The following is a 1,153,433-nucleotide window of genomic DNA, read 5'->3' as shown; positions in this document are numbered from 1 at the left end:
TGACAAAGCATATCATACTGGAGGTTCCTGAGACTAGTTTAAAGAAGAGACACGTGAGCTGAGGGAGGACGATGAGTGGGAATTAACCTGGAGAAGAAGTGGTGGCGGGGGAGGTAAATGTGTAATCACTGAAAAGTGTTCAGCAAAGAAGGTAACCTGAGTCACCTGACTTTTTAAAATAAATTTATTTATTTATTTATTTTTGGCTGCGTTGCTGCACGCGGGCTTTTCTCTGGTTGCGGCAGGTGGGGGCTACTCTTTGTTGCGGTGCGTGGGCTTCTCATTGTGGTGGCTTCTCTTGCTGCAGAGCACGGGTTCTAGGCACATGGGCTTCAGTAGCTGTGGCAGGTGGGCTTCAGAAGTTATGGCTCGCGGCTCTAGAGCGCAGGCTCAGTTAGTTGTGGCGCACGGGCTTAGCTGCTCTGCGTCATGTGGGACCTTCCCGGACCAGGGCTCGAACCCGTGTCCCCTGCACTGGCAGGCTGATTCTTAACCACTGCGCCACCAGGGAAGTCCCTCAACTGACGTTTTTACCAGAGCATTCTTAATAAGAAGATAAATAACCCAGTTTTAAAAATGAGCAGAAGATTTAAATAGACACTTCCCCGAAGAAGATATCTGGCTGGCAAATAAGCACATGAAAGCACGCTCAATCAACATCATCAGACATTAGGAAAATACAAATTAAAACAAGAATGAAATATCCCACTAAAATGGCTATCATCAAATAGACTGACAATACTAAGTGCTGGCAAGGATGTGAAGAAACTGGAACCCTCAGTCCCTGCTGGTGGGAATTTACATAAAGCAGCCACCTTAAAAAACAGTCTGGCTGATTCTTAAAATTTTTAACATAAACTTACCATAGGACTCAGCAATTCTATCCTTAGGAATATACTCAAGAGAAATTAAAACATACAAATTATTTGTCCACACAAAGACTCGTACCAAATGTTCACAGCAACATTTTTCATAATAGCCCCAAACTGGAAACAACCCATGCGTCCATCAACTGATGGACGGATAAACAAAGGCTGATGTATCAAGGCAGTGGAATACTATTCAGTAGTAGTAAGAATACAATATCAGTGTGACTTACTGATATACTCTAAAACATGGATGAATCTCAAAATTATTAGGCTAACTCAAAGAAGCCAGACTACAAAAGACTAAATTTTGTATAATTGTATCTATACGAAATTTCCAGAAAAGACAAAACTATACAGACAGAAAGCAGGTCAGTGGTTACCTGGGGCTGGGGGTGGAAGCAAGGATGGACTGCAAAGAGACACAAAGGAAATCTTTGGGGTGATGGAAATATTCTAAAACTGGATTCTGGTGATGGTGGTACAACTGTATAAATTTACTAGAACTTGTCTAACTGTACCTTTTAAGAGTTGAATTTTAGGATATGTAAATTATGCCTTAACAAAGCTATTTTAAAAAGAAAAAAAGTCATTCTGGGCTAGGGGGCAAAGTTAAAGACAGAAATTTGGAAAACCTGGAGTGCCTTCTCTTGTGCTTTTTATCTAGGATTCTCGTCTCCAGAAGTCAAACCTCCCTGAAAAAATAACCACAAAACCACCTCTCCACAGAAAAAGCTGGAGTAGTGGCACATTATTATACACTCCGATACAGCAGACACTGAGACCAGCATGAGGAAATCATTACAATTAACACAAGCATTCAGGTTGTGTTGACTTCACAGTTTGTTTAAAAGCAATCAGGAGTTCCCTGGGGGATCCAATGGTTAGGACTCCAATGCTTTCACTGCTGCGGCCTGGGACAAACAATGATCAAAACAGTTGGCCTTAGAGATTCATATAAAACTCCATCTTTAGTGACAGAAAATCATTCCCAACTTTTCAATTACGGCCACTACTCTCATCCCCTCCAAGTTTCAAAATCCACGGGATCTCTTCTCCACTCCTTATACCACCTAGCAGAGGAGGCACATATGCATTTCAGAACATCTCCATTTCCATCTTCCCACCACTCTGTCTCTCCTTTGTCTCCATTCATCTTTCCAATGTCTTCTCTATGTTTGGTATCATGCTTCTTTCTCCTGGGTTCTGTTATTGCCGAGTTGCCCTTAACAACTGTGGGGCCTGTTATATTTGTAAATATTTAGAAACTGCAAACCAAAATGTCAAACTGTTAAATAAAATACGTTCTTGTTTCCTACCTTGACATTTACCTTCGTAACAACCTGCCAGGCCAGGTTTGAATTTAGAATACTCGCACTCCTTGGAATATCGTGCTAGAATAGGGAAGTTTAGAGACAGGCTGCCCATCCCCAACCCCGGGCTGCAGCCCACCATCCTTTTCTTCCCACCCCCAGCTCCATCCCATACCCGGAACCTCATATGCACACCTATGGACACCCCAGCCCAAGAATCCAAGCTCTACCCTACCACACAAACAGCCTCACCTTGGCCATCGTCCCTGAGGCCTTGGGGAGCATCCTATTCTGGTGGCAAGATCCACCCTTGATGGGCTGGAACCAGGGGAGAGGTCAGTGTAGGCCCTGGAAATGGACTTGGGGCCATGTGGGCAGGCAGTTTTGGAGTCCTGGTACTGACAGTGTGGTCTATTAGGAAGGAGGAACACAGGCCAAGTCTCCCTGGCCCAGAGGAATCCTTTACCCTTTGGGTAAAGGATTTACCCCTCAGCAGGGCTGGAGGGGGGCCAAGGTAGGTGGCCCTGCTGCCCAGGTCCAAGGGCAGTACTGACTGTCTTGATAAATTATATTATAGACTTTCTGATATTCACCCATCCTTGTGATTCTGGAAGGAACCCTGCTGAGCCGTGGTTTTTTATATACTGCTGGATTCTATTTGCTAATGTTCTACACAGGAATTTTCCATCCATATTCATAAGTGACACTGATCTCCAGTCCTCTTCATTTGTGCTAACATTGTCAGGTTTTAATATCAGGGTTATGCTAGTTCTATAAATTGAATTGGGAAGCTTTCCATCTTCTATGTTCTGTAACAGTTATTTTGTTCCTTTTAATATGTGAGGCATTTATAAAAACATTCTCATCGTAAAAAAAATTCAAACCATATAGAAAAAGCAAAAACTCTCTCTGACTCTCCCTTCAAATCCTACTCCCCTGCCTAGAATTGACCACATTATCTTCCAAACCTTTTCATTTCCATATATACACGTACATCTATATAATTTGGTACTTTTCTTTTTTACAGAAATGGGATTAAATTCCACATACGGAATTGCAAGGTTTTGTGTTTTGTGGGTTTTTTGGTTCTGTTTTTACTTAGCAAATTTATGTCTTGGAGAACTGACCACGTCAGTACACACAGACCTATCTCATCCTATTTAAATGCTATATAATAGTCCGTAGTATGTGTGTATATATATATACATTTATATTTATATATTTAAAATGATTTCCTATTTAGGGGCATTTAAATGGGTTCCAAATTTTCTTCATTATTATGCTGCATTAAACACTTTTCATAGCATTTATTACTGCCTGACTTTATCCTATTTGGTCATTTGTTAGATTGTTCATTTGTTTATTGTTCTGTCTGCTCCCACTAGAACTTCTTTAAAGAAAAACATTTCCTGCTCTGTTCTTGCTGTGCCTAAAACTGTGTCTGGTACACAGTAGGCACTCAATAAATATTCACTGAATAAATGGATGAATGAAAGAGCACCTTTGTAAATGGCTCTTTGGGTGTACAGGCTATTGGTTCTTCAGATTAGGTACCTAGAAGTGGAGCTTTCAGTCAAAGGGTCCAGGCATTTAAAATTTCAATAGATACAGTCAAACTGACCTCCAATCTGACTGATTTATACTTCCACAAATAATATACAAGAGAACCTGTATATTACTGCTGCTCTAATTTGTAATTCATTGGTTACTACTATAATTGATCCTGTTTTTATTTCTTGGCCACATGGAAACTCTTATTCGTAAATTACTTGTTCCTATTTTTTTGTCCCTTTTCCTACTTAGTTACTTGTGTTTTTCTTATTGATTTGTGGGAGATTTTTATTTAGTTTGGAAAAAAAATTGTTAAATATGTGACCATTATTTCTCCTAACCTGTTGCTTTAAAAAAATTATATATATATAATTAATTTTATTTAATTTGTTAAAAAATTTTTTTTGGCCGCGTTGGGTCTTCATTTGCTGGGTGTGGGCTTTCTCTAGTTGTGCCGAGCGGGGGCTACTGTTCGTTGTGGTGCACAGGCTTCTCATTGCAGCAGCTTCTCTTGCTGTGGAGCATGGGCTCTAGGCGCATGGGCTTTGGTAGTTGTGGTATGCGGTCTCAGTAGCTGTGGCTCGCGGGCTCTAGAGCACAGGCTCAGTTGCTCCGCAGCCTGTGGGATCTTCCCAGACCAGGGCTCAAAACCCGTGTCTCCCGCACTGGCAGGCAGATTCTTAACCACTGCGCCACCAGGGAAGCCCTAACCTGTTGCTTTTAACTTAACTTTGTTTATATTATCTTTCTAGTCTACGATAAATAAATAAATATATAGATATAGATTTTTTTTTGGCTGCATGGCTTGCAGGATCTTAGTTCCCTGACCAGAGATTGAACCCGGGACCTGGCAGTGAAAGTGCTGAGTCCTAACCACTGGACGGCCAGGGAATTCCCCAAATATGCTATGTTTTAAATGAATCAAACTTACGTCCTTCCTTTATGCTTTTCCCTCCAATTTGAATCTTGTTTAATATCTATTGACTCACCTCTGTGGATAATGAGAAATTTATCATATTCAAGCATAAAGAGTAACCTGTCAAACTGATATCCGTTACTTGTTAGACATTATAATTTAAGTGGAATATGGCTTTCTTTATATGCCAGATAAGGGATTCATCCCATGAGCTGAATGTCACAGAACATTTTAACTTATTGGCATGATCTTTCATTTTAGTCTTTCTCTTGTTCACTAGTAGACCCACCAACGATGAAAATGATCTGCAGTATTAAGTGAAAGCCAGCTTCAAGGCAGAGGATCCAGAACACAGAGAAAGATGGGCACCTACAGGGCCCATGGAGGTCAGCCTCCCGTTCTGGGCAGAGGGACTGATTCTCACCACTTCCTTCAGTCCCACCAGAATCTGGCATCTCCCAATTATATTTGTCTGGGGGGGAGAGGGAGTTAAAACATGAGCTAGGGGTTTCCCTGGTGGCGCGGTGGTTGAGAGTCCGCCTGCCGATGCAGGGGACACGGGTTCGTGCCCCGGTCCGGGAAGATCCCACATGCCGCGGAGCGGCTGGGCCCGTGAGCCATGGCCGCTGAGCCTGCGCGTCTGGAGCCTGTGCTCCGCAACGGGAGAGGCCACACAGTGAGAGGCCCGCGTACCGCAAAAAAAAAACCAAAAAAAAATCAAAAACATGAGCTAGGTCTCAGACTTGAAGTCTGTTGCATTTTTAGTCAGAGTTGGTTCCCTGGTCTAAACTTTTAAACCAGTGAGTTGAACCTTTTTTTTCTCTCTCAACACCATCCCAAGCTAAGTTAGTGCTTGGGGCTCAATAAGTATCTGTCAACAACTCCTCTTCCTCCCCCTCCCCCTTCTCCTCCCCCTCCTCCCCCCGTTTCCCCTCCTCCTTGTGGATAATCAGTAGCCCTTCTGAGAAAAGCCCAACTATCGGGGTCAGTGGTTCTCAACTGGGGGATGCACAGCAGAATCGCTTTGGCAGCTTAAAAAAAACAGACTCCTGGGCTCTACCCTAGATTTGGCTGGATCAGAATCACCAGGGGCAAGGCCAGGAATTCTGAAACGTTTAAGATCTCCCCAGGTGATACTGACGTGCAGTCAGGGTTGAGAATACCCAGGTCTTGAATCTTGACGTATGACTTTATCCTTGAAAAACAGTTACACCACCGAGGAGGATTCTGTCAGCCAATGTGACTACTTCTAAAGGACAAACGACCCAGTTTCTTCAACAAATAAATGACGTGAAAAACAGCAGGAGAGTGGAACGTGTTATAAACGAAAAGACTTGAAACATACACCCAAATGCAATGCGTGGACTTGTCTGGATCCCGGTTTGAACAAACTAAAAATAGGCATTTCTGAGACAATGAGAGAAAACCAAACACAAACTATTTTATATTAAGGGATTATTCGTTTTGTTGGATGTGATACTGTTGTGTTAAAACACAAAGTCCTTATCTGTTAGAGATAAATACTGACGTATCCGGGGTGACATAACGTATCTGAAATTTGCTTTTAAATATTCCAGAAAAAAAAAAACGTGGGAGGAAACGATGAAGCAAGAATGGCAGAGTGTTGCCAACTGTTGAAACTGGGAGACTGATACGAGGGGGTTCTTTGTACTATTTTTCTACTTTGGTATATGTTTGAGAATTTCAATAAGGAAAACACCTTAAAAGAATGATACCATCGTAAGGGTTTGAAGACCCAGGCTCCTCTCAAGTCTGGTTTTCCTGACCCAGCCTCATCTGGGCCTTGTCAGCAACTCCCTTTGGTGGTTTATTTTCTCTGGATGTACCTGATTGGATCAAGAGGCTTTACACCAGCTTCACCTGTACGTCCCTTACCTGCTTCTTCTGCCTCGCAGGGACGTGGAAAACTAGATCCGGAGGGATGCTTTGCCACCGACACTCCACATTTTCTAAAATCAGCGCTGGAGCAGGAAGCCTCGTCGTCAGAGCTTCAGGGGGCGTCTTCCCTCCTGACCTTCAAACCTTGTCTACGTGGCCCCGTGGACACGAAGAGCCCTGGATGAGGCTGTGGAGCTTAGCCCCAAACACCTCTCAGGGGAGGGGGAGTGTGGCATCCAATCAAGCAGGTAAAACACAAAGGCAAGGTTTTCTCACCGAAACCATCTGAGAAGAAGATCCAGAACCACCGGAGTCCAGCCTTAGTGGAAGGGAAAGCACCCGGAAACTGGTTTCTCTCTATTTTGTCTTATAAAGTTATCACCCGGAAACTGGTTTCTCTCTATTTTGTCTTATAAAGTTATCACCTAGAAACTGGTTTCTCTCTATTTTGTCTTATAAAGTTATCATTTTTCAAACTCGGTTTTCTTGATTTTTAACTTAGGAGTTGTATGTGCGTGTCTTTCATAAAAACGATGAGAAGAGAAGGATGCTGATTGTACAGCTATCCACACTCCGACTGTAGTCAGACTGTTCAAACACCTTGACGAAAGTCCCACCAGTGGCAGCTTCCTCGAAATTCAGGCAAAGTACCTCAGAGGCAATCGACCACCTCTTGAACGCACATGTCTCAAGACCAACTTCCATTAAGTCGACAAAGGTCACACAAGGACAAAGCCGCGTCTCTGACCTCTCTCTCTTGGCCCCGGGACTTGCCAATTCCAGTCACCACAGCCCAGTTTCTCGACTCAGCCTGCTTCTACCTTCACTCCCTCACGACACTAACATCATCTTCGACCTTCTTCTGAGCTCAAATGCCTTTTCCTTCTGATTTTGCTCAGAAGAAGGTGGAAGGTAGAGGTGAGATGGAGGAGACCAGAACCTGCACGCTACCGGCTTCCTGGAGACAGGCCCACCGTCCACTCAGCCACCCTCCTCCTGTTTCATTTTGTTTTCTTCTTTCCCTGCTGCTGGGCAGAGAGGGGCTGCTGTACTCTCTCAGCTGACTGATGTCACTTCGTATTTGGGCCAACCATTATTTTGTGCTCTTAGTCAATGAAGAGGCCGGCTTTGAAACCCACTCCTTGGCAGCCTACGATGGAGGGCAGGGGAAGCATCTCACGGCTTGTGCCAGAACGAGGAGCCCGCCCAGGGCATTGCTCTTCACGACCTGAAGCATCCTCCCAGAGTCTGTCTTGCCAGGTTTAGCCTTGGCATCCTGAGAAAGACAGCCAGCGAAAAGTCCCTTCATATTCGTCTGGTGTGTAAACCAGTGGCGGTGCTCAGACCTGCAAGCTCTGGAATCGGGTTCCAGCTCCCCCTGGCCCACCTCGCCAGTTAGCGGTGGTGGGACCATGGGCAGACAATTTAGCCTCAATTCTCTCATCTTTAACGTGGGCAGAGGAGTAGAACCAAAGGAAATAGCATGCCTTCAGCACCCAGCATGGTGGGGTACATAGTAATTATTTAGTAGCATTACTACGATGTAAACAATCTCACTGGTCCTTCTAGAAGTTCTCTACCTCCTGATTTTGCGGTGGAAGGAACTGGGGTTTTAAGACATTCGGAGCGTTGAAATAGGGGGCTCTGACAATTCAGGGCAGAGCCAGGTGGGAGTCAGCTTCTGACTTCCAGGCCAGGGCTCATCCTTACCGGCCAGCTAGACCTCGCAGCTCCCTGGGAAGGGGCTTTGCCTGGGGGACCTGAGGCTGACGCAGGTAGGGGGATCAGGAGCTGGGGTGCTCATGTCAGACACTCCAGGAAGAGCCACCCTGTCTGCAGCTGTGCACGTATCAGATCACCAGGGAAGCTGGGAGGGACTGACATATAACACATCATACAGCCGAGACCTACCCCAGGCCATTAGGTCAGAATGTACCGGGCCCGGACACCAGTAGCTTGTCAAAGCTCCCTCGTGTTTCTCTGTGTAGCAGGGTCAAGCTGCCGCTCTGGGCTAGAGGCACGGGAGGTGCACTGCTGGAAGAACCAGTCCCTGTTATTTGGAGCAAATCAGAAGACAGGGATCAACAAAGCCGCATTTCACCCAGGGTGTACTCTCTAAGGATGCTTCTGGACACCATGCGAGAGGCTGGCCGCCTGTCTTCCTCGCCCTTGACGTCAGAGGTCCAGCCGCTCCTGTGAACACCCTTAAGCTTGCACCCACCACTCCAGACCGGGTCTAACCTTGCTCCATCTGTCTTTGCTTTAGGATTGAGCCACCACCCTGGCGTGTAACAGTGCCACCTCTGACCTGTGATTCTGAAGCTCTGAAGAAATTCTGGGCTGGAGGAGTAAACCTCGGAAATCTTGACCGTCTCAGGCTGGTGATGTAAACTGAGGTCCTGACAGTGGCCCTGGGGGATCGCCGATATTTATTTGGGCCTTGCAGAGTCTTAGCGGTTGGCTTCCTGTGTTGCCGTTCTTGCCACCTCAGGCCCCTGGGAAGGCTGGGGCAGCACCTCCTGCTTGGCCAGGCCAGGATCTGGCCGGGACAGGTTCTGGGAGCTGGGGCATCTTGTCTGCTGTGACTCCACAGTTCTTTGCATCCCGCCCAGCCTCAGGGGCTCATCTGCACCCGGCCAGCTTCACCTGGGCTGAAGGGCTGCAGGCGAGGAGGGGACTCCGGCGCAAGGGGAGAAATGAGGCGAGCCAGCAGAAAAGGCCCTCTGGGGGTGGCCGCGATGGGAAGGACTTCAGGGGGGCTGCGGGGTAAGGGGCAGCGGGAGGAGGGGAGGGGAGGGTCAGAGGATGAAGCGAGGGGAATGGCCGGCACATCTCTTTCCCCACATTCCTCCTGGAATTCTTTTCGTTCCCCTGGTTATAGAAGAATAGCAATTAGCAAATTCAGTAAAAAGAGCCAGAAATGGAGGCTGTTTGCGCCTTTGGGGGCCAACATGCATTAGTGAAGGAATGTGAACAGAACTATACAGAAGCCCCCTGCTGGCCCACCCACCTGTCCGGCGGGTGAGCGATGGTCTGTTTGTTCTGCGCTGGTATGTAGCTCACTTCACTCTGGGAGCCCACCATCTGGGCCCGAGCCTCGCTGCCAGTAGCTCTCGGTGACCATATATGGCAAAATGATATATGTGATAAAAAGAAGCCGAATTCTCCAGTTGCGTCAGCCCCTGGAGCACGCAGCCTGCGGGGCTCGAAAGCCCTTCCAGCCCCGCTCCCCGCCTCCCGCCCCCAACCCTTGCTCCGGAAACCAAACGGACTCAGTGATTGGCTGGGGGGAGCAGGGGTGGGGGCTGAGGGGGCGGGGCCTCCCTCCCTCCGAAGGCTTCTGCCCCCTCTAAGGCCCAGACTGACTTCAAAGTCTGTTTCTGGTGGGGAGGATGATGGCTGGGGGTGTTTGACGCTGGCTTTAAACCAGCGAGATTAGAAGTTGAGTGATAACATACATTCTTTTCGGAAAGCAGCCTGGTGTGGTACCAGCGTGTATGTGGGTAGCAGGGTGGAGAGGCACACACCACCCCCAGTTCCAAAGAGAAAATGAACCCACATTCCCCAACATCCCTACAATACGCTTGAACCTTACTTAAGCCACCAGGAGAAAAGTTCAGTCTAGATTGTTTAGCTGGGGGAAAAAGTTCTCTCTCTCTCTCTGGCTATGGTTATACACATATATATATCATTTTCTTTTCATTCACCCCTCTGCAGGGAGTTCGCACACGGGGCCTGGTATCAGGTGGGATGCTGAGGGAAGATGACCAGCACAGGCAAGGTCCTGGCCTCCAGCAGCTGCCCTGGGCAGAGAAGAGGCAGTGATGACTGCTGCAGGGGCACCAGCCCAGACCCAGGGGCTCACGGAGGCTCCTGGGAGGAGGTGACACTTGAGCACAGCCTGAAGGGTCAGGCAGTAGTTTGCCTAGTAGTGGATGGAGATTGGGAACAGAAACCCTAGGCTGAGGGGGGAGAGAGGGCAGGAACTGGGTGAGCTCTGTAGGGGGTGGTGAGCGCTAAGGCAGGGGCCAGAGCAGCTGGGGGTCTTTTCCAGGAAGTGCTAAAGAGTCTGGACTTCTGCCTGTCTCCCCGCCTCCTCTCACATCTGAGCCTGTGACCCCCCCCAGCACATGCGCATACCCCTATGCGGGGTCCAGCTTACACACCGATACCCAGTGGTGAACAACGCACACACACACAGACACACACACACAGGAATGTTCACAGAGAGCCATGCTAATGCCCACCCACTGCCACATCACATAAGCAAGGACCTTTAGCAAAAGGGAAGAGAAGAACAATGGAGCACAAACGGGAAGCTGGGGGAGAACGCAGGCCTGGAAGGCGCTCTGCCAGGAAGGGGTTCTGTGGGAGTGGGAAGTGCGTGGGCGGGAGGACAGGAGCTGCTGATGGAAGGGGAGAGGTGTCCTGGCTTGCTCCCCGCGCCCCTTGGGGAAGGCACAGGCAGGGCACGGAGACAGCTGGCCAGCAGAGGGGCTGGGGGCCCAAGCACCAGCCAGTAGCCAGCCTCCCCCGGCCGACAGCGCGGCTCAGGACGTGCGTCTGCGTGGTTGCAGGGGGTCAACACCTCCTCTCCGACCCTCACCTCCACCACCCGCCCTGCCTTGCCTGTGGGGACTGTGGCTCCCCCCTTTATCTGCACTGACCACAGAGGCTGGGGCACTGGAGGCAGGTGGCCCCTGAGAAAGTGCTCCTGTGAGGCCCAGCTGGGAAGTAGGGTCTGGGGTCTTGTCTGGCTTTCTCCCCTCGAGGATGCATACATCCAGACATGTCCCTTGACGTCCTGGGAGGCGTGAGAGCCTGTCCTGAAGGGGTGAGGTCATCCTTGAACGTGCCTTCAGAGGCCTGTGTCCACTGAGCAGTCAGAGGGGAGATGAGGTTTTAGGATGCAGTTCAGCAATTGCTTCCACCAGGAAGCCCTCCCTGGCTCCCCCTCGGACATAACAATGCAGTGGGACATGCCTGGGGGAAGCAAGGTGCCAAGTTCAAGTCTCTTATGACCTGGAAGTCACATCACTTGCATTACATTCTGTTGGTCTCACAGAGTAACCTCAACAGGATATAGGAGGAGACTGATCAGGGCACAAATATCAGAAGGAGAGGATCCTTAAGGGCTTTCTTAGAGGCTGCTTACCACACTCACTAAGTTTGGGGTCATTTGTTATGCAGCCATAGATAACGAACACAGCACTGGATGCCCTTGTAAGGGTACCTGGGCCCAGGGAGCTGGGCGAATAAGGTTGTGTCTCTAGAGTACACAGGATTCTTTCCATCACAAGAGAAAAAAAAAAAAAAATCACTTCAAAATGAAGTCTAGAAAGAAATGTATTGGCTCACATAACGGAAAAAGCCCAGAAACAGTGCCGGTTTCAGGGGGAGCTGAAACTCAGATTTCATGAGAAAGTACATTATTCACGGCCAGATGGGAGGCACGGACAAGTCAGAGGCGTTTGGAGGAGGCAGCGGTCAGTGGTGGTGAGAGTGATGGGCCGTGGAGGTTCACTGTACTCTTCTCTCCATTTTTGTATCTGCTTTCAAATTTCTAGAACAAAAAGTAAAAAACAACAAAGAACCAGAACGGGCATGCTTCCTAGGAGGGGGCCCCTTTGCTGGCCTGGCTCTTTTTCTTCCAAACACATATAGAGTCAACCACCAACACGTCCCGACACACTCAAAAGCACAGAGGGGTTCTCTGCAGCAAGTTGCTCCAGAGATGTATCTGGACACACATACCTCCCTTCCCCAAAGTCCCTAAGACTTTCCAGAGGACAAGCCTTATCCAACAGCCCCTTCCTATTATGGGAAGTCTGTTTTCCCCTGACCCGCATATCTGTTGTGTCTATCTGCTGCTATTCAAGAAATGGGTCCAAACTGAGGGCACCTGCCTGGCCAAAGAGGTCGTTGCCACTTGGCTTCTTTGGATACAGGCCTGGATTCTGAGGACGAGGATGGCATTGGTGCTGTTGACTGCTCTACCCACGGTGCTCAGGACCTGGTCTGACACACAGCAGGTGCTCCATAAATATTTGTTGAATGAATGAAATCTTTTCAAGAAAAAAGGACCAGCTCCATCGACAGATGAATGGATAAAGAAGATGTGGTATAGGGCTCCCCTGGTGGCGCAGTGGTTGGGAGTCCGCCTGCCGATGCGGGGGACACGGGTTCGTGCCCCGGTCCGGGAAGATCCCACGTGCCGCGGAGCGGCTGGGCCCGTGAGCCATGGCCGCTGAGCCTGCGCGTCCGGAGCCTGTGCTCCGCAACGGGAGAGGCCACAGCAGTGAGAGGCCCGCGTACCGGAAAAAAAAGAAGATGTGGTATGTAAATACAATGGAGTATTACCCAGGCATAAAAAGGAATGAAATGATGTCATTTGCAGCAACATGGGTGGACCTAGAGAATATCATGCTAAGTGAAGTAAGTCAGACAGAGAAAGACAAATGTCATATGATATTGCTTATATGTGGAATCTAAGACAAATGAAGTTATTTACAAAACAGAAATAGACCCACAGACATAGAAAACAAACTTATGGTTACCAAAAGGGAAGGGGGGGGATAAATTAGGAGTTTGGGATTAACACATACACACTACTATATATATAACAGGTAAACAACAAGGGCCTACTGTATAGCACAGGGAACGCTACTCGATATTTCAAAATAACCTGTAGGGGTAAGAATCTCAAAAATAATATATATATATGTATGTATAACTGAATCACTTTGCTGTACACCTGAAACTGACACAACATTGTAAGTCAATTTAAAAAAAAAGAAAAAAAAAAAGTAAAAGGACCAGCGAGACTCTGCTGCAGGCTTTCTCCCGCTCGGTTCTCTGCCTCCCGTGTGCTTGCTCTGCTCACCTTCCTCTCCCTGTGGCTCCCCTCCTGCCTGCCCCCCCCCCCCACATAGCGGCTCAGCCACAGCCCCCTCGTTCCACCTCACAGCATCCTTCAGTGCCGACTTTCAAGTCCCACCTTCCAGGAACCTTCTACTGTCCCTGACTCCCTTCTCTTATACATTTAATCCCTTCCTCCAAACTAGATGGTCCCCATCAACATTTAAACATCCTCTGGGCTCACCCACTGAAATAAACAAACCTTCTCTTAACACGTGCTCTTCCAGTGACTGCCTTCCTTCCCTTCACAACCAACTTCTTTCAAACGTGTCCACGTTCTGCTTTCCTTCACCCCACACTCAGTTCTGACTCATTTCTTTCTGGCTTCTACCACCATCACTCCACTGACAGGATCTTACCTGGGGTACCAGTGACAACCTGGTGGTCCGCATCCTCCTTTTACACGACCGTCGCTCGATCACATGACGCACCGTCGGCCAGTCCCTTCATGGACTCAGCCGATTTTTCCCCTCCCTCTGGTCACTCCACCTCAGCCTCCTGCCCAGGCTCTCCCTCTCTCTCGGGCTGGTGGGATTTCCGAAGCCCAGACCCCCAGGGCCCCCTGGTCCACTCTGTACTCTCACTGGGCAGGTCATTCATGTTACTTATTTCAGCTCTGCTGTTACTATATATACATCTATGACTCCTAAGACGACCACTATCCATTCTCCTCTCCTTCCAAAAGCATGTTAGGACACCCCCATCCCCCGGGACACGGTCATGAACATGAGCATAAGTGACACATGTCCCTTCAGGGCAGAAGCTTTAAGAGTCAGTATGCAATTCGCTACGTCTCCTTTCTCTGACTTAATCACAGTGGAAGCTTCTGTGGAGACAGAAGCTTCATCAGCCTGGTCCCTGAGTGTCTGTGACAAGCACAGTCTTCCTGATGACCCATTCTGGACATGCGGCCTACTAAGAAATGTCTTGTTAATTATGGCGCTGAGATCTGGGTTCAATCTGCTTATAATGTCTTTGTTGTTTTGGTATCAGGGTACTGCTGACCTCGTAAAATGAAGTGGGAAAGGTTCCCTCCCCATCTATTTTCTGAAAATGTGTGTATTGGTGTTATTTCTTCCTTAAATGTTTGATAGAATTCACTGGTTAAAGTATCTGGGCTTGAAGTTTGTTTGGAGGGAAGGGTTTTGATAATGAATTTGGATTCTTTAATAGATAAAACTCCTTGGATTCTCCATTTCATCTTGTGTCAACTTTGGTAAGCTGCGATTTGTCAAGCATTTTGTCCATTTCATCTATGCTGTCAAACTGATTGGCATAAAGTTGTTTATAATATTTTCTTATTATTCTTTTGTCTTATTATTTTTATTATTCTTTTTTAATGTCTGCAGGCTCTGGGGTGATATCTCCTTTTTTATTCCTTGTACTCATAATGTATTCTCCTCCTTTCTCTGTCTCTTTGATCAGTCTAGCTAGGAATTTACCGATTTTGTTTATATTTCCAATGAACCGACTTTTGGCTTTGTTAATTTTCCATTTGTACGTTTTCTATGTCACAGATATTTGCTCGTATCACTATTATTTCCTTCCTTCTCCTTACTTTTGGTTTACTTGGCTCGTCTTGTTCTAGCTTATTGAAATGGAGTATTAGATCATTGATTTTATATCTTTCTTCTTTTCTAATAAACTTAATATTTTCCTTTAAGCACTCCTTTAGCTGTATACTACAAGTTTTGATAGATTATATTATCATTGATCATTCAGCTCAAAATATTTAATTTCTAATTTTTCTTGTGTTCAAAACAAGACAGCAGGTCCAAAATGGAGTTGCTTATGCCCCGTGTCACCATTAAACTGACACTTAATTACAGTTTCAGCTCTCCCAGAAATGAAAATTTTTTTTTTTTGGCCTCGCCACGTGGCCTGCGGGACCTTAGTTCCCTGACCAGGGATTGAACCCGGGCCCTTGGCAGTGAAAGTGCAGAGTCCTGACCACTGGACCACCAGGGAAGTCCCCAAAAATGAAATCTTAAACCAGCCAGTCGGGCATCACCTGATCGGTGTTAGTTAGATAAACTTCCTGGTAGACCCCCGCCATCCCCTAAAGGAAAATGACGTTGCAATTACCAACCTGCTTTTTTGCCAAGTCTAACTTCCCTGTTCTGCTCCTTTCTGCCTATTAGAGCCTCTCATTTTGTACAGCTCCTAGGAATTCCTTTCTACCTGCTAGATTGGTTGCTGCCCGATTCATGAATCATTCAATAAAGCCAATAAGGTCATGAATCTTTACTCAGTTATGTCTTTTTTAAACCAGAAGCAGATGCCAAAATGGAATGAGGGGGCGTGAGGGAGCACAAGCAGGTGGGGAGAAGCCTTCAGGTCTGACCCCTGTGAAAGGGGACAGGGAAGGAGGCGCCGTGAACCGCAGGGCAGCTCAGCTTGGGGGAAGCTCTGCCCGTCTGGGGGAGTGGTCCTGGGTCAGCAGAGACGGCCCAGCTACGGCGTCTCTGCTGTGCTGCCATTGGCTACAAGCTACTTGGGGAGGGCGTGGCCTTGGTGTGAACACCTGAAGGTGCGGCCACTGGGAGCTGTGAGCCAAGCAGCTTCCTCGGAAGAGGGTCTCTTGAAGGGACATGTGAGTGGTGCCCCTCACGGCCACACATGCCTTCCTAAACTAGGTCACACTCCCGTGATACCTATTGTCACAGAACGACGTTCCTTTTGGAGAACTCACTTCGGTTGTAACTACACCCCTCGGGACCTTTGTTTGTGTGTAAGGTCTGTCTGTCTCTCCTGGAGAGAAGGGACATTGAACTTGTTCACCACTGCGTCTCCCACGCACAGCAGTGTGCTCAGTAAGTGCTCGTTAGAGATGGGGAAGAATGAACAGGTGACCAGTAACTAACTCAGGCTCTCAGAATCCCCTGGCAGCAGCCGGCCACCTGGAAGCTGCTGCTGACCCCGTGAAATCAGGTATGTCTGCGAGGGGAGTTGTGTGGTACTAATCCGCATAGAACAATGGATACTTCTAGAACCGGCGTCTCTGGATTAACACAAATCTCTGCGAAACCTTCTTGTAAAGGGGATGACGCTCTTTCCCGTGACTTACTCCAGAGACAGTTACAGCTGCGAGGGGCAGCAGACAAGCCTGTGACTCCCCCCCAACCCAGCGAATTGTCCCCAGGAAGCAGCTAAGGGTCCCTATACCGGAAGCTTTAATACACCCGTAACACGCCCCCTTACTGTCTCCTCTCCTTCCCCAGAAAGCTGCCCTTTGCTCTGTTTCTTCTGAGGGGTTTCAGCTGGGACAAAGGCAGCCTCTCAGGGCCCGTAACGTGGGATGAAAATATAGCCTCGTGTTAGGAACACGGCTGTAGCTTCAGATCCCAACCGTCCAAGCTGCAGGACTCTGGGCAGATCATTTAACAACCTCTCTGAGCCTCATCTTCTCATCTGTGAAATGGAACTAGCAAAAGGGCAAAACCAGAGGCTCTTCTGAAGGACAAGCGGAATGTCTGTAGTGGTGGCTCTGAGTTCAAGGCTCTGAGAAACCCTGCAGTAAAGAAATCCAGCTTTCCCGAAATTGATCGGACAACAGGTTGGCAAAGCCCAAGCCCACGTGGGATTCCGGTGTTCCACGGAAAGCGATTCGAGAAACACTGCTCTAGAGAACTTAGCTTTTATCTTTAGAATGCTGTGGACCTTCTGAACTATCACAGATGAGATCCAGCCGGCCACGGCCTCCTGCAGAATCGTTCTGAGTTGAGCTGTAGGGGCGGTTATGACTGCATTTCAGCGAGGGACGCCGGCACTCTCCAGTGCCCTTCTGAGGTGATGCTCTGTGGTGATGTAGTGGGTGACATTGTATGACACTCCTCTCTTGAATGCTAAAAGGACGCTTCCTCCAGTAAGAACTGGTCATGGTCATAGAGGCATGGCATGTTTTAAAGCGGGATGCACCCTAAGGTTAGAGGCCCACTTATTCCACTCTTCGTTTTATAGCTGGGAAAACAGGCTTGGCTAGAAAGTCAAGTGACTTGCCCAAGGACATATGAAGTGAGGGGCAGAGCCCCGAGATCTGAACCAGCCGTTAGGCTCCAAGGGAGATGACGTCTCCTTCGTTAGAACTGGGCACGTAAAGGACCGCTCGCGGGGAATGGGAGGCCCCTCAGCTCTGGGCTCTTTCTCCCAAAGTGAATTCATAGAAGGAGCTGAGAGGAGGGATTATGGCTGAAGGTCAGGGGTTAATAGGCCTGAGTCCAGATGGCAAGCAGATGGGCCCAGGCACAAACGAAGGCCTGCTTCCTCCCCTTTCTGGTGGTTCCAGGGAGGAGAAGTTAGGGAAGGAACTTGCAACAGATGGAAGGGAGACCAGAGGAATTTGGAATGGGCCCAAGGGGCCCGGCTCTCATAAATGAGGGGCAAATATTTTCTGCTCGGGGAGAACATTATTTACAAGGGAAGAGCAGAGACAGCGTCCTACCCGGACAGACCGGTGGGCTCTGGCTCCCCTTTCTTGGCCGTGACCGATCATACCAACTCACGTTTCTAAGACAACTGGAGAACCAAATAGGAACAACATTCATGGTGATAAGAGACGGCTGTGGCGGGCTGGGCTGAGCCAGACAAGCTGAGCTCAAAGACCAGAAGTTTTGAGGCCAGTTCTAAATTTAGCGTCCAATTTTTGAGGAAGCCAAAATGAGTTCTCCCTGCATGAAGTATGTCAGAAGAAAAGATACAAATCCCAGGGAGCAACCAGCACAGAGGGGGCGGGGAGGCCCCTTTCAGCCAGAGATGCTAAGAATGAGATCAACCAGGCTCTGTTTAAAAAAAAAAAAAAAAAACCTCAGTGCCTTTGAAAACTAAGAGCTTTGAAAGAACTGCATATCGTGTCCCCTCTTCCTTTTTCCCTGCTGCTTTCTTAAAGATGTACGACTCAGAAAGAGCCTCGACGCAACTCAGGGTGTGCGTGGAGATGGCAATTCTAGCCTCTGTTTCCCCGTCCACAGCAGCCCCCACTGGACCCAGTGGACCAGGCCTCGCTCCCCATGAGTGGGCTCCTGGCCCTGGGAAGAGGGCGGGTTCCCCACCAGTGCGGGCTCTTTCTGTTGGTTCAAGCCAAGTCATCTCCTCATTGGACGATTCGAAGCACTGACACCACGCGTCGCTGATGCCAACGTGCCCTACAGAGAAGTCACCGGAGCCCCTACTTTTCGGGCCCCCACCACGAACACTCCCGCTGTGCTCTAATGGACGAGGGGTCCAAAGACCTAGACCTCATCCCAGGCCACACCTTCCTCTTATTCTTTTGCCCACAGACCTCTTACCTTCCGCCTCTGCCATCTGCTTTGCTAGGAGATCCTGGAGCGTGTTAACCCCTCAGAGCCAGTTTCCTCATCTGTAAAATGTCAAGATGCCAAGTTGCGTCAGATGCGCCCCTGTGGGGTTTCCTGCCGTCAGACCCAGCCCTCTGCTCGCACGTGTGCTCTCCGGGTCAGGTCTTCATCACCGGTAGGAGCCTCCTCCCTTATCCGGCTGCCTGCATGCATCCCGCACATGGGGACGCAGAGCCGGCTTAGTCTCCCTACTGATCAAGTCACTCTCCTGCTCCGGACCTTTCCATAGCTGCCCACTGCCTACAGAGTCAAGTCCAAACAGTTCAGCCTGGTGTTCGAGGTCAGCCACGGTCTGGCCCCAGCCTACGTTTTTTGGCTTCATTCTTTTAGTTACTTATTTATTTTTTAACATTTATCATCATAACCAATTTTATTTTATTTTTTAATCAATTTATTTATTTATTTATTTTGGCTGCATTGGGTCTTCGTTGCTGCGTGCGGGCTTTCTCTAGTTATGGAGAGCGGGGGCTACTCTTCGTTGTGGTGCGCGGGCTTCTCATCGTGGTGGCTTCTCTTGTTGAGGAACATGGGCTCCAGGCGCGCGGGCTTCAGTAGTTGTAGCACACGGGCTCAGTAGTTGTGGCTCACGGGCTTAGTTGCTCCGCGGCAAGTGGGATCTTCCCGGACAAGGGCTCAAACCTGTGTCCCCTGCGTTAGCAGGCGGATTCCTAACCACTGCGCCACCAGGGAAGTCCTTCATTCTTTTATGTAAAAAAAATTCTTTTTATTGAAGCGTAGTTGATTTACAATGTTGTGTTAGCTTCAGGTGTACAGCAAAGTGATTCAGAATATATATATTCTTTTTCAGATTCTTTTCCCTTGTAGGTCATTACAAAATATTGAATATGACTCCCCACGCTATATAGTAGGTCCTTGTTGCTTATCTATTTTACATACAGCCGTGTGTATATGTTAATCCCAACCTCGTAATTCATCCCTCCCCACTCCTTTCCCCTTTGGTAACCCTAATTTTGTTGTCTCTTTTTTTTGTTCTTTTTTTTTTGGCCAAGAGGCTCGCAGGAATCTTAGTTTTCCTGCGGGCCCACGGCAGTGAAAGTGTGGAGTCCTAACCACTGGACTGCCAGGGAATTCCCCATAAGTTTGTCTTCTATGTCTGTGATCTATTTCTGCTTTGTATATAAGTTCATTTGTATAACTTTTTTAGTTCCACAGATAAGTGATATCATATGATATTTGTCTTTGTCTGACTGACTCCACTTAGTATGGCAATCTCTAGGTCCATCCATGTTGCTGCAGATGGCATGATTTCATTCTTTTTTACGGCTGAGGAATATTCCACTTTACGCACACACGCGTGCGCACACACGCATGCACACGCGGCTTCAGTTTCTTTTTATCGGCCGCGCCGCGAGGCCTGCAGGATCTTAGCTCCCCAACCAGGGATTGAACTCGGGCCACGGCAGTGCAAGTGCCGAGTCCTAACCACTGGGCCGCCAGGGAAGTCCCTATATCGCTTCATTCTTGTCTACCTACTTCTTCCAGCAAACAGAGCGATGACTCTCCAGGTTTTCATGACTCTGGGCCCTCGCTCACAGCATCGTTTTATCTGAGACGTCCTCCAGATTTCTGCATGTCTGACCTTTACCCTACTGACCCCCACAGCCTAACTGTTAGCTGTATGACCACGCGCAAGTTATTTAAACCTGTGTCTGCATGAGATTGTTTCCAAAGACAGCCACAGGGATCCCTTCCATCCTGCGTGCCCTTTGCATTGTGACTTCGCCTCTCCCCCCATGTCAGTTTCCCTTCCACTTGAACCTGGGCTGGCTCTGTGACATTTGTGGACCAGCTGAATGCGGTGGCCATGGTGCAGTGTCACTTGCAGCTTCTGTGTTTGCACTCTGGGAAGGAGAGTAAAGAAGTCCCGGCCACCCTGTTGGAGAGAGGGGTCACGTACAGGACAATTAGAGTGCCCCAGCTGATGGGCCGCCTGACACTCCAGACAAGGGACAAGGCCATCTGGATCCTCCAGCCACAGCCACAAGCCCGGCTAACACAGTGGAGCAGAGGAGCGAGCTGCCCCTGCTGAGCCCTGCCTGAACTCCTGACCCACCGGCTCGTGACGCAAGAACACGATGGCTCTTTTCAACCACTGGGGTGGACTGCTATGCAGCCACAGATAAGTGAAACAGTCTCCTCACTGACAAAATGGGGATATTAATGTTTTCCTGCCTCACAGAAGGGCCAGGAGGATTAAACAAGTCCACCTATGTCAAGCACTTAGTGTCAGTACACTGTAAGCACTCAGCAAACGACGGCTCCCCAAAACCTGAAATTACACTGTTTACTTTTTTCCTACTCATCCCCAAACCCTTCTCCCAATGGTGCCTGGCATACAGTGGGTACCCAGTAAACACAGATGAATGTCAAATGCCCCCTCCTTCATAAGCCTTCCCTGATGTCCTCCACCTGAAGGACATTACTCTCCCTCCCCTGGGCCCCCCTGCACTTCCCAGACTGTAAATTTCATTCAGCCCTGAGCTCTGGCTGGTGGTCTCCCTTATAGCCTGTGAGCACCTCAAAGGCAATGACCTTGCCCATAACACACGGGCAATAAATGTTTGTTGAATGAATGAATGAAGCATGGGAACAATGCCACCTGCCTTATTAGCCTCACCAGGCTTATTGTGATTTATAAAGAGATGAGTAAAGCAGGACTCAGGCACCTCTGTGCTTCCTCCAGAGGAGTGCGTCTAGCAGCAATTCTGCTGCTTCTGTCTTCTAGTCTCATGTGTGAACTTTAACCTTTACGGCAGGAGAGAATCCAACATAGGGCCCCTGGAGGAAGTCTCCCTATTTCCTGCCCTGAGAGCTGGCTGCCCTCGCAGGTGTGGAAGTACAGGGTGTGATGTCACAGACCTGGCAAGGAACTGATAACCCCTCGAGTCCATTCCCATTGTTGACGGATGCCTGGGGTTCCACTTCTAGATGGAAAATAGCTGATTCCTAGGCCATAATTCAATCAGATATCAGTTTAATATCTCTAACGTTTGCACGGTCCAAAGAGACAACAGAATAGGAAAGAACGCAGGATTCCATCTGGTTTGAAGCGCTTTAGCTTTAGATAAAAAATGGCTTGACTAATCTTAAAAGCCAAAGGTGCAAAATCAAATCAGGCAGTAGAGTTTCCTGGTAGGGGTATAACGTGTCATTTAAATCTAGGTGTCCTAGGCCATGTGGCACCTCCTCTGAATTATGGGGTCACTGACACAGCAATGACAGGGCAGAGAAGATGCTCTGTCATCTCAGAAGAGTCGAGAAGGCAACCCCCAAAACGATGTGAAACAGTTTCCTTGCTGAGTGGGCATCTTTATAGACTTCAAATTAAGTATAGAAAGTTTAAGGGAACCCGAATCATGATATTAATGTTTTTATGTAAAAGAATCTGTGCACAGTTGATATTTACGTATTTATAGCTCAATAGCACTTGGCCTCTTTAGAGTAAAAATCTTGAATTTCCAATGGAAAATCAGGAGGAATGGAACTGATTCCGATTTATAATTTTAAACTGAAAACTCTTTGAACTTAGAGGATGGGAACATTTCAGAGAACTCAAAGTTCACCATATTTATAAGTTGAATTGATTGGAAGAATAATTTAAATTTAAATACTTGGAAAGGTTCTGTTTGTTAAGTCAGACCATTAAAGTACATAAAAGGAAACCGGACACAATAAATGTTTAAATGCTATTTAAAATGTTTAAGGGAGTTTAACTTTGTAACTGGAATCAAACATTCCACATCTTTATAAAAGTGACTGTGAAAATATGTTGGCCACAAATGACAGTAAGATTTGTAAGCCGAAGCTTAAGGAAGAACTAGGGTTTGTGAATTGTAATTCCAATAAATCCAACATTAATTTTAAAAGTCAGTGAAACCTCTGAATCATCTTTGTCTAGAAAATGAGATTTATGGTAACACGTGCCTTGTAGGATCGTTGGGAGGCTTAAATGAGACACTGGGTTTGAAGTGTTTGACATCATGACTGGTACATGGTAAGCTTTCAATATGACAGGCCAGCAATTATTAGTATTATTCACTCTTTCTTAAAGGAGAGTATAGCAATGTCCTGAGATAAGAGGGATGTTCTGAGATGCCGGATGTAACCCAGAACACAGGTAATCCGCCACAGGGTCCCTCTCTGGCTAGCAAGGCTCACCCTCATTTTGCTGACTCTGCCCCAAATGTGGCCGACTCTCCCAGCAGGTGTTCAATTCATCATATATTCTTTAATGGAAGGACCTATGTTGATCTTTGGATCCCCTTCGCCAGTGTCCACGGGAGGCATTTCTCTCAGTTCACTCCTTCGTTCATTCATTCATCCTACAAACATCCATTGACAGATGTACCAGCTCCACTGGCGTTTGTGCCAGGCATCACCCTAGGCAGTGGGGATACTGCCGTGACCACAGATGACAACCCCTGCCCCCGTGGAGCTGACATTCTAATAGGGGAGACGGATGTTACACAAAGTCAACAAGTGAATTATGCAGTATGTTAGAAGGTGGTATGTTTATGGAGAAAAATCTGCAGGGCAACGGAATGGGCGTGCCAGGCGTGGGGACTGCCATTTCCGAATGGGTACCCATGGTAGACCCCACGGAGGAAGAGACATCCGAGCCCTTTGAGCAAAGACTTTAAGGAGGTGAGAGCAAATTCTGCACCCAGGGAACAGCAAGTGCAAAAGGCCGTGATGTGGGAGGAACGTGGAGGAGGCTGGTGAGGCTGGAGAGGAGTGAGCAAGGGGGAGGGGAGGAGATGAGGTCAGAGAGATGACAGGGGTGGGCGGAGCTGGTCACGGAGGGCCTTGTGGCCTTGATAAGGATTTGGCTCTTACTCTGTATGAAGTGGGAGGCCATTGGGATATACTGGACAATTGGAGAAATGTATGAACTGTATATTAGAAATCATTTCATCGATATTCAAATTTACGGATGTGATAATTCCTAATAAATCAAAATAAAATTCTTGGGTGTCACTGTTCTAAGAAACTTGCTAAAATATTTAGAGCTGAAGAGTCATGTTTGCAACTTATTTTCAAATGATTAGGCAAAAAAGAAAAACCCCTAGCTATCTGCAATAGTTATCTATTACCGAGCGATAAGTTACCTCAAATTTAGGGGCATAAAGCAATAATATCACATACATTCTATTCATTTTTCACTTCTTTACTGTCTTATAAAGTATATTAATTCAGTCACTAATGTTAGTTGAGCTCCGATCATGTTCAAGCTGCTATGTTCAGAACTACAGAGATCCAAAGATCAACATAGGTCCTTCCATTAAAGAATATATAGTTCATTCACTTTATTCACCCGACAAACACTGAATGAGCACTTCCTATGTAGCAGGCACTAACTAGGCAATGAAGACACATCTCTGAATAAGACAGAAACGATGCCAGCTCTCATGGAGCTTATAGTGAAGTTATTTCAACAATGAGCAAATAAGAAAATTAAGCAGTAATTATTTTTTTTTTGGCCACGCCCTGCCGCTTGTCGGATCTTAGTTCCCTGACCGGGGATCAAACCTGTGCCCTTGGCAGTGAAAGCACGGAGTCCTAACCACTGGACCGCCAGGGAATTCCCAAGTAGTAATTAATTTAAAATTACATAAAAAATACAATGGGCTTATATATTTGAGAGTGACTGAGTGGCTACTTTAGATTAGGGTGTCAGCTGAGAAAGTGAGGTGAAAAACCCCAACCAAAAAACCCCAATGATATCATTATCTCACATGATTTCTGAGGGTCAAAAATCTGGGAGCAGCTTCACTGGGTGGTTCTGGCTCTGGGTCTATCATGAAGCGCAGTCAAGCTATTGACCAGGGCTGCAGGCATCTGATGGCTTATCTGAGGTAGGAGGATCCATTTCCAAGATCCAACCTCATGGCTGTTGGTGGGAGGCCTCAGTTCTTCACCAGGTGGAAGGCTCCATAGGGCTGCGTGAGTGTCCTCATGGCATGGTGGTTGGCTTCCCTCAGACTGAATGCACCCAGGGAGAGACAGAAAGGAGGAAGCCACGATGCTTTTTCTGACCTGGTCTTAGAGATCATACACCTTCACTTCTGCCATATTCTATTCTTCAGAAGAGAGTTGCTCAGTCCAGCCCACACTCAAAGGGAGGGGAAGTCGCTCCATCTCTTAGAAAAGCAGGGTATCAAAGAATACTCTTTGTAAATGTTATACCCGATCTGTTGTAATAATGAGTCTTATCAATATATTTAACTCTGCTGGGAGCTCCCATAGACGAGGGGTTGTACACAGACCTTCCTCTAACTGGTCCTCAGCTCTCTGTAATTAGGGGGCTGACAGGAGCCTGAGAAAGCATTCTCTGGGAGAAGAGAAGACGGGGCAAAAATTCAGCGTGAGAACAGCCCTTAACCTCTCTGTCCATCACATCTGCTGTGCCTCAGGAAGGAAAAGGCTATGAGGAGTTACCTCCAAGTTTTCTGTGATTCTTTTCCAAGGATGGCTTGGGTGGCGTGGTTAGGTGGGCATCCATGGTCTTCAGCATCCCTTCTCTGATGCCTTCCATGTCACATTGGGTTTCGCAGGCATTCAATAAGTATTTGATGATGATGATGATGTCGAAGATTCTCACCCATCTGCTATTTGTTTACACAGCTGAATCTTGCTACCTGTCTGTGTACTCACTTCTGAGTCTTGTTGGTTAGTTAAGGGTCACAATTCTGATGAGACACTTGGCACCGTGATCCCACCCACCGGGCTTCTCATGAGCAGAGTGAAGCAGAATGATGGCTTGTGGATTCATTCAACCACTAGAATTGATAATGACTAGGGTTCTTGGCCTTCCCCAAACAACAGAAATTGACTAGAGGTCAGACAAGAAATTCAGGCAAGCCTTTACTGGGGCCCCTGCTGCAGCGGGGGGAAGCTAGAACAAACAACAGGTTCCCTTGCTTGTTCCGCTCCCTGAGTAGAGGGGGGCAAGCTTGTTTCTTATATGGGGTGAGGGCAGGGGTGTGTCCAGGGTCAGGCCAGAGGGGTGGTTTAGGTGTTTTGCCCACCCCTTAGGTGGTGGTGTGTGCAAGGGACATGCAAAGTACCCTGCTTTTGCTCCGGTTTTTCAAAAGTGGCAGTTGGGTTTTTTGGTCTCTGTCTCTTTTGTCCATAATTTTGCCCCAACTGTGCATGCGTGCAGTTATTTTTAGTCCCATATAGTTTCTTTATATTTGGTTGCCGGAGGACAGGTGTGTCCAGGTGCAAGTACTGCAGACCTGCAGCAAAGCGTCCCAGGTCCCAGGACTGTCTCAGAATCACAATGATAGGAAATCCTTCGTACTTCCCATGCCTCAGGTTCTGTACTAAATGATGTACATACATTAATTGATTTACTCCTCAAAGCAACCCTAGGAGCTGCTATGGTCTCCATTTTACAAGTGAAGAAACAGAGGCACAGAAAGATTAAGAGACGTGCCTAAGGTGACAGAGTACAGAGTTTTGATTCCAAGAGTCTGCGTTTAAAAGCACTATGCTGGATTGCCTCATCAAAACTGCACAATTTCTCTTTAATGTTTTAAGATCTCTAAATGCAAGCAGGAGGTGGTACTTAAATATACATGAAAAATTCAGAGTAAGACCCGGGGAACTAGAAAGCCCAAAGAATGCTCAACAGGCAGGAACCTAGGAAATACCGAGGCCCACGTTTTCAAACTGGATTCTGAAGAGTCCCAGGCTTCCTGGGGTGTCCCGGGTTCTGCAGGCAGGAGGGAGGGAGATCTGGGGACCCTCACCACCCCCATTCAACCACAGCACACCACTTGGATATGTTCCACACACACTGTTCCTCTGCCTAGGTCCGGGTTTGCATGGACCACTGCAGCAGCTCCAAACCGGCCTGGGAAATTTGTGAGATGCTTTGAATTAGGCAAAAATATTACTATGTTTCCTTTCAGTGCTGTCTCTAGAGGACCCTTCCAGAGTTATCTGATTCTAGAGGAGTTTGACCTTTCTCTTCTTTTTTCTTTTCCAGTTTGCAACTCTGTAGAGACAGGAAACTTACAGAGGTGATGCGAATGATTTCTGCTCATAGAAATTCAAATGAATTTTGTACAGGGAAGATGCAGTTGACTGCTGCCCTGTGGCGGAGATCATTTTTACATCTGTTAGCAACTTAACTTCAGCATACCAGATTGCCTCTCTGGAACGTCTGTTCTTTGGACTCTCCTTTGAACTGGGTCTTATGTCACACTGGTTCACTCCGTTGATGAGTTCGGTGAAATCTTTAAGACGTGTCCATTTTATATTTATACGGAAGTTATCATTCTACCGAAAAAAGTATCCTTTAGCGAGGTGGTCTCCCTGCAGGCGCTCTGGCCTCCCCCGTCTCGGGCACCCTGTTTAATCCATTCTCCATACAGTAGCCAAAGCCATCTCTTCCAAGGGCAAGTGTCACCATGCTCCTCCCTGGCTCGACCCTGACATGCTGTGTAGCCTGCTGACAGCAGTGCAGGTCCGGCTTCTAAGACAACTGCATGCCGTCACCCCAAGTCGGGCACCCTGCCTTGCATCAAACAGTAGGACAGCCCCCAAGGAAGGATCTCCCCTCGGGGGGCCTTGCGCCCACCTGATCAAGCCCAGATTTCACCGGCAGCACTCAGAGACTTACCTTCCTAGCACAGGACAGAGAGGGTTTTGAGTTTTGTTTTGTTCTGTTTTTCAGATTTAAAGATCTACTCCCTTTCTCTTCCCCCAAACCTCATCCCCCCCCAACCCCGGCTCCTGGGGCGGGGAGGGGCCCCATTGGCTTCCTAAGCTTGTCACTGTAAAACAAAAACCAAATAAACTTCGACTCAGAGCCCAACCTTTGGTCTCTTAGCCTTTGCTTTTTTTCTTTAGTAAAATCTTCTAGTGCTCTTCAGTTCCCTTAGAATAAAACACGAGATCCTTGGACAGGCCCACCCAAAAGGCCCTGCATGCTCTAGCCCACCTCCTCCCCTTACTCTCTCTGTTCCCGTGACGCTGGCCTTCTGCGCCATCTCTTCCAGACCCACAGGCCCCCTGTTTTGTGTTAGGACAGCCTTACCCTCCTCTCTCCTTCTCCTCACCACTGTCTGGCTCAGAAAAACACCTATTCATTGTATAAGTCCCTCCATAAACATTACACAGTTTCCTCAGACAGACTCGGGTGGTTCCCACCTCCATCCCCTTATATGATCTCAGCACCCAGCATTTCCCGACAGCCTTGCAGTGCTAATTATTCAGTTATTTATACATATTGGTTTACTATCTCTCTTTGCCAAAAGACCACAAGCTCCAGGATTCAGGAACCATATCAATTGTTTGCTAATCTGGCCCCTCTGCCCACCCCCCCCCACCAGTACTGGGCACATGGGAGGCACCCAATTATACCACTATTTGTTGACTGACAGAAGGGTGCTGATGCCCAGGTGTGAGGGTGGCGGATGGGAAGGGTGGGCGGGAGGGGCAAGGGCACACGGGGGAGGAGGGGGGCTATAAGTGAATTATGGGTAAGGCTGGGACAGCTGCCTGCTCTCTAATTCATGGTTCAGCCTCCTTCCCTTGGGTCCAGGCAGCGTGTAATTGGATATTACAGTCATCAATCTTGAACTGTCCCTAGACCATTACTTCATCAAATCCTGCTTTTCTATCTGACTCTTCCCTGCCAGCTGGCCTTCCTTTTTGCTAATCTGCCATTAATCCCTGAAATGAAAGTGCTCCCAGAGTATTTCAAAATGCAGTAGTTCCAGGCAGTGTAGCAGTTCCTCAAAAGGTTAAACAGAGTTACCACTTGAACCAACAATTCCACTCCTAAATATATATATATATACGGATATACCTAAGAGAAACAAACACCTACATCTACAGAAAACCTTGTATAAAAATGTTCATAGCAGCCTTATTCATAATAGCCAAAAGGTAGAAAAAACCCAAATGTCCATCAAATGCTGACTGGATTTATAAAATGTGGTAAATTCATACAATGGAATATTGTTTAGCCATTAAAAAAGCAATGATGTACTGATACACGCTACAACACGGATGAACGTTGAAGACATGCTAAGTGAACGAAGCCACACAAAAGACAACATGTTGTATGATTCCATTTATAAGAAATGTCCAGGGACTTGCCTGGTGGCACAGTGGTTAAGAATCCGCCTGCCAATGCTAGGGGACACGGGTTCGAGCCCTGGTCCGGGAAGATCCCACATGCCGCAGAGCAACTGGGCCCGTGCGTCACGGCTACTGGGCCTGGGCTCTGGAGCCGGCGAGGCACAACTACTGAAGCGCAAGCACCTAGAGCCCGTGCTCCGCAAGGGGAGAAACCACTGCAATGAGAAGCCCACGCACCACAACGAGGAGGGGCCCCTGCTCGCCACAACTGGAGAGGGCCGCGTGCATCAGCGAAGACCCAATGCAGCCAAAAATAAATAAATTTATTAAAAAAAAATACTGTAGTGCATATCTGACAGTTGCTAAGAGTGTAGATCTTAAAAGTTCTCATCACAAGAGGAAAAAATGTTGTAACTGTGTGGTAACAGATGTCACCTAGATGCAGTGTGATGCTGTTGCGGTATATACGAATAGCAAGTCATGTGGCACACCTGGAACTAATACAATGTTGTATGTCAGTTATACCTCAATTGAAAAAAAAAAGATGTCAAGACAGCTTGAAGAGGGAGACGAGGAGAAGGCTAGGAGGGACTGTGACAGGGGTGGTCCAAGGCCAAGATGAGGCGTGGATGGAAAGGAACCTTCCAGGTGTGCAGCTGACCTAACATTTACTCGTGATAGTTTCCTCAAGACAGGGTTCTCCTGGGGCTGTTAACCGTCCAGGGAGGCAATAAGTGGGCTTTAGCCAGTCTGGGAGTCTCCTGATGTTTTATGAAACTTTTATATACATGCACATATGAATTTTTCATGAGTGAGGGGGTGGGGTGGGGGCAGGAGGAGGTCCATGTCTTTCAGTAGTTTCTCCCAAGAATCTTAACCCAATGAGGTTAGGAACTACTGCCTTTCTTTCTTTCTTTCTTTAAATTAACAGCCTTATTGAGATATAATTCATATACCATACAATTTATTAACTTAAAATGTGCAATTCAGTGGTTTATAGTATATTGACAGAGTCGTGTAATCAACACAATCAATATGAGAACATTTTCATCACCCCGCCCCCCAAAAAACCTCATACCCATTAGTAGTCATTCCTGTTTCCTCCCAAACCCCCAGCCCTACCCAACCACTAATCTACTTTCTCTGGATTAATCGCTTATTCTGGACATTTCTTTTTTTCTTAATTTAAAAAATTTTTTATTTTAATTCTTATTTTTATTTTTTTTGGGCCGTGTTCAGTCATTGCTGCACATGGGCTTTCTCTAGTTGCAGTAAGCGGGGACTACCTTTTTGTTGTGGTGCGTGGGCTTCTCATCGTGGTGGCTTCTCTTGTTGAGGAGCAGCACAGCTCTAGGCACATGGGCTTCAGTAGTTGCGGCACTCAGGCTCAGTAGTTGTGGCTTGCGGGCTCTGGAGCGCAGGCTCAGTAGTTGTGGCGCATAGGCTCCATTGCTCCGAGGCGTGTGGGATCTTCCCGGACCAGGGATGGAACCCGTGTCCCCTGCATTGGCAGGCGGATTCTTAACCACTGCATCACAAGGGAAGCCCTGCACTACAGTATCAACGATGGTCGCCATGCTAGACATTCCACACCCATCCACATCCCTTCTTGATCAGTAGGGTAGGTACAGTTCTAAGATGGCCTGCATGACCTTCACACCCTCGTGTTTCTCTCGTTATATGGCAAAAGGGAGATGGGCCTAAACTTACTACCTGAGCCCTTTAAAAGCAGAGAGTTTTCTCCGGATGGTATTGGAAGAGAAAGTCAGAGGGATCTGAAGAGTGACAATGACTCCATTGCTGGCTTTGAAGATGGAGGACATTACACACGACAAGGAAGGCAGATGGCCTCTAGGAGCAGAGAGTGGGAATTGGGGACCTCAGAGCCCCAGCTGAGAGGAATCCTGCCAACAACCCTGGACGAGCTGGGAAGTGGACTGTCCCCTAAACTCCCCAGACAAGAGCCCAGGCCGTCCAACACGTTGATTTCAGCCCTGATTTCAGTCTCCAGTGGAGTCCACGGGGACTTCTGACCCACAACTGTGAGACAGGCAGTGGGTGTTGGTTTAGGTCTCTGAGTTTGTGGCAATCTGTCACGCAGAATGGAAAACTAATACGATCAGTTTTGCGTCACCATGCAGCTGGCTTTCCTTCTGTTGGATGTTTCTAGATCCAGCCTGTTTCCTCCTAAAATTCCTGAAATGGTTCTTTGCCTCCCCGGAAGGTGGAATCCTCAAGCTCTGGATGCCTCTGAGCCTGGCTCTTACCATCCCCAACTCTGTGGTTTGCGGTGGGAGATTTCTCGATTTCAAAAAGTTCAAAGTTTCAAAGAGTTAAAGCTAGGGGGCAGTGTCGGGGCAGGTGAGGAGAGTGGAGGTGAGGCCCACGGCTGTCAGGGAGGGCTCATCTCCCAGGGGAAGGAGCTGCCTGGGGCCTCCTGGGATTCTGCTTGCCTTCCACGCCCTGCTGTGGACACTTCTGATAGATATCACTGGATCGAAAGTTTCAGACCAGAGGTGCCTGAAGGATGACCCCTAAGATGGCTTGAAATGACAGGAGGAAGGTTCCAGGCCCCCACAAGCTGCCCCAAAGCCTTGGATGTAAGATGTGGGATCCCAGCCTGGAGTCTGAGAAAGGGGTGTGATCCCAGGGACCAACAGCTAATCCTACAGAAGCATGAACCCTTAAACTACTCCAGAGACACGGATGCCACTCCGAAAGCAGCTCTTTGTTCTAAAGCACTTCCTCACCTGCAGCTTTGGGACACTGACTGCTGTTTGGGGACTGTGCGTGTGGCGTAAGTGACAGACATGGAGATGTCCTCCTACCTGGTTGCTGGCAGGCTGGGCTCCTTCACGCCTCGAGGCCCTATTCCTCCTTTTTCCTTCCCACCCCCCGCCCCCAATCAGGAAGCACTAACAGCGTTGAGAGTAAGTCCCTGAAGGTCTTCCCTCCTCTTGCCTCCCGTTACCCATAAAACACCCGGAACCCTACTTCCTGCCTGTGCTGATGAGAACCATTCATTTCTGGAACCAATCAGTTATTTCTGCTTTAATGAGCTGGTGTCTTTTCTTGCTGAGAGAACTCCAATCATCTTAACTCCATCTTTTTTTTTTCTCGAAACACTCCTGCATCTGGGAGCCCCAATCCCTCGAGTGGGCGGTCTTGGGCTTCTTTCTGTGGGTCCAGGGCCCGGGGTGGACAGGCTGAGGGGCTGGGGGAGAGGAGTGAGGGTCTGTCCGTGACCCCTGCCTGTCCCCCCATCCAAGGGGAAGCCCTCTCGCTCAGGCCTGGGAGAATCGCTGGCCCTCCTGGAGTGGCTCTGCCCCTTTCTGTGGGTTTGGGAATGAGTCTGTGGATCTGTGGCTTCACTTGTCATCAAGAAATCTGCCTAGACCCACAGAATTTCTTCTGCTCCCGGGCTGGGCCCCTTTGGAAACCTGAAAAACGCAAGGAGTCTCCGAGTGAGTTCTGCACACACGTGCAAAGCCGTGTGGGTGAGGGTAAGCCTGTGTGTGATCACAGGGATCCTGAGTGTGACTCTGCACAATTCCTCACTTCGGGGAAACTTGAGGCTCCAAGACCGGGAAAGAGGGAGGGAGGGAGGGAGGGGCCTGGGGAAGGGCTGGGCCGCCCCCCACCCCAAGGCCTCCCCGGAAGTGCGTTGAGCCCTTAGAGGCTGAACTTCTCAAACACCACCTCACAGATACAGCAGAACACGGTGGGGCTGTGTGCATGGGGGTCAGCATAACCATCTGTCCTGCACCCTTTCCTGCCTCCCAGGAAACAGCCCCGGAGGCTCAAAGGTGAGGGGAAGCTGTATTAGAGGCATATCCTTCACCCCCAACCCTGGTTCTGGAGGCCCAGACATCTCCCTCCAGTGAGAGACTCTACCCATCCCCCTCTCAGCACCGCCCCCAGAACTCGCCCTCCTGGGTTTGCGGGATGACCTCTGCCCTCCTGAAACCCAGTCCCCCCGAAAACTGAGCTCCCCTGCCAAGTTTACGATCAACCTCTCTATCCAAAACTTTATTCCCTTTCTTGTCCTGCCCTTGTTCCTCCCAGGATTGAGGAGGATCAAAGAAAAGGGGGGCACCTCCCTGGTGGCGCAGTGGTTGAGAGTCCGCCTGCCGATGCAGGGGACACGGGTTCGTGCCCCGGTCCGGGAAGATCCCACATGCCGCGGAGCGGCTGGGCCCGTGAGCCATGGCCGCTGAGCCTGTGCATCCGGAGCCTGTGCTCCGCAACGGGAGAGGCCACAACAGTGAGAGGCCCGCATACCGCAAAAAAAAAAAAAAAAAAAGATCTTGCTGTGGTTTATGTCAAAGAGTGTTCTTCCTATGTTTTCCTCTAAGAGTTTTATAGTGTCCAGCATTACATTTCCTCACAGTCTTTAAAAACCCTTGCCTGAAAGCCATCGGGCGTTTGGGTTTTCTGAGCATGAGTTGCCCTTTCTCTTTGCTTGGCGTCCTGCAAGTAAACCCTGACTTTGCTGCAAACACCCGCTGTCAGAGCTTGGCTCTCTGCGCTGCCAGCACAGGAGCCCTTGCTCGGTTACATTCCAACCCCTTCCAGAGAGAAGTCCCTTTGGCAGGGGACAGCCAGCCCCACTCCCCTCCCCTTTCCCTCACCTGTGAAGCAGATGATGGTCTTGTGGAGGCCTGGGGACATGGCAGCTTGGCCAGGCTGTGCTGTGTTCCCCAGAATTCCTTTTCCGGGGTGCTTCTAAGGAGCAGGGGTCACAGAGGTTCCAGTGAGAGGCTTGAGGGCAGAGGCGGAGGCTCCCACCTGCTGTCCCTGCACTGCCCACTCCCTTCATCCGTGGGAGGCTGTGGCCCAAGCTGTGCCTCCCTCCCTGGACCCTCTTGCAGCGCCTCCGGCTCCTGGGCCAAGTGTGGGTGCTCAGCTCCGTGATCCAGGTCCAGCTTCTACAGACGCCCACCCCTCCCGGCTTGGAGGCCGCAAGAACTACCATGGGTTTCTGTCCATCCTCGTGGGCCCAGCTTGCGAGTGTGGATTCCGACTCACCCTCCATCTCCCCCACTTTACGTCCATATTTCTTTCCCAACCACTCCCCGTCCTTGGGCTTCAAGCTCCAGCATCAGTGGGAAGACGACAGGTGTGCAGAGACTGCTCAACTGGCGGCCTCCCTGCCTGGGGTCCAATCCCCCGAGCGAAGCCGCGGATGCCCATCTGCATCTCCCTTCTGCTGGTTCTGTTCCTCTGACTGCACGCGGACTCTACAGGGGGGGTTACGGATAGGTATGACCTCACGGGGTGGGATCCCAGGTCCTTGAAAGTGTCTGGTTTACCCTAAAGGGGTGGTTCTCAAACTTGAGCTTGTATCCGAATCACCTGGAGGCCGTGTTAAACCCCAGAGGGCTTCGCCCCACCTCCAGAGCTTCCAGTGCTTGGGTCTGGGATGGGGCCCGAGAAGTTGCCTTTCCAATAAACTCCCAGGGGCTGTTGACGCTGCTGGAAGATGGTGAACACAAAGGTGAGGGGTGACGGCGGCCCACAGCAGGATCCGGGCAGGGGTGCTGCAGCAGACTCTCCTGGAGGTGGTGGTCTCCCCGCAGGGCCTCTGGGATCACAGGGCCAAGGAGAAACAAGGAGCCCTGTTCAGGCCGCCCCCTCGGGCTGCCCCTGGAGGGGAAAGCAGCCTGGTGGAGGGAGCACAGGCTGGGGGCAGGCAGACCCAATGCGACTCCCGACCCTGTCGCTGGAGCCAGTGTCCTCGGGCAAGTGTCCTGTTTGGTAATTCAGGTGTTAATGGTGCCACACGGTTCTCACTGGGGTGATGTATATAAAACATATGCTCAATAAATGCTGCTCTTTCAGTCCAGTCCCTGACCTGCCTTTTGCCACTGACGACGGATAACAGTGCCGTTGAGTTTTTGACCGTTAAGTGCGAGACTTCACATTCACCTCCACTCAGTTTAGTTTTGTCGGTTTGAAGCCATCATTCCAGCCTGCTAAGATGCCGTCGCCTGGCAGCCTGCCTGCTATTCCTACATCAGCATTCCTGATACCACATTGCATGTCTTAGGGTCCAGCGGGGGCAGGACAGCAGGGCTTCCTCCCGACGTCAGGGAAGAAACAGTTCCTAACTTACCGCTTCTGGCGCTCGGACCCAGGAAGCTGCCTTCATGGTTTCTACTGAGTCTTTGCACCCCAACTGGAAACAACAACTTAAAAAAAAAATGGAAGTGGTAGAGGAAAGCAGGGTCCTGTGTACTCACCCTGGTGTGTGTTGCCATGCGGATACTTCCTGTGTAAACTGCAAAGCCTAAGAGATACCAGACCTGGGCAGCTTCAAAAGGGGGTGCTTTGGGCGATTCTCCCCTCAGTGGACCCTCTTCCCCATGAATAAACCACCAAAAAGAGAGAGAGGACTTAGGAACAAACTTCTAATAGAATTTAATGTTTTCAGGGATGGGACGGGCTGCGGCCTGAGGGGATAAACAGGGATTTCCGAAAGGCACAGCGGTCCCAGAGGGCTGGACTGGGCTGACTGGACGGCAAGGTCACCAGGTACTTTCTCTCTCCCTTCTCTGTCTCAGAACATTCTGGAACCATGGATGCTCCTTAAACCCGGACTTGCTGTTGCTCCTTCTTCTTCACCTCTGCCCAGATGTCTGACAGGTCCTGGATAAACTGCTGGATCTAGCAAGGCCAGGGGACCGCAGTTAATCCCAGCAGGCGACAAGCCACCCATCCGGAAATGTCCTGGCATAACCTGCTCGTGAGGAGTCCCCATTTCCTGTGACCGACTTTCCCTCATTTGACAATTATTCTAGTTGACATGGTGAATGAGGCTGAGCAGACTAGAAGTGATGAACATGGACGGAGCTGGGAACCCCTAGAGGAAGACGCAATGAGAGGATGAAGTACAGGCTGACAGTCTAACAAAGGGAGACAAAGGGAGGATCCTAAGCGGACTCAGGCTACACGCACTTAGCAGGAAGGGGTCAGCCAGGGTCAGGGCAGACGGCTCTCCACTATTTAAAAGCCTTCAAGGAGGTCATTTGCTTGAAACCCAGAACTGATGCTCGTTATGATAATCTTGAGTCATCAAGGGAAGTTTAAATTCTATTCACTAACTTTTGTTGTAAAGAACATGCAATCAGTATGACACAGTGGAAAAAGCACAGCCTCACAAGTCAGAAGACCTGGGGTCCTGCAATCTAAGCACCCATCAGCAGATGGGATAAAGAAGATATGGTATGTATACATACACATACACACACACACACACACACACACACACACACACACAATGGAATATTACTTGCCATAAAAAAGAATGAAATAATGTCATTTGAAGCAACATGGATGGACCTAGAGATTATCATACTAAGTGAAGTAAGTCAGACAAAGACAACTATTATATGATATCACTTATATGTGGAATCTAAAAACTAGTGCAAATGAACTTATTTACAAAACAGAAACAGACTCACATAGAAAACAAACTATGGTTAACGAAGCGGAAAGTGGGGGGAGGGATGAATTGGGCGTATGGGATTAATAGATGCACACTATCATATATAAAACAGAGAAACAATAAGGATTTACTGTAGAGCACAGGAAACTATATTCAACATCTTATAAAAAACTATAATGGAGGGCTTCCCTGGTGGCGCAGTGGTTGAGAGTCCGCCTGCCGATGCAGGGGACGCGGGTTCATGCCCCGGTCCGGGAAGATCCCATATGCCGCAGAGCGGCTGGGCCCGTGAGCCATGGCCACTGAGCCTGCGCGTCCGGAGCCTGTGCTCCGCAACGGGAGAGACCACAGTGGTGAGAGGCCCGTGTACCACCAAAAAAAAAAAAAAAAAACTATAATGGAAAAGAATTGAAAATAAAAGAATATGGATATATACATACACACGTATAAATGAATCACTTTGTTGTTCATCTGAAACTACAATATTTACAATTTACAATATTGTAAACCAACTATACTTCACTTTAAAAAAGGATGACGACCTGGGGTCCTGATGCAGCTCTGGGGAAATCACTTCATCTTTCTGGGACTCAGTTTATCTTTAAAAAGGGAAGAGGGAGAAAAGGTTGGCCTAGATGGCCTTTAAGATCTCAGTCCTAAAATTGCTCCTTTTCAAGAATGTTCCTAAAGATGGGGCTACACAGACTGTCCAACACTCTCAAAAGCCCAGTTAGTTGCTAATACTGTTACTATTACCAACACAATTCCTATTTTGCAAGAGAGGAGAGAAACAAACAGTGACTGAATTAGAGCAACTTTCCCAAGGTTACAGAGATGACAAGTCCAGTATTTCCCAAACTATGTTCTTGTAGTAAGTAATCACCTACCCCAAAAAGGGTCTGTGGTCAAGTAAGTTTTAGAAACTTTATCTGTCTCAAGAGAGTCTCAGGGCAGAACCAGAGCAAAGGCACTGTGAAGTCCTGTATTTTAAAACCAGCCACCTTTGTTTAACTTGAGTTTTCTAAATTTTGTAGCCCATAGAGCCCGTTTATTTCCCTGGAGGAGACTTACTGCCATCCTGGGATTCTAGGGTTTGCCAAGCACGGTTTGGAAAATGCTGCTCCAGTTTGGGCTTTATTCAGAAACAATAATGCTCGACCTTCTACACACACTATACTGAACGCAAATCGTCTTGGCCTTTTGCAAAATCACTTTCCCTGAGTGGTACCTCGTTCCTGATTCTAAGTAAGTGGCTGCTTTCTGAAGCCCATGCGTGGATCTGCTGGAGGGACACTGCTGAGAACATCATTTCACTGCGTGTCTCTGAAGCCTCCTTGAAAATGTTCAGCTAGAGGTTAAGTGCTGGGAACGTTTCGCTCTTTCCGAAGAAACCATGTGTTTTCTTATTTTGGTACAAGAACTATGTGTTGCTTTTGCTTCTGGTTACCAGGAAGCTCAGAGCCAACTACTGTCCCTGTTGAACTACTGTCCTCTATAATCCAAGAATCCAGAGTCCATACATCTCTCTCTCGCCTTTGACCTCAGATTTTAATTTATATTCTCCCAGGTCTTTATTTTTCTTTTTTCAGGCTACTTAATCACGTGTGTGTAGGCTCATATCCTACAGGAATGAAGTGGAATATTTAAAAATAACATGTGGGCAATATGAGGGATTCCTATCGAAGCAAATCAAGGTTGAGAACAGGAATTCCCTGGTAGTCCAGTGGTTAGGACTTGGCACGTTCACTGCTCGATGCTGGGGGCCTGGGTTCGATCTTTGGTGGGGGAACTAAGATCCCACAAGCCGTGCAGCCGAAAAAAAAAAAAAAAAAAAGAGGTTGAGAGGGAGTCCGAAAGCTCAGAATTTGGAGTGGATGGACTGTAAGCTACGGTCTGAGCAGGGGATGATCGCCCACCACCTCCTGCCCCATCTTTCTTTACAACGGCTAAAGGAGAGGGATCTGAGGACGGCTGGGCGTCCTGAGACCCTACTGCCGGGGAGAAGGGTCTACGAGGCCAAAACTCTTTTTATAATAATACTAAGATGTTACTTGTCTTTTTTGCTCTTATTTTCTTGAGAGTCTACAGGGGCTTTTCCCAGAGCGGGATGTTCCCGTGACGTAGGCTAGCACGACAGGCTGAATGCAGAAGCAGGTGTGGCAATCCACCTGTCCTCCAGGAAGCCACGCATTCAAGCGGTTTGCAAGTATCAAATAATGCCACTCGTCCCATAAAACACTTTTTGAGAACGTGTTTTTCATTAAAAATGCTATTTGTGGGGCTTCCCTGGTGGCGCAGTGGTTGAGAATCCGCCTGCCGATGCAGGGGACACGGGTTCGAGCCCTGGTCTGGGAGGATCCCACATGCCGCGGAGCAACTGGACCCATGAGCCACAACTACTGAGCCTGCACGTCTGGAGCCTGTGCTCTGCAACGAGAGAGGCCACGACAGTGAGAGGCCCGCGCACCGCGACGAAGAGTGGCCCCCACTGGCCACAACTAGAGAAAGCCCTCGCACAGAAACGAAGACCCAACACAGCCAAAAATAAATAAATAAATAAATTTTCTAAAAAAATGCTATTTGTGTTAATGTGCTTCTTACTGTCATTTCTAAATGAATTATTTTTAATTTTTCTGCTTGAGTTTCTAATAAGGAAACATCAATTGATAGAACCCATATAAACAAAAGCTCTTTGAGGGTCTTCAATAAATTTTATGAGTGTAAAGGTATCCTGCTACCAAAAAAGTTTGAGGATCGCTATTTCAGAACAACTTTTCTTACAAATTCCCTTTACAGTCTTTGGACTGTTAATAATTCTGCTCCAATAAGCCTTATGATGCAGGCTGATTCTTGGGTTTAAGGAAATCCTACTTCCCGGCTGGTCAGTGGGTGAAATTCTTTACATGAGTTTCACTTTTTTTTTTTTTTTTTTTTTAAACAGAGGAAGCACCTCTCAGTCAATTGCTTTTATCGGCTTCTGTTCCATATTCATTCACCAAATACTTACAGAGTGCCTGCTACCTGCCTGGCATTGTTCTAGATGCTGAGGATACAGCAGGAAAAAAGCAAACAGAAATCCCAGCCTTTGGGAGCCTACTTTCTACTATTTCATGGCAGAGCTAAAGGCTTTTGCCAAAAAGGATAAATAATTAATCATGGTTCTCTGCATGTTACAAGAAGCACGGCTACTGCATCTGCTGGCGTACCTTCCCAAACAGCGGGATGCGGGTACCTTTGGTCAGAAGTGAGACAATTTCAGGTGGCACACGGACATGGCATCCCATAGCTTTGAATCATACAGTGAAAAACTCATTTCCTTTCAATTACTTCAAAGAGAAAAATCTCAGAATGGTACTAATATGACTCTGATGCTTCCCTGCCCTTGCTGATTTCCCTCCCCGCACCACCCGCCAATTTTCTCTTTTCCCCAAGCGTGGGGGTCAGTCACAAGCCTTCAGCATCTCACTAGAACTTAATAAGACTGTTTTGTGTAACTAATGAATGCAGTAGCGGGTCCCTGCTACTGCCCGTGCTGACTGGGGCCAACAGAGCCTTAGCGCTAATGCAGTGGTTCTCAAAGTGTGGAACCCAGACCAGCACCATCACCTGGAAACTTGCTGAAAATGGAAATTCATGGCTTTTCATCTCAGACCCACCGAGTCTGAGACTCTGGGGGTGGGATTCAGTGATACCCCCCAGCCCCCAGGTGATGCTGATGCTGTGAAAATTTGAGAACCACTACTCTGTAGGAATCACGCCTCTGCCCAACCCAGGGAGAACCGTCGTGGCTCACTCGAGCCAGCTGGCCAGGCACTCCGGCCTCCTCTTACCGTGTCCAGCTGTTTGTGCGTGTCCTCCAGGGACACGGTGCTCGCCTCCTTCAGCTGCTTGCTCACGATCTGGAAGAGGTTCAGCGTTGCCATCTTAATGGTGCCAAGCAAGAGGGTCTTCTTGGCGGCGGTGTTCTGGATGTGTGCCCAGCGAGATTCCTGGGGAGGAGAATGAGGGCAAGGCGTGAGCGCTAGGAGTGTGTGTGCGTGTGTGTGTGTGTGTGTGTGTGTGTGTGTGTCCCTTACCCACCCGGGGCGCTCACCCAGATGATGACGTCGCTGCGGGCGCGGTCGAAGCGCATCTGCAGGCGCGCCAGCTCGTTGTTGTGCTGCAGGATCTCGTCGTCCTTCTCCTCCTTGTAGCGCGCCAGCCGGGCCTTGGCGCGCTCGACCTTCTCCTGGCCCTCCTGCGCCGAATGCATGAGGTCATGGTGCATGCTCACCAGCGTCTTGTAGCGCGCGATCACCTCGTGGATCTCTTCGAACTGCGGGAGGGGATGGGCGGGGGTGGGGGGAGGGGAGGGACGGACTCGGACCAGTGCACCGCCACCCAAGGGGTCCGACCCCACTCTGTGCCCTCCACTCCCAGCCTTGATGCCTCTGCCCGGCAGTGAGGCCCTGGGCCAAGGGGCAGAGGCTGCGAGGCCCTTGGAGTCCCCCTGTGCTCCTCCTGAGTTGGTATGGGCCGTGGGCCACGTGTTGGGAGCACGTGCATCTAGACCCTGGGCTCTCAGTCTTGACTGCCGGTTATTAGAATCACCTGGGAGCTTAAACAAAGCTACGTGCCAGCCTCCACCCTCAGAGACCCGGATTAATAAACCGCTCTGAAGGTTCCCCAGCTGAACAGGAGATAAGAAAGCCAGACCCTGCTTTTAGGAAGCCTTACAACTTGGGGTGGTGGGGTAGGACAGACAGACAAGTAAATAGTCAGTTACAACACAGAGTGATAAGGCCTCTCGGTGACTGGGGGATGGGCTGCAGGCGACTGTTGGGTAGTATCTTCAGCCTGGTGCTCTCTGGTATTTGTTCAACAGGGGCTGAGGCCTCCCTCCGGCGGGGTCTGGAGAGGGTGGGTACCAGTGGGGCAGGTGGCTGGCCAGGCTCAGCTGCCCCGTCTGCCCCAGTGCAGGGCCACGCTGCTCTGGCCCTAACTCAGCAGAACAGAAGCCCTGTAACCCTCCCTCTCTAGAAGGCGCTCTGAGTACCAGCTCCAGGATGCCAACTCACGTCCCCGGGGTGTGGGGGGGTTATCAGCACGTGACTTCCAGCCACCCAGGGGACACTCCCTGAGTTGTCTCTCCATCTCATGACATTTCCAGTGATACACTGGTGTTCCGGGAACTGGCCTCTCCCCAAATACATCCTCTGTGGGCAAGGGCCACTTAACCCAGCATTAGAGGAAATGGGGACAGCCGGAAAAGGCTTCCTCAGGAAAAGGATGGTTAAAATGAGACCAGAGGTATGACGAGAAGACGGGCAGGCAAAGGCAGGTGGGGGAAAGCGAGGAAGTAGTACAGGTAGACGGAACAGCCTGGGTAAAGATGATGGCGTATGTGTCCAGGATGAGCAAGAGAGTTTAATGTGAATGGCCTGGGTTCAAGATGGGGAGGGAGAGATCACCCTGGAGAAGTTAAAAAAGTGCCCAGTAAACCCTGAGGAGTGTGAACTTCATCCACTGAAGGAGAGAGCAGAGAGAGAACTTCCTGTCTGCATTTCTGAGAGATGCAATGGTATACAACAGCTGAAACGAATGGGATACATCAGAGCACCCAGGAGCACCTCTCCAAAACTGAACGCTGATGTCAAAAGGTCCCAGGGGCCAACTTGAAGAGGCTCCCACTGTCCAAAGATGGGACCCTTTGAACATCAGTAAGAATAAGTGCGAAGGATTGAACCAGATCAAACGTGTTGTTCGCGGCGATACTAACAACATTACAGGGCGCTTTCGGAGGATGCTGGAGAACCAGCTCATTATTCTGAAGGCTGTAATGAAGAATCAAGCATTTAACAAGATTTTTCTTTAAGGCCCACCTAGTCATCAACTAGTTGATGAAGGGAAGTAATAAGTCCTTTTCCAGATGGTAGTATTCTAGCTGATATGTGAAGAGGGGGACTTAGGACATTTCCAGCACCCTAGAAGAATCTTTGGCCCCCTTTCAGTCAGTATCTGCCCCGAGGAAACCAGAATTAGGACTTCTATCCCCCATGATTCATTTCACCTGTTTTGAAACATATCAGTGGAATCATACAGTATGTCCTCTTTCATGTCTGGCTTCTTTTGATCAGCATAGTAATAACGTCTGGGACACTTGAGAAACACATCAACCAAATGCAGTTTGGGGACCTTATTTGGACCCCGATTGGGACAAACCAGCTGTACAAAAAGCATTTGTGCAATAACTGGGGAAATTTTGACGTCGGCTGGATATAGGTATTGTGGCTCTGTGAAAAAGAGCTCTTTTAGAGCCATATAATGAAATACTTATAGATGAAAACAATATCATTTGCTTCAAAATGGCAGCGATGGGGATCTGACAATGAGCTGCTGATGACTGCTGGAATTAGGTGATGAGTAATGGGCATTCAATAGACTATTTTCTCTGCTTTTGTATACGGCTGAAATTTCCCATGATACAAAGCTTTTTTCCCTCTTTAAATCATTGATTGGAAAAAAGCCATAAAAGGACATGTACATACTCTTCATAGTTTATGGATAATGTAAACTGTGGCCCCAAATAATAACAAGCCTGAGAATGAGAAGCTTAAAAATCTGGATTACTGGTTACCCCTGAGGAGAGGAGAAGCACGGTGTTCGGAAGGGGGGCACACTGGGGGTTTCAATGACCGGTCGTGTTTTATTTTAGGAAAAAAAGGGGCAAATTGGGGGAAATATTAAGATGTGACGAAGCTGTGGAGAGTACTTGGGTGCTGTCATATATTTATGTATACTTTTCAGTACACTTAAAATATTTTGAAAGAAATAAAGGGCGAGGAGAGAGAATGAGAGATGAGGACCCCGCTGGCTGCAGAATGCTGGACAGACTGGTGGCGAGGCATAGCGCAGAGCTGGGCTCCTGGTGAGGCACACTGGTGGTCTGGATGAGGAAGGGGCAGGGGCTGGATTCCAGAAATCCTTAGGAGGCAGCATAGACCAGAGCTGCTGATGGATGGCTGCGGGGAGTGGGGGAGGAGGAGGAGTCCAGGAAGAGGCTGGAGCTGTGGCGAGGCTGTGGGTGGGTGGTCTTGCCCTTCACCAGCGCCGGACCCACCCGCAGCAGCGCTGGCCTGGGGGTGGCAGGAAGCAGTCGTGGACTCAATAAATTAGATGTACGGGCCTGACGCTTAGGAGGGAGCTCCAGGCCAGAGAGATCCAGGCCAATCTCCTCCTTTCCAAGACACATTTTACTAGCTCTAAATTTGAGTCGTGTCCTATAATCTGTCTGCTGCTTTAATATACTAGTCTTCTCTCACTCCCCCACCTCCCCCAAAACCCAATTATTAAATGAACAATTTATCGTACAGTAGGTAGTACCTTAGAATGCAGGAAGTAACACGGACTTGGGACTCATGCATAAATAAATTAGGTTAGTGGTTCTATATGGAAATTGCCAGGACTTTTTAAAAAGTGGTGCATCCTTTGTCTCCCTGTGCCCCCCACAGGACATGGGTTCACACCCCAGAGGGCATACCTCATACCTCTCTCCACCCTGGTGAAGGACCCTGCTGCTGTCACATGGGAGGATGGGGGACATAGGTGGATGGCCGTTGACATGGGTGACATCCATCAGAGGCCCAGGGAATTCCTCAGGGAGAAAAGTGCAGGGTGTGGGACAAAGACCCGAGGAACTTGAGGAAGAGGAGCCCCAGAGGAGCCTGAGGAGGAAGGGCCAGAGGTAGCCTGAAAGTAGAAGGAGGGAGGAGTCCCAGAGGAAAGGGCATAGGTATATTTCAAGCAGGAGCATGGACAGTGTCAAACACTCCAGAAAGCATGGGTGGGCAGAGGGCAAACAAGTTCCTTAGCTCTGGCAACAAGGCAGCTTTATGAAGAACAGTTGTCAGTGGCTTTGTGGGGCCCACCGAAGGGTGGTTAGAAGCAAGAGCTCTGCCACTTATAAGCTGTGCATCCCTGAGCAGGTTACCTAACCTCTCTGAGCCTCCGCTTCTTCCTCGTAACAGGGTGAAATGATGGCTTTCCTCTGGGGGCTAGTGAGTGGACTGAGCAAGGCTACGCTTGCAGCACCCACCCAGCCCAGGGCCCAGCACATGCTAAGTGCCCAGCTCTGCGCAAGGCTGGTGCTTTCTCTGCCCATCTACTCTCAAGTAAGCTAAAGAACACCAGGGAGGAGGGGAAGCAGGGAGAGTGTGGGTCACATCCGACGCAGGCCAAGCTGATCGTTGGTGCTCCAAAACAAAACCTCGCTCCTAGACACAGACACGGGACCCATATAGAGACAGGTCCACAGATGTCATACGCGCACAGATACACCGCCAGGTTCCCACCCTTGAGAAATGAGTCCAGCCTCACCAGGGGCCTCTGCCAGCTGCCCTCCTTGGCTGGAGGCCTTTCCCCAGAGCAGGTGACCATCCCTGCCCCAGTCCCCTCACAGCCCAGGCCCCTGGGGAAGAGTAGGTGGGCCTGAGGAACCTCCACGCACCTCGGAGTTCTCCACCACCTTCTCCAGGTACTTGTTGAAGATGGAGTATTCCTGCAGCTTGGCGCTCAGCCTCTGGTGCTCCAGCCGCAGGGCCACCATCTCCTGCTTGGCCTTGGTCAGCTCTTCCGTGCACTGCCTCTTGAGTTCTCGCTCCTTGTTGGCCTTCTTCAGGGCCCGGATCCGTTTCTGGTCGTTCTCCTGGGGCCAGGGAGATGATGCCAATCGGGCGTGGGTCCTGCCCTCCCTGGTGCCCAGGCTGGTGGGGCTCCCACAAGGCCTCTGTCCACCCTGAGGGTGGACGGCGGTGGCCAGGCTGCCCACGTGGCGGATGAGGTGTAAGGAAGCGCGTCTCCAGGGTTATCTGAAGCTGGTTGAGGGGCTTTCCATGGACTGAGGAGGCTGAGAGGACAGAGAGTTAATCCAACATCAGAAGGTGGCCTTATGGGGACGAGACAGGACGTGATCCTGACTCTGCGGAATCTGAGCTCCGGAAGCCCCACACCCCACTGGGCTCAGTGTCTGGAGAGAACTCAAACCCTGGGAAAGGCTGGGAAAATCTTCTGATAAAGTTTCCATCTCTATTCTTTTTTTTTTTTTTGGCCGCACCGCTCCTCTCGCGGAATCCTAGGTCCCTGATCAGGGATCGAACCGGAGCCCCCTGCAGTGGAAGCGCGGAGTCCTAACCGCTGGACCACCAGGGAAGTCCCTCATCTCTATCCTCAGTGGTGGCCATTTGTCACAGGGCAGAGTCCTGGGCCCAGACCTGGGAAGCCCAAATTTTCTCCTGATTTGGTGCCTCACCTTCTCCAATTGTAGAAATGAGAGGCAGGAGCCCCTCTCGTCCTTTCAAAAGCTGGGGCAACCCTGCTGGAGCTCTAGGGAGACGAGCTAGGAGGTGGGCCTAGTCTGGAGGGCCTGGTGGGGCAAGGCCATTCCGGAGGGGATGTTCCTATAGCTCAAGACTGGCATCAGGTGGGGACAGGAGGAGATGATGCAGGGAATTCAATGCCCAGAAAGAAAGACACGAGGCTCAGCTGCTGCAAGTGGCTGGTCCCGTCCTCCTTCCTTCCTTGGGAGGACAAGGTCTCCTCCCAAGATGAGGGGCAGACCTCTCACACTGCCTGTGTGTGGCTCCTTTCCCCCTTCAGGGGCTGTGGTGATTCCACCCAGATGGGTGCCTGTGGTGGTGGCATTTGGAAGACACGGAAGAAGGCACCCGGGGGATTTGCATTCTGCCCTGTGGGTCCAGGAGAGGACAGAGGGGCCCCAAACCAGTGGTTTCCAAGTCTAGCCGGGCATCACAATCCCCTGCGGATACTTTTAACAATACAGTCGACTGGGCCTGACCTCAGGCCTGCTGAAAGCAAGGAGAGGGCAGGGGCCCAGGGTCCGTATCTGTAACAAGCTCTCCAGGATTCCGACGATTTGCAGAACCCCTCACCCCCAAATCTCCTGCCACCCCAAGCACTCCATGAGCTTTTCTCTGGCCAGTAAGAAAGACTGGACCTCTGGAGAATAATGCCTGGTCCATCAGCTTCCTTTCCCACCTGGTTTAGGCAGAGAGAGAGACAAAGATGCTTGAGAACAGGACTGCCCTGTAGCAGAGGCCAGAGGTTACCCCCTGGGGCTGGGCCAGCCCTTCAAGGCTCGGCAGGTGCCCGGTTGGAGCCAGTCTGGAGAACTCTGGATTTTAAAACGGTTAAATCCCTCCTCTCAGGACACACTGAGAGGGGTTGTCTCGTAGGGGACTCCAGTACCTGGTTCTTCAATGCCCCCTGCCTGGGCCTTCAGTGCAAGGATGGAGGGGTAGGGTGAGCTGGGGGGACTAAAACCCTGTCTGGGGGCTTCCCTGGTGGCGCAGTGGTTGAGAATCCGCCTGCCAATGCAGGGGACGTGGGTTCAGTCCCTGGTCCAGGAAGATCCCACATGCTGCAGAGCAACTAAGCCCGTGTGCCACAACTACTGAGCCCATGTGCTGCAACTACTGAAGCCTGCACACCTAGAGCCCGTGCTCTGCAATGAGAAGCCACCGCGATGAGAAGCCCGCGCACCGCAACGAGAAGCCCGCGCACCGCAACGAAGAGTAGCCCCTGCTCGCCGCAACTAGAGAAAGCCCGCGCGCAGCAGCGAAGACCCAACGCAGCCAGAAATAAAAAAAATAAATAAAAATTTATTTAAAAAATAAAGCCCTGTCTGATTCATCTTTGTATCCCCAAGTGCCTGGCCCTAACCGTGGCACATTCATTCATTTATTCATCATCCATCATTCATTCATTCACTGGATAAACTGGATATGCCAACCACAGGCAAGGAAATAGGAAACAGCAATCTAGAGGGGGCAGAGACGACAGGGCAGCAGGAAACTATCAATGCAAACGGAGCAGTAGGAGGGGGAGATAAAGGGGCAAGCCCCAGGCACTGGTGAGCACCAAGGAGACCTCTAACCCAGGGCGAGGAGTCGGGGAAATGGAGGCTGAGGAGGGAGGGGGAAGAGGTAGGGAGTGGGAGGAGGGGCAAGCTGACCTACTGCAGAGCGTGGCAGCCCTGCTGCAGCAGGCCACACCCCTTCGTACCCGGATGAACTGCTCAAACTTCTGTATGTGGGCTTTCAGCTGGGCCTCCTTGACTCCCAGCTCCTCCCAGCGCAGGTTCAGGGTTTCCATTCTGCGCTGAAATATCTAGGGGGGAGGGGGGAGCAGAGAGGTCAAGAGGACCCCTGAATGGGAACCAAGGAAGGCCCCAGCATCCCCTGCCCTAGAGCCCCTGTCCCCAGGTGCCCAGTTTCCACCCCACGTCTGGTTCAGAGCAGAGCATCGCAGGACACTGGTACCCCAAGACTCGGATCCCTTCTGCGCTGTGCAGAGGAAACACAGGATCAACACCCACGATGCCTGGCTCTAGCCACCACCACCCACAAAACAGAGGGCCGTCCTCAGGCTCTCCCTGAGCCGTGGCCCTCCCCGCATCCAACCCTTGCGTCTCCCACCTCCTTCTTCTGCTCCATGGCATGGTGCATGAGCTTGGCCTCTTTCTTCTTCTCCAGCAGCCGGATGGATGGGGAGTCTGAGTGGTCCTCAGTGCTGGGGAACTTCCTGCCCAAGACACAGGCAATAGGGACTGTGGACTCTGAGCGCCTGGGGCAGCCCGGGACCGGGAGGAACCCATGGAGACAGGCACCCACGGGGAGGGAAGGCGCCCTACCCGATCTGAGCGAAAAGAACGGTGTGCTCAGGGGGAGAGAGGGCCGTGCTGGGGAGCAAGCTGGGGCCGGGGACGGGCGGGATTGGTGCCAGTGTGATTTGCGGTGCTGGGTTATAGGAGCAGGGGGACAGGTGGGAAGGTGGGGCAACGGGTGGGCACGGTGGTCCCAGGCCCTCCGACACTCACTGCAGCAGCTGCAGCAGCCTTTGTCCATACTGCAAGCGGAAGTACTCGGCCAGATCCTCCCCCTCCATGGTGCCCAGACTCATGGCGGCCGTGACCTGACGGCCCAGCGGCCGAACCTTCACAGTGAAACGGGGGTGGCGGAGCTCAGGGGTGGTGGCAGGGCTTGCTTCTCCCCTCCTCCTGCTTTTCAGGGTCCCACAGAGGGTGGGTGTCTGAGAGATTCAGGGAAGATGGCTGGAGGCTGCCTATCGGCAGGCGGCTCAGGATGTGTCGGCTGGGAGATCTGGTTACCTAGCAACAGGTCTCTGGGTTCTGTGAACCACAAGCGGAACCCAGACTTTGCCCTTTGACCCCTGTCCACACTGACCCCACTCTGGCTGGGGTCTGGCTCTCTGCTCCTTCATTTATCCCTCAGGAACTCTGGGAAGAAGTTCGGCCTGATTTGATGCTGGTGCGAGGGGTCGGGGAGGCAGGGGCTAGGCGTCCATGGCTGCGAAAGGGGGGTTTTGGTAGAGGCGTGTTTTTGCAGGGCAGCCCTGCCCGGGGGGGGGGGGCTCCCTCCTGGGCTCAGGTGTGTGTGTGAGGGCGAGGCAGGGGGCTGGGGCTGGGACAGATGGTTGAGGAGGAAAGAACTGAAGGAAGCTGTTTAGCTGAGGCAGGGGTAGGGGTGGACAGGCGCATGGGGCCCGTGGGAGGAGGGGAGAAGGCCCGAAGTTGAGAGACAAGTAGTGGGTGAAGGATGTGTAGGGGTGTATGTGTTGGGAGGGGGCTGGGGCGGGGTGCAGATAGGCGATAAGCCTGGGGACCAAAGAGGCCGTCCCCTGGAGAGATGGAGGAGGCCCAGGACGAGGCCCCTCGTAGGGTAAGAGGCTCAGGGCCAGTGCCATGTTTTGAGGTTGGCGGAGTATTAAAATAGGAAGCAATGCCGAAATGTGTTAACATAAATGTCAGATATTTTACATGTCTGCTTTATGACGCCTGCCTTCCTTGATCCCATCAGGGCATTGTGCATCAGCTCATCTGGCCCGAGGTCCAGCGTCTAAATCTGAGACCCTGTGTGTGAGGCGGACACCCTGGGACCCCCGCCCGGAGGTTAACAGCCGTGACCTCGCGCCCGCGCTGCCGGGCACCGGCTTCCGGGCTCCGCTGGGTTCTCCCTGCTTCCCCCGCGCACGCCGGCCGCGCGGCCCGGGTCCCCTCCGGGTCTGGGATGCGGAGCCGGGGTGGGGCGGGGGTCTCGGGCGGGGCAGCGTCCCAAGCCCGGCAAGTCCTCCGCGAGGCAGTGCCTGTCCTCTGGCGCCCCCTGCTGGCCGCCCGAGCCCGCCCTCAATCCCGGCCGGGGAGGAGGAGGAGACGTGGCGGGGCGCGGCCCACCCCGCCCTCTCCCATTCCCTCCCCCAAGTCTCGCCTTCAGAGCCAGCCCGGCGGGATCTGAAGAGGCAGCCTGACGGCCCCCACCCCACCCAAACACCCCCTCACCACCCCACTCCACCCTCAGCGCCTCCACCCGAGAGGGTTCTCCATCGGGAGCACCCGCAAGAAACAGACCCTCTCCTTTTTACTCCCTAGAGTTTGGCACAGCGGGGGTTTGCCTCCCGTTTCCCCCAAGAGGGTGTGTGTGTAACGCCCGGCCTTGAGGAGGAGGCTCTCTGTTTCTCGAATCACCTGCTTCCCCTGTTTTTTTTTGCGGTACGCGGGCCTCTCACTGTTGTGGCCTCTCCCGTTGCGGAGCACAGGCTCCGGACGTGCAGGCTCAGCGGCCATGGCTCACGGGCCCAGCCGCTCCGCGGCATGTGGGATCCTCCCGGACCGGGACACGAACCCGTGTCCCCTGCATCAGCAGGCGGACTCTCAACCACTGCACCACCAGGGAAGCCCCTGCCCCGGTATTTTGACACGTCCTTGGTTGCATCTATGAATCGGGTGGTCCAGGGCCGGGTTGGTGCCTACGGGCAGCTGTCAAGGCATCTTCTTCTCCTGCCGGTGTACGTGCCCATGTAGCGTTTCTGTTGCTTCTGTACCTTGTGGGAAAGTCATGAGAATCTTCATCCCCATCACCCACCATCCCTCCCTGGGGTCTCACTGTCTTTTCCAGAGCTGTGGGTCAAGATGCAGGGCTGTCTGGGATTCACAGAAGTCTGTGCTCTCCCCCACTCCTCTCCTCTTCTCTCCTTGGGTGAGCCCAGCTTTCTTACCACCCTTCACCCCCTACCTCCACTTTTCCATCTGGATATTTGCCTCTGAGGCATCTAGGAAAACCTGATGGATTTAGGTTGTTGGGAACCAATAAGCATAATATTTTCTGTTTTCTATCCTGTCGCATCCTCCCTCTGAGACAATTACCTGTTTGAAAAGGGAGAGGGGGAAAAATATCAGGAGGAAGAAAGATCTAGGTTAACGTCTCAAAAAATATTTCCTGCCATATAGGCCAGCACAGTGCTAGGTACACACAGAGTACTGGGTGCGAGGAAACCACTTTTTGTCTATGTTATTTTCCATGTCTTAGATTCCATGGAAGTGGAATCACACAGATAAACTACATTAAATACATTTCAAAATGGACGTTATGGAAATTCCTTGTATTGGTCAACTATGTTGATGTTAGTTGCTGTAACAAGTCTCAGTAGCTTACCAAGGTCCAATATGGATTTTCTCAAGTGGGGCAGCTCTCCTGGGAGATTCTCTTCCAAGCAGTGAAAAGTGTAAGCCCCTTCCATCTCGCAGCTCCATGACCTCCAAGGTCGCTACGGAAGGGAAAGAAAGAAAGCAAAGGCCCTTCTGCTCTTAACAAACCCATCGCCATGTCCATTCACTGACCTCTGGTGGGAACCGGTCACGTGACTAGTTATGTTGCAAGGGGCTAGCGATGTGGTTTAGCTGTGTTCCCAGGAGCATCAAACCAGTTTGTGCTGTACTTCTTTTGAGAATTAAAAGAATGTTTGGCTGTAAGCTGAAAGCAGAGCTTTATAGAAGAACTAATTATAGACAAAGAAAGAAAAAAACAGGCCAGACACAATCTCAAGTATGAAAATCCTTGTAAATCAACTATACTTCAATTTTAAAAAAAAAGAAAATCTTAATGAAAACATTATCAAATTTAATTTAGTGTGAGGTTAAAAGAATAATTCACCAGGACCATGAATACAAAAATGGTTTAATATTAGAAGTCTATTAATAAAATTAATTCTGTAAATATGTCTCAGGAGAAAAGACATGATCATTGGGATATACGCCAACAATGCATTGGAAAATTCAACATCCATCCTGATTTTAAAAATTCCAAATTATTAGTACACAAAGACACTTTATCAACATGATAAAAAAAAATCTGAACCCAACAGATAACGTTATAATTTCCATTAAAGACATTTTTGTTAAAATTAGAGACATGACAGGTTTTCTTCTGTCACTACAATCATTTGACATTGTTTTAGATGCTCTGTCTTTGCAAAAAGACAAAAAAAGTTTTCTATTTTTTTTTTCATAATGACAGATGCTGTGATCATGTACTGTGAAAATCCAAGAGAATGGTTAATTAGTGAAAAACAATTAGAATTTAATGTAATTCTATGCTATTTATAAGAAGATTGAGGTTGATTTATATGCACGGACACGGAGAGGTTTCTGTGATAAATTGCTATGTGACAAAAGCAAGATGCAGAACAGAATGTGTAGTCTGTGTGTGTGTGTGTGTGCGCACGCACACGCGTGCATGCATGTGTGCCTGCGGTGTGTGTATAGTTAAGCACGGCCCTAGAAGGATAGCACCATATTTCTGGGGACAGAATGACATGGGGGTGGGGTGATGGTTCTTTATATTCCTATACTGTTTAATTTCTTTTTGTACAATGACCACATGTTATTTTTGTAATCTTGAAAAAAAATGAGAAAAAGATATCCATCCGTCTTGGCAGGCAGCAACAAAAGAAATTCTTAGAAATAAATAAATTTAGCGAGAAATATTCAGGATCTTCAAAAAGAAATTTTTAAATTTTTACTCAGTGATATAAAAGAACTGAGTAGAGACTTACACTTCTGAATAATGACTCAATATTGTAAAGAGGTAAATTCTGTCCAAATGGATTTAGGAACTTGACGTACTTGCAATCAAAATCCCAGAGAGATTTTTTTTTCCCCAGAAGCTGACAAAATAATGTCTAAATTATTTGGAGAATTAGAGCACTTAAATATTGAAAAAGAAGAATAACAAGACCGAATGTCCACTGCTCCATACTAAAATATGTTATAAAGATAAAATATTAATGTTGCTAGTGTCACTCGAGACAGAAAAAACTCAATAACCTAAGAGCTTGGGTGAGTAACTTGGTCTAAGACAGAACTGACTCTCTAGACCCCCTAAAGCAGGGGTCCCCAACCCCTGGGCCACGGACTAGTACCGGTCCGGGGCCTGTTAGGAACCGGGCTGCACAGCAGCGGGTGAGCAGGGGAGAGCGAGTGAGCGACACTTCACCTGCCGCTCCCCATTGCTTGCGTTGCCGTCTGTGGAAAAATTGTCTTCCACGAAACCGGTCCCTGGTGCCAAAAAGGTTAGGGACCACTGCCCTAAAGGTATTAAAATTCACAGGCTTAAAAAACACCTCCGGGGCTTCCCTGGTGGCGCAGTGGTTGAGAGTCTGCCTGCCGATGCAGGGGATACGGGTTCGTGCCCCGGTCCGGGAAGATCCCACATGCCGCGGAGCGGCTGGGCCCGTGAGCCATGGCCGCTGAGCCTGCGCGTCCGGATCCTGTGCTCCGCAACGGGAGAGGCCACAGCAGTGAGAGGCCCGCGTACTGCCAAAAAAAAAAAAAAAAAAAACACCTCCGGCCAAAACCAAAACAAGTTGAAACACACATCTGGAGGTCTGTTGAGCCCACAGTGCCACAGTTTGTGATCCTTGCTACACTGAAACTGAATAGAAAGCCCAGAAATAGACCCAAGTTTATATAAGGATGCGTTATATGCTAATGTGGCATTCAACCAGTGGAGAAAGTGTGGATTATTAAACAAATGGTATTGGGGTAACTAGCTGATTATTTGGAAAAAAGAAAAATATACACAAATTTATTTTATTTTTCAAGTAAGAATCGTATATACTTAGGGAGTACAACACAATGATTTGATATACATCTACATAGTGAAAATGGTAACCACAGTCAAGCTAATTAACGTAGCTACCTCACATAGTTACCATTTTTTGTGTGTCTGGTGAGAGCACCTGAAATCTACTCTCTTAGCAAGTTTCCGGCATTCAAGACAGTATTATTAACTATAGTCGTCATGCTGTATGCTAGATCTCTAGGCTTATTCATCCCACACAGCTGCAACTTTGTACCTTTAGACCAACATCTCCCTGCTCCCCTCAGATCCCCACTGCTCGAACCACCATTCTACTCTCTGCTCCTCTGTATTCCGCTGTTTTAGGTTCCATGTATCCGTTAGATCATGCTGTTTTTATCTTTCGGTGTCTGGCTTGCTTCATGTGGCGTAGTGTCCTTGAGGTTCACCCATGTTTTTGCAAAAGGCAGGATCTCCTTCCTTTTTGAAGGCTGAATAATATTCCGTCGTTCACATATACACCACATCTTCTATACCCATTCGTTGGCTGACGGACACTTAGGTTGTTTCCACATCTTGACTACTGTGTTTATGTTGCAATTAGCATAAGAGTACGGATATCTCTTTGAGGTACAAATTTCATTTCCTTTGGGTATATACCCAGAAGAGGGATTGCTGGAATGATTGATATGGTAGTTCTGCTTTCAGTTTTGAGGAACCATCACACTGTTTTCCATATCGGCTGTACCATGTAACATCCCCACCAGCAGAGCACAGGAGTTACAACTTCTCCACATCCTTACCAATACCTGTTATTTCTGGGGTTTTTTGAAAGAAGCTATCCTGATGGGTATGAAGTGATATCTCATTGTGAAAATATGTTATTTTTTTTTTTTTTTTTTTTTTTTTTTTTTGCGGTACGCGGGCCTCTCACTGTTGTGGCCTCTCCCGTTGCGGAGCACAGGCTCCGGACGCGCAGGCTCAGCGGCCATGGCTCACAGGCCCAGCCGCTCCGCGGCATGTGGGATCCTCCCAGACCAGGGCACGAACCCGTGTCCCCTGCATCGGCAGGCGGACTCTCAATCACTGCGCCACCAGGGAAGCCCAAAAATATGTTATTTTTGAATTAGAAGGGTAATGAGTGAATATATTCTCACTGTCCATCATTCAAACAAAATTGATACAGCTGGAGCCCTATCGATCCAGCATCCAATCCCATTTCCCAGAAATGAGCGTGCATTCAACAAATACTTATGTTGAGTACCTGTGATGTGCCTGACACTATTCTAGGCTGGGGATACAGCAGTGAACAAAACAAGTTTCCCAGTCTTACGGTGATTGGGGGAGAAAATAGGAAATAAACTCTGGTGACTACATCTGAGAATGTTGTCTTCAAGATGCTGCCCCTACTACCACCACAAGTGACCATGAGTAGGGAGGAGTAGGGAGTTGGGACAAAGGAGCCAATCAAGGCCCACAGACCCAGGCACCTCCCATAAAATCTCCCCAACTGGGTTGTTTATCCTCCAGGCCCTGTGGGCCCAGGGCCCAGGGTCTATGAGCTTTTCAAGAGCTTGCGACAATGTTTGAAGCCTGGAAATGATTGTTGGCTCGAGAATACAGAATGAAAACCACAAAATAAAGAATAAATGTTTAATTAAATGCATACAAACATGGTATTCCAACTTCATGAAGTGTTAATTTTAGCATTCATACAGTGTTTCACACATTTGAAAGTAATCTGTGGATTTGATTTCTTCATTTCTCAAAAATTCCCAATTATGCACAGATTTTTGGAAAAAAATCAAAGCAAATTGCGAATTAAATGAGTTATTTATAGACAAAAATTTCAAAAGTGTGTTTACAAAAATCCTCTCACATTTTTTCCCCCAAAATTATATTTAGTGTCGATGCAAATTATACTTAGTGTCGAGTGCGTTTATACTTAGTGGGAGTGTGTTTTTAATCTGTTTGTTGCAGCAGGGTTTAGGGCTGAGTGATGTACCCAGCAGGGTTGGGTTGTCTACAGATGGCCCAGTTGGGTTGTCACTAGTAGGATCGTGCAAAGCCAGGGCCTCCTTGACCCCAGCCATCTTTTCACAGAATGGTTCTTTATTCCCTTTCGGCAGTCTGCTGAGGCTGAGGATGACAGGCCCCTTCAGAGGCAGTTTCAAGGGCTCCTTACAGGGAAAGGATGAGGCAGAACCTTGGTTGTATTCATCTCAATGAATAGTCATGGGCCAACTCTGACCTTGGCGCCTGGCCCCAAACCTCAGCCTGCTCCTGGGCTTGTCTCTGAAATGATAAATGACTCCCTGCTGTGTTCTGATGCCTGATTTCCCAACGCTGGTGTTTCTGAGAAGTGAACTACCACTGATCCAAATGAACGGCTCTGCTAGGCAGCAGCTGAAACCATCCCTTTCCTTCTGCTCTTGATGTCCTAGGAGTGTGGCTCTCTCCATCAGGAAGGGGGCCAACACTCTCAGTCCAGCTACGGGAGCTTCTGCCAGTCACTGTGTCATCGCCTTGGAGAGACCTAATGAGTAGAAAGAAGTTTCTCATGCTCTGATCCAAGTTATTCCATCTATTTTATTATTCCCCTCTCCTGGGACTCCTTCAGCATTGACACTTTTTTTTTTTTTTTTAACCTCAAACGAGTGTTTCAATACATAGTCATCATACTTCTGTCTTCAAACATGAAAACTGATTTTTCAAAGACGAAATATTGCCTTGCATACATATATGAAGTAAAAGTATAAAGAACCTCTGAGAATGATAAACACTGCATTAGGATAATGGCTACTACCTCTTGGTGATGGTGGAGAGAAGGTTGCTATATATTGGTCGTGAGTAATCTTTTAGATTGGGCACTGGGCACACAAGTGTTTGTTATGTTATTCTGTGTACTATGGGTAAGTCAGAAATATTTCCTAATAAATTAGAAAGAAAAGATGGCATCTGCTCCCATGGTGGGTTAATTGCATTTGTCATTCTCAACACTTGCCGATTCTCCTCCAAACCGTTATCCAATCAATGGTTTTCCCTTTCTCTTGTGACACCTTTCTCTTTCTCTGTCAATACCCTCCCCTTCTCATTCCTTGAAACTTGATTGACATTCCACCCTCTAACTTGACATTCATTTTCGTTAATAACTCTCTCTCGTTGGGTGTCCCCCCCCTTATGTCTCTATATCACCTTGGAAATTGTGTGGTCTTAAAATATCTCAATGTCTCTTAGCTGCCGCCTCTGCGTGTACTGCATGGAATCACAGAATTTTAGAGCTAGGACAACTTGAGATCCTTTGTTCCAAACTTCTCATTACAGAGAAGAAAAGAATGGAGGCTTGGAGATTAAAATTCATCTTCAGCCACAACACATGAGGCTGACTTCAGGTTTCCCACAAGATTGCAAACCAGGAGAGGTTCTTTGCTCCTGTCCTGAGATGCTGCAGAGATGGGAGGGAGGTTGAGGGATACCAGAACCGAACATAAAAACTAAGAAGAAAACCCTAGGGAAACAGAAAGTGGTTGAATTTCTCTCTCTCTCTCTCTCTCTCTCTCTCTCTCTCTCTCTCTCTCTAATGGTAGCCTAGAGCAGAAGAGGGCCAGATACCAAAAGAAAAAGAAAAAAAAAGTCGGAGGGGCTCGGACCATGCCATTTCTCTCCTTTACATTGCTGGGAAGATCACTGCACACCCTATTTCCACTGTTTGGCAAGAAAATAGCATCAGCCCAGTGCCAATGTGATACCAGCCCGGAGCAGTGAGGTGAGGGGGAGGCAGCCTTGGAGCAGATACAGGGGTACCCAGGCTGGACACACTTAAATGTTCCCTCTTGCAAGGGACAGAGAGTTGCAAGAGGGAGGTAGCCCCTGGAAAAGAGCAATGTCTGGGGAGGAGGTTCTGGAAGATTTACTGAGAAAGAATATTGCCTGGTTGGGAGAGGGAAGGGGGAGTGGTTGCTTTCAGACAGCAACACAGAGATTCTCTGACTGCCCAAGTACACACCGCCAGGCCAAGGTCATTGGTGGTTCCAAGGACACATGAGTTCAGAGGGGAAAATAATGGGATGTCTGAGGAGTGTAACTGTTATAAAAGAAAGGCAACAGACAGAAGAACCAGTTTCCCTGTACCAAGGGAAAGAGAACAAATGGATTAAAGGAATAAGCATTTAAAATAAACATAACAAATATACTCAGAGAAAGGAGGGAAGATATGAGAAACATGAAGCTGGAAGCAAGCATAAAGGATGAACGAATTCAAAGGACGTGCTGGATACGAAAACTGAGAGAAGTACTTAATGGATGCATTGAAGAGCAGATGCATATAGACAAAGAGCAATTAGTAGGTGGAAGACCATTTTTAGCAACTCTCCCAGAAGGCATCAGAAAGATATGGAAAATAAGCTAAGATACAGAGGATTGAAGTAAAAATAGAAAATCTAAAGTAGTAATGGAAATTTCATAAGAAGAAAAAAACGTGGGGAGGGGGAAGGGTAAGCTGTGACAAAGTGAGAGAGTGGCATGGACATATATACACTAGCAAACGTAAAATAGATAGCTAGTGGGAAGCAGCCGCATAGCACAGGGAGATCAGCTCGGTGCTTTGTGACCACCTAGAGGGGTGGGATAGGGAGGGTGGGAGGGAGGGAGACGCAAGAGGGAAGAGATATGGGAACATATGTATATGTATAACTGATTCACTTGGTTATAAAGCAGAAACTAACACACCATTGTAAAGCAATTATACTCCAATAAAGATGTAAAAAAAAAAAAAAAAGAAAATGGAGAAGGATGAAATATTTGAAGAAAAAAAATGACCAAGAATTTCCAGAAGAGAACTCAAATTGAAAAAAGTTCATATCTAAGAAGGAGAAAACAAAAAACAAACAAAACCCAAAAACCAAAAACTCAACCACACCTAGACATAGTACAACAAAACTAATTCTTTTCATCAAATTTGGGAAGATTTTAGTCATTATGTTTAAAACTATTCTTGTTTTCCTTTATTTTTCTCTTCTCCTTCTGGGACTCCTATTATGCGTGTGTTAGTATGCTGAATGATATCCTATAGGTCTCTGAGGCTCTGTTCATTTTTATTCCTTAGATTGGATCATTTCTATTCACCTACCTTGAAGTTGCTGATTCTTTCTTCTTACAGCCCAGATTTGCTATTGAGACCCTTTAGCAAATTTTTCATTTCAGTAACTATGCTTTTTAACTCCAGAATTTCTATTTGATTCTTCTTTGTAATTTCTGTTTTTGTTGTTGTTATTGATAGTCTCTATGTGGTGAGACATTGTTGTCATACTTTAATCCTTTAGGCATGGTATTCTTTAGGTCTTTAAACATATTTGTAGCAGCTGGTTTAAAGTCTTTGTCTACTAAATTAAACATTTGTGCCCTCTCAGAGATATTTTCTGCCGGCTGTTTACTTTACTATTATGTGGCAAATTTTTCTGTTTCTTTGCATGTCTTGTAAATTTTTGTCAGAAATTAGATATTTAAAAGAATATATTGTAACAACTTGAAATCAGATTCTTTCTCCCCAGATTTGTTGTTGCTGCTGTTTTTTTGTTATTGTTTTTCTAGTTGCTGCTTGTTAGTGACTTTCCTCAATTAATTCTATAGATTCTGTATTCCCTGAAGGGTACAGCACTTGAGTTCTCTGTTACGCATCACCCCCCCCCCTTTTTTTAACTTCGTATTTTAAAGTCTGGTTTCCTAGGGTTCACTCCTGGTTCAGTATAATTTAGCGGTAAGCCGATGATCGGTCTAAAGATTTCGCTAAATGCCTTGCTTGTATGTCTTCTACCCTTTGACAAGGAGATCTGTGTCTGAAGACACACATTCAAACTTCAGGCAGTTAACAGAACAGACTTAGCTTTCACTTCCTGAGTACACAGGGCCTAAAGGTCAGTCAGAGGTGAGTGCCTGCAGCCTTTTTCCAAAGGCCTTTCCTAACCACGTGCATGTGCACAGCCTTCTAGATCCCTAGGAATATGGTGGAGCTTTTCAAAGTTCCCTGTGGTTTTCTAGTTCTCCAGGGCTTCCTTTAAAACTTCTGTTGTTGTTGGCCAGGCTTCTGTTTGTTGCAACCAAAATCACAACCTTAGGCAGCTGAGATATTATTAGAAGATTGCTATTGTTTTTGGTAATGCCCTAGGGATACCACCTTCCCTCCCCCAGCCACCCCCAACTGCGAGTCAAATCGAATAGCCATAACACCTTGGGAATGGAGATTTTTCAGGTAGCTTCTAACTTGGAAAAAATATTGACTGTGCTCTAGGAAGGGGCTTTTAACAGAACTCCAAGAGAAATCAGACTTCTCCATCAGCTTTGAGACTGCTAACTTTTCATGGCTACTGGCCCACCAAGCTGGGGAGGGACAGAGGGCTGGACACCACTGTCTTGTTGAAGTTCAGTAGTTTCTCTTGGATAGATAACTTTCAGTTCAGTCAGTGGCCCTGGTACATTTCTAGAGTACTCAGATGGTTGACTTTAGTTGTATTGCCAGTGTTTTTGTTGTTTTTATGGGAGAGTGGTTCACCAAGATCCTCACTTCACTGTTCTAGAAGTTGATCTCCCTTGAAAGCATTTTTTTTTAAAAGTACCTCAGGCTGCCCTGGTGGCGCAGTGGTTGAGAGTCTACCTGCCGATGCAGGGGACACGGGTTCGTGCTCCGGTCCGGGAAGATCCCACATGCGGCGGAGTGGCTGGGCCCGTGAGCCATGGCCGCTGAGCCTGCGCATCCGGAGCCCCTGCTCCGCAACGGGAGAGGCCACAACAGTGAGAGGCCCGCGTACCGCAAAAAAAGAAAAAAAATTAACAAGACCAAACACAGGTCCTTTAGAAACACTAAATGCAAACTTCAGAAAAGAGTAACTAAGCAAAAAGGACTGTGTTCAGCTGAGTGTGGGATTTTCTTGCTCATGCTTCTTGCCTTATGGCTGCAAGATGGCTGTTTCTCCTCTAAGGAAAGGGGAAGAGGAGGGGATGAAGCTTATGTAGGAGGTGGAACCTGTGTCTGGGAAAGTTTTTGCTTTCCCCACCTGCAAGGGTATCTGGGAAGCTAAACATGTCACTGGAACACAGTTGCTGCCAGGAACACGATTTGGGTGAAGAAGAGAGAAGAATGGATATTGGGTAGGCAAGCAGAAGTTTCTGCCTCAATAATTATACACCAATGCATCTGAAAACTTGGGTAAAAAGGATAAATTTCTAGAAAAATGTAAAATTTCATATGACCAAATAGAAAACTAAGTGTATAAATACTTGGATGTACAAAAAAACCCCTGTTCTACGGACCTTCAAGCACAACCAGTTTTTACCATTTATTGAGGTTTGTCTTATACAAGTTGTCCCATACAATAGAAAACATAAGAGAGAGGGAAAGCTGCTTTACTTATTTTAGAGGCTAGTGTAACCATAATGACAAAACTGATTAAGGAAAGTGAAAGAAAACAAAGTGAACATTAATGCAAAATTAATTAATTCATTAACGAATCAATTAAATATTGGCCAGTCAAATCCAATGGTGTGTTTTTAAAAAACCTAACTTATCAGGATCAGATAGGGGCTATCGAAGATTTCATGGTTAGTTAAAAATCCAAAGTATTGATATATTGATGTAAAATTCATCACACAAATGGAGTAGAGAAGAAAAATCACCTCATCTTCTCCATACATGCAGGAAATTCTTGACATAGTTTATGATGAAATGTTAGAAAACTAGGAAAAAAAGGGAGTTTCTTTAACTTAATAAAACCTTCAGCAAACATCATACTTAAACCTTTAGATACATTCTTTTCAAGGTCTGGAACAAAACAAATATGGTTATTTAACCATAACTATTCAGTATGGCATTAGAAGTCCTCACTAACCAAGACAATGAACCTCATCACCACCATCACAACTGACAACAAAATGTTCAAGTGTCAACAGGGTAAAGACGAAACTGATATTAGTTGCAGATGACATGCTCTTTTACATAGCAAACCCAACTGAGTCAAGAGACAGAGAACTAAAAAGAGGGTTCAGCAAGATAACTGGAGATGGTGCCCTGCATACAATAACCAATAGGGTTTGTTTTGACAGCAGTAGTCAATACCAATTGAAAATATAAGAGAAAATAAAATTACCTTTCACAATAGCATCAGAAACTATCAAGTATTTATGATCTTATATAATGAAAACTACATAAGATCTTTTTGAAGTAAAATTTAAAACTTTATTAAAGGATATAAAAAAGACCTGAACAAATGGAGAGATATACCATATTCATGGATAATGTGACTTAGCAATTGTAAAGATGCCAAATTTCTCCAAATTAATGTATAAATTCAATGTAATTCCAATAAAAATTCCAGACTTTGGGTGGAGATGGTGCAAACTAACTCCAAATTTATAAGGGGAAATGAAACTTGAAAAAGAAGAGCAAAGAGGAAGGACACACTGAATACTGAGACATATTACAAAGCCAAGTGCTAAAAACAGTGTGACATTGTGCAGGAATAAATAGATTAAAGAAACTAAACAGAGAACTCAAAGGCAGGTCTAGGTATACAGAGGCAGTACCATAAATCAGTGGAGGAAAAGGTGGGCTGTTTAATATATGGTATTTTAACAATTGGCTAGATGGAGAAATATAAAGGTGGGTGCCTATCTTAAGCATATGTGAAGGAAACCCCAAATGGATTAAAGACCTTAATGTGAGAGACTAAAACTGTGGATCTAATATTGAAAAATGTAAGACATATCTTTGTAACCTGGTAGTCAGGGGTAGTAGATACTTAAACACGATCCTCAAAACAAATTGTAAGGGGAAAAATTTTTAAGTTTGATTACATCACAAATCAAGGCTTCCTGTTCAAAAAAGGACACCAAAGTTAAAAGATTGTGACAGACTGAACAGAGATATTTTCTGCATGAAAATCAACAAAGGGTGAATATCTAGAATGTAGAAGACATTCCTACAGAACAAGAAGAAAAAAGACAGGATTATTAGGGAAATGCAAATCAAAACTACAATGTGGTATCACTTCACACCGGTCAGGATGGCTATCGTCAAAAAGTCTACAAACAATAAATGCTGGAGAGGGTGTGGAGAAAAGGGGACTCTCCTACCCTGTTGGTGGGAATGTAAATTGATACAGCCACTATGGAGAACAGTATGGAGGTTCCTTAAAAAACTAAAAATAGAGCTACTATATGATCTAGCAATCCCACTCCTGGGGATATATCCACAGAAAACCATAATTCAAAAAGATACATGCACCCCAATGTTCATTGTAGCACTATTTACAATAGCCAAGACATGAAAGCAACCTAAATGTCCATCAACAGAGGAACAGATAAAGAAGTTGTGGTACATATATACAATGGAGTATTACTCAGCCCTGAAAAGGAATGAAATCATGTCACTTGCTGCAACATGGATGGAGCTAGAGATTATCATACTAAGTGAAGCCAGTCAGACAGAGAAAGACAAATATCATACACTATCACTTATATGTGGAATATATGTGGAATCTTAAAAAAAAGGACACAAATGAACTTATTTACAAATCAGAAACAAACTCACAGACTCAGAAAACAAACTTCTGGTTACCAAAGGGGAGAGGTGGCAGGGGAGGGATAAATTAAGAGGTTGGGATTAACATATATACACATTATTATGAAATAGATAAGCAACAAGGACCTGCTGTATAGCACAGGGAACTCTACTCAATACTCTGTAATAACCTATATGGGAAAAGGATCGGAAAAATAATAGATATATGTGTACATGTAACTGAATCACTTTGCTGTACATCTGAAACTAACACAACATTGTAAATCAACTATAGTCCAATATAAAATAAAAATTCTTTAAGAAAAGAAAAAAGACAGGACACCAGACAGAACACTTTACAAAGTATATTGTGGAAATATGAGCTGCGAGCTTCAAACGCTTTGATTTAACCTTGGCTAAAATTATAGTTGGAACCAAAGGTCACAGACGACAACTTGAATATCTTGGAAGGAAAATACTTTTGAAAATGCAAGGCATGATCCTGGCTCACAGCCCTGGAGATAAGTGTAGCCAGGCTGTGAGTCCCCTGAAATCCTTTCATTTCCCAAACAGTTCAAAGTGCTCACAGCGTGGAGAAGAATGGCTCTGCTGGCCCTACAATTGCTTGGGCCTTGCTAAGTCTTTTGGTAGCTGGAGAACAAAGTAGCAGCTTCTTTGCTGAAGGAAGGAGGCAATATCCACCCCCCCCCCCAGGGGAACCTCAAGCTCTCTTAGCGCTAAAGGTGCAGAGCTGGGATCCCTACTCCCTACCCTAGAACCCTCAGCTCCAAGAGCTAACTCAGGAAGAGACAGAGCCTTCCTCCATTAGACCTGCCTCTTTTTTTATTTTTATTTATTTAATTTATTTATTTTAGGCTGCGTTAGGTCTTCGTTGCTGCGCGCAGGCTTTCTCTAGTCGGGCTGAGCAGGGGCTACTCTTCATTGTGGTGCGCGGGCTTCTCATTGCGGTGGCTTCTCCTGTTGCAGAGCACGGGCTGTAGGTGCAAGGCCTTCAGTAGTTGTGGCTCGCGGGCTCAAGAGCGCAGGCTCAGTAGTTGTGGTGCACGGACTTAGTTGCTCCACGGCATGTGGGATCTTCCCGGACCAGGGCTCGAACCCGTGTCCCCTGCATTGACAGGGGAATTCTTAACCACTGCGCCACCAGGGAAGCCCCGGCCTGCCTCTTTTTAAAACAAATTTTTTTAAATTGTGGTGAAACATAAAATTGACCATCTCAAACATTTGTAAGTATACAGTTCAGTAGCGTTAAATCCATTCACATGGTTGTGCAACCAACCTCCAGACTCCTTCATCTTGGAAAACTAAAACCCTAAAACCCTATAACCACCAACTAAAACCCAAAACACCACCTCCCATTTCCCCCTGCCCCCAGCCCTGGTAACAACCGTTCTACTTTCTGTCTGTATGAGTTTGACCACTGTAGGTACCTCATGTTGTCACCAAGCCAGGTTTGTTTGCCCGACGTGCAGCGAGTCAAACGCTGAGACGCTGAGGTTTGCACCAGAGAAAGGGTTTATTCACGAGGCCGGGAGACGGGAGAACTGATCTAAGCTCCACCTCCTTGAAGGCAAGGGCCTCGAGGTATTTATGGGATAAAGAAGCAGGGTGGTCTGAGGTGTGGGGAGCGTGGGGAAAGGGGATTGGAAATAAGAAAAAGGTGAGGCAGTCATCCTGTGCTGGTGCAGGTGCAGCTAAGTTACAGGCTTCCTCATGAGATGTATGTTCAGAAAAAGGCAGGATTTTTCGTTTCCTCTAACAGTGTACAAGGGTTCCGATTTCTCCATATCTTTGTCAACACCTGTTATTTTCTGGGTTTTTTGTTTCTGGTCTTTTGTTTTTTTGTTTTTGTTTTTTTGATAGCCGCCATCCACAATGGGTATCTCATCATGGTTTCGGTTTGCGTTTCCCTAATGATTATAAACGCGGAGCATCTTTTCATGTGTTTGTTGGCCATTTGTATATCCTCTTAGGAGAAATGTCTATTCAAGTCCTTTGCCTATATTTATAATTGGGTTGTTTGTTTTTTGTTGTTAAGTTGTAGGAGTTCGTTCTTTATACTGGATATTAACCCCTTGTCTGATGTAGGATTTGCAAATATTCTCTCCCATTCCATAGGTTGCCTTTTGCTCTGTTGATTGTATGCTTTGATGCTACACGTGCCTGTTTGCAAACTTTGTCCTCCACCTGTAAACCCCATCATGTTTCCACTGGTGGACGTCATGATGCTGGTGGTGGGCCCCAGTTTGGATGTAGTAATGGTACCCGGTATCTCTTCTCTCCTCTCCCAGGTCACCTTGCTTAGATTCCTTTGATTGTAGTAAGGCAAAGATTTCTGGGCACCAGGTAACACAGAAGAGTTCATTTTAAAAAATGGTTTTGTTTTCTAAAGGCTTCTTTGGTCTCTATCCAAGAAAATGCCAAGCATATTCAGATATTATCCCCTCTGTGGAAGACAGTATTTCTTTAAATATCCTAAGCGCCCGAGCTGGTCTGGCTCACCAGCCCCTGAGACAGACACAGCCAGGTAGGTTTGCTGCCCACAACTGGCATGGTGGCAGCTGTTGTGAGGGGGGAAGGCATTCAGATCCCTCTCACAACTTTCCTTAGAAATGGTGGCCCCCCGTGGCCATTATTTATGGCAGGTTCAGTAGTGACACCACCCAACCATAGCTCTCTCACCTAATTCACCCCACGGAGGGCAAGCATCTCACTATTCTCCAATGGAAACCTTGAAAGCCTCTACAACCTCCAAGCAAAAGATTCTCTCCTGGGGCTTCCCTGGTGGCGCAGTGGTTAAGAATCCGTCTGCCAATACAGGGGACGGACACGGGTTCAAGCCCTGGTCCGGGAAGATCCCACATGCCACAGAGCAACTAAGCCCGCATGCCACAACTACTGAGCCCACGTGCCACAACTCCTGAAGCCTGCGAGCCTAGAGCCCGTGCTCCACAACTAGAGAAGCCACGGCAATGAGAAGCCCATGCACCGCAACAAAGAGTAGCCCCCGCTCGCCCTAACTAGAGAAAGCCCGCGCACAGCAATGAAGACTCAACACAGCCAAAACTTACTAACAAAATTAATTAATTAAAAAAAAAAGATTCTCTCCTTACTGGAAGTCTAGTCTCTTTTCTGGGAAAAGGGCACACAGGTTTTAATATATCTTGTGAAGAACAACAGAGGCAGTTTGTCGATGCCATCTGCTTCCAGAGAGAAAGGTCGTATCATGGCGGTATCAGAGGGTCTCAGGATTTTCCCAAAGGTGACAAATCCTCCCATCTTTTTCCATCGGTAGGGGGTGAAGGCTGGTGAAAACAGGGTAGTTGGTAAACGCTGGTGAGGCCCTCACTGCAGGCACCCAAATATAAACAGGTGAGACTCGAGGGGCAGCCAGGGTTGGACGGATGGGGGCTGAGAAGCAGGAGGTGAGGACCTGTGAAGCTGACGCTATTCCTATCAAGGCTCTGACCCCATATGGCCCCCATCAGCCCTGGGACCTTCAAGTGGTACATGCAGCCATTTGTCCTGTTTCTTTCACACTTACAGGGACTCCCACCCACCCTGACCAAGACCAAAGCAGCATAAGGGTAGCTTGTCTCCTCAGGAAGAAATACCAGCGGCTGCTCTGAGCTGGCAGGGCCGCTGGTACCCATGTCTCTTACCTGCCAAGTCCACTGCAAACCCTGCAGCATCCCCGCTCCCAAGTCCTTCTCCCGGAGGAGTCCTATCTCTCACTCAAAGCCAGTTCAACAGTGGCACCTGATCCTCGTTGTTTTTTTTTTTTTTTTTTCCCCTGTAGTTCCCAGCTTCAAGATCTAAAGGGTCCTCAGGGAGCTGGCCTCACCCTGAACTGGAGCTTTGGGAAGGGCCCGGGCCCATGTTTGCCAAAGGAAGCCAGGCGGGTGTTTTCCCCGTGTGTTTGGTGCCCCCTGGTGGAACACTTCTGAATTGCGGGCCGACTCCCTTCCTCCCTTCCGGTCCTGGTTTGTTCTCCGCGGTCCCAGCTCCTGGCCCTCAGCTTATGGCCCTCGCACTCCATGTGGAGGTAGAAAATGGCCTCTCTGGCCCGAGAGGATGCCCTCATCCCTGGCACAGGGTAGAGGGGATGCAGGAGTCCAAGGTTGCAGCCTATGATGGTTGATATGTGCAGAGCGGGAATTCGGATGCCGCTAGGAGGGAGTTCCCTGAGCTAAAGGTGCCTGCCTGGGGCTCCCCCTTCCACCGCAGACCCCCAACCACAGGCTCGCAATTCCAGCCCCCAGGGACTGCCCCTCGGGTTCATCCCATCACTCCCCTGGAGCCCTGGTTTTGAGGGCAGAGGGTCAGTCTAGGGCTGGGACTTGGGGCTCCATGTGGCCACGCTGCACAGCAGACCAGGGGCACAGTGCCAGGTTCAGGGAAGGAAATAAACATTCATTCAGTACATCCCTCGGGTTCCAGGACGCCATACCGTTCTGCCGGGTGAGAAGGGCCGAGGCTCAAAGGAACGGATCATGTCCAATCAAACGGCACAATTTGGAAGATCATGGAGGCCAAGGCCCTTGTTTTTCAGACTTGGAAGGTGAGACCTTGCAAGGGTAAGTGGTTTGCCCGAGGGGTCACATCTTAAGCTTCACTTCTGTAACAGAAGGCACCTCACCACATCACCCTCCCATCACAGATCACAGGCTCCCAGGGTCCAGAGGAACTGCAGTCCAGTCCAAACTCATGTCTCCAAGCTATTTCCCAACCAGACTTGAAAAGAGAGTCAGGTTTCCTGAACATTGCTCTGGAAAAGCCCTCTGATTTCGGAAATGTCTTCTGCTCTGCCCCACATCACAAGTATCACCAAACAGCCATATCCCTGGTCTCGGTGGCAGTCATCCATTGTGGAACGGACCTAGCAGGCTTAGGAGTAATGTCTTTTCTGTATTGTCTTTCATTTTTATGATATAGGCACTGGTTTTCTGTCATTCTGGACTCTGCCATTTCTACAGACTTTTTCCCTCATCACATGGGTTCAAAATTGCAAAATCATCTGTGATCCTTGATATCTCCTTCTTCCCTAACCTCCACATCGTTAGTCAATCAATAACCAAGGGCTATATTGTTGATTCCATCTCTGAAACTCCCTTGCATACTGCACTAGTCTTCTCCGGCTGCCATAATAAAATACCACGGGCTGGGTGGTTTAAACCACAGACGTTTATTTTCTCACAGTTCTGGAGGCTAGAAGTCCGTGGTCAAATTGCTGGCAAATTCAATTTCTGGTGAGGCCTCTCTTCCTGGCTTGGAGACAGTGGCCTTCTCGATGTGTCCTCACACGGCCTTTCTTCTTGCACTGGTGGAGAGAGAGGGAGAGAGAGAGAGAAAGAAAGAGGGAGGGAGAGATGGAGGGAGGGAGGGAGAGGGAGAGAAAGCTCTCAGGTGTCTCCTTTTCCTCTTATAAAGACACCAATCCCATCGGATTAGGGCCCCACCCTATGACCTCATTTAACCCTAATTACCTCCCAAATGCCCTATCTCCAAATACCATCACATTGGCAGTTAGGGCTTCAACATATGACTTTGGAGGGGACACAATTCAATCCGTGGCACATACGTTGTCACATCATTAGATCATCACATGCTTCTGAGATGCAGCCCCCTTCCTGCCCAGACAATTGCAATGGTCTGTCCAAAACAGACGTCCCAGCCCTGACGGAGCTCCCACAACCCAGACCCGTTGTTCACAGTGCAACCCGCAAGACAGAGTATAAGCTTTCAGTGCCTCTCAGCTGGCTGGTAAAATCTTCACTTCCGGGAAGCAGCGTGAATATTCAGAGGAAGGACCATGAGATTGGCAGTGGTCAGATCCGGGTTCAAGCTATGTTCCACCATCCAATAGTCATGACCCTGAGCAGCTAAGTCGGTTAACCTCTCTGAGCCTTAGTTTCCCCTGCTGTAAAATGAGCATCTGTGTGGTGAGAATTATGAGTGTGACATGTGCAGGTGTCAGGCACAGAGGGGGCGGGCATGGTTGAACCTGTGTGAATTCCCTTTCCCTTAGGGTGATATTGAGGGTGTCCACAGTCTGACTCCAACCCATGTCTCCAGCCTATTTTCCACAACTCCTCATACAAAATCCACAAGCAAGTTTAGTGTCTTGTCCCCGCCATGCCCCTGCCTGGTTATCACCCGCTACCCTTGTAGAACAGCCTCTCCACTTATCTGAGCCAGTTTCAACACACAGCTTGAGCAGATGGGCTCAGACAGATCTGGTTTTGAGTTTTAACCTTCTGAGCCTTAGTTGCTTCACCTGTAAAATGAGTGGATGCTCTGACGTAATGAGGTAGCTTTGTAGCACAGATACCCTCGATTCTTGCCAGTCTGGGTGTGGGAGCCCAGATGTGTCCCTGAGTCACAAAGGTCACACAGAAAACGACCAACATTGGTGTTTTCCAAGCCTCTTCTAGGGAACACTAGCTCTGAAAGATACTGATTTGTGTACCTGGAAGAAGGTTGTGATACGTATTATGTCAGGGGAATTACAGGGCCAACAAAGTTAAACAGATTTGTTGGTTATAGGGCTTTCCAGAATCTTTCATTGCTAATACGTATTGTAAGTTTCTAAGAGGTGACGTCATTTACATAATTTCTTAAATTGTTTGGCACAGAATTCTTTTTTAATGCCCCCACCCCCCTCCCTGCTAGGATCAAGTTTTCCGCAAACTCACCTGGGAAATGAAGGTTTAAGTAAGGCTGAGCAGAAAGGTTAATGGCTCATCCAATATTTACTTTCCTCTTAGCCGGAACTAAGATGTGTTAGAACTCAGTATCTCTGATAGCCATGAGGCTGCGAGCTAAGGATTTCCTTTGCTTTTAACTTTATGATGCTGAACCGATCTAGTGGCTGGCTACTAGCGTAAAAGTCACACCTCTGAGGTCTAAGTCTTTGTGACCCGATCCTTCCTTCAATATGCAGGCCTATTTCATCATCTCCATGAGGTTTTCGCCCAGCATTCTGCCATCACGCCTGCCCCACACTTCCTGAAACACTGTTTGAACTTCTCACTTGACATTCAGCTTGTCTTGTTCTGTGTATGTGTTTTCTGTTGGGCCTGCGGGCTGCCCCTTGTCCCTGGTTCCTGGAAGGCAGCCTCTAAATCCTTGGAATTTCCCGAGTTATAAGAGTGTCTTTGTTATTTTTGGTGGGTCTCTCTGGACCACACCCGTGTTTATGCTAATGCGTGACTTCGGGAGGGCCCCTGGTTTATGTTAATGAAGTAACTAGTGAGGGACCCTAATGCTAATGAGATAACTGGGGAGGGACTGCTGTGCCAGAAAGACCAACCACGTGATTAAATAGAAGTTTGGGGCTTTGAGCCATGTGACAACGGCCTGGCTTCTGTTGGGACTGAAGGGGACAGGGGCTGAAGACTGAGTCTCAGACCAATGACTCAATGAACCATATGCTGATGTAACGGAGACCACGGATGCCAGAGTCTCCCGGGATGGCGATGCTCCGTGTATTTGCACACATCCGTGGCTCAGAGGTGGTGGATTCCGACTCCGTGGAGAGAGGACATGGCCGCTCCACGTTTGGGACCCTCCAGGCCTCACTCTGTTTGTCTCTTCTTTTGGCTCTAATAAAACTGTAATCATTCGTGTAGTACCTTCATAGGTCCTGTGAGTCATTCTAGTGAATTATTGAACCTGAGGGGGAAAGTGGGAACCCCAAATTTGTAGCCAGTTGGTCAGAAGTGAGGGTAGCCCTGGGGACCCCCGAATTTGTGGCTGGTGTCTGAATCCAGCCTTGGGAACTACTGGCATAGCGGAAAATGCACCAGATTTGCGGGAAGGAGATCAGGGCTCTGGAGGTGTTTCCGAAAGTGACCCAATGTGTGACTTTCCTAAGACTCTGTTTTCTTGCTTGTAAAATGCAGTGAACAACTTTGATTTATTCATAGGTTTGTTGTGGGAGGTCCAATGGCACAGGTACTAGCATCCTAGCCCTAAGGAGGCTGCCGCACCCTCACGGAGCAGATGCAGAAAGTCTCCATGTGCTCTTGAGAGGTGGAGCCTGCAAAATGGGAGTCCAGAGGACGTGGAACGGCTCTTGCCCTCATCTAAGCATCTAAGTCTAAGGATCCCATTTTGGTGACGCACACGTCTGAGAGTAAGAATGAAAACCTGTTCACCTCCACCCCCTATCCCCCCAAACACACATTACACTTCCCATCATTTTCTCTTATTGGAGACTTAAGTCCCTGGGTGTGACTGTGGGCACCTGTACATTAGTGGAGAGAGAGAGATTACACTTCCCATCATTTTCTCTTATTGGAGACTTAAGTCTCTGGGTGTGACTGTGGCCACTGTACATTAGTGGAGAGAGAGAGAGAGACAGAGAGAAGAGTTTCGGTTCTCATGACCATCCTTACCTGCCCACGGCATGGCTTTTATAGGCTTGGGCTCAAGCCTTAAGATCCACAGGAATGTGCACGACTCATCGAAGCCTGCTGCCCCCTCTGCCGACTGAGTCCTGCAGTTCCATCGCCTTCCCAGCCCCGTCGGTTTCACCTGAGCAGTTCAGTCGTGGCTGAAATCAACAGCACCACGCAAAGCTCTTGCAAACCGCGTACGCCAAAAAAGAGTGACCACAAAGGGAAATTTTTTGTTTTTTAGCAAATGTATTCTTGCTCCATTATTTTAAAAAGACTGAACAGCCAAACGTTAAATCTCCTTTTACTACAAAAGTAAAGAAAATCATGCGATGAGATGCTCCCGTGGGGCTTTGGCACAGACATGCTTTTGTCTCCGCAGGCTCCCTGCACTCCTGGCAGGACTCGTGGGGTTTGTCCCCAGCAGGCTAAGTGCTGTCCATCCCTTTGGCTCCTCCCCAGATCAGCGCATCCTGACTGTCTCTCAGCCCCTCCAGTCTGAGTGCTCGTCTCTCATGGCCTTCACGAGCCAGTCCCGTTCGGTCCCCTGCTCAGAATCACTCGTGTCACTGGCCTCCACGGCCAGCAGCTTAGAGTAGTTGATTGTCCGCTCCTGGGGCAGTCTGGACTGGATGGACAGGAACAAGGCCAGCCAGAGCAACAGGACCACACAGCAGGACTGGTAGAGCACAGCTAAGCTGAAGTGCATCACCACGAAGCCCCCCACGAAGCTGCCCAGGCTGGCCCCGACCCCGTAAAAGTGGTCTCGGAACACGGCACTCAGAGGCCTCTCTGTTCCGGGAGTGGCCAGATGCTCTATGGAGGCCCCGACTGCCCACCACAGAGCCCCGTGGCTGACGGCGCTCAAGAGCTGAGCGGGGAGGACAGACCACCAGCTCCAGAGGAAAGAGAAATACAGAAGCTGCCCCGCCAGGCAGCCCAGCCCTAGCCCCACCGTGCCCACCCTGGACAGCTTCCTAAGCAACGGAGTTTTGAGAGGATGAAGTAGAATTTCCCCCAGCAAGCCCAGGGCCACTGAGACGCCCATGACCGGTTCGGTGCTCTCGTGGTCTTTCATGTGCCAGAACAGGAAGTTCTGCACGGTGCTGGTGGCGGTTCCTATCAAGAAGACAGTGAGGGCGAGGGTGATGAGGCGGGGGTCACCGCCTACGAGAGACAGGGCTTTGACCATTTTGTAGCTGGGCTCCCACTGCCTGCAGACGGGGACGGGAAAGGCAATGCTCACCAGTAAAGCCAGGGTGCTGACCAGTGAGTAGCCGTAGAAGTGCACTACACCCCGGGGGCCATTTGTCATCAGGAAGCAGTCCAGCTGCCCCACCAAGGCTGAGATGCCGCACACGCCTGCCGACATGCCCAGCAGCCTCCAGATCCACAGGCTTCTGTAGCCGTCAGTGGCGTCCACAAAATCCAGGTATTCATAAAGGCTGTCATCGGCCACCTGCTCCACAGGGGATGTCAGCAGCTCCCAGACCACCATGGAGCCCAGGGAGAGGATGAAAGTCCACCGCAACCCTTCCGAGGAGAGGTCGAGGGCCCCCGCCATCCCCCTGGCTGCCGACTGGTTGGCCGGACTTGCCAACGCCGTACCCCCAGCAAGCAAAGGATGGGCAGGACTGACCACCCTAAAAGCACCTTCCTGGGGAGTATCTTTCACTCTTGAAGTAATAGGATGGAGAACTCGGGATGTGGTCCTGGTTCCTTGGATGGAGCCCACAAAGGAGCTGGGCAGACGACTGAAAGGTTCTTGGCCACTTTCCCCAGGCCCTTCTCTGAAGCCATCGCCTGGGCCGACCCCAGTACTCCTCTCGGCTGGGAGGCTGGGCGCTGGGTAGTTCGGAGCTGGCTCGGGGGCGGAGGTGACGTTCACGGTGAGTGCGACCGCCGGTGGTGGGACCGTGGCGGTCACACTGTGGCTTCCGTTACACGAGCGGTACCCTGGGTCTCTGTCCAAGGGCGGCACCAGGACCATCAACAGGCTGGCTCCCACCGAGCCGAGCAGCGAGCCTATCAGAAGCACCCTCCGCTTCTGGTAGCTTTTGGCCAGGAAGGCACAGAAGGGAGCCCAGAAGGCTGCGATCAGGTGCTTGGTTCCCATGAGGATGCCCACCCAGGGCGCGGCCAAGCCCAGCTGCCGCAGGTAGAGGGTCAGGAACGGGGTCACGCAGGCATCCCGGACCCCGCACACCAGATGGAAGAACCTGGCCACCCCCAGCGCCCTGCTGGTGTCCCACTGGGGGTTGGCGCTCATGGCTGCCCGGCTCCGTCAGACCCGGGCGGACGGAGGGCGCGGCGGGGCGCGGGGCGGGCGCGGCGCCATGTCCCTTGAAGGGAGGCGGGAGAGAGCCGCACGGCAGCTCCAGCCTCCGGCGGCGCCGCGGTCACCGGGTCAACGGCCGCCCACCGCCCCACGTCCGGCCACCGACCCGGAAGTGGCCCCGCCCGGAGGGCACCGCCCCTAAGGGGCGGTGCCGGCGCACCTGCGGGCCGCACCTGCCACGCCCCACGGCCTTCGCCGCCGCACCAGCCAGACGTGCGCAGGTGCAGGAGGGTCGCGGGCTGAGGCCTGCTGGGTGCGCTCGAGGCCACCCCCAGGGCCCCCGCGTAGCCCACGGTGCTGAGTTAGATCCCTGAACTGCTTCAGGCAAGTAAAACTTGGCTGGGGAGGCGCGAGAGTGGAACTCATGATATGCCCCCCTGCCCCGTGTTCTTTAGGTCTTTGCTCATGGGCCCCCCATCAAGGACGACCCTGTTTCCCTCAGGGACCGTCCCTGTCTACCCTCGCTGACAAACCCCGCCCCCTCCCCAGACTCACACTCTCCCCTTCCCTGCTTGTTTTCCTCCGTGGTACGCATCGCTGTCAGACACACTACCGGTTTCTGTTTCACGGGTCTATCTTGTTGATTGTCTGTCTCCATTGGAATCAAGTGCTATTTTTGTCCCCAGGGCCTAGAACTGTTTGATTGGATGTGAGCTGCCTCTGGAAGAGGCACGACCTTAGGTGACAGAGTTTTCTTCAGTGGAGACAATCCCCCGAGAGGGACTGACAGCTGAGGGTGGTCTTGAGACGGGAGCTCCTCCAGGCAGCCCCGTGCAGCACCCACCCTCAGCCCCACCCCCGGCCAACGTTATGCATGTACTGGATCGCTTTAATCGACACCTGAGAGCGCTTAGTTGTCCATGTGGGGAATACACACGCCAGAGGTGGTTAGCTAACACTTCATCCAAGTCACACTCCAGAGGCAGTGAATATAAGCACGTTAATGATCTCAGATCAACGGAAGTGGATTCATTAATCATCCCCAGAGATATTGGCAACATTTCGCTGGTGAAATTCGTGGTGTCCAAGTCACATGGATTGTTTATAATTTTTGGAGGCATCTCCTCCCTTGGTGAACAGGATTAAGAATCCGGAGATTCCAGCAGTCCAGACCCTTTGGAAGGGAAGACTTTACTTTGAGATGGACACTTTACAGTGTCCAGCCACCCAGTGTCCTTGCGTGAAGGTTTCAAGCAAGGTTTGTTCGGAGCACCTAATTTGACTGGGGGTGGAGAGGCATATCTGAGTGGGCAGCAGAATTTGGTCTATGACGTACTTTCTTTGTAAGCTGGTGGAGAGATTGTTGGGGGAGAAGGCCCAGAGCCCTCACCTAACTCTAACAGCTGGTAAACCCTGCAGCTGTTTATTTCACGAACCTAGTACTTGTTGCCTAAATTGATATGAATCAATTTACATAACCCCAACGACAGAAAAAGCAAGTCTAGCCATGTTCAGATAAACTCCCTCAAATTCAGTGATATCAGTCACTTCCTGTTTAAAACCATCTCCGTTACATTCAGGGCTGCCCCTAGTCCCTGTCCTCCCCGGGCTCCGCAGGGGCAGCCTCGGTGGAGGACCGCACACCCACCAACTTCTCGGTCTTCGCCTGTCCAGGGTGGATCGCCACTGAGGGGCAGGGATTTCGCCACGTAGTGTCCATCAAGGTGCCTGCAGTCCACGCCCAGGCTTTAGGTTCTGTGGTCCCTGTAGCCACTCACGGCTGCACCTCTTACCTTGGGCTTGTTTGCTTTCAACTACCCGGGGAAAACCGTACCTGCTTCCTGTGCCCACAGAGGCGCGGGGACTCTCTTTAAGCTTGCTCTTGGGCCCATCTGCCTAGGCCCCCAGGCAGCCCCTCTTACACCATGCCCCTAGGCTCTGAGAACGTGCTCTGAGACCTGCCCCCACTCCCAGGGCAATAAGGCCAAAAGTGAAGTGCTTACCTCTCCACTCTTGGGTCCCGAACTTGGAAGGGACTCTTCCATCCCACTGCCACCATCCCCTGGGATTGCCCAGGGGATGGGTACGGACTTAACATCTGAACTCAAAAGCCAAGAATTTTGATGTCTTTAATCTCTGGCTCCTCTGAAATGAGCCTGCATTCCCACCTCCGTTCTGGGGACATCTCTGATCAGGAGGCCCTCAGTGAACGTGAACGAGGAGGGGCCGGGCAGGTGGACAGAACACACCAGTGAATGTTTCACCAAGCTCTTACCTGGGCCTAAGCAGAGTCATTAGGTTAGACTACGTAGTGCCTCTGCTCTCTACTAAAACACAAGTATCGCTCGATATAGATGAGAGCAGAAAGACTTTAGTGCGCATTTATTGAATCTGACATTTCCTCTCAACCGGGAGGGACGCCCGCCTGGGAGTGGGCGAGGTGGGCAGTGGCCCGCTAGAGGGAAGGGAACAGACTGGGCGGGAGGGGCTGCCGCTGCCCACGTCCTGTTTGCCCCAGGCCACGGGGCCCCAGGCCATGGGACAGCAGCTCTCACCTTGGTTTTAAGGGACGGGTGGGGAGCTTGAGTGGGAGAGGCAGGGATTGGAAATCAACGAAGGAGTGGACACAGGCGCGAGGAGCTGGGCTTCGTGCGCACAGCTTGGCCAGGGCCTCCTCGGCCCTTCGTGTGGGCTCTGCCCCACCGCACCCGCCACGGCCAGCTCCCTGTGCTCCTGGGACTTGCTGGCTTTCAGATGTGGCTGGAAGCCGCCCCAGGGAGCCTCGTTCTAGTCGTTGCTGTGAGTGTTTGGGGCAGGTGGGGTGGTGTATCCTTCCTCTCGGGCCCTCTGCTCTCAGACTCAGCGATTCTGCAGTCCCTTTGGGCTCACTGGACGATGCCAGAGAACGTGTTGATGGGCATTCGAAGGGGCTTGGCCTTGGCTTTGGTCCTTTCTATCTCCTCCTGGTGTGAGCTGAGTCCCAGCACCTTGGATTTCTGGGCCCCAGAACACGGCTCTGGGCAGGGAGCAACCTCGAACCTGTGGGCGGAGAGAGGCCAGCTCGGGAGACCCATCTCAGGGGTCAGATCTGCCTGGGCCTTTTAACCGTAGCCCCTTTACCGTCGGGTATAGACAAGGGGGCTCCGCAGAGGGAAGAGGAAGAGTCAGAAGGAGAAAGGGTACCCTGAGCCTGGGGCGAACGCACAGAGAGGAGGTTACGCCTGAACGGGTCACCCTGTGCGCCTGCCTGACCCAAAAACACCTCCCTAGGGGACACCAGTAAGTGTCGTGTTAACTGGGTCGTAGCTGCCACAGAAGGGCAGCCTGTGTTGGGGGCAGTGCCAGCACAGGAGGCTGGATCGGGAGGGCTGCAGGCTGAGCATTTGTAGGAGAATCGCGGGAGAACTGAATTTCAGCTGCTGCCCAAGGTCAGCCGCCATTTGCTCTTCTTCCTGGATTTAAGTCATCACCTGAGTCCACACCCATCAGGGATGCCTGCCTGGCCCACGATCCACCCCAACAAGGCGTTCCGGGCTCAGGCAAGAGCGGGGGCGGGGCCGGCAGCCGGGAAGCTTTGCCCCAGGGGCACGGAGCCCAGCCTCACCTGGCCACATCCCTGTACGCGCGGCAACTGTCCTTGTCCAGCAACAGTGTCAGCAGCCTCTGGTCCTGGCTTTGGATCTGGACGTTAGCCGACCGGAAGGTGTTTGTCACCGTCTGCGACAGAGACAGCTTGGGGAGCATCACCTTGGTAACGGATGGCCCTGCCAACACCTCCTACCCTGGAATCCTGTGTGTTTCAGTTCAGTACCCAAGGGTCCCGCCTCTCTTCTTGCAAGTGACCCTGAGTAGTGTCAAGCCTGCACAAGATGCTTCCAGGCAGCCTTGGTCCTTGGCTCTCCCATCATTTCCACAGTTCTTTTTCCCACCTGTCGTCCTTAATCTCAAACACAACCTGGGATGCTACAGCTAGAGCTTGCCAGGTGCTGAAGTGACCTGAGCACCTCCTTTTTGACAGGCATGTTATGTATGTAATTTGGGGCTACTTCAGGGTTTTTATAAGCCCTGACCCCTGTACTCAGTGTTGGATTGCATACAAAATTATTTCCCTGGGGCAGAGACAGAGGGTCTGGAAAACAGTCACCTATCCCCATGACTCAGACTAAGCCTGTACCAGTTTGTACCACGGGGCTAGTTACGTCCTCTGCACGGGGAACCCGGGTCATGGTGTTCCCACCTTCCACACCCACAGCCCTGCGCAGCTTCTCCAGAAAGTACCCAGGAGCACCGGAAAACAGCCCCGAGGCAGCCCTCCAACCCGTGACCTGAGGGGGCTGCTCCCGAGAGACCCCTCCCCCTGGACAGAGAACGTAGAGCATCCTGGGCTCCAGGTGGGGCACTGAGGGCCTTTCCGGTCACTGGCCCATAGCACACGTGGATGGCAGCTTTGCGTGACTCACCACCACAGAGCACTGGAGTTTCTAGAGCCTTAGCCTCCAACTCATTCAAGTATTCTCCACCCCTGGAGTCACCTTTCCAAAACATAAAATCAGAAATTCTGATCTAAGTGGTCTGGAGTCCAGCCCCGGCCTGGGCCTTTTTCATAAGCTCGCTGTTTTTCATAAGCTCCCTGTAGGCAGGGCTGATTCACCTTCCTACTGTCAAACAGCAGAGGGACAAACAGAGCCTCAACCTGGGGCGGGGGGTCAAGCATGTCCAGGCATTTCTGCTGGACTTTTGTGGGGTGGAAGGTGGGCTTGGCGGCCAGGAGTCTATGGGCAGAGTGTGCAGGAATCTCCCGGGAGACTCCACCCAGACCACCGGGGTTCTCATCCTGGCTCTGCCACTTATTAGCCGTGTGACCTTGGATATGATTCTTAATCACTCTGTGCTTTTGTTTCTCACCTTTGCAACTACCTTGTAGGTAGCGAGACAGCACAGAGGCAAAAGGGAACTCGCTAGGGTGGTAAGTTTAGATTTTCAAAAAGCTCACAACCAGGTTATTTAAAGAGGCCATTAAAAATAGAAAGCGTGGTAAGGAGCTGACTTTGAAAGGGGAAATACATAAAGGTAAATAGGGCCACCCTGGAACCTGAAGCTTAAATACAGAGCTGTCCTGTTGGAAGATCTCAGCTCAGTACAAAGCTCTCAGCCCGTCAGAGCGCTCCTCCAGTGCACAGGCTGCCCCAGAAAAGATGAACTCTGGTTGGAGGTGAGATCCTGCATAGGTGGAGGCTGGATCAGATGATCAGGGAACATCTAGCCCGCTCCTGCTGTGGGCCATTCCCACGGTGGGCGCTGGAAAGCCGGAGATAGGGCCTGAGCCACGAGATCACGTCATTGACAAGTTTTGCAAATGCTTCAGTGGCTCTGTCCCCAGGGCTCTGGGGAAGCACAGAGGTGGGGTCCCTAGCTCTCCGGGGAGTGGGGAATGGGGAGTGTGGTGGAGGAGGTGGAGGGAAGGGCCTCCTGGGGGAGATAACACCTGAGTTTCATCTTGAAAGAGAAAGGGGTTATGAAAGGAAGATGGGGAAGAGAAAGGGAGGCACGGGGTTTCAGGCCAAGCAAAGCGCATGAACAAAGGCACAGAGGAAGGTCTGCCAGTACACTTCCAAATGGAACCGAGCAAGATACTACGGGAGCTTCCCCGGACAGACCCCTCCCCCATGTCCTCTGCTGTAGCTCCTCTCCAAGTACCTAGATAACAGTATCTGATGCACATTTCCTGAGCTGTTTTACAGATGCTAAAACCACCACCAAATGGAAGAAATTAACTACTTGATGACCATGAGCACGTAGCCCCCAGACCTACTGGCGCCTAAGGATTGATAACGTTAACCGCTGTGACACCACCCTGTTACCTCGCCATCAGCCAATCAGAGAGCTGTGCACCAGCTGATCACACACACTGGGACGCCCTTCCCTCACCTGGCCTTTAAAAGCGCTTTGCTGAAACCCATCGGGGACTTCGGTGGTTTTGAGCACCAGCTGCCCTGGACTCCTTGCTTGGCACCCTGCAATAAACACTGCACTTTCCTTCGCCACGACCCGGTGTCAGTGTATTGGCTTTGCTGAGTGCAGGCGAGAGGACCCAGGTTTGGTTCGGTATCACAGATACCCCCGTGTAAAGTGCACGCAGGGGTGGCCAGGGTTGCAGATGGAGAGAAAGCGGAACCAAGCTATGCAACACTGAAGTTTCTCAGCCCTTCTGCCCTGGAGAGTAGGAAATGGTCGAGGGATTTTAAGCACAGAGTCATGTGTCCGAGTTCTGTTTTAGAAAGATCATGCAGGCAGAGGTATGGAGGGTGGATTGCAGGAGTACTGGAATGACATCGGGGAGACCGGCTGGGAGGCTGTAGCGTTTGTCCAGGAGAAGGGGGTGGATGAAGGTCTGGCCCAAGGGTGACCAATTCGTCCCAGGAAACCCCTTTGTCCCTGGCAAATTGGGACAGATGGTCAACCTCACTGGACCACAAGAAGGAGGATGGAGAGGAAGAGAGAGGTGTGAGAGTGTTTGAGAGAGAAAACCAGTGGACACGGGGAGGTGAGAAAGGGGAGGCATCTGAGCTGACCCCAAAGTTGCCGGGACAGGTGACTGGTTAATGATGGTCCCGCTGAATGAGAGACAAGACACAGGGGAGGAGGGGATGAAATAAAAACAGCCGCTAATACACATATAGCTGTGACTTGGCCAAGCACTCTTCTAGAAGCTTGACACGTCACCATCATTTAATCCTCACAACAACCGGACAGGTAGGTACCATTACTGTCCCTGTCTTCCAGATAATGAGACTGAGGGACAGAGAGCTGGAGGGTCTTGCCTAAATCACGTAGCTGGTAAACGACAGCTCAGATCTGAGCCCAGGCAGTCTGGCTCCAGAGAGCTCTTAACTACTAGAAAGCACTGGCTCTGGTTTTGAATATCTTGAGTTTGGGGTGTCGTGGGACACGGAGGTCATGCTAACTTAGTTGAATGCAGGAGTCAGACACTCAGGGATGAATGTCAGAGCAGGAGATAAAGGTTTGGGCACCCTTAACAACTTGGACTAAAGCCATGGACGTGGTTTTGAGAGTCCAGGGAATAAGAAAAGAAGTGGGCCATGGACTGAAGTGGAGAACAGTGGCTATTTCAGGAATCGGCTTAGGAAAAAGAGTCCAGAGAAAAGGGCTGAGTGATGCCAAGGCTTGGGATGAGGTGGAAGGTCACGGCCCTGACCTCGTGGATGCGGGGTATCGCGGAAGCACTCAGACACCTGAGCATCAGACCGAGTGGGCGGCTTGACCTAAAGGTAGTGTCTGCCTGACAGGCAATGTGGGGAAGCTGAGGCTGTCTTGAGAACGGGGTTCAGGTATGATCACGGGCTCCAAGCCCAGCCGAGTAGGGCAGTGAAGTCCAGAGAGGCCATCAGATAGGGAGAAAATGGGCGGGTCCTATGTCTGTATCAATAAGGGACTCTCTGTGAGTATCGGTAAGGGTTAAGGCAAAGGGCAAAGGGCGGCGGTAGGGTGATGAGGTTGAAAGAGCTGGTTTGATGTGGTCAAAGGCCGGGCCATTGCTGTTTGGGAGTCTAGCTGCTGTGTGCAGGGGACGCCAGGACCCGGGTGCGTTTTGCACTATCTGGGTGCGTCTTAGGTCCTCAGGTGGTCCAGGTGGAGGTGGAGGGCGGGGCCTTAACTCTTCCAGTGCCTTACTTATGCCAGTTGGTGCTCAGTATTTCAAACAGACTGACTGGAAAGCAGATTCTTTCCAACAGGAAGACCCACTTCAACAGCAAAGGCTCAGAAAGGCTCAAGAGTCCATTCCCCCTTCGCTGAAACCCTCCCGCTGGGCTCCCCGCCACCTACCCTGCATGAATCTCCCCAGTACTTACAGAGAAGGACCTTCCTGCCAAGTTGGAGGTCTTGACAACCTCTGTCACGCTAATATTCAGGCATGTGTGGTCTGTCTCGGGAGCAGCAGTTGGGGGGCAGTGGGTGGGCCCTGAAACTGGGAAGAATGAGATGGTGGGTGAGGGGCTGTGAATGGGCCTCTAGGGAAGGAGGGGAGCTCGAGACTCCGCCTCCCAAGAAGGACGCGAACCCACCTTGACTACTGCCCCGCCCCCTTTAACCCCTCCCCACACCCTGCGCAGCCCCTACTTCCTGACTCCGCCTCGGTCCCCGCCAAGCCTCAGTTCCCTCCAGATCATCGGTCTCCCTCCCCTGGAGAATCCACATTTCTACATCCTGAGGCATAGCAGACATCACCAACCTAAATCCTTTCTTTCACCTTCTCCTGTACCCGTTTCCAATGGGAAGAAGTTCTTCCGCAGCCACTGGGCATGCTCAGAATGGCAGGAACACCTAGCCCAGGATGGTGTGTAAGACAGAGGGCTGTAGGAGGGCATCTGTCCCAACATGTCGAGAGCATTTCTTTGACTTTCCTCACAGCGTATAATGTGTCAAAAACCATTATTGTGTGACTGCTGCCCGGCTATACCCCTCCCTGCCGACGAAGGAGGGTTCTTAGAGATCTAAGAACAGTTCGGATAGGACCGAGTGATGGAAAATGTGGAGGAGATTCAGGAGTTAGAGCGGGGGTGGATGGGGTGGGAGTTTTGTAAGGGAAACAGAAGAAATCAAAGTTTAACAATAGGGCTGACGCTAGTTTACCGTGTGCACGTACATTAGCATCTTGTCTCTATTTTAGAAATGAACAAACAGGTAGAGGTCACAAGTAACCCGAGGTCACACAGATGGAAACGCGGCAAAGCTGGGCTTCGAAGCCTGCCCATCTGGTTCTAGAATCTGTGCTCCTGCCCCACTGCTCTGTGACCGCCTCTTGTCTTAGAGCTATTGCCAAAGTCACACGTCTCCTTCACGTACAGGAGGCCACGTACACCCCTCCGCGTGGTCCCTCCACCTTCCAGCTCAGGCTCCTCCGGCGGCAGAAGCATCACCCAGCGCTGCTCGATGCTGACCAACCTGAAGGCCAGGCGGGTCCTCGCCCGGGCAGCCTGGCGCCCAGCTCCGGGCCCAGCACGGGTAGGAGTTCGACCACGTTCCGTGATCCCAGGGACAGGGAGGGAGGCTCCTTCCCCTGGCTCAGCCCGTCTCCTCTCTCTCCACCCTCTCTCCTCCGCGCCCCTGCCTTCCCGTGCGTGTCCTTCCCTGTCTCTGCTCTGCGTGCCCAGCCCCTCACCTTCAGTGTCACCGGCTGGAAGGGCCTTTAGGACCAGCCCGGTGGCCCGCAGGGAGACGGTGACCTCTCGGGTGCGGTGGCTGAGCAGGGCCTGGGGAGGGGGATGCGGGGACGGAAGGGGGTCCTCAGGACAAGGTACACGACACCACGTCAACAGTCCTGCTTCTGTCCCCTTCCCCCCATCCCCCGCTTCCCGCCCCTGCCCTGAGTGTTGGCCGTGTCACTAATGTCCAGTAAGGAGCTAGAGGATGCAGGCTCAGAACACTCAGCCCAGGGAGCCTTCCAGACCAAGGACTACGCCCCCATACATCGGGTCAGCTAGAGAGGAGGGTATTTTATTTATTTATTTATTTTGCGGTACGCGGGCCTCTCACTGCTGTGGCCTCTCCCGCTGCGGAGCACAGGCTCCGGACGCGCAGGCTCAGCGGCCATGGCTCACGGGCCCAGCCGCTCCGCAGCATGTGGGATCTTCCCGGACCAGGGCACGAACCCACGTCCCCTGCATCAGCAGGCGGACTCTCAACCACTGCACCACCAGGGAAGCCCGAGGAGGGTATTTTTGAGCAAGGGGACAGCGCCTTGTTCCTTAGGTCAGATCACCTCCTTGGCTATGTGGAAGGCCAACTGTAACCCCCCATCCCTGCAAAACTCCCTGGAGGCTGGGAAACTCTGGGGGCAGCCACGAGAAAAGGGCAGAAGTTTCCTCTGGCTCTATCCGCTCCCCCTGATGTCCCTGACAACTGCTTCCCCCCAGTTGAACCTCCGGGCCACCTGCTGACCACGCCACACACACTGACCTTCTGGTAGCGAACGGAGAGCTCAGCCCCTGGGCCCTCGGCCACGCCCCTCCTCCGGGGTGAAAGGCTCTCTGCAGGGGACGAGAAGAGGCTGAATGAAGGCGGGAGGTCCCCGTCCCTCCCGCCCTGGCTCCCCACCTCCCTGAGGTGGAGCGGAAGCTGCATCTGTCCCGGGATGGAAAGGCAGCACCCTAGGGGGGCCAGGCTGCCCTTCAGTAGGGCAGAGCCCCCCGGTATTCAGCAGAGGTGGGACGGGGCTTGGGGGGAACCATTAGGTGAGAGGTGGGGGGACTTTCTGGAAGCGGGCCTTGAGGAGCTGAGCCAGGGCAAGCTTTGGGAAAGGGGAGACAGACGCCCACCTCTGGGGAACTTGGAGTCCTGGATCTTGACTTTGAGCTCGGTGAGGAAGATGTCCTCTGCAGGGTCCTGGCTCAGGTCACTGAGGAAGATCTGGAGGGAGGCGGGGAGGAGGGAGGCTGGAGGAGGCCGTCCCCAGCAGAGGCAGCTCCCCCCAACCCCCGCAGCCCGGGATGCGGGCTTCTAACCCAAGTGCCCACCGCCGCCCTCAGATCCTCCATGGGCCGACTTCCTTGCCCTTATCTTCCCCTATCTTTTAATTTATTTTTCTACTCATTTGAATTCTCACAGGAACCCTGTGGTGAAGATTATTCCTATTTTAAATGGTTGCCCCATCTCCTACATTGCACCTGCCTTCCAGAAAGGAGAAAGGCTTGTGCCAATTGAGACAGCCCCACCTTTTTTTTTTTTTTTTAATATTTCTTTCTGCCTTTATTTAGGCTGTGCTGGGTCTTAGTTGTGGCACGCAGGATCTTTAGTTGCGGCCTGCAAACTCTTAGTTGCGGCATGCGTGTGGGATCTAGTCCCCTGATCAGGGATCGAACCTGGGCCCCCTGCATTGGGAGCGCGGAGTCTTAACCACTGGACCACCAGGGAAGTCCCTATTCCCATTCTGAAGATGGGGAAAATGAATGTTAGAGAGGTAGAGGTACCGCGATCCCACAGTGAGCAGGTGGGGGGACCAGGAGGCAAAGCCATGAACTTCTTAGCACCGCACACAGGCTCTAACTTTACACCCACTGCACCCAGCCGGTCCCACACTGACACGCTCTTTGGTTTACACACACACACACACACACACACACACACTCACACACACACACACTTCATGGTGTTAATAGCAGGACATTCAAAGATAAACAAAGGACAGTCTCTTATCTCAGGGGACTCAGAGTCTTGGTGGGGAGAGACAGGTGTCTGCAGATATACGACAAAGTGGCAGTGAGGTGTCAGAGGGATGCCCAGGGCATCACAGGGGCACCCAGGAGAAGCACCCAATCGGGCTGAGAGGAGCAGAGATGAGGGCAGTTTTGCTGTAGGACGTGAGGGCTAGCAAGGATGAAGGAGAGGACGTGAGGTAAGGGAGAGAACCTTCCACATGAAGAAGACCTGCTTCTGCTTGAACCTGAGGCCTTAGGAGTTAATAATTATCTGACTCATCCAGAGAGTAAGAAGAGAAAGTTAACAAGCAAGAATGTCTGGATGAGTTTATGACTTGCATCCTGGCCCCCTGTTTCCCTGGAGCCAGGGTATTTAGGTTGTGGGGTCCTGGGGTCCAGCAGGCTGCCATGGTCTCCTTGGAGCCCCAAGTGGGAAGCTTACCTTGACTGCGTAGATCTGGAAATAGATGGGTTGGGTGCCCATGCGAACATAGTAGGTGATGGCATCCAGGATGAAGGGGTCTACGGGCTGGGACGTGTCCAGGGAGAGAGGCTGTGAGTGAGGGAGAGGTACTGTCTTCAGCCAGCTTCCTCCATCCTACTGTGGGAGCTGACTCTTTCTTTTCTTTTCTTTCTCGCCATGCTGCATGGCTTGCAGGATCTTAGTTCCCCGACCAGGGATGGAACCCGAGCTCTGGCACTGAAAGTGCTGAGTCCAAACCACTGGACTACCAGGGAATTCCCACCACTTTCTTAACAGAGAAACTCCAAAGCCCCCACGTGCCCTCTGTGATACACGAACCCAGCTGGTCCTTCAACAGTCCAAGCCTTTCCGACCACCCGATTTCTGCTCCTAATCAAAAGATGACTGTCTAAATCCCCATCTCAGGGACTCTCATTCACTTCAATCACACACAGACATATTGGGCAGCTCTGTGTATAAGGCACTGTGCTGGGTGCTTGGGGTAGACAAGATGCTTGAGAATGTAAGTAATGATGAGAGACACTGGAGTGGGTTCTAGTTTGCATTAGCTGCTCACTAGCCAGGTAAGCTTGGGCATGAGAGCTGGAACCAGACGATCTGATGTCTCTTTGAGTTCTTGTGGCATCTGAATATATTAATAAATGAGCTAACGTTGACATGCTAATGGGAAATGACTAGTGCCGTGTCCTACAGGCCTTCCCCAACCCCATACGATTATAAAGCATAATGGGTTTTTCAGGTAAACAGAACGTCTATATAATGTCTGATAGTATCAGCGTTGGAAAGCAGCTCAGCGTATTTCATCCATATCCAATCTTATAATATCTCTTCTAACTTTCACATCTGGTCTATTGAAATCTCGTTCCTTTCAAAAAGCTCGCAATGAGGAACTATGCACTTATTCTAATAGTGCCGCCATTGTTCACGCTATTTCCATTTTCTTCATGTGGACACTGCTTTTGGAGTTAAGTGTAAGGGCCACATAAATTGTTAATTATAAGGGGAAAGAGAGCAGGGGAAAATAAAAATCCTACCTGTGTCTTGGCAGGGAAAACAGCTACCAACAAAGGAGTATAAATGAGACCCTGCATCAGATGTTTCTCCTGTTAGTATCCTCCAGGTTTCGAGGAAAAGGTATTTTAATACCCAGCTAAACAGTCTTTCATATATAGGCAAAGACATTTTCAGATAAGTAATAATTCAGAAAGGATGCCTATCTCCAATATCTTTATTAGAATATAAGAAGATGCCTAATCAATCAGGCAATGAAGCAAAATGTGGCCAGTTAGAAAGTAATTATGTAAAAATCAATAACCTCCTTTTATACTAGCAGTGACTACTACCCAAATATAATGGGAGAAAAATCCACAACTATAAGAAAAAACCGTCAAACATAGGGAATAAATTTAGCAGGAAATGGGTAAAATCTATATGATGAACACTGTACAACTCACCTGAGGGAGATACAAGAAGACTTTAATAAGGGAAGTTATACCTCACCCCCAGAGAGTGTAACATAACGTGCTAAATGTTAATTCTCCAAACCTCAGTCGAGATCCCAAGGGAATTAAAAATACAACTCGACAAAGGGATTCTAAAATTTATCTGCAAATATAAAGAAACAAGACTTTCCAAGTCTGGAAAGTTTTGAACGAGTAATGGGGTAGATGTCCCGTGCCAAACATTGACATTAAAAAGTGCTAATTTATACAAAAATGAATAGATGAATCAGAAAGAATAGGTCTCCAGAAATCAACTCAAGCATGTGCGACAATTTAGTAAATGATAAAAGTGGCATTTCAGGGCTTCCCTGGTGGCGCAGTGGTTGAGAGTCCGCCTGCCGATGCAGGGGACACGGGTTCGTGCCCCGGTCCGGGAAGATCCCACATGCGGCGGAACGGCTGGGCCCGTGAGCCATGGCCGCTGAGCCTGCATGTCCGGAGCCTGTGCTCCGCAACGGGAGAGGCCACGACAGTGAGAGGCCCGCGTACCGCAAAAAAAAAAAAAAAACAAAAAAAAAAAGTGGCATTTCAAATTGATGGGGCAAGATGGTTTACGCAATAAATAGCTTTAGGACAACTGGCTAAACACTTGGAAAAAATAAAATTACATACTAAAATTAACGGCAGATAGGTTATTTACATGTAAAAATTGAGACCATAAGATGGTTAGAGAAATTATCAGTAAATATTTACTTAATCTTGGAGTGGAGCAGGCCTTTCAAAGCATGGCTCCAAAGGGAAAAATCATAAAGGGTAAAAATATTGAAATTCTGTAAGTCAAAAAAAAAAAACCACTCTGACAAAATTGATAGGCAAATAAAAAAGTGGGGGAAAATGTCGGCAGCACATGTGACAGCAGAAAGGGAAGGCCTTTCAAATCAGTAAAAGATGATCTCTCCTTGCCCCCCAACCACTGCCTGGGGTGGGGGATTGGCACTATGGCTTGTGGTTAAGAGAACATGCTCTGGAATCAAGCTGCCTGATTCCAAGCGGGACTCCTTCTGTTACTTTGGGCAAGTGACCTAATCCCTTTGTGCCTCAGCTGCTCGATCTGTAGAATGGGGATGCAGTGGCAATAGCGCCTGTAGACAGACAGGAGTACCTGGTTGGTAGGGCTGCTGCGTATAAGTGCTTAGAACAGTGCCTGGCATGGGGCAGTGCTCAGGAAGCATGAACTGTTGCAGTTGGAGAGAAAATAGCACAAGAAACTCACAGAAGAAGGCATATAATTGGTCTACACACTTAAGAATGTTTTACTTTATCTTCTCCATAGCGTTCCGTAGGTGCCTGGTACGTGCTCCGAGTGAATTCCAGCCACTAGCTGGTTAGGGCTCCTCTTCTGTATTCCTTCCTGCCTCACCCCTCATGGGGCTCCCTGGGCTGACTCTTGAGGTCCAGGGTCAAGAAAACGCCCCCTACCACCTCCCTCCCGCCCTCCTACCCTCGCTGCCCTACCATCTCTGCCAGCTTGTGGATGGCGGGGCACAGGGTGTTGACGATGCTCTCGTACCACGGGTCTGCGCGGCCCAGGAACGCAGCCAGCTCTCCGAGCTCCGAACGCCTGGATGCTGTGGGCTTCTGGGGACAAAGGGACAAGGGGACAGGGCAGACCCGTCAGGCCCTCTCTGGCACTCTCTTCCTATCGGAGGGTCCCCAGGTACCAGTCCCGGGCAAACTAGCTCTGGGAATATGGCCAAATCACTCAACCTCTTGGGGCGTCGATTTGTGAAGACTTGTTTTACACCTGAGATGAAGCTGGAATCCCCTTCCCTGAGGATGCCCGCCAGGGACACTGAAAAATGGTCATCAGCCTTTAAAGGGGAGAGACAAGTATTGCCTTGAATTTAGTGCTTTCCAATCAGAAGCAGAGTGGGCAACAGAAAAGAAAAATTGCCGGTACAGCTTCATTCCCGGCCCCCCGGGAAGGGTGGTGTGTATGTGGCTGAGGGGGTGTGTGTGTGAGAGAGAGCCCCGTTTGAGAAGCTTGCCATTAATTCCGTTAGAAAAGCAAAACGATGCTCCCAGTGAGAGAGCATCTCTCTCTGGCCACATGCAGCCCCCAGGGCCCACGTCTGTGGCTTCTGGGACAGAAAGCCTCCAGGTCTCACCCAGCTCCACATCCTAAGGAAGAACGATCCCAGTTCCCGCTCCTGACACCTTCCATCTCTTCCCCCACGTCCCCCGCCCCCCCATCCAGCCACCTCAGATGCCAGCACAGGGATGTAGTAGAGCTGCAGGCTGAGTCTGGGGGTGAGGCAGAACTTCTGGGTCTCTCGCTTCCTGGCAAGGGGGAGCAGAGCACAGGCATGAGGGCAGGGGTTTTGACTTCAGACAGACTTGGTTCCACATCCTGGCTCTGCTATTTATTATCTCTTGACTCTGGGCAATTGACCTACTCTCTCTGAACCTCTGTTTCCTCATCTGTAGAATGGGTGCAGTAAAGCAGGAAGCACAGTGCTCCGTGGTGGCCGGGTGCGGGGGCAGGGGGATTACTGTGCACCATCCTCTGCCATCCCAGCCTGGTCTCGGCCTCCTGAGCGCACCCCCCCCCCCGCACCCTTCCATCCTTCACTAGCACAGGCTGGGCCCACCTGTGCCCCGACCATCCCCAGCCGCCCCGTGGGGCCCTACCTGAGGCTGTGATAGGCCCGGGCCAGACGCCCCAGCATCCGGTCGTCCCCTAGCACCAGCACCCGGGCCGTGTGCAGCCGGGAGACCCCAGGCAGCAGCCCCCTATCCCCGCTGGGCCTGCCAGTCCTCTGGTGCAGCCCCGGGGGCCCATCCCAGCTGCCGGGCATCAGGATGTCCGGGGGCCACACCCGCTTCTTGATGCCCCCTTTGCGCTTCAGCCTGGCTCGCTCCACCTCGGGGCTGCCAGGTGTGGGCGGCTCGTCGGCCCCCCACGGAAGGTCCCGCTCGATGCCGCTGTCGGTGGACAGCATGGACGCCCGGGCCAACTCCCAGTCTGGCAGGAGGCCCTGCAGATCCAAGGCTTCCAAGTCTGCACTGAGGCGCAGCTGGGATCGCGGGCGCAGGAAGAGAACCAGTTCCTTCCCTGGGACGCGGAGACAAAGGGGACCATCAGGGCGGAGAGTGGATGCGAGGCTGGCAGGGCCCCACCCTGGCAAGGCCAGTGGTTCCGTGTTTCCCACACACGGTTAGCTGAACAGAAGCCCCATGAGATGCTCCGTGAAGGAATAGAGGTTCTGTGGCCAACAGAGACTAAGAACCCCACACACTCCTGCCACAGGTAAACATTTTAAAGGCTCTGAGAAGTCCTGTAGCTTAACGCAGTGCCTCCTGCCTCTAGAGCCCTCTTCTCCATATTTGCTCATTGGCATCCTCCATTCTCCAGCCCCCCCATAGTTTCCCCCGGGACACAGATAACAGAGCATCAGCTCCTGGCTTTTCTAATCGACCTTCATTTTATTGCTCCTGAGGAAACTGAGGCCCCCAGGGAGCTGCCGTCCAGGGTGACCCAGCACGTGAAAGGCCACGTGGGCCTTGAACCCGGTTCACCAGCCTGGCACGTCCCACCACAACCTGCCGCTCTATCTTCCCCCCTCCCCTGAGAAGAGCCAGGGGGACTGGGGGACAGACATCAGCGTGGAGGGGAAGTGTGGCCCCCTCCTGCTCTGGAAACCATAACTTTTTTGTGCCTGCCTCCTTCTTGGGGACGTGTATTGTCTGTTGGCATCATCATGGCATGTGACACTTTCTAGACACATGTGGCCAGTGGCTAATGCACAGAGTGTTCTGACATAGAGCAAATGTATCCTCTTTTCAGATGCTGCAAACAACTCAGGGAACAAGGAGCACACACAGACACACACACAGCAGATACACAGGCAGACACACAAAGATACAGACAGGCACACACAGAGACACAGATGTAGACATACACACAGATACACAATAAATATACAGAGATAGACACACACACAGTGCACACAGACGCAAACATGTAGACACAGACACACAAAGACACCTGCACACACACCAAAAGACATACACACAAACACACACAGATGCACAGACACACACACACACACACACACACACACACACACACGCACGCACACACGCATACACCACTATTTCCAGCCCGCTCCCCCCAGAGGGGTCAAAGGCACTGCACTTACAGAGCTGTTCCTCATTGGTCCACAGGTGGAAGGTGATATGGGGGCTGGGCAGAGGGATGCTTGGAAGCCGGTCCTGGGGGGGCTCACCTGAAGGACAGGCTGTGGAGACCACGGAGGAGAGGACTGTGGGATTCTCCTCTGCCCTCTCCCCACCCCCAGCTCCTGTGTGGGGCCTATGGGGGTGGGTGGCAGAGACCCTCGCCCTCCCGGATCTGGCCCTGTCGAGTTCCTCTGCCTCTCTGCCACCATCAGCTCATCCAGGGCCTAACACCTGCCCGAGGATGCCTAGCGGCTCCCGGTTTCCTACAAACTTCCCAGCTGGGCCTTCAAGACCCTGCACAAGCCAGCTCACTGCATCATTCCCAACCTTTTCTCCCTCCCCCAGCCCCGCTGCAGCCATGCTGCCTTTCCCACTGTTCAGAGACGTCCTGGCCACATGCAGACCAGGGGAAAGGCCTCCGTATTTCTCAGGGCCTCCTCCAGGAGCCTGCACACAGTAGATGCTCAATTAACGTTTGCTCCTGGTGCTGAAAAGAGTCACGGCCAAGTACGAAGGGCAGCAGGAAGCCTGCATCCAGGGGAGAGAGCAGGGCCAGCCAACCCCCCTCTCCTCCTTCCAGACGCCTTCCTGACACTCCAGCCTGGGAGTCATCCCCTCCCCAGACCTTACTGGCGGCACACTGGGCACACCTAACATGTAGCCTTAGGATTTAACTTCCACATAGCACAGCTCCCTCCTGAACAAGGCTGCAAGCTTCCTTAGGGGAGAGCAACCCACAGTCACTGAACACTTACTACTGTTCTCACCGTGCCCACAGTGCTATCATCTCACCAGGTCCTACCAGCGACCCTGGGGCACAGGTAATATTATCTTCACTATAGAGGAGGAGTCAGGGGCACAGAGAGGTTAAGTAACTGGTCTGAGGTCACACAGTAAGTGGCAGAGCCAGAATTTGAGCCCAGGCAGCCCGGCTACAGAGTCCATGCTTTTACCCATGACAGGGTGCCCATAACCACTGTCCCATGCTGCCCCCCAGCAGCAGGGGCTCAACGGGGGTGCTGGCTGGCCATTAAGATGCGCAGGGCAAGTCTGGGCGGGAGGCAGGTGCCTGGATGTGTCTGGGATGGTGGGGGCAGCCCAGAGTCGTCTTGTCCTGCCCATGCAGATTTACTGCTGAGTTAGCAAGTGGTACCCAAGGAGAGCAAAGCCAGATTTGCCCCAGGGTTTGGCCCAGCTTTGGGAGGGGACAGGCTTCATGAACAGACATTTCCACGTGGCAATCAGAGGCAGTGTAGAATATTAAAGCAAAATAAGAGGAGGCTGAGAAGAAGGAGGAAGTTTTAAGCAGGTGCCCAACCTGCCTGCCTCACCCTGACTTCGGCAGTCTCCACCCTCCCTGGGCTGCCGAGGTCAAGCCCAGGGAGGGCCGGCACACTGGCCTCTGCCCGTGGTTTCCAGTCCTCAGGCAAGTGCTGTGTGCCTACGGGTGCACCGTGTGTTCGGGGCATGCAGGCTGACAAACTCCACGGGTGCTTTGAGTGGCCATGAAACAGGACACAAATCAGAACCGTCCTCCAGTAGCCAGAAAATATATGTTCCAGACACTTCTCTGGGCTCGTTGGAGTTTCTGCAACACACACGGGCTTGCTTCCCATCAGTGTATGGCATCGTCTTATAAAAAGGCAAGCAGAAGGGAAGCGTTGGAATAAAAATCTGTGAGACCAGGTGTAAGTGATGTAGATGCTCTTTAGGGAATCCGTGGACCATTGGATCCCTTGGTTACTATAGTATGGTGGTTAAGAACTAGACAGCCTGGGTTTGAATCTCAGCTCTGCTACTTACTAACTGGGTGATCTTGGGCAAGATTTATAGCCTCTTTCTAACTCTGTTTTCTCACCTGCAAAATGGGGTCAATGCTTTCTACCTCATAAGTACTGTGAGGATTAATTGATTTAATATATGTAAACTGCTGAGAACAGCAACTGGGGTATAGTAGGTGCCCAGTAGGTGTCAGCTGTTATCATGACCCTAATTACCCACCTTCTAATTAGCCCGGGACCTTCAAGCTCTCGGGAGCCGCTGTGTGTCCCACCCCGCTTCAGCCACGCGCGCAGACTCTGAGCAGGTACAGCGCTGGTCTCTGGCGTCCCCTGCAGGGTACCCGGACCGCAGCTCACCGCGCCTGACGCTTACCGCCGCAGCGGCCCCTGGCGGCGGCCGCCGGCCCCAGCAGCGAGCAGTAAATCTCCTCCAGCCTCTCCAGGTGGCCCTCCCGGCTCGGGCTGGGCTCGCTGGCCATCTGCTCCACGGCTGCCACCACGGCGTGGAAATAGTGCTCCAGGGCGCGGGGGGAGCTGGTCTGCGGGGAGGAGCATCAGAGCTTGAGTTCCGGCTCTGCACCCACCCACCCCTGCTCCAACGCCAAGCCTGCAGGTGCACGGAGAGCCCAGCGGCACCTCCCCTCTGCCCGGGACTCCGGTAGGAGCTTCCCCATGAAGGCCTTCCCACGTCCAGGGCTCCGCTCCTGCCCTGCCATAGCTGCTGCCCGATGCCGCCTGCAGCGGGGGGTCCCCTCGGCCCCTCACACCGTGGTGCGGGGGGACAGCTGGTGCCCGGCAATGTCGGGAAACCCGGGGGGCTGGGATGGCCTCTGGCGCCCGCCCTCCTTGGGATGTCACTAAGTATCTGGATCACTCTTGTGCCATCACTCGGATGTAAACTCAGGATGGTAGCGGTTTCGTCTGTTTCATTTACAGCTGCATCCCCAACGCCTAGAACATCTGCTGGCTCATAGTAAGTGCTCGATAAATATTTGTTGAATATTTCCTAAACGTCTGTCACTCCTATACTGCCTTGACATACCACCTAGAAATCATTATTTTTCTTTAAATCATTGCACTTTTTGGGTTCAAAATTATTTCAAAAGCAAATTTTATATTGCTGCTCTAAGTAAAACGGCTAGTGTCACTTGTCATAAACAGAAAATAACTAAGATGAAAATAATGATCACAAAATTCTATTATTAAGTTGTAGCCAGGTACTATGGCCTGCCAAGGCTTTAGAGCTGGAAGCTTGCTTTTTCTTTTAAAAAAGGCAGATTAGCAAGTGTTCAAGAGGTTAAGGGTAAAGCCCCAAGCTGAGCCTTTCTCCTTAACGCAAACAGGTTTTGAAGAGCTTCTCACTCTTTGAGTTTCACCATGCTCTCCAGCACCGAAGGCTCCTGTTTCCATGGGTACCTCTCTGACACCTTGAGAACTCCCCTGGATCACTGATCTCTGGCTGTCTCCCCTCACCCCCACTCACCACCAGCTAATCCCAGCTCATGACTGAGGATGCGGGGCCCAAACAAGTGACACGGGCGGGCACAGCAGGGCTTGCTCTGATCTCTTTTTTGTGCTAGGGGTCCACTGAGCAGGGTCTTAACTTCCTGGGCTGAGAGAGAGTGGGTCATTCTGACTAGCTAGGGCTCCCGTAAATATTTGCTGAATGACCAGCAATTAGAGGGACAAGGAATCAGAGTCGGAAGGGGCCACGGGGACCATCTCGTCTTGTTGCTTCATTTTATAAATTGATTATAAGTGAATTAATTAAATAGTTATCAAGTACCCACTAGGTTCCAGGCACTGTTCTAAGCGCTGTAAACAAAACAGACAAAAATTCCTGTCTGCATGCAGCTTATATTATAGTGTATCTCTTTGTGTGTGTGTGTGGGGGGGAAATAATAAACAAGATAAGTGAAATTTATAGTATGATAAATAACAGTAAAGTGATGAAAAGAATATAAAGCAGGGAAGGAGGATGTGCAGTCTGGGGGAGGAGCTGAAGTTTTAGATAGTGAGACCAGAGGAGCCTCACTGAAAGGTGACTTTTGACTAAAAGTTTAAAGGAAGTGAAGGGTTGAGTCATGTGGGTACCTGCCACGGGGCAGCCCCACCTGGACACCATCTCTAGCATCCGGAACACAGAGCAGAGGGTCCGAGGGCCGGGTTTTCCCAGGCTGCCCTCCCAGTCTCGAGACCTTGTCAGGTCCTGTGGACACGTGGGGAGACCAATCTACGCCCCCCACCTCCTACCTGGGCCTCGGACCAGGCCCTCAGCAGACAGGGTGTGGGCTGGTGGCTAGAAAAGGCCTACCCACCAGACCATCGTTGGCTGGGCCACTTCTCCCAGGCCCCACCGGCCCTCAAGCCAGCAGGTATGACTGGGAACGGCACCCCTCAAGCAGAATTCCAGATAAGGAGGCTGGGGTCTCAGGGGGCGGGGAGCCCCAGGCCAGGCTGAGGTCTAGGAGCCCCAGCACCCAAAAGGGGAGGGGGGTGCCGGGGGACCACTGAGGACCCATTAACTCCAAGCTTCCGAGGGTCTCTAACTTCAGATCAGTGACGCATTCCCTGGGTCTCTCCTGGCTCTTCTTTGGTCCCTCCCCGCCCCCCCCCCCCAATTCTCTTTTCACAAACATGGAGACTCAGCCGTGAGCTCCGGATAAAGCGAGGTAGCAGAGGGTGCATAAGATTTTGACTATGTTTAAAAAAATACAGCTTTCACTTTCAGCATTTCTTTCTTCTATAGCGAAGTAGTGCACGCATCAGACCCATTAATTTCAGCCCTGAACCCCACCCCATTCTTGACCCAGCACCTCCCAATCCTGCCCCATTCCTGATGCCCTCAAACCCAGCCCAGCCTCACTCTCAAGCTAACCCCTGAACTCCAGACACATCCAACTCGGGGACGGAGTGAGGCTGGGGATCCTCTAATGCCTGCATCACTGAGAAACAAAAATCAATGCGCTTAAGACGTTAGGGAACTGTTGACCAAAACCACCCACTTGGGCCAGGCACGATGATCACCGCTTGCCTCAGCTGTCTCACAACAGGAGGTCCCGAGAATTCAGGAGGGGCAAAAGAGGGAGGAGATGACCAACCTCCCAGAACCCTTCGCACTGGAATCCACCTTGGCTGAGAGATACGCCACCAGGAAGGACCCTGAGTCAGACTATGGACCAAGCAAGATGATTGGCCAGAGACAACCCGGAAACTAACCCCATCACCACGAAACCCGAGACTGCGAGCCACGTGGCGGAGCAGTTCCCCTGGGTTCCCTCACCCTCCTGCTCTCCGCCCGGGAAACCTTTCGCAATAAAGTCTCTTGCTTTGTCAGCCCGTGTGTCTCCTCGGACAATTCATTTCCGAGTGGTAGACAAGAGCCCACTCTCAGGCCCTGGAAGCGGTCCCCCTTCCTGCAACACTTACATGTTTGGCATTGTTGTGTGAAAACGGCGCCTTGACCGTGGGCTGTTTGGTGAGCCAGAAACAACCTCCAGAGCCGCAGGTGGCCACACAGGGGCTGCCGGGTCAGCTGACAAACTCTGGTCAGGAAGGCGACTACCCTCCTCCCTTCCCGAGAGCCACGGCCAAGTGCAGGGAGAGGGGACAGGAGCCCACGTTAGGACAGACACATGAGACACGTTAGGGGCCATAGGTGCCTGTGCTAAACCCAGCCTGGGGCTTAAGTACGAGTCCGGCGGGGAGGGGCATTCCTCCATCACGCGTCTGTGTGCTGTGAGCCCCCAAAGGGGCTGTTATGGAAGGAGGGATGTCCCGGATGGCGGCATGGGGGAAGGGAGTCAAGAACCCTCAGTGGGTCCAAGCAGGTGGGCAACCACAAAGGAATGGTGGGGATGGTCCTTTTAGAGAAAAGGAATGACAGAAAACGACCAACATGGTTTAAGAAGGAACCCAGGGCTTCCCTGGTGGCGCAGTGGTTGAGAGTCCGCCTGCCGATGCAGGGGACAAAGGTTCGTGCCCCGGTCCGGGAAGATCCCACATGTCGCGGAGCGCCTGGGCCCGTGAGCCATGGCCGCTGAGCCTGCGCGTCTGGAGCCTGCTCCACAACGGGAGAGGCCACAACAGTGAGAGGCCCGCGTACCGCAAAAAAAAAAAAAAAAAAAAAAAGAAGGAACCCAGCCGCACATAAAAGACACCCATCAAAGGAAGGATCCAAGACCTAGGGCTCAGGGTGTGGAGAATTCCAGATGGAAACAAGAGAAGGAAGAGCAACGGCTCCAGTGCATTTTGATGAGCAAAGCAGGGCCTGAGACTCGGGCTGGAGAAAGGACAGACACCCACTTCCTGGGGCAGGACGGGCAGGGGATCGTGGACCCCTCAAGGGCGCGCCCCGTTCTGGAGCCGGCCCCTCCTAGGGCACCACAGCCCTGAGCGACCCTCCGACCCCCCTTCCCGAAGGGCAGGCGCCGTTCTGCCTACTGTGCAGACTCCGACTGGCATCCTCCCCCACCCAAGAAATCCAGCACCTGGGGCCACCGCGGCCAGAGAATCTGCAACCTTATGCAGTCTTGGCTGTGGACAGGGGTGAGGCTGAGTCAGAGAGAAAAGCTAGGAAATAGGTGGGCAAGTGTTGGAAACAAACTAAATGCCCACAACAGGAGCAGGGGACAGTTAAAGAAATAACAGCACATTCACGAGAGAGAATTCTCTGCACCAGCGGAAGCACATGTTTTCCAAGGAAACTATTTCCATATGGCATATTTCCAGTGGCAAGGAAAAATAGATATTACATTTATGCACACAGAGAGGCAGTATATAAACTGTATACAGAGTCTGATAGCTCAGTTGTTAAAAAGGACTGGGGCTGCGGATGGGGCTGGAAGGCGATTGAACACAGGCTTGAAGTCAGATAGACCTGGGTTCAAATCCAGGCACAGCCACTTCCTATCTGTGTCACCACAGGTAGGTTATCGGCTTCTCTGTGCCTTTGTTTTGGTAAGTGCATCCATTTCACAATGTTGTGGTGAGAGTTTTTTAAGGTGATACCTGTAAAGTGTTGAACACGGTGCCTGGAACACAGCAGACGTTCAATAAACAGTGGCTCTTGTGATGATCACTGTCGATATTATTCAGGAAACATACCAAATGTTAATTGCTAATGCGTGTGGGTAGAGGGGTGTGAGTGATTTTTATTTTCTTTCTTGGCTCTCCTGCATTGTTTTTCAAATTTTCCTTAGTGAATGTGTCTTTATCTTTGGTTTGGGGAAAGAGGTGATGTGGAAACAGGAGAAGGGAGAAGCCCAGGAGAGTGAGCGCTGGTATGGGGGGGCAGGGCAGTGACCTTACCTGAAGCTTCCTTTGCAGCACACCTGCCTCGCAGGCCTCCCCCAGCGCCGCCTGCAGGGCGTGGGAGACCACGTGGCGCATGCAGGCCTCTGGTGTCTGCTGCCCCTGGGCCGCCTCAATCTCCAGCAGCAGGGCACTGCACACGGAGGGAGACACCAGCTCAGGATCCACGAAGAGGAACACTCTGAGGGCAAAGGTGGGGGGACCGGGAGCTGATGACGAGGACCACGGGGAGAAGGGCCACCCTCAGAGCCTTGCAGCACCCGCCACCCCCAACCCCCAAGTTATTTACTTCCTCCAAAAACAGGAGCCTCAAATTCAAAATTCTATTGGGGGACAACACTAGGGAGTGGTGGGGATTGCGGCAAAGAAGAGCAGGCACGGCCCTTCCAGGGGGGCAGCTGGTCCCTCTGGGTCCCTCTCATGTCTAGGTAAGTTCCAGCTGAAATGCCCCTCCCTCCCTCAGCGTCGTGGCCCGTTGACCCCGTAGCCCTCTAGGAGGGACGCTAAATCCTTCCTGCTGAAACGAGCTCCGAACCCTAAGTGAGCCCCTTCTTCTCTCATCCCCCTCATCACAGCAGAAAAGCAACCTCACCCACCCTCTCTTCCGTACTCAACTGTCATTTCAATCTCTCCAATGCCAAGTCCTCCGGATCCCTTCCCCTCCCTGCACCCTCCACGAACACAGAGCCCCAGGCGACCCCTTTCAGTACCAGGCGAGCAGAGGTACCTGCAGGGCAGGAGGCTACGCACCCCCTGCTTCACCCCCGACTCCATCAGCCTCTCTCCCCAGCACGAGCAGCGGACATGTCCTCAGTCTCACACACACACAGATGAAAGACCCCAGACCTCATGGTGTGACTGTGGCCTGAATTACTGATATTCTAGAGGTGCCTCTGGCTGCTTGACGCAACACCATGGCCAAGGGCAGAATGGAGGTGGAACCATGGATCTGCAGAATGGCCCGGTGCTCGTGTCCACGTTCTGCATGTGAGCGGGCGAGCTCTGAATCCAGCCCAAGAAGAAAGTCCTAACTGCTTTCAGGGATCTCCAGGGAAGGACACGCCCTCTCCACCCTGAGGATGTCCCGCTGCTGGACAAACGCCATGGATGGGAGGGGATGCTCCCCACGCAGACTCCTCACTTGTCCTGCGGGCAGCACCCTCGCTGGGGCCACTCACCTCTCCCGGTAGGGGTACAGCTCACTCTTCAGGTTCTGCTCGGCAATGACCAGCCTCTGGTACAGCGTCCCTGCGGGGCAGACCACTTCAGCCAACCAGCGTCTGAGTCTCTGACCCCCATTTCCCTACTTTCCCAGAAGGTGCTGGGGCTTTTGAGCTCCCTGGAATCCTAGAGAGGAAGGCAAGACCTTGGGCAGAGCCGGACTGGCTCTTACCTGGGACGGCCGTCTCCGTTTTCAGCCTTATGGCGCAGTCCAGGGCGATGGTGCAGTAGGGGGCGGGCAGGGTCAGCAACCTCGTGCAGAAGGCGTAGGTTCTCCGGTGGAGCTCCTCTGTGATGCCCGTGGCCTGGGTGAGACGGAGGAATCAGGGTGCCTGGAGCCCTAGGTCTCGCAGGGTCCTGGGTGGTGCGGGGTGATGGGGGGCGGGGAGAGCAGCCAGACCTGGGCTCACACTCTCTCCCAATCTACACCTTCAGCCCCTTCTCCCAGCATCTTAAGACATCTCCCCTCCTACACCACGTTCAGGCCTCTCAAGATGGAAACTCATCCCCATCCTGTTCTGCCAGCACATCAACTCCCCTCGCAGCCCTTCTGCTCTGTCGGGGTCGCAAATCTACCGCCACTACCTCCCCAATTTCATCTCTTCGTGTATCAGGGCGAGGGCAGGGCTATGGGGAGAAGCCAGTTAGGGGCAGGTGCTCCTCGAGCTCCTCTAGGCTCGCTCGCCAGGCAGAGACCGGTCGTCTCCTGAGCGTCCAGCCCCGTCACCCGTGGGTCACCCCGACCCCCTTCACCCTCAGTCCCCGCTCACCTTAGTGAGCACGTACATTAGCGTGTGCAGCAAGGGAATGATGACATGCCGGGCGTCCTCACTTTCTGCCTGGAAAACAGGAGATCACAGGACATGGATGGGGCACACAGGTGCGGGGGGTCGCAGGGGTCTCGCCACATCCTAGCAGGAGATGTGGTGGAAGGCAGTGTCCCAGCAGGCCGAGGGGAGTGGAAAAGGGCCACAGCCTGCCCTGGTAGAAAAGCGGGGGTGGGGGGCACAGGTGCGGGAGCCCAGGTGTGAGGGCGTGTGGGAGGGGTGCAGGGAACTCCCTGAGGGAGGGGCGGCACTGACTCAGGGCAGGAGCTGGTAGCAAAGCGACAGGTGAGGCGCCAGCTTGGAGGCTCCCCTGAGTGCAGCGTTTCCCAAACGTAGAGCACTGGGTGGTGTGGAGGGTAATTACGAGGATAATTTTGAACATTTTTACTAGTTAGGCATTTACGTTTCCAGGTACTTTCCATTTCTGTCCAGTGATACGGGTTTTCCATTTACGGTCGTGTTGTAGAGATCCTTTTTGAAAGACGTTAACTCAGGTCAAAGAGTGGGAGTCAACGTAAAGATAAAATTGCTTATAGCAAAGTACTGGAAAGGGAGAAATACGGTAGAAATCAAACGACCAGAGTGTGTGAGACGCGGGGTGGATGGGCCCGAGTCCCCGGCGGGAACGGCCCCTCTTCCTCTCGTCCCTGTCTGCCCCCTGCCCGAAGCCCGAGGACTCACCTTCTCCAGTTCTCTGAGCAGTATGCGGACCAGTGCCGGACTCTTACCAGGATCCCGCTCGACCTTCTTGTGCAGGGACCATCTCCACATGCCTGGGTCAGGAGAAAGGGGTGTCCAGCCCAGCCAGGGGGGAGGGGGGTGGCCTCTGAAAGGAGACCCCTCTGAGCAGGACTCTGAGCCCTGGAGTCCCAGGTCTGACCCCCGCCCCCACTGCCAGGTGCTGGGCTCCGCGCCCGTGGGGGTGGGTTTCTCTGATCTGCAGGCCCCATGAGCGGTGAATTCCCAGGGCAGAAAGGAGGGAGGCGGGACGCTAGCGGGGACAGGTGTGCGCACGTGGCTTCTGGAGCAGCGATGTTTACAGCTCAGCACCCCGAGCCACGTTCCTGGGAGTCATGCGGGCCTGGAGTGCCAGGGGACTTTTATTTGCAAGGCAAGTTGGAGAAGGTGGTTAAGAAAGAGGGCGGCAGACCCCCGATGGGCTGTGCCACAGTCCCTGGAGGGTGAGCCGGGGGCAGAGAAGACCTTCTGGGTCCTTCGGGCTCCAAGGATTCCCAGGAGGACGGGGGCTTGGCGGGAAGCCCCTCATTCTGGGAGCTCCAGGCTGGGGCGCTTTCTTCCCGAGAACACGTGGGCGGAGTTGGCTGCGCGGGGGCGGGGGAAGCAGAGAGAGCGGACGATGCCTGCCGGCTCTTACCTTGGTTGCTCGGCAGGGCGGGGGCCGGGGCACTGAGCTCTCGGAGCACAGCGTGCACGCTCCGCTGGAGGTCCGGATCCACATCTGGGCGGCAGGGTGGGGAAGCTTTGAGGCCAGGAGCCCCTGGCCTTACCCTCGCTCCCACCTCCACTCTCCCTGAGAATGTCCTTAGCGTCTTCTCTGAGCCTTAAGAGGTGCCCGGAAGTAATCAACTTAGAGCTGGCAGCCTGCGTCCCGGCCAGGACTGCAGTACAGCCTTTCAACCGGCATTTCTCTGTTCTTTGTAAAATCCACATTCCCCAGAGTGCGGTACGTACATTGCCAGTGACATGCGAGACAATTTTAGATGGTACACAGGTGATTCTAAAATTTGAGTAATTATGCACTTATTTTAATGTATAGAAAAAAAAATATAACTAGTTCCTCAACTCGTATGAAGCTAAAATTTAAAGTCAATTTAAAGAAACGTATCAGATAGATACCAGGAAGTGACAAGAACTCTCTCCCTGACCAAACTTCACTCGGGGTCCTCGGAGTCCTGTTCTCCACTAGGCCCTCAGCGTAGCCCCTGTCCTGTCTTTGGTCTCCAAGCCCAGTTTTAGCAAGGAGCCTGCTGTCGGTCGATAGAAGTCCCTCTCCCTGATATCTGACCAAGCTCTCTATTCCCCACCTTTGATGTGTAAGTTCTTGACCTGTGTCCGGCAAGAATCCTGTTAGGTCACTTTAGGAAGAATCTCCCACCCCTGAGGTCCCCTCTTAGGAATTTTCCATCTACGGACCCCTCCCTCTGTTGGTTGGCTGTAAATCCCCAGCTGTCTTTGCCTTATTCAGAGCAGAGGCCCATCTCTCTCCTCTATTGCAATAATCTTGAATAAAGTCTTCTTTAGGGTTTAACAAGTGTCAAAATAATTATTTTCTTTAACAGCAGAGCATTGACACTGCAGAGCTGTGGAGGTGGGTACACGAATCAGTAACTGACACTTGGAAAGCACGGTAGCCGTGAAAATGCACCTCACTGATCTCCCGCTACAACGAGTGTAAGAGCTTTGTGCTGTTGGGCTGTGAAATCCATCACCTCCTGCCGAGGCCACACTTCCCAGCCAATAGGGACAGCAGCAGGAACTCTAAAGCCAGCTCGGGAAGCTTTGTAGGCGGCTGACTCTGCGGCTCAGGGATTCCCCAACCCACGTCCGTCAGTCTAGCACATTTCCACCCAATCCTTCCTCCCTTCCTCCTTCTTTCAGAGTTGGATTTTCATCACAGTCTGGGCGCTCGCTCTCCCAGCTCTCACCAGCTCCCTCCGTCTCCATTTTCTGTCCCACAGGCGTTTCCCCACATGAAGCCTTGCATGTCTAATCTTGTCTCGCTATCTGCTTCTTAGAGGATCTGGACCAACACAGGAAGTACGGGAGACACTCCCTGTACCATCAATTCCCCTTTATGATCAGCTCCAACCAAGAGGCTGTTTTTACAGGCGAGGGTGCAGTCTCTTGTTGTCAGACAGTACAAACCACACGCCTCAGAGGTTCCCCTTTTGCCTTGGCGGTCAGGAAACTTACAGCCAAACTGGGGCCCCATCTCAAAAATCAGCTCATCTCAAGTGACAGAGACCTCTCTCCTTTGCTCCTTTTCAGATGTGCTTGCTTCATGATCTACTAAACATACATCTTAATTGCCTCAGATTCCTTTGGAAATAGGTAGGGTAGAGAGGACAAATCTAAAAAACCAGCAGGTTGCAGCCCAGGAGTTAGAATTGGTTTAGGTCAAGGCACCCCATGCCCTGGTGCTCATGGACTGGCCCTTCCATGGCTCTGGCGTGGGCCCTTGTACGTCTGCTGGGGCCACCCAGCATCTCTGAAACCCTCACTTTCCTCCTGCCTCTCACTTGTTCCCCTGCCCAGACCAGGTCCAGGTCTGAAGCTGAGTCTCCTTCAGGCTCAGAGCGGGCAGGGAGTGGGCGGGTGTTACAGCGCACGTTTGCCCACCCGGCCACTCTGTTGGGCAGTGCAGCATCTCCCAAAACTAGCAAGGAAATGATTTAGCCTGGCAAGAAGTCTTGTCACAAGCCATCCTTCCATCTACCGAGCTCCACCTGGCATGAAGATAAATGAGTTAACGCAGGGTGGGTTATTAAAAAATAATGCTATGTCCTGTTTCTTCTTTCCTTCTTTCTTCCTTCTCCCCTCCCTTCTTCTGCCCACCTTCCCGCCATGGACTACACAAAAGACTTAGAACTGTGATAACTGTGATTTCCTCCCTGCCCCCTCATTAGAAGGGCAGCCAAACCTTCGTCTTCTGAGCCCTAGGTTCTCCTGCTTTGCAGAGGGATCTAAGTTTTTATGTTTCAGAGAAAAATGGAGAAGTTAGACTCTGCCAGTAGCCCCGGGAGACAACCCCAAATAAACTTTGTTTTCAAAAGTCTGGGCAGCTGGAACAAACTCTCAGGCTTTGGTCCACATCTGGCTCGCAGACGTGTCTTGTTTGGGCTTGTGGAGCGTCTTGGAAAAAATTAAACAAATGAACTAGACACCAACATTCACAAATGAGGACATTTTGCATCAAAGCTCGCATTTCTGGCATCTCCTGAAAGTCTGCCGACGCTGGGCGTGCGTTCTTCTTCCATGTGACAGTGATGGGGCGGGGGAGCAGCTGCCCCTTGAGACAGGGCACAGCTCCCCTAGGGCTTCAGAGTGGTCGCTCTCCTTGTTTCCCTCACTTACATCCTCTCCCCAGCCCCTTGACTTTGAGACCCCTGGCTGTCTGATTGAGACAATCAACCTGGATTGTCTCCAACGGATGGGGGTGAAGGCTGCTGCTTTTAGTTAAAGAGGGGAGTGGCGATTCAAGGGCGGAAGCTTGGATTCCCAAGACTGTGAGGGTACGAGGGTTATGGGGACCCAGGAAGGAGGAAGACCAGGGTTGGCTGGGACATAGCTGAACGGTGGTGGCAAAGATCTCAGATGAGGGCAGCTAAGCGCTAAACTCTGTGTGCTTGAGTGCCACTGCTGTGGTCTCCTGGGCCACCTTTGCCAGAGCACAAGAATGTCCCCAGAGGAGCCCCCTGTCTCCTTATGGACCATGCAAGCTGTTCTGGGGGCTGTAGCCATAGTGGACTGAAGACCACTGACACTTCCCATCATGCAGACTTTGTAACCCCTGGCCTTCTCACAGGATCCCAAGGAGAGGAGGGGGGTACCGCAAGTGAATGACATTGGAATTTGTACGGACCTTGGAAAACAAGAGCTTGAAGCTGGATTTGATTTGATTAAGCCAAAGAAATAATATTTCTCGTGCCTCAAGTATCTCAGGGTCGTTTATACATGATATGCAATGTCTAACAGAATTCTTGGTCCAGAACACCCACTAAATAAATAACATTCATTATCTACCCCTCCATCCAGGAATGTGATATAACTATCAGGTATCCAGATTACTATTAATACTAGCATTTAAATAGCACTTGAGGGCTTCCCCGGTGGCACAGTGGTTGAGAATCCGCCTGCCAACGCAGGGGACACAGGTTCGAGCCCTGGTCCGGGAAGATCCCACATGCCGCAAAGCAGCTAAGCCGGTGCGCCACAACTACTGAAGCCCGCGTGCCTAGAGCCCGTGCTGCACAACAAGAGAAGCCACCACAATGAGAAGCCCACGCACTGCAACGAAGAGTAGTAGCCCCTGCTTGCCACAACTAGAGAAAGCCCACGCGCAGCAACAAAGACCCAACGCAGTCAAAAATAAATAAATACATTAAAAATAATAATAAAATAAATAGCACTTGAATGGTACACGTGTAGAGAGTCTTAGGTAGGCGTAGCAAGACAATGGTACGTGTTCATCAAACCAAGTTCATTTTTGTCGCAGGTAGATGAGAAGACTACATTTCCCAGACTCCCTCGCTGTTTCACAGGAGCCATGTGACTGAGTTCTGGCCAATGGCACGTGGTGGAGGTGGTATGTGCCACCTTCAGGCGTGGCCATAAAACCCTCCACCCTATCCTCCGTGAGCTTGGAATATATATGTGGAAGATGATGGTGCCCTGAGAGGAAGGAAGCCTCTGTCCCTGAAAGACTGTAGCCCAGATTGGGTGGTGACATGAGTAAGAAATAAGCATTTCTTGTGTTGATCTACCGACACTGGGGTCATCTGTTACGGCAGCCACTGTTCTCTGACTCAGGGACACACAAACTGTGTGTGTTGTCTCACTGGATTCTGAGCAGAGCCCTGTGAGTTTGGCAGAACAATTACTGTTCCCTGTTGTGTGGAATCTAGATTGAAAGTCACCCCATCTCGCCTCTCCAACCACAGAAGGTCAGACCCAGACGGACCTCAGAGGCTGGCTCTCTTCCCATTTCACAGAGGGGGAAATGAGGCTCAGAGGGGAGAGGGATTTCCGCAAGGTCACAGAGCTTTTTGTTGGAGCAGAGCTTTCTGTTTGCCAAAATGCACTTCCTCTAAAGCTGTCATCTTACTTGTGACCATTCACCTCTTTACTGGGGAAAGGGAAGAGGGGACACCCAGGTGAGACTGTGAGCTCGTGTCTACCTATGTGTGCCTGGGGCTTGAATGCAGAAAAAAACGCCCCTGATAAAGTTGCCTGAAAAAGGGTTCCCCGCTCTCCAACCAGGGTAGATGTTATTACAGCTAAAGAGACAATAGGGAGGAAGGAAGGGAGAACAAAGGCTGACAGGGTCCTGCTGTGGCAGGACACCCATAGTTCAGGGTTTGCTCCTCTACTTCCGGCCACTCAAAGCTGACCCAGGACTTGGCAATGTCAGCTCTCCATTGTCCTGCGATCCTAGACAGTCAAATCTCTCCCCAACCCCCTCTTAGATGTTTGCTTTTCCCCTACGTCCCACCCTTGGCTCATATTAGAATCACCTGGAAAGATTTAAAAACATACCAATGCAGAGCCCACCCCAAACCAAATAAATCAGATATCTGAGGGTGGGGCCCAATCATCAATTTTTTAAAAATATCTCCCCAGGAGAATCTAATGTACAGGATTACAGAACTAATCGAATTCAGTGAGAATTATTGCCTTCGGCAATAAGTTTGGAGATATGACTAACTGATCTGTTAGAGAAGCCCTGAAGTGACAAGATGCTCAGTTCACAGAGGACAATTGTCCCTGAATTAAGTCACAGGGTCAGGATGGCCCCTCCCTGGCGATACTCCTGTCTCTCACGGTGGTGGGAGGAGATTTAAAAGAATACAATTAGGGGCTTCCCTGGTGGCATAGTGGTTAAGAATCCACCTGCCAACACAGGGGACACAGGTTCGATCCCTAGTCCAGGAAGATCCCACATGCCGCGGAGCAGCTAAGCCCGTGCGCCACAACTACTGAGCCTGTGCTCTAGAGCCCGTGAGCCACAACTACGGAAGCCTGCGCACCTAGAGTCCATGCTCCGCAACAAGAGAAGCCACCGCAATGAGAAGCCCATGCACTGCAACGAAGAGTAGCCCCCGCTCACCACAACTACAGAAAGCCCAAGCGCAGCAAGACCCAACGCAGCCAAAAATAAACAAATAAATAAATAAATTTATTTAAAAGAATACAATTGGAGAAAGTTTATTATTATTACTATTATTTTTGTTGTTGTCCATTAGCTTGTTTGCAAAAGATATAACCTTTGTTTAGAAATGTAACCCTTATAGACACCAGTGCTCTGACACTCTTTGGGTCCAGCCATGATGGGAATAAAATCTCCTAAGATTTTTTTCAAGCAGACCAGTCTTTGTCTTCTTGAAGTTGTCCCATACCCTCTTGTGATGGTTAATTTTACGTGTCAACTTGACTGGGCAACAGGGCACCCAGATATTTGGTCAGATGTTATTTTGATTGTGTCTGTGATGGTGTTTTAGATGAGTTTAATATTTAAATCGATAGATCAAGTAAAGCAGATTGCCCTTCCTAATGTGGGTGGGCCCCATCCAATCAGTGGTGGCCTGAATAGAGCAAAAGGCTGACCCTCCCCCAAGGAAGAGGGAATTCCTCCTGCCTGACTGCCTTCCAGCTGGAACACTGGTTTTCCCCTGCCTCTGGACTTGAACTGAAACACTGGCTCTTCCTGAGTCTCGAGCCTGCTGGCTTCTGGAATGGAATTTACACCATGGGCTGTCCTGACTGCAGGTCTTGGTACTTGTCAGCCTCCATAATCATGTAAGCCAACTCCTTATAATAAACCTCATTCTCTATACGTATATATATCCTACTAGTTCTGTTCCTCTGGAGAACCCCAACATACATGCCCAGAGAGGACCCTGGCATCAGTATGGGGAAAGCTGGTGGAATAATCAAACTTAAAATTCCCTCAGCCTGCTCCAGCCGCTGCACATAGCCACCCAGATGAGAGGGTTACAGGGGACATAAAATTACTACCAAAGAGTTGAATTCATAACTACCAAGGGATGTTTCCCTCAAACTAGGATGTTGTGGAGAATTGTCCTTTTCCACTCTCTGGGTATCAGCCGTCAGAATCAGAACCCCCTCCCTGGAATGGAAATGGAAACACACCAATGAACTCTTTCTGGTCCCTTCCCTTTAAAATCACAATGAAATCACTAACCTAGGGGTCCCACTACCTCATGCCGGGTGAGCCATAATACAATTGAGAAGAATATGGTTTGTTTGTGTGTGTTCCAATTCAGCCTTGGACTACCGGAGGCAGCTTAGCTCTGTACCGGTGAATGTCATGTGGTACATGTTGTGTTCACTAGTTTCCGTTTTGGAGGATGACCTTTTCCTGACCTTGACCTTTGAGCTGGGCTCCATTTTCCTGGAGCCCATGGAGCCCCAACACGCTGACCACCTGGACCTTACTGACTGCCCTTCCTACCAGGGGCGAGGACTTGTCTGAGAATCCCCTGGTGAACAGACAGCACTGTCTGAGCATCTCAGCTGCTCACTGAAATCACGTGCTCAGCACCCAGATGCACCGTTGGCTGGAGTGAGTGACACGCTCACGTGCTCCTCTTTCTTCCATCCCGTGCCTGACTCCCACCTTCCCCCCATGTGGTACAAAGGCTCAGATGTTTCTAAAAAGGTTTGCAATCTTGCCCCTGTTTGCAGGAGTGGCAAAATAACAATACCTTTGGTGACCTTGAAACATTGCTCTTTGCAGCCGTCCAAACAAACGTCTTACTTTTCAGGGGCCCCTCTTCTTGACTCTAGGATGAGAGGTCTCTAAGGGCTGTAGGAAGGTGGGAAAAGTTAAAAACAACTATAATTTGGAAAGCCAGCCAGGATAACTGCAGTCCCTGGTCCTGATGGAAAAACTCCCTTTTGGAGTTTTCAGGGCCAGCATCCTAATTTGGGGATGCTTCTCTCACCCACTGGATTTTGGGTCATGGGGTCATTTGGATGTTGGTGGTCTTTCTTGCCCTGTAGCCTTCCCTGCTCACTATAATCCTGGTGGCACTGTGACCTAGGTGCCCTGCTTTGACCTGGCCTTGGAGTGGCACGGGACCAAGCTGGCCAATGGACTCTCTCTCCCTCTGGGTGACCATTTTGTGGGTGACAGCCCGGAGTGGAGAGAGCCTCCCTCTTCCTGTCCTGGCGGCAGATCCACCCTGTTCCCTGCCCTTTCTGGTACCTGATGCTTCAGCTGTTCCTTCAATGCTCAGCCACTTTTCATCTTGGAATATTAAATGAACCATATGGGTTTCTATTGCTTGTAGCCAAAGAACCTTTATCGGTATACCTCCCTTCCTAAAACACGATACCGATGTGTCTTAATTGTTGTAATTAAAGTGAGTGCAAAGTAAGTTGGTTTTGAAATGTTCAGTAGGAGATTTTCACAGTGCTGTCCCCACCCTTATCCTCCCAGCCCAAACCCCAGCCGGTAAAAGAGGACCAGGAACCTTGTGACACCAAGATTCACTGGTTGAAGCTTCTTCTGACTGGGTGAGGCTCTCTGAGGGTGAGTGGGGTGTGGAAAGGATGCTCTCTTAGGAATGATAACAGGCTGGTGGCTGTGCCTGCCTCGGGGTGTCCCCTACCCTTCCCTGGGACAGGGATCTTCAACGGCATTGGAGTCTATACCTGGTGGCCGGAGGAGTGGTTTCCGACTTGCCAGGTGAACATTAGTTGATACACATCTTGGGGGAAGGGTCATCTCTGCTTGTTGTCCCAGGACGGTGTAGGGAGAAAAGTCTAGGTTTTGGAGTCAGCCAGACGTGGGTTCCAATCCTGGATCTGCCACTTACTAGCTCTGTAGCTTTGAGCAAATTACCTAACCTCTCTGAGCCTGTTTCCCTTTTAGTAAAATGAGGACAATTGTACTGATATCCCTACCTCGCAGAATCCTTCTGATGTTTTGCATGAGGCAGCCCGTAGAGAAGTCATTCACAGCACAGATGCTGGAGCTAGATTGCTGGGTTCAAATCCTGATTTGACCATATAATATCTAAGTGACCTTGGGACAATACCTGTCTTCTCTCACTTTCCCATATTCTTTTTTTTTTTTTTTTTTTTTTGCGGTACGCGGGCCTCTCACTGTTGTGGCCTCTCCCGCTGCGGAGCACGGGCTCCGGACGCGCAGGCTCAGCGGCCATGGCTCACGGGCCCAGCCGCTCCGCGGCATGTGGGATCTTCCCGGACCGGGGCACGAACCCGTGTCCCCTGCATCGGCAGGCGGACTCTCAACCACTGCGCCACCAGAGAAGCCCCTCCCATATTCTGTAAAATGGAAGTAATAATAATATCTATCTTATGGGGTCTTTATGAAGACTAAACAAATTAACATTTGTCAGGTGCTTTTCCCACTACTTGATGTATTGTGAGTGCCACAGAGATTTCTGTTAAATAAATGCAAGTGTTTGGCAGTATATGTTGCTATTATTGTCATTACTCCCAATGTCCAGCTCAGTGACCTGCCGGCAGCTGGGGCTCGTACAAGCGTGTAGATGTCCATCTCTCAAGATGGTCTCGCGTTCGGGGAGCTGAGTGCGGGTCTCTCAGCCCCGCTGGGTAGAGGTGGTCCTGCCAGCTCTGGGGGCAACCTCACCTGCCAGATGGGCCTTCCCCACTCTGCAAACGGACACACCAGACCCCTCTCTCCCGGACCATACTGACCTGAGCTCTCCATGGGGGCCTGGGGTAAGTGTGAGGAGGGTGTGACTGTCTCAGGCAGCAGAATGGAAAGTAAGGTGCTTGTTTTCCTGCAAAGAGCTGGTTCTGCAAAAGAAGAGACAGTTAGTGGTGGGTGGGACGTGTACAAAGTATATTTGTGGAATGGAGAGGCTCCCGGGGGAACGAGGCTTCTCTCAAACTGGAGGGGAGGGAGTCTAGATTTATTTAAGAAGTGCTCCTATGGTGCTTGCTATGTGCCAGACACTCTTCTAAACACTTAAAAACTATCAACTCTTTAATAGTAACCTTATGAGGTAGGCACTATTTTCTCCCCATTCCACAGATGGGGAAATTGAAACACAGAGACAAATAACGATTCAAGGTCAAATAGCTAGTAAGTAAAGGAATGAGCCCTTGAACTCAGACCATCTGGCTCTAGAGCTCATGCCCTCAATCATGACCACAGGCTGCCCCACTGTGACCCCAGAGGGAGGGACACCCAAAGTCTGCTTCCCAGGGCAACACACTCCACAACTGAAAAGCAGAGGAACTCTGAAAGAATCCAAGAGCTTGTTCTTTGAAGAAAAAAAAGATACACACATACACACACACACCTGGGAAAGCTAATTGAGAAAGAGAAAACAAAGAGACAATATTAGGAATGATAAACATCCCATATGACATTTATCTGTATAAAGAAAGTCTGAACCCTCTGTATCATACACAGTTTTCTAGGGAAATAAAAATGACTCAAAAGGCTCTAGAAGAGTTAGAAAAACTGCTTATATTAGTAACCAGTGAGGAAACAGAGAAAGCCATCACGTAACTGGCTCTTAAAAAGTGGTATCTGGCTCAGATGGTTCCTTTGATAAGTTCTCTCAAACCTACAGAGTGAAGCAAGTTTTTATGTTACTTAGCACAGAGTTTACTGTCCCAAAGAATAGAGAAAAAAGAAAAGATTCTCTGAAAAAGCCAGCCTACCCTCGGTACCAAAAATCGAATGAGGATAGTTTAAAAAAATAGGGCAAGCACTTCACATCCACTGGGATAGCTACTAAAAAGAGAAATACAACAGAAGAGACTTCCCTGGTGGCAAAGTGATTAAGAATCTGCCTGCTAGGGACTTCCCTGGTGGTGCAGTGGCTAAGAATCCGCCTGCCAATGCAGGGCACACGGGTTCGAGCCCTGGTCCGTGGAGATCCCACATGCTGCGGAGCAACTAAGCCCGTGTGTCACAACTACTGCGCCTGCGCTCTAGAGCCCGCGAGTCACAACTACTGAGCCCACGTGCCACAACTACTGAAGCCTGCACGCCTAGAGCCCGGCTCCACAACGAGAAGCCACGGCAATGAGAAGCCCGCGCACCGCAACGAAGAGTAGCCCCCGCTCGCCGCAACTAGAGAAAGCCCGTGTGCAGCAACGAAGACCCCACGCAGCCATAAATAAATAAATAAATAAATAAATTTATTACCAAAAAAAAAAGAAAGAAAATAGATCAGTGGTTGTAAGGGTTTGGGATAGGGAGAGGGGGTGACTACAGAGGGGCAACAGGGAACTTTTGGGGTGACGGATTTGCTCTGTACCCTGTGGTAAAATCGATATATGTGTTAAAACTCATTGAACTGCAGAGCAGTAAGAGTCAATTTTACTGCATGTAAATATAGAAAATAAAAAGCTATTAAACAAAGAAAGAAACCCACACCTGAATTGGTAACTGGGATCCCGTGCTTGGGTGCTCAGTAGGCTTTGACCAAATTCTAGAATTTACCAAGAAAAAGGCATGTGTGTTCAATGGTGCTCTCACAGCTTTAAAACACCAGATCATTGACACACAAGGCACAGCTACCTCTTGAGAAACATCCGAGGAGCTGGAGTGGAAAATAATTGACGTATTTTAATATATACCCTTTTTTTTTTTACCAGTTTAATTTTTTTAAGCTTGTGCATGTTTTATATACTCTAAATGCAAATAAGCCTCTATATCTAATTACCAATTTATAGGAAATACGGAGATTACCAGGATGCAAAATCCAGCGTTTGAGAAACTCTACAGGACGAACATTCTGTTTTCTTTAACAAATAAATTGCAGGGAAGATGGGGTGAAGGTGAGGAGGGGAGACGTAAAGCCAAAGGAAGGGGGGGGCTACAGATTAACAGGGTTTAAGAGACATTATCAACCAAGTGACTCTTATTTCGATCCTAATTCAAACTATTACAAAAAACTATGGGGTTAGGGGCTTTCCTGGTGGCGCAGTGGTTGAGAGTCCGCCTGCCGATGCAGGGGACGCCGGTTCGTGTCCCGGTCCGGGAAGATCCCACATGCCGCGGAGCGGCTGGGCCCGTGAGCCATGGCCGCTGAGCCTGCGCGTCCGGAGCCTGTGCTCTGCAACGGGAGATGCCGCGAAAGTGTGAGGCCAGCGTACCGCAAAAAACCCCCAAAAAACAAAAAAAAAACTATGACATTCGAGGCAACTGGGAATTTGAACACCACAGAAATTTGGGTGGAGGGAGATAATAGTTTTGTAGTTCTGTTTGAAAAAAAAGTAACAGCTGTTGTCTTTTCTTAAATTAAACATTCAATGTTGAGGTAACTAGATTCACACGCAGCTGTAAGAAATAACACAGAGAGATCTCACGTGTGCTTTACCAGTTTCCCACTGTGGTAACACCTTGTGAAACTGCAGTGCAAGTATCATTACCAGGATATTGACATTGATACCTTTTTATTCAGATTTCCCTGGTGTGTATGTGTGTGAGTCCTTTATCTTTTAATGATACACACTAAACTATAAAAAAAAAAGTGGTATCCCTTACCCATAGGCACTGGTTTTCATTTTTAATACATTTCTACATCTGATGTCTTAATATGAAATAGGTTTGACTTTGTTTTTATTATGTGGCAGAGGGCACACAAAAGAGAGAGATGACATGTATGTAAGTTGGGAAGCATAATAAAATAGACATCTGTGAGCTCATCACTCAAGGACACGGCCACTGAATTACACTGTGCGTGTAACTTATAATCTCAGGGAAAAAACAATAAAACTGTTAAAATAATTGCTCTTCTCTTCCTCCCTGGGTCTCTGGGACTGCTGTACTGTAAGGTTGACCATGCTGAGCTGTGGGCGTAACTTCTGGAGTCTGAGGAATCCGGCTCAAGTCCCAGCACCCCCATCCCCAGGGGGCCCACTGGGGGCCTCTCTGAGCTGCAGTCTCCTCCTCTCTGTGAGATGGACACCCAGAAGAACCAGCTAGAATGTCAGACTATTTCATGATGACATTTTGATCAAGGGCTAGGCATGCAGGTCGGGGAACTAAAACTCCACTCAAGAGAGGAAGGTGTCAGGCATTCATGCTGTTTGTTCTCTCTAAAAACGTGCAGTGGCATGTTTTGGTGGGCAAGACTTGACACTGAAATCTAAATGAACTATGAAACTTCAAACATGAAAGTTCGACTGCGAGTGGAAGACCTTGTGGGTGTTCCCAGTCTACACAGAGGAGCTGGAAAATGGCAACACAGTCAGAACCACTGCCCAAGGTGGACAGGCAGCGGGAACAGGGCAGATCCCCAAATCCAGGGGTGGAGGGAGACAAAGAGAAGCTTCCCAAGTGGGAGCCCAGAAGTTATGTTCTCAAGTCCCCCTCTATCGGTTATGTGGTTGTGAAGAAGGATGGTAATAACCTCTGCTCCAACCCCACCGCCCCACCAGGTCCAAGCCACCATCATTTCTTGTGCAAATTACGGCAGTGCCCCCAGTGGGTCTCCCAGCTTCCACTCTTCCCCCTATAGCCTAGCCCCTGACTGAAGCCCTCCAATGACTTCCCTTAGACCTTATCATAAAGTCCACCCTCCTCACCCTGCCTAAATCTTGCCCGATCTGGCCTCAGTGCTTCTCTCCAGCTGCATCTCATCCCGCTCTCCCTCTGGCTCACCAGGATCTCACCTCATGGCTCTTTGTGTTCCTCTAACTTGCCAAGCTCAGTCCTACATCAGGGCCTTTGCACACCTCTGCCCGGAACACCTTTCTCCCAAGCCTTCCTCACAGCCGGCTCCTTCTCAACACTCAGGTCTCATTTGAAACGTCACCTCCGTAGAGAGGCCTTCCCTTGAGCAGTCTTTCTAAAATAGCTTTCCCAGTCATGCTCTAGCATACTCTTTTATTTTATTCATAGCTTTCATCAGGATCAGAATTTTCCCATGTAATGATCAGTTTTCTGGGCTCTTCATTAGAATGTGAGCTCCACAAACAGTGGGTTCCAGTGTCTCTTATTCACCGCAGCATGTCCAGTGCCTAAGGCAGTTATCGGCACCCAGGAGACAGTGAATAAATATTTTGGAGAAATAGTTGAATGATGAACCAGGGCTAGAGCTCAGATCTCAGCCTGGGGTGCCCAGTCATGGCCCCCTCCCTTCCCTTCATACCCATTCTTCCCCTGCTCCAAACCTCACAGAGCACCCTCTGCCCGAGGAAAATAAAGTACACACACAGTTAAACTTTTTTTGGGGAGGAATCGGCTAATAATGACCATTGAGCAGACTTAAAGGAAAAGAAACCACAAAGATATAGATTAAAAGAGAAGCGTAGGTCGCGTCGGGGGAGGGATAAATTAGGAGGCTTGGGATTAACACATACACACTATTATGTATAAAATAGATAACCAACAAGGACCTACTGCATAGCACAGGGAACTATACTCAGTATTACATAATAACCTATAAGGGAAAAGAATCTGAAAAAGAATATATGTAGCTGAATTGCTGTGTTGTACACCTGAAACTTACACGACATTGTAAACCAAGTACACTTCAATAAAAAAAAAGAGAAGTAGGGACTTCCCTGGTGGTCCAGTGGTTAAGACTCTGCACTCCCAATGCAGGGGGCCCGGGTTCGGTCTGGGATGATGTTTAATGGAAAGCAAAATTCTAAGAAGTTTGAACAATCGCTGTCAGAAAGCCTCCTTCATTCTTCTATTCATTCATTCGCTCACTTATTCACTCATCAACCATGTATTCGGTGCCCGTATGCATTTGTGCAGGTCCTGGGTATATGCTGTGTCACCCCCTTCCTTGTTCCTCTGCAGGGGACCTCTGTAATCTATTTCCTGTCCTTTGGGGCTGCTGACCACACCAGTATGGGGCAGAGCCCTCAGGGGTCAAGGCTGCACCAGACAGGAAATGGAAACAGGCAGAACCCAGGTCATTCTGGCAAAACGCAGCAACATCTCAGTTGTCTCACTTCAGGATGATGTGAATTTCTCAGGAAATAAACCTTGCCCTTTTAAGCACCCAAACTTGCCTCTGAGGTTTCCCCGATGAATCTCATGGGAGTTGACTGCACGTACCTCACCGTAACACAGTGAAGGTTTCAGGGGCTGCTGGTAGGTGAAGGAAGCCTCCATCCTACGCTGAAAGGCTCCTACTTTCTCACGTATGAATCCCGTTTCAGCAGTGGGGACTGCACCTCGCACAAAGTGGGTGGACGGGGCTGCCGTCTGGCCCACTGCCTCACTGGCCCTCCCAGCCAGGAAGGGCGAGGCTCCGTAATCCATCCAAAAGGGTGCTTGCTGTCATCTGTCTGTTCAGCGGGGATGCCTCTCTTAAACTGGAACAAAGACTCCTCTGTGCGGGTGGCTGCCCTGTTGCTGTCTCTGCTCTTTCACCAGACTGCCAATTTGCTGAACGCTGGGGAGCCAGATAAACACATGGCATTGTCTTGTATGTAAAACAGGGAGACAAAGCCTGAGAAACTGGTCTATGAAAAAAGAGCGTGGAACTCCCATGCTCTTGGAACATCTATTTGGGCTGCTCCGAGGCCCTCTGGCTCTCTTCCTAGCTCCTGGCAGTGTTTCGAGGGACTGAGATTGCTGAGTAAATCAAACAGCATCTGTGGAACACTGTTCACGTGGCAGAAAGTGCGCCAGGCCTGAACGTTTAGAGGTAAATGAATGAGACACGGTCCTTGCCCTTAGGAGCTGGGGGCCTACCAGCCCATGACTTCTCACTGACTGCAGTGTGGCCCTACTCGCCACGTTCTCGGCCCACGATTGGCACACTGGTGTCCATGCCCACAGCAAGCTTGAAGACACACGTGTTACACGGAAACCAAGGGTAGTCATCAGTTAGCCATTAATAAATACTGCCTTTGCTGATCAGGCTTGCTTTAATTATTTTTACAAAAACTTGTGTGTCCTCCAAGTGCCATGAAGCCTGAACGATAAGACGTTTGCCCAAGTGGTTTTTTAGGAACTCAAAGCTGTGTCCAGTTTGAGTTTGAGCCCATTAAGACTGGTTGAGACCCTCCATCTGGGCAGGCGCAAATGTCCACTTGGTGACCATTTGGCGTCAGGGGCCCAATACCTCCACCCTCAGAACACGCTAACGGCACCATTTTCTGAGCATGCGTCCCATGAAGAAGCCTGTAGCTTAGTTGCACCTGCACAGAACGATGATTACCTCACCTTCTCTTATCCCCATCACCTTTCCCCATGCTCCACACGCCTCATCTTTATCTCGTAAGTACCCCTCGCCCCCTCGCCGTCAGGAAGGCAGATCTGAGAGTTGTTCTCCCGTCTCCTCGATTGGCTGCCTCACGAATAAACCCTTTCTCTGTTGCAAACCTCAGCATCTCAGCATTTGACTCACTGCGACTCGGGCAGACCAAACGTGTTTGGTAACATGTGCACGGGGAACCAGAGACTTGCTCTGCCTGGTACATTGTGAGAATTTACTGCCCACACTAAAAACTCTGCCAGTGGCAAATGTCTGGAAGGTACACATGCTATTCAGTGAAAAAGCAAGCGTCCTCCTTCCCTAGAAGCAGCCACGGTTCTAGAAAATCTGACTCTGTAGCCCACATTTAAAAGTTAGATTTCACATAAAAATCAAGATTCTCAACTTTTACTTAGAAGGAATAACTGGAAGATCTGGAAACAATGGGCCCATAATTCCACGTGGCAGCAATCAGTGGGCTTGGACTGCAGCTGCCCCCCTGGAAGGGCCAGGCACCCGCCCCTCCTACTGCATCCACCACTGTCAGCTGGTCTGTGGCATTGTTCGTGCTTCCTGCTGGGCTCTTTGAGGCAGACAAGCTGGCAACCCACAAGCTATATAGATCTTTCTTGATTTGTGACGGGGTTACACCCCAATAAACCCATTGTATGTTGAAAATATTGTAAGTCGAAAATGCACTGAACACACCTACCCTTACAGCACATCACAGCTTGGCCCTGCCTACCTTAAACCTGCTCAGAACCCTTCCATTAGCCTACAGTTGGGCAAAATCTTCTAACGCAAAGCCTACTTGATGATCAACGGTTGACTATCTCACGTAATGGATTGAATACTCTACTGAAAGTGAAAAATAGAATGATCGTCTGGGTGCAGAACGGCTGTAAGCGTATGAGTTGTTGATTCCTGTGATCACGTGGCTGGCTAGGAGCTGCCCTGCCCAGCATATCGAACCCCATATCGCTAGCCTGGGAAAAGATCAGAATTTGAAGTACGGTTTTTACTCAATGCACGCTGCTTTCCCACCATCGTAAAGTCGAAAAGTCTTAAGTCAAACCATTGTAAGCTGGGGACTGTCCACTGTGGCCCAGGTTCCAGTTCTCAGAGAGGAGAGTTAATTGCAGACACGCCTGACGTGAGCTGGGCGTTGCAGTTGCCCCGAGGTGCCATGTGAGTCATTCGACAAGCATTTACGGTACACTTCTCTACTTCTCCGTAGCCCCTGATGCACTGCATCGTGAATGTCAAGCACTTGTACGAAGACAAGACAGGGTCCCTGTCCCCAAGCTGCTCTCAGGCTAGGGAACGGAATCAAGTCTGTTCAGCATGGTTGCTACGGCAACTGGCACAGGAAACAGAGATGATACTGATGCTGAAAACACTGGTGAAGAGGCAGCGGTCCCATGGGAAGGGGGTCCCAGACACAGTGGTAAGGACGCTGCTCTGCCACTTGTGCGGGGCATTGGTCCCCGGCTCCGTCTCGGATGACCGACTGTGGCTTTTGTGCTGCTAACCAGGCGAATGGCACGTCCAAGCTCAGCTCCCAAGCCCCTGCCCTCCCCTAGTTCCCCCAGTCATAGCGAGAATGTGACATCACAGGATAGAAACACACCAGCCTCTGCCACCAGTTAGGAAGATTCCCAGCAGCTGGTACGAGCAGCACGGAAAGCGGCCAAGGGGCAAATCCCAGCCACCTGGGGGCAGCCCCACGGTCACGGCACTGCGGCCTCTCATACATCCCCCACCCCCATCCCTGGCCAGTGCTATTCGTTCCTTGTCTCATTTGCTCAATAGTGATTGAGCCTTATCTGTCCTACAGACTCAAGGTAGGAGAACCAGGTCTTCAACTGAAGATCATATAAGTGGATGGATTCATTCATTCACGCAACGAATATGTTTCGAGCCCCTTCTAAGTGTGAGACACTGTTCCAGTTCCTGGGGATGTGGCAATCAAGTAGGCAAAAACACCTGCTCTCATAAAGGTTGCACCCCTGAGGGTACGTAGTGAGGGTGGGAGTGGGGGAAGACAATAAATTCCATAATTAAGTTGTATATGAGATGCTGAGAAGTGCTATAGGAATACGGCTGAGAAGGGGATCGCGAGGTTCCAGCGTCGGGGGTGCGATGTTAAAAGGTCTCCCTAAGGAGGTGACATCTGAGTAGAAGCCTGCGGGAGGAAAGGAGCAAGCCAATGTCTGCAGGAAACATGTTCCATGCGAAGGGAACAGCCACCCAAGCGCCGAGGAGGGAGGTGCCCGAGGGTTTTCAAGGGACAGTGCAGCTGGGGTGCAGTCGGCGAGGGGACAGTAGGAGGATGCTGGCAGACAGTCCTCCCGGGTTTGTGCCTGTCTGGTGAGCTTTTGTTCCAGATCATTTCTTCAAGAAGGTTTGTATCGTGAACAGCCTTGGAACAGACAGCAAGGATCTCCTCCAGGGCCAAGGGTGGATTTCTCTGCTGACCAGTATGATAGAGACGATGTCTCCCTCCAGGGCAAAGATGGCAGGTTTGCTCGCAGCCCACGGTGAACACTGGGGGTTTCCTTAGCTCAGGGCTAAGCTCAGCCGTGACGCACAGCATGCACTGGGGGCCACCTCCCCGCTCTCCCAGGGGACTTGGGGGCAGGACGCTCACACTGCCTGTTGCACCGTGAGTGATAAACACCCGGGTCTGTGACTCTCGAATCTCGTGTTTTCTGCCAGCATCCCTAAAATTGTGGTACGCTAACCTGTGAGTCACAAGGAGGGTAAAATCTTAGACCCTTTCCAGCAGAGGGGCGAGACCAGAAACAAAGAATGAACGAGTGAATGAATGAATTGGGATTCAGAGGACGTTCCTCCTTAAACACAGAACATTAGCAATGAACGGTCCTCAGGGCGGGTGCGAACACATGGCCGTTCACTGCCTTGGGATAAAATGGGCCACAGGACCAGCCACAGAGCCACAGAGGCGGTTCTGTGACACGCAGCAGGAAGAAGCAGACGGGGGCCCTGTTCGCAGCTGCGGCTGCCCATTCTCTCTGTGCAAGAGATCATGGGAAAGACTTCCCTGCTGGAGGAAGGGCTGCAGAGAGCAGGACTGAGGAGGCCTGGCTCCGGGTCAGTGTCTGGCCGTGAAGATCCCAGCTTCGGAAGATCCCCTGCCTGCCCCATGGCTGGGTCCCGGGCCAGACTCTTCAGACAGGAGAAGCCACCCCTTGGGAAGAAAGACACGGAGTTTCCCAGGACCATCTGGGTCCTCCTTCCCGCCTCCCTCCTGTCCTGCGCCCACCGCCCTGGCACAGAGAGAAGGGACCCCCCCACCACCGAACCACTCCCCTCTCCTCCCACACGCGTTGCCAGCCGGCCGCCCCCAGGGTATTGGGTCAGATGCCATTTCCAGGACTCTGAGTTCTTCTCTCTGTAGAGACAGACTTGCCAGACGACACACCCAGCTCTTTGGTTTAGAGCCTGTGATTAGTGGGGGGTGGAAATGCAGAGCTTGGGGTTCTGAGGGGGCCCCTGTCAACCCTCATCCCACGAGGCCCGCTGGGCTTTCCAGATTCCCGAGGGCCCTGCTCCCCAGCTGTCCCCTGAGGACCGGGCAGGCCCACTTCCTCGCTGAGTCTGCCTCTGGCTGGGAAGGAAACACCTGGATGCGAGAGGGCTGGTCGAGGGGGGAGGAGGAGAGCATTGTTCCTGGGGGGGGGGTGGGCGGGGGGAGCCTGGGAGGAATGTGACAGGGCCTGGATGCAGACCAGGAAGCCACGAGCCAGCCTGGCGTTCACATCCACCATGAGAGCCGAGGAGGTGACAGAGGAAAGTGGCAGAGTGGCCGGGCGGGTAGCATTTGGCACTGGACTGCCCGGGTTCCAAGCCTCTCTGTTGCTATGGCAACATGTTGCTTAGAGCCCTTGTGCCTCAGTTTCCCTATCTTTAAAGGAGACCTAATATTAGCACCTACCTCATAAGATTACTGTGAGGACTCAAAGAGATGACATTCAAAAGCCACTTACTTAGAGCTAAATAAAGAAACAGGCCAGGCCCACGCTGCTAAGTTCTCCACAAACCCCACGTTAGCAGCCAAACTGAATCTCTAGCTTTTCTTTCTCGCTGTTCACACCCGCTCTCCTACTCTGGGTTTGCGCACTTTGCCCCCCTCACTGGGACGCCCGCTGCTCCATCTCTGCCCACAAGCCCTCTGTCTCCCTCAAGACCCAGGGTTTGCGCGGAGCCCTCCCTGACCCCACACCTGCGGGGCTCTCTCCACCTGCGCGCACACCTCGCCTCGCCAGCGGCCCCGGCGCCTGTTACTGTCTGTGTTAGTCACTCACAGCCATGTCTCAACCCCACACCAGCCGGGCAGCTTCTCAAGGATGGAGACACGGCTCTGGTTGGACTTTGGTGACGGCTGCACACGTAGAAGATGCTGGATCCGTGTGTGTGTGAGTGTGTGTGTGTGAGTGTGTGTGTGTGTGTGTGTGTATGTGTGTGTGTGTGTATGTGTGTAGAGAATGGCCAAGATCCGGGACAGAGGTGGACAGATGATGTCCCAGGAGGGGCACCGATGGGGACCCAGAAGATTCTTTCTGAGCCCTGTGCCTTGCTTACCCGCTCTGCACTTTGGCAAGTAAGTTGCCTCAGTCTCCTGACCTATAAACGGGCATTATAAACATACCCAGCCTTCCTCCAATTGCCCGTGAGAATCCAATGGGCTAATGAATGTATCCTATAGCACCAGGCATCAATAATTAGTCCTGTTATTACTGGCATTTACAGGATTTGGAGAAGAAAGGAGGGGGTCTTCTCACAGGGTCCTGCGTCCTTTCTTCTTGTGAAGATGGATTGAATAATCTTTTTCTAATTTTTTTTTGGCCGCACCTTGAGGCATGTGGGATCTTAGTTCCCTCACCAGGGATCGAACCCGTGCCGCTTGCATCGGAAGTGCGGAGTCCTAACCACTGGACAGCCCAGGTTGGATAATCTTAACTTGGCAGAATGGTCATAGTAGCCACCACATCTGGGCAACCCGTCTCAGAAAGGCTGGGCGTGTATTCACAAGCTCCAGGGGTGTCTTGCCCCTCACGGGCTCCCCTTCCAGCATCCCTCCTCCCGGACCCTCGATCTGCTCTGCTCAGGTCTGCCTCTCCCGGCTCCCTCCCTGGAGACCCCACCCCCAGCCAGCGCCTACCTTGGCTCAGCTGCAGCTCGGCTGTCCACAGTCCTGCCCAGGGAGGCCTCCAGCCCGGGACCACCTGATGTCTTAGACGAGCCCTGACCGGTGTCTGCAGCCTCCAGACCTGCAGAGAAAAGCCCAGTGTCGCACAGGCCTGGCTCTGTCCCCTCCTCTTCCTTCCCCTTCCCCATGGCCCTCAAAGCTCCTCCCAGAGCACATCCTGCTGCGACGTTGCTTTCTAGAGAAGTGTCTGTGGTCAGCCACTGGCCACTGGAGGTTCTTTATTCTGACTGGGTGGGACAGTGGTACCTCCGTGGGCCCTCCGCTGGTGCTGCCTGGGCAGCAATGCAGGGAGCCCTGACTTCTTTCTCGAGCTCCAGACACACCAAGAACCACACCCCCACCCCCGACACCATCAGCCAGATGGCCCCAAGTTCTTCCGACTCAACAGGTACAAAGCCAGTTCCTCATTTCACCTTCTAAACCCACCTCTCTGCTGCTCATCTCAGAATCAGAAACCTGGGTGTCATTCTTCACATCTCCCCCTCCCTCAACTGTTACACCTAAACAGCACCAAGTCTTGTCACTGTCTCATGAACTGTCCCATTTTTTTTTTCCATCCCCCATGGTGGTCATGAGGTCACCACTGTTTTTCTCCTAAATTATTACAACTGCCTGATGTCTCCCTGCCTCCTCCGCCTCATAGCCAAAGGTCTCTTTCTGATAGTGAAACACAAATCTGATCGCGTTACACCTTGTTACAACCTTCAATAGCTCCCTATTACCTTCAAGAGAATGGCCAAATTCCTTAGCATGACTTGCAAGGCCCTTCTTGATCTGGTCCTTCCTTGACCCCCAACCTCAGGCTTTATCCCCTTGCTCTGACGCCTTCCAGAACGACTGCAGTTCCTTAATGATCCAGGCCGTCTCCCACCTCCAGGCCTTCGCATGTGCAGTGAAGTTGGGATTCTCTTCCCAACCCTTCTCCTGGCTCACTCCTAACCATCCTTCCTTTGGTACAGAAGAGGCAAAAACAGGTCAGGAGGAAAAGTGGAGTACCATGGAAGCTGGGGGTGGGACAGTGTCAAGGACTTGATGGTCAACGGTGTCCAAGACTGCAGACAGGACACAGATGAACACCAAAAAGCATCTGCTGACCTTGATGATTAGGAGAGAGCAGTGCTGGGGAGCAGATCACCTCCACGGTGACATGTTTGCTAGTTTGTCATATTCTTTCTTTTTTTAATTTTTTTTGTGATACGCGGGCCTCTCGCTGCTGTGGCCTCTCCCGTTGTGGAGCACAGGCTCCGGACGCGCAGGCTCAGCGGCCATGGCTCACGGGCCCAGCCGCTCTGCGGCACGTGGGATCTTCCCGGACCAGGGCACGAACCCGTGTCCCCTGCATTGGCAGGTGGACTCTCAACCACTGCGCCACCAGGGAAGCCCCTGTCATATTCTTTCTTTTTCCCATATTTTGAAGCCAAGCAATATTTTGGGGAATCTCCAACACATTTCTAGACCTTTGAAAAACTCACACACTCTATGCTGTCATCCGATATGGCCTAATGCCTAAATGGCTCTGGAGAGAGGCAGACTGCAGACAGCATGAATGCCTGGATTCAGCTGTGCCTGAAACCCTGATGTCTAGATCTTCTCTTAATTGTTCAACTATGTGATCCAATAAATGCTCCCTCCTTTTCGATTAAGACTGTTTGCACCGGGTTTCTGTCACTTGGGTTTCTCCTTTGCAACCAAAGGAGAAGCCACTGACCTTTCTCTGCAGGGGCCGAGTGGGCTCTGTTCCATCCCTTCCTTTTGTAGAAGAGGCCATTTGAAAAAAAGAAAGAAGTCCAGAAATTTTAACCATTTGCTCTAGAGCTCAGCTTCCCTCTCATGGCTACTTCTTTTCGGTCCCACTCACGTGACTGAACTCACATTTTATCTTGCATCTTTGTAACCTTAGGTCACACGTCTGCCGCCTCCCTCCCCCTGTGAGTTCTGAGAAAGCAGAGGCTAGGTCTTATTCATTATTCTATCCATCACAGGATAAGAGAATGTTAAGAGACAGTCTGGCTCAGTAAATAAAACAAAGGGATGAATGGATGAACGAATGAATGAGGGAATGAATGAGTGAAGTGAATAAGTCCAGGACAGGATGCAGGACCAAGAACTCAGCCCCTGCAGGTTCAGGACTCAGCAGCAGCCAGCAGTGTGGCCATCACGGGCGGCCCCTTCTCCTTATCAGCTTTGGCCTGAGTCGGAAATCACAAGTTGATGTCAGCCTCTTGTGGCTGCCCTGCTCCTCTTATCATCGGCTGATGTCTCTGCAACTACCGTGGGTGTGGTAGCCACGGAAGGAGCTGCTTGGTGACCGCGGACAGCCTGGGAGCTGGGCCCTGCAAGGAGGAGCTGAGGTACCCTCATTTTGTGGGCACGCAGCTGACAGCCAGCCAGGAGACAGAAAGTGAAGGAGGTGGACGGAGGAAAGACCAAGGCCCCACACCTGCCCCCAGCGCACCATGCCTACCATCACCGAGGGGGTGGCGTTGCCCCTCTGATTGTTCCCAGTGACGCCGTATCCCTCCAGATGCTCTTCGTGTTTGTTTAATCTGGGCTTTTCAGGCCGTCTGTTGCCAAGTTTCCCATCTGCACCGATCTCTCAGCAACAGCCCTTTCCCCCAACAAGACCACATGATCCGTAAGCATCAGACTCGAGAGGGTTAGGGTTCCCTGCACGTACTGCTCCGGTTCCTAGATCACCTGGTTAGCTAATGGTTGAAAAGCCACTCTGGGGTGACCAACGCCCAAGACACAGAAGCAGAGGCTCGACATCTATGGCCCCTTGGGGCAGAGCTGTGATAGCTTCCCAGGTTCCTCTACCCCAGCCTGGGCGTTTGGAGTCTGTTCACTAATTCACCTCGGAGCTGCCACGTCGCTTATCTTTCCTGCAGACAATCCACTGCTTCTGTTCCATCCTCATCCCTCTTTCCAGTCCCCTTTATTCAGAAAGATATGTCTTACTTATTTCCCTGTCTATTACTAAGCCGCTGAGAGGTTTAAACAAGCGAAACTTTAAATTTTTAAACAAATTAAAACAAATGAAATCCTCTTGTAACTGTGGTGGTAGGGAGATGAGTGCTGTGATCAGGGCACTCTAGAGGGCCAGGGTATTGGAGTCAGGGAAGAATTATTTGTTTTGGATACGGGAAACCCAGGGCCACCTGTGCGTTGCTCCAGCCCCATCTTCTGCAGGGGTCCCCTCTGGGATCATTCAGAAGCCGATGCAGAATTCATCATCTCTGAGTCTTCTAAGGAGTTCGCTCTCAGAAAATCCTAATAAGCAATGTAGATTTTACTGACGGTTACATTAGGAGGATGGAGAAGAAGTGGATATCACTCATCTCTTAACAAGCTATTTAAAAATCTTCCGTTGTCCGGACGCCCTCCTCCAGGCCATGCCGTTGGACTGGTAGAGTGTTTTTTTTTTTTTCCTTTCTCTTTTCTCCCCGTGACCCCAACTCACTAACTCCTGGCTCCTCCCACCCAGATTTTTTCACAAACACATCAAAGGACTCTTGAAGTGCATTCAGAGCACCTCAACTCCATTCTAATCCTTGCCTGCCAGTTTTTATACCCCGAACTCATTAACAACAACCAAAAAACAAATGGTTCTCTGGTTGGTAGGACCCATCCTTAGAAAGCAGTGAGAGGTAATAAACCAGAAAATAGCTGTTATAGAAACACATTTTACTTTATCTATACAATCACTTCAAGAGTTAGGACAATTATGGAGACGGGTAAACTTGAGTTTAAAGGCTCGTATAACTGGCAGGTGCTGGGACTTGAACCAGGAAACACCTAGTCCAGCGAGTTCATTGTAGGACCACAGGGAGGACCTGCAGGCTGAGCCAGCCTGAAGCCTGGCCTGTGTTCCTTGGCTCTCAACTCTACTGCAGGGAGACCAAGGCAGTGGCAAGGCTGGCACTCACCTGGTGGGCACCTCTGCTTCTAGTGAATTCCCTCCAGGGCAGCAGAACAACATCATGCCCTAAACCAGCGTTTCGCCAAGTATGGTTCCCGGACCAGGAGGATCGGTATCACCTGGGACCTTGTTAGCAACTAGTACTGTCTGCCGAGGAACAGTACGCGTATCGGGGACTCTCCACCCTTTACTTCCAGCAGTGTGGTTTTGTTGGTTGTGTGAGAGAGCGCAGAGTTAGGGCTAATGGGGTGACATGTGTAGGAAGCTGATTTATGTTTTTATCCATTCCCTCACCTTTCAGCCACTCTTATTTTGGGGGGAGAAGGAATTTTGATTTTAAATGCTGGCAACATTTTTTTAAATTTTCGTGTTTAAGAAATTGCTCAAGCAATTCAAAAATACATTTTCATTGTAATAACAAACATTATATAGCAGTATACAGAATAAAAAAAGCAGGGCTTCCCTGGTGGCGCAGTGGTTGAGAGTCCGCCTGCTGATGCAGGGGATGGGGGTTCGTGCCCCGGTCCGGGAAGATCCCATATGCCACAGAGCGGCTGGGCCCATGAGCCATGGCCGCTGAGCCTGCGCGTCCAGAGCCTGTGTTCTGCAGTGGGAGAGGCCAGAACAGTGAGAGGCCCACGTACCGCAAAAAAAAAAAAAAGGCAATCCTCCTCCCCCTTCCCAGTTTCTTTTCCCTCCTCTCCCAGTGACCACCATTGTCCATAGCTTGGGGTGATTTATACAAATTGTTTTTCAGCTTGCTTGCTTTCTTGGAAATCATTATCAGTACCTAAGGACCAACCACATTCTTTCTTAAATTTAAATGTCCGTATTTTCTGGACTAGTAACACATTTACATGGACCAAGACGGGAAAGATACAGAGAAACCCAGACCATTCCTTCTTGCACAAGCCATCCTTCGAGTTGGTGAGGAAAACTTCTCTGCCCAGGCCTCCCTCTGCACCTGTGCCCCCTCCAAGCTGCTCAGGCCCCTCTGAAATGGGGTCAAGGGCAGAGAGAACCTGGGGCTGCCCTGGAGGGCAGGGCCTGGAATACTCTTACTCACCCTGTTCTCAGGTCAGCCTGGAGACCATCCTTCCCTGCCCCGGCACCCTCGCACCGCCCCCCCTTTACCTTCCTAATAAGGCAGGTTCCTCCAGGGCAGGTCTGCAAGCTTCGCAGAGTGTGGAGGAAGAGCTGGAGGCGCTTGTCGGCATAAAATTCGCACCTCGAAGGCTGAGGATCCAGCAGAACGTCAGTGAGAAAACCCGAAGAGCCCAATCCTTTATTACCTGGGCAAATTGCCTGGCCTGTGCACCTGCGTGCACACGCACTGGGGCAGGAGACAGAGCGTCCTGGCCGGGCTCTGGTCCTAGCTGCCTCTGCTCCGTCCCCTCCTCTCTGGGTCTCAGTGTGCCCATCTGTAACCCAAGGGATTGGAGAGTGTGTTTGCAAAGCCTTCCTAGCTTTCTCCGGCTTCTTTCCCAGGCAGTCCTGCTTCTGTAGACCTGCGGCTACAGTTTTGCTCAGAGAGGTCCCTTTCCTTGGTGGGGGAGGGGTTGGGCGTGGGGAAGGCTGCTCTGCTCCCTTCCCTCCCCACACTTTCCTCTCTCCCGATGTCTCAGGGGACCCTTTTGGGGTCAGGGCCAGCTTTGGGGGCTAAAGCGACATTCATTCACAAGGGCTTCCTTCCTGACTCCCCTGCCCCGCCCCCCAGCAGTGGCCACACAGACTCGCCTGGAGCCCCGCCAACCCTTTACTCTCCTCCCTCACCGCCCCCACCCACTTCCACTTCTCCACACCCTGCCCCACCACCATCCCCAGGGAGTGTGAAGAGGGTAGCTGTGAAACCAGCAGGGCTCCTCTGGAATTCCATTAGGATGAAGCCATCCCCCTCAGATCTGTGTGAACTTTACTTTTCTGGGCCTCAGTTTCCCCACAGCTCACATGAGGGGATTGAGGGAGCAGCAGAGCTTAAGAGCAGGGACTCTGGTGCCTGGCTGAGTCCTGACTTCCCCTTTTCACTGTCTCTGTGACCTTGGGCAAGTTCCTTAGCTTCTCCGTCTCAGTTTCCCCATCTGTAAAATGGGGCACAATAGTACCTACCTCATGATGAGGCAGGCTGGGACCCGGGACCCGCTACTGCAGGGCTTGCACCTGGACAAACGTCTCTTCCAGCAACAGAATACAAAGAAACTATAAGAGACTAAAAATACCTGCACACATGCGCAGTTTGGGCAAATTATGAACAAGAAGATACAAAAAGGTCAAAACCCAACTGCCACTTCTGAGGGGCGGGGAGGAAAAGCAGGGTCCTGCACATGACCCCTGCACACGGCACCACCAAAGGGGTGGGCAGACCACCTGAGCCACCGCTCCGGCCCAACCCCCCCTCACCCCATTTAAGGGACCAGCTCGCCCCACCTCAGGGAGTGAGCAAGGGCACCTGTTGCTTGTTTTCGCTCCCTTCTGCTGCAGCACGAGTCCCAGTAAAGACTCGCCTGAATTCCTCCTCTGGCCTCTCATCAATTTCTATTGATTAAAGAGTCCAGGAACCCTGGTCGGTAACAGTGGTGACGTCGGGAAGCATCAGTGAGATGACATAAGCACGTAAAGCACGTGGACAGCGCTGGGCCCGTGCACGGTAAGCGTTTGCTAGTATCTCGGTTTGTGCTACCTTGATGTTCAGGGGAGATTACCTGGTCAGGCTGCAGTGACTCCGAGGCTTGGCCTCCAGCTCTAAATTTCTGAGATTCCCTGAATGGGTCCTGTTTCTTCCCACTCGCCCTGTGCAGAGAGGGGCACACGCGTGTGGCTGCCGTGACCACAGCCGCCTCTCCAGGGACCACATGCTCAGAATTGCCAGGTATTATGGACTAAATGTCTGTGTCCTCCCCAGATTCGTATGTTGAACCCCCAATGTGATGGTGTTAAGAGGTGGGACCTCTGGGAGGTAATTAGGTTTAGATGAGGTCCTGAGGGTGGGGACCCCATGATGGGATTAGCGTCTTTATAAGAAGAGGAAGAGACACCAGAGCTTCCTCTCTCCACCTTGTGAAGACACAGTGAGAGACGGCTGCCTGCACCCCAGGAAGAGAGCTCTCACTAAACCTGGCAGCACCTTGACCCTGGACTTCCCAGCCTCCAGAATTATGAGAAGTAAATGTCTGTTGTTTAAACCACCCACTCTATGGTATTTTGTTATAGCAGCCCAAGCTGACTGAGATCCTGGGGGCTGTGGACTGGCCCAGGACACAGGTGTGCCTGGTGCCCAGGACAGAGAGAAATAAAGGGCACAGATGAGGATAGCCTGCCAGCTGCCTGTCTTTGCTCCAGGGGGATGGGGTGGGCACTCCTTCCCAGGGGAGCCGGCTCCCTTTACCCTGATTTGCTGGTTAGGGTTAGGGGAGTGAAAAGAGGGATTCGGAGACTTGGGTAAAGGAGGGAGTAGCTTCTTCCCCAAGAAAACCAAGAATCCCTCTTCCCAGGGCAGCGGCCATCCTCCCAGTGCGTGAGGGTGGGGTGGGCGTGACAGTGGGGGAAGGGAAGTCTGAAGCCCCAGGGCAGGTGCCAAGCCGTCCAGGTCCACACATGTCTCCCGTGTGGGTGAAGCTGCAGGGGCTGGAAAACTCTCTGATGCCTCTGCTTTGAGCAGACTGAGGCGGCTCTACGCGTTCCTTGACACAGGGGTTGTGGGAGAGCCGTCCCTCTGGAGGAGGCGTGACTCGGATGTCAGGGACCATAGGAGGAAGTCTGAGGAGGGTACCAGACCACTATGGCCTGGGCCCCAGAGGAAGTTGCCAAGTTGACAAATCGGACCTCGTTAAAATTAAGACCATCTGCTCCGCAAAAGGCACTGTTAAGAGAATGGAAACACAAGCCATAGATTGGCAGAAAATATTCGCAAAACGCATATCCAATAAAGGACTGGTATCCAAAATATATAAAAAACTCTTAAAATTCAACAATAAGGAAACAACTCAATTAAAACATAGGCAAAACCACACCGTTGAAAGCAATTATACTCCAATAAAGATGTTAAAAAGAAAAAAAGGGCAAGAGATCTGAACAGACACCTCACCAAAGAAAATATACATATGGCAAATAAACACATGAAAAGACGCTCAACATCATAGTCTTTAGGGGACTGCAAGCTAAAACAACAATGAGGGGCTTCCCTGGTGGCGCAGTGGTTGAGAGTCCGCCTGCCGATGCAGGGGACACGGGTTCGTGCCCCGGTCCGGGAGGATCCCACATGCCACGGAGCGGCTGGGCCCGTGAGCCATGGCCACTGAGCCTGCGTGTCCGGAGCCTGTGCTCTGCAACGGGAGAGGCCACAGCAGTGAGACGCCCGCGTACCGCAAAAAAAAAAAAACACAATGAGATATCACTACACACCCATTAGAGTAGATAAAACCCATAGCACTGACAATACCTAATGCTACTAAGGATGTGGAGCTACAGGAACGCTCATTCATTGCTGGTGAGAATGAAAAAAGGGCCCAGCCACATTGGAAGACAGTTTGGCATTTAGAAAACAAAACAAAACAGAAAAACCTAAATATATTTGTACCATACGATCAAGCAATTGTGCTCCTTGGTATTTACCCAAATGAGTTGAAAACGTACGTACGTCCGAACAAAAACCAGCACACCAATGTTTACGGCAGTTTTATTCAGAATTGCCAAAAAATGGTATCAACCAAGATGTCCTTCAGTAGGTGAACGAATAAACAAACTGTGGTACATCGATAAAATGAAACATTCGGCAAACAAAAAGAAATGAGCTATGAGACCACGAAGACATGGAGGAATCTTCAGTGCGTATTGCTAAGTGAAAGAAGCCAATCTGAAAAAGCTACATACTGTATGGCTCCAACTCTATGATATTCTGGAAAATCTGTAACTATGGAGACAGTAAAGAGATGATTGGCTGCCAGTCTACTTAAGAAAATAATGGTTTCAATGTCTTTAATTCTATTAGCCTATTTGGGATATCCATTTCTTCTGTCAGATAGGCAAACTGTATTTTTGAGAAATTTCTCCGTCTTATCCAAATTACCAAATGTATTGGTAAATCTATAATATCCCTTTATTACCCTTTGAGTGTGTATAGGATCTGTAGAGATGTCTTCTTTTTCATTCATGATATTGATAATTTGTTCTCTCTCTCATCAGTCTTGTTAGGGGGTTTTCAATTAGTATGTTGGTTTTCTAATTCATAGATTTCTGCTATTACACTTATTTCCTTCCTTCTACTTTCTTTAGGATTGATCTACTATTCTTTCTCTAGCTTTCTGAGATGTAAATAACTGATTTTTAGCTTTTGCTCTATTATAAGACATACTTTTTTTTTTTTTTTTTTGGCAGTATGCAGGCCTCTCACCGTTGTGGCCTCTCCCGTTGCGGAGCACAGGCTCCGGATGCGCAGGCTCAGTGGCCATGGCTCACGGGCCCAGCCGCTCCGCGGCATGTGGGATCTTCCCGGACCGGGGCACAAACCCGTGTCCCCTGCATCAGCAGGTGGACTCTCAACCACTGCGCCACCGGGGAAGCCCCAGATATGCTTTTTTATGGCAATAAATTTTCTCCTAATATTGCTTAAGCATCCTGAGAGTTTCAAAAACATATACTCATTATTAACCACTTCAATATATTTTCTAGTTTCCACTTTTCTTTCTTTCTTGACCCCTGGATTATTTAGAGATGTAGTGCCTGATTTACAAGCAGTTGGGATTTTCTAGTAAAATTTACCTTATTGATAGTTTAATTTCAATGTAGTCAGGGAATATACTCAGTTTGGTTTCAATCATTTGAAATTTGATATTCTACTCGTACTTGAAAACAATGTGAATTCTATTGTTGTTGAGCACAGTGTTCTATTTCAATGAGATCAAATTTGTTAATTGTGTTGTCCAGATCTTCTATAACTCTACTGATTTTTTTTTTTTTTGTCTATTTGTTCTATCAGCTACTGAGAGAAATGTGTTCAAGTCCTTCACTATGGTTGTGATGTTAATTCTGTCAATTTTTGCTTTATAGTTTAAATGTATAAAATGTCCCTCTTCATCTTCTGTAATGCTTCTGACATTAAAATATTTGTCTGATATTGGTGTAACACCACCATCTTTTGGGGACACGTGTACACGGTGTTATCCTTTCCATCCTTTTGCTTTCAGCCTTTCTGTGTTCTTACATTCAAAGCATTTCTCTTGTGAGCAGTGTATAATTTTTAAAAAATCATTGAACAATTGTAGGTATAGAATTCTAAGTTGACAGGTTCTGTTTTTTTTCTTTTCAGCACTTTAACTATGTCATTTCATTGTATCCTGGCTTCCACTGTTTCCGTAGAGAAGGGAGCTCTCAGTTTAGTTGTTGCTCCTTTGAAGATTAAGTCTATTTTTTTCCTCTGGCTGTCTTTAAGATTTTCTCATTACCTTTCTTCCCTCAGAAGTTTGACAAGGAGGTACCTCTGTGTGTGTGTGTGTGTGTGTGTGTGTTTAAACTAAACTCCAGACTTCATTGGGAATTCAGTCGTTTTTCCATTAAGATTCTCTTGCTGTTTCAGGATCCCACATTGCACTTAGTTTTCAGGTTTCCTCGGTCTCCTTCAGTCTGTGAATTTTTCAGTCCTTCCTTGTATTTCATGACACTGGAGAGAGTACTGGTCAGATTATCCTGTAGAATGTCCCCAAATCTGGGTTTGTCTGGCATTTTCCTCATTATTAGTCTTGGGTCACAGGGTTTTGGAAAGAGTATCAGAGGTGCAGTGCTCTTCTCATGCAGTTTTATTTTTCTCTTGTGTGACGTTTCCTGAGCTTATTGACTCTGTGGGCTGATGTCCTTCATCGATTTTGGCCAGCTGAATGTTGGCAGAAGAGATACTGTGCCAGTTCCAGGCTCAGGCCCTAGGAGGCACCACATGTCTCTGCTTACCCCTCCTATGCTAACATGCTGACCCACGGTACCCGAGGAACCCACAGAGCAGACCTGAACCTAACCTGCAGCTTGGAGCCAAGCCACTCTGAGCGCCACCTGGATCCCCAGATGTCCTGTAGATGTACGAGCAAGACTAAATGATCACAGCTGTAGTCCATCGAGCATTAGGTGTGCTTTCATGTTTGCAACAGCCAGCTGATACAGAGCTGAAGTCTCTCACGGTTCCTTCTTCCCCCGTCCCACGTGGTTGTGCTGGAAGCCTGGTGCTTCCCTACTTCTCCCAGGTCACAGGTGTCCTCCACCATCCCTTCGCCTCCTTTCCTCTCCCTACCTGTGAGCCAAGTCTAATAACAGCCCCAGGTCCAGAGGGTCAGCAAGGATCTCACTTCCCTTCCTCTCGGCAGCACGATGAGGCTTACGCAGAAAATTTCGGCACAAGTGTATTTTTGATGGAGAGGAAAATTACAAAAAGATAAAAACAACCCCCCAAGAATCTTATTTCCACTCTATGTGAAGTGATTGACGTGAACTAGCCAGCTAGCGGGAAAATAACCGTAAGTCATTAAATCCAAGAGGCATCAAGTTTTATTTGACAATAATATTAAATTCCACTCGTCTATTCTTGAACAGCTGTCAGACAACCAGCTCACACAACAAAAAATATTGAAGGTATACTGCCAGCCACTGTCTGGCGCCTGAAGCAAGGACAGATGGCCTTGACAGCAGACGGGCGACCATATGTGGTCAGAGACGCTCTGTCCACTTCTCTCAGGTCCTGAGTACTCTGGGCTGGGCTTTCGTGGGCTCCTGGAAGCCCAGAACCTTCGGAGCAGATGAAGCCGGAGCAGGACGGGAAGGAGGGGTTCTGTGCGGAATACAATTGTCTCGCTTCCGTGGTTACTTTCTCCACCTCTACGAGTCCAAATCCCGAGCCCGGGCCCGCCCTCCGCCTACCATCCTAGCCCACATCAGCTTCCAGCTTCTCAAACCACTGCAACCCCGTAGTTAAAACTTTGGGCTCTCACGTTGTATCAGCCGTCTTCCCCTCAGCTGTCCATCCTCTACTCCTCTGGGAACTTGCCCAGGCACAATGGTGCCAGTGAACTGTGGGGCTGGAAGATTTCCCACACAATGGAGTGAGGTGGGAAGTGGGGCACAGGGGCCAACCTGGGAGACGAGGAGGTGAAGGCTCGTGTGCAACCCTCCTCTCACCCTGGTGAAGGCAATTCCTCCTTCAGAGGGTAGAACTGAGGGCTCCTTACCCCCTCGGTCTGGGTCCCGCCCCATCGGTGAATTGGAAAGGAGGGAATGAAGAGCATCGCGAGAGCAGCGAGAGCATCCCCTCCCCAGCCCCCGCCCGACAGGTGAGTCAGGGCTGAAGGGGCGACGCCGCTGACCTTTACTGAGGACCTGCTATGAGCCTGCGGCTGAGCCAGGTGCTTTGCAGACAATTTTGTCTCAGCCTTTTAAGGAGGTCTTATATCCCCCCATCTTAGTGCTCAGGAAAGGGACACTCGCAGAAGCTAATTCACTTCCTTCTGGTCATTTAGCTAGAAGGTAACTGAGCCGCCCCTGAATCTAAGCTCGTCCTGTCTCCCAGGGATCTCGATCCAGAAAGAGGCTCCAGAGAGAGAGAAAGGGGGTGTGTGTGTGTGTGTGTGAGTGACAGGGGCGTGGGATGGGGGCGACGGCACTGAGGTCAGAAGAGTCGCATCTGCGTTTCTACCACCTGAACCCCTGAGTAGGGGGACTGAAATCCCAGACTCCAAGGGCTCCCCAAGTCCCTGACAAAGTAAGGGGTGGGCCTGGCCAAGGGTTGGGGGAGGAGGCCTAAACCACACCCCAGAGCACCAGAGCCTCAGATCCTTCTTCTAGAAAGGATCCTAGACCACACTAGAGGCCAGGCCCGCCCATCCTTCTCCTTTCTACCTGAGGGATCTGAGGGGCTGCAGGGCCAGGCCCCTCCCCCTAATGCCTGTTTCTTTCCCAGACAGAGCCCGGAGGCGCCACCAACCCCCTAACCCCTGCCCCCTGCCTGCTGCAGGGCCCACAGCGGGACCCTGACCCAGCACAGGGTCGTCCAGTTCTCCACGGGGAGCGAGGCCCTCCAAGAGGGAGGGGCTCCGAGGAGGCTGCCCCCGGGCTCGCTGTCCAGGCCGGTGCCGGGCCGCTAGGGCAGAGCTCCACTGAAAGTCATGATGGGCAGACAGAGCAGGGAGCAGAGGTCGGGTGCCGTCTGCGCCTGCAGGTAGGAGGGCCTCTGGGGTGGGGGGCAGAGGCTGCTCGTCTCCGGCTTGTAGCAGGGGGAGACCTCACACCTGTGGGGCAGGGCAGGTGTCAGGGCAGGCCTCCCACCCCCCCAGCTCCCTCCAGGCCTCTGGGTGGGTGCTGCAGCAGAGCCGGGGGGCCCCCGCTTTCCTACCTGACCACACTCTGCAGGATCTTCCTCTCGTCCTGGTCCAGGCACACGGCGAAGGGGCAGCCGTTAGAGCCGATTATCTGCACCTTGTCCACTTTGACCTGCGACGTGCTAATCTAGAAGGAAGGCCCGGGTCAGCTGGGAGCCCTGGCCCCAGAGCTGCCGCCCTCGGCAACTTCTTCCCTTGGAACCGCCCAACGGGGCCCAGGGGGTGGGGCAGGAGCTCGGCCACCAGCGCTCCAGGCGATGGGCCTGCAGGGGACTGGTCCCTCCATCGGGCCCCGCTTCCTCCCCAGCCTCTGCCCTTTCTTGAGTCTGGAAGGAGCAAGTGTCCTGGGAGGAGAAACCCCACTGTCCTCACCGTGACAGCCCGGGTTCCCTGACACAGAGGCCACTCCGCCTTGGACTCGGGGCTGCCCTGGAGGCCACCACGGAGCCCCACAGGTGCGCACCCTCCCACCCACAGGCCCCAGCACAGCCCTTGGACACCCCCGCATACACACGCACACACACGCACACGCCCAGTAAGTCTCCCGAGGGGATGACAGAGAGGAGAGGAAAGCTCTTACCTGGTTGAAGCCCTTCTTGGATTTAGGGTTCTGCCTTTTCACCACTTCTGTCAGGTTTAGCGTCAGGGCCTCCGTGCTGGAGTCTGAAGGGCAAGGGTGGCTCAGGCCAGGCTCAGGAACCCACCCCCCCTCCCCCTCCTCCCCTCCACCTTCCTGTCCTCCTCCCCTCCCCTCCCCCTCCCCCTGCCCCCTCACCCAGGTCCTCCTGCTGCCGGCAGGCCTTGCTGAGGTTGACGGAGGTGCAGACCTTCTCCATGTTACTCCAGCGACTGCGTCCACTGATGGCCCCCTGGGGAGGCAGCAAAGCCAGATCCTCTCAGCGGCATGCCCGCCCCCCCCGTGCCTCCTGCCTTCTCTTTGAAGAAGCGGCTCCAGGCCGGCCAGCGACAGGGCGCCGCCTGCAGCCAGCACACCCAGGAAGCTCGCTCTCATTCACCCGAGCCTGCCGGCTTCTTCACCAAGAGCCCCTTGACCCCTATATAGACCTCACTGGCTCCAGAGAGGAGCATCAGGTCACTGGCTTGGTCCACAGGTCAGCCTGGCGACTGGGTCGTAGGGTGCGAGTGCTGAGAACGTCTCGAGGGGTGGTCTGAGGATCTTCTGAACCCCGAGTGAGGGAGAGACAGGCTCACGGGCAGGCGGTCCCAGGCAGAGCTGGGCTGGAGCCCCCTCTTTGGGTCTTTGTCTGAATGTCTCTCTCATAAGGGACCTCCACGTTGCCAAACCCACAAGCACCCTCAGTCCTCGGCTCGCCTGACCTTACAGGAGAATGCCATCCCGTTCACTCCTCCCCTCTCCTGGGCGTCCGCGGCGGCACGCTCCTGGCTTCCCCACCGCCAGCCTGGCTGGGGCCTCTGCTTTGCGCGATCACCCTCCTCTGCCCCCATCACAGGACGCAGGTGTCAGGAGCTTCTCCTGGGGCCTCCGCTCTGTTATTCCTACTTTCTCCTTGAGGGGGCATCACCCGTGGCCCTTTCTCCATGACCACCTACACACCCATCTCCACATTTCACCTCTGAGCTCAGGCCCACCCTCCCACTGCCTGTTCTGGTCTCTCCTTCCCTCTCGAACCCACTATGCCCCACACCCACTCCCCCACTGGAGCTGGGCTTCTTCTGAGAAAATGGTCCTGTCAGTCGCAGAAGGCTGAAATCCAGGAGTTGGAGCCTCTCCTTTTCTGATCCACCCCTAAGCCCTGCTGCTCGTGTGAGTCACATATAAGCCCCATTCCCTTCCTCCCTAGTGCAGGCTGCCCATGTCTCTCGCCTGGACAACCACGGGAGCCTCTGACTTGGCTTTCCCACACCCGCTGGGGTCCACTCTGATATTCCCCACAGAGCCACCACAGGGGGCTTCCAAACCTCAAATCTGATCCTGCCACACCCCAAACTGAAAGCCCTTCACAGGATACCCATTGCTCTTAGGACGAGGACAAAACTCCTCTCATTGAACCAAGGCCCTTGGCATTCCAGCCCTGCCCATTTCTTTAGCTTCACCGCATCATCCTTTCCCCCCAACACTGTCTCTGCTCCAGCCCCTCTGGTCCTCCTACAGTGTGCCCTTTGATGTTCATGTTCTCCCTCACCACAGGGCCTTTGCGCATGCTATCACCTCTACCTGGAGGGCACGTCTCTCTTCTTTTCCTACTTAACTAACTCCTGGTTTTCTTTCCAACATTGACTCGATGGCCCTCCTTAAGGAACCTTGTCTAACTTTCCTCACTGGGTTGAACAATCCCCTTAAGGGTTCTCACAGAACCCTTTACCTCTCCCTCATCTGTTCGTCACAGTTGTAATTATACATGTTGTGGCATCATCTAACCCCTCCAGACTGTAAGAGCTTCGCTCACTCTCGTGAACGCTCCTGTGCCATGAACAACACCCGGGACGCAGTGGGTGTTTAACAAACACCCGGAACACAGCAGCCAGCGAGTGTCAGTGCCCCTGCCCACCTCCTCGGCCACTACATGGAAAGAATCCTATTGTCTCTGTCCCACCAGCCCTTTTGTTGCCTTGTCATCGCTTGCCTCTCTTTAATATTACCTTGGGCACTTTTTGTCTCCTTGTTTATTGTCTGTCTCCCTCCTCGAGAGAAGTTAAGAGGGAGGGCCTGGCCCCGCACAGAACCTGACATGAGTAGGTGCTCAATAAATATCTTTCAAATTGCTGAGGGAGGGAGGGAGGCAGGGAAGAAGGTAGGAGGCTGCCCGTCCGGGAGGTGGGCCTGTCGTGGCCCAGAGCCGGGGTGTGCTCATGGGCTACCCCCCCAGCTCCCCCCACCAGGCACAGCAGTCCCTGCCCTGTCCCTCACTCTGCCCCATTCTCACCCCCAGCCCTGAGGCCAGGCCCCAGCGCTTCACAGAAGGGCTGAGCACGTTCAGCAGTGGGGAGAAGCCCGGGGCGGGGGCAGCTTTGGAGGCAGAGCGGGAGAGGGAGGTCCACCGCCTCTCCTTCCCCCTTCTCTCAGCACCCAGGAGAGCCTGGGGAGCCTGCCGCGGCCTTCCAGCCTAAAGACCACCCGGGGAACACAGGGGGCTGGCTCTGGGGAGGCGGCACAGGGAGCAGGCCCCGGAGGGGAGGGGCCCGTCTCACCTTGCTGTAAATAACCTGCAGTGTTAGAGGGATGGCCTCCCGGTCGCCGTCGATGCCCAGCCGCTTGCTGCCAGGACCTGCGCCACACACAGACAGACCCTCTGCTCCTTCTAATTCCAGCGCCCTTCACAGGCCCCGGGCTCTGCCTCCCTGCCCGCTTCTTGTCCCTCCTGCCCCACCGCCCTGGGACCCCTCCTCCCCAGGGCGCTCTCTCCGCTGTGTCAGCCCCCAGCTCCGCCTCCACTGGGGCTCAGCCCACCCGAAGCCTTGATGGCGCGTGTGGCAGCAGAGTGACCCAGCTCCAGGGAGTGGATGAAGATCTCTGTCGTCTTCTCCCCGGTGATGAAGGTCAGCTGGAGAGGGCAGGAGCGTGGGCGTCAGCATGGACCTCCAGGAGGGGCCCCCGGCACAGGCTGCTCCAGCACAGGGCTGCTGGCTGCCCAGGTGTGGGAGCAGCCCTGCAGCTAGTCTGGGGGAAGAGGTGGGGCCAGGCGGCAGGGCAGGCCTTACCTCAGTCTGATAGACCTGCAGCAGCACCGGCCGGGCAGCGAAGCGGCAGTAATAGAGCAGCATGTCCGCCAGGATGGGCAGCTGGGCAGGAGAGCCCTCCAGGGGCCGGGACTCAGCCTTCAGGGACTGCTGTGGGTTGGGAGGGCCGAGCCCGAGCCCGAGGGACAGGTGGACAGAGAGGGAGAGAGAAAGGGAGGATGAGAGGAAGAGAGACAGACGTGCAGACACACAGAGGAGAGATCCCGAGGCAGACAGGGCCAGGGAGGGGCACGGTGAGACGGGAGCAGGAAACAGAATGGTCAAGGGAGGACCCACAGCCTGGCCTCCGCCCCTCCCTCACTGGCCCATGGGCCTCCAGGGAGGCTCCGGCCGAGCTAGACAAAGCTGGGAGTTGAGGAAGGGAGCTGAAGCCTAAGGCAACTGGACCCTCTAGGGCCCCTCCCTCTCGGTGTGGTGACCCCTCCCTGGGCCCCCGAGCCCTGGGTTCAGCTCAGCCCTGCTTCCAACCACCCTCCTTGCTCGGTCCCAAGTGAGCCCTGGTCCTCCAGTGGGGCCGCAAGCTGGATGTCCCAAACTAGGGCCTTCAAAGTGAGGCTGGGTGACCACAGACAGGGCCCTCCACCTGCACCCAGGGAAGGGGCCGCTTACCTGGCACAGGACTTCAGGGGGCAGGTGCATGAGGCCCAGCACGTTGCGCTCATACCAGGGGTCGAGCATGCCGAGGTAGTGCGAGATGTCATTGGTGCTTTCCTCCCAGGGGGCTGCACCCAGCTCCTGGGGCGGGGGCGAGAGTCATTCCCAGCCACCCTAGAGCTTCGGGGCCCTGGGTGGCACCTGCAGCCCCACCCTGAGCTTCTCTGCGCCCTTGGAGAGGTCTGACAACTCTCAGTCCATGTCACACAGCAAAACGTGCCCCCGCCCACCGTCGGGCCAAGTGCAGGGCAGGGACCACGCCCGGGACGGAGGCCCAGGCAGGAGGCGGCAGCCCCTACACACCCCCTTCCGGTGACTGGGGCCTGCTTACATCTCCTCGCTTTGCCGCCCTGCTGGGCCCAGGGCCGGGGACCTACCGCAGAGCCGGGGTGCCTCGGGGAGTCTGTGGGGAGCGGCGGCGTCTGGGTCCGAGGGGCTGGGCTGGCGCTGGGCCCGCAGCTCCGCTTCACGGGCACGTAGAAGAACTGAAGCTTGAAGAACCGCGTGAGGAGCGGACGGTTGCTCTCCAGCCGCCTGCCGAGAGGAAGATGGTGAGAAGGGAGGCCCTTGGTCCCTCTGGGAGCCCAGAGGCCGCCGGCAGCACGCTGCCCCTGCTGCCCAGGGCAGACCGATGCCCCGTCTCGGCTCTCACCGCAGCTTGCTGTACGCCCGGGCCACCTTCCCCGAGATCCGATCGGAGCCGAAGACCACGACTCGCAGCGTGGAGGCCCCGGGGTCCTCGTCCCCGCTCAGGAAGGGGCAGCGGCGCTGGTGACGGGAGGCGGGGGCCAGGGCCCAGCCGGGCAGCTGGGAGCCGAGCTTGTGCTGGGGCAGGGAGCGGGAACGCTGGGCCCGGGCCGGGGGCTGCGCCGGGCCAGCCAGGGGGCTGCCGGGGCTGCAGAGGCTGCCGGCCCGCCGCAGGGGCGGGGCGCCGTCCGGGCTGCCCTCCGGGGTCCGGGAGTCCCTGCGCAGCACCAGCTGGCTGGTGCTCTTGAAGAGTTTATAGATCCTGTTGAACTGCCCGGGCCTGCGGTGGGCCCGGCGCTCCTGGCTGCCAGGCCTCTTGGGCCACTCGAACGAGCCGTCCTGGCTGTCCTCCACGTAGCCGCTGTCCACGCCGTCAGAGAGGCCCGAGACGAAGGAGCTCAGCAGCTGGTGGGAGAGGCTGGGTCCCGAGGCCTGGGACGAGGCAAGGGACAGGGTGGAGTCGTGCAAGGCTGCCGAGCTGGTGGAGAGCAGCGAGTCCCTCTCGGCACGATGCCCCTCGGTCTCTACGTCCTCCTCGTCCCCCAGGATTCCTGGTTGGAGCAGCTCCTGTTCCTTGAGCAGGATCTCCTGCAGGATGTCTGCAGGGAAGCAAGGGGAGACGCCGTCTGGGTGTCCGAGCCCTTGGAACCCCTCTTGCACACCCTTGGGCGGGGTGACAGGCTGAGACAGAATGAACTTGGGGAGCAGAGGGCAGAAGGAGGGCAGAGGGCAGCCCAGTGCCCTGCCCCCTGCTCTGCTCAGAGCCTGCTCAGGTGGGAGGGCTGGTGGGGGGGGGGGTGAGAGGCAGCTGCAGAGGAAGAGAGCCCGGGCAGTCTGGGGGGTGGGCACCACGAGGGCCCCAGCGGGCTGCTTACCGAAGCTGTCCTGGCTCCAGCTGTAGGTGTAGCACCTGGCGACAGGGATGGGGATGGTACGGAGCTTGCCAGGTTGTGCAGTGTCTGCAGGAACGAGGGAGGGAGGGGCAGGAGGTGAGGGCTGGGTAGAGGCCTTGAGATGGGCCAGCCCAGACCCCCCGTCTTGGAGGAGAGGCCAGAGTTGGGAGAGGACCGGTACAGGACACGCAGCCGGGTGGGCCGAGGCTGAGTTGGAAGCTGGGATGCCTGGCCCGCGGCCAGAGGGCTTCTCTCGAGCCCAGCAGGCAGATGCCCTTTCGTGAGCTGCACGAATGTGGCCCAGTCTCAGCCTCCGTGCCTCTGGTTCGAACAGGAGGACCATGGCGCCTTCTCATCAGGCATCCCTTCTTCTACAGTAGACGTTTCCCAGACCCACCGGGGCAAGGTGGGCCACGTGACTGAGGTGGCTCAAAGGGGTACGCTGTCTTCATTGTGAAAACGAAGCCCCTTGCCCTTGATCAACACTCTTTTCCTCCTCCCCCAGGCCGCCCCAGTGGCGATCTTGGCAGCCCAACCCTAACCCTGCAGACGGGAGCTGCACCCTCGGGGATGCTGGAGCCAGGAGGTGTCAGAGAACCTGGGTCCCTGAATGATTATGTGAAACAGAAGCACCAGGCCAACCGGGGCTGCTCACCTGGGGGGCTACCAGGGCCACAGGGGAAATGGGCCTCACCCCCCAGAGCCTCACCTAAGGCCCCAGGGAAGCCGGCTTTCTCCCCCACCGCCTGCAGCTTGGTCCTGAGCCACTGCCGGGCCTCCGCTGCGTCCCCGATGCCAGACGCCAGTTCCTGTGCTTCGGCCGTCTCCGTGAAGATGTCCTCGAGCTCTGCCAGGGTCTTGGACTGAAACCCAGGGGGAGGCAGGCTTGCTCCCGAACCATGGCTCGGCCACCCGACTTCTCGAGCTCCCGGCGACCAGTCCGTCCCCAGCCTCATAGCTTGCCACCACCCACGGCGGAGCAGGGAGCCAGGCCTCTCACTCAGTCCCTATTCTCCAGAAGTGGTCAGAAAGAAAGACCCAGAGCCAGAGCCCTGCAGAGTTGGGAGGGACTTCAGAGCTCACCGCTGTGGCCCAGAGAGGGGAGGGCGCTGCCCAGGGCCACACAGCTGACCTGTCACAGAGCTCGGACTAGACCCCAGGGCTTCCAGCTTCAGTCTAAAGCTCAGTCCTGTACCACCCAGTCCACGCTGGATTCAGAGGCTGTGTCCAGCCCCACTGTCTAGGGTGCCACCCACCTGGGTTAGGACCCAGCACAATAGAAACCTCCCAATCAATGAGGCCAGCCCTCCAGCGACTTCCCTGCCACATCACTCGGGGCGAGGGAGGCCAATGGACCCGGGCCGCGCAGAGGGACCAGAGAGGGGACCCTGCCTTTGCAGAGAGGTGCTCTGCCGGGAGGGGACGGTGCTGAGCCCAGGGTCCCAGACACATACCTGCAGCTGGCAGTGCAGACCTGGGAGGTCGCAGTGGGCCCCAAAGGTGGCCTGGAAGGCGTGCAAGAGCAGGGTGGTGTAGGCGCTGTGCGGGGAGTGCCCAGGCGTGCTCAGCTTGTCGGCCACGGTGAGGAACTCGGCCTGCACCTCCACCGGGTTCAGCAACAGTACGGTGCTGGGGGACACAGAGGACCGGCCATGGGTACTGGGCGCGGGGGCGGGGAAGGGCAGCCACAGAGCCCACGTGGGCCCGGAGGCCAGGAGAGAGGCTGGGGTCTCAGGGGTCCCAGTTCCAAGGGAAAAGCTTATGATCTACTTTTGAGTAGTTTTCAGCTGAGGTCTTCAAAGACCTTTTAAAAATTGAACTCGGGACTTCCCTGGCGGTCCAGTGGTTAAGACTTCTCCTCCCAGTGCAGGGGGTGAGGGTTCGATCCCTGGTCAGGGAGCTAAGATCCCACATGCCTTGGGGCCAAAACCCGTTCCCCCCCCCCAAAAAAACCCACAGAAGCAATACTGTAACAAATTCAATAAAGACTTTAAAAATGGTCCACATCAAAAAAATCTTAAAAAACTGAACCCAATTTTCACAAATAAATTCTACCTTAATTTTTACATAAAACATTTTTCCTACAGGATATCTGAACAGATGCGAGATGACGTAGAAAAGGATTGTATTTTAGGTGAGCTGACTGGAAGTCAGGCGGTCATTTTGGGAGGGGACAGCGGGACAGCCACATGCCGTCGTGTGGTGTGGCCTGAAATTTCAGCCCGAGCCCTGCTCCTCAAGCCAAGGGTCGGGGTGTGGGGTGGCATCTGCCAGGAGGAAGGAGAGCGAAGTCAGGGCTGCATCTGATTCCTCTGCTTACAGGGGATGCCCTTTCTAACTTGCCAAAGCCCTCATGCAGGCCAGCATCGGGCTGGGGGAGGGAGGGTGCACCCAGCCACGCCCCACCCCCGCCTCCTCTTCCCCTGGACCCTGGGCTCCCTCTTGATCCCAGTGTTTAAATGTCTTCATCACGGAAAATTTCAGACATACACAAATGTTGAGAGAATCGTGAACCCTGAGGATCCATCACTCAGTTAACAGTTAACATACGTCTGTTCGCATTTCACCCCGGCCAACCCCCATCACTGCATTTTCTCGAAGGTATTCCAGACATCGCGGTATTATACCTGTAAAGGCTTTTAGTATGAACTGCTCACACTTGCTCTCGTTCTCTCACAAATCTGTGCTGTGTTTAAACCCAGTGCCAAGAAGCACCAGGCAGCTGGCCTTCCTGCCAGTGTCTGTGGACAGAGGTCCCAGAGCCGGCCCTGTGGCCAGGGTTCAGGAATGGGACCAGGCCCTGTCAGAGTTCCCAGGGTTTAGGAAGGATGTCATTTTGACTTCTCTATTTGTAAGAAAAAGGGATCGGGCTCAAGTAAACGGTCCCTCACTGAGCCCTCCTCCTTCACCGACTGCTGGATCATCCCCTCATGGATATGCATTGAGCTCCACTGTATACAGGACCAGGCCAGCCACACCCGGGCCCTCACCACTTGCACCTCCTCTGCACGCCTGTTCCCAACCTACAGAAAACCAAAGTGAGACCGACTCTCTGCTCGTAGCTCTTTCTACGAACCTGTCCGTGCCTCAGTTTCCTGATCTAAAAAATACCTTTCTCACAGGGTTAACAAAAGGCCTGTATGATGGAGTGATGCCTGCAACAGTGCCCGGGGCTCAGGAAGTACCTAGAAGGGCGTTGGCGAGAATCCACCGTTCACCTGCCTCAGCCCTCTGGCAGGGTCCTGCTTACTTACTAAGCCAACATTTACAAGACATTTTTTATGCCCTTTCTGTCTCTCTCAAAATCTACCACTAGCTTTTCTGTTTGTTTTTACCGAGAAGGAACTCAACCGACGTTTGCTCAGTGAATGTGCTGTGAAACCCTCAGACTGAGGATGGGGGGGGGGGGTGACTAGAACTTCTGAGCTGGTGGAGGCTGGGGTCTTCAGGCACCCACATGCTTGGAGGCTTGCCGGAGGGTCCTTGGAATGGAGGCTTCCTCTCTAATGCTTTTCCAACAGGCGGGGACCCAAGGGTGGGTAACTAAATCACTTCAGGGATTCACAACCAGAACAGCCTTTTAAGTGAAATGGACTAGAAGAGATCAGAGCTCATCCTTGGGAGAAGGTGACTTTCATTTCCTAAAACTTGTCTCAGCTCTGTGTGTGTGTGTGTGTGTGTGTGTACACACCAGGCTTCCATATAAAATGCATTTTTTATTGTAGGTCCCAGTCAAAAAAGTTTGGAAAAACACTGTTTTACTAACAGGCAGAAAGACATTATGGAAAGAGCCTTGGCTTTTGAGGAAGTCTAAGGCTCAAATCCTGACTCAGACACTATCTGAGTGTCCTTGGGGAAGTTACTTGGCCTCTCTGACCTTCAGTTTCCTCATCTGAAAATTGGGGGTAAAGTAAGGTAATGTATGTTCGCTCAGCACCTGGCACAATCAAGGCAGGTGGTTTTTTTTTTTTTTTTTTTTTTTTTTGCGGTACGCGGGCCTCTCACTGTTGTGGCCTCTCCCGTTGCGGAGCACAGGCTCCGGACGCGCAGGCTCAGCGGCCATGGCTCACGGGCCCAGCCGCTCCGCGGCATGTGGGATCTTCCCAGACTGGGGCGCGAACCCGTGTCCCCTGCATCGGCAGGCGGACTCTCAACCACTGCGCCACCAGGGAAGCCCAAGGCAGGTGGTTTTAACCTTTTCCATTTTTTTTTTTTTTTTAAAGTCTCAGACCCAATTAGGAATCTGATGAAAGACCCTTAGCCCTGAAAAAAGAGGCTGTGCACAAAACATGACCCCACCCCCCCAAACTCCTCCCTCCCCAAGAGCACTCACACAGTGGAGCTGCGATGACTCCTAGTGGACAGGCCCTGCTCGGCCCTCACCAGTCGCTGGTAGGAGATTCCTGTGGCCAAAAGAACAAACACAAAAGAACAGCTCACGGACTTACCTGTTCCTTCAGCAGCCATGGCCCTGCACCTCGCAGGAGCCTGGCTCTGGAGAATCTGGCTGGGAGTTCCCGGATGAGGGTCAGGACAAGGGGCAGATCAGGCCCATTGCCACCAGGGTCTTTAACTGTCTGATTCCCAGGCCCCACCCGCCCTGCAAAGCTTCACTCTTCAGAGACTACAGGGCAGGGCACCCTGGGAGGAGACCGAGGCCCCTGAAGCGGCCGGGTCTCCTGCTATCCAGCTGGTCCTGGTTCCGTCCCCGCAGACCCTGTCCCGGGTGACCTCCTGCAGTGGGTGTGCCAGGCACCCCTCAGCTCAGCCTCAGCTCCGGCCAACCCCCAGCCTCCCCCTCGGCCTCCCGGCCCCGCTTCCCACATGCTCTTGGGGGGCCCTCAGGGGCCCGTGGTCCTGCCCGGCGCTGCCCCTCTCTAGGGCTGAGCCTCTGCACCAAAGACCCCCTCCCCGCCTTCCTCTCTGGCCTCATCCACCTCTCTGTCACCTCTGATTCAAACGTGCTGAGAAGAAACTAGCCAGAGCTTTCCCTTTTTCCCTGCAACTTGACTCAATTCTGTAGCTGGAGAAGTACGTATTCAGTTCTGCGTCAACTATGCTGAGGCTGTTACACAATGGCTTGCGCTCCTCACTGATGAGGCTGGGATTCAGGGGGGCAGGCAGCCTCCTTGTTAGAGTCTGGACATCGTCACAGGGGCCCTGCCGGGTGTGGACCGGGGTGTGAGCTGGGAGCAGAAAGGCTGCCCCTCGGAGGAGTGAAAGCCAAGACCGGGGTTAGAGACGGCTGTGAACAGAAGGGCCGTGTCTTTTGTTTAGTAAATGGCCGAACATTTCCAATTTACAGTATTCCAACTTAGGGCCTAATTGCTTTGCTTTGGGGGCCTTTCACTTGGTGTGTCTTCCAGGTAATTGTCACATGTTTAGATGTTAATGTTACGTCTATTTTGACAGGAAAGTCCCTGAAACAGGGATTACTATGAGGAATCAGGACGCCATCTGGTGGCCGCTCACAGACACGAGAGAGAAAAGTCCCCTCGTGGCCCCTTCAACGCCCAACAAAGTGCTGCAGGAGTGTCCCCCGCACCCCAGGTCTCCCTACCCCCCAAAACACACAGAGAGCAAAGTCTTCTCTTGACCCGTCACACTTTTCTTTTACCAGCTAATGGTTTTAACGGGTAACGCACGCGCTGCTGACCCGCTGCCGGCCCCGCCCCATTTCTGACCCTGTGAACGCCCCGCCCCCATTTCTGACCCCTGTAAACTTAGAGCAGGCCGGGGCCACACTCCCGGGGGTGCTGTTGACCACTTTCTCCTTGAAACCTGCTCTTCCCTTTAGTCTCCATGACGAGGAACATCCTCTAACATCCTCTATCTCTCCACCTGCGTATCTTAGGATGCTTTAATGGTGTCATCTGGGGATTATGACATCATTAGCGCTGGGAGCTGCTGTTTGCTTGACTTTGTTGTATTAGTGGGGGACCCAGAGGGCGTTGTTTCCAGAGCTGGTTGGCCGGTGCTGAACAGCCCGGATTCCAGCAGCATCAGCTGAAACTCTCTACCCCTCTCCCAGAGACACCCATCAAATTCCCCGCTCCTTGGATTTTTTTTTTTTTTTTTGCGGTATGTGGGCCTCTCACTGTTGTGGCCTCTCCCGTTGCGGAGCACAGGCTCCGGACGCGCAGGCTCAGCGGCCACGGCTCACGGGCCCAGCCGCTCCGCGGCACGTGGGATCCTCCCGGACCGGGGCACGAACCTGCGTCCCCTGCATCGGCAGGCGGACTCTCAACCACTGCGCCAGCAGGAAAGCCCCCTTGGCTTCTCTTGATAACGGACCTCCACTTATTGGGGAGCCTCAGGGCACTGGGCGCCTCTCCCCCTTTGACCTTCACTCCTCCTGCCCTGGGCATCTCGGCAGACGGGAACACTTTTCTGGGACTGGCTTTCTTAGACCAAGGCTGGCCCAAGGGCTGAACAAAAAACCCACCTAGGCAGTTCCGTGTCAGGTCCTAATACGTAGGAAATGGAAAGGGTCCCCTCATACGGGCAAGGGATGGGTCCTGGCAGTTGGGAGCCGATGGTGGGCAGCCACGGTGAAGGTCAAACGCCTTGCCCAGGCACGTGAGCCCCTTCGTAACCGAGCTTCGTTTATCCTCCTGAGCTTCCCCTCTTTTTAATTTTTAAAATTGTTTTATTTATTTTATTTTTGATGGAAGTATAGTTGATTTACAATGTTGTGTTAGTTTCAGTTGTACATAACTTCGTGTTATGTACAGCAAAGTGATTCAATTATATATGTGTATATATATATATATGTATCCTTTTTCAGATTCTTTTCCATTATAGGTTATTACAAGATATTGACTATGGTTCCCTGTGCTATACAGTAGGTCCTTGTTGTTTATCCATTTTATACATAGTAGTGTGCATCTGTTAATCCCAAACTCCTAATTTATCCCTCCCCCCCCCTTTCCCTTTTTTAAAGTGGTGACTAGAAATGGCCATTCTGCTCAGGACAGCTGACTAGGAAGACAGAGGATGCGTGACAATCACCCTGGTGCCACGGAGCAGGAACTGGTACCACATTAACGACACTCTCACAGAACATCCACGCTGAGGGCATGACACGGTGCCTGGGCATCCGTGCGGCGGGCAACAAGAACGTTGTCCGGGTTTGCTGGCTATCTTCCCCTGAGCAGGCGAGCGCCACGATTCCACAGAGTCCTCAGGGCTGGCACGAGACAGGAGAGGCCCCGCCTTAGCTGCATGTCAGTCCCAGCAGGAGACGATGCTGTGTTCCTGTCCCGACCCACATCGGACCCTGACATAAACCCGCCCAACAGCTGGCTTCCTCTTATGCTTTCCTCCCTTCTGGGGTCCCCTGGGCAGCAGTATCCTGACCTTCATCTCTGCGACGGGCCTGGGTTCTAGAGAGTCTGTGGGAATCGGGGACTCAGGCCGTGAGGTCTCAGCAGGCCCTGGGCAGGAAGGTGAGGCACGGCCTCAGGTGTGAATGAATCCAGGGCGGGGAGGATGTGGAGGGTGGGAAGGGGTGTGGCCTGAGCCAGGTCAGGAAGGTGAGAGGAAAACACAGGGGAAGGAAACCACTGGGCAGAACTACACGCACGCAGAGGGGGATTTGGTTCTTGGCATAAATAGGCCAATGTAAAAAAAAAAAAAAAAAAAAAAATATGCTGCAGTGACCCCCCGGAACAGCCCGGGGGATGGACGAGGCCTCAGCCTGGCACAGTCTCCAGGCCTGGGGGTGGGGGAGGTGAGGCCTGCCACCCCAGCCCTCTCAGCACCCTGCTGATAGTCACCCAGCAGGACCAGTCCAGGTCTTCCAGCCCCTCTTACTAGGAAGTCACACGTGGTAGACTTCTGGGCATCTACCCAACACCCACCCCCTTCTTCACCAACCGGACACGGGGCAATGTGCCCAGCTGATAACTCACGTTTCTCAACCTCCCTTGCAGAAGGAGTTGGGTGGTGCCTCTGGAAGACCCCTCTTTGCAACCCCCCCTCACTTCTTCCTTTCTGTTAACTGGAATGGGGGCATGACGGCCAGAGCTCCAGCAGCCATCTTAGACCATGAAGTGACTTGAGGACGATGTTTCCTGCTAAGGATGGTGGAGCAGAAAGATGGGAGGAGGCCGGTCCAGAATGTTCGTGGGACCACTGTGTCAACCCTGGACTGCCTTCTTCCAGATTTTTTTTAATGTAAGAGAAAAACAAACCCTCATGAGTTTAAGCCACTGTTATTGTGGGCTGTTATAGGCAGCTGGCTAAGTCCTAACCAACCACAGCCTGTGATTTCTGGAAGAGGTGCCCTCCACTCTTTTCCTCAAACCTCCCCGTGATATTGCGATACGATAAGAAAAATATATGTGGTCTTCACCCCAGTTCCTCAGACAGAGCTCCTAAAGCTTGTTTTCCTGAGGAAAGTGAGTGATGACGAGTGAGAGGAGTGTCTTTTGTTATTCACCACGAGCCCCCTTAAACCAGACCTGAGTTTATGCCAATGAGGTAGCACTTGGTGGGCCCCGAGGTAGCTTCTAGATGGGGGCTGGTTGCCTGAAGGAGCCAACCACGTGATTGCCTTCCCCTCCTCCCTCCAGGAGGAGCTGGAGGCTGAGTTAACCACCAATGGCCAAGAGTTAATTGATCATGCCTCCATAATAGAACCTCCATAAAAACCTCAAGCTATGGGGTTGGGAGGGCTTCTGGGTAGGTGAGTGCATCCATGTGCCATGAGGGTCATGCACCCCAACACCACAGGGACAGAAGCCCCTACACTCGTGACCCTTCCGGACCTCGCCCTATGTACTTCTTCATCTGGCTATCCATCTGTATCTTTTATCATATCCTTTATAACAAATCAGTCAGTGGAAGTAAAGTGTTTTCCTGAACTCTGTGAGCCATTCTAGCAAATTAAAGAACCTGAGGAGGAGGTCATGGGAATCCCCGATTTATAGCTGGACAGTCAGAAGTAAGAGACTTGGCATCTGAAATGGGGGTGGTCTGTGGCACTGAGCCCTCAGCCTGTACGGTCTGCCAGACTCCAGGTAGTTTGGGTCGGAACTGAACTGAATTGCTGGATACCCAGCTGGGGCCTGGAGAGCCGTTTGGTGGGTGGGGGAACCCCACGCATCTGGTGTCAGAGTGTTCGTTCTGTAACGACGGCACAGAGGCCCACCTACAGCCAATGACGTTTGATGTTCTTTCAAGGGGTGTAAACCTTTCATTCCATAATCACAGATAAAAAGTATAAAATGGAAATTCTTTGATCAATCATGTCCCAGAGAAACATACTGCCACTGAAGAACATTCAGAATTCACCTGCCACCAGCTAAGAGACAAAACTGACTAATCCAGGCTTGTTCCTGCTTTGAAAGGAGGTCAAAGGGTGGGCACCTGCTCAGTGAAAGGAAAAAGGGCAGGAGAAGTTGCCCAAGGGGGGAGAGTGCTCACCAGCTGGGACTGCCCAGGGCCTTTCATCACACACAGTCCCCTGCCTATGCCTCTTGGTAGAAACACAGCTTCATGTGAACATGAGAATGTGGTGTTTGGAGTCAAAGAATATGGTTTCTGGAATCAAATGGACATGAGTTCAAGTGGTAGAACTCTTGTTAGCTATGTGACTATGGGTCAGCTAAACTGTCTGGCGTTCAGTTTCATCGCCTGAAAGATGGGAATAATAGTAACTCCCCAGGGGGATGTTCTGAGGATAGATGACACTGACCCTTAGCAGTGCTGAATGCACTGTCAGCCCTCAGTGAAGGCAACCAACGCCATCACTGCCATCAACATCCTCATCATCATCAACATCCTCATCATCAACATCCTCATCATCAACATCCTCATCATCATTATCATCAGCATCATCCTCCTCATCTTCATCAACATCAGCAGCAGCAGCATCAGCAGCATCCTCATCATCATCATCAACACCAGCAGCAGCAGCAGCAGCATCAACCTCATCCTCATCATCATTATCATCAGCATCATCCTCCTCATCTTCATCAACATCATCATCATCAACACCAGCAGCAGCAGCAGCATCAACCTCATCAGCAGCAGCAGCAGCAGCATCCTCATCTTCATCCTCATCCTCATCATCCTCATCATCATCATCCCCATCATCATTATCATCAGCATCATCATCCTCATCCTCATCAACATCCTCATCGTCATCAACACCGTCATCCTCATCCTCAGCATCCTCATCATCCTCATCAACATCATCATCGTCATCAACACCATCATCCTCATCTTCATCAACATCATCCTCATCAGCATCATCATCGTCATCAACACCATCATCAACACCATCATCCTCATCTTCATCAACATCATCCTCATCAGCTTCATCATCCTCATCAACATCATCATCCTCAACACATCCTCATCCTCATCCTCCTCATCATATCCTCCTCCTCAGCATCGACATCATCCTCATCACACCCTCCTCCTCAGCATCAACGTCACCATCATCAACAATTGCAGCCCTATTTTTTTAACTTGAAATGTAGTTGGTTTACAATGTGGTGTTAGTTTCAGGTGTACAGCAAAGTGATTTGGATTCTTTTCCATTATAGGTTATTATAAGATACTGAATATAGTTCCATGTGCTACACAGTAGATCCTTGTTGTTTATTTTATAGATAGTAGTTTGTATCTGCTAACTCCAAACTCCTAATTTATCCCTCCCCACACCCCTCCCCTTTGGTAACCATAAGTTTGTTTTCTATGTCTGTGGGTCCGTTTCTGTTTTGTAAATAAGTTCATTTGTATCATTTTTTTAGATTCCACATTAAGTGATATCATGTGATATTGGTGTTTGTCTGACTTCACTTAGTATGACAATCTCTAGGTGCACTCATGTTGCTGCAAATGGCATTATTTCATTCTTTTTTATAGCTGAGTAATATTCCAGTGTGTGTGTGTGTGTGTGTGTGTGTATCACATCTTCCTTAGCCATTCATCTGTTGATGGACACTTGGGTTGCTTCCGTGTCTTGGCTACTGTAAATAGAGCTACTATGAACGCAGTCCTACTTTGGCCAAGGAGGCTCAGAGAGCTTATGTAACCTGTCCAAGGTCATCAGCTAGTAAGTGACAAAGCACAGGTCTTTGTTATCCGAAAGCCCGTGTTCCTTCTCTCACATTTGACTTGATAGCTAAAGCAAGAACCATCAAACTTTCCTGGGTCTCGGTTGTCTCACGCACAAGATGGGAGGAATGTTGCTTTTCCCTCTTACTCCACAGGGCTGTGGTCTGGGTGAGATACAATCATGGAGGTTTGGGTGCTTTGAAAACTGCAGAGAGACCCACACATATGATGCTCACTGTCTCCCCTCAGGATGACAGACCAGTTCTCTGCAGACAAGTATTATGGTCTGCACAGCTGTGTGGGCATAGAGTAAATACTCAACAAACATACGGGCTGAACTCAAGAGGGGTGTGGTGGGCAGGACCCGGAAGCACTGACGTGAGGTTTCCTGCCACCCCCAGATGGAGGCAGTAGGCGACCCTACTTGGGGTGGAGTCAGGAAGAAGGGGGAGGCCCTCAGGCTTGATAACCTGCCCGCTTCCTCTGCCACCCAGCCACATCAAAGTGGGATAAACTGTTTCCCTCATCTCCATGGCAACTGACTCCCCAAGGCTCCATGGGTGGAGGGCCCAGCTCCCCAGGTCCCTTGTCATCTTCTCCCTGTGACCTTGCCAAAATCCATCTATTAAGCGAATATCACCCCAAACCCTACTGTCCCCAGCAACGGGAAATCAATATAGGCCAGCATTCATCCTCACAAACTGCTGAGAGGGAGACATTCATATACGCCCATTTTTACAGATGAGGAAACTGAGGTTCCTATGATGGTAAATGTCTTGCCAGAGGCCCCACAGCCCCAGGATTTGACACGGCGATGGGCTAGTACAAAGTACTGGTAACCACCAAGTGATTCAGACTCAGCCTCTCCCCAAGAGCTCGTCGCGGGGCCTCCATCCCCGCCCCTCTCCCTTTCTCCTATTGCCTCTCTCAGCTGGGGTTACTGGAGATGGAGCAACTCAGCAACAAGGCAAAACGATTACCACGTGCCTTTACAAAATCACACCAAAGCACTTCCTAACTAGCCCACTTAAGGGTTATGTAAAAGGAGCTAATTTGGTTTAATTTACTACTTGCTATTCATGAGGGCTCAGGTTCTGTGAAGTTAGAGGTTCACTTGTGGATGTGAGATGAGTAATTTTTGCTCACTATAAAGGATAACTTCAAAGGATTTTTTTCCCCTGTATGATGTTTTATTCCCCCATATGATGTTAACTAATTTTGTATCTAATTCTGCCATCTTTTTGTGGCTTACATGAGAAATTTATTTCAGTTTCTCAGACCCTCCTTTAAACCAGCCCTCCCGCCTTGCTGGTCCCCTCAGTAACGAACTGAATGCGTTTTGACACAGGCTCGCTATACATTTGTACGAGTGCTAGGTTTTTTTTTTTAACTGTTTGAAAATGACTCTCTGACACAAGAAAGAGCTAATGGTTTCCTATTTCGGTTCTGCTTTCCCTGGAAGAGGAGGCGTTCCTGGCATGAACAGCCTGGCCTGAGCGTCCCCCTCCAGGCATTTGCTTCGGTCCCCAGCATACCTGAGCCCTCACATGGTCCCAGGGGCAAGGTCCAGGGGAAGACCCTCAGCAGTGAACGACTAGGGTGCCAGGAGTCCTCCCTGCTCTGAGTCCAAGGACCCTCACTCCATTTCCATCTCCAGTTGCTGCTCTGCCTGGCTCATGTCCCCCAAGCCTAGAACCCCACGTCCCCGAGTCCGGGCCTCCCCACAGCCCGCATCCGCCCCTTGGCCCCACATCTGCTCGCTGGGGGCTGCTCGGAGCTGAGTTCCTGCTTAGCTGCCCACAAAAACATCTCAAGGCATAGCGTGCATCCAGCTGAGGGGAGACAGCTGGTTCCACTTGAAACTGGGAAGCGGTCCCCCTGCACGCAGGTGACAGACAGCCCTCCCCCAGGACAACCTCTCCTTTACCCATTTCAAAGTAAACTCATTTAGATCTTTGGTAGAGACTGAAGGTCCTGCCAAGGCATTTGCATTTTAAATCCTTTCTGTCTCATTATAGAAAGGAAGAAAAGCTTTGCGTTCTTGTTAAAGGAATTCTGGTCACCAGCAAGAAGCCCAGAAGTGATCTAGATCTGTTTGTTTGGGGGGTGGGTAGCGGGGAGCAAGGGAATGAAAGAGATTAAATTGGTTTGTTCATTTAGGGTGCCTGGGAAAGCTAGGTTGCCTGACTTGTCTATTCACCATGTGTCTCAGCACCTTTCCTAGTCCAACCCCTTCTCCTGAAGGCCTTCCTGATTTCTTAATGCTTCCACCCAAGTCTCTACCAGGAGGTAAGGTCCATGTAATGGGTAGACTTTGGCTACCCTAGCCTATGCCTGTTCAGCTCTTAGAGCCTATAACAACGGACAGCTGACTGGCTGGGGGAAGACAGATCAGCTGATTGGTTAGGCAAACAGATCAGTTGATTGGTTGGCAGACGACAGATCAGCTGATTGGTTGGGCAGACAAATTAGATGATCAGTTGGGGAAGGAAGTCATAAACCTCTCCAAAGGAATTTTCATATAAAGCTTCAGTCCTGTGCTTTCTAGGGTCCCTGAATCATTAGGGAATAAGATTTGGTACTTCTGTCCTGTGTGTATTTAATGCACATGATGAGACTTAGACACTCCCAATACTAAACAGGGTCTGGTGCAAACACAGATTTAAAAGAAAAAAAAAAACGGGATTACAACATACTTAGTATGGCGGGGGGTGGGGGGCTGCCTTTTTTTTTTTTTTTTGCGGTACGCGGGCCTCTCACTGTTGTGACCTCTCCCGTTGCGGAGCACAGGCTCCGGACGCGCAGGCTCAGCGGCCATGGCTCACGGGCCCAGCCGCTCCGCGGCATGTGGGATCTTCCCGGACGGGGGCACGAACCCGTGTCGCCTGCACTGGCAGGCGGACTCCCAACCACTGTGCCATCAGGGAAACCCCGGTCCTGCTTTTTTACTCAACACGTTACTCAACATCTTTTCATCTCAGTAACCTTATTTCTATGATCTCATTTTTAATAAGTGAGGCGGATTCCACCAAATGACTTTGCTACGATATATTCAACTATGTACAATATTTAAGTTTTTTGGAATTGGTTATTAAAAAGAATGCAGCAATGAACATCCTTGTAGCTAGGCTCATGTAACCTATTTTTCTTCCATTACTTTTATGGTCTTTTTTTTTTTAAATTTTATGGTCTTGATTTCCACACTTAAACATTTAATCCATCTGAAATTTATTTTTATGTTTGCAATAGAACTCAATTTTTTTTTGAGATAGAATTTTAAACCCCTCCTTTTTTTGGTCTGTCAATTACCTTGATACCATTTATAAAATGACCAATTGTTTACATCACTGATTTGAGGATGCTGCTTTGCATATAATACATTTTTATACATTTAATCTGTTCCTTGCTATTTTATTTAGTTCCATTAATTTTCTATTCTTATACCAACAGTGTACTATTTTAATAACTATAGCCTTACAGTACTTTTAAAGACCTAGTAGAGAACCATCCCATTCTTGCTCTTCCTTAAGCATACATAAGTACCTAATAAATCCCACTGTACAGCATTTATTCTGTCCAATAGACTTTATTTTGTTAAATTAAAAAAATATTATTGGTATTTTTGACTGCACTTACATTTATTTCCATAATACCTGATGTTATTATAATATTGATTCAACCCAGCAATGTCTCTTAAACTTTTTATCCTTCAGTAAAGTTTGTTTTCTCTATGTAGGTTATTCACGTCTTTATCTTATATTTTTAGTTGCTATTGTAAATTTTTTTTTCCACATTATGTTTTCTTACTGGTTGATGCTATTATAGAAGAAAGCTCTTAGCTACCTGATTACTAGTCTGACAGTGCTTTGGGTTATTCTCTTAGTCTTGACAGAAAAGCAATTGTTTGATCTCTATCTAATTAAAATTTTATCTTCCTGAAAGAGGAAATATTCTTTCTTTCTTTCTTTCTTTTTCATGGGCAAAATACCTACAAGCACGAAGAGGAAGATTATTGACTTAATAATGGAAACGCTGCTAGCTGTTACCTTATTAAGGTTGTTACCTTATTAAGGACCCTTCCATATATTAATAGTTTCCACATATTAGAGGGGCTTTGAATATCAGGAATGGATGTTGAATTTTTTTTTCATTTTTTTTTTACCTTAAATATTTTTATTTGGAATGGATGGAAGTTGAATTTTATCAAACATTTCAGAGGCATCTACTGGGATGTTTGTGTGACTTTATTCCTTTGAGCTACTGATGGGATGAATTACTCTACTACGGGACCACCTCTCAGTAAATCATACCTGATTGTGTTTTTCTGGCTCTACAATAGTTCTCTTAGACCTCATTTTCACGTCTGCTATAGCACCTGCAACTTCTCAAGAACTACTTTTCAGCATCCACATATGAAAACTTGGACAGTACCTGGCCCTCGCCCACACTTGTCGTGGTGCCCATCTACCTGTTCATTCCTGGTACCAGCCACCTTCCCCGGCCAGAACTGAGTCCATTCACACATGCATCCCGCTACGTGTTCCGGGGTAAAGAGAACAAACAAGGGCCTCTTGTCAACATTGTGTGTGGGCTTCTCTGTCTGACCTGGGCAGCCTCAGAGACCCCCCCTGGCTAACCAGAGCAGAGGCACAGGCCAGGAGGCGGGGTCTCCTTGCCCTGAACCCCTGCTCAGCTACCCCTAAGAGTCCCTCCTTGGGTTACTGCCGGTGTTTGCTGCCGTCAGCCATCTGATGCTGATGCAGACACAGAGCACTAGAACCATGAAAAGGGACTCCAGGCTTGTGAAGCAGGCCACGGGCAGAGACGAGCTGCACGATATGAAGTGAGGGGGGTCACAGAAAAGCCGGAAACCTCCTGCCCGCATGGTCCCTGCCCCACGTGCGTGCCACCTCCACACTTACCTGGGGCCTTCAGTTCAGCATCGATGAAGGTGAGCAGCTCCTGGCAGATGCTACAGTAAGGAACGGGCCAGGTCAGGAATCGGTGGTAGGTTTTGGCTGCTTTCAGAAGGAGATCTGAGTCTGGTGGGAAGTGTGGAGTCTGGGATGGAGAGGGAGCGGCAAGCAGAGAGGTCCGGGTCAGAGAAAGCTCACTGATATTCCAGAGCAGACCCTGCTCCTTTCTGGAATGTTCCACAAAGGGCACACTTTTCCTGGCAGCAGTGTGTCCCAGGACGAGGGCAGGCAGAATTGAAAGTTACCCACAGGAAGTGAGTCACAGATGGGCAAGACGGTGCCCAAGGACGTCTCTACTACAGGGGCCTTGTTTTCACCAAACGTAACAATTTACCAAATACACAAGAGGGCCTCTCTGAAAAGCTGTCACCTTGGAGGCCATCCTAAATGGTGCCCCTGCTGCCACTCCTTTCGAGGAATGGTCTTCAACGCCTAAACGGCCTTCACTTAAATATCCTCACGAGAGGCCAGTGTTTATTCTTTGAAGTGGACCGACTCAGTGGGAGTCATTTGATGCCACTGGTCTGGTGAACAGGGGGTGACGGCACTGGGGGAAACTGACCACTGCGGTACAAACGGAGGTGGACATCCCATGTCTTTAACAGAATCTCTCCTGTGGTTTGTGAAAGGGCTGTGACCGTATCCCCTCCGTGGGTGCCCAGATACTCCAGGCACGATGGCATCCACGTGGACTTACTGGAGGCCTCTCAAATGGCTCATCTGAAGCCATCAGAGGAGTGACACCCACCTGAAGTGTCACTGGTGGACAGTTTCTCTCTCTGTGTGTTTATCTTCTGAGCTGTGAGGGCTCTGCCCCCTCCATGGAGGCTGTTCTCCCTCTCCTCCCCAACCTCCCGCAGCCTGGCCCAGTCGGAACTTACACAGAGGACAGTGGAGTAGAAGAGCAGAGCCAGGGGGGCGAGGAGGTCATAGGTGCCCTTCTCTTGGACCTGTGAGGGGGACAGGAGGGGGGCAGGCTCATCACAGGTGGACAACCAAGCACTGCTCTCTTCTCTATTTCTTTCTTTTCTTTTTCTTTTTTTTTTAAGTGAAAAGTAATGTAATCACAAGACAAACATTTAGAAAATAGAAGTAAAAAAAAAAAAAACCCACGATATCCCCCTTCCAAACTCAGCCACAACTAATATTTCAGTGTACTTCTCCTTACACCATTTTTCTCTGCGTAGTTTCCTCTGCAAAGTTGTATATTTTTACTCTTCATGTCTTTTACGTACAATATTATAAATGGATTTCTGTTTTGCTACATCATCTCTAAGACCATATTTCCCCCCCTCCTAGTTATACATTTATCTATTATTTGTATTGTAAATATGTTTTCCGGTTTGTTGTTGGTCTTGGAATTTTCCGGATTTTTTTAATGTACATAAATTACAAGTGTTAGCTTTTTCCTTTATGGATTTTCACTTTTGCATGCAAGGTTCAAGTAAATATTCATATATGGTTTTTGTTCTTTTCTTGGAAGCTTCATTTTCTTAAATTTAAACCTTTAGTCCACCTAGAGTTCTGTATAATACGAATTTGGAATTTCACTCCATATTTTTGGAAACGTTTAATCAATTTTCCCTAAACCATTTAATAAATTTTAACGATGCAATTTGTTTTGGCGGCTCTGCAGGCTTGCAGGAGCTTAGTTCCCCAACCAGGGACAGAACCCGGGCCCCAGCAGTGAAAGTGCTGAGTCCTAACCACTAGACCACCAGGGAATTCCCCGCAATTTTTTAATATATTAAATTTTGTTTCTACCCTTGGATACTATCCATCATTTTTATTACCTATACAATACTCCCTCTGGTAGATCTCCATAATTTATTAGCTTTAGACACTTGAGATTATCTTCTTGCATTTTAAGTACCTGTGCAGTGAAAATCTTTGTGTACACTCCTTTTTCTATAATTTGGATTATTTACCTTGGATAGAGCTCAAGAAGTGGAATGAGTGGATACAAGACTGTAAACGTATTTACGATCTTCGAAATGTATCGCCAAATTGCTTTCCAAAAGAATTTTGCCATTTATCATACTGTGTACGTATGAAAATGCCATCTCACTCCACCCTTCCCTGCAGTGGTTATTCTAATGTTTTTGCGAATTTGCTAGGCAAAAGCTGTGTCATTATGGTTTTCATTTACATTTCTTTTACTATAACTGAAGCAACATTTTCCATATTGCTTAAAAGTTCTATTTATTCTTTTGTGAATCATCTCTTTGATAAAGCTCACCCACCACACCACAAACAAGCACGTATAGACACAAGTTAGAATTCTTTGGTTAAAATACTAGCGGTCTCCCAACCCATTCTGGAATTCATGGGTGTTGAAGAAGCAGAGAAAGCCCCACCACCTCTGCTGTGCCTGGTGACGGCAGCAGGATCAAACAGAATTCTCCTTCACGGTCCTTAATAGACCATGTGTCCCGTACACTTGCTGCTTGGCCCCTTCTATAAAACCCTCCCCTGTTGCTATACAGTAGTTGTTCCTTTATATTTGGGTTTATAAGGTAAGCACTTCAGAGGTGCTTTAGCTCTTCTGAGTTGGTCTCCTTGTGATCAGTGTATAAAAGCACCAGGTAAGTGCTGGCGCCAGAACTGAAACCTTGGGTGTCTTGATAAACCAAGACTTTTTTCTTAGAGGTAAAGGGACAGCTGAGAAAGACGTGCGTTTTCCAACTCAGTCATGTATTTAAAAATAAAGATAAAACATCTTTAGGGACTCGTGCCTGTTCTGGAACCCCAGCCCAAATCAAGTTTGTTTTCTTGTTGTTGTTTTTTAATTTCTTTTGGCCACGCGGCATGTGGGAGCTTAGTTCCCTGACCAGCGATTGAACCCGTGCCCCCGGCAGTGGAAGTGCAGAGTCCTGACCACTGGACGGCCTGGGAAGTCCCCCAGATCTGCTTTCAACACGCTCTTCTTCTGAGTCATAAAGGCCTGTTTACTGAACTGTTAGAGGAGGTCTCGGTTTACCTCTCCAATCAGTTTTCTCTTTTGCATCTTTGTTTTCTCTTTGCATCTGCGTCTTTGGGGGGAAAGGAATTCGGAAGCGCGTCCTCCCTCCCTTGTAGTAGACACCTTGACTTACAAGCAATGTCTGTCTTAAAAAGCAGCTTAAACTGGGGACCCTGGCTCACCCAGCACATGTTCATAGCAAAAGGACCACGCCCCTTCCTGAGGCCTTCAATCCACAAACACCATCGAAGCAGAGAACTCAGGCTGCCAGTGCTTCCACCAAGCTCCCCTGGTGGTCCAGGCACCCCAGAACTGCCATTCTGTGGGGACCTATTTCTCGACTCTATGAGACTGATCCCAGCGCTGCCCTTCAAACCCAGGCCGAGCCCTCACCTCGCGGGTTTTCTGCAGGATCTGCTCCAGGAGGATAAGGAAGTGGCCTGGATCCCTGCTGACCAGCTCCTGCAGGCTCCAGCAGTTGAGACACAGCCCAGCTGCAAAGGGAGGGAGAGGCCAGGGGTCAGTTGTGGGTTGGAGGGAAGTGGCAATTCCTGGGGCTGCACTGGGGCATTCCCTTCTGAAGTAAGAGTCTCAGGAAATTCTGGATCAACACACCCGACCCTATGAAGCCCCATCAAGATAATGATAAGTTTCTTCTTCCTGCATAGACAGGAGGCTCGAGAGCCACAGAGAGGGGCTGGGATCTCCCTCAGAAGCCAAGGACTGGCCACGACTCTGCTCCCTGTGCCTCTGGAGAGCACCAGCTTTCCCACATCCTCCGAGATGCAGGGAAGGGGCACAGAAGCAGAGATCGCCACCCCAGGACACAAGGCTGAGTCTGCAACAGCCACGGGACCTCCCGGAACTGCTGGGCAGTGGAGCCCGGGAATTTTGAAAGCTATGAGGAGCACTTTGTCACTCTGTAACTTCCCCAGACTTTCTTATTTTGTCAATCTCTGCTTCCCTGCAGTCAGCATGGGTAAACTCCCCCCAAATTAAAGGGGCAGTCACGGAGGTCTGTGGTCTGTGTGTGTGTGTGTGTGTGTGTGATGGGGAATGAGAACAGTGGGGGTGGAAGTGGCCCCCTCATGTGCACGAGCTCCTTCTGAGCTGCTGCAGGCCCCAAGCAATGTGTTCATATGGTCACGGGTTTTAGTAAAATTTGCTATAGTCAGATATTTTTGTATTCTTTGACTTGATGGCCCCTCAATTCTAGAAGTCTCCTTAAAACCTGGGTAGGAGGCCAGAAGGAAGAAAACTGTCATTTAGTGACCACCTACTATGTGCCTCTAAGGCGCCAGGCCTTTCACACATCACCTCCATCACCTCCCATCCCCCCCTCGGGAAGGTGGTTCCTGCTGTTATTATTCTCATTTTACAGGCAAGGCAGGTGAGTCCTGAGAGGCTAAGGGACTTGCACAAGTTCCTACAGCCAGTGAGAGACAGTTTTAAGTCAGATCCGCTTAATTCCAGTGGCCAGGAAAGCCTCTGAGGGGAGGTGACATTTGAGTTGAGACCTGAATGAGAAGGAGCTAGCTCTGCGTCGTGCTGAGGGAAGAATTCCAGGCAGCAAGTGCAAAGGTCCTGAGGTAGGAAGGAACCAGTTATGTTCAAGGAGCATGGGTATCTACCTCGTGGGGTAGTTAGGGAGGCAAGTGAGGCGCGGAAAATCTTTTTGAGCATAAGGAGTTACTCAGTTAATCTCTAGCCTTGGAGACAACTGCCCCAGCCTGCAGATACCCCTGTTTCTCAGTCCTGGGGATCGTGGAACATGGAGGCCTCCTATCCCCTGAAGTTCTGCGGAGATTCTCCTTTGTTCTATGGGGAAGAGGAGGATGGGGCTGTGGAGAAAACGAGATAACCAGGAAAACAGAAGAATTCTGGGGAGAACTGTCTAGAGATACCCAGCTGCTCTTCCGAAATCAGCAGTGTGGCATTTTTAAGCTGGTCCAGTGCCTTCTTCAGGGAGCTAAGCTTCTAGCCCACGAGGAGGATGAGGAAGGCTGCCTGGGGGAAAGGAGAAACTGCCACCCACCGGGGGCCACTCTCCATCAGCTGCTGTGCTGAGCACCTGCCCAGGTGAGGTCCGCGGAGTCACCCACGCAGGGCTGGAACCAGAACCTGCCAGTTCCGTGCCTGAACCAGTGCTCACCACAGCCCCTGCAGCTCCCCCGGGCCCCAGATGCGCCTCCCCGGCTCCCTGGGACCTACCTGACCAGGAGGTGGAGCGGCGACTGAGGCTGAGCCCGTGCAAGCAGCGCTCCAGGGCGTGCTGGATGCGGTCCTCCGTGCACGTCGTGGCCCCTGGCTGCATCCTGAGTCATCGCCTGCATGGGGGACAGACGCTGGTCAGCCTGGAGAACCCCGGACTCGAGAAGCACATGGCCTAGCAGGGCAGCTGGCAGAGACAGCGGGCACTCACAGCCGGTGCCGTGAGCCAGCTGCCTCCGGGGCTGGACCGGCTCCTGGGCTCCTGGCGGTGCGGCTCAGAACAGCAGGACGGGGCACGCCTGTGGCCCACCAGCACAGGCTACGGGAAGTGAGGGGTGGCGGGGGGAGTGGAGAGGTGCGGCCCTCCCTCCCTCCCCGCCCCCACCCCCGGCAGGGGTGAGTGGCTGCAACAGCCCAGGGAGTGCCCGTGGCGTGACCAGACCCCCGTGCTGGGCAGGAGGACCTCAAAGGAAAAATCAGGATCACGTGGGGGACTTTCTCTGAATTTCCAGGCCTGCGTGCCCCACCCCTCAGGGATGGCCAGGGAGCCTGGTCACAGAGCTCCCCGCCAGTGCGCCGGGGGCTCTGATGCTCGGGACCGGCAGGGGCTGCCTTCACACATGCCACACCTCCACCCCGCCACATCCTCTGCTTGGGTGCCCAGGCCACAGGCCCCTGGTCCTTTTCTGCCCTCACCTCCACTTCGGCCATTTTTCTTTGCTGTCTCCGAGGCTTAGCAATGTTACCAGTTATTCAAAGACCTTGCTTGGCTTGGTCTTTCAAAGAACCCCCTTCTGGGAATTCCTCTGGGAACTCCCTGGCGGTCCAGTGGTTAGAGGACGCCACGCTCTCGCTGCCGAGGGCCCGGGTTCAATCCCTGACTGGGGAACTGAAATCCCAGAAGCCACGCGGCACAGCCAAAAAAAAAAAAAAAAAAGAACCCCCTTCTTTCCCCCGTCCTACTGAGGAGAGAGCCGGGGTGTTTAGCTCAGGCTGGAGGGCTGCTGTGGAGGAGATCTAAGAAGGGGTTTTAGCACCAGGTAGGGAACCATGCCAAGGGCCACATTCTGAAAGCCTCCAGCAGGGCCAGCCCAGCTTCACAGTGATGTGTCAGGGCTCCTGGGTCCCTCAGGAAGCTGTGACAGGTAGTGCAGTGCAGCAAATAATCCTGGCCTCTGGCATCAACAGACTTGGATTCAGATCTCAACTCTGGTATTTGCTAGCCATGCAAATGGGCAGTTTCTTTAAACTTTTCTGAACCTCAGTTGACTGATCTGTAAAATGGGTGTGACGATGGTACTAACCCCCCAGGGCTGTTGGGAAGATTAAATGCCACAGTGGATGTACTGAGCGAGCTTTCAAGACACGAAAGCTGGGACTTCCCTGGTGGCACAGTAGTTAAGAATCCGCCTGCCAATGCAGGGGACACGGATTCGAGTCCTGGTCCAGGAAGATCCCACATGCCGCGGAGCAGCTAAGCCCATGCGCCACAACTACTGAGCCTGCGCTCTAGAGCCTGTGAGCCACAACTACTGAAGCCCGTGCGCTTAGAGCCCGTGCTCCGCAACAAGAGAAGCCTCTGCAATCAGAAGCCCGCGCACTGCAACGAAAAGTAGCCCCCGCTCACCGCAACTAGAGAAAGCCCGCGCGCAGCAATGAGGACCCAACGCAGCCAAAAATAAATAAATTAAAAAAAAGAAAAGAAGACACGAAAGGTCTCCTGTTACAGTCTTTGCCACAAGCCCACTTTCCCTTGGGAATTTCACTGCGTTCACCCCGTCCAGGGAGACTCCCATGGCTGGCCGGTCAGGCCAGGTCATAGAAGGAAGTCGAGGAAGCAGTGGTCCAGCTCTGTGGAACAGGGGATGGACCAGGAAACCACAAGCAGAAGCACAGAGCTCAGAGCTGAGCCATGCAAACGACATGCAAAGAGCTAGGAAATCCTACCCCGGACCCAGTAGGCAAAACCTCCTACTTCCCCAGCCAGGGAGGAACCAGGCACCCAGAGAAACAGAAGCCCTTTGTGAGCTGCCCAGCATCACTTCACTTCGGTGATATCCCTGGGATGGCACGGGGGTGGGTACACGGAAAGCAGCACGCATGCGTTCATTCTTCCATGGATTTACTAACTCCTTACTACGTGCCGGGCACTAACGACACAGCAGTGAATGAAGCAGGCGTGCCCCGTGGTAGGAGACAGAGACAGGGGACGACCTAACAGACGAAGAAAGAGGTCACGGCAGAGGGGGATATACGCTGAGAAGAAAGTGATGGTGCTGGGAGGGGGCCAAGTGGGGGGCCCCCTCCAGGTCGTTGGGAGGTCAGGAGAGCCTCTCAGAAGGGACCTTTTAGCTGGATGAGGAGGCCAGGAGAGAAGTGAGGGGGAAGAATGTTCCAGAAAGAGGAGGCAGCAGGTGCAAAGGTCTGGGTGCAGGAATGGACCTGCCACGGGCTGAGACCTGGAGCACGGGGCCCAGGACAGACCAGCCCCCCAGGCCACCCACCCTTCTGCGGCTGAGGTGGCAGACTGAGATCAGAAACACTTTCACTGGTGAGTCAGGCCCATGGACCTTGGGTGTTTCCATTAGTGGCACCTGGATGTCCAAAGACATCCTTGGGCCCTTCTAGGGCAACTTTCGTGGTCACCTTAGGGCCTTTTGTGTGCCAACTCTTTGTGTGCAGTCCAGACAGGGGGTCTGTGGACCCTGAGCCACACCAGGCAGACATCAGGCCCCTCCTCCCCGGGTGTGCCGGTGCCCAGCATGGATGCGTGTCCCTGGGCATGAACACTCAGGATGCGGCCTCGTCCGTCTGCCTGCAGTGGACACCCAAGTGCAAGACACTCTTGAGCTCGGTCCTGTGCAGGCTCAGGGCCGACGGCACCCACTGGAGGAGCTAGAAGACCAGGCACCTTCAAAAGGATGAGTTTGGAGCGTGAGTGGCTGGCCCAGATGTCATCAGCAGGCCTTGGTCCCCACAGGTTGATTCATCCCCGATCAGCCCCCGGGGTGGTGCTCAGAGGAGGAGGTGAGACCCAGAGAGCCTAAGGGGCAACCCCGGGTCCGGGCGGGGCTGGGAGAATCAACGTCAGAAAAAATCGACGAGGATATAAAGCAGGACTTCCGAAATCCCAAATGGCAGGGAAGGTGCTCAATGACCCACCTGCTAAAGTGCTAAGAGTCACCGTGAGCTGTCAGGGCCGGGGGCCGGCGACCACGCTGGGGGGCTTGCCGGGAGGTACGGGTTCAGAACTGGTACAGCTGCCCACTCCGCAACCCCCGTCAATACAAGAGGACCGGGAAGAGAGGAGGGCTTGTCGACCATTCCAGAGGGTCCTCCTTTCTCTCCCCAAGGCCAAGGGCAGAGGAGCTTAAAAAGAATCCCTTATTCAGACGGGACACCTGCCAGGAGGGGATGCTGCCCTTTTGTTCTCAGCTCACTCTCTATCCAGCCAGCAAACCTACTTCTGGGCTACCTGGGAGCCGTGGGAGGGCTAAGAGGAGCGGAAGGCGCGGCTGGCAGGCTCCCTGCTGGGCAAGGCAAAGATGTGAGCGCCTTGCGGAAGGGTGGAGGTGGCGGTAGATACTTGGATGAAAAGCTAGACTTGAGCTGTTTTGTTGATTCTTCACCAGGAGGGCCCCCAGCTGGGTGAGGGAAACGTAGCAGTAAGAGGCTGAAGGTTGGACCACCTTTGGGGGAAGCTGGAGGGCGCGTGGGCACTCTGTGGCACAGAGAGGTTAAACAACTTGCCTAAGGTCACACAGCTAGGAGGCGGCAACGCAGGGAGTCTGGCTCTGCCTGTCGCTTGGCACAGTCAGATGCAGTTCCTGGGAGACAAGTAAAACTAATTCATGTTTCTACCCCAGCGAGTGCAGGCTCAATCAACCAACATTAATTAGGAGCCCTGCATTCCCAGTTGCCGGGAATCTTGAGCCTGCCATGTCTGTCTATGCCAGCTGTCCACTGCAGCCCTGCCTCCTCCAGAAAGAGGACCAGGGCCCACAGAAGCAACAATCTAGGCTGGACCAGGCGATGACCATGGTGGCTTGAGGGGCCCAGTCATTCTCTAGCTCAGAGCGAGGGCTGAACCCTGTGAACTAGGTTTAAAGATCCCTCTGCCCGGTCTCTGCTGCGACAGACAAGTTGGCTGTGTCACAAAGCAGGAATGAGTCACCCTGCCCTATTGTGTCGCAGTGTAACTGATACAAAGGCTAGATGCAAATGCACATCCTCAGACGATGTCACTTCTGCTGCAGCCCTCTCCTTAGAGCAGCGTCCTGGGGCCGCTGCGAGCAGCCTGTACGGGCTAAGGGCTGCTCCCCAGCACGCACCCCAAGGCCCGTGGCCCACGCATCTTCCCTTCTCTGGGCCCCGAGCAACATTCCCATCTCCTGGCCTCAGTGTCCTCTGCCGTTCATTGGAGACGATCAAGACCTTACCCTTGGGCACTGGGCAGAGTTCCCGGTGTGCCCCCGCCTCCCTGGCATCCTGAGGCCATCTAGAGCTTGCCCTGGGTCTTCAGAGAGGCTGGACTTGCCCAAGGCGCTGGGCCATGGGAGCCGAGGGATGGGAGCCTGGCCGGGGATCCTCAGCTGAGCTGTCCTGGGGGTAAAGCCCGCCCCCCGCGGCTCGCCACCTGGCCCGCTGGCACGCTCATTTCTGTTTGATGAGTCAGTCATCAGCCGCTTCTGTCAGCAGAACCCCCGTGGCTTTGGGGCGGAGATGAATGGGGAAGAGGTGGCACCCCTCCCTCCCCAAGGATGATGCCTTTTCTCAAAGCCTTGGTGGGCTGGTTTCCCCTGGCATCCCCCTCCCAACCCCCGTTGCCACCTTACTAAAAGGAGCTCAGAGTTGTGAAATTCCAGCTGCTGCCAGGAATGGGAATGCCCCCCCGCCACAGTGGGGTAGTGTTGAGACATTCCACAACGGGGCCTGCTGCCACCTCCAACTTCCTCCTCTGAGCCAGTAAGGATGAGTCCTTACTGGGGACCCTGAACAGGACAGTGAGTCCTGGAGCTGGAGGGGGAGGGGGTTGGGGGAAGGGGGTGCCCAAGGGCAGAGGGAGACCACCTCTTCACACGTTGACATGACCTGTGATGCAAGACAGGGGTCATCTCCCCTCCTGGGCAGGGCTAGTCAGAGGGGCAGGGCCTGCCTGGGTCCAGCTTCCTCATGCAGCCCCCCATGCAGCTGGGAAGAAAGCTTCTTTTCTTGGGGGACTTAGTGCAAAACGGTAGAACTGGAGGGTCCACATCTCCTAGGGACGGAAGTATGGGCCAGGGTCTGGCGGTACCCCACAATGCTTCCCTGGTGTTCTGGAATATTCCAGGCCCATGCTTTGAAGAATCAGTCCCACAGGTGGACGTAAGAGAAGCACTAAGGCGTGTGGTCCCGTGCTGACCCCGCTCGCCTCAGTCCTGGGTCACTCCTCCCTCTCCCCCTTCCTATCGTCCTCCCTTGTCGGTCACCACTCTCCTCCTCGTAAGGCAGAATCTCTTCTACAAACTAATTTTTGTTTCATTTTTGTTTTTTTTTTTGTGGTACGCGGGCCTCTCACTGTTGTGGCCTCTCCCATTGCGGAGCACAGGCCCCGGACGCGCAGGCTCAGCGGCCATGTCTCACCGGCCCAGCCGCTCCGCGGCATGTGGGATCTTCCCGGATGGGGGCACGAACCCGTGTCCCCTGCATTGGCAGGCGGACTCTCAACCACTGCGCCACCAGGGAAGCCCCATATATGGCTTTGACTGTTTAGAACCACAACGATATTTTACATACCCCAAATGAAATAAATCGACCAGGATATGGGGAGGCACGGGGGACAAAAATGGGAAACAAACAACAAATTGACCGTACTATAAATGATTAGCATGACCACACTGAAAGGAATGGGGAATACAGGAACCACCTTGAGTAACTCTGGAAAGTAGTATTTTCACTGGATACTGTAAGGCTAAAGACAAAAAGAACCACATACAAATACTGTATTCTAGTTACTAAATCTGTTTCTTATAGGGATGTGCGTTAAAAATCCTGCAACTAATTCATGTGTATGCTAGGACTGAACAAATAAGTAAACAGATCACAGATAATGAGAGCCAGTTTCTCACTGTTGGAGAAAGAAGTTACAGATAAGGAAAAGGGAGAAGTCTAGACTGAACCACCTTATGGTGTTGGACTGGCATTGGAGAAATCAGTATCGTCTCATGGTTTTTCATGCATATTCAGATAGATACATACAGAAGTGAAAAAAAGATGTGTGTGAGCTTGGATTAACACGCATACATATATTTTCTAGCTCTGTCTGCGGAGAGAGCCTAGAAACAACGACTTCCCAGTAACGATGAGCACACCTAGTGCCCAGACCCTCGTTTCTAAATACCATTCTCCAATCAAAGGAACCAGGGCTCCTTAGAGAAATGGCTGATTCTAGGACTGGGACAGGAAACACAGAAGTTAAACCTGAAGACCTGGAACATCTTGTAGAGTCAGAAAATAAGTCAGTACTTGAAAAAGGATGGGGAATGTCAAAAAGACATGGGAGCCAGCTTAAAGGAGCTTCCAATGGCCAAAGCCAGGACAATTTGAACAACTAAATAATGAAAGTGTTGGATTATAATTCACAGGATAAAATCAATACCCATGAGTCTACACTAATGTCATAAATAATAAACTAAAAAACATAAATGGAGGGGAAGGGACAGGTCTTCTTTACAAAAGAATTCCAATTAGTAAATGCGGGAGGAATGAGAGAAATACAAAATGACCATTAGACAAACACCACGGTAATAATTATTGCAGGCCAGATCCACCAGTGGATGCGAAAATCTGTGAGTGAAAATCTGAGCGAAAATGAGAGATTTCATGGTCTCAGAGTATTTCCCCCAAGAAACTGATCAATTACAAAAAAAAAAAAAAAGAAAACAATAACTTCACAGTGGAGAAATCCAGCACTGCCATAACTTCATGACCAAACTTAATAGCACCGATAATAAGACATATCAACATCACATATCCCCTGATATGCTGCACTGAAAGGGACATAACATCACTTCTGTGGGATTCTTGCCAAAAATTCCTAACCACACAATCTAATCATGAGAAATCATTCAAAACTGAATGGAGAGAAATTCTATAAAATAACTCACCAGTAACTCACTGAAGAGTCAAGGTCATAAAAAATAAGGCAAGACTGAGGAACTGTCACGGCCTGGAGGAGACTAAGATGACTCAGAAACTAAATGCAACGTGGGATCCTGGACTGGATTCTGGAACTGAAAGGGGAGGTTAGGGGGACACTGGCTAAAATTTAAATAAGGATTTGTACCAATGATCATTTCCTGGTTTGGATAACTGTACAATGTCATATAAATTGTAACATTAGGGGAAGCTTGGTGAAGGGTATATACCTGGATCTATATAACCCTTCATATAGTTACATAGCCTTATATACCCTTTCTGTATCTTTCCAGGTGGTTATCCAAAGTTTCACTGCCCTTCATGAACTTGATTTAATTGTTATTTAATGAAGAGTCACAGTTCCTAATTACGGCGGGTGGACCAGTACAGAGCTGGCTGCCTCAAAATCCCCTGACCCCATGTTCCTAACCTCGGGTTGAGAATCTCTGGGGCTTTTAGAGGGCCGCTGAGGGCTTTCTGGAAGAATGCTTGAACCGTATTTTCATTTTGATGGCAATCTGGGAAAAGTTCGCAGTTAATACATTCTGGAATATCTTGATAACACTATGACCAAATGTTACCATAAAATGTTGATGTATTTGCGTCTATCACCAATTTGGTGTCCCCTAAAAGGACAGGGCATGCCAGGTGTGTTCCTGGGGTCTGCGAGAGCTGAAGGTTGAGCAGAATGAGTTAATAAGTGGGAAAATGTTTAGAATAGCGTCTGGTACATAATAAGCACTCAATAAATGCTATCTATTAGCTATCTGGGTGCCTTCTTAATGTATACATTTCAACTCCAGGTGGCTTTGAGATCAGGCCAAGAAATAAAACACTCCCTGGATGACTCTGATGCATAGTAGCGTTTTCTATTTTACAAATACACTCACACCCAAATCCCCACCACACACATGCTAGACTATACACTAGACTATTAGACTAGGAAAGCACCTTAGAGACCATCTAGTGCAACTCTCCCATTCTACAGATAGGAAAATGGAGGCTCCAAGCAATGAAGGACTTGTTCAGATTAGAAAGTGGCAAATTTCATACGATCCAGCAATCCCTCTCCTGGGCATATATCCAGACAAAACCATAATTTGAAAAGATACATGCACCCAGATGTTCATAGCAGCACTATTTACAATAGCCAAGACATGGAAACAACCTAAATGTCCATCGATGGATGAATGAATAAAGAAGATGTGTATCTATACAATGGAATTTACTCAGTCATAAACAAGAATGAAGTCATGCTATTTGCAGCAACATGGATGGACCTAGAGATTATCATACTAAGTGAAGTAAGTCAGAAAGAGAAAGACAAATTATCATACGATATCACTTATATGTGGAATCTAAACAAATTCACAGGTATAGAGAATAGATTTGTGGTTGCCAAGGGGGAAGGTAGTGGGGGAGGGATGGATTGGGAGTTTGGAATCAACAGATGCAAACTAATATATATGGAATGGACAAGCAACAAGGTCCTACTGTAGAGCACAGGGAACTATATTCCATATCCTGTAATAAGCCATAATGGAAAGGAATATGAAAAACAATATATATATGCATAACTGAATCACTTTGTTATATAGCAGAAATCAGCACCACATTGTAAATCAACTATATTTCAATAAAATAAATTTTTTAAAAAGAAAGTGGCAAATCTATAACTGGAATCTGAGTCTAGAACCACAGGACAGTCACGGCACCCTCTGGCTTGGGTGAGAATCAGACACCACTGCCCGGAAGTGAGTGACCTCAGCTCCTTTCCTCAAGATTCAACACTTTTTCAAATTTCTTCCAGAGCTTTTGGGCTGTGTAGGTATTCAACTTCTTCACATGCCAACTTTGTAAATTTAGGTTTTCTGACAGTATCATTCATTTGAGTCAGATTTTTAAAATTCTTAGCGAGAATCTGGATCTAGAATTCCCATATAATTTTTTTAGATATTTATTTATTTTATTTATCTATTTTGGCTGTGCCGGGTCTTAGTTGTGGCACGCGGGATCTTTAGTTGCGGCATGTGGACTTCTTAGTTGCGGCATGCATGCGGGATCTAGTTCCCCGACCAGGGTTTGAAACCAGGCCCCCTGCATTGGGAGTGCGGAGTCTTACCCACTGGGCCACCAGGGAAGTCCCTAGAATTCCTATATACTTCTTGAAGTTATTTTTTAATCTGTGATTTTAGCCCCTCTCTTAATCTGAATGTTGTAACATTACATCTTCTTTTAAAATATTTGTATTTGTGTTAAATAATTTTATGCTGCATTACAATTCCTGAAATGATTATTTTTGAAATTTACAGTAAACATCGTAACTATGATAATAATAGTTTTTTCTGGACAGTGGTTTTAAGTTTCATTTATTTCACTGCTTGCTGTTTTGTACCATGTCATCCCTATTTAAGAGTTCTTTATTTTAATTCATTTCTTGCTCAGCCAGGGTATTTCGAGTAACTCCAAGAACAGTGTGAGGGTGAAGTACTTTCTGAGACTTTACGTGTCGTGTGTTATTCGTGGAGGCTCACTATGAATTACGGCTTTGCCAATTATAGATTTGGCATAATTCACCATTTTTCCACCCTCAAAATGTTTATAGAAAGCCAAAATAATCCACTGAAAAATGGCTCTCACAAAGAAGAGAATTAGGTAAGGTGGCTGGATAGAAATTAATATCATTCAGTCATATAGACGAAAACCAGAAATGGTGTTGGAAAAAAAAGACCCACATACATAACAACAAAAAGAATAAAAGAAGAGAAAATAACTTTTAAAATCTGCAGGATTTTAATGAAATAAAACTTTCGAGGGACACAAAGGAAGGCAGATAAATGGAAATGCACACCCTGTTGGTAGACAGGAAGATTCAATACCATAAAGAATTAATTCAAAATGAATCAGAGACCTAAACATAAAGAGCTTAACTACAGAACTCAGAAGAAAACAGGAGGAAAGCTTCATCCCATTAGATGTGTCAATGATTTCTTGGAAAAGACACCAAAGCACAGGCAACAGAAGAAAAAATAGAGAAACTTGACTACATCAAAATTTAAAACTGCATCGAAGGAAACAATCAAGAGAGTGAAAAGGCAACCTACGGAAAGGGAGAAAATATTTGCAGATCATATGTCTGACAAGGACGTAATATTCAGAATATATAAAGAACTCCTACAACTCAACAACAACGAAGAAACCCAATTAAAAAATAGTCAAAAGGCTTCCTTGGTGGCACAGTGGTGGAGAATCTGTCTGCGGGGACATGGGTTCAAGCCCTGGTCTGGGAAGATCCCACATGCCGCGGAGCAACTAAGCCCGTGCGCCACATCTACTGAGCCTGTGCTCTAGAGCCCGTGAGCCACAACCGCTGAAGCCCACGCACTTAGAGCCCATGCTCCACAACAAGAGGAGCCCCTGCAGTGAGAAACCCGCACACCACAATGAAGAGTAGCCTCACTCACCGCAACTAGAGAAAGCCTGCATGCAGCAACAAAGACCCAATGCAGCCAAAAATAAATAAACAAATAAATTTATTTTTTTAAAAAAAAGGTCAAAGTGGGACTTCCCTGGTGGTCCAGTGGCTAAGACTCCGCACCCCCGATGCTGGGGGCCCGGGTTTGATCCCTGGTCAGGGAACTAGATCCCGCACACCGCAACTAAAAGACCCTGCATGCCACAACTAAAGACCCCTCATGCCGCAACTAAAGAACCCGTGTGCTGCAACTAGGACCCACTGCAGGCAAATAAAAAAGAAAAATGGTCAAAGGACTTCAATAACCATTTCTCCACAAAGATATTTGGCCAATAAGCACATAAAAAGATGCTTAACAGCTCTAATCATTAGGGAAATGCACATCAAAACCACAGTGAGGTACCACTGCACACACATTAGCATGGTTATTATGAAAAACAAAATAAAACAGAAATAAGTGTTAGTGAGGATGGGAAGAAAATGGAACCCTTGTGCACTGCTGGTGGGAATGTAAAATGGGGCAGCCACTGTGGAAAACAGTATGGTGATTCCTCAGAATATTAAAAACAGAATTACCACAGGATCCAGCAACTCCACTTCTTGGCATACACCCAAAAGAATTGAAAGCAGAGACCTGAACGTTATTTTTATATACCCACGTTCACTGCAGCATTCGCAACAGGCAAAACGTAGAAGCAACCCAAGTGTCCACTGACAGATGAATGGATAAACAAAATGTGCTCTATACATACAAGGGGATATTATTCAGCCTTTAAAATGAAAGAAGTCCTGTTACACGCTCCAACGTGGAGGAATCTTGAGGACATTATGCTAAGTGACGTAGCCAGTCACAAAAAGACAAATACTGTATGATTTCACTTCTATGAGGCACCCGAAGTAGTCAGATTCATAGAGACAGAGCGCTGAATGGTGTTGCCGGGTTTTGGTGGAGAAGGGAACGGGGAGCTGTTTAATGGGTACAGAGTCTTAGTTTTACAAGATGAAAAGAGTTCTGTAGGTTAGTTGCATAACAATGTGAAAAACACTACTGAACTGTACACTTAAAAACAGTTAAGATGGTAAACTTTATGTCATAGGTATTTTATCTCAATTTTTAAAAAGAGTAAAAAACAAAAGAAGAATTAATCAATATCTGTGTGGTATTACATAGGAATGTCAATTCTCTATCAGTTTCAGCCTAGAGAACAGGAGGTAAGGAAAGAGGACAGACTGCTTAATACAGGGTGGCCGGTCCACATCAGGTCCTGGGCTGGGTACTTCCACTTGATTGTCTAGTTTTGCTTTTTTTAAATAGATTTATTTTATTTATTTACTTATGTTTTTGGCCGCACTGGGCTGGGTATTTTTGACCCTGGGCTGGGTCTTTGTTGCTGTGTGCGGGCTTTCTCTAGTTGCGGCGAGCGGGGGCTACTCTTCGTTGCGGTGTGAGGGGTTCTCATAGCGGCGGCCTCTCTTGTTGCGGAGCACAGGCTCTAGGTGCGCAGGCTCAGTAGTTGTGGCGCACGGGCTTAGCTGCTCCGCAGCATGTGGGATCTTCCCGGACCAGGGCTCGAACCCGTGTCCCCTGCATTGGCAGGCGGATTCTCAACCACTGTGCCACTAGGGAAGCCCCTGATTGTCTAATTTCATGATCATAATGACCCCATGACACACTCACAGTTGTGTACAATTCCTGCAGTTCAGGGAGGGTGTGCCATTTATTTGGCCAAATTCCTGTGGTCATAGTTCTTATGGCCTGAGCTGGACGCACATCCTAAGTTGGCCTGACTCCCAAAGCCCACGTTCTCACCTACACCATGTTCACAGGAAGTTATCTCTACTGTGTTCTAGACACCCAAAAGGCTGAGTATGCGGTCTTACCTCGGTGTTTTCATTTGAGGCTTCCCGGGAAGACATCGTGTACAAAAATTGCCTCAATCCTCACTGTCAGTGATTCAATCTCCCTGGGTTAGGGTGGCTCACTTCCTCTGTCCTAGCTTATTTTTCAAGATATAAGATTCCTGGAGGGACGTTTAACTAACAAACAGGTCTGTGACGGCAGTGACAGTGGCTAGTGGGCAGTGGAACGACTCCAGGGCCAGGAGAGGTAGGACATGTGAAAAAGTGGGTGGTGATGGCATGGGACGGTAGGGAGCGGATGAAGCAGACATGAGGAAAAGGGAAAGGAGAAAGATGCTAACATGTATGCATGTTAGATTGAAAGACAACGGGAGGCATCATGTTGCCTTTGTATGTAATAATTATAATAACAGCAGCTAATGCTAATTGAGGGCTTACTATGTGCCAGGCACTGTCTAGGTGCTTTCTATGAATTAACTCATTCAACCCATATGAGGTAGACACTCTCTTGTCTCCATTTTCCCATTTTACAGATGAGAAGACTGAGGCACAGAGCATTCTCTCAGCTGGTAAGTGAGGCATGTCCTTTCTTGGCAGGACCTAGGCAATTTAGCTTCTCTGTGTACATAAAGGAAACCATAATGGAGCCAGAGATGGGTAAAATGAAATGACTGCGAAGATGGGGAACCAGAGAAAGACTCTAAGAATTTACCGAGATATAAACTCCAGTCAGCAACCAAATTCTATGGGCCCCTGGGCCAAACCCCGGCACCTGGCACTGGAGGCTGTTTAATCTCGCCGCCTTTCAAATTTAGAGCCTGTCTTGTTTGCCAGCAAATGTTCACGGAGTAATAAAACAGCAAATGAATGCAAATGTAGAAACTCCAGGAAGGCCAATTACACATATACTGGCAGCTTTCTGATTTTTTTGGATGTGGAAAAAGATTGTGGTTCTGACAAACTGCACTCGTTTAGAGCTGCTCACTTTCTGCAGAATCATTTCCAGTTTGTGAGACAGACAAGAATATTTCATAGTTTTGGGCAAAGAAGATTTTACGGAGCATTGAGACTTCCAGATAGATGCTTTGCCATTGGAATAAATTTGAGACAGACTGTCTAATTCATGATCTCTGACCTTGACTATCGTTTCCTCCCTCCCACAGTGAAGACAGTTCACCATCCATCTTCCCTCCATCAATCCAACAGCAGGTGATTGTTCTCAGACACCGGCGTGTCCATCTTCTTTCGTCTCTTTTTCACTCTTTTTCAGCTCTTGCCCAGTTATATAAGAAAAACCTCTCGCCTTCTCTCTCTCTCTGTCCCGTTCACGAATACCATTTATTAGCTCTGGCCAGGCTATAATGAGGTGCCCCAACCCCTCCCCCAACCGTAGACGGTGTCTGAGAAAGCCAAGTAGGGAGCCAGGCGTCCCATGCACACTGGCAGTGATAAGCCCCCTTCCACCTTGCAGTCTCAACGGAGACCACTGGGATGCCTGCATGTCCAGCCTCACCAGACAGTAAAGAGCACTCCCCCCACTCTGGGGTGGTGTCAGAGGAAGTGTAGTGAGAGTCAGGGCTTTCACGGCTGCCCAGCAGTAATGAGGTCACTTCCTCTACCCCATGGTGTCAATGGGGCAGTAATGAGGCACTCCTGTCCCTCCCAGCCAGGGAGGTATCGGTGGAAGCCTAGTGTGAAGCCAGAATTCCCACTCCATCCACCCAGCAGTAATAAGGAGCATCTCCTCAGTATCAGTGGAAGCTGAGAATGGAACCTCACCTGGCAGTAAAAAGGCAGTTCCCCCTCCCCACCCGCTGCCCCACTCTCCCTTTCAGGGACATGTTGGAGAAGCTCAGCAAAGCAGAGGTTTAAATAAGATGCAGAGCCTTAAAATTCTTATAACAAAATACCCCAAATGTCCAGATTTCAGTAGAAAATAACTAGTCATATCAAGAATAAGGAAGATCTTAAACTGAATGAAAAAATGCGACCAGTAGACGCCAACACCAAAATGACAGATGGTTAAAAATATCTGAAAAAGACTTTCAAGCAACCATTATTTAAAATGCTTCAATGAATGACTATAAACACATGAAAACTAGAAAAGTCTCAGCAAAGAAATAGAAGACACAAATAAGTACCAAATGGAAATTTTAGAACTGAAAAATATAATAACTGAAATAAAAAATTCAGTGGATGAGTTCAACAGCAGAATGGAGGGGACAGGACTTCCCTGGTGGCACAGTGGTTAAGAATCCGCCTGCCAGTGCAGGGGACACGGGTTCGATCCCTGGTCTGGGAAGATTCCACATGCTGCGGAGCAACTAAGCCCATGTGCCGCAACTACTGAGACTGTATGCTGCAACTACTGAAGCCTGCATGCCTAGAGCCTGTGCTCTGCAACAAGAGAAGCCCCAAGCCTGCGTGCAGCAACAAAGATCCAACGCAGCCAAAAATAATAAATTTAAAAAAGAATTTTAAAAAAAAGGAATGGAGGGCACAGAGGAGAGAATCAATGAACTTGAACACACAACAATAGCATTATCCAATCTGAACAACAGAGAGAAAATCAAATGAAGAAAAATGAACAGAGCCTCAAGGAAATGTGGGGCTATAACAAATAGGTTTAACGTGCGTGTCATCTGAGTCCCACTGAGAGAAGACAGAGCTAAAAAACTACTCAAAGAAATAATGGCTGAAAACTTGGCAAAATTTGGCAAAATGCATAAAACTACAGATTCAAGAAGTTGTATGAATCCCAAACAAAATAAATCCAAGAAATACACACCAAGATACATCACAGTCAAACTTATAAAAACTAAAGACAAAGGAAAAATCTTGAAAGCAGCAATAGAGGAACAACATCTTCTCTTAGACGAAAAATAATTCAGACGACAGTGGATTTTTTATCAGAATTCATGAAGGCCAAAAGGAATGGAGCAGCAGTTTTCCAAGTGCTGAAAGAAAAGAACTGTCAACCTAGAATCCTATATCCAGTGCAAATATCTTTCAGGAATGAAGGGGAAACCAAAACGTTCTCAGATGAAGAAAAACTAAGAGAATTTGTAGCCAGCAGACCTACTCTAAAAGAATGGCTAAAGGAAATTCTCTAAACAGAAAGAAGATGATGAAAGAAAAATATCTTTTGCAATATCAGGATTGAAGAAAGAACGTGGCAAGCAAAAATCTGGGTAAATACAATAGACTTCCCTTCTCTTGAGTTTTCTAAATTATGTTTGATGGCGAATAACAACTTATAACACTTGTCTCATATAGTGCTAAATGTATGCAGATAATAAATAAATAAATGCAGAGTAAATATTTAAGACGATTTTATAATAAATGGGAAAAAGGTACAGGGGCCTAAAAAGAAGTAACATTTCTATATTTTATCAGAACTGGTAAAATTATGACATAATTAAACTGCGATAAGTTATGTATATAAAATAATATCGAGAGCAACCACTTAGAAAGCTATATAAGAGATACATATAGAAACATTATAGATAAATCAAAATGATTTCTCAAAAAAAGTTCAAGTAATCTATAGAAAGGCATAGGAAAAACCCAGAAACAACAACAAAAACACAGAAAAAAACCCACGAAACAAATAATAAAATAGCAGACTTAAGCCCTAACATATCAATAATTACATTAAATTTAATTGGGCTAAATGCACCAATTAAAAGACAGAGATTGGGGCTTCCCTGGTGGCGCAGTGGTTGAGAGTCCGCCTGCCGATGCAGGGGACACGGGTTCGTGCCCCGGTCCGGGAAGATCCCACATGCCGCGGAACGGCTGGGCCCATGAGCCGTGGCCGCTGAGCCTGCACGTCCGGAGCCTGTGCTCCGCAACGGGAGAGGCCACAACAGTGAGAGGCCCGTGTACCGGAAAACAAAACGAAACAAAACAAAAAAAAGACAGAGATTGGTAGTGGATTACAAAACATGACTCAACTATTTGTTGTCTATCATAAACTCACTTCCAAATATAATGATACAGACAAGTTGAAAGTAGTAATCAGGTAAAGATATATCATTTAAACGTTTATCAAAAGGAAGCAGAAGTGGCTATATTAATATCAGATAAAGCAGACTTCAGAGGAAAGAAAATACCACAGAGAGGAATGTTATATAATGACAAAAAGGTCAGTCCACCGAGAAGACACAGCAATCCTAAACGTGCTTTCATCAAACAACAGAGTTACAAAATCTGTGGAGGAAAAAATGATAAAATGGAAAGGAGAGACTGACAAATCTATATACTTAGAGACTTCAACATCCCTCTCTCAACAACTGATAGAAGAACCACGTAGAAACGCAATAACACAATCAACCAACAGGATCTCATCAATTTATAGAACATGCCACCCAACAACAGCAAAATATACATTCTTTTCAATTATCCATGGAATCTATACCAAGACAGACAATATCCTGGGCCATAAAACCAACCTCAACACATTTAAAAGAACTGAAATAACACAGAGTACGTTCTATGACCACAATGAAATCAAACTAGAAAGCAGTAACAACTATACCAGGAAAATCTCCAAACACTTGAAAATGAAACACACATCTAAATAATTCATAGATCAGAGAGGAAGTCTCAAGGGAAATCCAAAAATTCATTGAACAGAATGAAAATGGATATACAACATATCAAAATTTGTGGGACACGGCTAAAGCAGTTCTGAGAGGGAAATCAACAGCAGTAAATACATACATTAGAACTAACATATGGCCAAGCAACTGCACTCCTGCACATTTGTCTCAGAGAAATGAAAACTTATGTTCACACGAAAACCTGCACGTGCCTGTTTATAGCAGCTTTGCACATAATATCCCCAAACTGGAAACAACCCACATGTCCTTTAGTGAGCGAATAGTTAAACAAATGATGGTACATCTATACCATGGAACACTCTTCAGCAATAAAAAGGAAACAGTCATTGATACATACAAAAACCTGGATGCACTTCCAGAAAATTATGCTGAATCAAAAAGCCAAAGATTATCTAATGTATGATTCCAATTATGTAATATTTTTAAATAACAAAATTATAGAATGGCCACAGCCTGGGAGAAAATATTCACAATCCATATACCTGATAAATGACTTATATTCCAGAATGGAACAAATAAGTACAGACACTTCACAAAAGATATCCAAATGGTCAATAAACACATGAAAAGATGTTTATCATTATTAGTCATCAGGAAAATGCAGATTTCAAATCGCAATGAGATTATACTATATTAGAATACCTGAAAGTAAAATGATTAACACTACCAAATTGGTGAGGATATAGGGCAACCATACATTATTGGTGTAACTACTCTGAAAATCAGCTTGGCCGGTTCATAAAGTTAACAAATCCCTACCATTTTGACCCGATAATTCCACCTCTTTACCCAAAATAAATGAAAACACGTGTCAACAAAAAACTTTGTGCAAAAATGTTCATGGAAGCTTTATTCGTCATAGCCCCAAACCGGAAACAACCCAATCCATGAACAGGTGAGTGAATAAACCTATCTGGTGTATTCACATAATCCATGACTACTAGGTGATGGAAGGAATTAAAAAGAGCAAACTTTGAATGTGTGCAACAACATGGATGGACACCAAAAACGTGTTGTGCAAATAAGCTGGACCCCCCAAAAAATAGATACTCTATGGTACCATTTACAAGAAGTTCTAGAACAGGCAAAACGAATCTATGGTGAAATAAATCAGAACGGTAGTTATCCCTGGAATGTACAAGGAGAGACGACCAGGAATGGGCCTGAGAGAACTTCCTGGGATGATGGAAATATTCTATATCTTGATAGGAGTTACAAGGTTACATATTTTCCGTAACCCATCAAACTGTACAATAAAACTTGTGCATTTCACTGTATGTAAACCACACCCCAATAAAAATGGTTTTTTAAAGACTCACGTAATACATAAGCGTATAGAATAAACCTTGAAAGGTTTTCTTAGCCTGACCATCTACCTGCACCCCACTTTCCCTTTTCAAACACACACTCTCCACTCAGTTTGGCCTGTTATCCTTCCAGTCTTGTTAATGCATTTACAGGCCTACGTAACATACCCCATCCCCCCCCACACACACATTTTCTTCTTACATACACAGCATCAGAGCATAGACGTTGTTCTATGCAGAACTGTCTCTGAAAAAGCACATCTGACTGTCATTACCTCCCTGCCTCTTAAAGCTTTCTAATGGTTTTCCCTTGCCTTAGGACAAAGTTCGACCCCCTAACCCTGCTTATAAGGCACTGGGAAGTCCCGGCCCTTCCTCCCTGGCCAGTCTCACACCCCTACCTTCCTTGTCCATTAGAGGCTTCTTCCTGCCCATGCTCCCTCGGCCTGAAACATTTCCACCATCCTCCTGCTTTTGATCTAGCTCTTTCTTTTTTTTAACTGTATCTTTTTTTTCCCCTCCTAGAGATTCTTTTTTTTCTTTAAACTGAAGACTTACAATGTTGCATTAGTTACAAGTGCACAGCAAAGTGATTCAGTTATACATACATACGTATCTATTCTTTTTCAGATTCTTTTCCGTTACAATATGGCTCTTAGGCTCTTAATACACATTCTTTTGGTCACTTCTTTAGGGAAGGCAAAAGACTCCCAGGCTGGGTTGGGTGCCCACCCCCTCCGACTCTGCTTCACCTTCGCCTGCGCTGTGACTGCTTCCTCCGCTGGACTTTCAGCTCTGACGACAGCGGCTCATCCACCATGCACACGGTTCCAACCCCAGCGCCTGGCGCAAGACCCAGGCGGAGTCTCCCTGGACAGTTAGGTGAGTTTGCAAATGTACTACAACCCAAAGCCCCACCCAAATGTGCAGCGATGACGCTGTGACCCTACGAGCAACAGGGGATATTCCTCAGGCCTCGAGGGGAAATCACATCTCTTGTAACTTCTCAATGAGTCAGTCCTGGGAGGGGCGTGTTGATCGAGTCATTCCAGCCACCCACGGTGTGGGGCAAGTTGCCTTAGAGACCTGCTTCCTCCTGTAAGTCTTCTGCCAGAGGCCAAAAGAGATTCAGGCCAGAACCCAAGCTTTCCAGGAGCTGTTCTTCAGGCCACAGGGTACAAATACAGGACAATTTATGGTGCTATTCATTTCTTTCTTTCTGGACATTGTACCCTCCCCTGGCTCTGTCCCCATGCTAATAAAGCAACCACCTTGGGGAAAGTTCGTGGCAGGAAAGTTTAAAACTCTGAGCTCCCGGACAGCTCCTGGCAGAATAGGTGGGGCTCAGAGCCGGATTTCAACTGATGTAAGAAGATGAAGAAATAGTTATTTTTTTCTTCTTTTTATAAACTTTAACTTTCTTAGAGCAGTTGTAGGTTTACAGAAAAATTGAACAGAAAGTACAGAGAGTTCCCATATACCCCCCTGCCCCCCTTCCCCCGACAACCCAGGGTTTCCCCTATTATTAATATCTTCCATTAGAGCGGTATATTTGTCACAATTTATGAACCTATATCGATACAATAGTATTAACTAAAGTCCACAGTTTGCATTAAGGTTCACTCTTTGTGTTGTACATTCTATGGGTTCTGCCAAACACAAAAATGTCATGTATCTACCATCATAATATCATACAGAACAGTTTCATTGCCCTAGAAATCCCCAATGCTCTCATCCCTTCCCCTCCCTCCACCCCTTGACAACCACTGATCTTTTTACTGTCTCTATAGTTTTGCCTTTTCCAGAATGTCATGCAGTTGGTATTTTACATGACGTAGACTTTTCAGACTGGCTTCTTTTACATAGCAATATGCATCTGAGGCGCCTCCATGTCTTTTCGTGGCTTCATGGCTCATTTCTTTCTATTGCTAAAAGAGATTCCATTCTGTGGATGTACCCTGGGCTGTCTACCCATTCACCTACCGAGGGACATCTTGGTTGCTTCCAGTTTTTGGCAATCAGAATACAGCTGTTATAAACATTCATGTGCAGGTTTGTAGGTGGACATAAGTTTTCAACTCATTTGGATAAATATCTAGAAGCACAACTGCAAGACTTAGCTTTCTAAGTCTTGACTTTCTAAGGAGCGACCAAACTGTCTTCCAAAGTAGCTGTGCTATTTTGCATTCCTACTGGAAATGAATCAGAGTCCCTGTTGCTCTGCATCCTTGTCAGCATTTGGTGCTGTCAGTTTTTTGGATTTGAGCCATTCTAATAGGTATATACTGGTATCACCTTATTGTCTTAACTTCCAATCCCCTAATGATCTATGATGTCGAGGACCTTTTTATATGCTTATTTGTCATCTGTGTATCTTCTTCGGTGAGCAGTTCAGATCTTTTGCCTACTTTTTAAATGGGTTATTTACTTTCTTTTGTTGAGTTTTAAGAATTCTTTGTATATTTTGGACATAAGTCCTTTATCAGATAAACATTTTGCAAATACTTCACTGTTTTGAATTTTAATGAAGTCCAGCTCATCAAATTTTTCTTTCATGTGTCATGCTTTTGGTATTATATCTAAACACTCATTGCCAAGGTCATCTAGGTTTTCTCTTGTTATCGTCTAGGAGTTTTATAGTTTTGCATTTTGCCTTTAGGTATATGATCATTTTGAGTTAATTTTTTGGAAAGGTTTAAGGTATGTATATAGATTCTTTTTTTTCCCTTTTGTATGTGGATGTCCAATTGTTCCAGCACCATTTGTTTAAAAACTATCCTTTCTCCATTGAATTGCCTTTGTTCCTTTGTCAAAAATCAGTTGATTATATTTGTGTGGGTCTATCTCTGGGCTCTCTATTCTGTTTCATTGATCTGTTTGCCTGTTCTTTCACCTGTATCACACTGTTTTAATTATTGCAGCTTTAGAGTAAGTCTTTTAGTCGGGTAGTTCAGTTCTCCTACTTTGTTCTTTTTCTTCTATACTGTGTTGGCTATTCTGGGTCTTTTGCATTTCCATATAAACTTTAGAATCAGTAATTTGTTGGAATTTTGATTGGAATGGCATTAAATCTATAGACCAAGTTGGGAAGAACTGGCATATTGAGTCTGCCTATCCATGAACACGGAATATCTTTCCATTTATTTAGATGTTTCCTTACTTCATTCGTCAGAGTGTTGTAGTTTTCCTCATGTAGATCTTGTGCAAAATTTTTTGGTGCTAATGTAAATAATGTTGTATTTTTAATTCCAAATTCCCATAGCTCATTGCTGGTACATAGGAAAACAATAGATTTCTTTGAATAAATCTTGTATCCTGCAACCTTCCCATAATAGCTTATTAGTTCCAAGAGTTTCTTAATTCTTTGGCATTTTCTACATGGGCAATCATGTCACATGTAAACAAAGACAGTTTTATTTCTTCCTTCCCAATTTGTGTAGCTTTCATTTCCCTTTTTTTTTTTTGTCTTATTGCATTAGCTATGACTTCTAGTACAATGGTGAATAGGAGGAATAAGAGGGGACAGCCTTACCTCATTCCTAATTTTAGGGAGAAAGCATCTATTTTTTCACCATTAAGTATGATGCTAGCTGTAGGGTTTTTGTAGATAATTCTTCACCTAGTTGAGGACATTCCCCCTCTATTCCTAGTTTGCTAAGAGAACTTATCATGAATGGGTGTTAGATTTTGTCGAATACTTTTTCTGTATCTACTGATGATCTACTGATGATATGATTTTTCTTCTTTAGCCTATCAGTGTAATGAATTACATTAACTGATCTTCACATGTGGAACCAGCCTGCATACCAGGAATAAATCCCACTTAGTCATAGTATATAATTTACATAACATAAAATTCATCATTTTGGGACTTCCCTGGTGGTCCAGTGGCTAAGTCTCCATGCTCCCAATGCAGTGGGCCCAGATTTGATCCCTGGTCAGGGAACTAGATCCCACATGCCGCGACTAAGACCTGGTGCAGCCCAATAAATAAATAAAATAAAACATGAAAAAAAACTTCATCATTTTAAAGGGCACACTTCAGTGGTTTTTAGCATATTCATGATATTGTATGCCCATCAACACGACCTACATCGAGAACATTTTTAACACCGCAAAAAAGAAACCTCATAGCTATTAGCAGTCACTCCCCATTCTCCTTCCCCCATCATCTGAAAACCACTAATCCACTCTCTGTTTCTATGAATTTCCTTATTCTAGACATTTCATAGAAATGTAATCATACAGTATGTGGTCTTTGGCATCTGGCTTTTTTCACTTAGCATGTTTTCTAGGTGCATCCACGTTGTAGCATGTAACAGTACTTATTCCTTTTTATGACTCAATACTATTCCATTGCATGGACGTGGTTATTTCTTAAATACTTCAATTTATGGACCAAGATTCACACTGGATACCTGGGGGCTAGCTGCTCCCAGTCCAGAGCAAAAGAAAAAGATGACAGGCATTATCCAGGTATACAGTTTTCCCTTCTGTATGAGGGATGGTAAGAAATGAACTTAGCTTGGAGTTTCCTCTGTAATAAAAAAGAATCCTGCTTGAGTCTCATGGGCTTAAATAAACCACTGCCACTACCCCCAGCTACTACCCACCATGGTTCCCAATGCCTGCCCAGCACTTGCACATGGAACAGTCCTTCAAGATAGACCCTCTTTTATCTCTATATACCATAAGGAAACTATAGGTCTGAGAGATAAAGCCACTTTCTCAGGGTCTGCAGCAAGGATGCCAACTCAGGTCTGCCTAACACCAAAGCCCTCCTCAGCTGTCAGGTAACACCTAGAATTTTTTTACCTAAATGCTCCAGTAGTGGGTATTCTTAACCTCGTTATGCCCTAGACCCACTGAAGAAGTCTACAGACACCCCCGTTCAGAATAATGTTTTAAACGCACGAAATAAAATGCATGGGACTGCAGAGGAAATGAATTACACTGAAATATAATTATCAATTGTTTGCAGTAATCAGACTTTCAACATGGTAATATCTGTTCTTCTCATTACACATTAAATAACAAAATCCAGCAGTGGGTCTAATCATCAGCATCGCTTTGAAGTAATAAAAGGCATAAGTGATGTTTGCAGTACATAACAACAACTGCAAAGTGAAAGGAAAACATCTGGATTTCTACTGGTGATCAGTTCACAGGTGCTACTAATAGTGTAACTGGTTTGTTGCCTACATTGCTCATGGCAGGAAACACTCAACTTCAGTTAGAGGTGGGTGACAATAAAGATGTCACATCTTTCCCATCCAAGCTCACAGACCCCTGGGTGAGAGTCTCTGCTCCCCAGAAGCTGTGGGACCAGGAGGAATGGGAATGTGTGCAGGAGAGGAGGGAGGGTCCACGCCTCCTGCCCCTGCCCCCACCCTCCCGGAACCTGTTGTTGCCCTGGACGTTCAGGAGTCCCAGTGCGAGGACGGGTTGCCTTCCCACCCATTCTCCGTCCCTAGCCCAGAATTCCTCAAAACCACATCTTTTCTGGGAAGCTCCCTAAACAGTGTTTCAGTTTCTTGGGCTGGTTCCCATCTTAGTCTCTGTCTTACCACGCATATCTCTCTCCGGCCAGTTTAATGCCTTTTTCAAACATCGCCCCTGAGAGGTTTGGGGAGTTTCTCATTTCTCATATAACACTTCTCATATGACTTCAGAAGGGCAGCCCCTAAGCTCGGTTCCCCCTGGAGAGGGGGAGGCCCCTGCTGCAGGCGTGGTGCAGAGGCACTGGGTGAGAACCCAGGGCAAAGCCCAGCCAGGGGGGCTCCCTGGGCAGAGAGGCCTCGCCTCGTGGGGCTGCCTGCGGAGCGGAGAACAGTGGTTAAGCCCCATAGCCTCTCTGGACCTCAGTTTCTCCATCCATAAAATGGGAAACGGGCCTCTCCATCATGATACCTTATGGGGTGGGGAACGGACAGCAAGAAGGCTCGAGTACACCCCCAAGCCAAGCACCGGGCATGCTCAGAGCTCACCCCTGACAAGATGAGACCCAGGAAAAACTCGCCAAGGGACACCAAGAAGCAGCAGCACTTTCGGGCACTTTAACCAATGCTCAGTGCACAGAATGACCACAGGCCCCACCCCTGCATTTCTGAGACACGGCCAGGGAGGGGATGGTCTGGGGCAAGGCCAGAGCCGGACCCAGACCTCCTCACCCCCTCCCATCCCTCCTTTTTAATCAAGGCATCCAACCTGGGGCTTCTGTGTCCCCAGAGAGATAAAGTGATTTCTGAGGACACGTCCAGCTCCAGTCTGACCCAGGAGGGATGAAGGATTTCCCATCCCAGCCGCATTGCCCCCGTGTGTCAGCAGCAGGAAGCTACCCCAGCAGGTCCCGGTGGGCAGAGACCACTCTGCTTCCTGTCTAACCACCGTGATAAAGGTGCGGGACGAGGTAGGAGGAGAAGGGCAGGTGCGGGGAAGCCAGACTCCCCAGAAGCACATGCCCGAAGTTACAGACATCACCGAGATGCGGCACCTGTGTCCGTGGCTCCCTAGACCTGCCTCCTCCCCGTAGCAGTGATTGGGGGTGGGGTGGAGGGTGGCGGCAGAAGGCGAGAGGGAGAGAGAAAGAGGATGCACAGGTGGGGAGGAATGTCAAGGAGGAGGCCTGAAGGGCTGGGTAGAGCATAAATGCCCTTAAAACGTCCTGAGACTGAGACGGATGAAAGCGGTTCGAAAACAAAAACAAAAAAGGCAGAATGTACACCAGCAGCCCCAATGTTTCCTGTTTTTCTAACAAATCACCAGTGACTTCCAAGAAAAGCAAGCTGTGCTGCGCTCGGCCCTGGGCACAGCCGCAGAATTTGCACATCTGGCTGTGCTTCGAGAATGGTACCCGGGCACAGGATGTGACAGAGCCACCCGAAACGTCGCAGCTCGAGGACACTCGGAAGCAGGATGCTCCCTGGGAAACAGGGAAGCAGAAGGGCCGTGGGGCTCAGAGGACCCTTTCGGAGGATGCACGTGGATGGGCTGCTCCCATGCAGGTCTGAATCCTTGAGAATTTCCGGTCAGGAGCATGTGGGGCGTTCCAGGGAGCAGACAACTCAAGAGCCCCAGGCTGCCATCCCTCCCCCACCCCTGCAGAGATCCCACTGAGCCCCACCAGAAACACCCCCCTCACCCCTTCTCCCCCCAGAGGCAGGGCTGGGAAGGAGGCTACCAGTAGGGGTTGTGGATGGAGGAAGGGGGACAGAAGTGCCCCAGCCTCCCTCTGCTCCCAGCCTTTACTCCTCCTACTAGGCTGCACTCCAGCGGGTAGACCCAATTCTCAGGTCGACACCACACACGTACATATTTTGCTGAACCGTTTGAAAGTAAGGTGCAGGTTGCGGATATCACGACAAATCACACCTCAATATTAGACTGAACCATATTAAACGCGAGCAGATATCGGCGAGTTCCTACGGTTCCATCTAATATTTCAGCATGCATCCCTTAAGGACATTCTCCGACCTGAGACCATTATCAGACTGAGCAAAAGAATGACAGTTACACAGGTTCGTCTGCTACGCCCCAGGGGTGTGTATACTCTTGCAGAGCACCTGCTCCGTGCCTGACTACCCCCCACCCCGGCACCTTGGGGAGCCTTACCCGCCCAGGGGCTAAGAAGTGGGAGGAGGAAGGTTGCCGGTCCCAGCAACCCTCTTACACTGGGAGTTTACGCTGGACAGGGTACAAAGCAGACATCTGAAAATCCACCACAGCCCAGTGACAACACAAAACGAGAATTCCTCCCCAGGAGGATAGAAGGCACATCGTAAGGTTGTATTTTCCAAAGATGGCCACAACCTCTCCCATCCCACGGCCTCTTCTACAATGCAGCCTTGCCACTTCCCCAAGCAAGAGGTGGAATCTAATTCCCTCCCCTTAAACATGGGCAGGCTTGAAGTGACTGCTTCAGCCGATAGATGACGGTGAAGGTGACACTGTGTGGCTTCCCAAGCTGTGCTGTGAAGGTGATGCAGCTACGGCCTCATGTACTAGAAGACTTGCACTTGGAGCTCTGAGTCGTTGCGTCAGAAATCTAGCTACCCATTAGGGGTCGCCATGATGTGAGGAAGCCCAAGCCCCGGGGAGTGGCCACTTTGCAGGCACTCTGATATAGAGTCCCAGGCCCCAGCTGTTCAGGCCTTCCCAGCTGAGGCCTCAGACATCGCTGAACACAGACGAGCCATCCCCGTCGTACCCTGCCCAAATTCCTGGCCCACAGAATCCGTGAGCATATTAAAATGGTTAGAGTCTTCTACCACTCTGTTTTGGAGTAGTTTGTTACAAGCAATAGTATCTGGAACATACATATCCAGTGTAGACCCCACACCCTGACAGAGACCAGGCGACATGACCAGAAGCCACTGGACCATGTGTTCAGAAGAGCCCAGATGGGACAGCTAGAAAGCAAGCTACTCAGAGATGGGTGCAAGCCACCAGGCAACTAAGATGATCACAGCAATTCAGAGATGAAAGGGTCCTCGATGGTGTCCAACCTAAATTCACTTATTCGAATAGAAACTTCTCTTATGGAGTATATATGACCACAAGATACTTTGCTGGATACTGTGGTAGATACAAACATGACTGATACACAGTCCTTCATTTCAGATACTGAGTTACGCTGACACCAGCATGGTGGCTGCCACATTCTGTGGACTAGAATGACCAGGGCAACATGCCAGGCACACACCTGCCTCAGGACCTTTACACCTGCTGTTCCCTCTGACTGGAGTGCTCTGCTCCCAGATGTCTGCTTGGCTAACTCCCTCACTATTTCCGGTCTTTATGCTATGCTCTTAATGCAATCTTCTGGTAAACCTCTGGCACCTCTGCTTTATTTTTCCACCTTTCTTTTTTTTTTGCGGTATGCAGGCCTCTCACTGTTGTGGCCTCTCCCATTGCGGAGCACAGGCTCCGGACACGCAGGCCCAGCGGCCATGGGTCACGGGCCCAGCCGCTCCGCGGCATGTGGGATCTTCCCGGACCGGGGCACGAGCCCGTGTCCCCTGCACCGGCAGGCGGACTCTCAACCACTGCACCACCAGGGAAGCCCTTTCCACCTCTCTTATCACCAGCTGACACACTACTCATGTTACTTATTATATAAATAATAAACGATAACGTGCTTATTGTCTCTCTCCTCCAGTCCCATCAGAATGTCATTCCATGAGGACTTGGAAGAGTGCCTGGCACATATTTGCTGGATCAATGAATGAATAATGAATGAATAAGTGGATGACCAAGAGGTTTGAAGAAAGAAAACAGAAGAGAGAAGCACGTGGGATCGCACACTAGCTTGACTGAGATGAGGATGCCGCTTTCCTCGTGTGAATCCCAGAACTGAGCCACTGCAAGGCTAGGGATGGCCGCGTGCTTCACCTGGACGGCAGCTGGATGTCTCCTTAGAGACTTAGGTGAAAACCAGGCCACCTGAGAAAGCCTTGCTCCTCTGATCATCTCATCTCTTGGAAGGGCAAGGAAGCAAAGAGGAAAACTACTATTCTATCTTGTGTCTTTAATTCTGACCGAGAATAACGGAAGGTTTGTAAAATAGGAGTGAGGGGAAAACAGGGGGAAATGACCACCTCATCTCAAAGTGTGGACTAATCCCAGAAGAAAATGCTGGACAGTCAGACCCCCGTCTTAGACGTTAAGGAAGCAGACTCCTAAGAGGCCAGGAATCAGAGAGGATGGCTTAGTAGGGAAAGAAACTCAGAAAATTAAATTCTAGAGGCTAGCTACAGAGTCTCATGAAAGAGAAAAGAGGGGGGATGTCAGGGGCCAGCGTGACTTCGTGGGGTGTACGTAGAAGTGGGAAGTGAGGTCCCCAAGAAAAATCACAAAAGAGTGGGAGTGAGCATGTCACAAAAGGGAGGCTTGAGAGAAACACAGAAGACATCAAAAAGGGCCCACAGAGCTACTTCAGAGCCTAAACCTGGAGAGATTGGGCTAGCCACTCACGAAAGATGGCAGCACAGTTACAGAGGCAGGAGAGAAAGCAGAACTGCTCCGTGGCTATTTCCTCCATCTTTTTTCTCAAGGAGAACAGTTATCCTACCAGGAAGGATGGATCAAAGACGGTTTATTTAGTCAACAGCAAACATGTACTGAGTGTCTGTTATCTGAGGGTCTTACTAGGTACTGCGGCTGGGGGGGGTGGCGTCCAGAAATCTCAAGGAGTTCTTGGTCAGAAGGGAAGATGGGCTTCTGAAGGTCACCACCAAGAAAAAAAAATATGAAAAAGACAGATCACCCAAAAGACGTGAATAGACCCTTCACAAAAGAGGATCTCCAAGTGGCCAACAAACATGCCAAGGTGCTCAATTTCATCAGTCCCCAGGGAAATGCAAATTCAAACCACGATGCGACGCTACTAGACATGCACCAGAATGGCTGAAACGAAAAAGCTGGAGAACACTGTGAGGATGTGAAACACCTGGACCCTCATGATTGCAGGTGGGGCGTGAATTGGTCCAGCCACTTTCCAAATGGAAATCCGTTTAGCGGTACCCACCACAGCACAACCTGCCCCATGATACAGCAATTCCACCCCCGGGTACATGCTCAAAAGACATGCACCAGGGCTTCCCTGGTGGCGCAGTGGTTGAGAGTCTGCCTGCCGATGCAGAGGACGCGGGTTCGTGCCCCGGTCTGGGAGGATCCCACATGCCTTGGAGCGGCTGGGTCCGTGAGCCATGGCCGCTGAGCCTGCGCGTCCGGAGCCTGTGCTCCGCAACGGGAGAGGCCACAGCGGTGAGAGGCCCGCGTACCACAAAAAAAAAACCAACAAAAAAAGACATGCACCAGAAAGTTCAGAGCAGCACCTTTCAAAATAACCTCCAACTAGACCCTCCCCAATGGGCGAGGCATCCCCGCAGAAGTTAACATGGGACAGGTGTGATGGAGGAGGGAGAAGGTCAATTAGCAAAGCTTCTCCAAGAAGGTAACTCCCAAGGTAAGTCTACAGGAAGAAGCTGCCCCGGGATTCAGGCACGGGGGTGGGAAAATGGACAGAGGCAAGAGATGTGAGACAGCTTGGTTCCTGCAGGGAACGACCAGGCATTCAGAACTACCGGAGGATAAAGCATGACACGGGCGTCGGGAGATGAAGATGCCTGGGCTGGGGTGTCAGACTGAGAATGGCCTTACATGCCAAGTGAAGTGATAAGGGTTTACTCCAGGGCCCTGTGGAGCTACTGCAAAATTTTCAATGGCTGAGTGTCACTCTGGCCTTGGGAATTAGATGATCACACCAGCAAGGGGGTCGGGGGAGCCTGGGAGGAGAAGCGTCCGCCGACACAGAGGGCTCTAAAGTCAAATAGAGTTGAGTTGCTTAAAATGAGTTGAGGATTGCACATGAGTATAAATACCTCTCAGAGTCATAAGGAAACTTGAGGTTGTGAAAGGGAACTGCTACCAATAATCTTTGAAGGATCAGAGAAAATGAAAGACGTACGAGACAAAGACGGAGGGTGAGACAGACAGAGAAAGACGGGGACAAGCCCTAGAAGAGGCTGTCCCAATTTTGGAAAACTTCACAAAAGGTAGAATCTTGGAAACTACAGTCTCTGAGTCTGCCAGCCCCCCGACAACATTCAGGAAAGGTCCAGGGACCACCGGGGGCTAGAATGGAATTCACCGACTAAACGGGTGATACAAGAGAATGCCCAAAAACCGCACATCTGAAGTTTAGCAAATCCTGCTACAGGCCCCTGACAGTGTAAAGAAAAATGTGAGCAGAATGACCACAAGAGAAATGGATTCACCACTGGCTTAAGAACCTCACTCAAAAGAGACAAGGAGGGCTTCCCTGGTGGCGCAGTGGGTGAGAGTCCGCCTGCCGATGCAGGGGACGCGGGTTCGTGCCCCGGTCCGGGAAGATCCCACATGCCGCGGAGCGGCTGGGCCCGTGAGCCATGGCCGCTGAGCCTGCGCGTCCGGAGCCTGTGCTCCGCAACGGGAGAGGCCACAACGGTGAGAGGCCCGTGTATCGCAAAAAAAAAAAAAAGAGAGAGAGAGCCAAGGGTCTTCATCTGGGGGTCACCTCTCCTAAAATGTCGGAGAACTCTGCTTTTGATCCTTTAGAGCATGTCATGGTAAAAATTGTGGTAAAATATAAATAACATAAAATTTACCATTTTAACCATTTCAAAATATACAGCTCAGTGGCATTAAGTACATTTACATTGTTGTGTGACCATCACCACCATCACCTCCTGAACTTTTTCATCTTCCCAAACTGAAATTCTGTCCCCATTAAACACTAGTTTCCCACTTCACTCTTTGCCCAGCCCCCGATAACCGCCATTCTACTTCCTGTCCCTATGAGTACAACTGCGCTAGGTACCTCATAGAAGCCGAATCAGACAATACTGGCTTTCTGTGATGGGCTTATTTCACTTAGCGTACTGTCCTCAAGGTTCATCCACACTATAACATATATCAGAACTGCATTCCTTATTGAGGCTAAATACTATTCCATTGTACGTACAGATCCCATTTTGTTTACTCATTTGTCTGCAGATAGACATTTGGGCTGATTCCACCTTTAGGTATAGGATGCCTTTTTTTTTTTTTGCGGTACGCGGGCCTCTCACTGTTGCGGCCTCTCCCGTTGCAGAGCACAGGCTCCGGACGCGCAGGCTCAGCGGCCATGGCTCACGGGCCCAGCCGCTCCGCGGCATGTGGGATCTTCCCGGACCGGGGCACGAACCTGTGTCCCCTGCATCGGCAGGCGGACTCTCAACCACTGCGCCACCAGGGAAGCCCAGGATGTCATTTTTTTATTAACAGTTTTCAATAGGGCTTAGGAGGTAGGCTACTGCACAATGGAAGGGATAAAGAACTGTTATATGACAGTGAAGATTCAGAAAGATCTCTAACTAGTAAAGTTCAAATGTGGATAAGACTCATAACTGTCTTTCCATATCCATTCTCCCTTCTTCTATAGTAACATAATTTTTTGAAAATTTAGATTGTATTTCCCAGATCCCCTTGTAGCTAAGTGTGGCCACCTGATTACCTTCCGGCCAATGGAATATAAGTAGACGTTGATAAGTGTAATTTCCAAATCATGCTTTTAAAAGGAATAAGCATGCTGCTTCCTTCCTCTTGCTAGCTAGAAGGCAGATGTGACGGCAATTGCTAGAGTAGCCATCATGCACCGTGAGATGAAAGCTACATGTTGAGGAAGACAAAAACAAGATAGAAGGAGCATAGGTTCCCAGCCTACGACGTTGTCATGTAAAGTCTGGACCACTTATGCTCAGACTGTTGTTACCTGAAGGAGAAATAAAGTTCTATCTTGTTTAAGCCACTACCATTTTGGGTCTCTCCGAAATAAAAAGCACCAATATACTAACTAATATTTCAGCCAACACTGAGTTATCTAAGAAGCAAAATTATGTTTTTGTTTGTTCATTACTGTGTCATTTAGATACAGCGGGTGCGATTTTCCTCAAATTCATAGACTATGTTTTATGGTCTGACCTTAAATAGAGACTACACGATGTACCCAAAGTTCCCTTGGAAAGCCGAAGTCATCCTCTAGAGAAGCAGCATATATTTCCCATATGGTATGCCCACCTCTGTGTATCCCGCTCTGTGGGGAGCAGCCGTGACTGAGTTATTTAAAGGTCAGACATTCTTCAGAGCAAACTGGATTAACTGGCCAGCACTGAAGCCATTCAGGTTGAGAGGGTACTGTTTTGGTAAATGAATTGGAGATAATCGTTTATGGGTTGATAAGAAGGTACCATGAGAATAAAGTATGGGTATTACAAAACTCTTCCTCCCTAGACAAGATCAAATAGTTTAGTGAAAAATTATGTCCTCCAAATGAAACTATGGAGATAATAAAAAGATCAGTGCTTTCCTGGGGGAGGGGGAGGGGGAGAGACGAACAGACAAAGCCCAGAGGAATTTTAGGATATTGACAATACTCTGTATAATATTATAATAATAGATATATGTCATTATACATTTATAAGACCCATAGAATGTATAATACCAAGAGTGAACCCTACGGTAAACTATGGACGTTGGAAGATTATGATGTATCAGTGTAGGTTCATTCTTTATGGTTACCAGGTGGAAAGGGTGTGGGGGGGGAGGGATAGACTGGGAGTTTGGGATTGACATGTACACATTACTATATTTAAAATGGATAACCAACAAGGACCTGCTGTATAGCACAGGGAACTCAGCTCAGTATTCTGTGATAACCTAAATGGGAAAAGAATTTGAAGAAGAATGGATACGTGTGTGGGTATAACTGAATCGCTTTGCTCTACGCCTGTAACTAACACATCACAGTCAATCAACTATACTCCAATATAAAATAAAAGGTTTTTTTTTAATGTAGGTTCCTCCTTGGTTAAAAAAGAAGTGTCATTTTGGTGAGTGATGTTGATAATGGGAGAGGCTATGCACGGGCAGAAATCTCTGCACCTTCCTCTCAGTCTTGTCGTAACCCTACAGTTGCTCTAAAAAATTAAGTCTTTAATTGAAAAAATAGTAATGTTCCCACCTCCATCTACTGAGCAGGTCTTAGGAGTAACACAGTCAATGGGAAGTAATCGCATCTTCAAAGGCACTGGATGGGTAGGGGGAGGAGGGGCAACGGGACTCTCTGAGAGGACTGAGCTCTGGACCCAACCATGAGGCCACCCCAGTCCCTCCGACATTCCCTCTACAGGAGCCTTGACGGGAACCCAGCAGGGATGAGGGCTGGCGCAAGAAGGGGCGTTCTCAGCCGCTACACCCATCTCAGGGAGAATGTGGGACAGTGAGAGCACCTGGGCCGGGGAGGGAGGATAAGGGGAGTGGGAAGTTGGTGGTAGTTCCTTCTGCATCCATTGCATCCAGTACTTGGCCCAGTACTGAGGGCTTGCTTCTGTCAATTCGCACACGTCCCCGCCATCTTGTTTTTCCAGCTGACTCCGGTGCCTTCTAGAACGACCTCCTCTCCCGAGCCCAGAACAGCTCACACGCCTTGGACCTGAGTTCTATAGCCTCACTTGTTCAGAAGTGTGTTTTCCGGATGCCACACAAGGCTAGTCCCTGCTCAACTCAACTTCTCACCTCCCTTCTCAACCCCAGCCCTCAGGCCAACCTCTGCCGCTTTCAAGTAGGAGGTTTGAGTATCAGATTCTTCAAGGGCTGTTCCCTTACTGTTTTCTTCCTTTGCACTTTACAGCAAACCTCCCTACACAAACCAGGATTATCGCACCATGACCGGCAGGCTAACGTGTTGGCGGCACAGGTGTCCCTCGCACCTCTGCCCTGCGGGGGGAGGGGCAGCTCATGTTCTGCATCTTTTTTCTAATGGGTTCAGAGAAAGAATTCACCACAGTAAACAATCTCAGGTCCTCAGAAGTCATGTAAAGAGGGTGAGCCCCATCTTTGGATCACCCACTCTCTAGAGAGAGCACCTGGAATATTCCTGTCCCCAGAGCCAAGAGATCATGAGGCACGTTCCCAGACCTTTTCAGGTGCTTATGTTGGAAACCAGAGATAGCCAGGGGCTCTGGACACAGGCCCGTGTTCTTGTGGGCGCCATGCCGGTTGGTTCCAGGTTGGTGGGTGGGCCAGTCTCAGCCCATTTCTCAGATGGGCACAGAGAGGCGCGTCACTCTCCACCTTGGATGGACTCGGAAGTAGAATGGAAAGCTTCTCTCTCCTGGGGAGGCCTTTCCACTACTCTCTCCTTCCCCCAGAAAGCCTTCTTTCCTCCCCAAAGCATAACTCCCTTTCAAAAAAAAAAAGGAAGGGAAAAAGAAGCTCATCCCTGCTTGGGAGTGACAGAAGGGAATCGCTTTTCACTCTGATGGGCCGCACATTAGACGAGCAGGGCCACGATTGTTAACAATGCTTTCTGTAAAGGGCAATGTGCAAATTAATAATAATTATCAGTCATACTTAATTTTCTCCCAGTTTAAAAACTGGAGCTCATTCCACTTCACCCTTGGCGTCTTCCAGGGTCAGCACGGCCAGGCACCCCCTGGGATGTCTGAAGAATCCTCAGAAATCCTCCAAGCATTTCATTGCCCCACTCCCCTTAAGACACAGCTCCTGATTGCCCCACAGCCTGCCTGGTAGGCAGACAGGAAGCCCCTCTGCCTTGTAAACACCATGTTGCAAACAGACACTTCCCCAGGCTCGTGTAAGGCGGGGTCACCAGCCTGGGAGTGGCTTGTCCCCGGGGCAGCTCCCCAGGGCTTCCCAGCTCCCTGACTTAGAGAGCTGCTGCCTTGAATCTGAGTAACTTGGAGGGTGGGACGGAAGTTCCCAAGGAGCCAGGGCTTAGCAGCTGGACTTTGCCAGGGCCTCCGGGGTCTGAAGCCCCCCAGAGGAGGACATCTGCCTTGTCTCGCCCGTACTGGACTGCCAAGACACAGGGCTTTGCCCCTTCAGATGCCCACAGAATCCAGGGAGGTGCCTGGAGGGTGCCTCCCCAGAGGATGACTGAACCCCACAAAGATCTCAGACACCGAGTCATCAGCCACCGGGGCCGACCCAGGCCTCCTCTGTGCTGGCTGCCACCAGGCAATCATTCATGCCCCGAACACGAGCTGAGCATCACCAGATGCCGGCCCTGCAGTGGGGAGCTGGCACTGAACACGATGGTTGGGAAGTTCTCCTCATCGGGAGGGGGAGGCGAGAGGTAAGAACACCCATCAGGTCTTGGGGGACCTGAGTCAGGCTGGAGGAGAGGGTGTGGATTCATGGAGAAGATAGCGGGACTCAGCTTTGAAACTAGAACACAAGACCTTGGACTTTGGACTTTCCCTAGGAGGCGGGTGGCACCAAAGGCTTCTGAGTATGACGACGAAGGAGTTTCTTTAGAAGAATCTCCTGGGGAAGCAAGGAAGAGAGCAGGGCCCGGAAGGCCCATGAGCAGGCCTACGGTGACGATGACGAAAGCTGAGTGGTGTGGCCAGGAGGACGATGGGGAAATGAGAAGAAGCAAGAACGCTGGGGGAAAGGAAGCACCGTCGAAGCTGGCTGGAGAGCGGGGACAGGAAGAGGGAGGAAGGACTCAGAGGTGACTGCGACATCTCCAGACCAGGAGTCTGGTTTCACTAGAGACCCCCAAATGGGGAAGTCTGGAGAGGAAGCCTGCTCTGGGGATGAAGAGTTGGGCTCTGGGCGTGTGTGGATGTTGAAATGGTGAAAATGACCAGCGTGGGCTTGGAGACAAGGGTCTGGGGTGAGGGAGCTAAGCACGTCCACGGCCGGCAAGAGAGAAATGTGCAGAGGAACGCCAGGAGGTGCACACGGTGAGGAAGAGGCTCTAGGAAGGGGTGCTGGGCAGCAAATGCTACGGACACTGCAGAGAGAGATGCAGTTGGGAGGAGGCCATTGGAATCTGCCATTACAAGGCCACCAATGACCTTAGAGGAAGCCATCCAGCAGAGGAGCCTGGGCAGAGGGAGGCAGGGCACCACCGTGATCAGAAGGACTTTAGTCCCTGCGAGTCCCGCCATGACACGGGTACCATGAAGGAAGGAGCGGGTCCCCTCTCTGCTCAGCCCGTCAGAGTAGCTCCTACTGATGTATTCTTGGACAGCAGACTTTGAAAACTCATGGGGTGTCAGAATATAGAGCCCATTGATCCAAGAGGGAACAGGCTCAGACAGACAAGGAGGTGAGTGGGGGACAGCTAGGATGAGACAACTCATCTTCTATCCCCATCCTGGAGCCTGAACATCGCACCACAGCCCCCTGTGTTCTCTTAAGCACAACAACAGGCCAAGGAGAGCTCTGAGTTTCGGGTTTTCTCAAAATGAAACTCCCAAGATGTCAGTACAGAAGTGAATGCAAGATGCAAAGGCCCACAAAACGTTGGCTCGAAAACCCCAAGAACAAGAGGCCAGTAATTTCCAGCGCAACCTGGTTGGGGGGGTTGGCCCCGAGAGTTTATCTGCGACAGCCACACAGGAAGGTGACTCTGAAGTAGTCTACTTCACCAGGTGTTGGAAGGAGGCAAGAACAAGAGACCCCCACCACCATCACAAAAGCCCCTTCTCCAGCACAGGATATGGGCAAGCAGCCCGGTGTCCACTCATGCTTCCAGGGTCTCACCATGGACGGCTCTGGTTTTCTAACCGCCAACAGGCTCCTGCCCTGGGGAAACGGGCTGTGAAGAGGGGCTGTGGGATTCGTAAGGGGACTGCCCAGTTTTGGGATCTGTTTATTCAAGGCCATCGAATTTCTTAAATTCAAATTATGTCCTCAGAACAACCAACTTTTCTACAGCCAGTATGACACGGCCACTGTGACCTGGAGAGCTACCAACTCTTAGAAATGAAGTGATCTCCGTCTCCATTCTCACGGCTTCAGTTTCTACACCTGACATGTATTTTCCCCGAATACATCTCCCAATGGGGAACTCACTACCACAAGGCCGCCCATTCCATTGTTAATCCGGTCTGACTTTCTTCAAGATCTTCCTTGTGGCGAGCTGAGGTCTATTTCCTTATAATTTCCCTTCATTAGTCCCTTTTCCTTCTTGGAGAATGACCTCCACAGGGCAGGTCTTCACTTTTTCCAAAGGATGTTGCCCTTCAAACATCTAAAGATGGACATGACTTCTCCCTTACATCCTCTTCTTAGAGAAGAACATCTCTCCTTCTGTAAACGTTTTGTATTATGCCACCACTATCTTGGTTACCTTTCTCCAGGTATAAGGTAGTTCATCTGCATCCCCGCTAAACGCAGCATCTGGCCTTGAACTGCTCTCCAGATGGATGGAAGCATCTAAGAGTGGAAATGGGCCTTCCCTTAGCCAAAGGGCAGAGAAAGTTGGGACTCATGGGAATTACTGGCTGACTGTTGGAGGCCCAAGAATCAAAGATGACTCTCGGGTTCCAGCTTGGGAGCACTGAGGTGCTAGGTGTGTACGTGGGAGGACTGAGGAAGAGAGAAAAGGAGAGGAAGGCTTGGGGGGGGGGGGCGGTGGGAAACCAAGAATCCAGCAGTGGAAGACCTAAGACCAGAGTTGTTCTCCCAGCCTCCAACGAACAGATCATTCCCAGCTCTACAAGCTGTCCGCAGGGTGCAGGAGGAGATGAAATGCCTCCAAACCCAGCACGTCACAAAACCAGCACATCACAACCTGACAACGGCAGTACGGGAAAGGAAAATATAGGCCGACCTGACTTGCGAGCATAGATGCAAAAATCCTAAAGGGAATCGCAGCAAATCAAGCCTAGCGCTGTACGGAAAGAACAAAACTCCTTGACCAAGTAGAGTTTATTCCAGAAGTGCAAGCAGAGCAGAAGGAAGTTAATAATATAACATGTCACGCAAATCTACCTCAAGGTGAAAGAACACAAGCGTTTCCCAGTAGATGCTTCAAGTTGTAATGGACAAACCTAACTTCCATTCATGCTTTAACAAATCCTTACAAATGAGGAATTGAAGAAAACTTCCTTCACACGTGACACTTGACTTCAAGGCGTCGGCCCTTAAAGAGCTGTGACCACATCAGTGAAACAAAGCCTCAGGCTCCCGCCAGTCCCTGGGCATGCGGGAGGCCGTGAGAATATAGACGGCAAAAACGGCAGCAGTGGCTGCCTCTCTGCTTCCTGGACAGCGTCTATTCGTGCGAAGAGGCACAAACACGCACCTTCTCTGGTCTCGTGGTCTCTGGCTTCCCTGGAGCCTTAAATCTAGCTCCCTGGTTGCGGGGGGGGCGGATCAGACACCACTAGCCAAAGTAATGTTCTTTAATCATCTTGGAAACGGACTGAATTCAACACTTGACAATAAACCCAGAAAGCTCGCATGTGGCTCGGGACTGGTCCCTGCACGGAGCCCCGAGAGCACCCCAGGGAGTCACCAGCGGCCTCCTCTGCAGCCTGCATGAACACCTGCATGGCGGTGTTCACTACCCATCATCACCCCACCTTGCCTCTGACAACAGCCGACTCCCGCGTGGAGCTGTGCTGGGGGTTAGCCAAAGAAATCAGTGAAGACAAAGTCCTGTTTTCCAGAACAGAGGCTATTCACCTGGGTTCCGTGGTGGACAGCAGAGGTCTGAGAAGACCCTGAGGTTTTCTGCAAAACTTTGCAAGAGCGTGTGTGTGTGTGCACACGTGTGCCTTTTGCCAGGGGGGTAGGGGGTGGAGGAGATGATCTATCACTTTATCAGTTTTTCAAAGAGGCCCGTTATTGACAGAGGGTTCGAAACTCTTCCGTAAGAGCTGCAGGTGTGGATATGATCTCACCCAGAAAATGCACTGAGGAGGTGGGTGGCCTCAGCCCGGCTGCATGGAAATGGCTGTGGGGAGAACTGCCTGACACGAGTCAAAACCACCAAGCCATTCAGGAACAAATGCTCAGACCCAAAAGCCAGAGGTACGTCCGCAGAGACCTCGTGGTCCTGGGAAGAAAACTTGGGATGAAGAAGAAGGATGTGAAGGCTGAAGAGGTGACTTCTTAGAGAATACACAAAATCGGGTTGCTTAACCCTGCAAGGACAGCAGCTCCAAGACAGACGAAAGGAAGGGCCAGCAGACTATGCGGTGGCTTTCCGTGGATGGCCAACAGAAAAGCACAAATGCAGGGGACTCCTGCAGGGAGCCCCGGCAGCAGCAACGAAACACGTTCTCTGGCGACGATCAGTGCAAAGGAAAAGGGAGGCGCCCCCTAACAGCTCTTATGGCCTTAATGCCGCGAAGCCAGACCTTGGAGTATGGGGGAGGGGCAAGCAAGGAGGAGATGGGGCACTGGGGATGAGCCCCTGGTCTATGCCAGAGTTATCTCACCTCGTTCTCGCAGGAGAGGAGGACCCCACACCCCACAGAGATGCCGAAAGGAATACCTGAGAGGGTGCACCCAAAGAGCGCTTAGCACGTGTCCGCTCAGTGTTAGGAATTATTTTTGTGAGCATTGCTATTTTCTTCTATTTTGTATCTCTCAAGTCTCAACTCGAATGTGACTTCTTCAAGGAAGCCTCTCCTTAACCCCCAAACTATACTGGGCTCCCTTTCTGTACTCTCAGAGGACCCCATCATTGTCACGACTGTCATTACGTGATATGTGTCTAGTGTCCTGCCCACCAGACTAACTTCCACGAGGGCAGGAACATTATCTGTCGCACTCAGGATCCTCAGAGCCCGGCACGTGCCCGGCACCCGGAAGGTGCTCCGTGCAGAAGTGCTAAGACAAGGAACGGCACGTTGGAGGTGAGGAAGGGGCCGTGGAAAGCATCTCGTGTGCACTTGGAGGGAGACGGGGAAACTGACACCCAGAGACGTACACGGACTCACCCAGGGTCACAGGGCTGGGAGCGGAGGAGTCAGGCAGGAACACGGTCCCTTGACTCCACAAGAGGCAGAAGCCTGGAAGCTGCCTTTAGTCTTCACAGCCCAGCCCTGCCCCCCACGAGGAAACCACCCAGACTCATTTGCCTGGGTCAACAACAACAGCAGAAAGACTGGAGGACACGAAAATGAAAAGTGCACCACTCCCTCTGCACCCCACCCTCTGCCCCTCGCACCACCCTGTACTCACATCCTCCGCTGCTGCTACGCGGGGATTTCTCACCTGAGACGTCCTGGGGAGAGATCCTGCGGTGGCGATGGCTGAAGCCAGGCTGAGCGCTGGTCACTGATGCTCAGACCCTGCAGGCCAGACGGGCCAGCGCTCTGGTAGGACGTGAAAGGCACGGTGAGGACGGAAGGACAGGGTGGCCAGGGCTATGGAGTGAGGAGGGGACTGGGAAAGACTTTAAAGGCGATGAGGTTGGAGCTGGGCATCCAAGGATGCATTCCCGGTCCAGCGGGCAGGCAGAGGAAGGGAAGGGCAACGTGGAGGGAAGGAAGAACACGTGCAAAGGTACAGAGCAGGCAGGGTGACCTGGGCTGGGGGGCAGGGGGCCTTGCTAGCCACGCTAAGGGGTACGGACCTTCTCCAGAGGGCAAGAGCAGCTCTGAAGGGTCTGCAGCTGAAAAGCGACTTGTTCAGATTGGCTGCCTTACATCACCGTGGCAACAGGAAAGAGGCTGGGCTGGGAGTTGGGGAAGGCTGGAGGCAGGCGTCTCCCGCTGAGGACAAACTCTAAAGCTCAAAGCCATGTGCCCCGACTGCTAGACCCGCTAGACACAAGAAGGAGCCAGTGTCTGCTCTGTGCCACCAGTCACCCCCTTTTCCCCATTCATCGGCCCCCACCCTCCAATCGCATGCACCTTGCTACAGCTATACCTCGCGTATCCGTAAGTCACTTAGCTGATAACCCAACTATCTGTAACCTCCCAGCCACTAGCCTGGAAGCAAACAGAAAAGACCTGGAGACGGCCACGATTCAGGCCCCCAAAGTCATGCCCTACAAGCCACGACCTCCACAGGCACAGACAGGCTGCCACTTGGGCTGGGTCATCTCTGGTCATCAGCCCAGCTCTGGTGCTTCCTAGCAGTGTGGTCTCGGCCCCCGGTTTCCCCCCAACATGAAATAAAGTAACAGCTATAGCGACCTCAGAGTGTGGCTGTGAAGATTAAAGGAAATGGAGAAGTACTTAGCCCACTGCCCAACACCATGAAGTTATAGCTAAAGGGGGAAAGGACAAAAAGAAAGATGACAGAAATTTTGCCCCGAGCAGACCCAAGGTACAATATGGCAGGTAGAACCGTTTGATATTTTCAAGAAATTATTAAATCACATACCGTGTGCTAGATTGACAAAGGCAAGCAACACATTTGACAAAGATTCCCTTTAAAACTGGATACCATGAAAAGTTTGGGTGTTTAGAAGGTAGAGCTACTGGAAAAAGTGATGTGTGCAAATTCACTTACAAGAATGACATAATTCTGTGTGTACCTGTGTACATCGAAAGCATCCCCCCATATCTGTAAAACACACATCGTGTTTAACAGAATTGAATAAGATGCTATCAGTTGGACCTAGAAACTGTCATACAGAGTGAAGTAAGTCAGAAAGAGAAAAAAAAATACCATATACTAACATATATGGAATCTAAAAAAAAAAAAATCAGAAGAACCTAGGGGCATGACGGGAATAAAGATGCAGACCTACTAGAGAATGGACTTGAGGATACAGGGAGGGGGAAGGGTAAGCTGGGACGAAGTGACAGAGTGGCATGGACATATATACACTACCAAATGTAAAACAGATAGCTAGTGGGAAGCAGCCGCATAGCACAGGGAGATCAGCTCGGTGCTTTGTGACCACCTTGAGGGGTGGGATAGGGAGGGTGGGAGGGAGGGAGACGCAAGAGGGAAGAGATATGGGGACATATGTATATGTATATGTATAACTGATTCACTTTGTTATAAAGCAGAAACTAACACACCATTGTAAAGCAATTATACTCCAATAAAGATGTTAAAAAAAAATTAAATCACTTTTTCGACTATAGGACTTCTCACAGACTTTAGCGTGCTTGATAAATCTCTAAGGAAGGAATAGGGTTTCCTATTTCATGAACTTTTAGACAGGAGTCCTTTTCTTTTTCGTGGAACATCTTGCAGGACAGATGGAATAGTTTTAGAAACTCTGATTTAGTAAATAAATTTTTAAAAAAAGATACCATCGATTGTAAGAGGCACCATTATTTTGTGCGCCATTAAGAAAGAAATATTGCTGCCTATTATAATGGTAGGATACCATTGATGGTAAGATGTATCTTGATTTCAGAATTGTTAAAAAAAAGTGAAAATATGTACATCTTCGAATTGATGGAATATTCTAATATGTAATATATGTTTGCTGTGGGAGTGTCTCATCTTGCCTTTGGGCAGAAGTCAGATGTAGTCTTTCCTTTGTCCGCCTCCCACCCCATCTATGACAGAAGCTCAAAGCTCAAAACTTCACGCCTCTCCCTTGAGCTGCTGGCGACCACCCTATCTTGCCCCTCTAGAAGCTTCCTCTCTTAAGAAGCTGATCCAGGCTTTCAGCCCACCCACAGCTGCACCAGACAAGCCTTCTGGTTCACAGAGGTCCCACAGGGCTGGCCAGCTCGGCTTCTTGGGGTGAGCCTCTCTGAACTAATACCAAGTCAACACTAGTTGAGTGCTCGTCTGAACCCAAGCTGGGGCCTCCGACGCCGGGCTGCCCAGGCAAAGGCGACTGGCTCTCCTTCTCCCACTTCTCAGCCAGTAAACTTGTGATCAACCACTAACCTGGGACTACGGAGCAGCCTCCACTGTGGAACCTCCCCATCGCGACCCTTCCAGTAACCCCAAACATGCTTTTCACCCAGTTAGCTTCCACTTGATTCTTCTCCAAAGAAACGAAAAGGGGTGCACGGGAGGGAGGGACAGGGAGGGGAGGCAGAAGGTCCTCTTCCACTACAGCTTGTGGAGAGAAGATAGTTTGTCATCCCTCACCTAAGAGATTGGCAGGGCTCTTAAAACCCCAATGAGGCCCAGCATACAAAGACCCTGAGCTGTCCCTACCCAGCATCCCAGCTAGTTATTCTCCAGAAAGCAGAGGAGGGTACCCTGAAGCAGGAAGAGAGAGCTGGACCGTTTGAAACTGTCTTCTCTGTCTTCCTGGACCCACACCGCGATGGCCACACTGAGGAAGCAGGTAAGCACAAGACGTCCACTCCCTTGTTCTGCAAACACCCAGTGCCAGCCGGGTCCGGCTGGAGCCCCCGGCCTCCTTTCCACACCACACAGGGTTCCCAAGCAACGGCACCAGCCCCATCACTTCAGGAGCTTATTCAAAGTTTAGAAAAATACAGATTCCAGACCCCACCCTTGGAAAGCTGTGCTGTAGGGGGTGCCTGGAGAATGTGTGTTTTAACAAGTTCTGGGAACCAGTGCCCTACTGGGTGGTCCCAGGCCAGGAGGAAGGGAGCTGTGGAGGAGAAGACAGAACGACCACACCGGCAGGAAGAGAAGGGGATCCAGACAGGACCCTGGAGGCAGACCTGGCCTACTTCTGGCCCTCATTTCGCCTAAACCCACTCCTCCTCTCTGCAGGAGGCTTGCAACTCACTTGATACCACATCCTGCTGCTTTCATCTCGCCTTCCTTTTCCCTCTGAACAATCTCCTTCCTCCTACTGACCTGAACTTCTTGCTTATTTACCCCAGGCCTGGGATAGGCCAGCACGCACGCCCACGCGCACACACATGCACACACGCACACAGAGTCACACAGGGACACCCGGGGTGTAAACACGAATCCGCTGACAGCAGCCACTGTCTGGGAACCCACGCTCGCTAGCGGTCCTGGTGGCTAAGGACCCCTTATGCGAAGGCTCACCGAGAGAGCTCTCAGACGGGAAGGCAGACTCTTTGACCCCACGACAAAGGGCGGCCTTAAAAGAGGCAGCAGAAGGCTGCGGCCACGCTCGGACCGCACAGACACGGCCAGCAGTGGCTACCTAGATAAGGATGGACAGTCGCCGAACCGCCCTTCTATCTCCGGGATTACTGGGCACGCTTGTGTGCGGATCCCGTCCCCAGCAGTGGACCCTATTCACGGAGCCAGAAGACAGCAGGCTCTGTCCAGCCCACCCGCTGCAGCTGACGCTCTTAGGGCGCACGGCTGCCCGACGGTCCGCGGGCAACTCTGTCTCGGCCTCGGGCCCCCACGCGTGCCCTCCGCGCCCCCGCGCCCCGGCCACACACCTGCAGTCCCCGCTGGGCGCCGAGCCCCTCTCCAGCGGCGACTCCCTGCGATTCCGGGTACGGTCGGGACCACCACGCCCGAGCTGGAGACGCGCGCGGTAAGTCCCAGCATCTATCCGGGCTCCGCTCCGACGGCGGGCTGGGGGCGGGGCCACGCCGGGGCCGGGCCTGCTCGGGACGGGAGCGGGGCGGGGCTGACCACCCAGCCGGCCTCTAGCGCCACCTGGTGGCCGGGCAGCGTCGGCGAGGCGCCGGCCTGACACAAGCGTCCTCGGAGTCTGGCCCGAGTCAGCCGCGCGCCTGAGAAGCAGCCCCATCTCTGAGCCCGTCTGCCCTCGGAAGGAACAGCCCTGGCAGGGGGCGGGCACGGCAGAAGGGACGCCAGCAACGAGCACCAGCGACCCCCCAGGAATGAGGTGAGGTGAGGTGAGGCCGGGGGAGCGGAAGCGCGGCTTTGGCCGGGGCTGGATGGGTGGGCGGAGCAGGAGAGGGGCCTGGGGTGAGGGCTTCGGGGAAGGAGGAGAAAGGGGAAGCTCCGACGAGCTGCTTCCTTCTCTCACTGCGACCGAGCGCCCCACTTCCTCCTCCTACTTCTATTTTCTTTGGGTGCTGTTAACATTTAAAATGTCTGCACCCCTGCTGTGCAGACGGGTGCCGTGACCATCACCCTTCGGCAGAAACCTTCCTAGAAATACCAGCCGATCCAGACTTTGCGCACTGCTGCTCCAGCCTCTGGTCTGACTTTCTCGCCTTCCACCACCAATGGCTGTGACTTAGCCATTTCTCGGCTCCTGAAGGCGGGTTGGGGTAGTCTCCAGAGTCGAGGCCCTTTTCTGGCGGCCCCCTTTCCCCCCACAGGCCACGCGGCAGATGTAGTTTTACCGGAGCTGGAAGAACTCTTCGCGGGATCCCGGAAGTCACTGCACTTCCCTGTGCCTCCGTTTTCTCATTGCAAACTGGGAATGAGAAGTTAGCTACTGTGCTGACAGCCCTGGCAACGAAAGAATCTCAGTTTATGTCAGAGTTCGCAAAGGGCAAGGCTGGAATTTCCATTTCCCCTCTTGAACGGGACTCTGTGTCACAATATCTGTTAGAGGCGTTCAAAATTGGCCGCAAGATCAGCCGTTATTGCTGGTCAAAAGCCACAGCCCTACCTGAGGCGTTGAGAGACGTGAACGCCAATGATTTTTCTTTTCCTGACTCGCTAAATACCAAGAAAAAGCAACTTCCCCAAAAACATAGAAACAGAAAGTACTCTTGGATGAACGCAGAGAATTGGTTCCAGCCTACAGTTAGAGATGGGAAGGCGCCCAGAACCATCTAGTACTTCTACTCCTCACCCACCACCCGGACCTTCACACCCACCATTTTACAAATAAGGAAACAGAACCACAAAGGCTGTGAGAGAATGTGCCTGAGGTCGTACGACTTGAGAAGGGTGGCCAAGGACTCTGGTCTCCCCTGTCCTTACTTTTTCCACCACAAAACAAGGAGAAGGGGGAAGATGGAGACAGCCCAGACATGGCCAAATAGGGAAGAAGGGGAAGCAGGAAGCAGGCTCTGGAAGCAGGAACTGAGTAGTGAGAATGACATGGTGTGTGCCAGATTGACATGGTGGCTTCTGAGAGCACTTTGAAAGCTACAGAGAGTGCTAGAGAAGTTATGGCATCCTTGCCTTCTTCCATGTCTTTGGTGTTCCTAAAACTGAAGGTGGAGGAAAACCGAAACAGAGGTGCCCATTAGGGTTCACTACCAGGGAGCTGAGCATCCCATGAAGACCACTTGGTCCCATCCCACATCAAAAGTGGACATGCTCTTTCTCCACCAGCAGGTGTGACCCAGGTGTTAAGCTTGCCTGTTATCCACCCCCACCCCACCCCTACTGTCCCACTCAGCTCCACCTGTGTCTCCCTGTCCCAAGAGGGCAGACCAACTGGGAGATATGATCAGCACCTGACACCTATTATCCAGGACTTAGAACTGCAGCCACCCAGGACTGGAGCAGGGGTCAGACACTCAAATGTCTCCAAGAGCCAAACAGCTCAGACTCAGGGACAGAACTAGGGAGATGGTGTTCATTTACTAGATTACGGCATTTCACAATAGTATTGTTGATGGTCTGTGCCTCCTGAAACAAACCCTATTGATATTTCAGTCTTTTTTTTTTTTTTCTTCCAGTTCAGTAAGGTTTTCTTTCCCCTACACATCTTTTCCATATTCTTCTTATGAGTTTTTTATCTGGTGGCATCTCACATTGTATCCTTTCAACAGGCACACTTTGTGTATTAAACATTATAGGAATATTCTTCACTTCTGCCAAGAAATATGCATGTTCCCATGTCTCCTGAAGCACATCTCCCTCTTGGCCCCTTTTATTTTTCCACATTTGCTAGAGACATGATTACAAGACATATTTCACTTTTACGCAATTCTGTTATAAGAAAAACTACTGCACAAATACAGAACATGGCAACCGACCCTTGACCTTGATGTTTGGGGACAATACAGTATGGAGACAATAGAGTGTGGAAAGGATGCAAATGAGGAGACCTCTAAAATACCCCCCACTGAGGGGGGCAACTTCAGCTCACTGTGATCATGTGAGAATGCAGGGCTAGTGCGATCAGATTTTATAATTTGTAAAGAGAAACCAAAAACTGGAACTCTTAATCTGAAATCTCCTGATTTTTAAATGCTGGAAACTAATTCAAAACAGTATTTTAAACCGCTTTGTAGGCCAAACCAGACATGACCTACTGACTTTCAGTTTATGACATCTGTTCTATATTATACAGGTGGGAGCTGCACCAGTAAGACCTGAGTTATTCCCGTTAGTGTGAGCTAATTTGTTCCTACTGGCTCAGGAGATACAGTTTACACAAGGGGCCGGTGCAGGGGGCTGTCAATGTTAAGAGTTTATTAATATTGTTCATCATATGAATAGGACAGAGGAGAAAAACCATATAATTATCCTAATGTGATGCGACCTGATGAAAACTTAGTGACTGCGAGTAAAAAGACTTTTTCAAGATGATAAATGTGTTTATTCCAATTCAACAGATAGTGTGATATCTAGTGATGACCTGGAATGGATAATATAGTCCTTAATAACAGGCAATCCTATGAAAACGAGGAGCAAAACAAGAATGTCACACTGTGAATAGTGTCAACCATATTCTGAAATTCAAGGAAAAACAATGAGAAGAAAAATAAATGAGACATAAACTTGGGGAGGAAGAGTCAAGCTTACTATTACTTACAAAAGATATGATTGTCTAGCTGAGAAACACTGGCTAATGGACTGAGGAACATTTAGAACTTATGGGAGAGCAGAGTAAAGTAGCTGGGCACAAAAATAAATATATGACATTCAGTAGTTTTCTGTACACAGCATTGACCAAATCGAAAAGAGAGCTCGTTCATCCCAGCAGCAAAAAAGCCTGAGAATAGGAAATTCAAGGGACCCAGAATAGCCCAAACAATCTTGAAAAAGAAGAAAAAAGTTGGAGGACTCAAGCTCCCTGATTTCAAAACTTACCACAAAGCTACAGATATATTTATATATCAGTGGAATAAAATCGTGAGTCTGGAAATAAACTCTCACATTTACAATCAATTTTTGATGAGGGTGCCAAAACAATTCAAAGGGGGAAATAATTGTTTTTTCAAAAATGGTGCTAAGGCAATTGGATACCCATATCCAAAAAAAAAAAGAGAAGAAAAGAAAGAAAAAAAAGCAAAGAATGAAAGAAAGAAACTGAATCCCTACTTCACACTTCACATGGAAATTAACTCAAAATGAATCAAAGACCTGAATGTAAGAGTTAAAACAATAAAACTCTTATAAGAAAACATAGGTGTAAATCTTCATCACCTTGGACCAGGCAATGGTTTTTAAGATATGACATCAAAAGCACAAACAACCAAAGAAAAAAACAGATAAGGTGGACATCATCAAAATTTAAAACTTTTGTGCTTCAAGGACACCATCAAGAAACAAAAGACGGGGACTTCCCTGGTGGCACAGTGGATAAGACTCCCTGCTCCCAATGCAGGGGGCCCAAGTTAGATCCCTGGTCAGGGAACTAGATCCCACATGCATGCCACAACTAAGGAGCCCGTGTGCCATAACTAAGGAGCTGGTGAGCCACAACTAAGGAGCCCTGGAGCTGCAACTAAGGAGCCTGCCTGCTGCAGCTAAGACCTGGTGCAACCAAATAAATAAATAAATATTTTAAAAAAAAGAAACAAAAGACAACTCACAGAATGGGAGAAAATTTTTGCAAATCGTATATATGATAAGAGACTTTAATCTAGAATATATAAAGAACTCCTATAAATCAATAATAAAAAAAACAATTGAAAAATGAGCAACGGATAAGAATAGATATTCTCCAAAGAAGATATATAAATGACCAACAAGCATGTGAAAATTGCTCAACATCATTAGTCATCAGAGAAAGGCAAATCAAAACCACAGTGGAAACACCACTTCACACCCATCAAAAAGAAAGACTATAACAAATGTTGACAGGAATGTGGAGAATTTGGAACCCTCATACATACACTGCTGGTGGGGATGTAAAATGGTGCAGATGCTTTGGAAAACAGTCTGACAATTCCTCAAAAGGTAAGCTACCATATGATCCAGCAATTCCACGCCTGGGTATATACCAAAGGAAAGTGAAAACGTGCACACGAAAACATATGTACAAACATCTATAGCAGCATTATTTATTAGCCAAAAGGTGGAAACAACACAAATGTCTATCAACTGATGAATGGATAAATAAAATGTTGCATATTCACAAAGTGGAATATTATTTGACCATAAAGAGATGAACCTTGAAAACATGCTAGGTGAAAGAAGCCAGTTACAAAGGAGCACATTCTGAATGATTTCATTTATATGAAATGTTCAGAACAGGCAAATCCATGGAGACAAAGCAAATTGGTGGTTGCCTAGTACAGGGATATTGGAGGAAAATGAGGGAGAGAATGCTAACGGGTATGGGATTTCTTTGTTGTGGTGGAAAAATGTTTAAAAATTGACCACAATGATGATTGCACAACTCTGAATATACTAAAAACTATTGAATTGTACACTTTAAATGGGTGAATTGTATGGTAGGTGAATTATATTTCAATAAAGCTGTTATTTTTTTAAAACTATAGACTTTATTATGGGATACAAAAGAAGCCTTGATTAACAGAAAAACATTTTATGTTCTGGGATTGGAAAATGATACTATAAAAGATATCCATTCTTACCCGACGGAGTATATAAACATAACACAGTTTCAATCAAAATAAAGCTTTTGGTGGGAAGAGAAGGAGATTGACAAAGTGACTTCACATTTCATCATGAAGAATAATTGTGTGAGAATAGCCAAGAAACTCCCTCAAAAGTTCAGTCTTGAGGGAGGAGTTGCCATCTGAGATATAAAGATGTCCCATGTACCACAGAGTGAAAGAGATTACATTTCTAGGAATCAGTCTCACAAAAATTCTTGTATATGAGAGAGAGAGTGTGTGTGTGTGTGCACGCGCACCTGTGTGTGTACATACATACATAGGCTTCTAGATAAAAATTGGCAGACGGTACTGATAAAGGAAATAGTTCCTCCCTTTTTTTCTTTTTTTTTTGTGGTACGTGGGCCTCTCACTGTTGCGGCCTCTCCCGTTGCAGAGCACAGGCTCCAGACGCGCAGGCTCAGCAGCCATGGCTCACGGGCCCAGCTGCTCCGCGGCATGTGGGATCTTCCTGGACCGGGGCACGAACCCGTGTCCCCTGCGTCGGCATGCGGACTCTCACCCACTGCGCCACCAGGGAAGCCCCTCCCTTTTTAATAATACAGAAATACTGGTCAAAATCTACAGCAAAAAATTTAAATACAAAGCCAAACTAAAAACCAATAAAGTGAAATCTCCCAGATGAACTGATGCAGGAAGTAAAGAAATCCGTGGGGCCAAATTGATCAGTTAGAAACAAACACAAGTATCTGGATGAATTTAATATATGATAAAGAAGATAGGATCAATTATCCAATAAATCAGCTAGGATGACTAATGAAACATTAGGAGAAAAAAGGCAAGTGTGGTTTCTACCGCAAATCTTATACCTCCCCCCAGTCCTAATTAAAGATCCGTATGTAAAAGTTAAAACAAGGGAAGTCCAGAAGAAAAAAAGGAAATATGTATACATCCTTGGAATTGTAGCTGGCCTTTTAAAGTGTGATGCCAAAATCAGAAATTATGAAGGAAAAGATTGATTTGCATATAGAAAAATAACGTCTGTACATGAAAAATCACATAAACATGAAATTGAAAGGCAAATGATATACTAGGGCAAAATGTTTGCAGCGAGTGTAAAGCATACCATCTTAAATGTAAAATACATTTTTTTACATTAAAAAGTTACATACCCCAAATAAAAGTGGTCTGAGCAGATTAGACAATTCACCAAAGATATACAAGTAGCTGTAAGCACGTGAAAAATGTTTAACTTTATAAGGAAAAAATGTAAATTTAAACAATGAGATATAAACTTCCATCTGACAACCAGGCACAGATAAGAGAAATTATATTACCCAGAGTTTTCAAACATTTGGAGACCCCAAATTCTCATAAACTTTCACTGTAAGTATAAATTTGGTATTGAAACATATTAAAGTACATGTACTCTAAAGAGTATTCAGTAATTCTGCTTGTAGGATTTTATCTGAAGAAAAAAAATAAATAAGTCATTCTTGTATGCCCAGGAATATTAATCATCAGTTTGTTTATAATTATAAGAAGTGATAAATTATAAGCAAAATTAGTGTTTAAAAATAGGGAATTAGTTTTAAATATGATTAATTTTACAATAGTAAAATATTGTGAGCAATTAAATAATAGTATTATAGAAAAATATTTAATGACATGAAAAGGTGTCCATGAAATATTAAGTTTAAAATGTAGTTTCAAAATAGTATATAACTTTTTGAGCTAAAGATTACATTTCTGGGAATCAGTCTCACAAAAATTCTTGTATATGAGAGAGAGAGAGAGAATGTGTGTGGGTGTGTGTGTGTACATACATATATAGGCTTCTAGATAAAAATGGCAGACAATACTGATAAAGGAAATAGTTCCTCCCTTTTAAATAATACAGAAATACTGGGTAAGGACTTCCCTGGTGGCACAGTGGTTAAGAATCTGCCTGCCAATGCAGGGGACACGGGTTCGATCCCTGGTCCGGGAAGATCCCACATGCCGCGGAGCAACTAAGCCTGTGAGCCACAACTACAGAGCCTTCACTCTAGAGCCTGCGAGCCACAACTACTGAGCCTACGTGCCACAACTACTGAAGCCCGCGAACCTAGAGCCCGAGTTCCGCAACGAGAGAAGCCACCACAATGAGAGGCTCACGTGCAGCAACAGAGAGTAGCCCCTGCTTGCCACAGCTAGAGAAAGCCCGCATGCAGCAACGAAGACCCAACTCAGCCAAAAATAAATAAATATTTTTTTTTCAAAGAAATACTGGGTAAAGTCTAACAGCAAACAATTTAAATACAAAGCCAAACTAAAAACCAATAAAATCTCCCAGGTAAACAAACATACAAACAAAACAAAAGAAAACAAAACAAAATAGAACTCACACACACTACAAGAAAGAGGAAAAAAGCAGCATAGAGAAAGTGAGACAAATAGAAACCAAGCTAAAATGGTAGAAACAAGTTAAAAGATATCAGTAACCATAACGAATGTAAGTGGAACAAGGTGACTATTAACAGTCAGAGACTTGTTGGATTGGATGAAATAAAATCCAGTTACTTGCAGCTTATATTAATATCTGAGGTATGAAGACACCAAGGTTGAAAGTAAAAGGATGAAAAAAGAAATACCAAGCAAATACAAACTAAAAGAAAGGTGGTTAGTTATCTTAAATTCAGATTAAAATAGACTTAAGTATTATTAGAGTGATACATTCTGGTCGTTTCATTCACCAACAGATAAATCTAAACCTGTACAAAACTAATCTTAAAAATCTAAATAATATATAAAGCAGTAATTAATTCAACCTCATGGAGAAATTGAGAAATGTACCATCATTGTGGGAGAGTTCAGCAAGCCTCTCTGAGTTATTACTACTTCAAAAGATAAAATGTAATAAAGCTGTAGAGGATTTAATCAAAAACAAACTGGATTTGATGAACACAGAACCCTGCACTCAGTAATTTAAAAATCACATTCTTCTCAAGCACACATGCAGCAATGACTGAAATCATCATATACAAGACCACAAAGCAAGTCTTCACAAATTTCAAAGAACTGATGTCATGCAGACCACATTCCCAGACCACAGTGCCATTAAGTTAGATATCAACAACGAAGACAGTTTAAAATTACCATAAACCTTGATATTTCTGAATAGCCCTTTGGTCAGAAAAAAAAAAATCACAATGGAAAACTTTAACATTTAGAACTGAATGATAATAGAAAATATTACATATCAAAACTTGTGGGATACAGTAGAAGTGGTAAATAGAAGGAAATTTATAGTAAATGCTAATCTGAAAAGAAGAAAGGCTGAAATTCATTAGCTAAGTTTCTAAGAAGTTATAAAAAGGATAATAGAATAAGTCCCCACCCTGCCCCTAAAAAGGGAGATAAAAATAAAAGCCAAAATCAAATAGAAAACAGGGAGAACCAAATAAAACCAAAAGATGGTTCTTTGAAAAGACAAACACACATCTGGCAAGAGAGATAAGAAATAGAAAGCACAGGAAAATAATATTAGGGTTGTAAAAGGAGATGTAACTACAGACACAGTGAAGGTTATGAAAATTATAATATGATACAATTGTTCAGTAACTTCCTGCTAATGCATTTTAAAACTTAGATGAAATGGGAATTTTTTTCCTAGAAAAAGTAATAAAACCAACTTAAGAAGAAATAGAAGGCCTACAATTCCGTAATTTATTGAAACATTGAAGCAGTAAATCTAAGACCTTTTCACAAAAACAGTCTCAGACCCAGGTGACTTTACAGGTGAGTTCTAGCAGACTTCCAAGGAACAGTTCATTCCAAATGTATACTGACTGTTTCAGACAACTGAAGAAGAAGGAATAGTCCCCAAATCATTGTATAAGGGCACCATAACCTTGATATCCAAACTCAATAAAGATAGTAGAAAAAACAAAAATTACAGGCCAATTTTATTTGTGAATCTAGATGCAGAGATATTAGGAGGCTGAAAATGACTATGTATGATGACCACTTGGGTTTATCCCAGGAATGCAAGGGTAATTTGACACTAGAAAATTCTGTGGTGTCATTCATGATCTAAACAGTGTAAAAGGAGAAACATTGTGTAATTATCTGATTGGATACTGAGAAGGCATTTGGTAAAATTCTCAATTTATGGGAAGAAAAAAAAAGGTCTTAGAAAACTAGGAATAGAACTTCCTTAACCTGAAATAAGGTATCTATCAAATACCTATAATAAACAAACAGTTTTAATAAGAAAATATTGGAAGCATCCTCTTTAAACAGGCACAAGCTACAACATAGATGAACCTTGAAAACTTTATTCTAAGTGAAAGAAACCATTTACAAAGGATCCCGTATTGTGTGATCCTATTTATGTGAAATGTTCAGAATGGGCAAATTCATAGAGACAGAAAATAGTAAATCGGTCGTTGCTTAAGGGTAGGATGGTTGGGAAAATGGGAATTGACTGCTGATGGGTATGGAGTTTCTCTTTTGGGGTGATGAAAATGTCTATTTTAGTAATGGTTGCACCTCTCTGACTATACAAAAAAAACATTTAGCTGTATACTTTAAATAGGTGAGTTGTATAGCATGTGAACTTTATCTCAGTAAAGCTGTTTTTGAAAGAGTAGTTAATGAGTTATCGGATGTTGCCAAGGACAGTAAATTTGAAATAAAAACATCTGGATTCAGAAAAAAAGAATCAGGCATAGATAAGCAACAGGGAATTGTACCCATTATTTTGTAATAACCTATAATGGAATAGAATCTGCAAAACTTGGACCCTTTTGGCAGCCCAGTGAAGCCTATGGACCCTATTTCAGGATAATGTTTTTAAGTGCATAAAATAGAACACATAGGACTCAAAAGAAAACAATTATATTGTATTACAGCTTCAATAAAAATAAAAACAAATTGGAAGTCTGATAACATATGTGCTTCTTTATTAATGTGCTAAATAACATGCTCCGGGGCAGAGATAATTGCTGGCATAGTTTCAAAGTAGTGATAAATGTAAATGATATTTCTGCAACAACTGTAACGTGATATAAAAATACTTGTTAATTTATTGGTGATAAAGTCACAGTTTCTGTTTATTGGCACCCCTGTGGTTTGTTGCCTACATCCATTATTGAAGGAAATGCTCGATTTCAGTTGGCAGTGATTGAAAATGAAGATGTATATTTTTCCCCTCTAAATTCAGCAACTCCAGGTTAAGAACCCTGAAGTGTGAATGGAGACTTACTCCCACTAGAGGGTGCTGGTATTTTAGAAAGAGGAGTTTATGCCTTTAGCCGAGGGAGAGTATAAACTACCCATGACAGAGTCTCCTGCCCTTTTCTCTGCCCAGACCTCACAGCCTCAGACCACCTTCTCCTCGCCTTCCACCCACCTCCAAACCCTCACAGGCACACTCTGTTGACAGTGGAGGTATAACTCTTGGTGTAATTGTCTGTGACATACACAGAGGCTTCCTGGGCATGAACCACCTGCCAGCCAGCACTCAGAGGGGTTTGCCAACACAGTGGGTGCCACTCAAGGCTGCCTGGGTCTAGGTCCTTGGCTGTAATGATAGTCCTGACTCCAGGCCAGCAGGGCCAAAAAATAACCCGTAGGAATATCACAGTCTCTGGTTCCAGTGCCAGCTGCTCAGGCCCTGCCATCTATCCATCTGTGGCTGGTGGGGTGCCAGGCCCCACAGGGGCAGCATCTGATGAAATCTAAGGAGGACCAGTAGCCTTCTAAGTGTTTTCTGTGTAACATGTCATTTAATCCACTAACAACCTTAAAAAGTCAGTACTATTATTATCTCCACTTTAGAGATGAGGAAATGGACGTCCAGAGGCTAAATAACTTGCCTAGATTCAAATGTTAAGTACATGGCAGGGCTGGGGTTTCTAAAGCAGGTGGGCTGGGGTCTGTTCCTTAACTACTCACACTGCCTCTCAAATGATTTCAAAGCTGATAAAGGCAAGATAAAGACTTTCCTCAAAAAACATAAACTTAGAGTGTTTATCACCACTATATCTGCCTTACAAGAAATGCTAAAAGGAGTTCTTTAAGTCAAAACAAAAGGACACTAATTGGTAACATGAGAACATGTGAAAATGTATAACTCACTGGTAAAATAAATAGTCAGATTTAGGATACTCTAATACTGTAATATGGTGGTGTGTTAACCACTTAATTCTAGTATAAAGGTTAAAGGATGAAAGTATTTAAGATAGCTGTGGCTACAATACTTTGTTGATGAATACAGAATATTACAATATGTAAATGAGGAAATCGAAAACTAAAATGGGGGGAGGGAAGTAAAAGGGTAGAGTTTTTGTATGCATTTAAAGATAAATTGTTAACAGCTTAAAATAAACAGCTATATCTGTAAGATGTTTCAAGTAAGCCTCAAGGTAATCACAAAACAAAATCCTATAGTAGATGCATGCAAGATAAAGAGAAGGAAATCAAAGTATACTACTCCAAAAAAATCATCAATTCACAAAGGAAGACAGCAAGAAAGGAAGAAGAACAAAAGACCTACAAAACAGCCAGAAAACAATTAACAAGATGGTAATAGTAAGTCCTTACCTATCAATAATTACTTTAAATATAAATGGATTAAATTCTCTAATCAAAAGGAATAGAGTGGCTGGATGGATTAAAAAAAAACAACTCTATTCTGCCTATAAGGGACTCACTTCTGCTTTAAGGACACACATAAGCTCAAAGTGCAGGGATGGAGAAAGATATTTCATGCAAATGGAAACCAAAAGAGAGCAGGGGTAGTCAAACTTATATCAGACAAAATGGATTTTAAGTCAAAAACTGTAACAAGAGACAAAGAAGATCATTATAAAATAACAAAGAAGTCAGTTCATCAAGAGGATTTAACAATTGTTAAATATATGTGCACCCAACATCAGAGCACCTAAGTATATTAAGTAAATATTAACAGACCTGAAAGGAGTAGTAGGAAAGAATACAATAATAGTAGGGGACTTCAGTACCCCACTTTCAACAATGGATCAATCATCTAGACAGAAAATCAGTAAGGAAACATTGGACTTGAGCTATACTTTAAACCAAATAGACCTAACAGTCATATACAGAACATTCCATTCAACAGCAGCAGAATGCAAATTCTTCTCAAGTACACATAAAACATTCTCCAGGATGTTATGTTACAAAACAAGACTTACCAAATTTTAAAAGACTGATATCATACCAAGTATCATTTCCAACTACAGTGGTATGAAACTAGAAATTACTAACAGAAAGAAAACTGGAAAACTCACAAATATGTGGAAATTAAACAGCACACTCCTGAACAATCAGTGGGTCATGAAAAAATCAAAAGGGAAATAAAAAATATTGAAACAAATGAAAATGGAAACACAACATGCCAAAAGTGATGGGATGCAGCAAAAGCAGTGATAAGAGGGAATTTTATAGTGATAAATGCCTACATTTTATAAAAGCTCAAATAAACAGTCTAACTTTACAAACTAAGCCCAAAGTAATCAGAAGGAAGGAGACAACAAAAATCAGAGTAGAGTTAAATAAATTAACTAGGAAAGCAATAGAAAAGATCAACAAAACTAAGAGTTGTTTTTTTAAAAAGATAAACAAGACTGCTTAGTTAGACTTACCAAGAAAAAAAAGAGAGAGGACTCAAAATTATAAATGAAAGATGAGACATTACAGTTGATACTACAGAAATACAAAGTCTCATAAGAGACTATGATGAACAAATTGAACAGCCTAGAATTCATAAATAAATTTCTAGAAACATACAACCTACCAAGTCTGAATCATGAAGAAGTAGAAAATCTGAACAGACCAATAACTAGTAAGGAGATTTAAGCAGTAATTAAAAACCTCCCAACAAAGAAAAACCTAGGACCAGATGGCTTCATGGGTGAACTCTACCAAACATTTAAGGAAGAATTAATGCCAGTCCTTCTCAAACTCATTTTATGAGGCCAGCATTACCTTAATACCAAATCCAGACAGGGATACTACAAGAAAAGAAAGAAATTGAAGAAAACACAAATAAATGGAAAGATATCCTGTGTTCACGGATCGGAAAAGTTAATGTTGTTTCAATATCCATAATACCTAAAGCCATCTATAGATTCAGTGCAATCCCTATCAAAATACCAATGGCATTTTTCACAGAAATAGAAAAAAAAAAACTAAAATTCTTATGGACCTGCAAAAGACTCCAAATAGCCAAAGCAATCTCGAGAAAGGAGAATGAAGCTGGAGGCATCACAATTCCTGATCTCAAAATGTATTACAAAGGTATAATAATCAAAACAGTATGGTACTGGCATAAAAACAGACACGTGGATGAATGAAACAGAGAGCTCAGAAATAAACACACACACATATGGTCAACTACTATTTGACAAGGGAGCCAAGAATAATCAATAAGGAAAGGATAGTTTCTTCAATAATAGTGCTGGAAAAGCTGGATATTCACATGCAGAAGAATGAAATTGGACTCCTATCTTTCACTACACACAAAAATTAACTCCAAATGGATTGAAGACTTAAACATAAGACCTGATACCATACAACTCCTAGAAGAAAGCATAGGGGAAAGCTCCTTGACATCAGTCTTGGATTTTTGGAAATTTTTGGATGATTTTTTAGATATGACATTAAAAGTATAAACACCAAAGCAAAAATCAACAAGTGGGACTACATCAAACTAAAAAGCCCAGCAAAAGAAACAACAACAACAACAAAAATAAAGGGCAACCTACAAAATGGGACAAAATATTTGCAAACCACCCATCTTTAAAGGGGCTAATGTCCAAAATATCCAAGGAACTCATACAACTCAATAGCAATAAACAATCAGATTTTTTAAATGTGCAGAAGACTTGGATAGACATTTCTCCAGAGAAGACATATAAATGGCCAACAGGTATATGAAAAGATGCTCAACATCACTAATCGTCAGGGAAATGCAAATCAAAACCGCAGTGAGATAGCACCCCTCATCTGTCAGAATGGCTACTGTCAAAGAGACAAGAGATAACAAATGGGGAGAATGTGGAGAAAAGGCAACCCTGGTGTACTGTTGGTGGAAATTTAAATTGGTACAGCCACTATGGAAAACAGTATTCAAAAAATTAGAAATAAAAGTACTATGTGAGGGGTTGGGGAAATGAGATTTTCGTCTAAGGGTACAAACTTTCAATATATGATAAATGTATTCTGGGAATCTAAGGTAGGGCAAGGTGACTATAGCTCTCAATACTTTATCGTATACTTGAAAGTTGTTAGGAGAGTAGAGCTTTAATTTTCTCATCGTAACAACAACAATAATAGCAACAAAACGGTAATTGTGTGAGATGAAGGGTGTGTTAACTAACCTTATTGTGATAAGTATTTCATGACGTACATGTATCACACCATCACATTGTACACCTTAAACTTACACAATATTGTATGTCAGTTATATCTCAATAAAGCTGTGGGAAAATTAATTTTTTTAAAAAAGGATACAACTCAGGTTTCCCTGGTGGCACAGTGGTTGAGAGTCCGCCTGCCGATGCAGGGGACACGGGTTCGTGCCCCGGTCCGGGAAGATCCCACATGCTGCGGAGCGGCTGGGCCTGTGCTCCGCAACAGGAGAGGCCACAACAGTGAGAGTCCCACGTACTGCAAAAAAAAAAAAGATACAACTCTTAGAGGAAAACGTAGGAAAAACACTTTGACATAAACCACAGCTAGATCTTTTTTGACCCACCTCCTACAGTAACGGAAATAAAAATAAACAAATGGGACTTAATTAAACTTACAAGCTTTTGCACAGCAAAGGAAACCATAAACAAGACAAAAAGACAACCCTCAGAATGGGAGAAAATATTTGCTAATGAAACAACAGAAAAAGGACTAATCTCCAAAATATACTAACAGCTCATGGTGCTCAATATCAAAAAAACAATCCAGTTAAAAAATGGGTGGAACACCTAAATAGACATTTCACCAAGAAAGACATACAGGTGGCCAAGAGGCACATGAAAAGATGCTCAACATCACTAATTATTAGAGAAATGCAAATCAAAACTGCAATGAGGTATCACCTCATGCCAGTGAGCATGGCCATTATCAAAAAATCTAGAAACAATAAATGCTGGAAAGGGTGTGGTGAAAAGGGAACCCTCCGGCACTGTTGGTGGGAATGTAAATTGATACAGTCACTATGGAGAACAGTATGGAAGCTCCTTAAAAAACTAAAAATAGAACTACCATATGACCCAGCAATCCAACTCCTGGGCATATACCCTGAGAAAACCATAATTCAAAAAGAGACATTCACTACAATGTTCATTGCAGCACTATTTACAATAGCCAGGACATGGAACCAACCTAAATGTCCATAGACAGATGAATGGATAAAGTAGATGTGGCACATATATACAATGGAATATTACTCAGCCATAAAAAGAAACGAAATTGAGTTATTTGTAGTGAGGTGGATGGACCTAGAGTCTGTCATACAGAGTGAAGTAAGTCAGAAAGAGAGAAACAAATACCATACGCTAACACATATATGTGGAATCTAAAAGAAAAAAATGGTACTGATGAACCTATTTGCAAGGCCAGGAATAAAGAGATAGACATAGAAAATGGACTTGAGGACATGGGGTGGGAGGGTGAAGCTGGGGTGAAGTGAGAATAGCATCGACATACGTACACTACCTAATGTAAAATAGCTGGCTGGTGGGAAGCAGCAGCATAGCACAGGGAGATTGGCTCCGTACTTTGCGATGACCTAGAGGGGTGGGATAGGGAGGGTGGGAGGGAGGCTCAAGAGGGAGGGGATATGGGCTTCCCTGGTGGCGCAATGGTTGAGAGTCCGCCTGCCGATGCAGGGGACACGGGTTCGTGCCCCGGTCCGGGAAGATCCCACGTGCCGCGGAGCGGCTGGGCCCGTGAGCCATGGCCGCTGAGCCTGCGCGTCCGGAGCCTGTGCTCCGCAACGGGAGAGGCCACAACAGTGAGAGGCCCACGTACCGCAAAAAAAAAAAAGAAAAAAAAAAAGAGGGAGGGGATATGGAGACATATGTATGCATATGCTGATTCGCTTTGTTGTGCAACAGAAACTAACACAGTATGGTGAAGCAATTATACTCCAATAAAGATCTATTAAAAAAAAAAAAGGATACAGTTTTCTGAGTCAAATGACCCGAGTCTAAATGCTGGCTCTGCCACTTTGTAGCTGTGGGACTTTGGGATAATGACTTAACCTCTCTATGCCTCCGTGGCCTCCTTTGTGAAACGGGGCTGACAATACCTTATTTCATAGCACTGTGGGCATTAGAAGAACTAATCCCTGTAGTAAAGTTCTTGGAACAGGCTGGGCGCATAGTGAATGATCCGTAAGTGTTGGCTATTGTTAGGATTTTCTGACCACTGCAACCTGCCATCTGACTTCAGGCCTTCACCTGGGCTGTTTCCGCCCCTGGGAAGGCTCTTCCCCGCTCTCTTCACCTGGCTAACACCTTCTCATCCCTCAGGTTTCAATATGATGTCACCTCGTCCGTGACGCCCCAGTCCCCAGTCCCCTGTCCCACCCCAGCCTTTGTGATATACTCCTTCGCGTGGCTCCTGTATTACTTGTAATGCTGATCTCAGCTGCAATCCCGTCGCTGTCTGTGTTATCGTTTACTGAATGCCTATCTTGTCCCCATAGACTGTACATCTTAGGAGAACAGGAACTGTGTCTGCCAGGTTCCCACTGCACCCAGAATGCCTGGCGTACAGGAGGTGGTCGCCGAATGTCTAGTCACTGGATACACCATGAAGGCTTACGGCTGCAGGTGCATGGATGCCTCAGCGAGGAGCCATCTGGACTGTTTTCTGCAGAGCAGAAATACACCGAGTTACAGGCTCCTGACAGTTTCGTTTGATGACGGGAAGGCTCCTGGGCCCTTCAGCTGCCCTTTTAAGACCAGAGAGTCTGGGAGGGAATTCTTGAGGCGTCAAAACCTGTGTCGTAGATGACCAGCTGGCCCCGAGACATCAATCGGCAGGAGTGGTGGAATGTGTACGGAAAGATGCAGCTGCCCTGCTCAGGAGAGATCCAGTCCTGCTTTGCTAAACCAGCTGAATTCCAGGAATACCAGCAGGGGGATTGGGTCATGTCTTACCTGCCTCTTGAGACAAACAAGCTGAAAGCTGGGGTGGGGAGGCGGGGGCTGATGCCATAGCTGCCGAGAGAAAGGAAGGGCCAGATGCAAGGACCGGAAAATGCCCCGTAGCAGGTGGAGGTGGACATAATTAATGGAGCTAGTGAGCAAGCCCGTACATGCCAGTATGTCAGAAGCTTGTCCCCAGGAGCCCTGGGCTTGCTGGCCCCATCCCTGAGAAAGCAGCACAAGAATAGCTTGAGATTGACGTGCCAAGCAAATGTACAGCAGGAAGTTCTCAGAAGCCAGGGGTTTGCTCAGAGGCCCTGGCCCCTGTGGCTAAACTCAGGATTATGTCTCTGCTGATTTACTTCCCAGCTGGGTTTTAGGAAAAGCCTCAAACAGACCACTGGGTTGTGCCCGAGATTGGCAGGCGAGACCAACCTTCCTCCTCGGGCCTCCTCTTCCTGGACGAGGAAGGGAGACACTCAGAGGAAACAGCCGCATCCCACAGCCTCCCTCTCTCTGGAACCCCCTTCGAGTCCCCACTCTGGTCCCAGACAAGCGTATTTGTGTAGACTAGAGAAAAGCCAACGCCTTTGACAAGTTGAGCCCTAAGCAGATCGAGTGCTAGCTTTGCTGGAAATGCCCAAAGCAATTTTGACCCTGGACCAGTGGTTCTCAGTGGAGATGCTATTGTTCAATTGAAAATTTGTGGTGAAGTGGTTTTGGCTGTCACAGTGATGGGGGACACTACTCCTGTTTAGTAGTCAGAAGCCAGAGGTGCAGACATCTGCACTGCACACTGGGGACAATCACAACACAACTTCCCGTACAACTTTTAAATGTCCCACTGGACGTTCATAAAGACGAAAAACCATCTGTGCCCCGAGCCTAATTTTATTTTGTCTATGAACACAAAGGATTTGTTTTGTTTTGTCTTGATTCACAATTTTTACACATACTAACATTTCCAGGAAGGCAACTTGACCCACAACCGCTGACCACTTTGGAAAATCACGCTGCCCAGGGCAACGCCACTCTAGGTGTTTGAACCACCAGAGCAATACACCCCTATCAGGTGCCATTTGTTCCCGGGGTCCTCTTGGTAATTCTGTTCAGAGCATTTGCCTATTGAAATGCAGTTATTTGACTCTACCTGACTTTCTTTTTCTTTCTTCCTTATATTACCATCAGGGCATGGTATTGACACAGAGGAGAAATTATGTGTTATTTGTATTGTCTAGAAATTTCATTTCAGGATGATAAGGGGGACTGTTACCAGATATGTGTAATAAAAAGGAGGAGGATGCTGTGGGGAAACACACATGGGCCTCACCGCCTTGGTTGGATGGCAGCACCTGAGCTGGTATGGATCTAACATTTTACCCAGACCATGCATTTTATTTGTACACATGCGCTGGTTTCTCTGAATAGGAGAGAATTTTTTTCCAGTGAGTGGCACTGATTAGAGAAATTTGCCACACTGTAGGTGATATTACTATGTACAGTTCACAGATGGAATCGCAACCGCAGCTCTCCTTGCATGGTTTATCAAAGTCCAGAGTTAACCGTGCAAGGGACCCAGGGGGCCACTTTCGTTGTCCGAAGTGGTGCGATTGCGCCACCTAGTGTGACATAGGAAAGTAGCAGGTCTGTGCTTGACCCTGCCGATGGATAACAATAATACCCCAGTAGTATCATCAGCTAACACTTATGATAGCCTACCACGTGCTATCATTTTACATATATTAACTCATTTAACCCTGCCATAATCCTAATTAAATAGGCACTGTTATCCCCATTGTGCACAGGGGGAAACTGAGGAACAGGGAAGGTAAGTGAATTGACTATGTCGGGTAGATAGTGAGAGGCAGGACTGGGATTTGAACCCTGGAGGCCTGGCTGTACAGTTGCTACCTTTTTTTTTTTTTTTTAATTTATTTTTGGCTGCATTGGGTCTTCGTTGATGCTTGTGGGCTTTCTCTAGCTGCAGTGAGCGGGGGCTACTCTTTGTTGCGGTGCGCAGGCTTCTCTTGTAGTTGTGGAGCACGGGCTCTAGGCACGTGGGCTCAGTAGTTGTGGCGCACGGGCTTAGTTGCTCCGCAGCATGTGGGATCTTCCAGAACCAGGGCTCGAACCCGTGTCCCCTGCATTGGCAGGCAGATTCTTAACCACTGCACCACCAGGGAAGCCCTACAGCTGCTACTCTTAATAACTGTGCTATGGCCTTGCAAGTGACTGCTCTCTTGGGAGACCCTAATCTGAGAGTCAGACTACTGAGTCTGCAGGGCTACCTGCAGCCATTCGGAGGATTTCCGAAAGAGAGGAAGAAGAATAGAAAGTTAATACCTGTCTTAGGACAGATCCAGAAAAGTCTTGCCTTTGTCTGGCCACAGAAATCTTGGTGCGTAAGTGTGAAGAGGGTGCCTCGTTCCTTGGGCAGATTGTAGGGCTCTGAATCCCCCAATTATACTGTAAGCTTCATGAGAACACAGACACGGTAAGTATTTTGTAATAGAACATCTGTATTGAGATACAATTCACATACCATAAAATTCATCCCTTTAAAGTGTACAATGCAATGCTTTCAGTGTATTCACAGAGCTGTGTAACCATCACCACAATCAATTTTTATCCCCAAAAGAAAGCCCACTCCCATTAGCACTCCCCCCAACCCCCAGCCCCAGGCAATCACAAATCTATTTTCTGCCTCTATGGACTTGCCTATTCTAGACATTTCAGAGTAAATGGAACCATATAATATGTCACCTTTGGTGACATTTCTTTCATTTGGCATACTGTCTTCATCCATGTTGTCGCATGTATTAGTACTTCCTTCTTTTTATGGCTGAATAATATTGTATTATGTATTGTATTGTTGTATTGTATTATTGTATTATTATATGCCACATTTTATTTGTCCGTTCATTAGTTGATGAACATTTGGATTGTTTCCACTTTGGGGCTACTGTGAATAATGCTACTATGAATATTTGTGTACAGGTTTCTGTGTGGACGTATGTTTTCCTTTCTCTTGAGTATATACCTGGGAGTTGAATTGCTGGATCCTATGGTAACTGTCTGTTTAACCTTTTGAGGAGCTGTCAGGACTTTTCCAATGGCTGCACCAATTTTTTCCATTCCCACCAGGGATGCATGAGGGTTCCGGTTTCTCCGCATCCTTGCCCACACTTGTCATTATCTGTCTTTTCTTTTATAGCATCCTAGTTGGTGTGAAGTGGTAGCTCACTGTGTTAGGGTCATTGCTTTGTAGACTCCCGGGTCGTTGAAGCTGGATGGGACCACAGCAATCATGTAGCCCAGTTTGTTCATTTTACAGGTGACACAGTGAATGTGAAGAGAGAAGGGACTAATCCTAGGGCACAATTCGTAAAGAAGGCAGTAATACAGACCATATATTATTTTTCTTTTAAGAAAGTAAACTAAAGCCAGCTGGCCCCCCAAAGATGAAAGGCTCTGAATGATGTTAGTCTCTAAAACCTAGGAGAAATTTCTGCAACTATAAAAATCAGAAGATGATGAATCGGTTTCAGTTGTGTGAGAAATTAATCAAAATAAGCAACTCAGGAATGAGGAAGACGTTTACATAAAATAACGAAGACAGAAAACCTGAGTTAACTACTAATGCAGTTTGAAATCTCAACAAATGTCAAAAAATAATTTTTGAAAGAGAAGACACATGATGTAAAATTTTAATAATGGCCTGAAGCTAGAATCGCAGTTTATGCCTGCAAACGTGTGCCCTGCAGCGGCGGTGAGGTCGGCGGAGGGTCCCCAGGTGCCGGCCGCGCGCGTGAACTCGCCCCCCTGAGCTCGGAGGAGGCGCCGGGAGAGAGGGTTACTCTCTGCGCGTCCCGGGCCGACCCCTGCTTCTCGCCTGCTGAAGGTGGAGTTCCTTCAACCTTCCCTCGGGTCCTCTTAAACTTTTGTTTCAGGAGTGTGAATATCACATTTCCCTAGTTTCAAGTGGCGACAGTTCTCTATTTTATCGCTTCAGTCATTTCAGCGGTGACTGGGGGAGGCGTGTCACTCGCCATCTTGGATCAAGGGCGAGAGGACCAGTTTCGCTCGGACTTAAGGCGCGTCCTGGCGTGATGACAGTGAGGACCGAATCGGAAGTCCTCGGACAAGACTTCTCAGTCCTCGCCTCTCCTTCCCCCACCCTCAGCATCCGGCCAAAGAGAGATTCCTCCATCCACCATAGCTGGAGTGGGTAGGATGGGTGCCTTCCTCTTGAGCATCCTTGGGTCCCAAATCACACCCATCCTGTTCTCCGCTGGAGCGGGCGCGGCGGGGCGCCGAGTGGGAGCGAGCGGCTGGGCTCTGCCCGGGGCGGGCTGGGGAGCAGGGAGCCGGGAGGGCCCGGCCGGCTTGACACCACCTGGCGGAGTCTCGGGGAGGAGTCTTAAAGGCGCGCGCTCTCCGCGCCCAGCGCACTCCAGCTGGAGCCGCCGAGAGCTCGCCTCCCTCTCCCGCCCGGCGCCTCGGGAGGTAAGTGCGGTCCGCCGAGCCGGAGTCGGGGCCCGGTGGGGTGCCCGGGCCTCCGCGCTCGGGAAGCTTCGGCCGGGGCCACGGTGGCCGGGCGGTACCCAAGTTGCTTGAAGGCCTCGGAGGGCAGCTGGAGCGGCGAGCGCCTGGTAGGGGACGGAGGGGCGGCCTCGGGCCGGGGCCGTCTGGGGGCGGCCGTCCCTGGCGATGATGCCGGGGAGTTACCGGCGCGCGGCGCACGTTCCAGCCCCGGCCCCGCGCCCCGCTCACTTGGCGCGCTCCGGCCGCGCCCCCGGCGAGCCCAGCCCGCTGGAGCCGCCACCCCCGCTCCGCGCCTTGCCGCACGCCCCGGGCCCCGGCAGCCCGCTCGCCCCGCGGTCGCGCCCGGTCACGCCGGCAGGTCGCGCTCGGCGGCCGGCCAAGCCCTCCCCGGCCCCGCCGCGCCCGCGCCAGCGCCTGCGCCCCGGGCCACCCCGCCCGGCCTCTCGGCGCTGCGCCCCTCGCCTTCCCCAGCTCCAGTCGCTCGCTATTTTCACACCTCCCGGTGCCCCGGCCCCGGCGCCTGATTCAGTGCTTAGTAATTAATTTGGCGTTTCAGAATGGTCAGCGGGCTGGATAATGGGCGCATTCATCCCCCGGGCTAATCTGAACAGAGGTGGGAAGAAAGGCTTTCACAGACAGAAAATGCCATTCGCTGAGCGCTCAAAGGGGCTGTCACTCCCTGAATAAATCGCCGCCGCGCCCGCCGGCTCCTCTGGCCATTTCCATACAGCCCGGCCCGCGCCGCGGACCCGCCGGCCTCGGCCTCGGCTCCCGGGAATCACTCACTCGACTGCCTTCGACGGGAAAGTCGAGCGAGAGCGAGACCCAGGCGGGGCCCTAGGGGAAACGGGGAAGCAGGGGGTTCGGGTTAAGGCCGCAGGGGACAAAGAGCTTGATTAGAAAATCAAATGCTAAACTAGAAGGAGGCGCAGCTAATCCGAGGCGCGGACTTTGGAGCTGAGCTGGGAGAGCGTCAGTCCCAAACCCCGAGGTTCGCAAAAGAGGACCCGCGGCCCAGAGCCGTCCGCGGCTGCCTGAGGTCACACAGCAAGTTTCTGGATCCCAAATTGCAAATGGAATCCAGTGCACAAGCCGAGATCCTAGAGACAGGGCCCGCTGGTGCAGTCGGGACCCTCACCAGACGTTTGATTTCGGGTTCCCCGCGACAACAGCTCTTCGCCTGCGGGGCTGGGGATGTGACACCGTGCCCTCCCCCGCCTCCAGCTTGCCACTCCTAATGGGACCCTAGGGTCTGCCCCGGAGCATCAGCTGAGCGGGTGACGGCGGCTTTATCCTCTCACCATGAGTCGCCCCGGCGAATGTTGGGCACAAACGTCTGCGCGCTCTGAAAGCTGGAGCCTCCTCCTGGCGGCGCCCCCTTCCTTCCGGCGAAGGAGGATTGTGCGCTGCAGACACAGCTCTAACCGCGACGACGGCGCCCCGACGGCGCCCCCAGCCCGGCTGCGGAGCCTCGGGGTGGGCAGGGTGGACTTGGCTCTCTCCAGGGTGAAGCTCCTGGCGCTTGATTTTCTTGCGGTGGGGGGGGGGGGGTGTCACCGCGCGTCCAGCTCGCGGGGCCGATTTGGCCCTGGGCCCTTCCGCCCAGTGGGACTTTCCCGTCGGGGGAAGAGAAGGAGCTCTGGCCCTAAGGTCCAACCTCAGCGGGGTTGAGAGGCTGGAACAACAAGGGAAGTAGCTAGCGCGGGAAGAGACGTTTCTGGAATGGCCAGATGGGTGTCCCAGGGTGTGTCTGGGATCGAATCCCGGCCACTCACCAACTTCTCAGCAGTCCCTCCTCCCTTCTGAGTCTCAGTTTCCTTGTCTGCAAAGCAAGGACGAAATGAGATCACCCTTGGCGCCAAGTGTAGGGCCCTCGGTGGAAGGGTTCCACACACCACTCACAGCTCCCCGGGCGCCTCCCCAAGTATTCACCGACACCTCTCCTCGGAGTTTAAGGACTCCGTCGATTTCTTCTCGGGCTGCTCCCACCTTTGCTGCTTCTGGGTTCTGGTAGCCAACTCTCCTTGAAACCATGCATTCTAAGAGCTGGAAGGGGCCTTTCGAAGATTCTCGGGCCATTGTACAGATGGGGATGCTGAGACCCAAAGTGGCTGGCAGGTGTCATCCAGCTAGTCAGTCAGAGGACTTGAACTGGTGGGGATTTTCATGCAGAGAAGTGAATCTCAAACCTTGAGCATCAGCTCCCCCATCCCCACCCGCAAGCTTCTGTAGGCCTGGGGAGGGGCCCAGAAATCTCCATTTTCCACAAGCTTCCCAAAGCCTTTCCACCCTGGTGGGATAGAACCTATATTTAGGGAAATCCAGCCCGAACTGCGCGCTTTCCTCAGCAGCCCTTTCCCTCCCAGGACCGCAGCCCCCACCCCCCCCCACCCCCGCTTTCTGTGGCTCATATTCAATGGGCAGAACAGCCTTTACTGTCTCCCACCCCCCACTGGAGGCCAGTGGTGGGTGGGGTGCACCTCTAGGAGTTGCCTCGGGATCCCCTGAATGTGCAGCCCATGCGGCATCAGCTGCGGGGGAGCTGAGTACCCCGCCAGACGAGGAATGGTCCAAGTGGGCCGCGGGCTGACTGGGCGTCGGACCCCCAATCCTAGGGGGCTCCTCTAACCAACGCGCTTTCACAGCTGGACCCAACTCTGTGCATGGCAGGCCCCACACAGACAGTACCAATGGGCCCAGGGGCCCCTCTTAGCCGGGCAAAGCTGGCCCACGCCAGGGCCAGAGCAGCCCGTCGAGCCGTGGCCCAGAACAGCCGACACCTGCCCTTCACCAGACTGGGGCTCAGAGGAGAGAAGGCGTGAAGGGGCACAGGGGGAAGGCCTGGAAGAGGGGAGGAAAGTCGGGGGTGGGGGGCGGGGGAGAAGCTGTTAGGAACAGAGGGGGGCCGGGGAGGGGCCGAGTCCCTATTTATGTAAGCCGTTTGTAGCTGCGGACTGTAAAACTGGTCAGGATTCTCTGGAGTAATTCATAGTGTTTGGACAAGACAAACATTGTTCTGCTTTAAACAAACCTCCAGAAAGGTCAGGCTGGTTCATCCCTGTGCTACGAGCTGCTGAGACTATCCAGATGATGAGAAAATCAGATCCTGGCCGAGGGGCCCAGGCAGAAGGCAGCGCCTCCCGAGCCCTTCGGATCCAGGGTGAGGGCACCCAGCCCAGGGAGTGTTCCCGCTGCAGAGGCCTGGCTCCAACTCTGCAGCCAGGAGACGTGGTGCGTGCGTGTGTGTGTGTGTGTGTGTGTGTGTGTGTGTGTCACAGGTTAGGGTATGTCGACGATGCCAGCATCATCTGAGTTCTTGAGCAAGGCCAACGTGACCTGAAGTGTGAATCTTCTTCAGGTGGGTGGAGAGTTACTGGGAATCAAAGGCTCATGGAGAGAGAATTCGATCCTCTGACCTCAGGTCCAGATAGGCTCCTGGACACCAAGAAGTCTCCGCTCCTTCCCCAGGGACGCCCTGTCCGGGCCCCTCAGTGTTCCTTTAGCAAACGTTTCTTGAGTGTCCACTCTGTGCCAAGCTCTGTGCTAGGTGTTGGGCAAATAGTAGTGAGCGAGAAAGATGTTACCCCCAGTCGTGGAGCCTACGGTCTGCCTTTCCCTCCCTCCCCCGTATTCCCCAAGAATAGAATCTTCTCACAGTTTCCCTTCTAGCCTCTCCACCACCACCATAGCCTCAACAAGCTCCCTGGCTGAGACCCCGCAGACCAGTTCCCAGGCCAGGCCTGGCAGCGAGCACAGTGTTCTGTAAGTGTGAGCTGCCATCCTGATGGTGATTATGACTGTGGTCGTGACGATGGCTGTGGTTGTCATTATGGCTGTGGCTGTGATTATGGTTGTGATTACGACTGTGGTTGCCGTTACGAGACTCCTCTCTCGAGGGATCTACCTTGACCCCAAGCTGAAGTGGATACTTTTTATTGATACTTATTATTCATGCTTGTTGACTTATTATGAATATTAATTGGTAATTAGGAAAGGATTATTGATGTGCATTAACACCAAAGTCCAGTCTTTCTGTAGTGCTAGTTGTCACCGTCCTATACATGAGCTTCTGTTGCCCGGGGCATTTTGTCATCCTCTCAAGAGGGTAGCATCCCTGTCGTAACCATGGTGATGGTAGAGGCACTGGGTTAACTGCTTCCACAGGACTTTATGAAAATTATATTTGTCTAGGGCTTTGGACACTTCAGGGTCTTTTTTTTTTTTTTTTTTTTTTTTTGCGGTACGCGGGCCTCCCACTGCCGTGGCCTCTCCCGTTGCGGAGCACAGGCTCCGGACGCACAGGCCCAGCGGCCACGGCCCACGGGCCCAGCCGCTCCGCGGCACACGGGATCCTCCTGGACCGGGGCACGAACCCGCATCCCCTGCATCGGCAGGCGGACTCCCAACCGCTGCGCCACCGGGGAAGCCCCCAGGGTCTTTTGTATATGCTTTGATATCTATGGAAGAGATGGAAGGAAGGAAGGAAGGAAGGAAGGGAGGAAAGGGACAAATAATTTTACCATCCACATTTTTCAGAAGAGGAAGTCAAAGCTCAGAGGGGTGAAATGATTTGCCCACTGTCAGTTCAGGCTGCTATAAACAGAACAACGTAGACTGGGTGGCTAGAGCAACAAATGTTCATTTCTCCCAGTTCTGGAGGCTGGGAAGTCCAAGGTCAAGGTGCCGGCCGATTTGGTTACTGGTGAGGGCTCTCTTCTTGGTTTGCAGATGGCTGCCTTCTTGCTGTGTCCTGACATGGTGGAGAGACAGGTCATGTTTCTCATGTCTCTTTAAAAACATTTTTGTAATTAAATTAAATTTTAAAAATGTAGATATAATTGACATGTCACATTATATTAGTTTCGTGTCTCTTTTATAAGGACACTAATCCTATCATGAGAGCTCCATCTTCATGACCTAATTACCTCCCAAAGGCCCCACCTCCAAACGCTATCACATTCGGGATTAGGGCTTCAAATGAATTTGGGGGGAGGGACAGAACCATTCAGTCCCTAGCAACCGCTGTCACAGAGGTGTGAAGGTCAGGAAGTGTGTATGCCTGGCGCACAGTCCAAGCCTGCACCACCCTACCGCCTACCCAAGCAGCTCCTGGCAAACAGGTCTAGGGACCTGGGATCCCCGGGATGCCTCATAAGCCAGGTGCTCAGCCAGAGGCAAAGAGGTAGCTCCCTAGGCTAGGTCATGTCCATCCAGCCTTGTGTCTAGTTTCTGGCATCATTCTGGGGGCTAGCATGGTGGTACTCCCTGCCTGATGGTAGCATCGGTGGAGGAGAGGTCACCTCCTTCCCCGCCACTCCTACTTTCCTTTAATACCTTATTTTAGTTCAATAATCCACGCGCTTACTCAATCTGTTTGGAATCAATAGTCCATATCGGTTTTCATCCCGCACTGCCTCTTGGAATTAGTCCCCTAAGTTTTCTCCCTGTGTGACGTGTAGACCAGTAATACCTCATTTTACTGACATTTGGGGAAAACAAGGTGTTCCACATCATTGATTTTTGCAGATAACAGAAGCTTACTCCTTGAAGCATAGAAACTTTTTTCTGTAATCCTTTCCCCCTCCACAGTCATGAATTTTTTGTCACTTCCCTGGTGGTCCAGTGGTTAAGACTCTGTGCTTCCAATGCAGGGGGCGCCAGTTCCATCCCCAACCGGGGAACTAATATCCCACGTGTGCGGCGCAGCCAAAAAACAAACAAAACAAAATCATGATTTTTTTTCCCACCTAATTTAGATGAACTAAATTTAGCAGGTGTTCCCTAGGTGTGGTTGAAGGGGTGACCCACAGTCCATTCTGAGGAGTCATTCAGAAGACGTATTTTAGAGTATTGGCTCCTGGGCAATTCACTCAGCCTCCCTGCCTCAGTCTCCTTACTTGTAAACAGGGGAGCACGGATGGTTGCTCTCTGAGAGCTGCTCCCATGCTTTCCTAACTCCACTGGGCTCTCAGACAGTAATGCCCTTGGTAAGTTGGGTGGTTGTAAGACCTGCCCTGACCCCTGGGTGGTGGCTGGGATGAATTCTACTGTCAGCTGTCACTTCTCAGTGTGTCAGTGTCCCCCAGTCACCCATTCCCCTAGGATCCTGGTCTGTGGCTCTCTGTGACCCTGGAAGAACTGAAGATGCCTGACCTCATAAACACTTCTAAGTGAAGAACTCTGGCTTCACTGCAGACTGAAATCCCCGGATATCACGGCAACTCTTCTCTCAAAGGCCCGGGAGACTATTAACACAACCACAGCCATTCTGAATCGTAAAGGGATGCCGCAACCCTGGCCTCCAGAAAGGGGGGTTTATGCTACGTTAATACAGACGGCAAGCACCTGGCAAGCTTATGTTGGAGGCACTGAACTCAGCCTTGTGGGCAGTAAAGAACAGGGCAAAGTGGTCACACAGCCCATGGGAAGAAGACCCAAAGGAAGACTTCAGGGGATTCCCTGGTGGCGCAGTGGTTGAGAGTCCACCTGCCGATGCAGGGGATGCGGGTTCGTGCCCCGGTCCGGGAAGATCCCACATGCCGCGGAGTGGCTGGGCCCGTGAGCTTTGGCCACTCAGCCTGCACGTCCAGAGCCTGTGCTCCGCAACGGGAGAAGCCACAGCCGTAAGAGGCCTGCGTACTGGAGAAAAAAAAAAAAAAAGAGGATGCCAAAGGAAAACTTCAGGAATGTTTCAAAACCACACTGTTAGCGCTCCCTCTTTTTGTTCCTTTCATTTAACCCAAGCTCGCCTTTTAAGATTTGCAAGAGACCCGCTGAATCCTGGCATTCCTAGAATTTAGTGGTGTATTAGTTCCTATGGCCACTGTACCAAATTCCCATGAACTTTGGTGGCTTAAAACAACAGAAATTTATTCTCTCACAGTTCTGGAGGCCGGAAATTTGAAATCAGTATCACTGGATTAAAATCAAGGGCTGTGGTTTCTCCAGAGGCTCTGGAGGAGAATCAGTTCCTTGCTTCTTTCAGCTCCTGGTAGCTGCCAATATTCCTTGGCTTGTGGCCACATCACTCTAATTTCTGCCTCTGTCTTCACGTGGCCTTCCCTCTTCTATCGTTTCGGATCTCCCTTTCCCTCCCTCTTATAAGGACCTGTGATGGCATTTAGGGCCCACCCAGACAATCCACCGTGATCTTCCCATCAAGATCCTTACCTTAATCACATCTGCAAAGACCCCTTTTTGCCGCATAAGGTAACACTGAAAGGTTCCAGGAATTAAGACATAGATATCTTGGGGTGGGGGGTGGGGAACATTTTTCAGCCTACTGCAGTTGGTCACATTAACTGTCCATAATTTTGTGCTTGGATTAATTTTAATGAGTCTGTAGTGCACTCCTATTCTGTGCCAGGCAGTCTGTTAAACACTGGGGATTCAAAGGGAAAAGACACAGTTCCTGTCTCAAGAAGCTCACGGATTCGTCAGGGAAACAATATGATATTAAGAGCTATAGGAAAAGCCTCCACGGCCTTGGACGTACCCAGAATTCATCATTCAGAGTTCAGATTCCTTATCAACGTCTACAAGGCTCTGCATACTCTGGCCTGTACTGACCTCTCTGACCTTACTTCCCACCACTCCCCATCTCGCTCACCAAGCCCCCACCAAACTGACCTTCCTCCCGTTCCTTACACAAGTCAAGCTCTGCCTCAGGACCTTTGCACTTGCTGTTTCCTTTCCCTGGAACGCATGGTCCCCCTGTCCCCCCACCATATCCCCAAAGCTCCCTTCAGCACTCTACTGGATCCTTCTCAGAGAGCCCCCCCCACCCCAAAGAACCTTGTCTAAAATCCACCTCCCCTCCTGGCACTCTGTCGCCTCCCTTGCTTTATTTGTGTCCCTAGCTCTTATCGCCACCTCCACAAGCATTTTGAGATGTGATGACCAGAACTTCCCAGAAGATCCTAAACCCAAATGCATCCTGTTCGTATTGCCAGTTGTCTTACTTTTTTGGCCTTAGTGAGACATTGAGCTAAATTTCAAGTGGATCGGGCTGGGGCTGGGGCAGGGCCTCTTCTAGGAGGAAATTGTAAATGAAAGGAGCCATCTTTCATTGGTCACAATGACATGTGTGTGTGTAGGGGGGCGGTGGGATGTGACCGAGTGGCATTTAGTGGACAGGAATCAGGGATGCTGAATGACTATTCTGCCCCAAATGCCAACAGCACCTCTGCGAAGAAACTGTCTTAGGGAAAGAGTTTGTATTTGAGTCCTAAAATAGTACTTTTCAATTGTACTTGAGAACCTTTCACCCTAGAAGGGTATTTCAAATTATTTCTCCCCCAGTACATCACCTTCTGCTAAACCTGTCTGTGTCCCACGAACCACGTGCACGACTTCTAGAGATCCTGCAATTCACCATCCTCCTCCTGATGTCACTCCAGGCCCACCTCTACATTTGCTGGTTTCACTGAGGGGACCCCCTCCTTCAGATTTTGTGTAAATGTTCAGTGAGCCAAGCCCGAACTCTGGGCTCAGAGGTCCCCCACGATTTTCCCCACCCAGAGGATCATCCTTTTATTTGCACCCTTTGTCTCCCTCCTCCAAGGCCAGTCTTCCACCCAGGACAAAGCTTCCCGGGACGGTGACCCATTTTCTTTATTGTAACAGTGTTCAGGGTGGGACCTTGTCAAAAGCTTTGCGCAAATGAAAGTAAATTACATCTGCTGGTTCCCCTTATCCACAGGCATTTCCCACCCCTTCAAAGAGCTCTGATAGATGAAAGGATTTGGCGGATTTGGGGTTTGTATGGGTTTCTCTGCCCGACTCTGGAATCCTCAACCAGGAAGCCGGCAATAGGGGAGGGCCTGAGCGAAGATGCAGATGAACAGCGCTGACGCAACGGACAAACCCCCCAGGAAACCTACACGCTATACCCGCTCGCTCTTACATGCTCTCAAACCCTTTCCGGAACAGTCACATCTCCTGACGTTCCTATCGAGGAACCTGGGATCCCTTGAGCAATCTCCATGAGGCTGATCAGGGGAGCTGGGCTCTCAAAGCCCCGAAATGAGAGGAGGCCCCTAAACTCTTCCAGGGTGAGTGATCTGAGGATTGAGTTAGTAGAAGACTAAAAAAAATCTCAAACACCCTCAACCATCGTATATTGAGCATCTACTCTGCCAGCTTCTTTCTTTTTACAGGTGCATCTTTCTAATCGCCCTGTCAAGCCTATAAGGTAAGTGTGATGACCCCCATTTCACCGTGAGAAAACGGATGGGTTTCCTCCTCGACGGCTGAAGCAACTTGCTCAGGGTCACACAATTAAGTTGTGAATTGGAATCAAGGTTTGTCAAAGTCAAGTTCTTTCTGTTTCCGAAAGTAACACAATCAGTCCAGACTCCATTGAACCTTCTGGGGAGGCCAGGTGCCTGTATCAGTTTCCTCTGCTGCTACGATTTCCAGTCTGTGTTGGAAGTCCTGGGAACCACTTCATTTAACGTGTGTTCTCTTAACCGGACCAGGTGTGCTCAGAAGCACTGTCCAGCCAGGTCACAGCTCATACTTCTGGTAGACCTGGATCCCCTCTCCTGTCTAGAGATGGCTGAGACCCATTTGTATCAGATAATGTCAGCCAAGCCCGTCTTACCCACAGGTGCTGACTAAGAGCTGCAAACACTGGAACCAGACCATTTCAGTTCAAATCCCTGCTCTTCTACTCATCAGTGATACGAGCTTCAGCAAGTTACTTTCCTGAGTCTCAGTTTCCTCCTCTGTAAAATGGAGCTAATAATATCCCTATCTCATAAGGTTCTTACACGGATTATGAGTTCATGACTGACAAAGTGCTCAGAAGAGGGCTTGGCACACAGCAAGCCTTATATAAATGTTTGACTTCAAAAATAAAACCCTCAGTCATGCCCAAGGTGAAGGTCCCTCACGTCATCTCATTTCTCCAAAGCCCGGACTCTCCTCCTGTCCTCCTCCCTTGCAAACCATTAGCCTGTGCCATCTGGTGCCCCCCCATGATGGGATGTTCCCTCCCCTGCATCCTCACCCTGTTCACTGGTTGTCCCCAATTCCCCCGCCGCCTTCATGCTTACCCCCAAGCCTGGCCCTCCCCTGAGGCCCCACTCACGCTGTTCAGTGGGGCTGTGTTCTTCACCCACACCACACACACCCAGTGCCCAGGCAGGGGGAACCGTTTTCCTCTTCAATCCCCATTACTCTTTCCATCTTCATGAAAACGACGGCAACCCCTGCTCCTTTAAGGCCAGAACCACACAGTTGTCCCCCCATCCACATCTCATCCATGCCATCTCCTCCCCATCGAGGTCACTCTTCTCTTTCTTTGAAGAGGTTGATGCCGAAAGCTCGGCCTCTGTGCACTGGTGCCGAATCGAATCTCGGAGACAGAATTCTGGGTGAAGTAGCAAAGAATAGCTTTATTGCTTTGCCAGGCGAAGGGGGACATAGCGGGTTCGTGCCCTTCAAGAACTGTGTGTCCCAACCGGGGGAATATGGTGAGGAGTTTTACAGCAATGTTTCGAGGGCGGGGTTGCCGATAAGGATTAAAGGGCCTGTATTCCTTTAATCTGGCCTCAGGTGATCTGATCTCTGAAGAATGCTTCATCAAGTGGTTAGCGTCTTCCATTTGTTGGGGGTTTAGTTCTGCCAAAGAGCGAAGATATTGTTCTGTGTATCCCTTGAGGCGAAACCAGGAACCTGTCCCAAGGCTGCACTATTTTTTCTTGACTGCTACCCCCTTGTCTCTGCATCCCCTCCCTTCCATGATTAGCAACTGTTTGAACCTGCCCTTTGGAACTCAGAGGTCATGGAGGCTGAACAGAAAGGCTCTCGCGCCCAGGAGCCCCACAGGGTGCTGCTTGGTTTCAAGATCAGCATCTGGGTCAGCAAGCCCGGATGCTGGTCCTGAGGAACTTTTAGCCCCGGTGGGCAGGCCATCTGGTCAACCTCCCCATCTTCAGACACCTCCCCCTCTGCTTCCCAGCAGAAACCCCCCTCTTGCCCTTGGCGGGGCTTGTCATCACCCACAGCTCAGCTTTGTTCCACCTCTGGAATCCTCGGCGCAGGCATCCAGTTTGGGACCATGGTCTCCTCAGTTATTCCCACCTCATCACTTCTATCTTTCTGACCCTCTAGACCAGCTCTGTCTAACAGAACTTCCTGTGATGATGGGAAATGATCTTTTTTTTTTTTTAATTAAAAAATTTTTTTTTGTCCACACAGCACATGGGATCTTAGTTCCCTGACCAGGGATTGAACCTGTGCCCCCTGCCTTGGAAGCACTGAGTCTTAACATCTGGACCACCAGGGACGTCCCAATGGAAAAGTTCTTTACTGGTGCTGTCCAAGTCAGGGGCAATGGAGGAACTTAGCTTTACATTTTATTGAATTTTAACTCATTCAAGCTGAAATGGAACATGTGACATGTGGTTATTGGCTACTGTCTTGAACAGCATGGGCTCTGGTCCCCGGCCTCTCTGTTTCTTCTCCCATCAGTGGCCTGTCTTCACCACCTTATCTCTTGAGCTTTGTCTCCATGGTCCATCACATCAGCCACATTGTCCCTCTGTCCCACCTCCTGGAAAAAACCTTCAACTCTGGATTAATCCAACGGTTCTGCTTTCTCCAGGTCTGCACAGGGGCCGCTGAGCACTGCTGGGGCATGACTTTGCTGGGTGGCATTCTTTCTTGTAGATGGTCACCAACTGCGATAGGTCTTTGAATTCTGCCCAGCAAGCATTATCCCCTTCTCCATAATGACCCAATCAAGACTTCCTGCCTTTCCAAATCTGCTCCCTCGCTCTCGGCAGGTGGCATTACTTCCTATTCTTTTGTAACAAGAGACGCTTTCGGACCACCTGACCACCTGTTTTACAAGGCTAGTTTTTATCCGTCTTCAACCTCCTTCTGCTTCCTATCAACATTCAGGCCTGTTCAAATAGCCTTATCTTATAAACAACAATAAAAAAAAATCCCAACCTTCCCTCAATCCCATGTCACCTTCCAATCACCCTATCTCTTTCCTGCCACTTGTTTTCACACTTCTGGAAAGTTGTCTATCCTTGCTATCTCCACTTTCTCACCTCCCGTTCACTCTATAACCTGGGGTGGTCTGGCTTCTGTCCCCACCACTCCTCTGCCACTACCAGGCAAGGTCACCAAGGACTTCCTTGTAGTTCAATCCAAAGTACTCTTTCAGATCTTATCTTGACCTTGAAGGCATGCAACACCGCTCACCGCCCCTCCTTCCTTGGAACTTGCCCCTTGGTGTCTGGGACGCCTGAGTCTTCCCGTTTTCTCCCTCCTACTCTGGCTACTTCTTTGTTTTTTTTTGTTTTTTTTTTTTTTTTTGCGGTACGCGGGCCTCACTGCTGGGGCCCCTCCTGTTGCAGAGCACAGGCTCCGGACGTGCAGGCTCAGCGGCCATGGTTCTCGGGCCCAGCCGCCCCGCGGCATGTGGGATCTTCCCGGACCGGGGCACGAACCCGTGTCCCCTGCATCGGCAGGCGGACTCCCAACCACTGCGCCACCAGGGAAGCCCCTACTCTGGCTACTTATAAGTTTTCATGAAACGGCCACATTTTTGTCTCGCACAGGCGATCCTCAGGCTTCCCACGTAAGGCTTGATGCCAAGAATGCTGGCTCCGCCTCCTGATCGCATTCCTGGCCCAAACACCTGGGAATGTGTTTTCTCACCCAAGAGCCTCACTGTTGTGTTTTGAAACACCAGTTTGTACTGTGACTCCTGCCACTCAGAGCCTGACACGCCTTTTTGGGTGTGTATTTATAACCCCCACTTTGAGAAGCTCTCACCACACTTGGACATCTGTTTTTTTGCATTTGTCCCCTCAAAGGGCAGTATGCTATAGGGACACTGAAGAATTAGAAGGCGTCAAGAGAGGCTGCAGAGCGGTTGGCAAAGTGTCCTGCAAGAACTCATTAAAAGAACTGCGGGGGCTTTCCTGGTGGCGCAGTGGTTGAGAGTCCGCCTGCCGATTCAGGGGACACGGGTTCGTGCCCCGGTCCGGGAAGATCTCATATGCCGTGGAGCGGCTGGGCCTGTGGGCCATGGCCGCTGAGCCTGCGCATCTGGAGCCTGTGCTCCGCAACGGGAGAGGCCACAATAGTGAGAGGCCCGCGTACCGCAAAAAAAAAAAAAAAAAGAACTGGGGGACTTCTCTGGCGGTCCAGTGGTTAAGACTCCATGCTTCCACTGCAGGGGGCACGGGTTCGATCCCTGGTTGGGGAACTAAGATCCCACATGTCGCACGGTGTGGCCAAAAAAAAAAAAAAAAAAAAGAACTGGGAACATTTTACCTAGAAGAAAGAAAACTGAGGGATGATAGATGGCTGATTTCCAACATTTGAAGAGGTGAAGAGGTAGAGCCTTGGTCAAGGCGGCTGTGTGGAATTGGAATGGAACCAACTGTACAAGTGGCAGGGAGGAGGGTTTTCCCAGAACGTTGTGGACCTCCATGATGCAAGGTGACAGTCCTACCCACCAGGATCCACTGCGGAAGATAAGCTTAGACCTAAGTGATCACAATAAAAGTGGAAAGTGCCCCACCTCCCATACGCACATGCTTCCTGAAGACCACTGACCTAAGCTCGCTGGCGAGGTGCACCCCAGGGAGGATAATTTCGAACTTGCTGCCACACAACGTCCATCAAAAGCTCTGGGACAGAAACAACATAGCAAGAAAAAGCTTCAGAACGCTGGGCAATCCAGTCTTGAAGATACTCCAAAGTAGACCAAGTTGGGTGGGCAGTGAGTGGGGTACCCCAGTGTACCTCTTTCAGACCCATCCTTGTCAGGATGTCTTCCTGACTTGTGTTTTGTTGTGATGCTGTTGGCTTACATTATGGCCCATCACAGAAACCCTCCGAGAGGTTTAGGGATGGTGAGGATGTTTGCTTGTTACCTCACACTGTGTTCTCTTTATGAGGCCCCCCAGGAGAAATTCCTGTCTGATTTTAGTACCAAGAGTAGTAATTCTCTTGAGTAATAGGTCTGTTTTTAACTCATGGACACTTGGAATTGTGTAACTGACATAGTCTCCTTTTCACTTTGGCTGTGGGAAAGCTTAGGGACAAAGTTGTGGCCCACTCCCAGAAGATGAATAGGGCATCCCAGGGAGGGTTTCACCTTTATTCCCATCTCTACTTTGCCTTCCCTCTTGGTTTTTCTCCTCTTAGCTCTCCTTATTTTACTGTACACGATCAAGAACAGGAAGCAAAAATAAACAAAAATCACCAGTAATCTCACTATCCAGAGATACCCACAATTAGCAATGTTGTCTTTTTATGCATATTTTAAAAAAAATAAAAATGAGAGTATACTGTGCCTAGTGTTTTTTGGGGGGCATAGTGTTTTGTAATTTCCTTTCTTCATTTTATAATATGTCACGAACGTCTTTCCATGTGATTAAATGTTCTTCTTTAAATAACTTGAAATTTCTATGAAGAGCTAGCAATTTAATACTACCAATGAACATTTCTACATCCCCTTACTGTGTGCCTGGTTTTATGTACATTCACATATAAATTTATACGACAGTACACCCATGTAGATGATCTGAGTACAATATTTATTACACATATTATAAGCTATAATGTTCTTATGTGTTAACTCATTTGATGCTCACAACCCTGTGAGATAGAGATTGTTGCCCCCTTTTACAAATGAGGAAACCAAGGCACAGAAAGATGCAAAACTTGTCAAGGTCACACTCTGGCTCCAAAGCCTGTGCTCCTTGACTGCTGTGTTGCCTTTCAGTACGCCATTGGGATTTCACAGTCCACAGGGTTAAACATCAAAAAAAAAAAGAAACGTTTATCTCCTTCCACCTCACTTTCTAATTTATGTTATTTTGCCTTGTTTTAAGTACCTTGTAAGTCACCTGAAATCCCCCTCTGCCACAAGGCAAGGCATAGATAAATAGTGTGGAGAGTGGTACATGGCACAAGAAGGCAAAGTTAAAATGTTACGCCAGGGGAGGGGATGAGTCCAGGCTGTCCTGCAATGGAATGGATTTCTTTCTTTGGGCTGCGGTGAACTCCCATCCCTGGAAGTTCACCGCAGCCCAAGGGTGCAGTGAACTAGGGTGGCTGTCTCTCAGGGAGGCTGGGGAAGGCCGTGGTCCAAAGAGACTGAGCTGGGCCAGGCTAGCCCTGAGGCCCCTTTTTAGATTCCCAGAGTTTATGAGAATACCAGTAAGACAAAATGAGGCACTCAGTGGAGTGAATGCAGCAAGTCAGCTGTTGGGCCAGAACCAGGACCCTGGGCTTTCAAGCCAGGTCTATTACTAGCTCACTCATCTAAAAGTAACAACCGCAATTCAGTTCCAAGCTCTCAGCCCCGTGTATTCTTTTCCCAAAGTGCTTTGGCTGCTGCTGCAAGATGGTCAAAGGATGCTATTACTGTCCTCCCCCCTTTCGTTAAGGTGGCAGAGAAGGAGGCAAGGAGAAGCTGGGTGGCCCCGAGGATGCCCCATGAGACTCGAATTGGGTGGGATTATCCATTTGACAAGTGTGAGGAGAGGAAGAAGCCAAGTTTCTATGCCTGGATTTGAATGTTTACTAGCTGGCAGATCTTAGGCAAGTTTCTTCACCTCCTGAGACCTCAGTTTCCTCATCTGCAAAATGAAGCTTAATACCTACTCTGCAAAGCTGTTGTGGGCTCCCACAAGACAGTATGGGCCACAGCACCCTTCAACACTGAGCCAGCAAGTACCTACAGGGCTGCCTCTGGATCTGGGGAGGGCTAGGCTGCCCCCAGCCTGAGCCTGACAGAGCCGTCTGGGAGGGGCGTTGGCCAGTGCCCAGGTGCCGTCCCGCTTTTTTCCCTCTTCACCCTCCAGCCCACCACAGCTCCCCGGGCAGGAAAAGGGCAGCTTTCCCGACAGATAGGCCCACCGCACGGTGACAACTGTGGGGAGGGGGGCGGGGGAGCAGCTCTTTCTCTCCGGACCCCAGGGGCTTCGGGCGGGAGGGGTGAGCCAGCGGAGGCTCCATCTTCCTCGGCTCTTCCTTACGATCCTGGGCTGTCTGCCCACGGGGCACGGCCCTGTGCGCGGTGCCGCCGGGGCCATCAGGCGGGGTTAGAGGAAGGCCCGACCCCGGCGCAGCAAAGAAAACAAACACAGATGTGTTTGCCTGGGACCAAGAGGGAGTAAATCGCCCCCTCCCCCCGGCCTCCGCGCTCCCCCGGGCGTGGGGCCGGCGGAAACCTGCGGGGCTCTCCGCGCAGCGCGGGGCCGGGGCGACGCGGACAGACCGCGGCCGGCCCCTCCTCCCTCCGCGGGGTGCACGCCGGGCCCAGCCCCCTCTCCGGGGTTTCCCCGGGCGCTCTCCTTGCTTTCCCTTTGTCTCTGCTTCTCCTTCTCGGGCGCCCCGGTTCTCACCCGCTCGTGTCCTCGCTCTCTCCGGGTCCCGGGCCGCTTCCCTTTAACTTTCTTCTTTCCCGGGGTTAAAACTTTGCGAGCGAACGGGCGGCTGCTCGCCGACGTTATTGGCCGGCGCCCCGCCCGGCGGCCCCGCCCCCCGCCCCCGCGCTCCCCTCCGCCCCCTACTCCTTGCGCGAGTGGCGGCGGCGGCGGCGGCGGAGCCTTCGGGGGCGTGCGTGCGTGTGTGAGTGCGCGCCAGCCAGCGGGAGTGTGTGTGCGCCCCGGGCGCGGGCTGGGCGGCACTCGCACCGCGGCGGGAGCGCCGGGAGCCGGGCGGCCGCGTCGTCACTCGGGCGGGAGAGGCGGCGGCGGCGGCGGCCGGGCCGGGGCTGGGGCAGCGGCGGCCGCGCCGGGCATGGAGCTGGCAAGCCCGCGCTGAGGCAGGGCGCTCCTGCTAGCAGCCAGCGAGAGGCTCTCCGCCGTCCGGCGCGCAGGCTCCCCGGCCGGGGCCGGGCAAACTTTTCTTTCTCTTTTGCCCTCTCCTGAGGTAAAGTCCCGAACGCGGACTCGCCGGCGGGGGTGCGATATGGGACTGCTGAGCGGGACCCCGGGCTGCGGGAGGAGGGGGCTCGGGCCGTGCGGGCTCGGGGGGGCCTACGAGCTGTCCTGCGTCCGAGTTTGGGGTGCTGGCAGGCCGGCCGCGGACGGGCGGACGGGCGCGGGCCGGACCCTCGGGCGGCGTGGAGGCGGCGGCGGGGAAGCCGAGCGATGGCCCGCGGCCCCGGCTCGCCGCCGGCCGGGAAAGAGAGGCGAGGGTGGTGCGGGGTTGGGGCCCCCGGATTCGCCTGCCCCCCCGGGACGCGGGGGAGCGAGGCGGGAGTTCGTTCGGCCGCGGGCTTGGTGCGGGGGAAGCCGGGCACTCGCCCGCGCCCCCGCTTGCCGCCCCGCCGGGGGGTGGAGGGCGCGGGGCGGCCTGGCTGAGCGCGGCTCCTCTCTCTCCGCAGGCGCCTTCTGCGGCGGGCGGACCGACTCCTCGGCGCGGCGGGGCCGGGGCAGGCTGGACGCAGCATGATGCGCGCAGTGTGGGAGGCGCTGGCGGCGCTGGCGGCGGTGGCGTGCCTGGTGGGCGCGGTGCGCGGCGGGCCCGGGCTCAGCATGTTCGCCGGCCAGGCGGCGCAGCCCGACCCCTGCTCGGACGAGAACGGCCACCCGCGCCGCTGCATCCCGGACTTTGTCAACGCGGCCTTCGGCAAGGACGTGCGCGTGTCCAGCACCTGCGGCCGGCCCGCCGGGCGCTACTGCGTGGTGAGCGAGCGCGGCGAGGAGCGGCTGCGCTCCTGCCACCTCTGCAACGCGTCGGACCCCAAGAAGGCGCACCCGCCCGCCTTCCTCACGGATCTGAACAACCCGCACAACCTGACGTGCTGGCAGTCCGAGAACTACCTGCAGTTCCCGCACAACGTCACGCTCACGCTGTCGCTCGGCAAGAAGTTCGAGGTGACTTATGTGAGCCTGCAGTTCTGCTCGCCACGGCCCGAGTCCATGGCCATCTACAAGTCCATGGACTACGGGCGCACGTGGGTGCCCTTCCAGTTCTACTCCACTCAGTGCCGCAAGATGTACAACCGGCCGCACCGTGCGCCCATCACCAAGCAGAACGAGCAGGAGGCCGTGTGCACCGACTCGCACACCGACATGCGCCCGCTCTCGGGCGGCCTCATCGCCTTCAGCACGCTGGACGGGCGGCCCTCGGCGCACGACTTCGACAACTCGCCCGTGCTGCAAGACTGGGTAACGGCCACCGACATCCGCGTGGCCTTCAGCCGCCTGCACACGTTCGGCGACGAGAACGAGGACGACTCAGAGCTGGCGCGCGACTCGTACTTCTACGCCGTGTCCGACCTGCAGGTGGGCGGCCGCTGCAAGTGCAATGGCCACGCGGCCCGCTGCGTGCGCGACCGCGACGACAGCTTGGTGTGCGACTGCAGGCACAACACGGCCGGCCCGGAGTGCGACCGTTGCAAGCCCTTTCACTACGACCGGCCCTGGCAGCGCGCCACAGCCCGTGAGGCCAACGAGTGCGTGGGTGAGTGGGGCACCGCGGGGACGTGGGCGGCGGGCGGGGACCCGGGCGGCTGCTCCCGGGCCTCGCGACCGAAGGTTCCCGAGGATTGCCCGCTTCGTTGATGTGGTGGGATTGGTGGGAGGCGCGTACGTGGAAATCCTGCACCGCGGAGCGCAGAGAGCTGGTCCGCTCGCGCTCGTGGCGCCGGCCGTGGACGCTCGGGTTTGCGTTCACTGCGCTGTGCGAAGCCAAGATGCGGGGAGGGGGCTTTGCAGAAAATTTGCCGACCGGTCCCCCTAACCCCAGATCCAAAGGCACACACACTGTGCCTTCCCCTCAGTTTGGCGGGACCCTGGCGTCCACCTCCGCCCCACCCCCCCTCCCCTAGGGCTGCAGCTGCGCGCGCTGTTGGGGAACCCGGCCCGGTTCCCGGGAAGTTCCAGCTCCACGACCACAAATCCCTTGGGAGATGGCAAAGGGATTTGCAGTTTGGGGCCAATTCGGTACACGGCGACTATCACTCCTGCGTCCTCCATTTGTTTTTTATGGTTTGAAAATAGATATATATTTTTCTTTTGGACAGCCTGTTTGTGTTAGCAAAAGAATGATGTGATTTAAATTAATTACTATCTACAGATTACAAAAGAGAGTTCACTAATTATTTTAAACTAATTCAATCCCGCTCCAAAAAAGAAGTATACCAGATTTTTTTGTTGTTGTTAGCGTCAGGGTTCGGTGAAATTAAACAGTTCCGAATTAACTAAGGGCCCAGATTCTCGATTTCATGGCGTTTCGGTTCCTGAAAGAGAAATCTGACAAAACCGGCACTGGTGGATACTGGTTGGAAATGAGGCTTTAAAAAAAAAAAAAAAGGATCCGTTCTGTTTCTGAATCATACGACTTTGCTGCTGTAGAAGAAACTCTGCGGCATCAGTTTCTCCCCAGGAGGACAAAAAAAAAAAAAAAAAAAGGAGGGGAAAGGTAGTAAGACCATACTCTGCTTTTCCAGCATGAGATGTAAATGCCCAAATCTCATGTTTTATTTTAATGAAAATCATCAACGTCAATCGTCATTATTGTTGGTCAGTACGCCCTTGGGTGTTCATCTTGCGTGGAATATAGATGTTTCCTCCCCCTCCCCCCAGCCCCACACAGCCGGTGTGAGTCTCTTCAATTGCTTCGGCCTCTGAGGCACATTACAAAGTTTGCTGGTCCCCACAAACACACGTTTTGAGGTCTGGTTCTGATTAATTGTGTCATGTTGTTGTCGAATAGTTTGTGCCTCATGACTGTGGATGTAGACTTTTGGAATGGAAAACATGTTTTGGAGAAGCCCGGTCGGCGCTGAGGCCCAGGCAGGCGTCCTGGTCTGAAGAGGGCTGTTCTCCTGTTGCGTGGCGGGGCCTCCATCTTTGCACTCCAAGTGTACGCTTTTGCAGACCTAATTGTCCTTCCCCCTACTTTAAGGGATGGAACTGGTTGCCTGTTGGAAGAGACTTTTCAGGATTCGGTGGCGAGATAGTGGTTACACCCCGGCTTAGTCGTCTTGGAGAATTAAAACTCCTTTGATCTGCTCCATTCCTTCAGAACTGTTGGTTTTTCCCATTTCTTCTCTTTCTTCTCCCCTTTCCTCTTTTCTTTTCTTCCTTTTGTGCGTAAAAACCTTTTATTGAGATTTAAAAGACCTCCCAGGGTTTTGCTATCAGTTTTAGTATGTATGTGCATATGAAAGATAACTTCTCATTGTCACCAGCAGGGTCTGATTGGAAAAAACACAAGTGAATACATCGAGGCAGATAAACTGGCTATGACGGTAGCATTTTACTGGCTTGAAGATTCCTCTTAGCAGGGGTGGTATTGTTCAGATACCACCCACCCCCATCTCTCCCTGTCAGTTTATGTAACCCGCAATTGTTATAACAATGGCCGTGTACTTGAAATAATTTCTATAGTCGAGGATTTTGTCTTTTGACCAAAGCACTAACTCTGTGCACAAATTGGATTGACTGGGTTTTTTTTTTTTTTAAACCAAATTGAGCAATCAACATATTAACTAACGTAATTAGTAAGCCTTTTTGTTCAAAAAGTTTAATTAGGCCTAATAAGTACATAATCTACATGACAAATAATCGGCTAGCAATATTTTCTGGTTTTTACTGAAGTTATTTTAATTCTCAGTAGTTAAAGTATCTTTAAATCTTGCCAATTATTCAGTCATCTCATAAAAGCCAAGCCAATTCAACGATGTTAAAGTTATTTATAGTTTCCTTTTTGAATAGATGTTCTGATACCTTGTAGATATAGCCTCGGGAATGTCAGGTTGACTTCCCATAAAGTCTTAATTGAAGTCTTAGTGATTTTTCCATCATTCCGCAAAAGAGAAAGCCAGCAAAGACAATTTAGAAGTGATTTACAATTAAAGGTCGAGCTTTTTATGAAAAGGCCCTGAAGTGGAGATATGTGAATGAATTAGTATTTGACAGGTGTTCTGAGACACTGCAGGGCACTGTGCTAGGAAAAAGCATTAATGAATCCTTCAAACACTAACTTTTGTACTCTCAGCGGCTCAGATTTTTTTCCCCAACATAATCCCATCTTGTGAATTTCACACTGTTGACATATTAAGTCAAGCTACCCAGATTATTTACAACTAAGGCAAAGTCTATTTTTAATTCTCAAAATGAGTTTTGATTAAAAATGAAGCATTATCACGGTCTTTGCCTTTCTAAAATAAAAAGACATGACATAATAAAGTGGCATCGTTCCCTAGGTTAACCCTCTCATCCCCGCTCCCTCCCCCAGTCCTAAAACTTGGAAAAAAATCGATATTATTATTTGACTAAATGGTTCTACACAGGGCTGAGGTGCTTTCGGTTTACTAAGAAATGCATATATCCTATCGGTTTTCTTTGGTCCAACTTTCTTTTTGGGGTTGTTTCAAGGTTAAGTTCTCTATGGAATAAACATGAACTTTTGTAAGGTCCAATTTTATTTTAAATGCAATTTTGGACTTCTTCCGGAGAAGAAAAAACCCAAAACAATATGAAAGAGAAGACTATGTATAACGTTACGGCCTCGACAGCTCTCCGTGGAATAACTAAATACTTTCTTCCGCCCATATGTATCAGCAGCGTTCACATGCTCTTACACACATGTGCATTTATATTCATTGTGTAAAGAAGCATCCGTGCATGGTGGTGGGGGGTGTACGTTCAAGAGAAAATGCATGAACAGTTTTAAACCACCTGGGTTGCTAGGCCCTTTTACCCCTCTTCCTTTTTTTTTAAAAAAGAGCATCTGAAGACCATATTGTGTTTCATAAATTATTGACATCAGTTTTAATCAGTGTCCCCCTGACGTCGGAGCTGTGTTAGTATTTAGTGCCTGACGAAGCATGCTGTTTAATCTTACTGTGGGGATGTCAGCATGAACCCCTGCCTGGTTTGTGACAGGGTGAGCTTATGAAAACTCGTTTTGCGACTCACTCTATGGCTTGGCGTTGCCCAGCTGAAACCCAAAACCCACACAAAAGACGTCTCTGCAAGATGAGCACCGTGCTGGGCTGGCCTCCTATGGTCATGGGTACCTGCAACATAATGCTCGTAATTGTTTAAACATGGCTTTGGGAAGGGGTTCCCCAGGCTGTAAATGGCCCTGGTGCTCGGGCCTGCCATCATCTTCCCCGGCAGGAGGGAGGTTATATGGGAGGCGTTGCCCTGAGAAATCTAATGCCCCGATAAAGACTCTTGCAAAATCAGAAGGCTAAAGTGATTTGCTGCCCAGTCTGGTACATAGGGATAGATAAGTGAATGCTTTTATAGTCCTAGTAATTATTGTCATAATAATTACATAATGTAATCATAATGCTAATTATGATAAACCCTCAATAATCATAATGTTAATTATGATTAACCCTTGAGGGCTTATTTTTTGCCAAACACTCAGATTAATTTAGTCATTTAATCACTGTGACTATGCTAGTAATAGGCCCTATCATTGTCCTTATTTTACAGAGGAGGAAACCGTAACTGAGAGATATTAAATGGTTTACCCAAAGCCACATAGCTAGTAGGTGGTGCATCTAAGACTCCAGTCAGATGCTTTGTGCTTGGTTTTATTGCATCCTCTGTGCTGCCTCCCCGTAGAACGGATGGATGGATAAATGAACGGCAATTACATGTACAGGCCGACCTCAGAGATATCGCGGGTTCAGTTCCAGACCGCGGCAATAAGGCAAGTCACACGAATCTCTCGGTTTCCCAGTGCCTGTGAAAGCTGTTCACACCATACTGTAGTCTATCAAGTGTGCAATAGCATTATGTCTAAAAGAATGTACGTACCTTAATTAAAAAATACCTCATGGCTAACAAATGCTAACCATCGTCTGAGCCTTCTGAGAGTCACAGTAGTAACGTCAGAAATCACCGATGACAGATCACCATAGCACATATAATAATAATGAAAAAGTTTGAAATATTGCAAAGAATGACCAAAATGTGACACAGAGGTATGAAGTGAGCAAATGCTGTTGCAAAAACAGCGCCAACAGACCTGCTCGAGGCTGGGTTGCCTCACACCTTCAAGTTGTAAGAAACACAATATCTGCGAAGTTCAGTAAAGCAAAGTGCGGTAAAGTGAGGTCTGCCGGTAGAGGAGAATTCGAGGAGACTAGTCAGAACAGCCTGTTACCTAGCAAGCTTGTTACCTCTTGCTAGAATTGGAGGTGTGTTGTATTGCATGACGTTATGTCATATGATATCATATATCATACTCGTATTTATTATGTTCATACATATTTAAATATGAAATTGTATATAAGAAGTCGTCCTTGATTGTAGCCATCAGGCCTAGTGGGAGCTGGGAGTTGTTTGTTTTTTTTTTTGCGGTACACGGGCCTCTCACTGTTGTGGCCTCTCCCGTTGCGGAGCACAGGCTCCGGACGCGCAGGCTTAGCGGCCATGGCTCACGGGCCCAGCCGCTCCGTGGCATGTGGGATCTTCCCAAACCGGGGCACGAACCCGTGTCTCCTGCATCGGCAGGTGGACTCTCAACCACTGCGCCACCAGGGAAGCCTGGAGCTGGGAGTTTTTAGGAATGTAAGTGAAGAGGGTTTAAGCACCTTTGTGTGGGTTCTCAGCGTGCACAGGTGTTGCTTATGGCCAAGTCTTTCTTTTTTTCTTTTCTTTTCTTTTTTTTACTTTTTGGCCGCGCCGAGCAGCATGTGGGATCTTAGTTCCGGACCAGGGATCGAACCTGCACTGGAAGCGTGGAGTCTAAACCACTGGACCTCCAGGGAAGTCCTGGCCAAGTCTTTCTTGATTTCAGGGCCCATGATCTCTCTCAAAGGTGGTGGAACAGAGCTCGTAATCAGAAAATCCTTTCTAAGAAGCCCTTCTCCTTTGTTCCTAGTGTTCAGTATCCTGTTGTTTCTCTGGAACACACTGAAAAAAGTCTAGGAAGTGGCTAGGGAGTGTTGTTGTTAAAGAGGGGGGTTTAGTGGCGTATCCTGGTTGCCGGCGTGGTGCTGGTCGGTGCCGGGCATGTGTGTCAGCGGCACAGGACTATCATTTATCGCTGTTGGCCCCGTGGCGGCTGGAGTGAGGGTCTCTGCTGGGGTCCTCATTAGCACCTGGTGGGCCCGGAGGCTGCTCCCCACTCTACCCAGAGAAGCCAGACAGAGCCGTGTCAACGTGCACCTTCTGGGGTGCGTCTGTGCCTTTCCAAGGCTTTGCCAAGGTCTCCTTTGGCCCTGCCCAGACTTCTCCCTGACTTCCTTCTCCTGTAGAAAAATGAGATCCTCGGAAAAGTATTTGAGACTTTATGGCCAGAGTAAACATTGGAAAGGCAGTGGGTTGAAATTCAGATGTTCCCTGGAAGGAATCCCCTCATTTTCTGCTCACAGCTGGTATCGATATTTCCTTCTTGAGATGAGTTGTGCTTTTCATTAAGTAAATTTTTTGTCTTGGGATTAAACCAACATTGTATTCTTAATAGACTTTTATGTTTACACTTCAAAAGTCCACTGGGTTGTTATTCGTGTTATCTTGATGGCTTCCACAGCGTCTGCTATGCACACTGGCCTCACCAAAATAAATGGCTCTCTAGGGAACTGGATTATAAAACGGTCTTATCTGTCGATGCTCTAGTACGGGTATTTTGTGAGCCAGTATTTTTTTTTTCTCTTCCTTTCAGAAGTGATAATCATACCTTGGGTTTCTGCAGTGCCTTTCATTAGAGGAAGACTGGAGGTCTCGAAGAGCTTTTGAAATGCTCAGGTTTTAAGCCTAATACTTGCAGAGTGGCCTACAGCATTTTGCCTGTCATCTGGAAAGACACACATCAGCCCTTGTGGTCTCCGAAGCCTCGGAAGATGTGGCATCGGTTTGGGCGGCCCAGGAGTTAGAATGCCTGTCCGGGGGGTGTTGGGTTGCATCCTGAAGGCAGACCACAAACCCCTACTAAGTGCCAGGCATCGTACTAGGTGCTTTACATGTGCTTTATGTCAGTGAATCAGATTTCCACGAAGGAAGCCTTTCGAAACCCGATGTCGCTGCCACCAAAGGGCAGTTTTTACACAAACAAAACTGAATGTAGACGGGGTACATCTTGGCTCATTCAGTGGCGCTGTTGCATATACAGAGAGCAAGGGGTATCAGTGGCCCTTGTTTCGAGGGCTGATCACATAAAAGCCGTGTCCTATTGTAACCATCTCCGAGGGATGGTTCCGAACGGTGCCTGAAATCATTGAGCTGCCTGCGACAGTCCTTGGACACAGGGCTACCTGCCTCCACGCTGTCTGCTGTCTTGAGGTTTGATGTGTACAGCACGTGGGGAGTTCAGGATCACATTTCTGTAGTCTTATTTCAAAAATGTAGCTCTCTTATAGACTCGGAATTAGATTTTCATTTGCCTTTGGAACATTATATAATTTATGTGAATTTCCCCTAAGTCAGAAGGCAGAGAGACCCATTCCACTTGTCAGTTCCTTGCCTGTAGAGATAATACTTCCTTCCCATCCCCAGCTCCTGGGAGGCCTTGGCTGGGTGTGTGTTCAGCCCTGACTATATTATTTTGTGCCAGTTCTGCTCTCTGACAGAGAGAAGGGACTGTGGTCATGGGATGGATGAGAAGTGAAATGCCTCTTGTCCGAGCCTTTTCCAACATTTAAGCGCCTGCCCCGAGCCTCCTTTTGCGATGGATGTTTCTATCTGCTGCATCCACTGGCACTCAGAGAACAAGGGAAGATGTCCTCAAGGAGACAGGTGTACCAGTCGTTCAGAAGTAGTGCCAAGGAATGGAGAAGTGTGGTCTGCCTTTGCCTCTGGCGGGGTCATTCCTGGAGATCCTGAGTCTTCTGCCATCAGGGTCATTGTATTAGCTAGAGGTAAGGTCATAATCACGTTGCAGTGCATTTGTGCATATAAAGACGATCCAGAAGAAAGATTTCCTCGTAGGTATGGCAGGCTTCTAGGTTATTTGAAGGGGTGAGTGGTTTTTCAGAGGTCAAAGTAAATTTGTTGGGTGAGAACCTTGAAAGGTAGAAAGTAACACTGAGAGGAACAGAAAGGTCACTATATCAACTGATAATCAATGAATCCTCCCAACCCAGCCTAGAAGGAGGCTCTAGAAGGCTGTCTCTGTGGGGCATTCAGGACTAGCCCATGTAAGATGTGCGAGGTATCAGCCTTCTGTGCAGGTGGTCCAGTTTTAGTTGAGGGCCCATTCATGCCCCTTCCTGGCTGGTGCTGTGGCTAGATTTTCTAAATTTTCCCTGGTCCTTTACCGCCTCCAGATAAGAGAGATTTTTGGTTGTCATGTCCAATTTTTCACACATTCCAGAGGCTCCACACCAAAGTTAGACCATCTGTAGGACCGCAGGCACCTTTAAAGGGGCTGGGTTTGAATAAATGAGTGTTAGGTAACAAGGAAATAAGGTAGATTCTCTTTTAGTTTCCTGAGCACCAGTATGTTGCATTACGTCCCATATTTGATGGAACATCCCAAAGGGATGGACACTTCCCACTGCCTGATTATGGTGGTTGCGGCTTCTGATTTCATCTGTTCCTGCTTGGAGTGGCTGTGGTGAGTACTTGGCAAACGCATCACCCCTTTCCAATTCTGAAACCAGGGCAGACATCACTAATCAATCACAGCACTCTTTTCTCCTAAGTCCAGAAATGGTCTTAGGGTATTAGACTCCTTTTCAATATAATACCTTAGGCAGCTGTTACTCCTTAGAGTTAGCCTAGGAGATAAAAACTAAGACAGTTTTGGTCCCGGGAGACCTTTCCCTGCTCCCCCAGCCTGCAGGCAGAGAAGTACACTGTAAGTAGACGTTTCTGGAGCAATCAGTGGTCAGGTGACTCTGTTGGGTCTGGGGATGTAAAGCAGTGGGAAGTGATGCCCTCCCCGCAGGTGGGATGCAGCCTCATCGGGCCTGAGGCTCTTCCCACCCTAGAAGTCGGGCCCTGGACCCCACACCAGGTCTGCGTGGCATCGGGAGACAGAACTCTACACAGGCAAGGACTCTGCTTACATTTGGGCTGACACAGAAAGTGCTGAACGATAACAGCGCCAGTCCCGGCATGAAAAAGGAAACACATTGTGTTTACAGATACGGAGCTTGGCCTCCGAAACGAGAAAGTACCTTTGGATCGGGTGCCCCAGGGCAGGGCTGTTGGACGGCGGCCCCCCTGCTTTGAGTCCTGCGGCCAACGCGTTTCCTCTCTCCGCAGCCAGACCTCAGAGGTGGGCAGGTCGATCGAAGCCAACTCTTTCTTCCCAGACCCAGCCCTGTCTCACTCCACAGCTCAGAGCTGGGGAGAATTCATTGTGAGAAAGTGCTCGACCTGCCCAGCTACCACGAGGAAGGAAATTGCTTCTCACTCCAATCCACAGAAACCCATGGGGCTTAAACCAGGAGTGGGGGCAGATCTGCCATCATTGCTACCCAGACATGCCAGGGGAGAATGGGACTGGACATCCTCTGTATTTCTCACCCCAGTTTGTTGTTGGAACCGAGGTGAGGGAGCTGTTTCTTGTTTTATCTGATTGTATTTGTTTTTTGTATTTTGGCCACGCCGTGCGGCATGCGGGATGGTTCCCCAACCAGGGATCAAACCTGGGCCTCCGCAGTGGAAGTGCCGAATCTTAAGCACTAGGCCGCCAGGGAATTCCCTGTTTCTTGTTTTAAATCGAAGGTGTCTGCGGAAGAATGTGACCCACGTTGAAGTGGAAAGCAAGCTCTGATTTTCCTGCTGCATAGAAATGGTTCAGTTCTAAAATCAAGATCAGAGAGCACAGCGTTCTACTGAATAATATATGAAATACCAAGATGTGTGTATTAGGCGCTATGGTTGAGAGAACCCACCTCCAGCTTCAGACTGCTTGGGTTGAAGTCCTGGCTCCACCCTTGCAGTGCGACCTTGGGCGTGTTATTGAAGTTCTCAGTGCTTTCAATGCCTTCTGTGCCCTGGGGGGCTCCACTGAAGACCACGCTGGTATATGGGGTACAGTGCCGAGTGAGAGGGGCCCTTGCATTGTGTTAGGGAGGGGGCTCAGAAGAGGGCCATAAGAAGGAGACCCCCGAGGCAGGGTGCTCCTTCTAGACTAGGGGCTTTCTTTTTTCTTTTTACTTTAAAAAATTTTTTTTTAATTGAAGCATAGTTGCTATACAATATTATATAAGTTACAGGTGTACGTATAGTGAGTCACAATTTTAAAGGTTATATTCCATTTGTAGTTATTATAAAATACTGGCTATGTTCCCCATGTCGTACAAGATATCCTTGTAGCTTATTTTATAACTAATAATATGTACCTCTTAATCCCTCACCTCCAAATTGCCCCTCCCCTTCCCTCTCCCCACTGGTAACCACTAGTTTGTTCTCTATATCTGTGAGTCTGCTTCTTATTTGTTTTGTTTCGTTATATTCACTAGTTGGTTGTATTTTTGTAGATTCCACATATAAGGGATCTCATACAGTATTTGTCTTTCTCTGTCTGGCTTATTTCACTTAGCACGATGCCCTCCAAGTCCATCCATGTTGCTGCAAATGGCAAAATTTCATTCTTTTCTATGGCTGAGTAATATTCCATTGTATGTATACATATATTTATTCATCTATCTGGTGATGGACACTTAGGTTGCTTCCATACCTTGGCAATTGTAAATAATGCTGCTATGAGCATTGGGGTGCGTGTATCTTTTCAAATTAGTGTTTTTGGGTTTTTTGGATATATACCCGGGAGTGGCGTTCCTGGGTTATAGGGTAGTTCTACTTTTAGTTTTTTGAGAAACCTCTATACTGTGTTCTACAGTGACTGCACCAATTTACATTCCCACCAACAGTGTACAAGGGTTTCCTTTTCTCCACATCCTCGCCGACACTTGTTATTTGTGTTCTTTTTGATGATAACCATTCTGGCAGGTGTGAGGCGATAGCTCATTGTGGTTCTGATTTCCATTTCCCCGATGACTAGCGCCGTTGAGCATCTTTTCACGTACCTGTTGGCCACCTGCATTTCCTCTTTGGAAAAATTAGACTTGGGGCTTTTTATCAGCACCCTCACTACTGCCATGCTCTGTTCGAAACATTCTGCAAATATTATCTTGTTTAGTCCTCATAACAGCCTTATGAGGTGGGTTCTGTTATGAGTATAATTAAGTCAGTTTCTTCACTGAAGTGTAACGTAATGTACAGAAAAGCACACGAATGCTTAGTGCACAGCTCAGAACTGTTCATGATGGTAGACACACCTGCATAACCAGCACCCCAGATGCTGCCGAGGGCCCCTCCAGTCACCACGCCCCTTACCCACCATGCGTTGAATTGACTGTTTTTGAACTTCACGTAAATGGAATCATATCCTGGCGGCTTAGGCTCAAGTAGTACGTTTGTGGTATTTATCCGTGGGTGGTAGTAGTTTTATTCGTTTTCATTGCTATGCTGTAGTGTTCCGTGATACCCATGGATAAATTTATTTATTTGTTCCATTTACGGTGGACGTTTGGGTTGTTTCCACATTTTAGCTGTTAAAAATAGTGCTGCCGTGGCTGTACTTACCCATGTCTTTTGATGCCTATTTGAATGCATTTCTGTTGGGGATGTGTCTAGAAGTGGAATCTCGTGCCCTAGGGTAGGTATCCGTTCAGCTCTAGTACATTGTGTTTATCCGTTGGTCACACGTTTTGTAGAAAGCGGTCGTACACGTTTACATTTATGCACCATTTTGCAGGTGAAAAAATGGGGCACGCACAGGGTACAGGCCTCGCCCAGGGTCTCACAGCCGGCAGTGGTGGAGTTGGGGTTCGAATCTAGGCAGTGTGGTTCTGGCGTCTTGTTTTCCACCACTGTGCCTGACTGCCTGTCTCTTTCACCTGTATGTACCCTGTCAAGGAAAACCGTTAATACTGGGGGCAAAGGTGACTTTGGGCCAGTCCCTTCACTTGTCTGGGCCTTGGTTTTCTCTTCTGTAAAATGAGGGCTTGGGCCACAAAGACCATCTTGAGCACTCACATTTCTGTGCGCCAGTGGACGCACCTCCTTCCTGAGGACTTTTCCCAGCTACGTGACCCACCCCTTCCATTCCCATCTTCACCAGAGGCAGCTCTACAGTGTGAGCGATGTTATTTCCCACCACCTCCATTCCACTGGGGTGCCCTCAGGAGACCGCGCAGGCTCTGATTGGAGGACTCACTTGGACCTGCCCTTCAGGACTTCCTGGAATTTCCAGGAAGGGGGAGGGGGAGACATGGGACCTTTGTTCCATCTTTGCCCTCTGGCATGTCAGCCACCCAGCCTTCTCTCTTCAGTCGCGCGTGTTCAGCTGAATGAACGTTCACAAAATCAACTCACTTGTGTAACTAGCGCAGCCGTCAAGAAATAAGATATTTCCAGAAGGCCTCGTCATGCCTTTCACGCCACCACCGCATTGTGTAGCCACCATCTTGACTGCTAACACCATAGATTTCGTTTTGCCTGTTCTCGAACGTCACATCCGTGAAATCAGACTGTGTGTTTTCTTCACTACCTGGCTTCTTTTGCTCAGCAGTATTTCCTCGTAAGTAGTCGTAATCATAACTTATCCTCTGGTCCTTTTTAGTTTGATGGGTGAGCGCAGTTTCTTGGAGGTACTGATCCTTCTGCTTGTTCAGCCTGCGCACCTTTGCTCATGGTGAATGACTTTCCTCATGTGTTTGGCACTGACGGTGAGCTTTTCTTTATCTGGGATTTTGTGGAATTCCCACGGGTCTTAGTTCTGGAAATGTCCCTTCTGAGTGATTTCGCATTTGATTTTGCCAGACATCCTGGAGGTATCATTGGCTTGGGACCGCTTTTTCCATTAATTAATTATCTTAGAAATTCCTCTATCAAATGAGGAGTATGTATTTTGATTCCAATCATTTTCAGACCTGGGGTTTCACTTTCTCACTGAAGACTCTTTCTCCCTTTACTCAGGAGTTTTGAGGGGACTTCCCCGGTGGTCCAGTTGTTAAGAAGCCGCCTTCCAATGCATGGGATGTAGGTTTGATCCCTGGTCGGGGAACTAAGATCCCACATGCCACAGGGCAGCTAAGCCCGTGCACCACAACTAGAGAAGCCTGTGTGCTGCAGTGAAGATCCCGCGTGCCGCAACTAAGACCCGACACAGCCAAAAAAAAAAAAAAAAAAAAAAGTTTTGGGTAGAGACACACTTGTGCTGTCCGATTTTTAGTCCCCTTTTCACTTAGGGTGCATTTGGAAGGTCCAGGCTTTGGCCACCTGGATTACTGACCCCAACGGGTCTCCCTGCCTCTATCCTTGTACCCCAAGCTCTTACTGGTAGTTCCCTCTGCCCAGATATCCCAATGGATGGCTTCCCTGACTCCTTCAAATCCTTGGTCAGCTGTCATTCCTCAGTGCAGCCTGACTATCCTATTTAATGATCCTAAAATAGCCCCCTCATCCGTGTCTGTCTCTTTCAAACACACACACACTCACAAACACGCACACTTATACTTCTCGTCACCTTTATCCTGCGCTACTTTCTCCTTTCTTCCCCCCACAATGCTTATATCCTTCTGGCATACTATGGGGTTGGCCAAAAAGTGTGTTTGGTTTTGTCCGTAAGATCTTACGAAAAACCCAAACGAACTTCTTGGCCAGCCCAATATTTGATTTAGTTATATATTGTGTTTATTAACTATCTTCGCATCCTGCCACTTGCTCTGTTCTAAGGCACTTGTTAATTTACATAAGGGCAGGAATCCTTGTCTCTTGTTCACAGGGAGCCTAGCATATAGTAGGTGCTCATTAAATACGGTGAAGAAAAAGAATGCAAGGCCTCCTTTCTAACTCCTGGCCTTTTAAGACCCAAGGTCTCATCTCATGTGTGCAGATGTTAAAAACGCAAGGCCAAAGCCATTAAGGCCTGTCTCCAGGTCTGATAGCCAGTCTTCCTTTCCCCTTCTCTCTCTCCTCCTTCCCTTCCCTCCTTACTCACAAACACCCCATGGTTTCTCCAGCACTTGGGGATTTCCTTTTATTGCTTGTGAGATATACCATGCATTACATATTCTTAAAAATTATTTTCATCTAGTATTTCTGCAGTGGTTGGGCGTCTGCATTAGCTCAGTATACCTTGTTGCCAGAACTCAAAGTCCTATCTTTTAATCTTCGTCCACCTAGAATTAATTGTGACATATGGTGTGAGGTAAGGATCCCTTTTTTTCCAGCAAACATTTAGCCAGTTATTCAATGACAGTTGCTGAAAAAAAATTATTCTCAGCCATTTGAGATGCCATATTATTAAATGCTTAAGTATTATATAAACTTGGATCTATTTTCTAGATTTCCCATTTTGTTTCACTGATCTCTTTTCCTTCCACTGCCTATCTGTTTGGATAGTGCATTTCATTTCTGGTGGGCTCAGCATTTACTCATTTATTCTTTTTCATTTGTTCTTTTTGGTTATTCTCGTTGCTGTTCGTATGTATTTACGTATGTATGCATGCATGTATAGGCTTTAGATGAGTTTATCAAGTTTCAATACAGACGCCATTGCTAATTTGGTGGCACTGTAGTTAAAATGAAGTTGGTGATAGTTGATAACTTTTTTTTTTTTTGCCACACCGCATGGCATGCAGGATCTTAGTTCCCTGACCAGGGATCGAACCCGTGCCCCCTGCAGTGCAAGCACGGAGTCTTAACCGCTGGACCACCGGGGAAGTCCCTACATTTTAAAAATTGTAACCGTAATCAACATGACTGTTGTACTTAATGATTTCGTTATTTAAATGTCTCCATTAGGGTTGTTAGGATGCCAAAAGGGTAGGATGTTAAGTCTAAATAAAATCATAGATTGACTCTCTGCTGGATAAATTTTTAAAACAGTATTAGTTGAAATTCAATAAATTGCACATATTTAAGGAATGTAGTTTGGAAAGTTTGACATATGTATTTACCTATGAAACCATAACCACAATGAAGATAAAGAACGTATCCACCAGCCTCAAGTATTTCCTAATGCTCCTGGGTAATTCCTTGCATACCTCCTGCTGTTTCCGTCACTGTGCTTTCTATCATTTTATATTAGTTTGCTTTTTCTAGAGTTTTATATAAATGGACTAATACGGTATGTATTTTTTTTGGTCTGGTTTTCCTCAGTTTTCAGGATTATTTTGAGACTTATCCATGATGTTACGTACCTCAATAGTTCACTCCTTTTTTCTGCTGGATAGTAGTCCATTGTATGGAAATACCAAAACTCATCTATTCATCTGCTGATAGACATTGGGTTGTTTGCAGTTTTTGGCTTTTACAGGGAAATTAGCAGCTGTGAACATTCTTGTACACATTTTTGTATGGACATATGCTTTCATCTCTCTTGAGTAAGTCCCTAGGAGCAGAATGACTGTGTGATATGGTAATGGATGTTTAACTTTTTTTTTTTTTTTTTTTGCGTTACGCGGGCCTCTCACTGTTGTGGCCTCTCCCGTTGCGGAGCACAGGCTCCAGATGCGCAGGCTCAGCGGCCATGGCTCACGGGCCCAGCCGCTCTGTGGCATGTGGGATCTTCCCGGACCGGGGCACGAACCCGTGTCCCCTGCATCGGCAGGCGGACTCTCAACCACTGCGCCACCATGGAAGCCCGGATGTTTCAGGGAAGCCCGGATGTTTAACTTTTTAAGAAGCGGTCAAACTGTTTTCCAAAATGGTCGCACCACTCTACATTCATACCAGCAGTGTGTGAGCATTCCAGTGTCTCCAACTCCAGGTCCTCACCAGCATGTGATATGGTCAGTCTTTTTAAATTTTAGCCGTCTCAGTGGTTATAGAGTAGATGACCTTTACAATTTTAAGTCTTACAATCCAGAAGCATTGAACATTTTCATTTTTTCATGTCTTCTTTTATGCCTTTCTGTAGCGTATATACATTTATTTATATTAGCCTTATACTTTTTAACAGAAAATTTATTTCTGTGTATTTATAATTTTTATTACTATTATGAAAGGCCTTTTTTTTTCCTTCCTCATTTTATTTTCTAACGATATTGCTGACATATAGGAAAGTTGTTGATTTTTATATAAATATTTTGCAACCTGCAATTTTACTGAACTCTTTTAAAATGAATTCTCATAGTTTTTCCATGAATTCTCTTCTCAAATTTCTTTCATATTCAGTTATAGCCCACAAATCATGAATATTTTAGCTCTTGTTTCCACTGCTTGGACTTTTATTTTTCTTGTTTTACTGCATTGGATAGAACTTCAAAGTAATGGTATATGATGATGGTAAGATACACCCTTGTGTTGATCCTGACTTGAGTGAGAATGTTTCTAGAGTTTCATCATTAAGTATGTTGTTTGTTACTAGTTTCAGATAGATCTTTATTGTGCTCAAAGGAATGACCTCTATTCTTGGTTTACTGGGAGGTTTGCTCCTTTTTGTTGTTGTTGTTTTTTTTTTTTTTTTGCGGTACGCGGGCCTCTCACTGTTGTGGCCTCTCCCGTTGCGGAGCACAGGCTCTGGACGCTCAGGCTCGGAGGCCATGGCTCACAGGCCCAGCCGCTCTGCGGCATGTGGGATCTTCCCGGACCGGGGCACGAACCCGTGTCCCCTGCATTGGCAGGCGGACTCTCAACCACTGCGCACCAGGGAAACCCCTTTTTGTTGTTTTAAATCAAGAATATGTGGAATGTTAACCCTTTAGATATCAATCAAAATGATCATATAATATTTCTCCTTCATTATATTAAATAATGAATTACATTAATTGTTTTATAAAATTTTTAATAGCTTTATTGAAATATAATTTCCATACTATACAAGTCACCCATTTTAACGCATACAATTCAGTGGTTTTTAGTGTGTTTATAAAGTGGTGCAACCATCACTAAAATTAATCCCAGAGCATTTTTGTCATCACCAGAAGAAACCTTGTACCCATAGCAGTCACTTGTACCCATAGCAGTACTTGTACCCATAGCAGTCACCCTCCCTCTTACCACTGTCCCAGCCCTAAGCGACCACTAATCTACTTTTGATCCCTATGGATTTGTCTATTCTGTACATTTCATATAAATAGAATCACACAATATGTGGCCTTTTGTGACTCACTGATTTCAGCTAGCATGATGTTTTCATGGTTCATCCATGTTATAGCATGTGTCAGTACTTCATTCCTTTTTATGGCTGAATAATATTTCAGTGTATAGACATGCCACATTTTATTTATTCATTCTTCAGTTAGTGGACATTTGGATTGTTTCCACCTTTTGGCTACTAGGAATAATGCTCCTACGAACATTGATGTACAGGTTTTTGTATGAACATGCGTTTTCATTTCTCTTATGTATGTACGTAGGAGTGGAAATGCTGGGTCATATGGTAACTCTATATTTAACTTTTGAAGGAACTGCCAGACTGTTTACCAAAGCAGCTATTCCATTTTACATTCTTACCTGTAATGTATGAAGATTCCAATTTCCCCACACCCTCATCTATACTTATACTCTTTCTTTTTGATGATAGCTGTTCTTGTGAGTGTGAGGTGCTATCTCATTGTGGTTTTGTGATTTTCTAAATTGGAACTATTCTAGCATTCGTGGAATAAAGTTTATTTGGTTATATATTATTCTTTGCTAATATTTTATTTTTGATTTTTGTATCTGTTCAAAAGTGTAATTTGTCTGAACTTTTTTCTCCGTATATTGCCTCTTGTATCAGGGCTGTTCTGACCTCATAAAATGAAGTGAGAAGTTTCTATTCTCTTCTATGCTGTGGTATCATTTAAGTAGCGTGAGAAATAACTGTTCCTTGAAGATTTGCTAGAATTAGCCCATCTGGGCCCTGTGCCATTTTTGGAAAGAGTTATTTGATAACCATTTCAGTTTCTTCCATGCTTATGTTTATTCAGGAATTTTTCAACTGCTTTCTGAGTCAAATCTGGTAATTTATTTTCCAAGAAAATGATGATTTACCCAGATTTTCATTTTTTAAGCATAGTTGTATATAGTAATCACTAAAAATGTTTTTTAAAACTTTCATATATGGCTATGTCACCGTTCTAATTTCTAACAATGAAATATTCTCACTCTCTCTTTGCCTAGATTTCTTGGTTTGTTTGACATTTTTGAAAATGATGATAATAATACCTGATAATATCTGTTGAACACTCACTGTGTGCCAGGCCCTGTGCTGAGTACTTTGTATGCACTGTCTAATGTTCAGAATCTTGACAACTTTGTGAGTTGAGTACTGTTATTCACATTTACAGGTGGTTAAGAAGTTCAGACATTTAACGTGCCTGATGTCACACAGTTACAAAGCCCAGAGTTGTAATTCAAACAGGATCTCTCTATTCTCAGTCAGAGCTCTTATATGCTATTTTAGTGTGCCACTTACTTATTAATGTTTTTTTTTTTTTTGTGGTACGCGGGCCTCTCACTGTTGTGGCCTCTCCCGTTGCGGAGCACAGGCTCCGGACGCGCAGGCTCAGCGGCCATGGCTCACGGGCCCAGCCGCTCCGCGGCATGTGGGATCCTCCCGGACCGGGGCACGAACCCGTGTCCCCTGCATCGGCAGGCGGACTCTCAACCACTGCGCCACCAGGGAAGCCCTAATGGTTTTTTTTAATTGTTTCTAATTTCTGTTTTATCTTTATTAATTTCTTATTTAGGCTTTTGTGGTCCTACTAATATTTTTAGTTGAATGCTCAGTTCAACTAATATCATTATTTTCTCATTCCTATTTAGCAGTACAACAATTTAGGCAATGACTTTTCATTTCTATAGTAGCTTTGACCACTTACCCTTGGTTTTGATTTGTACTGCTCTCATTGTCACTATTTTTCCAGTGACTGTGTCATTGTAGTTGTGATACTCTTTTTGTTTCTGGAGTTATTTATGAATTGGCTTTTCATTTCCAGGGTATTAAGTCCTCAAAATATATATTTTGTTATTAATGTCCAATTTCATTTTATTGTAACGAATACAATTTTTGTTTTGTTTCATTTTTAAATAATCTCATGTGTGTACCTGAGGTCCCTTCTGTTCCTGTTCCATGGGAACTGGAAGAGAACTCTGTTTTTAGGGTACAGAGTTCAATATATTTATTAAAATCCATCTTACTGATTATATTCTTCAGATACTCTGTATCCTTGTTTTATTTTTGCCTACTTGGAGCAAAAAGCCAATATTAGTGGGAGACTGACATACCACCCTAAGCGTTTAACAAATTAAGTGACAAAGTCATCCAACCTTTTAAAAATTAAGAGGTGGGCGAAGCCATATAAGGCTTTGAACACAAAGTAAAAGCAGGGGTCACAAAATAGTGTCTGAAATGTAGAGTTCTGAGCAGAATGCATTAGTAAGTTAAAGCTGGTTGTTCTATACTGATACCAGAAAAACTGCACCATATCATTGAACTTGAATGGAAATCACCTGGGCCTTGGTTTCGGTGGTGAAAAGAGATGATTTTTCAGCAGATGATTCCTAGTCTCCTCCAGCACTCTCATTCCATGAGGACGGTTTGGGGTTCCCTCCTAAGTGGCGTCAGGAAGGGAATTAACCGGGAGTTAATGACTTGAAGCAAAGAATAGAACAGGATGATTCCTAGTTGAGACTGGAGCAGTTTGAGCTGACAGCTGGGGCTGGGTTTATTGCTTTGGCTTATTCCTGTCTTTACAGGAGCATCTGCCTCATTGCCTCTTGGCCTGGCAAAGGAGATGTGCTAAAATAGAAATCAGTCTGCAAGGACAAGATGGTGAGGCCACAAGGACTCCCTGACATGGGGTGCCACCTCCTGTAATGAAATATGACCCTGATGGCTGGGTTTGGCTCTGGAATATGCCCCCTTCCCCCACCCCCGGGAGCTCTCAGCTCTTGGAAAGAGCATTTCCATAGACAGCTACCTGCAGGAAACGGGCAGGTTACCCAGCTCCATGCCTGCTTCTGTGTCCCCTCATCCTCTAGCCAAGAGATGATTAATTCATTGAACAAAGAGGGGAAGGTGAGGAGAGGCATGTGTTTCACAGGATACCAGGACCATGAGAAAGGCTGAAAATTAATGAGTTAAGTATCTAATTTAAGAAGTTAGGGAAAAATGAACAGAATAAGCCAGAACAAAGTGGGGGTGGGGAGGAGATTAAAAACAAGAGCAGAAGTCAATGAACTAGAAAACAGATATTCAACAGAGAGAACCAAAGCCAAAAGTTGGTTGTTTGGGAAGACTCATAAAATAAACAAATATCTGGAAAGATTGGTAGAGGGAAAAAAGAGAGAAGGCACAAATAAACAACATTAGGAATGAAAAAGAGGCATAACTAGAGATCTGGGAGAGACAAAACAAATAAGGTAATAACTATGAACAACTTTATGCTAACACATTTTAAAAGTATAACCTCTAGCATCTTGATCCAAACCCTTGGAGCATTTCTCATAGAATTGTAACTAGACGACCTGCATCACAGTCTTCTATGGAACCAAATCAAAAACAGAAAAAATAGACTTCATCAGAATTTGAAAGCTGTGCTTCGAAGGACACCATCAGGAAAATGAAAAGACAGCCCACAGTATGGGAGAAAATATTTGCAAATCAACTATCTGAAAGGGTCCAGAATATATAAAGAGTATCATATATAAAGAAATCTTAGAGCTCAACAACAAAAAGGCAAAATAAATTTAAAAACAGGCAAAGCACTTGAATAGCTATTTCTCCAAAGAAGATATACATACACACGGCCAATAAGCACATGAAAAGATGTCAGCATCATTGGCCATCAGAGAAATATAAATCGGTACCACTTCACACCCACTTGGGTGGCTAGAATCAAAAGAATAATAACAAGTGTTGAAAAGAATGTGAAGAAATTGGAACTCTCACGCATACACTGCTGGTGGGAATGTAAAGTGATGTAGCTGCATTAGAAAATAGTTCCTGAAAAGGTTAAACATGTGAGTTACCACACAACCCAGCAATTCCACTCCTAGGTATATACTCAAGAGAAATAAAAATACGGATCCACACAAAAGACAGTACACAGATGTTCATAGCAGCATTATTCATAATAGCCAAAAAGTGGAAACAACCCAAATATCTATCAACTGATGAATGGATAAAGTTTGGTGTACCCATACAAAGCAATATTACTCAGCCATGTGAAGGAATGGAGTACTGATACATGCTTAAACATGGATATACCTTGAAAACGTCATGATAATTGAAAGCCAGTCATAGAAGACCACATACTGTATGATTCTCCTTATATGAAATGTCCAGGATAAGCAAATCCATATAGGAAGCAGATTCGTGGTTGCCAGAGATTGAAGGGAGGGGTGAGTGGGGAGTTAAATGGGTGTGGGGTTCTTGTTGGGGTGATGAAAATGTTCTAGAATTAGATAATGGTGATGTACAACCTTGTGAATTGTCCACTTTGAAAGGGTAAATTGTATGGTATGGGAATGATATTTTTATTAAAAAAAAACTTGTGTGGAGTGGGAAATGTTTATTAAAGTGTGTATTTCCAAGCATTTCCCTGGATTAATGAAGTCACATCTCTGGGTGTAGGGTCTAGAAGTATGCAGTACTTTAGATGCAACCAGTGCACAGAGAGGTTGAAGAGTCACTGTCCGCTTTTACTTTTAGTAGAATTCCCATTAATAAATGTAAAAAGGAGTGATGGAAATAGAAAATCACTCCTTGGGGAAAAAATCCCTGTAATAGTCATAGAGAATCCCGATGTCTGCTACAGTTACTGAGTGAAAGTATGTTGAGACATAGAAAATTTACATAGTGTCAGAGTATCTCTCCACAATCTTAAAAGGAAAAATAGTAACGTTATAGTGAAGAAATCGGGCAGACATCACTTTAACCAAGTTATCAGAACTAAGAGAACCAATAGTGGGACAGACTGACATCATGTGTCACCCAATATACACACTGAGAGGGAAACAGCATTGCTTCCATGGGATCTTGCTAAAAATATGTAACCTGAATTTCATCCTGAAGAAACATCAAATAATCCCGAACAAGAGCCATTCTACAACGTAACTGGCCAGTACTCTTCAAGAGTATCAAGGTCATTAAGGACAGAGCAAAACTGGAGGACTGGCATATGCTGGAGGAGAAAAAGAAGACAGGAGACCTAAATGCAGTGTCCGATGCTGGATCAGATCCATCCTGGACCAGAAAAGGACATTAGTGGGGCAGTTGGTTAAGTTTGAATAAAGTTTATAGATTAGATTTCAGTTTCCTGGTTTTGATCATTATGGGATGGGTATGTAAGAAATTAACGTTTGTGGGAGCCGGGTAAAGGGGAGCTCAGCGGCCATGGCTCACGGGCCCAGCCGCTCCGCGGCATGTGGGATCTTCCCCGACCGGGGCATGAACCCGTGTCCCCTGCATCGGCAGGTGGACTCTCAACCACAGCGCCACCAGGGAAGCCCTGTTTTACAACTCTTTTGTAAGTCTAGAATTAATTCAAATTGAGAAATTAACAAGAAACCACCATCCTGGAGTGTCATGATTCTCAGTTTGAAAGCCATTGGTGTAGCAGGAAGATTTCTGGCTTTGGAATCAGACGGGCCTCAGCTGAATACCCTTACCATCACCTGCCATCTAGATCTTGAGCCTCTCAGTGTCAGCCTGTCATCTGAGAAATGGGATTAATCACGTCCATGCCCTAGGATTGTTGGAGGGTTCAATGAAAGGATGTAAGCAAAATACTAAGTACAGCCCCAGCCTGTATCAGCTGCTCAGGAAATGCCAGCCCTCCCCCCACGGTTCAGAGTGATTCTCCCACTCAATCAGCCTCAAGTCCTTCTCTGGACTTGGAGCGAGAGAATCGTTCCTCTGGGCTGGGCTGTTTGGCCGGGCAGGGCGTCTAAGCACCCTGGCTGGGCACCTGAGAAAAGGTGCATCATGGGAGGAGGCTGGGGGTTCGACTAAGGTTGAGATGGGGAAGGAGTCGGCCTGGGGAGCTTTCTCACAGGCTCCCCTTGGCAGGCTGCTTAAAGTTACAACCAACTTCAAACACAAAGGGTTTTCAGACACAAAGGAAGGCTCAACCTGGCCAGTGCCAGGCCTGGCTTGGCATTCGAATTCAGAAATCCAAGTCCTCAGAGCTCACAGACAGGCCAGACCATCCCAGTAGCTCTGCCCCCACTCCAGGAATGCCAAGAACCTTCCAGAGAGCTCCCCTCCCAGGCCTGCTCCCATCATTGACCCCCGGTCCAAATTAATTAGAGTAAAGTAAGAGCTGGTTCCCTGCAGGCGTTTATTCTGCTGACAGCTGAGACCTGGCCACAGGCCCAAAGGTGGTGCCCCTTCCACCTGCCTCCGTCTCTGACTCTCCCCACTTTGCAGCACGTGGGTGGGTTGTGCTGGCGTGGTTTTCTTAATGGCTTATTTTAAAATAAAACAAAGCAGGTCGTGTTAGTCTCCCATTGGGTCGGGAACTTTAGGTAGTTTTTCAGTCCCTGTTTTTACATAGAATCCTCCGTGGTCTGTCACTTGGGTCCCCCACGGGTGAGCTAGCGTTAAAGGCACCATCAGAGAACATTGGAGGGACTGAGGACATTTGAAATGTGCTCTCCCTGTGACCCGGCAATTCCATCTCTCTATGCCCACCCTAGAGAAACACACAGGGGCGCAGAAAGGTACCTGCAAGTGTTTGTCCCAGATTTATCTAGATCTGCATCTCTATCTATCTCTCATATCTATCTATCTATCATCTATCTATCATTATCTCTATCTTTATTATTTTAATCTCTATATATCTATTGTATATATCTAATCTATATCTATTTCTTTCTTTCTTTCTTTCTTCCTTCCTTCCTTCCCTCCTTCCCTCCCTCCCTCCCTCCCTTCCTTTCTTTATGTCTGTTTCTACATACACACAAAGAGAGACAGAGAGAACACAGCCTGCATGTCTATCAGTAAGGAAATGGCTAAATAAACTGGTCTGTTCACACCCTAGAATGTAATGCTGTGGGTGAAATCATAAATGTATGCATGCGCCCGGGGACAGGACTGCATAATATACGGTATGATACCACTTAGGTATCAAAACAAGATCCTGCCTCATCCACCTCTGAAGTGTGGGTACCTCCTCCTCTGTCTAACCCTGTCATAGCTCTGGCGCTTTTAGAATAGCACTGGTTTCAGGAAATTTGTGACTTAATTGAGTTTGTTGTTATTATGTGGATTATTAATTTAATTTATTAAATTAATGAAGAACCAGGCCCGGAGGTGATTCCTTCTCGGTGCTGAACTGGACAGTGTCATTGGCGAACTGCAGCCTGTGGGCCTGTTGCCTGTTTTGTAAATAAATTCTCATTGGAACACAGCTACGCCCATTGGTTACAAGTTGTCTGTGGCTGCTTTCGGGACAACAGCAGAGTTGAGTAGTTGCAGCAGAGACCCTGCAGCCCGCCAAGCCTCAAACAGTTATTATCTGGCCCTTTCACAGAGAAAGTTTGTTGAACCTTATCCTAAACCCTTATCCCAGACCACCCCATTTCTTCCACGACCTGGGGGATATTGAAAGGAATTGGCCCTTCCCGCTGCTGCTGTATAACTCAGTGGGGTTTGGAAGAGCTGTTTGTAGAAGCCTAGACTAATGGATACTTTATTATGAATTAATCATTACGAAAGTCACTGCATCCCCTCGCCTCTCCAGCACACACAGCCCTGCAGCAACGCCTTATCCAGTGTAGGTCCTCAGTGGGCATTAGCTATAGGACTTCTGAAATGCACTGTTTCCTGGGTAGCCCCTTGAAGCAGACTCGATCCCTCCCCCAAGGACGGGCCTTTGGCGGTTATCCTTGTGTCCTCAGGGCCCAGCAGGATGCTGGCACGTTGCAGGTGCTTAATAAATTTATAGTGGATAAATCATCAATGAAAAGTGTTAAAAAAATAATCATCTTCAGTCTCTTGCCCCTGGGGTGGCCTATTCTGAGTGCGTTCAGCAGAAATTAAGGAACTCTGTTCCCCTAAATGAAATGACCAAGCAAATGGCTCACAGGGCTAGTGCTTCCTGGGTAAAAAAAGAAGCGTTTTTGCCTCCTCTCCCCGGGGGGCAGATGAAGGCGGAAGCAGGCCCGTCTTGCCATGAATGCCTTGCCCCCCCGCCACCCCAGGTCCAGGACACACAGGCTATCATGTTCTTCAAGGCTGCGGCCGTGCTTTCTCCAGGGACCTGTGGTCACCTGCTTGCTTTAGCAGGAATCCCCGTCAGGCACCTGACATCCTGATGTTTCAGGCCGGATATAGAAAATGTGAGGCTGCCATGAGAAAGGGGAACCCCACTGGATGGGAGCTAAGGGTCTCTCTCCCCGAGAAGCTAGCCACTGGGGCAGCCTTTGCAGAAGGGTGTTTGTCCGATCCTCAGGCTACTTTCAGCAGCAGGGTGGTTATCTAGAACAATGGGCCACACGGAGTGACGTCCCTGATGAGCTGACATGTCAACTTCGGGAGGAGTCACTTACTCAGACATCTCTGGAGCCTGGAGACACCGCTACGTGTGCCTCCCGCCCAGGTCTGTCGCACCTGCCTCGCGGGGACGTGGCTTCTGCTTTCTCTTGGAACGGGGACGGAGGGCGCAGTAAGGGGGCGGCGAGAGAAGGATTAATCCCCTCCCCCCCGTTTGTTCTATAATGAGGATATTCATCTTGCCTTGGCGGGGCGGGGGGGGGGGGTGTCTTTCATTGGGATGAAAAAGTTTCCCTGTGCAGTATTTATCAAAAGAAAGCGGAGGAGAGAGAAATTCTTCGGAACTAGAGTGGGAGAAGGAGAATACACGCTGCATATCTGAAATGAGAGCACCAGCAGGGTTTGGGGAGGGAGGAGGGAGATTCTGTCAAGTGGCTGGGGGTTCGGGGGCTGTGTTTCAGCCCGAGTGGCAGGCCCGGCCCCGAGGCAGCAGCTCACGGCCCCCCTTCCCCGGGGACCACCTCCAGCCGGGCAGCACACAAGAGCTTTGGGATGCTAATAGCCCTTTAGGAATGCTAAATGGAGCATTTCGGTCTCCACGAAGGGGCAAAATGAGCGGAGAAAGAAATTTTAGTTTTGAAGTTTCCTTGGGGGAGGACCAGTGAGGGTTTAAATGGACAGCGTACAAGTTTGATCTGTGCTGCGAAAAACGAAGAATCAAGGGCACATGTCCTCTTGGCAGCATCCTGGTTGGGTTAAGTGAGTACCAACGCGGATCAGCAGAGGCTGGAGCCGAGTCTGCTGGGTATCAGGGACCCCCTCCCCTACCCCTAGCGCAGGGCAGCGGGTTGAGCTGAGGACCACTGGGTGGGTGCCCGCCTGATCTGAGGCCCTTCTCCCTGCCTCGCTGCATTCATGCAGGCAGTCACCCATGCATGCACGTGTTCATTCTGCCCATTCCCTCACTTATTCATTTTCCCATTCACTCATCTGCTCCTTCATTCATTTGGCCAATGATTAGTTGCTGAACGCTGTGTCCAGGTATAACAGGGAAGAGCTAAATCGGACTCCACGAGGGATCTGTTTCTTTGACTTTAACCTTTGCTTCTCATTGCTTTTGTTATTAAAATCATACATAATGGCCGGGAACCCTGCCCCTCTGCTGTACCGCTCTGACCCTGCCCACCTGTGGATGGCTGCAAGAAAGAAGAAACTAACACTTACTCTCACCGAGGCTGGTCATTCCAGGAGATGTTTTGCAAGACTGATGGCCCTTCTACTTTACTTCCTCACCGCCTCTCCCTCTCTAACTCTGGAAAAGAAACTGGCGTCCAGACCCTGATAAGATGGTTTTTTGGAGACAGTAGTCTGCCATCTTCTTGGGTTTGCCGGCTTTCCGAATAAACTCGTCTTCCTTGCCTCAACAGCTCGTCTCCGATTCATTGGCCTGTCGTGCGGCAAACAGAACGAGCTTGGACTCGGTAACACAGGCGGTTCTGAAGGCTGCAAAAACCACAGTGGACAAGCAGGGTCTCTGCCCTCGTGAAATGAATGGTCTATGGGAGAGGCAGACGGTAAAGAAGTAAATGATGGGAGATCATGGCAGGGAGTGTGTGCAGGGCGGCGCCTGGGGAGGCCTCCAGAGCAGGAACATTGGAGCTGAGACCTGAGTAAGAGGAGGCAGCCTTGCGGAGATGGGCGGTAAGAGCATTCCACGTGAAGAGAGAATTCGGGCAGGAACTTGCCATGTTTGAGGAGCAGAGAAAAGACCAGCGGGAAGGAAGGGGGTGGGGTGGGAGCGGAAGGCAGGAGAGCCGCCATCAGGTGGGCTTTGTGGTCAGAAGCCTGGAGTTTATTCTGAGGGCTGTGGGAAGCTCTTGGAGGGTTTCAGGTAGCTGCTGGGGGAGGAGGAGGGCAAAGGAGAAGCAGGGAAGGGACCTGGGCTGGACAGTCCGATGGCTCTGAACCAGGGGCTGCTCAGCCTGAGGTGGAGGGTGGAGGGGGGCAAGCGATGCCGGGGCTGGCGTGGGGCACCATCGCTCGTGGCTCGGGGCACCATCTAGAGGAGGAGTGAGGCCATTAGCCCAGCTCATCGGGAACATGCTCGTGATCACGGAGTTTGAGACAGGCGAGCACTTAACCCAGCTTGCCTAGGCTCTGCCCAGAGTCCAGAAATAGGATTCCCACCCCGTGAGAAGCAGCCGCTGGGGCCAGAGCCCCCAGGGAAGACTTGGTAGGAGCAGTTATCAAGCATTGATGGAGGGAACCCTTTTGCTGAAAGTGAAGGGCAGGGTGATCCCACCTGCAGATCCAGCCCGCAGCCCCGTGCAACTCTCTCTTCACACCTCAGCCCCTGTTTCTATCAGACATCCCCTGCCCTACAGGGCACCCGCATGGGCCAGTAGGGAGGGGCTCAGGGCGCTTCGTGGAGCCTCAGAATGTAACTTGGACACGTTCTCTTCATTGGCCTTTCATCAGTTTCAGTGTGGGGCACCTGGGAGAAAGAAAATGCTCAGCTGCACTTCCCTGGCGGTCCAGTGGCTAAGACTCTGCTTCGAATGCAGAGGCCCCGGGTTCGATCCGTGGTTGGGGAACTAGGATCCCACATGCTGTGTGGCGTGGCCAAAAAAAAAAAAAAAAAGGCACAGCTCTCTGAGATGTGGGAATACTCGGAACACCTCTGCTCTTGGCCAGATGGTTGTTAAGGAGTTAGCCTGGTCCTGGTGCCCTGGGACCCTCTCTGAGGTCAGTGAGGATGCTTTAACCCTTTGGGTCACTCGTGACATCAGGAAAGCACGCTTCAGGCAAGTGAGGAGCATGGAGGCTAGACGGGAGGCCGGGAGAGCTCGCAGCAGGAAGGCTGGGATCCAGGAGATGGGCCAGGCTGGCCTGGGTCAGCGGCAGAAGGGCTGGGAAGGAAGACATGTGGTCTTTTGAAGAGGAACTGCTAGGATTTGGGGCCAGTCCAGTATCAAGGATGGAGAAGCTGGCAAGACAGTCCAGAGAACTGGGACAGAGCAGGGTTCTTGCTGCGGCCACGGCCACTCGGCCGTCAAGCAAAGACCCTCTGAGATATGATAGGTTTTGCCTTCTTTCCACACCTGCTTTTGGCCGTGCCAAGCGGCCTATGGGATCTCAGTTCCCTGACCAGGGATTGAACCCAGGCCCTCGGCAGTGAAATGGCAGCGTCCTAACCACTGGACCTACCAGGGAATTGCCCAGGATTCTTTCTTCATACAAAATCTCATGTGGAAACACAGTGTGGAAACCGTGTAAAAGTTGAGCTGCTCTGGTTGAAGGAGGTGTTGGTGAAGGGGGGGCTGGGGTGTATCATCCTCATTTCCCCTCCCCCCCCATTCCCCCCTCCCAAAGGACCAAAGGACATGTAGGGCACTGGGGGATATAGTTTGTAAAGAGAGGCCCGCCCGGGAGCAACTTATACAACCGTTTAATTTCGACCTCACTGAATTTACTGCGTAAACAGGCCCTGGGGTATGTTGGCTGAAATCATTTCAGCACTCGATCCTCGATTTGACGTGTGACTGGTTTGGTTGCGCACAGATCCCTGGCGACCCTCGAGTCTGTTTCCTAGTGATTTCCCAGGGACATCACTGTCTTGCTTGCTCTTTGCTTTTCTTGTCGGGGTAGGATCTGCTTCCCAGGGACAGTAGTGTGACCTGTCCGCCTCTTTCTGGGTGACCCGTTGTCACTCTGCTTAACACATCTCCCTTCATCTCCCCGCCTTCATTGATTTCTTGGGTATTTTCCATTCCAGAAGACTTGGCCTGCTGTTCCTTCCTTGTTTTTACAGTTCACCTGCTGATTGCAGTTTACAAAACATCTCCACGAAGCCATCAGGTGGACAGGCAGGCTCACGACCAACTTGCCATGATGAGGTTTGAGAGCACCCATGTAGGAAAATTTTCTGGAAAATTACACACAGCCCCTTTAAGTGCAACACTTTTAATTTCATCTTAATCATTTTGAATAACAGTCTTTCTGAAATGCATCTTATACTCATCTGCCTTCTTGGACAGAGCCCCCCCAAACATAATCTAGCTTTTCCTAATGACTCAGGTCATCTGCACAGATGTTGTTTATTGCTTTATGTTGAATGCAGTGTACGGAAGCGTGTTGGACCCTAAAAGGTCCTGGATGGCCGTCTTTTATGTGTGTATGTATGTACGTATGGCTGTGTCGGGTCTTCGTTGCTGCGCGTTCTCTAGTTGAGAGCGGGGGCTACTCTTCGTTGCAGTGCATAGGCCTCTCATTGCGGTGGCTTCTCTTGTTGCAGAGCACAGGCTCTAGGGCACACGGGCTTCAGTAGCGGCACACGGGCTCAGTAGTTGTGGCTCACAGGCTCTAGAGTGCAGGCTCAGTAGTTGTGGCACATGGGCTTAGTTGCTCAGCAGCATGTGGGATCTTCCCAGACTGGGGCTCGAACTCGTGTCTCCTGCATTGGCAGGTGGATTCTTAACCACTGCGCCACCAGGGAAGCCCTGGATGGCCAAGTCTTAAGAGTTAGCGTTGTATGTTAAAAGCCTCACTTTTCCGATCCATAAAATGGGTATATTTATACCTGACTTACAGGATTTTTGTGAGGATTAGAGCCCATATAGGATACTTGACCCATGGTAGGCACTCAAAAAAAAAAAAAAAAAGAAACGAAGCTTAAAGAAAAAGAATAAAGAATGGCAAGAGGGACTTCCCTGGTGGCACAGTGGTTAAGAATCTGCCTGCCAATTCAGGGGACACCAGCTCGAGCCCTGGTCCGGGAAGATCCCACATACAGTGGAGCAACTAAGCCCTCGCACCACAACTACTGAGCCGGAGCTCTAGAGCCTGTGCTCCGCAACAAGAGAAGCCACTGCAGTGAGAAGCCCGTGCACACAATAAGAGTAGCCCCCGCTTGCCACAAGTAGAGAAAGCCCACGTGCAGCAACGAAGACCCAATGTAGCCAAAAATAAAATAAATAAATTTATTAAATAAAAAGAAACGAATGGCAAGAGATGCTAAGGAGGCTAGATGTTTTCCGTTGTGAAAACCAACTTACTGGTTTTCCATTTTACTGTGTTTGACCTGATTTTTTTTTTGAGCCCCAGGTATCAGGAACCCCAACCGAATCCCGAAGTGTTTGTCTTTTAGGAGTTGAGGGCAAGTGGATGTGAGACAGGTTGATGGTGTAGTGGCTTAAGAGCCCACACTTTGGAGTTTGACTCCCTGAGTTCTAATCCTGGCCGTGTCACTTCCTGGATGTGTGGCTTTGAGCAGGTTTCTTAATTTCTCTGCGTCTCAGTTTACCCATCTGAAAAATGGGGATAATGATAGTACCTACCTGGCAGGGCTATTATGAGCATTAAATTTGGTAATACACATAAAGCAGTTATCAAAGCACTTGGCACATAGTAAGGCCTCTGTATCACCATTCATTGTAATGCCTAGCTACTGTGTGGTAATGCCTACCTACTATGTGGCAGGCCCAGGCCCCACTGGGTAGAATATGGTGTCTGAGGCATTGTTCCTGTCCACAAATAACCCTGGGGGAAACGGAGCAGTTCCAGATTGAGGAACTCATGCAGATATCTCAAACGATAAACAGAATTACCATGCAACCCAGCAATTCCATTCCTAGGTCTGTACCCCAAAGAATTGAAAGCAGGGAATCAAACAGAATCTTATACACTGAAGTTTATAACATTATTCACAATAGCCAAAAAGGAGGAAACAACCCAAATGTCCATTAGTGGATAAATGGATAAACACGATGTGGTATATATATATATATATATATACACACACACACACACACACACACAATGGAAAGTTATTCAACCACAAAAAAGAATGAAGTCTTGACACACGCTGTAATGTGGATTGAACCACAAACATTCTGCCAAGTGAAAGAAACCAGATACAAAAGGTCACATATTATATGATTACATTTATGAGAAATATCCATAGAGACAGAAGGCAGATTAGTGGTTGCCAGGGGCTGGAGGGAGGGAGGGTGAAATGGGAAGTGACTGCTTAATGGGTATGGGGTCTCCTTTGGGCGTGTTGAAAATGTTTGGAACTAGACAGAGGTGATGGTTGTGCAATATTGCGAACGTTCCAAATGCCACTGAATCGTATACTTTAAGTGGTTCATTATATATTATATGAATTACACCTCAATTAAAAAAAGATTCATGCAGATGGGAGGACCCCAGAGGGTAAGTCCAAACCTCCAGGGCTGTGTGCCACTCCGTGAGTGTGTCTGTGAGCACTGAGGCCCAGGGAGGGGAGTGAGTGGCAGGGTGGCAGAATGACATTGGTCAGAGGAAACGGGACACACTGCACTCAGAGTGCACGTGTGTCAGTGTGTATGTGTGTATTTATATAAAATACTAGCCATTCGGATTAGGGTAGGATAGATAAGGAAAAACTATATTTTAATGCGGAAGATGTCAGTTGAAAAAAAATGCACAACCTAAAAGTTGAGAATTATGGGTTTTTTTCGGTGGACTGTCTAAGGATTTAAGCCCAGGAGACATCCTCTCAGATAGTTCTGAGTGACTGGTCCAAAGAGGTAAAGGAGGACTCAGGAATATATAGGAGTTTTTGCAAAAGAAACCCCAAACAAACTGGTAGTCTGAACATCAAAAGATAACTGCTAATTAAAGAAAAAACAGACACCTGAACTTAATGAATTTAGCACTTTTCTATGCACGGGAAGATGCAAGAGTCTGGGCTCATTGAAGTCATTCGTTTGATATTCACCTTAACCATCTAGGGCCAGTATTCTGTTTTTTTTAAAAATTAATTAATTAATTAATGTTTGGCTGAGTTGGGTCTTTGTTGCTGTGCGCTGGCTTTCTCTAGTTGCGGCGAGCGGGGGCTACTCTTTGCTGTGGTGCGCGGGCTTCTCCTTGCGGTGGCTTTCTCTTGTTGCAGAGCACAGGCTCTAGGCGCGCGGGCTTCAGTAGTTGCGGCACGCGGGCTCAGTAGTTGTGGCACACGGGCTTAGTTGCTCCGCAGCATGTGGGATCTTCCCGGACCAGGGCCCGAACCCACGTCCCCTGCATTGGCAGGCGGATTCTTAACCACTGCGCCACCAGTGGGGCGGGTGGCTGCAGTGCCTGATGACTTGATGGCCGCAACATCCTTTGTTTACTGATATGGCAGGTAACATTCTCTGTCCACAGTTTGTTAACTGCCAAGTGAATGGTACCAGCAATGGGCTTTGGGACATGTGCCACCGACAACATAGGGTGTCACAGTGCTTTTTTTTTTTTTTTAAACTTGTCTACTCTTGGATACTTCTCAGTTTTGTTTTGTTTTTAATATTTATTTTTTTAGGCTGCACCGGCACGCAGGCTTCTTAGTTGTGGCATGCAGGCTCCTTAGTTGTGGCATGCATGCGGGATCTAGTTCCCTGACCAGGGATCGAACCCAGGCCCCCTGCATTGGGAGCATGGAGTCTTACCCACTGGACCACCAGGGAAGTCCCATCACAGTGCTCTTTGCAGAACCCCGGGTTGCTCATGTGTTTTGTCGTCAGCTAGCCAGCCTTCAAGTGGGGAAGTGAGGAGCAGGCAACAAAGGTTTCAGAGAAAGTCATATTCAAAGCATAAAATGGAGAAAATTCATTTGCAACTAATTACTCTGCTGCATTTACCTTAACTGAGTCACCTTAGGTTGCTTTGCACTGAGGAAAGACCCCCCCCCCCCCCCCCGCCCCGGGCCAACCAGGAGAGCCTCACGCTTCTCAGGGAAGTGGAGAAGGCCCGGGAGAAGCCCTGGGAAGGGCTCAGTCTGGGTGACTGAGTTCCCTTTCCTCGAACATGGAAGACTTGAGCGGCAGTGGGAGAATGGGCTGTGGAAGGTGGCGGATTCTAGGCAGGTGAGTGCAGTGAATGAGGATGGCCCCAAGGGAAAAGGTGGAGCCGGCAGTTTCAGGAAACATCCAGTCAGTGAGAGAGTCCAGCTATAGCACCTAGGCTGGGAGTGGGAGAGCAGTAGGGCTGAGAGCAGAGAGGTGGCACAGGCAAGATGGCGCAAGATGGAGGCCAGGTTAAGGAATGTGGGATTTACCTGGGCAAGTGGTTGCCACGTGTCAGCAGGCATCGGACTCACAGATGGCTGGAGCCCTCCCCAGGATTCTGTAGGTCTGGGGTGGGGCCTGAGAATTTGCATTTCTAACAAGCTCCCAGTTGATGCTGGTCTGGGTACCGCACTTAGAGACCCAATGACAGGCAGCGTGGAACCAGGACCCATTGTTAGTAGGGGATAAACTTGGGAACCACTGGTGACCACTGGGTATGGCTGTGAGAGCAGTAACTTGTTAAATCAGGTGGTTTCACTGCTCAATCAATCTCAAGTCTCAGTAGATCTTTAGCCCCCAGATGCTCAACCTGCTAATGAAAAAAATCTCCGAGGCCGTTGTTATATTTTGACGACCACAGCCTTTCTTGGTATGAAGTTTCCCCAACTCCACATTAGGGGCTCTAGCCTCACAAGGGATTTTTATGTCCCTTCCAGGGCTGAAGAAGCAGTCTAGAAAAATGTTGTTTCTGTGCTTAAAGTGCTGAGACATTTGAACTCAGATCCTTTCCGGAAATGTCAGTGATTATTGGGTCAGAATGTTTCTCCAACTCTGGACACATTTTTAAGACCCCCACCCCCCATCCAATATCCTCCTACAGAAATACAGCTTCTCCAGGTGTGCATCGAACGCTTGCTTCTTTGCAGCCAGCCGAGTCTGTAGCTAAGGGAAAAAGCCGTCCTACCCTTGGTTTCAAAAGGTTTTGAAATGCTAATTCGCAGCCCTGAAATATTCTGACAGCCTTATTCAGGGCCATCAGGCACATTGATTTCTTACAGTAGTATGAAAGGTAAATTGCTGCTACCCAGGAAGTCACCCTGCTTTTCATGAGAAAGCTCAGGAAAATAGCACATAAAATTACGTGCAGGCGTTACATTTCAGGTATCACGTGATGAGGATATCTGACACCCAGTGTATCTGTAGGTGTGACAGTGTCAGCTCATAGTAGAAATCTGATAGATTTGCCAGCATTGCCTTTCTGTTAGAAAGAAGATACAGGGTTGTGATGAACATTTTCAGAATTTGTTCCACGTTCTATCTAAAATCCGAAAGCGCATCTTTTTGAACTACTTTTCTATTTCCACTGAGAAATTCTGTTCCAGAGATGAGGCTATCAGGGCCTTTTTTTTTTTTTTTAAAGGAAAGACTCTAATTTTCATGCATCCTGCAGCCTTTTATAGATGTCATTAATGCCTTTTATAGATGTCATTAATGCCTTTTAAAGCTTTTTGATATTTTGCCACAAAAAGTACAAAATGGTGTTTCTGTATGGTCCAAGCTCAAAGGCGGGATTTAATCCACAATCTAAAGGTTCCACTGCTCTGCTGTGAAGGAAGTTAGCCTGTGTGTTTAGCGGAGTAAAGACTCTCTATTTTTTTTTTAATATTTATTTATTTATTTGGCCGCGCTGGGTCTTAGTTGCGGCGTGTGGGATCTAGTTCCCTGACCAGCGATGGAACCCGGGCCCCCGGCATTGGGAGTGTGGAGTCTTAGCCACTGGACCGCCAGGGAAGTCCCAAGAATCTCTTTTAGCAAGACTGAAGGAGCCATTGTCATAGCCCAGTGCTCATGGGAACGAGAGAAATCCATCTGGTCACTTTGCCCAGGGGTTTCCAGTATGATTTAAGTATTTTTTTCAGTCATGAGTGGGATGTAATACAGAGCATCGTAAGTTACGAGACCCCTCATTGGGCTGTTTCTTGTTCAGGATCTAGTGGGTAGTTGTGGTTTGTTGCTGCCCTTGGTTGAGTAGGAAAGAGGGGTTATGTTGTCTTGTAGGGATGTAGAAACCAAGTCATTGGGGAGGAAAATGAGTGTACTGAGTAAATAATCCTGTTTACCTTGCTGATTACAGTAATGGGTTAGGGCTGTTTGCATATAAATCCATGCATACATCCATCCGTTTCCTGCCTAGCCGTCTCTCCTGGCTACTCCTCCTCTAACTGTCCTCCGCGTCTAGGAGTTCACCCCAGAGTTCTCTCCTCTCTGTGTGCCACGCCTTCTCTCTATAGGTGACCTCCTCCTTTCTCTTGGCTTTACAGCAAGCCGTGTAAAGCCTCTGTGTTACCTCTCTGGCCTGGCTTCTCTTCCAAGTTTCAAACCCCACCAACCCCTTTTTCTCACCTCCACTTGGCTATCTAATAGGGACCTCAGGTTGCTCAGACTACATAGGAGAGTTATCCTCAGTTCTCAATTCCTGGGAATTCCCTGCTAGTCCAGTGGTTAGGACTTCGTGCTCTCAGTGCCGAGGGCCCGGGTTCAGTCCCTGGTTGGGGAACTAAGGTCCCATAAGCCACAAGGTACAGCAAAAAAAAAAAAAAGAAAAATCTCAATTCCTCTTTCTCTCTCACCCCACACCCTCCAATCAAGTCAGCGCTGAGTCTGATCAGTACTTTCCAAAATATTTCTAAGCCGTCTATTTCATGTCGTCTCTCAGGCTACGCCCAAAGCCTCTTCCTTGTTCTCCTGCTTCCTCTCCTGCCCTGGTTTGATCCATTTCTACAATTGCAGCAGGGAAAATGTGAACCCTCTGCTTTAACCCCTGAGTGGCCGCCGTGGCACTGCCATTCAGACCCCTTCCCTGCTGGTGTGATGCCAGCCTCCGTCTGCTTGTGCCTTCCCCTCACTGCAGCCAGGCTGGCCTCCCGTCTTTAGACTCGCTGAGCTCCAACCTGCCGTTTTCTCTCTCCCTTTGGCTGTTTTTTCTTATTCCTTGGATTTCAGCTCAGATGCCTTACTAAGAGAGGCCTTCCCTGACCCCCACGCACCCAGATTGTCAGGGTGTCTCGTTTTCACCATCTGAAATTATCTCATCTTCATATTTGTTCATTTGATGCCTGTCTCCCGACACTAGACTGAAAGTGCTGTCAGGGCAGCCGCTGAGTCTACTTTGAGGTCTCTCTGTCCTCGTCCTGGGACCAGGCCTGGGTGCAGCGTGTGAGCTCAGTAAAAATCTGCGCTCACCGAAGGAAGGGAAGGTGTGAATGGCCACGAGCAGGACGCTGCGCTGGGCGCCTGCCAACCTGTGGATTGTGCCCAAGTGCTAGGGAAGTATGTGGGCATTTAAACACTTTATCATTTACTGCCAAGTTCCAACCAAGGTGTGAGAGCCTGATTTAAACAAATCATGACAATATACAAAGTTGACCATAAATGCACAAACTTCTCATTTATCATTTTGCTAATCCCAGCTTCTCTGCTCAGTTATCTACCTTTAGCCTGAGATTATGTACATTCGTCTGTGTCTGGAGAAAGGGGGAGAATATATGTATACCTGTAGAGGAGTGCAGTACAACAGACACCTTAATGTGGAGGTATGCATGAGCCCTTAAAAACGGGTAAAGTGCCGTGAGATATTTTATTGTCTGATTAAGAAAATCGCTCGTTGTATTAAAGACCTCACAAGCTTGCACTGATGTTGGTTGCGTTCCGTGTGGCTCAAACAGAGGAAATGCAATAGCAGATATTCAGAATGGTTGAATCGAACCCATGCATCGTGTAAGGCAATAGTCTGGAGAATGGAATATTGGCAGGGCTGCAGATGGACATGGCAGTGACTCTTAGGGTTTTCATTATAATAAAGACGTTTGTTAGCGGAGTAAGGCACGTTCGAGTGAATCACATGCTGCGTGCGTTCATTCACACACCCGCTGTGCACTGGCACACTGCCACCTGAGTTGCCTTCTTCTGAGATTCTGATTCTCCATCCCAGTCTTTTACAGAATCACGTCCAAAGTCTTTTGTGTGGAATTGGAAGCCCTTTCCAGTCTTTCCCAAATGCCCATCTTTCTAACTTCATTAACTACCTCCTGTGTCCCACTGGGCTTGCGCTGCACAGGCCCCCTTGGTCCTGGGTCTGGAGTTCTTCCAGGCGGCTCTGCCTGGCTATAGCCCCTCAACGGGAGAGATGCGGGAGGGGGAAGAACGTGATGTCCATGGCCCCTCAGCCAGGATGCTCCTGCCCAGGTGCTAGATGCTCCGGTGCAAACGCACTCACTTTCTTGCCTCCGTGGAGCTCAGATTATGTCTTCCAGCACAAAATCTTTTTTTTTTTTAACATTTTTATTGGAGTATAATTGCTTTACAATGTTGTCTTACTTTCTGCTGTAAAACAAAGTAAATCAGCTATATGTATACATATATCCCCATATCCCCTCCCTCTTGTGTCTCCCTCCCACACTCCCTATCCCACCCCTCTAGGTGGTCACAAAGCACTGAGCTGATCTCCCGTGTGATGCAGCTGCTTCCCACTAACTGTCTATTTTACATGTGGTAGTGTATATATGTCCATGCCACTCTCTCACTTCGTTCCAGCTTACCCTTCCCCCTCCCCATGTCCTCAAGTCCATTCTCTACATCTGCGTCTTTATTCCTGTCCTGCCCCATGGTTCTTCAGAAGCTTTTTTTTTTTTTTTTTAGATTTTATATATATGTGTTAGCATACGGTATTTGATTTTCTCTTCCTGACTTACTTCAGTCTGTATGACAGACTCTAGGTCCATCCACCTCACTACAAATAACTCAATTTCGTTTCTTTTCATGGCGGAGTAACATTCCATTGCATATATGTGCCACATCTTCTTTATCCATTCATCTGTCGACAGACACTTAGGTTGCTTCCATGTCCTGGCTACTGTAAATAGAGCTGCAATGAACATTGTGGTACATGACTCTTTTTGAATTATGGTTTCTCAGGGTATATGCCCAGGAGTGGGATTGCTGGGTCATATGGTAGTTCTGTTTTTAGTTTTTTAAGGAACCTCCATACTGTTCTCCACAGTGGCTGTATCAACTTACATTCCCACCAGTAGTGCAAGAGGGTTCCCTTTTCTCCACACCCTCTCCAGCATTTATTGTTTGTAGATTTTTTGATGATGGCCATTCTGACCGGTGTGAGGTGACACCTTTTTGTTGTTTTGATTTGCATTTCTCTAATGATACTGATGTTGAGCATCCTTTCGTGTGTTTGTTGGCAATCTGTATATCTTCTTTGGAGTAATGTCTGTTTAGGTCTTCTGACCATTTTTGGATTGCGTTGTTTGTTTTTTGAATGTTGAGCTGCATGAGCTGCTTGTATATTTTGGAGATTAATCCTTTGTCAGTTGCTTCATTTGCAAATATTTTCTCCCATTCTGAGGGTTGTCTTTTCATCTTGTTGATGGTTTCCTTTGCTGTGCAAAAGCTTTTAAGTTTCATTAGGTCCCATTTGTTTATTTTTGTTTTTATTTCCATTTCTCTAGGAGGTGGGTCAAAAAGGGTCTTGCTGTGATTATGTCATAGAGTGTTCTGCCTTTGTTTTCCTCTAAGAGTTTTATAGTGTCTGGTCTTACATTTAGGTCTTTAATCCGTTTTGAGTTTATCTTTGTGTATGGTGTTAAGGAGTGTTCTAATTTCATTCTTTTACATGTAGTTGTCCAGTTTTCCCAGCACCAGTTACTGAAGAGGCTGTCTTTTCTCCACTATATATTCTTGCCTCCTTTATCAAATATAAGGTGACCATATGTGCATGGGTTTATCTCTGGGCTTTCTATCCTATTCCATTGATCTATATTTTTGTTTTTGTGCCAGTACCATACTGTCTTGATTACTGTAGCTTTGTAGTATAGTTTGAAGTCGGGGAGCCTGATCCCTCCAGCTCCGTTTTTCTTTCTCAAGATTGCTTTGGCTATTCGGGGTCTTTTGTGTTTCCATACAAATTGTGAATTTTTTTGTTCTGGTTCTGTGAAAAATGCCATTGGTAGTTCGATAGGGATTGCATTGAATCTGTGGATGGCTTTGGGTAGTATAGTCATTTTCACAATGTTGATTCTTCCAATCCAAGAACATGGTATATCCCTCCATCTGCTTGTATAATCTTTAATTTCTTTCATCAGTGTCTTATAGTTTTCTGCATACAGGTCTTTTGTCTCCTTAGGTAGGTTTATTCCTAGGTATTTTATTCTTTTTGTTGCACTGGTTAGTGGGAGTGTTTCCTTAATTTCTCTTTCAGATTTTTCATCATTAGTGTATAGGAATGCAAGAGATTTCTGTGCATTAATTTTGTATCCTGCTACTTTACCAAATTCATTGATTAGCTCTAATAGTTTTCTGGTAGCATCTTTAGGATTCTCTGTGTATATTATCATGTCATCTGCAAACAGTGACAGTTTTTCTTCTTTTCTGATTTTAATTCCTTTTATTTCTTTTGCTTCTCTGATTGCTTTGGCTAAAACTTCCAAAACTGTGTTGAATAATAGTGGTGAGAGTGGGCAGCCTTGTCTTGTTCCTGATCTTAGTGGAAATGGTTTCATTGCTTCACCATTGAGAATGATGTTGGCTGTGGGTTTTTCATATATGACCTTTATTATGTTGAGGTAAGTGCCCTCTATGCCTACTTTCTGGAGGGTTTTTATCATAAATGGGTGTTGAATTTTTTGAAAGCTTTTTCTGCATCTGTTGAGATTATCATATGGTTTTTCTCCTTCAGTTTGTTAATATGGTGTATCACATGGGCCCAGCCGCTCCGTGGCATGTGGGATCTTCCTGGACTGGGGCACGAACCCATGTCCCCTGCATTGGCAGGCGGACTCTCAACCACTGCGCCACCAGGGAAGCCCAACAGTTAGGTTGTTTATTTGAGATTTTTCTTGTTTCTTGAGGCAGGGTTGTATTGCTATAAAGTTCCCTCTTAGAACAGCTTTTGCTGCATCCCACAGGTTTTGGGTCGTCACGTTTTCTTTTTTTTTTAATAAATTTATTTTATTTATTTATTTTTGGCTGTGTCGGGTGTTCGTTGCTGTGTGCGTTGTTTCTCTAGTTGCGGTGAGCGGGGGCTACTCTTCGTTGTGGTGCACAGGCTTCTCATTGCGGTGACCTCTCTTGTTGCGGAGCACAGGCTCTAGAAGCATGGGCTTCAGTAGTTGTGGCACGCAGGCTCATTAGTTGTGGCTCCTGGCTCTAGAGCACAGGCTCAGTAGTTGTGGCACACATGCTTCATTGCTCCGCAGCATGTGGGATCTTCCTGGACCAGGGCTCGAACCTGTGTCCCTTGCATTGGCAGGCAGATTCTTAACCACTGAGCCACCAGGGAAGCCCCTCGTGTTTTCATTGTCATTTGTTTCTAGGTATTTTTTAATTTCCTCTTTGATTTCTTCAGTGATCTCTTGGTTTTTTAGTAGTGTATTGTTTAGCCTCCAGGTGTTTGTATTTTTTACAGTTTTTTTCCTGTAATTGATATCTAGTCTCATAGCACTGTGGTCGGAAAAGATACTTGATACAATTTCAATTTTCTTAAATTTACCAAGGCTTGATTTCTGACCCAAGATATGGTCTGTCCTGGAGAATGTTCCATGAGCACTTGAGAAGAATGTGTATTCTGTTGTTTTTGGATGGAATGTCCTATAAGTATCAATTAAGTCCATCTTGTTTAATGTGTCATTTAAAGCTTGTGTTTCCTTATTTATTTTCATTTTGGATGATCTGTCCATTAGGGAAAGTGGGGTGTTAAAGTCCCCTACTATTATTGTGTTACCGTCCATTTCCCCTTTTATGGCTGTTAGCATTTGCCTTATGTGTTGAGGTGCTCCCATGTTGGGTGCATAAATATTTAGAATTGTTGTATCTTCTTCTTGGATTGATCCCTTGATCATTATATAGTGTCCTTCTTTGTCTCTTGTAATAATAGTCTTTATTTTAAAGTCTATTTTGTCTGATATGAGAATTGCTACTCCAGCTTTCTTTTGATTTCCATTTGCATGGAATATCTTTTTCCATCCCCTCACTTTCAGTCTGTATGTGTCCCTAGGTCTGAAGTGGGTCTCTTGTAGACAGCATATATACGGGTCTTATTTTTGTATCTATTCAGCCAGTCTATGTCATTTGGTTGGAGCATTTAATCCTTTTACCTGTAAGATAATTATCGATATGTATGTTCCTATTACCATTTTCTTAATTGTTTTGGGTTTGTTATTGTAGATCTTTTCCTTCTCTTGTGTTTCCTGCCTAGAGAAGTGCCTTTAGCATTTGTTGTAGAGCTGGTTTGGTGCTGCTGAATTCTCTAGCTTTTGCTTGTCTGTAAAGGTTTTAATTTCTCCATTGAATGTGAATGAGATCCTTGCTGCGTAGAGTAATCTTGGTTGTAGGTTTTTCCCTCTCATTGCTTTAAATATGTCCTGCCACTCCCCTCTGGCTTGCAGAGTTTCTGCTGAAAGATCAGCTGTTAATCTTATGGAGATTCCCTTGTGTGTTATTTGTTGTTTTTCCCTTGCTGCTTTTAATATGCTTTCTTTGTATTTAATTTTTGATAGTTTGATTAATATGTGTCTTGGCATGTTTCTCCTTGGATTTATCCTGTATGGGACGCTCTGCGTTTCCTGGACTTGATTGACTATTTCCTTTCCCATATTAGGGACATTTTCAACTATAATCTCTTCAAATATTTTCTCAGTCCCTTTCTTTTTCTCTTCTTCTTCTGGGACCCCTATAATTTGAATGTTGGTGCATTTAATGTTGTCCCAGAGGTCTTTGAGGCTGTTCTCAATTCTTTTCATTCTTTTTTCTTTATTCTGCTCTGCAGTAGTTATTTCCACTATTTATCTTCCTGGTCACTTATCCGTTCTTCTCCCTCAGTTATTCTGCTATTGATTCCTTCTAGAGAATTTTTAATTTCATTTATTGTGTTGTTCATCATTGTTTGTTTGCTCTATAGTTCTTCTAGGTCCTAGTTAAATGTTTCTTGTATTTTCTCCATTCTGTTTCTAAGATTTTTGATCATCTTTACTATTGTTACTCTGAATTCTTTTTCAGGTAGACTGCCTATTTCCTCTTCATTTGTTTGGTCTGGTGGGTTTTTACTTTGCTCCTTCATCTGCTGTGTATTTCTCTGTCTTCTCACTTTGCTTAACTTACTGTGTTTGGGGTCTCCTTTTTGCAGGCTGCAGGTTCGTAGTTCCTGTTGTTTTTGGTGTCTGCCCCCAGTGGCTAAGGTTGGTTCAGTGGGTTGTGTAGGCTTCCTGGTGGAGGGGACTGGTGCCTGTGTTCTGGTGGATGAGGCTGGATCTTGTCTTTCTGGTGGGCAGGACCACGTCCAGTGGTGTGTTTTGGGGTGTCTGTGAACTTATTATGATTTTATGCCGCCTCTCTGCTGATGGGTGGGCTTGTGTTCCTTCTTGCTAGGTGTTTGGCATGGGGTGTCCAGCACTGGAGCTTGCTGGTCATTGAGTGGAGTTGGGTCTTAGCCTTGAGACGAGATCTCTGGGAGAGCTCTCGCCTATTGATATTACGTGGGGCTGGGAGGTCTCTGGTGGTCCAGTGTCCTGAACTCGGCTCTCCCACCTCAGAGGCTCAGGCCTGACACCTGGCCAGAGCACCAAGACCCTGTCAGCTACACGGCTCAAGTTGACTGTGGAGATTTAACCTGCTGCTCCTGAGGCTGCTGGGAGAGATTTCCCTTTCTCTTCTTTGTTCACAGAGCTTCTGGGGTTCAGCTTTGGATTTGGCCCCGCCTCTGCGGGTAGGTCACCCTCTGGTGTCTTTTGGGAAGTCTGAGGTCTTCTGCCAGCGTTCAGTAGGTGTTCTGTAGGAGTTGTTCCACATGTAGATGTATTTCTGATGTATTTGTGGGGAGGAAGGTGATCTCCACATCTTACTCCTCTACCATCTTGAAGGTCCTCTTCCCAGCGCAAAGTCTTAGTGTTTCATTGGAGGCACGTAATAAAGGCATATTGGTTGGATAAAGGCCAAGGTAAAAAGGGATTGATGAGCTTATGTTAATACCTCTTTGGTGTGAATAGAGTCAGATTTATTCCCTAGTTAAGGCCTTTTTTAATAGGCCTTTTCTTTCTTTTTTTTTTTTGTGATACGCGGGCCTCTCACTGTTGTGGCCTCTCCCGTTGCGGAGCACAGGCTCCGGACGCGCAGGCTCAGCGGCCATGGCTCACGGGCCCAGCCGCTCCGCGGCACGTGGGATGCTCCTGGACTGGGGCACGAATCCGTGTCCCCTGCATCGGCAGGCGGACTCGCAACCACTGCGCCACCAGGGAAGCCCTAGGCCTTTTCTTACTCTAGAGCCTTGGGAAAGAACAGTGTGTCAACCTCAAGTTTTCAGAGGGTGATCTGAGATGCAGGAAGGGGAAGTGGCTGGTTTCCAGATCACGTGGCTGCAATACAGACAGATGCCTGGTTCTCTCTCTGGCTGATGCCCCACATGTGGACAAGTACCCACCTCTCTGTGACTAGAGGCGTAAGCGAGTCTGCCTTTCAGAGTAGGACGCTGACTTTTCCTATCTTCAGAAACAGCCTCTGACAACAAGGTCCTGCTGTGTAGCACAGGGAACTATAGTCGATACCCTGTGATAAACCATGAAAAAGAATGGAGATATATATATATATATATATATATATATATATATATATATATATATATATATATATATCTGAATCACTTTGCTGTACAGCAGAAATTAACACAACATTGAAAATCAACTATACGCCAATAAAACAAATAAACAAACAAACAGCCTCTGGCTTCCCAGCCTGGCTTCTTCCACTGCTTGGGAAGACCCCATACCAAGAGCTCCACGTTGATGGATTTCACAATCCTTTAGGAATTTTAGGCTGCTGACACTTTTTTCAACTGTTAAATTTGAACCTCTTAGAGGCCAAAACCTCACTTCCTCTCCCAGGAAACTTCCTATTAAAACGTTTGAAAGGGGTATTCAACTAGGTTATAGTTATGGGAATTTTTAAAAAAGTGAGTGGAGAAATCTAGAAAAGAGTGGATATATGTATACGTATGACTGATTCACTTTTCTGTACAGCAAGAAACTAACACAACATTGTAAAGCAACTACTCCAATAAAAATCACTTTAAAAAAATAAAATGGGATAATAATATGGACAAAAAAAAGAGTGGAAATTAAGTTTTTGGGAGATTTCTTTCTGGTCTTCTTGAAAGATCAGTTGAATTTCCACTTTACTGACTTGTTATTCCAAAGCAGAAGAATGAACATTCTTTTTCTTTCATATTTCGTAATTCAAAAGCCCTCAGCAGACTCTGCATATAAACTGTTTTGGTTTGAGTATGGATTAATCACTTTCACTTTGTTACAAACAAAATAATGGAGCCAAGGAGGTCATTTCCTTTTTGAGAAGAGTTTGAATCTTCTGCGTGGCATCCTTCCTGAAACTTCTCACGTTCTCCTTGTTGGAGGTCTTGCCTTGTCTGCATCTCAGGAACCTAGCTTCTTGTCACCAACAGGGATTTGGGGACAGAAGGGCCAAAAGGCATCTTTTTTTTTTTTGGCTACACTGTGCAGCACGTGGAACTTCCCCAACCAGGGATCGAACCCACACCCTCTGCAGTGGAAGTGCAGAGTCTTAACCACTGGATCGCCAGGGGATTCCCCAAAAGGCATCTTGAAGTAAGAATGTCTATAATGGAAAAGAATCTGAAAACGAGTATGTATGTATACACATATATACGTATATGTGTATATATATACACACATATATATAACTGAATCACTTTGCTGCACGCTTGAAACTAACACAACATTGTAAATTAACTAGACTTCAATAAAAAATGAATAAAATAATTTTTTTAAAGTATGAAATTAAAAAATTATGAAAGTAAAATACTACTCTTAATTACTAGCATGAATTCAGTCCCCGCCAAAATGTTAAGGATAGTGACAAAAATCACTTACTTAGTAATGAGACTTCATGTGTTGCTCATAACAGATGAACATTGATTCTTTTTTCTTTTGTGGAATATTAATAAACGTATTAACAGAAAAAATAAATGCATGAACTCTTGGAAAGCCAAAATAGTTCAGGTATTAGCTCTTAAGCTGGAACCAATTTGTAAAAATGCCAGTAACTGCAGGAAAAGAGTAAGCCTAAGATAGGTACTAGAGGTTGAATATTTTAGTTTTCTTTACAGATGGTCTTAAATAAATTACTTAACATAGAAAAAAAAAAAGAATGTCTAAGAATCCAAGCAGAAGTATTGCACGGGGCTCCCAGTTACTCCTGAGGAAGAAAGACTGGTGAGGTTGACCCCCCCGCAACGTTAAGAACATGTTTGAAGTTTGCTCCCCTATTTATGGCCCTAATATGTTCCACCATTGCCTCCCTGGCTGAGTGCACCAAGACCCTGTGTCATGCCACTGGCAAAATGGACCATCCTCCTGGGAGGGGATTGGTGGACCACCGGCAAAATGGACCATCCTCCTGGGAGGGGATTGGTGGGTAACCCAGATAGAAGCCGGCAGCCTTTCGGGAGAAAAGAGTGAGCTAGTCCAGCTATGTTTCCACACACGTGGTCGAGAGCTGTTACGGCCAAAGCACATGGGGAATGTTATACTTGCATCTTCTTAGTAGGCTGTGTGGTCTCTTGGGCTTAGAGGTAGGACTTCTGTGCCAGAATGTCTAGGCTCGAACCTTACTTCTGTCACGTACTAGCTCTGTGATGTTGGGCCAGTGTCTCAGCTTTGCTGTGGCTCAGGTTCTCCTTCTGTCTATTGGAGGCGATAGTAATGCCCCCCTCAGATGGTTGCTGTGAGTTAAGTGAGTTACTGCTTGGGACAGTATCTGGTTCACAGCGAGCGTTCAGTAAATGTTGGCGATGAGACTTCTGGGTGGGTTTTACTTGAGCCGTTGGTTAGGACGACTCAGAAAATTTCGTCTGTGGTTGTTTCCCCCCTTCCAGAAAGGAGGTTTTGTCTTAACTCACTTCACTCTTTAGAGAGGTCACAGAGACAGGGGGATTGACACGCAGCAATCCCGGCCCCTTTAGCCCGACCCCCTGCAACTTTGGAAAAGTGCCTTGTGATGAAAAGTTGGCATTAGAACCTGAATCTCTCACCTCCTCGTCCAGCGTGTTTACCGCTGATCTGAGCTGCCACGGATTTGCAGCTCACTTTTCAGAGAAGGGTGCTTTGTGCATCGCTTGGTGGAGGCTAGACCCACCGTCGGGGCTTCGCCAGACTTCTGGGATGCTCTGTTTCAAAATGTCCCTGCTGTATGTGACAGCCACATGGCTTCCCCTGAGCGCTCTCCTGTGGTCCTCTGCTTACCCCGCACCCCACAGACGTCAGCTCCTCCAGCCTCTTGGAACTTTCCGTATGGAGAGAATTGCCACAAACCACTATGGCTGTAGGGCTCATGGCCCCAGCTCTTTTCCACCTCCGTCAGCTGCCGGAAGGAGTCTGCTCTCGGGGGACACAGATCTCATTTTGATGTAACATGGATTGACTGAACACAGATACCCTCGGACGGAGTGATTTTTCTTTAGTATTTCTCAAGCATGTGAAGGGCAGTCTCTGGAACCACCACATTAAGCTCCGGACATGGTCCAAGGTTTGCTCTAAGCCCGTTTTGATCACTTTTCTAATATAGTGATATCTTCACATTCTCACTAATTAGACTTCGTAATCCCTCTGTTCTACTCTGTTTGACCTTTATCTTAAATTAAAATTTTTTCTGTGAGGTGGGAAGACAAACAAAGCCCCTTTGAGGTGCCTGCAAAGACAAAAGTATATTAAAATGAATGATAGTTTCTATGTCCGGCGCTGTCATACCTCACAGAGGCCAAAAGACTTCGCTTAGCCCCGACTCTCGGTCTAAGGATGTGCCCACCTGCTTGCCAAGGCGGAGGGAGACCCCCATGCGTGCGCTTCAGCCAGCAGCCTGGTATGGAGGTTTGGGGGCGATGTGGCAGTCACACGGGGGCCGATTTCACTTGTGTTGTTTTCCCTACACCCTTGAAAGGGACATAAACTGCAAACATATGTCTCCAAAGTCACGTCTGGGCCTTGTTTCCCTCCAGAATTCCTGAGACACTCTGAGTCCCGGCTTGAAATCTGAATGGGTACTGGGGTTTGACCGAGTGGTGGGGTGTGAGAGGTTGCCTTATGTGGTCCCTCCGTGTCACAGCCCCTAGAAGATGTTGCCATTTCAGCACCCCTGAGGAGGGATCAGAGAACCTGGAGAGGCCTTGGGGCTGGGCGTGTGTGTGGTCTGAGCAGACAGGCAACTCTGAAAGATGGGAAGGAAGCCAGGGCAGACCCGGAGCTGTCTGCCCTTCACCCAGCCAAGGTCTGTGTCTCTTGGCCCCAAGGGGAGCACCTTTCCGTGTGACCCGTCACTTCCTGGGTGTCTGCACCCTCACCCCAGCTTTCCAGCTCTCCAGCCTCTCACCAGCCACCTCCCAGTGGCCCTGGAGCCTGGGTTCTTTGCTGTTTTTTCAAGCTAGCACCACACCCTTGGACTGTCTGCCAAGAAGGACCATTGTTCATGAGAATTCCTTGCGAGTTCCAGCTAACCCTTAGATGCACTGTTCTGGGGTTGGGCCCTGAGTTATTCCTTGTCTTTCCTAAGCCCCCCTCTTCCTGACTTACCTTCTCCGCAACCTGACGTCTCATCAAGCCTCCTTTGGTTGTCCGAAAAGCTTTAAGAGGCAGGCAGGGGTGTGGAGGTGAAGCCCTCCAGGGAAACCTAAAGTGGCTGCTTGACCTGGGCTCCAGAGCAGCTCTGCAGTCAGGCTGAGAAGGATGTCAGGTGGTTTCAGGGGAGGGGTCGGTGAGGAGCACCATGGAATGAGTGGAAGGGGGGGTGGGGTAGGAATAAGAGGAAGGTTAGGAGTGAAAACCAGTCTTCCCCCCCTCCCAGAATTGAGCTGATTAACCTGTAGAAATGGAGGCCCCGCCAAGCCCAACTTCCTTGTTTCCAGAAACCTTGACACAGAGGCCCCGTTTCTGGCAGAAGCCCGTCCCCATCAGAGGAACCGGCGAAGCAGCTGCTGTGATTTTCTTTTTCCTCTCCTTTCTGGCAATCCCGAGTGGGACTGTTTACTTTTTTCTTCCCCTTTCCTTCCCCACCCTCCCGTAGCAGGGAGTTGGTTCTGGTTAATGTTGAAGATCATAACATGATTACCCCAAAGTCTCATGAAATTAAATCACTTTTCTTCAAAGAGAAACGGGTGGGGGGACCGTCTGGCTGGTAGGCCAGCGAGGGACGAACGGATATTGAAAGCAGGCTGGCAGCGGCGCTTTGCTCGGGAGGCCGGGCGAGGAGGAGGCTGCAGTGGCCATGCACAGGGCCCGGCTCTGCACACAGTGGCCTGGAGGGGCCAGCTCTCCCACCTGGGTCCCCGGCACCTGCCTCCCGAGTGCAGGGAACGGGGGCGGGAGAGGCCGAAGGAGCCTGCGGGCTGGTTCGGAGAGCTGAACCCGAGAGTGAGTCATCTGGGAAGAAACTGAACTCTTACAGCAAGGCCCCGTGAGGCTTCTCCATCACCTCCTGCCCTGGGAGTTCATTAGATCAGGGCACAGATTTGAGGGCAGCTTTCCCACCGGGAGAGCCTGGCATGGAAATCTCAGTCTTCTCGAGAAAGGTGCTGATGTCCCGTTGGTGTTAGGCTGGGGGCACGTATGTGTCTTTGCTTGGGTTAGATTTTCACAGACTCGTCACACTTTAGGGATGGAGAGGTTGCTCCAGGTTCTCCAGCGTCTGACCTCGCACTCACTGCAGGAATCCGCTTTGCATTTAACCCCAACGAGGAACGCTCAGGCTTTGCCTCATCCCCTCCAGGGGTGCGTGTGTGCCCTCTTCTGAGGCCAGTTCTTGGAGAGAGATTCTGCGAATTGCACCTGTTGGTTCGGGCGTGCCTTCCGGGAACGTGGGGCGCAGTGGTCCAGGGTGATCAGGGACTGACACCAAGGAGGTGCTTGGCAAGTGGGTGCTTGCCGTGAACGTGGCCGCGCTTTGTCTTCTGTGTACCAGCCCGTTGGGGTTCTCAGTTTTCCTTGGTGCGGTGGGTTCAGCTCCCTCACTCCCCACCCTGGCTGTTTTCCTAAGCTGGTTCTCCCTCATTTTTCATGGGTCTTGCAAGGGAGACAGGAAAGAGGGAAGCCATTCTGAAACAGGACCTGGAAGACTCCTGATTCACGTTGCCAGGGGCCCAGGACCCTGAGTTCTTTGTTCGGGGACAGGGACCAGCTCGAGAGGCCCAGGAATGGGTGGAAATGTTGAGTGAAGACTTCAGATGGGTCTGCTGGCACCGAGAGCCAGAGGGCAACGCTGGGGCACCAAGGGGAGCATCAGAGGGAAGGTAGTGGTGCCGGCTGCTCGCTCGCGACATTGACGTTGAACCAGCACAGGAAGGAAGGAGGCTGGCGACGGCGGTGGCATGTAAGTTCAGCAGTTGCATTTTCCAGAAGGATTAGGGATGGGACTCGGCCAGCTCACTCCGGTTGGAGCTCGGGGCTGTGACTCATTCCCGTCAAGGGTCACCGAGTGTCTCTCTGCACACGGCCTTGGGCTGAACCCCTCACCTGGCCGGCCTTCTCAAGACTGTGTCATTCCTTACGAGGCCGAGGCGTGGAGCTGGTGAGTGGGTGTGCACATCAGTGGAAATTCATCTCTGGTGCTGGAAAAACAACTCCAAGTTCATGACTCGTTGGCCTCAGAGGTGTGACTGTTAAGGAGGGAGCCGACTTTTTTGTTTTGCACCAAGCAGACCTGAGCTGACAGGTCCAGAGGAGTGTCCTGTCCACTGGAGTGGTCCCCCCAGGAGGAGTCACACTTCTTCCACTGGCCCGGAGAGCCGTTTACCAGCCCCATGGGGCAAAGCCAATTTCTCACCTTTGTAGTCACAGTTAGGTTTTTTTTCTTTTTTTTTTTGCGGTACGCGGGCCCCGCACCACTGTGGCCTCTCCCGTTGCGGAGCCTGTGCTCCGGAAGCGCAGGCCCAGCGGCCATGGCCCACGGGCCCAGCCGCTCCGTGGGACGTGGGATCCTCCCGGACCGGGGCACGAACCCGCGTCCCCTGCATTGGCAGGCGGACTCTCAACCACTGCGCCACCAGGGAAGCCCCACAGTTTTTATCCAACAGCAACTTCACCCAAGCTTGGTCCCTGAGCCCGTTCACTAGGTTTGACACCCAAAGCTCGGGGCTGGATGTGAAAATGCTGTCCAGCTCCTGGGGTTGAAGCTGCTGCTACCTGGGATATTCAGAAACCCCGAGGGCAGCTCCCCGAGACAAGTGTTGGAATAAACGAGCAGTCCTCACTCTGTCTCCCCCAGCCTCCAAGGATCTTACTCAAAGGAATGTGTGATTGTAGAATCTTCCGGCTTGTTAAAAAGGCCTCGCCGTGTTGTGGTCAGGCCTGGTTGGTTTGTGTACCAAGAATCGCACTGAGGGGCAGTGTAGCACAGTGATTAAGGATGTGGACTCCGGAGCCGGACGGCCTGCGTTCACATCCCAGCCCCATCACTTAATGATGGTCATGACCTTGGGCAAGTTATCTACTCTCTCTGTGCCTTAGTGTTTCCGTCATATAGAATGAGGCTCTGTAGGAGGCCTGTCTGGTTGGTATTAGGTTGAGTTGGCCTTGGTAGGTGACTCAGAGTTCCTTGGGTTGAAGTTAGGGAGACCCCCTGGGCTGGGCCATCCCTCAACCCCAGAGTAGCCGTCAGGATGATGCCAGGAAATCCTGGGGCCCCTGGAGGTATTCTAGAAACTGCTGGTCAAAGCGATGAAATGATTCCCTGGGTCACTCAGCTCGCCTCACTCACGGGGGCTGATGGGAGAGCCTGACACTGTGGATGGTGCCTGACCCCACTGTGTGCTTTGATTCTCGCAAGGGCCACATCCTCCATGAATGAAAGGGGTCCTTCGTATCGAAGTGGAATGGAATCAGCCCCGGTGAGCGGCCTGCAGAGTCCCCTGTCCACCCCACCTCACGTGCACATGCACTGGCCTCAGCTGGGAATTCCTTCCAGGCATAGCAATGGGAGTGCTCAGACCCATCCCCTTTACTTTCGACTAGTTCACAGTTACTCATCCTTCAGCGCATCTGACAAATAGAGTCCAAAACGAATACACAGCACCGTGCGTTTTGTGCTATTATTGGTGATACAAGTGATTTTTTTAGGGTATTTTGACAATCAGATCTTTTCATCTCCTGTGTGACTTTATCAACCACCTGCCACCATCCAGGGCGGGGCCTCCCTAAGCTAGGGCTCAGGTGTCATGGCTTCACGCTGTCAGAGGTGCTTTCTTGCTGGGGAATGAGGCTCGCCTGCGTTTGTTCTAGGAGATCCGGTGTGGACCCATCATATTTTCCCGAACGGTGGTGATTTCAAGTACCCAGGTCAGAGTTTTGTGTCCCAGGTGCGGGTCTCAGCATTTTGTTCACATTGCATAGAACTCGGGTTGGGGGCAGGCGGCATTTTTGAAGCTGAAATGCTGGCCACACTGCTGCTTCTCCCCCTCTTTCCTGGAAGTGCTCCCTGCTCTGTTCTGCGGTAGGCAATGGTCACACAGTTGGGTGAACAGAGGATAGGCGGTGTTATCATTTTCTTTCCTGTTCTGGGCATCTTGGAATTAACAAAGGGAGAGACCAGAGGAAAGAACTGATAACAGCTGGAGATAAATTGTCTCCGAAATGTGGGCAACCAGCTCCAACTCTTGAGTTGGAAATGGAAAAAAAAAAAGAACAGAAGTGGAAGAAATGAGGTAGATTTTGGCCAGGAAGGGGGACAAGGTTTGGGCTGCATGCTGTGCGAGGAGCAGGCCCAGGAGAACATAAGTTCAGATGCATTCGAGGTGACGGGGAGGGCATCCAGAGGCAACATGGTATTGGAGGTAGAGCCCTGGGCTGGGAGTCAGAAGACTTGGTTTCTGACTCAGGCCATACCACCAGCTCATGTTAGCATTTTGAGAAAGTCACTTCACCCTCCTGAGCCTCAGGGGCCTCACCTGTGAGATGGAGATAAGAACCCGCAGCTCCTTCATGAGGGAGAAGACGAAGACGACGCACTTTATTTTTAAGGTGTTACGTGAATAATAGTAAAAATAATGACAATGTATCTGGTAGAAACGAAGTGGGGAAAGGTTGGGCAGATGAGCTTTAACGGCTAGTAGAATATCCAGGAAGGTTGGTAAGATGGCGGAGGGGTCATTGGAGAAGATCTAAGGCAGAAGAAATGATGTATAAACCACCCATCTCTCTGGTCTTAGACAAGTCATCCAAACCCTCCCCCATACAGGAGAGCGGGTGTGGCAGGGCTGTGGCAGCCCCGCCATGGGCTGTAGGTGGTTAGTATTTGTGGAGGCTTTTGGGGCCCTGAGCTCCGTATGAGGAGTGTGAAAGTCATCCCAAGGAAGATGTTTTCCATAACAGGTTTTAGTATCATTACTCAACTCTGCATGCCCATTCCCAGACAGTGGTTAGGCTCTCCTTGTCAACACTCAGTATTCTGTTTGTACTTTTGCCCTTCCCTCCCTCCCTCCCTTCCTGTTTCCCTGTGAACCCTTTCTTGGGGGTACATAGAAACTGACTTGAGGGGGTCTGGGGTACCTCCAGCTGGAAAGAAATTGCACATCTAGGGATGCTTCTGGTGGCTTCTGTGGTCTTAATGGCTCCCCAGCGTCCCCACCACCACACACCAGCCTCAGGCCCTGGGAGAGGAGACCTGCCACCCAAAGCAGGGCCTGAAATGGCAAAGCAGCTCGTGGAATCCTTTGTGCTGCTGGAAGTGAGGTCCTGATGGAAGGGCCTCCCCTGCAGGCCCCCACCGCCTTGCTGGGGCTGTCACTCCTGCTGGAGGATGGTGGGATCGTCGTCTTCGGGTCAGCAGGGGCCCGGGCGTGAGCCAAGGGCGACTGGGCACCCCCGCCACCTCCCACCCCTCCCCACCCCAGCTGCCTCTTCAGTGTCTGAGATGCTTCTCCTCGAGCTCTGGTCCTGTTCCAAGGCCTCTGAAGAGTGTCCTGCATAGTGAGGTTGGCTGGGGAGCGTGGCTTCTCCTGCCACGTTCATGGCTGCAGGGTAAGCAGTGTTTCTTTTTCCGTGAACACCATCCCCTTCCCCTCACACCTTCTAGCTGCTTCTGGGCGGTGAAGGAGTGGTTCCCCCAGGCAGCCGTGACCCCTGGATCCAACCGAGGTATCCAGTGACCTTGATGACTAAACCAGGTGGCCCTGCTTGACCTCTCTGACCCCTTTGAAACTCCCCACCCTTGGCCTCATGACCACGGTCTCTCCCCACACCCCTGCTCAGGCTTGTCTCTCTCCCTCCTTGTTGCCCTCGTTCCTTAACCCCTGGGTGTGTCCTGAGGTCAGTCCTGCTTCCCCCCTAGCCCTCCATACTTCTTATTGCCAAGACTCCATTTATCCTTAGAGCTGAGACAGAAATGGTTCCGAACTCTCCATCCATGTTCTGGCCTCTCTTGAAACATAAGAAATTGCTGTCTTGAACTTAGAACGTTTGAGATCTCATCCATAAACCAAAACGTACTTCCTCCGTGGTCGTCTCCATTTTTGCCAACGAGAGTCACCCAGGAGCCCCATGTTGGTCTTTGACCCCTCAAGCAATCCCCAGATCTTGTTGATCATCTCTTTGCAATGTCCCATCTGCACCTGTTCCTTTCCCCTCACACTGCCATCACCCAAGCTCTGTTTACTGGACATGTGACTACTCCTCCCCCAGCTAGTCTCTTTACCTGCCCCCTCCCCGAATCCCACCCCCTGCATCCCACCAAATCCCACGGGCCCCGCATCCACACTCACGGTCATAAAGCACCTCCTTCCATCATGAGACATCAACGAGGAAGCAGACGTGCTGGCACAGAGTTCCAGGCTCAGCCTGCCTTTTCTCAACGTTTTTATTCCTTTGAGGAGAAGATGGATGACAGGCTGGTAAAGTTATGAATGGCAGGAAGCCGGGGTGTTGGGGGTGGGATGGCCATAGGGGAAGTCCTTTAATGTCCCACAGTGGAAGGCAGAAGTTGGCTGGATAATCAGGTAAGTCAGATAAACTTTTAAATATTTGATTTTAACTTCAGACTCGTAAATGTACGTCCATTTGCCAAGCTTTTGATGCGAGGCCAAGACGTTCTCTTTGAGGGTGCGTCTGCTGGTCCTGCGTTCTTTCTGGCGTGGACGTTGCCCGTGGTACCTCATCTCCAGTTTCATTAAAGTGAAGGGATTCCTTAGAGAAGCTTGTGCAGTTATCTGAGTTCAGCATCTCCTGTTTTTCATAACTGCTCTCCGGTCTTTTCCAAATATCTCCTCCACAGCTCAGTTGACAGCACTTCTCTTGCAAACGTAGTGGCTTACTCTTGTGAGTCTTCCCAGTTGAGTTGTTCACGGCCCTTCTCATGCTGTTTTCAGTGGGCGGGGAACCTGCACATCTGGCCAGTGAGAACCAGGCCACCGTGAGCGGCGCTCACCTTGCCGTGGACGCTGGTTGGAGGGTCGCACGGAGAGAGCGCGAAGTGTAAGCTACGCCGGCGAGCGCACCGAGTCGAGATGGGTCGTGAGAGGTTTTCTGTTTTCTGTTTGGATGACAACCAACTGAGACAACCTGCTCAGATGGAACATCTGGGGGATAAATCTGAAGGCTTTGCCGTAGGTCCAAAAAATGAATGGCATCATTACATTGGGATGGACCCTTACGTTATCAGGGAGACTTAAGTATTTTAGTTGAAGGAAAGGTTGACGTGAGTCACCCATGGGATGTGGCTGCCCAAGGAAGCTAATGTAATCTTCGGTCACCGACCATCTCCCCAATACCTGTTCATCCCTCTTCCTCTCTGTACAGCCATGCAGCCCTGGGGAGATTGTCCATGCTTTGTCTAATCCAATCTGGGTGACTCCATCCTTCTTGGTACATAATCCATCAGCACAAAAAATTTCCCTGCCTGTAGGAATTGGTTCAGGAATATACAGGTGATCTGGTTTGGTCTGATGAAGCATGGGAGGACATTGGCTGGAGGCATTTATAAAATAGGTTACTCCTGTTTCTCTTATCCTCTTCTGGAAGAGATTCTGGAAGCTGGCCCCCTCTCTTACCTTGGATGGTATGATGTGTGGTTGTGAAGCCCGGAACTGCTGCATCTTTTTTGTCACCATGAGGGAAGCCCACCCAAGGATGATACTGGTACCACAAAGGCCAAGAGAACAGATAGAGGGAAATAGTCTCTGATGACATCCCTGAGTGAAACCAGCTCTACCTCCTGACCTTGCAGTCACCCAAACCCACAACATTCTCTTAAGCCATTTTGAGTTTAGTTGAGTTGGCACGTGGAGAATCTCAGTTGCCATGGAGATGAGAGCCCTTGCTTCCTACAGGGGTGACACATGTGTGTGGAATATTGCATTGGCTTCTGGGCCTTGGTCTTTCAGAGGCACATTGAGGAACTGCAGAGTGGCTTATAGAGAGCTTCTAGGCTGGGGAAGGGATATGGAATCCAGGTTTAAAAAGCATATACAATGGGGGAGACAATCCACTTTTATGTATAGATTCCTAATGGCACTTCTTTAAATGGAAAGCTCGCCACATACAGTTTTTGAAAGGATAAGGTTTTGTAACAACGCGGAATTGTTAGCTTTTCGAGAGAACATGTGTTGCATGAGACAAGATGTACTTGTAGCCTCCAGGAACATGCCGGGAATAGCAAGAGAACGTTTTCACAAAGGCATGGGATGATTTGAATGAAAAGAAGCTGTCTCGTCTAGTCATTTTGTGGGAGGGAAGCCCAAAGCCCAAACTGTCATCATTCTAGTGTAGAAACAGCCACCGGAGTGTTGCTTTCACAAGATGCTGTCCGCGTGTGGCCCTTGAGGGAGCGGGGAGTGACTGGTTCTGGAGAGCTCCATCTGGGGAGTAGCATCCCTGGACCACGGGCTCTTCCTTCCCGCCGTGCTACAGAGCGTTGGTGGGAGGAGACCGCTAAACGTCCTACAGCTCATTCCCCAGGCTTCCTGTGGGCTTCTGTGGCTTCGGTCTTGTTCTCGGCACTTCGATGCTCCCTTTAGAGCAGCGTGGCTGCTTGTATCAGGGTGCTGTGGAGACGCGCGAGACGGATGAGCTACGTGACCTGGAGAGGGACCTCCTGGTTAGCTGTGAGCTTGGTGTCCGTAGCACAGAGAGCTCAGCACACACTGACTCAAGCAGAGCGGATGTTGATTTCTCTTTCACTTACTTGCTTGGAGGTAGGGGGTGAGCCGGGGGTGAGCCAGGTTGAGCAGGCAGCTCTGCTCCATGGTGTCATCCAGGACAGCACCCAGCCTTCTGTCTCGCTGCTCCACCTTCCCGTGGGGTGTTGCCCTCACCTTCATGGTGGGAACCAGTCCCACAGCACCCTGTCTACGTACCATTTCCACTCAACTCCCAGCTCGTCAGACTCTGTCAGATGGCCACACATAGCTGCAAGGTATTCTGGGAAGCAGGGTCTCTAGCTGGGTGGCCATGTGCCTCTATGACAAAAGGGGCAGAATGGGTACTGAGGGCAGTTGGCTTCTCTGCTACAGAGCCCCAGTTCCTGCATCCACAGGGTCCACAGGAGCACACACAGTCCCTCCAGCCCTTGCCTCAACTCCTCTGAGCCTCAGTACCTTCATCTGTGAAATGGGAATAACAAAAAAGTGCCGACCTCAATGACACATGGGAAAGCACTTTGCCCGGTGCCCACGCACAGTTGGGTACTCAGAAGGGAGCTGCCATTACAGCTGTTTTCATTCAGCCAATCAACAAATAGGTTTGGAGTGCCTACTCGCTGTTCCAGGTTCTAGATATTCATCAGTCAACAAACCTGACAGAAGCCCAGTCCTCGGGAGCTCACACGCTAGTGGGGTGATAGTGGTGCCCACTCGGGGAGAATTGTCAGCTCTTCTAACCACACTCCTTCCTGGCTCTCGCTGTTACCAAACACGGTGTATCCAAGTCAGGGCTCCTTGTAAGAGTCTTCCAGGTGGTTTTTTGCAGTTAGTAATAGAGCCCACGTGAGATGCATTTCTGCTGATAATTTATTAAAGCCATTTCATAAAAACCGGGTAGCACCCCATTTGTATTCATTTTAAAAAATCACTATTTTCCTCATTCTTTTTATGAGGGCTATTTTTATGTTTTAATGGTAGCAAGATTACCTCCTCATCACCATCACCATCACCATCATCACACTGCCCGTCATCATCACCATCATCACTGTCCTTATCATCACCATCATCACACTCCCCGTCATCATCTTCATCACTCTCCTCTTCATCATCACCATCACCATCATCATCACCATCATCATCATCACTGTCCTCCTCACCACCATCACCATCATCACACTGCCCGTCATCATCACCATCATCACTGTCCTCATCATCACCTTCACCATCATCATCACCATCATCATCATCACTGTCCTCATCATCACCATCACCATCATCACACTCCCCGTCATCATCATCATCACTGTCCTCCTCATCATCACCTTCACCATCATCATCACCATCATCATCATCACTGTCCTCCTCATCACCGTCACCATCACCATCATCACACTCCCCGTCATCACCATCATCAGTGTCCTCATCATCACCTTCACCATCATCATCACCATCATCATCATCATCATCACTGTCCTCATCATCACCATCACCATCATCACACTCCCCGTCATCATCATCATCACTCTCCTCTTCATCATCACCATCACCATCATCATCACTGTCCTCCTCATCACCATCATCATCACCATCATCATCATCACTGTCCTCCTCATCACCATCACCATCACCATCATCACACTGCCCGTCATCATCACCATCATCACTGTCCTTATCATCACCATCATCACACTCCCCGTCATCATCATCATCACTCTCCTCTTCATCATCACCATCACCATCATCATCACCATCATCATCATCACTGTCCTCATCACTGTCACCATCACCATCACCATCATCACACTGCCCGTCATCATCATCATCACTCTCCTCTTCATCATCACCATCACCATCATCATCATCATCACTGTCCTCTTCATCATCACCATCACTATCATCATCATCATCATCACTGTCCTCTTCATCATCACCATCACCACCATCATCATCATCATCGTCACTGTCCTTATCATCACCATCATCACCCTCCCCATCATCACTGTCCTCTTCATCATCACCATCACCACCATCATCACCATCATCACTGTCCTCTTCATCATCACCATCACCACCATCATCACCATCATCACTGTCCTCTTCATCATCACCATCACCACCATCATCACCATCATCACTGTCCTCTTCATCATCACCATCACCACCATCATCACCATCATCACTGTCCTCTTCATCATCACCACCATCATCACCATCATCACTGTCCTCTTCATCATCACCTTCACCATCATCGTCATCAGTGTCCTCCTCCTCATCACCATCATCACACTCCCCATCACACTCCCCATCACCATGGCAGCTAGCATTCATTGAGCATCTTCTGCGTGCCTGGCACTGTGCTCTTTGCAGGCATTGTCTCATTTCATGTTCACTGTCACCCTAAGAAGTTATTATTCTTACGTCAGAGGTGGGGATAATGAGACCCATACAGGTTAAGCAGCTTGACCAAGGTCACATAGTGAGTTTGTCAGTGTCAGACTCAGCGTTCAAGCCCAGGCTGTCTGCCCCGGGGTCTTATCTGACCCTCCATGCTCGGAGGACGAGTGGGAGTTGGCCAGGTGGGATGGGGTCAGGAGCATTGCAGGGAGAGGGAGTCACAGGCACAGGGTGCGGAGATGACAGAGAGCTGGGGGCAGTGAGGACTCACAGAGGCTCTGTGTGGCTGGATGAGAGATGGGGCTGCACGGAAGGGCAGGGTCCAATCCGCAAGCCCTTCTTGGCCGTGTCTGGCATCTGGATTTTATCTGATGACAGCAGGCGGAAGGTATTGAAGAGTTTTAAACGAGAGGGCGTCATGACCGGCTTTGTGCTGTTGAAAGGACCACCCTGGTCGCAAAGTGAACAGTGGAGCCGAGGATGGGGGGACCAGGGCAGGGAGATGGCAGTCGGGGGAGCGTCTGCAGTTGTCTACCTGCCACATGCCAGAGTCCTGGAGCTGAAAGAGGGGGCACCCCTCTGAGTAGGCGGTCGTCCTCAGAGTCCCTCCAGGTGTCCTTCCCCACGCTGGGGAGTCCCAGTCGCCACTCTCCTCTCTCAGGGCAGCGGCCCCTCCCTTTGTATGGGGCTCTGGGCCTGTGCCCTGTTTGCCCAGTAAGCTTTCCAATGAATTCACCATCTGATGAAGAAAGCCATAGCTCTGCCTTCTATGTAACTTCCTTCGTGAAGGCTGAGGAAAGGGTCCACATTAAGCCAGGCTTGGGCTTCCTATAGAGTTGACCGTTTTGAGGATGGTGACCTCGTAGAACACGGGATAGAAGGGTTTAGATCCGGGTACTTCCCTGCTACTCCTGTGCTGTGGTCATGTGACCCTTGAACCTGGTCCTGGGTCCAGGGAGAGGGCAGCGCGTCTGAGCCCCTCCTCTGAAGTCTGAGGGTCTGGCCCGGGAGGAGCCAGCAGGGTCCCCGGGGTCCCAGGTCATAATGACGGCTCCTTGGACATCCTGCCCCAGGGAGCTTACCCTCTACTCAGGAGCAGATGTAGCAACCCCCCCACTGCACCAGGAGGCTGCACGAAGCCACTTTGTCCCTTGGTGTCTGCCACTGTCCCCTCTACCCCTGAGGCTGCAACACGGCTTTGGCTGACCCTGCAGGAGCATGGAAGCTGCTGTGTCCAGAGCTGAGGGCTGCACAGCCTCGCTGGATGGGTGAGCAGAACCCCAGCTCCGTCAGGCTGGCGTTGGTGGTGAACAGGCAGCCCCAGGGGGAGGCAGGGGGAAGGGGACAGCTGAAGGCCGTGCCGAGGGGGTCCCGCAGGCCCCAGGTGGGTGTCCATCTGCAGGCTGGCCTCAAGAGCCACCTGTTCTGCGACTTGAAATTTCCTGGCGTCCTGCTCTTGACGATTTGGAGGGATCCCTAGGAAGCTGGGGTCAGGAGTTCCGGGTCCCAGGCCAGGCTATATCCTGGCTGACTGGGTAATGCTGGGCCAACCCTTCGGCTCTCTGGGCCTCAGCCACCTTTTTGAGAAACAAAGGGTTGGCTGTAGAAGTCGTCTGAGGCTCTCTGGAGCTCCTAGCACTCCAGTGACCATCCCAGGTAGGTGCCCCCAGACAGATGGGTGGACAGGCTTCTGGTCGGACCCCTTCACCACTCTCGGGGTGAGGGGGTGATGCGCATTTGAGGACTGAGACCTCAGGGCGGGCCCGCAAGCCTGGACCACGTTCAAACGTCGCAGATGGAAGCTTTTTCTGCTTCAGTGACCCTCTTTGCAGGTTTTGGGTTTTCAGGCCGGCTGGCAGCTTGACTGAGCCACGGTGACTGTTTCTCAGCTGGCTGGGAGCAGAGTGGAGGACCTCAGGGTTGCAAATCTGCTCCTGTCCTTCCGAGAGTTTGAACGATTTCAAATCCAGAGAAACGACCTCTCTCCGGGTTCCGTGTGGCCAACCATCGTGAAACCCTCTCTCGCACCTGTTCACCCTGCAAAGCGGGATGTGTCTGAATTATTTTAAACGGTTGGGTTTACTGATTAATTTCTCTGCAGCCCCATGCCTGGATCTTGGGTGGCCGCCACCGGAAAGGTGGTGACAGATGTGGAGTCAGGGCCCCCAGCCCGGGGGACGGGCTCTCCTCCGTTGTGGAGGACCGAGAAAAGCAGGCACAAGGAGTCCGATTTGCGCTCCAATTCTTTATAATTGAATTAATATACATACTCGGGTTACTCTGCAGTTTTATGCCTTGATAAACACATTGCGGCAGCCAGTTCTGAAGATGATCCTTCCTTGTCGAGAACACACCCTGGAATGAAATTTTTGCCTAAGTCTTTCTCACATGCTCCTCCTTCCATGTCCCTGGTGGGTTGCTCGCTGCTGGTTGACCCTAAGTGTTAATCGCCCCCTCTGGGAAGTCCTGCTGTGTCACCCCCCTGCCTCAGCCACGCCGGGACCCTCTCCCTCTGCTCACCCCAAATGCCACAGCGCTGGAGAGGGGGCCTCCGTTCACAGCTGCAAGCCGCTTGCCTGTGATCATCTTTTTCCAGTTGGGGGTTTCATCTCCCTTTTAGAACCTGGCTCGCCGCAACCAGCCTCCTGCCATTTCCGGCAAGCACTTGTTAGAGTGACCAAACAGATTTTTTTTTTAACACTAGCAAAGCTATCTGGATACAGGCACTAGTTACTAAGCAAGACGAACACTGCTTCCTTCTGTGCCGAGAAATCCTGCAGCCCACGTGCCCGCCCATCCTTTTGAGGCCCAGTGGGGAGGTGGGCATTTGAGGACACAGTGGGGACCTGCCCAGGCCACAGGATGGGCCAGGGTCATGAGCAGAGGGTGGTGGTAATACCTGCCTCCTTCCAACTGTCAGGCGCTGATTCATCTTCTTGTAGGAACCGGGGGCCGCTGCCCTAGGCTGACTTGATTTCTCTCCCTTTCCCAAGCAAGGGAAGGACTTGCTCGGGGTCACTGAGCAAGGAAGTCACTTAATGTCTCTGGCCTTGATGAGCCGGAGGATGGGCCTGTCGGTGCTGGTTTAGGAAGGCGGATGGTGTGTGAACTCACTGGGGCTGGCTTCTTGCTGCCTGCCTTCTCCGGCCATCGGCCATCTCTGCCCGGGGACAGAAACCAGGCCAAGTGCCTGGGGAACATTTAGCTTTTTGTTGTGAGGAGGAAAGAATTAGAAAGTCAAATGCTCCTATGCACTGGGAGCCAAGAGAAGGGGGCAGGGAGGCTGGTGGGGCCTGGCGGAGGCTCAGCCACACCGGGGGCGGGGGAGGGGGTGCTGGCCCATCTTGGGGGGGGTGCCCATCCTGAGGCTGCTGCAGGGAGGGGGGTGGGGGTCCATGCTCTCCAGTGGGACCTCTCAGCCCCAGTCCAGTGGGGCGGGGCTGACCGGAGGGAAATGGGTTGAAGAAATGCCAGCTCGAGCAGGGCACTTGGTGCCAGGCGGAGGAGTCATCGGTGCCAAATTAAAGGTCTCTGGAGTGTTGGTTATGTCTCACTTTCTATAATAACACCTCCTTTATTTGGCATTATCAGAGCGTGAGCTATTCTTCCTAAGCGACTTTTCTAAAGCACGGAAGCGCCTCCCCCAAACTTTAAAAATTGAACTATTTTGTGTGTCAAGTTTTTTTAAAAAAAACTGTGCTAAAGTACCCATCACATAAAAGTTACCATCCTAACCGTTTGTTTTTGTTTTTTTACATAAATGTATTTATTTATTTTTGGCCGCATTGGGTCTTCGTTGCTGCGCACTGGCTTTCTCTGGTTGCAGCGAGCGGGGCTACTCTTCGTTGTGGTGCGCGGGCTTCTCGTGGCGGTGGCTTCTCTTGTTGCGGAGCACGGGCTCTAGGCGCACAGGCTTCAGTAGTTGTGGCGCGCAGTCTCAGTAGTTGTGGCACACGGGCTTAGTTGCTCCGCAGCATGTGGGATCTTCCTGGACCAGGGCTCGAACCCGTGTCCCCTGCATTGGCAGGCGGATTCTTAACCACTGCGCCACCAGGGAAGCCCACCATCCTAACCGTTTTTAAGTGTACTTTCAGTAGTGTTAACGTGCATTCACGTTGCTGAGCAACCATCACCACCATCCCTCTCCAGAAGTTTTGTCACCTTCCCAAATAGAAACTCTGTCCCCATTAAACAATAACTCTCCATTCCCCTCCCCCAGCCCCTGGCAACCACCAGCTCTCCTTTCTGTCCCTGTGAATTTGACCACTCCAGTATCTCATAGGAATGTATGAATGGAATCATACAGTATTTGTCCTTTTGTGACCGGCTTATTTCACTCAGCATAACGTCCTTCAGGTTCATCCATGTTGTAGGAGGTGTCAGAATCTCCTTCCTTTTTAAGGCTGAATAATATCCTCTTGTGCGTTCATACAACATTTTATTTATCCATCCCTCCGTCGATGGACACTTGGGTTGCTTCCACCTTTTTGGCTACTGGGAATAGTGCTGCTGTGAGTATGAGTGTACTCAAGCTTTCTTTTACAAATTAAAAAAAAAAAACAACCTTAAAAAAATCTTTTTTCTTCTTTCAGAAATATATTCATTTAAAACTTTAACAAAATGTAGACAAGTTAAAAGAAAAAAAATCACTCATAATTTCATAATCCAGGGAAATCTTTGGTGTACATCTGTATACATTTTAGTATATGTACTTCTGTTTCACGTATTAATGCATATACACATTGTTTCTAAAAACAGGATTTTATATTGAAACATAAGCTATTTCGTAACTTGCTTTTTTAAACTTACTGCTATCTTGACTCTGGCCGCAACATAATTTTCACGATTGCTGAGCATTTTAAGTACATGAATGTGCCACAGATTCCGACCAGTTTCCTGCTACTTTTCCAGTTTTTCCCTGTTTCCAGCAGCCTGCGACATGCATCCTTGGAGCCAAACCTCTGTACACGTGTTTTTTTCCCCCCCCTTAATAAATAAATAAATAAATATTTATTTATTTATTTATGGCTGCATTGGGTCTTCGTTGCTGCACGTGGAGTTTCTCTAGTTGCGGCAGGCGGGGGCTCCTCTTCGTTGTGGTGCGCGGGCTTCTCATCGCGGTGGCTTCTCTTGTTGCCGAGCACAGGCTCTAGGTGTTCAGGCTTCAGTAGTTGTGGCACGCGGGTTCAGTAGTTGTGGCTCATGGGCTCTATAGAGTGCACGCTCAGTAGTTGTGACTCTTGGGCTCTAGAGCGCAGGCTCAGTAGTTGTGGCGCATGGGCTTAGTTGCTCCATGGCATGTGGGATCTTCCCGGACCAGGATTTGAACCCGTGTCCCCTGAATTGGCAGGTGGATTCTTAACCAGTGAGCTGCCAGGGAAGTCCCTGCACACGTGTTTAATTCTTTCTTTGGAGTAGATTCTTAACAACCACAGTTGGTGGGTTAGAGGGTGTTCATGTTTTTTCAATCTTCTGAGTCATTTACGTGTATTGGCAAATTGCTTGTCGGATGAGTTTTGCTTATCTGTATTTTCATCAGCAGCACTGAAGAGGGTTTCCCCATACCCTCACTGACACTGAGTATTGTCCTTTAAAAATATCTTTGTCAGCTTGAACGGTGAAAAACAGCATCTTGGTTTAAAAAGCATGCATTTCTTTGAACGTTTTTTATTTATATATCTGTTAGCCATTTGTGTTTCTTCCCTGGGGAATTGCTTACTCATGGCCTTTGTGTATTTTTTTCCATGGGGGGATTAATATTTTCTTATTAATTTGTAAGAATCTTTGTATATCAAAGATGTAAATTGTTTGTTATATCAATTGCAAACAGTTTTACCCCAGTTTGCCGTTTGGTTCTAAGTTTTGCTTTTAGTGCTCGTTGATACTAAGAAAAAGCTTTTTACTTTCATATAGAGACATGTTTTCTTTTTAACTTCTGTCTTTGGTGTCATTCTTAGCAATGTACAGTGTTACAGATACTCATCTACATTTTAGTTTATTCTAGCACTTTCATAGCTTAATTTTTCACACTTAAATCTTGAATCCATTCCTACAATGATCTGATGTCTAATGTAAGGTAAAGAATTCAGCCTTACGTTATCTGAACATTGTCCTTTTCCTGTTGGTTCCATACACTACCTATGTCATGTGTTAATTCTCACATATTCTTGGTTCTGTTTCTGGAGTTTTCTGTCCAATGATAGGAATCTATGTTCTTTTGCCAGTTCCACACTGTTTTAATCTTTTAATTATTTTAGGGCATGATTCCCACAATTATAAAATTTCTTTGGCTGTGCGCTTGCATTTTATTTCCAAATGAACTTTAGAATGATTTGGTCAACTTGGAAAAAAATTCCTCTGTGATTCTGATTGAAATTGCATTAAGTTTATAGATAAATGCTGAGGGAACTGGAATCTTTGTAAAATTGGATCTTCTCATCTGGAAGTTCAGTTTGTCCGTCAGCAGTTCACATGGTTTTCTCACGTAGGTCCCTGCACATTTCTTAAGCGTATTCTTGGGTATTTTGAATTGTTTGCAGGAAAGGTGAATGGTATCGTTTTCCAGTTATTTTCTAATTGTTTGCTGTTGGTGTATATAAAAGAAATTGATTTTCATATGTTTAGGTAGTAATTGGTCTGTTCACTGAACAGAGAGTCTCTCTTCCTGGTTTCTACAGGTAGATCATCGTAGCACCTTCATAGCATCTTTTGTCTCTTTCTTTCCAGCATTTCTGCTGTTCAATCTCTTTTCTTGTCTTTTTGCATTGGCTACACTATCCAAAACAACTTTAAATAGTAAGGATGGTAGCAGGCATCCTTGTCTTTATTCTGACATAAATGGGAATGTCGCTAGTGTTTCAAATTTCTCTGCCTAAAGAGTGTTAAATGCAACCTAATCTTATTTTGATGTTTCAGAGGCATTAAAAATCGTCTTCTAATACAGTAATATCACCTGGGGTCAATGGATCTTACTTATCTATTTGACTTGTGGGTCCCAAACTTCTACTTTTCTCTTACCTTCATTCTCTTTCTTTTGCTTTACTGACTTACTGAAACTTTCCTTGGATCTCTCCCCTTGTTTCCAAGCTGTCTGTTATCAATTATTTCTGCTGTCACTGGCTCTGCTTCCAAAAGTTATCCATCTCCCCTTCTTTCTTTTTTTAAACCATTGTTTTAATTGCAGTCATAATCCATGAGCATGGAATAACATTCCCAGCACTACAAAAGTAAAAATTCAAAAGCAAAAGTTTTAAACACTGCAATAAAAAGTGTCTCCCCCTCACACCAAATACTTGTTCACTCCAAAAAAGGCAATGTTTTGTATCCTTACGGATATGTTTGATGCATGTGCCAAGAGATATATGAATATATATCTTCGTATTTTTAATACAAATAGCAGTACACTATTCATACAATTAAGTGCCCTTTTTCACTTAATATGTTGTGACAATATTTCCAAACCAGCACATATGGATCCCTTATTATGCCACTGAATGCAGGTGATATAATTTATTTAGATAGTCCCTGATGTACCTAGGTTTTCCCAGTCTTTTGCTGTAACAAAAACAGCTACAGTGAACATCTGTATAAATATAAGCCTTTTCTCTCCTTTCCTGATTTTCTGCTCTTAATTGACTTACTCTGACCCCGTCAGGAAAGGAAATAGATGAACTATTCAACACTGAATGTAAACTGAGAATAAATAGGTTCTGAATGAGGGTCTGATGAGTCTGTTGAGCAAAGTGAATAGATTTTAGTCAAGGACTTTGTATTGTTCGTTGTGACTATGAAATGGATGTTGTGCTCATGTGTTAAATTGTCACCCGGCATTGTTTACTTCTGAGTTTGCCAGTTAAGTCATCCCTCCCACCCCCATCCCCAAAGATGAGGTCGATCTTGACCCAACCAGGATGTGACCTGCATCCATCATATTTGTCATTTATTCTCAGTTCCATCAGCATTATATACAAGGCAAGATGAGCCTTACCTGGCCGTGCAGCATCCCCAGCGAGGCAGCTGGGTACCCTGGGAGGCACCTGTGCAGTTGGAGAGTCGCGAATCACAGTGCGCTGAACCTTGAGCGACGCGGGATGAAGGGGAAACTGGAGTATGTCTTGAAGGATGTGGGAAGAGTCATTGCAGAGTACCCCACCTGATGCAGCAGGTGCAAACAGAGAGACTCGGGTGGAGCCAGAGCATCAGGCAGGAACCTCATCTACGAAGACATGGGGTCGGAAGATGTCTTCACAGGACCTGGGCTGGAGCAGCTCGTGAGATGATGCTGGGTGTTTCCAGCCACACCTGCACACAAAGAAAATAAGCACCGTCCATCACTTGGATGTGGACCAGGGATGTGGACCAGGGAGGTTTTAGTGAGATGCTGCTGGGGATCGAGGTCGTGGGGGAGCTTAGGGTTTCCAGATGGATAAGCAATTCTTTTCTCACTTTTCCCTCAGGCAGGACAGCTTTTGTTAACCACTAATATTCATTTCTTTCTGGTTCCAAAAGCAATGAGTGCTAATTTGGGAAATTTAAGAAAATATAGAAAATACATAGAAAAAACGAATCTGAAATCCTGTCCTCTAGAGAAAAAACACCGATAACATGTTGGCATACATTCTTCTGGTATTTTTTCCTATTCCTTTATACATGGATCTTTAAGCGAACAGAATTATACATATTTTTTGTAATCTATACTTTTTATTTGCTTCATTGGAAGTTTTTTCCATGATTTTAAATATTCTGTGACTTTTCAGTAGTCTCACACCATCTCACTTTATGAGAACTATAGCATAATTTATTTAAAACCAAGTCCCTATTATTAGATACTTAGGCTGTTTCCAGGTTTTTCCTCTCTCCCTCCCTCCCTGACTCCCTTCCTCCCTTCCTTCCGTCCATCCATCCTTCCTTTTCCACCTAGAAACAATCACCACTAACATTTTGATGAAAGTTCTTCAAGGGATCTTGCTGTGTGTAATTTTGCATACATTTAACTCCATGTCGTTTAGTAACCTGCTTTTGCTACTCAGCAATATGTCGTAGATATCTGGTCAGAAGAAGCTCTACATCATCATTTTAATGGCTTATTGTGTGAATTGCTAGCATTCACATAAACAACCCCCTTGGTTTACCTTATGATGCAAATAATTTTTTTCTAGTGTGATATTTGCCTTTGAATTATGTTTGTGGTTTTTTTAAATATAAAGGTTACTTTTTATATCATATCAGTACTTTTTTTTCATGAGTTTTGCCTTTGTCATTCTACTACCAAGATAAAACTTTCTCTAGCCAGTCTCTACTACCCCAACCTCTTTGTTTTAGTTCATGCTGTTCCCCCTGTCCAGAGGGCCTTCCCTACCAGTTTCCAGCTGTTGAGATACCCTGCCTGCTGTTCAGAATCGATCTCAAACTCCTTTTTCTCCATGAAGCCTCCTTGATTCTCTGTAACCAGACATTTGCTCTCCATTAAATGCATGATGTCCCATCTGCATTCTGTACATACCTTACTTAGGACATGTATCTTATTCTGCCTTATGGTATAGTTATGTTCCTGTAGACTACAATCTGTCTGAAGGCTGCAATCATCTCCCACGTCTGTGACCCTAGCATCATGATCTCAGTGCTTGGTGCATAGTAGGGCCTCAATAATACTTGCTAGATTGAATCAAGTTGAATTTGGGTGGACCAACAGAGAGCAGGTCTAGCTCAGGGAGTTGGCTGGAATGACTCTTAAGCAAGACCAGACATGGGTTACTTTTAGTTCCTTTACTGATGGCGGAATTCTCCATATTTGTGGTGTGAGGAACTCATTGTTCCTAAGAATTGCACATTTATATTTGTTGGCTTTTTGCATCAGCCAGTGCCAACCCAGTGACATCTGGCACGTTTGGCAAGAGACCTGGCCCTTGGGGCACTGTTATGAGCAAACAGTGATTGAGGAGCAGGCCGGCCGTGTCTAATCCAGCCCATGGCCCATGACAGTGACCTGGCCAGGTGAGTGGCGAACTTAGCCTTACCTTATGTAACACAGATCAAGCCTGGATTTCATCATGAGCCCTGGCTAGATGGGAGGCTTGGAGACCCAGCCATGTAAGACGTTGAGATCCCTGCTGTGTCTTCTCGTTGGGGGTTGTGGCCTGTCCCTAAAACATAAGGCGGAAGAGTACCTATGACAGGGTGCTCAGTTTCATTAGTCATCAGGGAAATGCAAATTAAAGCCACAAGGCACTCCCACTACATAGCCACCAAAATGGCTAAAATAAAGACGAGACTACCAAGTGTTGGTAAAGTACTCTGGTGGCAGGAGTATAGACTGGCCTAATCATTTTGGAAACCTGTTTAGCTTTGTCTACAAAAGCTGACACATGTATACCCTGTGACCCGGCAATTCCACTCCTAGCAATACTCCTAGGCATATAATCATCAGAAATGTGTACGTATGCTCACCTAGAGACGCGTTAGAATGTACATAGCAACACTATCTGTGATAGTCCCAATCTGGACACTGGCCATAACCCCCCATCAACAATGAAATAGAAGAATCAATTGTGAGATATCATATAGTGGAATGTCATACAAGAGTGAGTGTGAGTAACTCACAACTGCATGCAGCAGTCATGAAAACACAATGTTGAAGAGAAGTCACACACATACTATAGGATTCTACTTGTGTCAAGTGAAGAAACGGGGAAAGCTAATGTATGCTGTCAGGATATTGGTTACCCTGGTTGAGTGGGGGTAGTGACTGTGGGAAGGGGCGCAACCTGGGGGGGGGGCTTCTAAGGAGGGGGGTGGTGTTCTGGTTCTCTGTCTGGGTGCTGTTTACACAGAGTTTTCAGTTTGAGAAAATTCCCGGAGCTGTATGCTTATCTGAGCAATTTTCCTTTTTTTTTTTTTTTTTTTGTGGTAGGTGGGCCTCTCACTGTTGGGGCCTCTCCCGTTGCGGAGCACAGGCTCTGGACGCGCAGGCTCAGCAGCCATGGCTCACGGGCTCAGCTGCTCCGTGGCATGTGGGATGTGGGATCTTCCCGGACCGGGGCATGAACCCGTGTCCCCTGCATCGGCAGGCGGACTCTCAACCACTGTGCCACCAGGGAAGCCCTGAGCAATTTTCTGACAAATATTGTATGTCAGGAACAAGTTAAAACGTAATTGACAGGGTATATACCCCCCAAAGAATTGAAAGCAGGGACTCAGATCGATATTTGTGCCCCTATGTTCATAGCAGCGTTATTGACACTAGCGAAAAAGTAGAAGCAACCCCAGTGTCTGTTGATGGACGGATGGGTAAGCAAAATGTGGTCTCTATATATACTGGGATGTTATTCAGTCTTAAAAAAGGAGGCATTTGTGACACATGCTGCAGCTTGGAGGAATCTTGAAGACATTATGCTGAGTAAAATAAGCCAGACACAAGAGGACACATACTGTATGGTTGCACTTCTGTGAGGTGCCCAGCATAGTCAGATTCCTAGAGACAGAAGTTAGAAGGATGGCTGCCAGGGGCTGCGGGGACAAGGCGGGTGTGGAGAGTTACCGTTTCACGGGTTTTGAGTTTCAGTTCGGGAAGGTGCAAACGTTCTGGAGAGGGATGGTTAGTGATGGTTGCACAACATTAAGAATGTATTTAACGCCACTGAACTGTGCACTCAGAGATGGTCAAGGTGGGCAATTTTACCGCAGTAAAAAAAAAAATAGATGCAAATAACGATTGACAGTACAAAGCTGGCTTAGCTGAGGGGCCCGTGAGAAGCCCAGGAAGGGAGCTCTGAGCGCAGAGGGGCTTGGGAAACTGCTCCCGGGGTGGGGAAGGCCTGACATGACCTTGGAGGTGGCAGTAGGGTCAGAGCCGCCGGGCAAGCAGGCTGACATGTTGAAACTGGCACACTCGAGGGTGCTTGTGCCAGCCTGAGTGAAACTTCTCTCTCGCCGGCACATCTGGCCCAGTGTCGGCCCCCACGGCACCCGGGTCTGGCCGTGTTCTGACCTCAGTGTAGCATTCCCGGTAGGTCCTGGAGACTGGGAGACCTCAGAGAAGGTGATCTGGGCCGTGGCAGGGCAGGATTTCCCACGTGGGCTTTATTCTGTGGAGTGAGAGGTTGGAACCACAGTCCTGATGTGGTAGCCAGGGCCTGCTGCCCACAGGACATTTCAGAGTCAAGTTCTTCCACCCCAGGGCTGGACCGTGCCAGGCCCAGGCCCCGGTCACAGTGAGTGCCTCCAAGTGGGACAGGGCTGCGGTGACCCATCACTGGGTCTCACTGTGGGACAGAGGCCCTGCTGACCGTGTGGGTCTGAGCTGGGGGGCCCACTGGGGGCAGAACTCCTGCTTCCCATCTGGGCCAGAACCCTGGGGAGCTATGGGCAGGTGTTTAGTTTTGAGTGTCCGCTTTGCAATGGGAAGGCGTGCTGATAACTCGTTCACCAGCAGGGACAGGGTTCCCAGAAAAGCTGCGTCCCGACACCTGGATTTCTGGGGCCAGCCTGGCAGGTCAGCTCAGGCCACTCTCCCGGTCCCAGGACAGGTGCCTCTCCACGGCCTTTTCTGGGGGGTCTCTGGAGCCAGGGGTATGGCATTGGTGGCCTGGAAAGGCTTAGGAACGTTTCTGGAATACAAAAGAACGCACTCAGCCAGCAGGTGGATGTAGGAGGCATAAATCCAGAATACTTTTTCCTGCTGAGACGGTTTTGTTATAAATCTATGGAGAAGTGGGAGGTCCTCAGTGCTCGTGATATTATCCCTGGCTTCTGTGTGGAAAGTGGCTGGGAGTGAGGGCTCCATGCTAAGGAGAAACAGGATTTGCACCTAAAAGATTTTTTTTTTTTGGTTCCTTGGGATCTGGTATCTCTCTCTCTCTTTTTCTATTCATGCTGTTGTTAGGGAACAGATAACCTATCTCTGGTTCTTTAGGAACTGTGGGAATCCTCCCCTCACCCCCCCAAACGCATGAGTGGGGTAGAAAAGGAGGCAGCCCAAAGGTGGAGGGGAGTGGGCTGGAGAGAAGGAAAAAGGAAAGAATGAATGGTGAGCAGATGGGCCCTTGTGTTCTGATCAAAGCTTGCTAGTCTGGGGGTGGGGGAACCGAGAAATCTTCTAGGCCATTGTTTCCCAAAGCGTGGTCTCAGGCTGCAGGAGCAGCACCTGGGAACTTGTCAGCAATGCAGACTATTGGGCACCTTCTCAGACCCACTGAATCAGAACCTGCATTTTAACCAGATTCTCCAGGTGATTCATATGTGCCTTGAAGTTTGGGGGGAACACTAACTGGGCCACGTTTCCCGGCCCAGAGATGTGAAATGCTGGCTAACCGCAGAGATGGGACTTTCTCCCTGCTGTTTAGATGAGATGGGGCAGTAGTATCTCACGTTTGGCGCTAAGGATTCCGCACCTGGATGAATCCATTTGCATTTTGTGGCTTGGGGACAAAAGTTCTGAAGTAGGAGACCTGCCTCTGAGTTAACACACACAGCTGAATACCCTAAGGGCTGTGGGCTTGGTTTTGATCCTTGATTTGACATCCAGTCACTGACATTTCAAAACATACTTTGTTCTTTCATCATCGTCATTACCAACACCACTACCATCATCACTATCATCACCGCCGTCATCATCATCGCCATCACCATCATCGTCACCATCACCATCACCACCACCACCACCACCCCATCATCGTCGTCATCATCACCACTGCCACTGTCATCATCACCATCACCATCACCATCATCACCATCACCACCACCACCACCACCACCACCAATCACCATCATCGTTGTCATCATCACCACCACCACCAGCACCACCGTCATCATCACAGCACTGACCCTTTATCAAGCGCTTACTGGGATCCATGCCCTGCGCTTAACACACAGGTTGTCTCACCTGTCACACCAACCACGTACTAATCTCATTTAAAACTGAGGAAACTGAGGCTCAGAAAGATATATACGTAATGTGCTCACAGTCACTCGTCTGTAAAATAGAAGAGATGGAATTTGGACTGGGGCCCATGTGACTCCAACATCACACTTACTTACAAACTCAGGAGGTTAGGTAAAACTGTAGTATGTTTTTGTATTTGTGACATACTCCAAAGTCTGTGATTCTGGGGCAGAAGTTATCCTGTAAGTGCCAAATTTGTTTTGTTATTATTACCATATGTTAAAGTGTATCAAGACAGTTTATAATATAAACACAAATGTCTATGTTGGTTTACGTTTCCAAATGCAATTTTAATTGTATTTTAATTACAGACTGAAATGGAAATTCTATATATCTCAGCTAGTTGAGAGAAAAGAATCGTAAGTGCTCAAAAAAAATGTGATTTATGCTGTTGCCAAAAAAAATGTGAAGGACATGTGAGTACTATGTCCCTAGTTATGACTGTTTCCAGATTATACATTTTAAGAAAAAGAGAAAGTTGGGGGTCTGGGGGTGCGGGGAGCCCTGTGTGAACATGGAGACATTGGATTAGATTTATGACCCGTTCAGCTGGACATCGATGCCCAGGGTATGACTGACTTCTCTCAACTTCTCCACAGGTTGGGCTGATCAGTTTGTTGTATTTGTAGCCTATGGTGAGGTCGGTTGGCAAACTAAGTCCTTAGGCTTGATACCAAGAAACATTTGGTGAACTTGGCATTGGGCAGGGGTCTTAGTTGCAAATAACAGAATCCACTACTCAAGCACAAAGGGATTCATTAAAGAGTTTAGATAACTCTCAGAATTGTTGGGAGGGCTGAAGGAAAGATTCTAAGTGGACTTTCAGGGACAAAGACCCCAAATCTCTCCCAGAACAAGCCACCAGGGAGCCACTGTCTCTGCCACAATCAGGAAGTTGCAGAATCAGGCAGTGGAGGCATTGCTGCAGCCCCAGAACCACACCTCCCCTGCACTGCCCACCCCAGAGAAGGATGCCCCCGCCCTGGCTCTCTCCCTGCAGATTCATACGGGAGCCTAACTGGCAGAGCTTAAATCACACACAGGCCTAGCTGCAAGGGAGTCAGGGAAGGGTTCCTGTTCTCCAGCCCCTGACTGTGGATCAGAAGATTTACAGCCACCACCTTGGTAACTTTGCCTTGAAAGATAAACAGAAAGTGTCCAAGTCTGTCACTTTTTATATTAAATTTGAGAACTTAAGACATTATTCAGTAAATACAGCAAATAGACTGACCCAGAGTGCCCAAGAGAGCAGGCCTAGGGTAGTATGGAAAACATTCTCAGACCCATCTCCAAATCTCAACCATCCCTCTTTCAAGGCTCTGTGCCACCTCCTCCAGGAAGCCTTCCTCCCAAGGTGGAGGTCTCTATCCTCTGCATTCTCAGAACACTTTATCTGCCCACTCTCTAGGAAGTTATGATAGTCTCCTTTATTTGATACTTAATGTGCTTCCAAGTTTTTTCTTCCATGTCTTTCTTTTTGACTTTATTTTTTAAATAAGAGAATATTGCTGATACAGTACCTTTGAAGTACCTTTCATTCTCCTATTTAGTTCCATTAAACTCCATTCCTCCCAGAGACAAATTGTATAGTTGATTTGTCTTTCCATGTTTTTTCAACTTTTACTACATGTAAGTATCTACACACAATACAGAGCGTTGTTTTATGAGTTAATGAGTTTATCTAAATGCTAGATGTATCATTTTATAACTCGCTATGTTTTCGAGATAGATCCATGTTGCTTCCTTGGGCTCTACTTCATTTTTTAAAAAATTAATTAATTAATTAATTTTTGGCTGCATTGGGTCTTCATTGCTGCACACAGGCTTTCTCTAGTTGTGGCGAGAGGGGGCTACTCTTCGTTGCGGTGCACAGGCTTCTCATTGCAGTGGCTTCTCTTGTTGCGGAGCGTGGGCTCTAGGCATGCGGGCTTCAGTAGTTGTGGCACACGGGCTCTAGAGCACAGGCTCAGTAGTTGTGGCGCACGGGCTTAGTTGCTCCGCGACGTGGGATCCTGGACCAGGGCTCAAACCCGTGTCCCCTGCGTTGGCAGGCGGATTCTTAACCACGGTGCCACCAGGGAAGTCCTACCTCATTCACTTTAAGGGTTATGTGATATGACATTGTATAAACGAGCTACAATTCATTGATCCATTTCCTATTGTGGCCATTTAGCCTTTCCCCCTGTTTTCTCCTATTATAAACGTTGCTGCAATAAGCAGCTTTGTCTGTACTTCCTGGAGTCATGTGTGGGATTTTTCTAGGATGGACACCAAAACCCATAATTATTTGGCTCTTTCCAACGCTACTAGATGCTGCCCAATAGCTGTTCAAGATGATTGCACCAATTTCCGCCAGCTCTACAGGGAGGATTTCATTTCTCCCTGCCGTAGCTAACACTTGATATTGTCAGACTTGTATATTTTTGCCAGTCCGATGGGTGTATTGTTTAAATTTGCATTTGCATCGTTCTTTAATTTGCATATGCCCGCTTATTAGTGAGGTTGAGCATCTTTTCATATGTTTTTTTGGCTGTTCAGGTTTCCTTTTCTGTAACATGCATATTCATAGCTCTTGTGTGTATGTGTGTGATCTATTGGTTTGTCTTTTTCTTGTTTATTTGTTGAGTTCTTTATATATTCGGGATACCAGTCCTTTGTTATGTGTGCTGCCACTGTTTTCCCCCAGTCTGTCGTGGTCCTTCTCTGCTTCTGTCCTTTGTATCCTCTGATGTGGTTTTGCCACATGCAAATGCTTGAATGAGGGCAGACTGATGTTTCCATACTGGCTGCTGCCTGGCTCAGAACCTCAGTGTCTATATCAGTGAGAAAACCTGAAATCCCTTTAGGAGCTGCCCCTTGAGGTGGGGGAAGCAGAATTCCTTTCCCTCCTTCCCACCCCCTACAGCTTTCTCTGTCTAGGTGTATTCGTTTTCCAGGGCTGCCCTAACAAATTACCACAGACTGGGTGACTTAGAACAGCAGAAATTAATTTTCTCACAGTTCAGGAGGACAGAAGTCTGAAATCCAGGTGTTGGCAGGGTTGGTTCCTTCTGGAGGCTCTGAGGGAGGATTCGGTTCCTGACTGTCTCCTAGCTTCTGGTGGCTGCTGGAGACCTTTGGTGTTCCTTGACTTGTGGCCACGTCATTCTGGTCTCTGTCTCTGTCTTCACATAGCCTTCTTTTCTGTGTGACTCTGTGTCTGTTCCTTATAAGGACACCTGTCACTGGATTTAGGGCCCACCCTAAATCCAGGATGATCTCATATCAAGACCCTTAACTTTGTTACATCTGCAAAGACCCTGCTTCTAAATAAGGTCATATTCACAGGGACTGGGAATTAGGATATGAACATATCTTTGGGGGGCTATTCAATCCACTACATCTCAGAGAACAGCTAGGTTAAGAGGTTAAGGTCAGTGTGTGTGTGTGTGTGTGTGTGTGTGTGTGTGTGTGTGTGTAAGAGGGTGCAGTGTTGGGAGGATACAGGAGACGAAAAGTACATGCCCAGAGGAGCAGTATATTCTGTGAGGTACCATTCCCCAGAGAGGAGTGGCCATACATGTCGGACATCGTAGTTTATCACATTTTCTATGTGTTCAGAGTCCCAGAAAACAGGCAGTGGGTATAAAGGAGGATGCCCCCTGGCTGAGCATCAAAACCTGGCCCACAACAGAGCTGAGCAGGTGGCCACACCCCTGCAAAAGTGGGCTGAGACGGGACCCAGCGCGGGTTACTCTGACCATTAACAGATATCGAACTTGTCCAGATCCTGCCCTTTTGAAGATCAAAGAAAACAAACAGGCCCCATAGAAAATACAGAGCAGAACCAAGGGAAAAAAAGGGTACCATTGATCGACCTTCGTTGTTTGAGGGTTCCTTACTACCTACTTGCTAAAATTTGTTTGTACCCCCAGAAACAGTCCTCACGGCCCTTTCACAGTCACCCTGGGATGAGCAGAGTGGGGAGGAGTCTGAGTCACCCCGAGGGCACATTCCCAGCTGAGGTTGCACAAGGCTACGCACCGCCTTCCTGTTTCAGCTCATGCTGTAAACATCGTCCTTCTTGCGGTCTACTTGGTGCCACATTTCTTGCATTTTTGTGCTTTTTGTTGACGATTTCACTGTTTAAAATGGCCCCCAAGTGTAGGGCTGAAGTGCTGTCTAGTGTCGTAAGTGCAAGATGAGCCTCACGGAGAAAATCTGTGTGTTGAATAAGCTTCCTTCAGGCATGCGTTACGGTGCTGTTGGCTGTGAGTTCCAGGCTAAGGACTCAACTGTATATTCAATAGGTGTCTTTAAACAGGTACACGCATGCAACAAGGTTCAGCATTGATGGATCTGCGATAACGCTGCGGCCAGAGGCCCGTAGGAACCTAACGCTGTGCTTCCCTTAGGAGCAGTGGTTCAGTGTTTGCACATTCAGTGTTCCCGCAACCTTACAGAGCGTGACCGCCGTGAAGAAGAGAGGCAATTGTATCTGAAAAGCCCGCCTCTGAAAAGGATCAAACCACAAGATCCGGGAGCAAATGTCAGGAAGTTGGCACCCTCAAATGGCAAGGAGATACTCTCTGTGCAACCAAAGCCAACACTCCTCAGTCGGGGACAGTCTGAGATTAAAAGGCAGCAGGATAAGATGGACGTGGAGATGGAATATAGGGAACGATGATGAGAAAACTGAAATGTTCATTGCAGGATCCAAATCCGTTTAGCATGCAGTAAGGAGAAAAACACATGTCCAACAATGGATGAGTTAAAAAACTCTCCTATACCTATAAAGTGAAATGTGTATGATTCAGCTATTAAGGTATTGTTGTATAATATTATATATAATATAATTTAATTCCACTATATCATATTACTTATTGACTTAAAAGGAGTAAAGGGAAAAGAGAGTATTTAAAATAGTATAAGCATATGATAATTCTTAATTTTTTTTAAGATGTATATGTACTTATAAAGGTCTGGGTGACTATATTAAGGTATTTAGGGTAGGATAAAGGTTACTTTTAGTACATAACATGCATATGTTTCTGTAGTGTTTGATTTATTGCAAATAAATGTATTGGGTTAATTAACTTGGGTTAAAAGATTAAACCTGGGAAGCACTTCATCCTCTGTTATCTCCTGGTTCCCACTTGATTGGCAGTGTTTATCCCATGGCTGAACCATCTGTGTCTGTGCCCGTCTCCCTCTTTAGACAGTGATTCACTTAAGGGGGCAGTCTTTGTATTTCTAGAAGCCGACACACTGGGCAGCTCACGTAGGATGCTCAGGACATTCTTCCTGGGGGAGGAGCCCCCCCCCCCGCTCCCCCCACCGCGTCCTCCTGATGCTGCAGGCTGCCTCGGCCTCAACAGCCCTCCCTCCCTCCGCCAGCCTGAGCTTCTTCCAAGTGGGAGCACCTGGGCGGGTCCAGTGAAAGTGGGAAGATGAAGAACTAATGACTCGAGCTCATTCATGCTGGTGACCAGCAGTCGTGTAGAGGCTGCTTCAAGGCTTTTGAGAAAACCTTTGGAGTTTTGGATGGAGCGTGGGAACTGGAGGTAGTGTGGTGGGATTGGCCAAAGGTGCACTGTGTCGGTGTCGGCTCAGCCTGCCTCCCCAGGGACCGGGCACCCTGCTCACCTGTCCCAGAGCTTCCGAGAGAAGGTCATGCTGAAAGGGTGTCCTTGTCCACAGAGGTTCCTGGAGCTGGACAGATCCCGCTGAAGTCTGGAGCAGGGTTTGATAAACGCTCTAAATGCTCCCACTCGTGTGTGCTGCAGTTCAGTTAAAAACCAGCTTCACAAACACAGTCAGGACGCCTCTGAGGGAGAGAAGGCGGGCGGGAGTGAGGTCTGCGTGCTGACTCATCTCCTCCCAGGGGTGGTGACACACGGCTCTGACATTTCCCGCGGCCGCAGCCCCCAGAGACAGCAGGCCTGGCTGTGCTGAGGTTCTGGACCCAGCAGCCTCTGATGGAGTGATGGAGGAGAGCCGGTGGGGCAAGTGGGGGCCAGGTACCCACTGGGCCCTAAGCCCTGCAGGGACCCCTGTCCTCCTCTCCCTGGACAGTGGGAGAATTTTCCTCCCGTAAACAAAACAAACAGGGGCTGATGGGTGGAGGCCCCAGGGACAGGCTGGGTGGCCCTTCCTTCAACCTCTGCATTTGTTTTTCTGGGGGGGGCAGATCGTGGAAGCTTCTCAGAGGCCTGGAAAGCCGCCTGTGGGTCTCATCATCCCATTTGGATCATCTTATTTGGTTAACCGAGCGCCATGGCCTCTTGGTGCTGGCGAGGGCTCTGTTGTTTTTGGAGAAGAGGCTGTGAGCCTTTCAGACGCTTGTCCGCGCAGGCAAGCGGCCCTGCAGAGCTCGGAGCGAGGGAGCAGGTGCTTCCCGGTGAGGGCAGGCCGTGAGGTGTGGCGGGCAGGGCCCCTGCAGGCTCGGGAAGCATCCCTGAGTTGTGACCCACCTGCCCACCAACTAGCTGTGTGGCCTCTGCAGTCCTTCACTTCACTGGGCCTTGGCGGCCCTGCTTTTGCTCCATAAGGTCCAGCTAGATGGTCTCTGGCATCTCTGCTGGCTGTCTGCTTCCCTGAACCATTGCGGGGGCCGCTGGGACGGTGGGGGCTTCCTTCTGAGCCCCCCTCCTCCCCTGCCCCCCTTTCTCTAACCCATCTCTCCGACTTTCCCCTGTTTTATTTCCGAAGCTGAAATCCCAGGCTGTTCTGTGGAGGCGAGGAAGACGGTGCCTCTGCCTCAGCTTGAAAACCGGGGCCAGGAAACACTCCCCATCCATCACATTCCCGTTGTCACGTTAGAAAGTCCCAGAAGGTCAGCTTCCAATCGCCCCTCAGTACAGAGTCTTATTTGTATTGCCTGGGGGACTGCCTTTCACAGGGCTGGTGGAAAAATACCCCTTGTCTTCCCCAGAAAAGGTGTTAGAAATGTATTATTTTGAAGCTAGACAAGAAGTAGAAGCGGAGAGAACATTCCAATATATTAAAATACAAGGATGGGATATAAATATTTTTAAGTGTTGAGTGCATCCTATTTATTTATTGTTGATGGAGGATATCTTGTCTGCTTTCGGGAAGGATTTGTGGCCGAGGTGCAAGGCGTGGCTTCTGATATGAGAATGTGTTTTGTGACTCCCCGAGTGGGGTGTGGGAGAGAGGCTAGGGCGGCCCCCTCGCTTGACAGAGGAGGGGCCTCGGTCCAGCCCAGCCAGGAGCCACACTGGGGAAGCTGCAAGGCCTGAAAGGGTGCTTTTCGGAAAGTCTGGATCAGACATGATGTTATAGGAAAAAATGCAGCGTCTAAGGAAACAGCGCGTGAATAGAGAGAAAGCCGGGGGACAGGGCAGGGAGGCGGAGAGGACATAAAGCAGATTGTCATCAGGGAGCTGAGGAAGGGCGCTGCCTGGAAGCAGGGGCCGGGCTGCTGCCTGGAGGGGAAGTGGTAAAGGGCACTCTGCTCCCCGAGGGAAGGCCGGACATCGGGGTAGAGCGGTTGCAGAATAGCCGGTGATGCCAGGAGTCAGGCTCTGCATTTCTGAAGCATGAGGACTGGCAGACAGAGCCACTGGCCTTTGGTCTGTGCCCAGAGGAGTGACTGTGGCCTTGGCCAACCTCCCTGTGCAGGGCTCGTTGTGCCCCTCGACCCCCAAACCTTTGGGGTGGGGAACAGGGTCCACAGAAGGGAGCCATCTTGCCCAAGACCCCCTTTGGAAGGGACTGAGAAGGCTGGGCTCTGCCCCCCTTTGTCCCCTCCATGTTGCAGCTGAAGAGGGGTAGGTGTCACATCTCAGGCTGCAGGCAGATTCCAGCAGGAGGATCATGGGTCATACCCCCGGCTCCAAATCCTGCTGCCACTTGCCAAGTGACCAGGGTGGGTGGGCAGGTTAAGCTTTATGCCTCAGTTTCCTCACCTGTACAGGGGGGTTAATAATAATGCCTCCTTCAAAAGGATGTGAGGATTAAGTGAATTCTTTTTAAAAACAGCTTTGCTGAGGCATAATTCACATACCGTAGAATGAGCCCATTTGAAGTCCATAGTTCAATGGCTTCTAGTATACTCAGAGTTGTGCAACCACTCCGGTCAACTTGCGTCACCCCAGAAAGAAATACTGTGCTCACCAGCTGTCACTCCTCTTTTCCTCCCATCCATCAACCCCCTTTCCCAGCCCTAGGCAACCACTAATCTACTTTCTGTCTATAGGTTTGCCTATTCTGGACAAATTGCATATGAATGGAATTATATAGTATGTGGTCCTCTGTGACTGGCCTCTTTCATTTCCCATCCTGATTTCCAGGTTCATCCGTATAGTAGCATGTATTAGAACTTCATTCCTTCCTATGGCCAAGTGATATTCCATTGTACGGACATGCCATATTTTATTTATCTGTTTATCAGTTGATGGATATTTGGGTTGTGTCCACTTTTTTTTTTTTGAGGTATGCGGGCCTCTCACTGTTGTGGCCTCTCCCGTTGCGGAGCACAGGCTCTGGACGTGCAGGGTCAGCGGCCATGGCTCACGGGCCCAGCCGCTCCGCGGCATGCGGGATCTTCCCGGACCGGGGCACGAACCCGTGTCCCCTGCATCGGCAGGCGGACTCTCAACCACTGCGCCACCAGGGGAGCCCTGTTTCCACTTTTTTGGCTACTTATGAACATTTGCGAATAGATTTTTGTGCGGACATGTGTTTTCATTTCTCTGGGGTATATACCCAGGAGTGGAATTGCTGGGTCACATGATAACTCTATGTTTAACTTTTGAAGGAACTGCCAGACTGTTTTCCACAGTGGCTGCACCATTTTACATGCCCACAAGGAGGAATGCAGGAGGCTTCCACTTTCTCCTTATCCTTGCCAGTACTTGTTAATATTTGCCTCATCCGGGTGGCTATGCAGTGGTATCTCATTGTGGTTTGGGTTTGCATTTCCCTAATGGCCGGCGATGTTAAGCCTCTTTTCATGGGCTTATTGGTCATTTGTACATTTTCTTTGGAGAAGTGTCTGTTCAGATCCTTTGCCCATTTTTAATTGGTAAGTTAGCTCTTAGACGTGCTTGGAGGAAGCTCACGGAAGTTATCGTTAGGGAGAGTCCCCGGGGCTTGGCATGCCAGACTCCTCCCCTACCTGTGAGCAGGATTTGGGGACGGAAGGTGGGTGGTGACGCTGCATAAGTGGCCGGGTGTGCAGTAGTGGGTGGCTTTCTGTTTCCTTCAAATATTCCCCCACTTGGGGAGAGGCTGGAACATTTGCAACTCGCCACGGGCCCAATACCCACCTGCCCCTTTCTGACTTGGTTTTCCCACAACCCTCTGGCAGGGCACCTGGCTGCCCACACTTGCTGCCTTCGGCAGTGACTTCCTTGCTGCTCTGGTTTTGGATTCTGTTCATCCTCAAGCCCCCAGGAGGCTGCTGGTAGGGGTGTTGGCAGTGATGGGCGCCCCATCAAGATGCCCCGTCCCCCTCCATCACATCACGTTATCCCCGTGCTGTTGTGTACCAGCTGCTGGCTGCTCAGGTGGCCGCTGGGCTCTGTGTAAGCCTTCCTTTTCCTTTTCTTCTTGCTTAAAAATACTCAGGTTTTTCCGAGAGTTGATCCATCCTTGGTGATGATGGAACTCAGGTTTGGTTTGACCTCAGCACTTCAAGTACATCCTCTGTGCCTCCCTGGAGACCTTTGTGAACCTCAAGGGAGGAGCCCATCGGGGACCTTGAGGATTAAGCCCCCAGGCTATACGTCATCCCAGGTGGTGGGACCAGGAAGGAGGTCGGTCCTGTTTCAGTACAGGGCCACGTGGGGCTAGGGGAAATTAGGACACCAATGGTCCAGATGGACACATCGGGCGGAGAGCTGGATGTCGTAATTAAAATTCCCATGAGTGAACCAGGTCCCCACAGCCAGCTTGTTAATGACCCCACTGGTGATAAAACTCCTGTCTGCTCCAAAGGATGGTTTTCTCCTTCTTTTCCTAGAGGCCATGTATATTTAGATTCTAGTTCCCCGTGGCTTTCACTCCTTTTCCCTTTGAACTAGCACCTCCGCAGCAGCCGCTCCCTTCCTGCGCCGCCGTGCTGGGGAGAGTTAATTTTTCATTCCACAGTATAATATCTGACAGTTGTGTCTCATCCTATTTTTGGTTTCCTCCCCCATCTTCTCTGTTCATCCGTGCCTATTCCAAGCGTGCTTCCTCTGTGATTTCCCCCCGCTCCGTTCAGGCCCTCATTTTCTCTCTGGGACCTCTCGGCATTTTCATGATCATGATGATTCTGGCACCGGGATAATCTGTGCTCGCTCACGTGCGCTCTGCAGAGGCTCTGCTGCCTCCCCCCCTCCTTCTTGTGCCCTTGAGTCATTCAGCCAGCACCACCCCCCATCCCTTTATAGGAATGCGGTCTACAGCGTCCCACCCCTCTGGTCCGCCACACCAGGACCCAGCCCAGGATTGGCAGTTCTGGTCAGGAACCGTCTTTCCCTGGACACTTCGGAACAGCTGCTTCTGCTTTCACAAGACATCCTCCCCTCCACCGCCCCAGGCTTTTCTGCTTCCCCACCCTCCGTGATCACACCTACTTCCTCAAACCAACCCTCCTGTGTGTGACCATTTCCAGACCTTTCGTGGTCTCAGTCACCTCCTCTGACACCTCCTAACGTGTCGGTGCCTCTCTTGATACGGCAGAGCTGGAATACGACCGACCCCGTCAGGGTCAAGGGCGTGTTGTCTTTCTTGTTCTGTATGCATTTGGGTTCCTCAGGAGTTTCAGAATTACATCCTTTCAGCAGCAACACTCACTCTCCCCACACCCCGAAATCCTCTCAAGTTTGGTTCATAACTAGCAAATGGTGACTTCGACGGGACAGTGGCTTTTATCTCCCAGTGGGCCTCCTGATCAGACTATGAGGATGCTGTGACCTTTGACGGAGAGCAGGCGAGAGGGTCCAGGGGAGCCTTACACACCGAGCAGTGGTCGGGTTGTCAGGGCATAACCCCAGCCTCCCAATCTTGTGCTGTTGTTTCTGATTAAACTATTTGTTTTACTTATTCATGTTACAAAGGCAGTGCCTCTTCATGGTAGAAAACTTGGAAGACAGAGACTAGGAAAAGAAGAAGGACATGCAAGGGACAGTTAATCCCACCAGCCCGAGTGACTTAACATCCCAGAGCGTCTGTCACCTTGTAGACCTTTATCTGCGCATGTGTGTTTCTGTAATACGCAGTCATACTGCTTTTTAGTTCATATGTTGTTGCTGTCTTTCTATGCTGTTGAATAGTCCTATACTCTGTAGTTCTGTGTGGCTGCATAGTGTTGGTATCTGTGGATGTACCACGACTTAATCAGGCATTAAAGTTGGACTTTGGGGCTGTTTTCAGATTTTTTGCACTCTAAGCTTTACTGCGTTGAGTATCCTTCTAAGTGGATCTCTGTGTCACTCTCAGTGTTCCCTTAGGAGAAATTCCCGGATGGGCCACAGTAAGTACATGTTGTAGCACATGTTGTTTTAATACGTGCTGTGTCATAGATGTCCCCCAAATCATCCCAGTTTACAGCGTGTGGAGTGCTCGTCCTTATTTCCTCGTATGTATTGGGCACCAATTACTCTAAAATATATTGGCCAACCTGGAAGACGAAAAGTGGTATTTGATTGTTTTAATTTGTATGTCTTCAAAAACTTACAAGAAAGGTTGAACATTTTCCCTAAGTTTATACTTTGTAGATTACCTATTGGGGCATTCATACATTTTTCAGTAAGAGTTCATCTTTTTCCTTAATGTACTCTTTATATGCGAAAGATTGTAACGTTTAGTCCATCTTTTGTCTTATAGATATTCCTCTCAGGTTGTTATTGATTTTATTGTTATTGAAATTTTAAAATTTGTGGTGCCTTTTGACATCGCGTTTAAAATTGTCACATAGTCAGATACATGTTTTGCAGTGTTTGCTTTTCGTGTCATCCTGTAGAAAAGTGATCTTGACCCCAAGAGTATATAACTACTTACTTTTTCTTCCAGTAATTTTTGCAGCCTCATTTCTTACATGTAACCTTAATCTGTCTGAGATACCTTGGTAGAAGGAAAGGGAGTAGAGTGTAGCCATTATACTTCCTGGATGGTCAACCAGTTGCCTCAACACCACTCACTCCCTAATCTGTCTTTTTTGCCTCGACTTTCTCCCCGTTTTTTGGATATAAACAGATCTTATTTTAGACTTTCTATTTGATTAGTTTTTCTTCTCTATTCTTATGCCAGTTCATTACCATTTTGACTCTCGGGGCTCACAATACACTTTAGGACTTCGGGAGGCGTGGTGACCTGTGCACCAGCACCAGGAAGCAAAGGATTATTCACGTTGTTGTACCAAGTTTTTGAATATACTTACAATCGCCAACCTTGCTGGTGAGAGTAAACATCTGTAGTTTTTGAAAGCTAGTCTCCAGGGATCCTGAGTAGCGACTTTGTCTTTTGAGCAGCGAGGGCTCGAATGTGTTGGCAGCGCGCGGTCCCCTGCCCCTCAGCCTCGCCCAGCGCCTGATGCCCAGGAAAGGCGGGTCTGCATCACCCCAGGTCCCTCAGTTCCCACATCTCATAATCACATCCGTTTTTCTTAAAAATCAGCAGTCCCACTCTGCTGACTCATGTTCTCTGACTCTTAGATGCTTTTCTTCCATAATTGGGTGTGCCGGGCACCATCCTTGCTTTTTCCTTCCCGAGGTGGGGAATCCAGGGTGGAGATGTGGTGGAGGACACGGAGGTCCAGTAAGTGAAGGATGCCCCTTCCCCGCTCCCCTCTCTGGGCCGTTGCCCTGACAGTCGGCAGGACAGACCGTCCCCTGGTGCCCTCCTCCCCAGGAGCCTCCCTCCGGATTCCACTTCCTGAGCTGCAGGGAGCTTGTGGGTGGAAGCCTGCTGGGTGGTTTGCCCAGACTCCCAAGAGCTCCGTGGCCACACCTTGGGCAGGGCCAAATGTGGGCCTGGGTCATACTCAGACTACGCTCAGCCCAGCTTTCTTTTCCGACAATGATGCTGACGATGACAGTGACCTCAGTGACGACGGGGCAGTAGCCGGATGATGAAGAGGAAATCCTGCGGAGGCCTCCTGTTCACAGATCATAGTTTAATGACTGAGCACCACCCTGTGCCCTTAACAGTGAGAGACGTGGTGGGTAGTTAAAGAAACCTGCTTGTACAGTGCCTGGTCCTGCTAGCTACAGCCAGACCCTGGGGCCTGGCTGCTGCGGCGTGAACCCTGACTCTGCCTCTACTGTGATACTCAGACGAATGACTTCACTTTTCTGTGCCTCAGTTTCTTCATCGGTAAAACAGGGGTGATGTGAGGATTAAATGAGTTGGTCTCTGTGGACGTTTTCCGGCGCCTGGCACATGCTTCGTGTCTACAGTTAGTATTATTGTGGTCGTTGTGTATATGCCTGTCTTTCCTACACTTCTAGCTACTGCAGGCTCTGTGAGAGCCTTTGTCCTTTATTTTTTTGTATTTTAAAAACTTTATTGAAGTAGAGTTGATTTATAATGTGTTAATTTCTGCTCTACAGCAAGGTGATTCATATATATATATATATATATACACACACACACACACACACACACACACACACACGCACACACTTTTTCATATTCTTTTCCATTATGGTTTATCACAGAATACTGAGTATAGTTCCCTGTGCTACACAGTAGGACCTTGTTGTTTATGCATTTTATATATACTAGTTTGCATCTGCTAATCCCACACTCCCAATCCATCTCTCCCCCACCCACCCCTCCCCCTTGGCAGCCACAAATCTGTTCTCTCTGTCTGTGAGTCTGTTTGTTTCGTAGATAAGTTCATTTGTGTCATATTTTAGATTCCACATATAAGTGATATCATATGGTATTTGTCTTTCTCTTTCTGACTCACTTTGCTTAATTGGATAATCCCTAGGTCCATCCATGTTGCTGCAAATGGCATTATTTCACTCTTTTTTATGGCTGAGTAGTATTCCATTGTATATATGCACCACATCTTCTTTATCCATTCATCTGTCGATGGGCATTTAGGTCGATTCCACGTCTTGGCTATTGTGAATAGTGCTGCTGTGCACATAGCGGGGGCATGTATCTTTTCAAATGAGAGTTTTGCCTGGGTGTATGCCCAGGAGTGGGATTGCTGGATCATATCCTCTGTTGTGTCTTGTATTCGCCATCACACAGCCTGCCGCAGGGTAGCTGCTCAGCAAGTATCTATGAATGATGACACTAATGCCAGTTATTGGCATCCCTTAGTGTGCTGGGCTCATCACATTATCTGATCCAGTCTTCACAAAGTGTTTAAATTAAGTTTGCATCTGTTCTACAGATGAGAAGCCTGAAGCTCAGGAGAGTCTTAAGTCACTGGCCAGAGGTTGTCCAGCTGACAAGTGGCAGGGCCAGGAGTCGTCTGTGGTCAGCCTGGTTCCAGAGCAGAGTCAGGGTGAAAGGATGGGTGATGAATGGCACAGGGGCGGGGTGGGCGGGGGAGGAGCAAGGGAGACACGTTTGAAAGAGGTAGAGAATGATGTTCATTGAAGGAATTTTATAGGATCTAGTGAAGTGGGTGTCACAGGGGTGAAGGGCTAGTGGGCAGTCAGGAGGGGAGGTGTGTGGACCTCACGTCGTTTGGTTTGCTTGGGAAGTGAACAGCGAGGGGTGTGCAAAGAGCTTGGCATGACAAGGGGCTTGGACGGTGACTTTGGCCCCCACTTGGGCTTGTCTGGCTTGGGAATGGGGGCTGTAGCGGGGTGAGAGGTTGGAGGACAGCTCGGAGTTGGGCTCAGATGACTGACAGGAGATCTGGGGTCAGACGGGAAGGCGGGAGCCACAGGAGGCAAGCTCACACGGGGGGAAGGAGGGGACATCAGGGTGTCGCAGCCCCGAGAGCTTCCCGCTGCAGAGGCCACAGATCTCAGCTAGATGAGGAAGCTTGTGCTTAGGCAGTGCGAAGCCAGGGTGGGTGTTTGGGTGAGGTTCGGAGGGGCTCCTTTTCCCCCGGGGGGATGGGGCCGTGTAGCAGGCTGCGTGCATCCCACGTACACCCTGGAGGAGCTGGACACGACAGCCACGGGTGCAGCAGGTAGAAGGAGGGCAGGCAGGGGGACAGGGTCAGAGTGGTGGGCAGGGGCTGGGTGATGGGAGGCCAGAGAAGGCGTTTGGGTTTCATTCCAAGTGTGGAGGGAAGCTCAGGGTGTGTGTGGAGCTGAGAGGTGATCAGATCCTGTTTGCATTTTCGTAAGATCACCTAGCTGCTTTGGAGGAATCAGGGGAGAGGCCTTGGGGGTTTCCAGGTGAGAGATGATGGAGGCTAGGGGTGTAGAAAGGATGATAGGGAGAAGTGGATACATTTGGGACCCGTGTCCATTTGGCGGTCATGCCACCAGGACTTGGCGGGTTGCTTGTGGGAGCAAAAGGAAAGAGAAGGACCCGTGCGTGAGTCCTTCTCAAGCGTTTGTGTGACTCCGGAGCTTGTGACTCCGGTGCCACTTGTCAGAGGATGTGGGTCCCATGCAGAAGGGCAAGAGTATTGGTGTCTTTGTCCCCATTTTGTGGCCCTGGGAACATCGTGCAGGCTGGGGAGCAGGATGTTAGAGGGGGCAGCAGATGCAGAGAAGGAAGACCAGACCTTGTCACCCAGTTTCTCTGGCTGTGCTCAGCCTCCACTGGGCACACTTGACCTTAAAAACCACTGTGGGCTCCAGGGGTGGAGAGGCAAGTCTCGGGGACCCCAGGCTTTCTGCAGCCTGGCCCTGGGGAACGGTGGAAAGTCTCTTGAGAAAATGTGCCACCTATGATTTTTTGATGAGTGAGACAAGAGTGGCTTGGGACGGAGTTAATTTTCAGAATCAGGAGGAGAAAGCCCAAGTTCATCTAAGGGTATCCCAGCCTGCCCTGGCCTCTGTGGTCCAGCAGCAGGAGCTTCTGATCCAGTCCACCCACTCCAGAACTGTTCCTGCGGTTCACCGATGAAGTGGGAGGATGTTTAAGGATGGGCCGTGAACGTGGTGCTGCTGGCCACCACCCTGGACCGAGGGAGCCAGCGGGAGGGGAGCAGAGGTGAAGGTGGCTCCCTAGCCTGGCATCTCAACTTGGCCATGAATTTTCCGCTTGTCCCCTAGTGCAAGGCAGAGGAAATACTTCTCTTCCTCTTTCACATCCCCCCACCTTAGACTCTTGCTTTGGGACTAATTTTCTCCATCTAAACCTAAGGCTGCACCTGCTTGTTTTCCTCGGATTCAAATCTTGGGAGGAGGTAGAGCCCAGGGGCCTTGGCATGCCTGGTCCCTTTGGTATACCACCAGGGAGTCCTCTTACCCATCCCACAGAGCCTCTAGAATGTTCCATTTCCACCCTCTTCCCAAGGCGGTGTGGCTGACGTTTACATCAACCGAGTGCAGAGTCGTGACCAAAATCAGAATCTTCCTGGAATGTCCAGGCACTGAAAGAAATAGAGCAAAACAACCAAAATCCCATTGGACATTTTCAGAGATGCTCTAGACCAGAAGGAAAAGAATCTAAAACGTAACCAAGGGCCTGCAGCCCCGTCTTGGATGCTGCCCTGTGAGACCCCGGCCAGGGCTTGGTTTCTTCACTTTCAAAGATCAGGGTGCTGGCTCTGTGATCCCCCAGCCCCTTCAGGCAGTAACGCTACCCGATGCCGTCCCCGCTCTCGTTACCTCGCGCCACACAAAGCGAGGGCCGAGGTGAACACCCTCAGTTACGTCTCTGCAGAACCCAGACTTGAGGAAATTGAAAAACACTCCAGCCAGCGTGGAACAGGGTTTACAGTGGGTCCACTGGAGAAACCATTCAGGGGATCATGACTTATAAGGCTCCAGAGCGGCCGGGGAGCCTGGGCCTCGTTAAAAGGCACTCTACCTGGAAGACCCCAGGAAGCCCGTCCTTGAGGAGGGAAGAGCAGAGTCAGAAATGAAGGTGGAGGGCTTCCCTGGTGGTGCGGTGGTTGAGAGTCCGCCTGCCGATGCAGGGGACACGGGTTCGTGCCCCGGTCCGGGAAGATCCCACGTGCCGCGGAGCGGCGGGGCCCGTGAGCCATGGCCGCTGAGCCTGCGCGTCCGGAGCCTGTGCTCCGCAACGGGAGAGGCCACAGCAGTGAGAGGCCCGCGTACCGCAAAAAAAAAAAAAAATGAAGGTGGAGCCGCCCGCCGCCTGTGGGCGGGCGCAGTGGAAAGAATGCCGCATTGTGGGTTTCAGGTGTGCCCCCGGGTCCCCCGCGCTGCTGCTCTCTGGTTACTTTCATTCCCCTGCCCGCTTTTCCTCTCTGGGAGGAAACGGTCCCTTCCAGCCCCAGCACGGAGTGACCTTGTGAATTTCACCACGCCTAAGGTTCTCTTGGGTCTAAGGTTTGTGCCTGAGCGATCAGGAAAATGCAAATGCAGTCGGGAACCCCCCAGACAGCGTCATGCTCAGCGTCCGTCTCCCCCAGTCTCCGGTGGCTTCAGGTCTTCGGTGCCCCATCTTCTACACCATCACCTTCCTACCGCGCGGCGTGTCTGCACGCTCGCGTGTGGCCTGTGACTGTGGAGCCGCCCCTCCCGCCTGATCGACGGTGGCTCCAAAATGCCAAAATGTAGAGCAGGGTGCGCCTCAGCTTGTCGGAAGTACAGGAAATCTCGGCCCAGCGAGAGCTGGGCGGAAGTTACGTCTTTGTGCCTGAACGCCGTCGGGGGCTGGCTCGGACACCCGCAGTGGGGGCCTGGGGACTCCTGGGTCAGGCCGGTCGATGGCTGTCTCTGCCGTTCCCTATCTTGACATGAGTCGAGCCAGCAAGTTTGGATTTCTCACCTCTGGGAGGCAGGGGCTGGGGTGGGACAGACCTGGGTTTCCTCCCCGCCCTGCCATTCCCACAGGTCAGCTCTGTGTGCTCGTCCCCTTGGCTATAGACGGAGGTTACCCTGAGGACTACGGGACATGGCAGGGAGACCCGTGCGTCGCTCACAGGTAATAGCTCACAAGGGCCGTGTGCATCCTCCCCTTACTTTCCTAGGTTCTGGGGCAGGTGGTGACAGATTGGGCAGGTGCCCGTCCTCCAGGAGTTTCTGATCCTGTTTGGAGACCTGTCTGTCCCCCAGACTCATAGCTGGGGTGGCCACCTGCCTCCTGGGCAGGCCTCCCACTGCTGCCTCCCAAACTCAGCCACTCAGGGCTGAATCTGCCTGCTGCCCCAGACCTGCCCCCACTCTGGGTTTTCCCTTGGTCCCTGAAGACCTCAGGGCGTCCCAGATCCTCCCCCTTCTTTACACGCTGACATCCAATGCCAATGCTGCTTAACCACCCCTACAGTGGCCGTCCTTCCCCATTCCCCATTGTCCCACCCTGATTCAGGCCCCCAGCCCGCACCATCCCACCCAAGTTTGCAGGGCCTTGTGGCACAGTGGTTGTACTCACCTGTCATGGGCGTGTTATCCCCATTATCTCAGTGTCTTGAATTCTTTATTTTCCCATGAATATTGAATCTAGGCTCACAACCACTGAGGAGTTTTCTCTGTTCTCCCTCTGCGTGGGGCTGGGCTGGGTACCCCTCCTCTGTCCCTGCTGGAATCCCTTGTGTGTTTTCCAATTGTGGCCTCCTTGCCGTTCCTCCAAACTGCCAGGCGCACTCCTGCCTCAGGGCCTTTGCACGGGCTGCTGCTTCTCCTGCAGTGCTCTTCCCCTGTGCAGCTACATGGCTCACGCACCAGCTGTCTTAAGGTCTCCACTCACATGTCACCTACTGGGTGAGGCCTCCACGACCGTCTCTGTGGCGCTAGCAGTGCTTCTCTCCGACACCCTGTCCTCCTTTCCTGCTTTATTTTCCTTCATAAGAGTCCCCATTTTCTCACACTCCCTGCGATCTCCCGTGTGCCTTGTGCCTTGCGTCACCTGAATCCCTGGTGGCGGGGATTTTGTGTGTTCACGGCTGACCCTGTGCCTAGCTCGTGGGCTTTCAACAGATATTTGCCGAATGAATGAATGAATGTCGTGCATTTAGCCCATGTTTAAATGGTCCATTTTGGCCTCTCTACTAGATCCTGGCCTCGTGAAGGGCAGGGCCTCGTTCTGTTCGTTGTGGCCATCGTATTTCCCTGGTGCCTTTTTGATGGATGAATGATTGTTGCAGCCTCCGTCGGAATTCTCTCTCTGAATAGAATTCTGAGCATGCCACTTCGGTCTTCGAAAGGCCTACTTTTTGGGTGGTTTCTGTATACCCGCCCAGTCCCTTGTCACCTAGCCGCGGCTGGGTACCTGCTTCCCTCACCCCCAGCACCCCACACTCACACTCGGGGCTCGTCATGCTCTCGCTCTGCCCACCGATAAAGCCGTGTGCTTTCATGGACGTGATACCTTCCCACCTCCAAGCCCTGGTTCCTGCTGTTCCATCTGCTGGGCATGCCCTTGCCCTTGGCCTCCTGGCAAACTCCTAGGCATCCCTCACTTGCTTGGCACCCTTCTTTCCGGTGCGTCCGTCCTCCCAGCAGGGACCCACTCCCTAGATCATGCCTCCCTCCTTTGCTAGAATATGAACTCTTCAAGCCAGCTACCACATCCCGTGCCCCTTCGTGCCCTTGGGCCTGGCGCAGTGTCTGGCATGAGGCTGACCTGCATGTTTAGTGAATCCGCAAAGAAATGAATGATGCGTCCACATCGATAACACAAAGCTCCATGTGACCGAGGGTCAGAATGAGTGTGGTCCCACCCGACGCCTGGAGTATTTTAATTATTATTATTTTTATTGACGTATAGTTGATTTACAGTGTTGTGTTAATTACTACTGTACAGCAGGGTGATTCAGTTATACATTCTTTTTTTAAATATTCTTTTCCATTATGGTTTATCACAGAATATTGAATATAGTTCTCTGTGCTAAACAGTAGGACCTTGTTGTTTATCCATTCTATACATAATAGTTTGCATCTGCTAATCCCAACCTCCCACTCCATCCCTCCCCAAACCCCTCCCCCTTGGCAACCACTCGTCTGTTCTCTATGTCCGTTTTTCTGTTTCTGTTTCATAGATAAGTACATTTGTGTCATATGTTAGGTTTCACGTGGAAGTGATATCATATGGTATTTGTGTTTCCCTTTCTGACTGACTTCACTTAGTATAATCTCTAGTTGCATCCATGCTGCTGCAAATGGCATTATTTTGTTCTTTTTTGTGGCTGAGTAGTATTCCATTGTATACGTGTACCGCATCTGCTTTATTCCTGGAGTATTTGAAATGCCATTGGTCAAGGCATCTGGCCGAATCCCTGCAACATTATAAATGCTCACAGCCAGAGAGGAGTTTCCCTCCTCCCATACCGCTGACTACATGCTCACCACCAAGGGGGGGCGCCAGCTTCTCCCAAGCCCTGGACAACTGTTGAGTCCCTTCCCGTCCCCCCAGGAGCCTCTGAGACCGCACCTCTCCAGTGGGGAAGTCGGAGTCCAAGGGGTACAGCGGATTGCGTCCTCTGGGGGCCTCTGCGAAGGCAGGTGCAGGCACTGAGCTGGCAGCTGTGGTGTCTTTCTGTGCCGACTCGGCCTCTGGGGAGGTGGTCTGGCTGCGGTGCTCACTCGCCGGGCCTGTTGAGTCGGGTGCCCGCCCGAGGACCTGGTGCCGAAGGCCCCGGGCAGCCCAGCAGGGGCAGGGCCGTCCCCCCTCATCCCCAGGCCTTTGGCTGTGTCTGGGCCTGGGCCTTAGGTTTATTCCACAGGTTTCCTCTGGACTCCAGGTGATTGTGGGGGCCTGTGAGCTGGGCCCTGGCTTCCTAGTGAATGTTTTAAAGCCCCACCAATCCCGGAAACAGAGATCTCCCTAAAATACGTTTACCAGGACCTCTTTGTTCCCGAAAAGAGCTTTCCTCTCTCCCTCAGATGACTGATTTCTTGCCAGCCCCTCCCTGGCGACCGATCACTGTGTGCACGCCCTGCTCCCTGGGCTCTGCACCGCTAGGGGTGGCATCCACCTCTCCCGCGGACCAACCTCTCTGGATCACATTTGAGAAACAAAGGTTGGATGATCAGGGGGTCTCACTCCCTGTATTTTAAAATTACCTGGGAGCTTTTATTATTATTATTTTTTTTCTTTTTTTTGCGGTACGTGGGCCTCTCACTGCTGTGGCCTCTCCCGTTGTGGAGCACAGGCTCTGGACGCGCAGGCTTAGCGGCCCTGGCTCACGGGCCCAGCCGCTCCGCGCATGTGGGATCTTCCTGGACCGGGGCGCGAACCCGTGTCCCCTGCATCGGCAGGCGGACGCTCAACCATTGCGCCACCAGGGTAGCCCACCTGGGAGCTTTTAAAAACTACCTACGCCGGGGCCACACTGGGACTAATTAATCAGAGTCTCGGGGGGTGGGGAAACCACACTTAAAAAACAAAGCTTCCCAGGTGATGGTAATATGCAGCAGAACTGGAGAACCATCGGAATAGATGATGGCTTTCCTCCAAAACCCAGTTATTCCTTCTGTGCAGCCCTGTGCTTTCAGGCGTCCCCGTCGGTGCACAGATGCTCGCGCCCATTGCCCTGCCTGGACTGTTCCGGGTGTGAGGGGAGCATGCACGCCAGTCCCTACGTCACAGCGCCCAGAGGTTAAGCCTGAGGCCTGGGGTCTTTCTCATGGTGTCTGCTTGCTGGCTCTTTGCAGACCTGAAATGAATCTTGCCAGGACCGTTCAGTGCTGGGTCCTGAGAGAGGTGAGAAAACTTGTTCCAGGACTTGACAGCCGAGTCTGGGGGGCTCCAGGCTCAGGGGGTGCTGTCTCCTGAATGGGCACTGCACCCACATGCTCCATTCCAACACCTCTAAGCCTCAGAGCCTCAACCAAACCCACCCAGTTTTCCACCTGGACACTGGTGACCCCATATCCACTACGGGGACCCAGGAGAGCACGATGTCCCCCACTCCTGACTCTCCCTGGTCCCTCCTCTCTCTCCGTCCCCACTCCTTGAGCTCAGGTCTTCATCATGGTTCACCTTTGCCAGGCTTTTCATCTCCACCCACATCACCCACCTGATCTGGCCTTTACTCATCACCAGAGCACCAGCTGCAGCAGAAAGTGTGTGACAGCTGCTACCACCTGGGCCTGAATGTGCCCGGGCCCCAGTACCCCTTTGCCTACCTCTGTGCCGGCCTCCAGCCGCTGCCCCCATGCAGCCTTCCTGCTGACACACAGCACGGACATCCTTCTCACGCGTGGCTGCTTTTTGCTTCTGAGCCTTTGGCGCAGTCACCCCTCGCCCCCCCCACCCCCCCGCCCGACTTCTTGGAAGACTTAGCTTGTCCCCTGCTCGCAGAAGTAGTTAGTTCCTTAGCAACTCACAGGGGTCAACTATTGATACACAGTCCTTCCCGACGACCGTCAGACTCCCTCCTGACCCCAAAGCAGAGGATTCCTTGGAGTCATTACACTTCCTTTGGGGTACAGACCCCTGGCACTGCTGGGTTAGGTGGAGTTAGTGGAGCCCATTCTGTCTGTGGAGACAAGACTGATTTGTTCTGGCACCATTGTCCCATCCACAGTTGAGGTTCTGCAGGCCCCTGGGGTACTCGCTTGGAGCCCTTGCCTGTAGATTACGCCCCTTGACAATCTATTTGGCTTCCAGAGTTTTCATGGATATGTGCATGCAACCCTTCTCTTCACTCCCTCCTGCAAGCTCTGAGCCTGTTTCTTCACATCTTCCTGCTGCTCTGACCAATGCTGCTTTCTGGAATCTCCCTAGAGCCAGATCCCCCTGAGGAGAAGCTATCGTAGACCCTGGAAGGGACAGCTTTCCCTGAAAAGAGGGGCAGGAAGTTTTCCAGCACCAGGCCACCGGCTGAGGTCAGTGGAATAATCACTCACCTCCGTGCTGCAGTCTTTACAAAACCAAACCAACCGAACCGAAATGTATTTTTTTTCCTAAATAGTTAAGAGGATAATATCACTGTTAGGAATAGAGGATGCTATGATAAATGCCTATGTGCCCACCCTCCAACTTTATCAAATTGCAACATTGTGCTTTTTTTTTTTTGCTTTATCCCTTTGTTTAAAAAAAGCATTTGGTCTTGATAAAGCCCCCACGTTCACCCCCGACTCCGGCCTTGGAAGCTGGGGGCGTGCACTGTGGGGTGAGGGGGAGGACCCAGAACCAGCGGGCAGGCGCTCCCCTCTAGTCCTGCCTTAGAGAATGCAGGGTTCTTCTGCAGTGGCGGCCCAGCTCCCTATAACCCTTCCTTCCCAGCTCATCCCTGCGCTGCTCCTCACTTGTGGGCAGAAAGTGGGCAGGGTGAGTGCAAAGGGAGACCCCATCTCTTTAGTGTGCAAAAAGGAATGTACGTGGATGGTAAGAAAAAAATACAGTGACTCCTGGCTCCATCTAATTCTCTGCTTCAGGGGTCAGGAGAGAGGCCAGTGGTCCAGACTCCCCACGTTGTTCTATATTTTTCCTGTACCATTTCCTCTGCCTGGAGAGCTTTCCTCCCCTCCCCCATAGACCCAGCTCCTATCCATTCCTTCAGACCTAGCTCGTATGACACCTCCTCCAGGAAGATTCTCAGCCGGCCCGTCGGAAATCATCTTTGCGTTTTCTAAGCCCTCTTTGCGCATAATCGGTGCCAGGAATCTGAGTTTCATCCACGCTTTGTCCCCTTCCCACCAGACTGTAGGCTTCTGGAGGCCAGTGACAGTGTCTCCTGTTCACTTTTTTTATCCGCCACCCCCCACACCACCACCAGCCCAGATCAGTTATGACGTGAAGCTGGAGCGCAGGGAATGTTTGCTGAGTGAATATTTGTTTCCTGAGGGGTCCCCAGCACCGAGAGCAGATCCTGCACCTGGTGGGCAGTGCATGAAGGTTTGTTGAGCGAGTGAATGAATGAATGAACGAACACTCAGAGTGCCCTATCCCTGGGGCGGGCTTGTCTCCACTGGCAGGATTTGGTGAGCATTTCTGGCATATTCCGAGCTGGACCTGGATCTTTCTCCGGGTCTGATTCTGGAAGGAGTCGGGCGTTGTGGGATGCCTGGGCCGGGGCCACGTCCCTGTAGTTAACTCACAGCGGTCCCCCTTGAAGTCCAGCTCCCCGTCCCCTCCCAGCCCAGCCTCCCCCACTCCCCACAGTGAGGCCAGTGGCCCCCTGAAGCCACAGGGCTTGCTGGTTTGCAGGAATGCCGGTGTGTTTTTTCCCCAGTGAGTGGGTTTAAACCATCTTTAAAATGACTGCTCCACTCGCAGACCCCTGCAGGCGCGTTTCTGAGGTGATTTGGATCCCGCTAGGCATTTCATTCCTTTCCCCGATTTGGTTGTTATTTCATTTGCATAAATTTTAGCGGTGAGATACTGCCCCAGGCCTGGGAAGCTCAAACAGACCTCGTGGTGGGGCAGCAGAGACGGGCGGCAGGGTCTCGGTCTGGCCGAGACGTGTGTCTGCCGATTTTCTCAGGCCGGGTCCTTCCAGCTCCTGCAAGAGTGGCCGAGGAAGGAGGCTCAGCCCCGCCCGTCCCTGACCTTGGCCTGTCCCGCTCTCTCTGCACACGGTCACCCAAGGCCCTGCCCGGGAGGGAGGCAGAGGCCAGATGGACCCTCACTCCCACCTGGGCCCTGGCATCCCCGCCCCATCAGTCAATCCGTCCGCACGGACTTATTGAGACTGTCATACTGACGGCCAGGCGCTGGGTACTGCCGCCGGGAGACGGCGGAACGAAAGACGCAAGGAGATAAGACCCTTGAGTGGGGGGCAGTGCGGACAGGACGAGGCAGCTGTGTTAGGTGCCAGGGCCGGGGCCGGGCTGTCGGAGCTTTGGGGGCAGTGTGGGGGGTTGGGGGGAGAGAACTCGGGACCTGGGGGGTGAATCTGGGGACTTGAAGAGGGTCTTGAAGGTTGAAGAGCCAGGAACCCTGTAGGGCTGAGTTTCCCACCAGGTGTGCCCCAGGCGGCGGGTGGCTGGGAGCCCCGGCTGGCCTCCCACGGATGGGCAGACGCGTCCGGGGCTCCAGCCCCCTCCGCCTGTCCTGTTTCTTCATGTGGCACGTGGTGGAGGAGTTTGAGCGGCTGCTCTGGGTCAAGTGTGTGGCCATCACAGAGGAGGAGGTTCAGTCAGAGGGAGGGGTCTTCAGAGGGAGTAAGTAGTGTGGGCGGCACTGGCACCCAGCTTGCGGTAGAGGGGAGTCGTGGGGTGACACCGGCGCAGGGATCGGGGAGGTGGCGAGGAGCCTCGAACGCCGCACTAAGGAGTCCAGACTTGTCCTTTAGGTTCTGTGGAACCGGGCAGGTTTCTGATCAGACAAGAGTCCTGATAAAAGAGCCACTAATAGCCCCGTCGGTCAGGCAGTGGGTCCAGGAGGAAGCGGGGCGGCAGGAGCCCAGGCCTGACGCCACGGGGGTGAGAAGTGAGCAGAATGAGGGCAGAGGGAGACCCTCCCCCCGCCATGGGCAGCCCCGACCTCTCAGATCTGCCACCTGTGCTCACATCACCCTCCCCAGGGTTCAGTTTCTACTGAACCCTGGCTTTGGGGTCAAAGGTGAAGCTGTTGCAAGGTTGGACTTGGCCTTCACCTGGCAAGGTCCAGGTGCCAGGCTTTCTGGGACCGAGCAGATTCTAGTTCCAAGAGAAAAACGGTCCATGTTACACCTCGGGGCGTCAGTTTCCCAGTGATTCCCTCGCTCTGTCCAGAGACTCACTCAATCCCATGTCTCTCTGTGTTTGCCAAGAGTCCCCAATGAACCCAGCATGCTTCTATGCCCAGCAAGAGAATAGGAAAGAAGGAAAACACGGCCCTCGTCCTCACAGACTAAGCATGACCACATTCAACGGAATTTAAATGAAACATTTTTGGACTGTGACACACGGTGAAAATACATTTACCAAATGAATCATGACCCAATACCTCTATCCATCCATCCACCCGTCCATCCAAAAGAAAACTTTAATGAACGCTGGCTATGAGCAGTCCACCCTGATATTTTCTATTCGCTTTTGTTTCTGTAACCCTGTCCCACAACCCACTAAGCCCATCTCGTGATGCGCTAACGGGTTGTAACATCAGCGTGTTAGGAGTCCAGGAGAGTGGCGCGCTTCTTAAAAGATCCGTCTGGCGGGGCGGACTGTGTGCGCTCTGGGTCACCAGGAAAGGGAAGGTCCTCGCCGGACACATGGTGGCATCCCGTCCATCAGCGTATCTGCACTGCATATGGTGGAACGGACACCCTGCCTCTGAAGGCGACGGAAACAAGTACAGGATGGAATATTTTTTAAAGGAACAAACGAGGGGCTTCCCTGGTGGCGCCGTGGTTGAGAGTCCGCCTGCCGATGCAGGGGACACGGGTTCGTGCCCCGGTCCGGGAAGATCCCACATGCCGCGGAGCGGCTGGGCCCGTGAGCCATGGCCGCTGAGCCTGCGCGTCCAGAGCCTGTGCTCCGCAACGGGAGAGGACACAACAGTGAGAGGCCCGCGTACCGCAAAAAAATAAAAAAATAAGGAATAAACGAAAACACAGACTTAAAAAAAAAATGCACCACTGAGCTGGCAAGAGGAAAAAGGCATCTGCCGAGGCCCACAGAGTGAAAGTGGAATCATGGAGGTGTCTCTGGATGGAAGGTGTAGGTCAAAACCTCGGGACCTGGAGCCTCGGCTTCGTGGGACTCGGGACCAGAGATGCCGGCAGGGAGTCTAACAGGAGATGCACGTGAAGCTCAGACCCTGTAGGGCTACACTCTCGGTGTAAAGGCCCACGAGACACAGGCCTGCTGTGCAGAGGGGAGAGCCCAGGAGACCAGACTGTTTGGACCTTTTCATTGGATGGAGGGGAAAGATGGTCCCTCCAGAGAATTCGTAACCCCACACCAGCTCCCAGGTGGGTTTAAAGCCCAAATTCATGACCCCGGGCAGGTCAAGGAGGATGGTGACTTGGACTAAGGAATGAAGCGGAGGGATCTGGGGGAGATTTGGAAATTCAAAAGTAAACAGGACTCGGTGGTGGATTAGACTGTGCGTTGAGGAAACGGGAGGTGACAAAGGTGCCTTTTGCGTGTCTTGCTTGCCTTGGTGGGTGGATGACAGCATTGTGTCTTGGAAGACAACTGGATTTGGGAGGGAATATGAAGACTTTAATCTTGGACCACGCTAAGTTTGAATTGCCTTTAAGAGGTCCAAGATGTGGGGTGTAGAGTGAGATATATACATCCGACGCTCAAAGATTTCTGGGCCAGAACTATAAATCTGGGAGCCGTCTCTCCAAGAAGATGATCATTGAGTCGGGCAAAATTATCAAGGGAGATAGAATAGTCAAGTGAGAGGAGAGAAGGCCCACTTCTCCTAGAAGAGCTCCAGCTTTGACTCAGGGCAAGCCTGGAAGGGAGACAGGTCGAGGAGGAGAAAAGCCAGGCGCGGATGCTGCCGTGAACATCCGAGAAAGAGAGGGTTGCAGGGAAGACGTGGCGAGGGCTGTCAAAACTGCTGAGAGGGCTTCCCTGGTGGCACAGTGGTTGAGAGTCCGCCTGCCAGTGCAGGGGACGTGGGTTCGTGCCCTGGTCCGGGAAGATCCCACATACCGCAGAGCGGCTGGGCCCGTGAGCCGTGGCCGCTGGGCCTGCGCGTCCGGAGCCTGTGCTTCGCGATGGGAGAGGCCACAGCAGTGAGAGGCCCGCGTGCCGCAAAAAACAAAACAAAACAAAACAAAACCAAACAAAAAACTGCTGAGAGATTGGGACTTCCCTAGTGTCCACTGCGCTTCCACTGTGGGGGGCATGGGTTCGATCCCTGGTCGGGGAACTAGGATCCCACATGCCGCGAGGTGCGGCCAAAACAGAAACAAAAACAAAAAGCAAACCAAAAAACTGCTGAGAGGTCGAATAGGAGAGATGGAAACATCGATTGCATTTGCAGTATCGCAGTTGGGGGTGGCCTTAGCATGGGTGTTCCCGTGGGACAAGGGGACAGAGAAGGCAGATGGAGAGTGAGAGGGAGGTGAAGCGCCGGCGGGCTGAGCTGCGAAGGCCAGAGGCAGAGCGGCTGCGGGGAGATGTGGGCTGGAGGGAGGGCTTTCGAGGGGGGAGGGATGTGAGCGTCATTGCCAGGAGGATGCGAGGACGGGGCGGACAGAAGGGAGAGGCTGAGTATCTGCGAGAGAAGGAACTCGTGATGGTGTGTGTTTCCTGCAGAGGCACCAAGGGTTAGGGTCCAAAACGCAGTGACTGGCTTGACACAGCGGGAGGAGGGAGGATGTCGGCCCTGATGGAGGGGTGCTTCCAGGTTGGGGGCAGTGGGTTGTGAGAGTTCTTGCTTCCATCTCCTCTGAGAAGCAGGAGGTGAGGCCACCGACTGCACGTGTGGAGGTGAGGAAGGAGATAGTGGGGGCTGGAGGTTTAAAGGCTGTGGGGAGTGTTCGGAAAAGGGAGTCATTCCAAGGGGTGGGAGAGAGGGTTGACCTATCTCTAGGGCCCATTCATTCATCCATCCGTCCATTCATTCATTTCGTTATTGACTTGACAAATACGACTGTGTGTCGACTCTGTACCAGGCACTGTGTTCTAGGCCCTGGGGATACCTCGGTGGACAAAAAAGGAAAAAAAAAATCCCTGCCCTCATGGAGCTTACCTTTTAGATGTGGGAAACATGGTAAATGAATGAACGTGTAAAGCATCTACGTGCTGTAAGATGATATAAGAAGCAGAATCGATATGTAAAGTATGAGATTGCTGGTGGGAATATAAGTTGGTGCAGCCACTATGGAGAACAGTGTGGAGTTTCCTTAGAAAACTAAAACTAGAGCTACCGTACGATCCTACAGTTCCACTCCTGGGCATGTATCTGGAGAAAACTCCAATTCGAAAAGATACGTGTGGCCCCAGAGTTCATAGCACTGTTTACAATAGCCAAGACATGGAAGCGACCTAAGTGCCCATCGACAGATGAGTGGATAAGGAAGATGTGGTACATCTGTACCACAGCGCCCCTCTGTTGCCCTCACACCTCATGTTGCTTTGGGTTCTTGCCTTGCCTGTTGTTCTGTCTTCCGCCTCCCTGCCAAACTCCAGCTCCCTCATCTTCGTGCTGTGATAGAATTCCGTGTAAACAAGAGAGAGAGGAGAATCTGGAGATGGGACCTTCTGGAACTAGAGAGCATCCTTCTTAGTGGAGAAAAGTGGTGACCACTGTTTTGGCTGCTGAGAGAATTTTTTTCCCCTTCTGTATCGTTCTTGGCTCTGTTCTAGATGGTTTAGGTTCTGGAGAGGAAAGATGGTCACAATGAGAATCCCTTAAAACTCTGGGCACAAACCATGTCGGGCCACTGCTAGAACAGTCATACCTTAAACCGCAAGGGCCCTTGGAGAAGAGCCGGCCTTGCTTCTCGAGGGACAGGGTCTCCCCTGAGGTGACCCCGTTGGTGAGCGTATTGCTCTCTGCTTTTGTTTCTGTCTCCCCACGAGGAGCCCACCCAGGGCTCTGACCGTCTCTTAACCTGTGTCCCTGCATCCAGATCTTTTATGGGTGCCGGGAACAGTTTGTCAGAACGATAATGGTAACTTCAGTTACTGGGCCCTCTGTGTCAGCTGCTGTTGACAGGTGGGCACCGTTATTGTCCTCATCCAGGTAAGGAAACTGAGACAGAGCGCTTAACAAACATGCCCACTGTCAAGTACACGTGCTAGCGTGTGACAGGCGGGATTTGACCTCCTGCACCTCACCCTCCTCACCGTGTTTTATGAACCTTATCTCATCTGATAAGGGGATGCTCATAATTACTGTTCATTACAGACGCCACAAAGCTGGCCGGGAAGGATGCAGGCGTCTGGCCCAGGTGGTCCATGTGGAAGATTCGAGCAGGCCCCGAGCCCCTTCTTAGCACCCCAAGCTCCTGCCTCCGTGCTGCTGAGACAAACGGGTGGAAACCCAGTCTGAACCCCGGCCTAACGAATCACGGTGTGACAGCTTGTTTGCATTTGTTAGTTAATTCGTTTTCCAGACAGAACCACAGACCAGTGTCCCTGCCTCCTTGCCAGTGTGTCCATCCCGGGGGTCTGACAGCCGCCCCGGGCCGCCTCCAGCCCCCGGCTCAGCTGAGGCAGGAGAAGGGCTGGTGGCCAGGATGAGGGGCCCGTGTGAGGACAGCGGCCTCCCCTGGGGGCCGAGGGGGCGCCCAGCTCCCCGGCTGGAGCGGGCGCATGAAATCCGAACTCTGGAGGGAAATTTACTGCACAATAAAGGAAGAATGCCCTGCTTTGGGGACAATTAAAGCCACATTACTGTGGAATTACAGAGGACGCCTGGGGAATTAGCCAAATCCGAAGCAGCCAGAAGCACCAGCGCCAAGAAATGTGGGGCGTTTACACGCAGGTCCCCCTCCCACTTGAACAAGAAACCTGTCTGGTTCCCAAACCCCCTAATTTTAAGGCAAGAAGAAACATCCAAAGACTTCACCTGAGGGGAACTATCGTCATTAAACAACCCCTGCCCAGCCCAGCCCAGCTTGTGCCTTAAATAGTTCTCTTCTGGTTACAAGTCACTGGTGGAGGTCCAGGGGGCAGAGGTAAACCCTGCGGTTTGCAGCTGGGAAAGCAGGAGGATGCCGGGATTCCGAGCTGGAGCCAATCAGAGTTCCCTTCCAGTTGCCCCCTGGGAGCCATGGGGGCTCAGCCTGGAGCCTCGACGTCCTCACCTGTAAAATGGACGTGAAAGGCCCTGACTCATGTGCTCTTTGTGAGATGTCAGGTGGATAAAGTTTGTAAGATCAGGGACCTGGTCCTTCGCTTTTTTATTTTGTGACTTCCTTGTGTACATTGTGGGGCGTTTTGAAGAGCAAGCAGGTTTGTGTTAGTTTTCCGTCTGTGCCTCCTGTGGAGAGGAAGGGGGGTAAAGAGATGGTTTCTTTCTTTTGAAAAGAATTTTATTGAAGTATAGTTGATTTACAATATTGTGTGAATTTCTGCTCTACAGCAAAGTGATTCAGTTATACATATATATATATATATATATATATATATATACACATTCCTTTTTCTATTCTTTTCCACTATGGTTTATCACGGGATATTGAATATAGTTCCCTGTGCTACACAGTAGGACCTTGTTGTTTATCCATCCTATATATAATAGTTTGCATCTACTAATCACCAAACTCCCCATCCTTCCCTCCCCCACCTCCCCTCCCCCTTGGCAACCACAAGTCTGTTCTCTATGTCTGTGAGTCTGTTTCTGTTCTGTGAATAAGTTCGTTTGTGTCGTTATTTTAGATTCCACATATAAGTGATATTATATGGTATTTGTCTTTCTCTTTCTGGCTTACTTTGTTTACTATGATAATCTCTAGGTCCATCCATGTTGCTGCAAATGGAATGGTTTCATTCTTTTTTATGGCTGAGTAATATTCCATTGTATATATGTACCACATCTTCTTTATCCATTCATCTATTGATGGGCACTTAGGTTGCTTCTATGTCTTGGCTATTGTAAATAGAGCTGCTATGAACATAAGGGGGCTGTATCTTTTTGAATTACAGTTTTGTCTAGGTATATGCCCAGGAGTGAGATTGCTGGATCACATGGCAACTCAATCTTTAGTTTTTTGAGGACCCTCCATATTGTTTTCCATCGTGACTGCACCAATTTGCATTCCCACCAACAGTGTTGGAGGGTCCCCTTTTCAGGGAGATGGTTTCCTAAGTCACTAGTCGGGCAGCTTGGGCTGTCTAGGGCTGGGGCCCCTTCTGGAGGCCTCCACACCCCTGCACGCGCATCCCTCACCTCCATGGCGTGCCTTGAGGGCAGTGTTGCTGCTTCACGGATGAGGAAGTAAGGGAGACACAGCCTAGTAAGGTGCCAGGAGGGACTTCATGATCCCTGCCTCGGGGGACGTTGGGAAGAGTCGTGACAGCATGGGTGTCTGGTGTTACTTTGGTGCATAGACACGGCTCCAGGCGACTCCCCTGTCACTGTCGTAGTGGCCAAATGCTTCTCGATGGCCAGGTGGAAGCCGTTCCGTCTTTTGAGTACTGCCCTCAACTCCTGCCCCCTGCCCCCTGCGCCCCTCTGCCAGCGCGCCTCATCCTTCAGGCCGTGGCCTGGCGTTTGTTCTCTGGAGCTCCCAGGGGTCCCTCACCCCTTCTGGACACATCAGTGCTCTAGCACCCTCGTTCCTGCCCCACTTGGGGGTGAGGCCTGAAGGAGGGGACAGCCTTTTGTGTGAACACTGTGGGACTCCGTCCTGAAGGCAAACAGCAAAAGAGAGTCCAGCCACCTCCTGCTTCCTGTACCCTGCGGGTTAGCGGGGCTGGAGTTCCCACGGGGTTTTCGACGCATCCGGGGGACCCTCCGCAGCCATGCCCTCTGGGTGCTGAGCCAGAGCCGTGCAGCAGAACCTCTTTGCTTGTTAGTGAGCTAGGCATTCGGCCACACTGTGGGCGCTGGAAACCATTTGGAGGAGGAGAGCGAAGGGGCTCACTTACCACAGCAGCCTCCCTTTTCCTGTGAGGGCCAGTCTCTTGTGTGATTCTCGCTTGGGAGCCTCAGTACGACAGAGCCAGCAAGCCACTGGGCTGGACTATTCCTAAATCCAGGGGAGGTGTTTAAAATGCACAACAGCCAGCACTTCCTGGCACCAGCCGTCACAGAGATGCCAGCTGCACACAGCTGCATTGGTGCCTTTCTGCAGAAGATCGGTCTGCCCTAAAGCCTTTGCAACCCCGAAAGAGTGGCTGGTTTTTAGATGAGCCGTTGCTGTCCTGCTGTCGCTGTGCTGATCCGAGAGCCCTCTCAGAAGGGTGCTCAGCTGTGGAGCCGTCATCCGTCCACGAGGAAGAGGTGGCCGTCATCCCCAGGCTGTTCTCCCTAGCTATAGCTGGTAACATGGGACCTCATTCCAGAAGGACCATTGGGATCTGTTTTCTGCAAATAAATCCGCCACGTTTGCTGGAAGTCCTTCTGCTGTCTCCTTCTGACTCAGGATCAGTTACAGACTGGAGGATTTCTCAGGACACCCCTTCCACTAACTCACACATAAGAATGTTAACAAGTCCAGTTGGAGCCTCAAACCTGGAAGCATCTCCCAAGCCCAGAGGTGGAACTGCGTCTCCGTTTAGGGTTGCTGAGTCGGAAGGGACTTTACCTGGTGCGCCCTCCTTCTCAGAGCCAGAGTCTCCTGTACTGTGTCCCTCTGCTTGAATGCCTCTACTTGCCTTGAAACGGCAAGATCACTCCCTCCTGGGGAGGGCCCATTCTAGGTCAGCTGGAATCAGCTGTTCCCTGTCACTCTCTCTGTCCTGTGGTAGGCCACCTACCTTCTCCAGTGACCTGGTGTTTATTTAAAGTCTTTAATTGTGATCTCATCAACTCTTGACTGGTATCTAAACCAATGATACCCACTGGTTTGATTAAAATAACTGGATTCAGAATTGGGGTCCAGAGTTTAATCGGTTCTACCACAAAGCATGTCCTGATGAAAACGGACTTTTTTGGGTAAAGAGTTTGGGCCGTTCTGATCATAACTGCCTTCTCCTCCTGTTTTTCCCTGGACGGTGGCGAGATTCCATGTGGGATCTTTGCATGTGATATCGGGGCATGCTGGGGACCACCGGGCCCCTGGAGAGCCCGGTGGGGACAGAGCGGTGGCCTGTCTGCTCAGCATTGGTGGTGGTGTCCACCAAGAACACTTTCTGGGTCATCATGAGATAGGTGGGGACCTGGGACCTGGGACCCTTTGCTGCAGTGCTTGCATCTGGACTCCTCAAGCAACAAAATACAAAGAAACTCTAAGGAACTAAAAATAACTGCACGAATGCACAGCTGGGGCAAATTATGGACAGTAAGATACAAAAAGACCGAAAGAACCCAACTGCCGCTTCTGAAGAGTGGGGAGCAAAAGCAGGGCACTGCGCAAGCCCCCTCCACACAGCACCCCCAAAGGGATGGGCAGACTACCTAAGTCACCCCTCTGGCCCGACCCCTGGGCCCATCCCCACCCTCACCCCGTATGAGGAACCGGCCAGCCCTCCCCCTCGGGGAGCGAACAAGGGCACTTGTTACTAGTTTTCGATCCCTTGTGCTGCAGCATGTGTCCCAATAAAGCCTTGCCTGAATTTCTTTTTTTAAACATCTTTATTGGAGTATAATTGCTCTACAATGGTGTGTTAGTTTCTGCTGTATAACAAAGCAAATCAGCTATACATACACATATACCCCCATATCTCCTCCCTCTTGCGTCTCCCTCCCACCCTCCCTATCCCACCCCTCTAGGTGGACACAAAGCACCGAGCTGATCTCCCTGTGCTATGCCTTGCCTGAATTTCTTGTCTGGCTTCTTATCAAATTCTATTGATTAAGGAGGCCAAGAAGCCTGGTAGGGGTTCAGGTGGGCAGGGTCTTTCCCTTCTCTCACATCTCCACATGGTCTCAGGCAGGGGATTTCTGTTCTCACGGAGCTGATGGAGAAAGAGAAGTGGTTAGGGCAGGACAGGCTGGCACAGACCACACAGGAACTGGAGAATCAGACAACCCTTGGAGTTCAGAAAAGCCCGAACAGCCCCCCTCCCTCCTGGTCCTGATGAATTGAGGGACCCTCTTAACCTCTTCCTGGATTTTCAGGTGCCGAGAAGATCAGAGCTACCTTTGATAAAAAGCTCTTGTGCCGAATCACACATCTTGGGCAAAGCACAAGTCTGACGGGGCTCCAGAAGGTGACAGGGATAGGACCACCCTGCAATACTTCGCACAGACTTCCACTCAAAAGGGCTTGTGAAATTCCAGTGGAACTGGGCGTCCTGTGTTTTTATTTGCTAAATCTGGCAACCCTCATTGGAGAGTGCATTAGGAAACGAGAAGTCACGTTTGTGTTGACCAGAAGGGGCCCACGGGGGCCCCGGCTTCAGCCTGTCCCCGTCCATCCATGAACTGGAACCTCCATCTCTTGGGCTCACACGTGCGGTGTCGCATCCCCGGGAGCAGGGTAGGCTGCAGCCGAGGCTGGTCTCCGGAGCTTCTAGCCCAGGTCAAAGTTCACTGCAGAGTTGAATTCAGTAACTGGTCCGGCAGAGAAGTGCACGGCCGTGGCACGGTGGGGAAGGAAGTGGGAAAGGTATACCGGGAATCGCGTGTTTTCCTGCGTGGTGTCGGGGGAACAGAATCGGCTGCAAGTCATTAAACCGCCTTGCTGCCAGCCGCTGGAGTCTGCAGCCTGGCATGTGCCAGACTCAGCGATGGGACCCATTACAGATGGGAAATGACCCCGGGCAGTAGGGGCCAGGCTTGGCTGGCGCGGCCGGCGAATCACCCCTCGTATGTCTGTTTAGTAAAGGACAGCGTACACCACCTCTGGGGAACATGGGTTGGAAGGCAGCCCCCGTGCTGCTAGACAGGCATCTGGGCAGGGTGGGGAGGCCACCAGGAAAGAGAGCCCCCCGCAGCAAGCTGGGGGAGTTTCGCTCACTCTCTCCGCCTTTGAAAAGTCTCGGCCTTGGGGAATGAATTCCAGCAACCACGGGTTTATCGGGCTTCTTCCTGCCCACGGCCATGCCACCTCACAGCACTGGAGGTCTGGAAAGCGCTCCCTAACGAGTTCCAGGTCCTTGGCAAGGTCTCTCTGCCTGTTGAGGCCTCGTTTTTCTCATTTCTTCTGCGACAAGAGGGTAAACGAGTAAAACTTGGAAGCCCCCAGCAGCCCTTCGGAGGATGACATCTCCTTTCCCTACTGGGCTGCTGGATCTTGGGCATGGCCGGGCGTGTGGTGGTGAGGTGTTCATGCAGGGCCGGCCCTGTTAGAAGGGAGAAGCAAGACTCTTAGTCTCTGGACCTTTCTTTGGAAACCAGTACCCCTGAGGGCAAGGGAGCTGGCATCTTGTAGTCAGTGGGCAGCCGCGGAAGGTTCCAGAACAGGGTAGTGACAAGGTGAGAGGAGGGTTGGAAGAGGGATCTGGGGTTGGGAAGGCCACACAGTGGGCCTGGGGGAGCGGCCCGGGGCGGGGCCTTGGGAAGGGAGGATGTGAGGAACTGGGCTGCAGACAAAGAACTGAGACGACTCCTCCCGGCTCACCAAAGCGTCCCCGGCATTTCCTCCACCGAGAGAAGGATGTTTGTGCGGCAGGAGCCCTGAGTTATCCCTCGGCAGCAAAAAGCCTGGGAGACGTTGGGAGGGATCGTTTCAAAGCCTTCGGGGGAGGTGCGGCGGCCAAAAAAGGGCAGGGGAAAGAAAAAGCTACGATGTTTACAGAGAAAAAAAGTCAGTGGAAAAAATGACGGAGAGGTCAAGCTGATTCGGGGGATGGCCCTGTGCGGTCCCCTCGGGAGGGGCCGGTCGCCTGCACAGACCTCGGGGGAGAAAGCCACCAGGCCTCTCACCCTGTGACCCCGCATCCCGCCGGGGCCCCAGCCCAGCCCACGAAACGCCCCCTCCCGTCCGCTCACCATCAGCCTGCGCGCGGGGATTCTGTTCATCCGCCGTCTCGCTGTGAACTGGAGTTCACATTTCTGCTCGCAGACCTCAGATGCGGTCCACTCCCCCATCCCCCCATCCCCCCTCCCCCGCCGCCCCCGGCTCCCGCCCCAGGCCCTGCTCCAGAAGCCCAGGAGGGTCTGGCTGGGTGGGGACGACAGCTCCCAGCAGCTCTTTTGTCTGCTGTCTTGACAAAGGGGCCGGGACTTTCCCAAGCCCCACAGGTGTGAAGAGCTTGTTACCCTGGTGTTTGTTCAGCCCTATTAGTGGCCTGAAGGACTGTTGACAGAGGGTCCCTTTGTGTGCAGGCTCGGCTAAAGCTCTCTAAGCCCTTGACAAACACAGGCCACTTCTCTCCCGGGACTTTATCAGGAACCATCTAAAGCCTTCCTTGGCTGCTAGGAACTCCAGCCTCCTGGACGGACACCGGGGACTGGGTTTTGAAAGCATTTCCCAGTTTTTCTTTCCTTTTCATTTTTCCTTCCACCTTGATCCACCTCTTGTCCATTCTGTTTCTGATATCAGAGATAAAGCACAGGTCTGGAGTCAGAGAGTTTGTTTTCAAGTTGGAGCTTAAAAAAAAAAGTGTTGGGCTTCCCTGGTGGCGTGGTGGTTGGGAGTCCGCCTGCCGATGCAGGGGACACGGGTTCGTGCTCTGGTCCGGGAGGATCCCGCGTGCCGCGGAGCAGCTGGGCCCGTGAGCCATGGCCGCTGGGCCTGCGCGTCCGGAGCCTGTGCTCCGCAACAGGAGAGGCCACAGCGGTGAGAGGCCCGCGTATCGCAAAAAAAAAAAAATGCTGTGGCTTTGCAGGCCTTCTGTCTCCCAAGAGGAGGTACCACCAAACAGACTTCCAGAGAGGTCGGTGGGCCCCTCCCTGTGAGAACTTGGCTTCGGGGGGGCTCTTGGCCACCCTCCAGGGAAGTTCCCTCTTGCTAACTACCCTCCTGGAAGTTTTTTCACCAAGGTCCCCCCATCAACCCACCACCCAACCCACATGCCCCGAAGTGGACCACCTTCTCCCTCAGAATGGTTTCCTCTGCCCAGTACCCTGGAGGTTCAGTCCTTCTGGGCCAGGTGGTCAGCACTCCTATCCGCTAGTCCCCTTCTGAGGCCGCTCCCCTGCTGAAGGCCCCCATCCTCTCTACCTTGAACTTGTGGAAATCTGCAGGATGACCCCTCAGGGCTGTGGTCCCATCATGCCCCATCTCTGACCTGCCCGCCAGCTGAGAATGGTCTTACTGCCCTTCCTGCCACCCTGCTACCCGCCCCACTCAGTCCCACACCTGTGGCTAGTTTGCAGCTGGAGCACACTCCTCCTGAACTCCTGAAAGCTTCCCTGCTGGCTAGAATCTGCCCCTTATCTCCAGGAGTTTTGGTGTCACGCAGCCATAGACTTTTAGGGCCAGGAAAGAACTCAGAGATCATCAGACCCAATGTCCTCATTTTCCAATGAGAACACGGAGGCTCAGAGAGGCCAAGTGGGCTTTCCAGAGGCACACACCTGGGTGAGCCGCAGAGCCAGGACTAGCGCTTAGGTCCCAGCTCTCCCACATCAGGTCCAGTTCTCTTGCTTCTCATCCTTGCAGCCTTGTGGTGTTGTATCAGTTGTGTGCCATTTGAGTTTAATCATAACTACACTCACGTGTGAGACTCTAGGTCCTTGCCTTCACACATCTTTTTTTCTCCTCTGCACGTTCTGGACCAGTGGTCCTCAAAGGGTGGGCCTGGGACAGGCAGCGTCAGCGACATCTGGGAACTTGTTAGCAGTGCAGGTGTTCAAGCCCCACCTACAGCCTACTGAATCAGAAACCCATGGGCCTGGGGCTCAGCTGTCTCTCTTTTGGCAGGCGATCCGGTGATTCTCCGCACCCATGTTTGAGAACCATCCCATGTTGGGGTCTTGGGAGGGGATTGGTGGCTTGGATTGAAAACCAGAAGTGGAGAGAAGGAGGAGGCGGGCATAGTCTTGAAAGAGTGAAGTGCAGTGACATCAGCCCTATACCGGCTGTGCTTCCCGGCTCAGGCTGTCACATCGAAGGAGCTCTGTTAATATTCGTTGAATGAAGAAATGAACAAGCAATCGTGCGAAGCGTGCAACGTCGGGGGGTATCATTGGTGGCCCCGTCTTATGCCTTGAGGTGTCACGTCGTCCCTCTCGTGTTCTCTCGGGGAATTCCCTGGAGTCCCATGGCACACCCTCACCTCACCTGGGCACCGTCACACCCAGCATGGACATGTTGACTTTTCTTCTAGACAAGCGAGTTGTCCAGTTCTCCTGGCCATGTCTAGGTGGTGCATTCCAACACTGTTTCAGATTGAAGTTGACACAAGGCACTCCACAAGTGATTGCAAGCCCTTGAGCCTTGGCTGGAACCTAATGGCTCCTGTGAGATGCTTCTAGTCTCTTAGCGGCCGCCCAGTCTCTCTGGCTCACCCCAGCTGGTCACCGCTGTGTTATATGGGCAGCTGGTGTCTCTGGTGACAACCTTTAAGCCCTATTTTCAGGGGAAAGGGGTAGTCCTTGGAGTGAAGTGACAGTGACAACAGCATTAACCAGACTTTTTCGTACCAGGTATCTCTGCGAGGGTGGGGACCACCTCTGTCCTGCCCACTGTTCTATTCCAACGCCTTGCCTGGTGCTTGGAACGTAGTAGGCGCTCAGTAAATATCAGCTGAGTGAATAAATAAACCCATGAGCTACCAGATTTGTCATTAGTAAAATGAAACCTACAGTCGGGGATTTGATTGTTTTGCAGATCTATCCACATGAGCGATCATTTCTCTTATGCCCAGCTCACCTGTAAGACACGAAAGGGTAGGGCCCCAGAAATGCTTGGGTGGGTCCTGCCTCAGCCCCTGTCCCAAAAGAAGCCCTCTGAGAGCCCAGTTCAGTGTCCGCAGGTGCTGGCGGGAGCCAGGTGTGTGGGGAGCGGTGACATCTCAGCCTGGTCATCTCACTAGACGCTGAAACTGGGCTCAGAGAAGCCACCACTGGGGCAGAATACTTAACATTTATAAACAAGGGCCAAACAACCTCTAAATAAACAGTATATTCCAAGTAGAGTAGCAAAATAATAAATAAGAGGAAATACAAACTGCCCCAAACTCTTAAAAATAACTCAAATATTTTTGTTATTCTGAACCATTCGTTTCAGAAGTCTCTTTTGAAACCAGACCTCTCTCCACTGCTCCATCACGTACGCCCCACCGTAAACTCTCCCCTTTACCTCCCCATGGGCTCTCTCTCCAAAGTGCCTTCCATTCCAACTGATTTCTTTTCAATTTAGTGCCAATTCCACCAACCTTAGCTGCTGACCTGTGGACCACCAGTGGCAGCGCAGACTCCCAGGCCCCCGCTCTAGCCCTTCTGAATCAGAATCTGCATTGGAACAGGTTTCCTAGGGGTCCCATCTGCATGTTGCAGTTGGAGCAAGGCCAGCAAGAATATTTGTCTGTGCTCTGGTTCTCTTCTCAGGCCCTGCCTTGTCCACCTGGTCCCAGCAGAACGGCCTCCCGACCGTCAGTCCCTATAGCTCTGGGCACAGTTGGAAATTCCAGGTCTACTGTGTGGTTACCAGACGGCTGTCCATCTCCCTTCTGAGGCAGAAGCACCCTGAGGGCAAGTGTCCGTCTTGTCTGCCGCCATATCCCCTGCACGCACACACCAGAACCTGGTCCTTTCATTTATTTTTATTTTTATTTTTTTGGCCGCCCCGCACAGCTTGGGGGATCTTAGTTCCCCGACCAGGGATTGAACCCGCGTCCTCGGCAATGAAAGCGCAGAGTCTTAACCACTGGGCCGCCAGGGAATTCCCAGAATCTGGCCCTTTCAAAGGCTTCAACTGGTGTTTGTTGAAGAAACAAATGGTCTGTCACTCCCTGGGCAGCATTTGAAGCTGCTGAGTTTGCTCTTAGGGGCAGCAGCAAAGGGTGTAAAGCTTTGCCTACCCTGCGGGGGGGATTCATGATCTCTCTAACCCAGGCTTTCTCCAACTTGGCACTATTAACATTTGGGGCGGGGGAACTCGTGTGGGCTGTTCTGTGCCTGGTAGGGTGTTCGGCAGCACCCCTGGTCTCTGTCGCCGAGATGCCGGTAGCACCTCCTTTGGCAGTTGTGGCAACCAAAGATGTCTGTAGAGACATTGTCAGATGTCTGCTGGGGGACGGAACTGCCCGTGGTTGAGAGCCGCTGCTCTGATCCCTCACCCAGAATGTTCTGAACATTCTGTGTGTGGTTGAGGAGGTCTTGTGGTCCTCATCCGGCAGCCACAGACCGAATTAGCAAAGGAATTGGTGAGAGAAGCGGCCCCTGTCCCCCACCCTGTAAGCTCCCCTCGTGTCCCCACCCGCCCCGGTGGCCTGGACTCGTGGCAATGCATCGCTGATCACGGTAGGTCTGAGAGCTGCGCTTACCCGGGCACTCGGGCAGCCCAGGGCTGGGGGCTGGTTTCTTGCCTACAAAGCCCCCAAGCCTGCAGATGGAGCAAACGTGGGCCAGTTATGTGGGGCGGTTCGGCTGCAGATATAGAAGTCCAAAGTTCCCTGCTGGGCGGCAGAACTAACCTGGGCGACCTTCTTGAAAGAATTGGCCTAGAAGGCAGGGGAGAACGTTAGGATCGATCCTGTGTGCGGGGAGGGTGGGCAGGACCCTGCACGAAGCCCAGAGCTCTGAGGGGGCCCATTGCCCAAGGCCCGTCCTGTTCCAGAAGAGCCCCTGAGCCACATGAAGTCTAGGGGAGTCAGGACCCGAGTGGCTGAGAGACGGGGCCAGGATCCGGCCTAGCAATGTCTGCCGATTCTTTCTGGGCCTGGGAGAGCCCTGGCGGGATTTGGGGGTAGCTCATCAGGCCTTTCGGGAGAGGGCCGGCATCTGTGTCTGGTAAACTCATCAAACCAGTGGATGCGGATTCAGTCCCCATTGTGTACAGGGTCCCAGGAGGAGTCCAGGGCATCCTAATGTGGCTTCTTCTCCTGCAGTCCGCTTGAGCAGACAGGAGCTAAATCAGTGAGTTAAAGCAGCAGCACAAGTTTAAAGTAGTTCAAAGCAAAAAAAAAAAAAGTCACAGATGCCACGAGACTGTGCCTTGGTGGAGGGTGTCATCCTGGCAGACCACACAATCCTGCATCTGTCCTACGTTTCTACCTATCTACCTGCCTAATCTGTCCACCCACCCACCCGTTCCTCCGCCCACCCATCCACCCATGCACTCACCCATTCATCTACCCATCATCCGTCTATCCTCCCACCCATCCATCATCCATTTATCCATCTACTCAGCCACCCACTCCCCCGTCCACCTGTCCATCCATCCATCCATCCATCCATCCATCCATCCATCTTCTCTCTTGCTTTCTTATTTTTGCGCTCTCTCTCTCTCATTTGTATAATGAAAATATATCGAGGTCTGCTCTGGCCTGGAGGATATAAGGGCAAACACTGTCCCTGTCCTCCAGGAACCAACACGGCTGAGGGGAGCATCTGTCCCATTTTATCTAAGAGCTGCTTCTGAGAGTGCCCCTCCCTCCCCTCTGTGAGACTGGGAGCCCCCGTCTCCATCACGGCCTGTGGCACAGGACCTGGCACGAAGCCGGAGCACCTGCATGTGTGTTGCTTGAACTCCCTGGGGGTAGTGAGGGGGTTGGACAGTCCAGGTAGGTGGGAGAAGTTCGTAGACTCTTAAGGAATGGTGGTGACAGGCATATGTTAAAAGAAGACTTAGAGGACCTTTTGAGGGGAGAGGACAGTCTCCTGGGCCCCTTTCCCTGCCAGGTTTCTGGTTGGGGGGATGGGGCGCTCGCTTCCCTCTCTCCTGACCCCCGTTTTGCTCCTGGGTCTGAAATGCAGCCATTTCAGTGATGTGATGTGTCCTTGGTGATCCCCACGTGACAGCTGAAGGGGAGGGCACAGAGCTTGGGGGCCAGGCCAGATCAGCTCCCTCTGGGTGGCTGGGAGACCCCTGGACAGGACGCAGCACCTCGAGGGGCTCCTTATAAGCTGTGCTGCCCTCTGCCCTCCCTTCTCTCCCGGGCTGACCTCTTCGTTCTCACAAAGCTGCCCTTTCCTTCCCGCCTTGAAATCTGATAATGAAACTAATACCCAATATTTTTGCCTCCAAGAGAGGCAGGAGATAAACAGGAAGGCGTGAGGGATTAAGGTGTCTTTCCAAGGAAGGGGCAGGGGACAGGCTGGGAGCTGGGCGACACCCTGTGTGGAGCCAGGAGATCCAGATGTGAGCTGCTTTGCCTGACGCATTTTTCCATTTGTGCAGAGAAAATAAAACAAAGAGAAAAGAAAACAAGCCGTAAAATACTTTGCAGGAGGCTGAGCGTGGGCAATTGCCACTGATGTCCCCTGACAGCTCCAAGAAGAGGGGGACAGGGCGGGGGCGGGGGGGAGCCCTGTCTTTTGATGTTCGGCCTCTGAGCTTTCTTTTGTGTGACCAGTTGTTTGGGAAGAGCTTTTGCCGGGTGTAAGGTGCATATGGAAGAGAGATGCCAACCAGAGGTTCCCCCTGGGGTGGGGAAGGCGGGGTGCTGAGCTCCGAGGAGGGAATGGGGAACAGCTGGACTGACTTTACAGATGTGGATGCAGGCTTAGCATCTGCCTCCGAGAAGGGTCAGAAGATGCAGCTACTGAGGCCTTTCCCGTACCCGAAAGGCCTGAGGAAGTGACGCCCCGGTGATTCTTCCAGATCCCTGCGACTTCTGTCCTCGTAGGAAAGATCCAGATGCTAAGCTGTAGTCTAGGGCCAGCTGTTCTTTCCAGTGATGTGGGTCCTTTCCTCTGCGGCAGTGGGCCAGGAGCCAGGAGACCTGGGTTCTTGTCCTGGACCCCTCTTTACTGGCTCGGTGGTCCCTCTGAGCAGCCCCCTCTCACCCTAGTCTGGCCGAGTGATTCCACAGTGACAGTGAACTTGCATCTTTCCCCGTGCTGGTGGGCAGGGCGTAGCTGAACTTTCTTTGCACCTGACTGAACTCAGCCCCCAGGGCTGGAGGTGATGAGGGGACACTTGAAAGGCTCTTGGGGGTCATTCTCTGGCTTAATTTGGCTCCTGGATGCTTCTTCCAGACTTCAGGCATAAGCTGAGGTCTTTTCTCTTGTGTCACACACAGCATCTCCCCCGGAGCCCTCATCCATCTCTGCTTGTAAACTGTGTGTGATTTGGAGGGTGATTCTAGCAAGAATATTTAAAGAAGCTTGTCATAACAGAGAGAAAAATTACAGAGGCAAGATTTTTTTAAATCACAAAAGTAATACGTGAATAAGAAACGGGTAGAAATATTTGCAGCTCGGATATAAAAAAGACATGGTTTTTAATCCATCGTCTATAATAAGAGCACTAGACATCGTAAGAAAAGAACCCACCTTTTTTGCAATTTGGGCAAATGGCATGAACAGGCAATGCATACACACACAAAAAGAAATATAAATAGAAAAACAAACACGGAGAAATGTCCAGTCTCGCTGGTAATCAAAGACATGCCATGCAAATTAAAATTGTGTGTGTGTGTTTTCCAGATGAATGGGCAAAGGCTAAAAAAAAAAAAAAAAGAATGCTGATACCAAATGCATACTGTTATTCTCTTCTAGGGTGTGGAGAAATAGGAACTCTCATATCCTGCTGGTGGGAGAGTAAACTAGGACAGCGTTTCCTGAGGGCAATTGAGATCCCGAGTTGAGAACACCAAAATTTAACCTGGCGATTCTGCCCTGAGAAATTTACCGTACGACAGTCATCAGAGCAGAGTACAGATGTGCATGTTCACAGGTGGTTACCACTGTGTTGTTTGTAATAGTGAAAAACTGGAAATAACTACCCAACCTGGGAAGACCGTGCTTTTAACTGCATCCGCTTCTGATTCCAAGGAGCCCATTTCGTGTATGCATACAGTGGAGGACTTTCAAAACTATGAAGGACATTATCTGACATAAAAAAAAATGTTCATCATTATGAGAAGATTGGCTTGGAAGCGAGAGGTACAAGTATGATCCACGTGTGTAGGAAAGAATTAAATAGCTCCACAGCTGAGCAAATGTTAATTAAAGCCTGCAAGGAGAGACCCAGTATTAACAGCAGTGGGTGGAGATTTGAGTGTGGTTTTTTTTTTACCTTTCTGCTTTTGTTTTTCAAGTGTCTGGTATTAAGCGTGTGTTTCTTTAACAATTACATAAAATGCGATTTAAAGCAAGCTTAGCACAAAAGCAAGGGCAAATCGTGTCCTAGAGTGAGCGAGATTAGGCCAGATTTAAGCTGGAGGCATCCTGGAGTCAGAAGCCTAAAGGGGAAGCAAGGAACAGTGTCACAGGGTGATATGAAGAGGGCTGTGTAGGGGCTGTGCTGGATCCCTAGGGAGCTCAGACCCCCCTGAGTGCAAGCCAGGCTGGCCGGAGGCGAAGATGGGCCTGGACGTGACATTGAAACCAAGACACGGAGGTTGAGAAGGATGCAGGCAGATGAGGAAGGGGCTTGAGAGCAGAGGGTCCAAGGAGGCAAGGAAGGGCAAATGCAAAGCCACAGAGCGGACAGGTGACGGGTCCTCACACGTGGCATGCTCCAGAAACTGACAAAGTTTGATACAGCTTGAAGCATAAGAGGAGAAAGGGGAGTGATCAGAACGACGGCAGAGGGGCGCGGGGAGAAGCGGGACCCGTTTATTCAGAGCCCGGGAGGCCGTGTTAAATGATTTAGATTTTATTCAGTGGGGAGCCACTGAAAGATTTAGACAGGTGCTGGACATCTTCAGATACGTGCTTAGAACTCCTGCTCTGCTTACAGTGTCGGGAGCTTGGAGGGCTCAGCTCAGGTGACAGAGGGGCCAAGGCCTGATGGATGGAGAGCAGTGAATGGGTCTGGGGAAGGCGCCTTAGGGTCCACATAGAGTCCCCAAAGCAGAAGCCGGCAATGTGGATTTGGGAGACAGGAGCACAGAGGTGGGCACTGCCGTGGGGGGTGGACGAGGCAGACTGGGGACAACGTCAGAGTAGAGGGAAAAGGGTGCTGAGTCCAGAGGAGCATGTGGGGAACAGGTGGAGGGAAGCAGGATTAGTCAGGAGGAGGGCTGGGGGGAGGAGCTAAGGGCCTGTCCAGAGGACCCAGCAGCCAGGAGTGTGGGCCACCACGCCGTGGGAAGTCATGCAAGTTGATGGTGGGAGGGGAGACGGTGCAGCGGGGCCCGGAGCCCTCAGTGGCAGGAGGAGGCGTGGGAAAAGGGGAGTCCAGCCCAGTGGCTGGAGCTCAGGGAAGTGGGGAGCGTGCGTGGGTAGAGGCGCTGCTCAGAAGCAGTGCAAGTGTCTGCTCCGGCTGCGGTGATAAGTTGGCAGCCTCCGGGGTGCTTAACCAACACACGTTTATTTCTCATAATTCGGAGGCTGGAGTCAAGAGCAAAGTGTGGGCAGGGTTGGTTTCTCCTGAGGCCTCTCTCCTTGACTTGCACCCCTGCCAGCTCTCTGCGTGTCCAGACTTCCTCTTTATAAAAAGAGGACGCCAGTCAGATGGGACTGGGGCCCACCCTTATGTCCTTTGTTTGTTTTTTTGCGGTACGCGGGCCTCTCGCTGTTGAGGCCTCTCCTGTTACGGAGCACAGGCTCTGGACGCACAGGCTCAGCGGCCATGGGTCATGGGCACAGCCGGTCCGCGGCATGTGGGATCTTCCCGGACTGGGGCACGAACCGGCGTCCCCTGCCTCGGCAGGCGGACTCTCAACCACTGCGCCACCAGGGAAGCCCTTATTATGTCCTTATTTTAATGTAATCATCTCCTTAAAGACCCCATTTCCAAGATAGGTCCTCTACCAAGATGTCTCCCAATACAGCCCCGTTCCAAGGTTCTGGGGTTCGGGCTTCAGCACATGAATGGGGTGGGAGGAGACACAGTTCAGCCCACAGCAAGCAGGATTTGGGCACAAGGAGGATGCCAGCCGCATCTCCCAGCTCTGACTCGTGTGATGGGTGTGTGGGCCGGGGGGAGTGGGGATCCTTTGAAGGAAATGAACCCTCTCCACTGGAGAGGGAAGCAGCCGGCTGGCGACGGTTCAGGTACTGCCAGGTGGTCAGTACCCGCTGATGAATGCAAACAGGGGAGCCAGGGAAAAAGCTCCCGGAAGAAAGGCTGTCTCAGGGTCGGCAGTGGAGGAGGGGCAGCTGGGGGGACGGGGTCTCCGGCGCCCCTCCCGACTCCGCTCCTGACCCGCGTCCCTGTCTCCCGTAGCCTGTAACTGCAACCTTCACGCCCGGCGCTGCCGCTTCAACATGGAGCTTTACAAGCTGTCGGGGCGCAAGAGCGGAGGCGTCTGCCTCAACTGTCGCCACAACACGGCCGGCCGCCACTGCCACTACTGCAAGGAGGGCTACTACCGCGACCTGGGCAAGCCCATCACCCACCGCAAGGCCTGCAAAGGTAGGCGGGGCGGGCCTGGGCCGCCCCTCCCTCCCCCCTCCCTCCCCCCGCAACCCTTCTCCTCCGGTGTTTCTTTTTTCTAGTCCCCACGCTGAGACCATCTCACGCACGCACGCACGCCTCCCAGGTATCTGGAGGTGTAAGTCGGAACAAAGGGGCAGTGGAGAAACGGCTCCGGGACAAGAAAGGAGGTGGGGTCCCCGCGAGGGTGCAGGGCTCCCGGGCCCCGCCCCGCCCCCTCCGTCGGCACAGGTGTGCCGCATACCACAGGGCGGGGGTCATGTTCAACGGGCTTACCGTCGGCACAAAGGACTCTCTTTCACCAAAACCAAGCAGATGCATTTCTTTGGATGTGTGCGCACCGCTCCCCCCGCCTCCAGCCCCCAACACTCACACAGATGCGCACCTTCACTGTGATGTCGGCAACTGGGGGGCTGGGGGGGGCGGGGCTCAGAAGGAACATTTAATCCACCTGCAAATAGTTTCACTTCTCAGGACAAAAAATTAAAGGGAGATGGGGGACTCTATTTTTTGTTCACTGAAGCAAGCAGTAATGTTTTAACTTTCTGCTGTTTGTTTTCTCCCACTAACAAAAATGAAGCGATGGTCGGATGACTCAGAGGAACTGATAAAAATGCCAGGGAATTTAGTGACATTGGGGGAGGGGAGACGTGCTCTCCCCCCACCCCCATTTGCTTTTGGGAATTCCAGGAACCCAGGACTCTCCGGGTCCAAAACGTGAGGCCTAGCGCCACGGCTTCCTGTGAGCATGGCTTTCTGAGAACATATTTATCTTCTAGGGTTCTTGGGCCACAAGCCAGCATGGCTGGGGTCCTCACATGGGTCTGTAAAGACCCTGACACCGGAGAGACACAAGCCATGGGAGACTGATGCCCAGATGATGAGCTGCAGCAGGGAAACTCTCCTATGGCCACTGCTTAGCCTTGGATGAAGCCAAAGTATCGTCCTCTTAACAGGAAGTCCACCAGATGTTGGGCACTTGTGTGCAGGACCGATTACATAATTCGTGGGCCCCGGTGCAAAATGAAAATACGGGGCTTCTTGTTCAGGAATTGCTAAGAATTTCAAAATGGCAAGCGGAGTTTCAGCCAAGCGCGTGCCCTTCTGAGTGTGGGGCCCGTGAGCCGGCCCTGCTTGTGCAGGACGCTGTTCTCCAAAAAACAGCTTCCCAGTCTGTCTCCTCCTAGAGAAATCCCTTGGATTCCAAATGAGCAGAGATGAATAGGATGGCTTCCAACACACAAGCAAGCTCTCCTTCCAGATCCGTGGGCTTAAGGCTGCCTCTGGTGGTTGCCGAGAGAAATTTAAGCGTAAAGGTAGCTGGGCTGTTTCCACATTAAAGAACAACTGATCAGGTGAGAATCCCCCAGGAGGCTTTGAGCAGGGACTGAGAAAGCGACCTGGGCAAAGGGAATCCAAGGAACGTCTGCGGTGGCAGGAAGGCAGGGGCACCATGGAAGGAGGGCTTTGGGTTTTCAGAGAATGTAGTTGGAAGGTAGCCAACGCCTTGTGCCCAAGTGTTTGTTGTCTCTCTTCTACTGAAGAAACTGAAGTCAGGGTCTTGTAAACAACTGGTTGCACAAAGATTTCGTGGGGATTTGGCCAAGAAAATTTAATCAACAGGGGCCAGTCGGGTGGGCGGCCCTGTGCCCGCGGATGAGAAGGTCTGGGCTGTGTCTGGAAAGGCAGTGGTCACTTCCTGCCATCCCAGTTTCTTCTGTCAGAGCAGGAAAGGCACGTCCCCTGGAGAGTCAGGAAGGAGCAGGGCCTTGGTCATCTTGCCATCTGCCTGCTCTCCCTTTCCTCTGTTGCCGTGGGGAGGGATGAGGGCCGCGTGTGGCCCTTCACTGCTGGGAGCCAGCTGTCAGGAGGCCACAGGGTCTTGGGAACCTGCAGATCATCCTACAGGGCTCTGCCACTCTAGTTAAATGGTGTGGAGCTGCCGGCTTCCTTTGCTGGTTTCCAGGAGGGACAGATGCAGGCAGATGAGGGTGTGGTCCTGTCTTATTCCAAATGCTTTGGCCAGCCTCGGTGGCTGGGTCCTTTCTCCCAGCCCTGGACAGCAACTACTTTGGTGGGAACGCTGGGAGAAGAACCCATGGAAGAGGAGAAAATGTAAGGATGGAATCTGCTCAGAAGGACACTTGCTTATCCTTCTGGGGAAATGTGGCAGGAAAGGGCGGGACTCTCAGTGCCTACTGATTGGTGAGGAAAGACAGTGCTTCAAGGATTCTGCCTCCTGATTGGTGAGGCAGAGCATTGCCTGAAGGGCCCTGCTTTGTGATTGGTGAGAACATACAATGCCTGAAAGATCTGCTCTCTGATTGGTGAGAAGGAGAATGTGACCTGAAAGGTCTTGCCATTTCATTGGCGAGGGAAGTCATCTGTTGAAAGTTCCAGCTCTTTCCCCTCAGCTCTTTTTTTCCTGGTGTCACCCCCTTAGGGGATGTGGGAACTTTGAATCCACAGTTCCCCCACCAAAGAAAGACCCTGAGATCTTGGTGGGAACCAGCTGTAGGAGTTCAGATGCCGGCAGGGGGATGTGTACCCTTGAGATCTTCAGACAGGTGTCTCTCCATCACCCCGCCCCCGAGGAGTCCACTGTCTTGTCTTCCCAGGGCCGGATGGTTTAAGGAAATGGTTCCCTTAGTGGAAGCATTTGGTCCCAGCATGCTTTGCTCTCAGGGGCTTCCAAAATCATGGAGATGTGGAGTCACCCCCAGCCCTGGCCCCATTGTAGCTCTCGGGTGAAGGCTGTACTTCTTTGCTCTGTTTCAGATGCATTTCATGGGGAAATGGGACAAACCAGCAGCGCCTCTTGACTCAAGTTGGCCGTTGACCTGAGGGTGCTTGGGAATGGCTATTGGGGCCCCTTCACCCCCACCCCCGACCCGACTTCCCAGGGTCTGGGAGGAGCCCCGGGCAGGGGCTGAGGCCACCCATACACTGCTGGTGATTGGCTGACTCCCGACCTTGTTCAGCTGAGAGCAGGGTGGACCCAGACAAGGACAGCTTGGAGCAAGGGTATTCCATCCCAAACGTCATTATGCCGTTCCCCCATTTGGGAAGTTTCACAGCAACAAATTTGCTGGGTACTTTCTCCCCTCCCCTAGCTTACCAGACTGGGGCTGGCAGGGCCGGTGCACACAAAGGGCTGTAATCAACATGCCCAGGGAGCAGGCGGCTGCACTCTCCGCTATTCAGCGCGATTTCACAGCACTGGGAAGGCCTCATTATGGCGTGGGCTGTTGTCCTATACAAAGTCAGACGAGATGAATTTCTCCCCTTTCTCTGCGGAAGGGTGTGTGAATGATACTCGTTCTGGAATCTGTCAAAAGATAGGCGGTTTTGTTTACCATTTGTCTTCTTTATGGACTTGGGCCCCTTTCTCTTTAGAGTCGGCAAAGAAGACGTTACCATTTAACCATTTCAGCCATGCCTCCCTTTAAACGATATTAATTTATCATCTCCCCAAACCATCTGTGATGGATAAAGACATTCCAGGAGTCTCCCGTGAACCGAATTGTGATGAGAATGAAGAAATGACGCACCGCATCTAGCGCCCCCGCTCAGAGCGGCCTGCTTCCTTCCCTCGTTGACCTGCCCCCTTCAAGTCCACGGTCACCATGGCTGATGGCAGGCTGCTAAGAAGGTGCCCGAGTCCTTGGAAGATGCGGGTGGCAGTGGGCAGAAGCCTGAGATGGTCCACACCAGCTTTGCCAGGGCTTGCTGGCCGCTCCCATCCACCCGTTTCTTCCAGCAGCTCTGCCAAGGGTTGGGGAGGAATCGATCATTTTGGGCCACGCCCTGGCCTCCCCAGCCACTCTGATGTGTAGCCAAGGCTGAGAACCAGGGCGGTGGGAGAAAAAGAAATGAGTACAGTGACCTGCTCTTGTGCTGAGAAAGGGGATATTCACAGGTGACCTAGGATTTATCCTTTAGAGGGGAGAGCCTTATGTTATAATGGCTCTCTTGATGAAAACTGGGCAGAGGGGGGGTGTGTGTTTAAAATTGTGAAAATTTAAATCTTGCTGGTACAGCTGGGAGCTTAGTTATACAGTCTGATGCTCCAGTGTCCAGATGAAGGCTGGGATTGGACAGTCATGACTGCTTCATAGTGTGTGTGTGTGTATACATGTGTGTATGTGTTGATCTGGTGGTCTGAGGATTTAGTCACTGCACAGCTAGGAGCCTGGGACCTCCACCCCTTCCTGACTCTAAGCTAGTGTCCATGCAGTGGACAAAAGCCTAAAAGCCTCAGAGATGTCCTTTCGATGTGTGGGCTCCTCGTCACATTTCCTTTTCCTAGCATCATCTTGGGAGGTACAGGGAAAAGGTTTGGTCATCTTGGCAGGAAGGTTCTCAGTGGCTGGAGCGGCTCCCAGCTTACAGGGCAGGGACCACAAAGCCAGCACCCACAGCGAGAGAGGCAGTCAGAGGAGAGGAAATCCTCATGGAAGGGCTCAGCTCCAGCTGTGGCCTGTGTTGGTGCAGCCTTCCTTGTTCCCTGGGCACGTGGGGGTCAGGATCCTGATCTCCAGATTTGCTCCAGGCTCAAAGCCCGGAGAGCATCACGCAAGTCATGGGACCTCCCTGGACCTCGGTCTCCTCATCTATGAAATCACATTCAGATTTACGGTCTCTGAGCCCCATACAGCTTTGACATTCCACATAACACATCCTCTTTTTTTTTAAAAAAAAAAATCATAAATTAAAAAACATTTATGGGTCCCTGATCCAATAGGACAATGTCTTGTGTAAGTGAAGTTTGTGACCCGGGAACTTGGAAAAGCTGGCAGAGCCAGGAAATCGGGTGGAGGTGGTTTTCTCCTAAGGTCTCTACAAATGAAGAGAGTCTCCCATCTTGTGACTTGGCCCTTGCGGTGCCCTGCTCTGAAGTGGGGTCTCATTCCCCTGGGCCTACTTGGCCAGTTTCTTCACTTCCCTGGGTGTCAGTCTCCTTGTCTCTGAAGCTTGCTCTCATCCTGATTTTACATGAACTCTCCTAGAGGAAGCCCTGGGTCCCCGGTCCGAACAGAAAAGCCTCCTGATGTTTGCAGGCCCCCAGTTAACAGGGGCATTTTACTTGGGAAATACCTTCTGCTACTGGAAGAGCAGCAGGTTACCCCAGCCACAGGCTAGGGATGAAGAGCTTTTAAAAGCATGGAACTTGGAGTTATTGAGACCAGGGTTCAGATTCCACCTCAAGGCAAGGTATTTAGTCTTCGGTGCCTCAGTTTTCCCATCTGAAAATGGGGGTAATAATAGTCCCTCCTCCCTCCTAGGGTTATGGTGTCGATTAAATGAGATGATGCAGAGGAGGTCCCCAGCACATGGCGTGCACGCCATACTGGTGAGCTGTTATGATTATTAGTACAAGAGGAGAAAAAGAGAGTAACCAGAGCCCCTGCCATTGCCAGTGTGCACACCAAGTGGATGGAGACCATTCCTTTGGCTCCCTGTGGCCTTAGTTCTTTCGGTGAGTGTGGTGCACAGGACAGCCGGCCCCTCTCCCCTGAGAGTCTCAGCCCTGGGACACGTGCACTTGAAGACCGATTCCCACCAGACTGGGCAGGGCCCCAGGCATTTGCCCTAACGCCGTTGCACACCCTTGATAAAGGATTTACACGCTTTGGGAGCAAAACTGACAAACGACTGGAACGGCAGAGATGGGTGTCCGGCAGCCAGCAGGCGGAGGCCCTGAGCGGAGAAGGTGGGGAGGGGCCGTGTGCATCCGGACGCAGTTCTGAAGGTGCTGCTAAGAAAGACCTGCGGCATCTGAGGGGCTCCCGATGGGTCTGGGGCTGAAAGGTGGATGCGAGGCCCGAACTGGTCCTCACTGTTGGCCATCAGGTGCTCCAGCACCTCCCCGACTGCGTTGTCCAGCCCCTGCCCGCCTACCTGAGCCTGTGCATGCAGACCACACACACACACACACACACACACACACACACACACACACACACACACACACACACACACGGAACGGCCTGTAGGACCTGTGCCTTTCGCCTCAGCTGTAGATCAGGTGCAGGAGGACTGTAGTTAGCTAGATCACGGAGGGTCGTAATCCAGTTTGGGATGATGGGGCTCCCCCTTTCCACTTCCTGCCGTCTGCACCTTGATCTGAAAGAGAGGTCGTGCAGCTTGAAACGTTTCTTCTTTTGTGCCTCGTTAGCAACTGCTGGGAGAAAGAAAAGCAGAGCCTCGGAGGAGGCGGACCCAGACAGCTGAGATGAAGCTTGTGGATTAATCTGTGGATTTAAATTATCCTCGCCCCCTCATTAGCACGGAGAATTTAGGAGTGAGGAGTGACCTCGGTTGTGAGGGGAAGGTCTTTGCTTTGTGCCCCTCCTACTTTCCTCCAGAGTCACAGGGTCCGTGAAACGGCCTCTTCCCCACGGAGAGGGCAGCACATCGGCTCTGAGCGTGTGCGTTGATTCAGCCCATGTTCATGGATCGCCTGCTCCACGTGGAACTGGGGGTACGGTGGTGACCAGGACAGACGCGTACCCCTGGAGCTTGTGTTCTGGAGGGAGGTTGATGATAGAGAAGAAAAAGTAAGCAGAGGATGATTACAGACTGTGGTGAGGTACGTGGAGGAAATAAGTAAGGTGGAAGGAGAGAGTGTAACTGGCGGCAGGGGAGGGGAGGGGGCATCCCGGGAGGACCTCTGGGGATGGGATGGACTTTGAGATGAGACCTGGGGTGTGAGGAACAAACAGCCAGGGGGGCACTGAGGGAGGAGCAGTACCATTTCCTGGAAGCAGGTGAGGGCTCTCTGTCAGAAGGGAGGCGACGAGGGCAGAGAGGAGGGGGCCCGTTCCAAGAGCAGTGGGTGCCACCGGAGGGCTGAGGATCAAGTGACTGGAGTGATGCGTCTGGCTTACCTTGTAAGAAGCTCCTGCTGGGAGACATGCCGCAGATGGGAGAAAACATTTGTGCATCGCATATCCGACCAAGGACTTGAATGCAGGCTGCTCAGAACTCCGCGATAAGGCAGCCAACCACTGAGCTAGAAAGGGGCAGAATACTTGCACAGCTACTTAGCAAAGATCCAGGGATGGCAAATGAATACCCAGACCATCATTTGTCTGCATTAGGGAAATGCAGATTAAAACCACAGCGAGATGCCACTACCCGCCCGTTAGAATGTTGAAAATAAAAAGTCCTGACAGTCCCAGGCACTGGCGCGCGTGTGTAGCAACCGGAACTCTCGCACACGGCTGGGGAATTCAGAATGGCACAGCTGCTGCGGAAAACATTTGTCAGCGTCTTCCAAAGTTAAGCATAGACCTGCCGTGATACTCAGCAATGCCTCCCCTAGGTATTTATCCCAGACAAACGAAATCTGTGTTCACACCAAAACCTGCACACGGATGTTGATAACCGCGTTATTCGCAACTGCCCAAAACTGGAAACAACCCAACTGTGCTTCAGTGCGTGAATGGACAGCCAGCGGTGCACCCGTGCCGTGAAATCCGACTCGGCGATGCAAGTGAACGTGCTGCTGACTGACACAGCAACATGGACGCATCTCAAATTCATTGGGTGTAAAGGAGGCCAAGCTCAAAAGATTACCTACTGTGTGACCTCACCGAACATACGGTACCGCCATATACTTTACATAGGGTACATCCCAGAGTAAGACGTCTGAAAAGCTGTAGGGACCGAGAATAGATCCTGGGCCGCCAGGAGTAGGGACGGGGGCCTCACTGCAAAGGAGGAGCACAGGGGATGCATGGGAGACTTGGGCCGTTCTGTGTCCTGAGTGTGGTAGTGGCTACAGGACCCTGTGCATGTGATAAAGCCCGTAGGACTGGACACCACAGAAAGCGAACTTGACCGTGTGTGAATGAAAGGATGATGATGACGGCGATGACGAGCTGCTTCCGTAGGGCTCTGTGATGCTGACTTTGGACCTCCTGGTCCCCTGTCTCCCGTTCCTCATGGCTCTGAGCTCACAAAGGGACCAGTCCCCCTGGGGTCAGCATTCACTCCTCCCTGCCCCACCCCCAGCCCGCCTCTCTGAGCCCCACCCACTGTCTGCACCTTACCCGAGGCCCTTCCCTTCGGGAGTCCCCAGCCATCTCGGCCAGCCTCCACGTTGCTCTTCTTGGGGTCCATCCTCCTTACCCTGCTGGGGTGCGGAGAACACCCCTTAGTGCCTGACATGTGTCCTTCCCCCAAGCGCCACCTCTGGGGGGGGGGGTCCCACCAGGCTTCCCCAAAGAGGCCCAGCACACGTGCAAGAGACATGGGAAGCCTTTGTATCTGAACTTGATTTTCTCTGAAGATTCTGGCCCTTTCTGTCTTCATGCACAAACCCTCACCGGCACAGAGCACGCTGCTCTCCCTTCCCCTCCCCCCACCTCTCCCCCCCAACCCCGCCTCCCCCCACAGCAGCAGGAGCTCAGCCTGGTCCACGTAACAGGGCCCCGCCCGCCCCCGCTTTCTTTGTGGATGGTGTCCAGGTACACAGACAAGTGTCACTCCAAGCAGAGAAGGGTGTTTCACCCTAACCCAGTGCCACGGGCAGAGGAGGACCTCGGGCCTATAGGCTGCAGACCTTGGAGTCCCAGGGACCCCCTGACCGTCTCTAACGATGCTCACTGACGGCAGTGTCCCCAATTCAGGGCCGGGCGGTTTCTCTCCCTGACGCGCTCCTCTGCAGCCCCGAGGCCTTGTGGGCACTGGAAGGGGCGTTTCCGTCAGACCCTGGCTGGGAAGGGCTGCATCCAGCACCTGGCGTTCGACACTTTCTTCTTAAAGGAGGGAATGGCAGGCTCCCCGCATGCACGGGGCGGGCGAGGACGAGGCCGCCCATGGGCAGGGCCCCTGGAGAAGCTCACCGTGCAGCCTCGCTCCTCTGACCCTGTGCCAGCCTCCCGCTCAGCCCGGGCACCCAGCACGCTCCCCGCCTGAGGCCCGCGTGGGCCGCCCTTTTGCAGATGGCCCTCAGGTGGATGGGTCAGTGAGGAACTGTTGTGGGATCTGAGCTGGGAGGGACCCTAGCCGTCACGGAGGTCCTGATGTCTGCTCCGCCGGCCTGCTGGGATGTCAGGGGCCCTCAGAGACGCGGCCTACCTGGAGAAAGCTTCCATCCCCCAGCAGAGGCAGCGACTTCCACAGGGGAGCCGAGGCGTGAGAGGGCCCCCAGGCTGGTTGGTCGAGTGGCGGGACAGTCTGCCTTCTCCTGAGGCCCGGGACGCGCCTGGGCAGAGCCCCTCGGGAAGAAGACGCTTTCCTGAGGCCGCACACAAGCTGTGAGCGTGCTCAGGGGCCCAGAGCAATGTACCACAGGCCTGGAGCTCAAACAGCAGACATTGATTTCTCACTGCTCTGGAGGCTGGAAGCACAAGACCAAGGTGGCCGCAGGGCTGTTTCCTCCTGAGGCCTCTCCTTGGCTTGAAGACGGCCGTCTTCTCCCTGTGTCCTCGTGTGGCCTTCCCTCTGGGTGTGTCTGTGTTCTCATCTCCTCTTCTTACATGGACACCAGTCATGCTGGATTGAGGCCCACTCCAGTGACTGAATGTTACCTTAATCCCCCCTTTAAAGAGCCTGTCTGCGAGTACAGTCACATCCTGAGGGACTGGGGTTAGGACTCCAGCATTTGAATTCTGGGGGGGACGTCATTCAGCTCATAACACGAGTTCACAAGTGGCTGGAGGTCTGGGCGGTGGCCGTGAAGACCTCTGAGGTTCGGTTCGGTGCTGTGGTGGTTTTCTCTCCCCCTCCTGTCTGGAGCTGCTCCAGAGGGTCTGGGTGCCAGGCCCACTCCCCTCTCCTCCACACGCATGTGTCCTGGGGTCACTGCCATTTGAGGGCCCCTGGAGCCGGGTCCTCAGGAGAAGCAGGTAGATGTCCTGATAGGAAGCCAGGATGGGTCTCCAGAGCCAGGACTTGAGCTTCAGCGGAGAGGGGCCAGCCCCAGGCATGCCTCTCCTCCCTATGGGAGCTGTGGGCCTTCAGGGGTCCAGGACAGAGTGTCAGAGAGAGCAGGAAAGGCAGCTGCTCGGGACCAGCAACCAGGGATCAGAGCTGAGCGGGACCCTGGCCATCACGGGGGTCCTGAGAACTGCTCCACCGGCCTGCCTTCCAGGTCAGCTTTGCAGGGGCTCTCGGCAACCCTGGTACACTTCTCGTAGCTGACGACCCGCATCTCAGAGAGGAGATTCTGGCCCAGTGCAGCAGGTCGTGGTGTCGGGTGGGGTGGCCCATGGGTGTGGAGGCAGGGCCTGGTGTGTGCCCGGCAGCAAGAGCACTTTCCTAGACTCCTGGGCCAGGACACTGCAATGGACTGTGGCAGTCGGGGTGATGGGCCCAGGGGACAGGCCACTGCCCTGGATCTTAGCCTGTTGACTTGGAAGCAACTTTAGTGCAAGTTATAGACCTCCTGCCTTAGAGATGAGTCACCCGAGGCTCAGAAAGAGTGAGGCACTAGCTCAGGGTCACACAGCATTACTGGCAGGGCAGGGTCAGACCCGGGTCTCTTGACACTCATCTGAAACCATCTGTGTGTCCTGAGCTGTCCGTTTCTGGCCGATGACCCAGAGCAAGGACAGTCTGTCTCCTCTGCGCCAGGAGGCCCTCCAGCCCACGTGTTCGTGAGAAACCTAATCCGGCCACCTTCTCAGGGGCCTGGGCTTCCGCTGGGTCTCACCTTCCTCTTCATGGAAAAACCCTCCAGTAGATTGTTTCCCAGGACCAGGTGCTGCCTGCTGCGTGCACACGGGTGACCTGCCGGGGAAGGGCCTGACCTCCTCCGTAAAGGAGTTGCTGACTTCCCAGGAAACGGGAGTCACCAAATGGGCTTCTTGTGGCAAAAGACATTCGGACCCAGACCTCGTTCTCGGAAGAATCAGAGAGGCTCTCACTTTGTCCCCTTAACCAGACCCCTGCCAAGGAAGAGACTTCCACTTGCCTCACATCTGCATCCTCCCAGCTCAGCTTGTCCCCGTCCGCTCCCCTGCCCACTGTGGCGCTGTGTGTGCGTGCGTGTGTGCGTGAGAGCCTGTGGGAATCTATGTGTGTTTGTGTGTCTGGGTGTGTTTGGGGGTTGTAGGGATATGGCAGGATCCCTTTGCCTTTCTCTCCCTAAGGACCAGGGCTGGGGCCTCCTATGTGGGCAGCTCAGGCCCCCTTCCTGTGACACCGCTAGCTGGATTCCCTGGTTCAAGGCTGTAGAGGATCCTCTGTGGGCTGTTGTCATCCATCAGTTCTCCTCACACCTTGAAGCTCACCCTTCTTTGCACAGAGGGTATAAGTTAGGCTTTCCTTACTCATGGGCTTTTGGGAAGAGTCTTTACTTTGGGGCCGTCTCGCTTGGAATTGAGAGTGAACGCAATGCAGGTCTCTGTGTTGGGACTGCATTCGGCTGCCCCTAAGGGATGTCACCTGGCCTGGGTTTTAACAGGGACGTGTGTTGTGTGTTTCTCCTTGCAGAACAAGAAGCGCAGAGGGGCAGTCTAGAGGGTGAGGGCCCTCGGTGACGTGCTCAGAGGTCAGGCGCTTTCTGTCTCCCGGTCCGTGGCCGCCTCTGTAGGGTCTTGCTGATTTCACAGGCTGGTGTGAGGACCAGAAGCATTACATAAGGGAGAGTGGATGTGCTCAGGTGTTCCCAGGTGTCCGGGTGGCAGGCCAGTGCTGCAGGAGCGCTCCACCCCTAGGGATGGTCCCACCGCCCTGGAGGTGACCTGAGTAGCCTCCTGAGGCCCCCCACCCTGTGGGACCCTGCCGGCTTCTCTTCCTGGAACAGTGGTTTTCGAGGAAGCACAGTCAGCCTGCTGCCTCTGTGAGACCAAGGGCCAGTCGGTCAGCGTCTTTGCGGAATCCTGGGAGAAAGATGTGGAAACCACACAGCGCAGTGCCCAGAGGATGGCCCTAAGGATGCGCCTGCTCCATGAAGCAGACGCCCTGCCTTGCCATCACCCGGGTGGCCCCCAGCCCTGCTGACCTCAGCTGGTGCCCGGCAGCCCACCAGCCTGGGGGGTTAAGGGGTCACCAGCTTCGAAGGGCCTCGGGTGAGGGCGATGCACGCTGCTCCCCCCAGATTCTGCTCCGGGCTGGCTCCTGCCTCGGTAAAGACGACCTGGGCCTGCGGGTGACTTGGCTCTGACCCTCCAGGGACCAAGGAACCTTTGGTGATCTCCTCCCAGCCAAGTCCAAGGCCCAGAAGTTACTGGCACGCAGCTGTGCTCTGTCAGCACGGAGGGGAGGACGTTTTGGCCCGGGTTTTAGGATTACCAACAGGCTTGCGAGCCCGGCCAAGCGAGGTCAGCTGGCAGGAGCCTCGGGACTCCACATCTGCCTGGTGCCCACAGCCGCGGCAGGGGCTTGGGACGCCAGGGTCCTGTGCTGTGGCCCTCTGCTGTCGCCAGGCCAGCTCAGAGACGCTGTCCGTGCCCCGTCACCCTTCCCATCACAGGGATGGATCGAAGGTCAGAGGTCGTCTCCCACCATCCGCTCCTCACATTATCATTCACAACATGCATCAGGACTGAGTGAAAAAAGGGAAGAAGAAGAAGAAAAAACCAATAGGAAATGAATTTAGCGTAGATTTTAGGCACGTTTCTAACAGAAGGATTTGCTGCTGTCTACAAGGGCAGGATTGGGACAGTTCCACGTCCTCCCCCAGGCCTGTGGTCCCTGCCGTCCTCTCACCTGACACGGAGCACCCCGCGGCCAGGACCCCCCCCCCCCCCAGAGTTTCCAGAAGCTCTCACGTGTCCAGACACAACTTTGACAAACAATTCCTCACATTCCTCTCCCTTCTGCCCCCTCCCCACTCCTCCTTTCTCTCACTAACTCCTCCTCAGCCCCTCCTGGGCCCGAGGCCGGCTGGGAGAGGCCACATCTTCACCCACGGCCTCCTGCCCTCACGCTGAGCAGTGCAGCTGGGGAGGTGCTAGTTTAGCTCTTTGGGGAGCTCTGCTCTCACTTCTTCCCTAGCATATTTTTTTCCCATTGGGAACAGAAACAGAGCAACTCTGGCACCAAGTGAAGTTGCTGCAGGATGCCCTCCTGCAGACGACTCTCCACCCTCCCCAGGCTTCCCTGGGGAGAGGGAGTGGGGAGGGCAAGGGGGGCCCCAGGGATCCGGGGAGAACTTTGGCCTCCTTCATCCTGCCCGCGCTGAGTCCACCGCCTAGGTCCAGGGCGGCAGGTGACCTGTGTCCGCAGGTCCCACAGTTCTTGCCCGAGCATTGTGGAGTTGGTGGCAGTCTTACTCCACTAGCTGGCATAGCAAGACACCACAGACCGGTGACTCGACAACAGGTACTTCTCACAGTTTTGGAGGCGGAGAGTCCAAGGTCGATGTGCCTGCGGATTTAGTGTCTGACGACAGTTGCTTCCTGGTTTGCAGACCACTGCCTTCTTGCTGTGTAGAGAGATACCTTTTCTCCTTTCTCTTCTCGTAAGGGTGCTAATCCCATCATGACCTCATCTAAACCTAATTACCGGGGACTTCCCTGGTGGCGCAGTGGTTAAGAATCTGCCTGCCGATGCAGGGGACACGGGTTCAAGCCCTGGTCCAGGAAGATCCCACATGCCGCGGAGCAACTAAGCCCGTGCGCCACAGCTGCTGAGCCTGCACTCTAGAGCCCGCGAGCCACTGAGCCCGCATGCCACAACTACTGAAGCCCGCATACCTAGAGCCCGTGCTCCGCAACAAGAGAAACCACCACTGCAGTGAGAAGCCCGTGCACGAAGAGTAGCCCCTGCTCAGTGCAACTAGAGAAGGCCCGCACGCGGCGATGAAGACCCAAAGCGACCAAAAATAAATAAATACTTTTTTAAATAAAATGAATAAATAAACCTAATTACCTCCCAAGGGAAGGGCCCCCCTCCTAATGCCATCACATTGAGTGTTAGGGCTTCAGCATATGAATCTGCAGTGGGGACCCAGTCATTCAGTCCGTAATGGGGGGGATGTTCCCTCAAACTCCTCTGGCCATTTCGTCACTGGGATTGGGTCCTTGGAACACAGGGAGGGAGCCTCAGGGCGCGGTGTGATAGGGTGGGCAATCCCAGCTCTTCAGCCCGGTCCAAATTAGGAGGAGGGGTGTGGGGTACAGCAGCGGCTGGCCTAAGAATCAGGGCCTCGCGGCACCTCCCAGCTTGGCCATTCCTTTGCTGCAAGGTCCTGGGGGTTCCTTCACCTTCGAGTCTTCGCATTAAATCGGGGTCTTTCCATGATCGCTGTGACTCTTCCTAGCGCTACAGTTGACGGGCTTTGTGGTCCAGAAGCCTGTGTCTCAGACTCCGCCTGGCTGCCAGTCAGGGTGGATGGACAGAGCAGAGTGGAGGCCGCAGCCTGCGGGGGAGGTCACACCCCCTCGGTGACTCCCCTGACCTGGCAAACCCCGGGGCTCCATCACGTCCCACACTCTGTCCCTCCCACCCAGAGGGTCAGGAGCTGGCTGGGGCAGAGGAGTGACGGGGCACAAAGCAGCCTGTGAGGGGCAGGCGTACCCCCAGTTCTGACTCCTGCACTCACGCTCAGCCCGTGGGCTGTGTACATCTTCCTCCCGGGGCTTCGGAAGGGCTCCCCCACTTCACCCTTGCCCCCCAGATGGTCCTTTCAAGTTGGCCCCTTCTGATTCTCATTCCCCTGTTTCCAGGTAGGCAGGTGGTCAGGCATCGGAGCTTCTGGAATGTGTGCCGGCTTGGCTACCCCAGCCCTGCTCTTCCCCTGGGATGGGGTCCGGGGCGCCACTGGGTGGGGAGGACCCTGGGGGGAGGGTGTGCTCTGTCCACTCCCCACCCCCACCCCCACCTCTGACCCCCCTGTCGTGTGTTCTCCACAGCCTGCGATTGCCACCCTGTGGGCGCCGCTGGCAAAACCTGCAACCAGACCACGGGCCAGTGCCCCTGCAAGGATGGTGTGACCGGCATCACCTGCAACCGCTGTGCCAAGGGCTACCAACAGAGCCGCTCCCCCATCGCCCCCTGCATAAGTATGCCAGGACGCCCTCCTCCTGCAGGCTGGGGTCGGGTGCGGGCTCGGGGCTGGGGGGCCCTTCCCGGACACGGGTCACCCGCATCCAGTGGGGGTAGTGCTCCCTGAGGTGGCCCTCTGTGCTCGGGGAGCCCGTGTGAGACCCCCAAGGCTGCGGGGGTCTCCACAGAGCCAGCCCATTTGTGGCTCTCTGTTCTGAAAAGACAGTCTCCTGGTCCCAGGGTGTGGGGTGAGGGGGGGGGGAGCAAGCCCCTCTCCTCAGCCCAGGTCCTGTTCCCATGTTCCACCTTGACCCTGGGCCTGGGCCTGGGCCTGGGTTGGGGGGCCTGGGTCAGGGGCTGCCACTGCTGCTGCGGGAATTCCAGGATCCCCAGCCCCTGGCAGATTCAGAACTGAAAGGACGGACTCCACAAGGCCTCTGAGAGAAGGCGGCACGGCTCCCATGAGCCCTTCGGAAGGGTGGCAGCCCTCCATGAGGGTCCTAGAGGCCCTGGCAGGCCAGCTGTCGGCCCCTTAGTTGCTGGAACTTGAGGCGGGGCGTGAGCAAGATGTGGGGGTCGCTCAGGGGCCTTGGCTCGGAAGAGTTTTAACATCTTACAACGGGTAGGATTGCGCAGGTGTCATGAGCTGGGTTAGCCCTGGATGGAAGTCAGGCCTGGTTGGGTGCTGGCCCCCGGCCTCAGCCTCGTTGATTCCGTGTGCAGGGCTGACCCGCACCCAGAAAGGAGGGGGAGGAACGCGTGAATCCTAGCCTACTAGGCAGACACCGAGGATAAGGCTTTTTTTCTGGAGCAGGGGTTAGCACACTCTGCTCGGGGATTTGGCCCACTGCCTGTTTTTATGTGGCTCGATGGGGTTTTGGGTTTCTTGTTAACCTTTTTAAAATGATTGAAACAGAAATGAAAAGATGACTAGTTTATGACATGCGAAAATGATATGAAAGGAAAAGTTCGGTGTCCATAAATAAAGTTTTATGGGACCAGCCATGCCCACTTGTGCCCGTGCTACCTGTGGCTGCTTTGGGGGTTCTAACGGCAGAATTGAGTAGTTGCAACAGAGACCCTACGACCTGCAGGGCCTGAAATCTTTGCGAGCTGGCCCTTGGCAGGAGAAGTTGGCCGACCCCTGCTTGTGGTTTTCCAGCGTCCTGTAGCTCTGGGTGGGCACTGGCTTCACAGGTCAGTACAAGGGGCTTGGAACAGACAACCCGAGGCAGAAGCAGGAGGGTGGGGACCCCTCAGCCCGGCACCTGCTTGGGGTCCTTGGAGTGACCCCCTAGATCTTGCAGGGAATGTTCTCACACCGGGCAGGAGCCTTAAACCCCCAGCACCTCAGCTGCCCGACTCGGGTGCGGCCTCACGTCCAGGACACGACGAGCCGTGTGGGTTCCAGCAGCTTTTCTGACCAGTTTCTACATCAGGAGATGTTTCCTTGTTGGCAGGGGTCCAGTAACAGCGGATAACGTAAATTCAAGCCACGGGAAATTGAGCTTGTATCCATCCAGGGCAGAGAAGGTTGAAATGAGTTTTCACGACATTTAATTGTCAGGGTCTCACAGCTTGCAAGTGTCTTTCTTTTCCGTCCATCCAAAAAGCTGCACGGTGAACATTTTTAGAAAGCTGGGAGGAAATTAGCACCACCATCTGGGCTTACGAAAACATGAAGGGAGCAAGTGAGGTCTCCATTTTAAAGGGAGTCAGGAGCTGTTGGGTTTCCCAGAAATGGCTGAAACCAACATTTCAAATCCCCAGGGGGAAAGGCCTTGACATGGAGCTGATGTTTCAGAATTAGGAACAGAAACCTTGGGAGACTGGAACTGTCCCTTTCCAACATGCTCTGTACCGTCTCCCTTCCTCTCGCAAAGGGCGGCCTGACGCTGGGGAGAGCGTTCCCACCAAGGACCTGAGGACCCGGGTCTCCATCTGCCGGCATCAGGCTACAGGTGCCCAGACAGTGCCTCGGACACTTGTGTCTGGTTCGCAACAGCTCTGGGAGCCCCGGGGCCCTCTGCTCACGTCCCAGAGCCAGGCCGAAGGAGCTGGGCTTGGGCAGCCAGGGTGCCTCCATGGCCACTGGCCCCAGCCCCATTCCTGGACTTGTAAGATTAGGCTGGGCTGTCTGGATTTCTCTCTGGAATGTTCCTGCTGGGCCAGGTAGCTCAGGAAGGCTCAGAGAGGGCCTGCTAGGAGGCCCGGCTTCTTAATGAGCTGCTGTGACGGGGCACCTGTGGCTTGTCGCTGATAAAATCACCCGAGAGCAAGATTTGACTCCGAATTGAGGGCTGGGTCTTCTGCCTGTTCCTTCTGAAGGTGCAGAGGCTGGCTTCTGTGGGTGACCCTCACGTTTGCCCCCAGGCCCGGGTGTTCCATCTCGACCCCCCCAAGCCTCAGATCTAGAGTCTGGGGGTCCGAGGGAGGTCTTACCCCTAATAGTCAGATGGTGGCCAGAATGAGTGGGATTCGTGGAGGCCTCTGTGACCGCCTGTTCACATGGTCACTCAGCAGGGGAGGTGAGCCCCTGTCCCTCAGGGACTTTCGGCTCGTGGTTTGGCCTTGTCTAGAAAGGAAGCCAGAGACGTGAAGCCTGGGTCTTCCCGGAGTCTGGCTGAAGTTCCTCACCTTTTCTGAGCACCGGGCGGGAGCTTGTAGAGGAGCTAGTTGCCCTTCTAGGTAGGAGAGGAATGGTCACGAAAAAGCACATGCTTCTGTCAGGCCCTACGGTCTTCTGTACTGTCAGTCTTTTCTGCCCACCGAGAAAATGCCTTAGCTTGTGAGATGCAAGATGTGAGCCCGGGGGAACTTGGGCCAGGGGTGCAGGCCCCTCTCTGCACATGGAAGACACCTCCCAGCCCCTCACATGCTACCCCTGCCATGGACCCCCTTCCCCACCAATGAGTCAAGGTCAGACCGGGCCACGCAGCCCCATCGTGATGAGCAGGGGGCCCTGGGGACCCCTCTCTCTGCCCCAGGGGCCGAGGTGAGTCAACAACACGCAGACAGCAGAGGGGTCAGGGTCCTGCCTTCCCCTCGCTCCTGTCCCTGCCAGGTGGAGGGATGGCTTCCAGAAGAGAACAGGTAGGGTGCCCGGGCCCTCACGCCGGCTTTCCCTTCCTCCCTGACCATCCTCTGCTGGGGCGAGGAGTGGGGCTGGGAGGGAGGGCCCAGGAAGGTTGGGAGGAGTCTGCACCGTGCTCGTTCTTCTCTAACATGTTCTTATTGTTTCCCCTTCCTCCCATCCTGAACGCCACAAAGAGATCCCCGTGGCACCGCCGACCACTGCAGCCAGCAGCGTGGAGGAGCCCGAAGGTAGGCTTCCCCCTTTGCTGCCTTCCTGCTTTTGCCGTGGGGTGGGGTGGGGCCTGGGGAAGGGGGTTAGAGGGGCCAGACTCCTCTGAACCAGCATCGGGGTGCTGGTTGGTGTGGGTGGTGCCCCTGGGCTGGACTGAGGATGATGGAGTTACAGGGCATTTTTCTGCGATGTCCCTTCCAAGAATGGTGCCTACGGCTAGCCTGTCTCCCAAGCCTGGGACCCTCAAAGCCACATTCCTCTTGCTCAGCCAGCGAGGCTAAGAAGCTGCCTTCCAGTCCAGGGCCACCTGAGCTGGGGGTGACTCCTTTCGGGGTTGCAGAGAAGGAAGGAGACGGGTGGTGGGGATGAAAAAGGCATTCTAGAGCACGGGGGTCCACAAACAGAATTGGGGGAGGGCATGAATCGGGACAGGAAGAGACTCACCCCCTCACGGTCCCTTCCTTCTAACTGAAATCAAGAGTTTCCTGGAAAAAAAAAAAAAAAGAAGACTTTCCTGGTGGTCCAGTGGTTAGGAGTCCGCACTTCCACTGCAGGGGGTGCGGGTTCGATCCCTGGTCGAGGAACTAAGACCCTGCCTGCTGTGTGGTGCGACCTAAAAAAAAAAAAAAAAGAGTTTCCTTTATTGCAAAGATGGGCCACAAACCATAGCCAGGCCAGCAACATCAGTGATTTGGCCGCCAGCAGAAATCCCAGCCGTTTTCACATCACGTTAGAGTTGGTGCAGCTATCATGGAATAGTATTACGCTCACTAAATTGCTTCAGAGTGATGGAAGTTACCAGACCTGCTGCTAGGTCCTGACTTATAATCATTAATAAAGAAACACATACATTACGTAACTGTACCCTAAATCTGGGGTTTTGGAAAGATTTGGGTTAAGTGTATTTCAGTATTGATTAGTTTCCTTTGTAGTCCTATGGATTTTATTTCTGCATTTAAAAACATTACTGTGAGAAAGTAAAAATGTCACTGTGACGTCCGTGGACGTCACCAGTCCTTGGTACAAGAAGGGTCACCCAATCCTGGCTCTGGGTACAGAGAGGGCTCGGAGCCTGGCTGGAGGGGGCACCAGGAGAGCAGGCCATGCTGTACCCAGCGCCCTGGGCCTGCGGTCATATGGGGCTTTTGTGTACTGGTACTTGGAGTGGGAATGGGGGGCAGGAATGGTGACAGTGGGGCCCTGCAGGGACATCAGTGTCCGCTCTGGGAACCCCTTTGCTCCTCCCCAGATCCACCTGTTGGGGAGGTCTGTGCACCCATGTGGTCACCTGAATACTTTAGTTTTTAAATTTTTATTTTTGGCTACGTGGCACAGCCTGCAGGATCTTAGTTCCCTGAACAGGGATCGAACCTGTGCCCCCTGCAGTGGAAGTGCAGAGTCTTAAGCCACTGGACCGCCAGGGAAGTCCCCACCTGAATACATTAGAATAGACTGGATTTTTTTTGAATATTGGCCATGCGCTGGGAACTTGAGAGAAAACGGATTCAGAACTTGGATGTGCACCATCACCAAACAGCCCTCAAAGAGGAAAGGACAGAAAATTTCAGGGAGTGCTGGAGGCTACACTGGGGAAAACCAAAGATATTTTGGTCTTGGGTTGTTGGGCAGAGTCTTCTGTCACCTTTGGTTGAGCCCCGGGGGACACTTACAGGAGAAATAGTGCTGGGAAGGGGATGAAGGAAGCAGCATGACGGGTGCCTGGGAGGCAGGATGAGGAAGCTCTTTGGTAAAAACACAATAAAAGGAACAGCCCAGTTCAGCTCTCGGGTAGAGCAGTTTTGAAGCGAGAAGACACTTCCAGTTAATGTAGTCGCGATTCTTGCTTCCTTGCTGTGGCATGAGTCCCATCAGAACTCACCGGGGCTGAGAACACAGCTCATGCAAGGACAAGGCATATCTTCACCCTCTCTCTCTCACCTCCCATCTTTCTGGTCCTTGCAACCTTGTCTTTATGTTTCTTGCAGTGGTTTTGGCTTTTTCATTCCACCTTAGAAATGGGCAAATGGAAACAACAGTAGAGGAGAAGCAAAAAACAACTCATGAGATTTCTGTACACACCACAAGAAGCTGGTATAAAACATGCAACGACCTCCGCTCAACCAGACAAAAGATTCCTGGGCAACTAACAAACACGTGTAGCATTTTTCTTTGAAAAGTGTTTATCAACTCCCAGTTAACTTTTCGGACTCCTTTTGATTTGATCACTGTTTATTTCCTTTCTTCTTTCTGGACGTTTAAAAACATGGTTTAAATGGATGCAAACAGTAAATGAACACCCTTTAACAAAGTGCCTTCTCCACAGAGGGGCTAAGTGAGCAGGTGTGATGCTTGCTGGGATGCTGGGTCCTTGGCCGGACCCTTTGTGACCTTCTCTGGGTCTCCGAATGGTCAGGATCTGTGCTGCTTTTTCTGGAGAACTCGGGCCAGGTCTAGACTACAGGCGCTGGGACTCTGGGGTCTGCCACCACAAAGAGGCCCTGCTCTCCTCATCTCAGCAGGAGGGACGTTGTGGGCAGGAGGCCAGGGGGCCCCCTGGGAAGCGGGGCCTGGGAGCTCAGTACTTCCAAGCCTGTCGATTCTTGCAGTGTTTGAATAGGGAAGGCCTCCGTGCTGGGCTGCCTGAGAAAAGCTTGTTTACTTTTGCCTGCGGAACAGAGGAGAATTAATAAGGCAAGAATTTGTCCTGAAAGCTGACGGACATAACCTCACCCTGAACCCATCCCCTTGAAGGGCCAGCTCACTCCGGGAATGCTGTCCACCTGCTCGCTAAGCTGGCTGGTACCCCGTCTCGGGGCAGGGAGGCGAGGAACCCTGGGGCCAGGAGGGAGATGGGGCAAACCGACTCTAAACCTATCTACTTGTGGTTGTAGAGGCCTCCACCGCCTGCCTTCCCTTGCCCTGCACCAACTCCGAGGTAGCTGTCGGAGTTTGGTTTGTGGGGGGCATATTGTTTGGTTCGTGGGGACCCCTTGGTATAGCAGCAGTACCGTCTTGGAGCCGGGAGATCTGGGGTTGGTTCTCCCCCGGCTGTGAGGCCTTGGACAGAGCAAAGACTTCTCTCTTCTGCTTCCTTGAAAGATGACGGGGTGGGACCAACAGTCCAGGGCCCTCCCCGCCCTGCCTCTCCTGGGAGGATTGAACTTCTGCTAATAAGCTTTCTCCTTCCTTGTAAATGCCTGCTTGCACCCCTCCCCCCTCTGCTGACCAGCTTCTTCCACGGGCCTTGCGGGTCCTCATGAGCAGAGGCACGCAGTAAACAGTTAACACCTGGCTGGGGCGGGGCCTGATGTATAGCATTTGCTGCTTTCCCTGGTGTAAACGGCTCCCACGTGAGAGCGCACGTGAGCCTCCCCCGGAGACGCGTGAGGGAGGAAGGGCCGCCTCTGGGCGGGGCCAGAAAGACGTTGACGTCCGCTGGCCTCCTGGGCTGGAAGGGGTACCGCTGTCGTCCGCGTGGAAGCTGGACCCAGGATGCAGGTACGAGAGCGAACAACCGGCTCCTCTCCTCTGCCCCCACCTACCTGGGTCTGGGGGCCACCCTCTGGCCCAGTTGCACTCACCCCCTTTGGGGCCCCGAGTGGTGCCCTTTGCCAGCTGCTCCAGTGGTCCAGCGGGGGGTGGGGGTGGCTTCTGAGGCCCCCCGGCAGCCGTTCGGGGGAGCCTGGCGGCTGAACCTACGGGAGCTGCCCCGCCCCAGGTGTGGGGTGGGAGTGGGCTGAGAGATGTCACCTCTGGTGGCCTCGCAGCACCTCCATTTGTTGCATGGAAGACTATTGGGTTTTTATAGACCTGCTGCTGGATAAGCTTGGAGTGTTCTCGTTTTAGGCTTTGGTTTTCCAGGGTAGGGGGTAGCTTGGGTGAGTAGAGGAAACGAGCTGATAAGAGTTGAACGCAGTACTGGCCGAGTGTTCGGGCGGGGGGGGGAAGGGCAGTGAACTGGGAGTTCTGCTTGATCTTGTTTCCTCGCCTGTGAACTGGGGTCATGATAACCCTGTTGTGTACGGTTGTTGTGGGGATTAAATGAGATGCTCTGGATAAAGCCTTTGGTTCAGTGGCGGGCTTATTCTAAGTGCTCAGTAAAAAAGCAATGGAGGGGGCTTCCCTGGTGGCGCAGTGGTTGAGAGTCCGCCTGCCGATGCAGGGGACGCGGGTTTGTGCCCCGGTCCGGGAGGATCGCACATGCCGTGGAGCGGCTGGGCCCGTGAGCCATGGCCGCCGTGGAGCGGCTGGGCCCGTGAGCCATGTCCGCTGAGCCTGCGTGTCCGGAGCCTGTGCTCCACAACGGGAGAGGCCACAACAGTGAGAGGCCCGCATACCGCAAAAAAAGAAAAAAAAAAAGCAATGGAGGGACTTCCCTGGTGGCGCAGTGGTTAAGCAGCGGCCTGCCAGTGCAGGGGACGCGGGTTTGAGCCTTGCCGGGGAAGATCCCACATGCTGCGGAGCAACTAAGTCCGTGCACCGCAACTACTGAGCCTGCGCTCTAGAGCCCGCGAGCCACAGCTACTGAAGCCCGTGTGCCTAGAGCCCGTGCTCCGCAACAAGAGAAGTCACTGCAGTGAGAAGCCTGTGCACCACAACAAAGAGTAGCCCCTGCTCGCTGCAACTAGAGAAAAGCCCGCACACAGCAATGAAGACTCAATGCAGCCAAAAAGAAATAAAAAAAATTTTTTAAAGCAATGGAACGCCATGGAAAATACAAACACTGCAGTGTATGGAAGGGTTGAGCTGAGCTGAAGTCTCATAGCTCCTCACCAGGGATGTGGGTTTGTGTGAGGACAGGTGGAGACAGTCAGCCAGAGGGAGGGCTTGTGAGAAGAACTTGATTGGGAACAGGTGGGGCTGCCCAAGGCAGAAGGTGGCCTCACAGACTGTAAGACCCTGTTAAAGACTGGAAATCAATTAAAGGGCTTGACTTCACAATAGCCAAAAGGTGGAAACAGCCCAATGTCTACCTTTGGGACAGAATGGATGGTGGCAGGATGGATAAACTCCATGTGGTATATCCAGAGAGTGGAATATCAGGCAGCCATAAAAAGGAATAAGTACTGACACATGCTATAACTTGGATGAACCTTGAAAATATTATGCTAATTGAAAGAAGCCAGACACAAAAGGCCACACAGCGTATGATTCCATTTATATGAAATGCCCAGAATAAGCAAATCCAGAGGCAAGATTAGTGGTTGCCCAGGACCGGGAGGCGGGAGGGATGGGGAGTGACTGTCTGATGGGTACAGGCTTTCCTTTTGGGGTGACAGAAAATTCTGAAACTAGAGAGTGGTGATGGGTAACATTGCGAATATACTTAATGCCACTGAATTGTACATTTAAAAATCGTAAATTTTATGTGTGCCTTACTACAATTTTTTTTTTTTTTTTTTTGCGGTACGCGGGTGTCTCACTGTTGTGGCCTCTCCCGCCGCAGAGCACAGGCTCTGGACGCGCAGGCTCAGCGGCCATGGCTCACGGGCCCAGCTGCTCCGTGGCATGTGGGATCTTCCCAGACTGGGGCACAAACCCGTGTCCCCTGCATCGGCAGGCGGACTTTCAACCACTGCGACACCAGGGAAGCCCCTTACTACAGTTTTTTAAAAGTTGAGTTTTTGAGGTCAGAGTGCAAGGGTGCAGGGAATCTGGTTTGGGGTGGACTGGGTGGAGAGCAGGAGCCCTGGGGACAGGGCGCTGGGGCTTGGGCAGCCGTGGGGGACATGCTTACCTTCCTGATCTCTTGCTTCCTGGGAGACTTTTGAGGCTGGGGGGGCCACTTAGTACCTCCCCACTTCGTCTCCAAGCAGAAATAGTTCAGCCAACATGGGGGAATGGCGGACGCCCTCTGTTGCCTTCCAGACGTATGGCAGTGGCTGTGTTGCCTAGTGTTACGTTGAAAAGGTCTGACCTCACAGCCTGCATGCTTTTAGAGTCATCTGAGGAGGGTGTAGTTCCCTGGGCCCCAGATAAGGGAGCCATTGGTACTCCTGGTATAGGAGAAAGGGACCTGTGCGTCCATTGGGGGGGAGCTAGGATCACCGACCATAACACTTGCAAGCAGCTCGTGCCACTTGTGAGAAGGAGGTCTGTTAATTGACTGAGTGCTGATTGGTTTTCAAAAGATGGTGTGACACAGGAGGTAGGGCTGTCCGGGATCAGCTGTATGAGGAAATGGCTGTCAGATAAGTATTATCCCAGGAAGTGTTTGGACCAGACCAATGAGTAAAGGTAGATCGATTCTGGCTACATGAAGGAGGAGACGACATTTATATAATGCTTGCTATGTGCTCAGCGCTCTTCCTGATTCTTAACCATTTAATCATTTCTTCCATCCAGATGAGCTAGATACTGCTGTTAGCCCATTTTACATAGGAGAAACTGAGGCACAGAGAGGTCAGTGAGCTGGGATTCCAGCCAAGGTCTCCTGGCCTCAGGGTCCGCTAGTGACATTAACCTCCCCATCATCATTCTGCCTCTCAGTAGTCATGCTGGGTGGTCACTTTACGGTAATTTAAAAATATATATATATATTATATACACACACTTAAGTGTATACACACACACACACCTGACTCTGTGGTAACATCCTACCAAGAGAGAAGACAAACTTGTGTGTCCGCAGGGGACCTGAAACCAAGGTAGAGATGGAGTTTCGGCCAGTTAAAAAGCCACTGTCTTCCACAGGTGCCCGTTAAAGTGGCCCTTGGGAAGGAGGGTGGTTGGCTAGGGGCGCTGGCGTGGCTGAGGCCGCAGGGTCTGGGCTTGGGAGAACCAGTTAGCAGTGACCCGTCCCTTCGGTCACAAGGCAGCCGAGGGAGACGGGCACACGGATCAGCTGATACCTGAAAACAGGTGGCGGGTAGAGGTGGGAAGGGCCTCTGTGCGTTCTCAGAGCCTTGTGTCATAACATGTGCCTGTAGAGAATCAGCTGAAAACTGTTAAAACTGGTGAGAGAATTCTGCAGGGAGACCATTACAGAATTAACCTACAAAGGTCAGTAACTTTTCCTGTGTATCAGCAATTACAGAACCATGTCATAGCAAGTGAAAAGCATAGAGTGGGATATCTGGCCTGTAGTTAAGTGTTCAATGAGTGTCAGTTTTTTAATGATAATGGAAACAAACTCCCAATTAGAACAGCAACAAAAATATCAACTACACAGAAATAAACGTAGCAATAAAAGTACAGACGGTATTTTTTTTTAAAGGATAAAACTTTCCCAAGGGACACTAAAGATCTTCCCATGTTCCGGGAGGGCAAGATTCGAAATTGTGAAATGTCAATTCTCCCTGAAATCTGTAAGTTCAGCATAATTCTACTCAAAAAATCTCAGTAGGGTAGGATGTGATTTTTAATAGCCAAGAATGTTTTTAAAAAAGAAGAGTGATGAAGGGTGACTTGCCCTGACAGATTTTTTAAATATTGTAAACAGGATATTTACGTTAGTGTGATCCTGGCATAGAAATAGAGAAATCACGAAAGCTGAGTAGAAAGTCCAGAAATACACTCAAATATAAACATAAGAACTTGTGTATGATAAAGTTGTGATCGTAAATCAGTGAGAAAAGGGATGAGTCCATCGGTAAACGGTGCTGGGAACATGGCTATTTATTTTAAAATAATAATAAATTTCTACTTCATGCTGTGAACTCATAAATCCCAATGTATGAAATGTATCTTTAAAATGAATTCTTGGGACTTCCCTGGTGGTCCAGTGGTTAAGACTCTGCGCTTCTGATGCAGGGGGCATGGGTTCAATATCTGGTTGGGGAGCTAAGATCCCACATGCTGTGGGGCGTGGCCAAAAAATAATAATAATTAAAAAAAATAAATTCTTAAAAGTTCTAGAATAAAGCATGTCAGTATCAGTGTAATCTTGGGGTGAAGAAGGCTTTCTAGATAGGATACAAAAGCAAGAAATCATAAAGGGAAAGATTTTAACTAGATAAAAATAGAAAACGTCTATACTTCAAAAATCTCTATAAGCAACATGAGGCAAACTAAAAGCTGAAAAATATAAATTTTTAACATGGATGACCAGAGATTAATATCCTCAATAAATAACTTTTACAATTCACTGAAAAAGAGATCCTAATACAAAACTGAGCTGAGAAAATGAACTAGAAATTCAGAGAATTTGTACAAATGACAATAAAGCGTCTGAAATATTACACTTACTAGTAATAAAGCAATAATATCAACAAGAATACCATTTTAAACACCTCATTAAATCGCCACTATTTAGAAAACAAAAAGTAATTCCCAGTGTTGAAAGGGTTAGGGAAACAGGCATCCACCTGCTCTGGTGATGGGAGGGCAACGTGGTGCCAAGTTCATGAAGGGTGATCTAGCATCACGTATCAAAATGTATCTTTAGCCTCATCCTTTCACTTCTAGGAGTTTAGCCTAAGGGAATAGTGATGTGTCGCAGGACTTTGCTCCGAGGTAGCTTATTGCAGCATTGTTCATAATAACAAAAGAGGGAAACGACCAAATGTCTTTCAGTAGCGTTTTAGTGACTCACGTATGGGATATCCATATAATAACGTTGTAGGAGAATTTTTGAGTATGAAATGAAAAGATACAGTATATGTCCGAAGCAGATTATACATCTAATTACACACGGAGGGTCAACTTTGGTGAAAAGCCTGGCTTACAGAGCATTTCAAAGAAACTCTTTCATTGTGCCCATATATTCCGGTAGTTCTCAGCCTGGGGCTGCTTTACCCCCATGGGACATTTGGACATTACTGGAGATACTTCTGGTTGTCACAACTAGGGGGAGGGTGCTACTGGCATCTAGTGGGTTGAGGCCAGGGACGCTGTTAAGCATCCTGCATCGCACAGGGCAGCCCCCATGGCAATGAATTATCCAGCCCCAAATGCTAATAGTAGTGCCGAGGTTGAGAAACCCTGGTGTATATTACAGGATGACATCCATGTGCTCTGTCCAAAAGTATTAAGGCAGGATGCTACTGCTGCCTTGGACCCGCTCGTTTATTAGTTATGCATCGTATTGAAGTAGTTGCCGCTGAGGGCTTAGAGAGTGAAGTTTTCTGGAGTCAGCTGACGTCTCCTGCCTGATCACAGGAAGTGCTGTGCTCCCATGTAGCCAAGTGTTTGCCTGGTCCTTTCTCTATGGTGAATTTTAGCCCAGCCTAATACGACGTTTATCCAAAATTCTGAGCTTTACTATATATTACTATATTTCCAATTAGTGTGGTTTAATTGTGTATTAAAATTACTATATTTTCAATTAGTGTGGTTTAATTGTGTATTAAAATTTTTATCATGAAAAATCTCGGAGCAGTGGTGAGAATAGAGTGGTTAGACCTCCACATTCGTATCACTTCGATTTAACATCGTGTCCCATTTACTTCAACAATTTTTGTTTTTGCTGAAATATCTTCCAGGAAAAGCTTAGACGTTATGACATTTCACCCCTAAATATTTCAGAATTCCTCTTCTGAAAAAGAAGAACATTTCTTACACCTTCTCACCAGCATTATTACACCTAACGAAACTAACAAAAATTCTTTAATATCATCTGATGCCCAGTCCACCTTCCAACCTTCTTGGTCGTCCCCCAAATGTCTTTTACAGCTGGTCTACTCAATGGTTTAATTATTAAAACTTATGCAATCGTGAGCTACGCAAAGTATTATATTTAGAAGCGCATCAGAGTCCTCCTGGGGGGGAGGCTTGGGCTGCTTCTGAGGCTAGAACGCATGTGGAGTGACGTGTGGGATGAAAAGTGCTACCCAGGTGTTACCTATCGTCATTGTTAACTTCATGGTCTAAAGGAAAACGCATGGCCACGTCTGGCCTGAACTTTGGGCTTTGGGGCTGGGGGTCGGGTGAGAGCTCTGGGCCTCCTTTAGGGGAGTGTCCCCAAGGAAGGGGCACCTCCACAGCCCCACAGAGGGGACAAGGGAGCCAGTCACCATCATAAATCCTTGCCACTTCCCTCCGTGGGAAGCAGAGGGTGCTGGAGCTAAAGGCCGGTCAGCTGCGACTTAGGTGCTGGCGGGGCTGGAGAATTCTCGGTTGTGGAGCTGTCTTCTGTGTTGCTGGTGTGGCACGGCATTCTTGGCCTGTCCTCCAGACGGTTGCATTCATCAGATGTGCTCTGGGGGCAAAACAGCCTCTGGTTGTTAAGCCCGGATTTCCTGACCTCAAGCCCAGTTCCCCAGAACCCTCCGGGAAAGGAACCAGAGGCTGAGCCAGGGCACATGGGGGCTCTTCTCTCGAGCGGGACCTGCCCACTCCACCCGCCCTGGCTGGAGACCAGATGGATCCGTATGTGTTGGGTTGGACCAAACGGAATTGTCATTTTATTCGACCATTTGTGACCCACAGAAATGGCGGTTTCACATGGTACGACTTACTCTTTCCATCCGCTCAGCCAGGAGACCCTGCTCTGGGCAGCCTGCATGAACCAGTTTCTCCCTCTGTCAGTCTGTCTGCCTGTCTCGCTCTGATTTTCGAGACTGTCTCTCTATTTCTGGGTCTTCCTTCTGCCTTTGTCTCTGTCTCTCTTCCCCACCGCCTTCCTTATTCCCTCACTTTCCCCATCTCCTCCCCCCTCCCTCCCCTCCCCTCTTTGGGGCTTGCACAAAGGGCCAGGGCAGAGGTCAGGCTGGGGTGAGCAGGGCTGGGAGAGAGCCACTGGGGGCCTCCCTGGGGGAGCACAAAGGAAGCCATTTGCATGGGGGGTTTCAGGACCCGCATTGTTCCCCTGTGGCTGGGCTTTTGCAGGTGGAGCTGCCACCAGCCTTGGAGGAGGATAAAGGGATGAGCTGGGAGACCAGAGAAGCCTGGGGGAGGAATATTTAGCCCTTCTGGGAGCTCTTCCCACCGGGGACTCGAGAGGGATGGCAGATGGGAATGGGGCAAGTGACAGGTGTCAGTGAGAGGATTGGAATCCCCAGGACCCGCCCTGTGTCACGAGGACGTCACAGGGTCCCTGACTGCAGAGGCTGGGGGTTGGGGGCGTGCAGGCTGCAGAGCTAGGCTGAGGCAGGGTGGACGCCGAGACCCCATCCCCACCCTGCAGGGTGGCCCCCTGCCCAAAGCCGTGCCCGGAACCTCCCTTGGGATTCCTGTCCAGGTCATGGGCTGGGCGCTGGTGGGAGGGGACACACAGTAACGCACTGTGCCGGCGTCACAGTCCGTCCCCTCTCTGGATTGCTGTTGGGCTCGGCCCCTGCAGAACCTCAGATGTTACTGAAGTTAGTTAATACCGCCGCCCCCAACCCCAGGGGTGGTCCCTTTGATTTATTAAATACCCTGCCGGATTTAAAACTACTCCAGACTTGATAATGATAGTAGTAATGCATTAGCCCACTTGGGCTGCCGTAACAAAAGACCGTAGAATGGTGGCTTAAACAACAGAAATTTATTTTCTTAAAGTTCTGGAGTGTGTTAAGTCCAAGATCAGGGTGCCAGCATGGTTGGGTTTCGGCAAGGAGCCCCTTCTGGCTTGCAGACTGTCGACTTCTGTGTCCTCACCTGGCGGGGAGAGAGCTCTCTAGTGTCTCTTCTTTCTTTCTTTTTTTTTTTTTCCTGCGGTACGCAGGCCTCTCACTGCTGTGGCCTCTCCTGCGCAGGCCCAGCAGCCATGGTTCACGGGCCCAGCTGCTCCGCGGCACACGGGATACTCCCGGACCGGGGCACGAACCCGCGTCCCCTGCATCAGCAGGCGGACTCCCAACCACTGCACCACCAGGGAAGCCCTGGTGTCTCTTCTTATAAGGGCCCTAATTCCATCCTCATGGCCCCCACCCCCATGACCTCGTAGAACCTTATTTACCCCTCAAGGGCTCCACCTCCAAACACCATCACTTTGGGGGTTAGGACTTCAACATGGGAATGTTGGTGGGACACAGTTCTGTCCATGGCAAGTGATACTGGCAACAATGTTAAATGCCATCGTTAAGAGCAGGGATTTTGAGTTTCTCATGACCCTCCCCCCACCCCAGTGACCCAGTTAAAGTGTCCTGCAGGCCGCTTGATAGCTTTGGGCTCAGTCTTCTCAGTGAAATGAAGGTGTTGGGCTAATGGTCTGTTCGGCCCCTTCCCGCTCAGTATTTCCAGGTCCCAGCTAGTTGGGAGACTGTGATCGCGGGGCCTTCTGGTCATAGAACCCGGGTGGTTGCTTTGGGGGCTCTTTCAGGGCTGTGTTGAGGGGACCCTGAGGGATTTGGACCAGGAATGGTGTCCAGACCCAGGGGAGGGAAGGCGAAGAGGAGGATGGGTGGGGCATGTTGTCTGCCCACTTAGGCAGGCGTCCTCCCTTCTGTGGACATGGACCTTCAGTGTTGGAAGGACCAACGTGGCCTTGAGGTGGACGAGGCTACCAGCTGCCCCCTACCGTCTGATACGTAGCACAGACTGTCCCCACCCCCCAACCTACCTCCTGTCAAGCAGGACTCTTGCTGCTCCTAAAGCTATGGGTGTGGCCTATGAAACTAGGCCCACTCTGCCCTGAGGCGTGACCACACAGATCAGGGGCCTTGTGTCCTTTTCCCCCAGGGCAGGGCTTTATCTCAGAGCAGTGGATCTGCATCTGGGGAGGCGCAGTGGGGCACTGCCCCCTTCCAGTTCCTTCCATGGGAGAGGTCCGCCTCTCCCCAGCGAAGATGATGGCCAGTGTGATTTGCACTGTTTTGTGGGCTGTGCTCAAGAGTAAAGTGTGTTGTAGGATCGAGGAAAGGAGAGAGCTGTTTCTTCTGCAGAGATGGGAAATGAATTGGGGTCTGAAACGAATTTATTCTGTGCTAAGAGGTATCTGAAAATCGGTGGTGCGCTGGGGCTGGCGCACACCTGCTCCCAAGAGCTGACTGTCGGTATCTCTTCCCAGCTCTGTGCTCAGGGCATCCTGCTGGCGGTTTGAAATTGGCCACGCTGGGAATATTTACACCTTGGAAATTGGCACAAGCTACGAATCAAGGCTTTTTCTTCCCAGAGAGCAGGTGGTTACACATTGCTCAGTGTTTCTCCTGAAAGGCCTCCTGGGAGTGGAATTTTGTCTCTTGATACCAGTAGGAAACCTAGAGATAGCTCATCCGATCTGGCCTCCACATTGGACAGATGGGAAGACTGAGGCCCAGAGGAGAGCGACTTGGCCGAGGTCACACAGTGGGTTGATGGCAGAACCTAGGTGAGGACTCAGGTCTCCCATCTCCCAAGTTTCCGTGGACCATGGTGCCTCAAGCCAGCATCCTTCCAAGCGGTAAGCTGTGGAGAGAAATCAGACATGGGGACTTGGAAAAGATTCCTCTTGCTGAAGAGAGGTGAGAAATTCCTAAGTGTTTGGGGCAGCAGATGTAGTGAAAGCTGCCTTAAAATTTCCTCCAAGCCGGGCTGGGTTAGATTTCCAGTCATTGCCATCCTGCCCGCTCCCCCAGCAGGTGGGACACAGCCTTAGTTTCCTGGCATTCCTTCTGTCCCGTGAGGTCACCTCCTTCAGTCCCAGGGTTGGAAAGTTGTACTTCATCTAAAATCTCCCTGCAGGCGAGGACATCTTCACCAGATGGAGAGACCTCGGAGAAGGTGGCGATCTACTCTTAGGCCCGATAATCTAGGATTGTCTTGGGTCTGAACTTCATCCCTGTCCCTCCCCCGCTTTGTGGCAAAGGTACTGCTGTGGATGGGGGAAGAGGTGCAGTGCCAGCCCTTCATTTGGGTTGTCAGGGGCGCCAAGACAGGGATTCTTGTGACATGATTTATTGAGAGGATGTTCTCAGGAGAAACTAGTGAGGGGGTGAGGTGGGCAGGGCAGGGGAAGAAGCTAGGAAAATGTGTGGGTTCACAAGTCTGGCCTCAGCCTGTTTCCATGGGCGGTCTAGACAGTGAATCACCCCAAAGAAGTTGCCCTGCTTACAAGCAGAAGGGCTGGGTGCCTGCCCACGTAGCTGGCCATTGGCTGTGGACTGCTCGCTGGGATGGGGCGTGTGGACGTTTCCAAGCAGAGCAGTTTCCATGAACCAGGGGCAGGCCTTCAGAGGAAGTGCAAGTGTGAGCTGGTGGCCGCCACCTCCCACAGCAGCTCTAGGTGCCTGTACTGGTCCAGGAAAGGGGTTCTGGGCCAGGCACCCACCACGTCTGCTGTACTTGGTAAGTTACTTGGGGGGAAGGCAAGTTTTACTGGGTTTGGGAACCCCCTGTGGATTTCTGTTCACTCCCCAACAGCCCTGTGCTGTGGAAGGCCTGGTGGTTTTTCTCTGGGGCCCATGTCCTCCCTCTGACGCCACGCCAGTCACTCAGAAAAGACAGTATTGTGATGTCTCCTGTTCCCTCTCTCCTCTGCCCCGTACACACCGCTGCTGCTGTCCTAAGTCAAACTCTCTTTGCTTCTCACCAATGCTGTATTGGTCAGGGAAGGCTTCGTGCTGTAAGAAGCATCCCGACAGTCCATCGCAGGTGTTCGTGGCGGGGTGGCTCCCTTCCAGGCAGTGAGTAGGGGCCTGGGCTCCTTCAGTCATGTGGCTCCGCCATCCCCTGGGGCCTTGGAGTCATTGGTTTGGAAAGAGAGTGCCTGTGGGAGCCCTTTTCCGGGCAGGACTGAAAGCGTCTGCATCGCTTCTGCCCACGTCCCGTGGCCGGACTCGGTCACTTGGCCACAGCTCACACAAGGGGTGCTGAGTAATGTAGTCTTGAAGCCCGGGAGGAAACTAAAATGGGGTTTGGAAACTATATACAGTCTTCGCCATAGAGCTTTTGTTCACTCTGCTGACTTCGGGGTGTCTGTGGCCACCTGTCGTCATGGTGCCACAGTTAACTGGCATCAGAAAGTGATGGTGAGCTTTGAGGGCCTTTTCTCTATCTAGGAAGCCGTTTAGCGCAGTCTTGGCCGGGGGGTGGCCATCCTGCCCGACAGCTGCCCAGGGTGGGTTGTAGCCCACCCAGGGAACTCAGCAGAGGCGTGACCTCGTCGGCACTGGGCTCACCGGCCAACCAGCCAGTGGGGTGGACACTGCAGGACCACCAGCTTCCCTCTCTTTCATGACTTTCCCAGGAAGTCCAGCTTCGCCTCCTTCCCCCGTGCCACTGAATCACCCTTCAGCGCCGACGGCAGCGCCAGGCTGTGACCACTGCTGGCTCTTGCTGGAGAAGCGTGTCCATAGCCAACTGGATCCCCGTTGGGACAGCTTTGTTTCCCCTGCCGAACACAAAATCCCCTGTTCACTCGGAGAGCCGACAAGGAGACCCTGTGGGGCCGGCCCTGTGGGAGCAGAGAGCAGTGAATGCAGCGCCCCAGTGGCTTCAGCTTATTAAAGGCGAATACACAGGCTAACCCTGCCCTCCGGGCGGGAGACAGAAAGGAGGGCACAGAGCTGTTACAGCGGATTAGCGGCCGCAGACTGACGGAGGCAGGTGCAGCCTTTTCTGCAGTTTGGAGGGGTTTATGAAATACTGATCCCGTGCCCAATAAATCCTTCCCGTGGCCTCATCCGGGCTACAGCCTGAAAATGGGGATTTCTTGTTCAGCCAGGCTTGGGAGCGGTTTTGAGTCTCCCACCCCACCCCCAGCTCCTAGCGTTCCTTGGGAATTCCGACGTGAGGATTTGTGCACTTGTCCGTTTATGCATTTTCATTCATTCATCAGACGCACATTGACTGAGGGCCTGGTTTGGGGGCTGGGGTTCCAGAGACGATAGAACGTGGAGTCCTGAGTTCAAGGGACCACGGTTTACTAGGTGAGGAAGATGCCCGCATAGATGATTCTAAGTCAGACGGTTACCTGTTAGAGCGGAGCCAGGTGTGCGTGTGTCAGCAGATAGCCCCGTGGCTGTCTCCAGGCCCCCCAGTGTCAGGCTTTGCTAAGAGCCTGCTGGGTCTGTTCCGTACCCATGCAAAGCCTCAAGTCCCAGGCGGCTCGTCAGCCCTCCGGATGGGCTGCTGTTTCCTAGTGGCCCCGAGAGCAGATAAGGAGAACCGGTGACGTAGCTAGAAGTGTGGGGTCCTCAAGCACAACCTCTGAAGGTCCGTCTCACCCGGCAGAGCTTGCATCTTGGAAAATGGCCCGGGGCTGTATGCCTCTGGCTCTGATGACCGTGTGGTTTCCATGTCTTTCCCTCATAGCGATGGGGACCCTGCCCCCATCTGTCCCAGTCAGACATCCCTCATCCAGCGGGGCAGCGCATCTGCCACCCAGCAGAAACCTCTACCTGTGCTCTCCACCGGGCTTTACAGGCTTCACCTCCTGCAAGCGTGTGGGTCTTTGACAAAAGATGTTGGAACTTGTTACGTGGCTTGGGGTTTCAACGTGCACATTGTAGCGGGGAGAGAAGGAGGGGGGTGGTTGGGACCTCAGGGCTACGGTAAAGCCTGACGTCCAAGGGTGCAGGCACATGAGATTAGAAGGTTCTGAGTTAACTTGTCCCAGGGCCCAGGTAGCCGTTTCCCAGCTTCTACCAGGAGCTGGTGCTTGCGGGGGCCGGGAACACAGCTGAGGGGTGCCTCCCACAGATATGGCCTCGCCTGCCGGTGAGAGCTGGTTAGTCCGTTGACCACCAGAATTGTGCGGGAAGCTTCTCCCGGTGTGAACTTCCCAGGGGTGGGTCAGGGCAGCCCTGGGGGGATGTGTGGGAGTCACTGCCTGGCTCGAGCCCCTGAGACACACCCTTCTGTGGCTCCGGTACCCTTTGGTCTGTGGACGATAGGTGCGAGTTCGGGCAGCACAGTCTCAGAGGGTGCCCTGTAAAATGGTGAGACAGATGGGGAGCTCCAGCTGGGAACCTTGTGTCTGGGGGGCTCCTGGAGACAGAAGAGATGAGTAAGAAACAGAAGCCTGGTATAAAAGATGACCTTGGCTGTCTTGTTAAAACCTAGACATGTCTAGGTGGGGAGGGCAGGGCAGGGGTGAAGTCCACGGGCCTTTTGGTGACCGTCATCCTCTAGGCCCTGCAGTGGCTCTTGGGGAGGACAGCCGTGCCTCTGCCTGGAACGTGAAGACTCCAGCCCCTTCCCTGGGGGACACGGGCTCTATGCTGACCCGAAGTATATCCAGAATTCTTTCCTTCCCCAAAGCAAACGTGGTACCTTCGTTCTCCACTTGAGAGGGTGGGGAGTCTGGACTTGACAGGGAGGGTCTCCGTATCTGCAGTGGTCCTTGCATTTTTGTGGAATGAGTGGCCCCCATAAATACGGTTTTCAGATGCCATAGTTTGTTGTAATGCTCCGTAACTTTTAACCATTTGGGATGGAAATCTTTCCCGAGTGTATTGCCAGCTTTCCTGCCATATTAAGTAACGCACATTGAGCGTGATTCAGCTCCTCAGGATAATGCAGCCATTGCAAAAAAGGGATTATGCTGTAAACAAGCTTTTGCAGCCGTTTTAGGACTGTTGGCCTCTCTTCAGAATGGTCCTTATAGGTATTCTACATCTGCTTTTCACAGTTTCATAGTTTTCTGCCTCTTCCTTGCTCTCTGCTAGCCATTCCTTCCTCCTGCCAATGGGTAGCTCACCAGAAGGTCCCCCCACCTAAATACAGGTCCCAGTGTACTATGTTCTGGGAATGGTGATAATGACATTTCTTATCAGTGTTTATAAATAAAAGATAATTAAGCTGTGAATGAAGAGCTAAAGGGATTTCCTTTGTGATAGATACTTGGCTGCTTCTAACCTCTTCCTTCCTGCTTCTCACCTGTATCCCAGAGAACTGAAAGAAACAGACAAGGGACCTCCAGGTAGGTAGGGTTTTGCCGTCTGGAAGCATTTCCACACTCAGCATAGATGTCCGTAAAGTAAAGAGGATACTGGACTTGCCTCTTCAGTTCTCACATCAGACGGCTGAGGAACAGAGAGGCTAAGAAGTGGGACCAGTGGTGATAGGGAAAGCGTCCCCAGTGGCCATGACTTGGGACACTGAACATTGTGGTCCTGTTTTCTCATGTGTGTGATGGAAATGGCGGTCCTAATGCTACCTACCCGGCCTCCTTACTGGTCATTGTGCAGCGCACATGGGGTTGTGGGTGGAAGGTGCTTTGGCTGGAGCTGCCCAGGTGTATACATCACCGTCGCAGCTGTTCATGCTGAGGTCTGGTGGGAGCTCATGGATTGGACACACCCGCCCTCTGAGGCTGAGGCGGGATCTGCACACAGGGGAGAGGGGGACCCCAAGGCCTGTGGAGCTGGTGGCAGAGCAGGGCCTGGGACCATCTCCAGGGCAGAATGAATTCCCTCGGCGTAGTTTACCCCAGCTGGGAAGGACTGAGGATGGGCAGCTGAGGGTCAAGAGAAGATTCTGGATGGCCAGGCACTGGTTGAGCCAGCCGAGGTCTCCCGCCCCCAGTCGGGAGGGCTTTTGCAGTCCCCAAGGCTCTGGGCAAGAGGCTTTAATCTAATTACATGCTTTATTTGAGCCAATTTGTTTTCCAATCCATCTTGTTCAGCAAGAAGAAAGAGCGTGCTGGGGACTCCTGGCACCGTCTTGTTCCAAGTGGGGAAGAGAAGCTGCTGTCCTCACGTGGCCGGTGCAGCCCCCCGACCTCCCCAGCCCGGCCACCCCACCCCCAAACAGGCTGCAGGCAGCCCTGGCCGGCAGGAAGGGAGCTTGGGTGGGTCGACCGCTTTCCCCGGCTGCGGGAGGGGAAAAAGCCCGGCTTGCGGGTCCCCCTCATGAACGCCCAGCCCAGCCTGCCTGTTCCACGCCCCGCTCCACAGCCCATGCCCTTTGGGGGTCCCGGTGCTCCAGGCAGGACAGAAAGAGGAGCGGCTTCCAAGGCAGTGGCCTGGGATGAGGCTGCTCCTTCCTACAGGGCCCTCCCCACCCAGCTCAGCATCCCTGGCTTCTCCAGCAGGGGCTGCCCTCAGAATCCCAGGCCCGGGGTGTTCAGTCTGCGAATGCATTTTCATAATAAGGAAGCAGATTTCGAATCTCTGTTATTAAAGTCCAAACAAAACACCAAAGCCCTGCACACATCCCTGGAGAGGGAAGGTTTGCCGGCTCCCGCTGTCCTCCCCAGGCGAGGAGCCGTTCTTGCCAAGCTGCGGCTTTCTGTGTTTCGCAGCATTTTCCAAAACTCTTTTTCCACCCTTCTGAATCCTGCTTCAGGCCTTTGCTTTCCCGCTGTTTACACAGATTTGCTCCTCTGGGCCTGGGGTCTTCCACCCTTGGACTGGAGGAGGGGTGCGGGAATTGTCGGGGCCTCGGGTCACTTTGCCACACGGTGGGGGCAGCTTTGTCCCCCTTTTATTCGACAAATATGTATTGAGAGCTTGTAAGTGTCCTGGGTCCTGGGGAGAGCAGTGGACAGGGCAATGGCCCTTGTCGTCAGGGAGGGAAGCAGACAATAAACAAACAATGCTGAAAAAATGTAAAACTGCCCTGTGACAAGGTGCTAGGAAGGAAACCAGATCCCCTAAAGATGAGTTTGCTTTTGGGAACAGCCAGCCGTCAGTTGGTACATGTAATACATTGAGTGAGAAATTAAAAAACAATTTTTAAAAAAAATCAGTATGCCAGGAGTATAGTGAGATTGGTTTTCTTGTCATGGCTCCTGAATTATAGGAAAAATAATGACAGCTGACATTTTTTAGTTTGTCAGGCTTCATCTCACTAGAACGTTGAAGGATTACACGTTCCTTCCCCATTTACTAAATGAGGAATCTGAGGTTCAGAGACGTGCAGTCATAAGCCCAAGGACACACAGCTTAAGAGTCGAGAAGCCAGTGTTTTGAGTTCCTCTGTAGCCTACCTGCCAACTGCTCCCCCATCCCACAGCCCTGAAGCCCATCCGTGTTCCCATCCATGTTTTGAGATAGGCCATTCCCACCAGTGTACCAGATTGTATCCCAGCGTCCGGGCGGGCAGTCTGTCCCATGGACACTCCACACCCCAACGCAAGCAGGCAAAGACCTTGAGAAAAGCCCGCACGTCGAGAGGTCGGGGTGCTGCTTCCAGGTGTCAGCTGCGAGTCCCCATGGAGGCACCCTGATTTCTGGTGCCACTCAAACCCCCTCCAGCCCAAATCACGCCCTCGTTCTCGTCAGAGAGCTCAGCAGATTGAGAAGACGCCTGAGCGCTTTACCCAGGCTTCCTCACGGTGTCCCCAGAATAATCGTGAGGGAGGCTGTGTCTTTGGCTTGGGGAGCCTGATCTGTAGGTCTGTCTGAGCGGTCTTGGTATCTCACAGGGCTTGTTTTTACACTATGATTTTGGCCACGGGGGGACCCAGAGTTTACGTTCCAGCGTGTTCCTTGGGTGTTCAGTGGTGACCCATCCTGCGCCAGGTGCTGAGACCCAGGTCCGATTCCCCACTGGGTGAGGGGGCAGACGGATAACTCTGGACCATGGCCTGGGTTCTGAGAGGGTAGAGGGTGCCCCGCTGTGCTTGGGGGCCTAGAGGAAGGCCACACAGGGAGGTGACCCAGGAGTGGGGTCCAAGGAAGTTGGCCGAGGGGACCGAACCTGTGAGTGGCCCCCTGCGGAGCCTCTGGCTTCTCCAGCATCTGTGGGGTTAGGTCTCGTTCTTTCCAGATCCTCTGTGCATAATAGGGTTTACCCACTCGCACTCACATGGAGGAGAAGACGTTACAGAGAATGGAGTACATGTCCCCAGACTGTGGGCCTCGGGCAAAAACAAGGTCCTAGCTTTGGGCCCCGATACCCTCTGCATCCAGGCGCCTTCTCCCTCTGCCCGGCTCTGGGTCCATGGTACAGCCCAAGAAGGGGTCTTGGAGGCAGACGTGCTCCTGGTGGGAGACAGGGCTCCGTCGCCCGTATCTCGGTCAGCTGTATAGATTCTGCCAAGGACCAGAGCCGGCTCACTCCGCCTCAGGTCTGAGCTCTCCTCCTCTCCTCACGAGGCCCCAACTTTCCCACTGCTCCGCCGTCATTCACCCCCTCTTTGCGGTCACTGAGCCGGGGCCTCTGAGGCCGCCTGGAGCCTGGCATACCCTGTTGGCAGCCCCTTCTTATCCTTCAGGTTCCAGCTGAAAGGTCATCTCCTTGAGAGACCACCGCCAGCATCCCTTACCTGTCTCACCGCACCAAGGTTATTTCCTCCTGACTCCTATGAAGGGGCAGGACAGTTACTATCGGCATCACTACCCCCATGTTACTGATGGGGAAACTGAGGCTTGGAATGGTTAAGGGCCGCAGATCAGAGCGCGGGTGGTGGGATCCCTTTTTACAGGACACAGCTGCTTTCCCTGGCGCCCTTCGCAGGCGACTTCGGCTCACACCCTCGGGGCGAGAAGTGAGGGACGTGGCCGTGTGAGCTGCAGGGGAGTGTTGGAAGAAGATTTGAAGTAGGAAACACTGGGGTTTGCTACTTGGGGAAGAAGAAAGATGGATACTGGGGTGGCCTCAGCAGATCTGTCAGACCCAGGCCTGATGGTGGTGGAGCTACCACAGCGGGGGCTCTTTAGGAGAAAGGGGGTGGGAGAGGGGGCCCTTGGTGGGCTGCGACAGCACGCCGTCCTGCAGGAACTTGCCTCCGCCCCGGCTGGCACGGCAAGGCGAGCCGCGTGGGAAGCTCTGAGTGAAGGTGGCCGTACTGGGGAGGAGCAGAAAGAAAGGACAGGGCTTCTCTGGGGGTGACCCAGGCCTGGCTAGAACCCTCGGGTGGCTTTGCATTACATTGAAACAGACTCCACACCTTATCCTGGCCCATCTGGCTGGTGTGCGTTTTTGTTTCTGCTCCTCCCCAACCTCAACTCTACGTGAGGCTCCCTGGCCTGCATTCAGCCCTGGACTCTGCCAGGCTCGATCCTGCCTCAGGGCCTTTGCACGGGCCGTTCTTCTGCCGGGAACCCTCTTCCCGCAGATCTTCTTGCCCTGCCTCCCTCGCACTGTTTAGGTCTCAGCGCTGTGTTACCTCCTCAGGGAGCTTTCCCGGACCCTCGAGAGAGCAGCACCCTGTCTCCTAGCCACGTCACCACACACACAGTTCGCTGACCACTTACTCTTCCTTTGTCCCTTGGTATTAATGTTTGTGGGATTGGGAGAGGATGTAAAGAAGCGCGCGCACACACACACACACACGCGCGCACACACACACACGCGCGCGCACACACACGCGCACACACACACACACGCACACACACACCCATCTCCTAGGAAGATGTAGTCCTTCCTAGGAGCAGAAGCCCCATGGATTAGGCATGCAAATGTCACCTCACTGAATAGGAACGTCGTCTCATTATGGGAGCCCCCCATTCAGTCCCCATCCTCACTGAAGAAGAGACTTGCCTCAGAATATTTTTAGTGTTTTTCTCCTTTTTTTTTTGGCTGTGCCATGCGGCACGCGGGATCTTAGTTCCCTGACCAGGGATCGAACCCGCGCCCCCTGCCGTGGAAGCGTGGAGTCTCAACCGCTGGACCGCCAGGGAGTCCCTGTTTTTCTCCTTTTAATACAAGAATGGTATATGCATTATAATAAAATTAAATATACAGACAAGACAAAGCAAGAGTATAAAAACCAGCCACACTTCCTCCACCCCACATTTCGGTGCACAGTATATTCTTCGAGAATAAAATTCAAACCCCTGCCATGGTTGAGAAGAACCCAGGGGCCCCCATGAACCATGCAGCCTCATCTCTGGCCGCCCCTCCCCTCCGCCAGCTCCAGGCCCCTCTTCTGTTGGTTCCTCACACCTGCCCGGCTTGTTCCTGCCCCGGCTGCTTCCCAGAGCTTCCTCCTCAGACTGGCCTTCCCATCTTAGAGGTCCCCACCTGCACCCCCATCCCCATCCTCTACCAGCGCATGCTGGCCTGTGTCTTCATTTTGTGAGTGTCACTCTTTGGTGAGTGTGGTTACACTCGTATCATTGACGTGTCCCCTCCTGCTATAAAGCCACCCTATCTGTTCCGTGAGCCCCAGGGTCCACCCACACCTCCCAGAGCCAGCCACGTGGAAATCCTGTAGCAAAACTTAAGTGGATGAAGGGGTGATAAATTCCTAGAAGTCGGGGTGTTCCAGCAAGGTGTGTGTTCTCCAGGGTTTCGACCTTCGAAGCCAGTTGCACTCAGGAAAGTTGGCATTGATTTGCACCCCAACTGCATTGTCTGAGTGTGTGTGTGTGCTTTGACACTTCCCCAGGCAAAAGCCCTACATTCCTGTTGATTTTTTAAAATAAGTTTACTTATTTTATTTATTTTTATTTTTGGCTGCGTTGGGTCTTCGTTGCTGTGCACGGGCTTTCTCTAGTTGCGGCGAGCGGGGGCTACTCTTGGTTGCAGTGTGTGGGCTTCTCACTGCGGTGGCTTCTCTTGTTGCAGAGCACAGGCTCTAGGCACGGTGGCTTCGGTAGTTGAGGCGCGCGGGCTCTAGAGTGCAGGCTCAGTAGCTGTCGTGCACGGGCTTAGTTGCTCCGCATGTAGGATCTTCCTGGAGCAGGGATCGAACCCGTGTCCCCTGCGTTGGCAGGCATGTTCTTAACCACTGCGCCACCAGGGAAGACCCCTGTTGATTTTTTTAAAAAAATATTTATTTGGCTGCACTGGGTCTTCGTTGCGGCATGTGGGATCTAGTTCCCCGAGCAGGGATTGAACCCCATCCGCTGCTCTTAGCCACTGGACCACCAGGGAAGTCCCTCCTGTTGATTTAAGTTGCGTTTCTTTGCTTATTTGAGGTTGAGCATTGTTACATCTCCGTGTCCGCCTTCTTCCCTCTTTTGTGAATTGCCTGTTTGTCTTCTTTGAATGTTACGGTGCTTGTCTTATTGATTCAGAAGAGTTCTTTATATATTAAAGACACCCACCCTTTGCTCTCTATGTTGCAAACACTTTTGGCTTTGCTCCCAAAAGTTTTACAAGGTACCTCGTGCCCATCCTTGCTTGGGGCTGCCTCATTTGGGGTGACCTTGGCCTTTCTGCCCCAGAGCCCAGAGCTGAATGGACGTCATGCCGTGGAGGCAAGGAGGGCTGGGAGGTGATGGGGTGGGTGAGACCAGCACAGGCCTGGAGAGACGCGTGGGCACTTGGGAGCTGCCTGTGGACCCTGGCTCTCTCCTGGGCGAAGTGCTTATGATGGGGGTTCGAAGAAGGTGTTTCAGCAGGGGGAGTGGGTCCGTCACCTACAGCCTAGGACCAGGAGGTGGGGGTTGGCTTAGTGGGGCGTGCCTCCTCGATCTTTAACATGCTCATCATGAAATCCACGGAGACCCACGGTGTGTGAAAGTGACACACATGGAAAGCTGGCCTCTGGCCTGAGGAGTTCCAAGTGGCTTTGTGAATCTGGGTCAGGGAAAGCCAGGACGCTCTGGGCAGAGTGGCCTCACCTGTCATCTGTCACCTGCTGGTGGGCAGGGTGGCCCAGCCGAAGTGGACAGAGCCGGCTGGGTGTCCTTCCTGGCGCCACCCCCTTGAGCTCTTCACCCGACAGGGTTGGGGTGAGGGGTTCCAGGAGCCCCTACCCTGTGCCCAGCCAGTGGAACCGGAAACTCCCCCACCCTCCAGGTCTCTGCCCTGAGAAGGACCTCCGTGGCTGGATGTCCCTCATTCTTTATTCCCACTGCTCCACCTTCCCGAGCCGACAGCCCAGAAGCAGAGAGGCTGGGGTGCCGCCGGGAGTGAGACCCTGGCCAGCTCCCCGCCCTGCTCCAGGGGAGGCACCAGATGCAGCGCCCCTGGCTCCGACCAGGGGACGCTGGGCCCCGCCTGCCATATGCTCGGAGCCGAACCTCGATCGGCCGAGCAGGCCCGCCCAGCAGGACTTTTGGCACCTGGGGCACAGGAGGCAGAGCAGAGGGCAAGCTACCCAAGGTGGAGGAAGAGGAGGGAGGGGCTTGGCCGCTGGGATCAGGCCTGCGGGGGGGTCGGCTCTTGGCTTCGGGTTGGTCAGGGGAGCAGGTGGGGGGAATAAAGGGAGGGCTGGCTGCTCCCAGGAGGAGCCAGGATGCCAGCCAGCCAGGATGGGCCTGCTGCGAGTCGCAGATGGCGGCCTCGGGTCTCTGCACTCTCCCCGGGACAGAGTGCATCCAGGTGGGCAGCCAGGCAGTGCCAGCGTCCATCCCTGGCAGCTCCCCTCTCGCTGGGGAGGAGGGTGAGCTGGAGGGTGAGCCTGGTGCAGGGGCCCCAGCAGACCTTCAATTCTAGCCCCACAGGGTCTCCTGAGAGAGCAGGGCCAGCTTCCCGCTCACCCCTTCCTCCTCTGCGGGGGCCCTGGGTCCAGGGAGGATGGGGACCTTCGGGGCATAAAATATCGGATCCGATTAGTCAGTGAGGCTGACCAGCTGGTCCACAGGGTGTGTGTGTGTGTCTAAGCTCATGCCAGCACTTGTTTAAGATCAGACCATATGAAACTGCTTTTTTCTTTTAAAGTTGAAGAATGATCGATTTTAGGTACTTTTATGTGGTTCATCCTATTAGTGTTCCTTCTTTTTCTGTTTTCTAACCAGATCAAATAGCGTGAAACATCCTTTCAGTGTTTACGTGGAGCCAGCCTCCGAAACCATCTGGATCCAGAGATGCTTAAGATTCTTTATCTGTTCAGATTTGATATCTCTTTAGTTCACTTTGGTCCCTTATGTTTCCCTCAGAAGGAATGCATTTCATTCAGATGTCCAAGATTTCAGTCTGAAGCTGTATACAATAGCCTTGTAATTTATAAAATCTTCTTTAGATTGTGGTTACACCCCTTTCTCATTAGTTCCTAATGGGTCTGTTTTCTCTCTTTCATTCATAGTTAGACATGACAGTGTTTTGTCTGTGTGTGTGTGCGTGTGTGTGTGTGCGTGTGTGTGTGCACGCGTGTGTGTGTGTGCACGTGTGTGCGTGTGCGTGTGTGTGCGTGTGTGCGTGCGTGCGCGTGTGTGTGTGTGCGTGTGTGTGTGTGTGTGTGCGTGTGTGTGTGCGTGTGTGTGTGTGTGTTGGTTTGGGGGCTTTACTGAGAATCAATTCTTGGATGTATTTATAACTTTGAGTTTTTTTCAGTATCCCACTTTATTAATTCCTACTCCTGTTATTAATTCTTTCTTCCTGCTTTCTTTGGGTTTTATTTTCCTTATTTTCTAAATTCTAGAATTGAATGCACTTCATTTATTTTCATTCCCTTTTGTTTAATAATAATATTTATTACACTGTGGTCAGGAAATGTGGCCTGTGTAATTTTAGCTCCTTGGAATTAATTTAGCATTCTTTTACTGGTTATGTGTTTCTGTCTGTTCCTTTTTGTCTTTCTCACAGTTTTTTGCATAATGTGTTTCAATAAAACGTTATTCCACACAAATTTTTTTTTATTACTTTTGAACTTCTTTGTCACCTAGTGACAAACTTAAAACTTCTTTAAAAGTTGTAAGCTTTTAAAAACTTGCTTTATTTCGTTGTCTCTCTTAAACAGTCTAATATTTTATAATCAGTTTTTCAGTAGAGGTGTTGAATCCATTTACATTCATTGTTTTGCTTTGAGATCGTGGCTCTTCTGTGATTTGAATTTATCCCAGTTGCCTCTACCCTGTTTCTTCTCTTCTCTGGTGTTTTGTGGTTATCTTTGGGTTTTTCAAAAGCACTGTTGGATCTAATAGCTCTTATTTATCAGAGTCAAGCATCAAATGGCATCTTTTGTGTTCTGCTTACTTAAGACAAAAGTTGTATTCCCCGCCTCGTTCTCAGTTTTTTTAAATATCATTTAAAGTTGCAGGTTAAATTTGTATACTTATTTATACATACCTATACATTGTCTGATGCTCCCTTTCAAACATTTTAAAATTATTTTGATCTTTGCCTTCACTCTTAGAACCAAATTGGAAACCTCTATGTCCGCTGGTTTCCGTGCTCATCACCAGTGTGTTCATTCCATGACTTTCCCCTCTTAAATTCTTATTTTTGATCCATTTCATAGTTGGTTGGAAAACATTCTCCAGTGTTCCTCTCAAAAAGGATACGTGGTTGAAAGCTTGCACACTAGAGAATGTCTTTGGTTTACTGTGACCTTCATACATAGAAGACAGTCTAGCTAGGTATAAAAATCTTGGATCTCAAAGTTTTCTCTCCTCACAACCTATAGACACTGCTCCATTGTCATCTGGCCAGCTGCTTGTTGATTTTAAATCTGAATCGATTTTTTCCTCATCCTGGTATTTCATATGTTTTGCAAAGATGTATGTGGGTGTGTTGGTCTTTTATCCTTGATTTTTTCCAAAAATTCAGCTCATCCTTTCCTTCATACATAGGTTGGCCTTCAGCTGAGGGATCCTATCTTTGGTCTCTGCTGCAGTTTTCTCCCAATTATATGCCATCTCTCCACTTTCCCTCTTCTATCCCTATCATTTCTCTTTCACAGTTTCCACGTCTTTATCCTTTTCCTCTAAATTTTGTGAGAATCTCTCCAGTTTACTCTCATGTTTCTGAATCTGTTTTCTACAGTATTATTTCTCTTGACTGCTTCCAAAGTCGATTTTAATTGTGCTCCTAGGCTTTTAGATTTAGGTTTTTCCAGCTCTTCCTTCTTTCGTGTGTCACCCTTTTTGTATCATCACGTGGCCTTTTCAGCTCGGCCTCGTTTTCCCATATGGCTTTTTCTCTCCTACTTCATAGAGGCTGTGTCTTTTTAGAATTTTTTTTTAGCCTGACACACCCATTCAGTTTCATATCGTCTACGGCTGTTTTTGAGCTACGGCGACAGTTTGAATAGTTGAGACAGAGACCGTATGGCCTGCAAAGCCTGAAATATTTACTGTTTGGGACTTTGCAAAAAGATTTGCAGATCCCTGGCCTAGTGTGACAGCTGGATTCCCACTCCAGCCCCAAGCTGGATGGCAAGGGAATGCATCCAGCTCCCTCTGCAGTTCCTAATCCCTCCCAGCCTTTCTCCTCAATCCGCTTCTGCTCTGTGGAGGTGGTGTCCTTCTGTCTCCACTGCCTGACTTCCTTGTTCTCTGCATCAGTCATTTAGATAAAAACGTGAGTTCATGTACCCACTGCAAACACAGTCCTTCCCGTCCATCCATCCCCTTCCTTAAGCCTCCCTTCTCCGGATCTGGCTCCACCCTGGGGCCCCCACCCACTTCCTGCCCATTCTTTCTCCGGTTGTTGTCTCCCTGTCATCTTCCCTTTTTTTCCCCAGGATTTTTCTGTTCATCAGACAAAGAGCTCTGTCCTGAGGTAAGACCTGGACAGGTTTTGCTTGTTCTACCACCATCTGCCTTTAATTAATAGAGATTGCTCCCAGATTCCAGCGTTGGGTCATCTGTCAGTTTAGTTTTTGGCATTAGTGTGAATTTTCTTTTTTTTTTTTTTCATTGTCTGTATAGCTATTCTGGAACAAAACAAGGAGAGGAAACGTGGGTAGCTGCAAGTAGATGCCATTCTGAAGGAGTCAGAGATGCATTTTAAAGCTGCGTTTGGTCCACCTGGAGGCAGCCTCTGTAGCTGTGTGTGTGTGTGATGAAAGATGAAAATTCAGGAACACTTTCCTTATCCAGGGACCTCTTGTCCAGTGACCTCAGTTCTCTGGAATACACCCAAAGAGTCAGCACGCAGCCAGAGAGCTGCCATGGTGTCCGTGCTCTGAAGGAGCAGTTCAGTCTCTCATTCCAGGCCTGTTGACCCATGCTGTACCTACAGTTCGAATAACCTTAGTCTTTCTGTTTTCCTAGCTCACAACTAAATCAGAATCAGCAAATTGGAAGGGAGAGGGGACAGTTTACAACAAGCACACTGACCTGATGAGAATTGCTGGCTGACAGAAAGGAAAGACGTAAGACCCACATAAAAAATAAACAACAAACCGAATACAGCTGTAGATGTGTACATGTCGAGGCTGGTACCATTTCCCGCAAGGACGAGCGGCTGGAGGTTGCCCTGTGACCCCAGTTTGAGTCAGCAGTCACCCCTCTGAGCCTTTCCTCTGCCAGCCTGGGTCCTCCGTACGAGTCTTGGGTGCAGAGACTGTCTCCACCTCCTGCGACTACAGTTGGCTCAGACAGTGGTTCTGAGCCTGGTTGCACATTAGACTCAGCTGGGGAGCTTTAAACATCTGGACACGCAGGCTGCCCCCTAAACCAGTGAAATCAGAATGCTTCTGGGTCATTCCAGAAGCCTGGGTTGGGAGCCAGGCCGTCAGGAGCACAGGCAGGGGTGAGAGTGGTGCCACGTGCCTCTCTAGTGCCCTGTGAGTGGCTCTCGTTATTGAGGGGCAGACTTGGTATTCATGGGGGCAACTGTGATTGTCACATGGGGTCTGGAGCTGGATCTAACCGGGCAGTGACGGATGCCACGCATTCGAGGATGGTTTCTGGCCCAGGTGGATACTTGGCTCTGAATAGGACGGAGTGATGGAGAGGGAAGGGAGGGCTGGAGGTGCAGGGCCCGGTCCTCCCAGGGGCCGTCTCCCCTCCAGCCCACAGTGCACTTGGGCCTGGCACCCTGGCACCTTTGTCAGCTCTGCTGTCCTGTCTGAGGATGGGAATCACGGTGCCTTGCTTACAGGGCTGCCTGGAGGCTCTCTCCAGGGCTGAGTCTCCACACCACAGAGGAGACAGGGCAGGTGATTGACCGGAATGCAAGTACTGACGAGGGCCAAAAGGAAAAATAATGAGAAAGCGATGAGAGTGAGTTCAAGGCCGTCCCTGCAGTGACGTCACTGGCACCACTGGCATTCTAGTTCTGTCCCGAGTGGAAGACAGCAGGCAGGGATCCCCGCCAGCTTGCTGGGGGACGCCAGGACTTAGGTACGGCCTGCGTTCAGCCCCCGTAGTGGCTTTGCCGTGAGCGCCATCTGCCCCTGGGATGGCAGAGATGTGGCCGAGAGCGGCCGTTCCCAGCAGTGAAGTGTGCAGTGCCATGCGGGGCAGGGGAGCGGGGGGCGGTGCCCCTGCCTGTGGGTTTGGGCCACTCCACTCACTGTCACCTCGTGTGTCGACCCCCCGGGCTTGGCCCCAGTGGAATACAGGCCGCTCTCCCTGGATGCCCCAGCCCCTGCCTTCCACGAGGTCCTGACTCCAGTAAGCCACCAGCTGGCAGGAGGGGCTGGTACTGCGGACTCCATTGCCTCCAGACAGGGCATCCGGGTGTGGGGGGGAGAGGTCCAAGGACTCTGACCCCTGGGGGCAGGACGGGGGGCTGTTCTTCCCCACTTCCGGAGACTGGTTCCTAGTGGGGTGCCCCAGGAAGCTGGCTCGGGGGGCAGCAGAGGGCTGCCAGGCCTGCGGCTCCCAGGGCGACAGGATGGAGCTGTCTCAGCTTTAATTAGGACCTTGAAGGAGGCAGCCGCCTCCCATGGTCCAGAGGCTGACTCTGGGGTGATCTCTGAATATTCCCTGCAGATCTGAGTGATGGTTTGGGGGACAGGCGGCCCCCTGCCCTGGCCTTGTCCTGTACTCCCACACAGACCACTCCTCACCCCCACCCTGGCCTTGGTTTTCCCCTTTGCAGGATGGGGGGCTGGCCCCTGCTCCTGGAGCAGTCACGTGTGTGTGTGTGTGTGTGTGTGTGTGTGTGTGTGTGTTTCCTGTCCCCTTGCCAGGACACACACCCAGCCCGTTTGCACCGTCACTACTCCTAGGACAGGCTGGGCCCTCCGCAGCCCCGGGGCTGGCCTGGCCGCTTCTCCGTGCCGGCAGTCTGGGAGTTGCTGGAATGCCAGGCGTTGTGCGTCCCCAGCTCTGAGCTGAACGCCTCGTGCTTATCGAGGGAGAACCCATCGGTGTTTACCGAGACTCAGCGTAGCATAACCACGAGTACAGTGATCTTGGCATCTCAGACTCGAGTGCAAGGCCCAGCCTCGCCACTTGCTAGCTGTCTGGGGTGCACTGGGCAGGCGGCCTCCGTTTCCTAGTCTGTAGAATGGGAATAATGCCCGCAGATCAAAGAACGGTTGTGAGAATTCAGTGAGAGCCAGCATGTTGAGTGGTGGTGCAGGGCGGGCTGGAGTGATTTATGGGGCCTCTGTCGTGGGCTGGCTGTCATGCCAAAAGCTGACGTGTGAACGCAGATATGGCAAAGCAATTGCATCACCTTATCTGAAGAGAAGGAAGAGCTGGCAGGGAGGCGGCCCGGGGGGACCGGTGTTGGAGGTTTGCATCTGCTGGGCCGACAGAGGCCACCCCCAGGGGAGGCAGGCCCCAGGGCGTCACACATCCTGCCCGGCTCGCACTGGGACGTCCCCGAACTGATACCCGGCAGACGCGGGCCCGGCGGCCCTGCCTCTCAGCAGTAGGGCCCATTAGAACTGAACTCTTCTTCGTGGGGCATTTTATTTGCACACTCCAGTAGAGTGGACACCAAAGGGGTTTTCTAATGCTTCATGGGCTGCTAATTTCCTCTGTGACCTCTTTTGTTGGGGCCTGACCCCAACCAGAGGCTGCTCGCCACGGAAGCCAGCGCCTGACACAGACCCGGGGTGCGGGGTGACAATGAGGCCTCTACTGGCTTTAATCAGGCTCCGGGCGCATCTTAAGAACGGGGGGAATTTGTGTGGCGCTGCAAAGCCCTGGGTGGCACAATACGGGAGCCCCCGGAGTCACTCACGGAGGCCGGGGGGCCGGCGGGGGTGGTCAGGCGGGGGCCCTTTGTCCCAGCGCCTCTCGAGAAGGCCAGGACGCCCTGAATGGCCGCCCGCGCGGCCTGGCCCCTTGGGTATCGCAGGCCTCTAGGTATTTAGGGAGGTGGCCTCCCACCCGGCCTGGCAGCCTATTCTTCGCCCGCCTAATTAGGTTTTGTCTGTGCTCTCCCCTCCCCTGCAGACTGTGATTCGTACTGCAAGGCCTCCAAAGGGAAGCTGAAGATTAACATGAAAAAATACTGCAAGAAGGACTACGGTGAGTGAGAGCCCCTTGTCGGGAGGGGGAGGGGGAGGGGAGGGCACCACGTGACCAGCGAGGCGCTGGGGTTGGGGCGCAGGTGGCCCTGCGTGGGTGTTGCTCACAGAGTCCCTGGGACCCGACGGGAGCCGAGTGGGATGGGTCCCACGCCCAGGAATGTCCCAGCTCTTCCCCCTTGGCGGCAGGTGGTGTGAGGGGTCATAGGCGTGTGGGCAGGGTTCTCCCCCTGGCCCTGCAGGGAGGCATCCTGGCCAGTGGGGCCTGACAGGCCTGGGATTCCCAGGCTTCACTCTGCCCCTGAGGGGCCGTGTGGCTGTAGGCCAGTCACTTTACCTCTCTGGTCTTCGGTGCCCTCATGCGTACTCATGGGCATTCAGCCTGAGGCTCTGTAGCTCGAAGAGAGGTCCTCCGGGCATTGGAGAAAGGGAGGGCACTTCCGTGGTGTGTTTAAAATGCCGATTACAGAAGCCAACTCCTTCCGAGGGTTGACTCCACCAGGTGGAGCTGGGTCGAGAATCTGCATTTAAGGCGGCTGGCTGGTGACTGTGAAGCGTGAACACAGCCCCGGGATCCCTGAGGGCCCTTTTCAGCCGGGAGCTGGGGGGCTGCAGAGAGTCCCTGTCACCGGAGGCCTCAGGCTCCCTTCCTGGGAAGAGGGTGTCCAGTCCGTCCCCCAGTCTCCCCGGGCGCCATCCACCCTGGCACTGGGGGTGGGGACCCCTGCACCCCTTCTCTGAATCCGCGTCGCCAGCCCTGCACCGCGCAGTGAGGATCTGGCTTTGTGGTTTCTGGGCCCTGAGAGTGTCCGGCCTGCTGGGGGCCTGGGCTGGCCAGACATCGCGATCCAGCTGCACTCCCCTCAGGATGGGGTCGGAGCGGCCGGTGGGTTTGGCGTGTCAGTTCCGAAGCGGCCAGGCCGTGGGCATCCCGTCCCGGAGCCCTCTGGGTCCACGATGAATTCCTAAAAAGCCTCTTTTAAGTGCTTGCATCCCAAGGCGGTGCAGAAACTCCTGACTTTCACGGGAAAACCAACTTTGATTTTGAAAGCAAACGTCGAGCTGGTGTAAAGATAAAGGAAGTGTTGTCTCTGACCCAGGGTGACAGCAGCCCCCAGAGGCCCCAGGTGGCATTGGATTAGGCTTGTGTGGTCCATGCTCCTGGCCTGGGACCCTCAGCGTCTGCCAGGGACGGGAGGTGGGACTCGGGTGGGACAAGGGTGGGAGGACCCAAGAGTCGTGCAGTGTCCCAGGCTTAGGGCTGGGGGCCCATCGAGGCTGTCCAGGCCCAGAGAGCCAGGGTGACAGAGGAGAGCCCTGGGCCTGTCACTCTGCCACCGCTGCTCCCTTCCCCCGCAGAGCTGGGGTGGGGGTGGGGGGGTGGGGAAGGAACAGGTGGGCCGCCTGGGGGGAGGGTGGTTTGAATTGGGTCTTGAAGCATCCTCTGCAGACGCTGGGGAAGGGGCCTGGGAGGAGGGGCGCCGCGCAGACTTCGTGTGAGGTGTTGACTGCAGCTCCCCTACCCCGTTCCTGCTCTTCCCGTGAAGAAAGGGAAGATAGCACCTTCGTTTACAGTTACCCAATGGCTCCGTCTGCCTCCTGGTTCCGTGGGACTCGTTTTGCTCTCTCTGACTTGTTTTCCTCCGTTGAATTCTGCCTCCCCTACCCCTGAGGTTGTGGGGGACACTTCGGCCCCCTCTGAGCTCTCCTGTCTCCACCCACCCCCAGCAGCAGGCAGGTCCCTCTTTCTGCAGGAGGGGGCCGGGCCCCCTCTTGTTATATTCCCAGAGGGGCCCCCCTGAGCCCTGCCCCCGCTATGGGCCCCCCAGGGAACAAGGGCAGTGGCGCAGGGGGCTCGGCCTCTGGCCTCCTCTTGTCCTCTGCTGCCTGACTCCATCCTGGATTATCCGAGGGAAGCTGGTGTCCTAGGTACGGCCCCTGGCCCAGCTGGCTGAGGTGACTTGCCCAGCAGAGGCCCGGCCTCCCTGGCCGCCCCTCCCCCATCACGTTTATCCCCAGGGCCCCATGTGTCCCAAAATCAAGAGGGCTGAGAAGCAGCCCGGCATGCCCACCTTCCCAGACTTCATGGCGGCTTCACGCCACCTTCCCCCCCAGCTCCTGGCCCTGCGCTGCTACCAGCACACCGCCCAGGCGTCCACGTTTTTGCTGCGGGGCGAGATTTGAGGAGAGCAGGTGCAGGGGAGAAGCGGGGTGCCCCCGCAGGGCGCCAACAGGGTCCGGAGCTGTTGTGCCGTCAGCTTTGATGTCCTCGTCACTGACCCCCCGGCCCATTGCCCCCGCCCATCCCCCAGAGGCTCTCGGAGGCGCGTTCTGGTCCCTAGCACTGTCCGTGATGCTCTCGGGGTTGCCTCAGAGTTGGGGAGCAGCCCACCCCAGCTCAGCAACTAGGCCTGCCTGTTCAGGCAGAAGACAGGACAAAGAGATGCCAGGAAGGGGATCACAGGGCCTTCCGCGCAGGGCTTGGCAGACCCCAGCAGGGTGGGGGCAGGCAGGGAGAGGCTTGTGGAGGAAGGAGTGAGTGGCACCCACAGGGGCTGGGCAGGGGGCATCGGGGGCTCAGCCCGGCAGCAGCCGCAGGCCTTGCTCTGAGGCCGGAGGCCAGGTCTCCCACCGGGGTCCACGGACCTTGTGGAGAATCTTCCTCGCATCCTGCTGGGCCCCTGGATGAGGTGTGAGTGGAGGTGTGCCTTCCACGCCCGAGCAGACCTGGGGCAGGTGAGCGAGGATGGCGAAGGGAGCCGGCGGGCCCAGGAAGGCCGGGAGGGAGGCTGCAGGGGCCGCATAATCCCTGCTCTCTGACTGACACCCCGGCAGGGAGCCAATTAGGAAACACGTTTCCTTCACTTTACAGCCGGGGCACTTGGACGTTCTAGAAGCTGCTAATTAGAACCTGGTGGGGGAGGGGGTAGTGGAGAGCAGGCCCGGGCCCCTTTCCTCCTCTGGGGCCAGCTCAGGAGTCTTGGTGTTGTACAGCGGGAGGGCCTGGGTCTGGGTCTCCGCTGAGCCGGGCGGTGGCCAGTGGGCGGGAGGCCGTGGGGAGCAGGGGCAAGGAATCACCCCGGCTGGCTTGGGGTCTGCTGGTCCTGCCCGTGTTCCTGGTGAGACAGGGCCCAGTAGGTGGGGGGAGGCCTCGGGGCCGAGCCGCCTTGTCTCTCTGCTCTGGGGAGACCCCGGGACAGGGAAGGGTAGCTGTTCCAGTCCCATCTGTAGGGAATGGGGCACTGGCCCCAGAATCCGGGGGCAGATTCCACACTTGCTCTGTGACTTTGGACCAGGCTGGGCCTGTTTCCTGATCTGTCCCGTGGTGGTGAGATCAAGGGGACACGACGTCCTTCTAGACGTGGCAAGGATGGTGGCCTCACCGGGCCATCTCCAAGGGGCAGGGGTCCGTGGTGGTGCTGTCGTTGACGGCCCCCCTCTCCTGGGCCCACCTCAGTCCTCTGTTGCCCTCTAGGGGAATCCGGCTCACCTTGCAGATGCTGAGGAAGCGCCCATGGGAAGGCTCGGGGCGGGGCAGTTGCACATGGAAGACGGTGTTTGTTATTTCCTAGCGTGTTAGCATTTCCTGCCGACTTTCCAGGAAAACCTAGCCTAGAGGGGCCCTTCCTTGGCGTAAATGCTCCCAGCAGGCATGCGTAGGTGTGTGCATGTGTGTGTGTGTGTGTGCGTGCATGAGCGTGCACGCGTGAGCACATCCTCGAAGCCCGCATCCGCTCGGCGGCGCCCACGCAGGCAGAGCGCGTGCGTCCCTCCCGGAGTCGCGGGCTCCGCGGCGCGTCTACCCAGAAGCCCAGGGCTCCAGAACCTCGGTGGGTGTGTAGAGAGTGACGCCGTCCCCGGGGCGTTTACCGTAGGGATGGTGCACTCTTGGCCGAGGCCTGGCAGTGACTTCAGGCCGAGACACCCCTCGGCTGGTGTGGGGAGTGGACTTTCTAACCCCTGGCCCACGTGGAAGAGGGGCCGGCCTGCCCCTGCCCCTCAGCCTCCCTCCCCCCGCTTCCTCTTCGCTGGTCCCTGTGCTCCTCGGGAGGCGCCACTGTCTGGTCCCCACTCACCTCCTGGTGTTCGCGCGACCTCCCCTCGGCTCCCGTGGCCACTCTGCGTGGGCACCGCACACACGTCCCAGGAGGTCCTGCCCCCTCACACGCGTCCCCACCTCAGCTAGTCCCTCCTCGGACACTCATTAGGGCTTGCTGCGTGCCCCATCCCGTCCCGGGTGCTGGGCTTACAGAGATGGAGGAGACACAGGCTCAGCCCTCCAGGAGTTTCCGGAATCAGAGGGGAGATGCGCACACAAATGACAGCATGGACGGGAGACGTGTGGCCAGGGTCCGGCCTGGGGTGGGACGAGAGTGGGGCCTGGTCCCTCCTCCAGGGAGGGTGTAGAGGGAGGGCTTCCTGGAGGAGGGAGCGCAGGTAGCCAGTGCTCACGGGGCAAAGCAGGGCTCCCAGGCAGAGGGAGCAAAGTGTCTGAGCACAGAGGGAGGAGCAGGCTGGGGAAACGGGAGAAGAGGGAGTGTGGAGGTGCTGGGTGCAGGGCTGGAGGCCAGGGAGGCTGGGCGAGACGCTGCTGTGGGCCTCGGCAGCCGGGCTCTCGTCCGCGTGCAGGAGCCACTCTGAGGCCACCGAGAGCCAGTCCCGCTCACGTTGGCACACAGGGGCTGCCACCCGTCTCTTCTTCCTCCCTGAGATGCAGAAGTGGGGCGGTGGGGGGAGGCGGGAGGAGACAGACAGCTCGCATTCTGAAAGGTGAGATCATCTCACTTTTGCCAGTTCTTGGAAAAAGGATTCGTTCCCAGAAATGTTTATTAGTCACCCCTTTTGTTGAACGACATTTTGGCACCAGCAGATGGAAAATCAGGATGCTTCTCATGAGATGGTTTGTCTCGAGCATTCCTCCCGCGCTCCCTCAAGGATGGTTTCTGAGGATACAGCTCGAAGCGGAAGTTCTGTTGGCATCTGTGGGGAGGAGCTGGGTTCATGAGGTTGTGTGTGTGCACATGCGTGCACGCGTGTGCTTTCTTGGGGGCCCCGGCAGAGGTGGGCCTGCGGACCTAAGCGGATCCCCGCCCCCGAGAACCCTGTACCTCCTGGGACAGTGGAAACCCCAGAGAAGAGGCCTTGCTAGGCCGGTGTCTGTCCCTGCCCTGCAGGCCCCGGGTGGGCACCTCACAGCCTTCATTCTCACCCTTAGCGAATCCTCAGAAACGCCTGTGAGGGAGGGCTTTTCACTCCTGCCGTTGGGATGCTGAGACTCAACGAGGTAAAGAACACGCCCAGACCGGGGCCTCCGAGGCCTGAGGTCCTTGTGCTCCCAGCCTGCCCCCCGTGCCAGGGCGCTGAGCCTTGGGCAGCAGAGCGGGTGCAGCCCCCCTTCGAAGGCTCATGGACTGGTTCCCCCACGGGACCCTTGACTCTTGGCTCCTGAGAAGCTGCAAAGACGTCTCCGTGGGGATGAGCAGGCGTGGTCACCGCGGTGCTGGGGTGAGCGTCGGGCAAGCGGGGCTGTTGGAGACGAGACGTCGGGCACGGTGGCGGGGTGGGCGTGGCCATTCAGCCGTGGGCTCGGCTGTGCGGTGGAGGGAGGTCACGGGCGGGTCCGTGATGGAGGCTGGGGAGGCCGAGCCGGCAGTGGAGACGATGCTGGTGGCGGAGTGACCGCGGATTCGCGTGGAGCGGGTGTAGGCGGTGGGCACGGCCCTTCTGGGCTCTCGTCTGGCTGCTCAGGCCGGGATGAGGTGAGCGGGGGTGATGGGGAGAGCCTCACAGCTCAGGCCTGGACAGGGACACGGGGCCTCTAGGCAAATGATGGCCTCTTCCCCTCTTGACACCCCCTGCCCTTCCCCTCTTGACACCCCCTGCCCTTCCTTTTCTCGACCTTGGGGTCAATAGCTATTCCTGGTCAGGATCAGTCCCTTCGAGTAGGGAACACGGGCCCGGTTATCAACCCCGTCCTGGGGGCCCGGCTCCCGTGTCTGCAGCGGGCCGTGACATCAGGGCCTGGGGGTGGGCAGATGGTAGAGGGGCACCCTGGGGGCTGTCCCCCTCAGGGCAGTTAGCAGGGGCCGGGAGGCAGCTGGTGGTGATGGCTGGGAGGGGCCAGCTGCCCCAGCACTGTCCCCAGCTCCGGGGAGCGGGACGCAGCCCAGCCGGCAGCACGTGGCATGGCGTTTCAGGGGCTCACTGACCCTTCCCCGGGGGTCACCAGCCCCCTGGGGATCCTCCGATTTCCCCAGCCAGATGTGACCTCCCCCCTCAGAGTGCCAGCCCCATATGGAGGCCAGATGTGGAGCCGGGTCAGCATGAGTCAGCCTGAGGTCGCAGAATGCGGGTGACCACCAGGTTCGGCAGCGAGGGCCAGTGGGCTCCAGTGACAGCTCGACAGAGGCCCCTGAGCCCGCAAGGCGCTGCACCCATCGGGGCCTCCTGCCGCGCGAAGGGGATGACGGGCCGCAGCCCTCCCCATCTCCACAGACGGGAGCCCAGAGCCTGGGCCTCCAACCTCTGCCGCCCCAGCAGCTGCAGGGTGCCAGGCTCCAGAGGGACCTGCTGGGGCCCCGTCTGTCCCCCTCCCTGCAGCATCCTCTCCTCTGAACATCCTGTTTTTAGAAAGGAGGTGTGGGTAGGGAAGGCTGTCTAATGGAAGGTGTCTTCTCCCATCTCACAGACTGGGACACCGAGGCTCGGAGTCGGGGGTGGGGGAAGGCGGGGATCTGTCCAAGGTGCCCGGGGACACGGGCCGCCTTCCCCTACAGACAGGCAACACTTGTCTTGTCCCCGCTCACCAGCCACCTGTCTCCAGGATCACAGAGCCCTCCCTTCTCCCACTCACGGGGGGCTCGGATGGGCATCTTTCCCCAGTGGGATGGATCTCGGGGGTCTTGACACCCTACTTCCCCGGGGTTAGAGCCTTTGGCACGAGACCTCCAGTACCGTCGCTATTCCTGGGGTCTTCCCACACCTGCCGCTTCACCTGTTTGTGTGAGGCTCAGGCTGACAGGAGGTGGGGACACCCTGAGAGTTCCACCGCCTCTGAGCAGCCTGGGCTACCTGCGGGAGGCAGGCCTGGCCTAAGGTCAGAACAGCTTTTCAGAGGCTCGCGCAGGGTCACCCCCGGAGTGGGCGCCTCCGCCAGCAGGGCTCTGGTTAGGGTCCTGCTTTGGCCCGTTTCCGGGCCTGAGGCCCCTTCTCTGGGTGTTCTTGGGGAAGCAGCTTCCATCCCTTGAGGGTGGTTTGACTCTTCGGAGCTGAGCGAGTGCCGTGTTCAGAGGGTGCAAGGGGACCAAAGTTGCTGCTGGACGCCCGCCCTCCAGGACAGGGCTCCACGCACGGTGTCCTGGGTGCCGGCCCAGCGCGGGAGGAGGGGCTGCTCTGGGTAGAGGGTTTGCTGCCGACGGCTGTGGCAGAACCGTTGCGCGGGGGCCCCGCTGAGGAGTGGGTACGAACTTGCAGCCAGGATGTGAGCCCTGGAGGCACGGGGTCTGGGCTGAGGCCACGGTGGGGAGGCTGACTCTCTTGCCTGCCCTCTTCCAGAGGCCGAACCCCACTGATGATGGGAACCGACCTGGGGGACTCCCCAGCCCCACCGTTGCTGTGTGTGTGCGCGTGCACGTGCGTGTGTGGCATGGGGGGCAGGTGTGGGAGGTGGGGCATCTCCTGAGGCGTGTGAGGCCCGCGGGGGAGGGCGGGGAGCCTCGGCCATTCTCCAGGGTGGCACTGTGACAGCTGGGGCCGTGCCCATGATGGGTGTGGGCACATGCACCGGATCAGGAGTTGCCTGGGCCGTTTCGGTTGCTTCTGGCTGGGAGGGGGCACCCGGGGCGTTCTCCCTCGGGCTGATTGCAGGGGAGACCTGCCTCCACGAGGAGGGCACCCCGCTGGGGCAGGGCAGGGCCCAGCTCCACCCTCCTGCCTGAGCCTCTCGCAAAGCCGGGCAGCCAGTCTCCTGAGCGCATCTCGCCTGGGGGCCGGGGGTGTTGGCAGGGTCAGACCAGGACCATCTCCTAGGGCAGAGGGCCAGTAGCCTCCCCGGAGCCCGGCTCTCTGATTCCCAGCTCTCCTGAGGACCCCTCCTCCAGGGAGCCCCCGGCATGCCCTCCCCTCCCCAGAACAGAGCCCAAGCACTGGGACCCAGCAGGGGAAGCTGAGGCCGCCTCTGTTGCTGGTGGTCTTAGAGAGAGGGGCATACCATTGCTGCTTAGGCTGAGGAGGGAAAGGGGGAGCCTTCACCAGCCCAGAGCTGGGTGTCCGCACTTAAGGTCTGAGGGTGGGGCCTTGGTGGGCGGGGCAGCCCCGGGGTTCCTGAGGACTCCGACTGGGGGGGGGGGTCTGACCACAGCACGCCTCCAGCCCTCCACCGGGCGGGGCTGCCGTGCCCCCGCCACAGGTTAGCGTCCCCGCGAACAAGGCTTGGCCCTGCTCGCCCGTTTCTGACCTTCACAGGGGGCTGGGAAACATGTGGTCAGAGCTGCACTTCACGAAAGCAGCTGCAACTCATGACACGCTTTCCGTGCCGGGAGATTTATGGGGCCGCGTGGTTTTAATGGTTTCTGTGGGGCTAGTATCCTCCCCCACTTCGTCCTGGCTGCTGTCTCAGAGGCAGATGGGCGACAAGCTTTCCCTGGCTGCACGGGCCCAACAGGAAGGTACGGCTGACCACCCAAGCCTCCTTGGGAGGGGCAGCTGCCGGGAAGCCCCCGGGGACCCACGCCAAGCAGCCCATAAATCTGGGAGACCTCCAGGAGGCAGGAAGCCTCCGTGCAGAGGTGTCCCAAGCTGGAGGGGAGAGGAGACGGACACCCCCCTCACGCCGTCCCCCCATCCCCCCATCCCCCCGGGGTCTGAGCCTCGGCCACGGCCCCAGGCCCCACCCAGCAGGTCATCGTCTCGGGCTGCGCCCCAGGGATGTGCACTAATTGTGTACTCCTCGCTGCCCTAGTAGCTGGCCTAGAACCTGGCTGGCCAGGATCTCTGATTCCGGCAGGACGTCCCCGAGACCTGCAAGCGGGCGTGGGCATCAGTCAGCCCAGTGCTGCCGCCTGTCACACACTGTCCAAGGTGGTGGCAACGCCAGGTCCTCGAAGGGCCCAGAGCTGACAGACTCTCCGTCTCCTGGGCCGGAGCTGGGGAGGGAGGGAGGATTTGAAAGGACAGGGGCTCTGGACTGAGAAGGGGGCTGCCATGGGGCCGCGTGGCCCCCTTTGGGCCCTGGAGCGCCCCGCTTCTCAGCTTGCCTCTGCCAGCGCTGGGACTCAGTGGAGGTTGAGGCACCCCGGGAAGGATGGCCAGAGGTCTGCGCCTACGGAAGGACACACGGGGGCCTCGGGCTGAGCCACGAATGGGGCTGAGAGGACCCCCCGGGCTGGCTGAGGCCTGCGGCCTGCCTCCCCGCCCCGTGGCCAGGACCAGCCCGGTGTGGGCACAGGCCGTTCTCGCTGGCCCCCGGGGCCTGGCCCTCTGTCCCCCCCTCTCCCCCTTGGAGTCACGGCTCGCCCTCGAGGGCCAGGCCTCTGCCTAGGGTTGGAGAGGTGCGTGCCCCTAGTAGCCAGGAGGCTGGCTGGAGGGCGAGCAGGGGAGATCAGTCCTCACGGCCCTGCCCTGGTGGCCGAGGAGGGCTCCTGGCACAGGAGGCCTTCCCGTGAGCCCCGGACTTGCTGAGGGGGGCAGCTGCTCGGGGCTGTCTGCAGCTTCGCCGGAGCCCCGGGGCCTGCTGCAGGAAGGTTTTCCTACAGAAACTGGCAGCCCAGGGACCCAGCCTGGCCCGTGGGGTCCAGGGGCTGACTCCTCTCGCTCTCTGGAGGCTGCGCGCGCCCCTTGCTTTCCTTGGGCGCCCGCTCCATCCTGAGCTCTCAGTGTTTGGGTGCGCAGGGCTCAGAGGGAGGGCGGGCAGGCATGTAGGTGTGGACCTGAGACGGGGATGTTCATCCTGAGTGCGGGGCCCCGGCACCAGCAGGCGGGGGCAGCCTCCCCTCCCGGCCAGTCCCTCGTCTGCGCTTCAGAGTCTGGCCCCGGTGGCTTTGTGCTGGGACCCTCCCTCTTCCTGTGGGGGGTCTCGGCACGCCTCTTACCGCTCGGTCTGATATGGTCTGATCTCACCGTTTGTCTTTCTGAGGGTCGTCTCATCTGCCTCGTTTCTGAATGAGGGATGGGGGATCCTCCCTGTGAGGCCAGTTTAGGACAGCGGTGCAGGGATGGGGACTTAGGACTGAGGGTCGTTGGCCTGGAGTGAGCGTCGTGTGGGTGTAAGGGGCACACCCTCGGGGACCATGGGTCCACGGCCGCTGCACCAAGTGCCCCCCGCAACCCCGGTTGGGCGGTGCCACAGGCCCCCAGGAGACCCCGGTCATTCCTGGCTCCCAGGCAGCAGGGATCAGAGGTGGCAGCCGAGCCCTGCGTGCTCCCCGAGGGGGCCGAGTGGGTCTGCCTGAGGTCACAGTTCCAATGTGTATTTCGAGTATTTTCAGCCGTGTGTGCACTGCGGGGACTTGGCCTGCGCACCGTGTGTGCAGCTCATACTTGGTGGGCTGTGTAATATGCAGAGGCGTTGCCAAGGGCAGCGGAAATGTGGCCTTTTTCCAGCATAATCCCATGAATCTACCACCACCCGCCCCTGCCCCCGGCCCCGTGCCGTCCCAGCCCGCTGCCAGGGCGCTGCTGGGGTGGGAGGACGACAAGGACCTGTGCTTCGTCCCCATCGACCTGTGTCCACTGCTTCGGCCCCTGGATGCTTGAGGACAGCAAGGTGTCCAGGGCCAGATCCCCCTCCGGGCTGCGTCCTCAGTGCTAGGTGGGTCCCCCTTGGGCTGGGGAGGGAGAAGGGCCTCTGGGGGCCAGCCCAGGGCCTGAGCTTGTCCAGAGAGCTCTCTGGCCTCACCAGCTCTGCCTTCCCACCTGGCCCTGAGCTGAGGCCCAAGACCCCGAGTCTCTGATTCCAGTGACATGAGTTTGCTCACGCGGCCAGAACAAAGTACCCTAGACTGAGGGGCTCAAACAACAGAAACTCATTTTCTCCCAGTTTGGGAGTTTGGAAGTACTGGATCAAGGTGTCGTCAGGGTTGGTTTCCTCTGAGGCCTCTCTCCTGGGCTCGTAGGCGGCCGTCTTCTTGCTGTGTCTTCACGTGGTCGTCCCTCCGTGCGCGTCTGTCCTAATCTCTTCTTAGGAGGACTCCAGTCATATTGGATTAGGGCCCACCCTTTATAACTTCCTCTTAAAGGCGTTAAGAGGTAATTATCTCCAAATACTGCCACATTCTGAGGCACTGGGGGTTAGGACTTCAATGTATTAATTTTGCCGGCGGGGTGTGGGGGGGAGATACACAGTTCAGCTCTTAACACCAACATGTGATCAAAGCCACGTTCTCACCAGAGGTGCCTTCTGCAGCATCCTTGTTGGCCACCCCAGCCCACCCTGGCTGGGGGGACACTGTGGCTGGGCCGGGGGTCTGAGGTCCCGCACAGGCAAACAGCTGCATCCTGGGGGAGGCTCATTCTGTATTCAGCTCAGTCCCAAGGAGAGGAAACCGGGGCTCTCGGGGATGCTGGGGACGGCTCCCCGTTTGCTTAGCTGAGGGGCACGCAGTTGCCACGGTGACCTCTATCTGCGCAGTCAAACACATACAGAGCCCAGCCACTTCTCCAGGCTGGAGGGCTCCCCACCCCCACCTCAGAGTTCACACTGAGTGTTGAGTCCCTTGGTGACAGAAACATGGAAACGGTTGCCATGGCAGCCATTCTTTGGAGCCCTCAGACTGGAGTGCAAAGTTGAGGATGCCCAGGAACAGCTGAAATGAAAATATGGGAAAATGCACCACTTCCCTCGCCCAGAAGGATGAGTCAGAGGGCGTTCGGTGGAGGGCCCAGCCGTCCCTGCCCCTTCCCATCACCCCGGGGCTAAGTGTGGGCACCGGAGGGGAACGGGGAGGGCCTGGGGAGACCTTGAGAGAGGCCAGCCAGGCCAAGCTGTGGGTGGGCCCAGTGCCCAGAGCGAAGTGGGCAGGTGATTACCTCATGGCATTCCCTGGGGACATGTCCTCGTGGCTGGAGCGCACCTTATTTCGGTCCCTTCACCTGTAATCTGGGGAGACAAGCTCCTTTCTCAGGCGGGCTCAGGTCCAGATCTTCAGCCTGTCCAGGGGTATACAGGACGTGGTGGCAAGGGGAAGGCGCCATGTTCTGACGGGGGGGAAGGAGTCCAAGTTTCCCTCGGACGGGGGTTAGTACAGCAGAGACCTCTGCACTTACCCCTGGAATGGTTGTGTGTCTCTCCCACCATCACCACCACCACCAGAAGTTCCCCAGGTAGGCTCCATGGGGCTCTGGTGCCTTGAGATGCACCAGCCAAAGGGTCCTGCAGTCAGTTGTTTGGGAAGCAAACACACACGTGTCTGCACATGCTTTGTAGATTAAAGGCTCAGAAAAGTCCTGCACTAAGGCGACTTCCTTTGTTTAAGCCAGTATTTTCACATATTTGAGCAAAATCCCCCCCCCTTAAAAAAGTATGTCCTCCTTTTATGAAGTATCTCTTAATATCCTGCAGAAAGAACACCTGTTAACGTTTACTAGAGCACTGATTCTCAAAGTGTGTTCCCTGGACCCACAGCATCTGGGAATGTGTGAGGTGTGAGGTGTGCGGTCCTGGGCCCCAGTCCACATCTATGGAATAGGAAATTGGGGTGAGGCCAGCCATGTGTTTGACGAGCCCTCCAGAAGTTTCTGATGCCTGCTCCAGCTTGAGAACCCCTTCTACTCAGGGAAGGAGGAGCAGAGAATTGAAAGGGAGGGGAAGGGCCTGAGGACTGGGGGAGGATCAGGAGGCCAGGGAGACGAGGCAGTCTGGCAGGGATGGGAGGCGGGCAGCACAAGGACCCTGGACTCTGGAGGAGACGCTGCAGCCACCCCGAAGGGCTGTTCAGCGTGCACTGCACCTGGGCACTGAGACCCCATTCTGGTTTTCTGAGATTGGATCAAGGGCAAGGCTGTATGTCTAGCGGTGTCATGAGGCTTGATGTTAAGTGACGGGGCCTTTGGAAATGCCCAGGGGGTACCACCTGAGGAGGTTCCCCAGAGCCTGTGCCGAGTGGCCAGTGCTATGCTCATGGAGGGCACCTACCCCGGCAGCTGGATTCTGCCCAGAGGGCACCTACCCTGGCAGCTGGATTCTGCCCAGAGTTCTGGGGATGTGGTAAGAACCTACAGCACCTTCCTGGACCCTAAAGCGGCTTGTCCCCAAAGACAGTGCCGGGTGGCACCTAAAACACAGGACATACGGCTTCCTGGAACAGCGGCCTTGGCCCCAGTATCAGCTTTGCCACCACACACCCATTCCTAGTCGGGTACCCCATGCAGTCACTTCACTGCTCCGGGTCTTCTTTCCCTTCTCCATCAAACAGGCTGCCCCATCCCTGGCCCTCCTGGTCGCAGGAGCTCGGGGTCCAGGCGGCACCCGTGGCCCACCCTCCTGCCTGTGCTTCCTTGCAGCCGTCCAGATCCACATCCTGAAGGCGGACAAGGCAGGGGACTGGTGGAAGTTTACGGTGAACATCATCTCCGTGTACAAGCAGGGCACCAGCCGCATCCGCCGCGGTGACCAGAATCTGTGGATCCGCTCGCGGGACATCGCTTGCAAGTGCCCCAAAATCAAGCCCCTCAAGAAGTACCTACTGCTGGGCAACGCGGAGGACTCGCCCGACCAGAGCGGCATCGTGGCGGACAAGAGCAGCCTGGTGATCCAGTGGCGGGACACGTGGGCGCGGCGGCTGCGCAAGTTCCAGCAGCGCGAGAAGAAGGGCAAGTGCAAGAAGGCCTAGCGCGGCGGGTGCGGGGGGGCGGCGGCGCGCCGGGCGGGCTGGGCGCCGGGGCCGGCGAGCGGGAGCGGGCGCCCCGCCACCGCGGCGGCGTGGACTTGGCCCGTGAGGGCTTTTCCAGCTGGGGGGAGGGTGGGGGCGGGGCCGGCGCGGGGCCCTCGGCGGCCCCGCCCCCAGCCCCGCCCCACTCCTCGCGCCCGGGCCCCGGCGGATTGAGGACGAGATTTAAGCTACCTCACGGGTCCGCTCCAGAGCAGAGAGGCGCTGCCCCCGGGGCCGGGAGGGGGGCCGGGGCAGGCGGGCGCAGCAGCGCGCAGGTGGCCCGCAGCGATGGGGAGAGAGGAGCACGCGAGGAGAACTGTGAACCCCCCAGGCCCACCGCCTGGCCACCCCCCATCCCCCTCCCCCCAACACAGAAAAACCCACACCCTTCTTCGGGAATTCCACGGGAGCCCTGCTTGTGACAACTGGGGCCCCCTGTGCAGGGGCCCGTCCCAGCAGCCTTCCCCGGGCGGCCTGTGGTCTCCACCGCGCCGCCTCGGTCCCCCCCCCCCCCCCGGCTGGGAAGCCCCCGCCCAGCTGATGGGTGGGCCCAGGGCCACCCCTGAGAAGCCCGCGGAGGTGCCTGACGGAGGCGGCATCGCGCACGCGAAACCTCCCAGAGAGCCTCCTTTCTGGCAAGCTGGAAGCGGCCCCTTCATGACATTTTCCGGGGAAGGGGCACGGGCGGGGTTTACGGCAGTGACGCTATTGTGTGATGACCTCAGCTCCCACAAGGCCCCGAGCCGTGTCCGCAGCTCGGCAGGGCCTGGAGCAAGGCCGTTGCGCCCGGCGGGGGAGGGGGCTGGCGTGCCCGAGCCGCGGGCTGGCAGGGGCAGAACCGCTAAGGTGCGGGGGCCGAGGAAGCCGTGGCCAGTGCCTGCTGCGGCCCTCACTCCTGGCTCCCCCAGAGTAGGGACAGAGGCCGCTAAGCTGGGGAAGCCTGCTGGGGCCACCCGCCGGGGCTGCCTACCTGGCTGTCCTGGTACTGCCGGGCAGCACCTTGCCCACTCCTTTCTGGTGGCCCCCGAAGATGGCCTGTCGCCTGGGGGCGCCCGCCGCACTGGCCGCACACTGCAGTCGAGGCCCGGCTCCTCTGTCAGGAATTGGGTTTCATCTTCCCTGCTGGAGTCTGGCCGCTCAGAGGGGTCAGACCAAGGATGAAGCTCGGGCCCCGTGGTCTGGCTTCCCTGCTTCGGCCCCCATCGCCCCTGCCGTTTACCGCGCACCCGCCCTGTGCCAGGCACTTTAGCCTTGCGATCTCCTGTTAGCTTCGTAGCAGCCCTGAGAGACGGGTTCTCACCCCCAGTGTCCCCGTGCAGATAAGTGGCAGAGCCGGGCTGTCTGATCCTCCGCGGTTCCCTCGCAGGCCACAGGGGGTGCTTCTGGGTGAGTCACCCCTGAGATGCTGGCCCTGGTGATGGCATCAGGCCTGGAGCACAGAGATCAGGAAGTGGGGGCAGGGATGGGCACGGTTACATCTTCAGAGGTGGCAGCCAGGGCCATGGGTGAGGCCGGGTGTAAAGTGACCCCGGGGCAGCCCCTGGAAGCCCCAGATGGCGGGCAGGCAGGCCATGGCTGATCCTAAGGTGGAGAGAGAAAGGCTGCCTGGGGGTGTTTGGAGGGATTCCAGAGATGCCCCCAGGGGCAGGGGGAAGACAGAACTGCCCTGGGAAGGGGTATCTGCCTTGCCTGAATCCAAGCCCCAGGCTGGGAGCGTAGGGACCACTCCATGCAGTTGGCCCTCCAACGCTACCCAGGGTTGTCTGAGTGCACTTAGTTGGCCCACAGGCCTGGAGAGGCCCTGCCCTGCCCAGTTACCCAGCGTCTATTCATACTGGCCCGGCTTCTCCGCCCTCCGCCCAGAAGGGCCACGGCAGCCTCACCACCTCCCACCTGAGTGGGCCCGAGTCTCAGCCCCCATCATCAGGGGCCTGCACTGGTCGTCTCTGAGGCCCCTCAGGCGCTGGAGCCAGCGGCCTGCCAAGCAGCACTGCATCTTGCTTTAAATTCAACCAGCCTCCAGCCTCGCCCTCCTGCTCGCCACCCCGAGAGCAACGTAGCTTGGTCTCTAGGAAATGTTAGGGAATGCCAGGGTGACCAGATCATCCAGCGTGGGGTGAGGATGCTGTTGGGGTATCAGTCCTTGCAGGCTGCCCTCCCCACTTCACGGATCCAGCCAGAGCCAGCCCACTGCTCCTCTGAATCCAGCCACCAATTGGGGGTGAGGACCCATCCTTGGGAAAGCACCCCTCTTCCTCCCCTCGCCCCCCCTCCCCGGGAGGAGATGGAAATAGGAATTGAGGTGCTCCGGCTTGTACAGTTAGGAAAGGATATAAAATGGAACTAGATTTTGAAGAGTGTATTAACCAGAGTTGTGATATTGTAGGTGTTTGAAGAAAAGCATACCAGAATAGTCTTTTTAGAAAAAAAAAAATTTCCAGGTTGCCCACTTTCTTACCTGCTGGGTGGTCTGGAGCCCCTGACAGCAGGGTCCCTGCGTTTCTGACACACAGTAATGCTATTGGGGCAGAGGGAAGTGGGGTGGATGGGGGCCCGCCCCTGGACTCACCTACAGGCTGGGGCTTCTGTCCTGAGCCAGCATCCTCAGGTCCTGGTCAGTGGGAGGCCCCTCACGCCCGCCTGGCACTCTGCCTCCACAGTAGCTGCAGGAAATGGGCACAGACTGGCTTGGGGTTGCCCCAGGTGGGAATGAGACTGAAATCAAGGAGACCCTGAGGGATCGGGAGATGGTTCCTTTAAGAAACTGAAAAATGTTAGGGTTTCAATGCTCAAAGGACGACTGGAGAGTGGACAAACCAGACCCATGGATGGGGTTACCGGGCCACGGTTTATGGCCACAGCCAGGCCATACCCTAGGGGTATCGGAATGTGTGCTCGTGGGGCCTCGGCCCTGCCAGAACGAAGCCAGCCCCCCTCCCCAGGGCACCACCTCCCGTCCTCCCCCCGACTCCCTCCTACGTTCGGAGTTCTGTTCACTCAGAATTGTACATGTTTAGTTGTGACCATGACATATTGTTTGGGTCGGTGTTCCTCTCCAATGCATACTAATATATTATGGTTATTATATATGAATATATTTAATGACAAGGAGAAAGTTGTGGATTTTTTAAGTTTTTTTTTTCTTTTTTTTTTTGGTTAGAGTTGTAATGGACCCAGATGGAACTTGTAACATGGGCCCCACATGATAGAACTAAATTCAGATATCAATTAAATAAACTCTTGTACACTGTTCTGTCTCCCAGTCTTTATTGGTGGCCTGAGCTACGGGTGGTCGGCCTGTGGGGAGAGAGGATGGTGAGTCCTCAGGCCATTTAAGGAATATGGCTTCTGGTCTAAAAACTCCCCAGCACGACAGAGCCCTGGGGTTTTCACAAAGCCTGAGATGGTGCCCTAACAACCCACTAAAATAAAAAAAATTAAAACAGAAACAAAAACAGGAAAAGGGCAGCTTTGCTTGGAAGGTCCTAGGGGCGGGCTGGCTCCAAGTGCGATTTGGACGGTCTCTAGTTCAGTCCCCAAGAGACCATCCCTGGGGTCCATCCTGGCCAGTCCCCAGGGCTCCGGGTCAGGGGGCCTCCAGGGGTGGGGCAGAGTGCACCTCTGAACCTCCCCATCTGACTCAGAACCTGCAAGTAGAGTTTCTGCCTTGCACGTAACCAGTTTCTTCTATGCACAACTAAGGGGAGACTCACCAGCAGAGACAACAGGGTTAGTGACGTTCAAGACTTTTCTCAAGCCATCGCTGAGGCTTCGTTCGGCGCAGGGATGGGGCCGGGGCTGGCGCCACGCAGCCACCAGGAGCTGAGCTCGCTGGCTTTCTGGAGGCTATATTTAAACTTCCAAATGGTTGTGATTTCTCTATTAAATAAACAATTCAGTCATTAGGAACATGTTGCGTTACCATGCAAAGTGGAGCCGATCGTCACCGGGAAGCTATAATTTCTGCACCCAGCTGTTGCGAAGACAAGTCTCAGCCACGCAGCCCGCCCCCGGAAGGCACGGGAAGCCTGTCCCCGCCGCGTGGAGAGCAGGCGGAGACGCTGTTCCTGCGGCGCAGGAAGGGACAGGGCTAGCCCAGCCTCCTCAGGGGGTCCGGCTCTAGGAACGGGAGGTGTGCTCTCGGAACCAGGGGTCAAAGCCCAGGTGGGTAGACCCAGGGGCGGCAGCACCGGACGCTGGGTGGGCAGGGACAGGCTACAGGCCTCAGGTGGCTGGACAGACGGAGGCGAAAGCGAGCCTTTTCTGCAGGCTTGGGCTCCCCTCAAAGCCAGTTCAGACCCAGCTGGACTATTTGCAGGATTTAAGACATCTGCCAAAGCAGGAAATCAGCCAGCTTGCTGCCAAGTCCTGACCCAAGGTGGTTGGAAAAGTCCACTTTAGAGACGGGAATGCCGAGGTACGAGGAAACCGAGAGACTCCCATCAGGGACCCGGGGGCCAGCAGAGTCTAGTCAAAAATCCAGACCCCGCTGGAGGAGAGTTCCCCGGCGTCTGGCTGGCTCTCGGGGAGGCTCCCGCATTCGTAAATCCCTACCCTCTGGCCAGAGACAGCGCCTGGGGGTGGGGGCTGCCGGCTCACGGCAGAGACGCACCTAGGTTTCCGATTCTGTTGAACAGATTGCTCTGTCTATACTCTTTTGAGACTAAATAAAGACGTTTAAGAAATACGCCAAGAAAAACTAGGCGTGGAAGGACGGACAGGGACTTCCCTGGTGGCGCAGTGGTTAAGAATCCGCCTGCCAGCACAGGTGACAGGGGTTCGAGCCCTGGTCCAGGAAGATCCCACATGCTGCAGAGCAACTAAGCCTGTGAGCTGCAAAGAAGAGTAGCCCCTGCTTGCCGCAACTAGAGAAAGCCCGTGCATAGCAACGAAGACCCAACGCACCCAAAAATAAAATTTAAAAAAAGAAAAAAAAAGGACGGACAGAGCCAGTGTGAGAAATAAAGCAATGGGTTAATCCATCCAAATACTCTTATCAGACTGGAGTCTCAACAGGACAGCAAGTCACTTCTGGAAAGAGGCAAATGCTTTCCGTTACTGGCATGGAGGTGGGAGAACTCTGAAGCCATAAGAAGCAATTAGAGGAAAGACGAGTCTTGGCCCACTTTTCAAAATAAAGGGGGGAAAACCGCACTTACCTTCAGCAGGGCTAGGCTAGAAAACCCAACTAAAGATGATCTTTCACTAATCTACACAAAGAACTCTCAGTATAAGCCCGGAACTGGAGAGGCAGGAGTACCAGCTACAGGCCGGCTGGTGGTTCTCAGAGCACTGGTCAGGAGAGAACCTGACAGTCCTTGGAGCAGAGGGGCAGTCGGGAATCCTGCAGCAGCCCCGTGCGAGGAGGGTCCAGGGCTCTGCCGGGAGCGCAGCGGAGTGTCCTGGGGCTAATGAAAACTAAGGTTTGGTTACAGTTATTAATTATAATGACATTGCAGTGGAACAAAAGTACCCGTCGTAACCAGGTATCTGGATTTCTTTATATAGTATCCAGACTTTAAATGCTTCTAATTAATCATCAGTTCAGTTAAACAGTACTTACGATGTTATTTTAATAAAGTTTACTTTCATCGAAAACGCACCCAAGGTGATGGGTCGTGCCTCTCTTCCCTACGCTTGGGGTACTACTAACTTAACTGCTCACACCACCGATCCAGAGCCCTGCCGGCCGCCTGGCACCTTGGGCCTGACGCCATTGAAGGGGGAAACCAGGCCTGGCCAAACCCAGCTGGAAAATGCCACAGGACCCCAGGGTGGCTCCTGATGTAACAACAGACCCCGAGTGGCCCATCCCAGCCGCTCGGGATGCCTCGGCAATTTGGGGCTGCCCCTCAGTTCAGAGTGGGGTGGGTATCTCCCAAAGGGGGAGCCTCCCTGCCCGGCACCACCCCAGGCCTGGACGGCAGGTCCTCAGGGTCTCACCCGACCAGCTTCTTACCCCCTCCGCTGCCTGCAGGTCCAGGTCACCCGGCTAGGAAGGGCTGGGCCACGCCCAGAGCCCACTCAGTCGAAAGAACAGAAGCGCTGTGTGCGCACATCAGCTGAGCGTTTGGCTCGGAAAGGCCTTTCCGTGTGGCCGAGCCAGGCCGCCGTGGCTCTGGTTCAAAGACCCCCCACGAGTTGCCAGGGCTCCATGCTGAGCAAGCGGAGGTGAGAAAGTCAAACAGACCTTCAGCGCCCCCTCCCGTGAGCCCCAAAGTGGGGGGCTCCAAGGAGACGCTGTTTATACAGATTTGGGGTTTGGCACAAGACTGAACGATGTGCTCTGCGGATGCCTGATCTTCTGCTAGGAGATCCGTTAGCAACCGCCCTGCCCCCGCGGAAAGTGCCTCCCAGGGCGCCTTAGGGTGCGCAGGCCCCTGGCCCCCGTCCGGCCCGGCTCCTTCGGGAGCACAGCGCCTTTGTTCCCGACACAAGCCTGCCTCCGTGTTCTCTCCTGTGCTTCCCCGTCCCGACCCCCGACAGCGTGTCTCCTGCTCACGGCTGCCCCGCTCCTGCCCTCGTCCCTGGGCCACCGCCAGTCTGAACACAGCTCCCAGGGCCTCGCCTGCTCTGCACGTGCTGGCAGCCCTGGAGGTCAGCGGGCACCGGGTCGGAAGCAGGGGGTAGGATCCTCGAGCCCTGGATGCGGAGGCCACCCGGGCCGGGGGTCGGTTGTAGGCTTGGGGTAGAGGGAGAACCCGCTGTCAGCTGGGGCCCTCGGGGTGCTCCGTGCTGCCACGTGCTGGCTCACGCGACCCTCGCAGTCAGCCCCGGAGGCAGGAAGCTGTGTTCTCTCCATTTTCTAGAGGAGGAAACGGAGGCACGGAAGGGTATCTGGCTCGCGCTCGCACTGCTGACGAGGGGCGTGGCTGTCAGCGGGTGGCACTGCCTAGCTCAGGCTCTCCGCCTCTGGGTGCCTCCCGGTCCTCTCGCTGAGCAGATCAGGTGAGTCCAGCCAGGGAGCTGCGAGCAGAGGCGACGGCTTCCCTTCTGGGCAGAGCGTTCCCAGAGTCCCCTTTCTTCTGCCACAGCCCGCGTGGCTGTCCCAGCAGCCCGGGTCTGGGCCCCCAGCCGACTTGCGTGGACGGGCAGCAGGAGGGAGGCACCGACGCTGGGGATGGAGTGAGGTTGTTCGGATTTGGGTGACTGTGACTGCAGCGCCGTCCCAGCTGGCCCGGAGCGGAGTCCAGGGCTAGACCACCTCCCAGAAGAGTGCCACGTGTCACCGCCACACACACACCAGGTGGCAGCGGGGCTGCCCAGGTGGCCTGGTAGTGACCTGGCCCCTCTAGCGGGGAACTGCTGGGAATAGGGTCACCCAGCCTTTGCGGCGACTTAACAACTGACCAAGCACAGAACCTTGACTCCCCTGACAGAGGCCTGGGGTCTGGAGCCAGGTCTTCGCTGTGTGCTGGAGTCTCCGGGTCGCCAGTCTGCAGCGCGGTCCTCCTGGTGCCTATCTCGGCTCCCCGGGGAGGGAGGATGCGGTGAGATGGGTCAGGTCACGCCTTCTGGAGAGCAGCCGCCCACAGTCTCTAAGAAATCCACAGGAGACCCCCCAGGACTCCCCTCCCAGCTGCCCGATCTCTCCTCTTCCAGGGAAATTTTGTGCTTGGAAACTGCCCTAGTTTCTCATCACCAATTCTTTCCCCTGGAGCCACAGAGCGCAAAGCATGGCCCGCCGGCCCGGCCCGCCTTCCGCGTGGCCAGGAAGGCGGGCACGAAGCTTGGCCCGCTGCCCCTTCCAACCCAGACTCACCGCCGCTCCCGCGGGCCCGGCACCCTTCGCAGGCCTAGCCCACACGTCTGCCCTTGCCATCACGCACGTGCACACGTGTGCAACGCGTGCAGTACACACACACACACAAGGTTGTCAGGGCCAGTTTAGGAGCCAAATCAAGGTACTGTTCTCCTCCCTGCATAATCACACCTTCCTCTGAACCCTAAACGCTACCTTCCTGCCTGATCACATTCATCAGACTCGATTCCGGCTGCGTACAGGACGTTTCAGCCTGGGAAGATGGGTTTACTACACCGAGGGAGGAAACAAGAACGTGCTTCTGGGTCTGAAGGTGGTTCCTAAAGCAGAGTCCTGAGCTACTTCACCAGGAGGAGTGGCGAGCCTCGGGGGGGGGACGCGGGCAGTGAGGCGGGCGGCAGTTGCCCAGAGACACGTGCCTGCGCGTGTCTCCTTCCTCCCTCCTGGACACACGTGGCCTTGTCTGTTCACTGGTCTCCCACATGGGCACGACTTCCCCGAGCAGACTAGACACTCGAGGTCACAAGCTGCGTAGGAATTCGCCATCGTCCCCCCAGGGCGCCCAGCACGCTGTGGGGTGGCCGGACTCCATCAGCAGCCACAGGGCAGTGACCACTGAGGGACCCTGGGCTAGCAGCCCAATGACCAAGGCAGAACCCACGAGGGCCACACTGCCCAGTACCCCGGCAGCTCTCTGGAGCTGCCACACGATCTGCCTTTGCTGAAGCAACGCACGTCAGGAGGTCAGAGCTTTGGGGGTATTTATTGAGTGGCTTTCGGGCAGCAAGAGGATGCTGAACTTGACTCCATCACCGGCAGGTGTCCCGGCTGTGGTCCCTTGACGGCCACTAGTCAGTAGGCCAGACTGCAACGACCACAATAGCCACGAGCAGCAACAGAATCACCATTATCATCCCTGAAAAACAGAAGCATACGAGACCCCCTATGAGGACTCACACCAGACGAGCATCACCCATCCCGTGAGACATCTTCTGGGAGACAGTGGATGCAGCTCTCCAGGGAGCCCCGGTGTGGGGGGGCTGTCAGCGGCCTCTGGTTGTGCAGGCTGCGGAAGGGAGGGGCTCCAGGGACACCGGAGAGTTGCCATCTCGCCACCTCGAGAGCTGTGCCGGAAGAGTGCCCGCGTTCCTGACCTGCTGGGGCCTCCCCTTTCAGGCCCCCGCTCCGGCTTCTGTGCACAGCTCGGCCCCGTTTTCTGTGTGCATTGACGAGGCCTTGATAAAGCAAAGGGCTTGGTGTCTATGAAGAAATACTGATTCCAGAATCCACTTTCTCCCCATCCACATGGCTTTAGCTTTCCTTCTTGAGCCCAAGATACTTGGCACCCCTCCGTAAAAAATTCTGAGAGACAGACTTTTTCTTTAAGTTTTTTTATATTAACACTTTCTAGTTTCACTTCCTCAACTTCTTGTCTGCGGACCACAAAGGAGAGCATCGGCCCTCCCGGCCAGTCTGCTCCCTGTGTCCAGCTCTGCCCGCCAAGCCCGCCCCGTCTCCCCCAGCTGACGCGGCTGGACTCACAACGCCCATCCCTGCACCGCTGACGAAGAGGGAGGGCCCAGGAGGACTCGGCCCCTTCCCCCGACGCACTCACTGCCTTCCACGCTGACTTCCCTGGTGGGTGATGAGTGCCTCCTACACCCTGGAGGCCAGCACGGCGGTGGCGTGTCAGACACAGGGCCCGGCCACGATGGCGCAAGCGCTCGCTAAATGAAGGCCCCGAGAGGGGAGTGAGGAGATGAGGTGAAGCATGTGAAAATGCTCTACGAGTAACAGGGGAGTCAGGGTCACGTGGCGGTTTGGCCCCCAGGACTGCCCACCTCAGACTGAGGAGCTGTTTCGGGAAAGCTCAGGGTCGCCAGAGTTCAGCAGCTTATTCTCTTACAGGAAGCCGTTAACGTTATTGATCTTATTGGCTACCAGATAACCACTGGCCACGTCAGGCTTCCAGAGCTTAAGAGCCACATGTGGCCAATGGCTACCCTATCAGACAGACACCAGAGAACATCTCCATCTTCACAGAAAGTTCTGCTGGACAGAATGGACACAGCGTGTGGAGTTCTGATGATTCTATTTACGGCTGCATCGCCAGCTTTCTGCAACGGTGCCTGGTGTGGAGACTTAAGACACAATCGTTGAATGAATGAGTGAACAGCCGCTCAAGGTGTTTTCGACACTCACGCCACACTTGGACAGCTCCCCACGTTGGGAATTCTGCTTCCCCTTCTTCTTGAGTCAGTTTTGTTAAATTATATTTTTCTGGGAAATTGCCCATTTTTTCTGCGTGTCCAAAAGTACTGGTATAAGATTGTTCATTATATTCTCCTATAATTTAAACACTGCTGTATCTCAGTCCTTTTTATTTCTCACACCACCTGTTCATGCATCCATTTTTTTCCTCTAGCCTTGCCACAAGTGTGCCTCTTTCTTAAAAATATTTATTTTGGGCTACATTGGGTCTTCGTTGCTGCACATGGGCCTTCTCTAGTTGCAGCGAGCGGGGGCTACTCTTCATCACAGTGCTCAGGCTTCTCATATGCAGTGGCTTCTCTTGTTGTGGAGCACGGGCTCTAGGCGTGCAGGCTTCAGTAGTTGTGGCACGCAGGCTCAGTAGTTGTGGCGCACGGGCTCCACGGCATGTGGGATCTTCCCGGACCAGGGCTCAAACCCACGTCCCCTGCGTTGGCAGGCGGATTCTTAACCACTGCGCCACCAGGGAAGTCCCTTGTGCTCTGCTTTATATAACCCATGAGCTAAGAGTGGTTTTTGTATTTTTACCGGGTTGTCAAAAAAGAAAAAGGAGATGCGTCACACTGTCTGGGGTCTGCAAAGCCTAACGCATTTACTGGCTGGCCTTTCACAGAATCTACCAACCCTGTTCTGTGTCACTGTGGCCACGGATGGTCTCACTTAGGTGCTGGTCTCTGGCTCTCCCTCCATTTCTTTCATCTGGGATTTCCTTTCTTCCTTGTAAATTCAGCCATCCGTTAGCGCTCTAGGGGGGGTTGTAATATTTCATCTAGCATTTCAAGATGCTTGTAGTAAGGCGGTGGGGGTGTGTGTGGCTGTTGAGTGAACATTCTCTCAGCCCACCTTCTTGCCAGAGCAGAAGAACACATCTTTTCATTCATTTCTGCCTCCAGAAACATCGCCAGGCTGACTGGAGGCTCCGCCTGGGCAGGAATCCCACTGCTTCCTGGCTGGGGGCAAGGTTTACATTGCGTAACATTTTTCCTTAAAAACAGTGAAAACGAGGGAAGCAGACAGACCGAGGTGAAGCGCCAGGGGCCACTGCTGGCCCTCCGGAGCCCAGGCTTATCCTAAAGCCAAGGGGGAGGACTGCGTTTCTGAGGAAAGGGGAGAAGACGGGCTGAGAGGTGGCTCAGGAAGAAGTCCTGCCGCCGACGCGCAGCCAGGATTGGGGCTGCGAGGGCGCGTGGGGCTGAGAGGCTGCCTGTGCGGCCCGGGTTCCGGATCAAGGCTGCGATGGCCCAAGGGGAGGCCCATATGAGTGGCCCTGAATTTTCAAATCAGGGCGATTATGAGAAAAGCAGGACAAAGAAATCAAGAGCGGTAACTGGCTGGGAAGGAGCAACCATACATCGGGTTTGAGTTTCTACGCATGGTCTGATGGAAGCAGCCTCAGGCATCATAGTCACCACCATCTCCTGCTTGGGTCACTGCAAGCACTGACCAGCCGCTCCCTTTACCCAATCCTTTCCCCACAATTGAGCTGGAATGGAAATCAGATCAGGTTGCTTCCTGGCTCAAAACGGTCCAACGGCTTAGAATCCCCACTCCTCATGGCATTTGAAGGCCCTGCGTCATCTGCCCCCTGCGACCCGTGAAGCCACACGGTGTCCTGTGCTCGGGCCATCCTGACTTCGGTTCTTCCAACGTGCCCTGCACCCTCCTGCCTCCCGGCCTGGACCCGTGCTGTCTTTCCTGCCCCTCTCAGTCTAATCCCTGTTCATCCTCTAAAACTCAGCATCAGTTTCCCATCCTCCAGGAACTCCTTCGTGACCTGCAATGGACCGTGTTCCTTCTGTCTCTGCAGTGACCCTTCTTCAACCATGATTTGGGTCCTCAGTCAGTTACTATCTACATCCGCCACTGGCACGTGAGCGTCTATGGCAGGGACTGTGTTCACCACCACGTCCCCTGTGCCTGGGGCAGGGCCTGGCACACGGAAGAGGCACGAGACATTCTTTTTGCTATAAACCAATAAATGCATTGAGTATCTGGAAGGAACATCAGGCACCAACGAGAAGGACACAGAAGAGGTAAAGCAACGGGGAGAGCGGAGCTAGGAAAACGCGTTGAGTCCAAGAGAAAGATGGTCAATCCCAATTACAAACCCCGCAGAGACCCCAGGGGGATGGGGAAAAGCTCCCGCACTTCGGAGACGGTTCACAGCGCCGCGTGGGCTGTGTGGAGGCCCTACGGGAACCATCGTCAATACGGTGATTCCTCTTTCAGCCGCTGATTATTCTACCACGGAAACCGTGAGTTCTACAAATGGTGCCACAGGAAAGGTACGACGGGGTCCACAAGACCTGTGAAACATGAAACGCCCTTCACCTGCTGACACCAGAGACCGTAACTTGATAATATGTGATAAACTTGGTTTCTTGTCCAAAGATGAAAAGTGGGACTTTGAGATCAACGACAAATAAGACTGACATTTCAAACCCTTTCAGAGCAAACGGGTCCTCTGGGTAGGAGGTTTCCAGCAGGTTTAAGTAAACCGGGCTGCGCGCAGGGTCAACTGAGGAAGTTATTCTGAGGAGGCAGGTGACAGGGATGAGCCAAAGCCAGCTGCAGCCCTGTGGATTCTTTTGGGTCAAAGAGTAGAGCTTGGGCTTTTCTGGGATGTGAACACAGCTCTAGCACCTTCCTTGAATGGAGTCTCTCCCCTCTGAAGGATGCTTCGGAAAGAGAAACCAAGGGTCTTTTCAAAGCCAGGGAGAGCTGAGCCGCGGCGTGCGTGGCCTGTTCAAAGCGGGCCAGGTTGCCTTGCTCGAGTCTCAGCAACAGGTAATTCTTGTCTGTTTTTTTATGAGGAAACTGAAGTTCTAGAAAACTAACTCTCTTACCTAATGCCCCACAGCTGGTGAGAGGAAGAGCTGGGATTGGAATCCAGGTGGGATGGAGCCCTCGGGCCAGGCTCTTACCCTTTCTTACCCCTGGGGCCCGTCTTAGGGGTGGGGGTGGGGATCCTGATTCCCGACACAGCACGGGGTTTATTGGAGAGAGAGAGAGAGGCCCAGGTGTCTTTGGGCTGGAAAACTGAGATAAAGAGTTTCTTCTCTTTTTTTTTTCCTTTTCCCATTTCTTTCCTTCTTCCTTTGGGCAACTTTTTATAGTGGGAAAATTGAAACAAATACAAGAGCAGATGGGAGAGTCTAAGGAGCTGTGATGAACTCTCACCACTCAGCTTTAACAGGGGTGGGTTCGTGGCCGATCTGGTTTCATCTATACCCCCACCCGCTCCCTGTCCCTGGTGTATGTTTTGGAAGCAACTCCCACACGTTTCATCTACAGATACTTCAGTAAGTATCACCAAAAGGCATCATCAGAAAATCCACCACATCACCACCACGCAACACACAGAGGGATTGCTATTCCTTAAAGACAGAGGCAGGGAAGAGCCCCCAACACTTCAGATATAGGAAGGTAGTTCCAGCTTAGAGGACGAGGGAGACCAAGCCACCGATGGCCACTGGCCACGGGAAGAACAGGAAAAGCATTCCGTCATGTGTGACAGAGAGAACTTCTTTCTCTTGCCTCCGAGTAGGGCTTAAACCTCAGGGGGTCTAGTCATCCATCCCCCGCCCCTGCCCCCGGCTAAGGAAATGTTGGACATTTCAGACCCAGGAAAGACAGTGGAACTTCTGGGAACCTACCAACTTCTGAAACAATGAATGCTCTTTGCCCCCAAACCCAGCACACAAACACCGGGCGAGGCTGCGGACGCCGGCAGCCTTCCTGCACACATCACTCAGCTCTGCGCGGGGCCTGCTGGCACCTGGCAGGGCAGAGTTTCCCTTCCAATCCCCAAGTGCCCCTTTCAGGGGCAGGCCTGGGATGCCAGACTTCCAAGAGTGGGAAAAAACCGTCCGTTTCCTTTGGTCAGTTTACCAGATAAGTATTACTCAACCACTTATAATATTTACAAGTCCAGCTCATGGCAATTACCAAAAGATGTAAGAAAAACTCCTTTGCAAACAGGGAAAGGATGTGAAACACGGTCTCTCAGGGACAGTGTTGTGTTTGCTGAAGATTGTCCATCGGGATTCATGGTCCATATTTTTTCCAGTGAAACACTGGAAACCAGCAAATTACGGAGGCTGTGATGCCAACACCTCTGCCACAGTGGAGTGTGGGTAACGGCTCCTAATGCTCACTGATGATGGGGGGGAGGAGGGGAGAGGAGTGAGGAAGGGGAGAGGGAGGGGAGGAGGAGAAGGGAGGGGAGAGGAGGGGGGATGGAGGGGAGAGGAGTGGGGGAGGGAGGGGAGAGGAGTGGGGGAGGGAGGAGAGAGGGGGAGGGGAGGGAGGGAGAGAGGGGGAGGGGAGGGAGGGGAGGGAGGGGAGGGGGAGGGGAGGGAGGGGAGGGGGAGGGGAGGGAGGGGAGGGGGAGGAGTGTGGGATGGAGGGGCGAGGTGGCGGGAGGGAGGGGGATACAAAGGCCAGTTTTATGGAAGCCTTTTTATCTGGTTTTTGCTCATCACAAGGAAAGCCATACTGGCTGCCAGCTGTGGTTGGCTGTTTGGAACCAAACTGTATATCCTCCTATTGTCTGCTTTGTTCTTCACACTGGAAGGATCAGGGCCCACAAACAGCTCTCACGCAGCCTCTGAGGACCCACAGAGGACATTTAAGAAAGGCCCCCGAGCTGTTTTCGCCAGCTGTGCCCATCGATACGTGGCATTTGCGTATGTATTGACCGGGTTCTCACTGATCACACAGATCTTTCTGCAGCAGGCTCCTGAGCTGAGGGAGGGAATCGCAGAAGAAGAGACAAAACTGGAATATTGGCTTTCAAAAGTTCATGTAAATGTTCCCTTTAATCCCCTTACTAGGCAAATATGCTGAGAAAAGAGTAGAGGCCGTGCAGAGACGGTGAACATATTGACATTCTGACTTTCTAACTGAAGGGCTGAAGAGTGGCAGTTTCCCTTGAGCTCACCCCTCGGCCCACACCTGCCCACTCGGGAGCCGTGTTTGCGTCTAGTCGGCCGCGGGGCGCGGGCACGGGCCGCCTTCCTCCAGCCCACCTGGCGACTCGGCTGGGCTGGGGGCCCGCGTTTGCACAGACACAGTGCGGAGACCAGCCTCTGTTCTCTCCCTGCTCGTGAATCTATTTCACACCACAGTTCCACATTTGAATTTTCCCCAAACTGTGCTTTCATCAAAATACTGTGCAAAAGTCATCTCTGATTTGCTGATTCTGGTTCTTTTCTTATCTGGCACTCAGCCCATCCCGCCAGGCTCTCCTTTCTCCGCTGGCGGGTAAACCTTCCTCTGCGGCTCCAGCGGGCTCCCCCATCCCCTCAACAGACCTTCCACCCATCATCCTGCCTCCTCTGCTTGCACCCTCATCCCTTTCGCACCCCACCCCAGGGCGGAGTCCACTTCCTCCACAGAGACCTCTCCACCCACAGAGACCTCGCCTCCCTGGGGTCAGAGAGGCGCTCACAGCCAGGCCACTGCTCTCCAATGACTGGCCTCCATCTTTCAATTCTTATCTTACTTATTCACGCTTCTTTCCTTAGGTCACAGGGTCTCCAAAAGCAGGCACCGTGCGGTCTGATGTGGCGGAAGCGGCACTGGTTTGGGGACTCAGGGAGACCTGACTTCAAACATGTCCACTTTCTAGCTATGAAATGTCAGGCAAGTTCCTTAACTCTGAGTTCGGTTCCACCATCTGTAGAACAAGCCTAAAAATATCAACTTCCTAAGCTTGCTGCGAGGATTCAATAAAATGAAGGATATAAAACTTGTAGATCGTAACTGGCGCTCCATAAATGGCGGCTGTGAGGACAGTGATCTTGACCCCGTACAACCCACGGCCCCCAACCGGTGCCTTGCGCGCGTCCGATGAGCAAGCCGGCCCCCTGGCTTAACAACAGAAATAAAAGGCCATTCGTTCCAGAAGAGAAGGAAGAGGGTCAGAAACAGGGGAACGCCTGGATGGCATTTAGTTGAGAACCAGCCCATCTCTAGCCGAGGCCCGGGGGCGATGACGGGGGCATCCAGGAAAGGTGGGACGCGAGTATCTGGCAGCATCCCTGTCGGTTATTAGCCACAGGAAGGGCGGCTGTGCCGGGCGAAACACTGGCTGTGGGCACCAGGCGAGAGAAGCCACGGGAAAGTGAAATGTGAAAGGCCTTGGAGGAAGGGCAGGGCAAGGGTGTGCGCTGAGGACAGGGTTGCCGGCAGCAGAGGGAGACGGTGAAAGCACGCCCAAAGGGGGACCCAGACGGTGTGCAGGGGCCCAAGGGAGCTCCAGAGACGTGCCCAACATCGGGAGACATCCCACCACGCGGGGGGATGGGCAGAGCGGGACTCGGGGGCCGGGGAGCCTGGACACTCTAGCTGTGGTGGCACGAATGATGATGATGATGATGAAAATGACAGCATGGCAAGAAGTACAAACGTCAGAGCTCCCGTTCTGCCACAGGGCACACGTGCTCAGATCCCAATATTCTTCTCACCGTCGGGCAGAGAGCTGGTAGAACAACAATTTCCCCCAGTCTCTGCGTGAGAAAGTCGGGGCTCAGGGGTGAATGAGAGCCCGTGAGGGCGGGAGGAGCCGCAGGACCGGCTGGGATGGAGCGTCAGGGTGGGAGGAGGCAACCTGGGGGCCCTCGGAGGTCCTGCCGCGTGAGGGGGAATGCCAGGGCTTGTGAGCCAGCCGTGATGGCACAGCCCCTCAGAGAAATCCATCAGAGGGCAAAGAACATGCCTAGGATGTGCCTGTGTTTCGGTTCTGACTGAAAACAAAGAAAACTGGAATTGCACAGATCTTAACTTTCCCAGGGCTTTATGTCACGCCGACGGAATGTGTCTGTGACGGCGTTTGTGTCTCTGCCTTTCGACAAGGTCACAGCCTACGCACACGGCGCCGGGCACAGGGAGGACTTGCCGACCCCAGCCCGGCCCCTTGCTGGCCCGTGCAAGCTGGCCGCTCGATGCCTCCATGTTCCACGTCCACAGGGCCGACACACGTGTCCCCAGGCTGCGGGAGGGTTACGTGACGTTCCCCGGCCAAGGGCCTGGCACACACGGGTGCTGACACTGCCTCCATTCTGGAAAGTACCAGCTTCCTGAGGGTGAGAGCTGGGGTCTTCTCCGAAATGAGTTTTTGGAGGGATGAACCTGGTTCCCCTGAGTGTGCCTGGGCTGGATTTGTGCTGGGGTGACGTGGGAAGGGGAGAGGCACCCTCCTGGCGCTGGCATCTCCCCCTGTCCTCTGAGGGCCCAGGCCCCGGATGAGCACCCCATTTCAATGCGGACAGGAGGTCCTGCTTTGTGTAAATAGAAAAACTCGACAAGAAGCAACTCTGAAGAGCAGGAAGCTGACTGGGGGGAGGAGAGCGGTGCAGAGACACATCTGGGGGCCAGAGGCAGCGCGGTTCTCAGCAGGAAGCAGGGAGGGTGACCCGAGAGGAGGTGTGGGGAGGAGGGAAAAAGGACTTGCCTAGAAACAGGAAATTAAAAAGAATTAGGACTGCAAGAGACAGGGCAGAGGAGCCGGATGGAGGCCCAGTGAAAGGCAGGCTCACGGGGTCTGGGCTCCAGGAATGAGGGCCTTGCTGGGCGTCAGGTGGCCCTGTCACAGCCATGGGAGTGGTGAGGCTGACACTCGGCTCGTGGACACCCAGCATGAGGACCTGAGAGCGCATCTCCCTGGCCCGGGGCAAATCAGGTCCCAACGGAGGGGTCAGACTTGCTGGTCAAGTGCCCTAGCCGAGGGCACCGCCCAAGCGAGTTAGATTTACCCACACCAGAACCAAACTCAACACAATCTACTGAGTCCTCATTGCGGGTCAGGTCCGACAGGGCAAAGATGCACGTCATCTCTTTACGGGTCTCCCGGTCTCATGAGAAAGGCAGAAAATCGACCCACCCCTGCCTCCCCAAAACAAAACTAAAACCCCCCGCAGAAGACACCGTTCCCTGGAGGGGCTGTGTAAAAACTCAGCCATTACTGTTGCTTCCTGCACAGAAAGTGCTGACTAGTTTCTAGGTCCCATCTTTGTTCTTAAAGCGTTACTCATTTCCCGTCCCTGAGATAAGTTCAGCCCGGCAACTGCCCGGCCATAATTCAACAGGATTCACCTGTAAGCAGATGACCCTTCATATCAGCAGATTATGAGTTGTCGAGTCAATCACTTAATGCCAATTCTCCGGCGCACCGACATTCGCTAAGCAACACCCTCTCACTGTGCTGCACTGGTACCCCTGGGAATGTGAACCCGGCGAGAGTCTGGCAGAAACTCAAGTGTCTCTGAAAACACGGTCGGGAGCTCGGTTATGGACACCTTGTTCTGACAGTTCCCTCTCGATGAAGGATCAGAAGGTTTCTGTGGCTCCAGTCAGGCTATGGATTCACCATTGCAAACCCCTTCGTTTGGGCCCTACGGACTGGGAGGCATCACCTGGCATCAATTAGGGACAACGGGCAAGGTGACAGGAAGGCGCTGCTGCTCAAGTCCTAACTCAGGTAGAGAAACGCAGGGAGGGGCGGCCATCAGGAGGACGCTTTCTCAATACATCAAATGCTTACCCATCTGCTGTGTTTTGTTTAAAGCAAATCATTTGGCCAAGATGCAAAGGCTACTCGGTGGTAGATGTGAACTGAGTGTCTGCGTCTCAAACCTCAAAGGAACATATTATTGGCAGGGGAGGAAGCAGCGGCCATGGCTGTTCAACTTGCTCCTACAGACACAGCTGGTGGGTCTAGCGGTGGAGCCAGTGAGGCGAACCAGGCTTTCTTCTCCAGGAATTTTGTGACTTTGGACTGACAGAGTTGGGGTTCAGCCACCGTCAAGGGGACGCTCCGGAGGGGTACTCTACCAACTCCGGCTGGAAGGTCCCAGGCCTGCCCATCTTCTGACCCTTCCTGAGACTTGGTTGGCCCCATCATCCCTTAGATTCTTGCAAGTAACCCAACGTCGTTCAAATAAATTACATGTTCTTTAACCTAAACGAGCCAGAGTCATTTCCCCTTACTTGTAACCAAGATCCTTCAGTAAAGATACCATCAGTGAGAACAACTATTCGTCTCTAATTATTTGTAAAAGTATCAGCGTCACACGAGAACAACTTCGCCTTCCTGGCTGAGCGCTGGAAGGACGGTGCAGAGGCGTAGCTCCCGGGAGCCTACCGTCTTGTCCTGCATCTAGCAGCTTACTCTGAATGGGCCGAGGTCCCACTTGAAACAGCTGTCACCATTAAGAGACCAAACTCTTCCCTTTCACAGGCACATATCCTATCACCTTGCAAGTATCCTCTGATTCACTAGAGATGTCCCGAGGAATCAAAGGGAAGAAAAGCTGCCCTCAAGTTCTCGGGCAAGAGGTATTTAGAGCAAAGGGCAGGGCAGGAGAGGCCCCGCTGTAAACAAGGCTAACAAGGACACCGTGGATGGGGTGAACTAGGTGTTCAGAGCCTCCCCCTTGGGGACCCCTCCTCCCCAGACACACCGTGTAGGGCCCACGGGCCGTCTGGATCCAGCAGGTCCCAGGCGAGCACACATTGTTCCTGCCACCACAGTCCTAACAAGAGCCACCTGTGCCACCATTACTGCTGCTGGGCACGCGTACCCTTTACACACGTTACACACGGAGCCGGCTCCGTCAGTGTTTAATCCGCAAATGAAACAGATGGTCCCTGCTCCCGATTTGGCGAGGAAAGCAGAAACAACGCCGATGCCCTCTGGGTTCTCTCTCTCTCGGCTTCTGATTTATTTAACAAACATTGATAGAACATGTGCAGGGTACCAGGCACTGGGGATACAGCAACGAACAAGACAGACAGACGTTCCTGCCTTCACTGAGTTGCTATCTGTGAGAGTGAGTGTGTGTGTGTGTGTGTGAGTGTGAGTGTGTGTGTGTGTGTGTGTGTGTGTGTCGGCGCAGCAGCTGAAGACAGACCAAACCCCAAAGCTAGAAGGGGTTAAGTGCTAGAAAGGGAACACAGCCCATCTCTTCCTATCCTACAGGCTAAGGGGGGGCTCAAAGGCACACTCTCCTCTCCCTCAGCTTCCAGGAGCACATGGGGGAGGGGGTACTGATACCTTCCAGAAACCGGCCACGGTGGGATCTGGAAACACATTGCAGGTGAGATTAAGGTGCCTTCCTACATGGCATCAGGAAACTGCTATCCCTGAATGTTAATAATATGTAAGCTTAGAAATAACACATGACGAGAGTTTGCTGGAATGAAGGGTGATGTAATGACAAGTGGAAACAGAAAGGGGACTTATTGTGGAGTGTAGAAAAGGCGAGCTGGAGAGGAAGGACTTGCCAGGGCAGGGGGACCCCGGCCAGTGTGCTCCGTCACTGCTTGGTCTGCGGGGAAGTGCGGTCCGGGTGACTAGGCAGCGCACTGCTGCTTGGGTGGCCAAGCGTCCTCGGGGGGCCGGTTTTGACAATTCCATGCCCCAGTGGAAAGTGTGCTTCTTAAACAGAGGTCTGTTGCCTTGACCAGGGGCCCTCTCACTTTACAGAGTGCTGGCCACCAGCTGGGGGCTGAAGTCGAGAGGAAGCCAGGGGGTGGTGGTAGGAATCGGATGACAGAGTAGACACAAGATGTCACCCGAAGTTTGGGAGGAGCCGGTTCAATCCATTTTGGCTGACGTGGGGATGGCCAGCACTGTTCCTGGGGCTCTGGGTGGAGAGTCACTCTGTGTCTTGGAGGCCGTATCGGCCCCCTGCCTAGTCTCAGCATTCCTTTGGCCCCCAAGGTGACAGGGACTATATATAACCAAGAGCCACAGTGGGGAGGGCAGAAGGAAGACGACTGCTAAGAGCCGGGGCAGGAAAGAAAAATAAGGGCTGAGGAGAGCAGCAGAGGTGGTCCTTTAGCTTGAAGAGCCGAGTCTTTTACCAGAGAACCAGAACATATGTCCTGGTTCCTCAGTTTGGCTGTGAAGCCCGTCCCCAACATCGAGGCAGAAAAACGAGCCCTACTGTGATCTGACGGTCACCCCTGCTTTCAAGTGATCACCGCTAAGTGATCGTAAGCTCTCTGTTCCATTACCCCCCAGCACCGTGCGTGTCACTTCCCAGTGGTGCAGCAAAGGGATGGAAGACGAGCGTGTACACGCGTGTGCGTGAACACACGCTTTCCCTCCTTGGGAGGCCGCAGAATGTAACAGCCAGAGCTGCACGTGGGCTGAGACGCCAGATGGCTTGCGTTCAAATCGCGGCTCTGTCGCTTGGGGAAGGAACCCAATCCTCTGAGCCTGGAATCAGGAGAATGCTAACCCTGAGCTCCCCGAGTTGTCATGGAGACGCAACAAGCGCGACCTGGCCCACGGCATGTTCTCAATTGACACTGGTTGCTGTTGTCACCTACTGGAGACTGCCTTCGCTACGAACGTGGCACTCACGGTCCTCAACCTTTGGACAGAAGGCCCTCTGGCCTGCCCCGTCCGTGACCCCTGAAGCCTCCAGTGCTGTCCACATCCCCCCACCAATGCACGCCACCAACACGCAGGAGAAAGGGGCCTCCAAGGGGTATGTGGCCAGCCACCTGCCCTCAGGCATGACCACTCAGGGAGACCCACATACGGCTCCCACACCATTCTTGAAAATCTTCTCTACGTCACTCTTCAGAGAATCTACCAGGAAAACAGGTTTTGAAATTTACGCTCATGCAAAATTCTCCAACAGCGTGCATGCCTATATGCACAAACAGAAAAATACACTTATTAACAAATAATAGATTAAGAGCTCTTCGATAAAATGTAAGTCATATTCGCTCTATCAGAAGGGATGTGCGTCTTCCACCCAGAGCGCCCCAACGGCCTCCTCGTTCAGCTTTGGGGTGTGAATTGAATGAATTATCGCTGCAGTGAGATGCGTGGCTGCAGGGATGGGGTGGAAACTATCCAGCACCCGGGTCAGCTGCTAGCTTCTCGTTAGTAGAAGGAGAGTTGTGAGCCCACGGGCATCACCAGGATGGGTGGGGTAAGGACCACAAAGACTTGGGAGCCACTCTGCACTGGGTCATGGAAAAGGGCCCCTTCCCCAAAGCAGCAGCGGGCTTGCAGTTCAATGTAGGAAATACCCAGGACCGGTCGGGATGCAGAGCTCACACACCCAAGGCACAGTCTCACCATAGGACTCTTCACTCTGTGGAGTGAAGGTGCCCTTGCCGCCGTCTTGGGGACCCCTGCAACGATGCCCCCTCCACCCAGGACTGTTCTCTAACATTCTTCACGACCAAGACCTCCTTCTAAGGACAGTGTATCATCTGAGGAGCCATAAAACTTGACCTTCACAGATGGAAGGCGCCATCTCAGTAGTGCCAACTGTCAGTGAGGCAGGAAACCATGGGTTCCTACGTGAACACACGGGGTGGTCACTGGTGCCCTCCAAGCCCCTATGCAGCTCTGACAGGTGCCCAGGGTCAATGAGGTCACCAATGAGCCGACTGAAAAACAAAAACAGGCGGGACTTCCCTGGTGGCACAGTAGTTAAGAATCTGCCTGCCAATGCAGGGGACACGGGTTCGAGCCCTGGTCTGGGAAGATCCCACATGCCGCAGAGCAACTAAGCCCGTGCGCCACAACTACTGAGCCTGCGCTCTAGAGCCCGCGAGCCACAACTACTAAGACTACTTGTAGTTGTTGCAACTACTGCCCGTGCTCCGCAACAAGAGAAGCCACTGCAGTGAGAAGCCTGTGCACCGCAGCGAAGAGTAGCCCCCGCTCACCGCAACTAGAGAAAGCCCGTGAGCAGCAACACAGCCCAGTGCAGCCAAAATTAAAGAAAAGATCCGACTTCTCAAAAAACAAACAAATGGGCAAGATTCCCAGCCATACGTTCTAGAATACGGTCCGCCTAAAAACTGTTGAGCAAGGATTCTATTGGCAAGAAGAATGAACAGAAGTATCTGAGGCCCCAGGATTCAGGGCGGTAGAGCCCAAAGATTGGGAACCGGCTCATCTGAAGGACCGGCCTGCAGGGGTGGCCTACGACATGTGGCCCAAGGCCCTCTCAAGGATAAGGGAACCCAGGAGCCCGGGAATCCAGGTAGAAGTCCTTGCCTTCTTTCTTCCTCTGAAGGTGGTCAGGGTGTAAGGGGCTTAAGGAGACCACAAAACTGCAGTCCACAGAAAGGCACCCTGATGGCCACGGAGTGTCACGAGTGTGTTCAGGCCAGCGCCGGGTGTTTGCCTCTCACACACTGTCCACAAACACACAGGGTGTCTGCCTCTCACACACTGTCCACAAACACACAGGGTGTCTGCCTTTCAGTTGTGTGTTGTGAGCGCAGATGATAAAAGGTGTTTGAGGACAATACTGAAATGATGTCATCGACTTCTCCTTCTCCACTCTTCTGAAAAGAAGTAGAAGAGGCCATTCAAAATGTCGGATTTGGCTTTGAAATGTTCGTTGGCTTGCGTGCAACATGGTCTGTCAGATACTTCAGAAATCATTTCAAAGCAAAATAAAAAAGTGGAATTCTGACACACTCCCAAAGAAACGATCCGGTTTTCCCACCCTGGCCTCTCACTCAACATGCCGCCCTCGCTCACACCTCCGCGCCTTGGCAGGGACCGTTCGCATTGCTTCGGAGCCCTCCGCCGCCTTCCACGCCGCCGGCACCCCGACACCGGTGCTGGGCCTCAGCTCAAAACCGTCCCCTCCCCCAGGGACACCACCTCTCCCGTGCCCAAGGCGGTCTGGGGACCGCTTTTCCTGGGCGGCTCCTGCATATCGAACACGTGCCTTAGAGAAATAGACTTAATACTTGGGGAAATGAACAACTGATTGGGTTCAGGGTTTACCTCCCTGATGGTCTGAAATGCTTTGAGAGGACAGATCCTGTGTTTCCATGTCTGTGTCCCCAGCATGCTACCCACGGATGCCCAGGACAGATGTCATTTAACACGTGCTCGACACGTACGCATTTTTGTCTTCGGTTGACTGGACAGCACCTCACTGTTTAGATTCAATTACTGCTTGGTGTGTTACGCGGCAGTAGTAAGGATTTCAAATGCATTTTTACTTGGTGGTAGCTAACGTGGACATTTTAGCAGCTACAACAGTACTTGGCATATAGCAAGTGATCAACGTGTGTTGAAAAGAAATGAGTGAATGAATGCATGAAACGGTATAAACTCAATAAAACAGGCTATTATAGAATATTGGTTCTAAAGAACTCCAAGGGGGTACAAGTAAGTACAGTCGGTACTGCCAAACTCGAAATCAGTATATTGCCCATTAGTGGTCAGTGATCTGAACACAAACTTCTAGGAGAGAACAGATCCTATACTTATCTTCCAAGTAAATGAACAGACGTACATTTGGGTGAAATGTTGGGATTTTACCAGATGCTCATGGGTTTCTTTCAACACAGATGATTCCGACTCAATTTTCAACCAAGTGGACCCTCTTTCTTTCACACTGAACAGCCCCAGTTCGCATTTCCTTCATGCCCTGGAACTTTTATTCAGCTGCCATTTGTAGACATTCCTGAGAGAGTTATTACCAAAAACTCCCTAACGCTGGAAATGCTGCGTTTCTGTTTAGAGCAGGGCCACTCGTGGCGTGCTCTCAGGAGCATCACCGAGAGCTGGTTAGAAATGCAATTTCAGGGGCCCCACCCTGCGCCTACTGAGTCTGGGTCTCTGGTGGCGGGGGGCGGGAAGCTGGATGTGAACAAGCCCCGCACGTGATTCTTCCGGCGCTCACATTTGAGAACCACTGGCTTAGAGATCAGGATTAAAAGCTCGCTGGAAGTTCTCCACACCACAAAATCAAGTGTCATCTGTTAACAGCACAGGAAGAGCCATGGCTTTCTCTGGGTACCGCAAAGATGATGGGTCGGGGTGCCCAGCTGACGACACACAGCCTCGTGGAGAAGGGGCGCAGCCTGGGATGTATCTGACACACCAGTCCCACTTGCCCACAGTCCCGCACCAATATTACTCGGCCTCCTTTCCTCCTGACAGAGAGCGCCACGTTCTGAGATCTGTGGGACCACCCCTGGAGTGGCCCAAAGACGACCTTGCTCAGAATAGAGAACAACTCAAAGCACCATCTCACTGGTTTGCCAGACTTTTCTATCTAGAATCAGGTTGACCCAGATGGCGTTAACTGCTAAGGAGCTTCGACCCTCCTTCTTCTTCACAGAAACCTGAGGAAAGGCCCAAGAGAGGAAGAAGAGCCTGGTGTGATTTCAGCTTCACACGTGATCACTGGATGCCAATGGGCCGATGTGGCATTAATTTCCCGTGTGTGGGGCGGGTCCTGACCTCGGATAACATTTGTATTTCTAGTGGACCCGAAGGACAGAGATTCAAGATGCTAAAGCACCGGATGCTGAATCAGTCAAAGGAGGCACTTTCTCAGGCACACACAGCTGCCCCGTCCTGGAGGGCGCCCCAAAGCCGGGATGCTGGGGAGCTACTTACAAAGCATGGTGGCTGCTGTGTTAGCAGCCCCCTTCGAGAACTGTGGGTGAGGAGATGAGGGGGGGACATCTAATGATTAGTTCCTTATGGTCCTGGCATTCTTGAGGAATATTCTTTACACCCGCTGGAACAGTTCTGCATTCTGATTGCCGGCTTGCAATATACGAGCCTTCCCGTCAGAGTGCTGTCTTTTGTGGACACACCAACACGGCCTCAGAACAGGATTTGCCTTCCCACCCCCTCCTCACGCCCCTCCTTCCCCACGGCCACGCTCTCCACGCCATCCCCTGTGCTCTAAGAATGCAATAAACATTTCAGCACGATCTTTTCAATCCACATTATTTATAATATTCTGACCATCCATTGAGCCTGGCTAGAAGGCGAAGTAATAAATCAAACTTAACAACAACAACAAAAGGGAGGGGGAGAAAAATCACCCTTTGGCTAGGCTAAGGCCTGAGACATTTCATTCCCCGAAGGGTTTAGTTATGTTAGGAAAAGTGAGAGGGGGATGAGACTCCAGGTTTAGAATGACCTGGAGCCAGGAACTCGAATCTATAGGCATAATCATAACTGTGCAGGAATCTCAAACAAACTTACCTCTCGGGGGCATCATGAGGATAAACGAGATACGTGGGAAGCACTCTGAGCACCTTGAATAAAGGCAGCTGGAGCCCAGTTACCCTTTCTGGGTCCAAAAGGTCATCTTCTTGGAAAGGAGAGGCTAGCAGCGCCCCTTCTCTCCTGAGCTCCAGTCTCCGCCAATCAGCGTCCCCTCTACAGGTTCAAGGGCGGGGTGGGGCTTGACGTGGGGCTGGGGACGGGGCCCGGGCAGGCAGTGAGATTAAGGCAGCCGGGCCACTGGGTCCGGCTCCGGTGGCCACCCTCAGTGTGACCCTTCCTCCCGCCAGTGAGGACCGCACCAGGCCACACACAGCCAGAGGTCTCCCTAAGGACGACGCTGCTCCCGCCCCTGGGGGTGGAGTGGCGGGACTTGTCCCGAGGCCACACAGCGCGGCGCTAGGCAGGTTTACACAGTCTGACTTTCTCCTCACAGAGACAGACTTTGGCTCAAGAGCTCGCTGATGATTTCAAGTTTTATCTAAACAAATGCGGAGGCCGCCAGAGGCTCTTGGCTAGTTGCGTAATTGGCCTGAGGCCTTTCTGCTTGGGCGGGGCCCCCGTTCAGCTCATGATGGAAACCTCATTGGCTCGGCCGCGGAGCCGCTGGGGGTTCACGTGGCTGGACCTCCAGGCGGCCTGTGTGCCGTCTGGCAGCCTCTGCCATCTGCTCCAAGGGGTCCCTTCGGACAGTTTTCTGGATATGAGACGCTGTTCTCCTGTTCCTGCTGAATTCGGGCACCGAACGTAAGACTAGACTAAATGAACCACAGCCCACACGTTCATCCTCACGGCCTCACGCTGGCTCCGGGGAAACGACCGCGAGTGGCTGCTCGTGAGACTTCTGTACGAGAAGGTCGGGCAAGAGAGTAACTTTTCTCATTAATATTGTCAAACTTGCCCACTGATGTCACTTTGTCACTCTACCGTTTTGCATTTCAACCTAACTGGGTTTTGTTATAGGACAGAAATGCCTTCCTGTTCAGATGTGTCACACCTGCCGCTGGACCGAATGACGTTAAGGTCTCGACCAACGCGTTAGAAGGGATCTGACACCAGCTTTGCTTTGTTCATCACTTCTGCCAGTAAGTGTCCAAAGGAAAACAAAAACAAATTTATGCATGAGATCCACATTGTTCAAAGTCCTCTAAAGCACAACAATTTATCTATAAGGTCCCTAGGTCAGGAACCACCAAAACCTTCATTACTTGACTGTTACAGTCAATGGGCTGTTTACAACGTCCATTTCTTCAGCTTCTGGTGATCAGACATCCTCTTTACTCCAGCGTATCAGGACTGAATGGTTGACCCAGATGCCCGGGGTCTCTTCCTCAGTACAGCCCACTCTCACTGCAGGCATCTGCGGGGACCTCAGCTCTGACCTCCTGGGCTGAACTCCTCCCCTGTCACTCCTCAACAGAGGCCTGACCCCATGACACCGGGACCCACCACTACCCTCTGTCTACTCCTTTTTTAAAATAAATTTATTTATTTTTCATTTACTTATTTTTGGCTGTGTTGGGTCTTCATTGAGGTACACAGGATTCTTGTTGCAGTGGCTTTTCTTGTGGAGCACGGGCTCTAGATGCACGGGCTTCCGTAGTTGTGGCACACAGGCTCAGTAGTTGTGGAGCACGGGTTTAGTTGCTCCACGGCATGTGGGATCTTCCTGGACCAGGGATTGAACCCGTGTCCCCTGCACTGGTAGGTGGATTCTTAACCATAGCATCACCAGGCCTCCTCCTTCAGTGCCCTCTCCCTGGTCATTCTGCCTTGCCCACCCTTCCCCATTTATGTGCCCCATATCTCCTTGTGTCTACCCACGGTGTCAGTGACACGGAAGGACAGTTAAGCCCGTGGCTTTAGAGCCACACTGCTTGGGTTCAAATCCTGGCCACTCCACTTCCCATCTGTGTGATTACGGGCAAGCTACTTAACCAGTCTGGGTCTCACCCGTAAAATGAGATTCAGAGTAGTATATATAATGCCCTGGGAAGAGTATCTGCAACACAGTAAGTGCACGATAAACGTTCACTTTTTCTTTTATTGTGGATTTACCAGACAAGTTTCCTGGTGTGCCGAGAGCCCCTTCAAATAGGATCTGTTTAGACCAAAGCTCTGGTGGAAGGGTAGCCCAAGTCAGCTGTGTACACCCCATGCTCCCACACATCAAACCACGGTGGCGTGGGCATACAGAGAGGTCAGCCAACTCACGGGCTGGCCAGCAGCCCCTAACCCACTTTAGCCCAGCACATGAAGCTGAGTTGGGAAACAGGTTCTCTTCTCTGGAGCTACACTAGGAAATCCGGAGTAATACAGGCTCCCCAGGTCTGCCTTTCTTCCTAACAATAGTAACCCAGGTCCTTATGATAAACTCACCTGGATTTATTATTGTGATAATGTCAGTGATTCTGTTTGTTTCCCCCAACCAAAAGATCTCCCAAAGAACAGAAGTTTGAATTACTATATACTGATGTCTCATGCTAAAGATACATGCACTTTAAACAAAGGACGGAGTTTGACTAAAGGAATACATTTCTAGCTGAAACATTTTGGGTCACCAACAAGATGGCTGGAAGGCTTTCTGTCCCTTTTGAAATTCGACTTTTTAGGCCATCAGTGAGATATCTAAGACATGAACAAAACTGGTTTTCATCAGAGTCACCTTTTAACATCCACCCCCATTTCAAATCCAGGTTCTCAGGGTCTGCGGGTATAATCAGGACTAAAGTCTTTGTGACTTAAGGTGAATGAAGAGCACACTCTTTTCTGGTTAACTTCCTTGTCACTCTGGAGAATATCCCTAACCACTATTTCTCAAATGAGAAATCACGGAGCTTTCTGGAGAGAAGGAAGAGCTGCTGTAGGCCAGCGAGGGCAGGACTTAACGTGGCTCATGACCGGGTCTCGGCTGAGCAAAGACAGGAGAAGCCAGTCGTCCTCCCTCCATCACGAACCTACACTGTACCGGATACCACGTCAGATGCTGGGAATACAACAACAGTCAAGACAGACGTGATACCTGGCGCCGCCGAGCTTACGTGCTAATGGAGGAGACAGATCGAAATGATCACACAATGAGACAATTACAAACCATGGATAAGTGCTAAGGAAACAAACAAACAAGGTGCTAGGATCAGAACTACTTTACTGCAGCGCCTCCTTCTGGTGACCTAAAAGTTATGGAGTCAGTCTTAAAAATTGGGCAAAGACCGTTCCAGTTGGAGAGAGCAGTGAGCACAGAGCACCTGGGGATTTCACAGAGTGGAAAGAGAGCCGCAGTAGCTAGGCTGGCCAATGAGAAGGAGAGAAATCAAGATGAGTTTAGTGACGGAACCAAGAGCTAAGTTCTGTAGGGCCTTGGGGGTCACGGCAAGGAGCTGGATTTTATAGGAGAACCACTGATGGGTTTAAGCAGGGAGCAGTGATATGTCATTTACGTTACACAGACATTTACACCACTGTGTGGAGACTGGACGGGAGGGTCCAGTCTCGAGGGACAAGTAAAGCCAACACGTCCTTTTCGAGAGAACTATCACGGCACCCAGGCAATACGGTGAGGGGGAATGGGGTGGCGGCAGTGGAGGTGGAGGGGTCGGAGATACACTTTAGAACAGGATTATCAGGGCTTCCTTGTTGATGAGAAAGGGGGCTGGGATGGCACAAGGAGAGGAAACAAGATTTCTACTTGAATAACTGGGTCAGTGGTATCGTTTACTGAGACAGAGGAAACTGGGGACGGGGTCGGTTCGATACACTGCAGAGCGGTTTGAACTGAGATGCCAAATAAGCAGCTGGACCTGGAGCTCAGAAGATGGTCTTGGTCGGCAAGGCAGCGATGGTTACAGGGTGAGAGGCCAGAGGGAGGCTGAGAGAGGCAAGATCCTGGGAGGTGAGGGCAGGGCAGCAGCCGCAGGAGGGGTTTAGGACGGGTGGGGGCGGGGAAGGGGACTCCGGCTTTAGGGACTTCTCAGACGAGGGACGAGGGCCGGAGAAGGGGGACCGGAGGGGAAGTCTGGCTCTGCCTCGATCTGATGAGGACGGGGCGGCAGCAGCCACGGGGAGCGTCAGCTGAGGGTCTACCGTGTGCCAGGCACCCTGCTCACCGTCTTCTGTACAACACGCAAAGCCCCGTAACAACCCTGTAAACTGATATTATTGTCGTGACGACAATGCTGACGGTGACAGAACCCGAAGTCCGGAAAGGTGAAGCAATGTATCTAAGGCTTCAAGGTTCCTGGGTGTTGGGCCTTGGGCATGAACCCAGGTTTGACTGTCCAATGGTCATGGTAAAAGGTCTGCAATAAGGCTAAGCCTGTACAGAAGCACAGAAAGACCTAAGAATACCGACAACACAACTTCCACACCGTCTTCTCTGCTTCCACAGCCAGTTGCCCGGTTCAAGACTAACCTACCGTGGGACTTCCCTGGCAGTCCAGTGGTTAGGACTCTGCGTTCTCACTGCTGAGGGCCCGGGGTTCGATCCCTGGTCAGGGAGCTAAGATGCCGCAAGCCGTGTGGTGCGGCAGAAAAAAAAAAAACCAAAGACTAGCCTGTCGTGGATGCCTTGCTGTCTCCCCCGCTCCGGAACTACCCAGGGTCAACAGTTGCCCTTTGCTGCCCAAGTCAACCCTCCTCTTAACCGTGAATTCAAAGCCTAACCACACGTGTTCCTTGATTTCCCTTCAAGAACTAAAGGAGACAAAATGATCACCTGCAGAAAAGGAGGACGCCTAACCTGCAAATTACTAAACAGCCAACAGAAAACCTACATGAACTAAAGGAACGAGGCCAGTTAACAAAGAGACTGACACCAACCCTTTCGTAATGAACCAGTCACAGCCAGTCAGAAAACACAATGAAGAAAGCTGGTTAATAACTAAGCTAATAAACAGAGGACAAAGAAATTCGTAAAAATGGACAGGACTGCTCTCTTGAAAATGCCGTAACATTGAGGGGACATGAAAGGAAGATTCGAATAAAGGAGCCACAATCGTATGCCTGGATGGGAAGATCCCATGCCGTGTGCATGGCCCCTCTCTCCAAATCAATATAAACATTTAATTCGGTTACAATAAAAACAGCGACAGACGCTTCAGGAATCTGCCAGATTACTGCGAGGCCACCAGGACCATCCCTGATTTGCAGGTAAGGAAACCAGGGCTTAGACAGGTGAAGAAACATGTCTAAGGCAATCAGTGTGGAGGCACAAACCATCATCACCCGACATCTGCTGCTGCAGAGGGGTGTGTGTGTGTGTGTGTGTGCGTGTGTGTGTGCGCGCGCTCACGCACGTGCAGGAGATGAGGGAACAGTGGGTCACAGAGGGCCCTGAGTGTCGTCACGAGGAATCCGGGCAATGGAGAGAGTCTCTGAAAGGTTTCCTTGGAGAGAAGTGGTGGTTGGGAAAAGCAAGTTCCCATGTTTCCAAAGCGTGCCCTGGCTTCAGTGTGTGAAGGGTAGGTTGGGAGGGAGACGGGGAGATGGGTCAGGAAACAACAGGAGGGACCCAGAGGACGGCAGGTATCTGCAGGAAACGTGCACGGCTTTTCCACAGACGCTCAGGAGGCAGAATCGACAGGGCCGGGCATCAGATTGGATGCAGGGGGGCGGGAGGGAAGAGCCAGCCACGACTCCTGAGGATTTGGCTGGAGCAGCTGAGCACTTGGTGGTCTTGCTCATCAAATTAGAAAACAGAGAAAGAAGCGCAGGGCTGGAGAAGACCACGAGCCTGGTTCTGGACATCTTGGGTATTATTTCAAGCAAGTTTTGACAGCATAATATTTGCTTTTCTTCCACTGGGATTATATAAAACTTGTCTGTTGGACTCGCCAGTAATGGGGAAATTCCCTATTTTGGTGGGGCGTTTGGAGGCGGACCGACAATCTACTTTAAGGCTGGCAAATATGAAGCAGACAGTCTGTTGGAGCGATTGTAACAGTGGTAAAAAGGCTCAGGTACGGGTCTCGCATAGATGGCTGGTAGAGCTCCACCCCCTTCCCCTGGCAAAGCCCTCTCTGGGGTCCTGCCCACACTCGCATCAGAAACTAAGCCCCACGCTGCTTCCCCCTTTTCTCCCCTCTACCCCAAGACTCCCACACATTTATTGTACGTTTTTGTACATTTAAGAATATTTCGGTTGGTACTTGATATTTTCTCACTGTAATTCCTCCTCTTTGACATCCTAGGCTACGCACATTCATTCCATTACATTCCTTCAAACATTACATTGTTTTAAAGCCTGGTAAGAAAGTTTTCAACAGGAAGGCATGTAATTGGAAGCTATCCTTTTTTTTTTTTTCTTCTGCGGTACGCGGGCCTTTCACTGCTGTGGCCTCTCCCGTTGCGGAGCACAGGCTCCGGATGCGCAGGCTCAGCGGCCATGGCTCACGGGCCCAGCCGCTCCGCGGCATGTGGGATCCTCCCGGACCGGGGCCCGAACCCGTGTCCCCTGCACCGGCAGGCGGACTCTCAACCACTGCGCCACCAGGGAAGCCCTATCCTTTTTTTAAATTAATGAAAGTGTCTCCAGGTGTCTGTTTTATTAACGTAACGATCCACCACATTTCCCTGATCCTTAGACTTAGCTGTTGATCAGAGTGTGAAGAAAGTTCAGCCGGGGGCTTAGCCGGTGGGGCAGCGGTTAAGAATCCGCCTGCCAATGCAGGGTACATGGGTTCGAACCCTGGTCCGGGAACATCCCACATGCCACGAGCAACTAAGCCCGTGCGCCACAACTACTGAGCCTGTGCTCTAGAGCCTGCGAGCCACAACTACTGAAGCCCGCATGCCTAGAGCCCGTGCTCCGCAACAAGAGAAGCCACCGCAATGAGAAGCCTGCGTACTGCAACGAAGAGTAGCCCCCGCTCGCCGCAACTAGAGAAAGCCCGCATGCAGCAATGCAGCCAAAAATAAATTTATAAAAAAAAAAAAGGAAGAAAGGTCAGCCAGAGGAAAGCTGTTTTCTCTATTCCACATGCCTCTGGCCAACTTCTCTGGCCAAGAAGAGCAGAGCTGAGATCCCCTGGCTCACCTATGGCAGCCTACCCAGGTAAACGAGAGATTCGGAGAGGAAATGCAAATTTGAATACATGAAATGAGAAAGTAGCTTTATAGAGATGAATCTGTCTTTCTTTACCCAAATAAAGAACTGCATGTTCCTAAGGGATGTCTAAGACACCAACCAGCACAGGCTGAAGCAAGAGAGCTTAGGTGCTTGATGTAGAAACTACTTAGGGGTGTCAGGGGATAAGGTAGTCCAGGAAATCAGACAGGTATCCTCAATAGGGAAAAAGGGGTGCACAGTCAGACCCCCAAATGGAACGTGACCCCGGGTGATCAGCATCTGAGAGAATGTATTTTATGAAGCTCACATGACTGCCTGTAGTAACTTCTAAACCCGCTGCCATCAAATAATATCTTTTACTCTGACAACAAGTTGTGGATAAAGAGAAATGACTTTTCTTAACTGAAGGAGGTTTTTTCCTTTCGATCAATAGTCAGCCTTCTGTGTTTGAAACAGAATTTTCAGTTTTCATTTCATGGTGTTAAAGTGTAAACACAAGAAAAGTATTCACCAGACCAGCTTCAAATGTAGAGCTTTTATAATGGATAGAATATACGCTTTTCACTTCCTAAGCTTCAACTGTACTCATCTTTTAAAATTAAAAACGATGTTCTTAAGCAACTAGATGTTTCCCACAACTTCTGTCTGTAGGGGTTACGGTTCCTTTTATTTTCTGGAATTATTTTATTAATCCAACACAAAATTATTATCATCTATTCAGAAAAGTCTGATGGAAACTGTAACCTGAATAACATTCAAGGATTTTTCTTTTGAAGCGGAAAGCCAGCAATTACCGCACTGGAGAAGGCTATTTTACTATGGTGCGTTTCCTCAGGAGAGGAAATGATTTTTGAGAATACTGAAGCCTTTTTTATTCTAAAGCAGGCTAGTAACACCTGTACACAATCTTTCTAGACAACAATAAGACTTTTCTGAGGTTTCGTGTCATGACCATTTAATTTAATAGCTCTGAGAGTTTAAACAGGACACTAATACCTCAGTTAACTGGCACGATTGGTGAATTGGGGATTCCAGTTAACTTAGTTTTTCCATCAACTAATAGTAACCCATTTATGCAATGAAATTTCCTCGGCAGGATACAGGGGATCTGGACATCTCCTTTCAGGTATATACAATTCTGTGTTTTGTCTCTCAGGTTTACATTCTTTTAAAAGAAAAATCAGCATTTTGCCACCCATAAATCTTCAAATTAAGAAACCAATAATCAACCACATGTCAGAGGTCTCACAAAAAAAAAAAAGGTTAACTGTGATAGTATTAGCTAAAGAAAATAAACTTAGAAGCTCACGGTTTACATGTTGATGAAGTCGAAGACATCAGAAGATACGAGAGATGACAGGTATAGAAAAATTTTTTTCCTTTAAAAGCATAAAAAGCGATGCTTGCTTTTGAAGAATCACAGCGAACGAAACATACTTTTTGAAATAATTCGTGAAAAGAAAAGAAATTTAAAGTTGCCCCTAATCTTTTAACCAGGAGAATAAGGACTGATTTTAGATCCTGACTTCAACTTAGCAGAATTAGAAAGCTTCAGAAGTTCTTAGAAATGGGACAGGTAAAAGTAACTTATGAAAATTTCCGACGTGACTTGCCTGGGGCCCAAAGACCCTGGGTCGTCCTCAGTCTTTCGCTGGTTTTGTTTGGAATTTTTTTTTTTTTTCTCCTGCATTGCATGGCTTGCAGGGTCTTAGTTTCCCATCCCGGGACTGAACCCGGACCTGGCACTGAAAGTACCGAGTCCTAACCACTGGACCGCCAGGGAATTCCCCATGCTGGTTTTATGTTTTAATTAACAGATGCAAAGTCTTTCAAAGGCACGGATGGGGCTTGGTTTCTTCCCTCTGATGGTTTCCAGCAGGCAACTTTGGCCTTAGGATTTGAAGTTTTCTGGAATACTAGGTTCCGTTCTCCCTGCTTCCCAGGCCCCACCCCTCTGGCGATCCTGATTCAGTGGTTCCGGGATGGGGCCCAGGAACTTGTATTTTTAGTAAGAGCATCATGTGACCCGTATCATCAAGGAACACTGGAAAATATGGCCCTGGATAATAGGATTTGCCTAAGAACCTGGGTGGAGGTCGTTGGAGCTGGGAGGGATAAGCAGGTTCCCAGGCCCCAGGATCCGGAGAGCCAGCCGGGTTCAGGAAAGCATGGGGTTGGACTCAGAAATCTGCATTTTTAATGAGCACCTCAGGCAACATCTGGTCAACAGAAACATCTCTCTGGTTGCTAATAAGTTGCCAAACTTGACTCTGGATAAACATAAAAAACAACCAGAATCAGGAGACACCAAAGTAACGGTTCAAAGGGGGCTATCGGGGACATCTCGGTCTCCCCAGGCCCAGGCTGCTTCCTGAGGCTCCTGATCTACCCTGATGGGCCATTTCTCGAAGGCCTGCCTCCAGGACCCAAGGTTCAGCCCAAAGCACTCTGGACCACAGGGTGCCCGCCTGTCCCTATATGAGGCAGAGCGAGGACGCCTACCGGTGTACCTCTGGTACTCTGCAGCAGGAATCACCTTAGGGAAACACACAGTGGCAAACTCTCTCTCAGGAAGGTCGTGGCCTGGTTATATCATGCCTGTGAATTGCAAACGAGACCATTCCACGTACCATCGCCTGGTCATAAACGAACACCCTTGTTTACCACAAATTCTGCCGAAATAAACCTGTCTTCACGTACAGTTGCTAAGGCATCTGTGCTTAGAAAAACAAACACTTTAAACACAAACAATACCTTCACATTCTCCCTTCAAAAGTGACTAATGTGCTCACTGCTGGAAAGTTGCAACCAACTTCTTCTGTAATCCCCGCATCACCGTGCTTCACACGGGCCAGTACTATCCGACCTCTTTGAGGATGCCAAGGGAAATGCCAGACCCAGGTAAGGCTTGGAAGTAAAAGTCAATAAATAAATAGGGCAAGATCATACGTGGGATGAAAAACTCCACTTGAATGCTTCCCCGTGAAGTCAGTTTATGTTTCATCCAAACGGCTGAACGTGAACTCCAAAAGTACCTTTGGCAGTTCAGCTGTCTTGATTTCAAACCTCTGCCCGTGTGGCTCACATCTGCAACTTAAATATTCGGTATGAAAACAAAGTTATTTAACCGTTAGCACAGGATTCTTCTCCGAAGGAGAGAAGGAAGGGGTGTTTGGGCCCACACACATATACTGATCTTTGACTCTAAATACCAGTGTACGACATGCAATTACTTTGGCTTCGGAAGACTATACTGTTTGCTCTATTGGGGTGGGGTGGGCAGTTACCAAAACAATCTCGTCTTGAACAGCGCCAGAGCTGAAGATTTTTATGTGCGTGAGCTGCAGGGTTTTTTAATGCATGTATAGTACAAATGGTTCTTTTTCATTTTGGAAAGAAAAAAAAAGCACTTAAAAAAAAAAAAGGTTTGGTGGGGAGGCTTTGCAGCAGTATTTCACCTCAATACATCTTTCAAGTTTGATGGCTCGTAAGCTCGCGGCTTGGTTCTTGTCTTCAACCTTCAGACAACTCTAAGCTGTCCGCAGCAGCTGCGGAGGCCGAGTCTTTAAATGAAATAAAGAAATAATTGCTTCAGGGAACAAAGGGAAGGAGGAAAAAAAAGCCCCGTTAACCGAACTACATTGTCCCTTGGGATTGTGCGCGGTATGCAGTCCTGATGAATATTGTTCAGTGTGCTAAGAAGGAATCCCCGAGCAATCCTGGAGAATCAGAAGAAGTGTGATGTGGGCGGAGGAGTGTGAGGTTCAGAGGCTCACCTGGGTTGAAATCTCTGCTCGGCTACTGACTAGCTAAGTGACCGTGACAAAGGGTCTTCGCCTCTGGGGGTTCCTGGTTCCCTATCTGCCTTATGGGAATAACACTACCGTCCTCAGGGCTGTAATGAAGACTGTAGGGTGTGATTATGCGACATGCTGGTTCCGTTAAACACAGCAAATCAAACACCCGTGGTTACCTCTGCCCCTTCCCCGACTCCACCTCGAGGGGGACAAATGGTATAAACCCATAACCCAAAAGACTAGGGGAGAAAATGATATCCAAACAGACGTATCAATACAGTGTTGGAAGACAGAAAGCACAGGGGTAAATGATGGATGAGTGAGAGTAGGTGCTGAAACAAACAAACTGCGGGGGCGGGGGGGGAATCCAAGAGGGCTTTGGCTGTTGGGCCAGATCTTCGGCAAGGCTCAGGGATGGGAGGCACCAGGTACTTCTGAAAGCAGAGCCAAAAACAGGGGGGCTGCTTAAAGACTACACGAGGACCAATTACACCTCAGACCTCCTCCATTGCCCCACACAACCAGCCACGCTACCTGTGCACTGTCTTCTCAGGAAAGAGGGTCAGTGGAGGAATGAGACCAGAGGAGTTCTGAACATGGGGCAACAGGTGCAGAATTAGGAAGGGATAAGGTGAGAGGCTGAAAATAGGAGACTAAATACACATTTTCACATGGGATGGTGAGTTTGCTGCCCCCTCCTGCATTAGGCTCCCAAATGCTAGCAGCTACGCCTCTATTCTCCAGGCAGGAGACCACAGGACCCCTTCTCAGCAGAAAGGGACTAACCAAAGAGAAAAGGCCTACAGACACTAGCATTTGGGGCCCCCAATAAAATGACTAGGTCCTTCCTGTCTGATAATCGCTTGTGAAACCTACAACTCAACACATCCTACCCATGCGTATAAAACTTTCAGATGTCTCCTTAGTGCTTCATTCTTAAAAAATTAATGGGTAGCCAAGCATCACTGGATATTTGACCAAAAGAAGAAAACCCCCCAATCATACCCCCCCCACGAAAAAAAAGAATTCAGCAAAAAGATACAATGCAAACAAGAAAACTTCAAAGAAACACTAATATGCTCAGAGATATAAAATGTTTTGTATCTATAAAACTAGAACAGAATAACTTTTTTTTTTTAATTTATTTTTGGGTGTATTGGGTTTTTGTTGCTGTGCACTGGCTTTCTCTGTTGTGGCGAGCGGGGGCTACTCTTCATTGCGGTGCACGGGCTTCTCATTGCGGTGGCTTCTCTTGCTGCGGAGCATGGGCTCTAGGTGTGCAGGCTTCAGTAGTTGTGTCACGTGGGCTCAGTAGTTGTGGCACACGGGCTTAGTTGCTCTGCAGCATGTGGGATCTTCCCGGACCAGGGCTCGAACCCATTTCCCCTGCACTGGCAGGCTGATTCTTAACCACTGCGCCACGAGAGAAGTCCCCAGAATAACTTTTAAAAATCAGAAAACTTGGGCTTCCCTGGTGGCGCAGTGGTTGAGAGGCCGCCTGCCTATGCAGGGGACACGGGTTCGTGTCCCGGTCCGGGAAGATCCCACGTGCCGCGGAGCAGCTGGGCCCGTGAGCCATGGCCGCTGAGCCTGCGCATCCGGAGCCTGTGCTCCGCAACGGGAGAGGCCACAACAGTGAGAGGCCCGCGTACCAGAAAAAAAACAAAAAAAAAAAATCAGAAAACTTGAGAGTTTAAAAATAAGACAGCAGCAATAAAGAAATTCAATGGGAGGATTTGAAGATGCAACTGAAGAAATGTCCCCCAAATGAACAAAAAGACAGAGGAAAAACAGGAGAGAGAGGACTAAACCAGAAAGCCCAATTTCCAACTAAGGAATGTACCATAAGAAAAGAAGAGAGAAAACAGAGGGGGTAATTATCAAAGCTTTAATGTAAGGAAAAATGCCCAGAACTGAAGGAAATGAATTCCAGTCTGAAGGGTCTACAAAGTACCCAACACAATAGTGTAGGGTGAGGGGAGAAGTTACTAGATGGTTTCTCTTTGTGAAATTTAGACTATTGAAGCTGAAGGGAAGCTCTCTCAAAAGCAAAGCAGGACAGATAAAAAAGTTCGGGAATCAAAATGGCACTGGACTTCTCAATATCAACAAGGAAAGCTAGAAGACAATGAAAAATGCCTTCAAAATTCTGATCACAAATTGTTTCCAACCTAGAATTCTATATATGCAATCACTCCGCTGCAAGTAGGATAAAGATATTTTTCAGCTCCAGGAGGGCCGACCCCCAAGGAAAACATTATAAAGACAGAGCATTTCATGTGCTTTTCACCATACCCACAGGAATTTCTTAGCTCTGAACTAAGTTAGGGCAAGAATTATGATAAGCAAGGGGAAACAAACGACAGTAAGTTTAGGAAGAACAAACTACTGTGTGAGAAAGGAAATCTGATTCTAGTAAGCTACATGGCTCAGCTAAAAGTATTGATAGAGTCAAGATGAAAATGCTGAGTAACGACTTAACCATTGTGATTTGACTCCATTGGTCGCATAGAGGGAAAGTGTAAGTGCAAGGTCTTCCACAGCAGGAAGTTAACAGATAACACCCGACACTGCCATCAACTCAAGTCATATTAGTATAAGCACATTGTTTAGAAATAAGAAAGTAAAATCCCCAAGAAACAAGTGAGAGAGCGGAAAGTACCTTCCTCAGAAGAGAGGGAAGGCCAGCAGGGTGGGCAATGGGGGGTCTCCTTTCCTGCTGTGAAATGTGCCCGGTACCACTATTTGTCTTTGTAAACTACGCTTAGGTGTTATTTTGACTCATCGCCAGGCCGGAGTCTGTGTTAAATGCCTCCCACTGTGGCCTGGCACGGGGATCGAGGGCAGGTGCGGATGCACCGGGGATGAGTGTCACCGGCATCTGGACCACATGGAATAAGCAGGTATCGGGGGCAAGAGAGAGAGAAGAGGAACACAGGTCCGTGACAGCCTCCCCTGGGCTGCTCAGCCACCACACGTGTGCCTGTGCGCACAGACCCACAAACATCTCTAAAATCACAATAATCTAACACCACACACGTCACAATACGAGCCTCCCAAGTGCAACCCAACCTGCATTCAATTCCTTCCCAAAGGGAGAAAAATCTCAAATCACATCTTGCTACCATGCACAGAGGAGCAGTCGTGGAAGCTCTGCTCTACGAGTCCCGGATTTCTGGTTGACGGGCATCTTCTCAGTCTAGGCCGTACACAGTTCTCCATATTGTGACTTGTAATTAATCACCTCCCATACGTCCAACGTATACTTGTAGATAAACACCTTGACCGTCTACCGAAAGCTCCCATTTGGGAAAGGGGAGATGGGGAACAGTGCAGAACACACACCCTTGTCAGGCTGTGCTAACTCTTCCCGGGCATCCCTCTCTAGGGTCCTCTGCTGCGGAGGTTCGGGGGGTTTCCCCACTTGACCTGCGATCTCAAGAAGGAGATGCTACACGGTGTGGTGGGTATGGAAACAAATTCCAGGAAGATGTGAGGATTTCGTCAGATCTAAGTTATCAACTGAATGGAAGAGTTTCTGTGTGTTCTGTAAAGTCACGGTTGAATTATATGCTCCGGTTACTGTGATAAATATTCCGTACCAGGAGCAAGCTTGCCTTTCTTGGAAAAAGTCTGTTTCTTTTCTATTAGATGGCGTCCATGTGTCACACATCCTGTCTCCCTTTTCGTGTTGGTTTCCCCGGATTCTGGTCTGGGTGCTAAATTTGAGGCTCCAACATGGTCTTTGTTTATCAATCTGATATATCCTATTTATATTCTCGCCTACATTTGCACATTTTTAATTTCTTCTTTAGCAGCTTTGAGATTTCACACAGCTGCGTACACCATTTTATCGTAAGCCACTCCACATCTTCTTCGGAACAGAGGTTACAAATTACACATAAAATCTATCCTGGGACAGAAGCCTGCTCACTCTTTTGCTATTTTATCCCCAAGTCTTGGTCTGCAGGCCAATCTCTGAACTTATCCACCTCTTTAAACTGTTGTGTATATTATGCTGTTGTCTCCAAGGAAGAGTTCTTTTTGAAATCCTCCAGCCTTGCCTTAGTTGAACTCAGGGGAAGCAGGGTTGTTTTGCTCACATGTCTACGTGTTCCTGAGTGCTGGGTGCTGCCAGCTGAGCAGACCAGAACCAGAATCCGGGAACGGGCCTTAGAGCTGGGGGCAGAGGCAGTGTGAATCCAGGAGCTGCAGGACCAGGCCAGCGGGGGGTGGAGGCTGCCCCTGCCCACTGGGCAATCCCGCTACGGGGTCAAAGGAGAACATCAGACAAATAACTGGGCACGGATCGTGAATCTTAGAAGGGTAAGAGCAAAAAGCATCTTGACGGTCAGCGACACACTCTCACCCTCGGTGCCCAGTGCTGGGGCTTCCGTGTTAACTGGCTCTGAGACCTGCCCCGTGGCTTAGGCGTGTCACCACCGTGTGGCGGAAGAGAGACTCACAGGCGCGCAGGACAGAGATGGATCCTGGTTTAGAGATTTCAGAACGCTTGCCCAAGCCGTGGCTCCGGACGAAAATAGGATCTGTTTATTCAACTTGTCTCTTTCATAACACAACACAGACTTCAGAAAGATAATCACGTAGCAGACGCAATAGAGAGAAGGCACTCAGAGGGTTCTCGAGCTACCTGCGAAGGCTAAGCTCTTCGTGCTTTAGGCTGAGGCCTACAGGAAGAAGTTTCCTCCTCCCATCCCCAGCCAGAAAGAATCCCCCCCACTTCTTAACTTGGCCACTGAACCCCTTGGGAGCACAGTTCTCACTGCTGGCTTCAGCTGACCAGGGCTTGCAAAATCATCACGCTTACCTCACCCCAAGCTGGTCTGGAAAAGGCAGAATTTCCTTCTGAGCCAGCAAAGCTTCCCCTCGCTGGCCATCCTCGGGCTTTTTTTTTTTTTTTTTTTTTTTTTCAGAATTCTCTCCTCAGTTCCTATGCCCCAAATCCTCGGACACTGCTAGGTATTCAAAGGCCGCCCCCCCCCCCCGCCCCTCTCCCCAAGCACATGGCCTTACCCTTGGCCAGCAAGCTCTTCGGAGACTATTTTCAAGACAGATGAAAGTAATCCGACACAGAGTGGAATCAAACATGAATGCCTGATAGCTTTCACGTTGAGTACTGGTGGGTTAAGCAAACTCACATTCAATTCCCCAACGTTATTGGATTGAGTCAAATCCCTAAATAACCGTTGGGGGACAGTAGCCACAGGCCTCCATGTCTACCGGACAGAAGGGGGAAAATAACAAGGAACAGTCAGCACCTGTTACATGACAAGCCTTGTTCCAAGGGCTACACGTTTAACTCATTTAATTCCCCACAAATCTCCCAGTATTAGGGTATCATTAATATCCTCGGTTTCCAGGTAGGAAACCAAATACAGGAATACCTAAGGTCCCAGAGCTGAGGTCAAACCCAGGAAGAGACCACAGAACCTTCACCCATAAGCACCACGTTGCACCGTCTCCCAGGGAAGGCGTCCACTACTCTCTACTCAGCGTAGGAAGCCTTCACAGGAGGCCTGGAATTATAGGGACTCTTGTAAAAAACGAGAGCGTGAAAACCTGGGCATGGGAGAAGGATGGTTTATGGTTGAGGCAGCTTCGGAGAATTCTCAGTAGCCCGCGATATAACTGCAGTGAGACAGGAGACGTGAGAAGCTCCGGCAATCCACCCCAAAAATGTTCGTATAAAAATAAAACATTAGAAAAAAAATAAAATAAAAAAAAAATAAAACATTAGGATTATTTTGAAATGAATACTGCACTTTCTACTTCACCTATATTATCCATTTTGAGCTCTGCGGTCACTCCAGGATGTCACCTTTAACTCTTTAATTTGTCACAGCCTCTTGTTGCAAGTCTTTTGTCTGACAGACGAAGATCATGTGGCCGAGGTGGACCAGGGTTTGGTCTTCTGACATCTAGTGCAGCGCGCTATTGGCCACTATGGCTCACTGACCTGACCCCAGGGCCAGCAAAGAACTGTGAGTGAGGGGCTGACATAACACAAGAAACAAGGGCCCAGAACTCCAACTGGAGGGCCTAGGGGTGTGACAGGAGAAAGGGGAGGAGAGCTCAGGTTTTTGCTACGTGCAAACTCTCTGCTGGGCCCTATGGCTCAGGAGAGCCAGAGATAGAACAGAATCCCTGAAAGAGAGGACTCCTGGGTGGAAGGGCAGCTGCTGCTTCTCCCTCCTGGTCAGATGGTGGCGGAACATCTGAAGGCCAATGTTTTGTAAATAAGAGTTTCAGCAGTTTCATGCTCTTTAGAACAGACGTCAAGGAGCAGACTGGAAACATTGCACTGTTCCTTAAAGACTTCTTGGGGCAGGCAGGATGCATGGGAAAGGACTCCTAAAAGGCATGGATAGAGGGAATGTGGGGTACCTCAGTGAGGAGGGCTCAGGGGGAACTGGGGGGCCAGGGAATGTGTGGGTAGTGGTGGTATGGACTGAATTGTGTCACACACCCTTGTTCACATGTTGAAACCCTAACCCCCAACGTGACCAAATTTGGAGATCGGGCCAAATTAAGAAGATAATTAGGGTTAAATGAGGTCATAGGGTGGGGCCCTAATCTCACAGGGCTGACGTCCTTAGAAGAAGAGGACTTTGCTCTCTCTCCCCGCTCGCTCACAGAGGACAGGCCACGTGAAGATACAGCAGGAAGGCAGCTGTCTGCAACTCTAGAAGAGAGCCCTCAGCAAACACCAACTCTGCTGGCACCCTGACCTTGGACTTCCTGTCTCCAGAAGCATGAGACCACACACTTTGGTTGTCTAAGCCACCCAGTCTGTGGAGTTTTGTTATGGCAGCCCAAGCAGACTGATACAGGGAGCCTTGACCTTGCCACGCCCTGGCCCTCGGCCAGCACTTATTCACCTTTCAACGCTCAAGAGTTACCTCTTCTGTGAGGTCTTGCTCCTCTACCCTGGCCACTTCCTCCCTACCTAATGTGCCCCCTACCTAAATTGATTTCATCTTAGAACCCGTAACATTTTATTGACTTAATTTTTTTTTTTTAAGTCTGTCTGCCCCTACTAGACTCTGAACCCCTTGAAAGAAGAGACATTTCTTAGATAACGAAGAAATGACCAAATGAAGGATTAGCTGTCTTTGGGGGACTAAGGAAAGCAACCAAGTAAGATGCGTGGATTACGGGGCTAAACTGTGTTAACCTCTCTTTCCCCTCACCTGGGGCAAACCCCCGCCCCACCCATGCCAGAGTGAAGGCAGGAGAGGGATTCTGTGATGGAGATAAGAGGATTCTAAGGAGGGTGCTCCCGGGAGGAGTGGAGAGAGCTGGAGTAGATGGGTGAGTGGTGGGAGGTCCTGCTGCTTTAAGACCAGCCCCACTCCTTCCCAGAGAAAAGTCTACTTTGAGTGGGGCAAATCTGAAGAGTTTAGGGGAAAAAAATATTGCCTGGAAAGAAACCAGCCCTCAAGGGAGGCACCTCTGGCTTCCAGAAAGTGCTGATGTTAATAAGTATACAGGACCAGGGGCATGGTGGTCTCTAAGAACCAAAGGAGACTTACTTCAAAACCTCATCCAAAAAGGGAGTAGAAAGTTCCAAAAATGGTTAGGTTCACTGTGATTGTAACTATGGAAAAGAGTGTACACTTGTGGAAGGCAGTAAGTAAAAATTAAAATAAATTGTGGGGGAAAAAAAGATTAGCTGTGTGAGAGCAGGCAGATAGCAGTTATTTGTGTGGACTATTTACCAGGTGGCATGATTACCACCTACAATGAAATGTGAAGGGTGGTGGAGGGTAGGGGCTGAGTGGACTCCAAAGTGAGATGTGGGGGCTGAACCCTGCTTCTGCAAACACCGCTTAGGCGACCTTGGGAAAGTTACTTCACTTCTCGGGGCTGAAATGGCCTCCTTTTAAACACGAATTCTGCTGAAGTATAACACATATACAGAAAAATACACAAGTTGTTAAGCACTCGCTGAATTTTCTAGTTGTCCTAGCTTGTCAGTGGGGGATAATAACAGTATCGGTCACACAGGGTAGGTGTGAGGGTTTAATGCCAAAACACTCCTGCAGCACGCAGCCAGGTGCCCGGGACGCAGAGGGCCTCCACAAGCGCCAGCTCTCCTGCGGTTATGGGCGCCTCGCTTACCGGAATTCTACCCTTGATTCAGAGATGCTCAAACCTTGCATCACTTTTCATACCGCCTGATAGTATATACCTGGACGTAAGGGGGGCAAAGTGAATACTGCTTCCAATACGCTCGTCAGTAGAGAAATTCACCAGCAGAACTGAGCACCAGAATCTCACTCCTGCCACCCTACCTGCCACGCCAGTTTAGTGGAGGGATTCTTCAGCTGCTTAAAATGTCAAGCAAGCTGAGAGCTATAAACGGCACTAAAGGAGGCAATGGAATAGGCTTGGAACATCCTCCTCGGCTGGTATGTGTGTGAGAGAGGAAAACCCTTTCAATTTCAGCACACGTGACTTCTCAGCCCCGCAGAGCAAGGCTTCCAGTGCCGGGCAAGGTCCTCAGCCACGCCTACTAGCAGGGAGGTGATCAGAGACACCTTCCGAAGGAAGGACCATTGGGACCCCAGTGTATGTTCAGCAGCACCCCTATCAACAAAGCTACCTTCACGTCCCTAACAAGGCCAGGGCGAAGGGTCACCCGACCCTGGAGAGGCTGATGAGTAAAGAGTCCTTTCTGCTCTCAGCTGTCTTCTCGGCCCAGGTCAGGGTACCCGAAATCCCACCACCAGAGGGTTGTGGTTTATGTCATGGTCATTCTCTCACTCTGCTCCCATCTGAACTAGGAAAACACTTTCCGTCCCCACAATCTGAGCGTGAATGAACTCAGAGGAGTCCTGTGCTCTAGAGCAGAAGAGGGTGGACAGCTCAGGCTGAAACGGCTGACAGGAGCGTCTGTGGGTGAGTGGAGGGGTGTGGGGACCGGCTGGACGCAGGAGAGGAACTTCCTGCTCTGTCCTTGGCCCTGGGCCAGCCCTGGAACCCAGGGTCACAGGAGAGTATCTGGCCGTGGAAAGGCGGGTGGAGCAACGGACCCAGCTTTTCCTAAGTGCCTTTCCGACATCTCCCTCACCCCGCCCCACTCCTGCCATTTTTTCCTTCTAAGTACCTCTCTGTGAGCAGACATACTTCTGTTTATCAACTTAAAAGAACCAAAAAGCCCCCCAAGCCTCAATGGCACCCATCCCTGCAAACATCTCTCTGCCACTCCTCTGAAGATTCAGGTCCTTCTCAGGAGCGAGGGCAGATGCGGCTTAAGAGAAAGATGCTTGCCGGGAATTTACAGCCTGTGACCAATTAGCCAGATGGGCTCACCTCCCCACCTGGTTTTTTCTCTGGTCCGTGTTTTGTGAGCTCTCTCCTACTTTCATTCGCTCCCCATTAGCTGAAGAAAGTCACCTCCCTTGGGCCTGGGGGTTCACTGTCTGAGACCACCTTGCGTTCACATCTGCACTGGGACTTCAGGTGGCCTGGTGGCCGGGAAGGGCTTTCTCCGATGTGCGTTTCAGAACAGGCCCCGTGACCTTTTCTCCAGGATTCAGAATCTCACCAGGGTTGTCCACATTTTCCTGATCTCCAACTTAAGGCCGGGGCAAATGTGGTTACCTGATTAATTCCAAACATATGCTCCACAGAAATGCGGAATCTTACCATATCTGCCCTTCCTTTACAACGGAGGAACTGAGTTTTAGCTGCGAACCCCCCCAGGGTTTGGGAAGAGGAGGGGGGCTGCGCGTTTCTGTATTCATTCTTAACGCTGTTTAACACTGATTATACTACTTCTGCTTCCAGTCAGTGGAGCAGGGTTACTTCTCTTTCTAGAATCTAGCCCTCCTTTCAGGTTCTTTGTTGCCCTGAATGTAATGTAAACTCCTTTACTTTGCCAACACCTGGAGATGAAGAGACCCTGAAGTGGTTATCTAGTTGAGAACTTTGAACCCAGGCACGGTATGAACATAAACCGCACAAGATAAACATTTATCCTGCCTATTTTTACGAACTTCCAGAGTTGAAAAGTCCCCAATGGTTTCAAGAGCCAAAGAAATGAGACCCGACATGTATTTACAAAGGCATTTTCATGTATTACACATCCGCTTTCCTTTTCAATCATGGGTTTACTTTCCCAAGAAAGCGCCGTGTGTAAATGCAAAACAAAATCACAAATGTCAGGTTTTCTGACCGGCATTTATTTCCCAGGCAGACACTTTTTGAACTGACATTTCCTCTCCACCTCTTTATCCCTCCTTTGGCTATAGGGTGATCAGTACATGCTGTCCGGCTCAAGTCAGCTCCAGCATCTTTGAAACTTTTGTCCAACTTCAGGTTCTTATTACTATTCCACAGATGTCTTTGTTTAAAGCCCACGTTATCCACCACCCCCCCAACTCCACGGTGTGCAGTAGCTACCAACCAACCAACCAACCAACCCCCAAGTTTTTTGTCTACTTGTAATTTCATACTGGATCCTTTCCATCTTCTTTCTGCTCTTTTCATTTTGGCAAACTTATTCCCTGACTCGTATTGAAGAATGACAAACTTAAATGTCGAATACCCTTCTTTGGTTGGAAAAGACTAATACAAGTAGTGGTGGGTGGGTCTAATGCAACCCCACAGCACTTCGTGCACAGCGGATACACAAAATAATCTGAGTGACGTTAAGACTATCATGTATTAGATCTCTGGATACCTCATTCAGAGTTCCCTGGGTTGTATAAAAATTGTTCAGGGAGAAAGCTTTAAAAATTTGGGGTCAACACAGGATCATATTGAAAGCCCAGGATAGATGATAAAATAATGCTGAAGAAAACATATAAATTAAGGTGATTCCCTTTCACTGGGCAGAATTTTCCTAGCTATTCTCACCACGTATGTCTGTTTTTCCAGACAAACTTGAGAATCGTGATGTCAAGGAGCCCCAAAACTCCCTTTGGAATTCTGAATCAAATTATGTGGAATTTATATATCGACTTGGGGGAAAAGCTACATCTGCAATTTCATTTAAGCCAACCGATGTGGGACTACAGCTATTCCTCCATTTATTCAAATCTTCTCTGTCCGTAGCTATCATTTTTCCTGCCTAGCAAGAGTCACCCCAACCAACCTCTACACCCTTCAGAGAAAACAGCCTGCCTGTGCTCTCTGAACCATGGGCTAAGTCAAACATAATAACCCACGTTTCGGGGACAGATACAAGGCTAGATCAGGGAGAAACTTTCCCCACGACTTTCCTCATCGTCCTAAGGAGGGAACCCTTCCACAGAGCGAGAAGGACTTGAATGTGGGGCTTGGTGGTCATGTTCTCTGCCAGGAGGAAAAGGCCAGTCTGTGGCTGGAAAGATGAAGCCAAAACAGAGATGAAGGAGGGGTGGGATGCAGCCCCGTCACTAATCCGAATGGTGGCTTTGTGTGTGTTAGAAACAAGTGCTCCTTCCTATGACAACATGCCATAAATCTGCTGTCCTAAATAAATCTGTGATGACTGCCTATGAATTGCAAGCCCGGAGGTTTAGACTTGCTCAGTGCACGCTTTGAACAACTGAACCTTGCAGTCCTAACGGAAAGAGTCCTGGGAGCTTTGAGAATCATGTGCTATACTGCTTAAGGCCTCAGAGCTGACCTGATTCCTACAGTTCTTCCTTTGGCTTGTGACTTCCCCCAATTAGAATTATAATACCTCCTCCCCTTTTGCTTAAGCTAGTTAGAGTTAGGTGTTGAACCTCAGTAACGTTTTATAGTTTTCTTCCTAGGTTCTACTTCGTGTTGAGTGTGTGTTAATGCGGCCTTTTCTCTGTTCTCTGACATTTTCTAACTGGTTATGGGTGCTGTATGAGAAAATAACTTTGGCATACTTATTTTATAATGGGCAAAGGGCTTGGCTTTCTTTTTAGTTTTCCAGTTCATTCTCTTGCAGGTTCCACGTAGAAGACTGTAAATATTCACAAACATGATGGTCATTTAAATTTCTCCTTATAACTAATTTGCATACTGCAGAGGTTAGGTCTTCAAAATTAACGATGTGTATCAGCAGTGAGAGGCGACATTCTGATTTTATCACCGAGCAGATCTTCTAATTTTTTATCCTCTAGCAGAATGGTAGCCTTTAGCTTGTGATGGTTATTATTTAGCAGGATAATGAAGTACCCTTTAATTTATAGTTTGAAGAGTTGCTTTTTAAAAAATCTGCGGACAGACACTGAGTTCTACTGAATGCCTTCTTGGAGTCTACTAAGGTGATCATCTGGCTTTTCCCCATTTATTAATGTGATGAATCATGTTAATGTATTTCCTAGTACTAACCTCTCTTTGCATCCTTGAGATTCACTGGATTCAATTTGCTTGTGTTTTACTTCAGGTTTTTCTTTTTAGGATAATTATACTCATAAGCAAGACTGACCAACGGAATTGTGAGTGTACGATATCTTCGTTGGGTTTTGACATCAGAGTTATTTTAACTTCATAAAGTGAAACGGGAAGCTTTCCTTCTTTTCCGTATTCTTAAACAGGTTACCTAACATGAAAGTTATTTCTCCTGAGAAGTTGGAAAGAATGTGCCTACAAAACTGCCTAGCATCTTTCAGGAGATATGCTTTTTCTCTTCTGCCGTTACACGTGACATACATTTACTTATTTAATTAGCCTTTTCAAATAGACAGGTTTGATATTAACAGATTTACTATTTGTATGTTTTCTAATGCACTGAATGGTCATGCTCCTTAAAAGCTATCAATTAGCCTTTTTCTTTTTTTTTTTTAAACATCTTTATTGGAGTATAATTGCTTTACAATGGTGTGTTAGTTTCTGCTTTATTAACAAAGTGAATCAGTTATACGTATACATATGTCCCCATATCTCTTCCCTCTTGCATCTCCCTCCCTCCCACCCTCCCTATCCCACCCCTCTAGGTGGTCACAAAGCACAGAGCTGATCTCCCTGTGCTATTCAATTAGCCTTTTCTGACTGAGAATTATTATGTTTACATTCTCCATGCTGTTGTATCTCATCTGACCTATTCTAATACTAATCTCTAAAGAAAAGAGACTTGGTAAATACTGTATCTTCTCTGTCTTCACCCATTTTTATAGTGCATTTATACCACTCTGTCAATATTCTATATCCCTTTCCCCCCACCAACAGTGCTGGCAGTGCTGATTTTTCTGCTGTTCACAACGTTCCCTTATAGGTTTGATTTTACAGGTCTGCTTTTTAAGGAATTTATTCACACCCACCCAACTTAATCCTGAAAATTAGGTGGTAGGAATTACTTAACAGTTCTCTATTAAAATAGCTGTAATAATACATATTTATATGTTTCGAGGTAACGCACATGCAGTAGTTAAAGAGATAAATGCTTATTCCTAACTTGTTAACTTTTAGCAAGCCATTACAAGGAAGGGATGAACTCAGGCAAGAACTGGCCAATTTACGAGCAGACACAGAAGGAAAAAGTCTAGAAAACTGGTTGGAAAAGCCAAGTACTGCTGTACCTCAAACAGCAGGAGATGAGGCCGGGGGTGTTCAGAAACTTTCTTTCCCATGAAGCCAAAGAAAGGGGCTGAGCCCCATGGCAGAGACAACGTTTACTGTCCTCCCTCCTAAATCTATCATTTCAGCTAACCCCAAAGCAGCTGCTTTTCAAATGGGGAAGACCGTACGAGTCTAGTTGGAAGTCGGAAGATCAGCCACGGACTTCCCTGGTGGCGCAGTGGTTAAGAATCTGCCTGCCAATGCAGGGGACACGGGTTCGAGCCCTGGTCCGGGAAGATCCCACATGCTGCGGAGCAACTAAGCCCGTGAGCCACAACTACTGAGCCTGCACTCTAGAACCAACGAGCCACAACTACTGAAGCCCGCGTGCCCTAGAGCCCGTGCTCCACAAGAGAAGGCACCTCAGTGAGAAGCCCACACACCGCAATGAAGAGTAGACCCCATTCACCGCAACTACAGAAAGCCCGCGTGCAGCAACAAAGACCCAATGCAGCCAAAAAAATAAATAAATAAACAAGTAAATTTATTTAAAAAAAAAGAAAATCAGCCAGAACTATGTACAGAAGTGGAACTCGGATGTGGTTCCTGGCACACTGAACGAGAGTCCCATCAATTTTGAAACAAACTATAATCCTGGGAAGGAGACAGTTGGGGGAGAGACAAATAGCTTGTGTTTTAGTTTTGAGGTCATAAGACCACGGGGAGCCACCTCGAACCTACTGGAGAAGACCCTCCATCACTGGCCTTTGAGAAAGCCTGGTCTTTGAGTTGGATGCAGTAACTGGATGGGGTCTCGGGTTGTCTCCTTGGGGGGAGGGTGTGTCCTCTGTGTGGACAACAGATGGCTGTGGACATGTGGGTGGCCAGGCTGCAGGGCGACTGCTAGATCAGCCCATCAGAAGTCACTTTCCTTTTCTTCAATAGTAACAGAGTACATTTCCCAGGTAGGTGGGCATCAGCTAAATTCTCACTGATGGAAAACGAGTAGAAGTGATGGGTCCCATTTCCAGGCCTGAAATTAGTGATGCATGTTAATGCTCTTTTCTCCTTCTCAAGTGTAGCCTGATGTGCCCATGACCTTGCTTTGACCACATGGGTGAGGATCCATACAGCATAGGGGAGACAAGACAGAGGGAGGGGGCCGAGAATGACCCCATGAAAAGAAAACACCACTAGGGACAGAATTCAGATCAGTGATTGGGAGTGGGGTGTGGGGGAGGACTGACCACTGAGAAGTATGCGGGAACTATTCGGAGTGGTGGGAATATTTGGTATTTTGATAGTGATGGTGGTTACACAGCTATATTATGTTTGTCAAAACTCACAGAACTGGTCACATAAAACTGTTTCATTTTAATGTAAGTTAAGCCTCAATATAATTGACTAAAAAACAGAAAACAAACAAAAAACCAAACAAAAACAAAAGAAGAATGACCCAATGGAGAACAGACCTCCCTTTCTAAGCTAGACTGCTCAATTCAGGGGCTGTTTCATGAAACAGAAACACAGTTCTATGTTGTATAAGCCACTATATTCTTCCAATACGGTTGTCTAGTAGCTTTACTTCATGTGTGTGTGCATGTGTACCTGTATATCATATACATATAAAAATATGAACATTGGTAAATAATAGAATTATTTCATTTTCTAAGTTTTGTTCATCTTATTTATTCAGTAAATATGTATTAATTCTTTCAAACATATTAATTTTACAACATGTAAAATAAGATATATATATATATAAATTCTGTGACATTCCTTAAAATATTTCTAGCCAGGGGCTTCCCTGGTGGTGCAGTGGTTGGGAGTCCGCCTGCCGATGCAAGGGACACGGGTTCGTGCCCCGGTCTGGGAAGATACCACATGCCGCGGAGCGGCCGGGCCCGTGAGCCATGGCCGCTGAGCCTGCGCGTCGGGAGCCTGTGCTCCGCAACAGGAGAGGCCACAACAGTGAGAGGTGCGCGTACCGCAAAAAAAAAAAAAAAATATATATATATGTGTGTGTGTATATATATATGTGTGTGTGTATACATATATATATATATATGTGTATATATATATATATGGCGCCAAAAAGTTAAAATAAATTGCTAGGATTTAAAATTAATCTTCCAAGTTAGTATATGATCATGATGACCTCCATAATCAGTAGGATTAAGGATGGACTTATTAAATAAATGGTTTTGAAACAACTGAGTAGCCATCTGGAAAAAGAAAAAGTTAAACCTATACCTCTTAACAGGATAAACCAGAGGATCAAAAGTTTAAATGCAACAAACAAAACCATTAAAGTTCTAGGAAAAGAATCCATAGAATTCCTTCATGTCACTGGGGTGAAGATAACCTTACCAAGACTCAAAATATAAATGTCATAAAAGATTGATATTTAGTTACATAAAAATTAGAAACTTTTATAGTGGGAAAAAAATCCTAAGCAAAGTCAAAAGACAAATAAATTAGGGAAAATATTTGAAACTCATTATCACAAAAGATTCTTTTCCCTAATGCATAAAGGGCTCCTTCAAATTGATAAGAAACAGACCAGCAATAGAAAAATGCACCAAATCATCAACAGACTGTCAGAAGGAAAAGAAATACAACCGTAGTTAAAATATATCAAAATATGTTGTTTCACTCATAAGAAAAATACACAATAAAGCTGTTAGGTCGAACCATATGAAATTACTGATGGACTACCATTTCTGACCTACACAAGTTGCAGTTTCACGTTGTTCAACCTAACACAATGAATTTGTTTTCCCCCAGTCGATCAGATTGGCAAAATTCCAAAAGTTGAGCAAAATTCCAAAACACACGCTTTCAGCAAGGCTGTGGGTAAATGCTCTCGTACAACACTGCTGGAAAGACTGAACCACACAGTCCTTACAGATATACCTATACACAAATAAAACAATGTATGTATTAGGTGCACTAGACATTGGGGGAACTAGGGATATCCCATATATATATATATATTTTTTCATATTTGCTTGTACCTGCAGAAAGACACACTAGGAGGAGACATGGGAAGAAGCAGGTGAAAGTGGTTACCTCTGTGGGGAAGTGGGGAGTGAAGCAGATAGAAGAGTGAAATTTCTAACGGTACACCTTGTTCATTGTACTGGTGGTTAAAATATATATTCAAAAGAAAAAGTAAATTGAAAAGTTAAAAAGTAAAATTGCAGGTAGGTATTTGGAAAAGTTGACCTTCATAAAAACAACTCATTTGACACAGTCCTAAATAATCAATGTCACTACAATATATAATTCTGAGCTTACAAAGATCTTTACCACTACCAACAAAGTGAACAAAAAACCATGAGTCTAAATTCCCTCACCAGGCTGGTTATTTTCCACTTGCCTCTCTGGATCCCTTTCCCACTTCTTCTCTGCACTCTGGATTGGGGGGTTGGGGGCGCTGATCTCCACATACCACATCACCTGGGTTCTCCTGTCTTCTGGCTTCCTGTTGGGTTTGGCCGACGGAGGCACTGGCTGGATCCGAGGTCAGGGGAGACAGAGGCTGGCGTATTTCTCCTGGCTTCAGCACTGCGGTTCTGGCAATGGCGGTATCCCCTTAGAGCCACACTCCTCTGCTGCCCTCTTCCACGGTTCTGGCTCTTACTCAGTACGCTTCAGGAACACTGTTTGCTCCCCTCGCTCCTTTGGGATGGGAGTCAGTGGGTGTGGGTAATAGTTTTCCACTAGTGCTGGTCCCTAGGTGCCCCAGTACCTCTTGCTGGTTCCCTCATCCCCACCTACATCCCTGTAAATCACCCAGAGGAGTATGCCATCTGTTTCATGCTGGAAACCTGGCGGATATATCCAGTCCTCTGTTTCTTAGACACTCAAGTTAGTTCTTTTTTCATCTTTATATCCCAAGGCCAGTTTATTCATGGAATATGTCACACACACACACACACACACACACACACACACACACACTTCTTTTGCCCCCAAGTATCTTTCTTTTTTTTTTTTTTCTTTTTTTGTGGTACGCGGGCCTCTCACTGCTGTGGCCTCTCCCCTTGCGGAGCACAGGCTCCGGACGCACAGGCTCAGTGGCCATGGCTCACGGGCCCAGCCGCTCCGCGGCACGTGGGATCCTCCTGGACGGGGGCACGAACCCGCGTCCCCTGCATTGGCAGGCGGACTCTCAACCACTGCGCCACCAGGGAAGCCCTCTTTCTACTTTTGAGGTTTGTGATTCTTTGCTTCCTCTTAACAAGCCTCTTAAATGCTTCCTGTATAGTCATCAGTTAACCCGTGGACTCACCCGGAGAATCTTCACTGAAATACTTTTTTTTTTTTTAAGTAAGATTTTTAAAAAAGTAATTAATTTTTGGCTGTGTTGGGTCTTCATTGCTGTGCGCAGGCTTCCTCTAGTTGCAGCGAGCAGGGGCTACTCTTCGTTGCGGTGTGCGGGCTTCTCATTGCGGTGGCTTCTCTTGTTGCAGAGCATGGGCTCTAGGCACGCAGACTTCAGTAGCTGCGGTGTGCGAGCTTCAGTAGTTGTGGCTCGCAGGCTCTAGAGCGCAGGCTCAGTAGTTGTGGCGCACGGGCTTAGTTGCTCCGCGGCATGTGGGATCTTCCCGGACCAGGGATTGAACCCGTGTCCCCTGCACTGGCAGGTGGATTCTTAACCACTGTGCCACCAGGAAAGTCCCTTCACTGAAATACTTCTAACGACTGTACTCTTATTCATCCAGCCATTCATGCAGCAAGTATTTTTTGAGAATTCAGATACTGAGATTATAATGGTACGTAAAAGACAGACATGGTCCTTACGTACTCATGGGAGGTTAAACTTTGTGGAGACAAAGAGATAATAATTTGACCATACAAAGAAATGTGCAATTACAACTGTGAAAATGCTATAAAAGAAAGACGGAAGAGCACACAAGACTCCCTAGTCTGGGAATCAGAAAGGACTTCCTGGAGGAAGTGATGTGAGAGAGAGATCTCAAGGATGGGAGGGCACTGACCAAGCAGAGCAGGTGTGCAGAGCGCAGAGCAGGTGTTTCTGGTTCTTCCCTCTTCCGGGGGCTTCTTTTCACCAGGAGCTTGCCCTCCTCCATCTAAACTTTCTGTAGTTATGTAGTTTTCGTAGTCATGTAATGTGAGAAACACAGTATCTTTGCTCTGACCCAAGTCTGATTCAATTCCATCACAATTCCAGACCCTCAGTAAGACGGCGTGCAACCCTCTCTGTCCTGAGAATACTGTGCGGAACCTCCTGGTCCCCTCCTTTCGAAACTGTATTGTAACTTTTTTCCTAAATAGAAAATCCATTTTGTACTTGCTGGTTGATGTGTTATGATACTAAAGACTTCAAAGGATAAATGTGAAACATACCTTAAAAAATACAACCAGAAAATACTAGGAAGCGCATTTTACTTTTTCCCAAGTGATTATTTTTCTAGTTGTTTGCTTGTAGCGAGCAGCTTATTCTTCAATTCTGACTTAACCAGAAACAGAGGGGGTGGGGGCAGACGAACGGGATCCACTGGAAGAACAAAAACAAAAACCTCCCAACCCCTCCCAGTCGCCAACCTCCAGAGCTATGTGCGAAACTGCTAGCCCTATCTTTGGAAGGACATTTTTCTCACCCATTTATACGGCGAGGGAAAATATCTTCCACGAAGCAAACATTTTTAAGATTTCAGCTTTTCAGATGCGTGGTACTTGTGATAAAGGGTGTTTTCAAGCCCTCTTCTTCACTTAACCTGCCAACTAACATGGGAAACCATTAGCTCAGGCTGCTACAATTAACTCAGGGCTGCTTCTTGAAAGGCTCACACAATTCCCAGCTACTTATCATGCAAACAACCTGGGAGACTCATTTTCCTTGCAAGGCAGTAGGAGGGGTAAATTACTGAGATAAGTAGATTATTGGGGAAAAAGTCACACTCAGAGGCCTTATGAAATGATTAAACCCTGGGAAATTCATCCCCTGAAATCCCTGGCCTCTGATAGTACACATTCATTACTGGCTCCCGGATAATCGACAATGAAGAACCCTCTCTGGAAGCAGTACATACTCCGACTCTGCTGAATTTTCATTTAACTTTACAAACAGTGAGTTCTTTAGTTTTGATAGGGGAGATTCACCATATAGGAAGCAAATGAAAGGAAAGGGGGATAGGTTATCGGACTTGTAAGATTTTTAAAAATTTCTAAAATAGTAGAGACAGACACTAAAGCCAATGGAATGATTACTCTAGGAGAATACGGTCTCCCTGACCTCCTTGCATTAACTTTATAAACTCCATATCGGTAGAAGTTATTTCATATTCAATTAATAGCCATGAATAGCCATGTTCACGTCTACTGTGACAAGATACACCTTCCCTGTTGGAAGTATTCCTTCCAGCACACACTAGTCAATAACCAAGTTGACTCTTATTAGTCAAGTTGATGAAGAGCCTGAAATGATGTTTCAGAAAAAATTGCCCAGGAAAGTAATGTAAATAAATGTAACCATGAGCTGGAGGCCAAAAATGAACCCTTATCGTCTGGCAGGAGGGAAAAACGAACCAACCAACACACCGACCGGGAGCTCCGATAACCAAAATCTAAATGAGAACTTGGCGGCGGAGGCTGTTAGCATCGGTACTGACTTTCTGCTCCCAGCAACTGAACTGTGAACGGCCGGTATAAACAGGCATGACATTTCCCTTTGAGGAGTACAGCTGCAACCAGAGGCATTCCAAACCAGAGCAGTGTACTCACTCATCTTTACTCCTGGAAACAGTCAAGGAACTATGAACTCTCTCAGTCAAGCTTTCAGTGGAATAACTTAAGAGAAGAAGTATTTCACCCTATTATCAATGAATCGTCATTGACTCCCGGGAATTTAGGTTCCCTCCCACCTGTCTGGAGAGATTCTGCCTGAGCCAGGGTGAGCCAGGAGGGTGACGACCAAGGAGCCCAAGGGGGCTTCTGGGGAAAGAGCAGTGGATGACAAAGCAGTGCCTTTTTTTTTTTTTTTTTAAGGTAAGATCTGCTTTGCGGAGTGCAATGCAACCTGTCCTGTCTCAACCGGAAACCTTCAGTAAATTCTATAATTTATCAAAGTTCTTGAAGCTGTTATGTGTGTGTGTGTGATGGGTATGTGCTTGTTTGGGGGAGGAGAGTGTAGTATGATGTGCTGGGATTAACTGTGTGTGGGCTGGGGATGGCTGGGAGGGCTGTACCATGGTGATCTGTTCACATGCAATGTACAATAGGGCTACCCCCATTTTTATAGATGGAACACTTGGAGCTTGGAGACGTTAAGTAGCTTGCCCAAGGTGTCTCAACGCTTGAGCTGGCGTTCAAATCTCCACTGTCTGATTTTGGAACCCAAAGACTAATCCGACTACACTAGACTTATCTTGAAGACAGTAGGGGAAAGAAGTACTAGTGGATATCCCAATTTGCTATACTTCATTTATAAGAGAATGCGTTGCTGGCTGTAGCAGAATTGGTATTCTGAAAGGAGAGGAGTCAGTAGGGTCGTATAGACAATCCATCACTCTAGCTATTCAACAGCTGCCCCAAACTTTTATCCGCAGTGGCATGACACTAGATTTCACAACAGAATTGAGACTCAAAATACACAGCAAGGAAATAACATGGGAGAGAAAAAGGAAATTTTTTCATTAAAAAAAAACCTGGCAGGGGCTTCCCTGGTGGCGCAGTGGTTGAGAGGCCGACTGCCGATGCAGGGGACGCGGGTTCGTGCCCCGGTCTGGGAAGATCCTACATGCCGCGGAGGGGCTGGGCCCGTGAGCCATGGCCGCTGAGCCTGCGCTCCGCAATGGGAGAGGCCACAACAGTGAGAGGCCCGCGTACCGCAAAAAAAAACAAAAAAAATAACTGGCAGATATATTAATGGGATGCAGCTTTTAGAAACCACAATTTGTGGTATTAACATTGAGATAGTAATCACGCTTATGGTTAAACAGAAAAAAAAGTTCTTGATATCCATGTAAAGATGCACAGATATCTTGGCATCCTTTAAAACAGACTAAGGGAATGCAAACGGAGTATGGTTATTAAGAACACGGACAGTCTGAACCCCAGCTCAACCAGTTACTAGCTGTGTGGCCTTGGGTGTATCACTTAACCTTTCTGTGCTTTGGTTTCTTCATCTCTACAATGTGGACATTAAATGTCCCCATCTCCTTGGACTGTTGTGTGGATTCAATGAGTTAATATATTAAAGTGCTTGGAACAGTGCCTGGAACATGGTAAGCACGTTCTAAGCATTAACTGATATGGTATTCTTGTTAGTGAATATGCATTGGGGAGCCTGTACCAGCTGGGCACATTTTCAAGGTTATTGTAAGAGACAATAAACGTACAAGTAGGTCCAAAGGGAGAGAAACTGCGCACTGGTGAGAGCGTAGTCGAAATGAATACCCGTTGGGTTGAGGCTTCCAGGGAAAGGAAGCCTCCCCTCTCTTGTCAGAACAGAGAGGGTTGGTGAGACTGAAGGTCGCTCTGGGGTTACAGGGCGGGTCTGAATGGAGCGGGAAAGTGGGATAAGAGGAGGCTGGAGTCAGACAGAGGAACTTTTAGAGGTGATCAGCTCCAGATATGTGGACTCTGGGCTGTAGCCATGGAGACGGAGAAAGCATGAAGCTATACTGTTGGATGGAGCACCAAGGCAGAGTCTTTGATCCCCTCTCAGGATGGTAGGAAGCAGAGTGCGTGGGAACTGGGAATCAAGCGTCCAAATCCTCAAGCAACAAGGGTGGGTGACTGGAAAGTCCAAGCACGTCACATCAGGGGGGTTTCAGCTGTTGATGACAACATCCAGTCAAGCTAGGTGAGGCAAAGGGGGATTTTTAAAAAAGGGTCCTGGGGAGCTTAGCAAACCTTCAGCACAACCAGAACCAGCAGAGCCAAGCACACAAGGGGACAGCTGGGGACCAGTGCGGCGGTGGCCTGCCACGCGACACGCAGGGCAACAGGAACTGGCGCCACAACCTTCGCTGAGCTCCCCGCCAACAGCCACACGCTCCCAACCCCTGCGCCCACCAGAAGACCTGGTCTCCCTGTGCTTTGCTGACACCTCACGGTGGTCACTGCCATCTCCACGTCTTCTAAGGTGGAAGCCAGGCCACGTGTGGAATCTCTGAGCAATGTCCCTTTTAACTTTCCAACCTCTGTAATTCAGGGAGGAAAGTTAGGAGGGGGCTGAAGTGGGTGGTGAGGAAGCCCATCCAAACCACCTGCTGGAGGTGGCAGGGAGGAGGCTGGAAAGGAGATGCTGACCTGACTCGGCGCGGACCTCCTGGGTGGAATAACAGGAGGACCGGGGCGGGGGCGGGAGGGCTGTATTTTTATGGTTCTGAGACATGAAGCTGGTGGAAGAATAAAGACCCTCAACTGAACAAGGTGTGGTCAGAGGAAACCTATGCTTCAATTAAGAAGCAATGTTCTATGGAAGGGATATTACTTCATGATGACATTTTACGAGCATCTTTGAAATTCTGGCTCCAGTCGAGATGAATTTCTCCTTGTACCCTGGACTCATCCGAGTAATTCCCTCTCCTCCCCTTCATCTCCATTGTCTAAATCTGTGGTCTTTCAATGAGCCATTTTTCAATGAGCCTGTTTTAATTTCCTTTACATGCCCATGTGCAGGAAGTAATCTCTCTAGCTTTTACTTTAAATTCCTGTGACGTTTTACCTGTATTCCTCTTATACCATTTACCTCATTTTGCTGTGTATTAAAGAGTTAACTTAGATATGTGTCTTATCTCCTCTACTGAACTATTGAGATCCATGTCCGAGCTCTCCTTGAGGCAGGTATGTATCTGATGAACTTCTAGTACAGTTCCTTACACTCTAAAAATCTTGGATGAATGAAGAAGGAATGAGCTATCACATGCCCTTCAGTGTATACCATTTGATGACTCCCAATTTCTATGAGGAAAAGGATTGCCGGGTTTGATCCTGGCAAGCCTTTGAGGTTCATTTTGACCAAAATGCAAAATGCCTACAGATGCCCATAATTCTGGGCCTTGCCCTACCTGAACTACGGGCTCCCCACTGGACTATGAGATGGGGAATGTATCTTTTACATCGTTATATACCCCATGACCCCTACTGTAGTACACACTCAAAGAATGCTTGCTGGCCTAAGTCCCAGATGTGGATGGGCCCTGAACTTTATCTGACTCGGGATGTCTTCCTGCTAAGATCTCTGTATGATATATTTGGGCAGATGAATAGCAATAACAGGTACCAGATCGGATTTACTCTGGAGGAGACGCTGTTTAAGAGGAGAGGCGTAAGAGAGGCACAGCTCCGCCACAATGAGGAGAAATGGAGAGGAACCACTGGTGAGAGAGAGCTTTCCACAAACTTCTGGATGACAGAAGACAAACGCGGAAGGGCTAACTACTCAAACTGAGGGGGAAGCAGTGGCTTAGAAGCCATGAGGCGGCGGCAGAACTGAAGAGGGTGCCAACCTGCGAAGCACAACTCCCGGGAGGCTCCAGGCAGAGAAACAGCAAGAGAGTGAGAAACGGAACTGAAGACAGGACCCACTGAAGAGCTTTATACGGACCCTCCCACTCACCAACGGACAAAACCACCAGCAGCCAAGTGTTTTCACCTACGTAAAAAAGTGGAGTGTTTTCTCGAAAGAAATCAAGCAAACGCTCTCTGGGGCACCAGAGCTGCTAGTGTGGGTGCTGCTGTCCTAGAGTAGAGTCCTCTGCTTTTTGGCACATTGTGGGGGGTTGGGGGGGTCCCCAGCAACCTGGCTATGAGGGCTGTCAGTCAACCAGGTCCATCCACTTACAGAGAGCTTCCCAGCAGCCTTTCTACTTCCAGATTCATACAAACTCATCCCCAAGACTCATCAAGCATTTAAACAAAGCCCATAGCATGACAAAGGAAGCACAGATAAACAGAAAAACTGACCCGAGAGGATACAGAGATAATTCTGATAAGAGAAGAGAACTTAAAAATGAAACACAACATGATGAAAGACTCTAGTTAGTATTCTTGAAGAGATTTGGGGAAAACATTGCACCCATAAAAACAAGAACAGAATCCAACAAAAAAGGAACAATCGAGAAAGAGCTTTTACAAACTAAAAGACCCACAACCAGATGCACTGTTCTGTTAGCAACAGTAAAAGACAGACCCTAAACGCTTCCAGAGTAATAAACGCTATGTCAATGACAAGATAAATAAAAGCAGGTCATGAACAAAGGAACAAGAATAGACTGGGTGGACTTCTCATCAGCAACAGTGGGTATTACTAGATGTTAAAGTGAATTCTCAAGTAATTTAGAATTTAGAATTCTACACCCAGACAAGCTACCATTTGAGCATGAAGATGGAATAAAGCATTTTTACATGTGAGAATTTATAAGGCATACCATTTTTGCTCCTTTTCTTAGAAAGTTGACGGTTGTTCAGCAAAACGAGGGCTAAAATTTTCGAGAGAGACAGAGATCAGAGAAACAGTATACGAACACAGAATAACAGCAAATAGAAATACCATGATGACAAACAGTGCAAAAAGCCCAGAAAAACAAACAAACAAAAATAACTTAGCTTAGATTAAAGCAGAAAGGGGGTCTTTCAGAAGGAAAACCTCCAGGAAAAACAACAAACAAAAAGCAAACAACAAACCAAAAGATAAATAAAAAAAAACCTTGAGAGATTATCTGGTGAATTTTCCATCGTGGAAATTAGTATTGTGAGGCATTTTAAAGAGATGTTGACATATTGGGAAGAATTATCCGCAAGTGCATTGAAAAGTGAACAAAAAAGGGAAATCACCAATTATCTGGGAAATCAAAAAGTTATATATAAAACAGAAAATAGAGCAGTGGCATACCACTTGATTCAGCAGTAAACACTACTTATAGAGTCATAATCCTATCCAGATTGGAACAGGAAGCCTGAGGGCTTGAGGATGTAGGTTTCCAGGAAAAAAGGGAGATTCGGTTTAGAAAAACTTCAAGACAAATAAAGAGAAAGAATGTAAGGAAAAAAGAAAAGGCAATTAGAAACTCCAGGAAATATGAAGGGCAGTATTAATTTTGTTTGGTGCAGGTAAGAAGAAATTTAGAATAAGCAATTAAAACAGGAAGTTTGTGGGCTTTTAGAAGAATGGATTCAAAAGATATCAGGGGTATGGTGAAAAAGACAGGCTTCTTCTCCTGACAAGAAAAAAGAAAAAACGATCAGAAGAATTACAAAAATAACCAGAAAAAAAAATCTGAAAAAAATTTTTAGCAAGCCAAAACGTGGCATGGTTTTAAAGCAATGATGGAATGTCAGGAAAAAGAATAGACTTGAACTTTCTTCTTTGACTAGCACATGGATTATGAGTTAGGAATTAGAGATGGAAATATAATCAACTACAGTGCACTTCTTTGTTTTTCAGTGTACAGTATTCATGCAGATACAATAATCTGAAAGCTATTTACTCACTTTTAACTTAGAAACAACCTAAAATCACAGTTTAGAGATCTTAATTGTGGTCAAAATGGAAAGTAAATTATCAACACCTGACAGAAGTGAAGGGCCGTGAGATGAGAAGAGGTCGAAAAAAGGTGAGGCAAACATACTGTCTATGATCAATGGAACTGGAAATGGAGATGTAAGTACATTACTGAAAGTTACGATAGTAATACACAGAGGAATTAAAACAGTGATATTAGAAACAGAGAGGTGCGTACAGAGGGAGTGAAACCCTATGTATCAGATCAGGAAATCAATAGGTAATGTCTGAAGTTTAGAAATAAAAAATGGTGTGTATCAATACATCATTTAGTAATATGCAAGTAATCACCTGAAGAAGGACAAGCAAAAAACGTTCTTGGGATCAGGACAGGAGATAAGAATGGACAAATCAGGACACTGTTTTTTTGTTTTGTTTTTTAACTGTGTACATGCACTATTTAATTCTTTTAAAGTAATTATTTACTCTGGAACCTGAATATTTTGGCTCATGGCCGCTAAGAAATTAACCTTTGACATGTACTGCTGGATACACTTAATTCTACTCGTTTCTGTCTGGGTATCCAGACATTGGCTAGCAGTACACGAGTTCCGGGCAGTGGAGGGCGGGGGGAACAGAACACAGATGGCATCCCACAGGGCACGATGTAAAGGAGGTAGGAAGTATAAACTGTGGATTACTGGTCATCTTAGGGAATTTCGAGTCATTACAAAGAGGAAGATATCCCCCAGGCTTACTGCCGGAATAACCCTGGGTCTTACCAGACTTCCAATGCTCCTGCTGGACAGAGTAAGTAAAATGTCTTATATTTCCCTTTTGAAAGCACTAGGAACAGCTCGAGGATTTGCACAGCAGAATGAAAGAGGAGCTGTCACGGAGTTCCTTAGGACTCACAGCTTGAAAGGAAAGAGGAGGCCCACAGGGGGCCTTCGGACCATGCCCAGCAGGGGAGACTGAGCGAGCACTTCCACAGCCCAGGGGGTGGGACCATAGCTCTTAAAGCCACAGATCTCCTCTGTAGGCACAGAGACCCTCACAGCAGGAATCCATTCACACCAGTCACCCTTGGAGACTGCTATTTGTGCTAAAGAAATTTATCCCACTCCATTGTATGTTTCTTGTCCAGAGCTCTCTTGGATCCCTTGTTTACGGCCTTCGCCCCATATTGTGAGCGGAGGAATGGACGGGCCATTTGAGAGGGCAGGGACGGCTAATGATGGGTCTGTTAGCTCTGCAGTCAGTCTTTCCTTTGTGAACCAAACGCAATTTGGGTGCATTTGCTTTAAAAAAAAAAAAAAAAAGCAAAACCCCATTTGAGGTTGAAGAAATGTTAGTTGTGTTCCATTCCTTTTACTAGGGGGGGAAAAAAAACCACTGGAAGAAACTTAAAACTTTATACTATTTATTTATAATCCATCCTTTTGGTTGGTTGAAATACACATCCAATTATCTCAGGTATAGGTGCAAATGCCGCAGCTGCAGCGCCTTAAGATCGGGAGGATCTTAAAAAATCGTGGGCCTTTTCATCACTAGAGAGATGCTAATTTTTATCTCGTGGAAAGTAAGGGGAAGCCCCTTCTGAAATGTTTTTCTTTTGAGGCAGAACTTAAACATATGCTACCGCTTTCATGAATCCTGTGAGCCAAATCCTTATAAATCCTTTGAGTTGACAGATCAATTATTCCTTCTAACAGCTAATGAACTAATAATCCTTGGAAATTTCTCCTTCCCTGGGTTTAAAATAGAAAAAAAAAATCCTTTAAGAGGAAAAAAAATCAATTAAAGACTACATAGCAATAAAAAACAAATTCATAATAGCTTTTTAAAGAGCTATATTTTGTTTGAGAGCTATGATCTTTAAATTAAAAACACGTCAAATAATCTTGTATTTTTATAAACGTGATAAATATTCTTTAAAAAAAAAAATGCCTTGATCTCACATTGTGTCCAGGGAAGGGAACTGAGAAAGGAGCAGAAAAAAACAGAAAAGGAGAAAGAGACAGTGGAGGAGACAGCAATAAGCACGGTGGGATCGACCCCGCTCTGTAGAAGGCACCGCGGCAGGCTCTCCCGGAACCAGGAGGGGAAAGGACACACACACAACGCTGGAGAGAAAGGGAGAAGGCGGAGGAAGCTGGAAGAGACCGTGTTCATCAGGGCTGTGAACGCAGGAAGCCTGCACCAAGTACTTTACGGACAGACGGGGCACTGGGGCAGTCCCGGTAGGAGCTCGCAGGTAGTACAGGCTGGGCATTCAAGGGGTTGGACCCAAGGGGCACACTGAGGGCCAGAGCAGGTGGCAGAATGGGAGAGGGAAGAGTGGGAGGGCACGTGGGCCCTGGAGGGGGCGCTGATCCCAAGAATGAGATGTCTGCTGGGCAAGCAGGGCAGAGAGGCATCAACCCTACCTTGTGAAAGAAGGTCAAGGATTTTCAGAGATAAGAAAACTGAAGCCCTGGGAAGCTGAGTAAATGACTTGCTCAAGGTCCTACGGCATCAATCTCTCTCTCTCTCTCTCTCTCTCTCTCTCTCTCTCTCTCTCTCTCTCACACACACACACACACACACACACACACACACACACACACACACAGATGTACTTGTATGTAAAAGAAAGCCTGGGTGTGTTTGTTTTAATTAAGGAACTGGTGCACAGTGGTGGTCTGGCTACTGGCTGGTGGGCACTGCTCTCCTTTCCTTCCTTCCTTCCTTCCTATAATGCAGTTCTTGAAAGTGAAAAACCAAATTTTATTTTACGTTGAGTTAGTGGTCTTTTTTCCACATTAACAATTCTGGAGACGATGCCCCAAGGGCATATATTCCAGGGAATGCCACACAGCTCTCCACTTGGTAAGCTCCTGGTACACAGTGTGACACGGTATAGAGAAAGGGGAGCTTAAGAGTCAGAAGATCTGGGTTGGAAACACAGCTCTACTGTTATCCAGCCCCATCTGCTCTAACTGGAAAATGGGGGAAATCATAATCACACCTCAAGTTGTGGGTAGGAAATAAAATAACACTGACTAATCAGAATCCATTTACAAAACCTTAACAAGGGCCCCAAGACCCAACCGTGGACCCATGGCCCTGTTCACGTAAAGCCACCTGAGCAGTAACACAGGGCCCCATGCTTAGAAGGGCCTCCATGCTGTCTCCATCTTGAGATTCTTAATAATCTCAAAACAAGGGGCCCTGCATTTTCATTTCTCACTGGACCCCACAAATTACACAGCTTGTCTTGGATAAAGCTCCGTGGATCAATGAGAGGAGTCCAGGAGAAGACATCCATCTTTGGCAAATAACTCCCAGTGGAGCAGGAGGTCTGTAGTGGATACAAGTTAGTTTCTCAGCTGCTCAGCATCTGAACCCTTCTTTTTTGTTCTTTAAAAAAAACAAAAAAAAAAAAACAAGGGACGAATTCTTAGCTATAGGAGTCTTGGTAGGAGGCGAGGCCAGAAGGGCCAAACGTTGGCATTGCCCTGCCTGAGAGCACCAGTGCACAGCCAGGCTCATTTTGGTAGTGGTGGCAGCAACTTCAATACTCCAGGGACATCAGAGGCAGCCCTCGTAGCTACAGCCTCTGCTGACCAGCACCAGCTGGGCTAGCTAATGGGGAGCCGTCCAGCAGTTGCGGCAATGAGATCTTCTACTAGATGGTTATGTGGTGGGATTGTGGTGATGGTTCCAGCCACTTGTGGTTTCTCCCCACGTTCTAGCCTGATTTTTCAGACTTCTCCATGATTGATTTTTCAGACTACTCAATATCCTTTTTTAATAAATTCCTTTTGTACTTCAGTCATCAGAGATGGTTTCCGTTGCTCATGACCAAGAGCTTTTTCTGTTGTAAAGCTAGACTCCGTCATGGAGTCTACCCCGATGCCCCCTCAGCTGACAGAGCAAATGAGTCCTGTGTCCCAAGGCAAAGCCTGTGGGAACACGTGCCCCTGGTGGTGACAGGAGTGCTGGGGCCTGCCCACATGGAAGGGACCTCGCAGGTCATGTGGTCCACACTCCTTCTGCAAGCAGGGATCCTTTCAGAATGATTCAGAGTCAAAATAAGATGCAAATGAAGATGCTCCTGATAACCAGAGGGTATGCTAAGCAGGACGCCTCTATCATGGGGTGACAAACCTTGAGACTGGCCACCTCCCCTACCTTTGCAGGTCAGTGGTCCTCTTGGGGCTTCCTAGGACATCCCTAACTGTCGTCAAATTGTCAGGGACGGAGTTCAGGGAAATTCCGTATCACTCATGGCCAGAAGATGAAATGTCATTCATTCAGAGGATGTAATTAAGATGGCAGCTGAGTTCCTAATGGAGTTCTGGAGCACGATGGGCCTAAAGTGCTCTGGGATTCTGAACACCAAGGACCACATTCGGAAGACCCCATACAAACACGACGGCCACAGAAAAACACAGAAGTGTCGAACGTGGTGATGCTGCTTCCGGCACGCGAGTCAAGGATGCTCCGGGACATTCCCCCACGTTTCCAGGTGTGTTCTATCAACGGCAACAATATTCTACATTCTGCCACGGGTTGGGAGACGAGGCGTAAAGAGAGCTCTAACAAGCTTATTTCCCAACACTTGACCTGAACTCCCGGCTGCAACAGAATCACGTGATCGCTGGCACTACAGCTCTATTTCTACAGTGCCACTTGGCTGTCTGGGTGATTTTCCAGTCACTGGGTGAGTGACACTGGTTCCAGGACAGGGCCATTAGTCTGCGACGGCAGAAAGGCCCCGTTATGAGGAGCCTCACTAGAAAGCCCGAGATGCAGCCCACCCAGCTGTGTGTGAACAGCAGGCATGGGAGGAGGGGGCAGAGGGGCTGCAGGGAGAGAGATGTGGGGAAGATGCAGAGCCACTTCGAGGCCCATCAGACCTCTCAGGTCATCACAAAGTGGGTGTCGGGGCAGGACACCTAATGCCAGAGTCATGAGGAGGGCCCCTCCCATCACAGCCAAGCAAGTGGCAACTGGACAGAGTTGGCCGAAGGCTGCCAGCTGTCACAGATCAGGAGAGGCGGAGATGGATGAATAAGGCGGTTATCAGGCATTTGGGAGAGAAGAGACGGGCTCTCATCAAGTCGATAAGGTGCGGGACAGCGAGGACAGAGGGTCCAGGCAGACGAGGGCCAGGGCTGGGGTTACTGGGAGCAGCAAAGCCCCAGCGGTGCCCGCTCCTGCCACAGAGGGCGCAGCTGGCCACGTTCCAGAGGAAGGTGAAGGTCTGCAGGGCTCTGCTCAGAGGGGAGACGAGGCTGGAGGTGCAGGTACCCTGGGAGGTCCCGACAGCTTCAAAGGGAAAGGGAGGAGACGGGCAGGGAGAGAGAAACAGGAGGGAGAGCCGCTCGGCAGGCTTTCCAGGGTGAGGAAAGTACTCATACCCGGGGCTTTATTTGAATTGATCACCTCTTATTAGTGTCCTTTGAAATGCGAATTAGCTGATTAACCACTGCTCACAGCCTTCCCACTGTTCTTTATCCTCCAGCATTCAGTAACTTTGTTCTAAATAGGGTCGGCCACAGTAGCCCACCAGGGAGAAATTATTCTCAAGGTTACGAGAACAGCGACCAGGCCGACTTTCTTCCCGGGGCTGGGTGGAAGCTAGCCGGGGAGAGGTGGTGCCCGAAGCCGGGCTCTCGCCAGTCCGGCTTTGCAGACCCAGCGCTCGTTCCCAGGACGCCGTCTGCCTCCCGCGTTCGCCCTCCAGCCCGTCATCAGGGCTCCAGCCACCTGTCTGCTCACGAGATTCACCCCGTAAGAGGCTCGTTTGGTCCAGGTCCCCAAGGGATGCCAGCGCACTGCACTCGCAGGGCAACAAGGGATGGCCTCTGGCAGAGCCCCGTCCCCACTCGCTCCAGCCTCCAGTTTGGCAACACGACACAAAGGCGGCGTGGCGTGTATACACTTTCCAGGCTGAGCCCCTATTCAGAGGGGGCTGCAGCTTGCGCGTAATGGGCCCCCTGCAGACAAAGCCAGCAAGTTTCTTAATTAAGCCCAAGTGAAAGACAGATCCCGCTCACATCTTCAGAGAACCTTCCTTCGGAACTTCAAAAACACCCTGCGCTGCCTATCAAATCAGGGCGCGAAGAACTGGAGAACCATTTTTTCCTCTCTTTAAATATAGAAAGCCGAGCCTCGGGAGCCCACTCTCCGGCCCCTCTCACTTTTCCCTGCAATTTTAGACAGGCCTCTGGTTTATAAGACAGGAAACAAAGGGACTTCTTGTGTGGAGGAGAAGCCCTCCGAGGGTCTGCATTTCATTCGGCCTTCCCCCAAGCGCTGCTGTCTAAAGAGCCCCTTTAGCTGGTTTCGTCTCATTAACATTTCCATGAGGTATCAAAGGACGAGCTGCAAAACCAGCCCCGGTACGGACAGCAGGGAGGACGAGTCCGTGGATCGAGTGATACTAAAAACTTAATTATTAGCTCACTGCCTTTGCAGAATTGTGATTTTCACAGCCCTCCCCACTCCCCACTTTCTAGCCTAGGCTCAGCGACCCTCTCTCAGACAGACTTTTCTGCTTTCCGGGCTGTGCTGTGATAAGGTTCTTTGCAAACGGCAACCAATTATCCGGCAGCAGTTAAGTCACCGGGAGTAGGAACGGCTCTAATTCTTTCCCCCCAGTAGCAGCTGCCCGGGGTGGGTAAGTAAGGTGGCCGCAATAATGCAGCTGGGATGAATGCCTAAAGCGGCACTGAGGCTGGGTGTCCTGCGGGGAAATTAGGCTCAGAAATAAAAGTGCGTTTTTGTGGCAAGAAGCTAATCAATGAGTTGGCTGTTCCCAAAACTGCTCGTTCCACTCCGCATTTGCATCCCGGACGCTGTTGTCCCCGACGAGTCCCGTGCACCTGACTAGCTTGTAAAAATGTCACCTTGCCGTTAAAGTGCTAAACACGCCCTGTGTTTCCTCTCCTGTTTTCCTCTCCACGCCTGTTTTCTTCTCCCTACACCGCCCCCCTCCCCCCGCCCCTTGCCTTTTTCCTTCTGCAATTCTTTGCTCTCTCATTAGAAATGCCCGGCAACGTCTGGCAGACAAAGACACTACAAACAAAGTGTATGGCAAGGGGGGAAAAAAATTAAAGAGGAAAAAAGTGCAGAGGAATTCTTCATTCACTGATCTCTCGAATACATTAATATCTGAAACTGTTGGCACAGCCTGAAATACTTGGGCAGCTAACAATGCGAGCAAGGATTCGAAGTCTGGGATCTTCAAATAAACCCCAGCGCTGTCATGGCCACCAGGAAGGAGAATAATGGCCATATTAGCTGACCTTCATTTTGTTGTTGCTTCAGAACCTGACTGCTGGACCTCTGTTTGCTTGTTACTAGGATTTCTTGGCTGAAAAATTTTAGCATTTCCCAGGCAATACAAGAGCCAGTTTATTAGGTAAATAAACCAGGCCTTAAGCAGTCTTTTCTGCTTCATAATGGGAACAGGGTGAATTGGAATACGGGTTGGGCTGGAGTCAGGGAGAATGCGACTCAGATCGCATCATTTTTCCTTCATCCAAAGCACCAATGGACGATGAGGACCGATTTTACATGTCGTCAATTCAAGGCGCTGCTAGCTTGGGTTAACTTAACCAGCATCATCCACGAAGGCAGGGGGACAAGGCTCACAAAAGGGAAGAACAAAATGAGCTTTCTTCTGCTAGCGATCTATTATAGATCTTCAGCGACATTCCACTTGCTCACGTTGACGAGGAACTGAAGACAATTTGATGACACGTTCAAACGGAGCTAATGGTACTGGATTTCATTCACCTGTCATAATTACCTAAACGCACTTGTGGTGTCCAAACCACTCTCTGGTGACAATCTTAGTGATGCTAATAAAATCAGTAATGCAGAACTGGATCCTTTTTCAGAGCCTTTCGATTCAGAGGGACTTCTGGCTGTCTAGACTATCACAAATGGTAGTTATTGCATTTATGTGTCTGTTGACTGGTTACTGTCTCTCCTCCCCCCACTCCCACCCACTACAAATGCAACATAAGCTCCCGGAGGAAAGGACTACCGTCCTATCCTGTCTCACCCAGCACAGCACCCAGAGTCCAAGACTCTTGCCGAACGAGGTGATATTATTTTTTGTCTGCCTTTGGGAAAATACACCATATCTTTAAAACCTTTCAGCTGCCACTCCCCAAAGGAATGAGATGCAAAACTTCCTCAAGGGCAGTATTTCTCCACTGAGAATGAATACAAGAGTTTGTTTTCCTGTGGTTCCCAAATTCCAAATCAAAATGTATCTTATAATACATACAAGTGCATGATAATATATAATAATGTAAGTACTAGAAATCTTTACTCTTGCTTAAAAAGCAGGAGGTCATGTAAAAAGATAATACACACAGTTTTTCAAAAAGTTATACAGTCATCAGAGTTGTTTTGGAAACTATGTAAAGACAGGGAAATTTTTCAGACTCTGGGAAGTGAAAAGCAAGTTACGTGGCATGTAAAATATAATCCCAGATGGGTTAAAAAAGTAATACATGGGGCTTCCCTGGTGGCGCAGTGGTTGAGAGTCCGCCTGCCGATGCAGGGGACGCGGTTCGTGCCCCGGTCCGGGAGGATCCCACATGCCGCGGAGCAGCTGGGCCCGTGAGCCATGGCCGCTGAGCCTGCGCGTCCGCAGCCTGTGCTCCGCAACGGGAGAGGCCACAGCAGTGAGAGGCCCGCGTACCGCAAAAAAAAAAAAAAAAAAAAGTAATACATGTATACGTATTACATGTATGCACAGAAAAATGACTGGAAAGATATACCCAAAATGTTAATAGTGATGGTTTGCAGGTGGTGGGTTTTTATTTTGTTTAGTGTTCTCTATTTTACCATTTTGCTACAGTAAATCTATTAAAGTTAAAATCAGAAACCTTCAATAAGCATTTTTTAAAAGGAAATATATCAGTAAATGAGCTAAATCTGCCTGAAGAGTTTTGAAAAATAAGTTATAAATTAATATAGCAGGCACCTAACTGGTGTGTCTTAACACACACACCCACACACCCACATACACGCTCCCTAGATGTACATGCCTGGAGCTATACAAAAACATTGTGTGTGTGTGTGGGTGTGTGTGTTGTGTGTGTGCTGGGCGAGGGGCTGTGGTTATTTATTTATTTTTGAGTTTGAGACAAAATTGCTATAGGAGTCTGGAAGAACTTCTCTCTCTCAGCTGGAAGCAACCTGGTGTCACATTTCTGGGTTTTAAAAGAGATTATATTCAAGGATGCTCAATTACTTTGAATAGGTGTGACATTCCAGGGTGATGGGTATTCATACCTGTCAACAGCTGTGCATTAGCATTTCAAAACCCTTCTAACTTCTTCAGTAGGATTCAGCACCTTGCAGAAAAGCAAAGGCTGAGTGCAAACCAGGGTGAAAACCCTTTTCTGTTAGGGAGTGGTAACCAAAAGGGACGTTAAAGACCCAGCTGCAAAAATAGAGTCCTACAGGTCCCACACTACCGCGTCAGGAAGTAGGAAGAACACTGCTTTAAATGTCTAATTGGGCACTTAGAGGGGCAGGGACCATATCTGGTGCAAAGAGCATGAGGGCGAAATGGGACATTTGATAATATTTGCTCATCAAGGTTTTTCCCCTTCAGCATCACTTGTTTGTTCATTTCCACTCATTCCTACAACGGGAGGCAGGGAGATGAATCCAGAACGATGAAATGTCTACTTCAAACCAGGCAGCCCCCTGCCATCGTTCTTTCATTCAATAAATATTAGGTTCGGGTTTTTTTCTGTAACATCTTGCAAAAACCCAAACGAACTTTTGGGCCAACCCAATACTTATGAAGGGCCCACCATGCCACGCACTGTGCTGAATGATGGTTTTCCTTCTATACTGTAGATTCTCTGAGTCCAGGGACCAGGTCCGTTTTGTATCCTGGGTACCTTGCACAGTGTAGAGTACAGAACGGATGCCCCTTCCTGAACGAACGGACGGACGAAAGAACAAACAACACAACCCCTGCTCTCTCAGGCAGCTAAGTGTCCGGAGGAGGGACACAGTGGGTACGAGATTGAGGACGAGCACGCGGTGGGTGTCCATCATAACGCAGACCTGGGGAGTCAGGGAAGACTTTCTAGTCGTATGGGTTCTCAACTTGAACATTAGAATCCCCTGGAAAACTTGAAAATCCCAATGTTCTATGCTCCAGAGCAATTAAATCACAATTTATAGGGAAGGCGAACCCAGGCACTGGGAGTTTTGAAACTCTCCAGATGATTCTGATGAGTAGCTGAGTCAGGAACTGCTGTTCTAGACCCGTCCTGCTCAGTGCAGGGTCCTTGGAGAAGCAGCGTCCACATCTCCCGGGAGTGAGTTAGACATGCAGACTCTTGAGCCCTTCTCCATACCCACGGAGTCAGAATCTGCATTTTTCAGGAGATCCCCAGGGGCTACGTATGAGCTGCTCTGGAGGACGCGCCATCAACACTGAGCGCTGAAGGCCTAACGAGCTAGCAAAGGGGAACGAGGAAGAGGAAGGAGCACGTATTCCGTGGGGGAGAGAGTGCGCGCGCACGTGTGCTTGGGGCGGGGGCGGGAGCACGGTGGTTGAAGGCCTGGGACCAGATCTGCTAGGCTACGAAATCATGCTCTGGAGTCTGGACTTTATCCTGAAGGCTCAGGTGCCACTGAAGGGTCATAAGCTGGGGAGAGACTTGATCAGATTCCCCTGAAGACCCACTGCTCTCCCCGCCTCAGTGCTCCAGCCATTCTACTCCCTTAGCCTGAAGTTCCTTACTCACTGCAAATCATCAGAATCCCACCCATCTTTTCTGCACTAACCCAAATGCCTTCCAGGCACCGAGGCTGAAAATGAGCTCTCTCTCCACCCTCAACCTTCTACAGCACCATGGATGGACCACCATTTGGCCCTTATCACAGCTGCTGTACATTCTGCAGTTCCATTTTGTCTACTGTCTTATCTCTTCCATTGTACTTGTAGACCAAAGCTTTTCGAAGAACAGTTCCCAAGGACCACCTATTTCAGGACATCGGAGGTGAGAATCGGAGTATAAGACTACGGTCTCCTTGAGATCCAGGGCCATCCCAGGAATCCTAGCACCTGACTCTGCACCTCTGCGTACAACCTTGGCATGCCATGAGTCAGGAGGATGAGTAAAGGAAGCGTCTTCACTTCCCCTGTCTGCTGGTTCACGATGAAACAACAAACCAAGAAAACTTGCTGGAACTTAATTAAATACAGTAGAGAAGTACCCCTTCCTTCCTGATTTGTACTCATTCTGTTGGTCAGTGCTCAGAAGGGCTTTTTCCCCAAGAGCCAGGAATGTGTCTGGGTTCTCTCATCATGGATCTAAGAGAGACAAGACTGGGATCAAAGTTCCCCACAGAGGTGACATAAGGAGTTTACGAGAGATTGCGTATCTTTGAGAGCACTGTGGAAACTTCTTCCTCCTATTACTATTAACTTTTTAAATCGGGCATTTAGGAACTAAGAAACACTCATCACATTCTCTCTTGTACTACTGTGGTTGTAAGGTTTCTTTATCACTCCCACTAGACTTTAAGCAACTTGCAGGCCGGACTACGGCCGACACATCTCGGGATCCTCCCTGTAGCTCAGCATCGCTGAAGGGACTCAATAAAAACGTGACAGATGGATGACAGATGACTATGTCACAGGAGCCCAAATGCAATACATCATGGTTCATTTGGAATCTGCACCTGTGTGGGAATTCTCCGAACACCTGCCGAGGCCGGCTACTCCTGTTTTCTCAGCCTATGAATCAGGGCAGCTGCTTCATCCCTGCCTGTGACCTTCCCTCATTCATCTAACCTAGAAGGGGCTGTGATTTTCCCCAGGATACTGACACTCTCGACACAGAATAACGCCCCTCAACAGACCTGGCTCCTTCAAGGTCGATCTGGAAAAATTCCATTTAAAACTCTGTTGCACTGGAATATTTTCATAAAATGAACATAACCAGGAGCTCTGAAAGGCATCGGGTTACGTTAATTAACAGAAATGTTACATTACTAAATTCATCTGTAAAAGAAACGACTGAAACCACCGTCATATTTTTCTCCTATCATTTAAATCCCAAGTTCAATGGATGAACATTCAATACTTTTACAGATCCCAATTCCTGATTTCCCAGAAAATCTCCTTTACAGATCCCAAAGCCATCCTGAAAAGCAGAACTGTCAACTCCATTTTGTATTTGTACACAGAATGTATTACTGTTTCATAACCATTTTGCATGTGAAATAGCCTTTAAATTGTCATTTTAAGGGACGATGTTCCCCTGGTAGGCACCACCTTTAAAGCATGACGTGAAAAATGATAATGAAGCAATTTCACATGGAAAATTGGGACTTCTGGCTTTCCTTAAAAAAAATCAAGGTGGGCCCACCTGGCTACCTCACAGTCTCGGCCTGCGCCAAGCCCTCCGAGAGAGCCCTCCCAGCCCAGGCTTGCTCCTTTCTGCAGCGGCCTGATCCCGCTGCCGCGTGGTGACCACACACAGGAAGGGATGGCCCCTTCCCCACAGAGACTTATGTTCACAAATTGAAGAGAAAAATACATGCGTGGGGACTTCCCTGGTAGCACAGTGGTTAAGCATCCACCTGCCAACGCAGGGGACATGGGTTCGAACCCTGGTCCGGGGAGATCCCACGTGCCGCGGAGCAACTAAGCCCGTACACCACAACCACTAAGCCTGCGCTCTAGAGCCCACGAGTCACAACTACTGAGCCCACGCACCTAGAACCCGTGCTCTGCAACAAGAGAAGCCACTGCAACGAGAAACCCGCGCACCGCAACCAAGAGTAGACCCCGCTCACCGCAACTAGAGAAAGCCCGCGCACAGCAACGAAGACCCAACGCAGCCCAAAAACAAACAAACAAACAAACAAAACAAAACATGCGTGCCCTAAAGGGGAAATAGAGTATTAGCTATAAACAGACCCAAGTCTTAAGTGGAGCTGGAGGAAGATGCTTGGAACGAGGACAGCAGCGAGGCAAGGCCACCAGTGCGAGTGCCCAGAGGCAGAAACCGACAAGCGAGGCCTAGAGAAGGGAAGGTAACTGGTTTGGCTGGAGTGGATGGTTCCCAAGGGGAACAGGATGAAGGCGCAGACGACATGAAGGGCAGACAGACTGCGGAGGGCCCGAGGTCCAGGGCCGAGGACGGCGTGCTATGTCCTTGGGGCAGGCTGGGGCTCTGGAAGGTTTCCTACCAAGGGCCTGGCGAAAACGAGAGCGGTGTTTCAGAGTGATCAAGTGGGTGGCCGAGTTTAAGCTGCATAGGAGAGAGGTGAGGGCAGAGGCGGGGACACTGGGGGCCCTACGCAAGAAGGTACCGCGGCAGCAGCTCGGCCTGCAGGCGAGCAGTGATGGAGAGAACGCAGAAGGGGGCGACCGAGCACGTGAGAAAGGCCGTGGCCTGTGGAGCAGATGGCCCGGGAGGAAGTGGAAGGGCTCAAATAGGAAAGCGACTGTCCACTTGAGCCGCTGAGGAGCAGTGGTGCCGACCACGAGTACTGGAGAGAGGTCGGCTCTTTGTTTTGGTGACAAGTGTATCTAAGTGTGTGTGCGGTGTGTGTTGGAGGTGGCGGGTACGAGGTCGTAAATTATGAGCGTGTGGTCTGAGACGTGAAGTGCCAGGAAATGACAGGGCTGTCGAGAGGCGGGAGGGGCTTGGATAAGGGGCCACATGCCGGAGGCACGGAGTGGCGCGGACCACTGCGACCGAGGGGCAGAGGTGATGTCTGAGAAAGGAGAACAGAGGTCTGAGGACGATCTCCACCACGGATCGTGTACTGTCTCTGCTCCATTTCAAGGAACACTGGAGATTCACTTCCTGCATATGCAGCCTTACAAACCGAATCAAACTGCCGGAGACTCCAAACCACTCTAGGTTTTTAACCGAGCCTCTGGCATGATGGATGGGGCTCAGTTTACCCAGAGACCATAAAATCAGATGAAAGGGGTTAATGACAGCTGTGCTCTCTACTGCTGGGTGCAAAACAGCTACCATGAGGCCGTGATGAAGCTCTATTTAAAGAGCCAAGTTGATCACTGTAACTGGTTTTTTCTCTTGGGGGGGGAACTCCACACATTTTAAGCCATATTCCTGCTTCTCAAAGCCCCTCATGTAAAGAACCCCAAAGTGAAAGATGCCAAAAATAATCCTAGACCTCAAAGAGGCCCTGATTTATCATTTTACAACTGGTTCCCACGCACCACCCCCCTTTTCCATGCCCTTTCCACATTTTCAGAACTTAACTATAAATTCTGCCATCAGATCAGGAGAGACAGGCCTGGTGGTGATGGATGTCAGACCAGGGGTGGGAAGAGCAAAGTGTGGTCCCCAACTGGGAACAGATAAGCACACACACCGCAGATTCTCACTCACCCAGCGACCGACCGTCCCTCCCTCCCTCCCCATCTGCCAACTCCAGGCCTCTCTACCAACTTTTAGCTCTGCTCACTCCTGTGTTGGGGGAACAATGCTTCCACTCCTGTTTCATCTTGGTTTGGGTTCTTTTTTGAACAATATCACAATCAATGCTATCTAGTTAAAAAATGAAGTGAATGTTCACTGGGGTTCCCTTAACGTTTAAAAAAAAAATTTTTTTTTCAGGAGCAGATAAACATACACGAGCAACAAATGATGAGGCCCAACACAAGAACTGATTAGTGCCACAACGAAATAACTTACACAATGTAAAAATAACAACTAAAAGCAAAGTTAGCCTACTTGTTCATGCCCAGGGATTTGTGCTGCACAGCTATAGGGCTAGGGCTCTCCCTTGCACTTCTGTGTAGGTTTCACCTTTAAGCAAAGGGTGTGTTTCCCACTTGACTGGGGGAATGGTGGAGCAGGAGTCTGGATGACGAGGAGGTTCCAGGGAAAACGCGAAGTCGGACAGTCTGTCTTCGATACCAAACTTCTTCCTTTCTGTACTCTGTTCCCACCATCTGGTCCTCCTCTGCCTAGCACCAGGCACCCTGAGACCCCAACGCTGTTGTCCCTGGCCTGCTAAGGTCTGTAGTGTCCCACTGCATCCAGGCCTGCCCACTCCACCCACCCTCCCCCACCCAGGGTACAAAATTATTTCTCCATCAAAGTGCTACTTTCCCTAAAATGGGTAACTTCTGGTGATTTTTTTAAAAAATCAAATTATGTTATTCTGCAAGGTGAGCAATGAACTCTTTGATCTCCCCTCCCCGCCACCATCACATCCAGCCTTTGCACCTGATAATATTAGCAATCTGTGGACTTAAGTCACTGGCCATAACTCAGCAGCCAGGGAGCCAAGTCTGGTCTGCAGTTATGCTTTGACCTGGGCAGAGGTTTTAAAATTGGCAAATTTCACATAAAATCAGTTTCTATTTTTCTTTAAAAGAGAGAGAGAGAGAGAGAGAGAGAGAGAGAGAAGGTGGCAGCTGACCTGGGCACCCAGGGACCATAGTTCTAGAGGCAGCAAGTTGCAGGGGCTGAAGGGCAAGCACGCCGTCCGGACGGGCACATGTGCTCCAGCACATGGTGGTACCTGTCACTCCCAACTGTTACATAGCCTGGACTGCAGCTCTCATTTTCTTTACCTGTCTGGAGTTTGGATTTGTGACACGTGGCCTTCATGGCATTCTAAGTGATGGCACAACTAATGAAAGGATTTCACGGAAACTGAGAAGATTTTGAGGTCCGTCTTTCCTAGTTTCTGCTACAGACTTGGCCATCTGCAATGCCTCATCTAAACATCCATATTTTTTACATTTACAATTGATTCAGGGAATCTACAAACAACGGTTGGTTCCTCCACTACTAAAACAAAGAAAAGGAATCACGGTCAGGAAGTGGATTCCAAAGGGGTGCACAGGAGGCTTTCCAAACAGGGGATCTCTCTACTTGGCCTTTCAATACCACTCTTTCCTACGCCTCATCTCTTACATTTCCTTTCTTTCGCCTCTCCTTTTACCCTGCCCTCCCCATCTCTCTCCCCCCTCCCCCCTTCCCTCCCCCTCCCTCACACCTTGACTGAGCCTGCATTGCCGCAGGAGCAGTCTGCCCATCCCTCCTACTGAACTTCAATCTCAGCACTGAACCTCAACCTCAGCACTCTGGTATGTCATGGAAAATGAAGAACTTACGAGAAGCACCACGGGAAGAAAAAGTTTAGCAAGCACTGAACACAAACCACTAACACTAGCTGTGCTTGGCTGCTGTTCTCTGCAAAACTCAAAAGCTTTATGACACACTCACTGGGGGCCTTCTAGCTGATGCGGGTCTAAGGGTGGATTTCACATGCCTCCAAATCCAGGATTTTAGGAAAAAGAAAACAAACTCAGAAACCAGGAGGCCAGGAAGTAAACAGGCTCCCCGGAGCTTCTAAACTTGCTGACTGGCAATAGTGACACCATAGGAACAGCCTGAGCTGGACCCAATGTTCTGACTGACAAGGAGGAATGTCCTCAGAAGGAAATGCCTCTCCTCGTGAGCAGCTTCAAAAGTTAAATGTGCGTGCTTGTCATCATTGGTGGATTGGTATTTTGGTTTGGTTGCTCTCTTCTTTCTTTCTTTTTTTTTTTAAATTACTTTTTACTTTTAATAATTATTTTTTAATTTTAATAACTTTATTTTATTTTTTCTTTCTTTATTTCTTTTCCCTCCCTTTTCTTCTGAGCCGTGTGGCTGACAGGGTTGTGGTGCTCCAGCCAGGTGTCAGGCCTGAGCCTCTGAGGTGGGAGAGCTGAGTTCAGGACTTTGGTCCACTAGAGACCTACCAGCCCCACATAATATCAAACAGTGAAAGGTCTCCCAGAGATCTCCATCTCAACACTATGACCCAGCTCCACTCAATGACGAGCAAGCTCCAGTGCTGGACACCCCATATGCCAAACAACTAGCAAGACAGGAACACAAGCCCACCCATTAGCAGAGAGGCTGCCTAAAATCATAGTAAGTCCACAGACACCCCAAAACACACCACCGGATGTGGTCTTGCCCACCAGAAAGACAAGATCCAGCCTCATCCGCCAGAACACAGGCACCAGTCCCCTTCACCGGGAAGCCTACACAACCCACTGAACCAACCTTACCCACTGGGGGCAGACACCAAAAACAACGGGAACTATGAACCTGCAGGCTGCGAAAAGGAGAACCCAAACACAATAAGTTAAGCAAAATGAGAGGATAGAGAAACACACAGCAGATGAAGGTAAAAACCCACCAGACCAAACAAATGAAGAGGAAATAGGCAGTCTACCTGAAAAAGAATTCAGAGTAATGATAGTAAAGATGATCCAAAATCTTGGAAATAGAATCCAGAAAATACAAGAAACGTTTAACAAGGACCGAAGAACTAAAGAGGAAATAAGCAATGATGAACAACACAATAAATGAAATTCAAAATACTCTAGAAGGGATCAATAGCAGAATAACTGAGACAGAAGAATGGATAAGTGACCTGGAAGATAAAATAGTGGAAATAACTACTGCAGAGCAGAATAAAGAAAAAAGAATGAAAAGAATTGAGGACAGTCTCAGAGACCTCTGGGACAACATTAAACGCACCAACATTCAAATTATAGGGATTCCAGAAGAAGAAGAGAAAAAAAAAAAAAGGGACTGAGAAAATATTTGAAGAAATTACAGTTGAAAACTTCCCTAATATGGGAAAGGAAATAGTCAATCAAGTCCAGGAAGTGCAGAGAGTCCCATACAGGATAAATCCAAGGAGAAACATGCCAAGACACATATTAATCAAACTATCAAAAATTAAATACAAAGAAAAAATATTAAAAGCAGCAAGGGAAAAGCAACAAATAACATACAAGGGAATCCCCATAAGGTTAACAACTGATCTTTCAGCATAAACTCTACAAGCCAGAAGGGAGTGGCAGGACACATTTAAAGTGATGAAAGGGAAAAACCTACAACCAAGATTACTCTACCCAGCAAGGATCTCACTCAGATTCTATGGAGAAATTCAAACCTTTACAGACAAGCAAAAGCTAAGAGAATTCAGCAGCACCAAACCAGCTTTACAACTAATGCTAAAGAAACTTCTCTAGGCAGGAGACACAAGAGAAGGAAAAGACCTACAAAAACAAACCCAAAACAATTAAGAAAATGGTAACAGGAACATACATATCAATAATTACCTTAAATGTAAAGGATCAAATGCTTCAACCAAAAGACACAGACTGGCTGAATAGATACAAAAACAAGACCTGTATATATGCTGTCTACAAGAGACCCACTTCAGACCTAGGGACACATACAGACTGAAAGTGAGGGGATGGAAAAAGATACTCCATGCAAACGGAAATGAAAAGAAAGCTGGAGTAGCAATTCTCATATCAGACAAAATAGACCTTAAAATAAAGACTATTATAAGAGACAAAGAAGGACACTACATAATGATCAAGGGATCAATCCAAGAAGAAGATATAACAATTCTAAATATTTATGCACCCAACATGGGAGCACCTCAACACATAAGGCAAATGCTAACAGCCATAAAAGGGGAAATCGACAGCAACACAATAACAGTAGGGGACTTTAACATCCCACTTTCCTCAATGGACAGATCATCCAAAATGAAAATAAATAAGGAAACACAAGCTTTAAATGATACACTAAACAAGATGGACTTAATTGATATTTATAGGACATTCCATCCAAAAACAACAGAATACACTTTCTTCTCAAGTGCTCACGGAACATTCTCCAGGACAGATCATATCTTGGGTCACAAATCAAGCCTTGGTAAATTTAAGAAAATTGAAATTGTATTAAGTATCTTTTCCGACCACAACGCTATGAGACTAGGTATCAATTACAGGGAAAAAAATCTGTAAAAAATACAAACACATGGAGGCTAAACAATACACTACTAAATAACCAAGAGATCACTGAAGAAATCAAAGAGGAAATCAAAATATACCTAGAAACAAATGATAATGAAGACACGATGACCCCAAACCTATGGGATGCAGCAAAAGCAGTTTTAAAGAGGGAAGTTTATAGCAATACGATCCTACCTAAGAAACAAGAAACATCTCAAATAAACAACCTAATCTTACACCTAAAGCAATTACAGAAAGAAGAACAAAAAGACCCCAAATTTAGCAGAAGGAAAGAAATCATAAAGATCAGATCAGAAATAAATGAAAAAGAAATAAAGGAAATGATAGCAAAGATCAATAACTAAAAGCCAGTTCTTTGAGAAGACAAAATTGATAAACCATTAGCCAGACTCATCAAGAAAAAAAAGGGAGAAGACTCAAATCAATAGAATTAGAAGTGAAAAAGGAGAAGTAACAACTGACACTGCAGAAATACAAAGGATGATGAGAGATTACTCCAAGCAACTCTATGCCACTAAAATGGACAACCTAGAAGAAATAAACAAATTCTTAGAAAAGCACAACCTTCCAAGAATGAACCAGGAAGAAATAGAAAACATAAACAGACCAATCACAAGCACTGAAATTGAAACTGTGATTAAAAATCTTCCATGAAACAAAAGCCCAGAACCAGATGGCTTCACAGGTGAATTATACCAAACATTCAGAGAAGAGCTAACATCTATCCTTCTCAAACTCTTCCAAAATATAGCAGAGGGAGGAACCTCCCAAACTCATTCTACAAGGCCACCATCACCCTGATACCAAAACCACACAAAGATGTCACAAAAAAAGAAAACTACCGGCCAATATCACTGAGGAACACAGATGCAAAATCCTCAACAAAATACTAGCAAACAGAATCCAACAGCACATTAAAAGGATCATACACCATGATCAAGTGGGGTTTATCCCAAGAATGCAAGGATTCTTCAGTACACGCAAATCAATCAGTGTGATACACCATGTTAACAAATTGAAGGAGAAAAACCATATGATCATCTCAATAGATGCAGAAAAACTATCGACAAAATTCAACACCGATTTATGATAAAAACTCTCCAGAAAGTGGACATAGAGGGAACTTACCTCAACATAATAAAGGCCACATATGACAAACCCACAGCCAACATCGTTCGTAATGGTGAAAAACTGAAACCATTTCTACTAAGATCAGGAACAAGACAAGGTTGCCCACTCTCACCACTATTACTCAACAGTTTTGGAAGTTTTAGCCACAGCAATTAGATACGAAAAAGAAATAAAAGGAATCCAAATCAGAAAAGAAGTAGAACTGTCACTGTTTGCAGATGACATGATACTATATAGAGAGAATCCTAAAGATGCTACCAGAAAACTACTAGAGCTAATCACTGAATTTGGTAAAGTAGCAGGATACAAAATGAATGCACAGAAATCTCTGGCATTCCTATACAGTGATGATAAAAAATCTGAAAGAGAAATTAAGGAAACATGCCCACTAACCACTGCAACAAAAAGAATAAAATACCTAGGAATAAACCTACCTAAGGAGACAAAAGACCTGTATGCAGAAAACTATAAGACACTGATGAAATAAATTAATGATGATACAAACAGATAGAGAGATATACCATGTTCTTGGATTGGAAGAATCAACATTGTGAAAATGACTCTACTACCCAAAGCCATCTACAGATTCAATGCAATCCCTATCAAACTACCAATGGCATTTTTCACAGAACTAGAACAAAACATTTCACAATTTGTATGGAAACACAGAAGACCCCGAAGAGCCAAAGAAATCTTGAGAAAGAAAAACGGCGCTGGAGGAATCAGACTCCCTGGCTTCAGACTATACTACAAAGCTACAGTAATCAAGACAGCATGGTACTGGCACAAAATAGAAATACAGATCAATGGAACAGGATAGAAAGCACAGAGATAAGCCCACGCACATATGGTCATCTTATCTTGGATAAAGGAGGTAAGAATATACAATGGAGAAAAGACAGCCTCTTCAATAAGTGGTGCTGGGGAAACTGGACAGCTACATGTAAAAGAATGAAATTAGAACACTCCCTAACACCATACACAAAAGTAAACTCAAAATGGATTAAAGACCTAAACGTAAGGCCAGACACTACAAAACTCTTAGAGGAAAACACAGGCAGAACACTCTATGACATAAATCACAGCAAGATCCTTTCTGACCCACCTCCTAGAGAAATGGAAATAAAAACAAAAATATACAAATGGGACCTAATGAAACTTAAAAGCTTTTGCACAGCAAAGGAAACCATCAACGAGATGAAAAGACAACCCTCAGAATGAGAGAAAGTATTTGCAAACGAAGCAACTGACAAAGGGTTAATCTGCAAAATATACAAGCAGCTCAATATCAAATAAACAAACAACCCAATCCAAAAAAGGACAGAAGACCTAAACAGACATTTCTCCAAAGAAGATATACAGACTGCGAACAAACACATGAAAGGATGCCCAACATCACTAACCATTAGAGAAATGCAAATCAAAACTACAATGAGGTATTACCTCATACTGGTCAGAATGGCCATCATCAAAAAGTCTACAAACAATAATGCTGGAGAGGGTGTGGAGAAAAGGGAACCCCCTCTTGCACTGTTGGTGGGAATGTAAATTGATACAGCCACTATGGAGAACAGTATGGAGGTTCCTTAAAAAACTAAAAATAGAACTACCATATGACCCAGCAATCCCACTACTGGGCATATACCCTGAGAAAAACATAACTCAAAAAGAGTCATGTACCACAATGTTCATTGCAGCTCTATTTACAATAGCCAGGACATGGAAGCAACCTAAGTGTCCATCAACAGATGAATGGATAAAGAAGATGTGGCACATATATACAATGGAATATTACTCAGCTATAAAAAGAAATGAAATTGAGTTATTTGTAGTGAGGTGGATGGACTAGAGACTGTCATACAGAGTGACGTTAAGTCAGAAAGAGAAAAATACCGTGTGCTAACACATATATATGGAATCTTAAAAAAAAAAAAGGTTCTGAAGAACCTAGGGCAGGACAGGAATAAAGACACAGATGTAGAGAATGGACATGAGGACATGGGGAGGGGGAAGGGTAAGCTGGGATGAAGTGAGAGAGTGGCAATGGCCGTATATACACTGCCAAATGTAAAATAGATAGCTAGTGGGAAGCAGCTGCATCACACGGGAGATCAGCTCAGTGCTTTGTGTCCACCTAGAGGGGTGGGATAGGGAGGGTGGGAGGGAGAATCGAGGGAGGAGATATGGGGATATATGTATATGTACAGCTGATTCACTTTGTTATACAGCAGAAACTAACACACCGCTATAAAGCAATTATACTCCAATAAAGATGTTAAAAAAAAAAGCTAACTGTGCCCCACCTTACCCTAGTTTACTTTAATAACTTACTGTCATTTTATATAAAAGCAGGAAACCCTCAGCCTTGCCAAATTGCCTGTGCTGCTTGCAACCATGATTCCAGAGAAATTACTCATCTTTAATGGTTTTTTTAAAAAAAAGAATCGTGGTGAAATAACATTTACCATTTTAACATGTATATTCGTTGGCATTAATTACATTCACTAGGTTCTAACCACCACTGCTACTATCTTCTTCCGGAACATTTTCACCATCCCAGAAGTTAACCTCATACCCATCAAGCAGTCTCTCCCACTTCCTCCCAAATCCTGAACCCCTGGCAACCACTAATCTGCGGTTTGTCTCTATGTATTTGCCTGTTCTAGACATTTCCCATAAATGGTCTTCGGGGTCTGGCTTCTCTCCCTTAACGTAATGTTTCCAGGTTCATCCACAGTGTAGTATGTATCAGTACTTCATTCCTGTTTCTGGTTGAATACTATTCCATTGTACGGTGTGTGGGGGACCTTTTGCAAACTGGATAATGGTGGCTGGGTAGCCTGTGGCTGCAAGCTACTAAACTTAAGGACCTATGTGACAGGTGGCATTTCGTTTTAATAGCTCTAGACATCAAAACGGACCGGAAACTAACACAACATAGTTATCAACTACACTTCAATAAAAAAAAAAACTAAAGAAAATCCTCCTCCACATGACTTCAGTTCCCCTTCAAATAAATCCCATTCAAAGTCCATCACTGTGCTACTTGCTGGGAATCAGAAGTTAAAGATACAGTCAAAAGGGCTCAGGAAGCTCAAGGTCTAGTGAGAAGATAAACATCAAACAGCTTCACCACAGCGTGATGACTGTCAGGACGGGAAGCTAAACTGTGCTGTTTCAAGTTCACCAAGTATTCCAGCTGAAGAAGCACATGAGCTTAATATGCAGGGAGGCGATGCTTCGGTTTTGCTTCTTACCTCCTTCATGGCCTGGGTCTTCAGAGAAAAGCCACAATGAGACCAGTGTTGCTTTCCCGCGTAGCTGGAGCCTCACGATCCTGTTATGTGCAGCACCTACCATGTTCGCCTAATGCACCATCTTGCTCACACTAAGACGCCTTCATCTTTCAAGATCTTCCTACGGTTTCGTACTTGACCGGAGAGAGCTTAGTAGTGGCACGCCCAGACGTTTCACCAGGTTTTCATCCCCTCCTTCGACAACACATTACAATGTGAACTAAGACACTAATCCAGGGGAAACGTCACTGTTTATATTTTCCCCCATCCCAACCTTTTATTTTGAAAGATTTAAAACCTACAGAAAAGTAGGAAAAAACACCCCTGATTATCCCGATAACATCCTTATCGGGATCCTTTGATCCAGAAGCCAGTCAAAACCACAGACATCTGGTTGTCATGTCTCTTCAGTCCCCTTTAATCTACAACAGTCCTTCCATCTTTTTCTTTCTTCACTGACACTTTCAAAGGGCCCGGGACGTTGTCTCATATACTGTCCATCAATCGGAACCAGTCTGATCATTTCTCTCGATTAGATCTGGAGGTGATGATGTGTCGCTTCATGTTTGGAGCTCTACAATGCGAGGTTGTCACTCACGCTGGTGATGCTGAGTGTGAACACTTTGTTCAAGTTTCTTCCCTCCTTTGTAATGAGTCATTTGATAATTTGAGACTGTGAGTATCCTACTGCCCACAACCTTCCACCCAACAATTTAGTATCCACTGATGATTCTGAAAAATCACACTGGTGGTTGCAAAATGATGATTTTATCATTTTTATCACTCTTCCACATTTATTGGCAAGACGACCCTCTCCCTCAGCCTCACCTCTGCCTTTATTTCACTACTGATGTGGACTCATCAATGCATTTTTAAATATTCAGTGTTTATTACCATCATCATTATTTTTATTGCTTCAATTGCCCCAAATTTGACCAAGAATCCCTCCAAGCCAGCACCTGTGTCCTTTTGCTATGCCTGCACCATTGTTTACATGCTTGACTTCTGACACAAGAAGTTCTGGCCTTGCCTTATAATTTCTCTGCCCCAGACCTGGAATTAGTTGTGTCTGCAAGGAACCTTGGTTCTCTTTCGTGGTGAATAGTATTTAGAACGTAAGATCTGGGTAACTAACGGTGCTCAAATACTGGAGTATCATTGCTTCCAGGCTCTTTCGGTGGTTAAAGGTAAGATATTTTTTAATCATAAACCTACAATGATACTTCTGATTCAGATCTAACACCATAAAGTTCGTTCTCACTTTTCCCATTTGCTATCTTACCCTCTCCTACTTACCACACGCAGTAGATTCAGCATTTCTCTACCCGTACCGTTCCTGACAACAGACCTGCTTAGGAGTGTTAGAGATTTCTGCAGTTCATCATCTTGGGAATACTTACAACTAAAGGTATGCACAAAGAAACTTCAAAGTTACTCAAATTCTTTTTTACTGAATAAACTATTATTTCAATTCACAGATTTCTGTTTACTATTTACAAGCTTATCCCTCAAGTGGTAACAGAACCTACAAACCTAAAGAACTCAACATTAGAGAAAATTATTGCATCAAAATGATTCATGACAAATAATTCTAGAAAGGTTTATAATAATTATTAAACAGGAATCTCTGCCCTCTCCTTCTGACTACTGCATCACTAACCCTTCCCCATTTTAAAACGACTTGCTCACACTGTGATCTCTCAATTCCATCTATTTTACACTGTCATTTCCTCTTTCTACCTCTTCCTTCTCCCATCTTCCTTATAGCTAGATCTTAACAACTAATTAACTAATGTCTACATTACCTTGGCTATCTACATATTCAGTAATGTGTTATAATTATGTTTCCTCATTTGTGTTACTTTTCGTTTTCCTGGAGGTTATAATTGCCTTTCTTTCTCCATTGTTTAGATTTCCTCCTACTAAATCTCATTCTCCCCAAGAGCCTCTCAGTGCAGTTTTTTCTGCAGGAAAACATATCATTTTATTTTCTCCCCTAACTTCCAGCTCTATTGGGGAATGGTGGTTCTCTCAATCGGTTGCACCATTGATATCCTGGGTCTTCCCACTGCTATCATCCAGGGAATTCTCTTTACTTCTCTCCCTCATTTCTGGCATCACAGATCTCTTTTCTAGAGTTACTTTCTCATTTAGGGAAAGTACATCTGCTAGGAGCTTCCTGCAATACTCCACTACCCTCCACTACTTGAATGGGTCTTTTTTCATCTATTAAGCTGGGTACATAATGGACTCTTTCAATACGGTCACTTCTGTCCCTCAGTTCTAGAGAAATTTGCATTGTTTCCTTTGAAAATGTCCTTGGTTCTGTTTTCTCACCGTGACATTCCTATTATTTGGATCTGGAACCAATGCTCTAATTTTTATATCCTCCCTTGTCTTTTGGTTCTAATTTCTGGAAGATTTCTTCAACTTTACCTTCCAAACTTTAAAACTGCAGGGGTGCCCAGTGGTCCTTTCTATTTGTCACTTTTTTCACAGGTGACTTCTCATAGTTCTTTCTTTCACAAAAGGATAGGAGCTAATTGAAGGCCGGAAGTCAATCTAATTATCAAATACTAAGTCCAGCTGTTGCACATTTGTTCATATCTGTAATCATTTACTGCGAAGGTGGTAAGTCCATTGGCCAGTCAGGGGAAACGGCATCGTTTCTTCCAGTGGTTTAAGGTGACAATGGCCCTGTTTCTTCTGTTAGTGACAAACTATATGTTTTGGGTTTTCTAAGGCTCATATTGCCTGGGATAAACAGCTCTAACCAAACAGTCCTTTAGAGTACGTACAACCCTTTCCCAGTTCAACAAGTTCATGAGGAACCTAATAATTCTGAAAGAAACAGCAAAGGCTGGGGTAACATCTCAGATGATTTCCAGTGAAATATATACAGAACATCTCAATGGTCCCCCTGTGAAGAGCTGTGTACCAGGTACTACCTGCTATCTCCCAGCTCCACACCTGCCTTTCTCTGCTCTGGCATTCTGGGGCTTGGAGTCTGCAAACTACTTTTCCCAGGCTCCCTCGCCAGCTAGCTCCCTGTTACGGTCTGCCAGGCGAAGGTCCTGGTAGGAGTTCAGAAGGCCAGATGGAGGATGAAGCTGTTCTTCCCCTTCTCTTTCCCCCTCTGCTTCGAGCAGGGTCTCTGCAAGTGTCTACATTCCCTCAGTGATCCCGGCTGCAGCCACGACTGCCTCTCTTTGGCCATCCCAGAACCAGCAAGGCAGGCCTCCTCTGGTCTGGGGGCATCTCCATGTGGTCGAAACACCAGCCCAGGGGGCCCCTCTGAGGCAGCTCCGGCACTGGCTGAGTGGCGGTCCCAGGAGCGCAGCAGTGACTACGCTCCCGGGGGCTCTGGAACGCACTTCCTTCCCTCAGGTCTATGGGTGGTAGCTGCTTCACACAGCTACTCACGTCTGGATCACTCTGCCCTCCTCTTTTTATTCTCTAGATCCTTCCAACAGTATTGTAACAAGTGGGTTGTTCTCCTTTTCCCACTCCCTTTACATATAAAATTATATCGTAATCATAGTGTTCACTTTGCAAAATGCTTAGAAATACATTTATTTACTACTGACAGGCTAAAGGGGCTTTAGTTCTGAAAAATGGGCCCAAGGTACGGCGTTTGACACCACTGGCACAACCTGACTACTAAACTGATTGCAGCCGTCACATGCCACCAAAAATATCCATGCAAGACACGGCTTAAGAAGTACCTAAGAAGCAGTCCCGGATCACAGTTTTTTAAAAAAGAAAGAAAAGCAGAGTTGAAAAACCGGGAAAAGAGATGTAAATGTGGATCGCAAAGGGAAGAACCATTTTTGGGAAAGACTGGGAGCTCAGTCTTTCTTTCTAAGGAACAGAAAGTATAAAACAAGTCCAGTATCACAGGAAGATGTGCCTGCTGTCTACCTAAAATGAAAAGCACGCCCCCTAGAGGGACTATTAGAGGCTTCATTACCTCTAAACAAAATGGAAATAGGACTAGTGAAATGGATTAAAACAGACCTGATTCATCATGGGTATAAATATGCTAAAAAGAGTAGATGTTACTGAACTTATACAAAAAGTATAGTGTCAGAAAGCGGATAACAGGAATAGAGAAGTCTCTGCAAATCAAATATTCCAAGCATGTGACTCTCCTTCCAGGTTTCAAAAATAAACTGCCAATATTTTGGACGTAGGAATATATCAGTGATCAGTTAACTGTGCTTTACTAGTATTACTAAGAACGGCAAGAATAAGATATAGCAACCATGATGCTGAATTCACTTATATTTATTTTTGAGATGCCTCTAGTTTTTGAAGCTATCTTTGTTCCTATTTCTATTTTGCCTGGGCAAATCTATATAGATATAATTAAGCTTCTGTTACCACATCACACGAAAAATGGTTGTATGGAACAATACTGCACGTTATTTTACAAAGATGCCAAGGCATTTTATTCTAACTTTGCCATAATTTACTGGGAAGGGGTACACCAAGTATTTACTCATCTTTTAAATAGAAAAAACATTTTTTTACTGTGGTAAATACACATAAAATTTACCACCTTAATTTTAAGTGTACAGTTCAGTGGCATTAAATATTATTTCACATTATTGTGCTGCTACCACCACTGTATTCATTCATTTTTAAAAGTGACCCTTTTCGGGCTTCCCTGGTGGCGCCGTGGTTGAGAGTCCGCCTGCTGGTGCAGGGGACACGGGTTCGTGCCCCGGTCCGGGAAGATCCCACATGCCGCGGAGCGGCTAGGCCCGTGAGCCGTGGCCACTGGGGCTGCGCGTCCAGAGCCTGTGCTCCGCAACGGGAGAGGCCACACAGCAGTGAGAGGCCCGCGTACCGCAAAAAAAAAAAAAAAAAAAAAAAGTGACCCATTTCGTACTTCCCTGGTGGTTCAGTGGTTAAGACTCTGCACTTCCACTGAAGGGGTACGGGTTCCATCCCTGGTTGAGGAAGTGCCACATGCCACGTGTCGTGTGGCCAAAAAAAAAGAAAGAAGTGACCCTTTTCAATTTTATTTCCATTTCTCTGTGGATTTACAGGTAAGAAGTTACCAGACAAATGCCTACACAATGACAAAGAATCTTGGCTCCATATTTGCAAAAATTTTTTTAAAAAATAAGACTTTTCAGAAATCCAAGTCATTTTGAAAGGAACGATCGCTTGGAGGGCCAAAAGAGAAAGAAGGGCTCTATCACCATAAATCAACTGGTGGAAGAATGGGGTGGGGGGGAGGCGGGGGGAGCCGTTCAGCAGACACGTGCCCTCCCGAGGCCACCGAAGTGCGTCCTGCTGGCTGCAGTCTGCTCGGAGCAGCAAAATGGGAGACGCAGGAGAGCCTTTGTACTGGGCATGCGCAGAGGTCAGTGTCGTGGACCACTGATGCCCAAGTCCAATACAGAGATCATTTTCCTGCTAATCCGGAGAAATTGATCTCAGTGTTCACACCCTTGGACAGAGAAAACCCAACAGTGATTTCAGATGAGCCCCAAATCAATTTTTCTTAGGAATTTAACGCTGGTTCAATGACTCCAAAGTGGCATGACTGCTTGGCTCTGAGATAGATAGAAAAGGTGAGCCGAAAAATAAAAACCGTGGGGCTGATGAATGGATCCCTAGGGCTGATAAAAACTTTCATGAATGCAACAAGGTCCAGAGTCAAGTTCTTTAAAAGATGTCAGGGCTCTGGACTGGAAGCACTGCCCTGCGACCGAGCAGCTTTGCACACTGGCGCCACTGTGAAGTGCGCTGTAAGGTGAGAAGTACGGGCAGGGACCTACCCGTGGACAGACCGGCAGATGGGGCTGACAGAGATGCTTTGCACACTGAGAAATGGCTGCAGCCAGGTATTAATTATTATGATTTCCCAAGGTATGACAACTCCTTTAATTTTGCTTGTGTCTATTCAACTTTATTTACCAGTGTTTTTTGTTTCTCAGAAGCGTGCACACTGGGCATCGCAGCTGATGTCGAAGTAAAACGATCTCATTCTCTGAGCACACACCAGTAACTGGCCTGGGCTAGGGCGCCTCTTCAACAGAGTAGCAAGCACTAGAAGCTCAGGAAGGCCAGCTGATATCTGAATTTCCATTGTGATAATACACAGAGAAGATAATCCACTTGTGAACCATTGTGACTTTAAATAACCCTAAAACCAGCTACGTGCCCATTTACTCCATTTTATAGTTACAATTTTTGATGGGCGAGAGGCACGAAAACCTGTACCCAAAATGTAAATTGTAGGGATGTTTTCCAAAAAATACAGCTCACTTAAAAAAAAAAATTAACTAATTAACTAAAAATAGTCCTAGAGCTATAACACCAACTTGAGAGAAAAGTGCAAGGCATCTCTACCAACTACTTATGAACAAAGAACCCAGGAGTTATGCTCAATAACCACATTTCTTTATTTTCCTAAAGAAACACACACTAAAACCCAACAAACGTTCTCTGTATCTCCCATTAAAACTTTTCTCTATTTTCCTTGTTTTTGTTCTAACACATGTCTGTTAAAATTGTTTTCAATCAAACAGGAATATGTAACACTGAAGGTCAAGGTCCCTGTTCAGGTAGGATTTAACTCTGCAAGTATCTAACCTGGGGCCAACCACCCTGAATGAAATGAGATCAACAAAGTTCTGGCCTAGACCCCTGACTCATATTTGGGGGGTGTGCGTGTGCAGGGTAGAAGGAAGTGTCTAATTCTCTTCAAAGGGGTATGAAAAGAGGATAACAGAGTTGGATGGAACCTCAAAGACCATCTAGTCTAAGCCATTAACCTTTTTCCCCCTGCCTTTCCATACTGACCTCATGAAGATGTGGATGAATTTATCAGCTAAAAGGAAAACGCCCAACTTCTTTTGAGGAAGTCCAATTAGAATTGGATTACAGTCCAATTATAAACCCTTGTAATGTTGACCATAAACTCATTGGACTCCAATTAGTTTATGGTCAACATTACCAAGCCATTGATTTCACATGTGAAAAAGATATCAAGCAACTTCCCAGTGTGGGTAATTTCGGTCACAACTAGTATCCAATTCTTCACTTCATTTCAATTTACAGATACAATCAAATCAATGTATGAATGAGAAGTACTGGAGTATAATGGTGAACTCCTGAAGAATCAGGCTGGGATGGCGAAACACCTTGAGGACGCACTGGGGCTCTGGCTCGCTTAAGCAGTGGACACACAACAGAGGTGAAGTATACTTCGAGTAAGCAAAACATGCTCTGTCCCAAGCCCACCGACGGGCCTTCTAAACCTAGCCGATACTTGCTGGTCCCACACAGCCGGTTGAAAGCAGATGAATGCAGTGGCGAATACATATTACCAGAAAACACGCAGGAACACGTACAGGGGCGTGGTATCGGCCAAGTCTGCTCAGCGTAATTATTACTCCGTAACAACAGAAGCTGCTCTTGGAAATCACACCTTATCTTTCCAAACCACACCGAGCAAAAACAATAATCAAAAAATGATTCTCCTTTGTGATCATTTCTGACCCCTTGATGATTGCGAAAGTCACTGCCTCGTAACGGATTAGAAGAAGTGTGGCAGCCCCAGAGGCGGTCATGGTGACAGTGCTGAGGCTGTCAGCCCTTATCAATCACTTTCCATTAAATAAAGCTTTTCCAATTTGGTGCTTCTCTCAAAGGCTTCATTTTGCCTGGATTAAGCCGAAGCCTCAACATTGGAACCTCCTGCTCCTATTCTCACTCCCCAAATAAATGCTGTGAGCAGAAAGCCAGGCTTTTCCAGGGTAGGAACTCAAAACCAAAGCAGACGACGGTGATGTGGTCACATATAAAAGACATCTGACCACAAACGTGTCACACCTGCATCATACAAAGGCCACGAGCACCCACAGGGTCCAGGAGGGGGGTGTTCAGGAGCGCCAAGAGAAGGGCAGGTCTGCGAGCTGTCCACTTTAGCTCCTAAAAGGAATATCGAGCAATTCCAATATATTCATCGGAGCGCCCCAGTACTTGCTTGGATTTTAGAAGCAGGTCTCCCAAGAATTTTATGCTCTATGGTTTCACTGCCTGGTATCTATTATCTCCGTAATGGAGAAAAGTCATTTCTCTAAAATCTATAGCAGATATGTCTTGGGAGGGAAACAGTTTTAAATCAACTGAAAGGGGCATGTTTACAAAATAAGGGAGCCCTACAGAGAGGGACTCATTTATCTTGGTAATACTGGTAGCCAGGTAGACGTTAGCTGCATTCCGACACCAAATTCACAAGATGGGAGCAACGGCTTACATAAATATGGTCAACGTTACAATCACGCACATGTTTCTGTACCCAGTAAACAGACTTCTTCATTATCATTTGTAATGGCTACATAAGCGTGACAAGAGCCTGAGACAGAGTGGTGAGAACACAAAGTGATGAACAGGGAAGAGAGAGATTTACTTCAGAGTTATTCTCAAACAGGCCTAGGGACTGACCAGAGAGAGGTGAAAGAGAGGCCCCAAAGTGCAGGACATCGCCACGTGTTTTATTTGGCCCACATGGAATTTTTAACAAGGTTCATTTATTGTCAACACTAAAATACTGGGAGATTTCACTTAAAAGATCCAGATTTCAGGCTTCCCATAAAAAAATAAACACAGAGATGATCTGGTGTTGCATTCCCATTCGGCAAAGCTCTGCTGTTTCCTCTCTTGTTTGCCACTGGAGAGAATCACAGGGGCCCGCTTCAGTCATGAAGGTTTCCTGTCTGGCCCCCGAAAGCGTCTGAGGGGATGAAGGAAGTTTTTAGCCGGAAGCAATGGGAAGCAATGGGAAGAGGGAGCTTATGGGGGGCCAAAGATAATGAGCCTATGAAGAGCATACACAAATTGAGAGCATGTTGGGGGCAGTCAAGAGAAACTGAGTGGTAGTGGAAGAAGACAGAGACTTTGCGATTCAGGTGAAGCTGGGGTCTGAGATGCAGAGCTGTGAGGTGCCCATGAAACCATCCAAGAGTCAACAGAGTAGGTCAAAGAAGAACCACCCCCCACCACACAAAAAAGAGCAAAGGACTGAGCCCTGAGTATGTCTTCCATAGAAGATGGAAGAGGAAAAAAAGAAAGACGAAGGGGGACGGGATTAGCCCCTTGGCTCTCCACGAGCTGGTCCCATCCTGCCCGAAGAGCTGCTCTAGGGAATAGCACAACCAAGTGAGTCATGCACATTTTTGGTTTGCCGGTGCATATGAGTTATGTTTACCCTATACTGTAATCTATTAAGTGTGCAATAGCATATGTCTACAAAAACAATGTACATAACTTAATTAAAAAAACACTATTAAAAAAAAATGCTAACCATCATCTGACAACGCAGGGATGCCACGAACCTTCAGTTTGTAAAAAAAAAAAAAAAAAAAACAACAACAAACCAACCAAAAAAACACCCACATCATCTGTGACGTACAGTAAGAGCAAAGCGCAATAAAATGATGTACGCCTGTACGCTGAAAAAAGCTTAACGCTGCTCCCACCTTGGGTCTAAATAAGTCTACGTGAGAAATACATCTGTAATAGATAACGTGCTTTGTTTTGTTTTTTCCCCTGGATGTCCAGATCCAACCCCCATTTCCATTCTGAGGGAATGCCCATCCTGTGAAGTCTAACACCAGATTCTTCCTCTGCCCAGCCTTGGCAGCCAGGCCTGGCCAGCGCGGCACTCTTCCACTGACCCAGAGAGGCAGAGACGGTCAGAGGCAGCGGCGTCACTCGGTAGCTCTGGCGGTGGCATCCCGACCTCGCTCTCCCTGCCCAGGGACGGCAACTCTGCCCCCGGCCCTCCAGCTCCCTGTCACTGCTCTGGGCCTCAAACAATCCTCCACTCAGGAGCCCGCTGATATACGAAGGAGACTGTTGATATAAGACGGCCAGAGCTGGTCTCTGATCCTGACCCTGGAAGCATCCGAACCAATACCCAAAAGTCCTAAACGTGGAAAAAAGCTCTATGCGTCTAATAATCTAAAAGCCCCCAAACAAGAGTATTTAAGTAAATGATGGGACGGTACTAATAGTATTAAAAGAAAAATAGGTTTATAAGACATTAGCTATAACTGAAAAGAGTCTGAAAGAGAATATATATGCATATGTGTATATATCTATATATGAATCACTTATGCTGTACACCTGAAACATTGTAAAACTGTTCTTCAACTTAAAAAGTTTAAAAAATACATAATAAAACATTAAAAAGAACGGTTAAAAATACAGGATTATCATAATCTTGTCAAAATACTATGTATAGGAAAAATGACTAGAAGTACCAAGATATTAAGGGACTTCCCTGGTGGCGCAGTGGTTAAGAATCCGCCTGCCAATGCAGGGGACACAGGTTCAAGTGCTGGTCCGGGAAGATCTCACATGCTGCGGAGCAACTAAGCCCGTGCACCACAGCTACTGAAGCCCGCACGCCTAGAACCCATGCTCTGCAACAAGAGCAGGCCCCACTCGCTGCAACTAGAGAAAGCCCGTGCGCAGCAACGAAGACCCAATGCAGCCAAAAATAAATTTTTTTAAGTTTATTAAAAGAGTACCAAAATATTAATAGTAAAAGTATATTTTCCTTAAAATTTGAATTAATTCTCAAATTACAAAGTAATACAGGCTTATCATAAAAACTTCTAAAGCTCTGTAAAGAAAACATCAACAAGCTCGCATCACCCAGCTCCAAGCCTGGCCCCCGTGCACATCCCTGAAGTAACCGATGTCACCTGCACCTGCTCCTCCACACCTGTTGTCACGCTCTAATCAACAAGTCTACACAGCACCGATGTGGATCCTTCTGTCTTTCCCTGTTTCCCTCTCTCCCTCCCTTTCTCCTTTAAATGGCATCACAGTGTACACATCCTGCTTATTTTGGTTTGTCATTTGACCGGACCCAGAAGAAGCTTCTCCTACTCATCCTTCAGACGTCTGCTCCTGTGTTGTGTCCTCCTAGAAACCTCTGGGCCCCTAGGCTGATTGAGAGCCTTTTCTGCCTGTGCTACTGCAGTCACTAGTGATTTACAGTGTGTGTCCCCCCTCCTACGCTCCAAGTTCCCCGAGGGCGGGAATCGTGTGCCCCAGGTACCTTTCAGCTCCAGTACCGAGCCCAGTGCCTGGCACACACAGTAAATGTGCGTGATTGTAACGTTGATCATATTTATGTAAGCCGTTGCTCCCATCTTGTGAATTTGGTGTCGGAATGCAGCTAACGTCTACCTGGCTACCAGTATTACCAAGATAAATAAGATGAGCCCCTCTCTGTAGGGCTCCCTTATTTTGTAAACATGCCCTTTTCAGTTGATTTAAAACTGTTTCCCTCCCAAGACATATCTGCTATAGATTTTAGAGAAATGACTTTTCTCCATTACGGAGATAATAGATACCAGGCAGTGAAACCATAGAGCATAAAATTCTTGGGAGACCTGCTTCTAAAATCCAAGCCCAGTAACTGTGTTGGCATGGAGGGAGAAAAGAGTGAATGAATGAATGGGAAAGGCAGCAGTAAGGTGAAGGATCAGAGGGCTCTGGGGGCAGATACGCCATTAGTGAAGGATTGGGCATTTCTCCAGAGACCGAATGAAAGGTGACACGAGGGTACAGAGTCAGGCACACACGTATGTAAAGAATAAGGGAGCGGGCTTCCCTGGTGGCACAGTGGTTGAGAGTCCGCCTGCCGATGCAGGGGACACGGGTTCGTGCCCCGGTCCGGGAAGATCCCACGTGCGGCAGAGCGGCTGGGCCTGTGAGCCATGGCCACTGAGCCTGTCCAGAGCCTGTGCTCTGCAACGGAATAAGGGAGCTGAGGAATTCAACTAGCTTATCTCAACGAAGAAGGGTAAGAAGGAAGGAAACAATAGCTAAGAATATTCTTGATACACAGTAAGATAAATAAAAGAATTCGCAGAGTTATTCTCTTGCTCCAAATTAACTGTTTGTGTTTGTGGTAAGGTTTTGAAAACAATTCCTTGAGAGATTAAGTTGTCTCTAAGGTCAGTTCAATAAGCTAGACAACCTGGAATTCAGTTTCTTACCTATTTTGTGTTCAGTTCAAAACAGCTAACATAAGAAAAAGTGGGTTTTGTGCAATACAAAAGTAAGGCAGCCTCACCACCATCCCGCATATGAACTAGAGGTGGTTTTGACTAACTTCATGACTGGTAATGGCTTCAGCCACAAGATTATAAATTTCAGTTTATTTGAAAAAAAAATCGACTCCATTTCTGATTAAATGAGGTTGCAAACCTCCTAGCTCCGTAATATTCCTGCATAACTTACTCAGATCATCACTATTCTCCTTAAAGACCTTTCTAAGCTGGCTTCAAAGAGAGGTAAGAGCCTCTGAGCCTTACTTATTAAGGTGGCTCTCGACGACCAATTTAAAGCCACATTTTAACGTCGGCTGGCATTTACTGAGGACTCACTAGCACAGTCACGATACCGCCCAGATTGTTCTCATGCAGTCTGCAGAAGAGCCATGGGACCCTCATTTTGAGCCACGGAGAGGGCAAGCGGCTCTCCAAGTCACCCAGGTTGTAAGTGGCTGAGCCCCAATGGTGACCCCCCCTTCGCCTGGCTCCACGCCCGTGCGGTGCGCTGTCCTTTCTCAACCACTGAACTCTTCCACCTCCTTAAGACGACCCCATTCCAAGGAGTGGGAGGCAAATCCAATGGTTCCAGAGAGAGAGACCTTGTGAATGCAATGTCAGTTGGGCTGATTCCTAACCACATCAATGAGACGCTGCTAAAATCACAGTGACTCTGCTTCGACAACATTATGTAACAGTCAGTATACTGAGAAGCAGTACTGTCCCTCAACCCGAGTCATTCAGAACCCTTCGTCTGGCCTTTCACAATTGGCTGCGTCCCTCAGACTCAGACGAGGCTCTATTTTGAATTCTAATGAGGACGAGGCACAATGAATATTTAAACTGCAATTACAAAGATCCCGCTTTTATGCGGATGTCCTGAACACAAATAACAGATCTGAAAGTATGCATAGGTGCCGATGGAAGATATCAGTCTAGTTTGCATTTAGAAGCTGGAGACAGACAATAATACTGTTTTCTACTTGATGCTATTATTGGGGTGGGGGCAGGAGAAGAAAAGGGAGGAAAAACCACCCAAAGATCCCAGTAAAAAAATTTTTAAAGCCCAGGCTTCCGAGTGAAAGGTTCACAAAGAGGTGCTTGAATCCTTTGTTAACAACTGAACAAACAAATTCATCATCGGGCCGTTCTGTGTGGCCCCCTTGCAATTGGGTCTGTCCTTTTAACAAGAAATTTCCTCACTGGGAAAGCATCTAGGACTGATATATCAGATGGGCGAGGACGATATGGTGGCGGAAGGAAAACAAAAGACCATTTCACGGTTCACAGCCTAGTTTTGCACTCCCTTAAGTAAAATGATGATGTGCCGCTGCTATTCTCAGCTTACGCAAGTTCTCTTAGTTAAACAACCATGGAGTTAACAGTAACCGAGTTACCCTGAGTGAGTTGCTTAATCCCCACCCCCCAAATAGTTAAAACATACCCTGCTTGCAGTATCATGTACTATGTGTTTGTGTTTACATATCAGTGATCAACCTGGCCTTGCACTAGGGAAGAGCAAGTGATTAACTCTTTGTTATGTCGTGAGGCTCTTGGACCAAGCCTTTGCCCCCAGACCGTAATTTAACTTCCATGGCGTTTGGACATCCTTTCGTAAATGTTAGCATTTATGGAAAGGGAATATGGTTTGTTTTCTTCTTACATGTCCTCTGGTTGAGTTTCTCTCCTGCTGGTACCAAATATGCCCACTGAGACTTGAGTTTCAGTTACCTTTTATTTATAGAAATTCTGTTTGATCCCGTTTCAAATCTTCTAGGTTGTTCTTTATAGTTCCTATTCTCTGAAGATACTTTCAAACTTGTCATGTCCTTCTCTAAATATAATCATAATTGATTTTATAATCTGCATCTGATAATTCTAACACTGCAAGTCTACGCAGATCGGTTTCTGTGGTCTGTTGCTGATCCTTGCTCGTCTTGTGGGGTTTCCCAATATGCCACGTTATCTTTGAGTGTGTGCTGGTCATTGCCTTGAAAGTTTTTTTTTGGTTGATTCCTAGAGACCAAGGATAAACATGCTCTCCCCTCCAGAGAGGTATTTCATTACTTCTGCCAGGCACCTTGAGCTACAACAGGTAAATACAGCTACCCAGGATACAAATGCACAGGAAAGCCTTTCTGTGACCACAACTTGTCAGGAACGATAGTTTTTCCTTTTTCTTCTTCTCATCTCTTCAGTGCCAAGGCTGCCTTCTCCACAATCCCCAAGGACAATTTATTTCTGGTATACTTTTATCCCAAGGGTTTGGGACCCTACTTTAATGGGAAAAGGGTCTCCTATTACACTTCCCAACTAGGGTGGGCCCAGGACCTTACCTTCCAACTCCACTTGCCTACCCCTCTCAGGCTGCAGAAGTCCCTGACTCATGCCTGCAAGTGGGCTTTATTAGATTAAAAAAAAAAGAAACTACTAGAAAGTACCTAAGAGTTTAAAGGCTGAAAGCAAAGCAAAAGGTCAGGTCAGTACTGTAGCTACCCCACGAAAATTAAAACTGAATTACAATTTGATTCAGCAATTCCATTTCTGGGCATGTACACAAAAAAGCAGGGACTGGAACTGATACCATACACCCATGTTCACAACAGCCAAAAGGTGGAAACAACCCAAGAGTCCACTGACAGATAAATGGGTAAACAAAATGTGGCATAAACATAACAGTGGAATAGTATTCAGCCTGAAAAAGGAAGGAAATTCCTGACACATGGTACAACAAAGAGGAATACTGAAGATATTACACTAAGTGAAATAAGCCAGATACAAAAGGACAAATACTGTACGGTTCCACTTATATGAGGTACCTAGAGTAGTCATGTTTGTAGAGACAGGAAGCAGAGTGGTGGCTAACAGGGGCTGCTGGGCGAGGAATGGGGAGTTAGTGTTTAATGGGTGCAGACTTGCAGTTTGGGAAGATGAAGAAGTTCTGGAGATACACGGCTGGTGGTGGTAAATGCACAACAATGTGAACGTATTTAACGCCACTGAACTGCATGCTTAAAAAGACTTACAAGGGTAAAGTTTATGTTAGGTATACTTTACCAAAATAAAAACTTTTTTTTTTTTTTTTTTAAAAGGTCAGGCTAATGTTGCTAAGGGCTGCTAGACCTAATCAGTAAATTGCACAATATACCCTGAGTTCCAAGGCTTAATACTAATCAGGGGAAGACTTAGAAGTTAATTAATGGGGGTCATGAATACAAGTCTAACCTCCCTAGACCTTTGGAGCCACACGCTGAACCTCCATCAATATGCAAAACTAGCACTGCTTGTCGACAAGCACATACATAATTGCAAAGGTCCCTTGAACAAATACAAATGCAAAACATTTTTCTTTAAAGTTATCAGGCACCACAAATGATATAAGGATAGTTATGTGGTGTTGCTATACTATCGATAGAACTGCTAAATAAATATTAGGGGGGAAATTGAAGAGATAAGAGAAAGAATTCTCTAAAGTATTTCCATTGAAAAAAATTGGAGAAATTTCTTCTTTCAGCATCTGTTGTACTGTTGTACCTCCCCCTTCTGAATCACTACATATAATTCTAACACAGATAATATAGATACTTATAAGTAAATATAAAGGGGGCATGAGATCAATTCACACTTAACACATTTTAAGATACCAACACATGTTTAAAAAACATGCATTTTAGTAATTCTGGGCATCTCTAAATTTCTCCTGTTTTCAAAAAAAATTAAACAGCTCAGCTCAGAAGATTTTATGGACATTTATGGCTATGAAGAGCAACACCAAGTAAAACTACAAAATAAAAACTTGGCAACAGTAGAAGCCATATTCTTCATTATGACGTCATGAATGGCATGTGGTGAGGGCCTCTATGTTGCAAATACAAAATCTTACTTGCTTAGTGCATGATTGCTTAGTGCATGAAAAAGACCTCAGGAATGTTGTCTCTTAACTGGAAGATTCTTCCTACTTTCAACATATAAAGATAATGGCTAATACTTGCTCACTGCTTATTATTTGCTAATAACTGCTGTAAGGGCTGTATATCCCTACCTATCTATCTACTTACCTACCTACCTCTATATCATCTATATCTTTACCTACATTAACTCATTTATTCCTTACAACAACCCTCTAAGATATGTACCATTATTATTCCCATTTCAGAGATGGGAAAATCGAGGCAAAGGGGAGCGGGTTTTCACAAGGTCACACAGCCAGTGAATGGCAGAGCTGGGATTTGAGCCCAGGCTCTGGGGCCCAGGCTCTTAACTATCGTGCTCTACTGCCTGTCTGCATAAAATATGGAAATTCAGGGACGATGGCGAGTGTCGGACACTTTACATATTTTATACAATTTCATTTTTATAACCAGGTCATCTATTTTTTTTTTTAACAGCCAAGGAAACTAAAGTTCAGAAAGAGTAAGTTTATATAAGAATCGAAGATAATAACACATGGAGGTGGGAGTGAACCCATCTATCTCTGTCGCCAAAGTTTCAGGATCTGGTGCAAAGAACAACATCCCTACGGTTAGAAGTTATGAGAAGGCCGATAAAGCAAAATCAAGGAGGCTTTGCTTTGCGCAGGAAGTAGAAAGAAGCACATGCCTACAGGCGCAGAAGCACAGAGTGGCTTGCTATCTGGTGGATGAGAACTGCCAGGTTACAGGGAGGAGACAGGTGATAAAAGGGCAGCAGGTGGGCACCTCCAAGTTCCACTTCCTCTGAGATTCCAGAGTCCATATTTGCCCGGTCCTCCATCGCCCTGTTGCTCTAGATTTCTGTTTAACCACACACACAGGCAAGGAAGGTAACACTTCTCAAGCTGTGCATCCCAGATGAACCTCACACAGAGATCCTTGTTCTAAAACTGGATAGGTGGGAGGGATCCAGTATATTTTTCATACTGAAAGGGCTAAAAGTCAGGCAAAGCATGTGCTCAGATCGTTAGTTTTTTTTTAGTGCTACTGCACTTCTATTTATAACAAAGTTATTAGCCTTATAAACGTGGTGCATCTTTGTGAAATGAAGGATCAAATAACCACGACTGTGATTACTGCTAGTGTCACCACCATTCAATGTCACTTACCTGTGGGCAAGGCACTGTGCACAAGCAATAGATCATTGAAACCCCACAAAAACGTGCATCAGAACTTCTGCCAAAGAGCAAGGACCCACATCGGGATTGCCTGGTGCACTTGTTAAATGACGAACACTCTTGAACCCCAATCTAGCCCTACTCAATCAGAATCTCGACGGGAGGGCCAGGGAATCAGCACTTTAAGAGTCATTCCCAGTGATTCTTATTTTGGCCCGTGTTTCCTCATTTTACGTACAAGGTATTAAGAAATGATAACTTCACTAAATAACAGGATATACACTCATTTGGACTTTAGAATCTGTGCTCTTACCTGCTCTACGGCTCAAGCTTCAACAATGAAGCCTGTGACTAAAACAGGCACAAAACAAGCAAGATCGCCTTTAAAACCCATGAGATCTGCCACCACCAGTCTGCAGGATGTCATAGAACTTCCCAAACTATTATTCTCGGTAAGCATACAGGAAGGTTTCTTACTTTAAATTAAAACAAAATTAACAACGCATTATACTTCCCCTGCCCTCATAACAATTCATTTCACTTTAACAAGATTTAGGGATCTTCTAGCAATTTCAATGCTTCATCACATGAAACTGCCTGTACTAGAAGAGCAACCAAATCCCTGCGGTGAAATGAGACCAACGTGGGAAGCTCATCCGCAAATGATTAAAGAGGCAGAGCTATAACTACAGCAATCTCTTACCACAAGACGTGGACTTCCTGTCCACCAGATTCACACGCCTGGTTTCGGTGCGAAGTTTCTCATCGGTATTCTCCACCAGGTTGGCAAGGTCATCAATTATCTCTATAAAGGAAAACAAAGATGCATGGTTAATACTCCAAAAATACCTTGGCTCACATCAGAGTCTCATAGCTGTGGTGGTCCTTCCTAGTAATAGTTCTCTCAACTGCAGTGAGTGAGAAGGTTTTAAAGAACTCATGTATATTCTCTGAAAACTGCAATTCTGATTCATTAAAGGTTGGGGGTGGGGTCGGGAGGGAAGGAGTAGTAAAGAAAAAAACTACTTTGAGTTCAACACAATTCCAGGAGACAGAGGAGAAATGTCAAAAGTTCAGGGGAAAGAAAGCATGACCCAACAAATTTATGCCCAGCCAAGTTGTCATTGGAGTATAAAGACGGCAGACAGACGGTATAGAGGACTTCAAGGACCACTGGGATCCTTCTTAAGAAAACTACTTGATGATGAAATCTAGGCAACCAAGAGGTGAATAAAAATACAGAACTCTGGGCTGGAGAAGCCAGAGGCCATGACATTAGAGATGACAGCGAGATCTAAATCCATGTAAATACTGAGCTGAGAACAAATATGGATTAGGTTACAGAAAAGTAGACAAACATAATAAACAGTGACAATGGAATTATAGGTGAAAATCAGGAAGCAGTTGGGGGGCGGTGGCAAGAAAGGTAAGGCAGCAGCTAAGATGTTAATTTCTTCATCACTCTCAGCAGAGTCACATCAAGCTGTTGGAAAGTAAAACATATAGAGACTTACAGCTTGTAAAAATCACTAAAGCTTCAATGTTTTATGTTATTATTTTGTTAACCTTAAATGGATCTTTTAGTAATTACTACCTCTTGGAGAGAACTCTTCATGTGAAGTTTTTGTTGGTTTGTTTGTTTTTCCGGTACCCGGGCCTCTCACTGTTGTGGCCTCTCCCGTTGCGGAGCACAGGCTCCGGACGCGCAGGCTCAGCGGCCATGGCTCACGGGCCCAGCCGCTCCGCGGCATGTGGGATCCTCCCGGACCGGGGCACAAACCCGTGTCCCCTGCATCGGCAGGCGGACTCTCAACCACTGCGCCACCAGGGAAGCCCCTGAAGTTTATCTTTTAAAAGTGAAATTAAGCACTTAATATTAAAATAGCATATATAATATGACCCTAATTATGTAAAATTATTTCTATCCCTCCTTTTATACATATGAACCTGTAAGGATATATCCAGACAGTGTTAACCTAATGTTAATAATGACTATTTCTAGGTGGTGTGATCCTGGGTGATCTTCCTTGTATTATCTGTTTTATTTGAACTTCTTATAATGAGCTCTATATACTATTTTTTTTCAATTTTGGTTCTTTTTCCTCCCTCCTTCCCTCTCTCCCTTTTTAGTGATTGCTTTAGAGATATGTTGTCCAATACGTTACCATTTTTCTTAAAGAATGAAATAAAAACCCACAAGGAAGTCAAAGAAAGCTTTCAGAAAGTTGTTTGAGCTCAGTTTTGACGGCCATGTATGTGGGTGAAGAAGCAGGAATAGTGCGACTCATGTAAAAAGAGTAGCATGTGAAAGGCACAGAAGAGCTGGGAGGTCTTTCTTCCAGCTCCTTCAGCACTTCCTACAATCTTTTTACTTAGAGACCCTTTTTGTTTGTACTGAATTATCTGTTTGCATGTCTTTTACAGAAAGAGTATGACAGACACTAACTTTTATTCATCTCTGTATCTCCTATCCGTAGGAGAGTGCCTAATATACAGCAAGATAAACACTAAAAGATAAAGGCCGTGAATGAATGGAGTGTAAAAGATAAAAGCATTGAATAATTTCAAAGCATTGAATAATTTGCTGCTTCTTAGAAAAGTGGAACTAAGTCAAATTTGCCCAATATTATCTGTACAACACCTGCCTAGAAAATATTTCACTATTATTTAACGATCCATTCATAACTATTTCCTTGTATTCAATGACATACTCTCCCAGTTTCCCTTTCACTTATCTGTAAGCTCTGTCTAGTCTCCTCTTCCGCTTAAATGTTGGTGATCCCCAGAATTCTGTATATTTCTATTCTATTTTAGTTTTAAACTTAAAATTTTAATATTTAAATTTAAAATATTTAAATTTAAATATTTTTAATATTAAAATTTTAATTTAAATATTTTTAAATTAAAAAAAAATTTTCTGCTCTACATAGCTCTCCAAAACTCCTTGACTCATATAGCCAACTGCTTACTACTTATCTCTACCTTGAAATTCCTACAAATATCTGACTCTCAAGGTCTCTAAAACTAAACTCTTCATCTTCCCTCAAACTGGACTCCCCTATCTTCACTGCCTCAGTTAACGGCACCACCATTCATTTTTGCTTGCCCAAGATGGAAATCTTTTTTTTTTTTCCCGCTGTGTTGGGTCTTCACTGCTATGCACAGGCTTTCTCTAGTTGCAGCAAGCGGGGGCTAACTCTTCGTTGCAGTGCATGGGCTTCTCATTGTGATGGCTTCTCTTGTTGCAGATCACGGGCTCTAGGTGCACGGGTCTCAGTAGTTGCAGCAAACGGGCTCAGTAGTGGTAGCGCGCAGGCTCTAGGGCACGTAGGCTTCAGCAGTTGTGGCGCACAGGCTTAGTTGCTCTGCAGCATGTGGGATCTTCCCGGATGCATTGGCAGGCGGATTCTTAACCACTGTGCACCGCAATCAGTAGCCCCCGCTCGCCGCAACTAGAAAAAGCCTGTGCATAGCAACAAAGACCCAACGCAGCCAAATATAAATAAATAAATTTATATTTTAAAAAATTGACAATACTAATTGTTGGGGATGATTTGGCACAAAGTTAACTGAAGAAATATTTGTCTGTTCTACTCCAGCTAAGCATATATCTACTCTATGACCCAGAAATTTCACCCTTAGGAATTTACCAAACAGGAATAGAAACATGTTTCTCAAAAAGACCTGTACAGGCCTTCCCTGGTGGCACAGTGGTTGAGAGTCCGCCTGCCGATGCAGGGGACACGGGTTTGTGCCCCGGTCCGGGAAGATCCCACATGCCACGGAGCGGCTGGGCCCATGAGCCATGGCCGCTGAGCCTGCGCGTCCAGAGCCTGTGCTCCGCAATGGGAGAGGCCACAACAGTGAGAGGCCCACGTACCGCAAAAAGAAAAAAAAAAAAAAAAAGACCTGTACAAAAATATACCCAACAGCGATACTCATGAGAACCCAAAACTAGGAACCACCTAATATCCATCAATAGGGGAATGGATAAGCAAACTGTGGTATCTGTACTGTTCAGTAAAAAAAAACAAAGAGCTTCTTATAACTGTAACAACTGTTACTTTGTTGGCTAAATAAAAAATAAATCTCAAAAGCATTTTGTTGGCGAAAATAAGAAAGTAATATATACTTAATAATTCCATTTATATAAAGTACGAGGACAAACCTAATCTACTAGATAGAAATCAGAAAGCAGTTGCCTCTGGGGTGGGGATGGAGGGGACTGACTGGAAAGGGAGAAGAGGGAATTTTCTGGGATGATGGAAATGTTCTAAATATTCTCACAAACGTATGCAGTTGTCAAAATGCATGAACTGAACACTAAGGTCTGTATACTCTGTTGTATGTAAATTATACCTCAATTAAAAATGTAAAGCAGAAACAACAAGGACCTGCTGTATGGCACAGGGAACTATACTGAATACCTTGTAATAACCTACAATGGAAAAGAATCTGAAAAAAAATATATAAAACTGAATCACTTTGCTATACACTTGAAACTAACACAACATTGTAAATCAACTATACTTCAATTAAAAGTTGTTTGAAAAAATATATATATATATATAAATTAGAAAAAAAATTGAAGTTTACAATATCATGATACTTGTAGGATTTTCCAGAAAGGAAGAAAAAAGGGAGGGAGGGAGGGAGGAAGGCGGGCAGGCAGGGAGACCTGCTGCGAAGACAAAGCAAATGACTTAGAGTAACAAAATTTTCCAGCTGCAAGAAGTCAGGGGATCATCTTGTAGCTCCTCCCCCTTAACAATCCCCCTCCCACCCAGCTCCCCACCCAACCCCGTGCCAGTAACACGGAAGCTCATGAGAAAATCAATTTCATGGCTGAGCTGGAGGGTGCCTGTAATTATAAGTTTCTATATTTCGAGCTGAAAATCTGCCTGCTTTTAACTTTCACCTTCTATTTCTAGAACAACACAATTCCAGTGTTCTTCCTTCCAGAAGACAATTCTCCTCGTATAACTCCTTAGTCTTGTCTTCTCAGCTACAGACACTTAGCTCTGAACATTAACAGATTGTTCAGAGGAAGCGATTTCTAGATCTCGTGACATCTTGATGCACTGGACACTGTATTCATCCTAAAATGTGACGCGAGGACTTGGATCCATCGTTTCAGGTTCTGTCCAGTCAGCACAGAACACACTGAGTTTAGACAGAGTAGCACATATAAAAGTCAGTATTTTTAAGTTCCATTCCTCATGTCCTATCAGGATATTCCATAGTAACAGCTATGCTTCCTAGAGTTGCTTGGTCCATTGTTCTCATGCAAATGATTGCAGTTGAGATTGCATGGTATGTTTTAATGTCTCAACATGTAATATAAAATTTAGACTTAATAAGCTTCTAGCACTATAAGAAAGTCAAGTGCAAAATACTCCTTGTCAGATACTAAATACAATATGTCAGCTGTTATATGTTAACTGGGTTTCTGGATAGAGTTCTCATTAAATTTGTAAATATTCATAACAGAGGTAAATACAAAATTGGTAGAAGATTAGCTAAGCAAAAATCAGTAGTCAACACTGAAGGGGTTAATGTTTTCATTTCAGACCAAACACAGAGTTTTTCATATTGGTTGGTAAACCTCATCTGATTACTAGTTTGTTTGCTTTAAAAAACAAACAAAAAACCCTCTATTTTTAGGTGATAAAAATCATTTAATAGCAGTTTATAAATGAGAGGGGGAAAAGTATAAGATTATCCACACACCCCAGTAACCACTCCTATGGATTCCCTTCTAAGATTTGACATAAACATATGTATTTTTTTAATTTATTTTTTTTTTTTTAGCGGTACACGGGCCTCTCACTGTTGTGGCCTCTCCCGTTGCGGAGCACAGGCTCCGGACGCGCAGGCGCAGCGGCCATGGCTCACGGGCCCAGCTGCTCCGCGGCACGTGGGATCTTCCCGGACCGGGGTACGAACCCGTGTCCCCTGCATCGGCAGGCAGACTCTCAACCACTGCGCCACCAGGAAAGCCCTGTATTTTTATATAATTGCAATATATGAGCCTTTTGCCCCCTGTTAACATATCATTTGTACGCTTTCATGTTGTTACACAGTCTTCACAGTTATAATTTCTAATGGTTACAAAATATTCATTCCATTAAAATAAACATTCATTAGAAATAGCCCATTATGGGATATGTAGAATGCTTCTATATTTCCACATAATGAGTCAATGAATTCTTTCCTCCATTATCATCTTCCTTCTTTTCTATCGTTTTCTTAATTAAGCGTGATTCTGACTGCCACATGGACTTTGAAACATACCGCCAAGTCAGAAAGGTTTGCACTGCCACTGCTGTTGGTTGGTTTGATCAAATTCACTCGTCAATATGACCTCAGAAAGCGATTTCCAAGGGCAGGGAGCCTGGGAGAATTCCCACCTTGCAGCCTAGTAGCTTCTAAGGGGGGAATTTCCCCAACCACAGTCAGTTACGAGCAAATTAAACACAGGTTTCAGAATACAGGTTAAGAAAGAACCAGCTGACTCTTTCGGATCCCTCCAAGTACAGTCTCCAAAGAGCAACTGGTATTTTACTTCCCAGTAAGTATTTGCACTTGGTTTCGAGAGGAACTTATGTTTCTATCACATGTGGACAATAGAAAGTATTTTCTCATCAAAAAGCGGTGAGAAATATTATACAGTGCCAACACAGCTGGATCCAAATATATTTAATTTTCTTCTAGGCTCAGTTACAGTCTCAGTAAAATCTGTATAAGGGCAGAGAGTGTGCTGCGTATTTTCAGATAAATTTGGTGCCTTCTGCACTCAAAATGGATCCTGGCACTTGCAAAGTCATTATGTTGTTATGCCTTTCACTTAATTGCTAATGACATTTGAAGACAAGCATTAAAAAAACCAAACGGTGAATAAAGAGCTTTTCTTGAGGGCATTACTTTAACTCCCTTTATTCCCTACAATGGAAACTAAACATGGGGTGGGTGATAACCTCTAATAATACACTTTTCTGTACACTAGGAAACCAGGAACAGAAGGATAGACCAATCTGTGACTCAGCAAAGGAAAAGTAACACGTTGGCCAAGGCACCCTATGGCAGGGCAGCAGGCAGGGAGTCCCCGCACACCCAAGCAGAGCCTCTGGGAGCACTCAAGCTTCTGAGGCCTAGGAGAAAGCCCCTTGGCCATACCTGCTCCCATTTTAAGCAGGAACAGGTGGGCCAGGCTGGGCAGAAAGCACAGGCTCCTTTCCTTCTTCCTCCCCACCAGCAATCCCACGGCCTTTCAGTCTTCCTTCCTCCAGGCTGAAACGTGTGTAACAGAGGCCTATGCTGAGTTAGAACCCTTCCCAACTTCTAACAGACAGACACTGACATGTGTGTGTGAAGATGAGCAAAGAGCCAACAGGTGTAAATAAAGAGGGAGCATCTGCTCCCCCTCCCTCACCCCTTTTGCCCTAGAAAACACAATTCCTTCCAGAAAAGGACAAAACCTGAGAAACTGGTTTCTGTTTTTAAAACAAGATTCAAGAGGACACTAAATCAATACAACAGAACAGAGAGCCACGATGAGGGACTGACCTAAGTTACTAGAAACAGTGCTCCAGGTAAAAACACACTTGTCAAATTAAAAACCGCAGTGAAGGCAGTTAAACAGATTGTAATCTAAATAAAAGATTCAGTTAGAAAACAAACTGGAATAGTCTCCCAGAAGTCACAGAAGGAGGTTACAGAGGACAAAATATGGAAGGAAAAGAATAAGAGACAGGGATAAACACCCAGGAAAACAGAAGGAGAAACAGTGGCCAAGTAAATAATACATTTTCCTCTTAAACCAGAACCCGAGTCTCATAATAATCAAGATCAAATCCAAAATTACTCAGTATATGAAGCACCAGAAAACCTCAAGATGCATCAGAAAAGACAATCGGCAGATGCCAGGGCTGAAATGACACAGCTTTTGGAATTATCTCACAAGGACTTTAAAGCAGCTATAATATAAATGCCCCAACAAGTAAAAGTGAACACTCTTGAAACAAAAGTTTCAGGAAAAATTTTTTTTAAAAAAGCAGAAAATACAGAGAAGAACCAAATGTGAATTGCAAAACTGAAAACTACAAGAATCAAAATCAGAAAAACTCACTGGATGGGCTCAATACCGGAATGGAGATGACAGAGGAAAGAGGCAGTGAACTGGAAGACAAGTCAACAGAAACAATCAAATCTGAACAATGAGGAGAAAAGGCAGGGGGATGACCATAGCCTAAGGGACCTACGGGACAATGGCCAAAGGTCAAGCATTCATGTCATCAGAGGCCCAGAAGGAGAGGAAAAGAGTGTGGGGCACAAAAATATTTGAAGAAATACGGCTGAAATTCTTAAGTTTGACAAAAAACATAAACCTATACATTCAAGAAGCTCGGAAAACCCCCAAAAAGATAAACACAGAGAAGTCCATGTCTGGACACATCAAACCCAAACCGTTGAACACTAAAAACAAAGGAAAAAATCTTGAAAACCACCCCCCAAAACGACATATTACTTCTAGGAAAACAAAGATTTGAAAGACTGTGGATTTCTCACCAGAAATCATGGAGGCCAGAAGAATATATAACAACATTTTTAAAATGCTGAAAGAAAACTGTCAACACAGAAGTTTATATCCAGCAAAAATATCCTTTGGGAATCAAGGTGAAAGAAAGGTATTCTCAGATGAAGTGCTAAGAGAATTTACAGACCCCACACAAAAAAACTGAAGGCACTTTTTCAGACAGAAAGGCAATCACACCAGCAGAAAATCTGGTACATCAGAAATGAAGAGCAACAGAATGAAAAACATTTGGGTAAATATAATAGATCCTTCTCCAATTAAGTTCTTTAATTATCTGACAGTTGAAAGCAAAACTTACAACATCTGGTTTTCAATGAACATAAGTATCATACACCATACTGACGGGAAGGAAGGGTAAAGGGACCTTTATGGTGGTATGGTTACTATACCCCACTAGACATGATAAAATATTGATTCTAAGCAGACTGTAGAATGTTAAGTATATATATTGTCATCCCTAGTAACCACAAATACAATCTGTACAAATATATACAGCAAAAAGCGCAATAGAAAAATTAAAATGGAATACTACAGAAGTTCATATGTGTGATTCCATTTATATGATAGTCTCCAAAAGACAAAACTATACTGATGGAGAACAAGCCAGTTGGTGATCACCAAGGGTTAGGGATGGGGGAGGGAACGACGGCAAATGAACAGCACAAGGGGTGATGGAACTGTTCTGTGTCCTGTCTGTGGTAGTGGTTACACACATCTATACATGTGTTAAAATTCACAGCACTACACAAACACACACACAGTCGATTTTTCTGTATGTTAATTCAAAAATTCAAATGAAAAAAGATATAATGAACAAAGAGAGGTATGGGTAAAGGAAGAACATCAGAGAACGCTAGTGTTTAAAGAACAAGAGGAACAAAAACTAGAAACAAAGGAGGAGGGTGAAAAAGCAGAAGAGAATGCTGTCCTAGAGGGCAGCGCTGCAGAAAAGAGGGTGGCATATACTATGTCTATGGACTGGTAATTGGGCCACTGCCGTGGACTGTGCTGAGAGCTGCTTTGGGTGGGGGAAGAAGGGGGCAATTTGCCTGAGCTGCAGGACTGAATGCAGCCGAAGTGTGGGGAAAGGAAGATGGTAAGAGGACCCTAGTGTGTTACTGAAAACTCCTACAATGTAAAACCAGAACACTAACTACTAATATTTACTGAAAACTTGCCAGGTGCTAAATCACTGTTTTTTAATCTTGAGTTGTATCTAGTTCATTATAAAGTGAAAAACAATTCTTCTATACCCCACAGTATTAATATGTTATTCTATTTAAATTACTTAATTAAATATAAACATCAATGGTGGTATATATTATTTATGTTTATATTTCTTTATTCCATAGTTCTAAAAATATATATTCATATTAAAAATAAAAACTAAAATTCTGTTTAATAACAATAATTTCATGCTGATAGAGACAGCCTGTTTTCTGAGTAGTAAATTGTTGCTTGAAACATGAATATGATACAGACTGAAGTATGGGTCCTTTAGGGTGGTCCTGCTATTCTTTCTTCCAATTGTGGAGACATCTTTTAGACATTGCACAGTGACAGCCTTTGGCCTTCTCTTGCAAGCAAATATATCATTACATATTAAGTATACCTTCTTCTCTCATCAGCCAAGGATTGCTAAGACAATTACAAATACAAACGTGGGCTAGAATTGCACGGCAACACACAATACAGTGGTCATCCCGACAATATTTAAAAGTCAAAAGGATTTTCTGGATTATCAACAGTAGAGAGAGACAAAATTTTAAGTCATTAAAAAAAAAAGAGTCCCACAGAGCTCAGAGAAGGCCCCATCGTTCCTAATTTGAATATAGAATGCTAAAAGCATAACATTTCTTACCTTAAGTTACTCATTAAACAGCTCTACAATAGGCATAAAAATATTGCCTCACCAGTTTTCCTAGCCCTTCAAGAAAAACATCTACTTAAAAAAAATGTTAAGGAGGAGACCTTCAAGATGGCAGAGGAATAAGACGTGGAGATTACCTTCCTCCCCACAAGTACATCAGAAATACATCTACATGTGGAACAACTCCTATAGAACACCTACTGAACAGTGGCAGAAGACCTCAGACTTCCCAAAAGGCAAGAAACTCCCCATGTACCTGGGTAGGGGAAAAGAAAAAAGTATCAAGTATCTTTTCTGACTACAATGCTATGAGACTAGATATCAATTACAGGAAAAAATCTGTAAAGAATACAAACAAATGGAAGCTAAACAATACACTACTAAATAACCAAGAGATCACTGAAGAAATCAAAGAGGAAATAAAAAGATACCTAGAAACAAATGACAATGAAAACATGACAACCCAAAACCTATGGGATGCAGCAAAAGCAGTTCTAACAGGGAAGTTTATAGCAATACAATCCTACCTTAAGAAACAGGAAACATCTCGAATAAACAACCTAACCTTGCACCTAAAGCAATTAGAGAAAGAAGAACAAAAAGAATCCAAAGTTAGCGAAGGAAAGAAATCATAGAGATCAGATCAGAAATAAATGAAAAAGAAATGAAGGAAACCATGGCAAAGATCAATAAAACTAAAAGCTGGTTCTTTGAGAAGATAAACAAAATTGATAAACCATTAGCCAGACTCATCAGGAAAAAAAGGGAGAAGACTCAAATCAGTAAAATTAGAAATGAAAAAGGAGAAGTAACAACTGACACTGCAGAAATCCAAAGGATCATGAGAGATTACTACAAGCAACTCTATGCCAATAAAATGGACAACCTGGAAGAAATGGACAAATTCTTAGAAAAGCACAACCTTCCGAGACTGAACCAGGAAGAAATAGAAAGTATAAACAGACCAATCACAAGCACTGAAATTGAGACTGTGATTAAAAATCTTCCAACAAACAAAAGCCCAGGACCAGATGGCTTCACAGGTGAACTCTACCAAACATTCAGAGAAGAGCTAACACCTATCCTTCTCAAGCTCTTCCAAAATAGAGCAGAGGGAGGAACACTCCCGAACTTATTCTATGAGGCCACCATCACCCTGATACCAAAACCACACAAAGATGTCACAAAGAAAGAAAACTACCGGCCAATATCACTGAGGAACACAGATGCAAAAATCCTCAACAAAATACTAGCAAACAGAATCCAGCAGCACATTAAAAGGATGATACACCACGATCAAGTGGGGTTTATCCCAGGAATGCAAGGATTCTTCAATATACGCAAATCAATGTGATAAATCATATTAACAAATTGAAGGAGAAAAACCATATGATCATCTCAATAGATGCAGAAAAACTATCGACAAAATTCAACGCCAATTTATGATAAAAACCCTCCAGAAAGCAGGCACAGAGGGAACCTACCTCAACATAATAAAGGCCATGTATGACAAACCCACAGCCAACATCGTTCTCAGTGGTGAAGAACTGAAACCATTTCCACTTAAGACCAGGAACAAGACAAGATTGTCACTCTCACCACTATTATTCAACAAAGTTTTGGAAGTTTTAGCCACAGCAATCAGAGACAAAAAAGAAAAGGAATCCAAATCGGAAAAGAAGAAGTAAAGCTGTCACATGATACTATACATAGAGAATCCTAAAGATGCTACCAGAAAACTACAAGAGCTAATCACTGAATTTGGTAAAGTAGCAGGATACAAAATGAATGCACAGAAATCTCTGGCATTCCTATACAGTGATGATGAAAAATCTGAACGAGAAATTAAGGAAACATGCCCACTAACCACTGCAACAAAAAGAATAAAATACCTAGGAATAAACCTACCTAAGGAGACAAAAGACCTGTATGCAGAATACTATGACACTGATGAAAAAAAATTAAAGATGATACAAACAGATAGAGAGATATACCATGTTCTTGGATTGGAAGAATCAACATTGTGAAAATGACTCTACTACCCAAAGCCATCTACAGATTCAATGCAATTCCTATCAAACTACCAATGGCATTTTTCACAGAACTAGAACAAAACATTTCACAATTTGTATGGAAACACAGAAGACCCTGAATAGCCAAAGCAATATTGAGAAAGAAAAATGGAGCTGGAGGAATCAGGCTCCCTGACTTCAGACTATACTACAAAGCTACAGTAATCAAGACAGCATGGTACTGGCACAAAAACAGAAATATAGATCAATGGAACAGGATAGAAAGCCCAGAGATAAACCCACGCACATATGGTCACCTTATCTTTGATAAAGGAGGCAAGAATATACACTGGAGAAAAGACAGCCTCTTCAATAAGTGGTGCTGGGAAAACTGGACAGCTACATGTAAAAGAATGAAATTAGAACACTCCCTAACACCATACACAAAAATAAGCTCAAAATGGATTCAAGACCTAAATGTAAGGCCAGACACTATAAAACTCTTAGAGGAAAACACAGGCAGAACACTCTATGACATAAATCACAGCAAGATCCTTTTTGACCCACCTCCTAGAGAAATGGAAATAAAAACAAAAATAAACAAATGGGACCTAATGACACTTAAAAGCTTTTGCACAGCAAGGGAAACCATCAACGAGACAAAAAGACAACCCTCAGAATGGGAGAAAATATTTGCAAACGAAGCAATTGACAAAGGGTTAATCTGCAAAATATACAAGCAGCTCAATATCAAAAAAACAAACAACCCAATCCAAAATGGACAGAAGACCTAAATAGACATTTCTCCAAAGAAGATATACAGACTGCCAACAAACACATGAAAGGATGCTCAACATCACTAATCCTTAGAGAAATGTAAATCAAAACTACAATGAGATACCACCTCACACCGGTTAGAATGGCCATCATAAAAAAATCTACAAACAGTAAATGCTGGAGAGAGTATGATGAAAAGGGAACCCTCTTGTACTGTTGGTGGGAATGTAAATTGATACAGCCACTATGGAGAACAGTATGGAGGTTCCTTAAAAAACTAAAAATAGAACTACCATGTGACCCAGCAATCCCACTACTGGGCATATACCCTGAGAAAACCATAATTCAAAAAGAGTCATGTACCACAGTGCTCACTGCAGCGCTATTTACAATAGCCAGGACATGGAAGCAACCTAAGTGTCCATCAACAGATGAATGGATAAAGAAGATGTGACACATATATACAATGGAATATTACTCAGCTATAAAAAGAAACAAAATTGAGTTATTTGTAGTGAGGCGGATGGACTAGAGACTGTCATACAGAGTGAAGTAAGTCAGAAAGAGAAAAACAAATGCCATATGCTAACACATATATATGGAATCTAAAAAATAGAAAATATGCTTCTGAAGAACCTAGGGGCAGGACAGGAATAAAGACGAAGATGTAGAGAATGGACTTGAGAACACGGGGAGTGGGAAGGGTAAGCTGGGACGAAGTGAGAGAGTGGCATGGACATATATACACTGCCAAATGTAAAACAGACAACTAGTGGGAAGCAGCCGCATAGCACAGGGAGATCTGCTCGGTGCTTTGTGACCACCTAGACGGGTGGGATAGGGAGGGTGGGGGGGAGACGCAAGAGGGAGGAGATATGGGGATATATGTGTATGTGTAGCTGATTCACTTTGTTATACAGCAGAAACTAAGACACCATTGTAAAGCAATTATACTCCAATAAAGATGTTTAAAAAAAAGGTTAAGCCATATTAGAACCCTTGCTAATAATGTAACAATAAAAATACACTTCCCGTTATTTTAGAAAACTGGAATCCTGGTGATAATGTGCTCAGCTCTGACTGAATAATTTCAAGATAATCAACACGTTTCTTTGCACCTTGAATAAAAAGTCTATATACTGTATGAATCTAATCATATGACCTCCTGGACGAGGCAAAACTATAGTGAGAACACAGTGATCAGTGTTTGCCAGGAGTTTAGAAGGAATAGGGAAGGGATGAACAGGTGAAGCGCAGGGATTTTTAGGGCAGTACAAAATTCTGTATGACACTGTAATGGTGAATATGTGACATTATGCATTTGTCAAAACCCATAGAACTTTACATTCATTAAGGTTCACTTTTTGTGCTGTAAATTAAGAAAACAAAAATCATTTAGGAGGCTGGGGATTCCAGGAAGGAACATAGAGTGTGATACGAGCATCTATCTGTACTGTAAATGTATCAAACAACATCCCTGAAAAGGGTGGAAAGAACAGGTGCTGACATAAGTTACTCTGGGAATGAGTGGAGTCTGTAAGACTCAGGCAAAAGCACTGCATATAAGCACAGAATTCTAGTGGATGAAGTGGATTTCCCTGGTGGTACGAGTTAATTACAATAGGGCTTACACACGTACATGGAAGTGAGCAATTATGGAAATGGATGATGGATGGTAAGGGCCAGATTCTCACTGCTGGATTGGAAATTTAAAGATAAGCAAGAAGAGGAGGCTAGGACAATCCATGTGGTTAACAGATGAGAGTTAGAGACATCGGTATGACCTTGACATAAAGACGGTTACATAGGGATATGTGTATATACACAGCTTAGTAAACAGACATGCATTTCTATGCTTTGTCAACTGAGAAGGCGTTGAAAAAACCAATACCCCAGGAGCAACAAGCACACTTGGCACCCAAATCTTGGTTTTAAGGCCATTCTCCAGTAAAGAAAATAGATGACTCTCAGACTGGCACAGGAGATATACAAGAGGAACCTGAAGTATCTGGTAGGACCAGAAACTGAGGAAGCGCTTTAAAAGACAAACAACAACAACAACAACACAACAACCTCACCAGTGGGGATATGTCAAAGGAGCATAGGAGCCAACCGACAGAGCTCCCCATGGCCAAAGCTGGAATAATTTGAGCAACAAAATAAAGTAGCCAAAAGTATAAAATAATATCCATAGGGCTTCCCTAGTGGCGCAGTGGTTGAGAGTCCGCCTGCCGATGCAGGGGACACGGGTTCGTGCCCGGGTCCGGGAAGATCCCACATGCTGCGGAGCGGCTGGGCCCGTGACCCATGGCCGCTGCGCCTGCGCGTCCGGAGCCTGTGCTCTGCAACGGGAGAGGCCACAACAGCGAGAAGCCCGCGTACCGCAAAAAAATAAAAAATAAAAAAATAATAATATCCATAGTAAATATCCATTAATTTTATACTAAATATAAATATCTGACGTATACTCTGATAAAAACACTTGACTGAATAAGTTCATAAATGAGGGAGAAGAGACAAATCTCCCATGAGAAATTCCCAATAGTTTAGGTAGCCAGTCCGTCTTCAAGGAGGGGGGAGTATATGTCTTCACCCCTTAGGTGTGGGCTGCAGGTACTGACTTCCTCCCGAGGAGCTGAGCATGGAAATAAAGGAAGGAGAGGGAGCACCTTTACAGGGGAGAAGCCCAACAGACACTACCTCAGCCAGATGATCAAGGTTAAGGTGAATGGTCGCAGATCATGTGGACCGTAGGCACCCTTGATCTGGTATGATGCGAACAGCACTTGACCTCTGCGGACTTCGTCCTAATAACTGAGAACTCCAGTCTTATCATGAGGAAAACATCAGACAGTCTAGCTGTGTAGTATCTTACAGAATACCTGGCCAGTATCCCCCAGAACTGTCAACATCACCAAAAACAAGGAGTCTGAGAAACTGCCACCACAGCCAAAAGAAGCCCAGAGAGACATGACACTGGAATGTAACGGGGTATCCTGGATAAGACCCTGGAGCAGAGGAGGGACATCAGGTCAAAACTAAGGAAATCCGCATAAACTGTGGACTTCAGTATGTACCGATGCTGGTTCATTAAAAGTAAAACATATACCACACTAACGTGAGAAACTAGGCACGGGGTACATGGGAACCCTCTAGTATTATCTTCTCAATTTTTCTGTAAATCTGAAACTGTTCTAAAGAATAAAGTCTTATTTTAAAAAAGCCAATAGCTAACATCATATTTAAAGAGGACTCATTAAACACTTTCCCCTAAGATCAGGAACAAGACAAAGATGTCTATTAGTTTTGCCACGTCTAATCAATGTTTTGGGGGGAAAAAACCCCAGAGTTGGAAAAGTCATACGATCTGATTTCAAGCGATCAAGAGGGTTTGGATCGGACAAAAGAAGATCAACGGAACAGAAAAGAGTCCAGAAACAGATTCACACAGATGGCCAACTGAGTTTCCACAAAGGATATCCACACAAGCCTCAGATCCCATAAGAATGTCAGCAGGCCTATTTTTTTCAATTTTCTTAGGATCCCTACTTATATGCAGGCGTGAGAACATATTAAGTGAACATACGAATTCTCCACTGGCTCCTGACAGGCAGGTACTATTTCTGCTCATCCTTATGACAACCCCATGAGGCAAGTCTTCCTAGAGGCAAAGGTCAAAGAGGTGAAATGATGTGTCCAAAGTTACGCAGCTGCTAAGTGGCAAAGCCGGTCTGACCTGCAGTCTGTCTGATTCCAGAGTTATGTTTTTCGTAACATTCAGAAAGGAAAAGGGGGACAGCAGATCAAACAGTCCAAGACTGCCTTGTTTGTTCTGTTTTGTTTGAAGATGAGATCATTCAAATTTTCCCTATAAATACCTTCTAAACTATTGCTGAGTAAATGTTTATTATTTAGTACAATGAGTATCTGAATTTCTTAAGCCAAATCTATGATCCAGTTGAGTGTTCCTTTATGCTATGTTACAGACACTACAGCTGTCTGCATAGTCGGTGGAATTATTTAAATACTATAAAACTAAAAATGTAATCTTATTTGTAACTGTTATAAGAATGTACAGTTCTTACTTGTGACGCTGTATGTTGTTGGTCATAATCATGATTGTCTATGTCATGACAGACATGACATAGACAATGTCATGACTTTGGTGGAGAATACAACCTCCAACTGGGAGCCAAGGCCATTGCCAACATTTCCTCTTTCACAAGTGATTACAGAAAATCATGGATAATTTCTACCTACCTCCATTTTATCACTTAAGCTTCTAGACAGTCTCTCATGAAATATCTAGACCCAAACCATTAGATTTTTGCTCCCTTTGAGAAACAGCCTACCTTTCAAATCCAACAGGATTTGCCTGCCTGAGCAATTACTTTTCCTCTGGGACTCAAAAATGCTAACAGGATCACAGCCTTGCACTTCCATATCTGCCCCAGCTACTGAGTATTTACAGCATGTTCAAGTTCTTATAACACAATAAGCACAAAATAGATAAATCCAAAAAGAAAACGTGAGGAATGGAGAAAGTCTTAAACACTATTTCTGGGTTCTTCCTCTTAGAGCTCAACAAAACAGACAAGCTTTTCATGAAATCCATAAAACGGCATTATTTCTAAGTTAGGGCTTACATTCCCTGTTTCAGTCTGATTTCATATAAATGAAGAGTTTTAAAAATACTGTATTAATGATGGTAATACGGTTTTAAAGAACTGTAACCATTTATTATCTCGCCTGATCCTCCTGACAATCCTGAAAGGTAGATAGGGAAGCTGTCAGAGTATTTTATAGATGTCCAAACAGGCCCACACAGATTATGCAACTTGCCTAAGTTACCCCACGAATAAGTAGTAGGACACAAAGACGGGTCTCTGGATTTCAATTCAAAAGCTTTACTTGGTAGCTCATGCCTCTTATGTCTCAAATTTCAGGTCTGTGTCTACCTCCAGACTAAACATAGTCTGCATTTTTCCCATTCCAGAGGACCATCACCTTGATTTCTCTGTGTTTCCCTTTCTTACAGGAGATGTCTGATGAAGCCCAGAGAGGCGGTTAAGACATAGATTCTGAGAGATTCGGTACCATGACATCTATCAGTCAGAAAGCTGAAACTAACCATGCCCTCTTGTTTTAAAAAAACAAATAACTTGAAAAAGAAACATGTTTCCACTTTAGAAGAGAACATTCCTCGTTCACAAAAAAATTACCTCCCTTTATTCCAATCAGTTTTAACACTTTGGACCTATCTGAGGTGTGCATCTCCATTCTTAAAAGGGGGTGTAAAGGTCCAGGGCAGGTATCTACAAACAGGTCCCCTGGAGCCACAGTTCACCCATTTATCTTTGCTATCTGATTATATAGACATTTTTAAGAATCCTTATGTTTTACCTTATATGTATTTTTAAACTCTCCAAGTACAGAAAAGAAATGCAAATGCAAAGTACTGTATAAAGCACAACACAACTGAAAATGGGGGGTGGGGGAGTCCCGTTAATTAAACAACAGCTTAAAACGGAAAATGTCCCAATTTTATACAATGTGTCAGTAGGCTGACACTCTGCATCATATTTTACTCCTTTATGCCAGTTACCAATGCACTGCCTCTCAGCTCCAGATTCACCCTTCAGTGCTAACTCTGCACCGGCGGGCTAAACTCTAAGCATCTCTCCTTTGTAGTTCATGTGATGTTAAGCCTTATCGGCAGAGGGCGCTGGAGGGACCAAGCCAGAGGCAAGTGCCACTCCAGGATCAGGTGTGCTAGTGTCTTTTCTTCTTCCTGCTGCTGCTCCTGTCCCAGTGACCATGGATACGGACAACATCCAGTGGTGCTGGGTCCCACCTGTGAGCCCAGAGCAAACGCCCCCTCAAGTGAGCTCAGAGTCCCGGCCTCCAGAGTCGGACACCACATACCATCCTGCCAGGGAGCCACTCCCAATGCCCTGACTCCTCTGTGTCCACCCCCCAGCCCCCAGCCCTGAGGGGTGTTTCCTAATTGCCCAGCTTCACTGTGGTTCCTCAGTCTGCTGGCCCCAAGAGCAACGTTTTCTGTGGACCAGCTCTGGCAACCAGTGGGCTCCCTCTGCCATCCAGCAGGCTGTGGAGAAGCCCACACCTTCTCCAGGGAGGCCTGAATCCCATTTGGGGAGCTCTGGGCCCGGGATGCTGGGCCCCACTGAGGAAGTGGGTGTGGTGTAGTAAAAAGAGGAGTACTGAATAAAAGTGTGCCTACTGAGATACGAGCTCCAGCCCACCACCCCTTCTCCCTGAATCTCTCCCCAGCCAGCATCTGGAGGCTCCAGCTGCAGATATCCCCCAAGAGGAGACTGGAGGGTCCAAGAGAAAAGATGCATACACTCTGATACTTGAAACTCCTATAATGAAATGTTTGGGTCCCCCCCCTCCACTGCCCTAAAGTAAGGCCCACTAGTTAAACTTCAGCCAACATAAAGTCCTTCCAATCAACTTTTGGTGCCTCACCTTCAAACATGAACATTTAGAATCATCAGGCATTTGAAAAATGATTCCAAAGCAAATCTTTCTTGGAACAAACAAAACACACGCACACACCTCCTTAGAGAGTTAAAAGAAGACAATGTATGTACAAAACTATAACACACAGGGTAAAATAGGAACTTCCAGGGAAGAAGAAAGAGCTCTCAGAAATTAGGAGAGCAATAATAGTTCGGATTCTTGGTTATGGTAATGGTTACATGAATCTACACTTGTGATAAAATGATATAGAACCAGACACACACTGTACCGATGTCAAGTCCCTGGTTTTGATATTGCACTATAATCATATAAGGGGTAACAGCTGAGATAAGCTGGGTGAAGGACATGGGACCTCTGCACTATCTTTACAACTTCCTTTCATTTTTTCAAAATGAAAAAAGACAGGATAGTGAGAGAGGAAGAGGGGAAAGAAACAGAAGGAAGACAGAGCTGAGGACATTATTCAAGAAATCAAGCAAACAAAAAAAAATAAAAAATAAAGAAATCAAGCAAACAGATAAAGCAATGAAAAATGAGAGAAAAAATTTAAATTAAATGGAGGATTAATTCTTGTGGCCCAACACTGACAATAGGAACAGAGAGAGAGAGAAAGAGGGAGAGAGAGAGAGAGGAGAAATCAAGTGGAGGAAATAATACAATAAGGTTTCCCAGAATTTAAGGACAAGTTTCCAGATGAAAAGTGAGTACCAAGTGCTCAGAGCAATGATTTTTTTGTTTGTTTTTTTTAAAAAAGGGACTTCCTTGGTAGCACACTGGTTAAGAATCCTCCTGCCAATGCAGGGGACACAGGTTTGAGCCCTGGTCCGGGAAGATCCCACATGCCACAGAGCAACTAAGCCTGTGCTCCACAACTACTGAGCCCGCACGCCACAACTACTGAGACCGCATGCCACAACTACTGAAGCCCACACACCTAGAGCCCGTGCTCTGCAACGAGAAGCCACCGCAATGAGAAGCCCGTGCACCGCAACGAAGAGCAGCCCCTGCTCGCCGCGACCAGAGAAAGCCTGCACGCAATGAAGACCCAATGCAGCCAAAAATAAATAAATAAATTTATTTTTTTAAAAAGTCACATCCTTGGGCTTCCCTGGTGGCGCAGTGGTTGAGAGTCCGCCTGCCGATGCAGGGGACGCGGGTTCGTGCCCTGGTCCGGGAAGATCCCACATGCCGTGGAGCGGCTGGGCCTGTGAGCCACGGCCTCTGAGCCTGTGCTCCACAACGGGAGAGGCCACAACAGTGAGAGGCCCGCGTACCACAAAAAAAAAAAAAAAAAAAAAAGTCACATCCTTATCATTGTGAAATTTCAGAACACTATACATGAAAAGATTCTAAAAGCTTTCAGAGATGGGAGTAAAACAAATAGCTCATATACAATGGGAATCAGAATGGCAGATCTTCCCAAAGCAACGCTGAAGGCTGGAGGCTAAAGGAGGCAGGCCTTGAAAATGCCGAGAGAACAAACTCCAACCCAGGATGCAGTCATTCTTCCAATCAGACATGAAGGGAGAATGAAGTGATTTTCAAATGTATACGGTCTTTTTTTTTTTTTTTAACCTCCCATGCGCCCTCGCTTGGAAGTTCCCGGAGAAAGAGCTGCACCAAAAAGCGGGTGGGGGAAGAAAGAGGATGACTTGAGATCCAGAAAGCAGGGAACACACATCAAGGAGGGGCAGAGGGCGCTGCGCTCCCAGTGTGGAGATGCAGGGCACCTCAGAACAATGTGGACGCATCCTGAGCACAGCCAGCCCAGATCAGAGCAGGGAGACAAAGGGCTCCAATCAAAAGAGGAAACTGACAGGCCTCTGAACAGTAGTGTCCCCCCAACATTCATATGCTGAAATCCTAACTCCCAACAGGATGGTATTAGGAGGTGGGGCCTTTGGGAGATGCTTAAGCCATGAGGACAAAAGCCTCCTGAACGGGATTAGTGCCTTATAAAAGAGACCCCACAGAGCTCCCTGGGCCCTTCTGCCACTTGAGGACACAAGGAGAAGTCTGTGACCCAGAGGAGGGCCCTCACTGACCCTGCTGGCACCCTGATCTCAGACTTCCAGCCTCTAGAAGTGTGAGAAATACATTTCTGTGGTCTATAAGCCTCCCAGTCTGTGCTGTTTTGTTACAGCAGCTGGAACAGACTCAGACAGCTACCAACAGAGTTTGTCTATATTGAAAGGAATTTCAAAATTCTGTTAACTGGGGGCAGGGATGAAAAAGCATCAATAAAGACAACTAAGCAAATAAAAAAGAGGCAATTGGCGACTTTAGAGGAAAAGGGTGTAATGAAATAAAATCTAATTCTAGAACCCACTGTGGTTCGGTCACGAACAACAATTACATAGTCATGATTCCATCAACACTGACTTAACTAAAATGTGTGAGCAATGGGGGAGAGGGGACGTGTGTATGTACAGGATTGCTGTGGCTTCAATTAACATCTTCCTCAGGAGGATGTCGACAGGGGCTAAGATTGAAAAGAAACAGGAGCACATTATTTTGAAATATAGGTATTGTACTATAGATATTGACACATAAACCCCTAAAAGAATTAGAAGCACTTCATCTGGGGGATAGAACTTTGAGGCGAGGAAGGCAGATGGGGAGGAGTCCTGCTTCTCTTAAGTCTTCTAATTCTGATTTTTAAATCAAAATTTATTATTTTGATAAAAATAAAAATTTACTTAAAAAAATTAAGTCCAAAGAAGAACTTTAAAAGACTAACACTACAGGTGAATATGACAAATTTTCTGAAGATTCTGGAAACACTGTTTAGGCAAAGAACCACTGGAGGGTTTTAGCAAGGAAGTGACATGATCGGAACTGTACAAAGAAAGTTATTGAGATAGAAAAAACCAAGGATGGACTGAAAGAGGGAGAGTTTTAAGGTTAAAAAAAAAAACAGTGAGAAATTTCTGATAGACACCCATACTAGCACTCTGGGCTCCGTTTGCAGTAGGAAGATCAGAAGGGTGTAAGTGGTGACCACTACAAGGATGTCTCAATTCTTTTCTGTCTGGTAGTTATGACTATAAATTAGCATTCAACACAAGGAAGGGATGAGCCAGTCCACTAGATGTGACTATTATAGTCTTCCTTGTAGAACACCCTCTCATATAAGGATAAAGAACCACCCTGGGTTATGACTCAGTCTTTCAGGAGACTTCACCTAGTGTGGATTTTAACCATGCCCCAATCAGACCACCCCTAAAAGCTGACCATCAAAGCCCTGAACCTCAGAGCCTGAGGGACCAAACCTTGAAAGTAACAGTGCCTGGTTAAAAACCACAAAGCCACTTATTCATACACCATTTCACTCACCAGGGCTCTGGCCTCCATGTTTAGGGAAAGAGACCAAAGAACATCAGGTTAACTTTTTTTTCCCCCCCTTCTTTGTAACATGGCTACAAAAAGATGGACTGGAGAAGACCAGGTAGACAACATACCTGGATTTCAGGAAGACACATGACAGAAGAACTGAAGCTATTATCTCCTGCGATTAATCAATCAGAAATGTTTCCTATTTCACATAACAGTCCGGGGAGGAGGGGCGGCCCTAGGGAAGTCCAGGAGAAATCAGGGATTCTGAGAAATAAGTAAGAATACACCAAGAAGAAAAGTAAGAGTCATACCTACCGAACACACACAGAGCCAAGCCACCAAGTAGAAATCGAAGTCAAGTCCAGGTATCCTACCCCCAATATACACCCCACTGCTGCTTAGAACCTGGCTACTCCAGGTGCAGTGCTCCGGCCAGCAGTCAGGGCATCATCCCCTGGGAACTGTTAGACATGCAGAAGCTCAGGCCCCACCTCGGAACTAATGAATCAAAACCTGCATTTTAACAGGACCCCCAGTGATACTTATGCCCATTTAAGGTTTGAGAAGCAAAGGTTAGGAAGATAGAGAAAGAGTCCTTCTGGCTTTGTATTCCCCATGGTTCCCTGGCTGGTGCTGGATGGGTGTCTAAACCCACCCAGGCAGCAACAGAGACACGTGTGCAGTGCAAAAGCGGTAAAAAGGGCCTGGCAACTACATCTCTTCTAGAAAATGCACCGATTCCCGGCCACTCGATTATTTCTTAGCCACTGGATTTTAGACTAAAATAAACACACAAGCATGAACCACAGATTTCCCTTTATAGCTGCCTCTTTTATTTAAGCAAAAATTGCTAAACATTAATTTTAGTTGTACTTAATTGAATAATTTCTCGGGGGAATAGTTCAGGGAGAGTTTAAAACTGCCTGCTTCCAAAAGCCATTACAAATTGGCATATACTACAATGTCACTGTGCCAACCCAAACAGCGCACTTCAATGCCCCTGGGGCTGCCTTCACTCCAGATGTGTTCGGAACTCCTAGTAACAGAATGCAGGCAAAAGCCATATTTACACGAAGCAGTATTTTGAATCTCCTTTTCCAATTATCTGGAATGAGATAATAGATCCCTAATTGGAAGCACGGCGGGGGTGGGGTGGGGGGCGGGGCGGGGGTGTGTGGAATCGGTCCGTGGTTTCTCTCCAGTGAATGCTTTTTATTAGTAAAAACTAAGAGAGTCTGTACAAGAGCCAGAGAAAATCTCCTTTGCCACATTTAATCTGAACATCTATAAACTGACAAACTGTCCCGTGATCGCCCCTAATTAACTAACTGATCGTTAAAAGACTGATCTTGTCTTTTCCTGGGAAGTGTACATACGGAAGGACTGGGGTTGGGAGAGGGAGAAGCGGAACTCGAGTGAAAGAAATCCAAAAACACTTTGGCAGGAGAACAGACCCAAGCGGTTGGTGTGGAGGTGTTGCTCCCCGCCGCCCTTGCACCCAAATACCTTCAGTTCTGCTTCAAGCCTGCGTGACTAGCACTGAATCAGAACTTCTCCTGTATTTCTGATACTGGTCATAACAATGCTGCCAGGTAAGCCATCATTGTTTACTACTGATTTGTTAACTCCCATTCCAAATCAGATTTATTGCTAAGAAATCATCTTTTTATTCTCCAAATTAAGCACATAAAAACCAAAATTAAGTACTGTAGTTTACACTTCTTGTTAAAATTGAAGTTTCCAACCTTACCGCTGATTTAACACAGGTCAATTTAGAATTCAGGTGGAAGTCAAATTAAGTATTTTTGTACAGGTCAGCATACTGTCCAGCTACAGAGGGTCTCTGCCCCCCCCCATATCATAAAACGCTGTTACGTGCCATGCGATCACGGCATGCGTAGTTACTGAAGCTGTCTATTTTTACAGATGTCACAGAGAAGCCGTTTGAAAACTGTGCATAAATGCAGCTGTTCTTGGCTGTTAGCGAGATACACTTGGAAACCCTGTTCCCTAAAATGTTCATAATTGGAAAGGGTTTTCTAAATATAAATTAATTACCAAATTCCACGTGTTGACAAGCAAACACTCTAATGTTTATGCTTCAACTAGACAAGGGAAATTGAAGCCCATACCCAGAAACCTCTAAAGGAAACAAAGTCCACGTATGGTTATTTACTTCATGACATTTTCTCCTCGAGTGTTTAAAAACATTTTTATCCTGAAACGCCATGTACAAAGAGAAGAAGCAACTGACTGACATGTACAGTTTAACAGTTACAAAGCAAAAACTGTATCACCTTCAAATACTCGCCCAATACTATACCCATCAACCTCAGAAAATCTAAAGCCACTCACTCAACCAGGCAACCAACAAACCATATGCCAGGCACTGTGTTATGTGCAAATTTAAACCCTTCAGCTAGTAGATTTCTTCAAATAACTACCACAAAGTCTCCAACTGTTACCTACCTTGAGTTTCAAAGAAAATAAATATATAACTTTATCATATGGACAAGGGGCATTTTCCTCTAATAAATCTATACTAGAGGTTTGTGCTCTTGGGATGCTGGACAATATATCACTTCTGAAAGGACCACAGGAAAGGGCTTGGTGGTCAGTAACACCCAGATGTGAACTTTTCTCTCTGACCTACACCAGCAGTGAATGATGGGCCCAGCGTCCCTCCGATTCACCCCTGAAGTCAGGCCTCTTCCTCCAGAACAAAGGCCTCCCCGCTTGGGAACTACTTAGAACTTTCCCAAGCACCTTGCAAAGAGTCTTATTTTTCATACTGTGTCTAGATCTGAAAAAAAGCATTTGTTCCGGTATAAAGACACTGAAATCCCTGGTTGTAAGACGAATGTTCTCTTAACCCTAAGAAAGACTTAATCCATAGCTCTGCTTCAAGAGAAATAGCTCTACCTTATTAATCACAAAGTTCTCAAGTTCAAAGTTCTTGGTTTGTGCGATTCTCAGAAGCAGTTCAGCTGTTTCCAAATCGTGCATTAGAAAATTCCTACGTTACACAGTCCCAGATAGTCAAAGTTAAAAAAATATACATAACCGCATCGCCTTCGCACTGGGTTCCATTTCTGTTGGGAAAGGAGGGAGAAATTTAAGCCAGGACCGTCATTTTAGCCAATAATCTACAAACCGGGGAGCACAAAACAACTCGTTAGAATGTAGAAAGGAAAAACTAAAACTTCTATGAATATGCTGGATTTAATCTCAACCTTTTCTAATTTCTAATTTTAGGAGCCATATTTATGGAGAACGGAAGTATATATAATTTTATAAATGCAGTTATTAAAACGAATTCTGGAGGGTTGCTCATAATTTTTCCTAATGCAATGCATGATCTAAAAACGTTGGAGGCCACTGTGTTCAGAGCAATGTATTGTAGATTACCTATAAAAGAATACAAGTATATGTAACCCAAGAGTCTAAAAGTTCAACATCTTTGCCTTATTCAAGAAAACATTAAATAAGTTCTGAAAGTAATAACTGAGCATTCGGTGAACTTGAGTTAAAAACCACACAAATACACGGTCTAAGGAATACAGTGGGAAGATGTTATACTAGAGAAAGTGGAGTGAGGGATCTAAGGAAACTCTTTGCATTGTTTTTACAACTTTTCTATAAATCTAAAATTAGTGGAAGACAAAACACTTAAAATAAGAGTGATTTGTAACTAATCACAGCGCCAAAATTTGCAAATTACTTTACATAAAGCAGAGTAGAGGTTAGCCCTGAAGCGGCCCACTTCCTTGCATTTCCTAGCACCCAGTGTTTCCCTTCTGTGCCACGGATCACCGTAACCAATGCATCCTTCATGGGGGCAATTTAGTGTTATCTCAGAGCTCCACTTCCCTGAGCATTCTGAGAGCTTCTGCCAAAATCGATGTCTGCTCGTAGAGTGCTCTTTGCATGCAAACATGATTTGTCTTTGGAGTTTCGACAGAAGGTGACAGAAGTAGGTTGAGAGCAGCTGAACCACAGACTAAGGGGTGTAGAGGAAGTAGGGAGAGGGCACAATCATGGAAGAGCTCATGAAGGGGTTTCAGGACGTGATGAGATGTTTGTTCTAGGGGGAAAAACAAAAGACACCAGGACAAACGGCACCTGAACAATAAATAGGTGTTGGACCCCAACGACGTGTCAGACACTGGACTGAGGTCTAGGACTACAAGAGTGACCGGGGCGGACACAACCCCTGCCCTCAGGAAGCTTACAGTCTATCCTGGAGAGCAGCAGACCAGCAAGCAGGCTGAGCAAGAGCCCTGAGAAGTAACGGGGGCTGAACCGGGCCAGTGGCGTGCAACGGGGGAGGGCGGCCAATGAATGGGGAGCAGAACTCACCCCCCCATCACAATGGGAAGAAAGTCTCTGCTCAAAGGCAGACTGACCAAGGCTAAGTGGATCCTTTCCAGGCACTGGGAACGCTTACACTGTGGCTGTACGTCAACTACTGAGCGCTGTCCAAAGGGCGGGTGTGGGCGGCGTGGCGGATTAGATTCGGAGCCGTGATCTCGGGAGCGTGGGTGTCGCTGGAGACCTGCTTCCAGAGATCTGGAAGTCAGTCACATCCAAGCACCCAGAAGGGGCCTTCCGGAACCTCAAACTGTAATTCCACAGGCCGGAGCTGAGGGTTTTGGAAGGTAGCCTTGGTCTCTCCACTGTTTTCTTTACTGTTCCTATCTACCTCGGCCAGGGCCTTCCCAGACCCAAAGAAACAAGCCTCAGTGCCAAAGCAACCACCACCAAGTCTCCAATGGCTCCAACTAAACTACCCCAACACCACATCTATCCGTGGAATACCTGCTGAATGAACAGATGAATACAAAGCAGCCCAAGGACAAGAGTGAGGACGGGGCCGTGGGCTTGTGGGAAGGGGGCTGCCAACGTAGACAGAGGGCCATGCCCCTGTCCTTCCTTCCATCCAGCCCTCCATCCATCTACCCACCCATCCACCTATCCACCACCCATCCATCCATCTATCTATGAAAGCAAATGCCAACATCCAAGAAGTGGTGAAAATTCAGCACAGATTCCTCGACATAGGTGATAGCTACAGAGTTTCCATAAAAGGGGCATAAGAGCATCAGTCAGACTGGAGCAGGGGGGCTGGGACTCTGCTTCTCAAACTCCCTGTGGTGTAGGATTTTTTAAATTTTTTAAATTTCCAGTCTGTCACAGACCAATGCTTGTATAAAATACAATAAAACTGAATTACAAGTAAAATGAAAATTTTTTTAAATCCACAAAGTGCAAGCCCACTAGTAGAGCATTTGGAGGTCATGGCAATGCCAAAGTGCTGTAAGTCTGAATTCCTGTACTTAACCTCACTGTGCACTGGTAACAAACAGTTGCAGGACAGGCTCTGCTCCCGTAACTACAGTTTGGGCGAGGTGGCCTGCTTGAAGCCGAGTTTACACAAAAAACACTCTTGGTAACTTCTGAAGTGCTCGATTAGAACTCCGGCTGACGTCATGGGGACAGACAGCTCTAACCAAGGTTGACCGTGAGAACCAATGAGACACAAATCTGTCTACGTCTTTTGAGATCTTCTCCTGTCCCAGCTCTTGACGTTTGTGTTGTCACCTGGTGCCAGAATTCTGCATCCGTCCCTTCCCACACCCTGAGGAGAGACAAGAGGCCTCCGTGCAGACTTGGGACAAGGTTGGTGCGCCACAGCCTCTTTTTCTAGCGTCTCTCATCTTCCCTTCCTTTCTCCAGGCACCTCTCCTTCTGCCTGTAGACGCCCACCGTGGTCTGGGTTCCCCTCCTTGTCTTAATCTTATGATCAACCAAACCTCAAATATCCTTCACTCACATTCTCTCCTGTCCTGGTTTGCACCTTCCTTGCACTAACAGGTTCCTGGCCCCTGGGGTTCACTCCTGTGACGTCTGTCGCCTCTTCAGATAAGGAACCGAACCCGGCTTCTACCCCAACACACTCTAGTGAAATTGGTTCCTCATCAGCCACCTTGAGATACAACTATTAGAAAAGCATTGGTTTCTCTTCTTCCTCACTTTACACGCCTCTCCATGGCCTTTCAATCACGTTGCCCACCTATCCTCTACAAATCCCTTGAAAACGTACCACCTGTGTCTCTGCCTTAGCCTTCTAACTTCTTCACTGGCACCTTTTCTTCCTTTGGGGTTTCCCCAAGTCTGTGTCCTAGGTCCCTCTTGTTTGCAATGGTAACGACTCTCCTGGATTTATTAACAACTTGACAATGGCCCTCAAGTGGAAAACTCCGGGCAGTCTTCTCCCTTGAGCTCTGATTCCCTATCTCCAAGTCTCTCTGAAGCCATGTCTAAGTGAAGGAGCCACTGTTGCCTCTTACATGCTGGCCTGGTTGCATGTTAGAAGCACCTGGGGCTCTTGGAAGACAGACCATCCCTGGGTCTCACACTCAGCGACTGATTTAATGGGACAGGAGGTGGGGCTAGGCTTTTTTTCTTTAACACTAAGCTTTTAAAACCGCTGTCCGAGAACAATGCTTCTCAAACCTGGCTGCACACAGTGGAATCATCTGGGGGAGCCGTAAAAATAAAGATGCCTGGTTCCTACTCCCACACATTCTGAATGAATTAGTTGTAGTATAATGAAAAAGACATTTGGTTTTTGTCCCCAGTTTCTGGCACAGAGTTCAGAAAGGAGGTGATTCTTGGTGGCCCCCCATAGCTTCAGGATGGGGATGGGTCACCAGAAGGAATCATGTGATTAGATTTCAGTCCCACCCTTGGAAGGGGGAGTTGGGGCTGGAGACTGAGCTGAATCACCAATGGCCAAAGATTTCATCAATCATGCTTAGGCAATGGGACCTCCATAAAAACCCCTGAACAGGGCTTCCCTGGTGGCGCAGTGGTTGAGGGTCCGCCTGCTGATGCAGGGGAGACAGGTTCGTGCCCCGGTCTGGGAAGATCCCACATGCTGCGGAGCGGCTGGGCCCGTGAGCCATGGCCGCTGAGCCTGCGCGTCCGGAGCCTGTGCTCCGGAACGGGAGAGGCAACAGTGAGAGGCTCGCGTACCGCAAAAAAAAAAAAAAAAAACAAAAACAAAAAACAACCCTGAACAACAGGATTCAGAGAACTTCCAGATTGGTGAACGCATGCACCTGCTGGGAGGGTGACACACCCAACTCCACAGGGACAGAGGCTACTGCGCTCAAGACCCTTCTAAACCTCACCCTACGAACCTCTTCAGCTGGCTGTTCATCTGTATCCTTGATAATAAATTCTAATAGCAAGTATGGCATTTATCCTGAGTTCTCTGAGTGTTTCTAGCAAATCATCAAACCTGAGTGGGAGGAGGTTGTGGGATCCCCCGAATTTGAAGCCAAGCTGGACAGAAGTGCTGGTCACCGGGGGATCTGATACTTGCAATTGGTGCCTTAAAAGTGAGGACAGGGCTTCCCTGGTGGCGCAGTCGTTGAGAATCTGCCTGCTAATGCAGGGGACACGGGTTCGAGCCCTGGTCTGGGAGGATCCCACATGCCGTGGAGCCTGTGAGCCACAACTACTGAGCCTGCGCGTCTGGAGCCTGTGCTCCGCAACAGAGAGGCCGCGATAGTGAGAGGCCCACGCACAGCGACGACAAGTGGCCCCCGCTCGCCGCAACTAGAGAAAGCCCTCGCACAGAAATGAAGACCCAACACAGCAAAAATAAATTAATTAATAAACTCCTACCCCCAACATCTTTTAAAAAAACAAAAACAAAAAAAACTGCACAACTCAAATGGGATTCGAACCCAGCCAAAAAAATCCAAAAAAAAAAAAAAGTGAGGACAGTCTTGTGGGACGGATCCCTTAGACCTGTGGGGTCTGATGCTAATTAGTGTTAGAACTGAACTGTAGGACACCCAGTTGGTGTCAGGTCAGAGAATCCGAGAACTGGGGTTGGGAAAGACAGCACGTATTTGGTGTCAGGAGGAAAAACCTCTCGTTGGTACTGGATGCAGTCTAGACACAGGGATTTAAAGAAACAACCCACCAGGTGATTCTAATACTCAGCAAAAGTTGAGAACCACTGCCCGAAATAACGCGCTACATCCGAACTCGCCTTTCACGCCAACTGAGATCCTCCCTTTTAGCCTCAACTCTATCTTAACTTCCCAGCTACAGTGATCTTGTTTAAATTAATGTACCCATGCGACTTTGTGCTTAACTGTACAGCCCTGTATAACGTGCTGATTGTTTCAAGTGTACTAGTCTTCCCTGACTGTAATGGAAGCTTTTGGAAGATTCTGACCCCATTTTATAATTCTCCCCCAACACCCACGCCGTCAACTACCCTGCGAGGCACACAGCAGGTACTCAGCATATACTGACGATTACAAATCCCTTTTCAGGTGGCAGCATTAAATCTAACCCCTAATCCCTTGCTATGTGACGATTTCTTGATGGAAAGAACTGAATCGAACACTTCTTCTCTCCTGTGATAGCTATCGTGGTTCTTTGTGGTTTTTTGTTTTTACACTGATCAAGATTTATTAACTATGGCTGCAGAATCCAGAAGAGCAATCTTAATGTAGATATTCTTCCCCCTGCCCAGAGAGAAATCTGACATTTCTGAAGTGTCTGCTTTGAAAAAGAAAAATAGTTTTCACATCATAATTGATAAAAGTGACCACTCCCTCCACTAAGCAGCATCAACTTTTTCAGAGTTCTAAGAATCAAGTCAATATAACAAATATTATTCTAAAGAAAAATGAAGCACTAAAAAAAAAAAAATGTATAGGACAAATCTACATTAGGAGATGGTTCTAGAACTATACCAGGAAAGACAAATCCAAGAGTTATTTAAGAAATTAAACACGATGGATTATCTTCTCCTCAGAGCTCTCTCTTTTACCACGTTCTTCCCAGTTTTCTGGAAAATGGGAAAATGTTTTAATTGAGAGTTGTCTTGAGTGTTAACAGTGTCTAGCTTACTTTACAAAAGCCTGTTAATCATCATCACCTTTTTTTTTTTTTTTTTGCGGTACGCGGGCCTCTCACTGCTGTGGTCTCTCCCGTTGCGGAGCACAGGCTCCGGACGCGCAGGCTCAGCGGCCATGGCTCACGGGCCCAGCCGCTCCGCGGCATGTGGGATCTTCCCGGACCGGGGCACGAACCCGTGTCCCCTGCATCGGCAGGCGGACTCTCAACCACTGCGCCACCAGCGAAGCCCAATCAATCACCTTTTTAACAAGGGGGGTGTGCTATGGATTATGCACTGCCCCCCCCTTGATGGGAAATACGTGGCATCAGCTGGGATCATTCATAGGCGGGAGGAGGAGGGAGGACACAATTCCAGCAGCAACAGGGATAACAAACAAGGGTGGATCTTCAGCACCAAGATTGCTCTATCCAAGGATGCTCACCCTGGGCAATGAAAACCTTGCTGTTATCAGAGATCTGGTCACTGGGCCCTAAACAGGCAACCGCCCTCAGGCCGCACCCCAAACTTAAAGGGCCACTCACACCTCCACAGAGAAGACTGGTTTCTGAGCTCACAGACATCTGTCTCGCTCTTACGGGACCTGATTTTTGCTAAAGCAAACAAACAAAACGGGGGGAGGGAGAGAGATGAGAGGAACACATGTGCATTCCAGCTGCTCAGTCGCATGGGATTCACAAAACTCCAGATGCACAGGAGTTATCTGTCTGTGAATGAGGAATTATCTTTTGTTTTAGTACAGGTGAACTTTTCCACAATTGTGTAAGGGCTGCCCTGTTGTCCACTGACTAAGCTCTGGTAGTTCTGTACAAAGGAACTAAACTATTACGAATCAACCCAGTGAACCCCCTGCTGTGATAAGAGAGTTGGGCGGCATGGACGAAGAATTAGTAACAGTTCCTGTATTTTCTCTCACATTTCTGATGTAAAATTAGAAAAGCACCTAAGAACACGGATCCAGTGTTCTTAGATGCGTAAGCACGCGGCACACATTGCACACTCAGCAGACGTCTGTTGACGGAATGAGTCCTCGGAACTCATCAATTGGATATCAGCTACGAGGGACGCTGGGAAATTCCCGCCCACAGCCGTTGCCCCTAACCTCTGCCACTCTCCTAAGCCCCTGCTCTCACACCCACCTCCTTCCTCGTTCTCAGCAGGGGTTCTCACCCATTACTTCAGAGAGAGGTCCTTTAGCAAAACCTCTAGCAAGCTCTCTCCTCTACCTCTACGCTTACCCAGAGGCACCCATCAGTTCTGTCTACACGTCCACTCTCCTCCAAGAGAGCCCTGCCCCCTGCCTGCTGGATCCCAATATATCCACCTTCTTTGGACCGTGCCCCACGCTCAGCTCTCTCCGGCACCTTTCAAGGAGATGAAGGTGGCCCCTTCCGCAGCCTGCGAACGTGCTGAAATCTTTCCCTTCCTATTAAACACCAGCTCTCAGCTCAGGCTTTTAAAGCTTCCTTCTTTCCTTTACTGCCAACCCTCTCGAGAAGTTCATCCACAGGGCCGCCGCCACGGCTTGAACCCGTAACTCGCTCTCAACCCGTCACAGCTGGGCTTGTGGTACCATGACTCCTGGGACACTGTTCCTGCTGAGGTGAGTCAAGGGGCTGAGAATTCCAATGGCTTCTTTTCGGTCTTCACCGTATTGACTTTGCTACAGAACGTGAACTTCTCAGAAGCCTGGACTCCCCACTTCCTCACTGCGGTTCTCTGGAGAGTCTGAGCCCTCGCCTTCTCCAACCAGAACATGGGCTTGTGAACAGGCATTTTCATGAACAAAATGTCTGCGTGCACATAAACAAATCTGGGGAGGGGGACCAAGAGGCCCATAGCTTCACGAGCTTCTCAGGACTTGATGACCTGCCCCTCCCACAACGTGAAGAATCGCTCTTGGACCATGGTAATAGCCTCCCCACCTCCCATCCTTACGCCCACTCAGCCCTTTTACCTACCTAATCCCTACCTGATCCAACCTTCACATTACGATCATTATTCAGATTATACCAAAGGCTGGCACATCTGGCCTGCCTGCTCTTACCATAAAGTTTACAATACAATGTACTGGAATTCAGCCATGCTCACTCACACATATACTGACTAGGGTGACTTTTTCCCCTGAGGTGTGAATTTTTTTTTTTTAATTGAGGTGACATTCATTTAACCCAAAATTAATAATTTAAAAGTGACCAATTCAGTGGCTCTTAGCATGTTCACACCGTTGGGCAACCACTCCACCTAGTGCCAAAGCACTTCCATCACCCCAAAAGGAAACCCCGTGCACAGTTGCTTCCTGTTGCCCCCTCTCCTCCCCAGCTCCTGGCAACCATCAATCTGAGTTCTGTCTCTACATTTGCCTCTTCTAGGCATTTCATACAAAGGGAATCATATAATACAAGGCCTTTATGTCTGGCTTCTTCCACTTGGCCTAACTTTTTTGAGGTTCATTCACGTGACAGCTTGTATCAATACTTTGTTCCTTTTTATAGCTGAGTAATACTCCATTGCATACACTATAATCTGTTTACCCAACTAGAGCTGCTTGTGCACTACAACTGCAGAGGTGAGTAGTTACAAGAGATTGTATGGCCTGCTGTAAAGCTGAAAATATTAACTGGCTCTTTACAGAAAAAAAACTTGCCAACCCCTGGATTATACATGCCCTGAGCTTCAGAAGCAGTGGTTTTGAGAGTCAGTTTGTTTATGGTCATTGCAGCAGTTTGGAACAGAGAAATACCGGAAACAAAATGTCTACTGTTAGACATTGGACTGGTGTAATTACGGTAAATCCATACTATGTAATACTGTGCACCTCCTCAGAAGGATCAGGTAAACGCATACATGCTGACAGGGAAAGATCTCTGGGTTCGATTAGGTTAAAAAGCAAAGAATTACAATATGTCTAGTATATACTCTCCTTCTCTTAAAAAAAATAACCCGTAAATACGTATATATATACATATTTGCATAAAACTTCCCTGAGAGTCAAAAGAAACTTTCACTTACCAATACTGTACCTTCCTGTACTGCCTGAAATTTCCAACCTTTTACATGCATTTATCATCACTGTCAATAGACGTTAACTACCAAGAGGGAGGGGATGTGTGTATGCCTATGGCTGCTTCACTTGGCTGTGCGGCAGAGACTAACACAACACTGTAAATCAATTGTAATAACAATAAAAAAAGAGATGCTAAGTAATTGCCTAAAGAGGAAGTTATGGCCCATTTATTTTTATTCTTGATAAATCTGTATTTACATATTATAATGAAAGATCAAAAAATATGTTTCTGAAGAGGAAATTTTAAAAAAAATCAAAACAAAATACTATGTTAAAACCTGCTATGAGTTATGTTTTTTTATGAGATTTCACTTTTTTTTTCCCCTTGCAGGTCAGTGACCCTCCAAAGAAAAAAGAAAAAAACCCTACCACAGGCTGGCTTTTTATCTGCCAGAAAGCTAGACACTGCACGAGATGATCTTTTCAGATGCTGCCCATGTCAGTCCACGAGGTCTGATGCTAGTTTTCCGCTGATTGTTACTGGAAAGCATACCGTATGTGTCAGACACAGGACACTGGAATCTTCTACCGCCACAGAGCTAGGTACGGTGGTGACCTGGGCTGCAGCACACAAGTCAGCCCTGACAGGTGGGTTGGTAGGGTTTCTCTCTGTATGCTGATGGCCCCTAAACATGTTCCAGATGTGCTGACCTCATAAAACTGCTACCTACCACAGGCTGTGAAAGAACTGCTCCAAGACTGTTTTTCCCATCTCTACGGTAACGCCCCTGGGCTCCCGGCTTGGGTCACCCCCGAAGTTTTGAAGCCGACTGGGTGCCAGTCCTGAGCCTGGACGAGAGAACAATTAGTGGAGCCCAGCAGCAGGGCACTTTCTCACCTGTCATGGCCCGGCTATCTGTGCCCCGGTGTTAGGAGCCTGCCCGATCTTTATTCCCTGGGATTTAAGCTTCTGCTTTGTTCTGGGTCCCCGCAAGGGGGGAGCTGTGCCTGGTTTCCCAACCAGTCTGCTCCCTTTGGTCAGGTCCCCAAAACTTGCTGCCGAAGCTCCCTGTCAACCGTCAAGCCATCAGAGACGCCCAGACGGACCAACACTGCACGGCCCGTGCATCCCAGGATCTCTGTGTGCCTGGGGTCCCCTGTTAGAGGCCTCAAGTACGGCGGCCGGCCTTCTTCCCTCGGCCTACAGCTAGGAGCTCCTTTCTCCTCCCACTGAAACTCTGCTTTCTGAATCCTTACTCCTCCTCCCTCTGGATTAATTCTGGCCAATTATGGAGAAAGACCTAATGAGCCCTGGTTATCAGCTTGCTCGCAGAAGCACTCCGCACACATCACTGGGGCACCGTGGATACTTGTGGTGTATCTTCTTCAAAGTTACAAATAAAATGAACTGAGGAACCAACCCCAAACTGAAAATAGTACCTTTCTAGATGTTGCCTATGCACAAGGCACTTTGTATCTCTTTCTAAGGATGCAAAGATACACAGTTCTTTCCCCTTAACGAGTTGGAAATTAGCAAAAAAAAAAAAAACAAACAAAACCCCACCAAATTCAGAAATAACTATAAATAACCCAGCACAAAGCATACTCCAGGACACAGAGAGGTGCAAAGTGCCATGGGGTATAAAGGATGAAGAGATCATCTCAGGCTGGGAAAGCACAGGAAAAGATTCATGAATGAGGCAGCCTCTGCGGTTGATACTGATGGATGACCAAGATTTCTACGGGGTGGGATGCAGGCCATCGTTTCTAAGAAAATTTGAAAAATAGACTTTCTCCCAGTCTACTTTTCAAACCCCGTGTATAAGTAATGAGCCAATCTGGCCTCTTGTCAATATGTTCTTTCTAATCAGCTGAAACACTCTATCATCTGAAGTTGCGCAGAGGAAAAAAAAAAATCTTTTAGGGAGTTGGCATTCAACCCTTTACGAAATCTCAAAAACTTTCAATGTATCACACACTCCCCCATCTGGGTTCTTTCTTTTCAAGAGCCTAATTAACTGTATTTCATATATTCATTGTATTTTTAAATTATGTACACTATTAATATCTGTATGATAAATGCCGTGATTCCTCCGGGTGTCATGAAAACAAAGATGTGCGCCTGAAATGGGGCTGGGGCGGGGGAACCCTGCACTTAACTGCACTTAATAATGGTAACAGCTGCCAGCTAAACATTACCACCTGAAGGTTCTCACAGTGAAAAGTAAACCGTTTTTCAAAACGTCATTACCATCCATTATGATCAAAGTTTTAATTTCTTAAGCTGTTACCTGCAGTCATACTTGCAACATAATTGTAGTGCAGGATTTCATTGTTCCTTCTGGTTAAGTGACAGGTAAATGGTACACCTTCAGGAGCTCTACTAAGCCCGGTGTGCTAGGGCTGTCAGCTCAGATCCCCAGCGCCCCTGGGTGATGCAGGGCGGCCCCTGCAGGAAGGCTCAGCACATCCCCCGAAAGGCCAGCACTGCTATGGATAAGTCAGTCTCCATCTCCGCCCCTCTTCTCTTACACTTCCACACACACACGGAGCTGAAATACAGCTTCAAGGTCACAGGCTTTACCCCGTAATACTCGTTCCCTCTCTTCTCAAGTAGGATCAGCCAACCCCTGAAATCCACCCTAAGCAGAACCCAGACAAGCTGTCACTTAAGTTGATAAAGCGCCGAAGCACCCCAAATCTTGAATTGTGACATTCTGAAGGATTTCTCCTACGTTAGGAAAGAGCTGGGGTGGGAAAATCTATTCCCTGAGTATTTTCAGAGGTTGTGACCTGAGAACACAGAATAATTCAATGTAAGTTATGTCTCGATGTATTTATGAGCTAGGAGGTGGGGAAGGCAGTCTGAAATTCATATTTTGCCACTGACGATCTTCTAATTGCTACGATTTTCACAGCTCGCCTCAGCGTCCCCAAGTGCGCATCTCCTACTTTCTCCTTACTCAGTGGTGATGGGGGTGAGTGTTTTCTAGAGGCTCACAGGCATTTGCCAACTTGCAAAGAGAATGAGTTCCAAAAGGGTATTGGCTAGTTGGTTGCTTTGAAGTCAAGGATGCTAGAATACACTTTCCCATAGAGATAATGCGTGTTTGAAAGACCGGTTCCCAGGCAGCCCACAGACTTACATCCACCACACCTTAAGAGGAATGGTACTCATCCTGCCATACTTGATTGCCGTATACAATGGTCTCAACCTGGGGCTACTGTGAAACGCCAGAAACACACCTTCCCAGTGTGGCAGTCACCCTGGCATCCTGAGACTCGTCTACCAAAGGAGCAGGACTAAGTTCACGTGGGTGTTTCTGCTATACTGTGATGGACGCGTTCCTGGAAAACCTCACGTCCTGCAAAAATCGCACTCTCGAAATAACAGGGCTGATGGTGGAAAACCCCACTGGGGCAGAGCCCTTGAAACCCGTGTCACTTTGTAACCAGAGCACTAAGCAAAGGAAGAACAAACACCTGGGGAAAATGACTTAGGACAGCCCAGGCAAGCAGCTCGGCCGTGGCTACAGCTGCCTCGGGGGATATCAAACCCGCACAGGACAGCAGAGTGGGGAGGTTGGCTGGCAGACACAGCAAGGGTTGGAGTTAGGGGGTCACTGGTGAGTTGGACGCAGAAGGGTACCCTTCCAGGAGCCCAGAGTCCTACAAGGCCGAGGGTGCCCTCCCTGTGGAGGGGGCCCTGGGTGCAGGTGCTCATTTTTTATTTTCTTAAAATCCAGTTGAGAGGCACCTGCAGGCTGTGAGGGCTCTTTCCCTTCTCTCCTGGTATTCTTGCTCCTCTGGCCAAAGAAAAACTGCCTCTGAACCAATCCATCCTCCAGGGTCTACTGACATCGCTCCTCTACTTTTCAACTGAATGAGCTTGTGTTACGGATCCTCACGCTGGAGCAGATCCACTGTACTAGGACCAGGGATTCACCGACCGCCCGGCGCTCTCCTCCTGGTTGGAGAAGGACCTTCCCTAGGTCTGCCATTTCCAGAACCTCTGCATTGAAGAAGAGGCAGCCACCCTTTGGGAGGTAAATTCCCTTGACGCTCATGCCAATTCAGGGAATTCTTCTGCGTTCTGCTTAGTCATCAGAAGTGATTCTTTGTCTCAAAGCATGTAAATCCTAAGTGGGTAGGTGTGATTTCCAGACCAGCCTGTCCCATTGAAACATAATGAGTAAAGCAACTATACTCCAATTAAAAAAAAGAAGTAGAACAGCAAAAAAAAAAAAAAAAAAAAGACAAAAAAAATACAATATGAGCCACGTAGGCAATTCAAAAATTTTGAGTAGCCACATTAAGTGAAAAGAAACAGAAATAAATTTAACAGTATATTTTATATAGCCCAACATATCAAAACTATCATCATTTCAATGTGTAATTAATATTCACAGGATATCGTGCATTCTTTTTTTTCGAAGCAAATCTTCGAAATTCCTTGTTACTCTGCACATACAGCACATCTCAATTCAGACTAGTCGCGTCTCAAGTGCTCAATGGCCATAGGTGGTCAGTGGCCACTGTATTGGACAACACGGTCCTACTCAGATGCTCCGTGGAGAGCAAAGTGTCATGTTTCTAATGATAAAGAAAAACAAAAGAAAAAAACAAAAAAAAATAAAGAACTTATTTCTAAAGACACATAATTAAAAGCATATACAACCCAGTGAAGAACAAAAAATGTTTGTCAAGTTCATATTCTTATATCCCACAAAAGGGTACCTTTCACTTGTTACTTTCAGTGCAAATGTACTTAATCCTTCATTAACGTCGAACACGCAGTTAAGCAGAACACCCCGCTCCCACACTCAGGTGTTGTTTTTTTTTTTTAAACAGCCCGAGATGTAATTTATGTACCATAAATTCACCTATTTAAAGTGTACAATTCAATGGGTTTTGGTATATTATTCTCTTTTTTTAAACTGCGGTAAAACATAAAATTTCCCATTTTAACCATCTTTCAGTGTACAATTCAGTGGCATTAATTACGTTCCCAACGTGGTACAACCCTTACCACTGTCTGTTCATCACCTCAAACAGAAACGCTAACCATCACACCTCGAAGGCAGGCCTCCTCTCCATTTTACCGAGAAAAGTGTTAAGGCCAAGTCAACTTCAGATGAAGAGGCTAACAGCAATAATAACGCCAAACATCCTGCCACGAACATCATGGTGTCAGGACCAGGGGTGCTGCACTGCGCTGGCAGAAATTTCCCAGCAAACTCCCTTCCTACCCCTTTCTGAAGCTGGAAAGTTCCTAAGATAAGATCTAGTTTCACAAAGTGTCTTGTAAGGCTGCGAGCACCTCAGCACATTGTCTGCTCCCCTAGACGCAGTCTCCTGCTTTTCTAACGATAACATCAAACGTTTTAAAGATGCCATTACTATAATGGATGAAAGGGATATAACTCCACTCTAATTTTAAGCTAAAAACCAAGATGGGAAGAAATAAAATTCAAATTCTAATGCTCTTCTTCAACATTTGCTTCAAGTAAGAAAACGCTGCTTTACAGATTCTTTTTTTCACCAACCTTTCTTTCGTAAGTTCTCAAGGAAAAATAAAGAAGTTCCAATTGATTTTTGTAAGTTTTATTACGGTAAAACGAGATGTGGAGGAAACATGTCAGAGTACCAAACCGGGGTAATTAATTCCAGTGTAACCTCCTCACACCAGGCCAGCACTTGCTAGCAGATGTGTTGGCTAAGTATTTCAGGTCAACCTGAGCACAGTATTGAAAGTAACCTCCCATTCCTCAGAAGTCTGGCACGCAGCTTGCAATCTACAGCAGACAGCTCGGACACGCGGAAAAGTGGAATTTAACATCTCCTGATTTCCACTCTCCATTTATTTCCAAATCTTTGCATCAAAATGGGGGGAAAATGCCCTCATAGTCACACATACACCATGGTAAGTATTAGCCACTAAAATAAAAGATGAGGAAGCAATTTTAAACCCAGTTACCGCAAATGTGTTTTGGGAACTTTCACCTTGTTTCTCATAAACTAGAAAGTGTACTTCGTGTTCCTTTTGATTGCTAATGACCGATGCATTTAAACTATTAACAATTCATTTCCAACACGTGTCCAATTCAGAGCTAGCAGCTGGACTATTTATTTTGCTAGCTGGTGATAGAATTAAACACAGAGTCTTTGAAAACATTTACAAGCTTTCCCTCTAACCTTCTGTGTACCTTCCAAACGAGGCTACTCTGATTTTTATTAGCTAAAAGCTTACACACTGCAGTACTAACACTGTTACCTTCAAAATAAATTGTTTATAGCTCAGGTGAGGTTTAAAGCATTTTCCTCCCTGGAAGACTCTTGAGATGGAGGAGGAGAACCGCTGAACTGGTTCACTCTGGATCAACGATATTCCTTTGGGAGTCAAACAATATTCGGGCCACACAGCTATGGATGCAGTCAGGGAGACCAGTTGTAAAAAGAGTTCTAGTCCTTTACAAAACCACGGGTTTCCTTCGCGAGCTCCCAGTGCCTTATCATCGCAGAGTCACTATCCTTGTGGAGGGCCTAGGAACATCCTCCTAAGATTTTTTTCTTTTCACACTAGCATTTTGACGTTGGAAGACAAGACATGAGCTTGGACCCCAGACCAATCTGGGTTCAAATCATGACTCCTTTGCTTATTAGCTACATAGTTGTGTGGGTTTTTTTAATCTTACAAATGACTTTTGTTTAGAATACACAAATACACGCTTAGAATACACAGCTCAATAAGAAGGCAAACAACCCAGTTGAGAATGGGCAAAAAAGCCTGACAGCCACTTCACAGAAGATACATGAATGGGCAAAAATCACACGAAAGCTGCTCACCATCACTAGCCATCGGGGAATCGCAAATTAAAACCACAATGAGGTACCACTAGACACCCATCAGAACGGTTAAAATTAGAGATACTGAGTGCTGGCAAGGCTGTGAGGCAGCTGGAACTGCTGTACAACCCTGGTGGGAATGTCAAATGGTACGACCACTATTAGCTACATAGTCTTAACCAAATCATTTAACCCAAGGCTTTGTTTCCAGCTCTGCAAAATGGAAATACTTTTGCGGAAATCATGCCACCTCATGGGTTTACTGCGAGCGCTTGCACTGAACAGATGCTTGACTAGTGGTTTTACATGGGAGTCAAAGACCACCCATCACAAAGCCTTTCCCACAATGTTGCTCATGACACATCCGTTCATTCACTCAGTGCATCTACTGGCTTTCCTGGAGAGGAAAAGACAAATCAGGTAGGGTCCCTTCTGCTGAGGATCACACCAAGAGCTTCTGAGGGTTGCAGATACCAAAATGAGGGGGAAATCCAAAATAGTGAATACTTTAGTGGCTGCAGGGAATATCGTGGGGCCCCAGAGAAAGGTGCCAACGGGGAAGAGTTTTATGGAGAAGATGACATTTGAACTAGGACTGTGGCCTGTAGCTAAGGAAGGCAGGAAGAGCACCCCGAGCAGAGGGAACAATGTGTGAGAGGGCGGAGGTGTGAAATGGATTGCTGTAGCCACTGTGGGTACCCACAGGTGAGGCTGCCTAGGGCTGGAGACGGGCTGCAGCGTGCCAGCCTCTCAAAGTCGCTATTCTATCCTAAGTGTGACAAGGTGCCACTAGAGATTTTTTTTTAGCATGAAGAAAACACGCTCAGATTTGCTTTTGAGAAGCTAACTCTGGCAGCAGGGGGCAGGCAGACTGGAGCACAGAAAGACCGGGGGCAGGAAAACCTACTGGGCTATCATCGCTGTTCTCAAAGGGAGAAGACGGGCCTCAGAGGAAAGCAGAGGTGGTAGAGGTGGGAAGAAAAGATGTGAGAGACAGTTTCAGAGGTGAAATCGACTGCATTTAGTGGCTGGCTGCAGATGTCTAACCTTGAAGATAAGCTGGATGATAAAAACAACAACTAAGAAAGAATGTAAGGAGTGGAAGAGGTTTGTGGGGGAAGAAAATGAATTGAGTTTCAGACATACTACACGGAAGCACCTCTCCCGGAGAAGATGCTGTGTGACGCTGGAAATGCAGATCTGGGACTGCAGAGAAATACAGCCTGAAACGCTCAGCACCTACGCAAGGCTGAAGCCACGGGAATGGATGAGGATACGGATTAGCCAATCGGAAGAGGAGGTGAGGCTCAGCAAGTGCACACAGAGTAAGAGAAAACCAAAGACAGGACCCTGAAGAGCCCAGGATTTAAGGGATGCTCACCTGTATGCGTCAGTCTGTACTCAATTCTATGCTGCCTTTTATCATTATTTATTGGCAGCGTGAAAACATACTGTCTCCCCAAGTAGATTAAAAACATAATGCTTTATACCCGCTGCTCAGAGTGCCCAGAACAGTAACAGGTATGTAAAAGACACATATAGAGTTGAAACAGAAGAAACTAACATGGAGTTGAAAATTAGGCTTGGATTAAAAACGGCCTGAAATATTGACCTTAGGAATTTTAGTGTCATCCATCAGATAATAAGAAAGCAAAGTTTTTTGACTACTGAAGTCATGCAACAAAAATAGTATCTTTAAAAGATTTATGAGGGAGTGGGTAGTAGGTTGGAAGAAAAATAGAGATTCCGTAGCAACGGAACCCATTAGGAATTAACTGTGGGAATTGAGCCACTGGTCCCGGAAGAAAACTAAAGCCGAAAGGGATATAATCCATCCAGTTAACTGAATAGATAACCATAATAAAGCCAAGGACTGCGTGAAAGGTGAACAAGCATGGGAACAGGATATCTGCTTAGCTGCAAGAGAGACCTGGTACCCACACGGACAGAAGGAAGAGGGGGTGGGCATCTAAAAGGATTATGATGTTGAAAAATATCAACACACGCACACCTGCTGAGGGTAAGATCACCTACATGCCTAGGACAGAATCTAGACCCTCTGTGCTACACAGGTTTGAATCATCAGGATAACAATTATGACGGCAATGAACATAACACGGTGGATGATGAAGGAGGGTCTGAAACGTCTGAGAGCTGAAAGATGTTTGGCCTGTATCACCGTGGTCGAGCCCTGGGACGTGGGGATACAAGCGGATTTGTGAAAGAAAAATAGGCATTGCGTGGATGCTGCCTCCTAAAATCTGTCCCTCCCCCACGTTAGCAGAAATGAAACGTACTCTCTGCGCGAGATATTGGTTCACATTCTTCACGGGCTGACTCCTGGTTTGAATATAGAGCTGAGGTCAGAATTCTTGCGTCCTTTTCCAGCCAAACTGATTTTAGGACAGGCAGGCAAGCACAGAATGCTCTTCCGTGCAATAAATATGAAAAGACTTAACCTCCCTGGGGTATTAGGAAGCATAAATCATGTCTGTAAAGGCCCGTGACAAGCTGAAATGAAAAGCGTTAGAAGTTGAAGAATGCAATGAGGCCACTACGACAGGCCAGCACCAAATTCTGCGCGTAGAGCTGTACTATTAACTTAATGAGTTTTATGGTTTTGAAGGTATTCCTCAATAGCTAAGTATCAGGTTGCTTCAAGGGTCCATGACTCACTCATCGGTCAAAATGTGCTACAGACTCCAACATTTATCCGCTGGCTCAAAACTGCTAGTTTCTTTCCTATTTATTTTTTTTAAAGTACTTCTTAGAGGAGCCATTAACAAGAGGATTCACTAGTCAGGGCCTCAAATGACTTGCAGCTGGGAGATCCAACTGCAAGCATGGATTCATTTGTAAGGTATTAAGGTTTACAGGGAAGGGATGTGGGGAGAAATGGGCCCAAGTGGAGAGTAAGAAGCGTGGGGATTACCTTTTAATTGCTTTTTCAGTGAAGAATAAAACCGTGCGAGTCTGAAAACAGCAGCCTTTTCGGCATACACCAGAGCTGACTCAGGTAATATTAAGTACAAGTTATATAGATCGTAGCTAAACGTTTACTCTTCACAAATTTATTTCACGTTAGGCCTGGTTAGTTTGTCACACCTGTTACACAGGTAAACTAGCTACTGTGCCCTTTAAGAGGTATTAATCCAATGAATGCTGTATCTGTTAGACCAGGCCTTGAACCTAGGAGCAATCAGTTCTGTCTTTCCAATTCCATATTCTCTCTTCACCTTTTCACTGTCGATCAAAGAAACAGCTGGAAGGGCTCTGAGTCATCACTTTGCGACTTTGGGAAAGTCCAGCCACTTGCCGAACCTAGGAATCTTCTCTCAAATGCTCCCAGCTTCCTTTCCACTTGCAGCCACTGCAATGGTTCTATGATTACCTTTAATCATTAGAAAGTGCTTCCTAAGTAAAAAACCAAAGCTGGTACCCGTGGGTCCTGCCCTGGCTTCTGGAGTAAAGTAAAACAAAGCCTATTTCTACTTTAAAAAGTTGAGAATCCCTCCTTCACAATGCACTCCCCCCACCCCCACCCCCCTTAAATACGTGGGCCCTTGCAAATCAAAGTGTGATCCAAGGATCAGAAGTTTTGGCATCTCTGGAAGCTTCTCAGAGATGCAGACTCTCAGGCCCCGCCCCAGACCTCCTGACTCAGAATCTGAATTTTAACAAGGTTCCCAGGTAATCCACATGCACGTTAAGGTTTGGGAGACACTGCTTTAGCCCAGGGGTCGATCAACATTTTCTGCAATGGGCCAGATGGTAAATATTTTAGGCTGTGCACACCACATGTCTCTGTCGGAACTACTCGACTCTGAGTAGTTATAGCGCAAAAGCAACCACAGATAATGTGTCATCAAGCAAGCAAGGCTGTATTCAAAATAGAAAAAACTTTATAGACACTGAAGTTTGAATTTCATATAATTTTCACATGTCATGAAAGAATATTCTGCTTTTGGGTCTTTATGACCATTTGAAAATATAAAAACCTACATTCTTAGCTTGTGTACTGTACAAAAACGGGCAGTGGGCCTTGGTTTGCTGAGCCTTACCCTGTGCCCTGGTGCTTCACAGCACATCATTTGCCATTTCCACCAGGGCGTGGTCCCCAGCTCTAGGTAACGCATGTCAGTTCCTCAATGTGGCACGTGTAACAATCAAATACAACGAACGATTTTGTCAACGACACAGAGTAGAAGAGCAAGGCCATTATTTCTTTTGATTCTCACAAGGTATTTCTTCTAATGTAGACCAATGCTCAACACAATACTTATTTTAACGCGGCAGCATACAGCACAGCTGGACGATAAAGGCTTTTATCATTTTGCAAAATGCACTCTTATCTCCCACAGCCATGTCTTCGCCACACTGTAATAACTGATGGTTCCTATCACGACTATATTGTCCTCCATGTAAATTCTATAATTTTTACCAGGAAAGCACCATCGATATTCCTTCCTGATGGGATGAGAGGGAGGCCTGGAGCTGGAATGTACCGCCATACAAGTACCATCAAAAAAATTCTCACCAAAACGCCCCCCCCCCACCGTGTCCATGAAAAGTAAAGACACATGGCAAAGGGTATTCTGTTAAGTTCCACTGCACATGGGATTTTTTTTCACACCCTGGTCAGGATGGATAAGGGAAAGCTGGAGGCTAAGTATGGTGCAAACATAAACTAGCCCATGTCCAGAACCCTGAAAATCTCAGCAGGAAAGGGACAGAAGGGACCTCAGGAAGGAAAGAGTTGAGAGTTACTTTCACAATCTAATGGCTTCCCAACCTGAGTTGCTCCATGAGATCTTAAAGGGGGAAACACTGCAGTAGATGACTTTAAAGATATTTTCTAACTCTGAAGTGGGAGGATTTGACACCAGTACTGTTACGTATCTAGTTAGACGGGCTTAGAATCTGGGAGTGAGCTCTTATTCATCCCTTGCCCTTAGACTTCCCTTCGGATCCATCATCAAAGCTTGTGGATTCCTTTTTCTCCCTCTCAAATGTACCCCTCTTTCCATTCTTACCATCATCCTAGTTAATCCTTCACCCCAAATTTACTGCAGTTGTCTCCAACTGAACACTGGTGTCCACAGTATTTCACAACACTGCCCAATTAAATCCGCAATAACCCCTTTTTTCTTTTTACTGTCACCGTCACTCTAAACAATCTTCAGTAGTTTCCCAATACTTAAAACATTAGCCCCGTGTCGTAGGTGCTCTCCAGTCTTCCCAAAGCCATCACCCCGTCCTCCTTCACAGCATTACGACTGACCTCCTCTCCATCTCCAGCACCCAGGGGCAGATTTCACTCCTGTGCCTTAACCCTTCCCACTTGCTTCCCTCACCCCAAAGCTGGGCTCAACATTTCCACCTCGGACCAAAAAGCAGGCACAAAGACATATTCAAATAATTAACAATCCTGACCAGGGAAAGGCAAATGCTAACAGGGGTATGACAGAATAGAACAGCTCAAAAAGAGAAAAGACATAAGAAATTTAATCATCATTGGACCTCGCTCTCCTGATTTCCCTCAAACCTCTCTGGCTGTGGCTCCACACCGTCCACCCAACAGGTAATGGTGACCCTCAGAACTCTGCCCTATCTACGTTCAGTACCGTGACCTCGATCACCATGCATACAATGACCACCCCCCCAGATGTAAATTTCAAGTTCATAGCTCTCCCTTGAGTTCCAGACTCAAGAGAAGCTCATACTCTTTCTGACATCCCCAACTTGAGAGCAACTCGAGCACCTTGGAACGCAATGTCTTCTCCCTCTACCTCCATGAAACTTCTCCTTCCCGTGTGCCCTGGATCAGAGCGCACGGTACCGGCTTCTCTGCAGCTGCACGAGCCAGAAGCCAGTCAAATGCTGACTTTATCTCCTTTCAAATCTGTCCACTTCTCTCAATATCTTCCCTCAACCCCAATCATTCCAGGCCAGCCCAACCTCAGCTCATGATTAAACTATTTCAAACCATCTCCGAACTGGTTTCCCTTTGTATAATCCTGACCCCCTGCTGCCCACCATCCATGCTACCCGGAAGTCATCTTCCCTTTATGGTCATCTTGGAGCAACAGAGGGGATAAAGTCAGGGTGGTGGGACGTAAGCACATTGTCTCCACGTGGTATAAGCAAGCGGCAGCAGTGGTGTATTAGTGGATCGGATTCCCGAGGACATATGAAATATCCTCTTGGGACTCACCAAAATATTTAAAGACAGGAGTGAGGGAGATTTGGACATTAATGTTCATGTAAATTCATTTATACTCAAAAGCTGGTGAAACTGGGAGATGTTCTGGCTAGAGACTGGTCACTGTTTAGATAATCCCATAGATGAAAGAGCCAACGGGGCTATGGAGAGTTACCTGGATGTTTGCTAAGATACTAACAACCCCAGCAGTTAATACTGAAGAAGACAATCAATCCCTTCTGTAATCCTTGTACATCACCTTCAGAGGGCAGGCTTGGGGGCTGGGAGGGTCATATAGCCCACCCCAGAGGGCAACACCACGACCCTTATGAGTTGGGAATATTCGTGTTTGAATAATTAAATCAACTACTGAAAGCAGCTGTAGGGTCTTCGATTCTTTTCTCTTGGCCAAAACAGAACTAAAGACTGATTCGCTCATTTATTAAGCACATACTGGGTGCCCACTAAGTGTATGTGGAGAGAACAAAGATGGGCCGCACAGTCTCTACCCTAAAGGAACGTGAGATCGAGCAACGTGGTACAGTCTGCTTCAGTCTCACGTGGAATATGCTACTGGAACGTACGAGAAGCCCCTCTACGGCTCAAGGAGAATGGCTCAGCCGAGCAGAAATTTGAGGCCAAAGTGATTTCTACTCTTCCCAGAGTACCCCCCCTTCCTTCGATCCCATCTACCTTGTTTTTGCTAGCTCCTCCATGGGTCTGGAGTGCCCTACTCTCTAGGGAGTAATGAGGTACCCCCACTTACACTGACCAAGGTGCAAAACATCCCAGTGTGCTAACATGATCATAGACAAGAAAGAACAATAGTATGTGTTACTAAACTCCCCCCCACAAAAGATAGACAGTTTTTGACCCTTCTTCAAAGTTTTCCACTTTGCTTCCCCCATCCACGAATATTTTCCTCACTCGTTATCATTCATTCACTCACACCTACCCTAAATATACCATAGCATCGCAACATCGCTAGTGCAACCCCACAAGACCTTCCTAACGCTTCCGCTCTCCATCCACAGGTCCTCACTCTGTTCCTCATTCACATAACCTTTCCCACGTTCTTAGCTACTCCTTCAGTTCTGCCAACTCAGAGCCCTGCTCCTCTGCCTGGTTTCTGGGCTACACTGGCACCTCTTTGCCCAAGTGAACTTGAAAGAAAGGTCTCTTAAAAGTTCACAACTGCTAACACACATCGTTTCGATTAGCACGGATCCAGTGGAATTATTTGCTGCCTACACCTTGGTCAGTCCACCTTAATTAATAATCATAATAATTAATAATAGTAAACCTCAAAAGTTTTGTAGCCATTTTCACAGCATTATCACAAAGCCTGCCTTCACCTGGAGCCTGGGGAAGTTAATTAAAATCTTAAACCCCAGGATCTTTTTATATTGAAGTGGAAGTCTCCAGAGATGCTATAACAAGTACCATGAGCGCATCATCTTGACAAAAGAAAAACAGAGGTTATTTACTGCGTTGGTGTGGGAATACATACACAAATGGATTCCTCTTCTTTGACAGTAACTTCCTGACAGCTCAGAACAATTTCCTTAGGATACCGGCTATGGATATTTGCCTGGAGTTTTCAATAGCTGGCTGTGTAAAGGGAGACAGACTTTTTGTCTCCCCCCACCCCCGAAAAGAATGGAAACAGACTCTTTCAAAAGTTGGCAGAGATACGTGGCAGAGGGGTCCAGCTCATTTGTAGAGGCAAACATGCTGCCGTCCAACACAGATTGATCACCAGCTGGGAAGCAAGTCATTCTGCTGTAGGTTCACAAAAACTTAGGCTCTTTACTGCTCTGCTGACCAGATTGACGTGCAACTCTCTGAGCGGAGAAGCTGGCTACAGAGGAGAACTCAGGGACGCTATGCAGGTTGCAAGTATATTATTCACGCACTCCCTGCCTGGAAAAATGCAAGTTCCCCACCTTTCTGCCCTGGGCTTGGAGAACCGTGAGGGCCTGAGTTTGCTTTGTGACTTGGAAGGCTGCTTACGAAGCCTTCCAGAGCAACGTAAAAAAATGAATACCTACTGGCACTTTCCAACGAAATGCCAAAATCCACGAAGAGAAATGACCAAGGACCAGTTTTTTTTTTTTTTTTCCTTTTCCCACTGCGAGTGAGAAAGAAAAGACAAGATATTTCATGTCCCTGTTAAAGAGTTTGCTTTGCAAAAACAAATGAAGAAGTACAGCTTGTTATGCCCTTTGTAGCGAGGGTCTGGAAAAAGAACACACGTTGCTGTGATTCCTTAAGGATGGGGAGGAGGGTCAAACTCCCCAAAAAAAGAGCTTTAAAGCACCACGCAGCAAGCGGGCAAGGCATATTTACTTGTTTAAGAAAACTGGTACCCAAGTGACACACTGGAAAAATAGAGCAACCTGCTGATGAGTTTTATTTTGTGTAAGTTTATTAAATTTTCTAATTATTTTGCACTTTTAAAAAACTGTCACATGCTTCCCACCTACTACTTTTTAAACCACAATGATACTTTAGGTACCTTAATATTTCAAGAGTTGTTTCCTGTACTCGTTTTCCATCAGCTTCCAATAACAGACATTTTAACCAAAGACAATGAGCACAAAAAAATGCTGTCGTTACAGGGGTAGGGATTCTCTCCTTCACCAGAGTACGGCTGAAGCCTAGAAGAATGCCTGGCATGGAGTAGATCCTCACTGAATATTTGCTGACTGACTGTTTGCTGGAAGCCAACTTACAACACCATTACTTACTAATGGATGGTTCACCAACAAAATTCCGTCTGCAATTTTCCCACAAATTTCAAAAGCCATCTCAATGAAGAAAACACCATCAACGGCCGTACCGTTTCTGCTATGACCGCTTGGTCCACTGTTGAAACTACTAAATTAAAGCTGAATATAAAGAAGACATTTAGCCCATGGGATTCGTTTCTGCAAAGCTAGGGGGAGGGAGGAAGCAAACTACTGTTTTCCTTTTCATGGGAGTGCTGCACGGGTCTACTCTGCACAAAGATAGACAGGAATAAATATGCAGTAGTTAATGATGGGGAGAAGCAAGAGCTTTCTGGCAGGAGTACAAAGCCAGGACATTTAGCAGTTTCCAGAGAGCTGCATATGCTTTTCAGTGAGAAGCTTTGTGATAGCACTTCCTCATGAAATGCCAAAATCCACACCGAGAATGACCGAGTCGTTTTTTTTCCATTTTCCCACTGAGAGTGAGATAGAAGATACATGATGTTTCATGTCACCGCCAAACAGTTTGTTTTGTAACAACATATGAAGAGAGACAGCTTATTACACCACCTGTACTATACTATTTGTGAGCATTTTAATAGGTAATTAATCTTGATTGGATAGGCTTTAAGAGTTTTATTTTTTGGCACATATGCTCAAGCTATTATGTTATAAATCTCAAACATTTCAGCAAATGTCATCCTGATCATTCCCTACTGCATAGAACACTACCAGTGAAATATTCAAGGTCAGGAACTTGGATTCTTTACCCACTGTATGCAGGAAAACCAATTTATTGTTCTGTCTCAGTAAAGAGGGGTGATTTCTTTGGGGCCTATATCATATTGGCAGTCTATCTAGAAAACTTGTAATTACTTTTAGGCAATGGGGGTTTGGTAAGTGCATTAATCTGTCTCTGTGAATTTAAACACATCTACTCTAGCTGTAACTATGATAAGATTCCGAGTTCAACATTTTATATTACTTTTCAGGAATGAAGTGTGTCCGAATGGCGTGCAAAATCTAACATAAATCAAGAGTGTGTCTTCGCAACGGGGGTAAAAATCTTAGGAAGGTCTTGAGGTGTTTTCAAAGCAGCCTTCATGCTGAATGGCCCTGGTTTGGCAAGTTAATTATCAAAGCAATATTTAGTCGTGTTTGGTAATTACTACAAATCATTATTTAAACTAAACTAAATTTAAGCACTTTCTAGAGTATAAAAATATAGGTGAATCTGCCCACTTGCTAAAATTTACTTGTAACCCCCCTGCACCAAAACAATATTCAGGGCATGTCCCCAGTCACTCCTGGACATGCACAGAATGAAAAATCTGAGGCATGTGACATGCACGTCCCCAGCTGAGGTGGAACAAGACGATATTCTGCCTTCTTGTTTCAGCTCTCATACCATAAACCAGCGCCTGCATCCTGGTCTACCTAGTGCCACGTTCTCCACACGTTTTGCACTTTTTGTTGGTGGTTTTTGCTTGTTTGGAATATGGCCCCCAAGCATAGGCTGTGATGTGCCTTCTGGAGAAAATGTATTAGATCAGCTTTGTTCGGGCTGTTGACCGTGAGTTCAATGTCAATGAATCAACAAAATATATTAAATAATGTGTCTTTAAACAGAAACATACTGAAGACAAGATTACATGTTGATCAGCTGACAAAAATGTCGAGACCAGAGTCTCCTGGGAACCTTACCTGGTATTCCGCACCCCCCCCCCCCCCCAGCGGCAACGGTTCCGTAATCACCATTCGGTGTTCATGGTGACTTTGTAGACCACAAACACCATAAATACGGTAATGAGAAATGATCTTAATACAAAATTTTCACCTTTAAGAGAAACGTTTTGCCTTTGAAGGGTATGGGTAAGTGCTCTACATTACAAAAAGTATTAACAAAACCAACGTTTAAAGACATTAAAAATGGTTAAAATTTTTGTAAAGAGACAATACCAAGTGCTGGGAAGAATGAGGTGCAACTGAAATTCACACACGTGGGTGGGGATGCAAATGGTTCAGTCACTTTGGAAAACAGCTTGTCAGTTCCTTTGCAAACTAAACATATGTTTAAGGGTATAAACTAGAAATCCCAAGAAAAGTAAAAACATTCATTCACAGAAAAACCTAAATGCAAATGTTTGCAGCAGCTTGATTCAAAGTTGTCAAACCAACCCAATGTCCTTCAACTGGTGGATGAAAAAACAAACTGTGTGTTCACAGCAGCACTATTCCATAGCCAAGACAGGGAAGCAACCTAAACGTCCACCAACAGATGAATACTACTTAGCCATAAAAAAGGGGAAATAATGCCATTTGCATCAACATGGATGGACCTAGAGATTATCATACTAAGTAAATCAGAGAGAGAAAGACAAATACCATATATCACTTATATGTGGAATCTAAAAAAATGATACATTTTTGTAAATGTTATTTACAAAACAGCAACAGACTTACAGACAGAAAACAAACTTATGGTTACCAAAGGGGAAAGGGGAGGGGAAGGATAAATTAGGAGTTTGGGATTAACAGATATACACTACTATATATAAAACAACAAGGACCCACTGTATAGCATAGGAAACTATATTCAATATCTTGTAAGAACTTATAATGGAAAATAATCTGAGATATGTATATATATGTGTGTGTGTGTGTGTGTGTGTATATATATATATATATATATATATAAAAAACTGAATCACTTTGCTGTACACCTGAAACTAACACACCATTGTATATCAACTACACTTCAATAAAAATAAATTTTTTAAAAGAGAAATTGTGGTATAGCGATACAGTGGGATACAATGGAATACTCTTCGGCAGTGAAAAGGAACAAACTACTGATACAAGCAACAGCATGGAGGAAGCTCAAATGCCTTTACGCTCCATGAAAGTAGCAGATACAGAAGCTACACACTGCACGATTCCATTTATATTCCAGTTTGGAAAAGGCAACACTGTAAGGACAGAAAACGCATGAGTGATGCTCAGGGGCTGGGATGGAAGGAGGAGCTGACCATAAAGGGGCACGAGAGAATGTTCTGGGGTGATGGACCTGCTCCGTGTCGTGACTATACATGCTTATCAAAACTCAAAGAACTGCTGTCCCCAAAAGGACAAAATTTACTATATGTAAATCAGTACTCAACAAACCTAACACACACACAAAGGTAACAAAGGACAATAATGCTTTAACATTAGACATTCCTTCAAATTCTCCTCTGATTTTTACCAGTGTTCACAGGCACACTTTACCTAGCATCACACAGATGGACGCTTTGTTTTTTTAAAAGAATCTGATGCACTTTGCCACTCCAGCAAAGACCAGCATGATGATTCGGCAAGGTAAGACCCCTTTCATCAGCTTCAAATCCACATCTCTTTTAAGCTCCTGCAGCAGCACTTCTCACGAAGCAGTTTTATTTCCTGGGGGCCTCAGTATTTCGTGCATGTATCTGCTCTTAACCGCCAATGGATGAAACCCAACTGACACCCTGAAACAAAGGCCTCTTAGGGGCCTTCCACTATGAGAGAAACCTTCGCCCTGCTTCCAACAACAGAACAAACATTTGGAAGCAGAGGCTGTGTACCAGGCCTGTGCTCAGCACTGGGGATTCGAGAATGAATCAGACAGCCTGCCTTTTTCACTTCCTCACTGTATCTTTTTTTGTTTTGTTTTGCGGTACGCGGGCCTCTCACTGTTGTGGCCTCTCCCGTTGCGGAGCACAGGTTCCGGACGCTCAGGCCCAGCGGCCATGGCTCACGGGCCCAGCCGCTCCGCGGCATGTGGGATCTTCCCGGACCGGGCCACGAACCTGTGTCCCCTGCATCGGCAGGCGGACTCTCAACCACTGTGCCACCAGGGAAGCCCCTCACTGTATCATAAAGCAAGGGTGACCTTCATCCCTCAAAACTTCTGGCGTGAGTTAGATTTTAGAAATCTCTCCTTTGTTTATACTATCTCCCCCAGCATTTATCTTCTGAATTATTCCCTTTTCCCAGATCTAATTCTCACTGTAATCCCATTTAACTTCTTAAAGTTTGACTCAAAGTAGTCCAAGCTGATTCTGGTTAAATTCATCTTCTTGTGGAGAAAAAACAGGGTCACACAAGTCAATGTCATCTCATCTTTTCATCTCACACTTCGTCACTATGGAGATAGACAGTCCCGGTTTGAGAACTTACACAAGGTATTATTTTAATGTTTGATGGAATCTCCAAACTAAGCACTAATTCCCTTTGGGTACAATGGTTTTCATAATTTTTCTAAATAAAATGGTGCCTCTGACATGTATCTGGCCCCTGCTAGAGTTCATGGTTTCTAGTGGCTTGTAGAACTTAAAATATTATATACTTTCTGACAGGTAAAAGTAACTAGAACCTCTATTCCAAGAGTTATAATTTAGTTCCCATAATATATATGTCCAAATTATTTTTATAATTCTATAAACAAACCCATCTCTAAGTTTTCCTTTCAATGAGAAATGAGTATTTAAGGAAGAATGGAAAAATAACCAAGGTGTTAGGTTTTTCCACCAAACAAATCGATGACTTATGATTACTTCATAAGAAACAAATGCATAATTTAAATATACACATACATACATACACTCACAGATACATACACACACAGTCCCTGGATTCTTAAAAAAACTAAAGTTTCAGGGCTTCCTTGGTGGTGCAGTGGTTGGGAGTCCGCCTGCCGATGCAGGGGACGTGGGTTCGTGCCCCGGTCCGGGAAGATCCCACATGCTGTGGAGCGGCTGGGCCCGTGAGCCATGGCCGCTGAGCCTGCGCGTCTGGAGCCTGTGCTCCGCAACGGGAGAGGCCACGACAGTGAGAGGCCCACGTACCGCAAAAAAAAAAAAAAAAAACAAAACTAAAGTCTCACTGCTTAGACAATTTGAGTTGGATGGTTTGCTTCTTTTTTCTTATTTGGTTTAATTCAAGCTCTATTTGATTCATGCTTTTCTCTTAACCCTATTAAGTTACCTTGATGATTCACCTTTAAAATACAGAAGCAACTGACTGCGATCTCTCTTAACACAAGGGGCATGAATTGTTCTGTGCGGGTCAAATAATAATGAGTAACTATAAGATACGTCCTGGTGGCAATTTCATCATTATGACCGGGCTGGTATGTGACTCAAATTCTAGTTACTCAGCAGTAAATATAACTCAATCTTGTGTCTTCTTTGATGTTTTATTCTAAGTATCTTAAATCATTTTTACCGCAGACATTCCTGTATCTGAGAGCTTCTTGGTGGAGCCTTTGTCTTGCCAAGAAATACCTGAAACGATTAGCTCTATCTTCCCTTCTTTCAAACACAAGAGTGCTTGTGGGGAAGAAAACTGATGCTGGAGGAAGGCGGGATAAGACGGGAAAAAATTCTCTTCAATCTTGAGTGGAATTTAGATACCAAATACAGAAGAAGAAAAAATGTCTCTGCTCAAGTAGAAGTTAAATATAAATGTTTCTATTTCTAAACACTGGTTCTTAGTCAAGTATGATGCTTCCTGGGAGAGGGAATTAGTCCTTTAAAACACACTGCAGCTCTGTAAGGTTCAGAGGGGTGGGAGTACCCAACTTTGGGGGTTGATGCTGAGCCTGATGAAGTACAAGCAAAGAAACGGACACACGGGGCACACGGCCCTGCCAGATGACAGTGGCTCTCTGGATGACAGCGGCAGACAACTTGGGCCTATTGGATATAAGTGAGCACGTAGAAAGATCAGCTGGTACAAGGGCCCGTTCCCTGATGAGCATTCCCGATGACTGAACTTCTGTGCCCCTTCAGCTGTCGATGACTTCAAGTTTAAAATCCACTTGGGGACTTCTCTGGTGGCACAGTGGTTAAGAATCCGCCTGCCAATGCAGGGGACACGGGTTCAAGCCCTGGGCCGGGAAGATCCCACATGCCACAGAGCACCTAAGCCCATGCGCCACAACTACTGAGCCTGCGCTCTAGAGCCCACGAGCCAAAACTACTGAGCTCGTGTGCCACAACTACTGAAGCCCGCGCACTCTAGGACCCGCGTGATGCAACTACTGAGACTGTGTGCTGCAACTACTGAAGCCTGTGCGCCTAGAGCCTGTGCTCCACAAAAAGAGAAGCCCACACACTGCAATGAAGACCCAACGCAGCCAAAAATAAATTAATTAATAAATTTTTTTAATAAAAAAAAAATAAAATCCACTCGGGAACTCTCAAATCACTAAGGTTCCCAGCAGGGTGGGCTGGACCTCATTTCTAGGGCCCAATGTGGCTAGAAATGGGGGTGGGGATTCAAAGTTAATTTCCTAAGCCCTGAAAATCACTGATACTGTTTCATCGTGTAGGTTCATCCAATGCACTGTAAAACTCAGGGAAAACCAAGAAAGGTAACCGTAAATCTGCTTAGCTGCCACAGCAATAGTAAAAAAAAAAAAAAAAAAAAGTTGACTCCGTGGAGAAAATATCAACACTATTAACACTGACGATGCTCTGGTGGTCACACAGACCGTGAAAAATATACACGTTCAGATCTGAAGCAGATAGGAAGATGGACACTACACAGAACCTTCAAACAGCACTTTATAACTTCTATTATTCTCCTTTCTTAGAAAATACTGTAATTCTCTGTTCCCAATGCTGCCTTTGCCACTAGAGTGTAAACTCCTTGGAGGAGATGTGGGTAAGAAGGGCAGAAGGACATATTCCAATGTATCTGTGTACCCAGCACTTAGCACAGTGCGACTAGTGGATGTTGGATAAATGTTTGTTGCGTCAATAAATAAAACGTGCCATGAGTCTCTTGCTCTCCTGAAAAGACTTGCTGTTAAGATCCGCCAGTTCCAACCAAGAGGGATGACGGGGGAGTGTGAATTGCAACTGAAGAAGGATGGGTTGGCTGAAAGACACTGCTCTACTATGGTTTTTGGTGACAAAACCGCTGATGTCAAAGATGCAATGGAGAAGCCTGAGTAAGACTGTTTCATGAAATTAAAGGGAGAAAGACGACATTTCTAAATATTTTTCCAAGTTATTTCACATATATATAATAAATTTAATATCATAAGTAGACAATTGATTATTTCAACTAGAGCCCTAAAATATATATTCCAAGCTGGGCAAGAAATTTGGTAGGAAGGTGGGGTCTTCTTTTTGGAAATACAGGAATTATCTTATATTCAGGGATACAAGCATAGATAAATGAGAGTGAAAGCTCTGGGGGACACCAGAGAAGGCATGGCAAGGAAAATATTTTGACCTGTTGGTAGGGGGAAAAAAAAACACAAACGAAAAGAACACAATGTAGTAAGGAATTAAAATAGTAGTTGAAGAAAAAAATAGGACGATTTTGACCATGGTACCATGAAGGGAAGGATAGGGGAGGAGGAACCCAACATGGACAGGAATACAGACACTCCAGTAACACAGTCAATGTACTCTGCAGACGCCACGTGACAACACTGTTCACAAAGTGGGATAACTATACACACACAGCCTTTTATTCAAGACGCTCTTAAAATTATTCACAAAACTTCACAGCCTGCAACGAGAAGGGAAAGTCTATGACCACTGGGTCTAATTATGGTTCTGACCATTTCTCATATGAAAAACGGTAGAGTCCTCTGTGGGACACTGCTCCACCCCCCATCTGGGATTTAGGGGTACAGTTTGCTATCCCCAGCACAGCCTCCTCACTGCCCTAACAATACAGCGGTGGTCCACACTGAATCCAGATCCTGGGAAGGACTGTCACGACCGAGGATGTGAAGTATTGAATATATTAACCAAGCAACCTTTAGAGGAGGTCCTTGCTAGACAGGCAGGGCTGGGCTCCGTGATACGAGAAGTACTGTTCGCCCGTGGATGGATTTATCTGCCATAGAAAACCAGTTCCCTGGTGAAGGGGGGATGAGGAAGCACGTGTACTTGGCGGGGGGCGGGGGTGGGGATGAAGCGAGCGCAGAGGGTTGTGGGTCTCAGGATGGTCTTGGGAGCAGCAATGACAAACACTAATTTGAAACCCAGAAGTGGTGGAGAAAAGGCTGGGAAACCAACCGAAATAGCATTTGATCTTTGGCCTCTCTGATCTTAAACTGGGCTGAGCCCCCAGCTGAGTTCACTGGGGCCACTGAACAGCTGTCCAACGATAACCGCTTTCATAGCTGTCAGCAACATTTGGTTAGAGCCAGGACTGGGGCTGTTCCCACTCTGTGGAGATGGAAAAAGAGCCTATGTTTCCCTTCATTTTTACCTCTGCTGGAGCTATCCTAAATTAGGAAGTCATCTGGATTTGTAAAAATAATCACTTCTTGGCATGTTCACAGAGTCTGTTGAAATGTTATTTCGGAAACGAGAATTTGGATGCCCGGAGGTCACAGGAGGAAATGAGTCTGGCAATTTGAAAGTGCACCTGCTGAAGTTCCAGGCCCTCTCAGTATTCAAATAATTCATCCATCCTTCCAAACATCTTTTGTGTCTTTTATTTAAAAAAAAACAGTTCTAAGTTATTACACTTAGTATGAATCAGAAGAGAGCCCTGCTTTTCTTTACATGTGGATTCTGGGGGTTTCTCCAACATTTTTTCACAATTCAACAAATGCTCACTTAGAGTCTACCTTATACACAGCACTCTGTGAAGCATGTGTCAATCAGGACAGCTTAGGCTGCAAGAGGCAGAAAGTCCTACTCAGACCGGATTAAACGCAGAAACTTATCTCACGTGATGAGAAATTCAGGAGTACCTCCAGGGGCAGCTGATTAGGTTCAGAGAAGTCACTAAGTAACCAGGTTCCTTCCATCTCTGTGTGAGTCTCCTATCTCTGCTGTAACAAGTTACCACAGACTTAGTGGCTTAAAACAACACATTATCTTACAGACCCGGAGGTCAGAAGTCTGACCTGGGTCTCGCTGGGTTAAAATCAGTGTGTCCGCAGGGCTGCGTTCGTTTCTACAGGTTCTGGGGAAGAGCCCATTTCCTAGCTTTGCCAGCTTCTGGAGGTGCCTGCACTCCTTGGTTCGTGGCCCCTTCCATCTCCAACTCCAGCAATGGCTGGTGGAGTCCTGTCACACCACACAACTCTGACACTGGCTCCCTTGTCTCCTCTTCCGCTTTTAAGGACCCTGGTAATTACACTGGGCCCATCCAGGTGGTCCAAAATAATCTTCTCATCTCAGGGCCCATAGCCTTAGTCACATCTCCAAGTCCCCCTTTTCTGTGTAAAAGTAACATAGTCTGAGGTTCCAGGGACCAGGACATGATCTTTGGGGCCATTACTCGGCCTGCCACAATCTCTGCTCCTCCAGCCTCAGCGAGGGCTTTGGCCTCCAGCCGGTTCCTCTCAGAGTCACAGAATGGTAATTAGAGCAGTTCCAAGTATCACACGCAGACGGTACCTTCCAGAGGAAGGAAAGAGTGAGCCACCTCTTTCTTAGAAGGGAGAGAAAACCTTTGCCAGAGGCCCTAGAAGTGCTTCTCCTTCATGTTTAACTGAGACGGGTCACTAGCCCATTATCAATCCAATTTTTGACAAGGGGAATGGGTTCACTGTAATCGGCACAGATTGATAATTTGGGATGGCTGTCAGAGTCAGCCATCACATTCGCTACAGTGTAGCAAATACCTAGAAGAGAATATAATCACTATGTATAGAACACTTATAACTAAAGGTCCAGCCCTGAGCTAGATATTTTACGTGTCACCTAGCTTAATCTCCCATCAACCCTGTGAGGTAGGCGTTAACTCATTCTTACCAAGAAAACCAAGGCTCAGTTTGAATTTTACTATTTATTCTAACTATAGATATTTCTGTTTATACTATTTTATATAGAGATGTAGATGTAGATTTGCTGTCTATTAAGGACAGGAGAGTTGAGTTGAAATCTGTGTTTCTACTTTGATGCTATGACAGTGTCGTCCAAAGTAACCGTGACTTTAAGAAGTTCACCCTATGGCTTGCTGGAAACCAGACGCCAAGTCCTAACTTCGTTGTCATGCTCTCACTCCTCAAAGGCTGTCAGAAATTTCCGATGCGGTATGCGCATGCCTTAGAGACTGCTTAGAGAATGAATACGATGGCACATGAGGACGAGAAGCTCAGCTAAGCACCAGAAGTCTGAATTCTATAGGTCTATCAGTCAAAGTCCAATCAGGAGACAGAAACCATACCAGCTATTTTAACAGAGAGAATTTAATAGAGAGAACTGTTAACACGATAGAAACTCGTGAACTAGGAACTTGAAAGGGTAAACGCACAACCCTAAGGTATCACGGAAGCAGTATCGGTAGCAAAAGGAATAAGTTAAGATTATTAAAATTAGGAGCCTAGAGGTGGGCTCTATGGAAACGAAACTCTAAGTTCTGCGGAGGAGGTGCCCCTCAGCTGGTGCAAGTGTCTGGAGGGCACCCGAAGAGGCCGACCCTGTGACTGCGGGAAAACTGCCAACTGCATTCAGCTGCTGCTACCAGGGTGCAGAGGCATAGCTGGTGCGATGCGACAGACAGGAAGTAAATGGACGGGGCCTGTCCCTTTCTGTCCTCCAACCTTGCAGCATCCTTCTAGCACTTCCTACTGGCACAGCTTAACAGGAAGCCAGCTGGCAAGGCAGAATGTGGCTCGCAGAGTGCCAGCTCCAGCATCACAAAGGAGAGCCCAGGACGGTGTGTTTGGAGATAGTTATCATATGTGCTCCACAGCTTTCTTAAATCTGATTCTTAAAACTCAGCAGCTACGAGAGGCAATTATCAAAGAGTAGAAAATCATTTTCTAAAGCAATGAAGGCATTCCTATAAATAGAATGGTGTGCTGAGGGATTTAAGTTAGGATCTGCAATTCTGATCTTTCAATGATGGCGTGCAATTATTCTGGGAACATAGCTACGACACAAGGCAAATGTTTACACCTCTAAGTCCACTGCTCGGTGTGATCTTAAAGCGAGTCTCAAACTTAGCTGCATGCCTTAACACAAAGTAGGCTGTACTTTTCCTTTAGATTTACAAAGCAGCACAAGAAGGAAAGAAAAGTACTTAAATATGAAGTTAAACCATGATCTCTGGCCTCCAGTACTGCCTCAGTACAACACTGAGATTCCCGGATGGCTCTATGTGCCGAAAACTCAATCTCAAGTGCGTGTCTTAAGCGAAGAGTGTCAGCAGTGGGCGCGTAATAAATGTTCAAAACAAGCTCGGTGGCCGGACACCGGAACCAGCAATGGAGCCTAAGTGCCTCTGATGCCAATCTCAGCCTCTTAAACACACACGCTGGGTCACGCCTCTGAGCTGTACAGGTTTTAATGTATTCTCCACCACGATGCTCTTCAGAATTAGTCTTCTCCCCTAAGTCATCCAATTTTCTGTCCTTTCTCACCAAAAACACTTCCTCGGTAAAAGGCAGAGGATTATTTCTCCAGGTTGTTTTTCTTTTTTAAACTGTAGAAATGTCAGGCGTGTTATTTTCAGAGTGATTTAAACAGCGCTGGTGTTCTAACGGAACAGCAAGAACAAAGATGCTCAAATATTAATCATCCTCCCCGGCTGTCCGCTGGGAGTCGCTGAAAATGGCAACATAACGCTGTCTTCTGGCTTCGAATCTCCGTTACTGCCCGTGCGGCTCGCAAACACTCCCTCCCTTTCCAGAACATATGGAATGATCTCGGCAAAGAATTTGCCTCAGTGAACCCTGACTGGCCAATCAAAACCAGAAGGCTCCAAGTTCAATGACTAATATTGGGAATGAATTGTGCGTGGTGAAAAGGAAATTCTGTGCGCTGGAGAAATTTATACCCTGAGAGCAGCCGTATCACAGGTGTGCAGGATCACCTGGAGAAACTGAACTTTCAAGAAGGCAAGTTCAAACATTTCTTCAGGCCGCACGCCTGTCATCACCAAGGATGAAAAACGGAGCGGCCCGCGGAGGTATCAGCGCTGCCAGGGCAACAAGGGCTGCCCTTGACGGAGGGCTTCCAGGGCTTAGCTTGGGGCCATCGCTGGGCTAAGCCCCGCTGATGCAGGATCCTATTTAGTTTAATCCCACAGCCCATAAGGTAGGTGTTATCATCCCTTCTCTACATATGGGGGACGAAGCTTGGAAAGATTAAGAAAATTGTTCTTGGTGCCGTAGCTAGAGGGGGGGCTCCCCCTCCAATTCCAAAGCCTTTGTTCTTAACCACTGTACTCTTCAATATTCTTTCCCCCTTCCTCATGCCCTGATGTTTGTAGAAAAGGGGAGGGGAGGAAAACTAGATGCAAGAAATATTAAAACCTGGATAGAGGTTGTACAAAATGGTCTTGGAAAATATGTGGGGAGCACCTATTTCTAAAGAATGGACGAAATACATTAATCACCTTGGGCAATAAATTAAGGACTATTTCCAAGATGAAAGACATGTTGGCTGCTGAGACGTTCTAACAGTGACCTTTCAACAGAGAGCGTGGAAACAAGCATTGCAGAGACATTTGCTAGCTCTTCAAATTCTAGGTAAAACAATGAAAACTCAAAAGGGGTATTACAGACTTCTAATCAGTTTCATCCTAAAAAGCCACTGGGGATTAAATCCCCAGCTCGTTTCCAACAACAAAGTGACACCGACCTGTGTGCAGTACGCCCTCATCCCATCTTCCTCTGCCTGAGGGGTAATGGGGACAGCAATCAGGGTGGCCTGGCGTCTCCATGAGAACCCACAGAGACTCAATTCAACCAGCCTTCACTGACCACCTATGAAGCATGAGGCATCGTAATGACGACTGACGAACAGCTGTTGAGCGCTTGCTATATGCGAGGCAATGTGCCCAGCATGTGTTTTATCCCATTTAATCCTCACAGAAACCCTGCGGGGTGGGCACTATTATTTCCCTGCTTTAAAAACCAGATGACTGAGGCGTAGAGAGGAGTTAGGTCATTTGCCCAAGTCTCTGGCATAATCACTAAGGCTACACTGCAGGCTCTGCCGGGTGAAAGAGCCCCACCCTTCCAGATGCGACCATAATGGAAAGATAAAGATACACGTTCCACTCCCTCTTGCTTCCCTGAAACGCAGGACACCCCTCCCCGGAGCAGGGGGAAGCCGGGGTGCTGACCCCACTCTCCAGAGGGGCTCAGGGCGTGGGAAGGCTCCAGGAAGCCACTCCAGGTCTTGGAGCCCAGGGGTCACCTGCCCTGACCCTCCCAGCTGTCCCGGTCACGTCAGGGCCTTTCATCCAACACGGTCGTTACTGCCCCCTCGCGCTTTTAACCGATGTTCATTCAGAATGGAGCTTGAGTTGATGTGAGATACAGAAAAAACACTTCTTGAGAAGGAGTTATTACTTTGTTCTATTTTAAAAGGCAGGTCCCCGGCATCTCCACCAAAACAAAAGCAAAAACAAGCCCCATAAAAGGTAGAGAGAGCATACACACTAATTCCCAAGGAAAACCATCTTATTTCCCACGGAACTGAGAGAGCCGAGTTCTTTCAGTGGTTTCTCTCTCCAATTAAAAATCTGCCCATTTCATCTTTCCCTTAATTAATTAGTTAATAGTAAGAATTACCCATGAAGTGTGAAATTTTTAAAAGAATAAAACTATGAAGTCTGCAACTGGTTTTCTTTAAGTAAAAGAGGTATGATGCTGAAGGTGCCGTTAATAGGACATTGGTGCACATAAAACAAAGCACATCACCATTTCTACTGGGTTTGAGTTTATTATTTCCCAAGTTCTTGAAGAGAACCCTTTATATCTGACAGCTTCCAGTTATTTCTGAACAAGCTATAACTGAACAACAGTTTTTAAAGACAGAAGGCCCTAAAATATACAGCGCCCATAATGATACACATTTAACTACAAAAGGTGAAAAGACACAATGTTCCATATTTTTATCCTAAGTACGAACAAAGCCATGGTTAGAAATAGGGTAGAAGCAATATACTGGTTGAATTCCAAAGACTTATAAACATCATTTGAAAATGCTAGGTATGGGTCAGTCATCTCCAGAGACTTGCATTCTAGTTAACACACATCCCATCTGACCCGTTCATTTCTTATTCTATAGACCTAACAATTTTCAAAGACTTAAAACTGATCCAACGTGTGGTGGACCCAACAGAGATGTACCACACCTCGGTCCTCCTTCAAGGAAGGACTTGGTGCCCCAGCTACTGGGAGTGTTTTCAGCAAGTGGCCTTTGGCCATCAGCCTCCTTAGGGATTGTCCCAAGGGCACGGAGCTGTCTTGCCCAAGGACATGCTCCTCCCAGGGCAGTCCACGTCCAATGACTGATCAAGATGGGGGTCTAAAGGCCCCGTCACGTGAATTCAACATGGGCCAACTCTCACAGGCCATTTAGGCTCCAAAGCTTCCCACGGTGTTGGCTGAGGCTGTCTTCAAAAACTCAGCTTCTCCCTCCACCCATCCGGCTTCTGTGGCCTCCCTCGCTCCCACAGATGCTGACCCCCCAGGAGCTCCCTAATACACATCCTGCATAGTAAACTCCCTCCTGAGGCTGCCCGGTATCCAGTCTGTGACTCGATACCTCTATGGATAAGAAAAAGATATCCAACTCTCAAGGTAAGTGACACAAGAAAAGAAGCTGGGAAAAAAGCTTTCATGATTACCTTGGTACTTTCCCTCCTCTATGTGACCTACGCTCCAGAGGCCTTTAAAACTCAGCCTAGAAAAAGACTGAGCAGCTCTACCTGGGTTGGTCTTTGCATTACTGCAGTCAGACAAGAAGCACAACAGAACTCTGGGCGAGATAAGCTGAGGTACCTGGTCGGCCCACAAACTCCCTTGAGTGGTACTGCCACCTGGTACATAATACACTGTGAACTCCCAGACCATCAGACATATTCCTATTCACATCCGAGTCTAAGCCCACACGTCTTTCTCTCTTGTACACAGACATGCACGCACACACTCACACACACACACACTCCATGTTTCTCTTCCTTCATGTGGAAAACTGAGGCCTGACTATAGTGGTGGCAGGTCACAGGTACATAAGTGAAACACACATACAATCACCTCATCAATTTACATCCCAAACCACCACCTCAAGCCCAATCTCTCCATGAGCCCAGCTGAAACATCCCTCACAATCACAACTACTCCCCAGACTCTCTGCCCACTTCCCGCAAGTACAAGTTTTTTAAATTATTTTTTAAAACAAAGAAAAACAAAAATGGCTACTCTTATGCTCTTTGATTGGATGATGAAAGAAAGCAGTAAATGAGTATTCAGCTCACTCCCACCTCTAAGACCCACCAAGCTTAGGATGAGTTCAGTAGCACAAATCCCACGAGTCAGGAGTGAATCCAGAAACAGAAGTGAGGGTCCCTTCTCAACACGGGGCCTCAAATGATCCTACCCGAACGACCCCCAGGGTACAGAAACACACTGGGGTCTCCTTAAGTTCACTTATTGGTGGGTACACAACACTTAACGCTGAAACACGCTTCAAAGGCTGGTTAATTCTTCAGTACACAATAGAAATTTTTTTTAAGTTGTGTTTATGGATTTCAAACTAACCAAACTGGCTGACAGAGCTACTTTGCCTTTGATGTCAACCCAGTTCCTTAACTACCATTAAAATAGTTAAAACTACTGTAATAACAATTAAAAAATAGAAGGTCTTTATCACTGCATTCAGAGGATGTTTCCTCTAAAATTCCTCTCCTGGCGGGTCTGTCCAGAAGGAAGGAGAACATCGCATTCCTCCCCCAAAATACACAGTCCAGACCGGGCTACGTTCGTGCTCCAGCTCCTTTAATGATTCTGAACCGCCTAAAAGCACCGCCCTGCAACCTCAGTTCCTTTCCTGCGGTCTCCCCCAGCCTAAGCACTTGGTTCTAATCAGACCACTTCCTTCCTGCTGCTTTGGTTTTTATTACCCAAGTGCTTCAATCCTTTTCACCACCCCAGATGCTAAACAACTTCCACTTTGAAAAGCACATTCTCTGCGACCCCTAAAGACAGGCCAAGCTCAGCAGGTCTTCCATATCAGAGCCGGTCTCACACATTCTAGGTGAAACTGAGGCGCAAGGATGGGTCCCCGGCAGCTTCCACCTCCTTCCTGTACCCCCTTCCCTTCTGAAGAGCACACGTCTATCCAACTCAGAAATCAAGCATCGTCACTCTGCCACAGATCGTCCAATCAAAGAGAAGTGTAGTGATACGATAAACAAACCACACTGGGTGGAGGCCTCTGTGCGGAAAACGGTTAACATGCCAGGCTCGACTGCTTTTCTTAGGAAAGGCCTGCTTACAAAATTGGCTGGTGTTTGGGAACTCGGATCTGGGGAGGGTTCCCACCGTTAACTGATAAGTGTGGTCACTAGTCCTAAACTGTATAAACAGTCTGGTTTATGCTGAATGCCTGCTTTCCTTCTGGAACCGGGGAACGCACCAACTCCCTCAAAACAAAACAAAACAAACCCTGGGCCCCCACTTCCTCATGAGCTTTCCTGGTTGGCAACACGTTACAGGTGTTGTCACAACTGGGGGACGCAGGCGCATCCTGTGCGCCTCCACCTGCTGGAAGAGGCCCGCGGGAAGCTTGTGCCTGGTTTCCCCTGGACTTTGCCCCTTGTGGCTTTTCTCCGATTTTGCTTTGTACTCTTTTCACTGTAATCAATTGTAATAACCTTGAGTATAACTAGAGTCGATTCTTGTTACTCATGGTAGTTCTGTTCTACAAAGTCACCATGAACACTGAATTCACGAATACGGAACCACTGTCCCTAAAGGAAATGTGTACACGTGCGTATATATTCCATATAGATATAACGCAAACTGTATCTTAAACCCTGAAAACAACTCATCCTGGGAGATTCTATTTTATTTTTCAAAAGAGAAAATGAAACCGATAACCAACAAGGGCCTACTGTATAGCGCAGGGAACTATAATCACTATTTTGTAATAACCTATAAGGGAAAGGAACCTGAGTAACTGAATCACTGTGCTGTACACCTGAAACACAACATTGTAAATCAACTACACTTCAGTTTTAAAAAAAGAGAGAAAATGAGGTTCCTAAGTGTCAAGTGACTTGCCTGAGGCTGCCCCACTAACAGGAGGCACAGTTGGGATTCACACCCATCCCACTGGCCCCAGAGCCGCAGTCTCCACCCTTTGGCCACCTCTGCATGCGAGCAGAGATAAAAAGGCACAGCGTCACCTGGTTTGACCTTGGCTGGGAATGTGTTCATCAGGTAACCCCAAATTCTCACCTCTTTACACATGTCCGTTAACTGCCAGTATTGACGAGGCGGGGGTATACATAAATGTTAGTGAGCGGCCGACGATCTGCTGAGTCCTGTGAGTCCTAGCAAAGCACCAAACCCGAGGGAGTGGTCTTGGAGGCCTCCCCCCCAACCCCGCATAACCTCCAAAGGGAGCTCTGGGTTCCCCTTTCCTGCAGAGGCACCAGGGAGCAGGAAGTGCATGATCACTGGGTCGAAGCGGCAGAAGGCAGAGCTCCCAGTGTGACCTGCTCCTGCATCTGTGACTGCTTTGCTCTTCCCTTTGAGATTCTCTGCGGTCTCTGGTTCTGGCCTTTCTGTCCTCTACTCTCCACTCCAGCTGCTAATGTTGGTCCGACAGCCTCCCCTCTTGGAAGTCAACGAGGAACTGTGGTGCAGCCCAGCGGAAGGGAAGCCTGATGAATCACATGGGCCAGCTGTCCTAGGGCCTGAGGATAAATGACATTTCCCCCGACAACTGTTTCCACAGCTTTTCCTTTGGAAAATCCTCGCCCCTCTCTCTCAACAGATGACCTCTCAGCTGACTTCACAGCCAGGTAGAAACCAAGACACTGACCTAGAAGAAAGGGGTAAGGAGGCACTAGACCAGAGAGAGGTCAACAAAATAAGTCCTTGTGACCCCAAGTGGGCCCAGCCCAGTTCACCAGAGTTAAAGCTAGCAGCGAAGCCAGGTGACAAACATCACGCGTGTGTCTGAGTATCCTTTCTGCAGAGCCAGCAAATTCAAAGAATCTGGGTTCCTCACGTGGCCGAAGGTTTAATCAATCACACCTATTTAACGAAGTCTCTGCTTATGTAACGAAGCAGCGATAAACACTCCTGAGCAATGAGGTTTGCAGAGCTTCTGGGCTGGTGAACACATGGACGTGCTGGGAGGGGGATGTGCCTGGAGAGGGCAGGGATGCTCTGTGGGCATCCCACCCACACCCCTCTGGCCCTCTTCCATTGGCTTTCCCGAGTTGCATCCTCCATAACAAAACTGAAATTGTAAGTCAACATTTTCCTGAGTTCTGTGAGTCAGTCTAGCAAATTATGGAATCCTGAAGGGGGGAGCGGGGTGTGGGAACCCTGTATTTGCAGCCAATGGGGCAGAAGTGGTTAGGGATCCTCAGTGCAAGTGAGGGCAGTCCTATGGAGCCCCCACACCTGTGGAGTCTGAGTCTGACGTTAACTCCACATAAACAGTGTCAAAATGGAATTAAATTATTGGACACCCAGCTGGTGTTGGACAATTATTGTTGGAACGACATACTTGCTCTCACTGGTGTTCTCTCTCTCTCTCTCCCCCCGCCGCCCGTCAACTAGCCCCACTACTATAAACTAGCCCCTTCCTAGAGATGAATAATGAATGTTCTGAGAAAGAGCTGATCTTACATTCACCAAGTATTTAATACCATAAGTGCATGGAAAATAATCACCTTCCTTCCATATCTCTAATTGTCTCATCTTTAGGCAAATCCATCTATAAACACATCAGATGATAACTTATAGGTATCACTCCAATCACAGATGCCCTAGAAAACAACTTTCACAGACTGTATTAAAAACTTGTTTAATTGAAGCTTCCAGAACACTAGCTGTTTCAGGAAAACGATTTCTATAGATACTGAGACCTTGTAAAAAATATATATATATAAAAAAGAGACTTTGAGCTCAGGACAGCAGAGCAAGCACACATGGCTTCCTTCCCAAGAGCACAATGAAATGCCAGTAAAAATATTTTTTGAAAGAATAAATCCATTCCATGGTGGCCCTGAAAACACGAAGGAGTGCTATCAGTGAATAAGTCATTTGAAAGGCTTTCTTTCAAAAAAGAAGACTGCTGGGACTGTATTGACAAATCAAAACTGGGGAGGGGGGGGAAGCAACTTGAAATACACATTCAGGGCTACAGATAGGAGCTCTTTCTTCTTGATAGAACCCAGGAGAAGCTCTGAGCTTGGAGTCAATGGCTATTGGGAGCCGAAGAATGGCCTACAGAGAGATGGCTGTGAGGCAGGAGCCAGGGCATCTGAGGGGAGAGCTGTCTAGAGAACAGCTGAGCCAGGTGGCCCTGGCCCTTGCCCCTGTCCCATGGGGACTGGAGTCTGCAGTACTGGATCCCAGCTGCAGCCCCCAGGACAGCTCTCTCTAGAGAGGAGGGTTTGCCTAAGGAGCGCCCATGGTGTTGGTGTCCAGGCTAGCAAATGAGTCGAAGAGGAGCCTCTCGGATAGACACGGAGGTGAAAAAAAATAAAAGACATAAAAAGATGTCACCCTGAGGTTAAAGTTCCCTTTCCCTTAGTGATTTGGGGGTAAGCGTTATACAGCAAAAGGTCCTGAATCTGCTGTGTCCTCTTCTACCCTAAGCACACACCCTAAAGGGAAAGCTGCCTGCTGGTATACCCTGCCTGCCCATATAGAACACATTCAAGAGAGAAGATCTGGGGGTGAATAAACCTGCTGAAATACCAACAAAGCCTACATCAGCTACCTATACTCATCAATATGATCCTTGACTCATGGACCTGCCTTAACAAAGTACCAAGACTGCAGGGGGCTTCAACAACAGACATGTATTTTCTCACAATCCTAGAGCCTAGAAGTATGAGATCAAGGTGTCAGCAGAACTGGTTTCTCGTGAGGCCTCTCTCCTTGACTGGCAGGCGGCCGTCTTCTCCCTGTGCCCTCACATGGTCTTCCCTCCATGTGTGTCTGTGTCCTAATTTCCTCCTCTTATAAGGACACCAGTCTTATAGGATTAGGGCCCAACCTAATGACCTCATTTTAACTTAATCACCCCTTAAAAGACCCTATTTCCAAATACAATCACATTCTGAGGTTCTAGGAATTGGGACGTCAACCTGTGAATTTTGAGGGGACATAATTCGCCCTATAGCAGCGTGAGAAAGACTGAGATGAACAAACCAAAACTTACCTGGAGAACACAAACTCTGCAAAGAGCAGAAGGAAAATGTAAAGTTCTGATTGGTACCACTCAAAGGTTTAAAAGACTTTACAACCTTAAAAACATACTTCTGTGGGGGAAAAGCAATCGTAAGCATTAAAGCATAAGCTTTAATGGTGTTTAAAAGTATAGTTCTCAAAATTTTAAAAAAATCTGTTAGAAGAGCTGAGTCATAGAATAGATAAAATAACAGAAATCAGTAAAACATGTTGGTAAATCTAAATAAAAACACTGACCATAGGGAAAAAAAGAGAGCTTCAGTTTAAAACATTATAGAGGAAGACTTTGAAGCAAAGCTAAGAATTCTAAACTTGATTGAGTCAGAGATATTTATTTGCTCTAGACTTTGTTAAAAATACGTAAACTTAAGTCTACATGTTAAAAATATAAGAGTGGCTGTGGCCCGAGGTGGGTGGCCTCGCTGAACATCTCATTCTTGGGTGGAGATAGGGGAAATTCGTTTTCCCATAAAATGGTCATTTCTCAGCTCCTGGCTTTGTATGGAGCCCGTTTTCAGGCCCTCAGAACGCACAGGAACCACAGCCCCGGCTCCCTTCTCTGCGTGGGTGTTGAAACATTAGTCCCTAGTGTGCATATCCGCTCAGTTACCCCTGAGGGCCACGAGGCTTCCATTCTGCTCATGGCTGTGGGTTAATAAAATACCTTCATTTCTGACACCCGGAGAAACTTTCTTGCTTTCAAGCTAAGAAGTATAAATCGATTTTTTTAAATGTTTCATCTAACATTTCCATGTGTTTGGGAAAGGGAGGGAGGGGCTCCCCATCAGCTCAGTCTACCATTTTGATCGACAGCCTGTACTGTGAATAAAGAGTTAATAACAGAAAACACTTTTCGATCCCTTACAATGTGAGGCCCAACTCTCGGAACTTCACACGTGGCCATTCATTTCACCTTCACACAACACTCTAAAATAGGCACTAAAATCCCCATTTTCTAGACAAGGAAGTTAAGGACAGAGAAAGAGGAGGGTCCCATGGCTAGTCAGTACCAGAGGCAGTTTGGCGCCCCTGTGACGGTCATTTGTGTCATCTACCCAGTGTGTCCAGTCCTCCCCCCTGCAACCAGACACAGGGGTAGGATAACACCTCCTAGTGGTTTTAGCTCTGACCGAAACTGACTTGTCACTTCTGGGCCAGAGCACTTAACTTCAGGAACAAGAGCCTCTAGAGCTCTCTGACTCTCTGGCACAGTGACCATCAATGTTTGAAATGGTGGCTATTCTATCTATCAGGGATCTTAAGTAACCGTGCCCACCGAAGACCCCCGCAACAGATATATACCGAAAGATAAAAAAAAAAACCACGTATTTTCTATTTTAAGCTACTTATACTTGGGGGTTATTTTTCATAAAAGTTAACTTATTTCTGTTAATATGTAATGGCTTATTGTTATTTTCAAAATGAATATTTTTTAAATATTTTAAATTTCTAATGCAATTAGTGTTGATAGATATAACCAATGTAAACAAAAGCTCTGAGGAGTTCTCGGTGATTGTTAAGAATACAAAGCAGCCCTCGACCACAAAGTCTGGCAATCTCTAGATGAGGTAAACACCAACCAAATAAAAGCCTAGATTGTGATATTACTATCTAGTCAGTAGGCCTAAAGGTAAAAAGCAGTAGAGATAAAGAGAGATATTTCTATAAACAGATAAAATCACCAAAATAAGATTAAATCATCCTGTATATATGTACCTAATAACCTTTTCTTGAAATTTATAAAATAAAAAATTGACCCAGTTACCTGGATAAATTGATAAGTTCACAAACCCTGAAGGCAATTTCATCACACTTCTTTCAGAAACTGACTGGAGGAAGCAGAGGGGTAGTAAAGACACCTAAGCCTGATGTATTAAGTGCATATGAAGCCCCGTCTCCCCAAACTGGTGACCACCCATTCTCCTCAGGCACACAGAGGGGTGACTCGCCACAACGGTTACTAAGCCTCAGAGGAGATGTTAACACGTTCAGAAGAACCAGTATCATATAGAACATAATTCTCTGACCCTTATGCAGTTCAATGAGAAAATCAACAATAAAAAGATGGTTTAAGGTAGTCATTCCAGTTACAAGCTAAGTACGCACTAGGGATGTCACATACAACATGGTAGTTAGCACTGCTGTGCACTGTATATGAAAGGTGTTAGGAGAGTAGATCTTAAGAGTTCTCATCACAAGGAAAAGGTATTTTTTTCCCTGCTTCCTTAATGTTGCATCTCTCTGACATGACGGATGTTCACTAAACCTATTGTGGTAATCGTTTCATGATGAATGTAAGTCAAATCATTACGTTGTACACCTAAAACTCATACAGTGCTGTATACCAATTATATCTCAATAAAAGTGGAAAAATATTTTAGAAGATGGTTTAAAAAACATGTTTGGAAATTTAGAAACAATGAGTTAAAAAGCAAAATCAATGGCAATTATGAAATGTAATGGAGTAATTTAAAATAACAGCACTAAATATCAATATCTGTGGAGGGTAAAAGTGGCATTTGAAGGAGGATGTACACAGGCTTTCGTATGTTTGAAAAGAACTGGTATTAATTAGCATGGAGCCATAGTGCCGTTCAAAATTACTGTTAACAGGGAGCTCCCTGGCTGTCCAGTGGTTAGGACTCCATGACCTCACTGCTGAGGGCCCGGCCTTCAATCCATGGTCGGGGAACTAAAATCCCACAAGCCGGGCTTCCCTGTGGTGCAGTGGCTGAGAATCTGCCTGCCGATGCAGACGACACGGGTTCGAGCCCTGGTCTGGGAAGATCCCACATGCCGTGGAGCAACTAGGCCCGTGAACCACAACTACTAAAGCCTGGGCGTCTGGAGCCTGTGCTCCGCAACAAGAGAGGCCGTGACAGTGAGAGGCCCGCGCACCGCGATGAAGAGCGGCCCCCGCTCGCTGCAACTAGAGAAAGCCCACACACAGAAACCAAGACCCAACACAGCCAAAAATAAATAAATAAATAAAATTAAAACCCACAAGCCGCATGGTGTGGCCAAAAAAAAAAAAAGAAAAGAAAATGACCATTAACATAACGGCTTCTTGACTCAGACTGTTGATTGTCCTTCCCAGGAAAATACAAATTCTCCGTAATTTTCAGGGCTTACTAGGTGTTCACGCTGTGAAGCATCCCAGCCCTGCTCGGAACCCCTCTCTGCAACTTCATCTTGGAACGTCTGCCTCATCACCCACCCTACCAGCGACAAAAGCCTTCTTCGGATTTCTCAACCTTGCAAGGCTCTCCGCGACCTCCGAGGCCTCACGTGAAAGGTCCTGGCACTACCTGGAATGCTTCACCTGCCCTCCCCGCTTCACTGGCCCACCTTGGCCCAGGTCCTGTAACCTCAGCCACCAACTGAACCCAGACCTCCCTGTCATCCCCTGCCCGGGCAGCCTGGTCTCTGCCTTGACAGCACATCCCACGATGTGAGAAAACACCTTGATTTGGGGGAGTGTTCGTTTCATGTCTGTCTCTCCCAGCTAGACTTAAGAGCAGTAAGGGAGGGGCTCTGGTTTTGAGTTGTAATTGTTGCTTTTCCATATAAAGGGCCATACACACAGCTGGTACTCAGTCAGCATCTGCAGAATAAACGCCCCACTGCCAATGTACTTACTTCTTCTCCCTAAAAGTGGCTAAACTCTCAGTTTAGACGCATTAACTGCTACGGGACAATGCAAACAGTATAGAGATAGAGCTGTATCTCCCTTTTAAAAAGTAAATTATACAGATGAAATTACAGGATTGATAAAGTAGAAAACAGTAATTTTACATAACAGATGACACCAACCCTATGGATGTTTAGGTCACTGTATAGATAGGTCGAAGGTCGCACCTACACAGTGACTCCCACCTTCCCCTCCAGCCTGCTAACAAGTTCTCATCTCCCCGGCTCTCTGGACTCTGGGATCAGTGGCCTTCTCCCACGTTTCTCAACCGTGTTACCCGCCTTTCCATATACGGGCCTTTGCATATGTTGTTTCCTCTGTTAGAAATGGTCTTTTAAATCTCAGTACATAGATCATGTCCTTGGGGAAGGCTTTCCTAATCCTAATACACGTCAGGGTCTTCTGTTCTATGTTGTAATGGTGCCCTGTACGTCTCTAACTGGGCATCTGTGCACTTAGCTGTCTGACGTCTGCCTCTCCCTCTAGAACAGAGGGCAGAAACCGAGTCTCACCACAGCTGATTGATACGTGGGTTCCAGCACAGAGCTGAGCATATAGTCGGCACTCGGTATTTGCTGAATGAATAGAGAATGTACTAATAAGGAAGGAAAAATATTACTCTGGATTTGGGGACAGACCTCACTAGGCTTAATGAGGTCTCTTTTTATTAGGAACAAGATTATTTAATCCAGATAAAGGAAAGATACGGAGCCAATGAGTAAAACGTGCACATGCGTGTACAGATGGGCTGCGGCTGCCGCTGCTTCTGCACAGGAGGGTTTACAGTGCCTCCAAGTGACCAGAGGGCAGCAGAGATGGCCGTAGGTCGGGGCGACTGAGTGCAGTTCTTCCCGAAGATGAAGAGATGGCAGGGGGCGGGGGAGGGGAGGGACCTCACAAGCTCCTCTCCATCCTAAGAGTCTCTGAGACTAAGGAACTCACAGATCTCTATGAATGAAATGCAGCCTTGCGAAGCTACTCCACGAACCCCAGCAGCCGAATGAATCTCAATACAGGAAACCTGAACCCAGATCAGCACAGCCACTTGGAGAAAACCCTTCCCCACCAGACAGGTATGTGTCTATATCCCAAAGTTGGGGGCGGGGCGGGGCGGGCCGCGGTCAGGCCCCCTCGTCAATCCATAAAAGCCTGCTTGGTCCGTAAAGTGTCCGATGGCACGGAGACATGCGCTCCAAGTCCTAGGCTCAGCTCTCCTGGGTCAGAGCTCTGGGCGGTGGGATCGGGGTGTGGCCCTGCTCACTTACCACTTGCCAAGCAGTACCACAAACTCCCTGGACCTCAAACCATTGTACATTTCCTTTAAAGGAAAGCAGTTTCTGTCTGTCTTCCTTCCTCCAAAGGGCAAGCATATTGGAATTCTGGGGGTGCAGCATCAGACGACATCATCCCCGCCACAGCCACCATCTGACACACTGGCAGAGCTGGGAGGCATTGTTTCAGCACATCTTCTGATCCCTGAGCTTGGCTAGTATATGATCTCACCATCAGGAAGGCCAAGTGGAGAAGGTGCCTGTGTTACATCACAGAGCACTGAACCAGGACAAGGCCCAAAATGAAGTACTCTACAGCGCCCTTGGCTTGAACAAGTCGTCTTCTTACAGCGATGCTTCCCGACTGTCAACATTTCAAGCGCCCCCCCTTCATAACTTTCTGCCGTGCTCATGCTTCACCTGCACCATTTTTGCTCAATGTTTTTCTTCTTATCAACTATCATTTTCCTGCTCACACAAGTTAACTGAATAAGGAGATTCCGTAGTGCTGTGAAATCAGATTTCAAATGCTAGTCACTTTTATTTCTACCACACCTTATATTTTAATAGTTGCATATTTTAAGTTTAAACTGCTTCTCTCCGTGCTACCTCAAATCAGCTGGCCTACTGGACTCTGGGAAATTCTGACACCAGATATTCCACAAAGAGATTCTTTCGCCCAAATGCCCACACATTTCACCAGTACAAGACTAAAGTCTGCAATTAAATTCTGTTATTAAAGTGCTACGCGGTTTGAGAGGTTGACTGGGGCCCCAGAACTGTAAACTTCCTTCTGTGAAGCCCGCTTCAAAGAAAGCTCCTCAAGACGGAAGAGGAGTTAGACACCTGGAGGAGTCAATACATGTTTTCTAGCATAAGAGGGGTTAACCTGAGTTCGCTGACAACTGACAAAAAGACAATGATTACCTACGTTAGTTTCCTGTTGCTGTTCTAACAAACGATTACACACTTAGTGGCTTGAAACAATATACAATCGCTCTCTTATAGTTCTGGAGATCAGAAGTCCAAAATCAGTTTCACTCAACTGAAATCAGGGTGTCCCTCCAGAAGCTCTAGGGGACAGGTCACTTCCTGGCCTTTTCTAGCTTCTAGAGCTGTCTTCCCTGCATCCCCGCCTCTATCTTTGAAGCCAGTATCACAGCACCTTGCTTCAGTCATTCACGGCCGCGCTTCCATGCCAAAGCTCTCTCGGCCTCTTTCTTTTTGAGGCCGCGCCTGGCGGCATGTGGGAACCAGGGATTGAAGCCACGGCCCCTGCAGTGGAAGTGCAGAGTCTTAACCACTGGACTGCCGGGGAAGTCCCTTGGCCTCCCGCTTTGAGAAGGACACCTGTGATTACATTTAGGCCCCAACCACATAATCCAGGATAAGCTCTCCGTCTCAAGATCCTCAATGGATTAACACGCCTGCCAAGTCCCTTGTGTCATAAAAGGAAACACAGATTCCAGAGATCAGGATGTGGGTATCTTTGGGAGCTATTACTCAGCCTGCCACATTGCTTTCAACATGAAAATGCAGCTAGGAGCTCTAACAGACCCTTACAATGGTAATTCACTGACGTGTACGTGAAATCTTTGATCATTTTGTCTAGCTCTTTCAAAGGACACCCTGGTCTCCTCAGTCCCAGTACTTATGCTGTCGGTAGAGATGAGTGGCCTTCCCTGTCACCGTGGATTCTTCCAGAAAGCAAGGAAAGGTTTAAAGATGGACAGAGAAATGTCGAAAGGACTGGCCGAATTGGGGATATTTGAACATCAGAAAGAATGAGGAGGACCAGCACACACTGGCAGAGGTTAGCGACGCAGCATGTTCCCGGTGCTGTCTCCTCCCTCGGAACCGGCTTCACAGCTTGGCCAACGCCCAGATCGGGTCTCAGAAAGACCTACACTTCAGTCAAGTCAGTCCCATTCATTTTCTTGTTTTAGTGTTCCTTTCCAAAGGCCCCGTCCTCTTGAGCAGGAACTTTAAGGGGTTTTTCAGTAAAACTGTACCACAGCTGCACTTCGGAACAGCATCTGGGCAGTCAGCCTGACACGAACCCTTCGCCCCCAGCCACCCGTATGGTTCACTGTGGACCGTGGTCCCACGGGGCAATCTCCCTGGCTCGGCCCTCCACCTACCCCTCTCTCCTGCATCCCCCCACCTTCAGCAGATGCCAACCCCCCAAATCCACTAGACCTGCAGGTCTCCCATCACCCGCCTTTTCACTGAGCTGCCTATCCTCTTCCTCATTAGGCTTGGTCACGGGCACGGGAACAGGGTAATTACTGGTGTGGGCCAGGCCCTTTCTAACTCTCTCTGAGAAGATTCCTACAGTGATGATAATTCAACCCTTCGGCTTTGTGGTTACCCTCTCAGTACCATGTACTGTATTTTGTTAGTAAGGTCTGGATACTTGATTCCAAAAATGGCCTGGCTGGCCAGTATCTTAGCCTATTGTTTCTCTCGTTTAGTGAAAACCAAAAGGATAATTCAGTAGGTCAATAAACCAAGTAGAGATATTTACAACCAGAAGTGGAAACCTCCCGGGTCCCAGACGCCTCATTATGTGCTCGGGTCACAATAAAAATCCAGATGGGGCTGCAAGCCTGTTCTCAACACCTCTAGACATAATGGCCTTCCTGACTTTGACAAAAGGAATAAAGGCTGATCACAGTCCTAGCAGGAATATCATTTTTATCCTCAGAGAGTCTCTCTGTCCCTATGAACGAAAATGGCTGACTCTGCCCTATTTCTGAGGAGCAAATGTGCACGACAGAAAACCACCAGCATAGCTGCCATCTCAGTGGGAGGCCACCACAGAGAAAACCCAGCTAATCTTGGCAACTCATGGAAAAATACCTCATGTTTGTCTATGTACCCATATGTGCATCCGGGTCTGGAACGGAGATGAGGGCCGGGGAGGCACAGAGGAAGAGGTGGAAAGGATGGGGGTAAAACGTGTGATGGGAAGAGAGAGTCTCCGTGACTAGGATGGCAGATGTGCACTATATAACCAGGCGAAGGGTCTGTGCACGGGTGGGCTTTCCATCTGTCATGTGAGCATACGAGAGGCAAGGGAACAGTACCGTACTAAATACATTCTCTCAGCATATTCAACAGGCGCACTGGTTCCCAAACCTGGCAGCCTACTGAAATCATCTGGGGAGCTTTAAAAAAGTACTGATGCTTGGGCAGAACAGCGCCCCCCACCCCCGAGACATCTACATCCCGGAACCTGAGAATGTTAGGTTGCACGGCCAAGGGGCATTAGGTTGCAGATGGATTAAGGTTGCTAAATCAGTTGACCTTAAATAGGAACACTATTCTGGACTATCCGGGTGAGCCGGACATAATCACAAAGGTCCTTAAAACAGGAAGAGGGAGACAGAAGCTAGAAGTCAGAGTGATGCCATGCGAGAAGGACTCAATCCACCGTTGCTGGCTTTGAAGGTGGAGAAGGGGGCCACAAGCCAAGGAATGCAGGCAGCCTCTAGACACTGGATAAGGCAAGGAAATTAATTCTCCCCCACAGCCTCCAGAAAGGGATGCAGCCCTTCCAACACCTGGTTTTAGCCCAATGAGACCCATAGCCGACTTCAGAGCTCCAGAACTATGAGGAGGGGGTTGCGCTGTCTGAAGCCACTAAGTTTGTGGTAATGCGTTACAGCAACAACAGAAAACCAGCTCAGGTATGGCCTGGGATTTGGAGGCTGAGAAGGTCCTCAGGTGATTCTAATACGCAGCAAAGTATGGTGCTTACTGAACAAGATAAGGACGTGCCAGTGATTGCTTATGCAAGAAAATGCACGGAGACCTCATCCGGGAAGTCAGCAAGTCACCTCACCAAAGTAGGCACCATCCATCCTTGACCATGGACCACGGTTACTAGACATGGCTTATCTGAGCACATCACAGGATGCACGTGCTTTACCAGTGTGTGGCTAGCGTCCTTTCTAGACTGACCCACTCAACAGGCTAAATTTCCTCGGGATAAAGAACAATTATACCTCTGACAGGCAGATTTCCTACAGAGCTAATTTTCTTATGAATACTGTCTTTCAAGGAAGGAACTGGCCAATAACTGAGTTAGATGCAAGTACATGAATTAGTACATTCACATCAGCACCATCAGGAAAGGACTGAATTGTCCTCCTCTCTGCCCTTAAACCATTAAGAACCTCTATTAGGATGGTAGAGCTAGAGGGTTTCTCCATTTGCTTTGGTGATCTATTTATTTATGACAGATGGCAGATGGATAGAATTAACTTTTTATTCATTTATGACAGATGAATGGAATAGTACTGTGGCAACAGATGAACTCAGTCTTTGTAGAGATGAAGAAAAGTGGGACTTGTATAACCTGACAGGTGCAGCCCTGCTTTGGAGCGAGCACGTGCCCGCTCCCAGGGCTCCAATGCTCGCCCATACAGGGTAACCTTTCTTGAAAGCCGTTCCACCGTGAGCCTCCATGATACTATGACACAAGCTGAAACCTTTTACTTTTTACTTTTCTCTCCCCATTTTGTCTTCCTTAGAGAGGAAGCTAGTGTGAAATTTCATTTCTATCCCTTACAACTGAGGTGACGTTACGGGGTCCCTCGGCCACTCTGGGCTTCACCTCTGACAAACAGCAATAACATCACCTTCCCAGTGCTATGCGCTGATTAAATGAAACGGCACAGATTAAAGGGCTTAGCACCTAGTAGGGGCCTTCGATAAACGCTTGCCTCGCTGAAACTCAACTATTCTGCTTCCACCCAGCACCTCGCTGCTGAAGCTGCTCACATCTCTTCCCTTTGGTCCTGTCCTCTCGCCGAGCTCTAGTACCTTATCTCCCACTGTCCACTTGACGCTGTGACTCGGATTCCTCACTGGCATCTCTCATTGGACGGGTCCAAACCAGACTTAGGATCTCCACTCACAAACCAGCGACCCCCCCTCCCCCATTCCCCTGAAAGGGTCCATGCAGTAAAAGCACCATCAGTCCCCTGCCTCCATCCGCTCTTCTCCACTCCTACTGCTGCATCTTCCATTCATGCCCCTGTACCCTCAACCGCATACCTCAAGCACAAGAGCCTTCTGGGTAGGCTCCTGACTGAAAGCTCTGTCTCTCCCAAGCCATCCTGCTTGTGGGTTTGCAAACTAATCTTTCTCCAGCCAGGTTTGTCACATCAAGCCCTGAATAAAAACATCTTCAAGTATTTTTTCGCCCTGCAGCCTGGTATTTATGACAGAAGAGGAGCCAACGCCCCCCCCCCCCACGATGTGTGGAGGACAACTCAGTGTGCCCTGCCTCTGCACTGGTGTACGACGCACTGAGCCACTTCACCCCGTGACCACATAAGGAGAGCCCACAGGACAAACAGATCACAAAACAAAGCATTTTTAAAAGCAGCTACAGAAAACTGGACATCTTTCAACCGAATTTCTTTTCCTAGTGTTTAGTAACTACAATCTAAATCTGCCACAAACCACCCTCAATTGCATTAAACTATCAATGTAAAAATCCATTGTTGTTCAACTACTTCAGGTGTTTTGTAATAGTAAAATCATTTAACAATTAGACAAGGCTTTAGCATTTATATTAAATGGCAAATCTGGTCAATTTCAGATGTGTTCTTACCATTTTGTTCATTCAGTTCATTCCCAATTTCCTGCCCCATTTGTTTCTGGCGACTTATGATGGAGGAAAGGGCATCAAGGCCTGCGTCCTGTTCTGAAAGAAAAAGTGAGACAACTCACTAAAAACCAAAGGAAAACAATTTAAAGTCTAGAAATAGACACAATTCAATATATGATCAAAGTAACATTTGAAATCAGTCAGGAAAAGAGGGAAAATAGTTAACATTATTGGAACAATTGGAACAAAATTAAAAAGTTAAACACTTATAACCCTCAGACCTTAAACTAAAATGATTTCCAGATGAATTACATTTTAAACATTACAAATGAATGTAAGATTTGACTATATAACCATTTAAACATTCTGATACTTGATATATAAAGAGCATGTACAAATCAATAAGACAATCTTCCAATTTTTTAAATGGGCAAAGGATATAGATAGGAAACGCCCAAAAGAATAAAAAAGGAAAAAGCTCTGACATCGCTAATTTTTTAAAAATATCAACAAAAAACAATACTGAGGTGTTTTTTTCCTGACTTATCAGATTTGTAAGCATTAAAAAGAATGCTAACACCCAGGGTTAAGTAAAGTGTGAAGAAGCTCTAAGTGCTAAATCACAGGAGGATAGTTAACACATCTTTCTAGAGAGCAAATCGTGCCTACCTCTTGATCAATTCTATGTCTAGGAAATGTGTGCAACAAAACATCTGGATGGTATGCCATGATGTATATACAAGGATACTCCTTGAAACACTGCTTCCTTTGCCGCTTTTCAATTTATCGTCTCTCAGCTCCAGGCTCACCCTTTTCTGACTGCTCTGTGAAAATGGATCTGGGTCCTTTAAATAATTTTTCCTTTGCCAGCTTTGGCGGTGGAGGAGACTGCAGAGATACTGCAGGGGAAACGGGTTTTGCTTCCTGGCTCCAGTGCTCTCCTGACAGACTCCTGCCATGCTGGCAGCTCCTTTGGTGTGCAGTGGCCAGCAGCACCCCAAGGCCAGCAACGTCTCCCAACACACCCCCTCCTTGGGCAGTTTTGGAATAGAGTGCCTCCAATTAGACGCCTCCCTGTGCACTGTATTCCCTAGTACCCTAAGGACCGATCTCCAGGCAGTGCCGCCAGCTCGGCACCACAGCGACTTCTCTGAAATCCAGTGAACCCCAGCTGTGCCCTCTTCTACCTGATCTGCACCTCAACCCTGGGGGTACTGCTGTGGGTGCTCTGTCTCCACAGGGGAGTGACTACACCTTCTACCTGCTATTTCTGTCTCTTTACTTCCTTCTGGCTAACCCCTCATTACTCTAACCCCGTTATAGTTAGTAATTCCGTACACTACATTTTCCATGTTGAAATTTCTTTCTCCTGATTGGACCCAGATAGATACACTTATAATAGTGAAGAATTAGAAACAACCTAATGCCCAAACACAGGGATTGGTTTAAAAACGGAGTATAGGGACTTCCCTGGCAGTCCAGTGGTTAGGACTCCACGCTTCCACGGCCGGGGGGCCCGGGTTCAATCCCTGATCGGGGAACTAAGGTCCCACTAAGCCATGCAGTGAGGCCAAAACAAACAAGCGAAACACAGAGTACAGCCGTAGAGGGAAACACTATATGGCCGTGAAAAGTGATATTGTACAGGTATATTTTGATTTCAAAAGAAGTTCATGACACGTTATTGGGTTAAAAAAGAAAGCAGAATACAAAACAATGTATAGTAAGATAGCATTTTTGCTTTTAAAAATTGTGTTACCTTTCTAAATTTTTGAAAATTTAAAGAGAAAAGAACTCAAGTTACTCAAGATCCTTTATTTAAAAAAAATTTTTTTTAAACTCTAGACAATCCCAATCTCTTTATAAATACTTTATCCCTTTGCTTGCAGGTGCATTGGAAAGAACATTCCAAGGCTGAGTGTAACGACTCTTTCCACCAAGCGCTCTGCTGGGTGAGGGTAACATGCCATTCGTGGCTCCACTCGTTGATGGGTTGTTTTTTTTTAAATGTCTGTTTCACATGAAGGGCGATCTACAAAAGCAGAAATCATAAAGGTCTTCTTGCCCCGGATCACATTAACATCTCCTTATGTAGTTTTTCCTAGTCTTTTTATGGGATTAAGCCATTACACAACTTGTTAATTCATCTGGAATTTATTTAAACTAATGGTGTGCGGTAAGGACCCCTTAGTAACGATTTTTGACACTACATGCTCTTTTAACTGTACAAATGACCTGCTGTCTCTAGGGATCATTCCAAGGGACCATTTTATAGCAAAATCACTTTATAATGAGGTCCTTTTGGTCTTCAGTAACAACCTCTTGGATGGCCTCCAAGAAAAATCTATCATCAACCTAGTGCTGCTATAGGATGACCGATGTTACAGTAAAATTCCAAATGCATCCCCCAAATAAACTATATATATTGTAGAACTGAGGGGCAAGTGTCAATGCGAATTAAAAGGTAAAACAATATAAAAAGAGAAAAGGAGATTCCTCTATGGTTTTCAATTAGGGAAAAAATCATTAAAGTCCTGAAGTTGCTTTACCTAGTATAGACATAGATTACGAATGAAAAATACCTATGTTACACTCTTCACTTAACCCTGACTCATTATCTGCCTTACTACCTAGAGGTTATCTTGCTAATGCAAAACAAAAAGAGGGCTAAAAATCCTGCTCTACTCAAATCATTTCTATAAGAACTTACTACCTCCTCACTATGTTTAAGTGCTACAATAAATTTTCATCCTATAATTCAGAAACACAGAAGGTCCAGATACAGAGATGCTGTGTATGTAATAATATTGATGACTTGGGCTTCTATAAGTCTTTAAATTTTTATTGCAGTATAGTTGATTTATAATGTTTAGTTTTTGTTGTACAGCAAAGTGAATCAGTTATGCATATACATATACCTACTCCTTTCTAGAATTTTTTTTTTTTTTGCAGTACGCGGGCCTCTCACTGTTGTGGCCTCTCCCGTTGCAGAGCACAGGCTCCGGACGCGCAGGCTCAACGGCCATGGCTCACAGGCCCAGCTGCTCCGCGGCATGTGGGATCTTCCCGGACCGGGGCACAAACCCGCGTCCCCTGCATCGGCAGGTGGACTTCTCAACCACTGTGCCACCAGGGAAGTTCCTTTTTAGATTTTTCCCATATAGGTCATTACAGAGTATTGAGTAGAGTTCCCTTTGCCATACAGTAGGTTGTTATTAGCTATCTATTTTATATACAGTAGTGTGTATATGTCAATCCCAGTCTCCCAATTTATCGCTCTTGGTAACCATAAATTTGTTTCCCCTTGGTAACCATAAATTTGTTACAGTTTGTTATCTGTGACTATGTTTCGTAAATAAGTTCATTTGTACCATTTTCTGAGCTTCTACAAGTCTTAAAGCAGCATTTCTAAGGGGAGGCAGTGTGGTCATCTTAGAGCCAGTGAACCAAAGAAAATGCTGCTACCTGCAAAAATATCAACGATTAGCAAGACCCATGCAGACAGCCACCCAGAACCATGTAAAACTACTACGATGTTGTAATCACAGCTCATTACTATAATCTACCCTACCTTATCGATACCCTAAATCATTATGATATCACAACAGATCATCTGCAACATACCATACTCTATTAATCATTCTTCAATTTTATAATGGTATTGACTTTAAAAACTGGATGACCACTGCACTACATAGAATAACGACCCCTAAAGATGTCCACATCCTCATCCCGGGAACCTGTGAATATATGACCTTACCTGGCAAAAGAAACCCTGCAGATGTGATTAAGGGGAAGGAATTGGAGATGGGAGGGGACTCTGGATTATCCAGGTGGGCCCAGTTTAATCACATGAGTCCTTAAAAACAGAGAATCTTTCCCAGCTGTGGTCAGAGGGAGGCACGAAGAAGGGTCAGAGAGATGCAACTTGCTGGCACTGAAGACGAAAGAAGGTGTCCAGGAGTCAAGAGATGTGGGTAGCCTCTAAAAGCTGGAAAAGGCAAGGGAATGAATCCTCCCCTGGAGCCTCCAGAAGAGAACCCAGCCCTGCCAACACCTTGACCGTAGCCCAGTAGCATCTGTACGGAACTTCTGAGCTACAGAACTATAAGATGATAAACTTGTATTTTAAGTCCCTAAGTCTGTGCTAATTTATTATAGCAGCAGTAGAAAACCAATACAAACATTTTTTGAAAAATCGCTTCAGAACAGTTAGGTGTTTGACTACTTCCTATCTTAAGACATGCAGAAAAACCATCTTCTAACTAAATACCATGTAATTGTGGGAGGACAATCTGGTGGCTGTAGATTAAAAATAAAGGGACAGTCATCATAATGTATTCTTGTCGAAAGTAACAGACGTCATTCTGATCAAGCCACTGAATCTAACTACCAATTTACAGAAAATATGTGGGACAGAGGGACACATTAAACAATGTGTGTGGATACAAACAGCAATTCTAGATAGTGGGAAACTATAGGGCAAATGCCCTTGTTTTGTCAACAAAGAAACAGCAAAGAAAAAAAGAGTTGGCAAAGGCACCTACCTACTAAAGAAACTTAAGGGGGGCTTCCCTGGTGGCGCAGTGGTTGAGGGCCCGCCTGCCGATGCAGCGGACGCGGGTTCGTGCCCCGGTCCGGGAAGATCCCACGTGCCGCGGGGCGGCTGGGCCCGTGAGCCATGGCCGCTGAGCCTGCACGTGCGGAGCCTGTGCTCCGCAACGGGAGAGGCCACAACAGTGAGAGGCCCGCGTACCGCAAAAAAAAAAAAAAAGAAAAAAAAAAAGAAACTTAAGGGACACAACAATTAGTTGCAATGTACAAACCATATTCAGATCCTGAATTGAACAACCTGAAAAAAAAAACCCATCATGGGACAATCAGGGAAATCAAATATCCAGTCGGTGTTCAGATTAAGAATTGTTAACTTATTAAGGGTAATAATGGCATGGTGGTTATGTTTTTGTTTTTTAAAAACAGTCCTTATCTTTTGCAGACATGCTTTAGAGTTATATTCTGGAATATTCACCAATGAAATTGTACAATGTCTAGGATTTGCTTCAAAAACAATCCAGGGACGGATAGGTGGGTAGACATATAGATGAAACGAGATGGGCTATGGGTTGATAATTGCTGAAACAAGTGATGGGTAAGACGGAATCATTATCTTACTTTCTCCACTTTCATATGTTTGAAACTGTCAAAAGCAATAAGTTACCAACATTTTAACAAGTAAATAAAACCAAGGAACATTCTTAAGAACTGTAACCTCAGGCCCCCGACTGAGCACATGACAAGAGCCCCAAGGGCTGGGGCTGTGTCTTCTTTTCCTATGGTTTTGCCCAACTGGTGGTACAGAGCAAGTATTTAATAAAGGTGTTTAAACCAAGGAATGACCACAGAAGACCCTCTAGGTCTGTAGAAGGAAGAAATACAGTCTCTGCTACACATATATGGAAGGACTCCTCGTTAATACTAGACAGCTCTCTGAGTTTAGGTAATAGAAAAAGTAGCTGATGCTGTGTTGTCCAGTGCCCAGAGAGGAGGGATGGAAATTCCCACATGTGATATATAGGAGCTCTCCTTGAAGAAGGGGAAGTAGATAAGGTCAAGCTGGGTAAAGATAATCACTATATTGGAAAGACTCTTAGAGCAAGTTCTAGGAACAGATGTTTTTAAGATCTGAGGGGGAAGGAATGTTGGTCTAGGTGACAGCTGCAAGAAAGGTTATCTTGAAAAATCTGTGAGGTTATGATTGCAAGTGTTCAAAGATGAGTTGCTTAGATGTGCCAGGGTACAACGCAGCCCGGCCGGCCACCTTCCCCACCGCTATTTCTATGAAAATACTTAGAGACCTAAGAACACAGAAACCCAGAACCAATGCACAACTTTCTGCTAGAATCTAGAAAGAACGTCTATAGACTACGGCAAGAATAGTTGGAACTAATTAAGAAGCCCGAGCAACAGAGACTTCCTGGGGAGAGGTAGAACAATTCTCCAATGTTTGCCACCCGCCAGCTGACTCAGAAACGGGTCTGTACTGACCAAAAAAGCACCTCCCCTTGTTTTAGCACGGGGATTTTTTTTTTTTTTTTGGGCCGCACCGCACAGCTTACAGGATCTTAGTTCCCCGACCAGGGATTGAACCCCAGGTCCCAGCAGTGGAAGCGCCAGGTCCTCACCCCCGGACCACCAGGGAAGTCCCTCTCACAGGGATTTTTGAGGTGATCCAGTTATTGTCATCACCTCACCCATCTTCTGCTGAACGTCCCTTCGCGCCTCAAATTATGGCAGCACAGAAGCTGAGGCCGGCTAACTGGCTGTAACGAGGCCTAGCTTCCGGGTCAGGGAAGGAAGGCATTCATTGCCTCGAGTCTAAGCTCTACCAAAAAAACTGTCATTCAGGATGATTTTCCAAGTGTTTTCTAAAGGTCAACGAAAGTACAGAAAGGCTAACAGATTCCATGGGCAAAAGGAAGTCAGAAGCGACGCTCTGTGGTTGTGTATTTTTTTCCAGTGCGGGACCTGGCCAGGAAGCAAAGCCATGGTAACCTCAGCGCATCACCAAGGTTCCTGGGGCAGAGAAAAGACTAATGAGGGTTTCGTGTAAAGATGACTTCCATTTTTGTGTTTATCCCTGAAAAACAGCTTGCTAGGAAATCAAGTGGGGGGGGGGGCGGATAGAGCATTTCAAAACACAAAGGGAAGAGTAGAGAAACATCCTGACCTATAATATATGCTGCTTCTCTCCCTCCATTCCTTTACTCCCCCCCCACCAAACCCCAAAAGCCAGCCGGCTTCCAAAGGGTGGGCATCTCAGTAAGGGTGCTCTCGGTTTTGGAGACAATACAAACACTTGCACGCGGCGTCCTCTCACACCTAGCCTACAGCAATCTCTGAATGAGGCACCTCCTCGGGGGCAGGGATACTTTTCCTGACCGAAAAGTTTTTCTGGGTACAAAGCAACCATGCCCAGAAAATTCATTAGTACTGGCTAGTAAGACATTCCTTTCAGGAACCATGAATCCTGAAAAGTAAAATCGGCCTTGTTCTTAATTTCTTCACTTTACTTCCGAAAACGGGTGAAATACGTAGAGTTAGAGTGACCTGGGAGGAACAGGGCTTCCTTCCCTAGATGCTTTCACTGTGAAAAGGGAGTTCAAACAGAGTTAGACTTCTGCTTCTAGCCAAGAGGGACGGACAGGGACCAGATTTACTTCTGGCCCCAAACAACTGGAGAACAACACACAAAACCACAGGCAAAATATACAAAACAACAGTTTCAAGATGCAGACATGAGGAAATGAAGGACAGTGGTCCCCGAGACATGGGAAACAGATGAGAGGAGCTCTCTGCCCCACACCACCGCCTTGAGAGTTCCCAGGCTATGGTGTGGGGAAGGCAGACCCCAGGTAGAGCCCAGCAGTCTCCCCGAATTAAGAATGCAAAAAAACAGGTCCAGGTGGCTACAGTACGTAGGGCACAGTACCAGAGAGCTGCACAGAGAGAGAATGCTGGAGATTTGCACAGGGTCCACCCTGAGACTTCAGGTGAACGTTGATCAGGGCAGATGTGTGAGGAAATTAAGGCTGGGGAAAGAACCACCTGAAAGCCTTAGAAGGAATAACTCTCTGAGCTCACAGGAATTGCACACGTAATTCCTATCCCTACCCACCAGGTCACCTCATAATTCAAAGGGCATCAGAGGGTATGCAGAATGGCTCTGGCACAGAAGTGAGGGAAATCACCTCTTGACTGGAGTCTGCAAACATTTTCTATCAAGGGCAAGAGAGCAAGTACTTTAGGCTTTCTGGTTCATATGGTCTCCTGTGCAGCTACCCAACCCTGCCATTGTCACAGGAAAGCATCCATAACTAATAAATGAATGAGCATGGTTGTGTTTCCACAAAACTTTATTTATGGACACTAACCTTTGAATATTATACAGTCTTTACAAGTCATGAAATATTCTTTGACTCTTTTCAACCATGTAAAAATGGAAAAGCCATTTTTACCTTGCAGACCATACAAAAACAGGTGGTGGGCCAGATGTGGCCCATAGGTCATGGTTTGCTGACCCTTACTCTAAAATAAACACTGCTGTGGTCCACCTGACAAAGCAAGACCCAAGTAACTGCATCCCAGCCAACAACAACAACAAAAAAACCTCAAGAATATTTTTAGAAAGAAATATCTAGTAACTGAACAAAGAAAAACTCACATCTGGCTTTCAAATGAATACTTCCTCCATAAGATTAGAAACCAGGCAAGGATGTCTGCTCTCATAATTCCTACATTGTACTGGAGGCTGTAGCAAGTGTAATAAGGCAAGAAAGAAAAAAGACATCCAGACTGAAATGAAGAAGTAAAACCACACCAATTAAAAGACAAAGACGGTCAGAGTGGATCAAAAAACAAGAGTCAACTATAGTTGGCTATAAGAACCTCACTTTAAATATAAAGAAATATATGGATTAAAAGTAAATGGACGGAGTGGGAGCGAAACCAATGGCTGCCTTCAAGCAGCAGCTGCGCCACGGCCGCCAAGGGCTTCTGTGCCCAGTGTCGCTCCCACCAGTCTACAGCACAGGGCATATCTTTGAAAACCTCTTCAAGAACCTTTCTGGCAAAAAAGGAACGTCTATTCTCATGGTGGGCCTAGATGCTGCGGGAAAGACCACCATCCTGTACAAACTGAAGCTGGGTGAAATCGTGACCACCATTCCCACTACAGGCTTCAACGTGGAAACCGTGGAATACGAGCACATCAGCTTCACTGTGTGGGACGTGGGCAGCCAGGACAAGATCCAGCCTCTGTGTGCCACTGCTTCCAGAACACACAAGGTCTCACCTTTGTGGTTGATAGCAAAGACAGGGAGCGTGTGAATGAGGCCCGAGAGGAGCTTATGAGGATGCTGGCAGGAGGCGAGCTCAGGGACACTGTGCTGCTCGTGTTGGCTAACAAACAGGACCTCCCCAATGCCACGAACGCAGCTGAGGTCACGGACAAGCTGGGTCTACACTCAGGCACAGGAACTGGTACACTCAGGCCACCTGTGCCACCAGTGGGGATGGGCTCTATAAGGGACTGGACTGGCTGTCCAATCAGCTCCAGAACCAGAAGTGAGCTGTACTCCTCTCTCCTCCCCATTCACTCCCTCCTCCTACCCTCGCTTTACTCTCATGTGGCAAATGTGCCCCTGGGGTGAGAGTGCCAGAAGCTGTCTCCATGCTGGTCGGTCACGGTGTGCTTCACCGTGCTGTACATGTGCAGACGCTGCCTGCAACTGGGTTTTTATTTAATCCAAATAGTTTTTGTCTCCAATGAGGCAGTTTCTGGTACTCCTATGCAATATTACTCAGTTTTTTTTTTTTTAATTGTAAAAAGAAAATCAACCCACTGTTTAGTACTGAGAAGGGATTTTAGGCACACGGGTCATCCAGGAGTCGCTGTTGCAGACAAGCCGGACGCTCCTCCTCTTGGGCTTTAGATCTGTGTTGAGATCCATTTTGGTGGTTGGTTTTTAACCCAAACTCGGTGCATTTTTTATAATAGTTACAAGGAGAACACTTGAACACACAGAAGGGAGAAATGTGCCTAGTGTAGGTTCTGTAGTAATGGCCTGAGTCCAGTCCACCGGTGTGGTCTATCTCCTGTTGGGAATGTGAAGTGGGGCAGAACCAGCCATGATCCATTCTGCATGGTCACAGTAAGGTCCCTGTGATTTGCTCCGTCTCGGGTCATCCCACACCCCATAGCATTTGTGCTCACGTGGCTGCCCAGGAGATGGGCTGGAGGCTGCAGCCACTTCTCTCAGACCCCTTGGAGGAACCCCAGCCCTTCCTGGGTCAGCATGGGGCACTTTGGCTGGAACGCTCTGGTTGGAGCAGGAGCCCTGCCGTCTCCTTGCTTGCCTGCTCCGGGCTCTCTGGGGTCCCACCAGCATGAGCACAGGTGGTCATCCTTGAACCCCAGCCCCTCGGAGCCCCAGTGCTTTCACTCCCTCAGCCTGCAAGGGTCAGATTTGCCATTGAAAATAACCTCTACTTTTTTCTTTTGTATTTTGATAAACACTAAAGAAGCTGGAGCTGTTAACCTTTACCTTGGGGAAAACCTCAGAACTGCTTTACTTTGGTGTTGCAGAACCTCTTACTGCTTTCAATACACAATTAGTAATCAACTGTTTCGTATACTTGTTTTCAGTTTTCATTTTGACAAGCAAGCAGTGTAATTGCAGCTATTAGAATAAAATCTCTTAACTATTAAAAAAATAAAGGTAAATAGATGGAGAAAGATAAGCCATACTAATAGTCATCAAAAGAAAGCAGGAGCTGCCATATTAATTTCAGACAGAGCAGACTTCAAAGCAAGTAAAGTTAGCAGGGTTAAAGAGTATTATGTAATGATAAGGGGGTCAATTCTCCAAAATGACATAACAATCCTTAATGTGTATGCACCTAACAGAGCAAACTACATGAGACGAAAAGCTGATAGAGATGCAAGGAGGAAGAGATAAATTCACCATCATAGTTGGAGACTTCTACACCCCTCTATCAGAAATGGACAGATCTAGCAGGCATAGTTAAACTCAACACCACTATCAATCAGCTGATGTAATGGACATCTACAGACTGTTTTATCCAACAACAGCAGAATACACATTTTTCTCAAGCTCACATGGAACATTCACCAAGATAGACCACATTCTTGGCCATAAAACATACCTTAATAAATTTAAAAGAACAGAAATCATACAGTTCTGCTCTCGGAATACAACGGAATTGAACTAGAAATCAACAACAGAAAGATAGCTGGAAAATTCCCAAATACGTAGACATTAAACAACATTTCTAAATAATACATGATCAAAGAAGTCTCAAAAGAACTTTAAAAATATTTTGAACTAAATGAAAATGAAAACACAACTTATCAAAATTTATGATACAACAAAAGCAGTGCATAGAGGAGAATTTATAGCAGCAAATGCATATATTAGACAAGAAGAAAGATCTAAGATCAATAGTCTAAATTCCCACCTCAGGAAACTAGAAAAAGAAGAGCAAATTAAATCCAAAATAAGCAGAAGGAAAGAAATATTAAGAATTAGAGCAGAAATCAATGACACTGAAAACAGGAAATCAAGAGAGAAAAAAAATCAATGAAACCAAAGCTGGTTCTCTGAAAAGATCAGTAAGTTCAGTAAGCCCCTGGTCAGGCCAACTATGAAAAAATAGAAAGGACACAAACAACTAAAATCAGAAAAGAAAAAGCAAGCAGAAACACATCATCGTAAACAGCACTGATGTCCACTTTTTCATTTCTGGCAACTTTTAAAAATTAATTTTTATTGGAGTATAGTTGATTTAAAATGATTTCCTGGATACACCAGGAAACTCAGACACCAGCATCTCCACCACTTGCGGGGGCAGTGTGTGGGGGGTGTTTGTTTAGAGAGAAGCTCCCTGGAGAATGCAACAGGAACAGTACCATAAAATTTACAGTAAAATAGGAACAGAGGCAGCCAGTTGGTTTTGCACAGGTACGTGCAAGCACTTCAAACCATCCACTCTTCTCGAACCCTGGCATGCCAACTGTCCGTCACAGCACCTTTAAAAGCAGAGGCACAAACATCACAAATGTTTGACCATAGGGCTGTGTGGTTCAGGATTTTATGAGAAAGCCATCTTTAATATACAGGGTTATAAAACATTGCCAGGTTATAGACCTACAGATTTCCTTTTTATACAAGTTCAAATGCTGCAACCATGACAAATCAGTGTCATTAAGGCATCCTCATGTCTCCAAAATCATCTCATCAAAATTGTACCACATCAAAGGAATTTCCCCATCAACCATCAGCTATGACATGTGGTGCTTTTTAGGACACAGATGTATTGTTTACAGCTAATGGGTGAAACCATGGACCAACACGTAGGATTTCAGGATAAACAAGAAAAATCACACGATCATATCACCAGAAGCAGAAAACATATCAGACAAAATCCAACGTCCCTTACTAATAAAAACTCTCAGTAAACTAGGAATAGAGAGGAAGCTCCTCAACTTCATACCTACAAAACCCCCACAGCTGGACTTCCCTGGTGGCACAGTGGTTAAGAATCTGCCTACCAATGCAGGGGACATGGGTTCGAGCCCTGGTCCGGGAAGATCTCACATGCCGTGGAGCAACTAAGCCCATGCACCACAACTACTGAGCCTGCACTCTAGAGCCTGTGAGCCATGACTACTGAGCCCTCGTGCCACAACTACTGAAGCCCACGTGCCTAGAGCGCATGCTCCGCAACAAGAGGAGCCACCGCAATAAGAAGCCCACATACTGCAACAAAGAGTAGCCCCGACTCGCCACAACTAGAGAAAGCCCGATCACAGCAACAAAGATGCAATGCAGCCAAAAAAAAAACAAAAACAAAAACCCCCACAGCTAACAACATACTTAATGATGTGAAACTCAGCTTTCCCACTAAGGTCAGGTAAAAGACAAGATGTCCCTTCTCGCCACTTCTTTCCAGCCTTGTACTAGAAGTTCTAGCTAATGCAATCCGAAAAGAAAAGGCATACAGATTGGGAAGAAAAGAAAACTTCATTTGCAGGTTATATGATCACCTAAGTAAAAAATCCAAAAGAACTGACAAAAAAATCTCCAGGAACTAAAAAGCCATTATAGCAAGGTTGCAGGATACAAGGTTAATATACAAAAGTCAATCTCTTCCCTACATACCAGCAACGAATGGGTGGAATTTGAAATTAAACACAATACAACTTACACTAGCACTCCCAAAAGTGAAATACTTAGGTATAAATCAAACAGAATATGTACAAGATCTAAATGAAAAAAACTACAAAACTGATGAATGGAAGCAAAGAACTAGATAAATGGAGAAATATTCCATATTCATGCATAGAAAGACTCAATATTGTCAAGGTATCAGTTCTTCCCAACTTGATCTATAGACTCAACACAATTTCAATCAAAATCCCAGCAAGTTATTTTGTGTATATCAACTGATCCTAAAATTTATATGGAGAGGCAAAAGACCCAGAAGAGCTTACACAATATTGAAGGAGAAGAACAAAGTTAGAAGACTGACACTACTCTACTTCAAGATTTACTATAAAGCTATAGTAATCAAAACAGTGTGGTACTGGTCAATGGAACAGAACAGAGAGCCGAGAAACAGACCTTTATAAATACAGTCAACAATCTTTGATAAAACAGCAAAGAAAACACAATAAAGTAAAGACAGTCTTTCAACAAATGTTGCTGGAACAACTGGACATTCACATGAGAAAAATGAATCTAGACCCTACATTCTTGACAAAAATTCAAAATAATCATAAATCTAAAAGTAAAGCAAAGCTATAAAATTACTAGATCACATAGGAGAGAACCTAGATGACCTTGAGTATGGCAATGACTTTTTTCTTATCACTTCATTCCTTCTTCATGCTCTTTTATGTAGAAAGTTTCTAATCTATATTATTTTCCTTCTCTCTAAATAACCTTTAAACCATTTTTGCAAGGCAGATCTACTGGCAAATTTCCTCAATTTTCATTTGTCTAAGAAAGTATTTCTCCTTCAGTTTTGAGGGATAATTTCACAAGGTACAGAATTCTAGATTGATGAGATTGTTTTGGAGGGGTTTTTTTGGCAACACTTTAAAGATTGCACTCCACTTTCTTGCTTACATGGTTTCTGAGAAGTCAGATGTCATCTTTACATTTGTTCTTCTAGAAGTGAGGGGTTCTTTTTTGTTTGTTTTGTGTTGTTTTACTTCTAGATTCTTTTGGGGTTTTTTTATCTTTGTGATTTTCTGTACTTTGAAAATGACATGCCTAGGTGTAAATGTTTTGGTATTTATCCTGCTTGGTGTTCTCTGAGCTTCCTAACTCTGTGGTTTGGTGTCTGCCATTAACCTGGGGGAAATTCTCAGCCACTGTTTCAAATATTTTTTCTGTTTTTTCCTCTCTTTTCTCCTTCTGGTACTCCCATTACACATCTACTACACCTTTTGCAGTTGTCCCAATGTTCTTGGATATTTTGTTCTGTTTTATATCAATCTTTGTTCTTATTGCTTTTCACTTTTTGAGGTTTCTATTGAGATATCCTCAAGCTCATAGATTCTTTCCTCAGCCATGTCTAGTCTACTAATAAGGCCATCAAAGGCATTCTTCATTTCTGTTACAGTGTTTCTGACCTCTAGCATTTCTTTTTGGCTCCTCCTCTCTGTTTCCATTGCCCATCTGTTCTTCAATGCTATCTACTTTATCTATTAGAATCCTGAGCATGTTAATCATTGTTTTAAATTCCTGGTCTGATAATTCCAACATCCCTGGCATGTCTGGATCTGATGCTTGCTGTCTCCTCAAATTATGTTTTTTTGCCTTTTGGTGTGCCTTGTAATTTTTTCTTATTAGACAGGATGTATGTGGTAAAATGTACTGCTGTAAAAAGACTTTTAGTAAAAGGTGGTGGTAAAGTGTGGGCATTAAGGGAGTGTTCTACAGTCCTATCATTAGGTCCCAGTCTTTAGTGAGTCTATGTCTCTGGGCTGTGAACGTCACAAGGGTTTCAAAGTTTTTTCCTCCCCTTGCCACTTAGGTGGGACAGGATGGCTAGTGGGCTAGAGAGTTAGGCATTTCCTTTCCCCCAAGTCAGTTAGACTGATATTACTTAGCAAGTTAGGTCCTGGTTAAGTAGTTTCTCCTGAGGATGAAATCTTGTTAAGAACAGAGTGCTCTAGCATATTCCAAAATGGTTCCTTTTCCCCTCTCTCCACCAGAAACAGGAGGGGATTTTTCTCTGGTATTTACTGTGAGAACCTGGTAGAGCTCCCAGAGGTGAATCTCACACAATTGTGAGGACCCCACTATGACTGGGTCCCCTGGAGTTTTTAATGCTCAGATTTGTCCACACTGAGCCTCCAGCCACTCATCAATGACAGTTCAGATTTTCCTACCCAACTGGTTCCCACACTGGCTTCTGCTCAGAAGTCTCTGCTCCAGTAAGCTGTGACTCCCTGTATTCTCCTGTCTCTCCAATCTTGCAGGAAGTGATTTGCCCTGTGCCCTCCTCTTACAGATCCAAGAAGAGTTGGTGACTTTTTCAGTCTGTTCAGATTATATTACTGATTGTTAGCATGGAGTGGTGACTTCCAAGGTCCTTACAGGCAGAACAGGAAACGAGAAGTCTGGCAATGACTTTTAGATACAAAACCAAAGGTACAATCCACGAAAGAAATAATTGATAAGCTGGACTCCATTAAAATTAAAATCTTCTGCTCTGTGAAAGATACTATCAAGGAAATGAGAAGACAAATCATAGACTGGGAGAAAATATTTGCAAGAAACATCTAATAAAGGACTGTTACCTAAAATATACAAAGAACTCTTAATGGACCAAAGGTCTTAACAGATACCTCACCGAAGACAAATACAGGGCTTCCCTGGTGGCGCGGTGGTTGAGAGTCCGCCTGCCGATGCAGGGGACACGGGTTCGTGCCCCTGTCTGGGAAGATCCCACATGCCGCGGAGCGGCTGGGCCTGTGAGCCATGGCTGCTGAGCCTGCGCGTCCAGAGCCTGTGCTCCGCAACAGGAGAGGCCACAACAGTGAGAGGCCCGCATACCGCAAAAAAACAAAAAACAAACATACAGATGGCAAATAAGCATATGAAAAGATGCTCCACATCATAAGTCATGAGGGAAATGCAAATTAAAGCAAGAGATACCACCACACATCTATTAGAATGACCAAACCCTGGAAACTGACAACATCAAATGCTGACAAGGATGCAGAGCAATAGGAACTCTCAATTCATCACTGGTGGGGAGGCAAAGTGGTACAGTCACTTTCGAAGACAACTTGGTGGCTTCTTACAAAACTAAACATTCTTACCATGTGATCTAGCAATTGCACTCCTTGGTATTTATCCAGAGTTGGTAAATTACATGTACACAAGAACCTGCACACACGTTTATAGCAGCTTTTTCATAATTGCCCAAATATGGAAACAATCAAGATGTCTTTCAGAAGGTGAATGGATAAACAAACTTGGTCCAAGAGGTGAGTGGATTATTATTCAGTGCTAAAAAGAAGTTAGCTATCACAAGCCTTGAAAAGGCATGGAGGAACCTTAAACACGTACTAAGTGAAAGTAGCCAATCTGAAGTCTACATACTGTATTATTTTAACTACTGATATTCTGGAAAAGGCAAAACAATGGAGATGGTAAAAAGATCACAGGTTGACAACGGTTGAGGGAGGAGGGAGAGATAAACAGGCAGGGCACAGAAGATTTTTAGGGAAGTGGAAATACTCTGTATGATATTGTAATGAAGGATGTGTCATTTTATATTTGTCCAAACCATAGAATGCACAACACCAAAAATGAACCCTAAAATAAACTATGGACTTTGGGTGATTAGGATATCAATGTAGGTTAATTCATCATAACAAATATACCATTCTGGTGGTTGATAATGGAGGAAGACTATGCATGTGTGGGGAAAGGGGTTATATGGGAACTCTCTGTACCCTCCTCTAAATTTTGCTGTGTACTTAAAACTGCTCTTAAAGTCTTTAAAAAAGTAAAACTGTCTTTATCCACAGATGGCACTGACCATTGTATAGAAAGTCCTATAGATTCTACCCAAAAGCTGTTAATAAATTAGTGAGTTTATTAGCAAGGCTGCATGATCCAAGGTCAGTATACAAAAAATCAATTGTATTTTTATACTAGCCACAATCAGAAGTAGAAATTTATAAATGCCATTAATAAGAACAAAAAAATATGAACTACTTAGGGATAAATCTGATAAAAGATGTATAAGACGTACAGTGAAAACTACAAAGCACTGCTGAGAAAAATTAAAGAACTAAATAAATGGAGAGATATGCCATATTCATGGATCAGAAGACTCAATATTGTTAAGATGTCAATTCTCCCCAAATTAAAGATGCAGTGTAATCCCAATCAAAAGCCCACGAGGCTTTTTTGTAGAAATTGAAAGCAGATTCTGAAATTCATATGGAAATGCAAAAGATCTAGAATAGCCAGTCACATTTTGAAAAAGAACAAAGTTGGAAGACTTATATTACCTGACTTAAAGACTTGTGGCAAAGATACAATAATGGAGACAGTGTGGCACTGATGTAAAGATAAACAAATGGACAAATGGAACAGAACGGAAAGTCCAGAAATAGGCCCACACCATATACGGTCAATTGATTTCCAAGAAGAGTAAAGTAATTCAGTAGAGAAAGGATGCTCTTTTCTTTCAAATGGTGCTGGAACAAATAAATATGCAAATGAAAAAAAAAGAAATGCATTTCATCTTGCTATATTAAAAAAAAATCAATTCAACGTAGACCATACACCTATTGTAAAACCTAAAACTATAAAATTCCTAGGAAAAAAAAGGCAGTAAATCTTTGTGGCTTTAGGTAGTCAAAGATTTCTAATTGGACTTCATTAAAATTAAGAACCTCTGCTCTTTAAAGGACATTGTTAAGAAAACCAAAAATATAAGCCACAGATGGGGAGATAATATTTCTAAAACATAAATATCTAACATATAAAAGGATATGTTTTATAAAATTCTTAAAACTCAATAACAAAAGATGAACAACCCAATTAAAAATAGGTAAACAATTTGAACACACACTTCATCGAAGAAGACACGCTGATGACAAATAAGTGCATGCAAAGATTCAGTCATTGGGGAAATACATATTAACACCACGATGAAATGCAACTACACACCTACTTGAATGTCTCAAATTAAAAAGACTGTCTATAACACTCTTTGGCGAGGATCTGAAGCAATTGGGACACAAATTCTTCTGGTGGCGATGTAAAATTGTACAACCACTTTTGAAATGAGTCTGGCAGTGTCTTTAAAAGTTAAACATAATGAGGATATACGTATATGTATAGCTGATTCACTTTGTTATAAAGCAGAAACTAACACACCATTGTAAAGCACTTCTATTCCAATAAAGATGTTTAAAATAAAGTTAAACATACACCTCAGTCATTCATGAAAATGTATGTCCATACAAAGACTTGCACATGAATGTTCATGGCAGTTTTATTTGTATAACACAAAATACGCATCAACAGGTGAATGGATGTGCAGACTGTGGTCAATTTAGGCAAGGGAATACTATTCTGTAATGTAAGAGAATGAAATACTAATCTATGGAACAACGCGGATGAACCTTAAAATAGTTACACTGACATAGAGGCCAGACCCCACCCCATCCCCAACAAAAGAGCACATACTGTATGATTCCATTTATACAGAAAAAAAAAACTAATTTATAGCAACAGAAGACAGATCAGCAGCTATCTGGGGATGTGGGAGGGACAACAGTAAGATTTACAGACAGACATGAAGAAAACTGTCAGGAGTAATGATTATGTTTATTACTTGGATTGTACTGATGGTTTCACAGGTGTATACACGTACCAAAACTTAGTAAAGCATACACCTTACATACGTGCTATTTACGAGGTCAACCACACCTCCATAAAGCTGTTTTTCAAAAAGTAGAACATCTGTCACACTGACATGAAAAATGTCTATCACACGTATTAAATTTTTTAAAGAGCTGTGGAATTATCTATATCATGATCTCATTTACGTAAAATATATGTGTGCTTACACTGAATATACAGTATATATATAGAAAAAAGCCTGAGGAAATATATTGTTCATCTGTTTACAGTTTGAGATCGGAGAAACAATAGATACAGCTTTTCATCTTATATATCCCTATATTGTTTGAACTTTGTATAACAAATAGGCGTTACTTCTGAAATTAACAACGAGAAGAAATTAGCAGTTTTAAAAGCCACTGGGCAAGATGAACTTGAAGGTAAAAGCCAAAATCACTTCTTTGTACAGCAGAAACTAACAACATTGTAAAGCAACCATACTCCAATAAAAAATTAAAAAGTAAAAAATAAAACAAATTGACTTATATGTGAAAAAGATGGAGTCTTTCTTTGGAGAATGATCCCCAATCGTGGAGAACAGGGAGGGGGCACATGCCTCAGAGTCACCTGGACTGATCAGACTCAGAACTGCTCTGTCCTTCTCCCAGGAGAGAATCCCTACTTCCATGAGCTACCTGGATGGACAACAGCGTTTGTCTAATCTTCAGGTACCCTGAGGCACAAAAGCGCCAAGAGCTCTCCGAGACCAACAGTCTTACCTCCGATTTTCAGTGGGTATGAGGGATATCCCCAAGGCTATGGTAACAAATCTGACAATGTTTCTGAGCCCACGTTCTTGGGGTATTTAGTACCTTGGATAATTTTCTGCTGCTGTTCCCGGATTTCATCAAAACCCAAGCCTCTGGTCTCCTCCGGCTCCTCGAAGAGCCACGGGTTGGGTCCTCCTCGCTTGGCCCCTCCAGTCATCAGGCTGGACCTGAGAACAAGATTACAGGCGTTACATAACTCGAAAAACATAGCTCTGCTGCAAATCACTCCCACGAGTGCCGAGGGGGCTCGCCTCACCTGCTTTGAAAATTCAGTTCGACTGCAATTTATTGCATGCTTAGTTTATGCCAGCAACTGTGTTCAGTGCTGGAAGAGATACGCAGATAAATAAGGCCCAAGCCTGGTCCCCAGGAGAATTACAGCCTGTAAAGGAGACGGTGGCAGTGCATAATAGTTTTACTAATCCTCCATGAGACATCTGAGTCAATAATCATAAATGAAGGTCTTAAATTTCAAAACACAAGGCCAAATGGAAGTGGCCTTTCTATTCGGACAAAGTCTGTCTCACAGGTGGCACCAAAGGCACAAATATTATTTCTCGAGAAGATATAACGTTGCCCCTACAGGTTATAGCTTTAAAAATGACCACTTACTTTCTTATTTCATATTTGGCTGCTCAGATAGAAACACATGCAGGGTTTCAAAACCAAGTCTATGAATATAGCATAGCATTTATAACACCAATTCTGAATTATCCATCCTAATCTTGACTCCCTCTCATAACCCATAGGCTCCTTCTGCACGAGACATATTGGGCTCCTTGCTGGCCAAGGAACACAGAACACACACTTCTGGCCTCAGTCCCATGTTTACAGGATCCTTCTCACTCCAGGTATCTCCCCTTCTGCCTCCACCTGCCCACATTCTGTGCAAACTGTGAGGAGCATCTTGTGGATGAAACCATATCCGACCATTTCTACCCAGATGGGAACAGCCACTCACTCTAGTATGTATGTATAGTATAGTATGTATAGTATAGTATAGTATGACTCATAGGATTTTTAAAATGATGGTAATGAGGGGCTTCCCTGGTGGCGCAGTGGGTAAGAATCCACCTGCCAATGCAGGGGACATGGGTTCGAGCCCTGGTCCAGGAGGATCCCACATGCCACGGAGCAACTAAGCCCGTGCGCCACAACTACTGAGCCTGTGCTCTAGAGCCCGTGAGCCACAACTACTGAAGCCCGCGTGCCTAAAGCCCGTGCTCCGCAACAAGAGAAGCCACCGCAATGAGAAGCCCGCGCACCGCAACGAAAAGTAGCCCCCGCTCACCACAACTAGAGAGCCTGTGAGCAGCAACAAAGACGCAAAGCAGCTAAATATTAAAAAAAAGAGAATGGACCGTGCTCACCAGCTCTACTTCTTGACCCTTGGGGTTCACTCTTCAGCCCCCGTGATCCAACTTCTACCCCATCACACTGCTGAGACTTTTCTCAACCATAACCTCCTTACTGACAAAACCTCGTGCCAGTTCTCACTTCCCCCGTCCTCCAGGCCTCACTGGCCACTGCCGACCTTCTTCCAGTATCCAGGAAACCCCTCCTCCCTCCGCTCCTTCCATGCCACTCTCTCCCACGGGCAGGTCCTTCTCTGTAACTTGCAGGTACCTCTTCTTCCATCTGCCCTTTAAATAGAAGTGTGCCTCAGGGATTCTAGTTAGATCTTCTCTTCTTGCTATACTGTCTCTCCCTGGGCAATTTTACCTGTGGTTTCAGGCTGTAAGGACAGATGCTAGCAGTGCTTACACCATTTTTACTCCCCAATATGAATGAAACAGGCCATATTCTCGAGTCATCATGGTGGTGGATTCTCACCTGGGGGCTCCCGCCCTGGCAGGGCACTATCAGAAATCTGACGGTGGGGGAGGAACGGCGTACAAATAGTTAAAAAGAAACCCCACATATCACAATCCAGGGCAGGCAGGTCCTCCCATCCCTCATCCTGATTGAAAAATCACCGACTTTCAAATTTCTCTACCCACACCATCTCCCTACAGGCTCTTCTATCTACATTTATGGATTTTCCTTTAGGGCTCTCCAGCTGGGAACTCCACTCCAAATTCAACACACCCAAAATCAAATTCACTACCTTCACCTCATAAGCTGTTTCTTCTCCTATCCTCTCTAGCCGCATCACTGTATTCCCAAGTCATCCAACCCCCCCTCACCTCCACACCCCGGCCACATCTCATCAATTCCCAAGACCTCCCTTGGAGCTGGTTCTCAAGTCCATGCCCCATTTCATCTCCTCTCATGTAGAAGAAGCTCATAGCCTCCAACCGGTCTCCTTGTTCCCAGTCACCCCGATTCAAATCCCCTTACACTCTGCTGCCAGAACGATCTTTCTAGACCAGAGATCTCCCCTATTTTAAAACTGTCACGACTCCCTAGAAGCTACAGGTCAAACTTAAGCTTTACAACATGGCCCCAGTGATCTCTGCAACGTCATCTCCCGACACCCCCTTCCATAACCCTACTCTTCCTTCAGCCTTAAGACTCTTACCACGTCTCAGACAAAGGCACAAACTTTCACACTCTCATGTTTTTGTATGAGTCTGGAGAGTCCCCACCCCCACACCCCTTTGTCCATCTGGCAAAATTCTATTCATCCCCCAAGGCTCAACTCAAATGTCACTTCTGCTGTTTAGTCTTTCCCGATTCCCGTCCCCACCCCCTCCTTCCCTTAAATCCATCACTCCTGGTGCTCTCACGGCACTTCGTGCAAAACCTCCAACGTGGCATTTATCAAGCAGGATTGTAGTTAGTTATTTACTCACCTGTCTCCCTTCCTAAATTATGAGCTCTGGAAGGAAAGAGGCCACATGACAGTCATGTTTATATCCCTAGGACCAGAAAGACAGTTCCTCTGAGTATGCTGGAGAAGCATTCAGTACGTGTTTATGAAACAGAACTAAGACGACCACTGAGCTTTTTAAGCGAGAGACAAAATGAGAGGGATATTTAACATTTATTTTGAGATTAAAGGAAAAAAAAGTCAAAAGAAATCTTAACTGCTACCTGCCTTCAAGAGTTTAGCAGCAAAGACTGACATTGTTCAAGAAGATGGAGAGAATTTTAACTTGAACGGGAATTCTGTCACTAAAACACCTTGCAGCTCAAGCCCACTTTTGGAAGGACAATGAAGGAGTGTTTCTCCTTTGAAAAGTCAGTTAAAGAAAGGAAATGCTAAATACTATGCTTCTGAGGTTAGGGTAGACTTGAAATGTTTTTAAAAATAAATCCATCATTTTTACCCATATTTTCAAGATGGAACTTATCTAATAAAATGGAACTTGTCAAATGTCACATTACTAAACAGGTTAGATATCTGTCTTAAGATTTTACCAAAAAGTTTTAGTCCCTTCTGACACTGTAAAAATATTTCATTTTTATCCCCAAAAGAAAGTGATACACATTATTAAATTATGACAATATGGGGGGGTTGCAGTTAATCCATGTTTTTCTGCTGACAAATGTAGTTGAAACTTGTTAGAGTTCACAGGGAGGGTGTTCTTATCAACCGAATATAGAATTGAAAAAGCAGTAGATTCCAAGAAGCAGCTTTTCTTAGCATTTCCAAAAGATGTCAAAGTGACCATAAACATGTTTGTTTTGTCTGAAAAAACATCGGTGTTTGAGTATTCACAGGCCACAGAGAGGTTTGCAGTCAGGACTAGAGATGATATTTCTAGGGTGTCAGTGAGTTGAATCGAGTCTACAGAGCTTTGTAACTAGACTTGCCTGTAGATGTGAAATGCTACTATGGTCTGAAAGGGTGATTTCCCTTCTCAAAGCTTTCTCAGCTAGTTTCTTTCCATGAATATAAAGATGCACAGAGGCTCAAATTTCAATCAGAAATAGTTTCCTTTGACATACATTCTTTAAAGGCAAAATCTGGCAACAATATTCAGGCTGGCTTACACTGAGGAGAGGCCGCAGTCAGGGAGGTAGACCAGAAGGCTAGTACAATTTAGGCAGAAGAGGATGGGGGTCTGGATGAGGGAAATGCCAAGATAGGATGGCAGGGAAGGGACGATTCACCCAGCAATTCAAAGTAAAGCTCCACAAGTGCTGGTGAGTAGAATGGAGACAGAGGATCAAGATTTCCAAACTGGGTGACTTGGAGAATTGACACAACTTAGGGAAATGTTTCATTTCCTTTCGGAATTTTCTCAGATTTCGACATAACTCCCGTAACAACCCCAAAGTAAAACTGCTGTCAAGATCATAAGCTATGGATTTGTGGCTACTTGTGGCCATATTTACTAGACAGCTAACTTCTTTAAGTCCAGTACTCTGCCCAATTGTGTTTTTGTATCCCATCCACCTATTCATCCAACCATCTGTCCTACACACACTTACTGAGTCCCTTCTATGTGCCAGCATGAATCTAGGGGCTTGGAAGAGAACAAGAGAGACAAGTACCTGACCTCAGGAAGCTGGTACTCCAGGGACAATAAATGCCTAACACTGAGCCTTTTGCAAAGTACTCAAATTTTTGTTGTTGTTAACTAATTGAATAAAGATTATTCAATTTGTTTAGACTAATTAGTATTAGTCCAGAACAGTAAGACCTCAAGCAAGGAAAATCTCTTACTTACATGTCATTCAAGGCAAGTCTCACAACAGCATCTTTAAAATCTACCATAAGCAAATAATTTTTTAATTGTAAACCACTCTCATTTTTCTCCCTATTCACTGCTGGCTAAACGTTACCAGTAAGAAGTTTTAAATGTAACAGTAAAACTTAACAAAACAGCTCACAGAAGAACACAAGTGCAGGGGGGGAAAGGCCATCAGAAATCATTATTTTGGCCTCTGACCTGAATTTGAGAAACCTCTGTGTGCTATTCTCGAGTCATCCAGGCAATCTAAAATCAAGCAAATAAAACCAAAGGGAACAATTCTTTACTTTTACCTTAATGTCACTGTCATGGTACCTGCAAAGTCGAAGGAGGACAGGAACGGGTGATTGGAAAAAAAAAAAAAAAAAACCACAGAATTCCTAGGTTTTGTCTTTTTTTAAATTGACATATAGTTGATGTACAATGTTGTGCTCATCTCTGCCGTACAGCAAAGTGACTCAGTTATACACATGTAGACTTTTTATGTTTCCATTATCGTTTATCACAGGATACTAAGTAGTTTTCTGTGCTATATATTACGACCTTGGTGTATAAAAACCTAAGAATTCTAAGTGAAAGATGAATTAGCTGCTCTGCCAGATGTCTGGTGACTGAGCGCCATCTGCTGGTTAGCGATTAAAGTACAAAATAAATGTTAACCAATAATTACCATTTATTACAAGCAGCTCCTTACTTTATTACACAGTGGAGTCTTGAAAACACGTTTAGAAAGAGAAAGAGTGAAAGTCAACAATATGCTTCCATATTACAAGGGAGTTTCTGTTGTGCCTTTTCGACACTCATTTCAATAACAAATGTTCTACATCTTCTTTCACTTTGTTCTGCAGGACCAAACACACTTAAATGATAAATCCAATGAGAACCCAATGAGGCTGACAATTTGCATTTAGGCATTAGGCATGCCCAGTGATTTCCATCTTTGCCTCAACCTGTTTTCCCCTTTATATGTGTTTCCATTCTCACTCATTTAAAGATACAAGGCACTAAAATATTCAATTAGTTGTGCAAATTAACACTGTTCTCTGGACAAAGATGCAAGTCCAGTAAAATGAAATTGGCTGGAAGGGAGTAGAATTAAACACTGCAATGCTCTACGGTGTTAAAAATTCTATGCTAGAATTTTCTATTTGTCAGCTGATGTACAAAAATCCAAATTTGGCACTGAAACTGTTGAAGGGTGTGAACAAATAATGTATATGCTCGAGATGCACAAAAGTACCGCCCATACAGTCGTCATTTCCACCTCAATAACCTTGTTTCTTATCAATCTAGTTCATATCCAAAAACTCAAATTCATAATAACCACGGCATCCTCTCCCTCTGGAGCCAAGGCCCAGAAATCTGTAGTCTCCCTCAGGTGAAGTTTTATGCCACCACCCAGGCACCAATACACAGATGGGTATGGAAATTACAGGTCTGGAAAGAGTAGGGTTAAAGGAGGGAAACCGTAAGCGGTACAAACCCTACTCACTCCACAACGGCGATCTCAAGTCTCATTCCATCCAGTTCTTCTCAACTTCCTCCACCTCACATGGATCTCTCTCTCCTCCAATCTCCTAGACCATTTACGGCCCAGGCCACATCATTTAGCACATACTTATAAACCATCACGGACTGTTCTCCAATTGTGTTGAGCAGGATAGAAAGACGTGCCACCTCTGAATTCCCCTCTGCTAAGATCAGTGACAGCAAGTGTTCTGGAATGTTTACAGACCACTTCACAAAAGCACAAATATACACCGTCACAAATATTTCTCATCCAAACTTCACAACGTTTTGAGGAGTCATGATTATTTTCATGTTACAGAAAACGAAATGGAGTCAAGATTCACACCCAGGTTTTCTAATTGTAAACCCTTTGCTCCATCCACTGAATTACGTGTGCAAAGTTAGCAATCCTTGGCTGGATTCTACTAAGTGCAGTGAACAGGAGGGCAAAGTACTCAAAGCTAGTGAGAAGGAACAGATGATGAGGGTCCCTGCAAGGGACCACAATTCAGAGAAAGGGAGGCCCGAGAAACGAAACCCATAGCCAAGGTCAAGGAGATGAGCTCTAGTTCTCCTTCTGCCATTAACCCACCCTGGGCACAGTGAGTTTCCTCATCTGTAAACCAAAAAAGTAATCCCTTCTCTGCTTACCTTGGAGATTATTATGACGGTCAAATAAAATCATCTGTATGAAAGTGCTTGGCAAATACAGAAGAGGGGGAGGGAGAAACAGCTTCTTTAAAAAATTTATTTTATTTTATGCTGCATTAGGTCTTCATTGCTGTGCACGGGCTTTCTCTAGTTGCGGCAAGTGGGGCCTGCTCTTGGTTGTGGTGCGCGGACTTCTCATTGCGGTGGCTTCTCTTGTGCAGCACAGGCTTCAGTAGTTGTGGCTGGCGGGCTCTAGAGCGCAGGCTCAGTAGTTGTGGTGCACGGGCTTAGTTGCTCCGCGGCACGTGGGATCTTCTGGACTAGGGCTCAAACCTGTGTCCCCTGCATTGGCAAGCGGATTCCTAACCACTATGCCACCAGGGAAGTCCTTCTTCTAATAGACAAGAAAATTTTCTTTTTTCAGTTTCTTTACAATTTTCACTTATAAGAAGCACAAGTTGGAAAGTATTATAGAGGCTTTATAAAAAATAAGTCAACATAACTTACAATACAGTGTGTATAGATAACTCCTTTCTTCCTGTTTATTCACTGCCAAGAATTTGCTTCCTTTTTCAATTCCCAAGTGAGTTTTATCATTTAAAAGTAATGCATGAGGACTTCCCTGGTGGCGGAGTCGTTAAGAATCTGCCCGCCAATGCAGGGGACACGGGTTCGAGCCCTGGTCCGGGAAGATCCCACATGCCGTGGAGCAACTAAGCCCACAAGCCACAACTACTGAGCCTGTGCACCGCAACTACTGAAACCCGCGCCCCTAGAGCCCGTGCTCTGCAACGAGAAGCCACCGCACCACAAAGAGCAGCCCCCGCCCGCCACAACTAGAGAAAGCCCACACCCAGCAAATGAAGACCCAACGCCGTAAAAAAAACCAAATAATAAAAGTAATCATGCAGAAGTAGGAAATCTTTTTATTTTCCCCATCAAAAGTCACAACTGTACCAGTAGTTAAGGACTGCAATTCAAAACAAGATACCATTTCTCACCCATCAGATCAGCATAACCCAACCAGTTCTGTAACACCCGCCGACACCTACGGTGTAGGGAAATGGGCTCTCCCATATACCGTCAGAGGAAACGTAAAGCACTGTAACTTTTAAGAAACAGACATGGCAGAACCTGTTACATTTTGAACACCCATACCTTTTGTCCCAATAACCCCACTTAGGGGAAATCTGTCTTATAGAGATAGACGCCACAGTCTTCATGGATATTTACCACGTCATTGTTTGTAATGGCAAAAAACTAAACCACCCAATATTCATCAAATGGGGAGTGGCTGGAAAAGTGACTGCCTATTTCTATCGTGAAATAATGCAGCTATTGAAGAGAATTTAGTTAAATCTGTTTGTTAGAGGAATGCCCAAATTTAAATGAAAAACACTAAATTACAGAGTAATATGTAAAATTCTTTTCCACAAAATAGGAAAGGAAAATGCATATTCATGTAACTACACTTGTAAATATTTGTACAAGCACAGATAAATGTGGGGAGGTTAACACAGGTTACATCAGGAGAATGACACTGGAGGGAAGGAAGGGGGAGAGGGTATTAACTTTGGGTCATACCTCAGTGTAGACTGACTTGTTATCATGAGTGTGTATCGTGTGGATAATTTGTTTTAAATTCAATAAAAGATGAGTCATTTCCCCATAGGGCGGGAGAACCAGGGAAGGAGAGCGGATAAGGCAGCAAAGACCTACAAAAGTAAAGGCCATTTCAGTGAAGACTATCAAAGGCACTGAAAGGGTTCCTCTCTTTCAAAATTAAGAATGGGAAGCAGAAACTAAAACCAAGAAATGCCAAAACCAAACATCTTCTTCCAGGGGGAAAAGAGCAATGGAAGAGAAAGATGTGACAGGAAAAGGCAGGAAGATGAAAGAGGGGGAAGGAAACAAGAATAAGCAGCTTGCAGATGGACGGGGAAAAAGTCTACAGAGAGGCCCTGAGGAGGAAGTTTAAACATGACAAATGGGTTTGCGGTGACACAGAGGAGGGGGGAAAAGATGAAAGAGAACTGAACGGTAAGCGATTCCTCCTCCAAAGTTGGACAGTCCAAGCAATCAACCCTTCTCTCCTCACTCTCAAGGGAGGAGAACCCTAACTTTTAAAAATCTAGAAACTGGAAAGGTCTGAGTATGTCTCCCCTTCTATTGACTTACATCTCCATCTTGTGGCCTGTTCAAGACATAGCTGTGTATGTGTGTGCATACATACATACACACACACACGTACGGATAGATACACAAGCGTCTCAGTGTATATATGCATGTATACTTATACATAAGTATACATGGCTATATACGTATACATACACATACATATGTAATATATACACTAAGCATATATGTAATGTAAATATACATTATGCTATATATTGTAAGTATACGTGTATATGTAAGTATACTTATAAGTATATATACATATGTATTACATAAAAGTGTATATACATGTGTATTTACGAATTTTTAAATTCAAGTAGAACATACAGGCAAAGAAACCGAAGCGTAGAGCTCAAAGAATTCACAAAGTGAACACCCCCAGTTAATCACTACCCAGGATAAGAAACAGCGTAAGCAGAACCCCAGGACCTCCCATGCCCCCTTCTGGTCACTACTTCCCCCAAAGGGAACCACTTTCATTACTGATAACACCATACACGAGGCCTGCCTTTATAGAATGGAATCCATACGGTACGCAAGCTTCTGCCTGGCTTATTTCACCCAGTGCTGTGTTTGTGAGATGCATCCAGTGTGTGGTGTGTGGCTGTAGATCGTTTCCTCTCATTAGGATCATTGTATAAAATACGCCATCATGTATTTATCCGCTACAGTGTTGGTGTTCAGTGGTTGTTTCCAGGTGGGACTATTTGGAAGGATGCTATCAACACGTACATGTCTTTAGTACAGTTTTCAGAGAGCTTTCCAGAGTGGTTGTAAAATGATGGTCCCTCCAGCAGGACATGAGAACTCCAGTGGCTCCACATCTTAGTAACTCCTGAGACATCTGTAATTTTAATTTTAGCCAATCTGGCAGGCGTAATGGTATGACAGCATGGCTTTAGTTTGCAATTTCCTGATGACTGGAGAGGCTGAATACCTTTTCATGTGTTCAGCCACTGGACATCCTCTTTTGTCAAGTACAACATCAAGTTGTCTGCCTATTTTTTCCCTAAGGAGTTTTTCTTGATTTATGGGGGCTCTTTATATATTCCGTGTCAAATATATCTTACGTGCCAGATATATTCACTGCAAATCTAGATTCCCATTCTATGGCTTGGCTTTCACTCTCTCTGTGCTATCTTTTGATACACAGAATTTATTTTAATGAAATCCAATTTACCATGCATCTCCTTCACATTGTCTTTGTGTTCTGTTTAAGAAATCTTTGCCTATTCTCAACGTCATAAAGATATCTTCCTACATTTTCTTAAAAGTTTTAGTTTACCTTTCACATTTAGGTCTACAATCGTTCTGGAATTGATTTTCATGGAAGGTTGACTGTAGAGGCTAAGATTTGGTTTTTTTCCATGTGGACATTCAGCTGACCTAACACTATTTATTGAAAAGATCTTTTCTCCACTGCACTGCAGTGTCACCTGTCATAAATCATGTGACAACGTGTATGGAGGGCTGTTTCTGGACTCTATTTTGATCCACTGGTTTACTGGCCTGTCCTTGTGCCAACACCACACTGCAGCTTTACGGTTAAGTCTTGATAAATGATCACGTGAGTGTTCAAAACTTTTCTTCAAAATTGCCTTGGCTCTTCAAAATTACCATATATACCTTAGAATCAGCTTAAGTGACAACAAAAAAAACTGGCTGGGGACTCTAAACGGGTTTGCTCTGAATCTACAGATCAATTTTAAGAGAACTAACATCTTTACAGTACGGAGTCCTCCCAATCTGTGAACATGGTTATCCCTCTTATTAGGTTTTCCTTCCTTTCTCTAAATGCTTTATAGTTTTTAGTATAGAGGTTTCATACTTTCATTTGACTTATTCCTACGTATCTCCTGTTTTTAAAATACTGTTATAAATAGCACCTTTTAAGTTTGTTTTCATTTGGTATGTCTTTGTTGTCCAGCTTTCAAGACCTTCCTAGGAGAGGAACTACCAGGTTGCCGCTGAGAGCTCATGGACAGACCATGCTGTATCACACAGTGGTAACTGGCCACCTTCACTGACTTGAGCAACAGTGTGGGGTTGCAACGACAGATATTTACCTAGGTCTTAACGTCTCTGGGTTCACTCCCTTGATCAGTCATCCAAATGGATAATCCTTCTTTACCATTAGTATCTAATTGGAAGTCAAGCTGCTAACAGAGCTTCCTTTCCTAGCCCACGGAGAAAAAAAAATCTGGGCTAAATGACCTTCAAGTGATAATCAGTCTTGTTAGTATACATAACTGAAACACTTCAAAAGAGCTATTCTGTCAAGTTTGAGACAATTTCAAGATATTTAAGAGTACTATTTAAACATCCTACTTCATAAGCCCCAAGATACACTGCTAGACAAAAAAGGTAACGCACAGTAAAGAGGACATGTTACCCTATAATTCACACTAAAAACTGAAAGGGTGAGAGTGACTGGAGATGTGTATCCTTATACATGTGTATTACCTTTCTAGAAGGATACACAAAACTGTTAGAAGTTGCTGCCTCCAGGGAGGAAAAGGGAAAATGCATGCCAGAAGTGGGAGGGCACTCCAGTTTTCATCGGTAACCTTTTTGTACAGTTGGGTGTTTATATGTGATAAACATCTTTAAAAGTAAATTTATGTTTTACATGTTTTCAAAAGCAAGTATTCTATTCGTTCCCATTAACCACCGGAACATCCCAAAGCATCAACATTTTGGCCTGACACCATCAACCAAACTGCCTCTTCCAGAAAAGTCAAAAGAAATACTTGGTCATATGACATATCCAGTTTTTCCCCCCAAGAAAACATGGTCACCGTACACTTTGCATGGCTAGTATCAGACCAGTAGTTAATACAGAAAAAAACTGCTAAGGCAACATATATTCCAGATTTTTCAAGTCGGTCCATGTTTCAAACACTCCCTCTTGTCCCTAAGTATCAGTCCCCGCAACAAATTAACCTATTTAACCTGTTTCTCCAGAACATGGAGACAAAGTCAGAAGCTGTTACCTCCCAAATGGAATTAAACAATAATTAACAAAATGCACGAGATCATCTGTCCACAGAAGCAGCCGGTTCTATGAAACTGTATAAATGTGTTGCTGTTGAAACTGGGTTCTGCTTCGAAAGCACTTCTCCTAAACCTCTTCAGGAATACAGGTAAGAGTAAATAGCCCAGCTTCTTTAAACAGTGAACCAGAGATTTAAGGCAATTATCCAAGTTCCACTTGAACCTAAATAAAATAACCCAGAAGGCCAGTGAGCTACCACTTCTCTGGGATTTCAAGAACTTACTGAGGTCACAGTAGTGAGGAACCTGGAGTCTCTGGTGTCAGAAGAAACTTCAAGATGAAGAGAGTCACTGTTGCTAAGGGAACACAGAGGAGGGGTGGTACAGCGGTCCCACCCAACATCTCTATGTCCTTTCTCCCTTGTTATCAGAATTCAATTTTGTTCAAGGCTCCACTGCTCAGGGAACATAAGCCTGTCCTCAGTTTCAGTTCAGGGATGTATCTATCCTGAATAAACCAAGCCAATCATGGCAACTCCGTTCCACCATGGCTCTTGGTATAACATAGCATGTGATACAATCCTAGCCTACTTCTGTTTTGAGCCAAAGTCTACTGTGAAGCTTCCAGGAGGTGTTTTTTTCCCCCTCTTAGAAAATAACTGGAAAATACAAGAGAATCAACAGAAAAACTACTGAAAACAATCAGAATTAGACTGTTTACATATAATAGCATCCAGATATCCAGTTTTCATATAAACATCAAAAAGCATGACGAAATGAAAAACTGAATTTAAAACTACCACCAAAACTATAAAATACCTCAAAATAAATTAAACCAGAAATGTGTATTTGAAGAAAACATTCTGAAAGGCCTGAAAGATGGCTTGAACAAACAGAAAAAAACCCCATATTCTTGGGTAGGAAAATTCAACATTATAAAGGATTAAGATTTCATGTAACCCCAATTTTTAAAAAACCAACAGTTATTTCTCTTTTTTGGAATTAGATTAGCTGATTTTGAGGGTTTTTTTAAATGAAAATTGTTTAAGTAGTACAATGACAGAAGACTAGCCCTATCATGTACCAAAACTTATAATAAAGCCACAAAATGGTATTAGCACAGAGATCAATGAAATGCCTTACGAAGTCCAGAAATAGATCCAAACATATATGCAAATGTATTATACGATAAATCTCATCTCAGAATTTGTGAAGATGGATGACTCAGTTAAAAAAAAAAAATGTAGTCAGTCACAAAAATAGTCAAATAGGGAAAAAGTGTGATTCATACTTCAAATTCCAAATGGATCAAATATTTAACAGAGTAAACAAATTTAACAAAAATTTAACATCAGAACTATCTTCATATACTAGATTGGAATAGGATACAAAATTTAATAACACTCTTTGGAGAAGACTGTACGGAAATAGGCAGTCACATAAGTTGCTAGCACAAGGTTAAACTGGTTCTATGAAAATTATAAATGCATATATCCTTTGGCCCAGCCATCCTTCTTCTAAGAACTTATCTAGAGATAGACCTAGACCTTCACACATATGAAATCCCTTATGTATAAGGTTATTCACCACTATATCTTTGTAATAGGAAAAAAACTATGTAATATATATACACAAATGTAATAGAGTGGAAACAATACACATATCAATAGGAAACTAGTTAAATTACAGTAGTGCATACAATGAAATATAAGGCTATAAAAAAAACTAATGACAGAGGATTCAATTACAACATCAACCCTCATATTTCAAAAAAAGAAAAAAACCCCAAAGTTAATGACAAAACCTCATGTGCTGGTTTGGGAAGATCTCCAGGATATTTAGATGACAAAAGAATGCTGTAGAATAATTTGTGTAGTATGCTACCGTTTGTGTAAAAGATGGAGGGAAATAAGAAAATATTCCTATTTGCTGGCATATATTCAAGAGAACCTTGGAAATATATACCAAAAATTATTAACACTGGTATTTGTTGAGGAGGGGGGCACACAGGAGGGAGGCTTTTCACTGAACACTAGTAAGTGCTTTTAAAATGTCTCAGCCACGGGCTTCCCAGGTGGCGCAGTGGTTGAGAATCTGCCTGCTAATGCAGGGGACATGGGTTCGAGCCCTGGTGTGGGAGGAACCCACATGCCGTGGAGCAACTAGGCCCGTGAGCCACAACTACTGAGCCTGCGCATCTGGAGTCTGTGCTCCGCAACAAGAGAGGCCGTGATAGTGAGAGGCCCGCGCACCACGATGAAGAGTGGCGCCGGCTTGCCACAACTAGAGAAAGCCCTCGCACAGAAACGAAGACCCAGCACAGCAAAAATAAATAAATAAACTCCTACCCCCAACATCTTCAAAAAAAAAAAATAGAAAGTTTCGGAAAAAAAATGTCTCAGACACGTGAATACATTACTTATGCAAGACATACCCTCCTTCCTCTCCTACTGAAGTCTGGAGTGTGGCTGGGAACTTTCTACAGGTATTCTCGACCAAGAGGAGTCGGTCTGAAGACGAAGGCAAAACAAAGACATGGCCAGAACCTGGATCATCACCGACTGTGGAATTAACCATCCCTCTCAATTCTCTAACTTGGAATTTATTAGACAGAGGTATTTTTCCTTATGTAAGTGGTTTTGCATAGGGTTATCTGTTCCCTGCAGCTGAGGGCATCGTGACTGTAATACTAATGCGTGAGCTAAACCAGGCACCCCCTTGGTGAGGGTAAGAACAATAAACACCGTCTTCTTTTCCAGACCTTTTAGATGCTTTCCTTGGTCCTTCTCCTCCTCTGACTGCTGCAGACACAACCTCCCTTTCTAGTCTGCACTGTATATACCCATTTGCACTGAATTTCTGTCTTGTTTCCCCTGCCTGCCTGAACTCTTTCAGAATGAGCATTATAAAAGGCGAACAAACCCCACCAGGGTCGCCTCTCAGCCCACCTCATGTGCCTCTATTAACTTCTGATTCTAATCTCCGCTAATTAAGAAAGTAGGCAGACTATGTACCAAAGTTACTTATCTTTCCATCAAACCACCCCAAATAATCAGTGAGGCAGACACAAAAAGTGAGGGGTTGCCCCAAGTCCCATTTCATGCGCCTCTTCGTGTGTAGTCAAAGACTACATTTCCCAGTCTCCCCGGCAGGCAGGTTAGAGCCATGTGATTGGTTACGGCCAACGGGCTGCTACGTACGCAACTTCTAGGCGATGGCATGAGAGGGGGTGAGGCCTCCACACCCTGTCTTCTCCCCTCACAGCGAGCATGCAGGTCTCGTGTCAAAGACAGCACAGCCACATGGTGGGAAACCCTGACTCACCCTTTGAAGGGAGCTGCCCCAGAGAACCACCAGACTTTATATAAGGCAGGCAAAAAATGCTTTCATCTGGTATTCCCCTGAGGGTCCCAGGTTTGTTTACAGAGCCCAGCCTATCACATCCGGACTCAGTCTACCTTTCAATCAACAGAAATCTGCTGAGCGCCTGCTATATACCAAACTCCCACTAGGTATTTATAAAAGATACTGGAAAAGCAAAAGATTTTCATTCAGTGAGCAAATAGTTATTAACCATTGTGTTAGGTTTTGGTCCCCGTCCTCAAGGTATTTAAAATTTAGATGGAGAAACAAAATATAGGCTTGCAAAAAATATATATATATATTAAAACCACATGGCTTCCCTAGCTAAATCAGCTCCCCACTAATATTCCCTCAAAGCACAATATATTTTTCTGAACTGATTTTACTTATTTGTATGAATCTTTAATTCATGTCTTTCTTGCTGAACTGTAAAGAGCTCAAATGTAAAAACTAGACTTTGTTCGTTTGTTTTGTTTAGGTTTTGCCACCACTCATAACAGGCACTCAAAAGAAAAGCTTCCATTTACCACATTTTTTATTCCTTAACTAGTTTATTAAATTAGAGAAATTTAATATTCTTGACTGCACTTAATACCACCTTAGTTCAACTATCCTTGGGGTCACTCAAAGAGAGAGAGAAGCACACCTTTACTGATTTCAGCATATCCTTTACATGCCAGATGACCCAGAAAGTTAGTGTATTTCTGGGGCATAAGTAAAAAGGATAAATTATGGCTTATCCATTGTCTCACAGCTAATGATGCAGGAGTATATTCCTCAGAGATTTCCTCTTCTGGAAGAGTCGGTTCATCATGTGTTCATAACTTCAAGCAACAAAGTATAAACGAATAATTTTTTAGGAAATCTCAGTACTATCGGATGGCAATCATCCTTCTTATAAATCAAGCTTTAAATTGAAAGAAAACATTCAATGATCTAAAATGGTAGAAGGGCAATACTTTTAATGGAATATTCAATGCAAATTTTTCTTTTGCCTCCCTTGGCTGCCAATACAGTGAAATGAAATATAAATTGGAAGTATATATATATATTTTTTAGCAGCTCCAAGGAAAAGTAAATATCTGAAATTAAATGTAAAGCTCACTCGAAGAAAATGTGAACATTTCATTTTCTTCTATTCTTTTGATGTTAGCAGTTGGTCTGCTTGTTAATATAGGATTCCTGACACATTACCGTCTCAACCTCTAAATAACTTCCTATTTCCTATAATCCTCAATATACTTGGTGGTGTGAAGATTAAAGCTTACCCAATTAGCCACCCACTACAGCCGAGTTAATCACATAATCTCTGAGATGGTCACAGCGCACTGAAGTATGCAATGATTTTTTTTTCTCTCTTTACAAAGATTTAACTAATCATGAGAATTGGCAGTGCTCTCAAATATAAAGGGCAGCAGGGTTTTCAATCAGAAGCTGTGTCACTGCTTTATAAATTAGGGCTTATCTTCTTCCAAGAGACATTGTTACAGAGACTTCTTTAACAAGTTTCCAAATGTCCTCAATTAGTCAACCATTGCTTACTGAGACCAAGGCTCACATCAAGGCTTACTGCTTTAGAATAAGGATTAATAATCCGTAAGGTAAAACTCAGACTCCGTCACATGACAGCTACGCGTTCAACTATGGGATTCCTACACTCGTGTCTGTTTAAAGGAAATGCTAATCCAGACTGAAGTTTGACAATACTCTCCTCTGCTTAAGTCCACATATGACGAGGAAGAAGAAAGAGGAGGAAAGTTTTGGGGGGCAGGGGATGGCAAAAGGACTCCTGAGAATGAGGGATGGGGGAGAGAGAGAAAGCAAAGACTTGGGGTGAAAAGAGGGAAGAGCTCAGGAGGACAGGGAGGGTCGACAGTTTTCAGGGAGTCCTGGTTGGGTCAACTGATCTTGCGGTGTTGCCACCAGTTATTACGGGGCTTCGAACTACCGATTAGCAGATCACCCCCAGTTCTCCAACAGTACCTGTGGTGATGGTCTAGCATGAATGACAAGATGTGCCAGAGAGAGCAGGTCTATAACATCTTCAAGTTCTGATAAGGCTTCCTGACCAATGTGTTTCTGTAGGTTGTGACCTAAAAGCAAGACGTGAGCCACCCCCCACCCCCTGCCTCCCCCAGTGACAAAGCAACCCACAATGATATCAAGAATGAGAGAAGCCATCAAAACTATTGGAGGAATCCAGAGATTAGGGAAGCAAACAAACGATGGAGGAGCCCAGAACTAGGAATCCGCAGGACTGAAGAAATCTTTGCGAGTCACCGGAGACCCTAAGAGCAACCGATGGGCAGGGGAGGGAATGAGGTTTCTCCAGGGACACAGCTGAAAGGTCCCCAAGGTCTCAGAAATGACCGGGCAGCCTGACAGTCAGGAGGTGGGAGGGCAAGATCGAACTGGGAACCCAAATCCAATTCACGTCTACAACTGAATTCAGATCCTCAGAAGGCTGGGTCCAAGCAAGAGTTATTTGGGTATGGGAGGTTGGGGAAGGAAGGGGAGGACTCAAAGGTGGGGATTCGGGGTTGAAAAAAAAAGGCAAAAGTAACTCTGACATGGGCATGTGGGTGAAATCAAAGACTGGAAACTCTGACCTCAAATCTAAGACAGTCTACTTCTAGCAGTTTCCTTGAGTTTAACCTGTGTTCGCGCACACACTCATCCACACACGCACTGCCTGCCTCCATCGACTCTGCACTGCTGCCATCCTCCCTGACGAGCTGGGCTTGGGCAGTGCTATGTAGGTGCTCATTTCACAGCCCTTGAGCAGATTTCCCAGGGCTTCCTCTACATAAGAATTTGAGAACGGTTTCACCTTGTATGCATTTCCTTACCGATCAGATTCTCCTAGCATGTGTGTAGGACTTACTTTTTGGACAATTATGGGCTGAACTGTGTCCATCCCTCCCAATCCCCACCCCCGGCAAAACTCATTCGTTGAAGTCTTAACCCCCAGTAATCCAGAATGGAACAATATTTGGAGATAAGTTCTTTAAAGAGGCAGTTAAAGTGAGGTCACGAGGGTGGGCCCTAATCCAGTAAGAAAAGGAAATTTGGACACGGACACACACGCGGGTATGACAGAGGAGAAGACAGAGGGGAAAACGGCCATCTACAAGCCGAGGAGAGAGGCCTGGAACAGATCCTGCTGTCATGGCCCTCAGGAGGAACCGACTCTGAAGGTGACACCTTAACCTTGGACTTCCAGCCACCAGAACTGTAAGAAAATACATTTCTGTTGTTTGAGCCACCCGGTCTGTGGTACTTCATTACAGTACCCCTAGCAAACTAATACAGACAGGTATACAGACATGGGTCCAGTGGGTCTAAAGCAATCCTAGCCCGACAAGGATTCACCAGTAATTCACCTTCCAGGCCACCTACCATTGCCTTTCCTCTTTCATACCTCAGTGACTTACGGACTTTCTTCACAGGGAGCGACATCTAATTGCCGCACTGGTTTCTCATTCTCGGGCGCATTCCGTGGTGCCTGGAGTGGACCACCACGGTCTGCTCTATCCATTTTACCTCATCAAGCCAATCCTCAGAAGTCATGTCTCTCTACAGGGCTCACACACTTGTCAACTCTTCTGCAAGCTTACTTTGAATTACTCCAGATTTCTGTGTCTGAATAAAACATCTATGGTTCCCTCCAAGTTTCATCTTGAGGGCATGGAAATCAGCCTGGCCGGTTACCTTCATTATTGCAAACCCTCAGGAATTAGTTACCCCTGCTTCAGTTTCCCCTCAGGCTGGTCTTTCTGTCCCTGGCCAGCCCAACCATTCACCCATAAGCAACACCTGCAGGCCCACCAGGTGGATCAGCCTTAAAATAAACAGGAGGAGCAGGGGGCGTCCTGGTGATAGGACTTCAGAGGCCTTGGTGGGCCTCCATCCGACACACCTCTGCTACTGACCTGCTGAATTCCCTAAAATCTTCCTACTGCTTCATTTACTTTGGGCTTAAGGAGGCTTCAGCTAAAATACGTCCAGGAAGGTAAGTCGTTGCCATCATGGATTCCATTGCTAGAATCAATGTGCGACTGTTTACCATCAAGACCACAGCCAGCAAGCCGGGCACTGAGGAAAGGGACACAGAAGGAGCCGTGGGAGGTGAGAATAGGAGGGAGGAGAACCAGGTGCAGAACATGAAAAGAGACTGGTCAGGGAGGCCAGGTCCCCCTCAAGCACTCATCTTGTAGTGGTAAAGGCTTTAGAGCTTACAAAGCCCTTCACGTTCCAATCACCTCACCTGGTCCAAACAATGAAAGAGGCAGAACACACACACCCATTTTCAAGTCAATGATTCTGAAGCCCAGATGACTGACTAGGAGGCAACAGAGCCGAGCGCTTCTAATTCGTGGTCCAGCTCTTCTTATGGTGCAACGGTTAAGAGTTCCCATCTGAAGACACACAGATCCAGAGGAAATCCAAACTCTGAGACTGATTAGTCTTAGAATCATGTGCAAGTTACCTGACCCCTCCAAGCCTCAGCTTCTCTCCTGTAAAGTGGGATGTTATGAAGATCTAGAGCGCAGGCACGTACAGCTTAGCATAGCGCCCGGCACGCAGGTGTAAGCCGTTAGCGCTCATCTCTCGGACCCCATGAGAGAAAGCAGTGGTTCTCACCCTGCCACCCACCCCCGAGGAGCTCCCCACCGTGTTACGGCTACCCAGGCCGCCCACCAGACACTCGTTCAGACTCTGCAAGTATATGGTCTGGACGCTTGTTTTTTATTTTTTTTAAAGCCTCGTGGGTGATTCTGATGCTGAGTGCCACAATTAAGAACAAGTGATATAAAGCACTATTTCAAGCTGGAAGGGGCATTCAAACCACCTGAGGATCTTGTTCAAATGCAGATTCGATTGAGTAGGGCGGGGGTGGGGTCTGAGACTACATTTCTAAACACAAACCCAGGTGATGCTGAACGTGAACAGGCAGGGCTTTAAGTAGCAAACAGATTATCACAGGAGAGAAGAGCGGTGACCAAAAAGAGATGGGGGTGACAAGCAATAGGAGTAATTTTGACATACTGAGATCTAGAGAAGTCATTCTGGCTTATAGACGAGTTAACTTGAATTTTACGCTACCTGAAACAGCCTGTTTGTGGCCTATCAAATATACACTGTACACCTGTTTTAATCACTAAAGGAAAGGGCACACTAACCAGAAGTAAAGACCGTCCATGTTAAAAATAAAGATTAAAGGCTCCTCTTCCTGGGACGCCAATGTTAATCCTCCTTTGATAAGATTCACTTCCCAGGTGCCAAGTTCATCCTGTACCTGCTGTACGTATACATCCTGGTCTGTTTTTTTGAAACCTTGAAGAAATGTATCCCTGACTTGTTTAACGTACTCTGTTCTGACAAGATATAAAACTGTGCTAAAAACCCTGCTTCTCTGGAGCTATTTCTTAGAGTGATCTGGGAAGCACGCTTCCGGGCTAGTCCTCAGTTTGGCTCCAATAAGACTCTTCTATTATTATTTTTCGTCGACCCAAGTGAGGGGGGGGACCAAAAATCAACCATATCCCCCAGGAAGACCTAAGGCCCAGACTGAGCGGCGACCACTGCGCAGGCCGGACCTCGCTCGCTGGTAACTCGCTCCTCTTCCTCTGCAGCCACGTCGGACAAACCCGATAGGGCTGAGATTGAGAAAGTCTGTAAGTCGAGATTGAAGAAAACAGAAACGAAAGAGAAAAATCCACTGCCTTCAAAAGAAGTGACTGAACAGGAGAAGCAAGCAGGCGAGCCCTAAGGAGGCGCGCGCCGCCAACATGCACTGTACATCCCACAAGCACTGCCTTATCTTACTTCTTGTAGCTGTTTAACTTTGTAAGATGCAAAGAGATCGGATCAAGTTTAAATGACTGTGCTGCCCCTTTTCACATCGAAGAATGGAAAACTACTGACAACGAAGGCCGCGCCCGCCTCTCCCATCCACCTGTCTGGCTGGCAGGAAAGGAAAAGAACTTGCATGTTGGTGAAGGAGGAGGCTGGGTGGGATGGCAGTGAAATCTAGAATAAAGAGTAAGCTGGTCTCAAAGTGTCCTGAGGGCTGTAAAATGCAGTTTAATCAAGGTGCCATTTTTTGTTGTTGTTCAAATGATTTTAGTTATTGGAATGCACAATTTTTTTAATATTCAAGTTTTAAAACCTGGGGGAAAAAAGACCTAAGCCCCAAGTGGGCCCCTTCAATATCATTAAACGACAATGAAGAGAAGCAGAGCCTGACACACAGGAGGCTCTCACCTAACAGTCACCGTCACTAGTCATCAGAACAGCCACCTCCACGACACAGAAGGATGTCCGTGTCTTCTCCTCCTCCAACCATCACCTCTACTTGGCCCCTCCTCCCCTACGAAATTTGCTTCTCCCGCCCCACGCTACCTTTACTACATTTCTGGACTTCGATGTGAAGACCCGCCCTGACAGAGGACACTCTCTCCTCGCCCCGGATCCCCTTGCTCACCGGTTCTTTTTCACCAGCCCTGAATCCCCACCTTCACCCTCCCACTTCACTCCTGCATCCGCCCGAGCAGTGTCCGGCACCAGGATGAATCAGCCAGCTCACCGGAGGCTTCGGCGTCCGCTTACAAACCCTGCCCAGGACACAGCTCCTCCTTCCCTAACTCCTGGCTTTTATTTCTCCAAACGAACAGCTCCAACGTTTCATCTAGCTTCCCAAATTTCAACGTTTCTTTCCACAAACCTTGGATCCCACGCTCCAGAGAAAGCTAGGACCGACCGGCAGCCGCTTCATCCTCTTCGGCTCGCCCTTGGGCTGTGGTTTTTCAAGACTGGCTGCAGATCAGAATCACCTGGGGCCCCTCTAGGACCACGCCCTCCACGCCCCTGGATTTAATTGTCTGAGGCTGAGCCTCGTTAAAACCTCTTAAAAAAAAAACACCGCCCCTAGGAAGCAGTGTGACTCCTAACCAGGAACAAGCTGCCGCCCCACAATGAAGGCATCATCACCTCTCGTGGGGAAGGCGGGGAGAGGAGGGTTTTATCCTCATCTCATCTGTGATGGTTCCCACAATGACGTTAAGAGAGTTCTAGAAGCCGGGGGGAGGCCAGTTCTAAAGATGTCACAATTTATACTTCACTAACCTCAGCTGGGAAGGCCGGACCGCTTCTCTGGGTTTTTCCAGCAGAGCCGGGTACAAAGCAGCTGACAACTCTGTAGAGTGTGAATTACTCTCCAGCAAAGAACAGCAAGAAGAATCCAACGGCCCCACACCTCTAATTCCATGAGCCATGGACTACAACCTTTAGGACACATTTTTATAACAAGTCAATTAAAAAAAATCATTTTCAGGGACTTCCCTGGCGGCCCAGTGGTTAGGACTTCACCTTCCAAAGCAGGAGGTGCCGGTTCATTCGATCCCTAGTTGGGGAGCTAAGATCCCACATGCCCCGTGGCCAAAAAACCAAAACAGAAGCAATATTGTAACAAATTCAATAAAGACTTTAAAAATGGTCCACATCAAAAAAATCTTTAAAAAATCATTTTCCAACACAGATAAGAACATGACTTCTAGAGTTTAAAAGGCAGCTAACATAGCAGAAAGCTCAACCTAAAGAATGAAAAGACATTTTCTGACTTTGTATTTTACCTAAATAGCCTTCCTCCAAGATGGGATTCAGCTGAACATATCTGGTTTACTAAATCTAGAAATTTAATGAAAACTACATTGCATAGAAAATAACAAACACTATAAATGAACAGACTATATTTTACTAGTTAAAGAAATTTTAAAAAAAGAAATTAAGCCATTCAGGAAATAGCTGTAATCTCTGCAAATAAATTTCACCCACCACATAAACCCTGTAAAGGAAAACATCGTACCTGATGAGATCTGGTTCTGCACCCTCGTTCTTAAAGGATGTCAGAAGTAGTCTCTCTCGAGTTACAAGATCATCCAAAAGGTTTTGTCTTCGGTCTCCTTCGAGCTGTGTTCTGCAGGCATCTCGTTAAGGTCCAAGAGCAGGTGAATTACCTCATTTGACCTATTACGTTAAGTGAGCTCTCCAAGTCAGAAAGGACTGTTACAGGCTCTGATCAATCCTACCCAGAAGAGGCCTGAACCAACCTTCTCCTCCTGCTCTAACCTCAGACTTCACTGATCCTTCCAGTAAAGGACCTGGACAGAACCATCACAGAGGGACTTAACAAACACTGACACAGATCCGCCACACGAGATCCTTCACTGAGAAACACAGTTGGTAAACACGATTTTCCTCCCAGCGGCCACCCCTGAAATGTCCTTCCTCTCAACAGGGCAATGTGACTCAGGGAGTCATCAGGCTTTGAGTTTTAGGTCACGGTGGTCAAGCGTTTTTCCTAGACACTAATACCCTAAGATACTCTTCTAAAAAAGGAAAAAGAGAAAGAAAAGTTTTCTATGTTGCCCCCTTTCTTCCACGTTAATGAACACCTACGAACACACCTGGAATATATTTTGTAAAGGGCTACTTCACGCAACAGATTTGCTCTAAAAAGCTGTTACCATCGGCTCATTAAATACATTGCATGAGCTTTAATTCTCAACAGAATTACAAAGAAATAATCATATTTTTATGTGTTAATCTACTAAGCACGCTCGACTAGGAGTCCAAAGGCCAGCTAGTCCTATTTTGATCCTTACCTACGATCCTGAACCAATTACTTCACCTTTTTGAATTTGCTTCTTCATGTGGCACCCAGATCATCTCTCACACCTCCTCCGGCACGATCCATGGCCACAGTTTTCCTGGTTCCAGTAAAAGGGAGACCACTACTTTGGACTTCTGGATTTATAGATACTTGTCCTTTCAAGAGGGCATATTAAACCCTGCATTTAGGTCCCAGAAGTTTGAGAACTTGGCAGAATCAAGTAAGTTTCCCTGGGTGGGAAAACCACGGCCCAGTGAATCTACTTTGGTTGATCATTTTGAATAGAAAAAGCTGGCCAGCTAGCAAAAAAAGCAAATAAACCCATCAAAAATGTTCCCCAGTAGCAGATATTAGTTAGAAAAATCATAAATCCCCCCCAAACCAATGTAACTAAGGAGTGTTAGTGACTTTGACGACTTAAAAAATAATAATGGATACATTCTCTCAACATTCCAGAACGCCACGCTTTCCTGAGAAAAATGACTACCATCGCTTTTCCGTTTCCTGCTTGACTACAGTCATTAAGAACCCATCTTGGAAACCGTGAAGTAGCAACTGTAACTAAGAAACAGTGAACTTAAGTCCTTCCTCTGTACTAATAAAAGGGCCAAATATTAGCCTTCTGATCAATGCAACACCAAGAATAAATATCAATGTGTTTCAAATCAGTGGCAAATTGTCAATAAAGCAGAAGCCTCTTCTATCTAAAAAAACGCTCCTGGGGGTGGGGAGAGACAGAACCTGTGTCATGAATTATACAGGACAAAACTGAATTTTAATCATGGAAAACTATTAACTATATCACAATGCTGATTAGCCTTGTCTTCTGTTCTACACTCAACCTACTCTGGCAATCTGTGGTTTTGTTGGGATTTAGTTATCCAACCATCCAAGCGAGCATAAGCTGAACGATAATCCAATATTATAATTAAGCACAGATCTGACTGGCTCAGGGTTTAAACATAAAAAGTAAAATTCCATATCATTAGAAGATGACTTTGGAGAAGTTTCTAATACTCTTAGAGTAAGAAAGATCTTTCTAGTCAAGAATGAAAACCCAGAGGCCATGAAGGAAACACTAAATCTGGCTCTATAAAAATTTTAAATATCTGCAAAGTAAAATTACAAGTGACAAATTAATAGTGGCAAATTTTAAAACAGCAAAGGATATAACAGGGCATAGAAAAAAGAAACAACAATAATGCTAATCAAATGAAAAAAAATGCAGTTTCACATTAGTAAAAGAAATGCAAACTGAACCATGCTATCACTTTCACCCATCAGGTAAGAAACTACGACAGGGCGGTTCTGGAAAGGGGCAAGGAACCAAGCACTCTCAGACATCCTTGGTGGGAATGGAAATGGGTTCAACCAATTGCCACATTGCCTTCTATATACATAACAAAATTTAAAAGGCACATTCTTTCAACAGGAATTTCTCCTACAGATATATTCACATGTCTATACAAAGATGTAAGAACAAAGATGTTCACTGCAGCATTATTTATAATAGCCAAATATTGGAAACATTCTGAGGTCCGTCAATAAGGAACTAGCACACCTCTACAGTGGTATGTTTTGCAGCCCCCAAAAAAAGAGAGAGAGAGAAGAGGAAAGCTCTTTATGTATCGATGATAATGATAATTAACATTTCTGAGCACTTACTAAGTGCTACATAAGTTATTTGGTATGGAATAATCTCCAAAATAGTGTTAAACAAAAAGAAGCAGCAAAGAGCTAAACAGTGAATAGTATGCTCCCACTGCATACATTAAAAAAAAAAATCTAGGGCTTCCCTGGTGGTGCAGTGGTTGAGAGTCCGCCTGCCAATGCAGGGGACACGGGTTCGTGCCCCGGTCCGGGAAGATCCCACATGCCGCGGAGCGGCTACGCCCGTGAGCCATGGCCGCTGAGCCTGCGCATCCGGAGCCTGTGCTCCACAACGGGAGAGGTCATAACAGTGAGAGGCCCGCGTACCGCAAAAAAGAAAAAATAAATCAGAGAAACATATATGTTTGTATATACACTTAAAATTTATGGAAGAATACAGAAAGAGTTGCCTCTAAGGAAAGGGAACTGGGGATTCAGGGTGTAAGGGAGACTTACTTCCCATCCAATATTGTTTTGGACTGTTTGACTCTATCAAATGCTAATTAACAAAAAATTTCAGAACCAAACGTATAATATGATCCCTCTGTAGTCAAAAGCATTTTATATTTACATGTGTTTATATTTGTTCATGCCTAGAAAAGTCTGTGATGGCAGGTACCAACCACTAACACATTAACTATGAAAGAATGAGCTGGAATAGGATGGGGATGGAGAAGAGAGAGAAGAGTCATTGGTTAAAAATAAGAACTATAGGGCTTCCCTGGTGGCGCAGTGGTTGAGAGTCCACCTGCCGATGCAGGGGACATGGGTTCATGCCCCTGTCTGGGAAGATCCCACATGCCGCGGAGCGGCTGGGCCCATGAGCCATGGCCTCTGAGTCTGCGCGTCCGGAGCCTGTACTCCGCAACGGGAGAGGCCACAACAGTGAGAGGCCCGCGTACCGCAAAAAAATAAAATAAAATAAGAACTATACAGGTAGAAAGTACTTTTTTAATAAAAACAATAAAGGCAAGTTTTAAATTTAGCAGATATTAGATATAAACTAGTTGAGAATAAATTAACAAAGAACATCAATTTTAGGAGCAATAAAACTTGGTGATTATGTTTTGAAGATTATAAGTGAAGAACAGAATCACAGACAGCTGATGCTAGGAGAGGCATATCCAAGTCTCTTGTTCTTCTGACCAGGAAACCAGGGCCCTGGGCAGCTGGTAATGACAATAGTGGGCTAGAGCCCAGCTCTTTCCAGTCTAAGTCAGGGCTTTCCTACCACCTCGTGTGGGGCTTGACCACCAAACGTTCCAGGGGCTCCTCCATCCTGAGGCCCCAGTACTGCTCACTCAACTTTGCCACTTCTTAGCATCCTGTTAATAACAATACTGGTAATATTAATTCAGAATATTCACAGAGACTCCCTGTAAATCCGGGACAACTGGAAAACTGTCCAGTTAGGAACACTCACTCTACCTCTTTGTTCTGTTTTTATTTTAACCTATTAAGAGACAGAGCATAAGGAGATGGGGGGAGGGTAGAGGAGGTTGAAGAGGATAGATGCACAGCCCTTCTGCATAGCACACTTACTATACAGAAGTTGTTGTTAACGAGAGGTCAAAGAATCGTCTGGGCAGTGGTGACACTGCACGGATGTGGTCTTATGGTAGTTGGAGGAAGCGACGACAGGGTAAGGAAGGACAAGTAGAACACAGGGCACACAGTCAGTGGCCAGAACTGGGACCTCCTCTTCCACCAACGTGGTGAATAACCAAGGAAGAAGGTCAGAGAACAGACAAATAAGGAAACAGAAGAGCTAGCTACCATAGTACTTTTTCATCGGCTAGGCTGATGTTACATGTAATTAATTATAACCAGTTCATGGCAATGCAACACTGCAAATGAAACTGGGTCCTGATTTCGTATCACCAATACCCATGACCAAAGTGCCTCAGCCCAGTTTCTCTGCTATAACCTGGGAAGCACTTCCAACCTACGACGGAGTGGGCTGAAGATGGTGCTGGACCCAGGGGACGCCCCACCCCCACTCTAGCTCCTGGAGTTTCTCCTTATTTGGTAGAAGGCTTAAGAATTTAGGCAAGTCTTACGTGCAAATTAATTGCTCTGGAGAAGCATAATTACTTCCCACTGCTGCAAGAAGGGCTGCACAGAGACAGTTTAAGGTCCCAGAGGCCAGAAGATTTTTCGGGCTCACATAGTACTTCATCCCTTTCATTTTACTATTTTTTTTTTTTAAGTTAACAAACTCTGCTGAATATCTATTATGTACCTGACCAGGTCCTTATCTTCCTCAAAGCACTGATCGATCATATTTTGCAAGTAGTATCTTAATACTATCACTATCTGTGTGCTTTGATATACCCTTCCTACTTGATTATAAACTCCATAAAAGGACTACCTGTAAATTCTCCAAGATGGCTGTAATTTTAACAATGATAAAATAGTAAGTAGCAGCTAATCCTCGAGGAGGGCTTACTTTATGTGAAACACCTTCTATGCATGTAATTTAATCCTCCCAACAATCCCATAAGCCGGGTGTACTTTGATTATCCCTATTTCGCAAATGAGAAAACAGGCACGAAGAAGTAACTTGCCCACGAAGGGTTAATAACTATCTTTTATTTAACACCCACAATTATGGGGGTGGCTTGTCCTGTGAGATGCTTTAAATATATTTTCTTCAACTTTCACAACAACCTGCAAAACAAGTATGATTATTCCTACTCTACAGATGAATGAAACTAAGGTCAAGAAAGGCTACGTTGCTCTCTGGCCTTGGGGAAGTGATGGAGCTGGTCTTCCACCTCAGTTCTGTCTGGCTCCAAAGCCAATGTTGTTCCCAGTATTCCAACAGTGCCCAGACTTTTGGATTTCATGGAGAAGTATTTCCAAACAAACTGCGGGGATGGTGATGGGGGGATTTATATAGACCAATTTTGCCATCTATGGACATTCCAAAACCCACAATAGACAAAACTCTCATCTACTTTTACTATCATGATGAAAAAGCAAGCAGATGTTAATACCCAAAACTAGGGAGAACCATGTAAACAGACTATAAATCAGAAAATTTCTACTGAAACAAAAATTATCTTGTCCTTATTTTTCTCTCAATAGCAGACACCAGTGAAAACTGTCATGGCCAGGTGCAGTGTTTTAGAACCACTTCACCTCCACTGGAGCCCTGAGGGGCTATCCCTAAGATCTATCCAATGAGCCTCTCCACACCTACATGTATCCAGGTTTGTTACACGGTGATTGGGGCATCTATCCTGCCATCTACCTATCTGTCTACACATCTTTTTTTCCCCCAAAAATACAAAGTGGAGCAGAGTTATTTATGGATTAAAAAAAATTATTTCTAGAGAATTCCCTGGTTGTCCAGTGGTTAGGACTCGGTGCTTTCACTGCTGGGGGCCTGGGTTCAATCCCTGGTCAGGAAACTAAGATGCCACAAGATGTATGGCACAACCAAAAAATAATAATTATTACTATTTCTACAGGACTTCTCCCAAGAGACCAAAATACCTTTTGATACTGAACCTCTCTGTAAAGTGATTTTTTAAAATTCTTTTTAAAGTACCAGAAGTGTTGCCTTTGAAAAACCCAACAAAAAGACAAGCTTCATTTAAAGCTAATTCTAAGAATAATTTTAGCATTACCTGAAATTTCCTATGCGCCCTCCTGTAAACCCACCTTTTCTCAGCTGGTGAGGCCATTATAATCCCCATCTCCAAGAAGCACCGTGAACAGAAGTTAATGTATTTCAGCAATTTTCAACTCTCTGGCTGCAGGACTTTCAATTATGAATTGCAAGTTAACCAATTCGAAAGCACGCCACTTTCATTTTAATTTCACATTTATTCTTGCCAGAGAAAAATACTTTTTCAGGAAAGAGCAGTAACATCTTAGGCCTAACCTCCCAGAATTTAACTGTTTGGAAGGCATTTTCATAGGACTTATCTTTCTGGCAGCTCCTAGTGTTCTCTGGAAAACTTCACGAATGCAGAAAGGCATAAATTTATTAAGTAAGGTACCATAAACTCAACTACCCAACACAGTAAGGAAATGTGGCTTTCAAATATTCACGTTAAAAAAGTCACCCAACATTAATTATGCCTCAAGAAAAAGGATTAAAAAGTCACTCTCCCGGCGATTTATGGACACAAATTTTTCTAAGAATTACAACATCATAAAGTATACCTAATAAACCACGGTGAAGACTGTTTAATCTTTCTGATGATTAAGAAGGGTCTTGAGGATTTGCATTATAAACAAGATTTGTCTTGGCATTACAGCAACATGCCAAGCAACAGGGAACTCTAGTTGAAGGCAGGCCACGTGACAGTGGACTGTATTCTATCACTAAAGTAGAATTCAGCTTTGAAACAAGTGGCTTGGGCTGCCCTGGTGGCACAGTGGTTGAGAGTCCGCCTGCCGATGCAGGGGACATGGGTTCGTGCCCCGGTCCGGGAAGATCCCACATGCCGCGGAGCAGCTGGGCCCGTGAGCCATGGCCGCTGGGCCAGCACGTCCGGAGCCTGTGCTCCGCAACGAGAGAGGCCACGACAGTGAGAGGCCCACATAACGCAAAAAAAAAAAAAAAAAAAACAAGTGGCTTTGGGTTCAGACAGCCCTGCGTTGGAATCCTAGCTTTCCACTTCTTAGCAGTGGGGTCTGGGCAAGTTACTTAAGCTCTTAAATATTCTTCTCCTCGGTGTGAAAAAATTCCTCTGCTGGAATGCTGTCCTTTCTTTCCAACTTCATCAGTGACTTGAGGTGCAAGTTTGCTTCGGCCTCAATACCTCTTTTGTAAAGAAGGTTCAGCTGCCTCCTTTCCATTCTATCTAAGAAATGGTCTCCCTGAAAATACAGAGGTTTATGAGCGCCCCCATGGGGTGGGTTATCTGAATTCCATCCCTAGTTTTGGTTGCAGTAGAAATAGACCCAATTATTTGAAAAAACTTATTAGATTTTAAAGAAAGCTGTTATATTCCAGACGAGTTTTTGATTTCTCCTGGGAAATTCTAAATTATTCACATGATGGTCCTTAAATATTTTCATGAATGTTTCATATTTTCAGAGTAGTTAGTACCTCTGGTGTTTTCAGATGCCTGGTGTTTCATTCAGCAAATTCTGAGATCACCACAAAACCAGAGTCTATGAAATTTCAAAGTATGGTCAGACTGCAAGCATTCAGAAAAACAAAGTCGATTATGACTGTGGCGTGCTTGGCACACCCCATAATTAATAACTAGCAGAAATTATTAATAGAAAAAAGTAAAAGCTATTAATTTATATCTTCTTGCCCTATAGGCTTAGCACATAAATATTATAAGATGAGTAATAATCAGTTACCTATCAGCAAATAAAGTTATTAATATTACACTGGGAAACAATATTTAACTACGTTTCTAATACATGTGATTTAGGTAATATTAAAATGAGTTTGCACACCTTGATCCCATGTGCAGAATTCCAAGTACTTAGTACTGAAAGTGGAGAACACAGTTCTGCCAACTTGAGGTCTATATATTAAGTCTTGTGCATTTTGATAAAATAAAAACTCCTTATATAATAGACTGTGCAGTAACAAATGATGCCAGATGGAGGGTAAAGTTACAAACTAAACATATCAGAATATTCTAACTGTGTCAAAAATAAGGGCCCAATTGTTTACTGAAATTAAACTTATATTTAAAACCTTAGTGTTTTAATAAGTGCACACTGGAAACCATGCAACTATCTAAACCACCCTCCCTGGTGACATACAGTGGTGATACTTGGAGAAAAATATTTTTTAAAACATCTTCTATTGTTTTACCTAAAAAGCTATATTCCTACATTTTCCCATGTTTAAAATTGGGCAATAACAACCATTTCCCGAGACACCAAAGTCTGGTACAAACTAAAGACAAAAAGGTAAGAGAGGGCCAGTTTGAGGTCAGTTTTAAACTCGGATTTAAAGGATTAGTTTATGTAACAGGTCAAGTGTATTTTCCTAAATTGATCAGATTATGAATTTCTTAAAAAAAGAAAAGAAAGAAAGAAAGAAAATATTTGGGGGAGTTCTCTGGTGGTCTAACGGTTAGGACTCCACACTTTCACTGCCGGGGCCCAGGTCGGATCCCTGGTTAGGGAACTAAGATCCCACAAGCCACTGCATGGCGCGGCCGAAAAAAAAAGAAAGAAATATTTTAATTCTCGACATTGTTGGTGGGAGGCTGAGGTGATGACATAACTTGCTTCAGGCAAGTGTTTCCTACCCCACAAAACTCCCAAAACAGGGGTACTGTCTGGACCACTAGAACAATAAGGCAAAGAAGTAACATCTCAATAATCTACATAATTGGGGGGAAAATGCATCGTTTCTACTGGTACTGGCTTCTCAGAAAAGAAAACGAATCGTTCAAAACTCTGGGAACTACAGAAGCAGAATCACAACTCAAGGGTGTCATGGAAGTTCTCCTGCTGGACCACCTTCAAGGCAGTCTAGACAGGTAGCAACATGGGGCTCAGTGTAAATACAGCACTGACAGAAAGCATGAGCTTCCTGCACTATTAAGGTTACACCCAACTAAGTTAACTCCTGCCGCGTGTCTTGCATCGCCAGCATATTCACTGTAAAACATGTAACAGATGCTTAAAATAGAAATTGAGATTATAGGCAATATTTTGGAAACCAGGTCTTCCTCAAGCTGTGGAAAAATCTGGGTGGCCCAGATTCCTTCCTTTCTTAAAATAAGACTGCTTGTCCTCCCACTCTAGCAAGAGGTGGAAATGTTTACATGGATACATCTGATGTGTTGACACAGCTCTTAGCAATAAGTCCTTCAAAAGGGCGATCTTTTCCTTCAGTTTCTGCAACAAAGCTCTGATTGTCACGGTAAGCTGAAAAGAAAAGAACACAGCCTGAGAATGCTAGTCCAGAGGTGTGAGGTCTCCTAAAAATATCATGTAAACGCTGCTTTACAAACCATGATTCAATCAAAGAAGGGCTGCAACGACCACCTCAGGGCTGTACGGAATCTTAACAGTCACCTGTGCCAGCCACCCACCTAATGCTCACACCCAGCCCTATGACCTGACCAGCTGGTAAGCCGGTCCACACCTGAACCCTGACATTGACTGGAAACTGTCACTTTGCCCTCACAGTCAGCTGAATTCTGTCCCTTGAGCATCTACCCTCGGATCCTATTGGTCTACCTCGGAGCCACGCAGGAAACTGCATGTCCCCAGTCTTTGTTCACCAGCAAAAGCCCCACGGTTCCCTCAACCATGCTGCAAAGAACAAAACGTCAAGTCCCACTGCCATCCCGGCCACTCCTCCCTAAACACACTGGTACACTTACAACCCCTTAAAAGTTTTATAGCTGGGTGTCCTTTTTATACAAGAGGAGTGTTGACCACATGGGACTCTTTTTCCAGGAGGTGTGAATTTTCTCCAATTTACAAACTCAGAGTAAAGTTTTGTTTGTGACCCTAAGTGCTGCCTTTTTAAAGGATGGTGGAGAGGTGGGGAGGAAGCCTCTTAGGAATTTAAAAATATGAAAAATAGAATCGCCCATGTAAAGTAAACATAGTCAACCACAGATATAATTGGAGATATGTTTAAAAAGGCACTCTCACAAGTTTGCTACCTTGTTAAAAGAAGCAATTATACAACTGCAGTGGAAGCAGGGGCTCTCTCCTTAGATTAGCAGGGTCACATAAGGAAAATACAGCGCAACAGCAGAGGCTGGCCAAGGGCTACACACATCAAGCAACCCTCAAAGGTCTTACCAGCCAAGAAAAATCTCACCTTAACTATTCTAATACCCCTGGGAACCACAGAAAAACCACCCACAACGTTTATGGGGAAACGCCAAGGAAAGCAGATCCCTCCTCACTCAAGAAGTAAAGAGCAAAACAAACAAACAAATGAACAAAAGAACAACACACACACACACACACACACACACACACACACACACACACACACACCCCAGGTCTAAGAAGAATCTACGAAATTAAAGATCAAAAGCATTCAACAGATGAAAGAATATGTAGCCATTAAAAAGTATGACTGGGGACCTCCCTGGCGGTCCAGTGGTTGACACTCCATGCCTCCAATGCAGAAGGCGCTGGTTCAATCCTTGGTCGAGGAACTAAGATCCCACATGCGGCGCAGCATGGCCAAAAAAAAAAAAAAAAAAAGTATGACTGAAATCTATATTTGTTAACATAGAAAGATACCCATCATAATTTATTAAAAGAAAAAGAAATCAAGTCATAAAAAGGAGTGTCATCCACATAGAGAAAAAACAACCCAGGACCTAAAGACATCAAAACATCACGGGTAGTTATCTCTAAGGAGTGGGATTTCTTAATATTTTATAAGAAAACTATTACTTTCATAATCAGAAGAAATGTCCCATTATGATAATTTAACAGAAGCTTTCCAAAGCACAGAAAAGGATGGAAAGCCTAATTCATATTTTAAGCTAACACAACTCTGGGAACAAGCGCTGACAGAGATAACAGAAAAAAAGAAACCACTCGCCAATCTCCCTTAAGGATTATACATGTAAAAGTCTTCAAAAAATTTTAGCAAAGCAAATTCAGAATTACATTAAAAATGACAACATACCATCACCAAGTAGAATTTATCTGAGTAATTTAAGAATAGTTTGATGTTAGAAAATCTAATAATAAAGCTAACAGTGTTAATTACTAAAAACAGACTACACATATGATTAACACAGCATGGGAGAAATTAATTAAAAACAAAACAAAAACAAAGAAAACTAAAAATCAGTCAGTGCTGCCTTAACTACAATATTATTTAACTTTGGTCTAGAAGTTCTAACCCACATGATAAGACAAGTTAAAGAAATACATAAGGGCTGGAAAGAAGGAAATGAAATTATCATTATTTGCAGACGGATAACAGTCTGTTTGGGAAAGTTAAGAGGATCACCTAAAAGATGACTAGAAACATAAAGAATTCAGGATGGTGATTAATCACAAAACGAAAAAATCGAGGGCATTCCTAAATTCAAGTAATAGGGAGAACTTTTAAAAATTATTTTAAAACACCATTAACAATATCAACAAAATCTAAAAAATATCTAGCACAGTGCCTGGTGTATAGTAACTGCAGGAAATACTGCTGATGGAATGAGTGAAAGGAAACACTCAATACAGCAAAAATGTAAATGCTCCCCAGTTTAGTCTATAAATATACTACACATCTACCCAAAATCCTATTTGGAGTCCTTTTATTGGAGAGGAGATGGTAACTGAGGCACAGCACAAAATTCTTTTTTTTTTTTTTTTTGCGGTATGCGGGCCTCTCACTGTTGTGGCCTCTCCCGTTGCAGAGCACAGGCTCTGGACGCGCAGGCTCAGCGGCCATGGCTCACGGGCCCAGCCGCTCCACGGCATGTGGGATCTTCCCGGACCGGGGCATGAACCCGTGTCCCCTGCATCGGCAGGCGGACTCTCAACCACTGCGCCACCAGGGAAGCCCCCCAAAATTCTTTTTAATAAAGCTATGCAAAATTGCTCTAAAAGGAGGATAAATGAAGGGAAATATAGAAAGATCATGGATATGTGTAACTAAGGGGGCCTTAAACAACTAGATATTAAATCTTTACAAAAAACTACAAGAGTATGATGCTGGCAGTTACCAATGGCTTCATTAGTGCAACAGAACAGAAGGTCCAGAAACAGTGCAGTTGTGTAAGAACTTAGTGAATGAAATATGGACTATTTCATATTTGGGGGGGATTAATAATTTAGCAAATGGGAAAAAAATAGATGCCTACAATACACGAAATGAATTTCAAATATTATAAAGATTTATGTGTTTTAAAAAAAGATAAAAAAGAGGAAAATTTAGATTATTAGGCAAAGTACTTCTATAATCCCTGGGTGTGAAAGGCCTTTCTAAGCAGTATCTCCCCTTCTCCTATAAGAAAAGGCCATAAATAAAAAGAGTGATAATTTCAAATAAAATTTTTTAAAAGTGTATACATATATTTTAAAGTCATTTATAAAATCAAAATCCAAATTAATAGAAAAAATATTTGCACCAAATATGCCAGATCAAAGCTTAACCAAAGCTCAGTTAACATATATATAAGGAACACTTGGAAATTAAGAAATAATAAGCTAGGTTAAGGACATGTATATAACAGGCAATTCATAAAGGAAGAAATACAAACATCCAATAAATACATGAAAAGATGTTCAATGGCATAAGTGATTTTAAGAATGCATATTGGGCTTCCCTGGTGGCGCAGTGGTTGAGAGTCCGCCTGCCGATGCAGGGGACACGGGTTCGTGCCCCGGTCCGGGAAGATCCCGCATGCCGCGGAGCGGCTGGGCCCGTGAGCCATGGCCGCTGAGCCTGCGCGTCCGGAGCCTGTGCTCCGCAACGGGAGAGGCCACAACAGTGAGAGGCCCACTTAAGGCAAAAAAAAAAAAAAAGAAAAAAAAAAGAAATATCAAATCACTATGCTGTATACCCAAAACTAATATAATATTGTAAGTCAATTATGCTTCAATTAAAAAAATGAAGACACTAAAATATTTTATCTCACTTATATAAGGTTGGCAAAAATTCAGAGAATTGACAGCGCCCTCTGCTGGCCAGGCTGTGAAGCCAAAGGTGACAACTCCTGTGGAGGGGAATTTGGCAACAGGTAAAAAAAAAATCACATATGCCCTGGTTCTGAGAATTCACCCTTAAAAGAACCTTCACAAATACAAATACAAAAAAAAAAAAAAAAAAAAATCACAAAGCTATTTATTGCAGCATTATTCATAACTGCAAAAGACTGGAAACACTCTAAATGCCCATTCTTAGGAGACAGGTTAATGAACTAGAGTATACACAATAGAGGACTATAAGGCCCAAAGAAAAACTGAGAAGATCTCAGTGCATTAATATCTCTATCATATATTATCAAGTGAAAAGAGCAAGATACAAAAGAGTAACTTTTGTGTCAAAGGAACAGAAATGAGAATACACACACACACACACACACACACACACACACACCTGAATGCCTACTTCTGCAAGAAGTCACACAGGAAGAATAAATGAGAAATTAATTTTAAAAAAGGTTACCTCTAAGAAGCAGGTGAAGAAGGCATGGAAAAGAGTGGGATGGGGACAAGACTTTGAGTATACCTTTGTATATAATATTGACTTCTGAACTATGTAAATGTTCTACATATTAAAAATTGTATCAGCAAGGGTAGGGAAGAAAAGCAAACCCTGAAAATGAATATCAATAGATACAAAGGAGACCATAAGACACAGAAAAAAAAGAAACAATTCTAATAGCTTTAGAACAGAATAACCTCAGTATCCTTAGGGGGATATTCTAAATTTAAAAAAAATAATAATAAAGACACAAACTCAAACTTTACTTATTGTCTGTAGTGGCCCTTGTGTAATGATTCTGAAACTACTTTCTGTAAACTCTAAGAGAGACCAAATGAGCAAAAACATATCAATGCTTCTGGAAACCTGGGTTCTCACTGCAGGAGAAGGAAGGAAAATACTAATTTAGAATGGGGAAGTTACAAAGAAACCTGTGAATGTTGGATTAGAATCAAAAGTATTGGCATGGACTCACGGTTTTCTAAAAACCATATATCCTCGCCAAATCCCACCATTGTTTTTTACAGCCCACAAGCGAAGGATGATTTTTTACATTTTTAAATGTAAAATGTAAAAAACCAAAAAAGTTTATTATCCTTTTGTCGAGAATGGGTACTCAAAGAGGTGAGAACTTGGCCTCTTGTCCTGCAAAGCCTGACAGATTTACCATCTGGGGGAAAGTGTGCCAACCTTGGAACTACACTATGAAATTGTTAGAAACTTTTTAAGGTAAAGTAGGAGAAATTATAGAGATGTCATGCTTCATTTAGTCCTAGTGATTAAATAACTATTAACTGATTGGTTGTAATGTCAATTCGACATGTGTAAGCATAAAGGCCATTATACACACACATACACACAGAGTCAGAAAGGGGAGGGTTTTCAGACCTCAGAGCTCAAACAAATCATTTGAAGTACTCATTCCTGGTCTTACCTTGGTTGTATTTTCACCATTTCTTTCATACTGATTTCGTTGTTGAATTTTCTCAGCAATCTCTTGTGCAATTTGGCAGGTAGAATCGTAGGTGGAGAACCTGCATCAAAGTCATAAAGGGAGAAAAATGTTGAAGGTTCTTTAAAGGAAATTTCTGCATAATCTAAGTTTCAGTTTGTAATTCTAGTCACAAATGCAAACAGGAAGGGAGGATGAAAATTGTAAAAGTAATGGCAACAGGGGTTGAATGGTACTTAGTACAGGCTGGGCTCAATTCTCAAAGCTTCCTTTGTAATAACTCACTTAATCCACACAAGAACACTGGGAGGTGGGTCACCATCCCCATCATACATGTGAGAAAATGAGGCACAAAGAGGTAGAGCGACTTGCCCTATGGGTACCACCAGCTGCAAACCAAGGCTGCCTGGCCCTGAGCCTCTGCTCCTAGCCACTGTGCTATCTGACCGCTGATAAAGCATACAGATTCGTTCATTCACAAAACATTCAGCAAACATTTCTGGAGGGCCGCCTCTGTGCTGAGTACTGCTCCAGGCACTGGAGAATAGAGCAGGGAACAAAATGGACGAAGTCCCTGCTTTCAAGGAGTTTAGCGAAGGGAGAAAGGCATCAAACAAACCAAAACATAGTATGTCAAGTGTTGCTATGGGCTAAGAAGGAAAATAAAGCAGGATAAAGGGATGGAGAGTGGCAGGCCAAGTGAGCAGCTATTTGGGGAAGAGCTACACAGATCAGCAGGTAAGACGATGCTCTGAGGTCAAAGGACACACACCCACCTGACTCCTAAGCTTACCAGAATTCTCTCAAAGCAGGTCCTGAGCTTCTATTTGTTATTCAACAGTGTTGGGGGTTTTGAAGGATTCACAATCAATCCCCAATAGTCCCTTATTTTTTCCTTCGCTTACAGCCTTTTTATCTGTTTTACAGAAAATACTTAAGTGTGTACACACACTTCATCTCTCCTAAAGGCAGGGACTATGAATATACGATGAACCTATTTTCCAGGAGTGCCCAGTAAAAAATATTAAAATCTGCTGTTTAACCTAATGTTAAACACCAAGGCGGGAAAGCCACGGGGTGGGGTGGGGATGGTGGTGTGCTGAATTGGGCGATTGGGAATGACATGTGCACGCTGATGTGTATAAAATTGATGACTAATAACAACCTGCTGTATAAAAAAATAAATACAATTAAATTAAAAAATTAAAAAAAAACTAATACTAAACTTTCTTTGGGTTATTTGTATGGAAATACGTTAATATAAATGTTTCAGACATTACATGAAATTCCTAAAAATCTTATATGTTCTGGTATAATGTTATAAGTCATAATTCTAGTTATTACTTTAAAATGTATATCTCAGAAATAACTAAATTTCCTTGTCAATTGCATTATTATGAACTTTCATCAAATCTTTAACCGTGGTCATTTTTAAGTCTTTTGTCATTTACAGACAGTTCTGGGTGTACTCTGATGCTTTTGCAAAAATGTTCCTATAAAAGGGTTTCATCTTCAAGGAATTCATGGAAAAGACTCTGACAAGTACAGGTTTCTGGTAACTGACTATACTGCTGAACTGAATGAATAAGCATTTTCAGAACTCTAATGGAAAACTGATGAATTCATAAAAGTGTTAACAAAAGATCAAGATGAAAAAAGAATTAATTACATGGGACTGAGTGAACTGATGAGGATGATTATAATTTTTGTGACTTTCTGTTTGAATAAAAAAAATGTTATGTAAATTTATGTAAAAAGAACTTAATGTAAAACAATGCCACTCTTCTCACTTATTTTCTCTTGTTTTGGAAAATACAGATATTTTCTGTTAAAAACATGATTTATACTGACATGCAATAGGTTGATTATTGTTATTATAAATGAATTAATAAATATTTTTAAGTTTCAAAAAAATATTAAAATCTGTTTAACCTAATGTTCCAATTTTTGTCTGAAAAAATAAGCAATCCATTTCTTAAAATCTCTGAATTCCCACATATCACTTGAACAATGAGGCGACCTGGCAAATGTCTTTGAATGAAGGAAAAATAAACAATCTCCAGTCGTTTCCCTTAGGAGTCTTACTACAGTGATTACAGCTACGGCTAACAACTGAGTACCTGATCTGGGCCAGGTCCTATGCTAAGAGCTGTACATTTTAAATTTAATAAGGATCCGATGAGGTAGTATAACTGAGCAGAACCCTTTGGGGCCTTCCTGGAACAGATCCCCATCCCCTTGTCCTCCTCCTGCCTCTCGTCTATGGAAAAGCTTTAGTCTCCTAGGGCTTCCCTGAGTTCCAAAGAGTAAATTTAATCAGAGAAGTGAGAAGCAGGAAAACAGTCAAGCAAAACAAAATAATAATAGTTTAGCCATTAAAGTCAAGGACCTTTGGTTACTCCTCAAGGGCTGTAGATAATATTCTGAGCCGTGTCCTTTGAGCTGCTTTGCAGATACCGAAACCCCCGCCGGGTGGGAGAAGTAACTGTATGCTGCCCAAAAGGCACGTAGACCCCAGACCAACGGGAAACAGAAAGTGACTCCCAATTACCCCTCCACCAACCAATCAGAAGAGTGTCCACGAGCTGATCACGACCCCACAACGCCCCTCCCTCACCCGTTTTTTTTTTTTTTTTTTTTTTGCGGTACGCGGGCCTCTCCCTGTTGTGGCCTCTCCCGTCGCGGAGCGCAGGCTCAGTCGCCATGGCTCACGGGCCCAGCCGCCCCACGGCATGTGCGATCTTCCCGGACCGGGGCACGAACCCGTGTCTCCCGCATCGGCAGACGGACTCTCAACCACTGCGCCACCAGGGAAGCCCCCCCCCCACCCTGTCTTTAAAAACCTTTCCCTGAAGGCCGTCGGGGAATTCAGATGTTTTAAGCACTAGCACTAGACTCCTTGCTTGGTGCTCTGCGATAAACGCTGCACTTTCCTTCACCGCAACATTGTATCAGTAGATTGGCTTTGCTGCATGCGGGCGAGTCAACCCAAGTTTGGTTCGCTAACAGTAGGATCCTTGGCAACTCACCGCTATAATCTAAAGTAGCATCATTCATATACATATATTCATGCATCCCAAAAGACAGCAGGTGATATAAGACAATACACAATTAAGAAAGTAGGAGGGGAGACTTCCCTGGTGGTCCAGTGGTTGAGAATCCGCCTTCCAACGCAGGGGATGCAGGGGTGACCCCTGGTCAGGAAATTAAGATCCCACATGCCGTGGGGAAGCTAAGCCCGTGGGCCAACAACTAAGACCTGAGGCAGCCAAAAGTAAATACATAAATATTAAAAAAAAAGAAAGAAAGAAAAAGGAAGTAGGAGGGAGGCTGATAAGAAAACCTGGGTCCTAGTCCCAGCTTTGCCACATTTTCCTCTTTTTCCCTGCATGTTGTCATCTATGAAAAGAGGTTCTGAGGTCTGGCTCTGTGGTCCCAGACCACACATATGAAAATCAATAACAAGGTACAACACACCTCCTGCCAAACGCGGAGTATAAATGGCGAGTGCATATTTCCGGAGCTCGGAAATGAGAGAAATTACTGTTGGCCGAGACAGATCTGATAAGGCTGGGCCACGAGGTTACACCTTGGGCTGAACCACAAGGTCAAAGCAGGCCTCTCACTCCCACAAGAGGGAGGAGCACATTCTAGACAAGGTGAGAGGCACAGGGAACAAGCAAAGATGAAAGGGAGGGTAGGAGCCTGGCACGGTCGGCTGAGTGGTGGTCCTGGGTAGGAGGGTAAAGTATAAAATGGTACTGATGAGTCGAAGCTAGTTTCTGCAGAGCCTTGAACAGCAGGACAAGCTTTGACTTTTAGCAGAGAATTTGAGAGGTGCAGGGGATACTTGTACACATAGAGTGAGGCCTGGAAGAGGTTACACGGAACGCTGATGCCCAAACCCCAGATGTCTTCCTCATCATCCTCACGCTTTCATTTGAGCTCTAAAGAGCATTTCTGAAGCTTTGCTACACAGTTGAATCACCAGAGAAGACCTAAAAAAAAAAAAAAAAAAAAAAATCCCGGCTCCTACCCCAGGCATCATTCTGATTGAATTGGCAGGGGGTTTGACCTGGACGTGAGGAGTTGTAAAGTTCCCCAGGTGATTTCAATCTGTAGCAAAGCTTGCGAACCGCTGGCCTAGCTGTAATGGGCAACCTCATGATGGCATCAAGCACACAGGTACCTAAAATACTAGTTTAGGAAAAGTAACCTGAACTCCACGTACATAAATCACTGGGGGGATGAGAGAAGAGTGGCAAGAGACCAGTAGAAGACTTCTCCAGCTATTCAACGCAGTAACCAGCCACCAATATTTACTCTCTGTAAGCCATAAGGCTATAAAGGATTGGGCTACGGCAGAAAAGAAAAGAAAAAAAAATACTGGAGATGAGTGAACAATCTGATAGGAAGAGTGAGGAAAAAGTAGATGATTAGAGTTTTTAGGCCTAAGAGGATGGTGATGCCATGACAGAGGCTGTGGAACTGGAACAGAGAGAAAAAAGTGGTAAAGCTGATTAACTTTAGCAAAGAACCCATTCAGAGACAGTCACCACCGGCTGTTTCTATTACACAGTGAGCTTACCACTGGCTTTGATATGCCATTAAGAGAGTGACAGCCATATTCCATTTCTAAACAGTAGAACGCTACTCAGGAGTAAAGCATCACTGAGCTATGCTATTTCAATAGTAGGAAAGCAAAGCTGTAGTCAAGTCTGTTTTATAGATTTTTCCAAGTCCTATTCCATACTCCTTTCTGCTCCCGTGAGCAGCAACCTACTTTGCAAGGAAGCTGACCTAGCACAGCACAGTCCCTCATTGTTTCACTTTCAACAAATGAGAAAGCTGCTGAGTCAAACTACTTGAGAGGAACAGGAAAACTTATCAGTGCTTTTTCAACATTAACTGTGGAAGAGGCCCGGGGTTCAGTGATAGCTTCTACCAACCTAAATAGATACCCTGGGGCCTCTACCTTATTGCTAAGCTCTATTTCCTACCTTATGTGTAAAATGAGGGAGTTAGCTTCCAGGAAGTGGAGGGCAACTTAGCCCTTGGACCCAGTAGTTCCACTTCTAGGGAGTGAGCCAAGGAAATAAGAGATGGAACAAAAGGGCAGTCTTTGTAATTAAAAAAAAATAAAACCCAAAAAATCCCTCACATTTTTTAAAGGGTACAAAGAGGGGAATGATTAAATCATAGTGCATCAAGGTCATTCATATGATGCACTATTAAGCACCATTAAAATTGTGTCTTCAGGGCTTCCCTGGTGGCGCAGTGGTTGGGAGTCCGCCTGCCGATGCAGGGGACACGGGTTCGTGCCCCGGTCCGGGAAGATCCCACATGCTGCGGAGCGGCTGGGCCCATGAGCCATGGCCACTGAGCCTGCACGTCCGGAGCCTGTGCTCTGCAACCGGAGAGGCCACAACAGTGAGAGGCCCGTGTACCGCAAAAAAAAAAAAAAAAAAAAATTGTGTTTTCAGTGAATATTTAATGATATGGAGGAATGTTCCCTGTTTTGTAAAATATACAGGGGTGTGTGTATATGTATACACACATATATATAGACACACACACATATATTATACAAAGTAATGAATTCATTTTAAAAATCAACAGTGCCAGGCTTCCCTGGTGACGCAGTGGTTGAGAATCCGCCTGTCAATGCAGGAGACACGGGTTCGAGCCCTGGTCCGGGAAGATCCCAAATGCCGCGGAGCAGCTAAGCCCGTGCACCGCAACTACTAAGCCTGCGCTCTAGGGCCCACGAGCCACAACTACTGAAGACCGTGCCTAGAGCCCGTGCTCTGCAACAAGAGAAGCCACCGCAGTGAGAAGCCCGCGAGTAGCCCCCTCTCGCCACAACCAGAGAAAAGCCCACGCGCAGCAAAAAAGACAGAGCGCAGCCAAAAATTAATTAATTAATTTAAAAAAATCAACAGTGGCAATTATTCCAAATGATAAGAGTTAAAGATGGGGGTTTTTTCCTTTGCAAATTTTCAATATTTTCTAAATTTTCTATCGGGGTGTTAAAATAAGGTGAAAAAAAATTAGTGTTAAATCAATTAAGCCATTGGCCCAGATAATCTAGATCCCAGGTAGATTAACTTTGATTTTTCAAAGTTAATCTCTTAATATCCAGACTATCTGCAACTTAAACAATAAACTATGTTACAAGTTACTAATATGACATATTCTCCAAAAGAACCGTGTTGAGCTATAGCATTTTAAATTAGTAAGCAAAAAGCTCAAGTCCAATACACTATAGGAATAGGTTCCTCGTATCAGAACTTGTGTCTTTCATCATCCAGTCAGTCCTTGGGACTTAACTGTTGAATAAAAGGCCCTTATCACCTATTGTTTTACTGCAGAAGTTGCTGCCATAGAAAGTCTTCGTGGTACTAAAATACCTTATCAACGGCATAATTTCCCTCCCAGATTCCTCTAAGTTTTTTGAAGGGCCCACAAGATCTAGATGCTAGCGCCAACTGGTTACTAACTCGCTGATGACCATGAATTCTGAACCTCGGTTTCTCCACCTGGGAAATAAGAAGGTTCACCAGATGCACTGGCGTTCCACAAAAAGGTCACTCGGACTTCACTTTCGCAGGAGTCCAGGGAAGCCTGCATCAGTCATCTCCACAACCACGATGGGCGGGAATCCGGGAGATGCAGCCAAGAAGGGCTAAAGGAATGCTCAGAGATTCGGCACTGGAACTCAGCTCCTCAGAGGTCCGCCGGGTCTCCCGCCCCGGCCACCCCTGTCAAGACCGAGGGTGTCGGGATGCGGCAGAGCCCAGCCCCTCAAACCCCGTCCCCGGCAGCAGGGGAAGGGGCCTTGCTCCCCTCCCCTCATCCCGAAAGGCCTCCAGCCCTAATGCCTAGCGACCGCCCGTTCCCCAGCAGCACGGCCTCCCCCGGGACGGTCCGCGTGCAGCCTCCCTCTCCCCGGGCTCACCAGGGGTCCGGGGCCATGGTGCAGTCTCCACCCACTCCTCGGACACTTCCTGCTCGCAACAGCTGACTACGGCGGCCCGCGCGGCTCACACCCCGCGGCTCGACCCGTGCGCGACCGGAACCTGAAGTTTGCACAGTGAATATACGTACCCCAAGGCCTCCAAACTGTGATGAAGAAAGGAAAGCGCTCCCCCGGGGAACTGTAGGTTGGAGCAATCGGGTCCCACTAAGAGACGCGAACAGTTGGGTGCAATTAAAATAAAATTGTTTTTGAACAAAATCTAAGCATTTTTCCCAGGTAGGTGGGAGCCCCTCAAGACCTCTAGCAGTTACTTAACATTTTATCCTGCTTAAAACAAAAACAAACAAACAAACAATGGATTGTGGTGATAGTTGCACAACTATATAAATTTACTAAAGCCCACTTTAAGTAAATTCTCTATATAATTTATACCTCAGTATAGTTAAAAAAACCTTTTTGTCCTGCTTCAAACATGGGACCCAAAGAAGTATCAATTATATATTGTCTTATAGCAGCCTTCCCATCAGAGGCAATTCTTCAATTCTTAAATGCCATTAGGAGCTTAATTATATAGTTACCCCAAAGGTCACACACTCTTTACATGGGACAGGAGGGAATTAGTTCTGTGCATTTAGTGCCCCTTAAATTTCCAGAGAAATACTAGAAGGTAGAAAGAACGGCTCTTTCCGTTTGCAAGAGAGCAAAAGGACTCGAACTCCTTCGGCTGGGTTTCAGCGCAGGCGTTGATCTGGCGCGCATGCGCAAGTCCGTTACCATAACGACCGGAAGACGCTGCACCTCTGGAGGCTGAGAGTAACGTAAGCGGAGTCTCCGGGTGATGGAGACCCAAACTTCGCCCAAGGATGAGGTGGCTGAGGTGGCCGAGCTGGAGCTTGAGGCCGTGATCGGATTCAATGGTGAGACCTAGAGCACGTCTGGGTTGGGCGGTTTAGGAACCCCAGGGACACGTAGTGCAAACAGGGAGAGTGAGACCCCAGGTAGCACCTGGAAGGCAGCTTGGGACGCTGGCATGGGCGAAGCACTGGGGACCCAGAGAGCTCCTCCTCCCCAAAAGTCTTAGAGAGTCACATCCTCACTCCAAGCCTCAAAGAACGGGATGGGTTTTGCCTAAAAGGAACGAAATGCCTCCTCCTCCTTAAGGATAAGTAAGTGTGACTTGAAAGCCTTCTCCCAATAGTCAGCTCTCCCCTGGCTCTAAGCCCCACACAACCCGCAATACTGCCTGCCCCTCGGTAACCACCTACAGAATCCGTGTAGGCCCCTGGGACCACCTTCTGATGTACTAATGAGAAGGGGCTGGGGGGGAGGGGGGATTCTAATGGTGAGGATTTCAGTCCACGACAGAAGGCGAAGAGGACGCCAGGGGGAGCTGGAGAGGAGAGATGCTTTGGTCAGAGGAGGCCTGGTTGTTCTGCCTAAATCTGACTTATGACCCCCTCCTATTTGCAACATGAAGGGGGGAAATGCTGTTTGGTTTTCTGAGAAGGATGAAAACAAGCAATGGGTTGCATTTTTTAAAAAGCAAACTTTTTATGGCTGAATAATATTCCATTGTATATATGTGCCACATCTTCTTTATCCATTCATCTGTCGATGGACTACTACTCAGCCATAAAATAAACGTACTGAGGTGGATGGACCTAGAGTCTGTCATACAGAGTGAGGTAAGTCAGAAAGAGAGAAACAAATACCGTATGCTAACGCACATATATGGAATCTAAAAATAAAAAATGGTACTGATGAACCTAGTAGCAGGGCAGGAATAAAGAAGTAGACATAGAGAATGGATTTGAGGACACAGTGGGGAGGGTAAGCTGGGGCAAAGTGAGAGTAGCATTGACATATATACACTACCAAATGTAAAATAGCTAGTGGGAGGCAGCAGCATAGCACAGGGAGATCAGCTCGGTGCTTTGCAATGACTTAGAGTCGTGGGATAGAGGCTCAAGAGGGAGGGGATATATGTATGCATACGGCTGATTGACTTCGTTGTACAACAGAAACTAACACAGTATTGTGAAGCAATAAAGATCTATTTTTTTAAAAAAAAGCAAACTTTTAGGGCTTCCCTGGTGGCGCAGTGGTTGAGAGTCCGCCTGCCGATGCAGGGGACGCGGGTTCGTGCCCCGGTCCGGGAGGATCCCACGTGCCGCGGAGCGGCTGGGCCCGTGAGCCATGGCCGCTGGGCCTGCGCGTCCGGAGCCTGTGCTCCGCAACGGGAGAGGCCGCAACGGTGAGAGGCCCGCGTACTGCAAAAAAACAAACAAACAAAAAAAACAAAACAACAAAAAAAAAAAAGCAAACTTTTAAAAAAGTGCATTGTGATGCCTGAAATCTTTAAAATTGTGGTAATGTAGACACAGAACAATCAAAGGCTAAAGTGTTAGCACATTCTAGGACTTGGCTCTTGAGTCTTCGTTTTAGGTTAACAGTCTCTGATAGAAAGTGGGCATTTAGTGCATCCAGATACCGGCCCTCTTTAGAGCTGATCACCAGGTCATTGGTAAAGGATGTGGATGACCTGCTATGAGGGCAAAGGGTCACAATGGTGACCAGCAGAGAGCCCTGCTACTGAATTTGTGCTGTTTTGTGGCACTCAAAGACCAAATACATGGTCAATTATACCTCAGTGTCTCCCATGGCAATTATCTCGGCCTTTCAAAATTGAATAAAATTAATTGAATTGTTTCTACCTTCTTGATTTTGTGACAATTTATATTTTTTCAGAGTCAAATATGCATTTATCTAGAACTACTCTATGCCAAATAGTATGCTGTGCACTGAGAATACAGTGTAATACAGGGGTAAATCCATGGCCATACTTAAGAACAAGAATTTAGAAAATTGGAAAAATACAGCGAAACGGAAAAAAAATCAGCCATCATTGCATTTCCTAAAGATATCACTGTTAAACTTTTGGTATGATCCTTTGAAATATACATTGACCTATAAATTTTTTCCACAAAAGTGGTCTCATGCTGATATATTCTCTTATAATCAGATTTTTTTTCCACCTAGGGTGCCATGCAAATCTTTCCTTAGCAGTAAATGTACTCTATGCCATAATTTTAATATAATATTCTGTTGCATAGATATGCCCCAATTTATTTAACCAATGTCCTGTTAAAAATTTAGTATACCTTACATTTTTTTGCATTTATTTTTAAATGCTACAAAGAACATCTGCATAGCTAAATCTTTCAACTCTTTAACTTTTTCCTTGGGATAAATTCTGAGTACAGCTTAAAGAATTTTGATGTATCCTCCAAATGCCATACAAAATGTATACCAAAAAGACATATATGCGAATGGTTATAGTAGCATTATTTCAAATAGCTAAAAACTACAACCAAAATGTCCATCAAAAGTAGAAAGGACTAATAAATTGGTATATTCATAGAATGGATCACTCTGAAGCAATGAAAAAGAATGAACTACATACAGAGGGCAGAAAAATCTGTCCGCGGTTGGCAGAACTCACGGATGCCGAGGGCCGACTGTAGTACACACTTCTATGTAAGGAACTCGCGCATCCGCGTGTTTTGGTATCCGCGTGTTTTGGTATCTGCGGGGTTCCTGGAGCCAATCCTCCACCGATGCAGAGGGACCGCTGTAGTGCTACACGCAACAATGTGGATAGATTTCACAAACATAATGTTGAATGAAAAAAGCCAGATGTGACAGAATACGTACTGTACAGTATAATTCCATTCATATAAAGTTCTAAGATGAGGAAAATTAATTTACAGGAATAGAAGTCAAAGCAGCAATTACCTTTGGGGAGATGTAGCCTGGGAGAAGGCAGATGGGAAATGTCTGGGGTGTGGTTATAATCGGCTTCTTGATCCGGGCTGTAGTTATATGGGTTTGTTGGTAAAAAGTGACTGAGTTTCCCGTAATTTTGCCTTCAACGCAACACGTTTACGTAAAAAGGCTATACTACTTGTCGGAAAATAACCAAAGTTTTATGAAAGTGTGGGAGAAAGCTTCTATTCTAGGTTTGAATGGGGTCAAAGGTTAATTCAAGTAGTCTCTTTTTTTTGTTTTTGTTTTTTTTGGCTGCATTGGGTCTTCCTTGCTGCGCGCCACCTTTCTCTAGTTGTGGCCAGCGGGGGCTACTTTTCATCGCGGTGCGTGTGGGCTTCTCACTGCCCTGGCTTCTCTTGTTGCGGGTTGCGGAGCCGGGCTCTAGGCGTGTGGGCTTCAGTAGTTGTGGCACGTGGGCTCAGTAGCTGTGGCTTGAGGGCTCTAGAGTGCAGGCTCAGTAGTTGTGTTGCCCAGACTTAGTTGCTCCGCGGCATGTGGGATCTTCCTGGACCAGGGCTGGAGCCCGTGTCCCCTGCATTGGCAGGCAGATTCTTAACCACTGCACCACCAGGGAAGCCCTCAAGTAGTCTTTAAAGTTGGGTAGGAGTCGGTGAATAAATATCCCAGGGAACACATATAGGGTGAGCCAAGGAGGAAGGGGGAGAGTGTGGGGTCAGTTGGGGAATGGCAAACACTTGGCTGGCTTCAGTGTCATGGACTGGCAGGATAGTACAGTAAAGAGAGCCTGGGATTCGATTTTGGAGGCCTTAAACACCAGGTAATGGAGTTTAGTAGCTCTCACATGGAAACAAATCAGAAGCAAAAGCAAAGCCCCTTTTATCATGGTGACACTAGCACCCATTGTAGAGTTACATGATAGTTTATGGGTTTTAACTTGAGGGTGTAAATATGTAAGTGTACTTGAATCTTCCAGGCACTGTACATTTTCAGTTCTCTCTCCTATAACACTGTCTGATTCTTTCTCCCTCTAGAGAGACAACCATTATCCTGGAGTTAGTGTACCCTTCCCAGCTATGTTTTAAAATTTCACTATATATGTAAAATATTAAATATACTATATGTGATATACTGTATATAAATTGTATATGTTTACATGTTCTTATATTTTATAATCTTTTAAAAAGATTAATCCTCTCTTTTATTGCACATTTGAAACCTGCTTTTTTTCACCCAACATTACTTGGGTGATGATTTAATTTGCTTTAAATATCTATTTCCCTGTTGATGGGCTTTTATTCATTTACCACTTTTTACTAATATAAACAACGGCACAGTGAACACCTTTGTACATGGCCCATAAGCACAACTGCAAGTATTTCTCTAGGTTATATACTGAAGAGTAGATCTCGGTCCTAGGATACGTACATGTATTCAATGATGCTCAATACGGACACATTTTCCAAAGCAATTCTACCAATTTACCCTCCCATTAAGCAGTCTGTGAGTGTTGCCTTTGCTGCACATCACTAATGCCTGGCACTGTCCGCCTACTTAATTTTAGCCATTAGGATGGAAATGAAATGGTATCTCGTTTTGGATATAATTTGCATTTCCCTGGTCACTTGTGCAGCTGCATATCTTTCTATGTGTTTTCTGGCTTTTGAATTTCCTCCATCATAAATTGCTTCTTCATAGCCTTTGCTCATTTTTCTGTCAGGCAGTTTGTATTTTTCTTATTGCTTCATGGTAGTTCTTTATATATTCTGCTGGGTATGATTCTCTGTCTGTTATTACGGACATTGCAAATATCTTCTCCTGGTTTGGGTTTTCTTTTCATTTTGTCTTTTGTCATTAGTTTTTAATTTTTTTTTTTTTTTTTTTGGCTGTGCCACGTGGTTTTCAGGATCTCAGTTCCCGGACCAGGGATTGAACTCGGGCCACGGCAGTGAAAGCCCAGAATTCTAACCACTAGGCCACCAGGGAACTCCCAGGAAGTTTGTGATTTTTAACATAACTGGATGCACATATTGGCCTCCGCTGTTAGGATTTGCTCTTTTGTGTCACGTTCTAGTCATTTCATACGACTTGTATGTACATTAAGTCTTGTTTTTCACATTTAGGTCCGTGATCTATCTGGAATGTATTGTTTGTGGATGGTGTGAAGTAGGGATCTAAGTTTACTTTTACCCTATGGATAGCCATATGATTGTCTATAAGGAGGCTGCAATGAGAAAAACTAAGTATACATTTCACAAGGACAAGATCACCCCCAGACACAAACCTTAGTACTATGAGAACTGACTGCAGAAAAAAGGAACGATGATCACAATGAAAGTGAAAGAAATCATTTATTCAATTAATATATTTGGCTGTTTGAAGAAAAAAAATCTGTCTAGCTACTGGAATCACATTATGCATCAAACCAAATTCCAGAGGGAGTTAAATATAAAAGCTGAGTTCATTAAGGACCAGAAAACTATATTAATAAATATCTGTGACTCTTTTGATGGGGAAGGAAATAGCAATTAAAAAAAGATGTTAAACTACCAAGAAGTAAACAAAATAAATGTGTGAGATCTTTATGAAGAAATATTAGAAATGTCGCCAGGAGCATAAAAGGAGACTTCATGGAAAAACATATCCTGCTTTTAGAAAGGAAATATAATGTATTATTATAAAAATTGTTTTTCCTTAAATTAATCTATACATTTAATGCCACTCCCCTAAATACAAACATGAGTTTTTCAAGTACTCAAGCTGACTTTAAAGTGTATATTGTAAAATAGATATGAAAAATAACCAAAACAATTCTGACCAAAGATGAGTAACAAGGGAGGACTCATGTCTATTTCATATTAGAACATATTACTAAGATTTATAATTGTTGAGGTGGTTCTTGGCAAATATCTGGAGGATTGGGGTCTCACTATGAGAAGTCCTGGGATTCTTCAGCCTGCCAGAGACTTAGGACGAAACCCCAATTTTTATCTTTACCAAACTTCTGCCCAAGGTAGTGAATTCACGTTCTCCCTATGGCTATGTGCTCACCCAGACAGGCTTCTCCTGCTTCATGTGCTCTGTGCTTATCAGAATTACAAACACTGGACCTAGGTCTGAAGTGGGGTTCCTGGACCAGCAACAGCAACACCAGCATCACTTGGGAGCTTGTCGGAAATGCAGTATCTCGGCCCCTCCCCAGACCTAAAATCAGAATCTGCATTTTAACCGGAGCCCCTGGGGACTTTTATGCACCTTAAAGTTTGAGAAACTTATATATTATTAGACCAACCTTCTTGTCAGTGGAATAAAATTACCTATCACCCCTCCCTGACACACACACACACACAGCACACACACATTTTAGTTGAACTAAGGCTTATTTCAAAAGCGTTCTTTTGTGCTCAATTTAAATAAAAACCACCAGCCACTTCTGCCCCTGACTTATTTTTTAATTTTTTACTCTTATTTTTAATCTCTCTTTTAGGACATGTCCCCGCTGGTCTAAAATGCCATCCCGACCAGGAGCATCTGGTTTATCCTCTGGGTTGCACCATCCTCATTCAGGCACTAAATACTCAGGAACAGAATTTCCTACACGGTCATGGCAACAATGTCTCCTGTGTGACCATCTCCAAGAGCGGAGTTTACCTTGCTTCCGGACAAGTCACATTCATGGGCTTCAAGGTGAATAAACTAAAAAATCATTCATTCTCAATAGATTTAGCAGTGCCTCCCAAGAAAAACTGCTCACTTCAGAATAGCTCTGTGCTACCCTGTTTACACCCTTCCTCCTCTTCCTTTGAACCCTCTCGGAACTCATTTTCATCCTATCAGGCTGAGAGCGGAGGAACCTGGTGGTTTTATACCCGATGGTGCAACTTGTGACCGGTAATGCTCAGAAACAAACGTCCCTGATTACAACTGTGTCCATCTTGTTGCTGTCGTGTTTGTAAGACCTGCTCTAATTTCTAGAAGAGTGACGAATGATTATTTCTCACCGAGAGGGGTAGCTATCTCTTGCAGTTCTTTCAAAGCCTGTCTGTGATCTGACAGTGTATTCTTGCTCCCAGGCGGATATCATTTTGTGGCATTATAAGAAAAGGGAGCTGATTGCTCGGCTATCGCTTCACAAGGGCAAAATCGAAGCTCTGGCCTTTTCACCAAATGATCTGTACTTGGTATCACTAGGAGGCCCAGATGATGGAAGGTAATGAACTAAGCATACTTACCTATTTTCCGCCCTGCATATTTCTAGATGTGTTAAGTACCCTCTCCTTTCTAACATTCTCTGTTTGCCCATCTATAGAGCGTGTGTGGTGTGAAAACGCTATGACGAAAATATTATGGGATGCTGATTCTCAAGCCTGGCAGTGCATTGAAATCAACTGGGAGTTTTAGAAAATTACTGAGGGTTGGCTCCACCTTCAGAGACTTTGACCACTCGGCCTTAAGAGTTAGAAAGACTTCCCAGGTGATTCTAATGTGCAACTAAATCGAGAACCATTGCTGTAAAAGATGACATCATCTTGTCACCATAATTCTCATCATAGACAACAGCTGATTTTTTTTATTGAGCACTTACTATGGGACAGGTGTGTGCTGAGTCACTTGACTTCATTATCTCATTTAAGCCTCATGACAACTCCATGAGGTGGGAGCTATTGGGACCATATGACTGATGAGGAACTAAACTCACCAACTGCTAAGTAGCAGAGCTGGGGGACAAACCCTGGCAGTGTGACTCCAGAGGTGGCATTTTAAATTTTTTAACTTGCCTCACCAAGACATGATCTTGGCGCTCAAGGATCTCACAGTCAAGTTTAGTAGGGAGAGAATAAATACAAATGAAATTGTGGGGGGAAAAATATTTCAAAGCCTTATATTAGGAATAAAAATCAATGTAGTACCTATTCCTGTGTTAATGCTAAAGGAACATCATTTATAGAAGAAAAATAACACCTGAGGTTTGTGTAGGATTTAATACTTTGGTGCACTTTCACAGATATTTTCTTGTTTGAGATCCACAGGTTAATTACAATGGAAATTTACATCTGTGTGTACTTGTATATTGACCGTTCTCTTAATATATAGCAAATCAACAAAATCATCACGAGATTTCCTCCTTTCACGGTCATTCTCTTGCTGTGTAAATAATCAGACTTCCCTGGCTTATCCCCATTTGACTGTTTTGGGTTTTTTTTTTTGTAAGAAATGCATCCAGAAATCAGCTATTAACATTCTTAGCTCAACTTAAGGCAGTTGTTCTCAATCTTGTGTGCACATTGAAATCACCTGAGGAAATAAGACCCCTGATGCCTGGGTCCCAGCCCCAGAGGCTTTTCAAGCCTGGCAATTATCACCCCCCACCCCCAGACCCTGCTGAAGAGTTGCTAAGGCTAGGCCTTGGGGGGAGAATAAAACGGCTCCTTAACCAAGACTAATCTGCAAAACTGTCATCTCCTCTGTAAGTTTAAGCTTGATTTTAGGCTCTCGAAGATTTGCTTACGGAAAACTGGAGATGTTGAGAAAAACATTCTCAAGAAAGTTTCTTCTCGAAAGAAAAACAAATTTTGCTGTACTAGGAAAATGCAACATGCCCATCCCTGAATAGTCACGGTGGTGAAGAGCGTGGGGTCCTGTTGATTGCTTCTGTATAGTCATGGGTCAACCCTGACCGTGTGGGAGGGTCCATTCTACCCAAACCACCTGGCGTCTCCACAGAGGGGAAGAAACAGAAGGGATGCTGGGAACTAGAGTGGACACTCTAGAATTTGCATATGCATACATTTTGAATATTTTGTAACCTATCTGCGAAGCTTTTGCATTAATGTTATTGTACTATCAGTGTTGTACTACAACCTGCTTTTGACTAACTTTATACCAAGGGTATCTTCTATGTGTATATATGTAGACAATACCTATCGCTCTTTGCAGCAACTGTATGCTATTCAATTGTATGGATCTGCTGGAATTTATTTGGCCAGCTATCTATGTTGGTGCCTTTTATTTATTTTTAAATCTTAAAATTGTTTTTGAAAAATTAAAGCTATACCTGTTCATGGTTTATAAAGCAAGTGTGTTGTCCTACTATGCAGAAGGATTCAAAATTTGTATCCCCTCCACCATGAAGAGTTCGACTGTCCAGAGGCACTTGGATTCTTTTTTTTTTTACAGCCCTATTGAGATACATTTCACATACCATGAAATCCACCCATTCAAGATGTACAGTCAGGTGGTTTTTAGTACAGTGGTTAGTTGAGTGGGTTTGTTTGTTTGTTTGTTTGTTGCCAGAATACTTCCCCAAGGACATTTTTTACGTGCTATATCGTACAACCTTTGCCACAAAGGTTTTAGACCATTTTCAACACCTCAAAAAGAAACCCAGTGCCCATCAGCCATCACTCCCAATTCCTGCTCCACCACTGCCCCTGCCCCAGCCTCAGGCAACCACTAACCTATTTTCTGTGTGTATAGATCTGCCTGCTCTGTATGTTTCACGTAAATGAAATAATACAATATGCGGCCTTTTGTGACTGTTTTCACGTTGTGTGGATATACCACATTTTCCTTACCCATTCATTAATGTATAGACTTTTGGGTCATTTCCACTTTTAGGCTACTATTAATAATGCTGTTAGCAACATTTGCGTACAAGATTTTGTGTGGATGTACATTTCTATTTCTCTTGGGTATGAGGTTTTAACAGTCTTTTTTGATATTGGTTCCTCTAGTTTTTTACAACTTTTAAGTGACATGCATCTCAATTTTTCCACGTTAGGTGGTATCTATCAACTTCCTACTAAGAAAAAGAATTCATAGCTCTTATACTATCTCCTTCCCCCTGCCTGGCGATCTTGGTTATACCTTTATTTAGACCACCTGTGATAATTCATTCCACATGTAGAAAATTTGGGGAACATAGGGAGGCATGTTTTTACATTAACCAGGTTTGTACCATCTGCATTCTTTTTCTTTAATACTCTGACCCCAGTGTTTAATGTAACACCCCACACACACATTTTTGATATCATTAAGCAAACACTACTCAGTTTAGGACTAAACTGTATGACTGTACTCAGAAAGATGGAAAGGTAACCTACAACCGCACTTCTCAAAGTGTGGTCCCCAGACCACCAGCATCAGTGTCACCTGAGACTCTCAGCCTCCACCCCAGACCTACTGAATCAGAAAGTCTGGGGGTAGGTCCTAGCACTCTCTGTTTTACTAAGCCCTCCAAGTGAATCAGCTACATGTTCAAGTTTGAAAACACGCCTATGTCATCCCCTTTATTGCTTCTAATTAATGATTTTTTTTTTTTCTTTTTGCTGGAGTACTTCCCCAAGGAAATTTTTTTACAAGAGATAAATGAGTGGTAAACTTTTACGCCCTGCCTGTCTGAAAATCTCTTTAGATTTAGCATCAGACTTGATTGATAGGCTGATGGTTTTCCAGCCTCATAATCATTTTCCTTCAAAACTTTTAAAATGTCACCCATTTATCTTCGAACCCAGTGCGATTGAGGAGACGTCTGGGGGGCAGGGGGGCGGTGTAATTCTTTTGTTCCTCTGTAAGTAACCTTTTCATTTTTTCCCTTCTAGAACCGCTAAAAGAGCCGTTTCTTATTTTGAAAGCCTGTTTTCCCCTGACTCTCTTTGTCCTTTCGTCTGGGCAGTGTGGTGGTGTGGAGCATAGCCAAGGGAGACGCCATCTGTGGCAGCCCTGCTGCCGGCCCCAACGTCGGGAATGCCACCACGGTCATCTTCTCCAATTGCTGCGATGAGATGTTTGTCACTGCTGGAAAGTACGCATCCGCCGTCAAGGTGTCCAGAATTTGTAAATCACTCCATTTGCTTGCACAGAAAACATGGTCATTCCAATTAGGGTGAACGTGGCTTTCGTCCTGGAAAAAGAACTTCCATCTTAATTTTCATGATTTGGGAATCATTAAAAATCCTTTTAGCTGAAAGTCTTTTTAAATATGGTTATTTGACCATTCTGGGCTTCCTACCGAAAAGGTTCTGCTGATCTGCTAAACCCATTTCAGGCTCTGGTCTGTTGTGACAGATAACACATTGCCCCCAATCAGTGCTCGCAGGGTCATTTGCCCAGTTGCACCGATTCACTTACTGGTTGATGTTTCTTACCACCTGCGCTTAATTTAGATCTCGTGAAATGAGAGTTTGCGAAAGAACTGCACCAGCAAGTTTCAAACATTTGACTATCAGCCATATGCGATCATTTCTGGTAGGGTCAGCATCGAGCAGCTAAGCGGGTGGGGTACCAAGCTGAAGGTCTGAACAGAGGCCTGCATCTGTCTAACAGAAGAACTTAATTTACAGGTTCACCTATCAGAGCCCTGTTTGGAGTTTGACATGAAGGTTAAACCTACATAAAAGCATCCCCTTTCATGTCACATATCAATTCGCAGGTCAGAAATCTGAGGGTAGGGTTGAAGTATATGTTGGTTGGAACGATCCTTTTCAGCCCACCTGTGGTCTCCCATCTGTGAAAGGTGCATGTCATTCGTTACTTTTCCAGCCAGAATAAAGAATCTGTGCTGTTTCCTGCTCCCACCTTGTGACATCCGGCATGCATCTGTTCCGTGGCTAATTACGAGGAAGGATTTATCCAGAGGCCATGAAACTAACTGGCTGGCATGAAAGCCAGCCCCTAAGGAGAGAATCTTATCAGGACAGTTCTCTGATCCTAAAGCAGCTGACCACGTCCTACCCTGACTTTGGGGGGTCACTGGTGGCCGTGAAGCTCAACTCCCTTCAGGTTTGCAGAGTCGTTTGCCTAAAACTTTTATGGGGGTGTCTATCTGCTCTTCCACAGGTGATTGAGCAGCAGGTATCAGCTAATTCTGATGTCTGCTGATAATGTTTCTCCAGGAGTCAAAACCTGAATTTAAACCAAAAAAAAAAAAAAAATTTTTTAGGACAATCTTTATTATAGGTCTGCTTTAATTTCTCGTGACATTGGCACCTGAGAAAAAGTTAGCACTCTTAAATAATATTTCTGGTATGTACCCATATACACTGGATTCTCCGTGATGGTCCCAATTTCAGGTATTCCATTATACTGACCCCCATGAGATGTCCTGCAAATTCCAGTATTTCAGCATCCAAATGACGTCTACCAGAGAGGCCATGGAAAAGCTGATTTTTTTCTTAGTTTGCAAAGTACATTCAAAATATCAATACTATTGAGCACTTACTAATATGTGTGTGACTCTGGGTGCTAAAAAAAAAAAAAAGGAAAACTAAACTTGATGAACTGTATTTTAGCATTAATCTTTTCTGCTTTAAGATATTAGCTGAAGTCTTTGTGATGTTAACCATGATATTTTTAAACAGGTGTTCAGAGTAACTTAACATACAATGATTAAGTAGCGAGTATGTGCCGAGTCTCATCTGAGGTGTTGATGCTGTTTGGCATTTAGTTGCCCTGTCTCATTTCTCCTTCCTTGTAGACAGGACTCTCCATAAGGTAGTCCTTCCCTTTAAAATTTTTCCTCACAGGCTTCCCTAGTGGCGCAGTGGTTGAGAGTCCGCCTGCCGATGCAGGGGACGCAGGTTCGTGCCCCGGTCCGGGAAGATCCCACATGCCGCGGAGCGGCTGGGCCCGTGAGCCATGGCCGCTGGGCCTAAGCTTCTGGAGCCTGTGCTCTGCAATGGGAGAGGCCACGGCAGTGAGAGGCCCGTGTACCGCAAACAAAAAAAATTTTTTTTCCTCACAACTCCATACCTTGAAAGAAACATCACTTGATGAATTTTGGTTTGCTTTGCTTGTTTATTCCTATGTCTCTGTTTTCACCAGTGGATAGAGTATTTGCTTCAAAGTGAGAGAGAGCTGGGTGTGAATCCTTGCTCTGCTGTGTGTAGGCTCTGCGTTTCCTCATTTGGAGAGTGGGGGATCATAAAACCTACTTCGCAGGGTGGTTGTGAGCATTGAATGGAATACAATCATCCCTCGGTATCCCTGGGTTATGCATCCGCAGATTCAACCAACTGTGGATCACGTACCATGTTTAGATCTGCAGTTGGTAGAATCTGCGAGTGCGGAATAGCGAATGCAGAACCCGCGGATACCGAGGAGGACCACCTGTGGGCTATGAGCATGCGCGAATTTTGGTGTCCGCTGGCGGGTCCTGGGACCAATCCCCCGTGGATACCAAGGGACGACTGTATCTTGGGTAGATCACCAGGCTGTAACAAATCCCCCGAAATACCTAGTTCTCTTCCTTTCAGCTTCTCCTTCAAGGCACTGCAGGAAACAGAGAAGAGACGAAGTGTCTATTAAATGGGTATCCATTTGATTGCGGGTTTCTTTTCTCCAGTGGGACAATTCGAGTATGGGAACTGGATCTCCCAAACAGAAAGATCTGGCCAACCGAGTGTCATACAGGACAAATGAAAAGAATAGTCATGAGTATCTCAGTGAGTATTACTCTAAGTGTTATTTTAGGTAGCTGTTAGTACAAGTTCCTATTAACAGTACCGACCAAGATAGGTGTCTGTGCGTGTATGCATGTGTGTGTACGTGTGTGTAGGTACACGTACCTAGGCTTAGGGGTGGGGAGGTGAGGTCTGGACATGGGGGACATTGACTGAGGAGGCACAGGTGAGGGAGCTCCCGTGAGAAACTGGAGAGGCTGCCTAGACGCAGCTATGGGGAAATCTGTTTCAGTGGGACCTGAACTGCCATCAGACCCCAGGAACCTGCCTCACCTGGAGGGAAGCAACGTAGCCAGGAGGTACTCAGAGCCCCCAGCACCTCCCTTTGCCACCTATGTTATTTCTGCACCGGAAATAAAGTTTCTGACAATGAAACTCCTTGTTGAAATGCAGTTTCCTCCATAAGGAGGAATTATTCGTATGTTTTTAAGGTGGATTCAAATATTCATGCATATAACCCCATTCTCCACTTCCTCTTTTTTAATGCATACTCATTTTATGAATGTAGACTTTGAAATAGGAGATAAAGCAAATGCACATTCTCTCTGGAGGAGCACTGTTTCTCCCTAGGAGCCCTTCGGAGGTGTCTCGGGATGTGCAGGCTAACAACAGACACAGGTCAACTTCCGGTGAAATGCACAGGCTGCTTGGAGTCTAATGTTTCCTCCAGTTCTGAGTTTGGCCCTATTGTGCTCCCCTCGAAGCTGTTCTTACCCATCTTTGAGTCTGAGGAAACAGGAGTCGCCATAAGGACCTTTGTAGGTCTTTTTTTTTTTTAACTTTTTATTTTATATTGGAGTATAGTTGATTAACAATGTTGTGATAGTTTCAGGTGTACAGCAAAGTGATTCAGTTATACATTTTCCCATTTAGGTTGTTACATAATATTGAGCAGAGTTCCCTGTGCCCTTTGGAGGTCACAGTGGGGTTCAGAGAAGGCTCATCCCCTCCCTGATCAGGGGCTCGTGCACATCATCGGGGAAAACCACGTCTTCAGATTTCGTTTTCCCTCTGATCCCCAGATGGCCCATGATGATAGCTTTTTCTACCTCGGCACCACCACTGGAGATATTCTAAAGATGAACCCTAGGACCAAGCTGCTGGCAGACACTGGGCCTGCCAAGGACAGATTCAGTCTGGTGAGTAGAGACCATCAAAGTCTGCTCTGCCCTGACATTTTCTAGTGATTTCTTCCTGCCACTGTGAGCACAGACTTCCGTTAAGTGTCTGTGGAGAAAAAATGACGAGTCTGTGATGGACCCAAGGCCACACCTAAATTTGCAAGGTTAAGTTGATTAGTTCGCTCAAGCCCTCCTCCCTGGTTTATATTCAGGGCAGAGGTATTCCTACGTGTCCTCAATTAGGGATCAGAATCACACCTTTCTTTCCCTCATCTTCAAAGCTCAGGGCCTGTGGCTTTGTAACCACGTTGGTTCCAGCATTTGGGCAGCCTAGTTGCCATGTGTAAGAGACATGTGCTCTTTCATTTACAAGATTATATATCATTTTATTTTCTAATCGAATAACCAGATCTTAGATTTTAGCCTCAGCTGACATTTTAAGTCATGAGCAAGACGTAGAAATTGTTCATTGTTTATATTTGCAGAATTCCTAACAATTCAGATTAAAAGTCCAGTGAGAGATTTTGATATTTAAACCAAAATAAAAAGCCTACAATCAAAGGGTAATTGGACAGAATAAGTGCTGTTATTTCCAGTGTCCCGGAAAGTTACAAGGGCTGTTTCTACTAAACTTTGAATTTGAAAGCTGCCAGGTTCTGCACCTGCCTATCTCATGTCTGGTAATAGAACAGAAGGTTCTAACTAAGCTTAGATGCATTTCCACTTAGCCAATAGTCCCAAGAAGCTTTGAAATATTGCATCATGTTCCCGGGAAGACGTTAGAGTTTTCTTAATCACATAACTGTTTACTATTCCAGCTTTTAAGGAGGTGCATAAGAATGAGAGAAAGCTCTAGTATAGGTAGAGAAGAGTCTAGAAATAACCCCACAGGAGATCAAGGTATAGTCCAAGCCAGTGTTTTTCAAATTATTTTTAGGAGAGGGATTCCAATATATTCAACAGATGAAAGCAAAGCAGATCAGGTTAAAGGAGTGAAAGGCTCAGAGCCCTGCCAGTTCTGACTCCTGAGATACCTCCAAAGGGCTCCATGAAACACTATGGGAGGGGCTTCCCTGGTGGCGCAGTGGTTGAGAGTTCCGCCTGCCGATGCAGCAGATACGGGTTCGTGCCCCAGTCCGGGAAGATCCCACATGCCGTGGAGCAACTAGGCCCTTGAGCCATGGTCGCTGAGCCTGCGCGTCCGGAGCCTGTGCTCCGCAACAGGAGAGGCCACAACAGTGAGAGGCCCGCGTACCGCAAAAAAACACTATGTGAAAATTCTGATCTGGACATTTTTGCCTCCCCACCACCTGGGATGTAAGTGCCTCTCCAGAAAAGATGCTGACTGTCTTAGTGTTCCTCAAACCTGTGGCACTTAAGTCTCCTATGGATGCTGTAATACCTAATTCAGGTCCAATGGTAAATTCCATAAAGCAATGTTTCCAAGATGCCTTTTACACAAGCGGAAAGAAAAGAATTCTTTTAGGACAAAGGGATAGGAGGTATCACTGAAGACATTTGGTTTGAATGTCAAGTAATCTCGGGCAGTTACCCATTTTGAAACTCTACCGAAATGTTTGCTCTATGTGTTGTAAGTCTATTATACTTCAATAAAAAACAAAAGACTAAACACAAACAAACAAAAAAACGTTTGCTCTGTGGTTAGAGAGATAAAGAATTGGAATGGTTTCAAATGGACAGACAGCACTGGTAGGCATACAGCACTGAAATGAAGAAGATGATTATAATAATAATTTAAACAACAGTACATACTCAGTGAATGTTGAGGGGTCAGACATGGAGCATAGCACCTTTCTTGTACTCTCATTGGAGAGGGTATCTGATGAGATATAGGTACCACTGCAACTGTGCTTTACAGATGAGGAAAACTAAAGCACATGCCATGTAAGATCTCATGGCTAACAAGTAGTAGAACTGCTACTGGAAGCCCAGCAGACTGGCTCCAGAACCTGTGCACTTGAACAGTATCATCTATAGTTGCAAAAAAGTTTATTTAGAAATTACACGTATGTAACTTCGAAGCTCTGTGAAACTCTATCCCTCGCTTCCCTAAGTCCCTAAACAAATGCTAAAAATATTTAGCATTCAGGGTTGTCTCCTCATGGGCCAGGCATTCATCCCATGGTCCTGCTCCAGCACTTTTGGAGCTGGGGGTGGGATGCAGGAGAGGGCAGCATGCAATTCTGGTTCATGCCTTCATATTCCTGAGCCTTGGTTTCCCTTCTCAAGCATCATGGAATGTCTTTTGAGCCAGAACAGGCAAAATTCAATTTAAAGTAACTTGAAGGGACATAATATTTGTTTTGTAATATCCAAACTTCATTAAGACACAAACCTCTCAAGTCACTAGCTATATTATTATTGAGTGTTTTAAAATAAAATATTGGGGGACTTCCCTGACGGTCCAGTGATTAGCACTCCACGCTTCCACTGCAGGGGGCATGGGTTCGATCCCTGGTCGGGGAACTAAGATCCTGCATGCTGCATGGCTTGGCCAAAAAAAAAATTTTTTTTTAAAGAAGATATTGGTCGCGCACATTTTCAGATTAGAACTTCATAGAAGGTGATACAAAATGACCATCATACGTCCCCAGACTTTGAAGATGGCTTTGACTTTAAATATGTTTCCTATTACAGGTAAGATCACAGACGGAATGCTTTAGTTCAGAAAATACAGTCACCAAACCATAAGGGGTCTCCTGTGCTTTCTTTGGATTTCAAATACAGTCTCTTTGCATTCTAAGGGTTAAGTTCTGGTGAAAACGGTGGCACCTGAGGAACTGACGTTGCTGGGGTCGTGCTTATGTCTCTGCGCTAACTGCATTTGGGTGGATGTAAAGTGTTAATTTTTAATATATTCAGAATGCACAGGTGGATTTAAAGGCAAGAAGCTTGGTGCAGCGTGTTTGCTGCTTCCTGGCACACGAGCTTGTTGTTGGCACCGAGGCGTCTTAGCCAGCCTGGGGGTACATCACAGGCCACACCTTGCTTAGCTTCATCCAGGGCAGCAACAGCGTGGCCCTGGCCATGCCCATTGTGTCAGGTCACACATAGATTCTTTTTTTTTTTTTTTTTGCGGTACGCGGGCCGCTCACCGCTGTGGCCTCTCCCGTTGCGGAGCACAGGCCCCGGACGCGCAGGCTCAGCAGCCATGGCTCACGGGCCTAGCTGCTCCGCGGCATGTGGGATCTTCCCAGACCGGGACACGAACTCGTGTCCCCTGCGTTGGCAGGCGGACTCCCAACCACTGCGCCACCAGGGAAGCCCATCACGCATAGATTCTTAATGCTGAAACCGTTTGGCCTTTTTCTTAATGCCCTTTCTCCCCCTAGGGAGTGTCAGCTATCAGGTGCCTGAAGATGGGGGGTTTATTGGTGGGCTCCGGAGCCGGATTGCTGGTCTTCTGTAAAAGCCCCAGCTACAAACCCATCAAGTAAGTTCCAGACTCCACAGGGTTTGGAGGGGGAGAGACCCTCTAGAGGGAGGTTTGCTTAAAGCCGGGAACTAAGTGATATTGGCAAAGTGATATTTGGTTAAAGAATCTCATCTTAGAGGGAGGAGAGATGGGGATATATGTATATGTATAGCTGATTCACTTTGTTATAAAGCAGAAACGAACACGCCATTGTAAAGCAATTATACTCCAGTGAAGATGTTAAAAAAAAAAAAAGAAAGAAAGAAAAGAAAGAAAGAAAGAATAAGATGTGTCTTTGCCCTTCCAGAACTTACAGTCTGGTTTGGGGATAAGGTAGACAAACATGAAAATGTCACTATAATATGAGATGATATATAAACACAATCTCATGGTCCCAACAAAGTAAAATATATAATGAATGTTGCAGAGAAGATTACAGAAGGGAGTGATCTTGTTGGGATGGAAAGACACGTCCCAGAGGAGCAGAGGCAGCTCTTGAACTTAGCTTCAGCAGAAGCCAGATATCCCTAGACACGCTCCACGTGGCCTCTAGCTCTATGTATATGGATAGACATTGGAGAAACGAGTATCACCTGTTTTCATGCAGATGAATCTGTATTGAGCGCTTGCTATGTACCAGGCACTATTTTAGGTGCTTGGGAAATCAATGAACAAAGCAGAGAAAAAAGAAGGAAAAAAACCATCCCTACCCTCATGGAGTCTACGCTCCAGCAGGAGGGAGACGACAATAAATAATAAACAAAATAAACAAGTAAAGTACACGGTATTAGAGAGCGATGAGTGCCATGGGGATAAATGAGTAGCTTGTGGAGGAGGGGGGTTAGGTTTTGAAGCAGACGGGACAGGTTGCAACTTTAAATTCAGTGCTCAGTGTAGGTCTTATGGAGAATATATTGGGACCAGTTTTGTGTTTGTATGAAGGGGAATAAAAAAAGGGGGAGGCAGCTTCAGAGCAGTGTTGGGTAGACTCTGGACCCATGAAGTGAGTATAGGAAATTAACCCTTTCATTTTTTAACCCCTTGTTTTTAATACACAAATGGACCCATTGTAATGAAGATAATTAGACTCAGAGTAATGATTACAGGGTCGGTGCTATAAATGTCTGCAGGATAACCCTGTGTACCAGCAAGGCTCAAATTGGATACTGTGATTTCCTTCTCCTTGGGTTTGTAGGTTGAGGAAGCAGCCCCCAGGAGAGGTCATGGAGGTTAGAAAGGGAACTCGGATGCTTGTACAGACGGCTGGGGGTCAGAGGTCCTGGCCTTGCCCCTGTAGCCCTGGGAACACTAGCACCTTGTATTCTTTGCAGCCCAGATGCCAAGGGTCAGTGTTTCTCAGCTGCCCTGTATGGGCTCATGTAGGGTTACCTCCGTTATCTCCAGCTGCAACCCTGTAAAGGAGGAATTATTCCGTGGTTGAGTAAACTGAGGCCCAGAGGTTTCTAACTTATCCAAGAGTCACAGAGCTCTAGTTAGTGAAGGAGCTGGGATATGACTTGGGTTCTGTCCTTTCCCCCTTAACTGTTCTGTGTCCCAACAACAAATGACTCTGTAAAATACTGCATTTCCCATGCTCGTTCCCTGCACAAGAACCCTCACTGTATTTTCATTGTCAAAACTAAGTTAGTTGCAGAGCAAGGTTGGGTTTCGAGGGCCTCGTTCATTTATATATTCTTTTTTTAAGAAAAGCTCATACTCAGTAAACATTTGGGGAGCAGGGGAATCTGAAATACCTGAAAGGTGGAAGAAGAAAAAATGACCCCTGAAAGTTCTGGCAAACATAGCCACTATTAACACTTTGTTATTTCTTCTTGCCCGTGTTATTCATATACATTTTAAAAGAATTGTACTTTTTTAATATATAAACTTTTGTATTCTTGTCTTTTACTTAATGCAAACATCATAAATAGTTTCAGTATTACTACATGATCTTTTATGGTGGTAAAACATGTATACTCCATAACCTTTTTTTTTTTTTTTTGCGGTACGCGGGCCTCTCACTATTGTGGCCTCTCCCGTTGCGGAGCACAGGCTCCGGATGTGCAGGCTCAGCGGCCATGGCTCATGGGCCCAGCCGCTCCGCAGCATGTGGGATCCTCCCGGACCGGGGCACGAACCCGTGTCCCCTACATCGGCAGGCGGACTCTCACCCACTGCGCCACCAGGGAAGCCCTCCATAACCTTTTAAACATGGTTTTAGTGGCCAGGCAAATACTTTTTGAAGTCACTGCTCCATAGATCATTTAACCATTCCAACACAATTGGATACTTAGGTTGTTTCCAACTTTTTACTCTTTTAAATAAGGTTATACTGACATTCTTTGACATAAAGGGTTTTCCCCCTGATTTTAGGATTATTTCCCAGAAACGGAATTAATAAAGTGTTTAATTAATTGGCATGGTCATTTGTGCCCATTTGCTTGCCTAGAATGTTCCCTCTATCTAAATCCTACCTGTGTTACATGACCCATTTCAGACCACATTTCACAGATAAGGTTCCCTGACTATAGTAGGCCATGTGGGCCTCTCCCTTTGCTTTAAGTGCCATGTGGGCACTTAATATTGTAACCCCTGCCTTTCCAACTATGCCGCCTCCTCAAAGGCATGTCCCAGGTCACACACCTGATATGTGTCCTCTGTAATGCTTCGGACAGTTAATAAATACGCATCGATTGAGGAAATCTGCTTCTCCTCTTGCTTCTCCTTAAAGGAAAATCCAGTTACAAGGTGGCATCACTTCTATCACACTTCGAGGGGAAGGACACCAGTTCTTTGCTGGAACAGAAGAATCACACATTTATCGTCTCACCTTCACGGATTTCAAAGAGACTCTCATTACAACTTGTCACTTTGAAGCTGTTGAGGACATCGTCTTTCCATCGTAAGTAGAAGACAGTAAAAATGATAAGAACGTGGAGATTTGGTGCTGTGTGTAAGGACATGTAATTTTATTAATATACTTTCAATACCAGCTAACATAATCGATCATGATAAGTCATAATAAATTATTTTTTCTCCTGAAATGTTTCTATTGTAGCGAATTATTTTAATAGGCTTTCTATTGCCTTTACCAAGCAGCTACCTTCGTTTCATAATTCAAATTTGGGCCTCTTTAGAATGTTGGCTTTTCTAGTAAATCCATCATGGAAATGGTGAACAGACTGGCAAAACTTTTCTATGTTTTCCCACTGCTGTCTGGAGAAAAGCTTAGTAGTGTCTTTTTTCAAACATCTTTCGAGTCATTTGTTTGCACCTCTTGGGTCTTCCAGATTTGGCATGCTCGATGGCAGTGGTCATAAGATTGAGTCCTTCTGGATCTCGTTGCTGTATATCTTGGTGAATCCCTCAAAAACCCAGTGAAACAAATAACCATCAGCAGTTTTAATATCAAAAAGAGCTACAGTCAGAGTTTGGCATTATTTGAATTTGAAACCTCTTTTGTCTTTGGTGAGATTTGTTCCATGAGGTTGGTCACAGTTTTTGCTCTGAACTTCCTCAGTGTTTCACTTGAATTTACAAAACTCAAAGTCATTGTTCTATAGGTAGCAAGACTCTCTTTGAAAACTTGATCCTTAAGATCACAAAATGTAGTTTTGGTTCCATGAGTCTTTCCAGGTTTTTTTTTTTTTTTTCTTTTTTTTTTGCAGTACGCGGGCCTCTCACTGCTGTGGCCTCTCCCGTTGCGGAGCACAGGCTCCGGACGCGCAGGCTCAGCGGCCATGGCTCACGGGCCCAGCCGCTCCGCGGCATGTGGGATCCTCCCGGACCGGGGCACGAACCCACGTCCCCTGCATCGGCAGGCGGACCCCCAACCACTGCGCCACCAGGGAAGCCCTCCATGAGTCTTTGTGATTAGGTTCTCCCAAATATTTCTATTAGTGAAAATAGCTGGTGCCTCCCATTAGGTGAATCTTTATTTGAAAACTGGTCATTTCCTTTCTGTATCACTTTTCCTCTCTTTTTCTAAGGAGCTTGGTAGAATCAATCTGTAAAATTATTTGGTCCTGGTGCCTTTTGTAAGGGTAAGTTTTTAAATACCTTTTCAATTTCTTATGGAGTCTTTATTTAGGTTTTGTACTTTTTTCTTTTTTTTTAACAGCTCTATTGAAATATAATTTACGTATCATAAAGTTCACCCATTAGAGTGTACAGTTCAATGGTTTTTCTAGGGGCATATTTACAGAGTTCTGCAACCATCACCATAATCTAATTTTAGAACATTTTATATCCCCCAAAGAAACACACTAGCAGTCACTTTAAGCCTATAAGGTTCAGCTTTCAGCCACCCAAACTGAGCACAGTTGATGAATGTACTGTGCTCAGCTAAAGGTAAAAAACTCTCTTAAAAAGGTAAAAAAAAAAACTCTCAAATTGATCCCCTGAGCTCTGTCCTCAAAAACAGAATCTTAAAATTAAAAAAAGAAAGAAAAAAAACAGTAGAATTTTTAAAAAGAAAAATAGTATATCCTCTCTGGTCTCTGCCTGCTTTTTCTTCCTTTTGAGGTTTCCCCCCTACATGTAGAATGCAGCTGGCACACAGTAATTTGGGCAGTTTTTAAATTTTAATTAATTAATTTTTTGTTGCACCACACGGCATGTAAGATCTTAGTTCCCCAGCCAGGAATCGAACCCACACCCTCTGTGGTGGAAGCGCAGGGTCTCAACCACTGGACCGCCAGGGAAGTCCCTGCATTTCTTTTTTAATAAATACATTTATTTATTTATGGATTTATGGCTGCGTTGGGTCTTCGTTGCCGCTCTCGGGCTTTCTCTAGTTGCGGAGAGCTACTCTTCGTTGCGGTGCACGGGCTTCTCTTGCGGTGGTTTCTGTTGTTGCGGAGCACGGGCTCTAGGTTCGCGGGTTTCAGTAACTGTGGCTCGTGGGCTCTAGAGTGCAGGCTCAGCTGTTGTGGCGCACGGGCTTAGTTGCTCCGCCTCATGTGGGATCTTCCCGGACGAGGGCTTGGGCCCGTGTCCCCTGCATTGGCAGGCGGATTCTTAACCACTGCGTCACCAGGGAAGCCCTGTCTTCAGGATTTTTGGTTCTTATTGTTGTTCATTTTATCTGGCTTTTATAAACGTTATCTGTGGGAAGTTTGTGTGACCACTTCACTGCTCCAACATCACAAGCATATGTTTCTGGATATATGCCCAGGAGTAGGATTTTATTTTATTTTATTTTTTTGACTGTGCCACGCAGCTTGTGGGATCTTAGTTCCACGACCAGGGATTGAAGCCGGGCCACGGCAGTGAAAGCTCTGAGTCCTTACCACTGGACTGCCAGGGAACTCCCCAGGAGTGGGATTTTAGCTGGGTGGGAAGGAGCACACATACTTAGTGTACCATCTTGATCCAATCAATTTGGAACTTAATCTCTCAGATCCTAAACTCAGGAGGTTTTTGGACTAGGCTTAATTCCTGAGGAAGTGGACTGTCCATCTCGGGGAGGGAGAATTTGGTAAGTTCTCTAGGTAGATTCATTCCATGATACTTGATTTTCATAGGAGTCCATATGCTTCTTTAAGAGCTCATGTTGGGACTTCCCTGGTGGTACAGTGGTTAAGAATCCGCCTGCCAATGCAGGGGACACGGGTTCGAGCCCTGGTCCGGAAAGATCCCACATGCCGCGGAGCAACTAAGCCTGTGCACCACAACTACCGAGCCTGCACTCTAGAGCCCACGTGCCACAACTACTGAAGCCCTCGCACCTAGAGCCCGTGTTCTGCAACAAGAGAAGCCACAGCAATGAGAAGCCCACACACCGCAACGAAGAGTAGCCCCCGCTCGCCGCAACTAGAGAAAGCCCACGAGCAGCAACGAAGACCCAACACAGCCAAAAATAAATAAATGAATTAAAAAGAAAAAAAAAGAGCTCATGTTCCCCCAAGGAGGAGCTCATTCACTGAAGGCAGTGTCTGACATAAAACATTTCTTATTTCAATAAATATTACCACTCCAACGTTGGTTTGATTTGATCTCTGTTAATCAGAATTGCCAGGAGCAAGGAGCTCCTGCTTTCCTGTTCCAGCACTTGCTGTTTCTTTTTTTAAAAAAATATTTATTTATTTATTTTATTTGGCTGTGCCGGGTCTTAGTTGTGGCATGCATGCAGGATCAAGTTCCCTGACCAAGGATCGAACCCAGCCGGGCCCCCTGCATTGGGAGCGTGGAGTCTTAACCTCTGGACCACCAGGAGAGTCCCAGAGCTTGCTGTTTCTAGGTGGTAGTCCAGCATCATAATTTTACCTCTGAGTCCCAAAGCTAAGTATGTGGAAATGATCCACTTATTTTTCCATTCATTCCAAAGTGAGTAGATTTTAACCTCAGAGAGAGGGACTCTCTTTTTATGGATGTGCTTATGCTGATAGGTAGGAATTTCTTGAGAGGTATTTAAATCTAAAAGCCCAGTCTCCACAAGGACTTTAGCTAGAAATGCATACTTTATTTTTCTGGACACGCCCTGTGGCATGTGGGAATTTAGTTCCCCCAGCCAGGGATGGAACCGTGCCCCCTGCAGTGGAAGCGGGGAGTCTTAACCACTGGACCACCAGGGAAGTCCCTAGAAATGCATACTTATAAAGCAGATGGTCTTTATTGTACCGTGGTATGACTCCTTTTTCTCAAATTGGAATAATCTGTAATTTTTTGGACGTTTTTCATTATATTTACGAGTGGTCCATTGGGGGGAAAAAACCCAACAGACCAATTACTGTGGGTTTTTCTTCCTTGTTCACAATCTCATATTTTCTCATAACTAAGCAAAGAAGTATTTTGGGTTGTCTGCAAACATGAATTCTAGAACCCTTGTCGTTTTCTTCTTTGAAATTTTAACAAGATTGTCTCCTTTACAGGAAAAGGTTTGTTTAGTCTCTTTTAATATAAATATTCCACAGATGTATTTCTTCTCATGTGTTACTTGCGATCAACAGGACACTGAAAGACTTTTAAATTGGCATTTTCCTTTTGAGCAACTTTGTCCCAACGCTTCGTAAGAAAAAAGACTATGAAAGATTTTTTTTTTTTTTTTTTTTGGCCGCACCGCGTGGTTTGCAGGATCTTAGTTCCCCGACCGGGGGTTGAACCCATGCCCCCTGCAATGGAATTGCAGAGTCCTAACTGCTGGACTGCCAGGGAAGTCCCAAGACTATGAACGATTGTCCACAGGTGGTTTGAGGGCATCACATGCCATTTTACACAAAAAATCTGTAAGGCCATCAAGCTTGAGATAATAGGTGTCTAAAGGCATCCTTCCCTCCATCCTCGTGAAGGCCATTTTAGTGTCAGACCGGCACCTGAGAAACACTGTGCATCTCGTATGGCTGCATCCCTTATCCTCTTGGTGGCTTCTTTGCAGTGGCACCGCTGAGCTCTTTGCCACCTGTGCCAAGAAGGACATCCGGGTGTGGCACACGCTGTCCAACAGGGAGCTGCTGCGGATCACTGTGCCCAACATGACCTGCCGTGGCATCGATTTCATGAGGGACGGCAAGAGCATCATTTCCGGTAAGGTCGGCGTGCCGGGGTTTGGCTTCGGGCTCCGGCTGTGGCTTTGGTTCTCGTCATTCTTATCCTACCAGGCGCGACACGGGGATGACCTGGAACAGACTCCCGCTGTCCACTTGCTTCTCATCTAGCCTCTCTTTGGAATTCCCGTCCAGCTGGGATTCCTTCTGAGCTAGGAATTACCAAGCCGCAGTCTCTCCTCCCCCACGTTGCTGCATAGAGCGTGTTGCTTTCTCTCTAGCAAGGAAATTCAGCGAATCATTTAGAAAGTGGATTTGAGGCCTTAGCGAGTCCAGGGCACTTGAGTGAGAACCCTTTTTGTTGTTCAAGAGATTAAAAACTACTTAAACTAAGTTATAGCTCCAAGGTAATTTATTTTTAATTCCGTTGATTATGTGATGCCAAAATATTTTAACATAAATTGTAGACACCATGATATTCTACCTCTAACTACCTCAGTATGCATCTCTAAAAATGTTTTCCTATAAAATCCTAATTTCTTAATATTGTTTATGTTCAATCCATATGCAGATTTCCCCAATGGTCAAAAGTGACTTCACTGGTTCACATGAATGAAAAGTCAAGTGGGTCTTTAGGGGCAGCTATTTAAACAGTGATATCAGGAGACTTCCCCAGCAGGCCAGTGGTTAGGACTCTGCACTTCTACTGCAGGGGGCAGGGGTTTGATCCCTGGCTGGGGAACTAAGATCCCACATGCTGCGACACCACCAAAAAAAAAAATAATAATAATAAATAAAATAAAATAAAACCCATCTCATCCCCTCTTTCCTTGGTTCTGTCTCCTCGTGTTGGATTCTCCCCTGGGGCGTGTCTTCTCCACAGAGCGGTCACCGGAAGCTCTTGACTTACATTACACTTAGAACTAACAAACCCCGGGGTCAAGAATCTTGGAGTCCCCATCACCTGCTCTTTTCCTCTAATACCCCACCCCCGTTTCCCCCCAATGGCTCCCCCTTCAGAGTATATCCAAGATCCCATCCATCTCATCATCTCCACCCTCGTCTCAGCCACCACCTTCTCTCTCCTAGATTATTCTAGAAGCTTCCTACCAGGACTCCCTGCTCTGCTCTTGCCCATTACTCTTCTCCCCCGATCTGCTCTCAACACAGATGCCAGAAAACTCTTTAAAGTGTAAGTCAGATCGTGCCATTTCTAGGGCTCAACGGTCCTTTCCTTTTTAAAAATAAAAGGGCTTCCCTGGTGGCGCAGTGGTTGAGAGTCTGCCTGCCAAGGCAGGAGACACGGGTTCGAGCCCTGGTCTGGGAAGATCCCACATACCGCGGAACAACTAGGCCCGTGAGCCACAACTACTGAGCCTGCGCGTCTGGAGCCTGTGCTCTGCAGCAAGAGAGGCTGCGACAGTGAGTGGCCCGTGCACCGCGATGAAGAGTGGCCCCGCTCGCTGCAACTAGAGAAAGCCCTCGCACAGAAACGAAGACCCAACACAGCCAAAAATAATAAATTAATTAATTAATTAAAAAAAAAAGACAAAGTCCCTGCAATTGCCTGCAAGGTCCCTCCTGACTTCTCTCCCCCCAAGCCCCACCTTCTTACCTCTGACTTTGTCTCTTACTGCTCAGCCCCCCCGAGCCATACATGCTTCTTTGCTCTTCCTATGTTACACATAGGGCCTTTGCTATAGCTGTTCAGTCTGCCTGGAATGTTCTTTCCCCAGAGAGCCCCATGACTCATTTCCTCACCACCTCACCGCCTCGAATCTTGGCTGAAATGGGATCCACCTTGAGCATCCTATTTAAAATTGCTAAGGTCCAGAGCTGATGCTGGAGGTGATGAGGGGCAGCCAGCCAGGTGAAGAGCTGGGTAAAGAGCACAGCAGGAAGAGGGAACAGCAAGTGCAAAGGCCCTGAGGTGGGAAATTACTTGGTGTGTTTGAGGGATAGAAAGAGGACCAGTGTGTCTGAAGCTTAGAGGGTAAGGTTGGGGTCAGGGTTGAGGGAGAGTAGTAGTAGAAGAAATTGAAGGGGTAGGGAGGGAGCAGAGACTAGTTACTCTAGAGAATTAAGGAGCTGGTTTTCATTGTAAGTGCAGTGGGGAAAAGCTTTTTGAAAGTTCTTCCTCAAGGAGGTGAAATGATTTTAAGAAGTTCACCCTGGCCCCTGCATAAATAATTGATTGCAGGAGGGCAAGAGTCTCAGGCTAGGGAGAAAGCTGTTATAATAATACAGGAGAGAGATGCTGGTGGCTTGGACAAAGGTGGTCCCAGGGGAAGGGTTGAGACGTGGCCAGATTTACTGTGTTCAGACTGTAATGCTGATGGGACTTGTGATGGATCGGAGGTTGGGTTGGGTTGGGTGGATGGCATAGAGAGGAATCAAGGATGGCTCTGAAGTTCTTGGCTTGAGCAGCTGTTTGGGTGGTGGCGACTTTTATTGAGACGGGGAAGATGATGGGAGTGGGAGAAGAAGCATCAGGTTTAAAGTGGGGGCGAGGGGTGGGAAGGCAACATTTATTTGCAGGTGTTAAGTTCTGCCTCCCAGAGGCATGATCGACCAGCCGCTTGAATGTGCAAGTTGTGCGGCTCATGGGAGAGGTGGGACCTGGCCTCCCGCTTCTCTCTCCTGGGATGGGGCTCACCTGGAGGCAGGTTCAACTAAGGCAAGTCGCTCATTTCCCTCAGGAGGTGTGGCCAGTTTGGGGAATCAGGGAAAAGGGGGCTATGATTCCTGGCAGCTGGTGGGAGATCGGCCTCTTCCCTCCATCACCACCACTGCCCCCAGTCCTGTCTCTCACTTAAGATTTAAGAGAGCCGCAGTCTGCAGAGACCACAAGTATACTCATCCTGCCTGCCTTTGTTTCCCTTTCGTGCCAGCGTGGGACGACGGTAAGATCCGAGCCTTTGCCCCAGAGACAGGCCGGCTGATGTACGTCATTAACAACGCCCACAGGATTGGAGTGACGGCCATCGCCACCACCAGTGACTGTAAAAGAGTCATCAGCGGCGGTGGGGAAGGGGAGGTATTATTCTCGAAGGCAGAATCTTTTTAAAATAGCCCTTGGTTTAGAGCAACTGCCTCATAGCAGGCCACTAATTTGATTTTTTCACCTGTACTAGGAATCAGGCAGGACCAAATTAAGATTTTTGATGAAACTCTGAAATACCTCATAAATTAAAGTTCTAATAATATAAATACACATATCAATATTTTTGTTCCCAGAAAGGACATTTAGGATACAGACATGAAATCATTCTACAGGGAATTGAGCTAGGAATCCAAGTTGGTGTTTTGCCAGAGTTCTAGAATACTTTTTTTTTCTCCTTCAAAAACCAGTTTTATCAATTGTCTTTATCTTATCTTGTAAAGGAGATGCTATTTTTAGAATTGATTCTTTCATCTACCCAGATGCTTCGACCATCACTTCAAAATTATTACACTCGACCTTTTCGTTCCATCATTTCAAGGAGCCTAAAACATCTTTTTAGGGAGAAGAAAGATACAGCATCTTCACGTAGCCTTTGGCAGAGTTTGGATCGAACCCGTTAGTGGCTGAATGTTCGGGTTCTGGGGCCACACTGCCTGGGCTCCGATTTCACTTCTGTCACTTCCCAGCTGTGTGACCTAGGGTGTGTGCTTTAACCTCTCTGTGCTTCAGTTTCCTGTAAAAGTAAAGTATAAAGTGAAGATAGCAACACTCCAATTAGTGAGATTTTTTTTACACTCTTTATTTTGTACGAAGTCTTCAGAATCTGGTGTGCATTTCAGGTTCAGAGCACATCTTCATGTGGACTAAACCCTGCAGATGCTCCACAGACACACCTAGTCCTAGACCATCCCCCTGCTCTCTGCCCATTATCACCCTCGCGGCTCTGTTCCCTTCCCTCATCCCTTCAGCCACGCTGTTGCTAACACCCACAGCATCCTTGCTTGCTCCCTCAGCCTTTGGGGGCATCGACCTTGCTGAGGAGGGTTACAGGAGGGAATCGCACAAAACAGATTCGTCGCCCCCAGCCCTGATCGGCAGTCTTTTCACAATGCCCGCTCCCTTTCCCCACAGCTACTCCAGACCTTTCCTTCCAAGAACGTAGTCTTCAAGGTCTTTGTAAGTACTAGAGACCAGGGCTGCTGGTCCGCAGGGGTGCACCGGTCTGAATCCTGGGGTTGCTAAGGTACTCTTAAGTATTTTATTTCCACTTTCATTGGCCGTTACCTGAGTTTATACCCAAACCTCCCTGCCATCCCCCAGCTAATGGCCGGCACATCCAAGGCTCCAGTCCTGTGCTGTTTGGTTGGTGCCCACACCACACTGGCTAGAACATCTGCATCTCACCCTGGCTAGAGAGCCACTGCCTGCCTCCATACATTCAAAATTCTGGATCTGTTTGTTTTCTCTGGCAATAGTCATCACCCTGTCCCATGTCAAGACATACTGAGTGGGCTTCCCTGGTGGCGCAGTGGTTGAGAGTCCGCCTGCCGACGCAGGGGACACGGGTTCGTGCCCTGGTCCGGGAAGATCCCACATGCCGCGGAGCGGCTGGGCCCGTGAGCCATGGCCGCTGAGCCTGCGCGTCTGGAGCCTGTGCTCCGCAACAGGAGAGGCCACAACAGTGAGAGGCCCACGTATCGCAAAAAAAACAAAAACAAAAACAAAAACAAAAAAACATACTGAGTTATTTGAACACCATAGCAAGGAAGATGGCCTGGCTCATTTGGGATAACCTCACGCTTCCTCATCTTCTTGACTAAGAAAGTGTCTTTGAAGGTTTTTCTTACTTCATTTAAGGTTATTTTCCTCTTGTCAGGTGCAAATAAGTTAGTCTGTTATTACTGATCCCAACACTAGTTTTCAGTTTAGTGTTCAACTAGACCGTGGCTCCTCTGTTGTCTTATATCACTTATACAAAATAATTTCTGCTCTTCTTATGTTTTAGAAGTCCAACACGTTCATTATAAGAAGCATCTGACTACATTACTATGTTCTCTGGTATAGTTGTGACAGAGCGTTTATCCATTACAGGACCTACTGTTATAACCAAATAACTTTCCTTTCTACTTACCCTTTGTATTACAGTTAGGGCATCGTACTTGCCAGTTTTGAAATTTTGTGTGTAGGTAGTTGTATCACCTCTGCATTTCATTTCAAGATAGCAAAGGGATATTAGACAATATTTGTTACTGAAAGTTGGGTGTTGGCTTCCGTGGAGTTGAGAACCACTGATTTTAAATGATTGAGACAGCAGCTGATGTGAAAGTTTAAATATGGCTCTGGGTACCCAAGAGATTCCCTGATGGAGGCAGGACTTTGAGAGCAGTGCTCAGCAGAAACGAGCAGACATGTTGTTTCACTCGGGTTAGCAGCAGCCCCTGCATTACTGGTTTTAGCAGCGGGTGTCTGATATATTTCTCAGTCCTAAAGTAAAAACAGGTGTAGGCTCCCTGGTAGGCATCTCCCTGGCTCCGTGGAAGAATATTCCCACCCTGCAACTTGGCATCCCTACCTCACTCGACTGAGATGAGGACAGGGAATTAGAAAAAGCAAGTCAGCCCAGGAGGTGAGAAAGCTCTTGGAATCTTTTTATTTTTTACTTTTTTTTAACCCCCTTCAAAAATTCCCAAGATGGAATTGAGAGCCTGTGCTTTGTGGCTTGCAGGTGAGGGTGTGGCAGATAGGCCACCAGACCCAGAAGCTGGAGGAGGCCCTGAAGGAGCACAAGTCCTCCGTGTCCTGTATCAGGGTGAAGAAGAGCAACGAGGAGTGCGTCACGGCCAGCACAGACGGCACCTGCATCATATGGGACCTCGTGTAGGTACCAGTGATGGGGAGGACCAAGTGATGCAGAACTCAATCCCAGCATTTTATTGAACTCAAGGGAAGACTCAAACAAAGGATAGAGGGCTTCCCTGGTGGCGCAGTGGTTGAGAGTCCGCCTGCAGACGCACAGGACACGGGTTCGAGCCCTGGCCCGGGAAGATCCCACATGTTGCGGAGCAACTAAGCCCGTGAGCCACAACTACTGAGCCTGCGCTCTAGAGCCCGTGAGCCACAGCTACTGAAGCCTGTGCGCCTAGAGCCCGTGCTCCGCAAAAAGAGAAGCTGCCACAATGAGAAGCCCATGTACCACAAAGAAGAGTAGACCCCACTCACTGCAACTAGAGAAAAGCCCGCGTGCAGCAACGAAGACCCAATGCAGCCAAAAATAAATAAATAAATAAATAAATATATTAAAAATAGTAAATAAGCTTTCTCAGGAAGAGAAAGTCATGTTTCACAGCTCTGGAATCTATTTTTCAGGCGTCTTAGGAGGAATCAGATGATCCTGGCTAACACCTTATTCCAGTGTGTTTGTTACCACCCTGAAGAGTTCCAGATCATCACCAGCGGGACAGACAGAAAGGTAAGAGTCAAGATCTTTCTGGTACAAGAGAAGAGCAGTGACGTCTCGTGGCTGAGGGTACAGGCTCTGGAGTCAGGCCATGCCAGTTCAAACCATAGGTTTGCTGGTGATCCGCCGTGTCAGTTTGGAAATGCTACATAACGTTTTGGGGTGCCTTTGCTTCCTTTTCTGCAAAATGGAAGTGCTGACACCACTGACCTCATGCAGTTGCTGTGGCGATTAAAGTCATGATTGAATATGATGCTAAAAGCAGGGGGCCTGGCACATCGCGGGCCCTCAGTAAGTACTGTTTTTGATTATGAGGACATTTCTAAGGCTGGAAGTGTTGTGCTCAAAGGAGCTGTCACTTTGATTAAATTCAAATTGAATGACAATAGAGCTCATCTCTCATCACCCTACTTCGTCAATATATTAAAAATCTCTTAAGCTAGGGAGTCCATGTCCTCCAGTGAAAATTGGCCATTATTTGGGGGGGCACATTTCCCCCTTGGAGCAAGCAGGAGGCTTCAGGAGAGAGACACATGGAAGGGCAAGGAAGCTGGGGTGTCTCCCACCCTGCCAGCCACATCGGATCAGCCAGATCTTGGCCTGATTACCTGCACATCCAATTACTGGGTTTGAATACCCCTAATGTAGACTTTGAGATAATTGAAGAAGAGTTTGCATATTTATTGTTTTGCCAGATACAGGCTAAGTTAATGGAGTTAAAAGTATTGAGGGAAAAATACAAAAGGTACCTTCCCTCCCCACCTCCACCCTCCAAATTAGAATCTAGGAGTGGGGTTTTTTCCTGTTTAAGCTTCCCAGGTGATTGGGAACGACTGCCTGAGACACTTTGTCATAAAAACCCAAGGAATGCTGCCTGGTCCAACCGGGATCTGCCCGACACAGACAGAATGTTCTGGGAGGGCGTGAAGAACTGCCTCTGTGTTCCAGTCTCTGTAGATTGTTAGGTTTCTTTGTGTCTCATCTGCCCAAACTGGCCTATGCCTGCCCATCCCCCAACCTGTGCTTGACCTGTGGTCTAAGCGGGCTTCCTCTTGGCACTGGGGTGGGATGGATATTAGGGAGTTAATCACCACGTCACTATAAATGCTTTGATGGACGGTTCATATTGTTTCTAAATTAGTGTGATATCTGCCATATTCTAGGTTTCAGCTTTTGAGGCTGGAAACAATCTATTTCCCTCTTATTTGAATCTTGACCAGAATATTCCAACCATAAATCATAAATCTGTCCAACTACTCTAAGTGCTGGGGACATGACAGTGTCCCTGCTGTCATGGAGCTTACCTACCTTCTGTATTAATTTTGGGTGGGAGGGGATGGAATGGGATAGTACACATGTAAATGAGTCCATGAAAGAGCAACGAGTAATAAGTGAACAAGATGATACGAGATGGTGAAAGAGCTAAAAAAATATATAGAACAGGCTACAGGATAATGGCTGGGAGAAGGAAGCTGTTTTAGCAAGGATGGTCAGCGAGGCCTCCTTAAGGAGGTGGCACTTGAGCTGAGGCCTGAGTGCCAGGAGGACCTAGCCATGCTTTGATCTCAGGGAAGACCATCCCCGGCAGAGGACACTTGGGAAAGCCCAGGGGAGGCTCACTTTGACTTCCCTGGTCAAGGAAGCTGGTCATCAAGCACCAGTGACTTACATCGATGGGATTCCTGAGAAACTAGGATTTTGGCATGCTTTCATACTCCTTTATGTTTTTACTATGAAATCAGAACTTTATTGTTAAAGTGACCGAGCATCGATAGAAATTATAAAGCAAAATAAATAAATAAAAAGAAAAGAAAAATTTTAAATAGCATACACCATTTCTAGCTAAATTCAGAGGAATACAGATTCCTGGCGTAATGACGGGAACACAGGAAGTTGCCACCAACATGAAACAGAGAGAAAGTTCTGGGCGAAATACCCAAGTTCCCACTCCTGATTCCTGGTCAAGGGCTCTATGTTTAGAAAGAAATTTTTTTTTTTTTTTTTTTTTTGCGGTACGCGGGCCTCTCACCGTTGTGGTCTCTCCCGTTGCGGAGCACAGGCTCCGGACGCGCAGGCTCAGCAGCCATGGCTCACGGGCCCAGCCGCTCCGCAGCACGTGGGATCCTCCCGGAACGGGGCACGAACCCGCGTCCCCTGCATCGGCAGGCGGACTCTCAACCACTGCGCCACCAGGGAAGCCCTAGAAAGAAATTTTATTTGTGAATTGGTTGTACATTTACAAAGTTAAAAAAAAAAAAAAAGCATAAAACCAGTATATTCAGAGAAAAATCTTCCTTCCTTGAGCCCCTGTCTCCTTTCCACCCCTAACCCAGTTCCTTGGCCCAGGAGGGGGCGGGGGTGTGTGTGAGGATGCGGGTGGAATATATGATCAGTCTCTGTTTAAACCCAGCCCTGCGGAATGTTCTGTTGCTTTGAGGCAGAAGAGAAGGTTTGGAATAAGGGTGGGGTGAGGAAGAGGGAGGGCCAGCCGCGCGGTGAGAGCTCACTTTTTAAGGCCCAGTCTCCAGAACTTTCCAGAACTGCTCATTCCCCAAGCTGGAGGAAGGAAATGCTTTCCCCTCCCGCCAGGCCTAAAGAAAGCTTCACTTTCCTCCTCTTAAGAGCAGAATTGGGAAAGTGGATGCAGCGGCCGCTTCCTTCTCTCCTTTACAGCTCCCTTCAGGCTCAGCCTGCGCCATCTGACCAGAAGTACTCTCTGTCTCAATCCAGTTTACCGGCATATCAACACCTCTTTAAACTGAATGCAAATTTTAAAGCCACTACTAAAAATATTAAAATGATTTCTCCACCCCCTGCTTCAGCCTATTTATAATTTCAGCTGGTGTATCACCCCGGGTGTATTTTTGCCGTCTGCTTCTTTCGTTAGCATGCGTGTGGATGATTTCACTGAGCTGAACCCCGCCTCATGCTTCTTTCTTGAATTCCAGATTGCTTACTGGGAAGTGTTTGATGGGTCAGTAATCAGAGAGTTGGAAGGTTCCTTGTCCGGGGCCGTCAATGGCATGGATATCACCGTGGAAGGAGTGCATTTTGTCACCGGTCAGCCCTGGGATAAGAGAGGAGAGCCAAGCCCAGCTTATTTAAATGGGAAAGTGGAACTCCCAGGCGGGAGGCAACTGGAAGTGACCACGAAAGGGTCTAAAGGGCAACGGGTTAGATTCAGGCCTGAACACGGCAGCCGGTGTGGCTGGGAAAGAAAAATCCAGAAGCCGCATTTCAATGAGAGGAAGCATTTGCTCACGAGCCTTAGGGACACAAATATAAACCTAAGCTTCCACTGCGTGGTTTTTCTGTGGTGGGCAGCGATGAAAGAAATGGGCCTTTACACGATCTTGTAAACCAATTATACTTCAATTTAAACAAATTAATTAATTAAAAAAGAAAGAAAGAAAGAAATGGGCCTTTACATGGGCTGGGCTGTCCAGCCTGCCTTGCTCTGCTATTTCCTACTGAAGTCTTAAATGCCAGGCTTTTCGGTCAGCATTTCCAGGGGGCATTTGCCACACAATGTGCCCATTGCAACAGCATCAGTCCCATTTCTTGCAGCCTCTTTGATTCTTCCGGACAGTAACCAGTTAATGTTCCAAATCAATAAAAGTTTCACAAACACATTTATGTAAAGCATGATATAAAATTAGACATGGTATGATCCTAATCACATATTCAGATGTATATCTGTGTAACTTACAGAGAAAAGACCGGAAGGAACTAAACCAAGATGTTACTAGTGGTTCTTTCTGGATGGTGGGATCAGGGGTGATGTCACCTCTTTACATTTTTTCCCCCCAAATTAACTACAACAGATCTAGATTTTTATAATCAAGGAAAAGAGTGTTTATAAAGATAGGTTTTTCTTCCTTTAAATGAGCACATGGGGAATGTATTGAAAACGATCCAGTAATTTAAAATCAGGACTGTTTCTCTCTGTTCTGTTGCAGCAATGCCATGTAACTGCTTTGTCATTTTCAGGTGGAAATGACCGTCTTGTCAAAGTTTGGGATTACAATGAGGGTGAAGTGACTCACGTTGGGGTGGGACACAGTGGCAACATCACCCGCGTCCGGATAAGTCCAGGAAATCAGTACATCATTAGCGTGAGTGCCGATGGGGCCATTTTGAGATGGAAGTACCCATTTCCCTCATGAAACGTTGGAGACCTCCTGGATTCACAGCATTGAATACCGTCCTGTTGGAGGCTGAGCTTAGATAACTCCACGACTAGTCTTGCTTTCTCACACCTGTGTGTCTGTGCTTTGGTCAAAATACTTTATCTACAAGTTTCTCCTCTCCTTTATAGAATGCATTTTACATTCTTGAATTGTATATTAAAACTGAGACGTGTTCAAGAATAATTCGTCCAGACTGTAAAGTTTTTTTATTATGAGTAAGTTCCCAGTTGTTGGTTTCCTGTCATAATCTCCCTTCTATGACTCTGCAAAACCCACAGCCCTTCCTCATAATTTGTCCACAGATAACCATTGCTGTTAGTCTCTAAAAATAAGGAAGGTGAATTTACCTTCTTTTTTTTTTTTTTTTTTGCGGTACGCAGGCCTCTCACTCTTGTGGCCTCTCCAGTTGCGGAGCACAGGCTCCAGACGCACAGGCTCTGCGGCCATGGCTCACGAGCCCAGCCGCTCCGTGGCATGTGGGATCTTCCCGGACCGGGGCGCGAACCCATGTCCCCTGTATCGACAGGCGGACTCTCAACCACTGCGCCACCAGGGAAGCCCCGAATTTACCTTCTTAATCAGCATTTCATTGGTCAAGCTGCCTGCGGCAAGACGTGGGTTTGGATCCAGATCTTGGGTAGGGTTTTTGTTTTGTTTGAACTCTCTGATACTCCGTTTTGTAAAGCAAGAATACCTGCTCAAAAAGTGATTGTGAGAATTAAGTGAAATAATGTATTAAAGCGTCGGCAGCGTTCATGACACAGAGTAGAAACTTCAATACGAATTATGGTGCTTTCTCAAAGAAAATGTGTGTCGGGGATCTTGGGGGTAATTATCAAAGGTGAAATTTCATAGATGTTTTTCTGGAGTTAACCATAAAATCTTTCTCCTCTGCTTACCATTAGAAGAGCGATGGAATGGACCTTGTGTATTGACCGTCCAACCAGGGACGGTGTCCTTTTCCAGGGAGCATAAATAACGGTATTTCCCAGAAACACTTCAAGTCTCTAATTCACAGGACAGTCTTTTGTTCTGTGCATATTCTTTATCCTTTACCTAATGCTTTTTTTCCCCCCCCTGCATCAGGTAACCAACCTGCTGCTGCCCTATTTGACATATCAAGGTGGATATTTAATAAATGATGACCACTTTATTCATCAGATAATAAGTAACATTTCAGGGCATTCATGTGATAAGCCTCCTGCTAATCTCTTGTTGAGCTAGAAATTGATGAGAAATTCACTTTGCGAGACTGCCGGATTAACGTGACAGTTACAAGATAAAGTGAGGGAGGTCCCCAGGGAATCAAGGGCAAGGCAATGCCAAGTCAACTCTTATTGGGCAACAATTCAGCTGGGATTTTGCGTTAAGGAGTGAACGTGAGACCTCCTAGGAGGCGCGCCCGGGAGCTGGAAAACTTCCTGGTGAGCAAATACTGAGGCTGGAAAGATCTAAGCTGCGGGGTTGTCAGTCCACAGACCCTGCTCGAGTTCCGGCTTCTCTGCTTACGGGTCGTGTGGCCTCAGCCCATTGCGTTAACTTCTCTGAGCCCGTTTCTCCACCAAATAAACCGAGGACGGTCAAGTCTCGCTTGCAAGTTTTGATAAACGCCCTAACCTAGTCTGTAATTTAAACAAGCAAACCACAACCAATCCCGGGTGTTTCTACACGCGCCTTCCAGTTCGGGTCCCAGGATGGTGGGTCCCGCAAAGGCTCTGCCTCCCCTGCGGGGCAGACGGGCTGGAAGGAGGTGGCGCCATCTGTCCGCACACACCTGAGCCTGCGGCGGAACCAGCGGTACCAAGGTACTCTCCACCCGTTCACCGCCCCCAGGGCGCGTCTCTCGCTACGCCGGAGGCTGCCCTCTGGGGAACCTTCCTTTCCCTTCTTTTCACCTTCGCCTGGAGGTAATTACAAGAAATTTAGCAACAGCCACGGCTTTGCAATTTACTAGGGCGTTCACATTTATCATTCCTCTATTACTTTCACAGCTTGAAGGCTGGGAGCGGACTAGGAGCAGAGGTTAAATTCAGGTCGGTAGGTTTAGGAGAGGTTAGGAAATGGAAGGGAACCTGAGCTCTGAGCTCCAGTGCTTTTATTCCTGGTCCGAGCGGCGGGGGCGGGACCCGACGGGGGTGGGGGCGGCGGGGCGCTGCCCGGGGCGGGCCCTACGGCCTGATTCCCGCGCGGGGCGGGGCGGGGCGGCCCCGCCCTTGGCTCCGCCTCCGCCCGATTCCCGCACACCTGGCCCGCAGGTAGCCGGCTCCCGGGTGCCTTTCCGAGCCTGGAAGGGCCCGTTGGCTGCTCGTCTGTCCGGCGCCTGGAGGCTGGGAGCTCCGCTCCGGGAGGGGCGCCGGCGGGAGCCATGGACCCGGGCGCGGGGGCCGCGACCGGAGAGGGGCCGCCCGCGCCCCGGCCCCGCCGCCGCCGCTCCCTGCGCCGCCTGTTTGGCCGCTTCCTGCTGGCGCTGGGCAGCCGCTCCCGCCCCGGGGACTCGCCGCCCCGGCCCCAGCCCCAGCCGGGACACGGCAATGGCGACGGGGAGGGAGGCTTTGCTGGCCCCCCGGGCCCGGATCCAGCTGCTCCCGGAAGCCCCGGGGAGGAGCGCCCGCCCCGACCCCAGCCCCAGCTCTCCGCCGGCGACGGGGCGCGGATCCCGGGAGCTCAGGGCTTGAAGAACCACGGCAACACCTGTTTCATGAACGCCGTGGTGCAGTGTCTCAGCAACACCGACCTGCTGGCCGAGTTCCTGGCGCTGGGGCGCTATCGGGCGGCGCCGGGCCGCGCCGAGGTCACCGAGCAGCTGGCGGCGCTGGTGCGCGCGCTCTGGACGCGCGAATACACGCCCCAACTTTCCGCCGAGTTCAAGGTAGGCAGCGCCGGGCTGCCTCCAGCCTTGGCCGCTCGGCGGCAGCCACGTTCCGGCCTTTAGGGTTTCCCTTCTGGACCGTTGGGTGCTCCATCAGGAAAGGGGTTTCTTGGGGACTTCTCTAGATGGCATTTGCCGGTTAAGCCTCGGATTATCGCTTCTTTTTAAAATTAAATTTATTTTTACATTTTTATTTAGTTTTGTCTGCGTTGGGTCTTCGTTGCGGTGCGCGGGCTTCTCATTGCTGTGGCTTCTCTTGTTGCGGAGCACGGGCTCTAGGTGTGCGGGCTTCAGCAGTTGTGGCACGCGGGCTCTAGAGCGCAGGCTCATTAGTTGTGGTGCACGGGCTTAGCTGCTCCTCGGCATGTGGGATCTTCCTCGACCAGGACTGGGGCCCCCGTCCCCTGCATTGGCAGGCGGATTCTTTTTTTTTTTTTTTTACACGTTTAAGTTTATTCAAATTTATTCAAAGCAATCTGGTTTCATATGTATTATGCTATTGGAAATAGTCTCATGTTTTGTTTTTTTTTTTAACATCTTTATTGGGCTATAATTGCTTTACAATGGTGTGTTAGTTTCTGCTTTATAACAAAATGAATCAGTTATACATATGTTCCCATATCTCTTCCCTCTTACGTCTCCCTCCCACCCTCCCTATCCCACCCCTCCAGGCGGTCACAAAGCACCCAGCTGATCTCCCTGTGCTATGCAGCTGCTTCCCACTAGCTATCTACCTTACGTTTGGTAGCGTATATATGCCCATGCCTCTCTCTCACTACCACTGCGCCACCAGGGAAGCCCACAGCCTTTGTTTTGAGTTGATTAGTGTGTCAGCGCTTGAGGCGGGTGAGTGCAGGGAGCTGGTGGATTTGAGCGAATTCAGCATTTCTGCACTCAGCAAACATTAGTTGAAGTATCGGAGGACTGTTCTAACGCCAGGGATAGAGGGTTTCCACTCTAGTTTCCAGTGCGGTGCGGGGAGTCGAACTTCGAAGGCCAAGGTCTAGGAGGAAGGAGGTGAATGATGAGAAGGACGCAGCCAGGCCAAGATCTAGGAGTAATCCCCACAGGGGGAGGGAACAGCAGTTGCAGAGACCAGAGGCCTGAAGGAGCTGAGAACTGGAGGCATGAAGAAAACTCGGGTGGCTCTTGCCCAGAAGAGTAGAGTGGGGAGGAGATGAGGTTGGCCAGATCATGTAAGGTTTGGGAGGCAACGGTAAGGAGTTTGGCTTTTATTCTAAGCCCATCGAAAGCTGAGAATCTGTGTGCCAGGTACTGTGCCGAGGGCCTGGGAGAGGCAGTGGGTGTGCTATATTGGAGGTGGCATGCTTTTGCTTAGTGTGAATGAAATCCCCTAGGATGCGTTAGCGTGGGTTTGTATCCTTTGTTCCTGGGGTCACGGTCTACTTACTGGGTATGCTGCAGGGTCATGAGGCTTTGGAAGTTATGTGTATCACTTCACCCAGGATTAAAGCGGGGCATTTGTTTGGGGTCCCAGTTGGATTAAAGAGTGCTGATAATTGACGCGCATGGCTGGCTTCCTGCTAAAAAACCACAGTTCTGGGCAGAGAGCTGAAGCTCCTCAAAGACTAGGGATTGTTGTTCTTGGGGGAGAGGGAACTTGTCAGTGTTCATTCCACAAGCATCACCGCTCTTGAGTTTCAGCCTGAGAAAGCAATCCTTGCCATGTGACCCACGAGGATGCCAACCCCTACCGTCCTCCCTCCTGCTTCCACTAGTGAAGCACTGTTCTGCAGGCGTCAGTGGGTCAAATGGGTGTCAGTAATATCTCCTTTTGGCATCATTTGCTTTTTAAATGTGAGAGGCAGTATCCTTTAGTGGTTCAGAGCAAGGTCTTGGTTACCTTGAGCAAGTTACTAAAATCTCAACTGTGCCTCAACTTTCCTTATCTGTAAAATGGGACTCTAGAGGTACCTACCTTCTTATAGGGTTGTTCTGAGGGTAAAATGAGCTAATTATAATTCCTCACTTGCAGAGACCTGGAGGGAGGGAGGTAATCCTGTGTACCTTTTCTATTGCTCCATGCATTCTCATCCAGTTACTGCAGGAATGGGAGAGACGGGAGTAGCTTGAAAAGTCTTCCAGATTAGTAATCACCTTCCATGACTCACCAGCGTTTCCTGTCTCTCTCAAATCCTGCTCTCAAACCCCTAGAGCCAAGAATCTCCCTGTGAGCCTCGGGGAGCTGAAGGATAATCAAACTGTTAATATGTTAGTAAGGGTGTTATAAGCCAGGGGTTCCTGGAACTTTCCTGGTAGGCAGCCTTGGAGACAGTGGGGAAGGATTCCAGAATCTGTGCTTTTAAACCTTGGGGATTGAAATCTAGGTGGGCACCTTTTATTTTACAGATGAGGAAACATTTATTCATTCAACAAATATTGAGTGTCTAGATACTATACAGGGAGCATGGAACACATGTGGGGTGATGAGTGCAAAACCTGATCCTGGGGCTCCTCTCCTGGAGCTTACGGTCCAGTGGGAGAGATGGATGTGAGTGAAGTAATACCACAGGCCCACGATTAGAACTGGTGACAAGTGCTACAAAATAAAGATGCTCTATTTACAGTAGCCAGGACATGGAAGCAACCTAAGTGTCCATCGACAGATGAATGGATAAAGAAGATGTGACACATATATACAATGGAATATTACTCAGCCATAAAAGGAAACAAAATTGAGTTATTTATAGTGAGGTGGATGGACCTAGAGTCTGTCATACAGAGTGAAGTAAGTCAGAAAGAGAAAAACAAATACCGTATGCTAACACATATATATGGAATGTAAAAAAAAAAAAAGGTTCTGATGAACCTAGGGGCAGGACAGGAATAAAGACACAGACGTAGAGAATGGACTTGAGGACAAGGGGAGGGGGAAGGGTAGGCTGGGACGAAGTGAGAGAGTGGCATGGACATATATATACTACCAAATGTAAAATAGACAGCTAGTGGGAAGCAGCTGCATGGCACAGGGAGATCAGCTCTGTGCTTTGTGACCACCTAGAGGGGTGGGATAAGGAGGGTGGGAGGGAGACGCAAGAGGGAGGGGATATGGGGTTGTATGTATGCATATAGCTGATTCACTTTGTTATAAAGCAGAAACTAACACACCATTGTAAAGCAATTATACTCCAATAAAGATGTTAAAAAAATAAAAATAAAAAATAAAGATGCTCTACGGCAATTCTGGCAGGAGGACGTGATTGTTTGGGGAAGGTGGTGTGAGAAGGTGGGCTAGGAAGTCTTCCCAGGAGAGGGAACCATTGAGTTGAGTTTTGAAGGATGAAGGGTCAGCTAAGGACATGGGAGGGTGGGAAAGTGCATTATAGTTCCTGAGACTGAAACTGCCAGTCCCTGAGGGGGTGGGGCTGGGCAGGATAAATGCCTGATAAAATGAATTGATGAAAGCCTATGTGGCTGGGGGGAGGGGCTGGAGAATGGGTTTGGGAGAAGCCACAGAAGGTTGTGTAGAGGAGTTTGGTCTTTAAGAGGGATTATTAGCTTCACACCGAGGAAGGGAGGAAGTTGAGAAGCAGCCAGCAGGCTGGAGTGAGTTACTCCAGCGCAGCCACCCGAAAAGGATGGGTCTGTGGTGTTCCCCCTCCCTGGGCCCTGAGTCACCCAGCTTCCCAGTGATAGTAGGACTTAAGAGCAAATGAATAAATACATTTTAAAAATCCTGTCCATGGTATTATCCATAATACTTTGATTTCTAATGATGTAATTCAATGTATATAACTATAAAAAATTGGAAAATGCTAAAATGTAAAAAAAAAAAAAAGATCTGGAACTGCACCCCCTGGAGGTAACCATCACTGCTGTGTTGATGTGCTTCAGATCATGTACAAACAATTGGAAATTCTAGTTTTGTATCCTGCTGTTTTCAGTTAAGTATTATCATAAGACTTTCTCCTGGTCATTAAAATGTTTTATAAAACTTAATTTTTAATGATTGTGTAATATCTCATTAAATGAACCAATCCCTAGGGAGAGGTTTATGTACTGTACAATTTTCCAGCTATCATGCTACATTGAAAATTCTTGTATTTAAATCGTCGTCCTCAGCTCTGATCATTTCCATAAGCTTAATTCCTTGAAGTGAAACGACATGGTCAAAACAAAGATGACTGTTTTGTCCTTTTTATGTTTCTTGCTTTTTTTTTTTTTTTTGCTGTCCGCGGGCTTCTCACTGTTGTGGCCTCTCCCGTTGCGGAGCACAGGCTCCGGACGCGCAGGCTCAGCGGCCATGGCTCACGGGCCCAGCCGCTCCGCGGCATGTGGGATCTTCCCGGACCGGGGCACGAACCCGTGTCCCCTGCATCGGCAGGCGGACTCACAACCACTGCGCCACCAGGGAAGCCCTGTTTCTTTCTTTTTAAATCAATTTTTATGAGGTATAAATTATGTACAGTGAAAGGCACCCATTTTTAAAAATTGAGTTATATGTGAGATATAACACTGTGTAGGGTATATAGTACATTGGTTTGATACATTTGTATTGCAGTATGACTGCCAATAGTAGCATTGGTTAACACCCTTATCTCGTCATGTAACTATCATTTCTTTTAGCTCTGGGAACAATTAAGATCTAGTGTCTTAGGAAGTTTATCGTTTATAGTACAGTTTTGTTGTCTATAATCACTGGACGGGTACACTTCATTTCATTGTACTGTGCAGATATTGCGTTCTTTACAAATTGAAGGTTTGTGACAACCCTGCGTCAGTCAAGTCTATCAGCGCCCTTTTTCCAAGAGCCTTTGCTCACTTTGTGTCTCTGTCACATTTTGGTCATTCTCACAGTATCTACAACTTTTTCATTGTTATTATATTTGTTATGGTGATCTGTGATCAGTGATCTTTGATGTTACTATTATAATTGTTTTGGGCTGCCGTGAACTGCGCCTATATAAGATAGTGAACTTAAATGTGTGTGTTCTGACTGCTCCACCAACCGGCTGTTCCCCCACCTCTCTCCCTGTTCTTGGGCCTCCCTCTTCCCTGAGACACACAATATTGTAATTAGGCCAATTAATAACCCCACAGTGACCTCTAGAGTTCAAGTGAAAGGAGAGGTCAATCCATGCGGCAAATGTCATAGTGGTCTTATTTTCGGAAATTGCCCCAGTTACCCTGACCAGTCAGCAGCCACCAACATGGAGGCCAGACCCTCCACCAGCAACAGATTAGACTCGCTGAAGGCTCAGATGATGGTCAGCATTTTTTTAGCAATAAATTGTTATAGTTATTTATTTTTGCCATTTTATTTTTTTTGAATTTTATTTTATAATCGTTTTTTAATTAAGGTCTGTAGGTTGTTTTTTTTAGACAATGCTATTGTACATTGTCCTACTGTAGTGTTAAGAGACTACAGAATAGTGTGAATATAATTTTATATGCCCTGGGAAACCAAAAAATTCACGTGACTCGCTTTATTGAGATATTTGCTTTATTATGGTGGTCAGGAACTGAACCTACAATAACTCTGAGGTCTGCCTGTACCATGTATCAGTCTCCAGGACTTATTTATCTACTAGTTACAACTATGTACCCTTACACACCATCTGTCCCATCTCTCCACCCTCAGCCCCTGATAACCACTGTTTTATTTTCTGCTTTTCCAATTTCAATTGTTTTTTAGATTCCACATGTAAGAGGTATCATACACTATCTGTCTTTCTCTGTCTGACTTATTTCAGCATAATGCCCTCAAGGTCCATCCACATTGTTGCAAGTGGCAGGATTTCTTTTCTCGGGGCTGAGTAAAAATTTTAAGTGTAGAATCTGCTGAGTTTTGACATGTATGTACCTGTATAATCACCATCCCAATTTTAAGTATTTATTGTTTTTTAGTTTTTAGTTCAATTTTGTTGGGCTTGATTATTTTTAGTACCCACACTGACAAATTTCTTTCCAAATGATTATATCAAGTTGTAGATACATCAGCAATGCGTATTTTCCTAAGTAGTGGTTATTCTCTCTTATTAATTTATTGAACAAAAAGAAATAGCATCTTGTTTTTACATGTGTTTTTTTGATTAGGAGTGAGGTGTTGGATTTTTCTGTGCTTTTTTTTTTTACTAGTTGTAAGACTGCTCTTGGAATTGTCTGCTCATGTCGTTTGTCCGTTCTGCCTCGGTCTTAATGTTCTTTTTTCTTGTTTCTGTAAGTTCCTTAACTCTAGTCATATTTGCTGCACATATTTTCTCCCAACTCTCTCCTTCTCCCTACGGAAAGTTTTAGATTTATTTATCTCATACCTTTTGATAAACATTCTATGTTATGTACTTCTAGTTTTTCTATGGCTATATTAAGGATTTCAGCCATCTGGAATTTATCGTAGCTCACGTGCTTAAGGATCAATTTTAGACTAACAATTTTAGACGTACAGTAGGCCTCAAGCGATACGGCGGAGGCATTGCTTTTTAAAAACAAGGATACCTTCATCACTTGTATGTTTTGGAAGTGCTGGACAAACCCAGTAAGACATGAAGTGGAAATGGAAAAAACAATATGTGGAACAGAAGGAAAATTACTAAATCGTTCTAGAAATCCGTATTTTAGAATGCTTGCTGTCGCTAATGGGTTCAGGTACAACATAGACCGTCCAAAGCAAGACCCATTTAGAAACATATAAAAATGAGATTTCATACCTAAAACCAACCCAATGTATGAAGTAAGTAGGAATACTTCTTAAAACAAATATGTTATAAATTATCAGTGGTGAGAGGAAGAAATACACACACACACACACACACACACACACACACACACGGATAGAGCTATGCCGTATTGCAGGGTAGAAATACCAAATATTGCCGTTCATCTCTCCCAAGTTAAATCCCAAGGACTTAGCTTTTATGCAGTTCTAGTTACGTTTCAATAGACTTTCTATGGAATGTTTTCTGTAGAATCAGTAGGTAAAGTTATCTTAAAAAACTCTGTAAAATACCTGACAGATACTGTTATAATTGGGAAAAGACCAATAAAGAACAGTGGCCACTGTTAAAAGAATTCACGATGTACAAGTTAAAATGAAAAAGAAAATTACCTGCGGTCCCATCTTTCTGTAACCATTTGTTAATGTTTTGCCAGACATTTTCTGGTCTTTTACCTTTCTATCTATAAATATATTTTTAAAATCTCAAATATACATTTTTGTTGTTTTTTTTTTTTAACGACAGGATTATTTATCTTCTTTTCTCATTAGTATTTCCTGAAGCATAATTTTTAAGGCCATCTGAAATAAGTGTGCAGTAAGTTCTCCCCAGATAACTTTGAGATATCTTTGCTTGGATCTCTCATTTCCTTAGGCTAAACCTCTTAAGGTGGAATCACTGTGTTTATAAAGAGGGACATTATTAAGGCCTTATCTTGTCTGTCTTCTTGAAGTTGTCAAATTCTTTCTGGAAAGGTTGTGTGGCTTTATGGCCAGACTAAGAAGACAAGAGTGTCAGTCTTAAAGGATCAGCCTGATTAGCAGGAGAGGAATGGATCTCACATGGAAGAAAGAATAAGTAAAGGTATAGCCCATAGAAGTGGGAAAGTATGTTTGGGGCACCCGAGTGGCTCACTTACCTGGAGCTTTGAAACATGAGATGGAGTGGTGAGTGATGGATGGGGCCAGACTGGAGGAATCTGGATTATTAGGTGGTGAGTCAGCGAGTCGGGAAGGGTTTGGGTGGGGACGTGACATTACCAGCTGGGCTGTGGGAAGAAGGGTCTGTCCTGTCCTGCAGGCAGTGGGTGGTCAGGGGGAGGTGCTGGGGGCCGGGCTCCCCTCGAGGTAGGCATCGCAGTCTGGGTCAGCGGGAGTTAGGACTCAGCAGTGGGAATGGGACTCTGGTGAAGGGGTGGGATGGAAACAGTTGGGAAGGCAGACTCAGAATGCTTGATTGACGTGGGTGTGAGATGGAACCTGCAAGAGGACCCTGACGCTAAGAGAAAGAGCTGATTTTAGAGATTTCAAGCCGGAGGGGCTTGAATGTTGGTACTAAGGATGTAGGTGTGAGGGAGGCTGGGAGGTAGGGTTGCCAGGTAAAATACATGATGCCCAGCTCCATTTGAATTTCAGATAAACAATAACTTGTTAGTGGAAATATATTCCCAATATGGCCTGGGACATACTTATACCACAAACATTACCATTATTTACTGCTTATTCAAGGTTCATTTTATTTGCTAATTGGGCAGCCCTGCTTGGGGGTCAAAGTGCAGAGAAGGCTAGACCCTCCAGTGCACCCAGGCTAGTGTGTTTCAACTAAAGACTCAGAACCAGCGTTTCAGTTAATTAAATCTTGGATTTCGCTTCGGTTCATCCTAAAGTTTCCTTTAAGTCTCAAGGAAAGACGAAAAAAAAGGAAAAGAAAAAAAGCCCAGGGCCTTTGATGAGATTGGCCTTGGTGAGATCTGCTGGGTTCACAGCTTTGCTCACACAGCTACCTTGGGTGGGCATGAACAGAGGACAGACCTACAGGGGACAAGGCCTGCCCTGTGCACTCACACAGAAAAGGAGGTTTGCTTACATTCAGATGCTCGTGCTTGCACAAAAAAGACCCTGGAAGGATGCCACGTAAGAAAATGTTCAAAGTGTCCTCCCTCTGGGGAGGGGAGGGGCACCCAGGCCTGGGAAGACTTTTCGTTACTGTTCTTTTTATATTTTGAATTATTTTTTTTTAAGTAGGTGCATATATTACCCTTTGAAATAAACTTTTTGAAAGCTGGAACATGCATTTACCCAGAAAATGACAAAGCGGTCACCTTGTCTAACAGGACAGCATGAAGGGCACAGGAATGTGGGTGTCGTAGCCCCAGGCCCTAGACTAGTGCCTGGCCCCTAGTAGGCACTCAACCAATAAGTATTTATTAAAGGGATTAAGGACTGGCCCAAACATTTTGTGATCTAACCACAGAAGGATGTTTGCACTTCTCAAGTTTCATTCATTTTAGGAAGAGGCAGTGAGGGAACCACAGGCGTGGTATTTAAGGAAGCCCACTTCGCTGGGCCATGTGGTCATTCTCTAAGAGGAGAGTTGACGCCGTGGGAATGAAGGAAACCACCGTGGAGAGAGAAGGACAAGAAGCTGTCCACCTTTGGGGTGAACAGAGAGAGACAGCGTGGAAATAGACAGAGGGTGTGGGTGGGGGGCCAGGTGAGCGTGCCCCTCAGCAATCCAAGGACCAGAGCTTCAGGGAGGAGAGATGATCACTCTATCAAAACAGTCTACCATGTGATCCAGCAATCCCACTCCTGGGTATATTTCTAGAAAAAAATGAAAACGCTAGTTTGAAAAGATACACGCCCCCCAATGTTCATAGCAGCACTATTTACATTAGTCAAGACATGGAAGCAAACTAAGTGCCCATCAACGGACAATTGGGGGCTTCCCTGGTGGCACAGTGGTTAAGAATCCGCCTGCCAATGCAGGGGACACGGGTTCGAGCCTTGGTCAGGGAAGATCCCACATGCCGCGGAGCAACTGAGCCCGTGTGCCACAACTACGGAGCCTGTGCTCTAGAGCCCGCGAGCCACAACTACTGAGCCCACGTGCCACAACTACTGAGACCACCTGCCACAACTACTGAAGCCCACACGGCTAGAGCCTGTGCTCCACAACAAGCGAAGCCACCACAATGAGAAGCCCACGCACTGCAACGAAGAGTAACCCCCACTTGCTGCAACCAGAGAAAGCCTGCACGCAGCAACGAAGACCCAACACAGCCAAAAATAAATAAAATTAAATGTTAAAAAAAATCTTAATCATTAAAAAAAAAAAATTGGATTAAGAAGATGTGGTATAAACGTCCAATGGAACATTTCTCAGCCATAAAAAAGAATGAAATACTGCCATTTGCAGCAACGTGGATGGACCTGGAGAATATTATGCTTAGTGAAGTAAGTCAAAGGCAAATACTATATGATATCACTTACATGTGGAATCTAAAAAATAATACAAATGAATCTATATTCAAACAGAAACATATAGCACAGGGAACTCTACTCAAAAGAATCTAAAAAAGAGTGGATATATGTATAACCGATTTACTTTGCCATACAGCAGAAACTAACAACATTGTAAATCAACTATACTTCAATAAAAATTAAAATAAAATAAAATAAAAAAGAAACAAAACAAAACGGAAACAGACTCACAGACTTAGAAAACAAACTTGTGGTTACCAAAGGGGAAAGGGACAAATTAGGGGTATGGGATTAACAGATACAAACTACCATACATGAAATAGATAAGCAACAAGGATTTACTGTATAGCACAGGGGATTATACCCATTATGTTGTAACAACCTATAATGGAATAGAATCTGCAAAAATACTGAATCACTACGCTGTACACCTGAGACTAACACAATATTGCAAATCAACTATACTTCAGTTAAAAAAAATATATATATATACATATATTCAACAGACAACCCTGTGGGTTTTCAAAGGACAGGATACACAATGGTAGTCTTTCTGGAAAAAACGATGCCTCCTCCTATACAGAGAACCCTCACAGCATTTGGGGACACTGCCCCCCAAATGACAGGCTTTAGCAGGAAAGACCATTTCTCGCCCCACGTTGTTTCTGACTTGTCATCCTGGTCAAGGCTGAAGCACGACCATGGGTAGGCTTGGTGCTTCCAGGCCCTTCTTTGGATGTTTGAAGGGCCAAATTGCCCCTCAAAGTGCGGGCTTCTCACTGCAGTGGCTTCTCTTGCTGCATGGTCTCTAGGCGTGTGGGCTTCAGTAGTTGTGGCAGGTGGTCTCAGTAGTTGCGGCACGTGCGCTCAGTAGTTGTGGCTCGCGGGCTCTAGAGCTCAGGCTCAGTAGTTGCAGCGCACGGGCTTACTTGCTCCGCGGCATGTGGGATCTTCCCTGACCAGGGCTCGAACCCGTGTCCCCTGCATTGGCAGGCGGATTCTTAACCACTGCGCCACCGGGGAAGTCCCCAGTTGTCCGTTGATGGGCACCTAGTTTGCTTCCATGTCTTGGCTAATGTAAACATTCTTCTGTTCCTTTCAGAACGCTGTCTCCAAGTATGGCTCTCAGTTCCAAGGCAATTCCCAGCACGACGCCCTGGAGTTCCTGCTCTGGTTGCTGGATCGTGTGCACGAGGACTTGGAGGGCGCGGCCCGGGGGCTGGGGTCCGACAAGGTCAGTCGCCCTCGAAACAACACGTGGTGTTTGATTTTCTTTTTTCCCCTTGCGCGTTTACTCAGCTCTTCAAAACTCAATCTTGAAATTCAGATACGTAGATGTTTGCGTATTCTGGCCGCTGTTCACACAGTACCGTTCCCTGCTTCTTCCTCTTTGCCCCTTTTGTTTTAGACCAGACGTTTCCTCCCATTGCAGTTCCTCATCCTCTTTAATCCCAGTGACAGGGTGAATAGGGTTTCTGTTTGGTTTAAAGTTTGAAAAAAAAAATCTCCTTTTTGTCAAAAAAGTTTGGTCATCTGAGGCCATGGGTGCCATTGCTTATTATTTTTAGATGCTTCCATTTTAACTCCACCCTTGCTTTTTCAGTTACTTATCCTACAGAGCAAGCGATTCCCAATCTTTTTTTTCAAGACACAGGATGGATGATCTTGACATGTGGGCACACATCAGTCCCAGATTTGGATGAAACCTCAAACCTTTGGGAGTAAGAAAGCCCTACGATCATTCGTCGTAGCCACCGCTAGTTGATAAATCAGCTGTGTTCTCTATGGGCTTTGCTAACCCAGTGATGGGTTCTACTCTAATCCTATCCTTTTATCTCTCTCTTAAGAAAGTAAAAACGAGTGAAGTTATGATTCCATGAGTGAGCAGAATTATTACAACAATATCCATGAATAATCTGCTATAATTTAAAAAATGTTTCACAAGCTTTGGTAATTAATCAGTCGCATATTACTTTTTATGTGTCTCAAAACTGATCCAGATGCAGCTATAAGAACTGCTGTACTTGTTTTTTTTTGTTTGTTTGTTTGAATTCTGGACATTTTATTCCCATCCCCCTCGTGAATCAATTAAAAAGCCCTTTGGAAGTGTTTCAATCTTTCACCCGTTACCTTCCCATCCTTACATTATCTGCTCAGAGACCATTATTCTAGAGTAATAAAGTTTGAATGGAAAAATGTGACACAAATGGACCTATCTACGAAACAGAAACAGACTCCCAGACGTAGAGAACAGACGTGTGGTTGCCAAGGGGGAGGGGGTTGGGGGAGGGAAGTATTGGGCGTTTGGGATTAGCAGATGCAAACTAGTTTATACAGGATGGATAAACAACAAGGTCCTACTGTAGAGCACAGGGAACTATATTCTATATCCTGAGAAAAATCATAATGGAAAGGAATATGAAAAAGAATGGACATATATGTATAACTGAATCACTTTGCTGTACAGCAGAAATTAACACAGCATTGTAAATCAACTATATTCAATAAAATAAATTTTAAAAATAAAAGAATAAATAAATGGGGGGGAGATTGAATGGCAGTCACAGTTTGTAGGATGAATGAATCGAGATACGTAATGTGCAGCATGAGGACTGTAGTTAATAATACCATACCGAGTGCTGGAAATTTGCTAAGGGAGTCGATTTCAGGCCCTCTCACCACACATAATAAAAGGTAACTACATGAGGAGGTGGATATGTTGATTGGCTTGACTGAAGTAATCATTTCACCATGTAGATGTGTATCAAATCATCATGTTGCACTCCTTAAATACATACGATGTTTATTTAAAGATAAAATGGCTCAAGAAGCTGAGTCATTTTTTTTTCTTAACTTGTCCACACAGCCAGCTGTTGTCTTTGTTTCTTTCCCTTTTAAAAATGACAAGCGGCAACTTTAAGAAAAGGAGGGCATAGCCGTATATGTCTTGAATAAAGAATAGACCTCTTTTAAACAACAATATAATGTAGAAGCTAAGAGCTTGACAGAGCTGCAGAAAGAGTACTCATGTCTGAGACAGCAGGTTGCCCAGTGCATGGAACAGGGAAGATAATGATTGTACAGTGTTCTGTACTCCTCAGAGCACATCTTGGAGTGTTATACACAGTATGAGTAGCTACTGTCATTTGCGGGGTGTTGTTAGAGTTATTATCCCCATTTTATATATGGGTAAACCAAGAATCAGAGAGGCTGTGTAACCTTCCTGAAGCAGCACAGCTTAAGAAGAGGTAGAGTCAGGATTCAAATCCAAGGGAGGTCTGGCTTGAAAGCCTGTTTCCTTATCTTAAAAGGAACCATCCCAGGACTTCCCTAGTAGTCCAGTGGTTAAGACTTCACCTTCCACTGCAAGGGGCACAGGTTCGATCCCTGGTTGGGGAACTAAGATCCCGCATGCCAAAAAGATAGAAAAATAAAAAGAACCACTCCATTCACCCCCAAAACACACAAACGAAACAAAGCAAAAACTTCACCAAACAGAACCTGGGAGGACCAGACACTTAAAGGTTATGGTGGTTTCTCTGGGTTGTGGGATTGTGGGTGATTTTTCTTATACGTACGATGATTTTCTGTTTATCTAATTCAGACCCTTTTAGTTGCAACTTGGTCCAACTTAAGGAGAGGGCATTTATTGTCTTTTAGAACTTGTGAGTCCAAGGGTTGATCCAGCTTCAGGTAAGGCTGGATCCAAGGTCTCCTTATCTCTTGTCTTTCTCTTCATTCTCAGACTGACTCTGCCCATCTAGTGGCAGGAGGGGCCCCTGCAGTGCTCACAGAGCCTTTTTCACTTGGGATTCCAGAAAAAGCCCAGGCAAGAGTCCGATTGTCTTAGCGTGGCTCACATGTCCACTCCTGGGCAGGTGACCAGCAGGATGGAATATTCTGATTGGGCACATGGGTCCCATGCCTGTGGGGTGAACTCCACCCAAATCGCATGGGTAAGGAAGGTTTCTGTAGAGCTGGGGCACGTTGGAAAGGAATGCTGAGATGACAAACGTGTCACTACACTGTATTCCATAATCTTAGCATGAACACATTTTGAAATCAGAATGATGTATTAAAAAGAGAGAGATGTGGCTTCCCTGGTGGCGCAGTGGTTGGGAGTCCGCCTGCTGATGCAGGGAACACGGGTTTGTGCCCCGGTCCGGGAGGATCCCACATGCCGCGGAGCGGCTCGGCCCGTGAGCCATGGCCGCTGAGCCTGCGCGTCCGAAGCCTGTGCTCCGCAACGGGAGAGGCCACAACACTGAGAGGCCCGCATACTGCAAAAAAAGAAAAAAAGAGATACTGTTTATTGAAGTGTGTTACATGCCAGACATTTCATATGATGCTTTTCATGACTTATTTCACTGATGCATAGGAGACACTCAATAAAACCCCTGAATGGTTGAATAAATTAAGTAGTTATCATGCTTTAATATTTGATAACTCATAATAAGGATAATAATAAGTAACTCATAATAAGGTTAATTCATATATTACAGTTAATGGAAATTTAGGTTAAATTGTCCAAGGTTCTTCAACTTCTACCTGTGGAAAGAGAATCAAACCTGAGTCTGTCTATTTCAAAGCCAGTGTGCTGGATCCCTTTCCTTATCCCGAGTTTCTTGTGCCTTCTGTTTCCCACCAGAGGGAGGGAGGAGACCTGGGTGCCTCTTCCTTCTGGCTGCATCTAGAAAAGTCTTCTTGGGAGTTTCCTGGTGGCCTAGTGGTTAGCATTCCAGTCTTTCACTGCCATGGCCCGGGTTCAATCCCTGGTCAGGGAACTGAGATCCCGTAAGCCGTGTGGCATGGCCAAAAAAAAAAAAAAAAAAAACCAACAACAGCAAGCTTTTTGTCCTGTGCCAGGCAGTGCTTCCTACCTGGAAAGTAGGAGGGATAAACAGCCTTCCCAATTACCTTTCAGTCTTCCTCTTTTGTGCCTTTGTGGCAGGAAAAGGCTTTGGACTTAAGGATGAGGAAAAGCACAGAGAGGTTAAGTAACTTGCCCTAAGTCACACAGCAAGTCAGTGGGAGAGCAAGGATCCAGATCTAGAAAATTCAACTCTAGAACAGGGCTTCTTAGCCTCAGCACGTTTGACATTGGAGCTGGGTAATTCTTTACTGGGAGGGGTGTTGTCCTGTGCGTTGTAGCATTTGTAGCGCCCTTCTACCTACCAGACGCCAGTGGTACCCCTAACTGTGATTGATAAGCAAAAATGTCTCCAGACATGGCCAAATGTCCCCTGGTCGGGGGAGGGAAAAGCGTTTCCCCATTGAGAACCTCTGCTCTGGAGCCTTTGCTCCCAACCACAGTTCACCACCCCCAAACCTTTCTTTAAGACGCCTTTGAGTTTATTTAAGCCAATAATCCATAACAACTTCAAAACCCACATAAAAGCAGCCCTAATTGGTCTTCCAATTTCCAATGTGCCCCGCTACTATATGTATATGTTCTCCACGCTGCAGCCAGAGTGATCTTTTCAGAAAGGAAATAAGATCACGTCACTGTCCTGCTTAAATTCCCCTGGTGGCTTCCTGTTGCACTTACAACAGAATCCGGACTCCTATGCGGCTGACGGGGCCCTACCTGACTGGCCCACCAATCACTCCACCTGGTTTCAGGCCCCTCTGCCCCTTGCTCATCGTTCTCAGCCACGCTGGCTGCTTTCTGTTCCTTTAATGGCTAAGGGTGTCAGGAGGGCACCACAACCCAGCAAGACCAGGGGTGCTTGTTGGCGAAGAGAGGAGCTTGGCCCACTCTTCATTTGATCTGACTGAAACCAGAAAAGATCTTTTTCTCTGTCTGGGGTCAAAACCTCTCCTGAAATTCACTCTTAGAAAATCGGGCTGCCTGCGGAGGCCTGGCTGTGAACGCTTGAAGGTGAAAGAGCAGAGCTATTGGACTATTTGGCACAAACTTGATTTTCTGTTTCCAAGAAGGAAAGGGACTGTCCCCTGTGTAACTCTGAACAATTTTTCTTTCTGAGGTTATTTCTGTTTCAAAACATATGAAAGCCATGTAGTTCGATTTATTTGAAACTAGAATAGAAAACATAAGGACCGCTTTCTTCTCTGTTAATGCAACGACAAATGTTTTTGTCTGGTGAATAGGGCATCTTTTTACTATCCGGTAGACACTGTGACACTAGCAACCTTTTGGGTAGTTTATCATACAGGAAACGCCACTTTTGCAGAATTAAGAAAGGGATGAGGGTGGGGAGAGGAACAGGAAGCTAACATTTATTAAGCATCTACTATGTGCCAGGCAGGATACCCACATCTTTTTTGGTTCAAATGATGGCTCCGTGAGGTGGATGTAATAGTCCGATTCCTTTTAGATGCGGAATGAGGCTCAGGGAGGGTTTTAGGGTCACTTGGTTAGCAGGGTAGCGCCAGCCGGGTCTCACCTGATAGACCATGCTTTGTGAGTGACCCTCTGCTGCCTCTTACCCCAGCCTTGTCTGGGATTTTCACTTTCCATACCCATCCTTGGATGGTCACGTCCACAGCCTCTCTCAACGCGTGCTGCCTTATCGTCTGGGTGCAGACGCAGCCCGGATCATTGTGAGGTCTTTGGTTGCGAGGAACGGCAGCCAACCAGATGCCTCAAACAAGAAGGGGATTAGTTGGAAGGCCAAGGGGGAGTGTGCAGAATCGAAGGGGAGGCTGAAGACCAGGCTTGGAACCATCAAGAACCAGACAGCTCTGGGGTGAGGGTGTCTCAGTGGCAGGAACAGCTCAGTCCTCCAGCCTGGACACTAGAGTCGGTGTTTGCAGGCTTTGGGTCACTCCGCCCATGGTTGACACGCAGGGCAGGAACATCTCATCCGTCTAGCTTGGGTCATGTGCCTGCCTGTCTCTTGGTAAGGGAGGACAGGACCCCCGAGGAAAGAGCCTCCCCCACCTCCCCGTGGACTGAGGCTACTCCCAAAGAAGAAGGGTCAATCCTGAGCAGGCCCAGATGCCAGTGTCCGCTCTGTACCCAAGTTCTCTCTCTCCTCCGAGCCCTTCAGTTACCTGCCGTAGGTGTCTCTGCCTCGAACTTGGCTTGCCCTCCCCTCCTCCCCTGACCCACTTCTCCTTTTGCCTTTCCCTCTTCTGTTAATGGAAAGTGGTTCTCCAGGCATCAGACTGGAAGCTTGGAGCTGGCCCTGTGTATCCCTCCTCTGTCTCCGTTTCCTTCCCCAGCAGGTGCTCAGTTAGGAGCTGTGCGCACAGGGTGTCTTGATTGAGTTCCTACCTCCTTTTTATTTTCATGGCTCCTACTCTAGTTCACCCTGTTGGCACCCGGACCCTTGAGCCTCATGATTTGTGTCCTAACTCCAGACGCCCCCTCCTTCATCGTGCCCACGCCTGTCAGGTTATAGCGTGTCTCTGTGCGTGTAGCCACCGCTTAGGTTCAAAACCCACTAGACACTCCCCTTCATGTAACAACAGCAAACACTTACACAGTGCTTGCTGTGTGCCAGGCCCTATTCTAAGTGTTTTATATACATTAACTCTTTTAATCTCAAAATATCCCTAGCACATTGGTACTATCGTTCATTACCCCTTTATGAAATTGGAAAACCATGGAACAAAGAGTTTAAGTAATTGATTTAGCTGGATCAGAGGTTGAGAAACTCTCACAGCTAAGTACCAGTGCAGGGATTTGAACCCCAGCAGTCTGACTCCAGCGTCTAACCCTTAACCCTGGTACTATGCTGTTTACTGAACCAGGAATCTTCTTTAGGACATTTAAGGCCCCATCCAACATGGTACCAGACTCCCTCTCTAGCTCTGTTTTCTACTCCCCTTTGTACATCCTGTATTCTGGTCAAATTGGGTTTAATGAAATAGTGGGACTGACTCTTCTTAGTATTTGTCACTCTTATTTGTACCAAAATTTTATTATGAAAAATTTCAAACATGGAAAAGTTGAATTCCTTATACAGCGAATATCTCCTACCCACCACCTAGATTCTATAATTTACATTTTACTAAAATTGCTTTATCATGTATTTATCTGCCTATCCATCCGTCTGTCCACTCATCACTCCATCTTTTTCTCATCTTTTTTTTTTGGATGCATTTTAAATTAAATTTCAGACATCAGTACATTTCTCCCCAAACACTTCCCCTGTGGTCCTTTCTCCTGGCTCTTTGCCGGCCTTAAAAACGGATGTGATGTGGCCATAAGCCATGGAATTCCCGCAGCTACCAGAAGGTAGAAGAGGCAAGGAACGTACTTTCCCCCAGAACCTCCAGAGGGAGTGCGGCCTTGCTGACACCTTGGTTTCGGCTCCGTGATGCTGATTTTGGATGTCCAGTCTCGAGACCTGTGAGGGGACACATTTCTGTTGTTTCAAGCCACTAGTTTGTGGTCGTTTGTTACAGCAGCAACAGGACACTTATATGTAAGGGAATGTAGAGAAGGATACAATAGGACAGATTGTGGAGGGAGGAGACTCATGCATCCATTATTCTAAGGTGCAAACCTGGTCTGTCTGAGAAAGAGAATGCTCGTGTGAAGACTGGCTCCCTGGAAAATGTGGACAGAAACAGCTTAGCAGGCGGAAGATGGGCAGATTTGGTGTGGATGTATTTGAAGTGATGGCAGCTCACCCAAGTGAAATGTACAGAAGGCATCTAGACACAGGGGGCCTAGAAGGATGGAGGTAAAGAACGGGGTTCTCCACCAAGGTTCATGCTCTTTCAGCGCTCACACGCACACACACACACTCTCATAGTCTCTCTCCCGCTGTCTCTCTCTCCTCTCTGTCTGTCTGTCTCTGTCTCTCTTGGAATTGGGGAGGTCCAGGGATTGAAGGAGAGGTGGATTACGGTAAGACAACATGGAAGGTCCTGGTTCTGCAGGTTTAGGTCCATAGAATGGTGCTGAGGACCCAGGAGGAGGTGTAGGTTCGCTGGTCTGAACGCAGTGGAGTGATGAGAGGCACTTCTGATCTTGCTTCCTCTCCTCATTTCTTTGCAGCTTCAACCTGAAGCCAGGAAGACCTCCGAGGACCTCCCGTCGCCATCAGCTCAGCTTCCTCTAGGCCAAAGCTTTGTGCAAAGCCACTTTCAAGCACAGTACAGGTAAGAATGGGGGGTGTTTAGAATCTGTCCTTAAGGGCTCAGCAAACTCCCATGCTGGTAATTAACCTCCCTTTGCCAGGTTTACCCCGAGATTACAAAACAACAGAAACCATAAACACCCTTCTCTCTCCCATTATAAGTCCCAATTAACCACTAACTTCTATTGTCTCTGACCCTCAGTATTTCATTTTTTTGTGTTTTTTATTTTATTTTTGGCTGCGTTGGGTCTTCGTTGCTGCGCACGGGCTTTCTCTAGTTGCGGTGAGTGGGGGCGACTCTTCATTGCGGTGCGCGGGCTTCTCATTGCGGCGGCTTCTCTTGTTGCGGAGCACGGGCTCTAGGCACGCGGGCTTCAGTACTTGTGGCTCGCGGGCTCTAGAGCGCAGGCTCAGTAGTTGTGATGCATGGGCTTAGTTGCTCCACGGCATGTGGGATCTTCCCGGACTGTGGCTTGAACCCGTGTCCCCTGCGTTGGCAGGTGGATTCTTAACCACTGTGCCACCAGGGAAGCCCCCTCAGTATTTCTTTTCTTTCTTGCTGTCTCCTGGGTTTTCCATCCCCGCCTTGAAGGAGAGGTGATGCAAGCATGGTTCTCCAGAGTATGAATGTGGAGGCCAGGATCTCCCCAGCAGGCCATCATTGAGAAGTGGATGAGATTTTTCTGGTTTGTTCTTTATTGCCAGAGAGCCAAGTTTCACACATTATTTCGAGTTCAAGATTTCCCAGCATAATGGAGGATATAAAAGATATATAATTATATAGACTCTGACTTCAGAAAGTATATGTTCTCTTTGGGCTTTTATATATGACAGTTCAGAGATTCACGTAAGGCAGAATATTTTCAAGAATGACAATGTTGTAGTGAAAGCACTAACCCCCGGGGCTTCTCGGAGGAGGTATGCCTTTCCACGGGCTCTGCAGGATGAATAGGGTTGAAAAGGGTGGGAACATATTCAATGAGAGTGACATCCGCTTCGAGGTGGGAATGAGCGCAGTGATCAAGATTGAGGGGAAGCCACTGGTTACATATATGTTCGCCCAGATAGTTTCTGATTTAACTTAGAAGAGCCCAAGGAGATGAGGTACAATCTGGGGTCAGGCATTTCGCGAGGACACACAGTAAATGGCAGAAGCAGGATTTGACCTCTGAAGCACAAGTCCTGTTTCTGCTTCTTTGTAATTCTTCCTCTTGGGTGGCTCTTCCATCTGACCTTGTTCTTTTCCTGTGAGGTTCTGCTGTTACTTCATGCACAAAAGCTTTGCCTTCCTGTTCTCCATTATGGATACCAAAACTTTTTTTTTTTTTTGCGGTACGCGGGCCTCTCACTGTTGTGGCCTCTCCCGTTGCGGAGCACAGGCTCCGGCTGCGCAGGCTCAGCGGCCATGGCTCACGGGCGCAGCCGCTCCGCGGCATGTGGGATCTTCCCGGACCGGGGCACGAACCTGCATCCCCTGCATCGGCAGGTGGACTCTCAACCACTGTGCCACCAGGGAAGCCCCAAAACATTTTTTTAGATTTTTCTTTTGGATGTTGCATTAAATCACTTTCAAAGGTGGGCTTTTCTCTGAGTCTTCTGCATGCTCTTCTCTTTCCTTTGCCCTGTTGTCTTTTTCATAAGCTTCCTGTTGGTTTTTTATCTCTTATTTACTTCAAACAAAGTAACGATTATTCAGCCTTCTAGAATTCACTCACAGCCGTTTACTTCCATACTTTTGGGAGATTTGTATTCTTTGTATTTAGAAAGGAGAAGATGCCTTAAAATTGCCCAGCAGTTGTGCTAATTTAGGATTTATGTTATATTCATGGATCGCCCATAATATAATTTGGACGTGATCACTGTCTTTGAGGTGATTATTTATTTAGGAAGAGCAACTAGTTTCGGAAACACTTTGGAAGAATGCCAAAGCTGCTTTCCCACTGGAACGGAAAATCCATAGCACTTGAGAAGTTCCCTCACCCTGCCCCAGCGGGGAGAAGGACCTCAAACGACCTTGAATGACAGCCACAGTGACCCTGGGGCACTCCCCTCCTGCCCTGGCTTGCTTACATTGGGTAATTCAGATCTCTTCTGGATGAGCCCCTGTCTCATCGTTGTCCATGAAGAAATGCCCACTGGAAGCAGCCGCCTAGCACAGGGAGATCAGCTCGGTGCTTTGTGACCACCTAGAGGGGTGGGATAGGGAGGGTGGGAGGGAGACGCAAGAGGAAAGAGATACGGGAACATATGTATAGCTGATTCACTTTGTTGTAAAGCAGAAACTAACACACCATTGTAAAGCAATTATACTCCAATAAAGATGTTAAAAATAAATAAATAAAATAAAATAAAATAAAATCCACCCCCAGAAAAAAAAAACAGAAATGCCCACTGATTTCCTAAGAGAAGTGGTGATGTACTACGAGATTTACATGCAGGAAACCTAGATTTCGTGTCTACTAACTCACCTTTTAGCCATGAAAGCTGCTTGCAGGGCATCTGTCTTATCTCCAGGTACTCAAAGCAGAGGCTGCTTGAAAGCAAAATAAGGAGACAGAGGAAAACAATAGAGGAGGAGGGAGAAGAAAATCTAGAAGGAGGGAGGGGGAGGCATAAGGCAAGGGCGGGTTAGAACTTGGGGAAGGGTCAGCGTGATTGGCTTCAGGTGCCCCTCCTCTGTGTCTCCGTACCATAGATCTTTCTCCACTCACTCATTCTCTCTACCTTCTTCCCTTCTTGTCCACATATCCTCTTTTCCTTCTTGCACATCCTTGAGCATCTGATACTGCGCTTGGTCCAGTGGCTACAACGAAGGGTGTAACTCCTTGCCCACAAGAGGAAATACTAACCAAGCAGATCCCTTTATTCTCTGGGTGTTTAATCCATGCCTACTACATGCCAGGTCCTCTTCTAGGTGCTGGGAATTGAGCTGTGAAAGGAGTCAGCCCCTGTCCTCAAGGAGCTCACATTCTACTGGGGGAGGTGTTAGATAATACACACATAATACACACGCAACAATTTGCGATGATGATGAATGTCACCTGGGAGGCGGGGTAGGCCGCTAACCTTAGATAAGGTGTTCAGGCCGGGCTTCTTTGCAGAGGGGACATTTGAGCTGAGAACTGAGTGACAAGGAGCCAGCTGTTGAAATATTTGGGGACAGGGTATTCCAGGCAGGAAAAGCAGCAAAGGGTCTGGGGTGGGAGTGATCCAGGCAAATTCAAGGAACAGAGGGCCATCGAGTAGTGAGGGGTGGGAGGTGAGGCTGGACAGGTGGGCGCGCACCTGGTCGTGTGGGTTGTAGCCTCAGGGGCAAAGGGAACCACTGCAAAGTTCAAGGCAGGGTGTGGTCTAATTTTCCATTTAAGCAATTGGCTGGTGGGGACTTCCCTGGTAGTGCAGTGGTGAAGACTCCGCACTTCCACTGCAGGTGGCACAGGGCTGATCCCTGGTCGGGGATCTGATCCCACGTGCCCTGCGGTGTGGCCAAAACAAAAAAGAAGAAAAAAGAAAGAAATTGGCTGGTTGTTTTGGTGATGAAGGGAGGCAGGGCTGGGAGCTGGAGCAGCAGGTGATGTGCTGTTCTCTCAGTGGGAGAATGGTGGTGGCTGGACCATGAGGTAGTGATGGAGATGGAGGGATGTGGGCTGGTGGGGAACAGAGTCAACAGGACTTGCCAGCGGGTTTAAGGGTCAGGGGCAGAGGGACCAAGGAAACAATGAGCATCTAGGGTGACTCCCGGGTTTTTACATAGTTGTATAACTGGCACATGCTTTGATGGAAAAATGGAGGGAGCTTTGAAGGGCACGTTATGGATGTGAAAGCGGAAAAAAACTCTTGTTTCCCTTTGCATTACTCTTGACTACTTCCACACTCACAATCCTTCTGACCCCAGATGTGTGGGTGTTTTTCCCACACTAAGCAATTCTGCGATTCTCTCTGGACGCCAACTGAGTGTCCTACAATTTAACTCAATTCGGCACTACCTACTTAGAGCGGGCATGGACCCCGCAGGTCAAGGGCTCAGTCCCACCGGACTGCCTGCCCGCCGGACACCAATTGCAAGTCCCGGGTCGTCACCTGCGCTGCTGACCGACTGGCTATAAATTGGAGGTTTCCACGGCCCCCTCCTCAGGTTCAGTGATTTGCTAGAGTGGCTCACAGAACTCAGGAAAACCGTTTACTTACCGGGTTACCAGTTGATTTGGAAAGGCTATAACTCAGGAACAGCCAGATGGGAGATTCATAGAGCAAGGTCTGTGGGAAGGGGCGAGGTTCCGCACCCCTCGCTGGGGGCACCGCCCTCCCAGCACCTCCCCACGGTCACCAACCTGGAAGCTCTCCCAGCCCCTTCTGCCGGGGTTTTTATGGAAGCAACATTATGTAGGCATGATTGATCCAATTATTGGCCATACGTGGTTAACTCAACCTCTGACCCCCTTCTTTTTTTCCCAGGAGGTAGGGGTGGAGCCCTCTAATCCCATGCTTGGTCCCTCTGGCGACCAGCCCCGCTCCTGTGGTTTTCTCTGGGGGCTTTCCAGGTATCACCTCATTAGCATAAACTCAGGTGTAATGGGATGGGGTTGGTTATGAATAGCAAAAGATGCTCCTTTTACCTTCATTCTTGCTCTTATCACTTAGGAAATTCCAAAAGCTGTAGGAGCTCTGTGTCTGGAACAACTGTTGGAGACCAATTATATATTTCTTATTATAAATCACAGTATCATAAGGCGTGAGTCAGGGGAGGATTCGTGAAGAAGTGACTTTTGAGCTGATCTGAGACTTAAGACCACAAGGACCCTTTGTCGATTACTATAGAATGATGAGTAAGAAGCAAGATATTCATGCTGGAAAAAAAGACTGGTGACAGCTAAAAATAGCTGCTTTCTGCCTGCAGCAGAGTTAAGAAAAAATGTAGTTAGAGACGTCCACCTAGGCTAGGACTTTTGAGGTCTGAAAAGTGATTTTCTGTAGCCGTTGGTGGGCATCAGCTCCACACTGGAGCCCCTGAGGGTGATACTTGCTGTCCTGGACCCTCTCCAGCCTCTTTTCCTCGGGGGGAGGTTGCCTGGGATGGAGGACCGCCCTGGCATCGGCCTTTATGAAACTGAAAGCTGGAAATGTTATTATGGGTTAATTCAGAGATCCCTGTTCACCAAGATTCTCCCTCCATCTCCCTTGTCCTCCTTTTCAGGGGGCTGAGTTTTTGCCTTTGGCTGGAGGAGAGAAGGAAGAATAGTACTGGAGTGCTGGAGGTTATAAACTAGAGGACAAATAATTCGTTATTCTATATGATTATTACCACAGCCTGAAAACATCTGCAAGTTTAATAGCCAAGGATTGTTGCAACGTTGGAGTTTGGGCTACAGGTGGGATTGTGCGTGTGCGTGTGCGTGTGCGTGTGCGTGTGTGTGTGTGTGTGTTCATCTCTTCACAGCATTCATAGCTTTTATTCACAGAAAGCCTAATCTGGTCCCCGTTACAGGCAGCATTCCCTTTTAGGCAGACTATGTTTTGGAAGGCTTCCTCAGACCAGATCTTGGAGAGGTGACATCTTGCTTATGCGTCATCATAATTACCTTGCCGACTTGGACATCCGTCTCGCCAGCCAGGGAGCAGGTGAAGCTGGCCAGGTTGGAGGTGTCAGACGTATATTCAGCAGCAGTGAGAGGCCAGAATGTGAAACGAGCAGTGCCATTTGGGGACATTTGTAACCAGTGGAGAGCAAAGAGCAGTTCTGAGTTTCAGCAGCAGGTGAGAGGCTGGCTTTGGAACAGAAACAATTTGACAAGGAGGATGAAATAGCTTGGGGAGATGGGCAAGTGAACATTGAAAGGCATTGGGGTGATTTTCTGTCTCTTTCCTCTGTGAGTACCTGAGAGATAGTAGGACAGGACCGTGAAACTCTGGGGGAGATGGCAAGGACGAAAGGACCCCCAGGCCACATTTGAGGTGTAGGTGGAGCCTGGTAACATCTGGAGTTTTCTGTGAAAGTGACACTGTCCTTCCCCCTGATCTGTTGGTCGCACTCACTTTCCTCATTTCTCATCCTTTGAGGAACAGGTGCATTTCATGTCCTCTGTGTGGTTTATTATGAAAACAATACATTTTCCCCATCCTTTAAATACAAAATTAGACCGTTCTGTGATTTCGCCAAACTACACATCTCTTGCTCCCTGCCAGAGATTCATGGCTGAATCTAAAGGCCATATCCCTGAATCAGTTGACTATGATGTATCTGCAAGAAAGATGCAGGCTCGCTTAGTTTTAGTAGCTTTAAAGAAAAAATGAATAAGTCAAAGAAAAATATTCCTTCTCATTTGTTCACTTAAATATAAAACAGGGATTTGGAAATTTCCCAGGGACAAAAATACATGTTTCAGGCCTATGTTACGCCACGGTACGTGATGGGTGAGGGGAGGAGAGGGGAGGGAGAGAAGCTGCGGTGGCAGAGGGGCCCCCACAAATGGCAGGTCCCCCTGCTGGTTGGAGCTTGATGTCTGATGCCTTCTTTTTACCAAAATATCGTGATGGTTTTCCCAGAGGGAAATTTACCAGAGAGTGATTGAACATTAAATACTCCGGTCTGTACTCGGTTCTGTTTTCTAAAATCATGGTTGGCATTCTATGAACTTGTATCCAGGAAAGCCTACTTGCTATGAGCAGAGCACTTAGGATTGCCTGGGACAACACCCTGAAAACCTCAGGGGTTCTTGCTGGGCCCTGGCTTTTTCTATTTTGTCTGCTCAACGGAAAACCAATCCAGCAGGACTGGTGCTTTCTGTCGAGATTCAGGAAACCTGATTCTGATCCCAGCTCCGGTTTTCTTGCTGGCTTACCCTAGGGCTGTCCAGTGCTGAGAGCAGGACCTGTGGCGGAGTATGCTTCCCTATTCCCAAGGAAATTCATGTAGATTTTAGGAGAAGGAATGTAGCATCCAGAAACCCCTTATATCTTGGAAGAATATGGAGCATTATATGATGAAGGAAATAAAATAAGAGCACCCGGGTGGAATATAAAACTCGCCTTTCCCTCTCAGAGATGCATGCTAAATACGGGAGTGTTAAATTTCAAAGAGCTTAAAGAATATAAATAAACTATGTGGATCTACTTGTACTCACGACATGATGATGGGCATGGGCTCTGGAACCTGAGCCAGCTCTGCCACTTAAGAGCTGTGTGTCCTTGGGCAAGTGACTTAACCTCTCTGTGTTTCCATTTTTTCTTCTGTAAAATGGGGATCATCCTGGTTCTTATGGCTAGCACACGGGTTAATCCATGCACAATGCCCAGTTTTTAGTAAATTCTTTCACCGTTACTACTAGCTGCTATTTTCTGAACTTTGTTTCCTTTAGCCGTCCAATGAGGCAGGTGGATTGCATCAGTGGTTCTCCGCCTGGTTGAACACTAGAGTCACCTGGGGAGCTTTTAACATTCTGATGACTGTGCCTCTCTCTCCCTGCTTCCCTTGAAACAGAATCTCAAGGAGTGGGGCCTGGACCTCTGCATTTGAAAAAAGCATCCTATGTGATTCTGGGGCCCAGTGAGACTGAGACCTTTGAGCTTGAAAGCTGTCACAGTATCTTTCTATTTGGAGGGGTTACAGCCTCCCTTCCCATACTCAGTGCCCTCATACATGTGACTATATCCTTTTTAAGAAATTGAGATGAGTCACATAACATAAAATTAACCCTTTTAAGTGTGCAATTCAGCAGAATGTACACCCACCATGGTGTGCAACCACCAGTTTTTTCTGGTTCCTAACCATTTTCGTCACCCCCAGAAGAAAACCTGGTACCCATGAAGCAGTCACTCGCCAGGCCTCCTCTTCTCAGCACCTGGCAACCGCCAATCTGCTTTCCGTCCCTATGGCTTTACCCACTCTGGATTTTTCACATAATTGGAATCAAAAATGTGTGGCCTTCGGTGCCCGGCTTCTTTTACTCACACGATGTTTTCGAGGTTCATTCGTGTAACAAGTGTCAGGACCTCGTGGCTGAATAATAATCATCGTGTGTCTGTAACATTTTGTTTACCCGTTTACCCATTGACGGACACTTGAGTTGTATCCACCCTTTGACTATTGTGAAGAATGCTGCCATGAACCTCTGTGTACAAGGGTTTGAATACCTGTTTTCAGCTCTTTGTGGTACAGATCTCGGAGTGGAATCGCAGTGGTGGCTCTCTAATTAACTTTTTGAGGAACCGCCAAACCGTTCAGTGTGATTAAACTTTCATGTGTATCCTCTACCCTCACAGATCTTCCTTGACCTGTCCCCACTGCCTGAAACAGAGCAACACCTTCGATCCTTTCCTGTGTGTGTCACTGCCTATCCCCTTGCGACAGACGAGGTACGTGAGCATCATGCCCGTGAACTTGACTTCCATCCTTGGGAATCTTTTGGGCTTGCAGCTGCATTTTCTCCTTTGCTTCTCAGGCAAGTTTGCAGCTTGGGGACGTTCAAGGATTGAATGGGACAATGAACGTGAAAGGTTACAGAGTCCCTTCTTTAGCCGAAGAAGGAATTATAAACATGCTTTTGTTTATCAGCCCTGTTGCCAGGCTTACGTCTTTAGCCCATTCAGAAGCCGGCACCAGCCAGTTGGTACCACTCAATCAGACAGGGGCGAACTGCAGAAAATCTGTCACCCTCTGCTTTGCCCTGCTTTATTTCCAAATCCTTTTTCCTCTTAGTGAAGGTGTAGGAAAAGGTTTATTTAAGGAGCAAAGAAAAAGGAAAAGGGTTGTTGGGAGATATGAGGAAAAAACAGAAAAGAGGAGGCAGGGTTAGGTAGGAGGTGTAGTCACTGCAAAAGTAAGAAGCATATAGTGCAAGCATCCCAGAAGTCCAGGGCTTGGCAGTGACTGTTAAGGCGATGGCCCGTGTCAGTCTCATGGAATTTTAGCGAACTATATGGGGCGCCTTCACTGTCATGGAAGCTGGCATTTCTTCCCTGGGTTCCTCACCTTTGTAAAAACCATTTCTCTTGCCCTCTGTCTGTTGGCATCCTCCATCTTTAGGATGCAGTGAAGACATGACGGCTTTGTAAAGCCTTTCCTGGCAACTTAATCCCCCTTTCTGCTCTGAATTCCTGTGCTGCTGACTGTCTATGCCACAAATATAACACTGGCTTATCCTATCATCAGATGATGGCTACTGATAGATATGAGCTGTGATACCTGGCCTGAGGCAGCATAGCACAGTGGTTAGGACCACTGACTCTGGGGCCAGACTGCCTGGGTTCAAGTCCCAGTTCAGCTAACTAGTTGTATGAATTAGATAATTACTGCAGTATAGAGCAGGGGAAACAGGAGCTGGAGGGGTGAGCCCTGGTATGCTGCTGGGGGTAGTAGGAAGTAGAACCAGAGAGAGTCCAGAGAGGTTGGGGGGCAGAAGGGCTGTATCCAATCACCAAGGGAGAACTTCAGGAGAGTCTCATCAACAGGGTTGAGTTGTCCTGGAAGAAGCTTGACTGCTCCACTTCTCAGACTTTGAGTTTCTTTTTGCTTAAGCTTATCTATTTAACAAACAGAACCTGGAGACTATATAGATCTGTACAGATGGTCCCTGACTTATGATGGTTCGGTATACAATATTTTGACTTTACAATGGTACGAAAGTGATGAGCATTCAGTAGAGACGGTGCTTCACATTTTGAATTCTGATCTTTTCCCAGATGAGCGGTATGAGGTGTGGTCCTCTCTTGTGAGGCTGGGCAGGGGAGCACCACAGCTCCCAGTCCAGCCTGGTGATCACGAGGGTAAACAACCGATACACTTAAAATCACTGTTTTTCACTTTCCATATAGTATTCAATAAATTACATGAGCGATTCAACGCCTTATTAGCACGGAAGCTTTGCGTTAGATGATCTGGCCCAACTGTAGCCTAATGTAAGTGTTCTGAGCACGTTCAAGGTAGGCGGGGCTAAGCTGTGCTGTTCGGTAGTTTAGTTTTATTAAATGTATTTTCGATTTAAGATGTTTTCAATTTACAATGAATGGGTTTGTCGGGATGTAATCCCATCATAAGTTGAGGAAGGTCTGTATTGTGATTCTTAATCAAATATCTTTTATTTTTAACTTGCTGGAAAAGTACACTCAGCGGAGACCCTTGGAGATTTGGCTCTCCGCTGCCACCTGGTGGCAGCATACTTAAAGGGCAATGACCCGACCAGGAAGCAGAGATTTTGCCTAAGTGCTGAACTTGATCCATTATCAGTGATGGTGGCAACAACCCATGTCAGTCCTTTAAGGATGTGGCCTCCTTCCTATTTTCCAGATTCTTGAGCGTCACCTTGGTCTTCCCCTCTAAGAGCCAGCGGTCCCTGCGGGTTGGCCTGGCCGTGCCAATCCTCAGCACGGTGGCAGCCCTGAGGAAGATGGTTGCAGAGGAAGGTGGCATCCCTGTGGATGAGGTGTGATGGGACCTGGTGATGGGATTGATGGATGCTAACTGGGCCGGCTGTCTAGGGTGTTTAGGTTAATTTCTGGCTCGCAGTGATTCCTGAGTGACTCCTGAGTTTCTGTTTGATTAATAGTCCCTGGTGTCTGTGCTGACGGGGCCTTGACCTCTCCCTGCGTTTTCACAAAATAACCAGAAAAGGATACCACCTTTATCTTACAATCAATCATCATCATTTCAACAATAGCTGACTCTTAGTAGGGCTTACTAAGTGCTGAGTACCATTCTATGAACTTTATAGCTAATTTACTCCTCACCACCGTCCTGTGAGGTAGATATTACAATTATCCTCATTTTAGCAGCAAGCACCGAGAAGGTGAGTGACTTACCCAAGGTCACACAGCTGGTAAGTGGCTGGGCCAGGATTTGAAATCAAACGCAGATGGTTTGATTTCACAACCACTATTCTATACTTTCACTCCCGGGAATATAAGCCAGGAGACTGAAGGGACAATAAATGAAATATAAGGAACTACTGAAGGAACTTGTGGTGTATATATGAGAGAGGCAATTTGGAAGAGAGTGGGATGGACGTGCTCCAATTTTTTTTTTTTTTTTAGCATCTTGGTAAAGAGTTTGGATTCACTTGACTTTGGAGGGCAGACTCCTAACAGGGACCCCCATGAAAGGACAGGGTAGAAGTGATGGTGGTGAAAAGCAATGCGGTATGATGAGAAGGGCTCGCAGTGGGGTTCTAATTGTGATTCAGTCCCTTCTCGTTTTCTGACCTTGGACAAAGTAATTGGTCCTCTGTTTCTTTAACTGTAAAATGGAAATTTTACACTTCCCTGGTGACCTCGTGGGATTGTTTTCTAATTAAAGAGTATTTTTAACCATTTTGTTAAGGAATAACATAGGTACAAGAAAGTGTCCATGTCTTAGGGTTATAACTTGAATTTTTGCATGCATGTACATACATGTAACCACCATGATTATTGAGGCTTTCCATCACCCCAGTGGACTCCTTCCTGCCCCCACCCAGTCAATCCCTCTGACCTCTCTCACCATTTTAATGAGGATCTCAACTGGGGAAAAAAAATGTGTGTATCTTGCTTTGTAAACCCAAAGTGCTATATGGGAATCTATAGTGAGGGAGAGAGTAGGACAGTGGGTGAGAGAGTCTTGGGGGAAAAAATAGCAGTAATAAAAGATCAAAAGGGGAGAAGTCTAAGAGAGGTAGAGTTTGAAACTTTAAGAGAGTAAAAGGACTGTCAGGAATTTAAAAGCCATGATGGGGGCTTCCCTGGTGGCGCAGTGGTTAAGAATCTGCCTGCCAATGCAGGGGACACGGGTTTGAGCCCTGGTCCAGGAAGATCCCACATGCCACGGAGCAGCTAAGCCCGGGTGCCACAACTACTGAGCCTGTGCTTCAAAACCCCCGAGCCACAACTGCTGAGCCTGTGTGCCACAACTACTGAAGCCCGTGTGCCTAGAGCCCATGCTCTGCAATAAGAGAATCCACCACAATGAGAAGCCCGCGCACCACAACAAAGAGTAGCCCCTGCTCGCCGCAACTAGAGAAAGCCCACGCACAGCAATGAAGACCCAACACAGCCAAAAATAAATTTAAAAAAAAGAAGAAGACTTATAGGGGACTTCCCTGGTGGCACAGTGGTTAAGAATCCGCCTGCCAGTGCAGGGGACACGGGTTCGATCCCTGGTCCGGGAAGATCCCACATGCCTCAGAGCAACTAAGCCTGTGCACCACAACTACTGAGCGTGCGCTCTAGAGCCTGCGAGCCACAACTACTGAGCCCACGTGCCACAACTACTGAAGCCCGCGCACCTAGAGCCCGTGCTCCGCAACAAGAGAAGCCACCGCCATGAGAAGCCCGCGCACCGCAACGAAGAGCAGCCCCCGCTTGCCACAACTAGAGAAAGCCCGCGCGCAGCAACGAAGACCCAACGTAGCCAAAAATAAATAAATAAATATTTAAAAAAAAGACTTATAAATAAATAAATAAAGGCATGATGTGTTTGTTAAGTTCCCTTTGAGAAACTAGAGGGAAAGTGATCCTCCTCATTCCAGGTGATCTTGGTTGAACTTCATCCCACTGGACTCCAGCGGTCTTTCTTTGATGAAGAGGACTTGAATACTATTGCAGAGGGAGATAATGTGTATGCCTTCCAAGCCCCTCCGTCACCTGGCCAGGAGATGCTCTCAGGTACAAGAGTGCTTTGCATAATGTTATTTGGATATTATGAGTCATAGGTTTGAGAGGATACTCATTGGGTGCTAAGGCAAAAGACACTTCATTTTAGTACTTGGAAATATCAGGCTTATCTTCTCCGATATTTGTTGTACAGATGGTTGATTATAAAAGTTAATCAACTAAGACAGGGGTTCCTGAAACCTTAGTATCAGAGTCACCTGGAGGTCTTGTTTAAACAGATTTCTGAGCCCTGCCCACGGTGTTTTTGACTCCGTAGGCCAGGGGTGGGGCCTGAGAAATTACACGTCTAGCAAGTTCCCAGGTGATGCTGACGCTGCTGGTCCTGGGACCACGTTCTGAGAACCACTGTTCAGAATAGGTGCTGGGGTAATCTTTGTCTTCAGGACTCTTATGGTTCAAGGTCAGTGCTTGAAGTAAAACTGTTACAAACTGGAGCATAGATGGCCAAAGAGATGATTAAATGACTTTTTGTTAACAGTCCCGCTTCCCTATGTTAACTTTTCCTAAATTTGGATAGGCAAAGATGGTCAGTTTCTGACAGCCTTTCGTTGTAGGTCAGTATCCATTTCGGTCCAATTAGCCAGTCAGTAAGGCTCATATTTAGAGGACCTTGTGCCACGGTTACACACACACCCCAGATGAATCCTATGCCCTGGACCATATCCTCGGCCAGCCTAGGTGGCAGGCAGCCTGTGGGAACCAAGTGTCTGCCGTGGCTCTGAGTCATCAGAGAGACTCTGGGCCTGGAACAGGACATCGACAGGCCCTGATTACGTGAGAACTCAGTGAAATAGCCCTCATTTCAAATTCAATCACAGGACACATCTGTGCCTTAAAAGGAAAATTTCAGAGCTGATTGGAAATTGAGGATGGTCCAGTTCCTCTACTTCCTCAACAATAAAGATTCTTACCTTCTCTCTGTACCCCTTACGTTGGCGTTCTAAGAGAGCGGATACTCTACAGCTCTCTGATCAAAGCATACAAGCAACGAAAATCATTTTGGTGTATTTTTCAGATTGGCTTTGAAAAGTATTAATTAAAATCCCTGCCTATACTTTAAAATTGGCTGACCACAACAGCAAATTCACTACCATGTATATCATCTTATGCCAGGTGCCTGATGGAACAAGTGCCATGAACCTTAATAGCACTTCCCCTGAAGCCCTCCAGTGTCTCCCAAGGGTGGTTAATGGATGGTCAAAGAGAAGAGGGGCTAGAAGCCAGGGTTCTGACCTAGCGCAGCAGCTCCTTTAAGAACACAAATGTAATTCTCGCCCTTCAGCTCGTCCATCTGGTCTACCCGTCTCCCCACGCTTGGCAGCCTGTGAGGCTCAGCGATTATCCCTGCCCGTCCACAGTGAGACCACGGTGCTAATCCTCTTCTGTAATTTGGTGGGCTCAGGCCAGCAGGCCAGCAGGTATGTTTAACTTCATCCTTCTTTTACATGATGTCTGGGTTGTGTCAACATGTACTTGGAATTTGCGCTAGAATAATTCTAATTTGAAAAAAAATAAATATCCATTCTCAAAGTTGATCAACAAGGAGCAGGGAGTAAGGTACTTCCTGATCGAGAGGATCAGAAATAACGGCCTTAAGCAGATGGCTAACATTGTCCTTAACAATTGAGCATCGGAGGTTTCCCTATTGGTTTTAGGAACAATGATTTTTGCTCTCACCATGTGCTGTAAGGCCTAGGCAGTGCAGTAAGACAAAGGAAAAAGAAACTGGCTATTGGAAAGAGGAGGTAAAATGACCACTATTTGCAAATTATATTATTTTCTATCCAGAAAACCAAGAACTTGAAAATAATTAGAACTAATGAAAGAGTTCAGGAAAGTGACTGGTTGCATAACAAATATACAAAACCAGATAGCTTTCTTACAGAATGCAAATAAAATGTGTAAAAGATATTACTCCAATGAAAAAATTTTAGATGGATAAAATGTTTGTAAAATTTACCTGGAAGAACAAACTCGTAAGAGTAGCCAGAAAATATTGGGGACAGGAGAAAGAAGGAAGAGGGATTTTTCTAGTAAAACAGAATAAAGTTTTAATTATTAAAATATTGTGATATAGGCGGAAGAGTATACACTTAAATCAATGACACGGAACAGGTCAAGCGTACTTCAGTATTTGTTAGATGATAAAAATGGTGTATTTCATATTAGTAAGGAGTGAATGAATTATTTACTACTAAGCCTGGGCTGACTGATACTTCGCTTTCTTTTTATTTTAAATAATCAATTTTTTACTCCCGCCATAAATTCTCATGTATATATTGATTGGAGAGGTAATTACAGAAAAGGAAACCATAAAATAACTTGAAGGTAATATAGGGGAATATTTATATCTTTGAGTTGGGGGCTATTTGAACACCTAAGGCAGGAGGCTATCAAGGAAAAGTCTAATGTTTTCAATACATTTAAAATGCTAAGCTAAGAGCACATTTGAAAGGCAAAGCACAAACGAAGAAAAGTATTTACATCATGTGACAGCTGAAGGATGCATATCCGTCATATAAAACCTAGCTCTCAGATTAGGGACAGAAATAGTATTCTTTTAGTAAAATGAGCCACAGAGATGAACGTTAATTCACAGAAGAAATACAGGCATAGGTTAAAATATTCAGCTTCGTTAGCAGTAGAAGAAATTCTGATGGCAATAGCAAGGTGCTATACTTAACCTTCCAGACTATTAAAAAACTTTAAAAAATTGATAATACTCATTCTGGGCAAGTGTCAAGAGAATGGGGCACATGCTTCGCGGGTAAATTGGTGTGGCTCTTCTAGAGGGCAGGTTGGAAATAAATAGCTTTGGTCTTATTTCCACTTCTGGAACTTTATCCCAAAGAAACAATGAGTCATGTGCACCCAAAGGCGTAGGCAAAAGAACGTGTATAGTTCCTGCCATGAGCAAGCATTGCTTAAATAAAAAATTGGAAACAACCCAAATGCCTAGTAATAGAGGCTAAGGTAAATACACCCATCTGTCGATTCAACAATTGACGCCCAGTGCCCTTGCCCATCCAGTGCACCAGCTCGTACTTAACTTTCGCAAAGTTAATTCAACAGTAGCACATTCTTTCCCCACTGGATCTTCACGCAGCCTTGCAGGTGGGGCCAGAGAGCAGTCAAAGGTCAGTGATTTGTCCAGAGGTACCCAGGGCAGAGCTGGAATTGACAGCAGGCAGTCTAGGCACCACAAGCTCACTGCTGCGTGCTCATCGGATCGGGATATGGAAAACATTCCCAGTTGCGAGAATATTCCTGATACACAAAGCCATCGATGTGTCCACTGGGCTTATCTCTGCCTGGCTTTCCTCTGGGTCCTGTGCTCTTTCTCTGGGGAAGAGGGTTTCCCAGCCACCTCTTTACACTGCCACATCTCCATTCATAACGAGGGTCTCAGATGGGCAATTTTGTATTGTGTTTTGTGCTCAACTCTTATCCAGTTGAGAGAAGCCAATGAGTAGAGCCAATGCTCTTGACTGTTGGGTATTGTTGGTTTTTCTTTTGCTGAAATAACCTCATTTCCTTGGATTTCCAGGTTTGGGCCACCTTTCCTGATTAGGGAAGACAGAGCCATCTCATGGGTCCAGCTCCATCAGTGCATTCTCAGTAAGGTCGGCTATCTCATGAAGAGCGAGGCTTCTGTACAGGTCAGTGTGTCAGTGTGTGTGTGTGTGTTGTCGGGGGGTGGGGTGTGGAGAGAGGGATGTAGGAATCTAGTGGTAGCTCAGGAGAGACAAGCATTTGCTGTCAGTGACAGTGTTCACACTGTCGTATCAAACAACTTTGATTTATATGCAAGAAAATCACCATTTTATGGTCCGTGCTGTTTCTCTCTTTGTGGCATTACAAAATACCTTTCATGGACGGAGCTTTTGCTCGTTAAATCTTTCGAAACATCATTGGAAGAAAGAGTGGGATTTACATCATTCATCTCAGTTTCGTATATTTATGGCTTCCCATAGTTCTTCTTGGAGGGGAGCTTATTGTAATAAACTGTAACTTATACATTTGGATCAAAAATTTCAAGGGACTTGAGGTATAACTTCTGTGGAAAATTAAAATCGATGTTTATGTCCAAATATGAAAACCTAGGTATTAAAACAGTTTTGTCCAGTTTTCGAAAAACAGGTTAAAAACTCAAGGGGAAACACCTTTTTGCCTTGCTCATTTATTTATTCTCAGACTGGTAGTTTCCAAATAAAAACAACAAATTCTAAAACCATGCCTTTCAGCCCCGATAGTATCAGAACCTGTTCTGAGGGCTGCTTGGCATAGAAGACTTTAACATGTTTAGGGACATGTCGGTAGCCTCAGAAATTTGTTTTCCCCCAGCTACTCTCTAAGTAAGAACTTTTCATTTGGGGGATGTACCAAACATTTCAGAGGGATTTCTGTATCGTTCTTCATAATTCATGTTCCTTCCTGCTTAGGGAAAACCGTACATCTGATTTGGGATTTACACGAAATACCAGTTTGTTTAAGACCTTTTCTACATTTGCACCAAATCTTTATCTCCAAAGGCTTCATGAACTGCCCAGCATATCTGCCGTGGTGCCCAAATTAGAAACTCGAACTTCTCCCTAAGTAGGTCAGAATATCTAGTAATAGCTTTAGCTTTCCCCAAACCCTGTGCTCCTGGCTGTTGAGAGTGGATGAAACGGCTTTCATGCAAACGTTGAACTCAGCTGTTCTTATTCTCCCCCTGGTCTCCCATGTGCTCTTGCCTCTGCATCTCTCCGGTCATTTCAATTTTAGAGACCGATGAAGCAGTCAGTGGGGCCTGCAAAATTCGAATACAGGCAACCTCCAACTCAGCTACGGACGCTTGTCCATAGATACATTGACACATGTGTGGATGCCCATGGTTTTATGTAAGAATAATGTGTTCTAAGTGGCTGTGAGGCTCCCAGGCTAGCTCACCCATCTAACCCACAGGCTTTTATATTTTGGGTTTTGTTGTTGTTGTTGTTTTGGCCGCTCTGCGTGGCTTGCGGCATCTTAGTTCCCCGACCAGGGATCGAACCCTGGTCCCAGCAGTGAAAGCGCCGAGGCCTAACCACCTGACCACCAGGGAATTCCCAAGGCTTTTATATTTTGAAGAGTTTGAAAAGAATTTGAAAAGAATTGGTAATAATTTGGAAAGAATCCTGTCAGCCTTCTCAACATTGAACCAAAGAGATTAAAAGCAGTGAACATACATTGAAGGTTCCAAAGTGAATTTCCCTAGCCAAGAATGAAGGACAGGAAAATGTCTCTTATGAAAATGACCAATTAGCTAGATGGGATTAATTTGCAATGAATTATGAAGAAAAGAGATTGATCATTGCCTAGGAATTTTTCTGGTACCTTTGTAAATTTTCTTCGTGGGCAGGCAGGGCGAGCTGCTTCTCTGCAGTGTAGGTGCCTTATTATGTTGCCATGCAAACAGCAAGGCTCCATTAGGGTGCCAGGAAAAAGAGCTTTCCCCCCCAGATTTAACTAACTTCTCCTTGGGAAGTACACCCTCCCATGGCCAGCCCTGAATCCAAGCCCCTGAAGTCAGCTTGCTTCCAGCCATCAGTTTTGTGTTTGTTGAAGCGGCAGGTCAGCTAGAGTGTAGGTATAGTCCAGTGAGGTGTCCACACTCCCCAAATGTCACACTTATTGCCCCTCCCCCATCAGCTACCACAGCCCAGGAGTCGGCTTAGAGCTCCCTGACTATGTTTTGGGTCACACGGTCTTTGCCCTGTTACTGTTTCTTTGAATTATAATGTTTTCCTTCTCTTCTCCTGCCTGAATTCAACCTACATTTCATCAGTGTTTTTTTTGTTTGTTTGTTTTTTGCGGTACGCGGGCCTCTCACTGTTGTGGACTCTCCCGTTGTGGAGCACAGGCTCCAGACACGCAGGCTCAGCGGCCATGGCTCACGGGCCCAGCCGCTCCGCGGCATGTGGGATCCTCCCGGACCGGGGCCCGAACCCGCGTCCCCTGCATTGGCAGGCGGACTCTCAACCACTGCGCCACCAGGGAAGCCCTCATCAGTGTTTTTTTTTTTTTTTTTTTTTTTTTTTTTTGCGGTACGCGGGCCTCTTACTGTTGTGGCCTCTCCCGTTGCGAAGCACAGGCTCCGGATGCTCAGGCCCAGCGGCCATGGCTCACGGGCCCAGCTGCTCCGCGGCATGTGGGATCCTCCCGGACCGGGCCACGAACCCGCGTTCCCTGCATCGGCAGGTGGACTCCCAACCACTGCGCCACCAGGGAAGCCCCATCAGTGTTTTTTAAGTAGAGATTTCTGCCACTTATCTTTGTCAGACTTTGTAAGAACATTTCATTTTTTTCTAGTCGTGGCCAAGGTCATCAGTGACAATTTTAAGAACTGTATTTCCATTGCTTGAAGAGACCATTGATTTTTGTTTTTTAGATATTGTGGTAAAATGTATGTAATGTGTATTGTAACCGTTCACAAATGTACATTAATTATATTCACCATGCTGCATAACCATCACCACTATACTCCCCAGATTTTTCACCATACCCACAAAAATTATACCCATTAAATAACAACTCCCCATTGCCCCAACCCCTAGCCCGTGAGAACCTCCATTCTACTTTCTGTCTCTATGAATTTGGCTACTCTAGGGACCTCATATAAACAGAATCATAGGGCTTCCCTGGTGGCGCAGTGGTTGAGAGTCCGCCTGCCGATGCAGGGGACGCGGGTTCGTGCCCCGGTCCGGGAAGATCCCACATGCCGCGGAGCGACTGGGCCCGTGAGCCATGGCCGCTGAGCCTGCGCGTCCGGAGCCTGTGCTCCGCAACGGGAGAGGCCACAACAGTGAGAGGCCCGCGTACCGCAAAAAAAGTAAAATAAAATAAAAAATAAAATAAAAATAAACAGAATCATACAATATTTGCCCTCCTGTGTCTGGCTTATTTCACTAAGCAGAATATTTTCAAGGTCCATCCATGTTGTATCATGCATCTGAATTTTCTTCCTTTTGAGGGTTGAGTAATATTCCATTGTGCGTATATACCACATTTTGTTTATCCATCCATCTATTGATGGATACTTGGGTTGCTTCTACCTGTTGACTATTGTGAATAAGGCTGTTTAAGGCTCACTTCAATTTCAGGAAAGTTAAAATATGAAAAAAGTGTCCATCTTAGAATAACGACATAGGTGGTATTTCTTTTACGCAGCTTATTTCGACATGTATAAATACTTACTTAGCACTTGAGACGTAAAATGCACACGAACTTGTTTTAGATAATTGCCTCATTTTGGTAATCTGGTGACGTTAATCATCATCTTCGTAAAGTAAATTAGCTGCTAATAATTAATGAACAGAATTGGTTTAATTCCCTATTAACTGTGCCAACATTTGTCCCAGTTAAACCTGTGTTATTTTAAATCACTGTGTTCATTGTTTTGGAGAATTTAATGTGTTACACGGTATTAGATCACTATGTTAAAAGGTATAGGGTGTATCTTCTATAAAAACTGAAGCCTTTATATCTCTGGATTTGGAATAATTATTAAGGGCATATTCAAAATACACTATAAGTAAAAGGTTACATTTTTTGAGTAACTTCTTTGCACTTAACCGTCTGATTCACACCAACATGTGGGATGACCTGCTTCCTGTTCTTGGCCTGGCAGAACCTGGGGTCACTGTTCTCCATCCGGGTTGTGGGGCTGTCCCTGGCCTGCAGCTACTTGTCCCCAAAGGACAGCCAGCCCCTCTATCACTGGACAGTTGACAGGTAAGGGGATATTCCAGACGTGGTAAGAGAATGCATACGTTCCTACCTGACTAGACTCCTTCAAGGCTGTGTATCAATAAGACTGATGACAATCTTAGCTGCCTTTGGTCTTCAGCACCAGCGCCTGGGTTAGGTCCTTATACACATTCTGTGCTTTCAACCCTCATGTCTAGAGCGGGACTGACGGCCACTTCAGAGATAGGGAGACACTGAGGTTCCCAATGATTAGTGAATTTACGCACATTCACGCGGCTGGTTAAGGACTGTGTACTTCCGTGAGCTCAAAACCTGTTTTTGAATCATCTTGGTGACAGTTAGGGACTCATGTGACATCTCCACTTTTTTCTTGCAGTACATTCAAAACCTTCTTTTAGGTGCAGACCCTCCTGTCTGTCACTCATATATATGCGTCTTGGTTGTTGGTTTTTTTTTTTTGGCCACACCACGCGGCTTGCAGGATCTTAGTTCCCTGACCAGGGATCGAACCCATGCCCCATGCAGTGGAAGCATGGAGCCCTAACCACTGGACCGCCAGGGAAGTCCCCATATGTGTCTTGTTGATTTCACATCTTCCACTCTCTCCTTGTCCTGTCTCTTCCACGTTAAGGCCAGACAACCTCTTCTGAGATGGGCTGAGCCCAAGCAGCTGGAAAGAGCGATGGGTTGATTCACACTGAGATTTTCTGGGTATGGGAGGGTCTGGAAGGGGAAGACCTTTTAGGTCGTGGAGGTGGACTGGAAGGTGCTCCTTTCACTGTGCAGTGGAGGAAAACCTAGCAGCTCATTTGAGGCATCATCAGAACTGGGTATTTGCTGAGGATGTTCAAGCAGAACGGCCTCCTCGACACTGAGAAGATGGCTGGGGCTGCAGTGGGAGGGCTGAGTCGTGGCCTTGCAGCCACCAAATCCTCGGAGCTCACCAGCTCCCAGGGGAGCTGGGACAGAGCCTTCAGGGGTGGATTGAGGACCAAGTCTTCTGCAGACAGCACCTCCCCAGACCCCCGACCTCAGTTTCCATGCAGCTTTGGACATTTCTGTTGGGAACATCAGTCCTGGGGGTGGAGGAGAGAGTGGGAAGCAGGCTCCATGCCTTTGATGGGCTCCCTGTTCTCTCATCAGGGCTCTGCACCTCAGGAGGCCGGGAGGCCCCCCGCACATCAAACTGGCTGTGGAGTGGGACAGTGGCACCAAGGAGCAGTGAGTCCAGCAGAGCCCAGCTCTGACAGAGGAGACAGGGCCTGTCCGTGCAAACGGACCTTCCTGCGCCAGTTCCCCTGATGCGACAGTGGGGTGTATGATGCCCCCCGGATGCCGTGTGGCCCATTCCTCAGAGAAGCCCCGATGGCAATTGTCTGTATATAAACAACAGCGACAGGAGTAATAATAACGATGGCTGTGGGTGGTGTGAGTGGTGGTAACAGTCACAGTTGGAAATGGTGAGGTGACACTTACCCACTCACCCCGTGCCAGCCACTCCTCCGAGCCCTTTACATCCATGCAGTTTATTTCATGCATCAGTTCCTGTGCGGTAGGTCCGACCCGAATCCACATCATCAGATGTGGAAACTGAGGCACAGAGAGGTTAAACGGTTGCTCAGTGTCACACAGCCCGTGCCTGGCAGAGCCGGGCTTTGAACCCAGACTGTCGCCTCAAGTCCATGCTCTTAATCACTCAGCGTGGCTGCTTCTCTAACACCGAGTGCATCTGCCCGACTTCGGGAAAGGACACTGTTCAGTCCGGCGAGTGTTTATTAATCTCCTGCTAGGTGCCAGGCCCTGCACCACGACATGAAACAAAAATGAGTAAGCCAAGGGCTCGGTCCCTATCTGGGTCCGTGGGGGCACTGAGAAGTCCAGTAAAAGCGAGTGGGTGCCCTGGGAGCCCTGGGAAGGGGGCCTTTGCCTCCCGGGCGGATGCTTTGCACCCCGTTAGCTGGGAGTAGGGCCCCCTCAGGGGTGAGACCCCGCGTGGCCTCTGTCTGCTCCTGCAGCCTGTTCGGGAGCATCCAGGAGGAGCGGGTCCAGGACGCGGACAGCGTGTGGCGGCAACAGCAAGCCCACCAGCAGCAAAGCTGCTCCCTGGACGAGTGTTTCCAGTTCTACACCAAGGAGGAGCAGGTCCCGCCCTGGGAGTCCACGCCCCTTCCGGCCCGGGGCCTGTCAGTGGGTGGGTCACGACCCCGGGGGGGCGTGGCTTACGGTCCCGGTGGCTTCCCTTCCAGCTGGCCCAGGACGATGCGTGGCGGTGTCCCCACTGCCAGGCCCTGCAGCAGGGCGTGGTGAAGCTGAGCCTGTGGACCCTGCCCGACATCCTCATCATCCACCTCAAACGGTTCTGCCAAGTGGGCGAGAGGAGAAACAAGCTCTCCACGCTGGTGAAGTTCCCGCTCGCCGGCCTCGACATGGCTCCCCATGTGGCCCAGAGAAGCACGGGCCCCAAGGCCTCCCCGGGCCCCTGGCCTCCTTCCTGGAAGCAGCCGGCCTGCCTGCCCACCAGCTACCCACCAGACTTCCTGTACGACCTGTACGCGGTCTGCAACCACCACGGCAGTTTGCAAGGTGGGCATTACACAGGTGAGCCTGCCTCACGGCCCGTGGCTGCGGCCCGGGCCTCCAGGTGCCCGGGGAAGGGGCACCCCTGGGATGCCGAGCTCGCTCGGGCCCTCGGCACCAGCTGACCCCTGACCCGGCGCACACCGGGCACCTGCCGGGGGTGGGGTGGTGGCGTCTGGTCCAAGCGTCCAGCGGAGTTCCGTGAGGGGTTGGAATAGAAAGTTAGTTACAGCCCGAGTTTTTGACCATGTCGGATACCAGAGGGTAGCTGTTGGCACCCAGAGAGTGCCATTGATCGTCGTCTGTGATTCAGCACACGGACTCCTACTTAGCAGATTCGGTATCTTTTATTTCTGTGGGGTACCTTTCATTGTTAATCCCTCGGAGGGACTTGGAGAGAATGAAGGCTGGAAGGACAGAAACAGACAGCTTGGCAGCTCGTTCAGTTGTTCATAATCGTGTCCCCTGGTCTCTTCTAGAATAATATAAAGTATTTCATTTTTGAAAAAATGCTTGAACATATTTCATTTTGGGGAAAAATGCTCTATTCCTAGTGCACTAATGAACCTGCAATTTGGAAAGCACCAGACTGTATAAAAATCCAGGATCATCACTCATTCATTCATTGAACAAATGTTTATGAAGTCCCATTCTATGCCAAACCCTGGGCTAGGTGCTGGAGTCTCAGTGATGAACAAGACTGATAGGAGACCTGCCCTCATGGGACTAATTTCAGACACAGGCAATAAAAAGATGCTTGTTCCTTTAGTACTTTCCCTACTTGGTATCATGAAAAGGTGATGGTTGATGTGTCTGAGATACAGATAAGGCCTCCCTGAGGATGTTACCTTTTTAGGTCAGGAGCTGAAGGATGAGGTGGAACTAGCTGTGTGAATAATGGGAGGAAAACATGGGCAGAGCTACCAGCCTGCGTGAAGGCCCTGAGGCGGAGTTTGCGTGTTTAAGAATTGATGAAAGCCTGTTGTGGCTGAAGGGGAAAGTGACCTAAGATGGAGCTGGGTCCGGAGGCCCTGTGGGCCACGGACAAGAGTTTGCACTTTTTTCAGAGGGTGATGGGAAGCCATTCAAAGGTTTTAGGCAGGGAAGCCATTCAAAGGTTTTAGGCAGAGGAATAAAGACATAATCTAGTTCACAAACTGAGGTCTTAGCTCGAGCAGAGAATTGGGTAGCGCAAGAGTGGAAGTGGGAATTCCAGTTAGGAGGAAGTTTCTGGGGCTCAAGTGAGAGATGGTGTTGGCTGGGACTTGGGTGATGACAGGGTATTCAAGGCATATTTTGGAAAGAGGATCAGTGAGACTGGCTTTTGGACTCAGCGTGGGGTGGAAGAGAAAAGGAGGAGCAGAGACGACCTTCTCCGTGCCCCCTTGGGCTGGTGCAGGAGCCAGGAAAGTGTGGCTTGTGGGCCACATCCAGTCTGGCACCATATTTGTACAGCCCATGAGTTAAAAGTGGTTTTTACATTCTAATAAGTGGTTTTAAAAAAACCCAACCAAAACAACAAGAATACATGGCAGAGACCGTATGTGGCCATCGGGGACCTGCACAGCCTAAAACGTTGTCTCTTTGGCCCATTACAGAAAAATGCTGGCTGACTTCCGAATTATGGTTATGGAATGGTTGTGGAATAGTTATGGAGCCATTTACTGAGGTGTGGGGGGAAAGGAGAGGACTATTTCTCGTACTTGTTTAGAAGGTGGTGAGAATCTTATTTATGAACATTGTCTTAAATGTTTGACTGCAGTTCTTAGGTAGGAAAGAAGTGTACCATAATCCCAACTGCATATTTTCCTTGCGTACTGAATCAGAGACATGCATTTTGAAGGTCCTCAAAAGAACGGGGGTGGACATTGGCCTTATTGCCTGGGACTCCCATAAGTGTTATAAATCGGGACTCCCTCTTATTGGAGATTTTGCCTGGACGGGCTCTACGACGTAAGGATTCAGCTTGTGTGGTAACAGCTCACTGGATCAGTGAGCATCTGGGTGTGTAACTGGTTATCCTTGCTGATTCTGCCACATTCACTTCTGGCTAAAAATGGTCCAGCGTTTCTATTACAAACGTCCGTTTTTCAGCCATGCCAGTGGGAAATGTCTTCCTGCTTTGGGGGGCTCCAGTAATGGGGACTTGGGGTTTGGACCTTCGCAGCCTACTGCCGGAACTCTCTGGATGGCCAGTGGTACAGTTATGACGACAGCACGGTGGAACCGCTTCTAGAAGATGAGGTCAATACGCGAGGGGCTTACATCCTGTTTTATCAGAAGAGAAACAGCATCCCTCCCTGGTCAGCCAGCAGCTCCATGAGAGGTAGGTTTTGCTGGTCCTTACAGGAGGGGGGAGGATTGGGAACGGGGAGGATGCTCTATCAGACATCGAGGCCCGGGAGAGGTCGGCAAGGATCTGAAAGAGGAAGCCTTGCTGCTACAGAGCGTGTAGAGCCCTACAGACTAGTGTCCCGTTTGCAAGGACGTGGGAGGGACATACTGAAATGCAAGAACGGGAAAAGGAATAAGATTCTGTGTCTGTGGCAAGATTCTGTATCTTGGGAGCATGGGATTCCATATTTCCGCTCCCACCCATGCTGAGCCAGGTCTTAATTAAAGTTGTGCAGTAGAACCCTGCATTAGTCCTGGTAGAAAGGGAAGGGCAGGTATAAGGGATGAGGGACCTTCATAGGAAATAGTTACTTAACCACACCCCAGAGATAAGTTTATTAGACAACCTCCAGCTTGCTTGGCAGTCTGGAGATGGAAGAGAAGGGTCAAAACGCACCTTTTTGTGTGCCACATTTCTCTCTGTGAACTAGCCATCCTTACTTAGGAGCGAAAGAACATTTTTTAAAAAATGACTCAGATCTTCTGCACCCAGATGGTTGGAAAATGGCCAAGTAAAACCAGATGCCCCAGCAGGTCTAAACCCCCCGTCATGCAAAGTCTGCCTTCTTTTCCCAGAAGGTAGACGTGGCGAGAGTGAAAAACATGCCATATTTAGAAAACTGGACTTGGCGACCAGTAATTTCACGAAAAGCCTTTCAGTTCTCATCAACATTCTGTCCTTTCTGTGCCCGAGTGCCTTTCCCTAAGTGTGCAGGCTTGGTCTCGTGGTTCGTCAGTTATAGGTTCTCCTCCAGAGATTCAGTCTCGTTTCTGTAATTCTGCTCTGGTTCTGTAGCTCCGGGCTCGGGGATGGGAATCTGGCCGTGAGAGGTGCCCGGGGGGCCCCGAAGGATGGAGGTGGGTCCAGCCTGCCCTCTCTGTGCTCCTACAGGTTCCACCAGTTCCTCCTTGTCCGATCACTGGCTCCTCCGGCTTGGGAGCAGTGATGGTAGCGTGAGGGGCAGCCTGCTGTCCTGGAGCCCCACCCCCGGCCCTGCCCGGCCCCAGCTGCCTGGGCCTGCCTCCTGCACCAGGAGCCTCCCCAGCCAAGGAAAGGGTACGTTCGGTCACGTTGGTTAAACTCGCTGAGCTTACTTTCATTCTCTGTAACGACCGTCACTCCTCAGCTCTATGAAGGTGCTCGCACTTCACGGCTCGGAGCGTACAGAGTCCCTCGGTACGAGAGGTTTATTGATTTCCCAAATCGGGGCTCTCAGGACCTGGCCCGCCCCCTGCCCGCTACCCTCTGGCTGCAGGTGCCTTCTTTCTGTGCTCCCCGGAGCTGACCATCTAAAGGGGGCTGACAGCGCATCAACGAGTGAATGAATCTCATGATGGGGTGTAAAGCAGGGATGAGGGCGAGGAGGTAAATCATCAAGGGAAGAAGGTATCTAGGCCAGGGGTGGGGGAGAAGGGATGCAGAGGGCCCGTTAGGTAGGGCGGGTGGGGAAGGCCTTTCCCAGGAGGTGAGTTTGGAGCAGAGGCCTGAGTGCGAGTGAGTCCTGTAGTCTGGGCGTGTGCTCCGCACGGTCAGGGTGAGGGCTGTGAGGTGGGAGTGAGCGTGGGATGGGGGGTAGGGGGGTGCAGGAGAGACCAGAGCTGCGGCCGGAGTGACAGGAGGTAGTTGGGAGCGTGCCTTTGTCATATGGTACCAAGTCTGCATTGTATGCCAATTGCGGGGGTGGGTGGGAGCTACTGGGAGATTTGAGCAGCAGGTCATCAATCTGATACTTTCGCAAAGCCTACTTTAGCTGCTGTGTGAATGCGTCACAGGAGGCGTAGGAAGCCAGAAGGCCAGCTGAGAGGTCTGGCTGTGGTTTTCCAGGCGAGAGCGGGTGGTGGCTTGGATTAGTGAGGTACAAGGTGGTCAGATCCGGGGTATATTTGAAGATAGAGCTAACAGGATTTGCTGGTTTGGGGTGTGAGGGAGAGAGGAACCAAGGAGGACTCTTTGCTTGGTGTCCACATAACTAGGTGACCAGTAGTAGTACAGGTAGGAAGGGCTTGGTTGGCTAGGATGCAGGGTCTATTTTAGAGGGAAATCCAATGTTTGACATGGTCGTTTTGAGACTCCGGTAAGACTTCCAAATCAAGATGGTAGCTAAGGAGTGGAGAAAAATATTTGAGGGTCATCACCACATGGATGGACTTTAAAGCCACGGGGCTGGCTGAGCTCTCGTAGGGAAATTATACAGATAGAAACAAGTAAAGACCTAAGACCAACCCTGGAGCTCTCCTACATCTAGAGGTTGAGCAGAGGCAGAGAGGACAGCACAGAAAACAGAGGAGTGGCCTGTGAAATAGGAAGAAAACTGGGCAAACATGGGTCACAGATGCAAAAAAGGGGAATCTTTCAAGGAGGAAGAAGCCAACTGTGTCACATACTGTTGAGAGGCTGAGTAGGATGAAGATGGGTAAGTGACCATCGGGCTGGAAGGTCACTAGTGACTTGCCAAGAGCATCAATAACGGTTTGGAAAGAATGGAAGCTGTCAGTAACAGGTGGAAAAGAGCCTGGGTTAAAGAATTGACGGTGGATATGGGTTCCATCAAAGACTGTGATTAAAGAGGCAGTAGCTGCAGAGGAATGTGGGCTGCCAGCACTTTGGGGTTTTCTTTGCCAAATGAGAACTCATGGAGCATGTTAGCATTCAGATGGTCCCGACTAGAGGGAAAATGTGATGATCATGCAGGAGGCAGAGGCAATAACTGCAGAAACAAACGTTTTCAGAAAAGCACACGTGTGTCTGTCCGTCCGTCTGTGCATCTTTGGCCTCCGTGTTCCTTCCATCAGAAGGTGGCAGCACATTCTAATCACTTTTAGTTTCCATATTTCCTATTAGCACCTGATTTGGTTTTATAAATAAAAAAACTTTAATTGAAGTACCACGTATATACAGTAAAGTGTACTGATCACAGGTGTATATCTGATGAATTATCATACAACATACCCACGTAACTATCACTGAGATTAAGCAATAGAAAGTTCTAGGTCATCTCTACCTCCCCCGACCCCAACCCCGTATCCTTCTCAATCTTTACTGTTTCCCTCCTTTCCAGCAGGAAGTATTATTCTGACTTCTAACACATTGATTAGTTTTGCCTCGTTGGAAACTTTATATAAATGGAGTCACACATTCTTTTTTTTTTTTTTTTTTGGTACATGGGCCTCTCACCGCTGGGGCCCCTCCCGCCGCGGAGCACAGGCCCCGGGCGCGCAGGCTCAGCGGCCATGGCTCACGGGCCCAGCCGCTCCGCGGCATGTGGGATCTTCCCAGACCGGGGCACGAACCTGCGTCCCCTGCATCGGCAGGCGGACTCCCAACCACTGCACTACCAGGGAAGCCCACACATTCTTTTTTCTTTGACTTCTTTTGTTCAACATTATATTGGTGAGACGTATATTTGTGGTATGTATCAATGCCTTTTTCATTTTATTCCATTTATCAGAAACAAAAAAACAGGGCTTCCCTGGTGGCGCAGTGGTTGAGAGTCCGCCTGCCGATGCAGGGGACGCGGGTTCGTGCCCCGGTCCGGGAAGATCCCACATGCCGCGGAACGGCTGGGCCCGTGAGCCATGGCCGCTGAGCCTGCGCGTCCGGGGCCTGTGCTCCGCGGCGGGAGGGGCCACAGCGGTGAGAGGCCCGCGTACCGCAAAAACAAACAAACAAACAAAAAACACAAACCAACCCAAAATAACTCAGACACATAAAGTTTGTTACCGAGTCTAAGCTTGTACTGCTCACTGCATGACAGGCCAATAGATCAAGAGACCATAGTGTTGGCGCAAGGAATAGCGACTTTATTTGTTAAGCCAGCAGGCCGAGAAGATGGTGGGTTCGTGCCGCAAAGAACCATCTACCCAAGGTAGAAATCAAGCTTTCCTTATACTAAAAGGGGAGGGGGTGTGGCTGGTCCTTGCACACTTCTCAGGGCAGGAATCCTTTGTTCTTGCAGCTGCCCAGGTAGGTCTGGTCACAATGTTCCTATAAACCTCCAACAAGAGAATTGTTATTTTCTGTTCTGCAACTTTTTATCTCTACGTGAATGAGAAATTGTTATACCTTTAAAGGTCAGCGCCTTGAAAATGGGCTATATTTCAGGCTCTAGGCAACATTCTTTTACAAAAGGTGCAGAGCCAGCCTGACTGCCATAGGCAACAGAGCACAAGGGTTACAGCTAAAGAAATAGATCCAACATGGAGTCATGTTTGTTCTCTGTTACAGGTTCTCTGCACGGCAAGTTTAATTGTACATATCAGAGAGAGAGAGAAAGAGAGATTGCTGTCTATTGACTGTTGACCATTGTCAATAAAAAAGCAAAAGCAGGCATTTGGAAAAGAAATCATGATGGGTAGGGTGGGGAGAACCACCTTATGTGCGAGGGGTTCACAGATGGGCTGGATTTGATCTCAGAGGCTGACCTGGAGAAGTTTGGCTTGATCGTCAGGGGAAGCACTTTGAGTCGTTAGTGATTTCCGGATTCTTGAGTTATTTGTGGATTCTCCAAAAATCCACACACGTTTTGTGGTGAAGACACGTGACGGACTGTCTTTGGGAAACGTCTGCTGGTGTCCTTTTGCACCCTGATGGGGTGCTCCACTTGCCTCATCAAAACCCCCCACATTGTAGGAATAGATTACATTTTGCTTATTTGTTCCATTGTGGTTGGATATTGGGGTTGTTTCCGTTTGGGGCTATTACTAGTAGTACGGCTATGACCATTTTTGTTCATGCCTTTCTGTTGTACGTACGTCTCCATTTCTGTTGGCTGTTTACCTGGGAGTGAAATTGTTGGGGTGTTTGTGTGTTTCTTCGTCAGCTACTTATTCCTTTACACTTTAAGTTACTGTTCTATCAAAGTAGCTACCACAGTTCCTGGTGTGTCCCAGGCTCTTGTTACGTATTTGAGAGGGAATAAATATGATGATAGAATTTTTTTTTTATAAATTTATTTATTTTTGGCTGCGTTGGATCTTCATTGCTACCGGCGGGCTTTCTCTGGTTGCGGCGAGCGAGGGCTACTTTTCGTTGTGGTGCGTGGGCTTCTCACTGCGGTGGCTTCTCTTGTTGCAGAGCACGGGCTCTAGTCACGTGGGCTCAGTAGTTGTGGCATGCAGGCTCTAGAGCGCAGGCTCAGTAGTTGTGGCGCCCAGGCTTAGTTGCTCCACGGCATGTGAGATCTTCCCAGACCAGGGCTTGAACCCGTGTTCCCTGCATTGGCAGGCAGATTCTTAACCACTGCGCCACCAGGGAACTCCCCTGATGATAGAATTTTAAAGCGGCAGGTGGTTTTAGATTGTCATGGACTCCAACCCTGTGGTTATTATGGTTTATGTATCAAATTTTGGTGAATTATTCCTCCACGTTCAGCATCTTGGCTCCCAGTATCTCTCTATTAGACAGAAGGCTGATTGCACCACTGCCTCCTGCAAATCACAGCGGTCTGATTTCCTTAGGATCCTCTCTGTGTTGGCGTACTATTTCACGCATTATATTCTGACTCACCCTGTCTGGGCGTTTCTTTTCCCTTCACATTTTTATGACTGCACATTTAGGGTAGTGTCTGGTGAACAAAAAAAGGCATTCCTTCCCCAGCTTGTCCATCCCCCATCAGCGTGAGCCACTGACAGGCTCATAAATTCATCCCAGTTCTGTCCAGAGGCGTAGGACCTTGGGCCATTTCTCAGTTCTCCCAAGAAGAGGCCCCCCTTAAGGAGGCAACTTCAAAAGATGGCCAACTTTTCAGCAGGGTACTCAGACAGGCGTCAGGCATAGCTCCAGAAAACTCCCCAGAGAGACAGAGAGGGCTGGGATGGGAGGAGAAGTAATACTGCAGAATAGCTGTCCTCCGGACCCTTGCAGGCATGTTACTTATCTCACCTACTCATTCAGAACTCTGGGAGAGGTGAAATGATAGCCCTTTTACCAAGGAGAAAGCTGAGCCCCGGACGTAACGACGTAACCAGTCACAAGCTCACCTGGGAAGTAACCGGGCTGCACATAGACCCGCTCCCTCCGGCTGCCAGAGTCCTGGCTCTGTGGCTCTTAGCTTTTGCACAGCAAAGGAAACCATAAACAAGACCAAACGACAACCCTCAGGATGGGAGAAAGTATTTGCAAATGAAGCAACTGACAAAGGATTAATCTCCAAAATATACAAGCAGCTCATGCAGCTCAATAACAGAAAAACAAACAACCCAATCCAAAAATGGTCAGAAGACCTAAATAGACGTTTTTCCAAAGAAGATATACAGACTGCCAACAAACACATGAAAGAATGCTCAACATCATTAGTCATTAGAGAAATGCAAATCAAAACAATGAGGTATCATCTCACACCAGTCAGAATGGCCATCATCAAAAAATCTAGAAACAATAAATGCTGGAGAGGGTGTGGAGAAAAGGGAACCCTCTTGCACTGCTGGTGGGAATGTGAATTGATACAGCCAATATGGAGAACAGTATGGAGGTTCCTTAAAAAACTACAAATAGAACTACCATATGACCCAGGAATCCCACTACTGGGCATATACCCTGAGAAAACCATAATTCAAAAAGAGTCATGTACCAAAATGTTCATTGCAGCTCTATTTACAATAGCCAGGAGATGGAAACAACCTAAGTGTCCATCATTGGATGAATGGATAAAGAAGATGTGGCACATATATACAATGGAATATTACTCAGCCATAAAAAGAAACGAAATTGAGTTATTTGTAGTGAGGTGGATGGACCTAGAGTCTGTCATACAGAGTGAAGTAAGTCAGAAAGAGAAAGACAAACACCGTATGCTAACACATATATATGGAATCTAAGAAAAAAAATGTCATGAAGAACCTAGGGGTAAGACGGGAATAAAGACACTGACCTACTAGAGAATGGACTTGAGGATATGGGGAGGGGGAAGGGTAAGCTGGGACAAAGTGAGAGAGTGGCATGGACATATATACACTACCAAACGTAAAATAGATAGCTAGTGGGAAGCAGCCGCATAGCACAGGGAGATCAGCTCGGTGCTTTGTGAGCACCTAGAGGGGTGGGATAGGGAGGGCAGGAGGGAGATGCAAGAGGGAGGAGATATGGGAACATATGTATATGTATAACTGATTCACTTTGTTATAAAGCAGAAACTAACACACCGTTGTAAAGCAATTATACTCCAATAAAGATGTTAAAAAAAAAAATTCCAAATTCAAGGCTATTCCTTTTAGACATTGCCAGAGCCTCCCTTCCAAAGGGAGCATTCCCTCTTGGAGTCTGAATATAATGGTGATAGATTTGAAACCTGTTTGAGAAGCTCTGAGATGGTTGAAAATCCAGCTTTATTTTACTGTTAATACTAAGCCCGGGGCAAGATCAAAATCCAGCACATAGGCTTTCAACAATGATTGGTACTAACTCCTCTCCCCACGAGTATGTGGGAGACATTTTTTTACTGTCAAAATGAGTAGAGGGCATGATTGGCATTTAGTCCCCAGGGGGCAGGGATGCTAAATGTCTTGCAATGCCCAGGGATGGTACCATGTGGTACAGACCTGTCCTTCCCAAAGCCAGCAGTCCCCTGTAGAGAAACACTGATAGCTTGGCACCTTCATCCTTCTGGTAGCTCTGGTTATGGGGACCTCATAATAACGAAGGCGTTTTAAAACAAAAATGAACAGATCCAAGTTTTGTGGGGTATGCAACTTAAGTAATTGGGGATGGATATTGGGAGAGGCTCCATAAGAAAAAGGACAAAGAAATACCTTACCTTTTCAATTGTTATAAAAACATGACCATGTGAAAAAATTGCTAAAGGCCTTTGCAGAGGAGGAGACTCTGAGACTAAAGCGTTTCGGTGTCAGTGCTCCTGATGGTAAATTTCCTCTATGGCTTTATTGAGCCTCAAAGGTTTTGTTTTTCTTTTTCAGTGCTTTCCAAATAGTATGTTGTTTCAGTTTTGATTTCCTCTTTGATCTAAAGGTTATCTGGGTGTCAAGTATTTAAGAGGTTTTGGTCACCCTTTCATTCTTTATGTCTAATTTTATGGCTGGTGATCCAAAAATGTGGTTTTCAAAAATGATTCCCTTTTTGTGATCAAGTAACTGCGTGATGGTTATTTTGTCAGTGTTCTGTGTATACACAAAATAAGGTACATTGTCTTCTGAGGAATGTGAGCTTTATTAAATTAGGTGGGTTGATTGTTGCATTCCATTTCCCTATGTCTTTTTGTTTTTTAATTGATGTACAGTTGATTTATAATGTTGTGTTAGTTTCTGGTGTACAGCAAAGTGATTCAGTTTTAAATATACATATATATATGTTCTTTTTTATATTCTTTTCCATTATTGAATATAGAATAAGATACTGAATATAGTTCCCTGTGCTATAAAGTAGGACCTTGTTGTTTATTTTATATATAGTAGTTTGTATCTGCTAATCCCAAACTCCTAATTTATCCCTCCCCTACCCCCTTTCCCCTTTGGTAACCATAAGTTTGCATTCTCTGTCTGTGAGTCTGTTTCTGTTTTGTAAATAAGTTCATTTGTGTCATATTCTAGATTTCATATATAAGTGATATCGTATGATGGTTGTCTTTGTCTGACTGACTTCACTTAGTATGATAATCTCTAGGTGCATCCATGTTGCTGCAAATGGCATTATTTCATTCTTTTTTATGACTGGGTGGTATTCTATTGTATATATGTACCACATCTTCTTTATCCATTCATCTGTCGATGGACATTTAGGTTGTTTCCATGTCTTGACTATTGTAAATAGGGCAGCTGTGAACATAAGGATGCATGTATCTTTTCAAATTAGCTTTTACTCAGGGTATATGCCCAGGAGTGGAATTGCTGGATGATATGGTAGTTCTGTTTTTAGTTTTTAAAGGAACCTCCATGCTGTTCTCCGTAGTGGCTGCACCAATTTACATTCCCACCAGCAGTGAAGGAGGGTTCCGTTTTCTCCACACCCTCTCCAGCATTTATTAAGTTTTTAACGATGGCCATTCTCACCAGCATGAGGTGATAGCTCATTGTAGTTTTGATTTGCATTTCTCTGATAATTAGCGATGTTGAGCATCTTTTTTTTTTTTTTTTTGCGGTACGCGGGCCTCTCACTGTTGTGGCCTCCCCCACTGTGGAGCACAGGCTCCGGACGCGCAGGCTCAGCGGCCATGGCTCACGGGCCCAGCCGCTCTGCGGCATGTGGGATCTTCCCGGACCGGGGCACGAACCCGTGTCCCCAGCATCGGCAGGCAGACTCTCAACCACTGCACCACCAGGGAAGCCCTGCTTAATGCTTTTAATCATAAATTCTACTTTGTTTGAGATGAATAATTCCACCCCTTCTTTCTTTCTTCTTGCTTGCATTTGCCTGGTGTCATTTTGCCCTTCTCTTTTACTTTATAAACCTCTCTTTTTGAGTTAGTTTTAAGTGGTTTCTGAGAAACAGTATGTTGCTGTGTTTTGTTTTGTTTTTTAAATGTAAAAAATTCAAAGCCTGTCTAACAAGGGAAACTTCAGTCCATTCATACTTAAAATCAACTACCAAACTTGATTTCATGTCATTTTATATTTTTTTGTACATTTTCTCATAGAGATTTTTTTTTATTTAAGTAAAGTTGATTTACGGTATCGTGTTAGTTTCAGGTATACACAGCACAGTGATTCAGTTATATATATATGTTCTTTTTTTAAAAAATAAATTTATTTATTTATTTTTGGTTGCTTTGGGTCTTCGTTGCTGCGGGTGGGTTTTCTCTAGTTGTGGCGAGCGGGGGCTACTCTTCGTTGCAGTGCGTGGGCTTCTCTTGTTGCAGAACACGAGCTCTAGGCACGGGGGCTTCAGTAGTTGTGGCACATGGGCTCAGTAGTTGTGGCTCTTGGGCTGTAGAGCCCAGGCTCAGTAGTTGTGATGCACAGGCTTAGCTGCTCTGCGGCATATGGGATCTTCCTGGACCAGGGCTCGAACCTGTGTCCCCTACATTGGCAGGCGGATTCTTAACCGCTGCGCCACCAGGTAAGTCCTATATATATACATATATATATATATATATATATATATTCTTCTTTGGATTCTTTTCCCTTATAGGTTATTACAAAATATTGATATAGCTCCCTGTGCTATACAGTAGGGCCTTGTTGGTTATCTATTTGATATATAGTAGTGTATATACATTCATTTCATTAAAAAAAATTTCTATCACCGATTCTTTTTTCTTATTTTTACTGATTTGATCATGTTGCTGTGTGTTCCCTTTTTTCCCCTGGTTCAGTGGGAAGTGCTATTCTTTCCCGTCTTGTTAATTCTTACCTTATGCTTCCCTATATTTAAAATCAAAGGCATTTTCCAATTATCATGTGGATACGAGAAGCCTGCTATTTCCTGTGAGTCATTCTGTTTCATCACTGCCTTTTCTCTTTTCCCTGATGAGACCTTTTAATGCTTCCGTGTCATTCCCCCCAGATGAGAGCTTTGAGACGCTTTCCCAGGCTCTCTCTGGTCTGTTTCAACAGCACCCCCTCGTCAGTCCCCAGTTCTTAGATTTTGCTGAGATGGTTTCCAACTCTGTTCCAGACTGTAATCAGAATTACTCTTGCTGTCCCTTTCCTGTCCCAAACACACCAACTTAACTTCATGTAACACATCCTAAGACCACCTGTCCCCTGTGAGGATGGATGGTACACGATTGCACTGGACACCGCTGTCTGTCTTCTTTTCATCACCTTCTATCTTCAGGTCTCGGTGCTGATTTTTAGTGTTTGGTCAGAATTCTTTTCAGGTATGCATAACATGCTCTTCCTCTGCAGAGCCAGAAATATTTTCTTTTCCCGGGGAGTGAATGGCAGATTGACTGGTGAAGGGCTCTTGGGTTGCAGTCCTTTTCTTTTGGGCATCTGTGGATGTTTTCCCACGGCCTACGAGGCCCCAGGGTTGCAGGTGAGAAGTTCTTCTTTTTCACATGAGAGTCACTTGTTCTTTCTGGCTGGAAGCTTTTAAAATTCTGTCTTTGACCTTGGAGTTTAGAAATTCTACCAGAATATCCCTGGGTCTGTGTTTTTTCCTCAAACCTGCCTGGGACTTGTGGAGGCCTCTCCTTCTACAGATGCAGACTTTTCTTTAGGGAAATGCTGTTTTTGTTTAATTATTGTCTTGCCTGCTTTTCAGATCCCTATTATTTGCCTCTTGGGTCTCCTAGATCTGTCCTCCAAGTCTCTTAGCTTTTCCCTGTGATTTTCTATCGCTTTGTCATTTTGCTCTATGGCATGAACCATTGCTTTCACAATTATAAAATTTGTGAAATTTACCAAATGTCATAAATTTCAAGATCGCTTCAGGCCACTAATATGAGTCTTAACAGTGACCCTGCCTGCCTTCAGTTCATTTACTGAATTTTAAAACCTGGAAGTCACATTCTTCAGTCTCCTGTTGTTCTGCACTTGAATCTCCTTGACAGTTTTATTTTGTCTCTTTTTCTTTAACGGCTCAAAAGGGCCTGTTCTGATGGTTCCGTTCATTCTTTTTTTTTTTTAAACAGAGAACAGGAGTATTTATTTTTAAATTTATTTATTAATTTATTCATTTTTGCTGTGTTGGGTCTTCGTTTCTGTGCGAGGGCTTTCTCTAGTTGTGGCAAGTGGGAGCCACTCTTCATCGCAGTGCATGGGCCTCTCACTATCGCAGCCTCTCTTGTTGCGGAGCACAGGCTCCAGACGCGCAGGCTCAGTAGTTGTGGCTCACGGGCCTAGTTGCTCTGTGGCATGTGGGATCCTCCCAGACCAGGGCTCGAACCCATGTCCCCTGCATTAGCAGGCAGATTGTCAACCACTGCGCCACTAGGGAAGCCCCTGGTTCTGTTTATTCTTATTCTCTGACTGCCAGACCCCCTTAGGTGTGTTTTTATTTTTCTGTTTCTACCTGTCGGGGCTTCCTTCCACCCTCTCCTGAGTGGCCGTGGTTCTTGGAATGATGGACGGGGCAGTGGCCTTGGCTCCTGAGACAACCTTTCCCCTCGCCAGCCTTGTCCTGCCAGCTCAGTCACAGAAGTGGACAAGGCTCAGCTGTTGTGTGCAGCTTCTCCTCACTTTCTGGGGGACCCAAGAAAAGTTTAGGGGTCAAGCTTGCCCCAGGTTGCACTGTGCAACCAGAGACAGAGATGTCTGCAAATACAGGTTGGGGCTTAGAAAATGAAGGCCCCTAGTTAGGGCCCTTTTCTCCCTTGGTTACAGCCCTGGAGGCCTCTTTGCTGCTTCTCTGACCTGCTGAGCTTGCCTGTGCCTCAGGGCCTTTGCACTTGCTGCTCCCTCTGCCTGGAACCTGTTATCCCCAGATCTCCACGCAGCTTCCTCCCTTCTCTCAGGTCTCTCCTCACTGAGGACCCTCTATTTCCCCCTTACCCTGTCTTCTTCTTCATCCTAGCTCTTATCTCTACATCCCATGGGATGTATTTTTGCTTTTTTGTCAAGCCCAATAAGGAATAGGCATGTTGTACTTTATCCCTAGCTGTATCCCCAGCACTGCAAATAGTCCTTGGCACCCAGTAGGCTCTCATTAAATATTTATTGAGTGCATAAGTCGGGGACACCCTTGACGGGACGAGGAAAAGTCTTGTCCTGTTGCAGGTGGGCTGAGGATGGTGAGAAGAGCCCCCACCCCCTGCTCACAGCACACATAGTGAGGCCGGGTCGGTGACCGATTTCATTAGCCCAGGAGAAAAAGTCACAGAGGAGCAGATGTGGCATTTCCCAGCGCAGCGTCCACCGGCTCCAGGGCCCCTGTGTGGTGGGGTCTGGCTCCCAGGCTGCCCCGGAGCCATCTGTGTGAGCAGGGCTCTGGGGGACCTGGGAAGCTCCTGTGTATGCCCTGGGGCTTATACAACCTCAGGAAGCACTTAACCATTCATGTCCCCAATGTGGCTTCAGCTTCTAGGCCCTTCCTGGTTCTCAAGCCAGACTCGGGGTGAGCAAGGCCACGGATTCCATGGTGGGAAAGGAAGCATAGCTCAGGGGTCTCTGAACTCCACCTCTGCCTCTAGCTCCCAGCATCCCTGGAGGTCTGGCTCCCCAGGGGAAGGGCTTACCATCCCCCCCCCCCCCCCGAAGCAAGGTACTCGGTGAACAGTAAGTGCTGCGTCTGCTTGGGTGCTTTCCCATTCATTTCTCCTCGTAGCCAAAGCGCTCGCTCCCTCTCAGATCCAACAAACAGCATGAAATAAAATCATGATGGCCAAGGTGCTTTCTCACTGCATCTTGCGCAAGAGGAGCTGGGCGCTGCTGGGCACCTGTGTTTCCCGTGACATAAGCTGCCGCCCGGTGCTGGGTGCCCGGGGAGAAGGATGGAGAGCGGGTTAAGGCCGTGGCCAAGCCACCTGCCAGCTGCCCGGGCTGCAGGCTGGGCCTCCCGTTCTGAAAGGCTGAACGTCACCGCTTTGTGACTCCTAACACAAAGCTGCTCTTTTTCTGCCCTTCCCAGGGCTGTGGACCAGGAACAAAACCTTCCCACGTGTCTCAGCCCCCAGAACGGTTTTTTTTTTTTTTTCTTTTCCTTCCAAGGTGTGGGAATTTAATGATGGAGCAACGACGTCAGTTGGGACTGGAATTACAAAGTGTTTGGGGTGAGATTGTGTCTGTGGATGGCTAATCTGAAGAAGTACTTTAAAGAAAAAGAAAAATACCGAAGATTATCTGTGAAAAACCTGAAAGGCAAGATCCTCGGAACCTCAGAGATGCTATCAGATGCCTCGTGGAGCTGATGGGCCTTCCACGCCCTCGCCTCCTTGGCACCTCTACTGGCTGACGTCTGTGCGCTTTCCCTGCCGGCGCCTTTGACCTCCTGAGCCCCCCACCTGTGCCTCCGAGGACCCCGGTCCCTCTCCATACAGCTCAGAGGTTGGCTTTGGTGGCTGTGGTCCTGGCTCGTTTTGGAAGCTGACACGTGCTCCGTGATGAGAGTGGAGAGGCTGGTGCCCTTGACCCAGGCTGACTGTCCTTGTGCCACGTGGGCTTCAGCTGAAGATTTCTTTCTCAGTGGTGGCAGGCATCTCATAAATCAAGTGTCTTAATGGTACAATGGCCAATGACTTTTTAACTTTTTTTTTTCTTTTTAATTGTGTCAAAATACACATAACAGAGAATTCCCTGCCGGTCCAGTGGTTAGCACTCTGCTCTTTCATTGCCGAGGTTCCCGGGTTCAATCCCTGGTCGGGGAACTAAGATCCCACAAGCCAGGGGAGAAAAAAAAAACACCCCAAAACACATACCAGACTTTGTTTGCCATCTTAACCATCTTTAAGTGTACAGTTCAGTTGTATGAAGTACATTCACGTTGTCGTGTGGCCTGTAACCACCACCATCCCTGTAACTCTTTTCATCTGTAAATCTGGAACTCTATACCTGTTAAACACCAACTCCCTATTCCCTCCTTCCCCAGCCACCTTTATACTTTCTGTCTCTCTGATTTTAGCTGCTCAGAATACTTCATGGAGTGGAATCATATAGTATGTGTCTTTTTGGTGACTGACTATTTGGGGTCCCTTGAGATTCCATACGAATTTTAGGATGGGTTTTTCTGTTTCTGTTCAAAACCTCACGGCGATTTTCATAGGGATTGCATCGAATCCATAGATCGCTTTGGGTAATATTGGCATTTTAACAATATTAAATCTTCCGATCCAGGAACACAGGATGTGCTTCCATTTATTTACGTCATCTTTCGCTTCTTTTGGCAATGTTTTCTAGTTTTCAGTGTACAGGTCACCTCCTTGGTTAAGTTAATGCCTAAGTATTTTATTCTTTTTGATGCTATTGTAAATAGAATTTTTGGGGGTAACTGATTGACTGTGTCTTAAAAAAAAATACACAACCTGGGTATATGTCTGTTCCCTTTAGAAATGTTGAAATTGAGGGAAGAATTGAGAAGAAAATCAGAAATACACGGCACCCCCATGGTTCTCTCTACACCTTCTCATTTTATTTATTTAAGTATGGAGTATTTATTTCTCCATACTTCTTTGTATGTTTACACATGCATGCGTCATGCATATACACACACATCTACACATATACGTGTGTATATATTTTTGCAAGTTGGATTACTCTGTGTTTTTCTAGACTCTATTTCGCCCTTAGCAATATATATCAAAAACATCTTTCTAACTATATACAGATGTTGCAAAACACACAATGGAGGTATAGCTGGCAGTTCTGAGAGAATTAAACACACAATACTTTTCTTTTTCTCTTCTTTTCTTTTTCTTATTTTGAGCCCAAGGTAGAATATCTGAGACTTGTGCACTGGATAAGTACAAGCACCTAATTTGACCTGAAAAAGCAGGGACTTTGGCTGAGCGTTCTGTTTCACGGCCATATATAAAGATGCATGAAAATGGTGTTAAATCTTAGGCTAGCTGCCTCAGAGACTGAGTATTCTCGGGAGTCTGCACTGCCTGGCATGCAGCTACCTTCGTTGGCACTGGCTTGCCCTGTGACTTCACATATATAAATGGGTTCCGTGGAACAGTGGGTACAAACAGTGTTGCTCCCGAGGGCAGGAACCATAACGTCTTGTTCACTGCTGTGTCTCCAGCACCCAGGACAGTGCCTGATCCCTCAGAGGTGCATGGTCAGTGCTTGTTAGACAGACTGGCCTTGCAGCTACTCTTAACTGCGGCCGGAGGGATACTAGGGCACTGATGCTCTTGGTGTCTCTTTCAGGAGGCTTGGAGTCCAGGCCTTTGGCACGGGGTGTCCAAGGCCGCAGCATCAGCATGAAGGTGCCCACCCCTTCCCGAGCCAAGCAGGGGACCTTCAAGACCATGCCCCTCCGGTGGTCTTTTGGCTCCAGGGAGAAACCCCTGGGTGCCTCCGTCGAGCTGGTAGAGTACTTGGAGTCCAGACGGAGACCTCGGTCCACGAGCCAGTCCATCGTGCCGCTGCTGACGGGCACTGCTGGTGGGGATGAGAAGTCAGACGCCACCCTCTCCGCTAAGGGTGAAGATAGTGGGCGAGCCGGCGACAGAGTGCTGGCCGAAGGGCCCTGCCCCTCGGGCCACCCCGGCCGCTGCACGGTCCCTGGCAACTCAGATGGCCCAAATGCAGCAAGCAACCTCAAGGAAAACGCAAGTCAGGATATCAGGCTGCCCAGACAGTGTGACCTGCCCCTCACAGTGATGTCCTCAACAGACGGCGGGAAACGAGCCCGGCCGGAGGGCCAAAGGACCACAAGCTGTAAGGGAAGTGGCCTGGCGGGGAGCAGTGGCCAAACACCCTCCCCCAAGAAGGCTCCCAGCGCTGCGACGTTATCTAGAAACAGTGCAGACAGTTGCCCAAATACCTTTGGCAAGATGAGGGCTAATGTGGAGAGAAGGGACCCCGCAACAGACAGATTCCCACAGGGAACCCTCCCCTTTCTGAGGTCTGTGTTTTGGAAGAGGGAGAGCAGGAAGAGTGACAGGGCAGAGGCGGTGAGTGGCAGGCAGAGCCCAGCTGTGAATGAGCGGGCCCGGGGCTCGTCTCCATCCCTCAGGATTCGAGAGAGCCTGGCCAGGGGCCCCGCCAGCCCCCTGGAGAGGGACGTCCGGTCAGCGCCCAGCTCTCTGCGCCTCCCTCGCAAGGCCGGCAGGCTCCCGAGGGCCACTGCCCTTGGCACATCACAGAGGAGTGTCCCCGGGGAGCAGACTTCTTTCGGCACCTTGCCAAAGGTGAAGTACCACACGCTCTCCTTAGGTCGGAAGAAAACGTTGCCCGAGTCCAGCTTCTGACGGTGTGTGTTCCAGTGACGTGTGGAGCTGGCATCCTCGTTGACTCTGCACTGAGCTGCACCTGTGGGCAGCCTGTGTTGAGAATGGGATTTGGGGAAGACAGTTGTCTTGTGACCCCTGAAAATAAAAATGTTTTGGTCTCCGCATCTAGATTTCCAACACCTCATTCCAAAAATACCTTGTTGGCTGCCTTTATGCCACCAGGCCACAAGAGGGCTTTAGTGGGTCAGCATAACCATTTCGAGGCAAGAACTGCTGTTTTGTTTAAATTTCAGGGCCTGAGTACTTTTACTAAGGAGTGATTGGATGTGGGCAAAACATAGAGCATAACTCTGTGAGGAAGCCTCGTTAATAAGAATCTTCAGTATCAAATCAAATATTGTTATTGGTTTCTCCTATTTAAACTTTTTTTTGGGGAAATAGCGGACTTAACAGGAACATCTTCTTTTCCTCTTGACGCTTCTGGGGGATAAAGCATTAAGGATGCCAAGAAAAAAAAAAAAAAGGGATAGTGACACTAAAGCAGGATTCTAGGATAATGAGGTGGGAGAGAAATGATTCCGATTTTAGGAAAGTATTTAATATATAACAAAATAATTGTATTAAAAGTTTTTCAAGGTATTTAAAAAAGATAACTATTTTGATACTGGGAAAAAAGGAAGTTCTTTTTTAAAAAAAATTAACTATGGGATCTATGTACAATTTTAATAAAAGCTCATCTGTGGAACATGCAAATGACTGTCTGAATTATTCAAGTTGGACAAATGATCTTGTTTTGTTTCTGCTGCATAAACTTAGCTCATTGCTTTTTTTTTTTTTTTTACCATTTAACCATTTTTTAACATTGGAGTATAGCTGATTTACAATGTCATGTTAGTTTCAGGTGTACAGCACAATGATTCAGTTATACAGATAGATAGATGATAGATAGATAGGTATATCCTTTTTTAGATTCTTTCCCCTTATAGGTTACTACAAAATACTGAGTGTAGTTCCCGGTATATACGGTAGGTCCTTGTTTGTCATCTAACCTCGTTGCTGTTGATATCAGAAAGCCATCGATTGAGTTGTCTCTGAAAATTTTAAGTACTTTTCATTAAAATGATTTGCTGTTCTCTAAGGAGATGGAAGTCTCCCCAGGTCTCTCTCTGGAGGGCATGTACTTTCAAGGACTAGAGAGTCTGAGCCCGTCTCAACGGACCATCCCTTTGTTACCGACTAGGGTCCTTGGACTCCTTAATCAATAGAAGTTGATGAGAGGCCAGAGGAGGAGTTCAGGCAAGGCTTTATTGGGGCTCGTGCAGCAGCAGGAGGGAGTGAAAACAAGCAACAGGTGCCCTTGCTCGCTCCCTGAGGTGGGGTGAGCTGGTCCCTTAAATGGGGTGAGGGGGGGTTGGACCGGAGCGACGGCTCAGGTGGTCTGCCCACCCGCTTGGTGATGCCGTGTGCAGGGATCACATGCAGGACCCTGCTTTTCCTCCCCGCCCCTCCGAAGTGGCAGTCGCGTTTTGGCCTTTTTGTATCTTCTTGTTCATAATTTGCCCCAACTGCGCCTGCGTGCAGGTATTTTTAGTCTCTTATAGTTTCTTTGTATTCTGTTGCTAGAGGAGACGTTTGTCCAGGTGCAAGCACTGCAGTAGAGGGTCCCGGGTCCCAGCCTGTCTCAGGTTGACTGTCCCCTGTTGCCTAGAGCTTTGCACACTTTTCAGTAGCTCTTCTAACAAATATCCCCTCACTTCTTACCAAACAGCTGCTAAGGCTGATCCCAGTCCTGGGGCGTGACAGGTGAGGTTACTGGTGAGTCTAGTTCAACAGTCCATTTTCTAGAAATACTTCCTTTCTGATAGGAACCATTTGTTTAAGACACCCGACTCCAAAAATTAAGTTTTTCCTCGTATACACGGCATGACTCATTGGTGTGTCTCTGCTACTGTTCTTTTCTTGAGGAAGAATGAGGTTCTTTTTTATTCCCCATGAAAAAGGCTATGTAATTTTGAGCAACAGTTCCAAGATAGAAGGAACCGAGATGACAGAAGGAGAAAGCAGGGGGACCTGCCACCTGACCCCAGAGGGCAATGTGTGCATCAGCAGACCCACGTGCTTGCATTTCAAAAGAAGTCCGTGCTTTCTTCAAGTCTTAACTGCTGCTGGGGAAGACGTAGCTGTCCGTGCCCTCTTGGGGGATGGGAGTCTAGGAGTCCTCCTGCTGTATCTGGTTCTTTTTCCTCTGTTGACACTCATTTGTCATCTTTCACTCCCATGCTCTTCCTAAGCCCAGCCTCACTTTCTTTGTCCCCTAAGGCATTGGGTTGTGACTCCGATGTGCATCCCCAGGCTTCTCCCTTTCGAATACCCTTGGATATCATGAGCAGGTCCCAACTGTTAGCAGCTTTCTCTGTAATACACCACAGATTGGAGCATTTGCCCTAGGCTATGAATTTGGAGTAGAAAGAGGCAATTACACATAGACGCTGGTAGTTGTATCTGCCATCCCACGTCTTCAACAAGGATGCCTGAAGTTCCTTGGTAACGCTTTCCCTGAGGTTGCTTCCCCGTCTACAGGGACCTGGTAGGGAAGGCTGGGAGAACACAGCATGGGAAAAGATTGGGTTAGATTTCTGCCCAGATTGGGGGCATGGTTCCAACCTTGACCGTGCATCTGAGTGTACGCTGTGGCCATCTGGTCAAGGGATGTTTCAGGAGGCAGCATGGCAGAAATACTTAGATGCTTTTCTCAAACTACAGAGCTGCTCTTGGACATGTGTAAATTGGAGTTTGAGGCAGGTTGAAAGCCATTGAGTCAGATACAAGCATGGCCAGCGATTGAGTTAGCTCAGCGTGGCAGAAATGGTCTCCCATCCTCCTCTGGAAGCCCGGGTACCCTGCCTGGACCTTTCCCTGCTCCTGAGGTCTGGACCCTGGTCTGGTGGTGATAACTCCCTCCTGACTCCCAGCGTGTCCTCCAGGTCTGGGACTACTTTGCTTTATCCTCCACTCCACTCTCTTCCACTAGCGGAAGGAGGGGTTTACAAGTCCAGAATCTTGGGCTGGGAAGTCATACTGGCCGTGTCAGAAGCTCCAAGGGCCAGAGGAGATCGAACATCTAGAGGAGAGGAGATCGTAATCTATACAAGTTACAGAATTACAGTTCTGGGAACAAACAGAGGTATATGCTAGCCCCATCCTGCTTTCCAGATCCCGTCAGCAGGACACCACCTGTCGTGAACAGACACAGGGATGGTGAGTTAACCAAGCTCCCGTGACTTGATTACATCTCTTACTGCAAAAGATAACATGTAATAGTTGCAGCTAACGAACGTTTCGATGGCACCTGCTGTGTGTGCAAAACACTTCTTCTAAGGTGCTTCCGATTTGTCCTCCGAAGTGTGAGAGGTTGGGTCGTTGCCCACCAACTCCTGTCCCCTGCTGGGTGAACAATGCCCCCCCCAGGGACATTAACTCTTGTGCAATTCAAGGCTGCACCTACAAGGGTTGAAGGGACCCTCAGGCTTTAGAGAAAGCCCCCCAGGGCAGAGAAGTGGAGAGGTGAGCTGGATTGCTGTTGGCAGGTGTGGGAGCCTTCCGTCATAGCTACCGCTGACACTGGGGACGGGGGTGGGGAGATGGGTCACAGGGCACCAAAAGCATCTGCTAAATCCTCCAGATTCCTCTACTGTTTATATACTTGGACATTTCCCTTTTGGGCAACAGAGCACCACCAAATCCAGACCAAACTTCCCCACTGTACCTCAGCCTTTGTAATGGAAACTCCTTGACTGACTTTGCAACCCAGAGTTCCCCCAATACCACTGTTGACCAGGGTACACCAGGAAGGTGGGGGTGATCTGACCCTACATTTGGAAACCTCACCCAGTTCTAAGACGAAAGGGACTGATAGGTTATTGGTCATCTTCAGCTGCAAGGGCTCCAGCCATCTCCACCCACGTCCCAGCTCTGCCATTGACCAGCTCTGTGATTTGGGCTTAATTACCTACCCAGCTTTCTGAGCCTGTTTTCTTCACCAGTAGAAATGGAACCATTAATATCGGTCTTGGAGGCTTGCTGGTAGCATTGCGTAAGGTGACGTGTTAAAGTTCCTCGTAAGGTAGCAGGTAGGTGGTAAATGCTCAGAAGTTCCCTTGTCTTCTCCAGAGATAAGTGTTTACAAAGAAAGGCTTGTTTTGCCCGTAAGTGTGTTCTCCCTTTCTTCTTGTAAGAGCATCTTTTTTTAAATTTTTTTTTTAAATTATTTATTTATTTTTGGCTGTGTTGGGTCTTCATTGCTGCATGCGGGCTTTTCTCTAGTTGCGGCGAGTGGGGGCTACTCTTTGTTGTGGTGTGCGGGCTTCTCATTGCAGTGGCTTCTCTCATTGTGGAGCACGGGCTCTAGGCACACAGGCTTTAGTAGTTGCGGCACGTGGGCTCAGTAGTTGTGGCTCACGGGCTCTAGAGCACAGGCTCAGTAGTTGTGGCACACTTGAGCTTAGTTGCTCCGCGGCATGTGGGATCTTCCCAGACTAGGGATTGAACCCGTGTCCCCTGCATTGGCAGGCGGATTCTCAACCACTGTGCCACCGGGGAAGCCCGTTGTAAGAGCATCTTGATTTTCTCTTGGGAAATCACTCCCTCCCCACTCTGTCCATCAGACAGAGCTGCCCCACCTCTCCAGCCCTGGAATGGGCACGTGGCCCAGGCTTGAGCAATCAGACACACGTGGTGGTTTCAAGATGGCTACATGACGAGGCGGGTGTTGGAACTAGGCGGAAAGAGGAATCTTTTTCTATCTGGCTTCTCAGTCTATAGGATGTGAGCCTGGAGGTATTGGTGTCCATCTTGCCGTGAGGATGGGGAGAGCCTGTTGAGAATGAAGCCCACCCAGTAGAATATGTTGTTGAGAAATGGCAAAACAAAACAAAGAACAAACAAAACAAACAAAAACCCTGAATCCTGGTGGCATCCTTTGGACGCCTAGATCTAACTATACCTGAAACAGGACTTTCTGGTTACTTGGGTGAATCAGTGTTTGGTTCACTCTGTGGTCTGGGACGGTCACTGGCCTCTGAGGTCCAGTCCTTCTGTGTCCCAAGGGGCTAACCAACCGCCTTCAGGCTGCCCTCGTTCTGCCAAGAGTATCCCACAGAGCATGACCACCCTCATTTTTCTCATCGTGAAATGGATTTGTCGGCTGTTCCAGTGACTCAGGGTTGATGTGAAGACCAGATGGGATCTTGGAGGGGAATGCTCGTTGGAGATGATGAATTGCATGCAATTCTGTGGGCTTGTTACTGCTGTGCTGTGCTGGATTTCTGTTCCGAGGAGGAAGCTATAAAATAGGTTTGGAGCCACAGTGACACCTGGTGGCCATTCCTCTTATTGCATGATGCTTCCCCCTCCCACCCCCCTGCAACTTAAATAAAATTTTCCATATGTTTCAGTCTAAGGGTTGTAGGTTTTCTCATTTGCTAGGCTGGTGAGATGCCCCATCCTGAGAGGGAAGCGGGCCTATGTGGACACAGGGACATCCTAAAGGCAATAGGGGGTATCCAAAGGGAGACCAAAGTCCACGGACAGGAAATTCAACTTAAGGGAGCTTGGGGGGCCAGCCACTCAGTCCTGCTGTGGCTGCGTCCACCTGCAGGTCTCTGACCCTGTTTGGCTGCAGGGACAGCGGAGCAGACCCACTGACACGAAGGTCCTTCTTCCTGAGCCATCATTCAACGTGGCTTTTTTTGGGAAATCCCAGGGGTCTGAGGTCTTCCCCCACCGTGGAGTCTTCCAGTCTTTGCTTTCCCAGCGTTTGGCTTGGTGCCCCTGTGGATGCTTCCCAGAGGCGGCCCCTCTCTGCCCATCCACCCCTCCTCCCACCACCAAAGAATGGTCCCCTCAGCCCCGCTCCAATCTGAGAGGAGGCAGAGCCCCAAAGAGAGCAGGTCAGGACCCCAGGCCCGGGGCTGGGGCGTGGCGAAGCTAGACCTGGAGCCCAGCCCTGGTGCGACCCCAGGACTGGCTACGCGCGGCCCTTCTTGCCCCAAAGCTGCCGTCTCTGTCTCTGGCCACCTATCACCTTTCAGTCGTTTTCCCAATGCCGTTGTCCGTCCCCCACCTCCCAGCCCCTACCGACCCTCCATCATTCTGGCCTAGGCACCTCTAGCATCCCAACACCCGACAGCAGTAATAACATAGAAGGTCATCTTGCTGACCCTAGGCCTGCCCTGCCTCAGCTGTCCCTCCTAAATTCTGGTGACACACCCCGACCAGCAGCCTTATCCTGAGGTAGCCTGGGTTCCCTGGTGATCACGTGATCCTGGACATTTTGCTTTTTAAATTCAGGGAGATATATATATATATATGCAGACATGTACCGTGTGTGTTAATTTCGTAAGTGGCTTGGGTTCAGGGAGGAAATTTGAGCCCTCTTTCATCTGTAAATATTAGAAAAGTTTGAATCAGTAGGTACAATTATTAGTGCAAACAATGTACCCTACACTTTCCAAGATTTCACGAATCATTAACTGTTCTGTTTAAGAAACACTAAGAGAAACACCCACCAACAATAAGGATGGCAGGTTTAAATGAATTTTGCTTTGAGAATGTAAGAAGAGGCTTGAATGCGCTGGATGCCCCGGGGCAGAAGTTCTCAAGATTTGTTGCACCTTAAGCAGCTGTGCCTGGGCTCCTCTTTGGACCAGTTAAATCCAGGAAAAGGGCTGATTCTGATATGCTGCCAGGACCGAGGATTACAGCTCTTCTGTGTTGCCAACCTGGGAACCGCTGGCCCCATGCAGCTATTTAAAGTGAAATTAATTCAAATTAAATAAAATAGAAAATTCTGTTGCACAGGCCACATTATAGGTATTCAACAGCCATACGTGGCTAGTTGGTTGCCATATTGGACACTGCAGATGATAGACTATTTCCATCATTCCAGAAAGTTCAGTTTCACAGCGCTGCCCTAAGGAGTTGCCAAGTTCAGCTTTTGTGGCTGGGGGCAGAGTGGGCAGGTCACCCTTGTGTAAAATGGAGGTGGTTTTCTGAGGTCCTCGGCAGGCTGATGGCCACAGTGGGAGTGCGAGTATTTGGGAGTTGGACCCGTTATGGTTCCTGTTTTTCTGCCGGGCTGTCACTCTATAGGGTCGAGAAGCTTCTGGAAGTGTGTCCTGGGAAAGTCACGTGGGAGACACCCAGGGGCCCAGGGCGACTGGACTGAACGCCAGGCCATCCTCACCGGGGTGCTGCACGTCTCCCACAGGTGGTGGGCAGGTTGGGGAATTGTTTGGGGCCCCAAGTGCTGAGAGAATGGAGGATCCCGCAACTGCCCCTGAAGCCTTTATTCCCCGCGGGGTGACCCTTTTGGCCCCCTGCAGTTAACCCTCCTCTGGGACGTTGAGTTTCTCCTTCACCCCACAGGCCACCACGGCAAAAAAAACCTCAGGGAAGAAGGTGCGGAGGTACACGGCGGCCTTGGGGATGGGGTTGGCCAGGAAGACCTCTTGCTTCTTGCGTCTCACCGTGCGCATCACCTCCTCCGCCACGTCCACGGGGTGCACACCGTAGGTCAGTCTCCTGAAAAAGACTGAAAAGCCCCAGGAGGGGCAGGGCTTATAGCCTCGGGGGGAGGGGTGTGGTCAGAGCCCCGCCCCCCTGCCCCCCACCCCCCCCCGGGGTGGGGACGGGTGTGCACTTCTGGAGTCCCAGTCTCGGGACCAACTCTGCCGTCTGCTAGCCGTGCGCCCTGGGGAGGCACTTTACCCGCTGCGCCTCAGCTTCCACATCTGTAACGCAGGCGCAGTCTCCTGCCCCGTTAACATCCCAGGATGGTTATGAGCCGTCGGAGGGGATGAGGAAGAGCTTAGAAGATAGGAAGCTGCCGGATGTGTGAAGGGGCTGTTGTTTACAGTTGTTGCGAAGCTGTGTTTGTCCAGAGCCTCCTGGAACCTCTTGCCCACGTCCTTTTTTTTTTTTTTTTTTTTTGCGGTACACGGGCCTCTCACTGTTGTGGCCTCTCCCGTTGCAGAGCACAGGCTCCGGACGCGCAGGCTTAGCGGCCATGGCTCACGGGCCCAGCCGCTCCACGGCACGTGGGATCTTCCCGGACCGGGGCACGAACCCGTGTCCCCTGCATCGGCAGGCGGACTCTCACCCACTGCGCCACCAGGGAAGCCCTTGCCCACGTCTTGATTCATCTTGATTCCCTAATGTAGATAGAGCCTCGGGCAGGGGGTAGCTGCTCTGTGTAGAGCATTCTAGAATACTGATCATAGGTGCATTTACAGACTGCTCAGGTTGTGCTGGTTGCTGTTCCAGCCCCTCTATGAGCTGGAACTTTCAGTCTTCCCTATGAGTCTACAAGTTAGGTATTACCATTAGCCCTCATTTTCCAAAGGGGAAACAGAGGCAGAGAGATGAAGGGAGTTGCTTAATATGTGACTGAGGTGAACTTCACATGCAGGCAGTTAGGGCCAGACTCTGAGTTTCTCTGTGCTGCCTTCTAGAGCAAGGGGAACAGGAAGTTCTCGAAGACCAAATCCTGGCTATTCCACATGGGAAACTGAGGCCCAGAGGCGGGCAGTCCCAGTGGCCAAGGTCACAGAGCCTGTGACTGATGGAGCCCAACCTGGCTTCGGTCTGCTGATTGCAGGCTAGGATTCCATCTACCTGGTGCCTCAGGACCTAAGTTTTGGGGTCCCTCCCCACTGTTAGCTGGGTGCAGGGGCCTCACCGTGCCCAGTCTCATGCTTCAGGAACACCCCCCTGGACCCCCCCCTCCTCCAGAGCCCTCCGCGGCCCCTGTCCCTCTGGCTGCACTCTGAAAGCTCACATTTCCAGATGGAGTCCTCCCAGTTTCCTTGGCCTGGATGAACGCGGTAGGAGCGGATGAAAGAGGGGCTCACGGTGCTGACGATGACGTCGTATTCCTCCACCTCGGCCCGCAGGCAGTCGAAGAAGCCGAGCGCTGCGTGCTTGGCGGCGGCGTCTGGAAGAGAAACCATCCGGGGGTGGGCGTGGGTCCCGCTGTGCTTCCCAGGAGGGGCCTTGGGGACACACATCCCTGCAAGCTCCGTTGGGAGAGGCCTCAAGTCACCTGCCCCTCACTTCATAGATGAGAACAGAGAGCCCTTGTGAAGCAGTGGACAGATGCAGAGATGAGACGGAATCCAACTTAGCCACTTGCCCGCTGTGTGACTTTGGGCAAGTGACTCATTTTTACCTAAAGAGGCTCAGTTTTCTTATCTTTGAAATGGGCATAATACACAGGGAACTCTATTCAATATCCTGTGATAAACCATAATGGAAAAGAATATGAAAAGGAGGATGTATATGTGTAACTGAGTCACTTTTCGGTACAGCAGAAACTAACACAACGTTGTAAATCAACTATACTTCAGTAAAATTAAAAATCGATAAAATGGGCTAAATAAATAAATAAAGCGGGGATAATATCACCCTATCCAAGTGAGAAAATGTATATAAAACATTTCAGCCGGGAAGGCTGATTCCCTGAGATAGTGATTTCTCCAAGGTCCTGAGGCCATCAGGGTTAAGAATGCAGGAGCTAGGACTTCCCTGGTGGCGCAGTGGTTAAGAATCCGCCTGCTAATTCAGGGGACACGGGTTCGAGCCCTGGTCCGGGAAGATCCCACGTGCCTCGGAGCACCTAAGCCCGTGCGCCACAACTACTGAGCCTGTGCTCTAGAGCCCGCGAGCCACAACTACTGAAGCCCGCGCAGTGAGAAGCCCATGCATCACAACCAGGAGTAGCCCCCGCTCTCCGCAACTAGAGAAAGCCCATGGGCAGCAATGAAGACCCAACGCAACCAAAAATAAATAAATAAATTTATCCCTGTTAGTTGGAGGCCAAAGGGCCACTTGTGTTGCCCACACCACATTGTATCATGTCACTGCTGTGTCCCCAGCACCTGGTTCTAGGCATTCGATTGCTGTTTGTTGAATGAATGAAGGCAGCGAGCAAGTGGAAAGTAATCCACCTGCTGAAAATGACATGTATGTTTGTGAGTAGGAGGAATAGTGGTGAGGTTCTAGATGGGCTGGGGCAGAGACGGAATGAGGTACGTGGCAAAGACTGCCCTGTGCGGACCCAGCTCTATTCGCCCCATCCTGGGCCCACAGGCGGACTACAATTCCCAGCATCCCATGCAGTGAGGGGGTAAGCATGTGACTGGCTTCTCTACAACAGGATGTGAGCAGCGCTGTATGGGCACGACGCCCTCTTCTTGCCAGCAGGAACCCACGTGGGGTGGGAACTAGCTTTGACCACGTGGAAAATGATGGCAAAGCTGTGACTTGGCACGACTCTGCGCCCCCGAGTGACCGCGTGAGGAACAGTGATGCCCGCTGAGCTGGGCCATCCCATTTAGACAGTTATACGGAGGAGGAGTAAAGGTCTTTACAGCACCGTCAGCTTAGCCTAACTAATGCAAACGAGAAAAGGAAAGTAAAACACTATCAGGGGAATGTGATGGGCTGAATTGTATCCCACCCCCAAATTCATACGTTGAAGTCCTAACCCCAGCATCTCACATTGTGGCTGTACTTTGAGATAAGGGCCTTTAAAAGGTAATTAAGTTAAAATGAGGCTGTTAGGGTGGTGCCCTAATCCAGTCGGACTGGTGTCCTTATAAGAAGAGCAGGAGACGGCAGGGGTGCCCACACACAAAGACCATGAGAGGACCTGGGGAGCAGGCCATCAGCAAGCCATGGAGAGAGGCCTCGGGAAACATCAAGTCTGCCCACACTTTGATCTTGGACTTCCAGCCTGCAGAGCTGTGAGAAAACACATTTCTGTCATTTAAGCCACCTGGTCTTTTTTTTCTTTTAATATTTATTTATTTATTTGGTTGCACCAGGTCTTAGTTGTGGCAGGTGGGCTCCTTAGTTGCGGCTCGCCGACTCCTTAGTTGTGGCCTGTGAACGCTTAGTTGTGTCATGCATGTGGGATCTAGTTCCCTGACCAGGGATTGAACCCAGGCCCCCTGCATTGGGAGCGGGGAGTCTTAACCATGGTGTCGCCAGGGAAGTCCCTGGGGTATTTTGTTGTGGTGGCCCCAGAAGACTACATCAGGCCACCCCACCCACCCTTTCTTCCTTCCTCTCTCCCTCTCACCTTCCTACCCCCCAGACACTTACTTACCCAGCTCCGGCTTTGTGCATGGTACTTTGGGCCATAAGGAAACGTATGAGGCACGTTCCCCCACCCTCCCACATCCTACCTCACGGGAGGTGGGAATGTCTGCAGAATTTTCCCAGTTGGGCCCCAGGAACATACACCGAGAAGTCCTTCTCCTCCTTGGACTTTTTAGAGGAGTCTCACCTTTGGAATTCTCTCTCGCGCCTCCCCTGGAATTGTGTCCCTTTCCTTTTCTCCTTCCTCCTTCCTCAGAACCTCTCCATCCCTCTCCCCTTTAGGGATGTGCAACCCTCCTTTCTTTCCCAGTTGTAATCGTTCCTGTCTCTCCAGGGGCATCTTTACAGAGAAGGGGGCATCTGAGCTGGGGCTGTGCACCCATGTCAGGAGCGTGACCTTGATCTGGCATTGATCGTGTCCAGCCAGGACGTGTCCTGACCGCCTGTCAGATGTGAGCTTCTGGGGGCTGAGGGGAGGGCTTATCTTTATCTCCCATAGTCACCTGTGTGCTGTAGATGGTCAAAAATAGGAGCTGAAGGGATGAAAGAAAAGCCAACAGATGCTTTCATCTCTGGACCCTCTTCCCCAACGTAACCCCATGCCTAGTCCTAGACACACATCTCTTGTCTTACAAGATACATAACAGGGCTTCCCTGGTGGCGCAGTGGTTGAGAGTCTGCCTGCCGATGCAGGGGACATGGGTTCATGCCCTGGTCCGGGAAGATCCCACATGCCGCGGAGCGGCTGGGCCCGTGAGCCATGGCCGCTGAGCCTGCACGTCCGGAGCCCGTGCTCCGCAACGGGAGAGGCCACAACAGTGAGAGGCCCGTGTACCGCAAAAAAAAAAAAAAAAAAAAAAGACACATAACATAGGACGAAACATGTTTGTCTTAGCAACTTACAGGCTGTACGGAATGGGATTCCAAGCTTCCCTTGAATGTTATTCACTAACACGATTTGTCCGGTCCTCCGGGAAATCATGTTGGGGAGCAGCGCTGGAAAGCACAGGACAAAGAATCACGGTTACAAATCTGAGACTGAGTCAGACAGCATCAGGCAGAGCCCTTCCCTTCATCACGGGGGGCTCCCCTACCTCCCTGACAGTTAGATTACAGTGGGACACAGATGGAATGGACCCTGGTTACCACTCATCCAGTGTTTCCTAAGAGTGGGCTGGGCTCGACTGGGGAATTGCTGGGTTATTTTATTTTATTATTTTTTTTTTTGGCCTCGCTGCATGTGGCATGCAGGATCTTAGTTCCCTGACCAGAGATCGAACCCAGGCCCCCTGCAGTGGAAGTGCAGAGTCCTAACCACTGGACCCCCAGGGGAGTCCCTGGGTGATTTGAAATGACCCATCCCTGTGCATGGAGTGACACTGATTTCAATAGTGAGAAAGGTAATCCCTTTTCAACTGTCCTATCGCTTCCAGTAGGAAAGTTGGTTCCAATGGGTCTTTAATACTACTCTTGCATGTGCTAATCTTTTTTAAAAAAAGAGAGGAAAGACCTCAGCCCTTTGTCTTGGGAGAACTTACTGCTTTGTTCTGATTTCAGGTTTTCTTGTATTGATGGAGAGGGAAAGTGGTTTTTAATTTGTGGTAAAGATTTTCTCCTGAATTGAATTAACTTATAAATGAGGAAATTTAGAAAAAGATATGGAGTAATAATAGCATAGATTGAATAGGGAGATGGCAGAAAATATCAGAAGACTTAAGTTTGCATTCCTCACCGTGGTGCCAGGGACCCTGAGCTCTCAGAGGTTGAGTGAAGGACACACCTTGGCTGGCCTGCTTGGTGTGTCCACAGCGACTGGGCTGGAGGAAACTGTAACCTCTGGGGCATCATCTTAGAAGCTCTGGGGAGTCATCTTTCTGCTCCCAGTACTTCTTTCCCTTCAGCTGTCACAGCTCTCAGAATCCCATCATCATGGAGACTCTGGCCGTGGAGAAGGCAGCTCTAAGATCATGCTTTCTCAGCCTTTGCCAAACACACTACTCCCTACATGTAGACGTTCTCCATGCTTGTGTTCTCCCTTTTGTGCTTCTGCTTGGATAAACTTTATTTGGGGTGGGAGGAGGGCTTCAACTCTTAGATCTATTCCATGTTATCTCTAGCAACACCCCTAACCTCAGCTTCAGATCTGCATTTGAACTTGACCCTTAGAAATCTCCACACAGGAACCACCATTTTACCTTTAAAAGGGAGACATCCTCCTGCCTTCCTGTTTCTGCAAAGGGATTGACAGTATTATGGGTCTCTTGCAGATAAACTCCTTTTCAACCTTGGACCAACTGTCATGATTAGGAGCAGATCAACCACAAGGTCGATATAGTAAAAGATCTGCAGGGGGGGCTTCCCTGGTGGCGCAGTGGTTGGGAGTCCGCCTGCCTATGCAGGGGACACGGGTTCGTGCCCCGGTCCGGGAAGATCCCACATGCCGCGGGGCGGCTGGGCCCGTGAGCCATGGCCGCTGAGCCTGCGCCTCCGGAGCCTGTGCTCCGCAACGGGAGAGGCCACAACAGTGAGAGGCCCGCGTACCGCAAAAAAAAAAAAAAGGTCTGCAGGGGATGAAGACAATGGTCCAGAGATGTGGGATGGGATTGGAGGGGAGCCATGGATATGAGTAAGAAAGGAGGAGAAAAGGGCAGGGCTTGGGGAGGGAGCTTAATGGAGAGGAAGGTTGGAATATACCAGTCAGAGACTTTCACAATCCCTTTTCTTTCATCAACATTTACAGTCAGATGCTGAAAGCTTTCACCAAATAAGCAGGGATTTTTCTGAAAGAGGGGCTGGCGGCTCCATCCAGAATTGGGTGACTGTCTGGAAATATAACAGAGCCTTCTCTAGCAGCCAGTGGGAAGGTCAAACTCACGAGACCTTTGGTCAGTGTGATGGGTCCAAAGTAATTGGCATCCATGATCTTTTTGTCGAGTTCCAGAGAAATCTTATGGGCAGGCCCCTTCACCTTCATGCTGGCGTTGTTGATGAGGATGTCCACGCAGCCATAGCAATCCAGGACCTCTTTGGCCACATCCTGGACACAGCTGATGTCTGAGAGATCCAAGAGGACCAGCTTTGGGGTGAATGTCTGCTGGACCAATGAGAGAGTCAAGACACATGTGGGTACATCCCCACAGACCTTGGGACCCTTCAATCTGAGAGCCACCCATCTTGAAACTCAGAACTCATGGAATGACTGCAAACAAATGATGAGGAAGAAGCAGAGATGACTCTGGGAGGAAGTAAATTGATGGAGAAAATGCATCCTTGGGGACCAGAGCAACAACACCATTCCCAACATGCAAACATGCAGTCATAAGTCTGAACTTCTGGTCAAGGGGCCAGACCTGAGAAATCCAAGTGGAGGTCATGCATTGATTTTGCTGGTGATGTCATTTCTTATAACACTTCTGAGCTCCTTTTTGGAAATACCTTCCAAACTGGCTTCCAAGCCACAAGAGAATCTGCCCAGTGCTTTGTAGCCACGTTTAATATTTGGCCAAAATCATACAGTCAGCACAGTTTTTTTGGAGCACCATCTATGTGCCAGCATTTGTGTTCAGCCCTAAACATTTGATATCGTCAAGATTCTCATGGGTTAGAAGGGATACAGATGGAAAAATTGATGTTACCATATGGTGAATGCAATCCCGGTATTTGACAAACACTAGCCCTGAGATACGGCCTTAAAAAAAGGTTCCCTGGTCAAATTTGCTTAGGAAATGCAGACTATCATATGTTCTTCTTGGAGATAACACAATGCACATTTGCATAGCAAAGGCCCTGAAAAGTCCTGCAGTAAAGAAATTAGTCAGACAAGCTTGGCCTAACTCAGTATTTGCCACACAATTGACTTCAGAACCTCATTTTTACTACTTAATAACCAACACCTAATAAGATCCCAAGAAACATACCTTGGAGTACATTGTGTTACCCTGGTCGCTCCATCTCCTCAAATACCAGAGTTAGTTCTGAATGATTTTTGGCTATTTCCAAAATCAAATTCAACATCAAGGGAAAAGATCAAAAAAAAAAAAAAAAATCCTGAAGAGAACTCTCTGAAGGCAATGTCTTTTTCTTTTTTCCAAATAAATTCATTTATTTATTTATTTTTGGCTGCGTTGGGTCTTCATTGCTGCACACAGGCTTTCTCTAGTTGCGGCAAGCGGGGGCTACTCTTCGTTGTAGTGTGCGGGCTTCTCATTGCCTTGGCTTCTCTTGTTGCAGAGCACTGGCTCTAGGCGTGCGGGCTTCAGTAGTTGTGGCACGCGGGCTCAGTAGTTGTGGTGCACAGGCTTTGTTGCTCCGCGGCATGTGGGATCTTCCCGGACCAGGGCTCGAACCCATGTTCCCTGCATCGGCAGGTGGATTCTTAAGCACTGCGCCACCAGGGAAGCCCCTGAAAGCAATTTCTTAAACAATGCTCCAGAAATGCTTTGAAAACCCCAGCTGCATTGAAATGTGTTCACCTCCTGTGTAACTTCATGGAAGGGGACTTCACATCCCTGATTTCTTTGAAGGAAAAAATTTTTTTCTTTTTTGGCTGGCGGGATCTTAGTTCCCTGACCAGGGATTGAACCTGGGCCATGGCAGTGAAAGCGCCAAGTCCTAACCACTGGACTGCCAGGGAACTCCCTCTTTGAAGGAAATATTATTTGAAGTATTATTTAAAAAATCAGCCATGAGTGTTTATAAACAGAGCCCATATCTGTGACATACCATATTTTCTGGATCCTCTTTGAGTCTGACTTAAATAGAATGGGCGGGGGGGGGAGGCTCAGAGGCTAGAGGTACGATGAGGGGTCAAAATGAGCCAACCCCCAAGTTGGCAGACTTACCTGTGTCAAGATTATGTTTCCCCAGGACTTCCCTGGTGGCGCGGTGGTTAAGAATCCGCCTGCCAATGCAGGGGACATGGGTTCAATCCCCGATCCAGGAAGATCCCACATGCCTCGGAGCAACTAAGCCCCTGCGCCACAACTACTGAGCCTGCGCTCTAGAGCCCACGTGCCACAACTACTGAAGCCTGCACGCCTAGAGCCCGGCTCCGCAACAAGAGAAACCACCGCAATGAGAAGCTCGTGCACGGCAATGAAGAGTAGCCCCCGCTCGCCGCAACTAGAGAAAGCCCGTGCAGAAACAAAGACCCAACGCAGCCAAAATAAATAAAATTAAATTTTAAAAAATACATTAAAAAATTACATTTCTCCAAAGCAAAATTTCACCCAAATTTCATCAAAAGAGCTGCCCTGTAACAAGCAACGACGGCTAAGGGTGTCCAGGGGTTGCCCATGCCGGCTGCCAGAAGGCCTTACCTTGCTGGGGTCAGCCACACTGATCAGGGCATCGTGTAGACTCTGAAGCCTCTCCCAGTTCTTTCCGCACAGCACCAGCCTGGCCCCGCTGGTATGGAACACCCGAGCACACTCTGAGGGGAAGAAGGAAGGAGGACAGGACGCACTGTGGGTGAAACCACTGATGGGGAGCCCCTCCTTCTTACAAATTCAAGGATTCAAAGAATTCAAAAGCCTTAGAGCCATGAGTTCCTTTAGAGCTCATTGCATTCAACTTCCTCTGGAATTTCTTCTTGTTTCCAGCCTCAGCACGGTTGCCTCCTGTGAAGGGCATCTCACAGGGGTGTGAAATAACCCCTCCTCCATTGGGTAGTTCTGATTATTAGGACATCCTTTCTTAAACTGGACAGAAAGATGACTCCATCAAACGAGACCCCCAGAAGCACAGCTCTAAATATATCTCAATCTGAAGGTATTGGAGACAGCTGCCATGTATTTTCAGACCAAATGTCACTAGTTTCCTCCACATTTTCTCTGTGGGTCGATACTCCAGCCAGGGTTCTTTTTATTAAGAAAGGAAACCTGCCTGCTGTCTAGTAAGTTTTACTCTGGATGAATTTCTGACTCACCCGATGTCCCAGTGTTCTGTTTTTTTCTGGCCATACCGCACGGCATGCAAGATCTTAGTTCCCCGACCAGGGATTGAACCTGTGCTCCCTACAGTGGAAGTGTGGAGTCTTAACCACTGGCCTGCCAGGGAAGTCCCTCATCCAATGTTCTTAACTGGGAAGTAGTTGGTAGATACAATTATTCTTATGTGGCAATAACAGTGATATTTAAGAACAATAAAAGCTAACAGATTTTGACAGTTTACTTGCTTGGGTAGCTATTGAAAGGGATTCACATAGATTAGCTCATTTAATTCACAGTCATCCCATGCAGTAGTTTCTTAGGTTGGGTTCCCTAAAAGCAGAATCTAAGACAGATTCAGGCGGCCAGGATTAATTCAGGGAGAGTGTTCTTCAGAGAAAATCTGTCAGGGAGTAAGGGCATGGGGTAGGGGAAGGGGAAGGATAGAGTCTAGCTTTGGCTAGACCCAAGGAAGGCTCTGGACTGTAAACCCAGCTGCAAGACTGTCCCACCTGGATGCAAGGGGACTGTCTTTTGTACACGTGTGTCAACCAGTCACTGATGGTGGGCTGCCTCCCTCCGGGGGTGGGTACAAAGGGTGTCTACTGGCAGAGGGCAAGTCTATGAGCCATGGCCACCAACACTCATAGGACCTGGGGATGGAGGAACTGGCCAGGTACAGGAATCTAGGAGGGGCACCAACAACACCTACTACAGGGGAGTAGCTATTACTGTCCCATTTTTACACCAAGCGCTGGTGACCCGGGCTGCCTGGGGATGCCGGAGGGTAGTTGGGCAGTACTGGGTGCCCACTAGGGGCTGGAAATCCTGTGTGCCATGGCTCTAAATGATCTTATGTTTGTGTGATTTTCTCCTGCAAGTCTCTCAACAGCTGGAGCAGGTGTAGAGAAGGGGGCCAGCTGGACAGGACAGTTGGCAGGGGTTTGAGAAGTGGGCATTGTGGGCAGGGGAATTGTGGTATTGGAGAGGTAGCAATTGATGTGCTGGACCATTCAGTCTAAGCCAGATGAGAGCAGAAGTGAAGGCAGGAGGGGCTGATGGAGAAGGAAAGGAGGAGGCTCTAGGGAGGGGAGGTCTCAGTGAGGTCTAGAAACAGATGTGGTCGGGGAAAGCTGTGGTCAGTTCTGCTGACAGACGGAAACTTGAATCAAGAAATAACTGTGTGGGGCTTCCCTGGTGGCGTAGTGGTTAAGAATTTGCCTGCCAATGCAGGGGACACAGGTTCGAGTCCTAGTCTGGGAAGATCCCACATGCCGCGGAGCAATTAAGCCCGTGCGCCACAACTACTGAACCTGCACTCTGCAGCCCGCGAGCCACAACTACTGAGCCTTCATGCCACAACTACTGAAGCCCGTGCACCTAGAGCCCGTGCTCTGCTGCAAGAGAACCCACCACAATGAGAAGCCCGCGCACCACAACGAAGAGTAGCCCCCGCTCGCTGCAACTAGAGAAAAGCCTGTGCGCAGCAACAAAGACCCAATGCAGCCATAAATAAATAAATAAATAAAATTTCTAAAAAAGAAATAACTGTGTGAACAATGTCACCTTGAATTGTTAGGATCATAGAGAATGGAAGATTTCTCTAAATGTAGGTGTTTTATTGAGAAAAGGGCTGTCCCTGATGATTCTGGCTGTCAAAATTCACTACAGATGTCAGTCCATCTCCAAGTGAATTTGATGCAAATCAAGATCCCAGCATGTCTTGGAAAGTGACAGAAAGATCCTAAACTTTATTTGGAATAAGTTACACACTTTACTTGGAATAATAAATATGCAAGAAACCAAAGAACATTTTGATAAACAATAATGGGAGTGGAATATCAGTTACTAAAATATATTACAAGGGCTTCCCTGGTGGCGCAGTGGTTAAGAATCCGCCTGCCAATGCAGGGGACGCGGGTTCGAGCCCTGGTCCGGGAAGATCCCACATGCCGCAGAGCAACTAAGCCCATGCGCCACAACTACTGAGCCTGCGCTCTAGAACCTGCGAGCCACAACTACTGAAGCCCACGCGCCTAGAACCTGTGCTCTGCAACAAGAGAAGCCACCACGATGAGAAGCCCGCGCGCCGCAATGAAGAGTAGCCCCCGCTCGCCACAACTAGAGGAAGCCGGCGCGCATCAATGAAGACCCAACGCAGCCAAAAGTAAAAAAATAAATAAATTTATATAAAGAAAATAGAGCCGAGTATTCATAAGAATTTAGCATATGGTAAAGTTAGCACGTTGAATCAGCAGGAAAAGAACATATTATTTAAAAGAGGTTTTTGGCCCACTGGATAACTATTTGAGAGGGAAAAAATCTAAGTACAATATACCAAATGTATTAAATAACTAAACGTAAAAATAGAACCATAAAAGACCTAGAAGAAAATAGAGATATATTGCTTTGGGGAAAGATCTTTTAAGCACAGCACTGAAGGAAGAAATAATACAAATTATTTACAGGTTTTTATCCTTAAAAAAAAAAATCCTTCCTTACAGAAGAAAACATAAATAAAAATTAAGAGGGAGATAAATTGAGGAAACCTATTTATAATAAATATGGTGGAAAAGGGGTTAATTTATTTAATCCACAAAGAACTCTTGTAAATCAATAAAGTCCCTAATAAGGAAATTGGCTAGTGAGATGTGTAAGCAATTCATAAAAACACAAAGAGCTAATACACAGAAGATAGAAGTTCAATGCCAATAATAAAGAAATGCAAATTAAAAGATGACAATCAAAACAAAATTGGTAATAATCACATATTCACTGCTGGTTGTAGTGTAAATTGCTACAGTCTTTTGGAAGAAAAATTAAAAGAATCCTTAAAAGTAAGCATGGCCCAGTTATTTTATTTATGGGCATTTATTCTAAGGAGATAATTAAGAATGCATGGAATAGTTAAAATATTATTTATCTCAATATCATAATAATAAAGAGTTGGAGATGTTGGTTAGGTAGATGATGGTGTATGTATATATCAGTTATTTCAAAGGCTTTAAAACTGATGTTGCAGAAGTGGGTCTACCAACATGGAAATCTCACAATATAGTAAGTTTTTTTAAAAAGATTCAAACAGTGTGTCTAACACTGTGCCATAACACTTGACTCTGTGTGTTATTGGTTGTTAAATTGCACCTATGATTATGTAACAAGGTTTAAAATTGGGATTTCCAAGATCAGATATAAAATTCCAAAGTGACAGTCCAAGATGCAGATTTTCAAAGAAAATTACTGAAACCCTGTTTCATGAATACCCTTTACTCCTAATAGGATGCAAACGGATAAGGCAGAGGAGAGAGGGGACTTGGGAAGAGGGCGTTTGTGGAGAGAACACCGTTAGGTGAGTTTTTGCCCCTTATCTCCATCCTAGAGAGAAGAGAGTGACCATTTGAACACACACTGTGAGTTCCCCGCAGCCGGGAGCCCGGAGTGATGTCTGAGTTGCACCTGGGGAATCTCATGGGCGTCACCAACTATCCCAGAGCAGAGGGAGGAGAGCTGGGGCTGCCCCAGAGGTTGGTCTCTTTACTGAAGGACCCTCCCATCCACCGCAACCACTTGGACCAGAGGTGAATCATGAGCTGGCTGGGAGCTCTTGAATTCTGCCCAAGAAGTCCTCTGAGAAGGGCAGTGGGACTCTAACACAGGGCGTACGTGCACAGACTGCCCCAAACCAGGGGTGGCACGGGAACTGAGCAAGGGGAGTGCACCTGCCCCGCGGCAAGTGCAGGTGAATATCCCAGGGGGCGCCTCTGAAGGACCCACAATAGAGCCCATGAGAGAAAGAATCCACTCGGTTTTAAATGTGTGCCAGGCATGGAGCTCGAAGCCGGCTTCTAGGAGTGTCAGTCAGCTGAGAATTTTTCCTGTCTTCCTTCTCTCCTCTCCTTCCTGCCCCTCCACCCGCAGAGGGGTCAGAAAGAGCAGCAAACTGGCCGGCAACTCGCCCTAGCTGGGGGCAGGTATGGGAAGGGAGAAGGAAACTTGAACTTCAACGAAAACGGACACGTTTATCAATGTATTGGACTGGGCACTGCAGTTTCTGAATCAAAGCTATGTTTGGGAATTTATCGTGACCAAAGGGTTAGGTATAATCTAATAGTGATCAGAAAAGCTACGAGACTGTCTGATTTTTTTCTTTTTAAATCAAGATGCAAAGGAAGACTTTCCCTTCTGCATGAGAGCCCGGGGTGGGCTGTCTCCCTGTACCCCTCCCCCCCATGTGTGCTTGCCCCCTGATGGTAATACATCTCAGCATCATAACGTTGCTGGAAGGAAATGGGATGAAGAGTTCCCGAGTGGGTGGGGTTCTGGGTGTGTTTTCGGTTCTTTTTTCTTGAAAAATCCTCTTTAATATATGTGGCTCCTATAATGACACAATTCGCTAAAAGAAACTTCACCTGGGGGGAACGCGTAGCCTCCCCGCGTTTGGGCTGTAATTCTGAGTGGCGGCAGCAGCTGCGCTGGGTGTGGGCATTCGTGGAGGTCGTGTTTCACAAACCAGAGGGGCGTGGTTCAGTGAGCGGAGCGGAGTCACCCGCCACCCCGCCGCTGGTGAGTGGTGAAGCCGGGAGGGACCCCAAGCGCTGACATTCCCGTTGGGTCCCTTGTTCCGCTGCTGACAAAGGAGCGGGTTGGGGCTCTACTGTCCCTGATGACGGGCACTCTTACAGGCTGGCCACTGGGACAGGGTGAGGGTCTGTGGCCAGGAGCCAGACCAAACCCGTGGCCTTGACTTCCTTAGGAGAGGCAGCCATGGGTGTTTGCTACCATCACCCACTTCCCCCACTTCTCTGCTGACACCTCACCTTTGCCAGGTGGACCCGGGAGGCCGGAGCCCAGTGGTGCATCACTGCTTTGGTGCAGCCCAAAGGCACGCTCCCAAATGGGTCCTTTCCGCAAGGCCAGGCATCAGGTATAATACCCAGGTGTTCTTATTTTATTCTTCATCAGCTCAGCACAACCTATATCTTGTATCAAGCACGTGGACGCCAGGCTTGTTCTTTTTCACTCAGCAAACATATTAATACATGGAGCCCTTACTTCCATAGTTCCTCAAACCTAAGATGCCACCCGCCTGCAAGAGGCTTTCTGATTTCAGAGATATTAAAATGCACAAGGATGGCCCGTGACAATTGTAAGATGCCGTTGACTGAGAGACAATTAGCTCAATTTCAGAAACGTTTAAAGGGGAAAAACCGTGCATCTTAGAGGTGATGAAACATAGGCAGGGTCTGTGGTCTCTGAAACAGTTCAAGTACAGTGGTTAAGTATTTTGAGAGTCACTCTTGCTGCAGACACAGTGGGTCCAAGGTGACCCCATCCGTGACTTGGCCAAATTGTGTGGGTTTGGGGTGAGGGTTAGAAGTCCTGATCTCTATCTGTCTGGTTTCCCTAGGAGACAGCTTGGAACTGGGTTCCTTGATGCTGTCCAGAGCTACCCGCTGAGTTCAGTCAGGTTCTGTGGGACTGGGCATGTACTGTGGGCTGTGTGTAGCCTACATCATCCGCTTGGTGCCCCTCACTTTTTTCTTGCCTTGGACCTGAGAAACGGAGCACTTTGAACCCGGAATTGCTGCGGTCAGCAGCATGTCCTGGCTAAGCGTTTATTTAAGGTCACCCACGCCCAGCTTCTCAAGCTACTTCTAAATACTCGGACTTTATGTTTTTCCGCTTTGCATTTCTTTCTAGGGTGAGTCCGTAAGAGACAGTGACAAAGGGCAGTGACACAAGTCATGACAGAGACTAGACCATATTCCTCTGAAAACGCCATTGTGCTCCTGAGATACATTTCCTGGGCACCTGATTTGTACAGTGTTTGCTTATAATAGAATGAGACTTTTAAAAATAAATAAACAAGCCTACTAAACCAAATATACATCTCTCAGCAATAGATAGAAGCCCTGTCTAGTAAGACAGAAAGTCAGGACAGTTACAGAGCAGCCTTCTCAACCAACAGGATCGAATCGACATTCGTAACTCACTTCATTCATGAGCGGTAGAATGCACATGCCTTTCACACACCCATGGATCAGTCACCAAGAGAGTCCGTGCCCCGGACCAACTGAGAAATACCCAGATACGCCACTAACGGTAGTGTATTTCTGTGAGGAGCCGTGGGACCCAGAAACCAGTGCCTTAGGGACCGTCCAGAAGGGAGGAGCCATGGAGGTGCCAGGGAATGAAGGTGATGAAGGGATCTCGGGTTGGCAGCTGTCCCGATGCTAGGTGGGCGTGTTCTGCTTGAAGAACGGTCTTCCCCAAGGACTGACTCTGCATGTCTCTGGGTGGGTGTCTTTGCTCCATTTCCCCAGGGCACCCACTACTCCCTGTTGTCTTGTGTCTGGTCTGACTGGCAAACGTGTGTGCCTGGTTTGTCCCCGTGGAAGATGGAATTTGTGTCGCCCTGTCCCTCGTGAGTATTGAGTCTAGTGATTCTGGATATCCTCCTTGGGAACTGCTTCTGGGACCCACATAGGGGCCACATAAGAACCTAGTTTTACTGCCTTACTGTTTCTTTTTTATCTCATGTGGTGAGCCCAGGTCGATCACCCACTGAAATGGAACCCATTCTTGAAGCATGCAGATGGGCTGCTGTTGGGGTGCCCAGGGGAAGGAGAATCCGAGAGAATTCCCAGATGGGAGGTTACAAATGTTCTCGTAATGGTAGCACCATGGGAGTGGGTGCCCAGCCCACCAGCGGGCCTCTTTGGAAGGGGCAGTGCTCATTTCAGAATGTAGAGGACTTAACAGATACTGGTTGAGTGACCTAATGAGTGTTTGGCTGGTGGGTTCGACATTTGATTAAAAATAACAAAAACAACAGCAAAAATGATACCCAAACTATGTGACACATGGGGCTGCGCTACCATTGTCAGGGATGAGAGAGAATCTTAAAAACCTAAGGGCATTTACTATCTCTTATGTCACACATGCAGCCAGCAGAAGGGCCCTCTGAGACCATCTAATTCAGGAGTTGCAAACGTAAATGTCTTCAAGGCCAGGAGGTGATGTGGTTGAGAGAATCAGGCCGAGTGTGAGACACTAGGGATTAGTGGGGTGTGCGGCACACTGGTGTTTGCACGTTCTGCATAATTATCACCGTTGCTAACACTTGAGAGGTGCCCACTCTAGTTCCAGGCGCTGTTCTAAGTGCTCTCCATCTATTAATTCGTTTACTCATCACAACAGCATTATGAGGCAGAAAGTATTAGTATCCTTGCTTTCAGATGAGAAACCCAAGGCTGAGCAGTGCATCACCAGCTGGTAAGTGGGGGAGCCAAGACTCCAACCCCACCCCCAAGTTTGGCCTCATCACCAGTTCACTGCCCCAGCTGAGGGCTTTGCATTTCGAAGTTTCTAGAAACCCCCCTGGAGGCAAAACAAATCTGCAGACCGATTTTGGCCCTTAGACTGTGAGTTTGCAACCCCAGGTACTCCAGTCCCCTCACTTCTCAGGCAAGACAGCTGCAGCCTCCAAGAAAGAAGACCCTTGCTGGTTAGTGACAGATGCTGGGAGAGAACACAGCCTCGATCCACCCCCGACCTGCCCAGCGGGCTCACCCACACGCCACCCTGTTGCCTCTCATCCTTCAGGGCAGGAGTGGGCACGAGAGGGGGCAAAGTCACTTACCCTTGCCCAGTCCTGAGATGGCATCGGTGATGACCACCACCTTGTTCTGCACGGCTGACTTGGACCACAGGTTGGACACCTCCTGGTAGATGAAGAGGAGGCCGCTGATTCCCAAGAGCACCAGGGGCAGCATGAGGACAGCTGGGACTCCCATCTTGTGCTGGGGGAAAATGGGAAGAAGGAATCCGCTCTGCAAAGAGACTCTGATCGGGACACGGGGCAGGGGGAGGCCTGAGGCTGCCGGCTGCGCCCATGCCCCGAGCCCGGAGCCCGCTGTCCAGGGAGCCGGGCTCTGTGCAGACTCCCAGAGGGCTGCTTCCTAGAACACCTGGCTGGCACGCTAATCCCCAAATGGCCAATGAAGAGAAAATTACTCACAGTGTCTCCAGAAGCAGAAGGAATCCGGCCTGCCCTCCCAAAGGTTAATTACAAATTTAATTAAAAGGGGCCTGCATTTTTGGAAGGAAAGCCATGTGTTAAGGCCACTTGCTGGGGCCCTAATGGCTATTTATAGCTCTCTGTGCACTGCAGGGCTTTCGGGGTAAATATAGTGTCTCTTCTGATATTCAGGAACACATGCTGGCCGGGTCTGATTTCAGAGTTCCTGCCAAGCCTTTTAAAGCTCTGCCGGGTGCCTCACTATTAGAGATTCCTCTGCAGTTTGGGGCTGGGCATCAGGGATTGGGACCTGGGATTTCAGCACGAACACCCTCGCCTTCTCTTCCTATAACCCTCCCATCGGGTAGCTTCCATGTAGCTCAGACCGGTGTGGCAGTGAGCCGTCTGGCCTTCCCTTTCCGGTTGGGGTTGAAAAGCACAGAAAATCTGTTAAACGGAATGGAGCCTGTTGCAGAATGAAACACTTGGAAGTGTGACATGAACTATGGGAAAGAGCAGTTTGGAGCTGTTCCTCTTTGGTCAAGTGCTTCCACGTTTCTGAGCCTTAGCTTCCTCATCTCTAAAATGGGCACAACGGTCTCATCTTGCAGGACTGTTGGGAGAACAAAATAATATACTGCATCTCAACAACAGACTCTGAGAAGATCACTCTCGTTATCTTTAGTGATTGAGAATACTAAGAATGTGTCCCAACTGTTAAATATTTTAATTACTTAAGGAAACTCAGTAGGATTAGAAATGGAGAGAGATAGTAGCTACTATGGAAAACAGTATGGAGGTTGCTTAAAAAACTAAAAATAGAGCTGCCATGTGATCCAGCAATCCCACTCCTGGGTATATTTGTAGAAAAAAATGAAAACACTAGTTTGAAAAGATACATGCACCCAAAATTCATAGCAGCACTATTTACAATAGCCAAGACGTGGAAACAAACCAACTTCCCATTAACAGGCGGCTGGCTTAAGAAGATGTGATATATATATAGAGAGAAATATTGCCATTTGCAGCAACATGGCTGGACCTAGAGATTATTATGCTTAGTGAAATAAGTCAAAGACCCATACCGTATGATACCGCTTATATGTGGAATTTAAAAATAATACAAATGAATGTATATACAATACAGATTTACAATCCTAGGAAACAAACTTGTGATTACCAGAGGAGGCGGGGAGGGACAAATTAGGAGTATGAGATTAACAGATACAAACTACCATACATAAAATAGATAAGCAACGAGGATTTACTGCATAGCACAGGGAATTATGTTCGATATCTTGTAACAACCTATAATGAAATAGAATCTGCAAAAAAAAAAAACAAAACTCACAACTGAATCACTGTGCTGTATACCTGAAACTAATGCAATATTCTAAATCATCTCTATTAAAAAAACAAGGGCTTCCCTGGTGGCGTAGTGGTTGAGAGTCCGACTGCCGCTGCAGGGGACACGGGTTCGAGCCCTGGTCTGGGAAGATCCCACATGCTGTGGAGCGGCTGGGCCCGTGAGCCACAACTACTGAGCCTGCGCGTCTGGAGCCTGTGCTCCGCAACAAGAGAGGCCGCGATAGTGAGAGGCACACGCACTGCGATGAAGAGTGGCCCCCGCTTGCCACAACTAGAGAAAGCCCTCGCACAGAAACGAAGACCCAACACAGCCAAAAAAATAAATAAATAAACAAATGTGGGGTTTAAACAAAAAAAAGAATTTAAAATTAATCAATACAATCATAAATAGCATGTAGGTCAAATAATAAAGCATAATTAAAATTAAAAAAAAAAAAAGAAAGATGCCTGAAGCTTCACCTAACCCTGAAATAATGGTATTTTCTAGTCCAAGAATTGAGAACTAAGACCAGTGTGAATGCATTTACGGGGTCGGGGACCATTCTGGGAAACCTGGGGTGTGAAAGTCACAGTCTGGATCAGAGCTAGTCCCAGCCTGCCTTACCTCGGGGGCCTCTGCAGCCTCCTCGGTTCCACGTAGAAGCCACACTAGTGGCTTCTAGCCACATCTAGTTTCAGGCCGCGTGTAGCTTGCACTCGCCCTAATCCATCTGTGAATCAGAGAAGAGTGTTCCCTCCACGGCTTCATCTCAGCGTTTACAACCCCTTTACTCCTCCATAAAATGCCCCGGCGCCCTGCCCTCTGACAGCCTCACTTAGGGAGGGAGAAGGGGAGAAAAGAACGTGGCTCCCACTGCGCCTCCAGAAAGGCAGCATGACGGGTTTGAAGTTGGACAGCCCTGAGTCTGAACCCCAGTTCTGCTTCTGACTTGTGTGTAGCCTCAGGCACACACATAAACCTTCTGAATGTCATGGCCATCATCTGGAAATGAGGATACTAATGCTATTGTCTTCCTCGCTGCACCACTGCGTAGAGTTAGAATATAAGAGGTGACGTGTGGACAACACCCAGGATGGCTCTGTTCCATTGCTGTGCCCGATGGTTTTGGTTTCTCTCTTCTTTCTGACAATTTTTTCCTAGTCTGTGTTGGTTTTCCTTGTTGTCTTTCCTTAATGCATATCGAGACCCATTCCTGAGGACTCTGGACAGGATTCAGAGGTGAAGGATGCCAGGGCTAAGTCAGGTAATGTGTGTGCACATACTTGTATAAACATACATGTGTATGTATACACATACCTATACACACATGTGTGTTGGGGGTTCTATTTGCCAACGATTGTTTTAGATGCTGGAATGTACAGAGGACAGTTCATGTTGCAAAGAAATAATTTATAATTCATAAGAGGGGAACAGACCTGTAAACAGATTATTTCAATATACGGAGGAATTAAAATCCACCCAAATTTGTTTTATAAGAGGAAAGATAGATGGAAATGAGACACCTTGAACTGAGGGATGGTTACACAGCTGTGTTCATTGTCTGAAAGTTCCTTAAGCTGCACACTTAGGGTTTGCGTACTTTTCTGTATATATATGTTGTACGTGAATAAAATCAACACAAAAAATATAAAGGGAGATACAGGGACATATGTATACGTATAGCTGATTCCCTTTGCTATAAAGCAGAAACTAACACACCATTGTAAAGCAATTATACTCCAATAAAGATGTTAAAAAATATATATCTATAAAAGGAAGCAGAGGGCCTTGGAAACTCAGAATGTAGCCAAGAATCAGTTTTTTGACCCGAGCTTCGGGAACAGGCGTCTCCTGCCCTGCCCGGGGTCTAGTTGATCACTGACTCCCCCAGCCCCAGACATCAGCGACACAGGATTTACCTCCACAGACACCCAGGCGTGACAAATCATATAACAGAACATGTACACTGTGGAGGGCAGGGGTCACTGGGTACAAACCCTTCTGCTCCAGAGGCTCTCAGCACGGCTTCTCTGCACTGGGCTTATTCCAGTGAAAATCCGTTTACTATCCCTTCAGATATGCGTGATTCAGCAAAACACAAAATTCCACGGGCCCATCATTCATTAGGCAGGTACTCAACTGGAGCCCCAAACGTGAAGAAGTTAGCTGAACTGTCCCTTATTCTATGACAATCTAAATGTTACAGTTCAGCATAAGCAGATTGAGTGATTTTATTTGAAACATTCAGGGTTTTTTTTTTCAGAAATGATATAGTCACTAAACATAAACACATTTTTGAAAAATGAGTCTAAGCTGAGATGCATTTAGGGTTGTTAGAATATGACTGTCCTTTTTTTTTTCAACAACCCAAATTCTGTGTCTAACAACCTGTGGCCTCAATAACATGTTAGTTTAAAATACAAGATAAATTTATGTAAAATTGTAACTGAACAAGTTAGGAAGCATGCAGTACACCACTGTTTCACACAAGACTTGCATGTTTTGCAATGTTTATTTTTAGAAGCAGAAGCGCCTGGCAATTTCATTTAAGCACACCAATTCAAACATTTGTTCCACTTAACTGTGACAAGATGTCATTCCATTCAACCGTTCTCATTTTGTTTTATCATTTGATTATCCTTCCAGACTGATTTTCCTGTAGGTGGAAATTAGAAAGTTTAGAAGAAAATATGTTTTAAAAATACCACAAAACTAATTTTTAAATTCGTTTCTTCTGGATTAAAACAAAAAAGAAAATATGGGATAGTCACACATACTATCAATTTGTGTGTGTCAGTTAAGGAAAAAACGTTCTGGACTATTCTATCAACAGAACTGTGTGGGCAACAAATTTACATCCTTTGGAGTCAAAGCCTGTTTTCCCTTTTCTTCAGCTTCTCTTACTCTTAGCACCCACATGTTCCCTTTTTTTTTTTTTTGTCACCCTTATTAAACTCTCAGGAAAGCGTGAGATGCTCATTTATACTAGAGTATCAATGGTTGATATAGTCTATAAATATTATGTCACTTAAAGATACTGACATGTTAACAGGAATCAGAAACTGAAGCCAAAGGTGTTTAGTGAAGGGTAAGATGGCAGGTGGAAGGTTTACTTGGACCACAGCTTTGGGAAGCCCACTCCAAAGATGTTCATTGTGGACATAAGTGCCTGGCTTGTCTGCCTGTACAGATCTGGCAGCCATGAACCCTGGCTAGCACACGGACACCTTGCCTTTGGAATCTGATGGCAGGTGCTCAGATATATTGACGAGGGTACGCCCAGCGGGGCTGGGAGCAGCTTCTGTTTCCCACACACTTTCTGAAGACTCGGGTTCCTGGAAGTTGTGTTGAGAGAGCTGACTGCCCTTCCGCACGCTTTTCTTCTCTGCCAGTTCCACACGGGCTGCCGTGTATCTGCTCGTGGCCGTGACCGATGCCACCATGCACAGGGCAAAAGAACCCCATGCGAGGCTGTCGACAAAAGGCACAGTTAGGAAAGGGTGTAGGGCTATGATTCCAGGGCTTCCTGCTGGGGTGGAACATTAGCTGCTGGTTCTACCCAATTTGGATCTCAGAGAGCAGCCAATGTGTTGTTGTAGGCAACGTGTTGATGGTTAAGAGAAGCGATTCTGGAGTCATTGTGCTGAGTTTGCACTGTGGGTTTGTACCCATCTCTTACTAACTGTGGGACCTTGAAGCGGCGACTTCATCTTTCTGGATCAGTTTCCTCATCTGCAAAACCGGAATGATAGCAATGCTGGACACCAGATGGTTGTGAGGAATTCACATGGGCATGGGAAGTACTCAGCATAGTATCTGCTGACATATGTATTACTTTTTGTTGTTGTCTCTAACCCAGGACACTGGCACTGGGCATGGGAAGTACTCAGCATAGTATCTGCTGACATATGTATTACTTTTTGTTGTTGTCTCTAACCCAGGACACTGGCACTGGGCATGGTTATTTTTATATCCCTATCCTCTGGAAGCCTATTGCGTTCTGAGTTGATAGTCTACACTTTTCATCTTTCACAGAACCCAGAAGAGTGGCTGCTGAGAACCTCTGCAAACTGACATGTGTGTATGTTTCATGGGGTGGAATTCCCAGGTAAAATAAATAGCTCCATATCCAATCAGCTACAAAAACCCTACCAGTTATTAAGTTCCAGCCCCACTCCAGGGTTTCCAGTCATCCTTAAATATGACTTGACAATCAAGGATACCAAGATCTAGGAGAAAGGCCCAACAACAAACAGAAGAGAAAGGAATCTGGGGACTTCCCTGGTGGTCCGGGGGTTAACACTCCATGCTTCCAATGCAGGGGGCACAGGGTTCGATCCCTGGCTGGGGAACTAAGATCCCACATGCCATGGGGCACGGCCAAAAAAAACCCAAATCCTCCCCCCCCCCGCAAAAAGAAAGAAAGGAATCTGAAGGAAAAAGATAAAATGAGGAAGAGAAGAAAACAGCAACAAAAAGAAAACTCTTTGATTAATATCCTCAGAGAAATATGAGAAGATATTCCATCAATAAAGCGATACCAGGGTATATGAAAAAGGAACAACTGGAAAACAAGGAAGATCTTGGAAAGTCCAATAAGATTCAAAATAAGAATTCAATAGAAAAGTTGGAGACAAATAGAAAGAAAATTTTCAGAAATACCAAAAAGAGATAGAAGATATAAGAGGTGCAACAACATCTAGATAATTAATCCAATAGACCCGATATCTAACTCATAAAAATTCTCTGAAAAGAGAGCAGAAGACTGAGGAATGGAAAAATCAAAGACAGAATTCTCAGAATTCTAGGACGTGAATATTCAAATTTAAGGGCTCACCAAGCACATGAAAGAAGAATGAATGTGACGGAAAGAAGATCCCCTTCAAGGTACATTATCATGAGTAGAAAACAATAGATTACCTGTAATAGAACATGAATCAGAATGGTATTGGACTCTTGATGGAAGCAATACATTCTAGAAGGAAACAGACACATCTTCAAAATTCTAAGGGAGAATGACTTTCAACAAAGAATTTTACATACCACCAAACTATCAATCAAGATGGAGCATTGAAAAGATACATTTCCAGACATGCAAGGAATAAAATAATTTATCTCTCATTGAATCCTTTCTTCAGAAGCTACTGGAGGATGTGCTCCCACAAAAAAGTGGTTGTAAACTAGGATAATGATACAGGACCTAGGACACAAGGAAACAAGGGACTAGCAAAGGGAAATCTCCACTCGACAGCTCCATTCCAGAGCGGAGCAGGAAGACAGAGGGTTTTGGTGGGTTGGAAGAGTAGAGCAGGGAGAGATGGGACTGAGAGATTGTTATGTTTAGTACCATTTGAGTTTTAAAAACTAGTTGTATGTATTTCTTTTATTGAAAATTAAGAAATTGAAAGCAATAGGAAACAAAATGGCATTGGAAACAAACAGACCATTTTTCAAACTCCTATGATGTTTGGGATTTGCTTTTACATCCACAGCAGTAGGACCTCAGTATAAATTGGCCACAGATCCTGACCCACCTGACATCCCTCTCAGCTCTAGAGCAGCTGTACTCCTGACTGCAGTGCTGGTGAGGTCACCTCAGGACCAATGGCACCTGCTCAGAGGGAGACAGCTAAAGTGACAAGTGGAGGAAATGGTATAAAGAGAAACATTTGTAAAAATTAACTTCTTCAGATTTCAAAGATGAAGAAGCGTTCAAAATCTAATAAATCATGAAGTTTATGGTTAGTCATAACATAGATGTATTTGCCAAACGCTGGTATATAGTAGGATGAGGGAGTGAGCCCTGAACATGACACTTGTTTTACAAAGAGAAAGTAACACAAGAGGTTGTTATAGAGGAGGAAAATGTAAGTATATGTATATATATATTTTAAGATGCAGCCAGGATTCGGAGGTCCACATCAAAGAGAACCCCTGTGGTCTTGTGTGACATGGTCGAGTCTTTCTGGTAGAGCTAGAACTTCTGTGTCATGGCCTGTCTTTCCGTTAGAATCAGGGGCTGGGTCTCTCCTCATTGAAGTATTTATTAGGAATTATAGCAGGACTTTTCCCCTTAAGCTGTGTTTAAGAAAGTAACAGCACCACCTCTATTTCTTGAGCACTTTACTCTGTGCCAAGAACTTTATCAACATAACCTCTTTATATTCCCATAAGCACAACTGAGACAGGTACATCATTTTACAGATGAGGAAACTGGGCTACAGAAAGATTACGAAACTAATCCAAGAGTAGCAGGTGGCAGAACCATGACCAAGGTCAGTGGTCCTACAAGACCTGTGTGCCTCCCTGCTGGTCCTTCGGGGCTCGAGCACCATGGCCAGCAACTCACCAGTATGACCAGCCATAGTCCCACGTCTGAGGCTTCCAATCTTCCGGTCCAACGTTCACAGTGATTTGAAAAATGGTTGTGTACATCATGTGGGCCACCATGGCTAGGAGCCCTGCACGAGGAAAGCTTGTGAGCCACAGTGAAGAATGTAGTTTCTCTACGGTACCTGAGTTGGATGTCCAGAGCCCACTAGCATCCTCCTTGAGCCCTTCCAAGCAGCCTTCATGTTTTACATGTACACTAATCTCTTAGAGTCACCGATCTACGCAGTGGTATAGGTTCCTTTGCCATGTCATCCCTCCCAAGACCACACCTTTCTATGTTATCATGTCCCTGTGTCACTATGCTCAGAGACATCAATCTTCTATCCTCTCTTTCCCAGCACATCGGGGAGGTCCTTGAGGTACGTTTGGCCTTAAGCCATACTTGACCGAGTTCTGTCCCGTTATTCTTTAGAATGTGGATTGTTCGCTGACACATAAAAACTTTGCATAAAAATCTGAACATATTCTGGCCACAGTAGACTTGCATAGCCAATAATTAGTGGGAACCGAAGTCAGTTGCCAGTGTGGTTTTCTGTCCTTTGTAGGTGAATTGGTCTTTTTGCCTGGAGAGCCAGAGGATTTTTTTTCCTTGAACAGTTTTAGTGGGATGTGTCTAGGACTTGAATGTACTGTGTCATTTTGTCAGGTATTTGGAGGGAGTTTTCTATATACAGATTTTGGTCTTTGGTCCAGAAAATTTCCTTGAATTTTGCTTTTAAATATTAGTTGTCCTATTGTTTTGTCTTTCTTTTTCAGGGACTCCCATTACATTTATGTTTTTATTTAATAAATGTATGGCAGGCAGTGACCAACTGGGGATCATCTTCAGTGGGATATTGACCCCAAACTTGGATAATCATTCTTAACAAGCTACCATTTTTTTGAGTACTTACTATATACTAGGTGCATTCTTATTTAGTCTTCACCATAGCCTTTTGAGGTAGCTAGCTTGCAGAAGTTAAGCCACTTGCCCAGGGTCACACAGCCATTAAGTAGGAGAGATCTGAACGCAGGGAGGATTTCTCCACAGACTCATGCTTAACCATCGTACTAAACAAAGCAATCTCTGTTCTAGAGCCAGTGGACCCCCTTCCCAGGGTTGTGACAGAGACATACTGATAAATTTTATTCTCCATTTGTGCCTATCCCCCTTTTGTTTCATCAGTCACCCATTGCTTCCACCAATGGGATTAATTCAGTAGCTTCTCCCGCGGACCAGATGTCCTGCTGAATGGGCTAGCGACAGGAAGAGCCAGCCTGGAGCTTTGCCAGTTCCCTCTGGGGCAGGCTGTGGGGGATTTGCCTGTTCTGATGATGCGCTTGGGGAACGTACCTGCAAGCACCATGAGGATGGCTACAGAGGCATCCACCTTGAGCCAGTGGAATCCAGAGCTGTGATAACTCACTCTGGAGCCCAGGACGATGGCGCTTGTCAACGTCAGAAGGATATTCAGGACCTCAGCCCCAATGCACAGCCACAAAACACCTGCGAAATGTAAGGATGACAGAGACGCTGGGAACTTAGAAGTACTAGGATATTTAGTCCTTTGAGTTAGTTCACTTCTAAAACAAAAAATACAAAACCAGCACCGCGGGGTGAAAAACCACAGATACCTCTGCAGAGTCTTGGAAAGCTGACAGTGAAAGGGGGGTCCCGGGGCTTGAAAGAGAAGTTTGTAAAGATTGTTGTTAGCTGGAAGGGAAAAAGCACTAAGCAAAATTCTGATGTGGGGAGCTGAGGGGTACTGGAGGTCCCATGGCCTAGTTCAAAAGTTAAAGTGTTATTTTGATTCCACCAGAAGACATTATCTTTGTCTTTTAAAGGAGAGGATCCACTTAACCAGGGTGGGCAAAGGAATCTGAGCATTGAGGAGCCCTGATTCGAGATACCAAAATCTCATTTGTTTCTGTGTGAGCCTATGATTTACCCTTTGGGTGGGACCTCATCTGCAGCTTCAAGAAACTGCGTTGGATGTGGAAGGGAGTGAATAAAGGGGGCAGGGAGAGAAACTATTATTTGCAAAAGGCCTCCTATAAGGTAGTTAGGTACTGTGTAGACACAGCAATAAATGGAACAGATGTGGTCCATGCCATCACAAAAGCTATATTCCAGCTGGGAAAACAGATACTAAGAAAGTAAGTACAAATTTGATGAGTGTCATAGAAAAGAAAAAACGCTATAGGAAGTGATGAGCTAGACTCATCTCTTTCCTGTTCTGTGGTCACCTCACATCGGTAGCTTGAAATCAGCCATGGTGGGAGCGTTTACTCCCTGGAAAGTTCCAAACACTACCGATCAGGGCTTCCCCTCTCCTCCGCAAAGTTGGTGGTTTAACATTTTCTAGCATTACTGACTACAGGGCACATGAAAAGAGCCAGTGGTTCTGGCTTTTGGACTTGACTTCGTAGAAAAACCGTAAATAACTCTTTCCTCTTTTCCCCCAACCCAACCAAAACCATAGAAATTGTCCAAAGTGCGAGGAGGGCTGGTGGTCAGAACGTGAGGAAGGTATTTACCTCGTTCTTCAGCTGGTATGAGACTCTGGAAACTCCTACACTTTTCACCTAGAAGAAAAAGAGGACAGAAGCCCAAGTAGGGTGAACCTTGACTATTAGGGGCAAACTGTGTTTCTAGATCCCTTGAGTGTATCCAGGTCATTTTGAACAAGGATTGGGGAGTGTGGCTTTATTGCTCCCCAACAGGTGGTGCACCTCCCTGGGGGATCATGATATAGGTCTGCTCCAGTGAATCCAGGCTAGGCCGTGTGCCTTTCTTCAGCCAAGAATTGGGAGTGGAAATGGGGGGAGGAGGTCACTTCTGGTCAGAAGTTTTAAGAGCCCGTGTTTTGTCTAAAGGTTCTCATCTTCTTGCTTCCATGGTCACAGAAGCCCAAGTCCAGATGGAGTCTCTGTCTGCCTAGATCCCTGAGTGGCTCCAGTGAGGAGACACTGCTTGCTGAAAAGTACAAACAGCAAGAGCTAGAAATGAATTTGTTGGCTTAAACTGCTGGGACTTGGGGCTTGTCTGTTATTATAGCATAACTTAGCCCATCTGGACTGATGCTGCAAGCCTTAGACCAGGGGTACTTGACTTCCCAAACAGCACCATGATGATATGAGTCTGAAATAATTTCTTTCTGGGTAGAGAGCAAGTGACAATGTTCGTAATCATTAAAAAAAATGAATTAGAGCAGATATCAGAACTATCTCTGCTACCGAGTGAGCCAATTACTCGTACTCCATTTTGCTTTCTGGAAGGGAAGCGAAAGGAAGCAGTTATTACGTGTGTACCAAGTACAGGGCAGAACCCACCACCAGGCTTCTTCTGTGCTCTGGGGGGTGTGCTTTGCCTGTATCATCTGTCACGTTGCGCAGATCGGCTAGAAAACCTTGCGTTGCTACTTTTGATGTGTAGTCCCTTTGAAGGAGCTAAGTCCTTAAATATCTACTGAGTGGACGGATGTCACCCAATTCTGGTTTGGGGGTGAGTGACGGATGATTGAGACCACAGCAAATCACCTTCTGGGATCCTGTCCCAGGTGGGTGTGCCACTTTCTCCATACTTCAGCCCCGAAATGAATCATGGGTGGCAGAGTGGGAGGAGCCTGGGAAATTGCCTGATTCTTCTCTGCACAGTTAGGAAGAGTGGGTCCAAGGACATTTGAGAGGAAGAAATGGTAAAGAAGACACAGGTAGAGGCATTTTCAGCACTAGAACTGGGCTTGCAGGGGCCCCGCCTGTGCGGTCCAGCCATGTCGCTGATTTAATGCAGCCCAGCCGGCTGTAGCGGAGATGCATCCAGCTGTTTCCAGTCTGGGCTGGTCGGAGCTAAAAGAGGCGAAGTTAGGGGCATAGATCATTAACTCTTCAAAGGAATGGCTTTCCCATTGCTAAAATCTGTTCAACAGTCCCCACACTAGCCTTGCTTTGAAGATTAAATGAGATACTAGGTAGGAAGGCTGCTCTCCTAGTTACTGTGCACTTAAACCTTAATGGAATAAAATGAGTTCTGGGACTTCCCTGGTGGCTCAGTGGTTAAGAATCTGCCTGCCACTGCAGGGGACATGGGTTCGAGCCCTGGTCCGGGAAGATCCCCCATGCCGCGGAGCAACTAAGCCTGTGCACCACAACTACCGACCCTGTGCTCTAGAGCCCGTGAGCCGCAGCTACTGAGCCCGCGTGCCACAGCTACTGAAGCCCGTGTGCCTAGAGCCCGTGCTCCGCAACAAGAGAAGCCACTGCCATGAGAAGCCCTCGCACCGCATCGGGAAGAGGAGCCCCCGCTCGCCGCAACTAGAGAAAACCCGCGCGCAGCAATGAAGACTCAACGCAGCCAAAATAAATAAATAAATTAATTAATTAAAAATGAGTTCTAATGGGGCCTTTTTGCTTATGGTTAGCATAAATTATTATTTATTACTAGACTGTAAGCACCTTGAGGGCAAAGATCACGTCAACTAACTTTTCTGGAAGTTTTCAGGGAGAGAAGTAACGTTGAGGAGCATCTTTGGACTTTAGAAAATATATTTTCCCTTATAGAAGAGAAAATTCCAGATCACTTTCCTATTCAAGAACTCATACAGCCTCCCCCCATTCCTCCAGCCTCACGTCTAGATCTCTCTTCTTCTTTCATGTCCTCTCTCCCGCAAGCTGCCTTCCCAATGCAGAACCCATTTTTTGCTTCCTTAGCGCAAGCCAGCATTCACCTTCTGCTTCATCAAGTATGCTATGTATGGCCAGGTGCATGTTTTGAAGGTACAGATGCCCAAAGGCCATAACCCTTGAGATTTGCCATGCTCAACCTCCAAGTACCCTTGGGCCTCATTCCTTCATGCTTCTGCGTTGCCCCTCTGCTGGGCTATAGGAAGAAGAGAAATAAAGTTTGGGTTTATGATACCGCCATCTGGCTGAGCTGCCCTGCTGGGCTTGATTCGGAAGCAGGGATTCATCTGTCACCTAACTGTCCACAACAAGTGGCACCTAACTGTCCACAACAAGTACACTGCCTGGGACCAAGCGCAACAGAATCAGGGAGCTAGCTGCCAATCTACAGCCACACTGGCCTCTGCAGCCTTCTCATTAAGTCCGTTTTGGATTGTGCAAGGGGACATTTTTCCTGGTTGATTCTCTGCTTTTGGTGGCAGCAGTGGTGTGGACAGAGAATGTCACTTGCCGTATCAGTCAACAAAGGATGTTGCGGAAAACCGGGATACTGGCCCTAGATAGTGAAGAGGCACATCAAAGGAAGAATTTCATTAAGCCCAGACTCTTGCATCTTCCCATACATGGAAAAGTGCTGCTCTCCTTTTCTTGAGATGCCTGGTTTTTCTTTAATTAGCAGTAATCTTTTGATGTTTGATTACCTGTTTTTTTGCAAAAACTCCTATACATCCTGGCTCCCCCCTTTCCTCCTTGGAATGGCCCCTCGGAGCTCTCTGAGAGGCTGTCTCCCAGGCTTAAGTCCTCAGTAATGCCCCAGATAAAACATAATTCTCAGCTTTTAGGTTGTGCATTTTTTTTTTTTCGGTTGATAGCAGTGTTATGGCCACGGTAGCTCAACATTCGTCCTGGTCGCCCCAGTTCTACTAGGGAGGTCTACAGCCTTGGGGAAATCTCAACACTCGCACCTGCTCTCTTGCAAGGCACTTTGGGGCTGATGGGGGTCCTTTTTTCACATCATGTCATCAGCTCCTCACTAGAACCCTGTGAGCCAGGCCTGGAGTGAGAGTAGCAGATGGACATCATGGACAGAATGCGGCATTTAAATCCAACAGAACTGGCTTCTATGCCAGTTCTGCCCCAGTCAGGAATCATAGGAAGTTCCTTGACTTCTCTGTGTCTCGCTTTCTTCATCTGCAAAATGGGTTTTATCAAAGTCCTCCAATGAGAAAGTTATGAAAGTATCTTGAGAGCAGCCTTCCACTTTTTGGTGTGTTTAATTATTGATAAAGGCAAGTACAGATATCCCTAGTTTACAGACTTGGAGGCCAGGCTCAAACAGATTGGTAGAATCAGGAGTTGAAACTGGATTTTCTCACCCGGGACCCAGTGCCTTTTTCAACATCACCACCTGCTGTCTTTATACTTAATACACGGAGGCCTAAGGGTCTATCTTGTCTTCTGAAGAGGGCTGCCTTATCTCAGCAGGAGTAAAGAGGAGGCCAGGTACAGAGCCAGGGGCAGGGCAAAGTGAAAATGGAGGCCGGCCGAGGAGATTAAGAGAATTCCCAATAGTTTAGGAGGGTGAGTTTAGCCTGGGCGAAGGGTCAGACCACAGTGACCCCTTGATTAATATGAATCCTCAGAAATGATGTTCCTTTTGAATAAGCCCAGCAGGATTAAAAGGAAAAATCTTTATAAATCCCACAAAGCCGGACAGGCAGGTGTTACATAGCTGGACAGAAGTTTACCAGCCAAGCCGTACAGCCAGCCAGCCTAGGAAACGGTGTCATAGTGCTGGGGACAGACTCTGGAAACCTGTCTGCTGTTCTCCCCAAGCCCCCACCCACTATGGGGTGCCCAGGTCCCTCTGTCCTTGAACTTTCTGAGTTTAGCAGAACAGCGTAGTATTGGAAATCAACACATTTTGTTGACTAATTCATTCGTCCAAGAAGAAGAACAGTTAGTCGAAGCGCTGCCCCAACCAGGAGTTTTTGTTTTAAATCTTCACTTCGGAGGATGCGCTCTCTCTTTAAAGGCATTAGGAAGAAGGTGCAGAGCTATTCGGTGTGACTTAACAGAGGATCACCGGAAATAGCACTCCAGGTAGGGGATCCCCGGAGGGTCAACTTTTAGGGGGATGGAGATGGAGCTGATTCAGAAGGAAGATATCCAGGAAGCCTCAGGGGGCAGCAGAGCTGGGGGTGGCCGGACAGCCCGAGGCTCCTCTCCTGCACATCCTCCCCAGGCTGGAGTCCTTACGGCCAGATCTACTCAGCCCCCCTCACCTCTCCTGACACTCTCTCTAAAGCCCCGGGTGGGTGCCTTCCATCCACCTCCAGTTGCAGTCTTTTCCTGTTTTGCCCCCAACTCTCCCAGGCACTTGTGCTAAATTAGACTCAATAGCAGAAATTTGTACGGAGTAATCTCCCCGAGGGGGCCCCAGGCTGCGGTCCGCTGCAGCCATGCTTTCTTGGGCCTGGGCAATGTGTTTTCACATGGAAAGCCAGATAGCTTGCTCCCCTGAACAACCAGAGGAACTGATGACATTGAGCTCATAAGCCCACAAGCCCGTAAGGCTGAGCTGAGCAAGACGTGCCCCCTTCAGCTAAGGCTGAGGCTTCAAGGTCACTGGCATTCCCCGCTAGCCCTTACCACCTTCTGTAGGCATTTATTTGCAACCTAATGTAGGCCTTTTGCTTTATTTCCTTATACGTTTGCTACTGTTTTAGTTATTATCTAGTAAACATTTAATTCTGACCTTTTTTGTTTTCGGGGCATCTTGTAGCACAGTGATCACGTTTCTGGGGAGGGGGGAAGGTGTTCTGAGGACAATGGCCTCCTTTCTTCCTTCTTAATAAAGTGATGACAATATTTAAAGACCTCAGTTTACCTGGACGACCTTATTATATCAAGAAATATGTAGGATGTGAGGGCGATCTGGCTGCCACCTCTGTCACCCCTTTCATCGCCAGCGTTCATTCAGCTGATCTGGCTGGCTAGGCGGGCGTCCCCTTCCTCCCTCACCGCTCCATCTGTGTCCCTCCCGAAGCTGCACGCTCTGTCGAAGAGGAAGACCTTCCCCGATAGAGGAGGACCGTTCTTTGGTCGAGGGTATACGAGTAGCTGCGCTCCCCTGCTAGAACCTCCAGACAAGCTCTCAAGGTCCATTTATAGGAGAACGTAGGGTAGTCAAGCTTCCGAGACTCCAGACACATCCAAATGAGGCGCTGCACGTGGCAGTCTGCCTTTAAAAAAAAAAAAGATAAAAAGAAAAAAACCCCAAATATATAAAAGTGTGAGTGGAGTATTCTTTTTAGATGGATGGGCACAAACTTATTCATTGACAATTATAAGACCATTGCCCTTCAGTTAAGTTTTGGGTATTGTGGGTTTGTAGGGAAAGTCTGGGCTCAGGGTTAAGAAGTTTGAGTTGCATGTGTAGCTCTATCAGAATCTAGCTATACAATCCTCAGTGGGGCCTGTCTACCTCTGGAACTCAGTTTTCCCATCTGTGAAATGAGTCTGATGTTCTAGATCAGCCTTTTCCAAAGAGTGTTCCACTGAACACTAGTCTCACAGGATATTAATCCTTATTCTACACAGATATTTTTTTTACTACCTCAACTAATTTTAGGAAACACTGGGATATGTAAGAATAAACAGGTTTCTTTATTGAGATTTTAATGTGCTAATGTGCATTGTGAATTTCCAAGAAGGAAAGGCAGTCTACGACATCTTCCAAATTTGTTTGACTATCAACACATTTAATTTTACAAAGAGTACCTTAAAAGGCACCTGTGTGGAGTAATCGTTGAGGAAACCCAGCGAAGCCCTTGGTAAAGCCTCCTTCTGGTTGGACATCAAGCATATAAGATAAACGTAAATCAGAAAAGGGTCAAGAAATACATTCTTTACTTTTCCTTGGCTTTGTCCATGAATCACTGAAAACATCAACCCTCCTTAGAATTCAGCACGTCTTCCTGATCATATACGAAAAACCTTTCAGTCATGTGACCCGTGAGAAGACGGGTGTGTGTGTAGTAAACACTCTGTGTGTTGACAAAAGTGCCAAGGGAGAGGCCACAACAGTGAGAGGCCCGCGTACTGCAAAAAAAAAAAAAAAAAAAAAAAATGTTATGAGGATGGGGAAATAAAAGGCAATTAGAAACTACAGGAAAAGCAAAAAGCTGTATAAGAAGTTTAAGGTAGTGATAGCACCCTTCTTGATTCTGTGATGAACAATCCGTGTATAGTGTAAATAAATTATTGGTTTGTTGATTTAAATAAAATAGCAATATGACTATATTAGAAGGATGGCAGATATGGGATGTGGTGGTGAGAGAAATTTATCCTTGTCTATCATGACAGGAAGTCAATAGATACTATCTAACATGATACTATCTAACATCTAATAGATACTATCTAACATAGCAATATCAGCATATTGTTTAGAAATGCAGAGGCAAATACCAGAAGAAAGAACTAAGCTAAAAGTGGTTTCCCCTGGGTATAGCACTAGGTTATGAAGTAGGAAGCGGCAGGAGACTGTTAGTTTTTCTTAGAAGCCTTTCAAAATGATTTGATCTCTTACCTATGTGTAAATATTACCTTGGTTAAATATTTTTTTAAAGGGAATGCAGGTTTATAGACCGCATCCCAGATCTGCTGAATCAGAAAGTCCAGGGCTGGGTATCTGGATTTTTACAAACTCCCTGGGTGATTGTGATGTGCACCATTTGATAGCTGGTGTCATGCTTTCTTTATATGCAGCGGTGGAAATAGAAATAGGCGACCCTCAGATGGGGACTTGGAAAGGGAATGGTAATTCTCAAGCAATTTGCCTAGGGGTATGATGATTGTATTTTCCAAACCACAAACCTGAGACTATCTTGAGGACCCTTCAGGAGGCAGGGCCATGAGCCTCCTGCATCTGTCCATGAGGGTAGAGAGAGTGGACGGATAGGAAGAGAGTGCACTTCCCAGAGGAGAGAGGTGGGGAGAGCCCCGCCGGTAGCCTGAGCTCCTTGTACTGCTGCAGTGTCCTCACCACACTTAGAGCAAAGGCCACAGGCACTGGCCTGTGTACATGGGAGGGCAAGGCTTGGCACCGCCCCTCTGCAGTGACCACGGGGGCAGTGATGGGGAGGGGCACACAGCATCTTAGAGGGTTCCTTCTTGTTGCCTTTTACTTAGACCTCAGGAATAAACTACTAATGCTACGGGTATGGGGAAAGAAAAGGCAATTAGAAACTTCAGGAAAAGCAAAAAACTGTACAAGGATGTAATGTAATAAGCCTGAGGTCAGGGTGGGCATGCTGAGGGGTGGGGGTCCTCTCCTTTCCACCTTGAGGGCCGTGTTCTCCCAGCAGGAAGGGAAGAACATCCTGGCCCCGAGCATGGGGTTGGGTTTGCAGCCAGGCTGCCGAATTCCTCCTTCCTCGCTTGCTCACGAGGTAAAAACACTGTTTTCTGAAATACGTCCTCCAAATTATAGCTTTCTCTTTCCCCTTCTCTGTCCTCTTCCTTCACCACTTCCCTCACCACCACCCTGTCAAGCCCGTTGAAGTTCAAAAGACATCAACGAATCAGGCTTGAGTAATGGTGGCGGTGGAGGGCTTGCTCCTGTGTAGCTTGAAACTCAGTTTCCTCATTTGCGAGCTGAGAAAACACTATTTACTTTGCTGGGGTTATTTCAAGGTTGCCTGAGATAAAGGTCTGACTTGTTCATGGTTTTACTTCTGGTATGTGCTCCGTACAGGGGATTCCCTTCCCACCAATGATGATGAGTGTGTTTCCTAAGAGAACCTTCTGTTCCAAGACCCCTTAAACGTGCGGGGATGCAGTTTAGGGTTGGGTGGGGGGCCACTTGAGATTCACCAGAGACTGAATGACACTAGGAAATGGTAAAAGCTAATGTGTAATAAACACTTATCCTGTATCTGGTGCAGTGTTTAGTGAATTCGGTCATTTCATCTTTATGGTAACTCTAGAGATGGGTACAGCTATTGTTCCTGTTTTATAGGTGAGAAAACTGGGGCTCAGAGAGGTGGAGAGCCTTGCTCGAGGACACACAGGTAGTCAGCGGCAGAGCTGGGGTTCAAGCCCTAGTGGCCATCCCGCACCTGTCCCCCCGGGCCCCCCAGGCCATGCTCACCTGTGCTGTCGAGGCTCTCCTCGCATGACTGCCAGAGCCCCAGGTGGAACCTGCGCCAGATGAACCTGTCGTCTCCCGTCTCCCAAATGTACTGGACGGCCTGGGTCCCGTTGTCCCTGCTGCCACTGCTGTAGTGGATGCAGTGCAGCACCTCCGGATGGTCCTGGCACAGCGGCTTTGCCACCCGCCGGGTCCCCTCACACCAGTAGCTGCTGCCCACGGCCGTGAGGGAGAAGGCGAGGGCGAGGCAGACGGGGAGGAGGGCCAGTACCCGCTGTCGCCTGGCCCGGTCCATGGCCGAATGCGGGGTGCAGAGGCAGGATGAGCCGTGGGGCCCCCCTCCCCTGCCTTGTCATGGTACCTGCCCCTCCTCAGCCCGCCATCTGGCATTCTTACATCTTCCCTCACATCCCCCTGGGAAACCGGTGCTCTCCAGCGTGCAGCATCCTCTGAGCACCTGTACCCTGAGGAGGCATAGCGCTGGGACGCCCCCGCTTTAACAGTGTCAGCCCTTCTGTCCCGCCCACGATGGAGAGGTGCTGGAGGTGCCAGTTTCTGTTTTTGCTCAACTGTGGTGCAAATACGCATAACACAGAATTCACCACGTTAACCGTTTTTAAGTGCACACTTAAGTACATTCGCGTTCGGCCACCGATCTCCAGAGCTCTTTTCATCTCACGAAACTGAAACTCTGTCCCCATTAGATGCTAACTGCCCATCCCTCCACCCCCAGCCCCTGGCAACACCCACGATACTCTCTGTGAATTTGGTCACTCTGGCTATACGTGGAATTTGTCTTTCGTAACTGGCTTTTTTCATGTAGCATAATGTCCTCAAGGTTCCTCGTGTTGTAGCAGGTATCAGAATCTCCTTCCTTTTAAAGGCTGAATAATGTCCCATGGTGTGGACACACCGCAATTTGTTTATCCATTCATCCACTGATGGATAGACACTTGACTTGTTTCCGCTTGCTGGCTGTTATAAAGGACGCTGGGTTCTGACGGAGGTCCAGGGTGGTCTGGGTGGGTGTCTGGGTGAGACTGCTCCACCCTTGTCTTTTGCTTTGGTCAGGGTCCTCGGGCTGAGGCCTGCCCAGCTCTACAGAGAAAGAGACTGCTGCGGAGAACAACTTCTGGCCCAGGGACTGAGACGCTCCGGTCTAGGCAGCCTGCTTCAGGGCCTGAGTGCTACGCAGAGGGGAGGGGGGCATGCACCCCACATGGGTGCATTCAGCACCACCCTGGGGCCTCCATAGCTGGCAGGCAGGGGCCCTGGCATATTGTTGCAGGAGAAGGGCGGGGGCGGGGGGGGGGGGGGAGGCGAGAGAATGGTCACATCCCAGGTCTCAGGGGAGTCCCTGGGATGGGCGGCCAAGTTAGGGTCCTTGGCTTCGCACAGGAAAGAATTCGAGAGCAAGACAGAGTGAAATGAAAGCGGGTTTGTTTAGAGGGATACACATACCGGATGCAATGCGGACCTTCTCAGAAAGTGAGAGGGCCTTGGGGTGCGGGGTTGTTAGTTTTTATGGGCCGGGTAATTTCATATGCTAATGAGTGGGAGGGATATTCTAAGTATCTTGGAGAAGGGGTGGGGATTTCCCCTGCATTGGGACACTGCCCACTTTGTGGCTTCTTATGATCTGCCTCGGAACTGTCATGGCGCCGGTGGGCGTGTCATTAACATGCTAATATATTACAATAAGCGTATAATAAGGCTCAAAGTCTGCGGGAAGTAAAGTCTTCCACCATCTTGGTCGTAACCAGTTCTTGTCGTATGCTCAAAGGCTGTGGCATTCTTTTAACGGTTGTGCCCTGCCCCCTTCCCTCCTGTCTCATTATCACTCATGCCCTTGCCCAGGGGGCACTGCAGGAGCGGCGTTGCCGAGGAGACTTAAGCTGCTTCTTGGGCAGAGGACATGGATGAAACAGTGAGGGCCAGAGGAGGGTAGCAGAAGTTTCCACATGGCATCTGGAGCACACAGGTTCTCCATCCCATGTTAGACGCCTCCGAAGACCCTCAGATATAATGGAGAATATGCCAGCCTGGGCAGGTAGGAGAAAAAGGCCAGGGTCATTTGGGTCCATATTACTCTGTCTGGACTTTCCTGCTGGTAAAGACAGAGGACTGTGGTCTGTGCTGTGGGTAGCCTGTGAGCTGTGTCTGTTTGTCCTGCTTGCCAACCAGTCTTGTGGGAAGAGGAGTTACCTCGTTATAGCACTAGATGGCATCCATCCAACAGGTTGGGAAGTCGTGTGCAGTTCCCCAACCCCTGTCCCTTCAGAAAAAAGATGTTTTTGAGAAAAAGTTCAAAGAGGTCAGATAGAATATTCTTATCAAACAGGCACTGTCTTTGCCAGCAGGCAACTTGGAAGATAGTCTGCAAAGTGCATTATAGACTAGCTTTACAGCCCCACACAGGATCAGAGCTATCACGTGAGCAGTTTTCCTCCTCTTGGTCACTTCATCCCTCTCTCTGCTGCCCCAAAGAGATGAACACATGGACGCCAGAGTTCACATCATTATATGAGTCCATCTGGCGGGAGGTGGCGTCTATGTTCATTACGGGCGTTTTACTTCTGACACTTAGAGTCTTGCCACTTTTTTTAAGATTTCCATTAAGTGACGCTCACCTGTTTTTCTCCAGCTGTTCAGAATTCACTCACTTGGGTAAGTTAACCAGGTTAAGCTCCTCTGGTTCAACTTATGGGGGGGGAAAAATCCCTAAATGGAAACATGGTGTTCCTGTCTCTTGCTGACCAGCGTTTCATCCAGTCAGGACATCTTCTGCTGGGACTCCAGTTCAGGAGGCTGGAAAGAACTTGCAAGCGGCTGCCGGGAGCTGGACAGGGAGGGGAGGGTGAGAAGGGCCAAGCAGAGCCTCTCAGAGACACAGTGCTGAGCCTACTAGAGAAAAGGAACTCACTTAGAGGGTTAGGGTCAGATATGGCACCTGACCAAGTAGCTGTGGTCAGGTGACTGGTCAGAAGACCTGGGTATCCTGGCTCTGCCATTTACTTGCTGTGTGGCCTTGGGCAAGCCGCCTAACCTCTCTGAAACTCAGTGTTGCAGCTGTCAAGTGGAGAAATCATCATACCCTCACAGGGTTATCGTGAGGATGAATGAAATAGGATGCCAGGTGAAAAGATTTTATATATATGAGGTGTGGTGAGAAAGGACACACACGTTAGTTGGCAGTCGTGGATCATGGGTTCTGACAAAGGATCTGCCAGGTGGACTGAGCAACCTTTGCTCACAACCAGTAGGGGCAATCCAGAGGCGTGCACATTTTTGAATTTTTAGGATGTTCTTTGGCTGTTGTGTAACAGGGACTCGAGGTGCTGAGTGAGGTTTTGCTTCAGGCCCTGGGTCAGGAGCTGCTATCTCCTGGGCTGGGCAGCTGTCTTTCTGGAAGTCTTGGCATAAACAGGGCCCAGAGGAGACTCTGCCTTTGTGGCTGGGCTCAGCCCAACCTGGACAAACTTAAAGCCGTAGCAAGAATTGTCCCCCTCCCAAAGCTGCCCACCTCAGCACTGGCTAGGGGCCCATCCTCCCTGCCACGGGTCCTCAGCAGCTGGAACCCAAGCTGGTCCCACCCTGGTCCTGTGCACAGAGCGGGGCTTCGGGGGGTGGAACCCACTGACCGCTTTGCCTTTTCTCCTGGGCGGCCTCTGTCCAGGAAGTCCCAGGAGCACAGCTGACTTGGGGGAGGTCTGGGAAAAATCTCCTTGCTTTTTGGGGGGGCCGGGGCGGGGGATGAGTCGTCACAGATGAGAAACTTTGGAGATCTGGTAGATGGCTCTAGACTGGGGCAGACGCTCTTGGGGCGGCGTCCAGAGGGTTTGTGCAAACATTTTCTCGCCGTAGGAAGAGGAATGCAAGAGGAGGCCGCCTGTGGTACATCTTGGACCGTTCAAGCAATGTGCCAGCGCTTGTGACCGCACGGCGAGGAAGATGAGGCCGGAACCGAGGCGGGCAGGGCCCAGGAGTAGGAGAGTGGGACCCCTGCCCGGAGCCCACACAGTGCCCGCGGGCATCCCTGCCACCCGGGGGGCCAGGCCTCCCCCCTCCCCCGGGAAGCGGGCTCTCTGGACCCCCGCGAGGCCCTTCCTGGCCCTGCTGCTTCTGGTTTCCATCAAGCAAGTAAGAGCCGTTTGTATTGTTATTGTTACTGTTATTATTATCAGTTGTATGTATTTTCTGACCGTAGAAGCACTTCAGGCCTCTTGCAGGCAATTTGGAAAACGTAAAACAGTATTGAGACATAGCGACCCCCCGTAATCCAAGCATTCAGAGGTAATCACTGCTCACACCTTGGCATGTGTCCCTCAAACCCTTTTCTATGCATTTTATCTTTACACAGATGGGATTAGGGCGCAGACAACATTTTGTGTCCTGGTCTCGCCTTTACATCATGTCATAAGCATTTTCCCATGTCAGCGTGGACTCTGCAAAGAGCATTTAGAATTCCTGCACGTTTCCTCCTGTCCACTTTCATCGTTCTTTCAGGTTTGAGTTATTTAAATTGAACGGGTGGATTTTTTTCTTCCCTTCCTTCCTTCCTTCCTTCCTTCATTTCTTCCTTCCTATTATAAAAATACAGAATGCTCATTTTTTACAAAAAGGAACTTACCAAATCCAGAAAAGCATAAATACAAACTACACACCACTGTAATCCCACCACCCAGAGATCACCCCCATTCACATTTTTTGACTTATCCTTAAGACATTTTTCTACCATTTATTTACATATAGCTTTTTTTAAAACAAACATAGACTCATCCTATAAATATTTTCTTGCAATATGCTTTTTTTCTTAACAAAATACACTAATATCACAAACTAACACTTCCATGAAACGGTTACTATGCCCCAGGTCTGGTGCCAGGTCCGGGGCCCTTATTATCTCATTTCATGCACTCAGCAACCCTGGGGAGGGAGGTTCTCCTGTTAACCCCATTTTACAGATGAGAAAACTGAGTCTCAAGGAAGTTGAACTTTCTTCCTACATCAGAAAATGTAGCTCCGTGGCATGATGTTTAAGGTCTTCAGGGGTGTATCATAATGTATGTAACTATCTTCTTTAGTTGGGCGTTCTTGGTAGTTTGTTTTATTCTTATCCAAGGAGACGAGACCTTTGCCCCTTCCCTTTTCAAGGTTCCTTTTTTATACCGGGCCATGATGTGAAGGAAATTCTGTTCCACTCACCTGAGTAAGGAAGTGTCTTGAGAAATGCTTCTCTTCTTCCTTTGGTCCACGGGCAGAGTTAGGCTCTGTTTGCAACCTCGGAATTCTGAACGCCTACTGCTCCCATGGAGGGAGGGCTGGGTGCCGGCTCTCATAAGTGTTCACCTTATCAGACTTTCTTTGGTGCTGGTGCAGAACCAGACAGGCAGAAAACCCCTACCAAATTCTCTGTATCCAAGTCCTCCCAGAGGCTGGCTTCAAACCCTCACAAAGGGTAGATGTGAGCGCAGACCGTGGTTTCATGGGATTCTTGCCATGGTGGCTGCCTCTCGTGAGTGACCAGAACCTTCCTGAGGGGACGTGGCCTGGCCTGCCGCCTGCCCCGAGACTTACTTAGTGGCAGGGCCATTGTTGGGAGAGTTGATACAGGTCTCTCACCCTTGCTTCAATTCTCTACCTCATATTCAAACGGAGTATATTCAGCTAATTGCCTGGTTTTGTTCACCTCCTATCCACAACCATGTGTCAACTGTCTATTAGGTGCCAAGCTCTCCTGCAGCACTTGGCATTTTATCCTAAATCATCTTGCCCAAACTCCCACAATGAGCCTTTGAACCCATTTCACAGATGGGGAAGTTAAGATTCACAGGAGTTACACAATCACCTGCAATGGTATAGCTTGTGAGCAGTGGAGCCGTCGCACCTACCCCCATCTATTTGCAGTCCTGTGTTCTTTCATCCCCAGCATTCCTTGGAAGCTGTTGACATACGAATATTTCTATGTGACAACCGCAGAATCTGCAGTGCCTCAGGCCGGCTTATGACACTGACCAAGCCACACCTTGGTATTTTCATAATTGATACCGTGCCTGTGAGCAGTGTCCCCTCCCCGCCTCTGCCACCCCGTCTGTTTTCAGAACCTCTTACCCTCTGTCTGTCCTGTGGTGTGTGTATATAATCCTGAAGACCCTCCTCTTGGTTACCCATCTTAAAACCCATCTTCTTTCTCCAGATGTTTATGTTACAAGGCTTTGCATAGATCGCCACGATGAGTGTTGCTCATCGACGCTGGCCCTGCATGGATATAAATGACCGCAATGTGCTTTTGCCTGGAAGTCTTCATAAAATTCACTTAATGAGGAATTCTCAGGGATCGTTTAGTTTCTAAATTCGAGCTGGGAAACGGTGCTATCTTCTCACTTCTCCTACCCCTCCCCACAACTCAGTTAATTAGCAGTTGCTTTGGCATCAAAAAATATAAACTCTCTAAGGCTCTTTAAGAAGTGAATGTGTGGCTGTTTCATACTTTGCTGATGAGAGTGTAAAAAGGTGAATATTTTTAAATAAAAATTATTTTTTTGGCTAGGATAGATAGTTTGGCAGTACATTGTCAAAACCTTTTAAGAATGTATAGTCTATGACCCAGAAATTCCAATTCAAAGAATTTTTCCTAAGAAAACAAAGATGTGCTCAAATTTTTAGCTGAGACTATTTTCATGACAGCATCGTTTATATTACCAAACATCGAAAACAATGTAGATGTTCAATGCTAGAGGATTTAAAAAATAAATGATATCACATTCATCCACAGAAAATCATGGAGCTCTTAAAATGGTGTTTTAGAAGTGTAGTTCTTGAAATGGAAATATAGTCATAATATATCTTCAAGTGGGAAAAAAGGCTACAAAACAGTATGATTTCCTTTTGGGTTAAAATGAAAAAGAAAAGAAAGAAGAAAGAAAAAGGACGTATGTGAGTGCAGAGAGAAGAGTCTGGAAGGAGATGGTTATTTCTGACGAAAAAGATTAAGATTCCATCTTCTCCCCGTTTTGCTTGTCTGTTCATTTTTATTTTATTTACAGTGAAGTCTGTTCCTTCAGTAACAAAGAATAGTAGAAGTTTTATTTAAAGCAAGTCAGCAGTGGCTTTTCCCTCCTTTTCCTTACTCCCTTCTCAGCCAACTGTGTTGTGATGCTGGTTGCCCGTGCAAGGAAGAGAGGAGTCGCTATCAAGCTGAACTTTTCCAGTTAGAAAACATCCACTCATCATTACTTTATTTGGATTTGGCTGTGATTGAACTTGGATTTGCCTCCTGTGTTTTTGGTGTCGTTAGGACAAATACCTGGGAAGACAGTCTGAGTCTGTCCAGCTCTTCTAGACTGACCAGATTCAGTGCTTCTTAGGTTTTATTTTTTTCTTCTGACCCTGGCTGTTAGTCATGGCAAAGAGCAGGGGGATAGGAGAAAGTTAGCCCAGGGACAGCTCACGTCTACAATTGATTATCTCTTCCTCTGCCGGGTCCTGGTGGATATAAACAGCACTTTATCCAAGAAAGGGTCTTTCTTTGGTGGCGTGGAGGAACGTGGAAGCTGATGATTTTGTTATCAACATCTCTGCGGAATTTGTAAAAATAATATAGTCAGTTATGGTCCCATTAGGATGTGTATTTCTTTAAACAATGTGGTCTTTTGTTCCATTGTGCCTCTTGGGCCATAACTGAGAGAGAGATTATTACTGGAGATTTAAAACTCACTGGAAACTGAAACCAAGGGGTAAATGCCAATCATTTCATCATCGTTACCATCCTGATGACTACTTATTGGCTAATCCCATGGTTCCCAGGTTGTGTGCTAAGGTGCCCCAGGGCACCGCTGTGAACTCGCTGGGGTGCTGTTAGATCTTTTAATTTTTTGAGGGAAGCAGCGCTTCATTATTATTATCCATTCCTTCGGATGACGTTGTATCTTTGCAAAGCTGGGCTTCTTTGCAGTTGCTGTGATAAAAAGCAAGCACTGCGCAAAAATCAGTGTGGGACAGGAGCACAGGTGGTGATGGCCAATCTGCTTCTCAGGTCTGAGACGTCTTACAATCCCAGCAGGCACTAAGTTTGTTCGGGCCTACCTACTTAATGAGTGGAACTTTAGATATTTCTTTTGGCCTGGGGATGCTGTGGAAATATTATTGAGACACGAAAGGCACTGAGAGCTGAGAAAGTTTGGACACCTCTTGTCCGATGATGGCCATACTAGCTCTTTTTCAGAAAGTTGGCTATGTGATTCTCTGGAAAGATTGCAAAGCAACTACTCACAGACCCTAATGTGAATGCCGTGGGATCGGGCAGGGGGGCGTGGTGGGCAGAGGAGGGAGGGGGTAGATTGGACTAATTACTCAGGAGGTGAAAACTAGCTACCTGTGGGGCTCACAGATGGTTTTTGTTTGTTTGTTTGTTTCGTTCTGTGTGTGTGTGTGTGTGTGTGTGTCTGAATGCCTTTTGGTGGACTGTCTCCCCAATTTACAATAGCCCCACCATCACCTGTCCCACCTCATTCTTTCAGGTTACCTACCTGGCCCAGAAAAGCACTGAGTTTGTTTGAGACAAAGCCACAAAGCTCACTGATTTGCTGGGTGATCTTAGCACAGATCACATGTTTAACCCCTGCTGGATTCATCCCAGCCCCCTCCTCGCCCCATCTCTGAGCCTCTGTTTCTCTAGCTAGAAAATATGGGAGAAAGAGGACAGTAGCCCCTGTGCTAAGGGTTGGTGTTCAGAGATGAAGGGCTAGCTCGGCCCTCCAAGAACATACGCGTAGTGAGCGAGATGAACGTGTGACCCGCCGATGACAGTACAAAGTGATGGGTTGTGTGTGGGCTCCCGGGGCACCACAGAGGGTTACTAGCTCCAGGCTTCAGTGAGAGATGTGGCCCGATGGGACCAGCGGCCATGAGCTTGAGTTGAGCATTGACACGTGAACTGGGAGTGAGCCAGGGGAAGCGAGTGTGGAAGGGAGGTGCCGACGGGAAGGGCAACGATCCCAAGTCATGGGAGAGCAGGATGGGGGTTGAGAGACTTGGGATGGGTGTGGCTGAGAAGTTCATTCTTGAGTCAAGGGGTCCTGAGGGGAAGACTAGGCAGGGGACCCCCCGTTCTCAGGTCGGCCCTGGGGACCTGTCCCCCTGGAACAGCATGGAGGGGGGATGTGGCACCAGTGAGGAGGTGAAGGGAACGGGAGGCCGGCTTGGACAGGAGAGAAACGCAGGAGGACAGACTCGGGTGCATAGGTGGATAGGGGGGTGGGGGGGAGGGGAGAAGTGGGGGACGACTCCTGGCCTCTGGTTTGTGTCTGAGAGGACGATGGTGCCAGAACTGAACCACTAGGGGAGGGGTCTGTTTGGAAGCAGAGGAAGACAGGGTGAGACTGTCACTCGACCTAGGCCAGCTGCTTATATAATCGCCTTATCTTTAGCAGACACTGAGTCCTTTAGGGCAGAGACTGTGTCTTGCCCCTCTTTGTACCCCCTTAATTCCTTCCTAATGGAAAGCCTGGCACACAGGAAGTTCTCAATTCAAATGAGTAAGTTGAAGAAGGGAAAGACCCTTTAAAACCAAAACAAACGGTTCAGCTACACAATTACAAGTTGTTAGACAACCCAGTTATCTGGAAAGCCCCGCAAAATGCATGCTGTATATCCAAGGTTCTACGGGATGTTGGAAAGAAAAAAGGCCCCGAAGCCTCGGCACAGTAGCAGAGCACCTGCGACCCAATGTCTTCAACTCTGGGCCCACAGCCACCTGGGCGGGACAGCACAGGCCCTGCAATTGTTCTGGCTCTTCCCTGACCCCCGTTGAGCCCTCTTAGTGTGCTGCTCCTCTCTTTGAGATGCACAGGGTCTTAGAAGCATGCAGCTGTTCTTCTGGTTGGTTGTGAAACGTCAGGATGGGGACATTGCGTCCTCTTGAAATGTCAAGCTCATTGAAGATTCTGAAAAAAATCTTTTGTGTTTGTTTCAAACCCAATATGATTAGATTATGGAGTGCATGTGAAATGTGTATGTATCTTGAAGGTAGGACATAAGTTACCAAAGAAATTGTTTCGAGGTGCAGGCCATTATGGACTCATCAGTGGGAAGGTTTGAGAATCGTGGTGTGAGATGATAACAAGGCCACCTCTGTGCTTGCTGCTAACTGGGGGTCTCCATGGTTTTCTCTGCTCAGGTTACGGGATCTCTCCTCGAGGAGACAACTCGGAAGTGGGCTCAGTACAAAGAGAAGTGTCTGAGAGACTTACTCAAGGAAACTTCTGGTAAGTACATGTATCAGTTATCTATGGCTGTATAACAAATAGCCCCAAAGCTTAGTGGGTTAAAACGGTAATAACAATGATTTATTATCTCTCACAGTTTCTGTGGGTCAGGAATTCAGACAGAGCACACTGAAGATGGCTTGTGTCTGCTCTACAATATCTGGAGTTTAGCTGGAAGACTCAAAGGCCAGGGGTTGGATTCATCTGAAGCCTGGTTCACACCCATGTGTGCGGGTGGATGCTGGGAATCAAGCCGGGGCTGTTGGCCGGAACACTTCCATGTGGTCTCTCCATATGGCTTGGGCTTCCTCACAGCACGGTGGCTGGGTTGCAAGGACAAGCATGACCAGAGGCCACGTTGCCTTTTGTGACCTTGCCTTGGAAGTCACTTCTGCCATGTTCAGTTGGGTCAGACAGTTAGAAAGGCTGCCTGCCTCCATTGTAAAAGAGCATGCGAGACGGGATATATATGCGTGTGGCCATCTTTGATAAAAGCCATCTGTCACAGCACACTGACCACCTAATCACATGACATGAGCCGCTGTTGTAGATTAACCCAGGAATCTACTGTGTGTTGAGGGGTGTGTCCTTCCGTCTCCCGTGGTGTTAACACTTCTCTTACCCCGGTCTACATTAGGTTTAGAGCATTCTAGCTAATATGTTAATAGTTTGGTCAGCCCACAACCTCTCCTGCCTACATGCTGACTCTTTGGGTACATGCAAATTCTTTTTTTTTTTTTTTTTAAAGAAAAGAAAGGAATAAGGAGCCTTGGCCCACTGCCTCTGAGACTGGGGATTGTGGGTGAAAGCTACCTCCTCCTTGTTCTCCTGGCTTCTTTCAGATCATTTCATTCAGGGACCCGGAGGTTGACAGGACACTATAAACTCTCTCTGCGTTTTCCTGACCTGAAGGCAGTCCCAGCCTCCAAGCTATGCCCCCCTCCCTCCTTCAGCCAGGTGGCGGCCACCAAGGCTTGATTCATGGCAGGAACCACTCCCACCTAGAGGAATATTGCTTTCTGAGGTCAAAGTAGGGCAGGTCCTCCTGATCAGGTGCCACGCTTTGGGCAGCTCAGCCAGGTGAGCGCCCACACACTGGGTGCTGACACCTGGCCACCAGGTCCATAGGGTGCCCTGAGCCAGCCCGGAACCCAGCAGATCTGCGTTTGCAGGGTCCCGATACCAGCAACCTGGCTCTTCACCTGAGTGGCCGCCGAGTTCTAGCTTAATAGGGAGCCAATGGTAGGAAATGATGCTTGGTAACCAGGAGTGAGGAGCTTGCAATGCGGATGTTTGGGGTCCAGCCTGAAACCCCTCATTTGACTCTGGGGGCCCATAAGGGTGGGGCTAATGTTTGTAGTATCTCATTGCCAAGTGCCAGGATGTAAATCACACCCTGAGCTTGAGGTGCCCAAATATGTCATAATGATCATTGGATTAATCTTCAAACAGAGAAATCCGACCAGGTAGTGCTTGCGTCAGGTACACATGACCAAGAACCTGGATCCTGCAAATCCCCTTATATCCACTGGTCATTTTGCACATTTCATATTAAGGGTGTTCCGGGATCTAACTGGTGAAGGTTTGACAATTATTTAGTTAATTATGGGACAGAAGATGCTGGCTGAACATCCAAGTGTCCTCCTGACCCTGAGTTTCTGTGAGAGTTCAGCTCATGTAAAGTAAACCAAAATCAGTGTGACGTGCACATTGACATAAAAGACTGGACCACCGCCAGGGGTCAAGTTGGGTAGACAGAGCCCCAGTGTGGGGCTGCATGAAGCATTCCCGTCCTCTCCACGTGGTTCCTCATCTTTGACCTGTCTGGAGAGTGCGACGCCCCTTGCTGGTCCCTGTGCAGCCTACACCAGCTTCTGATGACAGGGAGGTGGGTTCTGGGCTCCATCAGTTTATTTTGTCCTCTTCTTTCCGCAGGCACAGTTTGTAACGGGACCTTTGATCAGTATGTGTGCTGGCCTCATTCCACTGCAGGAAATGTCTCTGTTCCCTGCCCTTCATACTTACCTTGGTGGCGCAAAGGTAATAAGTCTTATTTTACCAATTTCTAACATTTCCTTTATGGCCGGTCCATCCTGGGCAGCCCAGCCAAGGGGTGGTTAGAAGGCTCCAACCAGGTTCTTTTCTCCAGCCCGCTTCTCCCACGAAAGGTCTCCTTCTAAGCTGTCAGTAACACATCTTCCTTTTCCTCTCTGCTTCTTCTCTTTTCTTCCTGCAAGTCTTCTGTGTCTGGAGGTTCTGTTTATATCAGAGTCCTCTTTTCTTTGAAGAGCTGAGAGTCCAAGTCTGGCTACCACAGACTTTGCTGCAGTGAGAGTAAGAGTTATCACCGTCATGGAGAGGAGAAAGAGATGTGGGGCAAGACGGGGATGCTCACATCCATGCAGTTCTTGCTTCCCAGATGGAGAGGAAGGCCATCAAGACTACCCCTGCAGGGGCTTCCCTGGTGGCGCAGTGGTTGAGAGTCCGCCTGCCGATGCAGGGGACGTGGGTTCGTGCCCCGGTCCGGGAGGATCCCACATGCCGCGGAGCGGCTGGGCCCGTGAGCCATGGCCACTGAGCCTGTGCGTCGGGAGAGCCCACAACAGTGAGAGGCCCGCGAACCGCAAAAAAAAAAAAAAAAAAAGACTACCCTTGCAATAGCGTTGGGAGGAATTGGTGCTTTTCAGCCCCATGGGACTTGGATGGAGAATTTTACCCTTAGCTTGCCCTGAAGTGACCATGACTTAGAACCCACCTCCACCTGCCCCAGCAGCCCAGCCTCCTGGTTGGGAGTGAAACCAGGGTGGGGAGTGAAACAATTCAAATCTAAGAACGGGCCGCTATTCTCAAGGAACATCAGTGATTACAAAGTTCCAGGCCAAACAAAATGAGAATGGCTTTCTTGCTTTCTTTCTTTCTTTTTGGCCACACCGGGCGGCTTGCAGGATCTTAGTTCCCCGACCAGGGATCAAACCCAGGGCCTCAGCAGTGAGAGCATGGAGTCCTAACCACTGGACCGCCAGGGAATTCCCGAGACTGGGTTTCTGAGAAGCCAAGATGGTGATATTTTGTACTTAATTTCAGCCCAAGAAATCATCACATCAGTTAAAATTTGGTTTCAATATTTTGATGCCGCCAGTACAAAGAGAGAGAATTTCGAAGGAAGATGCATTTCTGGATGGGAGCAGTAGTGGCGTATTCTATGGAACTGTCATCTGGGGGAAATTCAGTGGGAATCAGCCCAGAAGGCCTGAGGATGTGAAGCTGAAGGGAAGATACTGGAGAGTTTGCTGGACCAGCGGGGTCAGTTCAGTGGAGAGGAAAGAGCTTGCTCAAGTCAGGAGCCCTAAGGGAGGACTTTATACTCTGAGACTCTGGGAAAGTTCCCAGCGCCCTCTAAGCTGTGGTTTCCTTGTAAAGTGAAGTGAATAACAGCCGATTCTTAAGGGCATTTTGAGGCATGAATGGGAAGGCACACACTGGGTCCACCACACAGTAGGTGCTTCGTAAGTGGGAGCTGAGGCCGAGCCCCACTAAGGTCACACTCCTTGGATTCCTTCAGGGCTTTAAGGACCCGAAAGTCTGCGACGCCTTGAGCGCACATGGAACGGATCAGCATCGCCCAGCTCTACGGTCTACCTGTTCCTTCCCAGAGCTAAAAACACAGGTCGATTCCACTTTAAGAGAAAAAGTGATCAAAAACCCAAACTTACAAAGAAGTTGAGTTAAAGGCCTTTTAAAAAAAATTTGGGTCCTGGGCTGCTGAAATGTACTCAAGGGAGTGTGAGTCCCAAAAGGTAGGAAGTTACTCTTCCCCTCGACACTGTGTGCATCGAATGTTTAGAATCCAAGTGGGGCGCCTGACGTAAAAGGAGGACGTGGCACCAGTGGAGGGGTTTGGAGAAGAAAAGATGGAGCAGAGCTCCTGTGGATGAGATTAGAGGAGCAGGAGCATTCGAATATGAGGAGGGAGAGGGTATACAGGCACAGAAGACTGACCACGTGGCTGGGGCCTGATCGCGAAGCCAACCGTGCTTCACGCTCCAGGCTTTAAACTCCCCTCTGTAGATAAAGATTACGTGGAGCCAGAGAAGGCGTTAAGGCATGAGAAGGACGTCGTAGGGTTTGTGGTTTGGGGAGATGACGTTGGTAGCCTGTGGCTGATGAACTGAGGGATGGAGGGGGATCGGGGAGGTGAGTCCGGAAGCTCCTGCAGTGGTCCAGAAAAAGAGAGGCTATGAGGATGTGTATACAGGCAGAGGCAAGAGCTTGGGAAGAAGAAGAAAGAGTAAAGAAAAATATTGGAGGTAGAATCGTCAAGACTTGTCATCAGAAGCAGGAATGGAGGGACAGAGAGGGGTAAGGCCCTGCCCAAGGCCACAGAGCTCATAGGTGGCAGAGCTGGCTTGGTCCAGCGCCCTCTCTTCTTCATGGCACGGCCTCCTGGGCATCAGGAAGCCCCAGGTCTGCGTCTCCCAGCTGGGCCACACCTTGGGGGGCTGTCACATCTCTGAGTCACCAGGGACCGTTCCAGCTCCAGGGACTTTGGGTAAACACAGCAGACATTAACAGAACATGGTTTGTTATGAGATGGATGTAGAGGCTTCCGTGTTTTTCTTTCCATCCTAAATAAACAGCAAGGATGCTGTGAGCCCCCAGAAGGGGAAGTGAAAATTCCTTTTCCCCGGGATTTTCCACAGCTTTGCGGTGAGGATGAGGGCCTTCCCACGTGCTCGGGGAACGGGCTGCGTGTTCTGACCTTTCCCCCAGAGCTGTGTTTACTTTCAGAGCACTCAGGAAGGGCCTACAGATACTGCCTTTCTCAGGGCACTTGGCAGACGCTGGAGAACTCCACAGATATTTGGCAGGACAACTCCGAATGCGCTGAGGACCACAGCTTCAAACAAAAAGTGAGTCAGCTGGGCTCGGTGAGGACGGGCCCTGGGGCCCGAACCAGCCTCTGCCGGGGTCCCCGCAATAGGGGCCGCACAAAGAGCCTGCTTCCAGTGCACCTGCCCCAGACTCACCTGGGAAGGTCCTCCGTCACCCAAAACAGCAACCCGGACGGCAGCCACAGAATCCCTTCTGCTGCTGGGATGCGATGTGAACCTCCCAGGGAAGGCGCCCCAGCCTCTGTGCTTGCCGTTCCATCCGCCTGGAACACTTTCCCCAGCTCTTCTGTGGCGCCTCCTTCCCATTAGTCACGTTTCAAGCTCAGTGTCTCCTTCCAGGTGAAGTCTTCCAAGGCCACCCCATGGAGAACGGTCTCCATGGTCACTTTCTACCACTCCCCCCAGCCTTTACAGCACCTGTCACTCTCTGAAACTCTCTGGCATCCGCCCCCTCCTAGAATGTAGACTTGGTGGTGGCAGGAGACAGTGTGTCCTGAGGGACACACACCTAGCAGCCGGGGTACAAGCTCAAGGCCAAGGGCCTGGCAGCCCGACTCACGTCCAGAGTCTTTGCTCCCTCGTTCCTTATACCCCACCCTTCACTGCTCTGTGCCTCTGCTTCCCCGTCCATCCCCAGCAGAGTGTATTTATTGCATGTACCGTGTGAGGGTTGAAAGAGTTGATAGACATACAGTTCTCTGGGGAGAGCCTGACCCCTCGTCACCACGACGTAAATAAGAGTGCTGGCTCCGTCACCAGGATCCAGCCCATTCGCTGGGCAGTAAATCGTCATATCGTGTCTGTGGTTCCTTCCCAGTGGGAACTGGCCCATCCTTGCCTCTCTTGTCTATCACATCTTCCCATCAGGCATGAAGAACCTTCCATCAGATCCTCTACCTCCTCAGGGAATTTTTTCTCAACCTCTTTTTAACTTTATTCCTTGAGTTGGCAGAAGTCCGTGTTCCCTAGACCCTGTGACAGGTCACACCTCTTAAAGGTATTAAAATCATACCTGTGGTTGGGATGGATTCAGCTTATCTCAAGGATGTGTCTTGACGTTTCTCACAGCGCCAAACTCATGCTAACTGCATGCCGTGAACTGGGCACTTTGTTTATATTTCTTATCTTCCCTCCTGGATGAAGCTGCTTGAGAACAATGACAAAGTCAGAGTTATATCAGAATGCATGCCACCCCCTGGCCCAGTGCTGCTAAAAGTGCACAAAAGCCTTTGCATACAGTGGGCACCTAGGAAATATTGAATGAACGGTTTCACAGATTCTGAGTCAGTGGGCGTGTGGTGGGGGTCTAGGTGTCAGTACTGGTGGGAAAGCTCCCCAGGTGACTCTGAAGGGACTGGAAACAGAGGTGGTGACAACGAATTCACCAGCAGGTGTGAGGCGCCTGCTGCTTGCTCTGGGCTGAGGTCTGCCGACAGGGACAGCAAAGCAAGATGGGAAAACTGCACTTTCCAAGACAGGAAGTAAAGTTTTCTCTTTTTAGAGCAGTGAGGACACGGGCATTGCCTCCCCCTCTCTGCAAATGGCCATATTTCCAAGAAATCAAATGCTTAAAAAAAAAGTTTCTGGCCATGTTTACCTGTGTTTCTAGTAGAGGGCTGAATTTTTGCCCAAAAAAGGCTAGTGTTAGTAAATCTGTGCCCTTTGGAGTTTTGGCAAACAAGGTATGTTATGTTCTTCCAACTGACAGCTCACTGGGGGTCCTTATGCATGCTAACTGGTGCCTTTTTAAGGAGACTGTGTATGTGTGTGTGTGTGGGTGTGGGTGTGTGGGTGTGTCTCTGTCTTTCAAAATTGTACACACTATGTCTTTTCCGTCTTCACTGTGCGCTCATGCACTGTGGCCGTAACTTCTGCAGTTTAAAGTGTGACAGCAAGAGTAGCACGATTCTCTAAAATTTCACTGATAGCAGATTGGTTCTTACTGTAGATCTTAGCAACCTCAGCATATGATTTTTTTTTCTTTCCTTATTAACTCGAGAGCTTTCATCTTTTCACTTAAAGGAAGCACTTTGTGGCTTCTCTTTGGCACATCCGAACTGCCAGCATCACTACTCTTTGGGGCCATTATTAAGTAAAATAAGGGTCACTTGAACACAAGCACTGCTGTACCAAGAAAGTCTAGCTAATAACCAAGAGGGGTACTAAGTGACTAACGGGCAGGATATGCTGGACAGAGGGATGATTCGTGGCTCAGGAAGGACAGAGCAGGGCGGTGTGAGATTTCACCACGCTACTCAGGATGGCGCACGATTTAAAATTCATGAATTGTTCATTTTTGAAATTTTCCCTTTAATATTTTTGGATCGAAGGTTGACAGCAGGTAACTGAAACCACAGAGAGCAAAACCGCAGATAATGGGAAATGACTGTAAAAGAAAAAGTTGATAAATTGGACTTTATCAAAATTAAAAACTTATGCTCTTTTAAAGGCACTGTTAAAAAAATTAAAAGGCAAGCCACAAAATGAGAGAAAATACTGGCAAAACATGTATCTAACAGATTTATATCTAGAATATATAAAGAAGATTTACAATTCAAAATTAAGACCAACAATCCAATTTAAAAGACGGCCAAGGGCTTCCCTGGTGGCGCAGTGGTTGAGAGTCCGCCTGCCGATGCAGGGGACACGTGTTCGTGCCCCGATCCGGGAAGATCCCACATGCCGCGGAGCAGCTGGGCCCGTGAGCCATGGCCGCTGAGCCTGCGCGTCCGGAGCCTGTGCTCCACAACGGGAGAGGCTGCAACAGTGAGAGGCCCGCATACCGCAAAAAAAAAAAAAAAAAAAAAAAGACGGCCGAATATTTGAACAGATACTGTACTAAACAAAATGTACAGACGGCAAATAAGCACGCGGAGTGATTCTCAAATCATTAATCATCAGAGAAGTGCAAATAAAGCCACCATAAGATACTGCTACACACCCATTAGAATGATTAAAATTTAAAAGACTGATTGTAGGAAATGGTCGTAGACCCTCAAGCAGCTGGCCCTCTGGTGGGAATGTCAATTGATACAACTTATTTAGAAAACAGTTTAGCAGTTTCTTGAGAAGTTAAAACGTACACCATGCTACCGCATCATTCTATTTCTAGCTATTTATCTGAGAGAAGTGAAAACCCATGTCCACATAAAAACTTGTACAGAAATTCTCAGAGCAACTTTATGTGTGAGAGCCAAACTCTGAAAACAGTCCGAATGTCCATCAGTGGGTGAGTGCATAAATAAATTGTGGTGTATTCACAATGGAATACTACTCAGCAATAAAAAAGGAGTAAACTATGAATTTTTTTTTTTTTTTGCGGTACACGGGCCTCTCACTGCTGTGGCCTCTCCCGTTGCGGAGCACAGGCTCCGGACGCGCAGGCTCAGTGGCCATGGCTCACGGGCCCAGCCGCTCTGTGGCATGTGGGATCCCCCCGGACCGGGGCACGAACCCGTGTCCCCTGCATCGGCAGGCGAACTCTCAACCACTGTGCCACCAGGGAAGCCCCAAACTATTAAATTTTTTAAAATTTTAGATTTACTCTGTATTGAGTTAATATTGGTCTACAACATTATTTAAGTTTCATGTAGACAACATTCTATTGCTACTTCTGTATACCCTACAGTGTGCTCGCTACCAAAAATTTACTTTCCATCCGCTGCCATATAGTTGATCCCCTTTACTCTTTTCACCACCCCCTGCCCCTCCCCCTCTGGTAACCACTACCCTGTATATACGTGTTTCTTTTTGTTTGGTTTGATCATTTATTTTGTTTTTTGTTTTTGTTCATTTTTTTATATTCCACGTATGAGTGAAATCATACAGTATTTGTCTGTCTCTGTCTGACTTATTTCACTCACCATAATACCCTCAAGGTTCCTCCATGTTTTTGCAAATGGCAAGATTTCATCTTCTTTATGGCCGAGTAGTATCCTTGTATATATTTACCATACCTTCTTTAGCCATTCAACTGTTGCTGGGCACTTAGGGTGTTTCCATGCTGTTGTAAGTAAGGAACATAAGAGTGTATATATCTTTTTGAATTAGTGTTTTTGTATTCTTTGGATAAATATCAAGAAGTGGGATAGCTGGATCAAATGGTAGCTCTAGTCTTAATTTTTGGAAGGAATCTCCATACTGTTTTCCATAGTGGCTGCACCAGTTTGCATTCCCATCGACAGTGTAGGAGGGCTTGCTTTTCTCCACATTCTCACCAACACTTGTTATTTCTTGCCTTTTTGATAATAGCCAAGGAATGAACTATTGGTACGTGCTATGACATGGATGAATCTCTAAATAATTATTCTGAGGGAAATAAGCCTGACAAAAAATAGAATACTTATAAGATTCCATTTATATAACATTTTAGAAAATGCAAACTACCCTCTAAAGGCAAGGGATAGTGAGAGGGGGTGAATTACTAACGGTCACAAGGAAACTTTCGGGAGGTGATGGAAATGTTCATGATCTTGAATGTGGTGATGAAATCACAGATATATTCCTGTCCAAATTCACCAAGGTTTATACTTTAAATATGTGCAGCTTATCGTACCCCAATTATACTTCAGTAAAGCTGATGAAAGAGTTATGCAGAGAAGTTTAGGCATAACCTAGCAGGTAATACGTATTTACTGTGGGTTCTTGTGCAAAAATTTATTCAGAAACATAATCTTGATGGCTATATGCACAGTGGATGGAGTGAGAAGATGGGATTTCCTTTGGAAAATCACACTTAATAACAGAATTGCCAGTAAACTAACCTCTGTTCGCAATCAGGGTATCCTGGGACTCAGGGAAAATATTCCAGTGTTTAAGTGGGTCTTTGTTAAAGAGATCATCTGTGAAAAGTTACTTTAGGAAGGAGACACATCCAGATGGAAACCCGGCCCTGTCTTCCAGAGACAGGGACCCCGATGCCCTAGGGACAGCACGCTTGGGGGCAAAGAACCTGTCCTCATTCCCAAGATGTCCTCTTGTCCTGGGCACAATGCTCTTATGATATCGTGAATCTCAGTGCATCACTGCTGGGCAGTGGGACCAGCCATGGAGGTGAGACCCCCAGTGGGCTCTTCACTCATGAAGGTTCCTCGAACTCTGAGATGTGCCAGAGAGCTGTGGTATAAACAGGTCTTCTAGGGTTCGGGGCATGGAGAGGGGGCTGGACACCGTGGCTGCCGGGCTTGGCGGTCACACCTGCTCTTTCTCTGCGTTCAGGTGGAGCACCGCGCCTTGCTGTCGACCTTGCAGCTGTTGTACACTGTGGGCTACTCCCTCTCCATCGTCTCCCTCTTCCTGGCTCTCACCCTCCTCTTGTTTCTGCGGTGAGTGGAACTTCTGCTGTCCCGTGTGCAGACAGGTACCCAGGCATGTGCTCGTTGGCTCCCTTTAGAAGGCAGGAGACTAGGCTGGATGATTTCAGGGCTCCTCAGAGCTGGACGGGATCCGAGAGAGTCTCCAGTCCATCCATCCCATTTTGTAGGCAAAGGAAAGGGATCTCAGAGGTCCAGAGAAAGACACTGAGTCACGCCAGGTCGCAAAGCACAGCTAGGACTGGAATCTGGGACTCCTAACTGCTTTTGCCTCTTGGATTAGATGACCTCTGCCCAGCCCTGGTCTAAATTTCTAGTTACACCCATTACTACCACAGCCCCTTCCCACCACAACTCTACCAGATGCATTATTTTTATGGACGAGATTAAAAACCAAAGTAGTGAGCGGGAGAGCTGGGCTTTTAATCCGGGGCCCTCGGACTCCAATTAGCCGTCAATCATTGGAGAGCTTCATTGGTGCCAGGCACTGTTCTAAGCACGTGACGTGCATTAAGTCATTTAAGTCTCTTTCTAATCAGAATTAAGATGAATTCTAATCCTAGGAGATTAGCCTTATTATTACCCCATTTGATAAGCGAGTTAACTGCAATATGAAGAGATGACGTCACTCGCCTACCATCACACCGCTGGCAGGTGACGGAGCCAGGATCGCAACCGGGCGGTCCAGAGCCTGAGCGTTTTCACTCCCTTCTACCGTCTTTCAGAATCCAACACCTGAAGGCATTTTACTAAATCACGTTTTTAGAAACGGCCCAAGTGAGATATTTATAGACCCCCTAGGGAGCCCTCCAAGGCCGTCTCCTGGTCCTGGTCCGTTCAGGAACATAAGGGAGTGTAATGTGGCAGAATGAGCGTTCCACGCAGATGCGGAGGCCTGGATGGGGACCCTGGAGACCTGGATGCTAATTCCAGAGCAGCTCCCACCTGGGCTCTGCGAGGCCCAGGGCTGGCCCCACCTGACCCCTCAATCCCATGATGCTCTTGAGGCCCTAGAGCAGAGAGCGGAGTCATGACCAGTTACCCCGCTGGGAGAACAATTACTGAACAAGGGGAGAGAATTCCACGGCCTGTGCCCACTGCTATTTGTGACCTCCTCCACTCACCTTCCCAAAGTCCCAGAACCAGGCCAGGAGAAAATAACTTCCTGGCCCTGGAGGAAGTAACTTTAGCAGAGCCTGGGTTGACCACGTGTCCATTTTGTCTCTGGCTTTGGGGATGCACAGATAGTAAAACACAAGGACCTGCTCAGATCTTTTTGGAAGCTAAAAAAGTAATGATAGCTCTAAAGCAAGGCAGGACTGGACGGACATAGGCTGCACAGGGGCATAGGCAGGGCTGTGAGAGCACAGTGCTGGAGAAGGGTCCTTTCGCTAGAGAGACCGAGGATGCGGAGTTTTACATCAGCCGGCACAGGAGGCTCCAGCTGGGTGAGGGAGGTCATGAGAGCTCTTAAGTGCCAGGTACTGTGTGAGCACTTTTCACCCATTAACTGGTTGAACCCTCCTGTAGCCCTTTGTGGTGAGTGCCCTTGTTCTTACAGGGAGTAGAGTCTCGAGAGCCGTATACTGACCTCAGAGTCTCTGGGTCTAAATCTCAGCTCTGCCACTTACTGCTCTGGGACTTTGGACTTAAGCTTTCTGCCTCAGCTCCCCCGTTTGTAATGTCGGGAGCTGTGAGGGGTAAGGACACCCGTAAGTACCTACAGGCAAGTAGCTTGGGACATAGCCTGTCATGCTGAGCATTCTATAGATGATAGCTGTGATTTTCTCCATCTTACACATGAGGAAGATGAGGCACAGAGAGGAAAGATCCTTTAAGGCAGCTATCCAGCTCTGGAGACTGCACTCGGAACCTGTGCCCCTCAGTGGCAGATACACAGGTTTCAGGCACACACCTGTTGGTCTGAGCCGTTCTTTTCTGAGGGAAGACACCCGGTTTTCTCCTTGCACAGAAAACTCCACTGCACACGCAACTATATCCACATGAACTTGTTTGCCTCTTTCATCCTGAGAGCCCTGGCTGTGCTGGTGAAAGACGTCATCTTCTACAACTCTTACTCTAAGAGGCCCGACAGTGAGAAACAGTGGATGTCCTACGTGTCAGAGGTATGTCCTTCCTTACCGTTGGCCTCGACCTGGTGGATCAATACTGGAACTGCAAGAAGGTGAGGCCGGGCAGGAGAAGAGAGAGATAAAGCGGTGTCAGTCTCTCTGGTTAGAGATGCATCACCTAACTTAAAAAAACTTCAACCTCCTGAGAATGGGGCAGGTAAAGGAAATCAGTAGCAGAAAATGTCACCGAGAGGCTGCGTTATACGCAATGGGTGGAAAATCTCTTCACCTGTAGACGAAAGAAATGGGCCAGATCAGCCTTTTAAAATTATTACTGTGTTCCACAGCAGTAAAGCTTTTCTGCATCTGTTGAGATGCTTTTTCCTTTATCCTGTTAATAATGAATGCAGTAACCTCTCAAACTACCTTGCACTGCTGGAAGAAATCCAGCTAGGTCCTCCTATAGTAATCTCCCTCCCCTCCTGCTGGACTGTTTGCTTAACACTGTGTTTTGTTTAGCAGTTCCTCATCTACATTCAGGAGTAATTTTCTTTTCTTGTACAGGCATGCCCTGCAGATACTGTGGTTTGGTTCCGGACCACTGTAGTGAAGCAAATATCGCAATAAGGCAACTCACATGAATGTTTCGGTTTCCCAGTGCATATAAAAGTTATGCGTACACTATACTGTAGTCTGTTAAGTGTGCAGTAGCATTGTGTCTAAAAACATAATGCACATCCCTTAATTTAAAAATACTTCATTGCTAAAAAATGCTAACCATCATCTGACAACATGGGGTTGCCACAAACCTTCAGTTTGTAAAAAACACAGTATCTGAGCAGCCCAGTAAGGCAGAGTACAATACACGAGGTATGTTTGTACTGCCTTTATCAGCATAAAGTTTCTGCTGACTTCTCAAGACAAATGATCTCTTTCTCACTTCTCTGGAAGAATTTGTTTAAGATCGGTATTATTTCTTCCTTAAATGTTTGATAGATTACCCTAGTGAAGCCATTTGGGCCCAGAGTTTTCTTTATTGCAAGGCTTTTAATTATGGATTAATTAGGACTATTACATTCAGATTTTCTGTTTCTTCTGGTGTCAGCTGGAGTAATGTGTTTCTCTAGGAATTTGTCTACTTCATTTAGCTTTTCAAATTTATTGACATATTGTTTATATTCCTTTAAGATCTTTTTAAGGTCTGTTACATCTATCGTGGTATTCCTTTTTTCATTCCTGATACTGATTATTTGTACCCTCACTCGCTTTTCTGCCCCCTTGATAATCCTTGCTAAAGTTTCTCAATTTTACTGGACTTTTCAAAGAACGAACTTTTGGCATTGTTGATTCTCTTTATTTTATGTCCTCTATTTCATTGATTTCTGCTATTATCTTTATTATTTCCTCCCACGTACTTTCTTTGGCTTTATTTTGCTGTTCTTTTTCTAACATTTTTGACATACTTAAGGTAAGTCACTTTCAGCCTTTTTCTTTCTTAATAAATGCACTTGAGTTGGTAAATTTCATTCTAGTTGTAAAATTCATCCTAGCTGCCTGCCCCAAGTTTTTTTTTTTAAATTTTTTTTTTTAACATCTTTATTGGAGTATAATTGCTTTACAATGGTGTGTTAGTTTCTGCTTTATAACAAAGTGAATCAGTTATACATATACATATGTTCCCATATCTCTTCCCTCTTGTGTCTCCCTCCCTCCTACCCTCACTATCCCACCCCTCTATGTGGTCACAAAGCACCGAGCTGATCTCCCTGTGCTATGCGGCTGCTTCCCACTAGCTATCTATTTTACATTTAGCAGTATATATATGTCCATGCCACTCTCTCACTTCATCCCAGCTTACCCTTCCCCCTCCCCATGTCCTCAAGTCCATTCTCTAGTAGGTCTGTGTCTTTTTTTTTTTTTTTTAACATCTTTATTGGGGTATAATTGCTTTACAATGGTGTGTTAGTTTCTGCTTTATAACAAAGTGAATCGGTCATACATAAACATATGTTCCCATATGTCTTCCCTCTTGCGTCTCCCTCCCTCCCACCCTCCCTATCCCACCCCTCCAGGCTGTCACAAAGCACCGAGCCAATATCCCTGTGCCATGCGGCTGCTTCCCACTAGCTATCTACCTTACTATGTTTGTTAGTGTGTATATGCCCATGACTCTCTCTCGCCCTGTCACAGCTCACCCTTCCCCCTCCCCATAACCTCAAGTCCGTTCTCTAGGAGGTCTGCGTCTTTATTCCTGCTTTACCCCTAGGTTCTTCATGACTGCCCCAAGTTTTGATATGCAGTATTCTCCATACATTCAGTTCAGGAATAATTTCTAATTTCTATTATCAATTCTTCTTTGATTCATGAATTATTTAGAAGTCTATGTCCTCATTTCTAGTCATATGAAGATTTTTAAATTATTGATACCTTGCTTAATTGAACTGAGATCAGAAGACATACCTTTCAGTGCCTTCTTTTTAAACTTTTTTTTTTAACATCTTTATTGGAGTATAATTGCTTTACAATGGTGTGTTAGTTTCTTCTTTATAACAAAGTGAATCAGCTATACTTATACACATATCCCCATATCCCCTCCCTCTTGCGTCTGCCTCCCACCCTCCCTGTCCCACCCCTCTAGGTAGTCACAAAGCACCGAGCTGATCTCCCTGTGCTATGCGGCTGCTTCCCACTAGCTATCTGTTTTACGTTTGGTAGTGTATATATGTCCATGCCACTCTCTCACTACATCCCAGCTTACCCTTCCCGCTCCCCATGTCCTCAAGTCCATGCTCTAGTAAGTCTGTGTCTTTATTCCCGTCTTACCCCTAGGTACTTCATGACCTTTTTTTTTTCTTAGATTCCACATATATGTATTAGCATACGGTATTTGTTTTTCTCTTTCTGACTTACTTCACTCTTTTTTTAACGTTTAAAAAGTTTTTTCAGTGCTTTCTTTATGGAAATTGCTGATGATGAATTCTACTTGTCTTTGTCTAAAAATATCTTGGATGTCAAGAAGCTGGGCTTTAAAACCTACATGAAGCCCCCATATTTTTATATTATTGCCAACCTGTCTGAGATGGTCAGCAAGGGTTTGGGAGAGAGGGGAGCTCAGAGGGAGGGGCTGTGCATGTGGAGGCCCTTCTCCACCCTGGTGGGGTCCAGATGCTGAGGGAGCCTGGACTCACCCCCATGTGCTCTTGTCCTCTGCAGATGTCCACTTCCTGCCGCTCGGCCCAGGTTCTCCTGCACTACTTCGTGGGTGCCAATTACTCATGGCTGCTGGTTGAAGGCCTTTACCTCCACACGCTCCTGGAGCCCATAGTGCTTTCGGAAAGAAGGCTGTGGCCCAGATACCTGCTGGTGGGTTGGGGTGAGTGACCTGAACCCCCAGCCTCTTCTCCTGGGGACCTATCAGAATGTGGGAGCCCAATAGAGCTTTTGGTTGGAGTTAGGGGCCAACTGGAGTGAGGTTTCTGGGACAGATAACCTCTCAATCACAAGAGACTCTGAAAAGAGGTGTGTGTGTGTGTGAGTGTGCACGCACTCCCATGCACATGTGTACATGCACGTAGACATAAGTGTTGTAGACCCAATGCACACATTCGAAACTTGGGAAGGTTTTGGTAGAATCAGATGACATTCCTCCTACCCTGTCCCCAGCTGTATCCATCTACTAGGGCTGCCATAACAAAATACCATAGTCTCTGTGGCTTGAAACACAGATATTTATTTCTGGAGGCTGGGAACTGTGAGATCACAGTGCCAGGATGGTTGAGTCCTGATGAAGGTCCTCTTCCTGCCTTGCAGACAGCTGTCTTCTTGCTGTAGCCTCACATCACGGTGGGGGGAGAGAGAGCGAGAGAGAGAGAAAGAGAGCTCTCTGGTCTCCTCTTATATGGACACTAATCCTATCACGATGACCACCCCTACTACACACACCTCATCTAAACCTGATTACCTCCAAAGGTCTCGTCTCCAAATGTCATCACGTTGGGGGTTAGGGCTTCAACATATGAATTTGGAGGGGATGCAAACATTCAGTCCATGTGCCAACTAAGTCTCCAAGATGAGGTCTGGAACCCCTGTTGCCACAAACTCTTGGGGACGTTGAGGCTGCGGCATTCAGAGGGCATAACTTTGGCCGGTGATTCAGGAGGTTTGATAGTTGTCTTTGGATTTACTCTAAGCTGCTCTGTGACATGTGGCAAATCTGTCCTCCTCTCTGCTTCCTGGTTTCTCAAACAGTCAACGGCCCTGTGCCCCTGTAGGCCTCTCCAGCTGTCACAGTCCACAGTTCTATGATGTTCGGGTTTGTATAAGTTTCAACCAGTTGTGCTTGGCCCATCGGGGTAGTGTAGGCAGTAGGCAAGTTTGGTCAGCCAGCCCTTGACTCCATTTCCGTGTTTTCTCCCAGCTTTCCCGGTGCTCTTCGTTGTACCCTGGAGCATCGCCCGCGCTCAGCTGGAGAACACAGGGTAGGTAATTCACCTCTTTTTACATTTCCGTGAGCTAGCCGTTCCCAGATAGGCCCCAATATAAGGAAATATACTATTTTCCCAAAGAGAATATCCACTCCCTTCCATTTTGGCCATCCAGGATACACTTAAGTATGTAGATAAAAGAATCAAATACCTTTCTTGTAGAAATTAGTCTATTAATTTAGTTACACATGCAGATAAACACAAAATTAGCACAAATCAGTACAAAAATTGGCTGCTTAGGTTACCAGCGACCCCTGGGTATATACAAATATAGGTACAAGAATGCTTATTGCATTCACAGTGGGGGAAAAAAGGCAAAACCAATCAAAAAAAAAAAACCCTGAACATCCATCAATAGGGGAATCATCAAACAAATTGTGGCATACCTATATAGTGGACTACTATAAAGCTACTGAAAAAACAAGTTAGTCCTGTACCTTTTAGTTTTTAGGGACTAAACCTCAACAGCGTGTCGTTAACCTTGCTGCTGAATAATGTGTGTCAGTGATTCCATTTTTTTCCCTCCAAATAGTTACCACCAAAAATCCCCTACACAGACATACCTTGGAGATATTGTGGGTTCAGTTCAGGCCACCACAATCAAGTGAATATCTCAACAAAGCGAGTCATGTGAATGTTTTGGTTTCCCAGTACATATGAAAGCTATGTTTACACTATACTGTGTATTTGTTAACTATTTGTTAAATAGTAAGACTTGAAAGTAGCAATTACTCCTTGATCCATGGGCTACTGTATACTATTAAGTGTGCGGTAGCATTATGTCTTAAAAAAAAAATCTCGATTAAAAATACTTTATTGCTACACCAGGCAATTCCCAAGACTTCTGTTTTAAATGACTTTTTTTCCCACTCTAATTCATTCCTGGGATCAGTTTCACGTTTGAACATTAAACCAACCTTGCATTACTAGAATAAAGCTACTTCGATTGTGATATACGATTGTTTTACATACCGTGGATACAGTTTGTGCTTCTGTTTACACATTTTGCATGCATGTTCAAAAGAGAAACTGGTCTGTGATTCTATTCTTGTCATATTCTTTTTAGTTTTGATCTGAAGCTTATGTTGGCCTTATAAATATTTTGAGCAATATATACTTTTCTGTTTCCTGGAAGATTTTTATGTAAGATTACCAATATTTCTTCCCTAAATATTTGGAAGAATTTACTTGGAAAGCCATGTATCCCTGGAAATCATTTTCTGTAAAGGTACTTAATTATACAAACAACTTTTGGAGTAGATATAGGTTTTTTAGACATGTTTTCTTTCTTGGGTTAGTCTTGTTAGCTTGCATTTTTTTAAGAATTTGTCATTTTGGATGAATTTTCAAATGGATAAATATAAAATTATCGTAATTTTAACAGCAAAAAAAAATACTTTATTGCTAAAAAAATGCTAACCATCATCTGAGGCTTCAGTGAGTCATAATCTTTCTGCTGGTGGAGGGTCTGGATGGCGGCTGACTGATCAGAGTGGTGGTTGCTGTAGGTTGGAGTGTCTGTAGCAGTTTCTTAAAATAGGACAAAATGATGACGTTCGCCACATCTGTTTTTCCTTTTATGAACGATTTCTCTGTAGCATGCACGCTCTATGATAGCATCTTATTCACAGAAGAACTTCTTTCAAGATTGGAGTCAATCCTTTCAAACCCTGCTGCTGCTTTATCAACTTATTTTATGTAATATTCTAAATCCTTTGTTGTCTTTCCAACAATCTTCACAACATCTTCACCAGGAGTAGATTCCATCTCAAAAAACCACTTCCTTTGCTCCATCCATAAGAAGCAAAACTCCTCATCGGTTTAGTTTTATGATGAGATGGCAGCAATTCAGTCACACCTTCAGGATCCACTTCTAATTCTAGCTCTCTTGCTATTCCCACCACATTTGCAGTTAGTTCATCCATTGAAGCCTTGAACCCCTCAAGGTCATCCATCAGGGTTGGAATCAACTTCTTCCACAGTCCTGTTCATGTTTCTTTTTGACCTCTTCCCATGAATCATGTGTGTTCTCAATAGCGTCTAGAATGGTGAATCTTTTCCTGAAGGTTTTCAACTTACTTTACCCAGATCCATCAGAGGAGTCAGCATCTAAGGAGCTATAACCTTACAAAATGTATTTGTTAGATAGTAAGACTTGAAAGTAACAATTACTCCTTGATCCATGGGCTACAGAATGAATGTTGTGTTAGCAGGCATGAAAACAACGTTAATTTCATTGTCCGTCTCCATCAGAGCTCTTGGGTCACCAGTGCATTGTCAATGAGCAGTCATGTTTTTTTTTCTGAGCAGTTGCTCCCAGCAGTGAGCTAAAAATATTCAAGAACTGTTTGGTGCAAGGACCGTAGCTTTCAGCCAATCTCGGCTTTCGACATGCCTTCCTCGCTAAGCTTAATCATTTCTAACATTTGATTTAAAATGAGGGATGTGTGTCACTCTTCCTTTCACTTGAACACTTAGAGGCCTTTGTAGGGTTACTAATTGGCCTAATTTCAATATTTCTGTGTCTCGGGGAATTAGGGAGGCCTGAGGAGAGGGACAGAGATAGGGGAACAGCCGGTTGGTGGTGCAGTCAGAACACACACATGTATTAAGTTCACCATCTCATATGGGCACAGATCACGGCACCCCAAAACAGTTACCACAGTAACATCAAAGATCGCTGATCACAGATCGCCATAACAATTATAGTAACAATGAAAAGCTTTAAAATATTGCAAGGATTACCAAAACGTGACACAGAGACACGAAGTGAGCAAATGCCGTTGGAAGAGAGTGCCTACAGACTTGCCCGACGCAGGGTTGCACAAACCTTCAATTTGCAAAAAACGCAATATCTGCGAAGTGCAATAAAGTGAAGCACAGTAAAATGAGGTGTGCCTGTAGAATTAAGAATTCGTGTTTGTACGAACACGGAGAAAAATGTGGAAGGCTACACACCAAGCTGTTAGCATGAAGACCACTTTCCAGGTTAAAAAAAAAAAAAAAGTCCACAGTATCAACCCAATAGGAAGGGGTTTGGGCCCTCCCTCCCCCGTCCCAAGTGAGTCTTGAGTGTGAGCCTGCTTCTTCCGAGGGTGCAGGCCCTTTACCTTCAGCCTTGTTTCGGACGTAAGTCTTCTCTTACTGCTCGCTCTTTGCCGTAGGTGCTGGGGAACCAACAGGAATAAGAATGTCTGGTGGATCATTCGGGGACCCATGCTGCTTTGTGTAACGGTGAGGACCGTCCCACCCGCTCTTTCTCCTCTCTGAGCTCAGCCGCTGTGGAGGACCCTGTCCCCTCCCCTGCCACCCGCCAGATTCTCTGGTTCAGAATGAACCTGGGCCAGATCCCTTGAGATGGAGACGCTGAGCTGTGAGTAAGATCTGTTGAATGAGAAGAAGCAAGTGAGAAACTTCTCCTTGTTCTGGTTCAGTACCTAAACCCAGGCTTACACTCTAAGCCTCCTACTCTCTGGGTTTTCGAACTATGTAGAGAAACCCGTAATCAGCTCAGTGACCTCATGTCAGCCGGCTGTGATGTGCACAAAGCCTGGGGATGCAGGAGCCTTCGGGCGTGGACGAGCCCGGGGACAGCAAAGCTACGGGCTTGGACTTACCACCATCAGCAGGAGGGAGGGGAGACTAAGGAAGCGTCTTTTAGAGGAGGAAAGCATGCAGTCGCTATTACCCCAAAGCTGTGATGGGGGTTCGAGTCAGGAGATGATGCTGCTCTGAGACCTTGTGGAAGAAGGCCCTTTATTCCTTAAGGCCCAGAATTTGGGGGGTGCAGAGAGACTGCTCAAGCCGGAGTCCTAAAGCTCCTTTAGCTCGTAGCATGTGAGGAAGACATCTGCCAAAGAAGTTCGGGGGAGGGGCAGGGAGATAGCAGACAGTTGGAAGGATGAGCAACAAGGTCCCAGAGGAGGGCTTCCCTGGGGGCGCAGTGGTTGAGAGTCCGCCTGCCGATGCAGGGGACATGGGTTCGTGTCCCGGTCCGGGAAGATCCCACGTGCCGCGGAGCGGCTGGGCCCGTGAGCCATGGCCGCTGAACCTGCGCGTCCGGAGCCTGTGCTCCGCAACGGGAGAGGCCACGATAGTGAGAGGCCCGCGTACCGCAAAAAAAAAAGATCCCAGAGGAGGCGGGAGGTCTTCCTGCCTGGACGCAGGGCCAGCAGCCCTGGGCGCCCACCAGCCAGGCACCGCCCACTCTCCTCTCCAAGGGGTTGCCGGGCATTCCGTTTTTGCCATTTTATGGAAATAACCTGGCATTTGTGGTTTCGTGAAAGCAAAAAGGCTTATTTTTAGAGAAGAATGTCAATATTTGTCAATAATTGAAGGGCACTCTCCGCCCATACCAGAGCGTTGAGTGTGCCTGGGAGGGGAAGATGTTCGTAGAAAGGGCAGGAAAACCAAGAGCGTGGAGATGCTCTAAGCGGTGGCCTGGGTGCTCCTGGGGATGTCCCCTCCGGTCCTTCCACGCGCAGCTGAGAGCGGATGCTCAAAATGACCTCTGACCACGCCCACTCCCAGCGCGGCCTCCTGCCCTGCCTCACCCACCCCATATCCCTCCCTTCCCCACATCCTCTCCTCTCCAGCCGCACTGCCCCGCTGCGGTCCCAGCCGCAGCTCCTGGCTGACCGCCTCCGCTACAGCCGGCTGACATTTATTGAGTGCCTCCTACATACCTGCTCTTGTGAGCGCTCCGTGCGTATTAACTCATTTCATCTTCCCAACAAACCCATGAGGTAGGCGCTATTATTATGTTGCTTTTATTGGTGACGATGCTGAACACTGTCACAGAGTTACTCAGTGGGGGTCAGACCGCGGTCTGATCGGGTGACACCGGCACTTGTAACCACAGCATCGCGCAGCTGCCCCCAGATACTTATTGCCTCCAGCCCCCATGCCTGGAGGACTGTGGGTTTCTCACGCGTTAGTACCTTGCTTTGGCCCCTCCTCAGGTTGGAACCGCCTCCCTCCGCCATCTCATCCACCTGGCCACTCTACCTGGACACCCACCCCACAAAGTAGAGATGGTCACACCCTCCTCTGTGTCCTTCCCAGATCCCGTACCAACTTCTGCTATGGCCCCAGCAATGTTTTATTGCAAGTATTTGTCTAAAGCCTGTGTGCTGTCACTATAAGCCCCGTGTTTTATGCGTCCTGGCGGCCAGCCCAAGCATACGGCAGGCTCTGCAGAAACTTACTCAGTAAATGCTTGTGACCCACACTCCCGGGCACTGGAAGGTCCTCATGCACCAGGCAGAATGAAGCAGGATGGCCTTCCCTAGGATGGAGTTCAGACTCGCTCCAGCTGGATCCCTGGTGCTTGCCCTGCGTGCGGTCTTCCAGAGGCTACGTCACTGGTTCTCCATCTTGGTTGCTCTTGGGATCACCTGGGTATCTTGAAAAGTTCTTCTTGCATGAGAGTTGTGTTTCATTGATCTCAGATGTGGCTTAGGGATTCTAAGGAGAAGCTCAGGTGCGGTCTCCTGAGTGCTTGTTCCGAATTCAGGTTCCCAGGCCCCACCCCGGACCTGCAGAATCAGAATCTTCATTGTAACAGGATTCCTGGGCACTGGGTGCACAATAATGTTTATGAAGCTCTGTGCCCACACACCAGCGGTTCTCAAAACTGGCTGTGCATTAGAAACATCGTGGTGGCTCATACCCCAGAGGATTTCATCCGAAATTCTGGAGGTGGTACCTGGGCAATGATTCTAATCCGTGGCCAGGGCTGGAACAATTGCTCTGGACCTCGCTGCTTGGTTGTCCATGGCTGGCTGACCTGTGTGCTGGTTTCTCCAGGTGCTTCCTAGTTCCTAGAGCCACCTTTTCTCCTGCCAGGACTAGAGAATGTGCTCTGTCTTTTCCTCTTGGATGAAAGGACCTTCCCAGTCGTGGCCAGCTCCACAGAAATGGCCAGAATCACCTTAGCTCAGGGTGGTTCCTTGTCCTCCCATCCACAATCCCTCTTCCTCCTGTTCACCCCACGGTGAACGACACCACCATCCACCTACCAGGCACCCAAGCCGGAAACCTGGGCGCCTCCTAGCTTCTATCTCCTGCCTCACTACAGCCTCCAGCCAGACTTCAAGTCCTGTCAGTTCTTCCTCTGAAGGTCCCTCCAGGCTTTCTCCTTCTCCTCAATCCATTGTCATTGTTCTTCTTCAGCCCCTTGGGGTTTCTCATGCAGACCTTTGCAAAAGCCTCCCATTTGGCCTCCCTTGCTCATTCCTGCCCCTGGCGATGCATCCTCTGTATGGCACCCAGAGTGGTCTTTCTCGAGCTATGTTTGGCTGTTTCTCTTCTACGTGTGACTTTTTAATGGCTCATTACTGCCCTTGGACGTGGTTCCAAACTCCTTCACATGGTACGTATTGTCATTCCCATCCAACCACAAGCACCCCGTGCTCCATTTATATGGAGAAGTGCACAGTTCCCCCGAATCCATGCTGATGTTCATGCCTCCCGTGCCTTTGCACACGCTGCCTCTCTGCCTGGGATGCCCACCTGACGGCCCTACATTGCCTGGTGAGCTCTTCTTCCTTGCAGACTGAACCCTTATTAAGGCTAAGTGCATGTGCCCTTCAGCAGGGCTTTTGGGGACGGAGGGTTTTAACCCAAAGGAGTAGCTCTAATATGGGCATTTTTGTCTATATAGCGGGCCAGGGGAGGAGGGGCTTGGGGGGAAGATGGAGGAGTTAGGGGTACACGAGACCTACCTCCGAGTCCCCACTGTGCTGGCAGCCACCTCTGCCAACTTGTAGACCCAGATATGAGCATGGCAGCTGGCGTGGTGCCAAAGAAATGTCACCAAGATTGGTACATCTGATCATACGCATTCTGTATCATCTAGGACCTGAAAAGGAGCCTTATATGTTTGGGGTCCTACGTGCCCCACATCTGGTCACAGAATCCAAGAGGAGTTGGCTGGGTTCTTTAAAAATTTCCGACACTTGCGCAGAACGAGGATTTTTGTACCTTTTTCCAATCGCCTTTCTGCGCACTCCCCAGTCCTCAGACCGCCCTGCTTCTTTATTGGTTATCCTGTATAAACACCCCAAGCTTCTTGCCTTGGGGAGATGGATTTGAGATGTGTTCTCCTATCTCCTTGCTTGGCTGCCTTGCAAATAAACCCTCTGTTTGCTGGAAAAAAAAAAAAAATTCCTCCTTCATCCCCTTTCCTGCTGGAACACAAATCACGAACAGCCCCATCCAAATGTGATTGCCGACCCCTGTCTTCTGGGGCACTTGGATGGATGGAGGTTCCGTGGTCCACCAGGCTGGTGTTCCATTCCATGGCAGTGAAGAAGTGCTTCCTCCATGTAGCCCAGTGGTTGATGCCCATTTTCTCTTGTCTGGTCTCTGGAAGACACAAAGAACAGGGAATCAACACGCTTCTCATCACAAGCCTTCATTTCCTAGGAGACAGCCCTGGTTGAAATTAATTTACTGAAATATGTGCCTTTCCCGTGTCAGGCTTGCTTTGTAAGAAAAAACGCCTGAGTTTAACAAGTCACTAAGCCAAGGACACAGCGTTTTCTCTTTGTGATGAAAAACAGACATCCCATTAAATGGGATAAATTGCTTGGTTACACTTAGTTTGTATCTAAGTGTTCTGTTACTAAATAGTTTTGGCTGGCGATCTCCATTATCCCCGCTGGCTTGTGGATTGGATGAATAGCCTCTTGCCTGAAACTCTGTCCTCTCAGCTTTGCGCATTGATTCTTCTGAGGCCAATAAGACAAGTAATAACAGGTACGTGTTGGATTCTGCAGCTCGTGTTTCAATCTGTGGTTTAAGACAAGGACATCAGTGTTGTGCTGGTTCAATGTCTGCAGAGACTTTACTCCGTTAATTGCCACCCAACCACCGTCCCTATGGGCTCTTTCTCCATTGCATAGAGGCACTTTGAAGTCTTTTCAATTTTAAAAACAACTGTACCCCCAAACCACTGTTAGCCCCACAATTCAGTTGAGAGACATTATCTCCATTCCGCAGCCCTTGCCAACTACTGTTCTATCCGTCTGCTTCCTTTTGCAGTCAAGTCTCTTCAATGTGGTCTACACTTACTGTCTCTTGTCTCCTGCAGCTTCTCTTAAGTGAGCTCCCTGTCGCTAAGTGTGGTCTTATTTCGCCTTCAGATTACGGTAGCACTTAAACCTTTTTAAAATTCTACCCATTGTGAGCTTCCAGGAAACCACGTCCTTGTGGCGCACTCCGACTGCCCCGGCTCCTCTTTCATAACCTCCTCTGATGTCTCCACTTCCTCTACCTTTCCCTTCATTACAAGGCAATTCTCAGAACCCTCTTTTTCTCCCAGTCTCCACAGCCTCCCTGGACAATCTCACCAACTCCAATGGCTCCATGCTCTGACTGGGACCTCCTTGCTGAGCTCCGGACGTAAATATCTCACTGCCTTGGGACATCTCTTGTGTCCAAAACTGCTAGGTCCCCGTCCCCCCAGTGCCCTTCCTTCTCTGTGTGGTCATTCTCTTGGGGAATGGCACGACCACACATTGAGATCTACCATGAAACCTTGGGGTCATCTTTGATCTCCCATCCAGCCGGTCACAAAGGTCATCTGACTCAAACTCCTCAATAATTTCTAATCCATCTCCTCTCCATCGCTGAACCACCAGGGCTGCTCTTTACGTCACCTCTCCATCATCCTCCCCAGGAACTCTGAAACTGCCTCCCAGTTGGTCTCCCTTCCTCCAGCTTTGCCTTCCTTCAATCTAGTCTCCACGCTTGCTGCTAAAATGAGCTTTCTGAAGCGCAGAAATGCAAATCTGATCAGGTCACTTGCCAGCTTGAAATCCATCATCCCTGTTTTCAGAAGAAAACCCAAACTCCTTAGTGTGGCCATGAAAGGCTCTGCAGGACCTGGCCCTCCCTCCCGCTCCAGTCTCACGTCTCATAAACCCTGTTCTCGTTCTCCAAGCCCTGCTTACATTTGACCACTTGCTGTTCTGCGTTTCCAGTGGTCCATGACCTCCCATGAGGTTGCTGTCTAGAGGTTGGCCAGGGCTGCAGCCATTTGAAGCCTGGGGCTGGAAGATCAGCTTCTAAGGCTGGCAAGTGGTGCTGGTTGTTGGTCGGAGGACTCAATCTCCCCACATGGGTCTCTCCACGGGCTGCTTGGGCGTCCTCACAACATGGTGGCTGGTTTTCCCCAGAGGGAGAGGGAGAGAGAGAGAACCAGGTGGAAGCCATCCTTTTGAGCACCTAGCCTCAGAACTCACAGCATCACTCCTACCATATTCTTTTCATTACATGCAAATAACTGAACTAGTTCACATCCCAGAGAGAAAAGGCGAATTAGGCTCTGCCTTGTGAAGGGAGAAGTGTCGAAGAACCTGCAGACATTTTTTTGTTGTTGTTGTTTTTTGTTTTTTGCGGTGCGCAGGCCTCTCACTGCTGTGGCCTCTCCCGTTGCGGAGCACAGGCTCCGGACGCGCAGGCTCAGCAGCCATGGCTCATGGGCCCAGCCATTCTGTGGCATGTGGGATCTTCCCGGACCGGGGCACGAACCCGCGTCCCCTGCATCGGCAGGCTGACTCCCAACCACTGCGCCACCAGGGAAGCCCCTCCCTATGCAGACATATTTTAAAATTTCTACCAAAGCTGATAATCAAGGGTCGAATTTTCCCAGTTCATGACAGTTGTGGAAAGTCATCTAGAGAGTAGAGAACGTGTGCTTTCCAGTGAATTCTGTGGCAGCAACAGGTCCTCAAGTTCAACACCAATAGACCTGGAGTTCTTTACAGTGGGAGGCAGTGTGGGATTCTGTTTAAGTGAAGGGAGGGTTGTAATTAGACAAATCTGAATTTAATTAATTACCAGCTCAGCCACTTACTAGCTGTGCAAGCTTGGGAATAGTACTTGTCTCCTCTGTGCCTCTGTTTTCTCATTGTATCATGGCATTAAAATAGTGTGGCTTCCTCAGAGGGTTGTTGTGAGGATTAAACAAAATAATGTATGGAAAGTTAGCCCAGTGCCTGGCGTGGTAAGTACTCAGTACCTGTTAATTACAAATAATAATGGAGAAAGAGAAATTAAGGAGACACTCCCATTCACCACTGCAACAAAAAGAATAAAAGACCTAGGCATAAACCTACCTCAGGAGGCAAAAGACCTGTATGCAGAAAACTGTAAGACACCGATGAAAGAAATCAAAGATGATACAAACAGATGGAGAGATATACCATGTTCTTGGATTGGAAGAATCAATATTGTGAAAATGGCTATACTACCCAAAGCAATCTGCAGATTCAATGCAATCCCTATCAAATTACCACTGGCATTTTTCACAGAACTAGAACAAAAAATTTTATAATTTGTATGGAAACACAAAAGACCCTGCATAGCCAAAGCAACCTTGAGAAAGAAAAACAGAGCTGGAGGAATCAGGCTCCCTGACTTCAGAAAGCTGCAAAGCTACAGTAATCAGGACAGTATGGAACTGGCACAAAAACAGAAACATAGATCAGTGGTACAGGATAGAAAGCCCAGAGGTAAACCCACGCACATATGGTCACCTTATCTTTGGCAAAAGGGGCAAGAATATACAATGCAGAAAATACAGTCTCTTCAATAAGTGGTGCTGGGAAAACTGGACAGCTACATGTAAAAGAATGAAATTAGAACACTCCCTAACACCAAACGCAAAAATAAACTCAAAATGGATTAGAGACCTAAATGTAAGACCCGTCACTTCTGCCTATGTTAGAGGAAAACATAGGCAGAACACTCTATGACATAAATCACAGCAAGATCCTTTTTGATCCACCTCCTGGAGTAATGGAAATAAAATAATAAACAAATGGGACCTAATGAAACTTAAAAGCTTTTGCACAGCAAAGGAAACCATAAACAAGACAAAAAGACAACCTTCAGAATGGGAGAAAATATTTGCAAATGAAACAACTGACAAAGGATTAATCTCCAAAATATACAAGCAGCTTATGCAGCTCAATATCAAAAAAACAACCCAATCCAAAAATAGGCAGCAGACCTAAATAGACATTTCTCCAGAGTAGACATACAGGTGGCCAACAAACACGTGAAAGGATGCTCAACGTGACTAATCATTAGAGAAATGCAAATCAAAACCACAAAGAGAGGGCTTCCCCAATGGCGCAGTGGTTAAGAATCCGCCTGCCAACGCAGGGGACACGGGTTCGATCCCTTGTCTGGGAAGATCCCACATGCTGCGGAGCAACTAAGCCCGTGTGCCACAACTACTGAGCCTGCGCTCTAGAGCCTGTGAGCCACAACTACTGAGCCCACGTGCCACACCTACTGAAGGCAGTGCACCTAGATAGAGTCCCTGCTCTGCAACAAGAGAAGCCACCACAATGAGAAGCCCGCACACCACAACGAAGAGTAGCCCCCGCTCGCCACAACTAGAGAAAGCCCACATGCAGCAACGAAGACCCAACACAGCCAAAAACAAATAAAATAAATAAATAAAATAGATATAAATAAATCTATTTGAAAAAAAAAAACCACAATGAGGTATCACCTCACAACGGTCAGAATGGCCATCATCAAAAAATCTACAAACGATAAATGCTGGAGAGGGTGTGGAGAAAAGAGAACCCTCTTGCAGTGTTGGTGGGAATGTAAATTGATACAGCCACTATGGAGAACAGTATGGAGGTTCCTTAAAAAACTAAAAATAGAACTACCATATGACCCAGCAATCCCACTACTGGGCAAATACCCTGAGAAAACCATAAATCAAAAAGACACATGAGGGCTTCCCTGGTGGCACAGTGTTTAAGAATCCACCTGCCAATGCAGGGGATTGGCAGGGACGTGGGTTCGAGCCCTGGTCCGGGAAGATCCCACATGCTGTGCGGCAACTAAGCCTGTGCACCACAACTACTGAGCCTGCGCTCTAGAGCCTGCGAGCCACAACTACTGAGCCCACGTGCTACAACTACTGAAGCCCGTGCGCCTGGAGCCCGTGCTCCGCAACAAGAGAAGCCACTGCAATGAGAAGCCCGCGCACCACAACAAAGAGTAGCCCCTGCTCACCACAACTAGAAAAAGCCTGTGCACAGAACGAAGACCCAATGCTGACAAAAATAAATAAATAAATAAATTAAAATATATATATATATATATACGTACCACTGTACAATGTTCACTGAAGCCCTGTGACAGGACATGGAAGCAACCTAAGTGTCCATCGACAGATAAATGGATAAAGATGTGGCACATATATACAATGGACTATTACTCAGCCATAAAAAGGAACGAAATTGAGTTATCTGTAATGAGGTGGATGGACCTAGAGTCCGTCATACAGAGTGAAGTCAGAAAGAGGAAAACAAATACCGTATGCTAACACCTATATGTGGAATCTTAAAAAAAAAAAAAAAACGGTACTGATGAACCTAGGGGCAGGGCAGGAATAAAGACGCAGACATAGAGAACGGACTTGAGGACACGAGGAGTGGGAAGGGTAAGCTGGGACGAAGTGAGAGAGTGGCATGGGCATATATATACACTACCAAATGTAAAATAGATAGTGGGAAGCAGCCGCATAGCACAGGGAGATCAGCTCGGTGCTTTGTGACCACCTAGAGGGGTGGGATAGGGAGGGTGGGAGGGAGGGAGATGCAAGAGGGAGGAGATATGGGAACATATGTATATGTATAACTGATTCACTCTGTTATAAAGCAGAAACTAACACACCATTGTAAAGCAATTATACTCCAATAAAGACGTTAACAAAACAAATTAAAAAAATAATAATGTAAATGTCCATCTGCCTTTCTCAGACAGCTGTTGGGTCTCCTGGAGGCAGAAGAATAAACTAGGTGGCTTTTTAGCGTCCTTTCTAGGCTCTCAGTTGAGATGGCCTTAGGGAGAGTGGGGATTACCCTGACCACTTGCCACCTGACCAGCTGACTACCAGACTGCCCCTGATTTCCCTGAACAAGGATCTGATGGCGGGTCCAGGGTGACCTTGATATTCCTAACCACATCACTTACTCATACCTGTGTTTTTTTCAAGGTCAATTTCTTCATCTTCTTGAAAATCCTCAAGCTTCTCATCTCTAAGCTCAAAGCTCATCAAATGTGCTTCAGAGATTATAAATACAGGTGAGTGGCCTGAGGTCAGTACCCAAGAGCCCAAGATTATTTTTACCCCTTTTGGCCCTTCTGGCTAATGTCCCAGGAAGGGGGTAACATTGCATTAGTACGTTTATCTCCGGACACAAGGGTGTCAGCAAGAGCCCCTCTGAAAAAGGCGCCGTGGGATCATGTAGGGCTTTTGCCAAAGGTGAGGACCTTCCGAGCCCATGCAAATGAAGTCAGTGGTGAGTAGTGAAGGGCACACACATTCCCCAGCAGGACACTGTTAAAATGCTCCTAAGAATGGGTGCTTTACGGGGACAGGAAGGAGTCACACGAAAGGGAGTTTGACCGTTGCCTTCCTTCGGGAAGGAGTTGAGGCAACAGAATAAAGGGTATATTGTAACTCAGGAGAGAGTATTTGGGTATTTGTAAGACCTTGAGTAATACAGCCACAAACTTTTGGAGTCCAAGGGAACATTCTTCACACAGTCACGCTTTCTTTGTGACTTGCCATTGCTGCATCCCGTGTTCTGCTTTCCGTGGTGACAGCGGTCCCGTCGCAGAGTAAGTCAGATCCTGGGTGTTTATTGAGCTCTGCATTGCTGTCACTCAAATGATGCATGAGTGAGAGAGAAAGGGCTCCCTCCCACCTTTCCCAGGTACTCTGCTTTCTGTAGGACGTGTGCACTTCTTGGGGACAGAGGGTTTTAACCCAGAGCTCCTCTCCCATGGTAGAGATTTTAGTCCTTGTGGTAGGGGTGGAGGTGTGAGTGAGGGCGGCTCTACCTCAGCTTCTCCCTCTCTCAGGCCAGAACGGGCCCCGAGCCGGGTGTGCCGGGGAGGTAGTTTGTCCGTTTATCTGACAAACATTGAATGAATGTCTAAAATGCGCTTGGCACCGTGCTTCAAACAAAAGGTGAATAGGATGGGGGCCCCATCTGTGAGGAGCACACTTTCTAACTCGCCAAGGACCGGGATGTGGGTGTGGAACATGAGTCGGGGGGCTGATGCTGGCGTTGACCCCACACTGACCTTGGGCAAGTTGCTTGGCCTCCCTGGGTCTGCCTTCTAGTATGTCACATGGGAGCGTCACCCCAGACCCATCCTCTGCCTGTGATCAGGATTAAAGGAGGTCCTAGTTACGCCTGTCCCAATCTAATCAGATGTGGTGCGTGGTATTTGCCCCGGGTGTCCAGACCCCAAATCCTGTCAACCTAACCCCCACCACCCCCGGGAGTTCCAGAAGGGTAAACACCCCATTCAGGACCAGGCAAATATGCACGGTATTGGCTCTACTGTTGCGTAACCTGCCCCTGGCCCTGGGACACTTGGGCTGGCCTGGACCACACAGAGCTACGCCGTCTTTCTCGGCGCCTCTGGCCGAGCCTGCAAGTGGCTGACAGGCTCTCTGGCCCTTTTCCCAAGGCTCAGCCTCTCACCACTCTGTGAGGATGGAGGTCCAGGGCCAAGAGCAGGGCTTCTCCCACCTACCCTGCCTGGGTCCATTTAGGGAGGGAATCCTCTCACTAACCAGGCACCGTGGAAACCCAACAGAGGACAGCACTCCCGGGAGACAGAAATGGGGCAGACGAACGCCAAGGCACCACTTTCCACACAGACTGAGAGCCTGAACCCTGCCATTTTGTGCCTCCAAAGCCCACCAGGTACTGCTGGGGCCATGCCCGAGCGTCAGACCCACAGTGGCCCCTACGATAGTTTTCCATCCTGGCTATTTTAAGCATCACCAGACAGCCGGCCAAAAGCCCTAATGTGTGAGCTCTTCTACTGGATGTTTGGTTCAGTAACTTAGGGTTGGAGCCCCACACAGGGACTTCTTACAGGAGAGTTCCTAGAAGATTCGGATACACAGCCAGAGTGGGGGCACCACGGGGCCAGATGTTCTAGTGAAATAACGCATGGAGCTTTCTGGTCAGCCGTGGCAAATGTGTTTCTAAGCAGCCTTGACAGCCTCTTTTCCAGGCTCTTCTCTAGAGTTATCCAAGACGGTGGCTCTCAAACTTTTTTTAAAAAATTAATTAATTTTTGGCTATGTTGGGGTCTTCGTTGCTGTGCACGGGCTTTCTTTAGTTGTGGCGAGCGGGAGCTACTCTTTGTTGCAGTGCGCGGGCTTCTCATTGCGGTGGCGTCTCTTGCTGAGGAGCGTGGGCTCTAGGCACGGGGCTTCAGTAGTTGTGTTGCGCGGACTCAGTAGTTGTGGCTTGCAGGCTCTAGAGCGCAGGTTCAGTAGTTGCAGCGCATGGGCTTAGTTGCTCCGCAGCATGTGGGATCTCCCAGGACCAGGGCTTGAACCCGTGTCCCCTGCATTGGCAGGCAGATTCTTAACCACTGCACCACCAGGGAAGCCCCTTTCAAACTTTTCTGATCACGTGTCTATTAGTAAAGAATGATGTCACTCATCATATATATACATGGTTTACTGAACTACTACACACGTGATACACCAAAATAAAGAAAATTATAAAGGATAGATAAAAATGTAACACACACAGAACTTCTATTCTCTATTCTTCCAACACCAAATGGATTTCCTCGTACAGCCCTGAAGTGTGCACACCCAATTAGGAGGCAATTATCTCCGGAAGTGTAACTCAATATACTGGGGAGACCTCCATGGCAGAGCAGTGATTCAGGACAGCTATTTTGGGGAGAGACAGAGTAACCCTGCCTGGCATAAACGATCTGTCTGGAAACTTCCCCATCCTTCTTCAAGGTAAAATCTGGAAAAGAGGAACCTGCCTACCTGGAGGCCTCCCAGCGTGAGACACCTCCCCTTGGCGAGTTTGATGTCTACCACCTGGGGACTGTCCTGGGGAGACTTCGGCTAAGAGTGGCCAAAGTGGCTGAGACTTTGGAGGGCTAAGTCTAACTGAACTCTAACTTAGTCTAACTTAGTCTAACTAAGTCTAACTGAACAAGAGACTGATCTACAAACCAGACTATACAATTATTCATTCTTAGCATCTGTGAAAAGTGGGAGTGGGACGTTCCTGCTAGTGCCTGCACTCCTTGTAGAGTTGACACCAGAAGATCCAGAAAGCCAAAGCCGTCACCAGAATGCTGCTTGGTGATCATGTCATCAAAGTAAAGGGGTTAGTGTTGAAGGACCACTGACGGTGGCCTGAGAAACCACCACTGCCCTGTGGTGCACCCGTCCCGGTGAGAGGGAGGTTCATTCCCCAGAGTCTCCACCCCTAGGGCCGGATGAGTACTGAGAACGTCCTGCTTCTTTGTGACTTTTCCTGCCATTTTGGTTGGCCATGTGCGTTCTGTTTATTCTTTCTTCACGCAGAGTGCAATACAGTTGATTAGCTTATGCTTATTAATTAGCAAAAAGTCAGGGCTCTGTCTCTTAGGACACACCCAGGCCACCTTATTTTACTCTCTGGGCCAGGGAATCCTACAGCGTCGAGAAGCACGTTTGCCCACCTCCTTGTCACAGCAGCCCTAACTTCCTCATTTCTAAGTTCTGGGAAGGCTGCTTCCCGTCACCCCAACGGATCATGAGCGCCCCCAGCTCACACTGCCCTCCTCCACGTTGAAAGGTTCTCCTCTTCCACGTCCCCTTCCATTAGGGCCCCCTGCTAGGGGGGAAGGAGGAAGGGGCAATGGGGCCCAAATGCATTTTGTCCTAACTGGTAGGAACAGCCCAGCCTACAACTCTCCCAGATTTTGAAAACTTCCAGAATGTAGTTCTCAAGATTTGTGCCCCCCCCCCGGCCCCGAGGAGTGTATTTTAGGAAAGTTTAAATTAAACACACTTAGTCCTTGCCAAAGAGGCAAGTGGCTAGGAGCTGGAGACCTTTTGCAGTCCTAGCCCTCAGCCCCCGGCTTCTGTCATTCAAGAAGGAAACTGTAACCAGCCCAGCTGCCTGCCTGGTCTGGACAGGGACAGCTGAGCCAAGCCTGGAGAAAGAGCAATGTCCCTGGATCGTGGACAGACACCAGTGGACCCTCAGCTGGGAGGGAGTTCTCTGTTCTTTGTGGTTCCCGGCATGGAGGTGACTCTCTCCTCCTAGATAAACGATCTTAACTTTCCGTGTGATGCATGGGGCAGAGCTCTTAAGGAACTTATAAAGGAGAATCATTTCTTAACATGCTAAACCCCAGACCCCTTTCTGAAAGAACTTTCAGAAAAATGGGAGAAAAATAATCCAAGTCACTGAGGTTGTGAGCAACTTTGAGGACAGGGACAGATGCTTTAAAAACGGTGATAGCTAAATGTTATTGACTGCACATGATGTATCGGGTACCATTTATTCTGAGGGTTGGCCCCATATTATTTAACCCTTACAATGACACTGTCAGGAGTTATTGCTACTAATATTTTTATAATTATTTTAACATTTCAGATGATATTATTAGTAGTATAATCCTCATTTTTACAGAGAGAGAGGTTAAATAATTTTCCCAAGGCCACATCGCTAGTAATTGGCGGAGCTGGGATTTGAACCCAGGCCCCAGGTTCTGCCCCGTGTCCCGTTGCCTTTGGCCCCAGATCCTCCTGCTTGATCATATGTCCAGGGCAGATGCCCAATATCTGTTGAAGAGCTAACCGACGGCAATAAACTAAACCATTTAAATAAACAAATGACTGTAGATGAGAAACAGGCATAAACACAGTTCATAAGAGGATGCTGCTATAGATATTTATGGATTTTCATCTGAACAGAGACGCAAATAGTCCTTTGTCCAAGGAGAATTGAGAATCAGGTGAGGAGTGGGAAATTCCTTCTGACATCCACCCAGAGAGGTGGCAGGTATTAAAATGGCCCAAAACCTCATAAGAAGATGATCATTCCTTAAAAATCCTCCTGTACTAAGTGTGGGATCCTGGATTCTGGAATGTGAAAAGGACATTAGTGGAACTGGTGAAATCTGGTTAAAGTCTGGAGTATGGTTATTGGCCATATGCCGACATTAGCTCCTTAGCGTTGCCAAAGGTACCATGGGTCTGGAGGGTTTTCACGTTAGGGGAAACTCAGTGAAGGGTATGTGGGTACTCTCTACATGATCTTTGCTACTTTTCTGTAGATCTAACATTATGGCAAAATGAAAAGTTTATTTTAAAAGCATAATGTAGTAGCATGGCCCCAAGAATAAGCTGATGGTAAGACGTGGGTCTGCGTGTAAGTATGTGTCATTAAAACCCACATAGCGCAGAGCAAGGGTCGCAGACTCACACACTTGCAAGGGCCAAGGAGGCTGGTTGGGTTGGAGAATGCGGGTTCCCTCCAAAGGCTGTAACCGACGATTGCCAAGCAGGAACTGGGGCCTAGCATGGCCAGATCTCCCCATTTTTCAAAGGAAGCTGAAGATCTGGACCCCTTTGCTTGAAATCACCTTTTTTTTTTTTTTTTTTTTTTTGCGGTACGTGGGCCTCTCACTGCTGTGGCCTCTCCTGTTGCGGAGCACAGGCTCCGGACGCGCAGGCTCAGCGGCCGTGGCTCACGGGCCCAGCTGCTCCGCGGCATGTGGGATCTTCCCGGACCGGGGCACGAACCCACGTCCCCCGCATCGGCAGGCGGACCTCCAACCGCTGCGCCACAAGGGAAGCCCCACCTTATTTTTTAAGGATGGCTCCAATAGCAAAAATCACTACCTAGCATAAGCAAAGACTGTCTGCAGGTCAACTATAACCCACGGTTGCCACTTGGCAACCTCTGAGCTACAGGGTTTTAAAACACTCCTGGAAATTAGACAGACAAGCAAAACCCAGAACTCTTGAAATAGTCTCTCCTTGGGAACACCTTAATGTTGCTCAGCTAAGTGAGTGTGCACGGGTGAGTGTGGATGTGCAAGTAGGTGTGAGCTCGGCTCAGGAGAACCACGTAACCAGGGCCTGTGTCTCAGACTCCCCACTCCTTGGCCTCCCCTTGACCATCGAGGCCCTGGGATGCTCAGCCCATATGCTCCGGGGGAGTCCCTCTCCTTGGTGACTCCTACTCAACTGTTACAGGCTTTAGGTCCTTTTAGGGCACGAAGGTGAGTTTTTTTGTTTCATTGATAACACTGCATCTGAATGACTCTCACAGATGCAAGTTTCATAGTAAGCACTTTCTCTTGCAGAAAGTTAAACCTTCTTGAAGATACTGCCCATGAGGGGCTGCTGACCCTCTCTGTTTCCACATCTTTAATTCCACGGGGTTTTTATTCAGTGGGGAGGAAACTTCTCCTAGTTTGGCCCTTTAAGACAAGGACTTGGGCTAAAAAAAATCATCAAATTTAAGCTCTTTTTTTCCCAATGTGTATCAGACAGTAGCTTTGTGTATGCCCTGAATAGGTCACCTGTGCTAATGTAGTTTGAAATCAAGAAGCAGCTCAATGGTGAAGAGCAGTTGTTCCCAAACGTGGCTGCTTGTCAGTATCCTGTGGGGTGTCCCTTAAAGATTCTCATTCCCAGAATCCAACCTCCAGAGGTTTTGATTCAGGGGGTTGACACTGGGGCTCAGGAAGCTATAGAGAGAGAGAGCCAACCAATAAAAATATATCTATTTTAAAAGCTCCGTAAGGAATTCTAATAGTCTGTGCACTTGGGAACCACCAGTATGCGGTATGGGATGTTTGGGTCCCAGCTGTGCATTTGCACGTGGGCGGTACAAAGGAATGTTTGTCTTTTTTGTGTAGAGTGTATACAACAGCAAGCTTCCACACAGGGCTTTGTATGAGGAAGATCCGTTTCTCATTTCCTGCTGCCCTTGCTATCACCAGGGTTGGGGGCAGCTTGGGGCAGATGATGAAATCCTGCTTGGAGTGTGCAAGGCCTGAGTGTGAGGTCAGAAGCCCCACTTCCAGGCTGGGAGGTACCACTTAGCGGCTGCGTGACCCTGGGCAAGTCATTTTCTTTCTCTTCTCAGGCTCCGTAAAGCACTGACACTGGAAGTCCCAAATAGAGAAAGAGGTAGAGGCGCCTGCTAGCTAGGTAATAGGAAACTTGTCAAACCTGGTAAGGGATGTAATGTCCTATGGTGACAGCCATGTGCATGGAAATCTATCCATCAAACAAAACATTAAGATCTGTAGGTATATCATTATATGGAGGAATCCATTCATTCATTCATTCATCCAATTCATGTTTTCTGAGCATCTTCCATGAGTCAGGTGTGGGGATGCATCAGTGGACAGGACCACACCGGCCCTTAAGGCATTCAGCGTGTAGCCAAGGAGACAAAAGGGAAAATCAGCTATTTATCAGTGCCATTAGGGCTAAACGATGCACAGAAGAGCAGGAAACGTTGCCCGTTCCCAAGGCGGCTTTCATGACACGTATTTGATTGCTATTTGCAGATTGGCCAAGTCCACGCTGGTCCTCATTCCTTTATTGGGTGTTCATGAGATTCTCTTCTCTTTCATCACGGACGATCAAGTTGAAGGATTTCCAAGATACATACGACTCTTCATTCAGTTGACTCTGAGCTCCTTCCACGTAAGTTGATGTCTGAACAAGGACGCCTTTGGCTTTGGAGAAAACAAAATGCCCTTGATCCAAACACACTGGAAATTGCGAGAGCCCGAAGAGGGAAAGAGAGCTCTGGTTACCAGTAGGATTTATCGGCTTTGGCATTAGAAGGGGGTGGAGATGGAAATGCTGCTTTAATCCTGCCAGCGTGACTCGGTGACTAAGAAGGGAAAAGTGGTTTGTTTCCGGCACTCTAATAGTTGGTGTGACTCACAATCATATTCACCGTGTCAGCATGAAGCCTTTTATTAAGCGCCTATTTTTGCTGGGTTCTCTGCACAGTTTGTGCAAAATGAACAGTGAGTAGAGACCAGGAGGCTCTCGGACTTTGACAGGTGTGTGTGGGATGAAACTAGAAACAGGAGGCCACCTGTGGTTCAGGTACCTGGGTGTTTTGGTTATCCGTGGCTTCAATTGTCATCCATTACTTAGCAGATTAAAACGACAGTAATTTTTATTATTTCTCATGATTCTGGGGGTCAAGAATCCAGGTAGGACATAGTAGGCATGTCTCACCTCTGCTCCAGGGATGCTTGCTGGGGCTGAACTTTCTAGATGACTTCTCCACTCGTATGTCTGGAGCCTAAGCTGTGGAGGCTCAGGTGGCTGAGACTGGCTGGAGTGGCTTTATTTGGGTCAAAATAAATTTCATCGAATCCCCACACTCACCAAAGGCCCAGGGGACAGAGCCTGAGGTATGGTAGGGGCAACTGGACAGTGGCTCTTTTTACCTTCTGTTAGAGCTGAATTGCACGTGGCTTTGAATGGAGACAGAGCGCCCACTGGTAACTTTTTGTCATTTTGAAACCATGTTTAATTTACTTCAATCTTTTGGGGGATTTCAAAGGCTAAAGTTTAGTCACTTGGGTTTCCTATGTTGCTTGGTCTTAATCTTCTTTAAAAAGTAATCCCAAATTAGAAACAACAACAACAAAACAAAAAATTACAGCTGTTATGTCAGTAGTATTTCGTGGCCTTTTTTCCTCCGAGGACTTGATCGGTCATGTGACCCCTTGATCAGCTGATCTCACACACCTGAGGCCAGCTGAAGATAAGACGCTCCTGCAGAGCTTTGTGGGACAGATTTCTTTGTAGGACAGATCCTAGCCTACCAGACTCCCTGGCAAGGGAGCATGTTTGGGTCACCCATTACTGTGTAGCAGACTCCCCCCAAACTTCATGGCTTGAATCAGAAACTACGTTATTAATCTCGAATGATTCTGTAAGCTGGGCTGTCTGGACTCAGCAGGGTGAACCTTTTGAAACATGTCATCTTTGAATGGGGCTGCAAACATCTGAAGGCTTGATCTGGGCCAGAACATCCAAGACAGCTTATTCACACGGATGGACGTTGACATGGGCTGTTGGCTGGGAGCTCAGCTGGGGCTATCGATTAGGAACCTAAGTTCTCCATGTGGCCTCTCCACGTATCTTGTGCATCTCAGAGCATGGCAGCTGGACTCTTAGGAGTATCCCAAGAGCAAATGCCCTAAGAGGGAGGAAGCAGACACTTCCAACCCTCTTAAGGCAAAGGCTCGGGAGTCCCAGAACGTCACTTCTACCACATTGTGCTGGTAGAAGGAGTCACAAGGACATCCCAGATTCAAGGGGAGGGAAGATACGGTCCCTCTCTTGATGTGAAGGGTCACATATGCCTACCAGGAGGGGAGAAATCCTTGGGGCCATCTCTGGAGACCAGCTACCACACTGATCGTTTGGTCCTGCAGCAACCTGAGCTCAGGCACCACCGAGGAAGGCGAGGAATCAGAGCAGCTCTGCAGATGGAGCTAGAAACACACTTAGGAGCTTGTGCCTGGACAGAGGCCATGCACCTTCTAAAGACCCCCACGCTGTTCCCCTCCAGCCCGCCAGGCAGAGGTGAGAGCACGGGTGGGCAGGTGTGCAGGTGCACGTTCAGTGGGTCGTATCTTAGTGACTCCACCATAGAAATTAGCACTGGACCCAACAGCTTCCTTTCCCTGCTGCTTTAGGGGACCCTTCACTCTCCCAAGGGCCTATTGCTTAGAGAATTTCACCAGCCTCCTGCTGTCAAGGGGTCTTTGGAGAGACCGCCAAGTGGTGGTGACACATGGAGTGAGAGCCATCTGTTCGTGGGACCGCTCCCTTCACACTCGCTTCATCTAGAATGAGAGTCAACCAGACTCCAGGATGTCCCTCCAACCATGACTCAAGGACCTGACGAAGTGAAAGACACACTTGTGATGAGGAATCCTATTTCACCCAACTCATTTGTGAGACTTCCGGCACGCCGAAAGCACGCCCAACCCCTTCCAATATCTGGCAGTGAAAAGACCAGATAAAGGTGGTCTTCTGGTTGGGGGAAGGGGGCGGGGAGGGACAGATAATAACCAAGTTGACAAATGAAGAACAATTCTGGTTATTAATATTCTGAAGACTATGAAATAGAGAACTGTGACTGTGACTGGAACGGCTACCAAAAATTGAGTGGTGGGGAAAGACTTCTCTTTTAGGAGATATTTGAGCTACGACCTGAATTTTGAGAAGCCAGTTAGGCAGAGATTTGAGGAAAGAATGGTCCAGAAAACAGAAAGTGTGACAACAGGACCTGAGGAAGAAATGAGCTGATAGCCGGTCTCCAACATGCCCCCCGGTCATCTTTGCCTCTTGGCTTTCACAGACTTGAGTAGTGCCCTCTCACACAGAATAGGGTTGACCTGTGCAACCATTAGAGTATTGTGGGCATGAAAGTGTGTGATGTTTGAGGCTAGGACGTAAAAAGGGTTGCAGCCTCCGCCTGGCTCCCTTGGGTCACGCCCTCTGAGTGAAGCCAGCGGCCACGTCCTGAGGACACATAAGCAGCTCTGTGGAGGGAGGTGGAGGTTTCCTACCAACAACGAGCACCAACTTGCCAGGCATGTGAGCTGTCTTGGAAGCAAGTCAAGCCTTCAGATACCTGAAGTTCCAGCCAACAACTTGACTGCAACCAGAAGAATGACCCTGAGCGGGAATACCCAGCTAAGCCATGGCCAGATTCTTGGCCCGTAGGAAGTATGTGAGACGATAAATCTTTATTGTTTTGATCCACTTAGTTATACAGCAACCTAATCCATTAGCTTGAGATGCTGAAGGCACCCAGAAGGTCCGTGTGGCTGGAATATAGTAGCTGAGGGGAAGCATGGTACAAGGTGAGGTCAGTGACACAGACACAAGGCCACATCACCTTAGCTCCTCCTGCGGTTAGGATATTGTATTTTAATCTAAGTGTGATGGTAAACCCCAGGCATGAAATGATCTATCTTTTCAGAAGAAATATTCTGACACGAGAAAAGGGTATTTACTATCTCACAAAAATGAAAATTTCAGGATCAGGTATAGCTGGATCCAGGTACTCAAACAATATCATCAAAATCTGTCTCTGACCATCTCCAGCCTCTGCTTTTCTCTATGTTGGCTTTATCCTCAGACGGGCACTCTCCACGTAGCTGGGAAGATGCCCTTGAGTGTCTCCAGACTAACTTTGACTATAAAGTTGGCAAAAGCAGGGAAGAGGGTGTAACTTTCTCTTCTTTCCTGCTGAAAAGAACTGGGGTTGGGCCTGCTTGGGTCACATGACCATTTGGGCTGTTGATTGTGGTGATGGCCCTCCTAGAACATGAGGACCAAATGATTGGCAGCCCTGCCAGAAGCCCAGGGAGTAGGGGAGGGTCAGGAAAGGATGCAAATCAGGCAAAAAAAATTAGCCATTGCCCACTATGGACAAATAGAAACGGGACAGTCACCTTGTACAGTATTTATATAATTGAACGAATGATGGAGAACCCTTAGGGTTTAATCACCATTGACCTATGAGCGTGTAAGCAAACGCCTAGGCTGATGTGGGTGGTGAGTGTCAAAGTAGGAAGAGACCCCGTGGAAATCCGAGTTAATGTACTCATTATGACTGACTCTAGTTAGTACAATCGAGTAGCTGCCTGCCTCTTGTAGGGGCTACTAGGACTAGGGCCGGGCTGTGGACTTGCCAAGTAACCGTCAGACACACCTTCTACTGAGTCAAGCTTCACGCCACCTCTTCCTTTCATTCCAGGGACTGCTTGTGGCCTTGCAGTATTGCTTTTCCAATGGAGAGGTACGTTTTCCACACTGCCATCCCAGCTCCCTGCGAGGCTGGGGCCGGCATCCTACTGCCCCTGGAGAGCTCGGTTGACATGACGGTGCCATGGGGGGGTGTGCAGTGACCAGCACGTCCTGGGACAAATGGGTACCACAGACATCCAGTAGAGAGAGCAGCAGGCATCTTAGACGGATGGGGAAAGGTATTGGGATGAGTTTTCTTTCCAGAGCCCAACCGTGGCCCCGCTGGAGCCGCCCTGGGAGTATCAAAGTGTCATACAGTTACCAGCTGTAACTCTGGAGTCCAAAAATCTGCATTCAGGCCATGACTCACCCACTTAGGAGATCTGCATTGGTCAGGTCACCGTGGCTCTTTGAGCCTCAGTTTCCTCGTCCGTAAAATGGGAATAACAGTGGTCCCTACCCTGCAGTGATACCCCAGGGATGCATGGTAAAGGTCCTATGCATGGTAACAACGATTATTTTTATTGTTAATATTATTGCAGAGCCCCCAACCGACTCTCTGCTCCCCCAGAAAGAGGCTTGAAAGGGGGAGGGGAAGAGGCCAGAGCAGTTTTCTCCTGACTTGAGGAGTTGGTGGAATCTCTGGCTCCCTGTCATCTTGCCCTCCCCCCACCCCAGGTTTAAATATGGATTTCTGTCTCCTTCCGCTAGAATGTAAGCCTCTTGACATCAAAACCTCTTCCGTCTGGCTCACTGCTGCCTTTTCTGTATCTTCAAGCAGGGACCCATGATCCACCAGGCAGGTTTCAAATGTCACCTCGACACAGTCCTTTTCTGAACACCCTATCTCAGATTTTAGTCTCCTCACCCCACTGTCCTGCTTAAAGGCCTCGCGGTGTCACTATCATCTGCTCTGCTTCTCTTTGTTCGTTTCCCCTAGTGAGAAGGTAGGTTTCCCAAGGGTGGTCCGGAGTAGCCACTCAATACACATTTGCTGAGTGGACACTGGACTCAGGGACTCCCAGGCAGTAACCCCGCCCTCTTCTCACCTGGCAGGTGAAGGCCGAGCTGCGGAAGCAGTGGGCCCGCTTTTTGCTAGCCCACCACTCGGGCTGCAGAGCCTGGGTCCTGGGGAAGAACTTCCGATTCCTAGAGAAATGTCCCAAGAAGCTCTCGGAGGGGACTGGCTCCAGCAAGCTGCAGAAGGCGCGGCCCTCGCCCCACGGTGGGCAGCTCCTGCACTCGACTGAGGAGGGCCTGCGGGTGGCGGGCACCCTGCCCCGCCAAGGCCACGCAGCCTGGCCCCGGGGCAGCAGCGTGTCGGAGAGCAGCGAGGGGGACTTCACCCTGGTCCACACCGTGGAGGAGATTCTCGAGGAGAGCGAGATCTAGGCAGGAGCCCACCTCTCTGGCTCCGCTCCCCGGAGACTCCTGAGATGGGCGAGGGAGGAGGCGGCCAAGCTGTACGTTGCTGACCTTGCGGGTGCAGAGTCAGCCCACTTCCCGCGCACCCCGCCCACTCCGACGTGACATCGCCCCGCCTACTTTGGACGTCTCTTCCCGGCTTGCCCTGCTCTGTGCGACAGAGGCTGCGTGCCCTGTCATCCTCATCACCCCCGCAGGTGTGTTTCCCAGAGCGCCACCAGCCTTCCGGGCTGGGCCCATATTCGAGTGAATGGAGCCCTAGGATACAGAGAGAGGTCTGCTATGAAATAGAGGCGAGCCGCTATCTTTCCTTTACCCTTCATGGTACAAGGTGTCTATCTGAAGTCGGGTTCAGTGTGTCCAAGGACCACCTGCGAAGTGTTTTAAATGCAGTCTGACTCATGGCAGAGATTCTAAGAGGGTGCACCTGGGACGATGGCCGGCGATGGGAATTGTGTAACAAGCATCCCAGGTAATTCTGATGCGAGCCCACATTTTGAAAACCTGGGGCAGGATAGGCAGCAGCCAGAAGTCCCCCTGAGCTGGCCGCTGGCGGGAGAGACCGCCGGAGTCCTGCATTCAGCAGTGCAGCTGTGACACGCCTGCCCTCCTCTGACAGGGTGGACCGCACTCTGCCCCCCAGAGCCCTCTCCTTCCCTTCTCTCTTCTTCCTCTCTTGTCAAGTCTTCCCTCCCTCTCTCCATCTCAGTTCTCATCCGTGGGCAGCAGCAGTTCTGTTTGATTTGTAACGAGCCCATCCTTCCTCGGAGGGTTGGCCCCAGCACCCAGGGCCCCTCTGAAAGTTGCTGTTGGTCATTTTCTCACTTTTCTGGTTCCGCCTGCCTGTCTGAGCTTGGCTGCTTCAAGCCTTACTTGCCTACCGTTCTCTGCCATTTTTGGTTTGCCGTTGATACCTGGATGGCCGTACCTTCTGCTCTGGGAGGTTTGCCCACTGTTCTCCCGGCCCTGAGTCCCCCACTGAGAAGAGTCCCGCTCCTCGTATGGAATTGGATGCTGAGAGCTGGAGGGGACCCAGCTGAAACGAGAGGACTGTGGCTACGCCGAGGAGGCACCGAGGGGGCCGGGGCTGTGGACCCGGTCTGCAGGTGGGGAGTCAGTTGTGCCCAGACCCTGAGTGGAGGGTGCTTCTGGAGGCTGAGGAGGGCCCAGGCGATTAGGGTCAGGCTCAGTGGCTGCAGCTGTAAGGCAAGAGGCTGAGGAAGGTCAAGGGAGGAACGTGCTATGGAAACAGGGTGTCAGTGCTCAGGAGCGTCACTTTTACAGCGTGTAAAATGTATGTGTACGTGGGTGGTCGGGGTATTATGCTGTGGGACCAAGTCCTGCCTTATATTAGGGGGAGGCGCGATATGATACTTATCAAGTAGGGGTGCCAGATTTTGCAATTAAAAATACACAATTCAGGGCTTCCCTGGTGGCGCAGTGGCTGAGAGTCCGCCTGCCGATGCAGGGGACACGGCTTCGTGCCCCGGTCTGGGAGGATCCCACGTGCCGCGGAGCGGCTGGGCCCGTGAGCCATGGCCGCTGAGCCTGCACGTCCAGAGCCTGTGCTCCGCAATGGGAGAGGCCACAACAGTGAGAGGCCCGCATACCGCACAAAAAAAAAAAAAAAAAAAAAAAAAAAAAATACACAATTCGGATATAAGTATACGTATAGCTGATTCACTTTGTTATACAGCAGAAACTAACACAACAATGTAAAGCAATTATACTCCAATAAAGATGTTAAAAAAATCCACAATTCTCAGTTAAATTTGAATTTTGGATAAATGAATGTTATTATTGTCTAAGTATATCCCACGGGACATACTTTACGTGAAATCCAAACCCACTGCACACCCTGTGTTTCACCTGGCAGCTCCATTGTCAAGGACACTTCGCAGCAGGACAGAGACCAGGTGAGGCAAGCAGACCTCAGTTCAGGTGCAAAATTTAAGAGAGCGCTAAAAACCCACAGTCGTCAAGATAAGTAATACTTTAATGCAATATTAAAAAAAGTCAAATCTGCAAGCTACAGCCCACGGGCCATTTATAAAAATGACATTTCATTGGAACCAAGGCTGGGATGAGGGTGAAGTAAGTGAGGCCATGAGATGCAAATAAAGGGTCTGGTCCTGACTATGTACAATTTTGATATTTTGCTCATCATGGACGTTTTAACATTAATTTTCATTTTTAAACAATTGCATGAAAATATTATTTATCTTGACCACTGAGCTTTTTGTCGCTTACCTTCAATTTCGCACCTGAGGCCGGTGCCCATCTTCCCCTCCCCCCAGTCCTGGCTCTGCCGTGCAACAGGGGAAACTGAAGCAATGACATTAGGCAAGTACGTAACAAAGCAAAGGTTTGTTTTTTGGTGTCCAGATTGTCCACAATTCAATCATTAAAATATATGTCCTACTTTTTCCTTTCTGCAAAAATCTCTGCCGTTTCTCATCAACCCATTAGCACCTAGAAAGCAGGGCCGTGTCGTATTCCCAGCTAGTGTCCAGCATAGCCAGTTCAGAGCAGGTTCAGAACACATTCATCAAAGGAGACAAGACAGAAGCGTCTTGGGAGCATCAGATGCTGTCGAGGGTCAGTTACCCAGGACCCGGCCACGAGTAGAAGGAACTTTTTTTTCAAGCACTTGTAAGTATGCCCTCCCCGCTCACTCCACACATGGGGTGGCACACACACACACCACACACACACACTGCTGCTTGCTCTTGTTCTGCTAATGATTAACATAAGTTTATTTAATTTGATTTGTTGATTCTTTTACATTGGTTTCACACTGGAGCTGAAGGTCTCTGCCCCTGGAGAATCTGGTGCACTGTTCCTGGCCAGAAGTGGGAAAAAGAGCTGCCGTATTAAGCCTGGGAACCTGGGTGGTCCATTGTCTCAGGGACCGAGAAGAGTGGGCAGAGAGGTCGGAGAGAGAAGCAGAGGTCAGAGGTCAAAAGGGTGGAAGGCAAGTGTCTGCCTTCTTCTAGACCACTCCCTAGATCATTCACTTTGCTGTTGCCTTAAAGATCCAGCCTCGTGGGTCTCAGTCCTGGCTTTGCAATCACCTGGAACACTTTCTAGAAACATCGATGGCTGGTGAGACCAGAAAGCACACCAGCAGCCCAGCACACAGCTTGGACACGTCAGAAGCACTGTAGCCTTGGCTGTGGTGGAAATGTGACCAGTGGCAGCAATGGTACCTGGCACTGAGGGACCTATTGATGAATCTGTCTGGGGTGCCTCCTGGGGATGCTAAGAAATGCCCAAGGGCCACTGCACAAGAGGCTGGGACCCTGTGAGAGCAGTTTGGGTTATTGTTCTTGACGAGTTTGTTTCTGCCCTTGAGTTTCCATGTACATGAGGAAGCAGAAGTTCAGAGGTGTGAAGTGACCTCCACAAAGTCTCTATAGTGGACATCTATTGTTACAACCCACCCCTCTTATACTAACAGCACCAAAATTTTCCTTTTGGAAATCACACATCTCCCACTCTCAGTCCTTGATGTTTGAGTCATTCCAACTCGATCCTCAGCCCCAAGGATGGGCATGAAAATCTGCTTGGCCAGTCTGAGCATGACATCCTCCTGGCACCAGATATTGGGTCAGGGATGGACATAGAACCAATCAGAGCCAGTGAGAGACAGTCCTGGGACTCTTGACAAAAAAAAGCATTTTTTCTTTCTTGCTGAAATTGGAACCACAAAGAAGTAAGCCTGGATCTGCTGGTAGCCCTCTTGGGGGAAAAGCCTGGCTGGGAATGGAGACTCCACAGCAGCGAGCAGAACCAGGAGATGGAGGAAGAGCCCTGAGACCTTGCTGGAGCCCTTGGATTAAGCCTGACCTTAAAGTTGGTGCTACTCCTGGAATTTCAGTTACATGAGTCAATAATATTTGTGCCACAGCAACTGGTGTTGGGTCTTCCGTTCCTTGCATCTGGAAGAGTCTTGATGACATAGCTCATTACCACCCCTACCTCCTTCTCTTCTCTTCCGTCAAGTTGGACTTTGCACTGCCTCTAAGTTCTCTTAGCATCTTGCCCACAGGGTGCCCTAGAGCTGTACAGGATCCCAGCCCAAGTGGCCCTGCCACCCCAAGCTAACAGAAGATGTGCTAATTAGGTTATGACCCTTGGGTCCTCCATTGGCCAACAGAAGGTCCAGTGGCCCCTTTATGTCTCTTGTTGAACCACAAACCAACAAGGTTATTATGCAGTGTCTATCCTTTTAGACTCGAGTGACAAGGATACCTTGACCTCAGAGAGACGTGAAAAGCTCCCAACTTCACACCCCAATCAACCAGATTGAGTCGTGGAGGGCAGTGTGTGTGGAAAGAGCACTGGAGTGAGGCATTGAGCCCTTTGGTTCTGTCCCTAGACCACCCTGGGTCTTTCGTCTCCCTCCCACATGGCTCCTGGGTGGCCCGCTGTGTCTGATACTGGAGGGGTATCTTGGGCAGGTTATTACTGTCCTCCCCCCAGAACCACTGGACCAGATGCTGTGTAGCCCCCTCTCACTTCCAGCTCCGATGCTGTGCAATCCCAGAATTCTCTGTCCTGTCATGTCCAGGTGAAAACTATTGAGGCAGCCTGGTGTAATCAAAGGGACTCCTGTTTGAGTACCAAATCCTACTCTTACTTCGTGGCCTTGGTGTCCTCATCTACACTATGGGGATAATAACACCTCCATCAGTGAAATAATGCCGAGCCTCTAGCAGGATGCCAGGCCCATAGGAAACGCTCCATCCGTAAGTGTTACGATGACTCTCCAGTTCGCCCTCCACAAAGAGCGGCACTTTCTGGCGGCGGTGATTGTGCCATTGCTGTTGCTAAAGCTGGGGTGATCCCCCCACACCAGCAGATGGAGACGCCCCAGCCTCAGAGCGTTGCACACAGGTTGCTCAAGTGTCCAGGACATCTGCATGTCCTGCATTTTTCTAACCTCATCTTGGAACTTAGGCCTGGAGAATAAATGAACTTTCAAAACTGAACACAATGCTCTTGAGAACCCGCCAGTGGAGCTCTGAGGTGTTCCAGGCCCTAGAGCTCTGATAAGGCAGTGTGGGCCAGTGGGCAGTGCTGGCCTGGCATCTGCTCATTAGCTGACCCTGGGCGACCTGCTTGCTGTCTCTGCGTCTCCTTTTCCTTGTCCCTAGAAATAGGGGCCTCAGGGCCATCTCTCTTCACCTTGCAGCGTATCAAAACTGAACTTGTCATTATCTCCTGAAACCAGCATCTCTCCCTGGTGTTTCCCATCTCGGTGGATGACATCACCACTCACCCGGCACCCAAGCCACAAACCTGGCTGCCATCCTTGCTCCTCCCTCCTCCCCTGTACCAGTCAGGTGCATTCTACCTCCTAAATATCTCCCGAGCAGGTCCCATTCTCTTCATCCCATTGCTGTTCCCCTGGCCCAGGCCACCTGGGCGACTGTAAGAGTGTGATCTCCAGGCCTCGGGCTTGCCCCTCTGATTTATTTCTACCCTGCCAGAGGGTCCTCTTACAAACAGAAATCCCTCCTACTTGGAACCCCACACGGTACCCACCACCTCACCTCCCCTGGGCTGCAGGGAAGGCCTTGCATGCGCTGGCCCCTGTCTGCTTTGGAGGCTTACCTTACAATCCGCTCTCCCTCTCTGCTCTCTGGCTACACTGGCCTTCTCAGGGCCCTAGAACTCGAAACGCTCATTCCTGCCTCAGGGTCTCGGAGACACACTGCTTCCCCACCACCACCCTTCCCCCACGGCAGTCCACTGGGCCTTAATTGACATGCCTCTTCATGAGGAACACCTTCCCCATCTCTGGGCAAGTCGGCCCCTCCCATTGTCTTCCCACAGTGCTTTGCGTGTCTCCATGGTAACCTCACCACCTCAACCGACTCCTTAAAGGTCTGTGGTCTCCTCTGCGCCCTGAGTTGCACGAGAACAGGGCTGTGCTGTCTCTCCTTCAGCACCACAGTCCCCGCACCCTGGCCTACGGCTGCGACACATCCTTGTCTTTGAGGCTGAGCCGACAGAAATTTCTTCTTCCAGTTTGAGAATGACCAGTCAGCTATGTTCCCGGCTCCTCTTGCATTTATTGGAACCTGCTTACCCAACAATCCACAAAGGAGCTTACACGGTACGGGGTGGGGATATTTAGGCCTCCTGTGACCTAATCCTGGGATTACTGCGGAAGCCTGGGCTGGCGGGCAGGGGGAGGGGAGGCAGGCAGGTATAGTGGTTGGGACTTGGTGAATTGCTAAAGACGCTTCAGTTTGGCAGGAAGCCGTGCTGCGGGGTTAATGTGCTGCGGGTTGGAGGCTCTCCCGCCCCGGGGGCGCGTGTGCACGTGCGTGTTTACGTTGGGGCGTGGGGGACGGGGAGGAGACCTGAGCAGTTGACGTCAGGGTTTCTTTTCCTTAAGCTTCTCCTTCACTTTTTGCGGCTCAAATTGGATCAGTCGTAGAATTTCCATATTGGCTAGGGTTCCCTCGATGAACTCTTTCTCTGTAAGTTTATCTGTGCACAGGGGGGAAGAAATTACTACAGTCAGGATAGGCTGTGATAAAGCTGACGTCGGCCAGCATACCCAGTACGGATGGATCTATTATGAAAATACTGAGTCTCAGTGCCCCGGAGGGTAACCCCACCCCTGACTCCACCCTAGGACCCCTGGACCTCCCCAGGAACCAGCAACAAGAGGGTTAAGTTCAGGCACTGCCGGGCCTCGAGGAAGTGTGCTGTGTCTCTTCTGACTGGCTGGTGATCCTTTCCTAGGCGTCTCTGCATCCGTGATCTACCTTCCCATTTAGGACAAGAGAGATCCTTGTCCCCAACTATTGAATTCAGTTCTATCCAGTGAAATGCACTCACTAAGCCCTTCCTCTGTGCCAGAGTCACTGTGTTTGGGGCTGAGGTCATTGCAGGGGGCAGAGGGCAGGGTGTGGCGTGGAAAGGAGTGAGATAATGCTCCCTGGCCCAGGAAACTGTTTGTCTGATGGAGACAGTCACCTGTAGAAATGACCCTAGAACGAGGCAGCTGTTCCTTCCTGCTCATGGCTATGCTCATAGTCCTGCACGTAGTAGGTGCTCAGTAAAGCTTGGCTGAGCTATTTGGGTTTCGCCATTGGCTTATGTTCCAGGCCTTTTCGGCAACCTTAATCCTTCCTGGATTAGGATCCAGCCTGTTTCCCTGTGCAGGTCAGGATGGTGAAATTTGGGTTTTAAAGTCCCAGCCGCCGACTTCCCTGGTGGTGTAGTGGTTAAGAATCTGCCTGCCAATGCAGGGGACGTGGGTTCGAGCCCCGGTCCGGGAAGATCCCACATGCCGCGGAGCAGCTAAGCCCGTGCGCCACAACCATTGAGTCTGTGCCCGGGAGCCACAATTACTGAAGCCCGCGCACCTAGAGCCCGTGCTCTGCAGCAAAGAGAAGCCACTGCCATGAGAAGCCCGGGTACCGCAATGAATAGTAGCCCCCACTCGCGGCAACTAGAGAAAGCCCGTGCGCACCAACAAAGAACCAATGCAGCCAAAAATAAATAAATAAATTTATAAAAAAAGAAGAAGAAGAAGTCCCAGCTGCTCTATCAGCCTCACACATAGCTTGAAACTCCTCCCAGGAGTGAGGCGTTGTCTCCAGATGGGCCATGTGAAAACACAAATCACGTGGTAGCAGTACTGTCTCAGCCTCCCTGTGAGTTTCACCTGGGTCAGTTTGCAGTTTAGCACGTAGCAGAACAAGGGACTCAGCACATGGCAGACCCAGAAGGGGGTCATGAAGCAGGTGAAAGAGCCAGTGGGGTAAGGTGTCACCAGTCTGCATCCCAGAGAAGGTGCGCTCAAAGGGGAGGTGACATCTGAGTGAGGCAAGGGAGGGGCCTACCCTCCAAAATTTAAGGAGGCTCTCACTTTTAGGGTCCTGCAAGCACAGGGCTGGCACCTGAGAATGGGTGCCTCCTTAAATTTTGTGCCAGGGCACCTCCCTCGCCTCGCCCTAGTTCTGGCCCTAACGTCAAAGATCTGGTTGCTAATCTGCCTTCTTCCTAGACCGCAGATTAGCAGGGTCCTTATTGAACAGCCTGCTCAGGCCTGTGCCCGGGAACCTTGGGAAGAGACTGCCCCAGAGATCACAAAAGGGGCCAATACCGGTTCCTCAGATGTGCTTGGACCACGCAGTGTTTCATCAGTTGAGGCACTTCGGATTTTAAACATCTCGATTGCTGGCCTCTCTTTTGAACAAATCAGATGGTGGGGCCCCAGTGGCACTGTATTCCAGCGTGGCAACAATTGACCAGAGGCCGTAAGACCAGACAGGCCCTCACGCCCCACACTGTTCGCCAGTCCCTATCTATCACTTAGTAGGGCCTCTGTCCACTTCTCTCTCGTTCATCATCACGGCCCCTGTGGTCATTCAAGCTTGCAGCCCCCATCTGACACCAGCCCCTCTCCTGTGTCTTTCCCGAGTTGGACATGGGCCTCATGCACCGGCAGCCCTCACTGCCCAGTTGTGGAATCCATCTCCGCTTACAATGCAAGGCCGTACTCCCCACAGGCTGCTCCCAGCCAGACCGAACAGGGCAGGGAGCCAAGACAGGCCAGCTCGTGGAAGAAGGGGGCTTGAGGACACCCCCTCAGCTTTGCCAAGACTGTCCTAGCCCAGCACTGCAGTCTAAGACTTTTCTTACCCAACCTGCTTACCTTGCCTCTGCGCATAAACGTTTCATCTGCTTTGCAGTCTGATGGCTTATCCCTGCCTCTTCCAGACCCCTCCCCATTTTTTCCTCATACACCTTCCCCCCATCAATCTCTTGAAATCTAATCGAACTCTAATCCCATCTGGCCATGCTTCTCAAGGGACCCAAACTAACTTCCTAAAGGAAAAACCATGTAAATTGAAATCCCACTTACTTGGGACTCCATGCTTTCAGATTATTCTGAAGTGAGGTTTACCCTGTCCCAACCGTGCAGAAGGCATTTTTGCAAACAAGTAAACCAAAGTGTCTAAAAACAACAGGCACTCCATTGGAAAAGAAAGTGGTTTGCTTTGCAAAGCCTCTAAACTTGCCGTTTGCATGTTTGCATACAAACTGCTAATGGGCTGTTGCCTTGACGTTTTACTATTCCTTCAACGTGGGTTAACTCTGTCATAACAAAAGATGTTTTTTTCTTCCAAAGCACACCATCATTTAGAGCCTTCCCCCTCCCCCCAGAGATCTCAGGCAGGGATGGAGTTTTATGAGCGGTGGGATCTGGTGCCATTTCCCATCAGCTCCAGAGGGGTCCCACAACTGCCCACTGACCATTCTGCGCAAGTCCCCACAGAAGCCCTTCCGACAGCCCCGCAGCAGGAGGAGGGGTCCTCGGTCCTGCGTGGGCACTGGACTCGCAAGGGTCAATCTTGTTGGGATCTCTAGGACACAGCCCATGACTGTGAAATCAAAGGCTAGGAAGGAGAAGTAATTCACCATCATCCTTCTTGCCAAAGAACCCCCAGATCTTCTCAGCTCGCTTCTCCGGGGTGTTCTCATCTTCCGGAAGACACTTCACATCCTCAGGATTGATCATCTTGAAAATAGCCTACACCAAATCAAGAGGGAGAACCCATGAGAGGGAGTAATTCTGGGGGAAGCCATGTCGCTTACCAGGATGCCCCACAGCAGAGGTTAAAATGCAGATGCTCAGGCCCCAGCCCGCCCTACTGAATCCAAGTTCCTGGGGGTGGGGAAGGGGCATCTGTACTTCTGAGATCCTCAGAAGGGACAGGGAATGTGGGGGAGGGGTGAAGACAGCTTTCCCTTCTTATTTTGTCCCTTTCTGCACTGTTTGGATTTCCTGCCCCTGTAGACATATGACTTTCATCTTATTAAGAAAATGAAAATGAGAATCAAAAACTTCCTGGTGATAATCCCATAGCAGCCCCGAGGCTGCAGTTTGGGAACTGGTACCTTTAACCCCACTCCCCAGAAGTTTTAGAATATCAAACGGCTTCTTCTGGGTCCAGGTGGTACCTTGGTTGTAAGGGCTAATATTTGTCAAGTGATTAACGTGTGCCACTTTTCTAGGCGCTTTTTACCTGTAGACTCATGACAAGTTTATGAGGTGGGGGTTATTGGCCCCGTTTCACAGAGGAAGAAACTGAGTCAACTAACTTGTTAGAAGTCACCCAGCCGGAAGCAGAAGAGTGGAGATTCTAACCCAGGCACGTTTGGTTCCAGAACCTCTGTACTTGCATCGCGTGCCATTCTGGAATGTCTTGGAGAGCATTCTAGGCGCTGGGGAAGGTCTCGGGAGGCCCCTCGGTTACCCTCCTGCTCAGGGAGGGATCCAGAGAGAGATTTAGCCTAAAGCTCAAGGATCTGTCTCACCTCCCTCTAGTCTCATTAATAAAGGAGTTGGATGGACAATATCCAGCAAAGAAGGATATGTGATCAGGGAAAGGGACAAGGTGGTCTCGATGTGCCCTTTCAGCTCCAGGTTACTAGGATCCCACCAGGCCTTGGGGACATCGGGGAGCCAGCCAGGCAGGGGCAGTAACGCCTGTGAAATTAACCTGGGGGGAAGGTCAGCAGCTTTAGAAGCCCCCTTTCAGCTCCCTGTGCCGTAACAAGAGAAGCAAGGAAACCAAACCCGGCCGCTGGGGCAGCAGCCTTGCTGACAGCGCTCAGAGCTCAGAGGTTCCCGGCGCTGAAGTGCAGTGGCTCCCTTAACTCCTCCGTCTGTCCTGAGCCAGGGAACCATGTGCAGGCTGGACGGCTAAAGGCTGGGAGTGGCTGGCTGCCGGCCAACCCCGCTTCTAATGCCGAGGACGGACTGTCAGGGCCTTGGTGAATGGACCGAGAACGAACAGTTGCGTCCTCACCCTGGGCGCTGGGAGATTGTATGGTTTTCTCGAGGCCATGCAGTTTGGTGGTGAAGTAGTTGGGACCAGAATCCTTAACTTCTGACTCCCAGGCCAGTGACCTTGAACCTGGTGAACAGTAGAGGCTCGGCATCATCTTTTTTTTTTTTTTTTTTTTTGTGGTACGCGGGCCTCTCACTGTTGTGGCCTCTCCCGTGGCGGAGCACAGGCTCCGGACGCGCAGGCTCAGCGGCCATGGCTCACGGGCCCAGCCGCTCCGCGGCATGTGGGATCTTCCCGGACCGGGGCACGAACGCGTGTCCCCTGCATCGGCAGGCAGACTCTCAACCACTGCGCCACCAGGGAAGCCCTCGGCATCATCTTGCATAGCCTCAGCTGTGGATGCCCCCCTCCTTCTCTCCTCCCCCAACTCCTCCTTTCCCTGAAGGAGCACCAACTTGTAGGCCTCTGCTGGGCCTGGCATCCTTTAGGTGGTTCTGAGGGAGTGGTCCCCATCCCAGGCCACCTGCCAATCCAGGGGAGCTTGCTCTACAGGCCGCGCCCAGAGGCCAGCAAGGTTCCCACACACACCTGCCCCTAATGGGAGGCCCAAGCAGAGTCCACTTACCACAAGCTGCATGCTTAGCTATTTTATTTATGGTTTCTCCTAATAAGGGTGGAAGAACTGTGCAAATGAAAGCAGGATTGCAAATGCATCAAAAATTATATAAAATAGGAAAAACATTCTCTCTCTTAACAGGAATGGAATTAGAGAAATAAAGCTAGTGGCATGGGGTAGTGGGGCCAAAAAAAAGATCCTGTAAAACGATACTAAATGAAGGGAAATAGAAATGATATAATAGGAAAAAACAGAAGCGTCTTCATTGTCCAAAAATATAGGGATGGTTAAATAATTTTACGGCATGTCCATAAGATGGAATTCTAAGCAGCTATTAAAAACAGTTTGATATTGAAAACATTCATAATAAAATAGTGGCTGAAAAAAGTATACTAAAAACCACGTGAATATGTCATAGTTCTAAAATTATTTTTAAATCTACAGATAGAAGACTGGAAAGGTATATGCCCATATGTTGACAGTAGTCTTCTCTGGATAATGAAATTAAAGGCGATTTTCATTTTCTTTTGTGTAGGTTTCTAAGTTGCATGAATTCCTTATATATTAAATGAAACTCTTTTTCAGACATCTAAAAATCTTATCAGATATACTTATCCTGGGCCAATGTATTTGAAACATGTGTCTTTAAAATGACTTGTGAGGGACTTCCTTGGCGGTCCAGTGGTTGGGACTCCGCGCTTCCACTGCCATGGCCCTGGGTTCAATCCCTGGTCGGGGAACTAAGATCCCACAAGCCCTGGGGCTATATATATATATATATATATATTTATATTTATATTTATATATATATATATAATGACTTGTGAAAGAATCTGAGTACGTCCTGTGGAAGGTTTTGAAGGACATTTTAATGAAGAAAGGAAGGAAGGTGGGAGGGAAAGAGGGAAACAATAAAGGTAAATAGTAGGCAATACCCAGATTCTTCTTCTTTAGGAGGAAAGTGAAGCTGTGGGAACGCGCCCAACCCTCTATTAATACTGGTCTATTGGAGACCCCTCCTGGCCACGCTGTGAGAGCCACTGACTCCCAAGGCCCGGGTCCCCACTCCCCCCTCCGGCCCCGCCCCCAGCCGGGCCCCCTGTGCGGAAGCAGCAGCAGGGGGTCCTGATCCCGGGTGAGCCCCGTGCAGCCCAGCCGGGAGCTGAGCCGGGAGCGCAGAGGCTGCCACTGACCGTGACGATCTCCAGCACTTCGTTCTTGCTGATGCTGCCATTGCCATCTACATCGTAGAGGGAGAAGGCCCACTCCAGCTTCTGGTTGGTCTTGCACATGCTGGTCATGTGCAGGGCGATGACATACTCCTTGAAGTCCAAGGTGCCATCGCTGTTGGCATCGAAGCTGCGGAACACGTGCTGGGCGTAGGCCTTGGGGTCGGCGTCGGGGAAGAACTTGGAGTAGATGGTCTGGAACTCCTGCTGGGTGATGCGGCCACTGGGACACTCCTTCAGGAAGGACTGGTACCAGGTACTCAGCTCTTCCTCTGTGAACCTGGTGTTCAGCTGCAGCTCCTCCAGGATCTCCTTGGACAGGGCTCCGCTTTTGCTGTTCCCCATGGGTGAGCAGGTGTGGGCCCAGCCGGTCTGTCGCCGCTGGGTGGGTGGGTGTGTGGGAGGAATGGGGTCTCCGGGCTGCCTGGCTGGGTGCTGCTGGAGGCGGTTGCACCCTGAGATGCTGGTGGATTAGGCGGATTTGTGTCTGGTTCACCCCTGTACTTGGAGGGAGGAGGGGCCCGGAGCTTGAGTGGGGAGACGAGCTCCCAGAAGCCCCCTGAGATTAAAATAAAGAGCTGACAGCAGGAGGTCAATCCCTCTTGGCCTTCTGGGAGGATAGGACAGGTGATCCGAATCTTCAGAGCCGCAGCCTTGAGCCGAGGCCTTTCCCACTGCCCCTCACCCATCCCTGCGCCAACTTACCCCACCAGCTCTAGCTCTCTAAGAGCAACGATGTTCCCTGCCTGCCTTCTGAGGGTCTCAGCGACAGGGATGGCCCTGTAATGCAGGGGTCAGGAGCCAGGCTCTGGAAGCAGCCCAGCTTTGCAATTCACTTTGCAATTTCAAATCTCAGCTTTGCAATTCACTAGCTGTGTGACCCCAGGTGCGTTTCTTAACGTCTCTCTGCCTAGAATTCTCTTCCCCTAATCTTTCACCTCCTTCACGGCTTTCCTTAAATGTCGCCTTCTCAGCCAGGCCTATAGTGACCATTCTGTCAACAAGAGCACCCCAACCGTCAGGCTGTTTATCCTGCTTGACTGCTCTTCCTTGATCGCACGTGCACCTTCTGACTTACTGTTTACGTATTCTGCCTGCTGCCTGGGATCGCACCAGAATGAAAGCGCCATGAAGGCGGGGATTCTATCTGTTTTGTTGCCCGCTGCATCTCCATCGACAGAAGGGTATCTGGCGGGTTTGGGCCCTCAGTGACTATTCTTTGAGTGAACAGGCATGATAATAGCGTCTCTCCCACTGTTATTGTGAGGCTGAAACGAGTTAATACGTGCAGTGCATTTAGAACAGAGCCTGGCACGTAGTAAGAGCTGAACGCATGTTAGTTTTTGCCATTCTTCTTCTATGACAGGGATCAAAAACTAAACTGCTTACAGGGGCCAGCAAGTGGAGTGTGTGAGTGAAGCCGGGGGTCAGGGAGGCAGTAGGCGTGGTGAGGCCCACGCCTGCATGGCAGGGACTGCCAGTGTTTGACTCCATTTGAATGTGGTCAGATGGGATTATGGCCTGGTGTTACTAGATTTTTTGGTAAGCCAAAAGAAATCCAGAAATCAGATTTTCAGGTTTGAAATTTCCAAATTTGGAAATTTGGAAAAAATTGGAAATTTGCAATTTCCAAACTTTAAGAGTGATTTCCAAATTTTCAAAAATTTTCAAAAGCATAGGGTGGGATAAATATAACTTATCTGTGGCTCCGTTTCAGCAGCAGGTCATCAGTTTGCAACCAAGCCTGGTGCCAGGAGCTGGCAGACAACATGCTTGTTGAGTGAGTGACTGGACAAGCAGGGGACAGGGAGCTCCACCAGGGGAGGCTTCCGCCGCTGCGGTCAGCTCGGTCAGCAGGACAGGCCACAGGGAAGAGCCCTTGTGAGTAGGTCTGCACCTGAAATCGCATCACCCAAAGGAGAGGTCGGTGGCGCCCTGGCTTGGCTGGCATAACGCCTGGAACCCCAGAATCGCCATCTTGGACAGGAGAGATGTCTCTTCTTTGTCCAGGGGTGGTAACCATAAAGAATGAAGCCCACAGTGTCTAGGCGGGTGAGTCGGGGTTTTTGTCCTTTTTCGTAACAGGCTAATGGCAGGGGAAAGCAGGTCCCCGCTGCTGGGAGAAAGCCCCCTGCCAGCCTCCCCTGGTGTTGCTCAGAAAGGACCCGGAAGTTCAGGCACAGATGTGCTGACCTCTCCCTCCTGCCCACCCCACCCACTGCGGGTCCAGAGTGTTTCTCAGGAGGCCTTCATGTTAGGGGGTGGGGTGCGTATGTGTGTGTCATTATTTTTTCCCATCAGTTTGTGACAGCATATCGTTTCTTGAAAGGAGCCCTTTCTCTTTGTCTAGACTTTCACTATCTTGCAGCATTTGTTCTCCAGAGCAGTTGGAAACAGGACAGTCACTGGACTCAAAAACAAACAAACAAACAAAAGCCAGGCCATGAAAGTGAGGCCAGAGGCCTTCACCCTGGCCTCTGAACCTGGCATGGGAGGTGATTAGAAGTGCCTCCTGGGTATCCACACCGAGACTGCAGGTGAGGCGAGGCCGATGTCACAGGAAGAAACCAAGCTCCAAAAGGATGTCACCTGCCTGTGTCACACAGTTGCCAAATGGCGAAGCCAGGAGGAAAGCCCAGGGCAGCCTCCCCACTGAGGGCTCTTTCCAAGACATTACAGCCGCCTCCCTTCTCAAGGAGGCCTGAGCAGAGGGGTCAAGAAGCCGCATTTCTGAAGGTGAGGACCTGGGTTGCCATGACGACGGAAGAGGCGGGTAAGGAGGCAGGGCCCCGGCTTAACACAGAAGGCAGCCAGAGCTCCCTCAGTCCCTCTGCCCTTCCCAAGGGCAAGGAGGAAGGCGCAGGTACTGTCCACATTCTTCAGGTTGCTGTGCCCAGGAGGGGCCCAACCGTGGGAGGGGACCACAGGCAGCTGTGTTGATGCTGCCGAGAGAGGGGTCATGACCTGGAGGTTTGTTTGAAAACCTGAATAAACATCTTCTATCAGAGGGAGAGTTTATGCTCCTTAGCCAAACAAGTTGTTGGGGATGATGTATTGTGAACGGATTTGTTAAGTCTGAGCCGGGGCCATAAACTCTCCCCGAACCCCTAAGACCACTGGGGAGAAGGCCTCGTCTCCAGCCAGTGACTCTGTGTCTCCCTCTCCCGGCCTGGCCTTCACTGAAAGACACAGGCTCTTCCCAGGGGCTGGCCCTGTTCCACCCCAAGCTGGGAGTCCCCCAGCTCCCATCCCGTTCCTCTACCTTCCCCTGCGTGAGCTGAACGGCAAGCGGACCCTTCGACCCCGGCCAGGAAGCAGAGAGGTAAGGGGCTTTGGAGAGGGCGGGTGGGAGGCTGAGAATGGGAAGGAACGCCCCTCCCAAGGGCGTCCCCATTGCGGTAAATAGCCATCCATCCTTCGGGTTGCTTGGACCGACATCCTCGGCGTCATCACCAGCGCCTCTGTTTCCGTCACCCCCCCCCCCTTTCAATCTGGCTCGAAATCGTGCTGGCTCCACTTTCAAGGCACGGCCAGGACCTGAGCATTCTCCCCACCTCCACGTGGCCACCCCTGCAGGCACCATCCCCTCTGCCCGGGTTATGGCTGCCCTGGTCCCCTGACCCCCTAGCGAGCCCCACAGCAAGGAAATTAGGCTGCACGCGCTACCCGGCTTGGACCACCCCACGCCCCCAGAGTAAAAGTCCTAGGCCTTGCAAGGCCTTCCAAGCTCTGCAGAGTCTGCCCGCCCTGCCCTCCAGCCACACTGGCCTCAAACCATTAGGTGCCTCCGGCCCTTACAGGGGCTACCTCCTCTGCCTGGAACATGCTTCCCCCAGCTACCTGCCAGGCTTCCTCCCAGGGAGGGACTTCAAAGTCCCAGGTCTCCTCGACTTTGGTCAAATGTCACCTTCTCAGTGAGGCCACCCCAATCACCCTATTTCATGTTGCAACTCACCCACCCTCACCCCTGAAACTACCCATCCCCGCCCCCCGCCCTTTCTCCATAACACCTAACATCTTCACACACACTGTATCATTTCATTACTCTGTCTCTTTCAGCTAGAAAATAAGTTCCATGAGGTCAGGGTTCTTGATCTGTTTTCATCACTGATGTGTTCCCAGTACTGAGAGCAGTGTCTGACATACAGTGGTGTTCAATAATTATTGGATGGATGGATGGATGGGTAAGAGAAGAAATAACAGCCAGGAGCCTCTTCCGTTCACAGGTACAGAAGTCTCCAGGGGAGGGGACTGGGGCCAGGGGTGTGGGTCTGACAGTGTGATACCCATCGGGGGGTGGGGGGGGTCAATGCCCAGGTGCCCTTTGTCCCTCTGCTAAGTCATCGGGGGTAAAATTATCACCAAGCCTGGGAGTATGGGAGGAACGCTGAGCCCATTTGTACAAAGGCGAGTGTGGCAGCCCTCCAGGGAAGAGGGTTGCCCAGTGGGACGACTCAGTGTCTCTGGACAGTTTATTTTACATGGGATGAATCTAAGCATCTCAAGTGTACACACAGCGCCGAAGGAAAAAAAAAAGAGAACATTTAACTAACTTCCTGAAAATGCTTTATAATAATGCAGAACAATTATATATAGCAAACGCCTTCAAAATTTAAACCCTTTAAACATTTAACTTTTCAGCATTAATACACACAAATGCTATTACGGGGCTGGGGGTGGGGTGGGGACAGGGTGGGAAGGGTGGATTACAGCCTCCATAGGGATCAGAGTTTCAAGAGTGTTACTTATAAATTATAGTACGTCAATTTTATTTACTGATCTAGGCAGCCAGGGGATGGGAGGATATACAGTGTGGAGTAAACACATTCATTCTGGGAGGAGGAATGCTGGAGGAGACACCGCTGTTTAACGTTAAAAATGTATAAAGTATTTAGCAAAAGTTACAGAAAACAGAGCAAACAAGCAAGTCTGTTAGAAAATTCCACTTTCATGGGGTTTGCTGATGTGCTCGTTTGTGAAAGGGCTGCCCACCCCCTTCATCTCCTTCCTAAGGGCAGAGATGCAAATTTGGGGCCCCTGTCACCAAGGATGGCTCGTGTCCCTTTGAATGACTGTCCCTGGGTCCACATGGCTGCCTGGAGGCCACAGTCCCGAGAGCCAGTCTGCTGCCGCGTGTGGCGCCGGATGGGGAGCAACTCCACTCGGTAACACACGGGTCCCGGGAGGGGATGTGACTTAACTTCAGGTTATGGGACAAATGAGACAGCAGAGCAGGGCCAGTCCGGTGCTCTTGCCCTGGTACCATATGCTTTCCTTCCTCATCCCCATGTCACACTGTCCCCAGGAGAGCACGCATGTGTCTGAGCCCCTGCATCCCGCCGCTGCAATCCCATTAGGAATTTCCCTCAGACACAAAGGGTCAATTCCCCTGAACAGCGCATAGAGATCCAAGTTCATCACAGCCCCTCTTCCCTCAGAGGCACCTCCCAACAAAGGCAACCAACAGCCACGCCCCAGCATCTAGGGGGTTAGGGGAAATGGAACATTGGTTTTTGTCCCTTGTCTTGGTCTCACCCAAACCAGGAAAGGGGAGTTGGGTCCCTCACTTTCAGGAAAGGCCCGACAGGAATGACTTTCATGGTGTGAAAGTCTTTCGTGGTCCCTGGCAGCGTGGGGCCCTGTGACTTGGGTTCCATGGCCCATACCTTCACCTGGCCTGGACCCAAGAATGTCTTCCATTTGCTGGGAGAGGTGCTGGTTGCCTTCCGGGGCTCAACTTTCACTGAGCAGGGCACGATCAGGATGTGCCTGGAGGAGTTCTTACCTTGGGGGTCAGGCCCAGAGCTGACCAGTGTCAGCTGGGTGTGGCCCTCTCTCTGCCACCATCCAGTACGGTGAGGGCACAGGCCAGGTGAGCAAAGTTCCGGCAGCGACAAGCACCTGAAGGGAGGGGGCCGTGTCTTCATGCCTGTTTATTATGCTCCTTGGAAGTGACTTTCAGGACATGGTGTCAAAACTTGGTGGAGGAAAATTAATGGCTTCTGCTTTCTTTAGGGGTCCAAGGAGGAACTACCTCATTCTCAACAGCTCACGAAACTCGTAAGTTTTTGTGTCTGAACAGAGAAGCGCCTGGGTATCCCTCTCATGAGGGTGTTAGGTGACATCACGCACAGCCGTGCTGACGGGACACAGATTGGGCATGACGTGGGCACAGGGTACAAAACTGGAGGTGCCAAGGGGAGGAGACAGAACGCAGCAGCTGGAGGAGGCCTGGGAGACCGTCTAGAACGAACACCTTCAGTTTGCCGATGAAGGAACAGAGATCCAGGAGAGGGTGGTGATGGGCTCCCTGTCTTCTCATCCACGCTCCCTCCACCCACCTTCCACACCCTCTAACCCTCACCAAATGGCAGGGACTGGGCGAGTTGAAGGGAGGGTCCCCCGAAGCAAGTAGAACTACCAGCTGAGATGCCAGCGGAAATGGAGGGCAGTGGAGACCCTGCCCGCCCCCTCCCCCCGCCACGATCCGAAAACGCAGGCGTGAGCCCCAAGAACCGCTCGTGGGCGCCGCTGGCTGAAAGCAGCTGTGCAAACGAGCTTAAGACCCCAGGCCAGGAACTTCGGGGGCAGACAACTCATTTTAAAAGCAAGGAAGCAGTGGGGAGCACCCATGCAACGGACCGCTACTCGGAGATAGAAGGGGACAAGCTCCTGACATCCAGCCACAAGGTGACTCAGAGGCAACGGGCCGAGTGACGGAGGCCAGACTCTAAGGCTGCTGCAGTGTGGCTCCACTTCTACGACATTCTAGAAAAGGCGAATCTGCAGGGTCAGAAAATCCATCAGTGGTCACCAGGTGCTGGGGGTGGGAGGAGTGGATGGACATCAAAGGAGCCTGAGGGGATGTTCTGGAGTGATGGAAATACCATGTTGATTTCGGTGCTGGTTACAAGGCTGTGTACCTTTGTCAAAATTCACTGAACTGTAGACTTCAAAAGGGTGAATTATACTGTATGTCAATGAATCCCCGATACCAAACGTCAAAGATCTCAATAAACTTGTAAAAAGAAAAGGCAGGGGGACTTGCAGGGGCGGGGAGGTTTATGGAAATAAGACAGTATGCCGGCTAAGGAAGCCGGCCGCTGGTCTGCGCCCCACTTAACATTTGTCCGAGGCTTTCCCCACCTACATAGTCAGCAGCAGGTCTGCAGAATCCTGTTTAAACTCTCCTTGTCAAGGCCACTCACAGCTGCAAGTGAAATCACTTAAACAAGCTGAGGTCTTTGACGTCCTTTGAATTTCATGGCTTGAACTGCCAAGAAGGGGGCTTTGGCTCCACCAGGATTTCTCTGCACCCGTCCCCTAATCTCGTAATGGATTGGTTTTCACAAAGGGAACAGAAACAAACCCCTGGTTCCTGAGTTTGCTTCGATCATTAATCAGCCCCAGTGAAAGGAGGCCCAAGGCGGTTCCACGGGCAGAACCTTGGGGCAGCCGTCCCTGTGGCTCAGCTGGCCAGGGCTTTGCAATACTGATCAAAAGCAAGAGAAAAAAAAAATGGAGAGGAACAAGTAGCTTTTCCTGGAGGTTTTCGTGGCAACTCACTTTTGTTTTAGAGACTGTTGTGTAAAAAATCAGGGCTATCACAGACAAAACGAAGTGCACCCGTGTCTCCCAGGTAGAAGAGGCTCACCTGTCCTCAGAAATGGAACAACGGATGTGCTCAAGGATGGCCTGGGGCCACTCACCCTGAATCAAGCCAGGCAGACCCTCCTATAACCTACGCGCCAAAGCCCAAACCCAAACCCAAACCACCGCCGGGGCCGAGGGTCCCTCTGAAGCGCGCTTTTAGGTATTCCAGACTCTTCATCCTAACTCTGATTTCACCCACATGCGGAACCCTGTTAACATACGGACTCCAGCCCTGCTTGTAATTCGCTGTTCATTTCACGGCTCTCACTGGCCGTCCTCCGGCTTCATTCTTCCTCTTTGTAAAGTGAGAAGAATGATTTAAAACAAATCTCTGAACTTTGAGTTGGCTATGAGCCGTGGAGGGTCTGGCGGACCGGGTGATTATACTCTTGTTGCTGCCTGGTTTCTCTGTCCCTGGGTAAATGCCGCATGGCAGTAGTTTGTATTACGATTACAGGCTCCCAGTGGGTTAAATGTGGAAGGGGTGCAAGCTTCTCATTCCCCAGAAAGGTCTGAAAACATCCCCCTTCCACATGGAGAATAGAGGGGGGCCAGGCGCGGAGTGCCTGTCTGGTGCGCAGCTACATTTCTGGTACCGGCACAATGGCTGGCTTGCCCCAAGTGTCTGCCGATTAAATGAATGAATGAGTGAATGAGGGAACGAATGAAAGAAGAGCTATCAGCACAACAGACAGTGTCTCTGCAAACCTAAATTCTGCAGCGAGTACCTGTATGTGAATGCCAAAGTTACTGACCTGCAAGACCCCTGGAGAAAAGACAAGTCTACACCAAACAAGAGACTGTGGGCTTCCCGCATGACAGGGCCATACCTCGTCCCTAGATCTTAGCACATTGCCCAGGCTCAGCTAAATGCCTGATGAATGAATAAACGAGGGAAGAAAGAAGAAAAAGATGTGGAAGGGCTAACGAAACCGAGAGAAAAGGATGAGGGGGAAAGAATGACTTCAGAAGATAGACTGGCCCACAAGGGGCCAACTTGGGCTACCCTGAGAGAGGCAAGAGAGCCCCAGGGAAGCACAGAAGACTCCGGAATCCTCAGATGGGGGTGAGAAAACAAAATCAACGAGCGATATCACACTTAAAGTATCTGCGTTAATAACAAGGCTGTTGGCTTTGAATGTCGGGAAATCGCCCACAAATTAGTTTAGCAAGCCACAAAGCAATTACTACTAGCACCGATCTTTGACAGAGAAACCAAAGAAATGATATCCCCAAACTGGCAGCTGGTGTCACGGCCCAACTTCAGACCAGGAGTGGTTCTCCATGCCAGACACACATCCGTCCTGCTGGCCTCCATGTTAGTGAAGGCCTTCCTGCTGACCTTTCTGGTTGGGATGTTTCAATAAAGAAACTGGCAAAGCTTGGTTTGCTTTAGGCTATACGGCATCTTTCTACCGTAACTACGAGGCCGCCACAGTGACTCAAAAGGCAGAGGTGCCAAAAGAGTCAAGAATAACAAGTCATCGGTTACCAGCATGGACGGCAGAGAGAAGGACCAGTGAGTTACCTCAGACGTCTGCCCTCACGAGAAACACGTGAGTCCTGTGAATCCGAAGGAATCAAGGGAAAGATTAACGGGAAAGATGGGTTCTCAGGGTGCGGGTTCCGGGCCAGAACGTGCCCCTTGCAAGCCGTCTGACCTCCTTCAGCCCTTTTCTTCCTCCCGTGGCCTCGAGCTGCTTCTCAAGATTTAACACGTAAGGGAGAAAGTGATGAGTGAGGACCCGATGGCGGTGCCAAAGCTTCCCAGGTCACGCTCAGACCAGGCTCTCCCAGGAATGGGGAGGTGGGCAAAGGGCAAGGGGGTAGCAGCACCAAGCAGGGGCTCCGTGCGGGGATTTGAAACGTGCAGGAGCTGAGAGGCCAAGGTGCCAGACTGCCTGGTGACACGTACTGCGGCTACGAGAGTCTGCGATGCCTGCACAGTGCCTGCCAGTGAGAGCCATACACGAGACGGTGGTCCCGACCCCGCTGTGCCTAGGCAGGTGGGGCCATCTGGGGGGCGACAGACACTTGCCCCAACCCATCTCCAACACGGGACTGACCCAGCCCCCAGGACAAGCGAGGGTGGAAGAGGGAGCTCACCCGAGGAAGCGGCTGTGGGCTGGGTGGACGGGGCTGCCCAGAGACAGCACGTGACATTGATGCCCGATCTAATAGGAAACACGATTCAATGCTCCAACTTGGGGCGAATTTGCTGAATGAGGTAGTTCCCTCCTGACCTCTGCAGGCAGGGTCGGTCTGGGAAAACAGGAGGCAGGCATTCTTCCCAAGACTCCCAGTGATGAAAAGCAGCAGAGAAGAGCCAGGATGTGGGCTCCCAGAATATGCAATGGGAAAAAACAAAGAGGGAGGGCTGCTGCAAAGGATTCTGGGTGCGGGCTGTTGAGCTGAAAGGTGCCTTCTATCCACGACTCTGATCCTGACACTTGGCTTGGAGACAGAGACCTCTCTCCCCCGCCCTTCCAAAGCCCTGGAGACAAGCGGGCTGGCTGGAGGAAGGGCCTTGGGGCTTCCAGGGGCGTGAGCGTGTGACACAGCTGGCTCTGGGTGGGGAGGGGACCTCTCTGGTGCTCAGCAGGGACCACAACGTTCCAGCCTCGGTTTGTTCTCGGAGTGGCAAGCACGGCATGGGACTTGGGGGGGCTTCGACCTCGGAGACAAGGGCAGGGCTGTGGATCCATCTTCTCGGCCTGGGAACACTGGGGAGCTCCCCACGGGGCCATCCGGGCCGCCCTTCTGGCTTCACTGTCCCCTCTCCTCAGTGGACCAGGAGAGCGGGTGGGAGAGCAGCCCCGCTTGGGAGCAGGTCCCCCCCTGGCAGGAGTGCCACCTCCTCTGCGTGGGACCCCAGCCCCTCCTCGGCAGGACCCCCCAGGCCGTGTGTCTAGATCTCCATGTCCACGGGGCGGATGTTGCCCGTCTTGTGCTCCCTGACCCACAGCTCCCTGTCTTTGGCTGGGTCCACTTTTCGAAGCAGTTGGTCCACAGGCTCGACTGTCTGCAAGGGATAGAGAAGAGGGATATCTTCAGAGGCAGCGGCCGAGCCAGGGACATATCCTCTGAACCACGCTGCTTACACCCTCGTGCCCGTCAGAGCAGCCTCTCTAGAGGGCTGTGAGGCCCCGGGGAGGCCCGTGCGAGGGACAGACGTGGCAGGGGCTGGAAGACCCGGGGGCCTGAAGCTCTGGCCTCTGCCCTGCTTTCCCTCGTGCATGTGACCCTCCAGACGTCAGGGTGGATGAAAGGGCAGGTGGCCCAAGGGTCTGTGACCTGTTTCTCCTTCCATCAGTCTCCACACTTACCACCTGAGAACAGGTCAAATGGAACGTCGGCCTGAGAGGTTTTGAATAGTTCCAGCATCGTAAGAAATTCGCCAGGGGAGGCAAGGACATCTCCAGCTATTTTAACTATCGTGACGCATCTATGTGATGCACTCGGGATGGATTCACGTGGACATCCAGGGTAACTGACATGTCCATCCCAAGAGGTCACCCACAGGCCCGAGCCCGTGCCCACCTGCCAGACAGATTCACCTGTAGCAGCTCCTTGACCTGCCACCACGGCACAGGGCCATGGCTCTCCCCGGCCCCGTGCCCCCCAGGGGCCCCGCTGGCCTCGGCCCGGGGAACTCACGCTTTGGTTGAACATGTCCGTCTCGTGCCGCAGCTGCGTGTACTGGCACAGATGCTGCCGGATCATCTCCACCCTCTCCACCTCCAGCCGTTCCAGCTCCTGCAGAGGAGGAAACCGGCAGAGACCTCTGGGGGTGTCCCTTCCACCTGGGGACCTTCCCCACCATGCGGGTCCCACACCCCCCTATACACAAAACACAGATGCTGCCTGCTTATCCCCCATCCTGCCTGACCCTCTGGGGTCTGACGAGGAACCCACCCCGTATCTGGGAGTGAAGGTGTAGCTGACGGCACAGCAGTTACTGTCTCCTGACTCTCGTTCTGCCAGGCGTGGTGGGTGCTAAGGGCTTTACGGGCACTGCTTAATTGTCCTCATCATAACTGTAAGAGGTTCTCTTCTTACCCACATTCTCCAAACAAGGGAATGAACACCTGCAGAGGTAACATCGCTTGCCCACAGCGACAGGGAATTATGGGAGCAGCGGCATTTGCACCAGGGTCTGTCGTGCCCTTAATCACGCGTCTGCACCGGTGCAGCCCCAGCCCCAGCCCCTGATGGCGTGGAGAGATGGAACACGTGCAGAAGCTTCTGCACCTCCAACTCTTGGGGCTTTGTCCCCGGGCCTCTGCTGAGCGGCCTCGTCTCCTCTGTCCACCCCAAGCGCTGAGGGGCAGGTCAAGGGAGCCAGGAGGGCCGGGAGCAGGGTGGCCACTGTCAAAGGGAAGCGCGGAGTGTTTGCCCTTTGGATCCTAGGTGGCCCCGCATCTTTGGAATTTAGGAGATCTGGCTGCTCTTCTGTGCACAACTAGGTCACTGTTCAGGTGATTAACCTGGGCGCAGGAAGTAAAGCAGGGAGTTTAATTAGGAGATTAACCAGGAGGAAAACGAGGTCACTGTGCCCGGGGGAGGCCTCTCATCTGCTCTGGTGGACTGGCACCTGGGGAAGGCGGAGGGTTAGTCTCATGCTGGACAGACAGATGGACGGCGGTGGCTTGGGGGCCGCGGGACGGTGTGGTAAGCACCTGGCATGATGCCTCCTTTCTCATCTGGCCCCACGACCCACGTGCCAACCCCGCTTCACCCCCTTCAGCGGGTGCTGACTTCACAGAAATACTCAACTTGGTTATTTTTCCTAAAGGGACCACTGTCTGCTTGGTTGACGCTGACCCCTCGGAGGATGCAGCACGAGCGCATCGTCGCCCGTGTTCACACAGCTAGGAAGTACCGGGGCAGGGATCTGAGTCCACACAGGCTGGTCCGGAGTTGAGGTCTCAGTCCCAACACTAGAGCAGATCTAATGACCATCTCCACGGTCACCTCCACCCCATTGCCTGCACATCCACCACCATCCACCCAGGGATTCCTGAGCGCCCGCCCCTGCACGGACAAGCGTATGCATCTCTGGTCACTCACCAACGTGGTGGTCACCATCTCTTCAAACCACTTGGACTGGGCCTGGTTGTAGAGGTCCACACAGCGCATGAGGTCATCTCCTGGAAGGGCCAAGGCCACTGTCATACTCTGTCCTGTCCTCACCATGGCCGCCTTCTCCCACCTGCACCCCACAGCCAGGGTGATGGAGGCCACCGGAAAAGTTGCGGGGTGGAGAGGATGAACAGAGCAAGAGAAGGGGGCAACCCAGCCTTACGAGAGGCTGGCTTCAGAGTGTCTATCTGAACTAGACTCCAGACACCAAAACTCAGGAAGGGGTTTTCTCAGTAAGAATATATATATGGTAGGGGTGGGGGGGTACTCCTAGGACCCCCAACTCTATCATGAGCCCAAGAAATGCTTCCTCTTCTAAAGATGGGAGTTTCATTTCACATTGGAGAGTCCTGCTTGGTTGAAACATGTGTCTCAAGCAACTTGCTACTAGTTAGAGTTAAAGAAGGGAAGTTTGCAAATCACGTGTGTGTGTGTGCGTGTGTGTGTGCGTGTGTGTGCATGTGTGTGTGCGCGCATGTGTGTACATGCAGCAGCAAAGGGTGGGTGGGAAGGGAATGAGCTCTTTCTATAGTATTTTATTTCATAAGAGAGAGATCTGAAACAAACTATTTAACAAACTGCAAGTAATTGCAACATTACTAAGGTCCCAGCGTCCCAGACCCTTGCTACACAGAACACAGTTCCTGGGCCAGCAGCATCAGTACGCCCTGGGAGTTTGCTCAAAATGCAATCTCAGGATGTTTCCGAGACCTAGTGAATCAGAAACTATTTCCACAAGATCCTCAGGTGATCCCTGTGCACATCACAGTTGGAGAAGCACAGCTTGGTCTGCATGTAATTTCCTGATCATCACAGGGTGCCAGAGAGAGGAAGTCATCGTGGTCTCTGCTCATGATGGGAAAACTCATGAGTGAACCCAGAGATAATGATGAACTCTTCAAAGGGATTCCTATAATGGCATCACCTTGCTCATGTGGGTTCAGATATGAAAGTGAAAGAAAGTGGGCAGAGTTATGCCCACATGACCCAGGGCCTGGCTCAGGGCCCCCTCCCCAGTGAACCATACACCATTAGCTGGGAGCTAAGCCTTGAGTAACAGAACCCCAAATCAAGGCTCTGTTCATTTTTCCCTTGGTTCAAGGCCAAGACTGGGCCCTTGATCCCAAGAAAGACTGAACTATAGGGAAGAAAGTGGATATTTCATTGCAGATGCATTCCCACCAAGAGCTTGTGCCTGACCGTGGGCGGGGTCACCCTATAAACACCGTGTGAAACTCCCAAAGCCCTATTTGTTGATCCTGATTTTGACGACATGCTTCAGGAACTTCTGCAACATCAGGAAATAGTATAGGTGAAGGTAGGTGTGTCTCTTCTCTAGGCATCCCAAGGGTTTGAAATCAGGCCCTTTTGAACAGTACAGGTTAAGGACATGGATTCTGGAACCAGATCTGGGCTGTCACACAGCTCCACTGTTTACTAGCCGTGCAATCTTGGACAAGTTGATTCACCCTGCCTGTGCCTCAGTTTCGTAATCTGTAAAACGGGGATAATAATGGTACCTTCATAGAGCCACAGTGAAGATTAAATAAGCACACACCCCCCCCCAAAAAAAAGAAAAAGAAAACACAAAGAACAAAATAAAAAGATAAACAACTTACGAAAAATATTTGCAATTCAAATGACAAAAAGTTAATTTTCCTTATCAATCAATCAATAAGAACAAGACCAGCCATTTGACATAAAAATGGGGAGAGCATATGAATGAATCATAAAAAAAAAAAGCCACGATGATTTATAAAAGTCTAGTTTTAAAATGCTCAACTCCTCTCAAAAAGCGTGTAAATTAAATTAGAAACAAAATACTATTTTTCACCAGATAGTTTCGATGTCAAAATCTGAGAGCAGTCCGTGCTGTCAAAGAGTTTAGGGGACAGGCGTTCACAGAGCTATTGGTGGGCGCCCCTCGCTGGAAAGCAACTTGGAAACATCTATCAACATGGATACAAGCCTCTGACCCCGAAAGCCCGACCCCATCTCTACACTGTCTATACACAGGTTCTGTTCCCCCCACCCCTGAGGTGCATTTACAGTAACAGCATCGCTGGCATTGGCAAAAACTCTGAAACAATCTAAAAGTCTTATAAAAATCAATTGGGGGAATGATGAAAGAAATCTGGATATGATCATATACCTGCACGCTGTTCAACTATTTAAGAAGTACATGAATGGATGGGGAAATAAATTTATGGGGGATGGAACAGAGCTAGCTCTAAGATATATCAATTAAAATATAAGTTCAGAACACAGTGCCATATGATTTTATGTCTATGAATTTTTTTTTTTTTTTTTTTTGGGCTGTGCTGTGCAGCACGTGGGATCTTAGTTCCCCGACCAGGGATCGAACCCGGGCCCCCTGCATTGGACGCACGGAGTCTTAATCACTGGACCGCCAGGGAAGTCCCTATAAATTTAAATATTAAAAAACACTAAAAAAAATTAAAACACTAGGATGTGTTGATGGTGATTATATCTGGGGAATAAGATTTTATATTCTTACGTGTTGATTAAAATTTTTTGTGAAGCAGCAATATTGTCTTTGTAATATAATGTTATGTTTTAATAGTTTAATGAATTAAACTAATTTAAATGTGCCTCTCCCATCCTTGGGTTCCCTTTCCTACTCCCAACAAGTATATTGTGGCTTCCGTTTCTGCATCCAATACTTTACCACTGTGCATTAAAGATCTTTATATAAAACGCTGTATTTATATTACGCTATTTTGTTATGACATGTTTATACCACCTTATTTCAAAATGTCACGAAGGTGGCTGTTTCATCCTATAATGAACGAATTATACCAGGTCCACCAGAAGTTGGGGTGAAAGGGATTTAGAGACCATCTAATCCAAACCCTAGTCCCACAGCACACATTTTAATCCCAGACAGCAAAACGCTTTGTCCTTGTACACCATGAAACTGGTTTTTTAGAAATATTTAACAATTTTCTTTTTTAGGTTACTGTCTCTCACTGGTTTTTCTCCCCCTTCCTTGTGCATTAGCTAATTTTTACCTCTAGGTGGAAGCAGAAGCCGACTCATTGGGAAATCTTTTGTTGAAAATCTGAAATACGGTTATTTCTTTAAACAAAATGTTGACTTCTGTTCTGAGGCAGAAGCCCATCACCAGAGGTGAACCTTTGGAGTAACACTCCCAGGGGAGGTGGGACAGCTTGGGTGGGTGTGGTTTGCACTTCCCCTAGGAGCTCCACGCAGCGACAGGACCCCTGAATTCCGGGTGCCTGGAAGAGTCTGTCCACCTCCTGGCCAGAGATCCAGGGCTTGGACCAGAAGGAGCCCTCTGGCCCAAAGGGAGGGTGTGGGGAGCCCTGTCCCCTGCCACGGCCTGGACACAGCCGGGTCTGCTCCCCGCTCCACAGTCCCCCCGCCACCCCAGCCTGTGGGGTGCACGTTCACGGGCACGCCATCTCTCAGCCCCTCCTGTCTGTGTTTCTGTGACCAGGTGAGGATGGACGGGGGCAGCGGGCGACGGTGCCTCACTCACCCGCCTGTGTGGACTTCCTCCGCGCCTTCTTGATGTCCTCCTCCGTCTTGTTGCTCAGCTTTATCTCCAGCTGCTGGGTCTTCATCTCCAGGTCTCTCTGCCGCTCCGTGAGGGCTTTCCGGGCCTGGGGTCCAAGGACGTGAAGCTGTTCATGGGCTCAGAGCCAGGAAGGGCCTATGGGGCACACGGGGCCTGGCTTCCCCTTTTCTAGGTAAGAGTCCTTTCTTTTCCCTGCTTTTGTGGACGAGGCCACAGTGGCTCCGACAGGCTAAGCAGCTAGACCAGCATCATCCAGCCAGTTGGGGACCACGTGGGGGCTGCAAAGCATCCTCTCATCCCCATCTCTTGGCCCAGAGCAAGCCCCTCAGAGCGTGTTTTCACTGGAGCATGCACACGTCCTGGGGACCCAAGCGGTCCTAAAATCACAGCTTCTCCGGGGTGGCAGGGACCACAAAGGTCGACATCACTTCCCAGCAGCGCTTAGCAGCTGGGAGCGCCAGGCTCCCCATTCTGGGGCAGGATGGGCCCTTTGGTGGTAGCTGCTGGCAGGGGTGGGGATTCCGTCAGGAGGGAATCTGCCAGGTGAGACCCAGGCAAAGGGGGGCCCCATGTGGACCGACAGCACATCCAGGCTCCGAGACCCACAGAAGCAGGGTGTACCTTGTCTCATGTGCCGGATGGAGGCCCCCATGCCCTCCACGGCAGGTGCAGCCACGCCCACTCCTACTCAGAATCTGAGCACCGGGGGGAAGCGGCCCACCTACCCTTTGGCTGGGGGAGGGGGATTTCATACTCCCCACCCCTCCAGATCCTATCACAGGGGGACAAACCTCTGCCTCGGCACACGGAGCCCCTGCTGGTTCCCAGCCCCCTCCCCTCCAGCAGGACCCTCCCACCCTGGCACCCTGGGCCTCACCTTCTCCACCGCGGCATAGCGGCTGGCGAGCTGCTTGCGGAGGTCTGCAATGTGGTGGTCACACTTTTTCATGTCCTTCTTGAAGTTCTCGCGGAAGTTCATGAGGGGCTTCTCCACCTCACTGTGAAGCTGTCGATGGGGGAGACACACTCAGGACCCCGGGGCAGCAGCTGCAAGTGGAGGGAGGGGGCGCTGCCCCCAACCCTGCAGGCAAGGATGGGGGGCCTTCCCACCGGAAGGTCAGAGACAAGTGGCTGCTGATCTGGTAGCGGTCGAGGAAGTCACGTCAGCTGGCCACGTCCCAGCGTTCACACCAATGGACGGGTTAGCACCTGGAGCCTTCGAGTCCCTTGTGGGCACCCCCTTCCTGCGCTAAGTCCCCAGAGCTTCCTCCAGGGCTTTGCTCAGGTGTCCGGCTCCCTTTCTTTCCAAACCGGGAGCTTTCTCGGGGCAGAACCCAAGCCACCATCTCTGTGTCCCCAAGCACTTAACACAGGGACTGCTGCGTGGGCGACATTTAATCAGGTGATCTCGGGGCAGCTCTACTTATTGGACAGCTACTACGTGCCACGTGCTGAGACCGCAGAGCATCTGCTCACGGTCTGGACGTCGAGGAGGTCTTGTTAGGAGCTCAGGGCCACCCCCCCCCCCCTTCCTGAACTGTGCCTGCTGGTCTCTGCATGGAGGCTGGCGCAACCCCACCGCACCAGAATGAACTGGCCTCGCACCCCCAGGGACAGAGAAGGGTCCTTTATGCTCTGAGAGGTGCTGGGTGAGGATGCTTTTCGAGCTTTTTCCTTCTCTTCCATTCCTTCCCTCTCTCCCACTCCACTCTCTTTGCAAGGAGAACTTTTACTTAAAACTTTTGCGGGGGGGGGTGTGTGAACATGAGATGTATCTGATAAGAAAACAGACAAATGTGGACCTGCTGTGGTCAAAGTCACAGCCTAGAGCCCCCCGACTCAGCCTCTCAGAGCCCCACCCATTGGCCCCCTTGGGCCCCCTCAATCTGCCTTCCAGGGTCCCTCAGCCTCCATCCGCCCCTCTGGGAAGCAGAGCTGAACTTCCCTGGATGGACGACATCCCACCTCGGGGGTTCTGTGATCGCTCTCCTCCTCCCCTTCACTAGGCCCCTTCTTCCTACATTATCTTTTCCCCAGAGACCTCAAGGACAGATGTGTTCCTGGTCCTAAAGCACCGATTACACATCACTGTGAGCTCTAGGAGGGTGGGGGCCACGCCGGCTTGGTCACTGCTGTGTCCGCAGCCTCCGGCCGGAGCTGGTGCACAGTGGGTGACCCTTCTTCTACTTAGATCTTCAGGGCCCAATGCCCCGGGTGACAAGACGATGCTTTGTTGGTGGACAACCTTCAAAGACTAACAGAGAGTGGGCTGCACAAACGCCCTTCTCTTCCTCCTGTTGGTTGTAACGTCCGCTATCATTTTTTTGAGCCCTTGGAAGCTTCCTTGCACAGGAAAACACCCCCATCTGGTGGCAGTTTGTAAGATGCCACAAACTTGAGCGCTGCTGAGAACAAGAAAACACCTTCCCCACACAGATTAGGCTTTGAGGGAGGAGGGGGAGGGGCTGCATCACTGGCTGCCGTGGGAACCGGCTCCTGCCGGGGGGCTCTACGTGGGTTAACTCAGCCTGTTGACCCAGTAACTCCGCGGTCTCTTTCTGAGGGATTTCCATACTTCATGTACCCAGGAGTGACCTCGCAGAGGTTTATCAATACTCAGGAGTCCTGGGCGCTGGCCCCAGATTCTGTGGTCTGGAGAAGGGCCCAGGATCCTGCCAACACACCCAAGCTCTCCCCCAATTCCAAATGACATTCTGGAAACATCGTGCTACTGGCTGTCAGAAGCGTTCAACCCCGTGGATGGCAGACCCATGGATTCTCCCTCTGTATTTTAAGTACTTTGAAAATAAGGCTAATTTTTTCTTGAAGAAAGTTGGCTGGGTGTTTTTTTATACTCATTCTTAACGTTTAAGCATCTCTGGCGAACCAGGAGGCAGAAGCCCTCCCCGGAAGCTTGTCCGCGTGAACTTGAGCTGGCCTGGCTTGGATGCCACAGGCTACTGAAGCTGTTTGGTTTGCCTTTCAGAATTCCTGTCTCCTCCTTTCATGTCACTCATCAGAAGAGAGTAAGAGAAAACTCAAGTTGGCAGGAATTTCAGAGACCACAGGGAGACCTCGGAGACACTGTGGGTTTGGGGCCAGACCACCACAATAAAGTGAAGACTGCAATAAATAGTCACATGGATTTTTTTGGTTTCCCAGTGCACATAAAAGTGATGTGTACGCTATACTGTAGTCTGCTGAGTGTGTAATAGCTTTATGTCTTAAAAATGCACATACCGGGTCTTCCCTGGTGGCACAGTGGTTAAGAATTTGCCTGCCAATGCAGGGGACACAGGTTCGAGCCCTGGTCTGGGAAGATCCCACATGCCACGGATCAACTAAGCCCGTGTGCTACAACTACTGAGCCTGCACTCTAGAGCCCACGAGCCACAAGTACTGAGCCCCCGTGCCACAACTACTGAAGCCTGTGTGCCTAGAGCCCGTGCTCCGCAACAAGAGAATCCACCACGATGAGAAGCCCGCACGCTGCAACTAGAGAAAGCCCACGCACGGCAACGAAGACCCAACGCAGCCATAAATAAATAAATAAATTTGTTTTAAAAAATGCACATACCTTAATTTTTAAAATACTTATTGCTAAAAAAAATGCTAACCATCACCTCACAACGCAGGGTCGCCGCACACCTTCAATTTGTTAAAACAAAACAAAACAAACTACACACACACTAAAGCAAAGTGCTATATTAAACAAGGTATGCCTGTATCTAGTCCAGTGGGTTACTAAGAGTTGTGAAATCATTTTAGTGGGTCAGGACCTGCTTTTAGATGAGCATAGCCCAGACACGAAAATATCAGAGTGCATTTTAGGCAGAAGGATAAGTAGTTTCACCAACAGCTGTTTTAGCCACGTACATGTGTATCTGTATGCGGATATCTGGAGGTGGATACCTGCGTGCTCCAGGTGGCCATGGAAAATGTATAACGGTGGGTCACAGTCAAGTAAGGTTCAGGTCACTGATCTGGTCCAACCTCTTCATTTCACACATGAAAAAAACGGAAGCTCAGAGATGCTAAGTGACTTGCCCAAGGTCATAAAGCTTGTTAGTGATGGCACTGACATAAAAGTCACGTCTCCTGAGGCTCACTGTGCCCCCCAAAATCTTCTGGCTGAATGCATGGCTTCGATTGCAGGATTAGATTTTCTCCCATCAGAAGGCATTTTTCTGTTCTCCCTTCTTCACCCAGAAGCGGGCGTAAATTCCTTTATATATAGCAATCTTGTTTCTCTACCAGCCTGTTGCTATGAACAATGGCTCGAGCTAGGAGACTAGAAAAGCCTAAACGATTCCTGAAATGAAATTGCGTTTCTTAAAGAGCTCTCGCCCCCGACACAGAACATGTGGGGTGGAATTTTTCAATGAGCCTTTTGGAGCAGACGGTAGAATGGATGCCGCACACACGGAGCCGTGTTATCCAGGGCGGACGGATACTCTTTGGAGCCTTTTCAAGGAATTGTCACACAACCACTGGGCTGCCACCATGACTGCCCGAGGGCACCGACACCGCCCGATGGGCTGGAGGCAGCAGCCATTCTTAGAGAAACATCTATGTGTGAATTTTGTGTGAACCTTCTTCAGAAGCCTCCCGTCAGCTACCTGAAGTCAGCCCTGAATTAAAACATCCCGGCATTTGGAGGGCCGGACTGCACTGCCCTGGACAGTCCTTAAGAGAGGGCAGAGTGCTCTTCAGAACAGGGTTCTGTGTTTTAAATGCCACTGGTCCGCCCGGAGAAAAGGTCTGGGGGTCAAAGCTGCAATTCACTCAGTCCTCTCCTCTGCTTCCTCAGCAGCTGAGCCCACTTGGCTGTGTGACCACTGGCTGCGATTTAACCCCTCTGTTCCTTCTCATTTGTGAAACGGAGATGCTGTCTTGAACAGTAGCTGATAAAATTGAGGGAGATGAATTATATCCTACACCTAACACTTACATCACCGTGATACTGTGATATAATAACCAATATATATTTTGCTTTTTGTCCCCAGCTCCTGGCTGGAGTTCCTAGAGCCTTTGCAATTTCCTAAACAACAAAGGTCCCAGGAGCATCCTTTGGTCTAATATTTGGTCTCTGACCCACTGTTCCTGATACCAAGCTCCTACATCCCTTGGAATTTCCTGGGTGATAGGAGGGTCTTTTGTTCGAATGAGGTGCCTCTGCCTGGGCTCCTGGACGGGGGCTCGTCACCACAAAGACCAAGCCATGATTAGAAGCTTGTAACTTTCAGCCCCCTCCCCATCACTTGGTAAGGGGGAGAGGAGAGGGGCTGGAGATTCAGTTAATAATTGATTCTGCCTATGTGATGAAACCTCTATAACAATCTGTCAATCTCAGGGCCCAGAGAGCTTCTGGACTGGTGAACACACTCAGACGTGAACACACATCTCTAGCCTTTATCCTATCCTTTAATATATAATAAACTGGTAAACCTAATAAGTGTTCCCCTGAGTTTCGTGAGCTCTTCTAGCAAATAATCAAACCTGAGGAGGGGGTCATGGGAACCCCTGATTTGCAGCCAAGTTGGACAGAAGTTGTGGGTAACCTGGGGACCCACTTCTTATGATAGCCATCTGAAGTAGGGTTGGTCCTGTAGCACTGAGTCCTTAACCTGCAGGATCCTATGCTGACCCTGGGGGAGTTAGTGTCAGAACTGAATTAAATTGTAGGACCCCCAGCTGGGGTCAGGGAATTGGTTGGTGTGGGGAAAACCCACCCAGTTTGGTGACCAGACGTACTGCTGTGAGCAGCAGTAGTAAAAGGAAAGATTAGAGGAAAACACTGCACAGGGGGGAGTGCTCTGTCACCCGCTGGGCACCTTACGAACGATCGAGAATCAGACGGCCTGCTGATGGAGAGTAAATGCCACCAGGATTCCTGGGGCTGCGGCAGGCGACCCTTCAGAAGCTCGCAGACCCGGCTCCCAGTCCCATCACAGTGGCAGCCTCTGCATGCATCTCACAGTCAACGGAAGTTTCCACCACCGCAGAAGCTGGAGCTGCTGGGGGCTAGGAGGGAGAAGGGAGACCTAAAGGGAACACTACCGTGATCTACAGCTTAAAAACAACTCCCTGCTTTGTACGCAAGGCTCAAAAGAGACCCATTCACGGAGCTCCCTTCTCTCCCAGTACTTGAGAGGCAAGTTCCTTGCCAAGTGTTGGTGTCTGCGGTTAGTGTGCCACTGCTGGCCCAGGAATTCTCACTCACATCTGGGTGTCAACTCAGTCTTGGGGCTCCAGCATCCTTCAGGAGCAGGGAGCTGGTAACGCACTGTTTTTCCTCCCAGCCCAGCTCTTTATAAAGCTCCTTCACACATCTCAGCCGTACGAGTCACTCATCCTGCCCTCGGCGTGCAGAGAACCATCACGGGGTGGGGTGGAGACCTGGATACAAAGTCAGTTTCCTGGCTTCCAATAGCGCACTAAGCCCAGAAATACAACTGTTGTGGAAGAAGTGCTAGAAAAGACATAGGACCTGGGAGCACTGAGTGTGGAAGTCGCGGGAAGGGGCAGCCATCTTTGCGGGATGCCACGTTCAAGTGGCATCCTCCTCCTTTACACCCTGATGTTAAAATGTGGGTTCAGGGGCTTCCCTGGTGGTGCAGTGGTTGAGAGTCCGCCTGCCGATGCAAGGGACACGGGTTCGTGCCCAGGTCCGGGAAGATCCCACATGCCGCGGAGCGGCTGGGCCCGTGAGCCATGGCCGCTGAGCCTGCGCGTCCAGAGCCTGTGCTCCGCAACAGGAGAGGCCACAGCAGTGAGAGGCCCGCGTACCGCAAAAAAAAAAAAATGTGGGTTCAGAGGGTTTAAGCGCTTTGTCCCAGTGTCCTCTTGGGCTGGTGACTGTGGGAGGGCAGAAGGAAGAGCGTAGACCCAGTAGGCAAAGGTCACCGGGAATGATGCCCCTCTCCAGGGGCTCTCGTCCTTTAGAAGGCAAGCATCCTAGTGGGCGGCCCCATCAGTCACGCACACTTTAGTGTGAATTTCCCCCTTAGACTCTTGGGTTTATTTTCCACCTGGAAAGCAGCTAAGAGCCTGAGAGGGAATTTGGAGACAGGAGACAGGGAGTGGGGAAAAGAGGGTTGTTTGGAAACACGGAGAAATCTTGGCAGAAAGTAGGCCTCAAAAGACTAGGGGGTCGAGAGGAGATCGTCATAACTTCAGAAAATATTTATTGACATCTACTGTGTGCCAGGCACCACTCTGAGTCCTGAAGACAGAGTGAGTAGGAGAGAAACATCACTGTCCAAGGGCACGGTGCTAGAGTCTTTTGGACCAATGGAAAGAAGGGTCAGCTACCTAGTCTGACATTGGGTAACAACAGACACAACAAAACAAAAAAATTCTCCCTTCGAAATAGTCTAGTCTCTCCCGACACTAAGAAGAGATAGAAAATGCCAATGCATTCCTTTGAAAGCCAAGCAACACAGAAGTGCAGTTTCATCACTCAGGGGCTCACCCGCGAAACTGAGGGGCATCTACCCTCACCTCGCAGACGTGTGCTGGGGTTACTCGCACCGGCTCATCAGAGCCCAGCGTTAAATTTGGAGGAATTTTGTGAGTTGGTTGTTAAAGACAGCCAGTATTAAAAATTAAATGATCTAAACTTAAAATTAACAAACTATATTAAAAACAAAGGTAATACATATCCTCATACCCTCCTAACTCCATCTGACTCTTATCCACGCTCTATGATTACTGATGCTATTTTGTTGGTACAGGGGGAGCACGGTCTAATGGTAGCATCTCTTCCCGACTCGAGATTTACACCATGGAAACTGTGCAACACCACACCCTGGAGAGACCGTTGTTAGACGTTCAGCAGCACATCGGTGCGTAGGACCAACCCAGGGAGGGCTTACCTTGGCGGAGAACTTGAGGTGAACTTCAGCCTCGTCGGCAAGGCTCTTCTTCACCTGCGCCCACGCTTCTCCCAGGGAGCTGCAACACCAAGGAGTCGATGAGCTCGGGGAGGCCACACCGACCTCAGGTCAGAGGCCACGGCCCTCCCTGAGACAGGATGGTGGGTCTCGACCCCGAGTCCCGGGGGAGCGTACGACACAAGAGACCGTGGACTTGGACGAGGCAGAGGCCAGGCACAAAAGAAACCTGAGCGCCACGCCTCGACCTATGTGAGCAGAGGAGCCCTCCCGAACCAAGCTGAGAGAATAGATGGCAGCAGACAGTCGAGTGCCTGGGGAAATACCCAGAAGCCCAGAGGACTGGGGAGGTGTGAGAGGGAGCTGGGGTACAGTGCCGTGAGGACCCTACTACCTGGCCCATTACTGTCTCTGGCCTTCCTGTCGCTCCTCCCTGGTTTACTGTTGAGGGTTGGAAACGCCCGCTGGCAAGCCAGGGAAGGAGAACGGATGCCTTTTCAGGGAGAAGCTCTTCTCAAACAGAAGGCACCACGCAGCCCTGCTTGCGGGCGAACCTCCAGCGGCCTGACTTCCAAGGAGGGCAAAGATGGACCACCTGGGTCTAGGAGCCTCTTAGGGATGCCCACACAGCAGAGGAGGCTCGCCAACACCATTCTCAGGAGCATGGCCCCCCGCTAGTACCTATTCTGGATTGTGAACCGCGGTGCTGCCCACAGCCGACCAGAGAAGGGCAACATCCTCTAAGCTTAGTAACTTTTCCACTGGTAGGAGATGTTCCAAGTAGAAGGAATCTCCTAAGCCCCCCGGACTCTTGAACGCGGCCCCCGCGCCCCTGTCTCCCTGATTGGGAATTCCTGAACCTCGATGACCTTCAAAACGACACTCCTGCACGTCTGCTCGAGACCTCTCCACCCAGCTGGTAAACCCGGGCTGAATGGTCCGTTGACTTAATTTCATCAAAAAGCCACTTCCCCCAGAGAATTCATTACACTTGAGGGGCAGAAAGCTGATTCAAAGACAGCAGGCTGCGAGGCTTCTGGGTTGTGAGCCGAGCGGCCAGCAGCTGAGAATTACCCAACAGGACAGAACAGAACCGATCTCTGTGGTCAGAGTCCGGGCCTGTCTGCTCATGGTGCTGGCTCAGGCCGAGGCGGCTGTATATGGGAAATGACTGATGGATTTTATCTTCGAGTCCGGCAGCAAAGAAAGGTCCCCTCAGGTGATCCCAGCTGGGGGGCCACCCGAGAAGAGATGCAGTGAGAATCGGAGCGATCCAAGCTGCTGGCATTTGTCTTGGCCTGAAGGGCCTGGGCTCCCGGGAGCTGGGCTGGGCCCACACTGGGTGGCCTGGCTCCTTACCTGACTGGGCGGACGGGTAGGGGGTCCAGGGTGGGGGGAGGAGGGAGTGGAAGTGGTCACGATAGTCATACAGATACGGGATTGGAACAGCAGGTCCAGAAAGAGACTTGCCCAGATGCAGGCGACGCGCTTGCAGCAAAGGTGCCAAGTATCTCAATGGAGAACAGACAAGCCTTTCAAGAAATGGCCCGGAGACAACTGTACATCCACAGGGAAGAAAGGAATCCCGCCCCTGACCTATGCCACACACAAAGATGATCTCAAGATGGATCACACAGCTACAGGGAAAGCCAACAAGCTTACGGAAGCAGTCCCAGGAGGGGGGGCAGTTTGACGAAAGGGGGCTGCAGGGGGCTTGTCCCCGCAGCTGAGCTATCGCCAGCCGGCAGGAGGTACACACGAGAGCCCAGAAGCCCTGGTGGTGCCGAGAGACTGTAAGTCTGCTGTCAGCAGAGCACGTGGCCAGTAACTGGCCCAGGGACAGTGACAGTGGCCTGAGACTGTCATCTGAGGGTCATCGGGAGGAAAGGGCAAAAGCACAGTTTCACGCTCAGGACAATGTCCTCGGCCCCGCCTCCAGGCTGGGCCCTCATCAGTAGGAGGACGTCCCTCCAAACACTCAGCTGGGCCTGTCTGGGCTGGTCCAGCCCCGAGCAGGCCTCTCCCCTCCCCATATTCCAGCCGCCTTGGAGACACGTCACAAGCTAGAAAAAAAGGCCATTTAGAAATTCTCTCACTGAAGAGAGATTCTTTTTCATCTGATAAGAGGTTAATGAAAAAACAAAACAAAACCCCAAACCCGAGATATCATTTCTCACGCGGTTCCAGCTGACCGTCTGAGCCGAATCTAAACACATGTTACTGTCACAACTACCACAGGAGCGCAGAACTGGAGGCAGGACGAATCATCTGATGCTGTTTATTTACCAATGTGCACACACCCTGTGGCATCTAATGTGGACACAGCACAACTCAAGTCTCCCCGTCCGCACCTTCCGAGGCTGCCCCGCATTTCTAGGCTCCGGCGTCGCGCTTGGAAAGTTTCAGGTGGACGGGCTGGCGTGCAAAGCTGTGGGTGAATGCAAAACAGGGTAGCTGCAGGTTGTGAGTAGGGGCGGGTCCAGGCGCCTCCGGAAGGAGCGTGTGTCTGGGGGTGGTGCGTGCTCGCAGGGGAGATGGGGGGTATGTGTTCCTGGCTGTGTTGCACGTGAGCAGCGCCGATGCTGGAACGTGAGCGTGTGGCGGGCTGCCCCGTGTTTGGGGGCGCACGTGTGTACGGCATGATGGCGAGGGCCGACTCCTGGCTCGTGCAGCCGGGAGCATATGCTGTGCGTGTTGGCCGGACGGAGTGTCCCTGGCAGCAGCTCAGGCTGAGGAGGTGGAAGCCTCTTCCAGAGCAGCTCTGCATTGCAGGGCATGGGGGTACTTAGGAAAGCCCCCTGCCCAGGCTGGAGGGGAGACTCCCCGACAAGCTCCCTTCCTGTCCTGTCTCAGGCCCGGTGCAGGGAGTAGGAGGAAGCCGGAGGCAACTTCATTTATGTCCCTGGAAGAGACACTGGCCGCGCAGGACCACCCAGTGGCCTGCTGGGTCAATGAAAACCATTCAGAGGCGGCCTCTTGGCTAGACAGCGAGCCCACACAGAGGCCCTAATCAAAGCCACATTTGGTTGGCAAAGCCCCATCGCCTGAAGGATTCAAGCCATGCAGGCAGATTTGGCCTTGTTCAACATCACAGCTCTCTGACGACCACAGCCATCCCACGACAGAATGTCTTCCATCCCCGGGGGCTCACTTCCCCTTGTAGGAGGGATTCGAACAGAGGCTGCACTGGAGGGAGGTCGGATTAGAGAGAGGACCTCGGGGGACCTTTCAACTCTAACCTCCTGAGACTCTGTATTTGTTTCAGTATTGAGGTGAAATTCACATAACACAAGATTAACCACTTTAAAGAGGATAAGCATTTACTACATTTGCCATCTTGTGCAACCATCACCTCTAGTTTCAAAACATTTTTATCACCCTGTGATGGACTGAATGTGTTCCCCAAATTCAGACGTTGCAGCTCTAACCCACGGTGTGGCTGTTATCTGGAAATGGAGTCTCTAAGGAAGTAATTAGGGTTAAATGAGGTCATACGGGTGGGGAAGAAGTGACACCAGAGAGCTCTTTGTCTCTCCTCACCGAGGAAAAGCCACCTGCAACGCAGAGGGAGCTCTCACCGGACACCAACCCTGCCAGCACCTTGACCTTGGACTCCCCAACCTCCAGAACCATGATTAATTACATTTCTGTTGCTTAAGCCACTCAGTCTATGGTATTCTGTTACAGCAGCCCAAGCAGATGAACACACCCCAGAAGGAAACCTCATACCCACTAAACAGTTAGCAGTCCCCTTTTCTCCCAGCCCCTGGCAATCACCCATCTTCATTCTGTCTCTGTGGATTTGTCTATTCTGAACATTTCATATAAATGGATCATACAGCATGCAACCTTTGTGTCTTGCTTCTCTCTCTTAACATAATGTTTTCGAGGTTCATCCACACAGTAATGTGGATCAGTACTTCATTCCTTTTTATGGCTGAATAATATTCCATCATATACCCGTATATCCAACGTGGATAGACCACAATGTGTTTATGCATTCATCCTTTGATGGACATTTGGGTTGTTTCCACCTTTTGGCTATAGTGAACTGTGCTGCTACGAACATGCGTGTACATGTATTTGAATATCTGCTTTTAATTCTTTTGGATATAAACCGGAGTGGAATTGCTGGATCATACGGTAACCCTATGTTTAGTTTTCTGAGGCACTGCCAGACTGTTTTCCACAGTGGCTGCGTCATTTTGCATTCCCACCAACAGGACGAAACTCTTTGTTAACAGGTGGAGCGGAGAAGGCTACAGTCTTTCCCCAACTAGGGATCTTTCTGTGGCTGGGAGGGTGGGGCTGAGCCTCTCCCAGCCTGGGTCCCACCCAAGGAGGTCTGGACTGTCACAGCAGGAGGGGGAGGGGAGCCTGGGCCTCAGGCCCACAGGAGAGAATTCTAAACAAGGGGGCTGGGTGTGGAATCCTGTCACACCTAGTTTCCTACCAGCCTGCTCTCAGCGAAAGGGGAGCAGGGGTTGGCATCTGGAGGCTGGTTCCCAGCTACCAGGTGACAGGGCAGAGGGGGTCCTGACATACTCCAGCATCTGGCAGGAGGCCCTTGGCCGCTAGACAGTAGATAATAGGCAAGTACCAACCTTGAGGGTGAATGCCCACACCTGGAGTCACGGCTGGCCAGCTGGAGCCATGAATGCCCCCTTTGAACCATGAATGTTCCCGTTGAACCATGAATGCCCACCTTGAACCATGGGCACTCACCTTCAGCCGGGTCTATGGAGACCTCCCCATCCCTATGGGACCATGGCAACGGTCAGTGATCAGTGAAAAGGGACCCCCCCCAAGTGTCCCCTCTCCTTCCCCACCCCCATCACTGTCCTCCCTACTCACCCCTCCTCCTGGGCAGCCAAGGAGTTCTGAGACAGCTTAGCTAAGTTCTTTGCATATTCTTCTTCAATCTTTATCCTGCAAAGGGAGAAAATCCAACATGTCAGCTCCCCAGCACTAGACTGTGGGTCTGACCTGCAGCCCTGCTACTTAGTAACGAACATGTAAACGAACCCGCCAGACCATAAGCTCTGCGAGTACGTGGCTCTTGTCTGTCCACCTGACACACAGTAGGTGCTTAATCAATACACGTTGAATGAATAAATGAACGAAATTGTCTGAACCTCATCTGCAAAGCGAGGCATATGCGCCGGTGTCCTAGGCTGTGCGGTTAAGAGTGGTCGTTTGCACAGTTCCTAGCACAGGGCTGGACACACAGCAAACGCTTAAACGAAGAAATGTAACTCATGATGGACCACGGCTGCCCCCTCTCCCAGCCCCAGAGCTCTGGGCTGAGAGCCTGCAAGGTGGCGTCGGCCCCTCCGAAGCAGGAACAGAACCCCTCTCTACGTTCTCCCAGACACCAGGGCCCCCAACTTCCAAGCCTGCAGGGTGCAGGCATTTCCATGGAAACCAGCAGTGCCCAGCTCTGCAGTGGATTCCACTTCCCCAGAGAGGGAAGTTGCCTTGGATTTCGCTTCCGGCAGGCAGGCCCTTGACACACTGTCAAGGCAGCTCTCCGGGGAGCGTTCAGTATTATCTGGCACAACCGTGTAAAATGTGTTGTCATGGTATTAGTCACTGCCTAAGTGGTCCCCCGAGGAGCTGCGCTTGTGACGACCAGAGCTGGCCAGAGGGCTGGGGCCTCAGAGAGGCCCCTGGCCCATCACTGGGCAAATGAATAAAACCCCAGAGATGCGCCCAGGGCTGCAGCATTTGCTTCCAGGCTGATCAGGAGCTGAAGGGCGGCCTGACAGAGTCCCAGGGCAGTGTTCTGAGTCATGATCACTTCCTGCTTCGGTGCTGAGAGGCTCAGTCTCGCTCCTCCTCTCACTACCAGCTCCACCGTCTCCACATGCTCTCAAGCCTGCCTCCATCACTTCCTCTCCATCCACTCAGCCTTTAGTCCCTCCCCTCCCCAGGAGGACATGGACGGCCAGCCTCCAGCCAGGAGTTCTCTGGAGAAAGCAGATCTCACCATGTCACGCTCTCAGCTTCAAACCTCCAAAGGCTCATCAATGCCCACCGCACGCACCGGGCACGAGGCCCGTCCCCTCCAGAGCCGGCATCACTCCCCTAAGCTGTGGCCACGTGGTTTACCGGATGTCTGCCATGCCCCCACCCCCACCCCACTCCCTAGCCCCGGCCCAGCTCTCACCTCTGCACCTCAGCTCCCACCCCTCCCGGCTCTGAAAGGTCCCCCTCTACAAGACCCCAGGTGGACTGAGAAAAGTCACAGGAGTCCACCTGTCCCAGGGAAGACCAGTGTTCTCATGTGGAAGGTTCCAGTTATTTGTTAACACGACCTCTTTACTAAAGTGTAAACCCTAAGCTAGGGTTTTCTAGCCGTTTTCCTCTTGGCCTGTTTCCTACCGTTGTTTTCTCCCACCTGAGCTACAGAATCTCTCAATCTCCTACCGGTTTAATGGGTCATAAAATAAAGATCTGATTATACCAACAGAAAATGGGCCTCCTAAGGAAAACAGACACCTTCAAATGCCAGAGAACTGTTACTGGATTATTGCTGCTATAATTAAAAGAGAAACATTTAAAAAATATATTGCCATTTACTATCAATATTTCCAGTGTGCCTTGGAAACTCCAGACGGCACACATGTGGAACGGGGGGGTATGTGCACCTGTGTGAGTGTGCAGGTGTGTGGGTATGTGCTTTACAGGGTCTCAGAACTTGGAGAGACTGAGGAGGGGGGAGATGAAGAAGGAACTTCTCTCTCTGTAGCTCTCTCCACTTCCATTAGGCTGAATTTATTGTTTCATCTACGGGCAGGCAAACCACTATTATAATCCCTGCACTTACCGTAATGACCTTATCTGACTCTCCCAGTAGGCTGAGCTCCCTGAAAGCAGGAATGGGAGGGTGGGGGTTTCTGGATGCCCAGGCCTGGGACATGGCTTTGGCTCAAAGATGAATTGAAAAGGTTAACAGTCTCCTTTTTTGTTACGTTAAGGAACGGCTCTTCAAATGAGGGCGGCGCATGCGTAGATAAGCAAAGGGGCCAAGCAGTCTGCGTGGGGAGACATTAGGGAGCAGTGGGGACTGTGGCAAACTGGAAACACACACTCCCTGTACAGGGGCGGCTGCTCTTCAGCTCCAGCCAATTGTTGCATGAGGGATGCAAAGCCATGGAGCCAGACTTTCTTCTTTCCCCAGAGATGCCAGATATGCAGACTTTAATGTAACATCCACCAATTTCTTTTGCTGTTGTTGGTTCATATCTTTAAAAACATCACACAGGCCAAAGCAACACATCTGCTGGCCAGACGTGTCCCAAGGGCCATAAGCCTGTGACTCCCGTCTTGCGCTCCCCTTAGCGCTAACCAAGCCCAGTGCTGGCGTGCAGTGCTCACCCTGGCTGCTCACTCCCTCGGGCTCAGGGACCGAGGTGGGTGCTGTCACCAGTCCCCGGAGCTGGGAGGGCCCAGGCCTCACCTTTCCCGGATGAACTCTGACATTTCCTTCTGCATCTGTTTGCCCTTCAGCTGTTTCTGAAGCAGCAGTTCAAACCCAGCCATGGTTCCGTTGCCTTGGGGGTCCTTCTTATCAGCCTAGGAAGGAAAGAGAAGCAGCAGCGTTTAGGTGACATCAGCGTCTGGAGCCAGAAGGAATGGAGCGCAGGGAAGACAGACCCCAGAAGGGACCCCGATGTGCCTGGTAACCCTGTCCTCAGCCCCAGAGGCAGGACAAGGGCAGGAGTATTGGCTGCCCCAGCTCGCGCCTCTCCTGGCGCTCCTGTCCCCACGTGCTCTCTGATGCTTAAGCCCTGATCGCTGCCGCCACCCCATGTGCGTGCCCCTCAACCCCACAACCTGGGAAAGAAGAGGAGGAAGGGTATGCGGCCAAGAGCACAGGCACCAGGCAGCTGCTGGGGCTGGCTAGACCCTCTGCGGAGTCTTGGCATCTTGACTAAGCTGGGAGACAGTGTGTAACCTCAGGCGCAGGTACCCCCAGCCCTGAGCCATGCCATCCTCTCTTGCACTGGCTGGGCAGTGGCATCCTCCAACGCACATGCATAAAAGATCGTAGTGACTTCTGGGGAGAAGCTGGATTGAAGGGCAGCCGCAGTGGGAAAGGGCCCGCTTCCAGGCTTGACATCCCAGCCGGGGAATCCCAAGCAAGTTCCCTCACTTTAAATCTGAGCTGCTCCTTCCATGAAACTGGGGAAATAATGGCAACCACCTGACGCGGTCATCTCAGGACAAATGACACATGGAAACAGCTTCGCCTAGTGTTCGGCAAATACCAAGTCTTCGGTGGATGGTATTTAAATTAGTTACTTTAAAGAAACATCAGGACTCGGGGAAGATGGCCAAGTCATTGAAATGGGAATTTAGTACCCAATTCATTTTGCAAGCAAAGATTAACATTTCAAAATTAAATGCTTTTTGTTTTGTTTCGCCTGACCCTCCTCAAAGACGCCTGAATCTCTCTCTCCTGCTCTCCCCCGGCCCTCCCTGCCTCCCTGGTTCCCCGAGCATGGCCTTCCCTGCCAGACAGGCATCCAGCAACTGTTCCCACAGCTACGGCTGCAGATCAACCCTCAGAGCCTTCCTGGACCCTGGCGGGCGCCACTCCTAGAGCTATCCCCCCTCCAAGGCAGCCTTTCCCACCAGGGATCCAGAGTCAAATGCTTTGATACTTAAAGGGAGGAGTTGGAAACAGGTCAAAATAGGGCTTCCCTGGTGGCGCAGTGGTTAAGAATCCGCCTGCCAATGCAGGGGACACGGGTTCGAGCCCTGGTTCGGGAAGATCCCACATGCCGCGGAGCAACTAAGCCCGTGTGCCGCAACTACTGAGCCTGCGCTCTAGAGCCCGTGAGCCACAACTACTGAGCCCGCGTGCTACAACTACTGAAGCCCGTGTACCTAGAGCCCCCCGTGCTCCGCAACAAGGGAAGCCACCGCGATAAGAAGCCCGCGCACCGCAACGAAGACCCAATGCAGCCAAAAATAAATAAACTAAAACAACAACAACAACAAAATAGGTCCTTTGCCACCACAGAGAGGAGCATTAGTGAGAACCCTGTCCCAGGATCTGGAAAGACCTGGGCTCTCTCTCAGCTCAGCCACTGGGCACAGCGGTCAGGTCCTTCCAATTCTAGGCTGTGTCTCCCACCACTCACCCTAAAATAAGAATGGATTGCACCTCTAACATCCCGTTAGAACAGCTGTTTTATGAGAGGGGAAAGGAAAAGGGCTGGTGACGCCTGGAGAACGCCACTTACCTCCCCACTCCCTCCCAGTGCAGGATCCCTTCCTCAGCTGCCCTGACCCAGGGCCCTCTGAGCCACACTGTAATACCTCTCTTGACGGGGAGCTCATCACCACACGGGGCACACCATGTCACAAGGGGGCTGCTCTGGCCATTGAAAAGTGACCCCAAGTACATGTAAGACGTGTGCCCTCCACTGTATGAATGCTACCTCTTGATGAAAAAGCCAAAGAAAAATTATTTGAAATACTGAGCCCCAATCTGCCTCCCCGAGAGGAAGTATGTGCTGAGTGATCTGTCCACACTGGGAAAACCAGCCCGAGGAAGTGGGCTTTAATAACCGTGTGAGCAGAAAAATTTCTGTGAGGGGGAAAAGGCCTTGATGGTCCGAGAGATAAAACCCTGGGGTAAGTATCAGAGTCCCAGGAGGGCTTGAATCAAGATGGGACCTGGGTGATGCTGACCGGCAGCAGCATGAGCCACTCCCCCGGCTCCCTACCATCCCCCACCATCCGCCACCCGCTGACCTCCGGCTCCCAGGGTGCCCATTCCCGGCGCTTGAGCTGGTCTCCCCCGCATGCTCTGTTTCCTGCTCCCCTCTTTATGGATGACGTCTCTCCTGCACCCACCCCCCTTAAGGATGATGTCTCCAACCTAGCTCTTCCCCTCCATCTCCACAGCTGCCACCATCTTTCCTGGCCTCCCACAGGGTCACGGGCACTTCTGCCTGTTTACAGCCCTCCTTGCATGACACAGGCACATCAGATCACATCCGACTCCTGCTTAAACCCTCCACCACCTTCCCGCTGCAAACAGAATAAAACCCAGCATCCTTATGGAGGCTGCGAGGTCTCGTACCCTCGGATTCCCCGCTCACTCTCACCCCTGGGCTCACCCCTGCCCCCGAGGTGTGTCTGCCGCCAAAGCCAGAGCCCTTTCTACAGTATTTGCTGCCTCTGCACATATCTCAGAAGATCTGGAAGAAACACAGCAACAGGAATCTTTGGCTACCTTCTGAAGGGCAAGAGATCTGGTAAAAAGACAAAAGCATTTTTGTCTAGTACTTGGTTAGCAAATCTAAAAAAGGGTAGGTAATCCATTCTGACTGGTGGTTAAAAAAAAGTTTTGATTTTTTAAATTTCTCGTTCCTTGGGGCCTCTGCCAAAGTTTACTTTTTTTAGGTGTACAATTCACTGGTTTTTAATATATACACAGGTCGTACAACGATCACCACTGTCTGATTCCAGAACGGGGTGATTTCATTTTAAAAGCCATTGTGAATTTTAAAATGAAAATGTCCAGGAGTACTCCCAGAGTTTCTGAGTAGGACTCTGAATCTGTCAAAAGATATTTAATTTTGGAGAACTTCACACAAAATTTACCATCTTAACCATTTTTAAGTGCACAGTGCAGTGGCATTAAGGACATGTGCACTGTTGTGCAAACATCACCACCATCCCCCTCCAGAACTTTCTCATCTTGCAAAACTGAAACTCCGTACCCATGGAGCAATACGCAAAAGCCTGGAACCATAGAATTATTCGAACTGGAGTCCCCTACAGGTTGTGCCTAACCTCCTTGTGACTTTGATGGAAACAGGGAGGCTGTCCAGGTGCAGAAACGCTGTCCAGGGTCACCTACAAGAGTGACAGAGCAGGGGCTTCCCTGGTAGCGCAGTGGTTGAGAGTCCGCCTGCTGATGCAGGGGACACGGGTTCGTGCCCAGGTCCGGGAAGATCCCACATGCCACGGAGTGGCTGGGCCCGTGAGCCATGGCCGCTGAGCCTGCGCGTCCGGAGCCTGTGCTCCGCAACGGGAGAGGCCACAACAGTGAGAGGACCGTGTATCGCACAGGAAAAAAATAAAAAATAAAAAGAGTGACAGAGCAGGTCTGAAGCCCAGGTTGGAGCCGATTCTGGTCTCCTGCTACCACTGAGCGGCAAGGGGACCCTCCAGCTTACCTGCATTCTGCCTGGAGTTTCCATATTGCCCTGTGGACTTTCTGAGATTTATGGAATGATCGAGACTCCAAGTGGGACTTAAGTTTCCAGCCTCCAGTGCTCAATCGACTGCCAGCCCGTTGGGTTTCACCCGGAGAGGTCGCTCTGCTTTGAGCTCAAGCCACCGCCCCCCTCCCGGGTGTCCAGTCCTGGTCCCCGGGGCCGCAGTGCGGGGACGCCGAGGCACCACTTACCCAGAAATAGTCACAGTAGCTCCATTCGGTTGGTTTGAGCAGCTGCTGCTCCGGCATCGTGTCTGGGTGAGGAAATGTCACGCAGTTTATCTGGAGGACACAGAACAGGAAAGAACACGGCTTGGCTGGAGGGTTGGGAGAAGCTGGAGGGGCTTGGGTCCTAGGACACGGCACTGAAGAGGTCCCCCTACAGGGCTAGCTTGACAGAGAACATGCACTGGGGTCCTGGGATGCTCTGGCAGTCGGCCTTTCAAATGAGGGGCAACCGGCACTCACCCCCACCCCAGCGGGGCTGAAATCAGTCCAAACTGTCTGGAGAGCAGTGCAACAGAAGTTAGCAACACTGCAAATGTCCACAGCCTTCCACCCAGAGGCTGCACTTGTAAGATTCTGTCCTACAGATACCTACACACGGGTGCAGTGACATACGCACACGGTTTTCACCACGGCTCGGTTTGCAGTAGCAAGAGGCTGGAACCCAACTCCACGGTCTGTCAGCAGGGGAATGGTTAAAAAGTATGAGACAGTCGTGTATGGGCATCATATCCATGGTGAAAGACATGGCAAGAACATTCTTCTGTACTGATAAGGAAGGTGTGGCAGGATACAGTGTTAAGTGGGTGGGTGGCGGGAGAAAAGGTAGACTAGTATTTACTGTTTGCTATCTTAGTGTAAAAAATTTTTTTAAATTTAAAAAAAAAAAAAGGAGGGGACTCCCCTGGTGGTGCAGTGGTTAAGAATCCACCTGCCAATGCAGGGGACACGAGTTTGAGCCCTGGTCCGGGAAGATCCCACATGCCTCGGAGCAACGAAGCCCCTGCGCCACAACTACTGAGCCTGCGCTCTAGAGTCGGCGAGCCACAACCACTGAAGCCCGCGCGCCTAGAGCCCGTGCTCCGCAACAAGAGAGGCCACCGTAATGAGAAGCCTGTGCACCGCAATGAAGAGTAGCCCCCGCTCGACACAACCAGAGAAAGCCCGCGCTCAGCAACGAAGACCCAACGCAGCCAAAAAAAAAAAAAAGTTTAAAAAAATAAATAAAATTTAAGAAAAGAGGAGGAAGGAATAGACACCCGTCTGGTATGTTTCTGGAAACTGATAACATCATTCGCTTCCAGGGAAAGGAATGAAGTGGCTGAGCATCCTGGGTGAGAAGTTACCTTGTGAATTTTACCCCATGACGTATATTCTATGAACAGAGTTTAAGTGATAATCCAGGGTGCGTGCCTGGGGAGGGCTGGCCCTGGTCCGGGACAGAGCAGCACACAGATCCCTGGGCTCTGCCTCAGACTTTTCTGCCTGAGCACGATCGCGGTGCCCCTGGCTTTCCCTGCTCGGCAGAAGTGGCCTCGCCGCTGACCCCGCTGGTGTCGCTTCAAGCCCCAGATCCGCTCCTAGGGAGTCCGCTCATTTGTTCTGGGAGCCGCAAGGCCTCGGGAAGGCAAGGCCGGAGCCCTGGCAGTCTTTAACCCTCGTCACAGCCCCAGCATCTGCCTTAAGTGGGAGCCATCAGACGTTCATGGCGAGAACAGTGCAGAAAACCCCTGAGGTTCTGAATCTAAGCCACAGACTCCAGGGCCAGGCAGCCATGCAGAGAAGTGAGGGACCCGCACATCATGGAAACTGAAGCTTGGGCTGGTGGGGGGACCAGCCTCCACTTCGGGAAGCGGGGTGGTGTCTGCAAACGTCTGACTAGGGGGCAGATTCCTCTCAGCTCCCGCCAACTGATGCCAAGCCAGAATGAGGAGTCCAGGGTTGTCAGCTTATGTGATGACACGAGAGCAGCAGATCAGGATTTGTACGTGAAGTGTCTCAACGCTTAAATGTTAGCAGCTCATTCATGGTTATTAACAACAACAACAACGATGACACCTTGTAAGCCAAAGCAGCCCTCTGCTAGCGGAGTCAGGCCCGTGGGCCCCCAGCCATGGCCTCTGGTTCAGGTGCTTGGGGGCGGCTAGAAGTAAATCCAGGCCCCGCCGGCTCCCGGGGGCACAGGCCTCGCTTGCACTCCTGGGGGGAGAACACAGGAGAGATCCCAGCCAAGGGAAGGGCCCCCTCCTCCCAGATACTGGCATCTGGCTGCCGTAAGGGCGGGGATTCCCGCTCTGGAGGGAAGCATGACGACACAGGAGGAAGGATCAGGGCCAGGAATGACCCCGAGAGCCCTGGAGACAGGGAGCATGGAATTCCACCAAGGTCAAGGTAGAGGCCCACGGAACCCCTGGGATGAGATGTTTTCTCCCAGTGCCCCAGCCCCCAGCCACCCGAGGTATCACTGGCCTGCAGGAGTCTGCTTGGGGGTGGCCAGCCTCTCAATGCCTAGCTCAGGCAATGGTCTCCCCAAACCCTCTTTTTGGGCTGACACCCCCAAGTCTGTCCAGAGATGAGCCTCCTTCTGGAAACCAGGGCTGGATTCCACAGTTTCACATACTCCTTATTTCCCGTTCCAGCTATTCTTGCCTCAACAAACAATGATGACCACAGGCTATCTTTATTTGGTTTAATAATGTAATCCATGAAAACGTCAAGCAAATTTAATGATAAATTAACTATGACATTACACTGGGCATTAAGCATCGTGGAGGCAGGTACTCAGAAGTGGATACAAAGGTCTTCTAGAGTGCCTTGTCTGGGGTCTAGGAGACAGGGGAGGGGCGTACCACGAGTGGCCCCTTAACAACCACTGAAGGTGAAAGCTAGCGGGGCTGGGGGGAGAGAGGTTGGGGGAGGACAAGGCTTCATCCCTCTCGGGGCTCCTGCCACTCTCTGAGGACACCAGCCCTTGGATGGACTGGCCAGTGGCCCCAGGGTGCCCGTCTCCATCCCTGTCAACTCTGGTTTTGGGATTTCGCAGCCCTGGCAATCCCACAGGAATTTCCCTGAATCCTGGCAGAGCCCTGCACCCCCCTGGTGGGCATCTCGAGAACTACACCTCACCGGCCCCATCGTGGGAGGCATCCTGGGAGAATTTCTGCAAAAGCTTTGCGTACATCCTCACTTCATCCTTCCGGCAGCCCCACAAGCTGGGTCACACTGGTCTCATTTGATTAACTGAGGATCACAGAAGTATTTGCCTCTAGTCTGGGCTGACGGCTCGAGCCCTCACCCACGATGTTGTGCCATGGAACATGTGCTCGGTCCATGCAAACGTTTGTTGAACGGCTACTTGGTGCCACGCGGTAGGCTAGACCTTCCCAGCACTTTGCACAGGTGCATTTGTATTTCTCGTGACTGCTTATTCAGCATCTCTCTTCCTTCGCCAGACAGTCTGTCCCAGGAGGGGAGGAAGCCCACCTCCTCCCCGCTGTGTCCCTAGTACCTGGCCCAGCACAGCCATGTGATGGGAGCTGGAAATGTTTCTTGGTACAGTGAACGGAGGCTAGAGGTAGAAGGTGTAGTCTCTGCCCTCGACGGTTTTACAGCCCGATGAAGAAGGCAGACAAGTAAATATGTAATTTCAATTCTCTGTGTATAATGGTGGAGCCAGGGTCAGAAGCCAGCAATCTACGTCACACTCAATCTATGTCATGCTACCTTCTAACACACTTAGGTGTAGCCATGCCATGTCCCCACCCGAGGCAGGGGCTCAGGTAGGAAGGGGTGCTGGACAGGAAGCAGGAGACGGGGGAATGCCCCCACTATGTACTGTTTGGGGGAAGTTCCAGGAGCCCCTCCCACTCTCGCTCCCAAGCTCACCATCCTCAAGCAACAGCGTCTTCGCTCTGGCACCAACTCTGCTCTCTCCAGCCCTCAGTAAATGGAGTAACACCCGCTCTGCCCCTGACGGCCAGGGGGCCCCCTGAGCAGCAGAGGTTCTGCCAGGGCCGGCCTGCATGGGGGCAGGCAGAACCACAAGAGCTGCCCTCAGAAACTCTCTTGCGGGGGCTACAGCCACCACTCAGGCGCCTGGCCATGGCACAAGAGCCGCTGAACACAAGTGCGACCCACCCAAGGGGGCTGGCGTGGGGAGGCCTGGCGCAAGCCCCGGCCCCAGCACAGCACGGAGGCCTCCCTGGAGGCGGAGGCCGCAGCTATGTGCCCTCCTCTCTGACAGCCGCCTGCAACATAGAAGAGAAGGTGGTTTCACAACCAAGCGGGCCCTGAATTTCCTCCTGGTGGGAGAGGCTACTCTGGGAGGGGGTGAGAGAGGCAAAAGCCAGAGCTGGGACCTGTGGAAGCAGAAGAAAAATGCCCTCAAGCACTCACACCGTCCCCGAGCTCCCACCCGCGGCCCCCAGACGGGCCATGCCGCGAAGCTCAGACTGAAGATTAGAGCAGTCCCCAGCCTCTTCCTTCTAGGACAGGAGTGTGACTAGGTGGCTCTGCTGTCACCTTTTCTGGAACCCTCCAGATTCTGACGCATCATATTGGTGCCGAGGCTGTGAACTGCCATTAGCGCCCGTCACTTCCAATCAAGCAAGCAGCCCACTCACTGCCAGCCCTGCCCGGGGCCCCGCGGCTGACGAGCAGCCCACGTGTCGGCCTCTTCAAAACGTGTTCCAGGCCCGGGTCGGGGAGCCGGAGCGTCGGAACCAAGCTCGGTCCTTGCTTCTCGGCCACACTGTGAGCCAGACTCGGACGCCGCCTGCAAATCTCTGCTGCCCAGGTGAGACCAGGTAAGAGGATGCTCACCCCATCCCCGCACACCGGGGCGAGGGAAGCTTGGGCCCCAGCCTCCCCCACCGTTCCCCCCAGCATCTCCTCCCAGGGAAGCCACGAGCTCTGCAGGATCAGGACTCAGGGAGGGGCCGCAGTGGGAGCGTGACTGCTCCGTGGAAGGGCAAGAGCCACGGTACAAAGCTCTGCAGCCCCACTGGTCGGCCGGCCGGCAAGGATGCCCATCTCCAGCCTGGAGAGGAGAAGGGCCGCATGGGCTGGCAGTCAGCAGACCCGGGTTCAAGTCCGGGGCTCTGGTCCTCACTCACTCTGTGCCCCTTCTCAGTTTTCCCAGCAAAAAGTCCCCAAGGCTTGAGTGCTTATTTAAAACCTCCGGGGTGTGGGGGTGTTGGTTATAACGCAAACTTTCCAGCCTCGCCCCAGAGTGACCAACAGAGGAATCTGCATTTTAACAAGTATCCCCAAGGCTTCAGATGAGAAGCACTGCTGTAGGGCAGCGGGAAGGAGGGAAGGCAGTGAAGCAGGGATGGAGGAGGTGTGTTGCCAGGAGACCCAGGGCCACGCCCACGCTGACAAAGCCCCAGGCTCCAGCCGAAAGGTAGACCAGAGCGGTGACCCGGGCCGCACCTCGGTGACCCGGGCCGCACCTCGTGAGCTGGGCTCCATCACCCATGGGAGGCATAACACTCAGCTTTTCACTTTTCATTTCTCTTATTCACGTTCCTTCTACAATGCAGTTTCTTCTCCCTCTTTCTCCATCTTTCAGGGAACTTTGGGAGCTCCTGCTTTGCCCCAGTACTCTGGGGCTTTCTGTGAACGTGAGGACTGTGTTCTCAGGACGTCTGCCCCGGGGGCCTGTCCACGCCCTCCCCATCAGCTCCAGTAACAAGGAAGCTGCTGCTGGCCCAGGGTTGAGCCGCCTGGTCCCATCCTCAGGGGGGCAACTTGCACCTGGGGCATTGCTGGTGGGTAAGAGCACAGGTCTCAAGTCCTGATGCTTCCCAGCTGTGTGACCTTGGGCGAGGCCCTGCTCTGTGCCAGGTCCTGCCCTGTGCCTCAGTTTCCTCATCTATAAACACGGTGATGAGGAGACTAGTGTGAACTGAGCACCTACTGTGTGCCAGGCTGTTCTACGTGCTTTCCACACCATCCCTAGGGCACACATGCCCATCGTCTCCCCATTGTACAGATGTGGACACTGAGACCCAGAGAGGCCGGGTCGCTGCCCAGCTGGTGGGTGCTGTGCTGACCCCCTTGGCTTAAGAGCCCGAGTTCCCAGTCCCCACACTACCCTGGTCCAACCACCTGCCCTCCCCGCAGTGAACGGAGAATGAAATGGGTGCTCAGAACCCTCCTGGTGCCTAATAAATGGACACACAGGGGCAGCAATTATGACTGTTGCCATTGTTTGCCTGCCGCTTTTTCCTCCCCAAATCCGTCAAAGCAGGATCTGCAGCCTGCATGAGCCGGGGCAGGGGACCCCGTCTTGCTTCCATCTCCGAGAACTGTGTGACAGAGCCTGAAGGAGCCTATCTGCGGCCCCAGAGCTGCTGCACTTGGGTCGAAACCGCACACCTAGGACCACACGTCTCCCAGCTCCAAGTTCTTAGCTGAGCAGATGGGCGAGTTGTTTCTCTACTTGGAGGGGGAGGGACATCCAGCGCCCGCCTTCCCCGAGCACAGGGCTGATGTGGAGCCGGAGGCAGGGTGGCGTGGGGACTCGGCGGGCTTTTGGAAGAGCCCTGGGAGGCTGTCTGGCCGCTCTGGGCACAGGCTGCCTGCTTCCCCATCAGCAACTCCCAGGAACTCTATTCTTAGGGCGCTTTCTCTTCCTTTTAACTTTGATGTCTTCCAGAAGTTACCCTGCACAAAAGCCACCCTGCCGTGGCTGTAATTTACACGTCATGTCACTTGCGAGGAGCACAGCCCACCCCCTCCAACCCACTCCTGCACACGTACCTTCCCCTGCCTGCCCTGCAAAAATGGCTTCTGCACCATTCCAACCACAATCCTTCCACTTGTTTGCCCCAAGAGAAAAAGTGAAATAAGAAATCAACAGAAGAAGGGCCGGGGGGAGGCAAGGGGGGAACCCTCGGCAACATCCAAGCTTTGGAACTTCCCAGGTACCAGGCTGGGCATCGCCTCCATTCAGCGGTCCGCATTGCCATGGCAACAGCCGAGGCATGGACCAGAGACAGCCCCAGCTTGCCACCCAACATGCGCGCGCTCCGCGGGAGCCGCTTACCGTGATGGTGTTTTCCTTGCTCTGCTTTTTGCCTGGTGACGAGGATCCCAGGTTCTGGGGAGAGACACAAGAAATATCGTCAAAGCTGTCCTCCATATCGGACATCCTCTTTCATTCGGGTTCCCTGAAGGTGGAGGGACTGGTTAAAAGCCTCGGGCTGGGGAAGTTTGGGGATGCTCCGGCTGCCGTTAACCCCCAAGTCACCATATTCTGGGAGAGGGCAGGCAGGAGCCTCCCGCGCCCCGGCTTGAAAACCAATTGGAGGAAGCCTCCAGCACAGGCTCTGAGAAAACTGCTCCAAAGCAGGTCTGCCTCCTCTTCTCCCCGTCGGTGGCTGGGGGAGCTAACCCCTCAGCGGCCCTCTGCTGGTAAGTGGTTCTGCACGCTGCTGGCTGCCTTAACCGGCAGAATCCACCCGGGGAGCAGAGAGTTAAGGCCACCACCTCCTTGCACTGAGGATTCAGAACATGACATCTTATTCCAAATCCCCCGGGGCCGACATCACACCCCAGATACGTGCAATGTGGCCCGGGGTGCTCGGCCACATCCGTGACATGTCACCTTCCCAACCCAGAGAGCAGGGGGGCTCTGTTTCGGCTTCCATTCGGACTTTGGGGGTCTTCCCTTTGCCAGCAAGAAAACCACTGTCCCAAGGACCACCAAGCCCACAGGACCTCAGCAGCTTGCCCCAGACCTAGGATGGTCCTGGAATGGAAAGTAAGGATTGCCAGATGAAAACACCACATGGGTCCTAAGGGCCTATGACCCTAAAGGGGAGGGTCAATTCTGGGTCTTTGTTGTGCCATCAGCAGTTACGTCAGGGACTCTATAGGGTCCCTGAGCAGGACATGGGATGCCCACTCCTGTCCTGAGCCACATGTCGAGCTGGGAAGCAGGCTCGCCCCTAAGGCACTGCAGTGGCATCGCATGTGTGTCCTGGGACTCGTGGCCTTATTCTGTCTCTAGTGGGAGGGAAGAAAGTGGCTGCTAGGACTTTACAGAGAAAGGCCCAGAAGAAGCACGAAGAGCCTTCTCCAGCAAGCCTCAGGGAACCAGCAGTCCCCATCCCCAGGCCAGCACAGCTCTGGACCACCCAGCAGGATGAGCGTTTTGGGGGTGGGGTGTGTTCAGCCCCTGCCTCAGGAACCCAACTGCTCATCAGACAAAATAAGAAGCTTGATGAGTTCCTGCCCATGGTCCCCTCGTTCCCTGCCTCCCCCCCACAAAACCCCCCCTCAGTCCCTCGTTCCCAACGAGACCTACTTTGGCAGGTAAGTAAAGTAGGCTAATGAAAACTGACATCCCCGGACTGTTCAGCTAAAAGGGACCTTTACGTGTCATCGTTTCACAGACAAGAAGATGAACTCGCCAGCCTTGACATCCTGCCAAGTTAACTTGAGCCTGTTTCACCATCTGTCACCAACGGTCCTCAGGCTCTGGAGTGCATCAGAATTAGCTCTCCCCCATCGGGTCCCCCCACCCACCTCCCAGAACGGCTGATCCGGCAGGTCTCCGGGGGCCAGGGTCTTTAAGGCAGAGTCTGGGGGCCTTCATGGAGGATGTCTGTTCTGTCGTTGCATTGAGGCCCCCCTAACTACAGCACTTCTGTTAGCAGACCCAACAGGTTCTGGGGCAACATCATGCTTGTGACCAACTATAGCTTCCTTAGATGTGTTAAATGCATCAACTCATCCAGCCTGCCCACCCTGGACCCTCCCCAACTATCGATTCTGCGCAGGGCACTTGCCAAGATGGGGCTTTCTTCGAGGAAGGCAGACTGAGGCGGCACGGCAGGGGCCCAGGTACCAGTCTCCAAGGAGAACAGACAGGTGCTGGGCTCTTCCTACAGGTTCGTCCATGCAAATACACACCCGGGATGGGCAAGGAGAACCTTTGGGATGGATTCACTTTTTGTTTGTTTGTTTTTGCGGTACGCGGGCCTCTCACTGTTGTGGCCTCTCCTGTTGCGGAGCACAGGCTACAGATGCGCAGGCTCAGAGGCCATGGCTCACGGGCCCAGCCGCTCCGCGGCATGTGGGATCTTCCCGGACCGGGGCACGAACCCGTGTCCCCTGCATCAGCAGGCGGACTCTCAACCACTGCGCCACCAGGGAAGCCCTCGTTTTTCTTTTTTTTTTTTTTTTTTGGCCGCGTAGCATGTAGGATCTTAGTTACCAACCAGGGATCAAACCCATGCCCCCTGCATTGGAAGCGCAGAGTCTTAACCACTGGACAGCTAGGGACGTCCCTGGGGTGGATTCTGCAGTTTGCAGGGGTCTCCCTACCACAGACACACATCATCACCACCAGGACCACCACAGTGCTCCCATTACACCCCCCAGGAAGTGCAACCAGTGCTCTGGCAGCCTTGGCAATAGCCTTCCAGGGAGGAGGGGGAACTCCGGGGGAAGGATACACTGGGAGAGCTCCTGCCCTGAGTGCTGCCTTGTGAGGCAGCCGTGAGGCAGGCACTTAACACACGTCACCTCACTGAGTCCCCACAACCCCACCAGGTTACTGGCATCGTCTTCATTTTACAGATGAGGAAGCTGAGGCTTGCAGACACTAAGGTGTCCAGGGTCACAAGGCAAGTAAACAGAGGAAACTGATCCCCAAACCTGCATGACTCTTTTCTCTGTCTCCCGCTATCTCTCCACTTGGAGACCTGGGACAATCTCTTGTTTTTCCAGGTATCTCTGCAGGGGCCAGAAAACATCTCCGTCATCCACAAACACTGATTTGGGGGCCACTGTGTCCAAGGCTGTCTGGAATGAGGCTGGACACAGAGGTCACCCTCCTCCCTATAATCTGGGTCAAGACAGGAGTGCAAGTAACAGCATGTGGGGGTGGGGGTGATGTTCTGAGTGTGGGTGCCAGTCTCTACTCTCCTAGTTGTGCAGTTTCAGCCAGAGCTGCACACGGGGGTCAGAGGCTCCTCCCAGGTGCTCTCACGCTCTGTTTGCTGCTGAAGACCTGTGTCCATTATTTGAACGTCATATACATAAACATTATCATATATATATACACACACACACATCACTCACACACTCACACACACACACATTCCGTAGCACTCCACTGAAAGGTCCCAGAAGGAACAACACCTCAGTCACAGTGACAACACCTACTAGGTAGAAGTGGTTTCTAATATGATTTCCCACTAAAAGGGCCCCAGGCTCCTTGGAGAATTGGCTAATTCCAAATGCCAGGTGGACCTGGAACATCTGTGCCAGGAGGTAAGAAAGTGCTTAACAAATGATGTGACATAACAAAAGGACACAGACGCCAACTCAAAGAGGCTCCCACAAGCCAATCTGGGAAAACCACCACTGGCAAACCCCAATGTCAAAGACTCAGGCCCAATCATCAGGGATGCTCAAAGCTCTGCGCGCAAAGGCTGTTGGGAAACAATGTGCACATGGCCCGACCCTATTCACCCCACAGATCTAATATATACATATTGGATGATATTAATGAACTAACGTTTTCTTAAGTGTACTGATGGTATTATGTTATGTCTTCGCCCTTAGACATACATTCTGAAATACTTACAGTTAAAACAATATGTGAGGAATTTGCTTTAAAAGAATCCAGTGGGAAGTTAGGGAGAGGTGATGGGAGTTTATTTAAAAAAAATTTTTTTTTTAATATATAACCCATTCATTTTATTTATTTTATTTTACTGAATTTTTTCAATTTTTGGCTGCACTGGGCCTTAGTTGCAGCACGTGGGCTTCTCTCTAGTTGTGGCATGCAGGTTTTCTCTCTAGTTGTGGCGTGTGGGCTCCGGGGCACGTGAGCTCAGTAGTTGCGGCACACAGGATTAGCTGCCCCGCGGCATGTGGGATCTCAGTTCCCCGACCAGGGAGCGAACCCGCGTCCCCTGCCTTGGAAGGTGGATTCTTTACCACTGGACCACCAGGGAAGTCCTGTGATGGGAGTTTAAATGAAACAAGATTGGCTGAATAATTGAAGTTAAATGATTGGTCCATGGTCCTTTATTAAAATAGTCCTTCTACTCTTATAAATGTTTACGTGTGTCCATAACAGAAGTTTTTTTTTTTTAATTTCCTTTTCCTATGATTCTAGAAGGTTTTTCTCCTCTTTTTAAAAACCCCTCCCCAGCCTGGTTTCCTGGCCTCGCCTGGGCTGCTCTGCTGTCACTGTGAGGACCCACTGAGGGTGGTGACAGACGAGGCAGTGCCTGGGAGAAGGCAGTGTGTCATTCCCAGCCAATTCAGCGAGCCCCTGGACTCTGCAATGTCTTCCTGACCCTGTCTCCTTACCCTGTGAAGAGTCTGGGTCCCACACCCTCAGAAAGTGGGACATAGTATGAAACCTCTCAGTGGCTCCCAGCACTGTTAGGACAAAACCCAAGGTCCTCACAACAGCCTTGAGGACTCCTCCAGCCTCTTCTTGTGCCCTCCCCACACCTGCTAACATAGTAAACCACAGCCCCACTCGGACTCCATGGCTTCTTTGAAATTCTGCCTCTAGGCATCCACATATGCTGTTCCCTCCACCTGGAATGCTGTTCCCCTACCACTACCTCTTCACCAAGCTAAACCCTTGCTCATCTTTCCAGTCTCAGCTTTTCTTTTTTTTTGCGGTATGCAGGCCTCTCACTGTTGTGGCCTCTCCCGTTGCGGAGCACAGGCTCTGGACGCGCAGGCTCAGCAGCCATGGCTCACGGGCGCAGCTGCTCCGCGGCATGTGGGATCTTCCCAGACCGGGGCACGAACCCGTGTCCCCTGCATCGGCAGGTGGACTCTTAACCACTGCGCCACCAGGGAAGCCCGAGTCTTAGCTTTTCTTAAAAAGGCCATCTCAATGTTTCCACCACCACCTGGTCATGTCCTCAGAGCACACATTCCCTCCAGCCCCTATCATTGCCAAAATGAAATAAACGTTTATCTCTTTCTCCAGTCCCAGCTATTAACTCCATCAAGACAACGGCTACCCGTGCACCACAACTACTGAGCCCGCGTGCTGCAACTACTGAAGCCCGCATGCCTAGAGCCCGTGCTCCGCAACAAGAGAAGCCACCGCCATGAGAAGCCCTTACACTGCAACAAAGAGTAGCACCCGACTCGCCACAACTAGAGATAGCCCGCGCACAGCAACGAAGACCCAATGCAGCCAAAAATTAATTAATTAATTTTTAAAAAAGACAAGGGCTACATCTGTCTATGACTCAGTGCCTCGCAAATAAACAGATGCTCGATAGAACATGTGCTATTTACCAAGTAGGGGAGGGGGCGCCCAATTAAGTAAATGAGCTCTCAGAATCTCACCGCCAACGGGTTCCTTAAGTTTCCAAGCTCGCAGTCCCATTCCCTTTCCTCTCCCCTGTGTCTAAAGATAGCCTTCCTGGGGGGCAGTTCATGGGAATCTACAACAGTTGAAAGGTGGGTCACTAAACGGCCTGGGCTCTGGTGGGCAGGTTCCTTGCCCTCCCAGTACCTGCACAGGGAGCAGAGGGGGCTCACACCACCCTAGCCCCGGGCGGGCGGGCGGGCAGGGGACAGGCTCAGATGTGCTTCTGCCACGGCCAGCAAGACTATCCTCAGCCTGTGATCCCCCAACCTCCGATCAGGCGGGCCCCGTGCATCCAGCCCCCAGGCAGCCCGCCCCAGAGCTGCAGGCTTGCAAACCTCCACTGAGTGGCACCAGATCACCATCACCTGCGCCTGGCCCTCCGGGTTTCCCAGAACTGGGTGGGCACCACCCCTGGGGTGCCGGGCACCCAGCCATCAGTCCCACCCACGACGGTACAGACACTCCCGGTTTCCATGAAGATTAGATAATCTTCCTACCTGCCCAACATTCTAATTTTCCTGATCAGCTTGCTGGAGGAGGGGGCAGGTAGCAGAAAACGAACACAACAGGGGTGTGACAAGCTACCTGATCCACCCCCAACCCTGCCTCTCAAATGGCCATGTGTTTGTTCATCCGTTCATTCCTTCATTCACTCTTCCTTTCTTTCAATCTTATTAGGTGAGAATTGTCACTAATTAGAGTTGACAGCCTGGGATGGGGCAGTAAATACTATGCAGGCTGAAGTGTGCTATATCTACTCTGGGGACCATCTGTCAGTAGTGCTCTCTGGAAATATCAACCCTTCTTAACCCATTTCTACGACTGGCCTCTGGCGCCTTTTAGGACAGCCAGCTCTGTAGGTTCGCAAACGCTTTCACAGCTGGGGAGCTAGTGAACGAATGCATATCTGCTCTCTCCATGCACCGCACTGTGTATTCTCGTGACTTTGATGATACCTCCCCCCTCGCGATGTTATCATCCAAAAACAGTGCACTGGACTCCACCTGTCCTGAAGCAGTGCCCAGGCCTGGCCTGGGTCTCCAGAGCTGACCTTCCCTGCATCCCCAGTACCTCGCCTCGAACTCCTTGTTTTATAACGCCTTCTATGACAGTAAAATGTGTTCATTTTAGGAAATTTTAGAGTGGGATAGGGAGGGTGGGAGGGAGGGAGACGCAAGAGGGAAGAGAGATGGGAACATATGTATGACTGATTCACTTTGTTATAAAGCAGAAACTAACACGCCATTGTAAAGCAATTATACCCCAATAAAGATGTTAAAAAATAAATAAACCAATAAATTTTAAAAAGGCAAAAAAAAAAAAAAAACACCCAAAAGTCTAAAGAGAATAAAAATCACCTTAGACCAATCATCTTTTCAACCTGGGTAATGCTTTGTGGTGGAGGCTGTCGTGTGCCTTGTGGGATGCTTAATGACATCCCCGGCCCCTACTGACTAGATACCAGTAGGACCCCCTGCCCAGCTGTGACAACCAAAATATCTCCAAACACTGCCAGACGTCCCCTGGTTGAGAACCGGACAGCAACGCCACCAATGTTCGGGTTTATTTTTTCTTCACATGTGGGTAGGTTTCCTCCCCCCAAATAAGACTGACCATACATGCAGTTTTGTTCTGCTTTTCTCACTCAATATCATGTCTCAGCATTTTCCGGAATCACGACATTTTCTTCGGAAGAAGGAGTCTTCGCGGCTGCGGGGTCTCGCTGGCCAGACGGCGTTCAGTGCCATCAGCCGTTTTACCCATCCCCTGTCGTTGGATAATCAGGTTGGGTCCAAGGGGGCAGGGCTGTAAATAATGCTTGAGTGAACAGCCTCACACACAGATCAGAATCCCTGAATGTATCCCAAGAACAGATGCACGAAAGGAAATTCATGGGCCAAAGGCTTACGGCAGCGCACTGTCCAGCTGGCTTCCCAGGAGGTTCTATGTATCGGGATACATTTTGTTTTAGATGGTTAAGAAACATCTCCACAGTATTTCGGGATGGGGGAGCCATGTTCCATTAGGGAACGAGAGAAGAATGATGGGGGGTGGGTGCGGGGAGGAAGGGGTTGTTTCCAGTATTCTTGCCCAGGGTAGACCAGCTTTTCTAGTTGCCGGGAGACCACAGCAGAGCTTGGGCTGACGTCTTAAGAAAACACTCCATAGTCAGGTGGCAAATAAGCTTCATTTCAAACGGACTGAAAGAGGCTGTTCTGCAGGAAACACACGGAGCCAGGGCTGTGACGTGTGCCATGAGCAGGGGGTAAAGGGGACACACGCGTGCTGGCACGACTAACCGTGCCCGGATCCTCGCCTGTCCTGCCACGGTCCACGCCCCCCCACACCAGCATCAGCATTACCCAGGGGGCTCATTAGAAACAGGGAACCTCCGGCCCCTCCCCAGACCTCCTGAATCAGAATCTGCATTCTAACACGAGGCCCGGGAGATTCGTCAACCCACCAACATGGAAGGAGCCTTGGCCCACCTAGACGTCCCAATTCTCTTCCAGAGTCCGACCTGAACTGACCTGTGCCCAATGCCCAGCCTCCTGAGACAAGAACATAACTAGGTTTCTGAGGTTTAACCTTCTTGCCTGCATTAAAGCTAAGTGTCACACTGAAGCCGCCTGCTGTCACAGACCACAAGGTCTCTCTTTCAGTGACTGGCACAGAGAACCCACTGTTGTTGACAACAAGCAACTATTGTTATCACACCATCATCATCACCACCACCACCACCATCACCGCCACCACCATCCTTGGGGCCTGGCATTGTCACTCCTGGAAAGGGCTGGTTTGGAGGCTTCTGCTCAGGGACATCTTCTGGATAAATTCATGGATGGACCACATAAGACCAGTCCTCAGTTCCTCAGACACAGCTTAAGGACACCGGAAGAACTCGGCATCAAGTCCAGTCTGACCACCTGGTAATCGTGTCAACCCTCATGAGTCGCTTAACCAGTCTGAGACTCCGTGACCTCATCTGTAACACGGGAATCGTACTGACACCTCCCTCCTGCGTTTGCACAAGTGTCAGCTGAGATGACAAATGAGAACGCAGTTTGGGAATCTTAAAACACCCTCCTCCTGGTGGGAGGGAGGGAGACACAAGAGGGAAGAGATATGGGAACCTATGTATAACTGATTCACTTTGTTATGAAGCAGAAACTAACACACCATTGTAAAGCAATTATACTCCAATAAAGATGTAAAAAAACAAACAAAAAATAAATAAAAAACACCCTCCCATGTCCTTCCACATCGTAGCTGTCCCTCTGTTAGATGATTAAATGTGGTAAAACGTCTGACTCAGTTTCCTCCTGGGTGAAGTCAGACGGTGGGAAAAGGGCGTGCAGAAAAGGAAAATGGCCGGCCTCACCCATGTTCTTAAAGCGGTGGGAAATCTGGACTCTGTATTAGGAATCCAGACAGCAGGATGGAACCTTCTGCCCCAAGAACAGTTATAATCCCATCACCATCACCCCATCAAAACCATCCTCAACTTCTAGGGCCTTCCCTGGCGGTCCAGTGGTTAGGACTCTGTGCTTCCACTGCAGGGGGCACAGTTTCGATCCCTGGTCGGAGAACTGAGATCCCTCGTGCCATCTGGTGCAGCCAAAAAAACCACTGAAAAATCAATCTTCAACTTCTACAGAAAACCAAACCACAATCGCCTGCTCTCCCACATCACGGTACGCTGGAATGACCCAGAGACCGACCACTTTCTACCTGGGGCAGGACTGGGCTGTAGCCACCTGGACCCCCAGGGCATCCCCATCCTAAATGACACCTCCCTGGGCCTGCCTAAATGGCTGCCCCTACATCCCGGAACAGGACCCCTTACCTGGGAATCACCGGTGGATTTTCGGACACTCATGTGGGCAGTCTCAGGAGGGTGCGCTGGGGTCCCTGACGTGTGGTATCCATTCACTGCGGGGACAGAAACACCGCTCAGATGCTGCGCTGGCCACAGGCAGGCCCCTCCGACCTTGCGGACCACAGGGGCAGCTGCAGCCCCTTCTCCCCCCTCACTGCCTGGTTCTGAGGGGTCATGCATGGCCAGGACCACCTCTTAGGATCTCATCCGTATCTGCCGAGCCGGAGGCGGGTTGAGAGCATCTCTCTAATCCCCAGCACCCAGCTACCTATCTCTTGGGGGACCGAGTTTCTTTGCCAACCAGAGAAGAAAAAGAAAGATGCTTAGTAGGAGGCGAGGCCATCACAGTCCAACAGCCATCGCTGAAAAGACCTCATCAGCTGTGGTCGCCGGTGCTGGTCAAGGGTCCAATCTCTCTGCAGAGTCAGAGGGCCCCACCCACAGCTTCCTACAAATCCTGTCCCCGCCCCGTCCCCAAGGACCTTCTCGCCCTCACCCACTGTAACATAACTATAATGGAAAGAGAACGGGCTTCACTGGTTTCCATGAAATTTGGTTTTGCCATTTAATAGCCAGGGGATCATATGACATCCTTCTCGAGTCCCAGTTTTCCTAAAGTCTAAAAAAAAAAAAAAATTCAAGCCTCTAAAACTCTATCCCTATGACACTCACTCATGCTCCCAACACGAGCTGATACACCTGCCCTTCAAGGGGGGGATGGGAAGCTCTGGTCTGTAGCATTTGCCAATTTCTGTGGCCTCAAGGCTCCCATCGGGGCTGATCTGAAGCCCCCGACGCTGCTGCCGGGTCCTGACATCACACGTACACACCGCAGCCCATGCATCCTCAGTTCCCAGAGGTGGCACTGCCCTCTCACGGATATAGTTACGTGAGCCTCAGCTTCTGTATCTGGAAAATGGGGACAGTTCTACCTAGTCTCTGCCTACTTTGTTGGGATGAAAATCCAATGAGACAATAACTGCAAAAGAGATCTGTGAAGTTATAGAGTACTTCATGAACAGAGAGGGGAAGGCTGGAGAGAGGGAAGGCCACTGCTTCGGCTCCTAAATCTCCTGGCCTTGAACCCCAAGCCTGCACTGATCTCTGGACACCAGGAAAGCATGCCTTCCTCATGCCCCAGGCTTGGAGGATTTGCTACAACACAGACAACTGCAGGTCGGCCTGGAGAAAGATGCAGAGACCCATGTCCAGCTCTTGGTGGTTCCTGCTGACACCACCCTGCAGGGAGGGAGGAGGTGACGGTGAGGCCGAAATTACTACCACCTGCCCATTCACAGAGCAAGGGCTGCGGGCAAGCAATGGGGTATGAAGGTCACCCCAGGCTGAACCTTTTTCATGCTGGGGAGTGCCCCCCATTCTCCCCCAGTTGCAGCGAAAAATCCAGGGCCACCTGTGAACAGAGGCGCACTCAGCAGATTCTTGTGGGTAGCTGGGTTTCTCCCGATCTGCCTGTTGGCCGGACACTCCGGAAGAAGGGTGGGCACAGACACACCAGGACAACAAAACACCGGCCACAGAGCTGGCCCCCAGGGCAGTGGCTTTTAGGGACACAAGGAGAAACAACAAATTAACCCCACGTGGCCAGCCATGCTCCTGGTCTACACCCAGGGCCCTCAAGAGGCTGCTCAGCTGCTGATCCTATCCAGGAATCCTCTAGGGAAAAGGGGGGTGAGGAGGGAGGGCCAGGATTCCAAGGGCATCAGAGAAGCTGTGGCTGCCGAGGGGAATCTACTCAGGTCAGCGCAGGCCACGCCAGGAAGGGCACTAGACTGCTGATATACAACCCACAAGGCAGGCAAAACATTGGAGAAATCTCCCTTATCAAGGAGCATAGCGCTGAAACAGATAAAACACAGATGCTGGAGAACCTAAAGACAACAGTAGGAAATCTTAATATACTGCTTTCAGTCTAGGACTGATTCGTGGCCAAAAGTCAGGATGTGGAATATCTGAGTAATTTAATTTAAAAGGCTGATTGAACTAGATGGAGTAAACATCATACCTTATAAACAGAGATGATATCTTTTACCAAGAATCCATGCAACATAAAAAAAAAAGTGTTGGGCCTATTTAAGCCACAAATAAAGTATTGATAAATTACAAAAGGCCTAAATAACACAAGGCACATTCTTTGACCAGAAAGCAATAAAAGTAGATACTAATAATGAAAGGACAGAATATACAAGGTCCTCATCCCCCCCCCGCCCCGACTCCCAAACACTTGAAAATTTAAGAAAATACCCTCTTAAATAATCTCAGGTCCAAGAGGAATTTAAAACTATAATTACACGATATTTTGAAAATAATGAAGAAGAACCTATCAAAACAAATGGGATAGGGCCTGAATTATATTTGGAGGAACATTCATAGCCTTAATTATTTCATTACCAAAGCCAAGAGGATAAAAAGAAACAGACTAAACATTCAACTTAAGAAATTAGAAAAAAAAAAATTTTAAGCCAATAAAATAAATCAAAGGAAAACATGAGAAAAGGATATAAATATGGTAAGAGAAATTAATGAATTAGGAGACAGGATAACATTTGCAACCCTGGCTGGTTCAGGGCAGGTCAGTCGTGAGGGGGAGTAGAGACTAACGGTGATTAAAAAAGGCAGATCAGCCTAATTTGAGAGTGAGAGGAAACACAAATGCTTAGAATCAGGAATTAGAGAGCAAACATACGCACGGCAAACAGACTTGAGTTTTTTTTTTTTAATGTAAGAGCGTATTATTTATAATTCTATGCTAATAAATACAAAACTTTCCATACGATTCAAATGATCAAAATGGTTTCAAAGGATACCAGAAACATCAAAATGAGTAAAACCTTTGAAAAATGACCTCCCCTCCAAAAGGCACCAGACCCAGATGGTTTTACAGGCAAAGTGGTTCAAACTCTTCAAAGAAATACATAGGCCCAGACTGCACAGTACAGAAACACCTGGTGAGTTTCCCAGTTTATTATACAAAGCCAGCATCGCCCTGACCCTAAAATCTATCGACAACCAAAAAAATGCGACCACAGTTCAGTTGATTACGAAAATGGAATACGTAAGTTCTTACCTGAACAGGCCTTAGTTTAGAACCAGTCACTACCTTTGATGGTGCTGGGTCCCTCTAACCCAGGGTGGTCCCCATCTTCTTGAGGGCAGAGGCTGCCCTTCCGACCCCCGTCCTCTCCTTCCACAGCACCTCAAAAAGTGCACCCTCAACACACCCTTCTCTTATTTGCAGCCTCTCCCAGCCTGGCGGCCCCCATGCTAACGGCTGCTGGGAACCATCTAACGCAGTGGCATTTGCCCCTAATCCATCCTCTTGTTCTCACTTCAGTTCTGGTCTGTCAGCTGTTGGCTAATTACCGCTCATGTCAAAACAATTACTGGGAAAGAAAAACTAATTTTCCATTCAACGATTTCTCCCCATACAGCAGCTCTCCCCTGACACCCTGTCTCCCTGCACTTTATACTTCAACAGTTCCGGCACCTTTGGAAAAGTCCTCTGTTGGGATCTGAACAGTTACAGCTCACCCACGACGGTCCCAATGGGCACTCCCACATCGCTGGGCCCTCAGCTTACTGAGGGTGAGACCCAAACAAACAAGGCCAGAGGTGGGTGCTGTAGAGGCCTCCAGCCTCCCAGGGGAAAAGATAAAATAAAATATGGTCAAGGATCACTCATAATCATAAGGACCATAATTCAGTTGGGGATACAAGAAAAAAACGTAAAATCCCAAATTCAGCTGTTTTTAAGATAAGAAAAGAGAACAGAAAGCTCTATCTAGTAACTTCAGTAAGTTCAAATATAAAAACACACACGCACACATTTCATTCCTCTTTATGGGCAGTTAAACAGACAAAGAGAGGGCTTGGGAGATACATAATGAGAGAAGGCGTCAGATATTTGGTAGAAAGGAGAAGTCATTTGCTGGGGGCGGGGGGGATAAAAAACGGAAAATAAGAAGACCAACAGAGAGTTGCCAGCATCTTTCGCTGCCCAGACCTCACCCTCCCTACAGCTCTGACCCCATCGCCCAGCTCCAATCCGCCCTGTAAGACAGTCCATCCTCCAAGCCCCACTGTCTAGGTTCTGTTCTCTAAAAAACTCCAAAGACAAGACTTTCTTCTTCCAAACAAGAAAATCAGCTCTGGGCACCTTCCTTCTGCCTCCTGTGGGTCCAGCCTCATCTCCCTTCTCTCTGGAAGAGACGAGTAACTTCCTTCCTCAACTCGAAGAAACCTGGGAGCTCCAGGGCCCTTGTTCTGGAAATCCTTCTTCCCTCCCTGCTACGACATTTAAGCCTGGCGGAACGGAGCCCCTCCCCAGGCACGTGATGCGACAACCACCAATTCTGCAGGACGTTCCTTACAAGTGTTCTGCAGTGACAGTAAAGGGCAGAGTCTGATGGCCCAAAGAGTCTGGGACAAATGCCCCCGTTGCTCAGATTCAACTTGGTTTCTTTACAGAAGGCCTTTTAAAATATGCTGACAGGCTCTGTGAATCTCAGTCAAGGAAGCAGTGTGGTAGTCCACACTTACATAGACAAAGAACCCAGATGGGGGCGGGAAAAGCAGGGGGTACTGTGGAACCCACTTTGGGAAATGCAGCCGGGGTTGTTGGAAAGCACGTTTCGAAGTCAGGCTACCAAGGCAAACACCGGAGCCAGATCTGTACTCGGCATCTCTGAAGGCACAATAGGCACCGTCTCTGCCTCACTGCCCCACCACGCCCTGTGGGGCCTTGGAAGGATGCTCTATGTCGTCTTCACCTTCCCAGGTGTGCGCTGCACCTGCCGGGGTCTGCTCAGGGGAGTGGTTTTACATTTATAGTCTTCTGGTCTGGAAACCCTTCTGGGTCTTGAAATTTCTGTCTGGCTACCCAATCCCTGCTGCCTCCCTGGTTGTCTAAGATGTAAACTGTATTCCCCCAAAGAGAACTCACAATACCTGTGTGCGTGGTGGGTGTGAAGAGCTGGAAACCTGCATCTACTATTCTCCAGGGCGTCAAAGGTTCAACAGGGCCTGTAAGGGCCCCTGGGGCCTCAGCCAACAGGCACATGTTCCTAAAGGGAAAGGCGGCCCCCTATGGCCTTCCCTGGGGTCAACAGTGATTCCTAGTTGAGGGCCATGGCAGCCACCCTGGGCCTGGTAACTTGCTAATTCTGCAGTAGGTGAGAGTCCCTGTTGGCTCCTAGGTGGGAGTAGCCGGGGCTTCCTGATCTGGAGAAGAAAGTGTGTGGGTGAGGGCCCTGGGTTCTGGAGCCCCTTTCCTGGGGAGCTCTGCTCAGGGGAAGCACAGCTGTCTGTCTGCACAGACTCCAGACTCAAAGGCAGGCCCTCCCTGACCGACATCAGAACTCACTCCCCTGTGACCTGGCTTCCCTGGAGGCAGGCTGTTTCTCCAAGCATGAGCCCTCAGCGGAGTCAGGCCCCAGGCCAGGCAAAGCCAGCCTAGGAACCCAGGTTTCCCCGACGTCCCCACTCCCAGGGGAACTCAGCAAACTGAGATAGATTTCCTCCATCCCAAAGGGAAACACAAATGCAAACGTAATGCACGTCCAGGCCCAGAAGCTCAGAAAGGATCTTACTCTCCACACCTGCCCAGCCCGGTGTGATGGGGCAGCCGTTAGTCACAGGTCGCTATTCAAATTCTAACAAGTGAAATTTAAATAGAATCTAAAGGCAGGGTGGTACCCAGGATGCGATCCTAGAACAGAAGGAGGACAATACTGGAAGAACTGATGCAATTGAATGAAACCTAGTTTAGTTAATAAGACTGTACCACAATGATTTCTTAGTTTTGACAACTGGACCGCGGTGATGTAAAACGTTAACGTTAGAGGAAACTGAGTAAAGGGTATATAAGAACTCTCTGTACTGCCTTCACAATTTTTTTGTAAACCTAAAATTATTCCAAAATTTGAAAAGTACTTAGTTAAATAAAATTAAAAATTCATTCCTCAGGCAGAGTAGACACATCCACTGGTCAGTGGCTACCATACTGGATGGTGTAGATGTACAACATTTCTGTTAGCGCAGAAAGTTCTAGGGGACAGAACTGGTCTATGGTGTCATCTGGTGTGACCCAGTAACGCATAACATGAAAATCCCAGAACCTCATTTTTCACTCGTATTTTCTTTCCATATGTCTGTTACTATTTCTCTCCATATAAATCATTACTGTTACAGTGTATGTTAAACCGGCCCAAAGAAGGTTTTTAACACGTGCTGAATAGAGCCTTCGGTATTCTGTCTGGGTTTCAAGTTGACTTACGTAGACCTTCCCCAGGAAGCTGGCATTAAATGACTCCACTAAAGTTACTGAACAAACACAGGTCCCACTGTGATCTGAGAGGAAGCCACGTAGGGAAAGTCCTGGGCCCAGTGCTGACCCCAACATGCAGAGAGTGGAATCCCATTTGTGGGGGCACTGGCTGTGTTTCCAGATCTCTCTCCCCAGCTGGTAACCTGGCTGGCTGTGCTTCAGGCATCTGACAAACCTGCACTGAGAAGAACGAACCGGTCCTGTTCATGGGTGGCCCTTCCAACTCTCTCCAGAAGCTCGACTCAAAAGTAACCCTGAGCCCCATGGGTAAACCCTCCACCCCTCTGCCGCCTCAAAGGGGACCTGCCTAAGCCTGGCTTGGCTGGGTTCATTTGTGGTTCCCGCCCACGTTCTTTTTGACCTGTTTGTCCATGATCTTCAGGAACGACCATATGGGATGCTTGTGGTGAATACATGTGGTCCAGTTTTCCTTCCACATCGTCCTTACCACTACCCCCCCCCCACCTCCTTGCAGGCACCCCCCAACCCCACCACTGCTAACCAACTGCTTCAAGAAGGCGGCTTCCCAGGAAGACAAGACACTTCCACTGCATTTCACTCTCACCCCCATCCCAACCATCACGCTCAGAATGAAATCCCAACACCTTCCTCTGGTCCCTGCTGACTCCCCTCCCCTCATCGCCTACCACGTTCCCTCTTGTCCCCCACCCCCCAGCCACAGCAGTCTGCTTTCTGTTCTCAAACATGCCAAGGTCACTCCTGCCCCAGGGCCTTTGCACTAGCTGTTCCTTGGCCTAGAACACTCCACCACCACCCCACACACATACTGTCTTCTCCGTGTCTTTAAAGCTTTGACCGAAACATCACTTCCTCACTGAGGCCATCCCTCACGCCCCAGTCACACACTCTGTCCTGCTGCCCATGCAACGAACATCTGACGTATTCCATGTCTGCCTGTTTGTCCAACTCTGCCACTAGAATGTAGGTTCCCGGGAGCAGGGACCACCCAAGGACTGGCTTGTCTATGGCTGTATCCCCAGTACTGAGAACAATGTCTGGCATATTTTTTGAATGAAAAGGTTTGCAAGTCCACCACTGTTGCTTTGCAGAAGCAGAAGCAGAACAAAAGAGGCTGAGATTCAGGGCCCTGAGTGGTCTCCAGGCAAGGTGCCCACAGCCCCGGGAGCCCAAGGACGGGGACAGTCAGTTTTTGAAGCTACCGCATGTCTTCATCAAGTCTATTTCTCTCCCCACAATAAAATTCAATCTCCTGAAAGCTGCTTCTAAAACTGAAGGAAAGAATGGCTGGAAAAACTCTAGCACTCTCCTGTAGAGAGAAATACCAACACAGTTATTCTTCTATTCTTTAGACAGAAGGTTCAGTTCAAAAACCAGAAAAGATGATGTCAAAATACCTCGGATCCTGCTATACCCTCACAGGTGGGTTCTCTTCGCTTCCATCCCAGAGGGTGGATGGAGAGTTGACACGTGTGTTCATGCCCCAGGGTAGAGAGGGCCACAAATCATAACCACGGAGGGCTGGACAGGACCTCAGCCGTGGTCTTCCTCCCATTTACAAATGGACAAAGTGAGGCCTGGCAAAGGAGAAGGGGTGTGCCCGAGGCCCCTGTCTAAGGAGTTGCAATTTCACAAACCTAGGACATCACTGACTGTTAGAGGCACCCTTATTTTAAGTACTGCTGAGAAAGAAAAAAAAAAAAAAAAAAAGATGCTTCCAATTAGACTAGGATACACCATTGATTTCCAAGATGTTAAAACTGGGAAACAAAATGTGGGTCTGAGAGTCAACGAGCTGGGGTCCTGAATGTCTTGCGGCCGCTTCTCACTGTCACGGGTTGTCGTCCATCATCCGACAGAGAGCAGTGCTGAGCCGGGGTTCTGAGTCCTTCTAGAACAGAGCTTCTAACCCCGGCGCTGCTGACGAGCGCGGCTGGACGGCCCTTTACTGGGGGGCTGTGCCGTCCCGTGCGTTGTAGGGCGTTCGGCAGCATCCCTGGCCTCTACCCACTAGACGCCTGTAGCTCTTCCCCCCACTGGTGACAACCACGAATGTCCCCTGAAGGCAAAATCGCCCCCGAGTGGACAACCAGAGCCAGGGAGCCTTAACAAGTATGTACGCGTGACGCAGACAAACACACACAAGGACAGAAGCACCAAGTTAAACGGGGGCTTCAGCTCAGGCCTTCTCTGAGCTGATGTGTGCTCTCCAAAGGGAAGAGAGTAGACAGGATTTCCAACTGTCTGTGACTACAAAGCCCTTTCTCACAGAGAAATGGACAGACTTGGGATCCCAGGGACGTGGGAAGCAGGTGCCCTCGGGCCCTGAGGGTCCACCTAAGTCTGTCCGATGCCTTGGCCACCTTGGCAATTCTCATCCCCGGATCTGACCCTCTCCACCATCTCCTGCCTTTCTCGGCCCCTCAAGAGTCCCGGCACCCAGCGCAGTGCTGGGTTATAGTGGCTCTCGTGCTAGACGTGAAGGCAGGAATTTGTCACGCCGGGGCCTCTGGGCTGGTGACCTGAGCCAGCTTCTTTCAGTCCTTCTGGGGGATGGCCCCACCAAGAGGATGCTGCTGGGGCCAGTGACAGTGACAGCAGGCTTTGGAGAGGTGACCCCGCTGACCCAGAGGGCAAGTTCCCTAACCAGCCCCAGCAGCCCCGTGTAGCAAGCCGTGCAGGGTGGCAGGCTGGGCCATTGTCACCTGTCATCTCACACGACCCAGCCTCCCACTGCCTGTGTCCTGCTCCGTGGACCCCCTCTGGCCGGAAAAGACAGCTGGGTTTTCTTTCTAGCGTCTGGGTGGCCTGGAGCCAGCCAGGATAGAGGGCCACACCTCACATTATTCACACTACCATTTCTATTGTTAAAAAAAAAATCACAAGAACAGCAACAAAAGACAAGGCAGCGTGCCAGGAAATGCTATTGTCATATGACAGCTAGGAAGGCCGAATGGCCCCATTTCTGAGGACTTGGTCTGAGAATGCAGCACTGGCTGCATACTTAGGAAACCGGGAGGAAATGCCCCATTTCCCTGCACCACAGGGGGTTCCTTTTTAAAAAATTTAATGAAAAAAATATGTGTGTGTGTGTGTGTGTGTATACATGCATATACACACACACAAATATAAACAAAAACTTTTAAAAGTCTAGAAGAACTTTCCGTGGGAAGCATCCCCCCAGTCCCCTCTCCCAGACCTCAGTTAATTCTCCAGGTCTGTTCTGCCACCACTGGGGTTCTGAGTTCTGTGGCTGGCAATCTTCACAGCCCTAAATAACGTGCTTGGATCCCACTTTGATTTCTCAGTGGTGGAGGAGATTGAAAGACACTCCACTGGGAAAGGTGAGGCCTGACCCACTCACACTGGGCACGGCTCCCTTCCCAATCCAGGGTTTAAGAGTCCTCTTACAACTTTCAGCTCTTCCTTTGGTTTCCTGTGATGCGTTCGGTAAATTATTCCTGTTCCGAGAAGGGTACGGGGCTCTCATCTCCCCTCCCCTCCACGTGAGCAGGGGATGTCACTGCTGCTTTTGCCCAACCCCCCTCCCCCAGCCCACGCCTCCCCTCCTCTGTCCCACACTGTCAATGCTACTGATGTTCAAATTCCAGGTCTACACACCCCGTTTGTGAATTCACTCAAAGCTGAGGCCAGGCTCCATTTGGAGACGGAGGAGTCCACAAAAGAAAAGGAGAGACAGAGTCCCCACCTCAGGGAGCTTACAGCCTGGGGTGGGAGAGTGACAACCAACAGGGAGGAGTACTCAGGACAGTGCAACAGCAGGAAGCGGGGATCCAGAGTGATGGGAGAGGACTGTAAATTGAGCCATCAAGGAAGGCTTCTCAGAGGAGGTGACATTTAATGCAAGGTCTAATCCACAAGAAGTCAGAAGGTGTTCTCCCCACTGGTATGTCCTGCAACCCACCTCCTCGGATTCCAGAATGAGATGTATCCTGAGAGTAATAACCCCTCCACCTATTACAGGAATGTCTACCTTGACCACCTCTGCTTCATTACCTATGCTGATGGAGAACTCATATCCTTGCAAGGAATCCATTTGCTTTCCAGACATTCTGTTTGAAAGCTGCCCTGTAAACACCTGCCTCCTTAACTCCTATTCCTTGAGGCCTTCGGGAACCACGTGGACCGAGTCTGCCCCCGGTTTGGGTCCCTACACTGGCAGACAGCTAAGAGCTCTGACGCTTCACCTCACCCAGCCATGCCCTGCCACCTCCCTGAGCACCTGAGAGCGAGTGAGAGGGACCAGAGCTGCTGCCGGCACTACTAGAGTGTTGCCATCCCACGGGGCAACAGGCTACGGGGCCTCCAAGCCCTCTAGACCCCTCCCCAGGTTTGGCCCGTACGATCCGCAGGCAGGTTTCAGACCCAGGCTCCAGAGCCGTGGCCTCCCCCTTGAAGGTGTGTGTGGTTCCCAGCCGGCCCCCAGGGTGCCCCGAAGTAGTGCGTGGACGGTACCTGTCAGAGGCAGAGAGCTTCTGTGAGGGCCAGGGCTGGCTGGAATCCCAGGAGAACTGCTGGGACGCTCCCAGGTGGTCTCTGGTCAAAGAAAGAAAAAAACACAATCACGCTGAGAATTTGCTAGGGCAGAAGCTCCAAGTGTCACAGAGCAGAACTGGGCCACCTCCCTCCCTAAACCCGGGAAGCAGGGGTCCGCCTTCTGCTCCCATATCCATCTCCTCTCCTGCCCTCCCATGACAACAAAGTTTCTCTCTGCTGGGGACCCTTCTCCATGCAGCTGGGACCAAAAGGAGGTGGCCTTCTGGCTGGGATCCTGGGAAACAGCCCCCATTGCCCCTCTCCTCCTGAGAGGCTGCCAACTCATGCATCTCCACTTCGGTCCCTCGTCCTGGAAACCCAGCTGTCAACCGGGCATCACTCCCCAAATGCCCACTGTCATCTGAAACCCCAAAGCCCAGGGGAAGGAGCCCTGGCCGGGGGTCTGTACAGAGACCTGGGTGATTGGGGGTGACTTCCTTCCTGGTTCTGCAACTCCACGTCTCGTGTGAATTACAGCTGCTGTGTCTGATTGAACACTTCTCTCTTCCAATATCCAGCCAGAAATAACGCTAAGATTGCAGCTATACGATCATCCCCCAAACGCTACTCTACCCATCTCACTGCTGTGAGCAGAGACTTCTCATAAAATTGTCTAGTGATAAAAATAATACTTTCTCACTACGTACAACGTGATGATGTAGAAAGAAGTGCAAAGAAGAAAAAGTATCATCCGTAGTCCCACAGCGCGGAGGTCGTCACTAAACATTTGGGCACCTGTGTGCTGATTTGTTTTCTAGGCCTATGTACATCTTTGGAACAAAACAAAATCATACTGTACATTCTTTTCACCTATGGACTTCTGTGGGTATCTTTCCAAAACCATTAAAAGGGCCGGATAGCACAGGGGTTAGGATCTATTAACAGCAGTGAGTCTAGAGCCAGATGTCTGGGTTTGAATCCCAGCTCTGCCTCTCACCACAAGTTTAACCTTGACCAAGCTAATCGTCCCCTTGGTTTCCACCTCTGTAAAATGAGATCGATAATGGCAGCTGTTGTGTTCATGCCAAATTCCCATTTATAAGCTTTCAGCATCAAGTTATTTTTAAAGTTAGTCCAATATATGGATATGACACTATTTAGTCCAAAATTCTCTTACTGAAAATTCAATTGTCTCAAATATTTAAAGCAAAAACGAACACAATCTTTCAATGGCTTCTGTGAATTAAGATTCGAGAGAACTGGGGTTTGCCCTCAGTTCCGACTCTTATCTGCTGTGCAGCCCTGGGCAAGTCACGCTACTTCTCTGGTCCTCCAATTCTTCATCTAAAATGAAAGGGTCGGGCTGACTGGTCCTTTAGGGCCCAATACTCTTGCCCTCCAGCTTTGATTGGTGGTCTCAAAACCTTAAGATCTACTGTTTGGGTTTTAGGATCTTACGGCTCTAGGAGTCGGGTGGTAATACGGTCCCTGCATGTCTTAAGGGAGAGAAAAAGGAGGGTGAGCAAAAGGCAAGCAGCAGGGAGGATGTGACCAGGAACAAGAGAGCAGAGGGGTCTTCCAGGAGGGGTGACCAGAGGGCAGCCTCCCTGGAGGAGGAGGGACGCTTGGGCTGGTGCTAAGAGCACCACGACTTGGAGAATCTGCATAAAGACCACCAGACCGCTCAGAGGCCGAGGGCAGTGGAAAGCATCCTAGGCCTGGCCGCTCAGGAGCTGAGTGACCTTTGGAAGCCATCTAACCCTGTGTTTTGTTTTTCTCAACTGTACAATGAGGATAAAAATGGTACCTAATTAGGGCTGTAATAGCATGACATGCGTTAGTACATGGAAGGTGCTTTGGATGACAGGGGCACACAGTAAGTGCCTTATCAGAGTTAAATAAAGCAAACAGACTAGCGAGGCTGGATGTAGAAATGGGGGGGGGGGAATTCAGATGAGAAAGAAGCCTTCCTACAAAGTGAGCTGGGCTCCAGCAGAGACCAGACGCGGCCTGCAGCCTCCATCTCCTTCCTAAAGAGGCCTCTCTTCCGTCCGCTGGATCGGCCCCACCTGGAGGCCACACTGCTGTCTCCACATCCACACAGCGCCCAGCTCAGGCTCTCCCCTCCAACGCAGCCCCCTGGGGCTCAGGGGACCAACCTCCATGGCTTCACCAGCTCCTCCCGGGTCCCACCACGCACGTGCAATCAGTTCCCGGGGCCTGGAGGTGCCCCTCCATCACTTTCCTCACCTCCTCTCCACCTCACCCCTAACGTGTCTCCCCACTCAGGGTCAGCGCTCACCTGGAGAACCCCTTGCGCCTCCTTTCCAACATGGCACAGAGAACAAAGTCCAAGCTTTGTCATCCCCACGCCCACCTCTCCGCCAGCGAGGCTCCAGCACAGCAACCTTGTCTGTCTGTCCAGACTGACTCCCACTGACCTCACTCCAGCCCAGGTAACTCACTTGCTGGTCTCGGAACATGTCTTTGCTCTGACTGTTTACACACCCTCACCACCTCCTGCCCCCACCATTCCTGGATGTCAGGATCGTGTTCGTTTGCCAAGTTCCAACTAAAACGCCTCTTCCTCCATGCAGCCTTCCCAGCGGACTGCGAGAGAAGGCTGTGAAATCACAGGGAGATGCTGCCTGCAGTCAGAACCATGCTCTAGTTGCTGGGGCCCGAAGGAAGGCCCCTTGCCCTGTATTCGCTGGCCTGGGTCACTCACAGGCCCTCAGAGGCGGGAATCTCTTCTCCTGTATCGCATCTCTCTATCCAACCTCCGCCAGGACTCCATCAGGGACAATGCAGATGCCTGAAGGGTTCCGCCCAGCCCACCTCCTGGTCTTAGCCAGCTCTGGTCAGTCCAAAGTACAAAGCCACTGTGAGCCTGGGGCAGGCCAGGCGGACATCTGGAGAGAGCCCCCGGGGCTCTGGCTGAGTGACCTCATCGGCAGCAGGAAAAATCACCCCAGATGACCACACCACACACAGGCAGGAAACCATTTCCAGGTCTTTTTCAATAAAAGACTCCCTAATCTATTTACAGCACACCAGGCTCCCCGATAGCGCCAAAGCAAAACTGAAGTGGCAGCTCAGGGCTCAGGCTACCCTGGATTGAGGCCCCCTTGCATTCTCTGGGCTTCCAGCCTGGGGTGCTAGGTCATTCCAGGTGACCACCCAGACTGCTAACAGTCACTGCCATGCAGGCCCCAAAGGCTCTGGGTGGGGGGTGGGGGCCAGTGAGGACAGAGCGGAAGGAGCGAAACCCGTGCTTGGAAAGCCTCTGACCGTCCAACCCAATTCAGGAGAAACACATTGTTTCCTAAAGGCAACTCTAACTCAACTCGAACCTCTTCCGCTGAAAACAGAGGAGACAGATACACACACAAATGAGCTGACTGCTGACCGTGGATCAAATCGGACCAAGGGAGGTTGCTATTCTAGCCACCCATGTGAGAAGCCAGAAATTTCCATTTCCCCATCAGTGGATTACAGGGGCTGCCCACGTAGAATAAAACTTCTAAAGAGAGAGTATAGTTGAAAGGTGGAAAGTGATGTCAATGTGATTTCAGAGCACAGACGCCCCTTCCTTAAAATAAGAATAATTATTATTATAATTATTTTTAAAAAACAGTAAGCAAGGCAGGAGTTATTAACTTTAGAGTCACCTGTAGACTTCGTTTCCCTTTGTTAAAACTACATCCTTCATGCTTTGCAAGGTACGAGCTTGCACTGGGAAAGTCAGTGAGCCCCTGGACCTCATCTGCCTTGGGGGAATCTGTGAGCCTTGTCCCCCACCCTTTTCCCCCTCCCCTTCCCACACTCTGCCCCACCCACCAGTGGACTCCTGGATCATGATTGGTCAGTTTTCTTGGTTGAGTAGTAGCTCTCTGCTGCCCCCACTGGCTATCAGGTGAAATGACCACAGGTACCAGCCTAGAAGGAACTGGGTTCTTGGGTCCTGATCACGCACACCCCGGATGCCCTTGGCAGGGACAGAGCATGTGGAAACAGAAGGACGCAAAAGCTCCTCGCAAACACTCTTTTGCAGGGAATTCCCTGGCGGTCCAGTGGTTAGGACTCTGCACTTAAATTGCAGAGGGCCCGGGTTCGAGCCCTGGTCAGGGAACTAAGATCCTGCAAGCCATGTGGTGTGGCCAAGAAAACTTTCACAATCGCAAGAAGTGGACATGCCTCCAAAACTAGGACTTTAAAGCACCTCTGTCAAAACTGAAAAAGGAAGCAGGTACAAAATTTTTAAAATGACATCAAAGAACTGAAACACAGGATTAACAAATTCCATGGAAACTGGAGATATGTAGAATACTGTACCTAACTGAATAAAATATAGCCTTGTACATTTAAACAAACAAACGAAAAACACAACACCCTCTTGGAGGGGCATGAACTGCTCTGCAGGATCGTCTAGGTCTGATCACCAGCGGGAGGGCTTCTGAGCCTGGGCCAGACCCTGAGTCTCAGGCAGCCCAGAAGGGTTGCAACACGGCCACTGGCCCCAGAATCTAGTCTATTTCCTGAGCTTCAGCAAACATGGACCCCAGGCTGGGAGACCTGAGGTCTTCAGCAGGAAATGCTGGCTGGAGTCAAGCCTGGGGGGTGGGGATGGGGGTAAGTAGGTGGCAGCTAACACCCCACCAACTCCCAGCCTTCAGGCAGCACACACGGCCCTGGGGTGCTCCCCTGAGAACTGCGGGAGAGGAGAGCTGGGGACACCAGGACTCCACTGGCACAAGAAAGGCAAGAAGTGGAAAGGAACCTGGACCGGGTGTTTAAAACACCCCTCAAATATTCTGAGGCAGCCTAGAGATGTTCCTAAGAGCTCAGGTGTCACACAGACAGAGGTTCGAATCCCAGCTCCACCCCTTACTACTCGGCCTCGGTTTCCTCACTGTAAAGTGGGGATGACACGACTGCAGCCTCGTGGTCCTGGGATGCACGGTCAGTGGGCACATACAGCTTCCAGCACAGTCTCGGAGACAGAGGAAGCCCTCAAACACATTAAACAACAACACTAATAATATGAATGAAACAAAACCCTCTGCATTCCTTCCTTCCTCTTTCCTCCTCTCTGTTTCCCAACTTCCACCCCACTAGCTGCCTCCCTGCCCCACCCTCCTCTTCCTGCCTTCACGGAACACAGCTCCCAAAGGGAGAGGGAGGGCACGGCTCCCTCTCGGGGGCTGAGGGGAAGAGATGCTAGAAGGTCTTCGTTAGCATGTCTGAGCTGCAGGGGGGTCCCCGCACAGCAGCCCACAGAACCCTTATGCAACCCTGTGATCCAGGCGGGGCAGGGGCCCTGACGCCCGCTCTACAGATGATACAGAGGCTGGTGATGCCAATGGATGAAGCAGCAGCCCCGTCAGTGCCCTGGCCGTTGGATATTGGCCTGAGTCAAGCTTCGGACTGGCTCCAGCTGGCACAAAGGGCCTGCAAGAGTAGGGTGGGGAGCTCCCAGAGAAATTCTAGTAGGGAGGGTGGTCCGCCTGGAACACCCCGAGCCTGTCCTTCAACCCCTTTAGGATCCCCGACATACCAACCTCCTCATAGGGTGCGGACTCGGTCAAACACACCGGGAACCCCTGAACGTGGGCTGGGGAATGATGAGGGCTGATGCAACACAGGAAAAAGGGGGTCGTGTCACTGAGCCAGCAAGTATGGGCAGCTGACTGCCAGCTCACAGATATTACAAGCCCTGCTGTATGGCTGAGAAAACTGTAGATGGGTCCCCAGAAGGAAATCTTATCACATCAAAGCCTGAACACTCAGGACCCAGACCCTAAACACAGCTATTAAGCAAAGCTCCAGGTCTGTTTCCCAAACTTGGTCTCTCCTCAGGATCATTCGATCTGAAGCTACAGATTCCCAGACCTTGCGCCCGAAGACTCTGCTTTGGCAGGTCTTGGGTGGAACCCAGAAGTCAGCATTTTAACAAGCAGGCTCAGGGGTTAACCAGATGTAAGAAAAACGGGTAGAGTCCATAGTAAACCATGATGGGAACCAGCCACAGAGGGGGAGGTACCTGGATGAGACAAAAAAACGCCAGGGGAGCGATCAGACACGGGATCAGGCATAGTACGAAGCAAGATGTGTGAGAGCAACGTAGGGGAACTTAAGGAACCCTCCAAAATGTCACGTCTACCCCAATGTTCTAAAAATATCAGGTTCATAACATCCGCCCCCAAGAGCCTCTGCTTTGACTTGCGGCTTTGTTATCTATTTTAGTGTCTGAGGGAGCCTTATGAATTACAGTGACTGTCACAAACCCTTTAGCACAACTGAGTCCTTAGGGTTTTATGCAATCCTGGACCCAGGTGGTTGGCAGGGACAGAGCTGACAGGTCAGCGCCATCAGGATATTCTCAGCTGGAAATCTTATCAAATCAAAGCCCGGGACACTCATGGCCCTATGTGCTCTCCGCCAACATCATTTAGGTTTTCTGAGCCCTGTGAACAGGCACCAGGCTGGGGAGGGGCTCTGAGAGCTCACAGCGTCATCCCTGCCCTCAGGGAGCTGACGGCTGGGGAGCTGGATGAGGTCATCCTAAGTCAGCTGTAACACCTGCTTTCAAATCCGATCCTCCCAGAGATGTGCTCTAAGGGCTGGGACTGTATCAGATAAATGTATCTCTGTCTCCCTGGTCCCCGGTACAGCAGGCACTCAATAGATGTTTGAGGAATGAATGGAGGCTCAATTCAAAGCACTGTCAGAAGCAAGTCTAGTTACATTGCCAATGGCTGGCTTTAAAGATGAGTGAGTGAGTGAGTGAGCGCGCGCGTGTGTGTGTGTGTGTGTGTGTGTGTGCGCGTGTGTAGATAAAAAGATAAACAGACAACAGAAAGACATAGAAGGGGCAGGGAGAGCAGACGGGTCACCAAATCCCTTCACATAGTATGAAGTAGACATCAAGCAAGCTGCTCAATCCAAAAAGAGCCCAGAACGTACAGGTGGGTCACAGGAAAACAACTGCAGATGACCAATAAGGAAGAAAAGATGCTGATTCTCACTCAAAATTGGAGAAGTGGGGCTTCCCCGGTGGCGCAGTGGTTGGGAGTCCGCCTGTCGATGCAGGGGACGTGGGTTCGCGCCCCGGTCTGGAAAGATCCCACATGCTGCGGAGCGGCTGGGTCCATGAGCCATGGCCGCTGAGCCTGCGCGTCCAGAGCCTGTGTTCTGCAGCGGGAGCGGCCGCAGCGGTGAGAGGCCCGTGTACCGCAAAAAAAAAAAAAAAAAAAAAAAAAAATTGGAGAAGTGCAAATGAAGATGACAGGACACTATTTTTTTCACCCACTGGATCATTTTCTGCTAACTGGCTACTAAAGAAAAAAGGCAAGTCTGCAGAGAAAAATATGTATGAAACAGACCCAGAAATGGGCATAAGACATCAGGAGATCCCAGAAACCCAGGACAAACAACGCGCCTGATTTTCCTTCCGGTCCTTAAGCGGGGGCTTCTGTGAGATGCCCCATATCCTTCTAATAAAGGTCCTTTTTTCATAAGCTACTTTGGGTGGGCTTCTATTCCTATAACAAGGTACTCCCTGCCCTTGGACAATCCCCTACATGCACTGCCCCGTAATGGTCAACGCCAGCCCCAAGGCCATTAGATCCACATCTGGAATCTCCTTCTGTGACCAAGCTGAATTGTGACTTCTGAAGTAGGACTTCCATAACTTCTCCTGGGAAAAAAATCACACCGCTCAACGGTTCAGAAGCTTCTCTACCCACGAAGTGGTATTTTCCACCCATACGTCACCTTTCTGTTTTGTTTTCTCAGAAACTCAGCATTTATGGACTTCAATCGCTCTGCACTGCTAATCCAGATTTAGAAGACTTTCCAGTAAAAGGCGTGACTTTACATTTTATAAATAATGCTCAAGATCACTGAGAGTGTTGCTTTTCACAAGCCAGAGGAAACTGTCAGAAAGAGCTCTGGTTATTCTGGGAAATAGGAATAGGCAATCACCTCCCTGAGGTGCGGCCGCAAAGGCACTTCCAAGGCCGCTGGATGCCCGAGGAAGGCCGGCCAGCCCCTGAGGCACAAAGAACCAACACTGGAAAACAGGTATAGAAATGCTGGGCAAAATGAGCTCTCCTCAAACATTAAGAAAGGGCATTCCGGGTAGAGAAGACTACACAAAATGGGGAAGGAATGGGTAGAGCTGAACGAAACAAGATTCCTTAGGAAAGTGCATGAGTAAGTTTAAAAAAGAAAAAAGCAAACAAAGAAAACCCTCTCTGCAAAGAAGCCTGAAAGCCTCATCCAATTAGGGAAATGCTAAAATGCTGGGGGCAGAGGCAGCCTCCTGCAACGTTAGAGCATATGAGCCTCACCTGCAGGCCTGGTTAAACCACAGATTGCAGGGCACACCCCCAGAGGGTCAGATTCAGGAGGGCCAGGGTGGGGCCTGAGACAGCATTTCTAACAAATTCCCAGGTGATACTGACGCTGCTGGTCCAGGGACCCCACTTTGAGAACCACAGACGGAGAGAAAGACAGGACGAAGAGCATTCTCTGCAACAGTTCACCCTGCCTCCAGCGGTTGGAGGTAGGGCTATAAAAAATAATTTTTTTTTTGAAAGGTACAACAATCAAACCAAGCCACGAATTACTCCTGACTTGAAAGCATCCACTGCTCACCTCCTTTCCTCTGAACGGGTGTTGTTGGCTGAAAACTGCAGCAAATAGTCAAGTTGGCCCGAGAGATGCGGAGAGAGAAAAGTGAACCCCACGGGGCAGATGCTCTGAGAGAGCAAAGAAGAAATCCTCCGGGACCACAAATGTTTGGGCTGTTATGCACGCCTCTTGAGGATTTCCTCTCCATCCCTAAAGCCCGCTAACTAAGAAGGCTTCGCATTTGCACACCTGGTAAGAGGAATTCACGCTCTGTGCACGAGAGTTGAGCCAGCTGGGTGGGGACGCGGTGTCCAAAAGCACTGTGTGCTCCCTGGCCCCTTCTGTCCTATTTCCCAAGACTGTGCCCCTGTTCTGTCCTCTCCGTACCTTTTCTGCAGTGTCTCCCCCATCAGCACATGTTAATTTTACATACCGGCAGCAGAAAGCAAGTGAAGTCTCTATCCGTGGCAGAGAGGAAGAGAAGGGAGGGGGAGGAGGGGATGGGGGTCTCCTTGACTCCCAGCCCAGAACACACCTCCTTCTGTGGCAGAGATCACGTGGCCCGGCATTCCTGGATGCTCCTTTGTGCCATAGAGAAAAGACCGGGGGCCTTTCAGGCTCCAGTTTGTGCATCTCAGCCCCAGAAGGATCCCCAGAACACGAGACCACCTCTCCAGAGGAACCGAGGAGGGTGGGATGTCGTGCTGGGGAAGGCGAAGCAAGAGAGAACCTTGGTGCTCAGCTCCCATCCGCTCCTCTATTTCAGAGAAGCTAATTTTACCTACTTGTACAAGTAATACAGGTCCAAGGGAGAAAACACCGGAAAACGGCAAAGTCAAAAGAGAACATAAAAATCCTCCCTGATCCCACTGCTCAGGGAGAACCCCTGCGTACAAGTTATCTCCCTCCACATCTAAATGCAATGGTGTGTCATGAGAGTGGAGGGCACCCCAGGCAGCAGGAATCAGGGACAGAGGGAGGTGGTGGCCGGGAGCTGGGTCCTGTCTGCATGGCCACAGGGCTCTGTCCTTAGGAAATACAAAGCTTGAAAGGCTTTCCAAAGCAGCCCAACCCTTCTCTTTTCAAGATGGGGGCTCAAGACCAGGATTGCTGGGAATGCACCTAGAATCTGGCTTAAACCGGAGATGAACATGACCTCCAGCCAAGTCCTCTCTGGTATGTTCAAGAGAAGCCTCACAAGTATCGGGAAATCAACTGCTTCATGAAGTGTCTCAATTCACACCGCTGTGCACCTGAAACTAACACAACATTGTAAATCAACTCTACTCCAATTAAAAAAAAAAAAAAAGGAGTGGGAAATCCACTTAAATGGGGAAGAGAAAACAAGTGTCTCTTTTCTGCAGCTCCTATTAAAGCTTTCCTGCACGCACATCTCTTGGAATTACTGGCGTTCTGGTACCCTGGCAGCTATCCTAAGCCGGAGCTCATACCTCACATTCGCTGATCGGCTGGCGATAGGTTGGCAACGTAACAGGAAGGCGGGCCACCCTTCCTGCTGCTGGTGCTAACTGCCCCGTAGGCCAGGTGTTCTGAGACACAGATGACAGATTGCTCCTGTCCACAGCATTGCGGAGGACAAAACACCGCTTGTTTGTTTTAGCAGTGCCCGAAGAGACCACAATGGCATGTTACTCTGGGCGTGGGAAATGTATTGGTTTCCTGGGGCTGCCCTAACAAAATACCACGAACTAGGCAGCTTCGACTACGACAGAAATGTATTGCGTCACAGTTCTGGAGGCTGGAAGTCTGAGACCAAGGTGTCAGCAAGATTGCTTCCTTCTGAGAGCTTGTGAGCATCTGCTCTAGGCCTCTTCCCTGGCTTCTGGTGGCCTCGGTCATTCCGTGGCTCATAGATGGGCTCCCTTTGTGTCTTCACATCGTCTTCCCTCTGTGTGTGTCTGTCTCTGCGTCCAAAACGCTTTGCGTAAGGATCCGACGTATTGGATGAGGGCCCAGCAAGCGCTGGGATCTTAACCTGATCGTCTGCAAAGACCCTATATCCAAGGTCACATTCAAGGGTCCTAGGGGTTAGGACTTAAACTTCCTTTGGGGGGGTGGGGGGGACACAGTTCAAAAGGCTGCAGCTGGCTGGGAACAGTAGGAGGCAGGGATGGAGGTCACACTAACCTATGGAGTTGATCTGGGGAACAGAAAGTCTGGACAGAGGAGTCCAGGGATTCAGAAGCAGAGGGTCCGGGTCTGTGGCAGGGCCCAGAGGGGGAGCAAGGAACTGGACCACCAGGGACCAGGGGAAAACTAAGCCCCAGCCCTAGTACATGTCCCAGCAGGCAGCCACGCAGAGCACGAGTGCCGTCAGACTGGTTGTTCAAACAGTGAAAAACGTCTGTACCAGTTGGAAAACTGCTTCTGCTCCGACCTCCCTACCCCAAGTATCCCCAGTCCCCGAGACCGCCCCATCCCCATTAGATCCCCACAAGGGCCATTAAGGCTGAATGCCTGGGGAGGGGGCGGGGGGCAGAATCCCCTTCCAGCATGTTCTTCGCGCAGTCCATCCCTGTGCTGGACCGCTCGGTAACTTCCTCTGCTCTCACCCATTGCAGGGGCTATTTCTTCTCGGGCTGGGTACACAGGTGCTAATAAGCACAGCCGGCAAGAGGGCAGCGCATCACTCCACAGGAATGTCCAGGAGCCCCGCCGGGTACAAGGCCCAGCCCATGACCTTCCAAGGACAGCAAGACCCTTCAGGGGAGGCTCCCAGAGCCCCGTGCCCAGCCCAGCGCCCCGCTGCCGGGGAGCGCACGCAATCAACACTCATCCCGCGCCACTAACTTCTCACCCCATCCTCCTCCCACACCTCTTGGAAGAGCACTGCCTACTCCGGAATCCTTCTTGGACTGAAATTACAAAAAGGCTGTTCCTCAGCTCCGAGACCTTCCTCCAACAGTGAAGATCTGATCGCCGGGACGCCACGCCAGCTCTCCGTACGAGGCACGTTCCCCAGCAGTGGTGGGTGAGGAGCACGGCGGTGTGGCAACTCCCTGTTGCACAGGATTTTAGGGCCGGAAGGGACCTGCAGAGGTCTGTTCAGGCAGGAAAGAAAATGGACTGCAACCCACGAGGAAAGTCTCCTTTAACAATCTCATCTCCACTGGGAGGCGTTCTCGAAGCCATTTGCATTGTGTTCGCCCACACCACCCCTGCAAGGAGCCATCCAAGTGCATAATGAGAGACGGGCACAGAGAAGGCATTGAGCAAACACTTGTGGCTTGATAATCCATTCACGTGGTCCTGGCCCACTCACTCATCAGAATATAACCTATGGATAATTTCCATTTTTGCCAGGAGTTCCACCGACTCCGTGGGACCCAACTCTTTAAACAGCATTGATGGCTATCTCTGTCCAGACTGCCCTTCCCTGTGGACCCCAACTTCCTGCTGCGGCCACGTGCTCCCACTGCCCCACCCCCACCCCGCACACACACACGCTTTACAGAAGCCCCCAAACGGCAACGCTTCCTGCACTAATAGGTCGGGTGCACATAAAAGCTCCAGGAATAAGGCAGAGTATGGGATGAGTCTGAAAGTTCTTCCTGAAGTGGACCGGTCAGTCCTTTCTCCCGATTCTTTCATCTCTTGCCTGGTCCCCTTTCATAATCTCTTATTTCCAAGTGCAGTTATAAAATAGATTCCTGATTTTATGCCTAATGCTAATTTTCCCCTGCAATACTTGCTGTCAAGCCATGAGGCTATGTCCAAACACAGGTCAAAGCTCAAGGCCCCACAAGCACTGGACATGTAAGATGCTTGCATGAAGCAGACTCGAGTAGAAGAAAAGTCAGGAGTGGTGGCAACCTGCTCAGATCCACCAGTGGCGTTCAGGCAGGAAGGCGGGTCGCACGCGGCCATACCTCACAATTTTTCAAAAGGAGACAAGTATCTGGGTGGGTATGAAACATGTCCCAATTTTTCAATGTTGGCAACTCATTCAACATCTTTAAGGATGGTGAACACAAAATAAAATCCTTCTGTGGACAGCCTCTGGCCTCCAGACCATCCCCCGTGAGACATCGACTCTACCTGAATCTCTGCAGGACAGCTCACCTGGATCTAGAGGTCCTGACCCTGCCTTGCCCCACCGCCACCAGAGGCACTACAACTGCCCTAGAAATGCAGTCATCACACACCAGAGTTCAACCCAAGCAAACGTCATTCCTTATGGATACACAGCTCACGATCACCTTGTACTTTTCTTGGCCTGTAATGAATACAGGTCGATCTAATGCCTGGAAAAGATCCTACCACTTTATATGGATGGACTAGCGTGACAGGGCTGGATTAGTCACTGGATACGATCCGATCCCACCACACTCACTAGGCCACTGGGCTCTGCAAAGTGATGATGAGGGCAAGGTGACCCTACACTGGTACGTATGTCCTAAGCAAAGCAGAGGCCAGCTAGGACATTCCGGGATAACGTTCTCCAGAGAAGAGAAATATGAAGGAAGAAAAACTTTACAGCTTTCTTACATCTCCAAGGCCTAGAACTCTTTCACTAGACTCCAAGTTCCTTGAAGGCAAGGATGGTGTTCAGATGTCTAGATGTCAGAGTGCCACAGAGAATGGGAAAATGAAAACAGTAGAAGCCCCAAAGCCTTTGACTTAGTTGCAGCTAGAAACAAAGTTGAAACCAGAGTTCATACGTCTTTTATTTTTTTAATGGCAAAAATACTGAGATTCAAAAAAAAATGTTTTTTGAGCTATTGACTCAAAAGCTGTGAAATGATAAGAACTGCCACTACATCCTGTTATGTAGACAAGAATAAAGGCTAGAGATATCTGCAAGTCTGCTACCCTGACAACACAAAAGCATAAACACAAGCCAGGTGAAGGGCCTTTCTTGGTATTTTATTCTCATTCTATATCCTGTCACTGTAAGATTGAGTTATTTGTCTTCAAGTCGTTTTTCCGCGAGATTCTACTTTAACGACAATGGTTTATGGTTATATAACCATAAACCATTTATTTAACCTTGGGACTATAATGCACGTTTACTTGTTCGAAGAAAATTGTATTTTCTCATTGAATGTCCACAAGAGAAAAACTGGATTTCAATGGACTCTTCAGCGTCAGAATATTTGATCCACTGACCATGCCATCATCAATCTGGTTGTCTCCTTAGACATCAAAAATAGGTGGTGACTATCAGAAAACAATTAAAGATATAAAGCAGAAATTTTTACTCGCTCCAAATAGTAGATTCCAATTCAGTAGGTCTGCGGCAGGACCTGTGTGTCAATATTTTTAAACAAACTCCCCATGTGCTTCAATGCCCACCAAAGTTTGGGAATCGGGCAGAAGGAATGCCCAACTGAAGCATCAAAGGACTTGTTCTAGAAGGACACCAGGAAAGTCACCAACTCACCCACCTACCTCTATATGCCTGTTTTTATTGTGATATAACTCATATACCATGAAACTCACTCTCTAAAAGCATACATTACAGGGGTTTTTAGTATATTCACAGAGATGTGCAACCACCAACACTATCTAATTTTAGAACATTTTCATCACCTCAAAAGGACACCCCTTACCCGTGAGAAGTCACCCCTTCTCCCCAGTCCCTGGAACCACGAATCTACTATCTGGGTCTATGGATTTGCCTGTTCTAAGCATTTTATATAAATGGAATCACACAACATATGGCTTTGTGTGTGTGGCTTCTTTCACTTAGCACGATATTTTCAAGGTTCACCCATGCATGTTGCATGTATCCATTAGTACTTGCTTCCTTTTTATCGTTGAATAACTTCCCATTGCAGGGACAGACCACATTTTGTTTCGGATATTAATTTTGGTGGGGGGGGGGCCCACACCGAGCAGCTTGTGGGATCTTAGTTCCCCAATCAGGGATTGAACGCAGGCCCTCGTGGGTAAGAGCATGGAGTCCTAATCGCTGGACCGCCAGGGAATTCCCAGACCACATTTTGTTTATCCACTCATTCGCTGATGGACGTTTGGGTTGTTTCTGGCCATCATGAATAATGCTGCTATGAACATTCATGTATAAATTTTTGTGTGGACACGTTTTCAGTTCTCTTGGGTAGATATCTAGGAGTGGAACTGCTGGGTCCTATGCCATACATTCTATTTTATTCCAGATCTGAACCACTTGCTGCTAACTGGAGACCCCACCTAACATCCAATGAGGAAAGTTCTTACACTGTTGACCAATAAGTTGTCTTTTTCAAAGTAACACTAGCAAACAATAAAATTCTGTCTGCTTTGTGTTTTGATTTTTATGGGACTTCAACTTCCTGGCAGCGTGAATGACTCTCTAACCCACCTCGCACCTGCCAAAATTCCAGGAGAATTTAAAACTGCTTAAAAACTGCTGAGAAATGAGAGATGTGTACTGAAATGTTACCTTAATATTACAGATTAAAATGAATTCTCTGGAAGGGAAAAACGCAACCCCACGGAAACAGATGAATAGTAAGATTTAAGGGCTCACAGCTTCCCATTAAGAAAGAGTCCATGAAAGAAAAATAATACAGCTAAAATAAAAAACATGAACACACACGCACGCACACACGCGCGCACACACACACACACACACCTATTTCAATCAACTGAATGTGCCAAATAAAAGCATCGTTTTAGTCTCACATTTGTTCAACACAGATGGACAGATGAAAACAGACTGATGTTTTTGGGTGCAGAAGTTTCTCAGGGCAACTTTTATTAACTGCTAATTATCAGGGCTGCTCTCTCAAGTATTCCAATTATTTGTAACAAAGAGAAGCTCAAGGAATGCTTTTAAAAAGGGTTCTACTGGAAAACTTATCCAGAAACTCACATTAGCTCCTGCTGTAATAAAGTTAGATGGGAATCTACTCATTTAAAGAAAAATTAAAACCAGAAATCAAGAAAAGTGCCTATTATTTGGTAAATGAATCCAAAAGCTCAAATCCTGGTTTAATCCTCCACGTTTGGCTCACAAACATAATAAAACATTTATACATATGAATTCTTTGTCAAAAGAGCTTAAAAACAGTTCCCAGCTCTCCTGGGTTTCAGTTGATGCTCTCAGAAGATAGTTGTGTTTCCCTTAAAAATAAAAGTTATCTCGGATTGTTTTTGCTACTAATCCATGTACTCAGTTATCCTTATTGCAAATTAAGTCACTGCCCTCCCCCATGCCCATCCTCCTGTATACTGAGGTAAAAAGGAAAAGATTAGAAGACAGGGGATCCAAGCATAGCTTGGTCTTTGAATGGGCAGGTAACTTTAACTGAGTCCCTTTACCCCATGGGGGACTCCCTTCCTCGTGTGTAAAATGAACGGGTTCTATCTGTTAGGCTGGGGATCATCAAACTTTTTCTTTTAAAGGCCGGAGAGTAAACATTTTTGGTTTTGTGAGCTATATGGACCCTACTCAACTCTGCCATCTTTGGGCAATAGCAGCCTTAGGCAATAAGGAAATAAAAGAGGGGCTTCCCTGGTGGTGCAGTGGTTAAGAGTCCACCTGCCAATGCAGGGGACGTGGGTTCGAGCCCTGGTTCGGGAAGATCCCACATGCTGCAGAGCAACTAAGCCCCTGTGCCACAACTACTGAGCCTGTGCTCTAGAGCCCACGAGCCAGAACTACTGAGGCTGCGCTCTGGAGCCCGCACGCCTAGAGCCCGTGCTCTGCAGCAGGAGAAGCCACGGCAATGAGAAGCCCACGTACCGCAACGAAGAGTAGCCCCTGCTCACCACAACGAGACCCGCACAGCAACAAAGACCCAACGCAGCCAAAAATTAAAATAAATATATATTAAAAAAAAAAGAAAAGAAAAGAGCACGCCTGTGTTCCAATTAAACTCTATTTACAGAAACAGGCTGCAAGCTGAATTTGGCCCAAGGGCTGTAGACTGCCAACTGCTGTGTTCAATGATTTGTAAGGTTCCCCCTAGGATGACTGAGTAAAAGTCATCGGCCACCGAAACCCTGTAAATAATCAAGTCATCAAGGCCTGACAGCGGAGAGAGATGTACAGCCCAGCACACAGTGGGACAGGAGCCTCCAGGCTGGGACAGACATTGGGCTCTTACTCACATTTCCATCGACTGCCTCCTCCTATTTTGGTGGGTACCTCACCCACGCTCCACTGACCATCGCCTTGGGCTTGGCTGAAGCATCACTCTGTGGGCGTGGAATAAGGCTTTCCAAGAGGCTGCTGGGGGTCAGATGCTACACCCCAAAGTGGGGGGAAATGGCTCTCCAAGCAGAGAAGCGTGGCCAGTGGGAAACAGGAGATGAGAAGGAGGGGAGCAGATAAAACACCTCTGCTCTCCCGTGGACTACTCAAAGGCATGACTCCTCTCTGCAAACCTGGTTCCAGAGAAGCGAACACACTTGCTGAGCAACCCGCTGGCTGTCAGTTCACTGTCAAGGCTAGCCAGCATCTTCCTTTGCCTCTCTTCCCCCCTCACCCACCCTCACCATTCTGGGCTTATACCTCCCAAATAAGGTGTTAACACTTAATCCTTGCCTCAGGCTCTGCTTTCTCGGGGAAACAGGACTAAGGCACCCTCTTCAAATGATCCTCTTTCTTTAGAAATGAAAGACAGATAAATGAAACTCTCAGATTTAAAGTATATAAAGATTAATCTATGTAAGAGATAAAATACTGACTCATACACTAAGCAAAACTAAGCTTGGCCTTCGTTACTGGCTTGAAATATCCCTTCGAGGTCCAAATAGTAAAAATATATCTTAAATAATATCTAAAAAGCCAGCATCTCTCCAAAAAGAAGACCTGAATATCTCTGACCCTGTTAAGTGATTAAATGTGCATATCTGGGCTTCCAATGATAAACGGAACAAAACAACTTTGTGCTGTTTTCTTGAAATGCAGTTATTTGTTATGCAAATAAGAGGTCCCGCTTAACACTAGCTTAGGTCCCTGAATAGGCTGGCTACTGATAATAGCTCAATAACCAGAAACTAAACACACTCTCATTTTTGGCAATAGAGTCAACTTTGGGTAGAACGGAGCACTGCAGCACAAGCAATTTCCTGATACCAGAACCCTGGGGCCTGAGCTCAGTACCACCCTGCCCGACAAAATGCCCCAGAGAGCCATAAACCGTGAGGAGATAAGGGGAGATGGGTGGGAGGAAGATGCCTCCCAAAGTCTCATGCTCTGATGGCCTTGCTGAGTTTCTACGAAAACAATAGTGTCATTGCATTAACTTACCCAACAAAATTTCCTGTGAGCCATCTGGCCCAACACCATTTATTAAATAATGTGTGCTTTCCCCAAAGACTTACAATATCCCCTCCCCCACCATAAATCTGACCTGTATTTCAGTCTGTCTTGACAATCTTTTCTCCTTTGCCATTCAGGACATTGCCTGCTCCTGGAAGCCTCACATCTCTGACGATTCTGTCCGAGCCCCCTCTGCCCCTCCCTTAAGCGTGGTTCTGCAGGGCTCTCTTTCCCCTGGAGGCTTGCCCTGGGTGACCTCCTGCACGCTCCTGATTTCAGTTCTCTGCTGATGAAATGCAAGTTCTGGGCCGCTACCTGGGCTTGTGCAGGTCGGTCCCTGTACAACGGAGTCAGACCAAGGGACAAGTGGGGGGTGTAACCCAGCCTGCTCTCTGCCCACCATGCCGTGCACCCACACAGCTCCCCAGCGCCTCATCTTTAGCCCAGATGACGACTCCTGAGTCACAGACCCATCCGTCCAACATACACTGCCCATCTCTCCCTGAATGTTCCCCAAGGAACGGTATGCTCAATGTGGAATCATCTTCTTTCTTCCAAAGCCATTCCTCCCAAGTTCCCTGTTCTCACTGAACAGCTCCGGCACACAAGGCAGAAAAGGAATCTGTGCGTTCTTCTTTCCTGGACCTGCCACACCCCGTCTGACAGATCGTATCTCCTCCTCTCCGGCCACACTACAGACACGGAGCTGACCTCATTACTTCTCTTCTCATCGAGCCTGTCAGGTTCCTGCTCACCATCCTATAACCCATCACTCTGCTGCACGAGCAATATCGCCGCAATATTCTGAGGATGTCAAGCCAGCGCTTCCATCGCTTTCCACGCCCACAGGGCAAAGCCCCAACTCTTCACGGTGCCCCATTGGGGTCTTTAGTGGATCAGACCCCCAAGTCCCCCCCTCTCTGTTCCTCACCCACGCCAGCCACATCAGCCTTCCCCCTGCTGCCTCCCCTCTGCTCCTGCTGCCACTGCAGCTGAAAACGCCCAAGGCAAGGACCCCGCATCCCTGCTCTCAAATACCTGTCTGACACCCAGATAAAGCTGGCGACCCCCTTCCTTGGGCCTGCAGGTTTCCACGTTAACACCCGAAACACTCATTGGCTTCCGTGTTTCTGACTCCATCACACCTGCAGTCGCTGAAGGCGGAGATGGCCTCTGGTTTAATTTTGTACCCCACAGCCCAGCACAGCAGCCCTGTAACAGTCCCCATGCAGAAAATCCTAAACGGATTTGAAAATAAGCAGATGAGCCAGAGCAGGGTAATACAAATGTAAATTGGGCTTTAAACTCCTTGCATTTGTACATGGTGTAAAAACGGGGACAGCACGTCTATGGTACCCCAGCGCCCTCTGCAAAAGCAGCGATTAGGGATTAAGGGAGACCAGGAGAGCTTGGAAGCAAGGTGGACAGACAGAAAGAAGAAGAAAGAAACGGCTCACGGTGCCTGCGAGAAGGGGTCTGCTTCCTGGACAGTGGCGAGCGATTCTGGCCAGAGTCCCAGGGCAGCAGAGATCCAAGAGTTGGGGCGGAAAGGTGGGTGCAGCTGGCCCGGCTGTGAGGAGACACATGCTTCCAGGAGTCAGGGGTCAGATAAACGTGGGTGTGAGAAGAGCGAGAGGCTGCTCTGATAAGCACCTTCCTGCAGAAAGGCAGTCAGATTAAAAAATTTACAAAGCAGTCCAGCAGCCAAACAAAATGGGGCTAAGATTCCAGAGGAGAATCAGAAAGATATCTGGTCTTCCTAGTGCCTTAAAACTAAAAAGCAAAATCTTTAACGTGATGTTCAGGGTCTGCATGATCCCTCCAAACATGACCGATATTGTTGTCATGCTTCTCATCTCAGCTGAAGGGAACCTCCTCCTCCAGGAAGTCTCCCCTGACCTCCCAGGGTCTCTCTGGGACATGCTCTCAAAACACTGTGGACTCCTCCTTCACAGCCCTGCTCTCGACTGCAATCAAATATGGACTCATTTAAAATCTGCTTCTGGGAATTCCCTGATGGTCCAGTGGTTTGGACTTGGCGCTTTCACTGTCAGGGCCCAGGTTTGATCCCTGGTCAGGGAACTAAGATCCTGCAAGCTGGATCAAAAGTTTAAAATATGGCCAAAAACATAAAAGTACAGCCAAAAATAAAAATAAATAAAATAAAATCTGCTTCCATTAGTAGAAGCTAAGTACTTTGAGGGCTGAGGCTCCTTCTTTTTTATTATTATATCCTCAGCATCCAACACTCTGCCTGGAACATACGTGAGGCCCAACACGTGTTTGTTGACTGAACAATTCAATCAACCAGATGAAGAATGAATTAAACAACGAATGAATAAAACTGGCATGTGTCTAGCGCCCTGTAGGATATTCATCAGCATCCCTGGCCTCTACTCACTAGATGCCAGTATATTCCCCAGTTGGAACAATCAAAATTCTTTTCAGACTTGCCCCCTGGTGAGCAAAATTGTCCCTATTGAGAACCACTGTTATACTGGATTGTTGAGTAGGCGAAGTAAAATTATTTATGGGTAATTTAGTGCATTTTGACATATAATATATATACAGTAAATGTAATTGTTTGATTATTGATTAAAAAAAAAAAAAGCTGGCATGTGTCTAGAATGCGAGACCAAGGAGCCAGGAATACAGCAACCAATATGGCCCATGGGCCAACACATGCATGTCATCATAGAGCTCGGGAACTCCTTAACTAAGATCGACTTTTACATTTTTTTTTTTTTTTTTTTTTCCAGTACGCGGGCCTCTCACTGTTGTGGCCTCTCCCGTTGCGGAGCACAGGCTCCGGATGCGCAGGCTCAGCGGCCATGGCGCACGGGCCCAGCCGCTCCGCGGCATGTGGGATCTTCCCGGACCGGGGCACGAGCCCGCGTCCCCTGCATCGGCAGGCAGACTCTCAACCACTGTGCCACCAGGGAAGCCCGACTTTTACATTTTTAAATGGCTGAAAAAAGAACCCTATTCTTTGACATGCAAGTTATTGGAAATTCACACTGCCTGGTAACATAAAATGGGATTTAACTATGCCCTTACTAAAGAGAGGGCTAGTTAAATGATTGAGAGCATATACTAGCAACGGACTGTTTGTTACACGGCTATTTTTAAAAGATCAGTTAGATTTTAGAAAGCTACTTTTACCCTTCTGCCCCTTTGCAACAGAGTGGCTAATTCAGGACAAGAATGGAGCCGAATTCTTGATGATCTCAGGATCATTTGGTCCAACTTCCGCATTTTACAGATGGGGCACTGCCCATAAACACACTCACCTCCGAAACTTCAAAGTCTGATAACAGTACAAAGCTGCTCTGTGCTTATTGTGAGGAAGCTTCTGATTAGAATGGTCAGAAATAGTTCTGCTTCCCTTTTCCTAGAAACCCCTGGTTACCTCTTCAACTAGAACACCCCTCCTTGAGCGGAAGGCCAGGTTGCCAGGCAATATAAACAAACCAGACGCCCCAAGTGGCAGCTGTCAGCTGCCTTCTCTGTTGCTTCCTCTAGACAGCAGCTGGCTCTCCTGTCACCAGTTCCCCACCCCGCTCCCGCCAAGTGCAGGTTCATAAACATAGACCATATCAATGGTGCTGTCGGGAGGGAGGAGGTAGCCGTAAGTCAGGTAGGCACAGATGGGGGAAGTGAGGTGCCGAAATCCTACCCGAATCCACGTTCTGCCTTGGCACACACATCTGTGATTCCCACCAGATCTAACTTTCTGTGTTTCCATCCTCTCCGTTCTCTGGTGGCAGTTTCCCTGGGGTCAAGAGACAGAGCTGATGGCTGGCTTTGCTCTGCCCAGCCCGAGACCACAGCCTGTACACTGCTCTGTCCACCTCGTTATAGATGCCGCCACTCCTTCTTGTATGACCCTGCTCCAGCCTTCCTGCAGGTCATCCTACAGCCTACGTGCTAGGATCCTGGAGTTGTTGTGAAGGCTCAGGCGGCCTACAATAATCGGAGGCAAAGAGCTGTGGTCCTGACCCAACTCAGAAATGCACAGGGAACCTCTAATTACCGGTTAGAATAAATAATCCATAACTAGCCCCAGAATTTCCCAGAAAACATCCTAAGAAACTCCAGCCAGTGAGATACTTCAGGGAAGAGAGAGCGACGTTGTGATGTAATTAGGGAAACCCCACTCTCATAACCCTTGTTTGGGTATCAATCAGCGCATTCCAAGTTCCAAGAAATCATGCAGTAGCGTAACCTGTTTGATTTGATTTAAACCAGCTGTGGACCGCAGACCCTCTGGCGATCTCAGTTTGGAAAACACAGCCCCAGACCATGAGGCTGGGTTCCACAAAGATGCCGGGTGGTTGTGAGGTGCCAAGGATGACCCCAACTTTGAAGGGCAGCTTTCCCCACCCAGGCTCAGCCCCCTGCCACCCAGCCCTGTGAAGAAGGCAAGATTCCCCTGCAGCCTCTGAGGTAGATTTTGGGAGGAAAAGTCTAAAGCCCAGGAGGTGAAGGAGGGAGGAGAGAACCACCCCTCCAGACGGACAGGACCCCGGGGCTGGCGCAGGACGCTGCCCAGAGCGGGACTCACCATTGGTGGCCGTGTTGACATAGTAGCGCCGGCCCTGAGGGGACAAGTAGCTCTGCCAGCCTGGTGGAAGGACAACGGTCTGGCTTTCCTCTCCCGGTGGAGGGGGGACCATTCCCGGCTTCTGTGGAGGAAGACAGAGAAGGTCACACACATGTGGCATTTTTGCAACTGTCTTTCGACCAGGAAGTCAGAGGCAGATGGAGTCTCCCTGGAGTGGCTCGACACTGGCGGGGGCGTGTGGCCCACGGGCCTCCCTGGGGGAGGTTACGGGCTGCAGGTGTGATGTCGGGGATTGCCTGAGCGTGAGGTGTGAGCAGCCCTTGATTTTCAGAACCACCGCAGAAGGGACAGCACCCCCCAGAGGACGGGGGAGATGCCCATCAGTTAACACAAGAGCTGGGCTTTCTCCTCCCGGGCCCCCAGAAAACCACTCACAGGGTCGCTACACCTGCCTGGAGGAGGCGGGTCACTCTCCAGCTCCCACTGTGGAATCTGAAAATCCTCAGGACCACCAAATACAGCAGCAGACAAGGCCCAGGGCCTGCTGTGGGAACTGACCAGGAGTAATGAATGCAAGTCTCAGCAGAGCGAGATGTTCAACCTTCCATAATAAAGCCAGGAATCAATGACGATCTAGGTGGGGTTTTTCTAGTCAAGTGTCCAAATCACTCTCGCAAAGAGAGCTGGGAATCTGAGTCGAAACAGACTTCCTTTCTATCGTACGCACTGATGTGCGGTTTAATTCTTTAAACTATGCACGGCAGTACTTTGAAAAAAAAAATCAGAGAAAAAGCATAGAACAGAAAAACAAGATGCAGACACAAAGGCTACAACAGAGGCGATCTGTGGTGGTGGGGTTCTGGGGAATTTTTATTCTTTTCTTTCTGCTTCTCTCTCTCATCTAAATTTTCTTCAATAAACACAAAAGCAAAAGTTGTTAGCTAAAGAACATTGAAAAATAAGAAGGTCCAAGTTAGCCCGTCATACAATTGCTGTTCCTTGTGAAGAAAGTAAATTGACTAAAATCAGAATTCCAGCCACACGAGGAGAGGTGCTGTGAATTTCTTAACAAAGCTGGACCCTGTTCAGACATATTAAACCGCGTCAGCTCCTAAGTGCCCTCAGCATCCCCCAGCCATGCCCACGGAGGCAGGTTCTGATCACTGATGACCACCGCTTAGGAAGATAAGAGATTGAAAGTGAGCAGTAGAGACACACAGCTCCCAGACTCCTCTCAGCTTTTCTGAAGCTGCAAAGCCACGTGCTTCTGCTTCCTGCGGTGCCCTGCACACCCTCAGCGGGATGGGATCAATCCTAGCTTCTCCTGGGACTTCGGTAAACACAGTCACCCTATGGCCCTCTGAGTAACGGCGGTGTATGTTTCATTATGAATTTTCACAATTTAACCAAAAGCTTTCCCCCACGCCCCGATCGCTTCTGTCTCCCACACCTGTTAGCTTACGGCTCCTCTCTGATTCCGTGCGCTGGCTTCTAAAAGAACTACCAGGGGCCAGAGAGCAGCCAGGAGGCCTCCTCACCAGCAGAGCATGTCCACTGAGCCCAGGCACACCGCTGTGCACGTTTACCTAGGCGTCCAGACACTGCTCCGGCCTCTTGCAGATTGGAAGGCGGTCGAAACACATGCAAGCCCTGTGCTGAGTACAGTGTCTGTGTGGATAACATATCCCACAGGCAGGAGACAGACATTCTGGCTGAGCGGAGTTGGGAGTAAAATACGAGCGGGGAGCTCAGGAGGTTGGCTGAAGAGAGGAACATTCTATCAATAGAACCAGGTTGCTTCTGCTTGAGTTCAGGTAACTTAGAGCATCCAAGAAGGGAAGGCCAGATTTCAGCTTGTCTAAATAACCTGGTAAGAAATGAGACATTGTTAAGAGGTATTAACCAAGGCTCAGAGACGGACGTGGCCAGAAAGAGGTTGCAGAGGAGAGAGGGACCCAGAAGCACCGTGAAAACCAGCCCGCCTCAGGCTCACTCAATCCTGACACGGCCCCTGAGCTGCCACGTGACCTGGGGAAGTGACTCAACCAGCTGTGTCTATTGCCACATCTGTGAAACATCAGCCCAGTTGTGGCAGATGCCGTGGAGATTAATAACAAACTGGCCACCTAGGACAGTGCCTGTCACCAGTTGTGCCCAATGGGCGTTCCCAGCGGAATGGGGGGCCGTTCAAGGCGGAGCAAGACCAGGCTTCACACAGCCTCTGCCCCCCATAACGTGAAGTTCAGGGTCACACACCCGGCCTCCGCCCCACCTGCCCCATCACTGCGGCTGAAATGTCCCCGTTAACAGTCCCTCCTCTGAGGTTTCTGTTTCCAGGACTCCTCAGCTTAGAAGGCAAACACAGACCCTGCAGGGGAGGCCACTGGGTCACGATGCCGACTCACATACTCTGGTGAAAAGACCTCTCCTTAGCTGGGCTGGTGGAGAGCGTGGACCGAACCTTCCGCCCCTCTGGGTCCCCCTTGTGAAATAGCACCAGTGACATCTGTCCTGTCTCCACAGCTGCATGGTGCTCTTCTCTTTAGAATGACTGGTTAACCTGCCTAACTCTGTAGGGTCAGAAGAAGCCCGGGTTTCCGTCTGAGGACACTGATGGCCAGGTAGGGGCCACGATGGCTCTGAGGTCTCCCCCGTCCGGGAAACGCAGGACCCTTTGGAAGGTACCTGGGGGAGGCATCCCTGATGCTGAGCCCAGAAGGGCCAAGAGGTGCTGAAAGAGGGGAGGGGGGCACCCGGGCCAACTCAGCCAATTTCCTAATTTGGCCAACGTGGCAAAGAGGTCTCCACATCCCCTCCAGCATGGCCACAGGGCCCCGCTCTGCCCACCATCTGACTGTGTTCTGCCTCCGCCCTGCCCCCCAGGCAGCCACAGTCCCCTTGTTTTCTCCCCTCTTCCAGAAAGAAGTTCCTCCCGTTGGCTGGCCTGTAGTAAGTCAGGAGTCAAAGACACGTGGACAGGGACTTCCCTGGTGGTCCAGTGGTTAAGACTCCGTGCTCCCAATGCAGGGGGCCCGGGTTCAATCCCTGGTCAGGGAACTAGATCCCACATGCATGACACAACTAAGAGCCCACATGAGGCAATGAAGATCCCACGTGCCGCATCTAAGACCCAGAGCAGCCAACTAAATAAATAAATATTAAAAAAAAAAAAGACGTGCAGACAGCTGGCTACGTCCCCAAGAGAACTGAAAACAACACTCCAACACAGAATTGGTACGCACATGTTCACAGCAGCATTATCTACAATTACCGACAGGTAGAAACAACCCAAGTGTCCGTCAACTGCTGAACGGACCAACGAAATGTGGTGTGTCCATAAAAAGGAATATTCAGCCATGCAAAGGAATGAAGTACTGATACACACTACAACACAGATGAACCCTGAAATCATGCTGCATGAGGTAAGCTGGACACAAAACCCCACCACATATCGTACAAGCTCACTGATGTGAAACATCCAGGACAGAAAAGTCCGTAGAGACGGAAAGCAGATTCGTGGTTGCCAGGGGCTGGAGGGAGGGGGAAATGGGGACAGGGATTCCTTTTTGGGGTGATGAGAATGTTCTGGAACTAGACAGTGGTGATGGTTGCACAAAACTGTGAAGGTATAAATGTCACTGACGGTAAATTTTATGTTAGGTGTATTTTCACACACACACACACACACACACACACACACACACACACACACACACACACACACAGAGTTGGCCTTCCCACCTGCAGGCCCTCATCTAAGAGGCCCAAACCACCACCATTACCTCATTCCTCATGGTCATGGAGGGGCAGGCCTCCTGGGAGAGCTGCCCCACAGCCAACAAGAGGATTCAGCGTGAGTAACTACCCAGTAATTAAGGTCTCTGCCAAACCTATTCTTCTAATTAGTTTCCTTCCAACTTAAATCCTTCCCTTGCCTTCCCTCGTCCTGTGGCTTCTCCCCTTCCATTTCAGCAGCTCTTTCCCATGGGAATAGGAACTAGAAGCAGGGGTGAGGGGTGAGGTTGGGGGCCCCACCTACAATGAACATGAGCTGAAGGAGTGTGAATCGGGGGAGATGAAGCCAGTTTCTTCCAACTAAGAAATTCTTAACCTCATGCACAGGACTGCTTTGTGGGAATGAGAAAATGCTGCCTCTTCCCCAGATGGGCCAGACCCGAGTGCAAGGCTGGGTTTCAGCTGTCCCTGACTCCCCCCCCCCCCAATCTGGGTCCCCTTGTTGAGTAAACAACCTCTTCAACTGTATATGACAGCCCATCCTCTGAGAATCTAAAGAAAACTATGGCTCTTCTGCCCCCAAAATGGAGGCACGTGTGCACCTACTCACTCACCCTATCTCCTATGGAACATCGAGAATTTCTAGACCACTTCAGAACCCTAGTCTAGAAGGTCCTCAAGAAACATCTGAGCTCAGATCCCATTTGCGCTCATTGATAATGACTTTCACCAAATGTTTACAGTGCACCAAGGACTGGGCCAGGTGCTTCACAAACTCGTCTCTAATCATTACCACAAGCCTGCCACAGAGATGCCATTTTTTTCCCATTTTAAAAGGAGGAATCTGAGACTCACAGAGTTTAATATCTCACCCAACACTGCACAGTTAATTAATTGGTGAAACCAGTTAAAAATATTAGCTTTGTTTCTACCCAGTTACCCAAATCCTAGTTACCCTCAGCTCATCTCTCCCCAGCTGTCTGTGATCAGCTCTGTATCTTCACCTGGACCACCTGACATCCCAGCACCCGGGCAAGGAGGATGGCAACTCAGGTCTGCTTCTCCTGCCTGTCTCACGGTCTCCAAACGAGCATATGCCTTCCCAGGAGACGTGCAGAAATATCACCACCCACGTCCAACCAGTCACGTTCCCCATCTGTGGGCTGACTTCCTTGTCTCCCTACATAGAACAACACAACCAAAGAAATTTTCCTCTTAATGATGGCTACTGATCCCCTCCTCGGAGGCGGAAAATAAGAGCAGACAAAGGGAAGTCACCTAGAGATTAAACACAAATCCCCCTACCGTGGTGTTTCTCAAAGTGTGGTCCCTGGGACACCCCGTCCGTCACCAGCGATGTGGGTTAAAGTGCAGATTCCGGGGCTCTGACTCCACAATCAACCTTGAGCCTAGAAAGCTGCTTTTTAACATGTACCCTTAAATCTCATGCTCAATGAACTCAGAAGAGATGGTCTGCAGCTTTCTTTAGAAGGAGGGATGGAGAGAAAACATCACTTCTGAGATCAAAACTGGGAACAGAAAATTAATAATTTATAAAAAGACAGTGTTTGGCTGCCTTACTTATAAAGAAGACACTCCTGTCCCGTAGCCCAGACCCTTCAGATAGACTATTCTAAGAGATCTTATCTTGCCTCTGTAGCCTCCAGGCAGTACGAACCCCACACTCAGACGCCCCCCAGTTTCTTCAAGTTCAACCCAGGACTCCTTGCCCCTTAGGAGACTTCCGGAAGCACCTGGTTCTTACCTTTCCGCAGGTGTGAGCAAACGGTACTTGCCGTTGGTAATGGGGGGCCGTCAGACACTTGATTTTGCAGCCGGATCGGACGGTTTTAAGGTCCCCCCATTCCGCGTCTTCTCACACCCCAAACCCAGAAGCAATAGGAGCGCTAAAGAAAGGCATTTCCACGGCCCTCACAGCCCCCCTCCCCCACACCCAGATCTATATATAACAGCGCTGAAGTTGTCAGCCTAACGAGCCACTTTCTGGCAGACCCGTTGCCATGGCAATGACTGCTAATGAGTCCGGTGCCGTGACTGGCAGCGCCTGAAGGCATCTCCATAAAGAACTCGCCAGCAAGTTCTCCCTTCCCAACGGCCCAGCCAGCTGGGACACCGGGGAGCAGCCAGGGCGTGGCCAGGTGTGCCTGGGAGCCATCAGCCCCCGGGAACCAGTTTGTTACAGATGCGCGCTGAGCAGTCCCCGACCCGGAGGCCAGAAGCGGCTTCCACTGTCACTCAATATGGGTCAACCAAATAGGGACAGGGTTGCAAGGGCGCCACCAAGAAGCCCAAGACCTGGGGCTTCCCTGGTGGCGCAGTGGTTAAGAATCCGCCTGCCAATGCAGGGGACACGGGTTCGAGCCCTGGTCCGGGAAGATCCCACATGCCGCGGAGCAACTAAGCCCGTGCGCCACTACTACTGAGCCTGTGCTCTAGAGCCCGCGAGCCACAACTACTGAAGCCCGTGTGCCACAACTACTGAGACCACCTGCCACAACTACTGAAGCCCGCACACCTAGAGCCCGTGCTTCACAACAAGAGAAGCCACCACAATGAGAAGCCCGTGTACCTCAACAAAGGGTAGCCCCAGCTCGCCTCAACTAGAGATAAGCCTAAAATGAAGACTCAACGCAGCCAAAAATAAATAAACTTAAGACAAACAAAGAAACAAAAGACCAAAAAAAAAGAAGCCCAAGACCCAGCGGGGCTGGAGACTGGAGAGTCACGTCCACCCTACACCTTTCTGCGGACACCTGTTCAGGGTGGAGAGATTCCCAGACAGAGCTGGGAAGAGCTACCCAAGGAAAGATCATCTCTGGCTACAGGGTAAGAGAGAAGGCATGAAGCCGGGCCCCACTTCCCACACCGATGCCGCCAGCCTCAGGGTCTGTGTCCACAAGAATACTGAGCACTTCTCCTCTGTCTCACAGGTGAAAGTATTGTTCTCTGTGGCTCTGGCAGCCTTTCTATCCATGGAGAGTGACTGAGAGAAAATAGCTGGGGAGGAAGGAGGGGACCCATGACAACAGCACAGTGCATTCTGGGAAATGTAGTCCTCCCAAGTAGTTTCATAGGCTGGTAGGAAGAGGATGGGCATTGACAGCATCTTCATGTTCTTCTAGGGGTGAGAGATTTGGAGACCCAGCCACAAGGCAGAGGAAGAGGAGGGGGAGGAGGAGGGGCCACACAACAGAGAAGCAGCGTGTAAGATTCAGGAAGGCAAGGCCATGTCCATCTTGTTCTTAGTCTCAGCTCAGTACCCAGAATACTGGATGGATGGATGCATGGATGGAAACTGGGAATTGTAATAGAAACTGGGCTTCTAACAGATTTGAGAGGCTATTTCCCCAAACAAGTAAACAGAGAATGGCTGTCCAAGCAATGCATGTGCCCCACCTGTGAACAAATCCCAGCTCTTCATGGACTGACTGAACGGACTGTTCAACTTTGAGTACAGGGAGGTGGGGGACACAAGATAATACAGTGTTTCTTGAAGTGCAGAACTTAAATTGAGGAACAGCATCCAGACGCCTCAGGAGCAGCACAAACGTCTACTCATGAGCTCATCTGGTCTCCAGAAGAAAAATTCCAGGAAACCATTTAGCAACCTCAAAAGAGGACAGGAAGATACAGCATCTATTATACAAACGCCAAAGTCATAAGGAGAGAACGAACTAATGGAAAAAAGGCAAGCTGGTTTAAAAAAATGATATAAAAAAAGGACAGGATGTGCTCAAAACTGTAGGGAAATTTAAAAGGTAGTGATAAAAGGAATATCCACATTGGTTGCAATAGAATATAAAATCAGTATTGTAGCGAGAAAAAAAAAGTCAGTTATGTACAAAACAAACTGAAGAATTTTTTTCCCAGAATGCAAAGGAAATGGGAAAACATGAAAACGGAATCGACAGAAGAGATGCTAGGTGTTCCTGAAGAAGAAACTAGAACAAAAGCCGTAGCAGAAAAGAAACTATAAACATAGGTTGATTGGGGGGGGCCCCAGGGAAGAAAACTTCCCTCAGCTGGAAGAGACACAAAGGAAGGTCCCGCACTGCTCCAGGCAAAATGGGTTTTAAAAGCCCAACAACAAGCTGACACCCTCTAACAATACATTTACACAGCAAAGAAAGGATAAAGTCCTACAACCCTTTAAGTGGGAGGAGGGTGTCTCTGATAAGGGAGCATAAATGAAGCTGCTCTTGGCTCTTCTGTGACCACATTTCCAAAGACACCCCTGGACCGCTAGGCAGAAAATGTTAAGCCCATTCTATGTGGCCACAGCTGTCTTTCATGAGTGAAATCGATCGAAATACACCGCTCTACGGACAAGGGTTCAGGATATTTACCAATCAAGTGCTTGAAAGATGTACTCCAACTGCCTGAAAGATTAAAACAATTACAGGTGAAGAATGAAGGCCTCGAGGTAAAAAGGACCAGGGCTGAACACTGAAAGCAGCTTATAAAAAATGTGTAAATAATCATCGTAAACCTAGTTACAGAACATGTGTAAGGATGACTATTCTCAATACATAGTGTAAAAAAAAAAAAAAAAAAAAAACCCCAGATCAAAAATTCCAGAAAATACTAGAAAAGATCAGGAGGTAGGAGAAAAAAATTGTGGACACCGAGAGAAAGGAAGCAGAATCCCACTCTCCCTTCCCATCCTGATAAAGAAAGTCCCCTTCTTCCTCTCCTCCCTCCTGCCAAGACTTTCAGGTACCTGCGCAATTCGCTACCATCCTCTGGCATCTGGTATTTGCCCTCCTCTATTTTCTAGAGAAGGACGGGTTTCCAGCCAGAGGGACCACGGCAGAAGGGAAGGGTCCCTGGAGACCACAAACCTTCTTCCACAGGGAGCCCTGAGCCCTGAAATCCATGAAGGCGGACAGGGTGGGCCCAAAGCACTTTGCTGGATGAGGGAAAGCTCAGGAACCCAGGGCTTCTAGAAGATCTCATTTGTTCCTCTGTTTGCCTTTGGAAACCCTCAAAGCCAGAGCCGGGCTCAGCACTCAGAGAAGACTGTCACTGCTGCCCAGCCTGAGTCTGAGCTTTTCTGCTTCCCTTGATCCACTCTGGTTGGACCCCGTGTGAAAGGGGGTCAAACCATAAGGCTCACCTCTAGCTTTTACCAGTCAGGAGCCACAGAGCCGCAGGATGTCTTTCTCCCTTCCACTTCTCTACGTGCAGAGTTTCTCAGTAAATGTGACCGACTCGTCAGAGGTTTTGCCAGAACCCTCCATGAGTATACTCACACCCCTCTTACTGAAATCACCTGGTTGGCAGGGCTGCTTCTCTGAGTCCATTTTATTTTATTTTATTGCACCACATTTACTTTTTTTTTAAAATAATTTTTTACTGAAGTATAGTTGATTTACAATGTTGTGTCTTTGAGTCCATTTTAAAGGAAATTTCCGAACCAGGCTCTAATCACTTAAATGCAAAAGCCCCCAGGACTCTTCTAAACCTGATACCCAAGTGTCCTCAGGCCTCATTGCTCAGAGTAGGTAGATGAATGGATGGATGGATGGATGGATGGATGGATGGATGGATGGATGGATGGATGGGGTAACTTTCACATCCCTCTGGCTGGACTCCCCCGCTTGATCACGCCAGACCTGTACCCACCCCATCCCCAAGAAGCTCCCAGGGTGATATCTACCAGTGGCCAGAGGGTGACGCACCTGGACTCGCCAGCCCCGTTCTCCATGGGCGTCTGCCTTGCTTTTCCTTGCCTGTAGCAGCGACCTTTCGCAATCCCCCCACTGGCTCCAGCACTGTCCTCCATCCATGACGCTGCTAGAGGAAGCCTGGCTGCCACTGGTATCCACTCCGAGAGGTGGACATCAGTGCCATGGGGGTTTTCTCCCGGCACCTACAAAGCCGTCAGCCCTGGGCCTGGAGGCTGAACTGCTTTGAGCACTGCAGGCGTGTCTGGCTCCTGAAGAGTCAGCGAGAGTCCTGGCCACTCTGAATATCCATCAGCAAGCCCCCCAGTGCCTCCCTGGGGGCCAGTCAACTCACTGGGCATGTTTCTTAGGACTGAACAGGCAGAGGACACAGAACAATAAACTCTGTATTTTCTGACCGTGAAAAGGAAGGGAGTGATCTGGTGAACCAGGAATTTTGATTAACACAATTACAATGTAGCCCATGCAGGGATACAGGAAGTCAACCCTAGCAGGAAAACTTGCTCAACTGGAAACCACGGGGTCTCCAGCGGGGCAAGGATGGAAGAAAAGCTTTGCAAGTGATACTGCGAATGACAAGAAAGCGTTGGATGAATGAACCCTCCTGGTTCAGAGGCCACTTCATGGCCTTGAAGTGTCTGGGGGCCAAGCAGTAGAGGGTGGAGAGTGGTTTCTACGTGGGCCCGGCACGCATTCCTGCATGGGCCCCACTTCACCAACCCTGGAGGAAAGAGATTTTGTTATTGTTGCACCGTCATACAGATATAAGACAGAAGGGCCAATTAACAGGGTTTAAGAGGAGACAATGCAAGGAACGAGGAACTCTGGATGGCGGGTACTTTTCCTGGTGACACCATCCAGCACGACAGGGATCTGAGAGGTGCGCTCTCTTCAGCAACTCCCGGGAGAATCTCCACATTGACCAAACAGCATAAACATGCCACTGAATATCACAGTCACTCTTGCTGTTTATGAGGTTGGGAGCAGGTACTCAGAGGCCTCATGGCCGTGTTGAGGGCCACGGGGGGAAAGGGGTTCCCGTGGATGTTCCTGAAATACAGAGAACAGCTCCGGGAGTAAGATGGGAAGCCACAGCTGCTTCCCCACCTTGGAGTCTGGAGGGGCTTGGGGAACCCCAGAGAAAGCCTCTAACTTTTGTCCTGTTTCTCAGGTGTGTCTGATCCTGATGCTTCAGAGCTATAAAGGAAGAGGCAGTGAGCTCCCAGCAGCCCGTTCCAACTCCTGGCTTCTGAGCAGGAAAAACCCAAGAGATTCTGCTCACTTGTGATTAACAAAGACATTTTTATTCAGACTCAGCTTCCTGATGGGCTGTTGAGAATGTTGGCTCCCTTCCTCCTACCCCTCCCCTAGCAGATAAAAATAGCAGGGGCTGTTCTGACATCCTACCTCCATCGGGAGTGTCGGCAGAAAGCACAAGGGTCTAGGCTTAAAGAGACTGTGTTCCCAGGCAACGAGCTGTGATTTACGCAGTCCTCTTTGCCTCTCTGGATGTCTGTCTCCTCGTCTATAAAACCAAGGGCTGCCAGCCCTCAAACACTGGGGTGCGGACTTCCCTGGTGGCACAGTGGTTAAGAATCCGCCTGCCAATGCAGGGGACGCGGGTTCGAGCCCTGGTCCGGGAAGATCCCACATGCTGCGGAGCAACTAAGCCTGTGCGCCCCAACTACTGAGCCTGCGCTCTAGAGCCCACGAGCTACAACTACTGAGCCCGCGTGCCACAACTACTGAAGCCCACGTGCCTAGAGCCCGTGCTCCGCAACAAGAGAAGCCACTGCAATGAGAAGCCCGCGCACCGCAACGAAGAGTAGCCCCTGCTCGCCGCAACTAGAGAAAGCCCGCGCGCAGCAACGAAGATCCAATGCAGCCAAAACTAACTAAATAAATTTATATAAAAAAGACCACTGGGGTTCCACAACCTGAGGCACGTCTTTCATAACAGAACCCAAAACTTCCACAAGGGAAATTTCGAGGCATTTAAATGACCAGCGCAAACTTGCAAAAGCAGCTTCTGTATAAAGAGGTGGCAGAAACCTCCTGACGAGGAACATAAACGGTCATGAAACATTACCCTTTTTTTTCCTGCATGATTCCCCCAAACTCTTTTGGGGTCCAAAGAGGAAGCAGTCTGAAACTCTTTTGGTCTAGAGATACCGCTTCATTCACGCCAGACTCAGGATTGGTGGGAAAGACAGCAGTGAAGTGATTAACAAAAATTGTAGATCATTAAGTTTATGCCCAAACCAGGATACTATTATAAAAATTGTGGGCATTAGACCTCAAACCACTGTGGGGAGACTGAACACTGAATTCTCCTCCCTTTTGCTCCAGGCCGCTGCTCTGGCCTCTTTAGGGCTGAAATGTCCCTATTTGTGAGAGGAAGGACTTGGGGTAAAGTTTCACCATTTCCATAGTTGTAAAGGATCTCAAGATACATCCTAGGAGAGGAAAAAAAAGACAAACAAAAAAACGCATCCTAGATTTTCTACAGTAGTTTACCTCCATAATGATTATCAATTATCCTGCCCTAGAAGACGCTTTTTGCAGGACATTTTGAGACTCACTCACCAGAAACACTCTCCCTAGGGAGCTCCTGGTAGGGTGAAGACCCCTCTAGATGATTCCGGGTCCAATTTCCCTTTGCAGAGGAAAAAGGCTGGGAATAAGAGAGTTTTGCCAACACTTGGTATTGGGAGGGGAAAAAGAAACTCGGCCTTTCTTTAGTATTAAGGTGCAAACCCCCCAAATGCCTATGCCATTCCTGGCACTTACAGAAGTTGTTATGACTCTGAAGAAAACCCCATAATCAAATTTCCCAAGCATTCTGTTCTGTTCGCAATGGATTTAAGAAGCTCAGAAGTGAGGTAGGGCGTTGAAAGTTGCTAGCCCGGGGAAGTCAGAGGCTTGGGTACCTCATGGAAAGCAGCCTGCCCGCCAGAAAGGAACTTCAAAGACAGGTGACACAGCTGTTGTCCACAGCTGCTCCAGGACTAAAAGCAGGCTTCCTCGTGGGGAGTGGGTACCGTTTTAAAGGGAGGCAGACTAGAGCTCGCTAGGGCACAAAGATGGGTGTCTCTGACGGCCAGTCTCTGGCCGAGATCCAGCTGATCCAGCTTTACGGATGCTACTCGCAGGCCTGCAGGCACCACAAGAAACCCGGGGCGGCCAGTCTTCTCACCATGGAGACGCATTCCAGTTACTCTGCAGTGCCAACGGCCTGGGCTCCCCGTGATTCCAATCAAAGACTTCTGACTCTGCGAGCTGGTTCCCAGAGATCCCTAGTTGGCTCTGAACCATGAACACCGGGGGGAGATTAAGGCTAAGAGGGGCTGGTACTGTTTCTATGAGTCAGAAGGGGTGCGATTCTGACCAACCCAAGTCAGCTGCCCTTTCTGGAGCCTGAGCTCCTGGTGCCTATAAAACTTAGACAAATGGGACAGCTGAGGACATGGCCAGCGCGGTTCCGGATCTACCACTGCTCTGGGGCACCAGGCAGAGAACACGGACTCAAGAGCTGCCGCTGTCTTGCTGTGAGAATTTGAGCAACATACTTCATCTCTGCTGGTACAGAATTTCCTCATCTCAAGAATACGGAAGTTGGACCAGATGGTCTCCAGGATTGTGTTTTTTGTTTGTTTATTTTTTGTTTTAAAGGTATAGCCTAATGCTCAATGATTCTGGATGTTAGTATCTCTCTCTTAAGGACGTGCCACTTTTGTCGGAGGGAAAAAGGCACATTCAAGTGCAGACACGGGATTCAGAAGCGGTCCTGGGACGCTGCCTGGGCCCCAAACACCTGGGCTTCTGCCTCGCTACCTTGGAGCTCAGTGCCTCCGCCTCTCACCATGGGGAGTTCTGGTGAGGTCTTCTGTCCTGCTGGCCCGTGTCCGCCCCTTCCCTGTCACTCCCAGAGCCACACACGGTTGCTCTCTATTTTGCCAAGAACCAGACATCCACCTGGCGTCCTGGTATTCCCTGTATCCGAAGTTAGAATTCTCCCCGCACCTAAGGCAGGCTCCGGAAGAAGAGTTCCAGACCTCCTGGCACACAGCGCCTCTGCTCACCACTCACGCTGCACCCCGCCAACGGCCCGCACCCCCTACACCTCAGCCTCTGCCCAGAGCTTTCCCGGGCTCCTCCCCGCTCCCCGAATGCCCCTCAGCGTTCACCTCCTTGCTAATCCCATCTTGCCCGTAAACCTCCCTGCCGCCATCCACAGCCAGGGCCAGACCTGCCCGGTGCTCTGCAGTCAGCTCGTGGGCAGCTGTAACTGTCAGCACTGGATTGATTGGTCTGGGTCCTTTACAATAGCCACCATCCCAGTGTGGTCCCTGCACCGGCAGCCCAGGCGTCCTCTGCAAGCTGGTTTGAAACGCAGGGCCCCAAGCCCCACCCTAGAGCCGGGCTCTTCGTCTGAAAGGTCTCTGGGCAATTCAGATGCACGTTAGGCTCTTTAAGCCCAGCTGGGAACTAGGTCACCTGGCTGGTCAGAGGATGCTCCAGGAAGGTGAGTACCATCTCTGCTCCTGGTATAGGTTCAGGCCTCGATCAGAAGCCACGCCACAATCAGAGAGGCTGATTTTGACCCAGCCAGTGGGATAGAATGTCCTGGAGGAAGGTTTTGTGCAGAGATAGATGGGACTTTCCACAGAAACTGGACCTCCTTCAGCTGTCCAGAACCTCAACAGAGAGGTCACTAAAGTCTCAGCTGACCCCTCTTGGTTCCTCTTTCCAAAGAAGGGGGGAGGCTAACTTCCAGAGGCAGGACGGTTGGCAAAATAAGGCTATTCTCCTCTTAAGTCTCCAGAGAGCGTCCATCATCTTTAGGGTGGCCACGGCTGCCACCACCGAACTGGACAGAAACATCCAGCCCAGCCTGGAACCCCAGTGCAGACACTGGGTTAACTGGGCAGAGATACTCAACAACCTTCTGGGGAACTGTGTCCTTTAATGGGCTTTCACCATCCAGTGTCCCATCTGGGACTGGGCCGTGGAGTAGAAAGTAGGTGGGTGGGTAGAAGCCAAGCTTTGGACGTGGGACACGTTACTGGGGGAGGCAGGTCTGGACTCCAATCCCACCACAGGAAAATCCACACGTCACCACTCTGCTTCTCCGTCACACTGAACTTAACTGCTTCCCCAGGTAGCCGAGGGGGACCCAAGACCCTTTCCCTCCATCCCCTTTTCAATCTTTTGCCCCCTCCCTTCCTGGTTTCTCCAACATCAGCCCACATCTTCTCCCCTCCTCTTGCCTCGGGCCCGGGAAAGGTGCCCCCGACACACCAGACTTTGTAAGCTCAGCAGTTGGGAGCCCGTATCTCGGAGGGTTCTCAGAAATGCCTCTTTAAAATGCTAAAGCCATCTCAGGAGCCTGCGGAGAAAGGAGAGCTGCACACACGCTGGCAGGTAAGCAGAACGATTCTTACCATTGGAGGAGGGCTCATCTTCTTTGGGGGCCGCTAACTCAGAGTCGTGGGTCCTGTCTGCAGTGCCCGGGCTGCTGGCCAGGCCCCTGCCAGCTTCCTCTCCACGGGCCCCTCGGCGGGAAATGAGGCCCAGGCGAACAGCTACCCCAGGGTCAGGGCTCTGGGCACCCCGGAGGATGTTTCTGTGGCTTTTCTCATCGCTGTTCTTTCACAAAGAACCCACTACATTGCACAGTTCCTTCCAAATCTGCCCCAGCTCCTGTGGGGAAATCAACGACGCCTTCTGGACTTTCCAGATACAAAGGATCTGGGGGCTTTCTTTCTGTCTCTCTCTCTCTCTTTCCCTCTCTTTCACTCTTTCTTCTTTCCTTTCTCTCTCTTTCTCTCTTCCTTTCTTTCTCTTTCTTTTTTTCTTTTTTGCACGCTCCCTTTTTCTCCTTCCTCAGCTAAAAAAAGTTGGCTGAGGTCACGACATACAATGGCCAAGCCTGTGTCACTGACCAGATGCCTTCCACCCCCAGGGCTGTGGACAAGAGCTCCTTTGTCCACTGTATTTTAGGCGGGACTCCCTGGGCCTGCCCAAGCCCTGCTGGGGAATGTTCCGCCTACTTTTTCCCATCTCGAAGTCACAGCTCTGGCCCCGGCTCCGGCCCCAGCTGTGCGAACCCAAGGCCAGATAAAAACCAACATAAAAAGGATGGAGAATGCTCCCCCAAAGAACCACTGTGCTGGACTCATCCAGGGCTGGAAAACTGCTGCCCCCAAAAGGGCAAGGTGAGGGTCCCCTGCCTTCACTCAGCCCCCGTCACCTCCAAACCTGGACAGACAGCGGGAATAGAGGAGGCAACGCCGGGCATCTCAGATGAAAACAGGCTGGGGATCACAAAACTGTCAGGTTCACGGGAAGAAAGGACTGGACCCTGAGCGCAACACTGCCTCCACCAAGGAAATGAGTTTCAGCACGGACCCGGCTCCTTGGTGAATATATCCCATCCCTCCGCTTAGAAAGCTTTTCGGGGCAGCTAAAGGTTTAGCACTTGAAGTACTAAACCTGCATTTCTGGGTTTGCTTTCAGATGCAAACCTTTGGGATTTTAGGAACTGATTCTTCACATCGAAGTAAATATGGTGTCCTGGAGGAACAGAGGTCCTGAGGACTGCGTGGCTTCCTATAAACTATCACTTCTCTCAAACGCATGGATGAAGTGTCTACCTAGGAAGGTTTCAAGGCCAGCTCCTTGGATGGGGGCCCGGCCATCAGTACTGTCATTTAGGGACAGAGTCAGATCAGGGTCAGGGCTTTGCTGGTTCACCACTGTGATACGTAGGGCAAGGTCTCTAAGCTTCAGTTTCTTCAAGGGTAAAATGGAGATTATCTTTCCCAAAAGGTTGTTGTGAGGATTAAAGGGGAAAAGAGCAATCCATGTAAACACTTAGTATAGTGCAAGGGTGATGCGAGTTACTACTGTTGATGCTGTTACTAACAGCAGGGGCTGAAAGAGTAGGTGCTGCTGTTTCCCTGGACACAAAAAAGTTTAGACTCAAGAACAAAAACAAACAACCCAATTTTAAAATGGGCAAAGGACATTTCTCCAAAGAAGATGTACAAATGGCCAATAAGCACATGAAAAGATGTCATGTGTCACTAGTCATTAGGGAAATGCAAATTCAAACCACAATGAGATAATACGTCACACCTATGGGGATGGTTACTATCAAAAAAAACCAGAAAAGAACAGATATTGACGAGGATGTGGAAAAACCGGAGCCCTTCTGCGCTGCTGATGGGAGAGTAAAATGGTGCAGATGCTATGAAAAACAGTAAGGCAATTCCTCCAAAAATTAAACACAGAATTAGCATACGATCCAGCAATTCCACTTCTGGGTATATACCCAAGAAAATCAAAAGCAAGGACTCAAACAGATATTTGTACACTCCTGTTCATAGCAGCATCATTCACGATAACCAAAAGGTAGAAACAACCCAAGTGTCCAGCACTGGATGAATGGATTAAAAAAAAATGTAGTCTATACAGAGATCTATATATACGCTTAAATCCACAGTTGTAAAATGGTCCCAAAGCGGCCACTAAGAGAAGAAGTGAGCACCGTACGTATCCAGAGGCGAGAGTCCTCCAGCGGCTGCTGGGTTATCTTCTCCCTGGTGCGGGAAGGGATGCCAGGTGCAAACTCACACCCTGAGCTGTGGGACCAGCCATGCCCTGGAATACACAGCAAGGTCCTTCTCTGCTCCTGGAAATGGGCTCCCACCCAGGAGAAGATGAGAACAACACTTCATCTGCATCTAGACTGCCAAGACCCTCATCTTCAGGCCCTCTGGTTTTGTGGAATTAAAATGGCGATGGAAGCTTTCACTGCCCATGACTTCTTGTTTTTAATAACAGCAAAGAGGGGACGGTTTTCAGGCCGGTCAGCCTTGACACCACTCTGACCCTGCAGCACACAGACGAGTAGATACAACCAAAGACAATAATGCCCTGCTGTAGGCAACACAGAAATCACCATCATGGTGGTTCTCTGTAAGGCCTCCAGCCAATGGCAAGGGGCCTTTCTGGGCCATTACAATCCAGGAGGCTGATCTGCGCTGACCTGAACTAAAGCAAAACAAACCAGGACTGCAGAGGTTTTATTCTTTAGGATTCACCCAAGTTAACATTTCTGGGCGTGTTAAGACTCGCATATACATTCCAATGGGTTTACTGTTTGGGGTTATCCTAGTGTTCTGATCCACAAGTCACTTCCGTTCTGCTTTATTGATAGTACTCTATCATTACAGTTGGCTGGGGAAAAGCACAAATCGTTCACCTCCTTTTTGGTCTCTGAAAACAGGTATGTTTCTAACTATGGGGCCACGAAACAAAAGACGTCAGGAGACCCATGATCCAAAAGCAAAAAGACTAGGCAATCATCTCCACTAAGCTTCATTTTCCCAAGTTGAATGGAGTCAGATGCAACCAACCCTCCTGCGACTGATTATTCTTTGTTTCAGTTGAGTTGAAAACTGTCAGCCAAAAATAGGCCACGTTTGCTGTGGGACCTCATCCTCCGTTGTCTTATAATGATAATTAAGAAAGAACATCTGGGGATGGCGGTGACTCACTTCTTCTAAATGCTTCAGAGGAATGAAGGGGAAAATTATTCACCAGCCCGTGCAGTCTCCAGGGTACAGGGTCTCAAAGGCAGCCCCACCCCCTGATACGCAGCCCCTTGGCTATACAATCAATCAGCAACTAATAACTAATCAACGAATCAAGTTACTAACGACCGCTTTCCTGAATGCTGTGGAAGATACAGGCAAGTCTTATATATATGACTTGACTTCTAAAATTTGGAAGATAAGGCATAAACACAAGTGTAAAAAAAAAAAAAAGGGATAACCATACCCATACAGACGAGTCTGCAAGGAATGCTGACTGCTAAGTAGGAAGACAATAAGCTTTCAGAGTCCTGAGGGCAGAGCCCTTTCAGTTGGGACAGGCAGGGGCAGTTCCTCAGAAGATACAGAATTTGCCCGACAGCAGGGATGAAAAGAAAGGGCTTGACCAGAGCAGAAGAACACTAAGTAAGAAGCAGAAGAAGCCTTGGCAACTGGTGAGACGCGGGGGGGGGGGGGGCGGGGGGGGAATGAGACGCGGGGCGGGGGGGAATGAGAGAAAGTAAAAGTCAACTCCAAAGGGAACGAGAGAAGCTAGAACCCGTTGCCCAGCGCTCCAGCTATGGTGGGAGCCATTTGCGGGGATGTGGTGGAGTCTGTTGTCTGCACATCCAAGTTCAAAGTGATCACTAGGCAACTGGGGTGAGTCTGGCCCTCGACACATAGAGCTGGAGCATCTGCACGGAGATGGTGGTGAAATTCTAGAGGTCAATGCTGAGTTCATGCAGAAAGGATGCACAGTGGAACCTATGGAGGGGGTGGGTGCATTCAATTAGCAGGAGAGTGAATCCATCCCACCCCCATGCCCTCCATTCATGCAGGCAGCACCCCCCGGGCCCCTCTCAGTACTTTTAAAGGCAAACAAACAAACAAACAAACAAACCAGGTCTTAATCTGTTTCCCCTCCAAACCAGTCATACTCAGGGACTACGTGATGGGGAATGAACGGAGGTGGGTTCTGAGAATCAGTCACAGGAAGCAAACGAGGATGGGATCGTAAGAAGAAATACATAGTTAAGTGTCCACACGAGATAATGAAGGAAATCCTTACTGACTACAGAGGGGAGGTTTCCCCACTAATCTCAGAAAGGAATATGGAAGTACGGTGGGCGTGGAAATCTGAACCCAAGCGCACAAGGGGCTGGGGAGTGTGAAGAGGTGCAGGGAAGCAGGGGAAGACATTCAGAGAGATGCCCATTCAGAAGAAAGCAAGAAAGGGACGGGGCTGTATGCACGTAGTGGCCGGATCTGGCCCACCAGGCCGAGCGATGGCCCCTGGGAAGTGACTGGTAGCCAGTTTCTTGCACTCAGTGTGGTGGGGGCCAAGGCCCCTCATAAGGTTTCTACGTGTCCCCATCATAAAAGAGTCCCAAGATCAAGTGGACATATCAGAAATGGCACCTGGTTTCAAAAGCCTCCTTACAGGCCCCGTTGCAGACCTACGGGATCCCCTCCTCAGCGTCGCCCAGACCTCAGTCGCTCACGTTCTGCTCTCAGAACTTTCCCACCGTCATGCGTCAGCCACACTATGATTTACTTGTTTTTTAACTGACTTACAGAGAACTTGAATTAAGCCTGGCCCTAAGCAGTAATATCTATGAAACCATGGATTTGATTGGTTTTTTTTTTTCTATTACACACGAAAATAAATGGAACTTAAAAACTGTTATCTCCATGTGTTCTAAGATCATCTCACATATCCCCAGTCGTAAACTCAGCCCACTTGGAGAAACAGTCTCAGGCTATGTGTAAAACTATCACGCAGCATCAGGCAATGGTTTACGAGGTTCTTCTTTCAATCCCAGAAAACCAAACTTGAATTTGTTACTGACCACATACCTACAACTGCAGGAATGAGGTCCCCAGTGTGGGCCTGAATCACCACGGGGAGGACCAAGAGGACAGTTAAAGGGGTACAGAGGGACTTCCTGTGGAAAGGGGCACCGGGCGGTAGCCCTGTGGACACCTCTGTCGAATCCCGGTTCGAGTGGCATTAAGAGGAAAAGATAAAACTTACCACGCTACAAAAAAAGCAAAAATAGTGCACAATCAGAATCTGAGGGAAAAACGCTCCAGGACCTTTAAGGCCAGTGGAGTAAACAGAGAAAATTTTACAAAACGGAGACTGATTGCGAAAGGGTTAACAGCATTTCACACCTTCACTGCTCTCCTTGCCTAATTTGAGATGCACTTGGCACCTTCGCCCTTCTCAGACCCCGATGTGAGATACAGGATCTGCACCCACCCGAGCACTAAACAGCCAGCCCCTGTGGCTCAGAAGCAGCCTGAGATCTGCCCCTCCCTCCCTACCACCCACTTCTGCACAGCGATGCCTGGAAAACAAGCCAGCGGGCAGTGCAGGTGGGTGCAGGGCCTGGGGAGGGGTGTTAGTCCTTCAGAGAGGTACGGACCCCACAGGTCAAGTCTGGAGAATGTCCTGACAGCAGTGAGTGGGGATGGGGCCAGGAGAACTGTGATTTCTCACGCACTTCACCCATTCGGAATATCAGCGAGCCAGGCAGTAAAAGAACAATGCACCAGGTGACAGTCGATTTGAAAACAAGAGAATCTACAGGTGAGCAAATGTGAAAAGGACTCAACCTTCCCCCAAGTGCACAGAGTGCCAAAGCCAGTGACAGATGACCTATACTCTTCTCGTATAATGCAGTGTCTACGTAGATCCTGCCTTGTTAAGAATGAGTTTGGGGCTTCCCTGGTGGCACAGTGGTTGAGAGTCCACCTGCCGATGCAGGGGACACAGGTTCGTGCCCCGGTCTGGGAAGATCCCACATGCCGCGGAGCGGCTGGGCCCGTGAGCCATGGCCGCCGAGGCTGTGCGTCCGGAGGCTGTGCTCCACATCGGGAGAGGCCACAACAGTGAGAGGCCCGCGTACCGCAAAAAAAAAAAAAAAAAAAAAAAAAAAAGAATGAGTTTGAAAAGCCGGGGGGGAGGGGCGGAACACATGGGAAATGAGTGAGGAAACACCATCCTAAAGGCTCAAAGGAAGAGCACATCTCAGAAAGTAATTCAGAATATAATTTAAAATGTCAGGAAACTGCTGGAATGTAAGAAGTTGTGACCTCTTAGAGGAACAGAAAATTCGTAATGGAAAAAAACAGGCAAAAGAGAAAGGTTGATATAAAGAAGAAAATAGATAAGGTCAGTATTATATGAAAATTGCTCATTTAAAGCCACATTAACAGTTGTGGATAAATAAAAATATTAAAAGTTAAATCAGTAAAGTACAGAGTAAACTTAAAAATATCTCCCCAGGGCTTCCCTGGTGGCGCAGTGGTTGAGAGTCCACCTGCCAATGCTGGGGACACGGGTTCGTGCCCCGGTCTAGGAAGTTCCCACATGCCGTGGAGCGGCTGGGCCCATGAGCCATGGCCGCTGAGCCTGCACGTCCGGAGCCTGTGCTCCGCAACGGGAGAGGCCACAACAGTGAGAGGCCCGCATACCACAAAAAAAAAAAAAAAAGTATCTCCCCAAATTGCAAACTAAAAAAAGCAATGAAATAACGAATCAATGTATGTTTAAGTAGTATTCCATTAGAAAAGACCACATCAAATACACTAAAATCAACAATTAATGACAAAAATAATAAAACATAATAAAAAATCATGCACACCAACAGGCAAAGAGAAAAGTTATCTAGGAAATCACTCCTTCCTCAGACTTTTCCTCTACTCCTACTAACAGCTAGAGAGCACTTCCCACTAGAATAAAAGCTCTGTGAGGCGGGGACTTTGTTTTGCTCACAGCTCATCAGCACTGGGCATCGCCCATCTGAAAGCGCTAGAAGACAAATGCCACTGAGGTCAAAGCTTCAGGGGCATGGCCATCATCTTCTTCATCCCTGTGGGTGTCTATAAACATTTGCTGAACGATGAACAGGCTGAGCTGCAAACATGAGTTTCTGTCCAAAAAGGTTGACATCCAAGACATACATATACAGCCAAGTCATATTACTATCTGACATGAAAGAAACAGGAAGGTTCTTGTAGGCATGCAAGTGAAGAGACCACACACTTCTGTTCAGACACTGAGAGAGAAACCAAAATTAGGAAGATGATGCTGGGGAAGTAACCATATAAATGCATTGCTTAGTGCACTCCCCCAACTCAGACATCCAGCAAACAGTACTGCCTGGGGTTAGGGTCAGGGTTAGGGTTGAGGTCTGGTGCCGAGTGTTTCCCTGGGTCCTCCTCTGCTGCTCCCCTCCCATCCTAGAACCAGGATACACGTTTCTCCTGCAACATCCAAGGCCAGTACAGACGAAGCCTCCAGCCATGTGTGGGGCGCACTTGTAACTTCTTGCTTCCTTTTCTGTCCAAGAACATGCCGACCGTGAAGGGACTGTTCAAGCTTTGTGGATTCTGTGCTGGGAGAGTCACCGAACAAAAAGTCTTTGTTTCCTTTGTCCACGCGAGCAATGCTGCACTATGCAGAACATCATAGCGGCCACTTTCTCTGCCAAAGAACTTGAGTGATGATTTTTTGTGTATTTAAAACTCATACTGAATGAACCAAGTCTTCCCCCCACCCCCTCAAAACAGGAAAGACTAATCAACCACCCAGTAGCCAATGCTTTCTGCCATCAAAACCCTCCTTTATAACATCTTCTAAACCCTCTTTTACATCATCTTCTAAGAGTGGTTCCTGTTTTAGAAACGAGAGTACGCAGCATGATCTCAACTATGGAAAATAATGCTCTCCCCGCCCCAGGCCAAGCACGAAGGAAACACACGAAAATGTTAACAGAAGTTATCTTTGTACTGTGGGACTCCTCTGGCTGTTGTCATTGTATTTCTTTTATCACGTTTACATTTCTGAGTTCTTTTTTAATTTTAAAAATGAAAATTTTAATTTTTCTTTATTTTATAAATGTATTTGTAAACACTGCCCTTCCCCTGAATCAGCATGGACAATTCTAAATATACCATATGATCCCAATTATATAGACAAATGTGCCCCGAAAAAAAAAAAAAAGACAAGCATGCTAAATATTTTTTCTTATTTTTGCTTTTCTGTATTTTCCAAGTTTTCTATAATGAGCATATTCATTTTAGTGCATTCTTTTAAAACAATCTTTAACTTGGATTCCATTAGGAGCTAATACATGAATATAGCCTTATGTAAAATATTTAGATAATATTTGCTAATAAAATCCCCCTTGACATATCCCATTTCACTTGCCATCCCCTAAGATGAACACTGTTTATCAGATTAAGGTTCATTGTATTATCTTTCAAACGGCAGGGAGACTGGGGGGGGCTTTATTTTTAGGAAAACTAATTGAATTAAGACAAAATGATCAACAGTAAAGAACTTAACCAATGCAGTGCTGACACAAAAATTAGGGATGGAAGGGACCGTAGAGATCACTTGATCCCATGTTGCCATTTTACAGATGGGGAAACTGAGGCTCAGAGACAGACGGGGGTTGGTTGGACACCAAGTCTCCCAGTCCTAATGCAGAGTCTTCTTCTCCTCACTCTTTGGCCCTAAACCTTGGTGCTGATGTTGCCACCATGGCTGGAGGAGTAGCTCTGGCCAGCTGGCATGGCAGAAACCAAGCCCCACTTAGGACCCCTCCCCAGGCTGACCCCCACAAGGCTCCGTGCAAGGCGACCTTGGCCAGTAAGTCTGGCTCTCAGCTCAACCATGAGCCACTTCCCATCTGTTTGTGGCCAGAGAGCCCCCGCGAAGGGGGGCGGGGGTGACCCAGGGAGGAAACATCTGTGCACACAGAAAGGAGTCATAAACGCACTTGATTTTCTCTTTTGGCAAATCCTCTTCTGCTTATTTTTTTTCCACTCATTGAAATGCAAAGCTCCATTCCAACAAGGGGGCCTGGAAGATTCCAGAGGCTTCGAGGAACCACAGCCTCTGCTCTGCAGAAGGGGCTCCCAAAATAAGGTATGCACGATGCGTAGGGATGTGGGCGGGGATTAGAAACAGAAGAGGCAAGCCCCACTAGCCACTCGAATGCCCACAGACATCCCTTTGCTTGTCTCCAAACCCAGCTTCTCACCTTCAGCCAGGGCAGAGGAAGTTCAGGTATAGGTTCTACCTCTTACCAGCCATATAATCTCAGGCAAGTCACTTCACCGCTTTGAACCTCTTTTTCTTTTCCACATGTAAAAATGGAAATACCACCACCCACTGCACAAAATTCTTGCAAAGACTAAATACGAGGGCCGAAATGATGGAAGAAACTCCGTAAGTATTAGCTGTGCTCCATACCGTCCCATCTCCGTTAAATCACTGAGCAGCCTTTAGGAGACTCAGCAGCTGAGGTCCCCGGGGCTGAGTCACTTGTGCTGCATGGCCTGCGGGCTAACCTCTCAGAGTGACACCTTCTGACCTTCCTGACACAGACCGGAGAAAGAGGAACAGCATGTGACTTGGAATCAGGCCACTCTGTGGGCAAGACTGGGGTTTCGGGGAGCAGCAGAAGGGGCCAGAGAACATCCACGTCCACCGGGGCTGCTGGGAAGCTGGTGACCCCCTGCAAACCAGACCGAGACACAGACACGGCCATGCACAACAGCCGTGGACCAACCAACGCAAAGCCTGGCAACCTTCCTAAAGCAGCCCGCGTGTGACTTCATTTGAATCGTTGCCCCCAGCAAGGACACCCCAGCAGAACACTCCCACCCCTGACTTCAAGCTCCTAAAAATGAGGTCGGATAATCACGAGGACAAAGGACAGGATTTCTTCTTCCCACCGAAGCCGATTCCCACTGTCTGTACTTCACCATTAGTCCCAACCTTTTCCGCGGTTCTCCCTTGCTGAAGTGCTTTCTGTCTATTGTGGGCCAGTAACTTGTATCTGTTGGAGCTTATTGGACCTTTACAAGAGCACTGGGAGAGAAGTATTCATTTTATAATCAAATCATTTTCATTTTATAATTGAATAAACCAAGGTCTTACCACCAGCAAGACAGAACTGGTTTGAACCCGGTGTTCCGTCTCCAAGGCTGATGGTTTTGCTCCTGACCCCAGGCCATCCCCGAGTTCCTCCACGAATCAAGGCTCAGCCTGGGTTCGATGCTCCAGCCGGGATGGGGCTCCATCTTGCTCTGTCTGGTGGGCCAGGCTCCTCACTTCTTGCTGTCTCCCTGGGAGATGCAGCCCCCTGCCCCACCAGCCCCACCTGCCCTCCCCCTGGTACCTCCACAGCTGCTCTTGTTCGGGGGCCAGTGATGAGTGGTCCTCACACCCCGCTCACCTGAGCTTCCTGAGAACATGAACAGTGTCCTACCCAAATCTGTCCCCAGACACAGAAAACATACCCAACAAGCATGTGTTGAATCAGTGGAGTTCCTTCAGTCTCCAAGTAGCACTGTCAGCCCACTAAGAAAGCGGGTTTCTTACTTTCCCAGGGTCACCGGGGCCCCAAGGCGAGAGGACAGGAAGAGAGAGAGGCAAGAAGGTAGAGGCAGAAGCACAGCCCGAGTGCTCATCTAGTTTTTACTGGGAGGGGTCTTACATACCGAAATGCCCTCAGGGGGCCCCCAAATCACAAATGAACTAAATGGGCCGGGGCGTGGTGGGGCAGGGGAAGTCATCAATGGCTTGGTCGAGGTCTCTGAAACAAGCCTTTCACGGGCCTAGGGCCCTTCAAGTAAATACACTCGGAAGAAATGTACTCTCTTGGCTCACCTAGACTGTCCACTGAGGTCATTAAAGCCTTTAGCCAGAGAGAAAGTAGGCGGAAGCCAAGGGATCATCTATGATTACAGCAGCCTGAGTGACCAAGGGCAGATCTGAAATGTCCATAGGTGATTGGCTCTCACCTCTAAGTATGTTAAAAACTGGTAATTATTTTCACCTAAGAACTCCTAGCCCATGAATGCCTGGTCATCTTTGATAAGCCTGAGCAGCCAACCTGGTCCCTCTCCGTGTGATGCATTCCCCGGCCTTGTTTGCTAGGGTCACACGCTGCGGCTCCCCTGGGAAGAGAGCCCGGTGACCATCTATCTCCCCAGGACTGTCAGAGACACCAGGGCTCCTCCACCACTGTTGCACCGACGGGACCCACAGATGTAAGCACTGGACTAAAGTGAACTGGAATTTGCTGAGCTCCCGTAGCCAGAAGTACTTCTCCAGCCCTCAGAGCGTGAACAGAAGTCTGCCTGGAGTGGCGTCGGGTGAGAACCTCAACTCCTCTTTGGCTAGGGATCCCCGCCTTTCCTCCCCTCTGGGTCTTAAAAGGATGGAAAGGGACAACAGAGGGTGCTGGCTTCCTGTCTGTGCTCTGAGCCTCAGAGCAGTGGTTCTCAGCCTTCGCTCCTTCAGCTGCATCAGAAGGGCCATCAGAACACAGACTGCCAGACCCCACCTTCCGCATTTCTGAATCAGCAGGTGTGGGTAGCACCCAACAGTCTGCGCTTCTAACAGGATCCCAAGTGATGCTGCTGCAGGTTCAGGCATCACACTTTGAGAACCACTGATTTCAAGGCAAAAACAAACACACAAACAAAAAGACACAACACCTGTTCTAAATCTACTGCTATTCCTTAAAACTTAGTTTTTAGGAGACCAACAGATTCACTTTCAGAAAGAGATTCTTTAACGTCTTCTTGAAAACTGCAGCCCTCTCACTTTCCCTCTTTTCACAGACATGGGCACCGGGTCTCTTTCATATTTCCTAACCGTAAGAAAGACATCACGAATCATGCGAATATCGGCAACGGTTCCATCCCTGCTCTCCATGCTGGTGATGGGTAGGGACTGTAGCAAACTGAAAGCCCCCCATTCATCGTCAGCATACTGCTGCCGGGCAGGACAGCGGGCTCAGTGTCACCAAAGCTACTCATTTTTGCCAGAGAAGCTGGAAATCTGAATTTTTAATGTGAAATCTGCTCAGTTTTAGAGGTTGGCAACCAACTCAAAAAATTTTAAAAGAAGCTATGGGCAAAAACGAAAACAAAACCACCACCAAACCCCCCTGCAGTTTTGCACTTGATTTTTCCCAGTGGCCACCAGTGTACAGCTCCTGGTGTTAACTGCTGGGGATCTGCATAAGCAGTCATTTGAAGAGAGGGCGCCCTCGTGTTAAAGAATTGAATACCACCGTCCTAGACCAAAAGTATAATCAGTACCTTTACCCTCTATTAACTATCCTCTTGCTAAGACCTCTTACTACCAACATCTCCTGGTGGGTGAGCTGAATACCAGCTTCCGGGTATCAGGACACACCTTCCAAGGGCTGCAAATGTGTGGCCAACTCCATCTCACGCCGGAGCTGAGCGCCCCAGCCTGGGTCCAACCTTCCTTGGAAGGGAAGCATAGGACAAGGTTTGGGGGCCAGAAGGGACCCTGGAGAGTCTGTCCTACTCTGTCTATGGAAGAGTGGTGCCTCAACAGCTGATGAGAAGGTTTGGAAGGGGAGGCGGTAGTGAGGAAGCTGATATAGCTTAAGGAGTGAGGCATGCACCACCGGCTGGGCAGGGAGGCAGAGAAGGTGGTCAGAGGCAAAGCCGTGCACAGAGCGGGAACCAAGGAGAAAGAGGGTCGGGCACAGCAGCCTCGGAGGACAGACGCGCATCCATGGGGTGTAAAGGTGCGACGACACAGCTGCCGCAGCGAGCAGAGAGATCCCCACGGGATTGCCGGTGCTGAGCAGCTGGAAGCCAGCACCCTTGCAGCACAGTGCCTGGGGGGGAGGACGGCTGGGTCCATCCCTCACCGGAGCAGTGTAGGGCTCCAGGGCAGGGGAATGTGTGTTTGGGGACCGCTGGGGAGGGTGCACGGGGAGCAGGCTGTCGCTGCAAGAATCACAGGCCCTGGGAGAAGGGGATGCCCCCTCTGGTCCCCAGACCTCACGCTTCCCAGCCAGCCTGCTTGTCCCTGTCCGAGCTGCACGCTGCATCACACCAGCTTCTCAAAACGGTGCTTGCGTGAGGCTCTCCCCCACCGAGAACCCTTCCTTTCTCCTTCCAGCTTTTTCTTGGAAAGGAAATCCCCGGCCATCCACAGGAGATTTCAGGCTCACTGGGTCACCACTCTAGGCCAGAAGGTGTCATTTTTTGCTTTCGAAAGTCTGACCCACGGTAAAAAGCACATTTTGCTTCACAACCCAATATACGTGCAAAGCAAAAGTTTCACGCAGCAATACGTGCTTTACCACGGGCAACGCACTCTGCTGTTTTCCCACCCTGTTTTCCACGCTGCTTAATACGGATTATAGACACATTGTGGCTGGTGACTCCTGCTTTGAGAAACACCACCTTACCTGGTCCCGATCTCCGTTTTTAAAACTCCCCCCTTTATACCCCTCCCCCCATTCTCCATCATAAATTCCTGCAAGAGATTCCTTCCCTTTGCACTTTCCTTGGCCCGCCCAGGCAGGGGTGAATGCTCCCCATCTCCAATCTTCCAGCCCCACAGACTGTACACAGGCCCTAGATTCCAACTGTACACATTTTCTCTTTTCAAGAACAGGGTCGGCACTTTGCTGTACAGCAGAAACTAACACAGCATTGTAAAGCAACTATACTCCAATAAAAATTAAAAAAAAAAAAAAAAAGAACAGGGTTAGGAATTCGCCGGCCATCCAGCGGTTAGGACTCCGCGCTTTCACTGCTATGGGCCCGAGTCTGATCCCGGGTTGGGGAACTAAGATCCCGAAAGTCACGTGGCACGTCAGAGAAGGAAAAAAAAAAAAAACTGGGTCCAAGTCTTTGGAGCCAGTGCACTTAAAAGAACTGTCGAATGTTTGATATTATAGAAGAGGGGGCCCGACTGAGACTTTTCTAAATGATGATAAAACTGTAGCATTTCAAGGCACACCCAAAACCCAGTCTCCAGAGAAGCCCTCGGGTGCATCACACCCCCATCAGGACCCAAATGCCGCTGCTGACGGTTTCACACTGGCTGTGACACTGACCCTCCACCACAGTGCTGGGGAAGAGATTCCAGGACTCAGTGGGGAAACTGAGCCTCAGTGAAGTGGACACAGTTGTCACACGGGAAGCGGCTGAATCCACGTGAATCCGTTTTCCAGACTCTAATTCCATGCTCTTTCCAGCAGCCTTCATGGCTTCTGATCCTGTTACATAATCCTGTGTTCCTTACACGCCCTCCAACTTGGGACGCAAGAAAGGAGCGCCCCCGAGTGGGCCACCCTCTCTGCAGCCCCCGTACGTCTAGTGTGTACACCCACGGCTGTCCTGACCCCACCACACAAATGCCCTCATGAGGCAAAGGGGCCCGAGTCAGAAGTCCCCTGGGGACCTGGTTCCCGTCCCACTCTCTCTCTGGCTGGCTGTGTGACATCTGGCAGAGCGTGTACCTCTCTGGGCTTCTCCCTCATCTAGAGCCGGGGGAGCTGAACCTACCGACTCCCAAGGTCCTTCCAGGCTTCTCCTGAATATTCTATCTGCACCATGTGAAGCCATCTGGCCCCAACCGGGAGCCACACCTGGGAAGGAAGAAAAGGCAAAACAGAGGAGGCGAAGATCCAGACCGGGGAACCAAGTCAAAGGAAACAAGGAAAACTCACTCTGCACTCAGCTCACTTCAGACACCACCCTGGCCAGTGGCTTGCTCCTCTTTCCGGAGCCTCCGGTCCCCGGGCGGCCCAGACGCACTGAAGGAGTGAGGAGAGGCGACCCGTGGGGAAACAGAAGAATCACCCTCCGGCCCAGCAGGAGGCCATCCAAGCAGGGCTTCCCTCCCTCCCTCCCGCCCGCAGGTGTGGGGCTGCCTTTCCCGCTCTCACCCTGCTCCAATGAGCTTCGAGCAACCTGCCCTATGGATCAGCGGCCACGCCCCGGGCGCCCACTCACCTCAGCCCCGCAGTCCCTCCTCTTGCAGAGCTGACCCACTGGTCATCTTCTGCCACCGTTTCCACATCCGCTGCTTCCCCCGTAGCATCAGCTAATTCACTGTGCAGAGCAGCACTTATATATAGAAAGTTGCAGCCACGCAGGTTAGCATTAAAATAGAGACTTGACGTTGCTGTGGCAACCAAACAAATGATATTCAAAACGAAAGAAGCATTCTGCAATCGGGTAAGCATGTCCACAGCTTTCCAGCACAGCCGCGCCGTTTCCCCCGCGAGGGTAGGTGGGCCTGGTCCTCCATAAACCTCCTCCCTGTTAAGTCACCAGCTCTGGTTTCAGCTGTGGCCATGGCCCCCTGCACCAGCTCCTTCCTGAAGCCAACTCCTTACCCAGAACAGACCTGAGGCCAAGACACTGAAGGAGTACGATGACCCTGACCAGGCATATCAGTTTGCAAAAGCTCTACTCCTCAAGCGCCAAGGGGAAGCAGCCTGTGGCCCTGGTGTTACTCCCAAGGATGCTTCTGGAAACAAAGGGGGTTTCTGCCAACCGTTGGCCACAGGCAAAGACTCAAGAGGCACCAGTGAGCTGAGTGACATTTGGCAGGCTGCTTTCCCTCTCTGAGCCTCAATTTAAAAATAAGGGAGCATACTACTATCTATACAATAGATAACTAATAAGGACCTACTGTATAGCACCGGGAACTCTACTCAGTACTCTGCAGTGGCCTAGATGGGAGAAGAATCTAAAAAAGAATGGATATATGTATATGTTTAACTGACTCACTTTGCTGTACACCTGAAACTAACACAACACTGTAAATCAACTATACTCCAATAAAAACAGAAATAAAAAAATAAGAAGGGACAAGGGATGGAGAAGTAGCCTAGTGCCTCCCACCTCTGTGATTCTAGGATGTGCATCTTTTCTCTGTTTTCGTTTCCCTTTTTTTCACTTTCCTTGTTTCCCTAGTCCCTGGGCATATGCCTTAACCCTGCCACATATGCCCTGACGTTGCTGCAGCCCCCAACCTCACGCAGAAGCTACTGGTTCCTAGTCTGCCACGTGGAATAAGCCTCTATCGTTCCTGTTCAGCACAGCCATCACCCAGAATGTACACAGCCGTCAAGTCGAAAGGTTTGGATTTTAGTTATTCAAGGAGCCACCAAGAGCCCAGGGGCCTTAGACAACCCTCTGAGCCTTTCTGAGACTCGTTCACACATTTCAAAATCAGACATGACCTAGAGTGACTAAAATTTAAAAGGTGGACTATACCACGTGCTAGCGAGGTTGCAGAGCAACTGGAAACCTCGTCCACTGCTGGTGGGAATGCAAAATGGTACAGTCACTCTGGAGAGCAGCTTGGTAGTTTCCTATGAAGTTAAACATACACTTACCATATGCCCCAGTAATCAATCCCACTCCTAGGTAGGTACCCAAAAGGAATGAAAATACAGGTCCACACCAAGTCTTATACACGAATGCCCATAGCAGCTTCATTCATAAAGACCCCAAACTGGCAACAACCCAAAAGAAATCAACAGGGATTAAGGAACAAACGATGCTACATCCATGCAATGGACTACTACCTACCAACACAAAGGAACACACTACGGACACAGGCCACAACCTGGGTCCATCCCGTACACGTTACATTAAGAAGCCAGTCTCAGAAGGTTACCTACTGTATGATTCCCTGTATACGACATTCTCCAAAAGATAAAGCTACAGGAATGGAGGACCCATGAAGGGTCGGGTCAGGGAGGGTGTGAAGGCAAAGGGAGGGTAGGAGGGAGGATCTTGGGGTGATGAAACTCTTCTATGTCCTGGTTGAAGTGGTGGTTACATCAATCTATAATATGTGTTAAAATTCACAGAACTGTACACCCAAAAAGGTCAATTTTACTGTGTGACAAAAATGAAAATAAATGCTATTTTCATCTTCAAAAAGTAAAAAAAAAAACCCACAAATGATGATACTATCTCCTCATAGGATTATTCAGATCAAAAGTTGGGTCCTCACAAGCAAGAAGGATATACTGTACAGCACAGAGAAATACAGCCATTATTTTGTGATAACCTTAAATGGAATATAATCTATAAAAATAGTGAATCACTGTGTTGTACACCCCAAACTAATATAATATTGTAAATCAACTACACTTCAATGAAGAAAGTGGGGTCCTCACCAATAAACTGTAAAATCCTGATAATTATTAGTTATTGGTACCACTTTTTTTTTTTTTTTTTTTTTTTTGCGATACGCGGGCCTCTCACTGTTGTGGCCTCTCCCGTTGCGGAGCACAGGCTCCGGACGCACAGGCTCAGCGGCCATGGCTCACGGGCCCAGCCGCTCCGCGGCATGTGGGATCCTCCCGGACCGGGGCACGAACCCGCGTCCCCTGCACCGGCAGGCGGACTCTCAACCACTGCGCCACCAGGGAAGCCCAGCACCCCTTTTAATTACAAAGATCCTCTTCTTGTTCTAGACCAACGGTTCTCAACCTTGGACTGTCAGCACCCGCAGCAGCCGGGAATTTGTTGGAAAGTACAAACTTTTGGGCCTCACCCCAGCCCTCCTGAATCAGAAACTCTGGGGGTGGGGCCCCGCAATCTGTTTTAATAAGCCCTCCGGGTGAGTGATTCCAACGCAGGCTGAAATCTGGGGACCACTGGCCTCCATACACCCATTAGACCCAGCTAAGGCCAGCCCATCATGGAACCGTCTGGCCCTTTAATATGAAAAGCATGGATACAGGCGATGTCTTTCTCCACATCCCCCCTTGTTCACTGACTTCTCCCTCTTTTTTCTTCTCTCCCTGCCTCTGCCTTTACTCTGCCCCCAGGCCAGCAGCTGCCCTGAACGGAGGAGCCAGGGGCCACAGCTCTGTCTGACCACCCCGAGGCGGCAACTGACATGGACTCACGTGCTGTTTCAGCTGAGATGCCTGGAAGGAAGCGTCCCTGTGACCTCAGCTGAGGACCAGGGAGCAACCCTGGGCTGCACAAATCCCCGGCAGGCTCTGCAAACGCTCCTCCCTTCTGACCCAGCCGCCCGCCTCCCAACTCTCAACTCCTAGAGCACCGCTCGAATCAAACCCTGGAAAAGCAGCATGTCCCACTTACCCCAGAACAACAACTTCAAAGCCGCTTCGCGTGGATCCTGGCTCCGAAGCCACACAGAGATGACGGATCACAAAGAAGAAATCGGAACCATATGGATTTCACAGTCGGCAAAACAAACAGAATTACAGCATCGGGGTTGGGACGAAGAAACCTGGGGGCTGTGTGTTTGGCCCAGAGCCCGGGCTTGGTGGCCCCCAGCACGGGCTGAGCTCCCCGGCCTCTCGTTCCCGCCCACGACACCCAAAAACAGTGCCAGGGGTGCCCGGCGTGCTGGCCTTCCTTGCCGAGAACTCTGTGAGCAACGCTGCTTCGGCTGACATTTATTGAGTTTTTATGGTCTCTTTTACGGTGCAGTTGAAGATAGTTCAGCTTCTTTTCTAGTATCGTACAAACATGCACAAGCACACTCTGCCACGGGTGACAGCGCCGGGAGCCTCGGGGAGGGGCGGCGGGGAGCAGCTGCGGCCCCTACCCCCACTCCCTTTTACACCACTGGTTCCTTCCTCCCAGAGAGAACCATGCTGGGTGTACAGCCAACCGTGCTGGGTGCACCCACTCCTGGCCTCATTCTCATCACAGAGACTCTTGCCCAGTTTCTAGGGAAACAGCATGGTGGTCCCCGTAGCCAGTGTTTCTGCATCAGGGGCGATTTTGCCCCACAGGGGACACCTGCCAATGTCTGCAAACCTTTACTGGTGGTCACAATGGGGGCGGGAGAGATGGGCAGGTGTACCCGTTCCCTATTGCTGCTGTAACAAATGACCGCAAACTTAGTAGCTTGAGACAACACAAATTTCTTAGAGTTCTGTATTTCAGAAATGGATCTCACTGTGCTAAAATCAAGGTGTCCGCGGGACCACGTTCCTCGTGGAGGCTCCAGGGAAGGATCTGTTTCCCTGTCTTGATTTTTAGCTTCTAGAATCCACCTGCATTCCTTAGCTCCTGGTCCCTTCCTCCATCTTCAAAGCCAGCCATGGTGTGTCGAGTCTCTGTCACGCTGCCATCTCTGGTTTTCTCTCTTCTGTCTCCCTCTGCCATTGATAAGGACCCTTGTGATTATACTAGGCCCACCTGGATAATCCAAGCTACTCTCCTCACCTCCAAGTCAGCTGATTTGCAATCTTAATTCCACCTGCAACCTCGAGTCCCCCTGACCATGTGACCTAACATACTCACAGGTTCCAGGAACAGGGACGTGGACACCTGGGTGGGGGGCATCTAGTGAGTAGAGGCAGGGATGTTGCTACACGTCCTACAATGAACAGGACCCCCAGGCCCACAACAAAGAACGATTCATCCCCAAACGCCAATAGCGCCGAGGCTAAGAAACCCTGGTACAGCCTACCACTGAGCGGGTCTTAGTTGGTTCCCAGTGACCCTGACTCAAGTCTATTTCCACGGAGAGACTAACCGTAGGACTTTTGAAGGTCATAGAGAAGCTCTGACACATGATTAAGGAGGAATATTTACCATCCTGTTAAACATTTTAAAGTAGATTCTGTGACTATTTCAAAATCTTCCTCAAATGATTCTTCTTTGATACACAGAAAATATACACAGGCTTTTAAAACAAATAAAATACATCTTGCCCACTGAAGGCATACTGGAACATACTGGACATAGATCATGTAAGTCTCTTTGTGTAAACAACTTCAAATAACATGGCTAATTCTGCTTTGCTGTCGGGGATGCAGTTTGGTCTCAGAAATCCCTGAAACAGCAAACCAGAGCTGCTCACAGCCCCAGGTCCTCTCTCCCCTCCCGCCAGGGAGGGCTGAGCCACCAGCAGCTGATGAGGATTCCTAACGACCCTGCAGATCTCAGACCCCACACCAAATGCCCTCCAGCCCCTGGGCTCCTGTGGGTACCCAGGGGGACCCCCACATGGGCGAGGCTGCAGGGGGGCCCCATCCAGCCCTGCAGATGGCAGGGGCCACCCAGAAAGGATGCGCCCCAGCCAAGGCAACCTCCGCCCCGCCGCGTGGGCCATCTGCTAGCTGGGTTTTCCAGAGTGGGTCAAGAAGAGGCAGCAGAGAGCGAGTCGGTGATGGTTTCTTGGCAATTCCCCGGCGGGAACAGGCAGGAGAGGAAACTGAGCTTCAAACAGCCATCTGCCCAGGGGTGGGCATGCATTTACAGCTCCCAAGTGGCAGCGCTTGGCGGGACTGGACCCCAGGTGGCCCTGAGGCTTTCTCAGGGTGACAAGCCCAAGGCCGCACCATGAACAAGACATGACACTGAGGGAGGGCTGAACCTGCACATCTGGCTCTGGACCTCTTAGCCAGTCAGCTTTCCTCTCACCTGCTCACTGTGGCAGCTTCCTGAGCACCGCCCAGCACAGCTCAACTGCTGGGCATCCTCCCAGGCCAAAAGCCTCCTTCAAGACCCGGGGCCCACGGCTCCCACCTCCAAGGGGTGCAGAGGGGGCAGGGGGAGTGCTATTTTCACGCGGCCACAGCAGTTCCTCTGTAGTTCAGTCCCCACCGTGAGTCTCCTCCCTCCACAGACCAGAGAGCCCTGTTGTAGCAGGAGCGCCCACCCCCGCTTCCCTTTTCCATTTCCCAAGAACGGCTTTCACCAGATCGAACATTAGTCATGCAAATGCCAAGAGAAGTTCAAAGATGCTTTGATAATGGGATTTTCTAATACAAGCAGCTGCTGCTGCTGGACCCAGACCTTCTCAACTTCTCCACTCTCTTACTGGATCCCCCACCTTTTGGGGCCTCCGGGGTCAGCTTTTCCATCTCCTGTAACGTGTGGGGCTGTTTTTCACACTTGGATTCTTGTGGCAGAGGGAAAGCCTCAAAGGCATGACCTGGCATCTCCAAGCGCAGCGATCTAGGGGCCTGGAAACCACCATGGGCTCCAATGGCACCTTCCCAGCCTCAGCAACTACGAGGCCAGAAGCAACTCGTGACAGTTACCCACTCCGTGTGCCTGTCCCACAGCTACACACACCCCTGCTTCTGGTGAGAGCACCCTGATTTTTTTGGGGGGTGCACCTTTCCCCCACTCTGTCATCACGGCTTGTGGGGACAGGTAGCCCTCACCTCTCCAAGGAGCCTAGTCTATCCCCCTGGCCATAGTGACTAGAGCTCTGGGATGGGCAGGTGACCCAGAGGCTAAATCCCTGAACTCTGGTTGGAATTATTGGAGAGAAGAAGCAGTGTTATATAGACTATAAGCCTGAAGCTACTGATGGTCACCTTGACACCCTACAGGAAAAAAACCCCACAAAACCTCCCTGACAATAGAAGCCACACAGAAAAGGAGCTGGTGAGGGACAGAGGGAAGAGATGGGGATGGGGGAAGGGGAGACATCAGACTGCTGACACTGTGTAAGCCCCTTGATCAAACCATGCCTGAAGCTGACAGCCTGGGACTGTTTCAGTTACACCAACCTATAAATTTCTTTTTCGTCTGAAGCCAATTTGATTGGCATTTCTGTAAGATGTGATAGAAAGAGTTGTGCCTAACATTCTCTCGGCACAGGCCAGAGCATAATATCAACAGCAGCAAAATTTAAACAACGTAAAGCAGAGAGTATGAGAGATTCAGCCCCTTCCATCAGCCTGCATCTGTGGTAAAGTCTTCTCCCAAAGACATATGCATTTCCAAAGATGCTCTGTACTAGCTTCCTATGGCCACTGTAAAAAATTACCACAGACTTGGTAGCATAAAACAGCAGCAGTATATTCTCTCTCAGTTCTGGAGGCCAGGAGTCCAAAATCTGTATTACTGAACTGAATTCAAGGTTTTGGCAGGGGCCACGTTCCCTCTGGAGGTTCTAAGGGAGAAGCCGTCCCTTGCCTCTTCCGGTTCCTGGTGGCTGCCAGCCTCCCTTGGCTTGTGGTCACATCACTCTGCCTCTGCTCATACCCCTCCTCTTCTGTGCAGAGCAAAATCTAACCTAATCTCTGCCTCCCTCTAATGAGGGCAACTGGGACTGCATTTAGGGCCATCTGGATAACCCAGGATAATCTCCTCATCTTAAAATCCGCAACTTGGTCACATCTGCAAAGACCCTTTTACCAAATCAGATAACGTTCCCAGGTTCTGGGGATTAGAATATGGACACATCTTTGGGAGCCATTCTCAGCTGTCTCCCCCAGACCCCACCCCCAGTCTGGCCAAGTCAGACCCTTATGGGAAATGCGAAGGAGACAGGTCACCATTCACAGCTCCGAGGCCTCACAGGGTCTGCTCGGCAGACCAAGTGGCACTGGGAGAAGAAATAACCAGAGAGTCGTTAAAACGGGGTCAGAGTAGAAGACATGCAAGGGAGCAGAGCGCCAGGCCCCCAGGATGAGGTCCGTTCAGGGACATTTGGGGCAGCTGGAGTCAGGGGCCTGTCTGCTTGAGGGTAAAATGCAACTTGGCCTCAGAGCAAGATGAGGATAATGAGAAGACACCCCGCACGTGCTCTCCGATGTCCCCGGTGAGCAGGAGGGATGGGGGCGGCATGGGGGGAGGGGTTCCCTCTGTAACGGAAGCAGGAGTGATGGAGGTAAAATGAGGGAGTATGATGTGTGACGGGAAGCCACGTCCAGCTGGGCTGTTTCTCACAGCTTCGGTGAGTCTGGCCTGTACCTGTTGTCCAGGGGGCCCCAGCACCAGAGAAAAGGAAGGGAAAGACCACCAGCTGGAGAGAACGGAACCTGGGGGTGCAGGTGCTCACCAGCCGGGCAAGGGTGGGGCCTTGCCTCTGGGGTGTCCCCGCGCCCCACTGTCAGGAGAACAGAGGCTGGCCACGCCCATAAGGGTGTCTGGGTGGACCCGGATCCACGTGGGGTGTCCACTGCTGCCACCCGCCTCCCCCGCCCCCAACAGGACTCGGGCAGCTGGGGAAGGTCCTCCAACCCCCACTGACCACAAGCGGAAGCAGCCTCCCGCCACGAGGGGAGTTGCGTCAGGACACGCCCACATCTCTAGGGAAACACGATGAGCAAAAGGGACTTTTGAGCTTCCCTTGCGGTCTGCAGACCTGGCTCATGAGGCAAAGTAGGGTTCCCCAAAGCGTAGGCATTCCCATAACACTACCAACACCCAAGATGACCCCGTAGGTGGTGCCCAAGATGACCTGGCAGGGCTAAGAGGCCCGTTTTTAAACAGTGTCGTACTCATTTTAAGGACTATTGGGGAAACCCATATACAACCAGCACATACGGAGTGTGTGGTCTCTGTCATTCTGCACGGGCAGCAATGATCCGCTTTGACTGGCTCCTTGGGGGGCTCACTGAATGCCTCCCTTTTACTTCTTCATGCAGACTAGTGCCCCCGCCCCCGAGTTTATCTCTGGCTGAATACCCCCCTGGAGACCCACACAGAGGACCGGGCCACCCTCACCAGCCTCAAGCCAGGACGTCTGTTTACCCGCAATCATGTCAGTTCTTTGAGAGTACAACTTGGATACTGCCCTGCTCTGCCCTGGCTTGCGGTGACGTTCATCCGAGGTAAGAAACCATCCCCCCGTAAGTCTTTAGAGAGACCCCAAGTAGTAGGCGCTGATTCTGTAACTGAGGGAAGCTGACAGCAACGTCCCTTAACCTTGATGCTGATCCCGAGGTGTGGTCACCTCCCATTTTGTAAAGAGCCAGGGTGTGTTGTCTCTGACACTATCTGTACCAAACAGTGGTCTTGACCTTGGTCACTTCTGCAAGAACTAGTCTGGGCCTGTGATCTTTCCTTCAGAATTTAACACACCCCACAGTTGAGACTGAGGCCTCACGTGAAGATACCCACCAGTTCCTCCCAAACCTCTTGAGCCGCCACGTGAGAAGCGCAGTAACGTCACACCAGCACCCCCGAGGTGCAGCCCCCAACACTTGATAGCCCAGCTCTACCTGTCAGCGGCATCAGTGCCCCCATACCCCTTCCCTCAAATGGCCAGTGGAGCCTGGGCTCTCCTCCAACTGGAAGGCAGAGACCGGCTGTGTCAGGGTTCCCAGGACCACCCAGGTCTGACCATTCACTAGGAGGACTCCTAGCGCTGGGTATGCAGCCATGATCTATTACAGCAAAAGGATACAAGAAAAAGCAATAAAGGGAAATGGTGCCTGGGGCCAAGCCCTGAGGAAACGGGGCACAAGCTTCCAGGAGTCCCCTCCCAGTGCAGCCACAGGGATGCACTGAATTCCTCCAGCAATGAGCTGTGACAGCTGTGGGAAGTGTGTCTACCAGGGACGCTCAGAGACTCAGAGTCCAGGGGCTCTGGGGGGGGGCTGGTCTCATAGGCACCCTCTGCCGGACACACAGCAAAACCCCGGACTCCCAGAAGGAAAAGCAGGTGCTCAGCGTAGGCCACAATGTCTTTAAGAGCAGTTTCCATAAGAGCCACCCTTATCATTTGGGGAATGCTGGGAACCCTCCCTGACTTCAAGGTCCCGGACGTCAGCCAAAGACCAACAACGCAAGCGAGCTTTGTAAGAGAGAGCGGTCTCAGGCCGGCTCTGTGAACGGTCTTTGCACACTGGGTATACTGATAGAATGTTCCTTAGAAGGGACCTCCCCCGCTGTCTCTGGCCCATTCAGTGGTAGATTCCTGCCACGGACGCCTAGGCAGGTGACAAGTCTCTGAAACGCTGGTGGAGAGCTCACTCCCTTACAAAGTGTGCTGGTCCATGGTTGGCCTGTGCTCACCGACAGCACTTTTCTCCCCGGAACACCGGCCTGCAAGTGCAATATTTCTCGTTGATGAACACTTCATATAATAACCACCACTACTTACTATCGCTGTATGTCAGGCACTGGGCCCAGCACGTGACACACATGAGCTCATTTAATATAATATTCACGGTTTACAACGGCATCAGCTATGGCTTAGACGCATGTGAGGACGTGCCCAAGTTTCCATTTTAATGGGCGTGAACTCTGCTCTATTTGCCCCTATAGCTTCCCCGGGGAGCCTGTCTTTCACTGACCACATTATCGTTTTCGGCATGACATCATACCACTGTTTCTCTTGTTTACTTAATATTTTTAGTTGACTCGCTTCTTTTTACTTTCAACAACATTTTATTTCTCAGAAAATTTTAGAGTATTCTCTGAATGGAAAATGAGTAACACCTGCCAGAAATCCACAGCACAAAAATAATTACAACCAAAAAACCAAGCAATGCTATTCAATCCTAGGTAGACAGTACTACCTGCTGAGGCCTGTTCTCACCCAGCACCACCCGAAACTCTCCTTAACTGAGAGCACTGCAAAAGGAAAACCCTTCTCCTTTTCTGATTCAATGGTACTGAAAGCCTTGCCCATAGACCACTGAGACCCACCTTTGCCCAGCCTTTTGGGAAACGCTACACAATTACCGTACGTACTACAGGAAGCTGCCCTGCCGGGCTCACTGTCAGGTAACAGGGAAGCAGGGGCTCCCTGCTACCTGTGTGCCCCACCCCTGATCCCACATCTGGAGGCAGGATATTCCAGCTCCTTCCTCCCCATTGGCTCCTTCGCTCTCCGGCCTCTGCGGCCACTGTGCCCTGGAGTCACGCGCCATCGGCATCCACCTGGGTCAGCTGCCCCTTCCGCTCCCAGCCTGGCCCCCTGTTCACCCTCATTCCTAGTTTCTGCTCCCATGGGCTCCACTCAGCTGGCCTGACCTTGGGGAGAGAAAATGCCAGCAAAGACTCTGTCCCTCTGGCCCATTTCCTAAATCAAGAGGAGGCCAGGAGAGAGGGGCAGAGGGACTCTCGGGGGCAAGTCATAATCTGGAATGTAGGAGTGGATCTGGGATGGGGGAAGAGCAATCAGAAGTTGGAAATGTGCCATTCGTCTCAAACAGGGGACTACATCCAGATTCCCCTTTTCCCAATGACCCTCTGGTCCGGCCCCACCATGGACGGGCTCGAAGGAGTCACCCAATCGGAGGCAGAGGGTCCCACTCAGAAGCCATCCAGGGTGGCAGCCCAGAAGGCATCAGAGACCCCTAAGCATAGAAAGGCAGTGGGATGGCTGAGAGCTGGGGCTTGTGAGACAAAGAGACCCGAGTCCTGACTCCACCATCCCCCTGGCTGAGTGACTTTCCACATCTGAGACATGGGATCAAAATCATACCTACCCCACAGGTCTGTCGTGGGGTAGCGGGAGGCGCCCAGGGTCTGGCCTCAGGAACATTATTTCTGTGGAGCTGGGCTCTGAGTCTGAGGCCAAGAACCAGAATAGGAAACGGCCGAAGGTAGGGTGTGTGACGGCGGGCGTACTCACCCCCGTGTGCAGAGAACAGCCCGACAGGTGGAGCCCAGCCCCACAGGTGTTTGTGTCAGACAGGTGAGGGCTCAGCCTGCAGGTCAGGGGCCTACATGTAAAAACCAGGAAATTTCCCATGAGAAAATAAAGTCATCTCATGAAAACTCAAAAAGGCCATACTGAAGTTGGCCTGACAGGGTGAGGATAAACGTTGCCATCTTCCCTGCCGTCTTCTGATGCAGTGGTTTTCAGCCTGGCTGCCCGTGAAAATCATCTGGGAGATTTTTTCTTGTTTTTTGGCCACGCCATGCAGCTTGTGGGATCTCAGTTCCCCGACCAGGGATTGAACCCGGGCCCTGGCGGGGAAAGCCCGGAATCCTAACCACCAGGGAACTCCGCATCTGGAAGCGTTAAAGCCACCTGGATGCCCAGTAATCCCCCGGCCCATGAAACAGGATGTCCCGGGGAGAGACCTGGAGGTGGCTGCCCTGCAAGCTCGTAGGTGATTCTAACATGCGGCCAACAGGGCTGCCCGACTGTCTTCACGGCCACCACCTGCCTCATGGGGGCTGCTATCAGACATGACCCAGCCCACAGCTTGTTCAACCAAGGTTAATAACAGGAAAGGCTGGGGCCCCAGGACACAAAGCCAGCACGCAGACCCCACCAGCCGCCCCTGCTCTGACCGTCAATCATTCCACAGCAGCAATGCTGGCCGGCGTGGTCCCCGGGTCCTCTCAGGGCTGCATCACCTCTGCCCATCCTGGGAAAAGCCAAAGGCCGAAGCTTACTGAGGGCCAGGAGTGCGCTGGAAAAGCGTATAGGGAGGCTTCCCCTGCCCAAGGTCTGGGGACGGCCCCAAAGGCATTCAGGTTTCGACTTTCCTGCTGGGGAAGAGGTTCTTCTGTCTTAAAATACACTTTCTGTAAAGCCCTGGAGCCAGACCAAGCCCACAGAAACCCCAGGTTCCATCACTCACTGATAGAATGATCCTTCTGTCCACAAGCCTCCCAGATCCACAGAAGTCGATAATGAACGTAAGGGAAGGAACAGAGCAGACCGCTTGCCAGCGCTGTTTCTGAGACGTGATGGGGAGAGCCAGGGACAACGGCTCAGGGACGGACTGGCACCCGTGGTCTGTCTGGCCCTAGGATTGGCGCATTACTGGCTTACAGGCAATCTGGGGCGCTGCCCACTGGTTTTGGGCCATTTCTCTAAAAAGCGGGGCCTAAAAAGAAGAAAGCCAGTGTCGGGATGTGACAGTTTGCCAGCCTGTATTGTGATTCTGGGTGTACGGAGTGACGCTGCGCCTGTCTTGCCCAGGGCAGGAAGCACGATGGAGACGTAACAGGAGACGCTCCCTGCCCGGGGACCCAAGTGAGAGCAAGGCGAAGGCTCGCGGGAATGAGGCAAGGAAATGGGATTTTGATTGCACAAAGTGTGACAGGGCCAGAGAACAGTGACAAGTGACATGTGAATCACAAAGATGAGAGCTTCCCAGGATGCAACATGTCCAAACAGGCCAGGTGGCTCAGCCTGAGAAACAGGAAAATGGGGCAGAGTGTGAAACACAGTTTGAGGCCAGCAATACTTCTCCCCTGCCAGCGTGGGCTGGGATCTGTCACAGTCGCTGGTTAACAATCCTGGAAGTCAGAATGGTTTTCATTTGAGCCTCTTCTCTAAGTATAGGGTCTGTCTGCTATCCCCGCGGCCCGGGGGAAAGCCGTGGTATAGATGACAAAACGATAGCACGGACCCTCGCTCTATAAAGCGTGGTCCACGCACCAGCAACGGTGAGCTTGTTAGAAACGTAGCATCCAGGCCCTTCCCCAGATCTCCAGCGTCTGCATCTGCGGTTCGCTAAGCACCCCAGGTGAACTGTGCTCCGGTTAAGGTTTGAGAAGCTCTTACCTGCAGCACAGGTTCTTTTACTGCCGCACAAGGTACCTCTCAGGGCACTAACCACGTGATCAAGCACGTAACAGTCACACAGACAGCTAACTTTATAGGTGGTTTCCGTTTAGGCATCTTACACTGAACTTTTTCCCCATCAAATTCAAGGCTGCAGCTACTTCCTCGGTTCCCGACTCACAGATCAACTGAGGTGATCGCTGATTAAAATGCCTCCCCACAGCCACTGAACTCGACAGAGTAACCTTTCCAGATTTATTTGCCCATCTGTTCACTTATTTATTTACTTGTTTGCTGCGCTCATTCAAACACTTCGTGGGCACCTACTATATGTCAGGCACTGAGAAGCAGAAGATAAACGACCCGGCCCGGTCCTGGGAAGAAGAGTGCCTCCCGCAGAGAGAGAAAGACGGCGGACAGGCAGTCACGGTGCAGAGTGACGGATGTGTGCGCTGCTAAGGGGAAAAACCAAGGGGTCCACAAAGGCATCGTGGGAGGAAACGCTGCCTACAGGCCATCATAACCACATGGCTTTCTCTTTACCGGGCTTTTCGCTTTGCATTTTCTGCTCCCTCCTGTCTTGCATTCTATCGGATTGATTGCATTTTCTTTATTCTCCCTCCAACCCCACAAACTTGGTATTTATAGAGTCTATTTGTACTACTTAGGTGGTTACACTGACGTTTTTTAACACGTACACTTGACTTCAAGCATCAAGTTGATCAATAGCTCTTTTCTCCTTCTGAATAATACAAAACGCTGCAGTGCTTTCACTTTGATCGCCTCCAGTGACCTTCCAGGTGTCCGGAGTTTGAATCAGTGGAAGGTGCTGTTTTCCCACAAGTCCTGGGGCTACCTGGTTTTCTGCTATCTCCTGCCACTGATCATTTTTCAGAAAAACTAAAAATTTCAAATTGACTCAGGCAGAAATAGAAAACCCGCATAGATCTATAACCTTCAAAGGAATCGATTCTGCGGCCTAAAAGCTACCTTAAAAAAACGATAATGGGTTTATGTGGTTTTACTGACAAAGTTTTCTCAAACCTTTAAGGAAAAGGCGACACTTAATACAATCTCTCCCAGAAATAGAGAGAAAAACCATCAGTTCCTTTTTATAATACCCTGATACCAATCTTCAAAGGAAAACAGTGTAAGAATTCAAAGCCTAACCTAACCTCACAGAGCACAGGTATAAAAATCCTAAATACACATTAGCAAATCCTGGGGATGGAAGGACCGTCTTATGCCCTCAATAAAGTTTTCCTAAATAAGAAATTAAAAGCACAGTCTATGCAGTAATAAATACGTTTGACTAGACTACCATTTAAAAATTCCACATGACAAAATATGCCATTTTAAAAAAACGAAAAAGCAATGCTTAAAAGACAGCGTGACGGAAAAGTGAGCAGAGTACGAACATGAAATTCACAGGAGAGGAATTCTGAAAGGCAAATACACATACGGAAATATACACAACCTCAGCAATGAAGGAAACGCAAACACAAGTTAAATCTGAGGTGCAATATTTTACACGTTCAGATGGCAAAAATAAGCGTGCCTTGTTGGCAAGGGGAGTGGATATTGTAATACTCTGTGGGTAGCAGTGTCTATATATTTGCAAAACCTCTTTGGAAAATATAGTGGCAAAATCCGAAGGTACATCCTCATACCCAGATATTCTCCTTCTAGGTATCTGCCCCGGAGGAATACTCACACAGGTGCACAAGGAGAAACGCACAATTGTTTCTAAATGTCTAAAATGTCCACCCACAGGAAAGAAACTATGAGATACACATGTGCTAGAAAACTACAGGGCAGTTGAAATGAACTAGGTGTACACGTACCAACATGGATAAACTTCAAAAACACCTGTGAAGAAAGCCAGTCCCAACAAGAGAAATATATTTCATGTAAGTTTCAAAATATACAAGACATTAGTGAATGCTATTTTAGATGCATACGTGCTCATAAAAGTTTTAAACATGCTCATGGGAAAGATACACCAACAACAGAACAGTGGTTACCTCCGAGGAGACAAGGAGAAAGGGGAATAGAACTGGAGGAACACTCAGGGATTTTTTTTTTTTTTAATGTCGAGTAATTGTGTTATTTTTGACTGACATTTGACAAGTGTTGATACTTGTGGAATCCAGAGATGGTGATAAGCACATGAAAAATGTTCAACATCATTAATCCTCAGGAAAATACAAGCTGAAAGCACAATGAGAAACTACTTCATACTCACTAGAATGGCAAAAAAAAAAACGTTGGCAAGGAGCTAGGATCATTGAAAGCTCATATGCTGCCGTGAGCGACGAGTGAGGTGCAGAAAATAGTTTTGCCATTTCTTATATAAACATACACTTACCATATGATCCAACAATTTCACTCCTAGGTATTTACACCAGAGAAATGAAAACATGTCCGAAAGACTTATACACAAATGTTCACAGAATTACTCGTAACAGCTAAAAGCTGGAAACAACCCAAATGTCCATCAGTTGACAAATGGATAAGCAAATTCTAGTATGCTCAACCAGTGGAATTCTACTTATCAATAAAAAGGAATCAACAACTGATACAACAATACGGATAAGTCTCAGATGTTATCCTGTGCAAGAGAGGCCAGATTCAAGGGTACACACCGCATGATCCGTTTCTATGAAAACCTAGAATAGGCAAAACTAATCTATAGGGTAGAAATCAGAGGTGACCTGAGGAGATGAGTGGGAGGAGAGAGAAAGTGACTGCAAATGGGCAAGAGAGAACTTCCCGTAAAGATGTCCACCGATGACAGTAGCAGTTGCACAGGTGTATCTATCTGTCAAGTCACTAACCTGTACACTGAGAATGGGGCATTTTACTTTCTGGTAAATTATAGCTTATGGTAAACTTTCTTTTATTTATTTGTGGTCAGTTATATACTTTATGGTAAAATATATAAATTACAGTTGATTTTTAAAATAGGGATAGTAGATACATTTGTTATAATCTCCTGTATTTTGTAGACAGATTTTATTAAAAATTAAGTGGATTTTAGAAAGTACTGATCATTAATTGCATATACTGTGGAGCAGGAGGCTTCAGGGGGAGAATAAAGAACTAAGAAGGACACTAATGCTAAGTCCTAACCCTTCCCAGTGGAAGAGCTGTCTATCTCATCATTGGAGCAGTCTTATTAGAAACCCAATGGTCCTTTGAGATTATCAAGTTCAAGTCTTTCATTTTCAGAAAAGCAGCTCAAAGTGAGATTTGTCCAAGATCCCTGCTGCAGACTTAGGCTGTCCAGTGTCCTTTACCTGTAACTTAACAGCCCCACTCCTTTTTTTAGGGAATTCTCTCTCTCCCACTAGGCCCTTTCTCTGCGCATCTCTTAATCCAGGTGCCAGCCCTCCCCCTACAAGCCCTAAGGGGTCTCAGGGGGCCCCTCCCCTTTCACAGGGCAAAGGTGTGTCTGCCTCCAGGTGGTCTCTGCTGACACCTGGGGAGATGCTCCTCCATCACCAAGCACACCTGACTACACTCTGTTTGCTTCATACGATCGTTGCTATTAGTCCTACCTCCTGGCTCCACACAGCTGAGCATCTCGGTTTCTATCTGCTTTCAGGAGGTTTCCCCAGCCTCCCGTCCATGCTGTGAGCTTCCAGTATCTTTGCAATAAATTCCACTCGGCTGACATCAGCCAGAATCGGTTTCCGAAGTGTGCAACCAAAGAACCCCACGTGACACATCACCCAACCGGCGCAAGGTAGACGGGGCCCACAGCCCAGAGTTTTGAATTCTCCAAGATGTCCCTGGGCGTGGCGGCCACCCAGCTAATGCCTCAGGATCCTCAGCGGCAATGTCTCAACCCCCCGAGGCTGCTGGGACATAGCATGAGAAAGTGATCCCGTATTGAGTGATACATGAAGCGCTCTGACACGCTTTAATTTCGTCCTTCCCACAGCCTGGTAATGTAGGGATTACCCCACTTTATCTATGAGGACGCTAAAGAGGAAGAAAAATACTTTCCCAAGGTTACAGAGCTCCTTAAGTGACAGTGTCAAAACTTGAGCCAACTCTGTTCAACTTTAAAGCCTGGCTCTTGTCATTTCATCAGGCTGCCTCGCCCCAAGGAAACATTCAGTCTTCTGCACCTCCTACTTCACAGTTAGGTCACCGGGACTTCAGATTAGGCATCAGAGGCACAACTGGATGCTGGCTGCACCCACAAAGTAGCGGGCGGTTTGGAGGGGGCAGGCAGCGCATGCAGTGGGCCAGGACACCCACCCAGGAGAGCATAACAATGGATGGGGTGGTGGCAGTGATGCGGTGCGGGGCTGAAGAGGACCCTGCAGCCTTAGGGAGAACACACGTGCCCGGGGAACAGTGTGGGAAACATCCACATCCCTGAGGAGCAGAAGTGAATTCTTTCTGCCTTGAGATGAATACATGTTCGCGTTCCCATGGCAATGGAGCATGCTCACTGTGGTCTATACCTGTAAGTGACTGACTCACGTTTTTTGGCATTGTACGAGCCCAGTCCTAAGTCATTAGCTAATCAGCTGAGAATGCATACACTCTTGGGGTGGGGTGGGGCGCGGGGGGGGGGGAGGAGGCGGGTAAATAGAGTTTCTGCGTATCCTTCTGAGGCCCCGAGAGCAGGGATCACGTTTCCTTGGGTTTTGCGCAGTGACTACAATACCTGGCACCGTCCCTGCTCCCAAACTATCGTAAGGAACCTGAGTTTGTTGTGGGCTCTCTAAGTAGAGGGGGATGGGAGCAGAGTTTCAGTTAAAACCAAGGGTCGGGAATTAAACATGATGAGAAAAGTGAATCAACGTGGGTTGCACAAGCTGTTGCAATAAGTAAGAACTGCTGGTCGGTGCAGAATTCCAATTTCAGACGAAAACTTGTTAATCGATACGGAAGGGTGGCCTGAGCGATCCTGCTGGGGGTCGAGCATGATCTCAGCTTGACTTGGGTTCGGTCATACACGTTTCCAGGAAGGAGGAAAAGGAGTCTTCGAAGATACCTAGCTCCTGGGAATGCACCACGGCTACTTGAACTATAAGAGAGACTGGCGAGGGGGGCAGGGTTAAGAGCTGCAGCCTAGATTCCAAAGAGATCCCAGTGCCAGAGTCTCTGTAGGAAGAGGAGGCCTAGAAACTACAAGGAGTCCTCCAGACCAACCTGGAAAACCTTCAGTGGCTCCCAAGTAACTAAAATGACCCTATCAGTTTAACAAAGGACCTCTACAGGGCACCAGCAGATACAGCGAAGGGTTACATGAAAGGGTTTTTTTCCCCTCTAAACGTAAAGAGAACGCCTATGGTCCCACTTAGTTTCAGGAGAGTTCATCAAGAGGCTCAGGTGTGCATGGGGAAAACCCAAAAAGGAAAATCTATTGGGGAGGGAGAGTCCAGAGAAAGGAGACATCCCACCCACCCACCCACCCAGATTTCAGAGGAAGCTGGGCCTGGCTTCCCCAGGAGGGCTGTACACATAAACTATCCCGATATCTGATAAGCAGGCAGCCCTCCCCCGGAAGATGGGATTACTGGTAAAGATGCGGACCAGGATGTTTCCTGAGGGGCATTCATCACCCCCACCATGTCAACGGCACTTGCCAGAAAAGGTTTATACTGGAGTTTGGCACCTGCTTGTCCCAGCTTGGCGATGAGCTCGTCAGCTCCTGGGACACAGGGGGCCAAGTGTCCACACCGGGTGTCTACACTGCCCACAGCACCCATCAGACGTGCCTTGCACACTGAAGAAATTCAATGAAGGTTCACTGAATCATGATGGATGGACGGATGGACGGATGGACGGATGGACGGATGGATGGATGGATGGATGGAAGAGGGCTTTCTGAAGGGTTCCCTCAAGCAGTTCGGAAGACTTCATTACCATAAAGAGGACTGACTCAGGGAGCTCTACCGTCTCAGAAGGCAGCCAGCGCGCCCCCGCCGAGCTCGGACACGAGGGCCCCTTTCTTTATGGCGCAGAAGTGGAAGCAGGGCTAAATTCTGAGGTCCTCGCAGTTCTGAAATCCACAGGCCCCTAAGCATCCTCTGTTAAGAAAGTAACGGAGGGAGCTCCCTGGTCATTCAGTGGTTAGGACTCAGCTCTTTCACTGCCGCGGCCCCAGGTTCAATCCCCGGTCGGGGAACTAAGGTCCCCACTAAGCTGAGCATCGGGGGCCAAAGCGACCCCCCCCACCACAAAGAGAAGGTAACTGCAAAGAAAGCAATGCATCCCCTGTTAGGGGGTATATCCAGAAGGAGGGGAGGCAATAAAGTCCTGATGGGCTGTGCCAGGAGCAGACAAGTCCGCTGGGCAGGGGGGCTGCTGGGGCTTTACCCCATCTCACTGTCAAGAGGCAACCGCACCAGCTACAACTTAGTAAGACTGAAGGGGGGAAAGGGATGTGCTGCTTCAAAAGACAGAAAAAAGGAAGAATAAATGACTGAGCCAGCCTAACTGCGGCTCCGTTAGGGGTACCAGGGAGGTGGGTTGGGGTCGGAAGGATGATGGAGATGGGTCCAAGATCCCAGGCAGCCTGGCTGCTGGCATCCTTCCTGCCTCTAACCGTCTGGTACCCTGAGCCCCTCAGCTGAGGCGACGAGGGTTCAGGAGAAGGGGACCAAGCGCGCCAACACGAAGCTCCTTGGCCTCCTGCCGGCTCTCGTTAAACCAGCACAGGCCCGGCCGAGGGCGGCTCCACGCGGCCCTGATTACCGAGCATCTTTTTACAATGCTCAGCCCGGCGCACTGAAGGGACTCCAGGTAACTCCTCATCCAGCCCGGTGTCTCTAATAGGGAAGTAAATCACCCTTAAGGACCCAGGGCAGGCCGCCCCGCGTCCTATTTCTGGAGTGGTTGCTTCCCATGCTGGCAGCGGGGTGGGGTGGGGGGAGTGCAGTGTGGGCACAAAACCCAGAGGAGGGAGGTCAAGTTCGGCAGGTCTGATTTCAGAGCGGGGAGAGGCTGGGAGGCTGGCGCGGAGGAGAGAGAATTAGTGAAAGTCCCCAAGCCACATTTCCCTGATGCAGACCCCGAGAGGGCCAGATTGGATCCAGAGAAAACAGGAGCAGAAAAAATGAGATGACGTCTGGCTGAGGTCAGGGACCTCTCCAGTCCAATCTCCCGGCACGAGGTGGGGCGGAGTGGGGGGCAAATCTGGCACAGAGCTTTGCAGCCAGAGCAAAGAGGGAAATGTGTTTGGCTAAAGGGTCCTCTGTGTCCTTAAGATAAAATAAGCCACCTGCTCAAGGGAAACGCCATTCCTACCCTAAAGCCGAAAGAAATTCCTCCAAGGGGTTCAGAGAAAGAAGACAGTTAAAAAAAAAAAAAATTCTTAAAAGATCATGAGTTTCATAGGGCTGTTCATTTTAACCCTTGGTTTGAACCAGGTCCTTAAAAAGCAATCCCTGGGTATCCATTTCCCAGCTGTAGCTTCTACCACCCAGGCATCAGTGAAGACCTGGGAAAAGGGCAGGTAGAGTGTAAACAAGCCCTCATCTTCATAACAGGGAACCAACAGACAGCGTTAGAAGTTAACAAATTCCGAAACAACACGTAAGCATTTTATTTAAAATTGTGGAAGTAGCTGCCAGGAGAGCTAAAAATCAAAGGCGACTGGAAAGGAGAGGCGTGGGCGTGAGTGTGCTGCTTTGCACTCTGGGCCTTCCAGTACTACTTGATTTTTGTTTTTAACCACATGTATGCTATTACTTTTGCTCCAAATAAAAACAAAGGCTTTTAAGCGTACAGCATGGAAAATGAGGAAGGAACGCATACCAGAACGCAAGGCCAGCGAGAGTGTGCTGTAACGGGGATAACTTTGAGTTGGCTCAGATTTATACACGAAAGCGGCGACCTCCCTGGCGGTCCAGTGGTTAAGACTCTGCGCTTCCACTGCAGGGGGCGCGGGTTCGATCCCTGGGTGGGCAACTAAGATTCCCGCGCAGGCTGCGCGGCCAAAAGAACCACTTATACACAAAAGTAAATCTCCCGCAAACTTCAGAATTATTAGGAACAGCTCTGTGCACCTCACCTCCCACCCGGGAGAGACACAAGCACATCACGCAACCGCATCAGAGGACCGCTCCTCCTAACAGTCCCATAAAATCCTGATGCCCGCCACGAGGCAGGCTTCCAACACCTGACTCTTCCGCTTTCATAGAAATTCGATTTGCCTAAGAACGGTAAGTCCTCCTTCCTGCTCGATTACGCCAGCTCTGTTTATTCTTGGCTTTCAGAGCCAGCAGAGTGGGGAGAAATCCAGGTGTGCTGACACAAAGACACCCACCTTCCCCGGACGCAGGAGCATCTTCACAAATATCAGTGATCTATCCTTGGGCAAGAAACCACTGAATTGCGGAGTCCGGCAGCTACTCACTGTCCTCGGTTTTTGGATGAGGATGCCCGCATGTGAAGTGAGACAGGCCTGAAGTCTTAAAACTATGAGGCGGCAACCTCAGAACCTGCTTCTCCAGAGTTCCGACCCAGTACTGTCTCCACTATATCACATCTTTTCGGACCCTGCGACGTGTTGAATAGCTATCTGAAATGAGGTTCTGCTGTCAAATGCAGATGAGCCTGAGCCTTCTCAGAGGCCTGAAGTGATGATGTAACATCCTGAATCCAAGCCTACACACCGTCTTCCTTCCCCACCTCTACTTTCGGCCACGGCTCACCCCAGCCACCTCTCTCAGCCAACGGCTCTCCTGGTTTTTAATTGGGGCCACCACCTCCTACTCATTCTCTACCCAGCAGTCACGATGATTTGTCTTAAAAACCCATCAAAGATCACATCACAATAGATAATCCACAGAGACCGAGAGTAGATGGGTGATTGCCCTTGGCTGGGGGAGCGGGGCCTGGGAGGTAACGGGCAGTGACTGCCCGATGGGCATGAGGTCTCCTTCAGGAGTGACGAAAATGTTTTGCAACTAGACAGGCGGCGGTCACACAATACTGCAAACACACTAAAATATCAGTGAATCATAGTTTAAAATGATTAATTTTAGGTTAGGTGAATTTTATCTCCATCTTTAAAAAAAAAAAATCATGTCATGCCTCCAATCAAATCTCTCCAGTGGATGCCCACCTTCCTCAGAGTTAAAGCCCCTCCTCCCTCTCTATTCCAGACCCTGTGTGTCAACTCTTCCTTCCCCTGGGACACACACTCCTGAGACAGCCACAGGCTTGCTGCCTTATTTTATTTGGGTCTCTGTTCAAATATTAGCAACCAGCGACTCTTCCTGTTGACCTCATAGAAAATAGCAACTCCTGTTACCCTCTGCTCTGAGAGGAAAACAGAACCTCATTAGCCCGGTATTATGTCATATTTGTTTTCTATTGTCTGATTTCCCCAGAAGAATCCAAGCAGTGTCGGCAGGGACTGTGTTATAAACGCCCAGCACTTAGAACAGGGTCTAAAGTGCAACAGGTGCTCAAAGAAAGTGTTGAATGAATGAATGAACGTTCATTTGTTCCCGGTTCAAAGTTCATTGACCAGGGATCACTTTTCCCCCCAAGGGGCCTCTTGACAGGCTGACTTTGACAAATGCTCACTGTATTAGTCTCTTGCAGCTGCTGTAACAAATAACCACAAACCTGGCAGCTTAAACCAACACCCATTTTTTTCCTCTTACAATTCTGGAGGCCAGAAGTCTGAAATCAGTTGCACTGTGTCAAAACCAAGGTGTCAGCAGGGCTGCACTTACCCTGCAGGTCCTAGGGGGCTTCGTTCCTCGACTCTTCCAGATTCCCGGGTGGCTGCAGGCATTCCTTGGCTTGTGGCCACATCACTCTAATCTCTGCCTCTGCAGAGAAGTGCGAACACGTCCTTCACCATGGACTAAGGGATGGGCGTGTGAGCTCATCAAACCAGCTTGCAAATGTGGGACAACTCTGGGCTGCCTCTCCCCTTCCAGGGTATGGATGACAGCCCAGAACAGCAGCCATGAAACCAAGGAGAACACAGCCCACGGACCGCAGGCTGCTAATCACTAACGGAAGACAATGTGCCCAAGATCAGCCTCTTGCGGCCCTTCCTCTGCATCCTCATGGACCACTCCCAGATCCCCACTCGGGTTCTGATGTGACAAACCACATTCTGCTTCAGAGACACAGGCCACTGACACCTCAAATTCAACATGTCCAAAACCGAATTCCATTCCCCACTCCATCCCTGCCATATATATATATATAATCAAAGAAGATTATATGAGGGACAGAGTGTGGCCCTGGGCGTTGAGGTGAGCGATGGGTCCCGTGTCCCCCACTTCCACTCACTTCTCCAGGACCTTCCCTGAGCCCTGTTTCCAAAATCATGCTTGTGAAATAAGCCTGCTGGATCAGACGATCTATCTCAGAGGCCCCTTCCAACGTCGCAGCCTGTGAGTCATCGGAAAAAGCAGAGGGAGCTGGGGACCCGCCCGTCCAGCCCTCCCCCTCCGCCACACCCCTGTTTACCAAACAGCGCCTGCTCTACCATCCCCTGCAAAGTCAGGATGCATTCCTGCGGAGCTCCAGGAAAGGCGATGCAGAAAGCCCTGCTAGGTTTCCACCACACATGCTGAAGTGGGCAGCCTGAGCAGGTGGGCACTTTGTCTTAAATCTCTCTGGCCGGTGAAAAGTTTAAACCGGGTCACAGTGTCAAGTGATCTGACAGAGGCATCTTTCCACTGCCCTGGGGTGGATTAGGTAGAGACAGCCAGCTTTCCCCATGTGGGTGCCGGACGCGAGGAACGAATTCCAGCATTTCGTAATTTCTCCTCCAACACATTTTCCCCTCAGTTTTCTTGCTCAGGTGGCCAAGTCGGGTGGTCAGACAGGAGCTGACTCCTCTAACACCCTGCAAGCCTGCCCTATGAGATACACCTGATACAACAGGGGAGCGAGCCAACCCAGGCAGTTACAACAGCGCCATCATGCCTACACACACGACCCCTGGTCTTGAAAAGAAAGCTGTGTCTTCATGACTTTTGCAAGATGAGTCACCCTGGATGCACTACCTAAGGGTGACCAGTCCATGTGGTGACCTCTGCTAGATCCTCCTCCCAGAGCTATTCTCTTGCAAACCAAGCATAGCTCAAATCTGACAGCGTGATCAGACTCACGATCAGACTCCATTTCACACCAAAAGGCATATCATGGGGACGGGGACAGGCCAGGACGTTTCTCTTCTCTCCTTCTTATTAATCCAGCTCCTTATCACCTTCACAGGAGACCAGGAAAGACAGAAGAAAAGAGGTGGCTAGGATCCAACTAGTCCTCTCCTTGTCAGGAGTTCTGAAGGCTCAGAAGGAGGAAATGGAAACTTTAGGTTAAAAGAAGACTTGGGGGAATAACTCACGTTTAACAGATGACGAAAGGAGTGGTTTATATGATTCCTGGCAGCCTTGCCCTTTGGTGATTAATTTCATTATATTTCTAGCCCTGCAACCGGCAACCTTGTCTCCTATTAACAGAGGAGCAAAATCTTGCCGCTGGACTTCTCAAAAGAATGGTCTCTGCCTGCCTGCCCGGCACCTCACCAGCGTGTTCTCTTCTTAATGCCCTCACGCGGGCATGGACAGTTAAAATCTCGCAGTTAAAACGGGGATCACCATCTCTCAGCGCCTTTTCCCAGACCTCATTCCCCCAAGCTCCTTGAGATTTTTCCCTTGATGTCGGTGACACTAACCATTCGGTCCTCTCTCTGCCTGAGAGCTGGACCTGTTCCCTCAAATCCCATCCAGGCTCACATCAAGGATTCCCTCACTGCCACATCTCGTCAGTTACCATTTGGGGGTAGATTTCCATTCTCCACCCTCTGGAACCAACTGACCTTGATCCTCCTCTGGGTACCACTCTTGTCCCTTCCTCAGTCTGTGTGGTTAGCATGACCCCACCTCTCAACTACGTCATCCCAGGCTCCACTGGAAAGCTGCCCAGTGATTTTCCTTTTTTCTCTTGGAGTTACTGAGAGTTTCTAGAATCTTTCTGAAGAGGTGACTAAGCTAGAAAATGACGCCGACACAGAGGAAAGTAAAGCCAAGAGATGGAGAGTTTTGATGAGACTGCCTTCGTCTCTTCTACTAGTTATTTACTGCTGCGTACCAAGTTAGTCCAAGGCTCAGGGTCTTCAAACAACAAATATGTGGTCTCAGTTCCTGCAGGGCAGGGATCTGGGTACAGTTTACCCAGACTTTGAGCCTCACCCGGGGTTTCTCACAAGCCTGCAACCCAGGGCTGTGGTCATCTCAAGGTTCAGCTGGCAGAGATTCCCCTTCCAAGTTCATTCGTGTGGGTGGTGTTTGCAGACCTGGGGTCCTTGCTGGCTGTCTGGGTTTAGTTCCTTGCCACATGCAGAGATCCTTTAGTTCCTGACTTCCATCGTGACTCCTGTTATGAGTTTTGGCAACTGGATGATAGGTTTCATCTTTTAAGTTGGGCTCTCAGTTTTTGAACTGTTTTTCTCCTCTGCTCTTGTTCATGACCAGGCTGGATGGCTCAAGGGACCCCACCATTCGAGTGCCTTTGTCGAAATTTTTTAAGGAGCCTGGGACTAGCAGGGATTGGTAGAAGCTTTGAGCAACACCCTCTACATACCCAAATGTGTCCCTCCCCCCACCCATGAAGCACATACATGAGGTAGACCAGATGCACCCAGGAGCTCTGAACTGTGTGCCAACACAGTCATCCCAGGACCCTATGAAGATTCCAGAACAGCCTGGTGAGCAGATTGCTCCTGCTGGCTGACGTGGAATTTCTCTGGTGGGACTATGTAAGACTAGGTGACTAGAATAGCCTTGGCATGCTGATTTGGGGTGACTCAAGTTGTTTATACAGACGGGGCCCACACGTCCTAAGGGCAATTGTGCCACCACCCCACTTTGGCCACCTACTCCCATGGTCATCCCCTTGACCTGGTATTTTAAATCAATGCTTCTCAAGCCTGGATGAACGCTAGAATCACCAGGGGAGCTTTTAAAACGTAGGGTGCCTGGGATCCACCCCACACAGATTAATTCAGAATCTCAATCAAAATCAAAATACCCAGGCTCTGGTGGGCTTTTTTGTTTGTTTGTTTTTGCGGTACGCGGGCCTCTCACTGTTGTGGCCTCTCCCGCTGCGGAGCACGGGCTCCGGACACGCAGGCTCAGCGGCCATGGCTCACGGGCCAGCCGCTCCGCGGCACGTGGGATCCTCCCGGACCGGGGCACGAACCCGTGTCCCCTGCATCAGCAGGCAGACTCTCAGCCACCGCGCCACCAGGGAAGCCCTGGTGTTTTGTTTTTAAGTCCTCCAGATAATTCTAACGTTGAGAAGACCCACTTTAAATAATGGTCACAAATCTCAAACTGGTTCTCAACCCTTGCTGCTCTGCCCTAAAAGTAAATTCAATGAGCGAACAGTTTAGGCATCTCCTGGACACATAAGAAATTGTCTTCTTAAGCTTCCCACTGCAGAAGTGCTATGGAGTCTTGCTACTCAAAGTGGGATCCAAAGCCAGGAGCATCACCACCACCCGGAAGCATGTTAGAAACGCAGAGGCTGCATTTTAACAGATCCCCGGGTCATTCATTTGCACATTGGTGTCTGAGAAGCATAGGTCGAGCCATCTAGCAACCCTACCATGGTTACGCAATGATTTGTTTTCCATCTTCAAAACAACGATTTCGCTCTTTCTCGTGAAAGACAAGAGCCATCTGACAGCAGTTGCTCATCAACCCAGTGCCCAAACTCCATCCTACCCACGTCAGTACCCATGTTCTTAGCCTGCCCTCCCATTACAGTGGCTGAAAGGCCCTCCTCCTATCAAAGGCAACCTACCTGCTTTCTACCTGTCAGCATATAACACCTGGCTTTAAAAAAAAAAAAGAGAGGATAAACAACAAGGTCCTACTGTATGGCACAGGAAACTATATTCAGTATCCTGTGATAAACCATAATGGAAAAGAATGTGTATATATATATATAACCGAACCACTTTGCTGTACAGCAGAAATTAACACAACGTTGTAAATCAACTATACTTCAATCAAATAAATTTTAAAATATATAAATTTTAAAATACATAAAATTTTTTAAAAAGAGAGATAAATCTATCCTTTGACCCCACTCCTCCAGGCCCTGCCTATTCCTCTGCTTCTCATCACAGCGAATATTTTCACCGAAAGACTTACTTATAGTCATGACCCCTGCTTTCTGACCCCTGATGCTCTCCAGCCCAACTCCGCTGAGCCTGATCTCCAGTATCACTAATGACCTTCATGCTGTTACCAAATCCAAGGGCACCTTGGACTCTTCTAGGCCAGTCCTTGGCCAGGCAGCAGCATTCAAGGAGTTCCCTCCTTCCGGAAACTGTGACTTCTCATGGCTCCCATGGCATCTCACGTTTTCTCTGGTAGTTGCCTGTCTGGATCTTCCCCTAAGCTCAATCTTAAATGTTCCAGCCATCTCCTGCCCCTACCCTTCTTTCCTATCTGCTTATTCTCTGTAGTGGCCCGACCCTTCCTGTCCCATAGCTTTATACACCCTCTACTTCCTGATGACCCTAAATGCACTTCTCTAGCCCTGACCTTTCCCCATGTCCACCTGGCTACTTGCCAGCGCTACACCGATGCTCGGAGGAATCTCTAACAGATCCAGAACAGAGCCCATCTTCCTCGCTCCCCCCCCCAAAAAAAGCAAAACCAAACCTGTTCTCCATGCCTCATGTTAGCAAATGGCACCATGATCCACCCTGTTGCTTAAGCCCCAAATCTAGGATCGTCAGCTTCTCCACCTTCCCAATCCAGCCCCTCTCAACTCCTGTCAATCTGCCTCCAAAGCTCATCCAGAATCCACCCACGTTTCTCCGTTTCCACTGCTGCCACCCTGTTCCCAAGGCCCCACCACCACTCCCTATATCATTATCATGGTCTTTGAATTGGTCTACGACTTCCCCTCTTCATCCCCTACAATCCTTTCTCAACACGGTAGCCAGAGCGAACTTGCAAAACATTAATCAGGTTATATCACCTTCTAATTAAAAGCAACTAATTAAAAGCACTCCTTCACAAAGGTGAAGGAATGAAGTTCGCAATCCCTTATTGTACTCCTCTTTGCAAAAAGGACTCCGAACGATTTCGCCTAATTCACAAAGCAATAAAGTCTGCCTCCTATTTACCTGATCCTCCATCATCTTATACCACTTCCCTTCCAGCCACACCAACTTTCTTGCTCTGTGCCATTCGACGCAGTGTGGACCACAGCCGTATCTTGCTCTTTAAGGTTAGATTTAAATTAATGACAACTAAAATGTGAAATTCGGTTCCCAAGTCTTACCAGGCACCTTTCAAGTGCTGAGTTGTCACACAGGGCTGCTGGCTGTGTGACAAGTGCAGATATAGAACATTTCCATCACTACGGAAAAGCTTGGACAGCGCTGTTTGAGCTGTTCCTTGGATGGGGAAAGTCTGGTCCTGCCTTATGGCGTTGGCATTCACTGTTACCTCTGCGCAAAGTGCCCTCCCCCCAGCAATTCATTCCCACGGCTGGATCCAGACATCGGCTTCAATGGGAGGTTCCCCCACGAGCACCGATCTAAAGAAGCCACCGTTTAGTTACTCCCAAGCACACACATGAACCAATTTAATTCTGCACAGCATTTACCACTGGCTAATGCTCTTCTTGTTTATTTGGGTTTGTCTGTTTATTGCTCAGCTCCACACGCCTCCTCACGCCAAAGCAAACTTCCAAGATCAGGGACCTTGTCCGTCTGGCTCACAGCATTCCAGCGCCCGACACACCTGCCCAATTAGTATTAACTGATTGTTAGGCCCATGCCATTCATATTTCCTTTGAAATCACCTTTTCTCCACCTTCCCTGCCACCACCCAGCCTGGGCCTTCATGCAGGCCACCCCGACGGCACTACAAACAGAATCCTGCCTCTGCCCTGCCTCGAGCCTGCGAACACCTGCAGGGGAATGTTAGTTCTCCTCCTGTCAAATCAACTCCCTGTCCCTGTCCATTCTGGCTCCAAACGGCCTCCGTGTCCCCAAAGGCGGCAATGCGCTGGTTCCTACCTCGGCGCTGCTGTCAAGTCTCTCCCTCTGCCTGGAGCACCCTCCCCGTTTCTCGGGGAGGCTGCACCTTCTCCTGTCTCCCAGGTGTGGCCCAGGTGGGGGTGCTCTGCAGACACTGGCCCCTCCTCCGGCCTCCTCCAGCACTTCCTGTCTGCAGCCCGGCTTTGGCACGCACAGAGGACAAGACGTTCCACCTTCCACGTACACACACACAGACCATCCCCGAGATGACTCCTAAGAGCAACGCTTCTCAAGCTTTACTGAGGGGCAGAGTCACCTGGAGAGTTCATAAAGGGCACACAGGTCAAGGCTTATGGGAGCAGGATAAGATCGGGCCTCTGTCCTTTTCCCACATTCCCTGGGTGACTCAGAGACCCACCAAAATATAAGCTGCACTGCTTTTCTTTTTAAATTTATTTTATTGAAGTATAGTTGATTTACAGTGTTGTGTTAATTTCTGCCATACAGCAAAGTGATTCAGTTATACATATATAAACATCCTGTTTCATATTCTTTTTCCATGATGTTTTATCACAGGATATTGAATATAGTTCCCTGTGCTGTACAGTAGGACCTTGTTGTTTGTCCATTCTATATATAATAGTTTGCATCTGCTAATCCCCAAACTCCCCCTCCATCCCTCCCTCATCCCTCTCCCCTTTGGCAACCACAAGTCTGTTCTCTACGTCTATGCATCTGTTTCCGTTTCATAGATAGGTTCATCTGTATCCTATTTTAGATTCCACATATAAATGATATCATATGGTATTTGTCTTTCTCTTCCTGACTTACTTCACTTAGTATGATAATCGCTAGGTCCATCCATGTTGCTGCAAATGGCATTATCTCATTCTTTTTTATGGCTGAGTAGTACTCCATTGTATATATGGACCACATCTTCTTTATCCATTCATCTGTCGATGGGCACTTAGGTTTCCATGTCTTGGCTACTGTAACTAGTGAGCTACACCGATTTACAACATCAGATCTTCAACAGGAATGGTTCAAGCCTTGTCCATTTCCACCAATCGGGAACACCTGGGAAGGGCCCGACTTGGCTAATGACCTTCTCTGACCCAACTTGCTCTCCTTCAAGTATTGAAAGCTCCCCCCTGGGGCAGGCTGGGAAATGGCCCCTCCCAATGGAGCCACATCTTAATCCCTGGAGCCTACAACTGTCGCCTTATATGGCAAAAGGGGACTTGCCAGGTGTAATTAAACTAAGGATTTGGGGATGAGAAGGCTTTGCTGGATTATCTGTACGGGCCCTAACGATAATCACAAGGGTCCTTATAAGGAGACAAGGTCAAAGAGAGAAGCAAAGCCAATGTGAAACCCGAAACGGGGAGAAAAGGTCACAGGATGTGCAGCCATGAGCCACGGAAGGAGCCGTTACAAGATGCGAAAGGAAAGAAACGGACTCCCCCCAGATCCCCCAGAAGGAGCCAGCCCTGGGACACTGACTTTAACCTCGTGACTCATCTCAGACTTCTTCAGATCTACGGAAGGGGATGCGTTCTTTTAAGCTGCTATGTTGGTGGCAATAGGAAGCTAATTCAGTTCCTTTCCTGTAAGCATCCTGATTTTCTACTTAACTCACTATTGAAAGATACAAGAAGCTCCGTTCAGACAGGGCGGGCTTGCTTCGTTCATCGCTGTGTCCACAAGGCCTAGCTCAGGGTCTGCCGTGCACATCCTCAAGGAAGGCCGATATTCCAAGTTGGAATTTGGGAACCTTCCCCGATGCGCCTGGCAGCCTAACCCCATTGGTGTTTCCCATAAGGGAAATACATGAAGTTCAGAAATGGGTCACCAAGCTCGAACATCTTGGGGAAGAACTGCTGTTGTATTCTGACTCGAGGAAACCTAGGCAGATACACTCTTCTTCTTAGACTCTTACTCTCATCCTGAAAAGCGTGTGGCTTAGAGCTGTGCTGTCCAATATGGTAGCCACTAGGCACATATAAGGATTTAAATATAAATACAAATTAAAATGAAGACCCAGCCTCTCCGTCACACTAGCCACAACTCAAGCGCTCACCAGCCACATGTTAGTGGCTACGGTACTGGATGGCACACACAGAGACCATTTCCACCATCGCAGAAAGTTCTACTGGACTATGCTGTCTGAGAGCATCTCTCCAAACACGCTTGGCTCCAGCTCTAGACCCCAAACTAGAAAACCTAAGGGGAAGAGAAATGCAGCCACCATACCCCATTCTACCCTGGAATTCATTCTTGAGCGTGCGTCCTAAGATACACAGCTTGGAGTGGTGTCCAGAGATTTTCGTCCAAGTCTGATTCTTTGTTGAAAAGACTCTGTCGTTGGAAAATGAGAAGGAGAAGTAGCAGCTGAGGAAACTGCAAACGAGAGATCGGACCCATGCAGGGGTGAGGTGGGGAGGATGGAGATTAGAGAGGGTAGAAGCAGGGGAAAGTAAGGGGAGCAGCACGTAGGAGATGGACTCTAGTGATGTGATCACGAGCAGAAAATTCAAATGTCGAAAAGGAGGCCTCCCTGGAGATCTGAAAGCACGTCAAGGAACAGCCAGCCTGCAGAGGGGCTGGACCACTGCTCAGAGAAGGGTCTGCAGGACAGACCTTCATCTGCCGTGGATACCCTGGTACCCACTCACCATCCCCATAGGGCAGCAATAGCGTGTGGGGAGAGATGGGGAGAGGAAATCAACGGAATGCAAAAACACAGAACTTTTCCATACAGAAAATTAAAAACTGGAAAGTGGGGGGGCTTCCCTGGTGGTGCAGCAGCTAAGAATCCGCCTGTCAATGCAGGGGACACGGATTTGAGCCCTGGTCCAGGAAGATCCCACATGAGGCGGAGCAACGAAGCCCACGCACCACAACTACTGAGCCTGCGTGCCACAACTACTGAAGCCCGCGTACCTAGAGCCCGTGCTCCTCAACAAGAGAAGTCACCGCAATGAGAAGCCCGCGCACCGCAACGAAGAGTAGCCCCCGCTCGCCGCAACTAGAAAAAGCCCGTGCGCAGCAACGAAGACCCAACTCAGCCGAAAAATAAATAAATAAATAAATTTATATTAAAAAAAAAACTGGAAAGTGCACAGTGCTGCCGAGGCTGTGGGTCAATAGGCACTCGTAGATGTAGCTGGTGGAAGGATAAATAGATCTGTCTCGCTGGAGGCTGTCTGGCACTTTGTATCAAATTTACAAACACACTCTTTGCTCCAGGCTTTCAACTTCAAGAACGGATCCTTCCCTGACACTCCCCCGTGTGCAGAACGATGGACACACAGGGTATCCACAGCGGGCAGAGGTAACAGGAAAAGATGAGAAGCAACCTATACGCCCATCCGTGAAATGAGTCAGGAAGGTATTAAAAAAAACGAGGACACTCCTTCTATTGACTAAACTCCACGATATACTGTTACAGGGTTTAAAAAGCAGCAGCGGCAGCAAGGTGAAGAAGAGAGAGGAAGCCAGCACAGGTGTGAAGGGAAATAAAGGCACACGTATAGTCGCAAATATCTGCACCATTTCCTCTGTACCCACAAGAAACTGGTAACTTGCTCACCTCTGGGGAAGGGAATTAAGAGGCAGAGGACAAAGGGCGGGAGGCAGGCCAACGTTCACTCTCTATTTTTTAGTGCCTAATAAATGACAGAATTCATCTATATGTGACCTATTCAGTAAGAGTAAAATTAACAAAGATACGCTTCCGGATATGTACCCTCGACAAAGAGTTTAAAACTTACCGCATGAACACCCTTCTGCATGGATGCTACAACCTCAGTGGGAAGACAGCACCTGCCTGGTGAGTGGGCCCAGGGGACCAGCTGCACAGCAGCCTCGAGCCCCCGGGTGCCACGGGCGCCTCTGTCCCCTCGCCCGGTAGCAGGTGTCACCTCCCCTGTGGTCCCGGGCCTCCGAGGAGGAGTTCCCAAAGCCCTGGCCCTCAGCAAAGCCGGGCTGTGTTCCAGCCTTGGAAATGATCAGGAATAGCCCTGCTCCTGCCTAAAGCCCAGCTTCTGGGTCCATTTCCGACCGGGGTTCCACCCCGCCCCAGGGCACCCACTGCCCGGGCAGTGATACCCCGCCAGCCTCTCACGCTAGGGGAGCAAATGCAAGCGGGTTGCAGGGCTGCGTCTGATAATCACTATGGACACCAGCCTGAATCAGGTCTGTGTCCAATTAGCCACGCCTGCAACACCACCATAGCAACGAAGGTAATATTATTGTTCCACGAAGAGAAAATGAAACACACACACACACGCGCACACACACACACACATGCGCGCACACACACACACACAAACACGATGTGTTGTCCAACAGCCTCCAAAGCCACAGACGTAACGCTTCTCCACGCCCTACAACTTGTGCCTCTCACTTCCCCGAGACGATGCAGCTTCTCTGACGGGAAGTCACAGGCTCGGGCAATTACCTCTTCACACCCTCCACGCCGGGTGCCCTTCACAGGGCTGCACTCCTCCCTCTGCCCTCTTCCTGCTGGAGACAGAGCGGCCTCCAGGTGAAGCTCCAAGCTGGCTGGCTGGCTGGCTGGCCGCTTTCCCCAGGCCAGACCCAAGCTGGGCACTGGTGTTTCGGTGGCTGCAGGCATGAACCACACACTAATCTTCAGACACAAATGTGGAAAGCATTAACCCAAATGGAAAGACATAAATCAGGAGGGGAGCTATGGCACGGAGGAAAACAGCTCCGCTCGGAGAGCCCGGGCCGTTGCACAAGAGCAGAGTTGAGTCACCCTCCAGCAGAGGGAGGGGAGCCCCGGTGGGACTGGTGGGTGGATGAGCCCGGGGTGGGGGTGGGGGGGAGCAGTGCAAAAGCACAGCTGTAAGTTCATCACCAACCACACTTCATCAGCAGCCTGGGGAGAGGGGGGCCAAACGTCACCTCCCCTCCCCAACTCAGGAAGTGTTTCAAAATGTGTCCTCTCCGGAGGAGACAGCAGCAAGGAGTCTTCCTAACAGCCAGCCAGTCACCCTTTACAGCCTGCAGCTGTGTCCCGGGGAAACAAATCCCAGGCCCTTCTCCTTCTTTGCTTCTCCCTGGCCATGAGCCATGCTGTTTTGGGGTCCTCAGGTCTAGGTGCCCATCGTGGGCACACAACGCTTGCCCTACCTGCTTGCCCATCACTACCGTTTCATATCTTTTCTTCCTTTCCTTCTTCCAAACACCCCATACTCCACACAAGCTGCTGGGGACAAGACAAACCTATCAGCTTCCCCATCCCTGCTCCCTGGGGAGAACCTCCCAGCTTCCTGTAAGACATTGCCTCACCCACCAACTCCTCGGCCAAGACTGATTCCCAACCTTCAAGTTCTAAGCACCTGCTCTGGGGCAAGGCCCTGCTGTCCCTGGGTGTGGCAGTGGGGGAGGAGGAGGCCCAAAGAGATAGCACAGCTGGAGAGCAGAGCAGTAGGAGGTCTGAGCCCTGGGGGCTCTAGAAACTACCATGGAAATGCCCTAGCTTTCAGCAGGACCCTCCCCGTCTCCAGGCCATCTTCATCTTGCTCTGATGAAATAAGAGCCTGCATTTAGAGATCAATGGGGTCCCTTAGACTCTGACAACGCTAGGTAATGTAGTGGAACTTACACCCCCCCCCCCCCCCCCCCGCCGTGAGTACAGACACACGACAGCCTGAGAGACGGGTAAACGACCCAGTTTTGTTGGAAGGGGACAAGTGATGGAGAAAAAGAGCAGAGCAGTGTAAAGGGGTGGGCATGACAAGGAGGGCAAGAGAGTCAAAAGAGATCAAAGAGTGGGTTAGTTTCTGGCGGCTCTGTACCAAATTATCACTAACTACGAAGCTTAAAGTCACAACACAAATGTATTGTCTTCCAGTTCTGGAGTCCGAAGTCTACAAAGGGGTCTCACTGAGCTACAGTCAAGGTATTAGCAGGGCTGGTTCCTTCGAGAGGCCCTGGAAGAGAATCCGCTTCCCTGCCTCGTTCAGCTCCTTGAGGCTGCCCGCAAGTCCCTGGCTCGTGGCCCCCTCCTCACATCCTCCACCTCTTGCTTTTGCTGTCACATCTACTCCTGACCTGACCCTCCTGCCCCCCTCTTATCAGGACTCTCTGTCCGTACACTGGACCCACCTGAATAATCCAAGATCACCTCCTCCTCTGAAGAGCCTTAATTTAATCACACCTGCAAAATGCTGTTTGCCTTGTAAGGTAACATCCACAGGCTGTGTGGCTTAGGACACGGACATCTCTGGGGGACCATTACTCAGCCCGCCACAGGGCTTAGCCACGTGGGCTGCCAAGGCCCTAAGGAGGAAGCATGCCTGGAACACCCGCAGGAACGCCAGAGAGGCCGGTGTGCAGCAGAGGGATGAGTGAGGTGCAGGGGAGGAGAGGCCCCCAAGGGCAGGGAGGTCACGGGCCCGACCACGTCGCACCTTGCCAGCTGCGGTGAGGGCTCCTTCGGCTGTTACTCTGCCATCGTGGGGGCCCATCGGGATGTTCTGAGGAGCAGCGTGATACGATCGCACTTATCATTTGAAAAGAACAGACTGGGGTCCGGCAGAGCCGTCAGGAGGCAACTGCACTAGTTCAAGGGCACAGGGCTGGTGGCTGTGGCTCAGAGCAAGATGACAGCAGTGGGGGTGGTGACGAGCGGTTGGAGTTTTTAAAAAATCAATTTGGAAGGAGAAGCCCACATGTTTACCTGACAGACCGAACATGGGACGTGAGACAAAAGGCGGGGGTGGGGGGGGTCAAGGTTTTTGGCCACAGCAGCTGGAGGGACGGACTTCCCATTTACTGAGCTGGACAGGCTGCGGGTGGCGTGAGGCTTGGACAGGTTGAACAGCAATGCCAACTGGATATGGGTCAGGAGGTCAAGGGCAAAACTGAGCAAAGACTGGAAATGGACTTGCCGACCACAGCTGAAGGCTCTCACTGTGGCAGACATGGGGGCGGCGGGGGCGCTGCCAGGGGTCTGGGCTGGGTCCAACCACCAGGTTGAGAACTGGTGTCCGGACTTGACCCTGAGAGTAATGGGATGCGCCTGGGCCCCACGGCAGCCCGGGGTGTGGAGTCAGCCAGGATGACCCGGATTAATTCTGTGGGTCGGGCACCAGTTGCAAGACAAGAAGGCAGAGGCTGAGTCAGCAGGGATTGCGTCTCAGCCCTCGATTGCTCAATCCGGCGTTTTCCTACTTCTCACAGCCCAGAGGGTGGGAATCCCAGTCGTGGGGAAGGTCGGGGGAGCGGGGCGGGATTCAGGAACGGGGTCAAACGCCAGGCTCCAGGATCCTTGGACAGCTCACCTCACTACCCAGTCGGTCTCCGCCTGGCCCTCGAGGGCACTCACTGTCCTGCCCATGAGTCCCGGAAAGCCTTCCTGTGTCCAAGCTGCTGGACGGTATCAGCGTGGTCCCACCTGAGGGGCCCAGTAAATCAGAAGGACAAAGCAGGTCAAGGGCAGGTGGCCAGACTGTGGGGCACCTCCCAGGGGACAACGTGCTGAAACATCTATTGCAAGCAGGATTCCCATGGCCCAACGGCACAAGCCAGGCCCTTTCTGGGCACTTTCATCCATTCATCCATTCATTCATTCGACAGATATTTAGTGAGGACCTGCCCAGGGTCAGGCGCTGTTTCTAGACATTTGGGGCACGGCAGTGATCAAATAAAAGGGGAAAAAACCCCTGCGTTTGTGGAGCATTGATTTCAGCAAGGGGGTAAGGGGAGCACACAATAAATAAGTAAACTATAAAGAGTATTAGAAGGTGATGGAGGAAAAAAAAAAATAGAACAAGGGGAACCAGGAGGTCAGGGTAGACTGGGAGGGTGGGCAGCAATTTTAAACAGTTTGAAATGTTACAACTGCTTCCAAGTCACAGCGGACAATCCTTCTCGCTCTTCAGCCCCTTCCTTCCCTCCTTCCCTCCCTTCAACAGTCACTGGGTGCTCACCCCAGGGCAGCCCCACGTGCTCCCCGCTCTCATGAAGATGTTTTATTTTACAATTGATTACATTTTATTATACATTTTATTCAAGGAGACAGAAGTTAAGACAGCTAGTAATTCCAGAAGGGTGACGAACGAGCAGAAACTCACCATCTCCCAGGATTCCTGCAAGCACGCCCATCACAATGGGGGACCCTCCCAAGAGTGTCTGATTCTTGGTCCAAGTCCCCAGCCCACTTCCTCCCTCCTACTTCATGTCCCCATCACCACCATGACCTGAATTAGTAGAAAGCACAACTCAGTGGTCTCTCTGGAAGCTGCCCACAGACTGTCCTTACACCTGGCCCAGTCACCATCCCAAAGCATCGACTGGCTTTAGGGCCTCTGGATGAACTTGTCTGTTCCGTGTTTCAGACTCAACATCTTCTCGAGGAGCACCGCCCCCCCCAATACCCCCCAAGGGGGCCCTGCCAGCCCTGCCCTCCCCTCCGCTCTGGGCACCTCTGTCGGGCAGGTTCTGATTCCTCTCGCCCGGCTGTGCTCACTCCCGGGGCCACGGCGGCCCGGGAGCAGAGGATGACAGGGGAGGATGTCACATGTGGGCTGTCTGGGGGCAAAAGGTGTTGGGCAGCTCACGCCTCTGACCACAACGTGCAACTCTCTTATCAGTGGCGCTAACCACTGGGGAACTACAAGCGAGCTGAGTACAAAGGCTCTTCCTGTTTGGAGGGAAGTCAAGGCTGGCCCCTGAGGCACATCCCTGACAGTCTTTTGGCGTCTGCACCCTCCCTCTCCTCCCACACTGCATCCAGCTGTGAGCCAGCTGGACCAGTGCTGGCCCCAGGCCCGGGTGGACGACACAGCCACCAATGGGGAGAAGCAGCCACCAGGAGCTGGCCCAGCCACTGTCTCACTCCCTCTGCCCTGCCACAGACCCTCCAGTCTTATTTCCCTCTAAAACTCGGGGGCACTGGAGAAGATAGGGCACCATCACTTTTCCTTCCTGCCGTGTTACTGAGTCTCCCCTAAATGGTTCAGCTAGACCAGGACTCAATCCGCAGACGACAATGATGGCGCTCAGCAGAGATGCTCTGAGCTCTCCACACCTCACAGCTGCACAGAGCTTCGGGGGCTCCACGGCCCTCTGTGGGAGGCCGGTACAGAATCGGTACAGCAACCAGTGGGTCAGATCACGGGCTCTGGAGAGAGATGGTCTGGGTACAAACCCTGTCGCTGACTGGGTGACCCTGAAGAAATGATTTCACTTCTCTGTGACTCAGTTTCCCCGTAGGTACAATGGGCCTGGTAGCACTCATAGGTTTGTTGCAAGGATGAAATGAGTGAGTACATAAAGATACAGCATCTGGAATGGCACCTGAAAACATAGCAAGTGCTACATAAATGCTGCCCAGTATTATTAAATATTTTTGATTGGACAGATCTGTTTTAAAATAAACTAACCACGGGACGTCCCTGGCGGTCCAGTGGTTAAGACTCCACACTTCCACTACAGGGGGCTCGGGTTTGATCCCTGGTCAGGGACCAAAAGAATAAATTAATTTTAAATTAATTAATTAAAAAACAGCCTATCCACCTGTGTGGCCACAGGCCCGTTCATTAGTTGAGAAAATATAGGTACGGGGAGAGTACTGACGATCTAACCGGGTACCACTGACACTGCTTGCTTATTCCTTGTCAGCCTCTCCCAGGCTTCTCCAACCCCATGCTTTCCATCAAAGTCTCAGAAGGCCAGGGGATTCCAGGGTGCCTCTAGCACCCCAGCAAGGAACTCAGCAACCCTCCCACCCAGGGCACAACACAGACATCTCAGAATCCACGGAGACCCATTGTCTTAGGGGAGGACTTGGGAGGCAGTGGACCCAGGGCCACCTGGAGCTCTGTGGGCCCCTGACACAAAGCCCCCCAAAGCACGTGGCACGGCGTGACACGCTAACAGCCACACAACATCTGCCCTCCACCAGCACCATCAAAGCCCCGTGCTCCAAAGGCCATCAGCACCATGGCTCTTGCAGGTGGCAAGACGGAGCGAAAACACATCAGGGGACACCACTTAATGATGAGCCGTGTGACCCAAACCCCAAGAGTGGGCCTTCCCATCTGTGAACTGTGGTGGTCTGGCTCTCCCAGACCCACCCTGCCAAGGACAGTGCTTCGCAGACAGTTCAGGCCGCTAGCCCTCATCCTTCCCTCCTGCTGAAGACTTACAAACAGTGCCTTCTCCTGGGAGGAGCAGCCAGTGCCTTAGCCAGCATCTCTTAGAAACCCTCACGTGTGGAGATAGGGACCCAGACATCCTTCACTGGAGGCATCGTCCCAAACACTTGGGTTGATGTGTGTGGCGGGTTTGCTCAACAGCCATGGGCGGGGAGGGAGAGTGGAAAGCCCCCAGCTCAGAGTGGAAAACCCTGGCTCCCGACCACGTCTCCACTGCACAAACCAGTTACTGATTGCCATCAGCCTTGGCTTTCCTCACCCGGTAAAACCCAAACACGACCTGACATGCTGCAAAATCAACTGAAATACGTGTCAACGTGCAGGCTGAGATCTGTATCATTTTAAGGTTCAGTGGGGGACTCCATATTTAAACACGTTTTAATATCTCTTTACCTGGATATCTCTAGATGGGGCTACGCCCCCCAGGTTACCACAGCCTCAACACTCATGAGTCACCTGTTGGACCCCGGAAAGCACTGAAAACTATTTTGAGCAGAGGTCCTGGGGTTCCTGAATTCCCTGGAAAGCATGTTCAACACAGATATCGGGGCCCCACTCCTGCTTTTTGACTGAGCAGGTCTGGGGGGTGATGCTGGTCCAGGGGCCACAGTTTGAGAAGCCCAGCCTTAGAATCTGAAGACTAGAAAGTACACCAGGAATCACCCAACACGACCACAGAAGAGCCAGGGGACAGTCCATGCCCCGCGCCTGGTTAACAGCTCCTGGTCCAGTCCTGCAGTCGGCCTGAACGAGGCTGTTCCAGCTCCCACCTCAGACACAGGCGGGGCTAAGGTGGAGGCGTGGCCCCCGGCTGCTTCCTGCTTCCTGTCCCTTGGCCCGGGGCGGGGGCGGGGGGGGGGGCCCCGAAAGAGACCACTGGGTCCCCGGGCTGCTGCCTTCAATGCCCAGCCCTCTTGATGATCCTATCCTTGGTCCCAGCTCCTCCCTTCCAGGAAGAGGCAGGTCTGGCACAGGAGGTCTCAAGGCTGGGAGGGTGGAGTCCTAGGCCCCAGGGAAGGGAAGGGGCACAGCAGGGCCCTGGGGCAGCTGATTCTAGGCCAAGCCCCTCCATCCTGAGCAGAGCCTGGAGACAGTGGGCTCTGAGGGGCGGGGAGCCGGGCAGGCGCGCACACTGCACCCAGTGTCCCGGCCACACAATGCATAAGGGGCCGGCAGGGCAGGCGGCCAGGGCCCACTCATGCCAGTACCATCTCGAGCCCTTGCCAGGCCTCAGAGGGCCGGTGAAGAAGCTGGACTCTGTCCCGGGGCACAGTCGGACTCTATTCTTATCTCAAGGGGGGAATGCGTGACTCTCCTTGCAGTGAACGGGGGGCCCCCCCGGCGAGGTGGGAGAGGAAACAGGGCCATCACTGTGCCTGAGAGGGCTCCCCACTCGGCCCCCGGCTCCAACTGGCCCCTGGTGCCAGGGCCTTGCACAAGCCTCCGACAAGGACAGGCCGGGCCGAAGGTGGACAAGGAAAAGTACAGCCCGGCACAGACTGGCCCTCACCGACCGCAGGACTCAGAAACCTGCACACACGGGTCCTAAGTGAGACCCAACAGGACGGGTCCGAGCGGGAAACACAGCCTCCTGGACACAGTTACTTACTGAATCCCAAAGGAAAGGGTCCAGATATCCTATGCACCCCACACACAGGCACAAGTTCCTGCTGGCAGATACGGGTCCCTCTCTCACCTAGCCCAAAACATCATTTGCAGGTGGCAACAGATCTCATTAAGACCTCCCTTTAGTCTGACAGAAGGAAACACAATGATTTTGACACGTATTCATCCCACTTTCTAGGTGTCTGAGGGCCGAAAAACAACCCACTGAAGAGCCTGGGTTACTACCATGGACTCAAAGCCTCAAACCACTCATACCTTAAGTCTGCAAGTATAAAGGTGCCCCGTGGTGGATGAAGTGACAGATGAGGGTGACAAGGGAGGTACCAGGGGTCAGGGGGATGGAAGAGAAGTTACGTGCACTGAAATAACTGAAGGATGATTAAAAATAAAGAAATGAATATTTAGTCATCACCCACTACGTGCTAAGTATGTAATTCTGTAAGGCAAGTATCAGCTTTTTTTTTATTCCCTTTTTTTTTTTTTGGCTGCGTTGGGTCTTTGTTGCTGCACGCAGGCTTTCTCTAGTTGTGGTGAGCGGGGGCTACTCTTCGTTGCGGTGCATGGGCTTCTCCCTGCGGTGTCTTCTCTTATTGCAGAGCACGGGCTCTAGGTGCACGGGCTTCAGTAGCTGTGGCTCGCGGACCCTAGGGCACATGGGCTTCAGTAGTTGTGGTGCAGGGGCTTAGTTGCTCCGCGGCATGTGGGATCTTCCTGGACCAGGGATCGAACCCGTGTTCCCTGCAGGGGCAGGCAGATTCTTAACCACTGTGCCACCAGGGAAGTCCCAGAGTTCCCAATTTTAAGATTAGAAAACAGAGTCACTGAGAAGTCAAGAGATGTTCCTTAAGCAGTTATGTACAGAGCCAGGATTCAGACCTAGGCCTTCACGTCCAGCCCTCTTTGCATTAGAGCAGCCCACTTCCTGGGAGTGGCAGGGATGGGCAGCAGCAGTGTTGGAGAGGGAGAAGGCATCTCAGGCATGAGGGCGTTGCCAGAACGCATTGCCACCAATTTTCCTTCACATGTTTCTCCTTTAGGCCTGCAGATCCGAGTCTCGGCCAGTGAAGGGGGCGGTGGGCATTTTCAAGGGCTGTAAATTGGTACCACCTTTCTGAAGAGCAACGATAGAATGGGTCAAAATGTACACCACAGATGTAACTGCAGAGCATGCTTCTTTCCAGGAGAGGATGCCTCACTAGGAATGTTGGCTTCAGCGATTTTAACAAAAGCCAAAAAGAAAAAAAAAGGAAAAAGAAGAAAGCAAGCTCAGTGTCCATCACTAGGGGATTATAAATAATAACTAGTTCATCCAAATGATGAACTAATAGCGAACACTAAAAATAATGCTTTAGATACATCTACTCATCCAGAAAGATATTTAACATATATTAAGTTTAAAGAAAAAATGCCGCAGAGCAACTAAGCCCGTGCGCCACAACTACTGAGCCTGCGTGCCGCAACTACTGAAGCCTGCGCACCTAGAGCCAGTGCTCCGCGACAAGAGAAGCCACCGCAATGAGAAGCCTGCGCACTGCAAGGAAGAGTAGCCCCGCTCGCCACAACTAGAGAAAGCCCGTGCGCAGCAACGAAGACCTAACGCAGCCAAAAATAAAAATAAAAAATTTTTAAATGCCTTAAAAAAGAAAAGAAAAAAAAAACAGGTTGCACAATTGCATATATAATATGATTAAAAGGGGGGAACAAGGGCTTCCCTGGTGGTGCAGTGGTTAAGAATCCGCCTGCCAATGAAGGGGACACGGGTTCAAGCCCTGGTCAGGGAAGATCCCACAGGCCGCGGAGCAACTAAGCCCGTGCACCACAACTACTGAAGCCCATGTGCCCTAGAGTCTGCGAGCCACAACTACTGAAGCCTGTGCACCTAGAGCCCGTGCTCCGCAACAAGGGAAGCCACCTCAGAGAGAAGCCTGGGCACTGCAAGGATGAGTAGCCCCTGCTCGCCACAACTAGAGAAAACCCGTCCACAGCAACGAAGACACAAAGCAGCCAAAAATAAATAAATAAATTTATTTAGAAAAGGGGGCGGGGGAACAAGGAGATTGTTCTTCCTTTCTCAGTAGGATGAAAGAGAGGGGTGAATGGTGACAGGGTGATGGGGGCGGGGGTGGGAGAGTCAGGGTGGTGCTGGGAAGGAAACCAGTGGGTGAGGGGTCAGCTGAGGGTGCGAGCCGGTAGAGAACTTAGACTAACTCCTGTTTGGCCTTCCTCTGGACCAGTCTTAAAGGACCAGGAAACATTCAGAAAATACTGAACTAGTAAATCTTTTAGAAGCCCCTCCCCCCTGCTTTACTTATTAATACTCCCCCCCGACTCCCTTCCCACCCTGGTGTTCCACCTCAGTTCCCATCACGGACGAAGCCAGAGGGGCCTGGACAAGGGGGACGCGGTGAGCTCCCAGGCTCTGCCCGCTGAGGGTGCTACCAGTCTGTGGCCTGGACTCACGTGACACCCGCCTCTCCATCTCAGAACAGTCCTCTCAGCCGCGGGGAACCCACAGCAGGCCCTGAGGTGACACTACTCGGGTTCCCCGGACACCAGCTCGCCAGTAGTGACCGACCCAGTGACTCAGGGAGGGCACAGTTAATCGGGCCTTTCCCGCAAAGGGGGAGCCACTTCCCAGACAGAGAAAAGTACAAGCAGACCTCGGAGAGATGGTGGGTTCCGGTTCCAGACCACCGCAATAAAACGAGTCACAAGATTTTCTTTTTTCTTTTTTGGTTTTCCAGTGTGAATAAAAGATGTTTACACTATAGTCTATGAAGTGTGCAACGGCATTATATCTAAAAAAAATACATACCTTAATTTAAAGATGCTTTATTGCTAAAAAATGCTAGCCATCATCTGACAACGGGCCACAAACCTTCAATTGGTTTAAAAAAAACAAAAACAAGAACGCAATACCCGAGCTGTGCCTGTATTTCCTTTCTCTTTCAACTCTCCAGTTCTCTTCCTTGGAGTTCTCAGGGAGAAAACCCAGGAACAATAAATGGGTGTGAGGGAGAAGAGGGAGAGAGAATTCACGTGCCCCCCACATACACACACACACACACACACACACACACACACACACACACACACACACACACACACACACACCCTCTCAAGATCTCCTCTTGTTCCTGAAAAGTCCACAGAATTCAGGGAAGCCGCTCGCTGGTCAAAGAGCAGCCCTGTTTTGAGGGTCAGGACCAATCCCAGGGTGGAGCTCTGGGAAGAGAACGTGATCGGGACCAAAAGACCCCACCTCCCATCCCAGTGAGAGCAGCATGGCCAGAGCCAGCCAGTTCTGGGTTCAAACCCCAGCCCTGCCCCTTCCTAAGCTGGGTGATCTTCCTTAACCGCGTTGGCCAGACACAGACCAGAGTCTGGGCTTCTAGAGCCAGGTGTGTGCAGGCTCCTGACCAGCCTGGCAACCTTGGGCGGGTCACCCTGTCCCTAGAACCCAACATCTTATGCAGGGAGACGGCTGCAAGCAGACAGAGGTTGGTTAAGTTCTGGCCGACACACTGGGTTGCTAGCCGTTGTTTTCAGTTTCAGTCAATTACCAACATTACAAAACGGGGTGATTTCAAATTTCCAGCTGGGCACACACTCCCTACGATTGGCTGTAGCTGCTGTTTCCGACGGCACGTCATTCCTCGGCGCTTAGTGACCTACCGACATCTGAATCTGTCACCCCCGCTCGAGATGACGCAACATTCCGTGACCCTGGGCACCTCTTTGCTCTGAACACTGGGGTTAACTCGGGGAGCCCTGGAAAGAAGGCAGCAGTGACCCCCACCCCGTACATAATCCCCTTTCTGGACCCAGCTCCAGCTTACACCAGGGGGACTCGTGGTTTCCTGGGGTTGGTGGGGGGACTGCACAGCCGGCAGTTGGGGGCTGCAGGGGGAGGGCTGGTAGGGGGGCTTTTGCTACTGGCTGCGTGGTCTTGAGGAGACCTGGGCTTGAAGTACTACATGAAATACTCACTTTTTCTTTGTTCCAGAACCCTCATCATCAACAGCTCCACCCAGCTCCCCCGAAAGCATTTCAGCTGTCAGCTCACAGAGGGACAGACTCCAGGCTGGAGGACATGCCGCTTACTTGAGAACTTTGATTTTAAAGACACTAACCTGACCCTGGGAAACACAGGACCTGAGCAGCGAAGTCCCCTAAGCCCAGAGCTCTGACCGGATTCCCTTCCAAGACCTGCGCCTCCACCTCCCTGCCCCAAACCCCCCGAGACTGGGCAAGTTCCCACCAGGCTGAGAGGACCAGGGCAGAAAGCTCTGAGCAAATCCTGGAACCCGCGAGCCTCTCCCTAGAAACGGGGATGAAACACGAGAACCACACAAAGATCTGAGTGATTCCAGGACCACCTCCGGGGCCACATAAGCTCTCCACAGAGCACACACAAACACTGAGCCAGGGTTCTAAACATCTGGGGCTTAGCTAATCCTCGGCTCTGGGGCCTTCAGCTTGGGTGGACTCCCAGAAACAGCCGAGCCGGAGGGGGATCCGGGTCCAGTTTCCAGGGAGCTGGGCCAGGCCTGGGAGCCCTGCACCTGGCCCTGCCCCAAGCCGGGGCCCCGAGTCCCCACAAGGCCATGCATGCATCCTCCTGGCCCACACCCGCAGTTCCGGGGCGGCTCCACCGCCCAGCCCACACGTGGAAGGCAGAGGCCTCAGCGCTCCAGGATTCCATTCTGCGGTGGAGGCTTCTAGAGGAAATAATTCCCTAATCCCCTTCCTAAATCAAGGCCAAGAAACAACTTGCGCAGAGTCCGCCAGACGACGGCTGCCCAGCTGTCCCTGCACTGACCTCCTGTAGCTAAGGAGGAACTGGGGGAGCCTGGGGCGGGGCAGGACGTGGGGCCCCTCGTGCTCATGGACCCACACTTGATGCAGTCGGCTCTGATTTTCGGTCCACAGACCATGGGATTCCAGAGTGAGCAGAGGCCAAGTGCTTCCCCTGTTCACCCTTAACTGGGCCAGAAGACAAAACTCTGCGTTTCATGACATATTTATTCAACTGCATTGTCTGTTGCCTATTTTCACTTGCGGTGAAAGTTTTCATCAAAATCTTGTTTAAAATTCCAAAAAAGGCATCTTTTAATGTCAGTGATCCTTGACTGATTTAATTTCTCCCTGTGGGTCAAGAGACAGACATGGGACATTTCCTTACCCGATGACTTCAATACATAAAATGGTTAAAAGATGCCTCGATGACAAAAGTGCCAAGACCATAAAACAGAGACGGGACAGTCTTATCAACAAACAGTGCTGGGACAAGACAGCCACATGCAAAAGAATGAAGCTGCCACCTTTCTCTCACCATTTACAAAAATTAACTCAAAACAGATCTAAGTGGGCTTCCCTGGTGGCGCAGTGGTTGGGAGTCCGCCTGCCGATGCAGGGGACACGGGTTCGTGCCCCGGTCTGGGAAGATCCCACATGCCGCGGAGCGGCTGGGCCCGTGAGCCATGGCCCCTGAGCCTGCGCGTCCGGAGCCTGTGCTCCGCAACGGGAGAGGCCACAACAGTGAGAGGCCCACGTACCACACACACAAAAAAAGATCTAAGTTCTAAATGTAAGAGCTACAACTATCAAACTCATAGAAGAAAACAACAGTGTAAATCTTCATGACCTTGGGTTAGACGCCAGTTTCTTAAACAACAAAAACACACGGGACAAAGGGAGAAAAAACAGACATCATCAAAATTAAAACTTTTTGTGCTTCAAAGGACACTCTCAAAGAAAATGAAAAGACAACCCATAGAATGGAAGAAAATTTTTGCAAATCGTCTCTCTGATAAAGGACTTTTATCTGGAGTACATGAACACATACAACTCAATAATAAAAAGACATTTGTTATTTCACTCAATATGAGGAAAATGGGCAAAGGCTTTGACAAGACCTTTCTCCTAAGAAGATATATGAACAGCCTATAAGCACTTGAAAAGATCTTCAACATCATTAGCCTTCAGGGAAATGCAAATCAAAGCCACTTCACACCCGCTAGAAGAGCTGTAATCAAAAAGATAGATAATAACAAGTGTTGGGGCTTCCCTGGTGGCGCAGTGGTTAGCGCAATGGTTAGCGCAATGGTTAAGAATCCGCCTGCCAATGCAGGGGACATGGGTTCGATCCCTGGTCCGGGAAGATCCCACATGCCGCGGAGCAACTAAGCCCGTGCGCCACAACTACACAGCTGGCGCTCTAGAGCCCGTGAGCCACAACTACTGAAGCCCAGGTGCGGCAACTACTGTAGCCCACGTGCCTAGAGCCCGTGCTCCGCAACAAGAGAAGCCACCGCAATGAGAAGCCCGCGCACCGCAACGAAGAGCCTGTGAACAGCAACGAAGACCCAACGCGGCCAAAAAAAACCCCCCAAAAACCAAAAAACAAAGAAGCAAATAACAAGTGTTGGCAAGGATGGGAAGACCCTGTACAGACAGCAATGTAAACTGTGCCCCAGCTTTAGAAAATCCTCTGGCAGTTCCTCGGAAGGTTAAGCACAGTTACCATCTAACCCAGCAATTCTGAATTCCTGATTATCCACCCCACCCACGCTGCGTACGTGCATCCATGTACATGTTTGCGTGCATACACAGATAACCGCCACTCACCATCAAACCCCTTGTCTTCACAGCCACGACCTCCCCGTGGTATCACATTTGAAGAAACATCACCAAGGCAACGAAAAATTGTTATAAAAGCAATTTGATCTTTACTGAAGTCTCTTTTTAAAGGAAGAAAAGGGCTTCATTCACAACACGTAGCAAAACTTAAAATCTTCCCCTCCCCTCCCTTTCAATCTGACTCGCAGGCAGCGGCCAACGCCCGAGTCTCCTTCCTACTTTCTCCAGAGGACTTTAAATTCCTCCCGCGCCCCCATGGCTTGGGTCATTCCCCACTGCAGACCTCCTTCTCCAAATGACAGACAGACTGACAGACGCTCATACACAAGCCCTCAAGGTCAGTCCTTTCTCTTTTCTTCCTAAAACTACCCTTCCAGACTGCTCCAACTCTGTCCCTCTCTGCCCATTGCTCAGATAGGTTCTCCACAATGAAGGCCAGGGACTGAGCTGGCCAGATTTCTCCTAAACTAATAAAGGCAGGGGGGAAGCTATGAACATTCCATCACGCTCTGCTGGTTTATGTTTGTTTATGTTTCCGACTTGACCTTTCACAATTATTTTTACGTGTGCTTTCCTGTCTCCACGTGGCGGGAACAAGCCCGGCAGTGCAGGCACGACGCCATTCTCTTTCCCGTCCACCCACAGCTCTGGTACCACCTTCCGAGCTCCATGCCCCATGAGCACAGAAGACGTAGGCTCAGAACTGGTTGTGGGGATGGGGGTGTCCGCCAGCCAAGGCGGGAGGTGGTGTCTGCATTGCTCAGAGCTGGATGCCTCAGCTCTGGGAAGGAAATAAATTTCCAACAGAAGATCAAAGGAAGGAACACTAGCAGAAAACCATGGGGGAAGACTTGAAGCCGCAACATTTGAGGAGAGATGAGATTTTTTCTGGTTCAGAGTTGCAGGGAGAGTTTAAAGGGCAAGGACATAAATTAGCAACTTGGCCCCAGAGCAGCACGGGGTGGCTGCAGACAGGACAGCACAAAGGGACGTCTGCAGGAAGACTAGACGCCCTGAATTAAAGCAAATGCCTCCCAAACACGGTCTGTCTTTTATTAATCACGATGTCACCCGTGGCGGAGTATCCTGTGACCACCGCCAACCGTGACAGGGGGCGTGGCACCAGCTTGCTCAACTTCCTTTCCAAAGGAACCTCCCTCCGGGAGGCGGAGGCTTCTTCCATGGATCCGATCAAACTGTAGCCTGTGTTTCTGGGCTCGGCCTCAGAACAGGATTTCTCGTGGGGACATCCGAACCCCTTGGTTATTTTCATGTCTCGGTCCAGCCAGAAGTTTGGAGAGTCGCTGGGGTTTCTCTCAACTCAGCACAATGCTGCTGTGGAAAATACAGGCCAGATTTCCAGTCTTGGAGAAGGGGAGCTTGACACACTTCCTTCTCATAGGAAAAGTCAAGGAGCTGTCTCTAAGATGAGGCTCGCAATTCATCAGCAACTCCGTCAGCGCCTCCTTTGACGTGGACGCTAAATCTAACACTCCTTACCACCTCCGCCGTATCAGCCCAGGCTGGACCTCCATCCCCTCAGGTCTGCTGGCCTTGGCTCACAACCGGCTTCAATCCATCCTCCACTGGCAGCCAGAGTGACCCTTTAGGATGGAAAGCCTTACCATGTCACTCACAGCTCACCCACCACACCCCCCCAGAGGCATCCCATCTTACTTAAAAAAAAAAAAAAAAAAAGAACAGAGCATCTATGACAGACCCACAAGGTCCCGCATCATCTGACCTTCCTCGACCTCTCAGCCCCCAAATCTTCGCCCTCTCCCACCAGCTCACCCAACTTGGGCTCCACGGGCACGGCTAACCGTCCTCAGGGCCTTTGCACATCCCTCCCCCAGATCTCCAGGTGGCTCATTCCCCATCTTTATTTCATTCTCTGCTCAAATGAGAGAGGTCTTCGCTGACCACCCCACTTAAGGTAAACCTCCCCCCTCAATCTGCCTCACTCTCCACCCCCTCCCCCCGCTTCATAGAGCTTCACATTACGTATCACTCAGCTGACATACGTGTGAAAGTGTGTGTTTATTGGGATGTCAGCTCTACTGCGCAGGGAACTGGTCTACTTCGTTGACGGCTGTATTCCCAGCATCTGGAACAATTCCTAGCACTTTGCAGTTGCTCCATAAATATTTGTTGGAGGAATGAGTGAATGAACACGTGAATTCCTGGTTGATGATGGTCCAGTAAGGAACATCGTGAAGCCCCTCATTTTACACTTGTGTCATGGTTCAGATGAGAAAGCATTTACGTAAATGTAAAGGAAAGAACTATTGATCCACTGCGATCCTTCCAACTCACTAGCAAGAAAGGGAGGAAAACAGAACTATGCCCACGTGACAGAGAAGGAAACGTTGGGATACTGTTAGAGGGAATAAGGAAGCATATGGGCCGGTCCAAGGTCAAATTTGTAACCAAGAACCAAACTAGAGCCAGAATCCGGCTTCCCAGACACTCTGTCCCATGCTCTTTCCAGCAAGTTGTTCTGATTTCAACACTGTCCTGCTAGAAAATCTATTAATATCATTAACCATATTAATATTTCAAAAACCTTTTAAAATATGATTATCTTGAGAGATGCTATAAGGCATCATTTGATAAATTTCCACATCTATCTGTGGCTTCAAAAATAACTCTTCTTGGGACTTCCCTGGTGGCTTAGTAGTTAAGAATCCGCCTGCCGATGCAGGGGACACAGGTTCGAGCCCCGGTCCCGGAAGATCCCACATGCTGCGGAGCAACTAAGCCCGTATGCCACAACTACTGAGTCTGTGCTCTAGAGCCTGTGAGTCACAACCACTGAAGCCCGCGTGCCTAGAGCCCATGCTCTGCAGCAAGAGAAGCCACTTGGTACCAAAGATCAGGTGTGTTTTCCAGAGATGCACAGCCAGGTCTCGAAAGGGAGTTCTCAACTGTGGCTGGCCATTCCATGGCCGTTCCACCCAGATGGCGCAGGAAACACTGGTTGCCCCAGGCAGAGGGTGGGAGACCAAAAGAAAACCCTCAGCCCATCCCTGGCAGAAAGCCTTGCTCAGCTGAAGGCTGCAAACACCCTGGTGTCCAGAGCCATCTGCCAGGGGCGTGGGGACAAGTACTGGTAAGGAAAGTTCAAAGGCGCTCACAAAGCAAAGAAAACAAACTGTATTTCAGAGAAGTGCTGGGAAGGGGGTGCAGAAAGAATGACAGAACTCCCAGGTTTCTCTGGAGCAAGCCATGCCCAGCTTAGTCCAAGGAAAAGGTGCCCAGGGAAGCTCAGGCAGCACGAAGACCAGAAGGGCCCCCCATCCGATCATTAGAAAACTTAGTTAAGGGAGGAAGCAGCAGAGGCTTGGAAGAAACCTTCCGTAAAACCAGACGCTGAAGCCCTGCCCTGGCCCTGGGGGGTCTATCACATAGGTGGCATTGAGATGAAGCAGGGCCCAGGGCCTCTAGGACCAAGTTCCGAGTTCCTACAGGTGTAGCAGTCCAATCGGCGGCCTGGTCCTGGTGTGGGGAAGAGAGGCACCCGTGGGTCCTCTGTTCCTGCCGGGGACACCATCACACCTGCTGCTGGACAGACAGTGGCTGGGTCAGGACCAGCAGCCAGGGAGTCAGTGCGTGGCCGGGGCTCAGGGAGGGGGTGTGAGAGCAACGCCTTCTAAGACCCCCAGAAATGAGGGCCATCTCCCAGCCCTCAAAGGAGCACAACCCTGGAGCAAAGCCCCAGGGTTCAGTGAGGTGGAAAGATACATTTTGTCTCTGTGGGGCAGAGCAGTCACCTCGATGACAGAACTTGCTCCTGCTGGTCTAAAGCCAGGACTTTCTGGGAGGGGCCCAGAGTGTGAGCCCCAGGCCCTTTGAACCAGCAGGCTTTGTGACCAAAACCCCTATTAAATAGAAAGGATGGATAAGAAATGGAATGTTTTGCCCATCCCAGCCTACTTCCCGGGTCAAGCCGAGAACAGATGCCCCAGGATGGGGTCCTAGCCAAGTCTCCCACGTTGGGACTGACCTTCACATCTTGTTTTACAAAGCAAAATCCTCTCAAGAGACAGAAAGTGGATTCCCTGCTACTCAAAGTGGGGTCCACAGACCAGCCTCACTAGGAACTTGCCAGCAATGCAGACTCCCAGGCCCTCCCACGGGCTCCGAGGCCCCATTCTGCTTTGATGCACCCCGGCTGGAAACTGACCACCTCGGTATGTAACAGGCTACATCACGGTCAAGGGGTAACAGCCTAAAGAACACTCCTTTCCTACAGTGAGACAGTAAAAATTCCTTATTTTAGGACCTACTATTTCAGAATCCATGCTCCTTTGGGCACGCTAAATTGAGATCTCCCTATTAAGTCAAGAATTTCTACAAGTAAGGAGGAAACCAAAAAGCCCTCTTCACATGCTTAGTCACCCAGTTTACATTTTTTGTTAATGTGTTAATGGCAAAATACTTATTCTTACCTTCCCAATTCAATTTAAGACATTTGAAAGTATTTTGCTCATCTTACTTGTGCAAGATCCCCTACGTGCCTGGGTTTTGGCTCATGAATAAATAGTTGTTATCCCACTTTCAGGCAAAGCCAAGTAGTGAGGTTTGTTTTTTTTTTTTTTTTTTTTTGAGGGGAGGGCCATGTACGTGTCCCTGTGTTTAATCACAGCAAAGTATAAAGATACAGCTGTGTCTCTGAAACCCGCAAAAACTCCCAGGCAACCTCAATTAGGCAGATTTTTTAAAACACTCAGACAAAAGGAAACAACCCGAAAGTTTCTGTAAACGGTGTTTGATCCCAGCTGAACCTATCTCCCAGTTTGGAATTTACTAGCTAGTTAAAATAACAGGAACATCCTTCTATTTCCTCTTAGAGCTCAAAGTGAGACACTAAGACCAGCCAAGCAGGGTAAGAAACCTCACATAAACATAGAAAATAAACTCGTAAAAAGATATTGGGTAACTGTGTTTGTACACACGGGATGGGACTGGGGGTACACACGGCCACCCCTCTCCCTCGTGCCAAAGATGCAACCGGAATTTTATCAAAGCTTCCTCAAACCAAGCTCAAACTCTCTAACTTGATTCTTTAAAAAAAAACACAAAAAACAGAGTACCTTTATCTAGATTTTAAAATGAGTGTGAACACTGCCAAGAGCTCGTAATAAAAGAGTACAGAACTCTGAGTCAAAGGGTCTGAATGCTAACTCTGTTCTTGACTAACGGCCACTTCCTAACCTGGAGCAAATCGCAAATTCCTCGCCTCCCGTGTCCTGGGCTGTAAAATCAGGAGGATACGAGGAGTCACCGCTCGCCCAAGTTCAAGGTCCTGCTGAGGACCCACCGTGAGTGACACGTGAGAACACGACAGACCTTAAGGCTCACGCAAACCTTAATTACAGTAAGTCCCCTACATACGAACCTTCAAGTTGCAAACTTTCAAAGATGCGAACGTGCGTTCACGTGTCCAATCACATAAATTAGTTCACGTGTCTGGCGTACACCGTCATGTGCGTGCATCCTCTACAAGTGGTTGTGTTTTGGTGTACTTTACTGTACAGCGCTGTATAGAGTACAGCAGTACAGCATCTTTATTTCAAGCCCAGGTTGTCCGTTAGCATGCGTAAAAGCAGTGGTGATGTAGCTGGTACTGCTGAGAAGCGCCAGCTGTTGTACTGCACTGCTGTGCTTCTCAAGGTACCGTCCTGTAAGATTAAAAATGCTTTATCTTGGGACGTCCCTGGTGGTGCAGTGGTTAAGAATCCGCCTGCTAACGTAGGGGACACGGGTTCGATCCCTGGTCGGGGAAGATCCCACATGCCGCGGAGCAACTAAGCCTGTGCGCCACAACTACTGAGCCTGCGAGCCACAACTACTGAGCCCGCACGCCTACAGCCTGTGCTCCGCAACGAGAAGCCACCACACCACAATAGAGTAGCTCCCGCTCACCGCAACTAGAGAAAGCCCACACGCAGCAACGAAGACCTGATGCAGCCAAAAATAAGTAAAACTTTTAAAGAAATTTTTTATTTATGTTTGTTTTTTATGTATTATTTGTGTGAAAAGTATTATAAACCTATTACAGTACAGTCCTATATAGTCATTGTGTTCGTTGGATACCTAGGTTAACTTGGTTGGACTTAGCGAACAGATTGGATTTACAAATGTGTCTTGGAACGGAACTCATTTGTACGTAGGGGACTTAACAGTACTGCCAAGAACAGGCATTTTTGACTGAGCAGCTTGGGAAAGAGTCAGGATCACCTGTTTCAGGGTTTTCTTTAATGTCTTAGTTGCATCTTGGTATTGGGGGGTCACTTTTGTGGGATGGGGAGTAGCTTTGTCAGTTTGGGTTAACCTGGGCCCTTCTCCATCCCTCTGATGACCCTTTGGGTTAACCTGGGCCCTTCTCCATCCCTCTGATGACTCTTTATTGCTGGTCACGAATCACCATGGGGGAAGCGGTGATCCTCCCTCAGGAGACTGCATCCCCAGGTGGCCTGGAGGAACCCACAAGCCAACCTCCAGCTGCAGAAGGTTGGCACATGGCATGTCAGCTTCAACGGAAGAGGGGCCATTTTAAAGGGCATACCATAACCCATCTCACAGAATTTAGGACACTGCAGTCAGAGAAAGCAGCACCAGGCTACATTTTTACAACCTTCCATAAATGACAGTTAAGGATTAGAGGTTAAAGAGCTAGGAAAAGTTTGGCAATTCCTCAAAAGGTTAAGCAAAGAGTCGCCACGTGACCCCACGATTCCACTCCTGAGTATACACCCAAGAGAAATGACAGCTGTCCACACAAAAGCCGGTACACAAACGTTCACAGCAGCATTATTCACGATGGCCCCAAATCAAAAACAACCCAAATGTCCATCAATGGATGAATGGATAAATAAAAGGTATTCTATTCACACAGGGAATATTATTCAGTCGTAAAAAGGAAAGAAGTGCTGACATGCTACAACATGGATGAACCCTGAAGACATCATGCTAAGTGAAAGAAGCCAAACACAAAAGGCCACAGTGTATGATTCCATTTATATGAAACGCTCAGAACAGGCAAATTTTGAGAGACAGGACATTAACAGTTGCCAGGGGTGAGGGAAGGAGGAAGAAGGGGGTGACCATGAATTGGGTACAGGGTTTCTTTTTGGGGTAACAGAAATGTCCTAGAATTGAACAGTGAATATACACTGAAGTGCACACTTTAAAAGGGTGAATTCTGTGTTATGTGAATTATATCTCAATTTTAAAAATATATTATAAAAACAAAGAGCTAGGAATAGTGCTTCATCAACTCATTAAAATGTAAAAGGACAGCCCTAACAGGAGATACTCACTACTGCGCAAGAGAAAATCAGGCGTGACATATACACTTGATGTCATCTTACCTTCAACCTCCTAACCCCACGTGTACTTGGGCATCGTTTAACCTTTTCTTTCCCTTTCTCCCTCCCACCTCCTCCCTCCCGCATCTGTCTTTTCTTCCCTTTCTCTGTTTTTCTTCTATTTCTTTCTCTCCCTTAACTGGTTACGTCCTTAAGAAAAAAAATGAATGATTGAATGCAATCTAGGTGGTAGTGGGCTTTTTAAAAAATAACTTCTCAGGACTCCCCTGGTGGTCCAGTGGTAAAGAATGCACCTTCCAATTCAGGGGACACGGGTTCAATCCCTGGTCAGGTAACTAAGATCCCACATGCCAAGGGGCAACTAAGCGCGCGTGCCACAACTACCGAGCCCGCGCGCACCTCAACGAGAGAGCCTGCGTGCTGCAACTACAGAGGCCACGTGCCCTGGAGCCTGCACGCCACAACTAAAGAGAAGCCCACATGCTGCAACGAAAGATCCCACATGCCTCAATGAAGATCCCGCGTGCCGCAACTAAGACCCGATGAAGCCAAAAAAATAAAGAAAATAACTACTTAAAAAAATAATAATAACTCTCTCCTTTTAGACAGCAGTTAATAAATGACTGTGAAAGGCAGCATCCTGGGACTGATGAGTATGACTTGGGGGAGAGGCTGCTGGGCTTCAATCAGGCACCGCTGTGACCGTGGACAAGTCACTTTACTCCTGGGCCTCAGTTTCCTTACCCGTAAAATGGGGGCAATCGTAGAAACTACTTCATGAAGTCTCTGTTAGGATTAAAAGAGTTAGAACAATGCCTGGCACGCAGCAAGTGCCCTATGAGTGTTTGATAAATAAGAAAATGAAAGAAAGAAACCTATCAGCTAGGGCTGGCTCTGAGGTTCTCCAGACCTGACTTAAAAGCACTCTTCCTGATGCAAAACTTCTTTTGCGTCAGTTAGACTGTTTTCTAATTGCAAAACTAACACGTGTTCATTGTTCCTTGGTGATACTTTGCCTTATTACATATTTTTCTACATCATTCCGTGGCAGCATAGCATTTGATTATAGGAAGATATTGTAGAAACCTGTTAAATAAAATCTTCCAGTTTTGACTTTTTACCTGCAACACCCTTTCTCTTTCCCTTTTGTTAATGGGACAAGAGAGACCATGGTTGCCTTCTAGGATGGAAGGAAAAGAGAGCCAGGGCTTTCAGTAATCCACAAGTTTAAGCCAAAAAGGATGGGGAGGGCGTCGGGGGAACGGGGCTTATAAGCTCCTGTTACTGGGTGGAGTTCAGGGATGACTGGCTCCAGGGGCTCACACAATGTCAACAGGGCGCCATCTCTCCCCTCTAATTGGCTCTCCTCTGAGGGTGGACTCTCCCTAGTTTAGGGGGCCTTGGTAACTTCCTCCTGCTTAGCAACCTACCGTGGTTGACAAGCCCCACCAGGACTACAGGGTTGCGGGTGAGGGGGAGAGTAGGGGTGACTCCCCCCAAAAGATGAGAGAAAGGGCATCATGAGAGGCAGATCAAAACCAACGCTATAGATGTGGCACAAATATACAAAGGACTATTACTCAGCCATAAAAAGAAACGAAATTTATTTGTCGTTAGATGGATGGACCTAGAGTCTGTCATACAGAGTGAAGTAAGTCAGAAAGAGAAAAACAAATACCGTATGCTAACGCATCTATATGGAATCTAAAAAAAAAATTGTTCTGATGAGCCTAGAGGCAGGGCAGGAATAAAGACACAGACGTAGAGAACGGACTTGAGGACAGGGGGAGTGGGAAGGGTAAGCTGGGATGAAGTGAGAGAGTGGCACGGACATATATACACTACCAAATGTAAAACAGATAGCTAGTGGGAAGCAGCCTCATAGCACAGGGAGATCAGCTCGGTGCTTTGTGACCACCTAGAGGGGTGGGATAGGGAGGGTGGGAGGGAGACGCAAGAGGGAGGAGATATGGGGATATATGTATACGTATAGCTGATTCACTTTGTTATACAGCAGAAACTAACACATCATTGTAAAGCAATTATACTCCAATAAAGATGTTTAAAAAAAATAGAAATATGGAAAAAAAAGCTTCAGCAATACACTTTGGAAAGCAATCAACTGCTCAAGAGGCTTTTACTGGGAAACTATTACATGCTCAGCACTGGCTAAGGCATCCTGGTGGAATACAGGAGGATGGACAACAGTACCCTGGATTTCTGTAATTTCACTTCGCAGTGAAGAGGTGGTTTCCCATACATTGATCTCTTAACCCTTACAGCACTCAGTATTATTAGTTTAACTTTACACCTAACAAAATAAGGCCCACCTAGACCGAGTGACTCAGTCAGGTCACACAGTCAAGATGTGAACCCAAGTACAAATTCCTCGAATCTCAGGGCTTCATACATCACTGCCCAGGTACGAGAGACCATATCAAAAATCACAGGAGAGAGTCAGCTTCTGCCTTCAAGTGAGGACCTCTCTATCTTAAGGTACATGCTTTAAAAGTGCCAATTCAGGGCAGTGTATGGAAGATGCCTCTTAGGTACTTCCTTCCCAAGGAAGGAGAGACTCGAGGGCTGGATGAGCAGCTAGACTTCCTGGAGGAGGGCCTTCCTTGTAGGATGCAGGATGCAGGGAGATGGCGAGCAGGGCCAGACAGGCCGAGCCAGGGTACAAGAGAGGTCATTTGTTAGACTCCTTCAGAACATTCTCCAAAGAAATCAGTAGGAAAAAAGATAACAGAAGAAAATCTATGAACTGCTAAATTATTTACATAGACTAACTCCTTTATTGAATGCTCCCCACTCTTCTATGACACAAGTCCCATATTATTGTGCCCATTTTACAGATGAGGATGTGGACGCAGTGAAAGGTTTGAAAAGCCTGCCGCAGGCCAGAGGGACCAAGCAGGGATTCAAACCCAGTTTGAGCCCCTCGAGTTCCCAGGGCTTTTAACAACTGTAAGATGCTGCCGATCCGTGATGCTCCAACCCACCTAGAAAACGTCTTCGTTACAGCTGAAAAGAGATGTTCATTGTTTCATAAAAGTGGAGTCACCGTCAACCTCTACCCGGGTCTGTCTGTCTGTCTCTCTCTCTCTCTCATACACACACACACACACACACACACACACACACACACACACACACACACACACACACACACACACACACACACCCCTAATACCCATCTCCACAAAGCTTCAGGGAACCTCTACCACTAAATCCTACTGACCACTGACTCTTCAAGATGAGAAACAAAACATTTCAGTAAAAAGTTTTCCTCTCCCTCCACCTCCCTCCCCCCAACACTCTTCCTTCTGTTACCCATGCCCTCAAGCTGTCCCCCAATTGTACCCTATTCAGAGCCAGAAGGTCCTAGTACCTTTTCATACTAAAGTGTAAATGACTGCTGAGCTTCAAATAGCCACCTCTGTGACAACTGATCAGCCTCCAAACAGAAGCTAACTCAAGCCAATTTCCTTGGCTCACTCCCCACCGCTATCTGAAGGATCAATTTGGATTATGGCTTCCTCCCACTCTCCCCTCTCTGGTGGGACCACTTTTCCCCACCCCCCCCACCCCAAAACTGCTCCACTCGGTCCTTTCCAGTTCAGAGGCCGCCTTTGGGACAACAACAGAGTACCTGAAGACCAAATCACAAAGCAGTGGCTTATGGTTTCTGGCTACTCACTAGAAACACCCAGGGAGCTTTAAAAATATGCTGATGCCTAGGCTCCACCTCCAGGGGATGCTGGTTTAATTCACGGGGCCCGAGCAATGATATTTTTTAAATGACAATCGTATTAACAGGTGACACTAATTACCTGATGACTCCGTGCCGGGCATTATTTTAAGGTTTATGTCTACTGACTCACTGGAACTTTAACACAACCCTATGAGATGGGTATTATAAGGGTCTCATTGCCAGATGAGAAGTCTGAGACACAGAGAGGTTAAGTAATCTGCCCATGATCCCACAGCTATGTGGCAGAAGAAGCCAGCATTCTGAACCATTATCCTCCACAGCCATGGATAAGCATCACCCGGAGTCGAGATCCTGGGGAATAACCTTTCCCACCAGCAACCGGCTTCAGCTCAGCCCACTCCACAGCCTGTGCTCCCGGCCCTTGTCTTTCTTGTTCCACAAGCCAGCCTGTAGACCGGGTTCTCGACCTCTGACCTGGCCGCTTCTCCACTCTGAGTTGACTTTTCCTTCTTGTTCGGTACACCCTAGGCTCTGCCACGACCTCCCTCCTCGCCATCTCTTTCTGGTGTTTTGTTTTGTTTTGTTGTTTTTCGGCCACGCCGCACGGCTTGCGGGATCTAAGTTCCCCGACCAGGGACTGAAGCTGTGCCCCCTGCGATGAAAGCACCGTCTTAACCACTGGACGGCCAGGGAAGTCCCTCTCCATCTCTTTTTGATGATGCGATCATACTTCCCAGGTACCTCCACCCCGAGGAGCTCGTTCTGGCTCCCCCCACCTCCTAGACCCACAATTCCTCCGAGGTGCCTCTGCTTCTCCCAGCCCCTTGGCGCCATGGCCCACCAGTGCCCCTCTGCCACCATTTCCTGACTTAAAGGCAAGCAGAGGAAGGATCTCTACGTTCAAGACCCGTCCCCCCCCGTATTTGCACTTGATCTCACATCGGTTCCTAGGCCAAAGCTCCCTTCCAAATTCTCCAAGAGGGTTTTTAAATGCCCTCCACCGAGAGCAAACATGTTGCCACTTTAACATGGGACAAAGTTCTGGAAACACCTCCGGGCTGGTTACTCTCCATCTGCCCCTGGGGATCTACACCCGGCCCTTCTCCTGCCTGCTCTGTGCACCAGGAGGCCGGCCTGCATGGACTGCAGCTAAGGACTCCCTTGTCCACCGGTTAACAAGTGGGTTCGGCCAGTGGCGGAGACAGGCGGGAGGTGAGGGTTCAGGAGGAGAGCAAGGTCCAGGCATTTCCACCTGCTCCCTCTGCAGGCTGCGGTTGGCTGTAATATCTTTCCACCAGTCACCCCTCCAGCTACAAATCTCTCTCTGGCTTCCTGTCACTGCTCCCTCCCCCGGGCCTGTTTTACCATCCCCTAACCCCACCAACACCTCTGGAAAAAGTCCCTTCTTTAAATTCCCCTCGAGCTCCACAATTATGTTTCTTTGCCCTCCAGACCCTGATGGATACACCCTCGAACGGCGCAATTCGGACACAAGTGCCACCGAGAACAGGGTCCTTGGGGGACATTTTGGCGACCACCGCCTTCACAGAATGATGGCTGATAAGAAACGAAAAGCTAACCGAGGATGTGGGTGACCTCACTTCTCCCCCAGTCCAGCCCACTCTTCGTGACAAGGCCACATGTGCCCAGCTGCAGGATTAGACAGACGCGGCCAAGGAGGAAGAGGGGGAAATACCCACCGCGTACAAGCCTGCAGCAAAACAGAGTCCTCACCCACGAAGCGTGGGACAAGAGCTGACCAGGGAAATTCTTTTTTTTTTTTAAAAATCCCTTTCTGTCAACTTCCCTGAGAAGCTCCACCCCTGCACCAGCACCCTCGCTTTGCAATATGAGGACAAGTCTGACACCATCAGAGCCACACTTCCTCTGGCAGCTGCTGGTCGAATCTCTTTATGAATCTGCTAATGATTTTGAGTCCTCCTGCTAGCCTGACACTCATTGGAAGGAAAGTTATATAACTGGAAATGATTAGAAGAGAAGGCTTCGAGGGACATGCTTCAAATTTTCACTCCTCTAACCGATGTTTGGATGAGTTTTTAACGTATCAGCATTTCCTCGTTGGGAAGTCTTACAGGGTATGAGAGTCGACCTTCAATTAATGGCAGACACCTTGGAATTATATTGTTACAGGAATATACTCTTGGTACCCCCGCCGATCAACTGGGCTCTTTCCCTCATCCCTTCCTCCCCCCACCAAATTAAAAGTCATCCTTAGACATGTTACAAGAGAGGAAACCCCAACGTCCCGTAAGCGTATTAAAAGGTGCTCAGCATCATTAGTCATCAGGAAGATGCAAATTAAAACCACAGTGAGGGCTTCCCTGGTGGCGCAGTGGTTGAGAGTCCACCTGCCGATGCAGGGGACACGGGTTCGTGTCCCGGTCCGGGAAGATCCCACATGCCACGGAGCGGCTAGGCCCGTGAGCCATGGCCGCTGAGGCTGCGCGTCCGGAGCCTGTGCTCCGCAACGGGAGAGGCCACGACAGTGAGAGGCCCGCGTACCGCAAAAAAAAAAAAAAAAAACCACAATGAGATTCTAGAGTGGAAAAAAAGATCAGAGCCATGGTTGCTTCTGGCGGGTGGGGGCAGGGACTAAGGGGAAGGGGCTTTGGGTGACAGTCATGTTCTGTAACTTGATAGGGTCTGGGGCTGCACAGGTATAGGCAGTTGTCAAAACTCAACAAATGACTCTTACAATATATGCACTTGACGGTATGTAAATTAAACCTCAAAAGAATGAAATAATGGCCAACACTGTACTGTGGTTAGTGCTGTGTATGCTGAGGTGTTTAGGGGGAGGTGTCCTGATGTTCTCAGCTTACCCTGAAATGCTTTCCCCCCAGAATACGATTGACAGATGGACAGAAGGATAGACACGTGATAAAGCAAACATAATAAAATGCTAATGGCAGACTCCAGATGAAGGTGCAGGAGTGCACGCTATGAAATTCTTGGCAACTTTCCGGTACGTTTACAATTTTTCATAATAAAACACTGAAACTGTTCAAATTTAAAAGGTAAAAATAAAACACACAGCATGAGACTACTACACACTCACCCAAATGACCAAAAGTCCAAAGGCCGCGGCCAGCGCAGACTAGGACACGGGGCAACGGGGACTCAGATGCTGCTGTTCCAAGTAGCTAAACAGCAAAAGGTCCCAGGGAGAGAGGGATCTCCCTGGGCCAACCTGGGGCACATGGCCGCTCCTGGGTCACTATGGCCACGGAAGTCAGGTCAAGGCTGGTTCACATGTCCCTCCTCTTAGGGTTCACGGGTAGCACCAGCTCCAACAAAAGCATTTGTTTTCTATGCCTCCACTGCACCTGTGGTTCTCCAAAGACAAACTGAGGTGCTATGACCGGAATAAGAACAAGAGACAACAAAGAACAGATATGCACATAGTCACCGGCATCTTTGTCCCCAAACTCAAGCATCCCAGCAAAATTCTACCATGGCCCTCAGACTTTGAACTTGAGTTTCCCAGGGGCTCATACATTTCAGCTGTCAATCCACTCAGTGACTAAGTATCACATTTAAATCAAATATGCCCTCTGGTTAGCCAAAAACATCCAATGATAGATGAGGAAGCCAAGACAGGCAGGCAATGTGCCCATCGGCCTCCTACAACTTCCAGTCTCCCGCAGAGTCTTTCATGGGCTTCCGCTCTGAGCGCTAACTCCCCAGGCACACTCTGGTCCCTCTGGGGATGCAACTGATGCAGCGCCTTGGCCGAGGACCATCCCTACTCTGGCAGCCGGGCCAGGGGAGCGGGCGCTGCCCCATGTTAGAATGACACAGTCTGTGTTCAGAGGGCTGGAGGGACTTGTTTCAGAAGAAAAAAAAAATCCCATGAATCCTCTCTCTCTAGGAAGGAGCTACATATTTTATGAATGGTGTGAAACCACGCCTGGGTGTCATTTCCTAAATTTATTTGAAGGGCTTAATTTACCCTTCAAGTTTCCTGGGGTCCCCCTCCCAGGCACCCCTGACAAACATCCTGGGAGAGTTCGTATCTTCTGTTTGTTTGGTTTTTTTAAAGAAGAAAAAAAAACCTCAAAAAACTGCAGAGGTCCCAGTTTGCTCCATGGTCATTTTTTTTTTTTTTTAAGTTCAATCTTTTCATGTCACTGACCATTTTGACCATTTGTCACATTGCTTTTCCCGATAGGTACAAAGTAAGAAAAAACAGAGCCAGACCTGATCAAGTCTGTATTTTTCTATGAATCCACAAGGTGGTATAAAAGAATAGCACAAAGGATGTTAAAAAGAAAAAGAAACAGGTCCAAAATGGAGTCACTTGTGCTAAGCCCCACGGCAACAAACCAAAACATAATGCCTAACCTAACTGGAGTTGCAGCCTCTCCCAGGAGTAGAATTTTCAACCAATCAGTCTGGAATTTCCTGATCAACACTAGGGAGGTAATCTGCAGGACAGAGCCCAGCCCTCCCGGCAAAGGATGGTGACCTTGCCCCCAAACAACGCTTTTCATTCGTTTATGGCTTCCTTGTCCTACGCACACCCTGCCTATAAAAACCTCCCCTTTTGTACAGCTCTTCACAGTGCTTTTCTATTTGCTACCTATCAGGATGCTGCCCAATTTATGAATCGTTTAATAAAACCAATTAGACTTTCAAATTTACTCAGCTGAATTTTGTTTTTTAACCATTATTTACCTACTAAAAATGTTTTAGAATGCTAGGTGAAATAAGCCCATCGCAAAAGGACAAACACTGTATGATTCCTCTTATAAGGGGTTCCTAGAATAATCAAATTCATAGAAACAGAAAGTAGACCGGTGGTTGCCAGGGGCTGGGGGGGGGAGGGGGGATGGAGAGTTATTGTTTAACAGGTACAGAGTTTCAGTTTTAGAAGGTGAAAAGCTCTGGAGACGGATGCTGAGGATGGCAGTGCGACCAAGTGAAGGTACTTAATGCCACTGAACTGTTTAAAAAGGTGAAAACAGTACATTTCATGTTATGTATATAGTACCACTTTTTTTCATAGGTAAAAAAAATGGACAAGGAAAAAAATATTTTACATAGGAAAACATACACAAGAACAAAGTTTAAAGAAATAAAAATATTCAGGTATAAAGAAAATGCATTAGAGAGGAAAACACTCTGTTCTCATCCAGCTAAAGAGACCTTGTGGCACCAACGCAGTTCATCCATTGACCTCCACAGCCTCCTCGTTACTTAGCAATGCCTTCTGCCATCAGATTCTATAGCCTGCTCATCACGTCGGCAAGCTTTGTCCACCAGCTGAGTTTTTGCCAAGAGTACCTTTAAAAAGTCAAACCTGGGCTTCCCTGGTGGCGCAGTGGTTGAGAGTCCACCTGCCGATGCAGGGGACGCAGGTTCGTGCCCCGGTCCGGGAAGATCCCACATGCCGTGGAGCGGCTGGGCCCGTGAGCCATGGCCGCTGAGCCTGCACGTCCGGAGCCTGTGCTCCGCAAAGGGAGAGGCCACAGCAGTGAGAGGCCCGCGTACCGCAAAAAAAAAAAAAAAAAATTGAAGTGCACTTCCAAAGTAAATACAACCAAAGGGTCTACCACTTGCATCTTCGTACTACACTTACCCTTCCCACACAGAGCCCCCGAACTCCAGTTCCTCCCACTGCAGCCCCCAGCAAGGTGGCGATCCAGGTCTGGAAACAGGACGCCCAGGTGGGCCTGGTCAGACATCCTTTCACCTTGTCCCATCCCAGGGCCTCCAGACACCCTAATATCACACAGAAAGGCCATTCTGCCCTCAGCCAGCCTCCCAGAGCTCTAAGAGCAAAAAGCATCCAGGAACACAGGGCCATGGCTCCTTTCTAGGGGCTGAGGTCCTGAGGGAGCCCCTTCATCTCACTCCCCGGGAGAATTTAAACTGTACAAATGGGCACCAGAGTTTGCACCATACCAAGGTAGGGACATACCTTTTTCCTTTCTCTGGTTTCCTTCCTTTTAATTTTTTTCAGTTTTATTGAGATAGAATTGACATATTGCACTGTATAAGTTTAAGGTGTACAGCATAATGATATGACCTACATACATGAAATGATTATCGCATAAGTTTAGTGAATGTCCATCATCTCATATAGATACGGAACTTAAAAAATAGAAACAAGATTTTTCTCCTTGTGATGAGAACTCAGGATCTACTAACAACTTTCATTTATTATCATACAGTCGTGTTAACCATAGTTATTCTGGTGTACATTACATCCCTACTTCTTATTTATCTATTAACTATGTGTACCCTTTGACCACCTTCATCCAATTCCCCCTTCCTCAACCCCTGCCTCTGATAATCACAAATCTGATCTCCTTTTGAGTTTAGTTTTTTGTTCTTTTCAGTTCTACACAAGTGAGATCATATGGTAGGTGTTTTTCTCTTATTTCACTTAGCATAATACCCTCAAGATTCATCCACGTTGTCGAGAATGGCAGGTTTTCCTTTTTTATGGCTAAATAATATTCCTGTGTGTGTGTGTGTGTCTGTCTGTCTGTCTGTCTTGCATCTCTCTTATCCAGTCGTCCATCGATGGACACTGAGGTTGTTTCCATGTCTTGGTTATTGCAAATAATGCTTCCATGGACGTGGGGGTGCAGATCTCTCTTCAACATAGCTTCCTTTACCTTTCTAATGAAATACGGACACTTCTCTTTCCATAAATTTTCAGGTGTTTCTCCAATTACAATATCCATACACGTTATCTGAAGGAAATTGAGGAAGGGGCTAATTGGAAAAAGACCAAAAAGCAACTATCCATTCCCTTCAGCCAGCAATAACCGTCACTCACATTTCAATCAATCTTCTTTCAGACTTTATACCCACACACATCTTTTTTTACACAAATTTAGAATTTTACTGTACATATTTTGTAGCCTTTTATAATATGGTGAACTTAATATATGGTGAACTAATCTTTTTTGAAGAAAAATGTTGCCTATTCTGCTTAGTCAGGGAAAAGCATCAGACAATAAAAACAACTTCAAGCACTCTCATCTCTGAAAAAATAAGGAACCCCTGACTGAACAAAAAAGACTAGCATCTTGATAAAGCCAGGACCCAGCCTCCCATGAGCTCTGGCCTGGGCAGCAACCCCAGGCAGGTGATCACAGACCCCAAGGACCCCAGAGTCCTTCTCACCTGCCAGCCCATGAAATGGGCAGGGGCTCAGCCCCAGGTCTTCCTTTTCCACTACCTGCTGTGAGACTTTAGACAAGTTATCAATATTTCCCTTTTCTAAGCTTCAGTTTTCTCATCACTAGAGTAGGCCGTGAAAAAGACTCTCTTTCTGGGGTTGTCACAGAGATTTAAGGAGACACCGTGCTCCAAGGACCTGGTATTGAGCCTGACGCCAGCTGGGTGTTCAGTCTTCCCTTTCTCCATCCCTCGTCCCTAAGACTCCAGCCTGTGAGAGGACCATTGGTCCTGACACCTAGGAAGTCCTCGTCTTCTGCTACCCTCGAGAGTCATCAAGCATGCGCACGTGTGCAAAAAATGAGCACTACGACAGGATTCCCTGGCGGTCCAGTAGTTAGGACTCAGTGCTGTCACACCGGGGCCTGGGTTCGATCCCTGGTCAGGGAATTGAGATTCTGAAAGTTGGCGAGGCACCGCCAAAAAAACAAAAAAAGAGCATTACAATGGTATATATATATATTTTTTTTTTTTTTTTTTTTGCGGTACACAGTCCTCTCACTGTTGTGGCCTCTCCCGTTGCGGAGCACAGGCTCCGGACGCGCAGGCTCAGTGGCCTCATGGCTCATGGCCATGGCTCATGGGCCCAGCCGCTCTGCGGCATGTGGGATCTTCCCGGACCGGGGCACGAACCCGTGTCCGCTGTGTCGGCAGGCGGACTCTCAACCACTGCGCCACCAGGGAAGCCCTACAATGGTATTTTTAATAGCCAAAACAAGAGGGGGACGGGGGAGAAGGAAAGAGAAACTCAGAAACACCCTGAATATCCATCAACACAAAATATAAAATGAACTACACCATATCCATACTACAGAATATCACACGGCTTTTATAAATAACCATTGATGTATATGTACCAACAGGAAAACACCTTCAAGATGTATTATTGAGTGGAAATGAAAAAGAAATAAAGAACTAATACACTCTTGTTCTTAAAAGAGGAACTAAACCCACGAATCATTAGCATCTATTTCCACAAGGGGCTGGGGAGGTCATCAAAGGGGGGGCGCTTAGTCTGATTCGGTTTCTCACCCTTTTTTTTCAGGATCACCCCCTCTTAGGTGCCTTTGAGGACGTCTTTCGTGATCACTGCCCCACCATCATGAAATTTTAACACTTCAGCTATACTTGTTGGTCTGTATGTGTATTATGACCCTTTGGAGGGTCACAAACCACAAGTAAGACCCAGGACATCCTTGCCGTCCAAGAACCAATTCCCTCCCACCCATTGCAGATGTATAGTTTAATTCATATGTGACTTGTGTGGTTAAAAATGAATAATTAGGGACTTCCTTGGTGGTCCAGTGGGTAAGACTCTCCGTGCTCCCAACATGGGGGCCCGGGTTCGATCCCTGGTCGGGGAACTAGTTCCTGCATGCAGGCTGCAACTAAGAAGCCCACATGCCACAACTAAGAAGACTGCATGCCACAACAAAGATCCCGCGTGCCACAACTAAGACCCAGTGCAGCCAAAAATAAATAAATAAATAATAAATAAATAATTTTTTTAAACACTATAAAATTTTTTTAAAATTAATAATTAAAAGTTCCTTCCCCAAACTATTTGTAGATGGGGCCGCCAGTGAGGCCTGGGAGTACAGGAAATGCAAACATGACTTCAGCCATACTAAGACAGTTGTGCTTATCCCCAAAGGATACAAAAACCAGAAGAAAATTCTAACCCTCCTATAAACTGCAAGTCTCATCTCAGCTACTGTTTGGGATGTACCTAGTGTCCCTTAATGCTGTCTAGTCCTTGAGAGCCCTGATGTCCCAATGACCCTGAGCTGCTGTCTCAGAGCCCAGTGAGATTGCTCTGGTCTTCTGGTTTCCCTCCCACCCACCCTGTGGCTGAACCATCTTCTTTGCGGTTGGTTTCCTCCTCGCCCCCTCTGGGTTGCCTCTGGGCTCCAACCCTGGCCCTCTTCTCTTCTCTATCCACTGGACTCCGTGGGTGACCTCATCCAGTATGGCAGCTTGAAGACCTACACCAGAAAGACTTCAAAATTTTAACTGCAGCCAACTTCACCCCTGAACTCGAGCATCCTCTTTCCAAATGCCTACTCAATATCACGACTTGACTCTATATAGGAATCTGAAACTTGACACGCCAAAACGAACTCCCGACATTCTCCCAAAACCCAGGTCTGCCAATCCTCACCTTCTCATTTAGTACCAGCTCCTTCCTTCCAGTTGCTTAACCCGAAAACTTTGGAATTATCTTCAAGTTCTCTTCAAACCTTACACATCCAATCCCTCACCAGATCCCATTGGTTTTACCTTCAAAATACAGCCCAGATCCAACTGTACTACCCTGGTCAAAGCCACCATCACCTCTCACTTGTGTTACTGCGATAATCACTCTACTCATCTCCTCCTTTCATCCTCACCCCCCACTCCATCTGCATCCCCCCACATCCATTCTTAACAAAGCGGCAGAGTGACCCTTGCAAACAAATCAGGTCACACCAATCCTCTGCTCAATGGCTCCCCCTGGCACACGAAGTAAAAGTTAGGATCTCCTGAGGGTCTCCAAGGTCCTCTGGCCCTGGGCCCCTCCCACCCCTCCCTCGAATACTCCCCACCCCACCCCCACACACCCTCGCTTGGCCCAGCGGCACAGATCTTGCTGCTCTGAACTGAAAGTATGCACAGGCCACAGGGCCTTTGCACTGGCTGTTGGCTCCGCCTTCTGGCTCTTCTCCCAGAAATCTACACTCTTACTCTCTCTTCCAGAGGCCTTTGCTCAAATGTCCTCTCCTAATAAGACCTTCCCTGCCCATCCCATTTACAATTACAAATCTTCTTAATCACTACACAGTTTAGTTTATGGTCTGTTGCCTTCAACTAGGATGTAAACTCTATGCTGCCTTGTTTACTACTGTATCTCCAGCTTTTATGTGGCACCTTACACACTGGAGGTGTTCAGCTCTCAGTCAATGAATGAACTTATCTTGTTCATGTGCCAAACGGTTCCAACGGGAGGGAAGTGCCTTTTTATTATACCCAGCAGTTCTGTCACCTCAGGGAAGGTCTCTAAGCTTAAAAACACCACCTCCCCACCAATACATACCCACAGGTCCCTGAACAACTCAAAGGCCAGTGGGCACTTTCTGTGGCTGAACCAGCAAACACCACCGGTTCATATGTTTTCTAAGCTCAGCAATTTGCTGAGGGCCCAGACAAGCAGAGGGCCCCTCCTAACTGCCAGGCACTGTTTTTCTCTCCACAACTTTACCTGAGCCACGAAGAATCTAGGCTCTGTGGAGCTCTGAGCTCCATTCATGGAAAACCCTTAAACTTCCTTCATCCCTTAAGTCAGAATATTTTCCTTTTCTGATTTGGAAGAAAACCAGAGGTGTTAAAACCGTACATCTTGACCCAATTTCCTCCGGGCACGCTCTCCCTGGGCTCACTCACTCCAGCACAACCCGTCCCTCCCGCAAGACCCAGTAGGAGCCAGACTTCTCAGCGACTTCATCCAACCCAGAGCTCCGGCAGTGAACCCGGAACCCAGTTCCAAGCGGCAATGTCATCCAGAGCTGGCCCCACGCCTGTCACCAGGAATGACAACAGTTCTTTAAATCAGACTCTCTGCTAGCAAATGAGGAACACACCAAGATAGAAGGAAATCAGCTTTCCTTGAAGCTTCTCTGAAGTCTGTTGAGAAAAGAGGAATCTGTACTGATTGAGTAATAGGGAAGGCCACCTGCAACTTCCACAGAACTTCTTCTGGACTTGAAAATTCTATGAGGTCAAAAAAAAAAAAAAGATTTCCAAGATGAAAGTGTTCCAACTGTACAAGGATTCATTTCTCATCTCCCTTTATAAGTGCTGCCACATGGTTGTAAAACCCCTGCGAGGGAGGGGGAAGCAGTGGGGAGCGCTGGTCCCAAGCAGGGACCCGCCCCCTGCTGCTCCTCCAGCTGGCTGTGTGTCCAGAGCAAGTTCCTTAACCTCTCTGAGTCTTAAGTCTGTGGATTTGAGAAACGGAATCCACCTTGCCAGCCTGCTGAAAAGACAGACAAGAACTCCCGTGTGGAAGGCCCATCGCAACCATTATAGGACTAAACAAACGAAGCTCTTATCACATACATTCAACACTACTTATGTCCAGAATAAGTGAGCAAGCACCGTGAGCAAGCACAAGGGGGGAGAAATAAAAGACAGCCATCGCCCTTGCCTTCAAGAAGCTTAAACTTCACCTGGGAAAACAGCACACACAGGACTGCAGAAGAGGTAGCCTTTGCAAAGCAAAACACCAAGAAAAGCAAACACCTCCATCTGTTGCTTTCCTCCAACTGTCCCTTGGGTCTGCTTATTTGGATCTAATATCTGCTTAAGGGTCCATCAATCTGGCTACTTCCCGCACTGCTAAAGGCCTCAAAACTGACTGTAAATGAAGTCTCTAAAGCCAAGCCCAAGGGGATGGCAGGGCCATCTCGGCCCACATTCTCCCGCTAAGGTCCAGCCGTGGCTGACTTCACCCCATCACCCAGCCAGGGCTGCCAACCGCCTGCCCCTGTCACCCATCCCACCCTTCCCAAGGGTGCCCGTACAACGTCCATCATCCTGCTCATCTCCAGTATAGCACTGGACAGAAGACCACCTGCTACATCCCCAGGCCAGCTGAAGAAAGAGGAAATGATAAGAAAGGAAAAGGGAATCCAAGGGCAGCCATTAGTAAAAAGAGAAAAGAGGAAGCAGAGGGAAAAACAGAAAGCAAGAAAAATCATAGGAAAAATGAGGAACGTCAGTAACTCTCACTTGACATCTACCTTTGCAGCTTCGGAAGGGCTTAAACTTACGTTCTATGATTTGTGCCTCACACAACATTCTGGCTGAGGAAGGCGGGCAGAGAATGCTACCCCCATTTTGGAAATGAGCCAACTGGGGCTTGACAAAACCTCAGAGAAGGAGGAGAGCTAGGACCGGGAACCTGCCTTCTCATTTTACAAGTGTTTTTTCCACCACCAGTAACCTGTGCAGCCTGGATGTAAAACTAAAGTGCATTTGGAGGTAGAAATGGAGACAGAAAAAGAAGTGAATGGTACTAGGCACGACAGCCAAAACGTGGAAACCCACACTCCCATCAGCTGATGACTGCATAAGCACACGTTTACGATAGAATACGTAGAATATTTACGATAGAATATTATTCAGCCATGAAAAGGAATGGAGTCCCGACGCGTGCTGCAATGTGGATGAACCACGAAGACATCATGCTAACTGAAAGAAACCAGACACAAAAGGTCACACGTTGTTTGGTTCCACTGATATGAAATGCCTAGAATAGGCAAATCCACAGACAGAAAAGAGACAAGTAGTTGTCAGGGGCTGGGGCGGGGGGGCGGGGTGAGGAGGGGATGGGAAATGGCTGCTTAATGGGTATGGGGTTTCTTTGGGGCGTGATAAGAATGTTCTGGAACGGGACAGCAGTGATGGCTGCACAACACTGTCAATGTATTAAATGTCACTGAACTGTATACTTTAAAATGGTAAATTGTGATGTGGTATGTGAGTTTTATCGCAATTTTTTTAAAAGGTGGGAATATGAAAAGAAAAATGAGAAAACTGGATGCAGAGTAGGAAGAACAGAAAGTAGTCAGAAATTCTTGGGCAAGTCACGATTTTCTCCAAATCAGGGACCCTCTCTGCACGTCAGACCAGGGGAACTCTGCCGTATCAAAGGAGACATCTCTTCTTACACTGAGGAGGTAACAGACGCCTTACCCAGGGGCTGCAGACAAAGAACCACCAGCAACAGCCTGAGAAGAAAAACAGCAGTGAGCAGAGAGGAAAGGGGCTTTGAGGCAGTGGGCAGGGGGAGGAGAGGTTCCTGCAGAAAAACTAGCTGGATCCCCCCAGGAACTGCCGAGCATGTACTATTTATCTGCACTTTATACTGATGTAACTGTTGATTCCCCAAATATAAGTCCCCAACTCTGGGCCAGCCACTGTCATCGGTGTCAGGGATGCTGCAGTGACCAAACCCCTGGCCTCACAGAGTTAACCCTCTGGGGGGTAACAGCGCTCAAACCCATTGGCTGGTATGACCCAGCTTAATATAATATGTGGCTCAGCCCACCAAGTGTAAAGAAAAACGAATAAATGAACTCTTCTTCTCTGATTTTTTAATACATTTTAATCACATCTGGTGGCTGGGTAGACATTAGAGAGACAAGGGACACAGTCTGTAGAAAGAGCGGAAAGCCACCTCACAGGGGGGGCTCCAAGCAGAGACCTGGACGTGGAAAACCAGCTATTTTAACTAAAAATTCTTTGAGGCCCAGAGTGAGGAATTTGACTTCAGGCCATTGTTTCAGACAGAATTCATCCCAAAGACATGTTCCAATGCCTACGTGGGCCCTCACTTGTCCTGGATTTTAGGGACCCTGCAGTGAACAAACCAGAAGCGCAGCTCTGCCCTCGTGGGGCTCACAGTCTACTGAAGGATCTGGAACATAACGTATTCACAGGAACACGTGTGAAGGAGAAAAACGGGACAAGCACAGTGTCCAAGGTTTTGATCCCAAACTTATGACACAAATGAGTCTCCCACCCAAATCCAGGTTCAGGGCCCTGTAGGAGTTGTCTCTGGCGGCCAGAACAAAGTACCACAGGCTGAAGAGACAAGAGGAATCTGTTGTGTCCCCGGTCTGGAGGCCGGAAGTCCAAGATCAAGGTGTCGGCAGGGTTGGTTTCTCCTGAGACCTCTCTCCTTGGCTTGCAGACAGCCGTCTTCTCCCTGGGCCTTCATGTGGTCTCCCCTGTGTGTCTGTGTCCTAACCTCTTCTTCTTCTAAAGACATTCTAATGACCTCGTTTAACTTATTACCTCTTAAAGGACCCTATCTCCAAATACAGTCACCTTCTGAGATACAGTAGGTTAGGACTTCAACATATGAGTTTGGGGTGGGGGGGGGCGGGGGGCGGGGACAATGCAGCCCATCACAGGTCCCAAGTGCTCCCAGCACCCTGGACTGCCTCCTAGGGCCCCTCACTCCTCGGGGCCTATCTCCCTAGCCACTCACCTGGTTCCCCATGGGTGACGAGCCCTCTGACCACCGGGACCCGTGAGTGTTGGACAAGACGCCAATCAGTCTCATTCTCAGCTACATCCCCAGGGCCTATAGAACACGCACAGCTGGTGCCTCGGAGGGGCCCAGTTAAAGGCCACAGGGATGAACCTGATGAAGCTCTTACTCCAAATGCTTAAAGCTTGTCTGGGACAAGAATACTGACAGTTTTTTTAATCACCCAAGCAGGGGATGAGGAGGTGGCTTCAAAAATAAGTTCAAAGGGGGCTTCCCTGGTGGCGCAGTGGTTAAGAATCTGCCTGCCAATGCAGGGGACACGGGTTCGATCCCCAGTCCAGGAAGATCCCACATGCCACGGAGCAACTAAGCCCGTGCACCACAACTACTGAGCCTGCACTCTTCTAGAGCCCGCGAGCCACAACTACTGAAGCCCGCATGCTTAGAGCCCATGCTCTGCAATAAGAGAAGCCACCGCAATGAGAAGCCTGCGCACTGCAATGAAGAGTAGCCCCTGCTCGGCGCAACTACAGAAAGATTGTGCACAGCAACGAAGACCCAACACAGCCACAAATAAATAAATAAATTTATTTTAAAAAAAAAAGTTCAAAGGGTCCAGTGCAGAAAGGACCAGAGCAGAGGGCTGAGTGGTTGGGACAAGGCCGAAAGGGAGAGTCGGGACTTCGGGGTCCAGGAGCTCCAGACCCTCCCCCGTCACCACCACTTCCTGCGTAGCCTCTGATAACAGGCCTCACACGCATCACCAGCTCACCCTGAGTTTTAAAGCATGTTCACACCCACCATCACCTTGAAGATTCTTCCAACCTAAGAGGCAGCAGAACGGGGGTCACCTCCCTTTTGCACAGGTGAAGAAACTGAAAGTCAAAGATTTTTTAACGAATTTTCAAGGTCAAAGATCCAAGAAGTGTGTGCGGGTCCTACAATTAGAACCCAGGCCTCGCGACCACTGTCCACAGAGCCCTCAGCTACACCTAACCGTCCCTGCGGCAGCCCCGCCGAGAAGCGAGACGGGCAGAGAGGACCAGCCCACAGGACACCTGCTCACCCTTCCCCCTGCCACTCCGGGGTGTCATGTCCTGTGGCCCAAAGTGCCTTGTTCTCCAGGATCCAGTGGCCTGACTTTGATGCTCAGTGCCAAGCTGACCTGGCTATCCGCCTTCTGACCTGGGCCTTCCCATGACCCCAGTCCTCACACCATGACAAGGCCATTCACATCTTTTCAGAGAAAGACCGCTTAGGCCATGAACCAAAATCACAGCAAGATGTGCCCAATTCTCTAGGGCAAGCTCTCTCCTCATCCTTTTAGTTCATCCATCCATCCAGCCGGCCGTCCAACAGTTACCGAGCCAGACCTCATGGATGCCAAGCACTGTGCCCTTGTTGGTGGGTGGGTGGGGGGGCAGGGGGGATGGACAAGGACGAGCAGAGATTTGGGAAGCAGGTTTCCTGACCTGGAGGAGTTCAGAGTGCAGGAGGGACGTGACTGCAGCCCAACGTGGTCAGTGCCATCACAGTGGGAGGCCCTATGGAAGCCAAGGAAGAAGGACCAGCTCGCCAGGGGAGAGATCAAAGGCCACGCTTGGGCCGGTTCTGGAGGAGTATCATTCCCCAGGCAGGCAGGAGGGGGAAAGGACCCCAGACAGAGGGGCAGCCACGCAAAGGCACAAGGGTGTAGAGGTGTGTTGCCAACAGAGGGGCAGTGAGGAGGTCAGGCCGGGAGGCCAGGTGTGGTCTGTGAAGGCCCGTGTTTGTCCCTCAAGAAGCATCCTGACACCAGGACAACAGGGAGACAGCGGAGGGCTCTGTCAGACTCAGGTTTTAGAAGTTCACTGCGGACGGTCACGCAAGGCTAGGGGAGAGAGGGGACACTGGCCCTAGCCTGGCATTCCTGTCTCGGTGGAAATACAAGGAATATTTACTAAGAAGCAGGTTAACGGAAAACTTGTCCACTGCCAGGGGGGTATCAGGCACCTTCAAACTGCTTCCCTGCAGCCGTGCCCCTTGGGGCGCAGCCCTCCAAGGACAGCTGTTACTCCTCCTCTCCTCCCTCCCCGACAAACCAGGGGAAAGCCAAGTGCAGGTGACTCTGTGACCACCCACCATGCCAGCCGCAGGTCCCCACGGTGACCCTTTCCAACATGCCTGCATTTCATACCGGTCCTCGTCTGCAAGAGACTTGCCACTGTAGCTGAATATAGAGAGTCTTGAAGATTTGCAGGGAAGCACAATTTACACCTTCTGCTGCTCCTCCGAGGAATCCTCTCCCCAAGACTAATAATACAGCAGACCTGGCACCTACAGTAACGAAGCACCCCAACCAACCCCTGGCACTCAATTCCAAAACAAACGAGACTGGCACTCGCGCTGGCATCTCCCAGAGCCATGCTGACGGGCAAAGAGGAATGCTGGCGTTCAGCGGACCATGATACTGGGCTTTTTAAACCGTCTCCCCGCAGAGCGCTAGGGTTTCCTGGAGGCATCCCCGGAGTCATCTGAACAGCATGGTGATCAAGGTCCCCACCCACCCACCCCCACCACGGTCCCCGGAGGGCGTGTGGAGCCAGGAAGGCAGCACTTGTGTCAGACCCCCCCAGGAGCTATAGCACCAGTGACCCCGGGTCGGGGTGATTTGGAGACTTCAGGCCAGCTCTCTTCCCCCTGCCCCCATTCACGCCTCATCCAAGCCATCTTCTTGGGCCGGGGACATAGTCAAAAGCAAAAGGCAAGAGGCTCAGGCCAGAGGTGGCTCCACAACCCCCCCGGGGTGGCCGATGATGCTTTGGCCAGGCTATTCGCCACACGTGCCCCACTGGCAGGCCTCCCCACCTGCCAAAGGTGCTCGGCATGGCTCCCCTGGGGACTCTGCCCAGGTGAGGAAGAGAGCCGGCTACGCTTCTACTCTGGCCATCTTCTCCTGGGGGTAGCAGAGGAAGCCCATCTGAAACCCTCCACACCCGCGGCATCTCCGCAGCCACGCCCACCGCAGGGCTCCTTAAGGGAGCAGGTCTCGTCCCACCGCTGTCTGTAGGAACCCCCCCAAACCCCAGCTCGCTGTCTCTCTGATCCCAAATTCCCAATCCACGTGCCTCGGTCGTCCGGCCTGAGTAGCAAGAAGAATCCTTTAAAAGATCCACACCAATATTTTTTTTTTTCCTGAAGACCAGACTGTCTCTTCTTTTCACAAGAGAGTCGAAAACAGGAGACCCTCCCTGCTCTCTCCTCTGGGTGGGCTGTCGTGAGCCCAGAGAGATGACTTCTCCTCTGTGCCCTTGTTGGTGGGTGGGGGGGGGGGGCAGGGGGGACGGACAAGGACGAGCAGAAAGCCCTACAAGTGCCACCATAAACAGTCAGATTCTAGGGCCGGGGCAGAGGGGAACAGGGGCAGAGGCAGAGTTTCCCGCTACTGTGCTCCCTTCCTGCCCCCAAAGAACCTACAACAGCCATGCTCAGAAATTCGGCAGCTGGCAGGCTGAAAGAAGGAATCAAGGGCCCCACGGCCACATCACAAACACATCAACTTGAAAATATCCGTGGGTGCTGTGACCCCACCTCACTCTGAGCAGTACCCTACCCACAAGGCCTCAGGATGCAATCTTCTGCAGAAAAATCTGCCTTTACAGGCGGGTTTATCCGCCACAGGCTCTAAGATAAAATTCCCCTCAATTACTGACCTGCAGCTAAGATTCCAATCTTGGTCACACCCAGGCAGGTTTATCACACTCGGGGAGGGTCTGGATGGGAAGAGATTCAGACAACTGTGACATTTCAAAAAAAGGAATTTCTGGCTTAAGTTTGTGGTCGAAATACACCACGACAAAGCCGTGGGTCCATCCACAGTAGGGCTGTGACTTCCACTGGCAAACACACCTTCAGTGATGATGCAAAACCTGACGGAAAGGGACTTACTTGGAAGAACCAAGATGGGAACTGACGTGAGGTGACAAGAGCCAGAGAGACAAAGTCTCTACCAGAAATGGTGACCAAGAGGTCTGGCTTGATGATCAGGGGAAACAGGTTTTTTTTACTAAGAAAATAATGGCAAGAACGCTGAGTAATGGGTGGCCACCAGCATATCCGGAACCTTGACACCAGGCTCCCTGCAGAGCATTTACAACAAAGGACACAATTCTAACTTTCACAACGACTCTCTGATATGGGTCTTAAAGATATGGAAACTGAGGTCCAAGGTCAGGTAAGCAAGGGGGCCCAAAGTCTCACACAGCCAGCACCCAAACCCAGGTCAGCTCAGCTCTGAACACCATTCCACCAGACTGTCTACAAACTGAGGACAGTCCCACTGGAGGATTCCAGGATTGTTGCAGAAAAATGGGGTCATCCTGGAACATGAGACAGGCCCCAGGGTGTATGGGGTTGTTAGTTTTTATGGGCTGGGTAATTTCATATGCTAATGAGCGGGAGGAATATTCTATCTTGGAGAAGGGATGGGGATTTCCAGGAATTGGGGCACCGCCCACTTTTGGCCTCGAACTGCCGTGGTGCCAGTGGGCGTGTCCTTAACATGCTAATATTACAATGAGTGCATAATGAGGCTCGAGGTCTAAGCACCGGAAGTCAAATCATCCGCCATCTTGGGCCTCGTAGGTTCTAACCAGTTTCTGTCGTATCCTCAACGGCTGTGTCACTGTTTTAACGGTTGTGTCCTGCCCCCTTCCCTCCTGTCTCAGCCTTATGGACAAGATGACGTTCCTACTTCCCAGCATCACGCATCCGGAGAAATGCTAAAAACAGCTAAAAACACGGCTGGGGAGGGAGGCAGCGGCCAGGTTATAAAGGGCCTTGTAAGCACAGCTAAGTCATATTATATCATAAAGGCAACCAAAAAGCTAAGGAAAGTCTTCAGCAGGAGCGTTCCGTGGTCAAACTGGCTAGAAAAATCACTGTGGCGTCGCTACGGAGAATGGACATCACCAGGGGACCAAAGGAGCAGCCACTGCTGTTAGGGACCACGGCAGTAATCCAGGCAAGAGGAGAGAGGCCAAGTGCAGAACAGTGTAGACCTGAGGGCTCCACCCAGGGGCTGCGGGGGACGCCTGCTTGGCGGCACCAACCACCATCTCCGGTTCCGAGCCCTAGAACACCGGCCCTGTTGTCCTGAGCCCCATAACAACGCTTTCAGAAGAGAATTTCCAGCCAGGCCCTTGAAGCAAACCTTGCCTTTGGCCCAGGACCAGCAAAGATGAAAAGGAATGTCGAAGTCCTTTAGCAACCTCCTGCATGTCACCTCTCCGGACAAACAGCCTTTTTCTCATTATGAGAGCCTCTTCGGGGTGTGTCCGGGCAGCCGGAGGCCCATCTGACCCAGGTAAGAAGCAATTAAGACTAATTAGCCCAGCCTGAGCAGTGGCAACCATCATGAAGCAGTTCCTGAAACACCCCCAGAGGTGCTCTCCAGTTGTGCTACTCAAAGTGTGGGCCCAAACCAGCAGCATCTCCTTGTCAGACCTTTTGAGAAATGCAGGCTCTCAGGCCTCACCCCAGACCCTCAGAATCCAAATCTGCATTTAGTAAGATGCTCAGGTGATCTGTACCCATGGGTCAGAAAGCCTTTTTTTTTTTTTTTTTCTTGGCTGTGCCGCACGGCATGTGGGATCTTTAGTTCCCCAACCAGGGACAGAACCCATGCCCCTTGCTCTGGAAGCGCGGATTCTTAACCACTGGACGGCCAGGGAAGTCCAGAAAGCCTTGACCACGGCGCTGCAACCAGCCAGCCTTGTGCTTGATCTCAGAGGGGCCCAGGGAAAGAGGTTTCTCTCACCCAGTAGCACCCCATCCATGGAAGCCCAGTTAACGAGCAGCTCTCAGCATGCAACTTGGCATGATCCCTAGAACATGTGGGATGTAAACTCCACTAACAGAGTGTATACGAGATGCCAGCTCCCCTCACAGGAACCCTAGGAAACTTAGGAAGATTCTGCAACTCGCCCAGGCAGCAGGGGCTGAGGCAGGATTTGAACCCAGAGCTGCCAGACTCTTGCTCTGAGCTCTGCGGCCCACATGGGGGGTTGGTTCTGCCCCCGTCTCTGAACACAGTCAGAGCAGTGCACACCAGTGGTAGCTGCAGGGCTCACGTTCCAGCCCACAAACCAAACCACACAGTGCATCTAGCATCCCCTTGGAACCGATAAACCGCCTTGAGATGTGGTGGCCACACCCCCACTGCATGTTTTTCCTAACACAGTCGGTATCTGGCAAGACCACCCCGGGCTCTCTCTCTGCCATCAAGTTCGTACTGCACTCGAGACCCTGGGCCTACTACCATGCCCACGTCACTCACCACTCAGCCCGCAACCTCTCTTCCTCATCTGGCCATGGTAAAACGTGCCTGAGCCCCACCTCCACCCCGTAACTGTGATCAAGGGACCCCTCTGGGCAAACTGGAACACCAGCTACCACCCTCCCCGATCCTACCTTTTTACCATCTCCATACCTCTCTTCTCGGATGAAACAGGCTCCAAATGAGGTCTAATTCCAAAACCTGTGTTCCTTCCCTGACCCTGCGTAGCCTCACATAATCCGTGAAGGAAAAAGAAAGTAAACTAAATCCAATCTAATTCCAGAATTTAATCATGACTTGCAAACTTTAAAACCCCTTAGGGTAACTCAAATGCTTTCCCACTCAAATTGTGGCTCAGAGGCCAGCAGTATCAGCATCAGCTGGGAGCTAGGTAGACAATGCAGTCTCAGGCCCCACCCCAGAGCCAGTGAATCCAAATCTGCATTTTAACAAGAACCCTATGTGATTTGCATGCACCTTAATACGTGAGAAGTGCTGTCCTTAATGTCCTACATGGTAATGTTGTACAGGTAGCTTCTATGCGCCCACACCAAGCGGGAGGCCCCAGGCATCCAGGACCTTCTTTACAATACGAAAATATTAGACTGACTACCAGATTAGTAGATTTTGTGTGAAGTATGTCCTTGATTATCCAAAACTCAACAGAGTTTTATTTTTCACTCCAAACACCACAAAGGCTTGTAGCTATTTATCAATAAAACACTTGCTAAATGAGAACAGTGGCCTCCAACTTCCTATTTCTATTTCTACATTATATTGTGAATCAAAAACAAATGACACTCTTCCATGAACCACTGCTAAAATAAGGAGCCTCTGTTATGATTAAATTAGGACAAGAACTCATTTCTGTAGAATTTTTGAAATATCATCTCTAAAGAGTTTTTACAACTTAATTTGGTTTTTTTGTTGACTAATCCGGGAGTTCCCTGTGCATCTGAGGAGCGAGAATGAGAAGGGTGGAGGAATGAAGGCATTTGAGAAAGAACAATGGATGCAGAATGTCTGGAAGGGCTTTCATTCCAATAGAACAAGTGTGAAACTGAAGTCTCTTAGAGAAATCACCTGCCAGAGTCACCTGGAGGGGCTGGCGCATCCCCGAGGCACACTCCAGAGAAGACCTTGGCTCCAGGTCTCGACTTATCCCCTGAGACTTGCTGAGAGCCTGGCATACACAGTAGGTGCTCAACTATAAATATTTTTGTTGAACCAAACGTTGACAGATGTATTTACCGCAAAGAAAAAAAAAATCACAGGAAGTCTGGGATCAGGCCAAGTATCACTGGTGTGCCCAGCATCATGCTAGATGCTGGGAGAGCTTGCGGGAGGGGGAGCTGATTTGAAAGCACAGTAAGCACTCATCCTGGTCTCAGGAGCCATGGGCACCTGCTGAGGCTGAAGTCATCAGACTGCTGCAGAGTCCCAAGCCTCACCCCAGACCTACTGAGCCAGAATCTGCCTCCAACAAGGTCCAGAAGCCTTGCTCTAGAGGCATCAAAATCAGCTTGAGAAGCACCACTCTAGGCATGGCCATAAAATACTGAGATTGAACTGGAACAGGAACGGGGCATCCCCCTGAGTCAGGACACACCTGGTGGTCACCAGAGCTGTCCACATACATTCAGCTCACTCCTTCTCTCCTTCTGGGCACATGGCAGGATCGCATTTCCCCACCCACTTGAAGTTAGGTGTGGCTGGGCTTTCATCAATGAGAGCTGAGCACAAATGCCATGTGTCACTTCCGGGAAGACGCTTTAAGAACCATGTGCTGTTGATCAGCAGCAAGATTATAGACAGTGGCTGCTCCCTCTTCTTGGGTCCTGGTCCTGCAGCCCCAAACCAACTGAGATTTGGGGGCTGTTTGTTATGGCAGCATTTCCTAACCCATCCTGACTGACACAGCATGTAAGCCCCCAACACTGCCATCTTCAGAGCATCTCTGTTACTCCCCCATCGAGATCTGCTTAAACGCAGCATGACTTGAGGATAGGACCTCTTTTTAAATCCCAAACAGCATTACTTAACTCGATTACCTTCTACACTCTTCAGACTCCAACCATCATCTTCTTTTCTCCTTTCCCCAGATTTCCCCACATACTAATGCTTTTATCTTACCATACCGTATGCTTTTTGGTAAGCTGCTTTACATCCTTTTCTCAACAAGGTGATAGACAGACAGTCACACATACAGACACACCAGACGTGGCTCCAAATGAATTTTGGCTGTTTCCAAAAAAATCAAATTCACCCCTCGAAAGACAAAGATTTGCTGTTACTAAGGATATCTAAAAGAACGTGGCCCTGGGCCAGGCAAGTATTCCTTCAACCTGTTCTTTGCACAAAAGGATGCATGGGACACAGTCTCTGCTCTTAAAAAGCAATTCATTCTTGGAAACACCATCTCTTTTTGCCTTGTCATAAGATGAAATCCGAACCATGCTAACTCCATGAAAACGCTTAGCATCACTGACAAAAACGTTTTATTCTTAAAATTCTGCTGAGCCCCTTTTGCGTGGCTGGCCTTGTGTGATGAACAGGTGAATCTTATTTTAACCAGTTCCTCTTGGTAGGCAGGTAGGGTGTGGCCAGTTGAGCTATATTAGAAACAGGCTGCAATGGGTATTCTGAGGCTTACAGCTTACCTACCAGATGCTTTCTGAATCCACATTTCTAGATGTGGAATTGCTGGATCAGAGGGCACGGTACGCTGTTAAGGTTTTAAGGTATATTGCCAAATTACACTCCAGGAAGCCCACGGCAGTTTTCCTACACCCTTGCCAATACTCATTCTTTTTTTATTTTGACACTTTTCATTAAAGCTACCTTTTTAAAAAATGTGCAATACTTTGACTACTAGTGAGACTGAATATGCTGATGACTTTGCATCTTCTACTATAAAGTGTCTATCCAAGTTCACTGCCCATTCTTGTACTGATGTGTTCCTTTTGGGCTTTTAAAAATAACTTGTAAAAGAACTTTCTGCATTAAGGACGTTAAATTTTTCACAATTTTAATTTGCCTTTTACCTCATTTTTTTTTTTAAAGGAAGAGGTCTCTGGTGGCAGAATGGGCGATTCACAGATGAGGACAATACCACAGGGACAGTGCATCACAACTCACCTGCAGAGGTAAGGCCCCCTCGCCCTCCCCAGTCAATCTACCAGCAAGTCCTTTTGACTCAACCCTCAAAATACATTCCAGTTCCATCCACTTCTCTCTCAGCACCTCCACTCCCACCAGCCTGCTCCCAGCTTCCTAACTCGTCTGCTTGCTTCCCTCCCTACCCTCTGCAAATCCATCCTCCACACTACAGCCCAGGTGAGCTTTCCAGAACAAATCAGAGCACGCCAACCGAAAGCTACCAACCACTAAAAAGGAAGGATAATTAGGGAATGTGACAGAGGTGCTAAATATCGCTATCATATTACAATATATACACGTATCCAATTAACACGTTGTATACCTTAACTTTACACAAGATGGCATGTCAAATGTATTCAATTAAAAGAAGCCACTGGTAGCTTCAAATCAGCCATGGCAGGAGTACTTACACCCCAGAAATTGGCAAACGCGACAAATCAGAACTTCTCTCACTTCACCTCCCACCCTCCATCCGCCAAAGCTGATTGTTAAACATTTACCAACACACCAGTGGAGGCAAAAGAAGCTTCAGTCGGTGTCAGAGAATGACACTCCAATTTTGTCCTCCCAAAACTGCTGAGGAGGAGGAGAGGGAGGGACCCTTCAGACGGGAGACTGTCTCTGGCAAAAGTATGGATAGACAGAGACCCACGCGGGGAGCACAGCTCAGCAGATGCCCAAAGGACATCAAGGAACAGCTGGGCCCTTGGAATGATGATTTTGCAGTTAAGCCCCCAGACCATAAATGCAAACCTGGGGAAAGGCAAGCAACCTCAAATTATTCGACAGTTCATTTCTTCCGCCATGCAGGATAGCGATTCAAAATACAAGTTCGTAGAGAAAAATCAAGTGACATATTTGGGGGCGGGGGGAGAGACAACTATCCAACTTACCTGCCTCCCTGTCACATCCCAAGCTCTCTTGTCCTCGCTCCCCGCTCTCTAACCATTCTGGAATATTCTGGTTCTCTCAAATCTATCAAACATGCACCGCTCTTCAGGGTTACCTGCATCTGTAGTGCAAATACTCACACACACCCCCAGATCCTCACACAGCTGGCTCCTGTGCCTCACGCAGGTCTCTGCTCACACACACCCTCCTTGGGGAAGCCTTCTCTGACAGTTTCTGGAACCCCTCCCTTCCTGCACCCCACACCCCTAGTTTGTCACAGTACCCTGTTTTCTTGGCCCCATACCACTTTAAAAGTATACATACATATATATATATATATATATATTTTTTTTTTTTTTTTGCTAGTTTACCATCTCCCCAACTAAAAGGTAAGCGTCTTTTCTATGTCTTATCACTGCTTCAGCTCCAGCAGTGCTCACAGCCCATCGTCGGCACTCAATTAGGGGTTGTTGAACGAATGATCAACTTTTGAACAGGGACTGGCAAACTACACACAGCCCATAAGCTAAGAATGGCCTATCCATCTTTAAATGGTTGAAAACAAAGCGAAAGAAGAAGGATATTGCATGGCACAAATTCAAACCTCAGTGTCCATAAATAAAGTTTTATCGGAACACAACCACACCCGTCGGTTTGGGGCTCCTCTCTAGCTGTTTCGTGCTCCGCGGGCAGAGCTGAGCCACTGTGACAGAGACCATATGGGCGCTCTCACGGCTTCTCACTGCCTGCAGCGCACTACACATCGCAGTGATGCAGCTGTAACTCGAGTGTGCCTCTTGGCCTGCAAAGCCTAACATGTTTCCCGGCCCTTTACAGAAAAAGTTTGCCAAGGCAGGTGAAGAAGGAGAAGGCTCTGAGAAACGTTTCTCAGGGAGAGCAGACCAGGCTTGCCACCCGAATGAACAGGAGAGAAAAGGTAAGAGGCGGGCAGAGTCAGGTGACGCGGTAGAGAGATGGTGGCGACATGCACAAGGGTATGGAGGGTGGGGGGAAAAGAGGGTGAAAGGAAGGGAGCGATTAAGAGTTTAGCTTGGACATGTAAGTCCCTGGGGACTGAGTCTGGCGACCAGCTCAAGAACCGAGGGGAATACAGTGAACCGGGAAGTTAACCTAATAAAACAGATCTTTACCAGATGGAAGACAGGAGAGACACTAAATGCGGAGGGAGGAGGTGGGTGAGTCCTCTGAGGAATCTACACGAACCTGGCACAATTCACACACCTGTCGCAACTGAACCTACGCAGTGTCACCCATGCTCTGGTCCTCCAAGGGACAAGCCAGGCCGAGCTGCTGGCCACCATTTCTACTTCTCTCCACGGGGCAAACACCACCCAGAAGCCTTGCCGCCATAGGCAAGAGCGGAATCTACTCATTGTGCAATTAAGGACCGGGGGACCCGTGCTGACATTCTGGTGGAAAGCTTGTCACGTGCCGCCTGCCTGCTGGGAGTGATAAGCGGGCAGCTGGGAGAACACCGTCCCCTGGAGCGGCCCGACAAAGATCCCGACACCTAACCGGTATCCAAGCCTTCCTGGTTTACCAAACCTTTTCTTCCACCGGCCACGTAGGGACCAGCATCCGTCCTCGTAGACGAGGTCGACCAGGCTGTCAGATAAAAGCTGGGCTTTTTCAGGCTGGGAAGAGTACAAGCGGGTCAGCGTCCCATTCATGTTTCCAGCTGGTAATGGACTGCAGGGATTCATGTGGTGGTTAACAGATGTCAGGGATTCCTGCCGACTTGTTGCTAAGGGAACTTTTGTGAAGATGCCCCGAATCCAGAGACTCCAACAAGCCCGGCCGACTGCTTTGAAGTCCTGAGGGGTGGCCAGTTGACCAGACCAGCACAGAGCAGTGCAGAGGGGGGACGCCCCTCCGGATCAGAGGCAGGCAGAGTATGGGCCAAAGGGAGAGTTTCACACAGCACAGGAGCCACAAACGCGGGCCACAGCCCCCAAGTCAAAGGGCAGGATGACTTCGTGAAGATGGCAGAAAGCACCGTAATCTTTTCGATCACAGCTACATGCTCTGCAAACCACCAGCCCTAATTATGCCTTTTGTGAAAGAGCTGACGACCGCCTTAAAAAATACGGGTGTGAGGAACAAGGTCACGTCCATTTTAGGTAATTTCCACGTAACAGAAAGAAAGGCCCTGTATTAAAATCAGTTTGTATAACACATCAAGCATCTACTAGATGTCAGGCAGCTCGGAGGCACCCTGTCCATTAACAACCAGCACCAAACAGCCCCGCCCTGAAAAAGCTGGGCTGGCCTGTCCGTGGCCCAGGGGACAGACCCAGGCTTCAGGGACAGGAAAATCTAGTTTCAAAATCAGCTGCACCATTTATTGTGTGGCCTTTATAAAGAAATCCCTGGCGACTTTAAAAACAAAAACAAACAACGAACAACAACAAAAACTTGCAAGGATGGCGATGGAGAATTTCCTAGCAGAATGGCCAAATCTGTTCGTTCTACCCCCACCGCCACCCCAGGCTCTCTCGAGGGTCTGGCCTGGCGCTGCTTCCTCTCTAATGGATCATCTGTCCCAGGGTGTTCTCCCTACCCTTCTGAGGTAGCTAGTCTGCAAGACAGCCTCAATGAACCTTGCCTCGCTGTATAAACACCTGTATGCACCTCCCTCCCACACTGTGACTCACTTTACCCGTGGAATGTGGTAGAAGTGATGCGCCAGTTCTGAGCCTACGCCTTAAGAAGACCTGGCAACTTGCACTTTTGTGTTAAGAAGCCTGAATGTTAAACACTCCAACTGCCCTGCTGAAGAGAAAGGCCATGCAGAAAGGCACCCGAGGATGACACCACGCAGAGAGAAAGGCCAGATGGAAGGCACCGGGCATGTGAGTGAAGACACCATTTTGGAGGTGCCAGCCCAGCTGAGCCTCCAGGACCCCAGCTGCGGCCACCATCTAACTGCAAATGCATGAGAGACACCAAGATCGACGGCAGAAGAAGCGCCCAGCTGAGCCCCGTCAACCCACAGAAATGTGTGAGATAATAATAAACGGTTGTTTCGCGGTGGCTTGTTACATAGCAATGGATAAAATATTATCCCTTAATGATCCACGGCACAGCCCACCTCCCCAGCCCCACATCTCTCTGCCCCAGCCGCACCTTGTAAACTCCTGCAGCACAATCACCTGAACCCAAAAGGGGAGAACAGAAGGTGAAGAGAAGGAGGTGCAAGGGTGACCCTCTGCAGCTGACTAGTTCAGCTGGCAGTGTCATATTCCGTTAGTACCTCTTGAGTACCTTGCAAGTGACCTTGCAGCCAGATCGTGGATCCAGAGAACAGCACCTCTGTCAAGGAAAGCTCTGTTGTGTATGCATTCCAGTCTTATTACCCTCCAGAATTATTTCCCAAAAGCTCTGGTGGTTTTTGCAGATGCCTGACAGTATCTTCCAGAGCCCTAATTTCTTCTCTTCGTTCGAGGGAAGAGCATCACCTCAGCTCCTCCTAGGCCACGTCTCTCTCAGATCCTTGACCTCTTCGTGGCTGAACAGACCCTCAAGAAAGATGTTCCTGGCTGCTTTTATCTAAGGGCCTTGATAACTCCTGGGCAGCTGTGGGTCTTATCTGTTAGGCTTCCTCCCTTCTCTGGGAGGAGCTGGCTCCCCTCCACCTGGCACCCTCTGAAAGGCTGCCCCACTCACTGAATAGCAGGATCCTTGTGGCCAGTCCTTGCCCACCAGGGCTCCCCCCAGCTCTGCTTGGCAGAGGTTTTCCTGGAGGCCGCCCTCTGTAAGCCAAGTATGCTCTGTCCTGTCCCCCCATTTCCTTGGGGTCTTGACCAAAGAGATTTCCCCAGGAACCAGGACCAGAACCTCCACCAAACTGGCCTCTCCGCAGGGGCAGGCCACCAGGGTGGATCTTTGGGCCGTCTCAGTTAGCTCGCAACTCCCCGCCACGGGGTATGCTTCCTGCAAACCAGGGCCTCTCAGTTCCCCTTTTTTCACATGAACAAGGAGGAAATCCTTGGGGCCTGTGCATTTTGCACACACTGCCCTCAATCTTTAGCACACTCTTGCCAAGACGGGGTTTCCTGACATCACTCTTTCCGCCAGAGAGCAAACGGTGCACTGGGGTGGGGGTTATGCGGGCAGTGCCATTCTCAGCTGTGCACCCACCATCGCACTCCTGCCGCAGGAGTCTGGTGGAGCCCCTCCTGTCTGTACTTGTATCTGCGACAGCTCCCCTGGCCTTCTGAACTCCATGCCCCCAGCAGGCTCAGTGCCAGGCGCCCACTAGCAGAAGCTTCCCAGCTCTAGTAAGTGGGCCCTTCTCTGGCCTCCTGGCTTCTGCACTAACACCTGGCTGGCACTCCTCCAGTGCCATATGCTGGCCAGCCCACCGCCGGCAACCCCCTCAGGAGTTCTGCATTCTCCCCTAACCCAGCCTGTCTCTGGGGAGTCACCCCATTCCAAGGGACCCTACCTGCATCTCCTCCATCCCTCCCCAGCCTCAGCCTCGAGGTCCAGCCTGCTCAGGGAAGAGGTTCCCACAGACAAAAGGGCCTGATCTATGATCCTCCCTGTGGAAGATGCGTCTGCTTTGGCCCTGAAAAGAGTCGCGGGGCTCAGGCCCACTCCTGTCTCTACCTGTGGGAAAAGCAGCGGGCTCTGAGCGAAATCAAACTCCAGGCTTCGCAGGAGAGATGCTCCAGGTAGGAAGGAGCAGCTGCCCTCCTTGGAGTCCCAGCATCCCTGCCTCCCTCATGGATGTGGTCACTGGTAGGTGGACCTCGGGAGCTGCACTGGCCCTTTCCCACAGGGATCCAGACCCTTTCTTCACTTGCCTTCTGGTACAGCTGGGTTTAAAAGAGACACAGGCACAGAGGGTAGCATTCAGCCAGCTGAGCTGCTAACCAGCTACGCAAGCATTACTCCCTGGCCAACTGCCTTCACCTGTCTCACATTCAGTTTGCCTGCCTGTAGAATGGGGATAGTGCCTCCCCCTTCCCAGGGCTGTCTGGGGAATTGGTGACACTGTATGGACCATGCCTGGTGCCTAACAGGTGCTTAACAAACGTAAACCCCTCTAGGGGTACTACTCACACAGATGGGTACTTGTCTGAAAACACCTTAGGCAACACACATGCCACGAACTGTGACTGACACACCCACAGCTGTCCTAGCTGATCATTCTGCTTGTCCCCTGGGTGGTCTGATTCACGCTCCCTTTCCCCCTGGGAAGAAAAAGCAAAGGCACTTCACTCTTGCTAACACAGCCGACAAACCCACCAGTCTCACCCCCACCCAACACACAGCTGGCTGAGTCCAGCCAGGGACACTCCTCACCAGACATCCAACAGCCAAATTTCCACATCAGTGTTTCCTGGAAAAGCGTGGCCACCAGAGGACTCTACGACAGGAGTCTCTGCCAGGGCTGCTGGGCTAGAAACAAGGAGGCTCCGGGTCTTCGTAAGAAGCAATTCACTTGCTTTCTTCCACACCTGAATCTCAGGAAGGGAACTACGAAAGCTGAGGAACACCTGAACCTCTCCTAGGCAGCCAGGCTCTCAAATGACAGAACCACGAAGGTGCTCGAATATACTCAGCTGACAGCCCAGGAAGGCTCCTTCCAGCCTCAACTTGGTCAAATGCTACTAATCCATGTAGGACGGATTTTGTTCTCTGGACCTGAAAGAAACATCACGTACCTCTAAGAGGCCAGGCTCTATTTTGATAAGGTTTCCACAGGATATTTCTCAGGCAAACTCGCCCATAACCGTTTCACCTCTATCTAGCTTTCTTTCTGTCTTTTTTGAGTGGCACAGAGCATTTTCAGTCAAAATTTGCTACTTTGTTCTTTGTGAAGTAGGTGGGGGGGAGGGTAAATTATTAATCAGTTTAGTCTCTATGATTTGGACAGTTTTGTCAGAATACTTCCGTCTACTCACAGCCTTCACAACAATCTTGGGGTCGGGCAGCCTTTCACTAAAGGGGACACCCTGTAAAAGCCCACCCCGCACGCCACCAAAGGACTTGGGGAACTTAGAATCCCACTCAGGCTATGACCATGAGCTCGGCGACGAGAGGACATCGAGGCCTCCCAACTGTCACCCAGACGATAAACAGCCAGCCGACTTGGCTCAGCAGGTCCTGTGAAGCCCGGGGCCAGGCCAGAACACCAGGACAGGCCACTTTTCAGGCTCTGAACCCTGGCCTCGGGGAGCTGGGCCAGGGGACGGGGCGCTGGCCCGGGGGCTGCAGCACCCCTGGATCAAGCCTGCTGACGGGGCTCGGGCTGGTGGCTAGCCAGGCTCACCTGACCAGTAAGTGGGCGGCCCGGAGGCGGCCAGGCAGCTGACCCGCCGCAGGACGACCGTCCACGGGTCGGCAGGCTCGGGGCTCCGGGGCCCAAGCGGTGCCACTTTCCCCAGCCCCATCCTCCGTGCGTCTTCCCTGGACCGCCAGACGCCGCAACCCTTCTGCGGCCCCGGCCACCGCCGGAACGCGCCCGCCAGCTCCCGAACTCACACTGGCAACAAGTTCTCGCTTCCTCAGGGCGGCCTCGATGTACTCGGGAGGCCCGGCACGGGGAGCGCGCGGAGGGCGAGCCCCGCGCTGCCCACGCCCGGAGAGGCGCCCGCCGCCTCCGCCACCCCCAGGAGCGCGCGGCTCTGGGTCGGGCGCGCATCGGCGGCCCACGGGGCGCCCCTCAGGCAGGGGCGGCTCCGGCCTCCCGGGCGCGGGCAACAGGTATGCGAGCGCGCCGGTCTCCCAGCCCCGGCCCTCGCCCCTTACCTCCAGCAACTGCACGTAGCTCGCCGGGAACCAGCCGCGGAGCCCGTCCTCCTTCTCGCCTTCCCACCAGCCGCCGTCCGGGACCTGCAGCAGCGTGATGAGCTCGCCCGCGGCGAAGCGCAGTCCCTGGCCGTGCCGCTCCCCGGAGAAGGGGTACAGGGTCCGGCAGCGGGCGCCGGACATGGCCTTGGCGCCCGGGCTCACAGCGCAGCCTGCATCCCTGCCGAGCCCCGCAGTCTGAGCAGCGGTTCCGCGGGGTCCCAGGCGCCCGGCGCTCCGGGCTCCCGCGCTCTGGGCGCGCGCCGTCTCGGGGGTGCGCGGGGGTCCCCGGCTAGGCGGGGGACGCGCGCCCCGCGCAGGGAAGCTGAGACTTGCTGGCTTCGGAGCGAGCGGCAACGCCCCCGGGCCGGGCGGCTCGCGGCTCCCAGCTCGGGCCGGGGGGGGCGGGGCTCAGGGGGAGGAGACCCAGGCGCCGCGGGCTCCGGAGACAACTTCCCGGGGACGCGGAACGCGGGCGGCCGCCGCGAGGGCCGGCCAGAGCCGGGGCCGCCCTGGCGCGCGGAAATGCGCAGCTCCCCGCGGAGGTGGGACCTGAAGCATCCCCCTCGGCCCCGCTCCGCGGCGAGGGAGTGGCGGCGGACGTGGAGAAGGGGCTGGCGGCCGGGTAGCCTGCCGGGGGCTCTCTCGGCGCGAGGGGGCGGGACTGGGCGGGGGCTGGACCGGGGCGGCCACGCCCTCTGAGGGCCGGGCGCTCCCTAGCCGAGCGGGCGGGTCACAGGGGAGGGGTCTCCCGGCTCGCACCCGCACCACCGAAAGCCGCGGGGATAGAAACACCACTCTCTACGCGTTTTGTAGGCCTCGTGGCTGGTGGTGGGCGGGCGCCTCCTCTGGGGTGCCTGTGAGGGAATGTGTTTGTGGCCGTCACTAGGGGTTGAACCTGGGGTTGAACTTGACTCACCGGAAACTGGACAATGGGTGAGAGACAGATTTGAAGCCGGGCGCCTGAGCCGGGAAGCCAGGTGGCAGCGGGTTACACCGGAGGGACCGAGCGGCGAGGCGACGGAGTCGGAATCCGAGTTGGTAGAATTGGAAGGAGATCACTACGGATAAAAGGAGAAGAGGGGAAGGTGAGAGGAGCAGGCCCCGTCGCTTGTGCGTGCAAAGGGGAGGCTGGCCCAGGGTACCGGCTCTCCTGAAATCGAGATGGGCCAGGCTGAGGAGTCTACACTCGTTTACTCAGTCAACAGACATTAGTGGGAGGCTGCCACGTTCCACGCAATGTGCCAGGTACCTACAAAATTCATTTGGGACAAGCTCCTGCTCTGCTGGTACCAGTGGACCTGGGTGCTGAAGGAAGCTGACCTTGAACTGATGGGCTAGAAGTAAAAGAAAGCTTTCTTTGTTCGCCTACTCTATAGGAAAACTTAAATTGCATTTCCTACACTGTAAATAGCCGAACCCTTTAATCTCTCTGTATACTCCTAATTGCCTGCCCTTACATCCTGCTCAGTAACCTTCCATGGCTCCCTATTACCTTTTACATTAAACTTAGACTTCTCAGCCTGTGCATTTCAGGCCCTCCACAATACCTCCCCCACCCTCATCTCTCACTGTGCTTCCGTAGATACCCTTTACAAAACCAGCCCAGCTGGGCTACGAGAGCCTTAAGAGCTCTTTCCACACTTTGAATCAGTGGCTCTCATTAGAGTCACCTGAGTAATGTTAAATGCTCATGGCCAGGCCCACCCTAGCTTTGAGAATCACCGTTGAGCCAAATTCTGCCTTTAAGCCATCTGCCCTAGCAGCCTCAGCCTGGCCTCTGGCCATGGGCAAGTTGACAAACGCAGATTGTTTATCATATTCCATCAATTGCAAATTCACAAACCCTTGCTTGTCTACAATCATGGGGAAACAAACTCTTGACCACGGTCACCACTAAGAGTCCCTTAAAGCAGAGCTGCAAAATTTGATACAGAAAACAGTCACTAAAAGTAACTGACCAGGGCTTCCCTGGTGGTGCAGTGGTTAAGAATCCGCCTGCCAATGCAGGGGCCACGGGTTCAAGCCCTAGTCTGGGAAGATTCCACATGCCACGGAGCAACTAAGCCCATGCGCCACAACTACTGAGCCTGCGCTCTGGAGCCCGCGATCCACAACTACTAAGGCTGCGTGCCACAACTACTGAAGCCCACACGCCTAGAGCCCATGCTCCGCAACAAGAGAAGCCACCTCAATGAGAAACCCTCGCACCGCAACGGAAGCTGGAGAAAGCCCGCGCACGGCAACGAAGACCCAATGCAACCAAAAATAAATAAAATAAAATAAAAAATTAATTTTTTAAAAAAGTAACTGACCTAATCAAAGTCTTAAACGGGACTAAAATGCCCTATATCAGGGGCATTTGTGCAGGCTGACCTGAGGTTTCATATCTGATGATATGGCCCAGTTCAAGTTAGGATGGCTGGTCCAGAGCCTTCCTGCAATCCAGACTCCTCTGGGGTACCTGTAAACAACCTGTGATCCAGTCTGGACTTGTGAAATTTCAGCTGACACAGCATGCCATACACTTCAGTTCCAAATGACCGGCCCCAAACAGTTCTGCAGCACCAAAATTGATCATGGCTGTCAACTTCTTCAGTTCTCTCATTTTATTCCTGTAGTCCTATGAGCTGGTGTAGAAAAACTACAAGTACTACTTTTCTACTTTTTCCAAGTAGAAAAACTGGGCTCAGAGGGCATGACTTGCCCACCATTATATGGCTGGTCAACAGCAGAGGTCAGACCTGGCTTATTGTACATGGAGCACTGCTTCCTCTGGTCCACTCTGCCGGAGTCAGAAAATGCATTGTGGCTCATCCACAAATAGCATCTTAAAGGACTCTCTGGTGATACCCAATGTCACTCTCGATACAAGTAAGACTGCACTAGCAGTCAGTGGAACTCCTGTCCCTGATCTCAGATAAATCCCCTGACACCTCTGGGTCTATTTCCCCATCTGTGATTGGAGACTGAATCCAATAGCTGGACTATAGGACTTGAGGTGGTCAAATGTATAGGCTCTGGACTCCCTGTATCCAAAGTTCAGTTCTGCCATTTTCTAGCTGCGTGCCCTTGGGCAATGTACTTAACCTCTTTGAGCCTCGTTTTCCTCATCATTAGAAGATGATAGTAGTATTTCTATCATAGAGTTATTAAGAGGATTGAATGAGTAAAAATGTAAACTGTTTAGAGCAATGGCTGGCACATTAAGTACTCAAATATTAGCAGTCATTATTATCTACCTAGCCCAATGGTCCTGGCTAGTTATTATCCAACACTTCTTTTTGAACTAAGATTTCCAGGGCAATAATAGAAGTGGAAACCCTTACATCTTTGGAATGCCAAAAATTTTCAAGGAACACACTCTGGGTTTCTGTTTTCTCACAAGATCTTGAAGGAAAGATGGGTTCCTCCCTTATCTATTTTCCTCCTTGCCTTCCTCCCCCACCCAAATCTTCTGTTATTATCTTGAACTTGTATTTAAATCTCTAATTATCTAACTTCTTTGATAACTAAGTCTTACATTACTGATTAGATGCTTAGTAACTCAGGGGAAGGATACCATGTTTGTTTTAAATTTCCGTCTATCCCTCCTAAAGCCTAACATTGCAAAAAGTAGGCATTCAGTACTTCCTCAATTCGTTTTGCACAGATAGTTTGGACCTTTGTGCAGATTCAGATTTTCCATATTGCCAAGTTACTCTATAAACACATGTGTTAGAACATCTGGATTAGACTGTCAACTCCCAAGATCAGGCTTTGCTCCCTTTTTCTTAGCTTTCTCTCAACACTGTGCACTTGATAACCACGTGCTGGTGGATATTTCTTTTCTACTTGAGACAGTCTCACATGCCCTTGCACCCGCAGCCTATGGATGGCAGAGAAATACAAGGATTTCAATTTCTTAAAAAATTAAACATAACTTTACCGTATGACCCAGCAATAGTCCTAGGTATCTACGTAAGAGAAATGAAGACAACCACACAAAAACTCGCAGTGGATATCCACAGCAGCACTATTTCTAAGAGCCAAACAGTGGAAATCATCCAAATGCCCATCAACTGATGAACAGAGAAGATGTGGTATACCCATACAATGGACTACTCACTCAGCCACAAAAAGGAATGGAGGTCTGATACAGGATGCATCTCAAAGACGTCCACCATGCCGAGTGAAAGAAGCCAGTATTGTGTGATTGCATTTATGTAAAATGTCCAGAAAGGGCAAATCTATAGAGACAGCAAAGAGATGAGCAGTTGCCTGAGGATGGAAGTGGGAATAGGGAGTAAGCAAAGGGGCAGGAGGTTTCTTTCTAAAATTGGGCTGTGGTAATGGTTCTGCACAGTTCCAGAAATCATTGAATTGTACACTTAAAACAAGTAAATTTTTTGGTATGTAAATTATACTTCAGTAAAGCTGCTAACATAAACCAAAAAATAAACAAAAATATGCAAAGGCCTCATTCATTCAACAAGGATGCCCTGGGACTTCCCTCGTGGTCCAGTGGGTAGGACTTCGTGCTCCCAATGCAGGGGACCCGGGTTCGATCCCTGGTCGGGGAACTAGATCCCACATGCATGCCGCAGGTAAGAAGTCTGCATGCCACAACTAAGACCCGGAGCAGCCAAAATAAATAATAAATAAATATTTTAAAAATTAAAAAAAACAAAATAAGGATGCTCTTCCATACCCATGGGCCAGTTTATTCAGCAACGACCTGAAGAGCTATTAAGGCTGTGCTATCACATGGACAGTGTGTTGGGCCTGGGATAGAGAGACAAGTATGGAGCATATATAAAGAGTTCCTATCAATCAAGAAGAAAAAGATGGATGACGCAATAGAGGAAAGGGAAAAGACTTGAACAGGCATTTCATGAAAGAAGACATCCAAATGGCCAATAACATTAAAAGGTGCTCAACTTCATCAATCATCAAAAAAAAAACAAATCAAAAGGAAGTAACAATATACACTCACCAGGTGGTAAATATAAAAACAAAATAGAAAATACCAGGTATTATGAGGCTCTGAGGCACATGGGGTGCTCATGCACCGCTGAGAGGAGCCCGTTGGAAAATGCGATATTTAGCACAGCTGCAGGGAGCATCCTTTATGACTCATCCATTCCCCTCCTAGGTATAGAGCCAACTGAGAGCTGTGGTCATATGTTCATGGAAAGACATATACAACGTGCATAGCAGCACTATTCATAAGAGCCCCAAACTGAAACAGCCCAGTGTCCATCTACAGTAGCGTGGGTAAAATGATGACATAGTTATACAATGGAAAACTTTACACTTCGAGAATGAACAAACTATTGGTACAGGTAAGTGAACCCCACAGATGCAATGTTGGCCAAAAAACCCACTAAAGAGTACGTATAGCATGATTCCATTTATATGAAATTCCTAGCAGTCAGGAGAGTCGTTATTTGAGGGACGGGTATTGAGGGCGGGGATCTGGGCTCCTGGTTGATCTGGGTGTGAGTCACACAGGGCTACTCTCCGGGCTGTACACTTACCTGTGCACTCTTCTGTGTGGATGCTATGCTTCAGTACAGTTGGTTAAAGAGAATAACATAGTCCCTGACCTCAAAGAATATATAGTGTCTTGATTCTAGAGCGATGTTCTCCAAACTTTATTGACCGTGCACCTCTAGCAGTAAAACTCCCAAATATATGTATTTCTATTATTTATAAATTAAATACATGAACCATTAAACTAATGTATCTTATAATACACAAGATTAAAATTTTTAAAGTTACATTAGGGGCTTCCCTGGTGGCGCAGTGGTTGAGAGTCCGCCTGCCGATGCAGGGTAAACGGGTTCGTGCCCCGGTCCAGGAAGATCCCACATGCCGCGGAGCGGCTGGGCCGGTGAGCCATGGCCGCTGAGCCTGCGCGTCCGGAGCCTGTGCTCCGCAACGGGAGAGGCCACAACAGTGAGAGGCCCGCGTTCCACACACACACAAAAAAAGTTATATTAAAATATATATTATACACAATTAGAGATTCTAACATTGTCTTCCTGCATTGTAGTGGATGTTTTGTGCATTTCTTGGGAATCGGTGATCTTGAGAATCAGCTTTAAGCAGACACTGGGAAGGAAAAGAAAGTTAGTGTACAGAAAATAAGCATTTTGAAATCATGACTTTGGAAAAAAATAAATGGGCCCAGTTCTCTTGGAGTCCGGGAAAAAGCTGGCATTGGGCCTACAAGGAAGAGAAAGCATTCAGAGCTCCATCTATCCTCGCCCCACTTCTCCCATGTGGAGTCTGAGCCAGAGGTGCAGCCAGAGATTCTGAAACTTCAGTGTGTATAAGAATCACCAAGGGGACTTCCCTGGTGGTCCAGTGGGTAAGACGCTGCACTCCCAATGCAGGGGGCCCGGTTTTGATCCCTGGTCAGGGAACTAAGATCCCGCATGCCGCAAGGAAAGAGCCCACAAAAAAAAAAAGAGAGAAAGAAAGAAAGAAAAAAGAATCATGGAGGAGCATGTTAAAAGTGATGCCTATTCCTGGAGATTCTGATTTACTGGGTCTATGATAGGACCCAGAAATCTGTGTTTTTAATGAAACCTCTGTATTATTCTACCGGAGTCCTTACACCGTACTTTGAGAAACCCCATCCTTAACACTAAGGTTGCCAGCCATTTTCAGGTAGTCTTCGTACCACTGGAGAACGTTATAATTTATAAGTCGGAAGCGTTTGCATTTGCATCCTATTTGGCCAGACACCACCAATTAAAAAGATGTCGAGGGAAGCAGAAGCGGAACCAGAGGCAGGCAGAAAATGGAAGGCAGAGACGTCATAGATAAACGAGGAGAGGAAGCCATTGTGGGGAATGGGAGAGACGGAGGCTATAGAATAAGAGAAAAGGGATGGGATAGAAGCGAGAAGGGGAGGGGGAGAGAGACCAGGGAGGGAGGACGGAAGAGAAAAGACAGCCCTGCTTTCCCTCACTCCGTCCACCACCCATATGCACCCACCCACCAGGCTCTGAAGGCAGAGCAGACTCTGGCCAGACCCCGCTTCCCTGGTGAAATTCATTTGCAAAAGAAGCATGAAGACAAGAAAAGAGAAAGGGGAGGAGAGAGGAAAAGAAAGGCCACAGAGAAATCGTAAGTTGTGGGACCAAAAATAACATTTAGAAATAGAAGAAGTCCATCTTTATAGCGGTCCTTGGCAGGTGGGTGGCAAGGGAGTGTCTGCCCCGTTCCCACAGGACCCTGGCGGCAGCTGGAAGTAAGGAAGTGATATTCCCCTTTGGGAGTAAATAACAACAAAATATGCACGGAGGAGCCCAGCAGAGAGAGGCAAAGCCACATTAAAGAGACAGCAAGCCTCCAGGGCCAAGACCCACCTCTAACGCGATGGCGGCTATTAACATATGTGAAGCCTGGAAAAATCCACCCAACGTGGGCTGGGCTCTCTGGAAGCTTAGAAAAGAAATTTGAGAGGTTTCTGAGAACTGCTGCCCCTCCTGGTCTCTGCTGCCTTTGAAGTACACAGACACAGACACACACACACACACACACACACACACACACACACACACACACACACGCACGATAGGCTTTTGATTACCATCCAGCCTGCTTCTCTTACCCCAAAGATAAGCTAGACCCTAATTCCTTTTCCCTAGCAGCGTGGCTGAGGCTGGGGTTTTCATTTGGAGGTGCTGCCGCTCTTATCAAGGTGTGAAAATAGTTCTCCAAAGTCGCTTAGGCGGACACAGATCCCTGGGGAATCTTGAGCTTTGAAAAAATGCACCTCGCTGCTGGTTGTTGGTTTCCTCGTGGGAAAGGGGGCTGGCCTGGGAAAACTGTCAGGAATAGCACGTTTCTGGCTCAGAACAAAACCCCACCACGAGTCTCCATTCTTTTGAAGACTAAAAATAAATTCGGAATTAATCACAACAGAAAAGGAACAGTCTCTTCAATGACTATAATTATTAGGCTCATCCGAGTCCCAACTTTTTTGCTTACTAATTGCACGGCTGGGACAAGTGACTTCACCTCCCAGAAACTCCATTTCCTCATCTGCAGACGGCGGGAGTGGGAAATGGGGTGGGTGGTGATACCTGTTTCAGAAAATCATGGGAAGGATTGGCTCACAGGAGGCCATCTGGTGAATGTTGTCGGTCAAGAGTCCATCTCTAGCAAGTGTGCCCTGGGCTGGGTTCAGACTGGAAGAGACTTTACCCAAATTTGGGATTTGAGAAGGCAGAGAGTGGTGTGTGGAAACTTCTAGGCTTGGTGTCATAAGCAGGTGGAATTCATACTTATTTACTCTCTAGACTAATAAAAATTCCTTCCAGAACAACCTTGGGGAGGAAACAGAACACAGGTTTACATTCCTCCTGACTTCCCCAGCAGGATTTCCCAGTCAGGCAAATGCTCTCCTGTGGTCACCTGGAGGTCAGAGCCTGAGAAGCGTGAACTACTCTATGAGGACCCTGGGTGCAGCCTGGAGATGGGGCAGGACTCAAGCTGCTTCCTGAGAACCTTGTAGCAAACTGCCCTTCAGACCTGCCCATACCAGCATCTTGAGTGACAGCTAAGAAATGAAAGGGTGCATGACAGGGGTCCTCTGTGGATATTCAAAGTGATAAGAATGGTACAGGAATATCCAGATACTTCAGGAATCCAGAATTCAACAAGAACTGAGCAAAATGGAATTTTGAACAAACAAGGCAAGAAACGCATGTACCATGTTAATTGTAGAAGGCGGGCTGCTTCAGCGGGGGTGGGGGTGGGGTGTCATTATTCTAGTCTCTCCTTTTTTATAAGTTTGAAAAGTTCCATAATAAAAAAGGAGGTACAGTCCCCGAGCCTCTTCCATATACCTAACTCTTAGGAAAGTCCTTCAGAATCTCAGTGAGTGCGTATTCACACCGTTTCCAAACAATTCTAACAAACTAATTTTCCTTCGCTAGTTTTTCAGTCCATAGTATATGGGACAAGTATCTCGGCAGCGGGAGGAAGTGCCAGGTGACAGCTGACACTGGCGGGGAGAGGGATCTGGGAGAATCACTAAAAAAGGCTCAAGAAAATAAAGAGTGCCTTAGCCCAGAGGTGTTTCTAAGACGTTGGTGAGGGATGTTCATTAACACACAGGGCAGCACAGACAGCGGGGGGGGGGGGGGGGGGGGGGGGGGGGGGTGCAGAGCTGAGTAAGCAGATCCTGAACTAAGCTTGAAAAGCAAGTGATGGGGATGGTAGCCCAGGCTCTGCTCTTCTAGCCAGAGCCTCAGCTTCCTCATCTGTGTCTGCCTTATCCTGCAGGAAAAAAAGGCGTCTGCCTTATCCTACAGTCCCGTTGGAAAAACCAAAGTAGGAAATGCATTGAAAGGTGGCTGCTGAACTATAAAACACTCTCCAATATGAAGTTTTGTAAGAGTGACAATGACCCTGAGCCCTTCCATTTCCAAAGTCAAGGCACTGTGTACTACTTTCCGGAATGATCTTTACCTGAGCCCATTTCGGCTGCTATAACGGAATACCCTAGACTGGGTGGCTTATAATCAGAAATGTATTTCTCGCAGTGCTGGAGGCCAAGGTCCAAGATCAAGGCGTCAGCAGATGCAGTGTCTGGTGAGGGACCCGCTTCTTTGTTCATAGACGGCTGTCTTCTCACTGTGTCCTCACAGGGCAGAAGGGACAAGGCACCTCTGTGGGGTCTTTCTGGTAAGTGCATTAATCCCATTCATGAGGGCTCCATCCTCATGACCTACTCACCTCCCAAAGGCCCCACCTCCTAACACCATCACACTAGGGGTAGGTTTCAACATATGAATTTTGGGAGGGCACGTTCAATCTATGGCAACCTTCATCCACAGTGCTTAAACTATCTCAAGTTATTTCAAGTGTTTGCAAGTAAAAGGGACAGGGTTTTTCTTTAAACTGAAGTATAGTTGATTTACAATGTTTCAGGTGATTCAAATTTTCAGATTCTTTTCCATTATAGGTTATTAGAAGATATCGAATATAGTTCCCTGTGCTATACGGTAAACCTTTGTTGTTTATGTTTTATATAGTAGTGTGTATCTGTTTTTTTTTTTTCTGTGGTACGCGGGCCTCTCACTGTTGTGGCCTCTCCCGTTGCGGAGCACAGGCTCCGGACGCGCAGGCTCAGCGGCTATGGCTCACGGGCCCAGCCGCTCCGCGGCATGTGGGATCTTCCCAGACTGGGGCACGAACCCGCGTCCCCTGCATCGGCAGGCAGACTCTCAACCACTGCGCCACCAGGGAAGCTCCAGTAGTGTGTATCTGTTAATCCCATGTTCCTGATTATTCCCTCCCTCTCCCCTTTCCCCTTTGGTAACCATAAGTTTGTTTTCTATGTCTGAGAGTCTGTTTCTGTTTTGTAAATAAGTTCACTGGCATTATCTTTTTAGATTCCACATGTAAGTGATATCATATGGTATTTGGCTTTCTCTGTCTGACTTACTTCACTTAGTATGATGATCCCTAGGTCCATCCATGTTGCTGCAAATGGCAATATTTCATTCTTTTTGTGGCTGAGTAGTATTCCATTGCATATGTATACCACATCTTCTTGTCCATTCATCCGCTGATGAATGGTTGCTTCCATGTCTTGGCTACTGTCAATAGTGCTGCTGTGAATATTGTGGTGCATGTATCTTTTCAAATTAGAGTTTTTGTCTTTTCCGAGTATACACCCAGAAGTGGGATTGCTGGATCATATGGTAACTCTTTTTAGTTTCTTGAGGCACGTCCACACTGTTTTCCGTAGTAGCTACACCAATTTACATTCCCACCAACAGTGTAGGAGGGTTTGAAAAAAGGGACAGTTTTGATTCCAAGCCTCTGGAAGCAGTTGTCTCCTAGTGAGTTGGTATTAGATTGAACTGCACAGAAACAACAATGCCAGATCATCTTCGGTCTATACAAATAGCAATCTTAACTTCACAGTTGCAGTGCCACATCCCCCAGCCAGACCTACCCCCAAGAGGCAATGTGAGGCCCACAGAAGCCTCCAATCCATCCCGTTCCTCCCACATTCCTTGCTGACCCCCCACTCTACAAAGTTTTGCCTGATGTTATGCTGGATTCATGATATGAAATGCCAACAGTTCTCTGGAATCACTGGGAACTTGTGACAAATTCCGATACCTGGGATTAACTATGGAGACTTTCATCATTGAGGTCTGGGGTGTGTGCATGCTTAAGTTCCCTGGTGGTTCTCATGCACAAACCTGGCTGAGACCCTGGGCTTAGTGCAAGGCTTCCCACCCTCTGCTGTATATTAGATTCACCTGGAGATCTAAACCATCCTGATGGCCAGGCTGCACTCCATACCCTTTAAGCCAGTATCTGGGAACCGGGCATCAGCATTTTGTAAAGATCTCCAGGGGATGCCAATGGGCGGCTAAGTTTGGGAACCACTGGCACAGTGAATGATGGGCTTTGCTGACCTTTATTTGCAGATGCAGGAGTCACCTGCATCCCAGCACTGACCACATCATCAGGGAGTGAAGACAGCGCAGGGAGGACAGAGACCTGGCTACGTGGGGCTCCGGTTAGGGCCTGGGTCAAGCTTACCTGTTCACCGAGTGCCGCACTCGCTGGCTTTGTCACCTGGCTCTATGCCTCTTGAGATGGGATACCCACTAAGCCTTGCTGCCTCCGCCCCTTCTGTTTCCCCGGGCAGCTCGCCTTCTGATGCCCACAGTGACAGACACATTTGGGAGCTGCTTCCCCTGCCTGGGAGTGCAGCCCAGGACCCGCCAGGGAGCGTGTTGCCATGGCGATCATGGCATACTGCTCCCTAGCCCCTTCTGCCACTGTAAAAGCCCTGTGAAAAATTAGAATTCACAGGGCTTTTCAGGCTGCCTGGACTTCTCCACAGGAAGGGGATGTGGGAGATTTTTGCCCTCTGTGCTTTGGGAAGATGGGGCAATGAGGGAGGGGAGAGCAGCCTCAAAACAAAACCCCAGGTTTCCTGGTCTCTTGGGATATATGAAGACATCTACTTTCTTAGAGCAAGGGTTGTCAACCGTAACCGCTGCCAGGATGTTTGTCAAGAGGAAAACGAGTGGGGCTGTAGGAAGCAGAAAGAGCCATTTCTTCAGGTGGAGGAGGAGGGCAGAGATGGATGGAGGGCGAGGAGGGGGGGCATGGGGGCTGCATCGAAGGGGGATCCGTAGAGAGAAAACCGCAGCTGAAGAAAGAGGATGAGACTGAAGGGCTGCATGGAGCAGTGGTGGGTAACCTGGTGAAGAAACCAGGGAATTTAGCCAGGAAGAAGAGATGGATTGGAGAAGAGAAGACTGATAAGGAAGTGTGCACTAGTTACCTATTGTTCTGGACCAATTCCTGCAAAACGTAGCATCTTAAAACAATGATAGGGGCTTCCCTGGTGGCGCAGTGGTTGGGAGTCCGCCTGCCGATGCAGGGGATGCGGGTTCGTGCCCTGGTCCGGGAAGATCCCACATGCCGCGGAGTGGTTGGGCCCGTGAGCCATGACCGCTGAGCCTGCGCGTCTGGAGCCTGTGCTCCACAACGGGAGAGGCCACAACAGTGAGAGGCCCGTGTACCATAAAAAAAATCCAAAAAAACCCAAAAAACAATGATAAATATCTATTACCTCACAGTTTCTGTGGGTCAGGAATTCGGAAGCAGCTGAGCTGGGTGCTTCTAGCTTGGGGTCGCTCATGAGGCTGCAGTCAAGATACTAGCAGAGGAAATTCCCTGACGGTCCAGTGGTTAAGACTTGGGCTTTCACTGCCGTGGACCTAAGTTCAATCCCTGGTCGGGGAGCTAAGATCCCACAAGCTGTGTGGTGTGGCAAAAAAAAAAAAGCTACTAGCAGGGGCTGCATCATCTGAAGGCCTGACTGAGGCGGGAGGACTAACTTCCAAGATGACTCACTCATGTGGTTGACGAGCGGGTGGTGGCCGTTGGCAGGAGGCCTCCGTTCTCAACACATGGAGCCTCTCCAAAGGGCTGCTTGAGTGTCTTCATGACGTGGCAGCTGGCTTCCCCCAGAGAGAGTGATCCAAGAGCCAGTAAGAGAGAGCCGCAGTAATATTTGTGACCTAGCTTCAGAAGTTATTCATCTTATTTCTACACTATCTTATTGGTTACACAGCCCTACGTGGGGCTGGGAGGGATTATACAAGGGCGTGAATACCAGGAGGGGAGCCTCACCGGAGGCCCTCTTGGAGGCTGGCTACAATAAGGAGAAAAATCCTTTCTGAGTCATGGGACTATCGAGTATATTGTGCAACTTAATCCCTGCACAAGGACACCAGGCATATGGGACAAGTGGGGTTTGCAATCCAGGCTGAACCCTGATAGGCTGGCCATGCCCCAGCCTGAGCAGGCAGGTATGCCTTTTTGCAATGTGCCTCTCTAGGAGAGGTACATGCACTATTCCTACAAAGGTATAGCTTGTGCCCCAGTCTCAATTTATCAGGACACTTTTAATTGTAAATAACAGAAAATCCAGCAACAACAACAAAAGAAGAATGTGTGGTATTGATTTCTATAAATGAAGGATGCAGGGATATGAAGCTTCAGGCACGGCTGGATCCAGGGTCTCAAACAGCATCCTGACCTCTCTGTATCTTAACTCTGCTTTCTTTTGATTTGATGTAACTCTGTCAACTTTATTCTTTATTCTCATCATGTCAGCCAGCATCTCCAGTCTTACTGACTCTCAGGTTCAGCCTAGGTATGGAGATTCTCCAAGTATTTGAAATAGAACTTCTGACCCTGACTCTCTTTGACCCCTGCCTTGAACATTCGCTGGGGGCAAGCAGATGGGACTCGCTGGTTGGCTTAATCTGTAATATATGGCCACCCCTAGAAACTAAGGGGGCGGGCTCAGCTCCATCCAGCAATTTCAAAGAAGTCTTCCCAAGAGGAGGTGCTGGATGCTGGTGCCAGAAAAAGGAGGGATAATGCCAGGAAGGTAAAAATCACAGTGGTCTTCCATAGCTCCAAGGCAGTATTTGACTGAATCAGGAAGGAGAGTGTTCCTCCTGGAGCCTTGGGGTGATGCTAATGATCAGAAGATGGGCCAGATTAGTGCTGAGATATGGCCGTAAAGGAGGAAACATGTGACTGCTCCCTTAGGTGAAGTCAGAGGCCTTGGCTGGTGGAACCCTGGATGATAGGCTTGTGATCTAAACTACAGACCTTTTAGAATTAAAAAGGAGAATTTTATTTTCAGATTACTTTTCCCAACAGTAGCATATAAACTAAAAGAGAGAATCTATCCACTTATCAGCTTTTCCATCAAACACATTTGAATTGCTTCCTCCTCGCCATGACAACTTGTGATGAAACAATGCTTTAAAAAAACTGGGGTAGAAGAAGAAAAAAAAAAAAAAAAAAAAAACTGGGGAAATATAGGTACAAATCCAGGACTGGCCCGGTTTAGAATTTAACTGTCAGTACCCACTGCTTCTCCATCCATATCTACTCCCAGGCATGAGCTAGATTAGCCCGACTCTCTTTCTGGAGTTGGAGACCTCCCCAGATACGCCCATGCGGGCAGTTCCAACTTTGGTGATGAAATTGTCCTGCTCTGTCTGTTCCCCTGCTTGAGTCATGGGAAACTTCCATAATCGACATATTCTTCTCCAGTTGGGGACCTTATCAATTCTACCACCTTACCATCCCTCAGCGTTAAAAATCCTTGCCCCTTCCCTTGCGCAGCAATTCCTGGTTCACTACGTATCCCTCTGTCCCGAGGCAGAGAAGAGAGAGAAACACATGGAGACCGGCAATTCCGGTTCGAGCTGGAGAAACAAGATTCCTGGTAGCTAGATGCTGCCATCAGATCCAGCCTCCTGCTGGCACACTCTATGGCTCTCTCCTTTAAGGGTCCTTATCTATATGTTAGTAACTCTACCAAGGATGATTTAAGATTCTGCTAAATTCTGCATTTTAAAACCTGACTCTGCGAAAATTTGCTGGAGAAATGGCTTCTATTTTTAAAGGGGCTGATTCTTTCTTTTTTCTGATTATTTTCAAGTGAAATTTGAATTTAACGGAGCAGTTTTGAAAGCCCAGCTGCACCGTGAATCCTCCCTAAGCTGTGCAGAACTGGGTCAGTGTTTCATAAGTGAGAGGCACTTCTAGTGGTGGTCTGGTGATTTAACAGATAATTGTAGGGGGCATGGGATGAGCATTTAAAATGATGTTAAACTGAAAATTTTATGAGTATCAAACTTAGGATTTCATGAATTTTTTTTCTAGCACGAGGTGAAAGTAGAAAGCTATATTATTAGCTCAGAATTTATTTGAAGACAAATGTTAGTAAACAATTACACTATTGGTGTGCAGACTTGGCAAAAGTCATGAAGGTGACTCTACTAATCTCCCATGGCTGCTGTAACAAACTACTACAAGCTCGGTGGCTTACAAGAACATACATTTTTTTCTCTCACAGTAGTGGAGGCCAGAAGTTTGAAATCAGTCTCCCTGGCCTGGTCCAGTTTCACGGCCTCCAAAGGCTGCAGGGGAGAATCTGTTCCTTGCCTCTCCCACCGTCTCTGGTGGCTGTGGACATTCCCTGGCTTTTGGCCACATCACTCCAATCTCTGCCCCTCTGGTCACATTGCCTCTTCCTCTTCTGTGTGTAGCAAATGCTCCCTCTGCCCCTCCTTTTATAAGGATGCATGTGATGGCATTTAGGGCCCACCTGGATAATCCAGGATAATCTCCCCATCTCAAGATCCTGAATTTAGGCTAAACAAGAAGGTCCTGCCGTATAGCACAGGGAACTAGATTCCATATCCTATAATAAAACACAATGGAAAAGAATCTATGTATATGTATAACTGAATCACTTTACTGTACACCAGAAATGAACACAACATTGTAAATCAACTCTACTTCAATTTAAAAAATATCTTGAATTTCATCACATCTACAAAACCTTTTGGGAATTCCCTGGCCGTCCAGTGGTTAGGACTCAGTGCTTTCACTGCGGAGACTTGACCCCTGGTCAGGGAATGAAGATCTCACAAGCCACGAGGCTCAGCCAAACAAAAAACAAAAAACAAACAAAAAGTCTTCTTTTTTTTCCCCCCCCAAACAAGGCAATGTATTCACAAGCACCAGGGATCAGGGTGTGGATATCTTTGGGGGGAAGGGGGCTATTATTAAGCCTATCACAGTGGCACAGGAATTTGCAACAGAGCAAGTTAAGAAATGAGGCTTCCTGCCTGCAGAATTCATACACCCACCTGCGGGTCTGCACCTGCTGCAATGGATGTTGCCCTCTGTTCCCATCTCCCTCTCACTAAGGACACTAGAGGAGAGGGATGTACAGGGGGAAGGACAGTCTCCAGGCTCCTGTTGCCTTTGGAGAAGAGACACTTGTGGGGGCAACCCTGGACCCATTCATTCCCCACAGCCTGTGATTCTTGGACAGATTCCCTGGTGCACACCTCGGCAACAGCTACCCTGAAAAATAGGACTTTAAAATTTCCCAGGTTCCAATGAGTGTGGTTTCGCTCCATACAGATCCCTACCTTGGGGCCCCCTCTCAGACTTGCACTGTATTTATTTAAATTGCTTTTGAAATGTTAATCACCGAATGTTAATAACACAGTAATTATTCTTGATTTTCCTTATGCGGTCCATTTATTAACGGGAACTGATACTATTCATGATTTCACAAGGAAGCATGAGCTCTAGAAGCAGGCTAACGGGCTTGGCTTGTGAAATTAACGAAGACATCTTCTTATTGCGTAATCAGTAAATTCGACACGGGATGATGGCGTTTAAGGGAAAGGTGTGGGAACAGCTTCTCGCGAGATCTGATTAGTGCGTTCACAGCGAGAGCTTGCTCTTGGGAGCCTTTCTGGAAGGAGGGTTTATCAACTGAACTCCCGTAATTCAGCAAGTTGAGTGAAAGTGTGCAAGCGAGGCAAGTGGGAGGGACAGTCTCTGTCTCCATCAGCTTTGATCCCATCCGGCCTGCTCCCCACTCCCATGCCCCCGCCGCCCTCCGGGCATCTGCATCTGCGCGGGCCTGTAACTGCTCTGACTCCAGTGACACCAGCAAGTGACGTCTCCTTTGGCCAAGCAGACAAGAGCTGACCAGAGGAGCCAGGGAGCTCCGGGGCAGAGGCCTGACGGTCTGCAGCTGGCGAGAAGGAAGCCAGACCAGTGTTAGGCATTAGCTCTTCCTCAGAGCAAAGACTGAGAACCTTGCCAGGGAAGAAGCTTGTTCTAAACCCCCCAAAGGTGAGAGGCCTGAAGATGACCTTTCTTTTTTTTTTTTTTTTCTGGCGGCGCCCCACGACTTATGGGATCTCAGTTCCCCGACCAGGGATTGAACCCTGGCCATGGCAATGAAAGCCCGGAATCCTAACCACTAGGCCACCAGGGAACTCCCCTGATGACCTTTCTTTGACCTTGACCTTCTTGGGGCTTACCAGGTGAGTGAGAGATGCTGGCGCCGGACACCCCGCGTTTTCCTGCTCAGCTCCTGGGGCTCCCAGCGATCCTGATTCAAATCCCAGGGTGGGGTGTTTTCCCTACACAGGGTCCTTTTAAATGAAAGCCGTGCTGTTCAGGAAGATAGGAGGGCCCTGAGGGCTTTGGTCAAACACAGAGCAGACCTCCTCAGGCAAAGAGGATGAAGTGGTACAGAGGCTGGGGTCCTAGCTTACAGGGAGACAAAGTTCTGATCCCAGCTGGTTAGAGACACGTGGGGAGGGACATCTTGCTGGATTTATTCACAGGACCTTTCACTAGTGACCAATAGTTAGAAGCAATAAAGATAGGCCTCAAACGATAAAATTTTAAAAAAGAAGCTTGAACCTTATATACATATTTACATATAATAAATGGGGATTGATCTCATTATAAATTATGCAGGAAGCATATAGAATTTTTTTTTACCTGAAGTATAGCTGATTTACACTGTTGTGTTAATTTCTGCTGCACAGCAAAGTGATTCAGCTATACATATATATACTACCTTTTTTTTTTTTTTTTGGCCTAGCTGCATGTGGGATCTTTGTTCCCTGACCAGGGATCGAACCCATGCCCCCTGCGTTGGAAGTGTGTTGTCTTAACCACTGGACCACCAGGGAAGTCCCTATACATTCTTTTTCATATTCTTTTCCATTATGGTTTATCACAGGACATTGAATATAGTTCCTTGTGCTATACAGTAGGACTTTGTTGTTTATTCATTCTATATATAGTAGTTTGCATCAGCTAATCCCCAACTCCCAATCCATCCCTCCCCCATGCACTCCCCCTTGGCAACCACAATCTGTTCCCTATGTCTGTGAGTCTGTTTCAGTTGCATAGATAGGTTTATTTGTGTAATATTTTAGATTCCACATATAAGTGGTATCATATGGTATTTGTCTTTCTCTTTCTGACTTACTTCACTTAGTATGATAATTTCTAAGTCTATCCATGTTGCTGCAAATGGCATGATTCCATTCTTTTTTATGGCTGAGTAGTATTCCATTGTATGTATGTACCACATCATCTTTATCCATGCATCTGTCGATGGGCATTTAGGTTGCTTCCATGTCGTGGCCATTGTGAATAGTGCTGCTATGAACATAGGGGTGCATGTATCTTTTTGAACTATAGTTTTGTCCAGATATATGCCCAGGAGTGGGATTGCTGGATCATATGGTAACTCTATTTTTAGTTTTTTAAGGAACCTCCTTATGTTTTCCGTAGTGGCTGCCCCAACTTACATTCCCACCAACAGTGTAGGAGGGTTCCCTTTTCTCCACACCCTCTCCAGCATTTGTTATTTGTAGACTTTTTAATGATGGCATTCTGAATGGTGTGAGGTGGTACCTCATTGTAGTTTTGATTTACATTTCTCTAATAATTAGTGATGTTGAGCATCTTTCCATGTGCCCATTGGCCATCTGTATGACTTCTCTGGAGAAATGTCTATTTAGGTCTTCTGCCCATTTTTCAATTGGATTTTGTTTTTTGTTGTTGTTATTGAATTGTAGGAGCTGTTTGTATATTCTGGAAATTAAGCCTTTGTTGGTCACATCATTTGCAAATACTTTCTCCCAGTCTGTAGGTTGTCTTTTCATTTTGTTTATTGTTTCCTTTGCTGTACAAAAGCTTGCAAGTTTAATTAGGTACCATTTGTTTATTTTTGCTTTTATTTCTATTGCTTTGGGAGACTGACTTAAGAAAACATTAGTATGATTTATGTCAGAGAATGTTTTGCCTATGTTCTGATCTAGGAGTTTTATGGTGTCATGTCTTATATTGAAATCTTTAAGCCATTTTGAGTTTTTTTTAATATGGTGTGAGGGTGTGTTCTAACTTCATTGATTTACATGAGGCTGTCCAACTTTCCCAACACCACTGGAAGCATATAGAATTTGCCTTATTATTTTTTTGGATAAATGTTCTCCAAACTATCATGTTTATAACAAACAGCATTTAAATAAAATAAATTTATTTTCTGACTTAGAATATTAAAAAAAAATCCCAAGTCCAGTGGGGTGATGAGGTCAGAGACTTTAAAATTCCCTCCAGTCCTAGGAGTCTGAGTCCTTTATGAGTCTCTCATGCCCTCCTCCTGGGCAGAGCTGTGGGGTGGACAGAACCTGGGCTCTGGCATCCGGCAGCCCCAGGTTTGAATCAAATCCCACTACTCACAGCTGTGCGGTCTTGGGTTTGTCACTTCACTGGTCACTTGTCCTTGTCCACAAAAGTGGAGATACCGTGTCCCTTGTGAGGTTGTTGGTAATTACGAGACAGAAGGACATTGGGCCAGGTTCCTGAGTCCTGACAAGCGGCCTGCCCCCTGATGTCGGTTCATGAAGTGGCCGTTGAGTCCCCCCAGTGTGTTCACTGAAGCTTGTGGCCAATCCCAGCTTGGACCTTCCTGTCCCTTCCCTACCCGGCCTCACCCTGCCCCTGCCTGGTTTTGCAGGTGGACACTGTCCAGGTGCATCTGGGCACCTAGGGTTGGAGAGGCAGGAATCCAACTAGAAGAGCCAGAAAAATTCCAGTACAGGGAGGGCCCGAGAGAAGTCCCAACAGAGGACGGAACAGACCTGGCCACATGGACCCCAGAGCCATGGAACACTTTGCTTGTTACACCAGTTGCGCCTCCCTTTGGGGACCTCCAGCCAGTGTTTTCTGGTTAGGGTTCCATCAACAGTTTCCTCTGGGGCGGTGGAGACGGGCCAGGTGTGATCTGAGGGGAGGTAGTGGGGAGCCCCCCCTAGTGGCCATCGCCGAGCATGTCAACCAGGGGCCTCTTGAGGCTGTTTGTCATCCCCACCAACCCCTTCTCCATCCCACCTTCTCAGTGCCTTGTCCTTTCTGAGCATGTTTTCCCAACCTGGCCACTGCCTCGCTACACAAGGCCAGAGACCATAAATTAGAGATCCAGGGCTCTAATCTACTTGGCCAGCACAGTGTTGTTGAAACATTTTATTACATGCCAATACTTAAACATCAGATTTGACATAAAAATCCAGGTATGTCATTTCTCTTGAAAAATCAGAAGCTCTGGCAGCACTGAGCTTGGGCGTCTGCCTGGCAACAGTGGCGAAGGCAGTTTACAAAACAAGCAAAAATCCCTGCCCTCTCGGAGTTTACGGTCTGGTGGGGGAGGGGAGAGAGAAGGAGCCCTTAACAAAGCCAATTATGATGCATATATAGAGACAGGGGAGGTCAGACCAAGCAGGGCTTATAGGCCACTTAAAGCAGCGGTCCCCAACCTTTTTGCCACCAGGAACCGGTTTCGTGGAAGACAATTCTTCCACAGAAGGTGAGGGGAATGGTTTCGGGATGATTCAACCGCATTACATTTATTGTGCAGTTTATTTCTATGATCATTACATTGTAATATATAACGAAATAATTGTACAACTCCCCATAATGCTGACAGGAGGGGAGCTCAGGCGGTCGTGCGAGTGACGGGGAGCGGCTGTAAGTGCAGATGAAGCTTCGCTCGCTCGCCCCCTGCTGGGCGCCCTGCTTCCTAACAGGCCACGGACCGGTGCCGGCTTGGGGACCCCTGACTTAAAGGCCAAAGGCTTTCACTCCGGTAGACTGGGAGTCACAAAAGCGTTCCGGGGAGGCTGATGTTACTTTCGACTAGGTCGTTCTGGCTGCTGTGTGGGCTGTAGGGCACAGGAACAGGGGCAGAAGGTCCCGTTAGGGGGCTGCTGTTATCATTCAGGTGGAGGTGACTAGGATGGTGTTAGTCAAGGAGATTGGAAGTGGTTGGTACGGAAGAGAATTAAAACCTCCCGAGTACATACAAAAGCATCTCCCCGCCCCCGTATCTCCTGACCTCTGTTCCCACCCAGGCAGAGGGTCCCTGGTTGCAGCCCCATCAGCTGTGGCCTGAGCCACTATCCACTGGACTGGAGGGTTACCCTCCCCCCAAGACTTCACAGGTAGCCCATGTTGGTACAGCCCCAGGGGGTCATTCACCAGGACCCAGAAGAATACCAGTCTGTACCCCCAACATTTAGAAGACACAGGCAAATGCCAGCCCCCAGTGTGGCCAACGGGACAGTGAATTTTGTTAAAGTGACTTCTCTCATTGAGTCCTGATAATGAGGGATCTTCTGGAGAGAGCAGAAAGGTCGTAACAAGCAATACAGCTGCCACCCATGTGGAAAACTCTGAAACTTCTGAAGTTTTCAGCTATAAGCAGCACAGCTGTCCTGAGGCCGCCATGCTGTGAGGAAGGCCAACGTCCCATAGATGGAGAGGCCCTGAGACTAGTTGAAGAGAGAGGCCCAGCCAGCCCCCAGCTGCTCTGGCCACTGTCTGATTGCAATTGCATGAGACCAAGGCCAGAACCACGCAGCCGAGAACTTCCTGAATTCCTGACTCATAGAAATGACTATCTTTATTTTAAGCCGCTGAATGTTGGAGTGGTCTGTTATACAGCAGGAGATCACTAGAATAGCTCTTGACTTCAAAGAACTTAAAATCGAGTTGGAAAAAAGCCAAGAGGTAAGTGAACTTAGCCAAGTTTATTAGACAGTGCCAGCAGTCTGGATGACCAAGGCCCAAACTATAAAGCCCTATCTATGTAAATGTAGTAAATATAGCCACCCTCGCACCCCACCTTTTCTCTCCCTCCACCTATCTTACTCCTATATTTGCACCTATCTTGCTCCTATATTTGCTCCTATCTTGACTGACCTTCCAAATCCTTGATTCTCGTCATAGGTTTGCAGTTCTCTGCAGGGCTGACACTTTCTCAAACTCGCAACCTGCTAAAGCCCTAAGTTAACAAGCTACCTGGTCTCCCCAACTTCACTTTGGATATACTGCCAAGAGTGGAATCAGGGATGTTTAGACCACAAGTCCCTGGTTCTGGTTCCTAGTTCTTGGCAACAGTCATCACATAAATTTTCCAACAAGAGACACATCCGCATAATTAGACCAACGATATCGCAGACTCAGACACATGCAAAGAGGGCAGGGCCGAGAGAAGGGTACTATTCATCAAAACCTCATCATAAATTCAAGTTGAAGGACTGAAAAGAAACAAAACATGGACACTCCCCAAACCCGGCAGCTGGACCTCTCACTGAAATCCTGAAATCACTGCCGCTCAACTCAACATCTGGGAGAGAATAAAAAATAATAAAGATTTAAAAAGAACAGACGCTGGACAATTACCAATTGAAGTGCGGATTGGGAATATAAATTCACCAAGAGCCTAAAGACAGAAATATACATTGGCATGTGGGTCTTACGACTGTGAATTTCATCCAGCTGTGGCCACCGTTCTTTTTTATTATGGCTAATATTTAGTTAGCAAATGCACTTTCTAAGCAATGAACATAATTATGTTCAGGTTGACATGACCTGAATTAGGGTTACTGAATTTTTTTAAAAAATATTTATTTATTTATTTGGCTGCGCCGGGTCTTAGTTGTGGGATCTTTAGTTGCAGCATGCGAACTCTTAGTTGCAGCATGTGGGATCTAGTTCCCTGACCAGGGATCGAAGGGGAGTCCCCTGCACTGGGAGCGTGGAGTTTTAACCCCTGGACCACCAGGGAAGTCCCAGTGTTACTGCATTTTTACTTATTCAGCACTGGCAGTGGAATACAATGTCCAAAAAGATTTGTGTGCTGAGCAATAGCCCCAAAGAACATTGGGAAGAATGTTGTATTTACATTTGAGAGACCTGGGTTTAAGTCTTGACTCTTCCATTTACTAGTTGCATGAAATTGGCATTTTTTAACCTTCTGAACTTGTGAAGATGTCAATAGAGATAAGACTTGCCTCACAGGTTTTTTTTAAAATACTTTTTAAATTTTAATTAATTAATTAATTTATTTTTGGCTGCATTGGGTCTTCGTTGCTGTGTGCCGGCTTTCTCTAGTTGCAGAGAGCAGGGGCTACTCTTTGTTGTGGTGCATGGGCTCTAGGCACGTGGACTTCAGTAGTTGTGGCACACAGGCTCAGTAGTTGTGGCTCACGGGCTCTAGGGCGGAGGCTCAGTAGTTGTGGCGCACGGGCTTAGTTGCTCCGTGGCATGTGGGATCTTCCCGGACCAGGGCTCGAACCCATGTCCCCTGCATTGGCAGGCTGATTCTTAACCACTGCCCTACCAGGGAAGCCTGCCTCACAGAGTTTTTATGAGGATTAAGTTAGGTAATTTAGCTTCAAAACTCCTGCAACATTGCTTTCAGCTTCCTCACCTATGAAACATGAACAATACTTCTGTCACAGAATTGAGTTACATTGTAAGGATTCCTTAGCTTATGATACTACTTAAGCTACTTTTAAGACAGGTAAGAAACTTTTGGTTGTAAATAACAGAAAGTGAGACATAACAGCTTTAAAATGAAAGGTTTTGAATTGTTTTAGTCAAAGATAAGGCAGGAGGTAGGTGGTTCCACGGTAGGATCAATGATGTCAGGCATTGAGTCCAAGTCTCTGCTCTCCATGTGCCTCTCCCCTCATGGTGACAAGATGGCTGCTTCAGTGCCAAGCATCACATCTTCACACCAGAACATCCAAAGCATGAGAGGAGAGGAATCTATTCAGACATCTCTCTTATCAAGGAGGAAACATTTTTTAAACACCTCCCACAGATTTCCCTTTTCATCTCATTGGCTAGAACTGGCCCATGGCTGTCTCTTGCTGGGAGGGAATCTGGGGAAATGAATGTCCGCATTTCCAAAAGCTAACATGGGAAGCCACTTCTACCAGCAAGGACGAAAGGAGAGAAACATAACTTTGGGGTAGGAACCACACATTCTGGGCCTTTCACTGTAACATGCGTGAAAGTGCTTACTATGAGGGGACCCATTAAATGGAGGTAGCATTTATGGAGTACTTACTGTATACTAGGCATCATTCAAAGTGTTATACATGCATCACTTCATTCCATCCTCTCAACAGCCCTATGAGGAGGAACTGCTATTATTCTTGTTTTATAAATGTGGAGACTGAGGCACAGAGAAGTCAATAAACTTCCCCAAGGCTACGCAACACATGAGGGTTGGGCCAAGATGTTGACCTGAGTCAGAGCAGATTGAGTCTTCACGGCAGGACCAAGGTGGATGCTCAGCTCACCTCTAACATCTTGCTTTTCCTGATCTCACCTCAAGGTCCAGTGGGTTTGAGTTGTCATGTGGTTGTTGGATTACCTATTTATCTATCTTAGAAGTGATCACGTTCCTGAAGCATTACCATAAAGCAATGAGATCTTTGAAATTGTCCAGAATTTACATGTTTGAATTGTGGTGGTCACTGGGGGGTGGGGACCTCATGGTTAGATTCACCGGATCAGTGAGGTCAGCGACCCCGACTCATCCTGGGATGGATTTGCACTCATCCCTTTACCTGGGGGCTGAGAGATCGTCTCCAGGGATGGGGACAGCAAGCTGGGGGACACCTGGGCTTTAGCTGTGCTCAGGAAGGTCCTGTGACCTGGGCTTGGAAGGAAGAGCCTAGCACAGACCACGGGGCCCTGGGGAGAGGGTGAGAGCCTGGCCTGAGGAGCAGGACCCAGCCGCGGAGCCTGAGGTTCTGGGTACAGCACCTGGATCTTCCCTGAGGGAGAAGGTCTTCTGTAAACGTAAAGAAGCATCTCTAACCCTGCGTGATCCCAGGCCGGGGAGCAGGACAGTGAGGAGGAGAGCTCTTTCCCAAGCTGTTCTGGCGATAAAAGCCAGCCCAGCATTCCAGGGCAGAGCAGAGCACAGCAGGGCCGGCCAGCGTCGGGGGCTGGAAAGCAGCAGGGCCGCTGGTGCTGACGCGGAGCCCCCTGAGCCTGGGGAGAGACAGCCCAGGGCACTACCAGCTGTGGACAGAGGTCTTTCTTTGACCTCCTATTTTGTGCCAGGCCTGGGCTGGCTCAGCCCATGCCCTCTACAGATTCATTGACCAGTGAAAAGGAAATGAAAACAGTGTGCTAAATTCCGGGACGGGGAAGTGCAGGGTGCCAGAAGTGCCCGCAGGAGGGGCAGGTCCCAAACAGGCTTCTAGAAGCTTCTTACTAGGGCTTTCCTAATCTCTGTCCCGCTTTCTCGTGCTTGTTCTTCCCTACAGCACCCCAGCCTGCAGAGGGCAGCCAGATTTGTCATCCCGAAGCAGCGTTTTCTCAACCTTTTTACCATTACCACCCCTCCCCCACCCCATGAAATTTTAATACTGCAGATATATTGTATGTCTGCTTATGTATTGTACACATATCTGTGCTTTACACATACAAAAGGTAAGATTATTCCACCTCCCGAGAACCAATTTTTGATCCCTCATTGGCAGAATCACCCCTAAAAGAAAAAGCCCATTTCCCACTGATTGGCCATAGGGTGGTCCTTGGCTACGCTCCAGTGTGTCTTGTGTAAAGCCCTTCAGTCTTTTCTGAGGGGTGTGTAGTAGAGCCCTTTAATCTGCTGCTGGAATGTTAAGGTGCGGATGAAGGGCACACCCAGGAAGACAGTAGCCAGTCGTTGGGCTGGTAATCCGTTGCTCCGTGACAATTACTCTGAAATGAAGCCACTCAAGACACACATGACCTTTTGGTTTCTTTGGGTTGGGAATCCGGTGAGGCTTAGCTGGGTCACCCGGCTCAGGGTGTCCCACAGGCTTCAGCCAAGATGTTGGCCAAGGCCAAAGTCATCTCAGGCTCAACTGGGGAAGGATCTGCACCCAGGCTCCCTAGTGAATGATCACTGGCAGGCTTCAGTTCTTTCCAGCCTACTGGACTAAGGACCTCAGTTCCTCAGCGGCTACTGTCTGGAAGCCCCCCTCAGTTCCCTGCCATAAGGGCCTTTCCGTAGGGCAGCTTATAACATGGGAGACAGTGGGTGGGTGGAGGGGGGCGGGAGAGGAAGAGGGGGAGGGAGACAAAGGGAGAGAGGCGGAGAGGGCAAGCAGGAGAGAGAGTGCGTGTGAGCGGAGCAGGAATCAGTCCTTTGTATCTCAGGAGCATCACGTTTGCAGTGCTCTTTTCCTTAGGAGGCACTGGGTGGGTCCCAGGAGGCAGAAACTTTGGGAGCCATTTCAGAAGCTGCCCACTGCAGCGGTCAAGCTGAAATCAGGCAACAAACAGGTCACAAAAGTCAGGCCGTGGGTGGTCTAGGGAGGGCGGAGGGTCAACATTCCAGGCAAGCAGTTCGGGACCTGTTATTAGGGCAAAGCCACGGGCCAGTACCAGAGGAGTGAACCGGAATCAGGCATCTGCAGGAATCAGAATTCCAATCGAGGTGTTGGGTCAAGTTGGGAAGGATTCCCCTGGCCCCAAGCAGCCCAGGCAGCAGAGATGACGCAGGGCAGCAGGAAATGTGTAAAACTTGGTGATGGCTACCTCAGCCGGGAAGCTTCTTACACGCCATCTGCCTGATGAAGATGCCCCCAGACCTTGGTGGGTCCAGGGAGCAGTGATGCTCTTTAGGAAGGAGAGGAATTGGGCAGCTAGAGGCAGGGCTCAGAGCAGACAGGGAAGCAGCACAGGAAAGGCTCTGGAACTAACCTGGTGGGCCTTGCATCCTAGCCCAGCTGTTGCTTGTTGTGGGACCTTGGGAGAGTAAATTTTTCTTTTTTATAAATTTATTTATTTTATTTTATTTATTTATTTTTGGCTGTGTTGGGTCTTAATTGCTGCGTGCGGGCTTTCTCTAGTTGCGGCGAGAAGGGGCTACTCTTTGTGGCGGTGCGCGGGCTTCTCATTGCGGTGGCTTCTCTTGTGGCAGAGCACGGGCTCTAGGTGCACAGGCTTCAGTAGTTGTGGCATGCGGGCTCAGTAGTTTTGGTGCACGGGCCTAGTTGCTCCACGGCATGTGGGATCTTCCCGGACCAGGGATCGAACCCATGTCCCCTGCATTGGCAGGCGGATTCTTAACCACTGCTCTACCAGGGAAGTCCCTGGGGGGAGTATATTGACTTCAACCTGAGTTTTCTCCTCTCTAAGATAATACCTAACTCACAATGAGGCTGAGAAGATGAAGTGAGATACTAAAAACCCTTAGTACAGTATCTGCTGCAGGGCAAGCACTCAATAAATGTTCATTATTGTTATTATCATTATTATATAAAAGTAGTACGCTTAGAAAGGAAAATGAGTTCATTCCTTAAAATCAAAGCAACAATAACAAAAAGAGCTGAATCTTTTATGGTTGAGAAGATGCCACTCGAAGGTCTAACACAATTTCGTATTTACAAATGTGGCAGGCATGGTGAGAACTACAGCTGTTGAGTGGCTATTCCACGTCAGACATTGAGCGAGGTGCCTTATAAATTATCTTCGTGCCATCCTTTCAACTCACATAAATGATGGGTTATTATTCCCATTTCACAGATGAAGCATCAGAGATCCAGAAAGATCCAGTATGTTGCTGAAGGCCATGCAGTTAACAAGAGTCAGCTATAATTTACATTATAATTCACATACCATAAAATCACCCATTTTAAGTGTACAATCCAATGATTTTTAGTATGTTTACAGAGTTGAGTAATCATCACCACAGTCTAAGTTTAGAACATTTTTATCAACTCCCAAAGAAATCACATACCATTAACTGTCACTCCCCTTTCCTCTTCTTCCCAGCTCCTGGAAACCTGTAATCTTCATTTTGTCTCCATAGATTTGCCTATCCTAGACATTTTATATAAATGGAATCATACAGTATGTGGTCTTTCATGATTGGCTTCTTTCACTTAACATGAGGTTTTTCTAGATTCATCCGTTTGTAGCATGTATCTGTACTTCATTTTTTAATTGTTGAATAATATTCCATTGTATGTATACATCACATTTTGTTTACCCATTCATCTGTTGATGGGCACTTGGGTTATTTTCACCATTTGGCTATTGTGAATAATGCTGCTTTGAATATTGGTATAAAAATATCTAAGTTTCTGCTGTCAATTCTTTTGGATATATACCTAGGAGTAGAATTGCTGGATCATATGGTAATTCTATGTTTAACTTCTTGAGGGACTGCCAGACTGTTTTCCACAGCAGCTGCACCATTTTACTTTCCCACCAGCGATGCACAAGTGTTCCAATTTCTCCACATCCTTGCCAGCACTTGTTATTTTTGATTCTAGCCATCTTAGTGGGTGTGAAGTGGTATCTTATTGTGGTTTTGATTTGCATTTCCCTGATGGCTAATGGTGTTGAGCATCTTTTCGTGTGCTTATTAGTCATTTGTATATCTTCTTTGGGGAAAATGTCTATTCACATGCTTTGCACATTTTAAAATTGTGTTTTTAAAAATATTTTTAATTGAATTGTAATAGTTCTTTATATATTCTGAGGGCAAGTCCCTTATCAGGAAAAGAATTTGCAAATATTTCCCCTCATTCTGTGGGTTGCCTTTCCACTTTCTTGAGGGTGTTGTTTGAAGCACAAAAGTTTTTAATTTTGATGAATTCCAATTTATTTTTTCTTCTATTGCTTACGCTTTTTGTGTGATATCTAGGAAATCATTGCCTGAGCCAACTTCATAAAGATTTACTTTATGTTTTCTCCTAAGAGTTTTATAGTTTTAGCCTTAAGTTTAGGTGTATGATCTATTTTGGGTTAATTTTTAGATATGATGTTACATAGGGGGGCCCAATTAATTCTTTTGTGTGTGTGTGTGGTACGCGGGCATCTCACTGTTGTGGCCTCTCCCGTTGCGGAGCATAGGCTCCGGACGCGCAGGCTCAGTGGCCATGGCTCACGGGCCCAGCCGCTCCATGGCATGTGGGATCTTCCCGGACCGGGGCACAAACCCGTGTCCCCTGCATCGGCAGGCGGACTCTCAACCACTGCGCCACCAGGGAAGCCCCCAATTAATTCTTTTGCATGTGGATATTAGTCTTTGTTGGTATATATTGAGAGTTTTCCACAATAAAAAATTAATTAAAAAAAAAAAGACAATGACAAATCATATACCAGGTAGGAACTGTGTTTAGCTGCTAATAACAACTACTTAAAATAAGAGTGGGGCTTCCCTGGTGGCACAGTGGTTGGGAGTCCGCCTGCAGATGCAGGGGACGCGGGTTCGTGCCCTGGTCCGGGAGGATCCCGCATGCCGCGGAGCGGCTGGGTCCGTGAGCCATGGCCGCTGGGCCTGCGCGTCCGGAGCCTGTGCTCCGCGGCGGGAGGGGCCACAACAGTGAGAGGCCCACTTACCGCAAAAAAAAAATAAAATAAAATAAAATAAGAGTGGCTTCAGCAAGATATGTTTGGGTTTTTTTACTTATTTATTTTCGGTAAAAGAAGTTCAGAAGTAGGTACAGCTGATATGGCAGTTCTGTAATCGTTATTGAACCAAGATCCTGCTATCTGTTTGTTTCAACATTCCTACATGTGGCCTCCATCCTCAAGATTACCTCATGGTCACAGGGTAGTTGCTGGAACACCAGCCAACACCTCTGCATTCTGAGCAGGAAGGAAAAAAAAAGGCAAAAAAGGCTCTTTAAATAACTACACCTGAAACCAATTTAAAAACTTGGGTTTTCATCTCACTGTTGACTCCTGGGGTAGGGAGGCTGGGCACCTTAGCATACCCATCAATATAAGGACTCTGAAGGTAAGTCAACTGCGTATGCACAGATATCAAGTAGCCAAAGCAACAGGCCATGGTGGAGAGTGGCAGTTGCCTACCCAGTATCTGTTCTTCAGCATCCTTAGGGGCAAGTAGGACTGAGGGATCGTGAGCTCGGTATTGCCAGAGCTTCCAAGTTTTACAGGCTTGGATTCTCCATTTTATGAGCCCTCCAGATTTTTCAGTGTTGGCAATTAACCAAAACAAATATTTAACTTCGCCTGGGCCAAACACAATACATCTGCGGCCCATATCCCATCTCTGTGCTGCTCGTTGGCAACTCCTGCTTTCAGGTGAACGTCAGAGCCCTTTAAACACCTGAAGGGCATGGGAGCCATATTACACTTCCTCTGTGTGGCTCTGAGCCAGTGCGTGGAAGTCACGAGCACGGAGGTTTTGGCTCCACAGTAGGAAGAGCTCCATCCGCAGAGCCGTCAAAAACAGAAGGAGCTGCCTGGGGAGGTATGAAGTTCCCTGTTGCTGGAGGTGTTTGAGCAGATGCTGGAGAACTGCTTGGCAATGACTTCTAAGGTCTCCCCAACCCCAGGAATCTCTGAAAATTACCACGATGACTACTGCTGCTGCGATGACTTGCTGAAAGGAGATGAAAAGAACGCAAGGGGCTCTGCATCTGGATTGTTAGGGAGCTGGCAGCCCCCCAGCTGCTGTGTCCCCACCCTCTCAATGACAAGGAATATGCCCTCACCATTGAGATGACCTCTAGTCAGTTTCGCCTGTAGAGACAGCAAAGGTTGACTTCCTGATATTCACAAGCGTGATTTGACTCTTCTCCACTCATTGTATAGTATACAACAGATATGTGGCTTTTCTTATGGAGGATGATCCAGGCTATTCAACTCAATTCATTTATTTATTCAGACTTTCAGGGCTGGTTTCATGGGCATGGGACCTGTGCAGGTGCACAGGGACCTGCATTCAGGAGGACCCCATGTTTGGCTTGATGCTTTCTTCCTTCCAATTATTAATCCTTTTGGAACAGGAAACGCCACATTTTCATTTTGTAATGGGCCCTGCAAATGGAGTATCCTGTCCTCCATACTTTTACTCAAAATGTATTCACTGTCTAGCAAGTGCCAGGCATTGAGGATACAGAGCCACAGCCAATGTGTTCACACTCCAGCTGGGGGCAGAGAGATGGGAAAAGCTGAGAGGTAAGAAACTACTGAGAGAGCCGCTATGGAGCACACTGTTTGCAAGAGGGACATCTCACCTAGACAGAGAAGTCAGGGGGTAGAGAAGGTTCTTCAGAGGAATCAAGGTCTGAACTTCAATTGTTTGTTGACATTCATGACTCTATCCTCAGAGAACTACAGGCAGGCACATGGCTGCTTAACTAAGGACTACATTTCCCAGCAACCCCGGCAGTTAGTTGTGGTCACGTGACTATGTTATCACCAATAGCATGAGTGGAAATGATGTGGCCCACTTCTGGGTCTGGACTGCAAAATATCTCAGGGTTCCTTCTCCAACCTCTCTTTCTCCTTTACCACATGGAATCCACATGTGGTGGTGACCCAGCTTCCAGCATGCAGATGACCTGAGGACCTGGGGGTTGGCAGAGTGGAGACTTGGAAGGAACCTGGGTTTCTGAATGACCACAGGGAGCAGAGCTTCCCACTCACCTGGACTGCTCATCTCAGAACTGCTACCTGAACAAAAAGAAACTTATATTCTTTAAGCCGCTGCATTCTGGGGTCTTTGTTAGCCTACTCTACCAAATACAGTAAGTACACAGGAGCTAGGCATGTGGGAAAAGGGAGACAGACGCCAAAGCACCCAGTCAAGAGAGGACGTGGTACTTCAAGATCCTGAAGTGGTGGCTGTATTCAAACACCTCAGACTGCGTGGCTTAAACAACAGACACTCATTTCTCACAATGCTGGAGTCAGGGAAGTCTACGATCAAGGAGCCTGTAGCTTCAGTTCCTGGTGAGAACTCTCTTCCTGGCTTACAGAAGGCCTACTTCTCATTGTGTTTTCACTTGGTGGGGAGACGAAGCTCTGGTCTCTCCTCCTCTTCTCATAAGGACACTAATTTCATTAGTAATTTCATCACTAATTTCATAATTTCTACCCTCATGACCTCCTCTAACCCTAATCACTTCCTAAAGGCCCCACCTCATTGGGAGTTAGAGCTTCAACATATGAATGGGGGCAGGGGCACAAACATTCAGTCCATCACAGGTGGGAGGAAGGAAGACTGGGCCACATCTTGGACCTTGTGTGCCGGGCGGCCCTTGCCTTGGATGTCATCCTCTGGGCTGTGGGGAACCAATCAGGGAGTGACATGATCAGGTTAGCTTTTTGTTCTGTCAGCTTGAGCTGGAACCTGCAAATTTTTTAATTTATGAAGTATTTCAGAAGACCAGCCAATAGTATTGGGCTGGCCAAAAGGTTCGTTCAGTTTGCTCCATTAAGATGGCTCTAGCAGTACTTCATTGTCTTTAACTTCATTCAAAACAATTTTGTTAGATTGTATGTGACAGCTGTCATATCAGTGTGCATTTAAAAAAAGACATAAAAATTGGTGAAGTTTTGTGTAGCCATTTAATATTGGAGATGAAAGAAAAAAAGCAAAGTTTTCAGCATATTATGCTTTATTATTTCAAGAAAGGTAAAAAATGCAACTGAAATGCAAAAAAAGATTTGTGCAGTGTATGGGGAAGGTGCTGTGACTGATCGAACATGTCAAAAGTGGTTTGCAGGGACTTGCCTGGTGGCACAGTTGTTAAGAATCCATCTGTCGATGCAGGGGACACGGGTTTGAGCCCTGGCCCAGGAAGATCCCACATGCTACGGAGCAACTAAGCCCGTGCGCCTCAACTACTGAGCCTGCGCTCTAGAGCCCACACACCACAACTACTGAGACCCGTGTGTCTAGAACCCGTGCTCTGCAACAAGAGAAGCCACCGCAATGAGAAGCCCGCGCACTGCAACAAAGAGTAACCCCCCGCTCGCTGCAACTAGAGGAAGCCCGCGCGCAGCAACGAAGACCCAACGCAGCCAAAAGTAAATAAATAAAATAAATAAATTTGTTTAAAAAAAAAGTGTTTACAAAATTTCGTGCTGGAGATTTCTCGCTGGACAATATTCCATGGTTGGGTAGACCAGTTGAAGTTGATAGCGATCAAATGGAGACATTAATTGAGGACAATCAATATTATACCACTCGGGAGATAGCCAACATACTCAGAATATCCAAATCAAGTGTTGAAAATCATTTGCACCAGCTTGGTTATGTTAATCACTTTGATGTTATGGTTCTGCATAAGTTAAGCGAAAAAAACCTTCTTGACCACATTTCCACATGCGATTCTCTACTTAAACATAATGAAAATGTTCTGTTTCTAAAACAAACTGTGACAGGCAATGAAAAGTGGATACTGTACAGTAAAGTGGGATGGAAGAGATCGTGGGGCAAGCAAAATGAACCACTACGAACCACACCAAAGGCCAGTCTTCATCCAAAGAAGGTGATATTGTGTATATGGTGGGATTGGAAGGGAGTCCTCTATCATGAGCTCCTTCCAGAAAACCAAATGATTTATTCCAACAAGTACTGCTCCCAGTTAGACCAAATGAAAGCAGCACTCGATGAAAAAAGTCCGGAATTAGCCAACAGAAGACGCATAATCTTCCATCAGGATAACTCAAGACCGCGTGTTTCTTTGATGACCAGGCGAAAACTGTTACAGCTTAGCCAGGCAGTTCTGATTCATCTGCCGTATTCACCGGACATTGCACCTTCGGATTTCCATTTATTTCGGTCTTTACAAAATTCTCTTAATGGAAAAAATGTCAAATTCCCTGGAAGACTGTAAAAGGCACCTGGAAAAGTTCTTTGCTCAAAAGATTAAAAGTTTTGGGAAGATGGAATTACAAAGTTGCCTGAAAAATGGCAGGAGGTCGTGGAACAAAATGGTGAATATGTCGTTCAATAAAGTTCTTGGTGAAAATGAAAAATTTGTCTTTTATTTTTACTTAAAAACCAAAGGCACTTTTTGGCCAACCCAATACAATGAGCACTCACATACCCAACCACCTAGCTTGAAAAATATATTACAGATAAAGTCCCCGGTATTCCCGTCCCAATCCCATCTTCAGCTTTTTTTTTTTTTTTTTTTTAAAAGGGCACTTGGAAAAGGCAAGAGTGGAAACAGGACGTGCATCATTGAACATCTAGTGTGTCCTCAGCACCGTGCCAGGTACTATCCTTCTATACGTATAGAAGCAGCCACAGCTGGGTGGGAAAAAACAACAACAACAAAAAACGAAAAACTTGTGCATTCCCAGAACAAGGTGACTCCCTTCTGAGACCAGATGTGGCATGCTTGGAGAAACAAGATACAGGATTTTCCCTGGATGGAGCACAGATACAAGATGTGATGGGATATTTGCTCAGCATCTCCAGCCCTGGCCCACTTCTTGTGATTCATGTGCAGATAAATGGTGCAATAAAAAGAAATCTGGAATACGTCTCTGGAAGTTTTAAAGTTCTCAGAAGGACTTGGAAGGTTTTGAGTATACGGGCGGTATTCCATTTTTTCATCCAGCTGATGGCTCTGACTTTGGAAGAAAAAGGAGAGGATACTGGGAGTGAACAGCTGGGGATGTTGATGGTGTTGACGAGGGTTTCATTTCCTGGGCAAGAACCCAAGATACTGGAATAGGAGGCTCCTGGCAAAGGACAGAGAGTGTCACAAAGACAGGGAAGAATGTGTTTGGCAGGAAATTTCCAAATGGTATCAAAGGGCATTTAAAAAGATGGTCATGGGATGTGGAGGGGACAGCTGCTGTTTTTGTCTGCTCAGCAGCCGTTTGCAATCTTCTCTTAACAGCTTCTTTATCTTTGAAGGGAAACCATCCATCCTCAACTCACAGTTCATGTGGCTAAAGAGGGTTGATCCCAACCTTTGGCTCCAGAAAAAGTCAATCACAATCTCAAAGGCTGTTTCAGAACTTGGCTACATGACCGGATCTGGATCAGTGAGAGCGGTCGCCAGGACTTTGCTCAAATGATTGGTAATGAGGTATGCTTTCTTTCTCGCTTAGAGATGGTACATTATAAGCCTGGAGCTGCTGAATGCTACCTTGTCTAAATGAATCTGAGAAGGGAGTCAACATAGCGGAAAGCCAAGTCTAATGATGGAGAGAAATTCCTGAAAACATTAGAGTTCCTGGATTTAACCATGTTTGCGGCTAGCCCTACCCCTTGGACTTCTCAGTTATGTGAACCAGTATTCTCTCCCCCAGCCCCCCAGCCCTGCCTCCCGGTTTAGTGTAGTTTCTGTGGACTTGCTACCACTGATAGGAGAAAATGGAAAATAACATTTGTGATATAGACAGAAACACAGTAATAGAGACAGTACCATTATTCTTGAGCAAAAATAAAGACAACTGGGCCAGAACTTTATTTATGGTCCTGTATGTCTATCTCCTAATGCAAAGAGTACAGGGAATGGATAAGGCAAGATTTTCATGGTACCCAAAGAAGAGAAATATAATTTCATAAACATCACTTTTGCTTGGAGGGGATTCCTAAATAGAAAGGAACAATGGAAGGATATATATTGCTCAAAAAAGGCAAATCTAATAGAAAGGGAAAATTATGTAGCGTCATCAGCAAAGAAGGTCTGTCCGTCAGGGAGGAGGGCTTTTGGGTCAGGATGAGGAGAACCACAGAACAAGGCCCTACTTCACCTCCCCCTACCCAGACCAGAGGAAAATTCCAGAACGTGCTTTCCTAACACATATCACAAAGGCCACAAAACAGGGTTTTCATGGGGAATTCCACTTATTCAGACATAAACTGGAATTCTCCTTTAGCTAAAGTTTAGACCATCTGATAACTTATTAGCTTTATTGCTAATATTTGATATAATTATTTGCTAACAGTTTCTCAGAACACAGGAGTAGTAATAGAAGATGTTCTTTTATTTAAAAAAAAAACTTTCCCCCTTGAATATAAAAGGAAGACGTCCCTTTTATGAAAAATTGGATAATATGGTGGTCCAACAGCAAGCACTTATAAATCTATTTCCAGGTGTTAAGTGATGGGACTCGTGTGTCAGATGCTGGCTGAGTATTTCATAAATAGGCTCATTTAATCTCCGCAACAATTTTGTTTTTTCTTTTCTTTTCTTTTTTTTTTTTTTTTATTTTTTTGCGGTACGCGGGCCTCTCGCTGTTGTGGCCTCTCCCGTGGCGGAGCACAGGCTCCGGACGCGCAGGCTCAGCGGCCATGGCTCACGGGCCCAGCCGCTCCGCGGCATGTGGGATCTTCCCGGACCGGGGCACGAACCCGCGTCCCCTGCATCGGCAGGCGGGCTCTCAACCACTGCGCCACCAGGGAAGCCCTCCGCAACAATTTTAAGAGGTCCATGCTTGTACGGTCCTCATTTTGTAGATGAGGAGATTGAGGTTTAGCAAAACTAAAAAACTCCCCTGAGCCAAGCGGGTATCATAGAATCTGAACTCAGCCGTCTGGATCCTAACCCCTACACTATGCTGTGTATTTCTTCCGTTGATATAAATTCCCCGTTTGATTGTATATTTATCATCTTATAGCTTGCTTTTCTTCCTTCCACTGGGTATTATAATATAAGCACTTCCCCATTTTGTTAAAAACTCTTATTAAAGTTTTCCAAAAAAATAAGTAAGGAGGCTAATCTAAGGGATGCCCGTGAACCCATCACCCAGCTCCAACAATTAACAAATCAAAAGCAAAAAAAAAACAACAAACCTCAATTATCAACCCACCTTGTTTCCTCCATCCACTCCCCACTCCATTATCTAAAGCAAATTGCAGATGTCACATCATTTTATCTGTAAATATTTCAGTATGAAATTTTAGTAATTCTTTAATAGTATCAGATATTCAGTCTGCGCTCAAAATTTCCTGGTGTAAACATTACTGTAAATGCTATTCTAAATTTGGTTCTGAGGATGCATCAGGAGGAATTGGCGGCTGGTGTGGAAGTGTCAGAAACCTTGCACCAACGTGATCCTGTCATTTGGGGGTTTGCAGTAGCAAATAAAGTTGCCCCCGAAATTTAGGAAACCAGATTTCCAAAAGTTCAGTAGAAAGAATTGTGTACAACTTCATCTTGAACTGCATTGTCAATGCAGGACCACTAACCACACGTGGCTATTTACATTTACGTTAATTAGAATTAAATAAAATTTGATGGGCTTCCCTGGTGGCGCAGTGGTTGGGAGTCCGCCTGCCGACGCAGGGGACGCGAGTTCGTGCCCCGGTCCGGGAAGATCCCACATGCCGCGGAGCGGCTGGGCCCGTGAGCCATGGCCGCTGAGCCTGCGCGTCCGGAGCCTGTGCTCTGCAACGGGAGAGGCCACACAGTGAGAGGCCCGCGTACTGCAAAAAAAATAAATAAATAAATAAAAAATAAAATTTGAAAGTCCATCCCTCAGTTGCACTGGCCACCTTTCAAGGGCTTGATAGGCACGTGTGGTTAGTGGCTGTCCATCATCTCAGAAAGTTCTATTGGGCAGCTGGTCTAAGAAGGAATAGTATTTATCAATATAAGGGCAGGAGATTCTAAACAATTTTAAAATATCTTCATTGATAATGGTGGAAGGTCTTGAAAGTTCGCCACGCATCTGCGTGGGGCACTTGACCAGCTTAACGCTCAAGAGGAAGCAGTGTACACACCTCAGGTCTCATTGTTCATTTCTTGAACTGCTCTGATTGAACTGCCCCCACTTAGCCATGCACCAGTGAGGTTGGCTTTATTTTTATAACTTACTTCCTTTTTTCTCAAGAAACCCTATTCACGCTCACCAGTGGAAAAACTGAAGTTAGCCCAATCTTATAAATATCAATTCTGCCCAGCCGCTTCCAGTTTAAAATAGTTTCATTTCAAGGAAACATTCCATCACATTCAGATGTTGCTATTTTGTATCACATTTCGGTTGAGAGACCCTGTCCTGGGCTTGGGAAGCCTAAGACAGCTTTGTTTATTAACGCTCCCTTCCCTTCCTCCTGGCAGCCCCTCAAGCCAGCTCCAAGGGTGTCCCCGTGGGAGGTGGAGAAGCAGGACCTCTCCTTTCTGTGCCAGGCCATGCTTCTCTGCCCGACCAGGCCCTCAGTATCCACTGCTGGCTGTGTACTTGGCTGGATCCACCTACATGGGGTCCCAGGGAGGATCTGGCTGTGATGCTTGGTACAGGCTGTGGCCCGGCAGTGTGTCTCTGTCCAGGGTCCTCATCCCCCTTTGTCCCCCTACCCTTTTCCTTACTTCTCCTTGGTGCTGAGAGCTACTAACTCAGTTTACAAGGGTACGTTGGTTACCCATTGCTGCAGATCAAATGACCCCAAAACGTAGCAGCTGAAAACAACAAACTGTTATTCTCTCACATAGTTTCTGAGGGTCTGGAATCCAGGTGTGGCCTAACTAGGTGGTTCTGAATCACGGGGTCTTGTGTGGTTTCAGTCAGGATCTCAGCCGGAGCTGCATCGCCTGAAGGCTTGACTGGGGCTGGGGAAGCCACTTCCAAGATGGCGCACCTACATGGCCATTGGCAAGAGGTTCAGTTCCTTCCCACATGGGCCTCTCCACGGAGCTGCTCACGACAAGGAAGCTGGCTTTCCCCAGACCAGCTGATCCAAAAGAGAGAGAATGACCAAGATGGAAGTGTCTTTTATATCCTAATCTCAGAAGTGACATACCATCTCTCCTGTCATATCCTGTTGGTCTCATAGACCAACCCTCACACAATGTGGAAGGGGAGCTACCTAAGGGTGAGAAAACCAGAAGGTAGGGATGCTGGGGGTGGAGGGAGGCTGGCTACCATGTTGAGGTTCATCCAGTGTGAGAATTTAGCTGGAAATCAAGCTCTCTTTTAACTTGTTCTTTTATTTTATTTATTTATTTTTAAAAAATATTTATTTATTTGGCTGCGCCAGGTCTTAGTTGCAGCACACGGGATCTTCGTCGCCGCGTGTGGAATCTTCATTGCCATGTGTGGGATCTTTAGTTGCGGCATGCAGGATCTAGAGGGATCTAGTTCCCTTACCGGGGCTTGAACCCGGGCCCCCGGCATTGGGAGCGCGGAGTCCTACCCACTGGACCACCAGGGAAGCCCCTAACTTGTTCTTTTAGAATTAGACAAGTTGTTTTCACCATGCATGAGCTTTTGCAGGAAAAACCCAGGACGGGTCCTTGCTGCAATTACCGTGGATACACCTACTTATAAAATCTGTTTTTATTAGATAAGTAACATGTATTCATTGTTGAAAAGGAAAAACAAAACAGACAAGTGAAAAAGAAGATAAAAGTCATCTTTTAGTTCACCCTTCAAAAGTAAACTCTGAGGCTTCCCTGGTGGCGCAGCGGTTGAGAGTCCGCCTGCCGATGCAGGGGACACGGGTTCGTGCCCCGGACTGGGGAGATCCCACATGCCGCAGAGCAGCTGGGCCCGTGAGCCATGGCCGCTGAGCCTGCGCGTCTGGAGCCTGTGCTCCGCAACGGGAGAGGCCACAGCAGTGAGAGGCCCGCGTACCGCAAAAAAAAAAAAAATAAAGAAAAGAAAAATAGTAAACTCTGACATAGTTTTACAGAATTTTCTTCTGTATGAATGTTACTTTTACAGACTCTTTTCTGTCCATTCATGCTTTTAACAACTATTTTTTGAACATCAATTATGTGTCAGTAATTCTACTTCCAAGGATTTCTTTAAGGGAACATTCAAGGCCGTGAGGAAAGAGTTAGATACAACCAATTTAATCCAACACATTTACCCAATAATCTTGATGCTGTTTTACATTTGTTTGTATTTCAGACTTTTTCTTTTTCCTCATGGTTTCTGGTTCTGGGAGTTCTTATCCTCATCTAAGTTTACGTAAATTCATTTTTAAGTGGTGGGATTTTAAAAAATCTTTCTACTTTCTTTGTGTTATAATAAAAAAAGGTATAATTATGGCCATTCGGTGTCCTCCATAGATACACTTTTCTGTCATCATTTTTTGTTTCTTTGTTCTTTTTCTCTGAATTTTGAAAACTTTTTTCAAGATGGTCCCTACACATGAATATTCCCCTCTTTAAATTTTAAAATTCTTTAAAAAATATTTAACCAAATAATTAAAGCAGACAAAATAATATTCACAACATACATATAAGATATAAACTACCATCAGCTTAGGAAATCAAACAATACCGGTATCTTAGATGCTTTTTCCTCCTCTCTGGTAAGCACTATCCTGAAGTTTGTGGTTGTTCCCTTGCATTTCTTTATAGTCGTACAACAAACATGCGTATCTTTGTTTGTTTGTTTGTTTTTGCGGTACGCGGGCCTCTCACTGTTGTGGCCTCTCCCGTTGGATGCGCAGGCTCAGCCATTCCACAGCATGTGGGATCTTCCCGGACTGGGGCACGAACCCACGTCCCCTGCATCGGCAGGCGGACTCTCAACCACTGCGCCACCAGGGAAGCCCAAACATGCGTATCTTTATACAGTACATTGTCTAGTTAATGCATTTTTTCTGATGCAAGTGCAATCAAGTTGTATACGCTCTGCTGTGAATTGCTTCCCCTCCCTTCCTAGCATAATATTTGTGACACTCATCCACACCGATGGATACAGCTGCAGTTAAAGTTTACTGTGCTGTAGTGTTTCATTGTGTGAATGCACCCCATTGTGTCAATTCTGCCCATGGACATTGGGAAATTCCTGGATTCTTGCAATTACAAACAATGCTGCGGTGAACATTCTAGTAGATGTCATCTGTTGCACACACACACAAGGATTTCTCTAGAGTATTCATTCCCAAACTTGGCTGCACGTTGGAATCACGTGGGAATTAACAAAAAAACAACCTATTGATGTGTGGCTCACCTCCCGCGCCCCCCCCCGCCCCCGCAAGACATTCTGATTTAATTGGTTCAGGGTCTGACTTGAGCATCTGGGTCTTAGAAAGCAGGTTTGGAGCCATTACCCTAGTGTATCTGCCTGGGGGTGGAATTGCCAGGTTACAGGCTATGTGCATCTTCCGTTCTACACATTTTCTTACGAGGAATGTCGGAAAATTCCAGTTGCTTTAGGTCTTCACCAATATATGGTATTGTCTGATTCAAAAAATGTTTTGGTAACATCAGTTCTACCGTTTGTGAAAGGAGTGGTGATGTGAGTTTTAATCTGCTATTGTTTTTAGTTTCCTTATACTCCTTCCTTTATCCCCCTTTTAATGCTACTTTTATTTATCTCAGTCTGTTGCCTTTTCACCTGAGTCTGTTTCTCCTTATGATCCTATATTTCAGAAAGGCCGTGTCTTCTTGTATCCTCTGGTGGATGCAAAAAAGTCTCCCGGAATCTATCTACTGATCCGGCAATGGCTGGTTATCAATGCCTTGCACTTCCTCTAAGTCGTCTTCTAATGAGGCATATGCTTTTTTTTCCATTCCTTTCTGTATTTTTTTCATGGACCCCATGCTGGTTTTGTGCTCTTAATTTGCTCTGAACAACACATGATCTGATGCTTGTCAACAGGTAGAAGGCAAATCACCTGTGGTCTCATGGGGGCAATGGTCCCATGTCCTTCCCAGTCTACAGCTGAAGTGAGGCTTGATCAGTACAGATCCTGGTCCATTTCCTTGATTAAAATAGGCTCTCACTTGGGATTCCACAGCTCTGTGGAGTGGCATCTTCTTCTTGCTCCCATCATAGGCTTTGGGGAGGGGTCAGATTTAACTGATTCAACACCAGGTCTTCCTGTGTTAATAGTGGGCTAGGAGAAGGTTTAAGTGCATGTGGTCTTTTCTGAAAAATGGAGATGATAATAGCGTCTGTGGATTAATTGCCCAGAAAGGGCTTAGCATAATGTTTGACAGACGGCAAACGTTTAATAAGTGTAGCTGCCATGACTATTTTATTGTTGTTATATTATTAGTATATTGTATGTTCCTGTGTATATTATTGACATGCAGTATTATTACTGTTCATCTCTTTGCAATGAAAGTTACAATGAAGGTAAGGATTTTTGTCTATTTTGTTCATTTCTTTATCCTCAGCAACTAGAACAGTGCATGACACATGGTACACACCCAAGAAATATTTGTTGGATGAATGAAACTTTGAGAATTTGGAGAGGCTATAGTCGGAATTGCTCACCATGGGCTATTTTGAATCAGAAGTTGGCAGTGTTATTTCTATTAGCAAACAATTTTGATCAACCTACAGGTCAAATAGCAAGGGTTAGTTGAATAAGTTACAGGACATCGTATGCTGGAATGCTGTGTCCCTGTGGCAAATTATGCTGTGCAATACTTTTTGATGGGGGAAATGTTTACTTATATTGCTGGTATGAAAAAAGTAGTTACAGGACAGTGTATACAGTATAATCTCAAATATATAAAAAGTGTGTATATGTAGAAAAAACTGAAAGTAATATAACAAAACACTCATAATGGTTGTCTCTGGTGGTAGGATTAAAAGTAATTGTGAATTTGCTTCTTTGAGCTTCTTGGTATTTTCCAAATATGGTTACGATAAGGATACATCATTCTGGAAGCAAGAAAAGATCATACTTTTTAACAGACATGTACCAAAGATGAATTAAGTGGCATATATTCCAGGGATGCAATACTGTTAGTGCAAATCTGGAAGAATAATGTCAGGAAGGTTAAAGCTGAGAATGGTTTAGGGCTCAAAGGAAGTTTTAAAAGAGAATAAAATGGGTACTAGATCAGCTAACAGTCTTAGTTGCAAGCACCAGAAACTAACTGGCCAATTTAAGCAGCAAGGCAATCTATTAAACGGGACCAGAGTAGCTCATAGCATTGCCAGGAGGGCTGGAGGACCAATGTCAGCAGCCGCTCAGCAAGAAACAATGCTCCAAATCCCACTGCAGAACTAGCCCAGCTTCCCCTGCTGACACTGGGTACACTGTCAGTTCTGTTGCCCTGGGACCCAAACTCGCCCCTGCTGATACTGGATACACTGTCAGTTCTGCTGCCCTGGGACCCAAACTCGCCCCTGGGAACCACAATCATCATTGTAGAGGTTGCTCTAACTCAAGGAACTAGCGTGGTCCTGGGAGCATTAGAAATGCAAATTCTCAGGCTCTACCCCAGACCTGCTGAGTCAGACTCTCTCAGGGTGGGACCCAGCCATCTGCATCTCCGCAAGACTTTTAGGTGATCTTGAAGACACTAAGGTTTGAAAAGCACTCTCCGTAATTGCTGGTGATTCTTTGCATTCAAAGTCCAAGAGGAATGTATCTGATTGGCAGATCCTAGGTCATGTGCTCACATCCTTGCTGCAGGAGAGGCTGGGGAAGTGGGTGTCAGCAATGATCAGCTCTGCTTTGTGCTGTGATTTATGGGGTGTGAGGTTCTCGAGACATAGAGAAATGGTCCAGATGCTGACCCACCAAAGGGATGACTGGTGTCTACATCCTATCCCAATGTTTGGAGCAATCAAAGAAGCAAGAAGGGATAAGGTCATTGTGTCAGCAGTATTGCTTGATAATCGTTTTGCTCCGGTCTTCTGAAAGAAGAACAGAACTTCAAACTGAAAAATGCACAACAAATTCTTTTTTTTTAATTTATTTTTTATTGAGGTAATGTTATAACATTATATGTTTCATGTGTACGGCCTTATATTTCTACTTCATTGTACTCTACAGAGTGCTTACCACCAAAAATTTCATTACCATCAGTCACCATACTGTTGACTTTCTTTACCTGTTTTGCCCTCCCCCCTCCCCCTTCCCATCTGGTAACCACTATTCTGTTCTCTGTATTTATGTGTTTGTTTTCATTCGTTTTGTTCATTTATTTTGTTTTTTGTTTGTTTTTTAGATTCCACATATAAGTGAAATCGTACAGTATCTGTCTTTCTCTGTCTGACGTAGTTCACTTAGCATAATACCTTCAAGCTCCAACTGTGTTGTCCCAGCTGGCAGGATTTTATCTTTTTTTATGGCTGAATAGTATTCCATTGTGTGTATACACCACATCTCCTTTATCCATTCCTTTGATGGACACTTAAGTTGTTTCCTTATCTTGGCTATCATAAACAATGCTGTGATGAACATTGGTGCACATATATCTTTTCAAATGGGTGTTTTTGTATTCTTTGGATAAATACCCAGAAGTGAGATAGCTGGATCAGCCAGTAGTTCTATTCTTAGTTTTTTGAGGCGTCTCTATACTGTCTTCCACAGTGGCTGCACCAATATACAAAATTTTCAAATGAAAAAAACCTCAGTAATGTGCATTGTTTATGGATGCATATATGTGTACTAAAAATACAAATGGCAAAGGAATTACGTACTCCTTCTTTTGGGGATGGGAGGGGCATGGGAGTGGGGCTTTAGCTGTGTTTGAGACACCTCATTTAAAGATAGCTGAGACAAATATGGCAAACTACTAGCATCTGTTTCATCATGGTAGTGGGAACATGGATGCAAGAATGATATTAATAATATTTAACCACTGACACACCCTGGGTATGACCAGAAGAGACACTGACTGCAGGGTTGGAACCCTATCCTGCCGTGCCAGCCATCACCTCGTTAGTTGCTGGATTGGGGGTGGGTCCTTGAGAAAGACTGGGAGAGACATAAGCTGTCACCAGAGCTTTTAGATAGGTTTGTAGATGATTATCTCTCAGGCTGGAGACATATCAGCAGATTGCCATGGGGCCCAGCTCTTGGTTCTGTTCTATCCAACAATGTTATCTGTAACTCAGATGAAACCATAGCAGGGACGTTAGTCAGATGTGCAGGTGATGCAAAACCAGGATTCATGAGAGATCCCATACTTGACTCAATCTCAAGATTTCATATTTGACGCTCAAGAGACAAGACTGAATCTCTAGTGTAACCATCTCAACGGAGGAAGGAGAAACTAGAGTCAATAAAGTACAATGAAAGAAGTATAGGGCTTCCCTGGTGGCGCAGAGGTTACGAATCCTCCTGCTAATGCAGGAGACACGGGTTCGAGCCCTGGTCTGGGAAGATCCCACGTGCCGTGGAGCAACTAAGCCCATGCGTCACGACTACTGAGCCTGTGCTCTAGAGCCCGCGAGCCACAACTACTGAGCCCATGTGCCACAACTACTGAAGCCCGCATGCCTCGAGCCTGTGCTCCGCAACGAGAGAAGCTATTGCAATGAGAAGCCCATGCACTGCAATGAAGAGTAGCCCCCACTCGCTGCAACTAAAGAAAGCCCGTGTGCAACAATGAAGACCAAACGCAGCCAAAAATAAATAAATAAATAATAATTTAAAAAAAAAGAAGTATAAATACAGTATATCATTGAGCTTAAAATCAATGACTACTTACAGACACCTGGCTTGGCAGGCTCTCGTGAGAAAATTCCAGGAGCCTTAAAGGCTTTTATAATCTGCTGATGGGAAGGTACATTGATTCTGGAGGGTAACCTGGTGATAGATAATTAAAAGCCTCACAAGAAAACACATGTCTTTTGACCCAGCAACTCAACCTCTAGGAATTATTAAGAAATCATCAGATATGCTAAGTGAAATAAGTCAGATAGAGAAAGACAAATACTGTATGATCTCACTTACATGTAGAATCTAAAAAAACTGAACTCAGAGAATCAGAGTAGAGTGGTGGTTCCCAGGGGCTGGGGGTATGGGGAATGGGGAGCTGTTGATTAAAGGGTACAAAAATCCAGTTACAAGATTCACAAGCTCTGGGGATCTAATGTACAGCATGGTGATTGTAGCTAATGCTACTGTATTACATACTTGAAAGTTGCTAAGAGAGGAGATCTGAAATGTTCCCCCCCACAAAAAAGAAATGGTAAATATGTGATGGGATGGAGGTGTTGTCTAATTCTATGGTGGTAATCATTTTGCAATATTTAAGTGCAGCAAATCAACATGTTGTACACCTTAACCTCACACAATGTTGTATGTCAGTTTATGTCTCAATAAAGCTAGAAATAAAAGAAGTCATCAGAGAAATATACAGAGATGGATGTATAAGAGTGTTTATCAAAGCATTGTTTACAATAGCAAACAAAACAAAACTGTACAGAACCCATTCAGAGGGTACTATTTAAATATATACCATACTTGGAATATTAAACAACCGAGAGAAAAGACAATATAATAAGCAGATAAAATACTCCGGAAGCTTTACAAGAATATGTTTTTAGTGACTATCCCTGGGTGGTGGGTTGTGAGAGTTCTTAAATGTATCTTTTGTTTATTTGTATTTTCTCATTTTCAAAGATTATGTGTTGCTTGTATGATGGAGAAGTAATGAGTTTTAAAATTAGGTTTTTTTTCCTAAAGATTCTATACTTTATTTTTATGTATTTATTTATTTTTGGCTGCATTGGGTCTTCTGCATTGCTGCATGTGAGCTTTCTCTAGTTGTGGGGAGCAGGGGCTACTCTTTGTTGCGGTGCGTGGGCTTCTCTCTTGTTGCAGAGCACGGGCTCTAGGCACGCGGGCTTCAGTAGTTGTGGCACGTGGGTTCAGTAGTTGTGGCTTGCAGGCTCTAGAGCACAGGCTCAGTAGTTGTGGCACACGGGCTTAGCTGCTCCGTGGCATGTGGGATCTTCCCGGACCAGGGCTCAAACCCGTGTCCCCTGCATTGGCAGGCAGATTCTTAACCACTGTGCCACCAGGGAAGCCCTAAAATTAGTTTTAATTGAATATATATTATAATGTAATCCAACAATGTAATTCTGCTGCTAAAAAAAAGTGACCATTTATGTAATTAAGGAGAAGAACGAGATAAATAATGATCCTAGTATACCCTTCATGTTCCCTGGATGGGGGTCACATTTTAAGCGTCCAGAGGAGTGGCACCAGGATGTTGATAGACTTGGGAAATTTGTTCTACAGGTAACTGTTGAGAAATCAGGGCTGTATATTCCAGAAAATAGGTGACTAATGGAAAGTGTATTGTCCTCAAATATTTGAATGTCCATCCCACAGAGAATATTGGCTCAAAGTTTCTCCAGGAGCAGGAAACAATTGCTCTAGAAAACAGTTGCTCTAGCAAACCGAATGGGGTAGAAGTTGCGTAGAGGAAGAGTTACGTTTGCAATAAGGAAGAGCTTTCTAACAGCTATGGATGTTACTGTTGCCACAGTGAGTTAAATCAGGGTTCTTTGGTTGCAAACAATAGAAACAAACTCCAGTTAACACATATGCAGGAAAAAAAAATATTGGAGGTTGGGACGTCTCAGGGAGAGAAGCCTGGGGAAGCAGGCTTGGAAACATGGAAGAAGCAAGAGATGTCTAGGATCCTAGACAGAAGGAACAACTCAACAGGACACTACTGTTGGGATAAATTAGCACCCCCTACCCCTACTTTAAAGGTTTGGCAAAGACCTAGACTTCATGGAGGAAGAGTCCGATGAGCCTGGCTTGGCCAGGGAAAGGCAGGGTCTCTTCATTGACAGTCCCTCTAAGATCTCATACAGTGGGCAAGAGATCATTTCAGAGAGACAGGCGGGGGGGCAGGGTGGAGAGCACTGTTTCCATAAGAAGAGAGAATGAATTCTAGGGACCAAACAACTAATGCCAATACATCATTTTACTGGGCTAACCATTTGCTTCATCACTGAGGGACTTTAAGCAGAGCCTGAATGGCCACTGGCTGATAACTGTCGGCTGGGGAAGGGGGTGCTGTGGACTAAATGAGTTCTGTGGTCCCTCAGCAACCCAGTCAGCCCAACATTCTATCTTTGAGTCACACTGAGGACGTTTTGCGGAAACCAGTGGCAGTTTTCATCCAAGGATGTTAAGGACGTACTTCTTAAAACTCCCCACTGTCTTCTTTACCATCTGATATGGTTCCATTACCCATGAGTTAAACAAACCTTTCGTGAACCCAAATATTTTGTTATACTCTACCTCTTCTGGGGACTTAATTGGTCCATCAGCTTATGAAGTCCAAAAGATCATTGCCATATAAATGAGTACTTCTGTTTCTTGGTCCTCAAATTCTGCATTCATAGGTATCTGTTATTGTCATGTTTTGGGGTTTAGTGAACAAGTTTATGTTTGCCCTCAAAACTCATTTTATCTTTTTTTTTTTTTTTTGGCGGGGCCACGGTGCAGCTTGTGGGATCTTAGTTTCCCGACCAGGGATTGAACCTGGGCCCCAGCAGTGAAAGCACCGAGTCCTAACCACTGAACAGTCAGGAAAGTCCCCAAACTCCTTTTATTTTAAAATTGGCAATTTTAGAATTGGCCCTGCTGCTCACCCCTACCCTCCACCCCAGATTTATTAGCCCGTGGAATGATCTTTTATGGGACCTAGTGGAGCAAATGATTATGCATAGAGGGACTGTATGTTTTCTTTACATGGGAGAGGTTTCCCCCCCACTGATCAGAGCATCATGTAGTCAGAAGAAAACGTGCATGGAAGGAAAGAAGCTGGGAATAAGGAGCCCAAAGGAGAAAAGAACCAATATGACATTCCCCTTCCATGCCAGGCATCATGCTATGCACTTGTGTAGTCCGGATTCCTAGTTATAAGCACAGAAAATTACTGACACAGATTAAAGCAGGAAAAACATTATTTTGAGGCTACTGGGTCATTCACAGAATTCTCAGAAAGATCAGATAACCAGACAGAGCAAATAGGCAGGAACGAAGCAGGGCTTTGCAGTCAAAGAACAGCAAGAATCGTGCCACAGAACTGGTTTGGGAAAATAGAAAATAAAACCTGCTGCCAGCACCACTAAATTCCAGAGATCAGAGGCTGCACTGCTGAGCCCTCTGGCCTGGCACCATTACTACTCACACACTACTGTCCCCCAGCTCCACCCCATTCCTCTTTTCTAGCTTCAGTTCCCCTCCCTCTGCTCATTCAAAGCATAGGAGCCTGTGCGTCGGATTGACAGAGTCTAGGTCACCAGCCATGCTTGAGCTTCACGGGAGCTTGGAGAGGAAGATCCAGAATGTTCTACGTATCTAGTTACTGCAGGACTCTGCCCCTCATTCGGACAGCCAAAAAAACACCAAAGTCCACTTTAGCGCTTGACATATTTTCCTTTCTTTCTCTCTCTTTCTTGATGGAAGTATAGTTGATTTACACTGTCATGTTAGTTTCAGGTGTATAGCACAGTGATTCAGTTATACATATATATATACATATATATCTTTTTCAGATTCTTTTCCCTTATAGGTTATTATAAAATATTGAGTACGGTTCCTTGTACTATACAGTAGGTCCTTGTTGGTTATCTATTTTATATGTAGTAGTGTGTATACATTAATCCCAACCTCCTAATTTATTCCTCCCCCAGCCCTTTCCTCTTTGGTAACCATAAATTTGTTTTCTATGAGCACTTGACATATTTTTCTAATCCAGTTTTCTTAGCAATCCCGTGAGCAAGTATTTCCCCCATTTTATAGATGAATAAGTTGAGGTTCAGAGAGGTTCAGTAACTTGTCTGAGGTCATAGAGTCACTGAGTGGCCTAACTAGGGCTTGAACCCGGGTCCCCTCCTTCATCTATTATACCATGGTGTCTCTTATATGCCAGGACTATGTTTAGCCCTTGACACAACAACCCTACAAGCTAGGCGTTATTATACCCATTTCACAGATGAGGAAGTAAAAGTTGACTTGAGGTTCTCAGCTCATAAGTTATGGGAAGCAGGTGGCATGACTTCAGAGTCAGTCCTTCAACTGCTACGCTGTACTGATTCTTGGGGAAGGAGAGAAGTGGAATGTCTTTCTTTCTCATGCTTTCAGTCTTTTTCGGACAGGCCTTGGTGTAGGAAACATGCCAAGTCACCACCCAGACACCCATCTCAGGCAATAGGACACTGATCCCATTGTCACCTAAGATTGGAAGCTTGGAGCATTCTCAACTCCTGGTTTCTCACTCCACATATGATGAGTTGCCAAGTTCTTTTTCACGTGCAAGATGTGTCTTCAATTTCTCCTCCTCCTCCATGCCCATAGCCACATCTCTGGTCCAGGTGTCTGGTCCAGTAATCTTGCACTCTCCCCTCAGTGTGTCTCCCTGTCTTCAGTCTCCCCTTGGAGCCCATCTGCAAGCTGGCAGCCAGGGTCTCTGTGGTAGACATCACGGTGGATGCTCCAGTGTCATTCCAGCTCAGATGATTGGTGCAAGCCAGGCATAGCACATGCCTCTCTCCTCTGACAGCACCATGTGACCCAGTGAGACGTGGGGAGAGGTGCCTCCTGGGAGGATGCTTTAGGATTTGTTTGTGCCTGAATGTGTTACTGGAACGGCCACTTTGCCACCACCCCTGAATAAGGCAATAACTAGAGTTTGCACAGTGGAGACATGGAAAGGTCATGGGTCTTTGGGGGGCTGATTGTACCATGCCTATAGCCTGCCTATCCTTGAATTTCCAGTTAGGTGAGATAATAAATGTCCTTATTGTTTAAGCTAGTTTTCATTGGGGTTCTTTTATTTGCATCGGAAAGCATTGTCAGTGATAGTCATTTAGCCGGAATACAAATCTAATCATTTCCCTTCTCTGTGGGTTTTCTAAACATAAATTTATTTAATTTATTTATTTTTGGCCATGTTGGGTTTTTGTTGCTGCGCACGGGCTTTCTCTAATTGCGGCGAGGGGGGGGGCTACTCTTTGTTGTGGTGCACGGGCTTCTCATTGTGGTGGCTTCTCTTGTTGCAGAGCACAGGCTCTAGGCACGTGGGCTTCAGTAGTTGCGGCTCACGGGCTCTAGAGCACAGGCTCAGTAGTTGTGGCGCACGGGCTTTGTTGCTCTGCAGCATGTGGGATCTTCCCGGACCAGGGCTCAAACCCACGTCCCCTGCATTGGCAGGCAGATTCTCAACCACTGCGCCACCAGGGAAGCCCTTCTCTGTGGTTTTTGCATTGTCTTTGGAATCAAGTTCATGTTCCTTAACACGGTTCACAAAGTCCTTGGGCTGTGATCAGATCATCCTGCTTCCTTTTCCCAAACACACCTGGCACTTCTACTCTGTTTCTTCCCTAGAATGTTCTTTTCCTTTTTCTCTACTTTTTCTCTTCTTTTTCTTTTTCATCTACTGGACTTCTGTTCACCTCCCAGGGTCAGCTCAAGTGACAGCTCTTCTTTAGTTTTTCTTAATGCCCCAGGCAGAATTAAGGAACATTTTAAGTGTCTCCGAGCACTTTGTGTCTATATAATGGAGCTTTGTGCAGCCTCACACACAACCACAGGCGCTGCTGTTTCTGCTCCTTTGCTAAAGTAAGAATTCCTTGAAGCCTGGGGCTATGTTCCATCCACCTTGTTGCTCCAGTACCTCGCGTAGGACCTAAAGAGTCTATAAGTAGTAATGAAATGTTTGTTGAATACATCCTTATTCATTCAGCTTGTAGATAACTTAACATATGGCTATTAACTTTTTATTATTTTTATGAGAAATAAAGCAATATTATCATCAATAATAATGTCTTTCGGACTTTGCTGTTTAAGAAGCTCTTTAATATACACTGTCTCAATTAATCCTCACAGAATTCCTATAACACCAGTATTATCCCCACTTCATAGACGAACTGCGCACCCAATCAAAGTATATTTGTTGAGTGCCTGCAATTTGCATAATGTTATGCAAAAGGCCAGCTGTGGAGGGAGGTGGCAAAGAAGTAAAAACCATAGTCTCTCTCCTCACAGAGTTTACAGTTTACTTGGGGAGATAAAAAATAATACAGAATGTTTCAATCACAAGAGACAAGAGCAATGCAATACAACAGTGCAGAGATGTTGAAGGCAGTAATCTATTACATAATAAGAGAGGAATACAAGACACAGTTACCATAAGAATTAAGATAACACTGTGGGCTTATGGTGGAGGTCCATGGTGCATCTTCCAAAAGAGAATCGACCCTGGATTTTAAGTGTCAGTGGGATTTCACAGAATGAGGAAGGGGGAAAGGCATACCCTGTGAAAAGTGAAGGCTAAACAGGGAGAAAGTACATCTCTACGAGGCCAGGAAGAAGGAAGGATAGCGAAAGTCCCACAGAAATGAATGAGTACTTGTTGGATGAACGGACGGTGGTATGGATGGGTGGATAGATAGATATCTAGGTTGGAAAGATAGGTGGATAAGTGGCTGGGTGGCTGGATAGATAGATGAATAGCTGGGTAAATCTGCAAGTCACAGAGGCTGGCACTCAGTTTACTAAGAACATCTCCAAACACAGCAGCGTGATGATGAATCCTATTCTCTTCACAAAGTAACTTGGTTTAGCTTGTCCAGATGAAAGAAAGACATTGGAGATATTCAAAATCACTTGCTGAATTGAAGCATTTGAATGTGGTCAGAGCTACATGGACAGGCCTGGCTGGGCTTAGGATGTCATCACACCAGTGTGGCCTTTTAACATTATGTGTGGGTGTGTTTTCTCACAAACACATGTACAGAGACATACACAGAACTTTGTTTGGGGTTTCTCTTTTCCTTTTTACTGCATTATGCCAAACTTCTGTTTTGACTGAATTGTCACTTTCCAACTTCCCATGAGTGGGAGCCCAAAGGCCCATGAATCAACATAAATGAGACACTTGGACCCATAATAATGGTCATAACAAGTGTTTATGTAACTCGGGTAAAGGATACAGTTCAGCCAGTTTGGGAAAAGGATATTCTTGATGGGAGGAAAATGGACTTGGTTCCTCTGTCCCGTCCTTACTCCTGACATAATCATGTCCAAGGTCGATGGGCTTTTGTGATCAACTTGAGATGAGAGTTGCCCCCCTCCTCTAGCTTTTGATCCCTAACTACTGATGAAGCCGCATTATTAGCATAATATGGTCAAATTTCTGCCTACTCCACAGTGTAACCCATCACCTGGCTTCCTGGAATAGAATTTCTGGCTGTGCCCCAGAGCCGGGAGCCATGCATTCTGAACACATGGGCTTTTCCTCCAGCAGAGGGGCTTTCCAACCTAGGGTTTTTCCTAAGACAGGTCTAACTCGGGTCTAAGTCAAAATGTTTGGACTAAGTCTGAAATGTGCCTTTCTTCTCAGCTTTTAAAAATTTCCCAGCCTAAAATGGCTTGAGCAATCTTCATTCAAACGTCTTGTGATTCCTCTGCGAAGGCTTTTCTGGCAGACAGTGTTGTTTGCCTACACAAGCCATTTCTGGCCCCCTTTTTTGCTCTTGCTGCCTCCAATTTCAGAAACAGAAAAACCAAGTACAGAATTTCCCAGAGGTAGTCATGTGACCTGATTTGGACCAATGAGAAGAAGAGGAAGTCTACCTGGGACTTCTGGGAAAATTTTTCTTCCTTATATAAGAGACAAGTTGAGATGCTCCGTGATGTCACCTTTCCCTCCTTTTCCCCATCTTGAAGGCATTCATGTTGAGATATGACTTGAGTAGTTAAGGATGTTGGATTGGTGGGTTGAACAAATTCTGCAGATATTTACTGAGTCTCTACTGTGTGCCTGACGCTATCCCAGGTACCAGGGATGTAAGTCTCGAACATGACAGGATGGGTGCCTATCCTCACTGGGTTGACAGTCTGGTCCCTGGGAGGGTAAAGTCATCATAGAAGAAAAGAAATCGATGGACCAATATTGACTGAAATTGGGCATCAGAAAAGAACTTTCCCGGTCTGAGGAGGGAGAAGGGGTGGACCCTCCCAGAGGGTGCTTCTATTAAAATACCGCAGACAGGCAGGCTGAAGATGAAGGAACCATAGCAGGGAGCTTCATAACACCTACCGGGCAGAGATCAATCTTCACCATGAAAGGGAGGACGGAAGAGGGGAGAGCAAAGCAGGAAAAGCAATAGGGGTCTGAGGAGCACACCTCCAGCTGCAGGCAGAGAGAAAGGTGGTTAAAATAAAAGCCTTAAAACTCTGTCAGGGCAAAGAGGAGTCGCTGGTAATGAAAGGGATTCTCACAAGTGCCTGGAAATAGGCTGGTGAGGATTGTACAGACTAAGCCTTAAAAAGGCTTTGTTCTTCTGTGGGACAAGGAAGGTGATTGTGGTCCACAGGTACACAGGAAATAAGGAGCTCCGGGACTCGTGTGTGTGTGTGTGTGCACGTGCGTGTGTGTGCGTATGTGTGCGTGCGTGCGTGCGTGTGTATGTGAGATTGGGGGTTGGGGGAGCAGTCTCTAACCCCAAACGCAGAATGATGGTCGGTATCTCTTCTGGATCTTGCACCTGCCTGAGCAGAGGGCTAGAATTGTCCCCGTGGGGACCCGATGCAGCCAGGCCCTGGGGTAGGAAGGTTGGGGTGTCGCTGTGTGTCTGAGTCACAGCACATGACTTTCTATGAGCCAGCACCACCCTGCTGAATCAGCGTCGGGGCATGGAGCCCCTGCTTTGGGGCCCCAGAGCCCATCAGGTGGGGTGCAGATGCAACAGGGAGACGCGGGGACTGACTGTAGCCTGGAGAACCTGCCCCAAGGACCTCTGGGTAAGACAGAGAGCCAGTGAATGCAGGACCACAGCTGCCCTGAGGGTGCCCCCACTGTGACCCCGAGCGTTAGGTGGGTCCTACGGTCTGGCTCAAGCCAAGTCTGGAGAGTGACCGGAGAGCTGCGGAGAACACCAGGCTGGGATTTTCTGCCTTCCATCAGAGGAGCCAGGTACTGAGGTCCAGAAGAGTGTGGGCTCCAGGGTCACCCCCAGGGTCAAATCCAGGCTCCAGGGTGGCTTTAGGCAAATTTTAACCTGTTTCTGCACCTACAAAATGGACACAGTGGTACCTCCCTCATGGGGCTTAAGGGGAAGTGAAAGCTTAAAAAGTGTGTAGGACGTAGAAAGCGCTCAATAAATATAAATAATAATAATAATATTATTATCATCATCATCGTTATTGCCTTTGGGAGTTGTTTGGCAAGGGAAGGGCACACACTCTTTGGAATATACCATTGCCCCTTGTTCCTTAGTTTCAAGGGCAACCAACATTTTTCAGTACAGGGCGAAGTCTAAAGACACACTTTAAAACGAAGTCCCAGACCTCTTAGCTGTCACTTCTCTCCTCTGCCCGGGCAGCGGTGAGGAAGCCTCCCAGGGTGGTGTAACCCTGGCTTAAGAACTGCTGGGAACCCAGCCTGGAAACACACAAGCTCAGTCGTCCTTCCTCCCCAGAAGTTCTAACAGCTGACGACATGAACTGGGTGATCTGGACATCAGCTGCTCCTGCCACCCAAGGTTGGACTTTATTAAGGAGACGTGGTAATCGTTCCCCGGGCACCCCACCGCTGCCCACCCCCCCCCACACTGCCTTCTAGACTCTGCCCAGGGCAGCCCTCGCCCTTCCTCTGCTCTCTGCTCAGTTTCTCCTTGACCCTCCGGGTGCACGGGGTGGGGGTGGGGATGATTTATGTGCATAACATTTGAAAACAGAATTGTGGCAGCTTTTGTTAGATGCCAGGGGTCTTCTGAAGGGCACAGAGGCCAAAGATGAAAAAACAAAAGGAAATATTCTGGAAATTCCCAGTTAGTTCTTAGCACCAGTAGGAATCTTAACTCACTAGGAAGCTTTTCTCTGCGTCTCAGTCGCCCCCCACCTTCCTCCTAACACTTTCAGAAGCTTTGTGAGTGAGTGCCTGGGGCCAATTTGAGCCTGAAACGAGCCCTTAGAGGTCCCAGGTGGTATCTCTGGGTCCATCGCTAGAGGTAGAGTTTGTAGAGCAGGTGTGCTCAGATGGGGAGCTCAGTGTGTGTCCCAGTCTCTCTGGAGTGCCTTGGCAGCCAGAGCCCTTTGGGAACCGGGGATTCCACTGTGGGCCTCGGCCATGGCCTTGTTCTGCGTGGTATTCCTAATAATGGTACATGGGATAGGAACAGTAACTACCTCTTTGAACTGTTGTGGGGATTGAATGAGTATATACACAAAAAAGGTTTGGGACAGCGCCTGGCACATATGAACTTTCAAATCTTAGCTATTTTCTATAGTATACTATTTGTTAAAAGTAAACTGCTTTTTTTAATTTTTGAATTTTATTTTTTTATACAGCAGGTTCTTATTAGTCATCAGTTTTATACCTATCAGTGTATATATGTCAATCCCAATCGCCCAATTCAGCACACCACCATCCCCACCCCCCCGCCGCTTTTCCCGCTTGGTGTCCATACGTTTGTTCTCTACATCTGTGTCTCTATTTCTGCCCTGCAAACCGGTTCATCTGTACCATTTTTCTAGGTTCCACATATATGCGTTAATATACGATATTTGTTTTTCTCTTTCTGACTTACTTCGCTCTGCATGACAGTCTCTAGATCCATCCATGTCTCTACAAATGACCCAATTTCGTTCCTTTTTATGGCTGAGTAATATTCCATTGTATATATGTACCACTTCTTCTTTACCCATTCGTCTGTCGATGGGCACTTAGGTTGCTTCCATGACCTGGCTATTGTAAATAGTGCTGCAATGAACATCGGGGTGCATGTGTCTTTTTGAATTATGGTTTTCTCTGGGTATATGCCCAGTAGTGGGATTGCTGGGTCATAAGGTAATTCGATTTTTAGTTTTTTGAGGAACCTCCATACTGTGCTCCATAGTGGCTGTATCAATTTGCATTCCCACCAGCAGTGCAAGAGGGTTCCATTTTCTCCACAACCCTCTCCAGCATTTGCTGTTTGTAGATTTTCTGATGATGCCCATTCTAACTGGTGTGAGGTGATACCTCACTGTAGTTTTGATTTGCATTTCTCTAATAATTAGTTATGTTGAGCAGCTTTTCATGTGCTTCTTGGCCATGTGTATGTCTTCTTTGGAGAAATGTCTTTTTAGGTCTTCTGCCCATTTTTTGACTGGGTTGTTTGCTTTTTTTAATATTGAGCTGCATGAGCTGTTTATATATTTTGGAGATTAATCGTTTGTCCGTTGATTTGCTTGCAAATATTTTCTCCCATTCTGAGGGTTATCTTTTCATCTTGTTTATGGTTTCCTTTGCTGTGCAAAAGCTTTGAAGTTTCATTAGGTCCCATTTTTTTATTTTTGTTTTTATTTCCATTACTCTACAAGGTGGATCAAAAAAGATCTTGCTAAAAAAAAGAAGAAAAAAAGATCTTGCTGTGATTTATGTCAAAGAGTGTTCTTCCTATGTTTTCCTCTAAGAATTTTATAGTGTCCGGTCTTAAATTTAGGTCTCTAATCCATTTTGAGTTTATTTTTGTGTATGGTGTTAGGGAGTGTTCTAATTTCATTCTTTTACATGTAGCTTTCCAGTTTTCCCAGCACCACATATTGAAGAGACTGTCTTTTCTCCATTGTATATCCTTGCTTCCTTTGTCATAGATTAATTGACCATAGGTGCGTGGGTTTATCTCTGGGCTTTCTGTCTTGTTCCATTGATCTATGTTTCTGTTTTTGTGCCAGTACCATACTGTCTTGATTATTGTAGCTTTGTAGTATAGTCTGAAGTCAGGGAGTCGGATTACTCCAGCTCCGTTTCTTTCCCTCAAGACTGCTTTGGCTATTTGGGGTCTTTTGTGTATCCATACAAATTTTAAGATATTTTGTTCTAGTTCCATAAAAAATGCCATTGGTAATTTGATAGGGATTGCATTGAATCTGTAGATTGCTTTGAGTAGTGTAGTCATTTTCACAATATTGATTCTTCCGATCCAAGAACATGGTATATCTCTCCATCTGTTGGTATTATCTTTAATTTCTTTCATCAGTGTCTTATAGTTTTCTGCATACAGGTCTTTTGTCTCCCTAGGTAGGTTTATTCCTAGGTATTTTATTCTTTTTGTTGCAATGATAAATGGGAGTGTTTCCTTAATTTTTCTTTCAGATTTTTCATCATTAATGTATAGGAATGCAAGAGATCTCTGTGCATTAATTTTGTTTCCTGCAACTTTACCAAATTCATTGATTAGCTCTAGTAGTTTTCTGGTGGCATCTTTAGGACTCTCTATGTATAGTATCATGTCATCTGCAAACAGTGACAGTTTTACTTCTTCTTTTCCAATTTGTATTCCTTTTATTTCTTTTTCTTCTCTGATTGCCATGGCTAGGACTTCCAAAACTACGTTGAATAATAGTGGTGAGTGTGGACATCCTTGTCTCGTTCCTGATCTTAGAGGAAATGCTTTCAGTTTTTCACCATTGAAAATGATGTTTGCTGTGGGTTTGTCATATATGGCCTTTATTATGTTGAGGTACATTCCCTCTATGCCCACCTTCTGGAGGGTTTTTATCATAAATGGGTGTTGAATTCTGTCAAAAGCTTTTTCTGCATCTATTGAGATGATCATATGGTTTTTATTCTTCAATTTGTTAATATGGTGTATCACATTGATTGATTTGTGTATATTGAAGAATCCTTGCATCTCTGGGATAAATCCCACTTTATCATGGTGTATGATCCTTTTAATGTGCTGTTGGATTATGTTTCCTAGTATTTTGTTGAGGATTTTTGCATTTATATTCATCAGTGATATTGGTCTGTAATTTTCTTTTTTTGTAGTATCTTTGTCTGGTTTTTATATCAGGGTGATGGTGGCCTCATAGTAAGAGTTTGGGAGTGCTTCTCCCTCTTCAATTTTTTGGAAGAGTTTGAGAAGGATGGGTGTTAGCTCTTCTCTAAATGTTTGATAGAATTCACCTGTGAAGCCATCTGGTCCTGGACTTCTGTTTGTTGGAAGATTTCATTTTTTTTTTTTTTTTTTTGGCGGTACATGGGCCTCTCACGGTTGTGGCCTCTCCCATTGCAGAGCACAGGCTCTGGACACGCAGGCTCAGCGGCCATGGCTCACGGGCCCAGCCGCTCCGCAGCATGTGGGATCTTCCCGGACCAGGGCACGAACCCGTGTCCCCTGCATCGGCAGGCAGACTCTCAACCACTGCGCCACCAGGGAAGCCCATGTTGGGAGATTTTTAATCACAGTTTCAATTTCATTACTTGTGATTGGTCTGTTCATATTTTCTGTTTCTTCCTGGTTCAGTCTTGGAAGGTTATACCTTTCTAAGAATTTGTCCATTTCTTCCAGGTTGTCTGTTTTAGATTTGCTTGTACTAGTCTCTTAGGATGCTTTGTATTTCTGAGGTGTCTGTTGTAACTTCTCCTTTTTCATTTCTAATTTTATTTCCCTCTTTTTCATGATGAGT

The 1,153,433-nt window shown here is 48.6% G+C and overlaps 13 protein-coding genes, 3 long non-coding RNA genes, 1 other non-coding gene and 1 pseudogene across 35 annotated transcripts; 7 read left to right on the top strand and 11 right to left on the bottom strand.

The window, feature by feature from the left end:
• Window positions 1-11,873: 11,873 nt before the first annotated feature.
• On the bottom strand, window positions 11,874-14,049 carry LOC137211611 (uncharacterized). The gene is made up of 2 exons (XR_010937156.1): window positions 13,823-14,049; window positions 11,874-12,108 (listed from the first exon to the last, which is right to left on the bottom strand). It is a non-coding gene; the product is annotated as an uncharacterized lncRNA (long non-coding RNA).
• Window positions 14,050-35,329: 21,280 nt separating this feature from the next.
• CCDC42 (coiled-coil domain containing 42) lies at window positions 35,330-48,335 on the bottom strand. 2 transcript variants are annotated; one of them, XM_067714147.1, is made up of 7 exons: window positions 48,253-48,335; window positions 47,852-47,957; window positions 47,439-47,543; window positions 44,866-45,063; window positions 40,474-40,695; window positions 40,211-40,369; window positions 35,330-35,599 (listed from the first exon to the last, which is right to left on the bottom strand). In XM_067714147.1, the coding sequence occupies exons 1-7, from the start codon at window positions 48,333-48,335 to the stop codon at window positions 35,522-35,524; spliced, it is 951 nt and encodes a 316-aa protein (XP_067570248.1). In that variant the 3' UTR covers window positions 35,330-35,521. The 2 variants fall into 2 exon arrangements, with proteins under 2 accessions (XP_067570248.1, XP_067570249.1); XM_067714148.1 differs by lacking the exon at window positions 40,474-40,695.
• Window positions 48,336-71,296: 22,961 nt separating this feature from the next.
• PIK3R6 (phosphoinositide-3-kinase regulatory subunit 6) lies at window positions 71,297-122,319 on the bottom strand. 8 transcript variants are annotated; one of them, XM_067717541.1, is made up of 20 exons: window positions 122,202-122,319; window positions 110,529-110,630; window positions 101,455-101,538; window positions 100,761-100,852; window positions 100,023-100,091; window positions 99,425-99,557; window positions 99,210-99,279; window positions 98,029-98,212; window positions 93,092-93,257; window positions 90,898-90,996; window positions 89,387-89,810; window positions 88,957-89,035; window positions 88,211-88,333; window positions 85,212-85,322; window positions 83,891-83,981; window positions 83,532-83,602; window positions 82,735-82,825; window positions 81,425-81,540; window positions 77,158-77,270; window positions 71,297-71,433 (listed from the first exon to the last, which is right to left on the bottom strand). In XM_067717541.1, the coding sequence occupies exons 2-20, from the start codon at window positions 110,539-110,541 to the stop codon at window positions 71,424-71,426; spliced, it is 2,139 nt and encodes a 712-aa protein (XP_067573642.1). In that variant the 5' UTR covers window positions 110,542-110,630; window positions 122,202-122,319; the 3' UTR covers window positions 71,297-71,423. The 8 variants fall into 8 exon arrangements, 7 of the variants coding, with proteins under 7 accessions (XP_067573642.1, XP_067573640.1, XP_067573636.1 ...); XM_067717539.1 differs by lacking the exon at window positions 71,297-71,433 and adding an exon at window positions 75,092-76,592; XM_067717535.1 differs by lacking the exon at window positions 71,297-71,433 and adding an exon at window positions 75,092-75,281.
• MFSD6L (major facilitator superfamily domain containing 6 like) lies at window positions 71,516-74,046 on the bottom strand. Its single transcript, XM_067717543.1, has one exon. The coding sequence runs from the start codon at window positions 73,542-73,544 to the stop codon at window positions 71,760-71,762; it is 1,785 nt and encodes a 594-aa protein (XP_067573644.1). The 5' UTR covers window positions 73,545-74,046; the 3' UTR covers window positions 71,516-71,759.
• Window positions 122,320-133,491: 11,172 nt separating the features above from the next.
• On the bottom strand, window positions 133,492-206,939 carry PIK3R5 (phosphoinositide-3-kinase regulatory subunit 5). The gene is made up of 19 exons (XM_067714198.1): window positions 206,808-206,939; window positions 162,749-162,864; window positions 160,931-161,031; window positions 158,457-158,525; window positions 157,522-157,660; window positions 145,863-145,932; window positions 142,984-143,158; window positions 142,239-142,392; window positions 141,512-141,595; window positions 140,542-141,235; window positions 140,267-140,423; window positions 139,845-139,970; window positions 139,197-139,325; window positions 138,946-139,039; window positions 138,687-138,763; window positions 136,291-136,384; window positions 136,096-136,178; window positions 135,530-135,642; window positions 133,492-135,425 (listed from the first exon to the last, which is right to left on the bottom strand). Exons 2-19 carry the CDS (start codon window positions 162,849-162,851, stop codon window positions 135,278-135,280), a joined length of 2,610 nt encoding a protein of 869 aa, XP_067570299.1. The 5' UTR covers window positions 162,852-162,864; window positions 206,808-206,939; the 3' UTR covers window positions 133,492-135,277.
• A 38,415-nt stretch (window positions 206,940-245,354) lies between these two features.
• NTN1 (netrin 1) lies at window positions 245,355-433,358 on the top strand. Its single transcript, XM_067715431.1, has 7 exons — window positions 245,355-245,677; window positions 246,135-247,216; window positions 366,064-366,252; window positions 381,084-381,233; window positions 384,487-384,540; window positions 416,170-416,244; window positions 429,741-433,358. The coding sequence occupies exons 2-7, from the start codon at window positions 246,199-246,201 to the stop codon at window positions 430,067-430,069; spliced, it is 1,815 nt and encodes a 604-aa protein (XP_067571532.1). The 5' UTR covers window positions 245,355-245,677; window positions 246,135-246,198; the 3' UTR covers window positions 430,070-433,358.
• LOC137213153 (uncharacterized) lies at window positions 319,724-325,305 on the bottom strand. Its single transcript, XR_010937804.1, has 2 exons — window positions 325,080-325,305; window positions 319,724-324,223 (listed from the first exon to the last, which is right to left on the bottom strand). It is a non-coding gene; the product is annotated as an uncharacterized lncRNA (long non-coding RNA).
• STX8 (syntaxin 8) lies at window positions 427,524-679,218 on the bottom strand. 3 transcript variants are annotated; one of them, XR_010937415.1, is made up of 11 exons: window positions 679,076-679,218; window positions 672,100-672,199; window positions 666,807-666,901; window positions 657,581-657,691; window positions 634,418-634,542; window positions 615,088-615,180; window positions 534,189-534,290; window positions 429,403-433,987; window positions 428,505-429,368; window positions 428,268-428,387; window positions 427,524-428,044 (listed from the first exon to the last, which is right to left on the bottom strand). XR_010937415.1 is itself a non-coding variant. In XM_067715432.1 (8 exons), the coding sequence occupies exons 1-8, from the start codon at window positions 679,090-679,092 to the stop codon at window positions 438,719-438,721; spliced, it is 711 nt and encodes a 236-aa protein (XP_067571533.1). In that variant the 5' UTR covers window positions 679,093-679,217; the 3' UTR covers window positions 438,615-438,718. The 3 variants fall into 3 exon arrangements, 2 of the variants coding, with proteins under 2 accessions (XP_067571533.1, XP_067571534.1); XM_067715432.1 differs by lacking the exons at window positions 427,524-428,044; window positions 428,268-428,387; window positions 428,505-429,368; window positions 429,403-433,987 and adding an exon at window positions 438,615-438,786 and having other exon boundaries at window positions 679,076-679,217; XM_067715433.1 differs by lacking the exons at window positions 427,524-428,044; window positions 428,268-428,387; window positions 428,505-429,368; window positions 429,403-433,987 and adding an exon at window positions 466,736-466,800.
• On the top strand, window positions 623,593-624,457 carry LOC137212511 (ADP-ribosylation factor 1 pseudogene; annotated as a pseudogene).
• A 658-nt stretch (window positions 679,219-679,876) lies between the features above and the next one.
• CFAP52 (cilia and flagella associated protein 52) lies at window positions 679,877-716,157 on the top strand. Its single transcript, XM_067714869.1, has 14 exons — window positions 679,877-680,013; window positions 686,370-686,569; window positions 686,956-687,092; window positions 690,558-690,686; window positions 693,225-693,324; window positions 694,365-694,481; window positions 697,817-697,917; window positions 700,631-700,801; window positions 705,275-705,423; window positions 708,275-708,420; window positions 711,053-711,204; window positions 711,694-711,796; window positions 714,733-714,844; window positions 715,775-716,157. Exons 1-14 carry the CDS (start codon window positions 679,935-679,937, stop codon window positions 715,948-715,950), a joined length of 1,872 nt encoding a protein of 623 aa, XP_067570970.1. The 5' UTR covers window positions 679,877-679,934; the 3' UTR covers window positions 715,951-716,157.
• A 2,124-nt stretch (window positions 716,158-718,281) lies between these two features.
• Window positions 718,282-780,651, top strand: USP43 (ubiquitin specific peptidase 43). 2 transcript variants are annotated; one of them, XM_067714468.1, is made up of 15 exons: window positions 718,282-718,843; window positions 729,883-730,014; window positions 737,755-737,858; window positions 746,096-746,188; window positions 748,119-748,254; window positions 750,331-750,466; window positions 751,758-751,893; window positions 754,023-754,134; window positions 758,127-758,230; window positions 759,350-759,427; window positions 760,222-760,348; window positions 760,453-760,789; window positions 762,951-763,109; window positions 764,070-764,234; window positions 778,877-780,651. In XM_067714468.1, exons 1-15 carry the CDS (start codon window positions 718,340-718,342, stop codon window positions 779,920-779,922), a joined length of 3,369 nt encoding a protein of 1,122 aa, XP_067570569.1. In that variant the 5' UTR covers window positions 718,282-718,339; the 3' UTR covers window positions 779,923-780,651. The 2 variants fall into 2 exon arrangements, with proteins under 2 accessions (XP_067570569.1, XP_067570568.1); XM_067714467.1 differs by having other exon boundaries at window positions 760,453-760,804.
• A 6,584-nt stretch (window positions 780,652-787,235) lies between these two features.
• Window positions 787,236-805,165, bottom strand: DHRS7C (dehydrogenase/reductase 7C). 2 transcript variants are annotated; one of them, XM_067714570.1, is made up of 7 exons: window positions 805,012-805,165; window positions 804,634-804,793; window positions 796,383-796,495; window positions 793,945-794,158; window positions 791,968-792,060; window positions 788,741-788,896; window positions 787,236-787,495 (listed from the first exon to the last, which is right to left on the bottom strand). In XM_067714570.1, exons 2-7 carry the CDS (start codon window positions 804,785-804,787, stop codon window positions 787,287-787,289), a joined length of 939 nt encoding a protein of 312 aa, XP_067570671.1. In that variant the 5' UTR covers window positions 804,788-804,793; window positions 805,012-805,165; the 3' UTR covers window positions 787,236-787,286. The 2 variants fall into 2 exon arrangements, with proteins under 2 accessions (XP_067570671.1, XP_067570672.1); XM_067714571.1 differs by having other exon boundaries at window positions 793,945-794,155; window positions 805,012-805,164.
• A 4,406-nt stretch (window positions 805,166-809,571) lies between these two features.
• Window positions 809,572-823,863, bottom strand: GSG1L2 (GSG1 like 2). Its single transcript, XM_067715656.1, has 5 exons — window positions 823,569-823,863; window positions 815,270-815,317; window positions 814,086-814,238; window positions 812,709-812,820; window positions 809,572-809,830 (listed from the first exon to the last, which is right to left on the bottom strand). Exons 1-5 carry the CDS (start codon window positions 823,861-823,863, stop codon window positions 809,572-809,574), a joined length of 867 nt encoding a protein of 288 aa, XP_067571757.1.
• Window positions 823,864-827,465: 3,602 nt separating this feature from the next.
• GLP2R (glucagon like peptide 2 receptor) lies at window positions 827,466-878,089 on the top strand. The gene is made up of 13 exons (XM_067717201.1): window positions 827,466-827,708; window positions 833,746-833,833; window positions 835,769-835,873; window positions 838,622-838,743; window positions 843,943-844,049; window positions 846,010-846,163; window positions 849,323-849,482; window positions 850,527-850,587; window positions 853,758-853,827; window positions 863,627-863,715; window positions 870,997-871,135; window positions 875,235-875,276; window positions 876,281-878,089. The coding sequence occupies exons 1-13, from the start codon at window positions 827,520-827,522 to the stop codon at window positions 876,614-876,616; spliced, it is 1,662 nt and encodes a 553-aa protein (XP_067573302.1). The 5' UTR covers window positions 827,466-827,519; the 3' UTR covers window positions 876,617-878,089.
• A 4,410-nt stretch (window positions 878,090-882,499) lies between these two features.
• On the top strand, window positions 882,500-893,612 carry LOC137212304 (uncharacterized). Of its 7 annotated transcripts, none has more exons than XR_010937439.1 (4): window positions 882,500-882,773; window positions 889,046-892,056; window positions 892,513-892,642; window positions 893,380-893,612. It is a non-coding gene; the product is annotated as an uncharacterized lncRNA (long non-coding RNA). The 7 variants fall into 7 exon arrangements; XR_010937433.1 differs by having other exon boundaries at window positions 889,046-891,372; window positions 891,671-892,642; window positions 893,380-893,611; XR_010937434.1 differs by having other exon boundaries at window positions 892,507-892,642; window positions 893,380-893,611.
• RCVRN (recoverin) lies at window positions 882,710-889,731 on the bottom strand. Its single transcript, XM_067715542.1, has 3 exons — window positions 889,285-889,731; window positions 886,100-886,211; window positions 882,710-883,153 (listed from the first exon to the last, which is right to left on the bottom strand). The coding sequence occupies exons 1-3, from the start codon at window positions 889,663-889,665 to the stop codon at window positions 883,038-883,040; spliced, it is 609 nt and encodes a 202-aa protein (XP_067571643.1). The 5' UTR covers window positions 889,666-889,731; the 3' UTR covers window positions 882,710-883,037.
• Window positions 893,613-893,869: 257 nt separating the features above from the next.
• GAS7 (growth arrest specific 7) lies at window positions 893,870-1,094,940 on the bottom strand. Its single transcript, XM_067715525.1, has 14 exons — window positions 1,094,327-1,094,940; window positions 974,326-974,446; window positions 951,869-951,949; window positions 941,038-941,123; window positions 931,872-931,925; window positions 925,007-925,096; window positions 921,035-921,150; window positions 918,427-918,501; window positions 913,555-913,633; window positions 906,555-906,683; window positions 905,639-905,762; window positions 902,044-902,123; window positions 900,631-900,729; window positions 893,870-899,995 (listed from the first exon to the last, which is right to left on the bottom strand). The coding sequence occupies exons 1-14, from the start codon at window positions 1,094,507-1,094,509 to the stop codon at window positions 899,882-899,884; spliced, it is 1,431 nt and encodes a 476-aa protein (XP_067571626.1). The 5' UTR covers window positions 1,094,510-1,094,940; the 3' UTR covers window positions 893,870-899,881.
• Window positions 955,949-956,021, top strand: TRNAL-UAA (transfer RNA leucine (anticodon UAA)). Its single transcript has one exon. It is a non-coding gene; the product is annotated as a tRNA-Leu (tRNA).
• Window positions 1,094,941-1,153,433: the final 58,493 nt, after the last annotated feature.

The sequence above is a fragment of the Pseudorca crassidens genome, chromosome 19 (genome assembly GCF_039906515.1).
Source record: "Pseudorca crassidens isolate mPseCra1 chromosome 19, mPseCra1.hap1, whole genome shotgun sequence".
In the NCBI taxonomy this organism is placed as follows: domain Eukaryota; kingdom Metazoa; phylum Chordata; class Mammalia; order Artiodactyla; family Delphinidae; genus Pseudorca; species Pseudorca crassidens.
This window is presented reverse-complemented; position numbering and strand designations above follow the sequence as displayed.

What these genes read in the sequence shown, in the direction of transcription:
- CCDC42 (XM_067714147.1), bottom strand. Translation starts at nt 48,335, where the DNA reads ATGAGTCTGGGCACCATGGAGGGGGAGGATCTGGCCGAGTACTTCCGC. An exon ending in AGGCTGCTGCAGCTGCTGCA is followed by an intron (nt 47,958 to 48,252) that starts GTGAGTGTCGGA and finishes TGTCTTGGGCAG; the next exon opens with GAAGTTCCCCAGCACTGAGG. An exon ending in GCAGCGACGTCATCATCTGG is followed by an intron (nt 40,370 to 40,473) that starts GTGAGCGCCCCG and finishes TCTCCTCCCCAG; the next exon opens with GAATCTCGCTGGGCACACAT.
- MFSD6L (XM_067717543.1), bottom strand. Translation starts at nt 73,544, where the DNA reads ATGAGCGCCAACCCCCAGTGGGACACCAGCAGGGCGCTGGGGGTGGCC.
- PIK3R6 (XM_067717535.1), bottom strand. An exon ending in CGGGCCTATCACAGCCTCAG is followed by an intron (nt 89,036 to 89,386) that starts GTAGGGCCCCAC and finishes CCCCCTTGCCAG; the next exon opens with GAAGCGAGAGACCCAGAAGT. An exon ending in GGACTCCAAGTTCCCCAGAG is followed by an intron (nt 83,603 to 83,890) that starts GTGGGCGTCTGT and finishes CGTCCCCTGCAG; the next exon opens with AGAGCCTTTCACCCCGGAGG.
- PIK3R5 (XM_067714198.1), bottom strand. Translation starts at nt 162,851, where the DNA reads ATGCAGCCAGGGGCCACGACGTGCACGGAGGACCGCATCCAGCACGCC. An exon ending in TGCTGAACTGAAGGCCCCAG is followed by an intron (nt 145,933 to 157,521) that starts GTAAGTGTGGAG and finishes TTTTGGCCACAG; the next exon opens with GAATCTCCTACCAGCGACTG. An exon ending in CCGGCAGCAGGAGGACCTGG is followed by an intron (nt 136,179 to 136,290) that starts GTGAGGGGGCAG and finishes CTTGCCCTTCAG; the next exon opens with ACTCCAGCACGGAGGCCCTG.
- NTN1 (XM_067715431.1), top strand. Translation starts at nt 246,199, where the DNA reads ATGATGCGCGCAGTGTGGGAGGCGCTGGCGGCGCTGGCGGCGGTGGCG. An exon ending in TGAGGCCAACGAGTGCGTGG is followed by an intron (nt 247,217 to 366,063) that starts GTGAGTGGGGCA and finishes TGTCTCCCGTAG; the next exon opens with CCTGTAACTGCAACCTTCAC. An exon ending in CCCCATCGCCCCCTGCATAA is followed by an intron (nt 381,234 to 384,486) that starts GTATGCCAGGAC and finishes AACGCCACAAAG; the next exon opens with AGATCCCCGTGGCACCGCCG.
- STX8 (XM_067715432.1), bottom strand. An exon ending in ATGGTGAAAATACAACCAAG is followed by an intron (nt 666,902 to 672,099) that starts GTAAGACCAGGA and finishes TTTTCTTTTCAG; the next exon opens with CTTACCGTGACAATCAGAGC. An exon ending in GCAGAACCAGATCTCATCAG is followed by an intron (nt 634,543 to 657,580) that starts GTACGATGTTTT and finishes TCTTGTTCTCAG; the next exon opens with GTCCAGCCTGATGACTGGAG.
- CFAP52 (XM_067714869.1), top strand. Translation starts at nt 679,935, where the DNA reads ATGGAGACCCAAACTTCGCCCAAGGATGAGGTGGCTGAGGTGGCCGAG. An exon ending in CCAAGGACAGATTCAGTCTG is followed by an intron (nt 694,482 to 697,816) that starts GTGAGTAGAGAC and finishes TTCTCCCCCTAG; the next exon opens with GGAGTGTCAGCTATCAGGTG. An exon ending in TGCATCATATGGGACCTCGT is followed by an intron (nt 711,205 to 711,693) that starts GTAGGTACCAGT and finishes TCTATTTTTCAG; the next exon opens with GCGTCTTAGGAGGAATCAGA.
- USP43 (XM_067714467.1), top strand. Translation starts at nt 718,340, where the DNA reads ATGGACCCGGGCGCGGGGGCCGCGACCGGAGAGGGGCCGCCCGCGCCC. An exon ending in TGGCCAGGAGATGCTCTCAG is followed by an intron (nt 750,467 to 751,757) that starts GTACAAGAGTGC and finishes CTCGCCCTTCAG; the next exon opens with CTCGTCCATCTGGTCTACCC. An exon ending in AGCCAGCAGCTCCATGAGAG is followed by an intron (nt 763,110 to 764,069) that starts GTAGGTTTTGCT and finishes GTGCTCCTACAG; the next exon opens with GTTCCACCAGTTCCTCCTTG.
- DHRS7C (XM_067714570.1), bottom strand. Translation starts at nt 804,787, where the DNA reads ATGGGAGTCCCAGCTGTCCTCATGCTGCCCCTGGTGCTCTTGGGAATC. An exon ending in ACCCATCACACTGACCAAAG is followed by an intron (nt 792,061 to 793,944) that starts GTCTCGTGAGTT and finishes TGTGCTTTCCAG; the next exon opens with CGCTGCTCCCCAACATGATT. An exon ending in AATCCCATTCCGTACAGCCT is followed by an intron (nt 788,897 to 791,967) that starts GTAAGTTGCTAA and finishes TTTCTCTTCCAG; the next exon opens with ACGCCGCCGCCAAGCACGCA.
- GSG1L2 (XM_067715656.1), bottom strand. Translation starts at nt 823,863, where the DNA reads ATGGACCGGGCCAGGCGACAGCGGGTACTGGCCCTCCTCCCCGTCTGC. An exon ending in CATCCTCATGGTGCTTGCAG is followed by an intron (nt 812,821 to 814,085) that starts GTACGTTCCCCA and finishes TTCCTCGTGCAG; the next exon opens with GGCTCCTAGCCATGGTGGCC. An exon ending in GACTATGGCTGGTCATACTG is followed by an intron (nt 809,831 to 812,708) that starts GTGAGTTGCTGG and finishes TTTTGTCGACAG; the next exon opens with CCTCGCATGGGGTTCTTTTG.
- GLP2R (XM_067717201.1), top strand. Translation starts at nt 827,520, where the DNA reads ATGAGGCCGGAACCGAGGCGGGCAGGGCCCAGGAGTAGGAGAGTGGGA. An exon ending in TGACTCTGAGCTCCTTCCAC is followed by an intron (nt 871,136 to 875,234) that starts GTAAGTTGATGT and finishes CTTTCATTCCAG; the next exon opens with GGACTGCTTGTGGCCTTGCA. An exon ending in ATTGCTTTTCCAATGGAGAG is followed by an intron (nt 875,277 to 876,280) that starts GTACGTTTTCCA and finishes CTCACCTGGCAG; the next exon opens with GTGAAGGCCGAGCTGCGGAA.
- RCVRN (XM_067715542.1), bottom strand. Translation starts at nt 889,665, where the DNA reads ATGGGGAACAGCAAAAGCGGAGCCCTGTCCAAGGAGATCCTGGAGGAG. An exon ending in AAGTGCTGGAGATCGTCACG is followed by an intron (nt 886,212 to 889,284) that starts GTCAGTGGCAGC and finishes GATTTGGTGTAG; the next exon opens with GCTATTTTCAAGATGATCAA. An exon ending in CTTTGGCAAGAAGGATGATG is followed by an intron (nt 883,154 to 886,099) that starts GTGAATTACTTC and finishes CCCTGTGCACAG; the next exon opens with ATAAACTTACAGAGAAAGAG.
- GAS7 (XM_067715525.1), bottom strand. Translation starts at nt 1,094,509, where the DNA reads ATGTCCGGCGCCCGCTGCCGGACCCTGTACCCCTTCTCCGGGGAGCGG. An exon ending in TGTCAACACGGCCACCAATG is followed by an intron (nt 951,950 to 974,325) that starts GTGAGTCCCGCT and finishes TTCTTTGACCAG; the next exon opens with AGACCACCTGGGAGCGTCCC. An exon ending in AAGCTCTCTGCCTCTGACAG is followed by an intron (nt 941,124 to 951,868) that starts GTACCGTCCACG and finishes CTGTCCCCGCAG; the next exon opens with TGAATGGATACCACACGTCA.